Source organism: Homo sapiens, chromosome 7, assembly GCF_000001405.40.
Source record: "Homo sapiens chromosome 7, GRCh38.p14 Primary Assembly".
NCBI lineage: Eukaryota > Metazoa > Chordata > Mammalia > Primates > Hominidae > Homo > Homo sapiens.
The window spans coordinates 135,891,077-136,853,223 of NC_000007.14; the positions used below are offsets into that span (position 1 = coordinate 135,891,077).

Below are 962,147 nucleotides of genomic sequence, written 5' to 3' on the forward strand. Positions count from 1 at the left end.
GTGGATCACGAGGTTAGGAGATCGAGACCATCCTGGCTAACACGGTGAAACCCTGTCTCTATTTAAAATACAAAAAATTAGCCAGACGTGGTGGTGGCCGCCTGTAGTCCCAGCTACTTGGGAGGCTGAGGCAGGAGAATGGCGTGAACCCGGGAGGTAGAGCTTGCAGTGAGCCGAGATTGCGCCACTGCACTCCAGCCTGGGTGACAGAGCAAGACTCCGTCTCAAAATAAAATAAAAAAGAACAGGTACTAGGCTGTTGTGGCTGGACAGTCTCAAGGGAAGAATAGTTTAAGAGGAGGAAGGATCATGTCGAGCTTTATAGGCTATGGATAGATTTGGAAATTTAGAGTATCTTGGGGAGCCATTGAAGGGTTTTCATCAGGAGAAGGATGTGATTTGATCTACCTTAAAAACAGATCACTCTGGTTGCTGCATGGAAAATATGTTGTAGGAGCAAGATTAGAAGTTGGGGAACCAGTTAGGAGATGATTACATTATTCAAGTAAGAAATGATGGTGGCAGGGCTTAAGGGGGCAGCATAGGAGATGGCAAGAAGTGATATTAATAGAATTGGAAGAGAATTTGGGTGTAGAATCAACAGGTCCTGATAAGGAAAGCATCAAGAAAGTCTCCCTCCAACCTCCATTAGTAGCTCTAGAGTGATTTTCTAAATGCAGCTCAAGCCATACTCTACCATTCAACAGTAACCCTCAGTACTTCCTTCCTGCTTATCAATTAAATGCTAAACTCTATAGCCAAAGAGACAAGGCCATCCCTGATGGGTTTCTGCTTTTCTCTCCGGAATACTTCCTTGGGACCCCTCCCTCCCCGGCTGTTAGATGCCTCTTTTGTGTGTGTGTGTGTCCCAGCATCCTGTGCCTTTGGTACCTCTATCATAGCACTAACATCATATTGCAATCGCCTGCGTATGTGTTGATAAGCTCCTATGATGTGAAGACGTGGTCTTGTTCATCATTTTATTTCTAGTGCTTAGCTCCTTGGTGCTTAAAGTTTAGTCCTTGAGCCAGCAGCACAGGCATTGTCTGAGAGTTTGTTTGAAATGCCAAAGCTCAGACCTCACTCCAGATCTAGTGAACTGGAATCTGAATTTTAGCAGCCAGATCCCTGGGAGACTCATATACATCTTGTAGTTTGAGAAGCTGGCTTGTTTCCTGACATACAGCAGGCACTCATCAAACCTGGAATTGAAAAGAGCCAGCAAACCAATCCAGACTCCTCAGAGCTCAACAGTGTTTCCCTTTTGCCACAATAAATACAAATCAAAATTAGCTTTACTGAAGTTAGCTACATCCTACTAGATGCTATGGACACATTCAAAAGTGTCTGCCACTGCATGACTGTTGACTCCTGTTTAAAGTAACATACGTTTTTAATAGAGACAGGGTTTCACCGTGTTAGCCAGGATGGTCTCGATCTCCTGACCTCGTGATCCGCCCGCCTCAGCCTCCCAAAGTGCTGGGATTACAGGCGTGAGCCACCGCGCCCGGTCCCAGCTACTCAGGAGGCTGAGGCAGGAGAATAGAGTGAACCCGGGAGGCGGAGCGTGCAGTGAGCCGAGATAGCGCCACTGCACTCCAGCCTGGGCGAAAGAGCGAGACTCCGTCTCAAAAAAAAAAAAAAAAAAAAAAAAAAAAAGTAACATACGATCAGTGGTTACATTCACTTCTAGGATGGGAACTAAGCACATCAGGGATTTCAGACTCGATTAACTCAAATGTACTCAATTAACTCAAATTTTTTTCTTATAGAATACATTGTAATTTTTAGTAAAGTCACTCATATAATCCAACATCTAAGTTTTTCCTTTGAATAGTTAATACTCTAATTATGTCAAGAATAAACTTTTCCATACCAAAGGTTCTCTGTTCCCATAGGACCTATTAGCAAACCATGCACAAGTGCTAATTAGCTCATTAACACTTCACTGTTATTCTGGGAGATGCTCTCAACTTTGTTTTTTTTTTGTTTTTTGTTTTTTTTTTTTTTTGCCTAAATAAATCTGTAAGGTCAGAAGTTTTCAGTTTCTCTCTCTTTCTCTCTCTTTTGAGATAGAGTCTCACTCTGTTGCCCAGGCTGGAGTGCAGTGGGACAATCTTGGTTCACTACAACATCTGCTTCCTGGGCTCAAGCGATTCTCCTGCCTCAGCCTCCTGAGTAGCTGGAATTACAGGCGTGTGCCACCACACCCAGCTAATTTTTGTGTTTTTAGTAGACACAAGGTTTTGCCATGTTGCCCAGGCTGTCTCAAACTCCTGACCTCAAGCGATCCACCTGCCTTGGCCTCTCAAAGTGCTGGCTTAACTTACCTTTCTTATAAACGTGGACAAGTTGTATCTTATCTGAACAAACCACAAAATGGGACTAACAGTCCACTCCCTACCCAGTTTCCCAGAGCCTTCCAGGGTGATGAAGATTTAGGAATCTCAGGTGCAGGAATTCTGATGTGCATTACAGGCTTCAGTCCGCCTGGTCACTCATTGTCCCTCAGGCATGGGTGTCAACACCAGAGCCCAAGGACAGCTGTGCCCGGTCAGCTTGTAGTAAACAGGCAGGGACCTTAACTTCTCAGCATCTTAGGTACTCGGAATTCACTGCTGCTTGAGCTCAGAGGTTTCTCCTTCACATAAACCCCTTAAAGCCTCCAGAAACCTCAATAGTCCCGTCACCTGAAGGCAGATAATCCACCTTGCTGAGAACAGCTCTCACTCCCTCCCTAGAAATCTTCAGAGAAGCAAGAAGTGGCTCTTTTTCTGTAAAACCTATGGGAAATTATTGAGCTGCCTGCTTCTCAGGTTGAGGAAATGCATGGTGAAAATCAAATGTTTCATGCCGGTCGCGGTGGCTCACGCCTGTAATCCTAGCACTTTGGAGGCTGAGGTGGGCAGATTGCTTGACATGGTGAAACCCTGTCTCTACTAAAAATAAAAAAATTAGCCAGGTGTGGTGGCACACACCTGTAGTCCCAGCTACTCAGGAGGCTGAGGCACGAGAATTGCTTGAACCTGGGAGGCAGAGGTTGCAGGGAGCCAAGATCTCGCCACTGCATTCTAGCTGGGTGACAGAACAAGACTCTATCTCAAAAAAAAAAAAAAAAAAAAAAAAAAAAATAAATCAAATATTTCATTTTTAAAATGGGAAAATTTACTGCAGGGACAGTGGAGTGAAAACAATTATTCTCTTTTGCTGTTGTTTTTGTAGAGTCCGTGTGGGATGTTGCAGAGAGCAGTGGCTGGAAATAGGGTTCTGGATCTCGTTCTCTTTGTCCATACTCGTTAGCATTACGTTCTTGTCACCTCTCTTGTCCACAGTGTTTTCACTAGATGGCCTCTAGCATCCCCTCTAATCCCAACATTTTAGGGGCTCTTTATTTCTGTTTTTCCTGTTTTTTTTTTTTTTTTTTTTTCCCTAGGGAGAATTAAAAAGTGAATTAAGTCGAGCTCTGACCCTCTCTGAGTACCTAAAAAATTCCAGGGATTCAGTAGCCAGTGGTAGTGTGCTGGTAAATGCTTAACCACCAGTGCTGATTTGTAATATTTGCGAATTTTTGTGGTGTAAATAATCTCATCATGGCTGACTTCAAGCTCTCAAGATGATGTTAACCTGCTCACAAAATTTCTGAAAATTTATCAGTCAGCTCTTGCAAGCTGGGATGAGCTGTCTCCAGCACACCTTGGTGAAAAAGCCTCGTTGTATGTTATTCTAAAAAGAACAGGACTTATACAGCAAAGGGCAGGGATGCTTTCCCATTATCTTGGCTCTATGCCTGGTTATGGGGAAATTTAGGATGAACATCAGAAAATTGCAGAAGGTTAGCACTGACATGTGTGACCAAACACCGAGAATAGGAGTGATTCCCATTTGTCAGGATGTCTGACAACTCTCCGGGGCCTTCTGCCAGGAAGTCATCATACCATTCCTGTATGCTTGGAAAAGGGCACGCAATGACACTCAGACATTGGATTGCCAATAAGAATTATTCCAAGTAGAGAGGTAGAGTCTTTTCCATGTGCCAGATATAAGAAGGTCTGGGAGTGGGGTAGGGCTTAATATTACCTTCAGTGTAGTCTCTCCTATTTAGTTTTGGGCTCATTCCCTGAAATCAATTTTAAATTGTGGGCTGGCACTTCTTTCCTGCAGGTACGCATTCATCTCTTGTTGCTATTTCTGATGACTACTACCCTAATTTTCCTACCTTTGTAAAAAAAAATCATTTAGTTCCCAGGATATGTTCAGAGAGACATTCATATTTTATTTTTGTTTAACCACAATTGAAAGCATAATGGAAGGTCATAGGTTTAAGTTTGGAGTAGTGAGTGAGTTATACTGAGAATAATCTCATCCCTTGGCCATGAGGTGTGTACTGTTTCATTCTAAGAACTTCAAGTAGGAAGATGTTCTGAATATATTCTGTCTCATAAGGGAGACACCAGCATCAGATGAGGCCCAGCCCTTAGCAAAGTTAAAATGTCAATAGACCCAGAGCTTAGCAGATCTATAATATCAAGACAAAGCTTGGTGTTCAGATGCCAAGTGCTGATATGAATGTTTTGGTGAAGACTGGGCAGGAATCCTAGTATAGTGTATAGCCCTGAAGTTCTTTGTCTTCTTCCCAGGACAGCATGAAGTGGCCACTAGTGTTCATGGTCAGGGCATACTAGAAACTAACCAGGTGAATTATGGGTCCACATCTAGGTTGATGAGGAGGCAAGGAGCAGGAACAAAGGCCCAAAAGTAAAAAATCATTGACAAACCCAAAGTGTCTATCTCGTAAGTGAATGTTGTTGGGCTCAAGAGAGCTATGACAAGACTAGGTGAACTGGCTCAATTATCCCATTTTCTTAGTAGACAGACACATGCCCCCAGAAAGAGCCAGGCTCAGTGAGGGAAGGTAAAGAGCAAACCCAAGGTCACATATCTAAGAAACAGCCAAGTCAAATATTAAACTGGAGTTCATTTGGGATCAAAATTCTCCAGAGAAATAGAACCAGTACAATGCATACAGACACACACACGTATGTATGTATGTATGAAAGTATATTTGTATGTATACACACACTCCATATATATATATATATATAATATATATACACACACACACACACACACACACACACACATATATGCATACATAATGTATTAGTCTGTGTTCACACTGCTATAAAGAACTTCCCTGAGACTGGTTAATTATAAAGGAAAGAGGTTCATTGACTCACCGTACCCTACGGCTGGGAAGGTCTCAGGAAACTTACAACCATGGCCGAAGGGGAAGTTGGCACCTTCTTCACAAGGCAGCAGGAGAGAGAAGTGAGAGTATAGGAAAAAACTCCCACCGTCAGATCTCATGAGAATTCACTCACTTATCATGAGAACAGCAGGGGAGAAACTGCCTCCATGATCCAATCACCTCCCACCAGGTGCCTCCCTCAACACCTGGAAGTTACAATTCAAGATGAGATTTGGGTGGGAACACAGAGCCAAACCATATCACATACATACATATATATGTTTATATATATATACACACACATATATATATATATATATACACACACACACACATACATGGAATATATATACATACACATTGACCATGGGTTGCCCAGATTAAACATTGTGTCGGGGGGTGTGTGTGTGTGTATTTTTACTATATATGGAAATTGTTTTATATGTCATGAGAAATATATTCATATATACATACAAATATATATTTCTGTGTGTGTCAAATATATATTTGTATATATATATGAATATATTTCTCATGACATATAAAAAATTTCCTTATATATAGTAAAACTATATATTTCCTTATACAGTAAAGATATATTTACATATATTTCCTTATACAGTAAAGATATATTTACATATATTTCCTTATACAGTAAAGATATATTTATATGTATTTCCTTATACAGTAAAGATATATTTATATATATTTCCTTATACAGTAAAGATATATTTATATATATTTCCTTATAGATATATAAATATATATTTATATAGTTCCTTATAGATATATAGTAAAAATATATTTATATATAGTTCCTTATATATAGTAAATATATATTTATATATTTTCCTTATAGATATATAGTAAATACATATTTGTATGTATTTCCTTATAGATATATAGTAAATATATATTTGTATGTATTTCCTTATAGATATATAGTAAATATATATTTATAGGTATTTCCTTATAGATATATAGTAAATATATATTTATAGGTATTTCCTTATAGATATATAGTAAATATATATTTATAGGTATTTCCTTATAGATATATAGTAAATATATATTTATAGGTATTTCCTTATAGATATATAGTAAATATATATTTATAGGTATTTCCTTATAGATATATAGTAAATATATATTATAGGTATTTCCTTATAGATATATAGTAAATATATATATTTCCTATATACAGTATATATATTTTACTATATATGTAAGGAAATATATATATTTCCTCTCTATATAAGAATATATATATTTCAGGCCAGGCATGGTGGATGATGCCTCTAATCTCAGCACTTTGGGAGGCCAAGGCGAGCAGATCACGAGGTCAGGAGTTTGAGACCAGCCTGGCCAACATGGTGAAACTCCGTCTCTACTAAAAATACAAAAGTTAGCTGGGTGTGGCGGGTGCCTGTAATCCCAGCTACTCAGGAGGCTGAGGCAGGAGTATCACTTGAATCTGGGAAGCAGAGGTTGCATTGAGCAAAGATTGTGCCACTTCACTCCAGCCTGGGCGACAGAGTGAGACACTATCTCAAAAAAAAAAAAAAAAGAATATATATATATTTCCTTATAGGTATAATAAATATATATTTATGTATTTCCTTATAGATATATAATAAATATATTTCCTTATAGATACATAATAAATATATATTTCCTTACATATATAGTAAATATATACTTATATACTATATATAGGAAATACATATTTATACTATATAAAAATAAATTTAATACTATATAAAAATATAAATTTATACTATATATAAACAAATTTATACTATACCTAAATTTTTCCTGTAATTGTATATAGTATAAATTTCCTATATATAGGACATTTATATTTGTATATTTTATATATTCATATATTTCCTATATATAGGAAATATATATTTCCATATATAGTGCAAATATATATATATTTCCATATATATAGTAAATATATATATATTTCCTTATCTATATATATATATATAAGGAAATTTGTCGTGAGAAATTGGCTCATGGGACTATGGAGGCTGAGAAGTCCCACAGTCTGCCATCTGCCATCTGCAAGCTGGAGGCCCAGGAAAGACAGTGGTGTAATTCAGTACAGGCGTGAAGGCCTGAGAACAAGGGGAGCAGATGGTATAGATCCCAGTCTGAGGTCCAGAGAGAAGATGATATGTCCCAGCTCAAGTAGTGAGGCTAGAAAGAGGGGGTGAATTCCTGCTCCCTCCACCATTTGTTCTATTCAGGCCCTCAACAGATTGGAAAACGTCCATCCACATAGGAGAGGGCAATCTGCTTTATGGAGTCCACTGATCCAAATGCTAATCCCATCCAGAAACACCCTCACAGACACACCCAGAAGCAATGCTTAATCTGGGCACCCTGTGGCCAGTCAAGTTGTCACATCAAGTTTATCATCACATCCCCCACACAAAAGCACCCATTCTGCATTTTCCGGAGCATGGGTGAGGAGTCCTGGAATAACCTGTACAGGAAGGATGGCAGTGAGGACGATTTGCCTGAATGACGGAGATGTAAATTAGCTTGTGTGTGAAGAAGCTTTTTAATGAGAAGAGGAACGCTACAAAATGGTGTCTACGTTAGGATTATAAGTGTTGCAAATATTTATACATATGGCTTATATTTGGAAGGGGATAAAGAAAAATGAAAAGGTAGGCTGGTAAGGTTATGTGTGAATATTTTATAAACCTTCCTTTCTTGACTTTGTAATGTTTGAATATACTCAAATCTTTTGTGAAAAGGGTTTTCTATTTTATGGAGAACAAAATGAGCTGGAATTTCCCTGGAGGAATTGAAATCAGGCAGAAGGAAGAATTTCTCTGTGGGATATTTAGATTCCAGGAAGTGCTTATGTAAGAGCTGGGACACCATCTGCAAGAACGTGGAGAGCATTGGTGGCCCCTGGAGCAGGGGACAAACCAGGTTGCTGCCAAAGGATCTTCCCATCTGGAGATTCCTATATTATTCCCATTTCACAGATGGGAGGCTCTGGTTCGTAGCATTAACTGAGATGCCAATGTGATTCTGTGTGTGGGTGGCATGGAGAGGCCTAAACAGCCAGGCTCATGACATAGGGAAAGTCCAACTTTGGTAACTGCTTCCGATCTCCTCCAGGCGTGTTCATTCCTATAATGATCCAAATCCTACCAGCAGCTGCAGCAGTTAGGCACCAGGTTCCCCAATTCCTCAACAGAACAAAGGTTATTCTAACATCAGAACTTTGCATCAACTTTTGCAGTCATAAAGGTCTTAAACAGCCTTAAAAACAAAAACAAAAGCAAAACAAAACAAAACAACAAAAAGACCTGTTGAGTGCAGGGAAGATAATAGGAGCAGCTTTCTAGGTGGGAAAGTTTTCTTGACACGATGGCAGGGCTCCACCTCTGCACCCCCGACCCAGCCAGTCTTCTGCTCCGAGTCAGAGCTCTCCAACATAAACTCCTTTTTTCTAGGTAGGAAACTTGTTGTTATTGCTATTTTGGTAACTTGGATTGCACTGTGGACATGTCTGGTTTGAAACACATTACAGTTGAGCGTTGAACAATGTGGGGTTAGGGCTGCTAACCCCTGCACAGTTGAAAATCCACATATAACTTCTGATGCCCCCAAAACTTAACTGCTAATAGCCTACTGTTGGCTGGAAGCCTTACAGATAACATAAACAGTCAATTAACAGATATTTTGTATGTTATATGCATCATATACGGTATTCTGACAACAAAGTAAGCTAAAGAAAAGAGATTGTTATTTAGAAAATCGTAAGGAAAAGAAAATACATTTACAGTACTGAAATGTATTTATTGACGCTGTAAGTTTACATGGTCTGTTTACACGACAAATCATCTGTCTGAAGTCGGGGCAACCACAGCTGCAGACCTCAGACCTCAATCTACAGTGCATATCAAGCAATGCAACTTTTTCTTGTAATGTCATGACTTTTTTCTGCTTCTTGGGAGCATTTCCAGCATCAGTAGTGGCACTCCATATGGGTCCCATCGTGTTATTCAAGGTTTATGGGATTGCACTAAACATGATGAAATATACATGAAAGCCACAAAAGATCACTGTGGCCTGTGACCAGCAATCTACTGATAGAAGGAACTGCTCACATGGAGATGATGAGTGTAACATGGTGGATTTTTTTTTTTTTTTTTTTAGAGAGAGGGTCTCACTCTGTCACCCAGGCTGGAGTGCAGTGGTGTGATCACCACTCGCTGCAGCCTCAAATTCCCTGGCTCAAGCAATCCTCTCAACTCAACCACCTGAGTAGTGGCTGGGACCCCAGGCATGCACCACCATACCTGGCTAATTTATTTTTATTTTTTGTAGAGATGAGGTCTCCCTATGTTGCCCAGGCTGCTCAATTGATCCTCCCGCCTTGGCCTTTCGAAGTGCTGGGATTACAGGTGAATGTCATATGGTGCTTTAAGCAGAGATTCACAGCACTGGAGCTCACTGCAATGGCAACAGAGAAAGTGGTTACAAAATTATTACAGTAGTATAGTATGTACCACAGTGAATTTTATGCAATTATGATTTAATACAGCACTTCAGGAGGCTGAGGCAGGAGGATCTCTTGAGCTCAGGAGTTCGAGACCAGCCTGGGCAACATAGGGAGACCTCATATCTGTTTAAAAGAAAAAAAAAAAAGAAAAAATACTGCATCTTTACATTTGTTTACATTTCTCTTGACTGCAAAGAATACCATGTACAGTATGTAAGTGTATACATATGTTTTGATAATTTTTACTTTTTATAATAGATTGTATCTATTTTATGGTAGTAAATGATAAAACAGACTAATATCTATATATGTTTTATATATATATTCATGAATATATTTAACTTTTTCTTAGTTTTTTGATATTTCTAGGCTACATGGTTCATTTGCAAGTTTTAAAACATTGTCACAAATCTCCAAAAATGTTTCTAATATGTTTATTGAAAGAAATCAGCATATAAAATGGACCTGCACAGTTCAAACACATGCTGTTCAAGGGTCAACTGTACTTTCCTGGGATATGCATTTCTCCCAGAATTAAATAACTCTTCTCTTCCCATAAGGCCCATTTGTGTAGGGGAAGGTTCATGTCTGAGCTTGGGAAACACTCAGGTTGAAGCTGAGTCTTGCCATGTGCAACTCTCTGAGCCAACGTTTTCTCATTTGCAAAGTGAGACTATCAATTCCGACCTCACGTGGTTCTGAAGATGAAGGGTGTGGACAAAGCACAGGAAAATCATAGACCCTCACCAAACTGTAGGCACATCATAGACCCTCGCCAAACCGTAGTTCCTTTTAAATTGTAGGAGACAGCGGAGATGATGCACATTTGGTGCTCCTGCATTGCTTCCTGCACTGAGCCACAGCTCCTTCTCACCGTTGACCAGCACATAGGAGGTGTCAAATGACAGACCTCACTAGCTCTGAAAAGCTGCCTTTGTTTTGATGATTGGCACCCCTCATGATGACACTTGGGTTTAGCCAACCAAACACTGTTTCAAAGTGACTGCAGTGGCCTTCTCCTCCAGAGCCACTGTGAAGTCCCATAAATGCATTTATTCCTGGTCCCCAGCCAGACTCCACAGGGCTGGGTGTTGGCCCAGAGTGCTTGGCACACTCTTGGGACATGATGGCAGCTCTAGACTTCAGGGCTAGGGTGCCCCAGCCCTTGCCTGCTGGTGGATGAGGATGGGCAGCATCAACACTGCCACCTGGCCTTGGAGCTCAGAGTAGAGGCTGGGGAGGAAGACAGAATGGGAGGCCACAGTTCCCAGAGTTGAAGTCAGCTTCTCCTTATTGGGTTGGGAAGAACAAAAGAGTTCATCAGAGCAGAATACCCCAGGACAGCCCAAAGAGGGAGGGGTCTGACTATCCCAGATTGTGATAAGACCCCTTAATGATAAGTTTCATCTTTCTGGAGTAGTGGTTAGGCACAGTGGCTTTGATCCCAAATGAGCTCCAGTTTAGTATTTGACTTGGCTGTTTCTTAGATATGTGACCTTGGATTTGCTATTTACCTTTTCTTGCTGAGCCTGCCTCTTTCTGGGTAAAAGGGAATACTACTACTACTACTACTACTACTACTACTACTAGTAGTAGTAGTAGTAGTAGTAGTAGTATTTCCCACATTAGGCGATTGGGAGGATTAAATGAGAGAATGTCGTGTATGGCAGTCCAGCATATGACACATTGGAGCAAACTCTCAGTCGACGTTGCCTGTTCCCATCAGAATCCAGAGCCCAAGCTGTTATTTCTATGTCAATAATTATTTGCATGAAATGTGCCTCATCCTCCCCACCAAGCCATTGCTGTCTTCTACTTTAATGTTCAGTCTAAAAGGCCCATCTTCTAGAAAGTGAAGTTTATCCCACCTTGCATGATGCATGGCCAAGGTGCCCAGCACTGCCTAGACACGCGTGCACATGGCAAACACAAGCTTACGGGCACAGGGTGCAGGGAGCAATGATAATACATTCATCAGAATGCCTGCTAGGTGCCAGGTTTTGCTCGAATTTGGGGGATGCAGCAATGAAATAAACAGCCAAAAATCTCCACTTTCCTGGAGTTACCATATTCTAATGGCAAAAACATAAAATACACTAATTAAGAAAATGTGATAGTATATTAAAAATGACAGGGCCTGGTGCAGTGGCTCACCCCTGCAATCCCTGCACTTTGGGAGGCTGAGGTGGGAGGATCACTTGAGCCCAGAAGTTTGAGACCAACCTGGGTAACACTGCAAAACCCTATCTCTACACACTTTTTTTTTTTTTTAATTAGCCATGTCTGGTGGCATGCACCTGTAGTCCCAGCTACTCAGGAGGCTGAGGCAGGAGGATCACTTGAGCCCAGAAGCTGGAGGCTGCAGTAAGCTATAATCATGCAACTGCACTCCAGTCTAGGTGGCAGAACAAAAATAAATAAGATAGACAAATGCTGGAGAGAAAAAATAAAGCAGGGAAGAGGAATATAAAATGTTGTAAGGGCATTTGAAAGTATATGTGGGGTGGTGGATTAGTCTGCTCATGTTTCCATAAAAAAATACCACAGACTGGTGGCTGAAACAACAGAAATTCATTGCCAGGAGCGAGGTGGCTCATGCCTGTAATCCCAGCACTTTGGGAGGCCGAGGCAGGTGGATCACCTGTGGTCAGGAGTTTGAGACCAGGCTGGTCAAAATGGTAAAATCTCGTCTCTACTAAAAATCCAAATTTAGCCGGGTGTGGTGGCACGTGCCTGTAGCCCCCAGGCTGAGGCAGGAGAATTACTTGAACCTGGGAGGCGGAGGTTGCAGTGAGCCGAGATCGTGCTATTGCACTCCGGCCTGAGCGACAAGAGCGAAATTCCATCTCAAAAAACAAATAATCAAAAAAAGAAATTCCCTGGGCTTGGTGGCTCACGCCGTAATCCCAGCACTTTGGGAGGCCAAGGTGGGCAGATCACTTGAGGTCAGGAGTTCGAGACCAGCCTGACCAACATGGAGAAACCCTGTCTCTACTAAAAATACAAAATTAGTCAGGCATGGTGACACAAGCCTGTAATCCCAGTCACTCGGGAGGCTGAGGCAGGAGAATCGCTTGAACCTGGGAGGTAGAGGTTGCAGTGAACCGAGATCACACCATTGCATTCCAGCCTGGGCGACAAGAGCAAAATTCCATCTCAAAAAACAAAACAAACAAACAAACAAACAAACAAACAAAATTCATTGCCTCACAATTATAGAGGCCAGAATGTGAAATCAAGGTATAGACAGGGTCAGTCTCTTTTGAGATTTCTCTCCTTGGTTTGTAGATGGCTGTCTTCTCATGGTCCTTCTTCTAGGCCTGTCTGGTGCTAATGATCTCTTCTTTTAGGGACACCAGCCATAATGGAGTAGGGCCCACCCATATGACCTCATTAATTAAGGTAATTAACTTTAATTACCTCTTTAAAGACCCTGTCTCTAAATACAGTGACTTTCTGCAGCACTGGAGGTTAGGAATTCAACATATGAGTTTGGAGGAGGGGACACAATTCAGCAATTCAGCCCATACATGTGGCAAGGGAAGGCTTTGCTGATGTATCACCTTTGAGTAAAGGCCTGAACGAAGTGAGGGAGCCAGTATGTGACTCTCTGAGGGAAGAGCATTCCAGGAAAAGGGAACGGCAGGTGCAAAGGCCCTGAGGTGGGAGCATGCCTGGCTTGGTTCACAAACAGGAAGCTGTGTGGCTGGAGCCACAAGAGAAAGGAAACGAGCAGTGGGAAAAGTTGGCATAGAGGCAACAAAGAACAGGTCATATAGAAGCCAGAGAGTGACAAGGTCTAACTTACAGTGTCCCCCTGGCTGCTGCATTGAAAGAGACCAAATGGGGCAAGGGCAGAAATAGAGGCGGCTGCAATGGATCAGGGTGGTGGCAGTGGGCTGGTGAGAAGGGTGTGTTTCTAGATGCATTTTGGAGGTAGAACTGATAGGATTTGCTACTGGATCAGACGGGGTTGGTGTGAGAGAAAAAGTCAAGGATGGCTGCTGGGGTTTTGGCCTGAGCAAATACATGAAAATAAGGAGTAGCTATTTATGGAGATGGCAAGACTGGAGGAGAAGGAGGGTTTGGGGGGAAGATCAGGAGCTCAGGTTGGGACATGTCAAGTTTGAGATGTTTATTGAAATTCCAACTGGAGATATTGACTAAACAGGCGAATATTTAAGTCTGGATTTTAGGTGAGAGGTTCAGGTATAAAGATATAAATTTGGGCACCATTGGCATGTAGATGTTATTTAAACCATGAGACTGGATGAGGTGACAAGGGAGAGAGAGTAAATAGAAAAGATAAGAGATTATCTAAGTATGAGCCCTGGGGTTCTCCAACGTTTTTCTCCAACAGAAAAAAAAATCCAAATTACAGACCCCTAAGACAACCCCCTTTTAGGTCTCCAAGTTAAATCTTTAGCTGAGGCGGTTATTATTATGAGGCCAGGAATAATTTTTTGGTTTCTTGTTGTCTTAACATGACCACATCTCCTGGAAGCCCTCCTTGGCCTCTTGGCCACCAGAATTTGCTCTTACCAGTATCATTGTTGGAGTGAGTCATGGAGGGCACACAATGCAAGCAACAGAGAGTCTTCGAGTCTAACACCTGGCTTAGTCTCACCAGAGAATATACTCCGTGCAGGATTAATATTTATGAAGTTGCACATCTCGGCCAGGGTCTAGCAAGTCTTTGGTTTCTGGAGGCCAGCCACAGGGGTTGTGTTAACACAGAGGAAAACCACAAATGTTGCTAGAGCCCTAGAGAGGGCCATGAAGCTACCATTTACATGTAACCCAACCCTGCAGGGAGAGGGCCTGCAGAGGCCACACTGTGGGGTGGCATACTGGGATGATGGACGTAAACTTGGAGATGCAGATGGGGATTGGTTGAAGTAAGTCCCATTCTGGGCCCACAAGAGGAAACCTGCCCTTCTGCAGAAAGGTTTAAGGTTTTAAACCTGCCCATCTTTGAAGAGCAGAGATGGGCAGGTTTAAAAAATCAAAACAGGGTTTAGTGTTCATGTCTGGTCTTAGTTGTTGGCCTGGTGAGGTCTCCAGCTGCCTAGTGCTTTTCTCTACATAGGCACAGGCCACCATGTTATCCCTAAGACTCATTAGAGAGTGGGACATGGCCTCTGTGTGTCCTTACAGTGCAGAGTTTCCAAGCCGAGGAGCTGGTGGAATGACCGGGGGTGTGGGGGTGTAGGAGGTGCACTGAGGCGGCATTATGTAACGTTGACTCACACAATTAGTCCTTTCAAATCTCATTCCATCTTTTTGATGACATCAAAAGGCATATCAGGCAGTGCTGGTCTTTAACACCTCTCTTATCCTTGCTAATCTTCCTGCATAATACAGAGAAAGCAGGCTGTGAGCTCAGAGTTTTGGGAAGCAGCAGGGGCCACCAGGAACTTGAGATCATTGTTTTATTTATTTATTTTTTCACTTTATCTTTTCAGTTACTTCTTATCGATCACAAATAATAGCTGATTTTCCATAATAAATTCCATAATTTATTTAATTAAAAACAGTGACTCAATTTAAGAAAAAATATTAAAAAATAATAGGCTGGGCACAGTGACTCACACCTGTAATCCCAGCACTTTGGGAGGCTGAGACAGATGGATCACTTGAGCTCAGGACTTCAAGACCAGCCTGGACAAGATGGCGAAACCCCATCTCTACTAAAAATACAAAAAAATAGCCAGGCATGGTGGCACACACTGGCTGTCCCAGCTACTTGGAAGGCTGAGGTGGGAGGATAGATTGAGTCCAGGGGCAGAAGCTGCAGTGAGCTGAGATCGTGCCACTGCACTCTAGCCTGGGTGACAGAGCGAGACCCTGTCTCAAAAAACAAAACAAAACAAAACAAACAAAACAAACAAAAACAAGGGCTCTGCGGTTATGGCAAAAATCCTGATGGTAATATGGGAATGACTGAAGTATTAGAAAAGTGGCTCCAGTGAAATATCACATTTGGCTTCATGGAGTACAAGTGCCTTTAATAATAGTAGAGATTTCTAGGTTGGAAATCATCGTCCCTAGGAATTTTGAAGACATTGCTCCACTGTCTTCCAGTTTCCAGAGTTGCTGGGGAGAAGTCAGAAGTCACCCGGACCCCTGACTCTTTATCAGTAATTTTGTTCTCCTCTCTCGGGAAGCCAGCAGGGTCTTCTGCTTGTTCTCAGGGCTCCGAAGTTTCATGGTGAGGTGCCTTGGCGTGGACCTCCTTTCAGCCTTTGTGCTGTAGACTCAGTGAGCCATTTCTCATATGCACCAGCTCTGGGACATTTTCTGGAGTATAATAATAATTTATTTTCTGTTATTAATATTAATTTTATGATGATTTTCTGTTCTTATTGTTTTCTGTTTCTCTGTTATCTGCAGAGCTCCTGTTTCTTCAGATGCTAGCTCTCATCTTCAGTTTCTCTACTTTTTTCTCTTTTCCCTCCTGTTTCTTCAGATGCTAGCTCTCATCTTCAGTTTCTCTACTTTTTTCTCTTTTCCCTCCTGTTTTTCATCTGTTTGTCTTACTTTTTATTTTCTGGGTGATTTTCCTCAACCTTTTAACACTTTTATTTACTGAGCTTTTAATTTTTCTCTTATACATTTATTTTCTAAGAATTGTTCATTTTTCTGTTTTGTGAAAATTCTTTTTTAGAGCATAGTATTCTTATTTCCTAGACAATATCTTCTTTGTATCTTTCTTAGGATATATATATATATATATATATATATATATATATATATATATATAAAATATGCTTTCCTTAAGTGTCTGGTGATCCTTTGCTGTCACTTCATGACTGTGAGGAATTAAAAAGTGATTAGGGCCAGGTGTGGTGGCTCACACCTGTAATTCCAGCACTTTGGGAGGCTGAGGCAGGCAGATCACCTAAGGTCAGGAGTTCAAGACCAGCCTGACCAACATGGTGAAACCCCATCTCTACTAAAAATACAAAAATTAGCCAGGTGTGGTGGTGGGTGCCTATAATCTCAGCTACTCAGGAGGCTGAGGCAGGGAGACTCACTTAAACCAGGCAGGTGGAGATTGCAGTGAGCCGAGATCACACCATTGCACTCTAGCCTGGAAGACAGAGCGAGACTCCATCTCAAAAAAAAAAAAAAAAAAAAAAAGATTAGAATATACAAAATAACTGAAGACAGGGACTCAGATATTTGTATGTCAATGTTCATAACAGCATTATTCACAATAGTCTAAAGGTAGAGACAACTCAAATGTCCATCAACTGATGAATGGATAAACAAAATATATTATCTATATAAAATGGAATATTATTTAGCCATCAAAGAAATGCAAATTTTTTTTGAAACAGGGTCTGTCACCCAGACTGGAGTGCAGTGATGTGATCATAGCTCTTGGCAACCTCGACCTCCCTGGCTCAAGCGATCCTCCCACCTCAGCCTCTTGAGTAGCTAGGACTATAGGTGCACCCCACCATGCCCAGCTAATTTTTTTTTGTAGAGATGGGGGTCTCACTATGTTGCCCAGGCTGGAACTCCTGGGCTCAGGCAATCCTCCCAACTCAGCCCCATGAGTAGCTGGGACTACTCATGAGGTGTGCCTCTACACCTAGCTAATTTTTGTATTTTTGTTGTTGTTATAGATACAGGTTTCCACCATGTTGTCCAGACTGGTCTTGAACTCCTGAGCTCAAGTGATTCACCGTTCTCGGCTTCCCAGAGTGCTGGGATTATAGGCATCAGCCACCGTGCCTGGCCAGAAATGCAAGTCTGATATCAGCTACAGTGTAGATAAATCTGGAAAACATTATGCTAAGTGAAATAAGCTAGGCACAAAAGGAAAAGTAGTGTATGATTCTGCTTACATGATGTATCTAGAATAGGCAGATTCATGGAGACAGAAAGCAGATTCATGGAGACAGAAAGCAGATTCAGAAGTTACTAGGGGCTTGGGGGAGAAGAGATGAAGCAGTGATTGCTTAATGGGTACAGTTTCTGTTTGGGGTAATGAAAAAGTTGCAGAAATAGATAGTGGTGATGGTTATATAACATTGTGGATATACTTAATGCCACTGAACTGTAAACTTAAAAATGGCTAAAACGGCATATTTTATGTTTTATATATTTTACTACAATGGGGAAAAAAAAGTGAATGGAAGCCCTGAGGTAGGAATTACTGAATGTGAGGGCCACTGTGAGTTCTGGCTGGGCCACTTCCTTAGGGAATCCTGGATTTCAGAACCTTTAGACTGAGATGCCCCAGTGAAACCTCTTTCAATGGCTTGCCTGAAGCACACAAACCTGTCTACTGGTGTTTTGAGAGGCAGTGAGAGGAAGAGGCTGGGAGGAGAGAGGGCTCAACCTTTAGAACAAGTTTCTACTGAATCTGCTGTTTTCAGCGTGACTAACACCTTCACTCAAGCCTGGTGATCCCTGGCCCAGAGGCCTCTGCCTTACTTGTTCCAGAAAATACACTTCCAGGCTGCCTCTGGAGAGAGGGAGAGGAGCAGTCACCTGGTTGTACAGAGGGGAAAGGCACCTTGAGGTCGAAGTGTTTCCAGGATGAATTTCCAACTGTCAAAAGTGCTTAACCAGAGCAACTCCATCTTGAATAGGAGCTGGGTAAAATGAGGCTGAGACCTACCAGGCTGCATTTCCAGACAGTTAAGGTATTCTAAGTCACAGGATGAGATAGGAGGTTGGCACAAAATACAGGTCATAAAGACCTTGCTGATAAAACAGGCCGTAGTAAAGAAGCTGGCCAAAACCCACCAAAACCAAGGTGGCCACGAGAGTGACTTCTGGTCGTCCTCACTGCTACACTCCCACCAGCACCATGACAGTTTACAAATGCCATGGCAACGTGAGGAAGTTCCCCTATATGGTCTAAAAAGGGGAGGCATGAATAATCCACCCCTTGTTTAGCATATCATCAAGAATTAACCACAAAAATGGGCAAGCAGCAGCCCTTGGGGCTGCTCTGCCTATGGAGTAGCCATTCTTTTATTCCTTCACTTTCTAAATAAACTTGCTTTTGCTTTGTACTGTGGACCTGCTCTGAATTCTTTCTTGCAAAAGATTCAAGAACCCTCTCTTGGGGGTCTGGATCTGGACCCCTTTCCTGTAACACAACCACTCCTTTTATTTTCAGACCTTTCTCCATCCTCACTTCCATAAGTTTCTGGTTCCTACAATGTTCAGATCTTTGGGAGTCCTAAAGTAAAAAAATAGGCTGCTTCTCAGCTGCACCCACTGCAGTTTAGGGATCAGATTTTGTGGACATATATTGTGTTTTTAAAAAACCAATTCGTTGTTTTAAAGACACCTAATTTTTTTTAACCCAGACTTATTTATGGCCACATTAAGTTAAAAAAATTCAACTCTCTTTTAATAGCTGCTTTTGGACTTAATTGCATTATGGCCAAAAATGTGATCTGTCTATAGCGTTTCTGACATTTTAGGAAACTTCTTTTGTGATCTACTGTATGTTCAACTTTTGTAAATGTTCTCTTGTGTAATGACTCTTTGAAGTAGGAAAAATGGGATTATTATTATCCCTGTATTTTAGGCTGGTAATCAGGAGTCCAGAGAAGGTTCAAGATTTGCCCAAAGTCCCACAGTAAAGCTGGACCAGAACAGAGGAATGGGGAAGAAAGTATCAGAGCATGATGTGAAGCACACAGACTCCAGTCCAGTTGCCTGGGTTTGCAGCTAGGCTGTGGCATGTACCAGCCAACTGACAGCTGGAGATCATGATAGTTCCCACTTGCTACCATTGTTTGGAGGGTTTCCTACGTGGCATATAGTAAACACTCAGAATCTGTTATTATTATTCCTTTTTACTCTTCATCCAGGTTTCACTATGCTTCTTGTATAGAGGAGTCATTACAATAAAAATGACGTCATTAGAAACTTTTACAGCTACCCTTCAGCCCTACCATTTCTATTATATCCTGGCCACTGTGCATAAGAGAGATTATGGCTACAAAGACCACAGTCTAAGCATAGAAAAGCTTCCTGGAAGGAGTCCATAGAAAGGGCACACCAGTCAAATCAGCAAACTCTGTATTGAAGGCCTACCATGTGGCTAGTATTCCATTCTTATCAGAGTTATTTTCTGTCTTTTGGGGCTCATTTATGCCTGAAAAAATGTAAATGTTCACCAAAACTTTTGTGTAATAAAAACAACAAAAATGCTTACAGAAAAGGTTAAAGGTAGCTGGGAAAGTGGGGCAGTGTTGATGGGAGGTAGCCATTCATTTTATGGCAGAGTTTTCTAAATAAAAGGAATTATCTGGGCTGCCCAGACTGTTGGGTGCTAATCCCTACAATAATTAGCCACAAAGCTTTCAGAGCCACAGAATCCACCAGCTGGGAGGGAGCGCGGCCAGTGGTAGATGTCCATTGAGCTGTTTGTGTTGAAGCCGAGTTCTCTCTTTCTCTTTTGTGGACAGAAACAGCTGACAGTCTTAAAATAAAGGCACTTTGCCTGCCTCTGATCTGGATGCCTGGAAATAGGCCAGCCCCCCATCTGTCTTGTTGCAGACCCTGTATTCCACATCTGTCTCCATGAAACCAGCTTTTACATCTGTTCTTTACTTTGAATCTTCCCAACTTCTGGGACAAAATGAAAGCATTGTTGATGACTTATTTCTCTACTCTCACCACTATTTCAGGGAATGTGATATGAAGGGACATTTAAAAACACTTTTTATTTTGGAATAATCTTAGACTTTGAGAAAAGTTGCAAAACGGCACAAAGCAGCTGGGTGTGGTGGCTCATGCCTGTAATCCCAGCACTTTAGGAGGCCGAGGCGGGGGTGGATCACCTGAGGTCAGGAGTTCAAGACCAGCCTGGCCAACATGGTGAAACCCCATCTCTACAAAAAATACAAAAATGAGCCAGGCATGGTGGCATGTACCTGTAATCCCAGCTACTTGGGAGGCTGAGGCAGAAGAATCACTTGAACCAGGAGGCAGAGGTTGCAGTGAGCTGAGATTGAGCTATTGCACTCCAGCCCGGGCAACAGAGCAAGACTTAAAAAAAACAAAAAACAAAAGAAAACAAAACCAAAAATTCCCCAAAACCAAAACAGCACAAAGCATTTTCCTATACCTTTCACCTGGCTGCCCTAATGTGAACAGCATCTTCTGGAACCATAGTACAATGGTCAAAACCAAGAAATTATCATTGGTACAATATTAGTAACTCAACTATAGACTTTCTTTGGAATTGACCTGTTTTCCCATTCATGTCCTTTGTCTGTCACAGGATTCAATCCAGCTCCAATGTTGCATTTGGCTGTCATGTCTCCTCATCTCCTTCAATCTGTGACAGCTCCTAGGTCTTTCCTTATCTTTCATGGCCTTGACACTTTTGAAGAGTAGTGGTCAGGTGTTCTGCAGACTATCCTTCAATTTGGGTTTGTCTGCTGTTTTTCAAGATTCGATTGTAGTTGTGTATTTTTGGCAAGAATATCTCAGAAGTGATGTGTCTTTCTCAGAGCATTATGCCAGGGGTACATGATGTTGACAGGTCTCATTGCCAGTGCTTTTTCCTTGATCACTGGGTGAAGGTATGTCTGAAGGTCTTTTCCACTGTAAAGTTATTATGTTTCCTTTTGTAATCAATAAATATCATGAGGGAGATACTTTGAGATTATGCAAATATTTTGTTTTTCCTCAAACTTTTGCCCACGAATTTTGGCGTCCTTTTTTTTTTTTTTTTTTTTTTTTTTTTGCCCAGGCTGGAGTGCAGTGGCACAATCTCAGCTCACTGCAACCTCTGCCTCCCAGGTTCAAACAAGTCTTGTGCCTCAGCCTCCTGAGTAGCTTGGACTACACGTGTGTGCCACCACACCTAGCTAATTTTTGTATTTTTAGTAGAGATGAGGTTTCACCATGTTGGACAGGCTGGTCTCAAATTCCTGACCTCAAGTGATCTACCCCCACCTCAGCCTCCCAAAGTGCTGGGATTACAGGTGTGAGCCACCATGCATGGCCATTACTGTGGAGTTTTAATGGTGATTGTATATTTCTTTCTTCTATATTTATTAAATGAAATTATTTTGTAAGGAAGAGCTATGTCTTATTGCTAATTTTCTTACTCAGTTTTCTTATTTCTATCATAATAGATACATGTATTCAAAAACCACAATTACTTTTGCACCAACCTAATTTTTTTAAATACTATGTATTATAATTCAGGATTATTGTTATTTATTTTATTGTGAAAATTGTTTTACCTTTGGCCTTTATGAGCCCTTTCAGGTTGGTTTTTATGCCCTTTCAAGAGGGTCTCATCCATTTTTGAGCATTTCCTTACTTTTGGGCGCAAGATACTCCAGGATCACATTGCAGTTTTCCTGTCCAGACCTAGAATTAACCACTCCTTCAAGGAGCCTTGGTTCTTTTACTGGAGAATGATGTTCAGAAACCAAGATCAGGGTGCTGGGTGTGCTCATAGCCACTGGGGTGCCATTGATCAAGGAACATTTTCCCCCTCTAAGTTTTTTTGTTTTTGTTTTTGCTTCCACCTGTCATACAGTGCCTAGAATTCTGGGTCTCCTATAAACTTATGTGATCAAAGCCAAGTCACCCTGATATACTCCAGCTACCTCAGAGATGGACTGCTGAGTCTAGAAAGTTGTGGAGTCTCCTGTTAAAATGCAACCATGCCTGGATTATAGGACGATGTGATGATGTAACACTAAGTGGAAGTAGGTTCCCTGTGAAGGAGGAGAGGAGCAGTGCAGGGCTGAGGACAGCCATGGCCTTGGGGGCAAGGAGGGGGACATTAAAGAGGAAGTGGGTAATTATCCGCAACTGTTCTATCTTACACACTTCCCTAAGGGGAAATATACCCTTCAGCCCACCTTTTTACATTTCCCACACAGAGAGTAGCCTTCTTTCCTTCTTTCTTTTGGGAATGTGCAAAGTGCATGAGTATTTTGGGTCAGAAAGTTGCTGAGGACAGAATATTGGCAAAAATATCTAGGGAATCCTTCAATTACTTATTTTGAGCCCACATAGGCCTCGATATCCACTTTCCAAAATGAGTTTCCCTGTAAAAGTCTGTCCTAGACTTGACCTACTGCTATAATTCTGGTCCTTTAATTGATCTCTACTCTTCTCGTCTTTCTCAAGTGCATTTGATCAACTATAAACTTCTGATAATCTATACTTCCTTTCTTCTTTGGCTTCTGACCACCTTCCAAGGTTGGATTCCCCCACACTGCACCCCTTTTCCCCATCCCAACCCTCCAACATCCAGTGGATGGTCAGAGCATTTGTATTCTGAGGGTCCAGGTGAAAACCAAGGGAATACCCATACCTCTATCAGGGAGGCTCATTCCCACCTTTGGAGATGGAGGAAGAAGAGGTGAGGTGGGAGGAAAAGGGACAAATGACAGAATTGGAACAATGCTAACCATCTTCTGTTCCCCTTGCTGAATTCTGATGCCCCAGAGTCCTGCTGCAGCCCCTGCAGGCTCTCTGGGCACTGGTACCTTGAGGATCTGAATGGCTTACCTGCTGAGCAAAGGTCCTCCACCCTGCTAAGTCTTGGGCTATTTGAAAAGCACACTGTGTGGCTCTCTTTCCTGGAGACTAGTGACAGCACATTAGTCTGTCTGACTCTGTTGGAAGGAGCTGGCACTTTGAATTATCAAGTGTCTCTATGAATAGGAGAGGACAGGGGCTCTCACACTTGGCATTTGTAGTGGCAAATCATGTCTTGGCAAGCTGTCAGGATTCTCAGCACTGACAAAGTGCTGGGGAAAGAAGACCAGCCAGCTATCATTTATTTATGCTTTCAAAGGGCTCTGGAAGCACAGGTAATGATGGGGGTGAAGGACAAGCCCTGTCATGTATTAATAAATAGGAAGCTGTTCACTTGGAGGAGGGCTTTCCTTTTGGATGGGTCATATGGACTAATAAGGCTCCCTGTGGCTCTGGGCCTGGACCTCCTAATGACTTCTTAGTGAGAGGAAGAGAATAATATTTCTCCCCCAACCCCTTTTCAGCAAACTTTGTCTGAATAACTTGAAGGATTTTCATTAGCAAGTTTTTTAAAAGAAGGCAGATATGGTGTTACCTGGGAGGGACCCAGAACTTATGCCTAGGGACTGGATTTTAAAAATAAACTAAATGAATTAAAAACCTTTATTGGATGTCCATGAAATGCCAGACACTGAGCTAGGCACTGGGGACACAAAGATTGGAACAGTGGTCCCTGGCGTGAAGTTCGCTGTTGACCCAGGTATTCCGGGTCAAGGGCAACGTTTGTACAAAGCTACTGGATCAAGTCGTCTGTGAGTACTTTTAGAGTATTTGTGTACTCAGGGGAGATTGAAAATAAAAGTAATTCATAGCCCATTTTTCAAAAGGTGTATGGACTGATTGATAGGGAAGGCAGAAAGAAACATACTTGATATGGTGGGAAGACATTTTAGTGGAGACTGAGGCAGCAGGACTTTGAAGAAGGGAGAGGCAAGTGCAGGCTGGAGTTTGGAGAAGGTCATGAGGAAATAGTGGGAGATGCATTTGTGAAGAGGGGATGAGATGGGGGAGGGCAGGGCATCCAGAGCCAGGCCAAAGAATTGAAAGTGACATGATGGGGGATAGGCAGTCCCTGAAGGTTTAGAAAGGAAGCGGGATGTGTTAGTTTTCTGGGGCTGCCATAACAAAATACCACAACCTGGGTGGCTTAATACAATGGAACCGTATTGTCTCACAGTTCTGGAGGCCAGAAGTCAGGAATCAAGGTGTTGGCAGGGCCACGCTCACTGAGACTCTGGGTGGAATCCTTCTTTGCCTCTTCCTAGCTTCTGGTGGTGGCCGTCAATCCTTCACATTCCTTGGCTTGCAGTTGCATTGCTGCAGTCTCTGCCTCCATCTTTACATGGTGTCTTTCCTATCTTCACATTGACTTCTGATAAGAACTCAAGTCGTATTGGATTAAGAGCTCACCCTACTCCAGTATGACCTCATCTTGTTAATTACTTCAGCAATGACCCTATTTCCAAATAAGATCACATTTGAGGTACTGGGGCTTAGGACTTCAACACATCTTTTTTTGGGGACACAATTCAACCCATAGCAAGGGTAAGTTGGTGCAAGTGGGATGTTGGTGAGATTAGTCTGAATGGAGTATGCTGATGACTGAGTGGGAAAGACTTCCTGCTAGGAATAGGGCAGCAGTGTGAATGGAGAGGTAAGGTTGGCCATGGTGGGAGTGGGTTATAAAAGAAACGCCTGCAGGAGAAGGTGAAACTAAGAGAGTAGTCACAGTTGAATACAGGTTTTAAATCTCTGATTAAAAGAATGATACTATGATGTACATTTAATTAATTAATTTAGTAAGCATTACATTTAGAAGGAAATAAATGTTTCCTTTGTGTGAGTAGGAGGGCTGTGAAGATTGCAAGTTTAGCTTTGGATGTAGAAGGTTGTTGGAGGAAGCCGTGTGCGGTGGCTCACGCCTGTAATCCCAGCACTTTGGGAGGCTGAGGTGGGCAGATCAGGAGGTCGGGAGATAGAGATCATCCTGGCTAACAGGGTGAAACCCCGTCTCTGCCAAAAATACAAAAGGTTAGCCATGCATGGTGACATGCATCTGTAGTCCCAGCTACTCAGGAGGCTGAGGCAGGAGAATCGCTTGAACCCAGGAGGCAGAGGTTGCAGTGAGCGGAGATCGTGCCACTGCACTCCAGCCTGGGTGACAGAGTGAGACTCCACCTCAAAAAAAAAAAAAAAAAAAAAAAAAAAAAGAAGGTAGTTGGAGTTAAGGGCCTAAGCATGGGGAGTTTGCAAGAAAGATGTGGATGTAGGAATCTTCCCCTGGAGGTGGTAGTTAAGCCCAGTGAGGAGCCCTTGAGTTGTCGCCTGCTTCCCTATCTGGCATTTGGGTTGCTATTTCTAGTTTTGATTTAGAGCATCTGTGTTGGAAACTCTTCTAGTTGTGCACAACTTCTTTTTTCCAGTGGGGGCAAGACTTCTGTCACAATATGATGCACATTTGTTGAGGGTGCCATGGGCTTTTTTGGTGGGGATTGTCTCCTTAAGAATTAGATAAAAATGCCTTAGGAGTTGGGATGCAGGAGGATGATTTCAGGCTGGCCTAACATTCTTGTCTCCAGGATATTCTTGTTCATGCCTTCACACTCCTTAAACCCTCATTTGTTGGGATTGGAAATGGGGTGCTTTTAGATCTCCTAAAACTTAGCACAACTGCTTTCTTGAAATAGATTGCTCATCTGTAAATATCTTGAAATAATTTCATACCTTTTCTTTTTGTGCTCCAAAATCGATGTGATGTCAGGGCTCTCAGCGCTTTCTTCTTGCCTGATTATCTTTAAACATGCTTGAGTCCTTTAGTAAGTGATATGGTTTGGCTGGGTCCCCACCCAAATCTTATGTTGAATTATAGCTCCCATAATTCCCATGTGTCATGAGAGGGACCCGGTGGGAGATAACTGAATCATGGGGGCAGGTTTTTCCCGTGCTGTTCTTCTGATAGTGAATAGGTCTCACGAGATCTGATGGTTTTAAAAAGGGGCATTCTCCTGCATATGCCCTATTGCCTGCCACCATGTAAGACATCCCTTTGCTCTTCCTTCATCTTCCACCACGATTGTGAGGCCTCCCCAGCCAAGTGAAACTGTGAGTTCATTAAACCTCTTTCCTTTATAAATTACCCAGTCTTGGGTATGTCTTTATTAGCAGCATGAGAACGGACTAATACAGTAAGTCTAGTTGAAATCGGGCTCACTGATGCTGCTCATCAAACTCTTGATTATTCTGTGGAGGTCTGGGTGGTCTTACTTATACCTTATTAGACCCATTAAGCATCCTCAGGAGAGGGAAGCAGGGGATAATGAGAATCTTTATATTTCATTTCCATTGGATGGTGATATGGTTTGTCTTTGCGTCCCCACCCAAATCTCATCTCAAATTGTAATCCCCATGTGTTGAGGGAGGGACCAGGTGGGAAGCGATTGCATCATGTGGGCAGTTTCCCCCATGCTGTTTTTGTGATAAGGAGTAAGTTCTCACACGACCTGATGTTTTATGAGGGTTTGGCAGTTCCTCTTTCTCTCTCCTGCCGCCTTGTGAAGGTCTTTGCTTCCCCTTCGCTTTCCACTGTGATTGTAAGTTTCCCGAGGCCTCCCCAGCCATGTGGAACTATGAGTCAATTAAACCTCTTTCCTTTATAAGTTATCCAGTCTTGGGTAGTATCGTTATAGCAGTGTGAGAACAGACTAATACAGAGAGATATAGGTATAGTTACTGGTGTTAGAATTATCTCTGGGCCTCTGGGCCTCTGGGAAACACTTTACAACTTGGCCAACTGTGAGCACAAGAAACATGGACAAGTTCTTTCAGGATGCAAGTTCGTCTGTGTGCTAAGGACTGATGTCTCTCAATGTGTGCAGGGGAGAACATAACACAGTGTGGAGGAAGGAAGTGCTCCTCCTCGGTGGCCGGCCCAAGCACACCTCCTGCGGCCCAGCATCCTGTATTTGGAATCTGCTTCCACACCATCTCCTTTGACATAATGAGCCCACAGCCTTATGAAAGCATACATGTGCTTTCTCGTTCACAAGCAGACAACTTCAGAGGGAAAGAGTGGGAGCAAAATACAGATGTGATTTTTGGCAAAAAGGTTGTCAAGTTCATTCACTACGTGGCAAAACTCTAAACAAAATCCTTCCCTAAAAATGTGTCAGGAAACACGAGGCAATCCTTAACCCAAATAAAGAACTGTGGCAAGAGAAAAATAATAATAAACAAAGATACTTTCTCTTTGTTTAATCCTTTGTAACTTAGCAGGCATATTAAGCAATGTATTTGACTCTCGTAATAAAAATCAAGACTATTTCAGGAAAATGGAAATAAATTTCATCAAATGAGAATGTTCTGGGCCACAGGTATGTGATTTTTAAAAAAACTTCCTAATTTTTAACGAGTGAAACTTCACTTCCTTTTGAAGTTATGCCTTTTCAACTTTCTGAAATAAAGGAGTTTAAACTTTTAAAGGGTAACCTACCTGGGTCATACAACCAAAACATTCTGCATTTGGTTTGGTTATCCTCAGAGAGGAATTCCTTGTTCTCCTCAGCACCATCAAAAACCACAGCAATACTTTTTCCCCTGGCTGTGGTCAAGGGGTGGCAGCTGTCCAGGTTTTAACTAGGGTTTTTATTGATTATTACCATTATGGAAAGAATTGCTAACAATGACATGAAACGAGATTTAAACTCATAGCTATAGAACAAGATGAACTACAGGATTTATGCAATGGTACATTCAAAAAGAAAAGGAAGGAGTGAGAAAAAAATGAAAACCAATCCCTATTACCCCTGTGCTTAGGGAGACGAGGAGATATTGGAAAACACAGCTGCTTGGTGTGATAAAGCCTGGGGACCACGTTCCTGTTCCATAAGATTGCCAAACGCAGGTGCAGCTCTCTTCCTGGATCTGAAGTATTAGTAGGTCGCTGCAGAGACCTGGGAGAGCTGGGCTTCTGTCTCCTATGTGGTCCCATGAGGGCAGTCCAGTTAGAGAGCTCTGGAGTAGAACCCATCAGGGTGGGGACCCGCTGCTGGCCCCTGATGAGTGAGTGCACCACAGCACAGAGAGATGGCTGGGGACCTCACTTCTCAGGCCACCCTGCAGGAGATGCACTAGCAAGGGCAGGCCATTCCCGGAAGGCTTGCTTAACCTTTCCTCTGGTCCCAGTGCTGCTGCTGTCTGCCACCTTCCCTTCTGTCACTCAGCCTGCGTCAATGTTGCAACCCCATAAATTGAAATAGGGAAAAGATCTAACCACGTGGAGCTTAGCTCTCTGAGGCTACAACATTGCATTCAAATGTAAACACTGTGAGAGGCACACACCTGAGTAAGACGTAGGCACTTACACTCCAAGAGCAGGTGGCTCCTCTCTGCCATCCCATCTAGTTTGTCTGTTTCCTTCCAGCATACATCATGACTTGTAATTATTTTATTTACAAATAGATATTTTTTCCCCTCTCCTACTAGGAAATAAGCCCTACGTGGCAGGAGTCATGTCAGAAATGCTGTATTTATTGCAACATCTATAGTGCCCACACGGGGCCTGGCACACATTTAGACACTCCGTGGATATTTCTCTTTCTCTCTCTCTTTTTTTTTTTCGAGACAGAATCTCAGTCTGTTACCCAGGCTGGAGTGCCGTGGTGCAGTCTTGGCTCACTGCAACCTCTGCCTCTCAGGCTCAAGCGATCCTCCCCGCTTGGCCTCCCATGTAGCTGAGACCAAAGGTGCACACCACCATGCCCGGCTAATTTTTTTTATCTTTTATTTTGTAGAGACTGGGCTTCACCATGTTGCCCAGGGTGGTCTTGAACTCCCGGGCTCAAATGATCCACCTGCCTTGGCCTCCCAAAGTGCTGAGATTGCAGGTGTGAGCCACTGCACCCAGCCTTGAATATTTGTTGAATGAATGAGCTTACAATGTAGAGGCTGACTATCCTCACCATCTACCTCCATTAAATGCATTACAAGCTGAAATGGCCCAAGTTCGTTTTGTAGCTGTATTTTTTTGTAGCTGTTTGTTTTGTAGCTGTATATAGTAGAAATTTTGGTTCTCTTTATTATTTATGTTCCACAAATCATGCGTCTCCTTTCCCTGCCCTTAAACTTCTCTCTTCCTTCTCAGTCCTGTACCTGGGGGCAATTGTTAGCTTCTGGGGTGACCATGGGCTAGTGTGGACCTCAAGGGAGCTGCTTTGAAATGACTGCATGGGTCTGGGTTGAGAGAGGAAGTGCTGATATGAAGTGAAAGCATGAAGTGTTAGGGACCCCGTGCTGCTGTACTGTTCGGGACGCCACCTGCATACTCACACCTTGCTGGCCATGGACAAGGCTCACTTGCCTTCTCCTCCTCCAGCAGGAAGGCCAACAGGCTTGTCCTGTGGTTAGCCTGGGACTCTTGGCGAGGATGTCAGCACCGTGGCTTGGCTTTGTTCCACGATGTCCTGCTCCCTCTTTGCACCCCACAACTGCTATTTAAGCCAAAACCTTTTCTCATTATTATAATAATTTGCCTTAAAGTCACTGGCTTGTCAGTTACTTGGCTCATACCAGCTATATTAGTCCATTTTCATACTGCTGATAAAGACATACCTGAGACTGGGTAATTTATAAAGATTAAGAGATTTAATGGAATCACAGTTCCATGTGGCTGAGAAAGCCTTACATCATGGTGAAAGGTGAAAGGCACGTCTTACATGGTGGCAGGCAAGAGAGAATGAGAGTCAAGTGAAAAGGGAAACCCCTTATAAAATCATCAGATCTCATGAGACTTATTCACTACCATGAGAACAATATGGAAACCGCCCCCATGATTCAATTATCTCCCACTGGGTCCCTCCCATAACACATGGGAATTATGGGAGCTACAATTCAAGATGAGATTTGGGTGGGGACACAGCCAAGTCATATCACCAGCAAATCCCTACCAGCCTTTGAATCATCCAGCAGGCAGAAAGAAAAATCTACAAGGATGTGAGAGACTCTATTCTGTCTGGGTAGATAGGGATAAAAAGGATTCCACAGAGAGAAACACGAGAGTTGGTTATTTACAGGACCTAACCATTCCTAGATGGAAGGCAAAGGTTTTTGTTATTTAATCTATTTTTCTTTCCTTCAAGAGTTTAAAGAAAAGGAAATCCTGGGTCCTTAATGGTATTTGCTTGTTATCTCATGGGTATCATTTTTTGGGTCATTTTTAATATTTAGACATATTTTCCTGTCTGTAGGTGATGCTCCTAATTTCTCATCAGACATCCATCAGCTAGGGCACTGTGTCAAGTGTTGCATAAAAAAACTGTGCCTAAATCTGGTGGCTTAAAGTCACCTCTTTGTATTTGTTCATGGTCTGCAGTTTGGACTGAGCTCAGCTGCTGGTTCTCCTTCTGGTCACTCATGCTGCTGCAGTTATCTGGGGATTGACTGAGGCTAGATGGTTCAGGACGGCCCCACTTACATGTCCGGTGGTTAGCTGGGGCTGTTGGCTGGGACACCTCAGTTCTTCATGTGGCCTCTTCTGCAGTGTGACTCCAGACTTCGTTCCATGCTAAGATCCAGGAAGGCAAGCTCTAATGAGGAAGCACTTGTCAAGCTTCTCCCGGCTTCATGTTTGGTGGGCCAAGCAAGTCACACAGCCAAGATCAAGAGTGAATATACAAAGGGATTATGTAAGGACACAGATACCCATAGGCATGATTCACTGGGGACCATTATTGTAACAGTCTACTTCAGGCATAAAGAGTGGTGTGTTATTAATGGGTTTGGCCTTTCATTTGCTTCAACTAACTCATTACATTCTTTCATGATTTTGCTAACCCCTCTGTAACGAGGTGCTGGCCAATCCTTGGGAGTATTTCTCAACCTATGCCTTCTAAACATCTATATCTTGGGGTTGGCAAACTTTTTCTGTGAAGGGCCAGATAATAAATATTGTGGGCTTCATGAACTACATCTGTTGCAGCTGCTCACCTTTGCTGTTGAAGTGTTGGAAGCAGTCATAGGTAATATGTAAGTGAATGAGCATGGCTGCGTTCCAATAAAACTTTATTTACAAAAACAGGCAATGGGCCAGATTCGGCCTGGGGACCATGGTTTGTCAATTCTTGATTATATCACAATTTTCTAGACTGTCAAAAAAATTGTTTATTACACTAAAGTATTGTTACTTCTCAAACTTGAAAATTAAATGTTGTCTTTGTAGAACCTGATTTCATCCAGATCAATGCGTAAGATTTGTAATTGTTTAAAATCATAAGTCCATATAATATTTTCCAAGCATCTTTTAAAGAGTCTTAGAAAAAGCTGTATTCATAGAATAAAATGTAATTAGTTGATTCAGTGAGAGTTGGAGAGGCAATATAAGTGTAGAAAGCACAAACTTTATATCCAGACTGCCTGGCTTTACCACTAACTAGTTGTGTGACCATAAGCAAGTCACTTAACCTCTCATTTTAGTTTGATCATCTAAAAATAGGGATGGCAATATTCCCACCTCATAGGATTATTAGGAAGATCAAATGAGTCAGTTCACATAAAATATTTAGAATGGTCCCCAGATAATAGTAAATGTTCAGTTAAAATGGTGAAACTAACATCAAAATGTCATAAAACCCTAACTCCCTTAAGTGATAATTTTAAATAAGAATGTTATATTACAGAGTTTCTAGGTTCATAGTGTTGTGGTCTAATCTCATGAACTATTAACTGAAAAATTACCATAAATTAGTTTTGATCTGAAGACTTTCAAGCCTAATGAAATTTGACTAGCAAATCACAGAGTAGCAGTGACGTAATTAGATTTGGTAGCTTGCCACGGGGGATGTGTATAAACATACAGAACATTATTAGATACTAGGAAGAGGATATAGGTATACAAGACACTTCCAGATTTGTAAGTAAAACCTTAGAAAAATGGGCGTGGTGGCTCACGCCTGTAATCCCAGCACTTTTGGAGGCCGAGGCGGGCGGATCACCTGAGGTCAGGAGTTCGAGACCAGCCTGGCCAACATGGCAAAACCCCGTCTCTACTAAAAATACAAAAATTAGCCAGGTGTGATGGTGGGTGCCTGTAATCCCAGCTACTCAGGAGGCTGAGGCAGGGAGAATCGCATGAACCCGGGAGGCGGAGGTTGCAGTGAGCCAAGATTGCACCACTGCACTCCAGCCTGGGTAACAAAGCAAGACTCTGTCTCAAAAAAAAAAAAAAAAAAAAAAGAAGAAAAATATAGCTTATTTAAAAAAAGTCTATCTAGTAGTATTCTCAAAACCAACATCTGGTGGCTAGGAATTGTCTATGTATTATTTTCCTTTGTGTGACAAGATGCTGTTGCTACGAGTGTTGCCAGACACGTGATCCACTGTTCTATCAAAACAGTGGAAATAAGACCATCCTTGCTGCTTCAGCTGCTGAATCATAGAAGTTGCTGGAGTGGCCAGACAATGCTTTGTTTTGCTTTGTCATGTATAGCTGTGCCTGAGTATGTGTCATGATGTCTCACAGTGACCTGCATTTGACCCACGCTCAGCATTTCCTCAGTGAATTGTTGTGACTCTGTGATATTTGTCTTCACATCATTGATTTCAGTTTGCAATCAATATCAGTAGTACTTATGAGGCTCCATGGTCAATATTTGGGTACATGGACACAGGTAGCCTCATGGCTCTTCTAATAGTCTTTTCTAGGGCAGGATTTACTGAATCAAAGCTGTTTTCACATTTTACTGTATAATGGTTTTACGTCATCATTCAGAACAAACACAGTGAAATGTCTATTGAGGGCCAGGTGCTATTAAAGCTGTTGTTAAATTCTCTCTTCTCAATCAGCAATCATATTTTAAGGAAGTAAAAGCCTTGGAGAAAAATATCCCATGGCTGATGTGTGATGATCTGGCTGGTATCTGGGTAAGATCGTTGACCTGACACAGGACCTAGTTAGTTGGATAGGATGAGTGGCCACCCATAAAGAAAAACGGAGGGCAAAAGCCACTCCACTGTGCAGAGAAATTGGGACACTCCACTCCAGGGAACCTGGCCACCCCAAGGCTGCTGTTTCCAAGCCAGCAGCACACCCACTGCAGTGGGGAATCCATCTTCACAGCACACTGTGACAGCAAACGGGGCATTGGGCTGAGAAAGCAGCCTTTGACTTCCTCCCAGAGTGGCTCTGCCTGCCAGTCCTGCACCCCACAATGACCTGCATATAAAAAGCATGAGACTGCAGTTCATGTCATAGGTCCCAAGAATTCTTTACATGTCTCTCCCAGCCCTCCACTTTTTTTTTTTTCTGAGACAGTTTCATTCTGTTGCCCAGGCTGGAGTGCAGTGGTGCGATCTCGGCTCACTGCAACCTCTGCCTCCTGGGTTCAAGCGATTCTTGTGCCTCACCCTCCCAAGGAGCTGCGTGCGCCATCACACCCAACTAATTTTTGTATTATTGGTAGAGATGGGGTTTTCCCATGTTGGCCAGGCTGGTCTCAAACTCCTGACCTGAAGTGATCTGCCCACCTTGGCCTCCCATAGTGCTGGGATTACAGGCGTGAGCCACTGTGCCTGGCTTCCACCTTCCACTTTACTTTGGAATTCAAGGAAAGGTAAGGTAAGGGTAAGGCTTGAGTCTCAGGAATCCAGCTTTGGGGACATAAGGCGGAAAAACCTCCTAAGAATAACTAAGGGTCATTTTCACCAGTATTACACCTTTGGAACCATTGTTACATTTCACCCTGACTTCTTTTGGCCAGAATATACCTTTGAAACTCATTTTTAAAGATTTTCCTGGACATCTGGAGCTTCAAAACTTGGCCAGTTTTGCTACATTTCACATGTTAAAGGCTTCCATTTACTTTCTCTTTAGGAAGTCATGCCTGATGGCATCTATTTATAGGCTATTTGACTGTTTCTTGCTCTTATGGTCTTATTCAATGGTCCTCAAACTTCAGCACGCATCAGAATCACCTAGAGGGCTTGTTACAACATAGACTGTTGGGTCCAGCCCGAGTTTGATTCAGTAGGTCTTGGCTAGCGTCCAAAAGCTTGCATTTTTATCAAGCTTCCAGGTTATGGCAATGCTGTTGGTGTAGAGACCACATTTTGAGAATCACTGATGCTACAGAAAGAGAAAAAAAAAAATCTTATGGTGGTCTGGTATACTGTGCTGCATGAAAAGTCCTATGACAGCTATTCTCTAATGGCAAACTAATTTCCCTCTAAGCTCCTTCTTTCCACCAGGTGTGTGCCTTCCATCCACATATGCTGGTCTGTTCTTCAATCATTATATAAGGGGACTCTATTCCCTTTAAAATGTATTTAACCAGATTTAAACTTTCTTTACAGACCCCAATTCTTTTTTTCAGAGTGGGTCTCGCTTTGTCGCCTAGACTGGAGTGCAGTGGCACAAACACAGCTCACTCACTGTAGCCTCAAACCTCTCAGTCTCAAGCAATCCTCCCACCTCAGCCTCCCAAGTAGCTGGGTCTACAGGCACTTGCCACCATACCCAGCTAATTGTTTTTTAATTTTTTGTAGAGACTCAGTCTCCCTCTGTTGCCCAGGTTGGTCTCGAACTCCTGGGCTCAAGTGATCTTCCTTGCCTCAGCCTCCCAAAGTGCTGGGATTACAGGCGTGAGCCACTGCGCCGGTCCTAGATTCCAATTCTTAAAATGAGAACTTAAAAAAATTTCTGTAATCACTTCCACCTAAAGCCGTACATGGTCCCCATTTATACTTCAGTCAACAATGTGAAAGTTCTAAAATACAGCTTTTGCTGTAACTTAGTATCTGCACATATATATTTTTTTTCTATCACTAAAAGTAAACTGCAATAGTCTTCTGGTGCTAACAAGATTACAACACAATCAAACTGATTTTGTATTTAATTTTGTTCAGTTTTAAGGTTCAAAGTGATCACTCATCCTGAAAATTACACTCTAAAAAAGTGCTCGTAGTTGAGTTTGGGAAATGCAGATCTCCAAGAAATGTGGAGCAACTTAGATGAGCAATGAAAGGATCAGAGGTTTAACCACGACTCCATTTTCTTCAAGCCCCCTGAAGATCCTGACGATCTGGGATGTGCTGGCTACACCCTGCTCCCCGTCAACCAGGAGCGTTACTGAAGTTACAGTAAAACAATGTCAGGAGACTGACACAAAAGCAAATCCTTTCAAAGACTGGTAAGGTTTATTTCAATTAAATCTTTATGTTTTATTTTCCCTCCACTCATTTTTTTCTAGAAGTGGGATAAGATTAACTAAATGTTTGAGTCAATCAAGCTTCTGGTATAGTTGTAGAGATGACTACAAAAGGAAGGTGATAATAACTGAGAAAAATGCTGCTGACACATTAGCTGTAGCACAATTCAAGTTTATTCCATTTGTTCTTGCAACACAAAACTTAAAACACAGTATTATTTAGCATTCGGATGTACATGAACTAGGATACTTATGAGAAACCCAACTGCGTCAAAAGTATGACATTGTGGAAAAAATGAACTCAAATATATCAAAATGCACAAAGCACTAGTCTTCCTCCATTACCGCTTAGAAAGATATGATTGTTTCTCCATTTACAAAATAGAATCAGGACAATTTAAATTTTTTATATTTTGCATGCAAAACACTGCAATTGCTTATTTATGTAGGAGGGCACTCTCACCAGCTTCTTCTATACACAATTGAGTATACAATATTGCATGGAAGAAAACAGCAGCTCAACTGAAATATTAGAAAAAAAAATCAAACAGATACATACAGATTTAAAATCCAGTACTTGGGAAAAGATATCAATGAATAAAAGGCCTACTTGTTTGCAGCTTCCACACACTGCACCTACCTACTACCTCTCTTCCATGCTTAACTGGGTTTAGAAAGGTGAGCTATGCGTAGAAGAACTACTTGGGATATTCAAGTGCTGTATTTGAACGATAAGCCTATAGATAACAGTCTGAAGCTGCAAGGGAGACTTTGTTAGTACACTACTATAAACAGGTAAACTACCTGTTTGTACTTGATATAGTGCATATGAAATGACTGATTTAATACAAAACTACAGAACATGCAAAATTTTTTCTGAGATGTTAAGTATTACTTCAGTGGAGAACAAAACTTACTTAACCTTTCGCTAATGCATGTAGTACCAGAAAGCAAACATGGTTTTAGCTTCCTTTACTCAAAATATGAACATTAAGTGTTGTGAATTTGTCTGCCAAGTGGTTCAGAAATACATTATAAATAACCTAGTTAAAAAAAGAAACTGTGAACCATCTTGGTCAGTCTATTCTATTCTATGTTTATATGTTATTTTCTCAAGCAATCGCTTCATAATTATAGGGTTTACAAAAAGGTCGAGAAAGAAAAGCGAAGGCGAAATAGCCTCTACTGCATTACAAGCAACATCAGGATAAACTGTACAAAGAATCACATGGTTTCCATACCATGAATGTAGAAAGCAGACCAGGTTTAGGAATGATAGGACAATGCACTCTCTGCAATAGCCAACTACAACAAAACACTTTGAAAGTAAAGGTGAAAATTATATAAAGGGAAAAATTCAAGCCTTTAAATAGCATTATGTCAAGAGGTGAAAACAAAGGTATCAAAACACCCTGTTGCACTACGTTGATAGTTATAGACTGATAGAGTGCCCTCCATTTTCAATGAGGATGTCTCCATATTTTAGTTCAGTGATGTAATAAAGTACTGATTACTGATTTTTAACCCAACTCTTAATAGGCTGCATTAAGACAGCAAAATTAGCCAAATACAACAAAGTATTTAAACCACTACTTTGTGATTGTTTTCTTGGATGTAGGAAAATTACAGGGTTAGGCTAGTTGTAAGTGAAAAAGCCACAGGATTAAAAAAAGGACTCATGGGGAAAAATACACACACACACCCACACACACCTATACACCCACACACCCACATGCCAACCAACCAACCAACCAGCAACTGATCAGTAAAACTTGTTATTAACCAGGGTGACTGTTCTTGATAATAGATTAACCCTGCTGTAGAATGCTATGTTGCCTTTAAAAACCAATTCAATTATTATCCACAATCTGAGTATCAGTCCCTAACCCACCCTCCCCTAAAAATTTGAGGTACATTCAATTATTGCATGACTTGGTCTTAATATTTTTAGCAAGCTTATATGGATGGCAAGTCAAAGGAATCTTAATATTTTAAATGTAAGATATAAAATTTAAGCTTATATATTTTAATTAGCTGTACTGCTCATGAAATAAATATTTGGAAATATGTGTAAATATTTTCTGCAGGTCATAAGAACACCATTTTAGGGCACTGTATTCCAAGAACAGAGAATACATTTTGAAGTTGTCACACTTTATGTAATGCATGATTTATAAAAGCAACAAAAATATATTATGCAGGTGGGTTGGCATATGTTCAGCAGAAGCCTATCAACAACTCTGGGAAACCTGGTTACAAGTGTATTTTTGAAGGGATGGGGCTAAATTTGTCCAAACAGTAAATCTCACCCCAGTGATAGCTTTGGTGCAGTAAGTAATCAGCCTCCAAGATGGGTCTGAGAGAGGCATTTCAAAGAATGTTCCTTAATTCTCAACACATAACCAAGGTCAATCCATTCAAACAGCAAATAAAGAAAATCCATAGGTACTAAGATAACTGTTCTCTCTTCATATGATACTAACAGGCTTATGGCTATGATTCTATTTTTAAATCCCCTTTTACTACCAGCAGGAGTTTGAAAGTGTTTCAATGCTATATAAATGTATGAATCTAGAGGAGAAAAAAATATGCATACTGGAATGGTTTCTCCTTTAGACTTCCAAAACTTAAGATTTTATAAATAAAACTAGTCAGTTTTATCTAAAGAGACATGAAATCCATGTGAAAGGGGAGAGAAAATCCAAAGTTCAGTCATCCAGCAATTTAGGAGTGTGCCCCTCCTCACCTTAACTAAGCTTTCACATAAAGCTTAAAGTCACCGAGGAAAGATTTGGTCACCAACCTTATAGGCAGCGCTCTTAACTATGCCAGGAAATCCCCAGTAGAGTGCATTCTTAAGGCAGAAGGCTAGAGCTAATTGCTTATCTCAGCACCCTAAGTTTACATCACAGCAGCCACTACTGCTCAGACAGTTAGGGCTACCAAATATGTAGAGTTGGCCTTTGTAGAATCAGACCTTCAACACAATCTAATAAATTAGCTAGGGAGCTGAAAAGGTCAAATGTTACTGGTGTATTTTGTCTTTGCTCTCCCTTGGGTATAAGGTGTATATTTTATTAGAAAGGGAAGAGGCTTACTTGATCAGGAATCCCAGTAAAAGCCTGATCATGGTTCCTTTTGCCCCTCCTCCAAAACAATTTTTTTTTTCTGGTAGTCGGATTTGTTATGAATTTCTCTCTCCCCTCACCCCTCTTAAAGTATTTAGCTGAAGAAGCTGGCAGATAGAGAGTGACAGACAGACAGGCAGCAGTGTGAGGCCACAGGAGAGTCATTCTTCCGGAGTTATCAGTCCATCCATCCATCACTGGAGAAGAGCTTTGATTGCCTGGTTGTCAGTGGCTTCAAAGGCGGTCAGTCCATCTGGGCCTTTCACAGTCTTATCAGCACCCTGGAAAAGAGAGGAAAGGGCTCATTAAATGAGCCCACAACTGGGGGAAGGGAATGTAAGACTAGCTCACATGGCACAGGTTAATGTTTACATCAAGAATTAAAAATTCCTTTACTAGTGGAGTCTATTCTACTGCAGAAAAACAAACAAGTTGGCAACATTATGGATTAATTATAAAAATGCCACATTATTTTTCAGGCACTAAGAATTGTAACCCAGGCAATCACTGGCTTTTATTTATACTATCATGGATGAGATGATTAGGAAGAGCACGTTGAGCAAGTTAGATATATTTATCTAATTAGGCTTTAAAAATAATATCCCTATGTGCAGTATGAAACGGGGAAAAAGTAAATCACTTTGCTAAAGTATTCCTGTGACAAATTATTTTTTTCTTATTTGAAACACTTTTTGTAGAGTGCATTCAGTATTATATACATCAAGAACAAATACTGTATTCGTCATTTTACTTGTAAAAACTTCGCAGTAAATGCCTGAGATGCGGACTATAAGAAGGTTCCCTGCGATATTGTAGGGAAATATTCAGTGCAGACACCAGACTGCTCTGAACGCTTAACTTGGAGAGTGCTGCCTTGGAACATTTTATCTGCAACGCGGCATTCTGGTTTTGAGAGTGTGTATGTGCCCTTTTGTGCCTGTATGTTGTTTCATCTGTCTACCCTTTCTGGATGAAAGCTCCATGGGAGCAGTAATTCACCACTGTACTCCAGCACTTGGAAAAGTGCCTAGGTGCATGGTAGGTTAATCTGCTCCCAAACCAGGTCTGATTCTTAACTCCCAGAGACAACATCCTACCATCTGAGGGTTCTGTTTACCAGCTCTAGCTCCAGCCAGTATTTATTCACCACACATTCTCTAGAGTCCTGACCCACTCCCCTTGCCAAATCTCACACATTCTTCTGCTTGTTCCTGACACCTACAGAATTGTTTAAACTTGGCACATATGGTCCTTTAGAGGCTAACGCTGGTCAGCTTTACCAGTCTCTTCTCCAGTTAACCGCTCCATGCTCTAATCCTACAGAATTTCTCACCAGTTCCTGCTGTGTTTCATGCCTTTATCCATGCGGGCTCTAGATGGGATGCCTTATCCTCTTCTCTGGCAAATCCACCCATTCACTCAACAAATATTTACTGAATGTTTAATATGCGCATACTGTGTAAAGGACTGGAGAATCAAAGAAAAATAAGACAAGAGTCTGCCAGTCTGGCTGGTATGAGAGTCAGACAACTCAGCCAACACAACACTATGGGAAGAGAACAGTAACAGGGATGAGTGGCCCATAATCAGAACAGGATGTGGCAGGAGGGCGTTTTAAGGGAGAAAGTCTTCCGGGATGAGGTAAAATGCCTGAGCTGAGTCTTGACAAGGAAGTACAGGCTGATTAGGTAAACCAGGGAGGAGATGACATTTTAGGAAGTGTTAAATGATCACAAAGTCCTCCTCAGTATTATTATAAAAGTCTCTATTTCCTCATTTTCTAAATGAATTTAACTGCTTCATGGAAGACATGGAATTCAGGGTCAAGTGGGAGAGACGTCAGTGCGTGAGAACTTCAGTGCTGTGAGTCCCGCCACAATGGTTAAGGGATAACTGTATTCAAAAAAGTTATTTCTTATTCATTTTGATGGCTACTTTTATGACTAGCATTATCAACTATAATTCTGCATTAACAGTTACATATTATAGTGAACTTCTGTTGCTTTTTAGCTCTCAGAGTTTATTTCCCTCCATTTGATGGCAGCACCCTAATTTCATCTTGGGGAATCATTTGTCCCCTCTTGCTTTTTAAAATTTTAATTCTTAATTATTATGGGTACATAACAGTTATATATATAGATGGGGTATGTGATGTTTTGATACAGGCATACAATATGTAATGATCAAATCAGGGCCCTTATCATTTCTTTGTGTTAGAACATTCTAATTCTGCTCTTTTACTTATTTTAAATTACACAGTAAATTGTTAACAAATGTGAACAGTAAGTTGTTCACAACAGTTAACAATTTACTGTAGCCCTGTTGTGCTACCAAATACTAGATCATATTCATTGTAACTGTATTTCTGTTCCCCTTAACCATTCCCAGGGTCCTCTATAGTCCTGGGATTATAAAACCGAGATGCTTATTTTCCTCACCAAATTTCAAAGATTTGAAAGCGGAATACTCTCTCCTAGATTTTGAATCCTGATTGAAGAGATCAAAAGAGAATATAAGAAGTTAGAACTCATTTCTGGGGCACCACCTCGATGAAAAAGCTGACAAGTTCCTGCTACCCAGAGCCCTGCAGTTGCCACAGCTCAATCTCTTCTCAACCTGGTGCCCAGCTTTTCCTGTTGATTCTGCAACTAGGCCAGTCATCTTTTCAAAAATTCCTTTTCTGCTTGTTGACTATCTCTGCTATTTGCAACCAGAAGTATTTAGATAAAATATTTTTAAAATGTATATGTCACCTTTTTCCTAATTATGATGCAAACTTATCGCAGAAAACTCGTAATTCTATACATTAGATACAACTAATGTTAACATCTTAGTGTTTCCTTCTACTCTTCTATTCTAAATATATATACATATATACTTCTTTAAAAATAGTTGAGTAATTAGAAGTAGAGTGACTATATTTATATCAGACAAAAGAAGCCTTAAGATAAAAAAAATTACTAGAGACAAAGAGGGACATTTCATAATGATAAAAGGTTCACAATTCAAACATGTAATTTAAAAATTTCATTTGTAATACCATCAAAAGGGATACAATACTGAAGAATAAATTTAGGGCCAGGCGCAGTGGCTCACAGCTGTAATCCCAGCACTCTGGGAGGCCTAGGCAGGTGGATCACCTGAGGCCAGGAGTTAGAGACCAGCCCGGCCAACATGGCAAAACCCCATCTCTACTAAAAACATAAAAATTAGCCTCATGTGATGGCACACGCCTGTAATCCTAGCTACTTCGGAGGCTAAGGCATGAGAATCACTTGAACCCAGGAGGCGGAGGTTGCAGTGAGCTGAGATGAGATCGTGATGCTGCACTCCAGCTTGGGCAACTGAGCAAGACTCACTCAGCCTCAAAAAAAAAAAAAAAAAAAAAAAAGATGAACCAGTTTTGAAGTAACTGAAGAATTTAAGTATATTTGGCCCTATCCCTTCCTTGAAGAAACCATTTTTTAATTGTTTTTAATTATTTGCATAGCTTTAAATAATATACTCATGCTGATATTTGAGCTATAACTTTAGATTTTATCTTTCGACTTCCTGCTACATACATAGGCCTTTAGCTCACCACTACCACCCTTCCCCAGACCTTCTCAATTTCTTATACTTAAAATATTTTGTTCTTTATAAATGTAAACGATATTTATTTAAACCTGTATTTCTTGTTCCATCAATTCTCATGAAGTAATTTTATAAGATACTTTCTCAACCTTCCCATCACTCCCTCCACCTCCTAATTTGCCAGCTTTTCTATTTTGTCAAGATTAACTTTTATATTCTGGTCTGTAAAAACTGTGTTTTTATCAATTCTTATAGTTAAGTAAGTGATGTTCAAATTATTTCTAGGTAAATACTGCTCTTGGTGGCACCTAGCAGACTAATATGACTAGTCATTTTCTCTCTGTTGTTCCAATATTGCAACCCTATGCAATCCTCACAAATGACTGAATCAGAAGGTAACACTTACAGTAACAGCCTGAGTTTTCCCCAGTCCCACAAACTAATGAATTAAAATGGTTTGGCTCTGTGTCCCCACCCAAATCTCAAGTCAAACTATAATTCCCAATGTTGGAGGTGGGGCCTGGTGGGAGGTGACTGGATCACGGGTGCTAATGGTTTGGCACCACCCCTCACCCCCTTGTGCTGTCTTGTGATAGAGTAGAGTTCTCATGAGACCTGGTTGCTTAAAAGTGTGTAGCACCTCCCCCTTCACACTCTCTCCTGCCACCATGAGAAGATATGACTGCTTCCCCTTTGCCTCCTGCCAGGATTGTTAAGTTTCCTGAGGCCTCCCCAGCCATGCCTCTTGTACAGCGTGAGGAACTGTGAGTGAATTAAACCTCTTCTCTTCATAAATCACTCAGTCTCAGGTAGTTCTCTATAGCAGTGTAAGAACAGACTAATTCATGAACCAATCTGTTACTCTTAAGGTAAATTGCTACCACAGAGAGAAACTAAAACACAATGAATTGAACTAAGTTAATTTATTTCTTGCTTATAAAACAGTCTTAGTGCCAAGCACATAGGTTGGCAGGGTGGCTCTGTCCTTAAGGTCATCTAAGGACCTAAGTTCCTTCCATTCTGTTGATCTCCCATGGGTACACTCCTCACCCATATGTCTGGAGCTGGCTCGTCCTACAGCTGCTTCTAGCCTTCTAGATAAGGAGAAAAGTCCACAGCAAGTGGCTTCATATTTTGTAATGATTTGGAAGTGACACACATCATTTGTGCATATCCCAGTAGCCTAAAAGTTAGTTAGACACACAGCCATAATTACTGCAAGGAAAGCTGAGACACAAGGATTACCTAGGCTGCCATGTGGACAACTACAACCTAGGGTTTTCTTTCTAAAGCACAAGGAAAAATCAGACATGACAGACAATTTGCAACCTGACCTATACTGTTCTGAAAACACTTTGAAATAAGTCACTAACGTCCTGTAAATGCCAAGTCTAGTCAACATATATAGTATCTGAACAGTGATATTCCTAACTCATTATGGTCCTAACTCTCAAGACAGTATTATCTCCACATTCTCCTGTCTAGCCTGCCTCTCCCTCCCACACCAACTCCTTCTACTCTCCCCTGCCTTCCTTTACTTTCTCTGGCTGTCCTTTATACAGGATTCAGGTCTTTAACACTCTTTATAACTTGCTCAACGTGCTCTTCCTAATCATCTCATCCATGTCCAACCTTTATTGTCCTCATTCTGAGGACTGGCTTTCAGACTTACCTACTTTAAGTTCCATAAATACCTTGAATTCAACCTCTCCCAAAATGAATCTGTAATCTTTTCCTATAAACCTTGCTCCTTTTTCAATATTCTCCAACAAGGTGAAGAACACTACCATCTTCCAGAAGATGTGGAGACAGTATGCAGTTCTTGTTTACTTAAGTCTTCAGACCATACTATTAAGATTTCCCATCTGTCCTTGGTTCTCCATTGCTACCATCACTTTTTTAGTTCAGGTATAAACATTTGGATGCAATGATTTCTTTCTTTTTTTTTTTTTGAGATGGAGTCTCGCTCTGTCACCCAGGCTGGAGTGCAGTGGCACAACCTCGGCTCACTGCAACCTCCGCCTCTTGGGTTCAAGCAATTCTCCTGCCTCAGCCTCCCGAGTAGCTGGGATTACAGGTGCATACCACCATGCCTGACTAAATTTTTTTGTATTTTTAGTAGAGATAGGGTTTCACTGTGTTAGCCAGGCTGGCCTCGATCTCCTGACCTTGTGATCCGCCCACCTTAGCGTCCCAAAATGCTGGGATCACAGGCGTGAGCCACTGCGCCCGGCCTTTTTTATTACACAACTCTAATTCAGACTCTACATGTTTGGGTGTTCTTTCTCAAATGCCAGTCTGATCATACTGTTCATATACCTAAAAGCCTTTAATGGCATTCTCACGAAATAGAATAAAGATAAATAACATGACACATAAAGGCATAATCTGTTCACTACCTACCTCTCTAGTCATAGGCCTTGCTAAATCCTTTCTACCTGACTGTGTGGCTACGCCAAACAACGTACTGTACTCTAATACATCATGGTTTCTTTCTTGTCCCTGTGACTTTTCTCATTGTTGCTTCTGCTTGGGATGGTGCCCCAATTCTCTACTGGACTCTTAGACACTAAGTTTCTAAGGTTCAGCTCAAGTGTCAACTGCTTTATGAAATTACAATTGTGGTACCTGGAGCTGTAATGACATTCTTATTCATAACACACTATCCCCTTAACTTCCAAGACCACAATTGCCCTCTTCTTCCTTCGGGTCTTTACACATTGCATATAACTCTTGTCACAGCAACCACAATGCTTCAAGGCACTGATTGTTTTACATATTTGTCTCCTTTTACCAGACTAACTATGTTGAGGGCAGGAACAAGGCTTATTAGTCTTTGCGATCCCAAGGCCTTGCACAGGCCCAATAAGAGGTAATCAATACATGTTTATTGATACAGGCCGGGCACAGTGGCTCACGCCTGTAATGTCAACACTTTGGGAGGCCAGGGTGGGCAGATCACCTGAGGTCAGGAGTTCAAGACCAGCCTGGTCAACATGGCGAAACCCCGTCTGTACTAAAAATGCAAAAATTAGCCAGGCATGGTGGCAGGCACCTGTAATCCCAGCTACTGGGGAGGCTGAGGCAGAAGAATCGCTTGAACCCAGGAGGCGGAGGTTGCAGTGAGCCTAGATTGTGCCACTGCACTCCAGCCTGGGTGACAGAGTGAGACTCCGTCTCAAACAAACAAAAAAAACGGATACAAATAGGAACTAAAAATATAAGGAACTTGATAAAATAATTATAGTATTAAATTGGCAGATTTAAAGACAGACTGCTGTGAATATATCAACAAAGCATTTCCATTGTGAACAGGCTGCCTGCCTACTAGCACACTATATAACATACCCACTTATTTTCAGGTAATTGCAACATAGAAGTCCCTTTATTGCTGACATCTGATTACAATCAGAACTAGGTTCATTTGCCTACAGCATGATTCTGCTGATTTTTCTGAAGTTTTCTGGAGGAGAAAAAGGTTGCTATGGCCAAGTTAAAGTGACCCAAACAGACAGGCTGTTTGTCATTCTAGGGAGTAAACGTTTTTAAGGCATTGCAAGTAATTTATTGATCTTCAAATGCCACACTTGTAGATAATCAAGTATTATTTGATAGTGTGAGGTCAAACATGCAGAATGTTTAAAAAAACTTCAAGTCATGCTATCTCCACCCATAAATAATTTACAATCTAGCTGGAAAGATAAGATATACCCACATGAAACAACAAGAACATATCTTTACCTGCTTGTCACCTTTATCTACTTCTTACTTCAGACAGCCTAATTCCCCTGTATATTATCAGTTCTTAGCATGTAAAAATAGGCCAAGAAAACTGGATTAGTAACATTTTAAGGATGAAACTCTCAAACTCCTCAGAGGTTATCTGACATTATCTTGACAAGAGGCTTTTGTCAAGGTTTTGAAGATGCTGATTATAGTTATACTGATAAATTGACAGAATAACAAGCAGCTTTGTTTCCATGCAAAATTTAAAAAATTTACAAATAAAATCAGGCAAAAAATTAGCACTTCTATATATATATAGATCTCCAAGTGCTAACTGGATACACACACACACACACACACACACACACACAAAACCTCTCTCTCTCTCTTGAACCAAATATAAATACAGTCAACTACATATATAGTCATCCCTCTGTGTGTGAGGGGGATTGGTTCCTAACTCCCTCTTGGATACCCAAATCCCTTATATAAAATGGCTTAGGATTTGCATATAACATACACACTTTATATACTTTTGTATACTTTAAATTATCTATAGATTACTTATAATACCTAATACAACGTAAACACTATATAAATACACTTGACCCTTGAACGACATGGGTTTGAACTGTGCAGGTCCAATTATAAGCAGATATTTTTCAATAAAAGTTACATGGAGTGTGCCTGCCTCTCCTGTCCCTCCTTCCACCTCTTCCTCCTCTGAGACAGCAAGACCAACCCCCAATTCCTCCTCCTCAAGCTACTTGAAGCAAAGAAAATGAGGATAAAGGTCTTTATGGTAACCTACTTCCACTTAATGAATAGTAAATGTAGTTTGTCTTTGTAATGATTTTCTTAATAGTCTTTTCTCCAGCTTACTTTACTGTAACAATGAAGTATATAACTCATACAAAAAATATGTGTTGACTGTCTGTTTATGTCATCTATATGCTTCCGGTGAACAGTAAGCTATTAGTTTTTTGGGAGTCAAAAATTCTATGTGGATTTTTGACTGTGCAGGGGTTGGCAACCCTAAACCCCTGCATTGTTCAAGGGTCACCCAGTTGTTATACTGTATTGCTTTTTAATTTATATTATTTGTAATTATTGTGCTATTATTTTTCTGAATCTATTTTTGATCTGTGGTTGAATCCATGGATGCAAAACCTATGGCTATGGAGGGCAAACTGTGTGTTATCTCTACATATGCATATGGATTTACCTATCTACATATACACACAGATAAACACACACACATACCCTTCCCCCTTGGAATATAACCAATTACTTCAGAAAATTTTCTTTAGCAACCATGGTTTTGAATGGTCAATTCACTTTGGAAAGAAAGCAATTTAGAATCAAATACAAAACAAATATCTGAAAGGACTAAGACTGCAGTTGAGGATTAAAGTCAATTCAAGGAATATTTGCAATGTTTCTAGTTTAACATTTTATGACAGACACTTATCAGGTCAGGATTCTAGCAACCTTATGTTGATTTGAACTGACAGGAAGTGAATATAAAACTTTAAAAAACCATTGAAACAGCTTTACAGAGTTCAAGCTCTTCATCATTCCATAGAAGCATGCTGGTGTCCTCACTCAGAAATTTTTATTTCAAACACAGACCTTCTCAGTCAAAATTAAATCAGAAACAGAAAACAGAAAGGAGAGAAGGCCTACTGAAGACGGTCACACTAACAACAGTAACATCTGACAAGAGCTTGACATGACTATAGTAAGAAAGAAACCAAGACTGAGCCCGGCTAAAGCTTAGCTAGTGTAAGGACAATTAACCAAAACTTCAACAGACCCCCGAGGGTTGGATGCTGGTAAGGCTTCAAGGAAATCATCATGTCTTGTTACTCTGCTTAAGAGAAAAGTATATAATACCCTTAAGAAATTTTCTATCCAAAATAGTTATTTTTTACCCTTATAAAGGCTTTTTTTCCCCCCACAGTACTTGTTACTACCTGAAATTAAGTTACATTTATTGGTATACCTGTTTACTCTGCCTTCCCTCTAGAAAATGAGGTGTTACTCTGCCTTCCCTCTAGAAAATGAGGTGTCCAAGAGCGGAGGATCTGTTTACCTTGTTAACTCCTATATCCCCAGTATTTAAATGAATACAGTGTGTACTTCCTTTTGATATTAAATGTCTCATGAAGACTTCGAAAAACGTAAAGCATCAAAGACATTCTTTATTCTTTCCCTGGAACCACCCAATTACCTCTCATTCAATTGTTAGATTCTCTGTGAAGCCTGCTGGGATTTCCCAGGCAGCTGGTGCCCTGGAGATCACAGGTCAGTACTGTAGCTCACTCAGCATCTGACACAACCCACTTCCAACCCGTTCTTCTTTGCTTTCCTCTACTACAGAGGTTGAAAATAAGTGAAATCCTCAGACTCCCTTAAAGCTACAGGTGACTATCTGACCTAATTTTGGCCTTAGCTCTTTCCCCCCTCTTCCTGTTGTCAACAGACACAATGCCTGGCGGTTCAGTAGTTATCTTGTGACCATAAGGATTGGGGAAAATGGGGGCGGGGGGGGGGGGCGGGTGCGTGGGGCGGGTGCCCAGTGTGGGATATCAACAACATACACAGCGGAGCCAGTCACTTAGCCTTGGACTGCACATCTTCAGACTTTCTCGTTTAGATCATTGTAGTAAGGGTTTTTGTTACTCATGGCTAAACTCCACCTTTCTTAGGGAACTTACCACAGTCTGTAATTAACCATTAACAGGTATGTCTTCCCCAAATTAGGCTGAGCTCCATGAAGGAAGGGGTCCTGTTATATTTGTCCCTATAGCTTTAATACCTAGGATAATGCCTTGTAGCCAGCAGATGCTCAATAAATATTAAATGAAAAAAATTCACATCTGGGTCATAGTAACAGAAATATTACCCTTAGTGAACACAAGCATCCAAATTAAAAGGAAAAATTATTTTTTTAAAAATACTATCTTGTCTAAGTATGTACTACTGTATCATTAGAAAGAATACTGTCAATTATTTTGAATCAATTTATATGCATTTTAGAACAGTCTTGAGAAACTACTATACTCACAAAGAACTCCATTATCTCATGATTTGAGGCAACTGTTTGTAGTTCCATGGTACTATGAGAAAATGTTCAGAATCTGAAAACCTTACACTGTTTAAATATATACTTAAATATTACCATAGAACTTAAACATATGATTCAATTTCGGAAACTACTAAAAATGGATTTGGTATTTAGTGACATTAAAAATTATTCAAATACCTACAATTATACATACTTTGCAATTTTATCTACTGGTGCAGGATGATTTCATAGCACATTTAATTTCATATTTAATTTACATATTGATACAGGAGACAGAGTAAAGACAATTTCTGGTCTTTACTAGACCTATAAGGTCTAACATAATACAAAACACAGTGATTGTTACCTCCCTTACATTTTTCGTAGCAGTTTTGAGTTTTTAATGTAACAGTAAAAATATGTAACCACATGTTTCTCACAGCAGTCCCCTGAAGTGGACATTGTTAACTCCATTTTGTAGACAGGCTCTCAAGCTCAGTTAAGAAACTTGCCCAAGGTCAGTCAACAAATACGAAAACTAGAACCATCTGACTCCAAATTTTGTATTCTATACCACATTTAGTTGAAAATTACCCATGGCCTCTCCCCCCAAAATGTTAGGGACAAGACTAGATTTTGGAATTTATTACCTTTAGATATCTGCAGCTTATTTGTATCTTACAGAAAATAAAAGAACTGTGGGATGGCACACATATGACTTGTCATCTGTTGCACACTCTGACACCACAGCATCTTTTCATAGACACTCAATTCACAAGTCCATTCTGTGAATCTTTACTGAGTTTCTATTAAGTGGCAGATACAGCTTTGGTAAATAAAATGTTACTGGAACATACCTAGGCTCATTCATTTACATGTTGCTTATGGCTGCTTTTGCATCACAGTGGCAGAGATGAGAAGCTTTAATGGAGACCATAAGGCACAGAAAGCCCCAAATGTTTACTACCTGGCCCTTAACAGAAAATGTTTACTACCTGGCCCTTAATAGAAAATGTTTGTTGCCCACTGTTCTAGGGCATTAGGGAGAATCAGAGACTAGTTCTCATATATTTCATAAATAGTGTGGCAAGTACTAAAAATAGGAAAGACCATTACCTTCTTTGATTCTCAGAATAATCCTGGGGTATGAATACTATTAAACCCACTGAGTTCAGATGTCAAGTGATTTACTAGCTATGAAGTTACAGAACCAGGCCTTAAATCTAGGTTTACTAACTTCATTGCCAAGCTCCTCTATCTGCACCACTCTGCTTCTCCAACAATGGGGAATGTCATATGAACCAAAGCATTTGTTGAGAACTTTAATTTACCAAGTGGGTTAAGTGTTGATGCTGTTGTCTCATCTCTTTAACTTTTCCAAAAATTCAATTCTTAAAATGTCAATTAAAATCTAAAGAGGCAGGTACTTCAAGTTTTCCAAGCAGCTGCTCAAACTTACTCAAATGACAAAAACTAACAAATGAGACTCACACACATGTGAGCAATGAGACATTTTATGTTTCGTTTTATTCCTTATTTGAACACAGTTAACTATAGTTCATTTTCAGTTGCATATATAATGGTCTTGGATTTGTTCTTATGGTACCCCTAGTAAAAATATGATTTTAATATCACTATAGCAATCATATTTAACATGAATAGAAAGATCATTTCAAGGTTTCAGAGAAAAATTCATCATGGAAATAGGATGGGCTAAAGCACAAACGAGCCTTCAAATTACTCCTCTTCAAGGACAGTCACATATTGAGCTGTTATATTACTTTTTTTTTTTTTTTTTTGAGACGGGAGTTTCATTTTTGTTGCCCAGGCTGGAGTGCAATGGCATGATCTCAGCTCACTACAAACTCCACCTCCCGGGTTCAAGCTATTCTCCTGCCTCAGCCTCCTGAGTAGCTGAGATAACAGGCACCTGCCACCACGCCCGGCTAATTTTTTTTTTGCATTTTTAGTAGAGATGGGGTTTAACCATGTTGGCCAGGCTGGTCTCGAACTCCTGACCTCAGGTGATCCGCCCGCCTCGGCCTCCCAAAGTGCTGGGATTACAGGCGTGAGCTACTGTGCCCGGCCGCTGTTATATTACTTAAAAGGTGGTACATCCTAAGTTTCAGACAAAAAAGTATGTCCACACTTGAAAGAAAGTTCTTCTCATAAAGTTAATTTTCTTCAGGGAACCCTCATTCCTACAGCAAGTCTTTCCTTTCCTGAGAAGCACATCAATCCTAAAGTCTTTGTACTTGCTGAGAACTCATGATGTGCTCGGCATTTCAGCGAGTGGCTTATACACATTATCTCACTTGAGTACTTGGCTATACTGAGAGGCAGTATAATGTAATGGTTACAGACACAGGCTCTAGAGCAAAATTGACTGGATTTGAATTCCAATTCCCCTTCTTGCTAGTTGTGTGATGCTGGGCAAATTTCCTAAATCATTTTGTGCCTCTGTTTCCCCAGTGGTAAAATGGATTAAAAAAATATTTTATAAGACTACTACGGTGATTAAATAAGTTAATATACACAAAGCCCTCAAAACTGTACTTGTACATAGGAAATGTCATTTAACTGTGAGCTATTTTATCCTCATATCAACTCTATGTGATAAATACAGGCCTATGTTACAGAAGAGAAAGCTTAGGCTGAGATATTAAGAAACTTGCTCAAACCCAGAGTTATTAAGCAGAACTGAGAACTAAACTTGTGTGTGTGTAGGTGTGTGGCACCCCAGCACATAGCACAGATCACTAACAGAAGCTAAAATGATGTGCTGTAGTCTAAAAGAGCTAAACAGTTAACGACAATGAACTTACACCGTGGGCATACTTGTGTATGAGATTTGTGAAACCTATCAAAACAGTCTAACAATTGGTTCTTCAGTTATTTATGGGGTAAATCTTGTAGATATATCACTCTGGTAGGCCCTTTATGACACAGTTTCTTAAAAATAAGACAATTCAGTAAGGCACTGCTGAGCTCTTTGAGGAAGACCAGTCCTAAAACTTTTTTGAAACCCAACTTGACCATGTTATATGGAACAGAATTTTGGGGTTCCAAATAATCCTAAAATGTGAGTGGGGGAATATCTGAAGCTATTCAGATTTTATTGGAGGTATGGTAGTAATTCAAGTAACAAATAGTAATTCAAGTAAATATTTGTTCTGCCTGCAGGCACGCCAATTTGCTTATGCTAAAAAGGGCTAACTTTCAGCCCTTATATCTTACACATTTGATTCCCAATTCAAGTAGCAATTCTGCACCACAGACACTTCCCTGAGGAGTCAACAATGCTGATACTTGAGAGGGATATTCAAGTTTTACTAACTGGCTACGTGATTAAAAAGAAAAAGCACAGAAAATACATTTATCAAAAACATGAATGTTACCAGACAAGATGGTTTTTTCTATTTCCTCAGCAGACTGAATTTCAGTATTTTTAAATCTCTATAGCAATTATACATAAAACATAAAACATTTTGACTTCCTTTAAATAAGAATGCAGTTGAGTATACCTTTGTTCTCAAGCCAGGAATAGTTAACTTACAGAGTGGTCTGAAACAGCTGAGTCACTAAAATTAGCGCTGCATAACCATCAGTGGTATATTATATATAGTTGTTGTTGTAAGATTAGAGTTGGCTTCCTGAGGAGATAAATTCTTTTGACACAGAAGCAGAGAAAAAAAGGAAAACAAAAAAGCAGTTCTTTTGGGCTTTCTCCTCTCAGGTATAGCTCAGTGTGCTAAATATCACTAGTAACAAAATGATAGCTTATAATAACAAATTAAGTATGCTGTCAGATTATTTTTGTAATCTAAGAATAAAACTGCAATGTTTTGAAACTTTCATTGAATTCTCAACTCATGGGATTCTGATTCTCTCATGCTGGGGTATAACTTTTTCTATTTATTTATAAGAATTCGTATTTCTATAGGCGATTGAGAGGTCATTTTTAATAGCAGTATATACCATGTAAGGCATGGAGTGTAAATACACCAGCATAAATGACTGAAAGCTTATCTGTCTAAATTCTAAATTATAGCAAATATAACATCTTTAAATGATTGATAAAAGAAGTAAATAATTAGGATATTTCCCCACAATACCCCATAGTTGATTATTTAGAAATAGTATTCCTTAGGATTAGGAATACTGAACTTCTTAAAGTTCTTTATTAAAATTATAAGGAATTATGTACATTATATGGAATTTTAATGAGTATTATAGAAAATATAATCTTCAATATTATATGTATTATGTTAATATTAGAAATGTGCAACATGAGGCCAGGCGTGGTGGCTCGCGCCTGTAATCCCAGCACTTTGGGAGGCCGAGGCAGGCGGATCACCTGAGGTCAGGAGTTTGAGACCAGCCTGGTCAACATGGCAAAACCCCCGTCTCTACTAAAAATATAAAAATTAGCTGAGTGTGGTAATCCCAGCTACTTGGGAGGCTGAGGCAGGAGAAGTGCCTGAACCTGTGAGCCGAGATCACGCCATTGCACTCCAGCCTGGGGGACAGAGGGAGACTCTGTCTCAAAAAAATAAATAAATAAAATAAAATGAAAATAAATGTGCCACATGATAGTGTATTAATACTACAGGCAAACTACTATTATTTCTCTTACAGAATTGTCAAAACTATATTAAGATGTCCAATTATATGTAACTGTGAAAAATATAGTAGTCTCCTTTTATCTGTAGGAGACATATTTCAAGACCTCCAATGGATGCCTTGAAACCACAGACAGTAATGAACCCTAATATATACAGCCACATGTCACTTAACAAGGGAATTTCATCATTGTGTGAACATCATAGAGTGTCCTTACATAAACCTAGATGGTATGGCCTACTACACACGTAGGATATATGTTATAGCCTATTGCTCCTAGGCTACAAACCTATATCCAGTATGTTACTGTACTGAATATTATAGGCAGCTGTAACACGATGGTAAGTATTTGTGTATCTAAACATAGAAAAGGTATGGTAAAAATACAGTATAAAAGATAAAAATGGTACACCTGTATAGGGCACTCATCATCAATGAAGCCTGCAGGACTGGAGGTTGTTCTGAGTGAGATGAGTGGTGAGTGAAGGTGAAGGCCTAGGACATTACTACACACTACTATAGACTTTACAAACACTGTATACTTAGGCTACACTAAATTTATAAGAAAAATTTTCTTTTTTCAGCAATAAATTAACCTTAGCTCACTGTAACTTTTTTACTTTATAAACTTTTAAATGTCTTTAACATTTTGACTGTTTTGTAATAAAGCTTAGCTTAAAACACAAGTACACTGCACAGCTGTAGAAAAATATTTTCTTTTATATTCTTATTCTGTAAGTTTTTATCTAATTAAAAATTTTTTAAAACTTTTTTGTTGAAAACTAACATACACACAAACACGAGCCTAGACCTAGACCTACACAGGGTCAGGATCATCAATATCACTTTTTCCACCTCCATATCTTGTCCCATTGGAAGATTTTCAGGGGCAAGAGAATACATGGAGCTGTCAACTCGTATGATAAAAATGCCTTTTTCTAGAATACCTCCTGAAGGACATGCCTGAAGTTCTTTTACATTAACTTTTTTTTTAATAAGTAGAAGAAACTCTAGTCTAAAATAAGAATAAAAAGCATAGTATAGTAAATACATAAACATATAACACAGTCATTACCAAGCATTATGTATGACCAGCAGTGAGGTAGGTTTGTTTACACCAGCATCTCCATAAGCACACTGTTGACTGAAACGTCATTATATGGCACATGACTGCACTATGTTTTTTCCTATACACACATACCTATGATAAAGTTTAATTTATAAATTAGGCACAGGAAGAAATAATAATAATAAAATAGAACAACTATAACATGCTAATAAAAGTTAACTGTAATAAAAGTTATGGTAATGTGGTGTCTCTCTCACAAAGTATCTTAGTAATGTACTCACCATGACCATGGGTAACTGCAGAAAAGGGGGACTACTGTAAATGAACTCTGAACTTAGGAAAGTCCATCAGCTAATACTATTCAAGAATATGATTTCATGTTTAGCCCCCTTCTAATGTGTTTGTGCAACCTTGCTATTATTCAAGTGTTTAAGATTTTAATCAGAAAGACCAGTTTAGTAATGAACAGTGAATATCCCAGATAAGTGTCCTATAAACTCTTGTTTGGCTACATTAAAAAATCTTTTCAAAAATAAGTGCTAGCATAGTCTAATAAAAGCATCCAGAAGGATACACACTCACCTTGTAGCACTTAGGGAAGCATCATCTTACCACTGAGGGTTAGGGTTTTAAAACGATGTGCCTTATAAATTCCAAACTATTTATGAGCTAGAGCAGGGGTTGGCAAACATGGCCTGGATATTTGTTTTTGTATATGAAGTTTTACTGGGATGCAGCCATGCCCATCCGTTTATGTATTGTCTATGGCAATGTTACATCAGTGACCATGTAGTTTGCAAAGGCATGCCTTCGCAAAAAGGGTATGCCTAGGAAAAAGTTTGCCAACTTTTGAACTGAAGGACTTTTTAATACCACCTTTTAAATATCCTTTTCATTCCAAAAATTTCCTGGTTAAGATTTTTTAGGGCAAATAAAGGGGAACCTTATTTCACTGAGATAATTATAATTCTAAATGACACATGATTATACAGGCTGCCTATTATTGCTTTGATAAAAACAGGCATTGGGCTTGGCCTCTCCACAGACTGCTGTACTGGTCAGTTGCTACTTTTCTATTATGAGTGTCTGTCTCATACACTCACATCAGCTTCTTCACACTCTCACTCCTCTGCTGCTGCTACCTCTTCAAGGATGCTTCTTGAGCCTGCATTAATTATCTGCCTCCTTTCCCTTGTTTCTTCTTGCTAGTTTTACCATGTTTCTCAGGTACTCTGGATTTGGTGAAAATACCAGAAGCTTTGATCATCTCATATTATTTACCTTATTTGGTTCTAGCTTATTTTTTAAAAACTTCAGTGTTAAATATTTGTTTAGAGTTATTCACATACTAATTCACACTAACTTCTTACTTATCATTCCCCTTCTTGCATCTCAGTCTTTCCTTTTGGGTTTAATTTGCTTCTTCCTGAAGTGCATCCAACTTGTCACTCCATTTGTTGCTTGGGGGTACTAGGCACCTCTGGGCGTGGCCTTGGATCAGCTCTTGCCTTTTGCAACAATACTCTCTTGCTCTTATTTGGGAATTTCTTCTTTGGCCCTACCCTGCTTGTTTTCTGTCTTTCAAGGTTTCCTTATCATTTCTTGTTTGATGGATCCAATTCTTCTGGTCCAAAGCAGATACTGATCAACTCACTTTAAAAACATCTTTTCTGTCACTGGGGGCAAAAAGAGAACACCACAGAATGTGCTCACACCTAAACTTTGAAATGGAAGCCTCTCATCTGTTGATCTCTACATTTTTCTCATTTACCAGCTTGCCAATTAAAAATGAGGCCACAAGTCTTTTTACCTGCAGATATGTACATGTTCCATTTCTCATTAACTGACCTGACAGTACTTCTGAAAGGCAATTTCAAGTAATAGTAAGAACACAGGCTGCTGAATCCTACATCTTGGAACAAATCTTGATTCCATTACATTGTATTTGACTTTCAAGCAGTTAGACCACCCCGAGATAAATGGTTTCCTTATCCATAAAAGAGAGATAATAATACCTAAGTATTTGGGTTTATAATAAATTATAAATGATACAGCATATCATATAAAGTTTGATTTCAAATATTCTAGCAATCATGTTTGTTTTTCTGATTTCTCCCCTATTAGTTGTGATCATACTGAGTTTCTAAATCCCTGTTTATTATTTTGCCTTTTTTCGTATGCTAAGGATAAATCAACTGGATAATGTATTGGAAATGTCAATGAATCTGGAAAGTTCTTAAACCAAGTCTTTTCAAGTGAATTCATAATAATCCATAAGAATTCTACTTTTGATAAAAGGCAGAACAAATTAGACTTAATATAAACACTGATTATAACTTTTAAAAGATGCACTGGAACAACTCTATTTTAGCAACTAAGAATTTTTGAAAGAGTATAATCAATTTTCAAAAAAAATCTGCCTAACAAAACTACAGGGTATCCATTAAAGAAGCTTATGCAATAATAAAATCAAAGTAATTAATTTTGAAAAAGCAGAACTAAAATGTACTATGCTGATTTCAAAAAGAAGAAAATCTCTTTCATATAAAACAACAGCTCTACATGGTTACAAACGGTCTGCTACCAACATAGCTATCTCCAAATGTCACTTATTTGGCTAAAAAAAGTCAAGGTTCAGACACAAAAGAACAAAATGGGCATAAGCAAAAGAAAAAACAAACTAGTTAAAAGTAAGACAACTCACAATCAATAATTTAGCAACACAGTACACACACAGAGAACCTTCTGGGATGACATCTTAGGGCCTAATGTACATGCAAATCAAGCCAACTTTTCAGGAACTCATTTAATGTTTTCAACTCTTTAACAACGGAAACTTACAACCACAAGGTCTCAATGACCTGAAGCCTCATGTTTTGGGAATAAGGAGTACAGAACAATGGTTTGGGTTCTCTATAGAATAAAAAATATATCCTGTTTTGTTTTTCCTAGGAGGACAGAGAGGTCTAACACAAAGAAAAATTGTTCTGATCTACAGTTTGAGATATGGTTAGAAGGAAAGAGTACATTTAGGGCAGCTCATTTAGTAAATGACAAGGGACCTAAGCAAAAAATGATCCCATGGAGGTTTTTATTTTCAGAGAACAAAACCCTTGGCTGGGTAAAAAAAAGGTCAGGGAAAAGGCGGGAACGAAGGGTAAGGAGGGAGTCCTCCATTTCTTTTGAGAGCTAGCAGATAGGCTGAAGCCATGGAAATAAAGCCAATGCTGAGGAAGAGACCTGGGACAGGCCAAAAATAAAAATAAAAAAATCAGATCATGGTCATGTGTCTTAAATCCAGGGTCAAGCTGTGCCTCAACTGTACAGTTATATAAATTAATAAGATCTCTTTACTGTTTAAGCCTGTCTGAGCTGGGTTCAGTTACTTGCAAGACAGAGTCCTAACTAATACAATATTGAAATTATATAAATCTTTCATAAACAGCAAATCTGTTTTTGATACAGTAAGCAAAAATATTTCCCAGGGATGAAATTATCTAGCAGTATTCAAAGGTACTTTGTAATCCTTTCGCAGATCTTGGGGAGGGATGAACAGTAAAGAGAAAGACAGTGACTGGAAATCTTTGCGAGCACACCCTATCACAGATGCTGGATCCACTAGCGGCAAAGAGTAATATTTCCATTTATTTTGGCTTTTGGACAAATGCATCATTCTTATCAGTAAGGTATAAAAATTGCTCTTGATATATAACCCAAACCCAAACAACAACAAACATATTTAAAGAAATCCAGTAATTGTGGTTAACATGAAGCTATGGATAGAAAAAACCCTAGCTCTATTTAGAGGACCCAAATTAACTGCTTTTAGAACCATATCTTTACAAAGTTGTCAATAAAGTGTTAAGAGATAAATGTGCTATCTTCTTTCCCAATTTTCTTCGTATCTTACTGAAGCTGACACTACAAAGCATTAAAATCCTCTTCAGCCTTAGTTATAATAAAAGCTACTACTTATTGAGTGCTTACTATGTATCAGGCACTGTGGCAAAATGCTTTATATACATCTACTCATTTCTGTTTTTCTCTTGCTTCTTTTAGTAGGGCTTAAGATCCCAAATGAAATATTATAAACAACACTTTCCAGAGTATGGTCATAAAATGACAAGGCTGGGATTAAATACTAGTGATAATACTGTAACTGGTAATATTTTCTGAAGATTTCTTGCTTTCCAACATCTGTAGGATCCATCTAATACAGCTAGAATGGCGGCAACTAAATGGTTAATTTCTGAGTCTGGATTTTGAACTCCATCTAAGGGCTTATAATAGCAAAGACAAAAAAGGTAGGAAAACTCCAAATTTACCACTATCTCAAGCATATCAAGAAACCAGATAACTTGGAGAGTCCTTACTTAACAGCAAACTACCTCTAACCATTTTGCTCGGTATGTATTCCAGAAAATGAAACATATACATTTCAAACCAGTGCTACTCAAAGCATGGTGTATGAACCTGGTGCCAGTCCACAAAGTGTTACTGTCCAAAATGACATTCTTCTATATCATCAAGTACAATGGTTATTTCAAGCTGGTTTCTGTGTGTGTGTGTGTAAAATATTTTCTTGACAAAGAAGACTGCTGATTTATATTCACCCAAGCTCCTTACCTACCACAAACTGGTAACAGTTTATGGGCCAGCTATTTTGAGTAACACTACACTTCAATTTTGTATATTGCTTCCAGTTTTCTGTCCCTGCTGCCACACAAAATTCAAATAAATTAACAATCAAATACTTGGCTTAAACACAGTAATAGAAAAAGCAATACTATTAGCAATTGACCTCACCTTTGACAGAAGCAATTTCACACAGGAAACATGACCCTCATAGACAGCAGACAGAAGAGGAGTAATATGATGTTTATCTGGAGCCTATGAAATAATAAACAGAGATAACTTTATCTGTTTTTCATTTCTTCCTACTTTCTAGTTTTAACTAGAAAACTCTTTCTAGATTTACCTATTTGCCTTTCTAGAAAATCAATCAATCAATCAATCCACAGAGTCAAGTGTCTAGTCTCTTAAAGCTACCAGAGACCCAAGCCCACGAGCAATGTCTTTCCTTAGGAGTCATAGTAGTAGAGCATAGGGAGCAGGGCTTTGACCTCAGCTCAAATCTTGGCTCTGCCACTTACTATGGTACTATTATTTAGCCTCTCTAAGCCTTGATTCCCCACAACTGTAGAAATGCCAGTGTGGTCCAGTAAGGGAAAACAGGGGTAAAACACAGCCAAAGAGGAGGTAAAAGGGCCGGGTAGCATGGCATCCCCTGAAATACAGAAGCTACAAAAGGCTAAAGTTGGGAGATGACTGCGCTTATCTGACCACTTGCCCATTGACCTTTGTCCAATAATCCATTTTAGATTTAGCCTATGACTGCAGAGTCCTATGCTGTATTACATCATAGCCATTTGTTACCCACAGATAGTGCTAACTCCCCAAGCTTTAGAACTTGAAAAGCAACAGCCACAGGGGAAACATACTAACCTTCAATTTTTGTCAGCTTAAAAAAGTCAGCTTTTTTGGCTTATTTTTAAAAATCCCACCACTGTATATCTAAGTTATAGGCAATTTGGCATAATTTCAGACTGTATTCTTATTTAGAATGAAGTTTCTACAAATAGCTATTTTATAATCTATAGAAAACAATTACCCATAGCATATTAACAGAAAATTTTTTCAAGAATGATCACGTCCTCTACGTACATTAATATCTGCTCCTTTCAGCAGCAGAAATTCCAGGATTTCAAGCTGCCCACAATCTGCTGCATAATGAAGAGGTTTCCTTCCACCTTCTAGTGTCCGGTTGACATCTTCTCCCTGATAAGAAAACCAAATGAAAACAATATTTATATGAATGGAAGACTGAAGAAGTGAAATGAGGCACCTGATACTTTTACTTTCTTAAAGCCGTGAGAGTTTCATGAAACAATTAACATTTCTTGCAAAATAAAATAACCAAAAACTTGAAATGAAATTCTGCACAAGAGTTAACATACAGTATGATGGAAATTCAAGCCACAATTAGTTAAGCTGAAAACAATATACAATAATGATAAATATAACGAAATACATTACTGTCCTCCATTTCTAAGGAGTTCAATCAGCATAGTGTCAATATGTGACCACAGAAGACTAGTGAGTTCAAGCACTGAGATTTTACACAGTTCATATTACATGTATTTTAATTCTTCAAAGAAAGTATTCCCACTTTGATGTAGGCAGCCATCAATATCACAATGTAATTTCAGTATTAGGTATTAAGAATTTATTTCATTTAACATTCAGTAGAGCCCAATTGTGTAGCAGGCACTGTGCTAGACAGTAGGAAGACAGTGGTCAGCAAAATCAGACATGACTCCTGACTGTATGAAGCTTACCGTCTGGGGTTGGGGGGCAGATATTAATAATCACATAATTAAACATATAATTTCAAAATACAAGTGCTACAAAAAATGGAACTCAGGGCTTTCAGAAGAACATGACAATCCTGGTGATGAATGGAGGTATAGTGCCAGAAAAATGAACTTAAGTCCAAAAAAGTCATTTTCATTCACTGAAGATTAACAGAGACTAAAAATGATGACTACCTTCGCTATGGACCAGCTGCAATACATCTGGCACTGTGATACACCCATTATTTCTAATCTTCAAACTACCCCAAGAAGAGAATAACCTCCATCTAATACATGAAAACTCTAAAGCTGAAGAGGTTAAATAACTTTTTACTGTGGTTCAGTTAGTAACAGAGTAGAGATTTAAACCCATTCTCTTTCTGTACCAACATGCTGTTTCTAATTCGCTATTTGCCCCTTCCCTCTTAGGAGAGTTCAGATTTTACTGAGGAGCAAAACATCCTATATTCTCTCAGCCGGGTGTGGTGGCTCACACCTGTAATCCCAGCACTTTGGGAGGCCAAGACTGGTACATCACTTGAGCCTAGGAGTTCAAGACCAGCCTGGGAAACATGGCAAAACCCCATCTCTACTAAAAATATAAAATTAGCCAGGCGTGATGGCATGCTCCTGTGGTCCAGCTACTTGGGAGGTGAGGTGGGAGGATCCCCTGAGCCCAGGAAGTTGAGGCTGCAGTGAGCCATGACCCTGCCACTACACTCCAGCCTGGGTGACAGGAGTGAGACCCTGGCTCAGACAAAGTTTATTTTCTCAACAATTGTATTATTCACTTAGCATAGTTTGGTCAACTCATCAAGCCATACCCTGAATCAAGATGTTCAGAGCCCTATCATTTTACAGCCACTATAAACCATTCTTTCAAACACACATACTCCAAACTCCTCCAAACTCCCCTTCCCCTTTGTCACTTATGCCTGCTCCCTCCTTCCTTCCCATTAATTTAAATACTATAGGTCCTACAAGCCTCAATCAAATTTAAGATTTACTTTGTCTATGAAACTTTCCATGATAATGGCAAGCTCTCTTTCTCGTAAAACTCACAGGAATCAGTTAGTATTTAAATATATGGTACCCTTACAACTTTGTGTATGCCTTCTTTCCCAACAGAATGCAAATTCCTTGGGAGTAGAAATTATATGTTTTCTTCTTTATATTTTCCTACAGTATGATGTGGGAGTTAAGAACAGGAGCTCCATCACCATTAGATCTTGGGCAAGTTACTTACTTTCTATGTGCAGAGATGACAGTACCTGCAGCTCATGGAGTTGTGGGGGTTAAACTACATGATCCATGTAAGGCACTTAAATATCACACTAGCTAATATTAACAGAAATACGGTTAGCTATTATCTATAAGTATTATCTATGTATGTAATAGGTATACTCAAATATGAATTTACTTATTTTTAAGCATTCTGAGAGAAGGGTGATATCAACTGTCTACCATAGCAACCAATGGTGTCAGTGAAGCATTAAGGGAACTAAATTATAGAGTGTTTCCAAATTCCAGCCCACATGTGTATTTCAAATATATATTTTTTTGGAGGATCAAGAGTTTCATCAGAAAGCATTTTCCTACCTGAAATATTAGATGATAAAACAATCTAAGTTAAGACTACTTCAATAATTCAAAGCAATAATTTCTAAATGATTGTTTACTTAAGTTAATATGTGATACATGCATTACAACAGGGCCTCCTGTAAATCAGAAGGATATAGAAGGAATGTATAATGTATATATGTAATATAATGTATATATATAATGTCTATATAAGGATGTATAATGTGCCTAAAATCACTGGAGACCAGGTTAGCACTCCAACTCTACCACTTAGTTGTGGGACCAGAGACCAGGTACTTTCTAAATTTTGGTTTCCTTATCCGTAAAATGGGAATAGAAATGTCTACACTTCACAGGGTTTCAGTGTTTCACTGGAAGAGATAACCTATGCAGTGTTTAGCATAGTGCCTGACACATTGTTTAACAAATGTTTAATGAAGGCTATTATATTTAATAAAGGTTCACTATTATTTTTGTGGATTCCTGGTACTGGCTTATACTAGACAAAAGATTATTCAAAATAGGATTAAGGCAGGTTTCTGCATAATGGTTGAAATATGAATAATTAAAGATATTATTTATTGTAACATGCTTTATATTCAAAATCAAATTTAAATAGTAAGGGCGAACTAGCATACCACCTTAGTCTTTATTCACAACTACAAAAATGTTGTTGAGGCAAAGAATGCTTAACAATTCAGATAAAATTAGTTTGCCCCCCATTATTAACATTTCCTTTCTGTTAATATTAGCTAGACAGGATTAACTGGACGAGTCTTTAGAGTGAGACAAAGCAAATAAATAAGTGCAATAAATCATCAATAAGATCTTTGTCAAAGATACTTCTGTGAACCAAAAATGTTACATCCTTCAGGGCTGGGCACGGTGGCTCACGCCTGTAATCCTAGCACTTTGGGAGGCCGAGGCGGGAGGATCACGAGGTCAGGAGATCGAGACCATCCTTGCTAACACGGTGAAACCCCGTCTCAACTAAAAAACACAACAAATTAGCTGGGCGTGGTGGTGGGCACCTGTAGTCCCAGCTACTTGGGAGGCTGAGGCAGGACAATGGCATGAACCTGGGAGGCAGAGCTTGCAGTAAGCCGAGATTGCGCCACTGCACTCCAGCCTGGGTGACAGAGCGAGACTCCATCTCAAAAAATAAAAAATGTTATATCCTCCCTTGCACTCTTAATACCAGTGCAAAATGCCTATGAAATGGAGTTGTGAGTTTAAATTTTCTCCTTTATTCCTTCAGACATTTACATTACAATTCTTATTTTAGCAGACAAAAAGACGATGAGACTGAAAAGGCTTTGTGTGACTGACAGAAAAAAATCCTTGTCAGCAGGGCCTTAGCAAAGCAGTACTTATAGAGAAATTTATAGCACTAAATGCCTGTACTGGAAAAATAGAAAGATTTCAAATGAATAATCTTTGTATTTCCATCATAAGAAACTAGAAAAAAAATTAAATCCAAAATAAGCAAGAGAAAAGAATAAAGATCAGGGTAAAAATCAAAGAAACAGAAAACAGAAAAATGAGAGGAATCACAAGCTGATTCTTCAAGATCAATACAACTGATAAGCCTCTAGCAAACGTCATCAGGAAAAGAGCGAAGATACAAAGTGCCAATATTGGACAACAGATTACCTCCCCACAAAGAAACCTTCAGACTCCAGATGGCACCACTGTGAATTCTACCAGACATTTAAGGGAAGAAATAATACCAATTCTACCCACTCTTCCCGAAAATGGAAGCGATGGGATGTTATCTCAACTCATTCTATGAGTTCAGCATTACTTTGATTCCAAAACAAGACAAAGATGTTATAAGAAAATACTGTATGCCAATATTCCTCATGACAAGTGATGGAAAAATTTTACACAAAATTTTAGCAAACGTAATCCAACACTATGTAAAAAGGATAATATACCATGACCAGTGGGGTTTATCCCAGGAATAAGGTTGATTTAATATTCGAAAAGTCAGTGAATATAATTTACCATTTTAACACAGAGAAAGCCATATGATTGACCATCTCAATGGATTATAAAAAAAAAAAAACCCAATATGCATTTGTCATCAGAATTTAGCAAACTAGGATAAGAAGGAAACTTCCTTGGCCTACAAAAAACCTACATTTAAGATCATACTTAATTGGTGAAAGACTGAATGCTTTCCTCCTAAGATCAGGAATAAGACAAGGATGTCTGTTCTTACCACTTCAATGTTGCACTAGCGGTTCTAATCAGTACAACCAGGCATGAAAAGAAATAAAAGGCATCCATTTCGAAAAGGAAGAATTAAAGCTGTCTTTATCTGCAGATCCCATGGTTAGGGGGGTGCTGAATGACAATTTCACCAGGTTTTCAGCAGTCTTGATGCACCGGTGGTAGGTCCAATAGTGGTGATGAAATAGGAAAGGAAGATAGTGCTCTATATAGTTCCTTTCTTCCCTGCCTCCGGCCTATACTTTAGGCCTTAGTGACATTAGCAGAGATAAAGATACCTATTCTGTAATCTTCATTCTAACTTCATAAAACATTACCAGTTACAGAAAAAAATGAAAACCTAATTTTCTTTCCCAAATTCTGGGGATAGAGAAGAGAGATACACAATATTAACACGTTCCTTAGCTCACATGGAAATGTTACCATGTTTTCCTTTTCCTCTGGCTCTTCCACTTTCCACAGATACTATTTTAAACCTCTTCTACTTATTATAGACCTTAGACTTTTCTGTCTCCTCCTTCCCCTTCATTCTCAGCAGATGAGCCCATATCCTTCTTTATACAGAGGACATGATCTCCCTCAGGAACTTCTATCACACCTTCTTGGAACTGACTCATCCTCTCATCCTATCAAAAGCCATCCCTCACCTATGTTCTGTATATCGTCCCTTCTTTCTTTTTTTTGGGGAAAACTTCATGTTTCTTTCTTTTCTTGACTGTGTTTTCAACCTTTCCTGTTTTATTGGCTCCTTCTCACCAGCATGTGCCATTCACAGCTCTTCCACTAAAAAAGCAAACAGCAGCAACATCTTGTTGGACTTGACATCTGCCCTTCAGTTACTGTTCTCTTTCCTCCCTTCCAGGGCTAAACTTTACAAAAGGATTGTCTGTATTTGCTATCTCCAGTGTTTCACCGTCCACTCTAATTTGGCTTCCACCCTCAACACTATTACCATAACCATTTTTGCCGAGGTCAAGGGTCTCCATGTTGCAAATACAAAGCTTCCCTTTACTCTTAAAACTCTTTCTTTTCATTGCAACATGAAGTCTGTCAGTTATTAAATTCAGAACCTAGATTGTATTATATTAAAACATACTAAGTTGTTTTGAAGCTATTATTTTCTCTAAATATGGTATATTCCATATATGTAATCTAAATAACATATATAATGTATATACATAACATACATATGAAACACTACTACTTCATAGTATATTCTGGTGAGTAGTTTAAATTAAATACATACACTGTATCTGGAACCACCATAGAAACCATAACATGCTTTAGGATGGGTTGACTTCTGGTGCTTCTAAGAGTAAGATGAGGATTTAGATTATAGTGGAAAGGAGAAAGTCTATGTGAAATTCTAAACCAAATGGAACCCAAGAAAGGTCTTAAGATTACATTCTGGCAACCCGAGATTAGCTTCTCTTGAGTCTTCCTTGGTCCTAACCTGAATTCTTCTTAGTGTTAAAAAATTGGAAAGAAAAAAAAAAGTGACAGTGCATGACCAGTTTACATCAATAAGTTGGTGAGTTCCATGTCAGAGGAGAACCTAATTATTATATCATTTATTCCAATGTCAAAGCATAGTGCTATAATTTTGATGTGTGTCCAGGAAAATCTCATGTTGAAATTTGATCCCAATATTAGAGGTGCGGGCCTAAAGAGAGGTGTTTGGGTCATGGGAGCGGGATCTCTGAAGAATAGATTAATGTTCTCACTGGGTGTGAGATAAGTGAGTTCTTATCCCATTAGTTCTTGTGAGAGCTGGTGTTAATAAGAGCCTGGCACCTCCTCCCTCCCTTGCTTCCTCTCTCACCATGTGATCTCTCTACACCTGGCTCCCCTTCATTTTCTGCCATGAGTGGAGGCACCCTGTGACCCTTCACAGATGCAGGTGCCCAATCTTAAACTTTCCTAGACAACAGAATCAGAATCATGAACCAAATAAACCTTGTTCTTTATAAAGTACTCAGCCTCAGATACTCCTTTGTAACAACCCTAAACGGACTAAAACACGTGGCATTTTAGGACTGGGCACTGGACAGGTTTTTCAACCTAAAAAAATTAAATACTATTGGTATTTTCCTGATATTCTTGATATATAATTCCCTTCCTTTAATCCTCATAGTTCTTGTTTATATGTCTTTCATTACATTTACCTCTATTCGATCAGGTATGTTATTTATATACTTTAATAAAAACTTCATTAAAGAAAGGACAATGAAAGAACAATGTCTTACTTGTTTATATACTGCCTACAATGTCTGTGGGTGACTTGTGCATAGCAGTCTTATTTTAATAGTTTCTACAGTCACTTATAACAGCTTTGTCACAGTGCAACCTGTTGCCTACCAAACAGCTACTACTTCACAAAGTGGTATTTTTAAAACCTTATTAGGGTCTTTGAAAGTTATACAATCTCAGTGTTGGAAGGGGCTCTGAATGTCATCTAATTCAGCCACCCATTCTATGTTTTAATCCTTGCTTGTGTCTGCCCAACCTATAACTGAGTATCTCTAATGAAAGGCAATTCAGAACCTTGCTGATCAGTCCATTCCTGCTCTCAGTACTGGAAAATTCACTGTTTACTAGTTATGGTTCTATCTCTTGCAGACACATGGCACAAGCAATTCTTATTTTTACATTAGGTTATTACTTGTGTTTAACAGTCACAACACACTGTAACTACAACTAATTATTTTCATTGATTTGCTGTTATCCTGAATTTGAGTCACTAATGGGTCAGAGAGACCTACCATCTGCTGATCCCTGATCTAGTTCATGACACTTTCATCCAATCATCCTTCCCCATCATTCCCTCAAGGATATCTCTGAAACATTCAAATTTCACTAAAGTATTTCAGATTATCTTTATAACAGTCTAGAAACTTCAAAGAAAGGAAATTAGTACAGCATGATTTCTAACCGATCCCCTGATAAGTGTTATAAACCACTCCATTGCCACCACATACATATTTATAAAATAAAATCTGGAAATTAAAAAATATTTTAGCAAGGCCTACCATCCAAAATACAACCATTGTTACCACTCTGCTATAATTCTGTTTAATCTTTTTCTATGAAAATAATTGCTTTAAAAAGTTGTGAACACACTATGTATTCTTTCACGAGACATCATTCTTGAAAGATACATATATCCTATCAAGTGGATGTACCATAGTTTACTTATTCTAATTCTAGACATGCAATAAATATCAAATACCCTGTAACACTAAAATTCTTATTTTATAGAACATAACAGTTACATTATTTCATTGATTCCTAAGCACACATTTTTCTGTATTTTAATGTCCCTAAAATTGGTCACAGACACCCTTTGCCTTGGAGATTGGCGGAAAAGTACTCATGGGTTGATTATGTACTTTGTGTAAACACTAACAATCATTCCCTATGCCTGGCTTTGCTACTGAAACCTATACATGGGTGGGTCAAGACATTAGAGTGTAAAGTATAGAATTAGATTAAGCTGACTCTGAAGAACATAAACGGTGAAATTCACTGATTCGACCTGATGATATTATTCTCATGAAAATTTGGTGAGTGTGCCATCAACTATTTTTAATCCAGAGAAGAGAAATTAAATATTAAATAGAACATGTCTTACATCTAATTTCTGAAAGCAATGTTATTGGCTGTATAGGAAATATCCCTAGAGTTTAATATATGCCACCTGGCTATCCCCACTGAGTTATTTGCTTTTTTAACAGTACTACAAGCAAGGGAAGATTTTTCTAGTTTGTCAGTATTATTCAGGAGGAACATCTGCTTGTTTTTTTTTTTAATGGAACATCTGTTTTTTTAAGATCAAGATAAACTAAGTGTATTGCCTCCTGCTTTACTGCAACAACAGAATGAAATCAAACTTACATAGTATACTTTCCTCTTTACAATGCCAAGTTGTTTTTTCCTTCTAGTATTTTATGCTTATTAAATGGTTTATTCTAATATTTTCCCAAAGACATCAATTTGGTTACTCAATCATTCATGAAACATTTACTGATAGCTTATAAAGTTTTGGGAACTGTGGCAAGCATCTGAGATAGTGATGAAAAAGGAGTCATTCCCCACAAGGAATCTGTAGCCATAAAAGGCAAGACAACAAGTAAACCATTCATATAATGTGATTAAATTATATCATGTGATTAAAGCTGCAGTACAGGCTATGAGTTTGTTTTGGGAATACAGAAAAGGAGATGTAAGGGGTCTAATCAAGCTACCATGAAGAGATAATTAAGCTTGGGCTAAGCCTAACATTTTTTTCTTTAAACATTTTTCTCTTTTCCAGTCTTCATGATTTCATGTTTTTTTAAACAATGTAATGAAGTTATGCCTTAGGCAATAGAGAATATAAAAGATCGGGTGAACAAAACCACCAGCACTAGGATTCTTCTAGTACATAAGCAGGTTTTAAGTGTGGTCAGAGGCAATCCTCACATCCTAACTGCTAGCACACCCTAAATCTGAATAGTATTTCCCCTTTAAAGGATAGGTAACAAAGAAAACCAATATGGAGGTAGGGTATAAAAATCATATAGCAAAAGAAATATATTGAAAATTCTTTCCTCTAAAATGTAGTAGAAAAAGAAAATAAAGAAAAAAAACTCTAAGGAAATACATACCTCTGAAATGATTCAATATAAGAAACTTAACTTTAGTGTTTGCCTCGGCAGCACATATACTAAAATTGGAATGATATACAGAAGATTAGTACGGCCTCTCTGCAAGAGTGACACGCAAATTCATGAAACAGTCCATATTTTTTTGGTTTTTAATTAAAAAAAAAAGAAAAGAAACTTAACTTTAGAAAACATCTACAGAGTAATCAAAATGGAATCCAAAAGACATGGGCTCAATAAGTAAGGGTGTCTTAAGAAGAGAACAGGCAAACACACACAGTAAACAAACTGAGGTGCAGGCTGATAGGAAAGGGAAGCTGCAGAGAAAGTGACATATAGCAAGGAAATTAAAACTGCAATTGCAAAATTAAAATTTGTACCGAAGTCAGTAGAGTTGGGAAACACTATTCAAATTAAGAAAACTCAATTAAGTAAAGACTTGAGAACAAACTTAAGAAATTTTCCCAGAATACCGAAGTAATAAACTAGTACAAATGTTTAAAGAAAAAGACGATTGGCATTAGGAGTATAAAGTTCTAACTTATAAATGATACATAACCAGAACAGGAACAGAAAGTTTTCTGAACTCAGGAAAGACCTGAGCCTATAGATTATAAGAACTCACTGTATTGTAGGCAAAAATTCAGTTGATTCCCCCCCTCCCAAAAATAGTTTTAGAATTTCTTTAGATAAAGCAAAAAGACTCCCAAAATTAAAAAGTCAAAATCACATTAACACCAAAAAAATTAAATTAGACTGGTCTCATATTTGTGGCTTCCTTAGAACACCGAATTCCAGAGGACTACAGAGAGAAACTATCTATAGCAATGATATTTGGAGAGAGTTTGAGATATATACCTTTTTTTTTTTCTTTCTTTTTTGAGACAACGTCTCACTGCCTTGTTCAGGCTGGATTTGAACTCCTGGGCTAAAGCAACCCAGCCTCCCCAGTAGCTGGGATTACAGGTTCAATGTGCTAGGCTCTTAACATCAAATTTAAAGATAAAGAATCTTGAATTTTGTTAAACAACAACAAAAAGAAAAGTAAACAAATTTCCAACCAGAAGCTGCTACTGAGAGATACCTAAAAGCAAAATATGAAAATGTGAAAAAAATTTGTTTAATGGTCAAAAATATACTAGGCACATACATCTAAAAAGCTAGGAAGAGTAATCTTGGTACATGATAAAGTGATAAAGTAGAATCAAAGCAAAAAAAGTAAATGGGAAAGATGTTCATTTTACATGAAAAAATGTAAAAGCTAGTTATGAATTATCTGAAGAACGGCAAGAAAACAACTGACAAAAATAGCACTGTACAGAGAGACTATCATAATCATCTTAGTCTTTGGCAGGTAAGGACACAGCAGGCATGATTAATAATTAATGAGATTGTTAATGTATATCAAACTTTGTACTCTATGGAAATTGTACGTTACTATTTCACTGAATATCAACAAAATATAATTATAACAGAACAAAGAAAACTTCAATACATTCTGAAGTCTAAAACCTTAGAGAACCCATTATCTAATCCCAGTGCAATGGGATTAGATTGCATTAATCTAATGCAATTAATTAGATTAGATTAATTGGGATTAGCAAAATACCAAAAGCGTTAGCACAAAGTAAACATAAGAAAAAAAAATGAATGAATGAACAAAAATAACACACAAAACACATACACACAACCAAACCAATACTAAATCTCCTAAATTACTGATGGAGCAAAGAAGGACTCAATACTAGAATTGCAGACCATTTTGAAAATAAATGTTAAAATATTAAAGTATTCTATTAATGGCAAGAATATTACTTATGGACACAACCAAATCTGTGAAAAACCAATCTGGAGGTGGTTAAATTAATATGAAATTACATGGTTTAAAAGACTACCACTGTTCACTAGATTTTTCCCAGCTGTTTTCAATTTTTTCTCCCTTACTTTCCTAACTGGTTTTAATATGAAACATAAACATATTAACAAATAAGCGGTATGTTTTTAGAAGTTTCAGATTTTCTCTTCAACAGCAAAATCTTTTACATGCTCCTCCACAGTGTGGCTTGGTGGGGATTATTCACTAGATTAGTACTTCTTACAGGCCTCTATTACATAGCATTAGGTTTATTTGAATAATAAACAGTACAATAAAATAGTACTCTTTATGCTATTTCTAAGTGAAATGGCCGACTCCTACAGAGAATGGTTTTTAGACCTTTCTTCAGGTGAAAAGAAACAAATAATACTCTTTGTTTGATCTGTAAGATATGTACGCATTGCTGCCACTGAGTTCCAAGGTATAGGTACATACTGTACTGCCACAAGAGATCAGTGTCCCAAAAGCTACCTAACAAACAGTAGACTAAATTAGCATATGTGTCACCACTTTGTACCACAGCATGTAAACTAAATATTGGACACCTGACAGTAGAAAGCAGCAAAAGTATTAAATTTACAAAATTCTATATAGTTGAGTCGATGTCCCCAATAATTTCAGTTACAGTTACGTATTATCCTTCCCCAATGGGAATTCAGAATTCCTTAAGACTGCAGTGTTTAATATTTAAAAAATGACAGATCCATTTGAGATGAATGTTATAATATAGTCCCTCCTTTCCTAATACTCTCTCTCTGTCCTCCTCCCTACCCAATCCCCCAGGTTGAAAGTCCTTATTTAGGATATAACTTTGCAAAAAAGAATCACCTATTACTGTACTGGTGACTGATATCAGTGTGTCAAACAATACCACAATTATAAATTACAACACAGCAATGGGTTTATATGTAAACTCTACCACTGAGGCGGCAAAGCAAACAAGAAAGGTGATAATACATTAATACTTTATTTGGAACTTTACAATACAGAAAAACAGACAGATGGCACAATAGAAAGAAAGAAGGTCTGTAAGGACGAAAGTATAACATCAACCTGCTCTTACTTGACATATTTTCTGAAATGTTAACGTCACACCAAATGAACTTTCTCTTGCTGACGTCATCCTCCCAAATGCATCAAACTTTCAATGATACAAATATGAACTCATTTTAAATAATGAATAACAATACATTTGTTATGTATTCTTATCCCACCTATACATTTACTTGGAATCTTCAACTTAGGCATTTTTTTCTTTCAAAAATGACTACTTCAGTCATTCAAATTATAGAAATTTCAGTTTTAGTTTTCAGCTGATTTACTTATTAAATACACACCATTTTTCTTCTTTGGAAGGTTTAGAAGCAATTAATTACACTTAGAAATTTTCTAATTGAAAATGGTGAAGTATTTTTTAAAAGCTTGTGGGAAATTAAAATTTTAATAACAAAACACGTGTTTATATAAAGAAAGACTATCAAAATTAAGAAAATCCATTTAAAACATTATAATATGTCAATTTGGAAAAAATTGTCAATTTGGAAAAAAGACTAACAATCAAAAAGTAGCTTCATTTATAAGATTCTAATTCATGGCTCCACAGTTGGAGGGGAGGGAGGGAAGAGAGGAGAAAGGAACCAAATATAACTTTATCTTAACAAACTGTATAGCTGCTTTCTAAGTGTTATCCATATTTCATGTATTAAATAAGGGAAATAATGTATTCAGAACTCATACAACCATCTTATCTGCTGTATGTTTTCTAACCCTTTTAACTAAACCTACCAAAGAAAACTCATCTCAGTGGCTGACACTGTAGGTGCTCAAATGGTATTTGCTGCATTAATTATGAATGAATCAGTGAAAACTGCTAACCAGCCTTCTCTTTCACTTCTGGAGTTGGAAATCAAGCCAGGGACAGGACTCACATTAGGGCTGGGAAGAAAATTTTGGAACGTTTTTGGTGAAGGATGATCTCATGCAGCTGAAAAGATTTCGCAGAATCTACTTTCAGTTTAAGAATCTAAATTAGTTCCTATTTGTATATTACAAGTAATGATTCCTCATTTTCAGAAATCTAGGCCTCTTGCCTAAGGTTCAAATTTAGTATAGAAATTCTATGTTTTTTCTTTTAGAGAATTTCATTCAAACTCCCTCTCTCTTCTCTCTATCCACAAGCACCTTTCCATGCCTTGCTTTTCCAGTCCAACATCTTTGAATCATAAAGGTTTCTGAATAATGTTTTTGAAAATGCTGACCCCCAAAATAAGTTTTATATTATACATTTTAATTTTTTTATATCTCAAAAACTTGAGAATAAAGTGAAACTTAGACAAAGTAGTTTTACTAACTTCAATGTTATGTAGAGATGTGCAAACTACGGCTCATGGGTCAAAGCCAGCATGCTGTTTTTGTAAATAAAGTTTTATTGGAACTCAGACTCATTTATTGATGTATCATCTATGACTGCTTTTGCACAACAGCAGAGATGAATAGTTATGATAGAGACTGTGTGACTGCCAAGGCCTAAAATATTTACTAGCTGCCCCTTTACAAAAAATGTCTCCCAACTCTTGCTATTAAGCATTGGCCTCTCTAAATCTCCTCTAAGATCTATACAGACAATAATACAAACAGCAAATACTTACTACAGAATTTCAGTGTATTAAGCACTGCTTTGCAAATTTTACATTTACATTATTTTTTAAAACTTGTACACAACATGAATTGAGTATGATCACAATCCCTATTTACAGATACAAAACTGAGGTTTGATGAAATTAAATAACATGGTCAAGGTTAGTAAGTAGACAGGGCTGGGAATCCAACCAAGGTCTACTGAAATCCAAAATGAAAGTGTAATATCTCTTATAGAGAACTTCAAAATAATAAATAATAAAAAATATTTTCTAAGGACTTAAGTTTTAGGGTCCATATGCTTTTATATTGTTATAAGTAATGTGGCATTAAGTATAGGTTTTAACATTTGTTTCTTAATACCAAGGTAAAAGTACTGATGATTCTTATTTTTCACAAGGAAGCATGCACAAAACTATCTTTACTTTTAGTGAGACTGTATAGTGTTAACAATTCTTGACTGAAATTCTAAAATGATAGTCATGAGAGGTTACAAGTGGAAGTTGCTGTTATACTAATACAACTGTTGTCACTACAAACAGTGTGGGAAGTTGGACAAAGTTCATTGGGTTTAAAACAACAAAGAACTTGAAAATTTAGAGCTATTTCTAAGAGAGGAAATGAAAGAACATCATTTACACTAAGAATATCTGTTAACATACAAAGTGGTATATGGTAAACCAACTTTGAAAACAACAAAGGAAGGGATAGTTTCTGCAAATACCAATTAAATACAAATGTAACGAAACTGTATGGCAGATAACAGGCAATGTGATAACTGTTGAGGATACAAAGATAATTGCTACCTTCAAAAAACCCACAGAATATTAGGTGAGATAAATAGGTAAAAATTAATATAGGGTTCTTAATTTCAAGCAACAGAAACCAAATCAGACTGATTAATAGACATGTAATACATTAACAGATATTAAAAGTAGCTCCCAGAACTGCTAGGAGGATTGAAGAACAAAGCTCAGTAAATGGACAGAAAATAAGGATGCTTAAAAGCAAGAAATACAAGTGTTCCTCTACTTATGATTGGGTTACACTGAAAATGCATTTAATAAACCTAACCTGCCATCACAGCTTAGCCCAGCCCGCCTTGAATGTGCTCAGAACACTTACCTTAGCCTACCATTGGGCAAAAACAGCTGGCATTACAATACACAGCAGAGTACCAGTTATTTACCCTCATGATTGAGTGGCTGACTGGGAGCTGCGACTCCCTGCACCATGAGAGTACCATCATGCATATCCCTAAGCAGGGATATGATTTTGACTTTGAAAGCTCTGATTTTGAAAGATCAAAATTCAAAATTTGAAGTACAGTTTCTACCGAATGTGTATCACTTTTGCGCCATCACAACGTCAAAAAAAAAAATTAAGTCCGGGACTGTCTGTGAAATCAAAATCTGTCACAAGAACCACCTGGGCACAGAAGAGATGCTACAAGTGGCACATAACGACTTCTGCTGTTTTTGGAAAGTGGTGTTTTACTGCTGCCACTACATCTTTTATTATGCCTGAGCATTTGTATCAGCTCTAGATAGACGCATCCAATTAGTCATGTTTGGGATGAGCTCTTTTCCTGTGTGGGCAAGAGAAAGCAATTTATTTGCCCTTTTTGGCTTTTGTTGCGGTGAGCACCAGACCTTGCCTTTGATCAAGATTCATACTATATAAGTAGGGAACTCCTCAAGCACAGGAAGAAGCTTCAAGTGCTATGACCCCTGTCAACAGAAAAATGCCCCACTATAAGCACTGTAGCTTAAAGATCTGAAGACATTTTTTTAGGGGGCTGGAGAGGGCGGTGAAGAGCCTCTGAATTCTCAAGTTTGTGAGCCACTATTCAAGTGACTAAATGGTAATAACTGATCCATATTTATAAATGCACCTTGGTTTTTTCTTAACCAGTCATTAAGACAAAACTCATTTCAGCAGTTCAAAAATTAAAGACATACCCCACAGAACAAGATTTAAGTTTCTTAAGCCGCTGTTTTTCAAATTCAAGTCTAATAACTTGTTAGTCAAGCCAGAAGCCCATAAGCTCTCAAATTTAAGAAACCACAACAGAACATAAACACAATAAAAAAGTTCTATATTAGATGTCACCAAGAAACAATAAACTGCACAAGCAGTCAGGGAATCTATGCAGAACAAAACAGACATGAATATAAAACTTCAGGAAGAAGAAGAAATTTGCCAAGCAGATGTTGTGGGACAAAAAGAATAATTTATTAGAGGTAACAGCTAGCACAAGATGACTTCATTAGCAAACACAATGGTGTAGCGGAAAACCAACCAACCAACCCTCATCCAAGTTCAGGAAAACTGAATTTAAATTTCAATCTCAAATAGCACTATGATACTGGTCAAGGGCTTTCACACTTAATTTTTCCTTATCTATAAAATAAGGGAGCTGGACTAGTTGCTCTGTAAGTAATCTTGCTTCTAAACAAATTTATGAGGATGCTGATTAGTAACAACAGCTAATATTTACTAGCACTCACCATATGCCAGGCACAATGGTACACAGTTTACACTTATTATGTAGGTATTACAATCATTCCCATTTTCACCAATTGAAGAAACTCAAGTTCTGAGTGCTTAATTCACCCAAAGTGTCTAGTTAGTAAGAAGGCCAGACCTGGAAGATCTAATTCCAAAGCCAACACATTTAGCCTCTATGCTATGGTTTCACCAATAATGCAATTCCAAATCCCTAAAGGACAGTGCCATAATGAGCGTCTATTGTACTATGTTTAAAGTGTTTACTACCTACAATTTTTTTGTGGTTGAGATGGAAGTCTTGCTATGTTGCCCAGGCTGGTCTTGAACTCCTGGGCTCAAGTGATAGATCCTCCTGCCTTGGCCTCCCAAAATGCTGGGATTACAGACATGAGTCATCATGCCTGGCCTACAATTTTTTTTTAATACCTCCATTTTTCAGTATTTTTCAGATACTTACTTTAGGCCTAAGTATCAAAATGCTCATTCTTTTTTATATGTCAAATTGAAATCTTCCTAAAATATGTTATACATGTCTCTGACTTTGTAAATAAGAGAAAAGTAACCAAGTTTAAACTTTTCGTGAAGCTCAAGGTTACGCTTATACATATTAATTATTGCCTGAGGCCTCTGAAACTTTAAGGTAAATATGGCTCTTTGCCCTTCACTTTCTTGGGTCAGCTTCTTACATTTTGGTTTCTTTTCTTTCAGTAATCACAGCTCCTCTTTACACTGGTAATTTTCTGTGGACTGAAAAAAAAAATCAAGCTTCTAAGCTTATCAGAATTATTTAGTAAAGATATAGCTGCAAAAAAATTACTTTCAGCCATTTTTCTTATTACAAGGTGGCCTGTGATGTAATACCATAAACTAACTTTCATCACCAATTTTGCTGTGATTTGATTATCTAAACACACTTCCTCTGTTTTGAATCTTTGATATGGCACATTCTCACAGTGCATGACATCCTCCTAAGATGATTCATAAAGAATTAAAAGTTAAAGTATTATGTCCCACAGATCACACGATCCCAGCATTCCAGAAAAAAAAAAAAAAAGCTTAATGCTTATTAAAAGATACAGGTTAAGTTTTAGGTAGGTTCAAATCATCCTAATATTTTTCTTGAGATTATGGGAAAAAAAATTTTAAGGAATCACCTGCAAAAATCCTAAAGAGAATGTGAGAGGGAGATACTAAAACCTATTTTGAAACCACACATCATTAAATCAGTTTGGTATAGATAGAAAAAGAGCAAGAAATCTGTTTATGATAAAGATGATGGTTCAAATTATTAGTAAAGAGGAACTACATTGTTCAATTCCCACCTATGAGTGAGAATATGTGGTGTTTGGTTTTTTGTTCTTGCGATGGGGATTATCACACTCTGGGGACTGTTGTGGGGTGGGGGGGGGGGAGGAGGGAGGGATAGCATTGGGAGATATACCTAATGCTAGATGACGAGTTAGTGGGTGCAGCGCACCAGCATGGCACATGTATACATATGCAACTAACCTGCACAATGTGCACATGTACCCTAAAACTTAAAGTATAATAAAAAAAAAAAAAAAGAAAAAAAAAAGAATGTCAGAAATTACTAGAAAAAATATTAAACAAAATAATATTTACTTAATACAGATAAGAAGTTTTAAATATGATTTATTGAACATTTCACCTTAGAGCTTCTCAGTCTTACCAATTTAGCCATTCTAATAGTTATAATGTAGTATCTCATTGTGGATTTAATTTGCATTTTCCTAATATCTGTTATAATATATACCACTTAACGTGCAAAAAAAAAAAGAGGAACTATAATAATAAATGGTATGAGAACTGTCAAAAAAAAAGTATACACTTATTTCATGCCTTACTTCAAAATAAATAATGGAAAGGTCAAATGTCCAAAATGGAAGAAAAAATGAAGTTCCAGAAGAGCAAATTTATTTGTAATTTTACAGAAGAGAAAAGGTCTTTGTAAACAGGATACAAAATCCAAGTCACAAAAGAGAAAAAAAGCGATACATTTAACCCCACAAAAAGTAAAAGACCATTGTAGAATAAGAAAATAAATGAAGTCAAGAGATTAACTGGGAACGATATTTGCAAAACATGATAAAAAACTGATTTCCCTAATTTATAGAGTTTATACAAACCAATAAAAAACAGACCAACTAAAAGAAAAATAAACAAAAGACATAAACAATCATTTTTCACCTATCCAAATGGCAAAATCTAAAAAGTCTGATGATGCCCAGTGCTGTTGATGGTGTGAGGGAACCATCGGTCTCATGTCTGCCAATGTGTGCCTAAGCTGACGAAACTCATGAAGAGAGTAATGCAGATATAGTCTCAAAAGTTGTCAAGGTATATGTACAAAGGTGATCACGACAATCCTGTTTAATTGCAAAGATGCACTGGAAACAAAATGTTTATCATACGGGAATAGTTAAATAAACATCCAGAAAATGGAATACTATTCACCATTTAAAAAGGGAAGAATAAATACATTTCAATGTGGAAAGCAAAGTGCAGAAGTGTTTACAGAACTTTTTAAGCGGGAAAAACAGATGAGTAAGTAAATTTTCAATGTTTTTCTGAAATTAATTACATGGACCTGTTGAGAATGGCTGATTTGTTCACAGGCATTGGGGAGGGGAGATCTTTACCTTTCAGTCCTAACTGTGGCATTTTAAAATCCACATCTGAATTAATTTAATTTTACTTTTTAAAAGTTAGGAGTTATCTAAATAGTAAAATTTTGGCCAATTTTTGTCTTCTTTATTCTTTTCTGTTTTAAAAACACCTAATCAATTTTATATTTTAAAGAGAGGAACCACATAGGTAGGAAAAATAGTCAATGGGATATTTTACTTTATTCAATACAGCTTTGCTTTTTTAAATAACAAGCTCATAATATTGTTATAATTTCTATCAGTTTTAATTCATTAAATTTTTAATTATCTGCACTAATAAAAGGAAAATGTTTAGAATCTCAAACCAAAACACTTTATATAGCCTATGTACATCTGAATGAACATTTATGTTCCAATGTAAAAAAAGATCTTCCTCTATTTTATATATTTTTTAAAATGACTAAAAGCATTAATAATTAGAAAAGAATCTATACTAATGTTTCTCTGTCTACTGAGGGCACCTGTATCTTATACAAGCTGACATATGCTTTCTGAATAGGTCACCAGCCCTTCTGTAGAAAGGGCAACACACAGTGATACATTTTTATAAGAAAGAAACTAATAATTTAAAGAAGAAAAAAAAGGGAAGCTGCCTAAAACCAATAAATGCAAAGTAGATTGAATCAGGACCTCTTTTAAATTGGCTATTTTATTAGGAAAGTGAAAAGTGATCTCAATGAGTCTTGGAATTTCTAAAGATTAGAGTTGATATCTTTCTCAGGTTCAAGAGATTCTATCCTTTCACATGGTGCACAATTGTTGCTTTTCAAACCTATTAGAGTGTCAACGGCAGATGTAATTAGAATGGAGGCTGGAGGGAAAGGAAACCACAGAGAAAGGGAAGTTAGAGACCAGGCTTCTATTTCACAGCAAGTGAAATAGAAGTACATGTAAACAAGAGAGTACATGTATCAGACCTGCTGAAGATTAAAAGGGGCTATTTATCAATGCAACTCACAAGCACTCACCTGTAAGCATGTTGGATCCTCAAAATCCACCAGAAAGCTCACCTTTTAGTAGTCTCAATGGATAATTACCATCCTGCTATGATTATTTTTACTATTTACTCAATAATATAGTACCCCCCTAGTTTCTGGCCTTATTGAGAAATGAAGGTCAAGGGTATGCTGAAGTAGTTAACAGCATGGGGCTTTTGAAACTCCTTCAGAACCCAAGGAAGTGAGTTCACATCTCAGCTTCACCACTTAAGAACTTTATGATCTTGAGCAAGTTATTTAATCTCTGCCTCTAAAATCTCTAAAATGGGGTTAACATTATTAATAATGCTCATGGCTTACTGTTGATAAGTAAATGAAATAATACCTGTATACTGCATCACAATCCTCAAATACATAAAATTTAATAAACATACTTTTTTCAAAATGTTACTTGTTTTATTTAAATAATTATGAATAGAAATCTCAATAATTTAGTTATTTTTGTTTCTTCCTAAGGCAAACAAACAAAATTTAACTTTTTCTGGACTGTGTAGGATCACAATTAGGAACATAAATTATAAGGTTAGATTATATGTGACCATAAATACAAAACATTCTGCAGGCTATCAGTCACTCTTATGGACACGTCTTGAGTAATGACAGTCTCTGATGAGAGTTTAAGTTTACAGAGATGTTTGTCTCTATACTAATTATTTCTGAATTGTTACATTTACAATTTTTAAAATACGGTTGCCATTTTTGTCTTCATTCACAGTCAGAGCTAATTAGTTGTACCGGCTTCTTACAAGCCTCTTTCTCGTTTTCTTAATTCTAAAGTGTTGTTAGCAAAAAAAAAAACCACTTTTAAAGCAAACTGATATGGTTATAAATACACACGCGCACACGCGCACGCGCGCGCACACACACACACACACACACACACACACCCCATGTAGATTCAGACAGTTCTGGGTTTAAAATCCAGTTATGCTACTTAGTTTGTGACCTTGTCAAGTTACTTCAGTTCTCTAAGCCTCAGGTTCTTCATCCTTAAAATAAGATTATTACTTATACTGAAACACTGTGGTAAGAAGCAAATAAAAACTTAGGTAAAACATCTTGCAGAGTGCTTTCCAGTACCTGACAATGTAAGTCATCCAGTCAATGGTAATTATTATTCTGTAATTAATGAAGTATGCTGAAATTATTGCTAAGTTAAGAATAAAATGAATTTCTTACCAGAAACATGATTTTAATGTGTAAAATTCCTTGGCGCTATGTTGGAGACAGAAAGATGAAAAAGAATATATTATCTACCCTCCAGGAGTTCAGAGCCTAATGAAGACACATGTAAACAAAATCACAGCAATCTGATGAGCAAAACAGTAAAAGAAGCAGCACTCTATGTGAAGTCAATCTTTTTCAGCCAGTCTCCCTCACTGCCCTTAAAATATTAATACTTTTGTGATTTCTCATTGCTTATTTTAAAAGGGCCAACTCCTCATCGGTATGGTGTTTTTCTGTTAGAGGTGATACTTACCCTAGGAGGGTAAATAGGAGTTTAACAGGTTGGGGGTTAGGGATTGAGGTGAGCAGACTTGGTCAGGGAGGATGAAAGAACACATGTAAAGATCTACAAGGAAGAAACAGGATGGCAGGGTCTGGAGCAGAGTGCTTAGAGAGAGGCAAGTGTAGAAAAGCAAGCCCAGATAATAGTGGCCTAGTACACCATACCAATGAGGAGCTGGCCCTTTTAAAATAAGCAGTGAGAAATCACAAAAGTATTAATATTTTAAGGGCAGTGCAGGAGACTGGCTGAAAAAGATTACATGCTTATATTCATGTTATTGAGAGATCCCTCCACCTAAACTGTGTAAACTGACCAGGAAGGGGTCAATTTTTGCTGCTTCTTTCCAGCCTGGACTATATATTCTTTCTTGACTATTTTCTTATAGTCAAGAAAGAAAATATAGTCCAGGCTGGAAAGAAGCAGCAACTGATCTAAAGTAGTAAGAAGAAAGGAGAGTGAGGAATGGATGAGGGAGACTAAGAAGGTAGTCTTGGTAACCCTCAGAAATCTAGGAAAATTTCCCAGTTTCCAGTTTGGACAAATGGTTGGGTCATGATACCATTAGTGAAAATGGAGACACAATAGGAATAAAAACAGTTTTTGAGAGGAAAACAGCTCAATTTGGAATTTGTCTGAACAGAGCTTATGCAGTCTGAAATTCAGGTGAGGCTAGAATTAACTCCAACAGGAGAACATAAAGGCAGAAATGTAAGACAAAGTCAAAAATAATGTCACCCAAAAGAAACATCCAGATCAAAAATGGGGCTATGAATATCTCTTATAGCTGCTCATGAATACCTTATTTTCTGGCTTTCACTTGTTTTCCAGCCGGACAACTGAATTTTATGAAAATGAGATGTTATTTATAATTTGCATACTACTATAAAAGTATGAATTTTTTTTCACGCAGGTCTGCTAAATATAGATGCTTACGTTTCCTGAAAACTGTGTCGAACTTCTGTACTATCATCCCAGGACTACTAAAGAGTTTAAGACCTGAAAGATGCCTAGTAAAAATGAATGAATTAACTAAATGTGGTCCTTAAGTCAGTCAAGAAGCCAAATGTAGTGTTGAAAGACTTTAAAATTGCTTCAGATATTGTCTTAAAGTTATACATGAAACATTTAATGTAATAATCTAAATTTTTCTCTAAATAATCTAAATTTTTCTCTCAATACTGTCTTTTCCATTTCAAAATACAATTTTCAGTGGTTTGGGGACTGTGAACTGACTTTTCTAAGTTCAAGAACTCACCTAAAACCAATGATTTAGGGATACTCACACTTCGAACTTTAATAGAGAAGTCAGAGGCAGGTAGAAAAGTGTAATTACTGACTTTTAAAAATACTAATTTATAAAGGAAAAACGGGTTCACACCTGTGAACCAGTGCTTTCACACCTGTAATCCCAGTGCTTTGGGAGGCCGAGGCCAGAAGATCGCTTGAGGCTAGGAGTTTGAGACCAGCCTGTACAACAAAGTGAGATCCAGTCTCTACAAAAAATAAAATTTGCTGGGTGTCGTGGTGTACATCTATGGTCCCAGCTGCTCAGGAGGCTGAAGTTACAGTGAGCTATGATCACGACACTGCACTCTAGCCTGGGCGACAAAGCAAAGACCCTGTCTCCGAAAAACAAAAACAAAAAAACCCTGTTTCCAAAAAAAAGAGGAGGAGGAGGGGAATACTAAAATGCTTATCTTACTCTTACAGGTAGATTCTTAGGTTAACAATATGAGAGATCTTCACAGGAATGTTGAGGAGAGTTTTTAAAATAGACTCTCACCCCTGAGAATGAAGACTAGACAGGTCTAAGTGTTTCTTTAGTATTTTCTTTGTACACACCTACTCAGATAGATGCACATTACAGAAACTCAAAAAGTGAGTGTTCACAAATTGGTAGATGAAAAATGTGAGTCAATAAATAAGCAGGGAAGACAGCTGTGGGGCAGAAGAAACTGTAATAAGGACCTGAAAGTATAAATGGGCACCGTAAGGGAGCTGAGTCAGTATAAACTTCAGTTCTTGTTATTATTTCTCATTAACAAAGTGAAAGATACTTTATGAAATCTTCAAAACTAAGAAAGGATAAAGCTCAATGCTCTGTACATCAGATTACATTACAGTTACAGTCATATCTTTTTGGATAGTCCAACTTTCAATACTCCCTTTTGCTTTTTCTGAATGTCTACCCTCCCTCTTATGCAAATTTTTTACATTAATGAAGAACAGGCTACGGTAGTAATATAGGGAAAATAATCAAATTGAACATGATAACCTAACCTAATTATAAAACTAATTGGAAATAAATTAATCCATCTTTATTGGCATATATTTTCATATAAATATTTTTGTGTAGTTGAGAATTCTTTGGGCACAATTTACCTGCCTGAATGTGGACCCTGGGAATGTCCTACTAGAAATCTTGGTATGATACGCTTTCACAATTAGATCTTAGACTGAGAGATAGTGCGTGGAGCAGTTAAAGAGTTTCAGTTTTGGAGTCAGCAATTTAGTTCTTGCTTCACAATTTACCATCTCCATAACTTTTCTTAAGTATCCTGCATCTCAGTAATCTGTAAAATGGGACCAATAATAGGACTTACTTCCCAGTATTCACAAGGATGACATAAAATAATGTGTCAGGAAAACACTAAATACATTGTGTTATTTTGGTAGCTGTAAGTTCAGTTAGTACTTAATCAACTTTTTGTATTTCAAGTATATCAAACAACCTAGGTTCCACCATGACAGGAAAACAAAAGCCCACTTACTTCCAGAGTATTGCAGTGTCCCACCACTGGTAAGTGTACCAAATAATTTCTACCTTTTAGCTTTATATTGAAATAGCCAATAAGTCAAGTTTCAGTTGGCTACCAGCTGAGAAGGCAGTGACGAGAAGACAGCCTGTCCTAAAACTCCACTGCAAAAAACTAAGCAGGTAAGCAGCATCCAAAAAGTCTAAATTGTAATGGCATTAAATAAAGTAAAAACCTTCAGCAGTTTGCCTTGCACAATCCTGTAAGTTTTAAGAAACTGCTTCGCTTACTTGCTTCCTAACACAGCCTCTGAAGCAAAAACCCAGGTCAGGTCCTATTCTTTGAAGAGTTAAAATCTAGACTGGGTTCTCACACTTTTAGAAGGTGAGCAAGATGCCATCCGTGGTTGTCATAAAATTATACTTGTTTTGGAAGATTCATTTTAGATTATCACTAAATTAAAATCACATGTTAAGTTCTCTCATAATTACAAAGGCACAGTTTCAGGATGGAAAGACAGGCTAGCTTGGAATTTTAAGTTTCCCACTCTGCCACAATGTCGATTCAGTTTTATATTTGGGGCTGAGGTTTGAGTTTGTCTTTCTTCATCATGATTTTACCCCCCAAATACACTGCCACTAAACTGCATTGCTATTTACTACACATGTAAGCATTTCAGGTGAAATCAGGGAGAAGAATGGAATAACTGAAGTTAACATGCTTGTTTAAAAACTATTCAGATACCTTAAACATTCCCAGATGCCAGTTGACAACCTTACCACTTGAAGCAAATATGTATTTGTTGTGGTGGGGGAAAGGAAAAAGGCCACACCCAAAGTTAAGACACCACAGTGAAGTGATACTCAGTTTCAGAATTTTAACTATTTCTATTTTCGGTACTCTTTTCACGGTCAATGAATTCTTCAACTTCACACCAGGCCGAGAGTTAAAAAACATGTTCCTCTGATCCTAATTACTTAGGTTACTTCATTTAGTAATGGGTAAGTCCAAGATGGAGAATTACCTCATTCAAAGAAAGGTTTAAGTAACTTTGGTGTAGAAGAGGGCCAAACTCAAATGATCAGTGCGCAGAAGAAACTCTGGATGAGCCAGACACCACTCCTCCCCTCCCCCAAGAGGCCAGGAAGTCAGGTAGCGCCTAACTGTATTAACGCAGCAGTTACCTGACACAGAACGCTACCAAGTTACCTGGACCCTTCTTTCAGTTTAGCTCCTCCCTAGACGCCCCTCTCTCCTTGGTGCCGCCTCCACCCAGGAAGTCTCTCCTCCCGCCCACCCCCATCCCCGCAGTCCAGCTCCCATCAGCTTCCTCAGCCTCATCTCCAGCCCACCTCCGTGTTCTCGCCTACTCTTCTCATCCCCGCTTACCTTGGCCACATAGTCTTTCACCTCATCCAAGTCTCCGTTTTTCAGGGCCCACATGAACTCCTTGTCGCACATCACTGCAGCGGGGCAGGCCGGTTGGCCGGGCAGAAGATGAGGAGGCGGTGGCAGCAGCAAGCGGATGCCGCCGGGCGAGAGGGAGGCAGGGCCGCGCGAAGCCGGAGAGGAGAAGAAGAGAAGGAGGGTTAGGCTGCCAGGCGGGCGAGGCAGTTGGCCGCGGCGACCGTTCGGGCGGGAGAAAGAAAGTTCTTTTGCGGCCACCGGGCCCAGCAGAGAGGTTCCGCCTGGCCGAGGAGAGGCAGGAACCTTTACACTTCCGGTTCACTCCCCGCTAGGACCCTCCCCCAACTTCCTCTTCCTCTTCTCCTCCGCGGAACGCCTCTCTCTGGGTCCGCGGCGCGAACGCCACTAGTGCGCATGCGCAATGTACAGGCTGCCGGGAAGGCTAGAGTGGAGGGTAGGAGCCGGCGACAAGTGGGCGGGACTGGGAGGCAGAATGAAGGAGGCCCGGGGGAGGTCAAGACAGCGAATGGAGGAAGAGTGAGAGTACTTTCGATGGGATTAGGACGCTTCTGCACCACCATTAATGGGAAAAACTTTACTTTTTAAAAAACATAATCTTGGAGGGCATCTTGCTCAGCTTCTAAAAATGTATAGGAAGAGTGTTTAATTTGAATTCCTTCTTCCTTGCCTTTTCCCCTTCCCTCCCTCCTTTTCACCCCTCCCTCTCTCCGTCATCCAGTCTGACTGGGCTAAAAACGATGGAATAACGCTATTCCTGCCCTCCAGGAAATCTTCAACACTAAAACTACAATGTAAATTGAGTGTGTTAACACTATGTATAATGTTCCCTGGAGCAAAAAACTTAAGTGTGTGGCAGGAAAAAAAAAATTAACTCATCTTCCTGACCAGCAAATGACGTCCAGGCATTCAGTTTGATGCCGTAAAGTGGAGCAAACCAAACTGTCTAGTACAATTTGCGTTTTTTAAATTTACTGTTTGTTTTTAATGGTTTGAAACTTCAGGACTGTTCTGGTGAAGTCAGTTCTGTTCTTCCTAGGGTTTAGTTGTAATGCCATAGTGCATAGCTACCACTTGAATTGTTCCTCACAACCCTAATGATCCAGGCATGCGCACATGAACATAGATCCAATAAAAGCTCTTATTGGAGCTAGAAATATACGTATAATATATATACATATATAACTATTACTATATATAAAACTCATATATATAATCTATTATTTGTAACCCACTAAACACATTAACTAAGCTACTTTACCACCATTGCCGTACAGTGTAGGGGTTCCAAACAGACTCTGGAGCCAAATTGTTTAGTTTGCGATACAGGTCCCACTTCTTGCTAATTTTGTGTCTTCTTGGGCAAGTTACTGAACCCCCTTCTGCTTCAGTTTTCCACTTGTGTAAAATGGGGATGTCAATAGTGTTTGGAAATGTATTTTTTTTTTTTTTGCTATCATTTAGAGTAGAATAGCAAATGGGTTTCAAATCAGAAGAAATCCCTCCAAATATTAACATCTACCTAGATTGTCATTTGTTAATTTTACTCCCTGATAATTAGAAATACAAATCCACATACCCAATAGTGATACGATTTCTGGAAACAAATCTCAAGGGGGAATTTGTTAGGCAAGTCCTAGAATCTCCATCTCTTCTCCAACACACTCCCACCTGTGTGATTTCTGAGTTACATCATGCTGAGAGCTCTTGATTTATATCTTTGGCCGGGTGCAGTGGCTCATGCCTGTAATCCTAGCACCTTGGGAGGACAAGGCTGGAAGATCGCTTGAAGCCAGGAGTTGGAGACCAGCCAGGGCAACAAAATGAGACACCATCTCTACAAAACACAAAGATTAAAAAAATTAGTTGGGTACAGTGGCGGACTTCTGCCTTCCCAGCTACTTGGGAAGCTGAGGCAGGAGGATTACTTGAGCCCTGGAGTTTGAGGCCACAGTAAGCTATGATGGCACCACTGCATTCCAGCCTGGGTGACAGAGCAAGATCATCTAAAAAAAAAATCTTTAACTAGACTTTTCCTATGTGATCTATTCTTATATTTAACTTCTTACTCATTTGGATTTCTCAAACTTAACATGTCCAGAATAGGATCTGGTCTCCTGTAGATGTTAAACCTAGTTGTCCCCCACATATCTCTGTAAATGGCGCTGCCAACCACCCTATCACTAAAACCAGAAACATGGGAGTCATAATCACTCTTCCCATTCTCAACTTTTCTCTTATTCAATCCATCAGTAAATATTTCAAAATATGTCTTAAATTTGTTCATTTCTTGCCATCTTCACTATTACTACTCCCTGCACCCTCACATATCCCCCATCCCTGTCACTGTCATCTCTGTCTACACTGCTATGATGCTATGTGCTATGATAGCCTCCCTGTTGGTGTCCTATTTTCACTCATCCTTTTCTAGATAATTCCCCACTTTGGGAGTTACTCTTTTAAAACTTAAACATGCACTTGTTGTCCTAAGGCCTTTCAAAGGCTTCCTATTGCAGGTAGGTTAAAATCCTAACTACTTGATATGGCCTTCAGGGCCTTCTGTGCACTGACTGCTGATGGTAGGTGATAGTATCTCCTATCTCATGACAGTCCCTTGCCACCCCCATTGTTTCTTTGATTTTGAAATATCTTGTCTTCTGTCAGTTTCAAGCTAAACCAAGCTCATTCCACCCTAAGGCCTTTATGCTTCTTGTTTCTTCTCTGGAATGTTCTTCATCTAAGTCTTGTTCACTCCATCTGACTTTTGAGGTTTCAATGCAAACCTTCAGAGAGACCTCCCAGACCACCCACTTTAAATAGGTCCTTCAATTACTTACAGGGCCCAGCTTTTCCCCCATTTACAGCACATGTCACAAGTATTTTAATTATCTTTTTTGTTTACCTATTTTGGTAAGTATTCATGGTGTTAAACAAATAATTCCTTTGTCTGCCATTCTGGGCACAAGAGAGAACTGCTCTTCCTGGCTTGTAGTTGAATAATATCATGTAACTAATTTTGGCCTATTAGTTATGAGCAGACGTGAAATGAGTCACTTCCAGGCTTGTCATTGTAAGACCCTTCAGAACTCTTTCCTTCTACTACAGCAACTAGCAACATGCAAGATAGTGGCTACACAGTCAGTCTGGGTTCCTGTGTAACTACAATGAGCAGAGCTCCCTCACTGTCCTATAATGGATATATAGGATGAATATGAATTTAACTTGTATTGTTTTCAGCCATTGAAATTGTGGTGTTTATTACTAGAGGAACACTGAACCAATCTTGACTAACACAGAAATTAGTGTCAGAATGGGAATGTTACTAGAACAAAACCTTTAAATAAATGGCATTGGCTCAGTGGCTGGGGAGTATACAACAAAGGAAGTGATAGGAGAAGCCGTAAAGATGGTGATTCATACTCACAGGAGTGAAACCTTTGGCAAAACTGTAATAATATGGGGAAGGTCTAGTAGTTCTAGAGGAAAAGGCCAGAAAATGGAAAGCTGGTGGCATGTATCAGTAACTATTGACTATATAAAATACTGTTACTGGTGGAGGGTGTCCAGGTTCTTGGCACTGTGAACAAAGAATTGGACAAAATGCACAAAGCAAGGAAAGAATGAAGCAACAAAAGCAGAGATTTATTGAAAATGAAAGCACACTCTGTAGCGTGGGAACAGGCTGGAGAAAGTGGCTCAAGGACCTGGTTACAGAATTTTCTGGGGTTTAAATACACTCTAGAGGTTTCCTGTTGGTTACTTGGTGTACACCCTATGTAAATGAAGTAGTGGCCCGCAATCAGTCTGATTGGTTGCAGGAGGGGAACAATCAGAGACTGAAGCAAAGTTACAGTTACACCCTATGCAAACGACTAATTGGTTGCAGAAAGTGATGAATCAGAGGCTGAAGTGAAGTTACAAAGTTATACTCCTATGCAAAGGAAGACTTGGCCTGTGACCAGCCTGATTGACTGCAGGAGGGGACCAGTCAGAGGTACTTACAATTTTTTATCTGACACTCAGAAAAGATGGGGGTTGCAAAGGGAGTAGCCTTGAGTCCATTTGTTACTTAGGCATGGGAAGTTGGGGTTTTCCTTTTGATTTAGTTTTAGGAAGTCAGTGTGAATCAGCCTTAGATGATTAAAAAAGATTTAATTAATCTCCGTGCCTCCAGACCCTATTCTCCTGTCTCAATACTACAGGAAATGATGAGTTTAGAAAATAATTGTCCAGCTTGCAGTTAGGAAAGAAAGTGATTATAGGAAGCTATAAACTTGGAGACATGCACGTTTAGAAGATGCAAGTGATTCTCATTATTATTCATTAAAAACAAAACTGAGATGAGCAACAAAGGTTGATTAGAACTCAACCTCTTGGCAAGGATCAAATTACGGGTGTGATAGTCACACCCATGACTAAAACCTCCGAATAGATTAAAGTGGTACCCCATGAATCTTTTCAGTTGAACAACATGGCACAGGTCTTCCCATGACAGAGCTGGATAGATTCAAGGTACCTACAAGAAAGAATTAAAAGAGAAAGTTGTGACTTAGTGCAGTGGAGACACACACAATCATGGTATGTGGAGCTAGCTTGAATCAAATATGGAAGAAGCTGGCTAAATTTTTGAGAGACATGCCAAAATAGCTATCAGTCAAGACTAAAGGAAACTGTAAATAGACTCCAAGTGGGAGTGGGGCTTCAACCTTCTGTGGACAGAGTTGTCTGAGAACGCTGCTCAGACTTTAAGGAGATCACATTTTCCAGTGCTCACTTAAGGACAAGGAGGCCGGGTATAGTGGCTCATGCCTGTAATCCCAGCACTTTGGGAGGTCGAGGCGGGTGAATCACGAGGTCAGGAGTTTGAGACCAGCCTGGCCAACATAGTGAAACCCCATCTCTACTAAAAATACAAAAAATTAGCCGGGCATGGTGGCAGGTGCCTGTAAAATCTCAGCTACTCTGGAGGCTGAGGCAAGAGAATCGCTTGAACTTGGGAGGCGGAAGTTGCAGTGAGCCGAGATCACGCTGCTGCACTCCAGCCCAGGTGACAGTGCAAGACTCTGTCTTCAAAAAAAAAAAAAGAAATAGATAAGGACAGGGATAATGTGGTGCAAACCCAAAAGTATCTGAGACAGGTCCTCAATCAATTTAGGAGTTTATTTTTCCAAGATTAAGGACATACCTGGAACAAATGAACATGGAATCGCAGAAACAGTCTGTGATCTGTGCCTTTCTTCAAAGATGATTTTGAGAGTTTCAGTATTTAAAGGGGAGAAGTGGGCTGGAGGAGAGAAAGGGAGGGTATGATAATCCACATGTTGCTAGAGAAAAGGAGCAGGTAGAGAAATAGTCAATTGTGTATTTGTCTCATACTCAGTAAACCAGCATACTTTACATAAGGTGAACATAAAGAAGCTACCTGTGGAGATGTTTAACCTTTTATCTGTTGCTATCTGCTTAGGAACAGAAAGGAAAGTCAGCTTCTTGCATGACTCAGCTTTCAGCTTAATTTTTTTTTTCTTTTAGCATTGTGAACTCGAGTTGTTTTTATTTTCCTTTCACATTTCGCTGCCCTTTTCTTTTTAAAATCTTTCGGAGAAAGCATTTTAGAAGAAAATGAGTCTCTGGTTTTGTCTGATCTCTCATGCCTAGGATAGTTTATTCCTAGAAAGACAGGTCCCACATTGTTAGGAAAGCTCATTTTTAGCAGGTTGTAAGGTCTCGCATCCCACAAAGAAAAAAAAATGGGAGAGGAAGAGAGAAAGAAAACAACAAACAAACAAAAAGTGAAAACAGTCTTGGAAAACTGATATAGGCCATATTACTCTGAAGTCCATACATCAGTAGGCAGGTATAAAAGTGGTTTATGTATATAAATAGGTTGCTGTTATTTTCTTGCAAAGTTTAAGTTGTCTAGCTTCAGTTTGCACGGCTTTAAGAAGAGCACAGCTTCATTCCTAGTGATTTCAAGTCAGGAAAAATGGACAAAAAAGGAAAAAGGGAAAAAAATTGTAAACATTATTTTGGAGACTTATAGTCAGGAAAAATTTTAGAATTCAGTCTAAATTGTGGAAAATAATAAAAATCAGAAACATTAGGCAAGACTAGAATCTAATAACAGGTGTACTATAGTTTGAAATGTAATTTTTCTGTCTCCAATTTTCAAATTTTATTAAAGACAAAATCATAGTAGGACCAATTTATGTTTCAAATAAGTTTTAGTTCTATTTACTTGGCTTGATTATTTGCATAAAGTTCAGCAAGAATAATCATTTGCCATGCAGGCTCTCTCTTTCTCTTTATAAAATTGGCTTTGCTGGAAGCTTTTCATAAGGAATCTAAGATTTGAACTTTTTAAAAGCCTTGAGCCCAGCTAAGAATTTACTGTGCCTGCAGATACCTGTGTGAATTGGGTGAATTACTCTTTTTTCAAGGTCCCAAGAAAACCTGAGTTTCCTGGGCCTGTCAGAAAGTGACATTCTTTACTTATCCCAAGTCAGTACGCTGCAAATAAAAATGTATGATCCCAGGTTTTCCAAGGCGCTTTTATTGGCTTTATAGGTCAGCCTCATTTTCTCAAGGCCATCTGAAAATGTCATTACAATCAAAGTCTTGATGAAATCACCAGTGTCTCCAATTATGTCCTGTTATAAAAGAAAATAGATTCTTATTGAATTTATGCAAAGAACTACATTGTCATAAACTAAGGATATTCACCAAATAGTTTCCAAATTCTGAAGCAATTGCAATGGAGTTGTTTTAAATTTTTCTTATTAGAGTATACTTTACTCAATTGTTAAAAGCTGTAAACAGCTTAAAGAAGAGAAAACTTTCTTGACTCTAGAAAACAAAACAGGAAGAATCAGCAAGTGTTTTAGACAAAAAGCCATAAAAGAGGATTTCAATCTTCTGTTAGTTCAGTCCATGCAATTAATTCCTGTTCTGCTCGATATTGGATCAGCAATCCTCCTGAATACATCAGCTCTCCATGAGAGTTCTGGGAGTTTTCTTTCTCTTTATTCCAATGGCATATTTTCTAAAGATATTAGAAACCTATATTTAAGAGTACTCCTCAGAGTTCTATAGCTGATTATAAACCACCCTATAAAAGGATGAAGTAAAACAATCATGGATGACAAAAGTCTTAGAACAGCCATGGGTAAAGATACAAATGACAAGGAAATTTGGTTACTTCTGTGGCATACAACAGTTTTACATAGCAATTATAATTATTACTGATAATATATACTAAGACATATCAGAATCTCAGGAATCTCATACAATTTTGGAACACATGCTAATGACACATTTATATAAATATAATCAAGCCAGGTGCAGTGGCTCACGCCTGTGATCCCAACACTTTGGGAGGCCAAGGCAGGTGGATCACTTGAGGTCAGGAGTTTGAGACCAGCCTGGCCAACATGGTGAAACCCCTCTCTGCTATAAATGCAAAAATTAGCCAGGCATGGTGGCGGACACCTGTAGTCCCAGCTACTCAGGAGGCTGAGGCAGGAGAATTGCTGGAACCCAGGAGGCAGAGGTTGCAGTGAGCTGAGATCGTGCCACTGCACTCAAGCCTGGGTGACAGAGTGAGTGAGACTGTATTTCATAAATAAGTCAATAAATAAATAAATATTATCCAAAGAAGTTTAAACACCATTTTATATTTGACAATGCCTCCTGTATGATTTTATTATACCAAATAAGCTGAATATGTCTCCTTGGGACTTCAGGGGACCTAATATCAAAACATTAATGAAGCCAAAAGGATTGAATTTATCATTTGATTTTGGAAAGTCTGTCCGATATTAAAAGTTTAAAACTCTTGGTATCACAAAATAGAGTCACAAGTCTTGTAAAATAAGTCATTTATTTAGGCAAAGTGATAACTCAAAGATTTCCAAAAAAAAAAGCAAAAACTTTTATTCTTTGAGAAAGGAAACTTACTTTCCCAAACAATAAGCCCTAATAAAGACAGCATAAGGTGATTAAATCTGTCTCTCAAATTTCATAAACAAATCTATTAAATTTTATTTTTTGGTGTTTTTTTTGTTTGTTTGTTTTTGTTTTTTTTGTGAGACAAGGTCTTTCTCTGTTGTCCAGGCTGGAATGCAGTGGCATGATCTCAGCTCACTGCAACCTCCACTTCCCAGGCTCAAGTGATCCTCCTGCCTTAGCCTCCCGAGTAGCTTAGTCCTGAATAGCTGGAACTACAGGTGTGTGCCACCCCACCAGGCTAATCCATTACATTTTAATCATCTTGACCATAAGATATAATTTCTATAAACCTTGTAATAACTTTTTTTTTTTTAATTAGAGAGTGGGTTAATGCTCCAAGAAAACCTTGTTAATCTGACACAGGGGCTCAGATGCTCATCTTGCATCGTGTGCCATTGATATTAATTTTTAATTTACAGAGAAACTTTGAACTAATTTTCTCTCCCAGAATCAGCCCTATAATCTCACACACTCAGTGTGAGATTTCACACTAGTTCCTGGGCCTAGAGGGGTTGAATAGTTTTAACTTCTGACTCTGTGTCTCATGAATGCAGTTTACTTTGATTGTCATATTCTCTCAGGTCTGAAGATAAGGCTTTAGCTAATGTCAGTGCTTGCAAGAATTAGCAAGACTTGGTGTCCGTTTTAGATCCAGGAGTCAAAGCCCTGTAACTTAACAGCACAAAGAGTTTAAAAAGAATACAGAAAATTACATGGATGTAATAACCTTAAGTTTTTAAAATCTCAGTTTTCTAGGACTTGAATAATTAGGAAGAGTGTGGCCTAGGTCATAAGGGAAAGTTTTTTATTTAATAGAAGAGTTTAAAGCTAAGAGCACAGAATGTTATGTTGGAAGAAAACATTTTCATTAGATCTTTGGGATAAAACATTTTTAGCATCAGGCCACAACTACAGTTAGAACCTGAGGAAAAAAATTATAAGAGCTCATGAAAAAGTTGAAGGAGAGAGTTATTGTCTCAGGCCTTCTCAAAGGGGAGAGAAAGCCAAAAACAGTGAGACACAATAAAAGTTGAGCTTTTGGGTTAAAAATGTTAAAATTTCTTATAATTTTATAAGAATAAATTAATACTTTAAGAAAATTTTGTTTTTCTAAACAATTCTTCAGTTTATTAATATATATTTTTAATATTAAAGGCCAATCTCTAGAAAGACTAGTATAAATAATTTCCTTTTTTAATTATAGCCAACTTGATCACATAAAGTTTTTTTTCATAATTTCTTTATACAAACCTTATTATGACTTACACAAACCATTTATAACATGGTTGGACTTCCGGTTTCATCCCACTTTCTTTAATAACCAGTCATTTTATTTTGGGACAAAAAATTCATCACACAAGATTCTTTCTCATATAGAATTTTTTTCCTTTTAAGTTTTCTTACTAAAAAACCCCCTTTATATTCATAATTTTCTTTACATTTCTCTTATTTACTGGTTCTGTTTACCTTGTTTTATAAATAACCTTTAAATAATGTTTGACTTAGACAAAAATTATTTTTTTAATAAGAACACCTCTTTTTTTTTTTTTTGTTTCTGAGATGGAGTCTTGCTCTGTGACCCAGGCTAGAGTGTAGTGGCATGATCTCGGCTCACTGCAACCTCCACCTCCTGGGTTCAAGCAATTCTCCTGCCTCAGCCTCCCAAGTAGCTGGAATTATAGGTGCCTGCCACCATGCCCAGCTAATTGTTTTTTGCATTTTTAGTAGAGATGGGGTTTCACCATGTTGGCCAGGCTAGTCTCGAACCCCTGACCTTGTGATCTGCCCACCTTGGCCTCCCAAAGTGTTGGGATTATAGGTGTGAGCCACAGTGCTCAGCCAATAAGAACACTTCTTTTAGAAAAATGGTTTCCTATAATGTAATTTTTTAAAAAATCAGAACTGACCCAGACATTTAATACATATTTATTATCTAATTTCAGATTCTAAGGTATATTACAAGTTTATTTACAAGCATTTATTCCATTACATTTGCCTAATTAATTTTTTAGTAGTTTACGTAGATTACTTATGAAAATTGTGATAGTCATCATTTGAAGTTATTTCCCTGTTAAACATTTTTATAACCTGTGAATTTCAGGTGTTTATACCTAAGTAAGAACCTTAAAGTTAAATAAATGTGTGTATGTGTGTGTGTTTTGCAAACAACTCAGGATTTAGCTGTTTTCATTAATCCAACAATATTAAATGCCTTATTTATCAAAAAATTGCACAAAGATAATTTCCTTTTCAGCTGCATTTATAACTTTATAAGCATCATGCAAAATCTTGACACCTTATAATATTTAGCAGAGATAAATACACAACCACTTGACCAAAAAATCTAAATAATAATGCAAGAGTGTCCAATCTTTTGGCTTTCCTGAGTCACATTGGAAGAAGAAAAATTATCTTGGGCCACACATAAAATGCACTAACTCTAGTGATAGCTGATGAGCTAAAAAAAAAAAAATCACATGAGATGATCTCATAATGTTTTAAGAAAGTTTATGAACTTGTGTTGGGCCATATTCAAAGCCATTATGGGCCACATGCAGCCCAGGGGCTGTGGGTTGGACAAGCTTGCAATAATGTATGTAGACAATTCTGAAGACATTTCTAATATTATTTTACTAATAATTTTAAAGCCTGCCTATTTATTAAAGATTTACTTAAGTTATATAAACTTGAGAATCCTTTGGGCTTATTTACTTAATGAATACTCCTTTATTTTTAAACCAGTTTGGTACCTTATGGCCACAACACATAACAAAACACATGCATGTACATGTAAACACACCTAAGCACACATGCACACCCATACAAATAAGGATCCTATAGCCTTTACTTTGGAATTCTAACCGTGAAATATCAATACAAACTCACCAGTTTACAAAAAAAAAAATGGTTGGATGTGAACAGTGGTTTTTATCTCCACACCAGTAGCAATGCAATCAAAGACCTCCATTTTTCTAAGAAAAAGAGAATGAATTATTATCGTGTTTTATTTTTTTCTCTTCTTTTATCTTTTCTCCATTTTCCCCACCCTCTACTTTCTGCTTAGCCCTTTAGAAATGCAATTATAACCTTTTACCTTCCTTTCACCAGACACTCCCTACAGGGAAAGTTCATCTAATTATGTGCTTAGAAGCTTCAGGGTGGAACTCTCACCCATGAGGAGGTTGCCTGGAGAGACAACGGTCAATCTACAACCCAAAGTATACCTGCTATGAAAATGTCTCTCACTTGGAGAGTTTTGGGCACCTTTACAACCTAGTTCTGTCCAGGAAGGTGCCAGCAGTTGTCAGCTCAACCACCCAGCAGATAAGGCACTGAAGAGAGTTATGTGGACCCCCACCTGCTCACTTTCTTCCCTGTGTGCCATTCATGTCAAGCCCCCTTTAAAAAGTGTCTGCGTTCTGCCTCCAAAAGCAAAGTGGTACCCTTAAGGCAGGAAGCTTATTCCCCTAAGCTGGCTTTGGAATAAAAAGTCACTTTCTTTATACCAGACCTTGCTCTTGTTAATTGGACTCTGTAAGCAGTGAACAACTGAAGTTGTGTTTTCGTTACAGAAAAGTCCTCTAAACTAGAAAAAATTACATTTTCTCAAGCAAAAACCACATATTCATGTTTTTTGTAAACTTCACCAAAACATCCTACTCTCCTGCTATTCTAACTCTTTTTTTTTTTTTTTTTTTGAGACGGAGTCTCACTCTGTTGTCAGGCTGGAGTGCAGTGGCATGATCTCAGCTCACTGCAACCTCCACCTCCTAGGTTCAAGCAATTCCCCTGCCTCAGCCTCCTGAGTAGCTGGGACTACAGGTGTGTGCCACCACGCCTGGCTATTTTTTTTTGGTATTTTAGTAGAGATGGGCTTTCACCATGTTGGCCAGGTTGGTCTCAATCTCCTGACCTCGTGATCTGCCTGCCTCAGTCTCCCAAAGTGCTGGGATTACAGGTGTGAGCCACCATGTCTGGTCTATTCTAACTCTTGGTAACCCTACTCCCAGTAAAAAACCTAGGATTACTTAATTTAACATGACCTGACTTTAAGATTTTAAATTATTGGAGAGAATTTTGAGACTATATTTACCAAATTAATCTTACCAAAGATTACTAAAGTCATGTGAACTGAAAAGCCTCTGAATTAGTTTCTATTAGTCTGATAAATGCTTACTTTTCTTTAGGCCAATTAATTAGAGCTCTTTTATATAATTGGTAGTGAAATATTATTTTCACATGCTATACATGAACATATAGGCATATCAGACTCAGACAGACAGATCTTATGGATTTAAAGTTTTTCATTTGCCTGTTTTCAAAAATTTTCCCTTCCCTACTTTAGACTATTAATTTATTGATTACCTCTTCTGTATCCTACACAATTGTTAACGAAATTTGGATCTCCAAAGACCTAACTTTAGGTAAAACAAGGTAGACAATGTACATCTCAAAAGCACATTCTTAGATCTAAACAAAGGCAAGGTCTGTTATATAAACTTTAAGCCATTGTTTTCTCCTTAGTTAAAATTCCTAGTGGTTTAGGTGCAGAGACATAGATGTTCTTAAAAAAGAGATTTTGGCCGGGTGCAGTGCCTCATGCCTGTAATCCCAGCACTTTGGGAGGGTGATGTGGGTGGATCACTTGAGCTCAGGAGTTCTAGAGCAGCCTGGGCAACATGGCAAAACCCCGTCTCTACAAAAATACAAAAATTAGCTGGGTGTGGTGGCTCATCCCTGCAGTCCCAGCTACTTGGGAGGCTGAGGCAGGAGGATCACTTGAGCCCAGGAGGTGGAGGTTGCAGTGAGTGGAGATTTGCCACTGCACTCCAGCCTGGGTAACTGAGCTGGACTCTGTCTCAAAAAAAAAAAAAAAAGATTTCCTTTAATTATGTAAATTTCCTTTATTAAAATAACTTAGTTTGATAGATGATATTTTAACTGTAGCTTCATTAGATTACTGGCTTTAGGGTGGAGCCTTTTAAGGAATAGGGCCAAGAAAGCATGTACAACTTTCTTATATTCAAGAATGTTCAAAAAAACAAGTAGTCAGCTGTAGTAATGGTCATTTTCTGTAAAATCCTCAGCTACTCCCAACATTGTAGCTCTTGTCCACTGTTACACACACCAAGGTCAAATCCTCTTACAGTACAGGGTAATCTCTGGTATCCCCAAAAAGCCAAAGAGGTCAAGTAATGCCATACAAGAAAGCAAAACCTTAGACCTGAGAATAATCTGTCCATGACTCTTGAAACTCCACAAAGAAAGCAGAACACCTCAGAAAAGGGTGAGTGGCACATTTATTCTGAGTTCTTTAAGAGGTCCAAGTCATTAGGAGCCTTATCTAGATTTTTTTTTCCACTTCATACCGAAGATGACAAAAGAGGAAGAAGGAATAGGGTTGAAGAAAAGTAAACAAAAGAACAATTTTTTAAGAAAGGAAGCAAACAGAGAAATAAAGTTTTTTTTTTTTTTTTCAGCTGTGAGGAATTTTAGCTAATTCAGAGGACTCCTTCCCATAATTTGTAATTCTCATTTAGATTTGACCAAGTCAGGTAAAGGTGGTCAAATCTGATGGGAGAAAGACTGGAGCAACAATAACAAACCAAAGAATATAATTACTGAGTGCTCTAATGGTAAAGAGGAATTAAGATCAGCTGGTTGCCAATCTTAACTTTTAGTCATTAAGGAGAATTTTCAAGACAAAATCCCAATTCAGCTGCTTACTAGGAGTGCGGCCCAGGCTCAAGGCTGCTTTCTACCATCTTAGAAGCAGAAAAAAACCTCAAACTTGCCTTTCCTCTTGGAAGCAAGCTGAAAATCCAGAAAGGAGTTGCCTGCACTCCATCAACATGGAAACAGAAAAACTCACTTTCCTTGTTGGACGTGAGCGAAACTCCAGAAAAGGAGTTGTACAGCAAGATAAACCTTAGGTCTCAACCAAATTTGGGGAGATCAGGGATTCTCTGGAGAGGAAATCTCTGCACCTCAGCAAATTGTCCCATTGGTTTGAGCAATAAAGATAGTTCAAGCTGGTACCAAGCATTGATAGATTTGTTAAAGGTCAGGGCCACCTCCATTCAGAGTTCCCCGTGTTGGTCACCAATTTGTAAACCAAAATGTATCTGAGACAGGTCTCAATCAATTTAGAAGTTTAGTTTGCCAAGATTAAGGACATACCTGGAACAAATAAACGTGGAATCACAGGAAGTCTGTGGTCTGTGCCTTTCTTCAAAGATGACTTTGAGGGCTTCAGTATTTAAAGGCGAAAAGTGGCTGGAGGGGAAAGAGGGAGTGTGTGATAGTCCACATGCTGCAAGAGAAAAGAAGCAGGTAGGGCAATAGTTAATTGTGTATTTGTCTTGTGGTCAGTAAATCAGCACTTTATATAAGATACGGTGAACATAGAGTGGCTACCTGTGGAGATGTTCAACCTTTTGTCTGTAGCTATCGGTTTAGGAACAACAGGAAAGGCAGCTTCTTGCATGACTCAGCTTTCAGCTTAAGTTTTTTTTTCTTTTGGCATAGTAAATCAGGCCCCACGTTTTATTTTTTTCATAGTGGAAAAGAACCCCTCTACACTTTGGGAGGCTGAGGTGGGTGGATCACCTGAGTTCGGGTATTCGAGACCAGCCTGGCCAATATGGTGAAACCCAGTCTCTACTAAAAATACAAAAAATTAGCTGGGCGTGGTGGTGGGTGCCTGTAATCCCAGCTACTTGGGAGACTGAGGCAGGAGAATCACTTGAACCCAGGAGGCAGAGGTTGCAGTGAGCCGAGATTGTCCCACTGCACTCTAGCCTGGGCATGACAGAGCGAGACTCCGTCTCAAAAACAGACAGACAAACAAAGAAAAACCCTCTAGAAGGTAGAGCTAAGACCACAGGAAACAATGTGCTAGTGGTGGGGTGGGGGTGGGGGGTACCATGGGTCAGGATTGAGGCCTAATCAAGGAACATTCCCACCCTGGTTGAGAGGACCCTTGCAATGTCTGCTGGGCAGGATTCCGAGAGTGCCACAGACTAATGATGGCTGGCTGTGTCTCATTCTTTCCCTTTTGGAATGGGAGTGCTTATCGTAGGTATCCTGGGAGAATTCCCTCAGCATAATTAAGAATGTGAGTTAATCAAGATTCATGCCTGAATATTCAGTCACTTCATCTTTACATGGCAATGGGCCAAGGCAACACCTACAAACAGGGTCTACATATTACTCAAACCCAAAGAATTTTGAGGTCTGCTTCAAAACACCAAAAAAAGAGAATTATCTTAAAAGATGGCCATGACAGTTATAGCTGGGATCATGTTCTTTTATTTTCATATTACCAAAGTAATGCATGAATGCATGCTTATTTTTTTTTAAAATTTAGGAAAACATCATTGTACACCGAGTAAAAAGTGAAAATATTGTTTATTGCAGTCCACAATCTCTTCCTTGCACAACCCCACTTATCTCCCCATAGATAGCCACTGAAATCGTTCAGCAGAACTGATGAACTATGGTATAACTCTTAATGTGAGATAGGAAAAACATAACAAAAATGGTTATATAAGTGTATTGTGTAGATGTGTACTTAGGAAAGTGCTAGAAGGAATCAAATATTAATCATGGCATTCCCTGAATTGTGGGATTATGCTTGTTATTTGCTTTCTTCCTGATGTTTTTCTAAGTTTTCTAATTTTCGATATAAAAATGCTAATTTTGTTCAGTTCCCACCTATGAGTGAGAATATGCGGTGTTTGGTTTTTTGTTCTTGCGATAGTTTACTGAGAATGATGATTTCCAATTTCATCCATGTCCCTACAAAGGACATGAATGCTAGATGACGAGTTAGTGGGTGCAGCGCACCAGCATGGCACATGTATACATATGTAACTAACCTGCACAATGTGCACATGTACCCTAAAACTTAAAGTATAATTAAAAAAAAAAAGAGAGAAAAAAATGCTAATTTTATATTTATGTAGAGCAGGATTTATGTCCAATTCAATTGAAGGAGTTTCAAGTCATTGCAGTAAAAAGTTTTATAAAAGTCGGGTGCGAAGAACGAGTAATGAGGTAGGCCTACAAGACAGTCAACACAAGAAGAATTTACAAGTAATTCAATAAATACCTATTCAGTGCCAACATTGTTTTAGGAGTTAAGAAGAAAATGGTGATTAAGACAGGTAAGATCCCTCTTCTCATGGACATAAATATGTCACAAAGGAGGCAGATTATGAATAATACATCAATAAGATAATTCAGGTAATATCTAGTGCTATGAAGAAACTAAAGAAGGGCATGGTAATAGCACATGCTGTCAGGGAGTAATATCTGCGAGACAGGACAGTCAAAGAAGGCCTCTCTGGGGCCTTCGGAGCTGAGACTTGGATGCGAAGGACCAACCTACTCAATGCTCTGCAGCCAGAGCATTTGAGGCAGAAGAAACAGCAGTTGCAAAAACCAAGGCAGGTATAGGCTTGGTTGATTCAGGGAGTGGGTGGATTCAGCTGGTACAAATCTGTGAAGGCAAATCCTGATAGTAATATGAACCTGTTGAATGGATGGTAGTTACACACATTGAAATGTCTGCACTTTTGGCAGGGATTTTCTTGAGAGGAAAAAGTATGACCTATAAAATATTATTGACAAAGTTTTCAAATGTGGCAAGAGCAACTGCAGTGCTAAAATGGTATTAAACCACACAGAAGCTAGGCACGGTGGCTCACGCCTGTAATCCCAGTATTTTGGGAGGCCGATGAGAACGGATCACCCGAGGTCAGGAGTTCGACACCAGCCTGGCTAACATGGGTGAAATCCCGTCTCTACTAAAAATACAAAATTAGCCAGGAGTGGTGGCACACGCTTGTAGTCCCAGCTGTTCGGGAGACTGAGGCAGGAGAATCGCTTGATGCCAGGAGGTGAAGGTTGCAGTGGGCAGAGATCATGCAACTGCTCTCCAGCTTGGGCAACAGAGTGAAACTCTGTCTAAAAAACCAAAACCAAAACCAAAACCAAGCCAAACCAAACCAAAACAAAACAAAACAAAAAACCCACACAGAAAGCCTACATGAGTATAAAAGTCAGTTTTCTGTTTTCCTTTTTTTGTTTGCTTATAATCTAAATATAGACTCAGTATCATGAACAGCTAAGACATGTATAGTTACTTTTTTTATTTTTATTTTTTGAGACAGGGCGTCTCTCTGTCACCCAGGTAGGAGTGTAGTGTTGTGATCATGACTCACTGCAACCTCAATATCCCTGGCCCAAGCCATCCTCCTGCCTAAGCCTCCCGAGTAGCTGGGACTACAGGTGCACACCACCACACCCAGCTTCTTTTTTTAAAAAAATTATTTTTAGTAGAGATGAGGTCTTGATATGTTGCCCAAGCTGGTCTTGAACTCCTGAGCTCAAGGGATCCTCCTGTCTAGGCTTCCCAAAGTGCTGGGATTACAGGTGTGAGCCACCACAGCTGGCCATAGTTAGTTAAACAATTTCAAGATGAGATCTCAGAGAGCCCTTTTCTTCACCATGGCTGATTAAGCTCTCTAAAAGTAAGGTACAGTGTCAGCACTGAGTTCTAGGCAGCAGATGCTGAGTCAGCGAGCAGTAATTGTCTAAGACCTGAGTTGAGTCAGAGATCTTAGCATACAGGCTATGTTGTGTGTGCGTTTGTTGGGGGTGGGATGAGGTGGGGTGTGTGTGTGGCTACGAATCTGGGAGGCCACAGCAGTTGGGCTGGACATACAACCGGAATGATCAAATGTGGAGCTAGAGCTGCCTAGATACTCTGCTTCAAAGGATCCAGCTTCATTTTTAAAACAAGAGTAGGCTGTGCTTCAGTGGACTAATTTATGGAAGATGGAGACCGTGAGGGGCCTTGAAATTATAGCTCTGATCTTTCAGAAACTACCTACCAAGGATTGGGTCCTGCTGGCAGCAGCAGACTCAGAGTGTGGCTGGCTTAGCTGAGAGAGGATGAATCATTTTAGGAAGATGGTGAGTGAACTTGATGAAACAGAGATGTTTAGTTTAAAGATAAGGGGGATCCTGACTTTTTGTAAAGTTTATTATGAGAAGAACATTACCGAGATGTTTGAATTTCTTCATTTTTGTAAATTGTATTTCACTTTTTTGGTGTTTTAAATTTTTTAATTATTTGTAAATTAATACGTATTTGTACATGGAACATGTGAAATTTTGATACATGTATGCAGTGTGATTTAATGTGATGAAATCAAGGTATTTAGGATATCTATTGCCTGGAACATTGATCATTTCTTATTGTTTTATTCTTATTGCCTTGGTTTATAGAGGCAAATGTATTGTCACAGACAGAATAGAACCAGCTGGAAAGTGTGCTGGTTTTTCTTTTATTAACCACAGCTATGTGGATTCTGGTGCCCAGCACCACTAGTCACTTTTGGCAGTACCTGAATTTTAGGGTACATCTTTGGTTGAGATGAATAGTCTTTGAAATGTTAGCTTTGCATTCCTAAATATATAATAGAAAAAGGCAAATGTCAGTCTGACACAGGTGACAGCAGTTGCTGAAATGGACCCTGGATTCATTGTAAAACCAGATGGTTTAGGAGACAGAAATTTAGATGGCAAAGTCTGCCATATTGAGTTGAACAAATAAAACCTTAAAGGAAGAGCCAAAGTCTTGATGGACTATTAAACAACAACCTGTCTTGATGAGCAGGCATCAATAACATGTCAGTGCTGGTTACGGTAACAATAAGAAGACAATATAACCTCTATTCAGATGCATCAAGGATAACTTCCAAAAACATGCCTGTAGCTGGAGGGAAATGGATTTTCAGTTCAAGTTACACACATTGAAATGTCTGCATTTGTAACACTTCTGACTAATAATTCTGAAATGTCTTGCTTTGTATTTACTTAAGAATACATATGGGGCAAAGGAATCAAATTCTGTAAAATGGAAAGATGGGTTACTAGGAAACATACATAAATATACACAAATAGATACTAATGTATGTAACTGAGCAATTAACACCTATAATTTACTTTCTTCCAAATAGGTTCATTCCAGTCTCTGAAGCAGTTCACGCTGTTGACTCTGGGCAGTAGCATCTTTTCCTCACCTCGTATTGCCAGTAACTGGAGCAATATGAGGTAGGGAGAAGATGTCTCCATGACCTGCTCCTTCAGAAGCTCTGTGCTTCATCAATAGTCAACTGATAAACACTTTCCAGTGCCCAAAGCCAAAGGATTGTGATTGTTCTTTATGTCACTTATTTCTTTATAGCTTTCCTTATGTGGCTTATTTTCCCCTCCAATGCTGGAGGATAAAGGAATGAGGAATTACAGTACTTTGGGAAACTTCAAATGTTCAGATCCAGCACTGAACTCTATGAATAATTATCTCCGTGTTGCAAGGTCCTCCAGTAGAAAGAGAATGAATATTTCTGCCAGCTTTAGGGTAATTTACTAAGGGAGAAAGAAGGCAATTCCAACTTCCATGAGCTGTGTCTTTGTACAACATAAAATATCTAAGTCATAAATAAAAGTCTTATAAATGTTAAGACTAATGAAAAAATCATGTATCAATATGTTCAACACATTTCTCTTGATTGAATAAGGCTTGGAGCATAATATTTCTGTTTTAAAGATTATACCTATACATTTGTTCTTTCTTTGATCTATTTTATGTCAAATTTTTGTTCAATAACAAATCGTAAGATTGTTCTTATGAGAAAATGTGATATTTTATGATGATTCATTTTATTTTCTATCCCTAGGCACTGTATAGTAAAAATTTGGAACCACATATATGTATATTTTCTTTTCTTTTCTGTTTTTTTTGAGACAGAGTCTCACTGTGTCACCAGGCTGGAGTGCTGTGGCAGGATCTCGGCTCACTGCAACCTCTGCCTCCAGGGTTTGAGCAATTTTTCTGCCTCAGCCTCCCGAGTAGCTGAGACTATAGGCACACGACACTATGCCAGCTAATTTTTGTACTTTTTGTAGAGATGGGGTTTCAGCATGTTGGCCAGGATGGTTTTGATCCCTTGACCTTGTGATCCGCCCACCTTGGCCTCCCAAAGTGCTGGGATTACAGGTGTGAGCCACCACACCCGGCCTATGTGTATGTTTTCTAGTAAATTTGGGGAGGGTCCAATTGTAGTATGACCCCTTCTCTACCCCTCAAAATATGTAACTATGCAGATTCATTCTCTGGGTAGGAGCAAGTGTAATACAGATTGCATGTTACAGATATGCTGATTTTGTAGCTTAAAGCGAATACTTAACTGGCATGCATGCCATGAGACAGCCTTGTCATGGAGGCCTATACTTATTAACCACAGGACAGTAGATTGTGGAAAGGAGTTCGGAAGGAAAAGAATAATGGTAAAAACAAACATCCTATTGTTTTATAGATTGTCAAATGCTTTTACATGATTTCACGTGCACATCAAACTTACCCTATGAAGTTGGTTTTGTTTTAAGTCATTTTGCAGTTGTGGAAATGAAACAGAGAGAGATTCTGTGACTTTCCAAGGCCATATAAGCCGTAGGTGGAAGAGCTGGATGTCCATGATGGCTTCAGGACTATACTGTTTAGAAAAATCAGGGGAAGACATACATGGGTTAGTAAGCACTGGAGTTGTGTTCATTAAAGTCCCCAGTTTCAATGCACATAATTGAATAAATATGTTTCAGAATTTTCAGAACAGGAGATCTGGGTGTGGCTTCATCTTCCACAGTCCACGTTTGAGGATGAGATCAGAAAGAATCTTGCTTTAATGACCTGGCAGCCAGAAAATATGTCACTAGGCCAGAAGTTGAGGAGGAAGAGTTATGGAGTGAGAAAGGAAAACTGGAAATGCCTATGAAAGTCATTGTATTCCTATCAGAGTGCTCAAACTCCAAAGTATTGACATTTTGGGTCAGATAATATTTTGTGGGGAGCTGTCCTGTGCATTACAGGGTGTTGAGCACCGTCCCTCGCTTCTACCCACTAAGTGCCAGTAACATTGTACCTCCTCATCCCCAGTTGCATCAGCCAGAAATGTCTCCAGGCATTGCCAAATGTCCCTCAAGGTACAAAACCAACCCTGGTTGAGAACCATTGATTAAGATGAATCAGACTGAATTGAGTAACCAAGACTGTATGCTTCAACTTTACCTACTGCACATGGATTGCACATGGAATTTTCTTCCCCCTCACAGTGTTGTAAAGTATTTTTTAAAGCAATGAGATAAACTTACCAAATGTATGCTTATTGGACAACTTTCTACAGATGGATATCATTAGGGAAAATAAGAAAGGCCATTATGGTCTTAAGGAAAAAAGACTTTGGGGAAAAATTCCAAATTCTTGAGACACTGGAGTAGAATATTATCCAAGGCAGAAACTTTCTGAGTCTCCTGCTTTTACATCAAATGAGGCTGTTGGTAGGCATGTAAAATGGTGTAATCTTTTTGGAAGTCCATTTGGCCTTGACTCTGCTGTCAGAGGCTCCTTCTCTAATGTATGGAAGAGCCTCTACTTCATATCAGTCTCACTGGTACCAATCACAAAAGCTCAGAACCACTCATTCCAAAGTTTCTGTTGAGAGAAACTCTCATAACTGTCCCCTAGAAAAATAAAATAAAAATACCACAAGCAATAAGATTTTGAACCTCTTCTAAGGAGGTCGTGAATAGAGACAACTTAATTTTTAAAGGGCAAGAGGCTTGTAGTATTACAGCTTCCAAGTGTGGAAAGGGCACAAGGCTTAATGGAGAAATATAATATGCAATTAATGATTTGCTGGTGAAGGAATCCATCATTGTAAAAATAAGGACACCAAATAAATAAACCAAACAACTAGTATCTTGACCATTGTTTTATCCCAGCTTCAAAACTACCATGTAGACCTAGAAAGGAATATAATGAGAGATATAAATCCTTGCCTTGAGAGAACTTATCTGCAGGAACTTATTGAATTTTTAATATGTGGATTAAAAAATCATGTTCAACAAGGAGAAATCATTAATGGCTATTCTAGTGGACATTTGCTTTTAAAATTATTTTGGCTGTCCAGCGTGGGAATGCTCATCTTATGTTTTGGAAATTACCCTTCCAATGAGTCTTGGAAGGAGGCAGACTTGCCTGTAACCATAGAAGAAGAAAATGCCAAATACCAGCTCTTCAGGCATATCTCTGAGACCTAGCCTTCATCAATGTGATGGAGCAGGCTGAGAAACCAGCAGTGTTCTTACAGCCTACCAGTGATGTGCGCGCTGGAAGAATCACATTCTGTAGGAGCAGCAGCTGGAGGAGGACTGAGTTCCTTAGGGTAGCTGGCCATGTGCAGCATCTGGGACTAGGGGCGTTGGCAGACCAAGGGGACAGAGGGTTCTACCTTGTGATTTTGGGTGTTGTTATCAGCTGCACAACTCCCTGTCCATTTTCCAGTTCTTTCAGTGATTCTGGGAGTCACCCACTATGTTTTTAATAGATTCCATTTTCTGCTTAACTCAGCTGGAGTTGATTTTTTCTTGCCTGCAACTAAGAACCCAGAGTGATACAATCATTAGCTTGTAAGAATTACATTAACAGCCTTAGAAGTGGAAAATTTGTTTTCCAAAAAAAAATTCGGTTATTATAGTAGTGATAACAATAATAATAGCTAACATTTCTTAAGTATGTACTCTGTGCCAGGTGCTGTTCTATAAAATGTTCACCTATTAACTCATTAAATCCTGACAATAATCCTATAAGCAAACTGAGACACAAAGGAGTTCAAGTACACAAATGGTAAAAATGCAGACTTAGGCTTTGAATCTGAGCATTTTGACTTCAGGGCCCATACTTTTTTTTTTTTTTTGAGGTGGGGTCTCTCTCTCTGTTGCCTACACTGGATTGCAGTGGCGTGATCCTAGCTCACTGTAGCCTTGAACTCCTAGGCTCAAGTGATCCTCCCACCTCAGCCTCCTGAGTAGCTAGATAGGACTACAGGTATGAGCCATCATGCCTGGCTATTTTTTTCTATATTTTATTTTTTTTATTTTTAGAGATGAAGTCTTGCTATGTTGCCCAGGCTTGTTCATGCTCTTAACAGTTATCAAGTAAGAATCTGTCTACTTTGCTAAGAAACTTCCTTTTCCATAGCTTTAATATTTTTTTCAGATTTCATTAGGGAAAGAATCTCTATTTCTTCTTTGATAATTTCTAACACAAGACTTTATCTTTCACAGTGAGGAAAAAGGGGCTACACTGGCATAACTCAGCCAGAGTAGAGTAGGGTCTTCATCCTTTCACTCATTCATCCACTCAGCAAATATGTAATAGCTGCCTGGGGTAGGCAGACGCCAGTGATATTTGCCTTCATCCTTTCACTCATTCATCCACTCAGCAAATATGTAATAGCTGCCTGGGGTAGGCAGACGCCAGTGATCTTTGCCTTCTGGTGTTTATGTTGTTGCATCATCCTCTCTCCTTGAGTGTGTGCTGGCCTAGTGACTTGTTTCTAACCAGTAGAATGCAGCAAAGGTGATGAGATATTACTTCTATGATAGTTTACATAAGATTGTAACTCCTCTCTTGCTGTTTCCTTCTTGGCTTGCACACATTGATAAAGCAAGCTGCCACAAAATGAGCTGCTATGTTGGGGTGGCAAAGGACTGGTGGCAGCTTTCAGCCAACAGCCAGCTGGGTGCTGAGGATCTCCTTCCAATAGCCCTTGAAGAACTGACCTCAGCCAACAACCATGTGAGCTTGGAAGCAGATCCTTTCCCAGTTGAGCTTTCAGATGAGATCCCAGCCCTGGCCAATACCTTGATTGCTGATCTGTAAGAGACACTGAAGCAGAGCACATGCCCAGCTAAGCCATGCCCAGGGCTCCCGACCTCACAGAAACTGTGAGATAAGAATTGTGTGGTGTTTTAAGCTGCTACATTTATAGTAATTTGTTATGCAGAAATACATAATGTATGTAGTACTTTTTTGTGTGTGTGGCAGTTTTTCTAGATAGACCAGGTCCCTGACCTCATGGAACTTTTGAAAGAAATGAACATGATAACTTCAGGTAGTTATTAGAGCTTTGAGGAGAATAAAACATGGTGATGCTATAGAGCTATTCTCTCTAATGGGGTAGGCCCTACCCATACACAGGGCTATTTAAATTAAAATGAAATAAAATTAGAAATTCAGTTTCTCAGCCACAGTTACTTGGTTTTAAGAACTCAGTAGCCACATGTGCCTGGCTGGTGGCTACTGCATGGAATAGCACTTGAGAACATTTCCATCATCACAGGAAGTTCTACCATGCAGAGCTATTGCAGAGAATGACTTGAGGAATGAGTGGCTTCTCTAAAATGAGAAGCCAGGGGCCAGGTGCAGTGGCTCACACCTGTAATCCAGACACTTTGAGAGGCTGAGGAGAGTGGATCACTTGAGATCAGGGGTTTGAGACCAGCCTGGTCAACATGGTGAAACGCTGTCTCTACTAAAAATACAAAAATTATCTAGGTGTGGTGATGGGCACCTATAATCCCAGCTACTTGGGAGGCTGAGGCAGGAGAATCACTTGAACCTGGGAGGTGGAGGTTGCAGTGAGCTGAGATCTCACCAGTGCACTCCAGCCTGGGTGACAGAGTGAGACTCTGTCTCAAAAAAATTTAAAAAAGATGAAAAAAAAATGAGAAGGTAGGGAAGGCTTCTCTGAAGGGGAATTATTTGAGGCAAGACCTAAACGATAAGAAAAAGCCAGACTTTCCAAGCACAGCTGCATTGTAAATTAAAAATAAATAAAATAAAGAAAAAGTCAGACCTGCAAAGATCTGGAGACGGGATGTGCTTGGCAGAGGGAACAAGATGCATGAAGATGTACGGCAAAAACCCTCAGGGTGTATTTGAAGACAGTATGGTTGGAACTTAGGTGACACAGGAGAAGAGGAATAGCAGTGATGCAGGAATGGGAAGCTAAGGGGCCAGGTGGTGTAGGTTCTTGGGTCCAGGTTAAGGGTCTTGAGTTGTACTCCATGTACGATGGGAGGTCACTGGAGGTTTTAAGCACAGGAGTAACGTTATGCTATTTATGTTTATGTTCTCAACAGATCACTTTTTCTGGTATTTGAGTAGATTGTTGGAGGTAATATTCAACAAGCGACTGCTTTTTTGGGAAAATATATTGATCATTTAGAAGACTATTTCAGTAGCCCAGGCTGACCTGGGCAGTGGCCATTGAGTTAGAGAAATAGACAGATAAATGATCTATTTTAGATGTGTGACTGGCAAGACTTGATACATTGGATGCAAGAGGGCAGGAGAAAGGGAGGAATCAAAGATTATATCTACAATTTTGATTTGAACAAAAGGTTGGATGGTGATAGGAAGAGGAAAGACTGGGAGAAGTACAGGTTTGGAGGGCAAAAGTGAAGGGTTCTCTTCCAGTTGTGTTAAATCTGAGATGCCTTTTAGATACCCAAGTAGTCAGGTAAAGTAGGCCATTGGATATGCACCCAGAGTGCAGAAAGGTCACAGCTGGAGATATAAACTGGGAGTCGTTGGGTTACAAATGCCACATAAAGCCATGGGACTGAAGGACATTTCCAGGGAAAGCACAGAGATGGAAGTGAGTCTGAGGGCTCTGTTGGAAAAGGAGGGAGAAAACAGAAGAACATTGTGTATACCACATAATCTTTCTCTCCCTTGAACCTCATTATTCCATAAAGAACTGGGTTAGTATTAAAAAGATCAACTCCTAGGATGGAGCTCAGCTAGGCTTTTGTATAGCAATAGCTGTCTGGTATTTAAAACACAAAACTGGGGCCTGGAGGTGGTATAGAAGGGAGAGGAATTAAACTGCAAGTAAACTCCAAACCATGTACCATGGAGGCCTAGAAGGGTCATCTCTTCAACCCCATCTGTGTCTCTTCATCCCTGATTCCTCAGGTTCTAGCCACAGTGGTGTTTCAGGTGCTCAAATATGCTAATCTTTCTACCTCAGGACCTTTGCACAAACGTCTTCCTTTGGCTGCTTCTTTTTCTCCCCCTTTCTTGGCCACTTGAACTCTAGCAAGTCTCTCTTGTTTTTCTGTCTCAGGAATTTTTATTGTTTCCTATATGGTTCTCATTACAATTTACATTCTTTCAACTTTTGGCTGCCTCTCCTAATAGAATTGCAGTTTTCACAAATGAAGAAATGATTTATGTATTTTTTTAACCTGTTAAAATCCTTTGTGCTTGGGGATAAATACTTGTTAGATGCATGACCTCACTGCCTGGGGATGAATATGGTTGTGTGAGTGAACTTATTCATTGAGTGTTAGACACTATAAGTTGTGTAAGTGGGTTTGTCTTATTTAAGCCTCTCAGTTCTGTGGTATAGATATTTTTATACCCATTTTACAGATGAAATGATAGGTTGAGTAACTTGGTAAAATTCACACACCTGGTAAGTACTAATAGCAGAAGCAGCATTTGAAGCCAGAGCCAGGTATTCTAAAGTACGTATACTAGAAGGGAACGGGAATATGAGGGCAAGCTCGGAGATGCAAATGGAATAATAGGCCATACGAGAAGACTCACTGCCACCCAAGTCCAAGGGGACTGCTGATTTAAAGAAATCAGGGCAAAGGCAGAGTTTCAAAGGGGCAGTGTTGTGGTGGTGAAGCATGAGATGTGGGTATATTGTTCAACAGAGCGGTTCAAGAACAGGATGGGGAAGAGTGGGAAACAGGCCTTTTCTTGGAGATAGGGCACAAAAGAATCAGACAACTAAGTCAGTACTAGTTCATTGACTGTGGTAACCAGGCCACTTCTTTCTGCCACCCGGGAAAAATAGAGGAACTATGAGCATTAAGAAATCTGGTAGATAGGCCCGAGATTTTTAGGGGGTAGTCATCTTTCATGCATTTATATCATTTATTATCATATATTTGTAAGATTATTTGATTAACATTTGTCTCTCTGTAGATTTCATAAGGGCTATTTATTATTTTTTGCTTCACTCACTGTTGTATAATAACACCTGGCCGAACAGCATTAATAGAGATCAGTAAATATTTTATGAATGAATAATAGACAAATGATAGTAATAATAGGAAACACAGTGCACATATGCTATGCTCAAGGAATTGTTTAAACACTTTACACATATTAACTCAGTCCGTTCTTACAATAACTCTATGAGATGGGTACAATTATTTTCTGTATTTTATAGATGTGGAAACTGAGGCACAGAGAGGTTAAGTCAGTCATCCAAGGTCACACAGCGAGTCAGTGGCAGAGCTGGAATGGAACATTGTTCTGGAGACCATGCTTTTACCATTTTGCTACACCACCTGTGAACAAATGAACACATGCACAGATGGCTGTTCTAAGGGCCACTTGGCGTCTCTGCTTTTGGACAGAGACCATTCTAAGACTATTTCAAAGCCAGAATTTTCTTTTAAAGATGAAGATTGCTAATATCCTGTCTGTCTTGTCTTTTATAAGATCTATAAAGGGAACCGTTGGCCCGCAGAGAATTGGATGCATAAGGTAACCAGCTGAAATGCAGCAGGACAGAATAGAGACTGGCGGGAGGGGGACACAGCAAATAACAGCTGACTTTGGAGTAAGGAAATTCCAAGATTAGAACTTAGTACCAGTGTAAAGGCAGAGGAAATGGAAATGGAGGCCCCCTCAATTGTAAGTCAGACATGTAGAGCTGGGAAGGGCTTTGCAGGAGTAAATGGAATAGCATTTCCTAAACACGCAGGTTTTTTTTTCTTCAGACATAAAGTTAAAAAGGTACGGAATGAGAGAAATTCAGTTTTAAGTTAGCATCAGAATGAACACATATGTACTTTGTTTCTTGGTTATAAAAAAGAAAACTTTGGAATAAAATCTATTTTTAAATGTTATAATAACTGGCCAGGCATGGTGGCTCACGCCTGTAATTCCAGCACTTTGGGAAGCCAAGGCAGGTGAATCACTTGAAGCCAGGAGTTCGAGACCAGCCTGGCCAACATGGCAAAACCCTGTCTCTACTAAAAATGCAAAAAATTAGCCAGATGTGGTGGTGCACACCTGTAGTCCCAGCTACCAAGGAGGCTGAAGCAGGAGAATTGCTTGAGCCTGGGAGGTGGAGGTTGCAGTGAGCCAAGATTGCAGCACTGCACTCCAGCCTGGGTGACAGAGTGAGACTCCATCTCAAAAAACAATAAAATAAAATAAAATAAAATAAAATGTTATAATAACAGAGTACGTGTAACTATATATAGAAATACTATGAAATGTGATTGTTAATTTTATTGCAATACTAGACTGTTGTGTTCATTATAGGAAAGAATGATCGAGTTTGAGGTGTAATGCTTTTAAAAATTCATTTTCCTTTTTCTATGACTATGCTTCCATTTCCCAATCTATTACTGATACTGAGAGTTTTAGCTGACTGAGGCCATTTAAAATAATATAATTTAGTCTTCCACCTTACTCTGAAACCCACACTGAAAACAAATATTTCTTAAAAAGCAATTACATTTATGTGCTTATTACCTGCCACATATATATTATAAAAGTTGATTGCTTTATGTAAGAGAAGTTAATCTGAAATCATTCTTAGCTAAATGTAATATTCTCTGTACTTGTTAAAACAAGCAAAATAAAATGGCAGGAGCAATATAGTTTAAGCATTTTTTTATTGTATGTTTGGCAAACTATGAAAATTAACATTTGGAAATTCTTTTGCTCTATTGAAACCTTGTTATTGCCTAGCCATGATAAAGGTAGAAATATGAAAATATTCTAGATTGTTACATTTTATGACTAAAGTACAAAATTATAGAAATAAATAGAAAGGTACACTTTGGGAGGCCGAGGCAGGTGGATCACAAGGTCAGGAGATCGAGACCATCCTGGCTAACACGATGAAACCCCGTCTCTACTAAAAATAAAAAAAAATAAAAAAAAATTAGCCAGGCGTGGTGGCAGGCGCCTGTAGTCCCAGCTACTCGGGAGGCTGAAGCAGGAGAATGGCGGGTGAACCCAGGAGGCGGAGCTTGCAGTGAGCTGAGATCGTGCCACTGCACTCCAGCCTGGGCGACAGAGCAAGACTCCGTCTCAAAAAAAAAAAGAAAGAAATAGAAAGGTAATAATAATAACAATATTTGTAGAGAATTTTGTAAAATATTTTTCACATCTGATATGGTTTGGCTGTGTCCTCACCCAAATCTCATCTTGAATTGTGGCTCCCATAATTCCCATGTGTTGTGGGAAGGACCCCATGGGAGGTAATTGAGTCATGAGGGGGGGTCTTTCTTGTGCTGTTCTCCTGATAGTGAATAGGTCTCACTAGATCTGATGGTTTTATAAAGAGGAGTTTCCTGCACATGCTCTCTCATTTCCCTCTTGCCTGCCACCATGTAAGACATGCCTTCCACCCGCCGCCATGATTGTGAGACCTCCCTCGTGGAACTGTGAGTCCACTAAACCTCTTTTTCTTTATAAATTACCCAGTCTTGGGTATGTCTTTATCAGCAGCATAAAAATGGACTAATACAACATATATTATTCTTATTTAATATGTAGAACAGCTTCAGGGAGTTGGTAATATTATTTTTATCCCAGAGTTGAGGGAGTAGAGTTTCAGAGAATAACATATGCACAGTAGTATCTGGTGAGGTTGAAGTTTTTTGACTTCAGCTCTGTAAAATTTCATTGCATGAAACCACCACTGTGCAGGAAAACTAATGGATTTGGATCTCAATATTGATTTTAAGGAGATTTTAGGATTTTCAAAAATAAATGTTAAGAAAGTGGGTATTTATATTTGGTTTGGTGTTTAAGGGAATTGTCAAAAGTGGAAAAGAGTCCTTTCCACCCCAGATAGTTTTTATTCTTTCCAGGTAGAAGACACAGAGCATCATCCAGATCCTCTCTTCCTTAGTGAGAGGCACACTCTGTAAAGAGTGGTGTTCAGCAGAAACTGTAGAGGCAGACCCGGAATCAAATCCCAGTTCTGCCATCTCTTCTTAGCTAAGTGGCCTTGGGTGAGTGAATTCACTTCTCTAAAACTCAGTTTCTTCATCTGAAGAATGCAGATCAGTAAAGTACCTATGTGAAAAGATTTGTTACAAACACAAAATAAAATAGTTTATGTAAGACACTCAGTAGATTGCACTAGGTATACAATGAACTATCATCTTTATGTCCCATGCCTTCAAAGACAGTAAATTGAGTATGCATGCAATATTTTAATGACTTATGCCTTAAGGATCTTAGTAAACTTAACATGCCCAAGTTTAAATTGGCATACGTGTTAAAACCTGACTTTTAAATTTTCTGAGGGTACTAATTCAAACATATTATTACATTGTTCCCATAAGTTAGCTAATTTTGACCCAGTGAATATGGTCCCTGTATGCCTGTGAAACTCTCTCCTGATACACTGACAGTAGGTGAGCCTGTGGCTGGTTTCTGCCTGAAAGGATGCATGATCCACATAGGTTGTTAGAGGCTCATGTTAAACTCTGAGCATCTGCCCATCTTGACATTCTGGCCTCCAATCTGGGGCTATTTTGAGAGAGTACTGAGCTGCTTGAAGTGTCATAAAGAGTTTCAGCAGGATTGAGGACAATAGATTAGTTTTTACCATGGTTAACTAGCTAAAACTAATTTTAGGAACTGGACATTGTTTGGAAATTATTGCAATGGGTATTTTTCACTCATTGATTTGCATAAACACATCCAAATAGTGTTTATTAATCGAAGCAATATTCATTGTTGACTCCTTGTGGATTTCTAGGTAGGCCTATCGTTTGAACCCAAAGATCCCTTATTGTTATTTCTCTAGAGACGGAGCACATATGCTTGATGACAAGGGCGAATTTTTAAGAGAACACTGAACTTCTAAGTATTTATTGATCCATCTGGACCCAGTTAATCCCGAGCCCAGTACCTGGAACTTGGGGTGGGAAGATGGTGGCATTTGGAATTTCTGGGTTGATTTGTATTGTTATCATATGGATGAAATGTCTTTTTTTTTTTCAGTTTGTGTGTTTTATATATACTTATTGTTTAGATTCAAGAACCGGCTAAACTGAAAAAGTCTTTAATGAGTTGAAATGGCATGAGAGACAGTTTGTCTTTTAGTTGCTCAGGGGTACTCTTTATTTTCTCATCCCTAGGTAGAATATGTTTTCTGAGGAATGAACATTCTTTGTATCTTTGTACATCCCACTGCACTCAATGCTTGTCAGATTTATCTGTAGTAACACCACATTTCGCATCAAATTTTAAGAGCTGGATGAAATGTAGTTAAGGATGTCAAGAGAAACTATAGCATTTAGAAAATGGCTGAAAAAATGAGGATGTTTTACTTAGAAAAGAGAACAGCATTTATGATGGTTATTCTTAAATAATTACAGTGCAGCTTTTTATATAAATCCAGACAACGAAACTAGAAACAATGAGAAGTTATCTTTGGGCCTGATGTAAGACTTTCATAATGCTGAGATTTTCTTATGAAAGAAATGGGTCCCTTTGAGGAGTGGAAGGCAGTCAGCTCTCTGTCACTGCATTGGATGACATCCTTTCATCCTTCAGCTACTGAAGTGACTTTCACTTTGGGCAGAAGATTGGATTGGTTGACTTCCCAAGATTCACTTTAACTCTAAGATGCTATGATTTCACAATCTTTAAAAACTGAGCCTAAAATATAAAATGTTTTGAGAACTTACTGTGTGACATGGACAAGTCCTGCATCCCCTCTGGGCTCTAGATGTCCAATCTGCAAAATGGAATGGCTGGGCACTAGATCAATAACATACATCCTCTGGCCTTTGAGTTGCATCGAACCTGAAATGTAGAGAAGAAAGACTGGAAGCTGCCATCATGCTTTACCTCTTGAATGTGCCCAGGTGTCGATGTTTTAGTGGTTTATTAAACAACATTTTCATTCACATTTTAAAGTTTATTAAAGTGGATGATCTAAGTTTTAAGACTTCTTTTCCCCCATAAGACACAATGATGTTATTTTCATTTGGAAGGAAAACAAACATGTGATCCGAAAAATTTTGATTTTTCTTAAATTGCTTCTTGAACCACCATTGTATTTGATGATGTTTTTAGTCCCTGCGTCTTGCATATTGTTTTTAATTCCCTCATCACTCTTAGAATAATAGATTCTAAGTCTAGAAATTTGAAATTGTTGGTCCAGTAAGCTTCTACCCCTCGATTAGTCACTGCTTTTTGGAACCCAGCATTGGCTGGAGCTGAGAAGGGGCTATCCAGGGAACAGAGACAATTTCTCTTCTAGTTGTAGGAAGGAGTACACTTCTCAGAGCACAAAGGAGAATAGAGTCAAAAGTAATGTGTACTCAAAGCCTTTTCGAAAGCACTTACCTTCTCAGCAACCAAAATCACCCCCTCCCCAAATGAATGTTCTAGGAACAACAACTTTTACTTAAAAAAAAAGATCATTTATAGTGGAGGTGGCCAAAAATGAAATACCAGATTCTAAGTTCCATGAGAACAAAGCCTTCACTACTATATTCCTAGAAAATATCACAAAGTCTGGCGATTAGTGAGAACTCATTTTGTTGAACGAGTAAATGAATGAAGGAACAAATAATTTTCCTAAACTTTCCCCTTCTGTACTTCTAATGGTGAGAGAGCCCCCTGCTGGAAGAATGAATATTACATTATGAATAGCAACATGCAGTTTACTGAAAATATTTCAATTAATCACTCTAGTTTCTAGACCAGGTCATGCCTTATTGGATAAAATCTTGTAAAAAGCTCTGTGAAGAATCACTGACTAGGAAAGGACTCAGTTGGCACTAATTGGATATATTGGAAATCAAACAACAGACTTTAAAACTGAACCTCACGCTCTGAAAATTCTGAATGATATTAAAAGCCTATAACTTACCCTGCATTTGGACATTGGTATTATAAATTATTATGGATATGTTAAATTAACGTTCCCTATTAGTTCTGTAAGTTGTTAGTAGATGACTATAGCCTGAGTACCAAATTGTGAATATGTAATATGAACAATATAAGCAACAGTAAGCATCACCTCAAATGAAACTGACAAGTTAATCTGATTTTTTTTTTTTTTTTTTTTTTTTTTGCTCTGTGGCTGAGGCTGGAGTGCAGTGGCACAATCTTGGTCAACTGCAACCTCCACCTCCCAGGTTCCAGTGATTCTCCTGCCTCAGCATCCTGAGTAGCTGGGACCACAGGCACACACCACCATGCCCAGCTAATTTTTATATTTTTAGTAGAGACAGGGTTTCACCACGTTGGCCAGGCTGGTCTTGAACTCCTGACCTCAAGTGATCCACCTGTCTAGGCGTCCCACAGTGCTGGGATTACAGGTGTGAGCCACTGTACCCTGCCAATCTGATGTTTATTGATACACACACACACACACACACACACATTCATGTGACAGAAAAATTATCTTTGTGCTGCTTAATAATTTGGTAAGTAATCAGTAGTTCATGAAAATTACTTGGTAGTATTTGTTACAGAGTTGGGACAAAATGTTAGCTTTTCTAGGAGTTCTTCAATAATGAAAATGATTTCCACTTTTCACCCATGTAGTTTAACAGATGCACACAAACACACTCAGTCTGTAACTGACTGCTCAATTTTTATAGCTCCCTCTGCACCTGTCTTCTGTCTTCCATTCCTTGTCCTCATTTCTACCTCGGGGTCTGCAGGCATCTGTATGTTTCTTACTTCTGTCCTGTTTTGGGTATCCTGGATGCTGGAGGGGCAAAAGGGAGACAGGGTCGAGGAGGTGAGAATGGACTTTCCGGAAAACCAGAACACTGCTACTACCCTTTGGAAGCAGGTTTGGGAAGGTGGTAGAAGGGTCTTAGGCAGCAGTGTACATCATGAGATAGGGGTGAGAATTCAGTAAGATGGTGTGCTGGATCCTGATGGCCTGGAGACATGGGTGTGACCAAGGAGAAGGAAGAGCTTGGAGGGAATGAATGGTAGAATGACTTTTCCTATGGAGTGGAGGAAGCAGTATTGGGTTGAAAACATCCAAAGTAGGAGTCAGACAACCAGGAGAGCTGCAGGCCCCATCACCAACTAGGAGCACTTCCTCTTGAATAAAAAAAACCCACAGGCAGAGGCCTTCAGCAAGCACTAAGTGGATACTCCAGGGCTTTTCAAACTTGACTGCATATTGAAATCACCTGAGAAGCATTAAAAAGTCTTGATGCTGCCTAGTCAGAGATTCTGACTTAATTGGTCCAGGGAGTTGGCTGGATAGTGGGCTGTTTTAAAGCTTCTCAGGTGACTCCAGGGTGCAGCCAATGCTGAGAATTGCTGGTCGGCACTCTGGGGAAACATGGAATTTTTAACTTCAGGTGAGGCATGCTATTATCTCTGGTTCTTAATGCATTCTTTTCTTGCTGTATATTATTCTTTTCCCCTTCATCACTGTGGTAGGCAGAATAATCACTCTCCCCTGAGCCCCAAAGACGTCCACTCCCTAATCCTTGGAACAAGAGAATATCTTACCTTATCTGGCAAAAGAGACTTTGCAGGTGTGATTAAATTAAGAATTTTGAGATGGGGAGGTTATTCTGGATTATCTGACTAACCTCAGGTGTAATCACAGGGTCCTTTTAAATAAAAGATGGGCTGACAAAAGCAGAAGTGAGGCGATTGCCGTCTTTGAAGATGGAAGGTGAACACGAGCCAGGGGTTGCTGGTGGCATCTAGAAGCAGGAAACGACAAAGAACGAATTTTCCTTTAGACCCTCCAAAAAGAACATAGCCCATGATTTAACACCATGATTTGCACTTGTTTTGGATCTCTGGCCTCCAGAACTGTAAGCAAATAAATTTGTGGTAATTTATTATAGCAGCAATAGAAAATTGATACCGTCACCAATCCCATTTTTATTTATTTATTTAGAGACGTAGTCCTGCTCTGTTGCCCAGGCTGGAGTGCAGTGGTGCTATCTCGGCTCACTCCAACCTCCTCCTCCCAGGTTCAAGGGATTCTCCTGACTCAGCCTCTAGAATAGCTGGGATTACAGGCATGCGCACCCATGCCCTGCTAATTTTTGTATTTTATTTTATTTTATTTCATTTCATTTATTTTTTGAGACAGAATCTCTCTCTGTTGCCCAGGCTGGAGTGCAGTGGTGTGGTCTTGGCTCACTGCAAGCTCCGCCTGGTGGGTTCACACAATTCTCTTGTCTCAGCCTCCCAAGTAGCTGGGACTACAGGCGCCTGCCACCATGCCCGGCTAACTTTTTGTATGTTTAGTAGAGAAGGGGTTTCACCGTGTTAGCTGGGACGGTCTTGATCTCCTGACCTCATGATCAGCAATTTTTGTATTTTTAGTAGATATGGGTTTCACCATGTTGGCCAGGCTGGTCTGGAATGCCTGATCTGAAGTGATCCGCCTGCCTTGGCCTCCCACAGTATTGGGATTACAGGCATGAATCACTGCGCCCAGCCTCCAATCCCAGTTTTACTACTTACCTCCTCCACCCCCGTAATCAGCCACTGTAAACGGATTATTGTATATACTGGAAATGCATGCATCCTTTAAAAATATACCTGATTTTTCTAAAGGAAATAAACTAATGTGATTATGGAGGCTTTTGCTAGGTTTCCCAGTTAGTTTCCCAAAATCTTTAACAGGAAACAAAGCGTTTCTCTTCTTAACTCTTATATTTGTCCGGAATTGGGGGGTTCTTGGTCTCACTGACTTCAAGAATGAAGCCGCGGACCCTCACGGTGAGTGTTACAGTTCTTAAAGGCGTTGGTGTCCGGAGTTTGTTCCTTCTGATGTTCGGATATGTTCGGAGTTTCTTCCTTCTTGTGGGTTCGTGGTCTTGCTGGCTTCAGGAGTGAAGCTGCAGACCTTCGCAGTGAGTGTTACAGCTCTTAAGGTGGCGCGTCTGGAGTTGTTCGTTCCTCCTGGTGGGTTCGTGGTCTCGCTGGCTTCAGGAGTGAAGCTGCAGACCATCAAGGTGAGTGTTACAGCTCATAAAGGCAGTGTGGACCCAAAGAGTGAGCAGCAGCAAAATTCATTGCAAAGAGCGAAAGAGCAAAGCTTCCATAGTGTGGAAGGGGACCCAAGCGTGTTCAGTAAAATAAGAACGAGGAAGTGTTGAGTTTATTTAATGTAACTAAAAAATTACTGTATGGGTGTGGGTATCATCAAACGCAAGCATAATTACTAATGGTGAAAAGTGCCTCAACTGAAAGTCAAAAGTGAGACGATGATAACAACTCTCACCATTATTATTTAATTTTGTTCTGAAAGGATTCACCAATGAAATCATACAAAAGAAAAAATTGCAATTTCACAAGATTAAAAAGCTTTCAGTAATTTTTTTGGTCTCACTAAATTTATAGATTAAATGGAATTGACATCTTTAAGCTTTTTATCCATGAATAGGGTAGGTTTTTCTATTTAAGTCTTCTTTTATAAATCTCAGCAGAGATATACCTTTTTTTGTTTTTCAGTAAAGGTCTGCCGACTTTTAGTTAAATTTATTCTAGATATTTAAATCTTTCTCTTGCTACTGTAAATATATAGGTTTATTTAAAAGATGGTTTTTAGAATATATAATATGTATTTAAATGATACACAGAAATGATGCACTATCCATCTAATTTTTGCATATAGAAAATCTATTGACTTTCAGATATTAATGTAACTTGTCACTTTACTGAATATTCTTATTCTAATAGCTTAGAATAGCTTTTGATTGATTTTGTGTTTTTCAAATGTAAAATCTTATGCAATTTTGTCTCTGCCTTTCCAATTTTCATCACCTGTTTCTTTACGCTGTGAACATAGTAGAAGACAATAGAGTTATATTTAAGATCATGAACCTGCAGTAAGTCTAGATTCAGGTCCTAACTCTGCCACTTTTTCTCTTTCTGACCCCAGGGAAGTTACTTAACCACTCTGCATTTTAGTTTCCCTGTCAGCAAACTGGGGATAGGGTTATTGGGGGGCATAAAATGAGATAATATGTATAAAAAATTTACAATCATTCCTGGTGTCAGGATTCAATAAATGTTAACTATTATTATGAATTGGATTGGCTAGCACTTACAGGAAATTCTTACCAGTGAAGCTAGTGAACATAATGATTTTGTTCCTTTCTGATTTAAATGGAAATACTCATAACATTTCACTGTTTAGCATAGCAAATGTTTAACTTACTTTTGGAGATACATGTAGATAAGTTTTAATTATATTTTGCCATATTCTTATCATCCATTTGATCTAAATTTTTAGATAGTCGGTTGAGCCATATGAAATTGTCAATATGTGACTCTACTTGACCCATAAAAATGATGATTGCATATATTACAGCCTAATAGCCTGTATTCATGAAGTGGAATAAAGTATTCCTTTTTTTTTTTTTTTTTTTTTTGAGACGGGGTCTCATTCCTGTCACCCAGGCTCAAGCAGTCCTCCCAATCTCAGCCTCCTGAGTAGCTGGGCTTATAGGCATGTGACACCAAACCTGGATAGTATTCTATAATTCTCTTAATTTACTCTATTTGTGGTTATTTGGGGGTTGTTTTCCCAATATCCAATTTTATATATTTGTGCTTTTTCTTCTCCTCACTTTTTTTGATTAGGTAGTTTAACTTTTATGTTCAAATAACTAGTTCTTCAGTATGTGTATTGATTCTATCATTTCTCGTTTCTAATTCATTATTTTGCTATTATCTTCATTAATTCCTTCTGTTATTATCTAAGTTTTAATGTGTAGCGCTTTCTAATTTCCTTAGATTGAATTATTTTTACCTTTTGTTTAACAATTATTTATAGTTAATGAGTTTTCCTCTCAATGCTGCTTTAATCATCTGTTTTCGTTATCACTATTTTCTGCCTACCTAGTTGAAATATTTGCTTTGACTTCTTGTTCACCTAAGAGAGAATTTAAACACTTCTAGATGATGTGGGTTTTTGTTCTGTTTTTGTTATCCATTTCCAGACTTATCACACTGTGATTAGAGAATTTTACATGTATGGTTTTTAACCTTTTGGAATTAATTGAGATTTTCTTTGTTGCCTAATGTGTGGTCTATTTTTGTGTAAATGAATGAACACTTAAATAGCAGGTAGAGTTTCTATTTTATCATGGTGAGTTCCCTACTTACATCTGTTAGATCCATATGATTGGGTATGTCAGTTATTAGCATTAATACTGATGCTGCATAGGTTTACTTAAATCTGTCTCTGGCCGAAGCTGCCATGCCTTGAGCTCTCTGGGTGAGTTTGTTTTTGTTTTTCTGTCTAACATTGCTATGTCTAATTTTCTATATGAAGCTCATTGTGCACAAATAAAACACTGAGAAACGCAGTTGGATGTTTCTTGACATGCCTGCACTCTTAAGGTTTGAAGACCATCTTCTCCCAGGACCCTTGGGAAAGGGAGTATGAACAGGGAAATACTCCAGTGAGGGGATTAGCGTATGGTCATCAGAATTTATTATCATATTTTCAGTCGTGACTAAAACTTGAATAAGGGTCTTAATCTTTTAAACTATGATATTAAATTACATTTTAATTGTAATTCAAAGTCTCTTTTAAATTCTACTCCTTTAGTAATATCTCATTCTTTTTAATAAAAGCTCCTTTTAAGAGCAACTAAACTGCCACAGCTCTTCAAAATCCTTATAGAAAATGTCTTAAATAAACATCAAAAAATATAGTTCTATTATTTAGCTCTTACCTCGGGTGTCTGAACAATTCCTATGAGCTTTCTACTGGTCTGTTTAGTCTCATTCAATACAAAACAGGAAATCAATTACTACAAACCCTCTCCTAAATGAGTGCAAAACAGATGCTTCATTTAAAGTACATGTATGCCATAATTGCATTTGGTAAATATCTGGATATTTTAAAACAACAGTAATCAGCATATTAAAATAGAATTTGACATGTTATGTATTTTGATGATGTTATATATTAATATAATATTTGGCTGCTTCTCTATACACAAATCAACTACTGTAAACAAACAGCAGTGGATTAAATATTGTCATCTCCTGGCACTTTGACTTAATAAGTTAGTTCTTTGGAAGAATATATATATAGCTAGGACACGGGGTGGACACAGCATGCCAAGAGATGATCAATAGTGAGATCTGATATCTTCAGAACATCGCTATGTCAGCTTATTCAACTATAGATTTAAAATTATGTTGAGAACCTCAGTAACACATGCATTTATGAATTATGCTTGCTGAAAAACTTAAAAGCTCAAATGATTTATGGGAAAACAAATGAGAGAAGAACTCAATTTATCTTGAGAAGAGATGCAGTGATTATAGCTTCATTTCCAAGTGATTACATGCTTATCAAGAGCCTCCTAAAGGCCAAGGGAGAAGTAGAAAGGGGACCAAGGGTTGTAGATTTGATAAATAAACTCTAATGAAGGAAAAAACCTGAAGGCATCCAGAGACTCTATCCTTTATCTTTATACTCCTTGGTTTGGTTCTAGTGTCTGATGTAACTTACACTGTTCTAGGTTTCTTCAGTGAATTCAGTGTTGGCATCATAGAATGGACCTGGGACTGCTTGATTCCGTAAAGAAACTCGGAATATTTTTCAGTATTGTATTAGTCTGTTTTCACATTGCTATAAAGATACTACCTGAGACTGGGTAATTCGTAAATGAGGGGTTTAATTGGCTCAGAGTTCTGCATGGCTGGAGAAGTCTCAGGAAACTTACAATCATGGTGGAAGGGGAAGTGGAAGAAAGGTATGTCTTACGGTGGCAGGAGAGAGAAAGTGACAGAGAAGGGGGAAGCACCAGACATTTATCAGACAATCAGATCTCATGATAACTCACTATCAAGAGAACAGCATGGAGGAAACTGGCTCCATGATCCAATCACTTCCCTCCAGGTCCCTCCCTTGACACAAGAGGGTGATAATTCAGATTACAATTCGAGATGAGACTTGGGTGGGGACACAGCCAAACCATATCAGTCATCCAGTAATGATGTAGGGTTGTAGTATGTCTATTCCTTTCCCATGTTCCAGGTGAACCTGTAAATCTCCTAAGGTCAGAATTTGCCCGAGTAGTTTGGATGTGAGAAAAGTTTTGTCTCAAGGGGTTCCCCCATCAATCTCTAGGAGCACCAAGTGGGTACAAGTGACTCAGTACAATTCATGACCACAGAGGGAAAGTCAGTTGAATAACTTCTCATATTGGGTGATGAATAACATCCTCCTAATATAGGCTTTCTCATGCTCAAATATTCAGAGTGCTACTTAGGCAATAACCATTGTTGTACAACAGAAACTTATTTTTACCTAGATGTAACATCTTAGATTATTCTTACCGTGGATAAACAAAATGTTTTTGATGAAATCTTACAGTTACTAATCTGAACTTGAGCAGAGACCAGAACTTACAAACAGAACAATGTCTTCTAACCTCTGGTATTATTTTAAGTGTTTTGTTAAGACATTGATTAAATGTCAATAAATATAGAACCAGATATGAATACTTTGTGCTTATAGCTCTTATACAATTGTAGCCCAAATCAAAGTTACAAGCTAAATATATCTCCTTTAAAGCCAATAGAATCCAAATCTACAAAGTTTACTTAATATTGGCTTGTTGAAAATTAAATTACCTTTTGTCATGTGAATATGGTACTTGTGCTGAATAAATGTCTTTTTTGCTATCACCTGTCATTCAAGATGAGTCCTATCATGATTACTCTCTGTCCTGCAATACGGCTTAAAAATAATTTCACAACACCAGCTAGGATGAATAGGAAATAGGCTTCATTGGGGAAACTTACAAGGAAAGAGTCAGCAAGGAGGAAAGCCTGTGGTTGTCCATGGAGGGAGATGTGTTATGGATAGCAGACTTTGCTGGACATGCTGCAGATGTATGTTTTAATAAAGGTTCTTTGCTTTTTATTGCTTTACTTTTTTATAGTATAAACACGAAATCACCATGTCAGAAGCCAAATATACTACTCAAACAATTAGGATATCTGGACTTGGATCCAGTACTATAAGAGTTATCTGGGAAATCAGCTGCCTAGGGCCATTGGGGGCCATTGTGGAGTTGGGTTTGGGTACAGACCTTCCTGCTGCGGGAGGCTGGTCACCGAACTGGGGTTGGTGCAGTTCCAGTTGACTCAGAACTTGTAATCCAGGCAACCTAGTGAGCTCCTAGGACCATTTTTAGACAATGCTGCTTGATGCACCACAATGCTAGATGCTATGATGCAGGTTCATTTGAGTTTGGTATGTTGAAATCAGTGTGAGTCATGTGGTAATTCAATTTTCCTCATCTTTTTTTTCTGTTTGAGCTATTATAAAACTTTTGTTTCCTACAATATATCATGACATCATTTATTCTTGAGGAAAAGCCTCATTGATGTATTGCTTAGACAGTGTTAACCTATTTGCAAACTTTAGATGTAAGCCCTAAAATCTTGCAGCAGTATTCATTTACAAGGTGATAAGGTGATCTGTATCATTTAAACATGCCTGCTTTTCTATTTTAGATTACCACAAAAACAAAAACAGAAAACTGAAAACAATGCTTATGCCCCCTACTCTGTAGACTTAAGAAACACTGGAAAAAATATGTATGTTGGGGCTAGGCAACCTTGGACTTGAATTCCTGGTTCAATGGGTGTGGCCTTGGGCAAGTCATCAAACCTCTCTGGGCCTTGGTTTCTGTATTTGTAAAGTGGGAATGACATTCATTCACTCAACAAATATTAACTAAGCAGGCACTGTTTTTTTTTTTTTTTTTTTGAGACGGAGTCTCATTCTTTCACCCAGGCCGGACTGCAGTGGTGCTATCTCACTGCAAGCTCCTCCTCCCAGGTTCACGCCATTCTCCTGCATCAGCCTCCCGAGTAGCTGGGACTACAGGCGCCCACCAACACGCCTGGCTAATTTTTTGTGTTTTTAGTAGAGACAGGGTTTCACCGTGTTAGCCAGGATGGTCTCGAGCTCCTGACCTCGTGATCCGCCCGCCTCGGCCTCCCAAAGTGCTGGGATTACAGGCGTGAGCCACAGCGCCCGGCCACAGGTACTGTTTTAAGTGCTGGGAACATAGCTATGTGTAGGCTAAGTACCTGCCTTCCTGGAGCTGACATTGTAGAGAGATTGCAGAATGGAGAGAGAGAACAATATGCATGCAAACAAAGTAATTTCACATAGTGATTTGTGGTGTGAAGAATAGAGGGCAATGGGATAGAAAGTGACTGGGGATAAAGGCAGAGTTGGTACATTAGTCAGGGAAACCAGGGAAAAGAGGATATGTGGCATTTGAGCTGAGTCCCAAATGAGGAGAGGAAGCCAGACCCATGAGTTAGGAGATGTGGAGGTGAGCTTGGTGCATATGAGGCTCTGGTAGGAGGTCAGCGTGACTGGAACACAGAGAAGGAAATGATGAGGTCTGCTTTGCAGAGTTGTTTAAGGATTACATGAGCTAAGTCTATAAAGTGCCTAACATAGAGTAGGCACCCAACAAATGGCAAGCATTATTTTTATTGTAGATTATATATTCTTATTTCGTAGGTTAAAGAGTTAATTTTTTCCAAATGGAAAAGTTTTGTTCTCACTTCAACCCTTCCCTTTAGAAATAAAAAGATAAACTAGCAAGATGACTATTTCACTTATCTACTTTGTTCACAATCAATTCTTTTTTTTATTTTTATTTTTATTTTTTGTGATGAAGTCTGGCTCTGTCACCAGGCTGGAGTGCAGTAGTGCAATCTTGGCTCACTGCAACCTCTGCCTCCCGGGTTCAAGTGATTCTCCTGCCTTAGCCTCCCGAGTAGCTGGGATTACAGGTGTGTGCCACCATGCCTGGCTAATTTTTGTATTTTTAGTACAGACAGGGTTTCGCCATGTTGGCCGGGCTGGTCTTGAACTCCTGGCCTCAAGTGATCTGCCCGCCTCAGCTTCCCAAAGTGTTGGGATTACAGGCATGAGCCACTGGTGCCTGGCCGCAGTAAATTCTTTGTAAAGTTTTTTTCAATCATGTTCGTGGTATGTTTTCTTAATAATTTCAGGATATACATTATTCAGACAATCATAGAATCTTTATTTATTAAAATTAGTGATACTTTGGAGGACATCCTGGTCCACTCATTTTTCTGGTAGGCAAGATGCAGCCCAAGTAAAAGATGTAGTTTAAGAGTACGGAATTTGTGGCACAGCTTTTCTAAGATTCCAGGTCCCTGGACTTAGACTTTGTCTATTTTTTAAATGATCCTAATGCATTTTCTTCTTCTACCCTTCCTCTCCAATCTTACCGTGGCTTTTTGTTGACACTGTGATTAGCAAAGTGATACTCAGCGTATGTTTAAGGTTGTGCACAAGCCAGTAATATTGCCAGTAATTTAAAGCCTTTCAGACAGATTATAGCATAGTTTATAAGGGCATTATTACAGACTAAATGCTTGTGTCCCCTCCAAATTCATATGTTGAAGACCTAACTTGGAAGTAATGGTATTGGAGATGGGATCTTTGGGAGATAATTGGGTTTAGATGAAGTTGTGAGGGTAGGATCCTCATGATGGGATTAGTGCCTTTATAAGAGGAGACCAGAGAGCTTGCATGCTTGCTCTCTCTCTCTCTCACTCTCTCTCTCTCTTTCTCACTCATGCTCACTCGCTGTCTTTCTCTTCCATGTGAAAACACAGCAAGAAGGCAGCCATCTGTAGGGCAGGAAGAGAGCCCTCACCAGAACTTGACCATGCTGGCACCCTGATCTCAGACTTCTAGCCTCCAGAACTGTAAGACATAAATGTCTGTTGTTTAAGCCACCCAGTCTGTAGTATTCTGTTATAGAGCCCTGAGAAGACTAAGACAGGCATTTATATTGTGATGTTTTAGATATGCTACATTGTTGGATGTTTACTAGGGTGGGAGAGAATAAAATAGTAGGTTATTGCCACAGGAAACCTGACTGATGAAATTTTTGGTAATTTTCTTTCCAAGTTTGCTAAGGTCTTCTCATCTTTGTAGTGAGGTGTCAATGTCAAAGTTACATATCCTTTAAAAAAATCTGCTTTAAAACTGGTCACTACTGATTTTATGACATGAGGCACAAATTGAAGATCGAAGAGATCAATACCAGTTAATAATATGTTAGGGGAACTTGCAAGGTCTCCAATAACTTGAGTTGTCCGGATGAAATACATCAGTGCTGGAGAATAGTTGTTAAGATAGATGGGCTTGCTGTATGCTAAAATGTAGCACTATTTTGTGCTTGTAATTGAGAATTAGATCTTTGCTAGCAGTTTTATTAGTGATGTATGAGTCAGAGGAGACTACAATTCTCTTCTAAACCTATACTAAAGATACGATGCTGACAGTAGGGGGAAAAGGCTTCATCAGTAAATAAATACAATGTAGACATGAAGAATTGATGTATATGGTTATAATTGTACTCTATTACTTTTACAAAGTCCTCTGGCCTACCCATGCTTAAGAAAATATAAGACTAAATGGCCCCTCGAAAAGGTAAATTAATTGACGTATTGCTTTTCGAAATTTAGACTCAACTGTTCCCTGCAGAATAGTAGATGTCCAAGTGCTCAGGACCACATTTCTAACAAAAGAAAAATAAAGGGAATTCTAATGCATGTATCAGTCAGGCAATTGCATGTATTGCTTTTATATCCGATTAAATTTGTGAAATGGTTTGTAGAGTACTTGTGGTAATTCTTCAATATTGGGGTAATGAGAAGAGCATTTGGAGTTGAAAACCCTTCCTACATATTAATGATTCTAAGATTTGTTGTTTATTTATTTTGAATTTTCATTTTTTTTTACCATAGCACAGCAGCCAGATAGGTTAATATTTGTTTGTTTTTTTTTAAATTTTCAAAATAGGAGGAGTAATAATACCTACATCTCAGGGTTGTCATAAGAGTTTAATGAGATAATGCATGTGAAATATATTTGGTGGCCTAAAAAAAACAATTAACAGATGTTATATACCCATAAAGTTAATTCATTTATACATTGGAAAATTCAACATAAAGGAAATAATAAAGAAAAAGGGTTTGTCATCAATATTAAATGAAGAAATGAGTGGCAAAATAAGCAATGAAAATGTGAGTAGAAGGTACAGTTGAGTGGTAATCGGTTGAAGGAAGTTGCTTTAGGGGTCTTGTCATCAACAGCCAGGCGGAGAAGTTTATCACCAGGGAAACTAGTTGTCTTCCTGGGAGCCAGTATAGAAGGAGAGCTGGGGACTCTGGACAGGGATGTGGGAAGTGGTGGAGCCTTCTTTTCTCCTGGTTCATCAGTCAGGACAGGCTAAAACTCAGCAGTGCAAGGGAGAAGGTCTGCAGTGGCCTGGACTATTTAGGTTTAGGCAGAAGGAGGTACTCTCTACCAAAAGAGTTGGCCGATGGGCCCACCTGTCCCATGTACATAGATTCTTAGTAAAAAATCTAGCTTGCTTTTCAAATACAGCCTTAATGCAAGTCTCCATTCCATCCAGATGGCCTCTAAGCCCTTCTTATTTAGAAATTTTGAAGCTGTCACTTTCTGCTCTATTTTAAAAGTAGAAAAATGTTGAGCTCTCTTTATATTTATTTGCATAGAGTTTATCTGCTCCAGACAACTCCATGGAATGTGCTTCCTCCCTGACAGTTTGTTTCCCACTGTTTCCTCACAGCCTAGCATGTAAAATAGGTGCTCACTAAATTACAATGAATGAATATATAACAGAATATAAATAAGGAGCACATGTAAATAAGAAAGCGATATGTATTGGAGAAGTAACATTTATTGGCTGCCTCTTTGCATACTTGTAGTAACTTATTTGAGCCTTTGAACAATGCTGTGAAATAGATGTGATTGTCCTATTTGGTAAATGAGTGAATGGAGACTTGAAGAATTTATAAAACGTGTTTCTGTTCTTACATCTGGTAAGTGTGATAAATGTGGGTCAAATTTGACCAATGCCAAAATCCACAATCCTCTAACTGCTGAGTTCTCCTTGAACAGCAGGGATGATGACATAAGGAGGGGGCAGAGCTAGACTCCATTCTAAGGAGGCTCCAAGGGGGAACTCAAAAGTCAACTGGGATTCTGGGGAAAAATAGAACTGAATTTTCCATTCATTGTTAAATAAAAAATTAGGGTCTGTTTGAAGTGATTTCAATGTTCCCAGTGAGTTAGTAACACAGATAAACATACTTAGCAGGACCTGGGCTGTGGTAGGGACTCAATAAATGTTTATAGCACAAATGAATGAAAAAAAATGAATGAAAGAACAGGGTAAGTCAACTAGAGGGCAGCTGGTTTCAACATAGAAGCCATGCCGATTACCATGACTAGCACCAGGGAAATGGAAAAAGTTAACAGGGAGATGAGCATAAAGATGGTGAATTGGAGCAGTCTCTGGGTCTATAAGTAAATGAGAAACCAGGCAAACACATTGAAAACTCACATATAAAGGTTTTTGTGTCTTTTATTGAGTTCTGTAAGCAATCATAATGGGTTTCTTCTTGAGTTCTTTAAATGATCTATTAAAAAAAAAACCCAGCCACAGCATTTGGAAAGTCAACAAAGCTTTACAGGATGGGCTCTCCAGAATCAGGAAAGTAAATACTATGAGCCTCTTGGTACCCTGGGTGAGTTACCACACTCAGGTTGCAAATTATTCCTCCAGCTGTAATTACAACATTAATTGTGAGCTTTATTTATTTAGTGTTACTCATGAGGCAAGAGGTTTGCTATTCTGCATGGTTGGTGAAGGGGCAATTCTGGACCACAGTGGGGAGTGGCTGGTGGTGTCTGGGTCTGGGATGCCGTCTTCTATCTGCCTTCAGCTGTGGCCAGTGTTGGGGAGGCAAATTTCTACTTCCTTCCTCTTAGGGTCTGGCTGGGCCCAAGAATTAAGTTGACATAAGCTAGATTAATAGACGAAAAGTACACACATTTATTTTATACAAGCTTTATGTGGCACAGGAGACCTCATAAGGAAATGAAGACCCAAAGGAGCAGTTAGAGCCCATCGCTTACATACTGAATTGGACAAAGAAAAGCAAGTTGTGAAAATGTGATAAGTAAAGGGGCTTGGGCTAGGTTAGCTAATTGGGTAGAGACGTGACCAGGAAAATAAGAGTTAGTTTAACAAGGTTTGCTTGTATAAACTTCCCTAGGCTTCAACTTTCTATTCTTGATAAGATTGTTGCTTTCTTTCTGGTATAGGGAGGACCTCCTTCATGTGGGAATTTTGTCTCTTGCTTTTAAGAAACAGAATGGAGATTAGAGTGATCTTTTTGTACTTACTATTTTTTTAAGTGCCTTTATTTCAAAATAGTCAATATGCTAGAGCAGCGTATTTTGGGGTGTCATAGTCTTAACTCCTTCACTAGAATAAGGCCTTGCTCACTAAATGATGATGTGTTAGGATGAGGAAGCATCACTGTTACCTGACAAATAAGAAGAAATAAGCTCATGGAGAATACTAATGTTCCTAAGGAAAGCTACAGTGCTTGGAGTTGTCTTCTAACACTTTCTGAGGCTACACCTTGGGGTCCCAAACACCACTTCTTGGTACCATTCCTAGAGGCAGAATCCTAAATTGAAAGGACCACTGACCTTAAGTGATAAGACACTTTTTATATCATTTTGCTCTGTCCCCTTCCCTGTGAAAGCAATGGAGAGGGTAGTGCTGTCCTGTAACAGCTCAGGCAGTGGCTCAACAGTGGTCTGCTTTGGTCAATTGGTTTAGGAGAAGCCAGTGTCACTTCAGACCTGAGGGAAGGAACTGGGCTCCTCATGAACCCTAACTGCAAGTTGTTTTCCCACTTATTACTATTATTAGAAATGCTTCCATGAATTTAAAGATGGATGTGAAAACAAAGTACATGTGAATAGCGATTTACCCAAGTTGTACCAGGAATGATATTGACATGTACAGTAGTTACTGTGGTAGCCTTGTCCACATTTCTTGGAAAAACAGCCCTAGCTCAGTTAATTGAATAACAGCAAAGCATATTCATTTATGTTACTAATGTTATAGTTTATCTTATTAATTAATCTTAATGACTGTCTATTACACAATTAATTAAGACTCATTTGTATATACTGATTAAACAAACACACGGGACTTGGCATCAGATAGGATGGGCTCATATTCTGGCTCTATGACTTACTAGCTGGTTGGTCTTAGAGAAATTACTTAATCTTACAACCTCAGTTTCCTCATTCACAAAATGGGTATAAGAGCCATTTTGTTGTTTGTCAGACTGTTGTGAGAATTAAATGAATTAAACCATGTGACACACTTAGTTTAAAAAAAAAGTGTAGCATGCATTCCTTCTCAGTAAAAGAAAGTGACATATTTGCTTGATTGCAAGATGCACATTTTTCCATATCTTGACATGTCTGAAATCAGGATGGCTCTTAAGAGCTTTCAAAAGAGGCTCTGCAGGTGCTAGCCAGGGAACCTAACAAGTTGCTTTTGCTTGCGTGTGTGCATGTGGCAACTTTACCAGGCCCAGAAGGGAGGTGTTCACTTCATTTGATTTAGTATCACTGGGAGCACCACTGGTGCACGCTATCTCAATTTAATTTAGAAGTGTCATTGTAAAACAGCAACAAAAATATTTTCAAACGGGTTTCCCCCATAGTGCAGCATTGAAACAGAGTTACTGTGAATACAGAAGACTGTCTATCCCACAGCAGGCAATGCAATTAAAGACTTCAGAGAATGCCAGATTTTTCAGAATGCATCATAGAATTTTCAAAGCTGTAAGAAAGAGGTGAGTAAAACCAGTTTTTTGAAGTTTTATCACTGAAGCTCAGAATATCAGATAAAAGCTTCTAGCTGACTTTCAAGAAAAGCAGTTTAAAGTCCAGCGATATGTAATTCACTTAGAAAATTCTATAAGTATAATTAAAGAGGAAACGTAGACAAAATAGCAGATTCTTTAATGTGCTGTTAAATTATATTACCAATACTAAAATTGCTACATCTGTCAAGACAATGGGCATTGCTAATGAAAATCAGAATATCATTATGATCTAGAAGAGACTCAGAATTATTTTTATACTTTGTAAAAGAAGCTTAGAACCTACTTTTGATGGTCATATTGATATTGGCACAGAAAGTGGTGTGTAATGGTATGAATAAATGTAAACTTTTATAGGTTCTTAAAATATATAATTAATATAGTATTTGCTTTTTCTGGAAGATTGTCAGTAAATTGGTGCTTTTTTTCCTTTTCTTTCTTTCTTTTTTTCTTTTTACAATGGCTGATATATCAGAATCAAGGGGACATAATATAATCAAGATGACTGAAAGTGTCCTGTTGAATATAGCAATATCTTTTAGGTGTGTGTGCTCAGTGCACAGTGTCTTTCTGGCAGCCATTTTATGCAAAGTAGCTCCTCTGGCCTCGGTTGTTTAGACCAGGCATGCATCCCTGATTCAAGTTGGGCCAAAGTCTCCTCCTCAGGAATCTGGAATTGGGACAGAGAGAAAGAGTCTCTGAACCTGGGAGGGATGACAACGTACCATGTATATGGAGTATCAGAGAGCACTAGTATGGTGAGAAAGAAGAGTGCAGCAGGCTGCAGAGAGAAGCTGCCATGAGAGGTGCCTGGGAGGAACCCATGTTGTCGATGGCTTGCTATTTCTTGGTTCCAATCTGTCCCCAGACCAGGCTGTATTTTGGTCCTGAGGTCCCTTGCATTAAATTACCCTTGTGTTATTAAAATAAATTCTTTACATTTTTGCTTATGTTAGCTTGGCTTGTTTTTTATTTTTATTTTTATTCTCTATATCTGAGAGAGGCCTAACTGATACATTCACCTTGTCACAGACTAAGCCAAAATCATGGTATTGTTGTCTTTTGAGATTTCATAGCTGGTGACCCCAGGCCATGGGCAGCCTCAGCAAGACCCCAAATACCCTCCATTTCCCCCACGATGCCATAAAGTATGTTATCATTTTCTACATGACCTTGATGTGTAAAAGGTTGGAAAGCACTGGTTTAAGGTATGTTTTAAGTCAAATCAACATTGGGGATAATGACAAACTGATGTGCCTGAGCAAATGGACATTCTACGTGAGGCTTCTTAGAGTATCACAGTTAGAGCTAAAAGATATCTCAGAAATCTTGCTTTATTTTACAGGTGAGGATGCTGAGATGTAGAGAGACTGATTTGCTCAAGATAACAAAGAGTTTTATTGATTTGGGAACCCATGGAAGGGGGTCAGCTGTGAGATATCACATGATCAGACTGACTGCCTGACCAGACTGACTGCCATCCTGTTAAAGGTCAGCCCTTCCCTGTGTGCTCTGGATCCTATGCCAGCTCACCTTATTGAGAACTTTGTTTCTTTATGTTCTCTTCCTCCTGCTTTAGTCATCTTTTCCTTTCAATCAGATCATCTCAGCTGCACACAAACATTTTCTAGGCTCTCTGAGCAAACAAGCAAGGACTTGAACCAACTCCTTGACCTTTCGGGCTGGAGTATTTCTTTGCATTTTTTCCTGGTCAGACTTCAACCGTTGTCTGTGCAGCCATTATAGAAATTTCTTCTTCATTTTTCATCTCCTCCCTGAGCCATTATAGTTGGCTTCCACTGTGACCACCAATTTGCTGAAACCATTGTCAAAGTCAAGGTAGAAAGTGATTTTCATTTTGCTAAATCTAGTAGACATTTCTCTATTCTTATCTAACGTGATTGTTTTTAGCAGCATCTAATCCACTTGACCACTTCTTGAAGAATTCTCCTTTTTTAATGCTCCTCATGCCTCCGGCTTTCTCCTATTTCACCAGCACCCCCTGCTCAGACTCCCTTGCCTGCTTCCCCTGCTCAACTAATCCTCTAAATGATTGTTTTCTGGGGAGCTCTTACGGACCCTTTTCCCTTTTCTGATTTTTCTCCCTAGATGGATTTCATCTATTCTATGGATTCAAATACCAAACAAATTTGGTCCTAATGTTAAAGACTACCAAACATACCTTCTGCCCTGATCCCTCATCAGAACTCCATTCTTGCAGATCCAGCTGCCTACTTGACATTTCCACCTGAGTGTCTCACAGATATGGCAAAATTTATAAGTTCAAAATGCATTGTTAACACTTCCCACAAATCTCAATCTCAGCAAATGGCCTCACAATCCTCTTGGCTACTCCAAGAATCCCAGGAATGATATTTGATTCCTTCCTTTCTCTTCTTGCACAAGTCTCATCTATCAGAAGATTATGTTTGTTGTATTTCTTAAATATGCCCTAATCTCCCTTTTTTTGAACTCCATTGCTACCATTTATTCCAGATCAATATCTTTTAGTCTTCCCACACTAATTTATTCTTCTCATATTATTAAAGGTAATGTGCTTAAAACAGAAATTGTATGAGGTCACCCCCAGGCCTGCTTAAAACTCTCCAGGGACTTGCCATTGTACCTAGAACAAGGTCTGAGGTTTAAACCATCATCTCTAGGATTTGCATAATCTCATCCCTTCTTCAATCATATGTCTTAACTTTCTTTTCCCTAGTGGATGGACTTCATCCATTCTTCTTTTTCCTTTCTCAAAAATTCCATGCTCTGTCTTGTTTCATAGTCTTTGAACATGTTCTTTTCTCATCTGTAGAATCTTTTTCTCATTCTATGTATGTCTACAGCTCTTCTTAACAATCTTTGTCTTAGCTTAAGTAACACTTCTTTAGAAAGATCTTCCTTGACTATTCTAAACTTAAGAATCTTGTTTGTCTCCACAATAGCATTAAACATAACATATAACCATTTAAACCATTTTATTTATTTGAATTTTGCCTCCTTATCTTGTTCTCTTTCAAATTGCAAACTCCCTGATGTTAGGGATGTCTTTTCTACCTCTAGCACCTATTACAGTGCCTGGCTCAATTTGCTTTATAAAGGAATAAGACACATGAAGAAATTAGTTTATATAAAAGCAGTAGGTCAGCGATCTTTTCCTTTCTGTACTAGGCTATACTGTGATCATTTGAGTAGAATGGAAAGCAGTGATAAAATTTTCTTGAAGGAAATAGTTGGGTATATCTGGCTCCCTGAGTTTTGCAATTGCTAAACTTTTGTTTATTTTTCTCCCCGTGAATATGGATGGGAGGTAGAAGGTTAATTACTATGACATTTTTTTTCTAATATATCTCAAACCTAGGTGTTAAAACAAGCATGTGTTGGCTTTTAGTCATTGTTTGTTTCAGAGGGCACATTACTATTTTGTGCCTCTGGGTATAAGGCATTTCTCTTCTTTCTGAGTTCTCTGTTTTTAATTATTATTATTCTTTGGTTTTACAAAGTGTGATATTCACCCCATGTATAATGCTCTTTCTGGACACTTTAATTCATGGAAGAACATTTTCTCCAATGATTTTTAGGGAAAAACAGTAGTTATGCTAAGATTATCTAACAGCAGGGGTTCCTAATTTTATCTTAAGTCATAGATTCCCTTGAGTGTCTAGTCCAAGCTATGTAATAATTGCATTGAAAAATGCATCTACACACACAAACATGTTTTGGGTACATGTTAATGAACTGGCTAAAGCCCATTCATGAGCCCTACACACTTAAGAACCATTATTCTGCAATGCTCATACACACCTTGGGGAATTCCCTTATTCTCCACCCATGAATTTGACAAACCAAACATTTTTGATGGAGGGGGCACATTTAGGTCCAGAGCATGAGAATTCAGTTCCCCTTACCCCTCAAAATAAGAGCTGAAGGTCTTCCTCCACCCTGAGATTGTCTAGTCTTAATAGTTATGTTATATAATACCTTCCATCATTGAAGTGCTCTCTTTTTTTTTGGTGATAACCAAATATTTTTGTATGAGGTATTTGGTTATCACCAAAAAATGTTTATTTCTTCAAAGAACTCATGATACCATTAGGAAGGTAAGACAGATGGAAACAGTTTATTAATCTACACACTGAATTCCTTGCTCTAGATGACATCAAAATAAGTAAGACCTATTTTTGTACTTAAAACACATATGATCTGCTTAGAGGGATGTTGGAAATAGACAAATGGCATTGACACAAAGGTAAATAAAATAAGGGTTGGAAGAGTCATTTGAAACTGGTGAGACAGGTAGGTTTGATGATAAAGGGAGAGGGTGAGGGTGGCAGATTGGACCTCTATGCCTGCTCTCTGTTAAGTTTCCCAGGAGCTCCATGGGGGCCTAGGCTAGCAGCAGACAGAATGTCTGTATTTGTAGCACTGCCAAAATCGAAAGACCTATGAGATCCTTGAATACAGGGTTTGAGCCTTACTCGTGTTTAAAAAGTTTCTTTAGGGTATGGCTCAGTATTTGCCAAACAGGAGCTGCTAATAAATGTTGGTTGCATAGAGTTTGAAACAAAACAAACAAAACAAAACAAAATAGCACCCCTTGCCAAAATGACAACAACAACCAACAAAGAAACATAAAAGCCTATTGACACACACTGTAGTCATAAATGCTAACCAAGGAGTTACTTAGGTCTTGGCCACTAGGATTTGACTGCCTAATACAGACACGCTGTGGTACACATGGGAAATGCTTTGTACATACCGTGGTCCTCCTTAGTGAGCCTACTATGTCTTTGTGGAGAAATAATCCAATTCATTTCAGAAAACAGTGTAAAGAGGAGAATCTCTAATTGGTTATTTCTGTGTATGACTTTTTGTTTTGTTTAATTTCCTATTTGGTACATGACAATTTGGCTGATAATCATCTGAAAAATGTTGAGTTGCTTGTGAGCTGTTATAAATTACTTCTTTATACACAGCCCATCTTTTATTATAATATAGAGATATAATACTTAGATATAGCTGCTTTTATTTGTTCTTTGCCATAACATTTGCTAGTAATTTTTTTTCATTATTGGCAATGCTTACATAATGACATACTAATACCTACAGGAATGAATCACAGTTCATCTCGCAGATTTATGGCATGCCTACAGAAAAAGTACCTTATGATGCAAACCTGAAAGTTTAAATAATCTCCTGAAAGTTCCACAATCAGGTAAGCAAGCAAATGTGGTTTAGAGGTCAAAAGAAAAAATGAATCAGTTTAAACTCTTTTCTTCTTTATATCAATAATGAAACAAGAAGGATTGGGAAATGCTGTTAGCAAGCAGATAAATCATTTCTTCATAGCACAGTCGAAATAGAAAGCTTCCACTTGTGGGAGGGTTCATGTATACCTTTTGCACGTAAGCTCTCTCTTCTTCCTACACTTGGGCTAGCAACAAGAGTGCGGTTCTGCAGATCTGCTTGGATTCTAGGCAGAGTTTTTCAAAGCATCCCCTTTGCTTTTCAGCCACTTACATTTGTCATGGTCCTTGGTTGTGTTGGCCAGTTTTCTCCCATTCATAGCTATCCTTAGAGTTCAGTAAGACCTTAGCAAGTATTTTGGTAGGAGGAGGGAGACTATGTGGTTATGACTTTATTTTTCTTTTCTTCCTTTCTTTTTATCCCCCCGCATGCCTATTCTCCACCTTTCTGGTCCCTCTTTGTGTGTCTTTATCCTTGTTTCTCTCTTTCTGTCTTCTACCTGGCTCTCTGTATCTGTGCCCATGTCTCTGTCTCTTTTCTTCTTTTACTTGCCTCTCACTCCTCACATATTTATTATGCATTACCATATGCCAGGCACTGAGTTAGGGGTTGGGGATGATAAAGATGATATAAAAGATGGTTATGCTTTCCAGAGTTCCCAGTGTAATGGTGCAGGTGTTGAGAGGAGGGAAAGACGTGAAAAAAGTGAGGGCCTGTAATCCCAGCACTTTGGGAGGCTAAGGCAGAAGGATCACTTGAGCCCAGGAGTTTGAGACCAGCTTAGGCAACATAGGGAGACCCCATCTCTACCAAAACCAAAACCAAAACCAAAACAGAAACCAGAAAAAAAAATTAGCTGGATGTGGCGGCATGCACCTGTGGTCCCAGCTACTAGGGAGGCTGAGGTGGAAGGACCGCTTGAACCCAGGAGGTTGAGGCTGCTGAGCCGTGATTGTGCCACTGCACTCCAGCCTGAATGACAGAGCAGGACTCTCTCTCTCTCTGTCTCTCTCTCTCTCTCACACACACACACACACACACACACACACACACACACTAATAGAGTTATAAATGAGATGCTATAGTAAGACAAAGAAGTATTTAACTCTGAAAAGATCAGGGTGAGTTAAAATCTGAAATAAGTCCTGAAGGATAAGCAGGCATTTTCCACATGAACAATCGTGGCCCCAACAGAGGCCATTCCATGGGTGGTGGTGTGTACGAAGGTCTGGAGGCGAGAAAATGCAAACATTATGGAAATGGCAAACAGAGCACCTATATTTAGTCCACTCACAACCAAAAATAAAGGGTAGATCACAGAGCAATAGTGTCTACAAATGGAATAGTAATTTTTACCTACGTACCTACATAAGTCCTGTGCAACTGGCGCATTTTTGGTTTGTTTTTGTTTTTCTACCAATAATCACCCTCAAATGCATGTAATGTAGCTGTGTTAGGAGGTGATTCTCCTCCACGGTCTGAATTATTGGCATTAGGCTGAGAGGATCCCCTTTATTCCTCTAACCAAAAAGATTTATGCTGAGTCTTTCCTAAACCGAAAGTATAATAGAAGCCAAATGTTGGGGACTTGAGGGCAACCTATACACTACTCCACTTTCTTTCCACCTAGTTCTGAACCAATTATGAGAGAGATAATGAGTAAGGCAGATGAAATTCCAAATAGCCCCTTTATTAGTAATAAAGGCTAGTTTGGAGAATGTGGGTCAGGCATATGGCAATAATAATTTCCTGGCTCCTTTCTCCAATTTGGGGAGACTCACCTACCTAGGTAGGGCTAGAAAACCATGGACATCTCTGCAATCCTGATGAAACAGAGCATCAGACCAGAGGTGTCTGCCAGCAAGCAGAGAAATGGGAAAATAAGGCTGAAGAATGCCTGCTTTGTTTCTTTTCCAAACTCACTCATCATATAGATCATTCCACTTACCATGGAATAAAATAAGTGAGTGCGTGGGGAGAGGTCATGTGTGTTATATTGATGATGTCCCATGGAAACTTGAAGAGAGGTAAAAGAAGGTTCCCATCACCAACTCCTTGACTAATATGTATCACCCCTTTTCCCCATTGCAGGAGGTTGACATTTGGGTGAGAGTGTGTGAGAAATGTCTTTTCAATAAAAATGTGAGCATTTTAATTCGAATCCCTGGCATGAACTAGTAGGACAAGCAGAGATACCTTTTGTAAACACAGTTTGTAGCTGAGCTCTTTCTTAAAGTAGAGGCATAGCAAGTTGACCTCTGAAGAACCTTCTGGATGTGTGGCTCTGGAGTACTCTATTAAAATGAGTAGATTGAGAAACACTAATGTTATAGTTCAGAAAGCAGGAGAGACCCAGGCCTTTAGAAGCTATCTAGAATTGAGCAGGAGATTGGAGATGTGCGGCAGTCTGACCTTTTGAGTAGGCTTTAAATTTGAAAAGCAGGCTGTCAGATTGTTACTGAAACTTTGTTTAGTACATAGTGTTCCGGTAACATTTAACTGCACTTTATCAAGCTCACTCGTCTCATCTCCAGCTCCCAGGGACTCTTTGCTTTCCCTCTGATGTAGATTCTGCTGGGGTGCTGTGTTCTTTCAAGATAAGACAGCTGCTCTACTCTAGCTTAGAGATGACTGCATTTTAGTGTCCTTGATTTTCTTAAACAGTTGAAACAAGATTTACAATTTAATTAGCAAGGAGCTGTAATCTGTCAGAGTACCATGCCTTTAATAGCTGCAGAGGCATGCCTGTAGGGGCAAGGGGACTGTAGCTTTTCCAGTGAAGTCCTACTTAAGTCCAGAAAATTTACTGTGACCCGTCACATTGCTTTTCTGCTTCTATGGCTTTGTCTCCTTTTGTCCCTGCTGTTGCTGTTGGATGCTCCCCCAGTTTTTTCTCCTTGTTCCTTGGCTGCTCGCCCCGAGGTTACCCTGATTCCACTTTCCCTTAATGACAATACATCTTTAAAGTTGTAGAGCATACCAGTCATTTGGGGTGGGAGGTGAGGGGACGGTCTTCTTTAAAATGCAGATTCCTGGGCTGTACCTCCAAGATGCTGACTTGTTAGGTCTGTGATGTGGTCCAGGAATCTCACTTTGACCTAGCACCCCTAGAGATTCTGAGGCAAGGTCGTCCAACAACCTAACTTTGAAAAACCCTGCCAAGTACGATGCTCTAGTGTCCTGCTTATGCTCTCTTCAGTATGTGACCTTGGTCCACCTCTCATCTTAGTCCTCACTACTGTCATTTAGGTGCTAAAAACCGGAAGGGCCTTGGCTTCTGTAGCTTGAGAAGCTTGAGATAAGACATATTCTAGGCTGTATGTTGAGGAAGAGAATCAAATTGGTGAGGTGTTTTGAGATTAAAGGGACAGGCTGATGACACTGTTAGCATGCACTTTCCATAAAGCTGGAGGTCTCTGGTAGAGTTCAGCTCTGTTCAGTTTAATAGCCAGTTACCCCCAGTCTCTGTGCTTCATGCTGGTGGCCCAGCTCTCTAGGAGCATAGGGTTTTAAGCAGGTCCCTGTTAGAGCCCAGTTTTTCCTCCCCAAAAAGCCTATTAAGAAGTTGGTTGCCAGCTGGGCGCAGTGGCTCACGCCTGTAATCCCAGCACTTTGGGAAGCTGAGGCGGGCAGATCACCTGAGGTCAGGAGTTCGAGACCAACCTGACCAACATAGAGAAACCCCATCTCTACTAAAAATACAAAAATTAGCTGGGCATGGTGGCGCATGCCTGTAATCCCAGCTACCCGGGAGGCTGAGGCAGGAGAATCGCTTGAACCCGGGAGGCGGAGGTTGTGGTGAGCTGAGATTGCGCCATTGCACTCCAGCCTGGGCAACATGAGCGAAACTCCCTCTAAAAAAAAAAAAAAAAAAAGAAGAAGAAGAAGTTAGTTGCCTTCAATGTATGTGCTATTTGTAATGTGATTTCTTTTCTTCTTGTTTTTGTTTTGAGTAGTAGTTGGGAATGTGGTCTACATTTCTTTGTATTTATTTTTAAAATTCTTTCGAACTTTTAGTTTTAGCATGGACATGTGTGCAGGTTTGTTGCATGGGTAATTGCACGTTATGGAGGTTTGGTGTACAGATTATTTTGTTACCCAGGTAATGAGCATAGTACCTGATGGGTAGTTTCTCAGTCCTCTCCCTCCTCCCATTCTCCACCCTCAAGTTGGCCCCAGTGTCTAATCCCTTTTTTGTGTCCATGTGTACTCAATGTTTAGCTCCCACTTAGAAGTGAGAACATTATATTTGGTTTTCTGTTCTTGCGTTAATTTGCTTAGGATAATGTCCTCCAACTCTATCCCTGTTGCTGCAGAGGACATGATTTTGTTCTTTTTTATGACCATGTAGTTATTCCATGTTGTAAGTGTACAACAGTTTCTTTATCTGATCCACCGCCGATGAGTACCTAGGTTGATTCCATGTCTTTGCTATTATGAATAGCACTGTGATGGACATATGTGTGCATGTGCAGACCTTACTTTGAGGCATCCTATGGACAATGTGCATCTCTTTAGGGATATTTGTCCAGGAATAAGGAACCCCTGAAACTTCAGCAGTTGGGGAGAATAATGAACAGTCACTCCAAGGGACCTTATTTACCTCTTGTTAGGATGTTAATCATGGGACTTCTGAATTTCTAGAACCATTTGTAATTTTATTTCCTTCCTTTATGAGAATTGTTTAATTTTTTTATTTTTAAACTATTCCTATACTACATAGTTCTTCTAGACTATTCTTTTACCTAATATCATCTATTCATTTTCATCATTTTAATACTCATAGTTTACTATTTTTTAAATTATCTTTTTGTTTATGATGTCTATTTATCCTGCTTCATTTTTTACCACTCTATCGTTCCTGTTCACTTTTTGAGTTTTAATTTTGTCTATATATTGTGATCATTTTGGAGCTATGACATTTTGCAAAGAGTGAAGTTGAATTTGTGGGGGATCCTTTGCATTTTTGTTTGGTATATGTATTAGTCCATGTTCACGCTGCTGATAAAGATACCCAAGACTGGGCAGTTTACAAAAGAAAGAGATTTAATAAACTTACAATTCCATGTGGCTGGGGAGGCTTCACAATCATGACGGAAGGTGAAGGGCATGTCTCACATGGTAGCAGACAAGAGAAGAGAGCTTGAGCAGGAAGACTCCCATTCTTTAAAACCATCAGATCTCGTGAGACTTAATCACCATCACAAAAACAGCACAATAAAGACCTGTCCCTATGATTCAATTACCTCCTACCGGGTCCCTTCTACAACACGTGGGAATTCAAGATGAGATTTGGGTGGGGATATAGTCAAACAATATCAGTAAAGGAAAATTACTTTCAAGTTAGGTTTGTTGCACTAGTTTTTATGACTTGCTTTGTCATCATCTCTGTTCCCTATTTATATTTTCTTTGTAAGCAGCATGTTTCACTCGAGTAGTTTGAAATCTAAACTGTTTACTCTCTGCCTCCTCAGGGAGGTTTTATGAGAAGTTAGCTCTGTTTAGGTGGTGTTGGCATGGTACCAGCATGTCAACTTTTCTTGGTACGGACTGGACTGCAAGGTGATGTGACTAGAAGGCCAGTAACTTAAAATTCCTGAAATTGTTGCTTTTATTTAAAAAAGAGTTGTTGTGCCTCAGTGAAAGGCAGTCTGTATGAAATATTAAAAATTATTATTGCTAGTTATTTACGGTAGGTGGAGAATGTTGGTTATCTTCCCAGCTGCCCTTTAGAAAAAGCTTTATAGTAAGCTTCATGGTATAACCTTTGTGTCATAGATTGAAATGACCTGGATTCATTTTTAAGATAGTTTCACTTAAAGTAGTGTGTGCCCTATCCAAAGACCTAAGAAAAATCAATTCCCATGCTACCCAAATGTTGATATCAATTTTCTCACTTGCTAAGATATGCTGGCTGTAGTTTAGTAAAAGGATCCTGTTTTCAAGCAAACAACAACAACAAACCCGAAGAATAAATAGTTGAAAGTTTCCTAAAATCTCTTACAAGCATTCCTCGCTAACTCTGAGAATCCTGAGGGCAAGTTCAGTATACTTAGAGGTTACTTGAGCCCTCAGCCCTGGCTGGGAATCCTGTCAGCTGTATCAGCTTCTGTGGTGCCATCAGCTGCTTTTGCTATTTACAGGTCTTTTGTCATCCATGAGTCACTTTTTAGTCCACGTCTGTTCTTCCTGGCTTGGTGAAGCCTCTAGACTGCCTTTATCTTCTATGTCTGAAATAAAATAGAAAACTGCATTTCAAAGATAAGTACTTATTTAATCACTATGTTAGTCTGTTCTTACATTGCTGTAAAGAAACACCTGAGGCTGGGCAATTTATAAAGAAAAGAGGTTTAATTAACTCATAGTTCTGCAGGCAGTACGGGAAACATGGCCCCAGCATCTGCTCATGGTGAGGCCTCAGGAAGCTTCCAATCATGGTGGGAGGCAAAGTGGGAGCAGGCAGTGTAACATGGTGAGAGTGGGAGTGCATGCATGAGAGGGGAGAGGTTCTACACTCTTTTTTTTTTTTTTTGAGACGGAGTCTCACTGTCACCCAGGCTGGAGTGCAGTGGCGCGATCTCGGCTCACTGCAAGCTCTGCCTGCCGGGTTCATGCCGTTCTCCTGCCTCAGCCTCCCGAGTAGCTGGGACTACAGGTGTCTGCCACCACGCCCGGCTAATTTTTTGTATTTTTAGTAGAGACGGGCTTTCACTGTCTACACTCTTAAACAGCCAGATCTCATGTGAACTCAGCAAAAGAAGTCACTCACTATCACAAGGATAGCACCAAGCAATTCAGGCAGCATCTGCCCCCATGACCCAACCACCTCCCACCAGGCCCCAGCTCCAACATTGGAGATTACATGTCATGTCTGCTTTTTTTTTTTTTTTTTTTGAGACAGAGTTGTTGCCCAGGCTAGAGTGCAGTGGCTCAATCTCAGCTCACTGCAACCTCCGCCTCCCCGGTTCAAGCGATTCTCCTGCCTCAGCCTCCGGAGTAGCTGGAATTACAGGCACCCGCCACCACTCCTGGCTCATTTTTGTATTTTTAGTGGAGACAGGGTTTCACCATGTTGGCCAGGCTGGTCTCAAACTCCTGACCTCAAATAATCTGCCCTCCTTGGCCTCCCAAAGTGCTGGGATTATAGGCCTGAGCCACTGTGCCTGGCCTGGAAATTACATTTCCACATGAGATTTGGAAAGCACAAACATCCAAACTATATCTATCACTTTGGATGAATCATGCCTTTACCCTTGCATGGGCTTTTGTGACTGAGAGTTTATGGACACGTGTGTCCTATTTTACCACTTAATATAGAACTGATTGTTTTAGTAGGTAGATTTTAAAGTAAAACTATCAATCACTGAGTAGATTTTCTTTGTCTATCAATTTTCTATCTAGTAATAGAAGCAGAGAGGATGTATGCATATATATATATGTATATATATATATGTGTATATATATATATATATATATATATATATCTCTTCATCTTAAGGAATTGACTCATGTGATTGTGGAGGGCCAGAAAGTCCAAAATCTGCCGGGCAGGCCAGCGGGCTGAAGAACCAGGAACAAGTTGATACTGCTGCTTAAGCCTGAAGGCAGTCTGCTGGCATAATTCCCTCTTTCTTGGGGGAGATCAGTTTTTTTCTCCTTAGGCCTTTGACTGATTGGATGAGGTTCACCCACATTATGGAGGATAATCTACTTTATTCAAAGTCTACTGATGTAAATGTCAACCTCATTTAAAAAATACCTCACAGAAACGTCTAGAATACTGTTGGGCCACATATTTGAGTACCTGAGTTGTTGCCAGTAAAAATGACAATAAAATGAACTATCGCATACCCCAACTTCATTTTGGAGAACTACTCTCCTTAGTCCATGTATATCAGGTGGAGCTGACCTCATTTTTCTGACTCCAAGGGTGAGAATGTGACATAGGCCCATCATAGCATCAAAGTATCCTGGCTAAAGAGATTGCTTCAAGGCTGGCCATATGACCAAACCCAGATCAATGAGAGCCAGTCCTGGGATTTTTGCCAGAACTACCAGGACTGAGCCATTGTATCATTCTTAGAGTTTGAAAGCTAAGGGCCTGGAAGTCTGGAGCTGCAGGAGGTCATCTTTGTTCCCATATGGGGTAAGTCTGCCGGAAAGTTAAGCCAATCCAGGGAAAAGAAAGCAGGAGATGGAGAGATGAGACATGGAGAACAAGAGACAATTTCTTGCGGATATTATATAAATGTTATTGAAAACCTGAATCTAGCTATCTTGATCCATGTTTTTAAAAGCTAAGTAAGCTAATACATTCTTCTTTCTGCTTAAACTAATTTGAGTTTCTATCACTTGCAACTGAAATAATTCTGATGAAGATGCAATATGCTGGATGTTCTAGGTAGTTCCCAGAGGCAGCCGCTTTCAATAACTTTAGCTGATTCTTTTGATGTTTTTCTCCATGTATCTAACAATATGCCATTACTGCTGTTTTGTGATTGATTTCAGTCAGTAGTTGCTGACTTCCTGTTATGGTGAGTGAGGATTCCTTCCTCCTTCTCCATTTTATAATTTTTTCTAAATGCTTCAACATATCTGTCAGCCACTCAGAAAAAAATGATGTAAACATTCAAAATCATCAGTTGCACTCTCTGCCACCCCTACACCCTTGTGCCATAGTAACCATTTGCTGCTCTGAGCTGGCCCTGCTGCCCTCCGGACTTGGTGCACAGCCGTTGTTCAGGGGTCACTTCCTTTCACTGATGACTTGCGTAGGAAAACATAGGAATGATGACCTGTGTGTTTTGGATTCCCAGTCTTCCTCTCTTGATTTTTCTCCCTCAATTTATTAAAGCATGTACTCCAGGAGTGTCCTTAGAAAGCACTCATGGGAAGTAATGTTTTTTAGTCCTTGCTTCCTCATGTGTGTTATTATTAGACTTCTACACAAGCACACCCTGTTTGTCTAGTGGAAGCATTCTAGGTTGAAAATAACTGTCTAGCAGAATTTTACAAGCATTGCTCCACTTTCTTCTATACCCAGTGTTGCTTTTGAGAAAAGTCAGATGCTACTCTGACAAATGCAATTATGACGTTCTCTTCATACCTATTATTCCCTAACTCCATGATTATGCAATTTGGAGGTTTAACAAAAAATGATTGTGGCAGGTGTTTGCTGGGCCTTTTAAGTATTGAGATCACGCCCTTAAATTTGCAAAATTGCTTCTAGTATCTATTATAATTTCTACTCATCTAGTTCTTTGTTCCTTTTTAGAACTCCAGCAGTCAGCTGTTGGTCCCCTGTATTTTCTCTCCCGTTTCCTAACTCTTTGCCTTTTGATTCTACTTTTTGGGAGATTTCTTTGACATTATTCTCCATTCCTTTTATTAAGTATTTCATCCTAGTTGTCATGGTTTTAAGTTCTAAGAGCTTCTGCTTGTTGTATGATTTTAAAAATATCAATTTTTATTTTACAAATGCATTATCTAAGCTCTCTGATATTAATTGCAATTTTTTTTGGTTTGTTTTGAGTGTTACCTAATTGTTTACCTTTCTTCTAAGATCCTTTTCTTTTTTGGCTATTGCTTTTGAATTCACCTTTTCATGTTGAAGTCTTTCTTTTCAAGCATTTATGATCTTGAGTTGTCTGTTCATATATGAGTGAAGCTCTAGATTGAAAGCTGATTGGAACATCTGTGTGTGTGTGGGGGGGCGGTGGGGTGGGGGTGAGTGGGGAGGTTGTTGATGGTGGGCTTTACTACAAAGCAGACCATCTGGCCTCTTCATCAAGAGACTCCCTCTCCCCCCACCAAATGTAAATATGCCAGTTGTCTTTCTGGGGTGCTAGGGTGGTTTGATTTTTCTTTTTCTCTTTTTTTCTTTTCTTTTTTTTTTTTTTTTTTTGAGATGGAGTCTTGCTCTGTTGCCCAGGCCAGAATGCAGTGGCACGATCTTGGCTCACTGCAACCTCTGCCTCTGGGGTTCAAGTGATTCTCCTGTCTCAGCCTCCTGAGTAGCTGGGATTACAGGCGTGCCCCACCACGCCTGGCTAATTTTTGTATTTTTAGTAGAAATGGGGTTTCGCCATGTTGGCCAGGCTGGTCTTGAACTCCTGGCCTCAAGTGATCTGCCTGCCTTGGCCTCCCAAAGTGTTGGGATTACAGGGGTGAGCCACAAAGCCTGGTAGGGGGCGGTTTAGTTTTTCAAGTTTAGATTCCCACTCTCCTGCCTCATGAGTGGTGCTGAAGGTGATGGAGGAGGTAGTATTTTCTACCTGCCATGTTCTAGGGGGTGGGAAGGAGGCTGATATTTTCATTTGTCATATGTATTCTTTGCTTAATTCCTCTGTGTTCAGTCTTGTGTCTCACTCCTGACCTGTTCTGTCCTTGGACCCACCCTTTGGGTTACCCAGTGCCATGAAATCTGGAGTCCCTGAGTTGCAGGGGGAAATGTCTCACTCGTCGCCATCCTCTTCTCCTTGAAGGCGCTCGGCATATGATTCCTCATACTCTGTTAAGACAGTGGCCCCTCCTTCCACTTTTCATTTTCTGAATATCTGTGTCTCCTACTCTATTCTCTTTATCTCTGAATAATCATAATCTTTTAAGTTCTTTTATGGTCATTTTAGTTGTCTAGGAATATAGAGAAGAAACAACAAAATTGTTATGTGATATTATACATGTAATCAATCTTCCACTTGAAAGCAGAGTTACCTGCAAGACTCTTGACATCCTTACTCTCTATTTTAAAGAAATGGCAACTGGAAATCTAAGATAGTGCATCATGGGTGTGGTTTGTGCAAGAAAGTCAATGCTGACCTCCAGTCAGCAGACTCATGCCCAAAGGGGGGCTTTGGCCTAATGTCACAAAATTCGTAATATATGTGCATGTATGTTTTGAATTAAAATGAGGAATGCATATATCTTTCAACTGACTTTTCTGACTAACCACCCAACTGCTAATTTGAATTTTGATAAATAAGAGGGTTTCTACTGACCTTTTAAGATTTTCATAGATTTCCCCTTGGTTAGAGTGATGGCAGTGACTCTGTCTGCCTTTTTTATCACTTTAACTTCGGTCCCTAGAACAGTGGCTGGCTCACATAAATGGATACTCTAGAAATGTTTGTTGAATAAAAGAATAACTTTTCAAAGCTTTACAACTACTCTTTATAGTAGTTTTATTAACCCCATCTTATAAATGAGAAAACAGAAGCTCAAAGAAATCAAGGGTTTATCACACAGATGACAGAGTGGGTAGAGGAAGTTGAATATAGATTGCATGTTAGATAATAGAATTTTTGTATCTTGTATTACTTTGTTAGGTATAATAATGATACTGTGGGAAAATATCTTTACTCTTAGGAGATCCATGCTGAAGTATTTTGAGATTAAGTACCATAATGTCTACACCTTTCTATGAAATGATTCTCTCTCTTTATCTCTCTCTCTCTTCCTCCCTCTCTCTTTCTATGTGTGTGTGTGTGTGTGTGTGTGTACAGAGAGAGATAAATTAAGGATGGTAAAATGTTAATTATTGAATATAGGTAGAAATATATGAGAGATCAGTGTATTCTTTCAACATTTCTGAATTTTGAAAATATTTACCACACAGAGTTGTAAAAGCAAAAATTAAACAAAAATAGAGAATTAGACTCAAGTTTGTTCAACTCCAAAATATCAAAAAGCAAATTAAAGGCAACTGCTCAGAAATGATCCAGTGAGCACTGAGGATCAAACACTATTTCCTTTAGGAAATGGGAGCTAGGCAATCCAGAGAGAGCAAGTAAGGAGTATTTAATACATAATTCTGATGGTCTTCTCATATAGCCACTTCCGTAAAGTCAGCGTAAGAGTTAGGACAGAACCTTTATATAGAGAAAGGAAAGATCTATGGAAAAAAAGACTGAAAAGCCTGTTGAAGGAGGTACTGTTGAAGGGACTGGGACTTTTTTACCTGGAAAAGAGAAGAATTCAGGGTAATGTCATCATCTTCAATACCCAATGCACCAAATACTCAAAAGACCAAATGCTAATTTAGCCTAAACCCATTTACTCTTCATAATGTAAAGAGTCAAAATTTTCTAAAAGGCAAAAGATTAAAAAGTAATTTAGGAAAAATTTTGTATAGATTAATTACAACTTATTACGTAAACTTGAAGAGAACAGAGAATGTATATAAAATTTTAGTTGTCCAATTTGCTGCAGGCCAGGAGGTAAGAAAATACTTATTGAATGTCTACTTAGGGTGCTGCCCTGTGCTGGTATTTTACTGGTTATCTATTTGATGCTTATAACAACCCTATGAATTTATGCTGCTTTCCCTTTTTCATAGATGAGAAAACTGAGGTTCAAAGAAGATTATCATTCCTGTGAAACCTCCCCCCAAAATCCATGTTATCATCCTTTTGAATAATACTGGAGTAATTTCTGTATCCATAAAAGATGGTGAATCCTTTTTAGATAAATTATTTAGTTATGAAATAAAGGCAAAGGGATTGAATTTAACAGGGGCTTGACTTGCTAAGGTCTGGGCCTCTTTTCTAATGACCCTGCTGAATATTACGGGAAACTATTTTAGAAGCAATAGGAATTCAGCTTCATAGCATCAGAGAACCTTCTAAGGGGCAGAATTGAGGGCTTCACTAAGGGATTAGCTTTAAAAAAAGTGCAAACTAAAAATTTCATTTGGAAATTAGTAGAATTTCAAGAGATTCAAGATCTTCTAAGTTGGTTGTGATTGCAGAAGAGTGAGGGAATAGGTAGAGCCTCAGAGATGGTAACAGGGCTTTGAGATATTTGAGAGTGCTACAGTTGTCTAGAGGCCTAAATTGAAGTTACTTAGTTGTGTGGTGATATGGTTCAGCTGTGTCCCCACCCAAATCTCATCTTGAATTGTAGTTCCCATAATCCCCACATGTTGTGGGAGGGACCCAGTGGGAGGTAATTGAATCATGAGGGCAGTTACCCCCCATGCTGCTGTTCTCATGATAGTGAATAAGTCTCATGAGATCTGATGATTTTATAAAGGGGCATTCCCTTGCACACACTCTCTTGCCTGCACCATGTAAGATGTGCATTTGCTCCTCCTCTGTCTTCTGCCATGATTGTGAGACCTCCCCAGCCATGTGGGGCTGTGAGTCCATTAAATCTCTTTTTCTTTATAAATTACCCAGTCTTGTGTATTTTTTTCATAGCAGTATGAAAATAGACTAGTACATGTGGTCTCCAGCAATTCACTTAATCTTTCTTCTGTTTTCATACATAAAGAATAGTTGTGGAAACTGCAGCCTTGCTCCCACTATATGATTGTTGTAAGAAACAAATGAAATATGTTTATATGTGTGATTGTGGAGTTGCAGGGTCAACACAACCGAAGCTGTGTTCATCTTGGTACTGGTAAGGCATATCTACCTGATGATTTATTGATATGCTTGGCCACCCAGCATGCTAGGAGATGGTTTATTTTAAGGAGAGAGAAAGCTGAAATACCCAAGTTTGGTTCATGAATAATTGGTCCATAAGGGAAGGTGAGATTCAGAACACAATTAACTTCAGTCTGGATGGGAGGAAGGATGGGATGAGGATAGTTTTCAATAAATAAGCAAGACAAAACTAAAAATCATCATTTTTCTCAAATATCTGGAGGACTATTGAGACCACAGAGAAGAACTCAGCCGATAGGTGCTGGCAGTTTCAGCAGTGATGGGAAATGACCTTCGGGGTCATTAGAGTACTTCAATAGCACCCTCAACCCATGAGCACTGGCAACTGCATCACAAAAAAGAGTGGGCTCCTGGAGAGGGGACCACCCCATGGTCTTCACCAGTGGTGGGTTTGGTGGGCTCTTGTTAGCCTCAGCTAATAGAGGCTCTACCAGAGTGAGTCAAAGTGGGAAATGAGGGAAATGTTTCCATGTGACTATGAAGAAGGTCAGTTCATGTAGCACGCAGAAGATGCCCTTAGGAGACAACTTCTGTGACAAATTTGAAGAGAGGGCAGGGAGTTGTGTCAGGCAGTCCTGTCAGAGAAATTGGAGGCAGAGCCTGCCAATTGTTTACCATTTTTCCACTTTTATTGTAATTCTATTTTTATCCCAGCAGAAATGGTCCAGAAAACTTGGGTGGTATTTGTTGGGTGACTATACAAATATAAGGAATCATGATAAAAGTAATTTGCAAGTTCATTTATGCTTATGCCTCCCAGGTAGACATCAGAGGAGGTGATGCCTGCTGATATTTAATGACAGGAAGAAACCAGCCATGTGAGGGAAGATTGAGGGCAGAACATTCCAGGCAGAGAACACAAGGGCAAAGGGCCCAAGGCTGGGATTAACTTGACCGGTTATGTGGGCAGAAAAAATGCAGACCTTGAAATGAGGTTGGCATGGCATGAGGGTGGAAAGGAAGGCAGGGGTCCGGACTTTGGAAGCCAGGATAAAGGTTTAGGATTTCATTGTAATTGTGATCTGTGGCAGTTGTGCAGGGGGACATTTTCGATGGCAGTAGTAGAAGCAGGATGCTATGGCAGTCACCCAAATGAGAGGTGATGAAGGCTTGGACATTGATGATATCAAGAAAGATGAAGTGTAGGAGGATTCAGGATATAAATTTGGAGGTAGAGTTGACTGGATTTGCTGAGAAGATTCTGGGGGGTGGAGGGAGCTGAGAAAGGCTGGAATCAAGGATAACTCCTTGAGGACAAAATGTGAAACTAGATAGACATAATCCTCTTTCATGGAGGCTGGGGAGAGACATTTTAATTAAATAATCCCATAAGTGGAAAAGTGTAACAGTGACAATGTTTCAAGGGTCAGATTTTCAATGCTCCAGGAGGGTTGAAAGGCGGTGTATGATTGAGTGAGGGAGATCAGGGAGGGCTTGTTTTGGGTGAAAGTCTAAATGTGAAGCAATATGTAGAGGGAACATTCCATTTTCTCAAGACTGGTATCCTCTGCCTTATTTGGGGAGGCTTTTTAGCAAAGGAAAGAGTCAAACATGTGCCCAGAGGAACCCCACTCTCATACCCTGCTTCTCTTCTTCCCATGGCCTACAAACGGTTAAAAAAGATTTCCTCAGCATGTGCAAGCATGCAAGGGAGAAACTGTGTGTGAGTTCCCAGAAGCCACCCAATTGACCATCCTCTGGGTTGTGGAGACAGGGTACAGCCTGTTCTTTTTGTACTTTACAAGTTCAGTGAAAAAAGCAACAAGCTGTTTCTTTCCCTTAGGCAGGCCAGCCAAGAGATAGCAATGCTGTTTCTTCCTCTCTCTTGTTTTCCCCATGATTATCTTGTAAGCCTTTCCTTTTACACATTTGAGATGGGTTTGAAATGGTTCCTTGCAGAGGGTTTGCATCAGAGAGTCTTGAGTTTCCCTTGGGTCACTTTCCTGAGGCTCAATTTTGTCACCAGTAAAATTGGGGTTATAGTAGTAACTATCTTAGAGAGTTGCAGGGTAGACTGAGTGAGCTGATAAATGATAAGCTCTAGCTTAGTGCCTGCCTCATTACAAGTGATTAGGATGTGTTGCTATAACAAATTACCACAAACTGTGTGACTTAAAACAACACTGAATGATCACCTTACAGTTCTGAAGGTCAAAAGACTGAAACAGGTTTCACTGGCCTAAAGTCACATTGTTGGCAGGGCTGCATTCCTTCTGGAGTTTCTAGGGATGAGTCCATTTCCTTACCTTCTCCAGCTGCTGGAGGCCACCTGCATTCTTTGGCTTGTTGCCCCGTTCATCTTCAGAGCCAGCAGTCACTTCACTTCGAAATCTGTTTCTGATTGTTATATCTCCTTTGACTGTTCTACCTGCCTCTTCCATATTTAAAGGACCCTAGCTTAATCCATTTATGCTGGATTTATAACAAAATACCTGAAACTGCGTCATTTATAAAGAACAGAAACTTATTTCTCACAGATCTGGAGGCTGGAAATCCACCATCAAGGCACTGGCAGGCTTGTTGTCTGGCGAGGGCCTCGTCTCTGCTTCCAAGATGGCACCTTATTGCTGCATCCTCCAGAGGAGCCAGACGCCTGTGTCCTCACAGGGCAGAAGGGATGGAAGGGCAAAAGCTTCCTTGCTAGTACACATCAGCCCTTTTGTGAGACACTAATTCCATCCTTGAGGATAGAGCCCTCAGGGTCTAATCACCTCCCAAGGGCCCCACTTCTTAAGACAGTTGTGCTGGTGATTACGTTTCAACATAAATTTTGAGGGGACAAAAACACTGCAACCATAGCAGATCCTTTTGATTATGATGTGCCACCTGAATAATCCAGGGTAATCTCCTTATTTGCAGGTCTGTTGACTAGCAACCTTTATTTTATTTGCAACCTTAATTCCCCCTTGCCATGTAAGGTAACCTATTCACCTTGGTTCTGAAGATTAAGCTGTGAGCATTTTGGGGGCCATTATTCCGCCTACCACAGTGTTCAATATGGATAGCTACTACTGTACAATCGGTCCTGCATCATCTGTGGGTTCTGCGTCCATGGATTTAACTGACTGCAGATTGAAAATAGTTTTTAAAAAGCATTTGTACTGAATATATACAGACTTTTTTCTCATCATGATTCCTTAAGCTATGCAATATAACTACTATTGACATGGCATTTACATTATATTAAATATTATAAGTAATCTAGAGATCATTTAAAGTATATGGGAGATGTGCCTAAGTTATATGCAAACACTATTTTATTTTGTATGAGGGACTTGAGCATATCCAGATTTTGGTATGGGGATGTCCAGGAACCAATCCCTTCCACATACTGAGGGACAGCTACATATAGTGAACTGTGCTAGTCAATGAAAAGGATGTGAAGAAAAATCCGCTGTAACCTGTTAATTCAAAGCAGCATACGGCTTGATTTCTACCTCTTAAATAGGTAGAAATAAAATGCTGTTAGTCATGGGTAGCGTTCAGAAGAGAACAAATCACACCTGGAAATGAGGATCAAGAATCAGGAATGGATCTGTGCAAACAGTATTTCATTTGAGACTAGAGGCTGGGTAAAACTTGAAGGGGTGAAGATCAGATTTAGTTTAGGAGAGGTGGTGGGAAGAGAACCTTCTAGACTAGCTATATCCAGTAGAAATATAATATAAACCAAATATAATGTAAACATTTCTAGTAGATACATTAAAGAAGAAAAAAAGGTGAAATTTATTTTATTTTATTTTATTTTGTTTTGACACAGAGTCTTACTCTGTTGCCCAGGCTGGAGTGCAATGGCGTGATCTTGGTTCACTGAAACCTCCAGCTCTCAGGTTCAAACAGTTCTCCTGCCTCAGCCTCTGGAGTAGCTGGGATTACAGGCGCCCGCCACCATGCCCAGCTAATTTTTGTATTTTTAGTATAAATGGGGTTTTACCATGTTGGCTAGGCTGGTCTCAAACTTCTGACCTCAAGTGATCCACCTGCCTTGGCCTCCCAAAGTGCTGGGATTACAGGCACCCAGCCTGAGATTACTTTTAATAATATATTTTATTTAATTCTGAATATCGAGAATATTATCATTTTGATATGTAAGGGATATAAATGAATTATTGAGGTATGTTACATGCTTTTTGTTCCTGTGTGAAGTCTTTGAAGTTTGGTATGACCTTACACTTAACAGTGCATCTCAATTTGAAGAAGCCCAATTTGTAGGACTCATTAGCTGCATGTGGCTAGTGGCCTCCATGTTGGGAGCACAGACATTGATGAAGACAATGGCATCAGCAGAAGCATGGTGACAGGAAAGTTCAGGATAATTTGGGGAACACGACAGTGCAACAAGGTAAGAGAGAAAACAAAAATATTTAGGTTTCAAATTGCAGAAGACTCAGAATGTTAAGTGTTTGTACCTAATTTGGAAGGCATTAGGAAACTAGTGAAGGTTTTAGGCAGACAAATGAAATATTTAGAGTGGCCTAAGTGTGCTTGAAGAGAGAAAGAGACATAAAACTTGATTCTTCCACTTAGAAGTTTAAAATCTTGTAGGGGAGAAGAATGTGTACACAAAGTAATAATGATCTAAGATAGAGAGTACTGTGTGTTAGATTATCAGTACACATAATAAATGCTACAAGAGAGGAAAGAAAGGAAGCCCCAAGGCTCAGAAGTCTGAGACGAGTTTTCCAGGGCTGACCTCAGAATGTCAGCAGGGTTAAGTTCCTCTGGGAGGCTCTCGGGGAGATTCTGGTTCCTTGCCCTTTCCAGTATCTAGAGGCCACCTGCATTCCTTGGCTTGTTGCCCCCTTATCTTCAGATACAGCAATTGCATCACTTCGACCTCTGACCGAGACAATAGGAGGAGCGTTGGGGAAGTTGGGGAGCGTTCCTGGTGGGAAGCTGGCTGAACCCACAGTGTGAGTGTAGGCATCTCCATGGTCTGTTTGGGAGGAGTGGAAGCTCCCAGCCTTCATTGAATAGTGAGAGATAACGATGGTGAGCTAGGTTGATGCCATATTTTGGCAGATCCATCTGAAGAGCCTGAACACTCTCTCAAAGTCAAGAGAGAACCTCTAACAATTTAATTTTTCTCTTTCCTTTTAGAGACTGGGTCTTACTGTGTCACCCAGGCTGGAGTGCAGTGGCATGATCAATGCTCTCTGCAGCCTCAACTTCCTGGGTTCAAACAATCCTCCTGCCTCAGCCTCCTCAGTATCTGGGACTAAAGGTACATGCCACCACAACTGGCTAATTTTTAATGTATTTTTTATTTGGTAGAGATAGGATCTCTCCATTTTGCCCAGGCTGGTTTTGAACTCCTGGGCTCAAGTGATCCTCTCACCTTGGCCTCTAATGATTTAAACAGTGTGATGGCATGCTCTAGGAGGCATGTTTTAAAAAGATTAATCTGACCAATGGGTGGGATGCACTGCAGGTGGGTGAGACTGAAGACTGGGAGTCCAGTTAGAAGGCTGTTGCTGTAGTTGTGGTGTGAGGTCATGAGGTTAGGAGCTGGGGTGGAGGAGTGAGCTGATTCTTAAGAATTTAAGGTGATGAGATATGGGGGAGAGGGCGTGAAAAGGGTTAAAGAAAGCTTTGTTGCAAATGGCAGGTATTAATATGAGTGGCAGGACTGGAATACCCAGTGGTTGGCAGTGACGAAGTGAATGTTCACTGTAAAGATTTCATGGTAATTTGGATTATGTCAGCAAACCTGTTTTTATACAGTAATATTTGGCGACTTTGCAATAAAAAAGAAACTTGGCATGCAGGCAGCGTACGTCAGTCCTCTTTCAAATGAGATAAAACTCTAATACTTTAATACTTATTGAGCCTCTGTAAGATCTTCCAACTGTCATCTGTGGTGTAAGCATTCACTTAGGACGGGAGACAGTGTTTTTTTTTTTTTCTTCCCATGAAGTGTCTAGATGAAAAGAAATTCTATAATAATCAAAGGAAGACTAAAATTCTAATCTTTCTCTTGTCTCAAAAGTGAGAGAGATTTAAACCATGGTGTAGCCTTCTCTGTTGTCTGAACTCCCTAAGGTCAACGCTCAAGGGCTCCGGGCAGGCGATGGAATAATTAATGGCGCTATTTATGTGCCTGTAATGTTCAGAGCTGACACCTGGAAGACACGGATGAACGCTGTCAGATCATTCCAAAGGGGGATGTGAGAAGCCATGCATGAGCAGGAAGATAAGTTACTGGAAATACCTCACAGATCTGTAAGGGGGTCAGAGTTCTTGGGACTTCTCAGAAGGTATTTTAGTATGTGAGCGCTTTTGCCAAACCACAAATTTGGTCCCACTGAGTCTTTCTGTTAGAATACAAATCCTTCTCTTTCTCCTACTAGTGGCTCACATTGTGAGTACAGTAGAACAAAGGCTGGGGATGAGGAGCCTTCTGAATATTTTCCTGATTCTCCCTAAAGTCACAGGGATGGTGCCTGTGTGACGCCGTGAGCTGCACTTGTCAGTATCGCTGTGTGTAGCTCGTTACAATTCTGCTGGGATGCTGAGTGCTAAAGAGGCCCTGTAATATGTTAGAGTTGACTTCTGCTCTATTGTAGCTTGGTTGGATCAGTGTGTTTCACAAGGCCAGAAAAAGTTTCTCTTAAGTCTTCAGACAAATTATTAGCTCTCCCATATAAAGGTCGCCCAAACTGGGGGCAGCCTTCACTTACCCCTACTGTCCTGGTATACTTAGGAGTATCCTGGTTTGGATGTGTTCATTCTATATGGTCAGCATTCATTTTATATGATCACTCTCCCTTTGGGGCTGTTTTATCTCATTGTGCAGTCTGTCTCTGGATATGGTTTAGCTGAACCCAGAGTTTCCTTATATTTGGATCTTTCCCTTTGTTCCACCTTCAGAGAAGTCCCACTCTGGATTCCATATTCAGAGAGGATGACTAAGTCTTTAGCCCTGCCTTAGAGAAGTGTCCCTCCAAAGGGGCCCAGAGCGGGTTCTGGGTGGAAGGCAGGGAGCTGAATTTTTCTCTCGTCTATGCACACAGGAGAGTTATACTTAGGCAAATTATTCCATTAGGTTGGTGCAAAAGTAATTGCCATTTTTACCATTAAAAGTAATGGAAAAAAACTGCAATTTCTTTTGCACTAATGTAATGGAATAATGTGCCTTAGCCATTGCTCTGCGCCTTGACTGAATTTCTTAGAAAAAGTTTATGAATCTTGTTCGAGCTGCTTGTGGTTACTCTTGCGTATGGGCTGGGGAAGGGTGTGGGTTGTTGCCACTATCCTAGGTCCTCTCCTGAATAATAACTTCCTGGAAGGCAGGATTTCAAGCCTTAATTCTTTTATCCTAATTATACACAGTCTAATACAATATCAGAAGTATGTGGCAGTTTAATAGGAAATAAACGCAATTACAACAGCATAAGAATTATTTCTATCTCATGGCTAATGCCCCAAACCTCTGTGGGCTTTATGGAGCAGACCAAATTTTGTTCACCAGCCAGAAATGCTACTTGCAATTTACTGAATCCACGGTACTGTTTCCCCCAAGATTATTTATAATTTTTCTTCTTTATTACAAAAGTTTTTATAAAGCAGAGTTTTATAAAGGGGTTTTTATAAGGAATTTTATAGAGGTAATTATTACTGAAATTAAGATGAGTAAATATGACCCACAATCAACTTAGAAAAATGGTTTGCTTTCATGAGAAGGCACTAATTATTGTTATTTTCTTCACGTAGTCTTTGGGCTTGCAATTAATTGGTCTTTGATGAAAGGCAGAGCCTTCTTGGCTTAAAATGGTTCCCTGAATTGACTACAGTTACATCTTCAAGAATCTTGAAGAATGTGTTTGTTTGAATACCTGCATTCAGAAGTATAAACATTCATTTCAGCCACTCACATGACTATCAATATGGTTAAAAAATGATAACACATCTGAACAATGTAGTATAACAAATATATTTTTGGATTTTAAAAATCTTTTATCTGTATCATCTTCCAACAAAGATTTCTAACTTTGATCAAAGATAAAAATCAGACTTAAAATTTGCCCCTAAAGTTAGTAAGACTTCTTGTGTCCTATGAGAGCCAAACTGTCCTTCAAATATCTAGCAAGTTACCCAGCATTAGGGGATCCACCACTAATTTTTGGTGGCCCCCAGATATCTTGCTACCCTCTAGCTACCTTCGGTCAATGACTAGCAGAAGTTGGCATGGAAATATGCCAACCCTCTTTCCCTTATGTGAGACAGCTCTGCATATAGGAATTAAGGGCCAGTTGCCCACATTAGTAGCACCTCAGATATATGCCAGACATATTTTCTGTAGTATTAGGTTGGTGCAAAAGTACTTGTGGTTTTTGCAATTACTTTTAATGGCAAAACCACAACTATCTTTGCACCAACCTAATAGATCACAAACATGGCCACAAATTTCTACACCCTCTATATCCAAACCCTTGCAATGTGACTTGGTAGCTCCTCCTACCAAGAAGCAGAATCTTTATTCATTGCATCTGAGCTAAGCCATAGGACTTGCTTTGGTCAAAAGGACGGTAGCAAAAATGGCACCAAACAACCTGTTCACTCTTGCTGCTCTTGGAAACTTGAGCCACCACGTGAAGGCTGGGTTAGCCTTTTAGGTGACAGGACACATGGTTCAGTCACCTCGGCCACCCCAGCAAACAGTTAGCTATTGCTCACGTTTGCCCAAGTGAGCCCAGCTCAGGCCTGCAGAAAAACCATCCAATTGAACCCACTCCACACTGCTGAGTCTAAGAATTGTGAGCTAAATAAAGTTGTTTTAGGCCACCCAATTGGGAGTGGTTTGTCATATAGCAGATTTAAATGTTAGAGCTGTTTACTGGTTTGAAATCTCTTGCATAGGGAGTTAAACTTGAAGAGGGAAAACCTGAACTTGTTAGGTAGATACAATATGTCAGACACAGTTCAGGAGATTGTCATTTATTATTTCAATCAAACCCACAAAGTAGGTGTTAACCATTTCCATTTAGAAATAGAAAAACTGAGACCAAGGGAAATTATGAAGTTGCCTAAGCTTGTAAGTGGTAGAGCCAGGATTCTTAACCAGGTGTGTTTTGTTCTGCTGAATTTGTCTTTGCCCAAAAGCAGACTTTGAGTGACGGATTCAGGTACCAGTAGTTTACTTGGAATGTGAAAGGAAAGTGGGAAAATGAATCAGGAGGAAAGGCAGAAAATGAAGATAACTTACCTAGCAAGTTACTAATGTGGACAACTGGCCCTTAACCCTTCTATGCGGAGCTGTATCACCTAAGGGTAAGAGGGCTAGCTAGCATATTTGTACACCAACTCCTGCTAGTCATTGGTTGAATGTAGCTGGAGGGCGGTGGTGTGTACATGTGGGGAATTCATTATCTAGCACCACATGGACTCTGGGCTCTGGGTTTTGGCAGTCATATACATCACCCACGCAATGAGATTCAGACGCTGGCAGTTGGACTTGATGTGTGCTGATGTAGTCCACTCAAAGGAGTACGAACTGGTCACTGTAAGGATCTCTGTAGCAGCCTTCCAACATCAGGCTCTTTTTGTTTTGGTTGGTTGTTACCATTTCTTCATTGCCATAAAATTATTCTGCTGCAAGAACAGGGACACAGAGAGAGAGGAACATGGAGAGAGAGGAGGACACAGACGGAGTGGGGACCCACACAGACAGAGAGGAAAAACAGAGAGACAGAAAAAATAAAGATATGATTGCCACCTAAAATATCTGGTGGTTTAAGGCCAGCAAATTGTTTTGTGGCAGAAGTTGGCATCTTTGGGCTCTGAGTGAGTTGGCTGAAAGTAGTCAGCCACATACCATTAGTAGCAAGGGAGAGCAGACAACCAGCAAGAGAAGAGCATATACTTCCTGCTTTCCACTATTTATCTTTCAGTCAGGCAACACTTTAAATATACTGGATACAATTAGCTTGTTTATGTATTTATCTCTCCATCATTTCATTTAGGCAACAAACATATAAAGAGAAGGCCTACCATGAGCACTGAGGAAGGCTTACCACTGGGCACTGAAATTCTCTACTGAACCCAACACACATGGTATCTGTTCTTAGGAATGAGCCAGATGCAATGCCATTTTCATATTTAAGTGAGATACTTATATTAGTCATCTCTGGCTGCCATAACAAAACATCACAGACTGAGTGGCTTAAATAACAGAAATTAAATTTTTCATAGTTCTGGAGGTTAAAATTCCAAGATCAACGTTTCGGCACGTTTAGCTTTTCTCCTTGGCTTGCAGATGGCCGCCTTCTCACTGCGTCTTCACATGGCCTTTCCTCTGCCCCGTGTGTTCCTGGTGTCTCTCTTCTTACAAGGACACAAGTCATACTGAATTAGAGCCTCACACCTACCAGCCTCATTTTAATTTAATCACTTCTTTGAAGGCCTTGTCTCCAAATTCAGTTACCTTCTGAGAGACTAGGGGTTGGAACGTCAATGTGTGAATTTGGGGAGGACACAATTTAGTCCATAATGCTTGTATATAATTCTACTTTATTAGGAAAACTCCAATACATCAGTTAAAATACTTGCTGCTTCATTTACTCACTTAGGTGATAGAACCTCTGGATCTGAATACTGTGTTCTTCTTTTTGTTCCATCCTTCCTAGCAATAAAAAGTATTAATGATAGGTGTTGGATTAATATGTTATCATTTCTGGGGAACTTTCAGGGAATTTTAAGAGAAATTCAGCTTCAGCTGAAAGGAATGAATAAAAATTTCAGCTTCTGTGACAGTTGGGAAAGAAAAATATTTTGCCATGGGAATAATTTAAAGTTCTCCAGAGGACATTATCTATGAAGACATCACTCCACAGGTCAGAACCAATGACTCACCTTGGTTCTCTAGACCTCTGGAAAACTGAACGAAGGGACTTATATTACAACCCAAGTAATTGAGTTGTGTACCGGAGGCATTTTCTGACTAAGGTTTATTGGTTACTGATTGGTATGTGTTAACCAATAATATTACTGCTGAGGTTCTTGTTGCTAACCTTGAACTTTAGAGCTTCTGTGAAAGTCTTTATTCATTAAGCTTTGTTGTCAATAGTCTGTGGTCAAGTTCTTGGGTAAGAGTTGTCCAGGCTTATTAAGGAAGGAGGGTGGGGGTCTTGTTCCTGGAGTTCCCAGGCATATTATTGTTTGTATCAATTTTCTTACATAAGGAATAGTACTGGGAAGGTGGGGGATGATCACCAAGTGTCAACTTGAGCTGTTAAACACATTTCTTCTTTTTTGTAAAATTAAAATCTCAAACTAAAGTTGACTTATTTTTAAGTAATGATCAAATATAAAATAAAACAATATTTAATAAAAATCTTGCCATGGGAAGAAGGACTTTTGACATTAAATTCTACCTTCTTTATCAGTAAAAACTCTAGGATATGCTTTTAGGGTATGGTATGTACAGTCTTGATTAAATATTTTCTTGATATGCCTATTATAAATGTTTGAAATTTATTACACTTGAAATTTACCTTCAGGCTAAGGCAATAAGGAATAAAAATAAGAGGGGTCACATGCTAACCAATATCCATCAGCTCTTAGCCCAACTTCATTCTTTAGATTTGCTTTAGAGTAAGGTGCTGAAGGAATAAGAGATGAGACAAGCAAGTTTTGATGAAAGAGGGGAGTTGGAAGTGTGGGGTATTATATAGAAAGACAGACTTAAGAGGGTCATCAGAGTGGATTTAGCTGGCATTGAATGCCTGAGTCCAGGCTACTAAAGGGAAAAGGATTATCAATGAAAGAGAAATTATACATTAATGTTTAGTCACATCACAATTTTGTGTGTGGCTCAGCAATTCTAAGACTTCTTTCCCAGGTAAAGGTGAAGGTCAAAGTAGAAGTGTTCTTCACTCATCCTGAGCCTCACCTCAGTCATCTCTCTTAAGACCTTGTCCTCCAGGAATTTACCCTAATGAATGAGTGGTGGGACGATAGCTTCCATTCTCTCTGTGTATCTGAACTTGTTTTTCTCGCACCTCTACTCAAGGGTAAGAGATATGTCTTTGTCTGCTAGCAGCTTTTCAATAGAATCAACATCAGAACATATTAATCAGTAATAAATATGTGTCTCAAAGCAGGAATTGGTGGAGAGAGCATCCAACAAAATGAATTCTCCACGTAGCAGGCAGTTGGCTTCATAGCGATTTGCGAAATGCCATTGAAATGACCCTGCTCCCAAATTCTCTCCTCCCTCCCACATAGTCTCAAATCCCAATCATTAGAGATTAGTTCCCTGAGATTAAAAGACATGAGGTCTCTGGGAGTTCCCTTTGAAAATTAAATCCCTGGGGTGGGAGGTGAGGCAGGTTGGGGAGGAGGTATATTAGTATAAATGAATGTATTAGCGACCAGCAACTCATTTCTGTAACAGGATGAAGGCAGTAGTGGATGCAAAATGCATGCTGATGAGCAAAGAAGGGTCAAGTCCAAAGACTGTCGTGCCCTGAGAGAGGAAAAGCAGAGTGTTCTACAGTGGGGGAGGGGGTTGAGTTAGCTAGAGCTTGTATGAACACCCAGGAGGAAATCACTTGACCTGGTTTTTGACAAGCCTGGAAAAAAGAAATGAGAGGAAATGAAGAACAATTTCACTTAGTTTACGATTTGGCACAGGGTTGTTCCTGTTTATGATAATTTAAATAGAATAAAATCTGTCATCTATTAACAGCTACTAGGAGCCAAGTACTATGTTAGATGTGTTAATTTTTTTTTTTTTTTTTTTTTTGGAGACAGAGTCTTGCTCTGTCCCCCAGGCTGGAGTGCAGTGGCGTGATCTCGGCTCACTGCAACCTCTGCCTCCTGGGTTCAAGTTATTCTACTGCCTCAGCCTCCTGAGTACCTGGGATTACAGGTGCCTGCCGCCATGCCTGGCTAATTTTTTTTTTTTTTGTATTTTTAGTAGAGACAGGGTTTCACCATGTTGGCCAGGCTGATCTTGAGCTCCTGATCTCAAGTGATCTGCCTGCCTTGACCTCCCAAAGTGCTAGGATTACAGGCATGAGCCACCGTGCCCAGCCAGATGTGTTCATAATTTTAATAAAACATGTTGTGCGCTATTCTTAACAACTTAACTTTACCTAACAACTTTACCTACGTTAACTAATTTGATTTTCAAACGTCCTTTTGTGGCTGCTACCATTAACTTCCCATTTTACAGAGGAAGAGACTGAGACACAGAGAGATGAAGTAATCCAAGATCACGTAATTGGGAAATGGCAGAGCGTGGATTTGGACCCAGGTTGTCTAGTTCCATGGTCATGCTCTTGACCACTGCACTATTCTATTGTTCATGAATGTTATTTCTTTTAGGAATGATATATGCTACTTGTTATGCCTGTACCTTCATTTAAAAGCTGTTTGTGGTGCTAGGATAGGGAAACCATTGTCCCAGTTTGCCTGCAACTGAGGGGTTGCCTGGAATGCAAGACTTTTAGTGCCCTAGTTGGGACAGTCCCAGGCAAACTAGTATTGTTTGGTGACCTTATGCTAGGAGTATGATTGTGATGAGAATAACAACAAGGCCACCCTGAGAGAATTTATAGTCTGGTGCCAAATAAAATTATAAATTTAAACATGAATCTGAAATAAAAGACGTGGTCTATGAGGGCAGGTAACAGAGGGGCCATGGGTCAGGTGGGGAATGCCTCCTATTGTAACAGAAGCAGAAGGATTCATCGTGTTTATTATGTCTATCTCCTGATCCAAGAGGTGACAGGACAGGTATGAGTTAATTTTTCCCTTTGGAGTGATTTATATTCTTACCACATCTTAAAACCAGAGAAGAGTAACCAATAATCAAAACTTATACCACTAATGCCTCATTTATCTCAAAGATGCATTTATATTACTGTTTAAGCCGATGTGTTGCACTTTTAAATAATTATGCACAGTGCATGTGTATTTTTTAATCCTGCTTTGGTTTTTATAATTTACAGCTGCAGAGAACTCCAGGAGCTGTTTTTAAAGAAGATTAAGGTACTGCATCAAGAAGCCTCCATTTCTAATCAGCAAAATCCATTGCAGCCATAGAATTAAAATTAAATATCATTACATGTTTCCCAAGAAGTTTAGGAGAATCTACAGGTTAAAAAAAAAACAGAAAGATTAAATGCAGCAGGAATGTGGTATGTGAGTAAGAATTCCAAGGGAGAATCTCTTGTGGATTTCTCTGATTGGAAACAGACCTGGGGACCTCTAAGGGAAGGATGGAAGCTCTGTCAAAAGGCAGCCCTCTTTCAGCTCCTATTCATTTTCAAGACAGCATTGGTTAATCATGTGTAACTGAGAGAAAATGGAACTGGTAGGCACTTTAATTGCAGGTCAAGTGAGGTGAACAATAAACAAAAAAATCAACTTGGGCTCATATTTTAGATTAGTGGCTAGATTAGAAGGAAAAGTCTTAGCTTCAAGGAATTAATAGAGAAACAAGAGGTCTTTTCAGCTGGTTTGGAGAAGATCTTTTAACACAAACCAAAGAAGCAGCTCTGTGTTAAAGATCTAGCCCATCCTTTCAACAGGAGAGGGTTCTGGTGCAGGAGTAGTGAAGGGTAGTAGGTAGGAGGCCAGATCTGGCCTGTCTTGGTGTGAGCCTCTGTGTTGACACTACCCAGCCAGGTAACAACTGTCCTTAATGCCAGGTGTTGCTGGATGATTAAATGGTAGATGGAAAATGCCATATAAGGGATACAAAGGGCCTGCCCAGCAAGTCTGTGGGGAGACTGACCAGTTATCAAGGTGGGACTTTACAAGACACACAGTCTGCAGAACAAGGAAGACACGCAAGTGGCCCTGGTGAAGTCGGGTGTGGGGAGCCATAATGAAGACTTACTAATGGGGCATGTCCACAGTGATAAGAGCAGTAGCTTATGATTCTATGCTTTTGTTTCATCCATATCTTTAATGAGTGGCTTTAGGGGTACTGGAAAGTGCTTGTTGAAGGCAGCCTCATAGAAAATAGATAGTCTAGGCAATTCAACGAATCGGTAAGGCAATTTTGATGAATCAATAGGAGTGAATTTGGCAACTTTTTATGCATGGTTTTGCATTTTCTGTTTTTCCACATTTTACAGCTTTACTCAATTTCTTTCTTGTCTGACCTGTTATAATGGAATATTTTAAACTGTTTGTTATATTTATATGATGGAACACAGTGGGGATCATTAAAAGGGATGTTTTGTGATACATATTACACAAACCAATAGATCCATCCATTCATTCATTCATTCATTCATCTACAATCATTTGTTGAGGGTCTACTATGTGCTCGACACTATTGAGACATGAGACACAGCAGCGAACAAGGCCTCAATAAACAAGAAGGAAAGAGGACAATATGATAGAGTTTTAAGTAGGGGGTTGAGGGAAGCATTATTTTAGATTGGGTGATCAGGAAAGGTATCTCTGAGAAAGTGATGTTTGAGCAAAGGCCTACAGGATGAGAAGGACCCAGGCATGCAAAGAGCTGGGGGGATGTATTTCTTTGCGGAAGTAGCAAATAAGTGCCAAGGTCCGAGGGAGGAAAACTGGCAAGACAGATGAACAGAAAGCAGTCAGGTGTGGCTGGAGTATTAATGTTCAAAGGGCAGAGGGATATGAGATTTTGTTGGAGAGGTAGGCAGGGCATGTAGGAGTTTGTAAGCCATGGTGAGGAGCTTGATATCTATGCTACCTTATTTAAGAAAAAAAGAAGATAAAAATGGCATGCCTGGAATGAGTCTATATAGAAAGAATGTATTTGTGCATTTAGAATCTATGGAAGGGGGATACCACCAAAGAATTAACATGAGATTACTCTGGGGCAGTTTTACTATAAATATTCTTTTTGTTTTTCTGTGCTTTCTGATTTGTTTCTTAATTAATCGATTATTTTTCTTATATGGAAAAAAAACCCTAACAATAGAAACAAAACACGTATGGGCTTAAAAAAATTAAAACATTTTAAAAGTACCATTCATTTTTAGACAATTATGGTTGTTCTTTGTTTGACATAATTTAATGACCTCTTAAATTAAAAAAAGTTCATACATAAAGATACTTGTGCAAATTTTCGTAAGCTAAAAACTTGAGCAAAGGCATGAAATATTGAATATTTGGATTATTTCCAATTTTAATTTTGCTCTCACAAACATAACAGAGAAGGCTAACAGGCTAAAATGAATTAAAATAAAAATGCATGTCAGAAAAATATTCATTTTGGATGACTGTGCCCTTGTGATGAAGCTGCTTTATCATGTCATCTATTATGAGAAACTGAATTGAGCCACTTAAGAGAGAGACTGGGAAAGTTGAGCAGGAGTTCTTAGGACTTAGGACTTAGTTAAGCAGTCGAGGATACAATCTGGGTTCCCAGCCTAGCAATGACCTGGTTGGTATGTTTGGAAGGGAACCTGAGGAAGGAGTAGGTGAGAAGAATTCTGTGACCACAAGGCTATAGGGGATTCATAACATTTTAGTTCAGTGGTTCTGAAACTTTTTTGTCTTTGTATCCTTTACCCTTTTAAAGATTATTGAAGGACCCAAGATCTTTTATTTATGTGGTTTATGTCTATTGGTATTTATTGAATTAGCAATTTAAATGAGAAATTTTAAAGGTATTCATTTGTCAATTCCTTTAAAAATAACAATAACAATCTCATTACGTTCACCCCAACCAGGAAAAAGTTAAAAGCATGTTGATAACATGCTTTGAAATCTTAAACCAAAATATCACATGAGCGTGGTTTCTAAAATAAATCCTTAAAAAATACATTTCTAACTAAGTTATGGAAATATTTCATAAGAATCTTGCTTCCTTTGGATAATCGGCATGAGTATGATTGTTCTATTTGAATTCAGTATTAACAACATTTATTTTTTTTAAAATTGGACATATCAGTAATAAAATGCCAAGAATGTCTTTGATGAACTTTCTTGGAGAATGCCACCTGTCTTTTGCTTGAGTGCTACCTGTGGTTGAGGCTGGTCTCTTGCTGAATTCCTGAGAAAATTGCCATGCGTAATGAAGGAAAGCCTCCAACTCAAGAAGTGGGGAAGATGGGCGTTGCGATTTTTAAAACCCTTCACCAACTGTCTCCTGGCTGCTGGGGGACACAGATGACACTCATCCTGTTTGTCTACTAGATTGCCTAGTCACTGTGAATAAGATCAAATAGAATTAGACAGGCATTTGTTTGAGAGAGTTATTTATACTCAAATCTCAAGGTTGCATTTCATGACTTTTAAGGGCTTCAGATGAGAAAGAGAATAAAAGAAGGTGTCCTTTTGGGATTGCTAGTAAGAAGGTCTGTTGCCTGTAGCATAGTATCTTCGAAAATCTTCTGTTTTACATGGCACATCTTATATAGTATTTAAGTCGTATACACTACATCTTCTGTTTGAGTTTCTCATCGACTTTTTCTGTCTACCCCACCTCCAGCACCATGCCATTCTCATGCCCCCCAACTCCCATCTTGTTGTCTTTCTTTTCCTTGAAGTGAGAGCCTATGTATAGCTAGAAGAAGAAAAGATGGAATTGCCTCAATTCTTCTTGCTTTCCCTACTTCCCTCAAGCTTTTCACTTCTCATCCTGTTTGCCATCTATGCATTTTCTTTCATGCTGAGCCACCTGTCACTGTTTGCCCACTACTTACAGTTTTTGTTCCCATATTGGTTAGGGAGTTTTGATGCTTAATATAGGATCAGAGAGTCATCATTTTTTAGGACTAGAAGGGACCTAGGGGATCGTCTACTCTAACCTTTCTCATTTTTACAAGCAAGGAAATGGAGGACCAGATTGTTGGAGTGATTTTTACAGGTTCACTGAATAAATGGCGTAACAAGATGCACTCAATGCAGGAGTGAGGCATTGATGTCTGTTGTGTGATTTCTGTGTTTCGGGTGATGTCTAGTTGCTAGCTCATTTCATTGCAGCAACCAGCCTGACTTTTGTAAATTATGAAATTGAGGCTCAAAATGATTCAGATATATTCCTAACTCCAAGGTGCAGGACACTGGGCAGCCTGACTGCAAATCCCACATTTCATCTCCTGTCTCCTGGCTCTCCTGCCTCCTCCAGCCACACAAGACCAAATGGTCAAATGTCCCATTAGTTTATGGACATACATCAGTAAGAGATGTGGTTAAAATGCTATTTAAAAAGTTCCAGAATCCTGTTCCTTTAAGGCTTAGAAAACCTATCTAGAAAAAGGAAAACTTACTTGAAACCTCATGCATGACTTGAAAGTTCATTAAAAACATCTCCACTTAGCTGGGTTCATGCTATAGGAGAAAAATGTTAAGTATAAAATGTATGCATCAGCATTTTAATCAAGTCAGAAGCTCCTCCTTGCCTGCTCAACATGGGAGTTAAAAATCTGCATTTCAATTGTGGTTCTAAAATATAGATCCCAAGGACCCAAGGGGCCCTTTCCCAGAGGAACTGTGTACAGAGAGTATGAACTTTTTGCTTGTCTTTGATTCTGCCAGCTCTCAGAAAGTTCAGGAATGAGCCTGGAGGAGGAATGAGCTGGAAATAACAAGAAAATGCTTAGGGATTTGGTATAGAACTTCATTTAATGATAAGATTTTCCCAGTCATTCATAAGGGCTGAATCTACATGATCTGACATGAATTATGGTGTGGGATCTGCTAATAGGCAATTTATTCGACAGCTGTTGGAAGGGTTATTACTTTCTGTCAACAGTCACACATATTTGTTTTGTGGTGATGCTGGGCAGCTGCTGGAGGAGCAGAGTCCCTTAAGTGTCGTGCCTATGTGCTTCTCCGACAGAGTCAGGCTTCACAAAGGCAGCCACGCAGAAGCAGAGGCTTGTAGGATTAAAATCCACAAGTGAGAGACACCTCCGCTTAGGAAGAGATTTGATTGAAAAAAAAAAAAAACCCAAAAAACTAAAAACCAATTGCAGATATGTGAGTGAGAGAGAGAGAGAAAATTATACTTGTCATGTCATCATTTTTTTTTCTAAAGCCTCTGCCTCAATGCAGGCTTTGCCACTGCCACTTGCATACAACCTACACATTGCTATCAGATTAGTTTCTTAAAGCCAGTTCTGAAGGCATGTAATTAGCGTGTAATTAGCCTGCACAGATACATTCGTTGGCTTCACATTGAGTCAAAAAGCAGCTTCTCTCCTTGGCATTCAGGGCCTCTGCATTATAAACCCCACCTACCCTTCTATCCTGATCTCTTTCTCCTCTAGGTAACCGATACTTGTCCAAACCAGGCCACTCTTTTTGGAGTGTACCTCGCACTCCTTGACTTCTGTCCCTGCTCGTACAGATTCCTTTCTTTTTTCTTCCTCTCTTCCTTCTTCTTTTCCATCAGTAAACTGGTCCAGCACTTCCAGCACCTTGAACGGTGCCTTGCAAAAAACCAATCTGTAAGGAACGTCAATTAAATGGAACTTCTTGGGACTCAGCTTCTTCATTTAAGTGGTTACTGGGATCAAAAGATAGATGCAGAAATGCCTTTTAACTTTAATAAAGGCATGAATTTTTAGGGGGGTGTTTTTAATGGTGAGTAAGAAAACAATGAGAAGGATGAGGTTGAATGTTGGGTTTTGGCAAGGGCTGAATTGGCAAAATGTTCAACTGGAAGTGCAGTGAGGAGGAGGCAATGTGTCCCTGCTCTGCAGTCATTGCTAATGTTCAAAAGGGACTTTCAAAGAAAGTCACTGGCAAATGTTGACATTACTTCTGGGACCACAGGAAGGAGGGGGCTAGATGATTAATCAGCTGGGAACTGCTAATCTCCTTATGTGTTCCTTGCTGTCACTACGTGGCTCATGTTCTTTATCACTACCACCCTTTCCCAAACTGACTTGTCCACCACTGTCTGTCTCTGTCTGTCTGTATCTGTCTCTCTCTCTCTCTCTCTCTCTAACATACTTCATTGAGCTCCGGCTACAGAAATATTCTCTTCGGCACTTATTCAGAAGGCTACCGATTTTGCTTTACAGATAAAAATAAGGACTTTATCTGGATGCACAATTGTCTCTTTTAATCCAGGGTTCATACCTGCTTAGAGATGGGCAGCTTTTTGCCTTGATGGCCAAGTTCAGCATCACACCCTCCCTTGTCCTTGACATCATCTCCTGCTGAAATTATTATGTCCTTTGAAGCTGACCTGGTTACTACATCTTGATTAATTCCATACTGCAGCCTTGCCTAGCTGTAATTGTGGCATACCAAAGCAAAAATCTTAATGATTTATACCAGAATCAGATACTGGAAAATTGCTTTTGATGATGCTATTGAGGATGATTTCTCAGGAGCTATGTTTGTGGTAAACATTACTTAAATGTAGCAGAGCTGTGTCATCTGGGTTTAGGAAAGTCAAGAAAGTGATGAGTGGAAAAGTTGAACAACTTAAGGGAAGAAGGTTATATTTTTTGTTTTTTGTTGAGTGTGTTTTGCTTACATATTTTTCTAAATGTATCAGGATTAGGTTTGGCTTCACATAACATGAAAACCCAATATGACAGAGTCTTGAGCAATATAGAAATTACTTCTTTCTCTTGTAAAACAAGACAGGAAATAGGCAGGAATTGTATGTGTCTCTAAGAACTCTTCAAGGACCAAGGCTGCTTCTAGGTCTCACTCTCCCTATTCTCATGGTCCAGGAAGACTGCTAAGAATTCAGTCTACACTAATGAGTATGAGGCACATAATGCAAGAAAAGAATGTGTCCCCTTCTGTTTATAGAGACTTGCTGGAAGTCTCACATGACACTTCAGATTACATCCCACCGGCCAGAAAATATTCCATGGATTCACCTACCATCTGGAAAGGACAGGAAGTTGTCTCTTAGTGAGGCAGCAAGAGGACCAGCTCAAATCAGAGTTTCTGTTACTGAGAAAGAAGGGTGGCTGGGCGCGGTGGCTCATGCCTGTAATCCCAGCACTTTGGGAGGCAAGGCGGGTGGATCACCTGAGGTCAGGAGTTTGAGACCAGCCTGGCCAACATGGTGAAACCCCGTCTCTACTAAAAATACAAAAATTACCTGGGCATGGTGGCGGGTGCCTGTAATCCCAGCTACTCGGGAGGCAGAGGTGGTAGAACTGCTTGAACCTGAGAGGCGGAGGTTGCCATGAGTCGAGATCACGCCATTGCATTCCAGCCTGGGCGACAAGAGTTAAACTGCATCTCAAAAATAAATAAATAAATAAATAAATAAATAAATAAAGAGAAGAATGATGGATGTTGGAAATAGCTAACAGTCTTTTCACACGAATCATCATTTTCCATCCCAGTTCCAACTCAACTTGTCTCCTGAACACATTTGCTTTTTCCCACTTTTCCTTTGCTCCTGTGGGTTTTTCTCTGCTTAAAAAGAGTGTGCTTTGGCCGGGCGCGGTGGCTCAAGCCTGTAATCCCAGCACTTTGGGAGGCCGAGGCGGGCGGATCACAAGGTCAGGAGATTGAGACCATCCTGGCCAACAACCCCGTCTCTACTAAAAATACAAAAAAATTAGCCGGACGTGGTGGCGGGCGCCTGTAGTCCCAGCTACTCGGGAGGCTGAGGCAGGAGAATGGCGTGAACCCGGAAGGCGGAGCTTGCAGTGAGCCGAGATTGTGCCACTGCACTCCAGCCTGGGCGACAGAGCAAGACTCCGTCTCAAAAAAAAAAAAAAAGGTGTGTTTTGCCTCCTCCAGCTAGTGAAATGTACCTTTTCCATGAATCCTTCCCTGTGTGCTCTCCTGAAAAAAACCTATTTCATCTTGGGATTTCTATAACACTTATTTTCTCTACCATTCATATACTTATCACGCCGTACCTTCATAACAATCATCTGTATATACTTGCATATATGTTTTATCCTTCTGTTAGACTGTGAACGTCAGAGAGCTGAGGACCTGTTTTAGGCATGATTGCATCCCCAAATATGGCTTTGCTTTGGCCATATTCATTAATTCAACAAGAATTTATTGAATGGCTACCCTGTGCCAGGATACTGTGATGGGCAAGAGTCACATGTCTTCAGGGGAGACAGACTAACATACAATGTGTGGAAAGTGGTTTTTCTAAATAAATAAATAAATTGTACCCCCTTCACTTATTTTACAGTTCTAAGTTGAAAAAAAGTAAGGATACTTAATCTTATTTCTTAGAACAGATAAACACAGTTTTAGAAAACCACAGCAGTGAGTTATGAATAACTTGAAGTAATATGATACCCAGCTTTATAAGACTAGCATCTGTAATTAGTAAAAAATACAAGCGTTCAGTAAAGTTGGAGATTTTGGGGCTGCAGCTGCTCTAGAACAGAAGTCCTCAACCTTTTTGGCACGAGGGACTAGTTTCATGGAAGACAATTTTTCCACGCACGGGGTCAGGGGGATTGTTTCAGAGCCATGAGATTCTCATAAGGAGCGCGCAACCTAGATCCCTCGCATGCACATTCTCGCTCCTATGAGAATCGAATGCCACCGCTAATCTGACGGGAGGGAGCCCCGGCGGTAATGTTTGACTGCTGCTCACCTTCTGCTGGGAGGCCCGGTTCCTAACAGGCCACGAACTGGTAGTGGTCCATGGCTTGGGGGTTAGGGACCCCTGCTCTAGAATATTCTCTCTCATTCTTTCCCTCCTACCTTCTCCCCACCCCCTTTCTCTTCCTCTTTCTCATCGTTCTTTCCCCTTTTTCCTTGTTTCTTAAAAGGATGTGGGGCAACTTATAAAAATATATAGCATGTAACAAGATAAAATATAATTAAATATAAGTAGGTCAAGCAATTGAATAAAAGATTGAAAAAAATAAGATGAAGCCAGAGTGAGATTAGTAAACTGAATGAACCAATGGATGTTTTAAAAACTTCTAACATTTTGCTAGGAGTACAGTCTAAATTGAGACCTAAAATTTAGAGTGGCCAACACAGAGTCATGGTCAGTTACACAAAATAGTGTCTGTTCTTTGACGATATCTGTAAGTAGATGAAAAGTCTGATTAATGTATGTCTATAGGGGTTAGTTGAAGGTTAGCACTAGTTACAGGGGTTCCTTTTTTCTTTTTTTCCTGCTTTGGTTTGTTACATATGCAGATGGCTTGAAGTATTTGCTGATAAAAGTATGTTCCCCAGGGCTACTTCTGGACCTGGGTCTTCCAAGCAACTCTGCCTCCTTGCATTTGCAGAAATTTCTATTATTACTATTTCAGGTTGTTTCTAAGCCAGGCAAATTGTTTACTTATCTTTTAATGAGCACTGCCTCAGTCATAAGCATAGCAGAAGGTAGAGGAGAATGACTCCCTCTTAACATGACTTTTCCAAGAGGGAGAATAATTATAGTTCTTAGAAGTAGGAAGAACTCTGGCTATGAAAACTGAAAATTTTTTATTACAACAACATTAAGCCTATTACTGCCATATCCAGTAAGCCTTGAATCTCCCCTCCCTTTAATTGGTAGTTATTTTAGGAGTATAATCGATATGCAGAGTTGATTGTATTTAAGAAAAGTGGATCACAACCTTCAGTTTGATCAATAGCTCCTTTAGAGCTTTTTAAAAAGTCCATATTCCCAGGCTATATATCTAGAGACTCTGAATTAGGAGGTCTAGGTCTAGGAATCGGTATTTTAATAATACTTGATAAAGGATTCTAATAAGTTGTGGGTTAGAAATTTGCTGTTTTAGACCTCATTGTATGACTGACATACCACTTCGAATGCGGAGGAGTCTGCTGAACCAAAGGTTATCCTTTAGTAAACCCAAGTCTAGAAGGTAGGCCAATGGTGGGATTCTGGCCTTATTGAGTCCCCACCGATTTGCAGTATTGTGTTGTATGCAGTCTGTAAGCATCCCAGGTGGTGTGTGCTGGGCTTCCAGATTTGCTTTTCTTCATTGCTGAAGTGAGAGGCCCCGTGGCACCTTGGAAAGCATGTTCAGCCTTGGAGTCTGGAGTCCTGAGCTCAAGTTCTGTCTCTATTATGTATTAATTCTGTAATTGGAAACAAGTCAAGTAGCATTTCTGAGTTTGCTTGCTTTTATAAGGGAGATAAAAGTTACATTTTCTATCTCCTAAGGTTGTTGTGAGGGTTCTGTCATATAACCCATGAAAGTGATTTGTGAACTGTCAAGTGATCTGTATATAGAAAGAATTATTTTTAATGAAATGTTTTCTCATCAGTGAATTGACAGTCTCTTGTTGATAGAGAAACTACAGTCATGTGTGGGTTTTCTGGCTTGTCATTTCACAGCCAGCACTGCAGTGGTGGGGTAGTAGAACTATGTAGGAATATCATAGAGGCTGTATCAGGGGTTAGCAGGACCAGAATAGCTAGGGGCACCACAAAATCTCAAGGACTGAGGCAGTTACCTACTGTCTGATCATCCCCAGCTTATAACAACTCCTCCTTCTCTGAGAAATGCAACTGGACACCAGTATATACACCATCTGGGCTGCTTCCTATATATCTAGGGATAGTCCATGACCCAACCTAAACTGAACCAAGCAGATTCTTCAAGAAGAAACTAGTCCTGGGTCATTAAGAGCATTGAATTGAGAATCCACATAGGATCCTGGATGTTTGGAAGGAAGAGTTGAGAGTCAAAGTGTGGATCATTCCTGACAAGAGTTTCTCAAAGGGCATACCTATTCAGAATCTTTTTTTGCCATAAATTGTTGGTAGGCACAGCTTTTCCAGTGATTGAAAAAAATCTAAAATCTATGAACATGTCTTCATGCTGAGAGAAACATTTGCTCTTGTGTTGGTCATTTCCAGTAGCTTCTGAAAATAAGATCGAGGGAAAAAGATACCTGTTTGTGGCTAGTTTTGCTAAGTTCAGGGTCTAATCACCTTAGGAAGCTGTATGATGACCAATCATACCAAGGTTGGAAAGGAGATAGAAGTAGTAGCTATCCTGTCCCAGCTGTATCTCTCATTCCCTGCTGTTTGAGGGAAAATTGGGCCAATGATAGTATATCCCAAACAAATGGAAATAAAACTAAATATCACTAGTTTTATAACTTCGAGGATTCAAAATCCTCAAAGGAGAATTGAGGAGAGCTGATCTTTAGTATTTGCTTTCCTCTTGGTTCTCAGCACCCATTGTTCCCAGGATGCTTTCTGGCTGACTGCATCCTTTCCTTCTCCTCCCTAATCCTGACCCGACCTCTCTTTCAGCACACAGCATCATCCCCGATCAAATTCCACTTCTATTGCCTATTTCAGATTGTTTTTATGAAAGAATAGAGCAATATGATGAAATTAACTTGTACTTCTATTTGCCATCAATTTGAGGTCATTTTAGATTTGGCTCAATACTGTGTTTAAGATGCTATGACCTTCTCTTTTCATTCTATTGCAAGAAACTCAATTGTAAGCTGTGACTAGATACAGGAAAATAATGGATGTCTCTGCTGGCATATGCTCTGTAAAATATGCAGATTCTAAATATTAGTTTGATGTTCTTACTTTAGGGACTTCTCTCCCACAGGTTTATCCTATAAGTTGATTTTAATTTTATCATCATTATTTTGACTTATTATGCAAGATTCAATAATTGCATAATATTGAATAATATTTGCATAAATATTGAATAATAATTGCCTAATATTGCAAATATTGCAAGCAACAGAGAAAAGATTCTCTGTTGCTTGATGTAAAATACCCTATGTTATCTAATGAGGTGAAATTTATGTAATTCTCTCAATTATTCCCCTTAAAATATGATTAGGATCTGAAGGAGATCATTTTATAAAATCAAAGCTTGTTGGTTTCAAAATCTTACTTTTGTTTTTCTCCAGGAAACAAAGTCCCAGGATATCTGGATGGTTGATTTGAATCCTTCAATCTTCTTGGGGAGACATTGCATCATATTAAGGGTTCGGCCTCAAACTTTGTAGAGAAAAGAGTTAGGTCAGTTTTCTGATTAGGCAGAATGTGGAACCCAAGAGACTTGAAGCTGCTAAAATAATTGTTATTTGAGTATCTATTATGATATTTTCTTGAACAAGTTGACTTTAGTTAATTTCAGATCTGGAACAACTAGTTGATTACTAATTTAGGAGAAAGTCAACCTTACTGACTCATTCCTCCTGAAATTTGCATACCTAAATCCTGTGTTGATAAATTAGACTCAAGAGTTATTATGCTGTGCCACTAATTTAACTTTTCAGCAGATTTTAAAATTGATGAACCCAAGCATTTTCTTCTGAAATTTATTGTAAAAAGTCACGTCCATAGAGTAAAAGCTTGTTTTCCTTGCCTGTATTTTCTCCCTAAGGAAGCCATGTGATTCATTCAGTGTTTATAATAGTTACTGACTGATCAGTGAAAATGAGGCAGGAGGGTGGACTTGAGCTCTACTTCTCTGGTTTGCATTAAAAGCATTCTTTATTTAAAATGGTATTTTACTAACGAATTAACTTGAACATATCTCAGGAACAGGTCAGAGTGGAAGAGGTTAATGCGTTTCAGTAAGGATTCCTGAAGATGATTTGTGTGTATTTGTGTGTTTCGAGATCCTTAGGGGACCTTGTAGTAAAATATTCAGGAGGCTTTCTATCTTTTATTTAAGGCTGAATATTCAAGAATTTGCTTAAATAAATGTTTTCTTGTCTTGAATTTGGCCTTATAAATCATAGATAATATATATTTTTTCAGTCTGTTTGTGAGAAACCTGACGTTTTGATGCCAGAATTAAGTGAAAGAGAAGAGATAAGAGATAGCTGCTTCCTTTTGTTGTATGTCTATTAGGACTCACTGTTGCAATGGGGAACGCTCTTGGGAATGTTTTTCCAGGATAGACTTTGCATGAGGCCTGACTAATAGCCCACAGATGGCTAGGCTAAGCCATGATTAAAGTTCAATGGCTGCTCATGAAACAGAAAGATGCTAAACCTTCCTTGTATTCTTGACGTCATTAGCACCATGCCAAACAAACTGGCTTTTGTATATACCAGCAGGGTCATTTCCATACTGGGGAAAAAAAAAAGAAGAAAGAATAAAAGGGAGGAAGGAATGGGTACAAAGTCTTTGGGAATGGAAGTTGAGGGAGAATGGTTTTCAATATGTCCCTAAGCAGGCCAGCCACTGATGTTAATGATGGTTCTACACTGGCTGGGCCTGTGATTGGAGGAACTAAGATAGGGCCAGAGGTAGTGGCAGTATAGAGTTGGACATCACAGCCATACACAGTGTGAGGGAAGAAGGTAGAATCTGACTCTGGTCTAAGGGCAGGACACAGTACTATAATAACTGCATTCCTTCTTGTGTTGTAGGAATTGTAGAATTTGCATATTAAGAAATCTTACCGCTATAGTCCAAACCTTCCATTTTTCAGCTGAGAAATCATATATCCAGAACATTGAGGTAACTTTCCTAAAATTATACATCTAGTTTTGACAGAGCTGTGACCAGAACATAACCACCCACCTTGCCAATCCCTTTCCTGTGGATATTATTATCTCTGGACACACTGTCTCTGTGACAGCAGGTTGTTCATGGCTGTAGTGAGAAATTGTTCAAGGAGTCTCACCATTCAATAAACATTCATTGAGTTGAACTCAATAAATTTATAGATGCCAGGCATTGCTCTGGGTGCTGATGCTTTTAGAGTGACATAGTCATTGTTTTCATTTTTCCCTGTGACTTTAACTCTTGATGCTGCTTTTCTCTGCTTCTTTCTTTTTATTTTTTTAAAAATTTTTTGGCCAGGCATGGTGGCTCACACCTGTAATCCCAGCACTTTGGGAGGCCGAGGTGGGCAGATCACGAGGTCAGGAGATCTAGACCATCCTGGCTAACACGGTGAAACCCCCTCTCTTCTAAAAACACAAAAAATTAGCCAGGAGTGGTGGTGGGCGCCTGTAGTCCCAGCTGCTCGGGAGGCTGAGGCAGGAGAATGGCGTGAACCTGGCAGGCGGAGCTTGCAGTGAGCCGAGATAGAGATAGCGCCACTGCAGTCTGGCCTGCGCGAAAGAGCGAGACTCCATCTCAAAAAAAAAAATTTTTTTTTAATGTTTTGTTAAAGATGGACTCTTGCTGTCTAGCCCAGGGTGGAGTGCAGTGACTGGTCACAGGCGTGGTCATGGGGCACTGTAGCCTCAAACTCCTGGCCTCCTGTGATCTTCCTGCTTCCACCTCTTGAGTAGCAGGGAGTACAGGCCGACACTTTCTTTTTATCAGCACCTCTCTGAGACTCATTTTCACGGTTTACATTAGCTTGCTGTTAGTTCTTGATGGAGTGATGGTAATGGGTGAGGATGTCACTGGCAGTTGCAGGGGAGAAGGTGTCAGAGGTACCCTGAAGTGATTGCTTCCACTATATTAAAAGTCAAAAAATATTCACAAATGTTTATTTTCCTTAGTCTTTTAGAAAATCAAATGGGGCACTAATGGAGATGTTTTCACAGAGGAAGGAGAAACAATAAATCTTGGTTGTATTTAACTGTAAAAGCTGCCTCCTGATTAAGAATTTGCATATAAATTTCTCAAGAAATTTCAAAAAGGCAGAAGGTTTGGAAGTGAGCTTAGAACAGAATATCTTCATAACATGAAAAATAAATGAATATCTTTGTAGCATGAAAAATAGATGACTATTTTCCCGCAAACACTATGCTATTCATTTTTCTAAGACTCTCATGATATCCCAAATGCATATTTTGTAATCTTAACATTTTGTAAAAAGCCAGAGGTAAGCATTCTTTATTTCTCTCTGCTCCAGAAGAAAGATATACCTCTACTACTTCAACTTGATAAGGAATATAAATATTATGTTGACAAGGTTATGGCAGAAATTGATTTTATATAGAAACAAGCCACTTCAATAGCTCAGAGTTTGGAGTTAAAATTATCTTAGCATTTTGAAGAATTTTCCTATATATGAGACAATTACCTACCATTCTGATCAATGCAGGACTCAGTTCATAGTCCAGGAACATCTGATTTTTTTATCTTCAGGAAAATTCTACAAGTATCAATGTAATTTGACAATTCTATATAGGTTTAGCCTTCATGGAAGGGCTGTTGAGATGTAATATTAGTTGTTAATTGTTAGACCTTGTGTTCACTATGTTCTATGATGTAAGATTAGTTGTTCACTTATAGACATTGTATTCACAGAATGTTGGGGATGGCTTACATGGTTGCTGCAGGGGGAGATTATATTCTACTCATCTAACCAACATCTTTCACAGGGAAAAAAATGATGTAGAAAAGGAGAAGCTTGCTGTGGCTCAGCATAATTTTGTTCATTTTTTCCTTATTGACACACTAGTATTTAATTTGTTTTTTTTTAACTCTTCAAATATTTTTGAACTTGTTTTAATGATTTATCCCAGGATAAGGAAGAATATTTTGTTAGGGGTAGATGCAGTAGACTAGAATAATACTCCCTCTGCTCCACCCCTCATCCCTAGAGCCTGTCAATATGTTACCATCCTTGGCAAATGGGATTTTGTAGATGTGATTAAGTTAGTGGGAGATTCCTGGGTTATCTGGGTGGGCCCAAACCAATCACATGGTTTCTTAACAGTGGAGAACTTTTCTAGGCTGTGATCAAAAGGAGATGCAATGATGGGAGAAAGGTCAGAGAGATGCTGTGTTGCCAGCTTTGAATATGAAAGAAGGGGGCCATGAACCAGGGAATGGCAGGGGCCTCTAGCGCTGGAAGAGGTGAGGATGACGATGACCAGTAGGGCCTTCAGAAAGGCACACAGCCTTGTGAACACCTTGATTTCAGCCCAATGTGACTATGCCAGACTTCTGACCTTCAGGACTGTGAGATCATGAATGTGTGTTGTTTGAAGTCAAATTACCTAATTTGTGATAATTTAGTTACTGCAGCAATAGAAAACCAATACAATAGAGACCAGATTTAACAAGAGAAAAGGCAGGGTGGGATGACTGGATGGAGAAGTGGTAAGGGACTAGCAGTGGAGCCTGGGTTTTTCTTTTTCTATATATATATTTTTAAACAGTCTTGCTCTGTCACCCAGGTTGGAATGCAGTGGCACTCTCTCAGCTCACTGAAACCTCTGCCTCCCGGGTTCAAGTGATTTCCCTGCCTCAGCCTCCCGAGTAGCTGGGACTACAGGCGCATGCCACCATGCCTGGCTAATTTTTATATTTTTAGTGGAGATGGGGTTTCGCCATATTGGCCAGGCTGGTCTTGAACTCCTGGCCTCAAGTGGTTTGCCCACCTCAGCCTCCCAAGGTCCCGGGATTACAGGCATGAGCCACCATGCCTGGCTTGGAGTTTTCAAATTAAGGTTTTCATAGATGATTTGAAATTAGGATTACATGATGAAACTTCAGGTGTCCTCATAATTGTGCACTTTTCTAGCTAGTGAAATGTCAAATTTCAGCAGCAAACTGAAGGAGAATCTCAACTAAAGTGGGAGGTGAGCTTCCATGAGGGCAAGTAGCCAACAATAACTTGAGAGGAAAATGGCCCACGTGATGTAGTAACAATACCATTCACTTAGGTGCTTTATGATCTGTTTGAGCTTCTGCCCTGGTATCTTTAAATACAGTTTTTGCATCTAGTTACCAAGTGTTGCTAGGGCAACACAGACAAAAGACTTTTACATTAACCTCAGGCATTGTTTGCCTATTAAACACATCTGGAACTGGTGTAGAATAGCAAAGGAGGGTTAAGATGCCTTGCAATAGTACAGTTTTTTGTTTTTGTTTTTGTTTTTCTTACATGAGCAGAACGTTTTAGTTGGGAGAAAGAGATTCTGGATACAGGCTGACATGATTTTCCTTAGAATTAACCCAGAGAGAAATAGATCCCTTAGAAGCTGTACCATTTTACCTGAGATAAGAATGCCTGTAGGGATGAGTGGCTGATACCATAAGGTATATAAAGCTATAGAAATATCATGGAATATCTTCCTGGAAGTCAGTTAATTAATTGAATAATTTTGATAAAAACATTCCTTTAATGTGAAACAGCAAATTATGAAATAGAAGGCATGATTTGCACTAATATTTAAAGCAAAGACTTTAAAGGAATTTCATGTTGCCACATACTATAGAAGTTCACCCTCTTCTGTTCTTAGAATAGGAAGAAAGCTTCAGGAAGCACTGGTGAAAGGCAAATAAATAACACCTTACCATGATACCTTCATTTCACAGATTCCTCCTTCCACAGAGCATCACAAATGACTGAGCTTTTCTAGATATTTACTTCTTTATTAAAAAAATTTCATTGGTATAAATTTAGGGGGTACAAGTGCAGTTTTTTTCTTTCTTTCTTTTTATTTTTTTTGGCGGAGAGACAGGGTCTTGCTTTCTCACCCAGGCTGGAGTACAGTGGCACGATCACAGCTCACTGCAGCCTCAACCTCCTGGGCTCAAGCAATCCTCCCACCTTAGCCTCCTGAGTAGCTGGGACCACAGATGCCAGCCACCATGCCTGGGTAATTTTTTTTTTTTAGATGGAGTCTTGCTCTGTCACCAGGCTGGAGTGCAGTGGTGTGATCTCAGCTCACTGCAACCTCCGCCTCCTGGGTTCAAGCGATTCTCCTGCCTTAGCCTCCCGAGTAGCTGGGACTACAGGTGTGCACAACCACGCCCAGCTAATTTTTGTGTTTTTAGTAGAGACGGGGTTTCACCATGTTGGTCAGTATGATCTCGATCTCTTGACCTTGTGATCTGCCAGCCTTAGTCTCCCAAAGTGCTGGGATTGCAGGCGTGAAGCACCACGCCTGGCCTAATTTTTTTTTTATCTTTTGTTGAGACAAGGTCTTACCATGTTGCCCAGGCTGGTCTTGTATTATGGGACTCAAGCAATCATCCAACCTCAGCCTCTTAAAATGCTGGGATTACAGGTGGGGTCACAGCTTGAATATTGTATTACAGCTGGGATATACCGTGCAGGCCAGTGTATTGTTATTTATGTAATAAACAATATATTATTTTTACATGCAATATTATCAGATGAAAGTCTTTATATTTGTAAATATCTCTTGACATTTAAGTCTCTTGTGGGAAACATATCTACCCAGCAAATTAGTTTATTTGCTTATTTAAGTGTATGTTTTGGTGCTAGATTATACTGAAAGATTATGTTACCTCCTAGGAATCCTACTGAGATGTTTTATGGCTCAGATGAACATTTAATGGTTATCTTGCTTTACGTTTTTTCTAAGCTAAAAATTTTACGGCTATTAAGCTATAGCAGAACCATTTGGCATCATGGTTGTCTAGTGAAGTCTGGACTTTTGGTGTACCTGTTACCCAAATAGTTTACATGGCACCCATTAAATAATTTTTCATCCCTCACGCCCTCCCACCCTTCCTAGTCTTCAATGTCTCTTATTCCACATTCTATGTCCACGTGTATGTATTATTTAGCTCCCACTTGTAAGAGAACATGCGGTATTTGGCTTCCTGTTGCTTAATTATTGGAACTGGAGGCCATCATCTTAAGTGAAATAACTCGGAAACAGCAAGTCAAATAGATCTTTACTTCTAAATTATAAACTGAAGTGTGTCCTATGAACTGGTCTACCTTGCAGCATTGAACTGTAGGGTATATATATGCTACACAACTTGTCCTGAACTTTTCTCTCCAGAGTAGCTCCTACTTATCTGTCATTCATCTTCTGTTAGAGCCAAGCCAAACTGTTCAGTGACCTCATGTGCCTTGGTGTGTTCTCCAGGCCTGCCCATCTCTGCATGTCTCAATCTAGCTTGCCATGAGGCCCTGCTCAGAGGCCATCTACTCCCAGAGGCCTTTCCAGACTCTCCCAGCAAGTGCTCTCTCTGTCTATGAATGCCTACACTTTATATCCCTTTACTTCTTCCTAGGGTACTGTCTTGGGTTAGGTTTCCAGGGAAGCCGACTCTACGAGGAAGGTTGGTGTGCAGGAAGTCTAGTGGGTGTGTTCTTTGGGATGAATGACTAAAGAAGGGAAGGAAGCAAGACTGGGCAGAGGGAGAAGTTAGGCTGGGATACAATCCTAATGAAAACCGCAGTTGACCCAAAGGGCAGCTCTGGAATGAGGATGACCCTCACAGTTGTTCCAAGTTAAGGTGAGGAGGTTGTGCCTGTACCCCTTTGCTTAGAGCAGTTGTTGGCTCTGGCTGCCTGGGAATAAGGTTGTTAGGTTTAGCAAATAAAATTATACAATGCCCAATTAAATTTGATTCTCAGATCAGCAATGAATAATTTTTTAGTATGAATGTGTTCCATGCAATATTTGGGACATACTTATGCTGTAAATAATTTGTTGTTGATCAGACATTTAAATTTGAATTAACTAAGTATCCTATATTTTATTTAGCAACACTACCCAGGAAGGAGCATGGCCATGGCCCAAGTAATTCTCTTCAGGAGGGGCAATCCCCAAAGAGGCTGGCAGAGGAGAGATGAAAGTGGGCAGCATGCCTAGCAGTTGGGGGATACAAGTTCTTCAGTCTTGACAGGGGATCTGTGCTGTGCACCACAACATTTCCCCTGGGCACAAATCCCTTCCCATTTTACGTGGTCATTAGTTGTCAATGTGAGAGTCAGGTTGGTGTATGTGGGCTTTTAGGAATCAAATTATAATATTTGGTGGGAATAAAACAAGGAGGTTTAGGCCGGGTGCAGTGGCTCACGCCTGTAATCCTAGCACTTTGGGAGGCCGAGGTGGGTGGATCACCTGAGGTCAGGAGTTCGAGACCAGCCTGGCTAACATGGTGAAACCCCGTCTCTATTAAAAATGCAAAAATTGGCTGAGCATGGTGGCAAGTGCCTGTAATTCCAGCTACTTGGAGGCTGAGGCAGGAGAATCACTGGAACCTGGGAGGCGGACGTTGCAGTGAGCTGAGATCGTGCCACTGCACTCTAGCCTGGGTGACAAGAGTGCAACTCCTTCTCTAAAAAAAAAAAAAGATTGAGTGGTTACTCTCTCTCATTTTAAAAAAGAACTAGTACCAGGTGAAGATGAGGTAGATGAATGGCCTCCAGTTCCCCAGTTCCCAAGGGGAAAAAAAAAGATATTCTCCTATATGCCAAATATATATATATATTTGTCAGCAACCAGAACTGACCTGAATTGACAACTGGTACTGTTATATAATAGTTTCACAAAGAATAGATACAGAGCAATTATTATCAAATGAAAGTTCTTATATTTGTAAATATCTCTTGACATTTAAGCCCCTTGTGGAAAACATATCTACTTAGCAAGTTAGCTTATTTGCTTATTTAAGTATATGTTTTACAGCTGGAATATACTAAAAGGTTATGTTATCTCATGGAGGTCTTACTAAGATGTTTTATGGCTCAGATGAACATTTGGCTATCTTGTTTTAAATTTTTTCTAAGCTAAAATTCGTATGGCTATTAAACTATGGCAGAAACATTTGGTGTCATGGTTGTCTAACGGCCTTTATGTTAACATGAACAGCTAATCTTTTTCTGAGAAAGAACTTGGCTCTGGCTGGGGGTTATCCCTTGGCCTGTCTCTGCAGGGAGGCGACAAAACTTATTTTCAGGCATATGTCATTTTTCAGTCTCTTCGTTCTAATTTCTTACCCAGTTTAGATGAGCCAAATCATACAGCTGTGCACTTCACAGGAACATAGAATACCTGCTTTCCAAATGCTTTTAGGGAATATAAACCCAGTTTGTGGCTTTATCATAACAATCAAATCTATATTTATGAAGGATTGTTTAAAAATTTGCAGTTTATGGGTTCCTTTAGATATTATGAAGTCTGTATCTTGACCGCTGAAAGCTATAGTCTTATATCACATTGTTTTGACTTCTATAGACTTGCTTTTGGTAAATTATATTTTAACTTTATCCTTTGTTTACCTTGAAGAATATTATGCAAAAGAATTCTGTGAATCCTGCCAATAATAATGATAATAATAATGCTGTTGATAATTTATGTATTCATTATTCAATAAATATGTATTGAACAATTTCTACATGCAAGATTATCTTCTAAGCCCTGGAATACCAATGAATGAGATAGGCAAAAATCTCTGTGTTTATTCTATTTATATTTAAGTTAGTGGGGAGAAGACAGATTACAAAAAGGGAAAGAAAATGAGAGTTGATGATAAGTGCTACAGGAAAAAATAAAGCAAGGGAGGGAGTTGGGGTGTTGCAATTTTAAATAGGCTGGCCAGTGAAGGTGTCCTGATGATACCTAGTATGACACACATGCTTTTGCTTAGTATTTTACATGAGGGAGTTCATTATGTAATCCCGTGAAGTGTTCATTATATTACAAGCTGTCCTCTTTATGAGGACTCATGGGAGAACTTGCACTTCGATGTTAGAACTAGCAGTAGTCGGGCTTCTCTTGAGTGACTGGTTTCTTTTTATCTTCTGGGCACCAAGAATCATGTAACAGATCACGGTTGCCTCTTTGTTAAGCTTATAAGGAAACTTAACACTTTGGCATGAACTGGGAGTACTGACCTTACTCTTGGCTTTACCTTACCTTTTCAATCTCATTTTAGCCTTTGTCCCAATTGACTCACCTACTTACTTGACATTTTATTTTATGCTATGTTGTTATATTTACTTTGGTAAGCTTCCTTAAATATTTTTTGAACAAAGTAAGGCATGAATAGATATAAACGCCCACATAATTACATGCACACACAATACACACACACATACATACATACATCATTATGTGACAATATAGTACATCTTATTTCAGTGTACCTTGAACCTGGAGTTCTTATCTGAAAAAGTTTTTTTATGCTTCATGGTGTTCCTTTATAAGTGCTCCATAAATATTTATGGAATAACAGTTTTAGTAGTGGTTATAATTTAAATGAGAAAGATACTCATGGTATCTTAAGAGTTTTTCCATTTGAATATCAAACGAACTATTGCTGAAGTTTAATTTTTAAAATCATTATATGTAAAATATAAGCTCTTTAATATAAAGATGTGGGGAAATTTGAAATGTAATATGTAATTATGACTCTTCTAAACCTCTTTCTAAAAGTTTTCAATAACTAAGTTTTAATAATTCTGGATAACAGAATCCTTTGAAACCTATCACCCTCCAGGGAAATTTGGTTACACATAAAAATTGCATAATTGTATTAAAGAAGTTAGCGACACACCAAAGCCCATCCATCAACCAACCTTAGGTTATGAACCCCTGCTGTATGTTTTTCTTTTAAAATAATATATGCTCTTAAAATTTTAATAACAAAAAGAAAAAAAGCAGAAAAATTACCTATAACCCCAGCACCATGGGATAGCTATTTTTAATCTTTTTATTTTCATTTAAAAAATTTGCTGCATTTACATCAAAAGATTTTGCATCCTTTTTTTTTGGCAAAACAATATATAGTAAGTAGTTCCCAATGAAATAAAAAATTCTTTATAAACATCATTTTTAAAGATTTATATAATATTTCAGTGTATAAATATACTGTAATGTGCTTAAACATTTTCTAATGTCTGTTTAGGTCTTCCCTTGCCCTTCCATTATTTGCCACAAAGTTGCTATGAACATCTTAGAGACAAATCTTTGTTGATATGTTAAGAAATTCCCAGGAATACCTAGAAGAATTACTAGGTGCAAATGTATATTCTAACTAAAGTCAATGATATGCAAATTATTTTTCAGAAAGAGTGTTCCAACCAATTGTGCTGGTACCAGCAGTTTGTGAAAGTATTTAAACTATCTATTTTACCTCATTCTTGCCAGAATTGAGTAGTACCATTAAAAACAGAAATAATCAAAGAAGCAAAAACTTATTTGATAGGTAAAAAATGGGGCCATTTTGATTTTAATCTGCATTTCTTTGATTACTAATGAGGTTTACTTCTAAAACTATGTTTTCAAGAAAAACTTAAAAAATTTGCCTTTTCTCTTTAGCGAGTGATCATATGTTTGGTTCATTAATGTGTTGAGGGGTGTTTTTTTTTTCTTATTTTATGTGCTTTTTTATACACCGAACTCTCCTGGTAAAGTTTAGTTATTTTTCACATAAGTTCAACAGTCTTTAAAGTTCATTTCTAGGTATTACATCTTTTGTTTTTTGTTGCTGTAATGCAAAAGGAACTTTGTACATTGTATTTTCTAACTTGTTATTACTGCCATACATAAAGATGATAGAGTTTTATATATTCACGTTTAAAAAGATTTTCATTTGATCCTGTTGGAATTTTTAGGCATATTCTCATTTGTTGTCTGCAAAGAAAGATTCCTTTTTTCCAAGATTTATCCTCTTGTTTCTTATTTGAAGAAGGTAAGGCATGAATAAAATAAATACTCACATAATTACATGCACACACAATACACATATACATACATATACACATACGTAAATCACCATGTGAAGATATAGTAAGTCTTCCTTATTTCACTGTACCTTCAAGCTGGAGTTCTTGTCTGAAGAAATTTTTTATGCTTTATAGAGTGTTCCTTTATGGATGTCTTATACTGGTTAAAGCTTCCAGAACAATATCAAATAACGGTTATGATATTGGATATCGTATACTTTGTTTCTTACTTTAATAGTGATATCTGTAATATGTCCTTGTTAAGTATAATAGCTCTAGGCTTAAATTATATCATTAGAGATGAGCTGGGAATTTCATCAAATGTGTATTCTGCATATGTCATCATGATCTTATGGTTTATTTTTTATTGGCTTATTGATCTGATACTTTTTATTCACTAATAATAATTTTTTTGCATTTTGGGAATAATTTTATTTGGTCATGGTGGATTTTTCTTTGAAAGTTAAGCTGATTAAATTTGCTAGTATTTTATATAGAATTAGTATTGATATTGAAAATAATGAGACTAATGTGTAGTTTTCCTGTTTAAAACTTTTTTGGTCAGGTTTTGGGGTCAGAATTGGTTATGCTAGATTCCCAAAGTGAATTGGGTCACTTTTAATCTTTTTCTATGCCCTAAAAAAATAATGTAGCCTGGGAATTATCTGTTCCTTCAAGCATTTGGATATGTATCTATAAAATATTTTAACTTAGACCTGTTATGACAGGTGATTATTTGATAACTTTTTCAGTTTCTTCTGGAGTTATTGGCCTCTTCAGGCTCATATTTTTAGGCTCAGTTTTGGAAGATTATTTTTCCCCTACCTTTATTTTCCCTCAGGTCTGTGATACTCTACTATTTAATACATTAGGTTCATGTCTGTTATAATGCTATTGTGAGTTATACTTTAATAAATGTAAAATGATCCACACTCCAATTTAATGACGCTTGCCTTGACTTTTTTCTTCCTTTCCTTTCCCTTTCCTTCTTTCTTTCTCTTTCTTTTCTCTTTCTCTTCCTTCCTTCCTTTCCTTTCCTTTCCTCTCCTCTCCTTTTCTTTCTTTTTCTTTCTTTCCTTTCTTTCTTTTCCTTTTCTCTCTTTCTTTCTTTCCTTCTTTCTTTCTTTCCCCTTTCCTTTCCTTTTCATTTTTCCTTTTCTTTTCTTTCTTTCTTTCTTTCTTTCTTTCTTTCTTTCTTTCTTTCTTTCTTTCTTTCTTTCTTTCTTTCTCTTTCTCTCTCTCTCTCTTTCTCTTTCCTCTCTTTTCTCTCTCTCTTTCTTCCCTTTCCCTCCCCTCCCCTCCCCCCCTCCCTTCCTTCCTTTCTTTCTTGCTTCCCCCCACCATCTCTCTCTCTCTCTCTGCCTTGCCTTGCCTTTCTCAAGGTCTCACTCTGTTGTCCAAGCTGGAGTGCAGTGGCATGAACTTGGCTCACTGCAACCTCTGCCTCCCAGGTTCAAGTGATTCTCCTGCCTTAACCTCCCAAGTAGCTGGGATTCAGGTGCCCACCATCACACTTGGCTAATTTTTGTATTTTTTAGTAGAGATGAGGTTCTACGATGTTGGCCAGGCTGGTCTCAAACACCTGACCTCAAGTGATCCACCCACCTTGGCCTCCCAAAGTGCTGGGATTACAGGCATGAGCCACCACGCCAGGCCACCTTGACTTCTTTCTAGTTTGCTAATTATATTGCTTTACCTGCTAACTTCTGTCTTTCATCCTTCTCCTTTTCCTTCTGTCTTTCCTCCTTCCTTAGCTTACCTTTTGGTATTGTTCTGATACAGTAGTAACTGACTTATAATCTGAAGAGATTGAGACACAATTATAAATAGCTTTTTTTTTTCCTCTTAGATCTCTGCCTTCAAAAGTACCCTGCATATTTCCCTTCCCTAGTTCCTGATGATATTTTGGATAAAAATGTCTATTTCAGTCTAATATAAAACTCTAATATCTCATCGATTTGCACTTCCCCACTGTGTCCCCCTAACCCAAGCTCAGGACATTGATGAGACAGGCAGGGTCTGTTTCTCACTGTTCCTTTTTCTTTTTGTGGCTCTTTTGGGGTGGTGGTGTGTGTATAGGAGAAGCAATGAGAGAAAAAGTCCTGAAACTTGAAGAACATAGTAATCCTATGTTGTAGTGATGTCTTGTCTCATATCATCTGGCCTTAGGTAGTTTCTGTGTGGTAGGACCCAATAGGATGTGTGTGTGTGTGTGCGTGCGCACACACACACAGAGAGAAAGAGAGAGAGACAGAAATTAATTTTAAGGAATTGGTTTATGTAATTGTAGAGAGCCAGTAAGTCCAAAGTCTGCAGGGCAGGCCAGTAGGCCAAGGAGCCAGGAAAAAGTAGATGCTCCAGTTTGAGCTTGCAGGCAGTCACCTGGTAGAATTCCCTCTTTCTTGGGGGATATCAGTCTTTTCTCTCCTTAGGCCTTCAACTGATTGGATGAAGTCCGTCCACATTATGAAGGGTAATCGGCTTTACTCAAAGTACATTGATGGAAATACTAATCTCATCTAAAAATACTTTCAGAAAAACATCTAGAATAGTGCTTGATTGAATGCCTGAGCACTGTGGCCTCTCCAAGTTGGCACATCAAATTGACCATCACAGACCCAGTGCATAATTCTTTTGTCTCTGTGACCTTCTCCCCACAGCTCTCACCCCTGCAGTACGCTTCTTTCCGTTGGGTTTCCTCCGCCTGTAAGTCACCTTTCTTGAAGGGGTATCTTCAAGAAGACCCAAGCCTGCCTAGCTTTCCTGGTGTCCTCCTGGCCATAGGAAACTCTCCTGTTTTTGTCTCACTGCACCGTTACCTCTTCTTTTCCATACCATTCTACTCCAGCCAGGTTCCAGCTTTCATCATTCTCCAGAGAAGACATCTCCATTTTCACATAAGCTCCCCAACTCTCAAGAAGACATGTCAAACTTCAAAGAACTTTTTTTACTATGTGCTCCCATGCTCTGATGGCAACATCTAAATAGGTTTACAAGTTTCTGAAGTTCAGCATGTGAAGGGGTCAATGGGGGAACTGAGATGCAGATCCCCTTTTCTTGAGGACACCTCTAATTTGGTTTCACAGAGCTGGGAGATGGTGCTCCCTCCTCTCCTCCACAAAGAGAAAAGCCACGGCACACTTCCTCACTGCGGCCCCCTCTAAAATCTTTCTCTATTCAACTAACGTTCTTTTGAGTTATTTTCCTTTATGTGATCTGGTTGCCATACAGAGGATGAAGCCCTCTTTTATAATATAAACCCTGAAGGGCATGTATGGCAGGTTCTTAATGTTCTCTTTGGAATTTGATGCTACATAGCTTCTAATATACTGAATTTTGGGACTCTAAACAACATTCTAAAACAATAGGAAAAGTCTTTCCAATATCATGATGTGATCATCATTGCTGTTTCTTTTATTTTTAATCTTTTTAAAATTTCACTTAACTTTTATAAATAGAGATTTGTATTTTAAAATATTCCAATGTGTGGAAATGTTTCTTGTAATAAAAGGGAATATTCCCTTTAATTTTTCTCATGCACCTATATTTGGTTTTTCCTCACTTAGTTTATGCTGTTTTTCTATCCCCTTGTGCTTTCTACTGTTTTCTGTCTTTGATTACATGTACTGAGTGATTATTTTGTTTTTTAAATCGTGGTTTTTAAAATTTTTTAAATTTAAGTTCCAGGATACATGTGGAGAACGTGCAGGTTTGTTACATAGGTACATGTGTGCCATGGTGGTTTGCTGCACCTATTGACCCATCTAAATTGTGTTTTAAAAATTAAATGATTTGCCTTTATTTGTGGTAGTGATTGCCTTTAATATTATCAAATATCTAATTAAACTTTCTCCCTTTATTGAAATCAAGAACAGAATTATAACTTCTTTTGTTTTTTTTCTTGGGACAGTTTCACTCTTATTGTCCAGGCTGGAGTACAATGGCATGATCTTGGCTCACTGCAGCCTCCGCCTCCTGGGTTCAAGTGATTCTCCTGCCTCAGCCTCCCGAGTAGCTGGGATTGCAGGCATCTGCTGCGATGCCTGGCTAATTTTTGTATTTTTAGTAGAGATAGGGTTTCGCCATGTTGACCAGGCTGGTCTTGAACTCCTGGCCTCCGGTGATCTGCCCGCCTCGGCCTCCCAAAGTGTTGAGATTATAGGCATGAGCCACCGTGCCTGGCTTGGAATTATAACCTCTGACTCCTTCCTTTGCCCAGCGAAGAATTTAGTCTGTCTCATGCTTTTAAGTTCCCATCCTTTCCCGTTGGGTCCTTTAAGGGCTGGTTAATTTAAATGGATATAACAAAGCCACATTTTTATTAAATATCATTTATTGTTTTAACCATGGAAATTATTTTTTAAGACTTATTGGTACTTTGGATTTTGAATTGAATTTTTCAAGCATTTTAACAAATTTTGTGCTTACTACCAGTATATTTATGTTATCATTTTTACTTTCTTGCATTTATAATTTTGATTCATCACTTGTTTACTTATATTGTTTTTGATTAAGCTTTCAGGAAGGCTATTGTTATACTTTCACAATTTCTGTATAGCTAGATAAATCTTTTTACTATTTTCACATCCAAATGAAGTTTTTCTGTATTTTAAATTCTTGAGTCAAAACAATAATTTCTCAAAATTCTGTAAACATTGTTTCATTGCACAGTGATGTTTAGTATTTCTAAGAAATCTAACGTAAGATGGACATTTTTCTGTTCGAAGGTTCCTCGTATATTTTCTCTTCCATTGACATTTAAAACTTTCACTGGGTTAGACCTAAGTGTAGGTCTTTTAAATTAGCTTTCTTAGAATTAATCTTTCTTTAAAAAAAATCTTCAGATTGGGCATTCTGATTTCAGAGAATTTTACTAATCCAGGGATTTTACCGATAGTATTCATTAAAATATTTTTGAATTTAAAGAGAACTCAAACTCAAGTTTGCTTAAACAACAAAGTGTTATGTTAGATAAAAAGCTGAATGGTGCAGAGACAGGAAGGTGTTTAGGTGTCACATACCCTAAATTCCTATTGTTATTAGGGCATCAATTCTCCTGGCTCTGCCCCTTCTAATCCTTTGTAAGCTTCATTCTCAGCATACTTTCCCTCACTTAAGTGATATGGTTGCCAGCAGTTTCCAGGGCTGCAGCCTTCTCTATTCATACCCAGGAGGAGAGACAGCGTCTGTTCTCACATTTGTTGAATAAAAGCTCTGTGTTTCACTCTGATTGGGTAATCGCAGGTCATATGCCCACTTGGAACCAATCACTATGAGACCGAGGCAGGGCTTAGACCAGTCAACTTGGTTTCACTTCTGTTCTCATCTCTGTTATGGTTTGTATTTCTTACATCTTTCTTTTTTGTTTTGGGAGACTTTCAAGTTTATCCTCTACTTGCTGAGTAGGTTTTTGTCAGTTTTGCTTTTTACTGCCTCTAATGTGAATTTTAATACAATTTCATTAAAACATATTGTATCTTAGTTTTTAGTCTTCTTCCCTTTATTTCTGCCTTTATTGCAATCTATTCTCTTCTGCTAGTCCCCTGTATTATTTTTTTTTCCTAAGAAACTGTCTTTTTGTATTTTGGGGGAGATTGTGAAGAAATTTTGAAAACATTCTGGGCTGTAGAACAATGTGAATGTCTTTAATGCCATTAAACTGTACACTTAAAAATGGTTAAAAATATTTATTTTATGTTAGGTATAATTTAACACAATAAAAATTCTTCTTTTATAGAAAATAATTCTCAATGTGTATTCTTCCTCCAGCTGTTCAGAATAATATTTCCTTTCCCTTGTAATAAAACATTTTATTAGTCCACATGTTTTGTTTATTTGCATGCATTTTTATTAACTTATCTCTAGCCTTAGCAGGATTTACCTAAGTTCGGTTTGCTAAAAGTCAAGGTATATGCAGTGATAGTAGTAACTTTTTGAGTAAATATGACTTTTCTTCTCTGGTCTAGACCTGGAATGGTTCACATGTTCAGAATCCCCAGGACAAATTCTAATTTTTGGTAGAAATTTAGTAGGATCTTTTATTCTTTTAATTCTTGTTTCCTTGTGTTTTACTTTATAGGATATGAGGCAGTATTTTGTCTTCTTTGCATATGCAAGTGTTATATATGAGAGATTATGCCCTTAGCATGTACTGCTTCTAGAAACTCTAACTTTACTTTACATCTATGAAGCGTTTCTGAAGGTGTCTACACATCCAGGATGAAATATGCTACAGCCAGTTTCCTCTACCTGTTGGCATGTTGGGAACTGAGATTTAGAGTTTTTCATACAAGTGAGAGAAAAGTGACTCTTAGAGGTGGTGGAAGCATAGAAGCACAGGAGGTCTGGACAGATAATAGTTCTTAGGCACTGTGTGTGTGTGTGTGTGTGTGTGTGTGTGTGTCTGTGTGTGTGTAAAGGGGCAAGAATTTACTGTTTGAGTTTCTGGTCATTATAGCTACTCTATATGAGTACATCTTTTTTTCTAAAAATTGATCCTGTCCTGGAGGTTCCTTTTCAGATATTTTAATTGATGCTAATAATTGATTCTGCAACTAGTGCAAATTGCCCTGGCTTTTGTCAAGTTTTCTCCAATGTCAGGAAACAACATCTTCCAACTGTTGAAGAGAACGACCTCCTGTTCTTTCTCGCTCTAAATTAAGAAAATCTGACCAACATGAATCAGGTGCTGTGCTGGTTATTAAGATAGCATCTCTCAGTTCCAAATAAATCTTCTCAAGTTGGCTTTGTGATGCTGGGTCTGGGACATTCTAACCTACATTCTTCTTCCCTCCTCTGCCATCTGGTTCTCTATTAGGCTGTACCCCTAGAGAGCCTCAGAAGAAGATGGAAAGGCAGGATGAAGGGGAGAAGGGCCCTCCTCTCTCCTGCTTGCTGGTCCATCAGCATCACCCTGTAGCATTTTGCCTCAGCAGGGGCAGTTGGTTCCAGCCTCCTGCTTCTTTTGGCACTCAGATCTGGAAACAGCTGTCAGTGCCCTTCGTTGGAGGTCTGAGCTGGGTCCCTGGGCTTCTCCTTCCTCAGAGGTCTGAACTGGGTCCCTGGGCTTCTCCTCTGAGCTCCCAGGTCTTAGTGATTGCAACCTTTTCTGTTTGTCCTATAGCCCTAAGGGTGGAAGATGTTTCCTGAGCTTTGTACCTCTGGTCTACCTCAGTGTTTTCATTTGTTCATTTTACCCTCTAATTCCAATGTTGAAATTGCATGTGTGGGTTCGTTTTCCTGTTGAATCCTAAGTGATGCTGGTGCTTAGTACTTACTGGACCTAGGGATCTGGGGCAAGAGAACAAATGGCAATTGCTCTGAGGACCATGAGGTGGGTATTGATGTAAGAATCCCACCCCACCCCCACACAAAAAAGAGGGGAAAGATCAAATATCTATTTCTACATGTATAGGAACAATATCTATTTCTACATGTAACAAAATAAGAGCAGTATTTTAGGGCAAATAAAAGGAAGTACCACTCTACACACCCCATAAGTACCACATATAACTTATGTCCTTAGTTTTGTAGAATGTATGGTTTCCAACTAAGTGAAGCTTTAGGGAATTAGAAGTGCAAAATATAGATAGTTGGCTTCTTTACAGCACTTTTCCACCAAACATCCTTTGGAACCCTTGTCAGAAGATGTTGCCTGAGTTAGCTCTCTTCTATCTCTCTTTTTGTAAATTAAAGTAAGATAAAAAAAACAGAAAGTGAGGTAGAAAGCAAAGTATTTTGACAAAATTTAAACATGTCAGATATTCAGATCAACCTGTACAGGAGAGTACCCTTAGCTGGGCAGAGCGCACAGCTCTAGGAACCTGCGCTGCTGGAGAGTGATCTCAAAGCCACCGTTCGGAGCCTGACCTTTTCCTATTTCTATCAGCTTTCTTCTGGTGTCTCTTTTCTGCCTCTTCCTCTTACTATTCTTTAACAGCTCCTGAAATCTAATCCTTATTTGGCACTGGGGTAAAAATAGATAGGCACTGATGAAGGGCTGCATCTTAGGAACGATAATTTGTCAGTCTTAGAAGAGCCTTGGCAAAATGGTGTGTTTTGTCCTCAGATCCACAGATGCAGGAACTTGATTGGGTTGGGGTCCCGGAATTGCTTGGCCTGACGGAGTCATACAAACCAAATTTCCAAAAGATTAATACAAAATTAAAAGATTAATGAGGGTTTAAATATACTCATTTACAATGGAAAATATACATCACTAAGCAATAATTACCATGCCTTTAAGTACTTATTTGTTGTTATTTCCCACATGCTGTAAAAGTCATCGTTGTAGGGAAGGACAGAAAGGATATAAGCTTATGCTTAAAAATAGTAAAAGGGCTCTCAAGACTTCACAAGCCTTAACAGAAAGGAGCCAAGATAAGATGAGGCTAACAATGTGAAATAATTGGTATAGTTCTATGGAATGCCACATATTTTTGCATCATATTTGTTAGCTTCTCTTACCTGGACTGCCCATTCGTGATTTTGTGCATTCATCTACTTCTCTCTGAAAAATACCTTACTGAATGAAATCAGCTAATACAACCAGAAGAAAAAAGTTGAAATGTCCAATTAATGTTAGGGGCTGAGGACAAGGGAACAATTCCTAGATTTCAATGTAATCAAGGCAAATACTGAAATGCTGATTAATATTTAGTGTGGGGATTTAAAATCCAATTGGCTTGTGCTTTTATTGGGGTTGGAATAGCCAGGCAGCTGTTTCTGAGCTCTTCCATACACTATAAATGCCAAGGAGTATGAATATCCAAGTATTGAACATTTATTGAGGTTTCCCTATTTGAAGAAGATAAAGAATAATATGCAGTCATCATATCCTTTAGAACAGAGGTTGGCATGCTGGAGTACAATGGCGTGATCTCAGCTCACTGCAACCTCCATCTCCCGGGTTCAAGAGATTCTCCTGCCTCAGCCTCCTGAGTAGCTGGGATTACCAGTGCCCACCACCATGCCTGGCTAATTTTGTATTTTTAGTAGAGACAGGGTTTCACCATGTTGGCCAGGCTGGTCTTGAACTCCTGACCTCAGGTGATACACCCACCTCGGCCTCCCAAAGTGCTAGGATTATGGGCATGAGCCAGCACGCCCAGCCTTGGCTGCCTGTTTTCGCAAATGAAGTTATACTGGAACACATCTGCAGGCATTTGTGTATGCATCATCTGAGGCTGCTTTCCTGATACAATGGCAGAGTTGAGTTGTCGACATAGGGACTATATGGCCCACAAAGTCTTAAATATTTACCATCTGGTTCTTTATAGAAACAAATTGCTGACTTCTGCTTTATAAGCTTTTAAGTTAGGGAACAATACTTACACATAGGAAACAATAACAAAGAAAACAACAGTAGATCAACAAGTACTAAATGGCTACACCAAGTTATAAATGCTACAGAACTGCAGAGAAAGGATCAGATTGCTCTTTGAGGAGGGCAAGTCTGGCAGCCTTTGGGAAGAGTGATTAGATGGGAGAGCAGGAACATCACCTCAAAGGCCATTGCGGTAGGATTGGAGGAAACCAGGGGCAACTTGTGTAGTAGCACAGTGTGGTATGTGGCCATGAGACATTTCAGATCAGTATTGGGAACCAATTACACCAGACCTACAGAGAATGAGTAGAATGCTTACAGTGTAATTACTTAGAGGAGGGTCAAGTTAGAATCTGGGGTACAGGTGAAAATTGGAAATGGTAAAGTCAGATGTCCAAATAGAAAGGTGGGGCGGTGTGAAAGCCATGTGGCAAGGATGTTTAAGTGTTGTTTAGAGCTGTGGTTTGAGCTGGATGGCAGAGGCAAGAGCCAGATCATGAAAGCCATTGTTATGGACGCTGAATTCAGTGGCACATGTGGAAGAACAAGGAAATGTGTGAAAGACAGGTGAGATTGTCACTAATGCTGTTAGTGAGATTGTTACTAATGCTGTTAATGAGATTGTTACTAATGTGAGACTGTTACTAATGCCCGCTCTCTTTTCCTTTTTAGGAGAAAGTGGGGGCAGTTTTAGAAAACCTGTCAGCTTGTGACTGCTGAAGCCAGTCAGAATCCAAGTAGAGCTTATTAACTACAGCAGAAGCCAGAACAAGGGACAGGTGTACTTGAGATGATCCTAAGTGGTGTATAAGAGGTGCCTGGTGGTGTACAAGAGGGCAGAATGGCAATTTTCGCAGGATAGACAAAGGCAATGTCCCAAATCTCCCACTGCAAATACTTAAAAGTACTAGATAAAACAGTTTTGAATACAGGATATTGGAGCTGTCCTTTACATGGGTAAAGGTGAGGATGGGGTTTTCTGTCTTAGTTACCTTGAGCCTGATTGAAATGTTGTGCTATACATAAGACCTTTGCATAAAGCTAAGTCCATCAAAGGACCATTGTCTTAAAGCAAGAAGTGACTAGAAAAGCAGTCCACCATTGCAGGGAGATGAAGAGGCAATTATGCCTCTTGGTCTGAGCTTTTGATAAAATATATATGTACATATCCAAAGAGGAACCTGTAACTCCGATTTATATCTCTCCCAAGTTTGGATTTCTAAACACTCTTTAGCATCCCAGAAATCCCTAACTGAAAAATAATTAAAGCTCATCACTGTGTATTGGTATCCCTGGGGTACCAGGCAGCAGCAAATGCAAAACCACTTTGAAAATACATTTCCATAAGCAGGCCCACAGATCTCTCATAGAAAAAATAAACCACTAGAATTATTATCATTATTATCTCACAATCAAAATCATAAATCATGTGGGAAAATAATCCATCATGAGAGAAAGAGAGAGCACATGTAGGGAGGTCGGAGACCTTGAACTCAGTGAAATCATCTGAATGAGAATACAAAGAAAAGGTTTGTAAGGATTAAAGAGGGAGAAAAATAACAGGGCACAAATAAGTAGCATAACCTTCTGAAAAAAAATTTAAAAATCTTTGAATAAGAACCAAATAGAACTTCCAGAAACAAAATTTTAACCAATAAAGTTAAAAACTCAATGGCTGATATGGCTTGGCTGTGCCTTCACCCAAATCTCAACTTGAATTGTGTCTCCCAGAATTCCCACATATTGTGGGAGGGACCCAGGGGGAGGTAATTGAATCACGGGGGGTGGTTTTTTCCTGTGCTATTCTCGTGATAGTGAGTAAGTCTCACAAGATCTGATGAGTTTATCAGAGGTTTCCACTTTTGCTTCTTCCTCATTCTGTCTTGCCGCCACAATGTAAGAATTGTCTCTCACCCTCTGCCATGTAAGAATTCTCTTTCACCCTCTGCCGTGATCGTGAGACCTTCCCCAGCCATGTGAAACTGTAAGTCCAATTAAACCTCTTTATTTTGTAAATTGCCCAGTCTGGGGTATGTTGGACTAATACAATGGCTTAAACATCGATTCAATATCACTGAAATTATTCCTATGTATCTGGAAGATAGGGCTGGGGAAATTATCCAGAATGCAGAGCAGAAAAGGGTAGAGGTAGAAAAATCTGAGGGATAAAGAAGCATATGGAATATAGTAAGAAAATACAGAATATCTGTTTTATCTTGGGTTGATAAACAAAGTTTCATAAACTGGGTGACTTACAAGCCACAGAAATGTATTTCTTACCATTTTGGAGGCTGGAAGTCCAAGATCAAAGTACCAGCATATCCAGTGTCTGGTGAGGGCCTGTCTCCTGGTTTGTAGAGGGCTGTCTCCTCATTGTATCTTCATCTGGTGGGGAGCAGAGAGGAAACAAACAAACCAGCCAAAAACCTCACGTCTTCTTATAAGGGCACTAATCCCATTTAAGAGGGCTCCATCCTCATGATCTAATTATCTCCAAAAGGCCCCACTTCCTAATACCATCAAATTGGGGGTTAGTATTTCAACATATGAATTTTGGGGGAACAAAGACATTCAGTTCATGACAATATCTAACAGGAATTCTAAAGTAAGAGATGAAATGTTTAAAGATTGGTTACAATTTTTCCAAAATTGGAAGATATGAAATCTTTATATTCAGTAGTGTAACTAGTCCTGAATAGAATGAACAGAAAATAAATTTATAAAGCAACACTGTGGATAGACTACGAGAGAGAAAATCTTACAAGCAGCCAGAGAGAAATAATAGGTTATCCTCAAAGAAACAAAATTTAGCACACAGAAGTTTTCTCAGAAGCACAGCTAGACATCAGAAGACAATGATATTTTTAATACTGGTGAGCGCAAAGAAATGGAACATAACAGAGGGTGATCAACCATGACATTTTGCTAGAAACTGTCCTGGTTTTAGCACTGAAAGTTCCAAGTCCTGGGAAATCCCTCAGTCCAAAGCAGATCATTGATCACCCTACACTGCTCTATGTGGTTAAGCTGTCATTAAAGAGTGAGAACAAAAAAAAAATGTTGTTAAAAAGTATGAGTGAAATAATGTTATCTGAAAAAAGGCTGAAAAAGTTCATCTCTTGTAGACTGTTGTTGTTTTTTTTTTCAGTTTCTTTTTTTTTTTATTATTATACTTTAAGTTTTAGGGTGCATGTGCACAATGTGCAGGTTAGTTACATATGTATACATGTGCCATGCTGGTGCACTGCACCCACTAACTCGTCATCTAGCATTAGGTATATCTCCCAATGCTATCCCTCCCCCCTCCCCCCACCCCACAACAGTCCCCAGAGTGTGATGTTCCCCTTCCTGTGTCCATGTGTTCTCATTCTTCAATTCCCACCTATGAGTGAGAATATGCGGTGTTTGGTTTTTTGTTCTTGCGATAGTTTACTGAGAATGATGATTTCCAATTTCATCCATGTCCCTACAAAGGACATGAACTCATCATTTTTTATGGCTGCATAGTATTCCATGGTGTATATGTGCCACATTTTCTTAATCCAGTCTATCATTGTTGGACATTTGGGTTGGTTCCAAGTCTTTGCTATTGTGAATAATGCCACAATAAACATACGTGTGCATGTGTCTTTATAGCAGCATGATTTCTAGTCCTTTGGGTATATACCCAGTAATGGAATGGCTGGGTCAAATGGTATTTCTAGTTCTAGATCCCTGAGGAATCGCCACACTGACTTCCACAATGGTTGAACTAGTTTACAGTCCCACCAACAGTGTAAAAGTGTTCCTATTTCTCCACATCCTCTCCAGCACCTGTTGTTTCCTGACTTTTTAATGATTGCCATTCTAACTGGTGTGAGATGGTATCTCATTGTGGTTTTGATTTGCATTTCTCTGATGGCCAGTGATGGTGAGCATTTTTTCATGTGTTTTTTGGCTGCATAAATGTCTTCTTCTGAGAAGTGTCTGTTCATGTCCTTCACCCACTTTTTGATGGGGTTGTTTTTTTCTTGTAAATTTGTTGGAGTTCATTGTAGATTCTGGATATTAGCCCTTTGTCAGATGAGTAGGTTGCGAAAATTTTCTCTCATTTTGTAGGTTGCCTGTTCACTCTGATGGTAGTTTCTTTTGCTGTGCAGAAGCTCTTTAGTTTAATTAGATCCCATTTGTCAATTTTGGCTTTTGTTGCCATTGCTTTTGGTGTTTTGGACATGAAGTCCTTGCCCATGCCTATGTCCTGAGTGGTAATGCCTAGGTTTTCTTCTAGGGTTTTGATGGTTTTAGGTCTAATATTTAAGTCTTTAATCCATCTTGAATTGATTTTTGTATAAGGTGTAAGGAAGGGATCCAGTTTCAGCTTTCTACATATGGCTAGCCAGTTTTCCCAGCACCATTTATTAAATAGGGAATCCTTTCCCTATTGCTTGTTTTTCTCAGGTTTGTCAAAGATCAGATAGTTGTAGATATGCGGCGTTATTTCTGAGGGCTCTGTTCTGTTCCATTGATCTATATCTCTGTTTTGGTACCAGTACCATGCTGTTTTGGTTACTGTAGCCTTGTAGTATAGTTTGAAGTCAGGTAGCGTGATGCCTCCAGCTTTGTTCTTTTGGCTTAGGATTGACTTGGCGATGCGAGCTCTTTTTTGGTTCCATATGAACTTTAAAGTAGTTTTTTCCAATTCTGTGAAGAAAGTCATTGGTAGCTTGATGGGGATGGCATTGAATCTGTAAATTACCTTGGGCAGTATGGCCATTTTCACGACATTGATTCTTCCTACCCATGAGCATGGAATGTTCTTCCATTTGTTTGTATCCTCTTTTATTTCCTTGAGCAGTGGTTTGTAGTTCTCCTTGAAGAGGTCCTTCACATCCCTTGTAAGTTGAATTCCTAGGTATTTTATTCTCTTTGAAGCAATTGTGAATGGGAGTTCACTCATGATTTGGCTCTCTGTTTGTCTGTTGTTGGTGTATAAGAATGCTTGTGATTTTTGTACATTGATTTTGTATCCTGAGACTTTGCTGAAGTTGCTTATCAACTTAAGGAGATTTTGGGCTGAGACAATGGGGTTTTCTAGATATACAATCATGTCATCTGCAAACAGGGACAATTTGACTTCCTCTTTTCCTAATTGAATACCCTTTATTTCCTTCTCCTGCCTAATTGCCCTGGCCAGAACTTCCAACACTAAGTTGAATAGGAGTGGTGAGAGAGGGCATCCCTGTCTTGTGCCAGTTTTCAAAGGGAATGCTTCCAGTTTTTGCCCATTCAGTATGATATTGGCTGTGGGTTTGTCATAGATAGCTCTTATTATTTTGAAATACGTCCCATCAATCCCTAATTTATAGAGAGTTTTTAGCATGAAGGGTTGTTGAATTTTGTCAAAGGCCTTTTCTGCATCAATTGAGATAATCATGTGGTTTTTGTCTTTGGTTCTGTTTATATGCTGGATTCCATTTATTGATCTGCATATATTGAACCAGCCTTGCATCCCAGGGATGAAGCCCACTTGATCATGGTGGATAAGCTTTTTGATGTGCTGCTGGATTTGGTTTGCCAGTATTTTATTGAGGATTTTTGCATCAATGTTCATCAAGGATATTGGTCTAAAATTCTCTTTTTTGGTTGTGTCTCTGCCCGGCTTTGGTATCAGGATGATGCTAGCCTCATAAAATGAGTTAGGGAGGATTCCCTCTTTTTCTATTGATTGGAATAGTTTCAGAAGGAATGGTACCAGTTCCTCCTTGCAACTCTGGTAGAATTCGGCTGTGAATCCATCTGGTCCTGGACACTTTTTGGTTGGTAAGCTATTGATTATTGCCACAATTTCAGCTCCTGTTATTGGTCTATTCAGCGATTCAACTTCTTCCTGGTTTAGTCTTGGGAGAGTGTATGTGTCGAGGAATTTATCCATGTCTTCTAGATTTTCTAGTTTATTTGCGTAGAGATGTTTGTAGTATTCTCTGATGGTAGTTTGTATTTCTGTGGGATCGGTGGCAATATCCCCTTTATCATTTTTTATTGTGTCTATTTGATTCTTCTCTTTTTCTTTATTAGTCTTGCTAGTGGTCTATCAATTTTGTTGATCCTTTCAAAAAACCAGCTCCTGGATTCATTAATTTTTTGAAGGGTTTTTTGTGTCTCTATTTCCTTCAGTTCTGCTCTGATTTTAGGTATTTCTTGCCTTCTGCTAGCTTTTGAATGTGTTTGCTCTTGCTTTTCTAGTTCTTTTAATTGTGATGTTAAGGTGTCAATTTGGGATCTTTCCTGCTTTCTCTTGTGGGCATTTAGTGCTATAGATTTCCCTCTACACACTGCTTTGAATGCGTCCCAGAGATTCTGGTATGTTGTGTCTTTGTTCTCGTTGGTTTCAAAGAACATCTTTATTTCTGCCTTCATTTCGTTATGTATCCAGTAGTCATTCAGGAGCAGGTTGTTCAGTTTCCATGTAGTTGAGTGGTTTTGAGTGAGATTCTTAATCCTGAGTTCTAGTTTGATTGCACTGTGGTCTGAGAGATAGTTTGTTATAATTTCTGTTCTTTTACATTTGCTGAGGAGAGCTTTACTTCCAAGTATGTGGTCAATTTTGGAATAGGTGTGGTGTGGTGCTGAAAAAAATGTATATTCTGTTGATTTGGGGTAGAGAGTTCTGTAGACGTCTATTAGGTCCACTTGGTGCAGAGCTGAGTTCAATTCCTGGGTATCCTTGTTGACTTTGTCTCGTTGATCTGTCTAATGTTGGCAGTGGGGTGTTAAAGTCTCCCATTACTAATGTGTGGGAGTCTAAGTCTCTTTGTAGGTCACTCAGGACTTGCTTTATGAATCTGGGTGCTCCTGTATTGGGTGCATATATATTTAGGATAGTTAGCTCTTCTTGTTGAATTGATCCCTTTACCATTATGTAATGGCCTTCTTTGTCTTTTTTGATCTTTGTTGGTTTAAAGTCTGTTTTATCAGAGACTAGGACTGCAACCCCCGCCTTTTTTTGTTTTCCATTTGCTTGGTAGATCTTCCTCCATCCTTTTATTTTGAGCCTATGTGTGTCTCTGCACGTGAGATGGGTTTCCTGAATACAGCACACTGATGGGTCTTGACTCTTTATCCAATTTGCCAGTCTGTGTCTTTTAATTGGAGCATTTAGTCCATTTACATTTAAAGTTAATATTGTTATGTGTGAATTTGATCCTGTCATTATGATGTTAGCTGGTTATTTTGCTCGTTAGTTGATGCAGTTTCTTCCTAGTCTCGATGGTGTTTACATTTTGGCATGATTTTGCAGCGGCTGGTACTGGTTGTTCCTTTCCATGTTTAGCGCTTCTTTCAGGCGCTCTTTTAGGGCTTATTCTTTTTTCTCTAAACTTCCCTTCTCACTTCATTTCATTCATTTCATCTTCCATTGCTGATACCCTTTCTTCCAGTTGATCGCATCGGCTCCTGAGGCTTCTGCATTCTTCAAGTAGTTCTCGAGCCTTGGTTTTCAGCTCCATCAGCTCCTTTAAGCACTTCTCTGTATTGGTTATTCTAGTTATACATTCTTCTAAATTTTTTTCAAAGTTTTCAACTTCTTTGCCTCCCGTAGCTCGGAGTAATTTGATCATCTGAAGCCTTCTTCTCTCAGCTTGTCAAAGTCATTCTCCGTCCAGCTTTGTTCCATTGCTAGTGAGGAGCTGCGTTCCTTTGGAGGAGGAGAGGCGCTCTGCTTTTTAGAGTTTCCAGTTTTTCTGCTCTGTTTTTTCCCTATCTTTGTGGTTTTATCTACTTTTGGTCTTTGATGATGGTGATGTACAGATGGGTTTTTGGTGTGGACGTCCTTTCTGTTTGTTAGTTTTCCTTCTAACAGACAGGACCCTCAGCTGCAGGTCTGTTGGAGTACCCGGCCCTGTGAGGTGTCAGTCTGCCCCTGCTGGGGGGTGCCTCCCAGTTAGGCTGCTCGGGGGTCAGGGGTCAGGGACCCACTTGAGGAGGCAGTCTGCCCATTCTCAGATCTACAGCTGCTTGCTGGGAGAACCACTGCTCTCTTCAAAGCTGTCAGACAGGGACATTTAAGTCTGCAGAGGTTACTGCTGTCTTTTTGTTTGTCTGTGCCCTGCCCCCAGAGGTGGAGCCTACAGAGGCAGGCAGGCCTCCTTGAGCTGTGGTGGGCTCCACCCAGTTCAAGCTTCCCGGCTGCTTTGTTTACCTAAGGAAGCCTGGGCAATGGCGGGCGCCCCTCCCCCAGCCTCGCTGCCGCCTTGCAGTTTGACCTCAGACTGCTGTGCTAGCAGTTAGCGAGACTGTGGGCGTAGGACCCTCCGAGCCAGGTGCGGGATATAATCTCCTGGTGCGCCGTTTTTTAAGCCCGTCAGAAAAGCGCAGTATTCGGGTGGGAGTGACCCAATTTTCCAGGTGCCATCTGTCACCCCTTTCTTTGACTAGGAAAGAGAACTCCCTGACCCCTTGCATTTCCCAAGTGAGGCAATGCCTCTCCCTGCTTCGGCTCGCAGGTGGTGCGTGCACCCACTGACCTGCGCCCACTGTCTGGCACTCCCTAGTGAGATGAACCCGGTACCTTAGATGGAAATGCAGAAATCACCCGTCTTCTGCGTCGCTCACTCTGGGAGCTGCAGACTGGAGCTGTTCCTATTCAGCCATCTTGGCTCCTCCTAAGTGTCGACTGTTGTTGAAAGGACTACTGAAGAATATAGTTTAGGAAAAACAAAATCAATCTAGATGGAAGGAATTGGATATAATAGGCAATGGGGAACAAAACAGGTAAAATGTTGATTAGTATAAAGAAGTATTGACTATACAAAATAATAATTATAACAACTAGCAATTTTAGAGCTATAAAAAGGAAAAAAAGGAGAGAAAAACCAACTGACAACAATAACATTTAAGACACTGGGGTGTGCAGATATAGTGGTGCCAGTAATTATCATTTCCAAGTGCATGAAATGATAGGGATGGAGATAGGACTATTGGCTAAGTGTATACTTTAAATATGCATGTTAAAAATTCTGGTGTCCCTTCTACTTCCCCCTCTCTTTCTGAACAATTCAGTTTTAAAGCCATTAGGGCAAGATATAGGCATCTGTGCTGGGGTGGGCGGGTGCTAGCCATGGTGGCCCAGAGTGGGGCAATGGAGTCCAAGCCGAGTGAGGAGGATGTTCATGTAGGGGTACACCTGGTGCAGGTGTCAGAGCAAGAATGGAGTAAGAAAGGTATTTGCACAGGAGGCCTGCCCAGCACAGGGTGTCAGAAGCTAAGAGGGGTCAATCAAGCATCCACACAATGGGTGACATAGTGCAGGGTGGTGAAGCCAATAGGTGAGGAGGGTGTCCATGCAGTACTGTGTGAGGGAGGCATCTCCATAGGGCTGCCTGGTATGGGGTATCAGAGCCCAGGCCTGAAGAGGAGGAAGTCCAGGTGACAGGGGTGGCTGCTTGGCATGGTGGGTGGGGTTGAGTGGGGTGAGAAGAGTGACCATATGGGAGAGAGGAGTGCAGGAGAGATTGGAAGTTGGTTACAGATGGGGATGTTTTTCAAATAAGTAAGTATATTAAGAATAATTGGGAGCCAGATATCTCATGGTCAGAGAGGGAGAGTTACAAAGTGTAAGGGGATAAAACTGTAATGGTTGGATTGAAATTGGTGGTATCTGTGTAAACTTGGAATTCTCAATATAGATAGGCAGGTATAGGAATAAATATAAATTTAAGTGTACGTATATACATGTATTTATGTATATGCATACATATCCATACAAGCATATATGTGTTTCTTAGTTTACGCCACTGATTGTTTGGGAGCCAAATAAAGGACAATTTGAACATCATATTGAGCATCACTATCACAGCAAATAGTGCTATGGTCTGAATGTTGGTGTACCCCCCTCAATTCCTATGTTGAAACTTAATTTCCAATGTGATAGTATTAAGAGGTGGAGCCCATTGGGAAATGATTAAATCATGAGGACTCCTCCCTCATGTATGGGATTAGTGTCCTTATAAAAGAGATTGAAGGGGGCATGTTTGCCCTTTTTGCCATTGAAAAAAAAAAAACTCAGCAGGAAGGCGCCATCTATGAGGAGTGGGCTCTCATCAGACACCGAATCCGCTAGCACCTTGATCTTGGTTTTCCCAGCCTCCAGAACTGTAAATTTCTGTTGTTTGTACATTGCTTAGTCTAAAGTACTCTGTTACAGCAGCTGAATGGACTAAGACAATTTGTAACATTTTAGAACCCACTGAGTGTGTACTAATATACATTACCAAATAAATAAAGTGACATTCTGATGAGCAATGGGAAATTTACATAATTTCAAAATCCTCACAAAATACTCTTTTTTTTTTTTTTTTTTTTTTTTGAGACGGAGTCTCACTCTGTCGCCCAGGCTGGAGTGCAGTGGCGCAATCTCAGCTGACTGCAAGCTCCGCCTCCGAGGTTCACGCCATTCTCCTGCCTCAGCCTCCAGAGTAGCTGGGACTACAGCTGCCCGCCACCACGCCCGGCTAATTTTTTGTATTTTTAGTTGAGACGGGGTTTCACTGTGTTAGCCAAGATATTCTCCATCTCCTGACCTCGTGATCCGCCTGCCTCGGCCTCCTAAAGTGCTGGGATTACAGGCGTGAGCCACCGCGCCCGGCCTCAAATTCTCATTAATTCTAAAACAGAAAAGAGAAACTTTGCAGTGGAGTGGCCCGGTAGACATACACTGCATCAAGTGAGCATCATCAGTGTTGGGACGAATCAAAGATAACAGCCTCACTTCTATGACATTTCTGCCAAATATATGCATACTCGTGGGGAGATATCAGACAATCCCAAATCAAGGGGCGTATTATGACATAACTATTCTTTAATCAACACAGTTGTCAAGTTTGTGAAAGTCAAGGCCAGACAGAGGAACCATTCCAGATTAAAAGAGAATAAAAAGACATAACAACAAAATGAAACACATAATTCTGAATTAGATCCTTTTCTGATGAAGGCAGCTATTAGAGCAAATGGCAAGACTTGTACAGATCTGGGGATTAGGATATAAATGTCAATTTCTTGATTTTGGTCATTGTATGAGGTTTTGTAGAATTATCCTTTTTTTGGGCAAGAAACATATGCTGAATTATTGAAGGGTGGGTGGATTACGGGCATCATTTTGGCAATTTATCTCAAATGATTCTGGAAAAAATGTTCTTTATATTATACTTGCAACTTTGCTGTAAATTTCAGATTGTTACAATATAAAATATATGTTCTCCAAAATTATTTTTTTTCCGGCAACACTGTGGACTAGATGTCCCAAGAAAACCCTCTTAGTGTAAGATACTTAAAATGCAGAATATAAAACAAAAGGAAACAACTTCTTAAAAGCATGGCTGAGCAGGAAGTATAAAAGGGAAACAGAGACCAGAATGTCAAGAAGGCATGATTCCCCAGGAGTAAGTGAGCTCTGGATCTCTAGTTTGCCCTAAGATTACCTTGTGCCCTAGACCCTTGGCTTTCCATGTCCATGCAAGGAAAGAAAACAAAGATAGCTTAGTGCCCAGAAAGGTAAGAGGTCTGATTAGAGACTTGAACCTGCTAAGGGTGAAAGAAAACTTCCCCACAGAATGAGACTGGCATGCTTTGGTTTTAGCTAAGTGTACAATGGAACAGTCCTTGAAAAAAAAAAAATTCCCAAGAATTCTTAATCACCACCTATAGGTTTGAGGCTGGGATTCACAGCATCTGTGTGATCTGAAAAACTCCAAGCTGAACATTGAATTGAGAGTGATCCTGGTTGAAGTGTTATGTCTTAAGCCAGGTTTTGTAAAATATAGAACCTGAAGCAAGGATTTAAAGAGCTGAGACTTTATTTGGGAAGTGCAACCCAGGGCAGCTGGAATGAGGGAGAGGGAGCTGAGGTAGGGGAGGAGGGAAGCCATGCAGTGAACTCTCACTGCTCTGCCCACTACCCCATGGTGAAGGTGGCAAGCCCCAGCAGGTGCTCAGCATGTCAGATGCCTCCAGTTAGGCTGTGCAGAGTAGCTGACTCAGAGCAGTTAAAGGGAAGGAGGAAGGGACAAAGATCTATGCACCTGGCTCCTCCCTAGACCCACTTCCTATTGGTCAAAATTAGCCTATGGGAAGGTGACTCCACCACACTTCCAGATTAAGTCATCTGGCCCCCTCAGCAGCTGTTTGGGATGCTGGGCCTGTGCTCTACATTGTAGTATTTCCTTTACATCTGGAAGTGGTGGGAAAAGCCAGAAGCTCTACATGTGTGGCTGACGGTCTATGCCATGTGACAGTAATGAAAGGGAGGCCCTGGCACACAGCAGGCAAGTACTGGTCCAGCCCTAGATGTGGCAGCATGGTCCAGGAGGCAGACAAGGGAATCTGAGAAGGTACGAACAATCTGGGTCACATACAGTCTCCTCCTGTCAACCACTCCAATCTAATCATGCTCTCATTTCAGGTTCTGTTACTATAATAAGGAGTCTTCCTTTTTATTTTCATGAGAACAGGGCATGCTAATTTCTTTTCAGAGAGGAGAGGAGTAAGCCCAGTTAGATACAGAGTTCTCTTCAAACTGGTATCCCATTGTGATGCCTGGGAGGATACAAGGCATGAGTAATAGTCCAGCTACTGTGATGGGTCTTGATGTTGTATTTTATATTCTCCATCTTTGCTTCACCTCCACCACCACTCCTTGTGGATTCCCCTTGTGCTTGGTCAGCAATTAAGCTGGTTTGGATTGCTTGCCTAATGTATGGGTCCAGACTTTCATGTGAACTTTTAGCTGTTCTGCCCTTCTTGGGTTGTGGTTTGTAGCGGATAGCGTTGGTGTCCTCTCTAGGTAACCTCAGCATTCACCTCTACTTTCTGAAGGCTGCATACTGTGAACATCTGCATGCTCTATGTCTGAAGGCTTTTTTCTTTGGATGCAGGCAAAGAACAAGCTAGAGTATTAGACAGTGAATCCCCTGGAAGCAGCCCTGAACCACTGGTGGACCTGGAGATGATGTAGAATTACCCACCTTCCTCACCTTTGGGCTTATTATGTTCACACTGACTGCCAGAGTTGCCCAGCAGGAGTGAGCTCCAGTTGCCTACAGTGATAAATTAGTTGATAATACTGGCTTTCTCCACCTCCTACCTTGCTGCTCACTTCCCTATTGAAGTTTTCTGGGCTTATTCCCAAATAAACTAATTGCACTCAGATCCTTGTCAGGGTTAGTTCCTGCTTTACCCAAGTTCAGACACATTTGCTATAATTGCTCCTGAATAGTTAATACTAGGCTTTGTAGCACTATGAGACACCCCAGTGAATCCCCAGCATTCAGACCTACTCATTCCTGCTCCCTTGTGGAGTGCAGCCCTAGTTCCTCATGGGTGTCAGTATCAATGACCACCAACTTTACAGTGACTCATTTGCCTGCTGAACACTAAAGAGTTCGTTGGCAACATTGTAGCTGCAGCTTTCAGCTCAGTGCAGCTCTTACTGACTCTACTCCCCCTCTCTAAGAAAGCCAATACCTGTAACCCTTCAGAGTCCAAATTTGGAGGCCAAATTCCTCAAATGGGTTATCGGGTGTAATTACGAGAGGGCTGCTTCTTTTTTCTTTTTTCTGAGACGGTGTCTCACTCTGTCACCCAGGCTGGAGTGCAGTGACATGATCTCGGCTCACTGAAACCTCCACCTCCCAGGTTCAAGTGATTCTCCTGCCTCAGCCTCCCGAGTCGCTGGGATTACAGGCACCTACCATCACGCCCAGCTAATTTTTGTAGCGACAGGGTTTCTCCATGTTGGCCAGGCTGGTCTAGAACCCTTGACCTCAAATGATTCGCCCGCTTCGGCCTCCCAAAGTGCTGGGATTACAGGCGTGAGCCACCGTGGAGGGCTGTTTTTAATTTCCACCCTTTGGTTACTGGATTGGACTGGTTTTCTTGTGATGAGCGACTAAAATGTATTGGACTTTTGGTTTAATTCTAGCCACTGGAAACTAGGATATATAATTTGTTAACTCAATGCATATGTTTCATTCTGTTTTTGAGAAATAGATTCGGGGGGTACATGTGTAGGTTTGTCATATGGGCATATTGTGTAATGCTGGGGTTTGGAATTCTATTGAATCTATCACTCAGATAGTGAACATAGTACTCAATAGGTGGTTTTGGACTCCTTTTGGAGTCTCCAGTGTCTATTTTTTCCATCTTTATATCCACGTGTACCCTTTGTTTAACCCTCATCTGTAATAAGGTGGTATCTGATTTTCTGTTTCTGCATTAATTCATTTAGACTAATGGCCTCCAGCTGCATCCAGGTTACTGTGAAGGAAGTGATTTCATTCTTTTTTATGGCTGTGTAGTATTTCACAGTGTATATGTACCACATTTTCTTTATCCAGGCCATCTTTGATGGACACTTAGGTAGATTCCTTGACTTTGCTATTGTGAAATGCTGCAGTAAACATGCAAGTGCTCTTTTTGGTAAAACTTCTTTTCCTTTGGGTATGTACCCAGTAGTGGGGTTTCTGGATTGAATGGTGGTTCTATTTTTATGTGTCTTTGAGAAATCTGCACACTGTTTTCCATAGGGGTTGAACTAATTTACATTTCCACCAACATCCTCAATAAAATTTGTTATTTTTTGACTGTTTAATAATAGCCATTCTGACTGGTCTGGATGGTATGTCATAGTGGTTGTAATTTGCATTTCTCTGATTAATGATGTTGAGCATTTCTTCATATGTTTGTTGGCTGCCATGTATGTCTTCTTTTGAGAAATGTCTGTTCATGTCCTTTGCCCACTTTTTAGTGTTTTTTTTTCTTGTTGATTTATTTAAGTTCCTTATAGATTCTGAATATTAGGCCTTTGTCAGAAGCATAGTTTGCCAATATTTTCTCCCCTTTGGTATGTGTACTGTTTACTCTGTTGATAGTTTCTTTAGCTGTGCAGAAGTTATTTAGTTTAATTAGGTTCCATTTGTTAATTTTTGTTTTCATTGCATTTGCTTTTGAGGACTTAGTCATAAATTATTTGCCTAGGCCAATGTCTAGGAGAATTTTTCCTAGGTTTTCTTTTAGGAATTTTATAGTTTGAGGTCTTACATTTAAGTCTGTAATTTATTTTGAGTTAATTTTTGTGTATGGTGAGAGGTAGGGGTACAGTTTCATCTTTCTGTATGTGGCTAGCCAGTTTTCCCAGCACCATTTATAAAATAGGGTGTCCTTTCCACATAGTTTATTGTTGTTGGTTTTGTCAAAGATCAGTTGGTTGCAGCGTGTATGGCTTTGTTTCTGGATTCTCTAATCTGTTCCATTGGTCTGTGTGTCTTTTTGTACCAGTACCATGCTATTTTGGTTGCTGTATCCTTGTAGTATAGTTTAAAGTTGGGTAATGTGATGCCTCCGACTTTGTTCTTTTGCTTAGGATTGCTTTGACTATTCAGGCTCTTTTTTTGGTTCCATATGAATTTTAGAATAGGTCTTTCTAATTCTGTAAAAAATGACATTGGTAATTTGATAGGAATTACATTGAATCTGTAGATTGCTCTGGGTAGTATGGTCATTTTAACAATGTTCTTCCAATCAATGAGCATGGAATGTTTTTCCATTTGATTGTGTCACGTATGGTTTATTTCATCAGTGTTTTCTAGTTCTCCACATAGAGATCTTTCACCTCTGTGGTAAAATGTATTACTAGGTATTTTATTCTTTTTGTGGCTATTGTAAATGAACATGTGTTCTTAATCTTCTCAACTTGAACATGATTGGTGTACAGAAATGCTAGTCATTTTTTACATAGATTTTGTATCCTGAAACTTTACTGAAGTTGTTTATCAGGCCTAGTAGTCTTTTGGAGGAATCTTTAGAATTTTCTAGGTAGTAGAGTCGTGTTCTTGGTGAATAGAGATAATTTGACTTCGTTTCCTATTTGGATGCCTTTTATTTCTTTCTATTGCCTGATCGCTCTTACTAGGATTTCACTCCAATACCAAATAGGAGTGGTGAAAGTGGACACCTTTATCTTGCTCTAGTTCTTAGGGTTAATGCTTTCAAATTTTGCCCATTCAGTATGATGTTGGCTGTGGGTTTGTCATAGATGGCCCTTATTATTTTGAAGTATGTTTTTTGATGCCTAGTTTGTTGAGGTTTTTATCATGAAGATATTTTATCAAATGCTTCTTCTGCTGCATTTGAGATGATCATATGGTTTTTGTTTTCAATTCAGTTTATATGGTGAATTACATTTAGTAATTTGTATATGTTGAACCATCCTTCCATCCTATAAAAAAACCCACTTGATAGTGATTAATTATCTTTTTAATGTGCTGATGGATTTGGTTTGCTAGTATTTTGTTGAGGATATTTTTTTTAGTAGCTTAAAGCAACATTTATTTTTAAATTTATTATTATTATTATACTTTAAGTTTTAGGGTACATGTGCACAATGTGCAGGTTAGTTACATATGTATACATGTGCCATGCTGCTGTACTGCACCCATTAGCTCGTCATTTAGCATTAGGTATATCTCCTAATGCTATCCCTCCCCCCTCCCCCCACCCCACAACAGTCTCCAGAGTGTGATGTTCCCCTTCCTGTGCCATGTGTTCTCATTGTTCAATTCCCACCTATGAGTGAGAACATGTGGTGTTTGGTTTTTTGTCCTTGCGATAGTTTACTGAGAATGATGATTTCCAATTTCAACCATGTCCCTGCAAAGGACATGAACTCATCATTTTTTATGGCTGCATGGTATTCCATGGTGTATATATGCCACATTTTCTTAATCCAGTCTATCATTGTTGGACATTTGGATTGGTTCCAAGTCTTTGCTATTGTGAATAGTGCCACAATAAACATACGTATGCATGTGTCTTTATAGCAGCATGATTTATAGTCCTTTGGGTATATACCCAGTAATGGGATGGCTGGGTCAAATGGTATTTCTAGTTCTAGATCCCTGAGGAATCGCCACACTGACTTCCACAATGGTTGAACTAGTTTACAGTCCCACCAACAGTGTAAAAGTGTTCCTATTTCTCCACATCCTCTCCAGCACCTGTTGTTTCCTGACTTTTTAATGATTGCCATTCTAACTGGTGTGAGATGGTATCTCATTGTGGTTTTGATTTGCATTTCTCTGATGGCCAGTGATGGTGAGCATTTTTTCATTTGTTTTTTGGCTGCATAATTGTTGAGGATTTTTACATCTATGTTTATTAGGAGTATAGGTCTGTAGTTTTCTTTTTTTTGTTGTGTCCTTGACAGATTTTGGTGTCAGGATGATACTGGTTTTGTAGAATGAGTTAGGGAGGAATCCCTCCTCTTTGATTTTTTTGGAATAGTTTCGGTAAGATTGGTATCGGCTCTCCTTTGTATGTCTGGTAGAATTTGGCTGTGAATCCATCTGGTTTAGAGCATTTTCTAGTTGGTAATTTTTAATTACTGATTCAATTTTGTAACTTGTATTGGTGTGTTCAAGATTTCAATTTCTTCCTGGTTCAATCTTGGTAGCTTGTACATTTCCAGGAATTTATCCAGCTCCTCTAGATTTTCTAGCTTGTGTACTTAGAGATGTTCATAGCAGTCTGGGAGGATCTTTTTTATTTCTGTGGTATCAGTTGTAATGTCACTTTTGTCATTTCTGATTGTACTTATTTGGATCTTCTCTTTTTTTTGTTGTTAATCTAGGTAGCAGTCTATCAGTTTTGTTTACCTATTCAAAGACTCAACTTTTTGTTTCCATTGTTAATCTTTTGTATGTTTTCTTTGGGTTTCAGTTTTATTTAGTTCTTCTCTGATGTTAGTTATTTATTTTCCTTTTTTATGATCACCAGTCATTTATTATCATTTTCAAGTATTATGTACTGAACATAATTGAATGTGCTATATATATATTTTTTAATATTTAAATTCTGGGGTACATGTGCAGAACGTGCAAGTTTGTCACATAGGTATACATGTGCCATGGTGGTTTGCTGCATCCATCAACCCATCATCTACATTAGGTATTTCTCCTAATGCTATCCCTCCTGCAGCCCCCAATCCGCTGACAGGCCCTGGTGTGTGATGACCCCCCCAACTTGTCCATGTGTTCTCATTGTTCAACTCCCACTTATGAGTGAGAACATGAGGTGTTTGGTTTTCTGTTCTTGTGTTAGTTTGCTGAGAATGATGGTTTCCAGCTTTGTCCATGTCCCTGCAAAGGACATGAACTCATCCTTTTTTATGGCTGCATAGTATTCCATGGTGTATATATGCCACATTTTCTTTATCCAGTCTATCATTGATGGGCATTTGGGTTGGTTTCCAAGTCTTTGCTATTGTGAACAGTGCCACAATAAACCTACATGTGCATGTGTCTTTATAGTAGAATGATTTATAATCATTTGGGCATATACCTAGTAATGGGATTGCTGGGTCAAATGGTATTTCTAGTTCTAGAACCTTGAGGAATCGCCACACTGTCTTCCACAATGGTTGAACTAGTTTACACTCCCACCAACAGTGTAATAATGTTCCTATTTCTCCACATCCTCTCCAGCATCTGTTGTTTCCTGACTTTTTAATGATCACCATTCTAAATGGCATGAGATGGTATCTCATTGTGGTTTTGATTTGCATTTTTCTAATGACCAGTGAGGATAAGCATTTTTTCATAAGTTTGTTGGCTGCATAAATGTCTTCTTTTGAGAAGTGTCTGTTCATATCCTTCACCCTCTTTTTAATGGGGTTGTTTTTTTTCTTGTAAATTTGTTTAAGTTCTTTGTAGATTCTAGATATTAGTCCTTCGTCAGATGAATAGATTGAAAAATTTTTCTCCCATTCTGTAGGTTGCCTGTTCACTCTGATGATAGTTTCTTTTGCTGTGCAGAAGCTCTTTAGTTTAATTAGATCTCATGTGTCAATTTTGGCTTTTGTTGCCATTGCTTTTGGTGTTTTAGACATGAAGTCTTTGCCCATGCCTATGTCTGAATGGTACTGCCTAGGTTTTCTTCTAGGGTTTTTATAGTTTTAGGTCATACATTTAAGTCTTTAATCCATCTTGAATTAATTTTTGTATGAGACGTAAGGAAGGGATCCAGTTTCAGCTTTCTGCATGTGGTTAACCAGTTTTCCCAACACCATTTATTAAATAGAGAATCCTTTCTCCATTTCTTGTTTTTGTCAGGTTTGTCAAAGATCAGATGGTTGTAGATGTGTAGTGTTATTTCTGAGGCCTCTATTCCGTTCCATTAGTCTATATATCTGTTTTGGTACTGGAACCATGCTGTTTTGGTTACTGTAGCCTTGTAGTATAGTTTGAAGTCAGGTAGCATGTTGCCTCCAGCTTTGTTCTTTTTGCTATGAAATTTAAAGCAGTGTTTTCCAATTCTGTGAAGAAAGTCAATGGTAGCTTGATGGGGATAGCGTTGAATCTATAAATTACTTTGGGTAGTATGGCCATTTTCACGATATTGATTCTTCCTATCCATGAGCATGGAATGTTTTTCCATTTGTTTGTGTCCTCTCTTAATTCCTTGAACAGTGGTTTGTAGTTCTCCTTGAAGAGGTCCTTCACATCCCTTGTAAGTTGGATTCCTAGGTATTTTATTCTCTTTGTAGCAATTGTGAATGAGAGTTCACTCATGATTTGGCGCTCTGTTTGTCTGTTATTGGTGTATAGGAATGCTTGTGACTTCTGCACATTGATTTTGTATCCTGAGATTTGCTGAAGTTGTTTATCAGCTTAAGGAGATTTGGGCTGTGACAGTGGGATTTTCTAAATATACAATCATGTCATCTGCAAACAGGGACAATTTGACTTCCTCTTTTCCTAATTGAATACCCTTTATTTCTTTCTCTTGCCTGATTGCCCTGGCCAGAACTTCCAACACTATGTTGAATAGGAGTGGTGAGAGAGGGCATCCTTGTCTTGTGCCGGTTTTGAAAGGGAATGCTTCCAGCTTTTGCCCATTCAGTATGATATTGGCTGTGGGTTTGTCATAAATAGCTCTTATTATTTTGAGATATGTTCCATCAATATCTAGTTTATTGTGAGATTTTAGTATAAAGGGCTGTTGAATTTTTTCAAAGACCTTTTCTGTATCTATTGAGATAATCATGTGGTTTTTGTCATTGGTTCTGCTTATGTGATGGATTACGTTTATTGATTTGCACATGTTGAACCAGCCTTGCATCCAAGGGATGAAACCGACTTTATAGTGGTGGATAAGCTTTTTGATGTGCTGCTGGATTCGGTCTGCCAGTATTTTATTGAGGATTTTTGCATTGATGTTCATCAGGGATATTTGCCTGAAATTTTCTTTTTTTGTTGTGTCTCTGCCAGGTTTTGGTATCAGGATGATACTGGCCTCATAAAATTAGTTAGGGCGAATTCACTCTTTTTCTATTGTTTGTAATAGTTTCAGAAGGAATGGTACCAGCTCCTCTTTGTACCTCTGGTAGAATTCTGCTGTGAATCTGTCTGGTCCTGGACTTTTTTTGGTTGGTAGGCTCTTACTGCCTCAATTTCAGAACTTGTTATTGGTCTATTCAGGGATTCAACTTCTTCCTGGTTTAGTCTTGGGAGGGTGTATGTGTCCAGGAATTTATCCATTTCTTCTAGATTTTCTAGTTTATTTGCGTAGAGGTGTTTGTAATATTCTCTGATGGTAGTTTGTATTTCTGTGGGATCGGTGGCGATATCCCCTTTATCATTTTTTATTGTGTCTATTTGATTCTTCTCTTTTTCTTTATTAGTCTTGCTAGTGGTCTATCAATTTTGTTGATCCTTTCAAAAAACCAGCTCCTGGATTCATTGGTTTTTTGAAGGGTTTTTGTGTCTCTACCTCCTTCAGTTCTGCTCTCATCTTAGTTATTTCTTGTATTCTGCTAGCTTTTGAATATGTTTGCTCTTGCTTTTCTAGTTCTTTCAATTGTGATGTTAGGGTGTCAATTTTAGATCTTTCCTGCTTTCTCTTGTGGGCATTTTAGTGCTATAAATTTCCCTCTACACACTGCTTTGAATGTGTCCCAGAGTTTCTGGTATGTTGTGTCTTTGTTTTCATTGGTTTCAAAGAACATCTTCATTTCTGCCTTAATTTTGTTATTTACTCAGTAGTTATTCAGTAGCAGGTTGTTCAGTTTCCATGTAGTTGTGTGGTGTTGAGTGAGTTTCTTAATCCTGAGTTCTAATTTGATTGCACTGTGGTCTGAGAAACTGTTTGTTATGATTTCCATTCTTTTGCATTTGCTGAAGAGTGTTTTACTTCCAATTATGTGGTCAATTTTAGAATAAGTGTGACATGGTGCTGAGAAGAATGTATATTCTATTGATTTGGGATGGAGAGTTCTGTAAATGTCTACTAGGTCCACTTGGTCTAGAGCTGAGTTAAAGTCCTGGATATGCTTGTTAATTTTCTGTCTTGTTGATCTGTCTAATATTGACAGTGGGGGTTTTAAAGTCTCCCGCTATTATTGTGTGGGAGTCGAAGTCTCTTTGTAGGTCTCTAACAACTTGCTTTATGAATCTGGGAGCTCCTGTATTGGGTGCATATATATTTAGAATAGTTAGCTCTTCTTGTTGAATTGATCCCTTTACCATTACGTAATGCCCTTCTTTGTCTCTTTTGATCTTTTTTGGTTTAAAGTCTGTTTTATCAGAGACTAGGATTGCAATCCCTGCTTCTTTTTTCTTTCCATTCACTTGGTAAGTATTCCTCCATCCCTTTATTTTGAGCCTATATGTGTCTTTTCACATAAGATGGGTCTCCTGAATACAGCACACTGATGGGTCTTCACTCTTTATCCAATTTGCCAGTCTGTGTCTTTAATTGGCACATTTAGCCTGTTTACATTTAAGGTTAATATTGTTATGTGTGAATTTGATCCTGTCATGATGCTAGCTGGTTATTTTGCCCATTAGTTGATGCAGTTTCTTCATAGTGTCAATGGTCTTTACAATTTGGTATATTTTTGCAGTGGCTGGTACTGGTTTTTCCTTTCCATGTTTAGTGCAGTCAGGCCTGGTGGTGACAGAATCTCTCAGCATTTGCTTGTCTGTAAAGGACTTTATTTCTCCTTTGCTTATGAAGCTTAGTTTGGCTGGATATGAAATTCTGGGTTGAAAATTCTTATCTTTAAGAATGTTGAATATTGGCCCCCAACTCTCTTCTGGCTTGTAGAGTTTCTGCTGAGAGATCCACTGTTAGTCTGATGGGCTTCCTTTTGTGGGTAACCCAACCTTTCTCTCTGGCTGCCCTTAACATTTTTTCCTCCATTTCAACCTTGGTGAATCTGACAATTATGTGTCTTGGGGTTGCTCTTCTCGCGGAGTATCTTTGTGGTGTTCTCTGTATTTCCTGAATTTGAATTTTGGCCTGTCTTGCTAGGTTGGAGAAGTTCTCCTGGATAATATCCTGCAGAGTGTTTTCCGACTTGGTTCCATTCTCCCTGTCACTTTCAGGTACACCAATCAAATGTAGATTTGGCCTTTTCACATAGTCCTGTGTTTCTTGGAGGCTTCTTTTGTTTCTTTTCACCCTTTTTTCTCTAATTTTGTCTTCTCGCTTTATTTCATTGAGTTGATCTTTGATCTCTGTTATCCTTTCCTGCGCTTGAGCGATTCAGCTATTGATACTTGTGTATGCTTCACAAAGTTCTCGTGCTGTGTTTTTCAGCTCCATCACCTCATTTATGTTCTTCTCTAAACTGGTTATTCTAGTTAGCAATTCATCTAACCTTTTTTCAAGTTTCTTCGATCCCTTGCATTCAGTTAAAACATGCTCCTTTAGCTCGGAGGAGTTTCTTATTACCCACCTTGTAAAGCCTACTTCCGTCAATTAGTCAAACTCATTCTCTGTCTAGTTTTGTTCCCTTGGTGGTGAGGAGTTGTGATCCTTTGGAGGAGAAAAGGCAGTCTGGTTTTTGGAATTTTCAGCCTTTTTGCACTGGTTTCTCCCCATCTTCGTGGATTTATCTACCTTTGGTCTTTGGCGTTGGTGACCTTCGGATTGGGTCTCTGAGTGAGTGTCCTTTTTGTTGATGTTGATACTATTCCTTTTCTGTTTGTTAGTTTTCCTTCTCACTGTCAGGCCCCTCTGCTGCAGGTCTGCTGAAGGTCCCTCCAGACCCTGTTTGCCTGTGTATTGCCAGTGGAGGCTGCAGAACAGCAAAGATTGCTGCCTGTTCCATCTTCTGGAAGCTTTGTCCCAGAGGGACACCTACCAGATGCCCACCAGAGCTCTCCTGTATGAGATGTCTGTTGGCCCCTACTGGGAGGTGTCTCCCAGTTGGATACATGGGGGTCAGGGACCCACTTGAGGAGGCAGTCTGACCTTTAGCAGAGCTCGAACGCTGTGCTGGGAGACCCGCTGCTCTCTTCAGAGCCAGCAGGCAGGGACGTTTAAGTCTGCTGAGGCTGTGCCCACAGCTGCCCCTTCCCCCAGGTGCTCTGTCCCAGGGAGCTGGGGGTTTTATCTATAAGTCCCTGACTGGGGCTGCTGCCTTATTTTCAGAGATGCCCTGCCCAGAGAGGAGGAATCTAGAGAGGCAGTCTGGCCGCAGCAGCCTTGCTGGGCTGTGGTTGGCTCCACCCTGTTCAAACTTCCTTGTAGCTTTATTTACACTGTGAGGGTAAAAGTGCCTACTGAAGCCTCAGTAATGGCGGACACCCCTCCACCCACCAAGTTCAAGTGCCCCAGGTCGACTTCAGACTCCAAGAATTTTTTTTCTTTTTTCTTTTTTTTTTTGAGATGGAGTCTCAATCTGTCGCCCAGGCTGGAGTGCAGTGGCGCAATCCCGGCCCAGTGCAACTTCTGCTGCCCAGTGATTCTCCTGCCTCAGCCTCCCAGGTAGCTGGGATTACAGGCGCTTGCCACCACATCTGGCTAATTTTTGTAGTTTTAGCAGAGATGGGGTTTCACCATCTTGGCCTGGCTGGTTTTGAATTCCTGACCTCGTGATCCATCCACCTTGGCTTCCCAAAGTGCTGGAATTAAGGCATGAGCCACCCTGCCCAGCCTGGCAGTGAGAATTTCAAGCCAGCGGATCTTAGCTTGCTGGGCTCCGTGGGGATGGGATCCGGTAAGCTAGACCACTTGGCTCCCTGGCTTCAGCCCCCTTTCCAGGGGAGTGAACGGTTCTGTCTCGCTGGCATTCCAGGCGCCACTGGTGTATGAAGAAAACCTCCTGCAGCTATCTCAGTGTCTGCCCAAAGGGCCGCCCGGTTTTGTGCTTGAAACCCAGGGCCCTGGTGGTGTATACACCCGAGGGAATCTCCTGGTCTGCAGATTGCGAAGACTGTGGGAAAAGTGTAGTATCTGGGCTGGATAGCTCTATCCCTCACGGCAGGTCTGGAGAAGTTTTATCTCTTTCTCCAGTGCTGTGCACTTCCCTCGGTGGAAATTATATTGGGTTGTGCAGTTCACGCTACCGGCCAGTAGGTGGCACTTATGGGTATGAACCAGCTGAGCGCTGTACTATGCCGTCTGCTGAAGTTGTGATGGGCCCTGCAGGTTGACTTCCTGGCCTTTAAGTAGCGCTTGCAGGTGAGAGGCAATTGCAGTGATGGCAGTAGAATTTTTTCTTGGCCTTGGTTGAACAGGGGAAGTACTGGGCTGTCCTTGGCGATGGGCAGGGTGTGGGGGTCTCAGGGATACCATTCTGTGCTCTGCTGAGAGCAGCTGGAGGGGGCAAAGCTGGATGTGGCTGGGTTGGGCAAGTCCATTATCAGCCTCTCTGAGGCCGACGTGAGCGCTGACCTTGGTGGAGGCATAGGGGTAGCTCTCAGGCTGGTAGGACAACCTTTCAGGAAGGGACGAAGAAGACCCTCCTGTGCCACAGAACTTGCTTAGGGGAAGAGAAGTGGACCGGGGTTTTCAGCCCAGCAGGCAGCCATGGGGCCCACACAGTTTAAGCTCCCCTGATCCAGTGAGTCTCCCTTTCACATCTGGTCCAGCCAGCAAGCCTGACCAGCTAAGTTCATCCCAAGCTGTCTGCGCCCAGATCGCTGAACCCTACTGGGCATTCCAGGCTGCCAGACTCCCTGAGGGGGAAACTGCAGCTATCAGGCCATGCCTTTCCCCACCTGGCCTTGCAAAGGAAGGGGTGCCCAGCTCCCACACCACTGCATGAACCAGCACCACACTCTGTGTTCTGATAGTGGGGGCTCCTCCGCTACTCAAGATCAGGCCACAACTGTTAACTCAATGCCCCTGGGCGATGTGCTCGAATCCTGGAGAATTGGGACCTGGCCCTTGGATTTGTCCTCTGGTCCCTTGGGGCCAAAGTAAAGCTGGGATGGGGGAAGTGAGCTGCTGGCATGCTGCCAACACAACGCTTAGATGGGGCAGTGGAGGCTGTGCTGGGGGTATACTCCTGTGGGAGTGGCCAGGCAGATGGTCTTGGGAGGGCCAGCAGGCAAGGAGAAGTTTGATTCATCTGCACCTCATCGGCGACAATGGCCGCGGGGTGTTTCTTAGGCCTGTGAGTGAGGTCGTACCCTGTTCTCTACTGGCCCAGCAGACAGCAGGAGCTGCAGTTGCTTAGTGCAGGATGGACGTCCAGAGCCTTAGTGGATACGCGTCCAGAGCCTTACCAGATAGCCTCACTCTGGCCCCATGTTTTGCCACAAGCTGCCCAGCACAGCAAAGCCTTCTGGGCTCCATGCAGGTTCTCGCTGTGCCTCTCCATTTGTCTAGGCAACTCCCCCTGCCAATCCAAAGATCTGCAGGGGTCATGGGAACTCCTGTAGCTAGGACTCAGGGCTCCATGGTGGGCATGTGGTGCCCTGCAGTGCCTTCATTTACCCCTTTCTTGGGTCCAGTCTGGGTTCAGGGGCAGGTCCTGGCACCTGGTGACAGAGCAGGCTGTCCCCCCTCCTTCCTCTTCAGCCACAGTGTCTGCATCACCTCTCTATTGACTTTCAGTGTTTTCTTTCAAAAGATCTGTTGGAGGTTTGAAGTCTTACTTGATATTTTGGTTCCTCTTTGTGGAAGAGGTGCTTCTAGCTGCATCCGGTTGGCCATCTTGTCTAATTTTGTGTTACTTTTTTTTTTTTTTTTGGAGACAGGGTCTCACTCTGTCGCCCAGGCTGCAGTGCAGTGGTGTGATCATGGCTCACCGCAGCCTTGACCTCCTAGGCTCAAGCGATCCTTTCACCTCAGCTTCCTAAGTAGCCAGGACTACAGGTGAGTGTCATCACGCCTGGCTAATTTTTGTATTTTTTGTAGAGACAGGATTTTGCTATGTTGCTCAGGCTGGTCTCGAACTCCTGGGTTCAAGGGATCTGCCCACTGTGGCCTCCCAAAGTACTGGAATTACAGGCTTGAGCCACTATGCCTGGCATGTTACATCCTTGAGACTAGCATGCTAACTTCACGTGTCTTGACACCCAGTTGGCTCCTCAGCCAGCCTTGGGCCTTCCATCAGTTTGACTGCTTCTGAGTATGTTATAAAGCCAAAGAATCCTGTGGCCACAAGCCCTCTTACACACCTCTATTGCTGTCATATGAATCCCTTGTTCTGTGGTGAGGTCCTGTAGGCTGCCATATTGATAGAGAAGATGCGTGTGAACTCTCAGATGGCAGTGCTGACAGAGGCACTGTGGTCAAGGAGGGCGTGCACAGATGTAGAATGTGTCTCAATTCCAGTGAACTCATTGCTGCCCCCTTCCACCCACCACCCAGGTGTGAGAGATGTTATGTAACGAACCCGCCACCCAGGTGTGAGAGATGTTATGTAACTAACCCACCGCCAGGTGGGTGGCCGACCTCCTCAGGGAATGAAGGCTCATCATGGGCCCATAATATTCTCTCTCTTGCGAACCATTGGGCATTTAGCCAGCAGTGGCCCATGGTTAGAACAGGTTAATGCAGGAGCAAGCTGTTTATATTATGTAGGTGGTACTTGGCCCCAGCCCTCTCTGTCCTGCACACTGCAAGTCACAAATTAAGCCTTTCAAGATCCACTTATTGGCTTTATGTGAGAAGTAAGTAGCTCCCTATCCTACTCTCTCCTTGATAGGAATCAGGGACCAGATGAGACTTACAGCATGGTTCTCTACAAGAAATTCTTACTGCAAATTCTCTCTCCTTCATTTTCAACAGTCTGACCCTTTTTAATATTCAATATGGGTAGAGGGTGTAAGAGTAGTGAAACTACTTTTTAGTACCATGATATTTTTTCTTGGTCTGGCATCTTACTTTGATAACTGTTATCTATCATCTTAGGATCTCAGGCAAAACTTCTATTTTAATACTCTGTTAAATGTGCATACTCTCACGTCTATCATCTCAGTCTTTAGATTTTCAAATATGCACAAGAAGATGTGCAAGGAACTTCACTGCAATGCTGTTTGCAATAGAAAAAAAGTTAGAAGAAAACAACCTAAGTAACACTAGATTAAAAAATGGACTAATAAACTCTAGTTATTCAAACAATGAAGTACTATACAATAGTGAAATTGAATGACTAGCTCTTAAAAACATAATACTGAGTACAAAAAGCAATTTAGATCCATATAGTATAATATCATTTATTTAAGCATTAGAAGCCCCACAGAAAACAATATATGGTGGTTTTGAATATATATATGTAAAATATTAAATATAAACATTGAAATATCAATTTCCAGGAAAAGGAGGGAAGAATAAAGAGTGGGTAAAAAAACTTACCCTTTAAAGAAGACAGAATGTGATTTTTGAACAATATTATAAAATCTTTACATTTAATTATTTAAATTTAATAAGTTAATAACAATACAATTAACATAAATTAATATAATTTCATAAATTAATTTCTTTAAATATTAAAGGATTGAATGTAATATCTTTATTTAATCTTGATAGTATTAAAAATAATTTTACAGTACTTTTGAAATTATTCACAATTAATACACTTTAGAAAAAATAATGAATTGGATGTTGTTAAAAGCCATAAACTATAGGCTTCTAAATATATTAGTATGAGTACTACTTTTTAGTGTAAACGTTTCATTCCTTATTATAGCAGCACCCCCATACATTTGAATAATAGTGGTACTGTCGTACAAAGTAATGTTCCTTTCGTTTCTGAACAATGAATGATGTTAATAGATTAGGGGCCATTTGTCCTAGAGTTATCAAATATTTAGCCTTTTTACTATGTAGTAATGAAAAGTAATAATGTAATAGCTTTTTCACTCTCAATGATTCTTCTAAGTTGGACGTACTTGGAGTTCTATTCAAAACTTAATTTTCTATTCTGAATTTATTCTAATTCATTCTATCTATAGAGATTCCCCACCAGCTCCTTAGGAATCAAGTCCTGGGAAGTATCAACTACTGGATCACAGTTGGTTCTTCCTCATGGGCTGCACCTCCAGGACACCTGGGTGGCTGGCCCCTCCCTCCTCTCTGCCAGGCTCTGCATCAGCTTGCACAGCTTGCCTGTGGTTCCCACTTGTCTCTAATGCAGGGTGTTCAGTGTATTCACATGCCTCTTTCTATTTGTCTTCATACCATTGGGCAAACAGGGAAGATCTTAGCCAAAACTATGACTTTGGCAGAAATTATTTGCAGAGTCTCCAACTGTTTCCTTTTAATATACTTCAGTTCAGCTTTACAAGCAATAGATGTTAAGCTGATACATAATAGATGTTCATTTATTGATAGATAAATGATACATAATAGATGTTCATTCATTGATAGATAAATTATACATAATAGATGTTCATTTATTGATAGATAAATGATACATAATAGATGTTCATTCATTGATAGATAAATGATACATAATAGATGTTCATTCATTGGTAGATAAATGATACATAATAGATGTTCATTCATTGATAGATAAATGATACATAATAGATGTTCATTTATTGATAGATAAATGATACATAATAGATGTTCATTCCTTTATTGCACATCTATTATGTATCAGGAACTTTGCCAGGTGCTGACAATAAACAAGATGACTAAGATGTAACTCTTACCTTTAAAATCTGAGTCCGGTGACTGATGACCTGTTTCTAAATTCTCCTTGAACTTTGAGAAGAAGAAAAATCTGATATTGGTTCACCTTGTCTTCTCTTCTGAGCCTCAGGCTCATATTTTTGGCTACCTAGTAAACCTTTTTCCTAGACTACACATGTCAATTTTTTTCTCTTATTTTTGAATTCTTTCTCTTCCTGACGTCTCTGTTTCATTCCGACTTGGCTTCAAACCTCCACTTTCAATCCTCTCCTTTTATTTCCTCAATAACTAGTTAAGGGTTGCAGTTGTTTTCCATTTCCACTGCTGGTATTGATACTCAGGCTCCTGCACCCTTCAATTCTGGACCACCCCAATTGCCTCTTAACTGGTTTCCTTGACTCTTTTTTCTTCTTCTCCGATTCATCCTATTATTGTTGGCAGATTGGTCTTCTTAAAATATCCTCTTAATCTCATCACCTCACTGCACCCAAACCTTCAATGATTCCCTGGTGCCTAAAGGGTGAAGTCTGTAATTCTACTCCAGTATTCACTGTGCTTCATTTTAGGGTCCAATCTTCTTTTCCAGCTGGATTAGTCTGTTCTCACGCTGCTAATAAAGACATACCTGAGACTGGATAATTTATAATGGAAAGAAGGTTAATGGACTCACAGTTCCACCTGGTTGGGGAGGCCTCAAAATCATGGCGAAAGCCAAAGAAAGAGCAAAGGGACTTCTTATATGGTGGTGGACAAAAAGAGAGCTTGTGCAGGGAAATTCCCCTTCATAAAACCATCGAATCTTATGAGACTTATTCACTATCAGGAGGACAGCACGAGAAAGACCTGACCCCATGATTCAATTGCCTCCCACTGGGTTCTCCCATGACATGTGGGAATTGTGGGAGCTGCAATTCAAGATCAGATTTGAGTGGGGACATAGCCAAACCATATCACCAACCTTATTTCTGTATACTCATTTCCTTCAGATACTCAGTGCTACTGTTTATGGTTGTAGAAAGAGGAAGAAAGACTATTGCAAATTATATTTGATTACAATTTTGAACTGTCTACACTTTAGTAGTCAACATCTTTTTGCTTTTGTATCCCATTTCTCTGCACACATTCAGCATGGTTGTTTTACAGCAGTGGTTCCCAATCCAGGGTGCACACTGACATGCTCTGGGGTCTGTAATGAATACTGATACTTGGGTCTCTCTCTCAGAGATTCTGAATTACCTGGCTTGGATATCAGGATTTTCAAAGTTCCCAGGTGATATGGTTTGGTTGTTTCCCCACCCAAATCTTGTCTTGAATTGTAGCTCCCATAATCCCCATGTGTTATAGGAGGGACTTGGTGGGAGATAATTGAATCATGGGGGTGGTTTCCTCCATACTGTTCTTGCGGTACTGAATAAATGTCACTTCATGAGATCTGATGGTTTTATAAGGGGAAACCCCTTTATCTTGGTTCTTATTCTGTCTTACTGCCTGCCATGTATCAAGTGCCTTTCACCTTCTGCCATGATTATGAAGCCTCCCTAGCCATGTGGAACTGTGAGTCTATTAAACCTATTTTTCTTCCCAGTCTTGGGTAAGTCTTTATCAGCAGCATGAAAATGGAACAACACACCAGATGATTCTCATGTGTTTCCTAGATTGAGAACCTCTGGCTTCTACGGATGGTTGGTGTGCACCAAACTTGGCCAATGTTGTAGCCCAGGACAAATAACACCACCACCACCACCACCACCACCACCACCAACAACAACAACAGCAACACAAGTTGGTGAAATATTTGTTGGCTACTTGTGTGCTGCAGCTTAGGGAGTGACCTGGCATTTAGCTAGCTTTTCTGTGTTGTGGGCCTGGAACTCTTACTGGTAACTGCCTTCATTAGTGTACAAGTTGAAGTAAAAAAATCTAGGCTTCTAAAAGCATCCTCTGAGGGGGTGGGTTTATAGTCTAATTTGGATGTTGCATTTTTCCATCACCATAGGAAGCCTCTAAGAAAAAGACAAATAGGGGCTCTCACATTATAGTCATGGGCAAATGAATCATGTTCTAATTGCAGATTTTCAACAGGATGGCTACAAGTGTGTCAGAAAAGCTAAGAAAATTATTTGCTATAGACAAACAAAAGGTTCTGATCTTTTATGTTTATTTTTAGATAAACAAGAGGCCTATTTTGTGTTTGTAACTGACTTGGTGCTTGAAATATTTTAGATGCTCACACACTTTTCTACGTGCCACAATTATGCCAGAATATAAAATTCCCAAAGATGATGTATTTAAAATGAAAGAACATTCCAGGGAAGAGTGCCATACCCTGTGTAATGAACTGTAACTTAACAAATGGTCATTTACACTCATGCCCAGAATGTATCAGGCTTATCATTAACATGAAATTTCTTTCTGGCTTATAGACCAAGATCAGATTTCTTTCAATAACCTTTATTATTAGCAAGAAATGTCATTGAGAAGGTAGTTTAAGACTTTCATTTAGGAATAAAAACACATTGTTCTTTACTGAGCTATGGAGTAGCTTGAAGTTATTTTAAGTCTCCAATGATGATTTTGACTCTATTCTGTGCGATTTTGGAGTTTATGGGTCTCAACTTCCCAATGGATGAGATGACATTATTAATAACAAAATAGTAAGGGGTGAGGGTATGAGTCATGCTACTGTTTGGGTATATGTTCTTACTGTCTCTTGATGTTTAAACTATTATACAAAAAAGTATTGTTACATTGGCTTACAAGCCAATGATGGCAAGCCAATGATGATAAATCTCCTTCCCTTATGGTTGGAAGTCTCACTGTAATTCTGCCAATTGGTTATGGATGAGGCTTACCCTTAAGTGGGAAGGTTCTTAGAGGTAGAGGGTTGGGATGTGACTGTTTGACTATGTGGAGAGTACAGGTACCATGCTAGAGGGTTTTTGTTTGTTTGTTTGTTTGTACGTTTTTTTAAAAAAATACAGTTACTAACTCTTACTAATTCCTGAATTTTGTAACAGGATATTCAGAATGATTTTGTCCTTTAGTGCAAGAATTCTAGCAAAGACATAAAGCTGAGGAGGATAAGAAAAGCTAAGACCCCATATCCTAAAGATAGTTACCAAAGAGTCACCACCATTGGGGAATTCCAGATTTATTTACTAAGTGGAGGTTAAACCTTCCCCTTACCATAATTCCCTGTCCCACCCCTCCCTGCAAGAGGAATCAGGATGGAGGGTGTTATTAGAGTGCAGACAGGAAGGTTTTCCTTTTCTTCCCCATGGGTGGGCTGCTCTCCTCCCTAAGAAGCCAAGTGAAGGGCTTCCAATGGGAAATCAGTCATAGAGGTTGGGGTATCTATGAGAAGGAGAGACTTGTATCTTCTTTATGACAGGTGTGTACTAAGCTCTAGAACCTGCAGCCTCACTCTCTACTGACTTTGGAGTGGTACAGATCAGGGCAAGAAAGTTTTAGGAGAGCCTGAGATGTGCTTCGTGTGCTACCAGTCTGGAGATTTCTGAGCAGAGAAGCTTGTTGTAATAGCTGTCACCAGCAGAGTAAGAAGGGTGCCATAGTGTTAGGTACTGAAGAACAGGATGTGGCCACACTTACCCTAGTCTCCTGTGACCTTTTGAGGGCACAGAGGAAAACACACCGAGATGAGGGGAGGGACAGAGGAAGAGGGCTCACTGGGATAAAGCAAGAGGCCGCCTAATCCAGAGAAAGGGCTTAAGGCCAGTGCTGTAGATGGGAATAGGTAAGGTGTAGGGGATATTCCTTGTTCTGAGGGTCCTCAGGACTGGGTAGGGGGCATGGTAAAAATGTATCATTGCCCTTACAAAAACCATGCACAGTGTCTTATCATCAAAGGGAAAGAGTCTGCAACAGAGGGATGCCAGGACATCTGCCCTCATTGGCATGATCTCTGCATTTACTTATTTCTCCCCCTGCCCATGAGGGGCTGGAAGATCCAGACTTTGAAAATAGAGAGGGGAGGATTTGCTTCTGAGCCACACTGTGTTCACTCTTCACTCCAAGAACCTATGATCATGTTTCTAGCTATTTTGAAGAAGAGAAGATGAACATTTTTTTAATCAATCAGCTATGATATTTTATTAGGAGTCATATTAGTAATAAAAAGTGTCTGGTAAGCTATGGATTGTGCCAAGAGGTCATTGCTAGGGAGTAGGACAGGGTTATGTGACAGAACATGAATAAAAGAAGGATTTAAAGGAATAACAGTTTCATGTTAATAACCTCATGGAGTTGAAACTCCTCCATTAACTGTCTACATTTGAAATGTTGAAACATTCAGTAATGTTGAACCTGAATGTGGTGCTTTCAGGGACCAGGACAAAGGAAGATCAGAAGCACTACTATATCTGCTTTTCAATGAAATTAGCTGGAGTGAGATTTGGAGGCTCGAAAGGAGGTTGGAGCCTTTTCTTGGAATCTTATGCTCTATAGGGATGCCCAGGGAAGATGTGGGAGGTGAGGGGTCAGGGAGGAAGGAGTCTGGGGAAAAGATCTCTGTATAAGAGGGGAGGAATGGGCAGGAGGGGCACGAGGATCATCACAAGGAGGAGGGAGGAGTATCCTATTCAGCAGTGGCTGCTTTTGTTCCTGTCTTCTGGAGATTTAACTTACTCTTGATGAGGATTGAAGCCAAAGAGATTTGGGAGAAAGGGGTGGGGTGGGGGAGAACATTTCTTTTCCCCACCATTAGCTAGTTAGAATCATATAATTATTCAAAGTCAGAGCTGGAAGGCATTCAGAGGTCATCCAATACCCTCATTTCATGTCCAATTCCGGTTTTGCTAGTACCCAATATAAAATCACTGCCCTTGCACTTTTTCCTTCTTATACAGGTATTTTGGAGAGTCTCCAGACACTGAAAAACAAGGATCTGATAAAGGTTCTGGCCATATTGGCCATATGGTTCTTGCCATTCCATCCTTTTACCCTGCTCCAGCCCCCTTGCCTTGAGGTGCTTTGAAGATCCACTGGACACCACACCTCACTCTGTGCCAGGGCATTGATGGGACTGCAGTCACATCTGCTGTCTCCTGGCAGGCATGGCCACTCCTGCCCATGCACAGGACCCCTCCAAGAGCAAGGATGATTACAACTTCTTCTTCTTCTTTCTTCTTCCTGGATGAAGATTGCTGTGGCTATGATGACAACTTCTCCTTCTTTCTTCTTCTTCTTCTTTCTTCTGCCTAGATGAAGATTGCTGGGCTGGTGGCCTCTTATTCTCTTGGAATATGCTCTCTCCCCAGAAATGTGTAATCTCTTCTCAATTATTTTTTAGCAGATTCCCCCATTAGTTTATCTGGGCTTAAGTGATGTATTAGTCCATTTTCATGCTGCTGATAAAGACATATCCGAGACTGGGCAATTTATAAAGAAAAAGAGGTTTAATGGACTCACAGTTCCACATGGCTGGGGAGGTCTCACCATCATGGTGAAAGGTGAAAGGCATGTCTTACATGGCAGCAGACAAGAGAGAATGAGAGAGCTTGTGTAAGGAAACTACCCTTTATAAAACCATCAGATCTCATGAGACTTATTTGCTATCACGAGAACAGCACGGGAAAGACCCACCCCCATGATTCAATTACGTCTCACTGGGTCCCTCCCACGACACACGAGAATTATGGGAGCTACAATTCAAGATGAGATTTGGGTGGGGACACAGCCAAACCTTATCAAGTGAGGACTCCTTTTTTCAAACCATGAGTGAATGTGAATTGGAAAGATGTTGTGAATTTACTTACCCTGAAGCCTCATGATGTGTGCTAGGAGAAGCACCAGGACTGGAACTAAAGAGTCCAGCATGCACAATTGCTATCTATGCTTAGAGGGACTAGGCAGGAGTGAAAAGGAGAAAAAAGTGGAGCCAAGGCTGCTCTCTGAATTCATCAGGAAATGGGGAGTGGACTGAGGGCTAAGTTGGGGAACATCTCTAGGAAACTCTCCAGGTGGAATTTTGTCGATGTAAGGTCATGAGCTATCTTACATGATATTAGGTGACTGCCAAGATTCACTACAACTAGTGTGCAAAGCCTCAAATTATTTTTATTTTATGACTATTATTTTTCTCCCTATGTGAGCATTTTTCTTGGAAAAGAATGGAAATTGTTTTTAACATTGAGTAAATATAGAGATTAATGATCTTGGATCCCTTTCATATTAAATTAAGTCATGATTTTATATTTTATTAAAGCAATCTTATTTATAGCCAAAGTCTGGATGCCTAGAGATGTCTGGAGCTGCAAATGATGGTCTTGTTTTAAATTTTGAGTGAAGCATTGAATACTGTTTACAACTCTGAACACTTAATTTTGATTGGATAGATTTATTGTTTCAGAGAATAGTTTTCTGGAACTGTTGTGGGGTAATTGTGATGCCTGTGCTTGCTATAGAAATCTGTTTTTGTGTGTATCAGTGATAAAATTCATCTTTTAAAATGCACTCTTAGGCATTTTAAATTTAATTAGATAAATTAATTAGATACATTTAATTCTTAAGGCTAACAGACGTATTCTGTGAGGTGTGGATACCAGGTATTTAACACTGGAGAACTGAAATCAAATTTAGAAGAAACATTATTCTCTTATTTGATTAACAACCCTCTAGAGTTGTTGTTCTAGATGTTGTTTTCTTTTTAACCTAGAGGTGAGACATAGTCACTGTCTCTAATCTTAGCTCCTTCAACTGTGGTGGAGACAGAAGGGACAGATATTTAAGGAATTCTTAATTTTTGGTGGAGTGGGAGACAGGCAGGAATCAACGGTTTCAAGAGCTACACTTCTCGGTGGAAGTTGGCTTTAAAGGGTGGTGACTGAGCTCCTGCATGAAGTGGTAATTGAAATACACAGGAGTGGCTTATTTTATCTTCAGTTTAATGGTAGAGTTTTGAGTAAGTAGTTCTCAACCCAGTGAATGACATATGTTCGGTGAGTAGTAAACATTTGTTGGGTTGCCCACCATTCTTTCTTCTTTTGGCAACAGTGTCTAATTTTCCCTTTTGAGAACCATCCTCCCCCTTCTGTCAGATGAACAGCTACTGTTGGAGCTGATTCTATGACTAGCTTCAAGAGTGTATAACTCACTGGCTAAGTGCCATAAATCTATTACCTAGGCATAGTGACTCCTTTAGGGGTGGACATATGACTAAGTTGATCCAATCAAAGTACAATCCTATGTGGAAGCTACTAGGGAGAGATACCCTTTCCCCTCTGAACATGAACATAGGGAAGGGCTGAAGCTGTGGGTAGCCATTTTGTACTTGGGAACCTCAGAATTGAGCCAATATATGGTACAGTGCAAAGCCAAGAGATGTTTCAGTTATATTAATCTATCTATTCACTTTTACTGAAGTCATTTGCCTGCAATGAAAATAATCCTAACTGAACAGGGTACATAATTAATATTAATTGGTTCCTTTTCCTGCCCCTTATTTCTCAGGGGACTAGTCCCTGCAGGGGATGCGGGAGAGCTGCTGCACATTCTCCCAGGATTCCTACAGCACACACATAATATAAGGAAAGGTTTTCCAGATTCTGCAATTTTACATCAAAAACAGCTTCCAAAATATATTTTTATTAAACAACAAAATGTACAAAACACCAGCTACTGTGTACTCTCAATATTTTTTCATAAAAGAAATGGCATTTTTAATATTCTAAAATAGGAAGTACAGAGTATAATTAAGGATAGTATTTAAAATAGAAAAAGTCTATCTTTAAGAAAAATGCATTGCACTCTCCTTATTCTTTTTTTCATTTTACCATAGTGCAGCAAAAATGTGAGTGGTTCATAAGGTCTAGGTCTTATGAAAGATAACTTCCTAGAATCAGATCCTGCCTCGACCACTCACTGGCTATTCTGTAATTACTCTGAGTTGCAGTTTCCTCATCTGTGAAATAGAAGTAATAATTATCCCTGTCTCAGAAGATTGCAGTAAGGGTTGAAGGAATTAATACATGTAAGTTTTTAGAATAGTTCCTGGCACATAGGAAGTACTCAACAAACATTAACTATTATTATTGTTGTTGTTGTTATATTAATCAATACTCAGTGTCAATGTCTGGGATGAAATCAGATTCTAATTTCAGCCTTTATACTAATTAATTCTGTGACCTTGGACAGGTCAGTTTAGCTTTCTGGGCTTCAGCGTGCTCAACTGTAAAATGTAGGAATTTGGTTAGATACTTTTGGAGCATGCAGGAAACCACATGCATCTGCTGACTCTGCTCATCTGCAGGGGGCGTGAGGCACCATTATTGGTCACCTGATGCTCACCTGGGACTGGATTGGCTCCACAGTGGGGAGGCAGTCAGTCCCTCATCCCCCACAGCGCTCTTGTGTGGTGGTTGCTTCTGTTTCTGGTTGGCAGAGAGATGTGCAGAAGAAAAAGTCCTTTGAAGGAGTGAATGGAAGGATTCAGGGTAGGATGTTTCCAAAAATGAAGCTGAGAAAATTCCAATGATGCCAGACACAGTGGGCAACAGTTTTGGGGATGACCGAATATTCTTTCATCTAACCACTCCACTACCCTCTATTGGCAAAGTCTGGAGATTGGTGAGGAAGTCTCCATCTTGGGTGTAGAGCCTGTCTGTGAGTGCAGTCCTATCTTTGAATGAAAGCAGAGCACACTTCTGTGTGGGAGTAAAGATGATGTGGTGAAACATGGATGTTTGAACATTAACACCAAGGAAACACTCAAGGCAGAAATAGTTCAAGCAACTTAAATAGCAGTGAAGGGCTTTATTCAGCTTATGTGCATGAGGGAGCACCTCAAGGTTAGATAACTTCCTCAGCAGAAGCAGGGTTGGAGTCTGTACAGGTAAGGAAAGAGGATGGGATTGTGATGATGGTCTTGTCTCAGGGTATACAGATGTTCCTCAACTTATTATGGAGTTATGTCCTGGAAAACCCATCATACATTAAAAACATTCTGAGTTGAAAGTGGATTAATCCAGCCTACTGCATATCAAAGCTTAGCTTAGCCTAACTTAAACATACTCGGAACAATTTTATTAGCCTGCAGTTGGGCAAAATCATCTAACACAAAGCCTATTTTATAAGAGTGTTGGATATCTCATGTGTGAAAGGAAAATATCTTGGGCCGCTTCAAGCTGGGAATTGCTCAGGGCAAATCTGTCTCTCATTCTATTCAAAGTCATCCCTCTGCTCACTGAGATAGATGCATATTCTGATTGCCTCCTTTGGAAAGGCTTATCAGAAACTCAAAACAATGCAACCATTTTGTCTCTCACCTACCTGTGACCTGGAAGCCCCCTCTCTGCTTTGAGTGGTCCCCACTTTTCTGGACAGAACCAATGTACTTCTTACCTAAATTGACTGATGTCTCATGTCTACCTAAAATGTAGAAAACCAGGCTGTGGCCTGACTACTTTGGGCACATGTTGTCAGGACTTCCTGAGGCTGTGTCACGGGCGCACGTCCTTAACTTTGACAAATAAACCTTCTAAAATGATTGAGACGTGTCTCATCATTTTTCTCCATTGACACATGTGCTTCATTGAATACTGTACCAAAAGTGGAAAACAGAATGGTTGTAGGGGTACTTGAAGTATGGTCTCCGCTGTATGCCTATTGCTTTTGAACCATTGTAAAGTTGGAAAAACCAAGTCAAACCATCGTGTAAGTCAGAGGCTGTCTGGCTTTACTTGGTAGAAACTTCCGTAAGATGTGAGGTTGGAATGGTTGGGAACAGTTTCATACTTTCATACCTTTTTCTTGGAATCATTGGTCCAATCTCATGTTAGCAGCTATCTGAACCATTCTTTGGAGAACTATCTGCTTTGTAGCTTGTTTATTAATTGTCTAATGACAATTGAAGTTCAGGGAAAGGGGAAATAGAAAAAATGGGGAGGTTAAAGAAGAGAGAACTTTTTTTTAAAAAAAGGGAGTAAAAGTCAAAACAGGAAATTGGTGTTTTAATTCTTTTTCAACTTAAAACAAAAACTTTCTCTAGTCTCATGTATTTTTTCTTTTTTTTAAGGCTAGTCAAGTGAAGCAGTGGGAGTGAAGATGTGGCAAAGAAATCTGTAACTGGTTGTGATCAATTCATTGTAAATACTATAGCACTCAGGCTAACCCTGTGTATTTTTCTTAATTTATTTCTTGGGAGGTTTTAAAATGTATTTTTTTCCTTTGGACTTAATGTTTTCATTTTTGTTTTCTAAGTAGTCCAAAAGAAGTTTAAAAAATTTCATTAAGAGAAGAAGAAAGCTAAAGCACATGGGTACGTGTCATATATTTTTGCAACTGTTCATCTACGTATAAATATTATATACACTCTTTATTCATGACATATTTCACAATAAAAAACGTCATAATAAGGGAGGAAGAAATGTTTAATTTAAGAAAAGAGAGGAAAACAAAATCCATATCTTACAATAACTCATCCTCATTTGTATCAGTTATATGTTTTTATGCAATGTGCCAGATAGGGGAAGAAAATACAGGAGGCAATAAAGAATTTCAAGAACTTCTAAGCCCTGGAAATCATGCCATAGAAGCATGCTCTAAGATTTTGTTTATATAAAGATAGTTTTAGCAGTCTATAGAGCTAATAAACTTCCATCAAACACTGGCGAGGAGCAATTTGGAGTACATCAAAGAGCTACGTAGTTCCAGCACTAAGATGAATGTAACATTTTGCTGCTGATGGGTTTTATGTTTATGAGTCAAATCCACATTAACAAACATGCACTGCTCCTTGCTCCAAACTGCTTTATTATTCTGTTTTAAGATGCGCACTCATTGTGTTGCTTACGTAAGCAATGAATAGATGCTTTCTTGAGAAACCTGCTCTATGGGTATGTATCTTAATGAAAATGGATTAAACTGGAAATTTTAAACCCTACTCTTAAAGTTTACCTGATAAGATCAAATAGAGATATAAACTGGGAGCAGAGCATAAACGAGAGGACAGTGTTGAGATATTGTGGACATAGCCAATAATTACACCTTCTTCAGCCTAGGATTTAAACCTGAACAGGAATGTAAAAGAGTCATATCTGGCATAGAGTCATTATCTTTTGCCCTTTAGGTAATGACTTCTTTCATTATGACAAAGTTGCTTACGTGAAAAGAAAACAATTCAGTCAACTGAAACAACTTGACAAACAATTATAAGAAATCAACAATGCCAATGTAGTGTGAAAAAATGGGGTTTTTCACAACATGAATCTTGTTCCAATAAATACCAAGCTATGTTATACAAAATGCAAATGATTGAATCTTATACTCTCTATTCTTTGGCTTATTTTTGGAGGTACCTCCTCCAGTGTCCATGCATGTCCCCATGTTATTATTTTCTGTGTTCTGCTGCAGCCTCTTTTTGTGTTTGTCACCTGTCTGGGATTCCGCAACCATCCCACTGTATCCTCCTTCGCTCTCTTTCTTTCTCTCCCTCCCCATCCCACCCCCGTTTGTCTGTCTTTTTAGTAACAAATAGCAAGTTTCTCCAGAAGTAGTAGTCATAACACAGCATATCTAGTAATGAGTCAAGTTTTGTAGCTTGAAGAACTTTAACAGTTTATTAGCTTTGGTATTCACATTTCAAGTCAATTAAATCCAACCAACATTCTTGAAAATGCAAGATTTATAGATATCTGGAAAAGCAATTCACAGATACTAAGAACAACAATAAAAGGCATGACTTCTGCCCTTAAAAAAAATCACAGTTGGTTGTACTTTGGGGCCATTCCTATTACCATTGGCAAGTCCTCTGAATAGAGTGACTTTTGTCGTGCACTGTGCTTTGTTGGATAAATTAAATCCATTTTAATAATATAATTGATGGTCATTGTTATCTACTAACACTTATTGAAAGACAGTAAAAGACATTGGATATTTTAATTACTTTTTTGCTTATAGAAAAGGAAATTGTGTTCTAGAGACCTGGCCATAGAAAAGTAGGTCTAGAAAGAGTGGAGAGTAGGGAGGGTGGAAACCAAAAGGGCCGGTGAGCTGCTGTGGGGATGATGGTGTGCTTGTGAACAGCACGGCTGCTTAAAAACACAGACCCTTTCCTGAAAGACCTACAAGTGCTAACAAGAAACAAGAAGGAAGGTGAAACATGATCCCTTGCCTTACGGAGATTTATTAATAATTCTGAAATAAAAAATGGATTTTTTTTCCCCACTGACTTATTATGTGTCCAATTCAAACCTTTATCTTTTATTTTCTTATTCTGGAAAATGGGTTTTTTCACAACATGAATCTTATTACAATAAATACTGAGCTGTGTTATGCAAAATACAAATGATTGAATCTTAAACTTTCCATTATTTAGCTGAACTTCAGTGATAAGGAAATGAAAAATGAGTCAATTTGCAAAATCTGTTGAGTTTTTATGTGTTGCCTCTTAGGTAATGACTTTGTTCATTATAACAAAGTTGTTTATGTGAAAAGAAAACAATTCAGTCAACTGAAACAACTTCAGAGTTCTGAAAAACCAACAATGCCAATGTAGTAGATTAAACTTTTTATTTTTGTTCGAAATGTTGGCATGTTGCTAACCTTAACATTGGATTTCCGTGTTTGAAATCTGGCTCCTCAACTTACTGCAATACCCTGACAATTTTTTTAGACCTCTCCATGTCTTATTTTTCTTATCTGTAAAATGCAAGTAATAATAGAACTTATTTCCTTGGGTTGTTGTAAGGATTAAATAAGTTAAAGCAAATTTTAGAAAATTGCCTGGTACAGAGTAAGTGTTTCCTCCTCCTCCTCCTTCATCATCATGATTATTCTATCTTAGGCAGGTTGGTTGACTCATCAAATACTTTTTTCAATGATTAAGAGTGAATTTACATTATTATTTTTTAAATTAATTTTTTTTTTTTTTTTTGAGACAGAGTCTTGCTCTATTGCCCAGGCTGGAGTGCAGTGGGACGATCTCGGCTCACTGCAAGCTCCGCCTCCTAGTTCATGCCATTCTCCTGCCTCAGCCTCCTCCGTAGCTGGGACTACAGGTGCTCGCCACCATGCCCAGCTAATTTTTTGTATTTTTAGTAGAGACGGAGTTTCACCATGTTAGCCAGGATGGTCTCAATCTCCTGACCTCGTGATCCGTCCACCTTGGCCTCCCAAAGTTCTGGGATAACAGGCGTGAGCCACTGTGCTAAAATTTTTTTTTAGAGATGGAGTCTCACTCTGTTACGCAGGCTGGAGGGCAGTGGTGCAATCATAGCTCACTGCAGCCTCGAACTCCTGGGCTCAAGTGATCCTTGAGGCTTAGCCTCTGGAGTAGCTAGGACTATAGGTCTATGTCACCAAGTCCAGATAATTTTTAAATTTTTTTGTAGAGACAAGGTCTCACTATACTGCCCAGGCTGGTGCAAACTCCTGGCCTTAAATGATACTTCCGTCTTGTCCTCCCGTAGCACTGGGGTCACAGGTGTGAGCTACCACACTTGGCCTGAATTAACATTATCTTTCAGAGAAGTTCAACTAAAAGTGTCTGTGGTGAGACAAGTATACCCTGTGGATGCAGTCATTGTACAAATGTTCAATTCATGATGCTTGTCATTTAATATATTCTCCTAACTTACCATTTAATTCACGGATGACTCAAATGACTGAAAGAACATTGGCCCTCCTCTGTCTTCTTATTTGCACAGAGTTGAAGCAAGTAGTAGTTTTCTTTTAAAAAGAGAAATTGCACATGGGTTTATTTTAGATATATTCTGTTCTATTCTCTCTCTGTCTTTACAGGATGTAACAATAAACTCCCTAGTGGGTGGGATGAAAGGAAGCCTCACTCTGACTCTGACCTGGTGCCCCTCAGTGGCCAGATGCCAGGGGGAGGAATGTTTAAATTCATTCCAGAGGAAATAGCTTTGCGGTTGGCTTCAGCAAAGGCAAAAGGCATTGGATTTATTTAATAGCGATTAAAGACCATTCATTCATCATACATAATACATAATAATTACAGAGAGAATTCTGTAACCATTTCTGTATCTACTGAAGGCAAACAAAGCATATTTGTGGGTTGTCGGGAATAAAGTTTTATGTAACTGGTATGAAGTGAGCAAATTTCTAGAAGGGGCTTCCCCTGGCCAAGGGCTTTTCCCTCTTGTGAATGTAGTCCGTGTTTCTTCTTTCCACTTGTTAATGTAAGACTTCTATTGGCAGAATCTCTCTTACCCATATCCACTGCTAACACCCTCTCTGTCCCTCACCCCACTGTCCCCACCAACCCAGCCCTGTTTATCTCACATTTAGTTACAAGCTATGCGGTGCTTCTTCTCCTAGTCTGGAAACTGTTGACAAGAGTCTTCACTGTTTTTAAAACTGCCTTTAGTGAATAGCTACTACCCTGCAATGCCCTCATTTGAGCTGTCATTACCTTGAGCTGACTCCAGTAAGGTGCATAGGAGGCCCCCATGTGCCAAGGTGTAGGAGTGTTTTCCGGGCCTCAATGTATCAAAGCTACACTGGATTCTGTCCAGAAGTCGATTTTGTAGCTTTTCTGCTAAATTTCTCACAGGAGTCGCAAAGCAGAGCTACTTTTTACCCAATGCCTGATAGAAATTTTGGTGAACATTACTTTTATTTGCTTTTAATTTGTGGGCCTATTTGCTTCCTAGGATGCAGAGCACAAATCTATGAGAAATGAACAAGAAGGCAAATCTGAGCCGCAGACACTAGGATGAGTCAGAATGACATCTCCCCCTAGAGCCCGGGGCTCTGCTATTGAATCATGTCTCTGCGTCTGACATCTTGGGATGAGTTTTCCTCTCAGGCTCCTGCTGGGCCATCCATCAGTGTCCTAGGGATGTCTATGGGAAGATACCACTTAGGCTCAGGCTAGACTTGGACTCTGAAGACTTTTGTGAATCTTAATAGAGTTTCTTCTCAATGGGATGGTTATGAGTTGGGGAAAGATCAAGACTTTAAAATAGGAAAACTGGCAGTCAAGGAAATTTAAATTACAACGTCAATGGGTTACTAGTGTTAGACTCTGGTATACATAATCACATACACACATACACATTTAAAGATAGGAAGGAAATATACTAAATTATAACCATGATTATCTCTGGGGTGTGGGATCATGGATGATTTTTATTATTTTTTAATGTTCTTATATTTTCCACTTTTATAAAATTATAATTTTATAGTTGTAAAATTATAAAATTATAATTTTGTAGTTGTAAAATTATAAAATTATAATTTTGTAGTTGTAAAATTATAAAATTATAATTTTGTAGTTGTAAAATTATAAAATTATAATTTTGTAGTTGTAAAATTATAAAATTATAATTTTGTAGTAGTAAAATTATAAAATTATAATTTTGTAGTTGTAAAATTATAAACTTATAATTTTGTAGTTGTAAAATTATAAAATTACCATGTGTGTTTTTCATATTTAAAAAAACATTAACTTTCTCTTTAAGGAGAATAAATATCAGTGATATATAGCTGGCCAACAGAGGATGGAGGTAGAACTGACAGATAATGATGACAATGTAATACAAATTACTGAACTTTTTAATCTTCATTCCTTGGTCTTTTGTCAGCCCCAGAAAATTGAGGCAGCTTAGCAGGACCAATAAGAACAGTTAGGTTTCGATCTCGTTGTGGAATTCAGATTTTGGATTTGGTATTTGCAAGGTCTTAAAGCATACAGAAGCAAGGTGAAACATCACCAGTCATCCAGTGGTTTACATTGAGTGTACTGCTGACCCTTGAACAACCTGGGTTTGAACTACACGGGTCCACTAACATGCAGATTTTTTTCAACCAAAGGTGGATCAAAAATACGGTATTCAGGCCGGGAGCGGTGGCTCACGCCTGTAATCCCAGCACTTTGGGAGGCCGAGGCGGGCAGATCACGAGCTCAGGAGATCGAGACCATCCTGGCTAACACGGTGAAACCCCGTCTCTACTAAAAATACAAAAAAATTAGCTGGGCGTGGCAGCGTGCTCCTGTAGTCCCAGCTACTCAGGAGGCTGAGGCAGGAGAATGGCAGGCAGGTGAGCCGAGATCGCGCCTGGGGGACAGAGTGAGACTCCGTCTCAAAAATAAAAAAATAAAAAAAATACAGTACTCATAGGATGTGAAACCTGAGGATATGGAGGCTAGATTTCTTGTGTATATGTGTGATCTGCAGGGCTGATTGTGGGACTTGAGTGTACTTGGATTTCGGTATATGCGGGGTCCTGGAACCAATTGCATGGGACAACTGTATACAGCCCACATATTCAGATCATTTTAGTTTTGGCTTTCTGATTGGGTGCTTGGGCATGGTAATGAGGAGAGTGGTTTAGAGGAAATACTATGGCATATGAATGAACCATATTTCCTAAAACGAGTTTTCCCCCGTATTAATTAGGGACAAGCAGCTGTCTGGAAGGAAATCTGTAGGAGAGAAATAGGAACCAATATTTTCTATTTTCTTTTTCAATAATTCTGTTTAAGACACAAATCCTTGATTTAGTCCAAAGCAGTTCAACTAAAATAGAATGGACCTTGCTTAGTGTTAAGTGTTTATTGCATATATGTCCTTCAAGTGATACTGTAATTCGAATAAACCCACTAAGAGTTTGCCCTCTTAGTCTTTTGGAAAGAATAGAGACTATCAGTAGAAGATAAGTTAAAAGCATCCTATGTTATGTTTTCTCAAAAGTAAACTCTTTTTCAGGGCAAGGCCCCTGGTGCAGGTTAATCTTCCTTAAGCATGGTTCTAGTTACTTTCCTGATTAAAAGCCTCCAGTGACCCCACTGAGTTATTCAAATTGTATTATTATTTTTTAGAATGAAGACTCCTTTGTTTAAACAACAATTATTGTAGAATCCGATAAATGCAGAGTGTACAGGGAAAAACCTGTAACTATTGTAGCAAAATGTTGACTCCAAGTGTCCCCACATTTTAAAAATTGTGTCAGAATTCATCCTAGGAGCAGGAATGTGCTTCTGTTTGGGAGAACAATAGGTTATGCAAAGACATGAAGGGGAGGCATGAGGACAAAGAGGATCATAATAAAGTAAAAGGATGGTTTCCTGCCTTGGTTTGGTGTATTCCCAAGATGTTAGTTAATTGACGCTTCAGCCTGGACTGGTGGCAGATGTGATGTGGGGCAGGCCGAGGCCTGGGGATGGGCTTGAAGGCTGATTCCACTCTGGAATCCGGCGCGTTAGTATTGATTTTGAGTTTTGTTTTCCTCTTCTGCATTATCATTCCCTTAGGACAGCCTCAGATTTCAGTAAAGCTGATTAGCTTAACAGTCTAAAACCTGTTTAGTATATCAGCCACCTTGGGGAATGCAGGAGCAGACAGCTCATGGAGGAGCAGAGATATATCCAGGGGTGATCAGAGTGGAAGGGGGGCAACCCTTCGGATTTAGAGGAGAGAAGAATCAACTCAGACATGTAAGTCCTCCCAGATAATCCCCAGAAAGATTTGGCAAATAACTAGATTTTCTGCTCATAAGATAGAAGTTTGGCCTATTTTATTTGGATATCAGGAAAAGGGCAAGCTTTAGGCTAGAGGATTTGGAAGCACTCAGATTCTAAATTAAATGGATAAAGGTAAAGATGCTCTAGGATTCTTCATTTTCCTGAAGAGGTTCTCAGAGCCCACAGAATATTAGTATTGTCCTTGATACATGGCAGATAATCAATAAAGAATGGCTGAACTAATGATTAAATAAACAATGACCGATAACCAACAACACAGGGTCTCCAGTTTAAAAGATGGCCACTGAAAGAGGTTTTGTCAAAGTTAAAATACCTGAAAAAATGAAAAATTAGACACCTGTACCATAGATAAGTTGTTTGGGTAGAAACAAAAATTATGATTTTTTTCTAGATTATAGCAAAATAATCATCCTATTTCAAGGTTTACGAAAAAATATCAAGCTGGTGACATTTACTAGAAAAGGATCAATTGATAATCTGGATAGCTTTCTTTATCCAGTGTAAACACGATTTTAAAACATTTATATTACTATCTCATTTTGAATTAGCGAAGAAATGAGTTGTCTGCTTCCGTATGTGTAGCTGAATAAATAAAATTTACCAATTTTACAAGAACATAGTCCTTTTGTACACATCATCTATTAAATCCTCATGGTTTAAAAAAGTTTGTATGTATGTATGTGGTGTGTGTTTATTATGGGAACAGAAGAGAGGGACAGACGTATACAGCGTTGAAAACAGAATTGTATGGGCGAATTAGAGCTGCTCTTTTCCATTTTGGGACAAGCAAAGGAAGGTCTTTTTAGAATTAAAATTCATAAGCTTTGGTTGTTTTTGAAAGGAAAATAATAAATAAACAGTGAGTCCTGAAGGATGTAAAATAGGCAGTGCCGGCTCAGATGCCTCCCGTGTGACACTGCTCAGCATAGAGGCCATAATAACAGAGTTGGGTTGACCAAGGGATTTGGGCAATGTCCATTTTCTCCAGGGTATGAACTCAAGAAAGAAGAAGAAAAGAACTGGTTCTCCAATCGTGTCTTTATCAGGAATCTAAATAGAGACTGAGCTTCCCAAATCTGAAAATCCAAAATCTGAAATGCCCTAAAATCTGAAGCTTTTTGAACACTGACATGGTGCTCAAAGGAAATGCTCATTGGAGCATTTTGGATTTCAGATTTTCAGATTTGGGTGCTCCATTGGTAAGTATAATGCAAATATCCCAAAATCTGAAAAAATTTGAAATCCAAAACATGTCTGGTCCCAAGCATTTTGGATAAGGGATACTCAACTTGTATCCTTTTCTCCAAATCCAAGGTTTAAAAAATCATTTAATTCACAATTTGTGGGCAACCTACTAATATGCCAAACATTGTGCTGGGAGTGTGGATGGGATATAACAGTGAACAGAGAGTAGTCCCTGCCTTTATGGAGTATACACTAGAGGGACACAGTAGTCAAATATGAAACTGTAAGCCATGTTATGTGCTATGAAAGAAAGGAGGGGATGCTCTAGGTGTGCTGTGGGCAGAAGTTGGCTGGGATGAGGTGTGGACAAAGACTGGTAGTCAGGAAATTCTTTTCCAAAGATTTGACAGCTGACCCGAGATCTTAAGGATGACTGCCTTTACTTTAAGGAATTTATTACCTCTTAATAGTTTACCGGCAATCTTAGTGGTTAAATGCCCCTTTATGGATGGAAACATGAAGTACCCATAAGGTAAGTGATTGAATTAAGGTCAAACAAGTAAACAGTTTCTTTGTTATGAAAACCTGTCTCTTGGTTCTGTCTGGTTAATCTCACTAGAGAAAACAGTCTTCTTCAATAAGTAAAAACAGCCTGGTTTTATTACAACTCCAGGTGGACGTCTCCAGGGATGTTGTACTTGTAAGCCTACACCAGAATGCTGTCCAGGAAGACAGAAGTCAATTTTCATATAAATAGCATTTGAATTTATAAAGATGAGGATGGATTTCTTTTTAAAGATGATTTTCTGGTAGAGCATATAGTCAAGATGGTACAAGGTTATTTTCACATATCGTTTGAGTAGCTCCGACTGTTTTTAAACACCACGCTGACTTTTTTTTTCTTTTTCCAGAGTCCCTCTATGATTGAGTAAAGCCAGACTGACAGCAGCTATAATGACTCTGAAATCTTTATTAGTCCTTTACACTGTTTTCATTCTCCTCGTGTGTGTCACTCTCATTTCGCACTGAGATATTTTAATGAGTTTCTGAATGATTGTTTTCTACTCTTCTTAATATCCCTGCTCAGGTCACTAAATTAGAGGAAAGCATTTTAGCAAATGGGAACGGAAACAAAAAGTATCATTAGCAGGAGGCCTACTGAAATCACAGCTATTAGGAATGTGAAATGTCTCTTGACTCAAAGTGTGGAAAAGATGCTGGCAGATGGAAGGGTTAATTACTAGACACTGGCTTCAAAGGAGACAGGGCAAGCTTATAAGATCGATTTGTCAGTGGTGGTAAAGCACATTTTTTTTTCTCCTATTGCATTCTGCAATGGCTAAATTCCCTGTCTTGGAATTTGTTAGGTGGGATAAACAGCTGCACAGATCTTAATTTTCTAATCTTTTTGTGGGATTTCATCTTCAGTAGACTAGGAATCTGGCTACTAGAAACAAAATGTCAGAGTTTTCACTTTTAAAACACAGGACAAACAAATTGCAAATACTCATGACTTGCTATGTTTTTAAATGTTTTCCCATTTCTCTTTACCTGTGGTCACTCATAGGACATCTGATTTTCTTCCCATCCAAGGAGTTGATCTAGAGGAAAACTTCAATCTTTTTTTAAGCACAATACGTCAGTCTGAAAAAGTATGTATTATTACAAAAAGATACAGAATTCTAGTTTTTAGGTACCGTTTCCATCCATCTCTATGACAGGAAGTTGTTTCCGGTGCAGAAACATTGTTCTCATTGTGCAAATCACTGATGGGAATTAGAGAAGTAGCTCTTGTTCTCAAATTCATTCTCTGTGGGACTGGTAAGCATATTGGCCCACCAAATGAATTTCCTTGGTGGCTCATAGCTAACCACTATGTCTTATGCACAGTAGGTATTCAATAGATGTTTTTAAAAATCAAATTAAATTGTTTGGGCCAGTCTACTAAACAAAACTGTGGATCAAGCGTGTTTGAAAGTGGAAGAGTTCCTCTATTTGCATATCTCTGACAGTGGAACCAAATGACTCCCTTCCCCATTTAAGAAATGTCACAATTGATTGATAGTAGAAAAGGAGGAGCCTCAATGATACCTGCAAATTTACAAGTAGATAACTACGCACTCACTGCATAAAATGAACTCTATTTAAGTTATATGGATCGCTTCAGTTTACATCCACATTTCTGTATGGAAAGGCCTATTCTGAATGCCTGATAATTGTATGTGTAAGAGTTGGTTGTTTTGTTTATATGAATGTGGTTTTTGCCAAAAATGTCATAACAGGCATTGATAAGTGAAGATGCTTAGAAAGAAGTAATTACAAATGGTAAACATTAGGTCAGTATTGTAAAGAAATATCCTTGGATGTCAATACAGAAGAATGAAAGTGTTTGAGATAAATCTTATGTTAATTCTGAAGATCTCTATGTCCACACACAGCAACAGACCAATGAGTTAGTTACCCAGACTCCTGGTTCTGGACTAAATTATTCCTTTGTCCCTTCTATTTGGTAGCATTTTTTAATTTAGAAGAAATATTATCAACAAGAATGCAATTTTCAAAGTCTAGGGGATCTTTTCATAATTCTGGATAGGAAATACTTTTATAATGTGACTTCATTGTAATTACATGTTTGTCTTCCCCCCCTTGACAGTAAATCCTTGAGGGCAGGAACTCTGTCTATTCCCTTGGTTTCTGTATCCTCAGAGTCTAGCACAGTATATTTAGTGACACTAAAAAAACTGTGCACACCTCTTAATGCTATTGTATCATTAATTCTAGATTGCCCTGTACCAAATAGAATGTTTGCCTTTAAATGAAGTTGTTTGCTACATTTTATGATGTGATTTTATTATATTCATGTCCAACTCTTAAATTTGTAATAGATAGTAGTTTAGCTTTTAAAGTGGAAGTCAAAGGGAAATAAGGTAAAAACCTTTGCTGAAACACTGGTTCTGTGCCTGAAAAAAATCAAGATTGAGTTAAGTGATGGGGCATCTATAATGGAGGTACATTTTCACTTGAATCATTGGCAATATGGCTTGTCTTCAGGTCAGCAGCTTGAAGACCTACCTCTTAAATGGTGATGCATTCTTAAAAATATTGTTTTCTCAAGTATATTCAAGTGGGAATCTGAATAACTTTAGTTCTTATGTCATGATGTTAATACTGAGTAACGCAGGATAAGAATGTCACAGGGTTTTAGTTTCCATATCTTTTAAAGAAGACTAGTAGTGTCTGTACTTACGATTTAGAACACAGGTGCCAGCAGTTGTGCCTAGGTAGATAAGCCCGAATCACATGCACCAATAATCGAAAGGGTCAGAGATGAAGCACTCAATGAAGCTGCGGAAAATTAATTCATCCTTCAAATATTTCTGAAACAGCAGTTAGGAACCAAGTGATCTCTATGAAATGAAGGAGGGGAATAGACAGACGGCAGCTCTGTGCTCCTGGACCAGGGCTCTTATGTAATACCCAATGAAATGGGATTCGGTCCCGGGATGGCCAGACCGTGCTCTGAGGAAGCAGGAAATTGGAAGCATCTGGTTGAGGTGATGAATATGTGGGGAGGAGAAAATAGAAGCTTCTCGATGGCAGATTTTGAAGCACAGGTGCTACCAAATACATTATCACCCAAACCTGAAAATTCAAAGCTAAGTATGTATAGAGCTTTGGTACTTGACATATGGTGTTTCAAATATAAAAATTATAGACCATCTGTCAAGTCTAGTGGAGCTTATCTTTGAAAGGATCACTGAAGACTGGAGAGCCTGCTACATTTTCACACCTAGAAGTGACTAGACAATCAATACATATTAATTGAGTTGTCATTATGGATGCAGGTCTAGTTGCTGTAGAGAGTTATAGAAAATGTAGAAAATATGGTCTTGTCCTTCAAAACCTAAGGTAAGACAAAAACAGAGGGGCAGATGATGACCTACATGCATGGCTTTTGACTTACTCTAAGTCTTAGGCTTCAGTTTCAAGGTCCATCATTACAATTACTCTTGCGCATTCACCATAAATCCCTTGCTTCTCTCTGGCTTCTTTTTACTTGGTGTTGGCAAAGCCACAACCCTGGATAAATATAATCTATTTGCCTTTCCAAGCCTGCACTCATGCAACTGAATAGCTCTAGAGAAAACACACACTCATGCTGTCTTATCTCACTTTAAACTCATGGCCATAAACCTCAAGTGGGTTCTTGATGTGGCTAGGGCACTGTGCTATTCATCTTGTCTCCCTTCCTCCTCTGCTCACCTAGAAGACTCTTTCCCATCTTCTCCGCTTTGCTTCCCTGTTCTCATTCTCATATGATAAACTTTTATTTCACTGAGCAGACTGAAGCAATCAGACAAGAATTTATAGAAGCTCACATCCCATTTACCTCCCTACACCTGCATCCACACCCTGTGCCTTCTTGCCTGTTCCCGTATAAAGCATCTTCGCTTCTACGTAAAGTTAGGTGTTCCACTTGTTCACAAGATCTCATTTCTTTTTGCCTACTCAAGAATATTGCTCTAGCAATTCTTCCTTCTCTTCTTTAGGCATCCCTCTCTCCTCTCTTTACTAGACTATTTCCACCAGCATTTAAACACGCTGTTACTTTAAAAATCATAAACAAAATATTCTCTTCCCTCTACTTCCTCCATCAGCTAGTGTATGCATTTACTCTCTTTTGTAGCAAAATTTATGCTTTCCAATTTTTTTCTTCCCATTAATTCTTAAATGACTCTCACCAGGCTTCCATTTCCAGAGACTCCATCAAAATTGCCCTCAGTAAGGCCAATGACCTGCAATGACCTACACTTTGCCAATTTTACTTGTCAGTCTTCTGGCCTCTTCTCATTAGTAGCATTTTGTCCCTCTCTCTTCCTTGACACATCTCATCCACTTGGCAAGTCCTGGCTTGACCCTTAGCCCTGTGGCTGCTCCTTCTCAGTCTCCTCTGTTGCTATTTTCTCTTCTTGCCAGCCTCTTGATGTTGGAGAGTCCTAGAGCTCAGACTTTGGTCCTCTTCTTTGCTTACACACTGGCTTGGTGATTTCATTCAGATCCTTGGCTTTAAATAAGGTCTATATGCTGATGACACTTAAATGTGCACCCCTATCTCAGAACTCTCTCTTAAATTCTCTGCTTGTCTAACTACCTACTCAGTGTTTCTACTCTGAGGTCTAATAAACATCTCAAAACTCAGCTTGTGCGAAATCAGACTCTTGAGTTTTATGCGACGATTCCTTCTACGTATTCCACCTGTAGCCTTCCCAATCTTAGTTGATGGCAAGTTGATTCTTCCAGTCAATGTTGCAGTCATCTTGGGTTTTCTCTTTCTCTCACATCCTACATTCAATCCATCAGAAAATCTTCAAATTATATCCAGAATCCAAGTTTTTTTTTTTTTAACCAATCCACTGTAATCACTGTCATTTGAGCCTTCATCATCTCTTACCTGTGTTACTGGAATGGCTTCATAAATAATCTCTCTTCTACTTTTCCTGTTCTTCTACAAACTGTTTTCAACCCAGCAGCAGAGTGATCCTGTTAAATGCACGTCAGTTCAAGACAACTCCTTTCTTTAAAACTCCACCTCATTCAGAGCAAAAGGCAAAGTCATAACATCCATCATGATCTGGCCCCTGTCATCTCTTTGCCTTCTTTCTTACTAGTCTTCCACTGTGTTGCTCTCCTGAGACACACTGGCAACCTCAAACTTACCCTGTTCTCTCCCACTAACAGGTTCTGCCTGGAATACTCTTCTGCCAGACATCTACTTGATTTAGCTGCATACCTCTTCCAAGTCTTGGCTCGTATCTAACTTGCTCAACAATTCTAGCCTGACCACTCTCTTTAATACTACAAACTGCACTGACTCCTACACTCCAGATGCCACTTACCCTGCTGGATTCTTCCTTTTTTTTTTTTTTTTTGAGACAATTTTGCTCTTGTCATCCAGATTGGAGTACAATGGCCCGATCTCGGCTCACTGCAACCACTGCCTTCCAGTTCTAATCGATTCTTCTGCCTCAGTCTCCTGAGTAGCTGGGATTGCAAACCCCCGCCACCACGCCCAGCTAATTTTTGTATTTTTAGTAGTGACAGGGTTTCACCATGTTGGCCAGGCTGGAGTCGAACTCTTGACCTCTGATGATCTGCCTGCTTCGGCCTCCCAAAGTGCTGGGATTACAGGCGTGAGCCACTGTGCCCAGCCGATTATTCCTTTTTAGATAACACATATCAACTTCTTGCAAATGATATGCTTAACTCATTTATCAGGTTTATTGTTTATTGTATGTCCTCTCCCTCATCTCCAATGAAATTTCATAAGGGAAGGGATTTTTTGTTTTGTTCATTGATGTATCCCAAGCTCCTAGAACTCTGCCTGGGTTCATAGTAATAGTATGTGTTCAATAAATGTTGAACAAATGAATAAAGAGTGGTAGCTCTGTGGTCACCATCACCATATATATTAAAATGTATCCGAGTTCTTCTTTGCTTCTTTTCTGCCTTATGTGTACCTTTCAAAATGACACAGCCATAAATTCCAGATGGTTGTTGAGGTAGAAAATTATAGGCCTCCCATTTCAGATGTAAAAATGTAAATAGTGTCTATTTTTAAAAATAAAGTATTAAATTTCCTTGGCCTTACACTTTTCGTTTTGATTCTAGCAAATTATCTTGTCTGAAAGCTTTGGAACTACAGAACTTCACCACGAGCAGTTCCAGTAAAGAAAGGAACTGTGCAAATTCAAGTGCAAAGGGTCATTTGTAAGAAATATTTTGGGTAAAGTTGGAGATTGAAAACATTTACAGGAATAAAATTCTGTTGTGGATTTGGTAATAATGAACTTGCCCTTGAAGGATTTCTGTAAAAAAATCCTTTGAGACAGCTGGACATTAAATTTTAGTGTATTGCCTACAGAATGTAGACTTCAGTTCCTAAAAGCTCCTCGTACTAATTGATGATCATAGATGAGAGTATCCATCCAAATTATTCATTGTAACTTTGGAAAATATATTATTGCACATTTCTTTAGAAGATACATGGTCTTACTGCTTTCTCCTTTGTGCATAAAGGTAAATAAAGTGATGACTCTTATGTAGGAGAAATTTGTTTTGGACAAGTATAGGAATGTAGAAAATAAACTATAAACTCATTTTCTGTCTTTAGGTAAAATTAGTCCTTGATAGAGGAATTCTGTTAAAACGATGACAACAACAACAAAAAACTCAGGATAGTGGGTACTGGGAGACCCACGTACTACTCCTAACCCAGCTTTTATTTTGAGTTGTAATCTTTAGTGTAATAAGTCAGTTTAGCCCTCTGGGTCTGAGACAGTTTCTTTTTCTTTAATATTCTTTGAATTTATAATTTATGTCTTAGCTGTGTTTATGTTGTTTTGAAAAAAAGAAATCCAATTTTGATTAATTAACCTGTACAGCCAAGGAGATATTTCTTTTGACTGAATGTCAGTTATTATATTCAATAAACTTTTCTTTATTGAGTGAAAAACAATGTCAGATTCTATCTTAAAACTTCCTTTGTTTACCTTTCAGAAAACTTTTGTGGGTACGTTTTGTCTGATTAAAGGTGTGAGTCGCATGGCTGTGACTCTTATCCTCAGCAACCTGAAGACAACTGATTTGTGTGGTTGACTTTGGAATCAACCACATGAATAATATGGGTCCTGTGTTCCTTAGACATCAGTCACCTCTCTATCAATAAACTGGAGACGCTGGCTTGAAAATTGGATATCTGAAATCCTGTTGTGAAGAAGCTTCATATTTCCTTTTGTATATCAAACTGTTAACTCTTTCTGTTATCTCTGTGGGAGCAGAGACCCCATTTTCACCAACGTGTGCCCTAAAACAGACACCATACTGAGTATTCAAAGCATATTTATTGAATGAATAATCGAATGAATAACAATGAAATAATGAATTATTTGTTTCATAACATGGAGAGTGATTTAAGCCATGGGCATTTGTGGAACTGGAAACATAAAGAACTCTAGGGAAAAAACATACCAATATGACAAGGATTCAATTTATTTCAAAGACGGGGTCTCAGTTATAAGCAAAGGGAAAAGACAGTCAACTTACTGGACAGGGACAGAGCAAGAGCAGTTCCAGGCAACCTTGGCTGAGTCATTGTCCTAGAGATCCACAATTTTACCTTGATTTGGGCAGAATACTTGAGATTCATTTGATAACAGGAATCTCTCTCTACCTCTCTCTCTCTCTTTCTCTGGTCATTTTTCTCTTTTGTGGTTGAAATTTTCATTTGTATTTTCATATACTCTGGCATATTTATACTTGCAGATTTATATTTGTATTTTGTTCCTTAATTTTCATTTTCTTACAGATGATTTTCATAAACTTCAGTTATTTTCATTACATCTAAACAAATTACATCTGAACTAGTTTTTCCAACCTAACTTCACCTCTTGGAGAATTTACCAAAAACATCTTTGAAGGCTTTATGTGTCTTTGGTTTCTCTTCCGCATTTTGCTAGTGGCTGGAACATAGAAGGGAGTCAGTAACCCCTTACAGAATTAGTACATTTCAGCATTTTGGGTTGGTCCTAGCTTCAAAAGAACTTTCAGTGATAACATGTGTACTTCAGAGCCATTCATTTAAAGTGTTCTTTGAAAAATGTTTTGTAAATAGTTTTTATAGAAAGTTAGAAAAATGAGTATGTAATATTCTCCTCAGTTTTTTAAACAACTCTCATTGATGGTGCTGCTAAACTTCAGAAGCCTAAAATATTTTTTAGCTATATTAGTTTTATTATAATTCAGGTGATTTTATTGCCATTTATATTACTTTTCTTATTATATTTGTATAAGAAAGTAGAGAAAATTACTTTTATTTCATGGCTATGAGTATGGCATTTTTTTCCATAATACTTCTCTACGCTTTTACTTTTTAATGTTAAATCTAACATTCCCTATCTGAACACATTTTCATAAGTATTATTGCTGATTGCAGTGTATTTTTATGGCTATTTAAAAGCATAGTTGATTAAACCTGTGTGTTTTTAATGAAATTTTGCAGCAAATGAAATACTTCATTTGTTTTCAAATGTTTTTATTCTGAAAAACTTTAAACATATCCAAACTAGGAAGGATAATCATTGATACAAATTCATCATCCAAACTGAGAAATTGTGCAGGCAGGTTTTTCTACTTTTAAAATTCTATCCCTTTATTTACTTTGCCTAAGTTTTCTTTTCTTTTTCTTTTTCTTTTTTTTTTTGAGACAGAGTCTCACTCTGTTGCCCAAGGTGGAGTGCAGTGGCACAATCTCGGCTCACTGCAACCTCCGCCTCTCGGGTTCAAACTATTCTCCTGCCTCAGCCTCCTGAGTAGCTGGGACTACTGGTGCATACCACCATGCCCGGCTAATTTTTGTATTTTTAGTAGAGACGGGGTTTCACCATTTTGGCCAGAATGGTCTTGATCTCCTGACCTCGTGATCTGCCCGTCTTGGCCTCCCAAAGTGCTGGGATTATAGGCATGAGCCACCCTGCCTGGCCTACTTTGCCTAAATATTTTAGAGCTTATTCTAGAAATTGTGTCATTTACTTCTACATACAGCTTTAAAGAATACAGGTATACTATTACATAACCACAATGTCATTATCACACCCAATAGATTAACAGTAATTCTTTGGTATCATCTAATACCATGCCTTCAATCAAAGCTTCCTAGATTCCTCCAAAAATGTCTCTGTACAGTTCATTGGTGTCAGAGTGCCTATCAGGGAACCTGTTATGATAGCAGAACTGAAGGAAGGTCAGCACGATCTGAGCACAGAGAACAAAGAGGAGAGTAGTAAGACTGGAAAAGAAGGCAAGAGTCAAGCCATGTATGGACTTGAAGTTCACAGTAAGGACATTTATCCTAAGAACCAAGGGAAGCTATGATTTTCTGAGATTATCCTGGCTTTTGTTTAAAGAATGAATTGAAAAGGTGAGGGTTAGTCCAAATTAATTAGTTCCCAATAGTTAAAAGTGGGAGTTGCCTAGGTAGAATTTTTTTTTTTTTTTTTAAACAGGGTCTCGCTCTGTCACCCAGGCTGGAATGCTGTGGCGCGATCTCGGCTCACTGCAACCTCTACCTCCTGGGTTCAAGGGATTCTCCTACCTCAGCCTCCAGAGTAGCTGGAATTACAGGCATGCATCACCACACCCAGCTAATTTTTGTATTTTTAGTAGAGACGGGGTTTCACCATGTTGAGTAGCCTGGTTTTGAACTCCTGGCCTCAAGTGATCCACCTGCCTCAGCCTCCCAAAGTGCTGGGATTACAGGTGGGAGCCACCGCGTCTGGTGCTCCTAGGTAGAATTTTTCACCCAGACATTTACCCTTTCTGTTGCTCATCTTTCTTTTGTTTAGATCTACATTCCTATCTACTACGGTTTCCTTTCCTCTGATGAAAGCTCCTTTTCTCTGATGAAAGACTTCCTTTTACATGTCTTGCAGTGTAAGTCTGATGTCATAAACTCTCTCAGATTTTCTTGATCTTAGAGTCTTAATCTCACCTTGCTTTTTGAATGACATTTTCATTGTTTATAGAACTCTATGTTTACCTTTAAAGAAAGCACTTTAGAGATGTCATTCCGTTGTCTTCTGACGTGGATGCCTTTTTATGAGTTATCTATTATCATTTTTATCTTTATTCTACATTTTTTTCCTCTGTATGCTTTAAATAGTTTTTCTTTAGCATGAGTTTTAAGTAATTTACGACAAGCCTTTGTGTTGCTTGCTTTATTTCTTTTCCTTTAGATTTATCAGGCTTCTTTGATCTGTGAATTATAGTTTTCATAAAATTTGGAAATAAAATGTGGTCACTATTTATTCATATATACTTTTTTCTGCTCCTCACCCCTTTTCTGGAACTCTAATCACATGCTAGACTGTTTAGTCTCACAGCTCACAAAGCATTTTATTTTTTAGGTTTTTTCTCTCCATGTTTCATTTTGGATTTGTTTTTCACCTTACCTTGAAGTTCACTGATTTTTCTTTTGCAATGTTTAATCTGCGGTTAATTCCATCTGGTATATTTTTTATTTAAGTTACTGTGTTTTTCATCTCTAGAAGTTTCATTTGGGCCTTTCGGTATTTTTCGTTTATTGTTTTGTCATTTTTTTACATTGTTGACATCTTTTTAAGATTTATAATAGCCATTTTAAAGTCCTTACTAATTCCATCCTCTGTGTTATTTCTGGACCTATTTCTAATAATTGATTTCTACCTGAGGTTTGGGTTACATTTTCCTGCTCCCTTACATGCCTTGAAATTTTGATCAGATGCTAGAGATTGTGAATTTTACGTTTTTGGGTTGTAGGTTTTGTCATTTTTTTTTTTTTTAAAGAGTGTTGGATTTCTTTCTGGTGTTCAGTGAAGTCACTCACAGATAAGTTTGATCCTTTAAAGGCTTGCTTTTAAGCTTTGTTAAAGCAGCTCCAGAGCAATCTCTATTCTGGGATTAATTTAGCCCAACGACTAAGGCATAATCCTTCTTAGACCTCTATCCAGTGCACTATGTATTACACTTTGGTTGGTGGGACCACCGATAATTCTTATCCTGTGTGAGTTCTACAGTTGTCCTGTCAACTGCTTTCTGGTGCCTCTTCTGCAACCTCAGGGGTTTTCTTCCCATGTGTGCACTGATCTGTACTCAACCAAAGACTTGAAGGAACTCCTCTTCAGATATCCAGAGTTCTCTCTCTTTCTGTTCTTCCTCCTCTGTCATTCTCTGTTCTGAAAATTCTTGCCACTGTGGCCTACCTATATTCTGATCTGTGTGTTCTTAAACTAATGAGACAGCTGGTTTCTGTTTGTGTTCCTCTCCCTGAGCTGTGGCCTCGGCCTCCAGACAATTCCCTAGCCTTGGGCATTGTGGGTTCACTTCTTTCAGTCATCACAGTCCTGGCCTTCCTGTTGTCCAATGTCCAGAACTTTGTTTTATGTATTTTTTTCTGATTTGTTTATGGCTGGAGGGCAATTGCTGTCATAATTTATCTTTCAAGGTAGAAGCAGAATATACTGTATGCATATGTCTATGAATAAGGCAGACTCTTTTTCCTTGGGGAATTAAAAGCTGGGAGACAAGTTTCTATTATGGAAAAGAAAGTCATAGTTGTTGTAATCAGTCCTTTGTGGAAAGTAACTTGGGATAAATTCCATTTGTATTTGGCTTGTGATTGTTTGTATACAATTGATTGGTTATGTGGAGAATCCTAGATTTAGGTGCCACTACAATGGTGGAACATGAGATTGCCCTGTTGTTGAAAGTAATGTGGAGGTTGATGGGGGGCAGTATTATATTAAGGCTGCTGGGTGATGTACAGGGGAGGTAGAGTTTGGCTCTGCATGCATGGACCACAGGACTCAGTCTGCCTAATTATTGATTCAGACCCTCCACCTCTTTTGTCTGTTTGTTTTTACTTTAGGCTCTCTTTTTCTCTTTTTCCCTACTCCCTGCTCGCCTCCCTCATCTTGTGGTTTATGCAGCAGTAAGTCCTGCTTGTTGTCTGTTCCTTTTATTACTTGATAAAGGATGTTTGGGTCTTCAGATTTTAGGTGATAAGCTTATAATTCTTAGCTATGAAAATGTAATTGAAGCAATGAAGTGGATTGAAAGAGCATTGAGGTTAACCACAAAATCAGGATTCATTCACTGAAGAAATAATTTTTGAGTAGCCTTGCTGTATCTGGCTGTATTCTAGGTACTGAGATACAACAGAGAACCAGATAGACAAAATGCCTACTACTAAGGATCCTACATTCTAGTGTAGGGTGAAAGACTCTAAAGAAGGAAGCAAATAGGCCAGGCATTGTGGCTCACATGTATAATCCCAGCACTTTGGGAGGCCAAGGCAGGTGGATCATGAGATCAAGAGATCGAGACCATCCTGGCCAACATGGTGAAACCCCGATTCTACTAAAAAAAAAATACAAAAATTAGCTGGACTTGGTGGCGTGTGCCTGTAGTCCCAGCTACTGAGGAGGCTGAGGCAGGAGAATCACTTGAACCCGGGAGGTGGAGGTTGCAGTGAGCCAAGATTGCACCACTGCACTTCAGCCTGGTGACAGGGTGAGACTCCATCTCAAAAAAAGAAAGTAAACAAATAAATACACAATATTATCTTGGATCAATACCATAAAGGAAATAACAATAGGATAGACAGTGACTATCATCACAATGACCAATTCAGATTGGGTGGTCTGGGAATTAAAAAAATAGTGTAAGATATATTTTGAATAAGCATCATTCATGAAGTAATTAAAATTTGTTTTTGTCAGCTGCTATTTTTAAAAAATTGTATTTTGTGATTGTAATCCTTCCTTGATTCTGGATAGAATCTTGGGCAGATTGAATTACTTTTCTGCTCTCTATTAGGTAGTATCACAAACGTAGTCTCAATTCTGTAACTAGAATATTTACTCCTAGCTATTAAACTGGCCTTAAGTAGTCATTCAAACTCATCCTCAAATATTTATTTTTCTCTTTCTGCATGCCAGGCCTTTGGAGAAGTGACATAGTGGTGGTGGTGTTTAGTTTTGCTCTCTTTCTAAAGAGAAAGATGAATAAAGATTCATCTCCTTCAGCATACATAGTTACTGTTTTGCTCTTAGCCTGGGTCAAAAAAGGTGAGAGTGGAGTAATAAGAATGAATAAAGATATGGGGCTGGCGGGGCACAGTGGCTCATGCCTGTAATCCCAGCTGAGGTGGGCATATCACCTGAGGTCAGGAATTCGAGACCAGCCTTGCCAACATGGTGAAACCCTGTCTCTACTAAAAATACAAAAATTAGCTGGGCATGGTGGTAGGTGCCTAAATCCTAGCTACTTGGGAGTACTGAGTCAGGAGAATCACTTGAGCCTGGGAGGCAGAGGTTTCAGTGAGCTGAGATTGTGCCATTGCACTCCAGCCTGGGCAACAAGAGCGAAACTCAAAAAAAAAAAAAAAAAAAAAAAAAAGACACTTAGGGCAGGTCCTACTGGACTGTCTGGCTTTTTGTTTGTTGGTGCTGATACATCCTTAAAGCTCACCATATATACAGTGAAATACAATTCAGCCTTGAATAAAGAAGAAAATCCTGCCATATATGATAACATGGATGAACCTGGATGACATTATGCTAAGCAAAATAAGAAAGTCATAGAAAGACAAATACTGCATGATTACATTTATATGTGGGATTAAAAATAGTAAAATATATAGAATCAAAGAGGAGAATGGTGGTTTCCAGGATCAGTGGATATAGAGTTTCAGTTAGGCAAGATAAATAAGCTGTAGCGATCAGCTATACAACATTGTACTTATAGTCAACAATATGTTGTACACTTAAAAATTTATTTAGAGGGTAGATGTCATGGTAAGTATCCTTACTGCGATAAACATAGAAGAAAAAAAAGCTGGCCATCTCCTGTGTGCTGTTACGTCCCTTCACAGGCTCCTTGCTGAGCTCTTCTGACCCCAGCTCTGAGTGATGCACATTTACCTTTGGCTGAAGCTCTCTGCCCCATATGCTGACTCTGTCTGCTGCATGGCCCGTTTTAGTACATGGGTATCTTTTACCCAGTAAACTCTGAGAAAGTGAGGTCAAGCTAACTCAATAGCTCAGTTCTGGCTTTGCTATCAAAGGACTTAGTATAGTTTTAGATTTCCCAAATAGGAATCAGCCCCTGTCCACTATGCATCTACCTAAGGGTTGTGTGTGAAAATCTCCCAGTAGACCTGAGACTGATGGTAAAGGGGTACTTCTCCATTTCCCAGTAGGGATGAATGGGGTTCACAGCACGACTTTCTCCAAAGAGAATCTCCTCACAAACTTTTTTTTTTTTCAAAATCTTCTTTTGATTATTTTATATTTTTAAAGTGGGTAGAATGTTCAAGAGTTGTGCAACTTTTTCTCAAGGCTTCTTAAAATATTGGCATTTTCATCTGACATCTTACTTGGAATTTCATATTTTCATCCTGTTGTCTCATTCAAAACCCTAATCATCATCTTATTATAATAGTTAATGGTTGTCGAGTGTTCACAATCACTCAGTGTTCTATGTGCTTTACATACATGAACTCATATAATTCGAAGAATTTTTAATACCATTAATTACTGTTAGTACTCTGATTTCATAGATGAGGGAAGTGAGGCTCAAGGTTAAATGACTTGTCCAAGAGTGCTCAGCTGGGAAATGGCAAGGCTGGCATTCAAACCCAGGGAGACTATCTGCACAGTCCATGGTACACAGGATCCCTCAAGCTGGGAATTCCTACTCACCTCACTCCCATTGAGCTGAGACCAGAATGGCCAGCAAAATGCCAGCAGTGCAATCATCAGGGGACAGAATGTTCTAGGTAGCAAGCTAGTATTGCTTTTCCTCCTGCAGTTCTGTAGCCTATTCCCTTTTTGTTTCTACTGTTATTGGTGCTTGATCCTCTCAGCTGATATTCCTGGTCTTCCTGGAGTAGCCATTCAACTACTGTCATCTGTCACTTAGAACAAGAGTCTGTATAAAAAGCCCGAGACAACTTTTGGGTGATAAAATTGGGTGATAAAATCAATCTGCCGATAACTGATTACAGCTTTCTCCTAAAGGAAGGAAAGGAGGTCAACACATTTAGATTTGTTGAACTTTGGCAATTCATTATAGAGAAAGTATGCATGTATATTTCAAATTGGTTTTGCTTTTCATACTTGATCTAGCTTCTAATTGTATTTTGAAATAAATAAATTTATTTTTCTTTAAAAAGGAAGCAAGGACCCCGATATCTGGGTCTATGATACCTAAATAAGCCAAATTATTCACCAGTGGTTCTCAACTGGGGTTCATAGGGGACATTCAGAAATGTCCAAGGGCTTTTAGATGTCACTATATCTGAAAGAAATGCTAGCATTTAGTTGGTGGGGCCAGGGCTGCTTAATGTCCTGACATGTACAGTCTCACACAAGAAATTATTCTACCTCATTGGTCTCTTGGAGAATATCACCATAGAGGCAGCTGAGGACAAAGGCCAAGGTGGGCTGTCTCACCTGTGCAGAACTAATCCTTTATTTCCTTGCCTTATCAGTAATAAAACACCAATCATCCATCTATTTGGAAACAATTGATATCTTGGCAGCTGGAATAAATAAATGACTTGCTTTAAAAAAATAGCCAATTCTTCCTTTCCACGTCAATTGGAAGTGAATTGTGCACATTCACATACAGTCATGGTTTTGTGAAAGGAGATCTCAGGAGTGGAGGTGAACTGTGCACTTCCTAATACTGTGGGTCTGGGATGGGGAGTATGAAGTTATGCCACAAACGATGTGACTCTGTTTCTGCAGTCTCCCCTGGTGTTTGCAGCAGGATGAAGAGCTAAACACAAGTGTTTTTTAGAGCATTTTGGACCAGAACCCTCCCATTTGCCTTCAGGGACACCACATTTCTGGTAAACAAGGAAGAACTAGCTTTTTATTTTACATGTGGGCTGTCTCGAGTGAAAAGTTAAGGTAATTTTATTCACGTGGGTTTGCAAGGATAAAAAGCTTATTTTTTCCTGCCTGTCTCTGATATCGAATATTGTTCTAGAAAAAATAACATTAGTTTACAACTTAAGGTCTGTTTATCACACAATCTTGTATATATTGGCAGCAACTTAATAACTTTATATTTAATCTTACTAATATTCTTCGCTTCTGTCTTCCAAAATGGCACTGGAACTTCATATAATAGATAATGACTTGTCACCTTTGATTTCTACTTAATCTGAGGAAAAGGTTTTCTGATAATGTTTGAAAGGCCAGTAAATATAACTTGAGTCAACATTTTATCACTGAAGCTCACTACAAGCTAATGTTTACCCATTTTTATAAACTTTTAAAGAACAGCATCTCGTCACCCCCATAGTGCCAAATATTATCTCTGTCTACATTCTGTTCATCTTAGAACAGTTTCTTTTCTCTCTGTGTCGATTTCTTGTCATGCTAAGTAATTATTGTATAGACCTCTTAGTTTCACATGAACATCATCTTCCTTTAGCTCTGATGAATTTTAATTGTCTCCTAAAACTTCCCCTTGGCTTCAGTTTCTCAAAGAGATCAATAAAAGATAATTTGAATTCTTTACATAATTGACAGTGCCTCATTTCTCTTAGAGATGAGCTGACTTGACATTAGACCTAAGTCTTATCTATTTGACATGCACGAGATGAATGAAAATCATTTAGTCTGTATTATTCTCAAAGCCATCTCATTGTTGCTATGTTAAAAAAAATAGGATGAAGGATCTGTGATAAAAATAAAGATGAAATATTTATTTCATCTTTACAGATATGACTCTGCCCATGCAGCTCTTGAGGTGGTATCATAAGGGGAGTGAGTATTGGCTTGAACTATTTGGGAACTTTAATAGAGGGTATTAGTGAGGAAATTAGGCTGGGAAGATGACTAGCCATGAAGGATGGCCCTCAAAGGGAAGCCAGTCTGCGTAGTATTGTGCTCAAAAGCATAGAGGAGCTCAGGCTGGTTGAGCAATAATTGCTTGTAAGAGCACTGATCCTGCAAGGCAGGACACGGTAGGGAGAGGATACCAAAAAAATGGTCAGTGTCAGGAGATCATCTACTTGCTCCCATCTATGGAGGTGGTAGAATGAGAGGTATGGAGAGCAGGATTATTTTTTTAAGGGAAAAATGGCCAAGAGGAACTGAGCAGGGCAGAGGAGCTTTCAGTTACTTGTGGTTTAGGTCCTGGGACAGGGAAATCAGTACTGGAGTGTTGGGGTAGGGAGTTAATGTGGGAGCCTTGCTTTTAGATTCAAATCAACATAGTATAGGGGAAAAAATTTTGTGCCCAACTCAGGGCAACAAAAGTACGAGTATGTTCTGTGTGGTAGTTAAAGAAGCATCAAGGCTCCAAGCCCCACCTACTAAATCTCAAAGCTTATAAAAAATTTGCATTAATTTTTTCTTTCTGATGAAAAACACACACACAGTTTTTTAAAGGCAACTTAGAAAATATAACAAAGAATAACGAGAAAACAAAATCACCCATAACCTTACACCAAAGAATAGCTTCTTTTAACAACGTGTTATACTACCTGCCCGTTTGTTTATCTGTTAGTCCCTTAACTTATCTTGAGCACTTGGGATTAGACAAGACCTCTTAAGATATTTCAAGTTGATAATTTCCCCATGTCATTATATGTTCTCAAAAAGCAAGTTTAAAGTGTTTGTTAATACTTCATGATAGAGCCACAAATCGATTTTATCTCTTCAATGTTAAACACATTCATTCATTCAATTAATGTTTGTTGGATGTCTACTTTGCATCAGGTACTGTTCTGGGTGCTGAAGATACTTCAGTGACCAAGGAAAAGTCTCAGCCTTCACAGAGCTCACAGCCTAGTTACTTTACATTCCAATTGCTTCTATTTATATATATATTTTTTGCCATTATAAATAATGCTGGACACACACAATCCTTGTATAGCAATCTTTCACTCTATCTGTGATTATTTCTTTAGGCTATAATTATTTCAATAATATTTTAAACTTTTATCCAACTTTTACTATGAATACTTCAAAATACAAAAATGTTAAATGGATAACATTAAATACATATACGCTTATGTACAAACACATACATGTATATGTATAAGTGCACACACATTTGAAAGGAAATTGCCAACTTGTGCACTTCATCTCAAAATGCTTCCGCATGTTATTTTCTAAAAAGGGAAAGTTTTTCCTATATAACCACAGTACCATTATCATCTAAAATAATTAACAATCATTATGAAATATGAATCAACATCTTGTCCATATTCATTTCTTTCCCAATTTCTCCAAAGTTTCTTTTATAACTTAAAACCAATAGAATCCAAACAAGGTGATGTGTTGCAATTTGTTGTTATATCTATTTAGTTTTTTGTTTCTGTCTCTCCCCCTTTCTTCACCTCATCTCCCTGCCCACCCCTCGTTGAAATAGTTGTAGATTCACATGCACTTCGGTGACATAATAAAGAAAAGATCTGTATACACTTTGCCCAGTTTCCCCCAATTGGAATGTTTTGCAAAACCATAGTGTAATATCACAACTGGGTTGTTCACATTGATATAATCCAGCTTGTAAAAGAAATACTTATTCAGATTTGCTCAGGTTGTTATATGTGTGTGTGTATTAAGTTCTATATAATTTTTATCATCTGTGTAGGTTTGTATTTCCACCACTACAATCAAGACACTGAATAGTTCCAACACCATAGGATCTCTTTTGTTAATCTTTGATAACCACAACTGCACCCCTATTGTTTCCTAGCCCCACCCCATGCCCGACCCCTGGAAACCACTAATCTGTCCATCATTTCTGAAATTTTGTCATCTCAAAAATGGTATACAGTGTAACCATACAGAATGTCATCTTTTGGGATTGTTTTTTTTAACTCAGCATAATTTTCTGGAGAGTCATCCAAGTGGCTATATTAATTGATAATTTTTTCTTTTTTATTGCTGAATTGTATTCCATGGTATGTATGTACTACAATTTATTTAACCATTCACTTGGTGAATGGACATCTGGACTAATTACAGTTTTTGGTTTTACAAACAAAGCTGCTATGAACATCTGTGTGCAAACTTTTGTGTGAACATACATTTTCATTTCTCTGGGATAAATGCCCAAGGGTGTAATTGTTAGATTCTATGATAGGTGCATGTTCAGTTTTTTTCAGAAATTGCTAAACTCTTCCAAAGTGGCCGTATTCCTGCCAGCAATGTGTGAGTGATCCAGTTTCTCTGCATACTCACCAACATTTGGTATCGTTAACTATTTTTCATTTTAGCCACTTTGATAGGTGTGTAGTTGATATGGTTTGGATTTGTGTCTCCGCCCAAATCTCATGTCAAATTGTAATCTCCAGTGTTGGAGGAGAGGCCTGGTGGGAGGCGATTGGATTGTGGGGAAAGATTTTCCCCTTGCTGTTCTCGTGATACTGAGTGAGTTCTCGTGAGGTCTGGTTGTTTAAAAGTGTGTAGCGCCTCCCTCTTCTCTCTCTTCCTCCTGCTCTTGCCATGTAAGACGAGCCTGCTTCCCCTTCACCTTCTGCCATGACTGTAAGTTTCCTGAGGCCTCCCCAGCCATGCTTCCTGTACAGCCTCTGGAACCATGAGACAATTAAACCTCTTTATTTGTAAATTACCCAGTCTCAGGTATTTCTTTATAGCAGTGTGAGAATGGACTAATATAGTAGTAATAGTTCATTGTGGTTTTAATTTGCATTTTCCTGATGGTTCATGATGTTAAGCATTTTTGTGTGTGTGCTTATTTGTCATCTGTATATTCTCTTCAATAAAATGTCTGTTCATGTCTTTTGCCTATTTTCTAATAGATTTTTTTTTTACTGCTAAATTTTGAGCATTCTTTACATATTCTAGATACTAGTCCTTTGTCACATACATGGTTTTCAAATATATTCTACCACTCTGTAGCTTGTTTTTTTTATCTTCTTCACCTGGTATTTCATAAATAAAAATTTTTATATTTTAATGAAGTCCAACTTGTTAAGTTTCCATGTTACTCTTTTGGTGTTGAGTCTAATAACACTTTGCTTAGTGTTAAATCTGGAATATATTCTGCTTTTTTTCCCTAAAAGTTTTATAGTTTTTACTTTTAAGTTAATGATCCATTCTAAATTACTTTTTGTACAAGGTTTGAAGTTTCAGTCAAAGTTAATCTTTTTTTTTTTTGGCCTATGTTCAGTTGCTCAAGTCCCATTTGTTGAAAAGGCTATCCTTCTTTCATTGAGTTGCTTTTGCACTTTTATTAAAAATCTGTTAGGCATATTTATGTGGTTCTATTTCTACTTTTTTCTCTTCTGATCCATTGGTCTATGTGTCTATCCCTCCACCAATACCACATAGTCTTCATTACTGTAGCTATATATTATGTCTTGAAGTTAAGTAGAGTGATTTTCCCCCCATTTTATTCTTTTTTGTTTAATTTATTTTTAGCTATTCTAGGACCTGTACCTTTCCATATGAATTTTAGAATAAGTGTTATGGCTTTCCATATGAATTTTAAAATAAACTTATCTATGTCTACAAGACACCTTGCTGGAATTTTGATAGAAATTGCATTAAAGCAATTTGGGAGGAGCTGACGTTATTACTATGTTCAGTATTCCAATCCATGAGTATTTTATGTCTCTCCATTTATTCAGATTTTCTTCAATTTCTTTCATTAGTATTTTGTAATTTTCAGCATTCAGATCATTTTTTTGGTTAGGTATATACCTAAGTATTTTCTTTGAAATAATTGTGAATGATATTATGCTTTAAATTTCAGTTTCTACATATTTATTGTTAGCATATAGAAATGTGATTGATTTTTGTGTGTTGATTTTGTATCCTCTGGTCTTGCTGAACTCACTTATTCTAAGATTTTTTTATAGATTCCTTGGAATAATATTTAATCACATTATTTACAAATAGAGATAATTTTATTTCTTCCTTTGCAATGTGTATATTTTCTGCAGCATCTTTTAATCTAGTCTAGTTTACTACTTTTTTCCCCTAAAAAGGGGAATATTTTTGAAGATATCAGTACAGTTGTCTTGTAGGACATGCCAACTGGGTTTGTTCATTGTTCTCCTGCGGTGTCATTTAGCCTGGTCCTTCATTTCTGCTTTTCTTGTAAACTGGACCATTACATCTAGAGGCTTGAGGAGATTTAGGTTAAATATTTTTGGGAAGAATATTTCTTAAGTTATGCTGTGTACCTCATGCTGTATGACAATAGGAGACTTTATAATATCAAGTTGTCTCATTATCGTGACGCTAAGTCTGATTGTTTGGTTAAAGTGTAGACTGCAAAATCTTTCCTGTGTCAAGATGCATGATTATTTTACTTAGCAATTTCTGGCATAGTTCTTTGGCACTGTGAGGATAGCCTATTCCCCAGTGATCCTTTCTGTTATGGTTTAGAATGCATTGATAATCTTTGCCTGAATCAACCATTTATTAAGCTTTGTAAAATGGTGACTTTTAGTTCTTTTATTCCTTCTTAATTTATGAACTGACATTCTTCTGTGGTGGTTTATCTTATCAACTAGAGTGGAACTATATTTTTCTCTCTAAAGTCAGGGTAAATGCTTAGTTCTTTTTTTATTATAAATTTTCAGGACTATGGTATAATCATTACCTCCATAGTTCAAACTATTCATTTCTTCCTTCCTTTCTTCTTCCTTCATTCCCTTTCTTCTTTTCTTGCAGTTTTCCTCCCTTCCTTCTTCCCTCCCTTTCTCTTTTTCTTGCTTTCATTACTGATGTCACAGAAGACCTTACATTTTTCAATGCTTTTCAATCAATTATTGCCATTATTCTTTCTGATACTCAAATGTCTCAAACCTGGCCAATGGAAGCTCCTTTAAACGGTCTCTCATGTCCTTTTAACATCAATTTATTATTCTTTGTGCACTTGCTTGCTTTCTGGAACAAGATCTCCTAGGCTGTCCTATATTTTTTGTGCCTTGAATCTAAAATCAAGGACCTCTGGCTCCTTGGCTGAGGAATGGTATTTTTACTCTTCCTGATTCCCTCTGTCCTTTGATTTGGATGTTACAGTCTCTGAAAGGAAGCAACCTCCAGGACACTATGCAATGTTTCCAGGGGCCCTATTATTTTTTCTTTTCCTTAAATAGCAAACATGATTAATGCCAAGGTTAGTGTTTCTAATGTTTGGTCCCAGAGTGAGGCCTAACAATGTATCTTGTAAAAACTCAGACATACTCAGGAATGTCTATAGCTTTGACAGAACCAGGCTGCTGGGATGCCACTTGCTTAAAAAACTTAGAAATATTATAGAAATTAAACATGACCAGGCAATTGAGATTGACTGTGGCCCTTGATTCAGATTTTACATAAGTGTAAAATTTTTTTTTAACTCAGCATAATTTTCTGGAGAGTCATCCAAGTGGCTATATTAATTGATAATATTTTTCCTTTTTATTGCTGAATTATATTCCACGGTATGTATATCACCATATAAGTATGGTGATATCTTAAAAATGTGGGCTGATTTAAGATGTAGCTCACTTGAATGAGAAGGCCAAGATATACAAACTTAGTGTGGGTAGGCTGCTGGGGGATGGAGAAAAGAGAATACTGTACTCACCTGACAATAAACTGTCTTTTGTCCACTTCCCAATAACTTTTTTTTGAGCCCATAAATATTCACTGAGGGGAAAACATGTACTTCTAGATAGGTCCCCATTGTGTAAAAGCAAAAGCATATTGTCTATGTTCATTATGCTCATGGCCCATGGGAGAGACAGACAGGTAACCTCTGGGTGACCACAGGTGCTGAGAGGAGGCTACGGGAGCACAGAAGAGGGACATCTGGTTCAGACTGTGTGTGGTGTGGGTGTGAATACGTGCACATGCATGTCAGAAAAGATTTTTAGAGGAACTGGGCCCTGTCAACTGAGGTTTTAGGATTTGAGGGAGTTAGTGTATGGTAGAGAGTCTTTTGTTTATTTCCGTGAGTCTTTAGGATGCATGTTGGAAGGCAGGGTCACATGCACTGGACTCGTCTTTCCATATCCTCAAAGAGTTGTTTTCTTTCTCTGCATTAGGGATTGGGTCCCAATATTTCATTTTTGTTTGTGTGCTGTTAAGGCAGATAACATCAGCAGCATCCTTGAACATCAGCAGCATCCCTGCAGAGATCTGCCAACTTAGTTTATGATTCCTTAAAAAGCACCTCTACCTACAGCCTAGTCTGCTGGCAGCTATGACTCTGGCTGCCAGGGCTACTTGCTTTTCATGATGGGTTTTCTCATACTTCTTAGTTCCTCACAGCATGCCCCATTTTGCTCCATTTCAGGTCAACATGCACAGGCTGGTGATAAATCCCATTGTCACCCAACATCATATCTCCTGGTACATAGTTGTTGCGGCAAGCTCTTTAAGATCATCCATCAGTGAATGAGTGGATGTCCAGCACTTTCTGTTTTCTTCCTTTTGGTTTGCCCAGACACAGCATGCTGCCTTCAGTAATATCTCTCACGCAGAGATTCTCATAAGGAGTAAGGGAGGAAGCATGGAATGGGAGGAGGGAGCTGTGGACCTTGGAAGTTGTCTGCGGGAAATGGATAACCTCCCTTCTGGCTTCCTACCCTGGTCTACGCACACACACTAAGAATCCATGTACTAAATCACCCCAGTTCCTTCACGTACAAGCTCCAGCTGGACTAGGATAAATTTTTTTTTTTTTTACACTTACAAACAAAAATATTCATTTCAATTAAATTCAACCAACATTTCTTGAATGCTTACTACAAAAAGGGCACTTCCAGGTATGGATGGCTAAAAAGATTTGGCTTCTTCCCTAAGAAAGCTTCTCATTTAGAGGGAAACAGATAAATACATGATTATACTGCCTGGCAAAAAACTTGAATCATTTCAGTTGACTTTAGGAGAAGGGAATTACGCGATTTCTAGGCAAGTCCTTAGAGCAGAGGAGAAGTGACACTAACCATCCAGGAGGCAGGGTGGGTCCCCATGTTGTTCTGGGCTCCTGTGGGTGGTGTACCATAGAGTCTTAGACCAGGAAGAATAAGATGTCACTGCAGGGCCCCTGAGGTCATGGGGGCCAGAACCAGGTGAGCAAGTAGGATTTTATGACATGAAAGACAAGGATGGATGTAAGACAATGTTCCTTGGACGGTTGCTAGAGGTCATTGGTAAACAGAAGGTCAGGAATCTGACAGAGAATAACACACAGACCTCCAGGAGAGACTGTATGATGAAATGGGCAGGAAACCTTGTCATACAGCCAATGTTCTGGTACAGTCAGGAGCTTCTGACTTGCTTCAACTTTCCCGCAATCCCAGGGAATGGACAGCTTAGTGTTACAGGCAATAACAGTGGCATTACTACATCTGACCAAGGAGAGTGAACAAGGCAGCAGGAGCTGACAGTGGGGTCTCATTTCTGTGCTCTGCTGAATAGCACAGAGAGCAAGCAACTCACCCATAAGTGCTTAGCTTAGTAGAAGCCCAAGAAAAATGGCCTCTTGGCGCCATATTATTCTGTCAGGAGAGGAAACAAATCTACTGACTGTCATGGCCTACTGTTATGAATCCGTGTAAGAGTCTTGGAGGCGAGTCTCAGTGTCATCAAACCTCAATACCATTACTCTAAAGTATTGGCTAGTTTTACCACAAATTACATCTTCCTTAGATTTATAGGCTTTTGAGAATGGAGGTAACGGATATTGAACATTAGAAAAGAACCTTGTCTTGATGAAGATGTGCTGATGCAAGATGTTTTTTCCCTAAAGCTTAACAGAGCCTTTGTCTTCCTGTGAATCATAGAAGTGTTAATAATTCATTTGTTTTGTCTCTCATTTCCTACTTCTATAAGACTCGCATAGTCCTGGTGAGGGACATGCACGCCCCAGCCTCTTTGGCTTGCTGGTAAAGGAGATCCCCACAATCTGGCAGGCATCAGGGAGATTAGAACGCCCCAGTGGGAAGTGAGCTCTCCTTTTCACTGATCCTAGGCAAATGGATGTCCAAGAAGAGAGGAACAAAAGGTCTAGCTAAAGCTACTAATGTATTTTAAAGAAAAAATGTTAATGGATGACATGCAGTAAGTTATGGGTATATCATTTGAGATCCTTTTCACTTAAAACAGCAAATAGAATTGCATCTGAAATGTCCATTCCTGGTTAAAAGAGGCAAATCGTAGAGCAGCTTTCAGGCAGTGGATGTGTTGGATGTCACTTCAATGTGGTCAAACATCTAATCCCACTATATTTTATGTTAAACAATAGCACTTTAAAGAAAGCACCTCGGGCTGGGTGCAGTGGCTCAAGCCTGTAATCCCAGCAATTTGGGAGGCCGAGGAGGGCAGATCACGAGGTCAGGAGATTGAGACTATCCTGTCTAACATGGTGAAACCCTGTCTCTACTAAAAATACAAAAAAAAATTAGCCGGGCGTGGTGGCACGCACCTGTAGTCCCAGCTACTCGGGAGGCTGAGGTAGGAGAATCGCTTGAAGCTGGGAGGTGGAGGTTGCAGTGAGCCAAGATCCGCACCACTGCTCCCTGGCCTGGGCAACAGAGCAAGACTCCATCTCAAAAAAAAAAAAAAAAGAAAAGAAAAGAAAAGAAAGCACCATGTACAGGAGAAGAGGTTTTTTTTTTTTTTTTTTTTTTTTTTTGTTTTGTTTTGTTTTGTTTTGTTTTTTAATTTGGACTTTCTAGGAGGGCAGTGGGACTATATTTACCTGCTCCCCCACCCTAGTGTGATGACTTTGTAAGATTGTAAGTACACAACCTCAGGTCGACCCATTTGAAATGTTCATGGTGCAATTAATTAACTGATGTTCTGTTTATATAATGTTCTCTCCTCTGCCCACCAGTAAATAAAAGAGAAAAAAGGGAAAACATTCTTAAAACAACCATTTTATTCTTGGAAGCAACCGTATTTCCCCTACTGAATTAAGAAAGCTTTATGTATTCTGACCAAACTGAAGTGCTTGGGCTTCCTGGCAAAGCTACCTACCTGCAAGGCTGGTTCACAGCTGTCACTCTCTGTGAGGTTAGTTTAGTAGCATGGGGGCACTGGGGTCAAGCTGGGGATGAAATGTGTTACCACACTGGGAGCCCATGTGAATACTTCACTGAGAAATAAAAATCAGGACATAAAATGGGGAATGAAGTGCATAAGACATTAATAGTTGATGGGCCAGTGTATTCACTGATATTTTTCAATCCAGCACTAGAGAAGACAGAAATTCTGGGGGTTAGAGGGAGTAAGAGAGGGAGGGAGAGCACTGAGGCTCTGTTCTTAACTAGGTGGCCCACAGGATGGTAATGAGACTCTATGAGCTATTTTTGATGACTTGAAAAATCTCAAAGGAATTATACATTTATTCACAACAACCATGCACAGACTAATTAAAATGTCAAATTTCTTTGCTTTGGGCTGAGGTTATATAACTCCATTGTGGTAATATATTTATCTCAATTTATCCAGAGGTCTGATTATTGGCAGCTGTATTTGTTAGATTAGTGAAAAGAAAAAATGAATTACTTAATATCTTTCAAATCATGAGGTCCATGGGAGAAAATGATAAGAAGCCCTTTGAGGTAAATAGTTGACAATTACTGTCCTGGAATAGAGAGACCCTATCTGGGGGATCTGTTGAGTTTTTGCTATACTATGGGGCCTAGGGGATGCTCAGTGAATAAAAATTTAATTTTTATTCTACTTATAAGACAAATATATCTTAGGCTTTCTGAATAGAGACACATTTGAGCAAAACAAATATATGAAAGGTCATCTTAGTAGTGGGCCTAAGGTAAGTGTATTTGCAATCCCTCAATAAAATTAATTTTACAAGGGAAATTTTTAAAAAAGTTTCAGAGTCTTACTTCTTACAGTGAGATTACAAGATGAATGGGTACATAATTGCCTTTGCCTTTAAGGAATGCATGGGCTGGGAAATGGGGTCTCATGAGCCCCAGTGGTGCCACTGGCCAGGCCCATTTTCTTAGGAGAACAAGCTACCACTTGGAGAAGTATTCGTTCTTCTTATTCAGGACAGAATCCAGTGTCAGAAAATACAGTAAGAATTCAGGAAGAGCCTTTTGGTTCCTTAACTGAACATTTTCAATGTATATTTATGTGTAAAAGACTTCTCAAAATATAAATGCCTAGAAGAGGTCACCCCATAAAATTGGTTGAATGATTGAAAGTTTAAAATGCTTGATGTCGATTCTTTCTGAATTGATTGTAAAGAAGATAGGCAAAGTCTTCATTGGATACCCCAAAGAGCTCAAGAAGAAGGAAATGGAAGGAATGCAAAAGCAAAAAGGCTTAAACCTGGTGGCCTCACTATTGGCCCAGCATGCTTCTGTCATTATTTGAAGGACTATGGTAGGTGTCCTTGGATGCAGCTTAGAAAGCCATGCTCCTCAGAAAGCCTCTGCTTCAAGCTTTTTGTTTTTCTTAGTGAAAAATCAAACAATAAACAATCCACTTTTTCCAAAGTACCATTTCTCTTGTAGCAAGTTTGGCTTCCAGTCAGGAGAGCTCCTTGGACATAGCCCGGTGGCCAGAGTTGACTCAGCAGACTGCCTTGCTTTTCCAAAGCTCTGAGCTCTTGGGAGAGTTCTTGGCATGACACAGCCATAGATCACCCAATTACCAAATTCTGCAGTTTTAGAACCTGGTTCCACTAAGAATTCCTAGGTGTTATTATTTATTTTTTTTTGAAGGAGCTTTACTCTTGTTGCCCAGGCTGGAGTGCAATGACGTGATCTCGGGTCACTGCAACCTGTGCCTCCCAGGTTCAAGCGATTCTCCTGCTTTAGCCTCCTGAGTAGCTGGGATTACAGGCATGCACCACCACGCCAGGCTAATTTTGTGTTTTTAGTACAGACAGGGTTTCTCCATGTTGGTCAGGCTGGTCTCAAACTCCCAACCTCAGGTGATCTGCCCGCCTCAGCCTCCCAAAGTGCTAGGATTTACAGGTTTGAGCAGCTATGCTGGGCCGCTGTGTTTCTTTAAAAGGGCCGAGTTCCTATTTTATTTAAATTCAAAACTATTTGAACATTGCAAAGAATTTTTAAAATGTTATGAGGTGATTTTTTTTTTCCACTAGGGACAGCTCTATCATCCTTAGATATGGGAAATCTGTCATCTCTAAGATAATTCTGACATCCCTTAACTGCATTATGGAGATTGAAGAAAGTATGATTTACTATGTCACAGCAGGGTATATTGGACACAATGCCATTCAATTATAAGGAGAAAACATAGATTAAGCCTTAAGCAAAAGTCATCAGTCAAGGGAAGAGGTTTTTGGGAAAAAAAGAGATTTAATGAGAACTTGTGTGTGAGAAGCAGAGAGAGGAGAATATAAGAAAACGACTTTTCTTTTTTCTTTTAGCCTCAGGTAGAAATTGAGAAAAGAAACAGATTTTATATTTTATAAAAACTTTACTCTTCATTTTTTCACCACTCCTGCTGCCAGAAAAAAAACAGATCAGTTTTTTTTTTTTTCTTTTTTTGAGATGGAGTCTCCCTCTGTTGCCCAGGCTGGAGTGCAGTGGCATGATTTCGGCTCACTGCAAGCTCCACCTCCTGGGTTCACACCATTCTCCTGCCTCAGCCTCCTGAATAGCTGGGACCACAGGTGCCTGCCACCACGCCCGGCTAATTTTTTGTATTTTTAGTAGAGACGGGGTTTCACCATGTTAGCCAGGATGGTCTCGATCTCCTGACCTCGTGATCCACCCGCCTCAGCCTCCCAAAGTGCTGGGATTACAGGCCTGAGCAACCGCGCCCGGCCGGTCAGATCAGTTTTTAAGAGAAACTTTAATTAAGCTTGTTGCAAGTTTCTTCATTCCATTTTCTTTTAGTGGGATTTTCGGGAGCACAGTTAGTGAGCATTACATATTCTTTTTGTTGTCTCATTATGCCTGAAAGATTTCATCTATCTATCCAGGCCTTTTTTTTTTTTTTTTTTTTTTTTTTCCCGAGACAGAGTCTTGCTCTGTCAGCCAGGCTGAAGTTATCCAGGGCCCTTTTTTAGCTGAAGGCTTGTTTCCTTTCTGCAGGGATCTGGACCCGTGTGCTATGGTGACAATGCTAAGTAACCACTGCCCACACCCTTAGCCTGACTCTTACTTCCAATGGTAGTAACTGTCAATCGGCAGTTCAATAATTTTTGCTTTAGTTTTTAAAATTCTGTTTTCAATTCAGTGTTTATTTCTTAAGAAAATGTAAAAAATGTGGGGTTATTACAAAGATACCAGATCTAAAACCAGAGATTAAATTTTGGCACCTCATCTTTATGCACCTGTGATGTCTTCAGCATTATTTCAGTGTTTCAAAGAGTTGTTACTATTATTAGCATGTGAATAATCTGAGGGAGGAATTTAAAAACACATTTTCAAACACTTTATATATCTTTCTGCACTTGGGTCATTTAACAGCCAATTACACAAAATTCAAGCTTCCCAGGGAGTAAAACATCAAGGTTAAATAATTGTTTTGCTATGTTTGGATGGAGAAGAGGAAGAATTTGACAAGTTGAAGGATAAGAAAGTTGATTTTCCAAAGTGTTAAAATAATTTTCATCATTATCATCTCTTATTAAAAATGTAACAAAAGGGAAGAAGTTTTAAGAAAGAATGAAAATGGTGAATAATGAGCTGGAGAATGATACTGTGGAGAAAACAGAAATAACAGAGATTGGTTTGCTTTTGGAAGAGATAGTGAAGGATAACTACCATCTAGGAAGAGTTTTAGTCCCATAAAACTGAACAAGTTTTCTATCAGCAAAGGACAGAATAAGATGAAAAAGGCTTACACTAAGGCAGGAGAGATTGCAGTTGGATCTAATGAAGATCTTCAGGACCGTAAAGGGATCAAACTGAAATGGAATGTACAGAGAAATTGCGTGTGTTCTTTCCTTAGTGACCTTAAAGAAGAAAAGAGACAACTATTTGTTCTGAATTGTTTGCCTACATAAGGCAGAGACATGAACTGATTTTTGCAAGTCTCTTGAAGCTTAGCAATCTCTATTCCTTGAAAGTTCATTTAATATTGTTTTCCTCTGAGACATGTTATTATTTAGTGGAAATTAACATTTCCTATCTTGGCTAGCAGCATTACTGCCCCCAAAGTCCTCCCTTTGATAAATCTCAAAGTTAACCATTGACTTCTCCTTCTCCTTTAACACATCTGTGTCTGCTGCTCGACTGATCCACTGCAAATGGCTATAACATTTAAAATGCTGGGCAAGTGCCATGGACTATGCTAGGCGTTGCTTTACACAGCTAAATTCTAATCCTCACAACAAACATTTGAGAGAGCCATTATCAATCCTTCACTAGATAGAATATAAATGAAGAAACGGGAGCTAAGAGGCTTGCTTAAGCTAAATATAGACGAAAAGCACAACTTAAAACACCAGTCTTTCTAATCCAAACTGTGCCCTCTTTGAACATGGCATGAAGTGAGAAAAAACTAGAAGCCATTTTTCTTAACTCCTAAATTCAGTAACTTTGGGAAAGTGACTTACCCTTTCTAACCTCCATGTCCCTGTTACTTTGGGACCTGGTTCTATTTTTGATTAGGTTATATAGAAGACTTCTGGAGAAGTGGAATGATAGCTCAGTTTTTTTTTTTTTCGAGACGGAGTCTGGCTCTATCGCCCGGGCTGGAGTGCAGTGGCGCGATCTCGGCTCACTGCAAGCTCCGCCTCTTGGGTTCACGCCGTTCTCCTGCCTCAGCCTCCTGAGCAGCTGGGACTACAGGCGCCCGCCACCGCGCCCGGCTAATTTTTTGTATTTTTAGTAGAGACAGGGTTTCACCGCGTTATCCAGGATGGTCTCGATCTCCTGACCTCACGATCCGCCCACCTTGGCCTCCCAAAGTGCTGGGATTACAGGCGTGAGCCACCGCACCCGGCCGATAGCTCAGTTTTTCAAACATACAAGATCTTGCTTGATCTCAAGTTCCTCAAGTTGTCACACTTTTTCCACATGCAGTTTTCCATGTGCACCTTCTGTTCAAATAACAAAGGAGAAAATCTAGTGCCCGAGAGGGAGGTCTCAGAGCTGGCTGGGGCTTTCCCTGTGTCCATCTTGTAGATAATTACTTTGGATTTCTGCATTCTACCTTATGGCCAGGGTGGCTGGTTGGCATTCCTTCCTATACATAGCAGGAGCCAAAGAAAGGCTCTGGACAGAGAGGGGCTATGTGTTTGTGACTCCTGTTCAGCATATCACTTATAAATCTTAGAGCTTGGAGAATACTTGGAGATAAGCCATCCCAGAGATGGCAAATATAGTTTATAATCCACCCCCAGTTGCTGGATTTGATTTCTTGGAAAACAGGGAGAAGGGCTTCAAGACTACATCCAGGCTCATGTCTGCCATGGTCATGAGGGAAAGGGAAAAGCATTTGTGTATCAAAGTTATCCTCCCTAAGGTACTCAAGTTTTCATTTTATAGACAAGACAACTACAATCTAGATGGGTTGTTGTCTTGGTCAATAAAGAGTCCAGGGAGATTAAGTGCAGCAAACTCCTGCATAATGCTATAAAGAATATTTGAACAGTTCAATTGCATAAAATGTAGAGTCTCATTATTGCAGGGATAATGTAAAACAACATTTTTTGGTCGGCCTACCAGTTGCTGTAGGAAAAAAAGAAAAAAATAACCTTGTTTTATTAACAGCTATATAGAAATAGTCTGGTGATTATAAACAAATACATAGTGATAATTTCTTTCTTTTCTCCCCTTCTCTACTGCAGAAGATAACATCAGCTCACCTCTTTTGAGAATACGGGTTGGGAACCAATAGCCAATCACTTTGTATTCCACTTAGCATCATCATGGGGCATGCTATCATGGGCTTCATTGTATTTGGCGTTCTGCAACGAGAACTACTCTAAGTGGTGATGTAGAGCAAGTGCACAGCTGTGGGAGCTTGGGGATATAGACCACAGTGGCCCTCTGCAAGTACATCATCTCTGAGAAGATTCGGGTTTTATCTTAAAATTTACTGAACTTTAGATTTATTTAATAACATAACCAGGTTTGTTTTAATACAATTCATTAGTATTAAATAAGATTAACACTCTAGGAATAATAATAATATCAGCTGACATTTCTTTATTCTGTGGCTTTATGTACACAGTGACACATGGCTGTTGTGTTAGGGTTCTCTGGAAAAACAGAACCAATAGAATATCTCTATCTATCTATCTATCTATCTATCTATCTATCTATCTATCTATCTATCTAATCTATCTATCTATCTATTATGGGAATTGGTTATTCACATGATTACAGAGTCTGAGAAGTACCACCATCTGTGGTTTTCAAGCTGGAGAACCAGGAAAGCTGGTGATGTAATTCAGTTTGAGTCCAAAGGCCTGAGAACCAGGATAACTGATGCTGTCACTCTTGGTTTGAGCCCAGGAACCAGGAGCTCTGATGTTGAGGGCAAGATAAGTTGGATGTCCTGGCTCAAGAAGAGAGATAATTTGCTTTTTCTCTGATTATTCTATTTGGGCCCTGAATGGATTGGATGATGCTCACCACATTGCTGAGAGCAGACCTGCTTTACTCAGTCTACTGATTCAAATGCTAATCTCATCTGGAAACACTGTTACAGACACACCCAGAAACAACATTTTGCCAGCTATCTGGGCATCCCTTAGCCCAGCGAAGTTGATCTATAAAACTAAGCGTCACAGCTATACACCAGTTTTATATACCCTGTGTTGAGAGTAATGGAAACAAGGAATTGCATAACTCAACTAGTAAATTTTTAAAAGATTTAAGCTAATGAAGTTTTGAAAGAGATTGGCTATTGTATACTTAACCCTAGTTCCCTCTATTTTTTCTTTTATCATCACTTTAATTCTCTTCATCCTAGAAAATGTTCACCTGGCCATCTATAGTCATCATTTCCTTAAAAACGGCCTTTGTTCTAAAGCAGAATTCTATTTTCAGATAAAATGTTATGTGGAATTCCAGTGTAGAAAACAGATAAATGTGGGATGGAGTGAAGCAAGAAGAAGGAAGCCCTATGTCCTAACTACCTCCCACTGTTTGTGACAGTCCCTTCTTTACTTCCTTAGAGGCCTGAGACTCTGATAATCACAAACAGTTTTCTTAAGGAATCTAGTTAGTTCTTAAAAACATACAACTGCTTCATTTTATTATTATTATTTTTTTGTATACAGAGAAGCAAAATTCAACCCTTCCAACCTTCAGAAACTGAGAAAATAGATTATCTTTAGGTATTTGAAATTCTTTAAGAATTGCTCTAATTGTATGTCTTTGCTTAAATAATGAGCAGAAATGTTAATTAATAGTGTGTCCTTTGGAACTAACCCAAATGTCCATCAATGACAGACTCGATAAAGAAAATGTGGCACATATACCCCATTGAATACTATGCAGCTATAAAAAAGGATGAGTTCATGTCCTTTGCAGGGACATGGATGAAGCTAGAAATCATAATCCTCAGCAAACTAACACAGAAACAGAAAACCAAACACCACGTGTTCTCACTCATAAGTGGGAGGTGAACAATGAGAACACATGGACACAATGAAGGGAACATCACACACTGGGGCCTGTCGGAGGGTGAGGGGCAAGGGGAGGGAGAGCGTTAGGACAAATCCCTAATGCATGCAGGGCTTAAAACCTAGATGATGGGTTGATAGGTTCAACAAACCATCATAGCACATGTATAGCTATGTAACAAACCTGCATATTCTGCACATGTATCCCAAAACTTAAAGAAACATTTAAAAAGTGTCTTATTATTTTTAGGTGTACTTATTTTAAAGCATACTGTTGTGCTTTATTTCTAAAAACACAGTGAGTGGAGAAGTAAATTAATACCCAGCAACCATGATAGGAGGAGGTTTGGACAATGAGGTCCTCATTTAGACACTGCCATCCTCTTGGGAATAGCTCGTTTTAATTTTGGTCAAAATTGTTAAGAAAATGTAACGAACTTCTTGAGAACTGGCCTCAGAACCCAAACTTATAATGCTCTTGGAAATACCACAACACAAAAGCTGCATTTAATTTCTCTCCTTAAAACATCTCTGCTTTTCCACTTCTTCTATTTTGCTCCTTACTTATTATTTTGATTATGTGCTTATCAGGTTAAGTACCTTACAAGTATCTGTAGTAAGAATATGTTAATTGGTTCAGGGCTTCTCTTAAAATAATTGAAAGCGTCTGCTTATTTGTTTTTCTTAGAAACTCAGCCTGTGAATCAAACTGCTTCTAATGTAGAAAAATGTATATATAAAATACATCTATATGTTTAGATTGAGTTATTGTCAAAATATATTAAATCCTTTTAGAAAATGCCAGAATTGAGTTCTTTTAGAATTCAGTGTCCTTGTATTGAATTCTTTTAGAATTCAGTGTCCTTGTATTGAATATTTCCTTTAATGTCTATTACAGGATTACAGAACAAAGTTTCACTGATTAAGTTGCTTTCAGTATTTTTTTTTATTGACAACTCATATTTAAGTTGTAATATTTAGGGCTGTTATTACAAACTACATACCCTTGATGGATTGTTTACACAATTGTATTAAGATTAAATATTTTGACTTATGGCTCAATTTCTATTATTCTAGGGTAAAATTATAGGGTAGTCAGACCAGAAATCAGGCAGACTTCTATGTCTTCTTTGCGAGGATACAGTTAATTACTTCTTCCTTTTTGTAAGGCCATGAGCCTGATAAGATATGAAGTTCCAGGAAAAAGTGTTTTCCAATAAAGCTTCTTTTATTCTGTACTACAATTATATCAAGTGATAACCAAATATTACCCCCACTGGTTTCTCACCCCTCTGCGGGTGAGATTTCTTTCAAGTTTTGGCCGGTGACGGAGCCTCGTGTTCTAGCTTAAATAGATCAAAGAGCTTTCTCATTGTCCAGCCCTTTGCTTTTGTTTTGACCACAGCTTTCCTACGGCTGGGGCCACCATTTATGCTTTTAAGGAATAGAGATGATTGTCTTTTATAATATGTAATTTCAATTTTCTTTCTCTGAAAGGCAAGGTTTATCTTCTAACAGAAACATAACAGAGGAATAAGTATGAATAATTGACCGGGACAAGAGCAATGTTTAAGAATATTGCAGAACTTTCATGCCTTTATTCTTTTCCCCTTTTGTAATTTGGATGCATTATGTTATCTTTTGCAATGAAATGGCCAAGGCATTGTGGTCCTGTGGATTGGATGGTATTTGACAGTTTATCAAATCCATCCCTTCCCAGGTGCAAAAAGCTTTGTCACATGGCTAACGATCAAAAGTCTGGCTCTGTAGGACTTTTCAGGGTTCTTTTGGTAGAGTAGTTGGTATGACAGTTACCAAATGCTTGTAAATCATATGGAGCAAATCAGAATATTGGAGAGAATAGACACCAAATGAGAACCTCCTGACATTTTTTGTGCCAGAGCAAGGCTACACGAATTGAGTAAAGGCCTTCCTTAAAACGATGTATAACAAAACAGGAAGTAGCTTCAGAGTGGCACCCGGGAGCCCATAACCAGGTATGTTGCCCTATTTAGAAATCATATTAGGACTGAAATGTGGGTATAATTATTATTGCTATTTTAAGAGAATTGCTCTTAGACATCCTTATAGAGGAACAAGAATTTTCTTTTGTGGCAATACAGAGCCTGAGAAAATGCAGTATGGTTTTATATCTACATAAACATATGTCATATATATAAACTCTATTGCTATTGCTTATCACTAATTATGCAGTTGGCTGTGGAAAGCTATGAGTCACTGAAATGAACAATTTGAACATATGCAATTGATCATTTTTAAAACAGGAAGAAAAAACCATGCTATTTCTTGTTTGCTTTTAAAGATATTGCGGGTAACACGTGTTCCATATCATCTGATATTATACACAGGAAGAAGGTAAACTTATTAATTAAAAAAGTCTTGCAAAAGGAACTTGCAGCCTGCATTATGTTAGTAGTTGGTTGCTTTTTAAATACGAAAGAAAAAAGAGTAAATTATGTACTCCTGAAAATTTGATCCTTGTTCTTATGGGAAAATATGGCAAAACATAGAAACTCTGTTAATGGCAAAACTTATTAGGATAAGGACTCCTCGCCTGGGGTTCAGGGAAGTGTTTGAAGGTATATAAAAATATATCTTAGTGAAAAAAAGTAATTATGTTCTTTTTCTTAAAACTGCAAATAATCCTATAGTGCTTTGGTATTACATGGTCAGTATTATTTTCATTATTCATATTAGGAGTTAAAGAAAAAGAGCCCTTTCATTTTGATTGTATTATTTTTTATATCAAGCCTAGTTAATGTAGATAATGTACATAAGGAAAAATCTTGATGAAGCTGAAATAGTCCTCAGTTTTTTCTCATCACAGCATGATAGGACATAAAAATCAAGTGTTTCTTGTGTAATGCTCTTGCCAGTGGAAATACAAAGTTAGTGAACTTGAAGAAGCAGGATATTTGGGTCCATTCTGAAATTACTGTTAGATCACAAGAATCATTTTTACTAAATTTTGTGAGACTAAAACTCAATCAACAGAGAATAAAACTTTACTAGTAGTTAGACTTGTCCCATCTGAAACTTTTATATTCTGAAGCAAAAAAACCCATGTACACTAGAGATATCTTGGTGATAACATGTGTCCTAAAAATGATGCTTTCATGCTTTAGGTTGGAGTAGAGGAAGACAATGGAAGTGTGGCTTTTGTCAAAGGTTGACTTCCAACAGAGAGACATCTGTCTGCTACTCACATCATCTATTGGATGCCTATTGTACTTAGAAAAAAAAATCCACACGTAAATAACTTACGTGGATATATGGTTAGATATATATATTCTCTATTTCTGTAGTTTATGTTAGAGTTTTGGGGAAGAGGCTGGAGGCAGCCACCCATGCTAGTTGTCAAAAAGTGGGAACTCAGCTCAAGATGTTTTTCACCTGTGTGAAGAAAACTTTCTGATACAGTATAAGGAAATGTTTGCAAGATTTTGTGTAGATGTGTTATGTGCATTTTTGTGGGGACAAGACCTGTACCTTTTATTAGACTCTCACAGAAGGCCATGGCTCCAAAAGTTCCAGGTTTTTCTGGTGTTTGAAGCAGGAAGTGTAAGGTAACACCATCTTATTTCCTATATAAGGATTACTTGAAAACTCTGTGGAAAGATTTGAATAGAATTAGAACCAGATCAAGACATTTTCTATGCAATAGGAAAGTCCTTAAGAAAAAGCTAAGTGGTTCATGTTATTATGATAAAATCTAATGTTAATCTATAAATAACTTCTTTTTAGTATTAAAATAAATCCTTTTATCCTGAAAAAGCAGAATCAGTTAAAAAAGTAATTGCTATTGAAGCCTTGCTATCCCCTGAGCTAGCTCAAGTGTGAGTCAATAACAGCTACAGACAGTAGCTGAGGCCTGATGCAACCCAAGTTTATTTTACTCTACTCTGCTGGACCAGGGAAGGAAAATCTGGTAATAGTATTAGTAAAAACACTATTAAGGGGGGGATTAAGGTTAAGTTTGTAAACATAGCCAAGAGTACTTCCTTAGCATTTTTTTCTGTTTAATTTGAAAACCTGATAAATAGAAAAATATGCTGGACTGTTGGGAATACAATAAAATAAACTCTCGGCCAGGTGCAGTGGCTCACACCTGTAATCCCAGCACTTTGGGAGGCCAAGGCAGGTGGATCACAAGATCAAGAGATCTAGACCATCCTGGCCAACATGGTGAAACTCCGGCTGAATTAAAAATACAAAAATTAGCTGGGCATAGTGGTGCGTGACTGTAGTCCCAGCTACTCGGGAGGCTGAGGCAGGAGAATCACTTGAACTCTGGAGGCGGAGGTTGCAGTGAGCCAAGATCACACCACTGTACTCCAGCCTGGTGACAGAGTGAGACTCCATCTCAAAATAAAATAAAATAAACTCTTGTTGCATCCGATCTGAGCTGCACCAGACTTTTACTGGAGACACAGTGTTCACAATATATAATTGAATCATAGTACCTTTTACAATTTTAGTTAGAGATTTTTAACTGTTACGTCTTTTAGTTTTCAGCTTTCCTCCACTGTTTTGGGAAACGTCACCTTCTTATCTTGGAAGAGTAATCTCAAAATTGAAGCATCTTAGATCCAACAAGAATTAAAAGGATGGGAAGTCCTTGCAGCCATCCAATAGAGTCAGAAGACTTTGGATTTTGGAGTCTGTGAGATGTGAGTTTAAATGCTGAGCTTGGTACTTGGTCTTTCAACTTTCCTTTATGAATTTACTAACTCTTGGTCCAGTGTCAGTATTTAGCAGGGGATGGAATTCATGTCCTGCTTTGGTTTAATCCTAAGTACCTAGTCCTGGTGAGAGTGATAAGAAGAGCCAGGGGCTGTTATGGTCCTTATGCCTCTGAAATGTTGTAGACTTTCCTTATGGTACTTGTGCTATTCTTTGTGAGTTGTATGACCTTGGTTAAGCTACTTAACCTCGAATCTCAGTTTCCTAGTTGTAAACTGAGGCTAATATCTACCTTTATAAGTCATTAGAAGAACTACATGTAATATTTTTAAACCCCTAGCACAGTGCTTGGCTTAAGTTGTGAACCATTTGGTTCTGACATTTGACGTCTAGTTTCCTCTTGAACATCTTTAGGAACACAAAGGTCATTACTACATGAGAACACCTCTGCTGTTGTAGCTCAGTTCTCACTGATAATCAGTTATTGGTCCTGGTTTTGCATTCCCAGCAATAATAAGCTTAACTGCTCTTAGTATAATGAGTTTTACAATGTTTGAGGATGGACATCATGTTTCCTCTTATAGATCTCGTAGCCACAGTTTATCGAACTATTTATTGTAAGAGATTATCTCAAGGTCCTTTTCCCTTCTGGACGTAATTTAGAATTATCAATTTCTCTTAACAGCCTGGCATCTAAAACAGGGTGCAACATTCTGGAAGTGGTATGAACAACATCAGCCCAGAATAGTTATTCTGTCATCTGCAAACTGGTCATTTCTAACCTTAGTTAGAAAATTTTATACTTCAAATCTTAGGGGGTCTCAGTTTTCTCATTTATAAAATGAGTTGCTTAGAGCCAGGTGCGGGTCTAGCACCTGAACTCCCAGCTACTCAAGAGGCTAAGGTGGGAGGATAAATTGAGCCCAGGAGTTTGAGGCTGCAGTGAGCTGTGACTGTGTCACTGCACTCCAGCCTGGGTGACAAATCAAAACTCTGTCTCTTAAAAAAAAAAAGAGTTGTTTCAGCTGGGTGCTTTGGCTCACGCCTGTAATCCCAGCACTTTGGGAGGCCAAGGAGGGTGGCTCACGAGGTCAGGAGATCGAGACCATCCTAGCTAACACGGTGAAACCCCATCTCTACTAAAAATACAAAAAATTAGCCGGGCATGGTGGCGGGTGCCTGTAGTCCCAGCTACTCGGGAGGCTGAGGCAGGAGAATGGCGTGAACCTGGGAGGCGGAGCTTGCAGTGAGCCAAGATGGTGCCACTGCACTCCAGCCTGGGTGACAGCGAGACTCCGTCTCAAAAAAAGAAGTGTTGTTTCAATCAAACAACACATAGGACTGCATCTTGCTTTGAAATATAAAACTCAGTGTTACCCACATATGTTGATGTTGTATTTCTTAGATATTAGAGCTCATGTTTAATTTTACTAAGCATTTCTTTTTAATTGAGCGTCTGCTTTGTGCTAAACCCAGTGAGCTGTAAAGGACAGAACTATTCCTCCTTAATGTGCTTATATTGCCTTAGCAATAAGACACAAAATCAAGAATATTATACAAAGAGGAGAAGTGTCTTGTCCTTTAGTCATTCGGCTTTCACACAATGCATAGTTTATATCTTTAACAAAAGTTAAAGTTATTATCAACAACAGTAGTCTATCCATTAACAGATTAAAAACTGATGTTGGAAATGGAAATGTCTTATAAAACTATGTCTGAGGCTCTTATCCATAGAGAGCATGGAAGAAGCTGACCAGGGCACCTCTCCTTAGTGCTGTATTTTAGAGCTGAGTCTGAATTAAGAGTCACTGAGCACAGCCCTCCTGTTATTTCCTTGAGGCTGAGAACTTTCCCTCCTTTCTGAAATAGTATCAACACCAGATCAAAGACACAGTAGTCCTCTGAGACCCGGTCGATTTAACACTCAGCGTTGTCTGGTAAACCACTCTCTTTTACTGTGGCTGGAGAACATGGAAAGTTTTTCAGCAACCTCTTACATTGTGAACTTCAGGCCTCGCTCTGATGTGGTGTTTCTTCTTCCTCATACCTAATATTGTTGGGGACATTCATAGGCAGAGATGGTTGAGGGGAACTTGTGTCTCGACAACAAATGAGAGACTGGTAAAAATGATCTGAACAACAATGAAAAAAAATCAATTGCCCTTATTTTTTTTCTTTTCAAAAAGTGAAAGCCGTGTTTGCTTTGAGATGAAACATTTGAGAAGCTTTTCTTCTTTAGGTGATTCCATCCCTCCTTGGCCTCAGCAGGTTCCTGCTTGGAAGTAAAGAACCAACGAGAAGGCAGGGAGCAAGGAACTGCCTTTTCCAAGGAGACCCAGGCTGCTTGGCACCTGCGCCTGCAGAGGCTCTTATCCACCTGCTGCCCCAGGCCTTGCCTAACTGAAGGGGCCAACACTATCTGTCTGCCTCAAGAGGGGATCAGGGCAGAGTCCTCACATTTTTTATGAGAAAAACGTCCCTTAGCATGTCTGGAATATTTTTTCTCTAGGCTTGTTCCAACTTGAGCTCATTTTGCTCTAATTATTTTGGCCTATATGTTTCTGCATCTGTCTATTCTGATAAGAGGGATGTGTGTGTGTGTGTGTGTGTGTGTGTGTGGTGTGTGTATGCGAGTGTTTTGTCTTTCTCTTTTTGCCATAGTGTAGCTGCTTAAAAGCTACAGATAAACAGGCTATTCAACACCAAGCTAGGGTAATCATAGATGACATGGGGTGACCTCAAAAGGTTTAATTCTGCCTTTTGTTTGAAAGGCAGAGAACTTGAAAGAGCAAGTGTATCTCAGCATGAAGGGAGAGGATCCCAGTTCACACTAAATAGTTCCTTCTCTGCAGGCAGATTTGTGAGCCTCACAGTGTCTGCCTTTTATGGGGACAAGCCCTTTAAAATCCCTCCTCTCTCTTCTATCATGGTCTATTTAAGGCTCTTATCTTCCAAATGGCATCCTCTCATGAGCAGTTAAACTTGCCCTACTGTGCCAGCAGATATTTTACGAGTCCATAATTAAGAAACTTGGTTTTATATGGATCCTATAAGGTCTGTTTGTCAATTCTGCAGATAAACACTTCTACCCTGGAGATATCCCAGTGACAGGAACCATATGTATGTCATCACATCCAGATAAATGTCTAATGTCACTTGGTTATTAGCCTGATTTAATAACCAGCTTTACCCTTATTATCACGTCACAATTTGTGGCATGCCAATTATGTGCCAGGCTCAAACAAAATTGAAATTGTATTCAAATGATGAACTCTTAAAACGTATCCTGAAGTCAAGTAAGTTGTTGAAGCCAATGTCCAAATAATTTCATTGAAAAACTTTTATGTAAGGAAAGTAGTTTAATTTTGGTAATGTTTGATCTGAATGATACAGATTAACTTTGTGAAATAAATTCACTGGTTCATTGATCAATGCCTCAATTCACTTAGCACAGACAGGCCAGATATTGTCAAGGCCTTCAAGTGTTATGCTGGGACATGGGGGTCCTGTGATATGTAGTAATCCTAGCTATGAAATCCAAGACTAGAAGTCCAGGTAAGGGGGAGGTATCTGGCAGACATGTCAGGTTGTGACAAAATGTCAAGTTGAAGGAGGGAAGTTCAGGTAGGGAGTAGTGCTGAGACCCATGCAGGCAGGATCCACAGTCGGGGATGTTTGGCTCAGCAGAGGAGGCAGGAGGGGTCAAGTTTGAATTGAGATCTGCGGCAGATCTCTTACTTCTTGTTCATTTGGCAGGATGTGGGTAGTCCTGTGTCTACACATGTGTCATAGTCAGAAGAAAATCAGAGGCCTGTGTATGGGCTTTGTCCGTAAACAGCGAGTGAAAGGGATATTGTAATAGTAGGATGACTTCCTAATCGGTACCCAGAGGGGAAAGACTTCAGTGACGGTGGTCGTCAGGTATGCTCTCCATCTGCTGGACACCCTGGTACTTCTACTAGGGGAAGGAGTCTCTTCAGGGCTCTGCTCTCAGCTTGTAATCTTACTGCTCCCTTCTGCAGTTTGCTTTTTCTTTTTTTTTTTTTTTTTCTCGAGACAGAGTCCCACTCTGTGCCCCAGGCTGGAGTGCAGTGGCATAATCTCGGCTCACTGCAACCTCTGCCTCCCGGGTTCAAGTCATTCTCTTGCCTCAGACTCCCGAGCAGCTGGGATTACACGCACCCGCCAACATGCCCAGCTAATTTTTGTATTTTTAGTAGAGACGGTGTTTCGCCATTTTGGCCAGGCTGGTCTTGAACTCTTGACCTCAGGTGATCCACCCGCCTCGGCCTCCCAAAGTGCTGGGATTACAGGCATGAGCCACCATGCCCAGCCCGGCTTGCTTCTTTTGATATCCACATTCTGTCTTCTCTCTGCGATATCCGTTGCCCTATAAACAACTTCAGAATTCCCCTATCTTAATAAATAAAAATGCCCCCTGTGTCTTACTCCATTCAGGCTGCTATAACAAACTGCCTTAGCCTGGGGTGGCTTATAGACAACAGTAGTGTATGTCTCAGAATTCTGGAGGCAGGGAAGTCCAAACGAAGGTGTGAAGATGTGGGCAGATGGCACCTTCTTGCGGCAGTGTCCTCACATGGTGAAGGGGCCTATGAGCTCCTTTGGCCCTCTTTAATAAGGACACTTAGTCCATTTATGAGAGCTCTAGCCTCATGATCTGATCATCTCCAAAGGCTTCACCTCTTGATGCTGTCACGTCGGGAATTAGGTTTCAACATATGAATTTTGAGGGAACACAGACATTCAGAAGTTAGCACCTTGATTATGCTTTCATATGGAGCTATCTTGTATTTCTCTTGCTTTTGCTGTTTAGCACCAAACCTCCCCAAAGTTTGGTTTATGTTCATTGTTTCCTTTCATTACTACTCACACATTCAGTCCTGCACAGTCCATCTTCCTGCACCCTCTTAGCTTCTGGAATTCTTCTCTTGCGGTCACCAACCTACCCATAATCACCAAATTTAGAGTCTTTCCTCATCCCAATTCTCCTTACCCTATCTACTGCTTTGCTTCTGAGGCTGTAGGTAATGCCTTCCTAGTTTAAGCTCCCTTCCCTGGCTGCTTCAGGGATTCTGAATGATGTCCTTGCCTTTCTTCTCTGGCTGTATCTTTTCTCCCTTCCCTAGCCTTTGTCTGCAGCCCTAATGTGGGTCATTTTAAGACACAACTGGCTGGGTGTGGTGGCCCACGCCTGTAATCCCAGCACTTTGAGAGGCTGAGGCAGGCAGATCACTTGTGGTCTGGAGTTTGAGACCAGCCTGGCCAACATGGTGAAAACCTGTCTCTACTAAAAATACAAAAAATTGCCAGGCGTTGTGGCACATGTGTGTAGTCCCAGCTACTTGGGAGGCTGAGGCAGGAGAATCACTTGAACCCGAGAAGCGGAGGTTGCAGTGAGCCGAGATTGCATCACTGCATTCCAGCCTGGGCAACAGAGCGAGACTCTGTCTCAAAAAAAAAAAAAAAAAAAAAGACACAAGACACAACCTTTGGCATTCTCTCTTTCTGCCCTTGGTGAGCCCTCTTTCCTTCAGTGCCATGATTCTGTCTTCACAATCTCTATTTCTGGTCCTTACTTTCAGTTTTAGTTCTCAAAGCTTGTTTTCTACAAACCATATTTATGTAAATGTCTACCTGTAACTTAGAGTTAGTATACTTACAACTAAAATCTCTCTTTCTTCCCTCCCTTTCACTCCAGGTACTAGTCTGTTTTCATGCAGCTAATAAAGACATACACAAGACTGGGTAGTTTATAAAGGAAAGAGGTTTAATTGACTCACAGTTCCACATGGCTAGGGAGGCCTTACAATCATGGCAGAAGACAAAGGAGATGCAAAGTCACATCTTACATGGCAGCAGGCAAGGGAGCATGTGCAGGGGAACTCCTCTTTATAAAACCATCAGATCTGGTGAGACTTATTCATTATAACAAGAACAGTACAGGAAAGACCCACCACCATGATTCAATTACCTCCCACCAGGTCTGTCCCACAACATGTGGGAATTATGGAAGCTACAATTCGAGATGAGATTTGGGTGGGGACACAGCCAACCCATATCACCCCAGTTTTCCTTTCTGATGTTTATTGTGTTCCCAGCATCAATACTTCCCTAGGTACCAAGACTCAAAGCCTTGAAATCAGCTTTTCTTTCTTTTCCTCGCTTCCCACGTCTAATTATTCACCATAGTCTATCACTTGTTTCATAGCAGATCTCATATCCTTTGCTTTACTTTTCTTCTGCTATGAAATCATGTTCAGCAGTTAATTGTTAGTAGTGTAGTAGTTTCCTAACTGATCTGTTTCTACCCTACACACCTGTGGTAGGCTGACTAATGATCCCCAAGGATAACCAGGTCCTAATCCCTGGAACCTGTGAATGGTACTGTCTAAGGTAATAGGGACTATGCAGATGTGATGAGTTAAAGATCTTGCAAGAGGGAGATGGTTCTGGATTATCCTTATAGGCTCTAAACCTAAACACAGGGTACTTACAAGAGGGAGGCAGAGGGAGATTTAACCACACACAAAAGAGAGAAGGCAATGTGATAGACTGAGAGAAAGAGGAAGGAAGAGCAAGAGAGAGAGAGTGGAAGAAGAGAAAGAGAAGGAGAGAAGCCAGCAAGAGAGAGAGTTTTGAAGATGGAGGAAGGAGGCCATGAGCCCAGCAATACTACAAATGCTGCTCGGGAAAAGGAAAGGAAACAATTCTCCCTTAGAACCTCTGGAGGGAGCCTGGCCTTGCTGACATGTTAGTTTCAGCCCAGTGTAATGGATCTGGGATTTCCGATCTCTAAAACATTAAGAGAATTAATGTTTTTTAAAGCTACTCAGTTTGTGGGAATTCATTGCAGTGGCTCTAGCAAACTAATATAAGCCCTCTGATTCATCCTACACATTTTGGCCAGATTAATGCTCCTAAAACATAGCTTTCTGAATACCCAATTTATTACTCAGTTTACCACTTCAATTATGCTAAATTAACATTATTGAATATCTCCCAAGTAACAAGTTCTGTGCTAATTCTGCAGATACAGGCATCAAGAGGACAGTTTCTGCCTGCTCCTTGCTTATATTCTTTCAGAGAAGCTACACAAACCAGCAACAATTTGAATAAAAATCAATCAGGGACATTTTACAAGCATGTATGGGTCCCTTTGAGAACACAAAAGAGGGACAACTCCTTTGGTATTCTGGAATACAAGACCCACAGTTTAGGTTGTATGGCTGGTCATGAGAAACTGGAAACAAAGCATCTATGCTCCTCTTTAGAAGAAAACATAAGATCAGAAATATGGCTTTGCACTTTAAAAATGGAAATTAGCTTTGAATCAGTAAAGTGTGTGCCAACTAGATTGAGAACTTCTGTCAAGCTTTTGACATGCAGGGGGAAAAGATAAGAATCGTCTTTGTGTATAAACTTTTTAGTTTACATTGTTGTTACACATATTAGTATGATTTACAAGATTCCCTAGTTCCAAATGCTTGTGAAACATCGTTTGAATAAATAACATAAGTCATAAAACAATGGTTACTGTGAAAATTAATGATTCAAAAATTGCATCAGTTGATGTAAACAGTAATTTTACTGTTTCTTAAAGAAGCATTGTATTCCAACATTACAAAAACTTCAATTTGTGATTTTCTTATGACAAGAGCCATTCTATTTCCCCACTGCAGAATATATTTGAAAATAAAATGATTCTTGACTCTGCTGTTTTTTTCTTTTTCTGGAACTCAAACATAACTGAATGCTTTTGGTTATGCTTACTTCTCTTCCATAGGAAGTAGTGAGACCATAAAAGCTTTGTATGTCATGCTACAGAGTTTAAAACTCATGCTGTTGCTGGAAGCCTATGGAAGAGAACTTTCTTTAAATTTTATTTTCAAATGTGGTAAAATACACATAACATAAAATTTACCATCTTAACCATTTTTTGGGTGTATAATTCAGTAGTATGAGGTAAATTTACATTGCTGTGTAGCCAGTCTTTCTTTTTAAAATGTATTTTTAATTTTTGTTTTACTTTAAGTTCTGGAATACATGTGCAGAACGTGCAGGTTTGTTACATAGGTATACGTGTGCCTTGGTGGTTTGCTACACCTATTGACCCGTCATCTAGGTTCCCTCCCCTTGCCCCCAACCCCCAACAGGTGTTGTTCCCCTCCCTGTGTCCATGTGTTATCATTGTTCAACTCCCACTTATGAGTGAGACATACGCTGTTTGCTTTTCTGTTCCTGTGTTAGTTTGCTGAGGACGATGGCTTCCAGCTTCATCCATATGCCTGCAAAGAACATGATCTCATTCCTTTTTATGGCTGCTAGTATTCCATGGTGTATATGTACCACATTTTCTTTATCCTGTCTATCATTGATGGGCATTTGGGTTGATTCCATGTCTTTGCTATTATAAATAGTGCAGCCAATCTCTTAAACTCTTTTCATCTTGCAAAATGGAAACTCTACCCATAAAACAACTTATCTTTCCCCTCTTCCCTCAGCATCTGGCAATCACTATTCTACTTTCTGTCTCTATGATTTTGACTATTCTAGGTATGTCACATGAGTGGAATCAGTATTTTTTTTTGTGACTGAGTTATTTCACTTAGTGTAATGTCATCAAGGTTCATTCACGTGGTAACATTTGTCAGAATTTCCTTCCTTTTTAAGGCTGAATAATATGCCATTGCAAGTATATATATTTTGTTTATCTGTTTGTCTATGGATGGGTACTTGGGTTGCTTCCACATTTTGTTACGGTGAATGTGCTACTATGAACATGGGTTTGCAAATATCTCTTCCAGACCCTGCTTTCAGTTCTTTTGGTTACAGAGATAGCTTCTCGCCTTACGATGAGGCTGTGTGCAGATAAACCCATTGTAAATGGAAAGTGTGTTTTGATATTTTCAATTTAAGATGAGTGTATTGGGATATAACCCCATCGTAAGTCAAGGAACATACTAAATGTATATCACTTTCACACTGTTGTAAAATCAAAAAATCATTAAATTGAACCATCTGAAGTCTGAGACCATCTGTGTTCCCAGAAGTGGAATTGCTAGATCGCATGGTAGTTCTATTTTTAATTTTTTGAGAAAATGCCATAATGTTTTTCATACTGGCCACACCATTCTAAATATCCTCCAACATTGCACGAGGATTCCATTTTTCTACGTCCTCCTCAACACTTTTTTTGTTTGTTTTTGTTTTTTGATAGTAGCTGTCCTAATGGTTGTGAGGTGGAATCTCACTGTGGTTTGAATTTGTATTTCCCTAATGATTAGTGATGTTGAACATCTTTTCATTTGCTTATTGGCCATTTGTGTATCTTCTTTGGAGACCCATAAAAAAGAATTAAAACAAGGACATGCCATAGTCAAATTTAGGTTTTGGAAAGGTCACAATGACATCAAGTTGAAGGTGAATTATAGTGGGAGTGACCAACTGTAGCGCAACCAGTTAGGAGGCGATTGTAGTTTCCGTGTTGATGCTTTGTTACTTTCAAAGAAAAGCCCTCATGCTGGCATTTAATTCTGTCCACATACTGGCCTCGTTGTTCTTTCCAAATTCCCCTCTGTTATGTCTTTTCATGAATTCTATGTCCTTTTCAAGCTGGGTCATATGTCTTATTAGCATTCTTATCTCAAAACTTTGAGGCTTTTTTTTTTTTTTTGGTTACAGAAAATGTACTTATGTCTGGTTTTCTTACCTGGGTATAACTGCATAGTTTTCCTTTAGGACGCATCTTTGTTTCTCTCCTCCATAAATACTCTGATGTCCCCAGTTTGGTGGATTATTTCTCTCTCTCTCCATCTCTCTCTGTCTCTGTCTCTTTCACGGATGGCTGTGGTATTCATGAACACTTACGCATCACTGATAAGTTATATGTGTGGATGGAATTATAAAGTCCTTGAGAGCATAAATGTTTTCTTGTATCTCTATATATCTATGTCATTATATCCAGAACTTATTTGTGTGTGTATATGTGTGTGTGCAGGGTAATGATTAGTAAATGTTTGTTACTGATAATAAAAATGAGTTTGGGAATAGTTTGAATTATGTTGCATTTATACAACTGAAATTACCAGCATAATTTGCCTCTTTATGCACATAAAATTATGGTTCATTAACTTAGTCTCAAAATACAATTACTTTCTCTCAAAATATTCAGATTTTGTAAGCAGTAGAATGCCAAACAATGTTTTAGGAAGGAAAACTAACATTTTTTAACATCTTCTATGGGCCAAACACTATACCAGGCCCTTTACACGTGCTACTTAAACCTCACAGTAATCCTTTGCAGTAGAGATTCATTTTTTTAAAGTGGTTTAGAGAAGTTTGGGGAGATTACAGTAAGAAATGAAAAGTCAGAGAAACTGAGTAGGTAGCTGTTGTACTGGTCCTGGACAGAATGTTCAAGTGCTGAATTAGTCCAGGTTGGTAAGAATGGGGAAGTAGAGAATGGATTCTAGTAATGTTTAGAAGGTAAAATAAACATTTTTGTGTCTAGTTGGAGGAACGAGGAGACAGGAATCTCAAATTTTTGGCTTGAGGCACTCAGTATAATCTGGCACCATTCACCAATGTAAGAAAGAAAAAAAGCAGAACCACAGAGGAACAGAGGAGTGAAAATGTACAAAGAAAAGCAAGTCAAAAATTTAGGAGAGAAGTCTGCTTGAAAAGACAGTCTTAGAGCCATTCAACACATACGTATTGTCAACACCATCCCAATAGTGGGGTTCAGGAACAGCTAGCAATAAGACAGTGCATTATCTGTATAGACTAAAATGAAATAAGAGGTGCTGTTTTTATTATCAAGTGTCACAATGCTTGTGATAAAATGTTCCTCCCTGAAAAAAAATCTGTTATTCTAAATTCTAAACAATTGCTGCAGTTGTTACTGAGTTTTAACAATACATTTGCAAGCTTCAGATTAGCACATTTTTATTCTTTGTTTCTTCACAAACATTATCTTCTTTATTAATTTGGAGAACTCCTGTTATATATTCAGCCCCTGACATGTGTGAAGTCAACTGCATGATTAGTTTCAAGAGTAAGTTTATAATAGTTTGAACTCGCTTTGAGAGCAACTCCTATTTCCATCCCCTGTGATACTACATGTTTCTGCATTTAAACAGTAGATTAGGAAGAAATAATGTTAGCACAGCAAATGGTGAATAAGAAGAAACAGAACTTGGGTTACACCAATTCTGTCATACCATTTGACAACCTGGAATTTTTAATTTGTGTTTGAATTTAAAACAGTAAAACAGAGCATGAAACTGGTAAGTCCTAATTTTAGTTCATATATGAAATATTTTACTGAACATGAATCATATTTTAAAATTTAAATGTATTCTTTATTGTGCATTGCATAAACATTAAAAAGCAAATCAAGAAAATAATGATGACTACTGATGATTTCATGATGATTACTAGAAACAATTTTGTTGTGTAGAGGGAGGGAGTGGTAAATAATGATCTGCACTGAATGTCAAATATGCCAGGTGAGCCGCTGCATATTACACACCTCTAGTGTCTGAAGAGCTGTTCCAGGCCCTGCAGACTTAGCAGCAAATAAAGGCACGAGGGTTTAAAGATTGGCATGGAGAAGATGGCCTAGAGAAAGAATGTAGAAAGGAAGCGAAGATGACCCACTCCAGAGCTGTTAGAAACACAAACTTCCAAGAGGTAGACTGTAGAAGAAGAGGACCCCCCAAAACAAGCAAGAAGCAGATAGAGTGGTGGGAGGAGAGGTAGGAGAGAGTAGAGTCAGGGACATTAGGGGAGAAGTTATGGGAAAGATGGCTGGTCAACAGCATTCAAGTGACTAAGAAGACAAAAAAGAAAATGGCTGGAAAGAACCCTTTCGGTTGACCATTAGGAAGTGGGGGTGAGTTTCTTTAAAAAGTCTTTGCTCTGAATGGGAGAAGTAAGGGCAGTTCAAGGCAGGAGAGCACTATCGAATAGAAGGGGTGTTAAATTATCTTTTCTGATTCTACAGTACATGCAGGTTCATTGTTGAAAATGTGGCCAAAGTTGGAAATTGAAGGAGCTATGAACTCATGTCCCTTGCCTTAATTAGCCTTTGACTATGAAATAGTTATGTCTTCATCATAAATCCTTAAGCCTCTCCTGTGTGCTAACAAAGCCTCAGGCCCACTTCAGAGTGCCCTTATCTTTATTTTGGTCCAGACTATGCGTTTTACTTCTCTCTTACTTCTCCTGCTTCAATTGCCCATGCCTATTGGCCGCAGGCTACCTGGAAAGCCATCACTGCCCGTACTTATGAGAACATTGGTATCTGTGCTGTGCATACCGTCCAGAAACGTCAGGGCTCCATCCAGAGGCAGGCCCTGCTCCAACACTCAGCCAGGTATATGTGGCCAGCTGGGCCTCCAGGGAGCTCAGCCTAGCCCAGAATTGCATTCAGTCTTGGTGAAAACCTCTGTTACCCTTTGGCCACCCCCTCTTCTTCTAAAGGGTGCAACAGAACCTGAGGAACTAATAAATATCCCTTTTGTTTTTCTCCTTTCCCCCAAGTTTCAACCCTTTTCTCTCAAAAGCAATATCCTCTCCCCAAAATGCTACCCTCTCCTCTCTTTTCCATTTAGCCTTTTTCAGATTTTCAATCTCGGATTTTTCCAAACTTTGCCACTTGAGCACAGTTTTCTCTTTACCCATGCATAATTTAGAAGATTTGCTACAGCTTTTCTTCTTCTTCTTTTTTTTTTTTTCCCAAATAAAGTGCCTGCCCTTAAAGGTGAATTCAAATGTGAATTCAAATTCAAATTTCCATCCCTTGTTAAACAGAAAGTACTTGAAACTGAAATTACATTTTTTTTTCTGACTTCTATTCTTCCATTTCATCTTAGGATACATTTTTATTCATGGCTAAAACACCAAGTACTCTACCATGTGTAGAAGCTGTTCTCCAGCAATTTCTGTAAAATGGAGAAAAAAATAATAGAAGAAAATATAAGTTGGCCTTTAATCTTACCAACATATCATGTAGATTCCCTCTTTGTAAGTCCTAGCGCATATTTGATGCTAAATAAATATGTTGGCTAAACATAAAAATATATACAGAAATTGGGATCATACTGTGAATGTATATTTTATCCCATTTTCCATAAAATTAGTAAAATTTTTCTTGACTTTAACTACTCTTTAATTTTACTTTCATCATTCTATTGTATGATTTTGATTATGTAGCATAAATTATTTAATCACTTTCCTATTGCTTACCATTTAGGCATTTTTGTACTGTAATAGATTCCCTAATATAAATATTTGCACGTCTACTAATTTTCTTTGGATTCTGTGTTAGTCAGGGTTCTCTAAAGGGACAGAACTAATAAGATATATGTATATAGGAAGGGGAGTTTATTAGGAGAATTGACTCACAGGGTCGCAAGGTGAAGTTCCACAATAGGTCATCTGCAAGCTGAGGAGCCAGGAAGTCAGTCCGAGTCCCAAAACCTCAAAAGTAGGGAAGCCGACAGTGCAGCCTTCAGTCTGTGGCCGAAGGCCTGAGAGCCCCTGGCAAACAACTGGTGTAAGTCCAAGAGTCCAAAACTGAAGAATTTGAAGTTTGATGTTCAAGGGCAGGAAGCATCCAGCGTGGCAGAAAGATGAAGGCCAGAAGACACAGCAAGTCAAGTCCTTCCACATTCTTCTGCCTGCTTTATTCTAGCCATGCTGGCAGCTGATTAGATGGTGCCCACCCAGACTGAGGTTGGGTCTGCCCCTACCAGACCACTGACTCAAATGTTAATCTCCTTTGGCAACATCCTCACAGACACACCCAGGAATAATACTTCGCATCTGATCCAGCGCGGTGGCTCACACCTGTAATCCCAGCACTTTAGGAGGCCAAGGCAGGCAGATCACCTGAGGTCAGGAGTTGGAGACCAGCCTTACCAACATGGAGAAACCCAGGTCTCTACTAAAAATACAAAATTAGCCAGGCGTGATGGCGTACGCCTGTAATCCCAGCTACTCGGAAGGCTGAAGCAGGAGAATCGCTTGAACCCGGGAGGCAGAGGTTGTGGTGAGCTGTGATCATGCCATTGCACTCCAGCCTGAGCCTGGGCAACAACAGTGAAACTCTGTCTCAAAAAAAAAAAACAACAAAACTTTGCATCCTTCAATCCAATCAAGTTGACACTCAATATTAACTATCACAGATACATTTCCAAAAGTGGAATTACTGGATTAGAAGCCTTAGGACAGTGCTTGGTGCAAAGTAAGTATTCAACAAATATTTGAATATTTGAATGCATATTTGAATATGCAATAAATATTGCAATGATTTGAATGGAGGTTTTTTGATAGTTATTTCTGAATTGTCCTTCAGGATCATTATACATCTGAACATGTCCCTTCAACACTGCCACTGCCTCCCTCTGGACTGAATTTCTCTGTATCATCTCTTGTGTTATCTTTTAGTCTTTGTTAATTTTATAGTAAAAATTGTGTCCTTTTTTTTGTTTCTCTTTTGAGACAGAGTCTGACACTACTATCACCTAGGCTGGAGTGCAGCGGTGTGATCTTGACTCACTGCAACCTCTATCCACCTCCTGGGCTCAAGTGGTCCTCCTGCCTCAGCCTCTTGAGTAGCTAGAACTATAGGCTTGCCACCATGCCCAGCTAATTTTTTTTTTTTTTTTTTGAGACAGGGTCTCATTCTGTTGCCCAGGCTGGAGTGCAGTGACATGATCTCGGCTCACTGCAGCCTCCACCTTCCTGGGTTCAAGTGATTCTCCTGCCTCAGCCTCCCAAGTAGCTGATATTATAGGTGTGTGCCCCCACGCCCGACTAAGTTTCATGTTTTTAGTAGTGGCAGGGTTTCGTCATATTGGCCAGGCTGGTCTCGAACTGCTGGCCTCAAGTGATCTGCCACCTCTTTTAGTCTTTGATAATTTTATAGTAAAAATGGTGTCTTTTTTTTTTTCTTTTTTGAGACAAGGTCTGGCTCTGTCACCTAGGCTGGAGTGCAGTGGTGTGATCTCGACTCACTGCAACCTCTGTTCACCTCCTGGGCTCAAGTGGTCTTCCTCCTCCTGCCTCAGCCTCCCAAGTAGCTAAAACTACAGTCATGCCACCATGCCCAGCTAATTTTTTTTTTTTGGAAACAGGGTCTCATTCTGTTGCCCAGGATGGAGTGCAGTGGTGCAATCTCAGCCCACTGCAGCCTCAGCCTCCTAGGTTTAAGCGATTCTCCTGCCTCAGCCTCCGGAGTAGCTGGGATTACAGGTGTGTGCCCCCATGCCTGACTAAGTTTCGTGTTTTTAGTAGTGACAGGGTTTCATCATGTTGGCCAGGCTGGTCTCGAACTCCTGGCCTCAAGTGATCTGCCACCTTGGCCTCCCAAAGTGCTGGGATTACAGGCGTCAGCCACCATGCCTAGCCTGATTTTTGTATGTTTTTGTAGAGATAGGTTTTTGCCATGTTGCCCAGGCTGGTCTCAAACTCCTGGGCTCAAGTGATCCACTCGCCTCGGACTCCCAAAGTGCTGGGATTACAGGCATGAGCCACTGCGCCCAGCCATTGTTTTTAAAGTTTGTATATCTTTAAATAATAATGAGGCTACCTATATTTCTGTCTCCACATTTGGCCCAATCCTTTTATGAACTGTCTATTCCTGTGTAGAGATTTGCCAAGTATGTTTACAGATTGGTGAGAAGGGATCACAACACATCTTTACTCCAAGTTCCTGGTCTCTTGGTGTTTGTTGTGGGTCTAATTGTGTCCCCCTCCCTGCAAAAAGATATATTCAAGTCCTAGCCCCTGGGGCCTGTAAATATGACCCTATTTGGAATAAGGCCTTTGCAGATATAGTCAAATTAAGATGAAGTCACACTGTATGACTGAAACATGACTGGTGTCTTTTTAAGAAGGGAGAAATGTGGACACAGAGATGCACAGGCACACAGAGGGGAAAATGCCACATGATGATGGAGGTAGAGATTGGAGTGATGCGTCTACAAGCCAAGGGACACCAAGGATCACCAGCAATCACCAGAAACTAGAAGAGAGACATGGAACAGCCCCTCCCTCAGAGTCCCCAAAAGGAACCAACCCTGCCAACACTTTGACTTTTTGGGCTTTTGGCCCCCAGAACTGTGGGATCATACATTTCTTTTGTTGAAGTCACCAGGCGTGTAGTGCTTGTTAAGGCAGCCCTAGGAAACTCCTTACTTGGCTAAGAATTTAGAGCTTACCATAGGTGGCTGCAGGGAGAGGAGGCCTATTAAGCATCCTTTGTCTTGTTTCTCTTGACATTTATTCTCTGAGGGGCATGTTACTGTTGGTGACACTGTTGAGCACATTGTGGCCTAAATCCTTACCTAGGGGTGGGGTGGGAATGCAGTCATTGCCCAAGAGTTCCTGAGCAATAACTCTCCCTTCACTTCCCCAATTCTCTGGAAAACCTATCTCTCTATGATGCCCTTTGCCCATTTTTTCCAAGTAAGATTTTTTACTGTTTCTTATTGATTTGTAGTAAGTCTTTATATATTAAGGAAATCAACTTTTCATTTGAATTCCTTGTTGTAAATATTTTTGTTGTTTGCTTTTTCCCTTTTCATTTTGTTTATTATGTTTTAGGAAGTACACAAGCTTTTGATATTTGTCTGTTTAAATCTGCATCTATGTATCTACGTGCATCTATCGATCGATCTATCATCTATCTATTGATCGATCGATTGATCGATCTACCTACCTACCTGTCTGTCTGTCTATCTACCTACCTACCTACCTACTGCTATCATTTCTAGGTCTTTAAAATTTCAATTGTTTATGCCAGGAAAATCTTCATGTGTTCAGAGAGGGAAAATGTTCATGTGCATTATCTTTAAAAAAATTGATACATAATGTTTGTACAAATTTATGGGGTGCCTGTGATAGTTTGTTACATGCATAAGATGTCTAATGATCAAGGCAGAGTATTTAGGATATCCATCACCTAAAGCATTTATTATTTTTATGTATCGAGAACATTTCAAGACCTCTCTTCTAGCTATTTTGAAATATATAATACATTGTTTTGAACTATCATTAACCCACTCAACTATTGAACATTAGACCTTATTTCTTCTATATAACTCTATGTTTATACCCATTAACCAAAACTCTCTTCATTCCCCTTCTCAACCCTTCCCAGCCTCTAATAACACTCTACTTTCAACCTCCTTGATACTAATTTTTAAGCTCCAACATATAAGTGAGAACTTACAATATTTGTCTTTCTGTGCCTGGTCTATTTCACTTAACATTATTGACCTTCAGTTTCATCCATGTTGGTGCAAATGAAAGGAATTTTTTATGGCTGAGTAGTATTCCATTGTGTATATATGCTACATTTTCTTTATCCATTCATCCATTGATGGACTCTTGGGTTGATTTCATATTTTTGCTATTGTGAATAGTGCTGCAATAAATGTGGGGATGCAATTATCTTTTTGATATACTGATTTTTTAAAAATAGATATCCAATAGAGGAATTGCTAGATTGTATAGTACTTCTACTTTCAGTTTTTTGATAAATCTCCATACTGTTTTTCAAAATGACTGTACCAATTTGCATTCCCTCCAACAATGTTCCTTTTCTCTGCATCCTCACCAGTATCTGCTATTTTTTGTCTTTTTGATAATAGCCACGCTAACTGAGGTAAGATGATATCTCATTGTGGTTCTGATTTGCATTTCCCTGGTGATTAATGGTGTTGAACATTTTTTACATAGCTGTTGGCTATTTGTATGTCTTCTTTTGAGAAATGTGTATTCAGAAACTTTGCCTACTTTTTAATGGGATTATTTGTTTTTTGGCTGTTACTTGAGTTCCTTGTATATTCTGAATATTAGTCCCTTATCTGATGAAATGTTTGCAAATATTCTCTCCCATTGAACAGGTTGTCTTTTCACTCTGTTGATTTTTTCCTTTGCTGTGCAGAAGTAAGCTTTTTAGTTTACTATAGTTCCATTTGTCTATTTATGTTTTTGTTGCCTGTGCTTTTGCAGTCTTAGCCATAAAATATTTGCTTAGGCCAATGACCTGGAGTGTTTCTCCTGTGTTTCTTCAGGTACTTTTATAGTTTTGGGCCTAAACTTGAAGTCTTTAATCCATTTGGAGTTGATTTATGTTTATGGTGAGAGATAGGGATCTAGTTTCATTCTTCTGCATGTGGATATTCAGTTTTCCCAGCACCATTTATTGAAGAAGATGACCTTTCCCCGGTGTATGTTCCTGACTCCTTTGTTGAAAATGAGTTGGCCATAATACATGGATTTATTTCTGGCATCTCGATTCTATTCAATTGGGTTATGCGTGTGTTTTTATACCAATACCATGCTGTTTTTGTTACTATAGTCTTGTAATATATTTGGAAGTCAGGTATTGTGATGCCCCTAGCTTTATTCTTTTTTTCTCAGGATTGCTTTGGCTATTCAGGCACTTTTTGGTTCCATAAAAATTTTAGGACTGTTTTTCTCTTTCTGTGAAGAGGAATGCTGCATTGAATTTATAAATTTTTTTGGGAAGTATTGCCATTTTAACAATATTAATCCTTTCAACCCACGAGCATGAAATCTCTTTTCATTTTCTGATTGTCCTCTTCAATTTCTTTCATCAATGATTTATAATTATCTTTCTATAGAACTTTCACTTCTTTTGTTACATTGATTCCCAGGTATTTAATATTTTTCTAGCTATTGTAAGTAGGATTGCTTTCTTGATTTTTTTAAATATTGTTTACTATTGGTGTATATAAATAGTACTAATTTTTGTATATTGATTTGTATTGTGCAACTTTACTGAATTTATTTATCAGCTCTAAGGGTTTTTTTTTGGTGGAGTCTTTCGGGTTTTTTTTAGGTATAAGATCATGTTATCTGCAACCAAGGCTAATTTGATATCTTCCTTTCCATTTTGGGTGACCTTTATTTCTTTCTCTTGCTTAATTGCTCTGAGTGGAAGTTCTAGTGCTATGTTGACTATGAGTGGTGAAGTTATGTGTCTTTCTATTGCTTCAGTTCTTAGAGGAAAGGCTTTTGACTTTTCCCCATTCAGCATAATGTTGGCTGGGGTTTGTGATATACAGACTTATTATTTTGAGATATGTTCCTTCTATGTCTACTTTGTCAAGAATTTTCAACATGAAGGGATGTTGAATTTTATCAATTTTTTTCTGTGTCTATTGAGATGATCATATGATTTTTTGTGCTTTATTCTATTGATATGATGTATCACATTTATTGATTTTGTATATGTTGAATCATTCTTGCATCCCTGGTATAAATCCTATTTGATCATGGCATATTATCTTTTTGATGTGCTGTTGGACTTAGTTTGCTACTATTATGTTGAAGAGTTTTGCATCTATGTTCATCAGGGATACTGGGCTTAGTTTTCCTTTTTTATTATGTCCTTGTCTGGTTTTGGTATCAGCCTGATGTTGGTCTCATAGTGTGATTTAGGGAGAATTCTTCCTCTTGCAAATTTTTGGAAGTTTCAGGAGTTGTATTAGTTCTTCTTTATACATTTAGTAGAGTTTGGCTATAAATATATCCAGTCCTGGGCTTTTCTTTTTTGGGAAACTTCATTACTTTTTCAGTCTCACTACTCATTACTGGTCTGTTCAGGTTTTTTATTTCTTTCTGATTCTGTCATGGTAGGTTGTAGGTCTCCAGAAATGTGTCCATTTCCTCTAGCTTTTTCAGTTCAATAGCATATGGTTGTATATAATAGTCTCTGATGATACTTTCACTTCCAGATATAGGAACCCCTTAAACATTTCTTGTAGGTCTGGTCTAGTGTCAATGAATCCCCTTATTTTTTCCTTGTCTGGAAAAGACTGTATTTCTTTTTCATTTATAAAGGACAACTTTGCGGGTTATAGTATTTTTGGTCAACATTTTTTCTTCTTCCAGTGCTTTGAATATATCCTATCCTCCCATTCTCTTGGCCTGTAATGCTTTTGCTAAGAAATTCACTGTAGTCTCATGAGGTTTCTTGTATAGGTGACTAGATGCTTTTCTCTTTGTTTTTATAATTCTCTTCTTGTCTTTAACTTTTGACAATTTTCCTATAATGTTCCCTGGAGAAACTTTATGTGTTGTATCTACTTGGGAATCTGCATTAGGCCATTCTTGCATTGCCATAAAGAAATACCTGAGACTGGGGAATATATAAGAAAAGATTGGCTCACTGTTCTGCAGGCTGTGCAGGAAGCATAGCTCCAGCATCTATTTCTGGGGAGGCCTCAGGGAGCTGCTTTACTCATGGTGAAAGGTAAAGCAGGAGAAGGCAACTCACATGGCTAAAACAGGAGAGAGAGAGAGAAGGAAGATGAAGAAGAAGAAGAAGAGGAAGAGGAAGAAGAAGAAGAAGAAAAAGAAGAAGAGAGGAGGAGAGGAGGAGAGAAAGAGAGAAAGAGAGAAAGAGGAGAGATACAGACTTTTTAACAGCCAGGTCTCATGAGAACTCACTCACATTGTGAGGAGAGCACCAAGGGGATGGTGCTAATCCATTCATGAAAAATCCACCTCCATGTTCAGTCACCCCCCACTAGGCCCCACCTCTAATACTGGGGTTTACAATTCAACATGAGATGTGGGCAGGCACCCATCTTCAAACTCTATCAGGATAACTGGGCTTCCTGTATCTGGATGTGTAAATCTCTTGCCAGACTTTAGAAGTTTAAAGCTATTATTTCAATACATAGGTTTTTTTAAAAATGCCTTTGCTCTTCTCTTCACCTTCTGAAATACCCAAAATTTGTATATTTGGTTGCTTTATGATGTCCCATATGCAATGTTGGCTTTCTTCTTTGTTTTTTTTTTTCTGATTGGGTTACTTCAGAAACCTATATTCATGTTTCTTCTGCTTGATCTATTGTTTAAGCTGTTGAATGTATTTTTAATTTCATTCATTGAATTATTCAGTTCCAGGGTTTCTTTTAGGTTCTTTTTTTAAGGTATCTATCTCTGATACATTTCTCATTCGTATCCTGAATTTTTTTCTAATGTTTTTGTGTTTTTTATCTGTGTTTTTAATATCTCACTGAGCTTCTTTAATATTATTATTTTGAATTCTTTACCAAGCATTTCATAATTTTTTTCCATTGAAATTTTTTGCTAGAAAATTATTGTGCTCCTTTGGAGGTGTCATATTCTCTAGATTTTTAAATGTTTCTTCTGTCCTTATTTCAATATGTGCACATCTAGTGTAACAATCATGTCTTCCAGTTTTTTGAATTGTCTTTTGTAGGGGAAGATTTTTCTTAAAGGTGTATCTATGGTGTTGGTTGTGTAGGGCACATTAGGTGTGATTCTGGATGTGTACAGTAGTGTAGTCTCTAAATGATTTATTTGGCTGTAAATAGCATCAGTGGTGTCTGTCATAACCTCAGTGGCTTAGGCTGTGGTTATTAGTGGAGGCTGTGATGAAGCTTTGCTGGGGTCAGGGATGCTAAATGAGCCAGTCCTTGGGTCCCAGTTGTGGCATCAGTGGGTGGAGCATGCCTTTCTTTGCTCCTCTGGTCAATGAATGCAGGCATGTGGTAGGCTAATTCATGGGCCTCCAGGTAGCTTGCTTGGGTGTGGTTGTGTTAATGGTTGACTGGGTGAGTGAGAGGCTGCCTGGACCCCTGGGCAGCATGTATAGGCAATGACGGTAGAAATGGCTAGACAAAACGTAGCCTCCCTGGGCATCACATACTGATGTTAGTGGTGGCAGCAGTGGACTGGATGGGCTGGCCTCCAAGCCTTCAGGTGTCGGGTGAGGGTGGGTGCTGATAGTGGTAATGGCAGTAGGTTGGGTGGGCCTGTCCTCAGGCCCCAGGGAAGAGTGCAGATGCCAGTGGTGGTGAACCAGCAGGGTGATCTCCAGGTTACCAGATGACATACTTTGGCACCAGTGGCAGGTGTTCTGTGTCTGTTGTTAAGTCTGCTGGTCATATGCCCACGGTAATTGGTGGGGTTAGGGTCGGGGAATCCCCAGGCTTCTGGGCAGTGTGCTTTGCCACTGTGGGTAACAGTGCCAGATTGGGTAGGTCTGTCCTTAGGCCCCCCAGTGATGTGCATGGGTGCAGGCTGTGGTGGGCTGGCTTGGGTGATCCCCAGGTCACCAGGAGGCATGCTTGCGAGATGATGGCAGTGGTGGTAATGAGCAGGGATAACTTGTCTTTAGGGTGTGTGCAAGTGCACTATGGTCTTGATGCTGGTGAGGGCAGGGTTGCTCTCAGTGGCAGGCGGCTCTCAGGCTCTGGGGAGTGCACACATTTTTTTCTTTTGTCCCAGGGGGAAGCCTTCCAGGTGTGTTGACTGCCTATTCCCTGGACTGTAGGACATTGTATGAGCTAGAATGCTGGGCATCCTGCCTAACTGCTGGATCCACTGGTGTTGCACCACTGCAGCCCTCTGGGTGGATGCAAGAGGATGTCAGTAGGGCTCCAGGGATACGGAGATGCAGGGGCTGTCAGGATGCAGTCTGGTGGGATCTGAGCTCTCATAATGGTGCTATGCTGTACTTGCTTGGATCTTGGGGGATGTATGGGACCCAGAGTGAGCTCCCTCTCTGGAGTAATGCCATCATTTGGACTCTGGGCTGTTCACTCTTCCAGTCTCAGGGATTGCAAGGGTCGAGGGGCTCTCCCATGGTTAGATTTCAGGAGCCACAGAGAGAATGTGGACTGCTAGGGATCTCTCACTTAAGCTTTCCCCATATTGGAAAGCCTCTCAGAACTCCCAGCTAATCCTGAGCTGGCTGCCTTGATTTTCTCTCCTTCCGTGCCTCAGGTGTTTTCTGTCAGTTTTCTGTTGAATTCCGGTGTTCTCTCTCAGATTCTCTATTTGAAGTGTGATTATCTACTCACTATTTTGGTTCTATTTTGTGGAGTCGGTGAGTGCCAGATGCCTCTAGTCAGTCATCTTGAAGCTAATCCTCGTCTATGTATATTTTCTTATAGTTTAAAATATGTTTTAAACATTTTATTTCCTATAAGTATTTAGTCTGGTGGTGTTTTAATTTTTTTTTTTTTTTTAGCTGAGCCTTCCTTTAAACAAAACTTTACTTGGAAAGCCGAGTGTGTAGAAGTGATACAAGCATAGTTACTTATGCAAAAGTAAAGGGAGAAGCCTAGGATCTGGTATTTCTCCTGCAGTGTCTCCAAGGTAATGCTATGGAATAAATAGAACTTGACTGCATGGTATGAAACCACTGCCTAATATAAAAACCACAATTCTATAAAAACCACAATTCTAATCTAATTAATACTTACAGATAGAATATATGATGTGAAATAAGGATTGACTTTGTCTTTTCACTCCATGAGTGTTCAGCTATTAGAGTTTACTTCCTTTATGTGTTCCCTCAGTTTTATTTTATTTTTTTTTTTTTTGAGATGGAGTGTGGCTCTGTCGCCCAGGCTGGAGTACAATGGTGCGATCTCAGCTCACTGCAACCTCCGCCTCCTGGGTTCAACTGATTCTTCTGTCTCAGCCTCCTGAGTAGCTGTGATTACAGACACCCACCACCATACCTGGCTAATTTTTGTATTGTTAGTAGAGGTGGGGTTTCGCCATGTTGGCCACAGTGGTCTTGAACTCCTGACCTCAAGTGATATGCCCACCTCGACCTCCCGAAGTGCTGGGATTACGAGTGTGAGCCACCGTGCCTGGCCCCCTCATTTTTCCATTTGAGGGAATTGCATTAGAGTAATGCTCCCTGCCCCTAAACCTTATTCACTTCTCCAGGGGCTGAGGAAAGGTGGACGAATCTGAAAGGTAGTTAGGAGAGAAGCTGAACATGCTGGCTTTTTCCTCTCACTCATTTCCTATCTACTGAAGATCTACATTCTGATCTACTCTCTGCAAATGCCACCAGGAAGATGGTCATACAGGAGTTCCCTGTATTTTTTCAGGTTTGTATGTAAGAAAGTTTAATTGTGGGGAGAATTTTGGGGATGCTCATTTGGACCACATATCAAAGCCACATTCTTGAATCCATCTTTTATCAGTAACAAAAGTACTCAAAAGATATTTTGATAGTCATCTCTCAGCTTCTTGGGTATTCCCATCTGGTTTGCTATTCAGATGGACATAAGAGAGCTATTATTATTAGCCCTTAAAGTTCCAACTCATTTTAAAGAATAATTCTTTCCCCATTAAGCTATAATATTATTTTTATTAAATAATAAATCCACATGGCTTCAGGATATTCTCTCTATTCCATTTATCTGCCTTCTAATTTCTTGTTATGATACTCACTAAAAAATTAATAATTAAAGCATTCTTTCTAATAAACTTTAGAATAATTTTATCAAGTTCCAAGAAGTTATCTGGCATTTTAAGTTGATGATAGGCCTATCAATTCAGATAACTAAAATGTTTCAATATTCAGTCTTATCAATACAGAGAGATGTTACATCTTCATTTGTTTCAATAGCTTAGTTAAATTTTTAAACTTTTATTTATTAAAATATTCTACTTTAAGTGTTATTTTCGAAAAGCTTTTAAAAATAGGAATTAGTGTGGAATTTAATAAAGTTTTTGAGATAGTAATTTTCTTTGAACTTTATTTTGTATTGCATAATCTTAATAGGTTTCTTAATATTTCATATCAAATAATCTTTATACATGTGGGTGAATCCTTTTTAATTATGGCATATAATTCTTTTAATATTGCTGAACTATTATTTTGGGTTCATGTTGATTTAGGATTTATGACATGAGTTAATATTGATTTAGGATTCATGTTTTGTGAGAAAAGCGTATGCTTTTTATATATCTTATTCAGGTTTAATATGTCACAAAATTATTAAGTGACTTAATATTTTTGCTCTGGAACAGTTCACATAGTAAGGGGATTATCTATGCTTAAAAAATTTCAAGAGTATTGCCATGAAACCATTTGACCTTTTAGGGAGATAGTTCTCTGATAATTTTTCCCTAGTCCAGTTTATTTTAGTATTATTGCACAACTGGAGAATTCTGAGTTGATTTCCTATGGTAGATGTTTTAGTACATTTTGTTAATTTAAATATTTTCAAATTTAACATCATAAAATTGCTCAGAATATTATCTTGTTTTGGATACCTCTGCTGTTTTGTTGTAGCCACTTTTCAATCATTTTTGATTTTATTGTTTTCTTTATAATGTCTTGTTTATTTTCTGCAATGTTCCTGATAAATGTTCATTAAACAGTTACTGTTTGTTCTCATTTGAAGTAATGTATACTCTTTCTAGAAAATGTGATATGCTACATTTCATTGATTGTTCTAAAAAGATATATTTTATAAATGATCTTTAGAATTTATATCTATACATACATATAGCTGTCAAGAAAAATACATCATTGGCAAAAGGGAACAGATTTGATGATTTTTATAACTTGCCTTTTGTATATAAAATAAATATTTTGAACTTAGAGTTAAATACTCTAATTTTTAAACTCTGGATTAGCAAAAATATCTTAATTGCTTTAAAAATGTCTTATTGTTGAATATTTATTTTGTTTTTAAATCTTTACTATCATAAAAATACTGCAATAAACATACCCAGAACAAAATTCTTAATTATTTTCTTGAGAAAAATTCCTGTTAGTGGGGTTGCTGGGTCAAAGGCTATGAAGCTTTAACAAACTATATATGTGTTTGTGTTAAATATAAATACATATACACTTGATACAATCATGCATCATTTAATGATGAAAATATATTCTGTGAAATACGTTATTAGGCAATTTTGTCATTGTATGAGTATTATAGAATTTAGGTACACAAACTTAGGTGATATAGACTACTATCTAGGCTATATGCTTTAACACCTTGTTCCTAGGCTACAAACCGTTAAAGCACATTACTGTACTGAATACTGCAGGCAGTTGTTAACATTACGGTTAAAATATTTGTGTATCTAAACATATCAAGAGATAGAAAAGATATAGTAAAAATATGGTATAGAAGATACAAAAATGGTACACCTGTAAAGGGCACTTACCATGAATGGAATTTGCAGGACTTGAAAGTTACTCTGGGTGAACGTGATGGCCTAGGACAGTACTGTACATTACTATAGGCTTTATAAATACTGTAAAGTATACTTAGGCTACATTAAATTTATAAAAAATATTTTTTCTTTCTCTAATAATGAATTAATGTTAGCTTGCTGTAACTTTTTTTACATTACAAATGTTTAAATTTTTTACACGTTTGACTGTTGGTAAATAACACTTAGCTGAAAACACAAACACATTGTACAACCGTACTAAATATTTTCTTTCTATATGTCCTATAAGCTTTGTTCTGTTTTAAAAGTTCTTATTTTCTTTACTTTATAAACTTTTTTCTTAAAAACTAAGACACAAACATACACATTAGCCTAGGCCTACACGGAGTCAGGATCATTAGTATCCCCATCTTCCACTTCCGCGTCTTGCTCTGCTAGAGCAAGATCTTCAGAAGCAATTACATGCATGGAGCTGTCATCTCTTATGATAACAATGCCTACTTCTGGAATACTTCCTAAAGGACCTGCCTAAGGCTGTTTTACAGTTAACCATTTTTATAAGTAGAAGGAATACTGATAAAATAATAATAAAAAGTATAGTATATTAAATTCGTAAACCAGTAACATAGTCTTTTATTATTATCAAGTATTAGGCACTGTACACAATTGTATATGTGATACTCTTATATGACTAGCAGTGCAGTAGGTTTGTTTGTGCCAATGTCCTCTTAATCACATGAGTATTGTACTTGTGCTATGACATCAATAGGTGATAGAAATTTTTCAGATCCATAATAATCTTATGGAATCACCACTGTATACACAGTCCCTCATTGACTGAAACACCGTTTTGCAGTGCATGACTGTATACACATAAACATACATATGTATATAGGTATATATGATTTTGTTATACATACATATGTATAGCAAATATATGTATATATAATTTTTTCTTCAAATTGTCCTCCATGAGGTTTCCAGTGATTTGTACTCTTAATAACAACATGTAGAAGTACCCAGTTTCCTGAATAATTTTCAAACTGGATATTATCACTTAAAAACAGTTTCTTTATTTCATATGAAAATATGAAATTTATCTTTTTATTACTAGGGAATTTAGATAGTCCTGTACACATTTGGCATTAATTTTTACCTTTGATTTTATTGCTATCTTAGTAAATCCATATTTTATTTATAACATCTTTACATTCTTTCAAAATGTAAGTCCATCTATTATAAGTGACTTTATTGTACAGAGGAATTGGCTTCCAGGATTGGCCTGAGTACAGTCCTTGGAAAAAAATGTTTAAAACAGGATAAGAATAATCAATATGTTATAATAAGTGCTTGTAACAGTCCAGAGTAAGAGTTGTATACTTACTTATGGTTGATTGAAAACTCTTATAAATTTAATCACCACTATAATAATTTATAAGTGACAGATTTATTCATTCCCATTGTTCTTAAACTTACTGCGAAGTCTTTTAACTTCACTTGTAACAAACTGGATATTAGTGGCCTGTTCGAAATTTGTTTTCAGCTCTGTTTTTCTATATTTGCCATTCAGATCCAGACTCTTCACTTATATTTGGTTATTCTGCTTTACATATTCTAATTTAATGGTTTATTAGTTTTCTTCTTGTCTTTTCTCATTTTTCTTCTTAGTGGTAAATTGAGAGTTCATGTTTTGGGAAATGCTCTTTAATTGATAATCCAGCTATATGTGCCATTTTGTTAATATACATTAAGTACACATACAAATAAATATGTATACATGCACATACCTGTACAAGGAAATATAAAGATTTTACTCTATTTTTATGCCTACAGGAAGATGTCAGTTGAGAAGTAAACTCAGAAACTCTGATGGGACAATTAATGGTTCAAAGCCTGTGAGAAGTTGGAATGGAATGTGTCTAGAGCACAAGAGGAAGTGTTTCTCTGTCTTTTTCTCTCCAGAGAGAGTTTGAGAATTGGCTCACATGATTGTGGAGGCTGGCAAGTTGAAAATTTATAGGGCAGATTGGCAGTCTGGATACCTAGGGAAAAGCTGGTGTTGCAACCAGAATCTGGATGCAGTCTTCTGGCAGAATTCCTCTTCTTCAAAGGAGGTCATTCTTTCTCTTGAGGCCTTCAGCTGAGTGGATAAGGCTCACCGATATTATGGAGGGTAATCTGCTTTACTCAAAGTCTACTGATTTAAATGATAATCTCAACTGAAAAATATCTTCATGGCAACATCCAGATGTGTTTGACCAAATATCTGTGTACCATGACCTAGCCAAGTTGACATATAAAATTAATCATCACAATAATCTAACTTTTTGTTCTTTGTAAACATTTTCTGAGAAAGAGGTGGGAAGTAGGGTTGAATATTTGTCATAGAAACTGTAAGGGAATGTTTAAAAGGGGCAGAGAAAAAGATTTCTGATCTATGCTGAGGTCCCAACTGAGGCTGAAGATCCTAAATCATAGTAGCACAGAGTTTTATAACTGTATTTTCAGGAATACCAAGAAATATAGAGTAGCAAATACCAATGATTAAAAAGCTGTAGGTCTCGGGAAATTATGAGTAGCTGTGGGAGAAAGACAAATCATGACAGAGTTAGCTGTGTTAGAAGTGAAGTTACAGTTATATTATGACAAAGCCTTGACTAGATGCTCACCAATCTCATTTTCTCTTCTTAGACACAAAGGAAATCTACAATTCTCAGCCATTCTTGGAATTAGCTAATGGTTGTATGACTAGGTTCTAGCCAATGAAACATAGGTTCAAGTAACATAATCCACTCTTGGCCTGGCTCTTAAAAATGTCTTCAGCAAAACTTTGACTTTCCATTTTCTTTTCTGCAAAGTACCAGAGGTTGTGTATTTAGAATGGAAGGCTTCTGGATTCTAGAATGACTGCCAAAGAGAGCTGATCAACCTACATTTGACTTTGAGTGAGCAAGAAAAAGCCTTTTATTGTATCAAGCCACCAAGATCTTGGAATTGTCTAATATAGTAGCTAGCATGAATTAACCTTTCTAGCATATATACCACAGGATCCAAGGATGAATGTGAAATCAAGAAGGGAGAAATAATTGAGAGGAAAGAATAAATCCAGGCATGTGAGGTTTAAATGAGGCAGAAGAATAGGCTTTGAGGGAATAGGAGGCCTGGAGCATAGGTGTTTAATGTCAGAAAGCAGTATATTGAAATGCCACGAGTTGGCATTAGAGTGATTTCAAGGTCTGGCCATAGAACTGAATATTGGAGGGAAAATGTAGTGAAGGTTATTAGCATCGAGAGGGCCCTTGCAAAATAAATCATCCAGATGGAATAATGCAGGAGAATACTATCTCTAAACCAATCTTTTAATATCACCTTAAATTCAATATGGAGGCATTTGTGTGTGTGTGTGTGTGTGTGTGTGTGTGTGTGTGTGGGGTGTGTGTGTGTGTACCCTAATCCCAAAGATACCAGTTAAAAATTACGTTGTTTCCATCTAAAGAGCTTTTCAGAAAAACAACAACAAAATTTAAGTGATAATGTTTGTATGGTGATGGGGTACCCTATTATTATCGTTAAGGATTTTAATATCAACTAAAACTTACGTTACTGTTCTCAAATCTATAGATTGTACTGGTAGATAATTATTTATTTAATGCACATCCAACTTCTATATGATGTTTGACATGGTTTGGCTGTGTTCCTACCCAAATCTCATCTTGAATTGTAGTTCCCATAATCTCTATGTTTTTGGGGACCTGGTGAGAGGTAATTAAATCATGGAGGCAGGTCTTTCCTGTGCTATTCTTGCGATAGTGAAGAAGTCTCATGGGATCTGATGGTTTTATAAAGGAGAGTTTCCCTGCACATGCCTTCTTTGCCTGCTACCACGTAAGACATCCCTCTGCTCTTCCTTCATGTTCCACCATGATTGTGAGGCCTCCCCAGCCATGTGGAGCTGTGAGTCCACTAAACCTCTTTCCTTTATAAATTATTCAGTCTTGGGTATGTCTTTATTAGCAGCATGGAAACAGACTAATACAAAGTTGAACCATGGGTAGAATGTGGCTGGATGAAAGATTCTTTTACTTCCACACAACCAATTCTTAGAATGATTTTCTACGTGGGCCACTGCTACATCAGCTCATAATCTGAGTTAGGAAACTTAGTCTTATTATTACCAAATAATAATTACTAGAACTGCTGGTCACATTATTAATGAATATTTTTCTGATTATAGAAGTGATACATGTTTATTGTAGAAAAAGTAGACTATACAAAGAAGTATAAAAAGGAAAATAATTCAACTTTTACGACATTGGCAAATGTTATTTTTGTATGTTTCCCAGCAGATAATTTTTCTGTACAGGAATATACTTTAAAAATATTTTTGGGATTACATTACATTAACATATTTGCTATAGCTCTTTTTTCTCAGTTCCATATGGTGAACAATCATGCCACTAAATTCTTCAAATACAGCATTTATTAACAGCTGTATAATACTGCATCATATGGCTATTTCACAGTTTATTTAATGATGTCTTATCATTAGACGTTTAGTGTTTTCTTTCCTTCTCACTACTGCAATTAATGTTGTGATATACATTTGAATTTAATTTGTCCATTGCACTTCAGATTATTTTCATTAAGACCGTTTTCTATAAATGAAAACCGTGGGAAGAAAGGCCTTTGAATTCTTGAGTTGATGTTTTAGAAATGCATGTATTCAGATAGAACATAGTGAACATGTCCATTTACCCTATATAGAGCTATAGGTTTAACAAAATTCCTATCAAAATCTTAGCAAAGTTTCTTGTTGAGATAGAGAAGATAATTCTAAAATGTATATTGTACCTTCAGAAGGTTTCTGATAGATATTCCCAAATGGCATCACTATAGCAATTAGACTGTTACTAACAGGGACCAAGACCTTGCCTCACTTCATTTTCGTCACTCAGCCCTCAGCATTTCTCTTTAAAATATTTTTCAATTTGGCAAGTATAAACAATTCTTTTCTTTTCTTTCTTTTTTTTCAGAGTCTTGCTCTTGTTGCCCAGGCTGGAGTGCCGTGGCGCGATCTTGGCTCACTGCAACCTCTGCCTCCTGAGCTCAAGTGATTCTCCTGCTTCATCTTGCCGAGTAGCTGGGATTACAGGTGCCCACCACCACACTAGGCTAATTTTTTGTATTTTCAGTAGAGACGGGGTTTCACCACACTGACTAGGCTGGTCACGAACACCTGACCTCAGGTGATCACTCGCCTTGGCCTTCCAAAGTGCTGGGATTACAGGCGTGAGCCACCGCGCCCAGGAACAATTATCTCATTTTAGTTGCAATTTGCATTTCTTTGGTTATGAAGTTGTGCTTTTAAAATTATTACTTCTGTGGATTGTTCTATTCAGGTTTTTAGCATATTGGGAATAACAGTGTTTATTAGTGTGAGTGTTTTTTCTATTAAGAATATTAATTTCTTTTTCTCATTTTTGTTGGTTATATCATGTGCCTTTGAATTTTGTGAACACATTCTTGAGTTGATGTTTTAAAAATGCATGTATTCAGATGGAAAATAGCAAAGATGTCAATTCCCCCTGTGTAGATCTATAGGATTAACATAATTCCTATCAAAATCACTGTGAGATTTCTTGTTGAGATATACAAGATAATCCTAAAATGTATATTTTAGGAAAAGACCATAGGATAGTCAAAATAATTTTGAAAGAGAAGGAAAAAGTAGGATAAATCACTCTTCCTAATGTTAAGGCCTATTAGAAAGCTACAATCAAGACTGGTTTTGGTAGAGGGTAGAACATACACCAATGGAACAAAATGGAGAAATAAAAAATAAACCCAGCCGGGTGCGGTGGCTCATGCCTGTAATCCCAGCAGTTTGGGAGGCCAAGGTGGGCAGATCACCTGAGGTCAGGAGTTCGAGACCAGTCTGGCCAACATGGTGAAACCCCATCTCTACTAAAAATACAAAAATTAGCTGGGCCTGGTGGCGGGAACCTGTAATCCCAGCTACTCATGAGGCTGAGGCAGGAGAATGGCTTGAACCTGGGAGACGGAGGTTGCAGTGAGCCGAGATCGCGCCATTTTACTCCAGCCTGGGCGACAGAGCAAGACTCCGTCTCAAAACAAACAAACAAACAAACAAACAAACCCACATGAATATAACCAATTAATTTTGGGTCAGGAAGCAAAGGTGATTCAGTGGGAGAGGGAAAGCATTTTCAAGAAATGGTGTAGAGCACTGCGACCACCATCAACCAAAAAGAAAAAAGGACTTCAATTAAATCTCACATCTTATACAAAAAGCCTCATAAAATAAATCATGTAGATCATAATACTATAAAACTTTCAGAAACAAACATAGGAGAAAATCTTTGGGACCTAGAACTAAGAAAAGAACTTTTAGACTTGACACCAAAAGCATAGTCTATAAAAGGAAAAATTGATAAATTGAATCCCATCACATTGAAAATACTGGCTCCGTGAAAGCCCAAGTGAAGAGGATGAAAAGACAACCTACAGAGTGGGAGAAAATATTTGCAAACCACATATCTGACATAGAGCTAGTATCTAAAATACATAATACCTATAGAGAGAACTCAGAAAACTCAACAGTAAAAACAAACAATTCAATTAGAAAATGGGCAAAAGACATGAATGTACATATTACCAAAGAGGAAACAGAGATGGTAAATAAGCACATGAAAAGATGTTCAACATCATGAGCCATCAGGGAAATACAAATTAAAACCACAATAAGCTATCACTACATACTATCAGAATGGCTAACATAAAAAATAATAACATCAAATGCAGGGAAACTGGATTACTCACATATTGTTAGTAGAAATGTAAAATATTACAGCTTTTCTGGAAAGAGTTTAGCAATTCCCCCCTCCAGAAAAAGAATAATTACCATATGACCTAACAATTGCATTCTTGGGAATTTAAAACTTAAGAAGGTTTTAACTTAATAGAGAAACATTTTATATGGAAACTTGTACATGAATGTTCATAGAGGCTTTGTTTTTAATAGCAGAAAACTGGAAATTACCCAAATTTCTTTTAAGGGGTGAATGGTTAAATAAACTTTCATATGTCTATACCATGGGATACTACTCAGCAATAAAAGGAAAACTACTGATACATTCAGCAACTTGGAAGAACATGAAGGTAGTTATGCTAAGTGAAAAAAGCCAATCTCAATAGGATACATATTGCATGATTCCATTTACAAAACATTCATATGTTATTATAACTGTAGATAGGGAGAAGGGACTGTTGGTCACCAAGAGTTAGGAATGGGAGGAGGAGGATGTGGATGTGGATAAAAGGATAGTACGAGGGAGCCTGTGGAAATGGAATGCTCACATTTCTTGACTGTGGTGGTTGTTACATAGATCTACATATGTGATAAAATTGCATAGACCCACCCATCACACTGGTGAAATCTGAATTAGCTCTGTGCTTTGTACCAATGTCAGTTTCCTGGTTTTGATAGATACACTATGTTGATGCAAGATGTTACCTACGTAGGGAAGGCTGTGTTAAGTGTACACAGGACCTCCCTGTACATTTCTTAATATCTTCCTGTGAATCTATAATTATTTCAGAATAAAAATTTAAAAATACTGTTTATTCACATTAAAAATATTCATGTAATGTAGGAAAAAACTTAGGAAGATACACACCTAATTAATAATAGATTTTAGTTCTGGGAGGTGTGATAGATTGGCATGGGCAAGGGAAAATGAGTGCTTTCTACTCTATAAAATTGTACTTACAGTATGTGTCACTTTTGCAATTTCACAATTAAAGGATAATTTAAAAAATGTATTTAAACCTATAATTATTTCTGAGTTAACTTCCTCAGAAATAATTATAGGTTTAAATACATTTTCACGTTAGAAGTTATCTGTATTCACCTATATTTTAAAATAGTTGTTTAAGCTTTAGTTTTTTTTAAATAACAAACCTTTAACTTGTTAATTCATTGTAATTTCTTTTAGTGTATGACATGCAGTTTTTACCTAATTTAAAATCATTTAAAAATAGTTAACTGATGCTTTGGCATCATTTGGTCTTCACATTTATTTTGATGGCACATTTATTGTATATTAGGTTCTGATATATACTAGGGTGTGTTTTTGGCTAAACTGTTCAGTTTCTGTTTACATGTTTTTGATTATTGTAGATGTATAATTTTCCTATGTATTATGGAAAATTCTTTGTTATACTGTATTTTTAGAATCTTCTTCTTGGGTAGTATAATCCATTTATCTTCTAGATTAACTTAGGATCTCTTTTTTTATTTTACCAGAGTGGGTTTTGATTGGCACTGAATTAAAATGATAAATTAATTTGTGGAGAATTTACTTCTGTCTTATCTAAGACAGAATATCTGTACAGTTTTTCAAAACTGCTTTTGTGTCTCTATGTTTTTACTTTTCTTTGTAAGTGTATTATACTTTACATTGTAAGATTGCTTGTTAGTATTTTATGTTTTGGGCTACAATTATCAATGATGAGCAGGATTTATCTCCCATTTTCTTTTTTTTTAAGCTGGCTATTGTTAACATGTAAAACTTTATTCTTATGGTCTTATTTTTCATCCAATTATTTTGAAAGTTGTATAATTTTTTGTTGGATTCATGTTCATTGCTTTGTTTTGCTCTAATTCTCTGTTTTTAGTAGATATACAATGACTACTAATGTAGGGAATGATAGCCACTCTTGCCACTAATTTTAGAGAGAATGTGTGTAGTGTCCACAATTGAGATTATTGCTGAATATTGACTTCAGATGTGTCTTATCTGCTATACTTTCCTTTTTTTTAAAAAAAATCAAGAATTGCTATTGAGTTTTTCCAAATGCTTTCAGGGCTTATTAGCATGATCATGCTGTTTCTCTCTATCAACCTATGTTGATAGAGTTACTTATTTTGTGTTTATTGAAATTTTATTTTTAACTAAACTTTGAGTTATAATTTATGTAAAATAAAATACATCATTTAAATAAAAACATCACACAATTTGATAAATTTTGACAGATGTATTTCTCTGTGAAAGCACAGCTGCAATATATTTCCATCATCCCTAATAGATTCTTTGTGCCCCCCTGTAGAAAATCTGTCACTTTGCTCCAGGCTCCAGCCAGTCACTGTTTTGTTTTTATCAGTATAGATTAATTTACATTTTCTAGAATTTTATATACATAGAATCAAAGCAACTGTTATCTCTAGTTTCTTTCACTTAGCAGAATGAGTTTGAGATTTGTCTTAGTTCGCTCATGCTGCTATAACAAAATAACTTAGATTGGGTAATTTATAAACAACAGAAATTTATTCCTCCCAGTTCCGGAGCCTGGGAAGTCCAAGATCAAGGCACCTGCAGATCTGATGTCTGATAAGGACTGGTTTTCTGCTTCAAAGATGGCACCTCGTTGCTGCATCTTCACATGGCATAAGGGGTGAAAGCTTTAAGTTTCTTTGGTAAGAGCACTAATTTCATTCATGAAGGAAGAGCCCTCATGACCTAATCACCTCCTAAAGGGCCCACCTCTTAGTACCCCACAATGGAGATGAGGTGTTTTGTTTTGTTTTGTTTTTAATCTTTTAATTTAAAAGTAAACTTTACTGTGGAAAATGCAAACTTGGGGAGGGCAGAAAGATCACACACAAGGCTGCCTCTTCACACCTGGAGGGTTGCACGGCAGCCGGGCAGAGGCGCTCCGCACTTCCCAGTGGGGCGGGCCAGGCCGAGAAAGGCGCTGCTCACTTCCCAGATGGTGCGGGGGCTGGGCAGAGGCGCTCCTAACTTCCCAGACAGTGCGGTGGCCGAGGGGTGAGGTTTAAATATGAATTTTAAAGGGACACAGACATTCGAAGCATAGCAAGATTCATTTATGTTGTTGCATATTTTAGCATCCTATTCCTTTTTGTTGCTGAGTAGTATTTCACAGTGGGGATATGCCACATATTTTGTTTCTCTAATCACTTGTTGATGGATACGTAGGTTGTTTCAAGTTTGTATCTATTATGCATAAAATTGCTGTAAGCATTCATGCGCACATCTTTTTGATGTGCTATTTCTTTTTGATAAAAACTTATGAATATTCATAAGTGTATGTTTAACACTCAAAAAAAGCCACACATTTTTTCTATGTAGTTTTACTAGTTTACATTCCCATCAACAATATCTGAGAATTCTAATTACTCTACTTCCTCTCCAACATTTTATGTTGTCAACTTTTAAAATTTTAACCATTATAGTGCATGTGTTGTGGTATCATTATAGTTTTAATTTACATTTCCCTGATGAATGATTTTGAGCATCATTTTATGTGACCACTAACAGATTTAATAAACCATCTTGACATTCTTAGGATATACCATCCTTGCTTGTGAAGAATTTAGTATGACCAGCTTCTGAGAGTGTCACCCCGGATACTGTCAGAAGTTGGTCACAATAAAATCATCACAATCATTCCATTCATACCAAAAAGTATATAATATATAATAAGTATACACATATATTATAGCAAATATATAAAATATAGGTATTGATTTGAAATTGTGTTATTCTGTATTACTTTTCTGTTACATACATATAAGAAATGTAAATATAAATACATGCATATTATTTAAAAAGCAATAGAACTAGTTAATGGTTGAAATTAGTAATTAATAATAGGACTAATTAACGAATTGATATAGACAACAAAAATATAACACTATTTTTATAATATTTCTGTTAGAGATTTTAACTCTTTGGATATTCTACTTTTGTAAGTTGTGTTATTGTGTATTCTTAAGCTAAGTAAATAAAATACCTTTAAAAAAATGAACGTAAATAAAATGGGATTAGTTAACCAAACATTATATTTAATAAAATTAATAAAATTAACAATGACATATTTCTTTCTGTTCCATGATACACCAGTAAGATGTTTTTGATATTTCTGTTTTCTTTTCAGTAATATTTCTCTGAAGTGCCAGCAGCCTCCCAGATACTCTTCTCTTCTTTTATGTAGTGGTAGAACTCAAACTGAAATATAAAATTTATTTTGACTTGCATCTCTGCCCCTTTAAGACCACATTACACTGTTTCCTAGTGGCAGTTAAATGAAATGACATCCAGCTAAATATTCTCTCAAAAAAAGTGTTTTAGCATGGAATTCTTAGAATTTTACTCCCTAGTAAACAGCAAATGTTTAGATTTATAGAACTTAGTTTCCACTTCACTAAAAACGCCTATCCAGTTTGTATCTACAGGAGTATTTTGGTAGCTGTTTGTCAATCAAGTTCCTTTCATCTGTAAATCCATCAGGTAGGCCCTCCATGTCTAAAATTTCCCTCATGTTTAGATATTCCAAAACACATTGGATGTTATTATCATAAGTTAAGCCTCTTTTTGTCATGGAAAATGGTTATGAAGCATAGAAGTAATTTGAACTTGTGAAATTGAAGTTGGATTTCATGTAAGTTACCATTTTAGTAAAGAAATGAGAAAGTCCTGTTTAACTTGGTTTCCCTTTTCTAGTGACTTTGTTTTTTCACTTCTGAAACAGCCCTATTTTTTTAAATGACTTTTTTTTGTTTTGCATTGTATGTGTTTTTGTTGCAATCTCCACATAACTTTCAACAGCTCAAGTGCAGTCAGTACATGCTTTCCTGGGTTCCTCATGGTCTCTTCATAGACCACCAAACATTTTTGGAGAAACAGTGCATACATTTCTGTTTCCATACTTCTCTCCATTCTCATCCTCAATGCATTTGCAAATTAGAGAAGGATACTCTTTTTGTCCTATGCTTTGCAAATATGATTTTAGGGCACGCCAATATTTTAACATCTATGGAAAGCAAAAATTATAGTCATCTTGTAGGCACATGTCTAGGGAGGCTACCTCCTTCCATTTCTACAAAGTAAAGAAAACTTAAGTGCTTTTGCACATTTTGAGGAAATTGAAAATTGATCCACAACTTTCATTATGGAAGGGAAGCAAATCACAATCCTTTTAAGCAGTATTGTTTACAAGGTGTGCAGGACATTTAGCCAGCAAGATCTTTAATTTTCTTTGGTAGGAAGTTTATAAGTTGAATGGAATTTGCATATATATAATATGTGTGTGTATGTGTATATATATATACTGTCTGCTGAATATGCAAATAGATAAGTATCTTGATCCATTTTCTGTTGCATATAGCAGAATACATATAAGTGGGTAACTTATAAGAAATAAAATCTATTTCTTATGGTTTTGGAGGCTGCAAAGTCCAAGGTCAATGGGGTGCATCTGGTGAAGACGTTCTTCCTGGTGGGTACTCTGCAGAGTCCTGAGGTGGTGCAAGCCACCACATAGCAAGGGGGCTAAGCGTGCTAACATTCTAGTTTAAGTCTCTCTTCCTCTTCTTAAAAAGCCACCAGTTCTCCTTCCATGATAACCCATCAGTCCATTAACTCATTCATCCATTAGTCCATTCATGTGGGTAGAGCCCTCATGATCCAATCACCTCTTGAAGGCCCCATCTGTCAATATTGTCACATGGATAAATTGCAACATGAGTTTTGGAGGGGACAAATATTCAAGCCAAATGAATGAGCAATGTTTACTTTGTATTTGGACAGGGATCAACAATATTTTATTTATTACTTTTTGTAGTTCCATTAAAATCTTTATAGAAATCAAGATGGAATGGGCATGGTGCCTCACACCTGTAATCCCAGCACTTTGGGAGACTGAGGCAGGCAGATCACTTGAGGTCAGGAGTTTGAGACCAGCCTGGCCAACATGGTGAAACCCCGCCTCTACTAAAAATACAAAAATTAGTTGGGCGTGGTGGCAGGTGCCTGTAATCCCAGCTATTCAGGAGGCTGAGGCGGGAGAATCACTTGAACCTGGGAGGCAGAGGTTGCAGTGAGCTGAGATCGCACCACTGCCCTCCAGCCTGGGCGACAGAGTGAGACTCCATCTCAAAAAACGAATCAACAATAACAACAACAACGACAGAAAAAAAAAAACAAAAAAAAAAAAAGAAAAAAGAAATCAAGATGATTTGAAGCTCCATTTTTCAAATCTAAGTACCTAACAACAGCCAGGGGTAACATTTTATTGTTCTTGTTTCTGTGATGTCTCATGTGAGGTACTATAGAAAGAAGAATCCTTGGTAAGAGTCAGACCTGCCCTGTCAGAGGCTACACATCTGTTATCTAAATTTCCTTTTTTGTTTGCCCAACAGGACATTTTAGTTACAACCTCTGAATCAGGAAATGCAACCTCTGAATCAGGAAATGCAACCTCACTCAGTTTTGTAGAGGAATTGAAGGAGTAGTAAGAAAATGTATGCTCATTCATGTAGTATGCTGAAGCTAATTCAGTGGCCACTTTACAATATTCATAATTCTAAAAAATATGTAAATGAGGAACATCATTGCATGTTTGTAGCTGGCTACCTTGCTGTGATAACCGTTTTGGATCCACATCCCTGGCATTTGGTTTGTGTGGACTGAGCTCCAGAGGAATCAGCCATGGGTCACCCTCCTCCCAGATCACCACATGCCATCAGCTGTCCCAAAGAGTTTAAAAAACAGTTTTAGAACAATTGAATTGTTTGGGCACATTCACTACTTAGGTTATCTAACAGATGATGTTCTAATGTAATAATTCAGTTTTATTCTGTTTTCATCTTTTTTTTTTTAAACCTACTCTGTAAGTCTTAGATTGAAACTATGTAGTCTACCAAGCAGTTATATTTTTAATACTTTGTGCATTTTGGTGTTTATTTCATATATTTAAAGGCTTGGTTATAAGCTTTTAAAGTGAATAAATATCAGGTCTTAATACAGTGGCACGATCTCGGCTCACTGCAAGCTCTGCCTCCCGGGTTCACACCATTCTCCTGTCTCAGCCTCCGGAGTAGCTGGGACTACAGGCGCCCGCCACCACGCCCAGCTATTTTTTTTTTTTTTTTGTATTTTTAGTACAGAAGGGGTTTCACCGTGTTAGACAGGATGGTCTCGATCTCCTGACCTTGTGATCTGCCCGCCTCAGCCTCCCAAAGTGCTGGGATTACAGGCGTGAGCCACCGTGCCCGGCTGTAATATAATTTTTAAGCTATAATTCTATGTTGACTGATACTAGTATTTCCTTTCTTAATTTTATTTGTGCTCAAATGCAGTTTACTTTGCTAATCATTTAAATTTATTGATTCTATGTAATTTATTTTTAATGTGTTTATTATAAGCACTCTGACGTTGAAGTTTATTTTTAAGCCCAATTAAGAAGAGTCTGCATCCTAATAACTTAATATAAATAATTTACATTTATTTTCATAACTTATTTTCTACTTATACCAAATTAAAAGGCCATGCCTGTGTATCTTGTTTTAAATGTTACCAGTGAATGCTTTTCCTATTTTAAGCCACCGAAATATTTCTTTGTATGAAATGTTAAAAAACTTCTCAAAAGTTAAAGAATTTATCTTCCTCTTACTTTTTCCTGATTTTGTCTAATTCCTATTTGAAATAAGATTTTAGTTAGATTTTACTCATTATTTTAAATTACATATTTTCCCTTTTAAAAATCGTTTTAGTACATGCATCTATTGTTGTGCAATTATTAAAATTGACGTTTAAGTCCTCATGCTCACTAGCAGTCCTTTCATACCAGTTTCATCCTTTAAAATTTTTTTTTCTGAATCCTTACATACTCACAAATACCTTGCTTTTGCCCAAACACATGAAAACAGCTTACCTTGATCCACAATTATTTTTACCTACAACCTAAACATTATTTTATTCCATCTCGTTTTAGGTTGTGGAGAAGTCTGAGTTCAGCCTGAAAAACAGATTTTTACCTGATCCAGTCCTAGCTCTGGGCCTGTATTTTAATTAACAATGCACTCTCAATATTTCCTTGCTTGTTTGAAACTCAGTCATGGCTCTGAGACCTCTAGCAACCCCTTCTAGGTGTTAAAGCTCATACACTTTTGCTTTAACTGTAAGTCTTTCTAAGCTGTCTAATGCTGCTACCTTCTATTCAGCATGCTTGCCCTGTACTTATTTAAGTCATGGAAAGATTGCTTTATACTCCATTTAGCTTCTCAAAGGCCAGAAAGGAGAGATTACCACCACAGCATGCACACAGGTCAATATTCCAAATTCAGCCTTAATTGTTCTTTTCGAATCACCAGGGAAACCTCCCTCCTTCCATCAGGTATTTGTTTTTACTGATTAATTACTACCATCTATTTAAAACTAATTTCCTTAGAAACTCCTCTAACTGACTCGTTAATTATGTTTTCCCCAAGCCTGGCCATTGTCAAAGTACTTACTTAGTATTAAAGAGATTATAGTTAGTTTTCCATGAATATTTTAGCACTTTAAAACTGAACATAAAGAACTTTAGAGCAGAGATGAAAGTTAAGGGTACAGAAAGCAAATTGCAGGGTGGTGTGGGAGGCAGAAAAGAAAATTTAAAAGGAAATAAGGGAAAAATATATATGCTTATATTTCCATAATAACATGAAAAACTTTACCTGTAAAATTCTTTAAGAGAGGGTAGTTAAATTGGAAGGAATTTTAGATGAATTTATTTAAACTATAGGATTGAAATGATTAAATCAGAAAATGAAATTGGAAAATAAAAAAATCAAAAGAAGAATGTCCAATGACTTCCACTCTGTGGATTCCCTTAACTCTCGCTGAGAAAGAAAAGGTTAAGAGTGGTTCTCTTTCCTCCAGGACACTGCAGGCAGTTTGTATGAGCATTGGCTGACAGAATTGATAAGCCTGAAGATAAATGAGTTTAAGTAGGGATTTATAATTTACTGATGATTAAACTGAGGAATATTTTTGGGATTTCTGGATGTGTGTGTGTGTGTGTGTGTGTGTGTGTGTGTGTGTAAACCTGCACTTTGTGGATTGATGTGATGCAGCTACACTTAAAGGCAGAAGTTAGTTAATGAGGTATAAAGACTTAGAGGGTCCGAAACTGAGTAAGGTTTCCATGTTAGCTTATACCCTATGCTAGTTGAACAAAACCAGATCTCATCCCAGTGTGGAAGTGCACATTTAGGACCTCCTAAATATTGATGTGATATGTGTGGTAGCTCCTTTTTGGCACTCTTTGCTAATTATCAGCAAAGTTTGATGTGGGGTCAAATTTGTATTTTGTGTGAGTTGATTGGCCATTTGTCCTTTTGCGCTCCTGCAGGCACTCATCCTCGCTTTTGTCCTTTTGTGGGTTATTTTTTTTTTGTCTCTATCAGAAAATGGGTACAGAGACCTTCAGCAGATACAGATGGAGAGACTCAGCCTAATTCTTCTCATCTCCTAATGCCTTTTAGATTCTTAAGGAGGTATAAAAATTTTTCCCAAATAAAAATTGATAAGAAGTATAATTTTATTATCAGAAGTTTACTGTAGACTTTACATGTTATGGTTTTAAAGATATGGTCACAAATTCTTTCATCCTCCTTCCTTCAAAAAATGGAGTTTAATGCCTCTTCCCTTGAAGGTGGGCCAGACTTAGTGATTCACTTTCAACAGAGAATGTGGCAAAAATGATGCTATGTTTCTTCCAAAGCTAGGTTGCAGAGAGGATGCAGCTTCTGCCTGGTTGCTCTTGTTCTTATATTGCCCACACTGGGGCAGACCAGTTACTATGCTGTGAAAATACTCAAGTAGTCCTGTGGAGGGACAGTTTTTCATAGGGAGAAAAACTGAGGCCTCCTACTGAAAACCAGCACCAACATGCCATGAGAGTGAACCACCTAGGAAGCAGATCCCTCAGCCTCAGTTAAGCTTTCAACGACTGCAGCCCTGGCCCTCATCAGACTACAATCTTATGATAGGCGTCAGGCCAGAACCACCCAGTCAAGCTGCTCCTGAATTCCTGACCCTCAGAAATTGTGAAAGATAGTAAGTCATCATTGCTGTTTTAGGTCACTCAGTTTTGGGGTGATGAGCTATACTGCAATAGATAACTAATGCTGATTTTTATCAAAGACCTTGCCAGAAGAAAAAGCTAAAAAAATATAGGAATGGCATTGGGCTCTGTGGGTAGGTGGACACTGAAAAAACTTTTTTGAGAATATTAGGAAAGCCTGAAGGGCTCTGAAGAGACTGTTAGAGAAATTTGAATGCCCTCAGCGAGGCTTTTGGGAAGGGCTTATAGGAAAGAAAGAAAAATTATTTTTGGAAACTAGAAGAAAGGGGATCCTTGCCAACTTGTGGCAGGAAGTTTAGCAACATTGTCACCTGTGGTAATGCGGTAAAGGCACTTTAATCAATGGGGATATCTAGTTAAGGAGATTTCTGGGCAGAGTGTTGAAGGTGCCTCCTGTTCTTCTCTTCTTGCGTCTAGTAAAATACAAGAGGAGAGAAACAAGTCAGAGAAAAATTATAATATATAAAGCAGTGAAGACCTGGTGGGTTTTAAAGTTTGCAGCCTCTTTGGATGGCAAACAATGCTAAAATTTAAAAAAATTGGCTTTTGAACAAAGATCAAATTCAGGGTACTCTCAGGAAGATATAGTATAAAGATGAACCTGAGGGTGTGACTATAATATGCTTTGTGAAGAAGTTAGAGAACCAGATGGTGAGATAAAAGGCCCTCTAAGGAATTTAAGGGTGGGCAACTTCATAACGAACCCGAGCCAGGACCACTTAGCTAAGCCACTCCTGAATTTTTAACCTACAGACAAATCACGAGAGATAATAAATATTTACTGCTGCTTTAAACCATTAAGGTTTGGTTTAATTTGCTGTGTAGCAATAGATAATAAGTTGCCACTGACTTTTAATTATTGTAAAATCAATGAGGAGATGTCTGGCCTCATAGAAGATTTACCTGACATGAATCAGCCCTCTTCCTGATTCTAACATATAGAAATGATGGAAAAACTACAAAAAGCTTGAATAAAATAGTCATGTAACTGAGAAAATGGAATCCCTAGATAATAAAAACATAGAGAGAAATCACAGTCATTTGGGAAGGGTAAAGTGAACGTAGTAACCTGGCCCATTGAGGTTTATGAGATATAGGATTGTGTAAAGGATGAGGCTGAAGTTTTCATGCAGGGTCAGCAGCTGGAAACAAGTCCAATTGTATAAGGCCAAGAGCCTACAAGGGTGCACTCTCTTCACAAATATAAAGTTTGACTTTCCAGCCTGGAAAAGCAACAAAGAAACTTGTTAAACATTCAAGACTTTTTCATCCACTGATTATTCTTTGTCCCTTTGTTATGAGAGAGTTCTTTGAAAACAAAGCAAAGCAAGTGCATGAAAGGAATACTGAGGCTATTTTCTCCAGGTGACACACTTATGACAAAGCTCATTCTTAGGCAGTCTGTCTTCTATCTCTCTATAAGAATATGTATTACTATTTATTTAAATTGAAAATGACAATCATACAAAGTATGTTTGATATGGTCCATTCTTTTGACAATGAGGCAGAGTCAGCACTAGGGAGAGGTAAATAAGGTGCCCAGAGCACAGAATTTAAGGAAACATCACCCTGAATGTGATGCCTCTTTAAATTTTGTACCCTAAACACCTCACTTGTTTAAGCCTAGTCCAAAATCAGCCTTTGCAACAAGATGACATGGCAGGAATTTTCCATACATTGAATGAGCTAAATAAGTATGTCCATGGTATTGAAGAAAATATATTTAAAACAAATGATAAAATAAAAGCATTTTATCAGATTCCTGGGCAAGATGGCCAAATAGGAACAGCTTCATTCTGCAGCTCCCAGTGAGACCAACACAGAAGGCAGGTGATTTCTGCATTTCCAACTGAGGTACCCAGTTCATTGCATTGGGACTGGTTAGCCAGTGGGTGCAGCCCACGGAGGGTGAGCAGAAGCAGGGTGGGGCATTGCCTCATCAGGGAAGCACAAGGGGTCAGGCAATTCCCCTGACCAAGGGAGGCCATGAGGGACTGTGCTGTAAGGGACGGTGCTATCCAGCCCAGCTTTTCCCATGGTCTTCATAACCCACAGACCAGGAAATTCCCTCGGGTGCCTACACCACAAAGGCCCTGGGTTTCAAGCACAAACCTGGGTGGCCCATTTGGGCAGACACTGAGATAGCTTCAGGAGTTTTTTTTTTTGTTTTTTTTTTTAATACCCCAGTGGCACCTGGAAAACTAGAGAGACAGAACTGTTCATTCCCCTGGAAAGGGGGTTAAAGCCAGGGAGCCAAGTGGTCTTGCTCAGCAGATCCCACCCCCATACCCCCATGGAGCCCAGCAAGCTAAGATCCACTGGCTTGAAATTCTTGCTGCCAGCACAGCAGTCTGAAGTTGACCTGGGATGCTCGAGCTTGGTGGGGGGAGGGGCATCCACCATTACTGAGGCTTGAGTGTGGCTTTCCCCTCACAGTGTAAACAAAGCCACTGGGAAGTTTGGACTGGGCAGAGCCCACCTCAGTGCTGCAAAGCCACTGTAGCCAGACTGCCTCTCTAGATTCCTCCTCTCTGGGCAGGGCATCTCTGAAAGAAAGGCAGCAGTCCCAGTCAGGGGCTTATAGATAAAACTCCCATCTCTGTGGGACAGAGCACCTGGGGAAAGGAGCAACTGTGGGCACAGCTTCAGCAGACTTAAACATTCCTGCCTGCCAGCTATGAAGATAGCAGTGGATGTCCCAGCACAGTGTTCGAGCTCTGCTAAGGGACAGACTGCCTCCTCAAGTGGGTCCCTGACTCCTGTGCCTCCTGAAGTGGAGACAACTCCCAGCAGGAATTGACAGACACCTCATACAGGAGAGCTCTGGCTGGCATCTGGTGGGTGCCCCTCTGATACGAAGCTTCCAGAGGAAGGAGCAGGCAGCAATCTTTGCTGTTATGCAGTCTCCGCTGGTGATACCCAGGCAAACAGGGTCTGGAGTGGATCCCAGCAAACTCCAGCAGACCTGCAGAAGAAGGGCCTCACTCTTAGAAGGAAAACTAACAAACAGAAAGTAATAGCATCAACATGAACAAAAAGGATGATCATGCAAAAACTTCATCTGAAGATCACCAACAGCAAAGACTAAAGGTATATAAATCCTTGAAGGTGAGGAAAAACCAGAACAAAAAGGCTGAAAATTCCAAAAACCAGAGTGCCTCTTCTCCAAAGGATCACAACTCCTCACAAGCAAGGGAACAAAACTGGATGGAGAATGAGTTTGATGAATTGACAGAAGTAGGCTTCAGAAGATGGGTAATAACAAACTCCTCTGAGCTAAAGGAGCATGTTCTAACCCAATGCAAGGAAACTAAGAACCATGATAAAAGGTTAGAGGAATTGCTAACTAGAATGACCAGTTTAGAGAAGTACATAAATGACCTGATGGAGCTGAAAAACAGAGCACGAGAACTTCATGAAGCATATGCAAGTATCATAGCCAAACTGATCAAGCAGAAGAAGGGATATTAGAGATAAAGCGTGAAGACAAGATTAGAGAAAAAAGAATGAAAAAGAACAAACAAAGCCTCCAAGAATTATGGGACTATGTGAAAAGACCAAACCTACATTTGATTGGTGTTGGTGTACCTGAAAGTGATGGGGAGAATGGAACCAAGTTGGAAAACACACTTCAGGATATTATCCAGGAGAACTTCCCCAACGTAGCAAGACAGGCCAACATTCAAATTCAGAAAATACAGAGAACACCACAAAGATACTCCTCGAGAAGAGCAACCCCAAGACACATAATCGTCAGATTCACCAAGGTTGAAATGAAGGAAAAAATGTTAAGGGCAGCCAGAGAGAAAGACTGGGTTACCCACAAAGGGAAGCCCATCAGACTAACAGGTGATCTCTCTGCAGAAACTCTACAATCCAGAAGAGAGTGGCGGTCAATATTCAACATTCTTAAAGAAAAGAATTTTCAACCCAGAATTTCATATCAAGCCAAACTAAGCTTCATAAGTGAAGGAGAAATAAAATCCTTTACAGACAAGCAAATCCTGAGGGATATTTTCACCACCAGGCCTGCCTTACAAGAGCTCCTGAAGGAAGCACTAAATATGGAAAGGAAAACCAGTACCAGCCACTGAAAAACAAACCAAAATGTAAAAACCATTGACACTATGAAAAAACTGCATCACCTAATGGGCAAAATAACCAGCTAGTATCATAATAACAGGATCAAATGCACACATAACAATATTAACCTTAAATGTAAATGGGCTAAATGCCCCAATTAAAAGGCACATATTGGCAAATTGGATAAAGAGTCAAGACCCAGGAGTGTGCTGTATTCAGGAGACACACCCCATCAAGCTACCATTGACTTTCCTCACAAAATTAGAAAAAACTTCTTTAAATTTCATATGGAACACAAAAAGATGCCATACAGCCAAGACAATCCTAAGCCAAAAGAACAAAGCTGGAGGCATCATGCTACCTGACTTCAAACTGTACTACAAAGCTACAGTAACCAAAATAGCATAGTACTGGTACCAAAACAGATATATAGACCAATTGAACAAAACAGAGGCCTCAGAAATAACACCACACATCTACAACCACCTGATCTTTGATAAACCTGACAAAAACAAGAAATGGGGAAAGGGTTCCCTATTTAATAAATGATGGTGGGAAAACTGGCTAGCCGTAGGAATAAAACTGAAACTGGGCCCCTTCCTTACACCTTATACAAAAATTAACTCAAAATGGATTAAAGATTTAAACAGGGCCACACACGGTGGCTCACACCTGTAATTCCAGCACTTTGGGAGGACGAGGTGGGTGGATCACGAGGTCAGGAGATCGAGACCATCCTGGCTAACATGGTGAAAATTTTTTGTGAAAATACAAAAAATTAGCTGGGTGTGGTGGCAGGTGCCTGTAGTCCCAGCTACTCGGGAGGCTGAGGCAGGAGAATGGCGTGAACCCAGGAGGTGGAACTTGCAGTGAGCCGAGATTGTGCCACTGCACTCCAACCTGGGCAACAGAGCAAGACTCCATCTCAAAAAAAAAAAATGATTTAAACAGAAGACCTAAAACCATAAAAATCCTAGAAGAAAACCTAGGCAATACCATTCAGGACATAGGCATAGGCAAAGACTTCATGAGTAAAACACCAAAAGCAAGGGCAACAAAAGCCAAAACTGACAAATGGGATCTAATTAAAGAGCTTCTGCACAGCAAAAGAAACTATCATCAGAGTGAATAGGCAACCTACAGAATGGGAGAAAATTTTTGCAATCTATCCATATGACAAAGGGCTAATATCCAGCATCTACAAGGAACTTAAACAAATTTACAAGAAAAAAACAAACAACCCCATCAAAAAGTGGGCAAAGGATATGAACAGACACTTCTCAACAGAAGACATTCATGCATCCAACAAACATGTAAAAAAGCTCATCATCACTGGTCATTAGAAAAGTGCAAATCAAAACCACAATGAGATACCATGCCAGTTAGAATGGCGATCATTAAAAAGTCAGGAAACAGCAGATGGCTTTTACACTGTTGGTGGGAGTGTAAATTAGTTCAACTATTGTGGAAGACAGTGTGGTGATTCCTCAAGAAATACCATTTGACCCAGAAATCCCATTACTTGGTGTATACCCATAGGATTATAAATTATGCTACTCTAAAGACACATGCACATGTATGTTTGTTGCACCACTATTCACAATAGCAAAGACTTGGAACCAACCCAAATGTCCATCAGTGTTAGACTGGGTAAAGAAATTGTGGCACATATACACTATGGAATGCTATGCAGCCATAAAAAAGAATGAGTTTATGTCCTTTGCAGGGGCATGGATGAAGCTGGAAACCATCATTCTCAGTAAACTCACAGGAACAGAAAACCAAACACCACATGTTCTCACTCATAAGTGGCAGTTGAACAATGAGAACATATGGCCACAGGGAGGGGAACATCAAACACTGGGGCCTGTCAGGGAGTTGGGGGCAAGGAGGGATACCATTAAAAGAAATACCTAATGTAGATGATGGGATGATGGGTGCAACAAACCACCATGGCACGTGTATATCTATGTAACAAACCTGCATGTTCCGCTCATATATCCCAGAACTTAAAGTATAATAAAAAAAGTGAAAAAAAGCATTTTATTAAAAATATTTTGACAATGGTTGTTATAAGTAACTATGTTTCCATTTTTCAACCTAGTTTGACTATAATTGCATTAAACAAAGTACTGTAACTTGAGAGAGAAATACTTATAATTTGTCGTTTTATGAAAAATCTTGGTTAAAAACCTTTTTGACTTTCCAAAAATTGAAAAGTGAATGACACAGCTGACTGGGTTATAAATCCTTTTGCAAGTCAGGTGTTTTCTAGTTTTAAACAAATTTAAAATCAAATTTAAGAGTTTATTAATGTATGGCCATAGGTCACTATAAGATTTTTTTGGGGGGGATATATATTTCAAAGAATTGTATAACATTATTTTAAAAAATTTATTTTATTTTCATATATTTACTTATATGAATACGTTTTCTTGAGCTTATATTCATACAAATGAGTTACAACTCAAAGAAAACCTAGCAGAAAACTTTAATAGATAGAGTATTTTGGTAATAGGAAATAAAAATAACTTGTATTTTGTTTACCAATTTTAATTCATTTTTATTTAACGTATCTTCTTTTTTCACACAGAAGTATGTCAAGATAATACACAAAAACTTTGAAACTTGAAAACATATTACATAGGATAAAATGTTGTGAGGCAAGTGAACTGGAAATTTGAGTTCATGAATAAAAAGGAATGATGTAGAATTGTGACTACTAAAAAAGATAGTTTCTAAATTTGCTGTTTGCTAAAATAGCAAATAGCAAATAGATATTTGATAAAATAGCAAATAGCAAACAGATATTTGCTAAAATAGCAAACAGATATTTGCTAAAAAATGCATGCAGTGGCTATCATCTATGTCAAGAAAGTTACTTAACAGTTAAACTGATTACAGTGATATTTATGTAAATATAATGTTAAATATTTTGGGAAACTTTACATTGGAATATACATAGAATAATGTAGAAAAATGTTACGTGTACAAATCAATAACTTTTAATGAAATTAACACTCTCCCATATAATTTTAAAACCCAGATTGAGTCCGCATGCCAAGAGACTTCCTCATGATACCCCATGGTCATTAACCTCTCTCCAAAGGTACCATGGTTTGACTTTCCTAACTTCTGTCACTGTACCTTAGCGTAACAGTTTATTTATTTATTGGCTGTGTAACAGTTTTATTTTTATGTCAATGTTTTAAAAACATTGGAAATCACAACTTTATAACTGCTTCAGCTTATGATAAAAATATAGATATTGAAAATATCTGAAGGTCCATTTTTTTAATAAAATTAGGAGTTATCTGAGCCAGTGCAATGTGACAAGAAAAAAATGAAGCGGGAGGATTTTCAATAAGGAAGGAAGGAGGGAAGAAAAGTAAGAAACACAGAAAGAAAAAAGATGTTGGATGTGCATAATATGATTGACTATGTCTTAAGTTCAAAAGAATCTTGAAAATGTTGAAACTAAACTGATCTAGAAATTTGAAAGATGACTGAGAGGAAAAACTTGTTTCTATATGGACTTGTGATGAATATATTGCTACTATTCTTATTTCTTACTATAAATATTAAATTTAGATGAAAGAAACTGAAATCTTACAGTCAGCATAATATTATTTATAACATGACACATTAACAACATGACACAGTTGCTAAGGTAGCATAATTGTTTGTCTAATTTTTATCAAAGCAGAAATAAACTAGCTTGAGGTTTTTAAATAACAGTTTACATAACAATAAACATTCAGTTGGCTCATGATTCTGTTGTGTTCAGCTGACTTGTGCTGGGATAGACAGGTCTCTGCCAGGCTTCTCATGTATTTATGGTCAGCTGAAGATTTACTGAATGGGGCTGGGCATGCTCACATGGAGGGCTGGAAGGCTATTGGCTGATCGAGGCTGGCCTTAGCTGGGACGTGGCGGTAACTGGGCTGTATTCCAGTCAAGCTAGCCCAGGCATATTGTTTTGGTGGTGGAGGAGGTTGAAGAGTTCAAGAGTTTTAAATTAAACAAAACAAAACAAAAACAGTGCAGAGTTATAATTATCCTAATCAAAGATGCCTCAAAATTTAAGTGTATACACAGATACGCCAGAGGGAGATTCATTCTAATGTCTGCCAAAAAACAAGTTAAAGTGACAGTACAAGTTAATGAGTTGATAGTCTCTAATATATTACAATTTGGTGTATGACATATTTGGGTGTGCTAGTCTTTTAATTAAAGTTTTTAAAACATTTACAATTTATTTAAATAATGATATTTAAGACAATTTTTTTTAGGATTCTTTGGAAAAAAATTCACAATCCTCTAATGGTCAATGGAACATGACTTGAAAATGTCAGTAATTCATTTCATTGATGAAAAAACTGAGACCCAGAAAGACTAAGTGACTTGTTCGAATGCTACACTTATGAAGCTGCAGATACGTGATGAGACCCCCAACCAGCTATTACCCATCTGATCTTTTTCTAACACGCCACAAAATGTATCTATGGGTAATCCCTATGCTTTTCTGTTTAAGTAAAAATATAAAGTGATATAATACCTGGAAATAACTTGACACAGTAAACAGAAGGGTTGAGAACAAATACAAAATATTTTTTTTCTAAAATTGTATAAATAGCTGATGAACAGACTGGGCGTGATGGCTCACGCCTGTAATCCCAGCACTTTGGGAGGCTGAGGCAGGCAGATCACCTGAGGTCGGGAGTTCGAAACCACCCTGACCAACATGGAAAAACCTGGTCTCTACTAAAAATACAAAATCAGCCGAGCATGGTGGTGCATGCCTGTAATCCCAGCTACTTGGGAGAGTTGAGGCAGGAGAGTCAGTTGAACCTGGGAGGCAGAGGTTGTCGTGAGCCATTGCACTCCAGCCTGGGCAACAAGAGCGAAACTCCGTCTCAAAAATATATATATATATAAGTGTATGTTCATCAGATATATATTTTATTTATATATATATATACACACACACACTTTTGAAAAGAGATATATGTTCTATGCATTATGAGTTACTTAAGCCATTGTGTTGGCAGTACATTATATTGCAAGCTATTCAAGTCTTAATTTTTATATTTATCAGCACATAAATTTGATCATGTGTGAACAATGGAATATACGTAGTTATATGCTAGTAGATATTTACAACTGTTTCTCTGAAAACCAAAAGTAGCCATTATTGTAACGTGTATTTTTGTGATATAAATATTCCCATTATGGCTGGTTTCAAACTGCCAACATGATGACAGTGAACACAGAGCTGGGAAGAGAAGCTCACAGTAGGTTCTGGTCAGCCAGTGAGAGTCAGCTGCAGCATGTCACTCACCCTTTTTCCTAAGTTGTTTGTTGTAATGCATGCCCATCTGTATGAATTCCTCAGTAATTCAGACTTATTCATATGCATTGGAAACTTGACTGATATAGAGCTCTTCCTCAAAGATTCTTGGTTGTGTTGCTATTGTCATCATGATGCCATCTGCAGCTCTATCCCTCTCCTTACAAGGCAGCATAATGTGGTTATGCTGTAAATGTAACTTCTGAGACTATCTCCATATGTGAAAACCAGAATAATAATACCCGCCTTTTCTACTTCATCATGTATTGAATGTAAAATGCTTTACAAATAATGATTAATTTTATCTTCCCTCTTGCTTTCTGTTTTCCTTTGGCACAATACTTTTAATCCATGGCCTTAGATCTTCAAACTCAGTGTAAGTTATATTCTGAGATACTTGAATTTAATGAGATTTACCTAATGAAGACAACTTACCTTTGATTAGCTGGTAAAATCTTTTGTCTAGCTCTAAAAACGGCAGGGTTGCTGTCAGCTAACCATGTCCTAACCCTCAGCTTTGTGGTTGAATGCTTCAGTTGCTTCTTTTTCCAAATCAATGGAGCCAATTAGTTCACTGATCTTTATGAAAATGAAAATAACAAGAAGAGTTGCATTTTCTGTCTTCCTCTTACCTATATGAACATTTATCAAAACTGACCCCAGTTTGTTTTTAGTGAAGTGTCAACAGGTATGTGTATGTTTGAATGTATGTATTTGGGATAAGGAAGGCATCTGAGAGAGGACTCTATGCTTAAAAAGTAAACTTTATGGAGAAAGATTCTAATATTTCTAGAAGCTAATTCTTACTTGTGTGCTACGGACAATAGAAATATTTGGTCTATTTCACTTACTTCCCTTACCATATGTTGTTTTCCTTGCAGCATTTGGTGCTACTGTTGACTAGCTCCTTGAAATATTTTTCTTGATGGTTTCCTTGACACTGTTCTCATAATTCTCCTCCTACCTTCTCAGTTTATCCTTATCAATTGCTTTATTGGACTCCTCTTTCTTTGCCTGTCCTTAAAATACCATAAATTTTTGAATGACATTCATTTGTTTTTTCCTTCCCAATTCTGCATACCTTTCTTAGCCACACATAATCTTACCATCTTTCTGCTCCTGGAACCCCACCCTGTTTTGCCTATGGTCCCCCCATTCACTTACCATTTCTAACTGGCTGTTGCTCATGGTATGTCATGATAAGTAGGAGGAGAAAAGTGAGCTTACTAATTCTCTACTGTAACTTTACTGTAATTTCCTTGGTTCATAAGTGGAAATCAGAAATAAAGTTACCTTTAACAAAGATTAAAACAAACTTCACTGAAAAAGAATGGTATTGCCAAATTATTGTATCAGTCTTTACCAGTGTTGAGCTTTAGGTTTATTTAATTGTTACATCACTTGTTTTTCTCTACTTTTAATGACTAGTACATATGGAATAAAACAACCATGTTCTTGATGGGTGATATGGTTTGGATTTGTGTCCCCACCCAAATCTCATGTTGAATTGTAATCTCCAGTGTGGGAGGAAGGGCCTGGTGGGAAGTGACTGGATCATGGGGGTGGTTTCTAAAGGTTTAGTACCATCTCCCTAATGCTGTCTTGTACAGTTCTCCCAAGAACTGCTTGTTTAAAAGTGAATAGTACCCTCTGTCCCCTCTCTCTCCTACTGGCCATGTGAAGATGTGCTTGCTTCCCCTTCACCTTCTGCCATGATTGTAAGTTTCCTGAGGCCTCCCCAGAAGCAGAATCCTGTAGAGCCAGCAGAACCACAAGCTGATTAAACCTCTTTTCTTTATAAATTATCCAGTTTTGGGTATTTATTTATAGTAGGGTGAGAATAGACTAATATAGTGGGTATGGAAGGAAAAGGATTTTGGTGAAAAGATTTTGAAGTGAGGAAAAACAAACTTGAAAGCACATTAGACTACATCTTCTTGTCTTTACTTGGTCTCTCCTTTCTATGTCCTCTTACGGAGAACTAGGTTGGAGTTTTAGTTTTCCTTTTCTCCCAAGTGTAACTTGGAAGTCATGAAACTTCAAAATCTATCTTGAGTTTTTAGGGAGGATGAAAGCAGTTCAGAAATGTTCTCTCCTTCCTAGTCAGCTGTACTAGTGTTAATTTTTTTCATAAAGTATAATGTAAAATTGTGTCTAAAAACATTTTTAAAATGTATATCATCAATTTACTGAAAGTTATGTCTGCTTACAAATTATATAGTATCCTAGTCCTTTTCCTGGAACTGTAGTTTTGGTGGGTTTTTTTGGTACCATTCATTTATATGCTAAATGTGGTAGAAAATGTATAAAATCATAGCAGGTAAACTTTCTTGTCTGTGTTTTGACCTTGCTTTTTAAATCTGCAGTCAATTAGAGGAAAATGTTCTTAATTTCTTAGTTTCTACCAGTTACCTGCCTCTCTCAAATGCATCCCCAGAACCTAGAAGTTTATTGTGCACTGTTCTAATTTGAAAGCTGTTGTCATCTAGTTTTATTTTCTAAGACTAACGTTTAGAATCCTCTTGATTCACCCCACAGGTTTTCATTCAATACACACATTGACTATCTTCCTTATGTTAGTCACTGTGGTAGGTGCTTAGAATACAAAGTTGTGTAAGTCATGGTCCCTGTCCTCAAAAGTACCTCATCATCCAGTAGGGAGACAGGCATAAAAACAGGAAATTACATTACAGAATGATAAGTGCCATTAGAAAGGAGAGCACAAGGGACAGTGATCCAAGGAAGAGAATTAATTTTGCCTGGAGAGTAGGGAGAGCTTCTGCCTTAAGGAAGGTCGTGCTTGAATTATTCCTTGAATGATGAGTGGATTTAGTACTCTCTGTTCAAGAGTCCCAATTAACAGGTTGATACCAAAGAGGCCAGGTCTTCCCTTCAATGGAGGACATTAAAATGATTCTCAGTTAGAACATAATGTGTGTTCTGATACAGTTCCTCTGTGGAGCTAGTCCTTAAAGTTATATAAATTTGTAACTCCTAGTTTAAGGTGACTCTTGAGTTACACTTTGGGTTTTTATTTCCCTACTCTCTGCATATGGATTTTCTTCTATCACTCAATCATCATTCTCTTAATGCTTTTAAAAGGGTTATTGTGGTAGGCAGAATAATGATCCCTCCTCCAAAGATGCACCCCCAGTCTCCAGATCCTGTGAATATATACTTTACATGCAAAAGGGGCATTAAAGTGGCAGGTAGAATTAATTATTGCTAGTTATCTGACCTTAAAATAACATTATCCTGGATTAATTTGGAGGGCCCAAGGTAACCAAGGGTTCTTAGGTGTAGAAAAAGAAGGCAGAGGGCTGTCAGAATGATATGATGTGGGAAAGACTCAACTGGCCATTGCTGACCTTGAAAATGGAAGAAAAGGCCACAGTTAAAGAGTGCTGATAGCCTCCAGAAGCTGGAAAAGTCAAGGGAATGAGCTCTACCCTGAAGCCTCCAGAAAGAATGCAGCCCAGCCAACACCTTGATTTTAGCCCAGTGGACTCATTTGGACCTTTTGACCTTGAAGACTGTAAGAGAATAAATTTTTGTTATTTTAAACCATCCAGTTGGTGGTAATTTGTTACAGCAGCAATTGGAAACTAATGCAGCTGCTAAAGTCTGTCCTCAATTATTACTTCTCATCTTACACATTGCTCACACTCCATTCTGCCTCATGGCTTTACAGAGCTCCCTTGCTTCTTTATACCTCCAACTGTCTACCAGGGCCCAGGTTCTCCAGGTTCATTTGTTAATTAAGAAATCCTTGCCTAATTTCTATTTATTACTGTCTCAGTACAAACCAATATCTAGCATCTCACATTTATATTTTCTCATATTTCCTTCTAAGTTTGCCATCAGGTCTCAAATTCAAATTATTGTATGCCTTGGCTCTTGCCAATATTTCCCTCTCACCCCCCAAGCAAACTAACCTTCCTTATTACCCATTCAATCTCATTCTTCTTAGAAAGATTCTATTAATTGAAAAATAACGTGGTGCATTGGGAGCATTTCCTGATGGAACTAGGTGACTAATCCAGGGTCCAAGATTACTCCTAGTCTACTGCAAAATGAAAAAGTTCCTTACAAAGTAGTGGTAGGGGTTGGGGGAGAATAGGCAAGGGCATACATTGGTCATGTATGAACATACTTCCAAACTGACTATCTGTTTTGGGGTACATGTCCAAGTTGCTGTTCTCCCAGGCAGTTTTCATCATTCCTAACCCATGCCCATCATGGTTTGGTATACCAAGGCATGGCAGTGGGGATGTGCCTATTAAGAGAAGTATGTCTGAAAAACACTGCTATGGGAGACAAGTGGGCAAAAGTTCAAATGAGAGGAAGCTGAAGGAGAAAAAAAGTTCTTTGGGGGCAGTTTTAAACCATAGACCTGGACATTCTGGGATCTAAAGAGTTTTACTGATGAGTCACTCATGAGTGAATCAAAGCAACTCATTGCTCTGCAAAGTTCTTAGAAATAATGTGCTCTCCCCAAATTGCATCTTCTCCATACTTTTCTCCCCAAAGGAACATGTTGCTTTAAGTTACAAATCAGGAGAAAATGCCTTCCAATAATGTGCTGGTGGGAGAAACAGAATCTGAGTCAGAGTGACCCTCAGAGGTAATGTTTATTGATACATTTTAAGTTGTTGTAGCCCATGTCACTTTTCTTTTGCTGTATCTTAGAGGGAATCTAAAATACAGTCCTCATCTTCCTGTCCTTATGTTGCAGTATGTGGTTTGGTTTCTTTATTTCAGTACTTAATTTGCCTAAATTTTATCTTTTTATTTCCAGTTTCAGAAACTATCTAATGTTCTAAAAAGTGATTTTAAATGTGGGAACAACCTGGAGTCCTTGATTAAAATATCAATGGATAGTACCGATTTTTTTTTAAGTATGGTAAGGGTGGTTTTTAAAAAGTCAGCTCTATATTTCAAAAGCATGAATAAAATATTATAAGGGGAAATGATAATTTCCTGGCTGTGGCAGGAGTTGAAAGCCGGTGGCTGGGGTAGGTTGGGCACATTGTAACTGAAAAAAGAAGCCAATGAAAAAAGAACTGAAGCAGAGAGGGTGAACTAGAAATAACACAGTAGGGGATGAAGGACAAAGCATCCGTAGTCCCAGATCCACAGAAGAATGCCATGGATATTCTTAACAACAGAAAGATAATATTAAGAAATAATTTCAATTTTAAGTAAAAGTAATCAATAGGGAAAGAAAATAACAAAGGCATTATCTAGAATGATGTATCTTATAAGCTGGGAAAGGAAGAGGGACAAGGAAGGAATTTACTCATCTTGGGAACTAAAGAGTGGTAACCAGATGCTCACTTGTTCTAGGAATATAATTTTGGCCAAGTTAATCTTACAGTAAAACTCCAACCTGAGAATAATATTGATAGATATGTGTCAGACACTGGCCTATAGGATATATATGTAATCCCTGTGTTAGTTCATTCTTGCACTGCTGTGAAGACATACCTGAGACTGGGTAATTATAAAGAAAAGAGGTTTAGCGGGCTCATGGTTCTATAGGCTGTACAGGAAGCACAGCAGCTTCTGCTTCTGGGGAGGCTTCAGGAAACTTACAATCATGACGGAAGGTGAAGAGGAAGCAGGCATGTCTTACATGGCTGGAGAAGGAGCAAGAAAGAGGAGGAGGGGAGATGCTACACACTTTTAAATGACTAGCTCTCATGAGAACTCACTCACTATACAGTACCAATGGGGTATGGTGCTACCTGTTCATGAGAACTCTGCCCCCATGATCCAGTCACCTCCCACCAGGCCCTTCCTCCAACACTGAAGATTACAATTTGACATGAGATTTGTGTGAGGACACAGATTCAAACCATATCAATCCTCAAAACAGCCTTATGGGGTAGATAGTGTTACTATCATCTACATTTTTAGCTGGGAATATTGAAGCATGACTACTGGCCAAAAATGCCAGTGCTTATACGTAGTGGATATGAGATTTGAACCCAGACCATCCAACTCCAAGGTTAGCAACTGTGCCACACTGCCTTGGGGAGAGCCTTTGGACAGTGAAATTGTGGGATGATGGTTTGTTCTAGGAATGGACTGATACATTAAAGACTGAGCTGTCCTATGTCATGACAGCAATGGGATGAGAGTTGAGGAGCAAACCTTGTTTCATTGAAGCAAGGTAACAACAACATAAAAGAACAAAGACAGCCCATCAGTATTTGCAGTGTAGAACTCCATCCTAATTTTCTGGGCGTTTTAACCATTTGCATAATGCAAGGTTAGTGAGTAGAACTTGGGGAGGAGAGGAGAGGGGAGCTTGGAGCAGGATTTCAGAACCAAAGGTTCTCAGGAATTGGTGCTATGATCAGAATGGAGAGGCAGAGTCCAAGACGTGTTACTGAAACAGCAGGGGTTTGGTCTAGGTCCTGCTCCTTGCTGCACAGAATGCCAATCACTGAGATGACAAGTATTGCCAAGGAAAAAGGCTTTAATCAGGTGCTGTAGCCAAGGAGGTGGTTGCTCAGTCTCAAATTCAGCTCCCTGACTGACTAAACTAGGGCTTTATATAGCAGGGAAGAAATGTAACAATATGTAAAAAAACAGGAACTGGGTGCGAGCGGTGCAGAAGGAGGCATCTGGTGTGGTGATCTGGTGAGTTTTAGTTCTGTGATACTTTTTTGGAGTGGCCTGAAGGTCGTTTCCTGAGGAAGTGTATTAGTCTGTTTTCACACTGCTATGAAGAACCACCCGAGACTGGGTAATTTATAAAGGAAAGAAATTTAATTGGCTCACAGTTCAGCATGGCTAGGGAGGCCTCAGGAAAATTCCAATCATGGCAGAAGGTGAAGGGGCAGCATGGCACCTTCTTCACAAGGCGACAGGAAGGAGAATGAACTACCAAACACTTATAAAACCATCAAATCTAGTGAGAACTCACTCACTATCATGAGAACCGCATGGGGGAAGCCACCCCCATGATTCAATTACCTTCACCTGGTCTCTCCCTTGACAAGTGGGGATTATGGGAATTATGGGGATTACAATTCAAGATGAGATTTTGGGTGGAGACACAGCCAAACCATATCAGGAAGGAACTCAGATAAACAAATACAAGTTTCAAGCTTTAACAACAGAAGGGTCAATTTCTATGTTTATCCCATAAACAGTTTGTTCTAGGAATGAACTGATACATTAAAGATAGAGCCGTCCTCTATCATGACAGCAATGGGATGAGAATCTATGGGACTGCCTATGGGACTATTGGGTCAATTTCAGAGGGAGATCCAGGACTATGTTGTGAACAATAGCAAAAATTACCATAAAGGATTTGGATCTTTTTGAAGCTTATTAATAATAAAAGTAGCCTTGTATTACCTCTGCTGTGAAGCTTCCCACCACAGGCAATTTGGGGGCTGCCAAGTTACAGGATCCAGGGGTTACCATTCCCATAGAATATTAATCTGTCTGGATTTATGCATAAATGGCCCTTTTGACTTGTATGTGTCAGTGGAGAGGAACTTGCAGAATTTGCAGCAACTGCCCTTCCCCTTCGTGACTTTGGAAGATGGGGATGCCTGGTGTCCTCATGCTCTCTATATCTCAGAACCCTCTTGAGTTGATAAGGACTTTCCAATCAGCCTTTTTCATTATCTCCTGCCTACTTTAACTTCAGACACATTCACATTCATCAGTCTTGTCTTATCTGAACAATGAGCAGGGACTAGTACCAGGCACAATGGAAGAGGTAATATTCAGAGGCTTTAATTATATTCACACTTGAGGAGTCTCCAGAAAGAACACTTTGCAAGTCATAAACTATCAGCACCAGCGCTGCCACACACTTGTTTTTAATTATTGATGAGCAGCTGGTTTGGTTGTGGGATGCCTTTCAGGGTATCCTTCAAGTGTTAACTTTGCAGCACCATAGTCCTGGCTCTCTGGACAGAGTTGCTCTAGCCGGGTTACTTTGGTCAGAGTTAGAAGGAATAAACACTGTCAGTGTGATGCCACAAACATTCACTGAGCACGTTCTATGTGCCAGGGTTTGTTTGTGGTTCAATATTCTGTTTGGGATGAGAGAAAAATGAGCTCTGCTTTCAGGAGCTCACAGTGAAGAAATGAGGAGGAATATAGAAGCAAATTAACACAAATCAGCATGAGACGTGCTGCGGAGGAGCTACTTTAAGGGGGCAGAGGAAGGTGCGGTCAACATTTGGGGAGCTCTGATGGTCACCCAGAGAAGCAGATGCTCGAGCCGGGTTCCTCTGGTCTTATCCTTGTAGGTCTCTCCATCTGCATGGGATCCCTCTATCAGAAAGTATTGACCTTGGCTTCAGAATCACCTGGAAAGCTCTGAAAGACCTCAGTGCCTAGACTGCAGCCCAGACCAACTAACACTCCCTGGGGGTGGTACCCAGGCATCTGTATTTTTAAAAATTCTGCATGTGATATTAATGGGCAGCCGAGTTTGAAAACCACTGTCATAAATCGAGAATTCAGTAATTCAAAAATAAGAGTTAGGAAGATGACTGTATTATGGTTTGGAGACTGTTACTATATTCTGAGAGGGCTGGTAGAGAAAAAAATATTGTTGTTCAGAGGAGATCAGTGGTTATATCTAGCCAGGTTCAAATACAGGAGCATCATAGAATTTTACTAACACAGTCGGCCCTCCATATCCATGGGTTTCACATTCACAGATTCAAACAACCGTGAACCAAAAATTTTTTTTTTAAAAACCCATAAAAATATAACAGTAAAAAATACCAATAAAAACAATGTGTAGTATAACAACTCTTTACATAGCATTTATACTGGACTAGGTATTATAAATAATCCAGAGATGACTTAAAGTATATGGGAAGATGTGTGTAGGCTAAATACAAATACTGCACCATTTCATATTAGGGACTTAAGCAGACATGGATTTTGGTATCCTCTGGGGTCCTGGAACCAATCTTTGGGATTACTAAGGGATGACTCTATAGTAAAATTGGGAAAATAACATGAGCTACTTATGTTATAAATAGGCATGGGAGCTAGGCATGGGATATGAGCTGTGAAGCAACCTGAAGTTAGTGATTTTTACATATGTTTTCTATCTCCCACTCCTAAAAAATCTTGGGAAAACCTGCATCTTAAAGTATATTTAAGAAGAAACCAGAGAAGTTCCACCTAAGAATGCAGAGAAATTGCATACATTTAAGTGTCAAACTTAAAATTATGGAAATTGTTTGCAGATTGTACTATTCTATAAATCCATTTTAGATTTTTAAATTAGTTTCTAAACCTACAAATTCTTTGAAAATAGGCCACCTGGGGCTCACATATACATGATTACTTCAATTAAACAATAATGATGATAATATTGGTCATATTATATTTATAGCATATCTCAATATATCAGTACTTACTATATTTTATTTAATTCCCAGAAAAGTCTTATAAAGTAGGTAACTATGATTTTTTCCCAGTACTTAGATGAGACTATGAGGCACAGAAATGTTAAAAAAAAATTGTCTGGCTATGGGGTCCCAAGTAGCCCGAGTTGGGATATAAACCTAGTCATTCTGATCTTCTCCACTCCTTGTTCTATCTCTCTTCATTGTGAAAAGGAGTGGCTTGATGTAGTTCAAAAGGAAACTGGTTTGAGAATAAGAAGATAGGATTCCATGTCTGATTGACCTACTCTGTGATCTTGAGTTAGTCACTCAGCCTCTCTGAACCTTACTGTCTTCTTTAAACACTAAAGATCAGACATAATATGACATTACAATTTTCCTTGTAGTAATGAGTTGCAGAGGGAATGCATGTTGAAAATCACTTTAGAATCTCACAGATATGTCATTCTTCTGAAGGGCATCATTAAGACATATATGTATACACACACACGCATATACTCTCTCTCTGCGTGTGTGTGTGTATATATATAGTGTATATATATGTGTGTGTATATCTATAGTGTATATATATGTGTGTATATATAGTGTATATATATGTGTGTATATATATAGTGTGTGTGTGTGTGTATATATATATATAAAATATATATATATATATCGTGTATATATTGACAGGTACATATATATTTTTTTCCTAAAACAAAGAGGATAGGGATTCATTTTGCATTTTTGTGTAAGTTTTATAGATAACTATTTTTCTTTTGTCAGAAAATACCACTCATCTTCCCCATCCTCCTCGTAGTTGTAGAGAACTTGCATGAAAGTCAGGTTCACCAGACAGGTTTAACTTTTTTTTTTTTTTTTAACACTAACCTGTGTCCTATAGAGGATGCCCCATCTGGCTCCTTGATCCTTTGTGATCTAGATGGGTCTTTTTAGCTCTTGATCGGAAGCAGAATGGTTCTGAGACAAGCAGCTTAGACCCTTTGGGAAATTAATCAGGCAGAGGAGGCAGTTCTGAGTCTCTAACAGGTACATTAAGGAGCATTCTGAAGCTTGTCTAGCTTGACAGGAAATTGCCTGGGGGAACTCTAAGAAATCCAGACAGGCTTGGCTAAGGCAGGCATTGAAGTTTGCAGTTGCTTAGATTATCCTATATTGTTAGAATATAGAAAAACTTCAGTCCTAGAAGATGCAATCCATTTGGTACATGATATTGATGGTACTGCAGATATTAATAACAAATTAGGTGGGTACTGGAAGGTCCTCAGTGTGGCCCTACCCTCTTATAGGGTCCTTCATGCTCTTTCCCAGCCTTCTCTCCAAGCTAAACAAGACTTGTTAGACAGATATGTGTATGAAGCTAGAATAGAACTGTGGCTCTTGAGGAGTAGTGGTATGTGATTATCTCTGGTAGGTGGTAGAACAGTAGTGAGTGAGTGCCATCCAGGAGGGGGCCAGAGGGGAGCAGTGTGGCTGCCTCCTCCCTCCCTGCAGCCCCAGGTCCCACGGTCTTCACAGTCGCGGCCACTGCCCTCCGTCAGCACCTCACCATCTCTCAGGGGGACAAGTGCCACAGAATCTTGACTGTTTTGGAGGCTGTCCTTGGGCCTTCCTGGTGTCAGTCCAACCTCTTCATCACGACCAGGGCTGTCTTACCAAACACCAAGTTGGTCACCATCAGCACCCATGGATAGCAGGATAAAATCTAAACTCCTCAGCCTAACATCAAAACCCCTTCACATCTGATTTCAATCTTCCTGGTCCCCCTGGAGGGGGCTGGATCTCACAATAGTCTTGTAATAGTCCACTCTCCCATCTTGACTGATTGCTGATCTGCCTGTAGGGAGCCAGAAAAGACAAAGATGAGGAAACTGGGCCAGATGGAGACCAGTCATGCTCTTCTCTGTTTCTCCATTTTACCTGCCCCTTAGCCACCCAGACACTGTTTGCAGTGGCTCCCACCTTCTAATCTTGAAGGAGTTTACTTCTTTAAAATCCACAACTCCTGTAGTGCTTTCTCACTCTGTAATCTGTATATCCCCACAAAGCAAGAAGATTTTTGTCAAATCTGACCTTCTGTAATTTGTGTTTAAAAAACATTGAATATGAGTTTTCAAACAACTATGTATAACTCCCACTTCCAAAGGACAATCTGAAACAACTCTTATCTCCTCCTTCCTTAAGAGTCACATCAGGAGGTTTTAATGATACATTAACTCATCAAAAATATTAATTAAGCTTCTAAGATAGAACTAGAATTAAACTCAGATTCCCCACTATCTACTTCGCACAGACAGTGTTTCATGCTTGCCTCTGGCTTTACTCTGTTGGCTGCCAACCGTTGGCCCCAACGAGAGGGGGATTTACAGTGAAAATAGTGGAGCTTACATTTTAGGGCCTATGCTTTGACTGTGTCCTTCCCAAGTCTCTGCAAATAGCTATAGCAATGTGATACATGGTTACAGGTTTGTAAAGCTGGTAAAAGTGAGACATTTTAACTGCATTAGGACCAGAGTCTCTTTCTCTTCTGATTTCCCTTCTGTGATACCTCCTTTGGTGACAGGAAGTGCTAGAATAGGTATTCGTAATTTCAATTGAGGATACATTCAGTGAGTTCAGTGGGATTCATTAATGCACTTTACAATCACTCCTGTGTACAGTTAAGTTACTGTGTATGGATCATGATATTCTTACGGAGCGTCTGGAACCAGAATCTCTTGGGACAGGGCCAGAGAGGGCAGGCTTCATGAGGTCTGGGAGTAAGGCTTTCAGTTGTGTGTGTGTTTGTTGGCTTATCATTGAGTCCCCCGAACTGCATTGGCTCAGAGTAGGTGTTTAATAAATGCTCATGAAATGAATTTTTATGCACAGGAAGCCTTGAGAATGACTGTTTCTGCTTATTTAGTATCTTACAGAGCAAGACTGCAGATCAAGATTTTCCAACGTGGTGCTGACTTTTTTGAGAACAGTTAATGAGAACTAGGAAAGTCCTTGCAGACCATCCAGTCCAGCGGCTTTCAAATGGAAAATGTGAAAGGACAACAGAATCACATGGATTCTTTTCTGAACTGCTTTTTTCCAGTGATGCCATATTCTATAAGACTTCATGTGAAGGTGTGGAGGACGGGTAATGTCTGAATCTTCCAGGCAATGAGAGGGATGGTGTGAGTCTGGAAATTCTTTGTGATGGTCTGAGACTCCCCTTACTCCAGTTAAGAACACTGACTTAATTCGATCTGGTTTTTTTTAACAAATGGCCTCTGAGACGTAGAGCAGTGAGGATAAGGACTCTTACCCGGTTACAGAGTGGAGTAAGGGCTAGAACTCAACTCTTAAAAATTTCAAATGCAATGTTCTTTCTACAATATTGTGCCTACTTCTTCACTTCTGCTTATAGGCAACTTCCTTTTCCTTTAATTCTCTAATATTTGGAGGGCACGTCACAACTTATACACTTGCTCTATATGTTTTACATTGCTTCTCATGGTTTCTCATGCATAAGTATAGTATTTTCTTATATTTTAAATTTTCTAAGAACAGGTAACCTATTTTAAACTCCCCTTGCAATTATGCAGGTAACTAACACATTGATGATAAGCTAATATTAAGAGAGCAAAATAGTTGATGATTAGTTTATTAGTATCTCAAAATAATCCATTTGATGTGCTAAGGTGCTATTAGTTACAACATTTCAAGTATACATGCAATTCTTGTTAGAAATATTATCCACCTTTTGAAATACATGTTGATTAAAGACTAACATGGGCTGTGGGCATAGGTACAGTAACAGCATACCATAGGCCGGAGAAAGAGTTGACTTTGGAGGTCCAAGATCAAGAAGCAGGATGTCTAACAGGGCTCTTGAGAATTCTAGGGCAGCCGGTACTCGAAAGGCAAGATTTGATTGTGAATGATTTCATGCAACTCCGTTGGTTAATAAGCAAATCCTGCCCACACTTGTGGATAACATGGAAGCTACCTGAGCAGGTAAAGGCTAAGACAGAAGATCCATGAACAGAACTGGAGTTTTGATAATTCACCAGGAACTTGGTTACTTTGTTGTACCTTTTATGCTTTTATATTTCTTCTTCCCTTTCATTTCCATGCAATGTATTTATAACTTGTAGCTAGATTTTTAGATTACTGCCAGACAAATTCAGTCAATTTAATTAATTAGGCAAATTAAAGTGAAAATTATGTTTTAGGGGCTGTTAAAATTTATAAGACATTAGCACATTCTTCTCATGTGCTTTTATTATTATTACAAATGTTGTTTCATAATTAGCCATGTGTTAATTGTTAGCTTGGGGAATGATTTACGTGTTTAAAATTGGGAGAAATCATTTTGGCTATGGCTACCTCTTTTAATTTACTTACATATTTTTTTCCCATCACACAGTGTTTGACTTTTACAACCACATACATTTTGATTAGAACCTGAAATAATTCAGTAAAACAAGATGATGGTTTTTTGTTCTGCTCAATCTTTGTATCATAACCTTCACTTCTCAATGCTCAAATGATGGAATGAAAAGTGGACAATTCTTGACTGCATCGTGCTGCCCTTGTGTTGCTGTACTGTTATTTCACACTTGATACATTCACATTTTTTCTATTCTTATGAATTTTCTCAAAAATTGTACTCTAAAGTGCATGAGGACAGAGACTATGTCTTATTTTATTTTATTTTATTTATTACTTCAAGTTCTTGGATACATGTGCAGAATGTGTAGGTTTGCTACATAGGAATACGTGTGCCATGGTGGTTTGCTGCGCACCTATCAACCCGTCATCTGGGTTTTAAGCCCCATATGCATTAGGTATTTGTCCTAATGCTCTCCCTCCCCTTCCTCCCAACCTCCCAACAGGCTGGTGTGTGATGTTCTCCTACCTATGTTCATGTGTTCTCATTGTTCAATTCCCACTTATGAGTGAGAACGTGTGGTGTTTGGTTTTCTGATCTTGTGTTAGTTTGCTGAGAATGATGGTTTCCAGCTTCATCCATGTCCCTGCAAAGGACATGAACTCATTCTTTTTTATGGCTGCCTAGTGTTCCATGGTGTATATGTGCCACATTTTCTTTATCCAGTCTATCGTTGATGGGCATTTGGGTTGGTTCCAAGAAGAGGAGAGAAAGAGACTATGTCTTATTAATTCTATTAGGTTGGTGTCTAATTCTATTAGGTTGGTGTCTTATTAATTCTATTAGGTTGGTGCAAAAGTAATTGTGGTTTTTGCCATTACTTTCAATTGCAAAAACTGCAATGACTTTTGCATCAATATAATACATGTCTTGTAGTAGTAGTTTCCAAACTAGCCACATCAGAATCACCCAAGGTGTCTTTTAAAAAACCTAGAATCTAAGATCTCAGCTTGGGAATTCTGAAAAGTTTTAAGAAGGGTCTCAAGATTCTGATTTTTTTAAAAGCTCATCCAGATAATTTTTCTGGACAGTTGATTTTGAAATTCACTGGTCTATAGCATGAAACACTGCCTTGCATTTAGTAATTGCTCAAAGTGTTCTTTTGTTTATTTTGAAACTTACATCACTCAAGAGAGCCATGTAAACCAGGTCTAGCGTGTTTACTTCATTATTTTCTCTTCTTTTTATTTTATTTTACTCTAAGTTCTGGGATACATGTGCTAATCATGCAGGTTTGTTACATAGGTATACATAGCTTCTGCACAGCAAAAGAAACTATCATCAGAGTGAACAGGCAACCTACAAAATAGGAGAAAATTTTTGCGATCTATCCATCTGACAAAATTCTAATAACCAGAATCTATAAGGAACTTAAACAAATTTGCAAGAAAAAAACAAACAACCCCATCAAAAAGTGGGTGAAGGATATGAACAGACACTTCTCAAAAGAAGACATTTATTTTCTCTTCTTGGTGCTTTGCCTTGCTTCACTGACTACCTGACAAAAACCAATTCAGATGCATTCTTTTTTTGTTTTATGGTGCATATTGACAAAATAACCAAGACTTTTTATTGCTTCTTCAAAACTACTTGAAAAATCTGATGGTGCTTTTTAAAATTTGCATTAGCGCTTTATGGTACAAGACCACCCTGTTGCCTATGTTTTCTGGCTGGAAGTGTTGGATATATCTTGGAAGACTGATGCAAGACAAATGTCTACCCACATTGACACTGTCCTTTGGATCCTGGTGGCTGCTGCTGTTTTCAGAGTCTTCTTCCACTTTAAACATACTCTAAATGATGTATTTGTTCCAGGAAGCTATCTTATCTCTGATTACTCTCTGCTGCCTGGCCTTCTGATTGCTTCTCTTTCCAACTGCCATTTTCCAGATCATCATATGGCAGTTATCCATTCTTGGTGCATGGCCAGTCCATTGAAATTATGACAGAAAACTCTGCAGTTGTCAACTGCGTGAATGATTTGCTTTAGCATTGAGTAGTTTAGTCTCATTCCCATATTTGTTATGGGTTACTCTGTCTTGCAATTTTAAATTCAAAAAGCATTGTTTCCAGCATTGAGGAAACTTTTCAAGAAGCTTAATGTTTTGGTTGCTTAGTGTACTTAGCTTCCTAGAGGTGTGTAGAAATGTGTTCCTGGCTTATACTTCATGGGTCACGAGTAGAGTCACTAAAGTTTAGGAACAAAAAATCAAAAGATGTGGGTTGGTAGAGGATGAGTGAAAAAATAACAAATAGGAGTGAGGAATACTTAAGAGAGAGTACCGAAGAGATGGAGAGGGAAAAAAAGTACTAACTACAAAGAACCTAGAGAGGTTATCTTAAGAGGTTTTGCAGTAAGGGGATAATTCATTAAGAATATTTCAAAGATTATATCTGACAGGTGAGCCCTTGGGCCAAGAGCCCTTTGCAGATTTGGGCTGTGTCTCTTCCCCCTTTCCCCACCCCCATTCTTATTTATATCCTTTGAAATGTCATGAGAAGATTATTTCCTTTACAACCATTTTTTCCCCAATTAGTCTAATGCAGAGATTTTTAATATATGACTGGTGGATTTACAAGTTAAGCACTGGTCCTTGAATCCTCTAGAATGGTTTGTAAAATTTGTATTTTATCTTCATGTTTCTCCTCCAGGGGGAAGTCCAAAAGTTAATCATATTCTGAAAGGGATCACTGACCAGAAAACATTTCTGTTTTTCTTTTTTTCTTTCTTTCCTTTTTTTTTTTTTTGACAGAGTTTCACTCTTGTTGCCCAGGCTGGAATGCAATGACATGATCTTGGATCACTGCAACCTCCACCTCCCAGGTTCAAGCGATTCTTCTGTCTCAGCCTCCTGAGTAGCTGGGATTACAGGCGCCCACCATCACACTCAGCTATGTTTTTTTTTTTTTTTTTTTGTATTTTTAGTAGAGGTGGGCTTTCACTATGTTGGTCAGGCTGGTCTCGATCTCCTGACCTCAAATGATCCACCCACCTCGGCCTCCCAAAGTGCTGGGATTACAGATGTGAGCTACCGCTCCCGGCCCTGTTTTTTTTTTTTTTTTTTAATTAAAATTTTAGAAGATCAACTAACAGTGGACCCCATCCATGGAAACCTGTCACTGAGTAACATATTCTCCAGATAACAGTCAGCAGAGTCCTGGGAATTAGGCTGATGACAGTAGCTGGTCGCTGGGCTGATGCTTCCATCCTTTACCATTTAGTCGTTTTGGAGCTTGATCAGTGTTACCTTTTGTCTCTCATCGTCTCAAAGGAGTCTTAAACCTTTGGATGTCATTTTCCAGTTTCTTGTGAACAAAACACCAGTGACTTGTTTTTTATTTTTTTCCCTCTTTTCTTCTTTTTCACATAGGCAATTGATATCTGAGATGCTTTTCAGACTTGAATTACAGGTGCAGACCATTTGTTGTATTTAGGGTTTCTCTCCTGCAAGCTGGAAAATAGATCGTGTTTGCATTTTTAGCATTTTAAAAATGCTAGTGCATTAGCTGATTTGCAAATTATTTTGTAACTACTTGAATGTAAACATTTTTCCAGGGTCAGTTTCAGGAACACAACTTTCAGTACATACCCACCCTTAGATGACTACAGTTATCTTTAGGACTTTTGATAATGTTTACAGTTTCCTGCCTGAAAGAATTTTACTGATGTCAGGAAGTATATTCTGATACAGCTTTTAGGTCCCCTGATAACTCCCTGAGCATAGCTACGTAATCTCTCTGACAAATGGTAATTTGTCAGTCTGTGGCAGAAGCAGGATTTTCATCAGTCTGGCAAAAACTTCTGAGCTAATAAGTTACTGGTTCTGAGTTTATTCTCAAATGGGTGATAGCTGCCCATTCCTCTATTCTCTGAGTTCCTGAAGAGAATCAGCAGAAACTAAAAGTAGGAAAAGAGAGGAGATGAGATTAGTGATGAAATGTAATAAATGGAAACTGTTAAACAGCCCTTGCCTATCGATAGTGGGGTTGGCTGATGTGTCTGAGAAGGAAAAACCACAGCTTAAAATGAGTACAGCCAGGCTGGGTGTGGTGGCTCATGCCTGTAATCCCAGCACTTTGGGTGGCCGAGGTGGGTGAATCATGAGGTCAGGAGTTCGAGACTAGCCTGACCAACATGGTGAAACCCTGTCTCTACTAAAAATACAAAAATTAGCTGGGTGTGGTGGCGTGCACCTGTAACCCCAGTTACTCAGGAGGCTGAGGCAGGAGAATCGCTTGAACCCAGGAGGCAAGGAGCCAAGATCATGCCACTGCACTCCAGCCTGGGCGACAGAGTGACACTCCATCTCAAAAAAAAAAAAAAAAAAGGAAAAAAAAAGACTACAGCCATAAGTAACCATTTCACCATGGGGGAAAATTCTGTGTGTCCTTTACATAGATTTTATTGTAGAAGTTATTGCTCCAGAGATTTATATCTTGCATTTACTTATTATTTACTTATTTCATTTATGGAAAGCAGTATGAAAACCTATCTACTGTATAGAATATGTAATTGTTTGGAGTAAAGTTTTAAAAAATTTACTTTCAGACCCTGCTTGATGCTCATTAATTCCTTGTTTTCAGATTGCTTAATACCCATTTCCTATTTCATATCTTAAATTACTTCAATTATTATTCAAATTTGCCTAATGGTAGTCATTTTATCCCCCAACATAGAATAGTCATATGGATTTATGTTTATATCTATCTCTACCTCTTAGCAAATAGCCATAAGCCCATAGTAATAAATGATCCCCTTGAAAACCATAAGTTCTTTTGTTTATGTTTATCAGTGCAGGGATTAGGGCTACCAGTGAGTAAGGCCAGAGAATTGTCCAGGTAAAAGAGGTTCTGAAGATAACAAGGTTGAGAGAAGTGAGGAAGTCTGTGGATAAGGGAAGCACACCAGGTTTAGGACCTTAACAAGGAGATGGAGGAACACAGAAGAAATAAAGAGCAAAGGAGCTCAGCCAGATTAGCATCTGGAGAGGCAGACAGAAAGAATTCTGAGGCCTGGAAAACACACATAGGTAAAGATGAGTAACAAGTGTCAGAAAAGTGGCCAAGAGGGCCAGGTAGAAAAAATCAGAACCAGACCCAGTGTCCGGACAGCAGATTCAATTAGAAAATGTGCAGAAAAAATAAAAGACCATGTTAACATGTATTGTGAGCCTGACTATGATACGCTGTTTGCACTGGACCAGGATGAAGTCAGCATGAGGCAGTACTGAGCCCACAGGCAGGGAAAATAGGAGAGGCAGATGGAGCAGGAGGCCAGGCAGTGCCTGGCTCCACCTTTGGCAGAATTTCATCTGGACCTCGTTGGATTGCTTATCTTTGCATTTTCTAGACATCCTTTATCTTTTTAACTTATTGGTCAATGGCATATATATATTGCACCATGCAGCTCAAGCAACCAACCCTTTTGTACTTTTTTATTTAGAAAAAAAGTAAGACTCTGTTGGGAGGCTTTTACTGTCTGCTCTTTTCTGATTCATTTCAACTTTATTTAATCTATACAAGACCAAATAAAATGCAGCATTCTTGTCCCAATTGTAATAGATCTTATGTTGACACATTGCTGCCATTGTCCTGTGAAACGAGTAAAAGGAATTGCCGTAAGAGGGTCTTTCTGTGCCAGTTTTTCCTTCTGAGTTTTTGTTGCTTTTGGAAACATCCTCATGTGACCTCCTTTACTGATAAGATTTTAACGGGCCAAGTGCAAATCTAGGCATTACTTTAGAATTTGCAGTTTAGACATTTACTGTTGAGTTGAGTATACATACTACAGGGTATAGAGGTAAGTAATGAGACTATGTTCACATTTTGAAATAAGTGCTCTTCTGCCAGGGTTACACGAGGACACCTTCGTTTACCAGTTTGATTGATCTTCTAAGAAGGTTCAAATGAGGAACAGCTAATGCTACTGATTCCTCTCTCACAGTGATTGAAAAGGGATTTCCAACAGTTCAAGTCAGAGTGAAGGAATAGGAAAATTTCAGGCATAGGCAAGGAGCTGGTCAATAGCATGTTGCAAGAGTCTCGAGGAGCAAAAGTCTCTTATTTACATTCTGGTTTCATCCACCAAAGAATCAGGTTTTCTATTAGAATGATACAAAAAAATGGATGATAATGATACTGATTGGATACTCAGACAGAAAGATGCTCCCTGGCATGAGTGACTGTGGGTGGAGGTAGGTATGAGAGGCTGGTGGTGGGCAGCCATGTTAGCAGAGAGAGGTAAAAACAGTTGATCAGGCGAGAAAGATGAAGTTCTAATGTTGTTGGATCTTGGCTGATTTTGAAACACTAAACAGTCCCTCCCAGCATCTCCCTGTCATCACTGCTTTGTTTTCCCCAGTCCCTTGCTTGTGGTTCTGGCTCTCTTGCCTCGAGTCAGCCTTTGGACCTGAGTTTTTTCCTTTGGCTTTTGGTTGGAGGACATGATGACCTCACAGATGGTCTTCATAAATCAGCCACTCACTGTGCTCCCAGGAATCTTTGATTCTACTCTCTAGTTCGTCTCCTTGACTGTGCCCTGAAACCTGGCTCACTCTATTAAGTCATGCTGGATATTGTGGGGTCATTTTCCACCCCTCATGCATGTCCCTGACCCACTTGTTTTCTCTGAAAGTCGATTTTCATTTTCTGTAACTCTATGTCTTTGCTCTTCTCCCTCTGCCCCATAGCTGTCAACCCAGCTGCATGCAGCCAACCCAAACCCTTTGTAATTTTTCTCTTCAGTGATTCACAATATATGTCCTCTCTGACTTGGGAGCAAATTAATGTTAAGGATTTTGCACTTAAAATTTAATATAGCATCATTGGCTCTGAGTCGAGGAGTGGGTATTATGCCAAAATACTTATTGTCCCCATGTTGTGTCTAGCAAGTTGGGAATTCTGATATATGGCTATTTTAAACAAAAGTCCAAATGAACTTTAGAATTGGCTTGAGAAGGAAGAGAGAAAGAATTTTAAATTAAAGCAAAAGAGTCTTTTGTTTTCTACCCCAGTTATACTGAGATGACATAGTTTGGATGTTTGTGCCCTCCAAATCTCATGTTGAAATGTAATCCCCTGTGTTGGAGATGGGACCTGGTGGGAGGTGTTTGGGTCATGGGGGTGGATTCCTCATGAATAGCTTGGTACTGTCCTTGCAATAATGAGTGAGTTCTCACTCTGAGTTCATGTGAGATCTGTCTCTTTAAAAGACCGTGACACCTCCCCCTACTCTCTCTCTTGCTCCCACTCTTACCACATGATGCACCTGCTTCCCCGTTTTCTTCTGCCGTGGGAGTTCCATATGCACCTAACCCTGGAGCTCCCAAATTTATAAAACAATTGCTAATAGACATAAGAAATGAGATAGACAGCAACACAATTTGAGTATTGAAGGGGGACTTCAATACTCCACCGACAGCTCTAGATAGGTCATCAAGACAGAAAGTCAAAAAAGAAACAATGGATTTAAACTATACCCTGGAACAAATTGACAATCTACCATGTTTGGAAGTTTCCTGAGGCTTCACCAGAAGCAGATGCCAACACCACACTTCCTGTACGGACTGCAAAAATGTGAGCCAAATTAAAACCACTTTTCTTTATAAATTATCCAGTCTCAGCTATTCCTTTACAGCAATGCAAGAATGGGTTAACACATAAGTCTTATGAGTTAACTGATTTGTGACCCTCCAAATACAATAAATAACAAATGAAATATCTAACCATTGGAAGCCCTCTTTGTGGCTCTGCAGTCAGTTGGATGGAGGCTCACAGGGGCTATAACTACCTCATGAGATCAGCAGGTTATAATCCCTCCTAGGATTATGTAACACACTATGCAGATATTTATAATTATATTGTGAAGGAGAAATTAGATGTGCAGGTATACATTTTGAAGTAGGAGGAAATGAAAAGGGACAGTAAGAGTAAAAGGTTTTGCTGTGATTCTGTTTGGTAAAACCTCTTTTGAACAAAGATTTCCTCAAAGAAATGAGAGCAAAATATAATCAGCTTGAGGGCTCTGAGTATAGCATTGTGTCATATGGATCAAAAGGAAGCCTAAGCTTTTGATCCCTTTTCTCAGGTGGGGAATGGGATTTAGAGGTATGTCAGTATCTACAAATTCAGTTCTAAGATGTTGAGAAGAAGCTTTGAAGCCAATAAAAAGCATAAGGCAGGATTTCATTAAAAATAGTTATTGGGGGAACATTGAGCAGTGGTGTGGAATATTGGGCTAGCGCTGGAATATGGGATTATGCACATACCCTGAGATGCTTCTGCACCCAGCCACACCACAAGCTCTGAAACAGCATGCCTGAAATTCCATTGCTGCGGACCTCAAGCAGTGACTTCATGACTTTGGGAGCACTGGCAAAATCCGGTGCCTTGATGAGCCATTGGGAATGATGGCTGCAATCTTAACAGTTAAGTCTTTAGTCAGAGATGAATGAACTCATTTAATACAAAGCTTTTTCAAAATCCACAGGGGTGATTATGTTGACAGTCATAACTAAAAATAGTAATCCCTAAAAGTCTCATCCCATATTTACATTGCATTTAAAGGACTATAAATTTGGCATGGTGATTACGTCCTATTGTGTCCAACACTTGGCATTTGAATTACTAAGGACCCATAACTTAACCCTCAATACTTTTGAGATAGAATTTATATAAATGATCAATGCTTTATTAAAGGTAATAATGATAGTGTCTTTACCATTTTCCAGTTGATGGAGCACTTTTTCATATATTACTTTTTGAAAGAAATAGTTTATTTATAAACTAAAAAAAAAAAAAGGATGGTGTTCAGCAGTTGTGGTATAAATTGTCTCCCCCAAAATTCAGATTTTGAAATCCTATCCTCTAGTACCTCAGAATGTGACATTATTTGGCAATAGGGTTGTTGCAGATGTAAATAACTTGAGATGCAGTCATTAGGGTGGGACCAATGCCAGTATGACTGAAGTCCTTATAAAAAGAGGAGATTTGGACACAGGCATGCACACAGGGAGAACGGCACATGAACATGAAGGCAGAGATCGGGTGATGTGACTACAAGCAGAGGACCGCCAAAGCTTGCCAGCCAACCATTAGAAGCAAGGAGAGAGGCATGAACAGATTCTTCTTCACAGCCTTCAGAAGGAAGCAACCTGGCTGACAACTTGATCTTGGACTTCTACCCTCCAGAGCTGTGAATCAATACATTTGTGTTTGTGGTATTTTGTTATGGGAGCCCAAGCTAACTAATACAGCAGTCATCAACACATCCATGTTATTTGTGATTGTTCTGCAGCCTTGAGTGTTACCTTTTTTTTCTCCCACTTTTCCCTGAAACCTTCTGAAATTGGATGTTGGTTTCCTTAGAGAAGGTGTGTATGATGGTAAGTTTGGGGGAGGCCTGGGTAAGGAGGGGCAGGATAAGGGGTGTTTTAGGGTGAATGCCTGAGCCAGCAGAGGATGGTGAATGGTGGCCTGGAGAGAAGAAGCCAGAGAGAAAAAGACAGTCCATGCAAATGGACCCCAAAAGTGAACAGGAGTAGCTATTTTTATATCAGACAAAACAAACTTTAAGGCAACAGTGGTTAAAAAAGACAAAGAGGGAAATTATGTAATGGTAAAAGGCCTTGTCCAACAGGAAAATATCACAATCCTAAACATATATGCACCTAACCCTGGAGTTCCCAAATTTATAAAACAATTACTAATAGACCTAAGAAATGAGATAGCAACACAATAATAGTGGGGGACTTCAACACTCCACTGACAGCACTAGACAGGTCATCAAGACAGAAAGTCAACAAAGAAACAGTGGATTTACACTATACCCTGGAACAAATGGACTTAACAGATATATACAGAACATTCTACCCAACAACCATGGAATATACATTCTATCAACAGCACAAGGAGCTTTCTCCAAGAAAGACCATTTGATAGGCCACAAAACAAGCCCCAATATATTTGAGAAAATTGAAATTATATCAAGCATTTTCTCAGACCACAGTGGAATAAAACCAGAAATCAACCCCATAAGGAATCTCCCTTGCACCAAGTCTCTTTTTTCCCTCACTGCTTCCAGAGCCATCGCTCTAAAATATGTATCATTTCACTTATTTGCTCAGGGCTTCAGTGGCTGCCCAGAACATGCAGGATTATGCTGAAATTCCTTGGCATGTCCCCCACTTCATTATTGGCCTACTTTTCGTTTTTTTCTTTTTTTTTTTTTGAGGTTTATTGAAGTATGACTGACAAATAAAAATATTATCTATTCAAGGTGTACAATGTGCTATTTGGAGATATATATATATATATATATATATATATATATATATATATACACACACAGTGGCCAGATACAGAAAAATAAATACTGCACGATCTCACTTACATGTGGAATCTAAAAAAGTCAAACTTACAGAAACAAAGAGAAGGCTGATTTTCCAATTTTATAACCTGCCTAGTGTTTTCTCTTGAGCTCTAGCCATGAGGAACTATCAACTAATTCGCTTCCTGAATGTGTTGTGCCCTTCTGCGTGGGTGTTCAATTCCACTTGCTTTTTCCGCTTTTTGCAATGCTATTTCTTCTTTGCTTTTTTGCTGAAGTTCTTTTTGCTTTTTTGCTTTTAAGGCACCCCAAATATGGCATTTCCCTTTTACTTCTCGCTGGGCATATAACAGTACGGAAGACAGCCGATAATTTAGTGGATGATATATGCATCAAACAAACCATCATAAATCATTACTTTATTTTCATTATTTTAAGGACTTTGGAGGGGGGAGTGTCCAACAGGTGGAACATACCTGAAATGATGAAAGTGAGGCTACTTCTCTGAAGAAGTGCTATTTAAGGCAAAATGTAAAGGCTATGTAGGAGTTCTCCATGCAGAGAGTGGGCAAAATGGCCTTCTGGCAAAGGAAATAGTGTATATGAAGACCCCAAGAGAGGAAGAAGCTTCCTTTCCTGGACTCATGTGGTATCTTGAACATGTACATAGGTGAAAGCCTTGTATCGCTATAATAATTTTCTGGCTGTGGGTCTTTTAAGTGCAGAATGTAGGTAAGTCCTATTCATACTCATATTCCCAGAATCCTGCACAGTACTCATGCACACACAAAATTGGCACTTACTTTAATGTTTGTGAATAATGGATTTAATGAAATAATGACTTGGATAGATGGATGAATAGATGGGTTCAATGTGTTTAAAAGATGCTGTAAATGGGTATCATGAAGTTAACAAACAAAACCAAGGTGATGAGTATCAGCAGAAGTAAATGACACAATCCACCAGATGAACCAGGGTCATATTCAGGGTCAAGAATGCAGGTAGAAATCTTGACATTGGCAAATCCATGCAAGGATTGAGTCAAGAATCAGGAAACTTTCTTGCAGGAAACTGAGTCTAGGAATAACACTGAAACTAAATCTTCTTTAGATTGTTGGTCTATACAATAGAACAATCAGAGAATATAATTAGACTGGAAGAGAGTTGGCAAATTATGATTCATAAGTCAAATCCAGCCTGCTGCTTAGTTTTGTAAATAAAGTTTTATTTTTTAATTTTGAGACAGAGTTTTGCTCTGTTGCCCAGGCTGGAGTGCAATGGCACGATCTTGGCTCACTGCAACCTCTGCCTTCCCGGTTCAAGCAATTCTCCTGCCTCTGCCTCCCAAGTAGCTGGGATTACAGGTGCCTGCCACCACACCCAGCTAACTTTTGTATTTTTAGTAGAGATAGGGTTTCACCATGTTGGCCAGGCTGGTCTCGAGCTCCTGATCTCAGGTGATCTGCCTGCCTCAGCCTCCCAAAGTGCTGGGATTATAGGCCTGAGTCACTGCGCCCAGCCATAAAGTTTTGTTAAAAGACAGCCAGACTCATTTGTTTGTCATTTGGCTGGGGCTGCTTTCATGCTATAATGCTAGAGTTGAGTGTTTGCTATAGAGACCGCATGGCTTGAAAAACATAAAATACTTACTGTCTGGACCTTTACAGAAAAGGTTTGCTGGCTGTTGGTCTGGAACATCAGCTGCTTGCTCAATGGTATTATTGAGTGCTACTAAGTATTAGGCACTGTTCTAAATTCTTCACATGTTAACTCATTTAGACCTTGTAACAATCCTGTGAAGTAGGGGTTATTATTATCTCCATTTGATGGAAGAGAAACTCCAGGCACAGAAAAGTTAAATTATTTCCCTAGGAACGTACTGCCAATGAGCTGTGGCCTTAGCCACTGTGCTATACTGCCTCTATATAGAAGCATCCTGTTTTTTGTTGTTGTTGTTGTTGAATGGGTATAACAGGTGGGAACCTCTTAGAGAGATGAAAGTCACACCATCACTCTCTTAAATATAAGCTGAAGACTGGATGGCTCATATATTCTTGCTGCTCTCCCAGAGGTTAATCTGAAAATTCTTGGGAAGACATAAATAGAATTTAATGACCATTTGTTTCTTTATCCAGGACTGATAGCCATGCATGTAAGATATCATTTACTTCTTGCTTAACACACTTTCACAAAGAGAATTGTGTTATTTTCCTAAATCAGTAAGGTATAAGCTATAGTCAGGCATAGTGGCTTTCCATCCAATTAAATATATGTTAAAGGAGTCGAAGCTGGGAATTTTTAACATTGAGTAAATCAGTGAAGACAGCATAGGTTGCAAGTCTTCAAGAATTTTACCAAATTTTCTCTTGTGATAATATGAACCTGTCTAGAGAAAATCTAAAGATTTGGACTGGGAGTTAATACTAGCAGTCATGATTATAATCATATTATACATTTTTGTAGATCTTAGGACTTGATAAAAAAGATTTAATAAGTGGTACATAATCTGGAGTATCCATTTTTTTTGGAGAGAAAATAAAGGAGAGATAGCTTACATCTCACAAATACTTCAAGGTCATCATTTCTCCCTGTCTTGCTAGAACAGGAAAATAAGGGACAAGACAAATAGCTGCCAGAGCTCTGATTGTCTCCTGCTCTATTGGAAACAGGACATGAAGGCTAAGCTGACATTGATAGAGACATGTTTTGACGTGTTGGCACAGTATAATAGTGATCATTGCCACAGCCGGGATGTGTTCTTGTACAATCTTTCTTGTAACAGGAACATTAGCTTCTACTGGCAGAATCTTTTCTTCCTTTGATGCGTGTCTTGTTATGTGACTCTTTCAGCTGGGTCAAGTGGTCCCCTGGTTCCTCTGTAGATGGAGGTGAGAAGGAGACAGCCATCTGTTTGGATGGCTTGGAGATTCACCTGCCTGAAGGGAGGGAGTTTGGAACAGATGATGGCTTTCAGACTTGGGTCCAGGATCCCCGCCTAGAGTGACTGATCAGGTCTGTAATGCCAAGGGTCATTTCTTCTGCATATTTTGGACAGCAGCTATTGAACTGCTGGGCTCCCAGTCACTTCTACCTAATTGGGGAAAGGGGGCCACCTGCTCAGTATCCCCAAAATAGCACCAGTCTCCACCTTTCCCTCTTAGTCTCACCATCCCTCTGAGTCTTAGGGCTCACAGCCTACACTGCCACAGAGGTTCAAGTCTGTAGGCTTCCACATGGCTAATGTGATTTTATTGCTAAGTCCAGGAGGAGTACTTGCAGAGCATGATACATGTGTCATCTGAGGGATTCAGAGTTATTCAAAAATACTTCATATTATGAGTAGGAAATTTAAACAACTTTATTGAAAAATGGGCCATATCATACACTTTTCAGAGATTCTTCTGTGTGACTATAGAATGGCACCATGAGAGCATCACCTGTTTTCTGTTTATGCTATTTACCATGTCAGGTTATTTTTTACTGCCATATATATTTAATTTTGACAGTGAACAGATATACTAAAAATAGAATTACAGCGTATCATTTTAATTACGGCCATTTCAGTTGCTCATCAACATAACAATGAAAAATGGAAGGGTTACCACAACATTGCTGAATCGCCATCTCTTAATAGCTTTCTGTGAGTGTAGCATGTACTACCAGATAATTATGAAGATTAACTCTTGCAGATAGGGTGCCTGTACCTATTTTTAATAATTTGTACGCACTGAGGAAGGATAAAGGGTTGGAAATACAAGAATCTTAATCTTAATTATTTTACCCCATCTACCCTTTTATCCGTATTGAACTGTTGGGTATTTAGTTTGCTTTTTTTACTTTTCCCTTTTCCTTAATTTTTTGTTATGGTGGAGGAGAGACTGGGGATAGCAAAGAAAGGAAGCAATTAAATTTCTGTAAGAGTCACAGACAACCCTCTTTAGAACAAAGTAAAGTCCATAAGAATGAGTTTCCATATCTCTAAAACTCCACATAGCTTATTTAATACTGCACAGAAGGCGGGTTATTGATCTGTGTGTAGAGTTGTTGGCAGAGAGGGAGAGTAGTATATTCCAGGAGCTTCTCTCAGTCTGCAGCATTACTCTAAGCAGGAAAAGACCCATGATTCCCTGTAGTGTCTTCAGCTGCCTCTATTAATCCATTGTCAAAATCATGGCAACAGGACACAAGGCAAATAGCAGTTTTGTATCATCTTGCTTATGAATATGATCATGAGTAAGTGCTAGTAGTCTCCCCTTATGCAACTGGGTTTTATAAGCAATAGACCAGATGTATATGCCCTTACATTATAAATGTACCTTTAAAAGTCTGATGTCTAAATCATGATAAGGAATCATTTCCAATGTATAAAACTTAAAATTTCCAGAACAGAGAGCAATATTTATTTCTACCAGCTTTCTCTCCATTAAATAATTGTTTCAATATCAGGATGTGATTGGAGCTTGAAGAAGCTTCTCTTGGGATATCTAAGAATGGAATCCATTTTGATTAAATTTACTGGTAGTTGAGTCAGTATGTAAATGGCATCAAATAACCAACTGGTCAATCTCCTTGAATGAATCAACTAGCCAAAGTCTAAGTAACAATGGCTTAGGAACAGATCCAGATTGTGTGGGGTCTGAGGCTGTTATGATTTGGGGGCTTTCTCTGAGAAAAAGAATACATAGTTGCATATGCTACATTTGGTATGAAAATGAATATTTATTTAGAATGAGAAATCACAAGTTATGCATTAAAAAGTATACAGATATGAAATCATCACAAAATCCTGAAAAATAACAAAATATTTTTATTAACTTTCTGATATACTTTTGTAATTGCTACATTTTTAGTTGCTTCTTCAAATGACAAAAAATTTTAAATATAATTTTCAATGGAGATAATAGATAATAGTCTTTCCTTTATCATGTGGATTCAAAATTGATTTATGTTACTGATGGTTTGGCAACATTTATTTCAGCTTAGCAACCATCTATTGGTAATGTTATGCAAATGTTTAGGATTCTTGTCAAACTGCAAGAAATCTCTTTAAACTTTGCTTTATATATAAACTTTATATTGTAGGCATTTTAAGTTATCTTAGGCAGTATCTATTCTGAAATGTTATTTGATCTGACAACACTCATTAAACAGTGTGGTCGACATTCTCATGCAAATTTTGTTTTTCTTTACTAAGACATTAATCTGCCTTTTACTTTTTTATTTTTGGTTTGGAACAGTCCTGGTGTAATTCCTTTTCTCATGTTCATGATACTGATCTGCAAGCTTTAGTTTCCATTGTGATATAATAAGAATTTTGGTGATACTGAAACTTCTGCCAATCTTCTCTTTCGGTTTACATTTTGGCTTTTTTCTTCTTCTCACATTCGAATGTTAGTATTATCCATAATTCTGAAAAATTAAAATGAATCTGAAATTAACGCATAAACAAGAGAAGTTCAGTGCATCTAAAATTGCTGCTATATTTTGTTCAGCTAAAAGTGTTGTAATCAAATTAATCTTATACTACACACAATGACTTATTAATGAATATTTTTCACTTGTTTATTCAGTCTATTTCACTGCATTGGTAATAATATTGTGTGTTATTTCATCTAGAACCACTAGACTTTATCAGAACAACATGTGTTGGATATTCTAGGATACAATCCACTGTCCTGGGATGCATAAAATATGTAACAGCTATAGATTTGTGACTTACAAATACAAAAATTCTGGTAAATATCACATAAAGAAAGGATTCTCATACAAATGGGGAAAATATGTGGTGCATTTATATTTGTGTATGTTGCATAATCACGTGCATTCCTGACAGGAGGAAACTTCAATTTTGATCATGCATCAGTGAGAACAGAATCTTCTATGCAAAATGTTACACAAATTAGCTCTTGGCTTCCTACATTTCAAACCTTATTTCCCCTTCACAATCCACATAGTTTTGGTGCTGGATAAACTCTAGACCATGTTAACATCACAGTATAACTTCTGGCCAGGCATTTCTGATAAAAATCCCAGGTAAGTTGACAGGGTGGGCTGTAGAAACATTTCTGGAAGTCATTCCTACACTGAATGGCTGGTCACAACTTAATAGAAATGCCTGGAAGCTACAGACACATGTCCTGTTAAACCCCAACTCAGTATATCCCCAGCTCAGCTTCTTGTTAGCCTAAAACGCAAATGATTCATGATTGCACCAAAGTTACCCTACATAGGAGAAAATGTGACAGAGGAAATCAGAGCATAAAGAGACGGCAGTCTAAACCACTGTAGTTTAACTGTCTTTCATTTGGAAATTTACAAAATTATATGATAGTATCAAGCATGGCTAGATCTCCTTATGGGGAACTGTAAGGTGCAAGACCCATGAAGCTCATAGTACACCTTGCTCTGGGGGTAGATCTCTCTCTTTCTCTCTCTCTATTTCTTTCTTTCTTTCCTTTTCCCCTCTTAAGTTCACTTTGCAATGGCCAGGGAGTGATTTCATCCCTTCAATGTGAGAGACAACACAAACTTATTTTGAGACAGGAAGGCTGTTGGGGTGATCAGACCCAACACCAGGTTGTGGGGGCGATGAAGTCTGGTGGAGTCAAAGGATTGAGAAAAAGACATTTTGAGAGAGAAAAGTGGGACCAGGGGGCCATCGCAATTGTGGAGGCTGTGAAGGCCCCGAGCTCTGGGAGCCCACGCTATTTATTGGTAGTCCAGCAGAGAAACAGATGGTGAGAATGTGGAGGTCAAAAAGGGCAGGCACATGATCTACAGCTGTGATGGTTTAGCATTTATAAGGAACATGTTCTGCTACTTGAGATAATGGGAATACAATTGATGTAGGAGTCTAGGAGGGCCAGAAGCAAGGAGCCAGCAAGTCTAGACACATTCCAGAGGACATTATGTCAGACATGCAAGCCCTGGCTCAGTATTTTTCCCAACACTCAGCTTTTCCCCAACATGCACCCTTTCTCTTTTTTGTAAAAGAGAAGGTATCATTATTACTAGCTATCATTATTACTAGCATAAAAGGTGGCCTTTTAATTGAGCAAGGCAATTGCAGGCTGTGCAGCCGTTAATTGCCAGTTGGTGATCCAGATTCATTTTTCTTACCCCTTATGCGAACTGGAGTTGCTCTGGTTTGAATGCTTCCCACATACCTCCCCTTTCCCTTTTACAAGAGGACCCTTAATCCTAGGGTTGCAGAAGGATGAAGGTCCATCTTCTGTAACTTCTTCATGCTGAATAGAGGTGATGATATTCCTGCCTAACTATTAGGGTCTCCTGTATTCAGGGTAGACAGAAGCTGAGTCAGAATGCATTGGTCCATTAAGCATCATGACTCCAGTCGGTCCTCGTTCCATCTTTGCATTCAGATTCAACTGGCTCACGGCTTGTACTGGGGGAACCCGGTCCATAGTTGGGATCCATGGCTCCCTCCAGTCTCCCGTTCCATGTCGTACACATCTTGAGGACATCCACATGATTCATTTGTCTCCTGCAAAAACACAAGCATACCCTCACCCCCACGTTAGTAAATCTACTGAAACAGAAGCAAAAACTTTTGTGGCTGTAGCCGGGAGGGTACTGATATTGAAAAACAGGCCCCTTCTAACAGAAGACACAGGAAAACAAATCGAGGCTTTTCAAACCTTCAATTTGTACTGTACAGGTGGGTCCACTAGATGCTGTGGCTCATGATAGATCTTCAGATGTTTGGTGGGCACCCACACAGGCACCTGATCATCACCTGGAGAGACACAAGCAAATCCTCTTCCACATATAATTATCTTTCCTTTTTTCCAGCTCTTTGTATGTGACCATATCTTTTTCTAAGGCCTGCGGCATTTAGATGAGTTAAAGAATGTAATGTTTGTGCATCAGCAAAGGTGCAGACACCAAAGCATCTGCCCTTTGATTAAGTTTAGTTAAAGGACCAAAAGGTCCTGTTGGAGAGAAAAGAAAGAGCATTTTTATCCCTACCTCCCTCCCCTCTATTCCTTTTATATTTGCTCTTTGAGCCATAGCTAATTTCCGTAATTCAGAATGTTCTTATCTGTCTCTGCAAATCTCTGGTAGTCTTTGCTAGTCTCTACTTTTGTATCTCTTTAGGGCACTGATCAGTACTTCTCTAGGGCACTGACCTTATATTGCTAGTATTCATCTATCCCTATCTGTCCCTGTGGTACCTGTTAGTTCCTGCAAGTCTCTATCTCTCTATTTGTCTCTATCTCTCTATTTAAATAATCTCTATCTTTCTATTTATCTCTATCTCTCTATATCTTTATCTCTATCTCTATGTATCTCTATCTCTATTTATATCTATGTCTATTTATCTCTATCTCTCTATCTCCATCTCTATCTCTATCTCTATCCATTTATCTCTATCTCTCTATCTCTATCTATCTCTATCTCCCTTATCTCTGCTTACTTAGTTCTACTTACTTAGCTCTACTTACTTACTTAGCTCTACTTACTTACTTAGCTCTACTTATTTACTTAACTCTACTTATTTACTTAACTCTACTTTCTTACTTAGGTCTACTTACTTTCCTGGAAACCTTTTTTATGACCCTGGGTAGAGCTCAGAAATCCACTCTTTAAGCTTTGGTAAGAGACAAAACAGGGACCCCGGACCCGGCACCAGATTGAAGGAAACAGGAAGTGTTCTCCCCTCCCCAAAACAGGAAAACCAGAGTTTGGCCCTTGCAAATTTCCACTCCACATCAGCGTCATCCTCAATTTCCTGGAATGAATTGTTGATCGTAGCAATTAACATATTTAGCAAAACAATGACCGTTGTAACATTATAGACTCCATAAAGAACACAACCAATGTTTTCAATGAATTTGTGGTTATAGTTGATGACCACTGATTTTACTTCAGAAAGTCCAAATATAGCCCAGAACAGTGTCTTAAAACTCTGTTGTGAAGGTTTCATTTTGTTTTACACCAAGGTAGTAGGAGTAGAGGTTGAACATTCCCATCATAAAGGCCACAAACACCACAATGAACACATTCAGCGCATATCATGCCTGTGTGCTCATTAAATCTGTTTTTCTCTAGCAGAGGCAGGTTAACCATGAAACTGAAGCTTCAAGATAACTTTACTTGCCCTATGCAAAGCAGCCCATGATTTATTTTTTCTGGGGACTACTGCCAACCAGGCCTGTGTGTCAATCTGTAAGCATCCAACAGCAGGTCTACTGTACAAATAGGTCTTTTGTCAAACACTTATTAACCCAATATACAGCCCTTCCTGTTGGATTAGTACTACCAAAGCCTCCTGTTCTTTTCACAGTGCTGCTTCCCAGCTTTATGTCAACAACTGAGCAATTCTTTCTCCTAGGGAAGCAGACCATGGAGTAGAGGAACTAATAATGAATTGAATTTCTCCGGTATAATCAGAGTCAATTATTTCCATATGTACAGTGACACCTTTCAAATTTAGACTACACCTTCCTAGTAATAGACCAACTGTTCCTGAGGGTAAGGGTCCCCTGACTCCCATAGGGACCGTTTTTGGTGGCTCCCCAGGAAGTAAGGGTATGGGAATTGTGTGCAAAAGTCTACAGCAACACTGCCTGCTGTGGTGGGGGACAATTGTTGTACGTTTGTAAGGGCACTGGCTGTGCCAGAAATGCCTGAGTTTATTGAGGTGCTCTCTGAATAAACAAGCCTCAGATTCCACTGGGTCTTAGTACTACCAATTGCTCCAGGTTTTAATGTTGTAACTATAGGAGTGGTAAGTTTTGTAGCTAATTCATTTTCTCGCCCATTAAGGGGAGAGAGAGGAGGTGGCCATTCACTTAATCCAGCAGTTGGAGCTGAGGGGATAGTAAAACATACTTTTTTGTTTCCCTTTTTTTTCTTTAATTTCCTCCAGTTTCTGTTCCTCACATTCAGAATCTGAAGTTAGTTTTTTACACTTGTCCTCCACTTCCTCATCTGAATCTGCCTCATCATCTGTTTGAAATGGCTCAAGAGCTGCTTTTATTAGCGCCCACATGGACCAAACTGAGACTGGAATTTTTGCTCCATCCTTATATGCTTTTTAAAAATCTCTGCCAATTCTCTCCCATTCATCCAACTCCATAGTCCCTTGTTCTGGGAACCATGGGCAAAACTGCTTTACTGCACTAAAGAGTGATAACAAATTCTGAGTACTAACTTTCACTCCCCTTATTCGTAATAAATGCCTTAAGAAATTTAAATAAGCAGAATGTCTGCTTTCACTTTGTCCCATTGTTACCCTGGTTCTTCTGAGAGCTCATCTTTCCCGCTGAGCTTCTTTTAGATGTCCTTGGGTGTCCTTTGACGAAGGATCCTCTGCTTTCACACGCTCTAGTGTTCCTTTACTGGGGTCTTTGTCTCCTCACTTTGGGCGGCCAGGAATGTTGGGGTGATCAGACCCAACACCAGGTCGTGGGGGTGACAAAGTCTAGTGGAGTCAAAGGATTGAGAAAAAGACAGTTTGAAAAAGAAAAGTGGGACCAGGGGGCCATTGCGATTGTGGAGGCTGTGAAGGCCCTGAGCTCTGGGAGCCTACACTATTTATTGGTAATCCAACAGAGAAACAAGTGATGAGAATGTGGAGGTCAAAAGGGCAGGCACATGATCTACAGCTGTGATGGTTTAGCATTTATAAGGAACATGTTCTGCTACTTGAGATAATGGAGAGCAGGTTCTTTTAACCCAAGATACAATTGATCCTGGGAGAGCAAGGAACAAGGAGCTAGCAAGTCTAGACACATTCAGAGGACATGTCAGACATACAAGCCCTGCCTCAGTATTTTTCCCAACACTCAGCTTTTTCCCAACAGAAGGCCATGGATCAATGGAACAATGATCTATATATGGCACAGGCTTGACATTTCTCATGTTTTTAAGGGGCAGCAATTCTCATTGCTAAGTAACCTGTAATTGTGCTCATTGGCTTTTTCTACCATTTTCTGTTGAAAATAAGGCAAATACTTCCACCTTAGGAAAGTGGTGAAACAGCTAGGTTAAATAGATTTTCTAAGTTGAAACAGTGTCTTAATGGCTTCAATATTTGGGAAATGCTCTGTTAAATAGTTGTAATTAATATAAGACTTCCCAGAGTCTTTGAGATGTCAATGTGAACATCAAAGATGCTTTAAGAAGGGATTAGGGCATGCAACATTTCCTAAACTTATTTGATCAAGAATTTCTTTTCTTTTTATTTAATCCTCAGGATCTCCTGTGGACCTGACCTAGTGGAGAAATACAAAGCTTTTATTTCCATTAGCCAGTAGCAGGTGAGGAGTCAGGACTAATATTCCTGCCTGAGTCAGCTGAGATTACACATTTAATAAACACTTATGGTGCAATGACAATATAGTTTTCAATAAAACTCTGTTCTTAATAAAACCATAATTATTCACGAGTTTGTGATTACTAACATTTATATAGATTTTTTTAAATGTAATTTAACTTAAAGTTCTAGAATACAAGTGCAGGACGTGTAGGTTAGTTACATAGGTAAATGTGTGCCATGGTGGCTTCCTGCACCTATCAACCCATTACCTAGGCATTAAGCCCAACAAATATTAGCTATTTACCCTGAAGCTCTCCCTCCCTCCACCCTCACAACAAGCCCCAGTGTGTGTTGTTCCTCTCCCTGTGTTTATGCATTCTCACTGTACAGCTCCCACTTGTAAGTGAAAAAACACAGTGTTTGGTTTTCTGTTCCTGTGTTAGTTTGCTGAGGATAATGGCTTCCAGTTCCATCTGTGTCTCTGCAAAGGATGTGATCTAATTCTTTTTTATGGCTGCATAGTATTCCATGGTATATATGTGCCACATTTTCTTTATCCAGTCTATCATTGATGGGCATTTGAGTTGATTCTACATAGATTTTAAAATAGATCTCATTCAGAGAGGGTTACAATGAATTGAAGAAACTCAAGACACAAAATGACCATCTTTCTGATTCACATTGATTCTGGATTATAAGCTTTTGCAAAAATCTTAGACATTTGTTCCTGCTGTGATCAAGATGCCTTATAAGGGCTTGATGACAGGTATAAAGGTGTGTTTAAAAGAGAAGAAGGAGTACCAGGTGTGGTAGCATGTACCCAGCTCTTTAACTAGTTTCAGCTACTTGGGAGGCTGAGGTGGGAGGAATTCTTGAGCCCAGGAGTTCGAGGGCAACACAGCAAGACCCCATCTCTTAAAAAGAATAAAAGAGGGAGCTGAGTTATGAGTAAGAATGGAGGAACATGGCTGTGAGAATGGAAGGGAGGAGTTACACAAAGTGACAGATGAGAGATGATATCCCCTGCTGACGGTCAGGGCTGAGAATGAAGACTGAGTTAGACAGCTGTGTTGCTGTCCATTGACACAGAAGCCTTAACTGGTGGCAGTGTCTATTCTGCTCTGCTATTGAATCTCAAAATTGAACCTACCTCTTTACTTCCACTGCCATTGCTCAAGTTCAGTCCAGGTTTCTATCAAAACTGCCTCTTATTTTCCTAACTGGAATCCCTGCCTTACAGTTTATTTTTTATTGCAGCATTTTCTCTTCCCTGATGCCATAACTACCTTCCAAAATGTAAACATAATGATGCTCTGGACATCCACACAAGCCTTTTGGAAAGGAGCCATAGTTATTGCAAAATGAGAGGAGACAAGGAGGGGGAAAAAGGAGTTGGCCAAGGCTCTGGTCATCAGGGCACACACTGTGGGCCAAGTGATGGGTAAAAGCAGAGCCTTTGTAGTGCAGCTTGCACTGTAGAGCAGGCAAATGTCCTTAGTTCTGTTTCTCTAGTACTCAAGATTGAAGGCAAACTGCTATGAGGAGTTGAGCCAGTCCTTCCTGTGTTGACTTGAGCCTCATCGACTGCAGACACTCACAGTATGAGGCACAGTGCATGTTCACTTGTCTATGCTCAATCACACCACCAACTCACTTCCATTTCCTAATGTCATTTATTTCCATTAAGATTCTCTCCTTGTTTGGTGTCGCTGGGGCTTGGCGCAAGGCTTTTGAATTTCCTACTGAAAATCAAAGCTTACTGCTGTCAGATAAGATGAGAAGAGAGAACTGATGAAGAAAGAAAGAAAAAGGTACAAAAAAGTATTTATACTATACTTCCTGGTGAAAAATGGCAACAGGGGAGTTTCAAGCTAAAATTAAGAGTAAAGAGAGGAGGCGGGCAGATCACAAGCTCAGGAGATTGAGACCATCCTGGCCAACAAGGCGAAACCCCATCTATACTAAAAATTCAAATATTAGCTGGGTGTGGTGGTGTGTTCCTGTAATCCCAGCTACTCAGGAGGCTGAGGCAGGAGAATCACTTGAACCCGGGAGGTGGAGTTTGCAGTAAGTTGAGATTGCACCACTGCACTCCAGCCTGGCAACAGAGCTAGACTCCCTCTCAACAACAACAACAACAAAAAAAAAAAAAAAAAAAAAAAGAGGAATGAATAGAATCACAGGTTCAAGGAATAACATTAGGAAACCAACTTTAAAGTCATTAGTTTGTGGGTTCCAGTCTCGCTCTGCCAGTTTCTGGCTCTGCTTGTTAATATGTAAAATAGTAAAATGGGATTAATAACAGTAGGTGCCTCATAGAGAGGTTGCGAGAATTAAGTATTTCATATACTTAGTTAATTAGTCAGTGTTAATTGACATTTTTTTTTGTCATTGATGATAGCCTGATCAACAGAAGTTAGGCTTGAAGTTAGAAATGTTAGAAGTTAAAAGAAATGAAGATTATTCCTTCATCTTTTTCTACATTGATTGACTTATTGAAAAATTGTTACCATTTTTTGAGCACCTATTTGATTTTAGGGAGAATCCTTCAAAACAGAAGACACTGTTAAGAAGTGTAGAATCTGGAAGCTTAGAGAATACAGCTACTTTAAATCCTTTTTTGAAGTGAGACATAGACAATTTAAATATCAATTGGATAATCCATCAATAGATTAAAATTTCAGAGTGTTAGAGCTAAAAAAAGTACTTCACAGATCATTCACTCAAACCCTTTCATTTTCCAGATGCCCAAGCTGAGTTGCATCATTCATTCATTCATTCATTCATCCTTCATTCATTTACAATGTTTATTGAGTGCCACCTGTTTGTCAGATATGGTTACCTGACAGGTAGTTCCTGAGACACAGCAGTGAACAGAACGGAACTGATCCATGCTCTTTTGTAGCTTACGTTCTAGTGGAGAAGGCAGACAACAAACAAATAAAATAGCAGTGGTAACATGTCCTAAGACAAAAATGAAACAAGGTGAGAGTAAAGAGGGGAAGCAGGCATATGTGTTAGTGCTTTGTGGGTATGCGTGCTGTATTAGTCTGTTCTCACACTGCTAATAAAGACATACCTGAGACTGGGTAATTTATGAAGGAAAGAGGTTTAATTGACTCACAGTTCCACATGGCTGGGGAGGCCTCACAATCATGGTGGAAGGTGAAGGAGGAGCAAAGTCATGTCTTACATGGCAGCAGGCAAAGAGAGCATGTGCAGGGGAACTCCCCTTTATAAAACCATCAGATCTCATGAGACTTATTCACTGTCATGAAAACAGCATGGGAAAAATCCACCTCCATGATTCAATTATCTCCCACTAGGTCCCTCCCATGACACCTGAGAATTATGGGAGCTACAATTCAAGATGAGATTTGGGTGAGGACACAGAGCCAAAACATATTATGTGCATATGCTGTTTTTAAAGAATGTTCAGGGGAGGCCTCTTTGATCAGGGGATATTTAAGTAGGCACTTAAAGGATCTGAGTGCCAGATTTGCTTGTCCTGGAGCAAAGTAGCACTTTAAAGAAGATGCCTGTTCAGATGACTTGCCCAACCCTCTCCAGGATAAATTCACAAGAGATTTCGATATGAAGTGAGACAACAGAAGGACTATATCAGAGGAAAGGTGACACAAGTGCACTTTTGGCTATGGGTCATGATGGCTCTCAGAAGGTTACAGGAATCCTTTGTTGGAAACCCGGCAGGAAGTGAGGTAGAGTTAGGGCAGGGAGCAAAAAGATTAAAATGTGTGTCTTTATGTGGGCTTTTGATGCATATGAGCATGAGTTGATGTGAGGATATCTGAAACTGCTTTATCTACTGCAGAAATATTGTCATGAAACTTAAAGGAAAATTAAAGGAAAACAGGTGTAGGTTCTAGAGTATATTCTCACTGAGGCAGTAGCATAAAAATTTAAAAATCCCTGACAGCAGAACTGATAGATTGTTAGAAGGTTTAAGTTGGAATGTGAGAGAGGGCCCCCAGCCCTCATTCTTCATATTCTCTTTGTGGGGGTTAACTGTCAACAAGAGAGCAATTTCAAAGACAAGCTGAGAATGAGGGTGTGTTGGTGTCATGCCACCAACATGAAGGTCATGAATGTAAATAAGGTAATAAAAATATCAATGGAATGGTGCACTGTTGACAGGGAGTGTTCCAAAAACCAAACCAAACAAAAAACACATGGGATATTTGGAAGATCAACTCTTTAGACAGAAAATTCTATTAGCAATTCTATGGGGAACAACTCCCTGTAGGTGAAATGTCTTAGAAGCAACAAATTCTTTTTGTTCATGGTTGAATAAAATGAGATAATAATGCAATAATCTCCTAATTGAGAGAATATCCTGGAGATATCAACCATACCTAGAATGACCAGGAGAGGGTAGAAGACTTGATTGGGCTTGCCTAATTAAATATCTGGTTTGTTTCAAGAGGAAGAGTGAATTCACAAGACTAACTGTAACTTCAGGAAAAGTCTTAAAGAGTCCAGTGGAAACAGTTCTTAACCATAGAGTTTTAATGACAGAGCCTGCCTTTAAAATTTGTTTTTGCATATTCTTTATGAATGACAAAAGCATAATACCCTATCAAAGATGCCTAAGATTTTTTAAGTGTGTTCTTATCTATAAATAGATGAAAAATGGAACTTGAAAGTATTTGGGAAAAAATGGACACATGTTAATATTAGACTGTAGGTATAGGATATTTTCATATAGGTGTGCCCTTTTAGGATCTTCCTGAGAAGGAAGATACCAAGCTGAAAGTCCCTATCATTTAATTAATTAAGTGATGCTACAATGCTTGCGAGTTCACAGGAACTGGGCTGTGGATGCCTCTTGTCTAATTCAAAGTGGTAAAGCTTATATATATTAGAAATAATCTTCTACTGCAGCCATTTCATCATTCCCTCCCACTTTCATTCTCTTATTACTGATACGGTTTGGCTGTGTCCCCACCCACATCTCATCTTGAATTATAGTTCCCATAATACTCACGTGTAGTGGGAGGGACCCCGTGGGAGGTAATTGAATCATAGGAGCGGTTACCTCCATGCTGCTGTTCTCATTATAGTGAGTTACCGCGAGATCTGTTGGCTTTATAAGGGGCTTTTCCCTGTTTGCTCAGCAGTTCTCCTTCCTGCCATCCTGTGAAGAAGGATGTGTTTGCTTTCCCTTACACCATGATTGTAAGTTTTCTGAGGCCTCCGTAGCCATGTGGAGCTGTGAGTCAATTAAACTTCTTTACTTTATAAATTACCCAGACTTGGGCAGTTCTTTATAGCAACATGAGAATGGACTAATACAATCACAATGCCAGGGACTCTATCAGGGCCAGTGTGCCACTGTGATCTTTGCCCTTAAATGGAAAATGTTTATTGTCAGATGTCTCCTCTTCCCTCCCTTTCAACAATTAATGCCACTGACCTCAACGATGGCCTAGGGTACAGAACATTCTTCAGAATCGATGCTTCCCTTGATTTCCTCACCTCATATTTAGCACTTGAGTTCTCTAGCATAAATCAGAAGTATGACAAATTGTGGAAATCCTATATATCATCTAGAAGAAAGGAGAAATAGTTGAAGACAAAATGTAGTCGTTATCAGTAGGTATTCATCAATTACTATATATATTGAATCTACAATAGCCACTGATTTTTAAGTGGTGTCATCATTTTATGTAAAACTAAAGGCAATGCTTCCTCATTACACCAAGACGCAATGTTTCTTACATCTTATAATTTTTATTTCACATTATTAAGAGACTATTTTAGACTTAGATTTTTCTTTTATCATTTATCATCTTTGTGCATGTATGCATCTTTGTGCATCTTCACTGTGTGCAAGTGAAATAAATTGTCTGTTATTGCAGGAAGATGTGGAATTATAATCATTCCTCCCATGAAGAATATTTGCTTCACTGTTATTAGATTTATACTGTATTGCTCAGTATCCTTGCCTTTCTTCTTGTCTATCACATTTTATTTAATGCCGAGTAACAGTGCAAAATTTTAAGGAACACAATGAGACTCATCATTTGTAGCACAAGCAGTGCAAATAACTAAAGTGACAACCGTATGAAGATCTATGACCAAGTTTGCACACGTGCAGGCAATTACAACTTCCTCACAACTGCTACCTGGGTGGCAATGTTTTAAGACACCATCAGTTAGAGAATGTATTTCAATTTCAGAAATATTTAAGATGTGGAGAAAATGGACATCCAGTTTTTAACAAAATATGGTAATTACAGAAATATAAGGTAACAAAGACCTGTAATACTTTCTAATGCTGTGGGACAATAGGGAAGAAATGTCGGTCAGAGAATAGCTGACTTTGACTTTAATCTCCTGATGAATATATCCCTAATTTCAAATGAACCCTGGCACAAAAGAGATGCTCAGTACCAACCTCTTCAGGTAATGAATGAGAAGCTAAGGTTGACTTTCTTCTCTGACGGAGAAGTTAAGTTTTCTTAAAAAAATCATAGCTGATTCATAATAACATAAGTTAATTTTGACAAAAGAAAGATCACCAATGACCTCACAATCCTAATAGGATTACTTTTATTTTTTTATATTCATCTTAGTGTTCATCTATGTAAGTTTTTAGTGTTTCTAGTTGTAATCATAATGAATATAACATTTTTATACATTTACACTGAATATTATATCATAACAGTATAATTATAATTTTATGGCTGTGTAATATTCCATTGAATTATACACAGTAATTTATTTAAAGATTCATTGTTATTATACATGTAAATTACTTCTGATGCTTTGCTATTTTAGTTAAAGCTATAAATAACATTATCGTGCATTTAGTTTTCCCTTCTGTTAAATTATATTCCTAGGAAACATTCCCAGGAGTGGAATTTTTGGTGATGGGGAATGATACATTTTTATGGCTCTTGGTATAAATTGCCATAAAAACAGGTTCTAATAAAATTCAGTGGCAATTTCTCCTTAAAGATTCTGAAGGACAGGGGACTATTAGCCACTTTATAATACTGCTTCATTTTCTAGGATGTATATGTCATTGGAGGCATGGCTTAAGAAGAGAGGAAAAAACAAATTGCTGTCGCTTGGTTACTACAGCGCTCCCCAATTTTCGTACAGCCTGGGTGCTGCAGTTCAGCTCTTTGCTCTGCTTTCTAGCTTTCTCAGCAATTTTGCAACTGAACATAAGGCTCTAAGGGGCTCTGAGTTAAGGGATATCGGTCATTACTAGGTAGAACATGGAACAAAATTCTTTCTAAGTTTTTCAGAACTGGATAGTAAAAGGTAAGATTTGGTTAAGCAGGGTGGTTTGGTTACAATATAATTTGCAGAGTCGCTCTATGGAATTACTCCCATTTACAGGGTGAAAATGATGATGCCTATTTTGCTAGATTCAAGATAACTTATATAGTCACAGTCTTTGAAAAACAACATCTATGACCACCAAATATAGACTACGGCTAAAAGTTAAGGGCCTGAGAAGGCTATATATGAATTTAGGACAGAAGTATATGCCTCTTAGGAATGTATGCCATTTTAGAATAAAAAAAAAATCCTTTAGGTCATGTCCAGGTTTCTACCATATCCTCCTTATAGCACAAAGAATGTCAGTAACTGAGATAACAGAGATATTTATTTGTCTCCCATGATACTGAAGGAAAAATTTAAGCAGGCATTACAATTCACACAAGTCTTATACAGGCTGTGTTCTTCATATAGGAGGGTTACTTTGTTGACCTATCTGTTAACCTATCCTAAGTAAAGCCCTTCTTTGTTTTCCATTAAAAAGTTTAGTTTTATCCATGTTATCTCTGTCCTCACAGTTACAAAGGACTTAAGCATCTTTTTGAGAAAAGGCATGCGTAAGTAACTTTTTAAGAAAAGGGTCAGGGATGCCATCTGTGGCTATGGGAAAGCAAAACAAAACAGAATTATCTCCAGAGAATGTCACAATGGTTATCAGAACACACAAACTGCTGTTTGCAAACCTGTGTTAGGATCGCCATGATACTAAATCTCAAAGAAAGTCTCTATACACATGTGATATTATGATACCAAAGAGCTCAAATAGGAAGTTTGAGTTCAGATTTTCGATCATTTGGTTTTTGTAGCATTTATTATAGAAATTAGTAAATTATCTCTAGTATTTTCATTAAACATTTGGTGCTGTCAGTGCTGTTAACCATGGAAACACATTTGTGTTGTAGTAATCAGGACTTGTTCAGGTGCAAGTGACAGAAACACAACACAAACAAATGAGAAGGGCACTTTGTGGCTCATCTTACAGGGCAGTCTGGATAGTTTTGGCACAACTTGATCCAGGGGCTTGAAAAATGTGATCATATTTCTATTTTAATCTCCATTTCATGGTTCTGTACTTTTTGTCTTTTTCATGCAGGTTCTAGCCATTTGTTAGGAGAGATGGGCTCTGGTAGCCCAAAGTATGCACTTACTGTTTGTGAACCCACCAAAAGAGAGAGTTCCTGTCTCTGTCAGCACCAAAGCTCAAGATAGACTTTAATTGACCATGTTGGTGTTAGATGCCCATCCTTGAAAAAATTACTTAAGAAAATGATATCCTCTCATTGGTGAAACCTGAATTATCCTTCATCCCTTTGGCAGGTGGGGCCAGGCATCAAGACTGACTGTGGATTTTAAGAGGGGTGGTGCTGCAGGAGAGAAGGGTGCTCCTACTAGAAGAGGAGGAAGAGATTCTGAGCAAACCCAACAAGCAGTCATGACAGTGGCAGTTCTAAATGCCTACAAGATCCACTAAACATTGGTTACATTTGAGAAGGTCTTTCCCAGTATTTTTCCTTTTCTTTTGTATTTGCTTTCCATAATCTTCTATGTAATCTGACATTTAAGTGCATGTGTTTAGAAGACTGCATCAACTGTGTACTGTTTCTTGTGCATAAATAGATATGAGCTTTAAATCAAAGGAGGTAAAATCTATTATCTCTTTCTAGTATTTGGAATTATTTCCTAGTTTTTCTAATAGCCTTGATTATTGGGCTTTGATGTAATGGGATTCACATCTTTACAAAACTTCTTTCTATAACTTTGTGGTTGGTATTCAGTGGTCTCAACACCTGAAAGAATAATGGTTTTCTTTTCTTGAAATAATAATGTTTTTCTTTTCTCAACTCAACTTCTGCTCTGTATACCAACATAATTAACAGACAGATAAACCAAGTGCTCCGACTTCAAGGGTTTTCTCTTGAGGAAGATTTAGATGCTATATGAACCCTTTAATGTACTTATGCTTAAATGTGGATGCATTAGACCAAGTGACTCCTTTCTAAATTTCTCCTAAGGAGTCATGATCTTGTAGCCTTCCAAGTAGCAAGTTTTCCCATTAGAATGAACTTCTCTGTTCTTTCAGTAGTATATTTTATATTTCCTTACTAAATCTTGATTACAGGACTTATTAGCCTTGTGTAAGCAACTGTAAGTTTCTTTATTCTAGCAACTGGCTAATGATATGTAGAAAGAAGTCCACCCTCTGAAGTTAATGACTTCTAAATACTCAGCATACAGAGTCCCTCCAGACTTACTCTAGTTTTCCTGTGATCATGCTGAGGATTTGGACTAAAGCATCATTATTCTATAACCCAAGGAAAACATTTGATATGTCTTGGGAATAACTGTCTGATCTGTGGATATACAGGAAACACTCCAGTTTTTCTACATATGTTACCTAAATAATCTTCCTTCCTTCCTTCCCTCCTTCCTTCCTTCCTTCCTTCCTTCCTTCCTTCCTTTCTTTCACTTTCTTTCTTTTTCTTTCTCACTTTCTTTCCTTTCTCTCTTTCTTTCTTTTTCTTTCATTCTTGCTTGCATTCTTGCTTGCTTGCTTTCTCACTTTCTTTCTCTTTTTCTCTTATTTTCTATTTTTCTCTTCTTTCTCTTTTCTTCTTTCTATACTCTTTCTTCCTTTCTCTTTTTCTCTTCTCTTTCTTTCTTCTCTCTCTTTCTCTCTTCTTCTTTCTATACTCTTTATTTCCCTCCCTCCCTCCCTCGCTCCCTCTCTCCCTCCCTCCCTTCCTTCCCTCCTTCCTTCCCTCCTTCCTTCCTTCCTTCCTTCCTTCCTTCCTTCCTTCCTTCCTTCTTCTTTCCTTCCTTTCCCTTCCTCCTTTCTTTCACTGAATTAATGAACAACCCACAAACTGAACGGGTTTAAATGTAAATGGGTTCAAAATGAGAACTAATCAATGTCTGAAAAAAATAGCTTTACATTTCATTGCCTAAGATAAATAATGCTTCATGTCAAGGAGTAGGAGACTTTCCACAGTTCATAAAGCAGTGATATTTATGTAAAATTTATTTTTAAAATAAACTAATTTTAAAAATGTAGATTTTCAGAAACATCTTAAAGGGGCTGGCTGTAGAAAAAAATAATTGGCCAATGTTTTCCATTAAGATGAAAGTCTCAGGAGAGGGATGGACTAAAAAAAGATTTCTTTTTAATTTGGAGGATGTTTCTTTTTTCAAAAACATAATGAATCAGCCAATCCCAAATTCTGTCTGAACTGGAATGAAAAGGACTAAAGAGGATAAAGTGGAGGCTGACTAGTCTCTTGCTTAACTCTTTCACAACTGCTCCTTTCCAGGGAGCAACTTGTTTTTCCTGGGTCTTTAAGTCTACTTGGTGGGCTGGGCTGAGAGCTCGTTGATGAGACACTTCATGTCTGCCATCTACTTCTTATTCCTCAGAGGGGTTGTGCACATGTGGTTTTGTTTATCCTCTCAATTATCACTCACGGCTCAGTTATTTCCACTCTGGATCATGCCTTAGACACACACACACACACACACACGCACACACATACACACACACTGACTCTCTCACTTTAAACCTATTTCTTAGTTTTTTCAAAGGTATCTCTCATCTTTTTACTCTACCACCACCTTATTCTTATTGCATTTACGAGCTAGTGGATGAGAGTCATCATGGAAGAGAAAGGTGAGAATAGTTTTGGCTGTATACACACATCAAGAACAAAGTAAATCGTAAGTTCTGAAATGAAATAAGACATGAAAAAGTGCTATCATCTCCTAAGACTTTCTATTCTAGATATTCTCAATCTAATGTTATTTGCCCTTGTATTAAACCTAGTATTCATCAAGCAACATTTGAGATAAGTAAAAACAGTCTTGCATCAATTGCATTTTTAAAATCTCTGCATTATGAAAGTTTGTTTTATTTGTATGCATTTGGTTCATTCAAAATATAACAAGGGGGTAAAGCAGATTTGCAGAGGAAAATTAGCAAAAGCATTAACCGACAGCTGATTTATAAAAGCAGGCTTATTTTAATTAAAAAGTATGTAAGGTAAGTCACTTAAATTGTGTTTACTTAATAAATTGTTTTCAGTCTCTATTATGATGGTTTAATAATTACACATGTCATATATTTTTAATGAACAAACATGAAATGCTGATTATGTTTCTTATTATTTGGAGAAGTAGAATATTAAAAATTAAAGCCTTTCTTGCAACAACCACTTTAAGTAAAAAGCTCTGACTGATGCCTGTGAAATTACTCAGATTAAGATTCAGCTCACATAAGAAAACGCCACAGGTAGCACATTCTTTCTTCTGCTTTTCCTTTTTTGAGGTAAATAACAAGATGGAAAAAAAGTGAAAGCTGATGAAAAGCTCAACTTCTTCCTGAAATTATTGTTCATTCACCATATTCAGTTATGTATGGGAAATATGCCGGGTGCAGTGGCTCACAACTGTAATCCCAGCACTTTGGGAGGCTGAGGTGGGAGGATTACCTGAGGTCAGGAGTTCACGACCAGCCTGGCCAACATGGCAAAACCCCATCTGTACTAAAAATACAAAAATTAGCTGGGTATGGTGGCTTGTGCCTGTAATCCCAGCTACTGAGGAGGCTGAAGTAGGAGAATGGCTTGAACCTGGGAGGCGGAGATTGCACTGAGCCAAGATCACACCACTGCACTCCAGCCTGGGTGACAGAGTGAGATTCCATCTCAACTACAACAAATAACAAAAGAAATAAATTGTATTGGTGCTGGCGGTAGTGTTGAAGTAGACAGAGACAGTCCCAGCCCTCAGAAGCTCACAGCTTATAAAGGAAAGTAGGTCTGGAGTAAGTGATGGTGAGTGTTGTAAAGGTATTATCATGAGAGTCACTAATATGGGATATATAACTCAGCTGGGAGTGGGAAAGAGCTCAAGGGAAGTTGAATAAATGCTAGTTAGGTTCAGGGAGGGGTAGACAGAACATTCCTAGGGAAGGTTATAGGGGCCTCAGGCAGGCAGGAGAATTTGAGGATAGAATAGTTTATTATGACTGGAGTATGGAGACTTGGGGGTGAGGGGAGGGCTGGTGGCAAGCATTTAAGTCAGTAAGGTAAGCAAGCTGGCCCTCAAGGTCACATCAAGAATTTTCAGCTGTGACTTCTAACCCAAAGGGAAGCAATTGAAAGGTTCTTCAGCATCAGGGAACTTTGAATAAGAGACAAGAAAAACCATCTCTTTCAAATACCTCTCTAAAGCGGCATACAACAGGAATCCATTTTGAAAGGTGAGCTGTCACAGTCAAAATCTTTAATAAGTAGTAATGTAAATTATCTTCTGAGATAGGACTCCTTCCTTACTCATTAAATTTACACTACAGGTCACTTAACAATTGGTCTCTAAGAACATGAATAAAATAACTTTGCCATCTACACAAAGAAATGAGCTTCTGGAATTGGACAATTTTGGGTATTAGATCTGAGTTGAAACAGATAATTGCAGTGTTTTCCCCACTTCTGGGACCTTTCAATATTCTTGCATGAAAGAATTTTCTGAGAGCAGCCATATTTATATGTTTGCTTTCATCAATAACCCCAGCCATTTGGCCGCCCACATGTGTCAGCATACACGTATCCTTGGCATTAATATGCTTGTATAAACAGAAGCATAAAGAAGCTCATTGTTAATATCTGCTCAGGAACAGAAAACTAATGATTTATGATTATGTCTATGACATCAGCTATGCTAGAGGCTATTGCAGTATTGCTATGGGAACTTTTGATAACTTGTTTTGAGTTTCCTGCAGAATGCACAACTATTTTAAAAATGACCTGTGAATAGAGGACAAAACTTTATTTTAAACCTTCTCTGACATGATACTCAGCAAAAATTTTAAAGCAGTTTCTGATTAAAAAATAACCATGTCATTACTTTAGAAACCACTCATTCAAACAACAATTTATTGGGCACCTTATTTGTGACGCAGTTTACGTATATACATTTTAATCTCCCAACAAGCCTGAAAATTAGATATTTTGGGTATCTTCACTTTATTAGTCAAACTCAGGATCAGAGAGGTAAATTTGCCCTAGGATACAAAGCTAATAAGTACTGGAAATGTGATTTAAACTCAGACTGGCTCTTGCAAGAGAATGTGCTATTTCCCCTACCATGCATTGCCTCCAAAGGGCTTATTTAATATTTATTAAGTGACTTACGTGGGCTAGTTGTTTTGTGGATCATGAAGCTGTGCCATAGGTCATGAAAAAAATGAAGGGGAGTTGTAAATTATTAAGACATTTGCTTTGAGGAAGTATTTGCTATCCTGGAGCAGGATCTATTGTAGCTCAACTGGGTGAGCAAAAGACAGTCATGGGGTAGTGGACTTTTAATTCCATTTCATAGTCTCTGGCAGAAAAGAGGAATCTTCATTCTTGTTTATTTGCTTAACACTTGTCTGAAAACAATTATACCTAATGAGGAGGATTAATGAAAGTTCAATGTGCTTCTTCAGGTTTCATTTAAATATGATTGATGGTTAATATGGAACAGTGATAAATGTATACAATTTTTCCTGAACATTTAATTTTTTAAAAAGAAACACTAGCACTTCTCAAATTATATTTGGCTGAAGATTCGTAGTTTGTTAGATGTTAATAAGCGATCTGCGAAAGAAAACGAACTCATGGTGAAATACATTTTGGAAATTCTTGGCAATACACTGTCAAAGTTTATTTTTATCACTAGATTTCTTAGGACATTTAATAGGTAAATTATAATTACTGATTCCCAGGTACCACACTGAACCCACTAAATCAGAGTTTCTGGGGATAGTACCCAGACATCAGTACTTTTTTTTTTCTTTTTCCTTCTTTTTTTTTTTTTTTTTTTTTGAGACGGAGTTTTGCTCTTGTTGCCTAGGCTGGAGTGTAGTGATCTCGACTCACTACAACCTCTGCCTCCTGGGTTCAAGCGATTTTCCTGCCTCAGCCTCCCTAGTGGCTGGGATTACAGGCGCCCACCACCACACCTGGCTAATTTTGTATTTTTAGTAGACACGGGGTTTCACCATGTTGGCCAGGCTAGTCTTCAACTCCTGACCTCAGGTGATCCGCCCGCCAGGCATCAGTACTTTTTAAAAGTTCTCCAGGTGATTCAGGCATGCAGATACATTGTTGTTATGAAACATTTTTCTTAGTGCATAAGTGCATAGTATATATGCTCAGTCTAGAGGCCAGCTGTTTTTCATATCGTCCCCACCCCTATTTGTTGCAATAGAGAAAAAAAATGATGATAAATGACACAAGGTAGGGAGGCTTTTGTAGTTTGTCACATATTTATTTCCTTATTCAATAAAAGTCAATTTTGATCAGATATTCTGTGAATCACTTAACAGATGAAACTATAAGTGGAAAGGAATTGACCTGAAAATAAGCCGAATCCCACCCTGTATCTTCTGATTTCTGTCCACAATGCTTCCTGGCTTTTCTAGAAGGAGCAGCTGGGATCGCCTTCCTAACACGGTGCCCTCTGCTATTGGCCCCCTCTGTCACCTGGGGCACCCACTGCTGCAGCCCTGCTGAGAGCTAAAGGCTGAATTTCACCTTTCATCTTTTACTTTAGTTCCATAGTTGTGGCAGAGGCTTCAGGTCCTGTTAAGCAGATTCTTGTTCTTTTTTATTCTGTTCTATATGTCTGAAAATTTGTGAGATGAGTTTATTAAAGATTAAAGTTGACTGTATGACTGCTTTTCTTTTCTTTCTTTTTCTTTTTCTTGAGATGGAGTCTTGCTCTGTCGCCCAGGCTGAAGTGCAGTGGCGCGATCTCGGCTCACTGCAAGTTCCACCTCAGCCTCCCAATTAGCGGAGACTACAGGCGCCCGCCACAACGCCTGGCTAATTTTTTTTGTATTTTCAGTAGAGACGGGGTTTCATGGTGTTAGCCAGGATGGTCTCGATCTCCTGACCTCGTGATTCGCCCGCCTCCACCTCCCAAAGTGTTGGGATTACAGGCGTGAGCCACCATGCCCGGCATGACTGCTCTTCTTAATACCTTCTACGGAGCCCATTGGCTCCCACGTTCAGACAGATCCAGGAGGGAAGCTGTCCCATCCCTGTGCACGCTCATCTCTCCGGCATGTCTTACTGCTGGTGTTTCAGGCCTTTCAGCTTCAGATGGACTTCCCTGCCAGCTGTTCCACGAGCACCACGCTTTCCTTGTAAGCATTCCTTGCGTATCTTCTGGTTAATTCTTATTTGACATGACCTTCAAAACTTAGCTCATAAACTGCCTTTCGTATCAATGCCTCCTTTCTCACTCACCTACTCACCTGGGTTAGTATCCCAGTGGTATCACAATGGTACTTAACAACATATTCCCCTCCACCTGGGTTATAGACTCCCTGAGGGCAGCGTTTGTGTCTTGTTTCCCTGTTCCAACTGAATGTCTTGAATATAAAAATATGCTTAACTGATGTTTATGAGTAAATGAAAAAGCTCTCTTCACTTGCTCTTCCATGCAATGAACACACCTGCTCACACATTCACATCTTTACCTCCTTTTTGAACCATTTCCCTTCTTTTCTAAACCACCTTTTCTATTCATCAGTTGTGGCTCTTGTTGTACCTCCTCAATATTGACATTATATTAATTTTGACTTTATAATTTATTTTTACTTTACACTGTGGAGTTTATGAAAATATTACATGTGTTTTATATCCCCAAGTGGATGGTAAACTTTTCAAGCTTACCTGTATTCTCTCACTTCCAACTTCAAATACATATTGAATGCCTGTACACTTCTGATAATGTAACACAGGTGTATATGTTAGTTTTATTGAGTTCATCTTCTGTATGTTTTCTCTCTTTGTGCCCTCATTTATGGTTCCAGCAATTAACTTTCTGCTTGTAGATATCTTCATTCTTTATTTTAATAAATTAGTTTCTTATTTTCACATATATTTACTAAGCACCTCTTCTAGGTGCTGGGAATATAGCGATAAACAAAACAGACAAAAATTCCTGCTCTGATTAGTGTAAGCTGAAAATAAACAAGATAAACAGATTATACAGTGCTACATGATAATAAAGGTAATGATGAAAAAATATATATCATAGGGCCAAGTGTGGTGGCTCATGCCTATAATCCCAGCACTTTGGGAGGCCGAAGCGGGAGGATCAACTGAGTTCAGGGGTTTGAGACCAGCCTGGTCAACATGACAAAACCCTGTCTTTACTAAAAATACAAAATTTAGCTGGGTGTGGTGGCGCATGCCTGTAATCTCAGCTACTCAGGAGGCTGAAGTAGGAGAATCGCTTGAACCCAGGAGGTGGAGGTTGCAGTGAGCCAAGATTGCACCACTGCACTCCAGCCTGGGAGACAGAGTGAGACTCCATCTCAAAAAACAAAACAAAACAAACATATACATAAAATGGAAGGAGCATAGAGAATGATGGGAAGGTTGCAGTTTGAAATAGGAAGTCCTTGCTGATAATGTGACCTTGGTATGAGCCATATAGATATCAGCAGGAGTAAAGTTCACAGGAGAAAAGTGGTAGAAGTTGGAAAGGAAACGGGGGCAGGCAGACACTATGGGGTCTTAGAGGTCATGATAAAAAATTTGCCTTTTTATCAGAACATTTATTAGGCAGCCACTGTGGAACCAATGGCATTCTCAGTGCTTTGGGGCATACAGAGATGAATCAGGCTGACTCTGCTTTCAGGGAGATAGGACTCTATTAGCGTGGGTAAAACCCTACCACCCAGTTCCGGAAAGAAGCATCTCAGATCTCAAGTACTGAAGCTAAGTCTTGATTCACATGCACCATTGGGGGAGTGTAACCTGATACAACTTTTTTCTTCCTTAGAGTGCAACCTAGCCAAATATATAAAAACTTTAGATATATATGCTTTTTTGACTCAGAAGTTGCACATCTATGTTCCCCCCTCCCCGAGGAATAAGTATGCAAGGATGTATAAGCCAGTATGTTTATAATGCATTGTTTTTAATAGAGATACATTAAATATTCAGAAATGGACTTTCTGCAAATGAAAGTCATGCATCACAAATGAATTGTGATGCATCCGATTAATGAAATACTTTGTAGCTATTCAAAATGATGATGTAGCTATTCAAAATGATGATAATCACTTTACTGATACAGAAAAGTGATCATGATATGTAGCCAAGTGGAATAAAGTTATAAAACAGCAAGCAAAGGAGGAATCCATTTTTATAACATTTTTAAAGTGTGTGATTTATGTGTCATGGAAATCTACATGAGTATAAGTCAAGGTGTTAACAGTACTAATAAACACATAATATATGCATAATTGGGGTGATTTTTACTTCCTTCATTATACCTCCCTGTTAGGTCTGATTACATTCATGGGCATACATTTCTGTTGTCATCAGAAAATTATTATTTTCAGCTTTTTAAAAAGAAAGAGAAATGCTTAATTCATGGCAACACTTGTAGTCAGCATGGGGGCTTGATTTTCCCCTGATTGCCCTGATGGTACAAAGTAGACTTCTGGGTCTCTGCATAAACGGCCTTACTTCTCTTTTAATCAACCTACTTTTGCGTGTGTGTGTCTGCACAATTAGAAAAGACCTAAGGACACATGCCTCTGACCCTCACTGTCTTCCACCATCTTCTAAATTGCTTTTGACATCAGTTGCTTCAAAGTGAAAATGAAAAATGGAAATACCACAAAATGGAAGCTGTATCAGCAGAACCCGCATAACTGATTAATTGGCTTATATGTGGTGTACCTAGTTTGGGAGTTTTTGGTCTTTGATTGGAAAATGCTTCTGGATTTCCAAGGACACTTATTACTCATGGTTGTTACTTTTTGAATATTACTGGTGCCTATTCAGGATTTGATTGAAGAGTTTTAGAAATGGATTTGTCCTGCCCCTTGCCTGTCCCTTATATAGTCCTGACTCAGCCAGGCAGAAAAAAATTAATAGAGTTCTGAAAGCACTGAATGAAAGCTATAGTTTCCAGCCAATCCCCTCAGGGGTCTAGAGATGCCTGGGCTGTGGTTTGGAGACATTAATTCTGCTTGCTTTGACTTTGCCAATTGTGTTTTATTTCTTTTTTTCTCTGTCACTGGGCACTTTATTGTAGAATTTTGTATATAAAGAAAATGCTCAGCATGTATTGCAGTTTTCCGCACGTGCTTAGGTAGCAAATGCTGACAAAAAGCACTCAGTATATTTCCAAAACGGGTCTCATCAATGGCACTTTTTTTTTTTGGTTATGGATTTCCTAGCTCTCTGATAGGCTGAACCTTTGATTTAGGATTTCAAAAAGAATTTAATCATGAAAGAAAGTTCTGTGTGCCGGGTGAATCCTCTTGAAAGCAATTGCCTTTTATATCTCTGGCTTCTTAATTGCTGCTTCACTCTGCTCTGCTGTTTTATTCTCTTTTATGTTTGGATCAACATGTAAATAACTGAGGATGATGGCTGACTTTACTTAAGGCAGACATAATGAAAAGGTAGAAATGAAATCCAGGCTCAATGGAGGAGAGAGTATGCCATTGGGAGAACTAAAGAGATACCGTGCTGATTAATCTATCAGAGGATAGCTTTTAATGCCTAAGTTTTTGCATCAGAAATAAGGGACAATTTCGGCTGGGCGCAGTGGCTCACACCTGTAATCCCAGCTCTTCGGGAAGCTGAGGCAGGTGGATCCCGAGGTCAGGAGATCAAGACCATCCTGGCCAACATGGTGAAACCTTGTCTCCACTAAAAATACAAAAAAATTAGCTGGGCGTGGTGGTGCACACCTGTAGTCCCAGCTACTCAGGAGGTTGAGGCAGGAGAATCGTTTGAACCTGGGAGGCGGAGGTTGCAGTGAGTCGAGATCGCACCACTGCATTCCAGCCTGGGACAGTGCAAGACTCCGTCTCAAAAAAAAAAAAAAAAAAAAAACTAAGAAATTGGGGACAATTTCATATTAGTTTTCTGCCAAGTGAGTTTCAAGGAACAGTAGTCTTATGAGGTGTTCTAGGGCAAGTGTTCTAGGTTAGAGGTGCTTGGGAAGTGCTATCCACTATTGGCTACCCTTAGTGATTTATGGCATATATTAGTGCTGAGAAAACTTGCCATAAAGTTTTGTTGTGTTAAATATGTCATTTTCCTAACTTTTTAAAGAAGAATTACTTATTATAGTTTTTGTTCCTTTCTTCCTTTTGGGAAATTGAAAAGATTAATGAATTCTCTATAATTAAAATACAAAGATATATACACTGGAGCTCAAAGTTAGGGTGAAAAATTAAGAGATTAAGGGGTCTTTTACTTTATTTCTAATTTCATGACTCTTTAACTTAAAAAAGGTATGCAAAGCAAATAAGAAAAATTGTCAACACTTGTTACTTTTAATAAGAGATTATGGGTTATGATTCTATGTAGTGTAGTTTTTCTATGAAAAAGGTAGATGTTTTTTGTATATAAGACATTGCAATAATAACCATTCATCTGTTCATTTATTCAACAAATGTTTATTGAGAACTTAAAATATGCTATACATCATTTTTGGCACTTGTGATATACCAGTAAATAAAGAGATAAAGATCCCTGTCTTTGAGGTAAGAGAGTAAGAATAAATATTTATGAATTGTGAAGGTTTGCTTCTAATAATGTCTGAGTAACCTTTTTCTGACCCTTCTGTAGATAACAACTATAAATTCTAGACGAAACCAAAACAAAATGAAAAACTGGCCAAAGGTGCTAGAGAGCAACACAACGCAGGCAGATTTTGGAGGGGAGTCAACACTTAGGAGAAGGGAAAGACAGTAAATTAGTTCCATTTTCAAGGTTTATATATTGAATGAAGGCCCCAGTTTGTCCAATATAGATGTAGGATAATAAAACTGTGATAGAAAATCTGAATTATTTTTGGTCTGAAGAATCAAAGAACAAAGTTCTAGAAAATACAGCTTCTGGAAAGTGATGAAACCAGAGAGAAGGAGGCTAACTGTTGTCCATAAAGGCATCTCAACTCTCTGCCTAAACCCAGAAACATGAATATCTGGGCAGATTCCAAGGAGCCTACTTGAGGATTAGATTAAAGCAGGCAATTAAGACTGGATGCGGTGGCTCATGCCTCTAATCCCAGCACTTTGGGAGGCTGAGGCAGGTGGATCACTTGAGGTCAAGAGTTTAGACCAGCCTGGCCAACATGGTGAAACCCTGTCTCTACTAAAAATATAAAAAATAGCCAGGCGTGGTGGCACATGCCTGCAATCCCAGCTACCAGGGAGGCTGAGGCATGAGAATCGCTTGAACCTAGGAGGCGGAGGTTGCAGTGAGCTGAGATTCTGCCATTGCACTCCAGCCTGGGCCTGAATGAGAGAGTGAGACCCTGCTTCAAAAGCAAATAGACAAAAAGACAACAACAACAACAAAACAAAAAAAACTTGCCAACAAAGAAAGAGTTTAATGTTTTTGTGGCATATTATGCTAATTATCTACTAACATAAACAAACTCAACAACAAAAACACTCTTTGAGGAATAAGACAGAATCCAGCAAACTACAATGTAAAATTACTTAACATAGAAAAATTAGAAAAATTTGATTTATTCTCAAAAGAAAAGAAAGTAAATGAAGACCAACTTCAAGATTAACCAAATGTTGGAATTAGCAAGCAACAGTTTTAAAGTAGGTACTATGATGCTCCAGGACAAAGATAGGCTCATAACAAATTTTAAAAAGTAAATTGGAGCAGATAAGTAAAGAGAAAAGCAAAGAATGAAATGAAAATGCTAGAACTCAAAAGTTCAATATTTAAATTAAAACAATTTACCTGAATGGGCTTAACCTAAAAAAAAGGTGGTGACAGGATAAAGAGTCAATGAACTTGAGGACAGATTAATAGAAATTATTGAATCTAAAGAACAGAAAAAATATTTTAAAAAATTAACAGAGGCTTGGAGACATGTGGCAAAACATGAAAATATTAATCATAAGTGGAACTCAAGTCTTAGAAGAGAGAGTAAATGGAGCATAAATAATGACCAAAATTTTTGCTTTGGTAAAAGTAATAAATTTACAAATTTAAAAAACTTATAAAAACCTAACCAGGAAATATATAAAGAAAAGCTTTCCTAGGAAAAACAAAGGCAAATTGTAGAAAACCTAAGATTAAGAGAAAATCTTGGATGTGGCTCCCCAAACTGACACTTTATATAATGGAGAATGACTATTCAAATCATTGCTGACCTCTTCTTAGAAAAAAATGGAGGCCAGAATACATTAGAACAAAATGCTCAAAGTGCTGAATGAGAAAACTATTAACCTGAAATTCCATATCCAGAAATAAAAAAATCCTTTAAGAATAAATGCAAAATGAAGACATTTTTAGATAAAAGAAAACTAAGAGGATTTTCCACTGTAGAACTGGATTAGAATAAGTGTTGACAGAAGTTCTTTAGTCTGAGAGAAAATGGTAACAGACAGAAATGGCCAATTTCAAGAGTTACTATGAAGGTATAGTAATCAAGATGATATTGGTGAAAGAACAGACAGATCAATGTAATGAAATAGCTCAGAAATAGATCTACACAATTATAGTCAACTGTTGTTTGACAAAGATGCAAACACAAATCAAGAATGAATAGTTTACCTATACATCTATATTTGTCAAGACCCAGGAAATGTACACTTAAGATTTATGCATTTCATTGTATGCAAATCTTGTATCAAAAGAAAAAAATGAGCAACTAATGAACTTTAGTTAATATGCATGCTGAAAGATTTAGAGGGAAATGTTTCAATGTCTTCAATTTACTTTGAAATGTATTAAAAACAAGATGGGTTGATGAATGATTAGAGGAATGAATAAATATGTGATAAAGCAGTTTTGGAAAACGACAGTGATAGAATCCAAGTGGCAGCTGTGTAGGGGCTTGAGGTATTATTTTTCTCTGTATATTTAAAATGTTTTGTGATAAATATTGTAAAAAATATTTATGGATCACCCACTATAAACTGGCATTGGGTTGGGGCCATGATCTCCCAAATCAAGAATAAGTGGTTGTTTATTCTCAAAAATCTCCTAGTTTGGGGAGAGAAACAAACATGTAAACCGTAGAAATACTGTACTCTAAATTCAAGAGAGATGAATCCAAGTTGTTATGGTGACATAGAGGAAGGTCCTGCCAACCAAACCAGGGGGGTGGTCATGGGTGGTAAGGGAAGCTGTCTGGTTTGAGCTGATGTTTGCGCTGAGTCCTAAAGGATAAACAGCAGTTAACCAGATATGTGGGGAAAGATGGCAATGGGAGGAAAGGGCATTTCAGGTAAAGGAGACAGCCTAGGCAAAGATCAAAAGCATACAGTGTGTAAACACTTGCATTTTGGTGTAACAAATGTTTGACTTATAAAAAGAAATTGATAGAATATTAAATGTAATAAAAAACTACATATTTCAGGTAGGGCTCTTCTACGGGGAGCTGTAGAAGGGTTTTAAATAAGGCAATGACATGAATGCATTTGAGTTTTAGACTGACTACTCTGGCAGCTGTGGAAAACAGAATTGAAGTCTTGCCTCTAAAAGAGTAATTAGAAGGTTGTTACAGTAATGAGACTGATGAAAGTCTGAACTAGGACTTATATTTTAAGAATGGGGGTAAAGGGGGCCTCAATTTAAGACATAGGAAGAAGGCAAGGTTGGATATGGGTTTAGGGTGAACATATAATTTACCTTTTAAAAAGGGTACTTTTGAGAGTAAAAGTTGGCATTTAATACTTATGCCAGGACAATGGGCATTGCATTGACTGGAATAGGTTGGGACAAATGTCTTCCAACTTATTGTCATCCAAAATATGGAGGAACAGGGATGGGAGGCAGGAGGCTAGAATGACTCTGAGGCTTCTAGCTTGGCTGACAGAGATAGAAAGGAAAAGGTTTGAAAGTAAAGATGATGAAGTACAAAGAAATTTATGATTCATTTATTCCTGCTCTAAGGAATTTAAAATTTGGAGAAAACTCAACTTATGTTTGACTATATTTGTCAAAGATGTACGTGGCATCTAAGCTGGATTATAAAGGATATAGGATTTAGATCTTCCAAAAAGATAGGCAACTTAAGACAAAGGTGAGCTGTGTGCCTAGAGCTCTGAAAAAATCTTTTTAAATAGAGTTGTTTTTGGATTATCAAAGCAATCTAAAATAGAAATAACTCAAGTACCCATTATTAGGATTATAGGGGTCCAAGAGAGAAATAGACACAAATGACAGACATATGAGGTTAATAGATTCACTTTATTATTACTAGATCTGGCCTGGAGCAGGTGGCTTGGACTTGCAACCACTATTGTGCTTTCTGAGATCCATTCCATAAATTTGGATTGTGGGCCATCTCATGGGAAGAAGAGTCTCTAAGGCAGATAATTTGCAGTCACCACGATATTCTTGTTGTTAGAGCTATAACATCTAGATGGAATTCCTATTCAGATAGAAAATTATCCATCCAAAAGAGAAAACACTGTCTCATCTATATCAAGCCCTGAGAAAGGGGTCAAAGAGATAAAGCCAATATGTGTCAACCTGACATTTATATCATTATCTTGCTCCAATCAGAAAAGTAAATTAATTGTCAGATTCTTTTAAATGTATACCAGTTGGATAGCTCATTCCTCTTCCTATGTAAGAAAGTGAATAAGGGGTTGGAAGAAGAGATAAAAGTTTTACTGACCTGCTGTCCTTTCCTGGAGTAGAAGTTATTTTACGGCATCATGAAGGTAGGAGAATATGGTCGCCCTCAACACTCTTTATATCTCTGACAAAGCTCAAGTCCAATTTTGCTACCCACTTCAGAAATACATTAAATATGTACACATGCAGCAACACACCCTTACAGAACACTCCCACTGTGATAGCTTGCCTGCAGTTCTCCCTTGTTTTCTTCACCCAAATGGTTTCTAGGCATTGACATCCTCATATTTGTATACATTCCATTACAAATTCTTTAAACTGTAATTTTATTTTGCCTCCATTTGTACTTGATTGATTTCTTTCAAACAAGATACACGTTTTGATTGCTGTTTTCATAATGAATTCTATACCACCAGGTCTCAGGGATATTTACAAGGTAAAATTGATCTTCTCTGCTAAGTCTCAAGTTCACCTTGACTTTTTCCCCTAACCGATATGGTATGTACTGGTATCACTGGTATATCTGCTAAAATAGGTGTAGACTTTTTGTACATTCAACTATGTTTTTTTTTTTCAATACTAGGAAACTCATCTGCTGTTAATCTTTTTTTTTTAACATCAGAAGTAAGGGTCTGATATTTCCCCTATTGTAATAGAAAATCTTGTCTTCCTTTTGGATGTCTACTTAAATTCTTCTCAATCAGAATAAAAAATGTTTTCTTCTTGGTCATCGTGATAGACTTTCTGTCTGAGGCATTTTATAACCTCTAGGTAGAAGTCAAGGGTACATGCCCTAATCTCTCTTTCCAAAGGCAACAAAGAAGTGCCCCAATATATGTCTTCATCATGAAATTAGTGGGTCTTGGTGGGTGGAGGAAAATCTCTCTCTCAGGACTGGATGACATCATTGGAGCCTCTTTTCTCCTTATTTTTTCTTCCCTGGCTGATGGGTTGGGGTGCACTTCTATTTGGAAAGAGTTCCTGGTCATGGAAGACCTAGAAGATCTGGGTAATAAGAGAGGAGTGGGCCTGGTAAGGACTGCTTATGTGAACCTGGTTCTAGAGAGGTGAGAAATAAGCCATTCAGCCCCATTTTAGTTAAAGCCTAAAGCTAACCATTACAAGTATGGCCCATAGCTCATCCAGCCCAGTGTTAGGGAACATATCACAGGCCTATCCTTATATTTACGTATGGAGGCTGCTGTTACATTCTCCAGGAGGAAACAGTATCAGAGAAACTTGTATCCAATTTCCTCCTCCAATGGAGAGAGTGAGGCAAATCCAATTAGTGAAAATGGGGAGTACTTGGATGCTGCTTGGCCTTATTAACAGGGAGCATAGCTACTGCACTGTGGCTCTGATGACACAGGGAGTGACATAAAAGGCCTTGCAATAGTCTTTCATCCAGATTTATTGCCAGTAAAGCTGGTAGTTGGATCTCACCTTTAGCTAGCTATTTATGTTTGTCTCCTGGAGGGGACACATGAGAAATGGTAATTTGAATACCACACCCCCCTGAACTTTCAGCATCCAGTTTACCAAGGCAGTAGCTTACAATGATATTTAGATTCCAAATAATTAACTAATAATAGAGCATTTTATTTCCTTGGAGAATGTTCTGTGCCTAGTGCTCCCTCCCTACGCAGTATTACCAGCTACAGTGTCAGCTAGTCAAGATTCAGAGCCTTAAGACCTCAGTCAAATATCTTTTTCTATCAGCTGTAATCAACATCCGCTAGGCAAAGCCCTGTTGTTTGTGGAAATTTAAGTTTTGGTCTAGAAAACCTACCTATATCTGTATCTATCTATATCTATATCTATAGCTACATCTATATCTAATCTATATATCATCTATATCTATATCTGTGTCTGCATCTAATCTATATCATCTATATCTACATCTAAAATATATTCTCCAATAATTTATTTCTCGTATTATTTCCTTTTAAAGCCCAAATACAATGTGAAAGAAATGGTTCAGTCGTTTCCTTTCATGTGGCAAAGGGATCCTAGACATGGTCATTATAGTTAGCATGATACAGATATAAAATAGGACTTAGGAGGGGAAAATGCAAAAGCAGAGAAGTGAGAAGCAGCAGAGCACATGCAATTCCTCAAGCACTTTTTTTTTTTTTTTTTTTTTTTTTTGCCAGAAAGTTGTTGATCCAACCTGGGCATAGCTGAACTGAATGAATGCACCATGGCCAATGATTCAGTGGAGGACCTTGCCCCTGCAATGTTCTCCATACTTATAGGGGCTGTATCTAAAGATATCTATAGGGATTGTATATTTATAAAGACTGCCTGTTTTTAAAGACTAGTTGTCTAGTTCAGAGTTGGCAAAATTTTTCTGTAAAGGGCTAAAGAGTAAATAATTTTAGCTCTGTGAACCACAGGTTCTGTTGCAGGTACTCACCTCTGCCAGCATAGTATGAAAGCAACCATAGCTAATATGCACATTAATAAGCATAACTGTATATCAACAAAACTTTATTTACAAAACAGGTAATGAGTCATATTTGACCCACAGGGCCATAGTTTGTCAACCCCTTATGTAAATAACAACGTAAGCATGAGTGCTTTTTGTTCAAAAAGTGGTCTTCATGGAAGGAGAAAACTTTTGGATCTCAGTAACTGGTGTTCTTCTGTTGAGCTAACTTGGACTTCCTGAGGCAGCTCTCTGCTAAGCTACCCAGAGACATAGAAATGAATCTCCAGGACCAGATTCTATGAGCACTATTACTCATCTCACGTGATTCTATAGGAGTGGATAGGAGTCACAGCAAAACTTTAGAAATATGTGTCTGAAGTCACAGTCTCTAATTCTTTACCTTTCAACCCACTATAGTAGAGTACCTGTCCCCACCATGCTATTGAAACTTACCTTGTCAATATCATTATTAATCCCTGTATTGCAAAATTCAAAGATTGCATCTACTTGTTCTTCTTAATCACTCTGCAGCATGCATATGTAGCTGATGGCCCTGTCTTTCTAAATGCTTTGTCTTTTCTTGGCCTCTATGACACCACATTTTCTGTTTTCTTTCTACCTCATTGGCTACTCTTTCTAGTTGCCTATGTTGACTCCTTCAATACAGGCTCTAAATTTTAAAACGAGTCCCACGCAATTAGCTTCTCTTTATTTTCTCTTTCCCCATACCTAATCTCACTTAGTACTTTGGTTTAAATGACATTTACATTCAATGATTCAAAAAATTTATAACTCCAGTTCTGGCCTTTCTCTTGAGATTCAGAGCCATTTATACAACCACTGTTTTGACCTCTGCATTTGGCAGTTTAATGGCCATCTCAAGTTTAATATTTGCAAGGCAGAAGTAAACCTGCTTTTTTCCCCAATTTCCACTCTCTGTTTGTTGCACCATCCTCCCACTTGGCTGGGTAAATGCTACCTTTCTTTGTGTCTCTTTCTCACAAGCTCCAGATCCCAGTCATAAAAAACATAGCCCAAGCCAAATACCTTCTCTCCATCTGTACTAATCCAAATCATCTCTCTGCCTGACTATTGCAGCAGCCTACTAACTGTTCTTCAAATTCTTCTCTTTTCTGGTTACAACATGTTCTCCAGGGAGCAATTGCAGTACTTATAAGGTAAATCGAATCATGTCTCTCTTCTGCAAAGAATTTCTAATTATTTTTTGGTATACTCAAATAAAATCCCCTAATTTTGTATATTATTTGCACCCACCCCACAACTCTCTAATCTCATCTTCTATCACTCTCCCTCCTTTCCTTTATTCCAGCCACATTGCTTGTTCTTGCTGTAGAACTTATTGTACCAGCTGTTTCTTCTGTCTGAAATGTTTCTTCCCCCATTGTCTTTGCATCACCAGTTCTACTTTTGAGTCTCAGCTCAAAAGTCATTTTCTTAGTCCTTTACTTATCAACTATCCATCATTTTACTCACCACCCATAGATATGGTCTATTATGTCCTTGTTTTTGTTTTCCTCCTAGCTCTTACCACAACGATAAGTGTGTGTTTAGATGAAACCCTGTCTCTACTAAAAATACAAAAATTAGCCGGGCATAGTGGTGGGTCCCTGTAATCCCAGCTTCTTGGGGAGCTGAGGCAGGAGAATTGCTTGAATCTGGGAGACGGAGGTTGCAGTGAGCCGAGATAGTGCCACTGCACTCCAGCCTGGGCAACGGAGTGAAACGCTATCTCAAAAGAAAAAAAAAAAAGGAAGTGAGTAGTGAGTTCCTGATAGCAGAGGTGTCCATTCTTCACTGTTTATTCAGCCTGGTTTGTTTCATAAGCAGTTGAATCTCAGCGGTGAGCCACCAGCATCTATGATGCATCTCTTCTTCCTGCGGCAGTTGATTGGTTTTCTGGATCTTTTGAAGCTACAAATCTTCCTTGATATAGAGAGTATGGGCTGCCTCTTCCCCAAGGAGTGACTCTAGACATTTTTCCCCAAAGTTACAGTCTTCTACCTACTTCGTCTTTATCTCCTCGTATGTTTTTAGAATATTTCCCTTTCAGATTCTCTTTGATTATGATACATATTTATGTATGATAATGATTTCATGAACTCTTGACTTCAAAATTGGGACAGTTCCAGTTCATACCTGTGGTATCAGCATAATTATTAATGGCACCCATTTTTGTTCCCAGAGTTGTCTTGGTTTGGACAATATATTATATCAATATATAGTCATCCTCACTGTATGCATTCACTTCTGCTCTTTTGTCACTGAACTTCTGTTCTGCCAGTTTTTATCTCTCATGGTGAGGAGTCTCAGGTGGCATTGCATTCTTAGTGCATCCCCAGGGACCCTCATCATGAACTGCCACATCTGGCCATTGAATTCAAATTTGGGCTTTGCAGCCACTGTCTTTTCCTACCTGAGCAGACAGACTAATTTATCTAGGTGACACAAATTAGCAATGAACCATTATCCACTCCTTAGAGTTGCTGAGCTAGGCTTTGCATAGGGAATTGCCTGCCTCAGAAAGCTGAGTCATCAGCAAAAATCTCACAGCCTTCAATGTTTGAAAACTCATCTTTCTCCTCTTCTGCCAGGTGAATTGCATGCTGTTTGTTACCAGGGTCTGCTGATCAAGACTGAAATGAGTTATTTCTTTCATTCTTTTTTGTTTTATTTTGTATTCTTTTTTCTTTTTGTATTCTTTAGCACTCTTGTGCCTCATTGACATACTCTTCATGAATCAATGGCAAACCATTTTATGTATTGATTCAGTTTGGTTTAGCAAAAATCCTTTCATGGCCACGCTTTGTTAGCCATTGATTTGTATAACTTAAGATGCTATGGTATACTCCTCTTAAATAGTCTATATTTCAGATTTCTACCACTGAATTATATTAGTCTTCACTCAAGTTAGTTATAATTTACCCCATTTCACAAGGGAATCCTATAACATGGGGTGAGGTTTCACTGCAGCAACTGTGATTTTGGCCAGATCTGTCTTAACACAGTTGGCCCTCCATATCCGCATATTCCACATCTACAAATTCAGGCAAGCCTGGATTGAAAATACTTGGGGAAAAAACCAATAAAAATAACATTACAACAATAAAAATAATATTGATAAAACAATACTGTATAACAACTATTTATATAACATTTACTTTATATTAGGTATTATAACAAATCTAGAGAAGTTTTAAGATATACTGGAGGATGTGCATGGGGTTATATGCAAATACTACCCCATTTTATATCAGAGAAATAAACATCCTCAGATTTTGGTATATGAGGTGGGTGGGGTTGGGGGGTTGAGGAGTGGAGTCCTGGAACAAATTCCTTGCAGATACCAAGGGACAACAATATTTTTTATGTTTTATTTTAGAGATGGGAGTCCCGCTATTTTACCCAGGCTGGAGTGTAGTGCTATCCACAGGCCTGATCAAGCAACAATCCTCCTGCCTCAGCCTCCAGAGTAGCTGGGACTACAGGCATGCACCTGTAGGTGGCAGGCAGGTGCCACTGCACCTGGCACTTTTTTTGAGTTATTCTGACATCATTTTGCCAACATTTTGTCTGTGGCATACACTAATCCATCTTGGCTATTCTTAGCCTATTTAATATGTATCAGTTCACTTTTGGTGGCTTTTCTTTAATCTCTGAAGATTTTAACCAACTCTATTGTTGATGCTTTAACATGCAAATGTTAATTCTATTCATTTGTGTTTAAATAAGTAAGCCATGAGATTCTTAGGTCTGAGGTTTTCTTTCTTTCTTTTTTTTTGAGACGGAGTCTCTCTCTGTCGCCCAGGCTGTAGTGCAGTGGCACCATCTCTCCTCACTGCAAGCTCCGCCTCCCGGGTTCACACCATTCTCCTGCCTCAGCCTCCTGAGTAGCTGGGACTACAGGCGCCCGCCACCACACCCAGCTGATTTTTTGTCTATTTAGTAGAGACGGGGTTTCTCCGTGTTAGCCAGGATGGTCTTGATCTCCTGACCTCGTGATTCGCCCGCCTCGGCCTCCCAAAGTGCTGGGATTACAGGCATGAGCCACCGCGCCTGGCAGGTCTGAGGTTTTCATTGTATTGTTTCGGTTTTGCTGTGTAACAAACTGCCTCAAAACTTTGTTGCTTTAAAACAACAACCATTAATTTAGCTCATGATTCCATGAGTTGGCAGTTTGGGCTGAGTTCAGCTGGGTGGTGGTGTGCTGATCTTGGCTGGACTCACCTGGCATAAATGCGGTCACATCAGTTGGCTCCGATTCTGGGGCTAGGTTGACAATTGGCTGTGGTTAGGGAGATGAGCCATGTGTCTCTCATCATCCTGCATCCTGGGCTTATTCACATCATTGAAAAGGTTCCCAAATATCAAAAGGACAAGCTCCAATTCACAAGTGATTTTAAAGCCTCTGCTTATGTTTTCATTATTGTCTAACTGGTCAAAGTAAGTCATATGGCTAAGACCAGCCTCAATTTGGAAGAGCACTGCAGAATAACATGGATGCAGGCAGCAGAATTATTAGGACTTTCTTCTTTTCTTTTTTTTTTTGCAAATAATTTTCCCAAAAGTTTGTACACTGAAACACTGCCTAATTGTGCTTTATGTGTAGAAGTCAATGAAATTATATGCATAAAATCCAGAAATCTTAATTATGAAAGTATGAAAAGAACCCCATTGTAAAATTTCACCTAGTTATATCCCATGACATAATCCTAGAGGACAATATTGTAGTCAGACTTTAATATATTTTAGTCAACTTTATAGACTGAATTATTTCTTCCCCCTAACTTCATGTGTTGACATTCTCAACCTAGGACCTCAAAATGTGACCATATTTGGAAATAGGACCTTTAAATTGGTAGTTAAGATAAAATGAGGTCGTATGTGTGGACCCTGATGCAATTTGACTGTTGCCCTCATAAGAAGAGGGGAATAAGACACAGACAAGTGTACACACAGAAGAAAGGCCATATGAGGACACAGCAAGAAGGCGGCTATATGCAAGCCTGAAAGAGAGACCTCTGTAGGAACAAAATTTGCCTACACCTTGATCTAGACTCTAGAACTGTGAGAAAATAAATTTGCATTGTTTTAAGCTGCCCCATCTGTTGTACTTTGTTATAGCAACCCAAACTGACACAGATGGTACCTAGAAATTTAAAAAAAAAAAAATCCCAGACAGGATAGATTTATTTGATGGCTTATGGGAAAGGTGATCCCTAATTATTTCAGTTGTAAACATAAAAACATGCAGGGAACTCAGCTCAATTTTGCACATAGTACTCATTCAAAATGTATGTAAGGAAAGAATATTGCCTTTATATTGCCTTTACATCTTACACAGGAGAACCAGGCTTCAAGATTGTCACATTTGCTATCCCACTCCTTAGGGCGTCTTCTCTTAATAACCAGGCAGTGGTGGTAACATGTCAACTTCTGAATCATATTCAGTTGGAATTAAAGCTGGGGGGCAGAATTTTGGGGGCAGCAGTAGCTAGGGCAAGTGACTTCTCCTGAAGCTGAGAGAGGCTCAGGTGTGCAGCAAATATGAAATAAAAGTGTGAATACAAAATATAAGAATTAAGCAAAAAGGCTTAAAATTCAAAATATAGGAAATATTCCTTCTTATAAGTTGCAGTATCACTGAATTTGTTTCTGTCTTTGGTAGATTGAGTTTTTAGCCATCTTACAGGGTTATACACACCTACCAAATAACTTCACATAGACACGGATTACTGCGTTACTTTCATGGGCATTAAATAATTAGCATGGAGCCATGGACATATGTAGACTTAAGAAATACTACACAAAAGTCTTTAAAATAATTTCAAAAACATTTAAAATATTTAGACGGGAACGATGTCAATGTCAATGACAAAAAGTCAATGCCCCTGAGAACTATATATATATTTCACTCAAGAGTACTCCTGGATAGGCACACGGTACTGATTTTAAGTGGAAAGAGTATGGGTGGGAATCAAAGGAAAAAGAGAAAATAGACATTATGAACATAGAGGCTTATCCAATCTGGAAGTGAGGTTATGGGAGAAAATGGTGGCTGGGCTAACCTCATGGCCTGTGAGGCCTTCCTACATTGACTGGGGAGTCTGGAAGGGATAGAAAACTTGGCTTTCAGTTGGAGTGGGTTGAAGAGGGGTAGGAAGGGAGAGCCCATGGCCAAGAGGAACTTTATGTGTCTTCAAAGGGAATAAAAAATGAGCTGCGAAGTGTAGCTGCTCCCCTGACCACTTTTACATTTATATGTTTGACTAAATAATAGATTCTTGTAGAAATCAAAAAAGCTCTGAAAAGTCCAAAATGTAAAATTTATGGCATTCCCATTCCTGACCTTCAGTTACCCACTTCCCATCCTTTTCTTGTTTTGATTTATACATGATCTAGGAACTGACATGCATTTTCACCTGAAAAAGAAAGAAAAACTAAACATAAATTGTGGCATACCATGTTAGTAATTCTGTATTTTGGTCTCTTCGTGTAATGCTTTTTGGACATATGCCATTTCAGTACATGTAGTGCTGAATAGGACCTAATGGGTACCTAATCAAACAGAATGTCCAGAGTGTTCTATTTTATGGACATGCCTTAGATGTTACACAGGTTTAGTGACTATATTTTAATGTTTTGGAGTTGGTTTTTCTTAGTTTTTTGAGGTAAATGCTTATCACATTACTTTTTATCGCGATGAAGAGAAGTTGGTTAATGGGTAAAAAATACAGTTAGAGAGAAGAAATAAGTTCTAGTATTTGATAGTAGAGTAGGGAAATTATACTTAATAGTAATTTGATATATATTTTAAAATAGCTAGAAGAGAATTGCCATGTTCTCAACACAAAGAAAAGATAAATGTTTGAGGTGATGGATTCCCAGTTACCCTAATTTGATCATTACACATGGTATATAGTATCAAAATATCACATGTATCTCCAAAATAAGTACAACTATTATATAGTAAAAAAAAGTTTAAACTGGCATTATCTAGTATAAAAAAGTGAAAGTATTTATGGCTATGATTTTGCCTCTGATCTTTTTCACAAAAAATATTGTAGCCACCTCTTCAGTAATTTCTAAATTGTCTGAAATTTCAGTTTTGATTATTTTTTCTTTGACTCAAAAACACTTAAATTTTTTTTTTCCTTCAAGGAGATAGTCTTTTTATTATGTTTTGGCAATTAAAATATAATTTGGCTTTCTATTTATAGCCTAATTCACGTTATTATTTTAAAAATTTTAAGAAAAAAACCCAATATGTTTTTTGTGGAAGGCATGCTCTATGCTGTCTTACCTGATGGTGCTTGAGGAAATGTTTTACTTCCATACACTAAATGTGGCCCTAACTACCAGAATGAGACAGACTTGCAACGAAATTATTGAGATTTAAAAGATGTGTACCACATTCCATCCCATCACAGTGAGGACCCCACACATTTAAGTTACACATTCCATGCCATTAAATGAAATGTGACTCTATTACTTATTGCAGGCTGGTAATTGATCTTTCCTGCCATATTTGACAGATAGATAAATCCAATTTTCATCTTATACAACTTAAAAAAATTTTCTTCTTTTTGATGAAAAACATCAACTTTGAGGGACAAACTTTTTCTTAGCTTCTCTTAATGTGGTATATACTTTATTCACAACTTAAGGTGACTTTTCTCACTCTGTAATGTAACGATTTCACTCCCCACCTCCCTAGACTGCCAAGTGCAGTTGTTTTGTTTGAACCAAGTCTTAAAAATGGCCAGCAATGATTTGGCTAAGAGGTTAAGCCTGAATTCTCAGAGGGACAAGTTTCATTATGGTTGCAGAGCCACCCTCATCCCACACCACAAAACATTCATTTACCACAGTAATGTCAGAAGGTGTGGGTATAGTCAGCCTTACTTATCTGTGGGTTCCGCATCCCTGGATTCAACCAACTGTGGATCAAAAATATTTGGAAAAAAAACAATAAAAATACAACAATAAAAATATTATAAATAAAAAACAATATAGTAAAACAACTATTTATACAGCATTTACATTATATTAAGTATTATAAGCGATTTAAAGATGATTTAAAGTATATGCGAGGGCTGGGCACAGTGGTTTATGCCTGTAATCCCAGCACTTTGGGAGGCTGAGGCAGTCAGATTACTTGAGGTCAGGAGTTCAAGACCAGCCTGGCCAACATGGCGAAACCCCGTCTCTACTAAAAATACAAAAATTGGCCGGGTCTGGTGGCACACGCCTGTAATCTCAGCTACTAGGGAGGGAGAGGCAGGGAAATTGCTTGAACCCAGGAGGCAGAAGTTGCAGTGAGCTGAGATAGTGACACTGCACTCCAGCCTGGTTTGTTTTTGTTGTTGTTGTTTTTGTTTTTCTTTTTCAGATGGAGTGAGACTCTAAAAAAAAAAGTAGGAGGATATGTGTAGGTTTCATGCAAATACTATCCCATTTTATATCAGGGACTTGAGCATCTATGGATTTTGATATCCATGGGGGTCCTGGAACCCCCAAGGATAGCAAGGAATACCTGTACTAGCCAAATGAATGCAAAACATCTAATTATGAGAAAAATATTTGGCTCATATTCAGGCACTGGGTTGACCCTGCTCAAAGAAATATCATTCTGCATTGGCTATATCCAAATGTCCTTTGCCCACTTTTTAATGGGGTTGTGTTTTTCATGTAAATTTTGAAGTTTTTCAACCATCCAATGAGAAGGGAGGGAAAAATATGAGCTTGTGCAGAAAACATAGGAGTAGTTGTGAAAAATAGAGAGGTTAAAAAAATTTTTTTAAAGTTATTGTCAGTGGTGTCCAATGTTACAAAGAGATTAAGGAGAATGATTACATATTGTCATGTAATTATCACCACCATCCATTTCCAGAACTTTTTCATCCTGCAAAACTAAAACTTTATGCCCATTAAACAACAACTCCTTATTGCTCTCACCTCTGGACCCTGGCAACCACTGGCCATAACTTTTCAATTCTTAAGCTTAGTTTTCTTCCTTCTATCCTCATTCCCCATGACCTCTGTAACATTGGACACCACTGACAAACAATAACTTTTTAAAGATTTTTTTAACCTCTCTATTTTTCACAACTGTTCCTCTGCCGTCTGCACAAGCTCATCTTTTTCCTTCCCTCCTCATTGGATGGTTGGAAAACATTGAAATTTACATGAAAAACAAAACCCCATTAAAAAGTGGGCAAAGGACATGAACAGACACTTCTCAATAGAAGACATCCATGCAACCAACAAACATGAAAAAAAGCTCCACATCACTGATCCTTGGAGAAGTGCAAATCAAAACCACAATGAGATACCACTTACACCAGTCAGAATGGCTATTACTAAAAAGTCAAAAAACAACAGACGCTGGTGAGGTTGCGGGGAGAAAGGAACACTTTCACACTGTTGGTGGGAGTGTATATTAGTTCAACCATTTTGGAGGACAGTGTGGCAATTCCTCAAAGACCTAGGGGCAGAAATACCATTTGACCCAGCAATCCCATCACTAGGTATATACCCAAAGGAATAGAAATGATTGTATTATAAAGATACATCCACATGTATGTTCACTGCAGTACTATTCACAATAGCAAAGACATGGAATCAACCTAAATGCCCATTAATGATAGACTGGATAAAGAAAATGTGGTACATGACCAGCCTGGCCAACGTGGTGAAACCCCATCTCTACTAAAAATACAAAAGAGTAGCTGGGCATGGTGGCAGGTGCCTGTAATCTCATCTACTTTGGAGGCTGAAGCAGGAGAATCACTTGAACCTGGGAGCCAGAGGTAGCAGTGGGCCGAGAGACCATGCCACTGCACTCCAGCCTGGGCAACAGAGAGAGACTCTGTCTCAAAAAAAAAAAAAAAAAAGAAAAGAAAAGAAAATATGGTACATATACACTATGGAATATTATGCAGCCATAAAAAGGAATGAGATAATGTCCTCTGCAGGGACATGGATGGAGTTGGAAGCCGTTATCCTCAGCAAAGTAATGCAGGAACAAAAAACCAAACACTGCATGTTCTCACTTATAATTGGGAGCTGAATGATGAGAACACATGGACACAGGGAGGGGAACAACACACATTGGGGCCTATTGTGGGGTGAGGGAGAGCATCAGGAAGAATAGTTAATATGTGCTGGGCTTCATACCTAGGTGATGGGATGATCTGTGCAGCAAACCACCATACACATGTTTACCTACGGAACAAACCTGCATATCCTGCACATGTATCCTTGAACTTAAACGTTGAAGACAAAAAAAGAGGAAAAAATATAAATTGTTTTATTAATTGCAAAACTAAATAAGAGTTTTATTTTTAATGGTTTTTAATCCTTTTCTCTTGCTAATGGTTTTCCCCATGGCATCAATTTTTTTGTGACTTTATCATTTCTATGTAGATAATTATGCTCCCGTTCTGGTACTCTAATCTCTGCTGAGAAAGAACATTGCCACTCAAGAATGTTGTCATCACTTAGAATTAATGCTCAGCCCCTTATCATCTCTCCCACAACTAGTTCCTTTATTTTGTCTCTTTGTTTTGCTGTTTTTAAAATTTACCTAGTCATATTCTCCCAGAAACTCAATTGCTTCTTTATCTCCTGCTCCTGCTCACTAAGTACATTCAGTGCCATCTTTGAAAACCTTTTGCATCTGTCTTTTATTTTCTCTTTCCATTTCTGTCATCTAGGGATAACTTCTGGTGGCCTGCCTGGTGTCAAACTTTCTCCAAGCACAATGTACTCTCTGCTCCATTCACCTTCCCCCAAAATCACTTTCCTCGTCTATCACTTCTCTGCACCTGTTTCCCACTGGCTTTTTTTTTTTTTTTTTTTTTTTTTTTGGCTTTTTCCTTTTTCTTTTTTTTTTTTTTTTTTTTGAGACAGAGTCTTGCTTTGTCACCTAGGATGGAGTGCAGTGGTGCGATCTCGGCTCACTGCAACCTTTGCCTCCCAGGTTCAAGCGATTCTTCTGCCTCCGCCTCCTGAGTAGCTGGGATTACAGGCACCCACCACCACGCCCAGCTAAATTTTGTATTTTTGTAGAGATGGAATTTCACTATGTTGGCCAGGCTGGTCTTGAACTCCTGACCTCAAGTGATCTGACCGCCTTGGCCTCCCAAAGTGCTGGGATTATAGGCTTGAGCCACTGCACCTGGCCTGAACTCATCTTCTTGATTTTTCAAGTCTCTCAAACTGTATTTCACCTCGAATATGCAATCTGTGCTCTAGTCATGCTAGCCTCTTCCCTGCTCCTTGGGTATTATTATTGCTGTGCTTTCATTCCTGTGGTTCCCATTTTCTGAGCACCTTGTGTTTTCCTCTAGGTACAACCTGACATATGAAGACCATTACAATTCTCTCTCATCTCACTTTTTCTAAAATTCTATAGTATTCATAACTGGTACCACAGGAATCTAAGCATTTCTCATAGGCCTAGATTGTCTGCTATACTTTGTATTTATTTGGTGTTCCTCCTCCCTCTCAGGCAACTTAGTTGCAAATTCCTTGAGGTCATAGATCTACAGAGCTCTGGAACAACTGAAGATTTTTCATGAGTCAGAAATGTCCTGGTTTTGAAATAGTTGTAAAAATAGCAAGCTTAAGAATATATCAGGGGAAGTTGGAAAGCTTCTGCTAAAGTAAAGGAGTTGTGGCCAAATAACCTTTATGGGTGGCACGCGGTGGGGTGGGGGAGTTGACTTTATTACAGGGCAGTTGTTGAGATCATGTTTTGGGAAGCAAAGATGTAGATTCTGGAAGGAGGCCATAGAGAGGCAGAAGCTGGAGAAAGCTCCTGTGTAGACACCAACCAGAATTAAGATGTGGCTTATCAATGGATTACACCTCATATGCTTGTGATTCACTTGTGATTCAGCTCTGTCTTAAAGAAATGTTACCAAATACTTTGTTGTGTATGTGTCATAAGCACTCATAAAGCTATATTGAAATTTTAGTATTTAGGGGCCGGGCGTGGTGGCTCGCACCTGTAATCCCAGCACTTTGGGAGGCCGAGGCGGCAGATCATGAGGTCAGGAGTTTGAGACCACCTGACCAACATGGTGAAACCCTGTCTCTACTAAAAATACAAAAATCAGACAGGCATGGTGGCATGTGCATGTAGTCCCAGCTACTTGGGAGGCTGAGGCAGGAGAATCACTTGAACCTGGGAGGCAGAGGTTGCAGTGAGCCGAGATCGCCCCACTACACTCTAGCCTGGGTGATAGAGTGAGACTCTATCTCAAAAAAAAAAAAAAAAAGAAAGAAAGAAATTTGAGCATTTAGAAGGTGTATTTCCCTTTTTAGAAGAAACTTTCTGCATTGTCTGTACTCTGACATTAGATGGAAGTGGAGAGTTGTAGACATAAAGTCTGAAGACCTAAGGTCAATAGTCTAAAGACCTAAACGAAGATCCCTCCCATAAGTCAGAATATGAGATAAATTTACATTTGCAAGATCAGTTTGACACGAAGTTTATCAGTCTTTCCAAATAACCTGCTTTTGGTTTCATTGTTTTCATCTATTGTTTTTCTCTTTTCAATTTCATTGATTTCTTCTTTTATCTATAACTTTCCTTTTTTTTTTCTGGTTGCTTTGGTTTTATTCTGTTCTTTTCACCCCTAGTTTCTTAGATAGAAGCTCTTTTCATTAATGAGAGTGGGCCTCTCATGCTGGGATTAGTATCTTTACAAGAACAGGAAGACAGACCAGAGTTTTCTCTTTCTTCACCATTAAGAACACAGTGAGAAGGTGGCTGTCTGCAAGTTAGGGAGAGAGCCCTCAGCAGGATCTGAATCTGCCAGCACCTTGATCTTCGGCTTCCTGAACTGTGAGATATAAATGTGTTGTTTAAGCCACCAGTTGAGGTTTTTTTTGTTATAGCAACCTGGGCATACTAATACACTTCATTCAAGAATTCCTTTGAAACTAATACACTTCCTTCAAGAATTCTTCCTGGAGTGTAATGTTTCATTTCCAAGCGTTTGAAGACTTTCCTATATTTCTGTGACTAATTTCTAGTTTAATTCCATTGTAATAAGAAAACATACTTTGCATAATTTCAATTCTTTTAAATTTGTTAAAATTTGTTTTATGATTAAGACATGGTGTGTTTTGGTGAATATTCCATGTGCTCTTGAAAAGAATGTGTATTCTGCTTTTTGCAGGAAAAGAATATTCTGTACTTTTCAATTAAGTTGTTTTTTGGTATTGTTTGTGTTTTCTTAATGCATCCCGATTTTCTCTTTACTTGCTTATTGATCACTGAGAAAGTAGTGTTGAAGTCTCTAGCTATAAGCTTGGATTTGTCATTTTCTCCTTTCAGTTCTATCAGTTTTTGCTTCATGTATTTGAATTGTTTTCTAGGAATTACAATATATATACTTTACTCTTTGAGATATTATGTTGGTGTTTCTTTGAGTTGTTATTTCCCTGTCTAACTCACCTGATATTATTTACTTTTCAGAATCCTTAAGTAGTTGCTTTACATATTTTGACTAAGAATTTTGTCATTATCAGTGGGAGAGAGAGTGTGGAGTTTACTTAGAATAGAATTTTATATAAGTAGAATCCTTCTATATGTAGTCCTTTGAGTCTTTCTGCCTTTTCTAAGCATAATGCTTTTGGAATTTATCCATATCATTGTATGTGTATGTTGTCAGTAGCTTTTTCCTTTTAATTGCAGACTAATATTCTATCATATGGCTATACTGCATTTCATTTATTCATTTACAAGGTGATGGGTATTTGGCTTATTTTCATGTTTTGTTTTTGTTTTGCTATTAAGAATGAAGCTGCTATATTTATTTGCATAGAAATCTTTGTGTGGATGTATGTTTTTATTTCACTTGGGTAATATTGTGTTTGGGGTTCTTGGGGATCCTAGTTAACCAGCTTCCCCAGGGAAAATTTTTCCCCTTTGGTCCAATTAATCTCAAAGAGGAGTCTTAGACTCTGTCTGATGTTCAATTTATTCTTGCAGCACTCTTGTAGGACAGATAGTGGGAGCAGGCTGGTGGTATAGGCCAGATACAGCCAGGGGGTTGGATGACTGTCTGATGGGAAAGTCTCCATCAGGAGACTCCTCTCAGGGTTTGGGGCATTCGGCTCCCTTTCTTGTACCTGTGTCCAGTCTGAATCAGTTACCAGGTGTTTCTTTAAAGGGAGTTTAAGCTATTTTTGTAAGGGTAAGCTTTGTCTTAAGGTTTATGAGAGTTGCATCTGTGCTCAGGGGGTCTTATCTCCTAGAAATCCCCAGGCCAGGTTGCAGACTGCTAAGCAACATGTAGTGCAGGCCCTGTGAGAGGTTTGAGTGGGCCTTATAGCTATCACTAGTCTTACAGCCACCATATATCTCTTGTAGTACACCATAGGTAAATACCTAGGAGTGATATGACATGGTCTCATGATAAATCTATCTTTAAGTTTATAACTGCCAAATTATTTTAAAATTTTTATTCTCAGTAACAATCTATGATATATTTAGTTGTTCCGTATCTTCACCAATATGTTGTATTATCAGTGTTTAAGTATTTTCAGTTGAGAATTTTTTTTTATTTTTATTCTTTTGGTTTTATTGATAAACATCTTTAAGGCTCTGTATTTTCCCTGATTGCTGCTTTAAATATGTCCCACACATCCCATGTATTTTGAGATATAATGTTTCCATTATTATTATCTTTTAAAATTCTATAACTTTGGTTTATATTTATCCTTCCACTCAGTATTTTTTAATAGAAAGTTCTAAGATTTCTAAGTGGAAATATCTATTTATAAGTTTTTTTAAATTTTCTTTTCATTTTGTTTTGTGATCAGACGTTTTTGTAGTTTTTCTACTTTTGGAAGTTACTGATTTTTTGTGTGTTGACCTAATACATGACCATTTTTGTGAATGTGTCAGGTGTGCTTGAGAAAAAAGTATGTTCTCTGTTGTTAAGATGTAAAAATTGATATTTATCCATAAGAACTAGCTTATTGATTATGTTCTTTAGGTATTCAGTGTGCTTACTTTTTTCCATTTAAATTGTTTTGTAGTGAGAGTAGTGTTAAAAATTCATCATCATCTTATTATTATTTTATCTCCTTGGATCTCTTGTCATTTTTGCTTTATGTAGGTGGTTGCTGAGATTTTTGGTCCTTTATTCTTAATTGATATATGTTCATGTGAACTGTGGCTTTTCACAATAACAAATACTCTCATTTTTTCATGTTTAATTCTTTTTGGTTTTAATTTTATTTCATCTGATATAATTATCATTACCTTTGTTTTCTCATTAGTTGTAGTTGACTGGCATACATTTGCCCATTCCTTTATTTTTAGCCTTTCTGAATTATTCTGTTTTGATATATTTCTTGATTATAGCAATAGTTAGGTCTTACTTTGTGAGTTAAATTTAATGTCTTTTACTGGATGAGTTAAGCTCACACTTCTTGTAGACTACTTTATTACAGTCGTGTGTATTGTATTTTTTATGTTTCTTTATATGGTGTATTTTTTTAACCTTATAATTAAAAATTTTCTTTTAGTTTTAAAGAACATTTGTATTTCTTCTATATTGTTAACTTGGTTCTTTTTTTTTTTTTTTTTTTTTTTTTTTGAGACGGTATCTTGCACCGTTGCCCGGGCTGGAGTGCAATGGTGTGATCTTGGCTCATTGCAACCACTGCCTCCCTGGTTCAAGTGATTCTCCTGACTCAGCCTCCAAAGTAGCTGGGATTACAGGCATCTACCACCATGCCTGGCAAATTTTTTGTATTTTTAGTAGAGATGGGGTTTCACTATATTGGCCAGGCTAGTCTCAAACTCCTGACCTCGTGATCCACGTGCCTCGGCCTCCCAAAGTGCTGGGATTACAGGTGTGAGCCACCATGCCCAGCCTGTTAACTTGGTTCTTAAACCTTTTTAAATGTTCTATTCCACCTACATTTTTTTTTTAGTGTTTATCTGATTTATCAGTTTTTAACAGTATATTTTAGCCTCCATCTATTGCTCAAAAAACAGCCAATGAACTTATTTTGTTTTCTTCTAGTTTCGTCTCCTTTCATTTTTAGTTACATCATTATATAGTTATTACATCATTTATATTTTATCAGTGCTTGTAACATGTAGCATGCATCATATATATTATTATTCTTTTGCACTTGCCCTCACATTTGTTTTAGTTTTAGAACTACAACTTACACCTTAAGCATACTTTAACATAGTAAAGAAATAACATTATTTAACGTGTTAAAAATTAAACTCAACACACTTTGACATATTATATGCTTAATTATCTCTTGGTTGAATGAAGTTTATCATCTAGTATAGAAGTCTGTAAACTACATGGATGTTATTAAAATTTTATTAATTTTTTGTTTACTTTTTTGGTTTGTTTTTGTTTTGGCAGGGGAGCAGTAAGAAGAGTATTTCCACGCCCTTTAATTTTTTATTTTAATTTTTAATTTTTTATTTTCAGCTTTCTGTGGGGCAAATCTGGCCATACCTATTTGTTTGCATAGAATCTATGGCCACTTTCACACTTGGAATTAGAGTTGAATAACAGCAATAGAGGCCAAATAGACTGCAAAGTAGAAAACATGTAACCTCTGTCTCTTTATAGAAAATTATTTGCCAATCCCTTTTCTAGTTGATTCCCCAAGGTTACATAATTCTCTAATCAAATGTTTAAAAGAGTTTTTCTATGGCCTTTATACTTGATGGATAGTTTGGCTGGATATAAAAACCTGATTCACACTTCTTTCTTAGAAGATTTTTAAAAATGCTATTTTATTGTTGCTTTACTTTGTTGGTTGTTTGTGGGTATTCTGATGCTAATCTAATTCTCTTGTTCCTGTAATATATTTTATATTTTACCTGGAAGAACTGACTTTTGAAATTTTGTGAAGTCTAATATTTTACCAGCATATATCTTGATAAAGGGTCAATTTCCTATGTACATTGTGGGTCCTTGTAACATGTAAGTTATGTCCTGTAATTACATGTAAATTGTATCTGTCGTGCTTCCACTTTTTGCCTTTTTAATCTGCTCTTTTCCAACAATTTTCTAATTTTTAAAACTGGTATCATCTCATTTGAAATCCTGTTATTGTCTTTCTAATTTTTTTTTATATTCTCTTACTATATTTTCATTTAATTGTATTCCTCCTTGGATGTTATATGATTTAGTCTTTGTTTCTGGTAAAATTTTGTATTTTTATTGTACTTTTTCCTTCCGTTTATCAATTATCATTTTACTTCTTTCTTTTCTGCCCATTTCTGTTTTTAGTTTTTAAATTTCTGGCTTTTTCACATCCCAATACTGATTGACAATATTTAGTTTAGCTTGTAGTGTTGTGTTTCAGTTTTATTCTGCTTCATTATATGCTTTGGGCAAAGAGATACTTTGTTATCTGAATTGCTTGCATTCGCATTTTCCACTTTATGTTAATAGTAATTTTATATAGGTGAAATGATTTGTGCTTTTATGTTTCTGTGCACTGAGTTGGAGATTTGCATTGTTGTGTCTGTATTTCAAGAGCGTCCTCCTTGTCAATGTAGTGAGGTATGGATTTTCTACATTGGATGTTTTTAAAATTTTATTAATTTTTTTGTTTGCTTTTTTGTTTGTTTTTGTTTCGGCAGGGGAGCAGTAAGAAAAGTGTTTGCATGCCCTTTAATTTTTTATTTTAACTTATTTTACTTTATACTTACAGATTTTAACTTTCCCTTTTTTGCTTGTTCTACTTTACTGCAGGCTTTTCAAAGGGGACCACTTTCTTCCTTTTTGCCTTATTCTTTCCTAGGAATGTTACTTTTCTAAGATTGCCTCCTCACATCCTGAGCAGATGTTTAGGTCCTTTCATGAAATCAGTGCCTGGCTTTACCAGGACACATTTTTGGTGTTTTCACTCTTATTGCTGACTTTTTCTTTTTGGCGGTGGTTTCACTTCCTGTCTTCTGCACAATTTTTTCCAAACTGCCCTTGCTCTCTGCAAAAGTTTATATCATTATTTTAGAGATAGCTTGCTGGGATTTGTTGTGTCTATTTCTACTTATATATATTTTGAAGTTTTGATGTTATTTTCTTGTTAAGCCAAGGATATGGGTTTTATATAGTTTCATTTGTTCTTTTTTTCTTGAGACTATGTTAGGAGTTTTAGATTTACCCCACTGCAATAGATGAAGTTTTTAAAAACGCAATTCCAGGTCCTAGAGGTTCTGGATCAAATCATAAAGTCTGAGGTTGGAGCAGAACAATAATTTACAATTTTTTAAAAAAGTTCCAGAGCTGTTTCTGAGAATAACCCAGGTTCTAACATCACTAGTCTATGTGTCATGTCTTTATGCCCAGTTAAACTATCAACTTTGTAGAGTTAAGAAAAAAGCCAGGATTTTAATTTTTTGTGTTTTTTTGTTTGTTTGTTTTGTTTTGTTTTGTTTTTGAGGCAGAGTCTCACTCTGTCACCCAGGCTGGAGTGGAGTGGTGTGGTCTCGGCTCACTGCAACCTCCACCTCCTGGGTTCAAGTGATTCTCTTGCTTTAGCCTCCTGAGTAGCTGGGACTACAGGCATGCACCACCACACCTGGCTAATTCTTTGTATTTTTAGTAGAGACGGTGTTTCGCCGTGTTAGCCATGATGGTCTCAATCTCCTGACCTCGGGATCCGCCCGCCTTGGCCTCCAAAGTGCTGGGATTACAGGCGTGAGCTGCCACGCTTGGCCTACAGCTGCCTTATTTAAATATAAAGTTCCCCATCAGGGAAGAATATGGGATGATACTACAACAGGTCTGGAACTGAGGCAATGGTGGGCATTTGGGGGTAATGTGGCTACAAGTGTCCCATGAAATTATATTGCCGGTATGTGTGGCAACCTTTGCTTATAAAGAAGAATAGCCTTCAACCTTCTGTTGAATACAGATTGTTGAGATCATGTTCTTTCTGGGATCATGAGAAAACCCTTATTGAAAACCCTGCCACTGACCTTCCACGGGCAGCACCTATGCTACACATGCTGTTGCTTATGTGTCAAGTGCACTGAGATAATCGATGAGATAAATTACATGTACATAAGAGCCCATTCTGTTGATTACATTTCTTAATGTAATTTTTGGAAGGCTTAGATGTAATTTATTTTCACAGTAGCCTACTTCTGGTATGTAGCTATGTATATTTTCTTAAATACCTGTTTGTCTGGTTGCCTCTTGTTTTTATCACATTAAATTTTGTCCATACAATGATATGTTGTCCCACACAGCAATATATTGTTAAGTAGACTTCAGTTGAAGTGGGGTTTGTTCTATTTACTTAGCAGTATTGCCAAATATATGAGAGGACTACAGGTCTTTCAATGATGCATGAAGTCAACCATCTGCTCCAGTTTCTTCAGGTTTCCAAGCTATAATTTGAAGCTGAAAGAGATCGTCTGGATATAACCAAGCTCTCCTGCTGTCAGAACCCTGGAGAGGAAGGCAAGAGGGTTGGGCACTATTTTAATGCCATGACTCAGGATTTCAATCTGTTCTAGAATGTTCACGTTTCCTCTCTGGTTCAGAGCATGCCAGTCCTTTAGATCCAGAGGAATTCTGGGTTAGGGTCACAGAACTAATTTCCTTTCCCCTGCTTGTTGGAATCATTTCTACCCAGGGTCTTTGAACTTGTGTAGTCTCTACATAATCACCCAAGTGCAGTTGATACTCCAGAAGTGGATGATAAGTAGCCTTCATTGCCCTGGTCACTAAGATTATATTCCAGAGAAAGAAAGTGATAGGCAAAATCAAAAGTAATTGTCATCTTGTTATTCCTCTGGTAGTTCAAACAAGGCAGAGATTAAATAAATTTGAAGGTACTCAAGTAGGAGAAATAGGCTTCAATGGGATACTTAGAGATGACAGAGGTCAGTCAAGAGAAACAAGCAGACATTACTCTACTTAGTTCTAGCTCAGATTTTCTCTTCGCTTCCAAATAGGAAATTTAAAGATAACCAGCAAAATTGAGGTTAAACGTTGCTCAGGAGATTGTGGCTAGTGGAGTGCGAAGACTCCTGGCTATTTTATAAACATGATGCAGTCGGGAGTAGTAATGATGTTTTGGTCACCAGGAAAAATCTAAGCTCCGCTAAGAGACTTTTAGCCTGTCTCTTATTTAACAGATAGTGCATTCTTTGAAGTCATGAACCATATCTTCCTATCATGTCAATTTAACTTATTTATTGTTACAATTTGTTATGGTTATTTAAAGTTTTTATTAATGTATTTGATACGTTTTAAAAATTGGTGCAAAGGGTATAAAATGAAAAGTAAAAGTCCCTCTCCCAATTCTTACCCTGTAGCATTATTCCTTTTCTCACTTCTGTTTTTTTTTTTTTGTTGTTGTTTTTTGTTTTTTTTGTCTTTCAGTCTGGCCTGGTTATCATATTTTTTACTGATACATAATATGAGATCATTTTTATGTGTTGAAAATATCTCACGTTCTCTCTTCTAGATATTTTGAAATATTCAATACATTGTTGTTAACTATAGTCACCCTCCTCTGCTGAAGAACATTAGAACTTATTCTGTCTAACTGTATGTTTGTAACCATTAGCTAACCTCTCTTCCTTCTCCCCTTCCCACCCACACCCATTCCCGGCCTCTAGTATCTATAATTCTACTCTCTACCTCCACAAGATCAACATTTTTAACTCCCACATGTGAGTGCAAACATGCAGTATTTGTCTTTTTGTGCCAGGCTTACTTCACTTAACATAATGACTCTCAGTTACATCAATGTTGCTGCAAATGACAGGTTTTCTTTTTTAAGGCTGAATAATATTTTGTTGTGTAGATAGAACACATTTTAAAAATTCATTCATCTATTGATGGACACTTCCATATCTTTGGTATTGTGATTAGTGCTGCAATAAACATGGTAGTGCAGGTATCCTTTTGATATACTGATTTCCTTTCCTTTGGATAAATATCTGGTGGTGAAATTGCTGTATCACATGGTAGGTCTAATTTTAGTTTTTTGAGAAATCTTTCACTGTTTCCCATTGTGGTTGTACTAATTTACATTCGAACCAACACTGTATGAGGGCTCTCTTTTTTCTGCATCCTCACCAGCATCTGTTATTGTATTTTTCTTTCTAATAATAGCTATTTTAACTGGGGTAAGGTAATGTCTCATTGTGGTTTTAATTTGCATCTCCTTGATGATTAGTGATGTTCAATCTTTTTTCATATACCTCTTAACCATTTGTATGTCTTGTTTTGAGAAATTTCTATTTATGTCTTTTGCCTACTTTTTTAAATGGGATTGTTTTCTCACTGTTGAGTTCCTTATTTATTATGGCTATTAGTCCTTGTCAGATGAATAGTTTGTAAATATTTTCTTCCATTCAACAGGTTGCCTCTTCACCTTATTGATTTTTCATTTCCTGTGCAGAAGCTTATTAGTTGGATATAGTCCCATTTGTCTATTTTTGGTTTTGTTGCCTGTGCTTTTCAGGTGTTAGCCATAAAGTCTTTGCCTAGACCAATGTCTTGAAGTGTTTCCCCTATGTTTTCTTTTAGTGGTTTTATAGTGTCAAGTCTTATATTTAAGTCTTTAATTCATCTTGAGTTGATTTTTGAATACAATGAGTGATAGCAGTCTAGTCTCAATCTGCTATGTATTGATATCAGTTTTCCTAGCACCGTTTATTGAAGGAGATGTCCTTTCCCCAATGCATGTTCTTGGTGGCTTTGTCAAAAATCAGTTGTTCATAAATAAATAGATTTATTTCTGACGTCTCTCTTCTGTTCCATTTGTCTATGTGTCTGTTTTTATATCAATACCATGCTGTTTTGGTTGCTATATCCTTATAATATATTTTGAAGTCAGGTATTCTGATATCTCCAGCTTTGTTCTTTTTCCTCAGGATTGCTTTAACTGTCCAGGCTTGTTTGGCTCCATACAAATTTTAGGATTGTTTTTCCTATTTCTGTGAAAAATGTCATTGCATTTTCATAGGGATTGCATTGAATCTGTGAATTGCATTGGGTAATTGTGTCATTTTAACAATATTATTTCTTCTGATCCATGAACAGGGATGTCTTTCCATTTGTTTTTGTCATCTTCAATTTCTTTCATCAGTGTTTTGTAGTTTTCCTTGTAGAGGTCTTTCACCTCTGTGGTTAAATTTACTCCCAGATATTTTCTTATTTTTGTAGTTAGTGTAAATGACATCAATTTCTTGATATCTCTCTCAGCTATTTCATTATTGATGAATTGTAAATGCATTCGATTTTCATATGTTGATTTTGTAACCTGCAATTTTACTGAATTTGTTTATCAGTTCTAAGAGTTTTTTGGTGGAATCTTTTGGCTTTTCTAAATATAAGATTTTATCATTTGCATAGGACAATTTGACTTCCTCTTTCCCAGTCTGGATGTGTTTTATTTCCTTCTCTTGACTCATTTCTCTGGCTTTGACTTCTAGTACGATTGAATAGGAGTGGTAAAAGTGGGCATCCTAGTTGTATATAGTTCTTAGAGGAAATGCTTTTAGCTTTTCCTTGTCAGTATGACATTAGGTGTGGATTTGTCATATATGATTTTATTAGGTTGAGGTATGTTCCTTCGATTCCTAGTATGTTGAGAATTTTTCTTTTTCTTTTTCTTTTCCTTTTTTTTTTTTTTTTTTTTTTGAGACGGAGTCTCGCTCTGTTGCCCAGGCTGGAGTGCAGTGGCACAATCTCGGCTCACTGCAAGCTCTGCCTCCTAGGTTCACTCCATTCTCCTGCCTCAGCCTCCCAAGTAGCTGAGACTACATCTTGAAAAGACACTGAATTTTATTAAATGCCTTTTCTGTGTCTTTTGAGATGACCATATGGTTTTTGTCCTTCATTCTTTTGGTGTGGTGTATCACATGTATTGTGTTAAAACATCCTTGCATCCCTGAGATAAATCCTACTTGATCATGTCGTATTATCTTTTTGATGTTCTTTTGGATTCAATTTGCTGGTATTTTGTTGAGAATTTTTAATCTATGCTTATCAGGAATATTGGCTGTAGTTTTGTTGTTGTTGTTGTTGTGTCCTAGCCTGGTTTTGGTATCAGTGTAAACCTGGCCTCATAGAATAAGTTAGGGAGAATTCCCTCTTTTTGTTTTTTTAAACATGACTTGGAGAGAATTGCTGTAAATTTTTCTTTACATGTTTGGTAGAATTTGGCAATAAAACCAACAGATCCTGGGCTTTTCATGGTTGGGAGACTACTTATTATGGATTCAATCTTGTTACTTGTTTTGGGTCTGTTTGGATTTTCTATTTCTTCCTAATTCAATCTTGATAGGTTGTATGTGTCTAGAAATATATCAATTTTTTATAAGTTTTCTATGCTGTTAACATACAGGTGTTTACAGTAGTTCCTCATAATTTTTTTTTTTTTTTTTTTTTTTGAGGCAGAATCTTGCTCTGTCACCCAGGTTGGAGTACAGTAGCGTGATCTCAGCTCACTGCAACATCTGCCTCCTGGGTTCATGCCATTCTCCTGCCTCAGCTTCCCGAGTAGCTGGAGCTACAGGCACATGCCTCCATGCCCAGCTAATTTTTTGTGTTTTAGTAGAGACAGGGTTTCACCATGTTGCCCAGGCTGGTTGTGAACTCCTGAGCTCAGGCAATCCACCCACCTCGGCCTCCCAAAGTGCTGGGATTACAGGTGTATGCCACCGCGCCCGGCCCCTCATAATCATTTTTATTTCTGTGATATTAGTTATAATGTCTTCTTTTTCATTTTGAATTTTGTTTATTTTTATATTCTCCCTGTTTTTCTTGATTAGATTAGTGTTTTATCAGTTTTGTTTATCTTTTTAAAAAAATTTTACTTTAAGTTCTGGGATACATGTGCAGAATGTGCAGGTTTGTTACATAGGTATACATGTGCCATGGTGTTTTGCTGCACCTATCAACCCTTCATCTAGGTTTTAGGCCCTGCATGCATTAAGTATTTGTCCTAATGCTCTCCCTCCTCTTGCCCATGACCCCCCTACAGGCCCCTGTGTGTGATGTTCCCCTCCCTGTGTCCATGTGTTCTCATTGTTCAACTCCCACTTATGAGTGAGAACATGCAGTGTTTGGTTTTCTGTTACTGTGTTAGTTTGCTGAGAATGATGGTTTCCAGCTTAATCCATGTCCCTGAAAAGGACATTAACTCATTCTTCTTTATGGCTGCATAGTATTCCATGGTGTATATGCGCCACCTTTTCTTTATCCAGTCTATCACTGATGGGCATTTGGGTTGGTTCCAAGTCTTTGCTATTGTAAATAGTGCTGCAATAAACATATGTGTGCATGTGTCTTTATAGTAGAATGATTTATAGTCCTTTGGGTATATACCCAATAATGGGATTGCTGGGTCAAATGGTATTTCTGGTTCTAGATCCTTGAGGAATCGCCATACTGCCTTCCACAAAGGTTGAACTAATTTGCAGTCCCACCAACAGTGTAAAAGTGTTCCTATTTCTCCACATCCTTGCCAGCATCTGTTGTTTCCTGAATTTTTAATGATCACCATTCTAACTGGCATGAGATGGTATCTCATTGTGGTTTTGATTTGTATTTTTCTAATGACCAGTGATGATGAACTTTTTTCCATGTTTGTTGGCCACATAAATGTCTTCTTTTGAGAAGTGTCTGTTCATATCCTTCGCCCACTTTTTGATGGGATTGTTTTTTTTTCTTGTAAATTTGTTCAAGTTCCTGGTAGATTCTGTATATTAGCCCTTTGTCAGATGGATAGATTGCAAAATTTTTCTCCCATTCTGTAGGTTGCCTGTTCACTCTGATGATAGTTTCTTTTGCTGTACAGAACTCTTTAGATTAATTAGATCCCATTTGTCAATTTTAGTTTTTGTTTCAATTGCTTTTGGTGTTTTAGTAATGAAGACTTTGCCCACGCCTATGTCCTGCATGGTATTGCCTAGGTTTTCTTCTAGGGTTTTTATGGTTTTGGATTTTACATTTAAGTCTTCAATCCATCTTGAGTTCTTTTTGTGTAAAGTGTAAGGAAGGGGTCCAGTTTCTGTTTTCTGCATATGGCTAGCTGGTTTTCCCAGCACTGTTTATAAAATAGGGAACCCTTTCCCTGTTGCTTGTTTTTGTCAGGTTTGTTGAAGATCAGATGGTTGTAGATGTGTGGTTTTATTTCTGAGTTCTCTATTCTGTTCCATTCGTTCATATATCTGTTTTGGTACAAGTACCATGCTGTTTTGTTTACTGTAGCCTTGTAGTATAGTTCGAAGTCAGGTAGCGTTATGCCTCCATCTTTGTTCTTTTTGCTTAGGATTGTCTTGGCTATATGGGCTCTTTTTTGATTCCACATGAAATTTAAAGTACTTTTTTTCTAATTCTATGAAGAAAGTCAGTGATAGCTTGATGGGAATAGCATTGAATCTATAAATTACTTTGTGCAATATGGGCATTTTCACGATATTGATTCTTCCTATCCATGAGGATGGAATGTTTTTCCATTTTTTTGTGTCCTCTCTTATTTCCTTGAGCAGTGGTTTGTAGTTCTCCTTCAAGAGTTCCTTCACTTCCCTTGTAAGTTGTATTTCTAGGTATTTTATTCTCTTTGTAGCAATTAGGAATGGGAGTTCACTCATGATTTGGCTCTCTGCTTGTCTATTGTTGGTGTATAGGAATGCTAGTGATTTCTGCACATTGATTTTGTATTCTGAGATTTTGCTGAAGTTGCTTATCAGCTTAAGGAGTTTTGGGACTGAGATGATGGGGTTTTCTAAATATACAATCATGTCATCTGCAAACAGAGACAATTTGACTTCCTCTCTCTTCCTATGTGAATACCCTTTATTTCTTTCTCTTGCCTGATTGCCCTGGCTAGAACTTCCACTACTATATTGAATAGGAGTGGTGAGAGAAGGCATCCTTGTCTTGTGCCAATTTTCAAAGGGAATGCTTCCAGCTTTTGCTTATTCAGTGTGATATTGGCTATTGATTTGTCATTATAGCTCTTATTATTTTGAGATATGTTCCATCAGCATGTAGTTTATTGAGATTTTTTAGCATGAGTTTTTTGTCTTTTTAAAAAACAAACTTTTTGTTTTGTTGATTGTTTTTATTGCTTTTTTAAGTCTTTGTTTCATTTAGTTCTGCTCTGATTTTTATTTGTTTTCTACTAATTTTAAGTTTGGTTTGTTCTTGCTATTCAAGTTCCTTGAGGTACAATCTTTAGATCTTTAGATTGTTTATGTGAAATCTATTCACTCTTGATGTAGCCATATATTGCTTTAAACAGCTCTCTTAGCACTGCTTTTGCTATATCCAATAGGTTTTGGCATGTTGTGTTTCAGTTTCATTTTTTTCAAGAAACAAAACAAATTTTTGATTTCTGTCTTAATTTTTTTTTTGACCCAATGGTCATTCAGGAGCATGTTGTTTAATTTCCCTGTATTTGTACAATTTCCAAATTTCCTGTTGGCACTTATTTCTAGTTTGATTCCACTTTGGTCTGGGAAGATACTTTGTATAATTTTGATCTTTTAAAAATTTGTTGAGACTTGTTTTGTGTTCTAGCATATTGCCTGTCCTGCAGTGTGTTCCATGTGCCATGAGAAGAATGTGTATTTGGTAGCTGTTTGACAAAATGTTCTGTAAATGCCCGTTAGGTCCATTTGGTCTAAAGTCCAGTTTAAATCCAATATTTCTTTGTTCATTTGCTATCTAGATGATCTGTCTGATGTTGAGAGTGGGGAATTGAAATCTACCATTGTTATTTTATAGGAGTCTATTTCTCTCTTTAGATCTAGTAATATTTCCTTTATATATCTTGTGCTCCAGTGTTATATGAATATATATTTAGAATTATTATATCCTCTTACTGAATTGATCCCTTTATTATTATATGACCTATTTTGTTTCTTTTTTACTCTTTATTACTTAAAGTCTGTTTTATCTGATATAAATATAGCTATTCCTGCTCACTCTAGGTTTTCATGCAATATCTTTTTCCATCCCTTTACTTTCAGTCTATATGTATCTTTACAGATGGGATTAGTTTATTGTAGGTATCATATAGTTGGATCATATTTTTAAATCCATCCAACCAGTCTGTATCTTTTAAGTGAAAAATTTAGTCTGTTTACATTTAAGGTTACTATAAGTATGTGAGATTTTGTTCCTGTCAGTTTGTTAATTATTTGCCAAATATTGTGTGTATTCTTTGGTCCTTTCTTTTCTATGTTATTGTTTATCATTGTGGTTTGGTGGTTTTCTGTAATGGTAGCATTTAAGTTCCTTCTCTTTCTCGTTCGTGTATTTGCTTTATCAGTGAGTTTTATACTTTAATGTGTTTTCTTGATAGTAGATATCATCCTTTTGAATTTGAATCCTTTGAATTCAGGTATAGGACTCCCTTAAGCATTTCTTGTAGGACTAATCTAGTGGTGATTAATTCTGTCAGTTTTTGCTTGTCGGGGAAAGACTTTATTTCTCTTTCATTTATGGCAGGGAACTTTGCTAGTTGTAGTATTCTCGGCTGTCATTTTTTTTTTTTCTTTCAGCAGTTTAAATACATCCTCTCATCCTCTTAGGCTGTAAGGTTTCTGCAGAGAAATACACTGCTAGTTTCCCTTAAAAATGACTAGATGCTTTTTTCTTGCTAGTTTTAGAATTCTTTCTTTGTTTTGACCTTCAACAGTTTAACTATTATGCACTACAGGGACCTTTTTAAAAATGGTATCTTTTTAAGGATCTCTGAGCTTCTGTATCTGGATATCTAAATTTCTTTCTAGTTGGGAAGTTTTCAGCTATTATTTTATTAACTAGGTTTTCCCTCCTTTTTGTTTTTTCTTAGTCTTCTGGGACACTGAAAATTTGTATATTTGGTCACTTTATAGTGTCCCAATATGTCATGTGGGCTTTGTTCATTCTTTTTTCTTTTTACTTTTATCTGACTGAGTTATTTTAGTCAGAAATAACCTGTCTTCGAAGTTGTGAAATTCTTTTTTTGCTTGATTTAGTCTATTGTTGAAGTTGTCAAATATTTATTTTTTATTTTATTTAATGAATTCTTCCATTCTAGGAATTATGTTTGGTTCTTTTTTTTATGATATTTGTACCTTTTGTAAATTTCTCATTCATATCCTATATGGTTTTCCTGATTTGTTTGTACTGGTTTATCTTCTGTTATATCTCACTGAACTTCTTGAATATCATTATTTTGAATTCTTTTGCTGGGGTTTCATAAATTCCTATTTCTTTGGAATCTGTTGCTGGAGAATCATTGTGTTCCATTGGAGGCATCATATTTCTTTAGTTTTTCACGTTTCTTGTGTCCTTACATTGATATCTGCATATCTGGTGTAACAGTCACTTGTTCTAATTTTTTGGATTTGCTTTCATAGAAGAAGATTTTTTCTTGAAGTTAAATCTATGGTATTTGTTGTGTAAGGTACTTTGGCTTTGATTCTGGGTGTGTGCAGTAGTGTATTCTCTGTATAATTTATTTGACTGTAATTAGTGTCAATAAAGTCTGTGATTTACTCAGTGGCTTAGGGTGCAGTTATTAGTGGAAACCATACTAAAGTTTTGTTGGAGATAAAGATGCCAGTTGGGCTAGTCCTCAGGCCCTAGTGAGTGCATTGGTCGGGTGAGTATGCCTATCCTTAGGCACCAGGTGGACAATGCTGGCACCAGTGTTAGCAGATCCAGGCAGGCCAATCCTTGGGCCTATGGGCAGTTTTCTTGGATGCCAGTAGTACCAGCAGATGACCAGGCTGGTGGGTGGGTCCACAGGCCCCTGGGCAGCAGGCCAGCTGTGGGATACAGCAGTAGTGGTGGGATAACCTTCTGGCTTCCAAGCAGTCCACACTGGTGTTGCCAGTCGTTGTGATACGCTGGATGGACCAGAACCCAGGCCTATAGGTTATGCATGCAGGTAGTTGTGGTGGCAGACAGGGTGAGCCCATCCTCAGGTCCCTGGGATGAGTGCATGGGTGCTAACGGTGGGTGACAGGACTTGGTGGTCCTCAAGCCCTCAGACACCATGCTCAGACACTGAGGAGGGCTGCAGAGCCATGCTGGGTGACCTTGACCTTAAGCTCCCTAGTAGCGTCTATGGACATTGGCTCTGGTGGCCAGGGGTTGGGTAATCCCCAGGCCCACAGCAAAGTGCTTGAGTCGAATCAGTAGTGGCTGTTTTGCACCTTGCTGATAGGGAGGGTGGGGGTGCTTTCATTGGCAGTGAATGTAGGTAGGTGGCTGGGGAGCATGCACGTTGATCCCAAGCTGTGGCTGCAGGCAGGGAAGCCTGACCTCAGGATGTGTGAAAGTGCATGGCAGCCTGTTACTGGGATGGGCAGGGTTACTGCCAGTGGCCTGTGCTTTGGCCCCAGTGGCAGCAGCCAGCAGTGGTGGCAGCTGGAGGTGGGGGAGTCTGTCCTTCAGGCACATGAAAATGCTCAGCAGCTTTGCTGCTGGGGGCATCAGTGTTACTGCCAATGGCTTGTGTTTCAGCCCTGGCAGTAACAGCCATCTGTGGTGGTGGTTATGTGCAGGATACGTCAATGGGGCTTTAGGAATGTGCAGATGAAGGGGCTTTGGGGCCCCAGGGAAGGATGCAGCCTGGTGGAAGCTGGGCCCTCAAAATGACACCATGTCGTAGCTGCTTGGGACTCGGTGTGTGCGGAACCCAGCATGAGCTCACTGTCTGGAGTAATGCCATTGCACCTGTCTGCAGGTAGATCTCTATGTTAGTCTCAGGGCCTGCAAGGATGGAAGGGCTCTCCCATGACTAGTACTGGAGGAGCCCATGTGGGAATATGGGCCACTGGGGGTCTTTCATTTACTGTTTCCCTGATTGGGAGAGCTCTCCCCAGCTGATCCTAGCCAAGCAGGCTGCCTTGCTTGTCTCTTCTTCATTGCCTTAGTTGTTCCTATCACTTCTCTATTGAGCTCCAGTATTCCCTCCTAGTTGATCCATTTAAAGTGTAATTATCCACTTAATATCTTGGTTCTTTTCTGTGGAGGAGGACTGCCAGGTGCATCTCATCAGCCATCCTGAAGCCCCTCTCTCATTTCTGTTTTTGATTCTTCTGTTTGTTTCTGCTCTTAATCAATTCATAAATTACTTTAATTTTTTATTTACATAATTATTCAATTTTAGAGATCAAATATAGACTTCTTCAACAAAATAACAGCAGAAAATCATCCAGCATATCCTTAAACAACTCCCTTGATGATGGATTGATCATTCCTAAAGTTAGGTAATTCCTTCTTCAGAATTTTTTTTTTTTCTAGATGGAGTCTCACTTTTTCACCCAGGCTGGAGTGCAGTGGAGTGATCTTGGCTCACTGCAACTTCTGCCTCCTGTGTTCAAGCAATTCTCCTGCCTCAGCCTCCTGAGTAGCTGGGATTACAGGTGTGTGCCCCCACATCCAGCTAATTTTTTGTATTTTTAGTAGAGATGGGGTTTCACCATGTTGGCCAGGCTGGTCTTGAACTCCAGACCTCAAGTGATCTTCCCACCTCGGCCTCCCAAAGTGTTGGTATTACAGGTGTGAGCCACTGTGCCCGGCCATTTCTAAGCCTAACTCCAAAGGCAAAACCCATAAATGAGAGAGAGAGAGAGAGAGAGAGAGAGAAAGAGATATAGAGTGAGAGAGAAGAGATTTTGTTGGTAAAGAAACAAAAAAGCAAATACAACTATTTGGCAAAAGCATTGCATGAAAAATTACAAGGAAGAAACACAATTTGGGGAAATTATGTATATGCCTATACTTTTGCTGATAATCAGAGTCACACTTAATAAGATGCTATATTTTAATCTACCAAATTGGCAAAGAATAAGAGGACTTTTAATGCCTAGTATTAGTAATGATGTAGAAAAATAAGCATTGTTGTAGAGGCAAGCATAGGTGATCTAATATTTCTGGTTGGCAATTTAGCAACGTGACAAAGTTTAATAATATGCATATTTCTTGATTAAGAAGAAATGAGATTCTTAAAAATTTGTCTTAATCACAGAAATGGATAGAAGCAGAAAAATGCATGTGTAAGTTATTTTCTATTTGTATACTTGTTTTCAATAGTATAACATTAGAAAAAGCTGAGAAGTCCAAAAACATTTATTAAATAAACCATAGTAGGTTTATACAAAGGAATACTCTGTAGGCATTATGGTAGATTATATATATGTATATACACACACATACACACACAAATATGTATACTTATTTACAAGCAATGATGTTCACTGTAGTTTTAAGAAAAAATCCTTATTCTAAGACAATATGTTCAGTATGACTCTTGAAAGGAAATGAATCTATGTTAACACTGTTTGCTTTCTATTAAGGCAGTCCTTAAAGAAATTAGCAAAAAATGTAAAATGATGCCATTCTTCTCATTATTGTTTTGTTTTGGAAAATATAGATGTGTTTCATAAAATATATTATTTCTATGAATATATAACATTAATTAATAGGTATATTTCAATATTATTCTGTTTTAAATTTTAATATACTCAGTATTAAAAGTTATACTAAAACCACATAATCCAAGGCTCTTTGGAGTCCTTAGTAAACTTTTAGAGTGTACGTAATCTGGAGACCAAACAGTTTTGAGAATGGTTAAGCTGGAGAGATGGTTAGAGGCTAAAACATGACTGGCTGGCTGTACGAAGCTAAGGAGTTTTGGTTTCATCTTGAAAATTATGGGGAGATACTTAAATATTTTAGATAGAGAAGTGACACATTAAATTTATTTATTGATTGATTGTGAAATATTAGTTTGCCTGTCTTTTGGAGGATAAATGAAGGGAGGCTTTGCGAGGAGGCTTAGTGATAAGGTAGCAAGTTTTTCCAGAAGTTCAAGTTAGAAGCAATGAGGGGTTCAAAGTGTAGCAAAGGACTGGTCAGAGTCAAGTTGAGAGAGATCCTGCATCTATATAGGACTTAGCAACAGACGCTATAGGGCTTCATGACCAGTATGGTACAATGCATGGGATGAATGAGAGCTATGACTCCAAGATGCCTTATAGGTATCTGGGTTGGATATTCAGGGGCTACTATACTCAGATCTCCCCAGATCTGTGTGTGTGTGTGGTGGGGTGGTGGGGGGCCGGGGGGACTCCCTAGCTTGTTCTGTGTTCTTTTGCCTCATTGGAAGATGCTTGACAGCTCCTGGAACCACTTTCCTCATGTGGTCAGAGGAAAGTGACCTGGAAAGTACCTGGAAGTTTACATTCCTGTATTATTCTGTTCTCATGCTGCTGATAAAGACATACCTAAGACTAGGTAATTTATTTTTTTAAAAAGAGGTTTAATGGACTCACAGTTCCACATGGCTGGGGAGACCTCACAATCATGGCAGAAAGTGAAAGTCACGTCTTACATGGCAGCAGACAAGAAAGAATGGGAGCCAAGCAAAAGGTGAAACCCCTTATAAAACCATTAGATCTCGTGAGACTTATTCACTACCATGAGAACTATGGGGGAAACTGCCCCCCATGATTCAGTTATCTCCCACCAGGTCCCTCCCACAACATGTGGGGATTATGGGAGCTACAATTCAAGATGAGATTTGGGTGGGAACACAGACAAACCATATCAGTTCCCCCTACCCTCCACCCTGAGGTGGTTTTTGCCAGGAATGGTATGCACAGGAATATGAAAGCCCAGGGTTCTCTTTCTGGGGTGGCACGAGCCAAGGGAGGTAATGTACATTCCAGACTTCCTCTGTGTGATAAAGCTGAGGCTAGAATTTCGCTGAGGTCACACTGTTGCTTGGCTTCTTCCTTTTCCCGTTCCTCTTTCCCTTCCTCCATCAGAGATTTCTCCTGGGGGCACTTTCTTGCTCTGTCACTGCACATGAATATTCATCTCAGGCTCTGCTGCTGTGGGACTTGACACAGGACTGGAGTCATGCTGACCTTGCATTTCACTTAGATAGATTATACCAGGTATGGAGTAGTTTACAGGAGAGAGGAGAGTAAGTTCATTTTTGGACATGTTGATTGTAAGTACATTTGGATCATTTTATGGAAATATCTAGTAAGTAGTTAAATCTGAGTTAGAAATATTGATCTGGAAGCCATCAGGATTTAGGTGCTGGTTGAAGCCATGAGTTTGAATGAGGCTAAATCAGGAGAGTATATGGAGCATCTAAAACTGAGGACTGGGTCATGTGGACATTTTGACAGTTGCAATTAACATGTTCCTCATATAAATCCTTTCCATACAAGTATCAGTTTACATTTTCATATTCAGAAACATCATATTGTTTGACCTTTACAATAACAAAGGAAGGTGGGAGGCTATGTGTAATTATTGTCGTTTTTCAGATGAGGAAATTAAGACAGAATTTATGTGAAACACTCAAAGTCACAACAGTGACAGGACTAGCACAAAATCCAGGTCATTTAATTTCTAGCACAGAGCTTTTCCTGCCCCTTACAACTGCTTTTGAAAAAATTCATTTTTTTTGGTATATACTTTTGCAATGTATAGGAAATAGTCTTTCTTGCAGCCTCAGCATTCTTACGGACTCATATTACATCTGCTCCAGCTTTTCTGGTATCCTCATCAATTTATCATGACCTGTTGCAGGACATCTTTGTTTTCCATAGCCCAGAAAATCACTTCCTTCAGGAAGCCACTGTGAACAAACTGCAGCCCTTGGTTATTTCTTACTTAATAGTGTTGCATGGATTTTATATTATATTCATTCTCACGTGTTGATATGCTACTTTTGTGTTTCTTTCTTTTCTTGTTTTGTATATTTTTGTTTTTATTCTTCCAACTATATTGTAAGACAATCTTTAAAGTATTCTCTTTTATACAAAATGAATGTTTCCATTTTTTTTGGGAAATAAAGAAAATATAATTCTACATTATAACAACATTTTGTATATTTTATTTTAGTCATTATTTTTTCCACATGCTTATGCTGGCATTCCTGAAGTTTTCAATTGTTCAGCCAGATTGTTATTTGGTGCATAAATCCGTCTTGCAACTATTTTTTTTTCTTCCTTAGTATATATTACAATGCACTATATACAATAGGGACGTTGTTGCTGCTTGGGAATTCATTTGGTGAGAGAGGGACTTGCAAAAGATGACTCAGATATTTCAGTCAGGTCAAAGATGGTCAGAGAGTAAATGTGCTATGAGGAGATGACTTTTTGCTAATGGGGAGATTTTGACTTTAGTAGAAGAAAATGTTTGAAAGATTTAATTGGGCCAATTGTCATCACTATGTTAGGATGACCCTATTGGGTGAGCTTGTGTTTTTACTTTCCCATCCCTACTGGGACTATTTGGACAGCTGGGTGTGTATCAGATAAAGTTAGTACACAATTTGGTTTTATCTGCCTTTTATTCAGCTGTCAAAGCATGATTATGACCCCCTTTCAGAGTATAACATAAAATACTTTTCTGGACTTTGATTAATTTTTTTAACTAAAGACAGTCCTAACAGGTCACATGTTTCATCTTTAGCCAAGAAACTTTGCAGTCAAGGTTTCCAAGTTATTCTGCAAGTCTGTCTGGCTAGCGTCGTCTCTTGGCATGATAACATCATTGCATATAAGTACAGCGCACCATTAATCTGAGTGTATTAGACTTTCAAACATTCATTCCTCCAGACTATAAGCTGGATTTGCACTTTGCTGGATGACATTTAAGCAGTTTACTTGGATGTAACGTGTTCCCAGCACAGCATGAAAATGCATTTACTAAGGGCTTTGTGTCTGTGGTTTAGATGAAAATAGAGTAAAGCTTCCTCCCTCTTGAGATGTTTAGATAAGGTTTAATTGATTTTGAAAATACATTAGCATGACCACAATGCTTTAAAACAAATGAACTTTTTTTTTTTAAATAAAGCAGGTTGCATTGGGGGTTTGACTTAAAAGCTTTGAAATGGTGAAATAGCAAAGAGCTTTTTTTCCTTTTTTAAACTTAGAGAAAGTACAGCACGCCCCCAAAATATTTCTAATTTATGTTTATGCTTCTAAAGTTTGAATAGAAATAAACTTACTTCTGGAGAAAAGGCTTTTTATCATGGGGGACTTGAAGTTACGAGCTTTTTCACAAGACAGTGTTGGAAACATATGTCCTTGTTGTCAGACTAATGCACCTTTATTGACTTAAAGCTTAGAAGGAAATCAATAGATTTTTGGAGACACATAGGAGATTGCAGGCCTTCCATTTATGAATACGATGAATTGAAATGGTCTTTAGACTGTCTGCATTAGCATCGCCACTTACCAATGTGGTATTGAACATATGGCTCTGCTGAAACAAGTAATGATGCACCCCTAGACTCTTGCTGAAGCACTTGACTTCAAACAGTGTGCTAACCAACTTCTGCTTAAAACCCTACTGAGAGCAGTGCCCCGTAGGTAAAACAGTCTGTGAAACATGGTATCCACTCAGCTCTCTGGGTAATCACCTCTATCTTGAGTTGGAAAGAGCACTAGAAAGTTATATAGTTGTTTTACACTAAGTTATCTTCTGAACAATCACCTTCACAGAATTAAATTTAAGTGTTATATCTTTGGTTTTGTTTGTATCTGGTAGATAATTTTGGTCAAAGACAAACTGTCCATCATTCTGTGTATACAGTGTCATTTGATAAATCTATTTTGAATTTATAACCAAGGGAGAAGTGTATGTGCCCATTTTTCTCTCTAGCTCTCTTTCTGACTTTCTGTATCTATTTCTTTTTCTCTCTTAAAATTGGTTTGCTTTCTTCAAACAAATAACTTGAAATATTCAACATACTCATTTTCTTGCCTCTGAGGAAATGTAGAGCAAAATTGAATAGGCAATCACAATAATTATATCAAACCTCATTCTTAGCATTTTGCTTTCTTTTGCTCTTCTTATATCTTTGATATGTTATTTTTTCCAGAACTTTGTTATATACATGAATTTTATTTTAAGGTGCCTTAGATCCCTTTTGAGAAGCAGAAACTAATAAGCAAACTGTTAAGGGAAGGCTAGAAAGAGATGATCAGAGGCCAGAGGATAATGAGTCTATAAACTATAGAAACTTAAAAGGAAAATGGTATTTTTGATTGTCATTTTACTGCCAAGGTGACTGCTTGTGTTTCCAGCCAACAAATGGTCATATATTCTCTAGCAATACTTAACAAGTCTTGGGCACACCATATAATATGCTTTCCTGTAGACACTATTGATTGAGAGAAATAGTGGACGTGAATAATTATATGTGGATTTAAAAAGTCCATGTATGGAATTCCATTATAAAAGATTGTGAAAGAAATATATAGAACTAAATATTTGGGCCAAAACAAAAACACAGTGAATTACCATATTATTTGCTTCTCTGGTAAATTTTCAGTAATGGCTTTTATATGAACCAACATTTGCTCAAAGGATATAGAAACTTGAAATCCTTGGTCATCTGAAAAATATCAGAAATGAAGCTAAAGTAAATTTAATGAAACTAGAGGAAGACATTATTATTTACTTAAAATATATTTACATACAACCTTTTAAAATTACATTTATTTCTCATATAGGGTCCTACATATACACTTGAAATAATGCAGATACTAAGATATGATAAATTTCAAAATGAGAAACACAGAGTTCTCAGGCTCGAATTGGCTGAAATTGGCTGAAATGTTATTTTCTTGAATTGGCTGAAATTGGCTTGAGATGGCCTTTACTCTCCCATTCCTGTCTTTAACCTTATACAGACATTGTTTTCAACAAGCACAGCTGATAGCAAGTGATCATGAAGCAATCTTTTCCCCTCTTTCTCTTTCCATTGAAATTACTCTTTAGAGTTATTTCCCTTCCTGGATGAAAAGTGTGGCAGTTTGTGGTCACTTTTATGGAATAGAGTTTTTCTGTCATTGTAACTCATAAGACATGGACTCAGTATTTCAAGGTCTAATCTCATATAATATTCAAAATTTCAATTTTGCTTTAATGTTAAAGCTTCTCTTTTTTCTCTTCTCCCTTATCTTGATGGCTGGTTTCTACTTCTCAAAGATCAGAACAGTGGGAGAGAGAAGAGGGAAGGGGCAGGAAATTTCCCTCTGGTGTGGTTGTGATGTAGCTCCTGTGCTTTCTAGACTTGCAGGTGATGAAAGCTCACTTTTTTTTTTCTGGTGGGAAGCTTTTACACGGGTTCTTCAGAGGCTCCCATCACTGGGGATCCCTCAGTTGAAACTCTCTGGAGATGACAAATGCATCTCTATTTCTGTTAGTTGCTTGATTTTTTCTTAACCCCTTTTCATTAAACAATACCTGATTCATTCTCTATCTTTTTCTCTTCTTTTCTGCAGGATGTACTCACATCCCAACAAATTGAAAATGCTGACCAATCCCAGCACAGCCAACTCGAATTTGCTCCTTCATCAAAGTGACCAGCACCTCATTTCTTCCTCTTTAGAATTTATAGGTAAGAGTCAGCAGTCCACTAGGACTCTGTAAATACAGGGTACACAGAAGAAGCTCTTGTAGGGGGCCACGTTGTCTAGTGAGAGAGGACACACTACATTATCTTAAAGCTTTAAGGTAAAACATTCCATTTGTCTTTTTATTGGGTGAACGGGAAGAACTACTGGAACGGTTGTAGTTACTGAGTCTTCTGGAATCATAGTGTAAGTTAGTGAAGGTTTATACAACTGTGATTGCAGAACAAGAACATAAATGGTGTCAAACTATGCAATATAACATAAATGTTCAGATGAAAAAAATCAAGTGGTAGAGAGAGGGAAGACAGGTGATGAAATAGATAGGAACTCTAAACCATGTGCTGTATAAAGCTAGAAATCCAGAGAAAATCTCTAGTTGTTCAATCAAAAAATAAATATTAAAATATGTGATTTAAAGTTACAAAGGTAACAGAGATATATATTGTAATAGTGATTTAACTCTAGTAGAAGGAATAGAAGAAGGATTTTTAGTGTTGTGCAGTTGAATCCTGTCTTGTTTAGTTGAAGCAGATAATGTTTGAAATGGATACATTTTAAAATATATTTGCATAAACATATTATTTAGAGTCTTGAACGGAGAATAGGAGTGAGAAAGGTGAATTGAGAGAGGATTGCATTTCATTAGGGTTCTCCCGTTTTCCTTGTTCTCATCTTTCTTTTTTTTAATAATGTGTGTACAAATTCCTCTAATCAAATTTAAAATATTTATTTTTAAAATATATTTTTAAAATTATATATAAAATATATAGATGAGAATATAAATGGAATTATGTGGAAAAATATATAGACAAAAATATATCATTATTCAGTATGAAAAAGGTAAGGAGGTAAATTATTGCTGCAAGATATTAAAATAGTATAAAGTTATATTATTCAATATGATACAAACATAAGCATCTTCAGAAAGCTCAAAGAAACAGAAAAATACCAAAAGGGTGTTTTAGTACATATATAAACTAAATATGTGAAAACGATTTACTAAAAAATCTTTGGGGAAGAGAAAGATTATTTAACAAGTGGGTTTAGGTCATTTTTAAATAAACATGTTGCCTATAACTGTATCCCATATTAAAATAAATTCCAGATCATTATGCACTTATAAATATTAAGCCATGAAATGCCTAAAAGGAAGCTCTGAGTGTTTGTTTATCTGAGTTATACGTTAGGTAAGACCTCCTATACTTCAATCAAATGGAAGAATTTGCTAAAGAAAGGACAGAGATTCAACAGATTTCAAGGGTTTAAACTGTATGCGTTAAACTAAAAGACGGCAAAGAAAAATAATTACAACAAACATTAAAATGCGTAATATTAATTTATAAAGAAGTAATTAAATGAATTTTTATTTTGTCACATTCAGTGCCAGAGTTCCAGCACCAAACATGACAGACATGGTCTTAAAAATCAATGAGAAAAACCCTGAGACTCCAATAGATAAATGGGCAAAGATCATGCATGCTTACTTCACCAAAGAGATAATGCAAATAAGTCATAACCATTGGGAAAATATTTGGCTTATTACATGACCAAAGCTTACAAACAAAAATAAGATTTTAATTATATTAATTAAATATAAAAAGCTGTTTTAAAAGGGAATACCCAGTGTTGGCAAGTGTCATGAAGTGGGTGCTCCAGAGACAGTGGAAAAGTGCAATTTTTTTTTTTTTTTTTTTTTGAGATGGAGTGTTGCTCTGTCACCCAGGCTGGAGTGAACTGGCGCAATCTCGGCTCACTGCAACCTCCACCTCCTGGGTTCACGCCATTCTCCTGCCTCAGCCTCCCGAGTAGCTGGGACTACAGGCGCCCACCAGCACACCCAGCTTAATTTTTACATTTTTAGTACAGACGGGGTTTCACCATATTAGCCAGGATGGTCTCGATCTCCTGACCTTGTGATCTGCCCACGTCGGCCCCCCGAAGTGCTGGGACTACAGGTTTGAGCCACCACGCCTGGTCAAAAGTGCAGTGTTTTAACCTTTTGAGAAAGTAATTCAGGAAGATGAGTAAAGAGTTTTAAAGATGCTCGTATATGTAGGGCCAGAAATTCGATTTCTAGTGTTTTTGTAAGGTAATTCAGACTAGTGAAAAAAATCGAGACTTTCTAAGTACTCAGCCATAAGGAACTGCCTAGGTAAAGTAAGAAATTGTATATTTGATATAATTGCGGACATTCTATATGATATTCACATGGAGTTGTGAAATATATGGAAAGTGTTTATGATAAAATGTTAAAGAAGAACACAAAATGATATCAAGTATGGAAAGCAATATGTAGAAAATGCAAGAAATTATGCAAACATTTTAACAATTTCTCTAGGAGTTGGAGTATGATTTTTAAGTAGTTTGAATATTTTTTCTACCTCGTACTTTCTCCAAAATGAATTTGTGCTATTTTCATATTGAGAACGAAACACAGATAGATACTAAACAGCTAGTTTAAATTCTCAGTTTGTTAGTTGTGGGAACTTGGGCAAGTGACCCCTTTTGTGAGGGGGAACATTACAGCTCACCCAGTTTTGTTGGAACTCCACCTAAGTTACAAAAATGATTTTTGTTTTGCCGACTTCTGGTTACACAGTCCAGTACATCCCTCATTTACTTGTCTTCATTTCAGCCACTGAATTACATTAATAGCCCTTAAAAATATTTCTCCCATTTAGGGAAAAATTATACCCAAGACAAGGGAGCAAGTTGATGTTGTCCATCTGGGTTTGTGCCCATTATCTCCAGACCTGGAGTTATTAGCTGAGTTTACAATGTGAACACTTATTTTCTTGTAGCCTTTAACCTCTCATTGGTCCATATTTCTCACTTTTTTAAAGAGTGTGGCCTTTTGACTTCCACTGTGCACCAATAAACTTAAATTAGACAGAAATGGGACAATCCCCTTTGTAAGAACCCCCCAGTATTTCTGTACTTGAAAAATAAATTAATTGTTTTCTCCCCTTGATTCCTTCTTTGGATGGCCTTTGACTTGCCTCTCTCGAAGCAGCCAATGTTTATACAAGGCAAGCTCTGTATCAACAGTCATTCTTTGATTCACCCCTTCATAAACCTGGGGCCAAGAGGAAAAAAAAGTACAGGAATAATAAGAAAAAATAGAGGAATAAGTCAGCTTGGGACTGGATAGCCTGCTAGCAAAAATGACATTGGCTTTTGAGTTTGAAGAGGTTTGTTCTTGAGAAAATGTATTTCAATCAGCTCTCTAATACTCAGGTACCCAATAAGCTATTGATTCTTTCCAGTTGGGAACATAATGTAATAATGTGCTAGTCCATTAAGTCAGAGCTTCATCTTTGCACAATTCGTATTTTAAACTTTAAAGAGGCTCACAACCGAGCTTTCACAAACAGTAGCTGTTTACTTTCTTTCCACTAAAATAATCATTGCAAATACCCCTCTGAGAATGTATATTTTCAGATGCCAGGTAATCAAAGCTTAGTTGTACTCAGACGCTTTTTTAGAAACAAATGGAAAATAATTGCTTTAAAGTGCCCACTTGTGAGGATTTCTGCTCATCAGTATAATTGCCAGCATCCACTGTCTTTCTACCACAATAAATTCACAATGATTCATTAGCTTCTATTAGGCGGGATGAAATAGATCATCTTGTTAACATTAACTTTGATTTTTAAATGGCTTTACTTGATTTCATATTGGGATTACAGTTTGCACATAAACTGAAATAATAAATACCCCCTGCCCCACTTTAAAGGTAGTAGAAGACAATAAAATTAGAACTCAGCCAGCCTTGCAGGATTTAGATATGTACTCTCAGTGTGGGTATTTACTCTAGGAGTGTTTTTATATCTTCTCTTTTGTCAAAGGAATTTAATTTCTTGACCATAAGCCTTTGCACACAGAACCCAGCAGTTGGCAAATAATCCGTAGGATGTGGTACCAAGTACCTTTGTCCAGCCATTTCTTTGGCATCAAATGAATAGGATGATTACTGCAAAAACTGCTGGGTGAGAATGCTTGTCAAAAACTTTGTAATCTTATATTTAACATATTCCCTAGATTGATGAGATCATAATTAATGTACCTCAAAACTACTTTGTATATGTGGATATTGGTCAAAGGTTAACACACCTTTGTTGATTTCAGTTTTTAAACAGCCTGGGAAATATATCCTGTCTTTATCTTTGCCATAAAAATGGCTGTGGTAATTGACTACTTGCATCAACTACCTTGATGGGATCCTGTCAACTCACTGAGGGGTCAACCTTAACTTTCTAAGGTCAATAGAAGTGGGCATCTCAGTCTCCCCCAAGTTGGTGAGCATCCTGAATGTGTGGATCACCAACAGTCCACCTAGTGACAGCCTCTGGGCAGTACTGCCCACATTCCTACTCTGTCTCAGCCTCCTCCACCAACTCGGGATCCCGTCTTCCAGTTTCTAGGTCTAGTATAGTTGAAAACAAAAATTAAGTTAAAAAAAATGACTGTCCATAGGATATTTTAAAAGTTCCAATTGAAAGTGCAGATAGAACTTTTAATGATTGCTTCAAACACAAATAAACTGAGTACTCATTTAACTATTTTAGACTGTTTCAATATAACAAAATGAAACAGAGAGGACTTCAAGGCAAAAATGATTCAGAGAGGCTACATGGAGAGGACTTCAAAGAGATGACTGGGGGTCAGAGAAGGGCCTGATTGTCAACCATGCAACCATGCATGGTGAGCCAAGCAGGCACCAAGCAAGCATGTCTGGCCAGGGCCTAAAACAATAAAATGACATGAATGCTGGCCTTAGCAAGTTAACAAGTGGCCAGAGTGCAGGAGAGCAAAACAGACAAATCACAGTTTCTTCGCTTGCACAGTGAGCAGGGGCTCACTTCACAGCAAACCCCACACACCCTATGCTGCTTCTAACCGTTTGTTCAGCAGGCTATAGAGGTGGCCTATATCCAGCACAGCACCAATGATTTATACAACTACACTGAAGGGAAGCAAGAAGCATTTCTTTAAAAAAAAAAAAAATCAGTGGGTATTTCTCATTTGGTGCTTGGGAAGCAGTAACCTAGTTTCTGGGCTGGCTGAAGAAAAATAACAAAGTGCCTGATTTTTCAGTGCTGGGTCATTTCTAGAAGAAATAACTAGATGAAAGGATACCCATCAAAGTCTTTTAGAGATAAACCAGGGCAACTTTCAGTTGTTTGGATGAATAACCTTAATTCCTATTAATATAAGCTGTGTTTGTCCTGTAGTGGAAGATCTACATGTATTGTGATGCAAATTTAATTTGGTTGAAAGCTTGCAATGCCACTAAAATTCTGAGAACTGCAAGTTTAAGACCTTTAAAGCTAGAGCTGAATAAACATGGGTATACTGTGCATTCTGGTATGTATAATAATTTGTTCTAATAAACGTTTTGTTGATGTAGGTGAGGGATGGGGGACAATATTTGATCATAGGCTATTTTAGTCTTTCTATCCTTAAAACATCAAAACATAAGATTTGTAAGAAAGAATAGCTACCATGGAGTATTGGGGCAGCAGTCTGTGTCTTTGATCCAAGACAAATATGGGTCAAAATTGGAGGAAGCACACAAAGTTTACACATCTGACATTTATTAGAGGTTTTATAAATGTTTGCTGTCTGATTGATTGACTGGTTGAAGGAATACATGAAGTAGTCTGTTTTATGTACTACCCAACTTCTCCCATGTCTCCTTCTGTGCCTAGTGTTGCATTTGCTCTTTGCCTCACCTCCACATAGCAGTACCTCATGTGGATGCCTGATCTCCTGGGGGTGGGGAGGCTGAGAGATTGCGATCTAGACTTGTTCTGACCATGCACTCACACTGTGAAACTTCGTTTCCCTTGTACACTTTATCAACCTCTGGAAAGGTATATTATGAGACTACTTCCAAGCTCTAAATTATCCACAGGTAGCTTAAGACTTAACCAAATGAGTATCTTCTTCAAATTTTAGATGACAAATTTAGGGGTGGAAGCTTCCTGAAAAAATCTCCCAAACAACTCAAGACAGCTGCCAAGAAGCCAGGATAGAAAAACTCTGGGTTTCAATTCTCAGTTGAGGTGAGAATCCAGAAGAGTGAGCCTTCTCAATTCAGGAAACAGATTTCCAACTCAGATAGTTCAATGACCACATACTATATTTGATGGATTCCAAGGTGCAAATTTTAACATCTCTGTGTTAGGCTATATTTTACAATAAATACCATCGAGCAATTGCTGATGGCTAGGCCAGTGTGGTACAGTTGACATTGCCTGAGTTGTGAAAACAGCAAAAGCATCATCATAAAAAGTTGCAGAATGACTGACAGCTGCCCAGAAGACAATCCTGGAGAAAACAGTGGGACACTCTTTTAGCTCCTAGGAACCAAATGATTGCAGAGAAAGGGAGTTATTCTAGCTCTTGATGATTGCTCAAGGCTTAGCCCCAAAGGATTTTAGTTCTTTTTGTAAAGTTTTTAAAGGAATATTGTATCAACAATATAGACATTAATGATACTGAGTTCGAAAGTAATCACAAAAGTGTCAAACTATGATCATGAAGTTTTAGGAATATATATTAACCTGAGGTGCCCAACCCGTGGGCCATCGACTGGTACTGATCCGTGGCCTGTTAGGAACCAGGCTGCACAGCAGGAGGTGAACGGTGGGCCAGTGAGCGAAGCTTCATCTGTATTTACAGCTGCTCTCCATTGCTCATATTATCACCTAAGCTCTGCCCCCTGTTAGATCAGTGACAACATTAAATTCCCATAGGAATGCAAACCCTATTGTGAAGTGTGCATGTGAGGGATCTAGGTTGTGTGCTCCTGTGAGAATCAATTGCCTGATGATCTGTGACTGTCTCCCATCACCCCCAGGTGGGGTAGTTTATTAACAGTTGTGGGAAAACAAGCTCAGGGCTCCCACTGATTCTACATTATGGCGAGTTGTATAATTATTTCATTCTATGTTACAAAGTAACAATAATAGAAATAAAGTGCTCAGTAAAGGTAATGCCCTCGAATCATCCCAAAAATATCATCGCCAACTTCCCAGGGTCTGGAAAAATTGTCTTCCGTGAAACTGGTCCCTGATGCCAAAAAGGTTGGTGACTACTGCATTAACCAATATATTTCATCTATGGTTTTGTTTCATGTGTGTACAATGATAATAAATTATAAAAATAAGTGTCTAAATACATATAAGAGAGCTTTCCAATTTGCGCAGAATTCTAAGTGGTGAGACTATACTGTATCATAGTTTAATAAAGCAATGTTTTTCCTTCTGGTTAGTACATAAAATAATGGGGCTGCTTCTCAAGTGAGAAGAGAATAATAATAATAATAACGGGCCTCCTAGGATCTATGGTGTCACATCTAAGCACATCTGATATATTTTCAAAAAGTTCCGAGAGAAATGCTCTTTATTTCAGGGTTTACAAATTACTCAAAGTAGAGAAATGAAGGATGTCAACATGCCAAATCTAGGATTAATTAACTGGTAATTTTAGAAAATCACATTAAAACAGAGGAATGCAATATTAGTAGCTGTGGGAAGAAGGGCCGATGAGTGTGCTGGTAAATGTGTTGTATGGGAATTTTGGTTAACAGGCACGCATTCTGCACACAGCATCTGCACTGGGTTGTTACATTTTCCCTGAAACTAATTTGAGATTTCCTCAGGTTGTGACAACTTGATGAGGAAAATAGGCCATTCCTCTGGTTGTTAGCTAACCTCACCATCTCTCTCTCTCTCTTTTTTTTTTAAAGGAAGAACAGAGTTATTTATAGATCCTATTAATTTAGCTTAAATGATTCTAGTTACTGGATATGCATAATCAGCTTTTTCCTCTTTTCTACTTAGAGTTGCCTGGAAATGCATTGGATGAAAGATTAGAAAAATGTATCATTTAAGGGCATCCATAACTGCCTCTAATGTCATAATACAAGTTCAGTTATCAGGCCATGTGTAAAATAGGCAGATTCAGTCCTCTGTGGTAGGAGGTCAGATTGTTTGCTTGTGCTTACAAACACGTGGGCAGAGAGAGGCTCTTAACTTGAGAAGTGTCCCTTAATGTCACGTTGAATGGAATTGGAGTACACTCTTCTGTATTTTCAAGCACACATAGCTAATTCACAGTAGGAAATTTTAAAAAAGGTTTGAGGAAGATTTCCTACTGGGAGATTAGCAAAGGGATTATTTGGTGGGGACCATGGGAGAATTTTGTTTTTCCCTGGGTAACCATCAGTCTTCTGGTTAATGAAAGTGTCCATTATTCAGTTTAATGGACCTAACCTGTGTTATTATAATAGCAGTGGGGGTCTGTTGCCTGTGTGGTCCTAGGGAGATGACAGACAGGGAGAGAATTTGGGAAGCTGTGTGGAATAATGGCCAAATTTCTTTTCTGATGGTGGGATCAATTTGAGCTACCATGCCATCAACCTGGTCAAGCCACTGGAAGGCGGTAATAGAAAAATTACTTTGTTTTTGGAAATGATTTCAAATTTTGAAAAAAGTTGCCCCAATAGCACAAAAAAGTTTCCATTACATTTGAGGAAATGTTATTATTTTGCCATATTTATTGATTTCCCAATTATAGATATATATAATATTATAGACAGAAAAAATAACCATACAGCTGAAGATGGAAAAGTTATTAAATTGGTGCAAAAGTAATTGCAGTTTTCGCAATTTAAAAGTAATGGCAAAGACCACAGTTACTTTTGCACCTACCTTATAACTTTTCCCTCTCCGGCTGTTAAATTATTTTTTCTGTTTATAATATAATCTGTGTCTATCTGTAAGTTGTTTTTTTCTTCTGAAACATTTGAGGACTTTGACTTTGAGCCCAAGACTGATACCACCACTTCTAGTTTAAAGGCAAGATGGTCATCAGCCCAGACCTGGCTCCAGGCTTTACCCTTTCTTTCTTGTATAGTTGAGTCTCCTGTGGGCTCAGTTCTGCTCTCGGTTCCCATTGCCTGGCCTCACCTGAATTCAGTCTGCTCCAGCACCCTGTGCTTCAGCTTAATAACCAAGTTATTTCTGGTTATGCTCCCTCCCTAATATAACACTCAAAATTGGTCCCAGGCTTCAATCCTTGCTCATCCCTCTGGTCACCATCTCTGGGCATACACAGTTAGCTACTTCTTCCTCCTCCTGATCCAGGGTCCTGAACTACTTTTGCCAGACCCTCTCCTGTTTCTAAATCACAGGCTGTCAACAGATTTCTTCAGTCTGGATATTCTAGCTCCCTATTCTTCAGACTGAGCCTCAGCCCTCAGATGGCCTGTTGCAGGGCTTTCATGCTAAAACACTTGACCACAAGCATGCGTTTAATCATTCTTTCATTTCATCCATGTGTTGAATGGCCACATCATTTAAACTTCCCTCTTCCTGTGTGCTGGGATTTTGACCAAATATTTCTATACCATTTGCACACTCTGTTTGATTGACCTTCCTGGGGTATCTGCTGTCAACCCCAACATATAGGCCCATTTCTGATTCCCCTGCTCATCTTAGTGGGTGGGTCCACATGATGGCCATGACTCTTTTCACCTTCTCTGTTTCAAAAGTGTGAAAACGGTTATTTCCAATCAAATAGTTCTTTCTTCTGTACTTGGCAGACACACGTTACAGCTGGTTTGACCTCTGGCCTGGATCTTAGTTCCGCTACTTTCTAGTGGTGGAAACTATTACCTTGCGTCTGTTTCTTAACCCTTCTAAACTTCATTTTCCTCATTTGTAAAATGGAGATGATAACAGCTACCTTATGTTTTCTTGTGCATGCATTAAAAGAGATTAAAGCATTTAGCAAAATGTCTTGCAAGTAGTAAATGCTTAATTCGTGGTAGCTAATTTTTATTATTTCAGTTCAGCTGAAGTGATGCCTAACTACAATGACAAAGAACAATGATATGTGATAAATACAATAATAGAAATAGGTAAAGTCTGCTTTGGGAACGTAAGTTCCAGGTAAAGACATGCATAATTCTCTCTTGAGATATGGAGGAGGAAGGCTAAGCTTTAGAGGAGAGATAACAGCTGAGCTGGGCTTTGAAGGATACATAGGAGTTTGTCAGAAAAACAAGGGTAGAAAGAAATCACATGAGCAGAGAAACCCATTCAGTTAGGCCAGAATTTCCCAAGTTGGGCACTATTGACATTTTGGATTTGGTAATGGCTGTTGTAGGCACCTGTTCACTGTGGAATGTTTAGCAACATCTCCAGCCTCTACTTACTCTACCCAGTAGCATCCTCTCCCCATCACAGTGGTGACATTGCCAAATGTCCCCTAAACCCTTATCCTTTATTCTCACTTGAGAATTCTGAGTTGGGCCAATAGGAGATTGGAAAACTTTAGGAAAGCTTCTCCATTTTTACTGCTGGTCTTGTCAGCTTCCACTTTCCAGAAAATAGGACCTCAGTTGGGTTTCCAAGCTCTGTTAAGTGACTGTATTTCTCATTAGCTATCCAAATGGTCATGTACTCATCCTGCTGGCATATATTTGAGCCAATGATTACTGAGTATCTAGTGTGTTTCAGATGCTATGTTAAGCACCAATTACACAGAATCCTCCCTCAGTCATGGTTTGTGGTTGGGGCACAGATCCAGAAATGTACTCACTTTTAAAATTCTTATATACCCCAGTCATTCTTACAGAATTTTGTTTCAATCTGTGTGTAATTTATCACCATAAATCATTCTTTAACTTGTTATTGCTAATCATTAACTCATTATAAGATTATAATTGTGGGTATAATTATCAAACATAAAATATTAATTGCACATACCTCCATGGATTTAATAATGACTATAACTTTATGCCTCCTCACACTGGCTGCTGTAGGCTCTGTGCCTTCATCTTCAGACTCTTCAGGACCCTTCTGATCGGTGAGTCTAGGAGTGCATAAACTGCAGTCCCAACAGCATGCATCAAATCTTTTTTTTTTTTTTTTTTTTTTGAGATGGAGTCTCCTCTGTCACCCAGGCTGGAGTGCAGTGGCAGGATCTTGGCTTACTACAATCTCCAACTCCCGGGTTCAAGTGATTCTCCTGCCTCAGCTTCCTGAGTAACTGGGACTACACGCACTTGCGACCAAGTCCAGCTGATTCTTTTGTATTTTTAGTAGAGACAGGATTTCACCATGTTGGTCAGGCTGGTCTTGAACTCCTGACCTCAAGTGATCCACCCGCTTAGGCTTCCCAAAGTGTTGGGATTATAGGCATAAGTCACTGCACCAGGCCTCATGCATCAAATTTTGATTAACCTGCATCCCTTCTATTTCTTTTGCTTAACTCCCACATCTTAATTGCACTCTATGGATTGATCTATTTTCTTTAGTTAATACCTGGCTCTTACTATTCACAATTCCCCCCTTCAATTCCTTCTCCGTAGGATTATTGTTATTTGTAGCAACAACAACAGCAAAATATAAAAGTGCACATGCTTAGACATTGGGGTGGCATGAGTCATGACAAGGTGACGTCTGAAACATGGGCCTGGGTACAATTTGTAGAAGTGCATTCAACCATAATTATTGTAAATGGCTTGAGGACAATTCCATTCTCTAATATCCATGGAGAATTACTGAATTGCCACCCACTCTGAACATTAGCTACTTTACGGAAGGGAACACTTAATCTTCTACAATTGCAAAGCAGAGAAGCCTAGATCAATAAGGTTGTATGCATGTGTGTGTGCGAGTAAGTATATTTTGATCAGTTGTGATCTGTTTGATTTCTGTAGAGGGACAAGTATGTAAATGTTTATCTCACATCAGGTTAGTGATGGGACCTGTGGTTCTGAGGATAATGATGTCATATGAGAGGACATCCCAGATGCAGTCACTTTAGGGAACCTCTGTTGTCTATGAAGCCATACTCTCTGAATTCACAAAACTCGTGCTTGTGTAAAATAATAGCTACTACATTACCATGTCTTGCTTTCAGTTCTTTTCTGCAATTTAGTAATTTGCTGCATGTATAGTTGGCAAAATTTAATTTGTTTATGATGATTCCTTTTACTTTCTTTGCAGTTGAGTTTTGCCATTTTTCCATCTTGGAAACTGATATGAAACATAAAAATGTTTAGAGTTGTCTGACAACTCCCTAGGAAACTTTTAACAACCATTAATTTAGAAACAATTTTGCTTCTGTAATTCATTTCTCAATTGGTTGTGATGGAAGTAATTGTCATATCCAGAGGGAGAATCTTGACTTCAGGCAATACATAAATATCTACACTCTTCAGAAACAGCATTGTTTTAGTGGTAAATGCCCTCAGTTATAAAGAAAAATGGAATTAAATCAGGGAAGCATAATACCATGGCAGAACCCTTTCTCAATAACAATCAAAATTACCAGCCCTGTGCATCATACACTTCAGTAAGAGAGAAAGACTGATTTTATTCTTGAAATCTTTATTTCTCAAATGTTTGATTAGGTGAGTCCATACCTATGTATAATCCACACATTCATTATACATGCAACAAAAGTATTTTTATTACCAAACATCTGGTATTTCAGTGTCAAAAAATAAGTTACCTAATTTCTCTGAATTTTACTTTGTTATTTTCAGAATAAGGATAAATTTACCCCCCTTGTAGAATTGTTGAGAGGTCTAGAAAATAACACACAAATCAGAACATGCTTTAAGGCTGCTAAATAAATGAGAACTGTTTCTGCCTATTTGTAGCTATTGTTGGCATATATTTATCATGCAAATCATCAGAAGAATAATTCTGTCTCTTCTGTTTTTGAATAGCTTTGAAACCTGTTGGATTACAAAAGGTAGCTTTATGGTTAATGATACTACAGCATCTTTTTTCACCTTGTAATATATCATAAAATATATCCATACATGTTCACAATGATACTAAAATCTGACTGTGTTACACAAATTTAACTAAATTAAAATGTTTTATCTATGTAATGCTCAAGTAATAAAATGATATTTGGCATATTCAAGTAATTAGTAAATTATTTCAAAAGTGTGAACCTCTTCTGGTCTATGCACCTGGCTTCCAGTTGTTTGTACTGCTATTACTTTTCTATTTAGAAAAAATTCACCAAGCGTATATACAACATCTACAATGAACAAGGCAATGTGAGAGCTGAACAGATGAATGTCATATATTTGCATATGTGATATAGAAATTAATTGCAATTCAATTTCTCTTTAAAAAGTGAGTCTTCTCCAAATTACTTTGTAGGAAAAATTCATTTAAAAGCCTGGAATTTAGCTGAGCACATGACCCACATCTGGAAACTGTATATTTTCCAGCCTTCTTTGCTGAGAGCTTTCCTGAATTCAGGCCAATGGCATGTGAAAACTGATATGTGCAACTTCTTAAATATGAACTGCTTCCTCTGGAATTCCTTGTTCACTTTCTTAAGCACAAGTCAGAGACCCTGGCTTTTGAGCTAGAAGCAGAAATAGGATGAGTCTATAGTGCTTAAATTTAGAAAAAGAGGGTTGAGAGTGTTCTGTGTTTGGGGATATACATAGAAAGATGGGTGGCTGGAAAGTATCCCCCATGGCAGATACTTCCAGGAATGACTATATGGAGACTTCCCAGCTTCCCCTGCAGCTATACGTGGTTGTGTTTCAAAGTGTAGCCCAACGATGTCCAAGGTGATGAGTTTAACTTCGGGATCATCTCCCTTGTGATGATTTTCCTCTTCCCTTCCCAGTGGCCCTGGAATACGGTCATGGTCCTGAATAGTTTTTACCATGTAGATGAGGACAGCATCCCAGGAGATGGCAGAGCAACAGGTTAGAAGACACTTGGATTCTTTTTTTTTTTTTTTTTGAGACAGAGTCTCGCTCTGTTGCCCAGGCTAGAGTGCAGTGGCATGATCTCAGCTCACCACAACCTCTGCCTCCCAGGTTCAAGTGATTCTCCTGCCTCAGTCTCCCAAGCAGCTGGGATTATGGGTGTGCACCACCATGCCTGGCTATTTTTTGTATATTTAGTAAAGATGGTGTTTCACTGTGTTGGCCAGGCTGGTCTTGAACTTCTGACCTTGTGATCCGCCCACCTCAGCCACCCAAAGTGCTGGGATTACAGGTGTAAGCCACCGTGCCTGGCCAACACTTGGATTCTTGAATGACTTTATGAGCACAGTTGTCCTCATCCTAGGTGGCTCACTCTATTTTTGGGTATCTTTGTTACATAACTTAGTCTATTCCATAACTAATATAAGTCCCTCATGTGTGTATAATGCTTTACTGTTTCAAAATACTTTTAACCATATTTCTTCATTTCACTGTTTTTTTTATTATTACTGAGTGCCTAACAGAGGGGTCAGCCCTTATTGTAGGCTCAGAGGATACAGAGATGCATCAGATACTTATCAATGATAGTGAGTAACTGAGGAGGGGACAAGGATATTTTTAGGATGAATGAAATTTGGGAAGACAGGGCAAGGTGGGACTTGAAGCACATGTGCTGGAGTTTGCCTGATACAGAATGAAATCCACCTCATTTCCTTTGATTCAGCAGTTCTCAGCCTGTGATCTCCCGACCAACAGCATCAGCATCATCTGGGAACTTGTTAGAAATGCATATTCTCAGCTTACCTAACCCAGATCTAGTAAATCAGAGGCTCTGGGGCCAACAATCTGTGTTTTAACAAGCCCTCCAGGTAATTATGATGCATGCTTCATGCTAAAGCTTGAAAATCACTGCTTTAACCGTCATAGCAGCTCTGGAAGCCAGTCGAGGAAGTCCATCAGGTAGCCGTTTTATGTAGGAAAGAACTGAAGCTTAGAGGGGCTGGGCAGTTTGCTTGTAGTGACAGAGGTAGTTAGTGGCCACCTGTGTCTTGGTGAAAGTTCATGTTCTGATCTAAATCCAAGGGACTGGACCACCTTTCTCAACTCACTATCTAGAAGATTGGGATTGGTTTCATATACGGTATCTCTACACAGTGGTAGCAGGGAAGTGAATTTTAGACTATAGGTGGAAGGTACAATTGCTGTTGGCTTCTGCAGGTAGAGTAAAGATAGGAGTTTGCTGCAGTTATCTCCCCTTGGGAATCAAGTGCCCTTTTCTCAATTGATTAGGTGTGCTTCACCTTGACCCCACACTGAGCAAAAGTGGACTCGGGGGCCTGTCTACAAAAATCTATTTTCCAGTGGTAAAATGATCTTGTCAGTATAAAATGCCCAAAAGGCTCTTTCTGTGCAGGTTTATTTGGCCGCAGTGATTTAGCTATTGCCCTTTATGTACTCCTAATTGGTAGCTGTCCAGGGGGCATCAGTTCAGAAGCATCGTACTGGAACACTACTATGACTGTTCAGAAGGTATGCTAAGCAGAGTTTGAAAACAAATTTCCTCATTGTTTTCTTGCTGAGATAGGCATGACAGGTAAGTCTTACAAGCTAAACTTTTATCATGGACAAGGTTAACCTGCATAAATAAATAAAGAGATGTATATGTATTATACACAGACATATACTATATATGTATATGTATGACAAGCAACATTTCTCATATTTTAAAACTGGATGAAAATGTCAAGGTTTTCCTATCCTTTGTAGTGCAACTTATGTTGAATTAACATTAATCATCTTTTTTTATTTCTAATATTCTTTTTTTTTAAAAGCAGATAGGATCGACTATCATCACTCAAAATGATGAGTCAGAGTTTCAGCTGTTGTGCTTCTTTATATCATCACTTCTGTTGGTTTGTGTAGATATAAAGCAATGCTGCTATGCTGCTACCTGTGTTGTCAGAGGTAAAACAGATCTATAACTTAGATCTGTTAACTTGTTAAGAGGACTGTTGTGGAAATAGACTTTTCTAGATACAGAGAGAGACAGGGGAATATACAAACCCTATTATGCAGAAGCTACTGCTTCTGCAAGGCTTCTGAGGAAAACAAACGAATGAACAAAAACATGCATGAAGGACAAGGCCAGGAAAAAGAACACCAAGGTATTAGCTGGGATTTTGAATCCAAACTGCAATGTGAATAGTGATTATTGCTGGATTGCAAGGTGGATGCTTTAATCCAGGCTAGAAACGTACTCATGTTCTCCAAACATGTAAGCATTGCCCCTTTCATCCTAAGTGCACCCAGGAATCTTATCTCTCCGTGGGAGAGCAAGCTAGTTGATAAGAGGTAAAAATAAGAATCACTGACATCAAAATCTAGAGTTCTGCTAATCTGGGTAGAACGCCTTCAAGAGGAATTTTATTCCAAGTGCAGCTTCAAAGAAAACTTGCTAAGAAGAGAGAGCACACTCAGTCAGGCTCATTGTAGAGGGAGCTCTATACTCAGGCACAGCCAGACAACAAATCATTCTTTCCCTTGGCCCTTTCCTTCTTCCCTCGACCACTTCTTAGTAGAGGATTGAGAACTGGGTATATGGTGAAAACTCCACCTATGCTTTCTCAGTGTCAAAGTAGCTTTTCTGTTTGGAAAACTTTGTGGGAGAGGCATCAAATCAATTATTGGTGTCTTGCGAATGAGTGATCTGATCAATAGAATTTTTTACTTTTATACTTATCTTAGGACCCAGAAGATACTCATTTATTCATTCAACAAATCTTTGTATTCAAGCCCTACATACCAGAATAGGATTTGTGGCTGCAAAGATCACCAAGAAACAGTTCTTGACAATGAAAAGCTCCTTTCCCCTTCAAGAGACACAGTATTAGAGGAAGAAATCAACCAAGTTACTTGATCAAAATGAGAGGAGAAAGAGAGAATACCTCATTTGCCATAGTTCTAGGATAGCTGTTCTCATTTCCCTGGAAAGCAGACACTTTAGGACTTCAAGCTTCCTGCTCTGAAAGAGTGTGTTGAATAAGCTTTGTTGACTCCTGTGTTTCCAAGATGCCTGATGCTTTTTGCCTTTGTTCTTTGTTTTCCAGAGCTGACCTTTTCTTAATGATATTTTACTGTAACTGAGGTTCATGTTGCATCAAATAGTATGATTTAGAGAAAAGAATCCCACAGGACCTTCTTGGTAATTTTTCAGTGGTTTATTAGAATTTTAAATACTTCAGAAAATGGACTTTAGAAAACCCACTTGAAAGAATTTGAAAGAGAAAAAAATATTGACCTTTATAATAAATTGATACTGTTATAAAAATATACCCTAGAGAACACTGGAAATGGTCCATTTAGAGTTGGACACTAGCAAAATAAGCTCTTTAATGTATCTCATAAATATATTTTAGATGCCTTTCAAATGGTGAGAGAGGAGTACAGGAGAGTTTTTCATCCATAATCATTATTTTTTCTCACCACAGCTATCCATCCAATATAATTTATACATGACATTTAGATAGAAGTGGGTAAGTTTCTACTTCCTGTTTCTAAACACAGGGGCATGGACAGTATCAATTAGATTCTATTTATTGTAATAACGTTGATTCTAGTAGAGGTTACACATACGTAAGAATTGTGTGATGTTCTGTCTCTGGAAAAGTAGTCAAACGTATCTTGGAAAATAGTGGTCATTGTGATTACAGTTTTAACACAAAATATATAATGAATTATATATAATGAATATATAATGAAGATTGTGGTTTGAGATTAAACAGAGATCACTGTGAGAGTATCTAGGTATGGAAGAAGAACCAGGATCCCTAACAATGTTATCTGCCTCTGCACAAAAGGTCTGGGAGAATTGCTTCTGTGACTCCTCCTTATTTTAACCCTTTGAGTCCCTTGGTTTTGGCTTCAAGAGTGCATAGTAGCTAAGCGGAGTCAAGTTCATATTCTGAGTATGGATATCCTCCAAAATAGGGAAGGTCCAAAGGATCAACAAGCAAGTAGGAATGGGATATTAAGCAAAGAACAAAAGAGCCAGGGAAATAAATGTGTTTATTACAAGGCGGGCAAGATCTCTTGAGTGAAATGTAAGTGTGTTAGAAAGGATAGTGTATTAGTCTGTTCTCACGCTGCTAATTAAGGCATACCCAAGACTGGGTAATTTATAAAGGAAAGAGATTTAATTGACTCACAGTTCCACATGGCTGGAAAGGCCTCACCATCATGGTGGAAGGTGAATGAGGAGCAAAGTCATGTCTTACATGGGGGCAGGCAAGAGAGCTTGTGCAGAGGAACTCCCATTTATAAAACCATCAGATCTCATGAGACTTATTCACTATCATGAGAACAGTATGGGGAAAACTGCCCCTGTGATTCAGTTATCTCCACCTGGCCCCACCCTTGACATGTGGGGATTATTACAATTCAAGGTGAGATTTGAGTGGGGACACAGCCAAACCATATCAGGTAGGAAGCTGTAAAAAATAAATCCCCAAATCATAACAACTCAACACAACAAAGGATTATGTTTTACTCACTTCACCAGTTGTGGTTGGTGGGGGTTGGGCATCACACAGCCACTCTTCACCCAGACACAAGGAAGCAAGAGTGTCTCATTTTCTACCCCTTGCAGTCACCATGGCAGAGGTGAAGAGAGCTGGAGAGCCGGTCATCTCTTCTTAAATAAGTGGCTCAGGTGGAACACAAGTCTTTTCTATCATTGTCCACTGGGCAGAATTAGTTAAATGGCCCCATTTGCAAGGGTGGGGAAATGTGCATGGATGTTTATGTGCATGGATTCATTCTCTTCAAAAACAAGTGAGCAGCATTTCTGCCAGGCTGTTTGAAGGACAGTCTCCCATCTGAGAGGTTCTGTGGCTGAGCCACCAAGCTCAGAGGGGCTGTGGAGGGCTTATCACACTGGCAAGCTACAAAGCTGTTGCTTTAGACTTGGGTTAGCCTGTGCTTATATTCTTGGAACTGATGCTTTTGACTGTCCTCTTGGTTCCCAATTCTGCCTTTACTTGGGAAGCTGCTGTCTCCTCTTAGCGTAGCTACTGTGGATCAGATTGGAAGGAAGAGGTCACACACCAGCATGCTGTCTGTTCCTGATTTATTTTGCTGATGATACTGACAGCAGCAGGAGGAGAGGCAGTAGATTTGTGTGTGGCATTTCTTTGTCCATGGTCTTCTAAAAGGAATACTGCTGCCTATGGCATGTTCAGTACAGGATGAATACAACAGAGTCCAAAAAGAAGCCACTTTCTTCTACACCTTCCCTTCAGTAGTCAGGCCTATATTTCTATTCCAGAAAAATGTACACTAACAATCTGCCCACATTCTTTTAAAGGAGAGTTTACCATAATCTGGCCTCACTGGTTCAGCATCTGCACAGTCACGTCCTCGCTGCAGGGAGAAAACAGATTCCATGCCAGGGGACCTTGAATGGTATCTCTGCCTTCAGCTCTGGCACTCCAGTCCCCATTCTTAGGCTGGAGCAGGATTTGAGCTCCTGTTTACATTAGTTGGGCAAACGTCCACCTATGGGTAAATGAAAGGGCACAGCCAGGTTCAATGATGATAGGGAGTGACTCTGGAATACATGGTATCCACTACTTCAGCATCTTCTGGCCAGACCTGTGGTGGACTCATGTCACAATTAGCAGGAACAGAGGAACAATGGATGACCAAGGAAATACTAAAAGGGTTGGGCCACTGAGAATGTCATCAGCAGCATTTATGCCAGAACATCGCACAACAACACAAGACAGTGCCAGCAGCTTTTGTTAGGGCAAGAGGCAAGGAAATTAGCATAGATAACAGGGCTCAGAACATCGGGCACAGTTGCCCTCTGCGTAAATGTCAGTCTTCTTGACATGGGCCACTGGCAGCCTGATGCGGACCTTGGCAGGTACTGGCATTCTCAGCAGTGCTTGGCAGGTATGGAGGGTCGTGCTTTTGGAGGGCGCCAGCAGTAGATTTCCTGCTTTTGGTCTTGGCAGAGACAGGAAACTGGATCCGTAGACAGCAGAGATAGGGGAGGAATAAAATGGCCTATACCATGTGTCAAGCAAGAGGGCTGAGTCAGAGAGCACACCAGAGACTGCTCTTATGATTTCCAGAAACATCTTGGAGAAATCTGAGGAGGATTGGAGTTTCTGCAAGAGGCTGAATATGCAAAAAGACTTGCTGGCCTATGAATGAGACCTAGGACTCCATTAAGATACAGGCATCCAGGTGGTTCTTTTTCAAGCTTTTGTTCTTTAAATATTTGTTCAGTACATAGTTGAACTAAATTCAACTGAATTTACTGTAGAAAGTCAAAACTAAATTTCCACTAATAAAAGTTATGAACCTTTTGAAACTTCAAAACAAGGAATTATATATATTTTATGTAATGATAACTTTTAGCTATCATTTTGTTTATGTTAGGCATTTATTATGTGCAATTGTTTTGCTCCTAATAACTTCTTGGGAGTCACCTGGTGCCATACACATTTGTAAAATTAAAGCAGTGCTTTATGTCTGTAGGCAGCCCTGTGCTGTCTCCTACCTGGCCTCTGAATTCTAGCTAATTCTGAGAGTGACTCTGTTGGGATTATAGCATGGCACATCATTGTTGAAATACTCACCAGGAAGGAGTGGCCTCAGTGGCAAGTGTGATGGGTGTTTTCTTTACACATTTATTTAAAGCTCTTGACTTTGAAAGAAGTAGAAGCAATTTACATTTTGCCAGTTATTAAAAGATATATGTGGAGCCCTGAAGATTTGGCACTGTGTTTCTGATGCCGTCCAGTGACATGTTAGCTCTCCTTATGATTTGGTGGCCCCAGCAGCCATCATCTGGTTGGCCCACTTCTTTTCTTTTGAGACGGAGTCTCACTCTGTCACCTAGGCTGAAGTGCAAAGTGCAATGGTGTGATCTCGGCTCACTGCAACCTCCGCCTCCCAGGTTCAAGCAATACTACTGCCTCAGCCTCCAGAGTAGCTGGGATTACAGGCACATGTCACCATGCCTGGACAATTTTTGTATTTTTAATGGAGATGGGGTTTCACCATGTTGGCCAGGTTGGTCTCGAACTCCTGACCTCAAGTAATTCTCCCATCTCGGCCTCCCAAAATGCTGGGATTACAGGCATGAGCCACCGTGCCTAGCCAAGGTTGGCCCACTTCTTAACTGAGCTCTGGTGTGATTCTGTTCTTCTCTCCAGCCTTCTATAGACTGAGAAGTACTGTCACTTATATGAAGGTAATGCCATTGAACCAGTATGAAAAGATCGATTCTTTTGGATAGATTTTTAGCATTGAGGTCTGGCGCTGTTCCTTCTGGCTTCTACTGCAGCTTCTCTTAATTGGCTTTCTCGCTCAATCCCCAATTGATAATGTTGCTGCAGCTTTATTTTCAAGTCCTGAATGAGGAGCTCTAAGGGATCCTAAATTTTTATGAACGAACTTGTATCTCAGTGGGCTGAAGAGCAGGCCTTGAGTCCAAGTCCCAAGCACAGCTCCTGTGTAAAACCCATTGCCTAGCTCCTGTATTCTGGAACATCCCTACACAGTCTAATGAAAAATAAGTATTGGGTTTGTAAACAAAGTCTATGTCTTAATTCAGATTTGTTTGAAATTTCATTGCTAGGGGAAACCCAGGAGAGCCTTTCACTGAGCTTTTGCTTTGTTTCTAGAGCCTCCTCCATTATCTGAAGGGGGATATAGTCCTAACAAGGGTGATTAGGTAATCAATGGGCTTGGCCAAAGAGGTAGACCATATTTTTGTTTGCAAATCATTTACCCCCCTTCTCTGTTAAGAGAATCGCACATCTCAACCCATTGTTTGTGACTTTTGATGCCTTCTGTAGGAATAGTCAAATGTAGTTTGTGTGATTCATTTTGATTAACAGCATATGAGTAGATGTGGCATTGGCCCTGTCCAGGAAGAAGCTTTAGGCACATGGAGGCTGCTTCAGCCCGGATGATGTGAAGAGACAGTAGAGTAGAGATACAAGCTATCTGTAATTGAAACAAAACCACACTGGACCTGCAGCTGACAGGAAACACACCTGACACAAGAACTTTTTTTTGTAAGGTGCTGAGATTTGTGGGGGACACTGTTACGCAGTGTGACCCAGCAAATACTGGCTAATGTGCATACGATGTCGCTAGAGTGGACCCTAGCTCATTTAATAAAAATGGTGATTCAGCAGCTAGAGTCAGGGAAATACTGAGTGGCATATAATACAGATGAGGTTGTTGTCTTATTTCACGCATGGCCTGAAATAAAAGTAGGCAGTCATGACAGGGTTGTGAAGCTTGAATAAATGGAGCAACTAATTTTGGAATTTCATTTTATCTTCACCCTCACCTATCATTTATTTGTGGAGGGCTTACTGTGTGCAAGGTACTGTGCTATGTTGCAGATGCTGACTGTACAAAGAGGCATAGAATATAGTCTATGAACTCTAAACTTAAGGATGCAGTTGGGATAAATATGATGATACTCATATGAGGGTAGCACGTGAACTACAGAGAGGATACATGCCATAGGAAATTCGAGAAAGGAATTCTTATTTTAGATTAAGCCATTTAATTACAAGGCAGAGGCTATATTTTATTTTGATTTGTGCCCTCCAAACAGTGGTATATTGGAGCTGGTTCATACTGACTCAAGTGAGCCTATGACGCATGTCTGTTCCTGACTCTGGGTTCAGGATATCAGATGGTAGTTTGAAATTAGCCATGGTAGAAGTATTTATACCACAGACCAGCAAATACTAAAAATTAGGGCTTTTAAAAAATGTTTGAGAGGCAGTGTATCAATATGCTTCTGCCTCCAACTAATATGAGGTACAAAGAGTTGAAGTGAATTGAATTTTTCTCATAGTGTACTGAGAGGTTTTGAAATGAAGAATAATTTCAAAGGTGGTTTTTAGGGATATATTAATCTGGCATTGATACACAGGAAATGCAAGAGGAGAGAAACTCTATGTAGCCAGAAAACGGTAATGAGCCTCTTAAAATAATCTAGGAACAAGGAACTAAGGAAGTAACTCTTACTTAGGAAGAGATGAATCAAATAACCTTTTAGTGAACACTTTAATTTTGGCAAAAAAGTTCAAGGTAAATGACCCTTAGTAGATACTCTTTAAATACTTGTTGAATTAAATTGAATTCAAGAACTTTGTTCCAGAATTTAAAATTCTCTGTTCTTTTTCTTTTCTCCTGTACTCCTCTAGACTTTTGTTCATTCTCTTTGACCTTTATTTGCTTGTACATATTTCTGTTTTTTATGTAGCTCTCTTTTTCTATCATTTTTTCTTTCTCTACTTCAGTCCTAGAGCAGTTAGTAACCAATCACCTTATTAGCTGCCTAGAAACTTGGATAACAAAATCTCTTGGCAGGTGGGTTTTATATGTGGAGTGGTAGATCCATTTCTCCAAAAGAACAGGTAATTTGTATTCTCCAACACAGGTATTGCAACATTGAGGCTATTTCTGGATTGAAACATACTTCATGCTTTCCACATGCTTATTTAGCTCATTTCAGTAACATTTTATAGATGAAAACAACAAAATGAATGATAATATGAGTTACCTTTAAAACTTCAATGTGTCTGTCAAATTAATTGCACCACCTAAACACCAAATTCATTCCTTTAATTGAAAGTCTTATAGGTGCTCCCCCCTCAGCATATGCTATAGTTAATGATCAATTGTTGCCACAAACGATTTAACATTTGTATACACATGAGATGACATGGTCATAATTCATGGAAATGCCAATGCTGTGAAATAAGCACAAACAGTGATAAATGTGCTGTCAATTTCTATATAATTACCACAGATCTATCATGCTATTTTGGTATGTTGAAATGCATTAGAGCATACCAAATGTGCATCATCCCAGTGATCAATATCCTATTTCAAATACAAACGTTACTGTATAATTATCATGTTATTCTTTCTGATGGTTTTCTATTGAGCTATGTTGCATTTCAATTTAAAAAGTAAAATCACAGAGTGTCCACCTGGATTAGAATTACTACACTGTTCACGATTAGCACATGGTTGATACCTGCAATTTTAATTTAGACATTAATTATGGTTTGTGACTTCACTAACATGTTAGATAATTTAATTTGTCCACTTGAAATAGTCTCTTCTGGCTGACTATATTTCACCCTAAATAAATCTTACACTCTGAGACTTGGCTCTGAAAATGCGTTCTTTTAGTGTGTTTCTTTGATCTTTTCTTCCTTCCTTGCTGTTTTGCTGTGCTTTCTGTTTCTTGGTTCTGTTTATTTAATTTTGCTGAGGTGGTGGTGTTTTCTAGGTCAAAGATTGAGTTCAACTAGGAAGGACTAGTAATTGTACAATATAAAACTACCTCTCTGCCAGGTAAAACAGACTATTTTTGTACAGTCAGATACTTTAAAACATTTTCTGATAGTTTCTAGAAACAAAAGAGGGAACATAAACCCTGCGGTTTTGCAGGCTTCCCAGCTTAATCACATGCTTTTAAAAGTGCAGCAAGGTACACCCCTGGCCTTGCTCAGTGTCCCTGAAGACCCACAACAGGTAGTAACTGGTAATGTGTCTGAAGCCTGCATCTGGCTTGCCTGAAGCTCCAGGTCTGATGTCACCCAGTCATCAAGTGCACTGGCAGAGACCTCAGCAGCCACCTCTCCAGGCTGCTCTGTTGTTGTCTCGTTGCTGCATAAGCAGTCTCATATTTTAGAAGTCAAATAACCTTAGTTTCTTTTTGGAAAAAAATGAGCATTCACTGGGAGATAGTAATCTAGTAAAGATTTTAAAAAACAGGTTAACTTGTGGTCTGAACATCTAAGCAGAAAAATTGTGACCTTTGAAGAAAGCATAATGCAGGAGGAAGTGAGAAACCTGGGAAACTTCTAGGATGTTTTCTAAACCTGCGGATGGTCTGTGGATATAGCGTGCGTGCTCATCCCGAGGTCTATGGAGAAGCAGCTGTACCAGGGGTGGCAGCAGGGTTTCTCTGCTGTTCTCTTACCTCTCTTCGACTAATATATTCTTTTGGGCCAAGGAAATCCTATATCCAATTGATAACACAAACTAGACAAGAAAACATGCAGGCACGCCCCTGGGATAATTCTCTGGAAGCATTTTTCAGGACTCCCTGGCCTCCAGCCTGCCTTTCCACATGGCTGCTTACCTTTGCCTTGTGATTTCTGTGGACTTTCAAACCTTCATGGTAAACCAAATTCATTATCGGAGTTTTCCCTTCCCCTTCCTGTCACTTTCAAATACGAATTTTAACACCGGTCCCTTGTGACCTCCTCACTCAATTTCACCCTCATCCTAACTTGTTTACTTCCAAACCTACTGACTTTCTGTCCTGTGTGTTGGCCATGCTCCATCCTGCCGCAGAGCTGTTGTCCAAGACTAAATAATTCTTTCCAGTTTTTCCCTTGTTAATTTCTATCATCTTTCAGATAAATCTTGGTTCAAGTGTCAATTTCAATGAGAATCCCTTCCTGATCTCCCTGGCCAGGGGAAATCCTCTTGCAACATCATCAGGTTTATATGTTTGATTAGTTGATTAAGAGCTTCCTTCTCCACTAGATTGTAAGGACCACAAAGGCAGGAATCATGTCTGATTTGTTCATAGTATCTGTTAATACATCCTCTCCCCTCACCGTATGTAAGTGTGTGTGTGCATTTATTTAAATATATGTAGATACATTTATAAATGAATGAATGGGTAGCAAAAACTCATTACAGCTATTTGTAATTCCATTATGAAATTATCTAATCTGTATATACAAGGAGGACAACAAATGGCAAATACAGATATTAGTAACACAAATAACTTTTCAATATAATTTCATAACTTCTCTAAAATAAGATATGATACTTAAAGCTTTGTAACAGCATATTTTAAAAAATGGATTGTAAAAAGCACTTTTCTACATGTTCTCTCATTGAATTCTCAGAACTGCTCTATCTCCATTTTAGAGTTAAGGAAGGTGAGATCAGTTAAGGCAAGAAACTCTCTGAGGGTAGAATTTGAACCTAGAATATCAGTTCTAGGACAGAGCTCTTTCTATAACACAAAACTGCTGCCATTTCTAGTATAATATTATCAGCTAATATTTGATTTAATTAATACTACCCAAAATATTTTATTTTAAATGCATTTATAATTTTCTGTGATATGTGTGAATTTTGATTTTAATTATGCTGCTTTTGTATCAAGATACTGATAGAAATCAGAAAAACATGGGTTTGTTTACCTGTATTTTTAACTTATGCAAAATTTTTTAATGACACTGCTACAAACTAACATGCTACAACTGTTTCTCCATTATATAAGATGGGGAGATTTTGCTTTTCATCTAGAGGTTTTCAAACATCCATATGTTGAGTATTTTAGCCCTAGCAGGCATATTATGCTGTTTATGAAGGCAGAAGGTCTGAAACAGGGCCAGGCATTTTTAAAGATGAATTTTATCAGAGAAACAAAAAGCTGTTGGTAATACTGGTCTTTGTTCCCCCTTTGTGGGCAAAGGAAACTCGCAAATCAAGAAGAAAGTTAATCATTCCTTCATAAACACTGAAACCACCTATGAAACCCTTTCAAAATTATCTAATTGAACTCAAACCAGCCATGTTCTTCCTCTGTTCCTCCTGGAAATTAAAGGGATAAAATATTGCACAGGAAGACAAGTTCCTAGTTTGTATGTTTTGCTGAAGGCAGCCACCCTCCTTGCTACTGCAGACCTATCATCTACCTTTTGGGTGTTTGCTGCATTCTATCCCAACAGTTTGCTGAGGCTGGCAATAACTATTAATTTCTAAGCAAATAACCCTTCCTTTGTGTGGCAAGTTTCTTACAGTAATTAAAAGCAAGGACCACATATTTGAACATTAAGGAAAAAAAAAACAGCAGATTTTTATGTGTTTCAAAGAACTTATATTAATATCAACTGGCTTCTCACCATCTATTGCAAGTTAAAATAATTAGACGTAACTCTTTGTAATACACATTTTCAGGGAGAATACAGGGCTAGGGGATCTCTTCTACGCTATTTTGTGTGGGTATACAACTGGCATAGACTCTTTGAAGGGTAGTTCAATAATTTATTTCAAAATGTTAAAAGCACCTATCCTTTCATTCAACAAATTCATATTTAAAATTTATGTCATGGATGCTATTATCCTTAGCAAACTATTAATACCACAGAAACAGAAAACCAAATCCTGCATGTTCTCACTTATAAGTGGGAGCTAAATGATGAGAACACAGGGACACAGAGAAGGGAACAACACACATTGAAGCCTATTGGAGGGTGGAGGGTGAGAGGAGCAAGAGGATCAGAAAAATAATTAATGAGTACTAGGCTTAATACCTGGGCGATGAAACAATCTGTACAGCAAAACCCCATGACACAAGTTTACCTATATAACAAACTTCCACTTGTACCCCAGATCTTAATATAAAAATTAAAAATGATTTTTTAAAAATGAATAAAATTTATGGATTTCTCACCTATGTACATAAAAATAAAAAAGAAGCAATCCAAATATCAATCAATAAAAATAGGTATATAAATTACGGAAAAATTGGGAAGACATATCGCTAAATGAGAAAAATCTAAATGAGAATATTATATATAGAATATTTCCAAAGTGCATGATATTTATGTGTATGTACGTGTATGTGTAGATATATGTGCATGTTGTACCAGTGAAAAGGCACCCTGGCATGACTAACTCCATTTTGCTCCTAACCCCTCATGGAGGTATCTTTCAGGTTAACTGCCTTTGCTTATCTCTGCATGTAGGCCAAGCTAACTACGAGAGGAACTTAGCTTGTTGTTTAAATGATAATAATCCCTTCCTAAAATGAGTCCCAAGGAGTTAAGGATGGTGTACACACAAGTAACAATGTTGTACTGAGGATCTGTGGGAGTGTTGTGACTCTCCAAAGATGGAGAGGTTTCCTGGCCTCCTCATACATTCACTGGCACCTAGATGTCTCCGGTCATCAGGTGCCTCCTGATCCCAAACCCCTCCTCTTCCCCCTGCCATTAACATAAAAAGGGCCTGAAATTTGTACTGATTTAAGATGGTTCTTTAGGACATTAGTCTGCCTTCTTCTCAGATGGCTCTGCAAAAAGTTACCTTCCTTGCTGCAACTCCTTGTCTCTTGACTTACTGGTTGCCATGCAGTAAGCAGAATAAGTTTGGATTCAGCTACAATATGTGTAGGAAATTTGTGATAAGATACTTAAAAATGTTTAACAGTAGTCACATCTGTAAGGTGAGAATGAGAAAAAAAATGCTGGTCTTTTTTTACTCTTTGCATTTTTCAAATAAATTCATGTACGACTTTTATGGTAAAAGATTATTTAAACTTTAAAGTACATTGAGAATCTTGAAGTAAGATGGCAGTAAGTGAATTATGTTTGATTTACTCTCTTCCATCTTTCTGTAAATCTATAGTCTGTACTTAAATATAAGAACTGAAACTATAAAAATCCTAGAAAAAAATCTAGGAAATATGATTCTGGACATAGGCCTTGACAAAGAATTTATGATTAACTTTTCAAAAGCAATTACAACAAAACCAAAAACTGACAAGTGGGGCCTAATTAAACTAAAGAGCTTCTGTACAGCAAAGGAAACTATCAACAGAGTAAGCAGAGAACCTGCAGAATGGAAGGAAATATTTGCAAACTACACATCTGACAAAGATCTAGTATCCAAAACAATACTAGATATTCTTAGTGTATCATTATACTTAGTTCATTCTTAATATAATGATCTTAATTCAACAAGCAAAGAACAAATAATCCCATTAAAAAGTAGGCAAAGGACATAAACAGACACTTCTCGAAAGAAGACCTACAAGTGGCCAAGAAACATGAAAAAATTCTCAACATCACTAATCATCAGAGGAATGCAAATCAAAACCACAATGAGAAACCATCTCACACCAATCAGAATGGCTATTATTAAAAAATCAAAAAATAGTAGATGTTGATGAGGCTGTGGAGAAAAGGGAATGTTTATACACTGTTGGTAGAACTGTAAATTAGTTCAGCCACTGTGGAAAGCAGTTTGGAGATTTCTCAAAAAACTTACAACAGAACTACCATTTGATCCAGCAATCCCATTACTGGGTATATACCCAGAGGAAAATAGATCATTCTACCAAAAAGTCACATGCGCTCATATGTTAACTGCAGCACTATTCACGATAACAAAGACACAGAATCAACTTAGGTGCCCAACGGTAGATTGGATAAAGAAAATGTGGTACATATACACCATTGAATACTACACACCCATAGAAAACAATGACATCATGTCCATTGCAGCAACATAGATGTAGCTGGAGGCCATTATTCTAAATGAATTAACACAGGAACAGAAAACCAACTACTGCATAGTCTCACTTAAAAGTGGGAGCTAAACGCTGAGTACTCGCAGACGTAAAGATGGGAACAATAGCCACTGGGGACTCCTGGAGGAGGGAAGGTGGCAAAGGTTGAAAAACTACCTATTGGGTACTAGGGACATGACCTGGGTGACAGATTCAGTCATATCCCAAACCTCAGAATCACACAATTTACCCATGTGTACATGTAACACTGAATCTAAAATAAAAATTGAAGTTAAAAAAAAGTAAATGGAAGCTTGCTTTAAAAAAATATTCTGCCAGAAGGGTTTCTTGGTAAAATAATTGAGAAATGTTCTATATTTTCTCTCCTACTAAATAGAAGATAATATAATACAATTTGGTAATTAAAGCCTCTGAGAAGTCCTTCTTCTATGGTAAAGAAATCCGATCCCTGCCACCCCCACACCTGAAAATCTATAGTCTATAGTAAAAGCTTATTTATTTATCTTCTTATTTTTAGAGACAGGGATGTTGCTGTGTTGCCCAGGCTGGCCTCATACTCCTGGGCTCAAGCAATCTTCCTGCCTCAGCCTCCTTAGTAGCTGGGACTGCGGGTGCACACCACTGCCCCCCTACTATTTATTTACCTTTAAACTTTAACTGCCTACTCTTTCCCCATCCTCCACTATACCACTTCCTTCACCCCCAAGACAGACTGGGTGACTCGTATTACGTGGTGAGATCCTCTTGTCACAGCTGTATAGATCAAGAATCACTTGACCAATAAGAAATTCTCCCTCTGGAATTTTGAACTAGAACTAGGGCATTTGTCAGTTTGGTCTCTCTTGAGCCCAGACACGTAGTTCCAAGATTGAAGTAATTGTTTTAAACATGCGCAAGGGAAGTAGAAAAAGGTGGTTTGCCTAGAGGGAAAAAAATGCCACAGATGACCCCAGAAACAGACATTGGCCATGGGGCTGAACAGAGGCTGAGGCAATTGCTTCCTTGAACTCGTTTGACCCATCTGTTTAGTCTCTTATGATGCCCACCTGTACTTCTTACCTTTGGATTAGTGAGTCTCCCACTAAAGCCTCATTGTGTTTTGTTTAAGCCAGGTAGAGTAGAATTTTTATTACTTGCTTCTGAAAGTACTCAGACTGATGGTGCCCATGGAGACACAGGAAGACCAAATCCCACAACAGTACTGGAAACCAGGTTACCCATATGCCGCATGTGGGAGACATTTCTACTTATTGCTATGAGAATGAGGAACTGAGAAACAGGTGCCTCAAACTGCTCCATCCTTGGGCAAGTTCAGAAGCAGGAAGGAAGAGATATGACATGCCAAAGTTAACTATCTGAATTTAAAGACACGAAAGCAACACCAAACAGAAATTTGGGCAGGCCCTCTGGACTGCTACTTTCCCAGCTTCCCCCACCTGATAGCAGTCCGTTCAGAAAATGCAGTTCGAGTATATAATTAACTGACCCAGGTGAGGGAGCAGGTGGTTGGGGCAGGGTAGGACATAAAATTATAAAACGAGTGATAATTGCCCAGGAGCAGAGAAAGGAAGTGGTATATGTAAGAAAATGTTGTTTTTCATTTATAGTCAAAGAAAAATAGTTGTGAACTGGTTTAAAAATTACAGGATACAAACTCGATTCCAGAAGATCAAAGAACTACCGCTATTCAACAAAGTTGCCCAAGATTAATTTCTAGTAGGTCCTGGTATTGAACTCAGTTATTCATAGCAACCTACCCTCCAGGTTCATATTTGGAAATGGAATCCAATTAACCTGTTAATACACTTGAGGAAAGAGAAGTTCTTCTACATACTTATATCAGGTATTGGCAAAAATGTATCTCCATAGATCTCTGTCTTCATTTAAAGATGAATAAACAAGGAAAAATCAGGTACTACCACCACCCCACAAAAAAAGGCAGTAAAACATAAAAAGAGAAAAAAGGGGAAAGTCTGAAAGTAAAACTCGTCCATTACCACAAAGAGAAAAAACAATAGAAAATAGGTACTTTATATTCTTGCAGAGCTAAAAGAACATTTTTTAAAATAACATAAGGATGGGTCACTATGAGGGGGAAGATGGAAGCAGTGAGTAGCAGAACACATAAAAAGGTAAGGAGAGGCCGGGTGTGGTGGCTCACACCTGTAATCCTAGCACTTTGGGAGGCCAAGGCAGGCGGATCACGAGGTCAGGAATTCGAGACCATCCTGGCCAACATGGTGAAACCCTGTCTCTACTAAAAATACAAAAATTAGCTGGACGTGGTGGTGGGCACCTGTAATCCCAGCTATTTGGGAGGCTGAGGCAGGAGAATCCCTTGAACCCAGGAGGCGGAGGCTGCAGTGAGCCGAGATCATGCTATTGCACTCCAGCTTGGGCGATAGGGTGAGACTCTGTCTCAAAAAACCAAACAAACAAAAACAAACAAAAAAACAAAGGTAAGGAGAGACTGCAAGGATGCAAAATGCCACAGTATGATTGAAATCCTGGGAGAGAGAGGAAAGAGCAGAAGTGACATCATAGGAAATTAGGCTAGTGATAAAATTTGCTTCTGATCTGGTGTAGACACCAGCCTGTGTGACCTGCTTTATTCATTACCTACTGATTGGCAATGACTGAATCTTCCTCCACAGCCTTTATTACTATGTTTTTCCTAATAAGACATCCTTTAAATCCTGAGTCTTCACTGATTTCTTCATAAGGCATTTTGTTGACTACAGACTCCTTACAATACTAGAAGAGAAGAATTAGGATGTTTCAACACAAACAAAAGGTAAATGTTTGAGGTGATGGATATCCCAGTTACCCTGATTTGATCATTACACGTTGTATATATGTATGAAATATCACATGTACCACCCAAATACGTACAGCTATTTTATATCAATAAAAAAGACATTTTGAACTTGACTACTGGGTGAAAGTTGCTACCACACTCTCTTCTCTCTGAACCCTAGGTATTTTCTCTTCTGTTTTCTCTGTGCACAATCAGCATTATTTTCTACGTGCTGTAGCAAAGAAAGAAGTATTTCCAAACTTCTTTGTTGAGAACATCTATGTTTTCTTTTTCTTTCTTTCTTTTTTTTTTGAGACAGTATTTCACTCTTGTCACCCAGGCTGGAGTGCAGTGGCACAATCTCGGCTCACTGAAACCTTTGCCCCTCCCCGGGTTCAAGCGATTCTCCTGCCTCAGCCTCCCGAGTAGCTAGAATTACAGGCACATGCCACACACCTGGCTAATTTTTTGTGGTTTTATTAGAGACGGGGTTTTGCAGTGTTGGCCAGGCTCGTCTGGAACTCCTGACCTCAAAAAATCACCTTTGTTTTAAATGCAAAGTGAAAATGCCTTGTTAACTTGAGCATCAACACAGGTGTTGTGGCTTATCCTCTGAAACATCAAGTGCATCCTATTCCTCCAGACAGTAATAGCAGCTGCCGTTCCTCACTTCATGTCTAATGTCAATTGGGTTACATAATTTTCAACAAAAAGGATATAAAATAATCATTGTTTGGTAAAAAATGTAAATAATTACATTAAAAACCATAGAAAATCAACTGAGAAAACTTTTCATGCTAATAAGAAATTTTAGTAAAGTGATCCAATACAAATAGAAAAGAAATATAAATATAAAACCCAGTAATTGTGTAGGAATATATATATATATTTCCATATATAATGGAAAATATAACAGTATATATATATATAGTCTATTGTATTAGTAAGTCATAATTATAAGGTTATAGGAAGAAACCTTGTTAACTTTATTTAGCTATAACTGATATGGGATAAACTGCATATGTTTAAAGTGACCATTTGCTCAGTTTTGAGTTACGTATTTACCTGTGGAACCATGACCATCACCTGTGAAATCACATCAGAACCATCAGCCCCCAAATGTTCTCATGATGGCTTATCTTTCACTTCTCCAGAAAACTACTGAATTATTTTCTGTCACTATTGTTTCCATGTTTTTGAAATTTATATAAATGGCAATCTACATGATGTGTTCCTTTTTTGCCTGGCATCTTTCATTCAGCATAATTATTTTGAAATCCATCCATGTTTGTGCGTGTATCAATAGCTCATATTTTTTTTTATTGCTGAGTGGTATTTCCAGGTATGGATATGCCACAGTTTGTTTATATATCAATAGCTCATATTTTTTATTGCTGAGTGCTATTTCCCAGTATGGAATTGCCACAGTTTGTTCATATAATTATGGACAGTTGGGTTATTTCTAGGTTTTGGCTATTACAATTAAAGCTTCTACAAACGTGTATAAACCTTTGTCTGGAGATATGTTTTCATTTCTCTTGGGCAAATGCTGTGGGGTAGAATGGCAAAGTATGGCAGGTATATGTTAAAGTTTTAAGAAGTCATCAAGCTGTTTTCTATAATTTGGAAATTCCAGTTTCCAATGTGTTTTCCAAAAAGTATACAACTTTATATTTTCATTAGCAGTATATGAGAGTTCCAGTTGCTTCACATCCCCATCAACACTTGGTCTGGTCAGGCATTTTAATTTTAGCCATTCTGATGGGTATGTAGTAATACCTCACTGTGGTTTTAATTTGTATTTTCCTGGCGATTAATGATGTTGAGCGCCTTTTAATATGTTTACTGTCCATTTACATATCTTTTTGAGGTATCATTTCAAGTCTTGTGACGTCTGTGGATTGCCTTGCTATATTGAATTTTAGAGGTTCTTTTGTGATATTTTTTTCAGAGATGTTCTTTGCAAATATTTTTTTCCCAGTGTGGTTTCCCTTTTTTCAAAAAATGATATTTTCAAAAGAACAATAGCCTTTGTGTTGAGAACACCTTTGTTTCAAATCCAAAGTCCATTTTATCATTTTGTTCTTTTCTGTTTCATCCTCTTTGTGTTCTGTCTTGACGTAATCAAGATTTTCTCTTGTTTTTTCTTCCAAAAATTTTGATTTTTAGGCTTCCCATTTAGGCTCTTTTCCCATTTCAGTTTAAGTAAGTTTTGTGTATGATGTGTGTGGTAAAGATCAATGTTAATTTTTTCCCCATATGATATCCATTTAATCCAATTACATTTTAGACAATTGCTTTTCTCTTTTGGATTATCTTAACATCTTCATGAAAAATTAATTGACCATATATATGTGGCTCTATTTTAAAACTCTCTTTTCTCTTCCATTGATTTATAAGTCTACCCTTTTAGTAACTGCAGTCTTGCTTACTATAGCCTTATAGTAAGTCTTAAAATCAGTGTTACTCCTTCAACTTTATTTCAAAATTATTTTGGCTATTTTAAGTCTTTTGCCTTTTCATATAACTTCTAGAATCAGCTTGTCAATTCTACAAAAGAGAGACATTAAACTTTTGATTATGATTGCATTCACTCTATGAGTGGAATTTTCATTAAAACAATTTCAAATTTTGAAATTCATGAGAATGATATATCCATTCACTTATAGATATAGTTACTATTTGTATTTGGATTGTATACCTCAGTGTAATGAGTTTATTTAGTAATGGTCTTTCTTTGAGGAAGACAGACACTAGACATGATAAATCCATCATTGTATTAAGGGCCGTTTTATAACATCTCTTGTGATCTAGCATTAAACCCCTTTTCCACATGAGCATTTTATCCCTGTCTATACAAGCAAGTGTGTCTTTTTTTCTACATTTTAAGAAAAAGTTAATAGATATTAGCAATATTAAATAAAGAATGCTACAAAACACAAATAATGAAAGGTAAACATTAGAATGGGCTCCCAAACAGAGAAAATATATTATCCTATTTATATATTCTATTGTTATAATTTATATTTCTGGATTTTCTTGAAACTTAGAAATGTAAAAATTTGTGGAATAAACATTTTTTATAAGGTGTGAATAGACAAGAACGTTTGGAAGTAAAAGTATTGAACTGGGAATAGATTCTTCAGGTATTAAATGCTTTGTAATGGTGTAATAATTTAAACTATAAAACTAAACAAAACTGACAAAATGGGCCAGAAACAGATTCTTTTATATAAAGGATTATTATATGACTAATGAAACATCACAAATTAGCGAGAAGTGAATCATTCAATAAATCACGCTGAGACTGTTGACTAATCACTATCAATTATTAGGTGATTATTCAGTGCAAGTTTTTTTCCCATACATAACACACTCTTCAATGACACTTTGAAAGTAATAAATTGAAGTCTTAAACTATAAAAAAGAAAAATATAAACAAATATGTATTAAATCTCTGCATGGGTGTCTTCTATGTTGGAAAGCGATGAAAGAATTTACTGTGACAATGATGGCAGATTTCACTACAATTAAATGTTAACAAGTATGTTGCTCAATATTAAAAGGCTAATTTGTTAGGCACACTAATATTTAAAAATTATTTGCAAACATAGGGGAAGGGTTAAAATGTTTAATATACAGAACTTATACAGACACTCTTGTATGTAACTTATGTTACATACTTTTATAAGACAGACACTTAGGTTATTACACAAAGATTCCAAGTAAGTGGTCAACAAACAATTTATAGAAATGGAAATACAAATGGCTAAAATGACTAAAAACCTATCGGAAAATATTGTCTCATGAGTAAATATTATCAATTAACACATCATGAAAATATATTTAACTATGAACTTATCTAAATTTTTAAAAATGTGAATAACAATACTAGCAAGAAAAAATACTGCTTATTTCAGAAATAAGCAGTATAATAAGCTTATTATGGAAATGTGAATTATGCAATTCTTTGAAAAGCAATTTTCCAGTGTTTATCAAGAAACCGAAAAAAATTACTACTTTTCCATCTGCTGATAGAAATTTACCTTAGAAAATAAGATAAAATGCTGGAGAGCCTCATGTATAAACATGTTTCTAGAAACATACAAATATATATGGAAATAGCTTAAATGGGTCAGTAAGGAGATTGTTAAATGAATTGAGATGAATGATTATGGAGACCTTTAAAATGATGTTTGCAAAGAGCACATGTTAGAATTTAAATGAAAAGGAAATGTGTAACAATATAAGTGTATAATTCGACCTCAACTCTGCAAACAAAACACATATACAAGATAGATTAGATGAATTATTATAAAAATATTAATGGCAGACCAGTAAGCATCCTGGCTTCAATATGGATTCAATAGCAAAATTGTATTACTAAAATTGTTATTAATATTGATAAAACTTTGATTGGACAATACTTTTTTTTTGCTATTTGTTAACTAACTTTGGAAAACAGCTAGTCAACCTCTTTCAACCTTGGGTGCTTTAACTCTCGTGTATTATTAGGAACAAGAATACCTCACTTGTAAGGTCATATGAAAGATAGAATGAGGTATGAATGTGAAGGTATGTTATAGATGGCATGTAAATTAGCCAGTTTCATTACATAGTTGATACTTATCAAGTATCCTAAGTGCTTCCTTGGTCTAAGGCTGCACTTTATTGGCAAAAAGTCAATCACATCAGTAACTTTATGGCTATCTTTGAGTGATGTTCCTGTATAGTGTACTTGGAAATCCACCAATGGTAGGTTTGTCCATCAAGATCAAACTAAACTTACGTTCATGACAACAAGATATTATACACAGAAAGAGCTGTCAGGCTGTTAATATAAAAAGCACTGACTAATTTACAAAAGTATTCAGTTGAAAGATAATGGAATACCAAACTGCCAATATTAAGAACAATGTGAAAATGAAGTTTGGATCATGGGACCCAGAAGTTTTTATAAAGGAAAAAATCTTTGAAGATTCCGGTATAAAAGACACCATTGAACAGGCTATTCTGACTGAGTAATTGGGTTTAGTCACCTTTAAAGGAATGATTTTCATTGTGTAGGTGCAACTTGCTATAAAGTGAATAAAACCCAGAAAGGACAAAGGAAAAAGGAATGGTATAGTTGCAATTAAAAAATGAAAATGAAATAAATAAAGATCCTAACTTAGTAATGGTCAAATGACAACTACCACTGGGTGATTAGATGTGCAGATTGTAGCCGAAGGAAGTGTGTACACATAGGTGCACACAGTAAGGAGAGAGAGAGGGAAAGAAGTGTAAGTGAAGGCACTAGAGCATGATGACATTTGACTTCATTCTAGGGTGAGTTCCCATGCTTTATGTTGAGTTAATCATTGGGAACCAATATTTCCTTTTGGTAAGCATTCAACTCTTTTTATTGCTCTAATCTTTCTTTACCACAAATATATCTCATTACAAATGTGTGCATGTTTCTGTGCATGTGGGCACATGAGTGAATTATTTTTATAATTTAAATAGAAATGTACAAGATACAGTTCCATTTGCATATCCACACAGCAATGTTTCATTGCTGGAGAAAGAAAATATAGAAATCAGTGTGGAAAATCCAATTCAGTATGGACAATATTATTGCGTATGGCACTTTTAGGTCGACATGTTTAAATATGCCTGGGGATTCAAACAGCAGTCAACGCACTGGCACATTTCATAGCATGCTGCAATGCAAAGACTAAAAGGATAAATAATTTTTATTAGCAAAGAACTTTTATACTCAGACATTAAACTATGACAGTACAGATGGAGTGATTGCTATTCAGCAAGAGTAAGACAATAGAAAGAATTTAAATGATCTGGAAAAATTATAATTGATTGAATGCTTACAGAGTAGAGCAATTCTGGAGTTGCAAGCTGTAGTGTTATAACAGATATCAAATTCTTTAATCAGACATAATAGAAGCAACAAATGACATACACCTGTGTGGGCGTACGTGTTGTGTGTGTTTGAGAGAGAGAGGGGAGAGAGAAAGAGAGAGAGAGATGTGTGGGGAGTGAGAGAGAGACAGTAAGAGAAAAGGACAGATACGGATAAAACACTCACTGGGAAAGCAATGAAGACAATGAAATCAGAGAGAGACAGAGAGAGTCAGTGAGAAGAATGAAGGAGAGACTAGTGGGGATTAAGAGACACAGGAAAGAGGAAGAATGAGATAAAGAGAGTGGTGTAATGCCTAAAATAGAATTTAAGTAAAAACAATGGTGGAGTTAGTTCCTCCAGGAAGAAATCAGATTACAGACTGATACTGATTTCTTCACACTCCTGGGCCTGATACTGATTTTGTCAAGTTGCAAAGCTATTGCTTTCTAAATTTGTGTTCAAAATTCTAAACTTGAGGGGTCTATGGACCTCAGGGAGGTTCATAAACACCTTGAAATTAGGCATCACATGTGTGTGTATGTGTAATTGCAGATATCTTATTGGAATAGGATCCAGAGCTTTCATTAGACTCTCAAGGGATCTATGATCATGAGTAGGTCAAACTATGAGCAAGAGGTTTAACCTAGCACCACCATGTATCCATTTTGATGAATAAAAGTTTTGGGAATACACCCAGATTTAATCCTTATGTACCCATTAATAACTCCAGCCATGTCATGCTGTGTGATAAAGTCAATGCAAGTGTGTGTGTGTGTGTGTGTGTGTGTGTGTGTGCATGAGTCCACACATTTGTGTGTATAAACCTTCTGGGTGGAAGGACTTTGAATTGGTTTGGAGAACTGTATATGGGACAGGCTGCCTTGAGGAGTGGGAGCAGTGCTTTTGCCTCCAAGGGACTAGCATGTGGAAGCGACCTGCATTATAGAGGTTTGGGCTGTTTAAAGAGATCAAATAAATATGGTGTAAATATGGGGTCCTCTAGAGACCTCAGAATGACATTTCACACATGTTTACTCACATGAGATTCCTCATTTTAGGAAGGGTAGCAAAGGCCTAGTTCTGCTGTTTTTAGAGGATGAATAAAATCAGTGAATTTTTGAGTTTGGATACTGATTTGCCTAATGTTTTTAGGCCTGAGAAGAGACTGAGAGAAAGAGCTTTCAGTGGTTCAATAATTAGTTGCTCAGCTTGAAGACTGTGTGGCATTAAGTACCACATAGTGTAAATTCTCCATCATTCAGAGGACGGTACATATTTTTAGATGATTTATCCTTTTGTTTTATTCTTTGCTTCTGTTACATGATATTGGTAAATAGCCATGCTGCCTTAGGTGAAGGGAAAGGAAAAAAGATCACTAAACTTTTTCAGTCTTGCTTCTTTTGAGCAATCTTGAGAAAATGAGAGAGAGAGGTTGAAGCCGCTACTTAAAATGAGGTTTCTGGATTGTTCATGCATAGATAAAATCCTATTCATGATATTATGAGACAAGCTAAAATCTTGTTCAATGTCCTATTTTGTGTTGGATTTTGTAACTATAAAAATCGATCTTTATAATAAAGTGCTTTACCAAGCAAGTGCATTACATGATTAAAGGAAACAATGTAATATTCAGAATTTCAGAAGCTACTTTCCTCTCTTTCAAGAAGCAAAGTTCCTTTAAAACTTTGGCAAGGGAGGAGACCTTTAAATGAGGTATTGGAAATTTGGTAAGAGAAAAGACAGAGGCAGCACCAGTGCCCTAAAGTTGATAGAAAGTCAATGGACTTGTATTTTATTTATGCTTAGGAAATACATGCAGAATCTTAAAAAATACAGATAATGAAAAATAGCATCACATTATACATTTTTCCATCACTCAAATACATTTTTAACATTTTGGTAATTAATATACATCAAATATTTATCTTATGAATATTTTAAGTACAAATTGGTTTTTACTGTAACTGACTTTTTCAGATTAGATTTTGAAATAAGTTTGAGAAAAGTCCAGCAGAGATGTAAGATGAAGAATGAACCTAGAGCATGGCGTGGACAGCTTCTTAGCTAATCAGAGAAACATGGCACATGAAGGAGGAAAATTTGAGGTCTAGGTATAGCTATGAAGGTATTTTGGGCAACGCTAGATGTGGCATGATTCAGATGACACAGAAAGCTCCTGGGTAAAAATACAAGAATTAGTATGAAGATAAGGATTTATATTATTTTCCATTTTATTTCATTGTTTGAATTGCTACAGACCATGTGAAAATCATTTGTAATGATGTACTTATTCTGTTTAAAGGTTTAAAGGTTGCTGGCAAGAGCACGTGGAGATGTTGTAGTTAATAAATGGGTGCCCTAGCAGAGACACTGAGTTGCACAACAATGATCTGGGCTCCCGCTCCCATAGAGTAGTTTTCACTGACAAGGGTTGGCCCAGGCAACAACTACACTCCCCAGTATTCCTTGCATTTAGGTGTAGTGTGTCACTGAGTTCTAGCCAATAAAAATGGCCAGAGATGACATGTGCCACCTCCAAGTTCAGTTCCTAATATATCCATCTGCCTAGTTTTGTTAGGTGAGCAAGAAATACACTTTTACTGTGTCAGAACCATTCATTAGAGCTTTTGGGGATTATTTGTTACAGCATGTTGACTATACTAATATTAACACATAATTTCATTTTAAGGCAAAATAAGGGCTTTTCAACATATAAAATATTGAAGAGTAATTTATTCAACAGATATTTATTGAGTGTCTATTGAATGCCAAGCACTGTTCTGGAGGCTGGGGATAGGACCCTTAAAAAACTCACAATGTAATGGATTAACAGGCTATAAATGTGCAAGAAAACAAGGAAGTAACGTTATTCCAAATGATGATAAGCTTAGGGAGAAATATGAAAGGGCAATAGCTCAAAATGATGAGGGAAAGGGATGGTTGTCAGTGAAGGCTTCTTTGAGAAGGTGACATCTGAAATGACACTTAGATGTTGAGTGAGAAGCAGTCACATGATGGTCTGTAAATCAGGCATTCGAGGCAGAGGATATGTAAAGCCAGGCTCCCTGAGATAGGAGTGAGCTTTGTGTGTTCAAGACACAGGAAGAATGTTTAGAGCACTGAGAGTGAGAAGGGGAGTGACTGGGGAGGACCTTAGAGGTCATGGTGAGGAATCTCAGAACCATTGAGGGTTGAAGAAGGACATTGACATGACCTGTTCTTGTTGAGAGGATCTCTGTAACAGGGTGGAAACCAGAGGCATTTTGCAAGAATCCAGGCAAGAGATGTTGGGAGGAAGCAGTGGAAATGATGAAAAGAGACTGGATTTAGGATATTATAATAGATAGCATTAGATCTCATGATGAGTCACTGTCATCATTAGGCTACAGGAATATGCACATGGAGAAAATGTGAAGCAGAAGAATATGACTTAATATATCTCTGTTGTTATCTGATTATATTAAGACCCTTATGTTAATATCTGATCATGTTAAAGAACTAGGATCAGCGAACTATAGCCTGTGGGCGGCCAAATGCTGCCTGTTGCCTATTTTATAAAGTTTTGTAAAACACAGATACTCCCACTTATTATATATTCCATATAGCTGCTTTTATATACCAATGGCAGAGTAGAGAAGTTGAAACAGAGATATTATGACCAAGAAAGCCTAAAATATTTGCTATCTAGTCCTTTACAGAAAAAGTTTGCAGACTCCTGCTAAAAAGAATTACTTTCTATGTTTTATTATTTAGCTTATTAAAGGAGAAATCTGGAATTGAAATAATAGAAAAACCTAATTCTCAGGCAGCTTATTGGATCTCTTAGGATTCTGGCTTGGTACCATTTTTTTTCATCCTTTAGTAGCATATGTTTGCTTTAGGGCAGTCACTAAAATAAAAATTAATGCAAATCATTCATTACAAAGATTATGTCTTAGGTTTAAAAGAAATCTTAGTGATCATCCAGTCTGACTCCTTTATATTTTAGGAAACTGAACTCCACCATCCTTCTGTCACTAGCTCAGGGCCACAAAGTAAGTTAGTGGAAAAGAGAAGCCTAATATGCCTCCTCCTGGGCTCACAGTTCAATGCTCTTTTCACTATGCCGTGCTGAACTGCTTAAAAATAGGTGTAGAAAGCCTTGATTATGAAAGATACGAATAGATGGGGATTTTCTTTAAAAGATTTTTTTTTACATAAAATTGAAAGTGCTCAGTGTTTCTTTTAAACTATGTGTTTTTTTCTCTGTATAAAATGATCCAGTTTATTTATTTTATTTAACTTTTATTTTAAGTTCAGGGGTATATGTGCAGGTTTTGTTATAGAGGTAAACTTGTGTCATCGGGGTTTGTTGTAAAGATTATTTCATCACCCAGGCATTAAACCCAGTACCAATTAGTTATTTCTCCTGATCCTCTCCCTCCTCCCAACCTCCTTCCTCTAATAGGCCCCAGTGTGTGTTGTTCCCCTCTATGTGTCCATGTGTTCTCATCATTTAGCTCCCACTTATAAGTAAGAACATGTGGTATTTGGTGTTCTGTTCCTGTGTTAGTTTGCTAAGTATAATGGCCTCCAGCTCCATCCATGTTCCTGCAAAGGACATGATCTCATTCTTTTTTATGGCTGCATAGTATTCCATGGTGTATTTTATTTACTCAGTCTACCATTGATGGGCAATTAGGTTGATTCCATGTCTTTTCTATTATGAATAGTGCTGCAATGAAAATACATGTGCATGTGCCTTTCTGATAGAATGGTTTCTATTCATTGGGTTATATACCCAGTAATAGGATTGCTGGGTCAAATTGTAGTTCTATTTTTATGTCTTTGAGGAATTGTCACACTGTCTTCCACAACAAATGAATGAATTTTATTATATTTAAAAAATTTATGTTATGAACATTTTCAAATATGCATAAAAATAAAGATAATAGCAAAATGGGCCTCTGTACCTGCCACCCAGCTTCAGCAATTAATACCTGACCTATCGTGTTTCATCTATATTCCCTAACTCAGTCACTCATTCCCACTCCTAGATTATTTTGAATCAAATTCCAGCTGTTCTATTATTTAATCTTTAAAAATTTCAGAATTTATCTCTAGAAAAATAAGGACCTTTAAAGAATTCTTATTATACTAAAAAAATAATTGTTACTACCACAAATATCCAGTCAGTGTCCAAATATCCCCAATTGTTTTATGAATTTTCAAAGTTAATATGTAGATTCCCCATTTGTTGTTAACAAACAAACCTGGGCCTTTGTCCTTAGAGTTTCCCATATTCTGGATTTTACAATTATATATTTGTAGTAAAAAATATTTAATTTAATAGTGGTCATCTAATTAATGTAAATAATGTTTGATTCAAAAAATGTAGCAGGGTTTTTTGATAAACTATGTATTGTTTAAAACGTGTTCCGTAGCATGTGTACTCACAACATATACACACTCTTCAAAACTGAAGTCAGATCATGCCACTCCTCTGCTGAAAACCCTTCAGTGGTTCCCATCTCATTCAGAGTAAAAGCTATGCCCCACCTCTGGTCTCTAAAACCCTACATGATTTTTCCTTAAACTAGCTTTCTAGCATTTTAACATTATTTCATTCATTACTCACTGGACTCCAATAAACTGATTCACATGCTGTTTCTCTAAAACCCTAGTCACTCTGCTTTCTTAGGAGCTTGACATTGGGGGTCACCTTTCCTGAAAAGTTCATGTCTCAAACACCCCCATGACTCATTCCCTGTTTTCCCAGATAGTCCCATGACTTATTCCCTCCTCTTCTTCTGGTCTCAGTCAAATGTCACCTTCTCAGTGGGGCTTTCCATAACCAACCTATTTTAAATGCCCATTACTCCCCAGCACTTTCCATTCCCTTTCTCCACATTATTTTTCTCCATAGCATTTATCTTATCTGGCACATGACAAATTTCATTTACTTAGTTGATTGACAGACTCCTTGCATTACAACGTAAGCTCGATGAAGATGGCTTTTGTGTATTTTGTTCATTTCTGTATTCTCAGTGGCTAAAACAATACCTGCTTCACAGTCAGCAATCAGTAAATATCTGCTAAGGCATGAATTAATATGTGTAGAACTATTTCTTTAGTAGAATTTTAAAAAATAATATTTACTCTAGGTCTAGACCCTGAATTGCTGGCTATTTTCCTATTCAAGTGATTAAGCAGGCCAACCTACAAGAAAATTTACAATACCTTAATTTTATCCTTTGAGCCTGGGGCCCAGGAGAATGTTGGGTAAGTCTTAATAGACTGTTACTTGCCTCTTTGCCTTTTTTCTGGACTTCAATCTGTTCCTTTTAGTTCTTTTTTTAAAGTTTTATTTTTATTTTAAGTTTTGGGATACATGTGCAGGGCTTGCAGGTTTGTTACATAGGTAAATCACAGAGTATATGAACCTGCTTGGTAAGGATGTCTCTCATTGACTGGTTCTTCATAGCAGGGGAACCCCCCAAAACCCAAGTACATGTACCATGCGGCACTAATATTGATTAGACTGATGAAAATAAATATTTAATAAACATGAAATGCCTAAAAAGAATCAAACTAGTAGCTGCATTTCAGACAGAGAACAGAGTGTTCAACTTATTTTTAGATTATAAAGGAAGCTTAAGGCAGGAAAACTAGAGGGAAAGAGACTCCCAAATTAATTCTATTGAGGCATTTTGAACTTCCACTAAATCATTTACTCATTTATTCAGAAACACTCGTTGAAAGCCTGTTGTGTCTTAAGTATTATTTTTGGTGCTAAGTGTACAAAATGGGTGCAGTACATTCATTTTTCTTAAAGACTTCCACCTACTTGGGGAAGCAGACAATGAAATGAACAATTACAACATAGAATGGTAGATACTTAATGGAAATATATATAGGATGTTATGGTAGCTAGACAAGGAGTACCAGCTCAGTTTAAAACAGGATGATCAGGGAGGTGATTCTTAAGCTCACCTTAGGGCTTCAATAGAATAGTGGGTGGGAAACTGGAGAAAACATGAAGTTGCTATTCAGACATTCGAAGCAGGAGATGCAAAGCATGGCCATGCCTTCTGGGAAAAAGTCATTTTGGCTGGAGCATAGATTAGTTGTTGAGCCACGTGTTGAAATGAGGCTAGAAAAGGAGAGAAGACATCATGGAAGGCTTTGCACATCACTATAAGGACATTATTTTCATTATTAAGCTAGGAGCCATCTTTAAGAATTTTAACAGTGGTGGCGGTGGGTGAAGTCAGAGAGATGACCTGGTCATAGGGATTGGAGAATATGAGAGTACAGGCTGAGAGTAAGGCCTGAATGAAGGCGGCAGTGAACGTAGGAGAGAGATTTTAGAGGTGGACAAAATAGTATTGATGATTGATTAAATGTTGGGCTGAGGAAGCAAAGAGAGAAGAATGAGAAGGGGCAAGTGATGTCTAAAGAGATTCAGAGAAGAATGGAAATGAAAATGAAGGGGCAGTTTGAAGAATGAGAAGGTTAACTGTGACAAAAGCGACAGTTTCAAGTAGACTAAGAATTACCTACGGATTTATCATTTGGAAATTAAATTGTGATCTTTGTCAGAGTAGCTTCAGAGGAATAGTTAGAATGGAAGCCAGTTTCAGTGTGCAGAGCCAGGAATGGATCCAAATTATGGGGGCCTGCAGCTGTACAATCTGTGAAGGTCCTTTATAAGGCAAAGAATACACAGTTATGAATTGAGAACCACGTGTAAGGTCTTGGAAAGGGTTCATGCAATGAGGGGCCCTGATGTACAGCTTCATTTGATTTTTAACACATCCATCTTTGGGCTGAAGAATGAATGGGTGGTGATGAAATAGGTGTTGGTTCCTCCTTCAAGAAGGTCGTCTTTGAAAAAAGAAGAAACATTGAAAAATCACTGTAGGGGGTGGGTAGAGACCAGAGGGCACAAAAGGAGTGTGTGTGTGTGTGTGTGTGTGTGTGTGTGTGTGTGTGTGTTTGTGGAGTGATGTGAGCATGCTGGTGACATAATTTGAGGTGATGGAGAGGGTTACACTAAAGAGAGAGCATGAAAGGTAAAATGAAGTTTCCGAGGGCATGGGAGAGGATAGAGTCAAGAGGAAAAGAGGTCAGAGAGAACGCTCAGGGGTGATATGAATAAGAGGGTTCACAGGAGTCTCTGAATGTGCAACCACAGATATAGAGATGACGTCAAACGAATGGTGTCACAGAATCTCAGGGAGGACATTTATAAAAGTCTTGGGAATACAGTTACCAGAAGGCAGTGTTTAGTGTGGCTGAGAGGACCAAGAGGAAGACTCACATCATCCACACTATTTCACAATTAGAAGGCAATTGCTGACTTTCATCAAGGAAGCTTCAGTAGAGTTAGGGATGGAAACCTGATGACATTGGGTTGAAATTTGAGCAGGAGGTGAAAAGCACATCAGTGAGCATGGCCTAAAAATCAGATGTGCTCATGAGGGCGACAGACCAGAACCCAGGGGAACACACAGACTCAAGTGAGGATTTTTTGCTTTGCTTAGTTAAATAAAGTGTGTGCTAAGATGGGGCACGCTTATGTAGTAAGAGACACAAATCAGGAGAGAGGGAGTGAGGGGACATGGGAAATGTATCAAGGAAAAAAGTTTTGGTTAAAAGAAAATTTTGTCCCTTTTCAAATTTGAAAAGCAATATGAAGTATTGAAATAATGTAGAAAGAACATGGTATGTAGAAATCTCCTATAACTATACTTCCTATAAGTAAGTATTAAAATTTTTATTTGGATTTTTACTTTCAGACTTTTTTCTATTATAAATACAAATAGATATGCATATACTTTTTGAAACAATAATTCAACTTGATATCCAATATATTAACTTAGTATTTCACTTGAAATTGGAGACTGATGTTCCTATTAGTATTAGAGATCTAGCTCATTTATTTTTTGGATGCCTGGTAACTCATTTTTGATGAATCATGACTTGTTTAATCAATCCCCTATTGATGAGTATATATATTTTTTCGGTTTACTGTTATAACAAGCAAGGCTACAGTCAACATCTTTGCATAGCTGTGTTGGTATTTCTGTAAAACTTATTACTTAAAGCATATTGCTAAGTCAGAATGTATGCAAATTTATTTTATTAACAAATATTTCTAAATTTCTTCCTCAAAATGTTATTATCCTAATTTATACTTCTTCCCATGATACACTAAGTGCTTAGAAAATGATGATTTGATATTAAACTTAACTCATTAAAGAATTGGAGTGATCGCATTTTAAAGTGCTCTGAAATTAGTAAAAAGTTCTTTGCAGAAGTGCCTGAAATACCTTAATTACTGATTTAATCTTCCTCCAATGGAAACTTTTATTGAAGAAGCTGAATTCAAGAGTAAACAAATTATTTCGTATTGAATTTTATCATTTGCTTTGCTTTTCTGATTATTGTTTTTGTTACATATGTGAGTATTTTGGCTGCCTTACAGGTTAAATATACAAGCTGCTATATACAAGAACTTTAGTGGTGGAAGAAATTCAGAGAACATTTAGATCAACCTTATTGTGTATCTGAACAAAGAAAATCAATGGTCAGAGAGACTGGCTTTCCCCCATATACTCCCAGTGGTCTTCTGCACAGCTGCTTTTTGTGCAGCTGACTTTACCCGGGATGCCTCCCTTTGCTGCTTAACCTGTCTCCTCTGTTCTGTAAGACTTAGTCTCAAACTATGCATTTACCTGGTATCGACCAGAGTCTGCCTTGCATTATAAAAATGTCTTTCTGTGCCTGTTTGTTTCCCACACTTCAAGCTATAGGATTTTTCTGAGCAAGAACATGCCTTACTAATCTTTGAATCTCCAGTTCCTATTTCCAGGATATATACATTGTGACTTACCTAAATCTTTTAAAATTCCGCCCAGTGAATTAAAGAATATAGGCAATTACAATAAAGGATTCTAACATCAGAAAATAGAGACATTCAGCCATTAAAATGCCTTCTGATGAAGGTACACACTTCACTTCTAAGGTATTCTTGCATAAAAGAAAAAAGAAACTTGAGTCTAATGAAACCTCTAGGTAGAACTATCAGTATACATGTGGACAGAAGAACATGCTAAGTGACCCCTGGGAGGAAACCAGCAAAATACAGACTGGGCCAAATACAGAGGGCAAATAGTCTGATTTATTCAACAAATGAATTATAAAAAATATGGAGAGGAGAACTTACATAGATTCAAGACTTAAGAGACACACATATCAACCAATTGTAATATATTTTGATTCCAATGTGAGCAAATACATTACAAAAATTGTTAGAAAATTAGATAAATTTGAAGACTAACTGTGGGTATTTCCTAGTGCTAAGGAGTTATTGCTAATTTTTATACAGTTATTGTGGTTATGTTTTCAAAAAAGTCTTGATGATTTTAGATTGACCTATGAAATATTTATGAATAAAATGATTTAACAACTGGGATTTGCTTCAAAATAACTTGAGCTTGACAATTGTTGGAGCTGGGTGATTGTTGATCGGATTATTATACTCTTTAACTTTTATATATGTTTAAAATTATGATAAAATTTTTGGATGTGGATAAATGAATATTATAATTACCTTTAAACTTACACTTGGATGATTTTCCTCATTCTCACCTCCACCTCTTTTCCCTTCCAGAAGCCAGCTATAATACAAGTGTTTTTACGATGAGCTTTAAGCTAGCCAGGATAAAGACACTCTTTTAGTATTATGAAATATAGGTGATGTGTTGGTAGTAGATTCACCTTTGCTGTACGTATATTCTGATTGCTTTTCAGATATTCAATTTGACACCCAGACAACTTTCAAGAGCTCAGTTGCTATTCCATCCTCTTCCTGCTGTGATTTCAGCATCTAAAATTCCTCCTTATCCTGTGAAGTGAAGCTGGGACTTTGTCATAAGAGGAAGAAAGGGCAAGGGAAGGGTCTGTGAGGGTGAAGAGTGCTGGAGAATAACTCTTTCCCTGGCCCCATCTTCCTCAGCACTACTGATCTTTCAGGAGAATTCTAAGACTTTTGGCATATAAGCATCATCTGACTCTTGGATAATCTCAGGCATTTCTGAATAGCATGTTACCTGCTAGGATGAGCCGTTGCTACACTAATATACTGTCTTTGAACCAAATTTCCCCATGTTGTCAGCATTGTACATTCCTCAGCTGCAAGGATCTTCTACTAATTCAGAGAATCATTGGTGGGAGTTTGCTTTATTACTTAGTCATGCACTAGCAAAGAGACCTAGTTAAAAACAAATGGAGGAGTATACCATGGTATTACAGGGAATACCTCTCGAATACCCAGTATATTTATGTGACATGCAGTTTCCTTGGTAACTCAAAGAATCCGGAGCAGGAGGCACCGTGAACCTGTTCCCACAGAGATAGAGGACAGTGGTTGTAGGAGTTTATAGTTTCTTCTCCACATTGCTGAAATACATAGAAAGATTGCTCCCAGCCTACTTTTATACCTATGCAATAGAGAGAAAATCACTAGAAGATAACTCTTCTGACAGCATGATTCTACATTCAAATATTCAGAAGGATGAGTTGTATGATTTACATTAATATTCACTAGTCAGAGACTTGCTAGATTCTTCTTTTGGGTTCTGCCAGATTAGATACATGTGGACATTTTGAAGATTCTCTAAGAGAGCAACCAAAATGTTTCATTTAGAAAATCACGTTCTCTATGGAGAAGCTATTGGAATAGGGATTCTTTAACCTACAGAAAAAAATTGGAAAGTTTCTCAATGTCTGAAAACAGATTTTGTTGTTTCTAGTTATGTGATTGGATTGAAATGTCATACACATTGAAGTGTTCATGGTACTTAGGATCACACACACACACACACACACATATATATATGTTTCCCCTTTGGTGGGGAAGGGGTATTGATAATAAAGACAAAAAAAAAAAAAGATGAGAACTCCTGGAACTTGAAGAACAATAAAAACCTCATACTGATTAATTAAGAATGATAGCTTGAAGATTTTCTTTTAAGCCTCTAGTTTCCTTTATGACCTAAGGGGAGGATTTTAGCCTCATCCTTTACCTGATGGAGTAAACATTGCAATTCTAGCTTACAGTGACCCTGCAGATTTTGTATTATATAAGACTGCCTCACTTAAGTCTGCTTCATATGGGAAGATAGACTGAATATTTTGTTCAGGAAATTGATTGGAAGTAGCTTGGGGCCAGTTCTTGCTTGTCAATCATGTTTTTGTGTTTTTAAGATAATACATCTGTTTTTTCCTTCTTAGTCTCTAATAGATGATCATAAAATTGAAAAACAACTGAAATTATGTGTAGCAGCAAGCTTAGTTATATTAAGCATGTATGAGAAACGTGCCAACTTACAAGGACTCAATGTGAGGTGTTTGTGTGGCAATTCAACAATATCGATTTATTCTGAAGGAATTGAGGTCAGCTATGGAAAAACAATTCAATGGCCAGAAAACTATTTCCAGTATTTTCTTAGTAAAGAGTGCATCTCTTCTTTGTAAAGAGAGGAACATGTTATTTTTAGTAATTTGAGAACTAGTGCAACAAGAAAATACAAAACTGGAGAATCCCATGAGGTGGTGGATACATGAAGCTCTGTTACACCCAATCTTACCTTATGGAGCACTGTTCATCCATATCAGGCCTGCCTCAGCTGACAGGGTTGCTACAACATTCTCAAGACATGAGTGGTATTTCCCATAAAACACCCATTTACAAGCACAATTCTGTTTCCTACTTTCCTCCTGTACTGACACTCCCTAGGTTGTGTGGCACCTGACTATGTTTGTGCCCTTCTGAGTTTTTGTCCATCCTCTTTCCTTCCAGCCTCCCTCCTCCCTCCTTCTGAATTAAATTCCTTCCTTGTCTAGCTAAATAGCTATGTTAAAAGCCAGAAAGAATAAACTTCAACCATAGAGAAAAAAATATTTTATGAGAAGAGTGACAGGTTTAACACATCCATAAATGAAAATGATTTTCACAACTGAGGGTTATAACTAAACATGTGATGGGTCTGAAGACTCCTGAAGCAATGCATTTGGAAGTATTGAAGCAGGGACCCTTGTAAGAGCTACACAAATGCTGCTTAACTCACCATGCTACTTAATGGAGTACAATAGAAACTCTCTTTAAGTGCCGCTAAATTCCCTTATTACAAAATGGTTTTACATATGAATTGAATGAGAACTTCTCCCGGAGACTGAAAATCAGGGGGAAATGAGACTGGGATCTATTATTCCATAGATGGAATGAATACTAAATATTTCTTTTTAAAATGAAGATGTACTAAGATAATGACATCTGCCATCTTGATTTTGAGAGAAACAACATGAAATCATTACAAGACATGGAATTTTGGAAGAAAATTCTTACTACCGTGCTATGGTCCAAATGTTTGTGTCTGCTCAAAATTAATATGTTGAAATTCTATTCTCAAGTCAATGGTATTAGGAGTTGGGGCTTTGGGGAGGTGATTAGGTTATAAGGATAGAGTTCTCATGAGTGGGATTAGGGCTTTTAGATACGAGACCCCAGAGAGCTTGTTCAACCCTTCAGCCGTGTGGGGTTACCCTGAGAAGACAGTCTTCTATGAGGAAGTGTGTCATCCCCAGATGGTGAATCTGACAGTGCCTTTGTGTTAGAATTTCCCACCTCCAGAACTGTGAGAGATAAATTTCTGTTGTTTGTAAGCCACTCAGTCTATAGTCGTTTGCTATAGCAGATCAAATGAACTAAGACATAACCGTCATTGTTTGACTGGCATCTTTTCAGTGCAAAAACAGAAACTTCACTGGGATTGTTTTCAATGTAGGAGTTTAAAATTACTGCCCATATACGCTAATGGTAGCAAGTAAATGGGAGGCTGTAACATTTTGACTCAAAACCTCTAGAATAGAAAATAATAGATATTTGGGTGCTTGGCTTGAAAATTGAAAACTGTGAATAAAGCATGATTTTTTTTTTGCTGGGCACAGTGGCTCGCGTCTGTAATCTCAGCACTTTGGGAGGCCCAGGTAGGCAGATTGCTTGAGTCCAGGAGTTCAAGACAAGCCTGGGCAACATAGCAAGACACCATGTTAAAAAAAATACAAAAATTAGCCGGGCATGGTAGCACGTGCCTGTGGTCCCAGCTACTTGGGAGGCTGAGGTGGGAGAATAGCTTGAGCTTGGGAGACAGAGGCTGCAGTGAACCAAGATCGCAGCACTGTACTCTACCATTGCTATCTAGCCTGAGTGACAGAGCAGGACCCTGTCTCAAAAAAAAAAAAAAAAAAAAAAAAGATTTTTTTCCCCGCAGAATTCTGTAAAAGTTGAAGATTACTGGATTAACTCTTCCTTTGTTTAGAACAGCTAGGCAAAGGGCTGGTGGCCATTTGGGGCTAGATAGGAAATTGAAGGAAAGGAGAAAAAGGCTAAAAAGACAAAACAAAACAATACAAAAAACAAACCTTTGGCTAAGAACAAGGTGAGATTTCAGTAGAACTAGCATGAGAATGTCACTTTCATAAGGAGAGAAATACCTGTTCAGAAATGGAATGAACTTAGAGAAATAGAAGAAGATAACTAGAGTTGAGAGATTGTGAAATAAGTGCTGTGGGAACTCTGTGTGTACACTAAATCCTTCTAGCACCCTCTTTTTATTGTATAATATAGTAGAAAATGTTGTTATCTCAACAGCTGGCATTAGAATTGCTCTTACAGAGAGAACTGTCTTTGGTTAAAATTTTACCTAAGTAAAATTATTTGCGTAGGTTGGATTTTCAAGTAGAAATTGATATAGGGACTAAGTTCCATGTTCAGCTTGACGCTATATTAAAAAAAAGTAACTTATTGAGTCCTAACTCTAGCCATGCTCTTTTTTCTTGAAGTGTCACTGAAATATCTTTAAAGAACAATTCCAGAAATATCATCTATTGCTGGTTATCTAACACGCTTCCTCAGTGGGATATAGCCTGATTATTTTTGAATAGTTTAAAACTGTAAAAAAAAAAAAAACCCCACATTCCATGTGGGTTTAAATACTCCTCCTATCCCAATGGATTGATATCCTTAGTCAGAGAAAATTTGGTAGCCTCTAGAGTCTCCATACAAAGGTCTATCTGAATATATAAAGTGTGTTATTTGTCATAAATCCTTTTCCAAAAATGGAAACATTTGTAGAGTCGCAAAATGGGTATAAATCAGTAGAAAAGGTGTCAGGCCACCTGGGTTCTAATCCTAGATTTACCACTTTCTGTGTGATATTGATAACTCAGCCTTCCTTTCTGGATCCTAATTCTCAGATTTACAAAATAAGAGGGCTGGATTTGACTCTAACGACCTTTCTTCTAAAATCTATAAATGTTTGAAGCTGTGACTGAATCAAATGGCTTTTTGAAATCTTATAAAAATATCCTCAGGCTGTATTTATACCCAAAAAAGAGTTGATGCCATTATTTAGGTACCTCAAATCATTCAGTTTCGTTATATAATTTAATCCCTGGATAACTGAGGTAAATGAATTAGAAATGATGTATTAATTGGAGCAGTAAGGCAACGAGGATTGGATCTAACTGCCTTTGAAAATAATTACTTCCTAAAGTTCATCTAAAAAGATTATATGAAAACAAACAGTTAATTATTGCAGTAAGCACAATCTGGACTAAGTTTGGAAGATTGAGTCCATTTTGAAAGGACAATGAGTTCACTTTAGAATAACTCAGTCAGCTTTTGTAAAAGCACATATAAAAATTTAACATCACTAGTCATAAGTTAAGTCATAGTCATAAGTTTTGCCTATTGGATTGGAAAAACCTAAATTGAACAATAATAACTAATGCTGATAAAGGTGTTTGAGATAATCTTGCTCATGTACAGCTAGAGAAACATAAATAAGAGCAACCGAGTACGGAATTATTTGAAAGAAAAGTAGAAGAAAATTATGGTTCTAATATTGCCCCTCTCATTAGCCTTGATAGAATTCAGGTTATAGCCTTGATATTATTTAGGAAATAGCTTTAATATAAATCAGCAAAATAGGTGGCACCTTTCACACACACACATATATATTATATATATTATAAATATTACATATTCATAATATGAATATTATAGCAATCAGAATTCTTTTGATTGCTGGTCATCGTGTGACATTCTAAAAGAAAATTTGAAGGTAAGGCACTGACTAGGTGATGATAATGTCAGTTTAGGAGTCATATTAAAGCCTGGGCTGTAAGGGCTGAGGGAGCAGAGAAAGAATGAGGGTGACAAGGCCCAGAGGGAGGATCAAGGCACTGTGCTTCATGAATGGCCTGTGATAGTCATTTAAATCCTATTTCATGAGAGAGAATGTTGTATATGTCCCTATCAAAATAGGTGACAGCAATAGATGCTTAAAACATCAGCATGGTACATGTATACATATGTAACTAACCGGCACATTGTGCACATGTACCCTAAAACTTAAAGTATAATAATAATAAAAAAAAAAGAAAGAGAAAAAAAAAAACTTGAGGACTAGTTTTCCAGATTTAAATTTTTGAATTTTGCCACTAGGAAAGAATGGTTTGGAGCTAGATATGTAAGATACATAAACTCACACTGGGGACGATTGCTCTTCAAGGAACAGAACCTTTTTTGAATATAAATCTGAAAGTCAGAATTATAAATAAATTATGGTAGATCTTTTTCCCAACCTAGCTTAAGCAAAAGTTGGAAAATCCTAGACAAGAATTCTATTTCCAGCAGGTTAACTGTCTACATAGTCTGAGATATCCTGTTGCTGAAATACAATGAGATCTTTGAAAATTACCACAAATATAATATTTAATGCCTTATTGGATTTGCTAGAAAGTAAGAAAAATACCAAAGGGCAAAAATAAACAAACAAAATAAAACCCAGTGAGTTGAATACAGTAGAGAGAAGTAAGTTGTAAAAAAGAAAGCAAACCAGGGCATGGTAAAGTATGATTACATGGAAGAAGATGAGACAGACACTAGTGTCTAGAGATTTTGGCAAAGTGAGGAAGCTAAATCTGAGAATCCTGCATTAAGCTTTACTAAGTGTTTTTTAACTTCTTTTTCTTTTATGGAAATCTGACAAATCATATCGGTTCCTTCACATACTAGTGATCCTTGATGCATAAAATTAAAAAAATGAAAGTACGAATAAAACCAATTACATAGGAATATAGGTATTAAATCATTTTTAAAAATTGTAATATATGTGCTTCTTTATTAATACGTTAAATAACATCTAATCACTATAATTTTAAAGTAGATATAAATGTAAATGATATTTTAGGACTTCTGCAACTATAGAAACATGATATGGAAATATATGTAATTCTTATTAGTCAGAAATTCTAGTTTGGCTTCTTTTACTACTGTGAAAGAAGATGTTAAAATTAAATGAGCTAAGTATTCATCTTAAGAGAGTTAAAGAACACAGAATATACTCAAGAGAATGTAAAAGAAAGATTATAATTATATTAGAAACAGAAATTAATAAAGGAAATCAAAGATAAAGTAGTGGGAATAACAAAACCAAAAGTTGTTCTTTGAAAATATTAATAAAATAGGCAACTGGTGAGACTGATCAAAAACAAAGCAGAAGGCATATATATCCAATATTAGGGATAGAAAAAAAATTATAATTACAGATACAGAAGAGATTCAAAAGGAAGTTAGAAAATACCATGGATAACTTTGTGTCAACAGATTTGAAAACAATGAAATATACAAATGTTTAGAAAAAAGTAATTTATTCAAACTGACTACAGAGAAAATAGAAAGTATGACTACTTCTGTAACCATTAAAGAAATTGAGTAATTTAAATTATTTTCACAAAGAGGAAAAACTAGTGAGTGATTCCCAAAAAATTTTACTAAACTTTTGAGGGATAATTTTACTATTATATCTCTTCTAAAAATAGAAAATAAAATTATGTTTCTTCAATTTACTTTAGGAAGCTAGTATTACCTTAATGACAAAACCACACAAGGGCACCTAGAAAAGAAAGTCATAGGCCATCTTACTCGAAATCATGGATGTGCAAATCCTGAGTAAAACATTAGCAAACCAAATAGCTATGAATAGAAAGATCACATCTTTTATAAATTGTGTTTTTGCCCCAGAAGTTCAAGAGTAGTTTATGTCTTAAGCTGTCTATAAATTAGATGTACTATATTTAGATGTACTAAATTAGATGTACTATATTTTTTCAAAACATGGAAAAGAAATTCGATAAAATTCAACACTCTACCATTTATTATAAATATTTTTGAAGTAGGAATAGAAGAAAACCTTCTTAACCTGAAAAATGTATCTTTGGAAATGTTTTAAAAATATATTACTGTTCTTGAAAAATTATCTGTAAAATTGGGAACAAGATAAGTATGGACCAACATAACGGCCTCTATTTAACATTATTTTCTGTGTTTTAGTGTATTAAGTGCAGCCAGCATACTAAAAAAGCAAAATAATAAAATACACAAAGAAAAGAAGCAGCAAATCATCATTATCTGCAGATAATGATTGCCTAAATTAAAAAACTAAAATGTCTTCACCCCATTGTTATAATTAATAAGAGATTTTATCAATGTGACTGGCTATAAGATATAAAAGAATTTAATTGAATTTTTATATATCATCAATAAACATAAATATAATTTTAAAGTGATAATATTCATGATAGCACAAAGCATAAGGGTACCTAGAAATAAAACTAACAAAACTGCGTAAGACCTTTATAGAAAAAAATTACAAAACTGTTTGAAAGCCATGAGGAAAAAATTAAATAAATGAAGAGATGTAATATGCTAGTGGACTGGAAAACTCAGTGTCATAAAGACACCTGTTATCTACAAATTAAGCTAGGAGGTTTTTGAGAATCTTGACAAGTTGATTCTAAAAATCTAGGGGGAAAATATGGCCAAAACATTGCTGAATAAGAATCTAATGTAGAAACTTGCTTTACAAAGATATCAGGACTTACTTTACAGTTACAGATTTAATGCAGTGATATTTATGCTTGGTAGACAAATTGACTCATGAAGATGGGTCAAGAGCCCTGAAACAGAATCTACATTTGTGAACTCTTGATTTGCAAAAGACTTAGTATTACAGATAAGTGAAAAGATCAATGCCAGCCATCTGTTTTCATGCTAGAAAAAAAGAGATAATAGATTCTTACCTCACACCACATATATATACAATAATTTTGGGTATGTTAAAGCCTTATTTCTGAAAGGCAAAGCTGTAAGCCTTTTAGAAGAAAACAGCTAATACATGCAGGGCTTAATATCTAGGTGATAGATTGATAGGTGCAGCAAACCACCATGGCACACGTTTACCTATGTAACGAACCTGCACATCCCGCACCTGTGTCCTAGAACTTAAAATAAAATTAAATTTAAAAAAATCTCATGATGGGAAATAGTTTTTAAAATACACAAGAAACAAAATGTGTAAGAAAAAATTAATAAAACCAAATGCATTAAATGAAGTACTTCTTTTTCATGTAAATTTACTGAAAAAAAAAGTGGAAAGACATTAACTGGAAGATATTTTCAAAATATGTAACTGACCAAAGTAGTAACTGAGCCGTGAGCACAAATAGGAGAAATGAAGACAGCTTTGAGAACATTGTTTTATGAGCTCTAGAAGCCCTAGTCATTTACCTGTACTATTAGAGATCCTGTACCACATTACATCAAATTTCAAAATGCACCCATATCCCACAACAAAATATATTTTCCTTTAAATAATTGAAATATTTTTTTGTTTTTATTTTGAAATTATCCATAGTTAACTCATCTGATTTCTAATGGTGATGCATTTTATCACAAACTCAAGCAATTCAGACCAATTCCACAAAGTCAGTAATTTGTACTCTCCTTTGAGGACAGATAGGCCAGCAATCTAGGAAGGTTATTTGCCTTGACTTTCATACAGGTTTCTGTCTCCTTGTTTTGGCCAAGTTAGCCCCACAAATTCTGGAATTTCAGTGAAATGTGTGGTTTTGACTGTTGACGTGGGCACTATTTTTGACTTGGCCTGCCAGTGGGCAGGACCCACCAACTGCTCACACACCAGCTAAGCACAGCAGCTGCCTCTCAGGAGAGGTGCCAAATGTGATATTTCACTGCTTTAAATAATCAGATACTTGTGAGTCACGACTGGTGCTTGGGACACCAGTCTGTTGGGTGTTTGTTGGTGCTGAGGATTACTAACAAGAGAGCAGAATATGATAGGTGAGAGTTAATAGCAGGTATGTTTCACTTTATTATGTATGTACTTGAGATGGGGTAGGGGGTGAGAGAATTCCAAGACACAGTTTTCCAGTTCTCCGTACTAGCCAGAATTCTTAGGCCCTAGATGAAATTCACCAGCTATTTAAGCATAGACTAAATGGTCATTTGTTGGGGGTTCCATAGCATTAATTCTTCACTGAATGATAGATTTGACCAGGATAATCTACAATGTTTTCTAACTTTGAATTCCCTCATACTAATAAAATCATGTTGGTGGAATGGGAGTGGTGAGAGGCAGAGTGATGGAAGAAGGGGCATGGATGTTTTATGTGGAAGAAAAAGTTCTCTAGGATTAAAATTAGTAGTAAAAGGCATTAGTTACTGCCTTTGAAAAAGGAATGGAAATAAATTTAATACTATGCCACATGATATTTTATCAACTCCAGCCTGTGATCTTGCAAGTAATATTTTATGTACAGCACCAAAATATCTGGTCATCTCAGTGAGAAGATTAATCAACTAATTATTTGGGGGATGAGTCTTTTATTTCCAGGGGCTACATCAGCATCTTTGCATAAAATGCTGAAGACGTGAAATGCTCAGTGTGCCATTTTCATTAACAAGATGAGAAAAGCTTGAATTCCATCACTGTGAACTAGTTTGAAACTTGGCAAGCTATAGTCCTATTTTAGCTTTACAGTTTTTATAAAATAAACGATATTTGAAGGGTATTTTGAACTGACATTGTTAACTTAGGAGGTAACAGAACTTGTGCAATTCAAAGTCAGTAAGAACTATATATTGCCCTAAAAGAAATAGATGGACTTCTCTGGTAAAGTTCATTGTACTTGAACAGTGACTCCTCTTGGGTAAGGGGATGGTAAGGCCCAATAGTAATAACCAGATTCCTAAGGCCCAGTAACCTGAGGACAATTACAGAAATAACAAATTAGGGGCCTGCAGACCTGTTTTGATTGGCCTACATAGATTTTTTTAATTAAAAAATTTGTTGTAAACATAACTGTCTGATTTTTTTTCTTACAAAATTTTCTGACTTTTCTTAATATCATCAGACAGTATGGTGATACTGTGCCCAAATTCTTCAGTGGCAACTATTAGGTGCCCCTGTGTAGCCACTAGCATTTTTAGATGGGAGAGCACTCATTAGTGTGTCATCTTACCCATCACTCCCTATAGTCTGATGGGTGTCAGTCATTGATATTCCTAAGGCCCCGTAACCTGAGGACAATTACAGAGATAACAAATTAGGGGCCTGCAGACCTGTTTTGATTGGCCTATATAGATTTTTTTTAAATTAAAAAATTTGTTGTACATGTAACTGTCTGATTTTTTCATACAAATTCTGACTTTTCTTAATAAAATCAGACAATATGGTGATACTGGGCCCAAATTCCTTAGTGGCAACTGTTAGCTGCCCCTGAGTAGCCACTAGTATCTTTAGATGGGAGAGCACTCAGTAATGTGTCATCTTACCCATCACTCCCTATAGTCTGATTGGTGTCAGTCATTGATATTGTGTAATGTCAGTCACTGAATTTATATCTGGTACTATAAGATATTTTACTTTCCTGACTATGGCATAGAACTTTTATCTCCAGATTCTTCATCTTATCAGAATTATTTTTCTCTCTGTCCATCCAGATAGTTTTCTGGAATGTTGGGCATTAATGGTTTCTGTTAGTCGAGGATTTCTGTTCTGTTGAATTTGTATTTGGTAATTAGCAGGAATTTTAGCTTTATACAAGCAGTCCTCACATGAACATAATCTGTTATGTGGTAAGTACATCCCTAGGTATGCACTTGGTTCATTATTTGCTTCCTTGGTCAGAATCAAAACATAAACTGGTCAAATATATTTTCCCTAGGGATTCTTGTAGAAGTGGCTTTCCGTGGAATCTTCTAGAGTTAATTCCTCAATGTTGTATGTTTCTCAGGAAGTATTTCTTCAAGAAAAATTATTCAAGGTCTATATGCTTATCTAGAGGAAGGACGACGATCCCAACTCCTTTCCTTCTTGAGTTTCTTCTTTTGACTCAGAGTCGGTAACCTTGTGCCTATTGGCAGCTTCTCAATGAGAACACTGTAGAGCACATTATCTTTTCAGCAATGTCAAATTTGTAGGTTTCTAAGGAACTTGGCAATGGCTTCAAAATTTTCTACATTTGCATACTATGTGCAAAAGGACATATTTAAAAATAAAGCAATAGAAAAAAAACTTGTCCTTAAAACTCAAAGCAAATACTCAACTTACACTCCACTAACAACTTAAATTAGAGCAATCTATGTGGATAAAATTCATTGTATGCCACCTTCAATGAAAGCCTTGTTCAGTAGGTTTGACAGATCAAACTTACCTTCATGTCGCAGGTATTCCCGTAGTGGAGAATATATTCATATATTAAAATAGTTTCTATTACTATTTTAAATTCAACTTTTTGATGTCTATAAGTTTTAGATTAGAAAAAACTCTATATTTAGGATGACAGAATTATGTTACTGAATGATCAAATTGGGAATTAGTATCAGGATTACTATATGTCAGAGCTGTCTAAATAGGCTTCAAACCAATGGGCATAAAACATTAAATAAGTTCAAAGATTTTGACCCAGAAATTCCACTTCCAGAAGTTTGTTCTAAGAAAATAATTCAGGATTTATTTATGGATTTTTGTGAAAAGATTCCCTCTAGAGTATTTTTTATTGTAATGATAAAATATGGGAAATAAATATTTGCAAGTATGAGGTTAGCTAAATCACTTGTATTACATTCGTATAACTTACACATTAAAAATGATGTTTTAAGCAAAAAGCTTAGAAACATTCCAGATGCCCATTAATAAGTTCTTGTTGAATACAAAGTAATCCATTCACACAATGGAATGCCGTGTCACTGTAAAAAGGAATGAGGAAGCTCTCTATTATAAGCTGATATGGAGTAACTTCCAGGATGTATTAGCAAGTAAAAAAAGTAAGATTCAGAAGGGTATATATAATATATAGCCGCTTGTGTATATGTATGTATATTTATATAATAAAACATTCAGCAAAGAAAACAGGTATAAAAGCAAGATTTCTGTGAAAATACCTTGTGAAATAACATTGACATTTGAAACTAATGAAAGCTTTACATTTTAAAAATTAAATAAAAAAGATACAGTAGAGTAATTCCTACAAATTCAAAACTAAAATAAATGAACTTAACTACATATTAAGTTGATGACATTACTGCAGAGAGAAAAAATTATATCTGGTTGATTTAGAAACAATATTTTGACTATATATATTTAGTGTGATGTATTCTAAGGATGAATATAGTTGCAAACACATTTTGCAACTAAATTATTCCGTTTTTTCGTTGTTAGTAACAACATTGGTATTATTTCAAAACTCTTATATCTATTGTAGGATATAAATATGTAATTATTTTAACATCAGTAATCACAATTTTCAATGTAATAGAAGAGAGATAGAAGTAGAAAATCAAATAAGTAGAAATCTCATAGTATACAATTTTAATTGAGATTATCAGGTGGACTCTTTTTTTTTTCATTTCACAACTCGTATATTTCCTAGCTCTGTCCACTTAAAAGGATGAAAATATTAATAACCATTAATTAACAAGAGCATACTTAGTGCTCAGATTGCAGCTTAAATATTGTTTTCAGTATTATTTACTTGCAGGAATGGCTTATTTCAGATCTGGGATAGAATGTTTTCAAGATTAGCCTGGGCCATATTGTGCCTGAAAGTAAGATAACTATGACTGTGTTGCATCAAGAGAAAAAACATGAAAGAGCTACTATTTGCCAAAGTTGAGACAATTTTGCTTCAAAAAAGAATAATGAAAAAAACTTATTGAAACATGTTTATTATATTAAAGCCTATTAATTATAACAATACTAAGAGGAAAAAATGACAAAAAAGCCACAAATCCAAACAAGTTCACTGTGTGAGGACTCCCCAAGACCATTCCCATGTTCAATGATTCACTAGGAGTACTTACAAGATTCAGCATGTAGTGTAATCATGACTAAAATTGATTACAGTCAAAGAATACAAAGCAAAATAAGCAGGAAAAGGCACATGCAGTAAAGTCCAGGGGAAACCAAGCTCAAGTTTCCAGGAGCTCTTTCTCTGTGGAGTCACACACAGTGCGTTTAGTGCTCCCCACAATGAGGTATAACAAAACGTGAAGAGTTGTCTGTCAGGGAACCTTGTTAGAGACTCAGTGCCCAAGGTTTTAATTGGAGGCTGGTCACATAGGAACGATCTGCCTAGCATGCACCAAAATTCCAGGCACAGGAAGGCAGGTATTCAGCACAAACCACATTGTTTCGACAAACAAATTTACGTACAATGAGCCACCCTTATCAGTTCTGGCATTGTTAGGAGTCCTTCTGACTTCTAAGTTCCCAGATGCCAGCCAAAAGCCGATCTTTTAAGCAGCACTTTGTAAAGATATGCAGTCTCAGATCTGCTTTGTTAATACTGTTTTTGCATACTCATTTCATTAGACATCACTGAAAGTGAAGAAGGGAGTAAATCCTTACTCTGAAAATTAGCAATTAAAGAGAAAAACTTAAAAATGTATTGAGATCTTCCTCTATGAACTATATGTCAGAGACACCAAATCTAGCTAACAAAAGAAAGTTACCTGCAGAATTACAGCTAATAAATGTGAAAGAAATAATAGAACTAGAAAATTGTCACTGTGTAACTCATAATGGAAGAATTAATTCATGCAGTGGTTATCAATGGATGAATCCACAAAATAGATGGTAGATGGGAAAATATATCATGGTAGAATTATACTGTCACAATCTAAAGCAATTGATTAATGTTAGTATAATAAAAATAAGACAATCAGATATTATGTGCCTTGTGATGTGATACAATGTAAAGTACATATACTTCAGAAAATAAAATAATACATATGAAACATTTATAAATATACCTTATCTAATCAAACCTCTAGAGCTAACTTTCATTTAGATAAATAAGCTAAATACTGTCACAGGAAAGAAAATAGATGCACCCAGGATATGGAAATTTTTTTTTCAAACAAGTCAATGACTAGTGGAAAAAGAAGAAAGAAAAGATGACAAAGTAAATTGTGTAAATCTCGTTTGGATCCTGATTCAAACAACTCAATTATAAACAGACATTTTGAACAAAACTGGAGTAATTTGCTTATGGCTAAGTGGTAGATAAACCGAAGAATTATTGTTAATTTTTGTAGCATAAAAATGAAATTGTGATTATGTAAGAAAATGTAGACATTTTTAAAGAAGATGCACATGAAACATGTTAAAATAAAATACAAGGAGGTCTGGCATTTAAAAATCTATCAGCAAAGAAAAATTAAAGAGATGAAACAGAGGATTTCAGTTTCTAGCTAGGGACCAGATTTAATCTACATCTTTAAACAAGAAAACCAGACAAAATACGCCAAAATCCAAAGATTAGACATTGGACAGCAGTCAGCATAGGACTGGAATCCTTGAGAGAAGAAAAACAAACCAGGCGATTCCAATAACTATTATCTTGGAAGCAATTTCTAGGCCAGAGTGCATGGAGAGGGAATTCAAACAACTTTGTATTCTTCCTAAGTCAGTGAACTAGAGAACAAAGTTTGAGGAAGCCACAATGGCTAAAATTTGGGGCAGAATACCAGAGATAAAAGAGGTGGAGAGAGACAGAGAGAGAGAGTGGGCCCTCTGGATATCTCTAGAAGGGTTTCCTTCTGGCTGAATACAGAGCTGCACATGCGTATGAGGAAACCATCCAAGCCCAGGGACATCGTCACAAGAAATCTGTAAGCTGGATAATTCCTGGAGCTATTATAAGTCTGGGAACAATTCAGGTCTCCAGTAATCAGAGTGGAAAGATCTTCTAATACATAGGACTTCTAGCAGAATTTTCAGAAGGGTTTTAGTAGTTGGGCTATATTACATAGGCAGCTCTAGATTTGCCCTAGTAAAATGTAAAAGCATGACATAAAGGATCAAATTGACTCACAAGTAAGTTAACTGCATGGCCAGAATAAAGTCAAACCATATTTTTTAAAATGCAGAAAAACCCAGCAGCATACAAGAAACATAATTTTCACAATGTTTGGTAAACAATAAAAAATTACCAGGCATGCAAAGATGAATGATGATATGACAAATGACCAGGAAAAAGAATCAATAAAAACACACCCCAAATGCCAGAGTTGATGGTGTTATTCAACAAGGATAAAAAAAAACACAGTGATTTAAAATATGCTATGTAATAGAGAAAAATTGAACATCTTGAAAATAGAATGGATATTTTACAAAAGACAAAATAGGACTTTCAGAAATAAAAGTATAGTATATGAAATGAAAAAAAAAACACTATCAGATGGGATTAATAGCGGATTAGATTCTACAAAAAATATCATTGAACTTGATGGCATAGCAAATGATACAGCCCAGAGTGAAGCACAAATAAAGAATGGTTAAAAAAAAAAGAAAATAGTCTCAATGAGCTGTGGGAAAATAATAAGCATTGAGTATAATATAAGTACAATTAATATCCCAGAAGGACATAAGAAAGTGGAGGGAGGAAGCAGAAAAAAAAAATCATCATTTAGAAATATTTCAAATTTGCTGAAAACAATAAACCCACAAATCCAAGAAAGTCAGTGAACCTCAAGTAGAGGAAATATAGAAAGCCGTATCAAGGTACATTGTAAGCAAATTGTTAATAATTAAGTATAAAGAGAACATTTTAAAAGTTAACAAAAATAGTAACAATAGAATTATTAAAAATGATGTAAGCTATAAGACAAAAGAGTGACATTCTTAAAGTACTAAAATTTAAAAATATTTGTCAACCTAGAATTCTATCTCAATTCAGTATTTTATTTCTTGTATAGTTCATTTATTTTCCTGTTCTTCATTGCAACACTAATGATTTTTTTCTAATTAAAAAGCAAAAGACTTTTTCAGGTACACAAAGCTGAGAGAATTTATCATTAGTAGGCCAGCATATCAAGAAATGTTAAAGGAAGCTCTTCCTTTTGTTTTCAGGTAGAAAACAAAATGATACTGAATGGAAATATGAATGTACATAAAGGGATAGCAGTCACTAGAAATAATAAATATGTAGGCAAACATAGAAGAGATTTTATTTCATTTTTAATTTATTTAAAAGGTAGTTGACTGCTTACAGAAAAATAAAAATAGCTATATATTGGGTGTTTATAGATGCAAAATGTGTGACAACAATAGCACAAAGGCTGGGAGGGGAAAATGGAACTAGACTGGTGTAGCGTTCTTGTACTATATATGAAGTGATCTAATATTATTTAAAGTTAAAATGTAATCAGATAGGATTTAAACTCTGGAACAATCACATAAAAATAAAACAGAGTTATAGATAGTATACCACTGGTGGAGATAGGATAGAATTTAAGAGAACGCGGCCAGGCGCAGTGGCTCATGCCTGTAATCCCAGCACTTTGGGAAGCTGAGGCAGGCGAATCACCCGAGGTCAGGACTTTGAGACCAGCGTGGCCAAAATACTGGCCACAGCGTGGCCCCTTCTCTACTAAAAATACAAAAATTAGCTGGGCGTGGTGGCGGCCACCTGTAATCCAAGCTACTCAAGAGGCAGGAGAATTGCTTGAACCCAGGAGGTGGAGGTTGCAGTGAGCCCAGATAGCGCCATTGTACTCCAGCCTGGGTGACAGAGCGAGACTCCGTCTCAATAAAAAAGAAAAGAAAATGCAGTGCAATGAAAGGCAGAATAGAAAAAAAGTAAGGAAGAACAAAAGAGGCAAACAAAAGAAACATCCCAAGAAAGTAGATTCAGACTCAATTACATTAATAATGATATTAAAAGTAAATGGAAATTCCTACAATGCAATTATAAGAAGACAACCCAACTGACAAAATGGACAAAGATTTAAATAGAGACTTTACCAATGAAGATATGGCTAATAAGCATACGAGAAGATTACTGACAACATTAGTCATTAGGGAAATGCAAATTAAAATCACAAGGAGGCTGCTGAGGTGGCTCATACCTGTAATTCTAAAACTTTGAGAGGCTGAGGCTGGAGGATCGCTTGAGTCCAGGAGTTCCAGAACAAACTGGACAAGATGGCAAGACCCTGTCTCTACCAATATTTTTTTTTTAATTAGCTAGGTGTGGTGTCACGTTCCAAAGAAGATATTCCCAAGTAGTCCCAGCTACTTGGGAGGCTGAGGTGGGAGGATCACTTGAGCCCAGGAGTTTAAGGCTGCTGTGAGATATGATCACACCACTGCACTCCAGTCTGGATGACACAGCAAGACCCTGTCTCTAGAAAAAATAAATAAATCACAATGATATACCATTTCATACTCACCAGAATGAGTTTCATTACAAAGACTAACAATACCAAATATTGATGAGAATTTAGAGAAATGTGACTCTAAATTGCTGGTGTGAATGTAAAAACAGCCACTTTGGAAGACGATTTAGCAGTTTTTTTTTTTAAAAAAGTTTAATACACTTTAGAAGAAGACAAAGCAATACCACTCCTAAGTACATCCAAGATAAATGAAAATCTATGTCTACACAGAGACTTGAAATTGAGTGTTTATATTACAATAGTTACATCTAAATGGCCCAACACATCCATTAACTGGTACATGGTTAAGCAAATGTGGCATATCAATGAAGTGGGATACTAGTAAAAAAGAGAAAGAATGAATATTGATACGTGCTTTATCATGGATGAACTTCAAAACCATTAAGCTAAGTGAAGAAGGAGGAGGAGGAGGAGGAGGAAAGGAAGGCAAGCGGACAGGAAGGAAGAAGGGAGGAGGAGGAGGAGGAGGAGGAAAGGAAGGCAGGCAGGCAGGAAGGAAGGAAGAAGGGAGGAGGAGGAGAGGGAAGGAAGGAAGGAAGGAAGGAAGGAAGGAAGGAAGGAAGGAAGGGAGACCACCACACAAAATACACATAGGTTTCAATTTATTTGAAATCCTTAGAAAAGAAGAATCTATAAGGACAGAAGTATATTGGTGGTTGTCTTGGTCTGGGCATAGAAATAAGAATTAATTGTAAATGGGCATAAAGGATTTTATGTGATGTAAACATTTGAAAACTGGATTATGGAACCTCGTGAGTTTATGAAAACTCATTGAATTGTACATTTCAAATTGGTTAATGTATTGTATCTAAATTATATTTAATAAAGTTGTTAAATAAGAAGTAAATGAAGTAAACACTCAGAATAAAAGGCAGAGATTTTCAGATTGCATAAAAAAGCAGGACATAATTTTGTTTAAAAGAAACACTTTATTAAAGGCTCAAATAAGTTAAAAGTAAAAGAATGGAAAATATATACTATTAAAACAATCATGAGCGGAAGCTGAAGTAACTATATTAATATCAGACTAAGTACATTCCAAACCAAGCAATATGAATGACTCAAAGAGGATTATTTCATGATGATAAAAGGGTAAAATCATCAGGAGAACATAAACAGACTTAAGATGCATGCATCTAATAAACTACCTTCAAAAATCTGTAAGCCAGAAGTAGAACTGAAAAAAGAAATATAAAAATCCATAATTAGAGTTACAGATTTCAACCGTTATCATTTTAGTATTTGATAGAACCAGTAAACAAAAGCCAACCTGATCTAATGGATATTTACAGAAAACTTCACTAAACAGCAGACAAACACACATTATTTGAAAGTACACTTGGAAAGTTTATCAAGATCATAAACTGTGGCAAAAATTGAGACTCAGTACATTTAAAATAATTGAAATCAGACAAAGTTTTCTGAACACAATGGAATAAGACTAAAAATCAACAGACAGATAAATAGAAAATTCCTAGGCAATTGCAGTATAACCATATACTTTTAAATAACCCATGGATCAAATAAGGTATCAGAAAGAAAATAAAAAGATGTTTTGATCAGATGAAAATGAAAACCAAATATATCAAAAAAAATATTTATAGGATAAAGCTGAAGTGCTTGGAGAGAAATTTACAGTACTAAATGCTTATATTAGAAAAGAATAAAAGTCTAAAATAACTAAGATTCACTGTGCAGGAGCTTGAAAAAGCAGAACAAATTAAACTGAGACAAAGAGAAAGATGGAAATGATAAGAAAATAATTACAAAGAATGCAGGCTTTTATGAACATGTAAGAATCATGTTATGTAATTCATCATAATATCATACTTAAAAAAGAAAAAAGTATATGATTATCTAAATAGGTACAGAAATAGCATGAGACAAAATTCAACATTCACTCATAATAAAACCCTCCAAAAAAACAGAAATAGGAGGCTGGGCATGGTGGCTCATGCCTGTAATCCCCGCACGTTGGGAGGCCGCGGCAGGCAGATCATGAGGTCAGGAGTTCAAGACCAGCCTGGCCAACATAGTGAAACCCCGTCTCTACTAAAAATACAAAAACAATTAGCCTGGCATGGTGGCACCTGCCTGTAGTCCCAGCTATTCAGGAGGCTGAGGCAGGAGAATCGCTTGAACCCAGGAGGCAAAGGTTGCAGTGAGCTGAGATCGCACCACTGCACTCCAGCCTGAGTGACAGAGCAAGACTTAGTCTCAAAACGAAAAACAAACAAACAAACAAAAAACAAATAGGAGAGAATTTCCTAAAACTGATAAAGGGCATCTATGAAAAAATCTACAGCTAATATTACTTAATAAAGAATTGAATGTTTTATTCCTAAGATCAGGAAAAGGGGAAGGATGTTTGCTCTTACCACTTCCATTCAACATTTTTATAGAGATTCTACCAGTATAATAAAGTAAGATAAAAAAGAATTATACATATTGGAAAGGAAATGAAACTGTCTTTATTCATAGGAAACATAATTATTTATGTACAAAATCCTAAAGATTGTACAATATCTACTAGAACCAACAAGTTAGCTTAGCAAAATAGCAAAACAAAGTCAAAATCCAACTGTATTTTATATACTACTGATGAATAATTGGAAAATAGTATTACACAATTCAGTGCCACTTACAATAACATAGAAATATGAAAACCTGGGAGATAAAATATCAAAAATATGTATACAACCTCTACATTATAAACTAAAAAGTGTTATTGAGAGAAATTAAAGAAGATGTACATAAATGGAGATATAAAATGATGTTAATGAGTCAGGAAACTCAATATTATTTTTATTTTAATTTCCCCAAATTTATAGATTTTTTGCAATCTCAGTAAAAATCCCTGGAGGATTTTACATAGAAATTAACAAGATGATTCTAAAATGTTTATGAAAATGAAAAGTCTTCGAATAGCCAAAACCATATTAGTAAACAACGACAAAATGGAAAACTCACATTAACTGAATTCAAGACTTCCTATATAAGCCTACAGTAACTGACAGTGTGATTGGTGAAATATCGAATAGACCTGTATATCAAATGCCTTTCTTTCAAGTAAAGCCAGTAAAACACAGTAGAATTATAAAATAGAGAAATTGCAGAGTAATCCTTTTTAAAAGGAGCCCAATATTTCAGAAATAAGTAAGTTGATTCAGATGTTTAAATTACAGTTTGATTAATGTAGTAGGAGTTGAGAGAAAAAGTCATACACAGAGTTAAATACCCAAACCAGAATGGGTTCACGGGAATAGGATATGAAGGTCTGATGAGTTAACAAATACATTGCCAGGCACTGATATTCAAGAATCTATGTTATTTACTATTTTGAGGATAACACCAAAAGTGTAGAAGTTATATTTGTTTGTTTTGGAAGATTAAGTTTACTTGGAAAATATAGAAAGACAGATGCATATAACTTAAGGGTATACTACAGAAGCTCAGCCACATGCACATAAATGTATCCTGGAGGGATACAGAAGAAATAATTACAAATGACTAAAACTCTTAGAAGCATTGGAGCTGGAAATGAGGGTGAACTGAATCAATATAATATCCTCTAATATTATTTAGAATTTTAATATTTATATATTTTATTCTTATAATAATGAGAAAATGACTCATTAAAACTTGTATCTGGTTCTACCCAGTGCCTCATATAGAGCCAAGCTTAGAAGAGGTACTTAATGAACAGTTGATGTCTTGTTACACATGTAAAATAACTTTTAAGGGGTTAAATAGAATAATAATTTCAAATTAAAACTGTACAAAATAAGAATAGAGTGGAAAATGAGTAGGAACAGCAGATTTAATGGAAGGAGTTGCTTTAGTTGCACGATCATGGTGATTTTTGTTGTTTTGGTGAAGAGGGTATTACACATAAACAAATTTGTAAGCCCGTTTTGTAAATGCTTCCCTAGGGGCTTTGGTATGCCCATCAGCAAGAGGTGAATCATGCAGAGAACTCCAGGGAAGAAAGCTAAACAGCAATTCACTTTCTTTCTGTGCTTTGCATTCAGATAGATATGCAAATAGGTTCAGTGAAGTGAACCTGGTTACAATATCACTTTGAAACTCATGTAAATTATTTTAAATGGGCAGAATACAGACCAGCTCATGAGTTTAATTTATCTCTTTTTTGAATCACGTGGTTTTGGTATCATTTTGAAGTGATGCTGATTAGTTCATTTGAAGGACATGCATAAAGCATAAAAGTATTTGCTTCTTTATGCTTATTTTGTATGATACATGCATATGTCTGTTGTACACATTATATATAAATTTAAATAAAAATATATGATACTGAACAGTAAAAAACACTCATATATGTATATATACATTTGTATGTGTATATGTCATCTATCTATCTATCTATCTATCTATCTATCTATCTATCTATGTATCTATCTGATTAATCATCTCCTGGTTTTTCTAGAGAAGAATAACCCATTGAACCTTTGGGCCTAACACAAGAATCTCATTTACTTATCAATACATTTATTCAATCTTTTATTCATTCTTCTATGTCCTAGGTGTCATGGGTTTAAGAAAAATCAAAATAAAGGAAAATAAAATTTTCCAACGTTACCCAACTGGTGGCTTCTTAACTGTTTCTGAAGTCAGTTCTAGCTGCCACCCACTAACTTATAGCTAATTAGGTCCAAGAAAGACAGTTAATTGATTGGTGAGTTGTGGCTCATATCGAAATGCAGAATCTTTCTCCATGTTTTCCCAGAGCTAATAGGTTGGTGCAAAAGTAAATAGCTTGGATAATCATAAAGTGAGTTATAATTCTTCAAAATAATATCACTGAAACTGTAAAGGGAGAGAAAGAAGAAAGAGGTACATTGTCTCTTTTCCAAAAGACATAACTGAAACTTTTGTATCTGTCTCTTATTCTATGATTCCATCGTCTCTTTTGGCATTAATTTTTCTAATACACAAAATGATGGCTAGGATTAGAAACAAGAATCCTCAGAAGATGGCTGTCAGGATCAAAGGAGTGATAGGAAGATAGAGAAGGCAAGTACATCACCATATCTCAAAGTATGTTATTCAAAACATACTTATTACTCAAAGCATGGCCCGTGTTTCAGCAGCAGTGGCATCGCCTAGAGCTTTTAAAAGTTGCAGAAGCTTAGGCACCCTGCAAACAGATTGAATTAGAATCTGCATTTTACAGAAATCCTCCAGAAATACCTTCCAGGTATTTTATATGTCCATAAACATTTGAGAAGCATAGGATTTAAAAATAGACTTGCTTGGGAAAGAGGATTTTTTGAGGAAATGGACCACCCAAAGTTCATCCAGAAGTGGCACACTGTCCTATATCATGGGGACACCTGCACAGATTTGGAAAAAGTTGCAGGATATAGGCAGGTTTGCGTTCCCAGAGAGGGATCCTGCCTCCTCATCTACCTTCTTCAAATGCAAATACGAGCTAGAGCTCAGGCAATTACCAGGGTTTAGACACCAACTGCAAAGAGTTGTCTGAGCCCTAGCTGATGGTACCTGGTGACTTTCTGAGAAATTAATTTCAGGTTATTGGAGGACATGGGACGCTGGTAACATGGCAGGTTAATTTGGATACAATCAGCTCTTACCGGAAATGGAAAACTCCCCTTCTCGTGACCTTGCAGAGGTTTTTTTTGGACAATCCTATGAGTCTCTCCCCATACATTAAATAAGTATATATATATATACACACATATATATATGTATATATACATATATGTGTATATATATGTATATATACATATATATAAAAGTCCATGTATTATGTATTATACTGTGTTACAGTGCCTGCCCCATGGTAGACCTCCATAAATAATCACTATCATTTTTATTTGTATCCACATAAAAACAAATGTTGGCAGTCATCATTGACTTATAGTTTGCCCAGTCTCAACCAAATCACCTTGTTATGGGATGAATTTTGTTCCTCTCCCCACTAAATTCATATGTTGAAACCTTAACCCTTAATGTGATGGTATAGGGAGACAGGGCCTGTGAGGAGGTGATAAAAATTAAATAAGGTCATAAGAGTGGGTCCCTAATTAGAGAAGGCAGGTGCCTTTATAAGAACAGGAAGAGACACCAAAACTCCTTCTCTTTAAGGACACTGAGAAAGACTGTGTGAGCACATAGCAAAAACGTAGCCATCTACAAACCAGGAAGACAGCCCTCATCAAAAATTGACCATGAGGGCCCCCTGATCTTAGACTTTTGGCTCCCAGAACTGTGCAAAATACTTCTGTTAATTAAATCACCCATTCTATAGTACTATAGTACTCATTCTATAGCCTGAGCTAATACACTCCTTTATTTTCACCATGTTGGTTCATTTAGTCAGCTCTCCCTCATCCTATATGTGTAAGATGATTTTTTTCACCAAATTACAGAACTATGCTTTTTTCCTGTTAAATTTTGTCTATTATGATCAATAGAATTCAAATCAAAGCAGTCTGTTCTTCTATTTTATAATAAATTATTGTGCACAAGATTTTTGCTCATACTACTACAATCCGTTGTGTTTGCTGCCCATCAGCCCAACTGTTTTCTCTCTCGCCATTCTCTTGCTTCTACTCTGTTTTTTCTTGGGCTCTGTGCTCATTAGTTTATCAGGAGATCCCTCCTGTCAAAAGGAAAAAAAGGAATGGTGTGAAGGTCACTGGAAAAGTTGGAGATAGAGCAATGGTTCTCAACCTTCACTACGTATTTGCTGATATCTGGTTCATACCCAAAGACATTCTCACTTAACTTCACATAGGTGCTCTCTTAGGATTGGGAGTTTTAAAAGATTCCCAGGAGATTCTAAGCAGTCAATTGAGACAATTCATTGTAATTTTCAGCCAGAGTGATTATAACTCAAACTGGTGAGATTATGTGCATACCTGCCTGGTGGGGACTGCCTTTTGGAAAGGTTTGGAAATGCTAACCAGGCTAACAGTTTTGGGCATCTGTCCATAGAGTCTTTCTGAGTTTTGTGTAATCATGTGTAAATTGGGACCATCCTACGCCTATATCAGCTTAATTATGGTCCTGCACTGCATAACGCTGTTGAAGTAAGTGACGGGCCACATTTGTGACAAGGTGCCCTAAGATTATAAGGGAACTGAAAAATTCCTATCACATAGTGATGTTATAGCTGTCCTAACATCATAGTGCAACGTGTTACTCTTGTGTTTGTGGCGTTGCTGGTGTAAACAAAGCTACTGGGCTGCCAGTCATATAAAAGTCTAGCAATACAATCATGTACAGCAATACATAATCCTTGATAAACAACTTTTACTGCTTTATGTATTTACTATACTGCATTTTAAAATGTCATTTTACAGTGTATTTTTCTATTTATATTTAAAAAGTGTTAACTGTAAAACAGCCTCAGATGGGTCCTTCAGGAGGGATTCCAGAAGAAGGCATTGTTTTCATAGGAGTTGACAGCTCCATGTATGCTCTTGCCCCTGAAGACCTTCCAGTGGGACAAGACGTGGAGGTGGAAGATGGTGATATTGATGATCCTGACCCCGTGTAGACCTAGGCTAATGTGTGTGTTTGTGTCTTATTTTTAAGAAAAGTTTTAAAAGTAAAATAATGAAAAGAAAAAAATTTTAAAAATAGAAAAAAGCTTATAGAACACAGATATAAAGAAAAAAATATATTTGTGTACCTGTACAATGTATTTGTGTTTTAAACTGTTACCAAAAAAGAGTCAAAATGCTAAATAAAAAAAAGTTTGTAAAGTAAAAACATTACAGTAACCTATGGTTAATTTATTATAGAAAAAAAATATTTTTATATAAATTTAGTGTAGCCTACTTGTACAGTGTTTATAAGATCTACTTTAGCATACAGTAATGTCCTAGGCCTTTACATTCACTCACCACTCACTCACCACTCACCCAGAGCAGCTTCCAGTCCTGTAAGCTGTATTCATGGTAATTGCCCTATACAAGTGTACCATTTTTTTCTTTTATACTGTGTTTTTACTTTACCTTTTCTATGTTTAGATACACAAATGCTTTTCATGTGTTACAACTGCCTACAGTACTCAGTATACATACACAGTACTCAGTACGCTATAATGCTGTACAGGTGCTAGGAGAAATGGGCTATACCAAATAGCCTAGGGGTGAGCAGGCTGTACCATCTCGGTTTGTGTAAATATACTCTGTGAGGTCCACACAACGATGCATTTCTCAGAACGCATCCCCATTTTTAAGTGATACATGACTGTACTAGGTTTACTATTCACATAAGAGGCCAGCAGGCAGGAAAGAAAGAGCCAAGTCTTTCTGAAGAGTTATCTTGGAGAAGTGCAGAGTGGCCTTCTCATCCACATAATTCATTTTTTCATTCGGCAAACACTAACTGAGCATTTAGTGCCAGGCACTTGTTGTACAGTAGCAAAAACTTTACCTGCAACAAAGCTTATCATCTGTTAGAAAATACAAATATTAAAGAAATAATCAAAGAAATAAATGTATACCTAAAATATCATAAGGGCCATGAAGGAAAGTTCATGGTGTTATGCAAGAGTAGAAGGGGTCTTGATTTGGCTGATAGGCATTTCAGGAAGGCAATCCAATGTCTCTGGGAAGCTAGAACTTTTGTGTGGCTCACAGCAGAGAAGTTCTCTAGTCTCTAGTGTCTCCTTGAGGTTTAGGGTATCATCAGAACATATAAGCCAGGATATGGGGCTCCTGGAGGGGGTGGGCTGACCACTTCTTCTTCCCACTCCCACCGAAATGCACTTTCTTCTGCCCTCTGTTTCAGACTCTCAAATCAGCCCATTATTACACCCCACCTTCCCATTCCAGCATCACTGCCTGCTCCTTGCCCTCCCTCCTCATCCTTTTTCCTTGCTAAAGTTTAAGCATGGCTTTTCTTTCTGACTGTTACCATAGATCCTAACCCAGAAGGCTCACCTACTTTGTTTGGTTATACTGGAATATTAATTGCATAGTTTCAAAGAGAAAAAATAACACTCTATTTCATAAATACTGAAGATACTTTTTAATTTAAAAGGTGTTCTCAAAAACGTGTGATAAGAGAGGAAAGGGGAGGGTGTATTGTGTAGACTAAGATGATACACAAACACATCTGGGGAAACAAGAGGAATGCTTTGCAATAATAGTCAGCTGCTCTCTGTGTGCAGCAAGGTTTGTGTGCTTCTTGGAGAAAGTATTGGGAAGAAAGAAGGCGAGTACGTTTATATTTAGAGTGAGGTAGTTAATCTTGTCTGTTTCACACATATTACTCATTGCTTTTGAATTAGTTTGAGATAATGTTTTTATCTCAGTAAGGATAATTTTGGTGATTTACTGTTAACATATAGGACAATGAAAATAAAAAGATAAAAGGCTAGATAATCCCATTACTCTTAAATAGTCAATTATAAATGTTAGGTTCTTTTACCATAGAGATATTAAGCAACTTGTAGAGAAGCTCTTTGGGAAATAATTTCATCTTAAATAAGACTACTATCAAAATAGCTATCTTTTCCATTTGTTAACATCTAACCTACTTTTATCTTTATATTTAATGAGGATTTCTTATAGGTAGGTGGCATTATCTTCTTATTAAGTTATTTAACTATTAACTATTAACTTTTGTTTTTATTTAAGTTCAGGAACTTTGCAGATCTCTTATTAACTCTTCAGTTAATAATGAGGTAAGTCTTAAGTAAATATTCAAATTTTATCTAAGTTTTTTTTCACTTAATAGTGCCATCGTGAGTTCAGAGAAGACATTGAATAAGGATGAGAGGTGATTGATAAAGGGAGAAATGTGGAAGAATAATTTTTTATTCAAATACATAAAATTTTACCTATTTAGAGATTTTTTTAAGTTTATCTTCTGCATTTTTAAAAACTTTTAATTGATTATTTTAATGGACACATTGTATTTGTATATATTTATGGGGTACAACTTGGTATCTTGATATATGTCGTATGATGATCAAATAAGGATAGTTATTGTATTCATCACCTCATGTACTTCTGATGAAGACACCGAAAGCAATTGGGACAAAAGCAAAATTGGCAAATGGGATCTAATTAAACTAAAGAGCTTCTACACAGCAAAAGAAACTATCAACAGAGTAAGCGGACAACCTACAGAATGGGAGAAAATTTTTGCAAACTGCATCCAACAAAGGTCTACTATCCAGCGGGAGGGATCACAGAAAATAACTTGTGGGTACTAGGTGTAATACCTGGGTGATGAAATAATTTGTACTGCAAATCCCCGTGACACGAGTTTACCTATATAACAAACCTGCACATGCACTCCTGAACTTAAAAGTTAAAAAAAAAAAAAGAGAGAGAGAGAAAATGGTTTAGGCATTCAAAAAACTAATAGGTATTTTAAGAATGTAACTAATAATAGAAATTGGTAGGTAGCAAGCACTTACATTTCACAAAGCATATGTGGATGCATTACTCCATTTAAAGAACAAAGCCCGGCGTGGGGAGACACTCATATAATGGAAACACTGGAACTCTGAGATTGATCCGGACCCACAAAGCTCCCTAATGGCCAACCTAGGATACACTCAGACTTGGGACTGTTTAGCTCCACGTCTCGTGGTCTTTATATGTGTCACAGTTAAGAATCAGACCGTGACAGACACAAATCATGTGAAACGGCGTCCCTCTCTCTCTCACCCATTGATCCCCCGCAGTTGTAGATGTGATTCTGCTTCCTAGTAAAAGAAACTTGCAATAAGAGTATGTGTCCACTAGAGGGCCGAACTCAGAATTCGCCGTTCTGCTGTAGAGCCCAAGTAGACAATGCCATCAAATGCTCCAGGCTCTCTTTCATCAGCTTTGTACCACCTGATTCAAACGCTAAAGCCCTGGGCATAGAGTGCAATGAAAAACACTCTTAATTCCAAGTAGAAAAAATAAAAGTTGTATTTTTCCCTGCTTGTCGATGCCTTCCGTGTGAAGTATGTTGTAAACTGTGACACCCCATGGAGCGTGGTGTCTCACTATTAAGCGAAGCCTTTTCCTGTTTCTGATGTTTGCTGGGTTGGCAGGAAGAAAAATATCAGTTCTATTTTTTAACCATACTATTTCTGTTGCCCTAACAGACTCCAGGTAAATTAATTTACTTTGAATGAGTCATTAGTTCCCATTTGCTAGAGTTCATGAAAATGAAAGCATGAAACAACATTTTATAGAAATTCCCTGAGGCACAGAACACCAAACCTGGGAAAGACGTTAGAGTCCAAATTCCTTATTTTATAGACAATAGAACCAAGTTTGAGAGCAGGGTTGCCCTTAATTACCCAGCTCACCTAAATCAGAGGCTGACCCAGAACCCAGGTCTCCTGTTTGCATGGTTCCATCCTACCCAGATTTTTTTTTTTTTAACACTGGTCCATAGAATCCTTTGGTGGCCTGACTCTCATGTTAATAAAGCCTGATCAGAGATTCTTGATTAAGTATATTGTTCACATATATTTTAATTTCCATTAGGAAATACTATTGTACCACATCAGTCAGTCCACTGCTAGAGAAGACTGGGGGGATCTTGCATCCTTATGCCAGTTAGGTCTCCTTGCACACAATTCCTGTGAGCATCCTAGAGATCCATGCCTCCTCATTCCTGGATTTGCAGAGATGGAGAGCTCACAGTTTTGAGGTTACCTAATTCTGTTGATTGAGTAATGTTGATTAAGGATTCCCACCTTACTTTTGTTGGAGGAGAGAGAAAAGTTTGGGAAATGGGATTGGGGGTAGGAAGTAGGGAGAATAATTTAAGATTGCTGTCCTTTCTTGTCTGATGATGAAGAAGTACAGAAGGACTGGGTGATTCATCTGAGATTCTGAAATTAGATGTCAGAATAGGCATTATATAATGCGATAGAAGGCTCGTTAGACTAGTAGTCAAATACGGTAAGTACTGACTCCATGATATAAGGGGCTGCTCAAATCTGAGAGTCACCTAAACACCTTCTTTCTTCAAATCTCTAATTCCTCCCTAAGTATTGTCTAAATAGCCCCTCAATATATTCCTCTCAACTCTGTCCTATCACTTTTGCTTTTTTCATCCAGATATGCCCAGCACCCTCCAGTTTGTCCCCAGTATTGCAGTTTTCTGGACCTTCCCCAGAAGCAAATACAATCTTGCATCTTTTCTGATTAAAATCCTTTACTGGCTCCCCCACTGTCCATACTGATAGCTATTCAATTGCACTTTGGAGATGAACAACTCCATTTTTGGAGCCAGAATATGTCCTTTTCCTTTCCCACTAATTTGCTTCCTCACCTAGGAGACTCCCTGTCTAGCTTGTCCTTTCTTCCTTGCTGAAATTAAATTTCTATATGATAAAAGAGGCTGGAAGCTGAGGAAGGTTTTGCAGGAATTGCCCCAGCCATAGCTACATGCGGCAACAAGATGCATGATATTTTAAGTTATGAGTAGCAGAAGCCTGTACATAATCAGAAAGATTCTAACATATTATACCTCTAAGAAAAAAATAATATGCACACATGAATGTACATATATCTCTGGACAGAGCAGCCACTAGGCTCCTGATGTGACTTGCTCTACATTCCTCTCCCCCTGGGGAACCACACAAGTGTTTTGCAACCTCCTTTCTCACCTCTGCCTACCATGCTGTGTTGCCTCTGAACATTTATATTCCACCTCCTTCTTTTATTTGTGGTAATTTTATACATGACAGCTACTAACTAACTAAGGGAAAATGATAGAGGGTCCTATTTAAAAAACAAATGCAAGCCTGTTAGTAGAAGCATAATCCCTGTAAATAGTATAGCTTTCTCAGCTAAAAATTTAAAGCAGGAGGGTTTTTTTAAAGTATAGGAAACTGGGGCTTCATTTCATCTCAGATTCCTCATGAATACATCTTGGAGATTCATGTAGCTATATTTTTAAACTCATATCCAGAGGCACACCCCCTTCACCAACATATATAAAAGATGATGAGGGGATTTTTCTTATCTTTACGTAAGAGCAGGAGTCTGTACCAAGTTTGCGAGGTCATTCAGTAACAAATTTACTCAGCATGTATTCCTTCCATAGCTCCCAGAGATCAGGTACCTTGCTAGCTCTTATGGTTGGAGATACACAGATGATGGAGTCTTGTCCTCCATCCCCTCACACTGAGAGGAGGCAGGGAATCTGACATGTAAACAAATGTGCACATGACTTGCTATATGCTATAATAGAAATGCTTGCCAAGTACTACATGAATAGAGCAAAGGAAATCCTAATGATTCAGGTGGCCACTGAAGTCGACTTCCTGGAGAAGATGATACTACACTGACAGAGACTCAAATATGAAAGAGGCAGAAATGTCACTCAGAAAGGGGCAGCATGAGCAGAAGTACTGGTTTACTTTATCCTGGTATATGTAGTATTGTGGATCATATTAGTGTGGTCTGATCGATTATAGTTTCTTAAGGGGAGATTTTTAGCCAAGAACCACTTATGCACTTCAGAAAGTTGAGCAGTTATACAAACAATTTCTTTAACATTACCTTCTTCATATGCCCTTTGAAAAAATATTTATTAGCCTCTTTTAATTACAATATTAGTGTTTTATGTTAACTCCAAGTAAGTATAGGGTGTCAGGAGATATTGCTCTATCTAATTAGGTAATATATCATTGTAATCATATCCATGGTATGACATCCAGATCATTTCCAGTTGAGAGAAGTGAGAGGAATCCTACCTTAAAATTATGAGGGGAAGTCTACCTTAATGGTATGGATGCTGGACAGCTGCCTTGTATAACCTCTGGTCTAAGTTAGAAATATGAAAGGAAACAAGCCTAGTGAAACTTAAATATCCCATGGATTTATTTTCATCCTCATTGGTGATAAAACACCCAAACTAATGTTTCTCTGTGATAAGGATCTTGAGCATATCCTTATGCTCAAGTGTGAAGCCAAGAAAACAAGAAAACTCCGTAAGTCAGTCAATTCAAAAAGCATTTCAGTGTTGAAACTCCCTAAAACGTGTTTATTCATGTCCAAGCAGAGGAAGACATATGCTTTTGGAGAATTATTGGTGAAATACTGTGACCTAAACCTTGGTTTGTGACTTGCAACCCAGGAAGAAGAAAAGGTGTATTTGGATGCTTGTCAAGTAGAAGTCTTCCTATGTGTTTTGTTTGTTTATTTTTGGTTGTTTGTTTACTAAAGGGAGTTTACCACATGCTAGAGAATTTTTGAGGACCCAATAGCACTATGATGATACTTGATTTTTAACTTAATCATATTGATTGAAGAGGAAGTAACTGTTGCTATGTAAATCGATGCTATTTATTTATTCTCCATATGCTGTTTGAAAGCATTTAGAGAAGCTTGAGGCACATGCATCCTGCTCTGGGAAACATGGGCCTGTATCTATTGCCATGTTTGCATTTTCTGCCAGTCCAACCTTGAATTCCTACAGAATCCTAATATCTATGCTAAACCCTTGCCTTAGGACCATGGTAATTTTATAAGGAAGATTTTTATTTTTCAAATGTCAGTATCAGATTAATTATTTCATTGGTTCTGAAATGCCTTGTGCTGATTCTTGTTTCTATCTATAATCTATCTATCTATCTATCTACCTACCTACCTACCTACCTATCTATCTATCTATATCTATCATACAGTTTTGTGAGTTAGTAGGTGAACTGGCTTGCAAGATTTCCATTGTCTTTCCAGATGTTGGTAGCCACTCACACTTCTTTCCATCTGTTTCTACTTATTATATTTATTGGCCATTGACAATTAAGGCTAGGTCTGCATGAATTTTAATTATTTTTAGCTAGTTTTTTATCTTTTGCTTAACATATGACATTGTATTGATGTTTCTTTCTAGACAGATTTAAAATCTCAGAAATTTAAGAGTATTTAAAGCAGTTTAAAAGCTCTAGTCTTAAACAAATAATCTGTACAACAAACCCCCATGACAGAAGTTTACCTATGTAACAAACCTGCACCTGGACTACTGAATTTAAAAGTAAATAATAATAATAATAATAATAAAGTAAATAAAATAAAAAATAAAGTTACAAAAAGGCAATAGAAGAAATAAAAATAATTATATAAACATTAAAGTTTGGAGGGTATTGTAAAATAACAAGAAAAGGTATAAACATGACTATCTAATTGGATCTTTAAATGTCTCTAAATTCCCTTTATATTATTTTATTATTTGTACCCTCATAATCTTTTGCATAATTGACAATCTTTTAGTAATAATACTATAACATATGTGTTTGGCATTTGAAGAATTAACATTTAAGTAATGAAGGTAATAGAATGCATAAAGTAGACTTAATGAGACTTTTAAATCATCATAAATGTTTATATTTGATAATTCTTATTTCGTGTTTTGTTGGGGGCCGATAATTGGTCATTGCCCCATAGGTAGGCATGACGACACATATTTTTCAGGGTTGAAACATGGGAGTGAAGACTGCAGGTTACAACTTGCCAATTAGTTCATTTGTTGGGTGGACATCCTATTGTCTTTTGACTATTGCTATCCTGGTCACACTGCACAAAATGCCAGATAGAGGTAAAGTGCATTGCAAAAAGAGTAAAAAAAAAATTAAATGTCTGGACACTTCTCAATATTTTCTATAAAAAAACATAATGCACACTTCATATTTTTAAATGGGCCTTGCTAAATGAAACCTACCTTTCTTTCTCTTTCTTTCTTTCTTTCTTTGTACATATGTGAGGCAACACTGCTTGGGTAAAGTCTCTCTGTTCTATCTGTCTCTGTCTCCTCCTGTATCTCTTATGGTAAAATGGTTTATAAGCTGGTGAAATGGTAGTTCTGTAGAGACTTTTGCCAGTTAATTGAAAAAATACACACGTCTGTAGCAGATACATTCAGGCTTTGTCTATGTGGCACACCTAAATAACTTTTCTGTTGTTACATTTTAATTCCGATATAAGAATAGGACAATGGCCAAATAATCAAGCAGATCACTGCCCAGTTTATTGGAATCTATTTTTACACTGACAGGAATAATTTTCTCAGATATGTCATGACTTGGCTATTTCAATAACTCCCAAGAACAAATTAAATCCTCCCATATTTCAATCAAATTGATATTGTAGGAGTCAGTGATTGTTTCAGTTAAACAATGAATTGACTATGACTAAGGACTGTCACTCTCTACCCATTATTCTATCATAACTGTGTTTCTACAGATTATCACAAAATCAAAGAGTAGACAAGTGTAAGATTACGATTAAATGCAGAAGATTTGCAAAAAGAGTTCACTGCTGGTTCAATTACTTTGGATCATGTTGATGCTACTTGGCTTCCTGCTGGACACAAGGGGTAGTGAGTTTGACTTGTTTCGCTGAGGATTCTGGGAATGTTAGGGACGGTAAGACATCTGTCCATATTAAGGGATAGAATCCAAGTGAATGAAAAGGAGGTGCAGAGTGAGAATTCTTTGCAAGACTGTCTCATTCATGTCCCTGACTCATGGCTTCAAGCAGTTCAGTGCTCTGCAGCCAAACTTATCCTTGTGAGCAATTTGGTTGGATAGACAACTGATCTAAAATTATTGAGTTGCCTTTGCCCTTTTGAATATGTAAAGAGAAACTGATAATCTAAATATATTTTTTCTTTCTACCTTTTAAATTTCTAATTGTGCTGACCTGAGCTAGATATTGATTGAAGAAAGAAGTGATATCAAATGAGGATGACAAGTGGTATCTTCAATAGACTAATTGAAAGTAATATGTCCACATATATAGACTGTGTCTCTCTGGGAGAGGGTGCACAAAAAAAGAGGTAAATACTATCGGAAAAAACAATACCTCTAATTGGGGTGGTACTCCTACCTGACTCCCGGTTAAACTACCACCCTAGGCTAAGTTCTTTTTCACATCTATCTGCAAGGAAAGAATGCTCACACTATTTTTTTTTTTTTTTTTTTTTTTTTTTTTTTTTTTTGAGACAGAGTCTTGCTCTGTCGCCCAGGCTGGAGTGCAGTGGTGTGATCTCGGCTCACTGCAAGCTCCGCCTTCCAGGTTCACGCCATTCTCCTGCCTCAGCCTCCCGAGTAGCTGGGACTACAGGCACCCGCAACCACACCCAGCTAATTTTTTGTATTTTTAGTAGAGATGGGGTTTCACCGTGTTAGCCAGGATGGTCTCAATGCTCACACTAATTTTACGTCTAAACTAGCCGGAAGTAAGGACTGGAAGGGGGAGGTGTGGTGAAGGAGGAGGTGTGGGTCAAGTTCACTGATGACGGTCTACACGGTGTCCTCAAGGGGTTATCTAAAAGGGGTAAAGGTGTTATGTGTTTTCTCTCAGTTCAGCATGACTACTGATCTCAGAAGGTAGGTTGTCTCACACATTTCTATGTGTGGCAAGTGTTAATGGGAGGTGAGAAGAAGGGGAGCTTGCTTTCAAGTGGTTGCAGCCCCATTTCTCCCCTGTACGCTTATCTGCCAATCCTCCCTACACATGGGGGTGCAGCTTAGTCATATGCTGGCTCCTCCCAGGGCAGGCTTCTCTGTTTCCACCTGCACACGCTGAGTTTGGGGTGGTTTCTTGTGGGCTGAGTTTGAATCTCTGACAGACTCTCGTGGGCCTCCTGGAAACTGAGGTGTGTTGGAGCCCCACACTCTCCCTGCTGACCACCCATCTCACTGACCTCATTGCCAAGGCTGATAGCCTACTTAGTACTACACTTACAAATTGTGTCTTGTAAGTCCACCCAGGGAGTCTGGAATGGACTTTGATTGCTAGAGACATAATGTCCATCACAGGGCCAGCAATCTTTCTTTCCTAGTGCCCTCTCAGGAATGGCAGGCCCCCTGCTCCCATGGCTTCAGGTCTCCTGTTCTCTAAAGGTTCTGGCTGTGGCAGATCCTGCCCAATTAAACTCATGTACATAGTCTAAGTATCCATTAATGATTCTCTGTGAATCAAAATCCTCTCTTAAAATGGGATATAAGTCCTCAGGGTTGTCTCAAGAAACTCTGACCCCTCCTAGGCACAAATATCCCCTGTGGCAGGCAAATAGTCACAGTTTCGCAGATCAGTTTTTCTAGAATCTTATTTTCAACCACTTTTTTTCCCTAAAGATAGAGGAAATTAGTTTCCCCAGCCTTACGCACTCCCACCAGTGTGTGTTTTCCCCAGCGTATAAGGCTGGGGACACAGGAATTATGCATACACAGGAATTATGAGGCAATAGACTGCTTCATAGATACAATAGGATACAGGTTTATGCATAGTTCCTGGCATCCTAGTTGTAACTCAACCTCTAATTCAGTTGAATATGGTTTAGTAGTTTGGAATATATGTTTTAGAGAAATTCTTAAACTTTAACAAGATTATGAATCAGCTGGACTTGTTAAAATGCAGATCCTGATTCAGTAGGTCAGAAATCGGGTTTAACAGATTTTACACTTTCAGCAAGCTCAGGTAGTGCCAACGCTGATGGTCCATGAACCACACCCTGAGTGCAAGGCTCTCAATGGTGATGTGTCTAGCCAGATGCATGATCTGGCCTCTCTAGCTCTTTTTATTTATTTATTTTTATTATACTTTAAGTTTTAGGGTACATGTGCACATTGTGCAGGTTAGTTACATATGTATACATGTGCCATGCTGGTGCGCTGCACCCACTAACTCGTCATCTAGCATTAGGTATATCTCCCAATGCTATCCCTCCCCCCTACCCCCACCCCACCACAGTCCCCAGAGTGTGATATTCCCCTTCCTGTGTCCATGTGATCTCATTGTTCAATTCCTACCTATGAGTGAGAATATGTGGTGTTTGGTTTTTTGTTCTTGCAATAGTTTACTGAGAATGATGGTTTCCAATTTCATCCATGTCCCTACAAAGGACATGAACTCATCATTTTTTATGGCTGCATAGTATTCCATGGTGTATATGTGCCACATTTTCTTAATCCAGTCTATCATTCTTGGACATTTGGGTTGGTTCCAAGTCTTTGCTATTGTGAATAATGCCGCAATAAACATACGTGTGCATGTGTCTTTATAGCAGCATGATTTCTAGTCCTTTGGGTATATACCTGGTAATGGGATGGCTGGGTCAAATGGTATTTCTAGTTCTAGATCCCTGAGGAATCGCCACACTGACTTCCACAATGGTTGAACTAGTTTACAGTCCCACCAACAGTGTAAAAGTATTCCTATTTCTCCACATCCTCTCCAGCACCTGTTGTTTCCTGACTTTTTAATGATTGCCATTCTAACTGGTGTGAGATGATATCTCATAGTGGTTTTGATTTGCATTTCTCTGATGGCCAGTGATGATGAGCATTTTTTCATGTGTTTTTTGGCTGCATAAATGTCTTCTTTTGAGAAGTGTCTGTTCATGTCCTTCGCCCACTTTTTGATTGGGGTTGTTTGTTTTTTTCTTGTAAATTTGTTTGAGTTCATTGTAGATTCTGGATATTAGCCCTTTGTCAGATGAGTAGGTTGTGAAAATTTTCTCCCATGTTGTAGGTTGCCTGTTCACTCTGATGGTAGTTTCTTTTGCTGTGCAGAAGCTCTTTAGTTTAATTAGATCCCATTTGTCAATTTTGGCTTTTGTTGCCATTGCTTTTGGTGTTTTGGACATGAAGTCCTTGCCCACGCCTATGTCCTCAATGGTAATGCCTAGGTTTTCTTCTAGGGTTTTTATGGTTTTAGGTCTAACGTTTAAATCTTTAATCCATCTTGAATTGATTTTTGTATAAGGTGTAAGGAAGGGATCCAGTTTCAGCTTTCTACATATGGCTAGCCAGTTTTCCCAGCACCATTTATTAAATAGGGAATCCTTTCCCCATTGCTTGTTTTTCTCAGGTTTGTCAAAGATCAGATAGTTGTAGGTATGCGGTGTTATTTCTGAGGGCTCTGTTCTGTTCCATTGATCTATATCTCTGTTTTGGTACCAGTACCATGCTGTTTTGGTTACTGTAGCCTTGTAGTATAGTTTGAAGTCAGGCAGTGTGATGCCTCCAGCTTTGTTCTTTTGGCTTAGGATTGACTTGGCTATGTGGGCTCTTTTTTGGTTCCATATGAACTTTAAAGTAGTTTTTTCCAATTCTGTGAAGAAAGTCATTGGTAGCTTGATGGGGATGGCATTGAATCTATAAATTACCTTGGGCAGTATGGCCATTTTCACGATATTGATTCTTCCTACCCATGAGCATGGAATGTTCTTCCATTTGTTTGTATCCTCTTTTATTTCCTTGAGCAGTGGTTTGTAGTTCTCCTTGAAGAGGTCCTTCACATCCCTTGTAAGTTGGATTCCTAGGTATTTTATTCTCTTTGAAGCAATTGTGAATGCGAGTTCACTCATGATTTGGCTCTCTGTTTGTCTGTTGTTGGTGTATAAGAATGCTTGTGATTTTTGTACATTGATTTTGTATCCTGAGACTTTGCTGAAGTTGCTTATCAGCTTAAGGAGATTTTGGGCTGAGACGATGGGGTTTTCTAGATAAACAATCATGTTGTCTGCAAACAGGGACAATTTGACTTCCTCTTTTCCTAATTGAATACCCTTTATTTCCTTCTCCTGCCTGATTGCCCTGGCCAGAACTTCCAACACTATGTTGAATAGGAGTGGTGAGAGAGGGCATCCCTGTCTTGTGCCAGTTTTCAAAGGGAATGCTTCCAGTTTTTGCCCATTCAGTATGATATTGGCTGTGGGTTTGCCATAGATAGCTCTTATTATTTTGAAATACGTCCCATCAATACCTAATTTATTGAGAGTTTTTAGCATGAAGGGTTGTTGAATTTTGTCAAAGGCTTTTTCTGCATCTATTGAGATAATCATGTGGTTTTTGTCTTTGGCTCTGTTTATATGCTGGATTACATTTATTGATTTGCATATATTGAACCAGCCTTGCATCCCAGGGATGAAGCCCACTTGATCATGGTGGATAAGCTTTTTGATGTGCTGCTGGATTCGGTTTGCCAGTATTTTATTGAGGATTTTTGCATCAATGTTCATCAAGGATATTGGTCTAAAATTCTCTTTTTTGGTTGTGTCTCTGCCCAGCTTTGGTATCAGAATGATGCTGGCCTCATAAAATGAGTTAGGGAGGATTCCCTCTTTTTCTATTGATTGGAATAGTTTCAGAAGGAATGGTACCAGTTCCTCCTTGTACCTCTGGTAAAATTCGGCTGTGAATCCATCTGGTCCTGGACTCTTTTTGGTTGGTAAACTATTGATTATTGCCACAATTTCAGCTCCTGTTATTGGTCTATTCAGAGATTCAACTTCTTCCTGGTTTAGTCTTGGGAGAGTGTATGTGTCGAGGAATGTATCCATTTCTTCTAGATTTTCTAGTTTATTTGTGTAGAGGTGTTTGTAGTATTCTCTGATGGTAGTTTGTATTTCTGTGGGATCGTTGGTGATATCCCCTTTATCATTTTTTATTGTGTCTATTTGATTCTTCTCTCTTTTTTTCTTTATTAGTCTTGCTAGCGGTCTATCAATTTTGTTGATCCTTTCAAAAAACCAGCTCCTGGATTCATTGATTTTTTGAAGGGTTTTTTGTGTCTCTATTTCCTTCAGTTCTGCTCTGATTTTAGGTATTTCTTGCCTTCTGCTAGCTTTTGAATGTGTTTGCTCTTGCTTTTCTTGTTCTTTTAATTGTGATGTTAGGGTGTCAATTTTGGATCTTTCCTGCTTTCTCTTGTGGGCATTTAGTGTTATAAATTTCCCTCTACACACTGCTTTGAATGCGTCCCAGAGATTCTGGTATGTTGTGTCTTTGTTCTCGTTGGTTTCAAAGAACATCTTTATTTCTGCCTTCATTTCGTTATGTACCCAGTAGTCATTCAGGAGCAGGTTGTTCAGTTTCCATGTAGTTGAGCGGCTTTGAGTGAGATTCTTAATCCTGAGTTCTAGTTTGATTGCACTGTGGTCTGAGAGATAGTTTGTTATAATTTCTGTTCTTTTACATTTGCTGAGGAGAGCTTTACTTCCAACAATGTGGTCAATTTTGGAATAGGTGTGGTGTGGTGCTGAAAAAAATGTATATTCTGTTGATTTGGGGTGGAGAGTTCTGTAGATGTCTATTAGGTCCGCTTGGTGCAGAGCTGAGTTTAATTCCTGGGTATCCTTGTTGACTTTCTGTCTCGTTGATCTGTCTAATGTTGACAGTGGGGTGTTAAAGTCTCCCATTATTAATGTGTGGGAGTCTAAGTCTCTTTGTAGGTCACTCAGGACTTGCTTTATGAATCTGGGTGCTCCTGTATTGGGTGCATATATATTTAGGATAGTTAGCTCCTCTTGTTGAATTGATCCCTTTACCATTATGTAATGGCCTTCTTTGTCTCTTTTGATCTTTGTTGGTTTAAAGTCTGTTTTATCAGAGACTAGGATTGCAACCCTTGCCTTTTTTTGTTTTCCATTTGCTTGGTAGATCTTCCTCCATCCTTTTATTTTGAGCCTATGTATGTCTCTGCACGTGAGATGGGTTTCCTGAATACAGCACACTGATGGGTCTTGTCTCTTTATCCAACTTGCCAGTCTGTGTCTTTTAATTGGAGAATTTAGTCCATTTACATTTAAAGTTAATATTGTTATGTGTGAATTTGATCCTGTCATTATGATGTTAGCTGGTGATTTTGCTCGTTAGTTGATGCAGTGTCTTCCTAGTCTCGATGGTCTTTACATTTTGGCGTGATTTTGCAGCGGCTGGTACCGGTTGTTCCTTTCCATGTTTAGCGTTTCCTTCAGGAGCTCTTTTAGGGCAGGCCTGGTGGTGACAAAATCTCTCAGCATTTGCTTGTCTGTAAAGTATTTTATTTCTCCTTCACTTATGAAGCTTAGTTTGGCTGGATATGAAATTCTGGGTTGAAAATTCTTTTCTTTAAGAATGTTGAATATTGGCCCCCACTCTCTTCTGGCTTGTAGGGTTTCTGCCGAGAGATCCGCTATTAGTCTGATGGGCTTCCCTTTGAGGGTAACCTGACCTTTCTCTCTGGCTGCCCTTAACATTTTTTCCTTCATTTCAACTTTGGTGAATCTGACAATTATGTGTCTTGGAGTTGCTCTTCTCGAGGAGTATCTTTGTGGCGTTCTCTGTATTTCCTGAATCTGAACGTTGGCCTGCCTTGCTAGGTTGGGGAAGTTCTCCTGGATAATATCCTGCAGAGTGTTTTCCAACTTGCTTCCATTCTCCGCATCACTTTCAGGTACACCAATCAGACGTAGATTTGGTCTTTTCACATAGTCCCATATTTCTTGGAGGCTTTGCGCATTTCTTTTTATTCTTTTTTCTCTAAACTTCCCTTCTCGCTTCATTTCATTCATTTCATCTTCCATTGCTGATACCCTTTCTTCCAGTTGATCGCATCGGCTCCTGAGGCTTCTGCATTCTTCACGTAGTTCTCGAGCCTTGGTTTTCAGCTCCATCAGCTCCTTTAAGCACTTCTCTGTATTGGTTATTCTAGTTATACATTCTTCTAAATTTTTTTCCAAGTTTTCAACTTCTTTGCCTTTGGTTTGAATGTCCTCCCGTAGCTCAGAGTAATTTGATCGTCTGGAGCCTTCTTCTCTCAGCTCGTCAAAATCATTCTCCATCCAGCTTTGTTCCGTTGCTGGTGAGGAACTGCGTTCCTTTGGAGGAGGAGAGGCGCTCTGCGTTTTAGAGTTTCCAGTTTTTCTGTTCTGTTTTTTCCCCATCTTTGTGGTTTTATCTACTTTTGGTCTTTGATGATGGTGATGTACAGATGGGTTTTCAGTGTGGATGTCCTTTCTGTTTGTTATTTTTCCTTCTAGCAGACAGGACCCTCAGCTGCAGGTCTGTTGGAATACCCTGCCGTGTGAGGTGTCAGTGTGCCCCTGCTGGGGGGTGCCTCCCAGTTAGGCTGCTCGGGGGTCAGGGGTCAGGGACCCACTTGAGGAGGCAGTCTGCCCGTTCTCAGATCTCCAGCTGCATGCTGGGAGAACCACTGCTCTCTTCAAAGCTGTCAGACAGGGACATTTAAGTCTGCAGAGGTTACTGCTGTCTTTTTGTTTGTCTGTGCCCTGCCCCCAGAGGTGGAGCCTACAGAGGCAGGCAGGCCTCCTTGAGCTGTGGTGGGCTCCACCCAGTTGGAGCTTCCAGGCTGCTTTGTTTACCTAAGCAAGCCTGGGCAATGGCGGGCGCCCCTCCCCCAGCCTCGCTGCCGCCTTGCAGTTTGATCTCAGACTGCTGTGCTAGCAATCAGCGAGACTCCGTGGGCGTAGGACCCTCTGAGCCAGGTGTGGGATATAGTCTCGTGGTGTGCCGTTTTTTAAGCTGGTCTGAAAAGCGCAATATTCGGGTGGGAGTGACCCGATTTTCCAGGTGCGTCAGTCACCCCTTTCTTTGACTCGGAAAGGGAACTCCCTGACCCCTTGCGCTTCCCAGGTGAGGCAATGCCTCACCCTGCTTCGGCTCGTGCACGGTGTGCGCACCCACTGGCCTGCGCCCACTGTCTGGCACTCCCTAGTGAGATGAACCCGGTACCTCAGATGGAAATGCAGAAATCACCCGTCTTCTGCATCGCTCTCGCTGGGAGCTGTAGACCGGAGCTGTTCCTATTCGGCCATCTTGGCTCCTCCGACCCTCTCTAGCTCTTAAGATATATTTATACCTTGACCTTTCCATCTCTCTATATTCAATATTGTATATTTTCAAAACTGTCATTTATTATTGCACTTGTGCCTGTAACCTGCTAGGCTGCACTTCTGATAGAAACCTTGTTATCACCATCCTTAGTCACCTTCCAGAAGAAAGGATGGACAAGCTGTCTTGTCATGAACTTTTATCCTCATTTTACTCTCTTCTTCTCTCCTTTTTTTTCATCCAGTCCATACCTTTTCCCTTGTGATTTCTGTAAGCATTAAATTGTTACTCAAGAATCGGTGCAGCAACTGGCATGTGGTAGATTCACAATAAAAAGTTATATAAATTGAAGCATCTTCCCTGCATGGCCCTTCCACCACCTTTTGCTGAACACTGGGTCTCCCCTGAGAGCAAGACCTCTCTAGTAACCCTAACTTCGGAGGCTACTGGTTCCCTAAACCACAGGGTTTACAATTGTGTGGATAGTCTCCCAGCTCCCTGTTTCTCCTTCCTGACTGTCACTTTTCCAAAGTCATGTCAAAAGCCTTTGTCATTTGAGATCCATGCCACTCAATACTGCTTATGTCTTTTCTTGTTGTCTATCACTTTATAAATTGTTAAAGTTACAATAGGATTTGATCTTTTTTTACATTCAATCTCTTCTCATCATTATGTATGAGGATGACACATCCAATTATCCAGCCTCAAAGGTAATTAAACTCTTCGACTCCAACAACCTTCTCTATATTCTACTTCAGCCACCTGTGTGTACAGCTACAACTTCACTTAGGGCATATTGAAGTCTATTAGATCGAATTGTTCAATTGATTCTGCTGATCACAAAATAATACAAGCTTGTAATTCCAAAGTTAAAGCCTACCTTTATGGAATAGAAGGTAAAAACATCTACATAATCCTAGCCAGATATAACAATTAAAAACATACCATTTCAGACTTTTTCATAAAGAGATTAATTATCTACCTAAATTGAAACATACTAAATATATAGGGTAGCATAGCATTTTGTATATATATTTCAATCTCATTTTTATCTAATATATAATGACATAATCATACATAATGATGAATTCTTCCTTTGAAGCAGCTCTCTACTATTTTACATTATCAATATGTTATAATTTATTCAATCCAATTCCCTCTTAGGAGGCATTTAAATTGTCTGCAGCATTGTAATATGCAATGCTTCCTTTGAAAATTTGTATTTTCTTCTGTAGACAGATTCCTCATTTAGCTTAGAATATTTTCCTAGAAGTAAAATTACTGAATCAAAAAATATGCACAGTATATTAGATTGTACTTTGGTAAGTTGAAAAGTTTATTCTACGATATGTTCAGTTTGTCACTCTCCATTACCAATAAATATTATTCATCTTCTTAATTTTTACCAATTTGTTAGATAGACAATGTCATTACTTTAGATTTATTTGACTAGTACTGAAATTTCACATATGTTCAAGTGTGCATTGGCCATTTAAATATATAGATGTTTAACTAAAACTCTTATGTTTTTCTTTATATAAAAGGCAAAAGAAAGAGATTGGACTTTTTGGCCTTCTGTGTTAGGCTTTCAGTATTTAATTTCGTTTGGAGGTAATTTCATCTTCTAGAGTTTTAAATGCATAGGAGATAATCTGTAGGTTAAAGTAAAACTGTTGTATCTATTGTCTTTATGACTTCCAATCCATTGTGAGGATATTTAGAAGCCAAATTTCTCTCTATATATAAATGCGTAATGAATCTCTCTTCTCACTTTCTGATTGTGTCTCTTAAAGCTGCATTTAGATTTATACTTTAATCAGACCAAGTCAACATTTAATTTTCACTTGCTTTAACTACTGTGTTCAATGAAGCAGAGAATTCATCCATCTTAACAAATATAGAGAAACACAAATACAGCAAATAAAAGAACCTCAGGCATGTTTGTATACTGACTTTCTGAGAACAAATATCAGCTTGGAGTTTCTCATGTGCCTAGGTCATTTTATGAGCCAGTTGGGCACATAGGATCAACACAAAAGATTGGCCTTTACTGAGATCATTTCCCTTTGTTATTCCCTTCCAGTTATTGTTCAGTGTTGATTTTCTACTGTCCTTTTCTTTAGTAGGCTGTCACTGACCTCCACCTCTTAATTTTCTCTTACACATACAAAACCCATTCGATTCTTTCTTTTCTCCCGCAACACTCTCCCCACTTTACCTTTCTTTCTTCTTCAAAGAACTGTCTTATTCTCTTAATCTCATGGGCAAGCTCTAATAATGTCTTCCCTTAATTACCTCCCTTTATTAACAGTGTGAACTAAGAAGGAAGGCATTCTGCTCTAAAATGTATTTGAAAGTATCAGTTTCTAGCTTTCGGCTCAGTATAGTCAGGTATTAAACCTCCTGTCCTAATATCAAAGCTTTTATTTTTCCTTTTTTTTTCTGAGACAGTCTTGCTCTGTCTCCCAGGCTGGAGTGCAGTGGCATGATTTCAGCTCACTGTAAACTCCACCTCCCAGGTTCAAGCAATTCTCCCACCTCAGCCTCCTGAGTAGCTGAAATTACAGGTGCATACCACCATGCCCGGCCAATTTTTGTATTTTTTAGTAGGGACGGGGTTTCACTATGTTGGCCAGGCTGGTCTGGAAACTCCTTACCTCAAGTGATCTGCCTGCCTTGGCCTCCCAAAGTGTTGGGATTACAGGCGTCAGCCACTGTGCCCAGCCACAAGGCTATTCTTATGTTCCCAGGCTAATTTGGGTGCTCTTCCTTAACAGCACTGCATTTTAGCCAGATTGGGTTCTTACGTGCTAGGCACATTTGACATTTTTTGCCCTAATTTTCACATCATTGTGTTATTATATATGCTGTTTCTTTCCCCAACCTACCAACCCCATCCCTGTCCTGTTTCTTTGCCTTTCCAAATATTTCCCACTATTAAGACTGAGTCAAATTCCACCTTTACAATTCTATAGTTAGTGACATCTATTCCCACTTCTCATCTAACAGTAGGATTCCCATATGACATCTCTGTAATTCGATCATGCATACTTTGCTCAGTTTCAGTGAAAGGCTACCTTGTACATCAAGAGATCATTCATACCTTTATGAACTGATTGATGTATTCAATTTTTTCATTTCTACCTCTTTGTGATTTATATACATTAACCCCAATCTTTAACACAGAGCACTGTTTCTCTTGTATGTTGCAGTGCTTTCAAAATTTGGAAACTACTATGACTTTCTTCACTTTGGTATTCTAATCTCTGACATGTTTTTGAGAATCTTTCAACAGATCTGTCTCCTTTTCAGGTATTCTCCTTATAATCTGCCATTAATAATTGAACAAAATATTTCACATGTGGTCTGACTAGTGCAGAACAAGGTGAGGCTATTCTTTACAATGTTCTGGATGTCTACTTCTCTTCATGTAGTCTCATGTTGAATGGGATTTTTAGTAATCATTTGACAATTGGCTCATTTACCTTGCAATAAGTTGTGTATATATATATCACTGCAAAAGTTCTCTGATACCGCGTTTCAGTCAATAGATCCTCTACCCCTGACCCCAGCAAACCACTGATCTTTATGTCACTGTAGATTAGTTTGCATCTTCTAGAATTTTATATAGATGGAATCATATATACACATATAGTCTATTAAAAAGAATTTTTCTCCTTCTGGAAATAGGTGTTTTTTTAAAAAAGAAAACCAGATTTTTCCACAACAATATCTGCCCAATTGAATTTTTAAACCTAAATTCAAGAGATTTGTCCTTTAAAATTTTATCTGGTTGGCTTCAGTTCAGTGTTCTTATATGTCAAAATGATTTTGAATCCTGAATCTGTCATCCAAAGTATTAGCTAGCTATCATTTTTAGCTATATGCTTTCTGTAGGTTTGATGAACACATGTTAAAACATTATCACTGAACACAGAATCATAAAATATTAGACCAGAAAGAACCAAAGTCATGGATAAAATTGTTGATCAGAACAACCACAGATAAAAACCTGCATGGTCAATGACCTGTCAGGTTGATTCACAGCTAAGGGCCTGGCTTCCTCTTTTCCTTCCAACCTTCCAAAATGCTATGACAATTTTTGTTTTTTATATTTTGTAGCTTTTGAAAAATTTTGTTTATTTAAAAATTACTGTGATGCCATTTTCACACATAACAAAATCTAAACAAGTCCAAAAATGCATTTGGTTAGGATTTCTCTTAACTTTTTGAACTTGTAATAGTTTCCCTGATTTTGTTTTGTTCACTCTTTTTGAACTTTTATTTTAAAATCCGGGGGTACACAGGTCAGTTACAAAGGTATGTTGTGTGATGCTGAGGTTCAGGTGGTAAGCATAGGACCCAACGGGTCGTTTTTCAGAATGACTTTTTTTTTTTTTTTTTTTTTTTGAGACAAAGTCTCGGTCTGTCACCCAGGCTGGAGTGCAGTGGTGCGATCTTGGCTCACTGCAAACTCCGCCTCCCCGGCTCAAGCAATTCTCCTACCTCAGCCTCCCGAGAAGCTGGGATTACAGGCACACACCACTATGCCTGGGTAATTTTTTTTTTGTATTTTTAATAAAGACGGGGTTTCACCATGTTGGCCAGGATGGTTTTGAACTCCTGACCTCGGAAGATCTGCCCACCTCAGCCTCCGAAAGTGCTGGGATTACAGGCGTGAGCCACCACGCCTGGCCCAGTATGACAATTTTTATATCTAGTACTAACTCTGACATATTTTCTAAGACTAAAAAAGCTTGTTGTCTTCTAATTCCTTCACCATGTTTTTCATTCTTCTCAAGGTACCCTGTCTGTGTATGTGTTTAAATTTTTTTTTTTTCCTGAGGTAAAATTCACATTCACTGTAATTCAAATTATTTAAAATATAATCCATTTAAAATATAACATTGGATGATTTTGAACAAATGTAAACATTTATGTAACTGCTTCTCCAATCAAGATTCATAATATTTTCATCACTCCAAAAGTTTTCAGTCAATACCCCTTTCCCCAGTCCTAGGCAACCACTGATCTACTTTATGTCTGTACAGATTAGTTTGCACTTTCTAGAGTTTCATATAAATGGAATCATGCAGTATCTACTGTTTTGTATCTGGCTTCCAGAATGTTTTGAGATATATCCATGATTTTGCTTGTACCAGTAGTTCATTCCATTTCATTAATTAGTCATGTTCCATTGTTTGAATCAGTTTATTCATTGACTTTCTCATGGCCATTTGGGTTGTTCCCCATTCTAAATAATGTTGCTATGAACATTTCTGAAGTTGTACAATTCGAGGTGTACAATTCTTTCTATGGATGTATGTTTTCATTTCTCTTAAGTGCATACCTATGAGTGGAATTACTGAGTCCATGTGTCTAATTCCACAATAAACTTGAGAGTATTTTTCAAAGTCTAAAGCTAACGACTACATCATTTTATATTCCTATCAGCAGCGTATAAGAAATCTAGTTGCTCCACATCCTTACCAACATTCAATTTTTTCTTTTAAGCATCCTGTGGATACATTGTAGTAACTTATTTTGGTTTATATTGGCATTTCCCCGATGACTAATAATGGTGAGCATCTCTTGATGTTATTTTGTCATCCATATATCTTCCTTGGTAAAGTGTCTGTTCAAATCTCTTTTCAGGCCTTCATTCACTCTCTTTCTCCTTTTCTGTCTTTCACCAAATTTCTATTCTCCTCATCCTTCTCTCAAGCCCTATTTTATTTGATTGGAATGATTTCTCCTTGTAGTTCACCCAAGGTGTCCACCTTCTAATTTGCAAGCATCTCGGCATGTATCTGCTCAAAAACATCTTCTCAGAGTATGAAAACAGTCCCATTTGTTTTCCCCAACAATAACTCCAAGCCAGGGATGCTACTGGGTGAATATAATAGCTATTGAGTAAACAGAAATGCTGCATGAAAATGTGTGAAGAATGGTTCTTTACTAAACTATCTTCATGGCATAATCTCTCTTATATAACAAAAAACCCAATTTTTAAGAGACAATTGGAAATTTCTGCCCCATAAATATTGATGCTTTGAATCAAACAAAGTTAACAAAGTTGAATTAAGAAAAAGATCTCTCCTGTGGTTTGCTAGGCTTATGTTTTAAACTTGTTAATAAAATGCAATGTTCTGTGTAGAAAATTTTCAGCGTTTCTTCATGAATTCTTCTTTTAGTTTCTAAAGGCTGTAACTCATCTTGACAGTAAGCCGTATTCAACATTTTATTTGATCAGATTAGGAAGTTTCAATTTCTTAGGGATTTGTTTTGCCAACTATTTCAACAACTTGGAACAACTTGCCAAATATTTTTCTTGGGATCTGCGATATTAGAGCATAGAAGAAAGAGAGGGAGAGTAAATAGTGAGGAAAATCGTTGACCAGATAAAAGTTACAGCATCACGCCCTACATCTAAAAGTGTTAAAACACAGAATAGAAATCTGCCCACTATGTGCAACATGGCCATGACTGCACAATATGGGGGTTTGCAGAAGGTCTGCCTTTCACCCGTTCCCTTCAGTGGCTTTTATCCCCTCATTTGGAGCCCTACTGCTTACCTGTGAATCTTTTTTCTTAATATTTCCCCTTGGATACCTAGGGTTCCTACGAAAGTGAGATTTACATCCAGAGGTATCTTATCTATGATTCTGTCCTAAATGACCACATTTCCAGATGTAAGAGTAAGGAGACGAATATCAGGCCCTCTTAGTAGGCTTCAAATTCATTAAAATATATAATAAGCTCAGCTTCTCAGGGAATTTATTTCCATTGATATTTTAAATATAAGCCAGTTACTCTCTTTTTGATTCTTTTCATCATGTCCCATATGTAAAACCCTAAGTTGTCTCAGTGTGTATACTAGTTTGGTTTGACACTTTTGGTATAGATATACAATATTAAAATGGTCTAAAGCTAATATTATTAGTAAATATTTTCTCATACTTAGGGTATGAGAAAGTGAAGGTCATTGTTCAAAAAGCAGATTGAACCTACTAGTATAATTTCATATCTTCAGATCTTTCATATTTTAATCTAATGATAAGTCAGAGACCTTATCTCTGACTGCCCTGGCTTCATCTTTAAATATGTCAAAGTACCTAGTGCCAAAAAGAACTGTGAGTTCCAGCAAACTGTAATACTTGTAACAACTCCTTACCCCTAGGCAGATCACTGAAGCATCACTCCTGAATGTTCCTCTGTACCCTCAATGTGCATTTGCACTACCAGTGATCTCAAGAATTCTAGAAAATGAAAACTGGATTACCATCACCAACGTCTAGGAACTGTGGTTTGTACAATGCTAAGTAAATGAGCTAACTGTTTTTAGTTTTCATTTTTCTTGATTTTTCTTGAACTTGATTCAGCGATTGCCTAAGTTGATTCCCTCTCTGGGATTGGGCCTGACCTAACTTTTGGTTTATGAGAGCTTGGTTACATCTCTGGCTCTAAAAATATAGGAGGTTAAACTTTTTCTAGGAGGGGCTCCTAACATAGAATTTAAGAGGGTTCAGTGGCCAGGTGCGGTGGTTCACGCCTGTAATCCTAGCACTTTGGGAGGCTGAGGTGGGCGGATCACCTGAAGTCAGGAGTTTGAGACCAGCCTGGCCAACGTGACGAAACCCTGTCTCTACTAAAAATACAAAAATTAGCTGGGCATATTGGTGGGTGCTTGTAATTGCAGTTCTCAGGAGGCTAAGGCAGGGAGAATTGCTTGAACCCGGGAGGCAGAGGTTGCAGTGAGCCAAGATCGTGCCACCGCACTCCAGTCTGGGCAACAGAGCGAGACTGTGTCTCGAAAAACCCAAAAGCCAAAAAACAAAACAGACAAGCAACAACAACAACAAAAACAGAGGGTTTGGTAAACCACCTCCAATTATATATAAAATATAATGTAAATATCCTTTGTAATCCTTTTCTTCTTTTAAAATTATTATAATTTTAGACTTGTAAACTATCTCATACATAAAAGTGAATATATTACATGTACAGAAGGTACACAATTACTTTCCAGAGCCTTTGTTTGCATACTGCTCAACGTGAGAAATCACAACTAGCCTTCAAAGCTCTGTGCATCCCCTTTGTGACTGAGTACTTCTGCAGCAGGTCACCACTATCCTGAGTTGTGGAGTTCTTTCACGTTCATGCACAAAGGTCATGTACCTTCCTTTTAATTTTTGTGGCTATATTGCAACACACATTCACATATTATTTATTTATCTGTGCTCCTGGTAAAGAACATTTAGAATGTTTTTATTTTGTATAATTATAGACAATACTGGTATAAACATTATCTTATGTATTTCCTGGTACACATATGCAACAATTATTGTAGACCATAACATCAGAATTATAATTGTTAAATTTACACATTTTCAACTCCCCACATAATCATTTTTAATCAACCATATGAAACATTTAAAATGCCATCTCAAATTTAAATTTTTATTCCACCTGGAATTGACTTTTGTGTCACGAAAGATTTGATCCAATTTGTTTTTCCATGGGGATGATCAAGTGTATCAGTATCATTTGTTAAATTATCTCGAATTCCTCTACTGATTTACAATGTCAACTCTGTTGTATGTCAAGTTTCCCGACATATTTTTAGGTTCTCAGTTCTGTTTCTTTTGTTTGCTTTCAATGTCATTCTTGTCAATGTCATACTCTGCTGTAATTTAACTAGAATTACATTGATTTTTAAAATTAATTTGAAAAATTTAACATTACAATACTAAATTTTCCTATCTATGAACATAGTATCTCCTTTTCTTGTTTGATATTTTAAAAACATTTATCATTTTCTCCCTAAATGTCATTTTTTTAGATATGTACTACAAATGTTATATTTTGTTATTAGTTTGAATATTTTCTAACTCTGTATTCCTATTGCTATGGTTTGAATGTGTGCATCCCTTCAAAATTCATATGTTGAAACCTAATCATCAAAGTGATGGTATTAGAAAGTGTGACTTCTGGGAGGTGATTAGGTCGTGAGGGCTCCATTCTTATGAATGGGATTTATGCCCTTATAAAAGGTTTCAGAGAGCTAGCTGCCTCCCTCCTCTGTTCTGCTATGTGAGAACTCAGCAAGAAGGCACCAGAGAGCAAGCCCTTACTAGACACAAAATCTGCCAAAAACTTGATGGTGGACTTCCTGGCCTCCAGAACTGTGAGCAATAAAGTCCTGTTATTTGTAAATTACCCAGTCTAAGGTATTCTGTTATAGCAGTACTAATGGACTAGGATAATCATGACAGAAATGCAATCACTATTTGTACATTGAATTTTTGTCTTGTAGCTCCGCTAAACTCTACTGCTAATTCCAATAACTTGGGTACAGATTCTGTTTGCTTTCTAAGTGGACTTCTGAGACCAGTAGTTGCTTTTGCTTCTTTGTTTTTCAATCCTGACCATTCTGGCTGTGGCCTCAGGTACAGTGTTGAAAAGGGGCTGTAACAGCTGGAGTCCTTACTTCTTCCTGATTTAGAGAAAGTTTGTTGACTGATGTAAAGCTGTGGTAGATTACCTGCAAAAGGGAAAATAAATTTTTTCCTATTATTAGTTTACCAAGAGGTATCTTTTGGGTATAAATAGGTGGGAAATTATATTTAATTATATTATAATTTAATTATAAGTAGGTAAGTAGGTGTAAAATACTGTTGAACCCTCTTTCTGCATCTTTTCTTTTCTTTTCTTTCTTTTTTTTTTTTTTTTTTTTTTTTTTGAGACAGAGTCTCACTCTTTTGCCCAGGCTGGAGTGCAGCGGCATGATCTTGGCTCACTGCAACCTCTGTCTCCTGGGTTCAAGTGATTTACCTGCCTCAGCCTCATAAGTAGCTGGGATTACAGGCACCTGCCACCATGTCCGGCTAATTTTTTTGTATTTTTAGTAGAGGGGAGGTTTTGCCATGTTGGTCAGGCTTGTCTCAAACTCAATGATCCACCCACCTTGGCTTCCCAAAGTGCTAGGATTACAGGTGTGAGCCACTGCACCTGGCCACTTTCTGCATCTTCTCGATGAATCATCTTGTCATCTTTATTTTATTTTTGTATATATTTAAGGTATATCACATGATGTTTTGATATACATATACATAATGAAATTATTACACTACCGTGAAGCAAATTAACCTATTCATTGCCTTGCATAATTACCCTTTTTGTGTGTGTGGTAAGAGCACATAAAGTCTATTCTCTTAGCAAACTTTCAGTATACAGTGTTATTAAATATTCTCTTTATGCTGTACCACTTTGTCATCTTTAACTTGCTAAAGTGGTGATTTAAATTAATCTGTTTTTCTCACATTAACATTTCATTCCTGAAATTAATGCACAGTTGGTCACACGTGTGTGCACATACACACATACACACACACACACACACACACTTCTGTATCTATGTTCATAAGTAAATATCCTGTTTTCCATATTTAATTTTGGGAAAAATTTTATACCTCCTTCCTAAAATTCCTTTGAGTGCATCTCCTCTACTTCTGTTTTCTGGAAAGATTTATATACAGTTAGAATTGTTTCTTGGTAATTCAATAAAATTATCTGGACCTGATCTTTTATTTGTGAAAACATTAATTCCTGATTCATATCTTTGATGTTTATGGACCATTTTGATTTGCAGTTTCTCTTCAGCTTTGTTAAGTTATATTTTTTCTAGGAATTTTCCCATTTTATCTAACATTTAAAAATTTTTGGCAAAAGTACTTGCTTATTTCATGCACATACACACACGTACACACTCACACACATACATCTATAATCTCTGCTGTGTGTATCTCTAGTTAATTTGTTGTTAATTTCTAGTATTGTTTATTTGTGCCTTTTATTATTTTTTTCACCCAGTTCATCTTGCCAGAGATAATTTGTTTCAAAGAACAAACTTTTCACTTTATCAAGCCTTTCTGTTGTCCTGTGTGTTTTTATCTATCTCATTAATTCCTGTTATTTAAAAAAAATCCCTTATCTCCCCTGATTTGGGATTATTCTGTTACTTTGACTTTTTAAATTGGATGCATACCTCATCATTTTTTAGTTTTTTAAGTTTTCAAATATAAGCTTGAAAACTAAATTTTTATTTTACACTTGATCTTAGCCAAAAGTCCGAGAAGACAACTTTAACTATGTTAATGAATTTTTAGTATACGGTATTTTTATTTTTATTCCCTTTTAAGTACTTTCTAGTTTTCATTATAATTTCTTCCGTGAAGTGTTTTTTTTTTTAAGTGTAATTTAGGAAACCTAGGGTTTTGTGTTTTTTTTTGTTATATTATAAGTGGTTGCATTGTGCTTAGAAAACATGGCCTATTTTTTTTTTTCAGTTCTGTTGCTGTAGGTATGCGTATCATTTGTTTCATGGCTTAGTATATGGGCAATTTCCATAAATTTCCCTTTATGCAGAAGCGAGCCAGACTGCCTCTCTAGATTCCTCCTCTCTGGGCAGGTCATCTCTGAAAGAAAGGCAGCAGCCTCAGTCAGGAGCTTATAGATAAAACTCCCATCTCCCTGGGACAGAGCACCTGAGGGAAGGGGTGGCTGTGGGCACAGCTTCAGCAGACTTAAATGTTCCTGCTTGCTGGCTCTGAAGAGAACAGCAGATCTCTCAGCACAGCACTCGATCTCTGCTAAGGGACAGACTGCCTCCTCAAGTGGGTCCCAGACCCCAGTGCCTCCTGACTGGGAGACACCTTGAGCAAGGGTCAACAGACACCTCATACGGGAGAGCTCCAGTGGGCATCTGGCGGGTGCCCCTCTGGGATGAAGCTTCCAGAGGAGGGAGCAGGCAGCAATCTTTGCTGTTCTGCAGCTTCTGCTGGTGATACCTAGGCAAACAGGGTCTGAAGTGGACCTCCCACAAACTCCAACAGACCTGCAGACCTGACTGTTAGAAGGAAAACTAACAAACAGGAAGGAATAGCATCAACATCAACAAAAAGGAAGTCCACACAAAAACCCCAGCTGAGGGTCACCAACATTAAAGATCAAAGGTAGATTTATCTCAGGAAGATGAGGAAAAACCAGAACAATAAGACTGAAAATTCCAAAAATCAGAATATCTCTTCTACAAAAGATCACAACTCCTCGCCAACAAGGGAACAAAACTGGACGGAGAATGAGTTTGACGAATTGACAGAAGTAGGCTTCAGAAGGTGGGTAATAACAAACTTCTCTGAGCTAGAGGGGCATGTTCTAACCCAATGTGAGGAAGCTAAGAACCTTGATAAAAGGTTACAGTAACTGCTAACTAGAATAAGCAGTTTAGAGAAGAATATAAATGACTTGATGGGGCTGAAAAACACAGCACAAGAAATTCATGAAGCATACACAAGTATCAATAGCTGAATTGATCAAGTGCTTCCACTTGATATCAGAAATTGAAGATCAACTTAATGAAATAAAGCGTGAAGACAAGATTAGAGAAGAAAGAATGAAAAGGAACAAACAAAGCCTCCAAGAAATATGGGAATATGTGAAAAGACCAAACCTACATTTGATTGGTGTATCTGAAAGTGATGGGCAGAATGGAACCAACTTGGAAAACAATGTCCCCAACCTAGCAAGACAGGCCAACATTCAAATTTAGGAAATGCAGGAAATACCCCTTCATGCTAAAAACACTAAATAAACTAGGTATTGATGGAATGTATCTCAAAATAATAAGAGCTATTTATGACAAACCCACAGCCAATATCATACTGAATGGGCAAAAGCTGGAAGCGTTCCCTTTGAAAACTGGCACAAGACAAGGATCCCTTCTCTCACCACTCCTATTCAAAATAGTATTGGATGTTCTGGCCATAGCATTTAGGCAAGAGAAAGACATAAAGGGTATTCAAATAGTAAGAGAGGAAGTCAAATTGTCTGTTTGCAGATGACATGATTGTATATTTAGGAAACCCCATCGTCTCATTCCAAAATCTCCTTAGGCTGATAACTAACTTCAGCAAAGTCTCAGGATACAAAATCATTGTGCAAAAATCACAAGCATTCCTATACACCAATAATAGACAGAGAGCCAAATCATGAGTGTACTCCCATTCACAATTGCTACAAAGAGAACAAAATACCTAAGAATACAACTTACAAGGGATGGGAAGGACCTCTTCAAGAAGAACTATAAACCACTGCTCAAGAAAATAAGAGAGGACACAAACAAATGGAAAAACATTCCATGCTCATGGATAGGAATAATCAATATTGTGAAAATGGCCTTACTACCCAAAGTAATTTATAGATTCAATGCTATCCCCATCAAGCTACCATTGACTTTCTTCACCGAATTAGAAAAAAACTACTTTAAACTTCATATGGCACCAAAAAAGAGCACGTGTAGCCAAGACAATACTAAGCAAAAAGAACAAAGCTGGAGGTATCACACTACCTGTCTTCAAACTATACTACAGGCTACAGTAACCAAAACAGCATGGTACTGGAACCCAAACAGATACATAGACCAATGGAACAGAACAGAGGCCTCAGAAATAATGCCACACATCTACAACCATCTGATCTTTGACAAACCTGGCAAAAACAAGCAATGGGGAAAGGATTCCCTATTTAATACATGGTGTTGGGAAAACTGGCTAGCCATATGCAGAAAACTAAAACTGAACCCCTTTCTTACACCTTATACATAAATTAACTCACGATGGATTAAAGACTTAAACGTAAGATCTAAAACCATAAAAACCCTAGAAGAAAACCTAGGAAATACCATTCAGGACATAGGCATGGGCAAAGACTTCATGACTAAAACACCAAAAGCAATGGCAACAAAAGCCAAAATTGACAGATGGGATGTAATTAAACTAAAGAGCTTCTGCACAGCAAAAAAAAACTATCATCAGAGTGAACAGGCAACCTACAGAATGGGAGAAAATTTTTTCAATCTACTCATCTGACAAAGGGCTAATATCCAGAATCTACAAGGAACTTAAACAAATTTACAAGAAACAAACAACCCCATCAAAAAGTGGGCAGAGGATATGAACAGACATTTTTCAAAAGAAGACATTTATGTGGCCAAAAAACATATGAAAAAAAGCTCATCATCACTAGTCATTAGAGAAATGGAAATTGAAACCATAATGAGATGCCATCTCATGCCACTTAGAATGGTGATCATTAAAAAGTCAAGAAACAACAGATGCTGGAGAGGATGTGGAGAAATAGGAATGCTTTTACACTGTTGGTGGGACTGCAAATTAGTTCAACTATTGTGGAAGGCAGTGTGGCAATTCCTCAAGGATCTAGAACTAGAAATATCATTTGACCCAGCAATCCCATTATTGGTTATACACCGAAAAGATTATAAACCATTCTACTATAAAGTCCCATGCACATATATGTTTATTGCAGCAGTATTCACAATAGCAAAGACTTGAAACCAACCCAAATGTCTATCAATGATAGACTGGATAAAGAAAATGTGGCACATAAACACCATGGAACACTAGGCAGCCATAAAAAAGGATGAGTTCATTTCCTTTGCAGGGACATGGATGAAGCTGGAAACCATCATTCTCAGCAAACTAACACAGGAACAGAAAACGAAACACTGCATGTTCTCACTCATAAGTGGTAGTTGAACAATGAGTACACATGGACACATGGAGGGGAATGTCATATACTGGGGCCTGTCAGAGGTTGGAGGGCTAGAGAAGGGATAGCATTAGGAGAAATACCTAATGTAGATGACGGCTTGATGGGTGCAGCAAACCACCATGGCACATGTATACCTATGTAACAAACCTGCATGTTCTGCCCATGTATCCCAGAACTTAAAGTATATAAAAAAATTCCCTTTATGCAGAAGAATATATTTTTTAATGTTGTGTACATGATTCTGTAGAAGTCCATTGACCATGCTTGTTAATTTTGTGGTTCAGATCTTTTCTGTCTCAGCTGATCTCTTTTTTATTTGATTGATGTACTAATTAGTGAGATTCATTATGGTGGTGAATTTATCAATTTTGCTACATACTTCTTTCAACTTTCTCATTATGGATCTTGAAGCAATATTATTTTGTGCCAAAAGATTTTAATATATCATTTTAGTAAATTGCATTCTTCATTAATGCCTTTTGCCCTAGTTTTAATTTATCTAGAAGCAACAATAGCTTCACTTTCGTTAGTATTCACCTCTTATATAATTTCTCAGTCTTTAGTTTTTAGCTTTTTCTGTTTTTATAATGTATATGTGTCTTTTTTTAAGCAACATAGAGACAGAAATTTAAGTTTTTGGAATATGTTTTTCTTTTAATTTGTAAGCTTAATTCATTTGAATTATTTAGGCTCCTTAATTTTATCTTATCTTCTTTGGACTCTATTTGTACTACATTTTCTGTTTCATTTTTCCTCTTTATTGTTTGAGATTAAATAGTTGCTTTGATTCCATTTTTCTAGCTATTTGAAAATTATGTATTCTATTTTCATGCTATGTATTTTGTTTTATGCTTTTAGTTACTACTCCTTTTAATATGCACAGTTAATTCTAAAACTAATCAATATCTTTACCCTTCTTTTTATCAAAACAATTAGTTTAGAAGGCTTTAACTTAAAAAAGCAATTTCACAAATATCATTCTATTTTTCTCTGCTATTTTAGTATGATTTTGTTTTTATAGTCCTACAAATTTTGTTACTATTATTTTTATACACATTCATATTGACATACTTACTTACATGTTTACACTTATTTTTTGCTTGTCATTGCCCCTTTTACATTAGACCGTTTCTCTGGATCATTTTCTCTTTTCTCAAAGTACATTTTTTAGACTTTATTCATGAGAGTCTGTTGGTGGTAAAATTTCTCAGGATTTCTTTTTTACTTGAAAATATTTTTATTTTGCCTTCACTTTGGAAGGACAGTTTTTTCTGGGTGTACAGTTTTAGCTTGACAGTTATTTTTTGCCATCTCTTTGAATACATTATTCACTTTGCTTCTAGTTTCCAGTATTGCTATTGGGAAGGCAGCTGTCAGGATAAATTTGGTTCTTTTGTAGGTAATCTTCTTTTCTTTCAGCCTTTTTAAAGATCTTCTTTGTTTTTGGTGTCTACAATTCTATTATAACGTACCTAGCAAGGACTTCTTTTAATTTAACTACAAGTATTTGTGTACTAACTCCTATAATTTCTATCTTTCATCAGTTTTAAATATTTTCAGGCACAAACTCTTCAAATACTGTTTTTCCCCCTATTCTTATCTCCTTCTTTAACTCCCATCACCAATGTCACTTTTTAACCTATTTTTTGTCCTTTCTTTCTTCTTTTCCATTTTTTTTGGCTCTTTGCTGCATTCTGGATAATTTTACAGATTTATATCTCAATTTACCAGTCTGTCTTCAAAAGCGTTTACTTAAGTCATAGCAATTTTTAATTTTAATTGGTTTGTGTCTTATTTCTATAAGTTCTATTTTATTCTTTATCAAAATAGCCATGTTAAAAAAATGTAAAAAAGACATATGCACAACTCTTTTCTCTGAACCATTATTGTACTGGTGAAAGAATGGAAACAGACCAAGTGCCATCAGTAAAGGAAAGTTTCCTAGTGTGGGAAGCCCATGATGACGTATTGTGCAGCTTTATAAAAGAATGATGCATATTTCTATATATTGTTATCAAGTAATATTCAGACAATAGTAAAAAATTTTTTAAAATTATGAAGTTAAGTGAGTATAATATATTGAGGATTATACATTGCTTTATAAAACATAAATACTTCCAAATTTAGTGTCTTAAAAGAATGATTTATTAATTTAATGTGACTGTGGGTTGACTGGGTGGTTTGTCTCCTGTTCTTATCTGTGCAGAGTCCTATGGCTATTGATATCTAACATCCTGGCTTCACTCACATGGATGAGCCCCACCTGGAATGCCTAGAAGACGTGGGACAGCTGGATCTCTCTCCACACGGTTTTTCATTGTTGCCTCAGGTTCCAATAAAAGCAAAAGCTGCAAGGTCTTCTGAGGCAAAGACTTAGAAATACCACAATGTTACTTCTGCTGCATTCTGTTGATAAAAGAATCCCACAATGCCAGCTTCATTTAAAGGGGTAAAGATATAGATTATTCACCTTCGATGGGAGGAACTGCAAATGATGTAATTAGTGATAATTTTTAATATACTGTAATGTATTGACTTATCTTTAAAAAATGAAAAAATAAACCAAAAACTAAAAGCAAAACAAAACTATAATAGAAAACAATTGCTTCTGGAGGAGGAATGCAATGGGGAAAAGGTTATAGAAACAAAAGCTACATTTTATTTGAATATACCTGTTTTAGGTTTGACCCTGGTAACATTTGATATTTTACATAATTATATCATTATTTAAAATTAAATTTTAAAACACCAATACCCATAACAGAAAAGTTTGATAAAAGAGGTGAAATATAAATATAAATATATTAAGTTTGCATTATAATCACACAGAGATGAATTGTGTCAGTTACTCAAACACAGATATTTGACTATACAACCTTTATAAGATATCCTAAGGACAAAAAAACATGCAAAAATATATATTGAACTGTTTTAAAATTATATTTTTTTGCAATTGAATTGTTATTGTGAGACAGGTGTGTACATATTTTAAGATCAAGCAAGTTAGTAAGCTTGTTGACATTATTGTAAATGGGATTTGTCCCATGGGGTAAAGAAGATATAATAGCAAGTAGAAGAAAATAAATGAAAACCCATTAATATGAGTTTGAAGTTAAAGTATCAGTATGAAGTCATGAAGCATTTTCCCAACAAAAAGAAAAAAATAGTTTCCTAGTTCTAATCACTTAAAAGTATATAGAAACAACATAAAACTCAATATCAAGAGGAAATGTAACTCAGATGTGCTCTGTAGACATTTCCCCTAAAAGGAGTTGAAGTTCATTGCAAACAAGTATCTAATTCCAGCTTGGGGTTTGAATATTGTACAAGATGGGCCTGGAATATCAAATTCTCTTACTAAAAAGCAAGGCAGATTTGAAAGACTATTAGGATGCATCAAAGAGACTCAGAGGAGTCACCCTGAAGAGGTTACCATTGGCCAAAGGTAAAAATTTGAGAATCAATAAGAAAATCAAAGGCAGTAGATTAAAATGCCTCAAATATGCTTAAATCTATCTGTTCCTAATAATGTTAATTTAAAAATAATGTTGTCATTGGACAGCTTTGAAGAATGTTAGGGATCCATAAGAATGTACAGTTTTGAATTAAAGAGAAGAATTGAGCATTTATCCTGTTTTTCCTTTATGGATTATGTCTAAGGATAACCAAATGTTGATGACAGAAAATCCTTTTTAAAGATACCTTTAGCCAAAGAATGAAGAAAGAATGATAGAATTGAAATGTTACCATTTTTGCAACCCCTAATGAAATAATGAATCTAGCCAGTTGTTATCAATTGTTGCTAACATAAAAAATGAGAGACAAACAGACACGCCTCTTCATAGAAGTATATGATACCACCTATAAAATATTACTGCCAGAAAAAAAAATCAAACTTTGGATCTAATTACCAATTAGATCAGCCTTTAGCTCTAACAACCAATTTGCAATATTTACAGGAGATACAGGAGCATGTTGAATGACACCATAAAAAGGCAATCAGTAAAATTTAGTTTATTATAAACTATATAGGATAAGTGATCCAGTTGCTGCAATAAATATATTACAGAAGGTGTGTATTGGCGGGTGGGAGATAAAGGAGCAATCTATAGATAAAAACAGACTTAAGGGACATAAAAACAACTTTAATGTATGGATCTTATTTGGATCCTTAAGAAAACAAATTGTAAAGTAGCATGAGACATTTGAAGAAAATAGAAATAGTTTTTAAGTGTGGTAATGATATCGTGGTTATACGTTGTTAAAGAATGCCTTTAGAGGTAAATACAGAAATATTTGCAGATGAACTAAAATGATGTCTAGAATTTACATAAAAGTAATCCTGTAGGGAGAGTGAAGAAGTGGAAAGAGTGGATATTGATAGGCAAGAGTAGCTATAATTTGACCACTGCTGAATGTTGTTGATGGATAAATGAAAATGTATTATATATTTTTTTACTTATATATTTGAAGATTTTGATTTTTAATAAAGTGAAGCTGAGAAAGGGAAAATCATTTTTCTTGATGTCAGGCTTTGAACAGAGATAAAAGTAAAACCACTGTAGACCAAAGTGGAAAAATAAAAAGCAAACATAAACTTTTATGCTTTCAGCTCTCTATTACTGGCTTGTATTTTTTTTTTAATCTTTATTTTAAGTTCCAGGGTACATGTGCAGGATGTGCAGGTTTGTTGCTTTTGTAAATGTGTGCCATGGTGGTTTGCTACATCTATCAACCCATCATCTAGGTATTAAGCCCAGAATGCATTACCTATTTTTCCTAATGCTCTCCCTCCCCCCACTCTACCCCCCAACAGGTCCCAGGATGTGTTATTTCCTTCCCCGTGTGCATGTGTTCTTATTGTTCAGTTCCCACATAAAAGTGAGAACATATGGTGTTTGGTTTTCTATTTCTGCATTAGTTTGCTGAGGATAATGGATTCTAGATCCATTCATGGCCCTGCAAAGGACATGATCTCATTCCTTTTTATGGCTGCATAGTATTCCATGGTGTACAGGTACTTTTGATTGCCTATTTCATTTACTTAAACATATTCAACCTTTCAAAAAAATATTGTTGGTACTTGAAAATTACAATAAATTTGGTGTTTTGGGGTCTGATTCTGCTCTGTTCTTTCTGTAACTCACACTCTTTAAGAACTTACTTATAGTTTACTAGGTTCTCAAAAACTTGCTTAAACCAGGGAAAAAGTTAAAACAACACCACTTTATAAAAAATGTTGAAAATAAAGTAAGATGACTTTTAAGTCAGAAAAAACTGAGGCTACCACTTACGAGTTTGCCACTTACTTAAATGGCTTACTTCTTTTTTATTCTTTTTTAAATTAAGAATTTTAAGAGCAGTTTTAGGTTGACAGCAAAATTAAGAGGAAGACACAGAGATTTCCCAAATACTCCCTCACCCCACACATCAATAGCCTCTCCAATTATTAACATTTCCCATCAAAGCAGTCTTTTTTTCTACAACAGATGAACCCACACATCATTATCACCCAAAGTCCATTGCTGGCATTAGGTTCACCCTTCATATTATACATCCTATCAGTTTGGATAAACGTATAATGATATGTATCTACCATTACACCATCATAGTATCATACAGAATACTTTGACTGTTCTAAAAGTCCTCTGTGCTCCACCCATTTATCCCTCCCTCTTCTCTGTCTCCTGGCAACCATTTATTTTTTACTGTCTCTGTATTTTTGCCTTTTTCATAATGTCATATAGTTGGATTCATACAGTGTGTAGCCTTTTCAGATTGTCTTCTTTTATTTAGTAATATGCATTTAAGCTTCCTCCATGTCTTGTCATAGTTCGACAGCTTCTTTCTTCCTTTTTTAAAAAAATTTGTTTTTAATTTCAATAGCTTTGGGGGGAACAGTTGGTGTTTGGTTACATGAATAAGTTTTCTAGCGGTGATTTCTGAGATTTTTATGCACCCATCACCTGAGCAGTGTACACTATACACTGTGTAGTCTTTTATCCCTCACCCTTCTCCCACCATTTCCCCTGAGTCCCCAAAGTCTATTGTATCATTCTTATGCCTTTGCATCCTCACATCTTAGCTCCCACTTGTGAGTGAGAACATCTGATGTTTGGTTTTCCATTCCTGAGTTACTTCACTTAGAATAATGGTCTCCAATTCCATCCAGGTTGCTGCAAATTCCATTATTTCATTCCTTCTTATAGCTGAGTAGTATTCCATGGTATGTATGTATATATGTGTGTGTGTGTGTGTGTGTGTGTGTGTGTGTGTATATATATATATATATATATATATCACAATTCCTTTATCTATCTACTCATTGATTGATGGCCATTTGGGCTGGTTCCATATTTTTACAATTGCGAATTGTTCTGCTATAATACAAACACGCATGTGCAAGTATCTTTTTTGTATAATGACTTCTTTTCCTCTGGGGAGATATCCTGTAGTGGGATTGCTGGAGCAAATGGTAGTTCTACTTTTAGTTCTTTAAGGAATCTCCACACTGTTTACCAAAGTGTCTGCACTAGTTTACACTCCCACCAGCAGTTTAAAGGTGTTCCCTTTTTACCACATCCCCACCAATGTTTATTTATTTTTTTTTTTGATTTTTTGATTATGGCCATTCTTGCAGGAGTAAGGTAATATCACATTGTGAGTTTGATTTGCATTTCCCTGATCATTGGTGATGTTGAGCATTTTTTCATGTTTGTTGGCCATTTGTATATTTTCTTTTGAGAATTGTCTATTCATGTCCATAGCCCACTTTTTGATGGGATTTTTTTTTCTGATTTGTTTGAGTTCCTTGTAGATTCTGGATATTAGTCCTTTGTTGCATGTATAGATTGCAAAGATTTTCTCTCACTCTGTGGGTTGTCTGTTTACTCTGCTGATTGTTTCTTTTTCTTGCAGAAGCTTTTTAGTTTAATTCAGTCCCATATTTTTATCTTTGTTTTTGTTGCATTTGCTTTTGGGTTCCTGGTCATGAAGTGCTTGTCTAAACCAATGTCTAGAAGAGTTTTTCTGAAGTTATCTTCTAGAATTTGTATAGTTTCACATCTTAAATTTAAGTATTTGATCCGTCTTGAGTTGATTTCTATATAAGGTGAGAGATGAGCATCCAGTTTCATTCTTCTACATGTGGCTTGACAATTATTCCAGCACCACTTGTTGAATAGGGTGTCCTTTTGCACTTTATGTTTTTGTTTGCTTTGTTGATGATCAGTTGACTGTAACTTTATTTCTGGGTTCTCTATTCTGTTTCATTTGTCTATGTGCCTATCTTTATACTAGTACCATGCTGTTCTGGTGACTATGTCCGTATAGTATAGTTTGAGGTCAGGTAATGTGACGCCTCCAGATTTGTTCTTTTTGCTTGGCTTTGTGGTCCCTTTTTTGGTTCCATATGAATTTTAGGATTGTTTTGTACTAGTTGAGTGAAGAATGATGGTGGTATTTTGATGGGAATTGCATTGAATTTGTAGACTGCTTTTGGCAGTTTGTCATTTTCACAGTATTGATTCTACCCATTCGTGAGCATGGGATGTGTTTCCATTTGTTTGTGCAAAGCTACTATGAACACCTTTACACGCATAAACTAGAAAACCTAGAGGAGATAAATTCCTGGAAATACACAACCCTCCTAGATTAAACAGGAAGAAATACAAACTTTGAACAGACCAATAACAAGCAGCAAGACTGAAATGGTAATACAAAAATTGTCAACAAAAAAAAATTCAGAGGTGGGGCATGGTGGCTCACGCTTGTAATCCCAACACTTTGGGAGGCTGAGGCAGGTGGATCACCTGAGGTCAGGAGTTTGAGACCAGCCTGGCCAACATGGTGAGACCCTGTCTCTACTAAAACATACAAAAATTAGCTGGATGTGGTGGCGCATGCCTATAATCACAGCTACTCAGGAGGCTGAGGCAGGAGAATTACTTGAACCCGGGAGATGGACATTGCAGTGAGCCGAGATCATGCCACTGCACTTCAGCCTGGGCGACAGAGTGAGACTCTGTCTCAAAAAGAAAAAACAAAAAGTTCAGAACAAGATGGATTCACAGCTGAATTCTATCAGACATTCAAAGAATAATTGGTACCTATCCTATTGATTGGTACCAATCCTACTATTCCACAAGACAGAGAAAGAGGCAATTCTCCCTAAATCAATCTATGAAGCCAGTATCACCCAAATACCAAAATCAGGGAAGGACATAACAAGAAAAGAAAAGTACAGACCAATATCCCTGGTGGATATAGATGCAAAAATTCTTAACAAAATATTAGCTAACTGAATCCAACAGCATATCAAAAAGATAATCCATCATGATCAAGTGGGTTTCATACCAGGGGTGCAGGGATGGTTTAACATATGCAACTCAATAAATGTGACACACCACATAAGCAGAACTAAAAATAAAAATCACATGATCATCTCAATAGATGCAGAAAAAGCATTTGACAAAATCCAGCATATGTTTTATGATTAAAGCCCTCAGCAAAATCCGCATAGAAGAGACGTATCTTAATGTAATAAAAGCCATCTATGACAAATGCACAGCCAACATAATATTGAACAGGGAAAAGTTGAAAGCATTCCCCATTGAGAACTGGAACAAGACAAGGATATCCACTCTCACCACTTCTTTTCAACATAGGACTGGACATCCTTGCTAGAGCAAGCAGACAAGAGAGAAATAAAGCGCATTCAAATCGGTAAATAGGAAGTCAACTGTTGCTGTTTGCTGATGATATGATTGTATGCCTAGAAAGCCCTCAATACTCCTCAAAAAAGCTCCTAGAACTGACAAATGAATTCAGCAAAGTTTTAGAATACAAAATTAAGGTACACAAATCAGTAGCTCTGCTATACACCAACAGTAACCAAACTGAGAATCAAATCATGAGCTCAACCCCTTTTACCATAGCTGCAAAAAACAAACAAATTTAAAAAACTAGGAATAGCCCTAACCGAGAAGGTGAAAAACCTCTACAAGGTAAACTACAAGATACTGCTGACTGCTTATTTCTTTTTAACACTGAATAATATTTCATTTTCCAGATTTACCACTGTTTATTTATCTACCTACTGAAGGACCTCTTGGTTGCTTCTAAGTTGTGGCAATTATGAATAAAACTGCCATAAAACTCTGTGTGCAGGTTTTTGTGTGGGCATAATTTTTCCTTTGGGTAAATACCAAGGACTAAAATTGCTGGATTGTATGATAAAAGTATGGTAAGTTTTGTAAGAAACTGCCATGCTATTTCCCAAAGTGGCTGTACCATTTTGCATTCCCACTAGCAACGATTGAGAGTTCCTGCTGCTCCACATTTTCACCAGCATTTAGTGTTGTCAGTGTTCTGAATTTTAGCCATTTTACTAGGGTTAGTGGTATCTCCTTATTATTTTAAATTACTTATTTTTTTTACATCCAAGTTTTCTCATCTACCAAAATGCAGATGCTAATGCCTAGTTCAGATAATTCTTGTGAAAATTCACAGATGTGGTAATTCGTGGAAATAACACAATATCTGATATGCTAAAGCACTCTGGTAGTTTTATATATAGCTATGATTCCTGAACTGGGAAGTAGGGTAGGTCAATCTCATGTCTACATATAAAACTGCAAAAAGATTTTTATTTTCACTCACTGATGTAGAAAAATAGTCTGTCGTATTGCAACAGTAACGTCATCTTCAATCAAACCTGCCAAAATGACTGATGCTTGACCTCTGCATCCCAAGACATTCCGCAGCCAGGTTAAGAAACAATGCCTGTAGCATAGATAACCCTTCAGAAAGATGCTTATCTCACCTCCCCAGTAGCCACAAGTTTTGCAAGAAAGTCAGAGGCATGCCCAGCTGCACATGTTTTACCCCAAAAGCTTGCTATATAAAGGACACTTTCTGGAAGGCAGGTTCAAGGATCCAATGTCTCTTGGCCACTGAGAAATGGTTTCTATTCTTAAGTCCCTATTAAATGTTTCTTCCTGAAAAAATAAACTTGTCAGCCTCTTTCTTTCACCTCTCAGCCAAGGCCTTTAGGGGTAGGTTTTGCCTATACCTGCCCACTATGGAATAACCAACCCGACCTCTAGCCCGTGAGCTAGAAAATCAGATATGTAAGAATGCTACATTGACACCTGAACTTGGATTGTATGACTGACAACAAATACTCTTTGAACTACATCTAACATTTTGAACCAATAATATTGAATAGCAGAAATGAAATACATTTGTCTTCACCATTAACATTTTTTAAGTGGATTACCTTCTTTGGGTGAAATGGAAATGTAGCATTTGCAAAACTGTTAATGAATTTGTGTTGAGTGGTTAAATCTACACTACAAATGATTTAATTCAGGGCATGGTAGAGTATACTGTTGGTTTCTGAATGATGGTGTTAGTTATGGTCTGAGCATAAGTTAAATCATTTTGTAGTTTATTTGTTTGAAATTAGAGCTTTCCTCTTACCAAATGATCTCTAGGGCAAAATGATTCCATTACGAACTCTTTTGAAACACCAGAATTGTCATCCCTAATGTTGACTTGGCTTCCTGAAGAAGCAGTTCTGGATACATAACTTCATCAGAACAGCACAGAATTTGTGATGCATTCCACTGATTCCAAAGACTATGTTTTAGACTCTACTCTCAAGGGCAGGTCTTTTATTTTTGTTTGATTGAGAGATTTCATCTACAAAGAAGAAAATATAAAGAATGATAGTGTCTTTCCATTTGTCATGCGCAGTAACACTTGCACTGAAGGATTTATAAAACAGAATCTAGCACATAATAAATCTTTTTTTTTTTCCGAAGGCTTACAAGATATCTCATTCTTGAGAGCTAATATGGAACTGGAACTACTCTAAGTAAAATAGGAATTCAAGTTCATTATGTGTGTTATTTATTAACATCAAATTAATTCTGGCCACTGACTGTTTTGCCATTTCCTCCTCTAGAAGGCTAAGATTCTATTTAGATTCAACTATTTTTTTCCATGTTCTTTTTATTTATGCTGAAACAGACCAGAAAATCAAATAGGCCAGATTTTTTTTGTTATTTATTTGTTGCACAATTATTCAATATGCAGATTCATAAGATTATAAATTAACCACACTATACGATTCAATTTAGAACCAGAAGAGAATATTTTAACAAAATGCACTGAGTTTCCAGTCATATTCAGGTACACACATGTGAAAAGCAAATTAAATAAGAGGTCAAAGTAAAATGAACACAAGACAATGACATTCCAGGTATATATGCAATATTTTCTTCCTCTCCCTCCACTAATCCTGATAAGCCAGTTAAAATGACGACTGAGTTTTTGGATTTCTACATAATTACAGTTACCATCAAAGCTAGTGATTACATTAATGTTCATTGGATTTGCCTCTTTGAGAGACAGCCAAATCAGAAAGATCACATTTAGGGAATTCTAGGCTACTGGTGACTGCACAGTGACTTGTGGAGGTGTCCTCAGGAAGAGTTTCATTTCATCCTCTGGGGTTTTTATAAATTTGAGATGTAAAAAAAGTGTGTGTGTGTGTGTGTGTGTTTGTGTGTGTTTGTGTGTTGGGGGTAGGGAACAGTGATCCTTTTTCTATTTCATGTCCCAGAAAGAGGAACTGAATTTAAGTTGTTAAATACCCATCCCCTGCAGTATACATGATTTTGGATTGCTTTCTTTTTATGGTATTTTCTCACTTTTAAAGCTATCCCCAGTTTGGAAATAGAAAGTGCACCTGTAATGTGTTGAGGGTGGGAGGGAGAACATCATGATTTTTCCCCAGTTCTACATGCATAAAGAATGATTGAAAATGGACATTTGAGCTCCTGTTAATAGAGTGAAAAATAGGCAAAATTTGGTAAACAGTTTTGCTGGGGAGCCATGATTTTAAAGGGCTATGTTTTTGCAAGGCTAGGCTTTTGAGACATTTGTTTTCTCCTGGATACTTCAGCCTCTTCCCAGTTAAATGGAACTTGTAAGCCATTTTAGCATCCCTTGTCTTTCCATAATGTTGAGGTTAGACACTACACTAAAGATTTATTCCTGGCTGCTAAGGAGAAACAAGTCTTCAATACTGGGAACTCACTGTGGCTGCTTGCCCACAGAGTTCAGGGAAAGGGAAGCCAGAAGCCAGGCTATAGGACACACCAGCTATCCCTCTGAGGTTTCCTCACTAACAAGCCACTTGAATTAGAAAGCACACAAGCCAGTGGAGAATAAACCACATCTGACCATGGAACAATTTGAATGAAGTACTTCATTGATTTGACCTGGTGGCTTATCAAGATACTTTTGCCCAGATTCAATACATGAGATTCTCCCCTCAAAATGTTTGCTCAATGTTTAGACTTATTTAAATGTATTTGAGGTTTCTGCTTGGAGACCTAATTTTATGTATTTAAACACATTCAACCTCTGGGTAACTGATAGTAAATAAAAACAAAACATTTAGCCTATCAAATTATATCACATGTATTTATTGAATCGTTAAAAAGAATTACAAAAACCCAGACATGCGGACTCTAGTAAACGGTCTTTGTTGGTTCTAGAACATGTATTCTTAGTCCAGCTGCTTGATAAACTGCAATCACCTAAACACACGCTCCTAAATCAAATCTTGGATTTCAGTAAGAGCACTGAGCCATCACGGGTTTCTGTTTTTTGGAGAAGCCAAGTCATAATAAGCTTTTAAAGGTATGTCTAGTCAATATTTTTTTTAAACCTCCTTTCACCTTAATATGTGTTTAGCCAACACAACAAGTATAATTGTGGAAATCATTCTATAAATTGCATGCATTCACTCTTTGCTGAACATAGAAGAAAGCCTGAGAATATGAAAAGCAATGCATTTGTTGCCTTGTTCTCAAGAGGCCACCTCTCTTTGAGAAAACCAAATCGCAGGGCACCAAAAATTAAGTAACAAAGAGCGAGATATTGACCATATGTTTCAGGAGGCTTTGGATAGAAACTTCCCTGTCTTCAGTGGTTGCAAATTAGTTGTCCTAGATTTGATCTTCATCAGTATTGTGCTTCTCAGCTTTTTGGTTTTGATTCTTGTAAAGCACATGTTGCTTTGAATTATTCTTTCATTATAGCAAAGATAAAGGAGCCTGACAGCAAAATTGTTTACAATAATGAAAATTTGGATTTAGCCAATATGTCCAAAAATATATTACTAATAGAACATATGGAGCATCTATCCAAAGTAATATTATGTAGCTCTTAAGTTTATTTTGTAGCTTTCGGTTTAATGATGTAATAAAAAGTTAAGATATCAAGTGAAAAAGCAGGTTATAGAATTTTGGTAAAACTATTATACAAGTAAAATGTTTTTCCTACATATTTTGGACGTTCTTACATCCAAAAATCTTATATCCATGGACTTTTTAATGCCACTGTTTTAAAATTTCACTACAATATATATTTAAGTGGCATATAGCCTGATCTTATTGCCTTGGGGTTTGTCTTGGCCATCAACTTTTGTTGGGCTGAATTTAGGCCTTCTGAGAGGTCATTGCAGCCATTCTCCTCTGCCTAATCCTCTACTGCCTATCCCATCAAAGGGATCTAAATGATTTTCCCCTTCACAGTCAAAGGAAGTTTCTCTCTTCTCGGGGAAGGGAGGGAAGAGAAGCTCCGGGTATGGCAAACTGAGTCTGTGAGACTATTTCTATTTCCCTGGAAAAGAAAAATTGAAACAATTTTTATTCTTTCTGATATCTTTATAGTGGTGAAAGTAAAGAAGAAAATGTCATTAAGTTTTCCCGCCACATTATATATGAACATGTTGATTACAATGTGCAAAAATTGAATGTCTGGAAGGGTATGTTCACCAAAATTAGTCTAGAATGTCGTTATGCTTTTTGTTTCTTTTCCCTTCTTAAAAATATATTTGTCTTAACTGTTTTTTAAGAGTTTGTTTTATAATAAATACAGATTGCCCTGTAATAACAAAATGAATTTAGGCAATAAAGTCTTGTCTTTTGTATCTTAAAATTATTTTAAAATATTTCATAAGGGACACTTTGAAAAAATAGTTTTTAATCTTTTCAATGACACTGTAATGCAAGTATCTATTTTTCATTTACTCATGTGGAAACCATGTAATAAGGGGCTAAAGACATGTCCCAAGTCATATAAAATAGTAAATGGCAGAATGAGAATTTGGAGCCTCACCTCCTTGACATAAGTATTCTCATTTCTCTTACCAATTAGACTTTAAAGAAAAATACTAATTTGAAAAATTTGTTCTTGGCTACTTTAAATTTGTAGGATGCATCTACAAAGCATCTATTTACTTTCTTGCGGATCCACTGAAAACTGATTTTGCTGCTCTAGATGGGGTGGGAATAGAGGAAGCAGAAGAAGATAAGGAATTTTTTAAAAGTACTGGATTCGTGTTATATTGCTGCTGTAACAAATTATCACAAATTTAGCAGCTTAAAACCACACAGATTTATTACCTCACACTTCTGTAGGTCAGGAATCTGGTGGCTCAGTTGAGCTCTGCTCTAGGTTCCCCAAGGTCAAATCAAGGTTCTGGCCAGCCTGGGTTTTTACCAGGAGGCTTTGGGAGACAATCTGTTTCCAAACTGATTCAGGCTGTTGGCAGAATTTACTGCTATGTGGTTATAGGACTTAAGTCCCACTTGTCTTGCTGGAAGTTGGCTGGGGGTCATTCTCAGCTTTTTTTTTTTTTTTTTTTTTTTTTTTTTTTTGAAACGGAGTCTTGCTCTGTCGCCCAGGCTGGAGTGCAGTGGCGCGATCTCGGCTCACTGCAAGCTCCGCCTCCTGGGTTCACGCCATTCTCCTGCCTCAGCCTCCCGAGTAGCTGGGACTACAGGCGCCCGCCACCGTGCCTGGCTAATTTTTTGTATTTTTTAGTAGAGACAAGATTTCACCATGTTAGCCAGGATGGTCTCGATCTCCTGACCTCAAGATCCGCCCGCCTCGGCCTCCCAAAGAGCTGTGATTACAGGCGTGAGCCACCGCGCCCCGCCCATTCTCAGCTTTTAGAGGCTGACTGCATTTCCCTTTAGTCTCTCTGACTCATTTTTGTTTTGTGCCACATCTCTTCTCTGACTCCAGTCGGAGAAAGTTCTCTGCTGTAAGGAGTCAAGTGATTAGATTGGGCTCACCTGGATAACACAGGATGCGCTCCCTCTTTTATGATCTATAATCTCAATTACGTCTGAAAAAATCTCTAACAGTCCTACCTAGACAGAGTTTGATTGAATAATCAGAAGACAGGCTATTGGGGCAACATCTTTGGAATTCTACCACCACTAGTTTTTGTTTGTTTTTTTCTTTTTCTCAAAACTTGAGGATAGAAATATTCACACTTTTTTCAACTTTCAATGCTTATGCCTAAACATCTGACACATATCAGATATTCATAAATATATTTCCTCCCAAATCCATAACTTGAATAAATTTTGTCTGTAGTTACTTCGAAAAGCGAATTTTTAACAATAATTTCAACTGTTATTTTAGATGCAGGGGGTACACGTGCAGGGTTGTTACATGAGTATATTGTGTGATGCTGAGATTTGGGATACAAATGATTCCGTCATGGATAACACAGTGAGGTAGTGAGCATAATACCCAACAGTTAGTTTTTCAACCCTTGCTGCAGCTCACCCTCCCCCAACTCGTATTCCCCAGTGTCTATTTTTGCCATTTTTATGTCCATGAGTACTTAAATGTTTAGCCCTCTTTTGAAAGTGAGAATATGCGGTATTTGGTTTTCTGTTTTTGTATTAACTCACAGGATAAAGGCCTCAAGCGCCATCCCTGTTGCTGCAAAGGACATGATTTTGTTCTTTTTTAATGGCTACGTAGTATTCCATGGTATATGTATCACATTTTCTTTATCCAGTCTGCCATACATGGGCACCTAGTTGATTCCATGTCTTTTCTATTGTGACTAGTGCTTCGATGAATGTAAAAGTTCATGTATCTTTTTAGTAGAACAATTTATTTGCTGTTGGATATGTATCCAGCAATGGAATTGCTAGGTCTATAGTTCTAAGTTGTTTGAGAAATTTTCACACTGCTTTCCACAGTGGCCAAACTTATTTAAATTTCTACCAACAGTGTATAAGCATTCCCTTTTCTCCACGGCCTCACCAGCATCTGTTACTTTTTTACTTTTCATAATAGTCACTCTGACTAGTATATGATGGTATCTCATTGTAGTTTTGATTTGCATTTCTCCAGTGATTAGTGATTTTGGGTATTTTTTCATATGTTTATTGGCTGCTTACGTGTCTTCTTTTGAGAAGTTTCTGTTAATGCCTTTTGCCCACTTATGTTCAGAGGTACAAGTTCAGGTTTGTTACATAGGTAAACTTGTGTCATGCAGGTTTGCTGTACAGATTATTTCATCATGCAGGTATTAAGCCTAGTACTCTTTAGCTATTTTTCTTGTTCCTCTCCCTCTTCCCACCCTCCTCCCTCTGAAAGGCCCCAGTGTGTGTTGTTCCCTTCTATGTGTCCATGTGTTCTCATCATTTAGCTTCCACTTACAGGTGAGAACATGTGGTATTTGGTTTTCTGTTCCTGTGTTAGTTTGCTAAGGATAATGGCCTCCAGCTCCATCCCTGTCCCTGCAGATGACGTGATCTCATTCTTTTTTTTATGGCTGCATAATATGCTATGGTGTACATGTACCACATTTTCTTTATCCGGTTTATCATTGACGGGCATTTGGGTTGATTTCATGTCTTTGCTATTGTGAATAGTGCCGCAATGAACATACGTGTGCATGTGTCTACTTTTTAATGGGGTTGTTTTTTGCTTGTTAAGTTTATTATAGATTCTGGATATTAGATATTTCTTGGATGCCTAGTTTGCAAATATTTTCACCCATTCCGCAGGTTGTTTATTTTGTTGATTGTTTCTTCGGCTGTGCAGAACCTCTTTAATTTAATTAGGCCTCACTTGTCAATTTTTGTTTTTGTTGCAATTGCTTTTGAGGTTTTAGTCATAAACTCTTTACCAGGGTCCATGTCCAGAAAGGTATTTCCTAGGTTTTCTTCTAGGATTCTTATATTAATAGTTTGAGGTCTTACATTTAAATCTGTACTCCATCTTGAGTTAATTTTTGTATGTGGTGGAAGATAGGGTCCAGTTTCATTCTTCTGCATATAGATAGGCAGATGTCCCAGCACCATTTATTGAATCGAGAGTCCTTTCTTTATTGCTTGTTTTTTTTTTTTTGACTTTGTCAAAAATCAGATGGTTGTAGGTGTGCAGCTTTATTTCTGAGCTCTCTATTCTCTTCAAGTGAGTTTCCCAGACTGTATGTCTGCTTCTTTTTTTTTTTTTTTTTGAGATGGAGTCTCGCTCTGTCACCCAGGCTGGAGTGCAATGGTGCAATCTCAGCTCACTGCAAGCTCCACCTCCCGGGTTCACACCATTCTCCTCCCTCAGCCTCCCAAGTAGGTGGGACTACAGGCGGCTGCCACCACGGCCGGCTAATTTTTTATATTTTTAGTAGAGATGGAGTTTCACAATGTTAGCCAGGATGGTCTCAATCTCCTGACCTCGTGATCTGCCTGCCTCGGCCTTCCAAAATGCTGGGATTACAGGCGTGAGCCACTGCGCCCGGCCCCTGCTTCTTTTTTTAATTTAACTAGTATCATGCTGTTTTGGTTACAGTATAGTATAGTATAGTATAGTATAGTATAGTATAGTATAGTATAGTATAGTATAGTATAGTATAGTATAGTATAGTGTAGTATAGTGTAGAGTGTAGTATGGTGTGGTTTGAAGTCAGGTAATTTTATGCCTCCAGCTTTTTCTTTTTGCTTAGGATTCCTTTGGCTATTTGGGCTCTTTTTTGGTTCCATATGAATTTTAGAATAGTTTTTTTTCTAATTCTGTGAAAAATGACAGTAGTTTGATGGGAATAGCATTAAATCTGTAGATTGCTTTGGGGACCATTTTAACAATATTAATTCTTCCAATCCGTGAGCATGGAATATTTTTCCATTTGTTTATGTCATCTATGATTTTTTTTTCATCAGTGTTTTGTAGTTCTCCTTGTAGAGATCTTTCACTTCCTTGTTTTGATGTATTCCCAGATATATTTTTGTGTGGCTATTGCAGATGAGATTGTATTCTTGATTTGGCTCTCTGTTTGAATGTTATTGGTGTATAGAAATGCTGCTGGGATTTGTATATTAATTTTTTATCCTGAAACTACTGAAGTCATTTATCAGTTCCAAGCGCGTTTTGGTGGAGTCTTTAGGGTTTTCTGGGTATTAGAATTACATTGTCAGCAAAAAATGGTAGTTGACTTCTTTTTTCCTATTTGGATGCTTTTTATTTCTTGTCCTGTCTGATTTCTCTGGCTAGGGTTTCCAGTACTACGTTGGATGGGAATGGTGAGATTGGGCATTCTTGTCTGTTCTAGTTCTCAAGGGAAACACTTCCAGCTTTTGCCCATTCTGTATGATGTTGGCTGAGGATTTGACATTAATGACTCTTATTATTTCAACATATGTTCCTTTGATGAGTAATTTGATGAAATTCTTATCACAAAGACATGTTGGATTTTATCAAAGGCTTTTTGCATGTCTATTGAGATAATCATACAGTTTTTGTTTTTAGTTCTGTATATGTGGTGAATCACATTTTCCGTGTCTACTGAGATGACCATGTGGTTTTTGTTTTTAAATTGCTTTTAATTATGTTTGTGTGGTAAATCACATTTATTGATTTGCCTATGTTGAACCAACCTTGCATCCCAGGAATGAAGCCTACTGGATTATGGTGAATTAACTTTTTGATGTGCTGCTGGATTCAGTTTCCTAGTATTTTGTTGAGGATTTTTACATCTGTGTTCATCAGGGATATTGGCCTGTAGTTTTCTTTTTTCATTGTATCTCTGCAGGTCTTGGTATGAGGGTGATGCTGGCTTTGTAAAATGAGTTAGAGAGGAGTCTCTCCTCCTTGATTTTTTTTTGGAATATAGTTTCAGCAGAATTGTTAGCATCTCTTCTTTGTATATCTAATAGAATTTGGCTGTGAATCCATCTGGCCTGGGGCTTTTTTTGGTTGGTAGATGTTTTATTACTGATTCAATTTTGGAACTAAATACAGGTCTGTTCAGGGCTTTAATTTCTTCCTGATTCAATTTGGGGCGGGGGAGGTTCATGTTTCCAGGAATTGAACCATTTATTCGAGATTTTCTAGTTTGTGTGTATAGAGGTGTTCATAATAGTCTCTGAGGATCTATTGTATTTCTGTGGGATTGGTTGTAATGTCACCTTTGTCATTTCTGATTTTGCTTATCTGGATCTTCTGTCTTTGTTAATTCGGTGTCGATTGATCTTGTTTATTTTTTCAAAAAACCAGCTTTGGTTTTATTGATTCTTTATATGGATTTTTGTGTCTTAATTTGGTTCAGTTCTGCTCTAATTTTGGTTATTTCTTTTCTTCTGCCAGCTTTGGAGTTAGTTTCTTCTTGTTTTTCTAGTTCCTCTAGGTGTGACGTTAGATTGTTAAGTTGAGAGCTTTCTTTTTGAGATAGGCATTTAGCATCAAAGTGAAGTTTTAAAGTCTCACATGAAGTATCTATTTCCACCTTTTCAGGTAAAATGGAGCACAAGTAGTCCATTTCCAAATAATATGGCTTACTGTTTCTCTGAGAGTTTAGCTTGCAGTAGACTCAGAGATAAATTCTAAGGTTACAAGACAGCAATGACCTGGTTATTACACAGCTTTTACATTTCCAGAGTATGGTTTCCCATTCAAAGGTACAGCTAAGTGGCAATGTCTCAGTAGTGCAATGCATTTGTTTTCTCTAAATTGTGTTCATTACCGTCATTCTGGGATAGGATATACAGTTTTACTATGAGGTTTTTTTGTTTTTGTTTTTTTTTTTTGAGGTAGGCTAGGTTCAAAAGATAAACTCCCAGGATTAGATAAACTGTAAGTTCCTCAGTCCCCTTCTTGGGTGTAAGAAGTAAAAAAAAAAAAATCCTCTCTTTTGTTATTCTTTTCAACAAAGTAATTTAATTTGACTTCATAAACTTTTTCCTCATCTGCCATAACCACTTTCAAAAGTGATATATTCCCACAAATTAGCTAAAATGTAGGCACAATTTTACTTTAGAAATTATAGGTCTTTTCCTCTAATAAGTTGATCTCTTCCTTATAAAAACAATTTAAATGAGGGGACAACACCTGCCAATAAAATAGAACAGCCCCCACCCCCAACACACACAAACACAGAGGGAGAGAGAGAGATGAAAGAGAGAGAGAGGATAGAGAGACAGAGAGAGACAGAGAGAGATATTGATTCAGGAGGCAATGGAGAACCTAGAAAGATTAGATTAGATGATGCATTTTGACAAGAAAGGAAGAATGAATCCCTGAATGGAGATACAAGATTCTGGGGAAATTACTCAACCTCTGTCATTGCTAGACCAATTTGTCCTTCTTCAGAGAATGAGAGATTCACATTAATAATCATAATTACCACAGTCATAATTTACAGATTATGACTGTGGTTCTTCCAGAAGACACACAGAGTTTGCTTTTCCCTTTACCCAATGGCAAGTGGTGCACCTGCATGCCAGGTGGCAGCAGCACCTATTACTATGAAGGGGTGTGATGCTGATATCACTTCTGCTAACTGCTATCATGGTGTAACAAATGACATACTTCTGTGGCTTGAAAAGGTGTGTTAGTCAGGATTTTCCAGAAAAATAGCACCAATAGCGTGTGTATATAGATAGAAAGAGATTTACTTTAAGAAAGTTGTCCATGAGATTATGAAGGCTGGCAAGTCCAAAAATCTGCAGAGTGGGCCAGTAGGCTGGAGATCCATCAAAGAGTCAAAGCTGCAGTTCAATCCAAAGAATTTTTGGTTGGGGACTCAGGGAAGAGCCAGTGCTGCAGCTCAAGCCTGAAAGCAGTCTATTGCAGTGTTTCCTCTTGCTCAGGAGAGGTACGTCTTTTGTTCTACTCAGGCATTCAGATGATTAGATGAGGCCCACCTGCATCATGGAGGACAATCTACTTTATACAAAGATCATCTATTAAATGTTAATCTCATCCAAAAACGTCCTTACAAAAAATTAATAATGTTTAACGACATGTCTTAGGCACTGTAGCCTGGACACATATAAATTAACCATTTATATCAATATATAAATTAACTATCACAGGAGATTTAAAGCTTTTTCTTTTGGGCTCTGATCTAAATTCTTGGAAGAAGAAATTTAATTCTTTGATGTAAAAAGGAACTGTTAAAAGGGTTGGAAACTCTGCACCTGTGTATATATATTTTTTAGCAATAAAGCAGCATGGGCTGAGAATGCAACAAAAAAGGGAAATTTTTATTTAGATGGCTATAAAAATAATGTTAATGCTACCTACGTGTCTAGGTTTAGATCACTTAGCCCAATAGCAGCAAGCATGTATGAGTTATTTCCAACCCATTAATAAATAATCATATCTATCATCCCCAAGTACCTACTATATGTCAGGCCCTGCACTGAGTGTTTTATACGATAAGCCTACACAGTAGATAATATTATCTTCATTTCATAGATGAGTAAGCAGTTTTAAAATAATTGATTGACCTGATTAAGAGTCAGTTAAGTGGCAAAGATGAGAGTTAAAGTCAACTCTTCTATCATTAAATCTCGTACTTTCATACAATATTACTCTACCTTCCATGTAGCATGAACATTATCTGGAAACTCATATTCCTTTCTTTGTCTAGGCAATCCACAAGCTGGCCTTAATACCGCAACTAAAGAAAGAGCAAGAACATCAAATATTTTTATTACAACTTAAAATTAATTAATATGAACAATGGAAATTAAAATGTTTAAAATGTTCCAAGAACCTAGTTATTATGCAACAGTCTTTAATTGGTAGCTGAAAATAGGATATATTTTAGCATTCTCAGATGGTTTTTATCTAATATGAATAACATCACTGCCAACGTTCCTTGAATAATTGTGTATATTCTACATAAGTAGTTGCAGCAAAGGTGTTGTCAGAACAGCAAAATGACTCTCCCTCATGTCGGAAGAAGTATATCTAATTTAAACCTCCATGTAGGCCTGTCAGTCTGCTGTCTGGCTGAAATTCTATTAAAGCCAATGCTCTCTATCTGTGCCTCAGCCTTCGGTGGCAAGGAGCATGTGACAGTTCTCAAGGAACAGAATCTGAGTAGTCCTATAATTTATTTGTTCATTTCATCCGTTTATGAAAGGTAACAAGAGCACTAGTCATTTGGGAAAAGATTTACAAAATATAATTAAATGTGATCACTGCTTTCCTATCCCAATGTGCTGATGCAGTAGATAACATCCAGATCAAAGTTACTGTTTCCTATCTGCCTTAAAGTCTTCAGTCACACATCAGGGAAGAGGAGACTTTAGTTGAATATGAAAAGTGAGCCTACATTCTACAACAAAGGGCATATTCTTGTATTATCCATTGATTCTAACTGGTAGGTGGAAAAGGCACTCCTGGTTACCAACCCTGCAGTTTTTTCCCCTCCCCTGCTGGTTGAGTCCCCATCTTCCATTGTAAGTCAGGTATAAAACTCTATTGGCCTAAGTGAATCGCGCTAATCCCATTATCTTTTTCACTGATAGGTTTAGGGAGGGAAATATGACCCAGTCCTGGCTCCTGAAATGTAAAAAGTCAGCTGAGGGACTTTAGGTGAAGGGTTTCCTGTTCTACATAAAAGACCCAGAAGAAGAGATGCTCCCTTCTTTTTCCACTGAATCTCATCATGTCTCCGTGAATGAGATGTTTGGAGCAGTGATAATCACCTAGTGACCATGGAGAAAAAGCTTCCTTAAGTAATTGGCACAGTGTTAATGTTAGAGAAAAGAGGTTCTGAGTTATTGATATATAAATGACCAATTGAATAAATGGGCTCTAAAACTGCCCTTACTGTCTCATGTTTGAGATAAAAATGTTTTCTTGACCGGGCACAATGGCTCACTCCTGTAATCCCAGCATTTTTGGAGACCAAGGCAGGTGGATTGCTTGAGTTCAGGAGTTCAAGACAGACTGGGAAACATGGTGAAAACTCATCTCTAAAAAACAAAAAAATACAAAAAAATAGCCAGGCATAATGGCATATGCCTGTAGTCCCAGCTACTCAGGAGGCTGAGGTGGGAGGATGGCTTGAGCCTGAGAGGTCGACGCTGCAGTTAGCTGTGATGACGCTACTGCACTCCAGCCTGGGTTACAGAGTGAGACCATGCGTCAAAAACAAAAGAAAAACAAAACAACAAACCAAAAAAAAGTTTTCTAGTTTCTTAACATATTGAGTCAAAGTTTTTCTGTAACTTTGGGTTAAATGCCTCTTTACTGATACAATTAACCCTTTAGAATTCCACCTGGTGGCTGTATCCTTTTTCTCTGAAGGACACACGATTTATTTACTTGGTTTTCCTACCAGTGACCTTACCCTTCAATATTAGTGAGTCATGCACGGAGTCTCTCATTTCCAAAGAAGCACTGGTTGTGGAGGATGTGTTACAGGAAAGGCAAGTTTGTGCCACACTGTGGGATTGCTGCCCAAGAGTGCTATGGGGTGTGTGCAGAATACCAGCCACTACTACCAATTCTCCTTGCAATGCACACATATGCACACACACACACACACACACACACACTGATAGGGAGGGAAGTATATCTTCAAAGTACCTAAATGCTTTGGTCAGTTGGACTACATGGCTAATAACATTCACAATCCTGTATGTATTGAAGGTGGAATTGGTGGTAGTCATTAATAGGACCACAAAAAAATACAATATGCCCAGAATACCACTTTTATTGAGACAGAGACTGGGGTGGAAGGCCTGGATTTAGGTTGTGAGCCAAATGGAACTGTTAATATCAAACCCAAGAATCAGGCAGCTTATCACCATCAGTCCAGTGAGGCTTCCAACATGTGAGAACAAAAGTAAACTCATAATTTTGGTGGGCACGTTCACTCCCTAAGATCAGAAAAAGGGTTGAGCTGAGCATAGTGCTATGAACTGGGTTGTGTTCCCTTAAATTCCTATGTGGGAACTCCCATTCCCAATGTGATATTTGGGATTTGAAGATGGGCCTTTTGGGAGATAATTAGTTTTAGTTGAGGCCAGGAGGGTGGCATCCTCATGGTAGAATTAGTGTCCCTGTAAGAAGAGACACCATAGAGCTTGTTTCTTCTCGCTCTCCACCATATGAGGACACCGGGAGAAGATGACTTTCTGCAAGCCAGGAAGAGAGCCCTCATCAAGAACTGAATCCTCTGGTACCTAGATCTTGGACTTTCAGCCCCCAGAATTGTAAGAAATAATTGTCGGTTGTTTAAGCCACCCAGGCTTCAGTATTTTGTTATAGCAGCCTAGGAAGAATAATACACACACCTACTGATTCTTCTAAGACTTACCAACAATATAAAGACCTCCCTAATGAGCAAGCAGGTGGAGAATAACCAGGCATCATATTATTTTGACCTCTCTTCACAAGAAGAAAACTTTGGGAATGGAAAAGATGTGCACATTATTAAAATTGTTTTTCTCTTCTTCCCCTCATTGTGAATCTCTGTGGGAGCAAGTTGTAGGTGGGTGAGAGGAAGAGTGATTTCCTTCCGCAGTTCAGTAATTCTGCAGCAAGTTTCTCTCTTGGATGTTGGTTTGTGTGTTCTGCCCTGGAGAAAAGGGACCAGTTGGTAGATGAGAGAGGGTAGTGATTTTTTTTTTGTCCTCCTGCAGAGAAGAAAGGAGTGTGATGAAGGGCTGGGACTCATGAGGTCTAGCTCTTTGATTTTGTACTGAGCTGAGGCCCAGAGAGGTGAATAACAGTATGGTGACCCAGGTTGTTCTTCATGGTATCCCACTGCTAGGAGTCAAAGATGTGGACTCCAATTCTACATAACAGGCTCAGTCTTCAATGATTATCTTTTGAACTCTTTGAACCTGCCAACCACAGGAGCAAAATTTACTAAGCATGAGATACATTTTGTTCTTTCCACTCTCAGTAGTTTATTACTAACTGTCCCTTAGCCTTAATTAAAGAATTAATGTGCAGTTTTTGTGTTTGTCTGCAGATTTATATGTGAAAGCACTGTATATCTTTGGCTTAAAACTTGGCTGGATTTCTTAATCAAGTGTTAAGAAAGTTATTCACATAATATATTCCAAGTTAAGTGGAAAAAAAGAGAAACACATTTATGTCTCCGTCGTTAAAAGTTTTGCGAACATCAACCAGATTTTGAGAACATTGCTTATCTCTGCGAAGTGGGCTGAGTTAGCTGAGAGTAGGGGCAGAGAGGAACATATATTTTTGACTTTATATACTTGGATCTAAATTTTCTTTGAGCTATATATGATTTGTTGCTTAAGTGATTTGTTCTTCGGGACCTTTAAAAAACAAGTTTTGGTATGCATGGAGATTTGAATAGCTCCTCATTCTGTTTTATAAAGTTGCTAGTTAAGAAAAGAATTCACCTGTGGAAAAGTTTGGACATGGGAATCAAACAGGTCAGGATTTGACTTTCAATTCTGCCTCTTCCTGTCTGTAAAAGGTCCTGCAAACAACTCAATTACTTTGTGTTTCCTCCTCTTTAAAGACTTGTACTGATTAGAAGTAATATAGATATCAAGTTTGTTACAAAGCAGACATTAATAAAGTGCTGGCTACATAAGTAGAAGGGAGATCCTGAACTGCCACACGTGGAGGATGATGGCTATCCCTGTTTACCCAATTATCCCACTGTAATTGTTGCTAACACCCTTTTTCATTTTCACATCACTTGAATTGCATGATAAATTACATGGTTACCCTATCATAAGTCATGTTAAGAGTTTGAACTTTATGCCAAAACTTGTGGAGGGAACCTGAGAGAGAAGACTATGCCCCAGAGGTCATATGTTTCCAAAATTTTCACCAACCACAGAGGATGCCTGCCTGAGTAGTTAAGTGGCATGTTTAAAGAATAGACGGTGGTGCAATCCTAGCAGTAAAAGAAGAGAATCAAATGGTCTAAGGGAGCAGTGAACGATGAGTCTGGCGATGGAAGGAGACAGTTATGAAATGAGGCCACTCTGGAGAAGGGATTTGAACGGATGCCTTCCTCTTTTCTGTTGCTGGTTTGTTTGCTTTTTAAATTTCAGTACTGAGAAGTAAAAAAATCATTTGAATATTCCCACGAATTCATATTAAATTGGATTCTCTAGCTAATGCAATGTTATTATTAGGGACTGAATCACTCACTCTGAAACCATCAGCTGATGCATTTCAGAGATAAACATTTAGTAGATATGCCACTTCTTCTATTTCTACTTGCTGGATGGAATACAAACATCAAAAGATCGTATGGGGTATAGATAAGAAGGCTGGATCATTCCTGTGTGCCTAAAAAGACATGGAAGAACATCCCAGGTAAAGATTTACTTACAGACAGTCTCAGGTGGGGATGTTAACATGTTGTTCTTTCAGAGTGTGGAGCGTATTCTAAAGCAGGGAATACCCTGTGTGCAAGGGGAGCATGCATTTGTTCATGAAGGAGCGGAGAACTAGATCAGATTTCATTTTCTGTTCCAGTTGTTCTTAATCAGAGAATGCATACATATTACCTGGGAAGCTTTTGAAAAATATACATGCAGGAGCACTCTACCAGATCTAATAAATTAGAATGGATGGGTGGAGGGCTAGTGAATCACGAAAACTTTCCAGGTGAGTCTAATGTATACCCTGGGTTAGGAACTAATGCTCTAGGCCTGTGGTTCTTACATTTTTTCATGAATGAAGTGGCCTCAAGTCTTGGTAAAATTGAGGTTTCTTGGTCCCGTGTTCAGAGTTCCTAATTCATGGATTTTAATACAACTTGAGAATATGTATTTCTAACAGGTTCCCAGGTGATCCTGATGCCCACACTTTGAGAACCACTTCTTTAGGCTGTCCCCTTCTTAATCTCTACCCTCACTGCTTTAATTCAGGAAATATTAATCTTTACTTGCCTGGACTATTACTGTAGATTTCCATCTTGTGTCATTACCTTCTACTTAATCTGTTGCTAGAGTGATCTTTCTAAAATAAAAAAGTTTATCTATCTACCTATCTAACTATCTATCATCTATCTGTCTGTATATCTATCTATTAGTTTCATTCATGGTTCCTGGCTTATAACTCCCATGGCCCTTGTTACATTTTTTTGATATAGCATTTGAGCACTTTAGGCCTCAGAAGACAGTCTCTCTCTCTCTCTCTCCCTCTCTCACACACACACACACACACCTTTTCCTACCCTCCTCTCACCTGCTCTATTTTTTTCCCCAAGGCAGGCTTTCCCCCACCTTTCTGTCTTGGAGCTGGCCATAAAGAAATTCTCTGATTTACCTTGTCTGATTTTAGGTCATAAGACACTCATTTCAGAAGGGGTCCTGCCTGATGGCTGGGAAGAAGAAATGCTGCGCCGAGATGCCAAGAAAAATAGAGACAGGCCTCACTGGGTTTCCTCACTTAGTCTATTAGTATTAGATAATACCCCTTTTGTCCAATCACATCTCTACACAGTTATCAATCATGCCTATCAAATGCAGTCTCCAGAGAAGGCTTAAGAGGAAGGGGTGTTAAGAGCTTCTGGACAGCTGAATTCATGGAGGCTTGCAGGAAGGAGAACGAGAACTCATCATGTCCCAAAAGGGTGGTGCAACCCAACTCCACAGGGACAGAAGCTCCTGTGCTCAGGACCCTTCCAGACCTCGTCTTGTATGTCTTTTCATATGGCTGTTTATTTGTATCCTTTAAATATCCTTTATAATAAACTTATAAATGTAAATAAGTGTTTCCCTGAGTTTTATGAGCTGCTTTAGCAAATTAATTAAGCCTAAAGAGGGGGTCATGGGAACTCCAACTTGAAGCCAATCAGTCAGAAGTTCCAGAGGCTGGACTTGCAAATGGGGTCCGAAGTAGTGGGGAGTCTTGTGGGATTGAGCCCTCAACCTCTAGGATCTGACACCATCTCCGGGTAGATAGTGTCAGAGTTGAATTGGATTGGAGGACATTCAGCTGGTGTCCACTGCAGAATTGATTACTTATATATTAGTTTGTTTTCACGCTGCTTATAAAGACATACCCAAAACTGGGAACAAAAAAAGATTTAATTGAACTTAAAGTTCCACATGGCTGGGGAGGCCTCAGAATCATGGCGAGAGGCGAAAGGCTCTTCTTACATGGTGGTGACAAGAGAAAATGAGGAAGCAAAAGCGGAAACTCCTGATAAACCCATCAGATCTCCTGAGACTTATTCACTACCATGAGAATAGCATGGGAAAGACAGGCCCCCATGATTCAATTACCTCCCCCTGGGTCTCTCCCACAGCACATGGGAATTCTGGGAGATACAATTCCAGTTGAGATTTTGGTGGGGACACAGCCAAAGCATGTTGCTTGCTTGTTGATGGGGAGAAATCCCCCACACATTTAATCATATAACTTTTCTGTGTTGATTGTTGTGGGGTGAGAGCAGAGAAAAAACAGAGCAGAGAAAAAACAATTTGTGGGTTTTTTTTTCCCCACACAATCTCTCAATACCTTAAAGTGTTTTCATGACTCCTCACTTAATTAAGTAAAACTTTATGGAACTCTTTGGTTCCTGCTACCACACCAGCCTCATCTCCCACTGCTCAGCCATGCTGTGATGCTTTTCTTCAGAGCAGACCAAATTCTCCCAGATAATAGTGAATTTATTACTGTTGCTGCAAAGCAGTGAGGAGGACAGACTTCCAGAGCTCCTTTTAGACTTTTCCATTTCTGCTTCTGGCTTATAGGCTTGGGCAATTTACTTTGCCTCTTTGTTATTTTCTCATTTGTAAAGTAGAGTTGACAACATAGTTATTACCTCTTATGATGACATTTAATTTCATATATATGTGAATATGTGCTCTCTCTCTCCCTTTAAATAAATATATATATTTATATATACATAAATTTATACATATATACATATATTTATAGCATTTGGAATAGTACCCAGTAAGTAGTAGACATTTACATATTAGCTGCTGTGGAACCATTTTTTTCAAGGAATCTCCCACTCATCCTTGAATACCAGTTTGGATAACACTTTTTTGGAAGAGGCAGGCCTGTGTTCTCTATGTAAAGTGTTTCTTTCTTTGATCACTTAGTTTCTTTCTTTGATCACTTATACTGTTTAATTCATGTTTCCATGATAATACTTAGTAGTTCTCTTTCATTCATCTATGAGCCTCTAAAGAGCAGATTTTGTTGTAATTGTTTGGTAATATGGCTCCTCTAGAAGCCTAGCCACAGTGCTTAAAAATATTGGTTAAAAGAATACTTTGTTGAACAATCAACTGATAAACCCTAACCATTGGGTCATGAGCCCCATAGAAGATGAGAATGATGGTTATGAAACAAAAGAGAAGACCTGAACACAAGGGAGCAAATGCCACATAGAACAGAAGCTGTTAGCCAGTTTACCCCCTTCTCTTCCTCTCTAATCCTGTATCAGCCAATCACAGAGTCTATCATTTGTTTTTTTCAGGAAAATCTAAGAAGGGAAAGCGTTAGACAACTAAGACATATAGAATCAGAAATAGTTGATGTTTTGTGTAGGGAATGAAAATTATTCAAAATATTCTGATACATTTTGTTTTGAAGCCAAGCATATCTACAGTAAAATGCACAAATCTAACTGTAGAGCTTGATGGATTCTTACAAGGTGAACACACCCATATAATCAACACTCAGATCAAAATATAAACATTTATCTTACCTCGGAAGCCTCCTTTATGGCACTTGCCAGTCATTCTCCTCAAAAGGATTTTATTTCTGCAACCTCGATTTTATTTCTGTAACCACTTTTGCCTTTTTTGAATTGAATTTGAATTAAATGGAATTTTACCACAGGTTGTTTTGTGTCTGCTATTTTTGCCCATCATGTGTCTAACAGAGTTAGTCATATTTTTGAGTGAAGCAGTAGTTTATTTTCTCATTGTTTTATAGTTTCTATTATTATAATATACTATAATTTATTTATTCATTCCACTGTTGATGAACACTTGGGTCATTTACAGTTTTTGACATTTAAAAATTGTACTGCTGTGAATGTTCTTGTAAAAAGTCTGGTAGTCAAATTATTGGGACACAATGTGGCAGATAGACTCTAAGGTGACCCTCAATGATCTTTACCTCCTGGTGTCTAAACCTTTGTGTACTTCCCCACCCCACAAAGTGAGGACAGGACCTACAACTTGCTTTTAACCCATACAATATGGCAAAGGTGATAAGATATCACTCCTTTTCTGAGGTTCCGTTATGTAGCACAGGTAATGAGATAGCACTTCTGTAATTATGTTATGCTACTTAAGAGTGTGGCATAGTAATTGGAGCAAGAGGTGCTACTTGCTGGTTTGTTGAAGTGAACAGTTATGTTGAGAGAGCCCACTTGGCCAGGAACTGTGGGTGGCTTCTAAGACTTGAGGCCAGCCTCTTTCTGGTAAACAGCGTAAAGCTGGGACCTTCAGTCGTATAGTCCAAAGAAAATAAGTTCTTCGAACAACCTGAATAAGCTTGGAAGCATATCCTTCCCCACTTGAGCTTCTGGATGAGAACACAGTCAAACTGACACTTTGATGCATCGTGTGAGACCCTGAACAGAAGACCCATCTAATCTGTGCCCCAAACTCCTGACCTGGAAAGTGTAAAAGAATAAATGCATGTTTCAAGCTGCTAAGTTTGTGGTAATTTGCTATTAATACTAAGTTTTTGGCAATAAAAAACTAATATATAGAGAGTATGCATGAGCTTCTAAACATTGGTAGGTAACGTCAAATTATTTCAAAAATTGTGGTATCTGTTTATACTACCAATAAATAAGAGTTTAAATTATTCCACATCTTTGACAATATTTGATACTCTGAGGATTGTTTATAGTCATTCTAAGGAGTGTAACTTCATTTTGCATTTTTCTGATGACTAATTTTGTAAAACAACTTTTCATACACTTATTGGCCAATTATGTTAGAAGTACCTGTAAAGGTCTTTGGCCAATCAATTTCCTATAGATGCATTGTTTATACAGTCTAGATACAAGTCCTTTATCATGTACTGAATTATAGACTTGTTCTTCAACTTTGGTTTATCTTTTCACTCTCAATCAATGTCTTAATAAATAGATATCTTGATTTTAGAGTAGTCTAATTCATCAATATTTTCTTTATTGTTGGTACATTTTGTGTTGTATTTAGGTATTCTCCTAAATTCTAGGACATGTATGTATTGTTTTACCTATCACAGTGTTATGTGTAGTTTATTCTTGTGTATGGTTTTTACCCATGTGAATAAACAGTTATTCCAATGCTATTTATGGTAAAAGTAATTCTTTCCTTACTCTGTTTTAGTGGCATCTTTATAGCATTTGTGGGGATGCATTTTAGGACTCTGCATAGCTCTATTTGTCTATATTGTATCAATGCCATATGGTCTTAATTGTATTAGTTTTAACTTAAATTTTTTTTTCTGTTTAAACGTTGATTATTTTCCTCAACTTTTATTTTAAGTTCAGGGGTACATATGAAGGATGTGCAGGTTTGTTACATAGGTAAACGTGTGCATAGTGATTTGCTGCACAGATCATTCCATCACCTAGGTATTAAGACCAGCGTCCATTAGCTATTCTTCCTGGTACTCTCTCTCCCAACGCCTCCACTCCCCATCAGGCCCCGGTGTGTGTTGTTCCACTCTGCATGTCCACGTGTTCTCATCATCCAGCCCCTTATAAGTGAGAACATGCAATGTTTGGTTTTCTTTTTCTGGGTTAGTTTGCTGAAGATAATGGCCTCCAACTCCATCCATGTCCTTGCAAAAGACATAATCTCTTTACTTTACATGGCTTCATGGTATTTTATGGTGTATAGGTACCACATTTTCTTTATCCAGTCTGTCATTGATGGGCATTCAGGTTGATTCCATGTCTTTGCTATTGTGAATAGAGCTTCAATGAACATACACGTGTAAGTATCTTTAAAATAGAATGATTTATATTCCTTTGGATATATACCCAGTAATGGAATTTCTGGGTCAAATGATATTTCTGCTTCTAGGTCTTTGAGGAATCACCACACTGTCATTCACAGTGGTTGAACTAATTTACACTCCCACCAATGGTGTAAAAGCATTTCTTTTTCTCCATAACCTCACCAACATCTGTTATTCTTTGACTTTTTAATAATTGCTATTCTGACTGGTGTGGGATGGTATCTTATTGTGGTTTTGATTTGCATTTCTCCAATGATTAGTGATGTTTAACTTTTTATTTGAAATGTTTGTTGACTGCATTTATGTCCTCTTTTAAGAAATGTCTGTTCATGTTCTTTGCCCACTTTTTAATGGGGTTGTTTGTTTATTTGTTTTTGTAAATTTGTTCAAGTTTCTGTAGAGGCTGGATATGAGACCTTTGTCAGATGGAGAGATTGCAAAAATTTTCTCCCATTCTGTAGGTTGTCTGTTTACCCTGATATTAGTTTCTTTGCTGTGTGGAAACTTTAGTTTAATTAGATCCCATTTGTCAATTTTTGCTTTTATGCAATTGCTTTTGGTGTTTTTGTCATGAAATTTTTGCCAGTGCCCATGTCCTGAAGGGTATTGCCTAGATTTTCTTCTAGGGTTTTTATAGTTTTGGGTTTTACATTCAAGTCTTTAATTTATCTTAAGTTAATTTTTGTATATGGTGTAAGAAAAGGATCTAGTTTCAATTTTTTAAATATGGCTAGCCGGCATTCCTAGCACTATGTATTAAATAGGGTTGCTTGTTTTTGACAAGTTTGTTGAAGATCAGATGGTTGTAGGTGTGTAGTCTTATTTCTGAGTTCTCTATTCTGTTGCATTGATCTATGTGTCTGTTTTGTAGCAGTACCATACTGTTTTGGTTACTGTAGCCTAGTAGTATAGTTTGAATTTGGGTAGTGTGATGCCTCCATCTTTGTTATTTTTGCTTAGGATTGTCTTGGCTATTCAGGCTCTTTTTTGGTTCCATATAAATTTTAAAATAGCTTTCTCCAATTCTGTGAAGAATGTTAATGGTAGTTTGATGGAAATACCGTTGAATCTGTAAATTCCTTTGAAAAGTATGCCCATTTTCATGATATTGATTCTTCCTATCCATGAACATGGAATGTTTTTCCATTTGTTTGCATCTTCTCTGATTTCCTTGAGCAGTGGTTTGTAGTTCTCCTTAAAGAGAGAACTACAAACTTTCTTTACTTACTTTCTTAGCTATATTCCTAGGTATTTGATTCTTTTTGTAGCAATTGTGAATGGGAGTTTATTCATGATTTGGCCTTCTGCTTACCTGTTGTTGCTTATAGGAACGCTAGTGATTTTTGCACCCTGATTTCATATTCGGAGACTTTGCTGAAGTTGCATACAAGCTTAAGATGCTTTGGGCCTGAGACAGTGGGGTTTTCCATATATAGGATCATGTCATCTGCAAGCAAAAATAATTTTTGACTTCCTCTCTTCCTGTTTGAATATCCTCTATTTCTTTCTGTTGCCTGAATTTGCAATACTGTGTTAAATAGGAGTGGTGAGAGAGGGCATCCTTGTTTTGTACTGGTTCTCAAGGGGAATGCTTCCAGCTTTTGCCCATTCAGTATGATATTGGCTGTGGGTTTGTCATATATGGCTCTTATTATTTTGAGGTATGTTTTTTCAATACCTAGTTTATTGAGAGTTTTTAACATGAAGGGATGTTGGAGCTTATTGAAGGCCTTTTCTGCATCTATTGAGATAATCATGTGGTTTTTGTCTTTAGTTCTGTTTATGTGATGAATCACATTTATTTACTTATGTATATTGAACCAACCTTGCATCCTGGGGATGAAGCCAACTTGATTGTGGTGGCTAAGCTTTTTGTTGTGCTGCTGAATTTGGTTTGCCACTATTTTATTGAGGATTTTTGCATCAATATTCAGCAAGGATATTGACCTGAAGTTTTCTTTTTTTGTTGTATCTGTGCTGGGTTTTGGTATCAGGATAATGTTAGCCTCATAGAATGAGTTAGGGAGGAGTCTCTTCTTTTCATTGTTTTTGGTGTAGTTTCAGTAGAAATGGTACCAGCTCTTCTTTGTATCTTTGGTAGAATTCAGCTGTGAATACATCTGATCCTGGGCTTTTTTTCTCGGCAGGTTATTTATTACTGCCTCAATTTCAGGACTCTGTATTGGTCTATTCAGAGATATAGTTTGTCCTGGTTCAGACTTGGGAGGGTGTATGTGTCCAGGAATTTATCCACTTCTTGTAGATTTTCTAGTTTATGTGCATAGAGGTGTTTGTAGTATTCTCTGATGGTTGTTTGTATTTCTGTGAGGTCAGAGGTGATATCCCCCATATCATTTCTGATTGTGTTTATTTTATTCTTCTCTGTTTACTTCTTTACTAGTCTAGCTAGCAGTGTATCTATTTTATTTTATTTTTCAAAAAAACAGCTCCTGGATTCATTGATTTTTTGAAGAGCTTTTCATATCTTTATTTCCTTCAGTTCAGTCTGATCTTGGTTATTTCTTGTCTTCTGCTAGCTTTGGTTTTGTTTGTTTGTTTGTTTGTTTTTTGTTTTTTTTTTTTTGCTCTTGTTTCTCTAGTTCTTTTAGTTGAGATGTTATGTTAACTTTAGATCTTTCTAGCTCGTTGATGTAGACATTTAGAGCTATAAATTTTCCTCTTAACGCTGCTTTAGCTGCATCTCAGAGGGTCTGGTATGTCATCTCTTTGTTCTCATTAGTTTCAAAGAACTTCTAGATTTCTGTCTTCATTCCATTGTTTATCCAAGTGTCATTCAGGAGCAGATTGTTTAATTTCCATGTAGTTGTGTGGTTTTGAGTGAATTTCTTAATTTTGAGTTCTAATTTGATTATGTTGTTGTCTCAGAGACTTATGATTTCAGTTCTTTGGCATTAGCTTGAAGAGTGTTTTACTTTGTATTATGTGGTCAATTTTACAGTAAGTGCTGTGTGGCGATGAGAAAAATGTACAGTCTGTTGAATTTGGGTGGAGTGTTCTGTAGATATCTATCAGGTCCATTTGACCCAGAGCTGAGTTCAGATCCTGAACATCCTTGCTAACTTTGTCTCAATGATCTGCCTAATATTGTCAGGGGGGGTGTAAAAGACTCTCACTATTCTTGTGTGGCAGTCTAAGTCTCTTTCAGTTCTCTAAGTACTTGCTTTATGAACCTGGGTACTCCTGTATTGGCTGTATATACATTTAGGATAGTTAGCTCTTCTTGTTGAATTGAACCTTTTACCATTATGTAATGCCCTTCTTTGTCTTTTTTGATCTTTGTTGGTTTAAAGTCTGTTTTGTCAGGAACTAGCATTGCAGTCTCTATTTTTTTTTTTTTAATTTTCTTGGTAAAATTTCCTTTATCCTTTTATTTTGAGCCTATTTGTGTCTGCAGTTGAGACAGGTCTCTTGAAGACAGCATACCAATGGGTCTTGGCTCTTTACCCAGCTTGCCATTCTATGTCTTTTAATTGGGGCCTTTAGTCCATTTACATTTAAGGTTATTACCTTAATGCTTGCTAGTACAAAATAGTCTTGATATCTTTTAATGTAAGTTCTTTTTTTAAACTCTTTTCCCAAATTGTCTTCAATATTCTTGACTGATTGGATTTCCACGTAAATGGTAAAATTAAGGGGTCAATTTTCCCAGTGAAATCTGCTGGGATTTTGGTTGGTATTGCATTGAGTTTATAAATATATTTTAGGACAAAATAATTGAAAATTTTATAATTTTGAGTCTACCAATTCATGACTTAATATAATCCTCCATTTATTTACGGTTTTAAAAAATTTTATCAATAATATCTTGTTGTTTTCCCTGGAGGTGTGTTGGTTAGATTTATTCATAGAATTTGATGTAATTATTATTTCAGATTTTTAGCTTTTTAATTTTCCATTTGTTAGGTGCTAGTTTATAGAAACAATTTTAATGGTGACTTTGTCTTTCTGTGACTTAGCAACTCTGCTAAAATTATTTAACTGTAATTGTCAGTTATTTGAGATGTTCTATGTATAAAAATCTCACTGGCTGCAAAATAATTATATTTCCATTTTCTTCTCTCCAATCATATATTTTATTTTATTTTTTGCCTTATAACACTGGGTTGGGTATCCAGCACAAGGTTAAGTGGAAGTCATGATACTGAGACATTCTTATCTCATGTTAGATCTGAGAAATTAGGCTTTCAAAATGTCAACATTAAGTATTTTTACATATTTTGTAAATTGTTTAAAAACATACCTTTCTATTTCCAGCTTGCTAAGAATATCATGAATGTTCATTTAATTTTATAAACTACATTTTTCTGCACCTATTGAGATAATCATATGCTTTTTCCGTTTATTTCTTTAAAGAAGTTCATTACATGGATTGAGTTTCAAGTGTGAAGTGACATTTTCCTTTTTGAAATCAAGCCAACAAATGTGGTATTAACACTTACTTAAGTGTTTTTAAAGAATTCACCATTAAAGCTATCTGGACTTACTTAATTATGAAAAATATTTAAATAAATAATTTCTTAATAAATATTAAATTATCCTTTTTGTCAGCTGTGATAATGTAATTTATGTAAACTTTGTATATTTCATTCAAATTACCACATTTATTAGTAAAAAAATGCTTATGTATTTATTAGTACAAACTATCATATCTTTTTGGTATCTGTAGCTTCTCAAGTAATGGTGACTTTATTATTCCTGGTCTTTATAATTTGTCTTCTCCCTCCCACCCCCTGCTCTCTACCTATACAGTATTATTGGAAGTTTAAATTTTAATTGATATTTAAAAAATCGACTTTTAGCTTTGTTGATTTTCTCAATTTTATATCTGCTTTCTGTTTCATTGATTTCTGCTTTTGTGTTTATTATTTCCTTCTCTGTTAGTTCTAGTTTGCTATTGATTTTGTAGCTTCTTTTCTAATATATGTATTTAATGCTATAAATTTTCTTTTTTTGTTATATAGGTAAATTGGATGTAACAGGGGTTTGGTGTACAGTTAAAATGTACAGTTAAAATGCTTTAACTGCATTTTACAAGTTTTAGAATGTCATTATTTCATTGTTTTCCTTTCCATTGTGTTTAGTTCACTGACTCCTGAGTAACTTAGATGTATATTGCTTAATTTCTAAATACTTGAGTTTTTGTTCAACTTTATGTTATTGATTTCTAGCTTAAGATTACTGTTAAATGCACATTTTATTATTTCGATTTTCAAAATTTGTTGATTTGCTCAATGACGAAATAACAAGATTAAACAAAACTAATTTGTTATAATTTCTGTGAGATTTTGGAATAGATTACCCTCCAGCTCTTGAACAAAATATTATAGCTAATTAGGTTATATTTAGCAATTAAGTTGTTCAAATATTCTAATCCTTACTTTTTAAAAATCTATTCTTCCTGTTACTGAAAGGGATATGGTAGTATCTGCAGCTATGACTATAGATTTGTCTATTGCTCCTCTTTCTTCTGTCATTTTTCTGTTAGTATTTCTTCCTTAGAAGTATACTTTCTAAATTAATATACTTATAATCCCTTTTTTTGCTTATGATTCACATAGTATATAGGTTTTTTTGTCTATTGACTTTTAAATCTTTTATATTCTTATATTTAAGATGTGTCTCCTGTAAAAAGCACATATAGTTTTATTTTTTATACAGAATAGTATAGTTCTTTAAGTGGAATATTTAGTCTACTTACATTAATAAAATTACTAATATAATTGAGTTAAAATCTGTACCTCTGTATTTTTATTTGTCTTGCCAGTTCTTTGTTTATCTTGATTTCTTTAAAAATTTCCAAGGTCTAGTTTTAATTCTTACTTGACTTAACTAGTTATGTGGCTATAAGCAAATAAAGACTTTCATTTTCTCATGTGTAAATGAAATTATTGGACTAGATAAAAAGACCTCATTCTCTTTCCACTCTCTATGGTTATTTGGTTCTGTAAGTCTAGTCAAGATTCTTCTGAGCAAGAAAAAAGAATGGAAAGAAAAATTTTAAATGTTATTATCATATATATGTCCTTTGTGTAGGTCCATGCAATTCTAAAATATTTTGGTTGTATTTAACTGTCTTCAGAGTATATAAAATGATTGCTGTCAAATGGTATATGATATGGTTTGGCTGTGTTCCCACCCTAATCTCATCTTGAATTGTAGCTCCCATAATTCCCATGTGTTGTGGGAGGGCCCTGGTGGGAGATAACTGAATCATAGGGGTGGTTTCCCTCATACTGTTCTTATGGTAGTGAATAAGTCTCAGAAGATCTTATGATTTTATAAGGGGTTCCCCCTTTCACTTGGCTCCCATTCTTTCTTGTCTGCCACTATGTAAGACTTGCCTTTCACCTTCTGCCATTATTGTGAGGCCTCCCCAGCCACATGGAATTGTGAGTCCATTAAACCTCTTTTCCTTTATAAATTACCCAGTCTTGGGTATGTCTTTATCAGCAGCATGAAAATGGACTAATACTGTGTGTGTGTGTGTGTGTGTGTGTGTGTGTGTGTGTATCATATATATAACATACATACATATATAATACAGTATATATAAAAATATATATTTTGTAATGTTTTTATGTATTTCTATGGTTCATTGAAAGAATCACAGCTTAATTTAATAGTTAGGACTTTTTGCACTTTGGAAAATGACTTTCCCTATTAACATTGAATAGACTTAGTAAAGACAGTCGTATGTAAACTATTTACTTTATGCCTTCCTTGTTAGGTTTCTCCAGAGTGCGATGCTTTCAAATAAACATAGGTCGTAGTGTCAGGAGGATCTGGATTTAAATTCTAGCTAGGTGAATTGGAAAAGTTATTTAGTATTTCTCTTTTTTAAAAAAATCTCAGGTTCAGGGGTATATATGCAGGTTTGTTATATAGGTAAATTGGATGTAACAGGGGTTTGGTGTACAGATTATTTTACCACTCAGGTAATAAGCCTAGTACGCAATGGGTAGGTTTTCAATCCTCAGTCTCCTTCCTCCTTCCATCCTTAAGTAGGCCCCAGTGTCTGTTGTTCCCTTCTTTGTGTCCATATAGACTCAGTGTTTGGCTCCCACTTATAAGTGAGAATGTGCAGTAATTGGTTTTCTGTTAGTTCACTTGGGGAAGTGTCCTCCAAATCCGTCTATGTTACTGCTCAGGATATGATCTCATTCTTTTTTATAGCCATAGTATTCCATGGTGTATATTTACCATATTTTCTTTTTCCAGTCAACCAGTGATGAGCACTTAGGTTGATTCCATGTTTTTGCTGTTGTGAATAATGTTGTGATGAACATACTTGTGGGTGTGTCTTTAGCACAGACTGATTTGTAATCCTTTGGGTCTATATCCAATATTAGGATTGCTGGATCAAGTGGTAATTCTGCTTTGAGTTATTCGAGAGATTGCCAAACTGTTTTGCACAGTGGCTGAACTAATTTACATTCCCCCGGCAGTCAATAAGCATGCTTTTTTTTTCTGCAACCTCGCCAGCATCTATTATTTTTTGACTTTCTAATAATTGTCATCTGACTGGTATGTGAGGGTATCTCATTGCAGTTTTGATTTGCATTTCTCTAATTATTGGTGGTCTTGAGCACTTTTTTTCATAAGCTCGTTAGCCACATGTATGTCTTCTTTTGAAAATGTCTGTTCATATCCTATGTACACTTTTTAATGGGGTTGTTTTTTACTTGTAATTTTGTTTAAGTACCTTATAGATTCTGGATATTAGACGTTTGTTGGATATATAGCTTGCAAATATTTTCCTCTATTCTGTAGGTTGTCTGTTTACTCTGCTGATAATTTCTTTTGCTCTGTAGAAGCTCTTTAGGTTAATAGGATTGTATTTGTCAATTTTTGCTTTTGTTGCAAGTGCTTTTGGCATCTTTTTCATGGAAACTTTGCCAGGTCCTATGTCCAGAGTAGTATTTCCTAGGTTATCTTCTAGGGTTTTTATAGTTTTAGGTTTTACATTTAAGTACTTAATCCATTTTGAGTTAATTTTTGTATATGGTGTAAGGAAGTAGTCCAGTTTCAATCTTCTCCATGTGGCTAGCCTTCCAGCATTATTTTATAGGGAGTCCTTTCTCCATTGCTTGTTTTTGTTGATTTGTTGAAGATCAGATGGTTGTAGGTGTGTAGCCTTATTTCTGGGCTCTCTATTCTGTTCCACTGGATGATGTGTCTGTTTTTTACCAGTACCATGCTGTTTTGGTTACTGTAGACCTATAATATAGTTTGAAGTCAGGAAACATGATGCCTCCAGCTTTGTTCTTTTTGCTTAGGAAAGCCTTGGTTATTCAGGCTCTTTTTGAGTTCCACATACATTTTAAAATAGTATTTTTAATTGTGCCAAGAATGTCAGTGGTAGTTTGATAGAAATAGAATTGAATCTATAAACTGCTTTTGGCAGTATGGCCATTTTAACAATATTGATTCTTCCAATCCATGAGCATGGACTATTTTTTCATTTGTTTGTGTTATCTCTGATTTCTCTGAGCAGTGTTTTGTAATTCTGGTTGTAGAGATCTTTCACTTCCCTGATTATGTGTATTCCTATGCATTTTATCCTTTTGGTGGCTGTTGTGAATGGAATTGCATTCTTGATTTGACTCTCACCTTGGATATTGTTGTTGGTACATAGGAATGTTACTGGTTTTGGTACACTGATTTTGTATCCTGAAACTTTGCTGAAGTTGTTTATAAGAAAAAGAGCTTTTGGGTAGAGAGTGTGAAGTTTCTAGACATAGGATTATGTTGTCTGCAAACCGGGATAATTTGACTTCCTTTTTTCCTATTTGCATACCTTTTATTTCTTTCTCTTGACTGATTGCCCTGGCCAGAATTTCTAGTACCATGTCAAATAGGAATGGTGAGAAAACTTTATCCTGTGCTGGTTTTAGAGTGGAATGCTTCCAGCTTTTGCCCATTCAGTATGGTGTTGTCTATGATTTTGTCATAGATGGCTCTTATTATTTTGAAGTATGTTCCTTCAATGCCTAATTTGTTGAGGGTTCATAACATGAAAGATGTTGAATTTTATCAAAAGCCTTTCTGCATCTATTGAGATGCATCTTTGAGCCTATGGTTGTCACTGCATGTGAGATGAATCTCTTGAAGCAGCGTGCCTTTGGGTCTTGCTTCTTTATCCAGCTTACCACTCTGTGCCTTATAACTGGGGCATTTCCATTTAAGGTTAGTGTTGACATGTATGGATTTGATCCTGTCATGTTGTTAGCTCATTATGCAGTCTGGTTTGTATGGTTGCTTTACAGTGTCACTGGTCTCTGTACTTAAGTGTATTCAACATCTCTTTAACTCCATTTTCTCAGCAGTAAAATGTCCATCTTAATTAACACTTGGGTAACTATGAGGATTCAGTGGAATGATCCATACAAAGCCTTTATGCAGAACCAGGTACATATTCACAGTTTAATAAATACTAAACTCTCATCATTTCATTTCCTAGAAGCCTAGTTAGTACTGTAATGCATGTGATGTTTAAAAAGCTACTTAACTGGCTTTATGCACACATCTCATTCTTTCAACTTCAAATCTTAATAGTTTTTATTGTGAGAACCATAGATTTATAGGATAAGTTGAATGGGTCATTTTTGTCCAGAGATACATCTTTTTCTCATGAGGGTAAATTGTGATTTCTTTCTAGTTATTTTAGCTCTCTACTGCTGTGTAACAAAATATTTCAAAACTTAGTGGCCCAAAGCAACAAAAAAACAGTTTCTGCCAGTCAGGAATCAGTGCTCAGCTTAGCTGAACCTGTGTCTTTGGGTCTCTCCTAAGGTTGCAATCAAAAAGTGTCAGCTTACACTAGAGTCATTTCCGCAGTCAATAAGGGATAGAGCTCCCATCTGAGCTTATAACATGTCTGCTTGGCTGGTTTCAGGTTGTTGCTGATGTTTGGTCAGAGACATTCGTTTCTAGGTATGTGGGCCTCTCTGTAGGGGTACTTCACAATGTGGTAGTTTGCTTCCCCCAGAGCAAGGGCAGAGAGATAAAGAGAGAGAGAGAGATGGAGGGTGGGCAGGGTATAGAAGCCACAGTCTTTGGGTACCTAATTTTACAAGTGACGTCCCATCACTTATACTATGTTCAATTCATTAGAAGGTAGTCACTAGTTTCAGCTATACTCAAAGGGTACAGATTACACAAGGGGATGGAAATCAGGAGGTGAGGATCACTGAGGCCCATCTTAGAAACTGCCTACCACATCATTGGAATGAAAATTTGAACATTCAAAATGTTTAGTCTTCCATCCTAATTTGGTAAGGGGATTTTCATACCAAATGGAAAATATTTTACATGTTTTCACGTAATATTCATCAACTTCATGAATTAAATATTTATTTATTTTTACTATTACACTTTAAGTTCTGGGATACATGTGCAGAATGTGCAGGTTTGTTACATAGGTATACATGTGCCATGTTGGTTTTCTGCACTCATCAACCTGTCATGGACATTAGGTATTTCTCCTAATGCTATCCCTCCCCCAGCTCCCCATCCCCCGACAGGCCCCAGTGTGTGATGTTTTATCACATTGAAGATTATGGAAGAGTTTGAAAGATGTTAGTAATGTACCTCCTTGAAACAACAACAAAATTCAAACAAACAACCTCCTGTTTTGACTCCAAAGCCTAGCAGGTTATAAATCAACGGGATTATTATTTTAAGAATAAACAGGCAGTTTTTTCTAGATGACTTTAAATCTTTGAAAAGAAGTGTACCCTGGGCTCTCTGCTTCCCAAGGTTAGGAGGGTAGGACAGTATCTTGCCACACCTGGGCAATTCAACATCTCAACAGCTCCCTATTAATCCAGGAAACAGAATTGTCTCTGAAAAACAGAAGAACTGATTAAAATTTCTGTCTCAATTATTACTTACAACATCTGCTTTGTGCCCTGGGGTCCTCCTCTATCCTTAATGTCTAGAGTTTCAAAGATTTGTTTCTGCACCTGGTATCAGATGAATCCACAACTCTCATCAGAGAAATGTTAAAGTTAATTTATTCCACAGAAAAGCAAAGACACCCTATGCTCCTTAGAGGTAACATTACTGAAAAAGGAGCACAGACAGGCCTGTTCTTTTGTTCTCTGTTTGTGTAAGGCAAATGGAGAGTTCAGAATGCAGGCATACTTAATTCAAATGAGTCAAAGTATGCTTAAAGGAACTGACATGCAGACAAATAAGGGCATTTAACAAATATGTAACTGTTAAGCCTTGTACTTTGCTATGTTTTAGGCACCCAAAAGAGATGTTGAGAATAGATCTGTTCTCAAATCTTTCTGCATGGACACTATCTTTAAATTTTGCAACTCCATTATAAAATCCTGTAGGAATCTTGAAATCTATGGCCCAGGACCCTTTATCTAGAAAAATGCACATGCATACAAAATCTAATAAACTTGGGAGGTGTCACAGACCCCTATTAGCCCACAAATGGATTTCCAGCTAAGAAAGCGCTGGGATGAAAAATGGGAATTTACAAAATCAGAAAATGTTTGATAGAAAGGGTATGTATTTGAGGCTTTTGAAACTCCCCTGAGAGATCTCAAATGTTCTTATTTGAGGACAGTGTTAGACAGTATTGTAGATAAGGGGAGTACTTCTATTTTAGTAGTTCTCAAACTTTTATATATAAAAGAAACTGAGACGCTTGTTTAAAAATGTAGATTCCTGGGCTCCACCACCAATACTGACTGATGGAAGAGGTCCTAGGCAAGGCTCCAGAATTTGCCTTAGGTGATTCTACTGCAGGTGACCCAGGAACTAACCTTGGAGAAACGCCTTGGAGCAGATTCCACTAACCCACGTGCCGGGGGGAGGGGGGGGGCTCTTTCCCACCCAGATGAACCTAGGTCACTGCATCCATCTCTTCCAGGGTCTGTCTTATGTTTTCTCTCCTCCACATGAAGTTATCTCAAAGAAGACCAATATAACTAGAAACTTAAAAATGGTAACAAATACGAAGTAACATCCATCATTTATTGGATACCTGTTAGCACCTAAACTACTAATGTAATCCTTAAAATCTCATAAGATGAATCTTAATAGCCTATTCGATGAATGGTGTAAGTGAGCCTTATTAAATGTTAATTATTTTTTTTCCTGGTTGTAAAGCTCAAAAGTGGCAAAAAGAATTTCTGGAATTCAGAGTAGGGTTGCTGAACTCCAAAAGGCCACTATTTGGGGGGCTATTTTGTGTGTTAATTTAATACATCACAGAGTCTGGGGCCCTTTCTCTCAGCCCATCATATTTTAAAATGTGGAACCACCAGTCTTTAGTGTGCTTCCTTGTTTAGCATCTGAGATCCTTTATTAAAGTGTCAGTATTATTGGAATTGAAAAAAATAAATTAATTTGGTAATCTGAGATCCAAATTTAGTCCTCATTCTGTTATTTAAAGAAAATGACCATATGGTATTATCTGATGATCCATTTATCATTTGAATCTGCATCAAAGTGGATGCTCCATTGAGAAGACATACAACTTCTCAGTTAAGGTATAAATTATCTTTACAATTGGGAGCTCTTTTTTAATGCCCTTACTTAGTGGCTGTTTTTACCAAAATTCCAGGATTTATAAGCCTAACAGTATTTACTAAAACTTCAAATTCCTGGCTGTACCCAGGGCCTACCACATTTAGAATGTCCACGATAGGATTGTTTGAATTTTACTGGCCTGTGAAAAGAGATGTTAGGCTTTCTTGCTTGGTATATTTAATACTAAAAACCATTAGGCTTTGAGACCCATCTGTGGAACCAAAAGGAGCTCTTGGGCAGGCTTTAAAAATGGACTGTGCAATACTTGCTGGGCTCATGCAGGTAAGAGATCTGAGAGAAGGAAGGCCCACAAAAGAAGGATTAATGCAAGTCCATTCATAAAAATATCCTGGCAAATTTAACTCCTTTGTGTGTTGGTGTGTGTGTGTGGGTGAATTATCTATATATCTATGTATCTATCTATTTGACACAGGGTGAGTTTGCAAGCTGGAGATACATGAAATCCAAGGGCTTAATTTCTGTCTAAAGGCCAGTAGACTCAAGGCTGAGGCAGGGCTGGTGCTTTGGTTTGCATCCAAAGACAGGAAAAAAGCTGATGTCCCAGTCTTAAGGGAGTCAGACAAGAAGAATCCTCTTTTACTCAGAGGAGGATCAGTCTTTTTGTTCCATTCAGGCCGTCAACTGATTGGACGAGGCCCACCCACATTAGGGAGAACAATGTGCTTTACTCACTCTACCAATTTAAATGTTAATCTCATCTAAAACATATTTGGGGAAACACCCAGAATAATGTTTGACCAAATAGCTGGGCATCCCAAGGCACAGTCAAGTTAACACATACAGTGAAACAGCATGCTTCTGATGTCTGCTACCAAAGAAAAGGGAAACTCTGCAGACACAGGAATAAGACACAAGAAGGGGAGGGAAACTATAGGGGGACAAGGATGAAGACGAAGTGTCCTGCAACTCTGACCAGCTTTCTGAATAAGACAGACATAAAATGCAAACAAGTGGTTGTGGCCAACATGCCATATTTGTTGTTACACAGCAACTGAGATCTGTTATCTCAAGGGCTTACTAACACGAGAATCTAGAATTAAGCAGAATGACCCACCAGTACCCAGGAGGACTTTCACCATGCAGAAGCAGGGAGATCTCTCATTACGGACTCTCCCTTGTAGCAAAGGGTGGGGGCCACTACATTGGCTCAGGTTCCTTTCTCAGGTTTAGTAATCTGATAAGTCTTTCCACCTTGCTAGGAGTGAATAAAAGAGACCAAGACTAGAGTTAGAACAATTTACACCTCATAGGAGTGAAGAGTGGAGAAATAACTCCAAGGCATTCTATGCAAGACATCCTTGGTTTTGTTAGTGATTTGGCTTTTTGCTATGATTATTTTAATCTATTTTGATAATCATAATAACATTAATAATAATACATTACATTGCATCTCTTTTTAATTATATTACTCTAAGTAATTAGTATTATCCACTCTTAAAATGTCTCTTAATTTCAAAAGCACATTCAAATCAAATCTAAATCAATTTCTCTCTCTTTCTTACACACATACACCAGCCCCTCCCACACACAAAGTCATATACGCACACCACAGATATATGACACAAAGTCTGTCCGGATTTTCTGCTTATCGTTAGCGTAGTTCTTATCAGAGTCTGCACATTATTTTTTCAAGAACATTGGCCTTTTTAGGGAGGAGGTTGGAACTGGGTGGGCTGCTTTCAAAAGTTTGCTTACTTGAAGAACCAGGAAAGCAGAAGTCAGAATGGGATTTCACAGCTAAGGCATACAGTTTTGAGTAGTACTGGTTCTTTTTAAGTTAAGTTTTTCATTCATATGTAGTTTTAGAGATATACCTCCTGAAAATATATAAAACATTAGACTTATGTCTGTCATAAATGCCCATCAAGAGTAAACATAACCATGCTTGGCAGGAGAGGTAGCAGCACTCAATCAGCAAGGTATTTGCAACTAGGTGGGGGCTTCTGTATAATTCTGATGCTGTACTCCTGGGATAATTTTGAGTATCCCTATCCTATCTCTGGACCTCAAATTTTTATGTTATATAGAAATATATCCCTCTCTGGCAAAACCACAGCCAATGGATTTGATAGGAGTAATGCTCTTCAGAACTCCCCACTTACCTTTCAGGCTTATGTGGTGGTTGGGATTGGAGTAGGCCCAACAGAAAGCAATCAGCCATATAGACTGCCTTCTCAGAAATGTCACTAATGACTAATCAATGAATTTGCCATCAGTCTATTACTTTATCTCTCTGGAGTTTGCTCGTCTGACTTATAAATTCTAAATTGTCTCTAAAGTTCCTTCCAGTTTTGTAATCAAAGGTTTATTCTTGCAATGTCCCCTCTGTTTTAACTTCTTGGGACCATCCAGAACCTCCTAGAGAGAATTTCAAGAGTCTTCAGAATTTGGTGGCTTCCCCAGGATCTAGAATGATGTGGAGCTTACCATCCTTGGTAAAAATGCTAACTTCCTTTTAGGGAATACCGCAGCTGTATAGGTTTTGCCTTCTGCATTGTATATTGTTATGCCCCAGAGTTTTTTTGTTTTTGTTTTTTTAATCTAAGGTTTTGAGTTTATTAGGTGGCCCTTGAATGAGGGGAACTGGGAAGGCAGATAACACATGGATTGAGATACATAAGGCGTAGGAAATAGTGATGGTAGAGGGTGAACAGCTGAAAGAACAGACACAATGGGCCTAGCAAATGTCTCAACTGCACCAAACCACCTGCTGGATTCCAACACAGATCTTTTAAAACCTAGTTGGGGGTAGAGTGGGAGCAATCTGCATTTTAAGTAAATTTGCAAAATGTATCTTCACATTGATCTTTGAGAATTACCATATAAGAGTGTAGGAATCATAGAATTCAAACATTGGGAAGCAAGAAAAAAAAGTGCCAAATGGGATAAAATAAATAAGAATTAAAAATAAAGCAAGCACAACTTAGGCTCTGCTTATTTGGGACAATTTTATCACTTTTCAGGACTCACACTATCTTCTGCTGGGCTTCTCCACCTAATCAATCCTCATGGCTGGCGTAGAAAGCATCTAATGGTCTATTGTGTTGTTGTGCTACCTATTGTGTTACTTGTTTTAAAATTCCTCTCCCCTGTGAGTTTGTCAAAAAATTCTGGCAGGAAAAAGAAAATCAGCGCAGCTGCCTGTTAACTTTGGTAGGACAAGAATAGTTCCTAAACTCTTATGTCTTTGATTTAGAATTCCATTTAACCAAATTATTCACCAACTTAAGGCAGTTGTTGATTGCGGGGAAAGTATACCTTGCATCTTTGTTAGTTACAATCCTATTCAGGGCCTCATCAACCACCCGAAAGGAATACAACACGTGCCTTCTTAAGAAAAGTTAAAAATATTTCAACATTTGATTCCTTCCTCCTTGAGGATCTTTCTTAAATCAGAGAAAGGCTGGCTGAATCCCAGGTGTAGATTACCATTCTTGCTTCCATTATTTTTAACCTGACCTCAGAGCCTACAAAAGCTGCCAAGTGGTTTGAGGATGGCTATAAAGGCCACATCCAAGTGGCTATGAAGTTAGGTGTAGGAAGCAGGCGAGATGGGCCAGTGGCACCAGGTGGGGCTTCTATTAGTCTTGTAGGTAGTGAATGATTTGGGGTCTGCTGCTCTTTGGGCTTTTCATGCCTTGAGTTCTGCTCCCTCCAAATATGTGGTTAAAGATAGTAAGACCACTATGAGTCTTCTTCTGCCCCTTCTCTTTCTTGTGACCCTTAGGGTACTCCACTTTCTAGGGCTTCCTCTTCATAATTTCCTGTTAAAGTGCTATGTTGGAAAGGCAAGAAGGTGGTAACTATTCAGAGAGAGTTATTTAGGAAAGGGCAGCTGGTAAATCCTTCCTGTTTGAGTGTCTGCCCAGCTGGCTGCCAATACAACTATTTAGATTCAGTAAGCAATGCATTCATGAAGTTGAGCTTCATGAATATGGCAGTATAAGATGGGTGAGACTTCTCATTAGGTGCTTTTAAGATGCCACAGTTTGAGTAGGAGACTAATAGAAGGGGACACTGGGGTATAGGTGGAAAGCAGAGGTCTTTTTTTTTTTTTTTAAGACTGGTTTTACTAGTCGCTTCTAAAATTCATTGAGAGGTTGATCAAAATACCCAACCATTGTCAACTTAAAATCATGAGATCTATACATTTGGAAAGGAGAATCTTATTTCTTATAATGGCTTGCAACCTGAAGGCTGGGAAGTGGAACAGTTGCTTCACAAAAGGAGGAGTGGGACAGGAGGCTTATGCTAAGTAGCTTGGCTAAACATACATCTTTAATAGGTTATAGCAGAACCTGTGAATATTCAGGGTGGGGGGGGTGGCGGCGTTGCACACATGCAGGGTGTGTTAGTCCATTTTCACGCTGCTGATAAAGACATACCCGAGACTGGGTAATTTATGAAGAAAAAGAGATTTAATGGACTCATAGTTCCACATGGCCTCACAATCATGATGGAAGGTGAAAAGCATGTCTTACATGGTGGCAGTCCAGAGAGAGAAGGAGAGCCAAGCAAAAGGGGTTTCCTCTTACAAAACCATTAGCTCTTATGAGACTTATTCACTACCACGAGAACAGTATGGGGGAAACTGCCCCCATGATTCCATGATCTCCCACTAGTTCCCTCCAAAAACATATGAGAATTGTGGGAGCTACAATTCAAGATGAGATTTGGGTGGGGACACAGCCAAACCATATCACATGTTAAGGAAACATGTATGTAACGTATGTCCCATGTTCACTTTGGGGTGGAGACTTAACATTAAAATGCAGTAAAATTGGGCCCTATACATCAAAAAGTGAAACATAGGATGCAAGGGCACTTAGTAAGCTGCCTCTGTAAACTGGCCAGAACCAATCCCTGGTTGGTGGCCATTTATTAGGAAGGAATGCTTTGTGCTGAGTTGTCATGTTGAAACCACAATAAAGGAGGGGAATCTGGCCACAGCATGAGGTGGTTGGTTGAAATCAGTGGAAGTGTCTGTCTTCCTTTCTTTGTTTTCTAGGGCTGGTTTCTGTTAATGCTTTGGAAAAAAATCTGGTAGTGGTTGGTGAGGAAGAGGATGTGCTGAGGTGTGATCAGTCTCCCTTATCATGGCAGGGAAACAGTTTTTAAGTTTTTTTGGAGTCTCCTTAGCCAAAAGGGGGTTTGCTCAGTCAATTATAGGGGGTAGGATTTTATTTTTATTTCACACTACCTTACTCTCATCACCTATCAAATCAACTTCTTTAGGGGTCTTTGTGCAAAAGCTAATGTAAAATACATTGTTGACACTCATCAACTCTCATTCTTGGGATGTTTCTAGGCAAGACGGCTTATGTTGTTGAAACAAGCAACAAAAATGAAGTGACTTCATGGGGTTCCGGGATTATCTTTTGCTACAAAGGAAGTAGATAGACCTTACTTAAGAATTGAGACTAGATTTGCCAATCATACTAAGCCATTTTTTCTTTTGTGTGTTTGGAAATACAAGTCATCCCATGGTGACCTATAATAATAATATTTTAACCGAAGTGGAAGATATGAATTCTTCTCCTGCCTCTGTCAGCATCATTTTAGGTGGTCTGACTATCGTCTGGCTCCTATAATTTTTCTTTAAATGTTGTGGATAACATTCAAGTTGCTTCATTTTAATGTTTTCTACCTTGAAAAAGAGTCAATTATCTTATTAAGCTAGATGAAGCTATTAAAAGTAATCATTTCTATAAGCTTAATATAATTATGAGGACAACTGCCAACAAGATAAAGTGTGGGATGCAATGTACTAACAACTTCTCTCAGCTTTTTTAAGATAAATCCTATCATTCACCATGTTATTATAGGTGAGGGAACAGGTGTAGAGAGTTTGAGTAGTTTGAGGCCATACAACTAATAAATAGCAATATTAAGAGTAAAATGTAGATTTATCTTAATGCATATCCTTAACTTTGGATCTATGCCACAGTTGTTTTCCATGGGTCTTTGGAGAAACCAGTCTAGAATGCAAATTTCATATGGCATTAACATGTCAATACCAGTTAGCTACATGTAAGGCTTCTTAAGTCTTAAGGGATGGTGGAAAATGCCACAAAAAGTATTGCCACAGTGTTCTAGCTCTGTTTTCTAGAAGTCATCCTAGAAAAGTGAGAAATATTTATCTGACTGCATCTAGATGACTCCTGACACGTTGCTGTATGCCACAATTCTATACTACAACACATTGCCTGCCAACAGCTTTAGGATCCTGAGAACTAATCTGCCTGCCATTCCAATGAAATGTTCTTATTCCAGGTAAGGTGTCTCATGGCTGCTACTGCCCTGCCATGCCACCAAACTTTACCATCCTCAGCTGGTTTATTATTAATGCCTCCTTTAGGAGAAGCAATGTGAGCAGCAAAGCTGGCCAACCTACCAAATTAGTTCTACTCTTTTTCTTTCAGCAGAGACTGGAGTTCACCATGAGCCTGATGACAGGTAAGTGGATGCACAAGTAAATTAGAAGCTACCCCTTACCCCTGTTGCTGTATGGGGGCATCTCCATAGAGATTCTTATAGTGCTGAGAGAGATTCTAGATTCCCACTTGCAGATGTATTTCCATTCAAGCAGATGTCCACACTGGGTGTCATATTGTTCTAAGGCTTTTCTTCATTGATACTTGTGTAGCCACACTAACTCCAAACGCAGAATCTACTCCTTGACATGTCCTTATTGATTTTAATGGGTAAGTTACATGATGTTCTCATGTCAATTCCCAACTACAAAGCAACTCACTAACCAGTGCTCTTTAAATACCTAGTTACTTGGTGAATGGTCATCAGAAGTTGCTGTGTCTGCCTTCATATCACCAAGGCTCAAATCAGACAGACATCCTTCAGTTCAGAGTTGGTGCTTTTAGATTTTTCTGGTTACAGTCACAATCTGCTAAGTTACTTTTTTTGCTCCTCTCTAACATTAGTATGCTAAACATAGGAGTCGAATCTAAGTTTCAACTCTTAATTATTTTGTAGATCTATATTACATGCCATCTGAAGGCTGCTGAAGCATCAGCTGAGCCAGATTCTTCAAACATGACCTACTCTTTTAATGGATGAAACAATTTGCCAGTATAGCAGCAGAAGCATTCATAGATTTTGATGTGAATGCCAATGGTGTTAGACGTAAACTACTATGACCAGGCAGAGGCAAATTCACCAAAAATGCTGAGTTTAGAGAGGGGAAGTAGCCTTTTGAGACTGCACAGAATAAGTTAGGTTATTCCCAGATATTAGGGCAGGCAGAGAAAGAATAAAGCCATAGTTTGTTACGATACAGTTTAGCTAATTTTTTAACAGCTGTGTCAAGGAACTAAGCATTTTACTATGGTTTTAATTTAAGAGGTACTCCTTTTTCTATATACAGGTAATCAGAAGTCATTAAAAATGGCAGAGAGAGCTGTCAAATTAGGATTTTAATCAGTTCCAAAACCATATTCTTTCCTAATTAAAGAATCTAGGGGAGTTCTCAAACTTGGCTGCAAGTTAGATCACCTGGGAAGCTCTTAAAAATTCTAGTATCCAGGCCCTAACCAAGAACAATTAAATCATGAACTAGATAGTACAGAACTCACATATCAGTAACGCTGAAACTTCCCAGGTGATTCCAATGTGCATCTATGGTTGGGAAACTGGTCTGAAATAAATACTATTAACAGTTTAAGGAAAGGTTAAATTAGCATCTACTGCTTTGTCCATTAAATAATACCTTACTCACTAGTATGAAGCTTTGAAAAAATAATCAAAACTAGTTAGTATAGTATCTCAGTGTATCAGCAAGTCTGCCACATTACAGGCAATATCTGACACCTGTATTACAGGTGACTTGAGTAACCTGGACAGCTCCAGTTTAACTTTATTACAAGTTACTTAAAAGTTATCAGAAACTTTGTTTCTTTAGTGCTCAAAGTTAGGCTTCAATAATTACTCCAAAAAGGTTACCATCAAGGTGTAAAAACACCAATTCAGTAGAAGATTAAAGTGGGTTAGCTCTAATAGGAGCAGAATAGTGAATATGAGTAGAATCTCAGACTGCTTTCTCCAACTTACTATGAAGGATTCTTCTTTACCTACTATGGCTTATGCAGAGCTAAACCCCTATATTTCTAGTTTGAACTTAGTTTGCTGTCCTCCCCCTGATTATGCACTGAACCGTACAATCAACTGATTGTCTTGTGTTCACCATGAAAACAATACAACTAGGGATTTAATTTAATTCAGAGGAACTTGATGCTCTTCTAAGTAACATTTGGAACCTTTCAGAGCCCTCTTTAATGTATCTTTTTGATCATTCTTGCTTTTTGAGATAAATATAACTCAATGTTTATTCAAATATGATGCTCCTTTTATTCTGTTAAGATGAGGAATAGTGGTTTTTCATACTAAATTTCTTTTCTCCCCTCTTATCACATACTTTCATTTATTTTTACCCTGACCTAAACATTTCATATAAATTTAGTTTATTTGCTCCTTTAAGAAACTATTAATTGAATCAAATTGACCATAATGCGAGGCTAATTTCCTAAAACTTGCATATAGAAACTGCTTGCTTAGGAATTTGATTTCATAAAATATAAAATAACCAGTCAAATGACTAACATCATTCCCATATTCCAATTTTGTTATTACAATTTTCTGTCACCTCAGTGAACGTACTAGATGAGTATTGTCATAGTAGACTATCTGCTGGAAGTCTATTAAGGATTAGAACCTTTTGCTGTCATCTTGTAGGTGGTCTCTTCTAGAAGGTAACATTGACATCTGTAATTGCTGTGAGACCTATACCTGTGGAAAGTTATATTTCTCCCCAAATCTGGCCTGAAGCCACTGGGAGAAAGATGAGTGGTCAGGCAGGCTAGGGATCTTATGTCAATCAGCAAAGATGTGGGAGCTCATACGCCAATGTCTCTCAATTTTTTTTTTCTTGATCATTCCCTTACCAAGACACATCAAATTCTCCCTAAGAAGAAAAGTTAAACACTAAGGAATCGGATATTGTCAGGTATGGTCCTTGGAGGGTTACAATCATTATAATATCTAAGACTTTTGCCCCCAAGAACCAATTTTGGTCGTGATATTCTATCTATTGAAAATTCATGCTCTAAGCTGAGGATGGCTGGAGCTATATTCTATTAAAGGGATCATCTGATGTGTCTTATTACTAAATTCAGGAAGCTCTAGGAGAGAGATGGAGGTGATTGTATTAGTTGGACCACTCTTCATCACTGATTTGGCTCAAGACATCAGCAATATTGGTGGCCAAATGGAACTAGCTTTGTCCCAAGATATAATTGACCCTCATACGTAGATAACAAAGATTCTAAGCATCTGGCATTAATATTCTATTTTTTACCCTAAGTAAGAAGAAGAAACCATAAACCATGCTGCTATTGACTTTTGGAGCTGGAACTATAAATATTGCTGTTTTCTCTACAGCATTACTATACAGAAGACTGCAGAAAGTTGAAATAGATTTATCACCATCATAAGAAATTGATGTACACGATCAGGGGCAGTTCTGTGTTTTGCTGCTTTGAGACTTTTTAAAACTAGAAGAGAAACAAAACCATAATGGATTACAAGAATTCTGGACTACAGGGAATTTCATCTGCACCGAAACCACAATTCTTGCTGTAGTGTCAACAATTCACACTTTAGCTAGAATAAGTTTTTCCCTCCTGGTATTTTATCTCCTCCCCTTACCCTTAGTCAGTTTTTGCCTCCAGTAAACTTGTTTTCAGTGGAAGCTTCTGGGTCTTAGTGTTCTCCCTACCCCAGTTACCCTCCAAATCTTAGGTTCTTTAGCTCTAATCTACTGCCTCCTGCAGATGTAGGACTATGTAAGGCTGAGTTGGCTTTTTGTGGGTATAAGTATTTAAGGATACAGGTTACAGACACAATACATTGTTCCTGATTTCCTTAGACTGGGAGAGACATGATCTTTATTTTCTGGTTATCTCAGTTTGGATGGGATTCATCAAGACTCCTTTGTACTGATTTTAAAGCTCAGTACTAGGGCCTTTATTTCTCTGACTACCATGTATTGGCCCAGAGATTGTGGTCCCCCTAGCCATGACGTCTTAAGTGTTGAGAAAAGTAAGGAATGGGAAATGATAGAAAGCAGGACATCAGAATCATCTGACGAACTTTTTCCAAGTAACATCTCCATCTGCCACACTCATGCCCGGAACTGTCTGTCAAAACAAAGGTAATTAAATAAACAATAAACAATTTGACCAAAGGCAAAAAGAAACAATGCTGATATTTTTCTCATGTTTAGAGATGCATTTTTAAATTGAGTTATAGGAAAATGTTCATTGCCTTTTAAAATCCTAGCATTGAGAAGGAAACATTGAGCTCTGTAATCCACAAATACTTAGGTTAGCTAACTACCTTAGGTTTAAGCCTCATTATTGGGAGAGAAGAGAAATGGGTTTTCTTAACTACAGCTCTTTTGCAGAATAGCATGAATCTGGTTCTGGTGATAGTCTTGGTTTATGCTCTCCTGGGGAAAGGAGATAAGCCACTGTCCCTTCTACAGCATAGCCAGAACTCACATAGAAATTCTTGGAAGAGGCAGAATAGCTGGGCATAAGTTTTCTTAAACAACTCTGTAAAGAAAATGCAGGAAAGGCAAATTCATTTGTTTCTGCTGAACAGGAAGTTGGCTTCTAAATGGTAGCACTCTGTGTGTTATGTAATTTTCATTGGCCATTTCTAGATTTGACACCTCAATGATTTCTCAGAGCAGAACAATAAACTCATTTTAATGCAAACAGCATTACTTTTTCAAACAAGGCCATAGTTCATTTCTAGATTCAGCTCACAATTATAGCGGTAGGTCACAAGCAAAAGCTGTTTGGTTGCTAGAAATATCCATTAGAGAATGAGTAATTGACCAGAAATGAAGACCAAAAGAAAAAAAAAAAAGGAAAAAAAGAAAAAGAGAACCGAGACCAAACAACTCCTTTCAATTTCCATCTGATTCTGGCTTAAGTATTACGAAAAGATTAAGATGCCAGAAACATTGGAGGTGGCTCTCAAACATTAGCTTACATTGGAAAAATCATGCAGAGGGCTGCTGAAACTCAGATTATTAGGTCCCATCCCCAGAGATGCTAATTTAAAATATGAGGTGCAGCCTGTGAACTTCATTTCTAAGAACTTCCCAGATGATGTTCATGTTGTTATTGTGATTACACTGGGAGAACCACCGCTTTAAAGAGCTACAGCTGTGTTGGGGCCTGATCGTAATAAGAACATTGGTCACACCTGTTGAAGACAGTGTTTGCTAAAATTTTCTCATGACAATTATTGCTATGTAGGAATTACTGCAACAACACATCCTTTCTATTCATCTTGTAATGAGACACATTTTTCCCTTTAACTGCAGCTCAGAACTCTCTTAGTTGTTGATGTGGTCGTGGGATGTGAGATATATTAATAGAAGTAACTTCCCATTTCTAGTTCTTATTTTCATACAAAAGTTCTAAATTTGACTCTTTTTTCCCATCCTGTTACCTTCTGAATATAATGATACTTAGGCTTTTTGGTGCCCTCTCTGTTGAAGCAAGTGAGCATGTCCCCATAGATTTTTCTTACTTTGTAGCCTCTTGATGATATCTTCAATAAAATACCTTCTCATCCCCTTAAAACTCTAACACCCTACATTCTCCAAGGTGTGTATTCTGTGAATTAATTAGTGACTTCTTAATGCAGTGTTTGCCATCCTGCTGTCTGAATTCCTAACATAGTAGTATCTAGACATGTTTGTTGGCAACTTCACTTCAAAATTCCAGAGCTGCATCACTTATTTACTTTAAATACCCTAAAACCTAACATTTAACTGTTGATTACAGCACAACTATTGAAGACACAACACAACTACTTATGACAACTGAACTGGACACTTAGCACCCCCCATCCCTTTCCTGCCATATCAGGTAAAGGGCATTACCATGGTAATTACATAGGTATCATTTACCTGCAGAGGCACCCACCACCCAATTAGTCTTTGTTCTAGCAGTAAGACCGCAAGCCATAGGGGATGAAATATGACTTATTTAAGTCAACCATGGGAATCAAATTCTTTACTAGTGATTTGTCTAGAGGAAAACATGTGACTAACTTTCATTAGTGACAGAAGGAAATTTGAGGTTTCTGGGAATTATTTTTTTCCCTCGGAAGAGTGTAAACACAACTCTTTTCTTTCCATCTTCTTTATTTCTATTTTGATACTGCTTGATATGGTTTGGCTCCGTGTGCCTACCCAAATCTCATCTCGAATTGTAATCCCCACGTGTGGAGGCAGGGAGGTGATTGGAACATGGGGGCGGTTCCTTCCATGCTGTTCTCGTGATAGTGAGTGAGTTCTCACGAGATCTGATGGTTTTATAAGGGGCTCTTCCCCCTTCACTTTTCACCTTCTCTGGCCTGCTGCCTTGTGAGTTTTGTCTGCTTTGCCTTCCACCATGATTGTAAGTTTCCTGAGGCTTCCCCAGCTATGCAGAACCGTGAGTCAATTAAACCTCTTTCCTTTATAAATTACCCAGTCTCTGGCTTTCTTTATGGCAGTGTTAAAATGGACTAATGCACTGCTGTATGAAGATGTGACGCTTGTAACCACTGTAGCCATCTTGTGACCATGAGGGAAATAAGAGGTAATTCTGGAAATGCTCACTCAAAGCCCCAACATTGCCGAGCCGCTGAATCATCACTGCCTAACTTTGACATGTTTTTGAGAATATATCGTTTAAGTCATTAAGGTTTTTTTTTTCTTTTAATAATATAACTTGAATGAATTCTAACTGATCACTAATGAAAAGTATGTCAGGTCTTTGTCAAATAGCAAAAGCCCTGGTTACTTACTTTCTGGGCTTGTTTTAGAGAGTGGAGTCTGCTTCCCCAAGGAGTAAAACTAACCCTTATATTTTGATAGGGAAGCCAATGAATGACTCTTGGACAGAGCTCGCCAAGGGTAGTGGAAAGAGTTTGGCTTTCTTAAGCTCTAATTAGTCTCACCCGGTTCACAGCCTCCAGCAAAACTGCCTCATTTTTTTTAATTGCCAAGTGCTATGGCAATTACCATAATGTTATGACAGTGCTGATACAATGTAGCCTGGTTGAAATGCAAAGCACTCTCAGGAGAGGAGAGAGGCTTCTGGTTGAGCTGGATCTGAACTTTCTGTCCTATTTGCCTTCCCTGGGGGATGAGGAGGTCCAGTGTCGTTCAGCACGTTAGCTTGTTCCAGATTGTCAATATGTTGCTACAGTGTTGGGACAGTTGTTAGCTCTGGAGATGCCCTTTCAAAGAGGCTGTTGCTCAAACAGCCTGCGACTTAGTATTTTGGCCAACTTTTTTAGATGAAGGGTAAACATTCTCTAGCCAGAGACTATTCCCCAGGTGGGTGAAACATTTGTTCTTATTAGGCCCTTCAATTTCGTTCTTCTACTTTGACATAGAGCCTGAAATTTTTCTCACTGGTCTTTTACGTTTAGAAGTTATATGCAGAAGGTATTGTGGGTGAGAGTGAGGTGAACTTGGGGATGTCCATTTTTTCTCTTCAGACAGGTGAATGACAATTTATTCAAATTAAGACTTTGAGGCCATGCTAATGAACTCATTTCCTTTAGGTGGTTGTGCTTTGCAGAGCTAAGGACAAGTGATCTGATTTTTAAAGAAAGCCTGGAACATAGGCCATTCGGTGCTATGTGGTTCTCCAAAGGTGTAGTGTATGGACTCGGGGAAAACAGTATGATTCTCCCCATGTTATAACAGTAATTAGGTACAATACCAGTGATGGTGGTTTAGGTTTTCTCATCATTGACTCTTAGGCTCCCAGGCCAAATACCTTTGGGCAGAGAATCACAGTTCCCACACCTGTCTAATCAATAAAATGAATTAGTAATCTTGTTAAACTACAAATTTATAAATTCCACCTTAGAGCTACTAAATCAGACTCGATGCTGGGGAACTAGCTTGAGGAATTATTCTTAAAATTTAGCTTCCTGTTTTCTGTGATTCTGATTCTTTTTTCTCTGATACAATAGCTTTTGTCCATGATTCTATGGACAGATCCTTGGGAGTACATAATCTCATGTGACCCCTTTTTATGGGAATCCCAATCTGGATGATGCTTGGAGTATTGTCCCCCAATCTCACGGCTCTATGTCCTTCTCAAAAGACCCCTAGAAGCAGAGGGAGATACAATGGGTAAAGTTAGAAAGTGGGAAGAAAAGGCACGTTTAGGGAAAAGGGAACAGGTAACTGAGGTAGATTGATGAAAAGTAGTGAGTGGTGTTCAGGTAGGAAGTATGCCAATTTGTTTGTAGAGAGCTTTCAATGTGAGGCTGAAGTTTTAGCCTAGGAAATAGAGTACTGGTGAAGGTTTGAATAGTAGTCAGTAATTTGGGATGATTATTCAGTAGCAATGTATATTATTTCTTCAAATGGATGGCGAGTGGTTAGAGAAACTAGCGTGGTTCACTTCAGTAGTCCAGACCACCTGAAATAGGATGGCAACTGAGGTGACAGAAAACAGGGAATACCTGAAAGAATGAAAATGGAAAGACAGTGACTATGGGATGCAAAAGTGAGAGGCATAAAAAATTAGAAAAAGAAATAAAACCCATGACTCAAATCTCTAAACCTTCTGTTTCAAGGGCAATAGAAGGCTATTAAATGAATTAGAACAGACATTTCATTGGAGAGAGAAAAAAAGTTTGCTTTTAAGCATTATTACATATATACTAGCAACACCAAGGTAAGCAAACCATGTGCCTCACAGGCTGTATGGAAGGAGGTTACACCTGGAGAGCAAGTTTTATTCTGAATTTTGTGCCTGGCACACAACAAATACTTTATTTTTGAATGACCAGTAGGACTTGGAGAGAAAGATCGAAGGCTTTTAATGAGTTTATTTAAATGATTGAACTTTGGCATAAATGGTTTTATTTTTTCTAATCACGTTTAAACATTCTCTGGATCTAATTTCCATGACCCTTGATGACATCTTTTTATGGATTTTATGTTTTCTAATCATTTGGTTATCAGAACGGTCTCATTTTTGTCATTAAAACTCTTTGAGATACTAAAGTACAACCCTGTGCTTTACAAGTTGAATCTCATATTCAGATCTTGCCATTTCTGGCTTCTTCTGACTCTCAGGGGTATAGATTATACTGGAAAAGGAGTATAATCTAACATTTTCTCATCTTTTTTTTTTTTTTTTTTTTTACTCTTCCTCTCTGCCTGGTTTCCTAGTCTGTGAGATAATCCATTGTTGGGGAAGGAGAATTCATAAGTAACACAATAGATGGATAATATAAAAAGAAGCTAATGTTTTCTAGGCTGATGTTTTATGTAGTTACCTGTATAGTAGGCACCCACCCCCACAAGGTGGCTGTCTTCTGAACACATTTTTGAATGGTTCTGTGGTCATCCATTTTTAATGATGTTTCCCTTAAACAGTTTTGTGACATAGACAATATACTTTCTGACAAGTGTCTACCCCGCTCAGGTCCTGCCTAAGCAAAGCCATCCAGCCCGTATCCCTTACAGTTCACCATTGCCTATCAACATCCTCAGAAGGTGTGTGTAAGATGTTCTGAGGCTGACTTCATACATTTTGCTATTTCAAGCAGCAGAAATGCCTTTCAAATACTGTCTCTTCCTACCTTGCCATCAGGCTGCTCCAGAGACCTCCTTCACTCAGAACACTCCATGCTAGAAATTGCCACCAGTATCTATGATACTGTTTGTCCCCAAGTTTCAGTATCAGATATACAGTGCTCAGTGTACGAACTTAGGCCTGTGAGTTTCTGAAGTTCAAGCTGCCTCGGGGAAATGAGCTGTCATTTCCTTTTTCTTCCAGACCGGCCCCCACCCGGCCCCCACCCCCCCCCCCCCCCCACTATCTTGAAGAGTGGTCTCTTGGAGCCACTGTCCCTTGGTTTGGAAGAAGGTAGGAACAAATGTAGCAAAAGCATTCTCCCTCAGACCTGTATTTTCCATGACTTTCAGTCAAATATCTAGTGTGCTCTCTGCATAAGGCTGAAGGTAGTTGGGGGGATGAGGTTAATCCATCTGTGAGGATGCGTCTACTAATTTTTCTTTCTAATAAGGGGATATCAATTATCTTTTGCTCAAAGCTTTAGCTGAAAATCTGAATACTGGTAAAAACCCACTCAATGTCCTAGTATACGTTTATTCAACCTATATCATTTACTGGTTCTATAAATGCCAGATACTGTTTGCAATACTCAAGATCACAAACAAGGTCTTTGCTTTCACTGAACTCACGTTCATCTTGGAGAGTGGAGGAAAGTTAGAGGAAACAGACAGTGAACAAAATAAAAAAAAAAATAGCAGGTTCACATTCATGTTAACTATGCAGAGTTAAAACCAGATCTACTAGGTGACTGGATGATTCACCTGGAGTGTGTGGGGCAAGCTACAAAGGAGAAGACAGAGCTATTTAGTGTCTATTCATTTGATATGTTGAGGCCTTAAGGATAGTGAGTCAAGTTGAATCTGCCATCTGTTAGTGTAAATAAAGTTTTATTTGAACACAGCTGCATTTGTTACTATATTGTCTATGGCTGCTTTCATGAAACAGCTGTAGATTGAGTAGATGAGACTGAGGCTGTATGATCTGCAAGTCTAGAATATTATCTCTCTAGTGCTTTATAGAAAAAGTTTGCTGGCCCTCTGCTACAAGAGTAAAATCCATTATACCATGCTTTATACATTAAGCATCTATTAACCTACCAAGAAAGAGTTATTTTTATTCTTCAGTGAGTTAGAGTCATATTTATTCCTGCTGTCCATCAGTTCATCCTAGAATTATTAAATTCTTACATGTAGTTGCTTCATATTGATTAAAATCACTTATTAAACCTGTTTATTGAATAAGTGTTGGCAACCATGGGATTTTGCCTGGCCCATGTATTGGATATAGTCGGCTTCTCAGTAAGGTAGAGTATTTGTTGATTTAGATGATCCAGAGCCTATCATAAATACCAGTGCATTCTCATAGCATGGCTTAGGTTCTCACTAATAAAGCATGCCTATTCTTATAGTCTAGGATTTGACTTCCTGCTCTTTGTCTGCCTCCTATGAAATATTTTTAAATGTTTTGTCTTTCCAATTTGTGTCCTTTTACAAAATGCCTGTCAAATACTGATTCCCTTCCACAATGGGGCTTGAATGCAGCTGACAGTCGTTTTGTTTCACGACATTGATTCATGCAGCTCCTGCTGCTGCCAAAGTACTTCTTTGTGTACCAGCTTCATACATTGACCTCAGCTCAGGGCTGGGGACAGGGTTTGTTTAGTGGCTGCAGCTGGGGGATATTTTTCCTGATATTATAAGTTGTACTGCTGTAGACCTTTTTAGCTATCATCTCTATGCCTTTCAAGAGTGTTCTAATTGTGGTAACTCAACAGCCCTGTTGTAGAAGATAAAATTATGCTCTTTTGTACAGAAGCAAACCAGGTAAAGGAATTTGTCCAAGTTCATGTAGGGAGCTCTCAGGTATCCCAAAACCAAGGCATCATGTGGTGCTATTTCTTTTTATCAAATATGCAAATGTTATCTGCTTTTTTGTGATCCCAGTTGTCTCTTCATAATTTCTACCATCCCACCTCTTGTTAGTGAATTTCCCATTGGTATTTACCAATTCTTCCTGCAAAATTTTGGATCTTTTCTCCTGATGTGACCCCAAACTCTATACCAATTCTTATACTTTTTATTAAACTATTTCCAGGGGGATTTCTACATACATTCAAATAGGCATAGATGTCCATTTTGTATCACAATACAAATCTGAGCCCTCAGTCCCCTGTCTTTGCTGACAGTCTAAGGCATTACCAGATTAACTCAATGTAGCATTTATTATCTCTGCTCTTATTTTCTCTGGTATCCTTGTTATTTTACCATTGTTGGACTTAATTTATATTTTGAGATTTTTTTCTTTTTCTTTTTTTTGAGACGGAATCTCGCTCTGTTGCTCAGACTGGAGCGCAGTGGTGCGATCTCGGCTCACTGCAAGCTCTGCCACCCGGATTCATGCCATTCTCCGGCCTCAGCCTCCTGAGTAGCTGGGACTACAGGTGCCCGCCACCATGCCTGGCTAATTTTTTGTATTTTTAGTAGAGACAGTGTTTCCCTGTGTTAGCCAGGATGGTCTCGATCTGCTGAACTCGTGATCTGTCCACCTCGGCCTCCCAAAGTGCTAGGATTACAGGCGTGAGCCACCACACCTGGCCTATATTTTGAGTTTTATGTACTTTTCCTCCACTCTTTTTCTTCTTGCCTCTGATAGATTCCACAATTACCTCTTTTATGATTTACATTCCTTCACATAGTCTTGTACATTTCCTGTCTTCCAGACTTCTTACTTAATGTTGACTGTCCTATCTCAACCACACAAAGTAAAAGACTTGCCTGAACCTCAGAATCATCTTCATTCCAACAGGTTATTCCACTCTCCTGTAAGTTATAGTCATTCTAGGGGCTTTTGTTTTCACATTTTTTTATTGTGGTAAAATACACATAAGATTTACCATCTTAACCCTTTAAAAATTTATATTTCAGTGTTATTAAATACATTTACAGTGTCATGCAATCATCCTCAGTATCCATTTCCATAATTTTTTTCATCTTGCAAAACGGAAACTCTGTATTCATTAAACAATAGCTCCTCATCCACCTCAGCCCCTGACATCCAGCCTCCCACTTTCTGTCTCCCTGATTTTGGCTACTCTAAGTATCTGATAGAAATGGAATCATGTAGTATTGGTCTTTTTGTGACTGGCTGATTTCACTTAGCAGAAAGTTTTCAAGGTTCATGTTGTAGCATACATCAGCAGTTTCTTCCTTGTCAAGGCTGAGTGATATTTCATTGTATGTATATACCACATCTTATCCATTCATACACGAATGGACACTTGGGTTGCTTCCATGTTTTAGCTGTTGTGAATCATGTTGCTATGAACATGGGCATACAAATGCATTTTGAGATTCTGCTTTCAATTATTTTGGGTATATACTCAGAAGTCAAGTCATTCAAGATCATGTTATTTAATTTCCATATAATTGCATGGTTTTGAGCTGGTACCTTTCCTACAGAAACTATTTCAAAAACCTGAGGAGGAAATCCTCCCTCAAGTTAGTCTATGAGACCAGCATCTTGATACCCAAACCTGGCAGAGATACAATAAAAAAAGAAAACTTCAGGCTAAGGGAACAGAAGAGCAAGAGATCTTCCCTCAATGAGTTTTGTTAATGTTATAATATATCTTTTGGAAATTCATGCTTAATAAAAGCCAATCCCAGCAGTGAATGACGGCATAATTCGCACACATCCTAGAAGTCAAAATATATGAAAACATTTATTATACATTTCTTATTAATATTATCTTTCAGTTATAAATGTATACCATGAAAAATGTACTAAATTCAAACCCAGGCTTGCTGTTTTTTTAAAAAAAACTCTTAGTTTTTAAAATAAATTTATTTTCTGTTTTTTTTTTTCCTTCCCCCATCCTTGAATCCTGTTTCTACACTGATTTTTCACACTAATCTCTGTAAAATGTGAATCTTAGTCTGTCATTGCTGTGAAATATTCCTTCTCTGGCTCATTGCCTAAATGTTGAAGTTCACACTTTATACAAGTAATGCAAACTCTTCATAATCTGACCAAAATTGTTTTACCTTCCTCTCTTTAGAATGGCCTCTCCATCTCTCCCTTGCCTCTCCTCCATACTTTCTAATGTAGGAGGCGGCACCCACTGATCTGCCAGAATTCACTCTAAGCACCACACTCTCTACTTTTCTGTATATATATATATATACATATACGTATATATATGTATATATATACGTATATGTATGTGTATATATATATATGTATATGTATATATGTGTGTATATATATATAATTTAAGTTCTAGGGTACATATGCACAATGTTCAGGTTTGTTACATATGTATACATGTGCCATGTTGGTGTGCTGCACCCATTAACTTATCAAAGGGCACTCTCTAATTTTCTTATGGCCCCCTTCTCTGCCAGAGAATTGACCATTGTTTCCTTTCCGCTAAAGCAATGTGAATACATGATGTATGACTAGGCTGTTCCCTCATCTATAGGCAAATCTGCATTATTTAGGGAGAAGACTTGAGCTGGGTCTCAGACCTCAGATATGGATGTTAAAAATTTTGAAATTCCAACTAAATATTTGAAATGAATGAAACTATGCTCATCCAGTTCCCATGATAAAATTTAGTGGTGTGTGGGATATAGACAGATATGTTACAGCTTTTGGTTTAGCATTTTTAGTCTAGCAAAACATCTTAAACTGGAACTTAAATGATTGCACTACAATGTAAAATACTGTGTTACCTAAACTGCACATTTGCTCATTTCAGTCTCTGATTCTTATCTTCTATTTATGACTAGCCCAATAACACTGCCAATATCATGGACTTTACTCAACTGATGCTACCTTGCTTTGGAAACTTATCCTAAACAAGAAGCGCGTGCAAAGCAAATCTTATTTTCCATGCTGACAATATTAGATGCCTTATACCCTTAGACAAAGTAGGGGTCTGAAATAAGCATTGCTCTTTTAAATGCCAAAAAGGCTCTATTTTTCCTAATTATACATCCACCACAGTGATTCATAAAACTTTGTAAAATAAAACGAAAACATAAGTGGTAGAGAAATAAATTATCCTTGAACTACTTCTGACCCTGTTTCTCCAAAATAGCATGTCATCTTTTGGGTAAATTTTCTTATATCTTTCCACATACTGTCGTCTTTCTATGAATTGCTTTTTTAAAAATAATATATATAATTTAGCTCTAATTTCTGAATTCAGACTTAAAGCCTATTGAAACTGGAAGGAACCAACGATTATCTGATTCTCTTTTATTCCACTAATAGGAAAACCGAGACTTCACAAATGTCACACAGTTTGTAAAGCATGGAAGTAGCTTGGATTCTGATGTCATATATAAAACTAATTTCTGCTGTGAAATTATAAACACATGTATGAACAGAGTTATAAAACACAAACTTTGTATTAGTCATTTTGGGTTATTTTAGCTTTAGTGGTGGCATGACATGATTAAATAAGTTTACACTAGAATACCTAAATAGAATTCTATTTTGTTTTCAGTGTACATTAGGTTTTATTAGACTTAATCATGTCATGCACTTGAAAAATCTGGCAAAAATATCTAGGGTAATATAAAAACAGAATCTATCCTGATTGGGAGGGAAGTCCTCTATATTTCTTATCTCAACAAATTGCTAATTTAGCATGTTGGGGACAAAAGGGAAAAAGAATTCTTAATTGTGATGCTACACATTTCAAAACAATTTAAAGGACTTGCTAGGGCAAGAATTCAATCATCTCAGAATAATGCTAATATTATTCTTTGTATTTATTTGGTTTTCAAGTGCTGGCAATAGTCCCACCTTTAGGTCAAGGAGTGACAAAGGAATAATGTAGAATAATGTCCCAGTTATAGGTAAAGTATTCCCACTGGCTCAAAGTTTCTGATATTCTTCAGTAAATTAGAAATCTAAATCTACAGAGCAGAGTTTCCACTTAAGACATACTGCTATGTAAGCCTTTTATTTCACTCAAAAACTTTTAATATAATGACTACAATTTACTTGCCATGTTCTTTATCTTGATTCTTCCTTTCCCCATCACTTATACTTAGGTGTGTGTATATATAGAAGCTTTTTCCCGTCTAGTCGCCCATCTGCTTCTTGCTGAGCTCAAAGTAGGTAACAACCGCCTATCTGTGATCAAATGCTATACTTCAAGCCACATATCATGACAACAGTGAACATGCTAGGCAGGAGGAGGAAAAGGTGGCTAATTTTGAAGAATAGAAGCTGTGATTTGGACACAAATAGGTTGGTAATAATCCCTTAAAGTACCACCATTTAGAATAAGAACAAAAAAGGCAAACAAGCAGAGTGATTATGATAAAGTATAGTTCTGATTTCAGACTCTCAGGGTTTCTTGAACTGAAAAGCATCCCTTTTAGAGGGTAAAGGTTGTCTGGTGTATATATGCACGCCATCAACAAGGGAGGACCTCTGCCTTTTCAGGATACCTTATCTACAGTTGAAAGTTTTTTGTCTCTGGCTTTGATCTCCCTGTAATCCTTCCCTATTGGGTCCAGTAGAGAAGAGCTACTCATTTTATATGGTCGCCCTCCTATTCTCTGCATAGGCCTGTCAGGCTACCAGGCCCCCACTCTGATCTCACTTGCTGCCAGCTCACTGGAGCCACTAGAACTTTTATTCACTAAGATAAACATATTTTACTGCAAACATTCCTGATGTGGCAGATCTTTAGACTTTCTAACCATCCTGTTTAATTCCATAACCTTTCCAGTATAACCAGCTACCTTTAATGGGCATGATAGAGTAGGTGTGTTTTAAGTGACAGAGAGAAGATTGGGACTGACCCCTACTTTGTCCTTGTACATGGCTATGAATTCACTGAAATATTCACCTTCTTTGGTGACCACATTATTTGTTTAACTTTCATTGAGCTTCCTGTCTACTAAATTACCTCATATTCATGTGTTATTTCCAAAGTCCATTATTTTGACTTACAATTGCACCAATGTAAATTATATTACACTGATTTCCATTAATTTTTATTTTAATGTATTTTATAGTAAAGATATTTTTGAATCAAAAAATGAATATTGAATGCTCCCAGATCATGAAGGGGATATTAAGCAGCAGCTATCCTGACCATCTGGATTCTTGTGGTCATTTAGGAAGAGGATGTTGATTTCTTCTGGTTTTCATCAATGTGCCAGAAATAGGATATTTTACTGAGTGTCATGATTTGTGAGTCACTTAGGATCATCAAATCTATTTATCATACATTTGATTAGAGAGTTGTACGAGAAGTTTTTAAAACATATTTTACTTTAGACATTTTAAATGTATACAAAAAGAAAGAATGGTGTAATCCAATATATCTATCTTTTATAATATATGTGAATTCAATAATTATCAATACATGGACAACCTTGTTTAGTCTATATTCCTACCGCTTTTCTTGCATTATATTTAAAGCAATCTCAGAAATTATTTTTTCCTCTATTTTGTTATATATGTAAACAAATAAAGTGTTTTTGTTTTAACAAAACCGCAATATCACTTTCACAACTAAAAAGCAATAACAACACTTCCTAGTATTATCACATATCCAGTTAGTGTTTACATTTCCTGGATTGTCTTTTATATTGATTTATCTTGTTTTATTTTTTTCTAATCTTCTGTTTTTTTTCTTTTTTTTTTTTTTCAATCAGTGCATATAAAGTGTATATATTGCAACTGGTTTGTATACCTCTTGTCTCTCAAGGCTCTTTTTATCTCTATAATTTTGTTTTTTTTTCTTTTCTTGATATATTATTTTGGAAGAAATTACATATATTTCTTTTTTGGCTTGGAGAGTTTCCCGTAGTCTGGATTTTTCTGATTGCATCCACATGGTATCACCTAATATGTTTTGTGTGTTTCTGTCCTTTAAATTTTCTAGAATGCATTAGTTAGATCTAGACACTTGATGAAATTTGTGTTCTATTAATTTACTTTTGCAAGACTACTTCATAGATGATACTCTGCTGTGTCCTTCCATTAGAAGGACAAGCCTGTACCAAGTCAGAGCTGCGAATGCAGGAAGTGCTTTTTCAGATGTCTTTGAAATTAACCATTAACTCTTCCATTGCCACCTTAAAGGAATAAGTCAGTGTTGTTAGGCACAACAAAAGATTTACACAACTTGTTAGATGAACACTGGAGCACTCAAACTCCTCCTGGAGCACTTAAACTCCTCAATCTAGAAGGTTTGGAAACTGGACATAAACAAAAGGCGGCCATGTATCAAAGTAAGTATACATGTAGTATAATGTTTGGTTGATTCTCTTTCTGTGATATTTGCAGCCATTGATGATCATTGCATAGATTCATTAATGTAGGCATTGTATGATGTTCATATTCTGTCATTCATTTTCTATTTATTAGCTAGAATACTTACCTTAAAAAGAAATACATCTTCTTCAACTATTGAGTTCCTATGAAGTGAAGATACAAGAAAATAAGAATGAATGCTCACCTTCCTATTGTATATCTTTTAAAAATAATGAGAATTCACTAGCATCTCCCAAAGGTGATCAGTGGAGTGTGTATGCTGTATTTAGAATCATTATGCTAACATATTGAATGTGTTTGTCCATTGTACTTACTATTTTTACTGGTGCTTAAATGTGTCCCTTCTTGGGCCAGTAGCCATTTTGCCTGGCTGCTCAGTCCTGTCTATATGACTCTACTAGACTCTAATACTCTCATTGATGCTGACATCCCAGAGTCATTTTTATATCAAGAGTGCTGAAGTTGTAAACTTAGGAGTGAATAGATCCAGAAGGGTCAACCAGAGTACCTTTCTTTTTTTTGTTTTTTGAGTCGGAGCCTTGCTCTGTCGCCCAGGCTGGAGTGCAGTGGCGTGATCTCGGCTCACTGCAAGCTCCGCCTCCCGGGTTCACTCCATTCTCCTGCCTCAGCCTCCTAAGTAGCTGGGACTACAGGTGCGCGCCACCATGCCCGGCTAATTTTTTGTATTTTTAGTAGAGACGGGGTTTCACAGTGTTAGCCAGGATGGTCTCAATCTCCTGACCTCGTGATGCGCCCGCCTCGGCCTCCCAAAGTGCCGGGATTACAGGCGTGAGCCACTGCGCCCGGCCTCGGAGTACCTTTCTTGAGGGAACAAGAGGAAGCAATTTCATGACCAAATGAAGTAGAAATTTTGCTTTCTAAAATCCAAGAAAGAGAGCTACAGTTGAATACTTGGTTTCACATTCAAAGATGAAGCATGGAATTGTCCTGATAGACTTTTCTGGGATAATAGAATAGGTTGTACCACTAAGAAATAATAATGATAATGGCAATAATAATAGTAATAATAACAATATGGAATCCCAGCCAAACACAGTAATGCTTTTAGAGTAAACATTTTTTTATATAGTTCTACATTCAAAGTTCATAACAGTAACAAAATCATGTAATCAGAGACAAGTGTGCATGTAAATTATGCTAAAAATATCATGTCATATTTATATAAGTTGAACTTCCCATGGTGCTTTAACAGACATTATTTCTATTTAATTACAATCTTTATGACAGATATTGAAGGGGAAGAATTAACTCACAGACTATGCTAGCACGTTGTTGCTTTCTGGGGAAATCTTAGTGGATGTTTCTTTGTGATTTAAATAGTGATGGCATATGTGAAATAGTAGACAGAGGCCTTCTGACTTCATTCTGGTAGTCTTGGTGTTATACTACTGAAAAAACAGGATTGTAAAATGTAAAGTCTTGCCTACAAAAATAGCAACTTTTCTTCTCAGTATACAGTTGTATCATCTTTTATAGTATTCATACTTAATGAGTGTAGTCGGATACACCAAGGATTTTTTTTTTTGCCATGATAGATGGCAACAGAGTCAAATCACCAAATATGCTAACCTATTGCTTTTCCATGGTTTAACATCCCCCCTTATATCACCCTTATCTCATTTTTTGTCTTTACTATTTTTTTCAAATTCATTAGGAAGTTGGAGTGCTTAATATTTCTAACTACTTTAGTGACAAGTCTGAAAAATAAAGGCACGTCTTTCTGAGAGCAGTTTGCAGAGAACTGCACTCTAGAGCTGAAGAAACACCAAAGAGCAATTTGTAGTTAGATTTAGCACTAATTACCACCTGCTTTTCCATTATGTTTACCATAGTTGCATGTTTGTCTCCAGCATGAGATTGTGATTACATATCCTCATCCAGATCATTATGGAATAAGAGTACAGGCTGTGTGTGAGGCACGACACTAGACAATGCACTATGTTGAAGACATGAAGAGGAATATACACTGTCCCTGCTCAAAGGGAAGTCTGGTGCAATGGCAATAGGAGGAGGAAGAAGGTGCACAAAGACAATCACAACACAGTAAGTTCAATGGTGGAGATGTGTGTAGCATAACACGGGAATAGAGGAGGAGGAGAACACCTGGCCCAGTCTGAAGGAGCCAGGAATTAATGATAACTTTCTTTCTACCCCAGCTGTTAGCACAGTGCTTGTGAGTATAAAGCAAGTGCTCGTTGTTTATCAGAAATAAAATTATGTTTAGGTTTGTCAGTGTTTTATGAGAGAAATGATTCCACTGTTCTTACCAATATATTTTTATTCAAGTGATTTGTTTTCTAGGGAAAAATACATGTTTAAATGTCTTCATCAGAAACCTATTACAAGAAAGGAAAAAGAACAATGTAGAAGAGCCAGAACCAGCATTTAGGGCAGGGTTTAGGGATCTGAGAGCATTATTTACCCTGTTAGTACCCATGGTTGATATATTTAATATTATTAACTGGACTATACTTTTCTCCCTTACTGCATCCCAACATGCCATGTATGTGACCATCAATGTATTTTTTGAAGAATTAGAGTGTCATTTCTGAAAAATTGCCAGAAATGATACTAAATTCCATAGGTTGGTGCAAGAATGTCTATGGCTTAGTATCACTAAGCAATACAAGGGAAGGTCAGCTCATCCTGCCTTTGCATTACTATCCACTAAACAACAGGTGGTAGAAAATCTCTGCTTTGTAAATCTTTCAAAAGGAATTGCTAGCCCAGGCACAGTGGCTCATGCCTGTAATCCCAGCACTTTGGGAGGCTGAGGCAGATCACATGAGGTCAGGAGTTTGAGACCAGCCTGGCTAACATGGTAAAACCCTGTCTCTGCTAAAAATATAAAGATTAGCAGGGTGTGGTGGTACACGCATGTAGTCTCAGCTACTTGGGAGGCTGAGGCACGAGAATCACTTGAACCTGGGAGGCAGAGCTTGCAGTGAGCCGAGATCACATCACTGTACTCTAGTCTGGGCAACAAAGTAAGACTGCCTCCAAAAAAAAAATAAAAAAAAAAAAGTGAATTACTGATCAAAGAATTTTCTGTTAAGTAGATGAGAGCATTGGCTTTAACCAAAGGCCTAATGTCTACATGCTACCTCTAAGTATCTAAATATTAATGTTCTTTTACTTTGTCTACAAAACACGTTGATACAGCTTTCATTTTCAAGTGTACCTAAACAGGGAGATTTGTAATAGTGAGGGTGTCCTACTTCTCATTAGTTGTTTGATGGCTATGTTTAGTAAGGTTTTGATATTGGATTATCTTATTTGAATGCTGGTAATTTCAGAAACACTAAGACCCCAGAGGATTACACTGTATCCACCTTTTTGGCTAACGGTTGACACTTGTTGATTGGGGTCAATAAATCATCGGTATTCTTTACCTTTCTAATAGCTGTCACTCTTAAATGTTGAAGCATTTCAGGCCTAAAGCATCCTCAAGGACCATCAAAGAATATTGAGGAGGAAATAAGCCTCCATCCCTCAGTGACAGTTTTAAGAAACTTTCAATTTCTCTGATGAATTTACATATATTTTTCTTGTCTTTTGCTTTGTTGTCTTTCCAGTTTTACTTTTAGGTGAATGAGTTCCTCTTTGCTCGAGGTCTTTCTATAGCTACAATAGATTTCACAGAGCTAATATTTCACCCAATGTCCAATGTAAATAAGAATCATATAATTAGACTTGGGTGCATAAGAACCTCTGCCCATCTGGACTATGATGGAGTTAGATTAGCAATCTCCATTATATCTTCTTCTATCTTCTCATTAAAATAATAATGACAAATAAAGATATCCCATTAAATTTGGAAACTAACAAATTTAGTGCAGGAAAAAATTCTACTTTTTAGATGGATAAATTTGTAGCAAAAAAAAATCAGTTGATTAATCATTATTTTCATCCAACAAAATGTTGTTTACACCTGTCTTAAAATCTAAACTCCAATACCTTGGTAGAAATTTAGAAATTGTCTTCTTAGCTTCTTCAGGTTAAGTTTTCTCTTTATATTCCATGTTTTTATACCACATACATCCTTTATACCACATTGAAAATGCTATTTCTGTATATAGTTAGACAATATAATTCCTGGTACAAAATAGGTAATGTGTGAGGGGAAATGAGTGGTTGGGAACCATACTCAGTGATGTAATCTCTCCATAGAAACCTTGGAGAGGTGTCAGAGAATGGGAGGAGATGTGAATAAAGAACTTGTTGAAGGAGTATACTATATATAGTCAAGAAGAACTACAACTACTTAAATTTCTATAAAATAAAAATTCTTAGTACAGTTAGGTAACAGCAAGATTTAATGACAGACCAATGGGGAGTATATGAAGTTTTTCAGCTAATATAAGGAACAGTCATTTGAAGAGTTGGGAAAAAATTATACCTTTTTGAAATACGTTTCTACAAAGCAAAAAGTATGATGTATATTCTTTGTATTCACATAAAGTTAAGGGAAGCTCAAATATATATTTAAAAATCATGAAGTTGGTAATTGATAAAATTTTTATTTTATCAATAAAAAAGCAAGATAGTTGATAAATGAAAAATCAAAGGAGTGGAAAATATGGCAAGTATAGCTGGTTTGACAATATATTTAAGTGGTAGAAGCTACTTTATTACAAAAGCAAATTGTTTGAGATTCTATTAAAGCCAATACCACTACTTGCCCCTTTCAAGATATATAACACAAATATAGAAAAGAGCTTAAAGATTCAATAATATAAAAAGGCAAAGGAGTTTCAATATTAATCAGACAATATAGGACAAAATTTAAAAAAATGAGAAAGTCATATGTCAATAAAAGTATAATAAAGTTTTAACTTCTGTGTTGGCATTCAAAATATGATGTAAAAACCTATTAGGAGCAATATCAGGAACCTATTTGTTGAAAACTTTCAGCATTCTTATTGTCTGGTACAGATCAACAAGACATAACACTGATTTGGATAAGACAAAGCTCGGAAAGGATACACATTCCTTCTCACAGAATACAATTATGACTCTAATTGAGTTGCACATAGTTTTAATTGGATAAAATCTACAGCTTGGAAATTTATTGGATTTTAATTTAAAAGATGGGGAAAAAACCTTCCAGATCAAAAAACTAGTGGCATTAACATTTAAAAAATACATAATTATGTATTATCTGAGTGTACCATAATCATAGAAGGTAAATTTGGGTATGGTTGCGTGATATTAATATGTTTAATCTATGTAATTGATGTTAATGTTTTCCTTCAAATACTAATGGCACTCACTAAGGACGTTTTCTCAGTTTATCTTGGCTCAACTTTGCATGTTGCAGGATATCCTCTGCTTTTTTTTTTTTTTCCTGGGAAAAAAAGATTGCTAAAGGTAACTGGCACAGATTTACGATTTCTTTTTTCTTTTGAGACAGTTTCCCTCTTGTTGCCCAGGCTGGAGTGCAATCACGTGATCTTGGCTTAACGCAACCTCTGTATCCCAGGTTCAAGCGATTCTCCTGCTTCAGCCTCCCAAGTAGCTGGGATTGCAGGCATGCACCATCACGCTCAGCTAATTTTATATTTTTATGTTTTTAATAGAGACAGAGTTTCTCTATGTTGGTTAGGCTGGTCTCAATCTCCCGATCTCAGGTGATTCACCTGCCTTGGCCTCCCAAAGTGTTGGGATTACAGGCATGAGTCACTACACCTGGCCAGATTTATAATTTTATTGTGGGGAGGAGTAAATAATTTGTATAATATGTGGATATTAGTGAAGCAGGATATTTCCCTGACCCCTGTTGCAGGACTCGTAACAGGGGTGCCTTGTTTACTCAGCCTGCCACTCTCATCTCCTCAGAAGTGGGAGTTCATGAGTGAACAAGGCAGAAAGTGGAATGCATGAGCACTGGAAGTGGAGTGTGTTTTGGGTACTGGCAGGAACAAATTCTGTTTACTTGGCTCACCACACTCAACTCCTTACGGGAGGGGGCAAGTAGGTGAGCTAGCACAGGATCTGGCTGGCTGCTTTTGGGTGCCAGCAGGAGCAAACTTTGTGTAGGCCTGCAGCAGCATCCAGGTAGCAATGCCTGTGACTCCTGAAGCCTGAGAGGGTTTGTTAGTGTTCTTTCAGCTTTGCCATCCATGGGTGGCTTAAGTGTTAACAGCTCAGTGGGCCCTTTGCCTTTTTGGGTGAGGCAGCTGCCCTCTGCCAATAAGGGCAAAGGGCCAGTACAACAGCCTTTTGTATCTGCACTTGTGGCTCCTAAGCTCTCGTCTGGTGTCCAGGAAAAATGAGGTCACACAAATGAATTGAAGGGTTGTAAATGGCAGGGGATTTTGTTGCTGATGAAAGTGGCTCTCGGAAAGGGAGCTGAAAAGGGGATGGGGAGGCTAGATAATCTTCCCCTGAAGTCTGGCTGTCTCCAGCCAGATTCTTCTCCAAAGTCACACCATAAAGCTGTCCCTCTGAAGTCAAGCTGCTTCTCTCTGACGTCCAGCCATAGTGCTGTCTACTGGCTGAGTCTGGGGTTTTTATAGGCACAGGATGTGGTTGGGTGGGGCTATGGGTGGTTTAGGAAAATACAACATCGGAGCGGGAAAACAGGGATAGAAGTTATGACTTTGGGCCACATTTTCAGGCTTTTTAGCTTGAGGGGTAGGGTTTTCTCCAGGGACCCATCCTTTTCTGCCTAGAATTTCTCTGCCTCCTATCCCCATCATTTCCCCCTCTAAAGAGGCACATCTAACTTTGCTTAGAATTTGGACAATGACTGATTTTAGCTACTTCCTGCTGACAGGGGGCATTGTTTTGGGGAAAATGGCAGTCAGACTCCTAGAGGTCTGCCTAAGGGCTCTTGGCCAAAGGGAGCCATTGTCCGAGGCTCTGGTTGCCTGACTAGAGTTTGATGGCCTCTTGGTGACAAGAAGCAAGTTTTACAAGGTTAAGTATGCATGGATCAAATGCATCTATAATACAAAGAGGGGTTAAAAGGAAAGAATCTAGTGCCAAAAATTATAGAAATAAGAAGTGAAATATACTAATCATTCAGACAATATTATGCCCTAAACTATTTCATCCTGGTGAAAGAAAATTAAGCTTTTATGGGAGCAGTTAAACTTTAGGAAAGAGATAACTGTTTGGGGTATAGACATTCCCATGGGCGTTCAGGATTAAGGGGTCTTTGGTAAAGGTGCCCCATGGTATAGAACAGAATGAAGGTAAAAACAGCAAGCATAGGCAAGACTATAAAGAGGATATCCACAGAAGGTCAATTATTAGCACTTATCTTTTGTGATTTTTTGCTTGAGGTGCTTGACCACTTCACATTGGTACTTTGGGTACTCTTCTGGGTTGACAGAGGTAAGTAACTCCACAAGCTTCCTAGACCTTTCCTCGGGTATAATGGATTCAAAAACCCATTCCAATGACCTATTGTAAAAGACTCAGGTGGCCACTTGCAGGAGGTTCTCTAAAGTACTATCTGGTCCCAGGGCCTATTTCTGCAGCTTCCTCCTGATAATCAGGGGCTGCTTGAGTGATAAATTTATCCTTTAGAATTAGTTGTCTCTCCACTGAATCGGGAGATAAAGAGGTGAGCTTTACCAAGGCCCCTCTTAGCCTCTCCAGGAAGGCAGTGGGATTCTCATCGAATCCCTGGTCTATCATGGATAACTTTGTATAATTGAGAGGGTTAGTTCTAGTTCTATGTAAGCCCTCCATTATGCATACCTGAAAATGTCTCCTCTTCCATTCTCCCATCTTGTCACTGGGATCCCATTTAAGTTCATCCAAAGACCTACTTCTCTTCCAGTTGGATAAAGTTCGACCCCATCCCTGACACCATATGTGATACAAAGCTCATCCCCAAATCTCTCTGCTGCTTGTAAAGCGACCTGCTTCTCAGTGTTAGTGTTTGATTCAAAAGGAACATGATGTCTTTCCGGGAGAGTTCAAATAATTTGGTTAAATTCTGGAAAGCCTCTATGTATCTGGCAGGGTCATCTGAAAACTTGCCTTAAGTCCCCTTGATTGCCTTAAGTCCTGTAGAGAGAAGGGGACCTGGGCCTTACTGGGGCCAAATTCGCTAGGCATCTGTTGGAGGGGTAAGAGTGAGACTGGGGCTTGTCTAGGGTGAGGGTGAGGATTTCAAGGAGGGGGCAAGTGAGAGGAGCTGGAGAGGGAGGCTGGGGCAGACTCAGAGGAGCAGGGCCAGAGGGAGGAGCTGGCTCCCCTTCTATAGGTGTCTCTGGGGTTCATTTCCTTAGTTCCCTGGGATTGTCCCTTGCAGCGTCTCCTGAGATGGCAAACAGGAGGGCTAGATCAATCCTGTATTGCCAGCAAAGGTCAAGATTACCCTGCAAGGAAGAGAAAGCCTGCACATATGGGGCCTCAGACCGTTTGCCCTCACATGTACAGAAAATGTCCAATTATAGGATGCTATCAAAATAAGTGGTTTCTTCCTGAGGCCAAGCCAGTCCTTCCTGCAGATCATAATTTGGCCAAACCTTTGTGCAAAGGGCTATGAGGTGTTTTTCCTCTAGACTCTGAGGGTCAAAGCCATCCCAGTGATTCAGGATATACTCCGGAGGAGTACAGACTGAGGATGGTGAGGATAGTGGGTTGCCCATTCTGAAAGAGAGGGAAGTAGATGTTTCTCATTTCTCTTCCCTTTTTCAGTGAAAATTCAGGGTGTGAGGGAGAGAGAAAACAGGCATCCCCCTTTCTTGTTTCATCTTTTCATCACCAAGTCCTGGTGACCTGGGACGTCACCCATGGGTGCCAGTGCAGCCTGCACCCATGAAGCAGGGAGGGCCTAGAGAATAAAAATTATCTGCTCTCACCGATACCTCCAACTCCCCTACTGTCATCAACCTTTGGGTTCCCTGGGCCTCGTCTATGCCATGGAGCATGGTGTCCTTCCATGAAGCGGGGACTTAATCGACATGAATTAGTCCTGCCCATTTATACTGTACCTGTTGCTTGGCTTTAGATCCCTCAGACCTGGTTTTCCTTTCAAAAGCTTCAACCTGAAGTTTAGAATTGAGTTTGGGACAAAAAGGTGTCTCGGGGGGTGAATGGATTCATTTAGATTAAGTCCCAGATGGGCCTTGCCAAATCTGCAATTATCAGCCAGTGAGGTCACTTCTCTGCTGCTTTACTATCATAAGCAGAGTGCTAAGGTAGGAGTTGTAGATTTGGTCTCTTTCAGGGAAAAAAAAAAGTGAGTTATTTGTCCTTTGATAATTTTCTTGGAATTTTTCTTTCTTTTTTTTCCTATTAGGTAGATGTTCTCCTGTATTCATACTGTTTTATCTTTCCCCTTTTCTATTTTTTCATGTTTTCTTTTTAAATTATGGATGATTCCTTCAACATGGTCTAAAACTTCTATTTTCTGTACCAATTATATTTAATATTTCAAGAGTATTCTCTTGTTCTGATATTTTTCATAGCTTCCTAACTTTTAGGAACCATCTGAAAACACTAATAAGAGGTCCCACCCCAATTTTTCATTTTTCTTTGTGATTCCCTTCCCCCACACCTGTATCATTTGTATTAGTCTCTTTTGGTTTTCAGGATTTCCTCAACATTTGTTCACGTGGAACCATGAGGAAATGGACACCTATTTGAGATATCTACATACTCATGCAAAGTTTCTTACATGTTGAGCTACAATTGGAGTCATAAAGATAATACATATTGGACTTCTAAATGTCAAACAGAAGTTCTGACCTGAAATGCCAGCTCAATATTAGCATCATAAACTCACTTCTACCATCTCTCCATTTTACTTGGTGTTTCTTATTCCAAGTATCTCTGGCATTCTTCCCAGCAAATCAACTCTTTCCTCAGTCATGGATGCCTCTGTACGTATTTAGGTCAGTACTTCCTCTAGCCTGTTGTATCAATTATTACATCTCTGTCACCATTCCGTAGTTTGTTATTGGATAAAGTCTCTCATTTTTAGATAGCTCATTTTCTATTTATTGCTTGTTATATGACTACACTTTTTCATTCCTTTACTCTAAATGTATTGGTAGTCTTAGGATAGTGAGAAATTAACATAATCAGTTTGCCATCTTTAAGAAGCTCAGTTTGATCTTTACCTGAGTTTATAATGCTCATGAAAAAGAAAATACCATGAAAGATGGATGTTTTATTGAATTGACATAAAATAACATATACATATTTAAATTATACACATTAATTTTGGCAAATGCACATTCTCATGAAACTAGTACAATCAAAATACTAAACATAGCCATCACCTTCAAAAGTTTCCTCATGACCCTATGTAATCTTTTCCTTCGATTCCCATCCCCCTTCTTTAGCATTCCCAGACAACCAGTCTTTGGTTTTCTGTTAAATAGATTAGTTTGCATTTCCTATAATTTTACACAAATAGGATTATATAAACAGCACATAATCTTTTTGTCTGGTTTCTTTCACTCAGCCTAATTATTTTGAGATTAATTCGTCTCCTTACATACATCAGTAGCTCACCCTTTTTATTACTGAGTACTCTTTTGTTGTATGATATACCAAGATTTGTTTACTCATTTACCTGTTAATTGACATTTTGGTTGTTTTAAGTTTTTGTCTATTAAAAATTAACCCTTGGCCTGGCATGGGGCCACACTCCTATAGTCCCAACACTTTGGGAGGCTAAGGCAGGAGGTTTGCTTGAAGCCAGGAGTTCGAGACCAGCCTGGACAACACAGCAAGATCCTGTTTTTATAAAAAATAAAAATAAAAAAAATAGCCAGGCATGGTGGTTCATGCCTATAGTTGCAGATACTTGGAAGGCTGAGGTGGAAGGACCACTTGAGCCCAGGAGCCTGAGGCTGTAGTAAGCTACGATTGCGCCACTGTACTCCAGCCTAGGCTACAGAGCGAGACCTTTTCTCTAAGAGGAAAAAGCCCTCCATGAACATTTGAATACAAGTCTTTGTATGGACATTTGCATTTATTTCTTTTGGGTAAATGCCTTAAGTGGAATGTCTGGATCACACGGTAGCCCTTTGAGGTGGCCTGAGCTACTATCTCCCTCTACAGTCATGCTTAAAGTCCCAAGGCTTTTATAGCTTAAAAATAGGAGCTAGTCCAGTTGAATTTCTTTTTATCATCAGAAAAGACTTAGGAAAAAATGAGTTTTCATGCCTACCATTTAAATTACCATTTCTAATAGCAACAAAAATTAAAGTACTGTTATGGATGAAACAGTGTCCCCTTAAAATTCATATGTTAAAGACCCAACCCCCCATGTGACTATTTGGAAATAAGGTGTATGTTTGTGTGTGTGTATGTGTGTGTGTGTCTGTGTGTGTGTGGGTGCGTGCATGCATACATCTATGTGGGATGAATATGAAAGTAGATAAGAATAAATGAGGTCGTAAAGGTGAGCCCTGATCTAATAGGATTAGTGTTCTTATGAGAGACATTAGAAATTTGCTCTCTCTCTCCCTCATGGGGTAACACAGCAGGGAGGCACCCATTTGTGTGGTGTTTTTTGTTCCAAGTAAGGAAGAGAGCCTTCACCAGAAACTGAATTGGCTAGCACTTTGGTTGTGGATTTCTCAGACTTCAGAACTGTAAGAAAATAAATTTCTGTCATTTAAACCACTCAATCCAAGGTATTTTGTTATGGTAGCCAAACAAAACTAATATAAGTACCTAAATCTCACAAAAGTAATGCATTGCCTTTATTTAGAAAATTGTATGACTTCATAGGAAAACATTGAAAAGATTAAATTATTTGTAAGATTTAGTATTATAAAAAAATGTATTGGCCTTTAATAAATCTATTAATTCAGTGTAATTCTAATAAAAATCAATACCAGTTCACAAAATCTGTATCATAAGAAGAGGTACAAGAATGATGAAGACATGAAGACACATTTACAGAAGAAGGCAAGCAGCCTTGCTTTACCGTGTTGTAGGGCTTATTATTAGGCCTTGATAATGAAGACCATCCTATTGCTAGAGAGAGTTAGACAAATATATCACAGGGAAAGAGAGAGCCTGGGGAACAGATCTGTGAATATTGACAAAAACTTTATATTTGATCAATGTATTATTATAGATTAGTGGGATGCTATGGTTTAAATGTGTACGTTCCTCCAAAATTCATATGATGAAATTGAAACTGCCTATTAAACTTGGGCAAAGCTTTTTATCTAGCAATCAGACTTGGAGATACAGAAACGCTTGCAGATACTTACTAGAAAACTGAATGAAAGTGTGTATGTTAGAATTGTGCTAGTAAAATATCATATGCAAGCCAAATACCCATCAACAGGGGAATGAATAAATTGTAGTACATTAATATAATTTGGTATTATAGAGCTATGAAGTGTGTTGAACTGGCATTATGTGGATGTATCACATAGTATTTAAACAAAAATAGGTTGGAGAAGACATATAATGCTATTTCCAACATTTTTATAAAGGTCAAAACAGATAAACCTAAAAAATAAGGAAACATTCAAATGTAATAAAATTATAAAGGTAAGAAATGTTAAACATAAAATTCGGGGTAATACCTACATCATTGAGAGTGGGAGGGAGAGAAATGGTGAGGAAAACATGGGGAAATTTAATTGAATAGGTAAAGTTCTATTTATTAAGTTGGGTAATGGGTACATGTCTTGACCATAATTTCATTATCATTTATATATGCAGAATATAATCTTGGAGATATTTTGTGCTTACTTTATATATATAAGTCATTTTTAAATATATGAAATCACAAATCAAGTAATAAAATTTGCTTTTTGTTTATCAAATTTATATGGTATCTTTTGACTCCTATGGTAAAAACTACAGGATTTTGTGCAATTGGTTATATTCCTTGTCACTTTTCCTTCTCTGAACCCTGATATTTATTAGATTACTATATTTATGTTGTCAACTATTATAACATTTTCTGTTTTAATTGCATTGAAGCTGACTGAGCTTTCTCTAAAGGTTGAGTGTGAATATTTAACTGCAGTAAACATTTACATTTTCATCACTTTAAGGTGGCTCACATCTGTAAGCCCAGCACTTTGGGAGTCTGAGGCTTGTGGATCACCTGAGGTCAGGATATCAAGACCAACCTGGCCAACATGGTGAAACCCCATCTCTACTAAAAATACAAAAATTAGTCAAGCATGGTGGCGGGTACCTGCAATCCCAGCTGCTCCAGAGGCTGAGACAGGAGAATTGCTTGAACCTGGGAGGCGGAGGCTGCAGTGAGCCAAGATCGCACTACTGTACTCCAGCCTGGGTGACAGAGCAAGACTCTGTCTCAAAAAAAAAAAAAAAAAAAAAATTATACACAGCGGAATCACGTAATGTGGTTGCAGTATGGAGTCGTTATGTACACTCTACTACTTGAACATAAATTTAAAATGTTATGGTCCCACAGATTAGCCTCAATTGTTTTGAATTCATCAGTAATTGTCAAACTTGATTGCGCATTAGAGTTACCTTGGGAACTTTGAAAAATGTTGATAACTGAGTGCCACTCTTAGAGATTCTGATTTTTTTTCCAGCCAGGTTTGAGGGTAGAAAATTTAGGTACAGGATTAAAAATTTTACAGTCAATTCTAATCTAGTTATACCATGATTCATTAGCTATTATTTCTATTAAAGAGTATCCCATATTTTCTTCTTATTAAAAAACATTTCTTCATTTTTTTTAGCTCTCTACTGAATTTTCTTCAGTAAATCTTTCTTTTTCTGGATGATATGTAAGTTTCAGAGTACTTGCCTATTTGAAAATTTCTCATTTTGGTCTTGTATATTTGACTGACAGCTTATCTGAGTATACATTTCTTAGGGCAAAAACACATTCAAAGAAATTGTATTTCAACATCCAGTAATGCTGAGAAGTGTGATGTCAGTTTGCTTTTTAAATTATGTGGATTTATGTCAATTGTTAAAGTTTTTAATATTTTGTCTTCATTCTTGGAGTTCTAAGTTCAACAGTGTGTCTTGCTGTAGGTATTTATTATTCTTAGCACTAGGTAGCTTCTTTCAATATGAATACTATTATCCTATATTCACTCTGGAAAATATCTTCTGTTTTTTTTTTTTTTTTTTTTTTTTTTTTTTTTTTGGCTAATCTCTAGACCTCCTTTTCTCCATCTGTTCTCTATTTCTGAAACTTTGTTACAGCAATATCCAATAAACATGTAAGGAAAGACATTTATATAATTTTAAATTTTCTTGTAGCCACATTTAAAAACTAAAAAGTAACCACTGAAAATAGTTCAAATACATTTAAATGTAACACATAAAAATAATTTAAATTTTATATAATTTTATATAAAATTTATTAAACATGTAGATAATATGAAATTTATTGAGACATTTTGCATTATTGTAATTTTTGTTATTAAGTTTTTGTGCATTTTACACTCTCTGTATTTCCTCCCACCCCTCTTCTCTCCTTTTTCTCCTTTCCCTTCTCTTCCCTTCCTCCCCTCTGTCCCTTCCCTCCTTTCTTTATATATCATACATTCGTTTGCCAATAATTATGTCATATTTTGTCTTGTTCATGGGTGCAATATTTCCTCAAATCTATCTTGGGTGAAACATTATTGTCACTTCCTATTCATGAATGAAGCATGTGAGTGATTAGTACAGGTGATGGGTATGTCCCATGGAAAAGATGACCATCTGTTCCACATAAATATCATGCTGACAGGAGGTCTTCTCTTGAGCTGCAGTAGAGGTGAAGAAGGCAGAGGTTTTGAAGTTGAGGATTTTAATCTGGAGTGTGTGTGTGTGTGTGTGTGTGTGTGTGGTGTAGCTCTTGGACTATGAATTCCCTGGGAATGGAGAACATGTCTCCTTTTCTCTTCCTTTCCTTTCCCTTCCTTTCCTTTCCTTTCCCTTCCCTTCCCTTCCCTTCCCTTCCCTTCCCTTCCCTTCCCTTCCCTTCCTTTTTTTTTGGTGAGTGGGGGAGAGGGGTAGGGGTGGGGGTGGCAGTTTCTCCTCTGTCACCAAGGCTGGAGGGCAGTGGTGCAATCATAGCTCACTGTAGCCTAGACCTGTCAGGCTCAAGCAATCCTCCCACCTCAGCCTCCCGAGTAGCCAAGATTACAAGCATGTGCCACCATAGCCAGCTAATTTTTAAAATTTTTAGTAGAGATGGAGTCTCACTGTGTTGCCAGAGCTGGTCTTGAACCCCTGGCCTCATGCAATCCTTTTGTCTTGGCTTCCCAGTGTTGGGATTACAGGCATAAGCCACTATGCCTGGCCTGGGAACATGCCTTTTCTATTTTTTATTATATATTGTCCAGAGTTTTACAGTTTACTTGACAGTAGGAATTCAATAGTTTGAAATAATGAGCAATTGCTTCTTTTTATTCTTCCTTACCACTTACTTTAGTTTTCTATCTTTTGATACTTGATTTTTGCTTTTCTGTAATCTTTTTATTTGGAAGCTACATAATTCTAACAATAGTTACCTTTGTAAGTTAAAAAGTGTTGGATTTAAAACTATATGTCAAATATAAATGTGTGTATGTATGTAGATAAATATATATACATATAAAATGTCCAATATAAAAGTGAATGTGTTGACTCCCTTCATAACACATTGTAAAACTGATTAATTTATATTATCTCCTTTCTCTTCCTTTTTACTTCTCTTTCATTGGCATATTTATGATCTTAGTCCCAGTCCACTATTAACAATTCACTATGACTATTATAGGTTTCTTTCAGGATTTATAAAATATACATCTGTTTGTCCTCATTATGAATAATGTTATTGACCTTCTTCTACATTCAGATTTGATGCTTTCTGCCTGGTCTTTCTACAATTAAACCACTGAATTAGAGTTTTTAAAATTCTAATGCAGCTTTTGGTTCCTAGGATTTCTCATCTTCAAATGGGTGTGAAATGAAGAAAACATTAACACTCTATTTCCTGATTTTTTGTTTGTTTAGGAAACTGTCTTCCAACTGGAATAAAAACTTAGGTGTGTGCACAGTTTTTCAGTCACATCTTTGTTTCCGAGACATTGTAGATCAACGTCCTGGCATCTAATGTTGCTTAGGAGAGGAGTCAGAGGCTGGCTCTATTTATTTTTCTTGCTGAATGATACGCAGGTTTGGCCCAGATAATTAGGAAATTCCTTTATTTTTGAGTTTCTGTAAATCTACTGGGATATGCTTTAGCGCAAATTCCTGTTAATCATCTTTCCTTTGAATCTTACATCTCAAGGTCTTTTATTTCAGGAATTTTTCCCCATATTATATATTTGGAAACTTTTTCTTCCATGTGTTCTGCAAGAGCAATTTTCTTCCTTGTCTTCCCCAAGAGCAATCATCCATAAATTTGTTTTCATTGCCTTTTCTTCATGGTGTTGTTTTCTATGTAATCATTGCAATCTCTTTATCTTTTTATTCTGAATTTCGTGTGATTTCCCCCACCCTCAAATGTTACCTTCTTATCACTGGATAGGCTTACTCTACTTTAATTCAGTTCTTTCCACTTTTTACAGGGTTTCAAATACTTTAAAGGTTTTAATTTCCTCTTCAGTTTCTTTCTTAGGTTTGTCAGCTACCTTTCCATTGTATTCTATTTTTGAATCTCTTGATATCTTGCATTAGTTTTGGTGTCTTTATCAGTTTGTTCACAGACTCTATGTTGTCTTTAAATTCCTTAGGAATACAGAGAATTTTTTCACATTTTCTTCTGTTTCCTTTGGATATATTTTCCAAAGAATTTTTCATCTATATTTCCTTATTTTATTACCTGTTTTGCTTATTGCCTTACACAAATGAAAGCAATTCATTCCCAGGCTACTATTTGCCTCCAGATTTTGAAAGAAACTTTTTCTGGACTAACCTCTTTGTTAATCTTATCATTTGAATTGTCTCCCTCAATCCTATCTCAGATTATTTTTTCTCTGTCTGGAGAATCCATTAATTATCCTGGCCAAGGGAACTAAGAAGCTAACTACACTAGTATTTTGACATAATAAATAGATGACTAATGCATTATTACATATAAAGTTTTCTATTAAGACTTGTTAAGCTCAGACAAAACATATCCTTTCATTAAACCTTTTTCTACTATCCCACATCACAGTAATATTTTCCATTTTTGTATTCTTATGAAGCTTCCTGTTAACATGTGATGCTATGGTAAATATATACTACTGTTGGCCGGGTGCGGTGGCTCACGCCTGTAATCCCAGCACTTTGGGAGTCCCAGGCAGGTGGATCATGAGGTCAAGAGATCGAGACCATCCTGGCCAACATTGTGAAACCCTGTCTCTACTGAAAGTACAAAAATTAGCCAGGCGTGGTGGCACACGCCTGTAGTCCCAGCTACTCAGAAGGCTGAGGCAGGAGAATTTCTTGAACCCGGGAGGCAGAGGTTGCAGTGAGCTGAGATGGTGCCACTGCACTCCAGCCTGGTGACAGAGTGAGACTCCATCTCAAAAGAAAACAATATATATACACACACACACAGACACACACGCTACTGTCATGTAATTTTCTCCTTAGTTTCTCTTGGGTCAGTCATGACTTTCCAGCTTCATGACAAGGAATAGTACCTTTGACTTCTGTTTCTTCTATGACTCCAGGCACATTATAGAGCATAATGTAAATATACAAGTAATGATTCTTGATTGGCTTATTGTCTTAACTATTCTTTTGGAAGGATAAGGTTCAACAATCTTTTTGATTCAAGCAATTAGATTGGAAGGGAACAAATATGTTTAGAGCACCTACAATGTCCCAATAGTTCCTTATGTCCTAGTATTTGATGGGTACTATCAAACTCATTGCATATTTTTTATCCTTTGTTAACTTAGTGTTGTTGACAACATTCTGTAGATTAAAATACTGGCCCAATGATGAATTACCTCCCAAGGTCTTGCAGCTAATAAAGGATGAAATTAATAATTAAGGACATCTTTTTAACTCCAAAGCCCATGCTTTCTTATTCAAGGTGCTGATATTCCTGCCATCATTATTTCCGTAAGATATGCTTTCCATAGCTTGAAAGTTATTTCCTCAAAGTTTAGACCAGATGTACCCATGTTTTAGAATTTAGTAGTTTGAAATTTATATCTTGTATAATTAATCTGAAAAAGTTTCATAATTTTCTTTCCGCTTGATCCTGACACTCCTAAGATGTGGAACTGATACTCATTATCCAAAATGACTGCTAGGTCTACAGCCATCACTCATGTTAACAAGCAGAATGATGGAGGAGAAGGGAAAGGTAGAACTTCATTGAAATCATGTAGCCACTTCTAGCTGTTGTTTAAAGCTGATTTTTTAGGGGTCCATAGGACCTTTAAGGAATGGGCAGAGGAATCAGATGGCAATTTGGGTTGGCAGAAAATCTTATAAACATACTGCAGCCTAGGAGAACTGGAGCTAGATTGTGTGACTAGATCTTATTAACTACAGCAATCATCATCCTGTGGATTCAGAAGATATTAAAAGAAATGAAGAATAATTGACAATATTTTATGCTAAAATGCAAATTTGAAGAGATTATTATGAAAGAATTGTGTGTAACAGGGTTCCCCTTCTCAGAAATATCTCTACCTTACTAAATGAGGGGACACCTTAACTTCAAGTTGATCTTTCATTTCATTCATTCAACAATTTTAATAGCTTCATTAAGATATAATTCACCTACCATAGTATTCATCCATTTAAATTGTACAGTTCAGTGGTTTTTAGTATACAGTAGTTCCCCCTTATCTGCAAGGGATGCATTTCAAGACCCTTCAGTGGATGCCTGAAACTCTGGATAGTACTGAACCTCAACTATACTATGTTTTTTCCTATAGATACAAACCTAGGATAAAGTTTAAAGTTTAATTTATAAATTAGGCACAGTAAGAGATTAACAACTACTTATAAAATAAAACAATTGTAACAACATGCTGTAATAAAAAATATGTAAATGTGGTCTCTCTCTGTGCTGCTAAGTAACTATGGGTTGGGTAGCATAGACTGGGTGGGTGGGTGGTCCGGACAAAGGAATGATTCACATTCCATGCAGGGTGAAGTGTGATACTTCACACTACTCAAGGTGGTGTTCAATTTAAAATTTATGAATTGTGTATTTCCAGAGATTTTCATTTAATATTTTCATACTGTAGTATACAGTGGGAGTACTATATTTACAGAGTTTCACTATCACCACCACAGTCTAATTTTTGAGTATTTTCATTATCACCAAATTCCCCATATCCATTACCAGTCTCTCTCCATTCCTCACTGCTCCCCTACTCTCCCCTGCTACAGGCCTAGGCATCATTTATCATCTTTGGATCTCTATCGATTTGTTAATTATGGATATTTGACATTTATGGAGTCATACAATACAACTCTTTAGTGACTAGCTTCTTTCACTTAGCATAAAAATTTCAAGGTTCATCCGTATTGTAGCAGGGACCAATAATTCATTCAACAACTATTTTCGTGTGTGAGTTGTATACCAGGCTCTCTAACTAGGAATATAACTACAAATGGGGGAACATGATGCCTGTCCTCATACAGCTTGAAACCTAGTGAGGGAAGATTTTAAACAAATAGTCACATAATTACAGTTGACATAAAGCTATTATGAGAACCCATGCAAAGATATCAAAGTAACTAGAGATGTCAAGGACTCTAGGTGAAAATCATATACAAATCCAGGTCTCACCTATGAGAAAGATTTGGCCAAAGAAAGAGACATCAACGTATAATTATTGAGCTCCTGCTGTATATACTAAGCAAAATACAAGGTCAGAAACTAGAGAGATTAAGGTCAAGGTTATTCTATTGAAGCAGTTTATAACATAGTGAGGCATGAAAATAAATCAATACATGCTGGTAGTATTGTGATCAATTCTATAAAAGTGGTGTACTCGGTGATTAGGAAGTTGGAGGAAAGGCACCTGGCATGGCTAGCGGACTAAGGTTTAGGGAAGTCTTCGTGTGAAACATGGTACATCAGCTGAGTTCTAACAGACAAGAAGCTGCCCACTTGATGAATGATGAGACGGCTGCTCCAAGCAAAAGAAGCAAAATCATCAGAGCCTTGAGAGGAGAGCAGGCTGCTTTTAGGAAGTGCATCCAGTAGCAGAGCTTCTAGAAAGTGCTATGATTAATTCAGGGATCTGTAATGGGCTCTAATCTTCCATCTATTTTCCAACATCATACAGATTTGGATTATCTCCAGTCATGAGAGATGTAGCTTCAAATCTTGAATGTGTTCATTTTATGCAAAACATCTTAATAAAAGCGTCAGTATTCTAAGAATGTAACTACCTCATCACATGAGATTGTTCTGCACTGGTGCGTGTTAAAATGAATCACTGTGTGTAGCACTTATTCCATATCCGGGAGATTACTCTGTAGATCCACATTTAGTTAGGCTGATTGAATTTGGTTCACATTATCCACATTATTGTGGACCTAATAATGGAAGTGTGTTTCATTCTTCACTGGCAAGGCATTCTAGTTATAACACTCTAGCCACAGCTCAAGAGATAGTTTTAATAAAATATCCCATTTATAGTTTATAGAGGAAAAATAAAACACCCCTCTGGTATAAAGATTTAAGTTTACAGAAATTTAACTTGGTGACTGAAGGGATATTTTGTTGAGTTATGCCACCTAGATCTTTGAGAAAAAGGTTAGAGGTGAGAGAATTCAGGGCTGTTACTAGGAACTCTTGATCAGGCATTCAGCTTTCAGACAGCCTTAGCTGTCACAAAGAAGATCTAATCTGTTAGCTGAATAAGAAAACTCATGAGCCTCAGATTCAAATCAGGAATTTGTCTAGGGTGTACTTTGGCCCTAACTCTACTTCTGTGCTCTATTTCTAGAGCATAATATGGAGTGTGAATAATGGAACAGGTCTGGAAGCCAACTTTATATGATCAGCCCACTGAAACCCTCCTCACAGAAAACCCATTTAGCCTTTATGATTCAGAATATGTTGGAGGGAGAACAGGATCTGTTGCTATTGTTTTTAAGATCTCTGAAAAATTTGTCCTCCAACATCTCTCTTACACAATTATAGCATCCTAATGTATAAAATAATTCACTTAATTTTCACCTGAAAGTTTGGAGAAATCTATATGTCTCTGGACTGCACTGCAGGTGCCCATCTTGTCTCTACTCTCATTCCAACCATTAACTCCTCCAGGAGTTTTCTACCATTTTTTTTGGTGTTTATTTTTTTTACCTGGTGCCTTAGGGAATAATGAAAAATGAATAATATTTAGCAGCAGGGATTGCTAAAATGTGTCTTCGTATATGTAAATACAGAAAAGGGATGGTACAGTGTTTGTTTATTCAGTAAATGTTTCTTGAGCAGCTACTATGGGCAGGCTCTGTTTTAAGTTCTGGCAATCAGCAATGAACAAGAGAGAGAAAGTCATTAACCTCGTGGAACATGTGTCCTGGTGTTTAATTACAGTCTAGGAAGGGCACAAGATTGAGAAGAAACGCTCTGGCAAGGTGAGGCTCCTTTATATTTCTGGTCCTTGCTCTCTGGTATTTGTGTTCAGAACATGCAGAGGTTAGAGTGGTTGTATTTAGGTGACAGGAGCAGAAGAAGGCTTCTGTATAGGAAGTCATAAAAGGAACTTGACCCAAGATATGGAAACAACTGAAGTATGCATCAATAGATGAATAGATTTTTTTAAATGTGGTAAATATACATAATGGAATACTTCAGAAATAAAAAGACAAAATCCTGTCATTTGTGGAAACATGCATTAACCTGGAAGATATTCTATTAAGTGAAATAAGCCAGGAACAGAGAAACAAATACCACATGGTCTCACTTTTATGTAGGATCTAAAAAATCCTACATAAATCCTACATACTTCTGTAAGTATGTAGAGCATAAAATGGTGGTTTCCAGGGGCTGGGGGAAGGGCGTTGAATGAGGAAAGGGAGACATTGGTCAAAGGGTACAAAGTTTCAGATAGATAGGAATAAATTCTGGTGATATATTGCACACCATGGTTACTACAGTTAATATATTGCGTATTTCAAAACAGCTGAAAGAGGATTTTAAATGTTCTCATCACAAGAAAAGAATAAATATTTAAGGTGATGCATATGCCAATTACCCTGATTTGAATATTTTACAATGTTTACATCTTAAAACACTACATTGTACCCAACAGACAAATAAGCACAACACAATTATTTGTCAATTAAAATTATATATATTTTAAAAGAGGAATTTGAACTTGACCAGGAGACATTTCCATAGCAGACCCATGCTAATGAGTTGACTATTCCTTGTGTGAAATGTAATCTGACTTCCATCTAACATTACATGCTTACTTCAATTTTGCTATTCTTTAGCCTTGTCTAAAATCTCATCTTAAACCACTTATTCTTTTCTAGGTTTCTAATGAACTTATTGCCCTTCTCCTGTTAAAGTAGCTTGATCATTCCATGATCCTTGTCTCCAGGGATAGATAAAACTCAAAGTTTCTCTCTAAGGTATGTTTCAAAAGCTTAGATCCTGGGGAAAAATAAAATCACTTACAACAAAGTTAGGCACAGTGGCACCTGTAGTCCCAGTTACTTTAGAGGCTGAGGCAGGAGGATCTCTTGAGCTGAGGAATTTGAGACCAGCCTGGGCAACACAGTGAGACATAATAAGTAGAATAAAATCACTTACAACAAAGGTAGCAAGATTGAGAGAGCTCAGTGAAAGCAACTGGAGCAGAGTCATCAATTTCTCAAGACTAGCTATTCCCCCTGGATAAATCCTGGGGTGAAGAAATAACTCCCAGATAGGTTTTTGGGATCTAAGAAGATGATTATTTGAATCTATTCTGAGGTAGAACTCCCACGTAAGATGGTAAGATGCTGGAAAACAAATGGCTGAATGATGCATCTGGGCAGAGGTAGTCTTAGGTAATCTCAGTTTCCCAAGAGCTAGCATATTGTCAAAGCAACAAAATGGTTACTCTGCAATTCAGATGGTGGAGGCATAATAGAGCTGTCAGACCCAAATGTGCCATGTGAACAGAAATGAGCTTCATATCTGTGACAGCCTGTGTGGTCAGGTCTACAAAGCCCTGTAGTAATGATGTCACGGGATCCTTGGGGTGTCACTTCACCAGCTGAAACCTCTGTGGCCGGAAGCACCTTCTGCCTGAGTATTGTTAGTGCTTGCCGGGTTCATTCCGCCCACTCAGCCCAGCAGACTCCACTTGGCTCATGCTCCTGGCCTGAATCCCACACCTGCCAAGGATAAGCCAGACATGGAGTGGTGAGGGGTGAGTGAGCGAGTGTGGGGTCCAGTAACTGTGCACAGCCAGGCATGTCACCTGCAGTGGAGTGGGCAGCTCCAGGCATTGGCACAGGTGCCATCTCTGCAAGGCTGTGGCTGGACTAGGTGTATTGCAAGCAGCTTCTACTGTGGGCACCAGGGAATGCAGTGGCACCCGGGAGCTTGGAGATGTCAGGAACTGCAGAGCCCCAAAGAGGGTGGGCCACTACCCTGCCCTGGGGAGCCCCTAGATCTGGGATCTCTGAAAAGCTACAGCTCTTCTCTCCTTGTCACCTGCAATGTGGTGAGCAGGGGGCATGTTTCAGGCCTGTCTGTGTTACGGCTCTTTTAGTCTCGCCATTCAGTAGGTCCTGAGTTCTTGTTTCATGTCCAGGAAGAATTAGGTATGTGGACAACTAGAATAAGGCAGAGAGGAGATTCACTGAGCAACAGAACAGCTCACAGGAGACCCAGAGTGGGTAGCTGCTTTCTGCAGGCAGATCCTCCCATTGAGTGTCCATCTCTCAATTCAGAGGAGACACAGAATGGGTAGCTTCTTTCCACAGGCAGGTCATCCTGAGGTCTCTCTGACTCTGGCTGAGTCCAGGGGTTTTATGGGCTTCAGAAGAAACAAAATGTGTGCTGATTGGTCCATGGGTAGCCATGGGTACGCCCAGGAAAAGCATCCTAAGTTCTCACTTGGGGCCTGTGAACTCCACCCAGAACTGACAGCCCAGCCCCCATGCTTCAGGCTGTCCCTGGCTTCAAAGTGGAACTTCACTGGGGACCCACTTCTTTCTGCCCAGGAGCCTGTCTGCCTCCTGCCACCATCAATCATATCATCTGTGGCAACAAGGTTGTTCCTGCTGAGGGGCACCTGCAGGACTGCACTAAGCTGCCCTCAGCCCTACCTCAGGCTCCTTCCTGTGCTTGTTGGCAGCCACAGTCCACATGGGCTGAAATGGCAGAGGGCTGCTGTGACAGCATTGCCCCAAGCTTGTGCACACCCAGCTGGGTTGTGACAGCACCTGGGCTTGGCCTCAACTTTGCTCCAGAATTGGAGCCATTGCCAGGAGTGAGGAGAGGCCAGGCCCAGGAGCAGGAGCAGACATTTCTGAGCCTGCATGAGGAGCGGGGCTTCCTGGGTTCCCAAGAGCACAGGGATGCCTGGGTCCACAGCTGCAGCTGTGCCCAGGAGAGTGGGGATCCTACACTTTCAACTCAGAAGGGGGCTGGGCTCCTGCCTATTGCCAGCTCCTGCCAGATCCATGGAGTATTCATCCCCAGCTGCAATTCCCCTGCTGCAGCTGGCATCTTTACAGCAGCTGCTCCAGATGGGCCACCACTGCCATCAATGAGGGGTGCCTTAAGGGGTTCATGATGGGTCAGTTTATACTGACTGTCTGGTGTTGCTTCTCCCTGACAGACCCACTCTCTAATATACCCATAGAAGTTCTGATATCTGGTATTTACATAAACCTCCCATGGCAGAAACACATCTAAGGCTGAACAAAGGTCCTAAAGAGAAACAAATGGAAAGAAGGAAGGAAGGAAAGAAAGAGGAAAGGAAGGGAGGGAGGGAAGATATTTTGTAGACTGAGATTCCTACTTGCTGTACTTGATTTAGTATTTCAGCCTTGTCTCAGTGAAGCTGGAGAACATTATGAAAAGGGTCTTGTGAATCAGCTTAAGAGTGTTTTAAAGCAGCCTAGCTCCTCCTCCTCCCCAGAGCAATAGTAGAGTGAGTCACTATTCATAGAGAGGATGATTCATGAGGAATGTATGGTGATTCTGGTGTAGATCACGTTTCTCATGTGGAGGACTTCCCTCTATCTCCAATGTGGTGGATCTGGCTTTTCATTAGAAAGGCGGTGGGTTAGTCCATTTTGCATTGCTATAAAGGAATATCTGAAGCTGGGTAATTTGTAGAGAAGAAGTTTATTTGGATTATGGTCCTGTAGACTGCATAAGAAGCATGGGGCTGGCATCTGCTTCTGATGAGGCCTCAGAAAGCTTCCAATCATGGGGGAAGGCAAAAGAGAACAGGTGTATCACTTGGCAAGAGAAGAGTACCAGAGAGAGAGGGGAGGTGCCATGTCTTTAAATAATCAGCTCTCAAATGAACTCACTCATTACTGTGAGGACTGCACTAAGCCGTTCATGAGGGATCTGCCCCCATAATCCAAACACCTCCCACCAGGCCCCAACTCCAATATTGAGGATCACATTTCAACATGAGATTTGGAGAGGACAAATATCCAAACTATATCAGGTAGTGATTCTTTTTTTCTATGCAGTATCTCTGATAACTTTATAGTATTTGGATGTCATTGCATTCTACTGTGCCTTATTTCCTCCAGAGTCTTCCACTAGTCCCTTATTCCTTTCAAAAGAGAGTAATAGCACATATATGCATAAAAGTCACAAACTAAATTGAAACTACTTTCCACTTACATTCAGTTTTCATGTATTTCACTACTTACTATAAACATATCCTTGGCATACTATAAAATATAGAATCGGGGTCCTGGGAGGTCGGACTCCAAACTGTGGCCTTTAAATTGTTACTTCTTACTTTTTCTTTATCTTCCCAGTCAGTGTCTTAAATTAGAGTTCTTTTATTGGTAAAAATAAAGAAGACATTTCTTTACCATAGCCAAGGATATGGGGGTGGGAGGGCGGGTGTTGAGAAGCAGCAGTATAGAAAAATCTGTACTTTTAGTGTATATTGATACTGTTGAAATTACTTCTTAGATTCCTGGCAAATACTGGGAATGCCTGTCTCAAAATAATGTGGTGATGAAATTTTATCCGTCTTTATTTTAGCTTAATTATATCTCTAAGCACCTCTCTGAGTTTTTTTTATTGTTCTCTGTTTTTGAGTTTTTAAGATCTGATAATGGTTAGTAAAGAAGAAATCTGAAAAAGCACTAATGGTTCTCATTTAAAAGACACAAAAAAGAACATGGGAAGCTGTTATTAAAATCTTTGTTCAATTGTTAAATGAAGTAGAAGGTTAAATAGAAAATCTGCTGGGTTTAAACTATTGGGAAGATATGCATTTGTGGTGTCATTGAATAATTTTATCTTCACTTTTGAATTCTTTATTTTAAAATGTCTTTTTGAATAAGATATTTGGGCTGATAACACTGAGACTAGAAGGAGAGGAAATAACTCTTCTATTTGTAATGTGGAAGAGAGAGCTGATGTTAGTTATCTGGGTTCATTGGTGATATGAATCCATATGGATTCATGGAGTTCTAAATAAGAAGCAGAAGGAAAATCCAGTGGGGGAATTATTCTGAAGTTTGTATTTCATTCCAGCCTCTAGGAAGTGAGGCTATAAAGTAGTTAGGGCAGGCTTTATGAGGAAAAGGTGGGCATGAGGTCTGCTTTACTAATTTGTATTATATTAAAGGAATATCTGTGTGCTCTGGCAATGAGTTCTATATTATCTCTCAGTTTGGTATATTAATGTCACCCTACTTCATGCTCTGTGCCTCAGAGTGCTTCTCTGGAGGTTTCTGATACTATTGCAAAGAGGTGTCTCTGCTTCTGAATAGTTATTTGTCTTATTCTTTATGTCATAAGCCCCATACACAGTATCGCTGATTACAAAGGACTGGAGCAAGCCCTGCGAATGCCTGAATAGAATTTTCTAATGGGTGAGAGGTTGAATCAACATTTCCCCTCTCAACTCAGAAAACAAGTGTGTAATGGATAGACAAATTAGCACCTTCCAGAAATGTGGTAATAAAGAATGTAATAGAAGGAAAATAAGCTCAACTCTCAAGAAAGGTAATAAAAATAAAGAGAAAGCTAAATTTTCCTTATTTACTATGATAGAGCTGACCTTCTGTAATGTCAACATTAAAAAGGTTTAAAATGTCACTATTTTACTTGGATTTCTGATGTCAGCTCAAATTTTAATTCTAACATACATTTGCAATGCAAGTTTGAAACGAGCAATGTATATACCATTTCATTTTAATTAAGCCATCTTAGAATGATGGCACTAAATAAGCACCTGCTTTAAGACACAGGGTTGTGCCTATTTCCTTCCGTTCCTATTCCTGCTCAAGACTGTCATTCTATGCTGCCTTTTGAGTTTCTAGCTATTTAAAGTAAAAGTTTTTATCAGGCTTGATGTCACTGTTGAACATTCATAGCCATATTTTGGCAAGGAAACCAGAGCCTGGCAGTCTTTTTCTATAATTTTATATAATGCAAGAGGGCTTAATGCCCCTATTATAGAACTGATTCTATTATACTCTCCTTTCCAGAACTAATGGAGCACTTGACTTATTCATGTTAAAGAAAATGATTGAATATGAAAAGCTTCCAGACCCTGTTTCTTGCCAGGATTAAAACTGCTCTGCTCTTTATACTGACCAGAAAAGTCACCCCTTAATTAAGTTTATTGTGATTTTTCACCTGCCAGGAAGTCCTGTACAATGCACATAAAAGCCCATTTGTTGGAAACTATTTTAGATCTCTCTTTAAAACCTTTGTTTGTTTTAAAATATACAATAGTGATAGCTAACATTTACTGAGTCCTTACAACATTACAAATACTCTTCCAGTTCTTTATATTACTTGATTAAAATCTCAGAAAACCCTAAGAACTAGGTACTGTTATTATCACTATTTTATAGACGAAGAAAGTAAGGTTTGAAGAATTTGAGTAGATAATGGAGTAGAGATTTAAATATATACCTTCTGAGTTATTAATGACTCTGCTAAGCTCTTTTTTTCACTTGGCTAAAAACCTAAAAAAGTGAATTAAGCTTGTAGATTTGGAAGGAATACATTTATTAAAAATTTACTGAGTGGCTAATGTTTGCAGCATAATTGTAGTAGCAAAGTAGGCTAGATACTAATGCAGGTAAAATATAGTTGCTTAGTTAAGTAAACTTTTCATCCAGCAAATTAGACAAGAAAGAGCTAAGCTAATTAAAATGTAAGGTAGTGGGTATTGTGCTATACTACAAGTACAAATTGAATAGCAGGCTCAGAAGTATAAATTTATAATTTTTCTTATAGCATCAGATAAAGCGTTATGGAAAAGGTGACAATCGAGCATGCCCTTGAAGATTTGTGGAAGGCTTGGACAAGTACAGTCATGGAGATGCAGTTTCAGGGTAGAGGAAAATGTATGCGTCACAGAAAAGAAAGGCCAGGCTTGTTTCTAAATTGCTTATTTTAGTAAGGGAGGGAGACAGTTTGAAGTTTTCATAGCGTGAAGGTAGCATAGAATCATATAATATTAGATTTGGATGAGTCTACAGAGATTGTTTCCTCTACAGAATTTTCAGTGATGTAGAAATCAAATCCCAAATAAATATTTTGCATCTATTTTATTTGTATGAGTGCTTATTGCAGAAGGAAAGAAGGTTGCAAGAGAAACATTAACTTGAAAAAGGAAAATGACATTCATCTTATGGATGAAATAATTATTTATAGATGAAATTTCATCTTATATAATAATTGAATGTTCAATTTGGGAATTTGCATTCCCGTGAAGAGCCAATGAAGTTTTTTCTTTAAGTATGCTTGGCAGTCTATGCTGGTCTCTGGACTCAGACCAGAATTTAAATTCTACTTCTCACCTCTAGCACTCACTAACTGTATGATTTGGGGCAAGTTCATTAATCTGTCGGCTAATGGTAAAACTATTTCCCTCAAAGATTTACTTGAGTATAGCTTAGATATTGTACGTGAATTGTTTAGCTAATATGTGGCATGGAGTAAGGATATCATTGTCACATTCAAGTTTTATATCCATGGCTTGATAAAATTGGGTTTTAGAATAATAACTGATGACAATGTAGGTCATATTTTTCAAGATGTAGAAATTGGAAACAGGTTGGGAGACATTATAAAATACCAAGAAAGAGGTGAAAAGTTACTAAACGGGATAATTAAGAGAAGAAATGAGTCAGAACCCATAGAATGTGGCCACTGATTAGATATGGAGAGTTCATAAAGGAAGTGTAGACAATAACCCTGATCCTCAAAGCATGAATGACTAAGAGAATAGTGAAGACATTGCTTGACACAGGGTGCAAGAGTCAAGACAGAGGTTGGGAATGTGCTTGAGGAGTTTCAGATTGTACAATTTGTGGGAGGTCTTTTGAAGGTAGCTGGAAAGATTTAAAGATTAAGAGGGAATCTGGAATTAGAAAACAAGCCCAAGAGTAATCTGTGGAATTAAAAATCATATCTGTGAAAGGACGTTGTAGGAAGGTCTGCAAAATAGAAAAGGATGAGGAAAGAGAAGATAGCAAAGAAGAGTGAAAATTGCAAAAAAGTTCATCAACTGAGTGTATAGCAAGGAAGTGATGACATGATTTCCACAAAAAGGCACTGTTCAGTGTTCTGCTGCTGCAGAAAGGGAAAAACACTAGGAAGTGCCTACTGGATTTATATTGCTGACTTTTAGGATGGCAAATACTTTTTAAAAATATTGAGATTGAAGACAGTTTGTCTTAAATTGTGGAATGACCAGAAGAAGATTAGAAGCAGGATATAACCAACATTTTAGTTTCCACAGTTTAGTACAAAAGATGGCGTAATGAGGGCAAGTAGCATTCAGGTCAGGTTTATTTTTATACAGAATGTCTGAGTATTTATGAAGAATGGTCCACAGGTGAAAAATGAAGATACATAAAGATCCTCAGGGGAAGCTTTTTTGAACATGACATAGGGTAACATCAGGTGTAAAGTCTGAAGGATTTACTCTGAAAAATAACAAGAATAGGGCGGGGCCAAGATGGCCGAGTAGAAGTGGGCAATCCGAGGCTCCCATCAAAAAGAACCATAACAGCATGCAAATCCTGCACCAGCAACTGAGGTATCCAGGTTCTGTCATCAGAATTGACTAGGCTGCTGGTGTGACCCATAGAGAGGAAGGAAGAGCAGTGTGGTGAGGTGGCCCACCTGAGAGCCACGTGGGGCAGGAGCCAAGAGAGGTGGTGAGTGAGCATCCTACCCAGCCTAGGAAAACGTGCTTCTCCCACGGAACTGTACAACCCATGGATCAGAATATCCCACTTGTTAGCTCATGCCACTGGGGCCCACGTTCCCAACCACGAAGTGGTGCAGATTCTCTACAGCTGCTAAGCTAGAATCTGCTTAAGCCTGCCGAGTTCCCGGAGGGGAGGAGCAACTAGCACCACAGCTGTGGCTGCCTGCTGTCTAAGCAGCTTGAGCTCCCTGGGGAAGGAGTGACAGCCAACACTGGAACTGATATCTGCCTAAGACATTAAGCTTCCAGGACCGGGGAAGGGCGGCAGCCATCTCTATAGTTCCAGGTGGTGCTTTTCCCCTGCTGAAGCCAGGGAGGCTGGATGGCTTGGTCCCAAGAGGTATCACCCACAGCCCAACACACTGGCTGTGACAGACTGTGGACAGAGTGCCTCTTCAGGCCTGACCTTGATCCATTCCTCCTCACTGGGTGGGGCCTCCCTGCAGGAACTCTGACAACTCCAGCCAAGGGCTCAGGAACAGAACTCTGATCTCCCTGGGCCTGAGACCCTAGCGGGAGGGATGGCCACAGTCTCCACAGACCAGCGAACTTAGTCTTTCCTTCTGCTAGTTCTGAGGAATCCAGGCAGCCCAGATGAGCGGGTTTCTCTCGGTGAAGCACATCCCCTCTACCAAGGGACAAAGTGCTTCGTTAAATGGGTCCTGCTCCCCGTGCCAACCAATTGGGTGAGAACCTCCAACAGTGGCTGTCAGACAGCCTAAACAGGAGCATTCCTACTGGCATCAGGCCAGTGCCCCTCGATGTCAGAGATCCCAGAGGAAAGAGCAGGTAACCATCTTTGCTGTTCTCCAGCCTCCTTGAGTGACAACTCCACGTGCAGGAGTGAACCAGATGAACAGGGCCTGAAGTGAACCCCCAGCAAACCACAGCAGCCCTACAGAAGGGGGACCTGCCCACTGCAAGAAAATCAAACAGAAAGCAACAACAACAGTATTAACAAAAAAAGTCACAGAAACCCCATCCAAGGGTCAGTAGCCCCAAAGATTGATACTAGACAAACTCATGAAGATGAGAAAGAATCAACAACAACAACAACAAAAAATACTGAAAACCCAAAAGGCCAGAGTGCTTCCTCTCCAAATGATTGCAATGCCTCTCTCTCCAGCAAGGGTGCAGAACTGGACAGAGGACAAGATGGACAAATTGACATAAGTAGGCTTCAGAAGGTGGGAAATAACAAATTCTGCTGTGCTAAAGGAGCATGTTCTAACCCAATGCAAAGAAAGTAAGAACCTTGATAAAAGGTTACAGGACTGTTAACTAGAATAACCAGTATAGAGAGGAACATAAAGGACCTGATGGAGCTGAAAAACACAGCACTAGAACTTTGTGAAGCACACACAAATATCAATAGCTGAATCCACCAAGTGGGAGAAAGGATATCAGAGTTTGAAGACCATCTTGATAATAAGATAATAAAGGCATGCAGACAAGATTAGAGAAAAAAGAATAAAAAGAAACAAACAAAACCTCCTAGAAACATGGGACTATGTAAAAAGACCGCACCTATGATTGACTGGAGTACTGAAAGAGACAGGAAGAATGTAACCAAGTTGGAAAACACACTTCAGGATATTATCCAGGGGGAACTTCCCCAATTTAGCAAGAAAGGCCAACATTTAAATTCAGGAAATACAGAGAACATCACTAAGATACTTCACGAGAAAATCAACCCTAAGAAACATAATCATCATATTCTCCAATGTCAAAATGAAGGAAGAAATGTTAAGGGCAACAAGAGAGGAAGGCCCGATCACCTACTCCTCGAGAGGAGCAACGCCAAGACACATAATCATCAGATTTACTAAGGTTGAAATAAAAGAAAAAATGTTAAGGACAGCCAGAGGGAAAGGTTGGGTTACTCACAAAGGGAAGCCCATAGTGGCAGACCTCTCAGCAGAAATTCTACAAGTCAGAAGAGACTGGGGGCCAATATTCAACATTCTTAAAGAAAAGAATTTTCAGTCCAGAGTTTTATATCCAGCCAAACTAAGCTTCATAAGTGAAGGAGAAATAGCATCCTTTCCAGACAAGCAAATGATGAGGGATTTTGTAACCCACCAGGCCTACCTTGCAAAAGCTCCTGAAGGAAGCACTAAATATGGAAAGGAAAAACTGGTACCAGCCACTGCAAAAACACACCAAAATATAAAGACCAATGACACAATGATGAAACTGCAACTAGTGTGCAAAATAACCAGATAGAATCGTGATGACAGGATCAAATTCACAAATAACAATATTAACCTTAAATGTAAATGGGCTAAATGCCCCAATTAAACAACACAGAATAGCAAATTGGATAGAGTCATGACCCATCAGTGTGCTGTATTCAGGAGACCCATCTCATGTGCAAAGACGCACATAGGTTCAAGGTAAAAGGATGAAGGAAAATTTACCAAGCAAATGGAAAGCAAAAAAGAAAAAAGGCAGGGGTTGCAATCCTAGTCTCTGACAAAACAGACTTTAAACCAACAAAGATCAAAAAAGATGAAAAAGGGCATTACATAATGGTAAATAGATCAGTTCAACAAGAAGAGCTAACTATCCTAAATATACATGCACCCAACACAGGAGCATCCAGATTCATAAAGCAAGTTCTTAGACACCTACAAAGAGACTTAGATTCCCACACATTAATAGTAGGAGATTGTAGCATCCTACTGTCAATATTAGACAGATCAATGAGACAGAAAATTAACAAAGATATTCAGGACTGAAACTCAGCCATGGATCAAGTGGACCTAATACACATCTACAGAACTCTTCACCCCAAATCAACAGAATATACATTCTTCTCAGTGCCACATGACACTTATTCTAAAATCAACCATATAATTGGAAGTAAAAGACCCCTCAGCAAATGCAAAAGAACTGAAATTATAACAAACAGCCACTCAAACCACAGTGTAATCAAATTAGAACTCAAGATTAAGAAACTCACTCAAAACCACATGGAAATTGAACTACCTGCTCCTGAGAGACTCCTGGGTAAATAATGAAATTAAGGTAGGAATCAAGAAGTTCTTTGAAACAATTGAGAACAAAGAGACACTGTGCCAGAATCTCTGAGACACAGCTAAAACAGTGTTAAGAGGGAAATTTATAGCACTAAATGCCCACATCAGAAAGCTAGAAAAATCTTAAATCGACACCCTGACATACAATTAAAAGAGCTAGAGAAGCAAGAGCAAACAAAACCCAAAGCTAGCAGAAGACAAGAACAACTAAGATCAGTAGAACTGAAGGAGGTAGAGACACAAAAAAACACTCGAAGTCAATGAATCCAGGAGACTATTTTTTGAAAAAATTAATAAAATAGACCATTAGCTAGATTAATAAAGGAGAGAGAATCAAATAGACACAGTAAAAAATGATAAAGGGGATATCACCACTGACCCCACAGAAATACAGACTATCAGTGAATACTATAAACAACTCTGTGCAAATAAAATAGAAAATCTAGAAGAAATGGATAAATTCCTGGACACATACATGCTCCCAAGACTAAACCACGAAGAAGTCAAATTCCTAAATAGACCAGTAACAAATTCTGAAATTGAGGCAGTAATTAATAGCCTACCAACCAAAAAAAGCCCAGGACAAGATGGATTCACAGCTGAATACTACCAGAGATACAAAGAAAAGCTGGTACCATTCCTTCTGAAGCTATTCCAAACAACTGAAAAGGAGGGACCCCTCCCTAACTCATTTTATGAGTCTAGTATCATCCTGATACCAAAACCTGGCAGAGACACAACAAAAGAATAAAACTTCAGGCCAATATCTCTGATGAACATTGATGTAAAAATCCTCAGTATGATACTGGCAAACTGAATCCAGCAGCACATCAAAAAGTTTATCCACAATGAAGAAGTCAGTTTCATCCCTGACATGCAAGGCTGGTTCAACATATGAAAATCAATCAATGTAATTCATCACATAAACAGAACAAATGACAAAAACCACATGATCTAAAATTCATATGGAACCAAAAAGAGCCCCCATAGCCAAAGCAAGACTAATCAAAATGAACAAATCTGGAGGCATCACACTACCTGATTTCAAATTATACTGTAAGGCCGTAGTCACCAAAACAGTGTGGTATTGGTATAAAAATAGGCACATAGACCAATGGAACAGAATGGAGAACCCAGAAATAAATAGAAATACTTACAGCCAACTAATCTTCAACAAAGCAAACAAAAACATAAAGTGGGGAAAGGACACTCTTCAACAAATGGTGCTGGAATGATTGGCTCGCTTCATGTAGGAGAATGAAACTGAATCCTCATCTCTCACCTTATAGAAAAATCAACTCAGGATTGTTTAAGGACTTAAACCTAGGACCAGAAACTATAAAAATTCTAGAAGATAACATTGGAAAAACCCTTCTAGACTTTGGCTTAGGCAAGAATTTCATGACCAAGAACCCAAAAGCAAATGCAATAAAACAAAGATAAATAGCTGGGACCTAATTAAACTAAAGAGCTTTTGCATGGCAAAAGGAACAGTCAGCAGACTGAATGGACAACTCACAGAGTGGGAGAATATATCTTCACAATCTGTACATCTGACAAAGTACTAATATCCTGGATCTACAATGAACTCAAATCAGCAAGGAAAAAAAAAAGTGGGCTAAGGACATGAATAGACAATTCTCAAAAGAAGATATACAAATGGCCAACAAACATATGAAAAAATGCTCAACATTACTAATGTTCAAGGAACTGCAAATCAAAACCACCATGTGACACCACCTTACTGCTGCAAGAATAGCCATAATCAAAAAATTAAAAAAAAAACAGATGTTGGTGTAGATGCAGTGATCAGGGAACACTTCTACACTGCTGGTGCAAATGTAAACTAGTATAGCCACTATGGAAAACAGTGTGGAGATTCCTTAAAGAGCTAAAAGTAGAGCTACCATTTGATCCAGAAATCCCACCACTGGTTATCTACCCAGAGGAAAAGAAGTCATTATTCGAAAAAGATACTTGCACACACATGTTTATAGCAGCACAATTTACAATAGCAAAATCGTGGAGCCAACCCAAATGCCTATCAATCAACGAGTGGATAAACTGTGGTGTGTGTGTATATATATATATCTATATATATCTATATATATATATACACATATATATATATCTATATATATATATACACATATATATATATCTATATATATATACACACATATATATATATCTATCTATTTATATGCAGGTCTAATATTCATAATCTACAAGGAACTTAAATCTACAAGAAAAAAAATTCCATCAAAAAGTGGGCAAAGGATATGAACAGACACTTCTCAAAAGAAGACACTTACATGGCTAACAAACATACGAAAAAAAGCTCAACATCACTGATCACTACAGAAATGTAAATCAAAACCACAACGAGATACCATCTCATGCCGGTCAGGATGGTGATTATTAAAAAGTCAAGAAACATCCCAGCACTTTGGGAGGCCAAGGCAGGTGGATCACCTGAGGTCAGGAGTTCGAGACCAGCCTGGCCAACATGGTGAAACCCTGTCTCTACTAAAAATACAAAAATTAGCTGGGTGTGGTGGCTGGTGCCTGTAATCCCAGCTACTCAGGAGGCTGAGGCAGGAGAATTGTTTAACCCAGGAGACAGAGGTTGCAGTGAGCCAAAATCATGCCAGGGCACTCCAGCCTGGGTGACAAGAGCAAGACTCCATCTAAAAAAAGAAAGAAAGAAAGAAAAAAGCAACAATAGATACTGGCAAGGCTGTGGAGAAATAGGAATGCTTTTACACTGTTGGTGGGAATGTAAATTCATTCAATCATTGTGGAAGACAGTGTGGCAATTCCTCAAGGATCTATAAGAAGAAGTACCGTTTGACCCAGCAATGGAATTGCTGGGTATATACTCAAAGGATTATAAATCATTTTACTGTAAAGACACATGCACATGTATGTTTATTGCAGCACTATTTGCAATAGCAAAGACATGGAACCAACAAAAATGCCCATCAGTGACAGACTGGATAAAGAAAATGTGATCATAAAAAGAAACGAGATCATGTCCTTTGCCAGGGACATGGGTGAAGCTGGAAGCCATCATCCTCAGCAAACTAACACAGGAACAGAAGACCAAACACCACATGTTCTCACTCATAAGTGGGAGTTGAATAATGGGAAAACATGGACACAGGGAGGGGAACAACACACACTGGGGCCAGTTGGGGGGTTTGGGGGCAAGGGGAAGGGAGAGCATTAGGACAAATAGCTGATCCATGTGGGGCTTTAAACCTAGATAATAGGATGATAGGTGCAGCAAACCACCATGGCACACATATACCTATGTAACAAACCTACACGTTCTGCACTTGTATCCCGGAAATTAAAAAAAATAAAAAATAAAAATAACAAGAATACTTGGTCCTCTGACATAATAGAGAATGATAACATAATGGGCAGATACACAAATGAATTGAACTTGGTGGCAGGTAAGCTGAGCTAGTTAATACGGGATGAATTCATTTTTCATCAAAAAAGAGATCAACCACTGGTGTGAAGAAGCAGATGTTGCATTCATGAGACAGCAACTCTATGTAAGAAAACAAACTAAGAAAGACTAATCAGTTATATTACAGTTGCATTTAATATAGAAGATACCATGAATTTTTAGAGCTGCCAATAGTTGCAGTGTGTGTGTATACACACATATATATACATACACACTATAGATAATGTATATTAAGTACATACTATTTATTCTATAGATATAATTTTTTATTGCTTTGGATTAAAAGCTGAAGAATATAAAATGCTTGTTTTCAATGAAATGTAATTGATGAAGAAAATATGGTGGGATATAAAGAAAGAGAAGTTCCTGACCTCTAGGGAGAAGATTTGATATGGCCAACATGAAGTCTTGATATAGATGTGAAGAGTGTTAAGAAGTAGGAACAATCATGAAGCTAAAAGGAAATTTTAAAACAAGATATGGAGTGGCAGAGGTGGAAGCATTGTCCATTAACAGAGATAATTCTCAGCACTTGAGATTTAGAGAAAGAAGCATTTTGAACTATGGTGAGATAATTTGTAATGTGATGTATGAATATTTTTCATGAAGAACAGGACATAGGGGCAGTAAAGGTTTTTAAAGCTTTATTAAGATATAAATCATGTAACATACATGCCATTATTTAAAGTATGCAATTAAATTGTTATTAGTATAGTCATAGGGCTGCATAACAATCATCACATGAATTTTAAACATTATTGCCCCTGCCCAAAAGAAATCCCTTAGCAGTCATTAGCAGTCACTGCTCTTCCTCTCTCCTTATCACCCCTTCCCATCTTTTCCCTACCAAGCCCTAAACAATTGCTAATCTAATTTCTGTCACTATATATTTGCTTATTCTGGAATTTCATAGCAATCAAATCATACAGTATATATTCTTTTGTTGACTGTTGTCTTTTACTTACTGTAATGTTTTAAAGGTTCATCATGTTATAGCGTGTATCATACTTCATTCCTTTATGTTCCCATATTTTTTTGTGTGGATTGATCACATTCTTTATTCATCCATCAGATTATGGACATTTGGATTATTTCCACTTCATTTACTATTATAAATAATGCTTCTATGACCATTCATTTACATTTTTGTGTGAATGCATTTTTCCATTCTCTTGAATGGGTATAAGCCTAGAAGTAGAATTTTTGGGCCACAGGTATCTGTATGTTTAACACTTTGAGCATCTGCTAACATGACTTACAAAGCAGACGCAACATTTTACTTTGCCCACAGCAGTGTATGAGGCTTCCAATTTCTTCACATCCTTGTCAACACTTCTTATTGTCTGTCATTTTGATTATAGCCATCTTAGTGGATGGGTGTGAAGTGCTATCTCATTGTGGTTTTGATTGACTTAGTAGATAAACATCTTTGAATCTGTTCATTGGTCATTTGTATATCTTCTTTGGAGCAACATTGATTCAAATATTAATACTTTTCCAGTTTTTAAAATTGGTTATTTACCTTTTTATTATTGAATTATGGAAGTCCTTATTTACTTTGGATATATAAGTCCCCTATCAAAAATATATCTGCATGTATTTTCTCCCATTGTGTGGCCTGCTTTTTTACTTTCTTGATAGTATCATTTGCATAACAAAAGTTTTATTGTTAATAATGTTCCATCTATTTTATATTTTGTCATTTGTGTTTTATTGTCATACTTAAGAAATTATTGTACAACCCTAATTTAATTATATTTAATTAACCCTAATTAAATTTAAATAAAGGATTTAATTTTGATTGCTCTTTACATACTTAGCTCATATATAGGTGTATTATTTATTTTTAATTAATTTTTTAATATGGTCAAATTTTTTGAGTATAGACAATCACAGAATGGGAGAAAATATTTGAAAAATTATGTAATCTGACAACATACTTGCATCCTGAATATATAGAGACTCTTACAACTCAATGATTAAAAAAAAAAACAATTAAAAATGGACAAAGTATATAAGCCAATATTTCAAGAAATAAATAAAAAGATGCTCAAATCAATACCAATTTGGGAAATGTAAAGCATAAGATATCAATTCATAGCCAATATGATGGCTGTATCAACAAGATGGACAATAGTGTTTTGGTAAGTAATTAGATCCTTCGTATGCTCCAAGTAGGAATGTAAAATGCTGTAGCTTCTTGGAGAATAGTTGGGCAGTTCTTCAGAAAGATAAACCTCTATTTACCAATGGCTCAGCCATTCTACTTCTAGGCATATATCCTAGAGAAATGAAAACATGTTGTAGTGAAGGTTTATTAGTCTATTTTCCTGGGGAAATATAAAGGAAGAAGATTAGTTGGAAAAGCCACAACTACTGTAGCTGGTTTCCAAAAGTAACTGATGTTCACCATTTCCCTCCTACACTACTCACTCTGGATTGCCACCATCCTGAGAAAATACCGCTGCTGGTCTTGGTGACTTCCCTGGTGGTGACACCTTGAGGGGTCTGAATCTTTGGTTACCATGCCCTTCTTGGTCAGTGGTTACTGCACTTGTCATTTGCCTTCACAGTTAGACAGCGGAATACTGAAAACTAGACCCACAAAGCTTAGAGTTATGGAAAAGGGAAATACAAGTTTTGTGAGTAGATTACTGGGAAGTTAGTACAGCCACATCTACTTCTGCTCTTTGTTCCTGAACCTATGCATGCTGCTTACTGGGGACACAGCACTGTATAACAATCATTGACTAAAGGTTTCTACTGTGTCTTGGAAGTTAGATTTCTATTCTCAAAGGATAAGTTCTCCAAACTTGTGCCTCAGCTACAACTTCATTGTGCAGTTTCATTGTTGTATAACAGCTTTTCTTAACCTCAGCACTATTGACATTTTGGTCTATATGTGTATATATAGACCAAATATATATATATATATATACAGATTTTGTTATGGGACTGTTCTGTGCATTGTAGAATGTTTATCAACATTTCTGGCCTTCACCCATTAGGTGCCAGTAGTATAACCAAAAGTATCTCCAAGCATTGCCAAATGTCCCCCAGAGGGGAAAACTGCCTGTGATCGAGAAGCACTGATGTAGAGTTTATAATTACATCTAGCACTTTTACAAGCAGAAATTACTTACATGCACACACAGAGCTTCTCCTGACCTTACCAGCCTGTGGGTACAAATTGTATAATGTTAAGTTTCATAACCCAAATTTCAGTAAATTTTTAACCATCTACTCATGTAAGATCCAGACCTCTGTTTTAGACCTTATTAGTGCTTCATACTTTCTAGTTTAAGAAGGGGACAACTGTGATTGGTTGGGGGTCATATCATGAGTCCTAACCAGAGATGTCTGTCACTGCCAGGCTGAAGACTTTGTCAATGTATAGTTTCCAGGTTCTCTTTTTCAACTTCATTAACTGAGGTTGCAACTAGAGGAAGCTGGAGACTGCATTAGCCCAGATCACTGACTTGCCTGGAGAACCTGTCTAGACCCACTACACATTTTCTATGAGTGAGAAACATCCATTTGCTGGGTTAAACCACTGAACATTTATAGTTGTTATGATAGTTCCGTGTAACTTAACCCATCCTGATTAATGGAACCTTATTACTAAATCCCCACCATACATGCAGCTACTTTTTGATGTTCTATGTTATATTCACATGCTTTCAGAAACAAATCCAGTCTTTCACAGTATGGTGTCTACTGGTACTGCTGTTACGTCTGGAAGATATCACCTTATCACCTGAGTAGTACACAGCAGACCCTGTCATGCCAGGTTTCCATTTTTTAACCTGATACTGCTCTTATGCATTTGGTCCTGCTTCTGCTTCTGCTTCTGCACTGCCAACAGGCCCTTGAGATACCAAAAGTATTCAGTGATAAAAATGGAGGAAATTTCTTTGTCTTCCCTTTCCACTTTTCGTTAACCAAAACAATGAGCTCATAATCCTTTGTACCCACTTTGTCTTTTCCTCTCAGTTAGGAAAATTACTCTATCTTTCCTTCCATTATTTACCTGCAGCTCTTTGTGTCCCACAAGGACAAAATCATGAGGCAATAAGGCAACAACTTCTCAGTAATTATCCAGCCACATTCCACAATGTTTCTATCTTGTAACAACTAGGATTTTACAGCCCGGTAAAGTTTGTCTGGCTCCATTTTCATTCAGATGAATTCCTGGCTGTCTGCCTTCAGTAATTCAGCAGATATATTCAGACATTTCTGAACTTCAACAGTAAATATTATTTAGGCTTAAGATGGTAGCTTTGAGCAGGTTTGATATAAAATTTTAGAGAAAAGCATAGGCATCATCTTAAGGCCAGAAATGCTAAAAGAACGTAATTAAGGAGTGTAGACAGATTCTATAAGACAAATATCTTTGTACAGTCATAGTGATGAAAAAATGGGGTGATCTAACAAGTTAGTGGATTTATATAAGGTATTTTCCAATTATATCAGATTTATAAAATACGTGAATGTAAGTTGGAAAAATTGATAAAGAAAATCTCAAAAAGCCACACATTTGTACACATATAGTTTTAGTCATGGGTCAGTGTCAGGAAGAAAAAATTTCAAAGTAAATGGTTTTCAAATATATCATATGGTGATTTTAAACTTATGTTTAGAAAAAGGGGAGGAACTATTATAATACAGGACAAACCCATTCCATGTGAGAAATGGTTACCTGGTAGGTGATAAGATCTTCCAAAAGGTGACAACTATAAGACTAGGAGCAGTTGCCCTCTCTTTTCCAGGTCAGGGAAGGTTCAATTCGATAGAGACTTACTTGCAGGGAAAGCATAAGTGAGAATGCATTAAGCCACTTGTGACGAATACAGAAAGGAATATTGGCAGAAGAAATAAATGGTTGCCACAGAGGCAGTCTCCGCCATTCTTCACCAGAAGAATCTGAAAAGAAAAGACAAAGGAAGGGATTTTACTAAGGATAAATGGTTTTCTTGAGACATCAGGAGGAGGTTCAATAGGGAACAGAAGGAGAGTGATGCAGACACTGCATGCTAAGCCATACTCTTTATTTTCTGTTTTGCCCAAAGTCAGAAGACAATGATTTTGCTCAAGGTTGGCGCTTCTTATGTCTCTGCATGCATATTGGTATGTGTGTGGGTGTTCATTGTATTTAACCATTGTCTTCCATAATTTATTGTCAATTCCATGAGAGAAGGTACTATGTGATTTTTTTCCACCTCCAAACTTAGATACAAGTCCTTGATATCTCAGAGGTGCTCAGAGAATATCTCAGCAAATGCATGAGTATTAGCCAGATGCTGGCTTATAAACTCCAACTAGGAAATGCACATAACAGCTGCTTGAGAGGGCATAACTTCCAATGGAGAGAATGCACTTTTTGTCTGTTTCAGTCTTCTCTAGCAGAAAAAAAAAGGAAGATTAGAAAAATGTTGATTAATTCCAAATCATAGGAATCTGGATTAAAATGGCATCTGAGTTGAGGAGCCTGAAGGGGACTCTCTGAACTGACTCTAATAGCAAAATATATAGAGAAGAAAGAAAATCTCACACCACTCACAGAAACTCAGAATGACAGTCAAGTTGTGGCTGCACAGCAGGAAGATTTACCAGTAAATCCAAGATCATTAGGACCGGGTTGAAAAATTATAGTTGAAGATTCACTTGTGCTCTCCTGTTCAAAGCAGCAATCTCAATCATTGCTTGGAGGTTGCTAAATAATATACCTTTTTTTCTCTTTCTAATTGCTATCTCAGAATTACAGGGGCCGTAATTTTACTGGCCATAAATTTGATAGCTACTTGAATGTCTATTTTATAAAGTACAGACCTTCTGAAGTAGCTGAAAGATTTTTTCTGCCTTTCTCACGTCATTGTGCTTTAAGCACCTTTAAGAAATAGAACATCTAATCTTCTAGAAAGAAACAATATTAGAGGTAAGGTACATAGGCTTCATTGCATACTGGGAAGATAAATCTTCTTACAGGTTAAAGAAAAAATGTTCCCAGAACACATTGTATATGGTGGTTTGGTTTCATTGTAATATTCCATCTTTTGGGAGTTCCTGACAGCCAGACAGTGACCATTGTAGAGATTTTCTCCTTAGTCAAGTGGGCGAACACTGTATGAATGCCTGCTGGATGTTGAGCTATTTGCGAGTTGCAATTTGTCCTTCAGAAGTTTGTCTGAGAAGAGGGTCCAGCTACTGTACAAGACAGATAATTAGTCATGTAACTGGAAAATTGTGAATCTGGACAAATCTTTTTTTATTTTAAGATATGTCTCAATAAAATCATATTAAACAGAAGACATTTATAATACAGGGAGATAAAACACTGAAAACAATATATATTTGAGTCTGGGTAAAATTGTACAAAACAGTGTGTAGAATTGCTGATAAAATGCAACACAATGTGGAATCCTTTCCTGTGCTCCCCCTACCCTTGCAAAAGACACTAAGTTAAACAAAAAGTAAACAGAATGTATGAAAAACTATAGAATAAAATGAAAAGGAAGTTGAGGTGAAATTATAAGAATTTCAAGAAAATTGTAACTACAATAGCAGAATCAGAATATTTATCAGAATAGGTAGTTAGGCACTGAACAAATAAATTCATATATTATATAACAGAATTGACAAAGTTTTGAAAATAATTACAAAGGATGTGTAAGAAAATTTACACTAACAAAAGAAAATTGGATTTATGATCCAATTATATATATTTTGAGGAACGAACTAACATAATAAAATCAATAACCAAAGATATAGTTAAATGTATTTTAGATTCTGAGAATAGAGAAAGAGGAATAAAAATTATCAGGCAATATCAGTAAAAAGAAGACCTATAACTAGGCACATGCTACCAAATTTCTGAAATCTAAACATAAAGATAAAAAGCAATCCAAGCACAGCAGATTGAAACTTTCCATGAAACAACAACAACATCAATTTTAAAATAACAGGTTTTATCACTGGAGGGTTGGGTTTGAGTGCTCCAATTCTTTTACTGTATTTATTTTTCCATGTTTTTTACTTTCCCACGTTTGTCATGTGTTACTTCTAAAGTAATGTAAAGTCACAATACAGTGCAATTGATATATATCATGCTGTATGTGTCAATGCTGAAACTGTGTATGTTTTGAGTAGCTATGTTTATCTCTTGTTGTACACCAAAATATTAATCATGACTATAATTTAGTAGTAAAATATTTATGTTCATTTTTGTTTTTGTAAAGAATCATATAATTTTATTATCTAAAAAGAAAGCTTATTTTTTAAGTATGAAATGCCTCTCTTTACATAAAAATATATTATGAATGATTATAAATGTAATTGAAAAAAAACAAAATCTTAGGAAAAGATGGAGACTATAAGTGTACTCTAGTCTTGGGAAATAACTTCTTAACCAAAACAAGACAACTGAAGCCATACAAAATATTTGTTTTTAATGTTTAAAAATGCAAATGGATATATTTGACTACATAAAATTATATTTTTGGTATCAAAAATATCCTTAACAAAGTATATAGATAAATATTAGATATGAAAAATAGTTTCTAGCAAGATGACAAATATTTAATAGTAATAACATACAAAGAACCCTTATAAATTGTCAAAAGTGACAAATAGCTCAATAGAAAAAAGTAAGTAAAGGGTATGATTATACAATTTATAAAATAACACATCTGAATATACAATAAACACATAAAAATGCTCAAATTCAGTTTTTCTCAGCAAAATACAATTTAAAGTAACAAGGAGTACCAGACTGGCAAATGTTTGAGAGAATGATAATACCTTTTTGCTGGCAGGATATAGGATAAATGATTTATCTTGTCATGTATTGCTAATATAAATGTAAATTTTAGCAGGATTTTCTAAGAGGAATTCAGCAGCATCCGTTAAAATATGAGACTTGGTTTAGCAATTCTATTGCTGGGTATATATGTAATTATAGTAAACATTTTTATATGTAATGACATTTAAACAAAGTGGCATTGTACACACTGGCAAAGGAAAAAACAAGAAAAGAAAAGAGCTAAATTCCCTCAATCAGGGAAAGGCTGAGTAAATTATGGTAAACCCAAATCAGAAATATCAGACAGCCATTATGAATTAGTTAAAACAATGCTAGTTGACTGGGAGGAGTTTTATGATGATGGTTGAGAAAAGCAAGAAGCAAAAGAAGGGAAAATGTGGTTTATATTTTGTAAAATCAACTGATAATATGATTTTCCTTATTTATATGCTTTTATTTTGCTCATACAATTATACACGGAAATGTGTGACATGGGTTACATGCAAACTGAGACAAAGATAACACAAAGGATAGAGAATGGCAAGAAAAATAGTAAGTCTTAAAATTCTAGGCATTGCTCCAAGTGCTGGAGATGCAAAGGTGAATCAAACCTAGTCTTTCTCTTAAGAAACTTATAGCTCAGAGAGGGTAAGAGTTGGTCAGCAAAGTGTGTGGATCACAAGGCATATTCTGATAAAACATTTCTAATGTGAGATCAGCCACCCAGGAGAAGTGTGGGCAGGACATTTTAAAAGGAAGTCGAATGCAGCATCAGAAATTTCCCAGTATCTTGGGGGAAAATCGGTTAGCTAGCACTTTCCAGACAATGTGTATCCAGTAGGAGAGAGTAGTTGGAAGACAGCTCAGAGAGAGAAATAAGACTCAGTGTTTTAACAGGTGAACAAGCATGCTCATGTGAGTGAGGCTAATGAGTTGAGGATCAAGGTGAGATTTGTCCTGTTGTTGGCATAAATATCCTTTGGAGTAGGGATGGATAGGACTTAAAAGATTGTTTAGCATGGTAGGGAGAAGACACTCCAACTTTAAAGTTCTTCAACAGGTCAAATTGGTTTACAGATTTAGAAAAATCAGGGAAGTTATTGAATACTGGATAGTACATATTACAATTCTAGCGTTATTTTTCAGGTATGCAAGGCTTACACAATTTTTTTTGCAGGGCCTCTGTCTATATAAACAATTTGATTAAAATTACAAAATTTACAGGCCCATGGGTGGTACAGTGAGCTATCAAAAATGCACATACACCTTTGTGTATCGTCCTATCTGCCTCTGAGGATTCTTTGTAGTGACCAGACACCATTGCTTCTTTTCCAAGTTCTGGAATGCTGTTTTCATGCTTCATATTGTTGAATGCATCATTCCTCACTAATTTCACATCTGTCACTGACAGAAAAAGGTAGGAATGCCATTCATATTCAAATTGGTTTGGCTGAATTATAAGAATTGTATGAAAACAATATGGATGTTCTTGCTTCTGCCATTCCCTAATACCATTTATATAATGCTGGATATATTGTTACAAATGATGCTGCATCTTCCATTGTGTAACCCATGATTGCTAGTTTCCAATGACTTACTCAAAGGTTGTTACTATGATTAATTGTTCCTAATTACAAAGATAAATACTATCCAAAGTATGTAGGAAAATGTGAATAAGAATTCATTTTCTGGTCATGTTAACTTTGTGATTTGAAGCATGAAATAACACATTTCCAACCACATCTTTTCTTCAACTTTCCAGCCTGTAATTGCTACATTCCTAGAATGTTGTCTATAGCCCTAACTTCCACACACTGTCACTAGTAGGAAGAAAAGACAAGGACCCAGTGTTCAAAGCAAGAAGAATGACCTCATTCATATAAGGAATTCATGTAAAGAATCCCTCAAATAGCGTGGCTTAAGCCTGACTCAGGAGAGCACCATATCACCACACTGATTAGACAGAGAGAAATCAATAAGAAGGGTACTTTGGCACTTCAGAGTAAGTTTCTCATAAGCCCTCTGAGGAATTAGGTGCCATATCCCTGAGAGATTGCCTAGAACATGGTGCCGAACTGGTAGAGGGTGTGGGTGGTCTCCCTGGGTACTGATGGGGATGGTCCCAAGAGTAAATATTGGCTACTGCCATCCCTGTTTCCTTCAGATGCTGTAGGCATGAGGCAGAACTGAGACCAACAAAGAAGAGTGAAAGTCCATGCAGGGACCCACTCATGAGGCTCATACTCAAGAGCTGACAATACATCACTGGCAGCCCAAAGCCCTGAACGTGTTGTACCTTCTTCTTTGGGTAAAAGTGATCTAAAACAAGTGTGTCAGCATCATTCTGGTGGCCCCATCTCACACCATGCCATGAAAGAAACACCATACCAGCCAGCGAGCACAGATCACCCTTGTGGAACTGGGATCCAGCCATAGGGCCCCAGGAGGACTCCACTGGCCCCAGTCTTGGAGGTCATTACGGCATCTGGTCAATACCAAAAACTAGGTAGAGGGTCAAAGAATATCTGGAAGGGGAGAAAAAGGAGATTGCAGCTCACACAACTCCTGGTGTGGACTCATGGTACCCCACCTGGCAAGGACTACTAGCCTTAGCAGGTTCCAGTTACTTGAGTGGAACCAAGGAAATGTCAAGCTTGATGCTTCCAGTGATGGACACTGTCAATGGCCGAGGTCTGGGCTCTAAGTGTGCTGCCAAGAAAACACTGCTGTCCCTGGTTAGTCCAAGGCCCAGGAGAGTGCCTTAGAACATTTTCAGGAAGGCATTCCAAAATGTGTGGACATCTGAAGCATGGGGTCTCAGAGCAGGGGGACCCTAGCCCAGGTCTAAGGATGATACTGAGAGAGACTGCTATTAGTTTATCCAAACCTATTTCCCTTATTTCAAGTCAGACAGTCAAATCATATTTTCAAGGCTTCCTTGAAGTTGAGTTCTAGCTAGTAAAATGTGGACAGAAGTGATTTATGTCATTTTCCCAACCTAACTCATAAACACTTCCTATATAACCTTCTCCTCTCTTTTCCCTTGCTTTATTGGAAGTATATCAATACACAGGGTAACCTGTCTATATACTAAAGATAGTCTTTCCACCCCAGAGTCCTTCCTCCTCACCACAGTTTGAGTAATGAATGCACTTCTATTGCCTTAGACCACTGAGATTTCAGGGCCTCGCTGTTATAGAAGATAAACTAATACATTAGAATTTTAAGACTGTATATTTCTGTCAGAATTCTTTTTTTCAGTTATGTTTATTTTTATTTTTCTTTATTTTTTTATTTCCATAGGACTTTGGGGAACAGGTGGTTACATGGGTAAGTTCTTTAGTGGTTATTTGTGAGACTTTGGTGCACCCATCACCCAAGCAGTTTACACTGAACCCAATTTGCAGTTTTTTATTTATGTCAGAATTCTTAAAGCTATAATAAAAATATGGCATGTGAAATAATTTAGAAAAGAGAATTTTTGCCACTAAGGGCGAACATATGTTTGCTGAGCATTTTGCCCTAAAATTAGATGTAGATGATAACATCAGTAACTTGGGACGTAAGAGAAATAACTTATGTTCCAGTTTATCTTAGTTTCAGCAAAGAAATTGGCCATGTCTCTCACAGATCCCTTTAAGCTCTGTACTTAATATTATAAGGGTGATGTGTAATGGACTGTGTCAACCTGAAAGGAAATGTTAGTAAAATTCCACAAAGCTCCATTATTCACAATATCTGATTCCTCATTTTCAGTAGTAGCTTAAAGATAGATGAGATCATTATCTAATGTATAGATGATGAGAACCAGAAAGAGATAATATGATATGCCACAATCAGGATTCAAAATGATAGACTAAAAGATGGGCTGAAGCAAAGAAAATGAAATTTAGCAAAAATAAAAATAGGACACTAAATTTAGTTTTAATGTAAATTACCTTTATAAGATAGATACAACTTATTTAAAAGGACAAAAATGAGGGCATTTCAGAAGGAAGTGGCATTTCTTCAAAATTCACAACTTGCCAGGTATACCACCAAAATGATTCTATAGTTGTTCCTAAGAACTGGCCCAGATAAAGAATAGAAGAACAGATATATCTGGAATCCTTACAACAGTGCTTCTCAGTGGAGATGTTTTGAAAATTTATGGGTGTATTTTTTTAAATTGTCTTAATGCTTTTTGTACTGTGAGTATTACTGGCTAGCAATGCTAAACATTGCACAAACTAGGACAAATTCCAGAGAACCCTTCTACAATATTTGTGAACTTGAAATGTCCTGAAGAATATTATTATAGGTAAAAATCGTTTATGATCATCTGAGTTTAGCATGTGACTTCATGCAACATAAAATCTTGAGGTATTTTTGCAAGATATTAATTTGTTGAATTTCCCAGGGATACAACTATGTATGAAATGGTAGATTATACTTTAGGTTTTGTTTAGGACTTTACCAGGAGCTATTTATAATTTCAGAAAATTATGTTACTGCTATATCATTTACACCTTTATCGGCCTATGTTTGAGGTTGATGCATTAATGGACATTTTATGTATAAGTGTAATCATCTATTTTATTTACTATGCACACCATTGTACCCTTGTGCAAACATTTATATATTGAAGTATGTGTTACATGTTACCTTTTAAAAACGTCTCGTTTATATTACATGTAGGATATTATATTGATTTTTTGAAGTTATTAGGTTGGGTAAATTTCTACTAATGCATCTTGAAGATAGTAAAGACAGCATAGCAAAATATTTATTATAAAAAGAGGTGTCATGTCACATAGATTTGAAAAATATTGCCATAAATATCTGCATCTCGCTTACAAAATATTTAATTTCCTCTAGAATTTAGAATTCTAATAGACCTAGTGGCATATGATATGATAATAAGGAACCCAGAATACAGGGCATTTAGAAAAATGACAGCTATCTGGGCATGAAGAGAATGAGAAAGAAAAATTTATTGAAGATATATTATAGACCAAATGCCACACTTATTTACTGTCCTTAATTTGCATTACTTACTTTAATGTTCACAATAACCTGTTTAGGTAGATGTTATTTCCACATTTGAAACTGAGGAAACAGACTCAGAACATTTAAATAACTATTGTAAAAGCAAAAACTGTTTTGTTGTGAATATAGAATTCAAACCCAACTTTATTTCACTTCAAAGCCCAATCTCTTAACCACTGTAGAAGAGAAGATTCACAGGAAAATCGCTGTCTTCAGTTACAAAAAGAGCTGATCTCCAAAAGGAATAGGTTTCACCTGGGCCATTCCAGAGGTTCTATAGCTCAGAATAAAGAAAAGTTGTTAAACACAGGTAGATTTTAGCTCATTTTAAATAACTATCTGAATTGGTTATCCCTCAACAGAATCGACTGCCCCAGGCAGGAGGTGCTGACCAAAAAGGATAATGACAACTAAAAACAGTATTGATTATCACTGAAAAAGGATTTTCTGCATTTGGGTGAGATATTTGGTCCAGATGTTAACTCACTCATAACATTAACATTTAGTGACTTTTTCATTATTTAGTTGAATCTTTCACTTGGACTTCCCTTCCACACCACTCTGGCATGTGATCATGGAGCCACTAGACTTATCACAATTCAAATAATGAGACACCTACTATTTCTTGAATATTCTTGTCTTTACTTAAAGTATGTAACTTTCCAATATTTTATTTGTCTTTGAATAAAAACTTAAATTCATTTTGAAGCAGTAGGAAAACATGTTTCCCCAAAGAGTTTATGTCATTACGAGACAGCACAAAGGATCAGATAGATTTTTCTTACATTGAACTTCTTTTTTCCATTTGTTGGGTTTTAAAATATTTAAAGCTGGTGATCATGTTTTTGTATAGTTTTTGATAGTGAACCATTGCTCATTTGACCTGGCTTCCTATTTGTTGGCCAGCCTCTCTGGTGATACTTTAATTAAAAAACTTCTTTTATGGCATGGACACCAGAATGAAATGCAATTGTGCATACCATCTTCATAGAGAGGCCAGTGAGCTAATTAGCTCGGTCAGTATCTTGCCAGTCTTTCAGGAAATCTAGGAAACCTAAGGGGTTAAAACTCTGAAGTATAAGAAAAAATCAATTACACCAAATCAAGTACACGATACTGACTGGTATGTTTGCAACCTCCTTGTGATGATGTTCCATGATTTTTTTTTGTCTAACACAGCTGCACAAGTCTTTGGCAGATGAAGATGAGCTTTTTCCCTAGGTGGATCAGAACATGAACTTAAAAAGGTCTTTTCAACTCCTGGGGGATCACCTAGAGTCATGTCTTACAACTATAGTGCTAAAAGCAAATATAAGAAATACATTTTTGTTAAAAGAGTTAGTGATGGATTGCCATTAGGCTGCCTGGAACACTGGTCTGGAGACTTGACCCCAGCATCCTCAGATTGTATATTTCACAGCCTTGAACCTTGTTGACATTTTCTTGTTTGACTATTTACATGTTGCTTCTTGATTGCTTCCACTGTGCTACATAATAACATGGAAAGGAATGTAAACTTCCTTTCAGTTAAACATAGATATAAGCCATATGAAGGACATTAAGCAGCACAGATCACTCATTTGGAAAATGAGTGAGAGATTAAGCAGTACATATCTCTCACTCTCGAGTTGTAGGCCATATATTCAGATTTAAAAAGTCACCAGCATCTTGAGTTCCTAACTTCTACGGCCACTCTAAAAATCAATGGAACATGCCATAATGTTCAGGGATAGTGGCTGTTCTCTGACAGAATTGGAAGCAATTATGCTTGTATAACTGAATATTTCTAGAACTTAATTATTTCAATAGTAATATATGATGGCCTAAGAAGATAAGATAATTGTAGAGGCTGTAGATACCTCTGATCATTTATTATATTCCCATCATTCAAGGTCCAGTATGTTAAAATTGTTTGCCAAGGTCACACAACTAATTATTAATACAGATTGACTTAAAAATGACACCTACATACAGCTAGCCTGAATCTTCTTCCATAATTCCATATAATTATGAGATGCTAGAGTGCAGGATTCACATGCTAGTCTTTCTATGCTTTATATATCTAGCAGGATGCCTTAAACTCTAAAAGACTGTGATATGTATGTGTCGAATTGAATAGACATCACATACTTTCCCCTGACCTAAGCTTTGTCTTCCCAACGGGCCTCCCTTAACTTCACTCTGTTCTTTGGCTGTTTGTTCCCATGAGTAAAGTTAGCCTTATAGAAAGGCACTGTTAAAATCCCAACAGAGAGTACAATGAAGCCCTTGGAGGGATTCCTCTCATTATTATTATAACATGGATTTATTAGTCTTTTAGTTAATGGAGCACAATAAATGTTGCAAGATATATAAGCCTTGCTTGAAGACTAAAATACATTATTATTTCTGACAGGCAGTTTAGGTCAAGGTGCATGCAGGCAGTAGAAGAGTGGACCATTTATAGAAACGGTTGGGGTTTAGGTGGGGTAATAAAATAATTTATGCACAAAATGAGATACTTTTTGAGATAAAAGGGTATGAACTAACAGGTATGAACTATACTGCCTCATAAAAGAGATATATTATCATGCCAGGCAGGTATGAGGGGATCTCAGGCCCTTGACACTACATAAAGTTTGTGTCCCAAAGGCCGCCCTAGGGAAGTGACTCATGGTTCTGAGGGCTTGAAATGCTCAGAAAAACTGATTTAGGCAATGAAAAATTTACTTAATCCACAATCTTGCCCACTTTGGATTTTCAAAGCCAGATCTCTCTTGGAGGAAAAAAAAAAAACAAAAAAACAAAAAAAAAAAACAGGTACGCTAAATAGCATAGCACCATTTTGCTTGCGTCCATAAATATAAATATCAGAGCAAACTCTATTTGAGCTTCAACCTCCAACCTACTTGCAAATGATGTCATTATGCAGACCTAGCTTTGGCACGAAGACTTAATTAGTATTCAGTCTGACAGAAAACCATTTCATTTAATTCCACTGGCTGAGATCCAACCAGCAGTATCTATATGACAGCATACGAAACAGGCACTTAGGGTAAAAGCAGGCTTGGCATTAGTATGCTGAGCAGTGACCTGGAACGGGAGCAGGGACAGAGCAAGTTTGGAAGGAGCAAAGAAGCAGAGGGAGCTGTCATTCCAGTTCAAAACCCCTCTGAGTTTGTGTTTTAGATACAAAGAATGAGGTTTATTTAATACAGATTCTTAAGCCCTGTTAGTCATGCTGTCTGACAAATTTAGGAACGTAGTCATGATTAACTTTTAACCTGAAAAAATTAAAAAAAAATCCTCCCAGGAATTTACCTGGAATGAGAATCTGATCCCACATATTAAATGTCTTATGCAATATGAACCGAAAGCTGTATGCCGTTTTTTAAAAAACATGCTAATTCTATCTCCATGAGCTGAGTATTTTGATTGAGCTAAGAAATGCCTGTGAAAAGTACTTAATTGACTTAGAGATTACAATTAGCCAGTGATGACATTTAGTGCTCCAGATCCATTCTCCACTCTTCTCTTTCTCATTCTATGCTGAGAGAATGACCCGTACAGACTCCACAGGACTATATCCCTAGTCCTGTGGCTTCTGGTTGGATTTTCTCAATGGGAGACACCAAAAAGAGGTCTGGAGGCTATAGGGAAGAGTGACTGTGGGTTCCTTGTCTTCTACCAAGATCCACAGTTCCTCTTAGGTGGCACTTTCTATAGAGGACTCTCTCTGAGTTATTGCTCCTGTCCGTTATCTTTTTCAGGTCTTAGGGTAGCCCCCTGATCTCAGTAAGCCTGGGATGCTGCATCATTGCATTTTCCCCCACAAACCTTGACCGTGTCTTTGAAAATGGGCCTTTATTAATATCACTTTAAATTGTCTAGCTTTAGTTTGTCATCTGTTTTCTGCTATAACTGACAATTAAAACTTCTGACATTACTGGAAAGAAGTCAGAATCATCCAGAGGAAGAAAACAAAATGTAAGCAGAGAAGGCCAGGAGACTGTTGCTTCACAGGAATGGAAAGCAGTAGAATTAATTGATGAGATTATGAATGGAAAGGAGGCTCAGATATCAGAGATTGGTTTGATAATTCATCCTCTTGAAATGTGGTCAATAATGTTTCTATTATTTCTTCATTAGTAGAGTGCATGCTTTGATGATTGTTACATAAATGAGGACAAACTTATACTTTTTAAAAAATTATGATTATAGAGTTTATGGCCATAATAGTTTTTACTGGTCAATATAAGAAGCTTTCCATAATTGTCTCACTAACATCCTTTTCAAATTCTATATCCCAGTGTTATCATCCTTATCTGAGGTTGATACTTCAGCCATCATACAAGGGAGGAAAGCAAGGCACAGACACAAGTGTGTAAATAGATGTGTTGTGAGAACTTATGGAAATCCTCTTGATTTCTTCTGTCTTCTTGGTCAAAAGGAAGCAAGGTCATCAGCTGAACATAAATATTGGGGCAGGAGGGTTGGTGTTTGAGGAGAGGGTAACTTAGGAAATAGTTGTTTGTGGGGAAATGATGAAAGGTAGCTATGAAGGGCCTACCTGAGATTCGTGGGTGGCTATCAACTGAATATGAGACCAGCCAGCATGCCTGACTTTTCTCCAGCTACTTCTCATCTGCAGCATAGAAAAGCACTGGATTTTATCAATTAAATGGAAGCAAGAAAGCAACAAAAAATTTGAGGTGAATGCAATGAGGGATTTTAATTCGGACCATATTTTCTAAATTGTTTAGAGGAGGACGTAAAAATTGAGGAAAATAAAGGGCAGCAAAAGGAGGGCAAGATTCATGGATTATAGGAACTGATGGTGTTGAAGAATTGTAGAAGTTGAGGTACTAGATAGAAGAAACTAGAAAGATAGGAAGTGGTGGATAGGGAGTAGGGTACTTAAAAAGGAGATTTGAAAAGGGAGTTGTAGTTTTTGGTAATCATGGAGTATGGGATATGACCATGAAGTTATGGCTTTGGTGGAATGGGAAATAAATTAATTTTAGATAATTAGGGAATTAGAAGTCTGGGTTTTGGAATAATCATCTATTGGAATTTTAAACTACTAATATTTGTTACAATATGTTGTAGAAAGTGACAGTCATTAGCTAAACTCTTCAAGGATAAGTATGAGTGACACTTCCAAGGTGATATGTGGTAATAACAAGGATGGGTGGTGGTGGTATAGTTGAACAGCAGGAGATTCAACACTTGCTGATTTTTAGCCAGAGTAGAAAGACGATGGTTTATAACCAGCAAGGAGTACATAATCCCCATGGTAGGGAGGATGTGAAAGAGAAAACAACTGTTAATTTGTAGGACTTCCAGGAAAGTCAGGTTTTAGTACAGAAGGAAGTTGAAATGGAAATACCAAAGAAAGGTGAAGAATATTTGTATTTTGCCAATGGCTGACCATGAATTTCAAAGGAAAAAGTGCATGAGCTTTAGCAGTTGGCAAGAAATGGGAAATGGGGCATAAAGAGCTTCTACAGAATTAGAGTTGGGGGTTCAGAGGTAACCTGAGAGTTGTGGGTTTCTTATGGTGACAGGAAAAAAAAAACAGGTAAAATTAGGACAATGGATCTTAGTGCTGTTGGTCTCAAGCCTATTGGGGCTGGGTTCTGGGTTGGTGAAAAGGGAGGAGTAGGCATATTTTTAGTAGCATACAGAGTTTGGGATCACATTTTACCTGCCAGAGATGTGTGGAGGGTGGAGGATGAGGTGGCAGTGGTCTTACATAGATTAATACACATGGGTATATTAAATGATAATCTAATAAATTGTCATGAAAATATATTTAAAACAGTTAATCATCATCATCATCTTACCTATAACTATGACGTATCAAGTACTAATTCTGTGCCAGGTACAATAATTATAATTTACGTATACTTTATATGGTCAACTTCTCATAAAAGCTGATGTTGTGGGTCAGGTGTGGTGGCTCATGCCTGTAATTCCAGCACTTTGGGAGGCCCAGGTGGGCAAATCACTTGAGGTCAGGAGTTCAAGACCAGCCTGGCCAATATGGTGAAACCCCATCTCTACATGGTGGCAGGCACCTATAATCCCAGCTACTGGGGAGAGTGAGGCTGGAGTATCGTTTGAACCCAGGAGGCAGAGGTTTCAGTGAGCGGAGATCACACCACTGCACTCCAGCCTGAGCAACAGAGCAAGACTCTGTCTCAAAATAAATAAATAAAAAATAAATCTGATATTGTGAACTCCATTTTAAATTTTATTATTACTTATTTTAATTGATAAGTAAAAATGTATAAGTTTATGATACACGACAAGATGTTCTGACATATGTATACATTGTATTATGGCTAGATCAGGCTATTTAAGATATGCATTATTTCACATACTTAATATTTTTTGTGGTGAGAAGTCTTAATATATACTCTCTTACCAGCTTTCAAATATATGAAATATTGTTAACTATACTCATTATGATGCACAATAAATCACTTGAGCTTATTCTTGTCTAATTGAAATTTTGTGTTCTTTGACCAACAACTCTTTAATTATTCCACCTCCAGTCTACAGTAACCATCATTTAAGTCTCTGTTTCTATGAGTTAAACTGTTTTAGATTCCACACATAAGTGAAATCATGTGGCATTTGTCTATCTTTGCCTGGCTTATTTCATTTACATAACGTCCTCCAGGTTCATCTATGTTTTCTCAAATGACAGCATTTTCTTTTTTTTTTTTTTTTTTTTTTGTTGTTGTTGTTGAGATGGAGTCTTGCTCTGTTGCCCAAGCTGGAGTGCAGTGGCACAATCTTGGCAACCTCGGCCTCCCGGGTTCAAGCGTTTCTCCTGCCTCAGCCTCCCAAGTAACTGAGACTACAGGTGCATGCCACGAAGCCCGGCTAATTTTTTGTATTTTTAGTAGAGGTGGGTTTTCACCGTGTTACCCAGGATGGACTCAATCTCCTGACCTCGTGATTTGCCCGCCTCGGCCTCCCAAAGTGCTGAGATTGCAGGCGAGAGCCATCGCGCCCGGGCTGTTTTCAGTTTTTAATTTTTTTTAATATATTTTTTTTATTTTCATAGATTATTAGGGAACAGGTTGTGTTTATTTTCATGAGTAAATTCTTGAGTGGTGATTTGTGAGATTTTGGTGCACCCATCACCTGAGCAGTATACAATGCACCCAATTTGATTTTTTGGTTATGGCCATTCTTGCAGGAGTAAGGTGATCTCATTGTGGTTTTGATTTGCATTTCCCTGATCATTAGTGATGTTGAGCATTTTTTCATATGTCTGTTGGCCATTTGTATATCTTCTTTTGATAATTTTCTATTCATGTCCTTAGCCCAATTTTTGATGGGATTGTTTTTTTGTTTTTTTTTTTTTTTGCTGATTTGAGTTTGTTGTGGATTCTAGATATTAGTCCTTTGTCAAATCTATAGATTGTGAAGATTTTCTTCCACTCTGTGGGTTGTCTGTTTACTCTGCTGATTGTTCCTTTTGCCATGCAAAAGCTCTTTAGTTTAATTAGGTCCCAGGTATTTATCTTTGTTTTTATTGCATTTGTTTTTGGGTTCTTGCTCATGAAATACTCGCTTAAGCCAGTGTCTGGAAAGGTTTTTCTGATGTCATCTAGAAGTTTTACAGTTTCAGGTCTTAGGTTTAAGTCCTTAATCCATCTTGAGTGGATTTTTGTAGAAAGGTGAGTGATGAGGATCCAGTTTCATTCTCCTACATGTAGCTAGCCAATTATTCCAGCACCATTTGTTGAAAAGGGTGTCCTTTCCCCACTTTATGTTTTTGTTTGCTTTGTCAAAGATCAGTTGGCTCTAAGTATTTGGATTTATTTCTGGGTTCTTGATTCTGTCCCATTGGTCTATATGCCTATTTTTATACCAGTACCACACTGTTTTTGTGACCATGGCCTTATAGTATAGTTTGAAATCAGGTAGTGTTATACCTTCAGATTTGTTCTTTTTGCTAAGTCTTGCTTCAGCTATGCAGGCTCTTTTTTGGTTTCATATGAATTTTAGATCATGTGGTTTTTGTCATTGGTTCTGTTTATGTGATGAATTATGTTTATTGATTTGCATATGTTGAACCAGCCTTGCATCACAGGTATGAAACTGACTTGTTTGTGGTGAATACACTTTTTGATGTGCTGCTGGATTCAGTTTGCCAGTATCTTATTGAGGATTTTCACATCAATATTCACCAGGCATATTGGCCTGAAGTTTTCTTCTTTTGTTGTGTCTCTGCCAAGTTTTGGTATCAGGATGATGCTGGCCTCATAAAATGAGTTAGGGAGGGGTCCCTCTTTTTCAATTGTTTGCAATAGTTTTGGAAGGAATGGTACCAGCTCCTCTTTGTATCTCTGGTAGAATTCAGCTGTGAATCTGTTGGGTCCTGGGCTTTTGTTGGTTGGTAGGCTATCAATTACTGCCTCAACTTCAGAACTTGTTGGCCTATTCAGGGATTTGACTTCTTCCTGGTTTAGTCTTGGGAGGGTGTATGTGTCCAGGGATTTATGCATTTCTTCTACATTTTCTAGTTTATTTGCATCGAGATGTTTATAATATTCTCTGGTAGTAGTTTGTATTTCTCTGGGGTCAGTGGTGATAGCCTCTTTATCATTTATTATTGAGTCTATTTGACTTTTATCTCTTTTCTTCTTTATTAGTCTAGCTAGTTATCTATTTTGCTAATTTTTTCAAAAAAAAAATCTCCTGGATTCCTTGACTTTTTTGAGGGGTTTTTCATGTCTCTACCTCCTTCGGTTCTGTTCTGATCTTAGTTATTTCTTGTCTTCTGAGGCTAGCCTTTGGTTTTGTTTGCTCTTGCTTCTCTAGCTCTTTTAATTGTGATGTTAGGGTGTCAATTTGAGATCTTTCTAGCTTTCTGATGTGGGCATTTAGTGCTATAAATTTCCCTCTTAACACTGTTTTAGCTGTGTCCAGACATTCTGGTATGTTGTCTCTTTGTTCTCATTGGTTTCGAAGAATTTCTTGATTTCTGCGTTAATTTCATTATTTACGCAGGAGCCACTCAGGAGCAGTTTGTTCAATTTTCATGTGGTTGTGTGGTTTTGAGTGAGTTTCTTAATCTTGAGCTCTAATTTGATTGCACTGTGGTCTGAGGAACTGTTTGTTATAATTTCAGATGTTTTTTGTATTTGCTGGGAAGTGTTTTACTTCCAATTATATGGTTGATTTTAGAATAAGTGTCATGTGGCACTGAGAAGAATGTATATTCTGTAGATTTGGGGTGGAGAGTTCTGTAGATGTCTATTAGGACCACTTGATCCCAAGCTGAGTTTAAGTCCTGAATATCGTTGTTAATTTTCCATGTTGTTGATCTGTCTAATATTGAAAGTAGGGTGTTAAAGTCTCCCACTATTATTGTGTGGGAGTCTAAGTCTTTTTGTAGGTCTGTAAGAACTTGTTTTATGAATATGGATGCTCCCGTATTGGGTGTATATATATATTTAGGAGAGTAAGCTCTTCTTGTTGACCTGATCTGTTTATCATTATGTAATGCTCTTCTTTGTCTTTTTTGATCTTTGTTGGTTTAAAGTCTGTTTTGTCAGAGACTAGAGTTGCAACCCCTGCTAGTGTGTTGCCTCCAGATTTGATCTTTTGCTTAGTCTTGCTTTGGTTATGTGGGCTGTTTTTTGGTTCCATATAAATTTTAGGATTGTTTTTGCTAATTCTGTGAAAAATGATGATGGCGTTTGGATGGGAATTGCACTGAATTTATAGATTGCTTTTGGCAGTATGGTCATTTTCACAATATTAATTCTACTCATCCATGAGCATGGGATGTGTTTCCCTTTGTTTGTGTCATCTGTGATTTCTTTCAGCAGTGTTTTATATTTTTCCTTGTAGAGGTCTTTCACGTCCTTGTATTTCTAAGTACTTTATTTCCAAGTACTTTATTTTGCTTGCAGCTATTGTAAAAGAGGTTGAGTTCCTGATTTGTTTCTCAGCTTGGTCACTGTTGGTGTATAGCAGAGCTACTGATTTGTATAATGATTTGTGATTTCATATCCGGAGGCTTTGCTGAATTCTTTTATCAGTTTTAGGAGCTTTCTGGAGGAGTCTTTAGGGTTTTCTAGGTAAACAATCATATCATCAGTAAGCAGTGACAGTTTGATTTCGTCTTTACTAATTTGTATGCCCTTTATTTCTTTCTTTTGTCTGATTGTTCTGGCTCGGACTTCCAGTACTAGGTTGAAGAGGAGTGGTGAGAGTGGGCATGCTTGTCTTGTTCTAGTTCTCAGAGGGAATGCTTTCACCTTTTCTCCATTCAATATTATGTTGGCTGTGAGTTTTTCATAGATAGCTTTTATTACATTGAAGTATGTCCCTCATATGCCGATTTTGTTCAGAGTTTTAAGTATAAAGTGATGCTGGATTTTGTTGAATGCTTTTTCTGCATCTATAGAGATGATGTGATTTTTGTTTTTAATTCTGTTTATGTGATGTATCACATTTATTGACTTGCATATGTTAAACTATCCCTGCATCCCTGGTATGAAACCCACTTCATCATGATAGATTATCTTTTTGATACATTGTTGGATTTGGTTAGCTAGTATTTGGTTAAGAATTTTAGCATCTATGTTCATCAGGGATTTTGGTCTGTAGTTTTCTTTTTTGGTTATGTCCTTTCCTGGTTTTGGTATTAGGGCGGTACTGGCTTCATAGAATGATTTAGAAAGGGTTCCCTCTTACTCTTCTTGTGGAATAGTGTCAATAGGATTGGTACCAATTCTTCTTTGAATGTCTAGTAGAATTCTGCTGTGAATCCATCTGATCCTGGACTTTTTTTGTTGGTAACTATTTTATTACCATTTCACTCTTGCTGCTTATTATCGGTCTGTTCAGGGCATCTTATTCTTCCTGATTTAAGCTAGGAGGGTTGTATATTTTCAGTAATTTGTCCATCTCCTCTAGGTTATCTAGTTTGTGTGTGTAAAGGTGTTCATAGTAGACTTGAATGATCTTTTGTATTTCTGTGATGTCAGTTGTAATATTTCCTGTTTTGTTTCTAATTGAACTTATTTGGATTTTCTCTCTTCTTTTCTTGGTTAATCTTGCTAATGGTCCATCAGTTTTATTTATCTTTTCAACAAAGCAGCTTTTCGTTTCATTTATCTTTTGTGTTTTTTGTTTGTTTGTTTCAATTTCATTTAGTTCTGCTCTGATCTCGGTTATTTCCTTCCTTCTGTTGGGTTTGGGTTTGGTTTATTCTTGTTTCTCTAGTTCCTGCAGGTCTGACCTTAGATTTTCTGTTTGTGCTCTTTCAGACTTTTTGATGTAGGTGTTTAGGGCTATGAACTTTCTTCTTAGCACCACCTTTGCTGTACTCCAGAAGTTTTGATAGGTTCTGCCACTATTGTCATTCGGTTGGAATAATTTTTTAAATTTCCGTCTTGATTTCATTTTTGACCCAGTGATCATTCAGAAGCAGGTTATTTAATTTCCATGTATTTGCATTGTTTTGAAGATTCCTTTTGGAGTTGATTTCCAGTTTTATTCCACTGTGGTCTGAGAGAGTGCTTGATAGAACTTCAATTTAATTTATTGAGGCTTGTTTTGTGGCTTATCATATGGTCTATCTTGGGGAAAGTTTCATGTACTGTTGAATAGAATGTATATTATATGGTTGTTGGGTAGAATGTTCTGTATATACCTGTTAAGTCCATTTGTTCCAGGATGTAGGTTAGATTCGTTTTTTCTTTGTTGACTTTCTGTCTTGATGACCTGTCTAGTGCTGTCAGTGGAGTATTGATGCCCCTCACTATATTGTATTCCTGTCTATCTCATTTCTTTGGTCTATTAGTAATTGCTATTTGTATTAGTATTTGTAAATTTGGGAGCGCCAGTGTTAGATGCATATATTTTTAGAATGTGATATTTTCCTGTTGGACAAGGCCTTTTATCATTATATAATGTCCCTCTTTGTCTTTTTTAACTGCTATTACTTTAAAGTTTGTTTTGTCTAATAAAAGAATAGCTACTACTGTTTGCTTTTGATGTCCATTTGCATAGAATGTCTTTATCCACGCCTTTACCTTAAGTTTATGTGACTACTTATGTGTTAGGTGAGTCTCTTGAAGACAGCAGATGGTTGGTGAGGTCTTCTCCATTCTGCAATTCTGTATCTTTTAAGTGGAGCATTTAGACCATTTACATTTAACCATAGTATTGAGATGTGAGGTACCATTCCATTCATCATGCTATTTGTTGCCTGTATACCTTGTTTTTTTTTTTTAATTGTATTTTTGTTTCATAGGTCCTGTGAGATTTATGCTTTAAAGAGGTTCTGTTTTGATATGTTTCCAGGATTTATTTCAAGATTTAGAGCTCGTTTTAACAGTTCTTGTAGTGGTGGCTTGGAAGTGGCAAATTATCTCAGCATTTGTCTGAAAAAGACTATATCTTTCCTTCACTTACGAATCTTAGTTTCACTAGATACAACATTCTAGGCTGATAATTGTTTTGAAGAGGCTGAAGATAGGGCCCCAATTCCTTCTAGCTTGTAGGGTTTCTGCTAAAAAATCTGCGTTAATCCTACAGGTTTTCCTTTACAGGTTACCTGGTGCTTTTTTCTCACAGTTCTTAAGATTCTTTCCTCATCTTAACTTTAGATAACCTGATGACAATTTGCCTAGGTGATGATCTTCTTGCAATGAATTTCCCAGGTGTTCGTTGAGCTTCTTGTATTTGGATGTCTTGATCTCTAGCAAGGCTGGGGAAGTTTTCCTTGATTATTCCCCAAAATATGTTTTCCAACCTATTACATTTCTCTTCTTCCTCAGGAATGCCAATTATACTTAGGTTTGGTCATTTAACATAATCCCAGACTTCTTGGAGGCTTTGTTTATATTTTCTTACTCTTTTTTCTTTGTCTTTGTTGGATTGGGCTAATTCAAAAACCTTGTCTTTGAGCTCTGAAGTTCTTTCTTCTGCTTGTTTGATTCCATTGCTGAGACCTTCCAGAGCATTTTGCAATTCTATAAATGTGTCCATTTTTTCCTGAAGTTTTGATTGTTTTTTATTCATGCTATCTATTTCATTGAATATTTCTCCCTTCACTTCTTGTATTATTTTTTTGATTTCCTTAGGTAGGGCTTCACCTTTCACTGGTGCCTCCCTGATTAGCTTAATAACTAACCTTCTGAATTATTTTTCAGGTAAATCAGGGATTTCTTCTTGGTTTGGATCCATTGCTGGTGAGCTAGTGATTTTTTTGCAGATGTTAAAGAACCTTGTTTTGTCATATCACCAGAGTTGGTTTTCTGGTCTTATTTGGGTAGGATCTGTCAGAGGGAAGGTCTAGGGCTCAAGGCTGTTGTTCAGATTCTTTTGTCCCATGGGGTGTTCCCTTGATGTAGTACCCTCCCTCTTTTTCTAGGGTTGTAGCTTCCTGAGAGCTGAGCAGTAGTGATTGTTATCTCCCTTCTGGATCTAGCCACCCAGCAAGTCTACCAGGCTCCAGGCTGGTACTGGGGGTTGTCTGCACAGAGTCCTGTGATATAAACCATGTGTGGGTCTCTCAGCTGTGGATAACAGCACCTGCTCTGGTAGAGGTGGTGGTGGGGCGGGGGGGGGGAGGGTGGGGGCGGTAAAATGGACTCTGAGAATCTTTGGCTTTGATCTCTTAATGTACTGTTTTTGTGGTGGTTGCCCTCCTGCCTGGAGGTGGTGCTTTCAAGAGAGCATCAGCTAGCATCAGCTGTGGTAGTATAAGGAGGAAGAGGTGGTGGATGAGGTCCTAGAACTCCCAGGAGTATATATCCTTTGTCTTCAGTTATCAGGGTGGGTAGGGGAGGACCATTAGGTGGGGGCAGGGCTGGGCGTGTCTGAGCTGACTCTCCTTGGGCGGGTCTTGCTGCAGCTACTGTGGGGGATGGTGGTGAGGTTCTCTAGGTCAATGGAGCTATGTTCCTAGGAGGATTATGGCTGCCTCTACTGTGTCATGTGGGTTGCCAGGGAAGTGAAGGAAAGCCAGCAGTCACAGGCCTCACCCAGCTCCCACACAACACAGGCCTCACCTAGCTCCCACACACCAAGCTCCTACCCAACTCCCACTCCCACCATCCCACCCACCCCCGCAACAACAACAGCACCAAGTCTGTTTCCAGGCAGTGGGTGAGCAGGGCTGAGAACTTGCCCCAGGTACCTGCCTCCCAGCTGTGAAAGCAAGTAGGGAGTTTGTTCTTACCCTGCCTGTGGAATCTGCACACCAGATTCATGCCCTCCCCTGAGTTCTGGCCAGGAGAATTCTCAATTGGTTCAGATTGTTACAAAGTTCAGCTAGAGGTTTCCATCTCCCTGTGCCCTTCTCCCAGTGCCTCTGGGCACCATCCTCAAAAACCTCTGTGAGGCAGGGAAGAAATGGCTTTCTAGGGGACTCAGTGAGCCCACAGGGCTTTTCCCGCTGATTCCTCTACCCCTGTAATTCTCTCAGCTTTCTAAATTGACTCAGCTCCAAATAAGGTCAGAATCTTCTCTTGTAATCTAGACCTTCAGGTTCCCCAGTGGGGGTGTAAGTTTCAGGGTTGACAATCTTCCTTTCCCACTTCCACAGTTTGGGCACTCAAAGTATTTGGGGTGTCTCCCAAGTCCTGCAGGAGCAATCCGCTTCTTTCAGAAGGTCTGTGCATTCTCTCTATTCCTGCAGTTGTTCTGGAGCAAAAGTTCATGATGTGGGCCTCCACACACTGCTCTGTCCATCTGAGTGGGAGCTGCAATCTAGTCCTGCCTCCTCTCTGCAATGACCCCCAAATGACAACAATTTTTTTAAAGACTGAACAATAGTCCATTGGATGGAGATATATATATATATATATATATACACACACACACACACACACATGTATATACACACACACACATATATATACATACATATATATACACACACACACACATATATATATATATATGCACCACATTTTCTTTATTCATCCATTTATGGATGCATAGGTTAATTCTTTATTTTAGCTATTGTGAATAGTGTTGCAATAAATATTGGAATGCAGGTATTTCTTACATTCTAATTTCATATCTTTTGGATGTGTACCCAATTGTGGGACTGCTGGATCATATGGTAATTCTATTTTTAATTTTTTAGAAAACTCCATACTGTTTTTCATAATGGCTGTCCTAGTTTACATTCCCACCAACAATGTACAAGGGATTTATTTTCTCCACATTCTCACCACCACTTACGTTTTGTCTTTTTGATGATAGCCAGTTTAACGGGTGTGAAGTGATATCTCATTGAAGTTTTAATTTGCATTTCTTTGATGATTAGTGATGTTGAGCAGTTTTTTATATATCTGTTGGCCATTTAGCTATCTTTTTTAGATAAATGCCTATTTGGTTTCTTTTCCATTTTTACCATTGAGTTTGAGTTTTTAAATATATTTTAGATACTAACATCTTACCTGATGTATGGCTTGCAAATACAATTTCTTATTACGTAGGCTCTGTTTATTCCGTAGCCTATTCCGTAGGCTCTCTCTTTATTCAGGTGATTCCTGAAATAGAAACTAGAAAGAAGCTTTCTAGTTTGAAGTAATCCTATTTGTCTATTTTTGCTTTTGTTGCTGTGGTTTTGGAATCATATCCAAAATTTTTTTGCCCAGACTAATGATGTGAATGTTTTCCCTTATGTTTTCTCCTGGTAGTTTATCATTTTGATTTTTTTTGTTTGTTCGTTTTTTTGGTACATGTCGTGAAATGAGGGTGTAGTTTCATTATTCTGTATGTGGATATCCAGTTTTCCCAACACTATTTATTTATTTATTTATTTATTTTGAGACGGAGTTTCACTCTTGTTGCCCAGGCTAGAGTGCAATGGTGTGATCTCGGCTCACTGAAACCTCTGCCTCCCGGGTTCAAGCGATTCTCCTGCCTCAGCCTCCCGAGTAGCTGCGATTACAGGCATGTGCCACCATGCCTAGCTAGTTTTTGTATTTTTAGTAGAGACAGCGTTTTACCATGTTGGCCAGGCTGGTCTCGAACTCCTGACCTCAGATGATCTGCCCACCTCGGCCTCCCAAAGTGCTGGGATTATAGGTGTGAGCCACCGTGCCCAGCCCCAACACAGTTTATTAAAGAGACTTTTCTTTCATCATTGTGTATTCTTGACATCATTGTTGAAATCAGTTGACTCTAAGAATTTCTAAGTTCTCCATTCTATTTCATTGGTCTGTGTGTCTGTTTTCACACCAGTACCAGGCTGTTTGGATATATAGCTTTGTAGTGTATTTTGAATACAAGTTATTGTGACGTCTCTGGCTTTGTTCTTTTTGTTCAAGATTGCTTTGGCTATTCAGGGTTTTTGGTGGTTCCATACAAATTTTAGAATATTTTAAAATTTATATAAAAAAGTTATTTGAATTTTTATACAGATTGCATTAAATTACATAGGGTAGTATGCACATTGAAACAATATTAATCCTTTGAATCCACGAACATGAGATACCTTTCCATTTATTTGTGTCTTCTTTATTTCATCAGTCTTTTATAGTTCTCAGTGTATAGGTCTTTCACATTCTGTTTAAATTTATTCCTAAGTGTTTTAATTATTTCTGTAGCTACTATAGATGGGATTGCTTTCTTGATTTCTTTCTTTGATAGTTCATTGTCAATGTACAAAAATGCTAGGTTTTTGTATGTTGACTTTGTATCCTGAAACTTTACTGAATTTATTAGTTTTAACAGGTTTTTGGTGGAGTCTCCAGGTTTTTTGTTTTTTGTTTTTTGGTGTTCTTTTGAGGGTCTTGTTCTGTTGCCAGGGTTGGACTGAAGTGGCACTGTTATAGATTACTGTAACCTTGAACTCCTGGGCTCCACTGATCTTTCATACTTGGCCTCCCAAAGCACTGGGATTACAGGCATGAGCTCTTGTGCCCCCAGTGTTTCTTTTTTTAAATACATATATAAAAGATCAAGTTATCTGAAAACAGAGGAAATTTAAGTTCTTTCATTATGCTTTGAGTGGCTTTTATATTTTTTCTCTTGTCTAGTTGCCCTTGGTGAGGACTTCTAGCACTATGCTGAATAGACTGAGAATGCTTTTTTTAATTCCTGATTGTACGTTAGAAGTGTTCAGCTTTTCAGTATTGAGTATAATGTTAAATGTGGCCTTGTTGTGTACAACTTTTATTGTTATATAAAGGTACATTCCTTCTACTTTTAATTTGTTGAGAGTATGTATTATGAAAAAATGTTGAATTTTTTTGAATGCCTTTTCTGCATCGACTGGGATGATCATATAGGTTTTTTGTTGTTCTTTATTCTGCTAGTGTAGTGTGTCACATTTACTGTATTGAACCATTCTTGCATCTCAGTGATAAATCCCATTTAATGATGTTATACGATCATTTAAATGTGTTGTCGAATTCAGTCTGCTAGTATTTTCTTGAGAATTATTGCATCTATACTCACCCTGGCCATAGCCTGTAATTTTCTTTTCTTACAGTGCCCTTGTCTGGGTTTAGTCAAGAATAATACTGGCCTCATCAAATGAGTTTGGAACTATTTCCTACCCTTCAATTTTTCTGAAAGAGTGTAGGAAGCATTGATATTAGCTCTTTAAATATTTGATAGAATTCAGCTGTGAAGCCATCAGATCCTAAGCTTTTTTCTCTGATAGGAGACTTTTTTATTACTGTGTCAGCCTCCATATTAGTTATAGGGGTGCTCAGACTTTCGATACTTTTCTAATTCAATCTTAGTAGGTAGCATATGTCTAGGAATTTATCCATTTTTTTATTTTATGGTGTATAATTGTTCATAATAATCTCATGATCCTTTATATCTCTGTGGTATCGCTGGTAATGTCTCCTCTTTCATTTTTGATTTTATGTATTTGAGTCTTCTCTTATTTTCTTACTTCATATAGCTAAAGATATATTGATTTTATCTTTTACAAAACACTCTTTGTTTTATTGATCTTTTCTATTGTTTTTCCCAGTCTCTACTTTTATTTCTGCTCTCTGCTTAATTATTCCCTTTTTTGTACTAACTTTGGGCTTAGTTCATTTTTCTTTATTTTCTTGTGGTGTAAAGTTAGGCTGTTCATTTGGGATATTTCTTCTTTATAATGTAGCCATTTATTAATATAAACTTTACTCTGAGAATTGCCTCTGCTGTATCCCATAATTTTTAGTATGTTGTATTTCCATTTCTGTCTAGGGTATTTTTTAGCTTCTCCTTTAGTTTATTCTTTGTTCCATTGCATGTTCTACGATGCGCTATTTAATCTCCCCATATTTGTAAATTTTCTGACATTATTTCTATAACTGATTTCTAGTTTCATACCATTGTGGTCAGAAAAGATACTCAATAAAATTTAAATCTTCTTAAATTTGTTAGTATTTGCTTTTTGACTTAACATGTGATCTATCCTGGATAATGTACCATGTGTGCTTGAAAAGAATATGTGTTTTGATGTTGTTGGGTGGAATGTTCTGTATATGTCTGGTAGGTCCATTTGGTCTAAAGAACAGTTCAAGTCCAATGTTTCCCTATCGATTTTCTTCCTGAATGACTTGTCCATTTTTGAAAGTAGTATTGAAATCTCCTAATGTCATTACATTTATCTTTTCATATATATTAATATTTGCTTTATATATTTAGGTGCTCCAATATTAGATGCATATATATTTATAACTGTTATGACAATTATAAATATAATTGATGAATTCATCTTCTTCATGAATTGATCCCTTTATCATTATATAATGACCTTATTTATTTCATTTTATAGTTATTGATTAAAGTCAGTTTTATCTGATATAAGCATAGCTATCTTGTTCTCTTTTGATTTCCATTTCCATGGAATATCTTTTCCCATTTCATCACTTTTAGCCTGTGTGGTCTTAAAGGTGATGTGAGCCATATAGACAACATATAGTTGTGTCTTATTTTTTAAATCTATTCAGCCATTTTATGTCTTTTGATTGGAGAACTTAATCCATTTACCTTCAGGGTAATTACTGATATATAAGGGCTCACTACTGCCATTTTGTTAATTGTTTTCTAGTTGTTTTGCAGTTCCTTTGTTCCTTTCTTTCAGTTTTCCTTTGTGGATTAGATGACTTTCTCTAGTAGTTTGCTTTGATGCCTTAAATTTTATATTTTGTAGCTCTACTTAGGTTTTTTTGTTATTACTTTTTATTACTTTGTTATTACTATTTTGTTATTACTTTGTTATTACTATTAGGTTCACATAAAATAGTTTACCCTTACAGCAATCTATTTTAAGCTAGTAACAAGTTAGCTTTAATCACACAAAATATTAGTTTGGTGCAACAATAATTGCAGTTTTTGCCATTAAAATTAACGGCAATTTTGCACCAACCTAATAATTCTACACTTTTACTCCATATCACCTCACATTTTACGTTTTTGATGTCACAATTTACATTTTTTAATTGTGTCTTCCTTAACAATTTATTGTACCTATTATTTGAAATAATTTAGTCTTCTCATGTTTTTATTAAAGATATAAGTTACTTCCCACCGTTACATTACTAGAGTGTTCTGAATTTGGCTGTGTGTTTATTTTTGCCAGTGAGTTTTATACGTTCATGTTTTCTAGTTATGAATTAGCATCCTTTCCTTTCATCTTGAAGAGCTCCCTTTAGCATTTCTAGAAAGACAGATCTTGTGGTGATGAACTCTCTCAGCTTAGGTTTGTCTGGGGAAGATTTTCTCTCCTTTGCTTCTGAATTACAGATTTACTAGGTAAACTATTCTTGGTTGGTTGGGAAGTTTTGTCCTTCAGTACATTAGCTCTATGTCCTCTAGTCCTGTAAGATTTCTGCTGGGAAGTCCACTGCTACCCGTCCTGGAAGTTATTGATATGTGATATGCTTATTTTGTATTGCTGTTTTCAGATTCCTTTTTAAAAAATTTTTTGACAGTTTACTTATGTCTTGATACATTCTTTTTAGATTGCATCTAATTGGAGACCTTTGATTTCCTTGTGCCTCGATATTTATATGTTTCCTCAGATTTGGACATTTCTTTTTTGCTATTTCTTTAAATAAGCTTTCTGGCTTTTTTCTTTCTTATTGTTCTTGATATCCTATATTTCAAATATTTGCTCTTTAGATGTTGTCCCATAAATTTTGTTAGCATTCTTAGTAGCTTTCTGTATGTTTTACGGTTCTCTAGAGGACAGAACTAATGGAATATATATATGTGTGTATATATATATGTATATGTGTGTATATATGTATATATGTGTGTGTGTGTATATATATCTATATATATATGTGCGTGTATATATATGTAAATGGGAGTTTGTCAAGTACTAACTCACATGATCACAAGGTCCCGCAGTAGGCCATCTGCAGGCTGAGGAGCAAGGAGAGCCGGTTCAAGTTCCAAAACTGAAGAACTTGGAGTCCAATGTTTGAGGCCAGGAAGCACCCAGCATGGGAGAAAGATGTAGGTTGGGATGCTAGGCCAGTCTCTCTTTTCACATTTTTTTGCCTGCTTGTATTCTAGCCATGCTAGCAGCTGATTAGATTGTGCCCACCCAGATTAAGGGTGGGTCTGCATTTCCCAGCCAGACTCAGATATTAATCTCTTTTGCCTACACCCTCCCAGAAACACCAAGGATCAATACTTTGCATCCTTCAATCCAATCAAGTTGACACTCAGTATTAACCATCACAAGTCCACCCTTTGTCAACTTGAACCATTATACATTCCCTGAGATCATACATAATTTTCAATAAAGACAGTGAGGTCATAATTACATCTAATGTAATACAACTATCCTTTGTACAACTGGAAACGCATGAATCCCCAACCCACATACTATTACATAAAGTTAGCAATACTTAAATGCTGATGTGAAGTCAATAAATCTTATGTCACATGATAAAAGAAAGGAAATAATAAAAATATTTTCTTAGTTCAAGTGTATACATGCACAAACGTGTTTAACAAAAGAAGGAGGAAATACTCATAACAATTACAGTCCTCTTTTCTACAGGTGGTCTCGTGTTCGTAGCTGGTATTGATGACTACCTTCTTCTACTACCCATTCTGTATTCCCTTTGCCTTCAGCAAGCACCTCTGCAGGTCGTGGGTTTTTTCCTGATGGAGTGACCCAAACCTTTGTTCCTGAAGGGTCTGGGTCATTTGTAGTCCTGCCTCAATTGGGCTGTTGTAGTTTCTCATTGACCTTAATCACAGGACATGGTAATAGTAAGAGATGCCCTAATGGATCTCCTGTATTCCATTCATATTCTTACTTACCTCTGTTGTGGAGTACTAGACTGATTTCATCTTGATAGTCCAGGTCAGCCACCCCAGCCAACCCTATAACTTTCTTGTTACCCTGTTGGCTTCAAGGTAGGAGGACCCCAAAGTGTCCAGGTGGCAATCTTAACTTCCAGTTTAATGGAATCATTGTTGTGTCTCCTGGTGGCAGCATTTCTCCCTTTGGAACTATGGCCTCTAGGCTAGTGGAACATAATGTCGCAGGAACAGGAAACTAAAATTTTGCTAGTGGATCACTCCGGGTGAGGGTAAGTGGTGCCACTTACACTTCCACCCCTTGATTCCTGGACCCATGAATCGTAGCTATGGGAGAAACAGTACCATATATTAGATGCTGATTCAGAGCATACACAGCCTTCTGGAGAACTTTGCCCCAGCCCTGCAAAGTATTGTCACCTAGTTGGCCTTGTAATTGTGACTTCAAAAGGCCATTTCACCGTTCTATCAATCCAGCTGCTTCAGGATGATGGGGAACATGGCAAGACCAGTGAATTCCATAAGCATGGGTCCACTGCTACACTTCTTTAGCTGTAAAGTGAGTGCCTTGGTCAGAGGCAATGCTGTGTGGAATACCATAACAGTGGATGAGACATTCCATGAGTCCATTGGTGTAGTCTTGGCAGAAGCATTGCATCCAGGATAGGCAAACCCATATCCAGAGTAAGTGTAAGCGTCTTTGCCCTTTCCATGATGGAAGAGGTCCAATATAATCAATCTGCCACCACGTAGCTGGCTGATCACCCACAAGGAATGGTGCCATATCGAGGGCTCAGAGTTGGTCTCTGCTGCTGGCAAACTGGGCACTCGGCAGTGGTTGTCGCCAGGTCAGCCTTGGTGAGTGGAAGTCCATGTTGCTGAGCCCATGCGTAACCTCCATCCCTGCTACCAGGGCCACTTTGTTCATGGGCCCATTGGGCAATGACAGAGGTGGCTGGGGAAAGAGGCTGAGTGGTGTCCAGAGAACAGGTGATCCTATCCACTTGATTATTAAAATCCTTCTCTGCTGAGGTCACTCATTGGTGAGCACTCACATGCGATACAAATATCTTCAGTTTTTGACCACTCAGAGAGGTCCATCCACATACCTCTTCCCTAAATTTCTTTGTGACCAATTTTGCTATCATGCTTCTTCCAAGTCCCTGACCATCCAGCGAAACCAGTGGCTACAGTATATAATCACACATCTTGCCATTTCTCCTTCCACGCAAAGTGCGCGACCAGGTGCACTGCTCAAAGTTCTGCTCACTGGGAAGAATTTCCTTCACTGCTGTCTTTGAGGTATGTCCTAGAAAGGGGCTGTAGTGCTGCAGCTGTCCACTTTCAGGTGGTGCCTGCATATCATGCAGAACCATCTGTGAACCAGGCCCTAGTATTCTCTTCCTCTGTCAACTGATCATAGAGAACTCCCCATGAGGCCATTGGTGCAGGCTAGGGGAGAGAAGGCAGGGTGGCAGGAGTGGAGACCAATGGGTATTTGAGCCACTTCGTGAAACTTACTTGTGCCTTCAGGACCTGTTTGAGCCTGATCATGTATATACAACTTCCATTTGATGATGGAATGCTGCTGTGCACCACCCACTTTATGGCTAGATGAGTCAGATAGCACTCAGTTCATGATAGGCAGTTGAGGTCTCATGGTGACTTGATGACCCATAGTCAAATGTTCAGTTTCTACCAAAGCCCAGTAACAGGCCAAGAGCTGTCTCTCAAAAGGAGAGTAGTTATCTGCAGAAGATGTTGTAGGAGGGGCCAAATGGTGCAACTTATCCTTCACCTTAGAAGAACTATCTCAACAGGCTCCACACCACTGGACCCCTAGAAATTTTACTGAGGTAGAAGTTCCCTGAATTTTAGTTGGATTTATTTCCTATCATCTGGCATGCAGATGTCTCACCAATAAGTCGAATGTGTTTGCTACTTCTTACTCATTGGATCCAATCAGCATAATGTCATCAATGTAATGGACTAGTGTGATATCTTGCAGAAGCAAAAAAGTAGTCAAGGTCCCTCCAAATAAGATTATGTCACAAAGCCAGAGAGTTGATATAGTCCTGAGGTAGTACAGTAAAGGTATATTGTGGCCTTGCCAGCTGAAGGCAAATGGCTTCTGATGGACCTTATGGACAGGAATGGAGAAAAAGGCATTTGCCAAGTCAATGGCTGCATACCAGGTACCAAGAGATGTGTTAATTTCCTCAAGAAATGAAACCACATCTGGTACAGCAGCTGCAATTGGAGTCACCACTTGGTTAAGTTTACAATAATCCACTGTCATTCTCCAAGATCCATCTGTCTTCTGCACAGGACAAATGGGAGAGTTGAATGGGGATGTGGTGGGAATCACCACCCCTGCATCTTTCAAGTCCTTGATGGTGGCAGCAATCTCTGCAATCCCTTCAGGAATGTGGTGTTGTTTTTGATTTACTATTTTTCTAGGTAAAGGCAGCTCTAATGGCTTCCATTTGGCCTTTCCCACCATAATAACCCTCACCCTACCAGTCAGGGCACCAATGTTGGGGTTCTGCCAGCTGCTAATTATGCCAATTATGCATTCTGGCGCTTGGAAAATGACCACAGGATGAGTTTGGGAACCCTCTGGACCCACTGTAAGTCAGACCTGAGCTAAAACTCCATTAATTACCTGACCTTCATAAGCTCCTGCTTTAACTGGAGGACCACAATGATGTTTTGGGTCCCCTGGAATCAATGTCAGCTCAGATCCAGTGTCCAGTAGTCCCAGGAATGTCTGATCGTTTCCCTTTCCCCTGTGCACAGTTACCCTAGTAAAAGGCTAGAGGTCACCTTGAGGAAGGATGGGAGAAAGATTCACTGCATAAATTGTCAGTAATGTAGTGGGGTCTTTCTTCAAGGGGACCTGGCCTCCCCTTCACTCAAGGGATTCTGGGTCTGTAAACTGGCTCAAGTCTGGAAATTGAGGGGCCATGATTCTCTGTTTTTATAATTCAAATTAGTCTTTTGTTCATTTGACCTAGAAGTTTTCTGCTTGTATAAATTAAGTAGGAATGCAGATGGCTTCCTATCAATTTCACTTCTAGGAACACCGTGATTAATTAGCCAATGCCAGAGCTCTACATGAGTCAGACTATTTTGATTGCTGCTTTGTCTCTGCCGTCCAGTACAGTACCTATGCCCACCTTGCCTTTGACAGTTGACTGCTGCCACCTGGCCCCTGCTACCTTAAGATCCAATTATTCCCATTGTATTTAAATTTTGTAGTGGAGTGGCTGTGGTTCCCACCATTATATCTGACATACAGAGAAGAGCAATTGTAGGGCTTTTCAAAGATGCAGGTGCTGACTTCACAAATCTATTTTGCGAGGCATTGATCAAGGGCATATCTTCTGGACCCTCCCAGCTTGGAGGAATAAGTCTAAAGTGACTAATCCACTCCTCCATTCCAATCTCCCTAAGCTTTTGGATCCCTTTCTCTACATTAAACCAAGGGAGATCAGGCATTCCCAGCTCATTCACGGTGGGCCATCTTTTAATCCATATTTCAACTAACCAAGAAAATAAACTATTAGAGCCTTGTATAACTCCCGAGCTGCAACATTAAATGTAGAGTCCCTGCTTAGTGGGCCCAAATCAATAAATTCATCCTGATGCAACTCTGTGTTCCTTCCACCATTATCCCACACCCTTAACATCCATTCCCATGCCTGTTCTCCAGATTTCTGTTTATATAAATTAGAAAACTCAAGCAGTTCTTTTCAAGAATAGTGCATCTCCTCATGGGTCATACATGGGGGTGGCTCCTGAGAAGAATCAATGTTATCTTTCCTAGCAACTGCCTCAGGGGAGGCCATCACTGTTAGGCAGTGTAGGGTTTATCTCCTCAAAGGTGGAAAGGCTGAGGGCAGCATAGGTTGAGGAGGGGATGTTGTTGCTACTGGGGATGGGGAAGCCATCTCTTCTGACAAAGTTTCATCAGAGTTTACAAACTCAGCATCCCCAGATTCATTAGGGTCCTCCCACATGTCCCCATTCCAAGTTGCGGGTTCCCATTATTTTCCAATCAATGCACTCACTTTAACAGTAGATACCTGACGAGGCTGTGCATGCACCTTTGGTTGCAGGTCAGCCAGTCACATAAGACCTTGTTTCTGTTTTTCTACAATTTCAGCTCTTTCTCTACAGGAGATAAGACTCACTCATGGCAATCTTAGAAAATTTGAGGCTCAGTATTGGCTTCTAGAGCTGGGAGATAGAATCCCTGAGTGCATCATTTTCTTTCATCACTTTGTTCACTGAATTTAGGAGCAACCAACCAACTTCATTTTGTTCTTGGTTCTCCACATACAGTCAAAGGTTCTATGTATAGAGTCACTAAACTCCTTGCCTCTTATGAGCAATGAATCAGGAGTGTGAAAGGCATTTGTTTTGCATAACTCTCTAAAGAGTTCACTCCAATGACTATCAGTGTTCTCCATACTATTAGAAGTAGAGTCCTTAGCATTTTATGGTCTAATCATATTAAGCATCCAACTCCAGAATCCCCAAAACCAATGAAAGAACTCCTTCCTTAATATTCTGCTCCTCTAGAACCACTCCTGGTACCAAAATCTGTATTAGTCAGGGTTCTCTAGAGCGACAGAACTAATGACAATATATATATATATATATGTGTGTGTGTGTGTGTGTGTGTGTGTGTGTGTGTGTGTATACATGAGTTTATTAAGTATTAACTCATATGATCACAAGGTCCCACAATAGGCCATCTGCAGGTTGAGGAGCAAGGAGAGCAAATTCAAGGTCCAAAACTGAAGAACTTGGAGTCTGATGTTCAAGGGCAGGGAGCATCCAGCACAGGAGAAAGATGTAGGCTGGGAGGCTAGGCCACTCTCTCTTTTCACATGTTTTTCTTTGCTTGCTTATATTCTAGCCACGCTGGCAGCTGATTAGATTGTGCCCACTCAGATTAAGAGTGGGTCTGCCTTTCCCAGCCCACTGGACTCAGATTTTAATCTCTTTTGGCAATACTCTCTCTCACACACACACCCAGGACGAATACTTTGTATCTTTCAATCCAATCAAGTTGACACTCAGTATTAACCATCACACTTTTCATTCTTTTTTTTCTTTTGATTGTACATGTTCCAGTAACCTGTCTTCAAGTTAACAGATTTTTTCTTTTGCCTGATCAATGCTGCTGTCAATACTCTATTGCATTTTAAATTTTATTCATTGTATATTTTTGGCCATAAAATTTATATTTAAAAATTATTTCTATCTCTCTGTTACATTGCTTGTTTTGGTTGTTTATTGTTTTCTGATTTTGTTAAACTGTTGCTCTGTATTTTCTTAAATAAAGTTTACTAAGTTTCCTTAGAACATTTCGAATTCTTTGTCTAGCAGTTTTTTTTTAATCTCCATTTCTTTTGGATAAGTTACTGTGAAATTATTGTGTTCTTTTGGTGGTGTTATATCTCCTCTGTTTTTCATGTTTCTTATTGCTTTATATTGATGTCTATACATTGATGGAGCTATCTCCTCTTCCAGATTGTACAGCTAGTTTTTCTGGAAGATCTTCCCCTACAGGGTTTGTGAGGGTGCTTCTGGATGAAGTGCAGTGGCTCTGATACGAGGGAGTTCAGCTCTGTAGTCTCTGTACAGCTTTGTCAGCCGAGATTGGTGTTGACAAAGATTGCAGGTATCCTCAGTGACGGCAATGGTTATTGAGGTCTTCAGAGCTGATGGCTGCTAAGATCCTCTCAATCTCTTTTTCTCCCACTGGAGATGTTTTAGCTAAGGGGATCACTCTTGGCCTGGGTCTGGCTTGCAGGCCAGTTCATGGTGATGGTGGTATTGCTGTCTGTTGAGTGGCACCCAGGCAGTGGCCACTTACCTGAGACCTGACACATTAGCATATGTAAAGGACTATAGTTTTGGGATTTGTGATGATAAGAGCACTGGTGCCCAGGACACAGGTACCTCTACTTCTGTTTTGGTACCAATATGTAAGCAGATGCTTGTGAAGCAGCTGGGGAGCTGAAAATAGAAACACAGGCTTGTACAGAGTTATAGCAGCTCGGGAGTCAGGGTGGGGTCACTCTCTTTAGTGGCTGAGCTGAAGCTTGGGGTGCAGGTGCCTCCACTGCCATTTATTGGCAGAAGGAGGGGTGTGCCAATGTCTCCTTCTGTGGATTTCCTCAGCATGATGGGCTGTTCATTACCTCAGTAGAAAAAAATGCCACTGTCCTCTGCAGAGGAGGCCACTGGGAACCACAGTGGTTCCAGATTTGTGGGTAATACCTGTAGCCTTCCCCCTTCTTCTTTGTTTCTAGCTGCCTCCTGGTGTCCTAGGTATGCTGGTCTCACTAGCATACCTAGTACTGGTCTCACTAGTGATCCTTTATAAATGGATATTCTCCAGGTTATTTTTTTTGAGGCTTGGGGGAGGGGGAGGGTGGTCCACAGTGTTGCTGCAGCTTCTTTAATGAGCCCTTGAACCCTTTTTTAACTACTTATGTTTATGGCTAGCTGTCTATGTTTGTCTTTTGGTGGGAGAATGTAGGCTGGTATATCTTACCATACCATCTTTGTGACATCATATCTAAAGTTTTAAAAAATTGTTATAACTAAGATTTAAAGAGATTGAGTAATCTGTCTGAGATCTCACAGTGAGTGCTGAAGTAGAATTAAAACCTGGGCCATATAGTTCTCAAATCACTTTTTTTCTTTTAATATTAACTGCATCTTCGGTAATGCACACACCCATTGTCTATCTTTCTAATTGTCTCATGTGGATTTTTTTCTTCTCAGATAGCAGATAAAAGTGTATACATAGAAGTGCAGGCTTTTCTATTGATGGATAATTTTCTGAGGTGATATTCTTAGGGAGAACTACATATTAAATGAAAAACTGTCTGTTTTATTAGTGATGTCAAACTTAATGATTTCTCCTGGGCTTGGCACTGTCTGACAGAAAAAATTTCCAATTGTAGACTAATTGATTTTTGCCATAACTCAAGAAAATAGGAGTTTCCATGAACTTTGCTTAAAATAGAATGCAATTATTTTTGCTTTTATTTATGTGCCTTACAGCTACAATCTTTTTAAGCCACCCCCTTCATTTAAGTGCTCTTTTCAGTATTTAGCACTGCACTTTTTCTGATGATTAATACTGGGCTAATTTAATGTTAGCTTGAATTTGGTTATCTAGGGAATTGGTACTCTAGATAGTATACTGACTGGCACCAAACTAAAGCATTTATTGTCACAGCATAATAAATAACACCTGATATAGTTTGTCTCTGTGTCCCCACCCAAATCTCATCTCAAATTGTAATTCCCGTGTGTTGAGTGAGGGACCTGGTGGGAGGTAATTGGATCACGGGGGTGGTTTCCTCCATGCTGTTCTTGTGATAGTGAGTGAGTTTTCATGACAGCTGCTGGTTTTAAAGTGTGGTACTTCCTCGCTCTCTCTTTTCTTTCTCCTGCTGCCATGTAAGATGTGTCTTGCTTCCCTTTCATCTTCTGCCATAATTGTAAGTTTCCTGAGGCCTTCCCAGCCATGAAGAACTGTGAGTCAATTAAACCTTTATATATATAAATATATAAACCTTTATATATAAATATATGTAAATATATATATTTATATACATATATGTGTATATATATTTATATATACATATATACATTTATATATACATATATATTTTTATATACATTTATATACACATATATGTATATGTATTTATATACATATATACATACAATATGTATATGTATTTATATACATATATACATACAATATGTATATGTATTTATATACATATATACATACAATATGTATATGTATTTATATACATATATACATACAATATGTATATGTATTTATATACATATATACATACAATATGTATATGTATTTATATACATATATACATACAATATGTATATGTATTTATATACATATATACATACAATATGTATATGTATTTATATACATATATACATACAATATGTATATGTATTTATATACATATATACATACAATATGTATATGTATTTATATACATATATACATACAATATGTATATGTATTTATATACATATATACATACAATATGTATATGTATTTATATACATATATACATACAATATGTATATATGTATATATATGTATGTGTGTGTATGTGTGTGTGTGTATATGTATATATGTATATATAATTATATATAACTTACCCAGTCTCAGGTAGTAGCTTGATAGCAGTGTGAGAATGAACTAATATAAAACCTCTACTGCCTTTGGCAAGAGTGTTTAAGTATTTGTATTAGAAACCCTATTGACCATTTCTCTTTTCATACTTAGAGTGGCAGAGTGACTGCTCATACTAAGATGCAAAAAACCTTTCTTTTAAGATTCAAAAGGACTCACAAGTCTTATACAACATTTCAGAACCTTCTGCATTCTATTTGTATAAAGGTCCTTTGTTTATCTGGGTTCTCCTTTATTTTCTCCTTGCTGGCTTCTCCATATTCTTGTATCTCACTGTTATTCTAATTATTCTTTCTTAAGCATCTTATACAAATTAAATAAAAATTTAAATTACAGAAGAAATGAATGTCTTGTGTAGGTTAACTTTTTCATTTATTTCACACAAAAATCTACATGATGGAAAATAGAATTCAGAAACAGACAAAATCGTCTCCATTAATCCAAACACAATAAACTGTGAGCAAATATTGATTAAAAGCAAAATACTCAAATGGCTTTCTTTTGAAGAAAAAATAACCATCTCATCTAAAACTATAGCAACATCTTTTTGTGTTGCTTCCATCTTCTCATATGCAATAACAAAAAATGATGTTAGGACTCTCTATGAAGAGAACATTAGCTAGTCTGTGGAATAAGAGAGAATTTAAGATATAAAAATAGTTAGGGTCCTAGTGGAAATTGTGAGAAATGCTGATGAAAGTTTGGCAGTTTAGCTAACCAGCAATAGTGTAGTGTCCAAAGCAGAATAGGAGAGTCAAGACTAGAAATTGTTTCTGAATTTTAGATGTGTTTTACAATTGCATATGTTGCCTATACTTTCCAGATGGGAAGCATCTTTAAATCAGAGGCTATATCTTTATTTTTGTGTACCCCACTATGTCTTCCAACCTTTCCTTTAATCACTACTGCCTTTATTTTTATGTTCATTCTTGGATTCATTAATTCATTTACATGTTTAATCTAGTAATAACAATTGTTCAGCCACCACTGTATGTGTGTGTCATGCACTATACTAGGATTAGAAATAGAGAAATAATTTATGAATTCTATTTTCATTTATTGATTTGTTTACTCCTTGATTTAGTAAATATTTACTTAAATACCGCTATTTGACAGGCATTGCTTTAGGCATTTGGAATACATTCGTGACTTAAAGTCTATCTTATCTGATGTAAGTATGGCTACCTCTGCTCTCTTTTGTTTACCATATGCATGAAATATTTTTTTTCCATCTTTTCACTTTCAGACTATGTTTGTCCTTAAAGCTAAAGTGATAGCTTGTAGGTAGCATATCACTATACCTTGTTTTTTTGTTTTGTTTTGTTTTGTTTTTGTTTGTTTGTTTGTTTGTTTGAGATGGAGTCTCGCTCTGTCGCCCAGGCTGATCTTGGCTCACTGCAACCTCCGCCTCCTGGGTTCAAGCGATTCTCCTGCCTCAGCCTCCTGAGTAGCTGGAATTATAGGCACACGCCACCACACCTGGCTAATTTTTGTATTTTTAGTAGAGACAGGGTTTAACCATGTTGGTCAGGCTGGTCTCGTACTCCTGACCTCGTGATCCACCCACCTTGGCACTCCTGACCTCGTGATCCACCCACCTTGGCCTCCCAAAGTGCTGGGATTACAGGCGTGAGCCACCGCACCTGGCCCATTGTACCTTGTTTTTAAATTTTTTCTAAATCTATACAGCCACTCTATGTCTTTTGATTTAAAAAGAGTACATTTACATCTAAACTAATTATTGATAGGTAAGAACTTGCTATTTTGTTAATTGTTCTCTGACTGCTCTGAAGTCCTTTATTTTTTCTTCCTTATTTAAGATGAAATTTGGGTAGGGACACAGCCAAACCATATCATCAGTTATTGGAGCTTTGTTAGTTTCTTTGAAGGTGTCGTGTTGCTTTAATTCTCTGTGATCTTTATATTCTTGCATTGTTTCTGCACATTTAAAAATCAGTCACCTTTTCCAGTCTTTACAGGTTCACTTTGTCAGGAAAAGACCTTCACAGTCAGCCAAACCTGGGGTTCTCGATGGGAATACATAAGTGAACAAAACAGAAAACACTGCCCCTGTGAACCATATTCAAGAAGAGTGAAGCAGAAAATAAATAAATAACACAATTAGTAATACATTAGAAGGGAATAAATACTATGGGATAAATGAGTAAAGTGGCAAGAAGAGGCTAATAGGAATTGCAGGCTGCAATTTTAAGTATGGTGCTATAGTTAAGTCTCAGTGAGAAAGTAACACTTGGACACAAATTTCATATAGGTAAGAGGGTTACCCACGTGGCTCTATGAGGCAAGAATAGCCAACACTAAAGCCCTGAGGTGATATGATCCAGTGGTAGAGAAGCCAAGTGTGATGGCAGGTGGAGTGGGGAGGAGTTGAAGTCAGAGAGGGTTTAGAGAACCTGATTATGTAGGCCCTTGCAGAGTTTGGCTTTTTCTGCATGTGAAATGAGGAACCATGCTGGAGTTTTGAGCAGAGAAATGGCATGAACTGACTTACGTTTAAAAATGATCACTCTGGCTGCTGTGTTTATAATGAACTGTTTGGAGTCAAGGGAAGTCACGGGAGGCCAGTTAAAAAGTTGTCGTAGAAATTCTGGCTCATGTTGGTATGTTGTACTAGGGAGGTAGAAACAGTAGTGTGAAATGGCAAGATTCCACATGTATTTTGAAGGTAGAATCAAGAGGATTTTCTGATAAAATGTGTGTAGGTTATGAAAGAAAGGAGATACAGACTCATCCTTATGCTCAAAGGATGAATCTAAGGTTTCATAGTTTACTTAATGAAATGGTGAAGAAAATCACTGGTTACCAGGTAGTGCTATTATAAAGGTACCAATGAGGTTAACAAGGAGCCTAGTGTTGCCTTATTGAAATGAGTTATAGTGTTAGGGAAGACTACCTAGAAAAGATAATATTTCAACTGACTTTTGGTAACATGAGTAGATCTTTGTTAGGTTAAAAAAAAGGGAAGATAATGATTCAGAATGTGGGAAGTTAGTAAATAAAAAAGGAGGAAGGAGAAAGAGTATAGGTAGAGAAATAGTGAGAGACAAGTAGGAAACAGGAAATTATGCAGGAGCTTATGTCCTATGTAAAAATTATTGAACTTCATTATAAATGTTGGGGATAGCCTCTTGAAGGTATTAAGCAGAGATATTACTTTATTAATAAGAATTCTTTAATTCCTATTAATATAAAGGAATATTTTGGAAATATTGTGTCAGAGACAATATATTTAGGGGAGACAGTTAAGAGTTAATTTTATGATCTAGATAAGATACAATAAAAACATGAACTGAGACTTTTCCTGAGGGAATACATGTGAAGTAGAAGGTAAGATATGCAGATTATTGTTGAATATTAGATAAGGGTGAGGGAACAACCCTAGGAGTCATCACCTAAAATAGAAAATAAAAGATGTAGACAGGTTCGAAGAGGTACATGATAACTTTGGTTTGAACAAAGTGAGATTGTGCAATCTCTCCATTGAATTGATTAATAGGATCAAATATATAAATGTAAGCTCTGGGGGAAGGTCCAGTTGGGGATTCAAGTTGGAGAGGCATAACATAGAGGGATAACTTAAGCCTCATAATTTGATTATTTCACCTAAAACAACAAAAAATACTACTGAGAACAGAGTTGAGTAATGTACCAGTATCTAGAAGCAAGCCAGAATAAAAGTGGTCCATAAATAAGACATGTAATGGGAAAAGAGAAAGGAGCTTCAGGAGAGAGGAGTATTATAGAAAGGAGAAAATTGTGCAAGAGGAAGTGGTCAATAGTGCCAAATGCTTTAGATTCTCAGACTGAAGTAAATATATGCCATGCGGTTGGCAATATGAATGTTATGACATCCTAAAAATGTTATCATGGTTTATGATTCCAGAAGAGGCAGACAGTCAATGTGGAGATTTGTGAACAAATGATATGAAAGACAGTAGTACAGAAAAAAGCTGAAAATAGACTTGCATTTCAGAAAATGGGCCAATATTTGCACCCTAGGTATGTTGTTATTAATTAGAAATCTGAATTCAATATGTCCAGTTTCTTTAATCTTTGCCTCTAAGAATATTGTCTCTCTGTTTTCACATGGATTCATTTTAAGTTCACATCTATTATAATAAAAATATGTGCTTTTGTAGTCGGAACATGGGATTTATTTTTCTGGCGTCATACAAAAATTCCTGTGGAGGAGATACACCTGCTCTGTGTCTTTGCCTATCGTGTGTGTCTATGGATGTGTGTATGTGTGGGGTATGTGTGTGTGTGTCTCAGAAACCTAATTTGAGAAGTATCTGTCATAGAGAAAGCAATAAATGTTAATGAGTAAATCTAAAAACAATCTCAGCTCAAAATTTAGCCATTTTATATCTTGTCAGGTGGTAGTCATAGTAGATTTATAGTAGGAACTTTTCAATAACCACAAACCCCCTTAATTTCCAACGGTGACTACCGACTACCTATTTCTAAATAATGCCATTGGATATAAAGGGTAGGGCGAATAAAGGTAAATGTTTCAGAATGACTCGTTTTCCTCTTAGGAAACCAACTCAAAATAGAATTCCCTGCTGATGGCTGGGTCAGAAAGGCTACATTATATACAGTGTTCTAGAAATATATTTGTTGCTGTGGTACTGTTAATCATGTCATCCAAATCATGCTCTTCTTTTCTTACTTTTCAAATTATACTTCCATTCATCTTTTAAAAATAATTAATATATTTTTGTGTATAAATATTTGTAATAATAGACCATTGGAATACAGGAAAAAAAATAGCCTAACTACTTTTCCAAGTTAACATTTTACATGACAAAAAGATAATAAATGCCTGAGGTACAAAGCAGTAGAGCTTAAATTAAATCTGGCCTAACTTTAAAAAGTATGTGAGAGAGATGGCTTTGTCAGAGGCCTCAAAAATACTAAGTGTCCATAAATAAACATGACTAACTGTAAATTTTCATGAGTATGTAATCCAAGTGATCCCTGTTTATTAATACCTGGAAATGATGAAAACAAACATCTACCATAAACATTGATTTAAGAGCTTTTTAAGATAAGAACAGTATTAGTATATATAATGTGCAATGCTACCACCTTAGACAAACAGTTGTCCTCTACCTTAGTTATTTCATGCATACATTTTCTGACAAATATTTACTCTTCCTGACCATGAAGATAAAGAACATAAAGCCATTAAGTTCTGTTCTCTCTTACTGTTATTAACACCTTGTCCCTTCACTTATTCTTTTAAATCTACAATGCATTTTGGGCAAACTCTTCATATCTGTGCTTGAATTGCACTCTCCAGCAGCCTCCCTTAACCTGTAAGTTGTCTCTGCAGCTATCCAGTGAAATGATCAGGAAAGATACTGGAGAGTTAAGGCCATGATCTGAAGGATGTGAGATATTTTCATGTATCATGCCCAAAGCTACATGCCCAATTCATTCTCTTTTGCTATTCCCAGTCCTAGAGACACTGCAATTTGCTCCAACATACACCCATCCATACACAAGATAGGTGTAGACTTTAGAGGTTCAATAGCACCAAGTCTAGGGCTAGAGAAGAGCAAGTCTTAAACTCATAGTAAATAAATATGAATCCATGATTCCCAATTTCACCTTAGTTCCCAGTGATTCCTAATTCCTGTAGCCTTTTCACCATTCATGTGCATAACACTTCTTTTACTCATCCATTCATCCAATATTTGTTGAATGATAGTTCTATACCCAGCTCTATTTTTGTGCTAAGACTATAATGATGAAAATATGCCCATAACCTTAAAGAGCTTTAGTAAGAATAGCAGGCAACTAGTCCTTCCTTACACAGAGGAGGCTTACAGATCAGTGTATGAGGAACTCTATGCTCCGTGCCCCTATTAGCTTCAAATCAAGGGCTATCTTATACTACTTTTGTGTTCGTCTGACAAGTCAGGTTTCCTCCACAGATATTCCATGGTCTAGAACTTTTCTAATCCAATACCCTATTTTTTCCCATGGTGGTGTTTCTAACGTCTGGTATCCTAGATATGTGTAAATTCTAGCCCAACATTGTATGATTTTTTTGTTTAATCTATCTTCAAACCTCCTCCAATAATGGCCTAACAAAGTGGCATAAGATTTTGGTGTTCTTCTGTGCTGCCATATCTTTCAAGGAGAATTTCTGTTTTTCATTTTAATTCTTCCCCATAGAATCTCACATAGCTCTTTGTTACCCTCTTATGGAAATTTTTCTTATTCTAAATTATATAACAGTTGCTTGTGTGCTATTATTAATTTGATGGTTTGAGAATATAACACAATACTTTTGTATGACATCAACTAAAAGTTTCATGAATGGAACTTTGAAGCAACTTCCCTCTGCTCTTCCACACCATGTACGTTATTCTACCTCTGAAAAAATGACTAAAATCAGTTCAGCCTCCAAGACCATGTTTTTTTTTTTTTTTTTTTTTTTTTTTTTTTTTTGAGACGGAGTCTCGCTCTGTCACCCAGGCCGGACTGCGGACTGCAGTGGCGCAATCTCGGCTCACTGCAAGCTCCGCTTCCCGGGTTCACGCCATTCTCCTGCCTCAGCCTCCCGAGTAGCTGGGACTACAGGCGCCCGCCACCGCGCCCAGCTAATTTTTTGTATTTTTAGTAGAGACGGGGTTTCACCTTGTTAGCCAGGATGGTCTCGATCTCCTGACCTCATGATCCACCCGCCTCGGCCTCCCAAAGTGCTGGGATTACAGGCGTGAGCCACCGCGCCCAGCCAAGACCATGTTTTTAAACCATATATAAAAGAGTTCTCCTTAAATTCAACACAGTTGTCAAGTGTCAAGCTGGGACTCATTCTGAATCTTGGTTTGCTTTGATATGAAAGTAGGATTTTTGGATTTGATTTCCAAATTTCCACAGGACATAAAGAGTGGAATAATGGAAGGAACCTAAGAAAATTAGAGAACAGCACAAATATTAGTGCTAATATTAGTATAAGGGTCTTCCTGGGATACCTGAGGGGTGATTCTACTGTAAGATCAACCTAGTGCATTCACAGGTCAAGCTATGATTGAAAGCTCAGAACTTTTGCCTACAATTGTGGTAGTGCCTTAGACATTTGGCTACCAATGGCTGGCCACTGAAATTCTTCCTCCTTCTCTACAATATCTGTCAATATTTTTTCTCCTCACTCCACACCCATACTTCTTACAGGTGGGCAAATGACATTTTCTCTTTCTTATGTTATATACTTTGCACAGTGAAAGACAAATCTTTTAGCTGAAGCCCCTCCCCATCCCAAAGAGATTCCTTACCTTATACCACATCATATAGAAATACTAACTTCACCATTGACCTTAAAAATTCAGCCCAAAAGCTGCTTATAGATGTCTTACCATTGCCTTTGGCCTGAGTATGAACATTGATAGATCTTCCAGAGCAATGTGTTCTAGAAGTCAACCCTAGATTAGCTCCATGCCCTTATAAAACTTTCATCTTTGTTTTAAGAGTGTAATCTCAGTTACTTAGTCTCTGAACTGGAATCTATAGTATTAATATCTCCTGGCTGGGTGTGGTGGCTCACACCTGTAATCCCAGCACTTTGGGAGGCTGAGGTGGGTGGATCACAAGGTCAGCAGTTCGAGACCAGCCTGACCAACATGGTGAAACCCTGTCTCTACTACAAATAAAAAAATTAGTGGAGTGTAGTGGTGGGCACCTTTAATCCCAGCTATGTGGGAGGCTGAGGTAGGAGAATTGTTTGAAACTGGAAGGTGGAGGTTGCAGTGAGCCAAGGTCGTGCCACTGCACTCTAGCCTGGGCAACAAGAGTGAAACTCCGTCTCAAATAAATAAATAAATAAATATTAATATCGCCCTTATAAGGTTATTAGGATAATTAAAGAGTGGATGCAAAGTGCTTAGCACAGTGAATAGCACATATTGAATAGTGAATAAGTTTAGGCTCTGATAATGATGACCTTGATGATGACATGAACCCATTTGTTCTTAGTCATATATTGCCAATAACTTTAATTCATACTAACCCCACTCCAGCCCCCCTCAACAATATATTGGAATAGGCCCCCTATTTCCCACACTAAAATATGCCTTATCCCATACTTAGGGAGTGCCAGGGGATGTTTGAATTGAAATCAGAAATCAAGTAAGAAACAAGTAAGTTACTTGTTCTAAAAAGGGATAGGAGCCCTCACTGATGGACTCAGGTTGTCTCCAAATCCACTTCAGTTGGACCATAGAATCTACAGGAAAAATGAAGAACATGACCATGCTCCAACTAGTCCTGAGGAAAATGGAAATTAATTTCATTTGAGTAATATCCCCCTGACTTTGAGTTCTTTTAAAATTTAACTATTACCTTTAATGGCTTGATATCCAGAGAGGATATTTATACTATAAAACCTTATAAAGCAAGGATACGCAGTTTTGTTTATGCTAGCACTTAGAAAGTTATTTAAGCAGTGATGGAGGAGGTAGGTGAAAGTGTGGAGTTACATTTCAACAAGGATTTTGAAATCTTTGGAACTTAAGGCTGTACAAAAATAATTGACCAAAAATGGAATAGCTGTGGCTATTTTTGATGGATATGCCAGCAGTTATATATTATGTCCTTTTTCATTTTTGTTTATTCAGCTTGACGGATGATATAAAAAAGGTGCTTTTGGTTAAGCAGTTTAATATCTTACATTTATATACTACCTTTCAACCCAAAGGATTAATAAGCTATGTTTATACAGTTTTATAAACGTTATATGCAATTGGCCCTTTTCTTCACTGGGAATGGTAAAAAGTCATCTGTGGCAGGAATTTGCCCCCCCTTGAAGGAGATAGGGAATTCAGACCAAGTTCATTAAGGTAGATTCAGCTGATGCAGAATGTACTAAAATCATACCTATTGGGTAACTCCCACTTGTCTGATAAGTTATGGGAAAGAATTCCACTGAGAACATTGATCAATCTGCTACCTAATTAAGTAATATACTGTTTAGACAGTTTATTTTGAGTTGCCTCTTGTTGCTAGTGTGTGAGAAGGGTTTCTAGAAGTTTTGGCATTTACCATGTAAAACTACTAACTCATTTCCCTCAACTTGATAAAAAGAAGTAACAATAAATACTTCATCAACTATTTGCTTAAACTTTTCAAAGGTATTTTTTTTGAGACTCACTTTTCCTATATTAGAATGGAGAACAATGGTACATCTGTTTGTATGTGCATCAATACAAGGGATAATTGATAAATATGTAATGATATTTTAATTTATATATATGTTCTCTACATTGAATATTATCTTAAATGGTAAATAATGCCTTGATTATAGCCACTAGAGTTAAGTCAAATGGAAACTATTATTGGATTTCATTTTGAAGAGTAATGCTCTTATAATAGTTTCAGGTGCTTTTTCTTGACAACTAAAAACAAACAAAGTGCAGCTGATTAGCTATAAGAATGAAAATAAAGTTATAATTCATAAATGATAAGGTAGCATTTGATGTTTAATTTGAAGTCTGTCTTTCTCTCTCTCTTGCTCTTTCTCCCCATCTTTCTTTCTCTCTCTGTCTCTCTTACACACACACACCCCTAATTGAAGGAATCTTAAATCAAGATTCAAGAGACCCATGAATTTGCCTCGATTTTTGTCACTCATTAACTTGCTGGTGAATGTCTCTCTAGCCTCAGTTTCTTAGTTTGTATTACTTCCTATGGAATTCATGGAAAAGAAAGTCTATATATTATAATAATAGTATGTTAAATGTATTAATCTTTAAAGAATTTGCTTGTCTTTTCAAAACCTCATGTATCACTATGTTAAAAAAAAAATAACCAAATTCTTCTAAGTCCTAAAATGGCCTTTAGTAGTATAAACTTTATCACTGCATTAAGCTTTTTAGGCTGCCATATTATCCCTTACTGTATGAAATCCATCATGAATAGATTTGTGAAGCTTAAAGGATGTCCAGTGTCCAATTAAGAGCTTTAAATTTCTGGTTTATTCAGTTCCTATTTATGATAAGTTGAATTGAAGATGATGCCAAATTCAATGTTTTATAAGCATCAGAAAACATTTGATTAATATCTATATTTTGGAAGGACAAGACTAAGGTCTACTTTGAAATATATCTAGAATATAGCCATATACTCTCTCAAGCTTTTATTTACTCAAATTTATGAAAATAACTGGGTTGTATTTGGAATATACCATTATGTTTAATGTATAACAATATCTTTTCCCTCATTTTTATTATTTTATTTCTCAGTAACTAGCAACATGACTAAACTATAAGATTCGAACGCTCAGATTTTAAATCAAGGGGTTAGAGCAGTATTTACAAAGAATTACAGAAGCTAAGTATCATAGTCTAGAGAAAAAGAAAATCCATGTGCACTGTTTCATTAGACTGTGATAGGTATAATTTGAGATGAGATGTGTATTTATCTTGTTGTCCTAAATGTACAACAATCTCATGGCTTGTTTACACTGCTTAATAATAATCAACTCCACTTTCTTTGTAGCCTGTTAAATTTCTCAGAGAATTGCTTGCATAAGGAACTCCCCCACATTAAATTGCTATGCATTTGAAAATGGATTAATCCTGTGTGTGTGGAAAGAGTTGATCCTGCAGGCTAGGTTTTGCAGGATAATAAAAACCAAAAAGAAAATGCATTTTGACAAAATTGATTGTGCTAATACAATTTCTCAATCAACTCTCTGCATGCTATCTTTTACTAAGTGCCCTGGGTTGCGAATAATTGGTCCAATAAAGGCATTTCATTCTAATATCCATCTTACTGGGAATACCTGTGTTTTTGAAAATGAATATTTCCATAATTTATAAACTAAACAATTTATTGAGCCCTTGATCAGAGGACTGTATTGCATATTAAGCAGAAAACAAAGGGAATAGGAAACAGAGACTCTGCTTGTACTATCCCATCTAACTTTATTCTGCTCCATGGTAAATCTAGCTAGTGTATGTAAATCATTATGTTTTCCTTAGAGGTCAGGGCCTACATCATTTTTGTATCTCCCCATCCAAATATCATACTTTGTGTAGAGCAAGTGGTAAATAAATGTTTGGAACATATAACACTTAGACGACTTAGTCTGATAGGAGCAAGACACTTTGTAAAATGAATGATAAAGAATATATTTGCCCTTGATTTTTAGATTTATACAGAAAAACACATTGATATGGCACCTAATCTCTCAAATTGATAGATTTATAGAATTATTTTCTCATATCTATAAAGAAAACCAAAGTATCTTTGGCTGAAATTCAAAATCCTCCAGAATAATTTGCCACTGACTGACTTTTACTCTCAACTCCATGCCTTCTTCCTCCATACGAAACAGTCTAGCCATGTTGAATTATGTTTGAAAGATTGTACACCCTGGTTTGCCCAGTTTGGACATGGCTTATAACTGCTCTCTTAGCACAGTATTAAAACCACTGCTCTCATTTTTATAAGTGTATTTGTTTGGATCAGGTATATGGTTTTCCTAATTCATATACTCATTGAATGGGTATCTGTTTTTTCATGTTTCTGTAAATTTTGAAAAATTATTGTTAAAGCTTCTATGTGTGACAAATATTTGGGTATGTGTTAAACCTTTAGGTCTTCACATGTGCAACCTAAAGGTTGAGCTGGCTTAAAGTTTCTGGGAGCATTATGTTTCCCAAAAGCTGTCTAAAACTAGATGAATCGTGGAAGCCTGGTTGGTTTAGATGTTCCCTAGAGCACTTCTGTTGATTCCATTGGGGAAGTTTCAACACTGTGCTTTTTTGGGGGACAATGCTAGAAACATTCTGGATCTAACTTAGTTGTTAATTTAGGACTATAGTGGACCCCTTCTCAGGCTGTTCCATTAAGATCCAAAACCATGGAAGCATCATACCAATTTTTCAAAGTACACCCCATCTGATAAATGTGTTTAGTGGTTCAGGGATTCCCTGATTTATCATACTAGTATTTCCAGAATAATTCCAGTCTCTTCAGAGGGAGCTAACTTTAAACCAGGAAGTATTGAGGGACCAGGATATACTTTGGAAAATTAGTCACTTTGATAAAGATTATGCTAGTTTCTGTTTATTTCCTCAGATACAATTCTGGCACCCAATAGGAACATATCTGGAATCTGCCTGATTGAATTACTTTGATTTATGTAAGTGTGGATGTGCACAGATTTAGTGAGCTGGTCTCCATGGCACTTCCTTCATCTGTGGTTTTCTGTGCATTTGTCTCTCATCCCCTGCCTTTGGCTTTTAGCTCTGCAGTCTGATAATAAACATTTATTTTCTCCTTTGGCTCAGGACATGCAACTTCTGTCACAGTTAATATAAGGCAGTGGCATCTGCTAAAACAGCAGTGCTGCTCTGAAAGCTTGCAGTTCAAACACAGTTACAATTCTTTTTCGCTGCCTTTATTTTTAGTCATAAGAGTACAGGAGGAGGGCAAAGTTCACAGTTCTTAAGACGTCAAAGAAATAATTCCTTCTGCCTCTGTCTGTAGAGCCAAGGGAGCTGGATGAAACCTTGGATAGTTTCATAGGAGCCAAGGGTACCTATGGCTACGAGAAGAGCCTGCCCTGTGACTTATAATAGGAATGTGAAGAAGACTGAAAAATACTGCTAATGATTAGTAAAAGTCAGTGGGACTATTTTTCTAAATTGTGACCCAGGGCACGTGTGAGCATGTGTGTATATGTGATCATAGACTGTCCCCTAAACAATGTTTCTCAACGTATTTTCTAGGCCCAAGAAGAATAATTAAATATTCATATTAAGTAAGGTATGGGAAATTATTTTAAAAGTTTAACCTTTCATCTTCAAACCCATGATGTTTCTATACCTAAAGGTCTATGTGCGTTTCTAATTCACTGCACTTTAAGAGAAAAAATAGCTGAAATAGAAAAGATTCATATAGAAAGAATGTAAATAATCTGAGAGATACAAAAACCCAAATGAAAGTAAAATTGGATGAAAGTTGTTATTTATAAAATTATGAAGTCCATTTCTATCAAACCCGCAAATAACAGAATTAACTGGATGTTGCTTTTAATAGTGCTATTTTTGGATGAAGATACTATTTTCAACACTGTTGGCAGAGTTAGGAAATGTATGAGCAATATTCAGGTATCCAGAGTTTAGCATTAGTAGAAAGCCATTACTACCCTTAAACCTAAGAGGGCAAGGAGGGAAGTCATGTTACTGGGATATAGGACGACCTGGAGCTACAAAGGGAAGAGCCACCAACAGGAGCCTGAGAAGTCAAGGGACACGCCACCTGCCACAACCACAATACTAAATTAAAGATGGAGAGGAAAAAGTACCCAGAATTATCTCTTTCCATTTTTAGATTTCTTGCTGGTTTCTCTCATTAATTCAAACCCATTAAAGAAAGCCAAGGATCCTACATAATCAAGCACTTGGGGATCAACCCTCCTGGTGTATTGTATAGAACAGAACTGAGAAGACTGAAAGTTGTTCTAGTGAGGAAAAGGGAGCCAAGCAATTAGAAAATATACAGCACAAATGGAGACACTGATGTTATTATTTAGGTGTTACTATGTTTCCCATGATACAGTTACAGAACCTGAGTGTAGGATTGTTTAGCCAGTTTGCCCTAGGTCACAGATCTAGTAGAACTTGGACCACTTCCTCACATTTGTGTTTCTTACTCAATAGCCAATGCTAATTATTGTGTCACATTGCCACTTTAGTATTTTTATATTTTTGCAGTTGATTGCAACTGGCAAAAATAAATATTTAAACAACATACACATAATAAAAATCAAACTTATTGATAATAAACTAAAGCTAAAGCAAAATATAAGAAAATAAAAAAACTAGGTATTATATGGAGACAGCATAGGGAAAGTCAGTATATATTTATTCTTTTCCATTTTTTGCTTCGATTGCATTACTTCTTATATTCTCAGCAAAAGCTCGAAATTCCTGTCACATCATCTTAAATTAGCTTTTGCAGGCCAAGGGCCTGAAGCACAAATGTTTCTGCAAATTGGATAGAAAAAGTATTGCAATGGACCAAAGGCTTCAACATCAGCTTGGAGTTATAGCTTGAACCCTAGTCGAAAATACAGTTTGGGATGTGTGAGTGTGAGGGAAAGTAGTTAAAACTGCTTCCTCCTTTATACTTAAAATATGAAATATAAACCAGGAAAGAAATGCTTCCAGTATTACATTATACTTTTTTTTTATATTCTATTCTATGCTGACAATATCATGTAAATGGGCTGTAGTGAAATGTAGCAAATGAGATGTTCTCAAATCAAAGTGAGAAGACTGTATGATCTTGACTTCAAAATTTAAACTTTTACATGTATTTATTTCTATGTATAAGTGTTTTGCATAAAATGTCAAAGTTGTCAATTCCGCCATTTTATAAAATAAAAAAAAATTTGATTATTTTAACTGTTGGTATAATGTAACATCATGACAAACCCTAGTCCAGCATTGAGTTTATTTTAAGTTTTTTCTCAATATTCAGTGTCAAATAGTGGAGGCCTAAAATGATGACAGGGATCCTCACTGAGCATTGAACAGGGAGTTTCATTAGGGCCTGAGGTGATAAAACAGGAAGGATGGGGCTATCTACATGGGCAGCTTTTCCATAGTATGTTACTTAGTATCAGGATTCATCAAGCACAAGAAATAGGAAATGCATTACCAAACGAAGGAGAACGAATTAGCAGGTATGAACGAATCACTAATGTTTGAAAGGAATGAAATATCATAATTAATGGAAAAATGATTTTTTAAAAAAATATTAAGTATAAGGAATGTGACATGACAGATGAAGACAAAGAAGTCAATTGTCATATGGGAAGGAATGTGCTCCAATCAGAAGGACTGGCACGAGAAGGCACAGGTTTGGATGGAGATAATGGAGGTTACCTGTGGGACTCCTGTAGAGATATTAGTAATAAGGACCAGTGGTTTTGGTTAAGTGCAGACAAGGGATAGTGAGAGAACATAGAGGCTTCCAAGTTAAACCAAGAAATCAAAAAAGGCAAATGTGGACTCTGGACATTTGGAGAATGGCTGTAAAGGGACTAGTCAATATCATCTCCTCCTTGGTATTCTATCTCTTGGAAATTAACTTAGTCTTGAAAGATAAATGAAATTCCACAAATTAATATTTAAAAAATTAATAAATAGCATTTAACCTCCCAGTTCTTAAGATTTTTACTACTATATAGGTATCTATACAGGTATCTACATGAGAAAAAAAATAGGTCTCTAATGTTGCTTTATATATATACGTCTGTTTCAATGCATATTTCAAATGCTTCATTTTATTATACTTTCAGTTCTGAGGTGCATGTGCAGAGTGTGCAGGTTTGTTACATAGGTATACACATGCCATGGTGGTTTGCTGCACCTATCAACCTGTCATCTACATTAGGTGTTTCTCCTAATGCTCTCCCTCCCCTAGCCCCCAACCCCCGACAGGCCCCAGTGTGTGATGTTCCCCTCTGTGTGTCCCTGTGTTCTCGTTGTTCGATTCCTACTTATGAGTGAGACTATGTGGTGTTTGGCTTTCTGTTCCTGTGTTAGTTTGCTGAGAATGATGGTTTCCAGTTTCATCCATGCCCCTGCAAAGGACATGAACTCATCCTTTTTTATGACTGCATAGTATTCCATGGTGTATATGTGCCACGTTTTCTTTATCCAGTCTGTCATTGATGGCATTTGGGTTGGTTCCAAGTCTTTGCTATTGTAAACAGTACCGCAATAAACATAAGTGTGCGTGTGTCTTTATAGCAGAATGATTTATAATCCTTTGGGTATATACCCAGTAATGGGATTGCAGGGTCAAATATTTCTAGTTCTGGATCCTTGAGGAATCACCACACTGTCTTCCACAATGGTTAAACTAATTTACACTCCCATCAACAGTGTAAAAGTGTTCCTATTTCTCCACATATGTTTGATTATTGTACCTGAAAGTGATGGGGAGAATGGAACCAAGTTGGAAAACACTCTTCAGGATATTATCCAGGAGAACTTCCCCAACCTAGCAAGACAGGCCAACATTCAAATTCAGGAAATACAGAGAACACCACAAAGATACTCCTTGAGAAGAGCAACCCCAAGACATATAGTCGTCAGATTCACCAAGGTTGAAATGAAGAAAAAAATGTTAAGGGCAGCCAGAGAGAAAGGTCGGGTTACCCACAAAGGGAAGCCGATCAGACTAACAGCAGATCTCTCGGCAGAAACCCTACAATCCAGAAGAGAGTGGAAGCTAATATTCAACATTTTTAAAAGAATTTTCAACTCAGAATTTCATATCCAGCCAAACTAAGCTTCCTAAGCAAAGGAGAAATAAGATCCTTTACAGACAAGCAAATGCTGAGAGATTTTGTCATCACCAAGCCTGGCTTACAAGAGTTCCTGAAAGAAGCCCTAAACATGCAAAGGAACCACCGGTACCAGGCAAGCGGGAAAGTGAGGCGGCCCTGGGAGACACAGACGTAGGGGGCTTCACATGCTTTTCTTTTGGGAACCACATCAGTTATTCACAGAGAAGACCAGGGGGAACACTGAGAAAACTCATCCAGTGGGGCTGGCTGGGGGATAGCAGCAGCCACTACCAGAATTCAACCAAATTCACCTTCTTTATCTCCCTCAAAGAATAAAGGCTTAATCTAAAGGGGAAGGAAAACAAAAATTGTGGCCAGAGAGAATTGATGGAAACCAACTCCAGCCAGGGGAAGGGAACGGAAAAAAGGAAAGAAAAAAAAAAACCCCACAAAATCAGTTCTATACCTGGTGGAAGATCAGGAATACATATTGGCCAGAAGTCCAGGAAGGGCAGAAATACTTCTGAATAACAAGCCTCTGAGGACCAAGTACACAGATGCCTGCCTAAGACTTGGGCTTAATGAAAATTATAGAAAACATTTTCTCCTACTTCCTTACCCAATCAGCCCCACCACACTAACCAGTATTGAGTAAAAATAATAGTCTAAACATCTGATAGAGCTGAAAAGGACAGATTATCTCTGGGCACTAACTCAAAGGGAAGATTAAAAGCCAAGAGAAGAGGCTCATTGCCAAGCCAGGAGTGGACACTGACGGGAAAAAAACATCCTTTGGCTAATTAGTCCACACACTAAGCAGAAGATATCACTTGAGAAATTTGAAGCTTATGGCAAACTGAGGCTAACCATAGCAACAATAATTTTTCAATTCTTGAATTAATAAAAACTCCCACACTACAGATCTAGTAGAAGGATGTTTATCTCCAAGATTATTTACTTTAGTGTCTCTGTTCTATATAACATATTAGGCTTTTAACAAAAAAATTTGAAAACATACCAAAAAGGCAACAAAACACAGAAAAGACAAAACAATCGCCCAAACAAGATTTATGTATGTCATAGACATTGGAAGTGTCATACCATCAGACAGAAACTTTAATTATGATTAATATATTAAAGTCTCTAATGAAAAAGGTAGACAACATGGAAGCTCATACAGGTAATTTAAACAGAGCAATTGGAAATTTTTAAAAAGAACCAAATAAAAATATAGGCGGTCTCCAGCTTACAAGGATTTGACTTAAGATTTTTGACTGTATAATGGGTTTATCAGGATATAGCCCCACAGTAAGTTGAGGAAAATCTGGAAATATGATGATTCAACTTATAACTTTTTGACTTTATGATAGGTTTATCAGAGTATTAAATGCCTTACAACATGGTATTTTCAACTTATAATGGCTTTTTTAGTATGTAACCCCATTGTAAATCAAGGAGCATCTATACTAGATTTCAAAATCAAAGTAAGAGAAGTAAAGAATGCTTGAAACAGGCTCATGAGGAGACTTGACAGAGCTGAGGAAAAAAAAAATCACTAAACTTGAGGACAGGTTAATAGAAATTAACCAAACTGAAATGTGTGTGTGTGTCTGAGAGAGAGTGGGAGAGAGAGTTTGAGAAACAGAGTTTGACAGGAATGAAATATCTATATCTGTGATAATACATAACCATATAATGTGTAATTGAGTTATTGAAATATGAGTAATTGGAATGCCAAAAGGGAAACAAGAATAGGAAGAAGAAATACTTGAAGAAATAGTGATTGAGAATGGTCTAAACATACAAGTTAAAAGACAGAATTCATTAAATTGGATAAAAATGTAAGATGCATCTATGTGCTATCTACAAAAAATACACTTTAAATATAAACAAATATTTGTGTTAAAGAGAAAACTGTTGAGAAAGGTATACCATACAAACACCAATCAAAATAGAACTATAGTAGCTATCATAATTTCAAAGTAGTAGTTTTAAGAATAGGAATATTATCAAGTTATGATAAAGATGGACACTGTGCAAAAGGAAGTGGTCAGTTCTCCAAAGAGACATAAGAGTCATGTATCTTAACAACAGGGCTTCAAAATACATGGAGAAAAATATACAAAGAAAAATACAAAATAGATATAGAAAAACATAAAATAGAAATAGGCAGATTCACTACTACAGTTTCAGACTCTAACCTCCTATCTTAGTAATTGATAGAACAAGTAGACAGAACATTGATAAACACATAAATGACCTGAACAAAACTATCAATCCACTTACTGTAATTGATCAGGCTTGTCTTGAACTCCTGACCTCATGATTCACTTGCCTCGGCCTCCCAAATTCTGGGATTACAGGCATGAGCCAATAAATGTATAATTTTTATCAAGGACTTTTTTTTGCAGGTGCAACTTTGTGAAAATATTGATTATTTCCATCCTCATAAATATAACAAAAATGTGGATTATTTAGAATAAGTAGTAGAATAAGTAGAATTTAGAATAAGTAGGAGAATTAAAAGTGTGTTCAGCAACAAAATTTGCAAAAAACATTTTTGGATTTAAATTATTTTTGTTGCTATGTAAACTATACTATTCATTTTATATGAGCTATCTATTGTATAATTTGTTCTTTATACTCTTAAGCTATCAACCTGGTCTCCAAAGGCAAATAAATTTTTAAAATTTTTGGCCTAGTTAATAAAGTTACATGTAATATATAATAATCCAAAATAAATGGAATAAAATATTGGTTGTTATAGACAGGCAGTCCTCACTTTATATGGTCTGACATTCATGTATTTTTTCATGAATTTTTGTTATCACAGTTTTATTAAAAAGTATTGGTCCCCGAACAACCAGTTTAAATTTCAGTTACCACAGTATATTAACTGTGAGTAACTGCATAAAGTATAGACTTTGCTGCTGGCTTTTCAGCAAATCACTGATTCAGCAAATTACTAGATAAGTAATCAGTGACCAAGCATATCATTTATTTCAAAGTTTATGGTGACTGTTCCCTGTACATCTGTCAGTTTATACAGCCAGTGATGGACTCGTGACATTTTACAAAAATTAATAGTCAAAAGAGGGAATTAGCCAAGAAGAATAGCCTAGAAATGGAAAGTGATAATGCTGGATGTAAACTTGGAAAGTGGTTGGAATGAAAGAGGATGTAAATACCCCAGAGCAACTGACATTGGCAAAACTTTTACATTAAAGGGACTCTTGGAGATATCTCACAACATTGAATGTGCAAAGGATAAAATGGTGGAAACTGATCCAAACTTAGAAAGAAAATGACAATTCAGCAAGGTGTAGGAAGGAGGTTCACTCTGTGTCCTATGTTATATGTGAAGGAAAGCATTCTTCAAGCTACTCTTCGTACATTTGCTTTCAGCAAAAATACGAAACATTTCAAATCTTAAAGCCCCTAATATTTAAATTTCAGTGTGCTTAGAAAATATTAGTTTTACTATTTTTAAATTCTCCTACACATTTATGACAAAAATAAGGGGGGTTTGTAACATTTTGACAAAAAATTTCAAAGATATCTCTTTTAATTTTCTCCATAGATTATCATTTTCTCTGTTTTAGCTAAAACAGTCATTTTATGATGCTGCACTACAATGCAAAGCAAGAACTATCTGTATATATACTATCTGTATATATCTGTATATATACATTATAATTTATATTAGATATTGCATATGATATGGTTTGGCTGTGTCCCCACCCAAATCTCACCTTGAATTGTAGTTCCCATAATCCCCACATGTCCTGGGAGAGACCCAGTGGTAACTGAACCTTGGGGGTGGGTTTTCCATGCTGTTCTTATGATAGTAAATAAGTCTCACAATATTGGATGGTTTTATAAAGGGCAGTTCCCCTGCACATGCTCTCTTGCCTGCCACCATTTAAGACGTGCCTTTGTTCCTCCTTCTCCTTCTGCCATAATTGTGAAGCCTTCCCAGCCATGTGGAACTGTGAGTCTATTAAACCTTTTTTTCTTTATAAATTACCCAATATCTAGTATTTCTTCATAGCAGTATGAAAATGGGCTAATACAGTAAATTGGTACCAGTAGAGTGGGATAATGCTACTAAGATACCCAAAAATGTGGAAGTGACTTTGGAACTGGGTAACAGAGGTTGAAACAGTTTGGAGGGCTCAGAAGAAGACAGAGAGATATGGCAAAGTTTGGAGCTTCCTAGAGACCAAAATGTCCAGGCTGAGTGGTCTCAGATAGAGATGAGGAATTTATTGGGAACTGAAGAAAACGTGATTCTTGCTATGCTTTAACCAAGAGACTGGCAGCATTCAGCATTAAGACTGCCTTAAAGATCTGTGGAACTTTGAACTTGAGAGAGATGATTTAGGGTAGCTGGTGGAAGAAATTTTTAAGCAGCAAAGCATTCAAGAGATGACTTGGGTGCTCTTAAAATCACTCAGTTTTATTCATTCACAAAGATATGGTTTGGAATAGGAACTTGTGTTTAAAAGGGAAGCAGAGCAGAAATGCTTGGAAAATTTGCATCCTGACAAAGCAATAGAAAAGAAAAACCCATTTTCTGAGGAGAAATTCAAGCCTGCTGTAGAAATTTACTTAAGTAATGAGGAACCAAGTGTTAATCACCAAAACAACGGTGAAAATGTCTCCAGGCCATGTCAGAGGTCTTCATGGCAGCCTCTCCCATCACAAGCCAGGAGGCCTAGGAGAAAAATGTGGTTTCATAGGCCAGGCTCAGGGCCTTGCTGCTTTGTGCAGTCTTGGGACTTGGTGCCCTGTGTCCCAGCCATGTCTAAAATGGGCCAACATACAGCTCAGGCCATTGCTTCAGAGGGTGCAAGCCCCAAGCCTTGGCAGCTTACACGTGGTGTTGAGCCTGAGGGTGCACAGAAGTCAAGAATTGAGGTTTGGGAACCTCCACCTAGATTTCAGAGGATGTATGGAAACACCTGGATATCCAGGCCAAAGTTTGCTCCAGGGGTGGGGCCCTCATGGAGAACCTTTGCTAGAGCAGTGTGGAAGGGAAATATGGGATGGGAGTCCCCATACAGAGTCCCTACTAGGGCACTGCCTAGTGGGGCTGTGAGATGAGGGCCACTGTCTTCCAGACCCCAGAATCGTAGGTCCACTGACAGCTTGCCCTGTATGCCTGGAAAAGCCTCAGATACTCAACACCAGCCCATGAAAGTAGCCAGGAAATGGGGTTGTACCCTGCAAAGCGACACTGGCAGAGCTGCCCAGGACTATGGAAACCCACCTGTTGCATCAGTGTAACCTGGATGTGAGACATGAAGTCAAAGGAAATCATTTTGGAACTTTAAGATTTGACTGCCCCACTAGATTTCAGACTTGCATGGGACCTGAAGCCCCTTGGTTTTGGCCAGTTTATTTTATTTGGAATTGGTGTATTTACCCAATGCCTGTACCCCTATTGTATTTAGGAAGTAATTTACTTGCTTTTGATTTTACAGGCTCATAGGCAGAAGGGACTTGCCTTGTCTAAGATGAACTGTGGACTTTTGAGTTAATGCTGAAATGAGATAAGACTTTGGGGAACTGTTGGAAGGGCATGATTTTATTTTGAAATGCGAGGACATGAGATTTGGGAGGGTCTGGGGTGGAATGATACAGTTTGGCTGTGTCCCTACCAAAGTCTCATCTTGAATTGTAGCTCCTATAATCCCTGTGTGTTGTGGGAGGGACCCAGTGGGACATAATTGGGCCATGGGTGCAGGTTTTTCTGTGCTGTTCTCATGACAGTGAATAATTCTTATGAGATCTGATGGTTTTATAAAGGACAGTTCCCCTGCACATGCTCTCTTGCCTGCCGTCATGTAAGATGTGCCTTTGTTCCTCCTTTGCCTTTCACCATGATTGAGAGACCTCACCAGCCATGTCTAACTGTGAGTCCATTAAACCTCTTTTTTAAAATAAATTACCCAGTCTTGGATATTTCTTCACAGCAATATGAAAATGGACAAATACAGCATATATATACTACATATAAATATTAATGTGATCTTAGGTTTTGGAGGGATTCTTCTCATACAAATAAGAACAAATCAGTACGTAAATATTTATTACCAAATATTTATAAACATTATTTCAAAAGGCTTCAGCATAATATATTGGAAAAAAGCATAAAATGGAAAAATTTCTCAAATCATATGCCATGGGTTAATATACTTAATGAGCGGTGAGAAACCAATGAGATATATAAAACAACCAAGCAGAAAAATGAGCAAAAGCACACAACTAGGATAACTCACAAAAAATGAAAAATTAATGGTCAATGAAGTTATATAAACTGTGTTTAGTTACCTAAGGCATGCATATTTTTAAAAGGATAAAATAGTGCTATGAAGCAGTATTTATCATATCTGGATATGTATCAGAAACAGCTATGAAAATCATTAGATATATATTTAGGCCACACCCTCACAGATTCTGATAAGAATAGGAATAATAATGTCCCGTCTAAAAAGCAATATGTTTTATTTTTATATTTTGCTTTTAGGGTAAGAGACATGCCAAAATTATGAGGCTGGTAAACTGATAGATCTGACTTAAACCAGGGCTCTATGTCCTAAAAGACTGTACTATTTCTATCATATCTATTAGTAAAAGAAATATCTGTGCTATTTCTGCATATTTTCATGGCATGAAGATGGAAAAGTACAATATTTATGACTAATGATTTTCCCTCTTGCAATCCATTCTGTACAATTGGATTTAGAGTAAGTGGCAATAATCTGCTTTTATTCTACTATTTTTCAAAATTAAAAAAATTATTTTGTGATACTGTCAACAAATCCTTTCTCTAGTCTCTTTTTTTTCCCTCAGGAAAGCTTGGAATTGCTCCTATTGCCAATTTCCTTCACTACTTTTCAAAGTCAATTTCATGCTCTCTTTTATGAAAATTAAACAGTGTCACCGAGAAATGTGTGACACATGAACCTGGTCTTAACTCTCGTAGTGAATGCTAAAAAACAAACCATGAAAGAACAAAGAACCAAGGCTACCTGTTTGTAACTTTTGAGTCAGTTTGAAAGATTTCAAATTAAAGGCTTAGAAAGTGATTTATCCATGTTGATTGATCCAGTAAATGCTGACTAAGCTTCAGAGAAATACTTTTATTATTATTTTTAAGTCTGCTCCTCCACAGTCTAGAGTCTGTCTTGGATGTTAAATTGCAGACAAAATATTTTGCTCTATTCATTTTTATGTTTAATCTTAACTGAATTGATATGGACAGTAGAAGGTTTTCTGCTTGCATTCTCAATTCTTCAGAAAGATCAACATTTCTTTAAAAAAAATCCATGCTGCCTATGAAATATTCTTGCTAAAACTTCAAACTCTGAGGCTATCAGTGTTTTGGAATTAACTACAAAGAGTACAAAAAGAACAGGGTGCAGAGGGGCCTGATGAAATACACCACTGTGAGGTAATCTGAAAAATATAGATTGTGGATAAAGCTCCATATCCACTGGGAGTGGTTTCTGGAACAAATACATTTCAAAAAAAAAATGATAGAAGAGAAGCCTATAGATTAAGAGACGTATTAGCCAATGGCAATGTATTAACCTTATTTGAATTTCAATTCAAACAAGCTATCATAAAAAGCTTAATGGGAAAGCATGAAAACTAAGTTTATATTTTATGGTATTAAAAGAATATTCTTTAGGTATTATAAGAGTATTGTCATTACGTTAAAAGGGACTCCATTCTTGAGAGATACATGAAAAATATTTATAGAAAAATTATGGGATATCATCAAGTTCTGAGATTTGCTTTAAAGTATTCAAGGGGTCTGAGTCAAAGATGATGGTATAAATGAATCAAGGTGGATGGTGAATTAAAAATTAATGAGGATTAATTGGACTGGTCTCTACTTTTGTGTGTATTTGAATATTTATACCTAAAATAATCAGCAGGAATGATATCAGCTATTTGATTTCTCTTCCAATAATTTTGTGTTTTCAGTTCTCTTTCTTGATCTACATGTTCTACTTTCAAATATTTTAAAATATTTAAAATGTGCTTAATTGTGACTTTGAGCAAATAACAGCCCTGTGCCTCCACGTTTCCTTCATTGTAAAATGGAGATAATAATAGACTTCCTTAAAATATTGCTATGACTATTAAATGATACAGAACATATAAACTGCTTAGAACAGTAAATGCTAGCTCTTATTTTTAATATTATATTGCATGAAGTGGTTACCTAATTTAATTTTATATATTTGAGGACAGATTTGTAGCAATTTTTGTTTGTTCCATTTTGTCTTTTTGAATGACAAGTAAAAGGAAGTGAGGGTTATTTATTGTAATAAACAGATGTTGTAGAGGTTATGATAAAAACATTCACCAAAATCCCACAAATCGCCGCTAAAGAAATTACTCATGTAACCAAATCCCACCTGTTCCCCAAAAACCTATAGAAATAAAAAATTTTAAAAGTTCACCTATATGAAAGAATATTGAAAGAATGGAGATAGCCATTGTGACAGGTAATTTTATGTGTCAATTTGATTGGCCTAAGGGATGCCCAGATAGCTGGTAAAACATTGTATCTGAGGGTATCTGTGAGGGCGTTTCTAAAGAGATTAGGATTTGAATCTGTAGACTGAATAAAGAATATGGTCTTCACCAATGCAGTGGGCATCACCCAATCCACTGAAGGCCCACATAAAACAAAAAAAGCTGGAGGAAGGGTGAATTTGCAATCTCGGAGATGGTGCATCCATTTTTCTCCTGCCCTTGGACATCTGCCCTGGTTCTCAGGCCTTTGGACTCAGATTGAATTACATCACCAGCTTTCCTGTTTCTCCAGCTTGCAGACAGCAGATCATGAGACTTAGCCTCCGTAGGCACATGGACCAATTCCTGTAACCTCTCTCTGTCTCAATCTCTGCCTCTGTTCCTCTGGGTAACCCTAATACCAATCTTCTCCATTGCTCTTGAAAATGGAATGATGATTTGCACATGAATATCCCATACATACAATTGTTAGTCATCAAAACAAATAACAGAATTTTTATCTATGGCAATGAGATAGGAGGTAAAATGCCAATATAAAGATAAAGAAGTTGTGAAGATAATTCCTGGAGAGACTTTAAAGCACTGTGATTTAAAGACCTTACATTTTTGTTGTTGTTTTAACTTTTAAGTTCAGGGGTACAGGTGCAGGTATTTTGCATAGGTAAACTTGTTTCATGGGTGTTTGTTGTACTGATTATTTCATCACCCAGGTATTAAGCCTAGTAACCGTTAGTTATTTTTCCTGATCCTCTCTCTCCTCCCTCTCAACTACCCTCTGAAAGGCCCCAGTGTGTGTTGTTCCCCTCTATGTGTCTATGTGTTCTCATCGTTTAGATCCCACTTATAAGTGAGATCATGCAGTGTTTGGTTTTCTGTTTCTGTGTTAGTTTGCTGAGGATAATGGCTTCCAACTCCATCCATGTCCCTGCAAAAGACATGATCTTGCTCCTTTTATGGCTGTATGGTATTCCATGGTTTAAATGTACCACACTTTCTTTATCTAGTCTATCACTGATGGGCATTTAGGTTGATTCCATATCTTTGCTATTGTCAATAGTGCTGCAATGAACATATGCATGCATATGTCTTTATAATGGAATGATTTATATTTATTTGGGTATATACCCAGAAATGGAATTCCTGGTTAGAATGGTATTTCTGTCTTTAGGTCTTTCAGGAATCACAGTGACTGAACTAATTTACAGTTCCACCAACAGTGTATATGTGATCATGTCCTTTGCAGGGACATGGATGAAGCTGGAGGCCATTATCCTTAGCAAAATAATACAGGAACAGAAAGCCAAATACCACATATTCTCACTTATAAGTGATGAGAACACATGGACACATAGGGGGAACAACACACACTTGGGTCTTTCAGAACGTAGAGGGTGGGAGGAGGGAGAGGTCAGGAAAAAAATAACTAATGGGTACTAGGCTTAATACCTGCATGATGAAATAATTTGTACATTATCTGTGTTACAAACCTGCACTTGTACCCCCAAACTTAAATTAACATTTTAAAAAAGATTTATTTTTATACTTTCTCTTGAGTTTTATAATTTTCACTCTTTTATTTTGTTCCATGATTCATTTTGAGTTATTTTTGTAGATGAAGTGAAAAAAAGAGTTCAACCTCAGTCTTTTTAAATGTAGATACTCAGTTTTAAAACCGTTTGCTCAAAAGACTGTTTTTTCTCTCTTTTCTTTTCTTGAAACCTTTGTCAAAAATCAGTTGACCGTAATATAAGAGTTTATATCTAAATTCACAATTTATTTCATTGATTCTTTTTCATTGACTTATATGCCTATCCTTATGCAAATCATACTGTCTTACTATAGCTTTGTGTTTGGAGTATATTTTGAGGTAAAATATGTGAGTTCTCCAACTTAGTTCTGATTTTTGGGATGATTTTGGCTATTCTAGGTTTCTTATATTTCCATATAAACTTAAAATAAGCTTGTTAATTTCTACAAGAAAAAGCAGTTGTGATTTTCATAGACATTGTGTAAAAGCTATTGATCCTTTTAGAAAGTATTATCCTTTTCATGATATTAAGTTTTTCAATCCATAAACATGGTAGGGTGGTTTCTATTCATTTTAATTTCTTTGATTGCTTTAATTCTTTAATTTCTTTCAGCATGTTTTATAGTTTTTAAGTATAAATTTCACCCATCTTTTGAGAAATGTCTGTTCATATCCTTGGCCCACTTTTTGATGGGGTTGTTTTTTTCTTGTAAATGTGTTTAAGTCCCTTGTAAATTCTGGATATTAGACTTTGTCAGATGGGTAAATTGCAAAAAATTTATCCCATTCTGTAGGTTGCCTGTTCACTCTGATGATAGTTTCTTTCGCTGTGCAAAAACTCTTTAATTAGATCCCATTTGTCAATTTTGGCTTTTGTTGCAATTGCTTTTGGTGTTTTTGTCATGAAGTCTTTGTCCTTAATGGTATGGCCTAGGTTTTCTTTTAGGGTTTTAATGGTTTTGGGTTTTACATTTAAGTCGTTAATCCATCTTGAGTTAATTTTTATATAACCTATAAGAAAGCAGTCCAGTTTCAGTTTCCTGCAAATGGCTAGCCAGTTTTCCCAGCACCATTTACTGAATAGGAGATCATTTCCCCGCATTGCTTGTTTTTGTCAGGTTTGTCGAAGATCAGATGGTTTTAGATGTGTGGGGTTATTTCTGAGGTCTCTGTTCTGCTCCATTGGTCTATATGTTGGTTTGGTACCAGTACCAGTGTACCAGTACCATGCTGTTTTGGTTACTGTAGCCTTGTAGTATAGTTTGAAGTTAGGTAGTGTGATGCCTCCAGCTTTATTCTTTTTTTCTTTTATTCTTTTATTCTTTTTGCTTAGGATTGTCTTGGCTATACGGAATCTTCTTTGTTTCCTTATGAAATTTAAAATAGTTTTTTTCTAATTCTGTGAATAATGTCAATGGTAGTTTGATGGAAATAGCATGAATCTATAAATTACTTTGTGCAGTATGGCCATTTTCACTATATTGATTCTTCCTATCCATGAGAATGGAATGTTTTTCCATTTGTTTGTGTCTTCTCTTATTTCCTTGAGAAGTGGTTTGTTCTTCCTCTTGAAGCAGTCCTTCACATCCCTTGTTAGCTGTATTCCTATGTATTTTATTCTTTTGTAGCAATTGTGAATTGGAGTTCATTCATGATTTGACTCTCTGCTTGCCTATTGTTGTTGTAAAGGTTGCTTGTGGTGTTTGCACATTCATTTTATATCCTGAGACATTATTGAAGTTGCTTATCAGTTCAAGAAGTTTTTGGGCTGAGATGATGGAGCTTTCTAAATATAAAATCATGTCATCTGCATACAGACAACTTGAATTCCTCTCTTTCTATTTGAATACCCATTATTTCTTTTACTTGCCTCATTGCCCTGGCCAGAACTTCCAATACTATGTTGAATAGGAATGGTGACAGAGGACATCCTTGTCTTGGACTGGTTTTCAAAAAGAATACTTCTGGCTTTTGCCCATTAAATATGATATTGGCTGTGGGTTTGTCATAAATAGCTCTTATTATTTTGAGATATGTTCCATCAATACCTAGTTTATTGAGAGTTTCTAACATGAAGGGATGTTGAATTTTATCAAAGCCCTTGTCTGCATCTATTGAGATAATCATGTGGTTTTTGTCTTTGGTTTTGTTTATGTGATGGATTATGTTTATTGATTTGCATGTGTTGAACCAGCCTTGCATCCAGGGATGAAGCCAACTTTATCGTGGTGGATAAGTTTTTTGATGTGTGCTGGATGCAGTTTGCCAGTATATTATTGAGGATTTTTACAATGATAGTCATCAGGGATATTGGCTTAAAGTTTTCTTTTTTTGTTTAGTCTCTTCCCTGTTTTGGTAGCAAGATGATGGTGGCTTCATAAAATGAGTTGAAGAGGAGTCCCTCCTTTTCAATTATTTGGAATAGTTTCAGAGGGAATGATACCAGCTTCTCTTTGTATTTCTTGTAGAATTCAACTGTGAATCTGTCTAGTTCTGCAGTTTTTTGTTTTTTTTTTTTTTTTGGTTGGTTGGTAGGCTATTAATTACTGCCTCAATATCAGAGCTTGTTATTGATCTATTCAGGGATTCAACTTCTTCCTGGTTTAGACTTGGTAGGGTGTATGCATCGAGGAATTTATTCATTTCTTCTAGATTTTCTAGTTTATTTGCATAGAGGTGTTTACAGTTTATAGTTGATGGTAGTTTATATTTCTGTAGGGTCAGTGGTGATATCCCCTTTATCTTTTTTTATTGTGTCTGTTTGATTCTTCTCTCTCTTCTTCTTTATTAGTCTAGCTAATGGTCTATTTTGTTAACTTTTTGAAAAAAAAACAAGCTCCTGGATTCATTGATTTTTGGGAGGGTTTTTGTGTCTCTACCTCCTTCAGTTATGCTCTGATATTAGTCATTTCTTACCTTCTGCTAGTTTTTGTATTAGTTTGCTCTTGCCTCTCTAGCTCTTTTAATTGTTATGTTAGGGTGTTGATTTCAGATCTCTCTAGCTTTATGATGTGGGCATTTAGTGCTATAAATTTCTCTCTTAACACTGCTTTAGCTGTGTCCCAGAGATTCTGGTACATTGTCTCTTTATTCTCACAGGTTTCAAGGAATTTCTTGATTTCTGCCTTCATTTAATTATTTACCCAGGAGTAATTCAGGAGCAGCTTGTTTAATTTCCATGAAATTGTGTGGTTTTGAGTAAGTTTCTTAGTCCTGAGTTCTAATTTGATTGCACTGAGGTCTGAGACACTGTTTGTTGTGATTTCCATTTTTTGCATTTGCTGAGGAGTGTTTTACTTCCAAATATGTGGTCGATTTTAGATTTAAGTGCCATGTGGCACTGAGAAGAATGTATATTCTGTTGATTTGGGGTAGACAGTTCTGTAGACATCTACTAGGTCTACTTGATCCAGAGCTGAGTTCAAGTCCTGAATATCCTTGTTAATTTTCTATCTTGTTGATCTGTCTAATACTGATAGTGGGGTGTTAAATTCTCTTACAATTATTGTGTGGGAGTCTAAGTTTCTTTGTAGGTCTCTAAGAAGTTGTTTTAGGAATCTGGGTGCTCCTGTATTGGTTGCATATATATTTAGGAGAGTTAGCTCTTCTTGTTGAATTGTTCCTTTTACCATTATGTAATGTCCTTCTTTGTCTTTTTTGATCTTTGTTGGCTTAAAGTCTGTTTTGTCAGAGACTAGGATTGACACCTCTGCTTTTCTTTTTCTTTTGCTTTCCATTTGCTTGGTAACTTTTCCTCCATCCCTTTATTTTGATCCTTTGTGTGTTCTTGCACATAAGATGGATCTCCTGAATACAGCATACCAATGGGTCTTGACTCCTTATCCAATTTGCCAGTCTGTATCTTTCAATTGGGGCATTTAGGACATTTACATTAAGGTTAGTATTGTTATGTGTGAATTTGACCCTGTCATCATGATGCTATTTGGTTATTTTGCACACTAGTTGATGCAGTTTCTTCATAGTGTCATTGGTCTTTATATTTTGGTGTGTTTTTGCAGTGGCTCATACTGTTTTTTCCTTTCCATATTTAGTACTTCTTTCAGGAGCTCTTGCAGGGCAGACCTGATAGTAATGAAATCTCTGAACATTTGCTTCTCTGGAAAGCATTTTATTTCTCCTTTGCTTAAGAAGCTTAGGTTGGCTAGATATGAAATTCTTGGTTGAAAATTCTTGTCTTGTTCAAGGACAAAAAACCAAACACCGCGTGTTCTCACTCATAGGTGGGAATTGAACGATGAGAACACATGGACACAGGAAGGGGAACTTGACACACTGGGGCCTGTTGTGGGGTGGGGGGAAAGGGGGAGGGATAGCATTAGGAGATACACCTAGTGTTAAATGACGAGTTAATGGGTGCAGCACACCAACATGGCACATGTATACATATGTAACAAACCTGCACGTTGTGCACATGTACCCTAAAACTTAAAGTATAATTAAAAAAAAAAAAAGAAAATTCTTGTCTTTAAGAATGTTGAATATTGGCATCCAGTCTCTTCTGGCTTGTAGTGTTTCTGCTGAGAGGTCTGCTGTTAGTCTGATGGGCCTCCCTTTGAAGGTGACTTGGACTTTCTCTCTGCTCCCCTTAATGTTTTTTTTCCTTCATTTCGACCTTGGAGAATCTGATGATTATGTGTCATGGAGTTGAACTTCTTGTGGAGTATCTTAATGGTGTTCTCTGTATTTCCTGAATTTGCATGTTGGCCTGTCTTGCTGCATTAGGGAAGTTCTCCTAGATAATATCCTGAAGTGTGTTTTTTTGGCTTCTTTCCATTCTCCCTGTCTCCTTCTGGCATTCTAATCCATCACAGGCTTGGTCTTTTCATTGAGTCCTATATTTCTTGAAGGCTTTGTTCATTCCTTTACATTGTTTTTTTTTTCCTCTATTCTTGTCTGCATATCTTATTTCAGTAAGATGGTGGTCAAACTCTGATATTCTTTCTTCTGCTTCGTCGATTTGGCTGTCGATACCCATGTATGCTTCACAAAGTTACCTTGCTGTGTTTTTCGGCTCCATCAGGTCATTTACTTTCCTCTCTAAACTGGTTATTCTAGTCAGCAATTCCCCTAACCTTTCATCAAGGATTTTAGCTTCTTTGCATTGGGTTAGAACATGCTCCTTTAGCTCATAATAGTTTTTTAATACCTATCTTCTGAAGCTTACTTCTGTCAGTTTGTCCATCTGATCCTCTGTCCAGCTCTGCGCCCTTGATGGAGAGACATTGCAATCATTTGGAGGAGAAGAGGCACTCTGGCCTTTTGAGTTTTCAGCATGTTTTCTTTGATTCTTTCTCATCTTCATGAGTTTGTCTAGTTTCAGTCTTTGAGGCTGCTGACCCTTGGATGGGGGTTTTGTGGGGGCCTTGTTGTTGTTGTTGTTGTTGATGCTGTTGTTATCACTTCCTTTGTTTTTCTTTCAAACACTCAGTCCCTCTTCTGTAGGGCTGCTTCAGTTTGTTGGGAGTTCACTTCAGGGCCTATTCATCTGATTCGCTCCCATGCCTGGAAATGTCATTCAAGGAGGCTGGAGAGCAGCAAAAATGGGTGCCTGCTCCTTCTTCTGGGATCTCTGACCTCGAGGACCACCAATCTGATGCCAGTAGGTCACTCCTGTATAGGGTGTCTGACAACTCCTGTTGGAGATTCTCACCCAGTTGGGTGGCATGGGGAGCCAGACCCATTTAACAAAGCACTTTGTCCTTTGGCGAAGAGGGTGTGTTTTGCTGGGGGGAAACCCACTCATCTGGGCTGCCCAGGTTCCTGAGAACTACCAGGAGGAGTGGCTAAGTCTGCTGGTCCACCCATTCTAGATTTTAATGACTTGAGTCTAATTTCTTTTTGTCTCACTCAGTTTAAGCTCAAGGTTTCTCAGTTTTGCTGATCTTTTCAAAAATGAACATTTAGTTTTATTAATTTCTCTATTGTTTTTCCATTTAATTTGTTTTATCTCATTTTTATAATTTTCTTTATTCTTTTTTTAAGTTTACTCTGTTCTTCTTTTTACAGTTTCTTAAGGTGGAGAGTTATGATACAGACTTTACATCTCTTTACATTCCTCTTCTTCTTTTTAAATGTAGTTATTTGTCACCATAAATTTTCCTCTAAATAATATTTCAAATGTACTCCATAAGCTTGGGGATGTTGTATTTTTTTCATCTATCTAAAAGTATTTTCTAACTTTCCTTGGCATTTCTTCTTTATTCATTGATTATTATTAGTTTATTGCTTAATTTCTTAATATTTGTGAATTTTCTGAATTTTATTTAATGAGTTATAATTTTATTTCATTGTGGTCAGAAAACACTACTACTGCCCCTCCTCTTAATTGCCTACTATCACAATTTCCATTGTTTTAAAAAGTACCCTCAAGTTTGGACTTCCATACACTCTGTTACACATAGTTATCTCTCTTGGGGAGAGCTGCACTGTTCACTGTTCTCTGTTCTTACTGTCTCTTCCTTCTGAGCTAAACATTTTTACCCCTGTTCTACAGCTGGAGGCAGGGAGAGTGGCCTGTGTCTCTCAGAGTAATACCTCTTCTTCATGATCAGGGCACTGGGCTGGGCTGGTAGCCTCTGGTCCTCTTGGCTTCTCTCTTCCAACATGGCATCTCCTTCCTATGACTGCACTTGGGCAAGTTTCATCCAGAGCCCATTATCCTCAACCTTCTGCTCAGGAAGTAGAGCCTCCACTGTATGAATGAAGGGTGAGTTGAAGAACGGAGGCTCAAAATTCTCAGAAACTCTTTCCTGGAATACAGTTTCTGCAACATGGAGCTAAGAAAGGAAAGAAATGCTGGTGTATTCCCTTCCCAAGAAGACAAGGCCATCTTTGTTTTATATCTAGAGGAAGAGGGAGCCCTGTGTTCTTAGCTGTACTTAACTAAAGTACAACTTTCCTTTTACTTAATTTTTTTGTTGATACATATTAGATGTACATATTTTGGAGGTACATGTGATAATTTGACACATTCATATAATCAAATCAGAGTAACTGGAGTATCTATCACCTTAAATATTTTTCTTTACGCTAAGAACATTCTAATTATTCCATCTAGCTATTTTAAAATGTACAATCGATTAATGTTTACTATAGTCACCCTACTGATCTATCAACACCAGGTCTTATTTCTTTTATCTAAATGTATATTTGTACCCATTAATCAACTACTTTCATAATGTTAACCTTGGAGAAGGAAGAGAAACGGTGATGGTTCAAATGTCACTGACTCTTGCTCTTTTATCAACATTGAGAAGTTGTTTTTTGAATAAATGTGTCTTTAATTGTTGGATGTTGTTAGGGCAATTTCTAGAGATTGTAAACTGTTATTTTTTAAAGAATTGTTCACCAGTTATGTTGTTTCGTTGCAGAGATGGTCCATGAAGATCTTCACACTGCCATTCTAGAATGCAACTCTGTATTCTCACTTTGCCTCATTGCATAATCATCTGTATCTATGTTGATATGCACATAGTCAATTATTCTAGTATATGTATATTGTTTTATTCTTATGTAACGCTTCTAGTTTGCTTTTTCATATTTACAAGGCCAAGAATGGCCATTAAGACTCAAGGCTTGTCTTATCTTATAGTAGGCACTTACTTATAATATATAAATAAAATAACTACCAGTGCTTGTATCTACGTTAAGCACTTTTAATATGACATTTCATTTAATCCTATAGCAGACTATGAATTAAAAATTTTGATCCTGATTTTACACAGAAAAATTTAGGTACGAGAGATTAAATAGCCTCTCAGGATTGAAACCAGACTCATTTTTCTTTAGAGTACATAACCACTCATCTGGTTATAATCAGATCTTAAATAAAACATTATCTGATTATAACCAAATAGGATGTTTTCTCTTTGTTTCAAATGTTGTAAGCTAAATATAGCTGTTTTCAGGGACACAGAAACATCATAGGGAATAGTGGGAAAACTGTTCTCACTTTCTCTCTCTTTCTCTGCATAACCTCCCACCACAACTTTCTCTGTCCTTTACTGATCCATTTCTCCTTTTTTATTACCCCCAAACATGGACTTTTGAATAGCTAATACATTTCACCAATGGTTATGTAATATTTTGAACAAGACATTTTGGATTCTTCTATAAAAATTATTCATTGCTTTTACTGCTAGCAATTTAAATACTTTGACTCTATCCCAATTTGAAGAAAATACTTTTGCTGTGTTTTAAGACACAGGATACTATTATGAGTAATTTGTCTACGGGTTCAGATCTTCATAGCCATTTGCTCAGCTCACAGACTAACAGACTAATGCTCATCCACGTCACCTTTTAAGTATGTTTAGAAGACTGACAACAGATGTTAAAATAGGATACACAAAAATTACATTAAGTATCAAAGCTATCTTATTCAATTCAGTTGTAATCTTGGTCAAAGATTTTTGAAGTTTGTTTATTTATTTTTAGGAATCCTATTAAAGACATTGATGTTACATGATTTTTTTTTTCTGTTTTTAGAAAGTCCGCAGCAATACTGTTCCTTGGGATGTCTCCTCAGAGCCCAGCTGATCTTTACACATTTTCATGAGCTAGAAAGAAAAAAAGACTGATAGAAAAATAGTGATGCACTTATAGGCTCTGATCAAAAGGGAATTTAAGCAAATATTGTGTAGGTATGGCAAACATAGAACACCAAATCTCTGTCTTCTTGGTTTCTGTTCTCAAAAGCCATTTCCTTTTTCTTCAACATGCCCAGTGTTTTTCTATGACAATCACAAGTGGCCAGGTATACTTTCAAGATATTTTATACAAGGGTATTGAAAATATTTAGATACACATAATTGCTTCCTTGAGAATAGGTTAGTTTGAGCAGAGTGTTAAATTGTAGGCCCTGGCCAAGAAGTGGTGATGAAATTTTAGTTGAAGGATAGAGGTAGTTTGTTGAATTAAAAACCAATTTGGTTTCCAAGTTAACTTTTTTCTTATGGGCTATACATAATCATATAATTAAATACAGATTGTATATATATCAAGAAAATATAAGGCATATATTTTCTGCCTTAGAAAAATCAAGAAATAAGGAATATAAAGAGTGAAATAAGACTTAATTCCTCTTACATAATAGGGCAGGTTAATTAAATGATCATGAAAACGAGTAAGAAGCAGCCCTGACATTAGTGAATTTCTTTTAAGGCAAGAAGCTGAAATAAGCGTGATGGGACTTTTAAAACACAAAGAACCAGTGACTACCTGTGGCCAGGCATATATTTTTCCAGAAATAGAAAAGAAACAAAAGTTCAGTTAAGAGATGATTTATATGTGACAAGAGAATTTACTGTCAAAGATATCAATTTATTCTTAAATTTTATGCTTTTTCTGCTCTTGCTTTAAAAGACATCTTAAGCTTTCTTAAAGGTCATTACAAGTATCTGATAAATATTTAAGCTACCAACTTAACAAGAAGTTGTGTTTTAAAGAGAAAAGCATCTGGAAGGGAATTGTTTATTATTTCTCATATTTCCAGTGGCCTATGTCTAGGAAAACCCCCTGCAGTGGAGAAATTCGGATTTTAGTTGGTAGCTTCCAGTACTGCATGCTCAGTACTTAGGAGGAAAATGATTAGTATCAGTGGAGTTAGTTCTACATTTCCAAACATGTTAAGTGACAATCAACATCAAAATTTCCTTTCAAAGAAAGCATCTTTTTTTTTTTTTTTCTGTTCTTTGGAAGAAAAGAGATAGAGAACAAGAGCCTGTTCTTTGAAATGCAATCTCATTGCCCAAAAGGCAGTGTGTTTGAAATCACAGCTATGGCAAGTATTAAGCTCATCTGCCTGTAAAGCACAAGCACAGCTGTTTCCCTAGGGTGCATTGTTAGACTTTTTGATCTTCAAAGAACCAACAGAGCTAAGATACATGTAACCCTTTTTGTAACAGCTCCTCTTAGTGCTTAATCCCTCTGCACAGTCCCTCTCTCCTGCTAGGCAATTAGAATGGTCTGGAGCTTTTCAAAGCAATGGTACAGGTTGTCTTACCTTGATGTCCTGATTGCCCAAGACTCAAAGGGAAATTCTTCTAAAGGGGTTAAAATGCAGTGATCTCTTGCAAAGTCATGGTATAGCCTAAAATCCAGCCTCCTGCAGGGAAGACAAAGGAAAGAAAGCAGGGTAGACAATTCAACAAAATGATGTAGTCAATTCAACGAATACTTCTGTTGTCTCCTGCTTATAATAGCCTAGTGTATTTGCGGCACTGTTCTCTGTGCTTTCTATACTTTATTTTATTTAATCTTTATAATGAACCAGTGATGAGCATATTTGTTGGTTTCCCAAGAAAAGCATGCAGTGTTCCTCTTGGACCATTTCCCAATCCTCTCTTCAGTCATTTGCTAAAAATGAGTTAAGACCAAGATCTAGTTGCCTCACCTCAAAAAGGAGGTATCCATATCTGGATCCCTCAAACTTCAGGTTTCATATTGGACTTTAGTCCTAAAGTATAATAATTTGCACAAAACACAGAAATAGTAACAGCTAGAAATGTTCTTCACTCACTCTCATTTGGTAACCAGACTTTGAACAGTGGCATGAGGTGGTTACACTCTAAGCTTTGGGATTAATGGCCCTATCACTCTCACTCCTTTTCCTTTGTCACTAAGAGGTATCATTTTATATTTTATTTTTTCACAATTGTATTCATGTTTTCATACTGCTATAAAGAAATACCCCAAACTGGGTAATTCATAAAGAAAGAGAGGTTTATTGGACTTACAGTTCCACATGGCTGGGGAGGCCTCACAATCGTGACAGAAGGTGAAGGAGGAGCAAAGTCACGTCTTCATGGTGGCAGGCAAGAGAGCATGTGCAGGGAAACTGACCTTTATAAAACAATGAGATCTCATGAGACTTATTCACTACCACCAAAATAGCATGGGAAAAATAACACTCCCATGATTCAGTTACCTCCCACTGGGTCCCTCCCACAACCTGTGGGGATTATGGGAGCAGTTCAAGATGAGATTTGGGTGAAGACACAGCCAAACCATATCACCATCAAAATGCTAAATTGAAATAAAATTCAGACTTTGGTGCAGACATAAATGGAACAGGCTTACCTACTTTGATTTGAGGTCGAAAGGAAAAAGAGGAAACAGCAAAGTTTTCCAGACTTTGTTACACACTTCTGCACTAGAGTTTGAGCTTAGAAAACCCTGCCTGCTCCATGCTAGCTTCAAGGACTTCTTGGGCAGAGGTGACTATGGTAAGGCAAAATTGGGGCATGTGGCTTTGGTCAAATGTCAGAATGCCATCTTAATTGCCCTACAGCGCATAAAATCTCAACAGAATTGCTATTTCAGTTTTACAAATGAGGTAACTCAACAGTAGGGAGTTTAAATAATTTGCCCAAGCTCATAGAGGGCTAATACGTAGCAGAAGCTGACTTGGAACCCAGGGTCACCTAATTCCAGAGTTTTACTCTTAACAACCATCTTACACTAAAACAGTTTTTAAGAATAAAGTAGCAATCCAGACCATGTACAAACACCAAGTGAATGGGGTGGTGGACTGTGCTAGCAGAATTGAGATGAAGTAGCTATTGCAGTGGACCATGAGTCTTCATAAGGATCTCCTGATCCATAATGAAGCACAAATACTGAAAAGCAAGGAACTTTAAGCAGGACACAGAAACAGGAAAGGGAAAGTCCAGCCCAGTTCAATATGGCATGCTTTCAGTGGGCTGTTTGTAACCTGATACATTTATGTTGGTGTCCAGGAAGAATGCCCAATGAAATAAACCTGAAGATAGCCAGAAGCTCGGAGTCTCACTCCCAGCTCTGCTATGGTACCCCTCTTCTTGTATTCCCTCTTATTGACCCCACCCAGGCATTAACTCATTTAGAGAGCTCAATGTTTATTTTCACTTTACTTCTTCAACCACACACACACACACACAAATAAAAATAAAATAAAAATAGGCCTGGGAAATTCAAATATAGTTTAAAAAACCATGAAACAGAAGATGAAAATTTTGAAAATTCTAACATTGTATTTCATGCACCAAAATTGCCACTCCAGTTATAGAGTATTATCTCCTAATCAAAATTCTCCCTTTTTAGTTTAGTTAACAAGCTGGGAGTGTTCTTTCTTAATATTTGATTTTTAAAGTAAAATGTTATTGAACTAAATAAAAGCCTAAATGATGTAAATCATGTGAACATGATTGAGACTTATATGAATTTGAATACATGTAATGGAAGATCATGTATGATGTGTGTATTTTTATATTTGACACAAATTTCCTGAAGCTCTTTAAATAACATTATCTTAAGATAGACCATAATGACATAACTTTTTTTATTTTTTGGTAAATATGAAATATCTGAAGTGTCCCCTGGGAGGCATGGGTTTGAAATTTACAAAGTTTTTCTGTTTAACATTTCTTTATTATGTTTCTCACATAATGTATGTTATTTTTCTATTTAAAGAACTAAACACAATTAGGAAATAAATTCAAAGACAAAGATTCTAGTTTTTTACTATGAATAATTGGACAATCTTTTTCATTAAAAAAAAACTTTTTGAAAAGAGCCAATTGAGTATTTCAGGGCATTTCCCATAACACTTCCTGCCCACGAGAAAATTTTTCTTTTCTTCCCTAGTACATCTTATTTGTCTTGGTGGAGAAAAGCCTGATGGTAATAATAATGAAGCTGTATTTTAGGAACAATGGAATGGGATTCAAATTTTGGGTTGCCATTGGATTTAAGATGTATATGTGTCTTTCTGGTAGGCAGGGAGTTCTAAACTCGAAATGCAATTGATTTGTGCTATGAGACTTTTTCACTTGAGAAAAGTGTGCAGATTTCATTCTGCTTCCTCTAGAGCTGTATTTGATGTGCTCATGTCAGTTTGTAAGTAGAGAAACAGCAGAGTATATAAGTTTTTATATACTACGGATGGATTTGGAATACACTGGAGGATTTGGAATACTTTTTAAGCAGAGGGCACGTTTTTTCAGATAAAGGCTCCAAAAATCAAATTTTATATAAAATCTATCAAAAAATATATTTTGGCTAAAATTAACTGGAGTCCAGATTCCTGCCCTTTCAGAGTCATGTGATGGGACTGGAACACTAAGAAGCTCATGGAACTTTACGGCTTTGCCTGAAAACTGTTTGAAAACCTCTGCTTTTGACTACTTATTAGAATATGTGAAACTCTGGGATTAAAAAAAAAAGTTTCTCAAAGTGGAGGAATTAAAGTATTCAAGGAAGGAAAAGAGAGCACAGCATGGTCCTTTTTGTAGAAAAGCATCTTTTCAAAATCTATTTGGAGCTCATTGCATTTGACAATGTTAAAATGATATATTTGTTCCTAGCCCAGTATTTCAAATACCCAAATGTCTGAGGAAACAAAAACATGACTGAAATGAATCTATTAAGAGCCTTAAGTTCTTCTGAGATGTAAAGAGTAAACCACCAATTTCACCTTAGGACTGTGATCATATGGTTTATGATGCCCCTGAAAACTTTTAGTCCTTGAGTCAGGAAAACTTTGACATCATCTGCTAGAAAATAACCTAGTGGAAAACACAAAGAGAATTAAGGTTCAATAATGACATATTCTTAATTTTGGAAGGCAATGCCTGTTTCAAATAGTTGATCATGTGGTCAGACTCCTTGTCCCATTTTTGGTTCAGAAATATCGTATCCATAATTACGTGGGGTGTGCATGTGAATAACAAATACATAGAAGACTAATGGCAATCAAAGCTTGTAGAAGATTTAATTTAACAACAGTCCACAATTTTAGTCTAATATGGCTCTCTAAGGACAATGTTTATAAATTTTAACAATAAGATAAAAAGTAAAATAAACCTAACTGTATAAGGATGAAATTGGAAACCATCATTCTCAGTAAACTATCGCAAGAACAAAAAACCAAACACCGCATATTCTCACTCATAGGTGGGAATTCAACAATGAGATCACATGGACACAGGAAGGGGAATATCACACTCTGGGGACTGTGGTGGGGAGGGGGGAGGGGGGAGGGATAGCATTGGGAGATATACCTAATGCAAGATGACGAGTTAGTGGGTGCAGCGCACCAGCATGGCACAGGTATACATATGTAACTAACCTGCACAATGTGCACATGTACCCTAAAACTTAAAGTATAATTAAAAAAAAAAAAAAGAAAATATAAAAACTCTAACAGTCAAAAAAAAATTGATCATATAAACTTATTAGATAATTATTTCAATTTATTCCGAAATAACTATTTTGACCATATATCCCTGATGATATATCTCTTAAGGGAAAAAATATAACCACAAAGAAATATTTGGCTTATCTCAGTATTTCTTCTAAATAAGAATTTTTTCTTTTTTTTTGAGACAGAGTCTCTCGCTCTTGTCACCCAGGCTGGAGTGCAGTGGCACGATCTCAGCTCACTGCAAGCTCTGCCTCCTGGGTTCACTCCATTCTCTGGCCTCAGCCTCATGAGTAGCTGGGACCACAGGCACCCGCCACCATGCCCTGCTAATTTTTTGTATTTTTAGTAGAGACGGGGTTTCACCACGTTACCCAGGATGGTCTCGATCTCCTGACTTCGTGATCCTCCCATCTTGGCCTCCCAAAGTGCTGGGATTACAGGCGTGAGCCACTGCCCCCGGCAATATTGGTATTATTATTTTGACGTAGATAAAACAAATAAGCAATTGTGTTAATGTCTTGAGAATCATTTTTGTTTAAGATAATCAAGTAATTCAAATATGAACCTATTATTTAAATTTGAATATAAAATATATTGTTCTTTATTTCACTCTAAAAACATATATTTTCTGTTCTGTACATTGAGAAACCTTAGAACCAACAGTACTCCAGTAAAAATGAGCATTCCTACAACCAGACTACAGTCTATAAACATGATTTCTTACTGAAATGAATCAGGACTCTTTGAGAAAATGCTGATTCTGGTTTAGGGTGATAAATATGCAAGCTGAACCTGGGATACGGTCATGTATCACTTAATGTTGGGGATGCATTCTGAGAAAAGCACTGTTAGGCAATTTCATCATGTGGGAACATCACACAGTGTACTTATGTAAACCTAGATGGTATAGACTGCTACACACCAATGCTTTATCGTGTAACCTATAGCTCCTGTGCTACCAATCTGCACAGAATGTTACTGGACTGAATAATGTAGGCAATCGTAATACAATGGTAAATACACGTGTATGTAAACATAGCTAAACATAGAAAAAGTACAATAAAATTACCTTATAATCTTATGTGACCACTATCATATGCGGTTCACAGTTGACTAAAATGTCATTATTGGCACATGACTGCATTTTGTCATATCAAAAAATGGAAAAGCAAGTTAAAAAAGCTATCGTGGCCAGGCACAGTGGCTCACACCTGTAATCCCAGTAGTTTGCGAGGCAGAGGCAGGCAGGTTGGGAGTTTAAAACCAGCCTGGCCAACATGGTAAATCTCCATCTCTACTAAAAATACAAAAAATAGACGGGTGTGGTGGCGGGTGCCTGTAATCCCAGCAACTCAGGAGGCTGAGGCAAGAGAATCGCTTGAACCCGGGAGGCAGAGTTTTCAGTGAGCCAAGATCACACCACTGCACTCCAGCCTGAGCAACAGAGCAAGACTCTGTCTCAAAAAAAAAAAAAGAAAGAAAGAAAGAAAGAAAGAAAGAAAGAAAGAAAGAAAGAAAAAAGCTATCTCAGTTCTCAGTTGTCTCACAAGGACAAAAAAAAAATTCTACCTGAAGAGACCTCCAGTAGCAGTTCAAAGATTTGACTGAGCATGACAAAGAATAATGACTATTAATTAAAACAGCTTATAAATATGAATTTTTGTAAGTCCATTAATATAAAACAAACTACAAATTTACTGCTTATCTTTGGAGCAATATCCACTTATTTTTGAAACATGATAAAGGGAAGAAGCAAAGAATTTACCTGCTTTTCCTATACAGATTGCACTTCAAGATAACCAAATAGTTGATGAGAAAAACTTTTTTCCTTACAAAAACATTTCGGAGTTTAAATAAAAAAGGGAACTTTATGGTTGGAAAGTTACCATTTTTAAAGTTCTGATAAAATAATGGCTCTAGGAAACCATTAGTTTCTGAAACTAATGGGTAGAATACTGATGATGACTTTGTAGTAAATGCATTAGGCTGACATCACTGAAGCCTACCTATTAATCTTAGCATTACTAAGTGAAATAATCAGACATTTCATGTTTCCTGATGTAGTGCAATAACAAACAAGCACAAAAAATCCATAGGATATGATCGTCATTGAATCTGAATTAGTCAGTCCTCCAGTTTTAGAAATGATTGAGGAACATGTTAAAAACACAACCCATATACAACCTGCCAAACCAATAATGTGGAAACTACAGAATGAATAATTTAGTTTATTTGACAAATAGATCACATAAAAATGGGGAAATTAAAATATACCTTAAAAGTTACCAATAGAGCAATGAGGGACATTTATATAAATTTAAAAAATACAAGGCAATACTATAAATTTTATGAATTTCTATGTACATAGTATCAAAGTCATTGAATCAAACATATTTATTGCTTTTCCCCTCATCTTTGCTCTCAAATTCTCCTCTTCTGTTTGAATTAGATTCTTAAGTAAATCATTTAGTAATATTCCTTTAGCACAAGAGTTTGAGAGTTACTGAACTGTCAGTTTCTCAATGTTGAAAATTATCTTTATTTTACCCTAATTATTGAATGATATTTTAGCTGGGTATAGAATTTTAGGGTGAAAGTTTTTTCCTGTCAGAATGTGAAGGTAAAAATTTTATTGTTTTCTAGGATCTGTTATAGAATGCTGTCATCAGTCTAATTAGTGATTCCTTTGAAGGTCAACCACCTTTTCCTTCTGTTTACTTTCACTATGTTTTTCATGCTCTATTTCATGTTCATTGGGCTGTTTCTAAATGTGATTTAATTTTATTTACATTACTCTGGAGTCAGCTTCCTCCATTGATCCTTTGACCATTTATACTTTGTGGGTGACTGTCTTTCAAACTATGACCCCAATCCATTGAAAAATTTTCCTCAGCTGGTAGACAGAACTATCTGATTTCCAATTATAGGACAAAGAGTTCTTTGTGAAATCTGGATTTGTGGTGATTGATCAGGTTCAGCTATGCTTCTGGACCAAATGTTCTTATTTCTAGAAGGCATTTGAAGCCTTATTCCTAGCTATTAAGGCTTGTGTGATTTTGATGCTTTCCTGAATGTTTGGACCTAAGCTCGCTCTCTTCTGATACATTCTCTCCCCCTTTATAAGTAATTGAAACTTTCTCCTTCAAAGTTTTCAACCTGAGTAGTAATTTTGAATACATTTTATCCAGAATTTCTAAGTGTTTGTAGAAGAGAGATTAGAATGGCTCTGTCATGTCATCACAGCCTGCCATATTAACTGGAAATACCTGAACATCATTTCCGTTTATTTTTAGTTATGGAAATATGAAAATTTTGCTGACCAACAATATCATTCCCACTTTCTAGATGCTTGATATGTAATTGGAGATATACAGAAACTCATAGAACATAAACAGAAAAATGTTATTATGCAGTATTGCATAACAGTTTAAGCAGTATAGACTAATGATTAAAGGCCTCAGACAGGATGATGCCAGAGTGCCAAAATTTGAATCAAAGCTCCAGCATTTGACTGTGTAAATTTGAGCTAGACTTTTAATATCTCTATGCCTTAATTTTCCTTGTTTGTAAAATTTGGGATAATTTTACATATTCCATAGCCACTGGTAAATCAGTTAGTGCTGACTCCTGTTCTATTCTCTATATCTATGAGATCAATTTTATTAGATTCCACATGTAAGTGAGATCATGTGGTATTTGTCTTTCTGTGCCTGGCTTTTTTCACTTAACAAAATGTCCTCCAGGTTCATCCATGTTGTCACAAATAACAGGACTTTTTTCATTTTTATGGCTTACTAGTATTCAGTTGTGTATACATACCATATTTTCTTTATCCATTAATTTATTCTTGTATACAGGTTGATTCCATAACCCTAGCTATTGTGAATAGTGCTGGAATAAACATGGGAATGCAGATCTCTTTTCTGCATACTGGTTTAATTTTCTGTAAATAAATACCCAGTAGTGGAATTGCTAAAACACATGGTAGTTCTGTTTTTAATTGTTTGAGGAGCCTCCGTGCTGTTTTTCTTAATGACTGACTAATTTACATTCCCACCAATAGAGTGCAAGGATTCCCCTTTCTCCACATCCTTGCCAGCACCTGTTATCTTTTGTCTATTTGGTAATAGCCATTCTAACTGTAGTGAGGTGATAAGTTATTGTGATTTTGACTTGCATTTCCCTGGTGATTAGTGATGTTGATCATTTTTTTTCACATACCTGTTGGCCGTTTTGTATGTCTTCTTTTGAGAAGTATCTATTCAGGTCTTCTGTTCATTTTAAAATTAGGTTATTTGCTTTTTTTCCTTTCGAGTTGTTTGACTTCTCTATGTATTTTGAATATTAACTCTTTATCAGTGCATACTTTGCACATGTGCTCTTCCAATCTATAGGTTGTCTATTCACTCTGTTGATTTTGTTTCTTCGCTGTACAGAAGCTTTTTAGTTTGATGTAATCTCATTTGTTTATTTTTGCTTTTGTTGCTTGTGCTTTTGAGGTCTTATCTTTCAAAAATCCCTGCCATACCAATGCCATGGAAAATTTCCCCTAGATTTTCTTCTAGTAGATTCATAGTTTCAGGTGTTTAATCCACTTTGAGTTAATTTTTTATGTAGTGAGAAAGATTCTTTTTGCAGTTTTCCCAGCACCACTTACTAAAGAGACCTCTTTTTCCATTATGAATTCTCAACACCTTGTCAAAAATCAGTTGGCCATAAATGAGTGGATATTTTTCTGGGCACTCTATTCTATTCATTGGTCTATATGTCTGTTTTTATGCTGGTACCATGCTATTTTCATTACTTTTGCTTTGTAATAGATTTTGAAGTCAGCTGGTGTAATGCCTTAAGCTTTGTTCTTTGTGTTCAGGATTGCTTTCCCTTTTCAGGGTCTTTTGTGGTTCCATATAAATTTTAGGAATCCGTTTTCTATTTCTGTGTCATTGATATTTTGATAGGGATTGCCTTAAATCTCTAGATCACTTTGGGTAGTATGAACATTTTAACAATATCTTTTCTTCAAATACATGAAGACTGTATATCTTTTCATTTCTGTCTTATTCAATTTCTTACATCAATGTTGTATAGTTTTCAGTATAGAGATCTTTCATTTCCTTAGTTAAACATATTCCAAGTACATTTTTAAAACTTGTTTTATTGTGCCTTGCTTTATTGCACTTTGCAGATATTACATTTTTTATAAATTGAAGGTTTGTGGAAACCCCACATTAAGAAATTCTTTTGATGCTATTCTTCCAAGAGCATTGGCTCACTTAGGTCTGTATGTCACATTTTGGTAATTATCTTAATATTTTAAACTTTTATTAATATTAATATTATTATATCTCTTATGCTTTCTAGTCAGTGATTTTTGATATTACTATTGAAATTGTTCTGAGGTACCACAAACTGTGCCCATGCAAGAGGGTGAACTTAACCAATAAATGTTTTGTGTATTCTGTCTGCTCCACTAACAATCTGTTCCACCATCTCTCTCCCTCTCCCTCTCTTCAGATGTCCCTATTCCCTGAGACACAACAAATATTAAAATTAGGCCAAATAATAACCCTAAACAGAGCCACACATCTCCCACTTTAGATCGAAAGGTAATATGATCATGCTTAGCGAGGAGGGCATGACAAAAGCTGAGATAAGCCAAAAGTTAGGTTCTAGTACCAAAAAGTTAGCCAAGTTGTGAATCCAAAGGAAGTGTTCTTGGAGAAAATTAAAAGTGCTACTCCAGTGAACACACAAATGGTGAGAAAATGAAACAGGTTTATTGCTCATATGGAGAAAGCTTTAATAGTCTAAATAGATGATCAAACCAACCACACCATCCCCTTAAGACAAAGTGTAATCCAGAGCAATGTCCTAATGAGAGGTGAAGCCAGCTGGACTTCCTGGGTCGAGTGGGGACTTGGAGAACTTTTCTGTCTAGCTAGAGGATTGTAAATGCACCAATCAGTGCTCTGTGTCTAGCTAAAGGATTGTAAAAGCATAGCACTCTGTAAAAACGCACCATCAGCGCTCTGGGTCTAGCTAAAGGATTGTAAACACACCAATCAGCACTCTGTAAAAATGCACCAAATCAGCACTCTGTGTCTAGCTAAAGGATTGTAAACGCACCAATCAGCACTCTGTGAAATGGACCAATCAGCCCCCTGTAAAATGGATCAATCAGCGCTCTGTAAAATAGACCAATCAGCAGGACATGGGAAGGGACAAATAAGGGAATAAAAGCTGGCCACCCCAGCCAGCAGCAGCAACCCACTCGGGACCCCTTCCACACTGTGGAAGCTTTGCTCTTCACAATAAATCTTGCTGCTGCTCACTCTTGGGTCTGCACCACCTTTAAGAGCTGTAACACTCGCTGCAAAGGTCCGCAGCTTCATTCTTGAAGTCAGCAAGACCATGAACCCACTGGAAGGAAGAAACTCTGGACACATCTGAAGGAACAAACTCAGGACATGCCATCTTTAAGAGCTGTAACACTCACCCCGAAGGTCCGCGGCTTCATTCTTGAAGTCAGTGAGACCAAGAACCAACCAGAAGGAACCAATTCCAGACACACTAACTCTCTTCAATTCTATGAACGTGAGCAAGCAGTGGGAGAAAAGTTAACTAACAGAAGTTGGTTTATGAGGCTAAGGTAAAAAGCTATCTTTATAACATAAAATTACAAAGTGAAATAACAAGTGGTGATGAAGAAGTGTTCTTTCTGCAGAAAGAACATACATTAATTTAACATACATTAATTTAAAAATACTTTATTGATTAAAAAAAATACCATCATGTAAGCTTTCAGTGAGTTGTTATCTTTTTTTTCTGGTGGAGGGTCTTGCCTTGATGTTGATGGCTGCTGATGGATCAGGGTGATGGCTCATAAACGGTGGGGTAGCTGTGAACATTTTCAAAAATAACAATGAAGATTACCACATCAATGTACTCTTCCTTTCAAAAAATAATTATCTGAAGAATGCAATGCTATTTGGTAGCATTTTCCCCATAATAGAACTTTTTTTCAAATTTGGAGTCAGTCCTCTTAAAACCTGCTACTGCCTTTATTAACTATTTTTATAATATTTTATATCTTTTTTTTTTTCTTTTTTTTTTTTTGAGACGGAATCTCGCTCTGTCGCCCAGGCTGGAGTGCAGTGGCGGGATCTCGGATCACTGCAAGCTCCGCCTCCCGGGTTCACGCCATTCTCCTGCCTCAGCCTCCCAAGTAGCTGGGACTACAGGCGCCCGCCACTACGCCCGGCTAATTTTTTTTGTATTTTTAGTAGAGACGGGGTTTCACCGTTTTAGCCGGGATGGTCTCGATCTCCTGACCTCGTGATCCGCCCGCCTCGGCCTCCCAAAGTGCTGGGATTACAGGCGTGAGCCACAGCGCCCGGCCCCAATATTTTATATCTTTTAAAAATCATTTCAACAATGTTCACAACACCTTTACTAGGAATGGTTTCTATCTAAAGAAACCATATTCCTTCATCATCCATAAGCAACTCCTCATCCATTCATATTTGACCATGAGATTGCAGCAATTTAGTCACATTTTCAAACTTCACTTCTAGTTCTAGTTCTCTTGCTGTTTCCCCCACATCTGCAGTTACTCTTTCCACTGAAGTCTGATACTCTCAAAGTCATCATGAGAGTTGGAATAACTTCTTCCAAACTCCTGTTAATGTTGATATTTTGACCTCTTCCCATGAATAATGAATGTTCTTAATGGCATGTGGAATACTGAATTCTTCTCAGAAGGTTCTCAATTTATTTTGCCCAGATCCATCATAGGGATCACTACCTATGGCAGCTATAGCCTTATGAAATGTTTTTCTTAAACAATAACACTTGATTTAAAAAATTTTATTTGTATATGTGTATGGGTTACAAGTGTAATTTTGTTATGTGACTAGATAGCATCTTGGTGAAGTCAGGGCTTTTGGGATATCCATTACTCAAATAATGTATATTGTACTTATTAAAGAATTTTTCATCATCAGCTCCCTAGCCCTGCAAACCTTCCAATTTTCAACTATTTTACATCCATGCAATATTTAGCTCCCACTTATAAGTGAGAATATGCAGTATTCGTCTTTCTGTGACTGACTTGTTTCACTTAAGATAATGGCCTCCAATTTAACCCATGTTGCTGCAAAAGACTTGAAACTTGAAATTACTCGATAATGCTTGGGCTACAGAAAGGATATTGTATTAGCAAGCATGAAAACATTAGTTTCCTTGTGTTCTTTCTACACCCAGTTTTTTGAGAGTTTTAATTACAAAAGAATGGTGAATTTTATCAAATGCTTTTTTACCATCAATTGAAATGATCATATGGTTTTAGTTCTTCATTCTGTAGATATGATGTATCACATTGATTGATTTGCTTATGTTGAACCCTCCTTGCATCCCAAGGATAAATCCTACTTGGTCATGATAAATGATATTTTCAATGTATTGTTGAATTTGATTTACTAGTATTTTGTTGAGGATTTTTGCATCAATATTCATCAGAGATATTGGTCACTAGTTTTCGTTTTGTGATTTGTCTTAATCTGGTTTTGGTACAGGGTACTACTGGCCTTGTAGAATAAGTTTGGAAGTGTTACCTCCTCCTTTTGAAATAAGTTTGAGTAGCATTGGTATTCATTCTTCTTTAAATGTTTGATAGAATTCAACAGTAGAGCCATCAGGTCCCAGGCTTTTCTTGACTGAGAGACTCTTTATTATGGGTTTAATATTGTTACTTTTTATGGTCTATTCAGGTTTGATTTCTTCATGGTTCCATTTTCATAGGTGTATGTGTCTAGGAATTGTCCCTTTCTTCTAGATTTTTCAATTTGTTGTCATGTAGTTGTTCAGAGTAGCCACTAAGGACCTTAGTTATCTAAGCATTTCTGCAGTTATCAGTTGTAATGTTTCCTTTTTTATCTTTGATTTTATTGATTGGATTTTTTCCCCTTTATTCTTAGTTAGCCAGGCTAAAGGTTTGTCCATTTGTTCAACCTTTAAAAAAAAAAAAACAACACTTTTTGCTTCCTTGATCTTTTGTATTTTTTATCTTCACTTTCATTTATTTCTGCCCTGACCTTTATTATTATTTTCCTACTAATTTTGGGTTTGGTTTGCTCCTGCTTTTCTAGTTCTTTAAGATGCATCATTAGAGTATTTGAAGTTTTTCTTCTTTTCTGATGTAGCACTTATGGCTATAAGCTTCCTTCTTAGTACTGCTTTTGCTATATACCAGAGGTTTTGATATGTTGTGTTTCCATTATATTTCCAGAAATTTTTCAATTTCCTTCTTCATTTCCTCATTGACTTACTGGTCATTCAGGAGCATATTGTTTAATTTCCATATATTTGTATAGTTTCTAAAATTCCTCTTGTTATTGATTTGTAGTTTTGTCCCATTGTATCAGAAAAGAAGCTTGATATTATTTCAATTTTTTGAATGATTCAAAACTTCTTTTGTGACCTAACATATGGTCTATCCTTGAGAATGATCTCTGTGCTGAGGAAAATAATGTGTATTCTGCATCCATTGGATGAAATGTTCTGTAAATACTTATTAGATCCATTTGGTCTATCGTTCAGATTAAGTCCGATGCTTCTTTATTGATATTCTGTCTGGAAGATCTGTCCAAGGCTGAAAGTGAGGTGTTGAAGTCTTCAGCTATGATTGCATTGGAATCTCCTCTCTAACTCTTATAATATTTGCTTTGTACATCTGAGTGCTCCAATGCTGGGTGTATATACATTTAAAATAGTTATATCTCCTTGTTGAATTGACCCCTCTATTATTATATAGTGACTTTCTTTGTCTTTTCGTAAGTTTTTGTCTAGAAGTCTATTTTGTCTGATAGAAGTTGAGCTACTCCTACTCTTTTTTGGCATGGATTATCTTTTTCCAACCCTTTATTTTCAGTCTATTTATGTCTTTAGAGGAAAAAAATGTTTCTTGTAGACAACAGATTAATGCATCTTGCTTTTTTTAAACATTTAGCCCCTCTATGTCTTTTGACTGGCGAGTTTAATCCAATAAATTTGAGTTCACATTCAATGTTATTATTAATAAGTAAGAACTTATTTCTGCCATTTTGCTATATGTTTTCTGGTTGTTTTGTGGTCTTCTCTTCCTTCTTTCTTTCCTTCCTGTCTTCTTTTATTGAAGGTGATTTTCTCTGGTGATATGATTTAGTTTCTTGTTTTTGATTTTTTATTTATCCATTGTATATTTTTTGGTTTGAAATTACCATGAGGCTTGCAAATGCTATCTTATAACCTATTATTTTAAGCTGATAACAACTTAACACTCCGCATAAACAAACAAGCAAAAAGAAAACAAATAAAAATTCTAGCTTTAACTTTGTTTCACCGCTTTTTAACTTTTTGTTGCATCTATATCTTATTGTACTGTCCATGTTTTGAAAAGTTGTTGTAGTTATTATATTCAATCAGTACATTGTTTATTTTTTCCTACTTAGGACAAGAGTAGTTCACATGCCACAGTTACAGTGTTATAATATTCTGTGTTTTTCTGTGTGCTTACTATGACTAGTGAGTTTTGGACCTTCAGGTGATTGTTTATTTCCCCTTAAGGCCCTTTTCCTTCTGATTAAATTACTCCCTTTATCATTTCTTGTAGGACAAGTCTGTTGATGATGAAATCCTTCAGCTTTTGTTTCTCTGGGAAAGTTTTTATTTCTCCTTGAAGTTTAAAGGATATTTTCACTGGATATAATATTCTAGAGTATTTTGTTTTGTTTTGTTTTGTTTCCTTAAGCACTTTACCTATGTCGTGTCTTCCCTCCTGGCCTGTAAGATTTCCACTGAAAAGTCTGTTGCCAGACATATTGGAGCTCCATTTTATTTTCTTTATTTATTTTCTTGCTGTTTTTGGAATCATTTTTTAATCCTTAATCTTTGGGGGTTTGATTATTAAATGCCTTGTGTAGTCTTTTTTGGATCAATTCTGCTTGGCATTCTACAACCTTGTATTTGGATATTGATATCTTTCTCTAGCTTTGGGAAGTTCTCTGTTATTATCCCTTTGAATAAATTTTCTTCCTCTGTCTCTGTCCCTACCTCCTCTTTAAGGAGCAATAACTCTTAGATTTGCTGTTTTGAGGCCATTTTGTAGATCCTGTTGGTATGCTTTATTGCTTTTTATTATTTATTCTTTAATCTCCTCTGACTGTGTATTTTCAAATAGCCTGACTTCAAGCTTTCTAATTCTGCTTGATCAATCCTGCTATTGAAGACACTGATGCATTCTTCAGTATGCCAATTACATTTTTCAGTTCCAGAATATTTACTTGATTCTTTCAAATTATTTCAATTTGTTTGTAAAATTTATCTGATAGAATTCTGATTTCCTTCTCTGTGTTGTCCTGAATTTCTTTGAGTTTCCTCAATACAGATACTTTGACTTGTCTGTCTGAAAGGTCACATATCTCTTTTTCTCCTGGATTGGCTCCTGGTTCTTTATTTCCTTTATTTGGTGGGTTCGTGTTTTCATGGATTGTCTTGATGCTTGTCTGTATTTGGGCATTGAAAAGTTAGGTATTTATTGTAGTCTTTGCAGTCTGGGCTTGTTTGTACCCATCCTTCTTGGGAAGGCTTTCCAGATATTCAAGAGGACCCCAAAACCCATAACCTTAATCTATTGATAAGAAAACCATTAAATACACTCAGATTAGGGAACATACTGTAAGATACCTGACCAATACTCCTCAAGACTGCCAAGATCATAAAAAACAAGTAAAGACTGATAAAAATATCACAGGCCATGGGAAAATGGAGAAACATGAAAACTAAAAATAATGTGGTACCCTGGATTAGATCCTGGAACAGAAAGAGGGTATATTAACTAATGGTAAAACTGATGAAACATAAATAGGCTGGAATTCAGTTAATAGTAACACACCAATATCAATTTCTTAGTTTTGACAAATATAACAAAATAAGGTAAGATACTAACAATAAGGGAATTAGATAAGGCATATGCAAGATTTCTTCATATTATATTTGTAACTATTTTGTAAATCCAAAACTATTCTAAAAGACACTTCATTTAAAACATAAAACAATTTTTTTAAAATAAATTGTTTTAAACATAGGTAAACAACATCCCATTACTGTAAATTGAATTAACAGTATTTTATACTTGAAGCAAACATGAAAAAAGAAGAATGTTGTCTTATTTTGACTGAGCATATATTATCTAGTTAGTCTTACATATTTAAGTAATTAATCCTCAAAAAAGTACAGTCACTGGGCTGTTTAACAACATAACACAGAGATTTCATAATTTTGTTCCATGTGGAATATATTTTAAGCTTGGTTTCAGTTAGGAAATTACTTTTTATTACAGCAGGTTAGGGGCTGTTAAACTATTGTCATTGCCACAGTGTTGGGCAGATCCTAGAGAATAATCAAACAAATAGCCCTTGGATGCTGACCATAGAGCAGAGTGCCACATTGCATGAACAGACGCCTTTTTTTTTTTTTTGATTAAAGCAGGCAGCTGGCATTCTACAGGGTACGTTGGGGAGAAACAATCTTCTTAGTAGTCATGTAGAAAGCCGCATTTAAAATCTAAAGTGTGAATAACTGTTGATACAGAGAGCAAGAATTCTGATGAGAAATGCTAATTCAGCACTTCTTGCCAGGTTTGCAACAGTATGAGACAGAAGGAAGAAAATCTGCAAAGCCTGATTGAAAAAGTGGAAGGAACAGAGAAAATTACATGAGTAATCTCAGCTTCAGGTTTCTATCAGTTTCTTGGAAAAATACTAAATTCAAAATGAGTACCTAAACTTTAATTTGTGTATGAATATTTGTGTTTAGCTATGATGAGCTTTATGTTGTTCCCATTCTCTTGCCTTTTAAACATTCTCAATTGAATAATAAGATCAAGTGTAACTATTGATAGATATTTTGTTGTTGTTGTTCGTGGACATATCACAGCACCTAGAACAATGTCTGGCACAAAACAAATGCTAAGTAAATATTTGGTGAAGAGCAAAATGAATGATATCTCCTACTGGTGCCACGGGCCACTGATGTCTCTCAGTGAGGGCAGGGAGTCTTAGAGGCAGCAGAGAAGGAAAGTGTGTCTCTAGCCAATTTTTATTATTGGAACATCTGATAATTCCCTCTTGCTGGGCCACTAGGCTTTCCTGTTGTTGTCAGCAGAGCCCCTGTTTTATCTAGAGGAAGAATGACCTACTGGGCCAATGTTTTAGTCAGTTTCAGCTGCTATAACAAAATACAATAGACTGTGTAGTTTAAACAACCGACATTTATTTTCTTCCAGCTCAAGATTCTGGAGGTCTGAAGTCAGGATGCCAGCACCACGGTCAGGTTCTGCTCAGGGCTGTTTTCCTGGCTCACATGTGATTGCCCTCTCAGTGTGTTTTCAAATGGCCTTTCCACAGGGCATGAAAATGAAGAGGGAGGGTGTGGGAGGGAGAGAGAGAGAGAAAAGAATGAAGAGGGGTGGGGTGAGGGGAGAGGGGAGAGGGAGGGAGACAGAGAGGGAGAGAAGAGAGTGTCCAATCTGTCTTTCTCCTCTTAGAACTATTTCCATCATGAGGGTTCTGCCCTGTGACTTCATTTAAACCTCTCAAAGGCCCTACTTCCAAATACCATCACACTGGAGGTTAGGGCTCCAATATATGAATTTTGGAGAATACAAACATTCATTCCATAATAGCCACCTTCTGTTGCCAGCTTGAGCAGCTTGAGTGTCTAGAGATGCTGGGCCTGGGTCACCTTTCTTTGGGTGGGAGGTCCTATGAAGCTTTGATACTATATCATTCCTTTAGTCCTTGGGTCTTTAATCGGTTTGCCTTCCTCTTCCCATTTTTTTCAGTGTTCTCTTTTGATTGCCTCTTGCATTATTTCCAGAATTTTTAGTTGTACTTAACAAGAATGAGCAGGGAGAAATGAGTCTATGCTGACTTGTTCTCACCAGAAAGTGCATTTAATTTTGAAGTCCACAGAAAGCTCAGCTAAATCTCAATGTCTTATTGCCATAAGCTTCCCACAGTTATTCAACAACTTCAAGTCCAGTGGTTTTCCTGCTGTGATGTCAATAGCCAGAACGAACTACCCTCACCTAGGGAGTCCCTGAGCTAAGTATTCTGTTAATAAAACCAATTTATAAGTTCTGTTCTTAAGCTATTTGATTACTGTGAGAGTGAACTCACTATATCAGAGAACAAAAAGTGGAAAATTGCTTTAAAGGGTTAATATTGGTCATTTTAATCTCATTGGCATAAAAATGTGTTCTGAGTTGTCTTATGGAATTTTCCTCTCTCTCCTTGCCAGGCCTGAGTCTCTTAATTTTGATTTCTTTTAGTTTTATTCAGAGAATTAAGCTATCATTTGTGTTTGTATAAAAATGTTTTAACTGAGCTTATTATGCTTGAAAAGAAGTGACAATAACTATTTTGACTTATTACTTTCTGTCTGGTTAGGATAATCAAACATTCAGCAAGGAAGAATCAAAGCACCGTAGGTGGTATAAATAAGCATGAGAAAGAGCTTCCGAAAAATCTCTTCCAAATAGAGAACACATCCAGCTCCCTTCTCTCCCCTCTTCCCACCACCCACATTCTCCCCCTACTTTTAGACTATTCCTGAACCAGGAAGTAAAAGTTGTGAGTGGGAAGGGGTGGGGAGTGTGTATGTGTAACCAACAAGGGAATTTATTCTTTTGATGAATCATGATTGTACTATAATCACATATTCCCACATGCAGTCCTGAATTCCTGTGCCAGCATTCAACTCCCTTTGCAAAGCTGGCACCTTCTATTTCCTTCACCAGCATTTCAAGCAAAATGATGTATCAGAAAATTAGAGCTATAAAGAGCCCTTAGATGCTCAAATTCCAGTGTCTCACTTACTGAAGAGAAATGGAGGACCTGGAACATTGTGGAAATCATTCAATTTCATATGCTTCTTATAGGCAGAGCTAGAGTTAGAAGCCCTATATTCTGGCTCCTGGGCCAGTGCTCTTTCTATGATATGAGGATGTCTCAGTTGTAGCCACTATAGCTCTCATGCTTTAACAAATATATTCAGTAAAGCTAGGAGTAGGTGAGAGGCTACCTCACTCCTGCGTAGGAATATAAAAATGTCAAAAAAATAAAAAGACAAACAAGTGATGACTGTAGCTGTAAAAACACAACTTGAAACGTACACTCAATGCTATGATTCCTATGACTGGTACTCTGTGTATTCCCACATCTCTTTCATCTTTACTTCTTCCTTTTCTTTTCCTTTTTCTTTTTCTTTTTTTTTTTTTTTTTGACGGAGTCTTGTTCTGTTGCCCAGACTGGAGTGCAGTGGCGTAATCTTGGCTCACTGCAAGCTCTGCCTCCCGGGTTCATGCCATTCTCCTGCTTCAGCCTCCCAAGTAGCTGGGACCACAGGCTCCCGCCACCATGCCTGGCTAATTTTTTGTAGTTTTAGTAGAGACGGGGTTTCACCCTGTTAGCCAGGATGGTCTCGATCTCCTGACCTTGTGATCTGCCCGCCTCAGCCTCCCAAAGTGCTGGGATTACAGGCTCTTCTTTTTTTTTTATTTTTTGCTTATAATGATAGGGACATTATAGGAGCTACAGGGGTATTTTTGTTTTAATATTAAAAGTATTTCTACTGGAATAGGACAAAATGTCTCACAGCCAAAGCCCAGGGACTTAAGGGAAAAGTCTAATAGCCAGACCAAGCAGAAGGTTCCCATTTCCCCATATGCCCAACTTTAACAGAGGCCCTAGCATGTAGGAAATATATGAATCTTTGAATGATATTTCCTGTGATAAAGGCCTGTTTTATTCCAGGTTTTATATATTAGAACAAAGAAATTGATGCAGATATTATTAGAGTGTTTAGCAATAATATGGAAAGAAGTCACAAAGTCTGTTAAGTTAGCCATACATCAGAGCAGGATCAGAACCTGATATCTGAAGAGTGGGAATCCCACCTCTGAAACCAGTTGTACCTGGGAGAGAAACAATATTATTAATTGGAAAATATTCCCTATAATGCTAGGATTAAATAAAAATGGATAAAATAAAAATGTACAAGACCAAACACTTCTTCATTTCTATATGGACCTGAATATCATCCTGTCTGGATGAAAAAGAGTAATCATAGTAGAGTAGGTACATTCATGGCAAATTAAGCAAGATTTGATTTCTAGCCATGGTGAGTTTGCAGACTAATTGCTCTAACATGTGAGGTAAATGAGGAGCTTACACAGAAACACAGGCAGGTTTTGAAAGCATATCAGAGATCAAGGTGGTTTGAAATAAATTGGGAAACTGTAAAGTTAATTCTGCTGATAAGGGGGATTTTCTCAGAGAGACAGAAAAGCTGAGGAAATAGAAATAAATTATTTTTAAGTGCTGTCTAATTATATAGCTATGGAAAAAATTGTAAAGCTGTTGGAAAAAGTTGAAAAAAATTAATAAGATTAGAATAAGCATGTTTGAATATCTGAAAGATGATCATGTGGCATTGGGGTTAGACATCTAGAGGATGTCACTGAAAGAACTAGGACCAGTGGGGAAAGTTACATGAAAACATATTTATGTGAACATGAGGAGAAAGTTTCCAAGAGCAAAAAGTGTTCAAAATAGTAATAGCTTTAGAAATGAGTAGTTTACTCTTATCATTGGTGGTGTTCAAATACAGGCTTAATGTCATAATGAAAGCAGCATAAGGATGTATTAGTCCGTTTGCATTGCTATAAAGCAATACCTAAGACTGGGTAATTTTATAAAGAAAAGAGGTTTGTTTGACTCACGGCTCTGCAGGCTGTACAAGAAGCATGGCACCAGCATCTGCTGTGCTTCTGGTGAGGGCTTCAGGAAGCTTTCACTTACAACGGAAGGCAGGTGGAGGCCGTGTGTCACATGGTGAGAGAGGGAGCAAGACAGAGAGGAGGAGATGCCAGGGTCTTTTTAACAATCAGATCCCATAGTAACTAATAGAGCGAGAACTCACTCATTACTGCCAGGATGGCACCAAGCCCTTCACGAGGAATCCACACCCATCACCCAAATAACTCCCAATAGATCCCACCTCCAACACTGGGGAATCACATTTCAACATGAGATTTTTGGAGGGGACAGATATCCAAACTGTATCAAAGGAGAATCCAAGAGTCTAACAGATTCATAACTATAAAGTTCTTAATAAACCCTCACACAACAAAACTCAGTCTGCTATGACTTTGTGGAACTCTTAAGATTACTCTGGCTAGTTGAGCATTAGGAAAAGAGCAAGACCCTGGTTGGCCCTTTCAACCTCCATTCCAGAAACAGTAACTCAGTATCTTTAGGAACTATGTGCAGATTTTGACATCAGTGTTTCACATCAACCTGACTGTCTTAATTTCTTAGATTTAGTAAATGTCTGTATTCCCTCAGGAGAGCTACATCTAAGTGTGTGTGTTTATATAAATACACACATAATTATATTTATATATTGTTCACAATGGAAAACATAAATGGAATCCTTGCTAGTGGATATAACAAATAAATACCTGTTACATAAATCAGGTTCTTGGTAGGAAACATAACTCCCTCCAGATGGTTCAAATTAAGAGACTTTAATGAAGGGACTGCTTACAGAATTGTGGGTTGCATTAAGGTAACCAGGGAAAATTCTGAGGCCAGCAGTAGCTGGAAGCTCTTGTTGTTTCTAAGGATGAAGGGATCAGTGAGAGATCAATATTCCAGGAGCCCATGAAATCCTGAGGAGCTGTGGACTCCTCTGTGGACAGGGAAGTTGACAGCTACTGCCCTGCTTCACCAGGAATGAAGCAACAAGAACTGCTTTGCTTATTTGCTGTCCCCTCCTACTCTGTGATCTTCCAATGCCACTCTGTGGTCAATTTCTACCAGATGTCAGCCCAGCAAAGGGAGCCCTGCTAAAGCAAGGCTGGAAATGACAGAGAATGAATCTGGATGATCAAAGGTCAAATGAAGAGCAGCCAGCAAGCCAATAAGAGACAACAGCTAAAATGTGGCCCTCAGCCGTGACATATATTGCTAGATATTGATTAGATGTGTTTTTTTATTCTTGTTATTGTTTGTAATTTTTATTTCGTTCTTGTTGCTGTTTTCATAAGGCCTTTCAAGACAGGTTTGCGATGGTGACTTCTTTTATATCTAGTAGCTCATTTCATGGAAGCACAAACCATATTCAGCTCCAGTTTTATCCTACATTGTCTTTCCTTTTGTTTTGTCAAAGTAAGATAATATTTCTCAACATTTCTCCTTACATTTGCCCCAAATGCTGCAAATCTGGTGACATTCTCTTTATCAGATACTTGTATTGTTTATATTACTAATCTAATGATTGACCAATATGACTGCTGAACAAGTGATATAAAGTAATGATAAATTGTAGTAGCTACAATCTGTCTGTCATGCCAGCTGTTTAAACCAATGGAGTAATTACTAAAACATTGGGTGATATTCATGGACATAAGAAACTCAGTAATTTCAAGAATTGATCATTTTTGAAAGCATATCAAATATTATATCTTAAGTCTTTGATGGTGACTTTTGCAAAACTGAATATTTGGAAAAAATACATATTCACTTCTTTTGAAGTTTCTCTTACACTGATTTCCCGAGATACTTTATATTTCGACCTAGAAATGTCTTTAGTTTTCTCTCTCTGCTTCCCTTTATTTAGTGCCCCCTAGTTTTCTCTTGTCTCTTCAGTCCTAAATTCATCATCTAAACATTATTTCATAGTATTAATATTTTAGACTTACAAGGCTTCTATAACACTGTAAATGTGTTATTTAAAATAAGATGAATGTCATAGATTGGAGAATAGAAAGTAGAATTGTGGAGAGGGAAAAAAAGATCATGTATTTCTAGAGTTTCCCAAAAATTGCCACACAAAAGTTAAGAGATAGTTTGCCCAGAACTTCATTTGGTCTCACATTACTGAGGTCTAAATCTGGCAAGAACACATATTGAATTACATAGAAAAAAACAATATGGGCCAGGCATGGTGGTTCACACCTGTAATCCCAGCACTTTGGGAGGCCGAGGCAGGTGGATCACCTGAGGTCAGGAGTTTGAGACCAGCCTGGCCAACGTGGCAAAATGCCGTCTCTACTAAAAATACAAAAATTAGCAAGGCGTGGTGGTGGGTGCCTGTAATCCCAGCTACTTGGGAGGCTGAGGAAGGAGAATCGCTTGAACCTGGGAGGCGGAGGTTGCAGTGAGCTGAGATCACACAACTGCGCTACAGCCTGGGCGAAAGAGGGAAACTCCATCTCAAAAAAAAAAAGAAAGAAAAACAATATTTTCTTTAATGCTTCAAGATACAGGTTTACATTAATTGAGTGAAAGAACATATATATTTATGTATCGATGATATCGATACATAAATATATATTTAACTCAGTTTTGTTATAACAAAATGGAACAAAATATTTGTTATAGATATAAAAAAAGGTAATGAAAACTAAAATGAGTTCATGATCCTTAGCAAGAGTTTCAGAAAGAGAGGTACCTAGATAATTTAGGTTTTGTTAATATTTTCCCTTTATTTTTCTTTATAGTACTTGGTATTACTGAATATAAACCCAGGACATCCATGATATGGAAATAATATTAGAATTCACAGTAAAAGCAATAGGATAGGTAGCAAGAAAGATTCCTTTAGGAAAAGATGAGCACTATGTAAAGGACTAGAGGAAAGAACCAAGATAGGAAGGTCTTGGTTTTCAGACACCTAAGCTTCTATTAGTGGAAGTTAGGACTGCCACTATACTGCTTCAATGGTGATTTACCTGGACCTAATTTGTCTCAATTATTGTGGGAACTTGTGATGTTTTTCTGACATTTCACAGTCATTAAAGAAGAGGGTTGTGTAAAACAGCGTTAGAGAGGATGGTCTCTTTTAATGTCAATTACTACCAGCTTTTATTTCATTTCTGTTTCCTCTCCAACCCTGTACGCTCTACTAAAATTAAAAAACAAAGAATCAATTCCTCATTTCAAAGGAGGAAGAGGATATTTTTCAGAGGACATATAATAAGGCCACTAAATCTCAGCTCATTTGGACCAGCCCATGGTGTTCTGGAAATTTAACAATCTTACATAAAGTCGCTTTTGGTGAGAAAATACAATGTTTTATCAATTCTAATAATTTATTAATTATTCATATTTAACATTTTTACTTTAGAAAATGAGGTTACAACTTATTGAAAGTATTTAAAAATATCCGTAGGTCTACCATTGATACAGTTTTCATTTTCTTAAACCTTCAAACTTGTGTTTGTTTGTTTTTGTCTTGGTGGCATGGCTTGACAACTATATCTAGTCAACATACAAACCAATAAGTTGTGACCCATTTGAGCGTAGAATATAGGTCTTGTTTGTTGTTTGAAAATTGTCCATTGATACCTTCAAGTAAGAGCAGAAAAGATCTTAAACATAAAATTGTATATAATGGGGGCCAATAGGTTGGTTGAAAATGTTGTAAATAATATAAAGCATTTTAAAAATAAATACTACATTGTGCAGGCTCTGGTTAGCACATAAGTTGATGTTGCATGAAATAGGAAGATATTGGTGACACTGAGGTCACAATAGAAAAAGCAGTACTCATCTTGCTTTCTACCATATACAACCACAAATTTTTACTATTTTAAGATATTGGATAACTAGCAACACATGTCTATGGTCCTTAAGAAAGGAGAAAAAAAGAGGTATCAAAGATATGATTTCAGAAAAATAAGTCAGTGAGACTTTTCAAAGCTCATTACTGTAAAAGAGGCAGCTATGCAGAAAAATAGTTCTAAAAGTCTGCCCGGGGTCCCCTTGAGTCTGTTGCTGAATAATAAATTGTCTTTATATAGGGTGAAAGTTCATGAATCTAGGCAAAAAATAAAATAACACAGAGAAACTTAAAGATTGTCAATTTCTGAAGCTTACGTAAGACTGGGATACATTCAAGTTTATCCAGAGTGGAAAATCCCCTTAGAATACCAGGGCATTTAATAAAAATCCCAGAAGAGTAAAATCTTAGAGTATGGCTAAAATAGCCCTGTAATAAAAGCTCCTAGAGACCTTACCAAACAAATCTTAAAAATACCAAGTTAATTTGCAAGTAACATAATTGCCAGGCAAAATGAAATTTCATACACTATAAAGAAAACAGTAAAATCAAGTTGTGTAGTAAGAGAGCATCTACAAAGTCAAACATCCAATTAAAAAAAAATCACCAGACACATAAACAAACAGGAAAATGTGACCCATAACCAGAAGAAAATTCAGTCAATGAAAATAGACTTAGAATGGACAGAAATAAAGCAAATAAAGAAATAAAGCAATTAGCAGAAAGGAACTTGAAATAAATGTGATTAAAACTTAAGACATGAACATACAAAGATAAATAGAAGATGTAAAAAGAGGCATGCACTACTTCTGGTGATCAAAAATATAGCATTTAATGTAAAGAAATCTGCATGAGAAAACATCAGTAAATCCGAAAACACAGCAATAGAAACTACCACAATGAAGCTGTGAGAGTAAAAATAAAGTGGAAAAAAAGCTGAACAGAGACTCAATTATCAATGGGAAAATAGCAGCCAACAAAGAAGTTGGAATTGGAAAGATGAAGGAAAATTATTTGAAGAATTAATGACTAGGACTTTCCCAAATATGATGGAAACTCTAAACACAGAGATCCAAGAACATGGAAGAAACTCCAGCAGAATAGACACAAAATTGCACTATGACAAACTATAATAAAATTCCTGAAAATAAATGATAAAGAAGTATTAAACGCTGCCAGAGAAAAAGAGACAAAGAATTGCCACACATTTCCCATCAGAAATCCAAGCCATTAGACAATGGAACAACATCTTTAAAAAGATCCAAGAAACAACAAAAAACAAAAAATCCTGTCAACTGAAAATGCTACAGGAAGAGAAAATATCCTTCAAAAAAAAAAAAAGATACTTTGTCAGACACAGAAAACCTGAGAGAAATTTTTGTCAGGAAACATCACGGCCCACTTAAAAATTACTCAAAAGATGTAAATATGCCTGAAGTGTTGTTTGGTTTTGCTTTTTGCTTTGTTTTTTGTTTTCAGGAAGAAAATGTGGTTCCCAGAAAAGTATGAAAGATTCATGGGGATCATGGAAAAATTACAAGTTTTAGAAAGGATCTTTTAGCCAGATGACCTGCAGCACATACAAGAGAATGTGTCATTATCAGTAGCCAGTAGAAACTTAGAAACTGCGAAGACAGTCCAAATGACTTCCTTCCTTTCTCTATTGGTTTATGATAGAGACAAAATAACATCCACCAGCATATCGTATTTCTAAACTCACCCAAACAAGTTCCCTTGTGACACCCATGGTAAAGACGGAAACATGTATGTATGATTACTATACACTTGAGTGTATTCTTAGTCAATTAACGATTGTACTCTAAAAGTATTAGTAACAGAAAAGCAGAAAAAATTAATAAACAGGATTTTTTGATAAGCATTTTCAATTATTGAGAGGAAAGTTTGTCTTAGAAGCTGATATTCTTTTATAATAGAAAAATATTTTGTTTCTAATTAAGATAAATTTTATGCAGAGTAATATGAAAAAATCATTGATTAAAGTACACAAACTCTGCCTTTCAGTAACTTATGACTTTCCTTATGTTAGTCTATTTCCCTGTGATTTTATAGTTTTTTTTTGGAGGGTGGGGATATGTGTAGTATTTGGATTTTAAAAATCTCTAGACATTTTTACAGTTTCAATAATCTTTCTCTAAATTTCCATATAGTCACAAATCTCTTTTGTCATTCAGCTACTTTTAAGTGGCAGGGTAAGACCGCAGTTAATCCCAGGAACCACATTCTCACAGTAAATCCATGGAACACTGAAGACGTAGTTTAAATTTGAAACTCCATTTAGTGTTTTATAATAACTTGTTTTTGCTAGATTTTTCCGAAGTGGTTAATAAACCTATTATAAACTCTGGGTAAGGCAAATCCTTTAATTAAACACGCTGAAACTGCCTAGGTACATACTGGATAAAAAATTAGAAGGCTTTTAAATATTTAAGAGGGAAGAATATAAATTGGTAAGAGAATATTATTAGAGAAGACAGGTTGCAGAAAGAATAGTCAAACAGAGATTAATTATTTCTCTTTCCTCCCCCAAAATAGTAGACATGATTACAAGTTGATGAAGTTCAAGGTATTATAATTGCTTCATCTTTGTCTAAGTTTTACTCCTCTTTCTTCAAGAACTTATTGATTTATAGAATATTTATTAGTGAAATATTAAAGGTGGGAGGTCTAGTATCTCTCTCTCTCTCACACACATACACACACACACACACAAACACACACACAGCCCACAAGTGCTGCTGTTTCCCAAAGAAGCCTAAGTATGTAGGCAAGAGCTGAAACCAAGCAAATTGTGAGTATTCCAATGGAGACTTCTAGAGGTGGTGAGGATTACACTGCTTCCATGACATATGGGGCCAAATATTTGAGGGTTATAAATATCCTTATTAGTCTCCATATATTAATGATTCTTAAATAGTAGTTTTATTAAATGAGCCAAATTTGAATTTTATTCATATTTATCCTCAATATTACTTAAACACTTAAAAAATATTGTTCAAGTAAAAATTTATCCTGGAACTTTTCTTGATTGGGCAGTTAGATAATACTTTCTCTTGCCATCTGATTTCACCTAGGGCTTCACTGTCACCTCAAAACAATAACGTTTCAGTCTCTGACTGCTCATTCATGCATAAGAAACAGAAAGAATCTTGTTTCATGACTTGTAATATAAAACTAAAGTTGTTCCTTTAAGAAAGAATTTTTTGAATCTATTAAGAGGCCCCAGGAGAAATGGAGGCACTCGGAAGTCTGGCTGTGGAGGAAGAAGTAAGAATATTAACTTCCATAGTTCAATTACTATCTATATCTTGGTGATGGTCAAATTTGTATCTCAAATCTAGATCACTCCCCTGAGATTTGGACCAACATGTCCCATTGCCTATTTTTATTTCTGCCCAGATGCTTCACAGGCAACTACATTGAACTGTGCAAAACTGGAACTTGTTTCCTCCTCTAAACCTTCTCTTCATCTTGGGTTTTCTATCTCTATGATAGTCTCCAAAGGAAAAAGTGGCTAAGATGAGGTGGGAAATGCTGGCACAGGCTGTGTTGGTAAGATAGGAGGAATAGTGTGATCTCACATGGGCATGGTAGATCTTTCCATGAAAAGGCACGGGTCATTTTCTTACATCTGTTAAAAAAAGTTATGAAATATTTCAAAGATATTTGCTTTGTTTTTGGTATTATCAAGTATTTTATGTATTATCAAGCATTTTCTCAAGCTTATTTTATATATTATCAAGTATTATGTCTCACAATTCCAAAAGTCATACATATTTCCCCCATTCTAGCATTTGCAATCGTATATGGCAATATTGGAAGTGTAGTATAACACAGGATACAGAATTTAGAAAGACTCCAGGGGCATGGGCTAACATGTTGGAGATGGCACCACTGCTTGCTAGATTCTCCAAAACAGAAACTCTTTTCCTGGATTACTTATTCTCCCTGCTTCTGACCTCCAAGCAATCATCACCTACATTTGATTATACCTTTCATGTATTTACAAGAGTGTGGTGGGGTTCTATTCACTGAAACCTACTCTTTTTTTTTCTGCTCCAAGTTTCTCAGTCATGTGAGCATGCACAGAAGAAGCAGTAGTCAATAAGAAACAAGATATTTTATGTGGTTTTTAGTGATGTTCACCCCAAATGTATAGCTTTTCACTCTCCAGCCCCATGGCTTCCATATCATACTTTGAAGTTAAGTCTGTCTTTGGACAACAAAATGTGAAGAGACGTGACATGTATCATTTCCAGATGGATCCTTTAAAGGCCAAGGAGGGCATTCATCATGTCCCCTCTCACTTCTGTAGTGATCTGAGAACTGGGAAGCATATGCTAGTATGAAGCTTTACTATGTCAGCTCCCTGAGCAATTGTGATGAGCGGCAACCCCCATCAGCCCACACTGAACACAAACCAGGAATAAGAAATAACATTTTGATATGTTAAGCTTCCCACGTTTTGGGTTTGTTCATCTTGACAATATAAACCAGTCCATCCTGACTGATGCTTATTATTTAAATAATAGTTGAGCAACAACCTAATATTTATCTTTCTCCTATCCTCCATGGAGTGTTTCTCAGAAGACAATAGATTGAAGAATTTGAAGAATAGTAGCTTAAGTGAAGTCTCTCATTTCTTTGACCATTAAGTGTAAAATGCCTGAGACTACAGAGGAAACTGCAAACATGTCCTTCTTCACATGAAAGCAGGAAGGAGAAGAAATGAGAGCCAAGTGAAGGAGAAAGCCCCTTTTGAAACAATCAGATCTCATGAGAACTAACTCACTATCACAAGAAAAAGATGGGGTAAAATGCTCCCATGATTTAATTATCTCCACCTGGTTCCTCCCACAACATGTGGGGATTACGGGAACTATAATCCAAGATGAAATTTAGTTGGGGACACAAAGCCAAGCCATGTCAATTTTCTTCATCCTTTTAGGAAAGGTAGATACTTAGAAACAGGATAGTTGCTCCTCCTTAGCAAATCTTCCCCTCTAATTGTTGACATTTCTTACCTTAGTTTCACTAAAGAAACTGAGGTCATCATGACCCCCACCCCCCACAACTCTTAAGAGGGCTCCCTGACTCCAGCCATAGTCGTCTTCTGTCAGTTTTTTATATTGCAACCCAAGTGATGTTTCTCTAAAAACACGTCTAAGCCTTCAGGATCCTTTTAAGAATCCTTCAATGTTTTCTCATTGCCCTAAGATAAGGTACAAAATTCCCTGTTAGGACCTATATGATTTTGCAATGTCTGGTTCTTCCTCTATTCTTGCCTTATCCTGCACCACTACTCATGATTTATTACTACCACCCTGAACTTCTTTCAGTTGTTCAAAAGCAGTATGTTCCTTATTGCCTCTAGGCAATTGCACTTACCCTTCCCCTTTACGGAATGATCTTCCTTTTCTTCACTGACTAGTACCTACCAGTGCTTCAGGTTTTAAACTTAAGTGCCCTTTCCACTGGAAAATGTTGATGAGCTGCTCTTTGCAGAAATTATGGCAAAAGCAATCCTGGAACCATCTTGTACTTGGAAGGTTTTATTTCTCCCATCCTGACTTCTCTCCTATAAAAACTTGGAGATGTGAAGAACCAAAGGCAAGGGATGCTCTAGAATTTAGAGAGAAACTTGGATTCATCTTTCCTAATACTATATATTAGTAGGATTGCAAATGTCACCTGAGGGTATTTACCTATAGAAATAAAGATCATGAAGGCTCACTTCAATTTTGTAATTGAAGGTCTTGGCCTGATTGGGTTCACAAAAAGGCCCATGCCCAGGATTCCATCCACATAGAGAATTATGACTAAGGTCTTGTAATAATAAACAATGAATGTTATTTTCGGACATTATTTTAGTCTTAAAGAAATGTTTGGTTGCCTTAATCTATTCCTCTCTCCCAACTCCATTTAACTTATGTCTTCATTTTTTTAATTCATTGATTTTTTTCTCTTTCACCCATGAGTACACTTATCATAATTGAATCATTTAGTTTGTTACTGTTCAAGTTATTCTCCCATCTCCTTCCTCTTGTTACTACACCTATTGATAGAATAAACTATACCAGTTATCCTCACTCGTTCAACCTGGAGTCAATGATTGGATTTGAATGATTTGACTCTACCTTAGTTTGTTATTCCAACTGACTCTCAGTGGTCAGGAAATTCCGTTATCCCAAGAGAGTAGCTTGCACTCCCTTCTATGATTTCTCTGCAGTACAGTTATATGTCATTTAATAATGATAATACATTCTAAGAAATTGTACTGTGGTGTGAACATCATAGAGTACACTCACACAAACCCAGATGGTTTAGCCTACTACATACCTAGGTTAGATGATAGAGCCTAATGCTTCTATGCTGCAAACCTGTTTAGCATGTTAGTGTAGGCCACACTGTAGCAACAGTGACATATCTAAGGTACAGTAAATGTAGGCCACACTCTAGCAACAGTGACATATCTAAGGTACAGTAAATGTAGGCAACACTGTAGCAACAGTGACATACCTAAACATATCTAAAGATAGGAAAGGTACAGTAAAAATGATGCAGAAAAGATAAAAAATAATATACCTGTACAGGGCATTTACCATGAATGCAGCTTGCAGGACTGTAAGTTGCTCTGGGTGAGTCAGTGAGTGAATGCGAAGGCCTATAATATTATTGTATTCTACTACAAACTTTATAAACACTGTGCACCTAGGCTACACTACATTTATTTGAAAATATTTTTTTCTTCAACAGTAAATTAACCTTTACTTAACATTTTAACTTTATAAACTTTTAAGTTTTTTAACTTTTTGACTCTTTTATAATAACAGCTTAAAACACAAACACATTGTATAGCTATACAAAAATGTTTTGTGCTTTTGTATCTCTATTCTGTAAGCTTTTATATTTTTAGATTTTTTTTACTTTTTAAACTTTTTTTGTTAAAAATTAAGACACAAACACGTTAGCCTAGGTCTACACAGGGTCAGGATCACCAATATCACTGTCTTCCACTTCCACATCCTGTCCCATTGGAGAGTTTTCAGGGGCAAAAACATGCATGGAGCTGTCATTTCCTGCGATAACAATGCCTTCTGGAATATCTCCCAAAGGACGTGCCTGAGGCTGTCTTACAGTTAGCATATATTTGGTATACTCTAAAATGAAATTAAAAAGTATAGTAAATACATAAACCAGTAACATAGTTGTTTATTTTATGTTTATGTTATTACCATTGCTGACCACAATGGACATACAACACTTTATGGTGCTATGGTTTTAAGGAATAGATGAGAGAGTTCTAATGCACTATGCTGGTGGTGAAATATCTTCCCAGGAATGATTGGATGATTGCAGATTACCAAGAAGGCTGGTGAATAGGTAATTATATTGCCTGTGAGGAACAGCAGACTTAGAGTGACCAGGTCACTGGTTATTCTAAAATGCCCTTACACCTCAGTGGTTGTATTCATGAGCTATTATATTTATGGATTTCCCAGACCACTGAAACCCAGAAATAAAAAAGGATCATTTGGAAATTCCAGAATAGTAGATTAGCCTCAGGGTAAAACCAAACAAACAAATTTTATTAGTCTGTTGTCACACTGCTGATAAAGACATACCCGAGACTGGGCAAGAAGAAGGTTTAATTGGACTTAACAGTTCCACGTGTCTGGGGAAGCCTCACAATCATAGTAGAAGGCAAGGAGGAGCAAGTCCCGTCTTATACGGATGACAGCAGGCAAAAAGAGAATGAGGAAGACACAAAAGTGGAAACTCCTGATAAAACCATGAGATCTCGTGAGACTTATTCACTACCATGAGAACAGTATGGGGGAAACTGCCCCTGTGATTCAATTGTCTCCCACAGGGTCCCTCCCACAACACGTGGAAATTATGGGAGTACAATTCAAGATGAGATTTGGGTGAGGACACAGCCAAACCATATTGCAAACAATAAAAAGGGTGCCAGTAGCCAGGGAAAAGAGACCTGTCTCAGCAAAAATACAACAATGGCACTTGCATGCAGGGTCAATACTTACAGCCAGACACTTATTCTATGGCAACTGCTTACAGATCAGGAAGGTATATGGGAACACAGAGAAAGTCATAACCTCTGCAGATATGCAGAACAGATTTAGGGAGATATGGGGAGAAGCTCAGCAAGAAATTTGAGAAGAGCTAGGGCTGGGTTCTTATGCCATACTCTACTTCCCATTCCCCACCGAAAGGCTATAGGAAAGGGTGAAGGGAGACTCATATAAGGCCTTACTGTATATTGGAGCTTCTACAGCTGTTGCTGGCTTTTTCATCTGGACTCACTTGCTGTTCTTTTGTTAGACTGTATAATCAATTTGGACTTTCTGAGTTCCTTAAATTCAGCTCCAGTGAGAGGACAGGGTGGTTGAATGAAATCATTATCACCCCCCTGATGGCTCCTTTTACATTTGACCAGAGGCATTGTTAAGAAATGAGTGTAACCCTAAAACTTGCTACAGCCATGCAATGGAAACAATCCTGCTTTCCAGGAGTAGAAAAATGAATTAGTTTCCATATAAAAGATTTAATGCAGGCAGAGATATTATGCAATGTGATTTCCCAGTTTAACGACCTTATCTGACTGAAACACTTTTAAAAAGTCACTAATATTTGGCACTTCACTGTGGACTGCCAAAACTAAACAGAGAAGTGCCCTCTGTTCCATATTGGCATATATCATAAAGGTGACTTAACAAGTGTGTCTGTTACAGGCATTTGGTATACAGCCTTGCATCAGCTTTCTCCTCAACCCCCACAATCCTTCACAAAGAGGATTAAGATAAGTTTGCCATTCCCTACTAAGGAACCCAGTGCAAAATCAAGGTCCTGAATCCTCAGCCAGCGATGTATCATCAGTGGTTAGGAAAACCCTAGCATAATATGAATTACTCATTGGAATCCAAACATGTTATTAAAAACATTATTGGTTTAAAAATTTTAACTATACACACAATGGAAAGATTGAATATTGAACCATCATATATACATCCTATAATATCAACATGCACATTTTTAATATTAACATTTATCAACATTCTGACATTTTTGTTTCATTTACACTTCCCATATTTTTTTTCCCCTGGCAGTATCTTGAAAGAATTTCAGATGAATATTCATGGTATTTTTAGAGTGGCTCCACTAAGGAAATAGCTTGCATTGCTTTGCATGTCATCTACAGGCAGTCAGCTAAAGATGGAGTAATATGAGGATAAAAATCCAAAACCTTCTTAACACTATACGGGCAGCAGCCCAAAGTGACTTTCTCCAGCTTATTTTGGTGAACTGTGGGACTCGGAGCCACCACCTAAAACAAAAGTGGGTAAATACCTGCTTGGGATCCATAGGTATTGGAGGCACCATATTCCAGGTTTAAGGGTTTTATGATAGTCACGTCACCAGACAAGTCACTTAAGTTCAAATGGGACTCAAAACAGAAACTCTTGAAAAGCTTTCAGGCATCAGTAAAACAAGACATGCCCTATACATTTGGAGTCAATGTTATAATTGCTGTCTGTGAATAGTTTTAAAGACGACTGTGCTCTTGCCAGTGAGATTCTGCCAATACCACATGCCCGTGAATTTTTGAATTGGAGGATTTCCACCCACTGATGACCAGTACACAGCCTTTGGACGATGGTGCTAACCTCTCCTGAAGTCATATACTAGTCTCACCAACGGAAAAGTCATGATTTCCTGACTTAAAATCCTCATCCGTAAGTGGGTCATCTCTGAACCAAAGTCCCATATGTTGAATTATGAGTTCCTAAAATGCTCAATTTAAAAATGATTTTCTACTAGGATCAAAGCCTGGCCTTATGTTAATTTTATAATTCTCTTACATTACAATAATGTGAAGACTTTCCTATTCTCACAGCTACAGGGATGAGATCCTGAATGTGACTGTGGTCATGGATGAGCAAAATCCTAGATTTTTATACAAAATTATCCAGAGTTGGATTCTAACTGCTCTTCCCAGTCTTATTTCTTGACTGCTATGGACTGAATTGTGTCCCCCAAAATTTATATGTTGAAGCCCTGAGCCCTAATTTTATGGTATTTGAAGACAGGGATTTTTTGAGATAATTAGGCTTATATGAGGTCATGAGGATGAGCCCCTTATAATGGGATTAGTATCCTTTTGTTCTCACTTATACATGAAAGCTAAATGATGAGAACTCATGGACCCATAGAGGGGAACAATACATACTGGGGCCTATCAGAGCATAGAGGCTGGGAGGAGAAAGAGGATCAGGAATAATAACTAATGGGCACTAGGCTTAATATATGGGCGATGAAATAATCTGTACAACGAACCTCCGTTTCACAAGTTTACCTATGTAACAAACCTGCACTTGTACCCCTGAATGTAAAATAAAAGTTAAAAAAAAAAGAGACCCTAGATAACTTGCCCTTCCTCTCTGCCACCTGAGGACATAGCAATAAGGAAGCTGTCTGCAAGCCAGGAAAAGATCCCTCACCATAACCTGACCATGCTGGTATCCTGATCTCGGACTTTAAGCCTCCAGAACCATGAGAAAATAAATGTCTGTTGTTTAACCCACCCAATCTATGATATTTTGTTTTGGCAGCCAGAGATGACTAATATCCTTGGCTTTTCTTCTCACATCATGCCTGAGAGCTCTTATGAGCTCCCTCTACATTCGAATACCTCTCTTACTCCATTTCTGCACATTCACATTTTAATGATTTTTTTAAACCCAGTGCAAATGTTACCTTATACTCTCTTCTCTGACCTCTTAAAGCACTTCGTATTTTCTTGTGACACATTTTTATTGTATTAAAGTTACTTATATTTATGACAAGCTTTCCATAATTATGCATCAGGAATTGCACTGCATGAGGTTAGGCTCTGAAGAAGAAACATCAAGTCAAAGTACCTGTCCCAAGGAGACCACGGCTTAGAAGAGAGGGTGGACAATTAACTAGGCTTAGTTATAGGGTATGGCTGGGGCTCTACTGGAGGAGATGCATCAAGGGTGGTAGGGGAGAGCAGAAGAGGGGTGGGTCCCACTATTGTCCATATTATTAAACGCCTTAGGAAGAAGTGATGCCCAAACACAAAGTGTAAGCATGTGTGGGAGTTTCAAGATAGCTGAGAGAGAAAGGTATGCCAGGTAGAATGTATCACATTTCCCCTCTCTGTTAGGAAACTGCAGGTGCCTTCAAGGCAGGAATGGTGCTGATCATTAACAGACTCAAAGTACTTTTATGCCTGGTATAAAGGACAGATTAAATCAATATGTAATGTCTGAAGGAGATTTTTAGAATAAGTATGGCCAGAATAGCATGTGGAATTTGGGTAACTGAAGGGCAATGGAATAAGAAGAGAGTAACATTCAATACTTTACACTGTTACTTAAGACTAGCCCTGTCATTATGAAAATTGGGGCATGGAGGAGGTTGCTTTTATTCAAGTCTGAATAGAAACACAGGAATACAGCATATTTTTTGTCTTTGCATTTAGAGTCTCTGAAAACTTAATACTGTTTCTACTATCATTAAGAACCCCATCCTGTTATGCAAAGAGGATACTACTGATGGATGACCTATAGTTTGCACAGGATGATAATGAGGTTTCTGAGCCACCCACAGTTCCTCATTTCCTCTGTTCAGTCAAAAGGTACACATTTGTAAGGCCATCACCCAGGGCCAAGAGTATGAGCTATCATGGAAAGAACTTTCACCTCATTAGCTGCAAATTCTAACCAGCTAAACTAATCAGCTTAGAAGAAAACTATCTTAATAGTTTATAAATCATCATTTAAAAAAAAAAAAAGAAAAAGTGGAACATAAGAATTTGGAGTTAGACTGCTTGAGTCCAGGTTTTAGCTCTGTTTCCTTTATATACTAGACGAATCCATTCATTCCTTCATACCCAAGTTTCCAGAAAGAGTTGTTTGCATTTGCAGTCTTCACTTTGTCACCTGTGGTTCACACAGAAATCCATCTGGTTGGCCATGGCATCATCATTCATACCTCCTCACTGGAAGGGCTATCACCAGAGTCTCCACTGTGTCCTTTATGTAGAGTAACTTACTTTTACTGTAATACCTGATCCCTTTGACCACTCCACCCTACTTAAAACTGTTCAGATTTGTTTTCTTGCTTGTTTTGCCTTTTTCACAGATTTCCCTCCCCCTCAGACTCCTTTGCATGTGCTTGCCCAGAGTATTGCCTTCAGTTATTTTTGGTTTTCGTTTTAATACTCTGTCTGATTAATTTAATCCTGTCTCCTTGGTTATGTAAATAGTGATGGATCCAAAATGTAATTTTAGTCTGGGCTTCTAGATTCATGTATTCAAATCCATTTGAATGTCCATCCCATTGAACACACATTTGAAGTTGAACTCCATCAACATTTCATGCTTAGTATCCACTTAATTGGTCAAGTCTGAAAACTAAGTTGTCCAGTGTTTTGTATTCACCTTAATATCTTCATCCCCTTTTTCTTCTTAGTGTATCCACTGCCCTTAATGGAGGCCTTGAATTGTTTCACTCTCCTACCTAATCTACACACCTCCAGGTCTGTCCCTTTGCTAAACTATTTTCACAAATGCTGCCAGGGATTTTTTTTTTCGTAAAAACAAATATAATAATATTTTCCTAGTAAAATGTCTCCATGGTTTCCCTTTGCCTTCAGGCTGCTATCTAACCTCCTCAGTGTAATATATAAAGATCTCTCATAATTTGGCTGCTCACATCTGTAGTTTCATTTGTTATCATTCTACTGTTGGATCCTGTATTCCAGCTATCCTGCATCAATGGTGAATTCTTAGTCCCATGATCATGTAGAAATCTGTTTGTTATGAAATACTGATGTTACTGCCTGGAATACCCTGTGCAATTCTTTACTTAATTAAGCCTCATTGGTCAGTAAAATTTAATTAACTTTTAGTAGTCCTTCCCAACACACACTGCTAAACTGCATCAGAGGCCTGCATTTTATATATTTTCATAACATTCTAGGCTTACGTTCTGGCTAACAACAATATTGTATTTGGAGAAGTTAGCTTCTCTCTCCACTGTACTGTGTCTCCTTGCTATTGGCACTGTGCATTAGTTTTCTTTCTCTTCTATCACACAACATTGTATCTGGCACAAAATAGGTATTCACAAAACGTCTTCCAAATAAACAGATCTGAGGTATATAGGTAGCTCTACCCTGTGTTAAAACTATATGAAATAACTACCTATATTACAGGTTCACCATTTATCAGGAATTATAACAATATCTACCTCACAGGGTTGTGATGATTAAAGGAAATGTTGCACATGAACAGATTTTGAAACTATGAAGTACTTTGTAAAAAATTTCAAACCAGAGCTCAATCCTCAGTTATTGTCCTCAGTCAATACAAGTGTGTTTACATTTCTCAAATGTTTGGATTTTATAAAATTTGCATACCATTCCAAGACAGACCCAGCCATCAGTTTTATATTCTGAAAACATGAATAAAAACAGAAGGCACTTAGCTGAGCCATTACGTTTGAGAATAGAAATGCAAGCAAAAGCATGATATATTAATCTGCTGATTTTAATGCCCAAGTAGGGATGTTATCTTAAACATATAAATACACGATTTAGATGTCTTCCTCTTGCATGTAAGTAGTAAAAATCACAACCCTGAAGAACAATTTTAGACAGCTTCTACTGATAAATTCACCTGTCTGTTTTTCATCAGACCACATAGCTCTAAGGAGGAAAATAAGGCCAATACACTGTATTTGAAAGCTTTCTCTACAGGATGACTCAGTCTTCTGATTATTGTTCATTCTATTTCTTTTGCTTATGGAGCCACTAGGAGGTCAATTTAAAGTTTTCAGGAAGTCAGTGTGCTCATCTCTTGATTTATTGCTTAAATAAATAGCAAAAGAGTTAAATGGTCATCCTGTCAGTGGTGCTACATTCAGAAAATGACCAAGCAGAAAACATTGTCACCCTTAGCACTGTATTGTTATAGAGATGGTATCTTCAAGGGAAAATATACTTCCTTTATTGATTAAAGTATGTTTCTGTAGCCTCAAAGTCAGGGAGTTACAGTTGGGAATATTAGATTCTTCACTCCTTCCCATGTGAAAGGGGATTTGTTAAGGCCCATCTGATCGCAGAAGATTTAAAGTCTCATTTCTAAGGGTCGGTCAACTCTGTGGTCCCTGCAGTATTCAGGAAATAATAGACTTTGACCTACAGTACCGTTTTTTTTTTCCTGGAGAAATATTAATTTTTTTACAGCAACAAATTTAATGACAAGGCCTATTTTGGAGCATGAAAAGTTAGATTTTATGAAAGGTTATAAGAGTGTGTCATGTGATTCATCTATCTGTTTATCTATGTATCTATTTGTCACTTAAAATATAGAACAGAAGAAATTATTGCCCCATCTTCCCCAACCTGAAGCACTATTGATTATTATAGTGCTCATTCGATATGCTAGAAAGGATTATTGACCAAATTCTTCCTGTCTCAATTCTTTTCCTTTTGTTGATTTCTCCTTATTCACAGCTTTAAGTGACATATGTAATACAAACATGCTACTATATCATTATTATTTCATTTTTATCTTTGAAGTTCCCAACTATTTTTAAAAAATTATTTCAAAAGGAAAGTTTACAATGATATCTGTGGTAGGAAAACTATTATCAGGTATCATATATAGAAGGTTACTGTGTAAACAAAGCATAATAAAAATATTTAATTCCAGGAGCAGGACCCAATGCTTGCTTTCCCCCTGATAAAAAGGAATACTAGCTGCTAAGCACACCAAACATAATTTTTGTCTTCATTTAATCAGAAATATTGAACTTAGTGTATGAGAAAGCTTTTGTACCCTGTGGTACCATGCTATTTAATGCTGTGTTCATTTATTGCTTAAAATTATTCAAGCATGACTGAGATGATTACACATTGCTTCAGCAAGAAATACTGTTGTTAACTGTTGTTACTGGAGTAACCAGAATCATGAATGAAACTATCTGTTATGGTTCATCTGGTACAAACCTACCTTTACCAAGACTGTAAGAGAAACTTTAGGATGGCTAATAGCAAATTCATATAGATAAATATTTATCATTCTCTCTCAACTGCCCCCTTCAAAGACTAAAGATTGTGACAGATGTTCAGACAACTTATGCCCATTAAGAAACTCCAATATTTTAGTTTTCTTCTGCTGATGCTTATATTCTGCTTGGAAATTTATTGATGTATAATATACACTTAGAAAAATATACAGACATTTTCTGTATAAAAATATACAGACATTACACTCCAAGCATCCACATAATTGGTGCTCAAATCAAGAAACAGTGTATTACCAACATTTCAGAATACCCTCTTATACTTCCTGTCACTACCTACCACCCTGACTTCTAATACTATGGAGGGGTTTTGACTTTTAAAAATAGTAACTTACCCACTCACTACATACATATATTTAAGTCAGCTTTATTGACTTATAATAATAAAATCAATTGTAATATGTTTTAGTGAGAATAACATTACTCTTTATTGAATACTAATACTGAGTATTCTTGTATATTTATTGAATATACTAGTATTTATTGAGTAATATTACTATTGGAGAATAATAATACTCTTTACTAAGTATAATGTTGAGTAATATACTTTACATCAAATAAAAGTCATTAACTTCAAGTGTAGATTCTCATAAATTTGTCAAAAATATGCATTTGTGCAATGACCATCTCAATCAACATATGGAACATTTCTGTTACTCCACAATATTATCTTGTCAACATTTACAATCGACTTCTCCCGCTACCACAAGCACAACCATTATTCTCTATTCCATCAGTGTAACTTAGCCAATTTTAGCATTTATATAAATTGAACCATGCATAAAAGTTTGTAGTCTTTTGTGTCAGCTGCTGCTGCTGCTGCTTCTATTATTATTATTATTATTATTATTTTTTTGTGAGACAGAATCTCGCCCTGTCACCCAAGCTGGAGTGCAATGGCGTGATCTCAGCTCACTGCAACCTCCGCCTCCTGGGTTCAAGCAATTCTCCTGCCTCAGCCTCCTGAGTAGCTGGGATTACAGGCACCCGCCACCATGCCTGGTTAATTTTTATTTTTTTTGTATTTTTAGTAGAGATGGGGTTTCACTATGTTGGCCAGGCTGGTCTCAAACTCCTGACCTCATGATCTGCCCACCTTGGCCTCCCAAAGTGCTGGGATTACAGGTGTGAGGCACTGTGTCCAGCTGTCAGCTTCTTTCACTTAGCATGACATTGGTGAGATTATATATGTTAGTGCATATGTCATTTCTTTGTTTTTTTTTTTAATTGTTGAGTAATATTCCATTGAATAGCAATACTACTATCTGCTTGTACATTCATTATTTAATGGACATTTAGCATTTTTGGCTTCTTGCTAAAAATATTTATGCACACGTTTTTATGTGGTCATATGTTTTTATTTCTCTAGCCATTTTTTTCTTTGGCATTTTTATTTAGTCTGATAATGTTGACTTTTAATTGGAGTTCTTAGAGTATTAACATAATTATTTATATAATTCTATTTAAAATGATTACCTACTATTTGTTTCTATTGGTTCAATCTATTTTTTGTTCTCCATCACCCACCTAACCCCCTGCTTTTGGGACCTCTTTGTACAGTACTATTTCTTATAACTACATTTTTCTTTATTATTCATATATGTTCCTCTTTTTTTTTCTTTTTTTTTTCAGTGGTTGCTTTACAAACATTTTCTGTAACTGTAAAATATAGGTATTTTCAGCTTTGTGGGCTACATCATTTCTTTTACAACCAGTAAGCTTTGCCTTTGTAGAACAAAAGCAGCTATAAACACATAAACAAATAGGTATGACCAAATTAGGGCCACAAGATTTGGCCAGATTTCGCTGTGGGATGTAGTTTGCTAATCCTTGCTCTAGAGTATAAAATATAAATTTTTAACTTATTGTAGTCTACATTCAAATATTATAGCACTTCCCACATAGTGTAAAAAATGTACACATTGTATAATAAATTTACTTCTCCATCCTCTCTTCAATGTTGTAATATACACTGTTTTTATTTGTTACAAATGCCATGTACATTAGTGTGTGTCATTAAAATGTGATCTGTTAAAGAGATTACATAATAAGAAAAATATTAAATATTAATGCACATATTTATAATTTTGGTTGTTCATCTGCTGCTGTCATTTTTAATGTAGATCGAAATTTGTTTCTGATGTCATTTTCTTTCTGGCTAAAGGATTTTTTTTTTTTAGTATCTCTTGTAATAACCTGCTAGTGTTAATTCTCATAGGATTTGTTTGTTGGAATATCTGTTTTTCACCTTAACTTTGAATAGATATTTTCATGAGATAGAAAATTCTAGGTTAACAATATTTTCATTTCAGTAAACTGAGAATACTGCTCTGTTGTCTTCTAGCCTTCATTATTTCTGAGAATTTTGCTGTGATTTTTATCTGCACATGTCTTTTCTCTTCAGATATTTCAATACTTTTCTCTGTCACTAGATTCAGACATTTGGTTAGGTTTTGCCTTCTTTTGTGTAAAAAAATAGTTTATTTTCTTACAGCCTATTGAGCTTTTGGATATCTGAGTTTAAAATTTTCATCAATTTTGGAAAATGCTGGCAGTTATATTTTAAAAGCATTTTAATACCCTCATCCTTTTTTTCATGGTACTCCAATTACATATATGTTGGTCTTTTGATATTATCCCATGGATCACTTGGGCTATGATTTTTTTTTCTTTCTTTGTTATTTTTGTTATGCTTCATCTAGGATATTTCTATGTTTTCATGTGCAATGACCTGTTCTGCTGTGGTATATAATCTGCTGTTAATTTCATTCCATGTATTTTTTATATATGTTTATTTCTAGAAGTTCAATTTGTGTTTTTTGGTCTTCATTTTTCTTTTTATTTCATTTGTGCTTTCCTTCAAATGCTTTAACATATGTATAGTTCTTCCTCTTCTAAATTTCTTGTGTCTTTTGTTATTTAGTCTGTTTCTGTTGATAGATTTTTCTTTAGATATGGTTAATTTTATCCAGCTTATTTGAATATCTGGTAGTTTTTGATTGGGTGTTGGATATTATAAGTTTTACATTTTTGAAAATTAAATATTTCTACAGTTTTCAGAATTTATTCTTGTGCACAATTAGTTTATTTTATATCAGGTACATCTTTTCATTTTGCTTTTAAGGTTTATTATGGTGGGTCTAAAAGAAACCTTTATTCTAAGGCTAATTTAGTCTCGCTACTAACCCAATGTTCTCTTAGGCAATCTATAAAAGCCCCATTCGTACTAATTCTCCTCTCTTTTGTGAACACAAATTATCCCCAAATCTGTCTGAGTTCTGGGAGTAGTTTGCCTATTGGTTTCTAGTGTTTCTTTTGCTGATGTTGGGGAGTTTTATCCAAGGCAGAAAGCTAGATCAACTGCAGGACTTACCTGGGACATTCTCCTTCTCTCTTAGATCATAATTTTTTTCTACCTCTTGAACAAAGTCTACAAATAATTGCTTCATATATCTGTACAGTTTTATAGTTTGTCATCAAAAGGTGGTCATTGGTGTTACCAGAAGCCCCATTAAACTATTGTGATGAGTGGTTGCAAATTTACACATTTACATGGTGAAAGTAATGTTGGTTTTGTCTGGTGATATACAGAGAACAAATTAGCCCAGAGTCGGTTGTTTTATCATAGCCAGATATAGGCAAGCTCCATGTATCTCCTTTTTAACGCTTGAGTGACTTCTCTCTAGGTATGCATTTAAAAAGGAGGTTGTGGAGGACTCTGAGTATATAAAAGGATGACATAAACTTCTAGATTTCATAATACCTTCCAAAAATATTTCCTCCAATGTTTAGTAACTAAGGATTTTTATCTACTTACTATATTGCGGCATCATCAATCCCCTTCTGACTGTATTAGTCTAGATGTTGTGAACTTTTCCACATCAACTCGTGTGAGCTTCGTAAGTATTCTTGTTGAATTGTGTTGTCCTTATTTACTTATTTCCTCTTCCTATTATAACCTCACAATCATTCTGGTTTTAGCCCCAAAATATTAGGCCTAATGGCAGTCTGTTTTCTGAAGAATTTGATGGGCTGTTTCTCTAGTCCAAAATGGCTATTATCTATGGGCACTTTAACTAAGGCATTAACTATAGCTACCTGGAACTAACAGTTTGCAGAGGTGTTTTCGGTATATTCTACAGTGCTAAACAAAGTCAAAGTTAATATCACCATGAAAATTTGTTGCAGTAATATTACTAGCAACATCAATGGCCACGTTTGGATAAGCATATTTTTCTATGATACATTGGAAATGGCCAAACATGTAACTAACAATATTATTTTCTTGAAGGTGTTGATAATTTATAAGATTACAGAATAATGAACTCGTAATTTTATTGGAAAGTCTGCATACTTTTAACCTTTCAAATATAATAAAATTTCAGCATGAGTAAGCAGTTATTTTTCAGTTAAATGATTATTCAATTCCCAAAGCTACAGTGTGCTATAGTAGGCATTACTGAGCAAATAAATCCATTTGTCTCCATAGTCTCTTTCAAAAATTGATTACAGGTTTTCACAAAGTTTCTAGCCAAAATATGGTTGTTTCAAATTTTCTCTTGCCTAAATTTAAGCAAATTTCCTCTTAGTGGTTTCTCAGTAGATATGGAGAAAAAGAAGTCATGGTTTTTTACATAAGAGAGTTAATACGTTTATTATTTCAATTTGCATAAAAGTATGCATACAATAATTTCCTTGGGATAAAAGAACTTAGTAAAATATTCTGAGGCATTCAAATTTTTAGTTATCGATATTATAAATAATTTAAAATAGCTCTTATAAAACAAAAATGCCATCTGAAAAGGAATATTTTAAACTGATCGAAAGATCATCAACTCAAACCTTGTCAAATGAGGTCATACATGGAAAATGCCAAATTCCAGTAAAATATTTCACTTGCCAAGAGGAAAACTCTCCAAGACAAAAGAAGAAAAATAAGATAGGCAGATTGATGAATATTTAGCATTCTTTTTGGTTTGTTTGTTTGTTTGTTTTGAGACAGGGTCTCTCTCACTCTGTCACCCAGGCTGGAGCGCAGTGGCACGATTATAGCTCACTGCAGCTTCATTCTCCCAAGCTCAAGTGATCCTCCCACCTCAGCCTCCCAAGTAGCTAGGACTACAGGCACAGACCACCATACCCAGTTGATTTTTTGTATTTTTTGTAGAGACAAGGTTTTGCCATGTTGCCCAGGTGGGTCTCAAATTCCTGAACTCAAGTGATCCACCTGCCTCAGTCTCCCAAAGTGCTGGGATTACAGAAGTGAGCCACTGTGCCCGGCCTGAATATTAAACATTCTTTAATAAAGCTTACTGTCCTGAGAGTTCATACATATACACACCATACTTACCGAAGGGCACAAAATCAGACACATGCCTTCACTCAAACAGCTTCCTACACTTATGCATAAAGAAAGTTACATCCAGTACTTTTTCTGGGGGCTAAATAAGTCAGTTTCTAACCTCTCCCTAAAGGTACTTTTTGTTCCTTTAAGGCAGGGATTATATAGAAAACTATCAGAAAAAAAGTCTAATTTTTACTCTACACAGTTTATGAAAGTCATGATTTTACCAAAATGACACCACACTTAGCTGTCAGCTTCTTTTCTTCCCTATCTCATAATCTATGCTTTGTCATTTATATTCTTATTATATATGTTATCTGCTTCCTCTACTTCCTCCTTTTTGCTGACATACCTACATGCTCTTATATAGATGTGTGAGTGTTGACCATTGTATTACTAGAGTGAAGTAAAATAAAGTAAATGTTTTTTTTTTTTATCTTTTTTGCTATGTTGCAAACCACGTGCAGACATTTCTTAAAGCAGAGTTTATTTGAAATTATCTGTAAATATTCTGTTAATATATACAGGTTCTGTGGCTACCTCTGAGAGGGATTCTTAAAAATTTTCTCATCTAATACATATTCATTACATAGAATTTTGAAAGTATAAAATTGTTTAAAGACTAAGCATAATCTATACTATCATGTAATAATGAATCTGTTAGTATTCAGATTCTCATAAGCTTTCTTTTTTATTTTATCTTAATCTGCCTATTCACAAAGATACACATATTTTAAAATTTGAATTATTTTAGATACAATTTGGTATTATTCTACTATAATAAATATTGTGCCAATTTTCTCACATTAAAATTTAATTGCATTTGTTTCAATTTACCAGCGTTTTAATATAAGTATTTGAGCATAGAACACAAAACTAATTTTGGTGGGCAATAGAGTTACTGCTTATTGTAAAATATTTTTTAAATGCACTAAAAAAGGAGATTTCAATTTCCAGCAACATGGCTTATTAGATGTTCTGAAAACGCTCTTGTCATGTCATAAAACATCAGAAATGCCTAATTAAATGCTGTAAAATACACTTTTAAATGTATTGCTGGCCTGGCAAAAAAGATGGTCAATCTTTAAAGACCACGAGTAAAGTCCAGGCTGGTAAGTGAAGAGAAAAGTCGGGGCAGTATGGAATCATTTGCCACTGTCTCATAGTTGAAAATCTTAGGTTTTAATGGACCACAGGATATTTTAAAAACCTTCATTTATGTAGTAATAGGAAACCACGAGTAAAATTCTAAGCCCAAGAATGCTGTTCCTCAGTTAGATACTACATCCATTCCCATTATACATCTCTGGGTAGATTTAAAAAGGACATTAAAAAAGTCAAAAACCAAGAATACAAAACCAAGCAAGCAAACAAAATTTTTTCCTGATAATTTACAAGCAATAGTTGTTCTATATATTTTGAAGTTTGAAGGCCCAAACTGTTATAATTGTAAGCCCCCTCCCCCTGAAATAAATTCATTTTTAACAGGCAGTGGGTTTATAAAATCTCTGAGCACTGGCCAGAAACACATAAATCCTCACTCATGAAGCCAGAATACTGTGTGAGAGTGTTGTCAAAATGTTGAGAAAACAGAAGTGACTAGCTAGATTGTATATCTGGTGAAAGTACCTGTTAAAAAGAAAGAGGAAATAAAGATATTGTCAGATAAAATGGTACTTACTAACTACATGACTTTGGGCAAACTACTTCATCTTTCTAAACTTCAGTTTCAGCATCGGTGAAAACGAGCTAAGGATAGTGCCTCTCTCACAGGGTTCTGCTAAAGATTAATTGAGTCAACACATATGTAGCATCTGGAAGAGTTCATGGTAAGCAATAAAATGTTATCTGGTAATATTACAGTAAACATGCACTGCAACATTATTTCCCCGCCAATTGGCAGAGTTTCCTACTTCTTCTCTCCTTTCTTACACGGTTCATCTTTGTTTACATTTTTGGCCAGGATGATTACCTGAAGGATAACTTACACGTAATAAAATGTACCTGTTTTCAGTGCTCACCTGATGAATTTTGGTAATTGTTAGCAGTCATGTAGCTATTACCACACTAAAGATTAAAAAATAAGTCCCTTGTCCCCAAAAATCATCTTCATGTCCCTTTGTCATCAATATCCAAAATATAGAAGGAATTCATACAACTCAATAGTAAAAAACAAACAGCGAAACCAAATAACTCAATTTAAAAATGGGCAAAAGACCTGAATAGAAATTTTTCTAAACTGCCCAATAGGTAAATAAAAAGGTGTTCAACACCAATAATCATCAGGGAAATGCAGCTATAGTTTAAAAATAATGTATCACAGAAATTTCTTCAGAGAGTAATATATCTTAGTATTCTCACCACACAACAAAAACAAAAAGGTAACTGTGAGATAATGGATATGTTTATTAGCTTGATTGTGGTAATTTTTTCACAATGTGTAGATATATGAAACATCATGTTCTACACCTTAAATATATACAGTTTTTATTTGTCAATTTTACCTTAATGAAACTGAGGAATAAAAAACCTTTCCCCAATTGAATTACCCTGGTAACTTTGTTGAAAATAAATTAAACATACAGATGTGCATCTGTTATAGACTACATGTCATACACACACATATATATACAATTTCCATGCCAACATTATATATATAATATTATATGTTATATGACACATATGTAATGAATATATGATATATAATTTTATGTTATATGATACATAGTATGACATGTAACTTAATATGTTATATGATACATATATAATAAATATATGATATATATTTTCATGCTTACATGAACACAACTTTTTTTTAATTACTTTTGCTTTAGAGTAAATCCTGAAATCAGGTAAAGAATGTCATTTGGTCCCACCTTTATTTTTCATTATTAATTTTCCTATTAAAAGTCCTTTGTCTTTTCATATAATTATCACATCAATTTTAATGGGGTAAAATGTGATGTTTTGATACATGTATACAATGTATAATGACCAAATCAGGGTAATTAGCATATCCACCACTTTAAACATTTATCATTTCTTAGTGTTAGGAACATTTGAAATCCTCTCTTCTAGTTATTTGAAAATATATGGTAAATTATTATTAACTTCAGTTACCATTCAGCACTACAGAACACTAGAACATATTTCTCCTATCTAGCTGTAATTTTGTATTCATTAAGCAACTGTTCCCTAACCCCTCTACCCTTCCCATCCTCTAACAACCACTGTTGTACTTACTACTATGGAATCAATTTTTTTATCTTCCAGAGATGAGTGAGAACATGTGGTATTTATCTTTCTGTGCCTGGCTCACTTCTCATAACATAATGTCTTCCAGGCTCATCTACGTTGCTGCAAATGACAGGATTTTATTTTATTTATTTTTGGTTAACTACTATTCCATTGTGTGTATATAGCATATTTTCTTTACCTATCTGTTGAAGGACACTTAAGTTGGTTTCATATCTTGATTATTGTGAATAGTGCTGCAATAAACACAGGAGTGTGGACATCTTACTGGCATACTGATTTCTTTTCCTTTGGATATATACCTAGTAGTGGAGTAGCTAGGTCACATGGTACTAATATTTTAATTTTTTTAGTAGCTTTCGTGATGTTTTCTTTAATGGCTATAGTAATTTACATTCCCAGCAATGTGTAAGAGTTTTCTTTTCTCTGCTTCTTCACCAGCATTGGCTATATATTTTTGTCTTTTTGATAATAGCTATTCTAATAGGTATGAGATATTATCTCATCTTGGTTTTGATTTGCATTTTCCCAATCACTATTAATGTTGAGCATTTTTTCATATACTTGGCCATGTGTATGCCTTTTTTAAAGGAATGTCTGTTCAGATAATTTTCCCATTTTTAAATTGGGTTATTTCTTTTCTTTCTGTTGAATTGAGTTTCTTATATATTATGAATATTAATCCCTTGGCAGATGAATAGTTTGCAAATATTTTACCCATTCTTTAGGTTGTCTCTTTATTCTGTTGATTGCTTCCTTTGCCATACAGGAGCTCTTTAGTTTGGTATAGTTCAGTTTGTCTATTTTTGCTTTGCTTGCCTATGCTCTTGAGACCTTATCCATAAAATTTGCTCAGAACAATGTCCTGAAGTGTTTTCTCTGTGTTTATTCCTACTGGCAGTTTCATAGTTTTGGGGGTTACATTTAATTTTTTAATCCATTTTGAGTCAATGTTTGTATATGGCAAAAGATAGGGGTCTAGTTTCATTCTTATGCATATGAATATCCAGTTTTTCCAGCACTATTTATTGAAGAGGTTTTCCTTTCACCAATGTATATTCTTGACACCTTTGTTGCAAATCAGTTGACTGTAAATATGTGGATTTATTTCTGGGTTCTCTACTCTGTTCCATTGTTCTGCGTGTTTTTATGCCAGTACAATTACTTTGTAGTACATTTTGAAGTCAGGTAGTATAATGCCTCCAGCTTTGATATTTTTTTCTCATAATAGCGTTGTCTATATGGGATCTTTTATGGCTCCACATAAATTTTCGAATTGTTTTTTCTATGTCTGTGAAGAATCTATCTAGATAGTGATTTCATTAAATGGGTAGAATTGCTTAGGGTGGTGTGGTCCTTTAAATAGTATTAATTCTAATCAATAAACATGAGATGTCTTTACATTTATTTGTGTTGTCTTCAATATGTCCTATCAGCGTTTTATAGTTTTTACTGTAAGGTATTTCATCTCCTTGGTTCAATTTATTCCTAAATATTTAATTTTTTGTAGTTATTGAAATTGGATGGCTTTCTTGAATTCTTTTTTTGCAAGTTTGTTACTGGTGTATACAAATGCTACTGATTTTTGTATGTTAATTTTGTATCCAGAATTTTACTGAATTCATTTATCCATTCTGAGAGGTGTTTTTGGTGTAATCTTTAGGGGTTCATGTCATCTGCAAACAGGAAAAATCTGACTTTCTCCTTTCCAACGTGGTTGACCTTTCTTTCTATTGCTGAAATGCTCTGGCAAGGATGTCTAGTACTATGACAAATAAGAGTGGTGAAAGTGGGCATCCTTGTCTTGTTCCAGTTCTTAAAGAAAAAGCTTTTCCTCATTCAGTACGATGTTAGCTGTGGGTTTGCCATGTGTGGGACTTTATTGTGGTCAGGTGCACTCCTCTGTATTAATTTGCTGAGAGTTTTTATTATGAAGAGATGTTGAATTTTATCAAATAGTTTTTATATGTCCATTGAGATAATCATATGGTTTTTGACTTTCACTCTGTTGATGTGATGTATCACACTTATTGATTTGCATATTTTGAACCATCCTTATATTTCCGAATAAATACCACTTGGCAATAATATATAATCTTTTTGATATGCTGTTGGAATTTATTTGCTAGTGAGAATTGAGAATTGTTAAAAATCTATGTTCCTTAGGGATGTAGTTTTCTTTTTTGTTGTGTCCTTGTCTGGTTTTGGTGGAAGGGTAATGCCGGCCTTGTAGAATGAATTTGGAAATTTTTCTTGCCCTTCAATTTTTTGGAATAACTTGAGAAGAATTGGTGTCAGTTTTTAGAAGGCTGGTAATATGCAGCAACGAAGCCATCTAGTCCTGGGTTTCCTTTGCTGGGAGACTTTTTATTAAAGATTAAATATCGTTAATCATTATTGGCTTCTTCAGGTTTTGTATTTCTTCCTCTTTCAATCGCGTTAGGTTGTATGTGTCCAGGAATTTTTCCATTTCCTCTAGATTTTCCAATGTGTTGGGACACAGTTGTTCATAATCATCTCCAATGACCCTTTGTGTTTCTGAGATATCAGGTAATGTCTCATTTTTGGGGGGGATTTTATTTATTTGGGTCTTTCTCTCTGTCTTTTTTTAGTTTTGTTAATGATTATTGATTTTATTTATTTTTTTTAAAAAACCAAGTTTTCATTTTATTGATATTATTACTGCTTTAGTCTCAATTTCATTTATTTCAGCTCTGATCTTCATTATATTGTTCATTTGATTAATTTTGATTTGTTTTTTTTTCTCCCTTTTGTATTTTCATGATGTTCACCATTAGGTTGTTCATTTGAAATCTTTCTTATTTGATGTAGGCATTTATTGCTATAAAATTGTGTCCTAGTATTGCTTTTGCTCTCTCCTATATGATTTGGTATGTTGTATTTACATTTTCATTTGTTTCAATAACATTTTTAATTTTCTAAAACTGCCTCATTGCTCAGGAGGATGTTGTTTAATTTTCATGTATTTTTGCAGTGTCCAAATTTCACCTTGTTCTTAATTTCTAGCGTCATTTTACTGTGGTCAGAAAAGATACTTGATGTGATTTTGACTTTAAAAATTTGTTGAGACTTTTTTTTGTTTAATATATGGTCTATAATAGAGAATGTTCTATCTATGTGCTGATGAAAAGAATGTGTATTCTTCTTTTGTTAAATGAAATGTTCTGTAAATGTCCTTTGGGTTCATTTCATCTAGAATGCAGTTGAAATTCAATGTTTCTTTGTTGACTTTATACCTGGATAATCTGTCCAATGCTAAGAGTGAGTTGTTGAAGTTCTCAGTTATTATTGTAGTGGAATCTATTTCTCCCTTTAGATATAGTAATATTTGCCTTATATATCTGGATGCTTGGGTGGTGGATGCATACATATTTACAATTCTTATATTCTCTGGCTGGATTGATCCCTTTATCATTATATGATGTACTTATTTGTCTCTTTTTACAGTTTTTGGATTATAGTCTATTTTATCTAAGTATAGCTTCTCATGTACATTTCTGTTTTCCATTTGTGTGGAATATCTTTTTCAAACCCTCTACTTTCAGTCTACTTTTATTTAATGTAAAAAAAGTTTTTAATACAGGGTCAAGCTTGGTCACCCAGGTTAGAGTGCAGTGAAGTGATCATAATTCATTGTAACCTTAAACTGTTGGGCTCAGGCAATCTCCCCACGTCAGCTTCCTAAGTATTTAGGAATACAGGCACCTTCCACCACCTGGCTAATTTTATTTATTCATTTGTAGACACAGAGTCTTGCTATGTTGCCCAGGTTGGTCTTAAACTTGTGGTCTCAAATGATCCTCTTACTTCAGCCTCTCAAAGTGCTAGGAACAGACATGCACCACCATGCCTGGCCCTATGTGTGTTTTCATAGGTGAAGTGATTTTCTTGTGGAAGCATATAATTGTGTCTTGTTGTCTTATCCATTCAGCCAGTCTATATTTTTAATTGGAAATGTAATCCATTTACAAAGTTATTATTAATAGGTGAGGAATTACTCCTGTCATTTTCTAATCATTTTCTGGTTGCTTTGTATTTCCTTTGTTCCCTTCTTCCTCTATTATTTTTATTTGTGGCTTGGTAGTTTTCCACAGTGATAAGCTTTGACTCCTTTCTCTTTCTCATTGTATAGCTGCTCTATCAATGAGTTTTATACTTTTGTGTGTTTTCATGGTGCTAGTTATCATCTTTTCACTTCCACACGTGCAACTTCCTTAAGCATTTCTTGCAAAGTCAATCTAGTAGTAATGATGAATTCCCTCAGTGTTTGCTTGTCTGGGAAAGACTTTATTTCGCCTTCAGTTGTGAAGGATAGCTTTGCTGGGTATAGTATTCTTGCCAGCAGGTTTTTTTTTTCTTTCTTTCTTTCTTTCAGCACTTTGAATATATCATCTCAAGGTCTCCTGGCTTGTGAGGTTTCTGCTGAGACATATGCTGTTAGTCTAATGGAGTTTCTCTTATATGTGACTTGATGTTTTTCTCTTGCTGCTTTTAGAATTCACTCTTTGTATTTGAATTTTGACAATTTGATTATAATGTGCCTTGAAGAGGACCTTTTTTGGTTAAATTAATTTGGTAACCTTTGAGCTTCCTGAATCTAGATTCCATATGTCTCCAAGACTACAAAAGTTTTTAGCTGCTTTGTTATTTAATAGGTTTTCTATGCCTTTCTCATCTCTTCTCCATCTTAAAATCCTGTGATACAATTATTTGTTCACTTAATGTGTCCTATAAGTTCTGTAGGGTTTTCTTTTTTCTTATGTATGTATGTGTGCATGTATGTATATATTTTTGTCTGTTTTATTCCTTCTAGTTCAGAAACTTTATTTTGCTTGATCAAATCTATTGTTGAAGCTCTTGATTGTATTTTTTATTTCATTCCTTGAATTCTTCTGCTCCAAGATTTCTGTTTTTTAATATCTATCTGTGTTGAATTTCTCACTTAGATTATAAATTGTTTTCCTGATTTCTTAAATTGTCTATCTGTATTCTCTTGTGTCATGCTGAATTTCTTTAAGATAATTATTTTTAATTCCTTTTCAGTAGTCAGTGAATTTCCTTTTCTTTGTGGTCTTTTATGGGAAAATGGTTGTGTTCCTTTGGAGGTGTAATGTTTCCCTGCTTTTTCTTGTTTCTTGTGTCCTTTTGTTGATATTTGCACATCTGTGGGAACACTTGCCTCTTCCAATTTTATGGACTAGCTTTCGTAGGGAAAGATTTTTCCCTCTAGATGTGTCCTATAGTGTTTGCGTAGTGTGCTTTGGTTTTGGTTCTGAGTGGGCACAATAATGAGTCTCTGTGTAATTTTTTTTGGCTATTATTAACATCAATCATATCTGCAATGCCTCAATGGCCTAGACTGTGGGTGTTTGTGGAGGCAATGGTTCAGTTTTGCTTGGGTCAGAGGACTGGTGGACAGGCTAGTCCTCAGTGCCTAAGGGAGACACTTTCATGAAGAATTCCAATATTTACTTTTAAACACTTGAGTTAAAGTGTAGTTATTTATTTGTTGTTTTGCTCCTTCCTTTTGGATAAGACAAACATTGGGTACCTCTAATCACTCATCTTGATGATGTGTCTCCCATTTTATCAATTTTTTCAAAAAAGTTTGTCATTTTATTTGAGATTACATTGATTCTGCATACCAATTTGAGAAGATTTTCCATCTTCAAAGCATTAAATCTTCACATCTATGGACATGGTATATGTATCCATTTATTATTGCTTTCTTTAAATTAATTTTAACCTTTGTTTTAGATTCAGGGATACATATGCATGTTTGTTACATAGGTATATTGTGCAATGTGAAGAGTGGGGTATTAATTATTCCATCAACAAGATGGTGAGTGTAATACCCAACTGGTAGTTTTTCAGCCCTTGCCTGCTTTTCTTTCCCTGCCTCTAGTAGTCCCTAATGTCTATTGCTCCCATCTTTATGTCAATGTGTTCCCAATGTTTAGCTTCCACTTATAAGTGAGAACATGTGTATTTGGTTTTCTATTTCTCCACTAATTTGCTTAATATAACGGCCTCCAACTGCATCGTTTTTATTTCTCTTTGCAAAGTTTTGTTGTTTTCATTATAAGGTTTTGCACATAGATTATAAAATTTATTTCCAGGTATTTTAAAATTATGCAATTCAAAATGGTTATTTTCTTTTAATTTTGAAATAATTTTAGATTTAAAGAGAAGTTGCAATAATAGTACAAAGATTACGTACATTCTTCACTTGGCTTCTTTAATGCTAATGTCTTGTATTAGTATAAAGTAATGAAACTAATAAATTAAAATTTATATAATGCTATTAACTTCTCTACAGATGTAATTTGAATTGCATCAGTTTTTGCATTAATGCCCTTTTTCTGTTCCAGGATCCAATCTAGTATTCCAAACTGCATTTACTTATCATGCTTCCTTACAGTCTTCTAATCTGTGACAATTCCTTAGTTATCTTTTGTCTTTCATGATCTTGACTCTTGGAGTACTAGTTAGTCATTTAGTAAACTGTTCTTCAATTGAAGTAATTTTAATATTTTCTCTTTCTGTTTCTGTCCATTTTTTGGCATAAAAAAGTTACGCTTTTCATAATGATTTATACTAGGCGTATAGGAGGACAATATATCTTATTTTTGGTAGCACTGGTCATTGATCATGTGATTAAGATAGTGAATTCTAATTTGTGTGTTGCAAATTTGCTATTTTTTTCCTTTAAAATTGATGAATATATTAGCAAATATACTGTGAGACTATTCAAATATTTGATTTCTTCTTAAACCTTTGTCTATTAATTTTAAAAATCATTAGACTATGTTTCCAGCAACAATGTTATTGTGATGGTCTAATGGTCATTTTTTATTTTCCTAATTTCTTCTACATTGATTGATAGGAATTTTCTATAAGGAACAGCTGTCCCTTCTCCTCAGTTTAAAATATTCTATCATTTATTTATTTACATTTATTTATATCATTAAAAACTCATTTATATTTAGTTTATCATTTTAGTAAAATAATATACCACTTCCCATGTAATATAAGGATTTTACAGGATTATACTCCTAATTGCTCCCTCTCAATTGTGCTTTCGCTATGTAATATTGTACTTTTACGTGTACTATGAACACACAGAATGTTACTGCTATTCTTGCTTTAGGCAGTCAGTTATCTTATAAATTTTTTAAAATAGAAAAACATTATTATATGTATTCAATTATAGTGCTTTCGCTATGTAATATTGTACTTTTACGTGTACTATGAACACACAGAATATTACTGCTGTTCTTGCTTTAGGCAATCAGTTATCTTATAAATTTTTTAAAATAGCAAAACATTATTATATGTATTCAATTATAGTGCATCTCAATTATTTGTTCAGATCTAAGTTTGCATCTGAAGAATTTCCTTTAACAAGTTCTATAGTATAGAATTTTTTCCAATAAATTCAGTTTTTGTTTTGCTAAAAGGGTCTATATGCTGCCTTAATTGGAAAGATATCTTCACTGGGTAGAGAGAATTCAGGGTTGCCACCTGGCTTTCTTTTCCACTTGCTTTTTTCACTTTAACTATATAATTCCAGTGTCTAGCCTTTTTGCATGCCATCCCATGAGAAGGGCGCTGTTATTCTTATCTTTGTTACAATGTTTGTGATGTATCTTTTTTCTCTGGATGTCTTTCAAATGTTCTCATTTTCAGCTGTTTATATATGATATGCCTAAGGGTTTTTTCTTTAAATCTTAGTATCCCCTCACCTTATTGGATGTTTGGTTTGCTGTATGTCATTATCTCTCTTTTTTTTTTTTTTTGCTTGTTTCAGTAGGTTTTGGGGGAATAGGTGGTGTTTTGTTAAATGGATAAGCTGTTTAGTGGTGATTTCTGAGATTTTGGTGCAACCATCACCCGAGCAGTGTACAGTGCACCCAATGGGTAGTCATTTAATCCTCACCTCCCTCCCACCCTTCCTTGTGAGTCCCCAAAGTCCATTGTATCATTTTCCTGCCTTTGCATCCTAATACTGTAGCTTCCACTTACAAGTGATAAAATATGATGTTTAGTTTTTCATTCCTGAGTTACTTCGCTTAGAATAATGATCTCCACCTCCATCCAGGTTGATACAAATGCCATTATTTCCTTTATTTTTATGGCTGAGCAGTATTTCATGGTGTGTGTATATATATATATATTTATATGGTTATATGTGTATATATAACCATAAAGAAACTATACCTACACACATAAATAACATATATGAGAAACCACATATATATATATATATGTAACATATATATATATGTTACATATATTGGCATGGATGTGGTAAAAGGAAACACTTTTATACGGCTGATGGGAATGTGAACAAGTACAAATCACTATGGAAAACACTATGAAGATTACTTAAAGAACTAAAATTGGAGCTACCATTTGATCCAGCAATCTCACATTTACTTTATGGTTATATATATATATCCATATTTATATATTTATATAAATATAAATTTATATATATACATTTTATATATATACATACAATTATATATATACATTTTATATATACACATATATAAAACCACATTTTATTTACAGGTAGATATATATGTCTCCCTCCACATTTTCTTTATCCACTGGTTGATTGATGGGCATTTGGGCTGGTTCCTTGTTTTTGTGACTGCAAATTGTGCTGCTATAAACACATGTGGGCAAGTGTCTTTTCATATAATGACTTCTTTTCCTCTGGGTATATACCCAGTAGTGGGATTACTGGATCAAATGGTAGCTCTAATTTGAGTTCTTTAAGAAATCTCCATAGTGTTTTCCATAGTAGTTGTACTAGTTGACATTCCCACCAGCAGTGTAAAAGTGTTCACTTTTCACCACATCCATGCCAACATACATTATTTTTTTATTTTTTATTTGTGACCATTCTCGCAGTGGTAAGGTGGTATTGCATTGTGGTTTTAATTTGCAACTCCCTGATAATTAGTGATGTTGACCATATTTCCATGTTTGCCAGCCATTTGTTTATCTTGTTTGAGAATTGTATATTTGTGTCCTTAGCCTACTTTATGACGAGACTGTTTTTGTTTTGCTGATTTGAGTTCCTTGAGTTGAGTATATATACATTTCCATATATGTGTGTATATATATATACACACACACAACTACACATGCACACGTTTATATATATATACCTTATATATACATTTCATATATATATATACACACCATATATATATAAATATACACACACACACACATTTCCTTCGTGTGTGTGTGTGTGTGAAGGAAAAGAGAAAGAGAACAAGATTTAAAAAAAAAGTATTTGAAGAATTAATGGCTGGCAGAAAAAAAAAAGGTAGATGGAAGGCAGGACTAACTTGCAGCTCCTACTCAAATGGACCAAGCAGCATGTGGAAATTCACACTGTGAACTTTTGCTACAAGAACTACTGCAGTAACATGCTGCAAACTCCATGAGACAGTCAAAAACCTGGGAATGCCCAAAGTGTGAGAGAGGGAAAGTCTGCCTCCAAACACACATCCTCAATGAGGAACCTGAAAATCCAGATCACAGGAGGATTTAACCTTACCTAGAGCTGAAATGAATTTAGAAAGCTGAGTGAAATATAAAAGTAGAAGAAACAGCTGAAAGGGCCTGATAGGCACTCCCAGTCCCCAGGAAACCCAGGGAAGCCATTTCTGACATTACTTGCACAGGGGTCCTTGGGGAGGGCTGCCCCCGAGTTGGGGAAGGACCAAAGGGAGAAGGAAACTTCCAGCTGAACTTTGTAATAATTTCATCAGAGCATGAATTTTTCTGGGCAGAATCAGGGCGTTGGGGGTGGAAAACAGGAAGTGCAGATACATGCACAGAAGCCACAGCAGGCAGGGAGGGACAGGATCTGAAAACCCTGCTTACTTTCTCAGTGATGAGGCTTGTAGCCTGGGGCAAGATCTCAGCCCTGCTTACCAGCTGCATGAATATAAACTCTGTGCTGTTAGTGGGACACGGTGGGAGTGAGACTGGCCTTGCTGGCTGCGTTGTGAGCTGAGTGAGGCCTTTCACTGCTGACTTTCTCCTACTTTGCTGGTGATCTGTATGACACAGCAGAGGCAACCATAATCCCCCTGGGAACATGACTCCATTGGCCTGAGACTCACACTCCCAATCCCCACAGTTGCTTCAGCAACCCCACCCAAGGACACTATGACCTCTGACATGCCTAATTCTGCCCGCACCAGATGACCTTTCTCTACCTGCCGTGGTAGCCAAAGACAAAAGACATAAACTCTTAGCAGCTCTGTGTCCCCACCCATCACCTGAGAAACCCGAATATTTATCCAGGTGATCTATGGCAAGGCTGTGTCCACCCCATACTAACACAGCTGATGCTCTCCTGAAAACATCACAGCCTGGCTGCAGGCCAATCAACTCAAGCCATTACAGCGACTCATAATAGAACAACCCTGCTCCGAGACAGGAGAAAACAATAGTTAATTCCACCACTTGTAACGTCCTGTCTAGCCAGAGGTGCTGAGTCTGTCTACATGACAACTTCACTGCTAGCACAACCAGAATTCTGGAAAATCAGGGCACTAAACAAAACTACAATCAAGGACCCTCACAGAGTCCACTTCATTCCCCTTCTGCCTCTATTGGAGCAGGTGCTGGTATCCACAGCTAAAAAACCTGAAGACAGTTCACATCACAGGATGCATTGCAGACATTCCCCATTATCAGTCCAAAGCCTGGTAGTTCTGGTGGGTGGCTAGACCCAAAAGAGCAATAACCATTACTGCATTCTGGCTTTCAGGAAGCCCCATCCCTAGGAGAAGGGGTAGAGCACCATATAAAGGGATCACCCCGTGGGACAAAAGAATCTAAAGAGTAGCCCTTGAGCCCCAGATCTTTCCTTTGACATAGTCTACCCAAATGAGAAGGAACAAGAAAAACAATTCTGGTAATATGACAAAGCAAGGTTCTTTAACACCCCCAAAAGATTACAGCAGCTCACAAGCAATGGATCCAAACAAAGACGAAATCTCTGAATTGCCAGAGAAAAAATTAAGAGTCTATTATTAAGCTAATCAAGGAGGCATCAGAGAAAGGTGAAGTCCAACTTAAAGAAATTAAAAAATATATATACATAATATGAATAGAAAAATCCTCGTGAGATAGATAGCATAGATAAAAAATAATCAAAACTTCTGGAAATCAAGGACACACTTAGAGAAATGCAAAATTCACTGGAAAGTCTCAGCAATAGAATTGAACAAGTACCAGAAACAACTTCAGAGCTCGAAGACAAGGTTTTCAAATTAACCCAATCTGACAAAGACAAAAAAAAAATTTTTAAAAAACTGAACAAAGCCTCCAAGAAGTTTGGGATTATGTTAAATGACCAGACTTAAAAATAATTGGCATTCCTGAGGAAGAAGAGAAATCTGAAAGTTTGAAAACCATATTTGAGTGAATAATCAAGGAAATCTTCCCTGACATTGCTAGAGATCTAGACATCCAAATACAAGAAGCCCAAAGAACACCAGGGAGATTCATCACAAAAAGATAATCACCTAGGCACATAGTCATCAGGGTATTTAAAGTCAAGACAAAGGGGAGAATCTTAAGAGCTGTGAGGCAAAAGCATCAGGTAAACTGCAAAGGAAAACATATCAGATTAACAGCAGATTTCTCAGCAGAAACTATACAAGTTAGAAGGGACTGGGGTCCTATATTTAGCCTCCTTAAACAAAACAATTATCAGCCAAAAATTTTGTACCCAGCAAAACTAAGCTTCATAAATAAAGTAAATATAGAGGCTTTTTCAAACAAATAAATGCTGAGAGAATTTGCCACTACCACGCCAGCACTAGAAGAACAGCTAAAAGGAGCTCTAAATGTTGAAAGAAATTCTCAAAATGCACCAAAATAGAATCTCTTTAAAGCATAAATTTGACAGGACCTATAAAACAATAACACAATAAAAACAACCACAACAACAAGGTATTCAGGCAACAAATAGCACGATGAATAGAACAATACCTCACATCTTAATACTAATGTTGAAGTAAATGGCCTAAATGCTCCCCTTAAAAGATACAGAATGGCAGACTGGATAAGAATTCACTAACCAAGTGTCTGTTGTCTTCAAGGACTCACCTGACACATAAGGACTCACATAAAGTATATATATTTCCTTTGTGTGTGTGTGTGTGTGTGTGTGTGTGTGTGTGTGTGTGTGTATGTGTTTCAGCTCCTTTAGCAGTATTAAAAATTACTTTTACTCAATCACTGCTGGGCTGGTGATGGAAGATACAGGGACATGTTATTTAATGTTCTATTTAAGCTTCAGTCTTAGTCATATAGTGTGTCTTTGAGTCTCCCAGGTTAAAAACTGCACAGGTACTTCTATTACTACTGAAGCTGTTGTTCTGGGTCCAGTATTTATTTTCTCCCCTTTACAAGGAGTAGAATATGTCATTTTCTGTATTTTTTTCTCTTAGATGCAATGACTTTTCACTAGTGACCTATGGAAGACAGTTTTTGATGTTCTTTTTTTGGATATTAGGCTTTCTTTTCTTTTTTTTAAATTTATTTATTTATTATTATTATACTTTAAGTTTTAGGGTACATGTGCACAATGTGCAGGTTAGTTACATGTGTATACATGTGCCATGCTGGTGCGCTGCACCCACTAACTTGTCATCCAGCATTAGGTATATCTCCCAATGCTATCCCTCCCCCCTCCCCCCACCCCACAACAGTCCCCAGAGTGTGATGTTCCCCTTCCTGTGTCCATGTGTTCTCATTGTTCAGTTCCCACCTGTGAGTGAGAATATGCGGTGTCTGGTTTTTTGTTCTTGCGATAGTTTACTGAGAATGATGATTTCCAATTTCATCCATGTCCCTACAAAGGACATGAACTCATCATTTTTTATGGCTGCATAGTATTCCATGGTGTATATGTGCCACATTTTCCTAATCCAGTCTATCATTGTTGGACATTTGGGTTGGTTCCAAGTCTTTGCTATTGTGAATAATACCGCAATAAACATACGTGTGCATGTGTCTTTATAGCAGCATGATTTATAGTCTTTTGGGTATATACCCAGTAATGGGATGGCTGGGTCAAATGGTATTTCTAGTTCTAGATCCCTGAGCAATCGCCACACTGACTTCCACAATGGTTGAACTAGTTTACAGTCCCACCAACAGTGTAAAAGTGTTCCTATTTCTCCACATCCTCTCCAGCACCTGTTGTTTCCTGACTTTTTAATGATTGCCATTCTAACTGGTGTGAGATGGTATCTCATTGTGGTTTTGATTTGCATTTCTCTGATGGCCAGTGATGGTGAGCATTTTTTCATGTGTTTTTTGGCTGCATAAATGTCTTCTTTTGAGAAGTGTCTGTTTGACAAACCTGAGAAAAGCAAGCAATGGGGAAAGGATTCCCTATTTAATAAATGGTGCTGGGAAAACTGGCTAGCCATATGTAGAAAGCTGAAACTGGATCCCTTCCTTATACCTTATACTAAAATCAATTCAAGATGAATTAAAGACTTAAACGTTAGACCTAAAACCATAAAAACCCTAGAAGAAAACCTAGGCATTACCATTCAGGACATAGGCATGGGCAAGGACTTCATGTCTAAAACACCAAAAGCAATGGCAACAAAAGACAAAATTGACAAATGGGATCTAATTAAACTAAAGAGCTTCTGCACAGCAAAAGAAACTACCATCAGAGTGAACAGGCAACCTACAAAATGGGAGAAAATTTTCGCAATCTACTCATCTGACAAAGGGCTAATATCCAGAATCTACAATGAACTCAAACAAATTTATAAGAAAAAAACAAACAACCCCATCAAAAAGTGGGCGAAGGACATGAATAGGCTTTCATTTCATAGGAAAAATAGGTAAGTAGGGTCCAGTGATATTTCTTGCCCTTTATACAGTTGCTTCCTTCTTTCTCAGGGTTGAGCCAACAGGGAAACTCTCTCAGGAATCTTCCCAGTTGCTCCTGTGATCACATCCACAATTATGAGTGTCACCCAACCATGAGTTACCAAGAAGATGGCCAAGGGCTGGTTTTCTTTCCTCTCAACAAATACAGAATTATGTTTTCTAAGTAGAACTGGAAGGATTGCAAGTTTGGCAGATATGTGATATTTGATATTGAATAGGCTGAAAAGCATAGATTTGAAAAGTATTCTAAGGCTGTATGTCATAAAATAACAAAAATGTTGATGGAAATGTAATATGACAAAGAGCTGATACAAAATCGAGGACACTTATAATACTAAATGTTGGTAAGAATGTGGAGCAACAGGAACTCTCATTCATTGCTGGTGGAAACACAAAATAATACAGCCACGGTGGAAGAGAGTTTGGCCATTTCCTACAAAACTAAACACACTCTTGCCACATAATGTAACAGTTGTGTTCCTTGGTATTTACCCAAGGAGTTGAAAACTTAGGCCCACAGAAAAACCTTCTAGAAAAACATGGATGTTTCTAGAAGCTTTATTCATAACTGCCAAAACTTGCAATCAACCAAGATATCCTTCAGTGGGTAAATGGGTACAACCAGACAATTGAATATTATTCATTGCTAAAAAGAAATTAGCCATTAAGCCATAAACAGATACAAAGGGAGCTTAAATGTGTGCTACTAAGTGAAAGACGCCAAACTGAAAGGGCTACATATGGTATAATTCCAACCATATGATGTTCTGAAAAAGTCAAAACTATGGAGAGAGTAAAAAGTTCAGTGGTTGCTAGAAGTTAGGGGAGAGAAAGGGATGAATAAGCACACCACGGGATTTTTAGGGCAGTGAAAATACCTTGCACGACACTATAATGGTAGGTACATGCTATTATAAATTTGTTTGAGTTCATAGAATGTACAAAACTAAGTGAAGTTGCAACGTTAAGTGAATCTTAATGTAAACCACTGACTTTGGGTGATAATGATGGGTTGGTGTGGTTTCATTAATCGTAACAAATGTACCAGTAACTGTCCCAGTTGTAATCATCAGTTTTCAAATTCTTTTGGGCTGGTAAAAATTGTACATTCTGCGAATGGACAGACTAACAGAATACAGCAATATCACTGTGTGGTGTGGTGAGAAGAATCGTGATTACAAGCAAGAGTTATAGGCATAAATTATTAGAATGAAACAAAATAGACATCTACATTGAGAAATCTTCCTAGCAGTAAGGGGAGTGAACACACTACAAATCAAAATTCAAATACCTTGTAAACTGAAGCAAATTGCCTCTCCCTTTGTAACACTCTAGGCACCAGAAACAATAGCAGAAAGAAAAACATTAAAATATGCCTAGCATCTTTTCATCTCCATGTTATAAATACCTATGACTGAAAATCAGTATCATATCACATTAATTTACACTTACCTAGATCTAGTTGTCAATGCTTAAGATTTATCTTAGTCTGATAAATACTTCCTCTATTCTCAGAAAGACTCATTTTGCTAAAGATATTTCTCATTGGGCAATTTTTTTCCAATTTTTTTCTTCTTCAAATATCCTAAGTTCCCCCAATCTAAATTTTAAATAGCTGGAAAGCAAAATCCCCTAATTTTCCCACATTGTGCACGAAAAAGAGCTTAACACTTCATTAAAATCAAGTAAATAGACAATTATAAATAATAGTATATTAAATATTCATGTATTCTCTACCCAATAATAGTTACTTGCTGGTGGGAGAAATTTATCCTATTCCAATTGCACTGCTTAGTGAGAAAATAGCCGAATTATTGAATAACTAATGTTTTATGCTCCATTTACCTTAATCTTTCATGATTATGATCTCTTGGTGATTTTATCTTCTAATAATCTTAAGCGTTATACTTTTAAGCCATCTGAACTCACAAACTATAGAGCTAAACAAAATCACCCAAAAAGATCCAGGTATTGTGATATGGAAGTGGTTGGGATTGGCACTTCTGTGTCTCCTCCTCAAAGCATAGGTGCTGATGCTAGGTTGCAGGAAAACAGGTGGGCACTTGTCATGTGTTACTTAAAAAAAGAGTAATTTATATTAAACCTATAGAAAAATATATGGAATAATATAATAAACAGGTACCCAGTTTCCAGCTTGGCTTATTCTTAATATATTTTATATATATGTATATTTATATATATTTATATCTGATATAAATATATCATATATATAAATTTGCATTTTTTTAAAGAATATATATTTGTATATATTTTATATATATAAGAATATATATATTCTGTTAGCACTATAGATAATATATGTCATATATATGATATATAATATATTCTGATAACACTATATATAGTGTTAAGAATATATATATTCTCTTAAAAATACAAAAATATATAAAATATATATATTCTTTTAAAAACTATAAATATAATTTAACTCCCAGATGGTTCCCATCCCAATCTCATTTCCATGTCTCCATCCCCAAAAGAATCCTCACTAGAATTTTCATTTTTTAATTCCAGACCTATTTATATTCTTTTGCTACATATGTTTACATCAATATAAAGCTTACATTTAATTTGTGTTTGCACTTATGTATTTTAAATGAGTCAAAGTTGTGGCCCTTTCAGGCTGCTATAACAAAGTATTATAGACACGTGGCTTACAAACAACAGCAATTTATGTCTTACAGTTCTGAAGGCCGGGAGGTGTAAAATAAAGGTGCTGGCAGTTTGGTGCCTGGTGAAGGCCCACTTCCTTGTTCATAGACCTCTGTCTTTTTGCTGTGTCCTTACATGGAAGAAGGGGCAAGGCACTAAACTCTAATAAAAATGACATAATGACCAAATCACTTACCAAGGGCCCCACCTACTAATACCATCATCTTGGAGGTTATAACTTCAACATATGGATTTTGGGGGAAAACAAACATTCAGACCATAGCAGTTCCTAATGTGGAGAACTTGACATTATTATTTTTTCATGAAAAGTATGAATTTAGTGGAGAATACCAGGCCTGTCATCAAGAAACAGCCGTAGATTGGTGCTAGAGGTTTGGACTTGAAACCAGAAGGTCTAGTGTTAAACTGTGGCTAAAACTGTATGTCCTTGGCAAGTTCCACTACCACTCTGCAGATTAAAAAAAAATGAAGAAAATACCTACTTCCTTGAATTTTGTAACATTTATGTAAAATATGGCATACAGAATTGAGAAGCTATGAAATATTTTAGTCTTTTTGTTATTATTCTATTTCTTGTCATCTTTTTATCCTTAGATACAACTATTGTTTTTTTTCCACAAGTCAAAAGGCTAAATAGTTTTTAACAGTTCTGAAAAATTACCTGAGAATATTAAATATGTTTTTAAAAACTCTTCCTGAATCAGTGTGAACCCTACTTATTATATGCTAGTACAATGATCATAGAGAAATTCTATCAGATATATAGAAGAATTAAGCTCAGAGTTACAATATTATATAATGAAAGGGACTTCAGAGATTATCTAAGTCAGTAGTCTCACTTAACACATAAAAATAAAATACAGTGTAAGAGGTGACTTGTCAATTGTAAAGACTTTGAGCAGAAAATATCAACTGAATTGTTACAGTACCACTACCATTTAGAGTATTATTATTGCTTTTTATTTTTAGTATTGCTAATGTTGAAAAAGCTAAGCATTCCCCCACTGAAAATTATTAGTGCTGATATTTCTGTAGGTAGATCCTGATGGGAGATTATTTTTTTCTCTCCCAAAGAGTAGCCAGGCACTTATCCATAAAATTGTCTAATATAATAATTATAGGCCAGCTACATATATGCCTCTTTTTTGTTGTTATAAACTGCTATTTGCATGTGCGTCAGTGGCAGAGTTTTTAGTGATTAGGCTGTTGTTTTTTCTCATCTTAGATCAGGGCACAGACTATTTGCTCATTCCGGAGGAGTGAAGCAGCTGACAGATCAGATGCAGCCAGCAGCTCTCTGTCAGCCTGAAGATGAAGGGGATACTTGCTGGCAGGATAGGGGCTCCAGCAGCTGTTTCAGCTGCTATTCACTCCGGAGTTCAGGGCATGTGTCTCACATTACCTGTCTTTCAAAGAAGTCATCTTCCTACGTGGAAAGAAGATCCATAAATCCTAAAGAACACAAAGGTGAAAGAGAGCAGTACACATTATACATGTGCTTCATTCTTCAATCTATGCCAGAGTAAGAGCCTCACTCATTGATTTCACCCATTCCCCGGGCACATCCAAATTGCTTGAGTTTCAGCTACTCCCAGTTATGCCAGACAGAACCGCAACACATCTGCTGTAATATCTTGCAGCACTGAAGTTGGTGTGTAATAGCAGAAAGGACACCAGACCAGAATCTAAATTATCTGGGTTACAGTCTCGGCTCTGTGATGGATTAGCTATGTCACCTTGGGCAAACACTTTCTGTCTAGACCTCAGTTTTTTTAAATACCCAAATCAGATGGTTGCTCAGATGATTGCTGAAGTGCATTTTAGCTCTGATTCTGTGATTTCTAAATGAGTGATTACAGTAACAGCTACAATGCATTGGACATACACTTTGGACTAGACATTAGACAAAGTCTTTTATATGGATTAAAATACTCCTCAAAACAGACCTTTGATGAACTAAGTGATATCATTTGTTCATCAGTGGAGATGAACAAAAGGAGAAAAGTAATGCTGTGTGACTTCCTCAGGGTTCCAGTTAGTATGGAGAGAGGTGATATTCAAGCCTATTTCTATTTGATATGAGAGTTAGAGCATTAATATGCAGGTGATATAAAAATAAAACCCTGTGGGACTAGGCTTCAAGGGACCCAGGTTGTCCTATAATTCCCTGTATTTAGAATTTCCACAGGATTGAGGTTTTTACCTGAATGTCTGGTATCAAGTGTCTCCCTCCTCCCACAGCAAAATGAAATTCAGCATAGTCTCCTTGGAAATTTAGAGGCAATTTTATAATTTCCTTTGGAGATTTATGTAAAAAGAAAATAGCTTTTATTTTTTCTGTGAATGTCTCAGTTTGGAATGCTACTCATACATTAACAGAGAAGGTGACAGGTCTTATTGTTAGATACATTTGCACATTTATAATCTGTTAGAAGTTAATCTTTGTTGAATTTTTAAGTATATTATTGGAAGCATAAAGTATATGAGATATTAGAATAAATATTTTAAAATAACAATTGTTAGCATTTTTGAAGAAAAAATGCCAAGAGATACTTTTATTTCTCATGTTTTTGCTTTCTGCTAAGAGAAAAATAAAGAAGTCAGAGTTGTTGGGAAAAAAATAAATAACAGGAGGTTCTAGTGGCTGATCCTTGAGGGATCTTTCTTAGTGGTCATAGACAGTTTACATCAACTCACTATTAGCTTCTCCATTTGCAAAAAGGGTAAATGATACCTACCTCACAAGTATGAAGATACAATAATATATGAACTCATTAAGTACCCTCAGCTATGTTACTAAAACAAATTTATGCCTAGTGTTCTGTTATTGGAATGCTAAGCATGTGAGAGTTATTTGTATCCTGCTGCTCAAGGTCATTGCCAATGTCTGATTTTTCACTCATGCAAAAATTTAAAAATTGCAACCTCAGGCATGAATGGGTTAACCTTCTCATGAGACTCCATATTACTAGTATCTCTTCTGTGTTATTCATTGAGGTCAGAATGATCATTATGATATTATATTACTTCTCAGCTTAAAACTTTTAATTATTCCTCTTTGTCAAGGAAATCAGTCTCCAGTTGTTGAGCCTGGCATACAAAATCTGTCCTGATCCAACTGGAGTTCCTCTTTCCTGTCTTGCATGTCCTTATGTGATAACCTGGCTTTCCCCTTCCTTGCTGCCTCACCAAGGGCCATAAATAGTCAAATTGAGCTTTCACTGTGGCTGATTCAGGCTAGAATCCAAGATCTCATCTCTAGTTTTGGATGAAGTATTCCATTGACCCGGAATTCTCCTCCTCTCTTTCTAACTGACATGCTGTCCTCATCTTTCAAGACCATATCAAATGTTCACTTTTCCTAAGGGCCTTCCCAGACACTGCCTCCCCAGCTAGCCCTTTTTTACTCTCCACTCTTAAGGCACGTGGTGTTGGGTCACCTACCATATGGCGTTCCAAACATTGGTCTACTCCATAAGCCTGTAAAATCCAGAACTGCATCTCTTCCTTCCTATATTGTCTCTTGCCCCCTGGTGGAGTGGACATAAATTGCAACAAACAACCCATCAAAATCATGTTAAAGTTCATTTTATCCAGAATCTTCAGAAGCTATCTTAAAGATTTTTCCAGAGTTTAGACATCTTTCATTCAAAATAGCACAACCATTTTAAAAAGTTGGACCTATAAGATAGAAATAACCAAATAAATTAGTTTTTTTTAGAACATGTATCTTGGCCCTTTGTAGAATATAAATGTATCATGTGAATGCAGCTGAAGAATGTCATGCATATAGTCATGACTTCATATGGACAAAAACAATTAATTCACATGAAAATAGAAAAATATTACATAAAACTCAAAATGTATAGTGACTTAAACATAACACAGGCATTTTCCTAACTCTCCTCTGAAAATCAGAATTTTTAACACACTTCTCCAAATTGACCATGTTATAATTTGATAGAAAATAATTTATCAGGAAACCTAGGTTGAACTTCAGCCAGGCATGTGGATTTTGACACAACTAGAAAAACTTAAGTTGAGAATGGTGTAGTAGCTCTTCTGAACAGATAATCTACATCTTCTACTTGCTTCTGTTATACCTCAGATTTTCATTTTTTTTTTTTACCAGCCTGTACATATTGAGTAATTTCCATTTGTAACAAGTGATCTTCATTCCATAAAAGTTATGGTATTCTTTCAACACAATCTAACCTTTGACAATATTTTTTTATCGTGGGTCACAGTCAGTTGCCTGCTCATGCTGCACAGATTGGACCAATGCAACATTAGCACCTGGTCACTCACAGCCTGGCACATGCCACTATTATCAAAGGTGAAATGTTACTACAGAATATGCTTCCACTGTTTACCATGGAATGTCTTTACATAAACATGATCATTCAAAAAGTATTTAGAACAGTTCTATTGCTTAGACATCTTCATATTTCCCTGCAAGCAAGGTTTAGAAATACTCTGTGTTGCCTAGTGCCATTGTTTCCATATCTTTAAAGATCATGATATTATCAGTAATCATGGGACGAATTTTAGCATTCATATTTGGAAAGCAGAAAAAAGTAATTCTGAGGAGTGATTAGATGAGCTGTGATCTCTGAGAGTGTATTTGAATAATATAACCAGAACCAAATGCCTTGACCCCTGCGTCTTTAATGTAGATGCCTAAACTGAGTGACTCTGATTCTTGTGCATAACTTTCATAGCATAACCTTTCTCCTTTGGCCCAGCCAAGTGTGTGGGCTACATCAAAAATTGTTTGCTATTTTCCATTTCACCCTTTATCTCTGTCACCATTGCTTCAAGTTCTTTTCAGCAGTTCAGTATCTGTTATCTTGTCATATTTCAAGTATCTTCTTACTGGGCTTTCTTCTTGCAAACTAACTGGCTACTCCTATACAATTATCTATTTTTATGCCTGGGTGGTCTTTCCATAGTGTAAACCTAACCATGGCAGTGTCCTAAAACCTTGAGGGGCCATATTCTTTTCTCTTTCTTTCTTTTTCCTTTTTTTTTTTTTTTTTTTTTTTTTTGAGACAGAGTCTCGCATTGTCGCCCAGGCTGGAGTGCTGTGGCATAATCTCAGCTCAATTCAACCTCTGCTTCCCGGGTTCAAGCAATTCTCCTCCCTCAGCCTCCCAAGTAGTGGGGAATACAGGTGCCCACCACTATGCCCAGCTAATTTTTTGTATTTTCAGTAGAGACAGGGGTTTCACCATGTTGGCCAGGCTGGCCTTGAACTCCTGACCTCATGATTTGCCTGCCTCAGCCTCCCAAAGTGCTGGGATTACAGGCATGAGCCACCGCGCCTGGCCGAGGGGTCATATTCTTTAGAACAGTGAAATTGATTAACCGATCTAATTCTCCAGCTTCAGCTCTAACCATTGCCTACACCTAGGAAGCATCATTTCAGCAGTGCTTGTCAAAGAAAACCAGAACTGGAAGGTCATTAAAGTGGTGAAAAACAAAATTCTTTCAAGATTATTGCAATAGGGGAGAAGAGTATAGGACTGGGCTCAATTTAGAATACAAGTGAGCAAGTGGGGATTTATAGCCCAGGAGCATTGTGGGGCTAGTATGAAAAATTACTAAGAGAAAACATCAAAAACATCAACAACATAATGGAGATTCTGGCTAAACTGATCTAACAAGATTCTTGCTGAAGGCAGGCCAAGGGGATCAGACATCCCCTGAGGGATGGTGGAGGATGAGGAACCTGATTAGGTATTGAGGGTGATGGGATATGAAGGGTGGGGTGTTCTGGTTGAATTGGCTTAGCAGAATTTTTGCCAAAATTAGACAACACAGACAAAAACATGGGAGTCTAAAAGTTGAAGCCTAGTTGAAACATTCAGGAAGCCTGAGTAGAGTTTGGTCAAGGAGAGAATCTTTGTCAGCTTCACTCTTGCAGTTACTCTATTGAATGCATCAGTGTGTTTCAAAGGCTGATCACCTGGTATTTTTGTCTCTGAAATAATTTCTCCGTCATCTCCTTGATGCATCCTTAAAGAGTCAACTTGGCCGGGCGCGGTGGCTCACGCCTGTAATCCCAGCACTTTGGGAGGCCAAGGAAGGCGGATCACGAGGTCAGGAGATGGAGACCACCCTGGCTAACATGGTGAAACCCCGTCTCTACTAAAAATACAAAAAATTAGCTGGGCGTGGTGGCGGGCGCCTGAAGTCCCAGCTACTCGGGAGACTGAGGCAGGAGAATGGCGTGAACCCAGAAGGTGGAGTTTACAGTGAGCCGAGATAGCCCCACTGCAGTCCGGCCTGGGCGACAGAGCAAGACTGCGTCTCAAAAAAAAAAAAAAAAAGGAGTCAACTTAAGAATGTGAAAATTTTGTTTTAATCCTCCAACCACATGCTCCTGTGACAGAACTGATCAGTTCTTCTATATCTTCACTGTACTTTCTGAATATCTGTATTCATATATTTATGTAAGACACTGAAATTATTTATTGTTCTTTATCCTCTCTGATGTCAATAACTTATCCTGTAAATTGGAAGAAATAAATTGAACTTTGATATTTTAAACAAATAAATCAAATCTGTATATACAACATTTTTACATTTGACATAAAATAATGTTTTTAAGTTTGTTTTGTGTTTTGCTTCTAAGTTATTAAAGTATCCAAATAGAGGTTTATTTGATTAGCATAAATTCGACAAAATCACATATCTATGGTGACATTTCAGAATATCCAATTTTAAAAATATTCTCTGCATAGTACAAGTGTCTATTGAAAATCAGTTACTCTGTTAACTATAATTAAAATCTCTCCTTTACAGGGGTAGAATGTATGCTTAATTTTCCTAATATCTGTCTGATTGGATACTACTGGCAGTAATTATTTTTGTCTCTACAGTTGTTGACAGAGATGCTGCAGGGATGTATCAGCTGAGCCATTCCCTTGTTTATTTGTTCTAGCATTATTAAATTATGGCCAAACCACAGATTCCTTACAGAAACTTTTTTAGCACTCTTCTGATTTTACAAGGGCGAATTAAAGTCCGCTAGATGATATGATATGTAAATCCACTGAAACAGACATACATAAACTTCAGTGTCTCAATACAGTGAGAGCAAGTAAGTGAGCATACCGCTCTCAATGTCTGCTCGTTGTTGCTTGTCAGCTTCCCTGAAGATGCTTCACTTTCTGTAGCGATGTGACTATATGGCCCACATTCCAAGTGATGGTACCATCTCTCTCTCCCAAGAGACAAATACAGAGATAAGTAGACATGCACATACAATATAGATTGACACAGATATATACACATATATAATATTTATAAAAATTAATGACCTTCTTATTCTATTAAAAAAATCTTTTTACTAATACCTCACTATATTCTGTCATGCATGCTTGAAAACCTTAGAGCTAAATAGAGCAGGTAGGATAGCACTCAGAGGAGGAAGACAGGATCTGGATGCTTAGAATGTAATAGAAAAATTCAGGAATAGGATGTAAAGGTATATCTCAGGACAGAAGTCCTGTCTAGGAATCAAGAGTATCAAAAATGAAATGAGGAGAACTCTAAGAAATGGTTCATTTTTGTTCAAAGCAGAGTCTATTTTCAACTTGATTGTCCATGCTATTAGCATATTCAAGAGTTTGGTATACCTACTTGAGGCACTCCAAAAAACAAAGAAGGAATTCTTTATATGAGTTGAGGAAATAAGAGACAATATTTCACAACTACAGCACATACACAACTTTTCAGTACAGACATGTATGAAATTTTAAGAACAATGCCTTAAACAAGAAGGGTGACCGCATCTAACATGTATTAGAAGATTGTTCTTGGCTCTTCTGCTGGTGGTCTTTTTCTTCCCAAATACATCAGTTTAGTAATACTCATGCTAATGCATTTCTGATAGACAGTTGAAAGAACCACAGAGGAGCTGGAATTATTTGTTGCGTCCTTGTCTGAGTCTGTGTGTCTCTGGCCAAGTTGGGACACTGTGATTAATATGAGATACAGATGTCAGCTGTGCAATCAGCGGCCGACTCTGGCTGGCTGACTGACAGGCAGATTTGGTTGTGCAGGTGACAGTTTCCATTTGCTTGGGCTTGTTTAAGTAATTCCCTCCTTTAGAGGAAGGAGAAGTCTCTCTGTGGCAGCAAAAATAATAATATTTATTCCTCAGACTGTGAAGACCTAGAGACCAGAGATCAAGCTATGGATTATGGGACTTTTTGGTAATGTTTCTGTCAACTGAAATAGATGCTTAGTGAAGCCTTGTTAAATCAATATAGAAACATATGACCTTTCTGCTTTTATTCCCATAAACTGATTTCCAAATGAGAAGAATAATTCATGTAATTTATTCAAAATAGATAAACATTTGGTTTCCAATCTTGTATCTGCCACTTATAAGCTGTGTAACTTTATGAAAGTTAAATATGGCATTCTGAACCTTACTTTCTGAATCTGTTATATAAGAATAATAATACCTATCTCATGTACTATTGAGATGATTAAATGAGATAATCTATAATAATTCATATGGCTCACAATGGGTACTTAATAAATGGTAGTTATCCTTGTCTCCTTTTCTATTCCATTCTTACCAGCAGTAGAAAACACAAACATGTGTTCCAATAACAACAAAATTGCTTATTATAAACCCATCCTGTGCTAGTGCTTTATATATATTATTTTCCCCAAAACACTGTGAGGTAGACATTATTATAATTATCTTCATTTTATAGATAAGAAAACTGAAACATAAAGTAGTGGGTTCAAATACAGCTCTATCTGTGATCTTAGTAGTTCTAAAGCTGATTGCAGTCATGCTGCCCTATGTAAATGGAATTAATAAGATTTTTAACATCAAGTGACTTATAAAAAACTTTATAATTAACCTATGACTCTCACCCACGTATGAGTGGGCATAAGAGGGCAAAGATCCCACAATACACACACAAATGCACCTTGTTATATGATCCTACAGTTACAAACCAGAGACACCAGCATCATTGTTATTTCTCTTCACAGTTGGGAATCTGACTACCTTTCAAAGATGGGACTTAGTCACTGATTTGCCAGACCATAATGCAATTTTTTCATAGACAAAAATACTTCACTTTCAGGTCTGTCATCTCATCCCCTAGAACACTGGATGGTTGCCCATAAAGCTGTGCCATGGCGTCACCCTCACTCAATTATACTATCTAGTCATCTCAAGAAAGCTTTTAGTTTCAGATAAGTCTGAAGAATTAGAGGCTGGTTTAGGAACAGAAAAAAAAAAAAAAAAACCAAAACTTCTATTAAGTGAGTATCACAAAGATGTCAAATAATTTATCAAAAAAAAAAATTCAGTAGAGAAAGACAACTCTTCAGCAATCCTTAGCCACTTCAGTTACGTTTATTCATTCCTGCTGTGCTTTCTTACTGAACAACAGATATCCAGAGTCAACTACTTCCACTCTTTGTCCTTCTCTTCTGAGCCCAGAAACCTTTATCACCTGGCTGCATATCTTCGTCCTTGAATTGCTACCCACTTTCAAGTGACTGCACAACAAATGTGTGCTAAAACAAACATGGCTCCAGTCCTAGTTCTACCACTGCCTGTCTTGCTGATTTGTTTCTTTGGCTGTGCTCTCTATTCCCTCAAATATAATTTTAAAATGTTTAATTGAGTTATCCCTAAGACTAAGTCTAATATATTTTATTATTCAGCCCATAATCCCTGTACTCAGTTTCCCGCATTCATCTTCCTCTTCAGATTATCTGGCACTATTCTCATCAATCCACTGGTTTCATCTCAATTGCAATCCTCATCTCTCTTCCGAATTTGATGCTATTGTCTTGCTTTCTCTATAAAATTATTCCTTTTATTTCTGTGATAATCTGTGTTCAGTTTCTTCACATAACTCTCTAATTTGGTCCGTAGTATTTACTTCAAGCTTCTGTGATATTCTGAAAATTCTAGAGATTAAATTTTCAAGTATTGGCTATGATGTGAAATAAGAAGGCCAAATGAACTTTGACACATCTTACTTAATCATGGTTATGCCAAGAACCCTATCAGTGAAGACAGCATTAAAAATTGATAATACTTGGCCACATGCAGTGGCTCACAACTTTAATCCCAGCACTTAGGGAAGCCGAGGTGGATGGATCATTTGAGCCCAGGAGTTTGAGGCTGCAGTGAGCTATGATAACACCACTGAAATCCAGCTGGGTGACAGAGCAAGATCCTACCTCCAAAAAGAAGAAGAAAAAAGGTAATACTTGCCCCTATAGATCCAGGCTCCAAGCCCACACTTGTGCCAGGCCTGCCCTCATGGACCAAGACCCAGAGGACCTAGGCTCCAAGTCTACTCTTTTTTATTTATTTTATTTTTTTTTGAGATGGAGTTTTGCTCTTATTGCCCAGACTAGAGTGCAATGGTGAGATCTCGGCTCACCACAACCTCTGCCTCCCGGGTTCAAGCAATTCTACTACCTCAGCCTCCCAAGTAGCTGGGATTATAGGCATGCAGCACCACACCCACCTAATTTTTTGTATTTTTAGTAGAGATGGGGTTTCTCTGTGGTGGTCAGGCTGGTCTTGAACTCCTGACCACAGGTGATCGGCCTTCCTTGGCCTCCCAAAGTGCTGGGATTATAGGCATGAGCCACCATGCCTGGATTTCAAGCCCACTCTTATAGATTCAAGCTCCAGGCCCACCCCAGCACAAAAATTGGCCCTGTAGGCCCATACTCCAGACCTGCCCCCTCGGTCCCAAACACCAGGCTTGCCTCCATGGACCCACGCAACATGCCCATCCCAGTAGACCCTGGTTCCAGGCCAGCTCCCATGGACTCAGAGCCAGGCCCAACCCTGCAGATGCGGGAACCAGGCCAATCTCAGTATAAGCAGGCCATAGGCCTGTCTTAATGCTCCCATGCCCCATAAAATATACAAACAACTTAAAATGGCTTAAAGATCTAAATGTGAAACCTAAAGCTGTAAAACAACTGAAAGAAAACATAGGAGAAAAGCTTCATGAAATTGATCAGGGAAAAGATTTTTTGGATATGTTTCTGAAAGCACAGGCAACAAAAGCAAAAATAGACAAATGAGGTTGAATCAAACTGGAAATCTGCACAGCAAATGAAGCGATCAAACTAAAGAGACCATTTATGGAATGGGAGAAAATACTTGCAAGCCATACATCAGATAAGGGTTTAATATCCAAAATATATAAGGAACTCAAACAACTCAGTAGCAAGAAAACAAATAGCTAAATAAAAAATGGACAAAGGACCTGCATAGACATTTCTCAAAAGAAGACTTACAAATGGCCAACATGTATATTCTTAAAAGCTCAACATCAGCAATCATCAGGGAAATGCAAATCAAAACCACAATGAAATATCAACTCATAGCTGTTAAAATGCCATTATCACAAAGACAAAGGTAAGTACTGGCAAGGATTTGGAGAAAAGGGGAACTCATATACACTGTTGATGGGGATGTAAATTGGTACAACCATTATGGAAAAATGTAGGAAAGTTACTCAAAAAAAAAAAAAGAATTACCATGTGACCCAGACCCAGCAATACCACTTTGGGATATATATATGGTTATATATCCAAAGGAAATGAAATCAGTATCTTGAAGGGATATCTACACTCCTACTATAATTGCAGCATCATTCACAATAATCAGCTAAAATATCCAGCAACAGATAAATGGACATACATACTGCATTTTATCACACACACACACACACACACACACACACACACATACAGGCACAAAAAATCATGAAGTCAATTATATGTGGAATCTAAAAATGTTGAACTCATAGATGTTTGTCAGGGTAGATGGGGTGAGGGAAATGGAAAATGTTGGTGAAAGAGTATGAAATTGTTATATAGATTGAACAAGTTCTTAAGATCTCATGTACAGCATGGTGACTCCAATTAATAATACTGTATTGTATAGTTGAAATTTGCTAAGAGAAGTGATCTTAAGTGCTCTAATTCCAAAAAATAAAAAAGATAAATTATGTGAGGTGATGAATATTTTAATTAGATTGATAGTGGTAAACATTTGATAATGTATATGTATATTGAAACATGTACACCTTATACAGTATTTATTTGTCCACCATACCTTAATAAAGGTGGAAAAAAGAGTAATGCCTACATGGCGATGGTGCGTTAAATATTCCTACGCATTTTGTCATTAGATCCTTAGTACAATATAGAAGGCAACTCATAATAAGGAGACGCAGTTTTGGATATGCTGATGCCCCTTCCTCTTCCTGTGATGGCTGAAGTGATTATCTCAAAGATCCCTTCTGGCATCTTCAACTCATTCTTTAATTTAAAAGAGAAAATTTAAAGAAAAAAAGTGGGTATTTTGCGTGTTAATTTATTTTTATATCATTCTTGAAGTGTGTTTTCTATCTGTTTTTATTCATTAGGGTTTTTCTGGTGTTATTATTGGAGAATTCACAGGTTTTATAAGAGCTGATAACTGTATAGAGAAAACAACCCTGACAGCCCTCCTACTGCTACCTAGCCAACTGTGCTATTGATTATATGGAGGTTCCATGCAAATAAATGTGTGGTCTGCCTCAAACTCATCCTCATACCTGGGAAAAGCATGTGTCCCTGGTCACCGATTTTATCATTTGCAGAGCCAAACCACTGGCCACTGTGCCCAGGGAAGTGGGAGCCTTGACTACATTTTACCTCTAATTCTGGACACAGGACTAAGCAAGCATTCCCATGCCAGTGGGTGAAACCTAGAGCATTGAAGATTTTCAGTATCACCATTGCTGAACACATGGTTAAAAGTAGTATCTAATGCCCTTTTCTCAGTTGCTTCTCAGTTGTTTCTTGGTGAACTATTTTAAAAATATTGGAAATTTAAAGTAGTGTTAATTCTGAAAGTGCTTCTCTGACTTCAGAAATTGTCTACTTGCTTTCTTCTTAAATTATACCACTTAGAAGAAAGAAATATGTGTTAAACAGACAGACTGGGGTTTGTGGAGGCAGGAGTGGGGTTGTAGAGAAAAGCCGCCTTGCTTGCAAGCCAGGAAGTTGGCCCTCGATCTTCCTGGGAACAGAAATGAGAGAACATTCCCACCTTCATCTCCAGCCTCTGAAACTATACTTGGCAAGAAAGGAGATTTGCCAGAACACAGACACCTCCTCAGATTATGCCATGACTTTTCCTGCCTGATGAAAATCTACATCCCTGTCAGTGGAGATGCACCCTTGGAAGGAAGATTCATAAAGGCAGACATCTGTCAGGGAAACTGATGCCCTGTGTTTACACGGAAACTGGCTCTTCTCAGATTTGCCCTCAGATGGGTCCCAGGCTGGAGCGCACTGCAGTTTGCTGTCCTTGGCTGCACTCAGATTGCATTTGACATGAATGTAATAGTCAAAGCCTGGTATGATGAACTCCCAAGACGACTCCCGGTCATCTTGACCAAGTTTGAATCCTGGTCTTGCCACTTACTATCAAGATCTGGATTTGTCTATTATTTAGCCATTCTTAAGCCTCAGTTTGCTTGCATGTAAAATCAATATCAGACTGCCAATTCGTTAGAACAGTTGTAGAGCTCCATGATATGCTGTAGGTGAAGTGAGTAGCACCTCACCTAACAAATTCACACTCATTAAATGTTATTTTCCCAGAGGCATTCTGTGGATGCCAGTGTCAAGAAGGATCAAGTGTATTCAGGGGAAGCATCACTGCTACAATCCCTTCAGAGTCTAGGAGAAAAGGAAGCAGTTGGAAAACATAATCTCCCCTGGCCTTCTCTCTGCCAACTCAGAGAACCAACCGGAGCCTTGGGGATACATAAACTCAACCTCAGAGATAAGGACAATTCAGCATGCTGCTTCAGCTACTCTGCCTCTTTTTAACACTTACAGCCTGGTTGAAAAATTCTCCACATAGGCATGATTAGTTATCATGATACCAGATCACTTGGCAAAGCTCCCTGAGCTATCAGACCACTGTATTTGCCTTAAGAAAACCCCTGAAAGCATGCTGATTTGGAGGGAGTCCACACAGCCCCAGCAACATATGAGCTGTCAGAATGATGTTCTGCAGAGGAGAGTACAGCTTTATATTCTGGGTTGCCTAGATTAAATATCACCTCCTGTGGGTATACGAGTGTGTGTGTGTTTGAGTAGGTGGATGTGTTTATATGGGAAAGGCCTTCTTTTTTTGCGAAAAGAAAAATTCTTTTAAATCGAGTACAATTTTAAAACCTGCCTTTTGTACATATGTATATTGACTGACTTTAAACATTTATTCTTTAATTTGATCAAATCATTTAATTCCATAAATATTCACTAGAGAATATTTTCCATAAAATTCACTAGAGAAATTCTCTCCAGTGGTGGGACGGTAGAATACCATACATGGAGTTCTAGTGAACTTTTCACTGGATGATAATCACTCCTGATTTATTTCAAATGGGCATTAAAATCTCAGTGACAAGATCTGCAGAGGCATCAGGTACAGGGTGTCAAGTGGCCCTTAAGCCTAAGGAGTAACAAGAGGCACGGGAAGCACTTGGAAGATGAATGTGATTATTGCTTTCAGGATAATGCCATTTAAAGACGAAGCATTTGGTATTAGGCACAGAAGAATTATCTTCTGTGAAAAAGAAAAATTTCATTTCATTTTTTTTAAAATAATCACCAGATATAGTCTTTTCAAATTAAAAGTCTCCATTGGTATCAGACAGCCAGCACCTGGGGAAGGCCAAACATGAATGCATATGATGGCTCCAAATAGCACAGATAAATTTAGAAGCTTCACTCACCAAACAGGATGGGATCCCTCTGGCTCTTAGGCCTGGTTGTGCTTGTATTCTGAACTGACACATACTGCACACTGGTGTCCTTTGCTCACATTGCTTTTCTCCGTCTATAACCTACTTGTGTCACCTCTACTCCCTCTTGCTTGCCTACTAAGCTTCTTATTGACATACTCAGATCTTTAGCTATTCGATTGATGTCTTTGAATAAATGTGGGTATCCGTAAGTTCATCGGCATGTGTGTTAGGGTATCCCTGTGGGTTTATGTACATTTGTATATGTTTACATATATGTAAGTGGACTTCAGAAAAAGCCTAGATTTGGGCAGCCACTCGGATCTCGACTCGCTTCCTCCACTTAACCATAGGTCTTTGGCACTATTCCACATTAGGTAGAAGAGCATTCTCTCTGGAGGATTAGGGTTGTATAGTTCCCTGTCTGTAGAGTTTAGAACAAGGAACTTCCTCCCTCCTGTTTTTTCTTATCTGCCTCCTTAACAAAGCAGGCAATGAGAAGAGCTATTACACGTTTAGGAAAAACATTGCCCAGATTTTTATTTCAGTAACTGCTTTCAGGACAGCAGGAATCCTGTATGTCACAGATGTACCAATTATGGTATTATAATGATGGAAACGAAAAGAAACATAACCATTTATTACCACCACCATGAAACCAAGTGTCACATACTCTGGGGTGAGCTGGACCTTGAGAAGTCATTGTTCCAGTCCAAGTTTTCTGAGTGAAAGGCAACTCCCTCCACTTCCTTCTGTTGTTTCGTGACATTACTGATATAGGTCAGACACATCAAAACTAGTTTTCGTTACGTGAGAACACAAAAGAATATTTAAATTCTTAAAAATTGTGAGTGTTTCTAATAACTTTTTAAAGCTTAGAAATATCCAGAATAAAAGAGAACAGCACTATATAAAAAGTTAAATTAGTGGCTACCATGTACCAGGCATTTTTATATAATTCTCAATAGTCAGACTTTTCAACCATTCTGCGTAGTGATATTGCTGCTGAAAGTCGGGGTGGTTAAATGACCTGACTTAGACTATACACCTATTAAATAGTAGAGCAAGAATAGTAGCTATATCTTTCTATCAGTAGTCATCTATTAAGCTAGGAGTTAAATGGGCACACAAATGGATTTCCTGTTGCTTTCTTCCATTTCTAGGCCTTAGTATCATGTTAGTGTAAATGAAATCCTTTTCCTCTTTTATTTTCAAGCCAGGGCTCTAACTTTTTAGATTTAGGAACCACATCAAATTCCATTCGGTATCAAATCTAATATATAATTTATAGTAGGTACTTAATAAAAATATGTTGATATTGACTGTTCTTAATTTCTTGAAGAATAGTTCATATCTCTGTCTCCTTTCACCTATTCTTAATTGGCTTTCTTCTCTCACTTTTTATTCATATATAATCTTCTTTTCCTGACTCCATGGGTTAGAACTACTTAATTGTTTGAAGTTTGTAAAGTTTTCAGCCAAGTTTAAGGAAAACACCAAAGACATTGAAATGAAATGACTGTAAGTTTTTTAAAAAATACTCTTGGGTATAAGTTCTTTTTTAGTTCTCTCTCTCTCTCTCTCCGAAGGACCACAATGTAAAATAAAATGTAGGAATAATAAAAATTGTGCTGATAAGATATTTGTTCAATATATAAAATATTTCTAGATTTAAAGTTTATTTCTGGGACCAGGGCTTTAAATGCTAGCTGGTTATATGTCCCACAATGTTATCAGGTGCCTACTCTGTGCCAGATTATGTACTTGGGTCAGAATGTAGAGAGGAAAGGCATGGTTTCTACCTGTAAGCAGATTAAGGTCTGATGACCTCAGTATGAGGTTTAGGGCTATAATGTCTAGACATGTAAACCAACTATCGCATTGCCATGGGACAAGGGCTATAATAGAGACTATGCAAGTATTTTGGAAGAACAGAATAATGGTATCTTACAGAGACCTTGGGTCAGGAAAGTTTTCCTAAAGAAGTTGGCACACAAAAGGAGATTTGAAGAACCAACAGTAGTAGTTGCCTCCATAGAAAAGAGAAAGAGAAGAGGAAGTAAGCAATTGGATGAACCTCGAGGTTCTTTCCTTTATAATTTACAAGGTTAGGTTAGGCTTAATTTAATCTGTTTATTTTTTATTTTATTTTTATTTTTTGGAAACCTGCTTCTTTAAATACATTTACAAAGTATTTATTACTACTTTTGCTCTTTTCATTTTGTAAGGCTGGCTGAATTCGCAATATAATTTGTCAAAATCTTAGCCAAACTGTCTATTTATCTTCAATTAATTGAAATAGTGGAGTGGGTTCTGAATTTGTATTGTCTAATTTTTTACATTTCTAATTAAATAAAATTCTGCTACCATGAAGTCTCAACCACTTTAACAAAGGTTTGCCTAGTGAATATCCATGACTTCCTTTATTGAAAAGACAAGATTTGTAATGAACATGTCAGCTATTGAAAGCAGATGCTTTATGTTAATTGAAAGTAATTTCTTCTCTTAAAGTGGTTAATTGTATTTCCTAAAGTTTGTATAATACCATTCATTTGCTCAGAGATGTATTTTTTTCACAAATAGAATACTAGTAAGTTTCTGCCCAACTCATCCTAAATGATGAGTTACAAATTACTGTATTGCAGATGAATGTGGTATTGCAATGTATATAAATGAACATTTGTTATTGCACTGTAACAGGATTTAGATTTACAATCTTTAAAATGCAAAACCAGCAAGAAATGTTTGCAAAAACTTTTTTTGGTTTAATACCATAACAAGAATTATACAATTAGACCCTTAACATCCATATTAATGAGTAGCCTGGGGTTATAAAATAGATAAGGAGAGGGGAGGAAGGCAGAAAACTGAATAAGAATTGATCACTTTTGCTGCAGATCCTGAGAGATGAGGTCATATCCATTGCAACACCTTACACATTTTACCTAATACCAAATTGGGCTTTGTACAAGCTCTACCACCAGGTGAATGTGTGAATGTGAATGGATCATTTGTTTATTTATTTTTTTGTAGCTGCGTTGTGTTCCATTAAGTCTCTTCTATAAATATATTGAATTCTGATCTTGTATGCAAATATTTATAATGCCTTTATTCATCATTAATAAAATTTAAAAGCAATCCAAATATCCATCAACAGGTAAATATATACCTGTGATAATTACATATAATGAAATATTTCTCAGTTACAAAAAGACACCAAGTGCTGATGCATGCATGGGTGAATCTCAAATACATTGTGTTAAATGAAGAATATAGATTTAAAGACAATATGATGTTTGGTTCCATTTAGATGACATTCTAGGAAAGGCAAATTATAGGGACAGAAAATATATCTGGGGTAAAAATAATGAGCTAATTGTCCAATCCAAAAGTCACCAAAAGAAAAACAGAATTAACCCAATGAAAGTAAGAGGAAGAATATTAGTAAGTATAAGAAGACAAATTGGAGAAAGAAAAATCAAACCAAAAATTTAAAAATCCACAAAACTAAATGTAACTTCTATGAAAGAAAATAAAAGAAAAAAATGATGGAATTCATCCCCATTCTTGGGGTATTCTTCTGTGTGGAGCATGATCTGTTAACAGAATCTCACTCCACCCCTCACAACTTTGCACTTAAAAAGGTGGAGGTAATTAGTGTGTTTGGAAAGCGTAGCTGGCCACAATTAGCCAGTGTCTCTCTGTCTCTGTCTCTTTCTCTATTTTGCCCTAGACACATAGACACATGGAATTCAAAGTAAGAAAGAAAACTAAGACGTGAAGATTCTGGAAAAATAAAGTAACCAAGTTTAACATATTTGGTAAGCAGGGCTGCTGTTGCACAAATGTGGCTCCATAGAAAAGATGGTCAGTGTGTGTGGAGCCCCTCCACCCTCCACCATTTACTGAAAATGCACATGCTCAAATTAACATTTTGATGGGCAGTTTAAATTCATAGGTCATGGATTCTGAATTGCTTGAATGATGGCATGGCTAAATAAGGATTTTCTCTATTTATGTTCTCTCAATCAGTTACCATTGAGAATGCAATATGATCTTTGACATCTCCAAATACTGACTTCTGGGAACATAATTTTGCCTGGGATAACTGCTCTGTGCTCTGAGGATGCTGTATTATTTTGTGTGTGTGCAGTCAGAGTGGTCATACTCTAGGATGTCCTGTTAATGAATTGGATTTTAAAAATGAGCAACCCCAGAAACTTGGTATTGATTAATTTAATTTCCAAGGACTCAAAGGAGTCCTACCCATTTCTGGGAAAGGTGGTTCAGGCTGAAGCCACTGAAGAAAGTAAATTAATTCCTTATTGAGAGTTAATTATATGCCAAGAAATCTTTTAAGGAGTTAACATACATTACTTTAGGTAAAACTCACATTGTCTTTTTGAGATGGCTAATAATATTTCCATTTTACAGATTAGGTATCTGAGAGACAAAGAGCTTAAAAAACTTCTCCATGGTCACACAACTATTAAGTAATCTCCATAGGATTCAAATGCAGGAAATCTGATTTAGACTCCGTGCTTTTATCCATTACATTCAAACACCTAGACAAATACAACTAAGCTTTGAAATTGAGCTGAAATAAGAAGTTGAGGTAGACTTAAATTTCTGGGAACTAGTAACATAGAAGGGAAATATAATTTTGGATCTATCCATCTTTTGACCTTTTGGCTTTGACTTACAAGGGGATTTGATAGTTGGCTCTGTTTTCTTGTTTTTTTTTTCCCCAGGAGAATCTGATGATGGCAGGAGATTTATATTTGCATCTAAAGCATCTCTGTGCTGCTGGAATTTTATTGTTACAGTGTCTTTATGTAGTTTATTATTAAAACATAGTTATGATGTCATTTGAGCTCATCGAGGACCTCTGAAAAAGTGGCTAAACGTAATTTGAGAATGGAAATAGAATAAAGAGTGACTTTTCAGCCTTGAGTACAGAGTGGCCTTGGAAATGATTTAATTAATGCACTCTTCTGACCCATATCCGAGAAGAAAGCCAGACAAGCAGTTGTTAAATGTAGAGTGGCATCGTGAAGGATTATTCCGAGGGACAGCTAATCGTTTCCCAGAAAGGAGGTAGCACATCTCAACTGACCATAACTTTAATAGTTAAGCCAATGAATTAAGATAACAAAACCTGGGTAATACTGGGGTGCTAATGCTTCTTCTTTTCCCCTGATAATTACCTCCATGTGAAAAGAAACACTTTGGCATAATTCTCTTGGCCCTTTGCTACCTATTATTCACTCTGTCCAAGGGAAGACGAAATGCTGTGACTGATTGGAAGGAGAAAGAAGGCATGAGTGGCCAGCACTTTCCTTTTCTTCTAACGAGCCAGCAGACTGCAGATAATGTACATTGTGTTTTGGATCTCTAGGAGTAGCTCTGCCTTAGGACTGGAGCTCTGCTCCAGTCCAGTACTACTGAGTGGGACAAATGTTCTCACTCAAGGGTTCACTACTACAAAGTCCACTTTCTTGTAGATAACAGAAACACTTAATATCAGCATTAACATTCCAAAATGTTTATTCTGTTTTCTACATATCTTATTCCTTTTATCTTATTTTTGAAGTGGTTTAGAACTCTGGCAAGGAAAAGGGCTGCAGGTGATTTTTCCCTGCCAAATATCCCAACAACAGACAAACCAATGATGTGATTGACAGGAGAGGTGGAGGGAGGGAAGAAGAGAAAGAGAGAGGGGAAGAATTCATGAAGGGATAACTCAGAACTTGCACCATGCTGATTTGTGGCAAAGAATTTTAGAATACCTCAAGAATTAGAAGGCCTGGATTGATCTAAAAGTGAGGAGTAAGGGTGCAGGATAGAGCTTGAGAGATTGAGGCAGTAGAATTACTTGAATAGTTGCATAAAAAGTGCAACTGGGTAATAGTTCCATTATTAAACTATTAGAAGACTAAAAGCTGAATGAGAGGGAATCAGATCTGTGTGCATTAAGTACCATGTGAGGCCAGGTAACATAATGGAAACAGAGATTAACAGTCTCCTGAGAAGATATACACCTCGCTACCTTCTTTCATATTTGGATTCAGGAAAACTCTGGTAGCTGGGCCTATTACTCTCAGCTAAAAAAAGAATGAATTTTGCTTTCTGGGAAAACTGACAATCCTAAGAGAATGATAATAAATCTAGTAATTGGGACTTACCCAAATAAATGGCCAATAGAGATCATACTGCAATAAAACCAAGCATTGAGAAAAGCTTTCAAATAGGGTTCTGGTACTTCACTCAAATACAGACATACAGTTTATAATTAGCAGATATTTAAACTGAGTCTATAACATGAAAACAGAAATTGAAACAGCAGAAAAAATGGAAGTGGAAGAAAAATTTATGAAGAGTAGGGAGAAAATTCCACAAATACATGTGTGTGAATATATATGGAGATACATAATTTTTTTCAGAGTGATAAAATATTATTTCCATAAGAAAGAACTGAAATTGCACATCAGGTTATTCAGAAAAATAACAGAAAACAATTTCCATATCACCCCCAAAATCTTGAAAATTAAAAATATAATAACAGAAATTAAAATGCTAATAAAGTTTTTAGAAAATAAAGCCTCAGAAATATACCAGAAAGTAGTATGATAACAAAAATTAAAGGACAACAAAAAGTAAAAAAAAAAAAAAAAGTTAGAGAATCAGCCCCAAATTTTAAATGCTCACATATAGGGAGTTTCTGTTGAAGAGAGCAGAGAAAACAGACGCTAAGAAATTATCCATGAAAATTCAGTTCAGAAGAACTACTGAAAATCGAAAGCAACTTCCTGATTAAAAACACCTACACAGTGCCCAAGTTCATGACATCAAAACAAACTCATACCAACACACATTATTGTAAAATTTTAAAAACAAGAGATCAAGAAAAGATTTTCAAAGTTTTCACAAAGGAAAAAACAAACAAAACACTTCGTGACATAGAAAACAAGAATAAAAAGAATGAATGTTTCCACAGCACTAAAAGCTAGACTAAAATGAAACAATGCTTTCAAATTTAAAAGACAAATTCATCCTACCTAAGATTTTATGTCAAGGTATGAGTCAATTACAAAATTAAAAAAAATTTACTCCCTAAGTGTTCTTTCCCAGGAAGCAATGGATAGAGGGAGGTGTGTAATTCAGGAAGTAGGATTCTTCTTTAGCACAGAAGACAGAAGAAGGGGCTTTTCATGACGAAGGTGAAGAGAGACCCCAGACTGACAACTGTGCAATTGCCCTAGAGGAAAACCACTTCAGACTGAACTAAGCAATCTTAGTGCTGCTGTCTATAAAGAAAAGGTGAATTTGATAGAATAATTGAGGCACAAGAAAGACTCAGAGAAGTATAGAATCTCAACACTTACCTGATAACATACCCAGAGCAAATATTTTGAATTATCATCCTTAGTATCTTTTGACCTTCCCTAAACACGTTGAGTTTAATGATTTGGGTTTCTACCATCCTTGTCAGAACCTGAGGAACAGAATATCTCCCTACCTCTTCACTGTTCTTTCACTCTGCATCAGAAGTTGTCTGTGCTCATTACCTTTTGCTATGTGACACGGAATTAGAAAAAAAAGGAAGAAAAAAAAAACCCACCCTGCTACCAGCTAGCTAGCTAACAAGGTGCTGGGACCAGTATGGTACTAGCATAATTAATGTAAACATTAAGCACTGTTAGAAAGCCTGTACAGAAGGAATTAGCTAGTGGTATTTTCAAGCTTTTCAGCACTATGGTGATAAGAAAAAAAAAATAGAGAGGGTTTTGAGTCCTTCCCAAATTGTGAATATGGGTGACTATCTGCTATAAATATATGTAGACTGAGAGCTATTCTTGTGGGAAGCTATGCCAGGCTCTCAAAGGAATCCCTATTAATGCCTAGCATAGCTTCTTGGCCATCTGTCCCAAGGTTGGAGTGGAATCCCACAGCTACAGATGTGAACATCAATGGAAAAAACAAATTTATTTGCTGTGCCCTCAAGCACTATAAACACAATGTGGGGAGACATTTCTGCATTCAAGGAGACCAGCTCACCAGGCTGATTTTATGTCCTCATCTGTTCTTCTTCTGACAGGTGCTCCGGAATTGCTTATAGAGTTTTCACAAGGAATTATTCATGCTTTTTATTATTTTCACATAACCCAAGACTTGGTTATTGAATTTTTTTTTACTAACCATATTTCTTACAACCCAATAGTTATTTTTCAATATGTGAGGGTGGTTGCCCCTCCTTAGAGACAAAAGCCACATTTGGATCTCTTGTTTTTCTTGATGTAAAATCTAGCCTTGGTGGTCATTGGTTTTTCTTTGTACATTCTTACTTTATCTTTTCATATCAACAAATACGCAATCTATTATTTTTATCACCTTCATGTCCGATTTACAGCATCAAAGGGGGAGATATGATCTACTCACACGTTTCTATCAAATGAGACTATCTACTTTTGATGTAGAAAGTCAAGAGTTAGTCACTAAAGTAATGACTATCTCTAAAACCTTTGTCATAGAGCTGGAAATCTAAGCCTCAAAGAAAATTCATTTGATTCTTAGAGATCAAGATTGTCAAATGACAAGTATCTTCATCTCTGCATCACCTCTATTCCAGGCAGGGGATAATTTTACACAGGTATTACGTATTTCTACTTAAAGTAAAGCAAAAGACAAAAGTATATAAATAAGCCTTTGTCTAGGTAGGTGCAGATTCTCCTGTTCAAAAAAGTTTCAGCTTTTTTTTTTTTATTTGTGTGCTTGCTACATACTGCAAGTTTACATGGCAGCATTCTGACCATTGTCGTCCCTGTGCACCTGCCACGGGATTCAAGCAGATTTAAGAAGATAGAACCTAAGCTTCTCTCTTAAGAATGACTGATGGACTTGTGATGAGAAAACAGTGGGTGCAAGGCTTGCATTGGTTGCTCTTTATTTCTCCAAATTCAGATGTTGCAATCTGTTAACTGCTTAATTGTAAAAAAAAAAAAAAAAAAAGGCAGAATTCCCTGTGTTTGCTCTTCTTTCCAACCATTCATCATTCTCTTCTGAAGCAGTCCTCTTTTCCCAAATTTCTCCTCACTCCTTCATATGAACTTTAATTGCAGCTACCTTCACCAAATAAATTCCTTTATTTTGTAAAGTAACATGATATTTGGGAAAAAAAAAACAAAAATTGGGTTGGATAAAACTGAAGGAGCCTAATCTTTTGAACTTGTTCTATTTTACTTTCTGGAACTCTTGCCCTAGGGAGAAAACACCTGTCCTCTTCTCTTCACCTCACTTCTCTACTTGGAGGAAATCATAGGATACCCAGGAATAGTTCGCCACCAGCTCAAAGATTCCATGTGGCTCTTGGTGAGTCACAGACTTCTTTGCTAAAATCTCTGTACATTCTGAAATGGAAACACGTGAATAACGTATCGCCAAATTCTACCAAGTTCATCAAAATTGTCTGCAGTTTATACTAATTTTATAACTGACTGCTATGTCACCAAATACGGAATATTTTCAGAGTGCCGAATACCTAAAGAGTGTAAATGTCAGAGCTTCTAGCAGAATGGTGGAGACGCTTCTCAGAACAAGACATAAACATTATTCTGACTTTACTTTTGAGAAGTTCACAGACTCCACGCATCAAGCCATAGAGCTTCTACTCCTTGGCTAAAGGTAAAACTGGGGTGAATCAGAATCTTTCATGAGATATAGATTTAATTTTTCTACTCCTTCTGGTGTCTTCTCCCCACCTCCACCCCACACTCCTGCATACCCAGTGTTTTAGAAAATGGAAAAACCTTGATTCCTTAAAAGTTAGACCTGGCTGGATAGTGGTTATTTCAGCAGCATTCTGATTGCATAAAGTAATGTCTTTGCTTCTCTGAGTTGAACAGTCCACAGAGGTTGAAGATTGAGCCATCGAACTAGTGAGGAATAAGGATGCCATCTTTACCATTCAGGTACCAAATCAGAAAGAAATTGATCTAGAAAGCTGACACTCATAAATAACTGATGTGATGTTAATTCACAGCAAATGGACTGACTAAAGCCCAAGTAAAATGCAAGTAAATTTCCCAGCTCCTGCGTTGTTCTTTAAGTGGTTTTCCTCCTATCTTCACGAGGAACCTAACGGGCTTTCCCCTTTTTGCTGCTCATTCAGTAAGATTTGTTCACAATAGTGCTCAGTTATGTTGCAGAGGCATGAGTTGCCAATTTTGTGAACATGCTATTTTTACTGTAATATTAATGTGGGTTGTGCTCTAGTGCTCTTCCAAGTTTTCTGAGCTTTAGAACATCAGTGATGCCATTGCAAAGCTTCATCTGCTAATCCATTGCATCTGAAATTCCCTGTTGTTTTTGTAAATCAATTATTGAACTTTCTCCCTCCTCTTTAGCTAAGCAGTGTTTCTGAAAAAAAAAAAAAAAAGTAAAAAAGGTCTCAGCTACTTATTAACTCATTCTTATGTGCCCTTCCCTTTGGAATTCACTAATCCATATCCTGTCTAATAGATGTCACTGTGTGCCCTGCTCTGCTCAGATGCTGGGTATGTAGCAGTGGACAGGAAGAACAAGCAACCCCCTGCTAGAGCTATAAACTACGAGACAATAAAACAATAAACTTTAAAATAAGGAAAATAATACAGTAATGACCTCAGCAGGGGTAGGGTGGGATCTGGGCTATGTCAGCCTGGGTGGTTGGAAGAACATTTTGCTGAAGCCTTGAGCTGAGGCTAGAATGAGAAGTTGCAGGCATACAAAGATAGCAGGCAGATTACTGCAGGGAGAGAGGAGTTTTCCAGCTCAGCACTATTGACACTTGAGGCCGGATGATAATTTGTTGGAGGGCCTGTACTGTGATTGCAGGATGTTTAGCAGCATTCTTAGTATATACCCAGTAGATGCTGATAGCACCTCCATTCCCCAGTCCAGTTGTTACAACCAAATTGTCTCCAGACCTTGATAAGTATCTCATGGGGGAGAAGGGAAATTGCTTTCAGTTGAGAACCACAGTGGTGGAAACATCATAAAGTGCTGAGGCCTTAACAGTAACAAGCCAAAGAGCTGTATGAAAAGCCAGTATATCTGGAAGAAAGTGGCTTAAGGAGAAAGTAGGAGGAAAAAAGATCTGGATGTAGGGAGAAGCCAAATCACATTAAGGCCTCACAGGCTATGCTAAGGACCTAGGATTTCATTCTAGGTCCAGTTGGGAGACATTGGAGGATTAGGTAAGGCAAATCTTAACACAATTTGCCTTACCTCTGGCTGCTATATGGAATGCTGCCAATGCTTCATTTTATGAACTTATTTGGATTAGTGGGTTGGCTACTTGAGTTCCACTTATTTTAGTTATTTTGGTAATCATGTTTATTTTAGTTTTATGGATGTAGATTTAGATTTGAGCACTCTCGAGGCTATTTCACCCAAGAGATTATATAATAAATCTGGGTAGGCTTTAAGACATGGTGTCCTGGCCATGCAAAACTTCCATAGCTATGACTGAAAGTCAATACACCTTTTAGTTTAATTATTACTCTAAATTAAACATAAAAATGGAAAAATAACCTGAGGATAGCCATTTAACAATTACTGAATCACTGTGTATTGTCAAAATAAGAAGACTCTTAATTACTGAGTTAATGCTCATACAATTGGGCTCTTTGTTTTCTGTTTCAGTTTAGTCAACAGGACTCAAAAGATGTGGAATTTCAAAGTTATGTGCCAGACTGCTGAGTGGACACTTCTCAGGAGGTGTCCTAGGATGGTGAGAGGCCTCTCAAATTCACAAGGAGGTAGAACAGGTTAAGTTAAACTGTGGATTGTGAAGAGTTGCTGACTATGCCCTTAGGTCCATCCTACTAAGAATGAGGAGGGAGTACCTCTTTCCATGCCAAAGCTGATTGACAGGCAGCCTTGAGATGATAGCTAGTAGCATGAAGCATTGAGAGGGAGAGGGAGGGGGAGAGACAGAGGGAGGGAGGGAGGGAGATACAGAGAGAGAAGGAGGAAGAGAAGGAGTGGGAGGAGGAGGAGGGGAGAGAGACTGAAAGAGAGAGAACTGGAATGTCAATGCAACCTTCGCTATCACCAAAGACCCAAAGACAGCATCTTAAAGAACGAATGAATTTTCCCCCATGAATTTTCCCGAGGTCCAGAGTGGAGGGAGCAAGCTTACTTGGAGTTCTTTGAAACCTTGTGCATTATTATGTTTGGAGTAGTGGTGGGAATTTCAACAGGGAGAGTTCTGTGTGGAATGGATTCAGGAGAAAACAAGAGGCTAGGTTGGGGGTGGCTGCCTGATGTGAGAGATGTGAACAGCCCAACTGGATTGGCCTAGTGGAGGTGCGAAGGGAGCATCTGAAGGACCAAGACAAGTGCCCAGGAAAAGAAGGTTTAAATATTAGGCAGGCTTAGCAGAACTAGTTAGTTAATAGCTCTCTTAATCAAGAAAAGTTTATCCTCTCCTTGCTTGGCTCAATCCAAGATGGACCAAAAGCCCTGATTTGCAGCAAAGGGAAAGTGGAACAGGAAAAGGAAGAGTCCAGCCAGCAGTACCCTCTGAGTTGACCAGGTTCAATCATCTGACAAAATAGAGGACCAGCCTTTCTCATTAGCAAATAGAGACTGTGCATTGCAACTTAGAATACGTTAATTCATTTATAAAGACAGTGAAAGACATTTCCACTTTATGACATCCCACTCATCTTGCTTGCTGAACATGTCAGTAATAATGCTATCTGTTACAGATTACTCTTTATTCTAGAGTGATCCCTCAGGATTGAGGGAAACACAGCACTTTTGCTAACTTGGAACATTCTGTGTTCCAGTGGTCAGGTGGGCTATTAGAATTAAGATTTCCTTTGTATTTTAGAGTATTTATTTATCTATTTAACACATATATGTTGAGTGCGTAGTATTTGTCAGGCACCGTTTTTAGTAGTCTTGGTTTGAGGTGTTAGTCAAATCACACTATGAATGGAAGCAGACTTCTGGGCTCCAGGGACCCTGTATCAAGGCCATGGGGCACTCGGGAAGTACTCTAGTAAATGTGGTGCCAGGAACTCCACGCTCGAGGCGGCCCTAGTGGGGAATTACACTAAGCTGATGGGTACCTGGGGGTATGTCCACTTTTCACACAGCTACTCTAATCTTTGAAACTCTCTAAAAATGGAGACTTGTCTATTTCTAACTTAATCTGCAGTTTAAAAAAATGAAGAGAGAAGTTTTTTCTTTGCTTAACACTTTTTTTTTTAGTTATGTGAAGACTACATTTCTATTGTTCTTTTCCACTGTTTTCCTCCTAGGCTACCTCCTTTCCTAGAAAAGTTAACAATGTTTTGTTTGTGTGTTTTGTTACTCTCCAACTTACTCTTTAGACTGTAAACATCAAAAGGATAGATTTCTGCAATCCACCATCGATTTTGGTTCAATAGAACAGAGTGGGGCCTGAGTTTTTGTCATTTTTCTAAGTTCCCCAGATGGTTTTGTTAGCTGTGCTTGACAACCAGTGCTATACAAAGACCAAGCTGTGAGGTGAGGTGTTTTGTATAGAACCAGTCCCCGGTCTATACTTCTAAACTCCTTATCACCACTCTCAGCTAGCAATGTGCATTCTGATAAAGATGTGAGATAGCCATCTGAGAGAATGTATGTTCTAATAGTGTTGTAAACTTCTGGATCAAGGTTTTTCAACCTCAGCACTATTGACATTTGAGACCAGATAATTCTTTATTGGGGGAATTTAGAAGGTGGGGTGTCCTGTGCATTGCAGGATGTTTAGCAGTGTTCTTGCCCAGGGAATGCCAACAGCAACTCCCTCATCAACAAAAAATTTCTCCAGTCATTGCCAAATATTTCCTGTGGAACAAAATCACCACTGGTTGAGAACCATTGCCCCCACTTCTATCCTATTCTCTTTTCCCATTAGGGACAAGACCAAGAAAGGGACATTTGAAAAGACAGAGGTATTAGTCGAGAAATTTTCTAGAGGGAAGACATAGACAATAGCAAACATCATAAAAATAATTTGTTGAATTGAGTTCTGCAAAGAAATATGCTGAAATCCTAGCCCCTGCACCTGTAGTTAAGATGAGGTCATACTGGATTAGGCTGGGCCCTAAATCCAATAACTAGTGTCCATATATGCATAGGGAAATGGAGACACAGAAATACGGAGATACAGACACATCTAGAGAGGATGTTGCCAGGTGAAAGTGGAGTGGTGTAGCTGCAAGCTGAGGAATGCCAAGGATTGCTGGCGACACCAGAAGCCAGGAAAGAGCATGGATCAGATTTTTACCACGGGAGCTTCAGAGGAAGTGGAAGTGTAGTCTTGTACATGCCTTGATTTTTGAATTTTCAGCCTCCGGAACTGTGAGAAAATAGATTTCTGTTGTTGTAAGTCAATGTTGTTACAGCAACCCTAGGAACCCAACAGAAGTGGTAAATGAAGCTTAAAAAAAAAAAAGAATGACCATGGACTGCACTAACTTTGTTTTGAACATACAGTCAAATGTAAGTTCTAAGAATTTGGAAGTAGACTCTATGAGAAGAAAAACATAAGTTATAAGATAGTCTGTGTTCTGTAAGATCATAATAACATGTTCTGGGTGGACGAACTTTTAGCAGCAGCAGTTCAAGTGGCCAAGGCAAGATGGTTCAAAGTCAGAGTGGTGGTCATGGTCCTGGAGGTGGAAAGAAGGATGACAAAGACAAGAAAAAGAAATACAAACCTCCTGTACCAACTAGAGTGGGGAAAAAGAAGAAGAAAACAGAGGGATCATATGCTGCCAGCAAACTGCCACTGGTGACACCTCACACTCAGTGCCAGTTAAAATTACTGAAGTTAGAGAGAATTAAAGACTGCTTCTCATGGAGGAAGAATTCATTAGAAAACAGAAACAAATGGAACCACTAGAAGAAAAGCAAGAGGAGGAAAGATCAAAAGTGGATGATCTTAGGGGGACCCCGATGTCAGTAGGAACCTTGGAAGAGATCATCAATGACAGTCATGCCACTGTGTCTACATCTGTGGGCTCAGAACGCTATGTCAGCATTCTTTCATTTGTAGACAAGGATCTGCTGGAACCTGGCTGCTTAGTCCTGCTCAACCACAAGGTGCATGCCATGATAGGGGTGCTGATGGATAACATGGATCCCCTGGTCACAGTGATGAAGGTGGAAAAGGCCCCCCAGGAGACCTATGCCGGTATCAGGGGTTGGACAACCAAAGTCAGGAAATTAAGGAATCTGTGGAGCTTCCTCTCACTCATCCTGAATATTATGAAGAGATGGGTATAAAGCCCCCTAAGGGGGTCATTCACTATGGTCCACCTGGCACAGGTAAAACCTTGTTAGCCAAAGCAGTAGCAAACCAAACCTCAGCCACTTTCTTGAGAGTGGTTGGCTCTGAACTTATTCAGAAGTACCTAGGTGATGGGCCCAAACTTGTATGGGAATTGTTTTGATTTGCTGAAGAATATGCACTGTCCATCATGTTTATTGATGAAATTGACGCAATTGGGACAAAAAGATATGACTCAAATTCTGGTAGTGAGAGAGAAATTCAGCGATCAGCATTGGAACTGTTGAACCAGTCAGATGGATTTGATTCTAGGGGAGATGTGAAAGTTATCATGGCCACAAACCAAATAGAAACTTTGGATCCAGCACTTATCAGACCAGGCTGCATTGACAGGAAGATTGAGTTCCCCCTTCATGATGAAAATACTAAGAAGCGCATCTTTCAGATTCACACAATCAGGATGACGCTGGCCAATGATGTAAACCTGGACGACTTGATCGTGACTAGAGATGACCTCTCTGGTGCTGACATCAAGGCAATCTGTACAGAAGTTGGTCTGATGGCCTCAAGAGAATGTAGAATGCAAGTAAAAAATGAAGACTTCCAAAAGTCTAAAGAAAATGTTCTTTATAAGAAACAGGAAGGCACCCCTGAGAGGCTCTATCTCTAGTGAACCACAGCTGCCATCAGGAAAATGGTTGGGAGATTTCTCAAACCCTGAAAGGGATGAGGTTGGGGGAGTTGCCCAGAGGAATCCCTGTTCTGGTTGATTTTTATTAGCAAAAATTCTGTGTCTTTTGGCATATGATGTGTAAGTGCCCATAGGGTGGCTTTTGTCTGTTGGTCACTGTGCAGCAGTCTGCTTCCCGATAAAGTGTGCTGTTTCTCAAAACAAAACAAAACAAAACAAAAAAACATGTTCTATGAATCGCAGGTCAGAACATGCTTGATTACAGATCAAGTAATAATTTAGGAAGCAGAAAATAAGTGCTCAGAACATAGCAATAGGAGTAGGAGTATAGCACCTAACTCTGTATGTTAAAGTTTGCCAAGGTGTTTGTAGACCATTAAATGCTCTAAAAACAAAAACAAAACAGGGCTAATGTGTTTATGCTTTCAATCCTATTTATTACAAAAAATTAACTAGTATTTATATCTAATTAATTTACTTTGCATCGGGGAATGTTTTATTCTTTTGTTTCTGAGTCCCAGTCAAGTTTCTTTATGGCAGAAAAAACAAAGTATCTGAATTTTTATGATGAGCATGTATCACCTTTGTAATTGGGAAATAAAAATCATTTCTAATTCAAAAGTAAAAGTTTATGATCTACTAGCATATACATAGTATTTTAATTTATTTATTTTTATAAAGTGCCCCAAACAAATTTTATTCAATAAGGCACTTAATCCTTAAGAAGGTAGCAAAAGTGAAAGAAAGATAACATGGCATGAAATATATTTTTTCATACAAAAACTATTTTAAATGTTTTTATTTCAATTATTTATTTAAATTTATGAGCATATAGAAAAATGGAAAATATGAACAAGTCCAACTGGCTATACACAGAACATATTGAAGTGAGTGAATATTAGGTGAGGGACACATTTATTTCTAAGATTGTGAAAAGAGGTAGGAAAAATATATTTTACAAAGCCAGAAACATTTCTACAAATTAACAAACGCTAAATGAATTTAATTCATACTTTTGTGTTTTCAAAGCCAGAGCTGAAAAGGAAGTAGTTACTTTTTAGGTGCATTTTCTACAATTAAAATATGCTCCTACCAGGTTTCTATTGTGAGATTTTCATAGGTATTGTAACTTGGACCAGAGAGAAATGGAAGCAACTACGGTGTCTAATAGAATCATATACTAGTTCAATAATGATTTGAATCTATTGATCGTCTTTGCACAGTCAAGTGTGGCAACTTCTCCCTGAGCTCCTACAGTGACATTCTGTGGCATTGTTTCTAACACACTCACTATTCCTTCCATATTTTTCCATAAATACAATTACCCTTTCTACTCCTTAAAGCATGTCAGTCATCTGCATACAACCCTTTCCTTTGAATTCCTCCATCCTGATTCATTATACTCCTCCCTCGATGTTCCCAGGGTACGACAGTGAAGAATTGGGATGTCTGGCAAAGGCCGTGAGCAGCAGTAGAAACTCACTCCATTTGTCAAGCATATGTCTTCATGTGGGATCATGTCCTACTGAGGGAAGGAATACCTCTTTCTTCCTTCAAAGAGAATATTCCTTTCATAAGTCACGTGCCTATGAGCAGTATCCACCTGGAGAGTGTACTTTCATTCTTTTTTTCTTTTTCTTTTTTTAAATTCAATAGCCCAGGGAAAGCGCTTTTTTCTTTCTAATTCCCCTAAAGACATTGCATGAGCTGCACTGGCTTTACATACCCCACCTTCACCATTTCAGGTGTTTTTGCTTCCAAATTCAACTCAGTATGCCTTGCTTTTTGCTACTACAATGATTTTTCTAAAATACGTGATACTTGATAAGCAACAGAAGTTTCAGTTTAGATTTTTGTATAAAATGACAATCAAATACTTCAAATAAGGTGTGTAGAAAGAAAATAAGGTAAAAATAGGCAGTAGGATAGTCATTCTTAGCGTGTTGTCATTTGGCTCCTTCTTTCAGGATCCTCCTGAGTGCTTGTTAAAAGCACATGTTCGGCCGGGCGCGGTGGCTCACGCCTGTAATCCCAGCACTTTGGGAGGCCGAGGCGGGCGGATCACGAGGTCAGGAGATCGAGACCACGGTGAAACCCCGTCTCTACTAAAAATACAAAAAATTAGCCGGGCGCAGTGGCGGGCGCCTGTAGTCCCAGCTACTCGGGAGGCTGAGGCAGGAGAATGGCGTGAACCCGGAAGGCGGAGCTTGCAGTGAGCGGAGATCGCGCCACAGCACTCCTGCCTGGGCGACAGAACGAGACTCCGAGACTCCGTCTCAAAAAAAAAAAAAAAAAAAAGCACATGTTCCTAAGCAGTGCAAGACTTAACTGAATGACTGTCTGGCTGTGGGAGAGGGTGGCCAGGGAATCTGCATTTGAATGAGCTCTCAATGTCATTCTCTTATATAATAAAATTTGTGAATGAATGCTTTCACAGGAACTTAAATAAATTAGGTTGAAATTGAGAAACAAAACAATATTGTAAGTGTCCCAACTTCAGCCTATGTTTTATATCCAACAATGAGGTTCAGATGTGTTAGTAAGCTGAGAGTGTAAGACTACCAGAAGCACAGAAGCAGAGGCCCTGAGGATTTTCTTGAGAAAAAAATTGAGGCTTCACGTAAAGGGAAAGTGGCATGACAAGCTTGATGCAGTGAAACTATCCACTGTCAGAGGAAGGATCTGAGTAAGTCTATCAATAGGGCTCTGTCCCTAGAAATAGTGGAGTACTCTGGGCAATGAAGAGAGAGAGAGAGTGCTGCAAATAAAAACCAGGAAAAGCTGTCTCACTAATAACTCATAATTGAGACATAGAGACTCAATAAGCACAGCTTTAGCACCTCGCTTTATCAGTTGTTATCTAATTATCCAATCAAAATCACTTTAAATATTTCGGAGGGATTTAATATAGTTAAATGTTTCTAAATTGTTAGAAGGCGAAGCCATAGGGAAAAGAAATGCAAGTAAATGCAAGAAGCTGCTAAAACTGCTCAGGCTGAGAAGAAAGAGAGGAAAGTGGCAGTGCCCCAAACCATAAGAGCTAAAACACCATGGCAACTGGAATCACTGCAAGCGCTGAGTGAGAATCCAGGAGTCTGCAGTCCCTCGGTGGCTGCTTAAATCAGTGGTGATATCACAGATGCTGCCAGAGCCAGAGTAGAAAAAAATTACTTATCTCTTCCTGGCTTCTAGTCAGCTGCTAAGGCTGCCCACTGGCAGAATTTAATCAAACCCTGTGAGCAAAGGGGTCCAGGAAAATAGTCTGGACGCTTCCAGCCCTTGACAGAATAGAGGGTAAAATGAAAAAGGCATATGTGAGGCTGAGAGCCAAGAGGAAACTAACACGTTTACCCAAGAACAGAGTATGATAGGAAAAGCAGGTAAAACAATTCTACTCCATTTACCCCTTAGGCTACTACAAAGTTTGGATAGCTGGCAATTCCTAGACATAGGTCAGCTGGCTTTAAACTTTGCTGGCCTTTCAATCACCTGGGATCTTTAATAAAGTGTCCATGCCTGGTTTTTACCCCCTAGATAGTGTGATTTAATTAATAATGAGTGCATCCTGGGCATCAAGATATGCGATACTTCTGCAGGTGATTCTAATTTCCAAGACACTGGTGCCGTGGGTTATAGTGGAGGCTATGGCACCTGGGGAGCAGGACACAGCAGCAGTAGCACTGAGTCTATTAAAAAATGTGAAATGCGCCCTTGAGACTCTCAGAAACTTTTCAGGGGACTGTGGTACAAGGAGGACAAGGAATCTCAGCAGATTCAATAACCCTTGAAATACAGATTGTACCAATATATGAAAATTCAAATTCGTAATCCAAATAGGTTACATGGTTATTCCTATCACTTCTGACTTCTTGATAACACAAACATTCAAGATAGGGTTTTTCAATGTAAGGGTTAGTCTCATACATTTACAATGGGATTAGTATTATATTAAGTGGATTTACACAGTCTCTTCAGAAAAGTATTTGTTGTACCTTTGATGAGCAATCTAGATGAACGCAAAACAAAGAAACAGTGCAGAGTGAAGCAGAATATGCACTGAAATTTGAGAAAGACCGAAGAACTGAGTTACAGTCTCCGATTTGCCTTTATCTGATTGTGTGTTTCAGAGGAGTAAGAGATTAAACTCTCTGGGCCTCTAAAATAGTCAATAGATGATACATGAGCACCCTTCTAGCACAAGGATTTGGACTAGTTTTGCCATTTACACTATTTCTTTATCATATGATACTTTGAGTACTTTTTGTACTTTTCACTTATCCTCCTAAAGTCCTTTTTGGGAAGAAATTGGCCATTTATATGGGAAAGCCCTGAAGCTACAGTAGTTTCTCTTTTGAATTGGTTGATCTGAAATTACAAAGTGAATGCATGACTAGCTACAGGGAATCTTTCCCTACTGTACATGTTCTCTGGGTCAAGAGAAAAAAGGAAGGAGGGAGAGAGCTGTATTGTATAACACAAAGAACTCATGCTCTACATTCATGCATTCAAACACTTGGTCTCTTCAGACATCAGTGTGTGTGTGTATATATATATATACACACACTGTTACTAAATATATATATATACACACTGATGTATATATATGTGTGTGTGTATGTGTATATATATATACACACACACTGATGTATATATGTGTATGTGTGTATGTATATATATACACACACACACTGATGTATATATATATGTGTGTGTGTGTATGTGTGTGTATACACTGACCATCAGTTTTAGGCATATTTATAAGTATGTTTTAGTACAATATTATTAAATACAAGTGTATATTTCTAATAGCTATAATTATTTCTTAAGAGTAAACAGGAAAATAAATGCATTTTATCCTTTTTCATGTTAGAGAGTTTGAGTAATGAATCAGGTTCTTTTTGTATTTCTTATTCTTTACTTCCATTAAGTGATAAGTCTTAAGTTACAATAGGAGATCATTGGGAAAGACAGCCAAAATATGGCGGCTCTGTCAGGTAGCTCTGGAGAGTTGAATTCAAATGGACTCAACCCCCTTCAGGGCTCCTGCCTGGATGACAAGTAGGTAGGTATGTTTCAATAAATAGCTGCTAAATTAACTAGTTCAGCTGAAAGGAAAATGTCAACTGAATTCCCAATCCACTCTCTGGGTGCATTCAGCATTCAACAGGATTTCTCATGCTCTGCAATATCATTGGGTGTGATTTTAACTTAAGCCCAATAATTTATCATTTGTCTCTTTCTTTAGTGAATGGAGAAAACAATACAGGCTTAAGGTGGGGAGGAATCAAAATTTTCAACAGTCTAGTTATTTATCCTGAAATGGACTTTATTTTCATATTCATTCCTATTAAGAAAAAAAGTCCTCATATCCCTAATATTAAAATAATATTTTATTTTATAATTATAGATTTAGCCTCTGCAACATGCTGATTATATCACTAATCTACATCACTTGAGCAAGCCACATAAAATCATAGGCATGTTCAAACTTTCAATATTAGAAGTATTTATCAAGAAATAGTTTTATCTCATATTTCATTACTTAATTTTGAGTGGCATCTTTACCTTTGAAGTGCAGAGGAATCCCTATGGGAAATTAGGTCTGTACTGCCTATTTTTTCACTCAAAAGGCTGAAAAGACGTAGACCAAGAGAATATGCTTTGAGTATATTTAAGATAGTTACTGTTTCATCACTGGAACATGATCCAGAAATCTCATTTCAACCACCAAGAATCATCTGAATAAAGCTCTGTGTGGATTGGTATCCAGAGCCAACATCTCCTTAGACAGCAGTGCCCTTCATTGCTACTCGCATTGTTGATTCTACATTGCTACTGATATTAAAGCCCCTGTCTCCAGCTGAATTATGGCACACAAAATACTAGTAAACTAAATGAAACATCTCCTTTCCAGGGGTTTGTGTTTTTAGTAACAGATCAAATATTAACCAAGACTTTCTCCTTGACATAAGTCCCACATGTGTCCCAAGCACAGGGTCAAATTCTGTCCCACAAGGACTGCATAGCTTTAAACCAACATATCTGCTGGCATGATCATCTGATATGAATTGTATTCTATATTGCATGTATCACCACTATGTGGTAACAAACATCATTTAATAAGGAAATTTTTACATATTTTTTAATTAACTTATTCTGATTTCTCTTTAAATCGAACATTAATCCTTAATTTTCTTTCTTTTTTTCTAAAGAAAAATTTTGTTTTCTAAAGAAAAATTTTTTTTTATTATACTTTAAGTTTTAGGGTACATGTGCACAACGTGCAGGTTTGTTACATATGTATACATGTGCCATGTTGGTGTGCTGCACCCATTAACTCCTCATTTAGTATTAGGTATATCTCCTAATGGTATCCCTCCCCCCTCCCCCCACCCCACAACAGTCCCCAGTGTGTGATGTTCCCCTTCCCGTGTCCATGTGTTCTCATTGTTCAATTCCCACCTATGAGTGAGAACGTGTGGTGTTTGGTTTTTTGTCCTTGCGATAGTTTGCTGAGAATGATGGTTTCCAGCTTCATCCATGTCCCTACAAAGGACATGAACTCATCATTTTTTCTGGCTGCATAGTATTCCATGGTGTATATGTGCCACATTTTCTTAATCCAGTCTATCATTGTTGGACATTTGGGTTGGTTCCAAGTCTTTGCTATAATCCTTAATTTTCTACCTGATTTTGCAAATACCTTGCCATACTGTGATGTAACTCTCAGGACTGCAATTTTGAATGATATGACTGTAGGTTTAGGATCTTCTCTATCTTTGTTTTAAAAATTAATCTTTTTTCACTGGAATATATTTTTTTTTTACTAATTCAAGAAAAAAATCTTTAGGTCATTTGTGTTTTTAATTTTTATTAAAGAGACTTCATTGGTTTTATGCCAGCCTTCAAATGGCTCCCAAATCTAATAGTTCCAATGTTCAGATATTTACTGTCATGTATCTTATTTGTAACCTTAATCTTAGGTTCTTATGCAAATATTCACACGTTTATGTATGTTAATCACTACATTAACAGATTTTACTTTTTTCATGGCAGACTCTCATGCTAGATACAATTTGAGATATTCTCCTGAGTTATATAATTCATGCAGTGCTTTTCATTGCTAATTTTATGTTTTACTGAACCATTTTTGAGACACTAATACATTTTTGTGAATTGGGGATATGGAAGCAGCATAAAAGTAAGAGCAAAATATAAAGTTCACCACATGTAAAAATTAGCATGCAAGTGACAGGACCATATTTTAGTGAAGATAAACCAGAAAAATTGAGAACGAAAGCTGTCTTTCTAAAAAAAAATGGACAACCTTTAATAATATAATGAAAAAGAATGTATCATCTCCACAGTATAATAAATTTACATTTCAAGTTTGTATAATGAATATATATAACTTTAAGTTTTTATTGTAATTACTTTTATACACATTTTAGATCATTTGAGACAAATATGGTCTGCCAAAATATTTTTTAAAATACTTCTACATCATCTTATTTATAGAATAAGTGGATGGTTAATGTTTTAAAGGCTTCCTTAAAAATGCTGGATGAATCACTTACTAGCTAATTCACTATGTGACCTTGGATAATATTTAATTTCTTGGAAATTTAGTTTCATCACCTGTAAAATAGGGACAAAAATGCGTAGGTAAATTTGTGTTACAAAAATGGTATAACATCAAGCATGAATATCAATATAACTGCATAATAAATATTAGTTTCATTGTTTATCTAAATTCCTTATTGTACTGGTGTGAGTTTATAGGCTGGCCATAATAGAAACGTGAGTTTTTGTTGTGAAATACTTTGAGAAAATAAGTTTATATGTAATTGTATGTGATTATTTTTCAAAAAAAAATCAATAAGTACTTAGAATGATTATATCAGGAGAGAGTGCAGATAAAGTGAAGAATGGAATAAAGGTAAACATAGTAGTTTATTCCTTGCATTATTTCTACCCTAGCCTCAGTTAGAGAGAATTATCTATTGGTTAGTGTATATTTGGAGCTGAAGGTTTGGTAAATGGCTTTCATTTTGGTGAACACTAAGTAGAAAATATAAGCCAGCTGAATGGGAAAAGTAAAGATTGTCACTGTTCACATGTTTTAAACCTTCTAAAATGACTCTCAAGAGAGATAACTTTATAATTCCTTAACTTTACTACACTTTTTCTCTATTGTTTTACACCTATTTATATTTTTGTTCCTAAAATCTAATTCGTTTTGGTTAGAATGTTTTTGATTGATAGAGTGCTATGGTTTGACTATGTCATCCAACTTTTGGGTCATGAGGGCACCACCCTCATGAATGGATTAATGCCATTATCACAGGACTGGGTTTCTTATAAAAGGAGGAGATCAGCCTCGCTTTTGTCTGTCTTTCACCCACGTTATCCCTTCTACCATGTTATGACACAGCAAGAAGGCCCCCACCAGATGGTAGCACCTTGATCTGAGTTTTATCTGCTTTAATAATGGGCAAAAGATCTGAATAGACATTTCTCAAAAAAAGATATATAACATTTTCATTTAGAAGTACTTGAATCATTCATATTTATATCTTTATTATTTAAAACATCTGGGTTAAAATTCTAAACAATCTTTATCAACATAGAATACACATCAAGAAATAAACCATACAATGAAGTACAGAGAAAACATCAATACAGAGGAGTCTTTCTTAAGTCATTTTACCTTCAATATTGCCTAATATAATTGACTGTTATATTTTGTAATTATAAGTGTATTTACATAAATATGCAGTTTTATGCATACATATGTATGTTTGAGAAAGTATGGTGTCTCTGCTATTAGAGGTCAGGAGCTCATTTTCCAACCATACTAGGGTGTTTCCCTTATTTGCTTTGTCTGAGGTAATTACCACATCCTAACCAATGGGAAAGAAAAAGAGAGAAGTAGAGGGAAGAGGTGTGATGTCCAACTACTACGTACATCAGACATAAAACTTACATGCCTCCTTTGTGTTTGTAACCATTCACTTAGATGCATACCCACAAAGGGCTGCAAGTAGCTTTTATTTCTGATCATCTATGCCAACAATTAAAACTTGTACTTTCTGTAAATATGCAAGGAGTGAGAATATTTGAAAAAAACTTGAAGCATTTGCCATAAGCAAAAATAAGGGAAAAATTAATAACTGGAAAGAAAGAATAAGCCAAAACTTTAATTTGTCATTGTAAAAGCAATATAAAAGTTAATAAAACTACAGTGGTAAACATTACTAGGTGTATATAAAAAATACGGCCAGAAATCTGTAGAATAAAAATGGAAAATCCTCATTTCTTTCCCTCTCCTAACACACGTAATCCCAGTCACTAAAGAAGTAAAAACTCCTGATAATTTGTTGTCTTTAAACTCCAGAGCTTTCTCTATGTATGAGCAATAGCATGGACATATGCATGTTTTCATTTACTTATAAAAATAAATGTACTAAAATTTGCTCTATTTATTTGTCTTGGAATAATAATTATAATACTGCAGCAAACATCTCTGTACATATGCCTCTTAATACTTGTGTTAATAATTCTGCAGGATATATTCCTAAAAATGGAATCCCTAGGTTAAATGGTAAAAAGGTATGCACTACTTGATTTTGATAGATATGTCAAATGTCATCGGTAAAAGTTATACCCATAAAGTCTCTTTTTCTCCACACAGGTCAACAATAGATATGATCAATATTATTGATATTTTGTAGGGAGTTTGAAAACAGATATCTCCTTATTTTAATTTACTTTTCCCTGATCAGTTATGAGGTTGAATGGTTTTCTGATATTTCCCAGCTATTTGTTTTTCTCCATTTGTGAAATACATTTCATATCATTTGACATTTAACTTTGTAGTTAGCATTTTTCATATTGATTTGTAATAATATTTGAATGTCATGGCTATTAAGCCTGTGCTATATGTATCATTGTTATAACTTACAAGAATTTTCTCTCAGTCTCTCATTTCTCTTAAAAATTTATAGTATTTTGCAATGCACAGCATAATACATATGTTGTTAAATTTTATGATTTGGACTTCCATGTGGTAAAATATAATGGTAGGTCCCTAATTTTGCCCTTTTTGTATACATCCTAAACAATACAGAACAATAGTAAGAACAAATGAAACTACCCAAAAATATTCCTGGTCATCAATAGAAGATGACTATAAAGAATTTTCTAAATAACTGTACAAAACAAAAACAAAAGAAATTAGCAAATCTCCTGAGCAATCTCCTGAACATTCATCATAAGCTTTTGCAGCTAGCAAGGGCAGTCAAAGAACAAACAAAATACTTCAGGTAAGAAAGAAAAGGGAAGTTAGTGGTGGGACTACATTTACTTTAAAACTGCAGGCCAATATCCCTGATGAACATAGATGCAAAAATGCTCAACTAAATACTAGCAAACCAAATCCAACAGCATGTCGAAAGTTAATATATCACATTGAAGTGAGTTTTACTCCAGAGATGCAAGGATGGTTCAACATATGCAAATCAACAAATATAATCCACCAGATAAACGGGATTAAAAACAAAAAAATCACCTCAATAGATGCAAAAAAAGTATTAGATAAAATCCAGAATCACTTCGTGATAAAATATATCCTCACAAATTAGGCACAGAAGAAACATGCCTCAAAATAATAAAAGCCATGTATGACAACCCCACAGCCAACATCATACTTAACAGGGAAAAGTTGACAGCATTCCCTGTATTAACTGAAACAAGAAAAGGATGCCTACTTTCACCACTCATATTTAACATAGTACTGGAAGTCCTAGCTAGATTAAGATAAAGAAATAAAAGATATCCAAATTGGAAAACAAAGTCAAATTATCTCTGTTCAGTGAATATATGATCTTATATTTAGAAAACTTTAAATACTCCTCCAGAAAAACCCTTAAATTTGATAAATGACTTCAATAAAGTTTCAGAATACAAAATCAACATATAAAAATTAGTAGCATTTCTATATACCAGTAACAATGAAGCTGAGAATCAAATCAAGAACTCAATCCCATTAAAAATAGCTACAAAAATATAAAATATCTAGGAATATATTTAACCAATGAGGTGAAAGATGTCTACAAGAAGAACAACAAAACATTGATGAAATAAATCATAGATGACATAAACAAATGAAAAAATACACCATGCTCATGGATCAGAAGAATCAATATCATTAAAATGACAATACTGCCCAAAGCAATCTATAAATTCAGTGCAATTTCTATCAAATTACCAATGTCATTCTTCACAGAATTAGAAAAAACAATCCTTAAATTCAAATAGAACAAAAAGCCCAAATAGCAAAAGCAATCCTAAAGAAAAAGAACAAAGCTGAAGAAATCATATTAACTGACCTGAAATTATACTACAAGTGTATGGAAACTGAAACAGTATGGTTTCAGCATAAAAATAGACACATAGAGCAATGGAACAGAATAGAGAACCCAGAAATAAAGCCACATACTTACAACCAACTGAATTTTAACAAAGTAGAAAAAAAAATTCACTGAGGAAAGAACACCGCATTCAATAAATAGTGCTGAGAAAATTGAAGAGCAATATGCAGAAGAATGAAACTCGTCCCACATCTCTCACTACACACAAAATTTAACCAGGATAGATTAAGAACTTAAATGCAAAACATGAAACTATGAAAATCCTAGAAGAAAATCTAGGAAGAACGCTTCTGGACATTGGTGTAGGCAAATAATTTATGACTAAGTCCTCAAAAGGAAACATGACAAAAACAAAAATAGACAAATGGGACTAAATTAAACTAAAAAGCCTCTACGCAGCAAAATAAATAATCAGTGTAGTAAATATATAACCTACAGAATGAGAGAAAATATTTTCAAACTATGCATCTGACAAAGGACTAATATCCAGAATCTACAGGGAACTCAGGGAACTCAACAAGAAAAAAACAAAAACACCCATTATAAATTGGGGAAAGGCCACAAACATTTTTCAAAAGAAGACATATAAGTGGCCAAACATATATATTAGAAAAAGCTCAACATCTCTAATCATCAGATAAATGAAAATTAAAACCACAATGATATACCATCTAATACCAGTCAAAAATGGCCATTATTAAAAAGCAAAAAAAACAACAGATGCTGGTGAAGATGCGTAGAAAAGGGAACACTTATGTACTGTTGGTGGGAATGTTAATTTTAATAGCACAAGTTGTATGGAAAACTATTTTGAAGCATAAATGTACAATCTAAAAGAATATTTTTTGTTCTAAGAAACAAAAATAGAAAATGGGACAAAATGTAATAAGATTGGATGGAACTTGAAAAGAAACGGAGGAAAAAACTAAACTTTTTAGAGATGAAGACTAACAGATATTGGTGAGGATGCATAGAAAAGGGAACACTTATATACTGTGGGTGGGAATGTAAATTATAATAGTACAAGTTCTATGGAAAAACGTATGGAGATTTCTCAAAGAACTAAAAATAGAAACATCATTTGATTCAACAATCCCACTACTGGGTATATACCCAAAGGAAAGGATATCATTACATCAAAAAGACACCTGCACTTGTATATTTATTGCAGCATTATTCACAATAGCAAAGATGTGGGATCAACCTAAATGTTGATTCCACAAGGTGTCCAAGTGACACCATATTCAAGTAAACAGTTAATAATGTTCATTGAGTGAAGGCAAGAAACCTACAAAAATAAAAATATAAAAGAAATATGCCTGTAAGGGAAATTTTTATTTGTAAAAGCTACAATTCACGATGAAAATGTAAGTTATATATCTATGCTTCAAATAACACAGCAGCAGTTTTTGTGAGGCAAAAACATTACAATATGCAATGAGACATACATAGAAAAATATTAATAATAGGATCCTTTAACAGGCATTCATAGTAGAAGACAGATCTAGTAAACAAAATATAAGTAATGATATATAAGAACTAAAGAACACAATTAACAAGGTTGATCTTATGAATATACATCAAACTTTATACCCCATTAGTAGAGAATACTTCTTCTTTTCAGTTTATTGAATATTCTAAATGAATGTAAGGTATACATATTGCGAATAACAATCTTTAATCACAATGCAATGGAAGTGGAGATTATGAATAAAATAAGAAAAAATGGTCCTTCCACATGGAGTGCCCTATTAAATGACTCTTGGGTGAAAAAGAGAAATACAATTTAATAACAGTACTTTTGGGAAAATAACTATGATAATGAAAGCACTACACATCAGAATCTATGGCATACTGTTTAAGAATGATAAGAGATGCCTTTATCAATAAAAATTAAAGAATAAAATAAACTAATTTCCCACCTCAAAAAAGTAGAGATAGAACAAAGTTAAGAAATCTCTACAAGGATATAATAAATATAAAAACAGACAATAGAGTATAGAAACAGTAGATATAATTAATATCTGAAATGATTTTTTTTAAAAAAATAAATCACTATGTAACTTTCATAAAAAATTGATAGCACAATACCAAAAAAAATGACAACTGAAAATTAAACATTTAAAATTTCATGAGGCAAGGGAAGGTGGGAATAGGAGCCAAGACTAACTTGCAGCTCCTGCTCAAACAGACAGAGCAGTGTGTGGAGACTAACATTGTGGTACCACAAGAACATACCAGGAAAGCTGAGATAATCTGCAGACCCTTTGAAGAAACTGGATTGCCGCTGCAGGCTCCCTGTGATACCGAGAAAACTGAGTCTGCTTGCTTTCTCAGGCAGGAGTCTGGTGGTCTGGGGCAAGTTCTCAACCCTGGTCACCAGCTGCCTGGAAGTGGACCCAGTGCTCTTGGTGGAGTATGGTGGGAGTGAGACTAGCCTTTAGGACTGCACGCTGTGTGGGAGCAGGGTGAGGCCTGTGACTGCCAGCTTTCCCTGATGTCCTTGGTGACCTGTATGACTCAGCAGAGACAACCATAATCCTCCTGGGAACATAACTTCATTGGCCTGGGAACCGCACCACCATTCCCCACAGCGGCCACAGAAAACCCCTCCCAAGGAGAGGCTGACCTCAGACCTGCCTATCCCTGCCCCCACCTGGTGGTCTTTCCCTACCCACCCTGTTGCTGAAGACAAACGACATAATATCTTGGAAGCTCTATGGCCCTGACCACTGCCTGAGAAACCTGAATACTTAACCAGGCAACCCTAGAGCAAATTTGCATCCTCCCTGTAGTACCACAGCTGATGTGCTTTTGAAAACGCCACCTCCTGATTGCAGGCCAACCAATATAAAACCAGTGCACTAAACAAAAATGCAACCAAGGGCCCTCACAGAATACACTTCACTCCCCTGCAACCTCCACCAGAGCATATGCTGGTATTCATGGCTGAAAAACCTGAAGATGGATCACATCACAGGACTCTTTGCAAAAACTCCCTAGTACCAGCTTGGAGCCAGGTAGCTCCACTGGGTGGCTAGACCCAGAAGAGCAAACCCAATTACTGCAGTTTGGCTCTCAGGAAGCCCCATTACTAGTGGAAACTGGAGAACACCACATCAAGGGAGCACCCCGAAGGAACCAGAAAAATAATTCTGGTAATATGACAAAACAGGGATGGGATCTTACCCCCAAAAGATCACACCACCTCAACAGCAATGGATCCAAACCAAGATGATATCTCCGAATAACCAGAAAAAGAATTCAGAAGGTCAATTATTAAGCTAATCAAGGAGGCAACAGAGAAAGGTGAAGTCTAGCTTAAAGAAATCAAAAACAAATTCTTGAAATACACCAAAATAGAACCTCCTTAAAGCATAAATCTTAAAGAATCTATATTACAATAGCACAATATTAAAAAAAAAACCAAGGTATTTGGCAACAAACAGCATGATGAATAGAATAATACCTCACATCTCAGTACTAATGTTGAATGTAAGTGGCCTAAATGCTCCACTTAAAAGATACAGTATGGCAGAATGGATAAGAATTCATCAACCAAGCTTCTGCTGTTTTCAGGAGACTCGCCTAACACATAAGGACTCACATAGACTTAAGCTAAAGAAGTGGAAAAAGGTATTCCATGCAAATGGACACCAAAAGTGAGCGGGAGTAGCTGTTCTTATACTAGACTAAATAAACTTTAAAGCAACAACAACGATAAAAAAAGACAAAGATGGACATTGTGTAATGATAAAAGGACTAGTCCAACAGAAAAATATCATGATCCTAAATATATATGCACCTAACACTAGAGCTCCCAAATTAATCAGCAGTTGCTACTACAGCTAAGTAATGAGATAGAAAGCAACACAATAATAGGGGGCCTTTAACACTCCACTGACTACACTAGATAGGTCATCAAGACAGAAAGTCAACAAATAAACAATGAACTTCAACTATACCCTGGAACAAATGGACTCAACAGATATTTATAGGACATTCTACCTAACAACTTCAGAATACACATTCTATTTCTCAGCACATGGAACATTATCCAAGACAGACCATATGATAGGACACAAAACAAGTCTCAGTAAATTTAAGAAAATTGAAACTATACCACATACTCTCTCACACCACAGTGGAGTAAAATTGGAAATCAACTCCAAAAGGAACCCCCAAAACCATGCAAATATGTGGAAATTAAATAAAGAGCTCCAGAATGGTCACTGAATCAACAAGGAAATGAAGGTGGAAATTAATAAATTCTTTGAACTAAATGATAATTGCAGCACAACCTATCAAAACCTCTGGGATACAACAAAAGCAGTGCTAAGAGGAAAGTTCATAGCATTAAATGCCTATATCAAAAAGTATGAAAGTGCACAAATAGACAATCTAAGGCCACACCTCACAGAACTAGAGAAACAAGAACAATCCAAACCCAAAACCAGCAGAAGAAAATAGACAGTGAAGAGCAGAACTAAAGGAAATTGAAACAAACAACAACAACAACAAAAATACAAAAGATAAATGAAATGAATGCTGGTTCTTTGAAAAGATGAGTAAAATTGAGAAACCATTAGTGAGATTAACCAAGAAAAGAGAGAAGAGCCACATAAGCACAATTAGAAACAAAATGGGAGATATTACTACTGAGACCACAGAAATACAAAAGATTATTCAAGGCTGTTATGAACACCTTTACACACATAAACTAGAAAACCTGGAGCAGACGAATAAATTCCTGGAAATATATGACCCTTCTAAATTAAACCAGGAAGACATAGAAACTCTGAACAGGCCTGGCACAGTGGCTCATGCCTGTAATCCCAGCACTTTGGAAAGTCGAGGTGGACAGATCACCTGATGTCAGGAGTTTGAGACCAGCCTGGGCAACAAGGTGAAACCCCGTCTCTACCAAAAATACAAAAATTAGCCAGGAGTGGTGGTGCGTGCCTGTCTGTAATCCCAGCTACTCCAGAGGCTGAAGCAGGAGAACTATGATTAGGTTCATACCAAAACCTGAACCTGGGAGGTTACAGTAAGCTAAGGTCATGCCACTGTACTCCAGCCTGGGAGACAAAGTGAGACTCTGTCTCAAAAAAAAAAAAAAAAAAAAAGAGAAAAGAAAAGAAACTGAACAGACAAATAACAAGCAGCAAGATTGAAATGGTAATAAAAAAATTGCCAATACAATTACAAAAAAGTCCAGGACCAGATGGATTCACAGCTGAATTCTATCAGATATTCAGAGAAGAATTGGTTCTAATTCTGTTGACATTATTCCCCTGGATAGAGAAAGAGGGAATCCTCCCTAAATCATTCCATGAAGCCAATATCGCCCTAATATCGAAACCAAGGAAGGGCATAAAAATAAAATAAAATTACAGAGCAATATCACTGATGAACATAGGCAAATATCCTCAATAAAATACTAGCTAACTGAATCCAACAGCATAACAAAAAGATAATCCACTATTATCAAGTGGGTTTCGTACCAGGCATGCAGGGGCGGTTTAACATATGCAGGTCAACAAAGGTAATACACCACATAAACAGAATTATAAACAAAAATCACATGATCATCTCAATAGCCACATTTGACAAAATCCAGCATCCCTTTATGATTAAAACTCTCAGCAAAATCAACATAGAAAGTACATACCTTAAGATGATAAAAGCCATCTATGACAAACTCACAGCCAACATTATACCTCATGGGGAAAAGTTGACAGCATTCCCCCTGAGAACTGGAACAAAACAAGGATGTCCACTTTCACCACTTCTATTCATCCTAGTACTGGATGTCCTAGCCACAGCAATCAGGCAAGAGAAAGAAATCAAGGGAATCCATATCAGTAAAGAGGATGTCAAACTGTTGCTGTTTGCTGATGATATGATTGTATACATGGAAAACCCTAAAGACTCATTCACGAAGCTCCTAGAACAGGTAAATGAATTCAGCAAAGTTTCGGAATACAAAATTAATGTACACAAATCAGCAGCTCTGCTATACACCAACAGCGACTAAGCTGAGAATCAGATTAATAACGGAACCCCTTTTACAATAACAGCAAAAACAAATAAAATGCTTAGGAATATACCTAACCAAGGAGGTGAAAGATCTCCACAGGGAAAATGACAAAACACAGCTGAAAATAATCATAGATTACACAAACAAATGGAAACACACCCCATGCTCATGGATGGGTAGAATAATTATTGTGAAAATGACCATACTGCCAAAAGCAATCTACAAATTCAACACAATTCCCATCAAAATACCACCATCATTCTCCACAGAACTAGAAAAAAAATGCTAAAATTCATATAGGATCAAAAAAGAGTTTGCATAGCTAAAGCAAGACTAAGCAAAAAGAACAAATCTGGAGGCAGCACAATACTCAACTTCAAACTATACTATCAAGGCATAGTCACCAAAACAGCATGGTTCTGGTATAAAAATAGACACATAAACCAATGGAACAAGAGAAAACCCAGAAATAAAGCCAAATATTATATCTACAGCCAGCTGATCTTCAACAAAGCAAATAAAAACATAAAGTGGGGAGAGGACCCCCTATTCAACAAATGGTTCTGGGATAATTGGAAAGCCACATGTGGAAGAATGAAACTGGATCCTCATGTTTCACCTCCTACAAAAATCAATTTAAGATTGCTCAAAGATTTAAATCTAAATCCTGAAATCATAAAAATTCTAGAAGATAAATTGGAAAACTCTTTCTAGACATTGGCTTAGGCAAAGACTTCATGACCAAGAACCCAAAAGAAAATGAAATGAAAACAAAGATAAATAGCTGAGACTTAATTAAACTAAGAAGTTTCTGGACAGCAAAAGAAATAATTAGCAGAGTTAACAGACAACATACAGAGTGGGAGAAAATCTTCACAATCTGTACATCCGACAAAGGACTAATATCTAGAATCTACGAAGAACTCAAATCAGGAAAAAAAACAATCCCATCAAAATGGGCTAAGGACACGAATATACAATTCTCAAAAAGAAGATATACAAATGGCCAACATGTATATGGAGAAATGTGCAACATCACTAATTATAAAGGAAATGCAAATCAAAACCACAATGCAATACCACCTTACTCCTGCAAGAACGGTCATAATTGAGAAATCAAAAGATAATACATATTGGTGTGGATGTGGTGAAAAGAGAACACTTTCGTACTGTTGCAGGGAATGTAAACTAGTACAAACACTGCGGAAAACAGTGCGGAGATTCCTTAAAGAACTAAAGGTAGATCTACCATTTGATCCAGCAATCCCACTACTAGGTACCTACCCAGAGGAAAAGAAGTCATTACACAAAAAAGATGCTTACACATGCATGTTTATAGCAGCACAATTTGCAGGGACAAAAATATGGAACCAGCCCAAATGCCCATTAATCAAGTGGATAAAGAAAATGTGGCAAATATATACCATGGAATACTACTCAGCCATAAAACAGAATGAAACAATGTCATTTGCAGCAACCTGGATGGAATTGGAGACCATTATTCTAAGTGATGTAACTCAGGAATGGAAAACCAAACATCGTATGTTGTCACTCATAAGTGGGAGCTAAGCTATGAGGATGCAAAGGCACAAGAATGATGCAATGGACTTTGGGCACTTGGAAAGGGCAGGAGGTGGGTGAGGGATAAAAGACTACACCTTGGGCCGGGTACGGTGGCTCACGCCTGTAATGTCAACACTTTAGGAGGCCAAGGAGGGGGCATCATGAAGTCAAGAGATCAAGACTATCCTGACCAACATGGTGAAACCCCTCTCTACTAAAAATACAAAAAAAAAAAAAATTAGCTGGGCATGGAGGCAAGTGCCTGTAGTCCCAGCTACTGGGGAGGCTGAGACAGGAGAATTGCTTGAACTCGGGAGGCAGAGGTTGCAGTGAGCCAAGATCGCAGCCGAGATCGCACCACTGCACTCCAGCCTAGCGACAGAGCGAGACTCCGTCTAAAAAAAAAAAAAGACTACACATTGGGTACAGTGTACACTGCTTGGGTGATGGGTACACCAAACTGTCAGAAATCACCACTAAAGAATTTATTCATGTAACCAAACACCACCTGTTCCCCAGAAACCTTTTGAAATAAAAATAAATAAATAAAAGAAACAGGCATTTAGAAAATAATAATTAAAAAATAAAATTTCATAATATGTAGATGTCTACATAAATTTGAAAACTTAGGTGAAATGGGATATATTTTAGATAAATATTGGTTTAAAAAGATGGAACCATTTGAGATAAAAACCTCAAACAGACCAACTCTCAACAAACAGAGAACGATATCAAATAAGTACCCAAAAAAATAAAATAAAGCCAAGAAAACAAAGAAACCAAAAACCCAACAAGCTTTCGTAAGGGGCTTAAAGCAGACCTTTAAGCATTGATTGTTCCAATCCTCTTTAAATTGTTCCACAGTATTGAAAATTAAAGAAAACTTAATAATTTTTGTGAAGTACAAATAACATTGCTACCTAAACCTGCTAAAAACAGTGTAAGAAGGTTATAGACAAATACCACTTTTGATACTTAAAGTTCTAACCAAAACATTAGCCAACATAATCAAACACTATTTTGGAAAATAATATACTATGACAAGGTGAGATTTGTTAAAGGAATGTAAGTTTGGCTTTGATTAGGAAATTCATCAGTATAATAATATAGCATATTAATTGAGCTAAGGAAAAGATTACGGTTATCGTCATGGATGCTAAAAAAGTCATTGACAAAATTTAATCCCCATTCTTTTTATAAATAACAAATAAATAGAACTTGATGGACATTTTCTCAACAATTTAAGATAAATCATTGTGTGCATATATATAAAATATTTTATCAAATACATATATATTTATAAATATATATCATATATAGTTTTACAACTAAGGGAAATATAAATATATGCATATCTATAGGTATAGATATATAGACAAACATATATATATTTCCCTTAGATTAAAAGCTAGCATCATATTAATATGGAAACATTAAAAGTATTTGAATTGAGATAAGAAGACAAGGCTGTCCATCAATTCCTATATTGTTGAATATTTTCCTAGAAGTATTAGATAATACAATTGGACAAGAGAAATCTGTTAACAGTCTAAAAATCTTAAAAAAGCAATACAATTATTTATATATGCAGACACTATAGGACGCCTGTAAAATCTTAAAGCAGCATTCATCTCCTGCAATTTTCTGTGATTATTGAAATGTTCTACACTGAGTTGTCCAATACCATAAACATACACTTGGTGCCTACCCTATTGAACAGAATGATCCTAGGGAATCAATGGTAAACTAAACATAATATAGTAAGATGGCAGAATAAAACATTAGTATTCACAAATTAATAGTTTTCAAAAGCAGAAAAAAGTAACCAGTTACAAGATGTAACATTAGAAAACACTCCATTTACAATGGCACTGCCACCACTGCCAACAACAAAAAATGCTTGGGAATAAATTTAGCCAAAAATGTGGGTAACCTTGACACTTTGAAGAGTTTTGGCCAGTTATTTTGTAGAATCTCCCTTGATGTGAGTTTGATATTTTCTGAAGTTTAAATTTGGGGTGTATATATTTGGTTAGAATACCATAGAAGTGAAAGTGAACCTTTCTCAGTGTACCATATCACCAGCATATGGTGTTGATGTGGTCCATTAATAATGCTAGATTTACCTTGTGGTTAAGCTGGTGTCTACAGTTTCTGTACTGTGAAGGTACTATTTTTCTTCATAATTAATAAATTGTGGAGAGATGTAATTCATAATATATTGTGAGCCTATGTAAATGTTCTGTCTCCCTTCATAATTTCACTCGCTATTTTTAGCATTCAATGATGGTTCTTGCCTGTTATAATTAATTACTGTGGTGTTTTCCAAATGGTGATTCTTTTTACTCCTACCATTCTTTCTATATTTATTAGTATGAATTTTACTGTAAGGAATCCTCCCTATTTATTTATATCACTATGGAATCATAACTTCTTCTTCTATGTGTTATAATAGAAAACTGTAATTATTTTATCCCAGATTTTTAATGTCACCCCAACTTTTGAGTTTTCCCTTATTTTCTGGCACTACAAGATGTTCCAGGCTTACCATGTAATACTTTTCCTCCAGAATCATTCATTTGAAACTCTGGTTTCTTTTACTTGAGGATGGTGTTCAGAAACCAAGATTTGGATACTAATTGTGCCCATTGGTACTAGGTTATCATTATTTGTAGGACTTCCCAGTGGACAGAACTAGGAAATACATGTGTATAGATAGATAGATAGATAGATAGGTAGATAGATAGATAGGTAGATAGATAGATAGATAGATAGATAGATAGATAGATAGATAGATAGATAGATAGGTTAATTATCTATCTATTTATATAATCTATCTGTCATCTATCTGTCAATCATTTATCTACCATGAAGTATTACTAGTAAAGCAAGGTACAGTCTGGAGAAGTGAAAAACATTAATTCTCTGAGAACTGAAAAAATAACTTCAGAGACTGTCATGTACTGTAGTGAAGATAAGTGCATAACAAAGCTCAGGAGATTGTTTTCATCTTCTCAAGTCAATAAAAAGCTTAGCCATTAATTAAAAGCTAAGAAAAGAAAAATGAAAATATCGAAAAGACAGATCTGCAATTATCTTATATGGCAGTGTTCTTTTTTAAAAAATGACTAAGAGAAAAAGATTAAAATTATGAGCAACAGTAAAAATATTTATAATGTACAGCATATAGCAGAGAGAGAGACATCAAATATGAAGAGTTGTCCAGCAGGTGCCAGAGAATTTTGGGGAGGTGAGGAAATCTATGAAGTAATATGAGAAACACTGGTAGGCGACCCCCTATGGGAAGTGTCCAATCTGGACTGGACTGGTGACAGGGAACTGGGATATAAGGTAAGCTGATTAATATTCATTTAAAATACATTTATCTAATTTAACATAAAATTGGGTAATTTCTTTCTCATCTTCTCAACCATTTATAATAGAAGAAAATGAAAATATTTTCCATGCTTTGTGGCTTTCTCTCTTTTGTGATCCTTTTTGCTTTAACTTTTTCCTCCTGCATTGTTTCTACTTAGTGCTAAAAGAAACTCAGCCATGGTCAAAGTCAGGGACATATCATTCTGACCCCTTGTTCTCTCATGATTTGTGGCTCTCCCGCTGCTGCTGCTACAGTTCATATGATTCCATTTTAATGTCTATCACTCTCATCTTCATTACCAGGAGAAAAAAAATCACAAATAGCCATCTCACCCTTCTTCTCCTGTATTTCATACCCTAGTCCTCCCAGTCCTTTATAGAGATAACAATCTTAATTTTCCCAATGACACTTCAGTACCTGAAAGGATCAAATCTAAATTCCTTAGATGGCTACTTAAGGATTTGCCGTATATATTCTTTCTTGCTAGTATCCTTGTCTATTGCTCCACTTTAAACCCCCAAGCTTATCCAACCTTATCTGCCACTGCTCTTTCACATTAAATGCCTGTGTCAGAGGGGCTGGTTTTCTTCCTGCCATCAGCCACTCTCTTCTCTCTCCCATCTGCACTTTGGTCATAAAATAATTTTTACTTCTACATATCCAACTTACGCTCATCATTCAAAGCATACCTTATCTCCTCCCCAGTGGTAATTCCCTGTGTAATGTGGCTTTTATGAATGGCTTGTTTCTCTGAATTTTGGCAATTCTCATTATGTCTGTCATTTATTTTGTTATTTAAATGGTAGCAGAATATGGCATTACTTTAAATTTTATTTAATGAAACAGTCACATAAAGTTTCTTTATTCAACATAGGTCATTTCATTTAGGGGAAGAAGTTGCTTAACAAGTTTTATGACTTAAATTCTCCCCAGAATTTATTGAATGTACAACTCAAAGAGAACTCAAATTCTTCTAAGTTAATAAGAAGAATTTCAGTTAAATAAAAGAATAACAAAGAATAGAATGTTATTTTATTGAGGTACATTTGCAAGCTCTCTCTATTTGAAAGGTGCTCTAAATAGCCTCTGAGTTTTAGGTTTTATTACTGGAGGATTCAATAGGGTAGTATTCTGCCTTTTGTTGTAGTTAGAGAAATAATATAATGTGATTCTTTCAATATAAAATCTCTACATATTAATTTGAAGTAATAGGTCAGTTAGAGTAAATTCATTCAAAGCAGAAATTAAGCTATATTTAAGAAAGAATCATTTGTACTGTTTAAAAAATAGTACAGTATGTTTTAAGGAAAACTACAACATTCAGGGCTGTATGGAACTCAATTAGTCCTTAAGCCATTAAGTAAATGAAATCTTAGGATGTTTCCTTGCTTCTCTGAAGTAGCAATACATTATAGCAGTCTGGCAAGGCTCTCAGCCCTCACAAATAATAGAGTCCCACATACTCAGTATTCTCCAGAACTCAGCCCTCTGCCTGACTCTCCTCAAATGTAGAAAGAAAAACGATGTTCACCATTAAGAAGGAGGCAAGGAGGAGGGGCAATAGGGAGAGGAGAGGGAAAGAGAGAGAAGTAGCTTTTGCTTCTTTATTTCTGGGAGTCCTTTCCAAACCAAACTATTAGAGACACATACTCCCTTCAAATTTCACCATGGGAGCCCCCGACTTTTGCATGATAATACAGAGTGGTGTCTTTTATACCCCTATGAAAGTTCTTCATGGAGTGCAGTAGGTTAATGAAGGTTGAGGGGAGGGATCATAAAGGGAAGTGACTTGAAGGTGTTGCAGAGCTGGTGGGAGTCCAGGGAGTGTCTCATAGCCTGTACTCCCATCATTTATTAAAGACTGCACATGCTTCCTTCCAAGTTTCCTTTCCTTTCTTTAAAGGACATATACTTTGTAAAATATAGAGAAGGAAATGCTTTGATCCCATAGGCTGTAAAACTAATCCCAAGAACACATAAACGATGATGTGAAGCAGTCCAGGCGCAGTGGCTCATGCCTGTAATCCCAGCACTTTGGGAGGCCAAAGCGGGCAGATCACCCAAGGTCGGGAGTTCAAGACTAGCCTGACCAACATGGAGAAACGCTGTCTCTACTAAAAATACAAAATTAGCTGGGCGTGGTGGTGCATACCTGTAATCCCAGCTACTGGGGAGGCTAAGACAGGAGAATCGCTTGAACCCGGGAGGCAGAGGTTGCAGTGAGCAAAGATCCCACCACTGCACTCCATCCTGGGCAACAAGAGCAAAACTCCGTCTCAAAAAAAAAAAAAAAAAAAATATTATCTTGGGTCGGGCGCAGTGGCTCACGCCTATAATCCCTGCACTTCGGGAGGCCCGGGCAGGTGGATCACTAGGTCAGGAGTTGGAGACCAGCCTGGCCAAGATGGTGAAACCCCATCTCTACTAAAAATACAAAAAGTAGCCGGGCACCTGTAATCCCAGCTAATCAGGAGGCTGAGGCAGGAGAATCGCTTGAACCTGGGAGGCGGGGGTTGCCGTGAGCCGAGATCACCCAGCTGCACCCTAGCCTGGGCAACAGAGCAGGACTCCATCTTTAAAAAATAAAATAAAAATAAAAGATGATGTGAAGCATTTAGATATAGGTATGTATATCTTTTGCTTACCATCTTTCAATAAATCATCTGCTTTATTTTTAGTATTCCCAAATGTGTTAGAGAAATGGGAGCCATAAGAATGAAATGAAGGGAAATGGGAGCATTCTGGCTTTATTCAAAGCAAGGCAGACAATTGACCATGGGCATCCAAAACAGCATGGCCATAAATAAAGGTGGTTATTTTTATAGTGCTTATTTAGGGGATCCAGTGCTTTGTATATGATAGTAGAAGAGACTTATTATTAACAATGAGAAAAATGAGTTGCCAAATTTAGAGACCACTCCACATTCATGAACTTGAAAATTCTAGGCAAACTTGAAACCTCTTGTTGGCATCTGGGTTGATTTATCCTTGCCAAGAGACTGTGTGTTTCTTTTGTTTCTTTTTTCAGAAGAGTAAAACAATTCTCTCAAACAAAACTTAAATTAGTGGTTTCTTCAAGTTGTGATATATATAAACATAGACGTATAACATTTGTAGAAGCTATATATATATATGCATTATAGAAAATTAAGTACAGAAAGATAACACAAATCATAAACAAGAAAAAATGCACATTCAATGTTATACACTATATCCCTCTGAATCTCTTTCTGTCCTCTCCCCCACCCTTCACCCTCCCCTCCCCTCCTCTCCTTCTCTTTCTCTGAGTTAGGTGAATAACACATAAATCTATCTTTTTGTAAGCCAAAGAAAATTACACACTACATATTCATGTAAGCTGCTTTTTCAGTCAATAGTCTTCAACATTCCATTTTATTAAAATGTCCTATCTCATGATGGGCAGAGAAGAGGGCTTGGAGCAAGTGAACTGATGAAGGTAAGAAGCAGTAGTGAGAAACATGAGTTTATATATTTAATGCATTTAACTTTAAGCATGCATTTACAAATGCACTGATAGAAACATTAAAACAGACTATTTGAAATCACATGCATTTCAGAAAATGTTAAAGGTCCATTGACTCTAATAATTGACATATAAAAATTTTCTGATTAAGGGAGTTTTCTTTATTTTGGGTTTTCCAAATGGATCTTTAAAGGTAACTTCTAAAATTTCATAATATTTATATTTTTTAAAAAAGACAAGGATAGTCTGGTATGTACAGAAGGGTCTGTGATTTTTCCTTAACAACATTGTCTAAGCAGAAGAGGTAAATTTGGATTCTCAGATAATATATCAGAAACGTTCACACTTAGTATGATCTTAGACTGTTTCCCTGTATGCATCTTCATTCATCCGTGTATGCAACCACTACAGCTAATGATACAGAAAAAGAAACATCAGTAAATTAGCTGCTTTGCAATTGGCTTATTAATTAGTGTGCTCAAACTTCTAAAGAATTCCATTCTTTCACATTAACAAAGAGTCACGGAGGGAGAGACAAATACATACACACACACACACACACACACATATGTATGGAGGGAGAAAATATATGTACACACACGTATCTATGTATATATATATACATAGTTATGTAATATTTGTATATTAAGAAAGAAAAGAAAAATATTAGATACAGAGGTGACTAATTTGGGGGCTTGACTACAGGTAATTAATTTGAGAGTCTATCACAGGAAGCAACTGAGAACAGGTAAGGGAAGGAGATAAAGCCAATCTCAGGTTTATTGAGGCTTCTACTATGGTTGCTGTGGGAACTGTGTGAAAGACTGATGAGAACGGTCCATATAAAAAAAGTATGGGAGGAGAATCAGCTGCCAATTGGCTCCCATCTGTCTTTGGTTGAGGATTACCCACCAAGAGCATTTACTGTTTGGCATTTCCAAGCCACAGCTGAGCATGGGACAATCAAGCTATTCTTGGGGCATAGAAAAAAAAATTGAGGCCAGATGAGGAAAGACTTGAGACTTGTATGCCTGAGGCATGACTCTGTCAGGGCAAAGTGAGTCAGAGCTGGCACAGAACTGTCTGCTCGGTCTTTGCCTGAAGTCAGAAGTAGGCACAGGGACTAAGGTAGGCATGTGAGGTGTGCTCTGCAGAACAGAGCAGAGGTCATACTTATAACACGGAACTTTTGCTGTAGAGAACTATTGGAACAGGAGAAGGATAAATCCATGTAATAGCATTGAAAAGGTCATGTTGGGAAAAATATTTTGGGATCTTTACTTAAGTACTCAGAGTCTGAGCCAAAACTGCTCAAGAATTAGGAAATGTATCAACTACCTGCCATTCGTTCCACAATAAGCAAAATCATGGCTCTTCATTCAGCTTTTTTCTTTCTCTCTTTATTTCTTCCTCTCTTTCTTCTTTCTCCTTTTATTTCCTTTCTTCTCCTTCAAATAGAGTCACTTTTTTCTTACTTATTTATTCATTTATTCCACATCTATTTGTTGAGCCTCTAGTAGATGCCTGATGTCATGTTAGTGTTTGGGAGTATAGTAAAAGAGACACAGTTCCTGTCCCCATGCATAATATATTACCTTTAGTCTTAAAGTGTTTTGCATGTTTTTTGTATTTTATTTTTAAAGCTAATGAAATTCTGGGCAATTGTCTGCCTACATAGTGATACAGAACATAGGAAAAAAGTCCACATGTACCCAGATGGCTTGTAAAGCATGGATTATTTCATGCTTATGGTGTAGCCAGGAGCTGAAGGTCTCAAGAAATCAAGAGCTTGTAATGAAAATTTTATGTATCAACTTGTAGGTTATATACAAGTAATTATGATAATGGCAATAAGAGCAGTATAGTCATTCCTATATGTCAGGCACTGGTATAAATGCTTGACTTACATTAACTCATTTTAAATAAAAAAAAAAGGTCTATATATTATTACTAGACAAACAAAATACTTTTAACACTTTTCTGCTTATTTTAAATTCTAGATTTGAGTAAACACTGTCACTGAGGAGAAAAGCAGGAAAAATAAGACAACTTTTCTACCGTTAAGTAATTTATAGTTTAGATAGGAACATGGATGGAGTGTGGCCAAGAAGTGAAGAGTGTTTCACAGGCTCCAAAGTGCAAGATGGTATTTACTGCAATCAGTGTATGCCAAAAGGACAATCTAAGAGAAGAGTCAACCTTCAAGTGGCATGCATGAAAATAGTCACACTGGCAGAGGTGAGCTAGTGAAGGGAGTGACAAAAATTAGAGGATCTTTAGGTTTGAGCACAGAGACAAAGAATTTCCACCTGATAAAAACTCTGTTGTGATGATGATGACCATTTTACTATGCTTAGTTAGCATTCCGTGTAGCTCCTTTAAATTTAGCTTTTGGTAATGAGGGGAGGCATCGGTGTTTGACTGTAAAGGCTTATCACTAGAAAAGTGTAAAGGCACTTTTTGAAAGTCTGTAATTACTTTTTATGTATTTCTCATGCCTATCATATCAAATCTGATATTATCTGTCTTGCCTTTAAAAAAGTCCACTAGTTTCCACTTCTCAGCTCAATAACCTTGATACTCCTTCATTCAAGAAGATAAAAGATCATGAGGAAGGGATATGGGAAAAGAAATTAGGGGGGTCTATTTTATAGTTTTCACATTTTATTCTAACTGAAAAACATGACCTGGAGCTCGAATTGAAAACAGATGTAGAGAAACTGCCATGGTTGCTGAATGAACATAGGTTGGGCTGCCCCTTTGGCATGACCAGCTGTGATTCCCTTCCAGTTCCTCTGCATCTGCAGTTGCTGTCTTCCAATGCACCAAATCTGCCTTCTTCACTCAGCAGCACAAGCTTTCTGGCTGACCAAGTGTCCTGGAATGAAATCAATGTTAATGATTTCTGTGATTCTAGTTGTTTTTGCTTTATTGATGTTTCCTTCCCCCTTCATCCCACCTTCAAACTAATTTTTATTCTCTATGAAAACAATCCAAAATGATGAATTATTTTATGCTTTTGGAAGTGGTAGGATTTAATTGGGTTTCACTGGTTCAATTCAATTTCTGGCACAAGTAAGTCAAATCCTTGAACACAAGCAACAGACAACAGGAGAGATGGTGAATACTGGTGCCTGAGCACCATAGAACTCTGCTGAAAGCCAGTATGTCACCCACATGTGCCTTTTCATCTTTCCCCCTTTTTTGGCAAAATATTTCCATAATTACATGGAATAATGTTAGGGTACAAAAATGTTACAAATGGAATTAATATCAAGATAACCTAATTATTTTAATTTTCTGGCTCAAATATAGAAAAATGAAATTGTATAAACCTCTTTTTATTTCACCTATAAGAAGAATGTCTATAACACTTGGTTCTTTTCTCTACTACTGATTGAGGAAGACTTAGAAGGAAACGTCAAGTATAATATTTATCTATTACTGTGTAGCAAACCACTTTAAAACCTGCTAGGTCAAAGCAACAATTTATTTGTCATGATTCTGTGTTTGATGGGACAGTTCTTATGCTGGCCTTTCCCAGGCTCATTCATGTAGCTGTACTGAGCCAGCCTCTTGCCTAGAGCTGGAGGATCCAGGATGACCTAACTCTCATGTCTGGGGCTTTTGTGATACCTATTAGCTGTGTTGTCTGTCTAGGTGGTCTTTCATCGTTCATGAGCGTGGTGGAATTCTTATTATTCTGAAGGTGGAGATGGAATCTGCACATATTTTTGAGGCCAATGTTGCAGAACTCACACAACCTCATATTTGCCACATTCTTTTGGTCAAACAAAGTCAAAAGTCCATCCCAGATTTAAGGGGTAGAGAATGCACTCTTTTGATTGGAAAAGTTGCAATAAACTTACTGTATCTACCACCTTGAACAAATGAAAGTTTATAGTAACATTTTATATGTCAAAATCCCATGTTAAATTTCTTGAAGGCAAGGAATATCTTTATATTTATTTTCATATTTCAAACTCAGAGTGCCAACATATAGTGGATCTCAATATCTGCCCACTGAATATTTATGTATCGGGAGAACCAGCCCCCGATATTTCAACATAGGTTCTTTTCTATTTTCCCTAAGTGTTGGCCGGTCTGAGAAATAAAGGGAAAGAGTACAAAAGAGAGAAATTTTAAAGCTGGGTGTCCGAGGGAGACATCACATGTCGGCAGGTTCCATGATGCCCCTCAAGCCACAAAACCAGCAAGGTTTTATTAGTGATTTTCAAAGGGGAAGGAGTGTATGAATAGGGCATGGGTCACAGAGAACACATGCTTCTCAAGGCAATAAAATATCACAAGGCAAATGGGGGCAGAGCAAGATCACAGGACCGGGGTGAAATTAAAATTGCTAATGAAGTTTCATGTCCCACTGGGCACACATTGTCATTGTTAACGTCTTTTCAGGAGACAGGGTTTGAGAGCAGACAACCAGTCTGATTAAAATTTATCAGGCAGGAATTTCTTCATCCTCATAGGCCTGGGAGTGCTACAGGAGACCAGGGCTTATTTCATCCCTTATCTATAACCATATAAGACAGACATTCCTAGAGTGGCCATTTTAGAGACCTCCCCCTAGGAATGCATTCTCTCAGGGCTGTTCCTTGCTGAGAAAAAGAATTCAGTGATATTTCTCCTATTCACTTTTGTAAGAAGAGAAATACAGCTCTGTTCCGCCTGGCTCCCAGGCACTCAGACCTAATGGTTATCTCCCTTGTTCCCTGAACATTGCTGTTATCCTGTTCTTTTATCAAGGTGCCCAGATTTCATATTGTTTAAACACACATGCTTTACGAACAATTTGTGAAGTTAACACAATCATCACAGGGTCCTGAGACGACATACATCTTCAGCTTATGAAGATGATGGGATTAAGAGATTAAAGTAAAGACAGGCATAGGAAATCACAAGAGTATTGATTGGGGAAGTGATAAATGTCCATGAAATCTTCACAATTTATATTCAGAGACTGCAGTAAAGACAGGCATAAGACATTATAAAAGTATTAATTTGGGGAACGAATAAATGTCCATGAAATCTTCACAATTTATGTTCTTCTGCTATGGCTTCAGCCGGTCCCTCCGTTCGGGGTCCCTGACTTCCCGCAACATTATGGACTATGGATTTGGAAAATATCATAAAATAATAAAAACAATTCCTTATACTTGCCTTATAGTGTATATTTTTAATGGTTGTTTATGTGAGTCATTTGTAGTATGAGCTTAATTGGGGAACACCTGGAAGAGTTTAATTTCAAGTCTCTTTTAAGGGGGACAGAGTTAGTTTGACAAATAGAGCTTGAGGCATTTTAGACTGGTAGCACAACATGTACAAAAATCAGAAAAGGTGAGAAGACAAGTTATATGTGGAGGACAGTCAGCATATTCTTGATACAATACAATTCTTAGTGTAATAACTTTGTACTAGCAAAGTTACTTTTATTTACTTTTATTAAGTCTAATTAAATTGAATTTGGTGCCCTGTCTAAAAATTTAGTATAAGCTATTGATGGGGAGTTCCCTTTCCAATTGTTAATCATACAAAGGTCTTGGCATCTTATTTTGAACAAAATATTCCAGAAGGTTCTTTCATATTCAGTCCATATTGGTGGCCAGTGAGCAATACATTTTATAAGGTTGCATGGACATTATATTCTGCTGACTTTCTGATGGGTTACATAAAAATTTCTAGGCCTAGAAATGCCAGAGCTTAGAGACCTGTCTATCCATATGCACCCTGAAGTCACCACCACTGAGACCTGTCGACGTTTACGGGAACTGGCATGGCGCAGAGTCCACATCAAGCTGGAAGTGTATGTCCTTTTCTCAAAGTCACTTGGCTTTCGATTTTCCCTTCTGCACATCTAACATAAAAGTTACATAGTTTTCAGGCTTTTACCAAAACCACTAGAAATTTTTTTTTTAATACATTCTACCTCCTGCCCTCCAACACACATAAAATAAGGAAGATAATGACCTGGCCATCTGTTTATTGGTGGTAGGAGTAAGGGCCATGCAGGGAAAAGAGATATTATTTAATATTTTAATGATTTATCTTCTCTTTGCTGCCCTGATCAGTTAGATTTTTAGAATCTTCTCTAAGGTTCTTGTGGTAAACTCTAACAGATTTTTCCCTGGCTTTAGCATTTTGATAAAATCATTCCAACACAATGGACATAGTAAGAACAAAAGGAGTCCCTGAGATGGCTAGCATCATAGGTGATTTCCAACAGGACTTCAAACCCTGAAAATTATATATAAATATATGTGTGTTTGAATTTCTTCTGGAGGTAGGGCTATAGCTTTAAAATTTTCTTATAGGACTTTTTTACTTCCAGAAGTTTCACATTGGACCACTAATTTACAGCTAGTCCAAATGAGCATATCTGTTAATATAAGTAAAAATGCTCATGTAGGGGCAGCATTTTTTTAAAGTAAATCTTATGGAGTTTTTCTTTTTATCTTGTTATCTCTTATGATAGGACTGAATCAACCCCCCTGTAACTGGTTCTTCTTGCTTCCCTGCACTCTGTTTATCCATTACCCTCTGATTTCTTCCTGACAACTGTCCTGTGTTCTATAATTATAGGGTCTTATTATCAACTGGTTGATAAATTAATGTAAAGACCAAGACAGTAAGAAAAGGGAGGCCGGGCGCGGTGGCTCACGCCTGTAATCCTAGCACTTTGGGAGGCCGAGACGGGTGGATCACGAGGTCAGGAGATCGAGACCATCTTGGCTAACACGGTGAAACCCTGTTTCTACTAAAAATACAAAAAATTAGCCGGGCGTGTTGGCGGGCGCCTGTAGTCCCAGCTACTTGGGAGGCTGAGGCAGGAGAATGGCATGAACCTGGGAGGCAGAGCTTGCAGTGAGCCGAGATCGCGCCACTGCACTCCAACCTGGGAGACACAGCGAGACTCCGTCTCAAAAAAAAAAAAAGAAAAAGAAAAAGAAAAGGGACCTGCATCACCACCTACTTGCTGTGTGCTCCCAGGGGATTTTCTTAACCTCTCTGTGCCTTCTTTTTCTCTTATACATAATGAGGTTAATGGCTAGTGTCTCTCTCACAGGCTGGTTACGAGAATGAATTCAATTAATACGTGTAAAGCTCTTGTAATAGGACCTGGCACAAAGTAAGCACCATGTATGTGGCAGTTATTATTTATATCCTAGGAATATTTGTATCTTAACAATTGACAAATAAAAATGTAAGTATTTTTAAAGCTCCCAAATTATTAACCAGAAAGTGGAATTAATGTTTAGGACATCAGGTCTTGTTCAGTGTCCTCAAATCTCATCATCTGTTTTTGTACATTTTCTGTGAGACCATCTAGAACAGGAGCAATATCTTAGCCTTTCTATCTTTATGAATTATGTGGTGCAAGTAAGCTGAGAGCACATAGTGGTATGGTGAGTGAACTATAGCATTACAATGAAGAGACATCTAACTCAGCTCAGGTTATTCATATTCTTTAGGTTTCAACTTCAATATCAATACTTTGAAAAGGCTTTCCTTGGCCTCCATGTTTTGTTAGTTGTCCCATTAGAAAAGTCCTAGAACATAACTATTTAATATCTGATTTTCCCATAGAGAATAAGCTTCGTGGCCAGAGTGGAAGGAGCTATCTCTGCCATGTCCAGTCTAGCATCCAGCAGAGTGGTCTTTCTATGTCACGTGTTCTATCACTGCTTGTTAAACAATAGATAATACCTACGTGTTGCAGTGAGCGACTACTTCAGCTTTGTTACAACCTACTTCATAAGGTTGCTGGAAGAATTCATTTGAATTATGTATACAAAGTGTCTATTATGGTAGCTGAAACAGGGAATTCTTGACCTATGAGAGCTTTTTATGAATTGTCATTTGGAGAATCTGTTTTCTTTAGACTGAGTTCTCAAAATTTCCTTTTTCCCATTTCTGTTTGTTCTCATTTCCAAACCTGCAAACTTTGTATCTCCTTTCTGAAATTATGCATTAAAGTAGTCTGATCAGTTTTGCCCTCAAAACTTTCTGACATCAGAGATTGAGACCATCCTGGCTAACATGGTGAAACTCCGTCTCTACTAAAAATACAAAAAATTAGCCAGGCGGGGTGGCAGGTGCCTGTAGTCCCAGCTACTCGGGAGGCTGAGGCAGGAGAATGGTATGAACCCGGGAGGCAGAGCTTTCAGTGAGCAGAGATCGTGCCACTGCACTCCAGCCTGGGTGACAGAGCAAGACTCTATCTCAAAAAAAAAAAAAAAAAAAAAAAGAAAGAAAAAAGAAAATCTTCTGACATCTGAAAGAGAAACAGGTATGATAGTTGCCCTTTGTCCTCAACCAAATGAAGAAAACCAATCATAACAATGATATTGGGAAATTACTTTTATCAAAGTCTCAGTAATCAGTTATCCTCTAGGGTGGGTCATGTCAGGATTTTCATAAAGATGTCAAAGACAACAGGAAAGAGAATTATAAAAACTTCAGCCATTTGGTAACAAAGGACAAAGGAGATGACACTTGCCAGTTTACTTCAATAAACCTGCTGGATAATTGCACAAAAAGCAGAGAAAACATTCACTTTTTTAAAGTTATGTTCAATTTATTCCTTTTGTTTCCTTTCTTTACTGAAGGAAATGAATAAATATGAATATAAGAAATAAGGGCCGGGCACAGTGGCTCATGCCTATAATCCCAGCAGTTTGGGAGGCCGAGACAGGTGGATCACCTGAGGTCAGGAGTTTGAGACCAGCCTGGCCAACATGGTAAAACCCCATCTCTACTAAAAATGCAAAAATTAGCTGGGCGTGATGGCAGGTGCCTGTAATCCCAGCTACGCAGGAGGCTGAGGTAGGAGAACTGCTTGAACTCAGGAGATGGAGGTTGCAGTGAGCCGAGATCATGCTACTGCACTCCAGCCTGGGTGACAGAGCAAGACTCTGTCAAAAAAAAAAAAAAAAAAAAGAAAGAAAGAAAAAGAGAAAGAAAGAGTGAAAGAAGGAAAGAAAGAGAGAAAAAAGAGACTAAGAAAGAATTGGAGGAAAGCTTTTCAAGACTTTTCGTCAATTTCTCATTTCTATGTTGCCCAGAATGTCTTTTCTCATTTTCTCCTACTATTTTTGTGGCAATTATCTGTGTATCCCATATTAAATCTCTAATTCACTTTATGATTGCAGGTGCTTTTCTTCTCTGCCTGATAATTTTCACAGGGGCCAAAAGATTGGCATCCAGGACATTAATGGTCCTCATTATAAAACTCATCTTTGCCTCCTCTCCACAAGACATCAAATAGGACTATTTCAGGATAACATTTATGGACAAGCATTCACTGATCACTATAGTTGGAAACCTAATTGTATCCCTCATTTATTTGGGCTTCAATATCATTAATTTATATTTCACACCCATAAGTGCTTATAATTGTCAATAAACTGCCAAAAAATGACAAGTGCCGTAGGTGCTCTGAGAGCTGGAAATTCAGAGGTGAAACAGATTATGACGTGAAAAACTCAAGAGAATAGAAACCAGGTTCTCATTAAAAGAATTTCTTTAAAACACTTCTAGTGAATGCCATCTGGCCTGGTGATATTTTTTATTTAATTTGCCCAATAGCTGAAGAACATTCTGTGAATTTAGCACTATTGGACTGCTATCTCTGACCTCAAGTTCAAAAGACATTTTGGCAACAGGATATTCCATGTTATTACCTTCAGTACCCACAAAGGTAAAAATTTCATTTGGTCCCTCTGATTTCAATCTTGTTTTTAATCTTTGTGGAATGCTTTAAAAATGTGTGTATGTGTGTGTGTCTGTGTGTGTGTGTGTGTGTGTGTGTCGGTGTCTGTCTGTGTGTGTGTGTACTTTTTTATCTTTTTTTTTTGTAATAGCCATCCTAAATATTAAATATCCAAAACGCTATGAGGAGATAGCTCTGTGATTTTTTTCTTTTACTTTAAGTTCCTGGATACATGTGCAGAATGTGCAGGTTTGTTACGTAGGTAAATGTGTGCTATGGTGGTTTGCTGCACCTATCAACCCGTCACCTAGGTATTAAGTTCTGCATTCATTAGCTATTTGTCTTAATGCTCTCCGTTCCCTAGCAACCCCCACCCACCACGACAGGCCCCGTGTGTGTTGTTCCCCTCCCTGTGTCCATGTGTTTCATTGTTTAGCTCCCACTTATCAGTGAGAACTCTTTGTAGTTTTGATTGGCATTTCACTGATGATTAGTGATGATGAGCACCTTTTTACATGCCTATTTATTGGCCATTTGTATGTCTTCTTTGGAGAACTATCTATTCTATTCAAGTCCTTTGCCTATTTTTAATCAGGTTATTTGCTTTTTGCTATTGTTGTTCTTTTGTATTCTTTTTTTGCTATTGAATTGTAGACATTTCTTTAAGAAATTTTTTTTTGATATTTAACATTTTGGATATCAACTCATTGTCAGATACATGGTTTGCAAATATTTTCTCTTATTTCATAATTTGCCTTTTCATTCTGTTGATTATTTCATTTTTTGTACAGAAGGTTTTCAGTTTCATGTACTTCCACTTGCCAGTTGAAAAGAGTATGGTAGTTCCTTAAAAACTTAAAGAACTACTATGTGATAAAATCAGTCACAGATGGACAAATACTACATTATTCCAGTTATATGAGTAATCTAAAATAGTCAAACTTACAGAAGCAGAGATAGAATGGTGGGTGGTAGGGGCTGGGGAAAAGGGAGAATGGGGAGTTGCTGTTTAATTAATGGCTATAAAGTTTAAGTTTTACATGATGAATAAGTTCTAGAGATGTGTTGTACAACACTGTGCCTATAGTTAACAATACTGTATGTAAACTTCAAAATTGTTAAGAGGGTTGATCTAACATTATATGTTCTTGCTGTAAAATGTGAATAGAGGTTCCTCTTCAAAGAGAGTTTCCTCCCCATCTAATTAAGAACAAATAGTAACTTCTCTTAGAAACAAAATTTATTGAAACACCTGGGCTAACATTCTTAAATATCTGCTAACCATAATAAAAAAAAATCAATATACTTTGTGTTCTTAACTCCCACAATTTAGCCTAAATATTTGCCCTGGCATGCTTATGCTGGTCCAAGCAAGCATTAGGTCATAGCCTGTTCCTCTTCTTTATTTGGAGGTGTTTTTACCTACCTTGGCATTCCACAAGTTACTTCCTCCTTCCTTTGTTCTCCTCTGCCTTTGCCTCTTTTGAAAAGTTCTAAGTTGCTAGTCAATCAGGACAAATACAGAATGTGAGGTCCCGTTCCAGCCAATGGAAACCAGACACAGCAGTAGGGTGGACGCATCAAGTTATAAATGACCCTGTCTCCTTTGTTCAATGTATTCTTGTGGCAAAACTGATGGCAAGTGTACCCTTTCTGCAGAAAGTAAAAAAGTGGCCTTGCTGAGAAAATTAAATTTATATTCAAGTGCTATTTCTTTATGACACTGGGGAACAAGCATTTCTAACATTGCCAAAGTTAATAAGGAAAAGAGAAGAACAAAGAGTCAGGAGAAAACTCTTGGAGGTGATGGATATGTTTATTACCTTGATTGTGGTGATAGTTTCATAGTTGTACACATACATCAAAAGTCACCAAATTGTATATTTTGAATATATGCACTTTTTCTATATCAATTATACTGCAATAAAACTGTTAAAATATATACTGTATATACTTTTTATATTCACATATAATAACTTTGCCTATGTGTTTCTACAGTTCTATGAATTTTAACACATGTATCAATTTGCATAACTGTCACTACAATCAGAATACAGGACAATTCCATCATCTTAAAAGACTCCCTTTGTTCTCCTTTTGTAGTCATAATCTCCTATTCCCCCTGAATCTGACAACTGCTGGTCTGATCTGTATAGAGTATAAGCTTTTGGAAAGAAGACATTTCAATCAGCAAAATGCCATTGCGATTCATCCAAGATGTGGCATGTATCAATAGTTCATTGTTTCTTATTGCTGAATAGTATTCCACTGTATGAATGTACTATGATTTATCTATTCTCCCATAGAAGGCCATTTGGGCTGCTATACACATTTGTGTACAGTTACGTGAATATAACTTTTTTATTTATCAAATGTGAATACGTAAGAGTGAGAGTGAGATTGTTGGGTCGCATGGTAAGTGGATATTTAACTTTATAAGAAACTGCCGGCCTGGCGCAGTGGCTCATGCCTGCAATCCCAGCACTTTGGGAGGCCGAGGCGGGCGGATCACGAGGTCAGGAGATCAACACCATCCTGGCTAATGCGGTGAAACCCCGTCTCTACTAAAAATACAAAAAATTAGCCAGGCATGGTGGCGGGCGCCTGTAGTCCCCGCTACTTGAGAGGCTGAGGCAGGAGAATGGCGTGAACCTAGGAGGCGGAGCTTGCAGTGAGCAGAGATCATGCCACTGCACTCCAGCCTAGGAGACAGAGCGAGACTCCGTCTGAAAAAAAAAAAAAAAAAAAAGAAGAAAGAAACTGCCAAACTGGTTTCCAGAATGGCTAACTCATCTTTCATTCCCTCTCATAATATATGAGAGTTCTAGTTGCTCCTCTTCATTGATAGCACTTGATACTGCAAGTATATTTTATTTTAGCCATTTCACAAAGCTTGATAGCTCTATCTCATGGCAGTTTTAACTTCCATTTCCCTTTGTATAATTTTCAGAGATTTCTCTGGGTACTTTAATTCACACAATTAACTTTATTGATGTTTTCCCCACTTGAAGTAGAACCTTACCACCGTATAAATCCACTTACCCATCCTCCGTTATATTGTAGTTGTCTTATGCATTATATCCCCACACATTGAAAACCTTATCAGACATTGTTATAATTTTTGCTTCCAACAGTCCAAATATATTTTATAAAACAAAATAAGAGAATATTCTATTATATTTATTCTGATTTCACCATTTCTGTTGTTCTTCCTCTATTTCCAATGTTCCAAGTTTTCTTTTGGTATCATTTCTCTTACGTCTTAAAAACTTCTTTACAATTCTATTATAATAAGTCTGCTATCCAGAAATCCTTTTAGTTTTCCTTAATCTGAAAATCAGGAATTTCATTCCTGAAGGATATTTCCACTGGATATAGAAGTCTGCATTAGACTTATTTTCATCCAATATTTCGGAAATTTTGTTACACATTTTTCTGGCCTCATAATTTTTGATAAGACATCCACAGTCATTTGATTCATCATTGCACTGTAAGTATGCATCATTTTTCCCTGGTTACTTTTAAGATTTTTTGTTTATCTTTAGTCTTAAGCAATCTAATTATGATATTATTGATATCGATTTCTTTCGGTTTATCTGTTTTGCAATTCGCTGGGCTTCTTGAATATGTAGGTTAATGTCTTTTGCCAAATTTCGGAAGTTTTCAACCCTTATGTTTTTCAAAATATTTTTTGCACTACATTTTTTTTCTTCTTTCTGGGCACAGATGGCATGGAGATTAGACATTTTGGTATTTGTTCACTTGTCCTTTATCCTGTATTTAACTTTTTTTCATCTTTTTATTTTCCATTATTTATATTGAATAACTTCTACTGATCTATCTTCAAATTCAGTGACTTTTCTATCTTCCTCAATCTTCTATCAAGCCCATCCAGTAAGAGTATTTTTTGCTTGTTTGTTTGTTTCTGGTTATAATATTTTTCAGTTCTGAACTTTCCATGTGGCTCTCCCTTAGATAAAGGATGATACCTCTGTGTCATCTCAATGTTGAAGTTTAACAGTTCTTTTCTCATGCAAGTTGAAATTTCCTTTGTTCTTCAGAAGCCAAGTAATTTTCGGATTGTATCATAACCATTTTGAATGTTTTGTTATAAGATTCTGCGTTTCACTTTATCTCTGTAGAGATTACTAATTATATTTTTAAGAAGACAATCATCCTGTCCGGGTGCAGCCTGCAAGTCCTGATCTACCTTCTATGGGTTGTGATTCCAATGTCAGCTCAGCTTTCAAAGCCTTTGAAGGGCTACTGAGATCTATGCCATGTGTGCATCACCCAGTGGTCAATGTAGGACTCAAATGTGGTCTATCCCATAGTTCAGTTATCAAAGCCTATGCACGCTGTTTAGGGTCCTATTCATTTATGCTCAGTTTTGGGATAAGCCCAAAACTTTATAAGGGACTTTGTGAAGTCACATTCTCCTTTTTCTCCGTGATTACCTCAGTACTCCCTTTAAACTTCTCCATCAAATAAGCTACAGTTTTATATATTCTGCTGTGCTGTGTAATTTCTTGGACTACACATGTGTTTGAAGTTAAGAGGCAGGAGGACAGAGAGACAGAAAAGTAACAAGAGTTCCCCTTCCGCTTGGGGCTATGGCTCCTTTAATAGGAAAGTCCCCTCAGTTTTAGGCTTCTGTCATAGAATTGTTTGGGGGCTTATATGTAAGAAAACACAGGAAAAAGAAGAAAAAATGGAAAATTTTCTCCATTTCATCTGCACGTAAGAAGACCCTTCTCCTTATTCTTGAGCCTGGACTAGAAGGCTTTTCCTGAAGCTCTCTGTGTCTGCTCTGATGCCACTGAAGAATTTCAGTCTGAATTGAGTTCAGTCGGGGGTAATGGAGGAAAATCATGGTAAACTTACCACCCATCCAGTGAGCTCTTCTTACCTATCCATCTGCTACTATTTTTAATAGACAATTTTTTTAGAACAGTTCTACATTTACAGAAAAACTGATCAGAGAGTACAGGGAGTTTCTATGTCCTCCTTTTATCTCACATGCAGTTTCTCATATTATTAACTTTTTACATTAGTATGGTACATTGGTGACAATTAATGAACTTATATCCCTATATTAACTAAAGTCCATAGTTTATTCAGGCTTTCTTAGTTTTTGCCAAATGTTCTTTTTCTCTCCCAGGATTTCCATAATGTTCTCTTTGGGAAGGGAGCCATTATATGTAGCCCACACTTAAGGAGTGAGGAGTTGTGCTCTCATTCTTTAAGGTGGAGTATCTACCTAATGTATTTGGGATTCTTCCGCACAGATTTGTTGTTTTCCTTCTCTGTTTATTAATGTATTCAATTATTTATTTATACTATAATGGATTAATAGATATTTATTTTACATGTGGGTTATAATCCAATACTGCTTTATTTATTTTTCTGTTAGAATTGTTCCATTTTTGACCATTGGGAACTCTCTCAGTCTTCTCCTGTGTCGATTTCATATGCCCCCCACATTTTTTAAAGCACTTCCTTACTTTCTGGCATTGCAAGATGCACCAGGCTCATCTTGCATATTTCCCACTCCAGTACCAGCATCAGCCAATTCTCCAAGAAGCCTTAGTTTCTTTCCTTGGAAAATGGTATTAGAAATCAGTATCTGGGAATTAGGTGTTCATTTCACTACTGAGGAGTCAATCGTTTTAGGCCTCTTCCACAGAAAGAGAAGAGAAATATGTATGTATATATGAATGTATATATACACACATGTATCTATACATAATTTATCTATAGTTACTTATATCTATATTAAGGTAAACAAGAGTTGTTACTGATGTCTCCAACTGTAGCACATTAGCACACCTCATTCTAGCATTCTCCTTTTGGTTATTTGTAGATTACCACCCCCACATTGAAAAACCCACTCCCACAATATGCCATCAATTTATTATTATTGGATTCCACTGATTATCTGGAAGCTTATTGGTAACAAATTCTCATGCTTCAAAAAGTCCCATCTGTTCTGAATCAAAATGAGACTTTAATTCAAATGAAAGTTTTTTTTTTTCCTTTCTCCCATCCCAGGCTTGGCAACTTTCATCAGGAGATGAATGGATGTTCTATCGTTTATCCTTTAATCTCTTAAAATCTTCCTTTCCTACTTCCTTTCCTTCCTTTCACTGGAAACCTGCATCAGGAAATGAATGCATGTTTATCGTTTATCTTGTATCTTTTCATCTCTTAAAATCTTCCTTTCCTACTGGCAGTACTCTTCCTCCAGGATCCTCCACAGTTGGGCATGGAAAGGGGAATGATTTCATCTGATTAGGGGCTTTATGATGTAATATTAGCAACTTCGGCACAGCAAATACCCACATATGGGCCCTTTCTGAGATGGGGTACTTCTGTGATATGGAGCAACTCCTCTACATGAGGAATTCCACTGAAGCATTCTCTGTTCAGTACCCCCCATCAGCTAGTCCTCTGGCAATACATTTCAAGCATACTCTATCTGTTGAGGATGCATGTCCCCTTTTTGACATGACCTTTCCTGGATGGCCCATGGTTAGTTACCTTTTATCTACTCTAGCTTGTGCATATACCTTCCTTCCCTGTGTTTATTGTATAAATGTCTTCCTCATTTATCTCTTTTTCCTAATTTGGCTCTCATAGCTTCAGCTAGATGATACCTTTTAAAGGTTTTTTTTTTTTTTTTTTTTTTTCCTTTGGAAAGAATTAAGCACAAGTCTATGTGTTCTCCAATATTTTGTCTTGCATCCCTCACATTGCTTGGCTTGATTTGGAGGGTGTACCTCCCTCCACTCCTTTGTAGGTAGGAAGAAAAAGGAAACTGAAAACACTCCAGAAACTCCCTTAGAGTCTCCATTCACTAGTACTCCCACCCAATTATTTTTCTAGCATCCTTTATGTACTTTAGACTTGGATAATACAGTAATTTTTGTCATATTGGATTTGGCCATCACTTTAGAAAATCCTAGCATAGGTGCTCTGCCAACTAGCTTTAGTATCGTTGTTAAATGAGACTGCAAACAAACAAAAACTAGCTCTATTAACACATTTTAATGTATCTCTAGATATATACTAGGCAAACACATACAATGTTTTTGAACAGTATGTGTGCCCTTTATCTAGTACTACTTTCCTTTTCGCTGAGTTGAGCACTGATGAAGGTCATCTTCGCCTCTATTACTTTAGACCTCAACCAAGGGTCAATCCATAGTGGTAAGTCTCTCCTTTATTTTCTTACAGTGTTGCTTTGTCTCCTCTGTCTTCCTTCAGAGTCAAATATAATTTCCAAGCAGATGGTCCTGTCTCACAAATTAACCCACTTAGGACTTGCCACATATATGATATCACTATAAAGGAACAAATGAGCCAGCAACAAAGGGAAAATTAAGGTTCTTTACTGTTTCCACCAAGGGTCCACCCACCCCAATCCCAGGGTTGCCATCAATTGAGGAAGGAGGACTACAAATGCTGTAGATAATTGTACCAATAACATATTGCTATAGCAGACTGTGCTATGGTGGAGGCAGGTGTCCCAGGAGAAAGCAGAAGTGCACAGAGTCTCTTAAGGCCTAGACACAGAAATGGCATAACATCACTTCTGCCACATTTTCTTGACCATAGTGAGTTGTAAAGCCTGCCAAGATTCAATATTTCAAGTACAGGGCAATGGACTCTGTTCTCATTGGGCCCTGTATTATGTTATGTTATGTTACATATACCATGTGCTATGGTATATGCAAATGTCCCATGTCTCCCTTTCAGCTATGTCCCAGGACATCTAGGACCAGTAGCTATTCTACGAAAAGCCAAGGACACTTGGAAAACAGTCTAGGTTTCTACACTTGGCTAAAATATGAAGAGTGAGTTGGGGTTAAGACTAATGAAATAATTCATCTGAATTTCTTAAAAGGGGCTCTTGAAACATAAGGGACTCTTGAATTCTGTATTCAACATAAAAGCGTTGAAGAGTAAAGCAAAATTGGTTGTGATTATTTAAAAATATTTAACCTGGGCTTATTCCAGCCAGTGGATGTAAAAATAAAAGGGTTGGTTTGTTGGGTCTTTTTCAAACCATGTCTCTGTGAAGAGAACAATTAAGAACAAAACTTGAGTTGGATCAGAGTTCATGTAAGAATAGCTTATTTCTAATATTTTGAAATGGATAAAAGCAGTAGTTTTATCTTTTCCTCTGAGTGGAGATTGTAAAGGGGCCAATATTAATTTATCTTTAAGAATGAATCTATAAACATAAAAGTTCCATCATTGACCCTTTTCTCTAATTTCTTTTTGACTTATGAACAGATAACTATACTCCATACGAAAATGAACTCTGAAGACATAGCATGATGGCATATTTACCAAAATACCATGTTGTAGTCATATCAAACTTAGAATAAACTTCTATCTATCATTAATATGATTAATTACTAGGTAATACTATTCTGTGTAATTATTAAGCACAGAAAATAAATCAACTTATGTAAATTTTTGAAGTTAATATGTCTTTCCTACTAAAGACATCTTTTATTAATAAAAATCGATTTCCTTTGTTACTACTTACATTATCCTTAAATTGTACCAATCAGCTTTTTTTGTTGTTTACATATATCTACATTATCTTCAAATTGTACCAATCACCTTTTTTTTTGTTTACATATATCCACTAACTAATAGTTCAAAAGCTATTTTTTAATTTTAAATTTTGATTCACCTCATGTTGTCCACTTCAGCCTGGGACTAAAACTCCTTTTGTTCTTTCCTCCTCCTCTTCTCTATCTTTTCCTCTTGCCAATTTTTTTGAGACTTTTATCAGCTATTCCCTGTCTGGAAGATTATATGCCAGATGTCTTACATGCCAAGACTGTGCTTATAGTAACCCTACATCATTCAGCGTTGAATGAGAGGTCAAAAGCATAAGAACGTGATCACAGGCTTTACCATGGCAGGTAACAAAATGAAGGAGAGGAGGAAGAGGCAGAGGAAAGCACTGGAAAGTGACACAGGTATAGAGGCAAACTAGCGCTCAGGAAAGAAGGCTGCAAGTTAGATGTCCTGGTCAAAAGCCAATAACTCTTGCACACATGCTCTTTTTTATCTCCCAACTAGTCAGGTTCCTTCACAGAGTGCCTTTCTAGAAAAGGGAGGGAGATAAGAAAGAAGCTGGGAGAAACACAGACAGGCTTCAGGGATTCTAGACCAACCTACCAGGCTTCTCCAAGGAGTCAAACTTAGGGGAAGGTATGGTGTGATGTCAGGGACAACAGGAAGGATTCTGTCAGGAATTCTCCTGGTATTATGCCTACAGAACCCCTTGACAAGGCAGTTGTAATTATTTTAACTTTTTTTTTTTTTTTTTGCATCAAACTAACCAAACTTGGACATTTATTTTAGCTCTTTATGACAGCATGCTTTGGTATTCTTCTGGATTGTGTGAGAATGTACTTGAGGAACAGTTTCCTTTCATTTAGGTCTACCAAGATTTCTTCTGTCCTCTGAGTTCTCAAGTTTTTTTTGCCAGATATTTTGCTTGTTTTCTTTTTGTTTTTTGTGTTTTTGTGTTTTTTTGTTTTTGTTTTCGTTTTTGTTTTTACCTCATTTTCCAGGCTCTTTCCTTGGATCTGGAATTGTTGACTGCACCAAGTTTTGGTGTCATTATCTGACTTTAATCATTTTCTTAAATCAACCTACAGGCATCCACACCTTAGAGAGGTTATCAGTTACCTAATAAACATTTCCTGCATACCAATGTCCAACATTCCTTTGAAAGCAACAGCATAGTGCTATAATTTGGATATGTTTTGTTTGACCCCACCAAGTCTTATGTTGAAATTTGATCTCCAGTGTTGGAGGTGGGCCTGGTGGGATGTGTTTGAGTTGTGGGGATGGATCCTTCATGAATGGGATGGTATGATTCTAGCAGGAGTGAGTGAGTTCTTACTCTTAGTACCTGTGAGAGCTGGTTGTTTAAAAAAGCCTCTTCTTTCTCTCTTGCTTTGTCTCTCACCACATGATCTCTGCACCCACCCACTCCCCTTCACCTTCCACTGTGGTAGGAAGCTTACTTAGGCCCTTATCAGAGGCAGATGCTGGTGCCATGATTCTGTACAACTGCAGAACCATGAGCCCCACAAATCTCTTTACTTTTTAAATTACCCAGGTCGAGCATGGTGGCACATGCCTGTAATCCCAGCACTTTGGGATACCAAGGCGTGTGGATCACTTGAGGCCAGGAGTTCAAGACCAGCCTAGCCAACATGGCAAAACCCTGTGTCTACTAAAAATACAAAAATTAGCTGGGCATGGTGGTGTGCACCTGTAATCCCAGCTACTCAGAAGGCTGAAGCAGGAGAATTGATTGAACCCAGGAAGCTGAGGTTGCAGTAAGCTGAGATCGTGTCACTGCACTCCAGCCTGGTAGACAGAGTAAAACTCCATCAGAAAAAAATAAAAAATAATAAATAATAAATAAATTACCCAGCCTCAGATATTCATTTATATCCACATGAATGGACAAAGACACATAGTTTGTTCATTTAAAAAATTAGTCTTAGGTAAAAAAAAAAACAACTTATTGCTAGAAAGAGCTCATACACTTACAAAAAAAATCTAATCACACCAACTTGTAAATAATAGCAAATCCTCTCAGTAATGGGAGCAAAGGCAGTTATAAAGAGAGGATAGTAAAGAAAAGCAAGGTAATCTTAGTTTCATGAAAGGGCACAAAAGTCAGGTTTAAATAAGACATAAGGAAGATTAAATAAAACTTGAATGACTTCACTATTTTGCCTAAAGCCAACTCTTTTTATTTTCAATTGTGAAGACAAGCTGGCACCCTGAGTAGGAGTATTTTAAGTTATGCACGGCTGTGCACAGTAGCACTTAAGAGGCAACATTGCCAGTCAGGCACTAAATCATAAAATGTTAGGGCTAGAAGGGAATTCAGAAATCATCACTTCCAACTTCCTAATTTTACAGATGAGGAAACTGGGACCAAAAGAGGTTAAGCAACTTGCCCATATCAGAAATAATGATTCTGTGCATAGAAGCAATCAGCCACATCATTAGCCCAATGACTTGAGGGCTAGCTGCTCCATAGCTACAGCTTGGAGAGTTAAAACCATTTTCATTGGATTTCAGAAGCTGAAATGCAAGTTTTGTTTGTTTGTTTGTTTGTTTTCTGAATATTTATTTCTTGCCTTAAAGGGAAAATGTTTGCTGTCTTTGGACTTCTTGTTCATTCTCTCTGCCTTCTCTCTGCTAACTCTTTCAATTTTTGTAGTAATGGAAGCTGATTTAATTGGCTAGGACTACAAAATATCTTCTAATCAACATTACCAGAGAATAAATTTTTAGCACATATTTTCTGTAAATATGTTTTCTTCCTTTTATTTTATTACTTCATTGTCATTTAACCAATGCCTTTAAGTTCGCGTTAGCATAAAAAAGAAGTATTTATTTCCAGAGCCTATGATGATTTTGCAAAGATGATGCAGGTCTTAGGGACTTCTGTTCATATTTTTTCCCCCACTTCATGATAACTCTTAATCTATAACACGTATTTGTACTTCCCAGAGTTTTTTTAAGGCTAGCAATATCCACTTCTATGATAGAAACTGCATTATTTGTCTATCCCACTAGTTATCAGGCTGGAGAATTGGGGTTGAGGATAATAGAGGAATGAAGTACAATTCCCTAAAGAACTTTGCAAAATTACATATTCCCACTCAGATCTCAATTACACTCCCTGGAAGATTCTGATAAGTCCTTTTTTTGCTACATCACTCTCTATCTCTATCAGAAGCTCTGGGAGTGGGTCCAGCAATCTGTTTTAACAAGCCCTCCCAATGATGGTGATGCTCACTAAACTTTCAGAAGCACAGCTACAGAGTGTAGTTCCCAAACTAATAATGCTAATTTTCATGTGGAACATCTCGGTTAAAATAACTTTTACTTTCATCAGGTGTATATTCTGGGTCTTTTCTTTTTTTTTATTTTATTATTACACTTTAAGTTTTAGGGTACATGTGCACAATGTGCATGTTAGTTACATATGTATACATGTGACATGCTGGTGCACTGCACCCACTAACTTGTCATCTAGCATTAGGTATATCTCCTAATGCTATCCCTCCCCCCTCCCCCCACCCCACAACAGTCCCCAGAGTGTGATGTTCCCCTTCCTGTGTCCATGTGTTCTCATTGTTCAATTCCCACCTATGAGTGAGAACATGCGGTGTTTGGTTTTCTGTCCGTGCAATAGTTTACTGAGAATGATGATTTCCAATTTCATCCATGTTCCTACAAAGGACATGAACTCATCCTTTTTTATGGCTGCATAGTATTCCATGGTGTATATGTGCCACATTTTCTTAATCCAGTCTATCATTGTTGGACATTTGGGTTGGTTCCAAGTCTTTGCTATTGTGAATAGTGCCACAATAAACATACGTGTGCATGTGTCTTTATAGCAGCATGATTTATAGTCCTTTGGGTATATACCCAGTAATGGGATGGCTGGGTCAAATGGTATTTCTAGTTCTAGATCCCTGGGGAATCGCCACACTGACTTCCACAATGGTTGAACTAGTTCACAGTCCCGCCAACAGTGTAAAAGTGTTCCTATTTCTCCACATCCTCTCCAGCACCTGTTGTTTCCTGACTTTTTAATGATTGCCATTCTAACTGGTGTGAGATGATATCTCATTGTGGTTTTGATTTGCATTTCTCTGATGGCCAGTGATGGTGAGCATTTTTTCATGTGTTTTTTGGCTGCATAAATGTCTTCTTTTGAGAAGTCTCTGTTTGTGTCCTTCACCCACTTTTTGATGGGGTTGTTTGTTTTTTTTTCTTGTAAATTTGTTTGAGTTCATTGTAGATTCTGGATGTTAGCCCTTCGTCAGATGAGTAGGTTGCGAAAATTTTCTCCCATTTTGTACGTCGCCTGTTCACTCTGATGGTAGTTTCTTTTGCTGTGCAGAAGCTCTTTAGTTTAATTAGTTCCCATTTGTCAATTTTGGCTTTTGTTGCCATTGCTTTTAGTGTTTTGGACATGAAGTCCTTGCCCATGCCTATGTCCTGAATGGTAATGCCTAGGTTTTCTTTTAGGGTTTTTATGGTTTTGGGTCTAACGTTTAAGTCTTTAATCCATCTTGAATTAATTTTTGTATAAGGTGTAAGGAAGGGATCCAGTTTCAGCTTTCTACATATGGCTAGCCAGTTTTCCCAGCACCATTTATTAAATAGGGAATGCTTTCCTCATTGCTTGTTTTTCTCAGGTTTGTCAAAGATCAGATAGTTGTAGATATGTGGCGTTATTTCTGAGGGCTCTGTTCTGTTCCATTGATCTATATCTCTGTTTTGGTACCAGTACCATGCTGTTTTGGTTACTGTAGCCTTGTAGTATAGTTTGAAGTCAGGTAGTGTGATGCCTCCAGCTTTGTTCTTTTGGCTTAGGATTGACTTGGCGATGCGGGCTCTTTTTTGGTTCCCTATGAACTTTAAAGTAGTTTTTTCCAATTCTGTGAAGGAAGTCATTGGTAGCTTGATGGGGATGGCATTGAATCTATAAATTACCTTGGGCAGTATGGCCATTTTCACGATATTGATTCTTCCTACCCATGAGCATGGAATGTTCTTCCATTTGTTTGTATCCTCTTTTATTTCCTTGAGCAGTGGTTTGTAGTTCTCCTTGAAGAGGTCCTTCACGTCCCTTGTAAGTTGGATTCCTAGGTATTTTATTCTCTTTGAAGCAATTGTGAATGGGAGTTCACTCATGATTTGGCTCTCTGTTTGTCTGTTGTTGGTGTATAAGAATGCTTGTGATTTTTGTACATTGATTTTGTATCCTGAGACTTTGCTGAAGTTGCTTATCTGCTTAAGGAGACATGGAAACTGAACAACCTGCTCTTGAGTGACTACTGGGTACATAATGAAATGAAGGCAGAAATAAAGATGTTCTTTGAAACCAATGAGAACAAAGACACAACATACCAGAATCTCTGGGACACATTCAAAGCAGTGTGTAGACGGAAATTTATAGCACTAAATGCCCACAAGAGAAAGCAGGAAAGATCCAAAATTGACACCCTAACATCACAATTAAAAGAACTAGAAAAGCAAGAGCAATCACATTCAAAAGCTAGCAGAAGGCAAGAAATAACTAAAATCAGAGCAGAACTGAAGGAAATAGAGACACAAAAAAACCCTTGAAAAAATTAATGAATCCAGGAGCTGGTTTTTTGAAAGGATCAACAAAATTGATAGACCGCTAGCAAGACTAATAAAGAAGAAAAGAAGAAGAATCAAATAGACACAATAAAAAATGATAAAGGGGATATCACCACCGATCCCACAGGAATACAAACTACCATCAGAGAATACTACCAACACCTCTACGCAAATAAACTAGAAAATCTAGAAGAAATGGATAAATTCCTCGACACATACACCCTCCCAAGACTAAACCAGGAAGAAGTTGAATCTCTGAATAGACCAATAACAGGCTCTGAAATTGTAGCAATAATCAATAGCTTACCAACCAAAAAGAGTCCAGGACCAGATGGATTCACAGCCGAATTTTACCAGAGGTACAAGGAGGAACTGGTACCATTCCTTCTGAAACTATTCCAAGCAGTAGAAAAAGGGAATCCTCCCTAACTCATTTTATGAGGCCAGCATCATCCTGATACCAAAGCCGGGCAGAGACACAACCAAAAAAGAGAATTTTAGACCAATATCCTTGATGAACATTGATGCAAAAATCCTCAATAAAATACTGGCAAACCGAATCCAGCATTACATCAAAAAGCTTATCCACCATGATCAAGTGGGCTTCATCCCTGGGATGCAAGGCTGGTTCAATATACGTAAATCAATAAATGGAATTGAGCATATAAACAGAACCAAAGACAAAAACCACATGATTATCTCAATAGACGCAGAAAAGGCCTTTGACAAAATTCAACAAACCTTCATGCTAAAAACTCTCAATAAATTAGGTATTGATGGGACGTATCTCAAAATAATAAGAGCTATCTATGACAAACCCACAGCCAATATCATACTGAATGGGTAAAAACTGGAAACATTCCCTTTGAAAACTGGCACAAGACAGGGATGCCCTCTCTCACCACTCCTATTCAACGTAGTGTTGGAAGTTCTGGCCAGGGCAATTAGCCAGGAGAAGGAAATAAAGGGTATTCAATTAGGAAAAGAGGAAGTCAAATTGTCCCTGTTTGCAGATGACATGATTGTATATCTAGAAAACCCCATTGTCTGGGTCTTTTCATTGGCATGTCTGAAACTTGCTTATTTAAATCCCTAAGCAAGTCTATAGGACTGAAGGTTACAGTGTTTGTTCCAAAGAGGATCTTTTCTCCTCAGCACCTTCCATGGGCACTAGGCAGTCTCCACTGCAGGTTTCCTGAGGCCAGCCCAAAATGCTCCTGTAATGAGGGCAGAAACTTATTACTTTAGGCTATCCTAAAGCACTTATAAAATCACTGCATACAGCATTAGTAGGGAAGTGCAAAACTAACTTCATTCTGTATAATGTTTATTTTTAACTTTAAAATCCTAAGATATTCTAGTGGTAACTTGGGATCTCTTATACAGCCAGATTTTACAAGTAGAAAGAAAAAAGCATTCTACTTACAAAGGTCTAAATTTTTTTTTTTTTTTTTTTGCTAAAACTGAAGAAATAGTTTCAGCTTATATAGATACTTCCTCTGAGTGTGGGTGTCAATGTGTATATCCCTATGTATTTGGACGAATACAAATAAGAGTTTGTGGATGTGCCTATTTGATTGGACAGATCTCTATGTTTAGTCAACACAAACCTATGTTCAGCTGTAAGTAGGTATAGAGGTGTACTTCTTCTTGAAAGCATTCCTAAAATATATGCAAGACTAACGAGGTATTTGCTAAAGGATCTGTATATGGATGCCTTAGGTGTGATTTTAAACAAGGGTGAAAAAATTAACTTAGCCTCTGCTGTTTTCCCTTCAAGAGCTACTTTGAATTGTTTAAGTACTATTTTCATACAATGATACACTCTTCCTTGTATAAGTTATATAATTTTTTCTATAATAAAAATACAATTTTTATAAAAGACAGAAACCACAAAAATATAAATAATTTGAATTTAAGGTGTTCATTTTTATGCTAGCATTTTTCCCTTTTTTGTCTTATAACTTCTAGAGGGGTGTTCTTTACATAATTCACTGTCCCCTTCTCTCTCTTCACTGCATTTCCTCCAGGCTGTTCCCACACTGTCAGAATAGGCTTCATTTCAAAAATTCTCAGAGAAGGCACAGCAGTCAGGTATTTGGAATAACTCATTGACTCAGAGATTGACCTCTAGCTAAAAAACTATTTCTAGCTATGGTAAACTAGAGATAAATACATAGCACATTAGGGCAAGATAACGTTATAATGTATCAGGTATCAAGTGGAAACTTTGCATTTAAGAGGATTGTGCAGGTGGGGTAAGATGGCAGAACAAAAGCCTACACTTTTTGTGCCACCTACCGGAGCCCCAAATTTGAATAATGATCTGCACACAAAAAAACACCGTCATAAGAACCAAAAATAAGGTGAGCAACTAGAGTACCTGATTTTAACTTCATATTATAGAAAGAGGCACTGAGAAGGGCAGGAGAGACAGTCTTAAATTGCAGATGCCACCCCTCCCCTCTCCCCTGGTAGGGGCTGTGCAGCACAGAGAGATAAACTGCACTTTGGGAAGAGAGAGCACAGCAACTGGGGGACTTAAATTGAACTCAGTGCTGCCCTGCCATAGCAGAGAATAAAGCTGTGTTGAGCTCAGCCAGTGCCTGCTTATGAGTAGAGCATTCAGACCAGCCCTAGCCAGAGGGGACTTGTCCATCTGAGTGGTCAGAACTTGAGTTTCTTGGCAAGCTTCACCACCAAAGGCTGAAGTGTTCTGGAGCAACAGGTAAACTTGAAAGTCCACCTAGGACACAGAGATTGCAATTTCTAGGCAACTCTTAGTGCCAGATTGGGCTTAGAGCCAGTAAACTAGGGTGGCATGTGACCTAGGAAATGGCTAAGGGAGGGCTTACCCCATCTCTCCCCCGACTCCAGGCGGTGCAGCTCATAGCAGAGAAAGTGACTCCTACCTTCTGCTTCAGGAGAGGAGAGTGAAGAGTAAAGAGGCCTTTATCTTGCATCTTGGATACCAGCTCAGCCACAGTAGGATAGGAAGCTGGGCAGAGTTCTGGGTCCTCCATTCCAGGCCCTAGCTCTCAGACAATATTTCTAGACACACCCTGGGCCAAAGGGGAACCTGCTACCTTGAAGGGAAAGACCAAGTCTGGGCAGGATTCATCACCTGCTGACTAAAGAGCCCTTGGGCCCTGAATAACCACTATCAATAACCAGGAAGTATTCAATGGGCACTGGGCTCTGAGATGTGCTGGCTTCAGTGGAGACCCAGCACATTCCTAGTTGTGACTACAGTGAAAGACTCCTTCTGTTTGAAAAATGCAGAGGGAAAAGTAAAAGGGACTTTGTCTTGCACCTTATGTACCAGCTGGGCCACAGTGGGATAGAGCAACAAGCAGGCTCTTGAGGTCCCCAAGTCCAGGTCTGAGCATTTGGATAGTATTTCTGAACCTGCCCTGGGCCCACTGCGCTGAAGATTAAGTATCCACCCTGACAGCATTCACCATAAGCTGATGAAAGAGCCCTTGGGCTTTAAGCAAACATCAGCAATGGCCTGGCAGATGCTCTCATGGATTGGTGTTGGTGGTGGCCACAAGGAGAAGTTCCTCTGCCTGTGGTAAGGGGAAGGAAGAGTGGGAATAACTTTCTATTATAGTTTGAGTGCCGGCTTAGCTGCAATAGAATAGAGTGTCAAGTAAATTGGTAATGTTTTTGACTATAATCCCTGGCTTCCAGATAGCATCTCTGGACATGCATGGGACCTAGGGGAACTTGCCACCTTGAAGGGAAGGGCCTTGGTCAAGGCTGAGTGCTCTGCTGGCTTCCGGTCTGACTCAGCACAGTTCCAGTGTTGGTGGCCACAGGAGTTCTTGCATCCCCACACCTCCAGTTGCAAGTGGCTCAGCAGAAAGAATGACAGGAAGAAAGACAGAGAGAGAGAAAGACTGACTGACTTAGTATGTTTGGGAGGAAATAAGGAAACAAGAGTCTTTGCCTGGTAATGCAGAGAATTCCTCTCACTTTTATATAAGACCACCAAGGCAGTACCTCTACAAGTCTGCAAAAACCACAGCATTATTGGACTTGAGGCCTAAGTCCCTTTGAATACCTGGAAAGCCTTCCCAAAAACAACAGGCACAAAAAAGCCACAACTCTGAAGACTACAATAAATACCCAACTCTTCAATGTACAGACACCAAAAAAACATCTATAAGCATCAACTCCATCCAGAAAAACATGACATCACCAAATGAACTAAATGAGGCACCAGGGACCAATCCTGGAGAAACAAAGATATGTGACATTTCAGACAGACATTTCAAAATAGCTGTTTTGAGGAAATGCAAAGAAATTCAAGATAAAACAGAGAAGAAATTTAGAATCCTATCAGATAAATTTAACAAAGATATTGAAATAATCAAAAAGAATTGAGCAGAAATTCTGCAGTTAAAAAATGCAAGTGACATGCTGAAGAATGCGTCAGAGTCTCCTCATAGCAGACTAGATGGTGCAGAAGAAATAATTAGTGAGCTCGAAGACAGGCTACTTGAAAATACACAGTCAGAGGAGACAGAAAAAAGTTGGAAAAAAATGAAGCATGTCTACAACATTAGAAAATAGTCTCAAAAGTGCAAATCCGAGAGCTATTGGACTTCAAGAAGAGATAGAAAAAGAGATAGGAGAAGAAAGTTTATCCAAAGGAATAATATCAGAGAACTTCCCAAACCCAAAGAAAGACATCAATATTCAAGTACAAGAAGGTTGTAGAACAACGAGCAGATTTAATCTAAAGAAGACTACCTCAAGGCATTTAATAATCGCACTCCCAAAGGTCAAGGATACAGAAAGGATTCTTTTTGTTTTTAATATGTACATTTTTATTATACTTTAGGTTCTAGGGTACATGTGCACAACGTGCAGGTTTGTTACTTATGTATACTTGTGCCATGTTGGTGTGCTGCACCCATTAACTCGTCATTTACATTAGTTATATCTCCTAATGCTATCCCTCCCCCCTCCCCCTACCCCACAACAGGCCCCGGTGTGTGATGTTCTCCTTCCTGTGTCCAAGTGTCCTCATTGTTCAATTCCCACCTATTAGTTAGAACATGCAGTGTTTGGTTTTTTGTCCTTGTGATAGTTTGCTGAGAATGATGGTTTCCAGATTCATCCATGTCCCTACAAAGGACATGAACTCATCATTTTTTATGGCTGCATAGTATTCCATGGTGTATATATGTGCCACATTTTCTTAATCCAGTCTATCATTGTTGGACATTTGGGTTGGTTCCAAGTCTTTGCTATTGTGAATAGTGGAAAGGATTCCCTATTTAACAAATGGTGCTGGGAAAACTGGCTAGCCATATGTAGAAAGCTGAAACTGGATCCCTTCCTTACACCTTATACAAAGATTAATTCAAGATGGATTAAAGACTTAAATGTTAGACCTAAAACCATAAAAACCCTAAAAGAAAACCTAGGCAGTACCATTTAGGACACAGGCATGGGCAAGGACTTCATGTCTAAAGCACCAAAAGAAAGGATTCTAAAAGCAGCAAAAGAAAAGAAACAAATAACATAAAAAGGAGCTCCAATACATCTGTCAGCAGACTTTTCAGTGGAAAGTTTACAGGCTAGGAGAGAGTGGCATGTCATATTTAAAGAGCGGAAGGAAAAAAACTTTTAACCTGGAACAGTATATTTGGTGAAAATATCCTTTAAGTGTGATGAAGAAGTAAAAGACCTTGCCAGACAAACAAAAGCTGAGTGATTTCATTAACACCAGACCTGTCCTACAAGAAATGCTAAAGGGAGATCTTCAGTCTGAAAGAAAAAGATATTAATGAGCAAGAAGAAATCACCTGAAGGTACAAAACTCACAGATAATGGTAAGCACAGAGAAAAACACAATTAGTATAACACTGTAATTGTGATGTGTAAACTTCTCTTGACTTTAGTGGGAAGACTAAATGATGAACCAATCAAAAATAGTAACTACAACAACTTTTCAAAGCATAGATAATAGTACAATAAGACATAAATAGAAACAACAAAAAGTTAACATGTAGGGAGATGAAGTTAAAGTGTAGAGTTTTTATTAGTTTTCTTTATTCATGTTTGTTTATGCAATCAGTGTCAAGTTGTCATCAGTTTAAAATAATGGGTTATAAAATAGCATCTTCAAGCCTTACAGTAACCTCAAATTGAAAAATACACAATGGATACACATACACAAAAAGCAACAAATCAAAGCATACTATCAGAGAAAATTACCTTTACCAAAAGGAAGACAAGAAGGAAGGAAAGGAGGAGAAGACGGCAAAGCAATCAGAAAACAAATAACAAAATGGCAAGAGTAAGTTCCAACTGATCAATAATAACATTGAATGTTAATAAACAAAACTGTCCAATGAAAAGACTTAGGTGGCTGAATAGATTTAAAAAAATACCCAATGATCTGTTGCCTACAAGAAACACACTTCACCTCCACATATACATATAGACTAAAGATAAAGGGATGCAAAGAGATACGCCACGCCAATGTTAACCAAAAAAGAGCAAAAGTAGCTATTCTTACATCAGACACAATGGATTTTAAAACAAAAGCTATAGAGAGACAAAAAATATCATTATATAATGATAAAGTGGTCAATTCAGAAAGAAGATATAACTATTTTAAATGAACACATCCCCAACACTGGAGCACTGAGATATATAAAGCAAATACCATTAGATCTAGAAAGAGAGATAGGCCCTATCACCATAATAGCGGGAGACTTCAGCACTGCAATTTCAGCAGTGGATTGATTTTCCAGAAGAAAATCAACAAAGAAACACCTGACTTAATCTGCACTACAGAACAAATAGATATAATAGACGTTTATAGAACTTTTTTTTCTTTTTTTTTGGTGGCGGGGGAGCACAATTTTGTTCTTGTTGCCCAGGCTGGACTGCAATGGTGCGATCTCAGCTCACTGCAACCTCCACCTCCCTGGTTCAAGCGATTCTCCTGCCTTAGCCTCCCAAGTAGCTGGGATTACAGGCATGTGCCACCACGCCTGGCTAATTTTTTGTATTTTTAGTAGAGATGGGGTTTCTCCATGTTGGTCAGGCTGGTCTCAAACTCCTGAGCTTAGGTGAGCCACTGCCTTGGCCTCCCAAAGTGCTGGGATTACAGGCATGAGCCACCTTGCCCAGCCAAGAAAAAAAAGGGAGAAGACCAAATAAATAAAACCAGAAATAAAAAAGGAGACATTGCAACTGATACAAGCAAAATTTAAAGGGTTGTTAATGGCTACTCTGAAAAACTGTATGCCAATAAATTAGAAAATATAGATGCAATGGACAGATTCCTAGATGCATACAACCTAGCGAAATTGAACCATGAAAAAACCCAAAACCTGAATGGATCAATAACAAGTAAGGAGATCAAAACCACAATAAAATATCTCCCAGTAAAGAAAAGCCTAATGGCTTCACTACTGAATTCTACCAAACGTTTAAAGAAGAACTAATACTAATCTACTCAAACTGTTCTGAAACATAGAGGAGGTAGAAATACTTCCATACTCATTCTGTGAGGTCAGTATTACCCTAATACCACATCTAGACAAAGACAAATTAAAAAAAAAAAAAAAGAAAACTAAATGCCAATATCTCTGATAAATATACATGGGAAAATCCTTAACAAAGTATTAGCAAACTGAATTCAACAATACAATTTTATTTTATTTTATTTTATTTTATTTTATTTTATTTTATTTTTGAGACCATGTCTTGCTCTGTCACCCAGGTTGGAATGCAGTGGCATGATCTCAGCTCACTGCAGGTGAGCCTCCCAGGTTCAAGTGATTCTCCTGCTTCAGCCTCTCCAGTAGCTGGGATTACAGGTGCATGCCACCAAACCCAGCTAATTTTTGTATTTTTAGTAGATACGCGGTTTCACTATTTTGGCCATGCTGGTCTCAAACTCCTGGCCTCTAGTGATCCACCCGCCTCAGCCTCCCAAAGTGCTGGGATTACACTCGTAAGCCAGCACACCCGGCCTCAACAACACATTTGAAAGACCATTCATCATAACTAAGTGGGATTTTTTTCCCAAGGATGCAAGAATGGTTCAACAGACACAAATCATTCAAAGTGGTGCAGCATATCTACAGAATGAGTCACAAAAAACGTATGATTATTTCAATTGATGATGAAAAAACATTTGATAAAATTCTACATCCCTTCATGATAAAAACTCTTAAAAACTGGTTGTGGAAGGAATATACCTCAACACAATAAAAGCCATATATGACAGACCCATAGCTAATATCATACTGAATGAAAAAAAAAACTGAAAGCCTTTCCACTGAGATCTGGAGCACAATGATGATGTCCACTTTCACGTTATTAGACATGTTACTAGAAGTCTTATCTAGAGCAATCAGACAAGAGAAAGAATGAAATGCATCCAAACTGAAATGGAAGAAGTCAAATTATTCTAGTTTGCAGATAATATGATCTTTTATTTGAAAAAACATAGACTGTACTAAAAAAACTTTTAGAAATGATAAATGCAGTAAAGTTGCAGGATACAAAAGTCAACATACAAAAATCAGTAGCATTTCTATATGTGAACAGTGACCAATCTGAAAAAGAAATCAAAAAAGTAATCACATTTATAATACCCACACATCAAATAAATTACCTAGGAAATATTTTAACCAAAAAAGTGAAATATCTCTACGATGAAAAGTATAAAATACTGATAAAAGAAACTGAAGAGGACACACATACAAAAATGGAAAGATGGTCCATGTGAATGGATTGAAGAATCAATATTGTTAAAATATCCATATTACCCAAGGCAATCTTCAGATTCAGTGGAATCCATATCAAAATACCAATGACATTCTTCAAATAAATAGAAAAAAAACCCTAAAATATATGTGAAACCACAAAAGACCCAGAATACCCAAAGCTCTCCTAAGCAAAAAGAACAAAACTGGAAGAATCACATTACCTGACTTCAAATTATACTACAGAACTATAGTAACAAAAACAGCATGATACTGGCATAAAAACAGACACACAGACCAATGGAATAGAATAGAGAACCCAGGAACAAACTACAGTGAACTCATTTTCGACAAAAGTGCCAAGAACGTACAGCAGAGGACAAACAGTCTATTCAATAAGTGGTGTTGGAAAAACTAGATATCTATATGTAGAAAGGTGAAATTTGACCCCTATCTTTTACAATATATGAAAGCCAAGTCAAAATGAATTAAAGACTGAAATCTAAGACTACACACTATGAAACTACTACAAGAGAACATTGGGGAAATTCTCCAGGACATTGGATTGGCAAAGATTTCTTGAGTAATATCCCACGAGCACAGACAACCAAAGCAAAAATGGACAAATAGGGTTACATGAAGTTAAAAAGCTTCGGCACAGCAAAGGAAACAATCAACAAAGTGAAGATACAACCTGCAGAATGGGAGAAAATATTGCAAACTACCCATCAGACAAGGGGTAAATAGGGAAAATACATAAGGAGCTCAAACAACTCAACAGAAGCAAAAATCTAATAATCTGATTTTAAAATGGGCAAAATATTTGAGTATATTTCTCAAAATAAAACATAAAGATGGCAAACAAGCATATGACAAAGTGCTCAACATCAATGATCATCAGAGAAATGCAAATTAAAACTACAATGAGATATCATCATACCTCAGTTAAAATGGCTTTATTTTTTTTATTATACTTTAAGTTTTAGGGTACATGTGCACATTGTGCAGGTTAGTTACATATGTATACATGTGCCATGCTGGTGCACTGCACCCACTAACTCGTCGTCTAGCATTAGGTATATCTCCCAATGCTATCCCTACCCCCTACCCCCACCCCACAACAGTCCCCAGAGTGTGATATTCCCCTTCCTGTGTCCATGTGATCTCATTGTTCAATTCCCACCTATGAGTGAGAATATGCGGTGTTTGGATTTTGCACTTGTGATAGTTTACTGAGAATGATGATTTCCAATTTCATCCATGTCCCTACAAAGGACATGAACTCATCCTTTTTTATGGCTGCATAGTATTCCATGGTGTATATGTGCCACATTTTCTTAATCCAGTCTATCATTGTTGGACATTTGGGTTGGTTCCAAGTCTTTGCTATAGTGAATAGTGCTGCAATAAACATACGTGTGCATGTGTCTTTATAGCAGCATGATTTATAGTCCTTTGGGTATATATCCAGTAATGGGATTGCTGGGTCAAAGGGTATTTCTAGTTCTAGATCCCTGAGCAATTGCCACACTGACTTCCACAATGGCTGAACTAGTTTACAGTCCCACCAACAGTGTAAAAGTGTTCCTATTTCTCCACATCCTCTCCAGCACCTGTTGTTTCCTGACTTTTTAATGATTCCCATTCTAACTGGTGTGAGATGGTTATCTCATTGTGGTTTTGATTTGCATTTCTCTGATGGCCAGTGATGATGAGCATTTTTTCATGTGTTTTTTGGCTGCATAAATGTCTTCTTTTGAGAAGTGTCTGTTCATGTCCTTCACCCACTTTTTGATGGGGTTGTTTGTTATTTTCTTGTAAATTTGTTTGAGTTCATTGTAGATTCTGGATATTAGCCCTTTGTCAGATGAGTAGGTTGCAAAAATTTTCTCCCATTTTGTAGGTTGCCTGTTCACTCTGATGGTAGTTTCTTTTGCTGTGCAGAAGCTCTTTAGTTTAATTAGATCCCATTTGTCAATTTTGGCTTTTGTTGCCATTGCTTTTGGTGTTTTGGACATGAAGTCCTTGCCCATGCCTATGTCCTGAGTGGTAATGCCTAGGTTTTCTTCTAGGGTTTTTATGGTTTTGGGTCTAACGTTTCAGTCTTTAATCCATCTTGAATTGATTTTTGTATAAGGTGTAAGGAAGGGATCCAGTTTCAGCTTTCTACATATGGCTAGCCAGTTTTCCCAGCACCATTTATTAAATAGGGAATCCTTTCCCCATTGCTTGTTTTTCTCAGGTTTGTCAAAGATCAGATAGTTGTAGATATGTGGCGTTATTTCTGAGGGCTCTGTTCTGTTCCATTGATCTATATCTCTGTTTTGGTACCAGTACCATGCTGTTTTGGTTACTGTAGCCTTGTAGTATAGTTTGAAGTCAGGTAGTGTGATGCCTCCAGCTTTGTTCTTTTGGCTCAGGATTGACTTGGCGATGCAGGCTCTTTTTTGGTTCCATATGAACTTTAAAGTAGTTTTTTCCAATTCTGTGAAGAAAGTCATTGGTACCTTGATGGGGATGGCATTGAATCTGTAAATTACCTTGGGCAGTATGGCCATTTTCACGATATTGATTCTTCCTACCCATGAGCATGGAATGTTCTTCCATTTGTTTGTATCCTCTTTTATTTCCTTGAGCAGTGGTTTGTAGTTCTCCTTGAAGAGGTCCTTCACATCCCTTGTAAGTTGGATTCCTAGGTATTTTATTCTCTTTGAAGCAATTGTGAATGGGAGTTCACTCATGATTTGGCTCTCTGTTTGTCTGTTGTTGGTGTATAAGAATGTTTGTGATTTTTGTACATTGATTTTGTATCCTGAGACTTTGCTGAAGTTGCTTATCAGCTTAAGGAGATTTTGGGCTGAGACAATGGGGTTTTCTAGATATACAATCATGTCGTCTGCAAACAGGGACAATTTGAATTCCTCTTTTCCTAATTGAATACCCTTTATTTCCTTCTCCTGCCTAATTGCTCTGGCCAGAACTTTGAACACTATATTGAATAGGAGTGGTGAGAGAGGGCATCCCTGTCTCATGCCAGTTTTCAAAGGGAATGCTTCCAGTTTTTTCCCATTCAGTATGATATGGGCTGTGGGTTTGTCATAGATAGCTCTTATTATTATGAAATACATCCCATCAATACCTAATTTATTGAGAGTTTTTAGCATGAAGGGCTGTTGAATTTTGTCAAAGGCCTTTTCTTCATCTATTGAGATAATCATGTGGTTTTTGTCTTTGGTTCTGTTTACATGCTGGATTACATTTATTGATTTGCGTATATTGAACCAACCTTGCATCCCAGGGATGAAGCCCACTTGATCATGGTGGATAAGCTTTTTGATGTGCTGCTGGATTCGTTTTGCCAGTATTTTATTGAGGATTTTTGCATCAATGTTCATCAAGGATATTGGTCTAAAATTCTCTTTTTTGGCTGTGTCTCTGCCCAGCTTTGGTATCAGAATGATGCTGGCCTCATAAAATGAGTTAGGGAGGATTCCCTCTTTTTCCATTGATTGGAATAGTTTCAGAAGGAATGGTACCAGTTCCTCCTTGTACCTCTGGTAAAATTCGGCTGTGAATCCATCTGGTCCTGGACTCTTTTTGGTTGGTAAATATTGATTATTGCCACAATTTCAGCTCCTGTTATTGGTCTATTCAAAGATTCTACTTTTTCCTGGTTTAGTCTTGGGAGAGTGTATGTGTCGAGGAATTTATCCATTTCTTCTAGATTTTCTAGTTTATTTGCGTGAAGGTGTTTGTAATATTCTCTGATGGTAGTTTGTATTTCTGTGGGATCGGTGGTGATATCCACTTTATCATTTTTTATTGTGTCTATTTGATTCTTCTCTCTTTTTTTCTTTATTAGTCTTGCTAGAGGTCTATCAATTTTGTTGATCCTTTCAAAAAATCAGCTCCTGGATTGATTGATTTTTTGAAAGGTTTTTCATGTCTCTATCTCCATCAGTTTTGCTCTGATCTTAGTTATTTCTTGCCTTCTGCTAGCTTTTGAATGTGTTTGCTCTTGCTTTTCTAGTTCTTTTAATTGTGATGTTAAGGTGTCAATTTTGGATCTTTCCTGCTTTCTCTTGTGGGCATTTAGTGCTATAAATTTCCCTCTACACACTGCTTTGAATGCGTCCCAGAGATTCTGGTATGTTGTGTCTTTGTTCTCGTTGGTTTCAAAGAACATCTTTATTTCTGCCTTCATTTCGTTATGTATCCAGTAGTCATTCAGGAGCAGGTTGTTCAGTTTCCATGTAGTTGAGCAGTTTTGAGTGAGATTCTTAATCCTGAGTTCTAGTTTGATTGCACTGTGGTCTGAGAGATAGTTTGTTATAATCTCTGTTCTTTTACATTTGCTGAGGAGAGCTTTACTTCCAAGTATGTGGTCAATTTTGGAATAGGTATGGTGTGGTGCTGAAAAAAATGTATATTCTGTTGATTTGGGGTGGAGAGTTCTTTAGATGTCTATTAGGTCTGCTTGGTGCAGAGCTGAGTTCAATTCCTGGGTATCCTTGTTGACTTTCTGTCTCGTTGATCTGTCTGATGTTGACAGTGGGGTGTTAAAGTCTCCCATTATTAATGTGTGGGAGTCTAAGTCTCTTTGTAGGTCACTCAGGACTTGCTTTATGAATCTGGGTGCTCTTGTATTGGGTGCATATATATTTAGGATAGTTAGCTCTTCTTGTTGAATTGATCCCTTTACCATTATGTAGTGGCCTTCTTTGTCTCTTTTGATCTTTGTTGGTTTAAAGTCTGTTTTATCAGAGACTAGGATTGCAACCCCTGCCTTTTTTTGTTTTCCATTTGCTTGGTAGATCTTCCTGCATCCTTTTATTTTGAGCCTATGTGTGTCTCTGCACGTGAGATGGGTTTCCTGAATACAGCACACTGATCGGTCTTGACTCTTTATCCAATTTGCCAGTCTCTATCTTTTAATTGGAGTATTTAGTCCATTTACATTTAAAGTTAATATTGTTATGTGTGAATTTGATCCTGTCATTATGATGTTAGCTGGTGATTTTGCTCGTTAGTTGATGCAGTTTCTTCCTAGCCTTGATGGTCTTTACATTTTGGCATGATTTTGCAGTGGCTGGTACCGGTTGTTCCTTTCCATGTTTAGCGCTTCCTTCAGGAGCTCTTTTAGGGCAGGCCTGGTGGTGACAAAAATCTCTCAGCATTTGCTTGTCTGTAAAGTATTTTATTTCTCCTTCACTTATGAAGCTTAGTTTGGCTGGATATGAAATTCTGGGTTGAAAATTCTTTTCTTTAAGAATGTTGAATATATTGGCCCCCACTCTCTTCTGGCTTGTAGGGTTTCTGCCAAGAGATCCGCTGTTAGTCTGATGGGCTTCCCTTTGAGGGTAACCTGACCTTTCTCTCTGGCTGCCCTTAACATTTTTTCCTTCATTTCAACTTTGGTGAATCTGACAATTATGTGTCTTGGAGTTGCTCTTCTCGAGGAGTATCTTTGTGGCGTTCTCTGTATTTCCTGAATCTGAACATTGGCCTGCCTTGCTAGATTGGGGAAGTTCTCCTGGATAATATCCTGCAGAGTGTTTTCCAACTTGGTTCCATTCTCCCCATCAGTTTCAGGTACACCAATCAGATGTAGATTTGGTCTTTTCACATAGTCCCATATTTCTTGGAGGCTTTGCTCATTTCTTTTTATTCTTTTTTCTCTAAACTTCCCTTCTCGCTTCATTTCATTCATTTCATCTTCCATCGCTGATACCCTTTCTTCCAGTTGATCGCATCGGCTCCTGAGGCTTCTGCATTCTTCACGTAGTTCTCGAGCCTTGGTTTTCAGCTCCATCAGCTCCTTTAAGCACTTCTCTGTATTGGTTATTCTAGTTATATATTCTTCTAAATTTTTTTCAAAGTTTTCAACTTCTTTGCCTTTGGTTTGAATGTCCTCCCGTAGCTCAGAGTAATTTGATCATCTGAAGCCTTCTTCTCTCAGCTCGTCGAAGTCATTCTCCATCCAGCTTTGTTCAGTTGCTGGTGAGGAACTGCGTTCCTTTGGAGGAGGAGAGGCGCTCTGTGTTTTAGAGTTTCCAGTTTTTCTGTTCTGTTTTTTCCCCATCTTTGTGGTTTTATCTACTTTTGGTCTTTGATGATGGTGATGTACAGATGTGTTTTTGGTGTGGATGTCCTTTCTGTTTGTTAGTTTTCCTTCTAACAGACAGGACCCTCAGCTGCAGGTCTGTTGGAATACCCTGCCGTGTGAGGTGTCAGTGTGCCCCTGCTGGGGGGTGCCTCCCAGTTAGGCTGCTCGGGGGTCAGGGGTCAGGGACCCACCTGAGGAGGCAGTCTGCCCGTTCTCAGATCTCCAGCTGCGTGCTGGGAGAACCACTGCTCTCTTCAAAGCTGTCAGACAGGGACATTTAAGTCTGCAGAGGTTACTGCTGTCTTTTTGTTTGTCTGTGCCCTGCCCCCAGAGGTGGAGCCTACGGAGGCAGGCAGGCCTCCTTGAGCTGTGGTGGGCTCCGCCCAGTTGGAGCTTCCAGGCTGCTTTGTTTACCTAATCAAGCCTAGGCAATGGCGGGCGCCCCTCCCCCAGCCTAGCTGCCACCTTGCAGTTTGATCTCAGACTGCTGTGCTAGCAATCAGTGAGACTCCATGGGCGTAGGACCCTCTGAGCCAGGTGCGGCATATAATCTCGTGGTGGGCCGTTTTTTAAGCCTGTCCGAAAAGCGCAATATTCGGGTGGGAGTGACCCGATTTTCCACGTGCGTCCGTCACCCCTTTCTTTGACTCGGAAAGGGAACTCCCTGACCCCTTGCGCTTCCCAAGTGAGGCAGTGCCTGGCCCTGCTTCGGCTCGCGCACAGTGCGCGCACCCACTGACCTGCGCCCACTGTCTGGCACTCCCTAGTGAGATGAACCCGGTACCTCAGATGGAAATGCAGAAATCACCCGTCTTCTGCATCGCTCACGCTGGGAGCTGTAGACCAGAGCTGTTCCTATTCGGCCATCTTGGCTCCTAAAATGGCTTTTATAAAAAAAAAATACAGTCAATAACAAATGCTGGTGAGGATGCTGGCAAGGATGTGGAGAAAAGGGAGCCCTTGTATGCCATCGGTAGGAATGTAAACTAGTACAACCACTATGAAGAATAGTTTGGATGTTCCTCAAAAACCTAAACATAGAACTATCATATTATACAGCAATCCCACTGCTGGTTACATACCCAAAAGAAAGGAAATCAGTATACTGAAGGGATATTTGCACTCCCATGTTTACTGTAGCACTATTCACAATAGCCAAGATTTGGAAGCAACTTACATGTCCATCAACAGAGGAATGGATAAAGAAAATGAAATACACCCAATGGAGTACTATTCAGTCATAAAAAATAATGAGATTCTGTAATTTGCAACAACATGGATGGAACTGGAGGTCATTATGTTAAGTGAAATAAGCCAGGCACAAAAAGACAAGCTTTGCATGTTCTTATTTATAGGAGATAGAAATTAAGACAATAGAACTCATGGAGATAGAGAATAGAAGATGGTTACCAGAGGCTGTGAACAGTAGTGGGTGGGGGTCAGGGAGAATTTGGGGATGGTTAATGGGCACAAATAATAAAAAGAATGAATAAGACAGTATTTTATAGCACAACAGGGGGACTATAGTAAATAACAATTTGTCATTTAAAAATAACTAGAAGAGTATAATTGGATTGTCTGTAACACAAGAGATTTATAAATGCTTGAGGAGATGGACATCCAATTTTCCACAATGTGATTATTACGTATTGCATGCCTGTATCAAAATATCTCACATACCCCATAAATATATGCATCTAGTATGCTCCACAAAGATTAAAAACAAGAAAAATATTTAAAAAGAGAATTTTAATACCAACTGTGTTGAGCAGCCTGCTTTATATGAGTGCATCTACTGGAGATCAACAATAATCATGTCTAATTATTGAATACATTGTGTGGTTCTGGTGTTTTTTAATATAAAATGTTATTTTATCCTCAAAACAACATTAAGAGGCCATTCTATTTCCTTCTTCTATAGATGAGTTAAATGAGGCTTATAGAGAATTTTCCCAGGTCCCAAACACCTTTCTGATAAATAGGATGTGCATTCACTGTCAGCTATATCAGATTCCTAACACTATACTCTTCACCACCATTCTATACTCTAAAATATATAAGAAGAATAATTATTAGGTTAATTGTAGGATAATGAAAAAAGAAACAATTTTAGAACAAAGAGGAACTGAAAAACCTTCTAGTTGAATGCCTTCAGTCAGCAAAGTACTGAGGGGTTAATTTACCCTACATCACACAACTAATTAATGTATGTCCCTGCTCCTAATATGGTGCCTGACACAGAGTACATACTCACTAAATATCTGTAGGATGAAAGAATCAGTTTAAGATCAAAATGGATCTCTGTAACAGGATTCATTGTAATTTATTTGTTAGCATGTCACTCTCACCTGATACCTCCTTAGGGACAGACATCATGCTTTATTTTCACAAATTTATTAAGATGTAATTTACATACAATTCACTCATTCAGTGTATAATTCAATGTCCTTTAATATACTTACAGAGTTGCACATGCATTGTCACAATCAGTTTTAAACATTTTATTATCCCAAGAAAGAAACTCCACATCCCTTAGCTTTCACCACCACCCCAGCCCCAGTCTCCAAACCCTTCTAATACGCCTCTCAACTCCTACTCTAAGTAGTATTACTTTCTGTTTTCATAGATTTCCGTATTCTGGACATTTCAAATAAATGGAAACATACAATATGTGGTCCTTTGTAACAGACTTCTTTCAACTAGCATAATGTTCTCAAAATTTGTTCATGTTGCGGCATATATCAGTAATTCATTTCTTTTTTTGCAACGTAATATTCTATGTATGTATGAATTATTTTATTTATCAATTTATCAATTGATGGGCATTAGATTATTTCTACTATTGGGCTGTGATAAATAATGTGCTTATTCATACACAAGTTTTTGTGTGGACATAGGTATTTATTTCTTTTGGGTAAATACTCAGGACTGAAATTGCTGGATCACATGATATCTCCATGTTTAATCATTTGGGAAATTGCTAGTTCTTCCAAAGTGGCTGAATCATTTTACCTTCTCAACAGCAGTTTCTGAGTGGGAAGGTAATTTTCAGTGGTGTTTTATTAAATTTACTTCATTAGTACCTACTATAGCGCAAGACATAAGGATGCTTGACAAACACATTCAATTTTATAGTTATTTCATACTCAGATTTTCTAAGTGTATTCCTAAGTTTCTTGGAAATGAAAATCAAGAAGCTTCAACTAAATAACAAAATAATTAAAATCACTTCAATGGAACCATTTACTTTCATGTTTTATGTACTAATCCCTATTGACCTACTCTTTGGATAATCTAAATATTAGGGAGAGGAGACACGCATGTGAACAAAAACCTGTCTCTGGTATTTTGAAACTTAAATTCATCCATCCATCACAGAAACTGCCTACACTTCCTTTAGGAGATTATTTCTTGTGTAACATTACTTACTCAAGGGACAGAGGGTAACTTACTTGTTTCAGTACCTACCATGTGATAAGTATTGTTAGACAATAAAAATTCTGTATTCTAGGAGTGATGAAACTGAATTTTAGAGAGGAAAACTAACTTGTTCATAATCATATGAGAACGAAGAGTTGAAAACGGGATTTGAATACGGGGCTTCTCATTACAAGTCTGTGGGTGTGTGTGTTTTCCTATAGGATATTTTTGCTACATTCTACCTTAAATAATTGGCATTGGAATAACACTTTCAGCATTTTCTGCTCAAGCATTCTCTACCTAATTTGTATTTTCAGAACGGATGGTAATCTCACAAAGAAGCACAAATATGCACAGCAAAACATAGTGTTTGTAAGACTCTAAGAAGGAAAATGACTTCTGGCAAAATATCTCAGATCCTGTCCCAATGTACTTCAGGAGTGAGTTTAGATTGAAAACAAATGTACTAAATTTTTTTTCATCTCTTTAGTTCCATTTGGCATTTGCTATATTTAATATGTTAGAGGTATAAAATACCTCTGTAGAATAAAAGTTCATTATGGAGTTATCTATTTGTAGAGCCTATGTAAGCAGAAAAATACCTCCTGGGCCATGTTTCAGAATGACTAAATAATTACATTGTTTTCATTGTTTTCCACAAGCTATTATCACATAAATACCACCCCCTTTTTTTTTCAAAGTTGCAATAGGAAATGGAAACACATATGCACACATAAGCAAGTAAAATCTATTTTTGATCCAGCTTTTATTGTTCTGACATGAAGGGATACAAGAGCTGGTAAGCATAATCTTACTCATTAAGGCTGACTGGATGGAGATGCACATAATCGTCACATTTACATTTTAGGATAAAATCTCACAGATGTTGGATAAATAGAACTGAAACTAACACATATTGAACATCAATTCTGTGCCAGTCCCATATAATGAAATTTATACTCATTATCTCAATTAAACCACTCAGAGTTCTACAAATTAGATAGCCATTGTTATCTTCCCTTAAAAAATATGTTAAAAATTAGACCCAGAGAAGTTAATTTTGCCTAAGTTCAAACAATTAGAAAATAATAGAAGGTAGGTTTCAGATCACAGATTTGCTTAGCATTAAAATGTGTTCTCTTTCCACTACATTGCTACTTTTTGAGTTTAGCTACTGAGTCTGCTAAAAATGGTTGAAATATCTTTAAAATAGAAGACATTATTTTTTAAAAGGCTCTGAGATACTTGGGGTCATTCTAAAGGACGTATAGTTTCTCCAAATGGAGAATAATTGACATAGCTTCCTCCAAGAATTAAATAAGCACCATTTGAAATTAGCACATTATATGCAAACATCTGCTGTAAAATGTTTCTAAAAGAGCTTGAAATTACCTTGTCATCCTTTAAAAGCATATTATACTTTATATTCTTGTTTACTCAATTATTGCAATTAGCTAAGATCTTTTGTGAAATGTGATATTTAGTAAAATGAAGGTCAATATATATTGTACAAAAATGAAAGGTATTTTTTAAGTATTAAAAATTCAATAAGACTTTTTAAGACCAGTAGTGCCACTTAGCACCACTTTGCCTACATACACACTTGCATGCCCAATGGTAAGGGTCTGCTTGAAAAGATACAACATTGAAAAGCTCAGTACTATGATGTGTGTGTGTGCATGTGTATGTGTTTCTTTAAATGTGTATATAATGACAATTGACATATTTCAAAATAGTAGAATAAGTTAAGGAAATTGCTTTATTCTATATTTGTAATTTATTGCAATGATAATGATATGTTTTTAAAAAAAAAACTATTATAAAATATATGGCCATGCTCAAGGTGAGCATCTCCATCGACCATAAAGAGAATGGAAACTCTGTTGGAAGCCATGTACTTACAGGACCTGGAACTCAACAAAGTCAATTATAGCCTGCCGCTCTACTACTTAAATTAATAGCATCCTTATATAATGTGACCCAAATCCAGGCTTAAGGCTCCCCACAAAAAAAAAAAAAAAAAAAAAAAATTAGAGCCTTGGCTCATTACCTACCCACAGAAGTCAAAAAATCTGTGACCAAAAATTTAAATACACTAAAATAAGTCTCTGCTTAAATAAACATTATACACTTGACCCTTGGACAACATGAAGGTTAGGGACTCTAACCCCATGCACACTCAAAAATCTGTGTGTAACTTTTGACTCCCCCAAAATGTAACTACTAATAGGCTACTGTTGACCAGAAGCCGTACTGATAACATAAACAGTTGATTAACATGTATTTTGAATATGTATTATATACTGTATATTTACAATAAAGTAAGCTAGAGAAAAAGTTCTAAAGAAAATAATAAGAAATATATCTTTACTATTCATTAAGTGGAAGTGGATCATCATAAAGGTCTTCATCCTGGTGGTCTTCACATTGAGTAAAATGAGGAGGAAGTCAAAGAGGAGTGATTGGTCTTGCTGTCTCAGGGGTGGCCGAGTCAGGAGAAAATGCACGTATGCATATAAGTGGATCCACTCAGTTCAAACCTGTGTTGTTTAATGGTCAACTGTCTGTAAAATATTATAAACATGATATAAAAGTAAATATATTAATGTTATATATTTTTTAAAAAAATTACTATACCTCAGCTCTACAGCCTGATTTATTTTGTTGTTGTCATGGGAGAGTAACAGCAGAAGAGGACACAGACAAAGGGTAACTGAGAACATTAAAAAGGTTGAAGTTTGACACAGAGAATGAGTCCACAGCATTATATTCCCATGGAAAAATAGCCATGAGCCACCATAATAAGCTGTGGTTCAGACTGTGGTCCCCAGGGCATATATATTTTATGAGGAAAGATGAGCAAGAATAAAACAGAATAGCATAGGATAAGATAGAATGGCTAAATCAAGCTCATTAACATTTCCATTACCTCACATATTTATCATTGTTTTGTGCTGAGAAACACAAAATATATTCTCTTAGCAATTTTCAAGTATAATACATTATTATTAACTATAGTCATTATGTTATACAATAGATATCTTGAACTTATTCCTCCCCTCTAATTAAAATTTTGTATCCTTGAACTAGCGGCTCCCTAATACACTTCCCTCACCCTTCTCCTCCTACCAGTCTCTAGATACTGGTAACCTCCCCTCTACACTCTGCTCCTATGATTTTAACTTTTTTAGATTCCACCTATGAGTGACATCATGCCATGAATATTTGTCTTTCTGTGCCTGGCTTATTTCATTTAACATAATGCCTTCCAGGTTTATCCATGTTGTTGCAAATGACAGGATTTCCTTCTTTTTACATGGCTGAATAGTATTCCATTTTGTATATATATGGCACATTTTCTTTTTTTCATTTATGTTGATGGATAGATTTATTCCTATCTTAAGCTATTGTGAACAATGTTGCACTGATTATGAGAGTGCAGATATCTCTTCAATGTGCTAATTTCATTTTCTTTGTGTGTGTGTGTATATATATATATAATATATATATTATATATGCAATACTGGAATTGCAGGATCATTTGGTAATTCTAGTTTTAATTTTCTAAGGAACCACCATAGTGTTTCCCATAATGGCTGTAAAAATTTATGTTCTCATCAGCAGTTTTCATGTATGGAAATAGTACAAGGGTTTCCGTTTCTCCACATCTTCACCAATACTTCTTATCTTTTGACTTTTTGATGACAGCCATGCTAACAGGCGTGAGTTGCTATCTCATTGTGGTAATAATTTGCATTTTCCTAATGATTAGTGATGTTTAGCATTTTATCATGTACCTCATGGCAATTTATATTGTCATTTTTTTGATAAATATCTATTTAGGTCCTTTGTCATAATTATTGCTATTGAGTTGTTTGAGTTCCTTGTATATTTGGATACTAACTGCTATCACATGCATGGCTTGCACATATTTTCTCTCATTATGTAGATCGTTTTTGAGCCTATTGTTTTTTTTTTTAGTTTGATTCAACATCACTTGTCTATTTTTGCTTTTGTAGCCTGTGTTTTGAGGACATGCCCAAAAAAATCATTGCCCAGACCAACGACATGAGCATTTTCCATATGTTTTCTTCTAGTAATTTTATAGTTTTATGTTTAATTCTTTAATCCATTTTGAGTTGATTTTTGTATAAAACGTGACTCCATAAGGGTCCAATTTTATTTTTCTGCACAAGGATAACCAGTTCCCCCAACATTATATATAGAAGAGACTGTTCTTTCCCCATTATGTATTCTTGGCAACTTTGTCAAACATCAGTTACACATAAATGCATGGATTTATTTCTGAGCTCTATATTCTGTTCCATTGGTTTATGCCAATACCATGTTGTTTAAGTTACTATGGTTTTGTAGCATATTTTGAAGTCAGGTAATGTGATACCTCCAGCTTTGTTCTCTTTGCTCAGTATTGCTTTGCTATTCAAGGTCTTTTTTTGTTCTATATGAATTTTATGATTTTTTTCTGTTTCTGTGAAGAATCCCATTGATATTTTGATAAAGATTGCATTGAATCTGTAGATTGCTTTAGGTAGTATGGGCATTTTAACATTAATCCTTTCAATCTATGAACATGGGATATTTTTTCTTTTACAGTCACGTGCTACATACCACTGTGGTTAAGGAGGAATGGACCACATATACTACAGTGGTCCTCTAAGATTATAATGGAGGTGAAAATTTTCTATCACCTAGTGGTATCATAGCTTTCATTATGTGGTAGCACAATGTATTACTCACGTTTGTCATGATTCTGGTGTAAAACAATTCACTGCACTTGCTAACAATCATATACAGGCATAGCACATACAATTATGCACAGTACATAATATTTGCTAATGATAATGAATGACTATGTTACTAGTTTATGTATTTACTATACGATACTTTTTATTCTTATTTAGCATATACTCCTACTTATAAAGAAGTATTACCTGTAAAACAACCCCAGGTAGGTCCTTCCAGAGGCCTTTCAGAAGAAGTCATTGTTATCATAGGAAATTACATCTCCATATATGTTATTGTCCCTGAAGATCTTTTAGTGGGACAAGATGTGAAAGTGGAAGACAGTGATAATGATGATGCTTACCCTGTGTAGGCCTAATGTGTGTGTTTGTGTCTTAGTTTATAATAAAAAAGTATAAAAGTGAAAAAAATAAAAATGTATAGGCTGGGCACAGTAGCTCATGCCTATAATCTGAGCAGTTTGGGAGACCTAGGTGGGTGGATCACTTGAGCCCTGGAGTTCAAGACAAGCCTGGGCAACATAGTGAGACCACATTTCTACAAAAAATACAAAGTAGCTGGGCATCATGGTGCCCACCTGTAGACCTAGCTACTTGGGAAGCTAAGGTGGGAAAATCACTTGAGCCTGGAGGTTGAGGCTCCAGTGAGCCAAGATTGTGCCACTGTACTCCAGCCTGGGTGACAGAGCAAGACTCAGACTCACTCACTCTCTCTCTCTCTCTCTCTAGATATATATATATATATATATATATATATATATATATATATATATATACACACACACACACACACACATATACATATATATACTTTTTAAATTTTAAAGTATATGTACTTTATATATGTGTATATATAAAATATAGTATAAAATTTATACCATATAAAGTATATATACTTTAAAATTTATATAGTATAAAGTATATATACTTTAAAAGTATGTATATATATACTTTAAAAGTATGTATATATATACTTTTAAAGTATGTATATACACACTTTTAAAGTGTATATATATACATATATATATACATATATATATATATACACTTTTTAAATTTTTTCCTTTTTTCTTTTTTGAAAAACATTTCTAGAGATGGGTTCTCACTATGCTGGCCAAGTGATTGAACTTCTGGCCTCAAGTGATCCTCCCACGTTGGCCTTCCAAAGTGCTGGGATTACAGGCATGAGCCACCATGCCTGGCCCTTATAGATATATTTTCTAAAAAAATAGGAAAAAGCTTATATAATGAGAATATAAAGAAAAAATATTTTTTGTTCAGCTGTACAATATCTGCTTTAGGCTGTGAGGCTGTGTTATTTTAAGTGTCAAAAAGATTTTAAAAATTTAAAAAGTTTATAAAATAAAGTTGCAGTAAGCTAAGGTCAATTTAATCACTGAAGAAAGAAATAGTTTATGTAAGTTTATATAAATTTAGCATACCCTAAGTGTATGGTGTTTATAAAGTCTACAGTAGTGTACAGTAACGTTCTAGGATTTCACGTTCACTGACCACTCACTCAGGGTGACTTCTAGTCCTACGGGCTCCATTCATGTTAAGTGTCCTATTCAGGTATAGCACTTTTATCTTTTATGCCATAATTTTACTGTATCTTTTTATGTTTAGATATGTTCATAAAAGAATATATTTACCATTGTGTTACAATTACTTACAGCATTCAGTACCGTAACATGCTGTACATGTTTGTAGCCTAGGAGCAATAGTCTATATGAAATAGCTAGGTGTATAGTAGGCTGTACCATCTAGGTTTGTGCAAGTTCACTCTGTGATGTTCACAAAAGGACAAAATCACCTAATGATGCATTTCTCAGAGTTTATCCCCATTGTTTATGACATATAATTGTATTTGTGTCTTCAGTTTCTTTTACTGATGTTTTATAGTTTTCGGATATTGGTCAAAGTATACAAAATTTTAGTTAGAGAAAAGGAGTAAGTTCAAGATATCTATTTTATAACATGAGGAATTAGCTAATAATTATGTGTTGTACACTTGAAAATTGCTAAAGGAGTGGGTTTTAAATGTTCTTACTGCAAATAAATGGTAAATATGTGAGGTAAACAAGAGAGACAGAGAATAGAATAGAAGACAAGAGAATAGATGACCCCCTTCATTTTGTAAATAAAATCTGAAATCATCTAGAATAAAGAAATATGAAATAATGTCAGTCCAGTCAGTGAATGAGATAATTCACTTCTATGAAAATAAAAATGAGAAACTTACAGGCTCCATTCACATTAAGTGTCCTATTCAGGTATAGCACTGAATTCTAAAATACCCGATTAATGCTCATCGGGAAAAAAAAATGGTTGGAATAGCAGAAATAATGAAAACTGATACCTTATTGAGAAGTAGCTATAAAAATTAATTAGTAATTTGGGAAATGAAGAATATAGCACTATGTACTATATTGAATTATGATCCAAGTTCTCTTCTCTGTAAAACTATATAATAGTCAGAATGTTCTGTGACTTTATGATGTAGAGAGTGTACCATCCTGTTCCTTGATTTGGGCTTGGCCAAGGGACTTACTTTGGCCAGTGGGACATTAACTGGCATGACATAGGTAGAGATTTTAAATGTGCTTGTTCAGGTTGAGTTGTCCACTTGGTGATTATGTTATTTCCATGAGAAGAATATACCTTAGCTATCTATTAGTCCTGCAGCCTGAACCCTAGAATAAAATATGTGGAACAGAGGTTTCCCAGCCTTCTGCATACCTGCAACCTCAAACAGAATAATCACAATCAACCTGCAAAAGCATAATCAAGAAATAACTGTTTGGAGGTGCAGAGAAACGTGGCCAAATAGAGGGCTCCACTGATTATTCCCCCAGCAGAAACACCAAGTTTGACTAACATCTACACAAAGGAATGTAAATAAAAAACAACAAAAAGTTAAAAAGCAAGGGGACAAAGTTAAAGGGCAGAGTCTTTATCAGTTTTACTTTTCTTGAAAGTTTGTTTATGCAATAAATGTTAATTGTTATCAGAACACTATAGTAATTTGCAAGCCTCATGGTAACCTCATGGGAACCTCAAATCAAAAAACATACAATGGATACACAACAAATGAAAAGCAAGAAAGTAAAGCACACCACCAGAGAAAATCACCTTCACTAAAAAGAAGACAGAAATGAAGAAAAGAAAGGAGGAAGAGAAGACCACACAACAACCAGAAAACACATAACAAAATGGCAGGAGTAAGTACTTACTTATCAATAATAATATGGAATACAAATGGACTAAACTTTCCCATCAAAATACATAGAGTAGCTGAATGGATAGAAAAACAAGACCCAGTGATCTTTTGCCTACAAGAAACAAACTTCTTCACCTGTAAAGACACACACATATAGACTGAAAATAAAGGGATGGAAAAATAAACTTCATGTCAATGAAAACCAAAATAGAGGAGTAGCTTTACTTATATCAGAACAAATTAGTTTTAAGACAAAAACTATTAAAAGAGAAAAAGAATGGCATTATCTAATGATAAAGGGGTGAATTCACAAGAGGATGTAAGAATTGTAAACATATAGACATGCAACACTGAAGCAGCCAGATATATAAAGCAAATATCATTAGAGCTAAAGAGAGAGATACACCCCAAGACAATAATAGCCAGAGACTTTAACAGACAGTGTCAACATTGAACTGATCTTCCAGACAGAAAATCAATAAAGAAACATCGGACTTAGTCCAACATAGATCAAATGGATCTAACAGACATTTACAAAACATTTTATTCAATGACTCAGAATACATATTTTCTCCTCAGCACATGGATCATTCCCAAGGATAGACCATATGTCAAGTCACAAACAAGTCTTAAAACATTCAAAATAATTAATATCAAATATCTTCTCTGACCACAATAGAATAAAACTGCAAATCAATAACAAGAGGAATATTGGAATTTATACAAACACAGAGAAATTAAACTCTATGCTTCTGAATGACCAGTGAGTCAGTGAAGAAGAAATTAAGGAGAAAATTGAAAAATTTCTGGAAACAAATGACGATGGAAACACAACATACCAAAATCTACGGGAATCACTGAAAGCAATACTGAGGGAAATTTATAGCCATAACTGCCTACATCAAAAAGAAGAAAAACTTCAAATAAATAATCTAAATATGTATCTTAAAGAACCAGAAAAGCAAGAGTGAACCAAACTCAAAATTAGTAGAAGAAAAGAAATAATAAAGATCAGAGCAGAAATAAATTAATTTGAAGTGAAGAAAACAATACAAAAGATCAATGAAACGGAAAGTTGGATTTTGAAAAGGTAAATAAAATTGACAAACTTTTAGCTGGACTAAAGAGGAAAAAAAGAGAGGAGGGAGGCCTAAGTGAATAACATCAGAGATGAAAAGGGTGGCATTACAACTGACACTGCAGAAATTTAGAGGATCATTAGTGGCTGCTATGAGCAACTATATGTCAACAAATTGGCAAATCTAGAGGAAATGGATAAATTCCTAGAAACACACAACCTATCAAGATTGAATCATGGAGAAATGTAAAATGTGAACAGACTAATAATAAGCAACGATGTTTAACCCATAATAAAAAGTATCCCAATAAAGAAAAGTCCAGGATGTCAAAGCTTCCCTGATGAATTCCACCAAACATTTAAAGAATGACTAATACCAATCCTACTCAAACTACTCTGAAAAATAGAGAAGGCAATATTTCTAAACACATTCTACAAGGCCAGTATTACCTTGATACCAAAACCAGAAAAAGGCACATCAAAAAAAAATTGAAAATCACAAGCCAATAACTCTGATGAATTGACGCAAAAATCTTCAACAAAATACAGGAAATCAAATTCAACAATACATTAAAAGACCATTCATATGCAAATCATTCAGTGTGATACATCTTATCAACAGAATTAATCACCACAAACCATATAATTATTTTGATTGGTGCTGAAAAACATTTGATAGAATTCAACATTTATTCATGATAAAAACCCTCAGAAAACTGTGGATAGAAGGAACATACGTCAACATAATAAAAGCCATATACGAAAAATCCACAGCAAGGATCATACTGCATAGTGAAAAGCTGAAAGCCTTTCCTCTAAGATCTGGAACATGATGAGGATGCCCACTGTTACCATTGCTATTCAACATAGTTCTGGAAGTCTTAGCTAGAGCAATCAGACAAGAGAAAGACATAAGAGGCATTCAAATTGGAAAGGAAGAAGTCAAATTATTCTTGTTTGGAGATGACATAAGCTTGTATTTGGAAAAATCTAGACACCACCGATAACCTTGTGGAACTAATATACAAATTCAGTAAAGTTTCAGGATACAAAATCATCATACAAAATTTAATAGCATTTTTATATGCCAACAGTGAACAATTTGACAAAGAAATTAAAAAGTAATCCCATATACAATAGCTGCACATCAAATAAAATACCTAGGAATTAAGTTAACCAAAGAAGTGAAAGACATCTACAATGAAAACTATAAAACGCCAATTAAATAAATTGAAGAGGACACAGATAAATGGAAAGATAATCCATGTTTATGGATTCATTGGAAGAATCAATATTGTTAAAATGTTCCTAATATCCAAAGCAATCCATAGATTCAATGCAATCTCTATCAAAATATCAATGACACTCTTCACAGAATAGAAAACAATACTGGCTGGGTGTGGTGGCTCACACCTCTAGTCCCAGCACTTTGGGACTGGGCAACATGGCAAAAACCCATCACTATAAAAAAATACAAAATAAAAAATAGCTGGGTGTGGTGGCAAATGCCTGTAGTCCCAGCTACTCAGAAGGCTGAGCTGAGAGGATTGCTTGAGTCTAGGGTGTGGGGGTTGCGTGAGTTGAGATCATGCCACTGTACTCCAGCCTGAGCAACAGAGCAAGACCCTGTCTCAAAAAAAACAAAACAAAACAAAAAAACCCACAATCTTAAAATTTTTGTGAAACCACAAAAGATCCAGAACAGCTAAAGTTATCCTGAGCAAAACACACACAAAAAAAGGAGAAAGAATCACATTACCTGACTTCAAATTATACTATAGAGCTAGAGTAATCCAAACAGCATGATACTTGCTTAAAAACAGACACATAGACCAATGGGACAGAAAAGAGAACCCGAAGCAAATCCGTACACATAGTGAACGTATGTTTGACAATGTTGCCAAGAACATACACTGGAGACTAGATAGTCTCTTCAATAAATGGTTCTGGGAAAACTGGATATCCATATGCAGAAGAATGAAGCTAGACTCCTATCTCTCACCATATACAGAAATAAAATCGAAATGAATTAAAGACTTAAATCTAAGACTTCAAACTAAGAAACTACCAAAAGAAAACATTGGAGAAACTTTCCAGGACATTGCTCTTGGCAAAGATTTCTTGAGTAATACCCCACAAGCACAGACAACCAAAGCAAAAAATGGACAAATAGAATCATATCAAGTTAAAAAGCCTCTACAAGGCCATGGAAACAATCAACAAAATGAGGAGACAACTTACACAATGGGAGAAAATATCTGCAAACTCCTAATCAGATGAGGGATTAATAACTAGAATATAAAAGGAGCTAAAACAACTCTATAGGAAAAAATCTAATAATCTGATTTCAAAATGGGTAAAAGATTTGAATAGGCATGTCTCAAAAGAAGGGATACAAATGGCAAACAGGTATATGAAAACGTGTTCAAAATCATTGATCACCAGAGAAATGCAAATCAAAACTGCAATGAGATACTATCTCACCTCAATTAAAATGGCTTTTATCCAAAATCAGGCAATCACAAATGCTGTGAGGATGTGGAGAAAAGGGAACCCTCGTACACTGTTGGTGGAAATGTAAATTAGTACAATCACTATAGAGAGTAGCTTAAAGGTTCCTCAAAGAACTAGAAATAGAGCTACCATATGATTTAGCAATCCCACTTGTAGGTATCTACCCAAAAGAAAGCAAATCAGGATACCAAGGAGATATCTGCACTCCCATGTTTACTGCAGCACTGTTCACAATACCCAGGATATGGAAACAATCTAAGTGTCTATCAACAGACGAATGGGTTGAAAAAACGTGGTACAAATACACAATGGACTACTATTCAGCCATTAAAAAGAGTGAGATTCTTTTATTTGCATAACACAGTTGGCTTGAAGTCATTATATTAAGTGAAATAAGCCAGGTACAGGAAGACAAACTTTACATCTTCTCACTTATTCATGGGAGCTAAAGATTAAAACAGTTGAGCTCATAGAGATACAGAGTAGAAGGATGGTTACCAGAGGCTGGGAAGGGTAGTTGGCAGGGGATTGGGGATGCATAATGGGCACAAAAAAATTTAGAAAACATGAATAAGAACTAGTATTTGCTAGCACAATAGGGTGACTATAGTCAAAAATAATTTAATTGCACATTTTAAAATAACTAACACTTGAGGGGATGGATACCCCATTTACTCTGATGTGATGATTTTGCATTGCACACATATATCAAAACATTTCATGTACTCCATGAATACATATGCCTATTATGTACCCAGAAAATGTTAAATTAAAAAAATGTAAAAAGAAATAGCTATTTGTTGTTACATGCCACTTAGTTTTGTGGATGTTTGTTACAATAAAGTAGCTGACTGATACAAATTTGGTACCATAAGTAGGGTAAATTAAACACCCTAAAATGTGTGGCATCATTTCTGGGCACAGGTGGTAGGCTATAATGAACTATTTTAGGAGGCTCATAAATGGTCACCTGTGTTATGTAATAGCAAATATTTGGCAGAAGTATTAATTTGAGTTAACATGAAAGACAAAAAAATGTGATATTGAACTTGAACTATTCCATTTCAAAGTTTTAAGGCAAAATTTTGACAGCACAAGCTATTTTCGTCTAGTGAATTTATTAAGTTACTACAAGAAAGAAATGAGCAAAGAAAAAGAACTGGCTAGCTTTAAAGTAGAATTCAGCCAATCAATAGAAAAAGAGGGAATCCTCCCTAACTCATTTTATGAGGCCAGCATCATTCTGACACCAAAGCCGGGCAGAGACACAACCAAAAAAGAGAATTTTAGACCAATATCCTTGATGAACATTGATGCAAAAATCCTCAATATAATACTGGTAAAACGAATCCAGCAGCACATCAAAAAGCTTATCCACCATGACCAAGTGGGCTTCATCCCTGGGATGCAAGGCTGGTTCAATATACGCAAATCAATAAATGGAATCCAGCATATAAACAGAGCCAAAGACAAAAACCACATGATTATCTCAATAGATGCAGAAAAAGCCTTTGACAAAATTCAACAACCCTTCATGCTAAAAACTCTCAATAAATTAGGTATTGATGGGACGTATTTCAAAATAGTAAGAGCTATCTATGACAAACCCACAGCCAATATCATACTGAATGGGCAAAAACTGGAAGCATTCCCTTTGAAAACTGGCACAAGACAGGGATGCCCTCTCTCACCACTCCTATTCAACATACTGTTGGAAGTTCTGGCCAGGGCAATTAGGCAGGAGAAGGAAATAAAGGGTATTCAATTAGGAAAAGAGGAAGTCAAATTGTCCCTGTTTGCAGATGACATGATTGTATATCTAGAAAACCCCATTGTCTCAGCCCAAAATCTCCTTAAGCTGATAAGCAACTTCAGCAAACTCTCAGGATACAAAATCAATGTGCAAAAATCACAAGCATTCTTATACACCAATAACAGACAAACAGAGAGCCAAATCACGAGTGAACTCCCATTCACAATTGCTTCAAAGAATAAAATACCTAGGAATCCAACTTACAAGGGATGTGAAGGACCTCTTCAAGGAGAACTACAAACCACTGCTCAAGGAAATAAAAGAGGATACAAACAAATGGAAGAACATTCCATGCTCATGGGTAGGAAGAATCAATATCGTGAAAATGGCCATACTGCCCAAGGTAATTTACAGATTCAATGCCATCCCCATAAAGCTGCCAATGACTTTCTTCACAGAATTGGAAAAAACTACTTTAAAGTTCATATGGAACCAAAAAAGAGCCTGCATCGCCAAGGCAATCCTAAGCCAAAAGAACAAAGCTGGAGGCATCACACTACCTGACTTCAAACTATACTACAAGGCTACAGTAACCAAAACAGCATGGTACTGGTACCAAAACAGAGATATAGATCAATGGAACAGAACAGAGCCCTCAGAAATAACGCCACATATCTACAACTATCTGATCTTTGACAAACCTGAGAAAAACAAGCAATGGGGAAAGGATTCCCTATTTAATAAATGGTGCTGGGAAAACTGGCTAGCCATATGTAGAAAGCTGAAACTGGATCCCTTCCTTACACCTTATACAAAAATCAATTCAAGATGGATTAAAGACTTAAACGTTAGACCCAAAACCATAAAAACCCTAGAAGAAAACCTAGGCATCACCATTCAGGACATAGGCATGGGCAAGGACTTCATCTCCAAAACACCAAAAGCAATGGCAACAAAAGCCAAAATTGACAAATGGGATCTAATTAAAGAGCTTCTGCACAGCAAAAGAAACTACCATCAGAGTGAACAGGCAACCCACAAAATGGGAGAAAATTTTCACAACCTACTCATCTGACAAAGGGCTAATATCCAGAATCTACAATGAACTCAAACAAATTTACAAGAAAATAACAAACAACCCCATCAAAAAGTGGGCGAAGGACATGAACAGACACTTCTCAAAAGAAGACATTTATGCAGCCAAAAAACACATGAAAAAATGCTCATCATCACTGGCTATCAGAGAAATGCAAATCAAAACCACAATGAGATACCATCTCACACCAGTTAGAATGGCAATCATTAAAAAGTCAGGAAACAACAGGTGCTGGAGAGGATGTGGAGAAATAGGAACACTTTTACACTGTTGGTGGGACTGTAAACTAGTTCAACCATTGTGGAAGTCAGTGTGGCGATTCCTCAGGGATCTAGAACTGGAAATACCATTTGACCCAGCCATCCCATTACTGGGTATATACCCAAAGGACTATAAATCATGCTGCTATAAAGACACATGCACACGTATGTTTATTGCGGCATTATTCACGATAGCAAAGACTTGGAACCAACCCAAATGTCCAACAATGATAGACTGGGTTAAGAAAATGTGGCACATATACACCATGGAATACTATGCAGCCATAAAAAATGATGAGTTCATGTCCTTTGTAGGGACATGGATGAAATTGGAAATCATCATTCTCAGTAAACTATCGCAAGAACAAAAAACCAAACACCGCATATTCTCACTCATAGGTGGGAATTGAACAATGAGATGACATGGACACAGGAAGGGGAACATCACACTCTGGGGACTGTTGTGGGGTGGGGGGAGGGGGTAGGGATAGCATTGGGAGATATACCTAATGCTAGATGACGAGTTAGTGGGTGCAGCGCACCAGCATGGCACATGTATACATATGTAACTAACCTGCACAATTTTCACATGTACCCTAAAACTTAAAGTATAATAATTAAAAAAAAAAAAAAAGAATTCCTTTAATGTGAAGGTTTCTGCTGATGTCACTTTCCCTGGGATGACTTCATGCTTTTCGTCACAACACTTTCTTCATTGATGTTGCTCAGTTCACCTTGACTAAGTTCCCCTGCTGCCTATCTATCTTGTGTCTCCTGAATGGTGGGAGCATCCACATTCCCAACATCAGCAATTTCTTCTGTAGCTCCACTTATGTTGGATTTGAGTTTCACTTCTAGCGCAATCCTTTTTCATTTGTGCGCTGAACTTTCACCTTTGTTAGCCAATTCTCTCTTTTTGTTACTCATTTTTGTAAAATTTTGTATGGATTTATTACTGGGAGACAAGGAGACAACACAACTACATGCTTTGCTGTCTGTGGACACACTGAATAACAGATCTGTAGTGACCAGTTACCAACAGACTTTGGGAAGAATGATGTGGCTAGTTAGTGATCATGACATGCACCTGTCATGTCATGTTATTTACATTGTGATTTCTAGACTAAGGAGCTAACAGGAAGGTTTGTTCATTATGAAATTACTCACAGTGAATATATTGTGGTAACTGAAATTTGAATCACGCTACTAGGAGGCTGGTGTTTAACTTAAGCATGAAAACTTAGCTATATAAATGTCCTGGTTTTCTATCTTCTATACCTCTGTTTAAGGTAAGTATTAAATAAAAGCAATTTGTTTCTGAAATTGTCTTTACTAAGTATTCTACCTGTGGCTTTAATGAGACATCTCTAAATCAGTGACTGTTTCTGGGTTTCTTTAGGGGATCAATAAATTGGCTCCATCAATTATTTTCTCTCTTCCGTTAAATATCCATAACCCACAGATACCTTCCCTGAGGAGATAACAACAAAAACATCTTCCTTACTTTTATTGTAACTGTGGACCTTGGTATGCACATTTTTTGAGTTCTATGCTCTTTTCTCTTCTCATATGGTTCCAGTTTTATCTCCAAGAGATAAAATTGTTTCTTCATTCATTTCACAAGCTTCTCTCTGCTAAGGTAACATTATTTCCTAAATTACACTCTCTACTAATCTAGGGCATCATGAAAATTCTCTATCTGCAAACCCAGATCTTTGCATTGTTTTTATACCAAACTGATTTTCAAACTTGGATGTTCCAGTAGAAGTTTCTTTAGTAATATTTTAGACTTAGATTTGTAATAACTTAATTTAATAATTTATTCTCAATACAACAGGAAGCTATGGTTCCCCTTTCATTTATTTATATACATTTGTTAGTAAATAAATTAATCCTAAAATTAATAAATTCAATCACACATTTGGATAGAGTTGCAATAAGGGTCCCAAAAATTATATTTATAGTTACATGTGCTACAGGATGGCATCTCAGGAATGAAGTTCAGAGGAATGTAAGAGGAACACCATTTCCAAAGGATAATTTGATGCCATCTAATGCTTTGTACTTACAATCCATAGATCAAAAACCTCATGGATTATAGTCCTAACTGTGGAAAACAAGGAAGGAAATTAATTGTCTTTCAACTGATGACTTAATAGTCTATACTTTGAAACTCTAGCATTTCTTCAATTGTCTATAATTGAGACCACATCCCTTCTGAGGCCAAGCTAGTCCTATGGTGTAGAGAACAAGGGCATTGTCAGAGACCTCTGTGGCTACATAACTAATACCCACATTTGTTATCCAGCTGGACAAAAATACATGCCGTTAGAATGTACTGCAAAATACCAGTATTCAGATACTTCAGCTCAATTCTCACCAGAAGGCTTAATTACCCATGTGTGTTAATTATTAATGTTTAACAAACCACCAAAAAACTCAGTGGCATACAAGAAAAAGACCTTTGTTCTCAGGTCGTAAATCTATGGATTTATGGATCTGTTGGGTGAGGCTAATATTGTTTGGTCTTCACTTAATTTGGCTCCAAGCTGTGTAGGTTGAATATAGGTTTTCTCCCTGTGTCTCACATTATCTTTGGGCTAGTGGGATATCGAAAACATGTGGATGGTAGAAGAGCCAAACTTTTGTTGGTTTAATCTTCAACAACTATTTGTGTTTGTGCTATATAATGAAAATGGACTACATCAAATGAAATTAATATGGCAAGTATGGTGCTATTTCCTAATCTGAGTTTGGGAGAATGTAAGAACAGAACAGGTAGACAGCGGTATCAACTTCAGCACCTTTTTAATCTCCATATCCAACTTATTATGTCTTTCAGAATAAGCATATTCAAAGATGGCACAGTCAGAAATGACTGTAGGTGAAAATAAGTGTAGTTGTCTTCTTGCTCAATCCTTTCATTTCACTGATAAGAAAATTTGAAATTTTGATATTTGCTTGAAGTTGGTATATTAGGCAAGACTATAACCTCATTTATTTGATTCCTAAGTCTTTGATCTTTCTGCCACATCATGTTTCTGTAGGTTGGCCACAACAGGAATAGTTCCAAAGATTGTTTTAAAGCAGTCTATAGGTCACAGTGAGTAGAGTATTGAAGAAATTATCTCCAGATAGATTTCCTCTAATGAGAAATAATTCATGTCAAATAAGACTTGTAATTTTCATTATCTCAAGATAATTGCCTTGTACACCTCCCAGATCTCTCAAACTGTCTATTGAGCTAAAATCCATCAAATTGAAATCCAATAGAACTGGTCTCTGAGATAACTTCAAGGACAGCATACGTTCAGTCTGCCTTATCAGTTGAGTGAAGATGAATTGCCAAAGAGAGCCAGGTAATTTGCCTGGAAAATGAGTTCACTTGTAGAGGTGGTCATGACAAAAAGACAAGAGCTTTTAAAATTTTGTTCTACATTCCCAGAAACTTGCTGAAATCAAGACCCACTACTTATTTAGAAATATCTTGCACATTTCCTCACTCAGTATTCCCTTGTGAACAATTTGAGTTTGGGCATGGTAAGAGCATCAGGCCAACCTGATGATAGATAATTTTGTATGCTTTTATTTTTGTTTTACAACTAAAATAAAATGGAATCTTAGCAGGTTAGAGGTAGAAAAAAAATTGTTCCTTCTGAACCCGTGCTAGAACTCATATCTTGTAATTCCCAACTAAGTGCTCTTTCTACTAGATTTTTACAAATTGTTTGTTCTCTTTTATAAATATTTTCATTGATCAGAAAAGAAAGAAATGATGTCTTTAATCTACTAACCTGTCTCAGCTTGACATTCAATTTAAAAGAAATGACAGTCTAATAATATTCAAAAATGATTGAACAGCTATTTAAATTTTAATTGAAGTTTATATGAAAGTCCTCTCCAGAGTTTCATTCATCCTCTCCAGAGTTTCATTTCATTCATACACAGGCCAATACTTCATAACTTCTCTTTTTACTCATCTATCTCCCCAAAGTAAGTTTACCACATTAGAGCTCGATTATCACCTGCCCTAGAAAGCACTTCATCTCTTTCTCAAATGATCCCTCAATTTCAAGTCCACCACACAGACTTTGGTTTCCCTCATCACTCCCTTCTCCCCTTAAGGTCATTTCTTCTATAGTTACTGTGTCCTTCCCAATTTAAATCAGTCCAGCCAGTCTCCGCCTTATTCCAACTTGCACAAGTTCAGAAATGAGTGCACAAAAATAGCGATGCTTTTTACATTGTTTGTATTTCATACATGAAAAAGATAATGCTCTTATATTACTCAAAATTCATATCTTTTTGATAATTCAAGTTATTTTCTTGTAATGAGAAAGAGTATACATCCATATATAGGATATATGATTCCACATTTTATGTGACATTTTTGTGTTTCTATGTCTCTTCCTTTCTCTATTTATTGCTCAGTATCCACACTTACACTCAGTAAACACTCTATGAAGAAGGCCTGGATGAGTTCCATAAAACGAGGTAAAATATAAATTACTACATAAATAAATACAATTATATATTTGAGTTTCTGTGTCTCATTGTCAATTCTGTTTAACCCTGTGTAGCTACATCTGTCCCCAGAAAATCTGACTGAAGAAAATAACATTGTAGATGAGGACTCTAAAAGTAATCACTTTGTTTATATTTATACGAGTGACAATACTAGAGCCATTTTGTGATTCTTGCAATCTAGCAAACACAAACATAATTAATTCAAATACAAGAATGTAGACAGTCGTGGAAAGAGGATTAATAATGCACCAGAAACTATTGGTTATATTATTTAACCACTACACATTTACTATTGTACACATCAAAAATTCTACCATTATATAAACTCTTTGGATTTGTAATTCAGAATGGTATTACTGTTTCCACACTGTGTCAAAGTACATTGATATAAATAACCACAAAAATATTCCATTTTTTGTGGTTATTTATATCATCTTAAGTAGGACAATGACAATCCTCCCACTAAGACGTGGAGACTCTGCTCCCTTCCCTTGAATTTGGTTAGAGCCTGTTACTCTTTGACCAATAGAGTGAAGAAATGATGCAATATGACCGCTGAAGCTCGAATATCAAAAGGGTATAGTTTCCTCATAGGTACCTCTCATTATATATAGTTTCCTCATAACTATCTCTTATTATTTGCTTTTGGAGCCCTGAGGCTCCAAACAAGTCTGGCTAACCTGAAGCTGCCATGCTGGAGAGATTATTTGGAGAGATTACAAACAGATAAAGATCCCTAGCTACTGTTCTGGCTTTTGCATTTTTTTCAGCTCATGCATCAGACACATGACAGAATAATGCTTCAAATAACCTCAGCCCCAGTAACTGTCTGTCAAAATTAAAACAAACAAACAAACACAACAAAAAGAAAACCCACTTAAACAAACCAATGGGCTAAGGAAGAAATCATAAGGGAAAATCAAAATTAAAAACTCTTGTGCATCAAAGAACATTGTCAAAAAAGTGAAAAGACAACCTATGGAATGGAAGAATATATTTGTAAATCATATATCTGATAAAGATTTAATATTCCGAATATATAAGAATTACTACAACTCAACAATGAAAGACCAACAGCCCAATTAAAAAATGGGCAAATAACTTTAATACAAATATCTTCAAAGAAGATATACAGGCCCGGCACGGTGGCTCATGCCTGTAATCCCAGCACTTTGGGAGGCCGAGGCGGGCGGATCATGAGGTCAGTAGATCGAGACCATCCTAACACGGTGAAAACCCATCTCTACTAAAAATACAAAAAATTAGCCGGGTGTGGTGGCGGGTGCCTGTAGTCCCAGCTACTTGGGAGGCTGAGGCAGGAGAATGGCGTGAACCCGGGAGGCAGAGCTTGCAGGGAGCTGAGATAGCACCACTGCGCTCCAGCCTGGGCAAAAGAGCAAGACTGTCTCAAAAAAAAAAAAAATAAATAAATAAAGAAGATATACAAATGGTTAATAATTAAAAGATACTCAACATCATTAGCTATTAAGGAAGTACAAATCAAATTATTTACACTTCACAATGATGTACCACTTTACATCTTTTTATTTCCCACAATCTTTTTTTCTTTCTTTTTTTGACACAGAGTTTCATTCTTTTTTTTTTTTTTTTTCCGAGATGGAGTCTCACTCTGTCAGCCAGGCTGGAGTGCAATGGCGTGGTCTCGGCTCACTGCAACCTCCGCCTCCCGGGTTCAAGCGATTCTCCCACCTCAGCCTCCTGAGTAGCTGGGATTATAGGCGCGTGCCACCACACCCAGCTAATTTTTGTATTTTTAGTAGAGACGGGGTTTTACTATGTTGGCCAGGCTGGTCTCTAACTCCTGACCTCGTGATCCACCGGCCTCAGCCTCCCTAAGTGCTGGGATTACAGGCATGAGCCACCGCGCCCGGCCTACCACTTTACATCTTTGAGGATAGTTAGAATTTAAAAAACAGAAAATAACTAATGCTAAAAAGGATATGGAAAAACTGGAACCCTGTTCATTGCTGGTGGAAATGTAATATGGTACAGCTACTATGAACAACAGTCTGGCAGTTCCCCAGAAAGCTAAACTTATAATACAACCCAGTAAGACTGTGCTCTTCAACATATACCCAAAAGAATTGAAAAGGGAAGCCCAAGCAAGATAAATACTTTCTAACGATTTGTTGTACAACATTGTGCCTGTAGTTAACAATACTGTATTGTGCATTTAAAATTTCGTTGAGGATAGAGCTCATGTTAAGTGTTCTTGCCATAATAAATAAATAGATAAATGAATAAATAGAGGATTTGAACACATATTTGTACAAAAATGTATATTGAAGCATTATTCACAATAGACAAAATGTGCAAATGATCTAAGTGAACAGATGAATGGATACACAAAATAATGGTTTATAAATATGATCAAATAGTATTCAGCTATAAAAGGGAATAAAGTGTTTTTGTTGTTGTTGTTGTTGTTGAGATTGAGTCTCACTGTGTTGCCCAGGCTGGAGTGCACTGGTGCGATCTCGGCTCACTGCAACCTCTGCCTCCCGGGTTTAAGCGATAAAGCGAAAGAAGTTCTGATATATGTTACAACATGGATGAACCTTGAAAACATTATGCTAAGTGAAAAAAACACAAAAGAGCAAATACTGTATTGTTCCAATTACATGAATGACCTAGAATAGGCAGATACTTTTATATTATAAATGTATATTTGTTATAATAAAATAAAATGTTAAAAATTTGTGTGGAATAGTTAGTGTAACCCCCTTTTTCAAGAAGGTAGCAATAATTAATTCCTCTTATCAATTTATAAGGCAGACGTGAGCAGTTTTTGTAATAAATAAATGAGCATATTTAGATAAAAATCAAGGTGCTTGGAAACATAACAGAAATATATTAATTTAATAATATATATAATTATAAGATAATAGAAATATAATAATAGTATTTGAAAATAATACAATCATTACCAAAGTAAGAAAAGAAAAGTTGACTGGAATTCCTTGATATACTAAGAAAAATATAAACCAAAGTCTTCTAAGAACGAAGGTGTGAGTTGGCGATTGAATTGTGTGAAAACGTTTGAAACAACAGGAAGTTAAAAAATGATATACAAAATTAAAAGAAGCATCAAGAGTTCAGTTAAAGTTAGATAATATGACTTTTGCCCCAAATCTAATTGATAAATTAATTTTTAAAAATGCTTCGAAACCTGCTGTTTACCAAGAAGTTAGGTGCTTGGTATTCAATGTTGTATAACAGTCTTCACTTTCCAGATGAAGGGAGGTGAGTAAATATCCTCAGGGATTTCTCTGCACCAATGATTATCACAATGTAATGAGTATTAGGAAATTACCTCATAGGCTTGTTAAAGCACAAATAGCTGGGCCTCACCCTGAGTTCCTGATTCACTTGGTCTAGGGTAGACCCCAAGAATTTGCATTTCTAACATGTTCTCCAGTGCTGGTCTGCTGCTGTTTGCAGGAACCACATTTTGAAAGCCACTGCTCTACTAAAACAGCAAGAAGTTGCTCCTGCTGTGATACTCCTTTTTTTCTTTCCTCCACATTCTCTGCCATGTTCTTGTGCTATTTCTTACTTTCACTCTATCACATCTTACCTTATTTGCTTGAAATGCAACACCAGATGCTCTTCACCAGTGACGTCTATGTGCACTTAATTACACTCATTTGAAGCAGAAACAGCAAATGTTTTTCTCATTTAAGAAATAAGAAAAAAAAAGTTGGTAGCTGTAAAGTTGAAGTGTATTGTCCAAGATTACATACCCTGATTATTGACATGGCTATAATTTATGTGTTTTTACTTCCAGCTTCAAGATCTTTTCAGTACAACACAAATACATTTTGCACAAGACACATGTCTTATTCAGCTAAAGTTGTGAGAACGAGCAGACATCACAGAAAAGCAATCACTGAAGGGTGGAAATAAGACTGATTTTTCTTCTTTTTGGCAAATAATGAATAAATTATGACATGTGAGTGCAGATGAAGTGTATCTTATAAAATCTGGAGGCTAACTTGTGGAATAGGATGGTATCTGATTAGCATTCCATGACTTGGTCTCCCTGAGCTTTCAATAAAATACCTATGAGGACTGAAAATAAAAAGGAAACATATATCATAAAAAACTGAAATAAAAAATAGGTCACTGATACAATCTGATATGTATTTCCACTAACTTAAGACCTACAACCACCAATAAGAAAACATTAGTCCACAGTTTACATTAACAGCAATGCTGCTCAGGGGAAAACCTTCTGACTATCATGAAGGACTGCATGGATATGCCTTTTCCCATCTTTGAGCCCTTCCATGTACATTTGAAGTTTCAGGAGCTATATGAACCAAAAATCCAAGTGGACTGAAACCAGCTGCCTCAGTAGCTTACACAGTTTCTTTTGTCCGCCACCTTACATCCTCCCATCATCCTCTCTCTCTCTTTCTCAATAAATATTATGCTTTAATAGAAAGAAGCTCTTATTTCAAGGATGACTGATAAAAATAGATATCTACAAGAATATCTGCAGCATAAGAGGAAAATAGTATCCAGAATTAACATACTTTTGAGATAATATTGCAAAAAACAGACATAAAATTCACAGTGCCTTGGGTTTTGTGTTATCAGTACAATTTAAGAAAACATGATCTGTAAGAAAGGAAAAATGAACAATGAATTGATAAAGTCACAGTTTGAGATGAGAAAGAGCTATAAAAAGTTGATGAAAATGATACAGCCAACTTGTAATAAATTTAAAAATAAAAGGGAAGAAGTAAAATATGTATGAGAATAAATAAGGACAAAAGAGGCACTACAGAAAATTAAAGTGTTGAGCAAGATTAATTTGAGATACTTCTCAAGGAAAGTCAGAGAAAATGGAGAAGTTGAAACATACAAGAAATTTGCAATACTTCCATCTTTGTCAGTATGACCAAACAGGTGCACTGAGAACCTTCCCTCACTCCCCACTCAACCCACACACAATATATAATGTGTGTGTGTGTGTGTATATATATTTATATATATATTTATATATGATATATTTTAAAATTTTATTAATTTATATCTGGGTTCACAATTCTATTCAACCCTTCCAAGAGTAGGGGGATTTTGTCAGAAATGGTGAGAAAGAGAAATTTCAGGAGCCAGTTTGTGCTGAGGACAATGGCCTATAGCAGTTTATTACCAGGATCTTGAATCTTGAGCCAGATAAAAGATGAAGGATTGAGCCTAGTGACCCCTTGTGGAGCCCAGACCTTCCACATGTGACTTTCTGACTCCTGGCAAAAGAAGAGGCAGAAGCAGAAACAAACTATCCCTGGAGAAAAGACATCTGGAAATCCTGAATTTAGGCTCACGGGAGTTCCATAGATTAAGATCAAACTATGATATCCAATCAAGATCTAAAACACACAACCAGACAGAACATCATAAGTCAGAATCAGACAAAACAAAAAAACAAGAAAAATCAGATACAGATTCTTGAATCTGAAGATACCATAACTTTCAGATATAAACTATACATTAGCAATCCATGAAATATTTAGAAAAATAAAGGACAGAAACAAAAATATACAAGTAACAACTAAGTAACAAGGTTATTTTTTAAATGAAACATATAATTGTGAAATCCAAAACAATCAATGGCTTAAACATCAGATACACACACACACACACACACACACATTCCTAACATGTTAAAACTTTAAAAACAAAAACATTTATTTATATCATGATAAAATCACAATAAAAATAGAAAGAAGCTCTTAAAAGCAGGTAAAGAGAAATAATAGCTTAAAAGGAAGCCATTTAGGTAGACAGCAGACCCAAAAGGAACAATGGAAGCCAGATGACAACCAGTTAACAGGCTCATGATGTTTAAAGCAAATGACTGCCAAGTGCAATTGCATACCTACCAAATAATCTTTTACGAACAAGAGAGAACTAAAGATAGAATTCTAAGTGAATAAAAAATGAGTGAGTTTGTCAAGTAATAGATCTTGATAAGATTCTCAAATAAAGAAACTTCTACATATGAATAAGAAAATCCAACAGAAAAATATATGCTAAAACATGAATAGATTTTTTACAGATTAGGACATAAAAATTATATACAAACATAAAAAAGATACAAAAATTGCAATAAGAGATATGTAAACTATGACCACAATGATATATAATTTTAAACCAATTAAATTGTCAAAAATTACAACTTCTGGAAATATCAAAATGGGTTGTAGATTAGGTTACATTTTTATAAACTGAGGGTGGGAGTATAAGTCCCTATAACTGAAATAAAAACAAGTCAGTATTACATTTTAAAGATGAATGTTCATATTAAGTATAACATAGAAATTATACTCCTTGGTGAAACTCCAGAGAAACACATGAAAGTGTACCAGAACACACATACAAAATGTTCATTATGGCCTTAGTCTTAAAAACAAAAACTGGAAGCAACACAATTGCACATTGTCAGGGATAAGGATAAACACAAATAGTATATTATACAATGAGTTATGGTTAGGCAATGACAATAATGAACTAGAGCTACCTGTAACTTGAAAATTTTTAGAATTTTATAGTAGATGGTTGGGGGAAAACACAGGTCCCAGAAATCTATAAGCAGCTTGATACCTTATAAAAGAGGTTTTATATATTTTAACATTAAATGAAATTAAGCAACAAGCCATTATGAATAGGAATCTATATACGTATACGTATAATTTTTAATAATTATTTTAAAATGTAAAGAGATGATGAGAACAGAGTGAGACCGGCTCCTGCTGGAAAGAGATATAGATAGAGTAAAGTAAGGAAACACAGAGAAATACATTGGGATTGGGATTATAGCACTGACAATTCTTTAGTTGTAGACCAGCATAGCATGAGTGCTGGAATTATGTATTATGCTTTATGACATATTTATGTTATCTATAGATTTGTACATTACAATTATTTTATTAAAACACAAAGAAAAAGAAAAGGTCGAACAAGATGGCCAAATAGAAGCCACCACTGATCATCCTCCCCAGAGGAACATCGAATTGAAAAATTATCCACACAATAAAGCACCTTCATAAGAACAAAAATCAGGTGAGCAATCACAGTACCTGATTGTAACTTCATATCACTGAAAGAAGCACTGAAAAGGATAGGAAAGAAAGCCTTCAGTTTCTGACACCACCCCTTCCCCGTCCCTTGGCAGCTGCCACATGGCGCAGAGAGAGAATCTGTGCACTTGGGGGAGTAATGGCTAAATAACTATGGTTCTTTGCGTTGGAACTCAGTGCTGCTCTGTCACAGTGGAAAGCAAAACAAGGAAGAGCTCAGCTGACACACACAGACGGAGCATTTAGACCAGCCCTGGCCGGAGGGGAATTGCCCATCCTAGTAGCCAGAACCTGAGTTCTGCCAAGCTTTGCCACCACAGTCTAAAGTGTTCTGGGGTCCTAAATAAACTTGAAAAGAAGTCTAGGACACAAGGACTGAAATTTCTGAGTGGGTCCTAGTGCTGTGTTGAGCTCATGGCCAGTGGACTTGGGAGACATGCAACCAAGTAAGACATCAAGCAGAGCATCCAAGAGAGTGCTTATACCACCCCTCCCTCAAACCCAGGCAACACAGCTCACAAATCCTAAAGAGACTCCTTCGTTCCACTTGAATATATGACAGGGAAGAGTAAAGAAGACTTTGTCTTGCAACTTGAATGCCAGCTCAGCCACAGTCTACCTGGTGCTATACTCCATTGTGAATAGGGCACCAGACAGAGCCTTTAGATCCCCCAGGCTATATCTTCCAAATGGCATTTCTAGACACACCCTGGGCCAGAAGGGAATCCACCGCCTTGAAAAGAAGGACACAGTCCTGGCAAGATTCATTATCTGCTGACTAAAGGAGCCCTTGAGCTCTGAATAATCAGCAGTGGTACCCATGTAGTACTTTCCATGGGCCTTGGGTGAGACTCAGAGACAAGCTCATTTCAGGTGTGAACCAGCATATTCCCAACTGGGGTAACAAAGGGGAGAGACTTCTGCTAGAGAAAAAGAGAGAGAAGAGCAAAGGGAACTTTGTCTTGCAGCTTAGGTACCAGCTCAGCCACAGTGGGTTAGAGCACCAGACAGGCTCTTGGTATCCCCAATTCTAAGCCGTGGCTCTTGAGCAGTATTTCTGGACCTTCCTTTGGCCACAGGAGTTTCCACTTCCTGGAAGAGAGAGTCCCAGGCAAGGTAGCATTTATCACAGCCCACTGAAGAGCCCTTTGGCCTTGAGCAAACATCAGCAGTAGCCAGGCAGTACTCACAGTGGGCCTGGGCTGGTGGTGGCCATAGAGAGACACTCTTCTGGTTGTGGAAAAGAGAGGGAAGAACGTGAAGGACTCTGTCTTGTGGCTTGGGTACCAGTTCAGTCACAATGGAACAGAACATCAGGCAGACTCCCAATTTTTTTTTTTTTTTTTACTCTAGGCCCTGACTCCCAGATGATATCTCTGGGCCTGTCTGGGAAGTGGCTTCCTGAAAGGGAAAAATACAAGCCTGGCTAGCTTCACTACCTGCTGATTGTAGAGCCCTAGGGTCTTGAGTGAAAAACAGACAGAAGCCATGCAGTGGTTACAGTGGGCCTTGGATGAGACTGAGTGCCATACTGGCTTAAGTTTTGGCCCAGCACAGTCCCACTGGTGACAGGGCTGCTCATGTCAATCACCTCCACCACCTCTCCCAGTCCCAGGCAGCTTAGCACAGAGAGAGAGAGACCTCATTTGTTTGGGAGAAAGTAAGGGAATAGAACAAGAGTCTGCTTGGTAATCCAGATAATTCTTCTGGATCTTGTTTAAGACCACCAAGGAAGTGCCTCTATGAGTCTGCAAGAGCCATAGCATTATTCTGCTTTGGTGCACCCTAATGCAGATATGACTAAAGTGACCAGAACTTAGATCACAACACCCAAGTTCCTTCAAATACCTGGAAAGCCTTCCCAAAACAAAATCATACAAACAAGCCCAGACTGTGAAGACTTACATAAATACCTAACTCTACAATGCATAAACACTGACAAATATCAAAGCATCAAGACCATCCAGGAAAACACGACCTCATGAAATCAACTCAGTAAGGCACCAGTGACCAATCATGCAGAGATAGACTTATGTGACGTTTCAGACAGAAGATTCATAATAGCAGTTTTGAGGAAACGCAACAAAATTCAAGATAAAAGAGACAAGGAATTCAGAATCATATCAGATAAATTTAACAAAGAGATTGAGATAATTAAAAAGAACCAAGCAGAAATTCTGGAGCTGAAAAATGCATTTAAGAAACTGGAGAATGCATCAGAGTGTCTTAGTAACAGAACTGATCAAGCAAAAGAAAGAATTAGCTTGAAGAGAGGCTTTTAAAAATACAGTCCAACAAGACAAAAGAAAAAAGAATGAAGCATGCCTGCAAGATCTAGAATACAGCCTCAAAAGGCAAATCTAAGATTTTTACCCTTAAAGAGGAGGTAGAGAGAGAGATAGAGGTAGAAAGTTTATTTGAAGAGATAATATCAGTAAACTTTCCAAACCTAGAGAAACATATCATTGCTTGAGTACAAGAAGGCTGTAAAACACAGAGAAGATTTAACCCAAATAAGAATACCTCAAGACATTTAATAATCAAACTCACAAAGGTCAAGGATAAAGAGAGGATCCTGAGAGCAGCGAGGGAGAAAAAACAAATGGCGTAAATGGAGCTCTAATACATCTGGCAGCAGACTTTTCAGTGAATGCCTTATAGGCCAGGAGACAGTGGTATGACATATTTAAAATACTGAAAGAAAAAATAAGTCTCCTACAATAGCATATCCAGGAAAAATACCCTTCAAAGTTGAAGGAGAAAGAAAGTTTCCCAGAAAAAAAGAAAAGTCCTACAAAGCAATGCTAAAATGAATTTTTCAGTAGGAAAGAAAAGGATGCTAATGAGCAATCAGAAATAATGTCGAGGCACAAAACTCACTGGTAATAGTAAATATAAAGAAAAACACATTACATTATAACATTGTAATTGTGGTGTGCAAACTACTCATATTGAATAGAAAGGCTAAAAGATTAACTCATCAAAAATAAATAACTACAACAAGTTTTCAAGACACAGACAGTACATATACTATATGCCAATAAATTGAAAACTCTAGAAGAAATGGATAAATTCCTAAACACATACAACCTACCAAGATTGAAACATGAAAAAAACCCAAAAACTGAACAGATCAATAACAAGTAATGTGATTGAAGCTGTAATAAAAAAATCTCCCAGCAAAGAAAAGCGAGGGACCTGATGGCTTCACTGCTGAATTTTACCAAGTATTTAAAGAACTGACACCAATTCTACTCAAACTATTCTGCAAAATAAAGGAGGAAATACTTCCAAATTCACTATATGAGGTGAGTATTACCCTGATACTAACACCAGAAAAAGACACATTAAAAAAAGAAAACTACAGGCCAATATCTCTGGTGAACATTGATGCAAAAATCCTTAACAAGATGCTAGTAAGCTGAATTCAACAACGCATTGAAAAAGTCATTCATCATGACCAACTAGGATTTAGCCCAGTAATACAAGGCTAGTTCAACATATGCAAATCAATCACAATGACACATTATATCAACAGAATGAAAGACAAAAACCGTATGATCTTTGTTTTCTTTTCATTTAGCCCTTTTTTTTTATTATACTTTAAGTTCTGGGGTACATGTGCAGAACGTGCAGGTTTGTCAGATAGGGATACACATGCCATGGTGGTTTGCTGCACCGATCAGCCTGTCATCTACATTAGGTATTTCTCCTAATGCTATCCTTCCCCTAAACCCCCACCCCCTGACAGGCCCAGGTGTGTGATGTTCCCTTCCCTGTGTCCATGTGTTCTCATTGTTTAACTCCCACTTATGAGTGATAACATGTGGTGTTTGGTTTTCTGTTCTTGTGTTAGTTTGCTGAGAATGATGGTTTCCAGCTTCATCCATGTCCCTGCAAAGGACATGAACTCATTCCTTTTTATGGCTGCATAGTATTCCATGGTGTATATGTGTCACATTTTCTTTATCCAGTCTATCACTGATGGGCAGTCGGGTTGGTTCCAACTCTTTGCTATTGTGAATAGTGCCTATTTTGCTATTGTGAATAGCGTCTATTTTGACTTTCGTTGCCATTGCTTTCGGTGTTTTAGTCATAAAGTCTTTGCACATGCCTATGTCCTGAATGGTATTGCCTAGGTTTTCTTCTAGAGTTTTCATGGTTGTAGGTCTTACATTTAAGTCTTTAATCCATGTTGAGTTAATTTTTGTAAAAGATGTAAGGAAGGGGTCCAGTTTCAGCTTTCTGCATATTGGCTACCCAGTTTTCCCAACACCATTTATTAAATAGGGAATCCTTTCCACATTGCTTGTTTTTGTCAGGTTTGTCAAAGATCAGATGGCTGTAGCTGTGTGGTGTTATTTCTGAGGCCTCTGTTCTATTCCATTGGTCTATATATAATCTGTTTTTGGTACCAGTACCATGCTGTTTGGTTACTGTGTCCTTGTAGTATAGTTTGAAGTCAGGTAGCGTGATGCTTCCAGCTTTGTTCTTTTTGCTAAGGATTGTCTTGGCAATACAGGATCTTTTTTCGTTCTGTATGAAATTTAAAGTAGTTTTTTTCCAATTTTCTAAAGAAACTTGATGGTAGCTTGATCAGGATAGCATTGAATCTATAAATTACTTTGGGCAGTATGGCCATTTTGACGATATTGATTCTTCCGATCCATGAGCACGGAATGTTTTTCCATTTGTTTCTGTTCTCTCTTATTTCCCTGAGCAGTGATTTATAGTTCCCCTTAAAGAGGTCCTTCACTTCCCTTGTAAGTTGTATTCCTAGGTATTTTATTTTCTTTGTAGCAATTTTGAATAGGAGCTCACTCATGATTTGGCTCTCTGTCTATTATTGGTGTGTAGGAATGCTTGTGATTTTTGCACATTGATTTTGTATCCTGAGACTTTGCTGAAGTTGCTTATTAGCTTAAGGAGATTTTGGGCTGAGACAATGGGGTTTTCTAGATATACAATCATGTCATCTGCAAACAGAGACAATTTGACTTCCCTTTTCCTACTTGAATACCCTTTATTTCTTTCTCTTGCCTGATTTCCTTGGCCAGAACTTCCAACACTATGTTGAATAGGAGTGGTGAGAGAGGGCATCCTTGTCTTGTACCGGCACAAACGGAATGCTTCCAGTTTTTGCCCATTCAGTATGATATTGGCTGTGGGTTTGTCCTAAATAACTCTTATTATATTGAGATACGTTCCATCAATGCCTAGTTTATTGAGTTTTTAGCATGAAGGGCTGTTAAATTTTGTCAAAGACCTTTTCTGCATCTATTGAGATAATCATGTGGTTTTTGTCATTGGTTCTGCTTATGTGATGGATTACATTTATTGATTTGCATATGTTGAATCAGCCTTGCATGCCAGGGATGACACTGACTTGATCGTGGTGGATAAGCTTTTTGATGTGCTGCTGGATTCGGTTTGCCAGTATTTTATTGAGGATTTTCACATCGATGTTCATCAGGGATATTGGCCTGAAATTTTCTTTTTTTGTTGTGTCTCTGCCGGGTTTTGGTATCAGGATGATGCTGGCCTCATAAAATGAATTAGGGAGGATTCCCTCTTTTTCTATTGTTTGGAATAGTTTCAGAAGGAATGGTATCCGCTCCTCTTTGTAACTCTGGTAGAATTCGGCTGTGAGTCCGTCTGGTCCTGGACATTTTTGGTTGGTAGGCTATTAATTACTGCCTCAAATTCAGAACTTGTTATTGGTCTATTCAGAGATTCGACTTCTTCCTGATTTAGTCTTGGGAGGGTGTATGTGTCCAGGAATTTATCCCTTTTTTCTATATTTTTTAGTTTATTTGTGTAGAGGTGTTTATAGTATTCTCTGATGGTAGTTTATATTTCTGTGGGATTGATGTGATATCCCTTCATCATTTTTTATTGCATCTATTTGATTCTTCTCTCTTTTCTTCTTTATTAGTCTGGCTAGTGGTCTATCTATTTTGTTGATCTTTTCAAAAAATCAGCTCCTGGATTGATTGATTTTTTGAAAGGTTTTTCGTGTCTCTATCTCCATCAGTTTTACTCTGATCTTAGTTATTTCTTGCCTTCTGCTAGCTTTTGAATTTGTTTGCTCTTGTTTCTCTAGTTCTTTTAATTTTGATGTTAGCATGCCGATTTCAGATTTTTCCTGCTTTCTCTTGTGGGCATTTAGTGCCATAAGTTTCCCTCTATACACTGCTTTAAATGTGTCCCAGAGATTCTGGTACGTTGTGTTTTTGTTCTCATTGGTTTCAAAGAATATCTTTATTTCTGCCTTCATTTCGTTATTTACCCAGTAGTCATTCAGGAGCAGATTGTTCAGTTTCCATGTAGTTGTGTGGTTTTGAGGGGGTTTCTTAATCCTGAGTTCTAATTTGATTGCACTGTGGTCTGAGAGACTGTTATGATTTCCATTCTTTTGCATTTGCTGAGTAGTGTTTTACTTCCAATTATGTGGTCAGTTTTACAATAAGTGTGATGTGGTGCTGAGAAGAATGTATATTCTGTTGCTTTGTGGTAGAGAGTTCTGTAGATGTCTATTAGATCCACTTAGTCCAGAGCAGAGTTCAAGTCCTGGATATCCTTATTAATTTTCTGTCTCATTGATCTGATCGTTTCAACTGGTGCTGAAAAAGCATTTGAGACTATTCAACATCCTTTCATGATAAAAACCCTTAAGAATAAAAACAAAAAAAAAATCTAGGTCTAGAAGGAACCTACCAAAACACAATAAAAGTCATTTATCACAGACCCACAGCAAGTATTATAGTGAATGGGGAAAAACTGAAAGTCTTTCCTACAACCTCTGGAACACAATAAGGATACCCACTTTCACCACTGTTATTCAGCATAGTCCTGGAGTCTTAATTAGATAAATCAGATAAGAGAAAGAAATAAAGGGTATCAACACAAGAAAGGAAAAAGCCAAATTATACTTGTTTGCAGATGATATGATCTTATATTTGGAAAAAAAATTCTAAAATTTGGCCAGGTGTAGTGGCTCATGCCAGTAATCCCAGCACTTTGGGAGGCCAAGGTGGGTGAATCACCTGAGCTCAGGAGTTTGAGACAGCCTGGCTAACATGGTGAAACCCTGTTTCTACTAAAAATAGAAAAAATTAGCTGGGCATGGTGGTGTGTGCCTGTAACGCCTGTAATTCCAGCTACTCGAGAGGCTGAGGCAGGAGAATCTCTTGAACCCGGGAGGGGGAGGTTGCAGTGAGCAGAGATAATGCCATTGCACTCTAGCTTGGGCAACAACAGCAAAAATCCATCAAAAAAAGAAGAAGATTCTAAAATTTATATGGAACCACAAAAGACCCAGAATAGCCACAGCTGTCTTGAACAAGACGGAAAAAATAAACTGGAAAAATCGCATGAACTTATATCAAATTATACTACAGAGCAATAGAGACCAAAGCAACATGGTACTAGCATAAAAACAGACACATGGACCAATGGAAAAGAACAAAGAACCCAGAAACAAATCTATACATTTACAGTGAACTCATTGTTGACAAAGGTTCCAAGAACATACACTTAAGAATAGACAGTCTCTCCAATAAATGCTGGGAAACTGGATATCCATATGCAGGATAATGAAGCCAGACTTCTATCTCTCACCATACACAAAAATCAAATCAAAATGGATTGAAGACTTAAATCTAAGACCTCAAACTATGAAACTACTACAAGAAAACATTGGAGAAGCTCTCTAGGACATTGGACTTGGCATAGATTTCTTAAGTAATATCCCACAAGCACAGGAAACCGAAGCAAAAATGGACAAACAAAATCACCTCACCTCACCTTGAAAAGCTTCTGCACAACAAAGGAAACCATCAACAAAGTGAAGAGACAACCCACAGAATAGGAAAAAGTATTTGAAAACTACCCTTCTGACAATAGATTAAGAACCAGAATATATAAGGAGCTCAAACAACTCTATTGCACAAAAATCTAAAATTCTGATTTAAAAAGGAGCAAAAGATCTGAATAGGTATTTCTTAAAAGAAGACACACAAATGGCAAGCAGATATACATGAAAAAGTGCTCAACATCATTGATCATAAGAGAAATGCAAATGAAAACAATTGAGAGAAATTAAGGGAAAGCATTCACAAAAAATAAGATACATCATCTCACCCTAGTTAACATGGCTTTTATTCAAATATTAGGCAATAACAAATGCTGGTGAGGATGTGGAGAAAGGGAACTCTCATACACTGTTGTTGGGAATGGAAATTACCACAACCACTCTGGAGAAGAGTTTGGAGGTTCTTCAAAAAACTAAAAATAGAGCTGTCATACAATTCAGCTATCCCACTCCTAGGTATATACCCAAGATAAAGGAAATCAGGGTATTAGAGATTTATCTACACTCCCATGTATATTGCAGCACTATTTACAATAACCAAGATGTGGAAGCAACCAAAGTGTCCATCAACAGACGAAGGGATAAATAAAGTGTGGTATGTGCACATAATTGAGTGCTATTTAATATTCAGTCATTGAAAAGGAATGAGATAATAAAATATTGTCATTTGTAACAACATGGATGGAACTGGAGGGCATTATGTTAAGTGAAATAAGCCAGGCACAAAAAGACAAACTTTGCATGTTCTCATTTATTTATAGTAACTAAAAACTTTAAAATAATTGAACTCATGGAGACAGAGTGGAATGATTATTACCAGAGACTGGGAAAGATCATGGGGTCAGGGGAAAAGGGAAATGGTTAATGGGTACAAGAATATTATTAGAATGAAAAAGATCTTGCATTTGATAGCACAACAGGGTGACTAAAGTCAACAATAATTTGTTTTACATTTCAAAATCACTAAAAGAATATAATTGGATATTTTGTACACAAAGAAATCATTAGTGCTTCAGGTGATGAAAACCCCATTTATGCTGATGTGATTATTATGCAGAGTATGTCTGTATCAAAAGATCTCACATACCCTGTAAAATAGGAATACCTACTATGTGGCCACAAATCTTAAAAATTAAAAATTTAAAAATTAGAAAACAATAATTTCAGAAGTAAGTATAAAAATTTAAAGTTTTTGCAAAGCTCATGGAAACCTCAAATTAAAAAACAAAACAAAACATGCCACAGGTATACAAAAAAGAAAAGGGAAGGAAGTAAAGCATACTACCAGAAAAAAAATCACAAGTTTCAAAACATGGTGAGGAGATATACCTAATGTAAATGATGAGTTAATGGGTGCAGCACACCAACATGGCACATGTATACATATGTAACAAACCTGCACGTTGTGCACATGTACCCTAGAACTTAAAGTAAAATTAAAAAAAAGAACAATTGATAAATCCGTTTCATATTGGGTATAAATTATTGATAGTTTGACTCCCTGAAAAAATAGAGAAAATAACAAATGAAAGTGAAGCAGGAACTACATAGTGAAAAGGAGAAAAATTCTAAAGATGAAGAAAATGCATGTAAGTTAAAATTATTGAAATGTAGTATTTTTTCTTAAATCTAAGTAAAAATCACAGTAAACAATTACAGAAGTAACATGATAAAAAATATAAAATAAAACAAAAATAGCTAGCTATTTACAAAGCAAGAACTAGATTCTGGGAAGAACATGATTTTTATTTATTGCTGTATTCATGTACAGTGAAGGAGAGGGAGTAAATATGTCTAGCCTCGTACCCGAAGGCAGAAAGATGAACAAGTGACGAGTCCAACAGGTTAATTAGAAGTAAAGAAAGAGCAATCTGACTTCAGATTCATCCTCTGCAGTAATAAACCTAGGAAGATAATGAAACAACTTTAAAAAAAGATTGAATGTTTTTTTTAGTAGGTAAAAAGTAGAAACAATCTGAATGACCATAATAAGAGAATTGGTAAATTTGATATTCTGTTAAATTCTAAACAGGATTATTATCTATCACTTAAAAATAAGATTGCAACCTGAAGAATACTCCTCAAAACTGTTAAGGTCATCATAGCCAGGAAAATCTGAGGAATTTTCACAGCCAAGAGGAAACTTAATCACAAGCAATAATTTTTTTAAAAATTTTCAAACACAATTCTTTCAATACTATTCATAATAGTGAGAATATGAATCAATATAAATATTTAACAATAAGAAAATTATCTTTAAAATTCTGTGGGAAAAGTGGTGATATCCCCTTTATCTTTTTTATTGTGTCTATCTGATTCTTCTCATTTCTTCTTTATTAGTCTGGCTAGCGGTCTATCTATTTTGTTAATCTTTTTAAAAAACCAACTCCTGGATTCATTGATTTTTTGAAGGGTTTTTCATGTCTCTATCTCCTTCAGTTCTGCTCTTCTCTTAGTTATTTCTTCTCTTCTTCTGACTTTTGAATTTGTTTCCTCTTGCTTCTCTAGTTCTTTTAATTTCGATGTTAGGGTGTTGACTTTAGATCTTTCCCGCTTTCTCCTGTGGGCATTTAGTGCTATAAATTTCTCCCTAAACACTGCTTTAGCCATGTCCCAGAAATTCTGGTATGTTGTGTCTTTGTTCTCATTGGTTTCAAAGAACTTATTTATTTCTGCCTTAATTTCGACATTTACCCAGTAGTCATTCAGGAGCAGTTTGTCAGTTTCCATGTAGTTGTGCAGTTTTGAATGAGTTTCTTAATCCAGAGTTCTAATTTGATTGCACTGTGGTCTGAAAGACTGTTCGTTATGATTTCCATTCTTTTGCATTTGCTGAAGAGCGTTTTACTTCCAACAATGTGGTCAATTTTAGAATAAGTGTGATGTGGTGCTGAGAAGAATGTATATTCTGTTGATTTGGGATGGAGAGTTTTGCAGATGTCTATTAGGTCTGCTTAGTCCAGAGCTGAGTTCAAGTTCTGAATATCCTTGTTAATTTTCTGTCTCATTGATCAGTCTAATATTGACTGATCCCACAGATGAACTAAAATGACTATTCCAAATCTTAACACACAGTATTCAAATATGTATTGAGCGCTTGTTATTAATATGTATTTCACACAGTTCCAAGCGTGGGAATATAGGAGTGTGAACTGGACACACAGCTGCTTTCCTCAAGCATGAATTAAGGTGAGATTCAAACAGTAATTTTTCTTGGAATGTTGGGGTGATGGAAGACTTTTATACGTTTCACAAAATTCCAAATTTTCTACAATACATATGTATGTTTAACGTAAATCAATGTTAGTTTAAAACAAAAGACTTAAACGTTAGACCTAAAACCATAAAAACCCTAGAAGAAAACCTAGGCATTACCACTCAGGACATAGGCATGGGCAAGGACTTCCTGTCTAAAACACCAAAAGCAATGGCAACAAAAGACAAAAATGACAAATGGGATCTAATTAAACTAAAGAGCTTCTGCACAGCAAAAGAAACTACCATCAGAGTGAACAGGCAACCTACAAAATGGGAGAAAATTTTCACAACCTACTCATCTGACAAAGGGCTAATATCCAGAATCTACAGTGAACTCAAACAAATTTACAAGAAAAAAACAAACAACCCCATCAAAAAGTGGACAAAGGACATGAACAGACACTTCTCAAAAGAAGACATTTATGCAGCCAAAAAACACATGAAAAAATGCTCACCATCACTGGCCATCAGAGAAATGCAAATCAAAACCACAATGAGATACCATCTCACACCAGTTAGAATGGCAATCATTAAAAAGTCAGGAAACAACAGGTGCTGGAGAGGATGTGGAGAAATAGGAACACTTTTACACTGTTGGTGGGACTGTAAACTAGTTCAACCATTGTGGAAGTCAGTGTGGCGATTCCTCAGGGATCTAGAACTGGAAATACCATTTGACCCAGCGATTCCATTACTGGGTATATACCCAAAGGACTATAAATCATGCTGCTATAAAGACACATGCACACGTATGTTTATTGCGGCATTATTCACGATAGCAAAGACTTGGAACCAACCCAAATGTCCAACAATGATAGACTGGATTAAGAAAATGTGGCACATATACACCATGGAATACTATGCAGCCATAAAAAATGATGAGTTCCTGTCCTTTGTAGGGACATGGATGAAATTGGAAATCATCATTCTCAGTAAACTGTCGCAAGAACAAAAAACCAAACACCGCATATTCTCACTCATAGGTGGGAATTGAAGAATGAGAACACATGGACACAGGAAGGGGAACATCACACTCTGGGGACTGTTGTGGGGTGAGGGGAGGGGGGAGGGATAGATTGGGAGATATACCTAATGCTAGATGACGAGTTAGTGGGTGCAGCCCACCAGCATGGCACATGTATACATATGTAACTAACCTACACATTGTGCACATGTACCCTAAAACTTAAAGTATAATAATAATAATAATAAAAATTTTAAAAAAAACATAAGAAATATGTCTTGCCTAAAATTTGTTTCTGACTTCTGCCTCTCAAGGGAAATACACTAGAGCAAACAAAAGCCAGAGAACTAACGTTTTGTTTTATTTTTCCTTGGCTGGAATCAACAGAGTAGCATCCTGTGAAAAAAAGGTATTATTCCTCGGATGCAAAATGGCAATGGACATAGTTTAAGAATAGCAGCAAAGGCATGGGTGTCTCACCTGTGCACTATATGCTGGGGCCTAATATGGTCAACAATAACACCATGCATTTGTAGAAAATTGCTGTTTTTCAAGGCATTTTCTTCTATCATCTTCCCCACAACTCTGGGAAGCAGGAAGGGCAAAAATCATTATTTCTAGTTTGCAGAGACATCATAGGTCAGGAGAGGTTAAGCTGCTTTCTTCCAGTTGCGCACTTTAACAATGGCACAACCCAGACTAGTCTTCGTTCCCTGACTTCCCATAATTCTCTTTCTACCACACCGTGTGCACCTTGTAGTGTGACTGGCCTTTGTTATTATTCATCTTCATTATGCAACTTTGCAACACAAATTGCAGGGAAACATATAGCTACAGTGCTAAGAATTATTTTCCAATGAGTTTTTAGACCTCAGAAAGTCTCTCGGGATCACTGGGCTTTGGTAGAATAAAACAGTACATTGAAAGGGGCAGGTTTGTGTAGGGTGCAGCAAACTATTAATATAACTTTATTCTTTTCTGTCATTGTTCCTCTAAATCCACTATTATTTTTTCAAATGTCACTGCTCTTGAGTGAATCTAATCACTTTTTTACTTTCTCCTGGATATTTAAAAAAAATTCCTCAAGTCCCATTAATCACATGCAAAGTTTGTTCATTTTCGTAATTAAAATGCCTGGTCCAGTTTAAATGCTAACTCTAAACTTGATTTAGGTTAAATATTTGTCCTTCCTTAGTTTGATATTGCTTCAAGCTAGGCAACCTTCAGTGAAGACAGAAGATGCGTACTGCAAAATCTCTGATTGCTTTTTGCTTCTTACCCACCCTCTATCCCCACATAGGGGGCTCTTGATGGCTCCTGTCTGGAAGCATAAGTGGGGAAGTATGGAGTAAAATGGGGGGAGAAAGGAGTTTATTTAATGTCTCTCTGGGTTTAGCAAGTGTTCAAAGCTGACTTCCCTGCTTGGTGCTTTATTGTTACCCCCAAAATTCCCCACTGGAAATATCAGGTTCAACCTCCCTCAATTTGAGCAACATCCCCTCCTCCAGCCAGCCACTGAGGACAATCCCCTCTTCTCTGTATCTGAGGGTACCACCTTCAGCTTCCCTCTGCTGAGATAGCTTCTCTCTGAAAAGTAGCTCTCTTGGAGGAATTTTATTCTAAAATGATGGGCAGACCAACTCCTTCCCGCGTAGCACTCACCCTATGTAAAGCAGAGACACCCCATCATCACCTTGCTGCTGGTGGCAGCTTAGCTGACTTTCCATGCAGACTTCTCTTTTCCCCTCCCATCAAGCAATCTCCTCTAGCCTCAATTTTTGGATATAAACTGCTGAGACCCACGATGAAAATTTATTTCTTGTGTCCCCCAAATTGCAAGGGACATATCTCAAGCTCTTTGACTGAAAATCAAATCTCTCTCCCTTGTTTGGAAGTGAGAATAAAATACTCTTTTTCCTTTCTTTATGGGGGGGATGAGAGAAAATATCACAACCATTGTAAACTTTGACCCCTAAAAAACCCTTTCTGAGAAGAATCATAACTTCTTTTCTACAGCCTGGAAGAAGGAAGTAGGTGTCACCTATTTCCCTTTCAAATTCTGCATGGGTGGTCTAACGCTTCTTTGGAACGGTGTAATTAGTTGACCTTTATTGTTTTCTTTTTGACTTTTGGGCCATTATAAAACCTAGACCAAAAAAAAAAAGCCCTCTTTTGTTTTTCTTCTTATATTTAGGAATCCACCTGAAAACTTGAAGGTATATGAAACCTGTGGGTTAGAAACCAGATTTTTTAGAAACTGTCCCTGGAAAAGCAGTGAATGCAAAGACAGCTCTAGACAAAAATGAAATATGATTAATCTACGTTATGATGAAAGAGGGTCATTGTCATTCAAGAAAGACAGCACTAGAGAGGTATGAATGTTGTAGATGCCAGCATGAAATAACTTTTGTCAGACCCAGACAAAATAAGGCCAGAAAAGGAACGAAGGAGAAGGGGTACACATACTTGTATACCTCAAATAAGAACTATTTCCAAAGACTTTCTAAAAACCCCACAAGACTCTTCATGTCCTTCACACATCATCTACTTTGCATGGCTGGCACATTGCACAAGTGAGAAGGCTTATCACCAGACATTCTTTAGAATTGCAATAATTCAGATAAGATGCTCTCAAAGAAACACTTGCCCAGTAACAGCATCTCTACCAATGAACTGATGATAATTCTGGCTTTGAGCCTCTAGAATCAATAAACTCTGTTTCTGAGGAGCTTATGTGAACTTCTTGTTTTTGCTAATAAAAGCATTCCTTTACCTTGCCCTCTCCAGGTGCACTTGTGGTGTGCCACTCTGTGCATACTGAATTACAATCCCCCTTTCCCATTCCCAAATGAATACATATTTTAGAAAAAAAAAAAAAACCTTATTTTAACCTGGTTTCTTTTACATCAATTTGTCAAAATATCACCATTTAATTTTATTAGGTGTTTCCATATAATAACATAAATATGTTTTGAAAACATACATATACACCTTTAACCCTTTACCCTCAAATGCCTCTCCACACATTTGCTTCTGCTCATTGACGTCTATCTAGAAACATAACTATCATTACCTATAAACTGGATGCATTACCTAGGGAGCTGTTAAAGTATACTGATGCCCAGGCCCCACCCCAGCTCAGCGAAATCAGAATCTCTGGAGATTGGAAATGGTCTTGGATATTTTTTAAAAATTTCCCACCTGATTTCAATATACGTCTAAAGTTGAGAATTGCTGTTATAAGAACTCAATGCTGGGATGCAACTTAAAGCTTATCTACATTCAATCTTTTCATCTATACATGTTAGAAAGCATAAGCTACATTTTTCTTAAGTGATTCTGGTTCTTGACCTCCTCAACCCAGGTGGAATCATAATTCAGAAAAATTCGAAGCATACGGGGATAAAGAAAGAAGGAAGGTGACCAGCTACCTGCCCGCTGGTGCTTATTCTGCCACTGCACTTGGAGATTGGCTTTTGACTCATGCGGCGGCAGAAGGGAGATGGAAAAATAGATTTTTATTTCTGAATATTTGCTAATAAGATATAAATACCTCTCATATATGAGCTGCAAAAAAGCAGGTGTATGCTGGAGCGAGGTCATAATAGCTCAGGAGGGACAACTGTTAAATTTTCAGGAATTTTGAAAGCCAATTGTTATTATGTTGGTAGCTTGAAATTGGCCATATTGGGATTATTTACACCATAGAAATTAGTAAATGCTACAAATCAGGGCTCCCTTCTCCCTCCTGAGAGAACTAACTGTGAAACATTTACCAGCAAAGCACTGGATGTAAGTATTGAAAGATAATTATCAGACTGTCCTTAGTTTTAAAGCTTAAGGCAAGCCATAGGAGGCTTTGCAGCTGGCTGGTTCCGTTTCCTTAACAAATCTGATAGAAGTTACCTCCTGGATAAGATTTTTATAGGACTGGAAAAGAGGGAAACATAAACCAATGTTTATTCTAATAAACTATGTGCTCACACATGTAGATCTACTAACGTATATTTATCATAATATAATATATAATGATATTATAATATAATATATAATATAATATATAATGATATTATAATATAATATATAATATAATATATAATGATATTATAATATAATATATAATGATATTATAATATAATATATAATATAATATATAATGGTATTATAATATAATATAATATATATATTATATTATGTGATATATAATATATATTATATATCAATAATATATATATCATAATATATATAATATATATCATAATATAATATATTATATATATTATGATAAATATAATATATTATATATATTATGATAAATATAATATCCATAATATAATATCCATCTTCTACATTTTCCCAATCTGTGCATGAGAAAGCTGTGTTTTTGTTGTTTTGGTTTGTTTTGTTTTGTAAATGCCATTTTTACTCCTTAAGTTGTTGGTGTGGGAATATGCTTAGCTAATTTTTAAAACTGTTTTTAGTAAATGATGGTTAAACAGCATTTATCCTTTTCCGTAAAGATTTATGTTAGGAGAATATATTATGCAGAATTGTAATACTTTGTAAGAACCTGTCTGCTCTTACAAACAAGAAGACACACAATGGGGGCTGTGTGGAAGCATCCTGAGGTAGTTGATTGTTTATCTATCATTTCTTTCAGCATTTTCTCTTCCATTGAATAAACTAACAACATGAAGTTAGCTTAGATAATCCAAATACTCAACAAGACCAAAGAGCCAGGTAGTGTCAGCTGTTTAACATGCCAGTAATCATAACTGTTATCCATCTTGCTAGCAGATTAAAAATAAATAAGTAAAATTAAAAAATATCTTGGCCTTGAGTTTATTAAACTTGAATACTTCATAATTCCTAGAGTTCCCCACTTCCAGCAAACATCAAGCAGCTGCTATGCCCATGTCCTCCTGCCTATGCCTTCTCTTCACACTGTACCTGCTCCTCTGGCTCTACAAATCCCACATGTCAGTCCTTAAAGGACAACAAAATGATCCCCACTTCACTGGCCCAGTCTTTTCGGTGAGTGTTCCATGATTCATAACTTGGTGGTTTAGTTTGGATATTTGTCCCCACCCAAATCTTATGTTGAATTGTAATCCTCAATGCTGGAGGTAGGGCCTGGTGGGAGGTGTTTGGATCATGGGGGTGGATCCCTCATGACTTGGTGCTGTCTTTATGGAAGTGGGTGAGTACTCAAAAGAACTGGTTGCTTAAAAGTGTGTGGCATCCCCGTACCCCACTCGCTTTCTCTCTAGTTCCCACTCCTGCCATGTGAGATGCTTGCTCCTCCCTAACCTTTCAGCATGACTGTAAGCTTCCTGAAGCCCTCACTCAAAACTGAGTAGAATGCTGGTGCCATGCTTCCTGTACAGCCTGCAGAACCATGATCCAATTAAACCTTTTTTCTTATAAATTACCTGGCCCCAGGTATGTTAGAACACCTAAAATAGCAATGCAAGAACAGCCTAATACTCTTGGTTATGAATTTCACCTCCATATCTTTTATCCTACCCTCTGGACCCAATTAAAATTTATCATTCCTGTGATTCCCATCCCTTCAAGGACTTATGTGACAATATGGTCATTAACCAAAACATAAGTTCAATGCTTCATCTGTATAATGTGGTATTAATATTTGCATTTGTAACAGAGGACTTCCTGGAACAGGCAATGATTAATTCAATACATCTATGTAAAGGCTGAGAATTTCAAATAAAATCATAGAGAAGAATGCTGGAGCAATCTGGCGGCAATGGCCATTTGGTAGCACCCATTAAAATCACATCCAAAGTGGAGGAAGTTCACTTCACATTTCTCTAAAGGAAATCCTTGGTAAACATTCCAATAGAGGATAGGGTCTTTGGTAAGATGAATTCTTACCATTTAATATGTTTGCCACTTTATTTAAACTGCATCTGCGACCGTATATTCATATATTCAGCTTTTGAGCCTGGCATATGATAGAATAGAGAAACTACAAGGTTTTGTTAGGTCACCTTACTCAGTTCCCACCCAGCATATACATTGGACTATAACTAGAAATCTCCTAGATATTCGAATCCTATTTCTTATATCGAACAGCCAGTTGATGTATATTGTACACCCAATCCTATTTTTATTTAGGAAGAATCATTAATGATATGAGGAAATTTTTAAGATATAATAAATAAAAAGAGCCAATGTTCATAATTGTTATTTTGGATTATAACTACTAAAAGAGGGAGGGGCAGGCATTACCTCTTGATGGTGTGATTACAGGTTAGTAATGTTTATTCTACCTTCTTTTTAAACATGAACATGGGATGTGTGCATAAATATCATTTTTATTTTAAAAGAAAAGTTATTTAAGATAAATTCTCAATCATGGGCTCTTTATAATCCATTTAACTATCAAGCCTTATATAAATTAGTCAACATGACTCATGCATAATGAGCTGAGCTTTACGTATCTGTGGGGTGTTGTTTATGAACTTAGGGGAACACTTGTTGCCTAAAATTTTTTCTATAAACTCATTCACATCTGGCATCCTTTTAATGAAGGACCAGTTAGTTTTTTCTGTATTTAGGGCAACTAATGTCCAGTCACAGTATCACAGAGAGGCAAATAATAAATATCATATCCACACTGAAGGTCTGTTCTGAGTGCAAGAAGGAATTGGGTTTTCTCTCTTTTTTCCCCAGCTCACTAAAGACAATATTGGATGCTGCAAGAAATTAAATCAACATAAGAGGATTCCCATTCTCAGTGAGTTAGGTCCATCATAAGTCACACTTCATAACCCAGACTAACAAAGAGTTAACATCCTTCTTGCAGTCTCCCCTCTCTCAATTCCCTGAGTACAGGTTTTAGTTCCAAATAGCAATTTTTCTAGGGTTTTTTTTCTGCCTGTGAAACCGCAGCCTTATTATCTCTCTGGAACCCATTTCATTGTCTCTCTTCTAAAAATTTTAACTATGAGTTCCATCTGCCATCACTGAACTGGAATGTCCTCAAAATGTAAAGCAAGTCCCACTGGGAATTGCCTTAAATAATCATTTGCCTGATAAACAGCAAATCGCAAAATGGGTTTTAACTTCTTTAAATTAATAACCAAAAATAAATAAATAAATAAAGAGAGACAGAGTCTTGCTTAGCTCGCACAATAGGCATGTCTGAAATCCCTCTTTCTTTATCCAATGAGTAAAAGTACCTGTTGAGGGAGCCACAAGACTTCACACTGCATGGCATGGTAGCTCGAGATGCTCCTGTGGTGGGGGTTACACAGAGGGGGCACCTACGGGAACAGCCACATTTCTGCTGCTTATTGTGAGATCTCAGAGTTCCTCCTTTAAAGCATTTTCCCATAAAGTGTTTATAATTAGAATGTTTTGCCCGCCAACACATTTGATGGAAAGGGAAGCGCTCCTTCCCCCTTCTGTGAGCAAGTGGTAGGACAATTCAGATGCTTCAGATACGTAAGAGACTTATCATTTATTGAACAATTATTTATCGAGTGCCTACTCTGCCTCAGAGCCTGTGCTGGGCACTGGTTAAGTTAAAGTGTAGTACTTAACAACAGATCTTACTGTTTGGTAGAAGAGACAAATATTAACAAATAACCATACAAAGAAATGCACAATTGCAACTGTGACTAGGGTTATGAAGGAGTGGTCTATGATATACAAGAGCCTGTAAGTGAAGGATTTGTTCTATCAAGAGGTGTGAAAGCAAAAAAAAAGAGATCCTTAATCCAAGATCTGAAGGGTAAGTAGGGGATTATTACTCCAAAAAAGGGAAATGAGATTTAAGCCAGAAGAGAAACCTCTGTACCTTGTGCAAAAACCCTTCTGTAGGAGGGAGCATCCCAAGTCCTGGAAATGAGAGGACAACCATGCTGGCTGCAGCACAAAGAGTGATAGTGATGGAGGTCATTTTTGTCATGTAGACAAATGTTAAAGGGTTTTGCTTTTGTAATTTTTATTTAGAGATGATTTTAGGCTTATAGAAGAGTTTTAAAGATACTACAAAGAGTTCCCATATTCCCTTTACTTGAGCTTCCCTAATGTTGACAAATTATATCACTATGGTACCTTTACCAAAACTAAGAAATTACTATTTGCAAATATTATAACTAAAGTAGAGAGTTTATTCAGATTTTAACAGTTATTCTGGTCCTGAAATAGACAGGAGGCACCAGTGGAAAATATTGTTAAAAAATTGTTAATCTTGCCATACCCTAATTGAAGAGGACTGGTAAATAACAGTACAAACAGGAGCCAACACCACTGACATCTCAACTGGTTCAGCTTACACTAATTCGACTGAAAAGTTAAAGTTGGGCAAACTTTCCATTCAATGAGTGCCAAAACCATTGTGTCCGAATCAGCTGCAGCCAAAGGCAGTGCTTTCAATAAAAATTTTAAACAAATGGGATGAAGATCCCGAAGCATTTATTCAAATAATTGTAACAGAAGAAAAAAAAACATGGCTTTACCAATACAATCCTAAAGACAAAGCACAATCAAAGTAGTAGCAACTGAGAGGTGGAAGTGGTCCAGTCACAGCAACAGCAGACTGTTCAAGAGCAAAGGTCACAGCAACCGTTTGGGGGATGCTCAAGGCATTCTGCTTGTTGACTTTCTGAAAAGCCAAAGAACAATAGCATCTGCTGATTATAAGAGTATTTTGAGAAAGTTAGCCAAAGCTTTAGCTGAAAAATGCCTGGGAACGCTTCACCAGAGTCTTTCTCTACAATGACATTGTTCCCGCTCATTATTTTCATAAAATAAGGCAATTTTGTGAAAGTTTTGAGGGGAAATCATTAGCTATCACCTTCCAGTCCTGATTTGGCTCCTTATAACTTCTTCTTCTTTCCTAATCTTTAAAAAAATCTTTAAAGAAAATCCATTTTTCTTCAGCTAATAATGTCAAAAAGGTCTGCTTCAACATGGTTAAATCCCCAGAATCCTCAGTTCTTTAGGAATGAACTAATGTTATCACTTACAAAAGTGTCTTGAATTTAATGGGGGTTATGTTGAGGAATAAAGTTTACATATTTTATTATATTTTATCTTTTATTTCCATATTTCCAAAAATTGTTTGAAGTCCCCTCAAAACTCTCAAAACTCAACTGTTATAAAAAACATACAGTCCAGTTAGAAAATTATCAAAGTACATACAGAGACATTTCACCAACGTGATTGTACAGATGGCAAATAAACTCATGAACATATGTTCGGCATCCTTATCCAGTAGGGGTATGCAATGAGAAATCTCTACATACCAATCAGAATGGCTAAAATTGTTTAAAAAGTGAGAACATACTTTTAAATGTTAATGAGGATGGAGAGAAATTAGATCACTAATACATTGCCGGTGGAAATATACAATGGTATAGTCTTTTGGAAACTGCCTGAAAAACACTTTGGCAATTTCTTTAAAAAATAAACATACAGGGAGGAGCCAAGGTGGCCGAATACGATCAGCTCCAGTCTACAGCTCCCAGGGTGAGCGACGCAGAAGACGGTGATTTCTGCATTTCCATCTGAGGTACGGGGTTCATCTCACTAGGGAGTGCCAGACAGTGGGCGCAGGCCAGTGGGTGCGCGCACCGTGCGCGAGCCGAAGCAGGACGAGGCATTGCCTCACTTGGGAAGCGCAAGGGGTCAGGGAGTTCCCTTTCCGAGTCAAAGAAAGGGGTGATGGACGCACATGGAAAATCGGGTCACTCCCACCCGAATATTGCGCTTTTCAGACAGGCTTAAAAAACGGCGCACCACGAGATTATATCCCACACCTGGCTCAGAAGGTCCTACGCCCACGGAATCTCGCTGATTGCTAGCACAGCAGTCTGAGATCAAACTGTGAGGCGGCAGTGAGGCGGGGGGAGGGGCGCCCGCCATTGCCCAGGCTTGCTTAGGTAAACAAAGCAGCCTGGAAGCTCGAACTGGGTGGAGCCCACCACAGCTCAAGGAGGCCTGCCTGCCTCTGTAGGCTCCACCTCTGGGGGCAGGGCACAGACAAACAAAAAGACAGCAGTAACCTCTGCAGACTTAAATGTCCCTGTCTGACAGCTTTGAAGAGAGCAGTGGTTCTCCCAGCAGGCAGCTGGAGATCTGAGAACCGGCAGACTGCCTCCTCAAGTGGGTCCCTGACCCCTAACCCCTGAGCAGCCTAACTGGGAGGCACCCCCCAGCAGGGGCACACTGACACCTCACAAGGCAGGGTATTCCAACAGACCTGCAGCTGAGGGTCCTGTCTGTTAGAAGGAAAACTAACAAACAGAAAGGACATCCACACCAAAAACACATCTGTACATCACCATCATCAAAGACCAAAAGTAGATAAAACCACAAAGATGGGGAAAAAACAGAACAGAAAAACTGGAAACTCTAAAACGCAGAGCGCCTCTCCTCCTCCAAAGGAACGCACTTCCTCACCAGCAACGGAACAAAGCTGGATGGAGAATGACTTTGACAAGCTGAGAGAAGAAGGCTTCAGATGATCAAATTACTCTGAGCTACGGGAGGACATTCAAACCAAAGGCAAAGAAGTTGAAAACTTTGAAAAAAATTTAGAAGAATGTATAACTAGAATAACCAATACAGAGAAGTGCTTAAAGGAGCTGATGGAGCTGAAAACCAGGGCTCGAGAACTACGTGAAGAATGCAGAAGCCTCAGGAGCCGATGCGATCAACTGGAAGAAAGGGTATCAGCAATGGAAGATGAAATGAATGAAATGAAGCGAGAAGGGAAGTTTAGAGAAAAAAGAATAAAAAGAAATGAGCAAAGCCTCCAAGAACTATGGGACTATGTGAAAAGACCAAATCTACGTCTGCTTGGTGTACCTGAAAGTGATGGGGAGAATGGAACCAAGTTGGAAAACACTCTGCAGGATATTATCCAGGAGAACTTCCCCAATCTAGCAAGGCAGGCCAACGTTCAGATTCAGGAAATACAGAGAACGCCACAAAGATACTCCTCGAGAAGAGCAACTCCAAGACACATAATTGTCAGATTCACCAAAGTTGAAATGAAGGAAAAAATGTTAAGGGCAGCCAGAGAGAAAGGTCAGGTTACCCTCAAAGGGAAGCCCATCAGACTAACAGCGGATCTCTCGGCAGAAACCCTACAAGCCAGAAGAGAGTGGGGGCCAATATTAAATATTCTTAAAGACAAGAATTTTCAACCCAGAATTTCATATCCAGCCAAACTAAGCTTCATAAGTGAAGGAGAAATAAAATACTTCACAGACAAACAAATGCCAAGAAATTCTGTCACCACCAGGCCTGCCCTAAAAGAGCTCCTGAAGGAAGCACTAAACATGGAAAGGAACAACTAGAACCAGCCGCTGCAAAATCATGCCAAAATGTAAAGACCATCGAGACTAGGAAGAAACTGCATCAACTAACGAGCAAAATCACCAGCTAACATCGTAATGACAGGATCAAATTCACACATAACAATAATAACTTTAAATGTCAATGGACTAAATGTTCCAATTAAAAGACACAGACTGACAAATTGGATAAAGAGTCAAGACCCATCAGTGTGCTGTATTCAGGAAACCCATCTCACGTGCAGAGACACACATAGGCTCAAAATAAAAGGATGCAGGAAGATCTACCAAGCAAATGGAAAAAAAAAAGGCAGGGGTTGCAATCCTCGTCTCTGATAAAACAGACTTTAAACCAACAAAGATCAAAAGAGACAAAGAAGGCCACTACATAATGGTAAAGGGATCAATTCAACAAGAAGAGCTAACTATCCTAAATATATATGCACCCAATACAAGAGCACCCAGATTCATAAAGCAAGTCCTGAGTGACCTACAAAGAGACTTAGACTCCCACACATTAATAATGGGAAACCGTAATACCCCACTGTCAACATTAGACAGATCAACGAGACAGAAAGTCAACAAGGATACCCAGGAATTGAACTCAGCTCTGCACCAAGTGGACCTAATAGACATCTACAGAACTCTTCACCCCAAATCAACAGAATATACAATTTTTTCAGCACCGCACCACACCTATTCCAAAACTGACCACATACTTGGAAGTAAAGCTCTCCTCAGCAAATGTAAAAGAACAGAAATTATAACAAACTATCTCTCAGACCACAGTGCAATCAAACTAGAACTCAGGATTAAGAATCTCACTCAAAGCCGCTCAACTACATGGAAACTGAACAACCTGCTCCTAAATGACTACTGGGTACATAACGAAATGAAGGCAGAAATAAAGATGTTCTTTGAAACCAACGAGAACAAAGACACAACATACCAGAATCTCTGGGATGCATTCAAAGCAGTGTGTAGAGGGAAATCTATAGCACTAAATGCCCACAAGAGAAAGCAGGAAAGATCCAAAATTGACACCCTAACATCACAATTAAAAGAACTAGAAAAGCAAGAGCAAACACATTCAAAAGCTAGCAGAAGGCAGGAAATAACTAAAATCAGAGCAGAACTGAAGGAAATAGAGACACAAAAAACCCTTCAAAAAATCAATGAATCCAGGAGCTGGTTTTTTGAAAGGATCAACAAAATTGATAGAACGCTAGCAAGACTAATAAAGAAAAAAAGAGAGAAGAATCAAATAGACACAATAAAAAATGATAAAGGGGATATCACCACCGATCCCACAGAAATACAAACTACCATCAGAGAATACTACAAACACCTCTACGCAAATAAACTAGAAAATCTAGAAGAAATGGATAAATTCCTCTACACATAAACTCTCCCAAGACTAAACCAGGAAGAAGTTGAATCTCTGAATAGACCAATAACAGGAGCTGAAATTGTGGCAATAATCAATAGTTTACCAACCAAAAAGAGTCCAGGACCAGATGGATTCACAGCTGAATTCTACCAGAGGTACAAGGAGGAACTGGTACCATTCCTTCTGAAACTATTCCAATCAATAGAAAAAGAGGGAATCCTCCCTAACTAACTCATTTTATGAGGCCAGCATCATTCTGATACCAAAGCTGGGCAGAGACACAACCAAAAAAGAGAATTTTAGACCAATATCCTTGATGAACATTGATGCAAAAATCCTCAATAAAATACTGGCAAACCGAATCCAGCAGCACATCAAAAAGCTTATCCACCATGATCAAGTGGGCTTCATCCCTGGGATGCAAGGCTGGTTCACTATACGCAAATCAATAAATGGAATCCAGCATATAAACAGAGCCAAAGACAAAAACCACATGATTATCTCAATAGATGCAGAAAAAGCCTTTGACAAAATTCAACAACCCTTCATGCTAAAAACTCTCAATAAATTAGGTATTGATGGGACGTATTTCAAAATAATAAGAGCTATCTATGACAAACCCACAGCCAATATCATACTGAATGGGCAAAAACTGGAAGCATTCCCTTTGAAAACTGGCACAAGATAGGGATGCCCTCTCTCACCACTCCTATTCAACATACTGTTGGAAGTTCTGGCCAGGGCAATTAGGCAGGAGAAGGAAATAAAGGGTATTCAATTAGGAAAAGAGGAAGTCAAATTGTCCCTCTTTGCAGATGACATGACTGTATATCTAGAAAACCCCATTGTCTCAGCCCCAAATCTCCTTAAGCTGGTAAGCAACTTCAGCAAAGTCTCAGGATACAAAATCAATGTACAAAAATCACAAGCATTCTTATACACCAACAACAGACAAACAGCCAAATCATGAGTGAACTCCCATTCACAATTGCTTCAAAGAGAATAAAATACCTAGGAATCCAACTTACAAGGGATGTGAAGGACCTCTTCAAGGAGAACTACAAACCACTGCTCAAGGAAATAAAAGAGGATACAAACAAATGGAAGAACATTCCATGCTCATGGGCAGGAAGAATCAATATGGTGAAAATGGCCATATTGCCCAAGGTAATTTACAGATTCAATGCCATCCCCATCAAGCTACCAATGACTTTCTTCACAGAATTGGAAAAAACTACTTTAAAGTTCATATGGAACCAAAAAAGAGCCCGCATCGCCAAGTCAATCCTGAGCCAAAAGAACAAAGCTGGAGGCATCACACTACCTGACTTCAAACTATACTACAAGGCTACAGTAACCAAAACAGCATGGTACTGGTACCAAAACAGAAATATAGATCAATGGAACAGGACAGAGCCCTCAGAAATAACGCCACATATCTACAACTATCTGATCTTTGACAAACCTGAGAAAAACAAGCAATGAGGAAAGCATTCCCTATTTAATAAATGGTGCTGGGAAAACTGGCTAGCCATATGTAGAAAGCTGAAACTGGATCCCTTCTTTACACCTTATACAAAAATCAATTCAAGATGGATTAAAGATTTAAACGTTAGACCGAAAACCATAAAAACCCTAGAAGAAAACCTAGGCATTACCATTCAGGACATAGGCATGGGCAAGGACTTCATGTCCAAAACACCAAAAGCAATGGCAACAAAAGACAAAAATGACAAATTGGATCTAATTAAACTAAAGAGCTTCTGCACAGCAAAATAAACTACCATCAGAGTGAACAGGCAACCTACAAAATGGGAGAAAATTTTCACAACCTACTCATCTGACAAAGGGCTAATATCCAGAATCTACAATGCACTCAAACAAATTTACAAGAAAAAAACAAACAACCCCATCAAAAAGTGGGCGAAGGAAATGAACAGACACTTCTCAAAAGAAGACATTTATGCAGCCAAAAAACACATGAAAAAATGCTCATCATTACTGGCCATCAGAGAAATGCAAATCAAAACCACAATGAGATATCATCTCACACCAGTTAGAATGGCAATCATTAAAAAGTCAGGAAACAACAGGTGCTGGAGAGGATGTGGAGAAATAGGAACACTTTTACACTGTTGGTGGGACTGTAAACTAGTTCAACCATTGTGGAAGTCAGTGTGGCGATTCCTCAGGGATCTAGAACTAGAAATACCATTTGACCCAGCCATCCCATTACTGGGTATATACCCAAAGGACTATAAATCATGCTGCTATAAAGGCACATGCACACGTATATTTATTGTGGCATTATTCACAATAGCAAAGACTTGGAACCAACCCAAATGTCCAACAATGATAGACTGGGTTAAGAAAATGTGGCACATATACACCATGGAATACTATGCAGCCATAAAAAATGATGAGTTCATGTCCTTTGTAGGGACATGGATGAAATTGGAAATCATCATTCTCAGTAAACCATCCCAAGAACAAAAAACCAAACACCGCATATTCTCACTCATAGGTGGGAATTGAACAATGAGATCACATGGACACAGGAAGGGGAATATCACACTCTGGGGACTGTGGTGGGGAGAGGGGAGCGGGGAGGGATAGCACTGGTAGATATACCTAATGCTAGATGACGAGTTAGTGGGTGCAGCGCACCAGCATGGCACATGTATACATATGTAACTAACCTGCACAATTTGCACATGTACCCTAAAACTTGAAGTATAATAAAAAAAAAAACCAAAAAAATAATAAAAAATAAAATCAAAAATAAACATACAACTACCATATGACCTGGAAATTGCAATCCTGGGCATTTTTTCCCAGGGAAATAGAATTATCTTTACATATAAACCTGTAAACAAATGTATATAGCAGCTTTATTTGTAATAACCAAAAACTGAAAACAGCTCCAATGTCCTTTAATAGGTTAATCGTTAAATAAACCATGGTATATCATATTATGAAGTACTATTCAGCAATAAATGGTTATGAATTATTCAAACAACCACCTGGATAACTCTCCAGAAAACGACAGAGAGGGGATAAAAGTCCAATCCCAAATGGTCATATTTGTGTTGTATAATTCCATTTATACTGTATAATTCCATTTATACAACATTATTGAAATGTCAAAATTATAAAAATGGAGAATAGATTAGTGATTGCCAGGGTTTAAAAAAATGTCAAGTGTGAGAGGGAAGTGAGAATAGGGAAAAATGAGGTAATAGTAGTGATGAACTGTTCTATATCTTGACTGTACCAGTGTTAATGTCTTGGTTGTGATATTGCAGTATAGTTTTCAATATGTTGCAATTGGGGGCAACTGGGTTTATGTTACACAGAATCTCTCTGTAATGTTTCCTATAAATGTATGTATATATACATTCATCTTAAAGTAAAAAATATTTTTTAAAAAATATGACAATTGTACAATGACAGTTGGAAGAACAAGAGAAATATTTTGTTGTAGGATCTCTGTATAATACATAAGGTGGTATGCATTAGTGAAGTACAGTGCAAACCTTAAAGGGCCTATTAAGAAAATTAAACAATGGGGTATATATAATAATTTAGTACAGAATATGAAATGAAATCATAAAAGATAACCAATGACAAAGCATAAAAACAAAAAAACAGGAAGAAGGAATAGATCGAAAACATAAAAAACGATTATGCTGGTACAACTAACACTTAGAGTAACAATGTATTAATGTAAATGGTCTAAATTCACCAAAGGCTGGATAAATAATCTAGACTTCACCAAAATCCATTTATAAAACTCAACTCAATTATAAATTGGTTAATATTTATGAGTATATATAAACTCACTTTAAACATAAGCATAAATATAACTTTACAATAAGTAAAATTACAAAATAAATTCTAAGCTTATATACATTTCAAAAAAGGCAGTATAATTTTGTTAAAATCAATGTATAACTCAGAACAGGGACTATTACTAGTGGTAAAGGAGGTCATTTCATAATAAAGGCATTAATTCGTCAGGAGGAAATAGTAATTCAATGTCTATGCACCTAACAATAAACCTTAAAACTACTAAAAATGGATATAAAAGGAGCTATAGACATATGCCAAACTACATTTGGAGATTTCAACAGCTCTCTTTTAACTGACACATCACAAAAATGACAATTAGTAAAAATAAAAATATAGAGAACAATAACATTATTAAGAAAATTGACTTAATAGAGTTTAGAATATTAAACTCATATTCTTTTTGGAATGTTAACTAAAATAGATCATGATATTGGCCATAAAACAAAGCTCAATATATTTGAAGTGATTGAAATCATGTGGTGTGTTATCTGACTGGAAAATAATAAATTATAAATCAACAGCAGTAGGATATATGGAGTATCCCAGATATATAGAAAATAAACAACAAATTTTTATATAATTTATGGGTAAAAGAAGATATCAAAAGTTAAAAATATGTTGAATGGAATAAAAATGACAACATAACATCAAAAAACATGTTGGATGCAGCTAAAATAATGCTTGTATCCAGTAAAACAGTAAAAAAAGTTCACAAGCACACTAATCTTCACATTAAGCACAAAATAACACCAAAGAAATTGAAAGCAGTGGTTCACTGACAATGAAACCTGAAAACAGCTCAACACTTGCCTAGATTAACTTAACTTGCCACACTGAAAGTCTATCAGAAGAAGCATGCACATCTCAGGCATAAATACTCATTATTTTAGTTCTCAGTTCTACTATATGCTCAATACTCAACCAAAAGTTATGAGACACCCAAAATGCAGATAGAAAACAATACATAGTCAAGGGGCAAAATAATCAGCACAACCAGACTCAGAGATAATTGAGATGTTGGAATTTCAGAGAGGTATTTAAAAATAACTGAGTAATGTGTTCAAGTCTCTAGTAGAAGAAACTGATAACATGTAATATTATGTGGGAAATTACAACAAAAATGGAAACCATAAAAATAATTTTAAAATACTGTAAATAAAAAACATGTTACCAGAGATGAAGACTCACTTTGACAGACTTGGTAGCTAACTCAAAGCAACTCAGGAAAGAATCTGGGAATTTGCAGATTTGTTAACAGAAATTACTCAAACTTAAGCCAAGGGAAAAAAAAGTAAAAAAAAAAAAAAAGAGCATCTCGTGTTGTTGGACAATATCAAAATGTTTAACATACATGTAATCCATCCCAAAATAAAAGGAAAAAGAGTGAGGCAGAAAAATATCTGAAGGGATAATGGTTGAGAATTATTTTAAAAATTACAAAATACATCAAACTACAGATATAAGAGATTTTGGGAACTCCAAGCAGGATAAATAACGAATGAAATAAAACACACATACACACTTAAACATATCATATTCCAGTAGCTCAAAACCAAAAGATAAAGGGAATATGTTGAAGGCATTCAGGGGGTAAAGTGGTAAAAGATATACACAAGAAGAAAAGGGAGAATTCCAGCAGACTTCTTGTCAAAAATTATACAAGCCTTAAGTAAAATGATCACCATGACTAAAGCACCGAAAGTAAAATACTGTGCACCCCAAATTTTATGCATAGTGAAAATACCTTTAATAAATGCAAAAGAAATTGGGATAACTTTAGACAAACAAAAATTGATAATTCATTGCCAGCAGACCTGCACTATAAGAAACATTTTTAAAAATGCCCTCAGGAAGACCAGAATATATCAGAAAAAAATTTAGATCTGTCAGCAAACTAACAGAGGAACAGAAAACCAAACACCACATGTTCTCTTCCATAAGTGGGAGTTGAGCAATGAGAACACATGGACACAGAGAGGGGAACAACACACACCAGATCCTGGTAGCGGGTGACAGGGTGAGGGGAGGGAACTTAGAGGGCGGGTCAATAGGTGCAGCAAACCACCATGGCACACGTATACCTATGTAAAAAACCTGGATATTCTGTACATGTATCCTGTTTTTTTCTTTTTTAGAAGAAATAAAGAAAAAAAATCAGGATGATCAAAAAAACTTTATATCTGTACAAATAAATAAAAATTTCTGGAAATGATTAATTACAAATGTAAATATAAAAGATGTTCTAAAATGCATTAATTGCTGTAAAATATATTTTATTATTTATTTTATATATAATATATATTTTAATTGTTTTTAGAGACAGTGTCTCACTCTGGTGCCCAGGCTGAAGTGCAGTGGCATGATTATAGCTCACTGCAGCTTTGAACTCCCAGTCTCAAGCAATCTTCCTGCCTCCCAAGTAGCTGAGTCTACAGGAATGCACCACAATGCCTGACTGATTATTTTTTTTATTTTTTTTTCTCTTTTGTAGAGACAGAATCTTGCTTTGTTGGCCAGTCTAGTCTCGAACTCCTGGGCTCAAATGAGCCTCCTGCCTTGGCCTCCAAAAGTGCTGGGATTACAGGTGTGAGCCCCCATGCCTGGCTTTTAAAAGAAATTTTACTGCCTAACATGTAAAGTTACTTAAATGTATTTTAAGTTTATAAGTATATAAAAATAGCATAGATGACAAAAATAGCACAAAAAATAGGAGAGAGAAATCTGTGATTTGTAAAATTCTGGGTTTTTTCTCTTCTCTTTTTTTAAATTTTTTCATATCAAATGGGTAATGTACTAATGTCATAATAAGATGTAAGAAAGGCACATCTCACTTATGAGTTAAAAAACCCAGTCATCACATGTATAAGCTGCAAAATGATCTGTAAGAATCTTATAATATATACAAAACCATATAATATTCAAATCAATATTATAATTAATTAAAGATGCATATTGTAAACTTTAGGGTACAAATTAAATTTTTAAAGAGATATGAATAATAACCTATAAATTGAGATTTAAATAAACTCTTATGAAACAAAATTACTCCAAATGCTATCAGGAAGAAAGAGAAATAAAGCAACAAGAAACAGAACATATAGTGTGTTTATGGTAATCTAAGATTTGTTCAACATTTGAAAATTATTCAACGTAATTTACCAAGTCAACATAAATAGAAAGAAAAGTTTGATCATCTCAGTAGATGGAAGGAAAACATTTAACAGCTTTTTACATTCATCAAAGTTAAAATGTCAGCAAAGCTGGAAGCGAACTTTCTCAACTTGTGAAACGTATACGCCAAAAAACAATAACAACAACAAAGAAAAACCCAGGTAAAATTATATAAACAGTGACAGACTGAATGTATTTCCCCCAAAATCAAGAACGAAGCATGCATGTCTGCTCTCACCACTTTTACTCACTATCATACTAAAAACTCTAGCCAATGCAATCAGAGCAGAAAAATAAATTAAAAACTTGCATATATAAAATGAAAAAATAAACTTTCACTTGAAGATCAATGATGGTTTATGTAGAAAATCTCTAATATTCTGTATTAAAACACTACTAGAACTAATGAGTTCAAGGTCATGGGATACAAGATAGGTATGCAAAATAATCTGTTTTATTTATGTATACTATTATTAGAAATTAAAATAGAAATAAAACAGTTTTAAACAATAGTAAAAAAGAAAAAAGTTATCAATCTAAAAAAAATCTGTATGATCTGTATATGGAAAACTAAATATTACTGATTAAAAAACTCAGAAGAGACTTAAATAAATGGTGAAAAAAAAAGTCAAACCAAGACTATTTCTCCATAATTCCACATTTTGTAAATTCTAGAGAGTGAAACTATTTTTCAGTGACAGAAAGCAGACCAGTGATTGCCTAGGGATGGAGTTAAATAAAGATTGGGATAGATTAAGGAGGGTGGAAGGAAACTTTAGGGAGTAATGAAAACGTTATTTTGATTGTGACGGTGGTGTCACAAGTGTAAACAGATGTCAAAATTAAATAAATTGTATACTTTGACTGTACAATGTAGTTCATTATATATCAATTATCCTATAACTCATGAAAAAAGAAAAGCTGTGTTTCTATATAAGTCAATTTGTAAATAAAAACTATATTGGTTGTTTCTTAGCCAGAAACTCTTACAAATGTTACATTTATTAGTGAACTTTGAAATGCAGAATTAAGGGACCAAAAATTCAGCAACAAACATTCAAATTTATGAAAAAATTTTGATCCTACTGTATGCAAAATTCAAAGGTCAAATACCTATGAATAAAAGATGTAATTAAATGAAAAAATGTGATCTAAGAAAAGTTATGGGACATTATTTTGCTGATGTAAAGATGCTATGAGAATAATAGGTCTTCTAGTTTGTGCTTGTAAACTACATTTGCCAAAAACCTGATACTCAGTTGTAGCTGATTTAGAAATATAGGAAGGCACTTCTCTTGATTTTCTTTATTTTACAGTGTAGGTCCCTCTGCCTGGAGCAACAGTGTTTAGCCCTGGCTATACATCAGTACAGACAATGATACTTTTAAAAATAAAAATTTCAAAGGTGCACCCACAGAGGTTCTGAATTAGTAGGACTGGCATCCAGCTCAGATATCTGGAGGTTTAAAGTACTCTCTTGGAGGTGATAATGTACTCTTTTGGAGTACTCTCTTGGAGGTGATAATGCCCCATTATCACCTCTTGGTGATAGTACTCTCTTGGAGGTGATAATGCCCCATCATGGTTGACAATCATTGTCCTTAAAAGAGCAAGGATCCAAAGTCAAGTTAGCATGTGATTGTCATCCAAAGATAGCCATCCATATTGGAGTCTTCAAGGCACCCTAGAAAAGTTTTGACTCTACCAGAAGGGATACAAGCTGCTCAAATCTGGATGGAGAACTTGGGATATAAAAATAAAAGCTAACATTTAAAGACTGGGAAAATGGTGAAGTATTTTATTTTGACATACTTATGTATTTCAGTTTTTATGTAATTATTTCATCACAATGTTTATGCTTTGATTTTTATTAAAGATATTAAAGAGATTTTTGAAATAACCAAGTAGAATGATCTCTCTCTGTTTCTCTCTCTCTCTCTCTCTCTGACCTTCTCTCTCTCATCACTTCTTTACCCCATTTTCCACACTCCTGTTTCTCAATGAAACACATCAACAGAAAGTGTGGTCACATGATCCATGAGGTCAATCAAAAGCATCAGAGTTCACCTGTTGATATTGAATAAGTGATTCAGCCAGGTAAATAAGTGATTTCAGCCAGGTGAATAAGAGGAGACAATGCTGTCTTTTTAAAAGTAGTTTTATCTTTCATTATCATAAATAAAAATATATATTCACTGGAATAAATACAGCAAATAATTATTGATTTTTTATAATTGCTGTATACTTTCATTATTATACTTTCCTGAAGGTAAGTAAGTATAATAAAAAAAAGAAAGAAAGAATTCCCCACCATGCCACTACAAAATGATAGTCTCAGTCACCATTTTGGTAAATATATTTTTTCAGACATTTTTCCATGTAATTTTGAAAACATGTAGGGAGTAGACTAAAAAATACAGGCAAGTATACCTATTATTTATTTTTCCCTTTTTTTGTGCTGTAATATTTATTTTTAAGTATTTTACTAACATTTTAAATTTATTTTTAGTTTGCTTTGTTTATCCTGGGTCAATTATTATTTTTCACTTACTTTATGATTATTACTGAGGATACTTTTATTGTGTAGAGCAAATACATTAAAAATGGCCCACTCCTGATGTTAAATATGCCACTAATATACAATGTATTCTCATTGGTCTGGCTACTTCTGCTCAAAATTATATTCATAATATCCTATAATGCTGGTGTTGTGTGTGCCATTTCATTCTATTGTTAAGTAGGAGTTCATTGTTGAATCAACCACATTTTTATCCTACATTTAATATTTTGATAACTATTTCTGAAGGATGAAGAGGAAGGTGGAAGAAGAGTCTTTACTACCTGTTGTGCACTTGTTTGCCATACATTGTGCTTAGCAGTTGTCCCCACAAAGGACCTATGAAAGAGACTCTATTGTTAGCCCATATTTTAAAATGAGGTAACTGAGGCACAGAACACATAAAAGATTCGTACAACATTATATTGCTAAAAGTGACTTATCCTGGATAACATATACTGCATTAGTTCAGGGTCCCAAAGTGTGACAACCATAAAATATTCCCTCTTTAGTCATCTTCAAAAGTGTGTGAAATTGTTTGCTTCTACATTGACCACCACTGCAGTAATAAATGATGAAATTTCCAACCACCAGGTTTGTAAAATCAAACCTTACATTGATAGCAAAAATCATAATTCTAATCTGTACAGTGAAGCTCCATTTTGAGCATACAATTTCTGTAGTACTTTAGTCTTTTTCCTTTACTCTTTTTATTTTCTTTAGGGTATTAAACAATTTCTACAAGTTTATTCTTCTTTAAAATTCCAGAGGCAGGGGACTCCACAGTTAGTTCAATACTGATATCTAAACTAGGGTTGCCAGATTTAGTAAATAAAAATAGAAGGATATCCAGTTAAATTTGACTTTTAGATAAACAACAAACAATTTTTTAGGATGTGTATTCCTCATGAAACAGTTGAGAAAACAAATACTAGAGGTATTATTTGCTTTCCATCTTAAATTCAAACTTAATTGAGTGTCCTGTATTTTATCTGGCAAGCCTAATCTAAACTAAAGCAATATAGTTTTAGAGACTCTCCCCCGATGAAAGATAATCTTTTGTGTCCCAAGCAAATAGAAACATAAGACATTATCTCAAATGTTGCTTACTGAGTTTGTTCGTATAAAAAGAACATCTAAAATGTACAATTAAAAATGTTTACTTCCATCCGCCAGAAATTGTTCTTATTAATCCCCCTTCCAAATACTTTGAGAAGAGAAAACAAACTAAAAAACAAAACAAAAAAATAAGGCACCAATCATAGAATGTATAAGGTACCCTAAAGTAAACAGGGTCCGTATTTCCTCCAAGAAAGGGTGCCCTTATGGAAGTAAGGACTCTATAAACATGGGCCAAACTTAAAAATAGTTAAGGAGAACCCCTCTTCTCTCACCTCTGTCCCACTTGCCTTTTTCCACCATATTGAAATCTTGAAATAAATCTGAAGACAGTAGCTATGAAAAACCAATACAATTACTTGCAAGTGGCTATCATGAACTACCCAGAATAAAGAGTTCCTTCTTTTTGTAAGCATAAAACTAGTAAAGATGTTAAAAGAAAGCAATTTGAGACCGTCTTCCTCTTCAGCTAAATGTTAGACAAGGACATGAAGAGTGGTTAGCTCCCTTCTGACACTAACACCGAACCCCTGCCCTTCAGAATGATGATAATGCTCTGCTGGATGGCACAGTTACTCAGTGTTGGCATGCCACTCGATGCAGTCTATTTAAAACGTTTTTAGGAGCTTGGATTTTCCCTTCCCTGTAATTTAGAAGGCAGAACAGAGAGGCAGTTTGCTCTTAAAACAATGCAATTGTGAGCTCCTGAGCCATTGTCAGACTGACTTGTTTTCCATGGAAAGTAACTCCCTTGATGTATGCCAGAGATCTGTACCCCCAGATTAATGAGAGAGGGCTCACATAACTTGTGCTTAGTTCTGGAACTTTAAAAAGAGTGAAGTGATTGTAATGGAAAGAATAAAGGAAGGGACCTAAGTGGCAGCAGGAGACTTGGGTCTGGTTCCCTTTTTTCAATCTTGCTACACACTAGGGTGTGGCCTTTGGTAAATTACTTATCATCTTGGAACTGCAGTGTCTTCTTCCTTAAAGTACTGAGGTTTGACTACATTATTGTACAGATCTTTTTGAAACTAGAAGTCTATGGCATTTTACATTAGCTTGTGGTTTCCCTCAGGATTCTTGTGTTTTGTTCAATTCTTCCAGCTCTGCCACTGCTTGAGCAATCATCATAAATCACGGGGCTCACTGGCTCTCTAAAAACTCTTTTAGAAATCTTTATGAAACAAGTCAGCCTAAGAAATATCAAGGACTGCTGCCTTCAAAGGCTTCTGGGAAGTAAGGTATGGATGTATAATTCTTAAAAGACAAAAATAAAAACAACCATGAAAGTACTGAAGAATAAGGGAAAAAAGAAAGAAAGAGGAAGGATATCAGAGGGAAATATTTAGATAATTTTTTAAAACGATGAGTATGAGAAAAATATAGAGGAGCGTTATATCAGGACAGGGTTAGAACAAGACACTGTTTTCAAAGAGGGGTAAAGATGTTTCAGGAAAAGAGTGGAAGAGATTGCACCCACAGGAAGAAATAAGTTCAGGCATTCACTCTTCCGGTGAACAGAAGGGCTATATACTTTCTCTAAATATTACTTAGCAATAAGTAAAGCAGATATAGTCACATATACAGCTACCAATTTCCATCCTTGGGTTGTTGGTCTATATAACAGAAGAGGGTCAGGAAGGCAAGGTAATGAGTGGGGAGGAGTAATTGGGCAGTGGTTCTTATTATGGAATGGAAGAAATTAGTCATGTGGGAATCGGGATGCAGAGGAAATGATGGGGAAGAAGAGCAGTGATGTCTGTCTGTATTCCCTGGGAAGACTGAGAAATGGTAACCTACTCAGGAACTCTTGACGTGTTGGAGAGAGCTCAGGATGTTGAACACTTGAAACAAGGAAATCTTTCTGAGTTATTTTCATACTTTCCATTGAAAGAACAGAAAGAATATCCAACTTAAAAGACACTTCTGTTAGATTTCATAGATTTCTTTTTCTATTGGACAGCTAATAGGTAGCTGCTTCTTCAAGCTGTATAGAGAAGTAGCTTTAGTCTGAGTCGCAGACAGCTAACACCATGATACGAAGTCCTTTCTTGAGAGAGATGCAAGCTTCGTCTGGTCATAAGAAGGATACAGATTGTGTTTTCCCTCCTCTTGCTACCCAGTAAGTCTATTTGTTTTATTTTTTATTCTCCTGAGAGTAAGAAAACATGTTGTGAATTTAAAATATGTAGACACAAAATAGGAGCCTAAGGAAGTGGATGATTAAAGAGTGGAGAATAATACAGGCAGTGGAATAAAATAATGAAGAAGGTCACTGTTTTCTAAGCAGTTCTGTCTCACAAATCAGAATATAGGAGATGAATACTCCTAACTCCACGAACTTTTTACAGCTTACCTCCCTCCGTAGCCCATCATGTGAACAGACATAGTGTCCAGTCAATAGACTCTCCACTCCTGCCTTGACGAACACCATGTCAGATTGGAGAAAGACTGTCCCAAAGCCAAGCCAGTCCTCTCAACCCCATAATTCAAATGTATCTCCACTTATAATTATCCCTCACTTCTGTTTAACTTTTCAGAATTGACAGCTAGACAGTCTCACAGAAAGCCAAGCTGCATACACTCATTAAATTCCTACTTTGTGCAAGATCTGTGTAAAAAAAATTCTGAGGAAAGGAAGCTGGAAAACCTTGGATCTAATCTCTCATTCTAACTTTAAATAAAGGCAAACATCTACCAAACCTAATTCATAGCAAAATATATAAAGAAAACTCAGAAAGGGAGTCAAAGCAGTGTTGAAAATGGAAAAAAGGAAAATGTATAACCTAGAAACAGCCAAGAGATAAATAAATAAATTCAATTTATGTACATATACAGGCACACATTATAATAGCTTAGCATTTGCATCTATCAGATAGGTAAAAATCGAAAACATCCAAATTGGTGAGGATAAGGCAAAATAAATCTTTTATGTATTGTTGGCTTTGAATGTCAGGCTTCATCTGATGGGGAATCACTGACGACTTCAGGATAGTAGACTTACATTGCCTACCTGATGCTTTAAAAATATAATATGGAAGTGATATGAAGGAAGAGAGGACTTAAAGGAAGGGAAGGTCTATTTGGAGGTCTTGTCAATAGATAAATGTTAGATAAAAATAACTTTCATTGGCTATTGCCCATGGATTTAGAGAAAAAGAGAAATCTAGGACCTGGTGTTAGAATAGAAAATGGAGTCCTGGAATTAAATGATGTAATTTTGTTCCTGATATTTCAGTATGGGGAATAAAAAATGTTAAACAGAAATGTGAATGTTACTTTAGAACCCTGTTGTGGAAAAACGGGGGGTTAAATTTAAGTTCTGGGTAATGTTTATTAGTGTCTTGGTCGCTGATTTTTAAACTATAGGAAACACATTTCAAAATCTATATTCTTGCCTATACATTGAAATAGAATGATCTGCCCAACATTAGCCAACAGAAATACACTTCATGAAGATAAGAACCACAGAGTATGCATGTACCATATGGGAAGAATTAAAAGAAGCTCTCTCTATCCTCCATGTTTACATTGTACAAGTTTGGTTCTAAAAGTAAAACAATACTGGAGGTTTAAATGTTGCCCATTTTATGATACAGACTTCCTTTGTTAAAAAAAAGTTTTATTCTTGTATATGCTTTCTAATTTACAAAACCCTTCTAAACACATCGACCCCCTTGAATATACCCAACCCTTTGAACTGGGAATGCTGGGTATCACAATATTGTTTCTGATAAGGGGACTTTAACTGAGAGAGCCTATGGTGTATTTACCCAAAGCCATGTGGCTGCTCCGTGGTGGAGCTGGATTAAGTGCCCAGGTCTCTTTCAATGTACTTACACTGATAGCAATAGGCCCTGAGATGCAATGATTACCAAAGAGTAGTCCCTCATAGATCCTTTCATAAACATCAAGATAAATGTAAATGTTTTATGGAAAAAAATTATTTTTTATGATTGTATTATAAGGTCTATAATGTAACTAGCTATATACCAGTAGCCTAGTTGTTGCATATGTCCATCTCTGCAGATTCAGATGATCACCTGGAAGATCTATTTCTCTCTCTAGTGTGCCCAGCAAGGATGTCATCTAGTAGTTATGACTGCTCTCCTAGTCTGTAATAGCGGGCATAAGTCTCATCATTCTCCCATATCTTCTTTCATTTATCTATAGCTCAATATCATTTTTTTCCTCCAAGAAAGAGTGTTACTTTTCTCTATTTGGATGTGTATCATGCAACAATATCTGGAAATCTCAACCATGGCTGTTTTTCCTATTGTAATTATCTCAAAAATTAACCATGAAGCCTTGCCACATTAGGAGCATTCTCTTTGCACATCCTGAGGTTGGATGTAGCCTATGTGACAGTTGAGATTCCACTGGAGGGATCTCTGGATGTTTCTTGAACACTTCAAGAGGAATAGTCACTTTGAAAATGATACTGCATCTTGTGTTTGAGTGTAGGGAGTGGTGAGGTGTAGGTGGAACATCCTGCAATACATATACTCTTTATCATTTGCATTGGTTTGGATCTTCTGAGAAGCAAATGCTGATATAGGTTTAAATGACCATGCTAGATTTACCAGGGGAAGGAGGAGAAGACAGGGAAATCCTTTAGACAGGCATATGGATGTAACATTTTTGGAAGGTAAGAAGCAAGGGGATTGGGTAAAAAATATCTTGGCTGTTTCACAGTTCCAAGAAAGGTTTTGCCAGGTTAGTACAGAGTCTTTTAGCCAATGCCACTAGCTGGAGCAGTCCCACATTTCACTAGCATGGGCCTGTCTTGGTACCTCTGCCATTCATCAGGAGCAGCCTTATGGAAAAAAAAAGACTTTGTGGATGTGGGGGGGTAGTAGCCAGGGTCACCAGTCAACTGTGCGCACCACAGAAAGGAACGTGAGAAGTACATTTTTATGGCTACTGAAAATTGGTGTTATTCATTTCCCTGAAAAATATTGTTCTAAAAAATATTTGGTGTCTTAATATCATTAGTTGTTCTCAGTCTGACTGGCCATGAGATTGAAGTGAACCCTTTACTGTGCTTTATTGTTAACAATTTAACTAGAATTATTGTGCATGTCTTGGTTAAATTTACTTTTTGTTTTTGTGTGTGTGTGTTTGTACATGTATACATAAAGATAGATCTCTAAATAAATATAAAACATATTCTTATATTTAAATATTTACTGCATATGCTCTGTTAAAATTCAGACTTTGTATAAGAACATTCTACTAACAAGCCATATTGACATCTCTATAGAAGCAGGACTAATTGGTGGCTCATAGAGGGAGGGAAGACTTCCTGAGATCAATAGCATAATGATTACTGTTTCCTGTAGTGTTTGTTAAGAACTTTACCAATGAATTTAAAAGCAATCGATTCTTTTTATTTAATTTTCTACTTGTTTCAAAACTACAGAGAAATTTGAGTCATACTCAAAAAGGGACCCCTGGTCACTTACACAAGCAAATCTCGCTTTAAGTAAAGCTTCAGCAAGTGGTATGTGTAAATATTTAAGTGTATATCTGTAAATATCCATACTTATATTAAAATACAATTTAGTCATTAGTACTGGGTTTCTACTTAATAAAAGAATGCAAATGAACGCAGCACATAAATGCAGAGGAAGACCTGAATTTGATAGTTCTGTCATAACATGTGCCCTTAGGTGTGCCATTTTAACCTTTCCAATCTTCAGTTTCTTCATTTAGAAAATAGAGATAATTGCTCACATATCTTCTTTATATTTTTTTCAGAAGAGTCAAATGAGCTGTGAGATCAAATTGGAGTGACTCTGGATATCTACATGAAAACACTAAAAACTGAAAATTATGCTATGCAAGATAAATTATCCACACAGATTATTCATGGTGTGGCAGTATTCTTTCTTCAGAGAAGTTCGACAAATCTCCTGAAAGCTGTTCTATATTGTCTTACAGTGAAAACGTATAGAATTCATCCATGTCCATACTTTCACCTCTGGGAGAAGAGATGCCTGACTTCTTATTCAATTATTTGTTCAACAAATTTTAACCAAGCATCTCTTAGACACTTGGGTATGCAATAGTGAATGAGACTGGATCAGTTAGATGAAGGCCCTGTTCTCATGAAGTTTACATTCCATGTAAGTCTTAGCTCATGTCTTAGATTGTATTCCCAGGAAAACACACTCTGAGATGAGGATTTGTGTACAGGAAGATTTATTAATGATCAATGCATGGGAGGGAGGGAGGGACGGAGCAAGGGAAGCAAGTTTGGGCAGAGGAAAAGATTAAGCTGCGATTTAACGGCAATGAGGGCCTCAGCAAGCCCCAGAGGCAGCACTGGAGCCAGGATAGGCCTCCACACGGACCTGATATTCAATGTAGACTGCAGCTTCCATCAGCCAAGGGCTATTTCAAGTGGAGTGGGTTTATAAGGTATGATCTGTGAGCAGGAATGCTCCCACAGCTCAGGGAATGAGTGTCTAGGTCATGAAGGGCTATCTGTGTGGGGCATAATAGTATGATAAGTAAACATATGCTGTGCCAGATGGTGACTGATGCCATGGAGAAACATACTGAGCAGAGACCTGAGATAACTGAAGGAGTGACGCACGCAGAGGGAGATGGGAAGGATCCGTGAAGGCCTTGAGGCAGAATGTGGTTCCTTTGTGTGTTTGAAGAACAGCACGGGATCACCAAGACTTCAGTGGTATGAACAGAGGGAAGATGTGTAAGAGGTGAGGTCAGAGAGCTGGTATGGAGGGAGAGGGGCATCAGGTAGAGGCATATACCCACCAAATATTAACCGGGTTCCTAGTATGACCAGGCCCTGAAGAACAAAATGTTGGTAAGCCAGAGTGACCAGGCTCCTGATCTCCTGGAGTTTAATTCTAGAGGGGGTGGGGACATGAGGCAGTTGATAGTAAACAAAAATGTGAAAGGTTATTTTCAGTCGTGGTCCACACTAAAAAGGGCATTTATTTTAAAATGTGTTAGAAATGAATGAGGTAGAGAAGTATCTTTAGGTTGAATGCTCCAGAAGGTATCTTTGGAAAGGCAATATTAGAACTGAGACCTGAGTCCCATAAGGGTGACATCAGAGTCTATAGTGAACAATGTAGAAACAATATACAATTTATATAAATTTACCTTTTTTCTCCCATTTCAGTTAATAGCACGTGATCTTTTGGAAAATTCAATCTGGGATAATAAACTTTAATTGTGCCAACCTCGTTAGGTGGAATCAAGATACTACTGGACTGACTCTTGAAGAGAACTGGACCACCAATTACTTGAGTTCATTTTTGATCAGAGTCTACACCTGTCTCAGCTCCTTAAAATTACGCCAGGAATACAAGGCCAGTGAATGTGCACAGAACAAGATAGATGGAATTAGTCTAATTGAGCCACCATTTGTCAATTTTTCATTAGTTTATTTAATTAGAACTTGGCGAATGAGACGAAAGCAATCTTCTATGTGAGTCAATTAACTTCACACAGCTCCATAGTCACTGAGCAAATTTATAATCTCAACTAACATTTCAATTACATTCACCTCAAAAAAACTTACTAATGACTGATCATGTACAAAGCACAGTGCTATGCAACAGGTTTACTAAGATGATCAATATATGGTTTATGTCTCCAAGAACATTACAAGAGAATTAGAGGAGGTGATGTTTTAGAAAGAATAGAGCACGAGGCTGACTTTGATAAATATTATGGAAACACAGTGGCTAATCGTTGATTATTAAATATTATGGATGCACAGTGGCTAATCATTGACTATTATGCCTTTGATCATGAAGAAGATAAGGCAAGTGAATTTAAGGCAATCCATCAGCAATACTAAAGTAAACTTTAAAGAGCATACCTTTAACTAACATTAACAGCAGGTAGAAAATACAATTTTTTTACTTTTTAAAAGTTATATTATTAAAATATAATTTAATTACTTTGTATTTTTTGCACAGATATCAAGTGTTATGGGTTAAATTTTGCCTCCCCACTAAAATTTAAATGTTGAAGTCCTAACCCCTAGTGCCTCAGAATCTGTCCTTTTCTAGACATA

The 962,147-nt window shown here is 37.6% G+C and overlaps 1 protein-coding gene, 2 long non-coding RNA genes, 1 other non-coding gene and 4 pseudogenes across 16 annotated transcripts, besides 19 other annotated features; 4 read left to right on the plus strand and 4 right to left on the minus strand.

Moving 5' to 3' along the window:
• Positions 1-35,683: 35,683 nt before the first annotated feature.
• On the minus strand, positions 35,684-86,283 carry MTPN (myotrophin). The gene is made up of 4 exons (NM_145808.4): positions 85,953-86,283; positions 60,441-60,554; positions 59,523-59,606; positions 35,684-38,936 (listed from the first exon to the last, which is right to left on the minus strand). The coding sequence occupies exons 1-4, from the start codon at positions 86,022-86,024 to the stop codon at positions 38,850-38,852; spliced, it is 357 nt and encodes a 118-aa protein (NP_665807.1). The 5' UTR covers positions 86,025-86,283; the 3' UTR covers positions 35,684-38,849.
• On the plus strand, positions 69,627-69,733 carry RNU6-223P (RNA, U6 small nuclear 223, pseudogene; annotated as a pseudogene).
• Positions 86,284-89,870: 3,587 nt separating the features above from the next.
• Positions 89,871-548,889, plus strand: LOC105375523 (uncharacterized). 13 transcript variants are annotated; one of them, NR_187960.1, is made up of 7 exons: positions 201,849-201,960; positions 225,995-226,112; positions 286,176-286,337; positions 351,074-351,295; positions 437,906-438,021; positions 514,194-514,240; positions 545,976-548,889. It is a non-coding gene; the product is annotated as an uncharacterized LOC105375523 (long non-coding RNA). The 13 variants fall into 13 exon arrangements; NR_187957.1 differs by lacking the exon at positions 514,194-514,240; NR_187964.1 differs by lacking the exon at positions 225,995-226,112.
• Positions 166,804-169,892: an enhancer, noted in NCBI's record as "VISTA enhancer hs2077". NCBI's record gives its function as "enhancer in: ear[5/9]" and the evidence as "EXISTENCE:transgenic organism evidence [ECO:0001131][PMID:17130149]".
• Positions 195,799-195,868: a silencer, noted in NCBI's record as "silent region_18682". NCBI's record gives its function as "represses an Ori minimal core promoter by ATAC-STARR-seq in GM12878 lymphoblastoid cells {active_cell/tissue: GM12878}" and the evidence as "EXISTENCE:reporter gene assay evidence [ECO:0000049][PMID:35858748]".
• Positions 224,278-224,387: a silencer, noted in NCBI's record as "silent region_18683". NCBI's record gives its function as "represses an Ori minimal core promoter by ATAC-STARR-seq in GM12878 lymphoblastoid cells {active_cell/tissue: GM12878}" and the evidence as "EXISTENCE:reporter gene assay evidence [ECO:0000049][PMID:35858748]".
• Positions 235,931-236,131: a silencer, noted in NCBI's record as "peak6752 fragment used in MPRA reporter construct". NCBI's record gives its function as "represses an SCP1 promoter by STARR-seq MPRAs in K562 erythroleukemia cells {active_cell/tissue: K562}" and the evidence as "EXISTENCE:reporter gene assay evidence [ECO:0000049][PMID:32103011]".
• Positions 272,491-272,691: a silencer, noted in NCBI's record as "peak6754 fragment used in MPRA reporter construct". NCBI's record gives its function as "represses an SCP1 promoter by STARR-seq MPRAs in K562 erythroleukemia cells {active_cell/tissue: K562}" and the evidence as "EXISTENCE:reporter gene assay evidence [ECO:0000049][PMID:32103011]".
• Positions 307,191-307,391: a silencer, noted in NCBI's record as "peak6755 fragment used in MPRA reporter construct". NCBI's record gives its function as "represses an SCP1 promoter by STARR-seq MPRAs in K562 erythroleukemia cells {active_cell/tissue: K562}" and the evidence as "EXISTENCE:reporter gene assay evidence [ECO:0000049][PMID:32103011]".
• Positions 319,411-319,611: a silencer, noted in NCBI's record as "peak6756 fragment used in MPRA reporter construct". NCBI's record gives its function as "represses an SCP1 promoter by STARR-seq MPRAs in K562 erythroleukemia cells {active_cell/tissue: K562}" and the evidence as "EXISTENCE:reporter gene assay evidence [ECO:0000049][PMID:32103011]".
• Positions 371,482-371,941, minus strand: TRPC6P8 (TRPC6 pseudogene 8; annotated as a pseudogene).
• Positions 382,011-382,211: a silencer, noted in NCBI's record as "peak6757 fragment used in MPRA reporter construct". NCBI's record gives its function as "represses an SCP1 promoter by STARR-seq MPRAs in K562 erythroleukemia cells {active_cell/tissue: K562}" and the evidence as "EXISTENCE:reporter gene assay evidence [ECO:0000049][PMID:32103011]".
• Positions 401,311-401,511: a silencer, noted in NCBI's record as "peak6758 fragment used in MPRA reporter construct". NCBI's record gives its function as "represses an SCP1 promoter by STARR-seq MPRAs in K562 erythroleukemia cells {active_cell/tissue: K562}" and the evidence as "EXISTENCE:reporter gene assay evidence [ECO:0000049][PMID:32103011]".
• Positions 468,592-468,691: an enhancer, noted in NCBI's record as "active region_26722". NCBI's record gives its function as "activates an Ori minimal core promoter by ATAC-STARR-seq in GM12878 lymphoblastoid cells {active_cell/tissue: GM12878}" and the evidence as "EXISTENCE:reporter gene assay evidence [ECO:0000049][PMID:35858748]".
• Positions 504,191-504,391: a silencer, noted in NCBI's record as "peak6760 fragment used in MPRA reporter construct". NCBI's record gives its function as "represses an SCP1 promoter by STARR-seq MPRAs in K562 erythroleukemia cells {active_cell/tissue: K562}" and the evidence as "EXISTENCE:reporter gene assay evidence [ECO:0000049][PMID:32103011]".
• Positions 508,130-508,796: an enhancer, noted in NCBI's record as "OCT4-NANOG hESC enhancer chr7:136083954-136084620 (GRCh37/hg19 assembly coordinates)". NCBI's record gives its function as "activates a minimal SCP1, AML or CMV promoter by ChIP-STARR-seq in naive H9 embryonic stem cells {active_cell/tissue: H9 hESC(naive)}" and the evidence as "EXISTENCE:reporter gene assay evidence [ECO:0000049][PMID:30033119]".
• ZP3P2 (ZP3 pseudogene 2) lies at positions 594,963-595,489 on the plus strand (annotated as a pseudogene).
• Positions 636,713-637,213: an enhancer, noted in NCBI's record as "H3K4me1 hESC enhancer chr7:136212537-136213037 (GRCh37/hg19 assembly coordinates)". NCBI's record gives its function as "activates a minimal SCP1, AML or CMV promoter by ChIP-STARR-seq in naive H9 embryonic stem cells {active_cell/tissue: H9 hESC(naive)}" and the evidence as "EXISTENCE:reporter gene assay evidence [ECO:0000049][PMID:30033119]".
• Positions 659,991-660,191: a silencer, noted in NCBI's record as "peak6762 fragment used in MPRA reporter construct". NCBI's record gives its function as "represses an SCP1 promoter by STARR-seq MPRAs in K562 erythroleukemia cells {active_cell/tissue: K562}" and the evidence as "EXISTENCE:reporter gene assay evidence [ECO:0000049][PMID:32103011]".
• Positions 746,022-747,005: an enhancer, noted in NCBI's record as "OCT4-NANOG hESC enhancer chr7:136321846-136322829 (GRCh37/hg19 assembly coordinates)". NCBI's record gives its function as "activates a minimal SCP1, AML or CMV promoter by ChIP-STARR-seq in primed H9 embryonic stem cells {active_cell/tissue: H9 hESC(primed)}" and the evidence as "EXISTENCE:reporter gene assay evidence [ECO:0000049][PMID:30033119]".
• Positions 773,533-773,733: a silencer, noted in NCBI's record as "peak6764 fragment used in MPRA reporter construct". NCBI's record gives its function as "represses an SCP1 promoter by STARR-seq MPRAs in K562 erythroleukemia cells {active_cell/tissue: K562}" and the evidence as "EXISTENCE:reporter gene assay evidence [ECO:0000049][PMID:32103011]".
• On the plus strand, positions 822,797-824,336 carry PSMC1P3 (proteasome 26S subunit, ATPase 1 pseudogene 3; annotated as a pseudogene).
• Positions 828,133-828,333: a silencer, noted in NCBI's record as "peak6765 fragment used in MPRA reporter construct". NCBI's record gives its function as "represses an SCP1 promoter by STARR-seq MPRAs in K562 erythroleukemia cells {active_cell/tissue: K562}" and the evidence as "EXISTENCE:reporter gene assay evidence [ECO:0000049][PMID:32103011]".
• On the minus strand, positions 852,681-861,225 carry LOC105375524 (uncharacterized). Its single transcript, XR_928033.2, has 3 exons — positions 861,188-861,225; positions 855,761-855,906; positions 852,681-852,912 (listed from the first exon to the last, which is right to left on the minus strand). It is a non-coding gene; the product is annotated as an uncharacterized LOC105375524 (long non-coding RNA).
• Positions 854,473-854,673: a silencer, noted in NCBI's record as "peak6766 fragment used in MPRA reporter construct". NCBI's record gives its function as "represses an SCP1 promoter by STARR-seq MPRAs in K562 erythroleukemia cells {active_cell/tissue: K562}" and the evidence as "EXISTENCE:reporter gene assay evidence [ECO:0000049][PMID:32103011]".
• Positions 888,884-889,406: an enhancer, noted in NCBI's record as "NANOG-H3K4me1 hESC enhancer chr7:136464707-136465229 (GRCh37/hg19 assembly coordinates)". NCBI's record gives its function as "activates a minimal SCP1, AML or CMV promoter by ChIP-STARR-seq in naive H9 embryonic stem cells {active_cell/tissue: H9 hESC(naive)}" and the evidence as "EXISTENCE:reporter gene assay evidence [ECO:0000049][PMID:30033119]".
• On the minus strand, positions 950,017-950,120 carry LOC124901850 (small nucleolar RNA U13). The gene has a single exon (XR_007060683.1). It is a non-coding gene; the product is annotated as a small nucleolar RNA U13 (small nucleolar RNA).
• Positions 950,121-962,147: the final 12,027 nt, after the last annotated feature.

Coding starts and splice junctions, on each gene's coding strand:
- MTPN (NM_145808.4), bottom strand. CDS start 86,024: ATGTGCGACAAGGAGTTCATGTGGGCCCTGAAAAACGGAGACTTGGAT. Junction 60,555..85,952: donor TGAAAGACTATGTGGCCAAG/GTAAGCGGGGAT, acceptor TTTTCTTATCAG/GGAGAAGATGTCAACCGGAC. Junction 38,937..59,522: donor TGAAATTGCTTCTGTCAAAG/GTGAGGTCAATT, acceptor TCTCTTTTCCAG/GGTGCTGATAAGACTGTGAA.